General features: G+C 45.1%; 1 protein-coding gene, 1 long non-coding RNA gene and 2 pseudogenes across 3 annotated transcripts in view; 2 read left to right on the forward strand and 2 right to left on the reverse strand.

Moving 5' to 3' along the window:
• ST8SIA2 (ST8 alpha-N-acetyl-neuraminide alpha-2,8-sialyltransferase 2) overlaps nucleotides 1-194,420 on the forward strand; it is a 359,568-nt gene extending 165,148 nt beyond the window's left edge. For both annotated transcript variants that reach the window (XM_085644491.1, XM_085644492.1), the window contains exons 4-6: nucleotides 46,194-46,451; nucleotides 108,846-109,139; nucleotides 193,727-194,420. In XM_085644491.1, the coding sequence (XP_085500617.1) occupies nucleotides 46,194-46,451; nucleotides 108,846-109,139; nucleotides 193,727-194,012 (838 nt within the window). In that variant the 3' untranslated portion in view covers nucleotides 194,013-194,420. The remainder of the gene's footprint in view (nucleotides 1-46,193; nucleotides 46,452-108,845; nucleotides 109,140-193,726) is intronic.
• A 98,196-nt stretch (nucleotides 194,421-292,616) lies between these two features.
• LOC146860572 (F-actin-capping protein subunit alpha-1 pseudogene) lies at nucleotides 292,617-293,492 on the reverse strand (annotated as a pseudogene).
• A 5,477-nt stretch (nucleotides 293,493-298,969) lies between these two features.
• On the reverse strand, nucleotides 298,970-826,881 carry LOC146860573 (uncharacterized). Its single transcript, XR_014979176.1, has 4 exons — nucleotides 826,607-826,881; nucleotides 823,518-823,668; nucleotides 303,650-303,806; nucleotides 298,970-299,592 (listed from the first exon to the last, which is right to left on the reverse strand). It is a non-coding gene; the product is annotated as an uncharacterized LOC146860573 (long non-coding RNA).
• LOC146860574 (18S ribosomal RNA) lies at nucleotides 739,431-741,197 on the forward strand (annotated as a pseudogene).
• Nucleotides 826,882-1,153,433: the final 326,552 nt, after the last annotated feature.

The raw sequence follows: 1,153,433 nt of genomic DNA on the forward strand, positions 1-1,153,433 counted from the left end.
ACATTGTTAAAGCTATGAATGTCATCACCAACCCACTGGTAGTGCTTCCTGCTCCATCTCAGGAAGAATTCGATTCTCTGGTGGTGAGGGTCAAATCGGGTTCTCCTATGGACCCTCTGAGACCAGCACAATTCAGGGAATCTGCTGAGCTCTGTCTTCCGTTTCTCCACAATTTAATTAAGCTATCTCTGAGTACTGGGTCGGTGCCTATCCTATGGAAGCAAGCTATAGTTATGCCAATCCTGAAAAAGGCTACACTAGATCCAGCAAAGCCGGAACATTATCGGCCCATTTCCTTGCTTCCGTGGGCCTCTAAAATTACTGAGGCTCACGTTAACAATATTCTATCTGCCCACCTTCAACAAACAGGTACCCTCCATCCTTCCCAGAATGGCTTCAGAGCAGGCCATAGCACTGAGACAGCTCTGGTGGCTATGGTCGAGCAACTTCGAAGACTCTTAGACTCAGGTCAGACGGCGGCACTGATCCTTTTGGATCTCAGTGCCGCCTTTGACACTGTTTCACATCCTATTCTGCTTCAGAGACTCAGAGAAGCCGGAGTAGAGGGCACGGCGCTGGACTGGTTTCGCTCATTCTTGACTGAGCGTACTTTTAAAGTGCGTACTCCCCCATATGAGTCTTCTCCCCGCTCCATTTCTCAAGGAGTTCCACAGGGTTCAGCACTTAGCCCGACCCTGTTTAATCTGTACGTTAGACCATTGATGGAGGTGGCCAATAAATGGGGTTTAACCATAGTGTCATATGCTGATGACACGCAATTAGCGGTCACTCTAAACGGGAACACTACACTGGACGCCTCCAACTTTCAAAGCGCCCTTAGGGAGGTGGCAGGTTGGATGACCGAGAACCGTCTCCAACTCAATGCCACTAAAACTGAAGTCCTGGTGTTGGGCAAAGAAACTCATCTCTGGGGAGACGACTGGTGGCCATCGGAGCTAGGTCCTACTCCTACGCCAGCAACTCAGGTGAAAAATCTTGGGGTCTTGCTCGACGCCAATCTTTCATTCATACCCCACACAAAGAAAGTGGCGGGCACCTGCTATGGCGTTCTTCAAAGCTTTAGGCCTATTTTTAAATTCTTCGATGCCCCCACTAGGCAACTTATAATGCAGGCAATGATTCTTTCCAGATTGGATTATGCCAGTGGCCTTCTATTGGGCACTAACCAAGCAGAGCTCACACGCCTTCAGCATGTGCAGAACGCGGCCGCCCGTATGCTGATTGGTTTGCCTAAGTTTTGCTCGGCTAGGCGTTCTATTTCCGATCTACATTGGTTGCCCGTCAGGCAGAGAATAAAATTCAAAGTGCTGTGCCTGACTTTTAAGATTCTAAAGTTTGCCTCCCCTCCCATTCTAGCCCAGACCATCTCCCTCTACACCCCTGCTAGAGCACTTCGCTCAGCGGGTCAATTTCTAGCTAAGGTTCCTCGCTTTAAAAGAGCCAGAATGGGCGGCCGCTCGTTTGGTGTTCTGGCGGCTGGCCTCTGGAATACACTGCCTGTCAGTATTCGGTCTATGTCAAATCTCCTTCTCTTCAGGAAAGCCGTGAAAACATTTTTGTTTCCCGAGGCTTAGTGGTCATGACTGGTTCGTGTTATCAGTTGTTGTGTTGCTTGTCCTTTACAGCGCCGGGACGCCGCTTGGCTGGGGCATCTGTGCGCTTTACAAATACAAAATAACATAACATAACATAACATACTTATGGTCACTCAGTACAGGACTACCATATGCACTCATACACCTATATAGACACTCACACATCGCCACACATCCATAGAGGTACTCATACACCTAGTCAGTCATGCAAATAATTAATCACACTGCCATTTACTCACCTATACAGTTATACGCACACCAGCTCACTTACTCATACAAATACTAGCACATTCTTACGCTCTTATACATCACTGATACAAGCACACACTCATCCATACAGCCACTCTCACAATTACACACTCTCACTTATAGCATTTGTATACTCCAACACACATATATACTGCCTTTCACATATGTAGTTACTCACACATGTACCACTGAGATATACATTCACTCACTAACACACCCATACACACACTCACTTACCCATACAGTACATCACCAAGGACCCTCTCACCGCCAAATCCAACCTCCACCAGGGAATGAAGGCAATCGCCGACTGGATGAAGGAAAGCCGACTTAAGCTGAACTCAGACAAGACGGAGATCCTCATCCTCGGGTCCAACAACTCAGCATGGGACGACTCATGGTGGCCCGTGGCACTGTGGGGCCCCCACCGACCACGTGCGCAACATGGGAATCATCCAAGACTCAAAACTCACCATGACCAAACAAGTCAACGCAGTCTCCTCCACCTGCTTCAACGCCCTCCGCATGCTCCACAAGATCTACAGATGGTTCCCGACAAACACGAGGAAAACAGTCACCCAGGCCCTAGTCAGCAGCAGACTCGACTACGGAAACTCCCTCTACGTCGGAGCCTCGTCCAAGCTCATCAACAGACTGCAGAGAATCCAGAACGCCTCTGCACGCCTGATCCGCGATGTCCCGCGCCGCGACCACATCACCCCCCACCTGAGGAACCTGCACTGGCTCCCCGTCGACAGGAGAATCTCCTTCAAGCTCCTGATCCATGCACACAAGGCACTCCACAAGACCGGACCAGCCTATCTCAACAACCGACTCTCCTTCTACATACCCAACAGGAAACTCTGCTCTGCTGACCACGCCCTGGCCACGGTCCCGTGCATCTGTAGAACAACCTCCGGAGGCAGGTCCTTCTCCCACTGCGCCGGCAGGACCTGGAACACCCTCCCCCTCTACCTACGACAAACCGAAGACCTGCTGACCTTCAGGAGACAATTCAAGACCTGGCTCTTCGACCAGTAGCAGCAGCACCCCCCCCCCAGCGCCTTGAAACCCTTACGGGTATGTAGTGCGCTTTACAAATTACATGATTGATTGATTGATTGATCACAGATGCACTCTTGAAACCATGCACCCAGTGAATCACCCACTCACACATCTATGTACAGAGTCACACACACACCACCCACACAAACACTCAGGCACCCATACAGATACTCAGACAACTAATCAATAACCCATATAGACACTCATGTAGCTATTCACAAATCCATGCAGCCGCTTACACACCAACAGACAGATGGATACAGACATTCACACAGTTTAGTCACTAACCCATGCATTCAGAGAGATATGTTTAATCACTCACTTATAGAGTCAGTCACGCACCTACTAAATCATACATTCAGACACTTATACACCCATTCATTCTTCAATACGCCTTTCCCTATATATATTAAACATATTTAAACTTTACAGAAACACACAGTCACTGGATGATGTCATCAGTGATGTCATCAGTGATGTCATTTGAGATGTTATCAGTGATGTTATCAGTGATGTCACTGACCATGTCAAGAGTGATGTAATATGTGACATCATCAGCAGTGCATTGCGGGGGCGCAAGTTATAGTTAGCTGAACTAACTATAACAGGGGAATTTCTCTGGTTTTGTACGAGTGAAATGTCCAACTAACTATAACTTTCCCTAAAACCTATGGTTTTTTCAGTGAATTTCAAAGGTTTTTTAAAAGCAAATTTCTAACTATAACTTACCTGAAATCTATGTTTTTTCCAGTGAATTTCAAAGGTTTTGTAAATGCTAGTTTCTAACTATGCCTACAGAGGTTTTGAACGAGTGAAATGTCCAACTAATTATAACTTTCCCTAAAACCTATGGTTTTGTCAGTGAATATATATATATATATATTCACTGAAAAAACCATGGGTTTCACACACGTTATAGTTAGGACTTAGCATTTAAAAAACCTTAGAAATTCAGTGAAAAAACGATAGGTTTCACACACGTTATAGTTAGGAATTAGGATTTAAAAAACCTTAGAAATTCAGTGAAAAAAACCATAGGTTTCACACATGTTATAGTTAGCTGGACATTTTACTCGTAAAAAACCATTGAAATTGCCACGTTATAGTTAGTTCAGCTAACTATAACTCGCGCGCCCGCAATGCACTGCTGATGACGTCACATATTACATCACTCATGACATGGTCAGTGACATCACTCATGACATCACTGATGACATCTCAAATGACATCACTTATGACATCATCCTTGTGATAGAGTGGTAGACCTCCTCTCACCCTAATATAACCTTTGATACACACATACAAAAATAGAGACTAAAATTTACAAAAGAATGGACATACCAATAACAGTTACAACAACCTCTTCAGTAATTCTAAGATCCACATACACATCCATTCATTCACCAACAGTTCAATACAGTCACTCATACATGTACTCACTTATCATATGTACTCATACACCTATACATCCTGTTACACAATGCCACTTATCCATAGAGCTACTCACACACATAGTCACCCATGCTAATAAAGAATAAAACATACATTTACTTGCATATACAGTTATTCACACACCACCACACTTACTTCTACGGAAACTTACACATACTTAGTCTTTTAAACAATCACTTATAGAAACACATACTTATTCATACAGGAACTCTTCCAATGTCTCACTCTCACATATACTCACTTATTTACACCAATAGTCACATATACTAGTTTAAAACATATGTAGTTACTCATAAAGACACTATTGAGACAGTCATTCACTCACTAACACACTCATACACACACTCATCCACCCATACAGTCCTGCACACATGCTGTCTTCAACATATACAAAGAGTGAGCCACTCATTCATGCACCTATGCACTACGTAATACCCGCCACCGAACCATGAAGACACTCAGACTGATACTCAAAAAACCAACTAATAACCCATATAGACACCCATGTAGCTACTCACCAACCCATGCAGCCACATATACACAAAGTGAGAGACTGATACAGATATTTCCATATTTAAACATTACTCACTAAGCCATGTATTCACTATGATACACTTAATCAGTCAGCTACACAATCAATTTTTCAAAAACAAATCATCCATTTAGACACTTATATACCCATTTATTCTTCCATCGACCTTGACATATACATAAATAAAACATATTTAATTTTCAGAAAAACACACATTCACTGGATGATGTCATCAGTGATGTCATTTGAGATGTCATCAGTGATGTCATGAGTGATGTCACTGACCATGTCATGAGTGATGTAATATGTGACGTCATCAGCAGTGCATTGCGGGCGCGCGAGTTATAGTTAGCTGAACTAACTATAACGTGGCAATTTCAATGGTTTTTTACGAGTAAAATGTCCAGCTAACTATAACATGTGTGAAACCTATGGTTTTTTTCACTGAATTTCTAAGGTTTTTTAAATCCTAATTCCTAACTATAACGTGTGTGAAACCTATGGTTTTTTCACTGAATTTCTAAGGTTTTTTAAATGCTAAGTCCTAACTATAACGTGTGTGAAACCCATGGTTTTTTCAGTGAATTTGCAAGGTTTTTTAAATGCTAATTTTTTTTTTTTCTTCTATTTTTTCTAACATATTTTTATTTTAATTTTCTTACCTTTTATAAAGACTATGATTAAATTTTTAAAATTCTTTAATATGTTTTTTTTTATATATTTTTTAAAATAAACATGTAAAATTTATTTGCAGTACTTTTTTTCTATTTTTTTTATTATTTTTTTTTCCGTGCTTCCCCCTTTTTTTCAAATGTAATCACACATTTCTATTGGTTGAAAACCAACCCTTTGCAGTAAAGTACCCTGCCCCCAACTTGACTTCTGCCTAGTACCCTTCCCCCAACTTGACTTCTGCCTGCTACCATAGCAACAGCTCATGGAACACTGCTGTGTGGAGTTAGGTCAGAAGTTCGCCACACAATGTTTCAATTCCACAGAGCAAGAGTGCTTGACTTTTCAAACCTAACAGCAAATCCATAGTACTGTTCTTTGGTAACACATTTTTCTGTACCAATACAAAACATGCTTCTATTAATTTACACATACAGCCTAGTTTTTATTCTAGAATGGTATGAAACAACCAATCAGTTCTTTTTGTTTTGAAAAAAATATGTATGCCTCCATTTCCAAACTGTCTTTCTTTTCATATTGCCATTCTACTGAAAGACACCTCCTGAGTGCATCCAGTTCTCCTTTGAAGATGTTCACAGTGTGGATTGTAGGGCACAGCTATGTCTTCTGGAGTGAAAAGTTTGCAGAGAAAACAGATATGGTGAGAGACCTTGCTTTGCCAAATGTAGACATTAAATGGATTGGTCAGAGAGGGTTAAAGTGGCACCAGTTGATGCCATTGGTGAAATCCTTCATGCAAATCCAACACCCTGACCTCATAATAGTGCACTGTGGTGGCAATGACCTAGGCACTTTGACTGGGGTAGGTCTGGAAATGCTTATGAAGGATACCTTTGCACAACTGTTTTCACTTTTCCCTAAAACTGCCTTTGTGTTTTCCAACATATGCCAAAGGCAAAAATGGAACTGGTCCAATCATTTCTGTCCGCAGATTGACAAAGCAAGAAAGCACGTCAACAAATCTGTTTCTGCTTTCCTCCGTGACTATGGTATGGGTGCCATTTACCACAACAACTTGCGTTATGACATGCAAGACATTTATAGAGGAGATGGTGTGCACTTCAATGATGAAGGGAACAGAGTCTTCCTTTTGAACCTTAGACTCTGCATCGGTACTTACTTGTAAGTACCACTTAAAAAAATGACTTCATAAACACAACAGCTCTTTTTAGAGCTCCCTAATATCTAAACTCTTAATTCTGCATTTCATTTATTTTTTTTTTTTTTTTTTTACCGTACGCTTACCGTACGCGTACCCCGTGATTTTTTAAAAAATCAATAAATGTTTTTTTTGTACTTTACAGTCCTTCTTTGACCCCCTCACAAATGTAAGGAGATCTGTTACTCTCCTCTTTGCCCCCTTTTCTTGTTTTCACTCTTTTTTTCAGAGTGAAATACACAAAATGGCGGCCGCCGCTTCCTGGTTTCGGCCGATTCGAATGTTTACTAAGATCTAAGAGCCAATCAGAATCGCGCTCGCGCACCCCACCGTACGCTTACCGTAAGCGTACGGTAAGCGTACCGTAAGCGGGCTCAGATATATATATATTGATTTAAAGGCTATTTTCTCAGAATCTACTGAACAGATTTACACCAAACCTACAAAAGGCACTTCCTTGACCTAGGGACTACCTCTCTGCCAAATTTCGAGTAATTCTGTTCAGCCGTTCGGGCTGTAGCTCGTTCTAAAGGTCCTATGGAAAAATGCATGGGGAAAACGCGTTTTGGGACCCCCCTTTTATCTCAGCCCCCGCTTGACGAATCCCCCCGAGACTTTCAGGGTAGGAGCGGAGCGTAGCGCCCCACCTATTTTGAGAAATTCGCGAGGATTCGTCAACCGGCGCCAAAGTTATTCAAAATAGAATGTTGCGGATTTCCTATGGAAAAGGGGTCCTCACTATAACTACCTACTGGCGACCGCCAGTAGGTAATATATATATATATATATCTTTGTAGAGTTTGCGTTTAACGACGTGCATGCAAATCGTTGGGGTTGCTGAAAACGTCCGCTCCCGGGCGTGTAAACACTGCACAACTTCTGACCCATAATCCACAACAGGAAGGAACGGCACTCCATATAGCTTGCTTAATCAAATGCGGTTTATTCCATCAAATGATTCAAATCGGTAAAAGAGCATCTAGACATTTCGGCGGGATGCCTTTTTCACGCCGCTGACTTGCAGTTATAGGGCATTACTCTGCACATAGTAGCGTCCATATTGTAACATGTTTTGTTTTCTTAGTCAGAAAGAACGTCAAAATTGTTCCGGTTGGAATGAAAAACATAAAAATTCAAAATAATAAGAGTGTGTTGCACAACATTCAATTACAACTCATAACATAAAATGTAACATTAGCGAGCGAAAACAGAACGAGGCGATTTCTATAAATGCTGATGTCATCTATCACATCTCGTGCCCTATTGGGCATACCTTGACAATCCCATTTAGTCTTTGGCTATGCTTAATACAGGGATGTCTCATTGGAGTGTGGATTTCCAGTTCAATGAGAGTGACGCAAAAGAGCTGAGATATCTTTTCTCCTTTTTTTCTCATTTTTCATTATCTTTATATTGTTGCAAAAAGTTGCCTTTCCCTGTTGTAGCCAAGTTATTAAGAAATGCATAAGGTACATAGCAGGGATTATGTTCTTGAGTGTTTCTCATATAGCGTGTTTAACTTGGCAGAGGGGCAGAATTCCACTGCAACTCAACACTACTAGACCCAATGGGTTAGGATTGGTTATTACTATTGCGTGCTTGCAAGATTTCAGCTAGCCTCCCCATACTAAGCATAGCCAAAGACTAAATGGGATTGTCAAGGTGTGCGCTTTGTGTCGGACGTTGTGCTAGATATACACACACACACACACACACATACGCACACACACACACTCCGCATTCCTTTCAGAACTCGGACGCCAACACGGGGACTCGGACTCAAATCTTAAAAGCTTTCAAACTTTTTTTTGCTCGGTGACGCGTTTCGCCTGCTTCCGGCATGCAACTGCCCCCCAGGTTTAGTAACATAATTGCAAAGCATGCCAATGAGCATTGGCAAAGCCAAAACAATTCGTCTATGTAAGATCTATTGCCTTTGTCAATGTCCTAACCCCAAAAACTCCCACTGGTGAGACGTTTACTTACCTATGAAACCGAGAACAATTGTTCTCCCATAGGAATCTATGTTATGAGATTTTGGGCCTAAAATATTCTGTTGAACTGTTGTTTTGTATGAGGAAATCAGTAACTATAACTCAAGCCAAGAAAAGACTTACTTACCTTGTATTGTGAGATCCTTAGGTGTGGTACCTGGGCATACCACCCCCAGTACTCAATGTAATCTAAAAGTAACCAAAAAGTAGTCTAAAAGTAATTGCTGTGGAATATAAACTGCATTTGAAAACCATACCAACCTGTAACAATTGCAAATCTGTGTAAAGGTTTACAATTGAAAGTACATTTTTGCTACCTGTCCCAAGTCCTGCTTAGTTCTAGACTTAAAATGCAAGTATACCTTTTTTTATACTTATCCAATTGGTCTGGATTCTGACTCTGAGTGTGTGTAATCAGTCCTTGAGTGAGTGAATACAATAAATGCCTAACGCACCCTCTGGATTAGTCTAACTGTTCGCCCACACTACCACAAAGAGAGCTGGGAGTACTTACCTAATTTAGCCTCTGCTGTACCTCTGGGGACTCCTTTGACTCTGTGCACATTATACCTTACTTTGGTACAGCATACACAGATCCAGCTTCCTACACTTACCTAAGGGTCTTGAGTTTGCCTGCTTCCTTCTTAGTATTTGTGTCAGCATGGCAGCTTTCTCCTCTTCCACACGGCCCAGTGCAGTGCAATCTGGGTGAGCCTTGTTCTGGGTGAGCCTTGTTGCCTGCATTGTTTCTGTAACCCTGCAGGTCAATTAGTCTGTAAGATTGGAAAACTGAGCAAAACATACTGAATCTATTTAGGAACACTTGCCAGGAAATATCAGTTGGATAATATCATTCTTATATTTTTAACAACTAAGTTACCCAAAGGGACATGGTGATTTTCTTCCTTCCTGTTTCTCCACAGGTTCACTTCCTGATTTCGGACTATTTAAGTAGTTCAAACTAGTTCCAACCTGCTTCACAATTACGCTTTTTCCATGTGCTTACTCATTGGAGTCATGGGATTCCTCTGTTCCAGACGTTTTTTCTTGAATTGTTTTTCTTATCACTCTGTTATTTGACCTGGCTTGGCGGAAGTTTTTACTGTCTTCAGTATATTTATTCTTCCTCCCCAGTATTACTCCTGCTCCCAAAATTTGACTTTCTGTTGCAATCTGGAGTCTGAGGTAGCCTGGTCAGCCTTCTCTAAGTTCAAAGAAGAGATAGAAACTGTTGCCCAGAAGATGTGCCCTTGGCATTGAGTCCCCCCAGACTAGTGTCAACTACTAGTTCTGTGTTCGTCTTTGGGTTGGAATGCCTAATTGTTATGTCTTTCAGTAAGGTAGACTAATCATTCTGGAATACCTCTTTGTGTACTTCAGACTTTTGACCTGCTACATTTAGTTTGTTGAGGTTCCATAGAGGTTTAGTTAGTGTAGCTAAGTTGGACATGTATTGCATGGTTGTAATAGTTTTCAATACCCAGAAAGCTGTGCAGTTCTGTCACATGTTGAGACTAAGGTGTGAGACAAATATTATTCATGTTCTTTCTATCTACTCTGACATCCTGGTTGAAAACAACATACCGGAAGAAGATTTTATATTCTATACAGTCCTTCATGAATTTACATTTTTACTTGTGCAGCCCAAGCCCAGATATATGTTGTAGTAAAGCTCCTACTCTCCTGTTGTGGTCTGCATTGCTCAAAACATCGATAAGATTGTCATCATTTATATTCATGACTCCATCTAGTCCTAAAAGTGTCTCTTGGATAACATTTAAAAAAATACTACAGTTGTGTTTAGGAATTATTTAATATTATTGTCCCTTTAAAGCTGCCTTAGCTTTTGAATTCTCATATGAGAGTTCATGATGTAGAAGACTAGAATGAGGTGTTTTTGAATAGGAGAGTGGAGAAGTTACAGGATTGGTTGGATGTATGCTGCTGGGGTCGATTTCTGCAATAAACCTTTGCTGCATACTATTTCGTGTGGATGACATTACAACAACATATGGCGATGAGTGACCCCAGCCATGGACCCAAACCGCTTTTCATTACGGAAGGGGTGAGCTGCACCTTAGTATGTGTGGGGGAAAGTACATTGGTTTTAGTCTGCGCGTTTTATGGGTGAAGAACTGTGTTGGTGCACAATGATGATGCTGAGCGCAATTACGCGCCATTTTAGTGTTTTTTCATAGGCGGTGGTACACAGCGCAGCATGATACCTGAAGATTTCGAATTTTGGTTATTCATGTCATCTTTTAAAGTGGTGTCGGCATTCTCACTTGCCCAGTGACTCCCATAGTCCTTCACGAACAGTGCATCCCATAATCCAAATGCCCTCTAACGGCTGATGAAGACGAAGAAATCTACGTGCATCCTCACGTCTCCACCTCTTCATTCTGTCTTCTTGCAACAACAAAAAATATGCCCTAATTCCACTAGAAAATTGATGTCTTATTACGTACAGTGGTCATTTTAGGAAGTTGGCTTGCTGTGCCTACTTTATTATGTAGTCATGTACATTGAAGACCGGGTATTTTTTTTTCTTCAAATGCAGATCCTGCACACCTCAATAACTTTAAAATGTTATCTCTTCATTCAGCCTGTCACAGTTTAATGTGTTTTGGTAACTGAAGAGCTGTAAATTTATCATCAAACTCTATAAACAGTACGTTTTTTTATATTTCTACGCAGCACTCTCTGGGCGAGCCACCACTGAATAGCTGTGAACGGCAACACCAACACATAAACCCAAAACGTTCTAATTTAACTCGGCCATATTGCGGTCCTGGTTTTCTGTCCCGATACTTACATGGTGAAAAATGTGTTTTTTTATTTGAAAATAACATTGCTTTGTAAATATAGCTGTGAGACATTTTCATCCATTTTATTAATTGCAATAAAATGGTGACTATTGTAAATTGTTGTTGAGATCCTCCTTCGTAGGTGCCTGTGAGAATGAGATGACAAATGGATACATGATGATGGTGCAGAGCTCACTTCTGGAAGGAGTCTTTTGAATTGCATCAAAAGCCAAGGTTAATTGTTCTCACTTTGAGAACACCATTCCTGTCTAGAGTTGATGCTAGAGTTGTGAAACCATGCTTCAACCAACTAACTATAACTTTCCCTAAAACCTATGGTTTTTTCAGTGAATTTCAAAGGTTTTTTAAAAGCAAATTTCTAACTATAACTTACCTGAAATCTATGTTTTTTTCCAGTGAATTTCAAAGGTTTTGTAAATGCTAGTTTCTAACTATGCCTACAGAGGTTTTGAACGAGTGAAATGTCCAACTAATTATAACTTTCCCTAAAACCTATGGTTTTGTCAGTGAATATATATATATATATATTCACTGAAAAAACCATGGGTTTCACACACGTTATAGTTAGGACTTAGCATTTAAAAAACCTTAGAAATTCAGTGAAAAAACCATAGGTTTCACACACGTTATAGTTAGGAATTAGGATTTAAAAAACCTTAGAAATTCAGTGAAAAAAACCATAGGTTTCACACATGTTATAGTTAGCTGGACATTTTACTCGTAAAAAACCATTGAAATTGCCACGTTATAGTTAGTTCAGCTAACTATAACTCGCGCGCCCGCAATGCACTGCTGATGACGTCACATATTACATCACTCATGACATGGTCAGTGACATCACTCATGACATCACTGATGACATCTCAAATGACATCACTGATGACATCATCCTTGTGATAGAGTGGTAGACCTCCTCTCACCCTAATATAACCTTTGATACACACATACAAAAATAGAGACTAAAATTTACAAAAGAATGGACATACCAATAACAGTTACAACAACCTCTTCAGTAATTCTAAGATCCACATACACATCCATTCATTCACCAACAGTTCAATACAGTCACTCATACATGTACTCACTTATCATATGTACTCATACACCTATACATCCTGTTACACAATGCCACTTATCCATAGAGCTACTCACACACATAGTCACCCATGCTAATAAAGAATAAAACATACATTTACTTGCATATACAGTTATTCACACACCACCACACTTACTTCTACGGAAACTTACACATACTTAGTCTTTTAAACAATCACTTATAGAAACACATACTTATTCATACAGGAACTCTTCCAATGTCTCACTCTCACATATACTCACTTATTTACACCAATAGTCACATATACTAGTTTAAAACATATGTAGTTACTCATAAAGACACTATTGAGACAGTCATTCACTCACTAACACACCCATACACACACTCATCCACCCATACAGTCCTGCACACATGCTGTCTTCAACATATACAAAGAGTGAGCCACTCATTCATGCACCTATGCACTACGTAATACCCGCCACCGAACCATGAAGACACTCAGACTGATACTCAAAAAACCAACTAATAACCCATATAGACACCCATGTAGCTACTCACCAACCCATGCAGCCACATATACACAAAGTGAGAGACTGATACAGATATTTCCATATTTAAACATTACTCACTAAGCCATGTATTCACTATGATACACTTAATCAGTCAGCTACACAATCAATTTTTCAAAAACAAATCATCCATTTAGACACTTATATACCCATTTATTCTTCCATCGACCTTGACATATACATAAATAAAACATATTTAATTTTCAGAAAAACACACATTCACTGGATGATGTCATCAGTGATGTCATTTGAGATGTCATCAGTGATGTCATGAGTGATGTCACTGACCATGTCATGAGTGATGTAATATGTGACGTCATCAGCAGTGCATTGCGGGCGCGCGAGTTATAGTTAGCTGAACTAACTATAACGTGGCAATTTCAATGGTTTTTTACGAGTAAAATGTCCAGCTAACTATAACATGTGTGAAACCTATGGTTTTTTTCACTGAATTTCTAAGGTTTTTTAAATCCTAATTCCTAACTATAACGTGTGTGAAACCTATGGTTTTTTCACTGAATTTCTAAGGTTTTTTAAATGCTAAGTCCTAACTATAACGTGTGTGAAACCCATGGTTTTTTCAGTGAATTTGCAAGGTTTTTTAAATGCTAATTTTTTTTTTTTCTTCTATTTTTTCTAACATATTTTTATTTTAATTTTCTTACCTTTTATAAAGACTATGATTAAATTTAAATTTTTAAAATTCTTTAATATGTTTTTTTTAATATATTTTTTAAAATAAACATGTAAAATTTATTTGCAGTACTTTTTTTCTATTTTTTTTATTATTTTTTTTTTCAGTGCTTCCCCCTTTTTTTCAAATGTAATCACACATTTCTATTGGTTGAAAACCAACCCTTTTCCAAAAGTACCCTGCCCCCAACTTGACTTCTGCCTAGTACCCTTCCCCCAACTTGACTTCTGCCTGCTACCATAGCAACAGCTCATGGAACACTGCTGTGTGGAGTTAGGTCAGAAGTTCGCCACACAATGTTTCAATTCCACAGAGCAAGAGTGCTTGACTTTTCAAACCTAACAGCAAATCCATAGTACTGTTCTTTGGTAACACATTTTTCTGTACCAATACAAAACATGCTTCTATTAATTTACACATACAGCCTAGTTTTTATTCTAGAATGGTATGAAACAACCAATCAGTTCTTTTTGTTTTGAAAAAAATATGTATGCCTCCATTTCCAAACTGTCTTTCTTTTCATATTGCCATTCTACTGAAAGACACCTCCTGAGTGCATCCAGTTCTCCTTTGAAGATGTTCACAGTGTGGATTGTAGGGCACAGCTATGTCTTCTGGAGTGAAAAGTTTGCAGAGAAAACAGATATGGTGGGAGACCTTGCTTTGCCAAATGTAGACATTAAATGGATTGGTCAGAGAGGGTTAAAGTGGCACCAGTTGATGCCATTGGTGAAATCCTTCATGCAAATCCAACACCCTGACCTCATAATAGTGCACTGTGGTGGCAATGACCTAGGCACTTTGACTGGGGTAGGTCTGGAAATGCTTATGAAGGACACCTTTGCACAACTGTTTTCACTTTTCCCTAAAACTGCCTTTGTGTTTTCCAACATATGCCAAAGGCAAAAATGGAACTGGTCCAATCATTTCTGTCCGCAGATTGACAAAGCAAGAAAGCACGTCAACAAATCTGTTTCTGCTTTCCTCCGTGACTATGGTATGGGTGCCATTTACCACAACAACTTGCGTTATGACATGCAAGACATTTATAGAGGAGATGGTGTGCACTTCAATGATGAAGGGAACAGAGTCTTCCTTTTGAACCGTAGACTCTGCATCGGTACTTACTTGTAAGTACCACTTAAAAAAATGACTTCATAAACACAACAGCTCTTTTTAGAGCTCCCTAATATCTAAACTCTTAATTCTGCATTTCATTTATTTTTTTTTTTTTTTTTTTACCGTACGCTTACCGTACGCGTACCCCGTGATTTTTTAAAAAATCAATAAATGTTTTTTTTGTACTTTACAGTCCTTCTTTGACCCCCTCACAAATGTAAGGAGATCTGTTACTCTCCTCTTTGCCCCCTTTTCTTGTTTTCACTCTTTTTTTCAGAGTGAAATACACAAAATGGCTGCCGCCGCTTCCTGGTTTCGGCCGATTCGAATGTTTACTAAGATCTAAGAGCCAATCAGAATCGCGCTCGCGCACCCCACCGTACGCTTACCATAAGCGTACGGTAAGCGTACCGTAAGCGGGCTCAGATATATATATTGATTTAAAGGCTATTTTCTCAGAATCTACTGAACAGATTTACACCAAACCTACAAAAGGCACTTCCTTGACCTAGGGACTACCTCTCTGCCAAATTTCGAGTAATTCTGTTCAGCCGTTCGGGCTGTAGCTCGTTCTAAAGGTCCTATGGAAAAATGCATGGGGAAAACGCGTTTTGGGACCCCCCTTTTATCTCAGCCCCCGCTTGACGAATCCCCCCGAGACTTTCAGGGTAGGAGCGGAGCGTAGCGCCCCACCTATTTTGAGAAATTCGCGAGGATTCGTCAACCGGCGCCAAAGTTATTCAAAATAGAATGTTGCGGATTTCCTATGGAAAAGGGGTCCTCACTATAACTACCTACTGGCGACCGCCAGTAGGTAATATATATATATCTTTGTAGAGTTTGCGTTTAACGACGTGCATGCAAATCGTTGGGGTTGCTGAAAACGTCCGCTCCCGGGCGTGTAAACACTGCACAACTTCTGACCCATAATCCACAACAGGAAGGAACGGCACTCCATATAGCTTGCTTAATCAAATGCGGTTTATTCCATCAAATGATTCAAATCGGTAAAAGAGCATCTAGACATTTCGGCGGGATGCCTTTTTCACGCCGCTGACTTGCAGTTATAGGGCATTACTCTGCACATAGTAGCGTCCATATTGTAACATGTTTTGTTTTCTTAGTCAGAAAGAACGTCAAAATTGTTCCGGTTGGAATGAAAAACATAAAAATTCAAAATAATAAGAGTGTGTTGCACAACATTCAATTACAACTGATAACATAAAATGTAACATTAGCGAGCGAAAACAGAACGAGGCGATTTCTATAAATGCTGATGTCATCTATCACATCTCGTGCCCTATTGGGCATACCTTGACAATCCCATTTAGTCTTTGGCTATGCTTAATACAGGGATGTCTCATTGGAGTGTGGATTTCCAGTTCAATGAGAGTGACGCAAAAGAGCTGAGATATCTTTTCTCCTTTTTTTCTCATTTTTCATTATCTTTATATTGTTGCAAAAAGTTGCCTTTCCCTGTTGTAGCCAAGTTATTAAGAAATGCATAAGGTACATAGCAGGGATTATGTTCTTGAGTGTTTCTCATATAGCGTGTTTAACTTGGCAGAGGGGCAGACTTCCACTGCAACTCAACACTACTAGACCCAATGGGTTAGGATTGGTTATTACTATTGCGTGCTTGCAAGATTTCAGCTAGCCTCCCCATACTAAGCATAGCCAAAGACTAAATGGGATTGTCAAGGTGTGCGCTTTGGGTCGGACGTTGTGCTAGATATACACACACACACACACACACATACGCACACACACACACTCCGCATTCCTTTCAGAACTCGGACGCCAACACGGGGACTCGGACTCAAATCTTAAAAGCTTTCAAACTTTTTTTTGCTCGGTGACGCGTTTCGCCTGCTTCCGGCATGCAACTGCCCCCCAGGTTTAGTAACATAATTGCAAAGCATGCCAATGAGCATTGGCAAAGCCAAAACAATTCGTCTATGTAAGATCTATTGCCTTTGTCAATGTCCTAACCCCAAAAACTCCCACTGGTGAGACGTTTACTTACCTATGAAACCGAGAACAATTTTTCTCCCATAGGAATCTATGTTATGAGATTTTGGGCCTAAAATATTCTGTTGAACTGTTGTTTTGTATGAGGAAATCAGTAACTATAACTCAAGCCAAGAAAAGACTTACTTACCTTGTATTGTGAGATCCTTAGGTGTGGTACCTGGGCATACCACCCCCAGTACTCAATGTAATCTAAAAGTAACCAAAAAGTAGTCTAAAAGTAATTGCTGTGGAATATAAACTGCATTTGAAAACCATACCAACCTGTAACAATTGCAAATCTGTGTAAAGGTTTACAATTGAAAGTACATTTTTGCTACCTGTCCCAAGTCCTGCTTAGTTCTAGACTTAAAATGCAAGTATACCTTTTTTTATACTTATCCAATTGGTCTGGATTCTGACTCTGAGTGTGTGTAATCAGTCCTTGAGTGAGTGAATACAATAAATGCCTAACGCACCCTCTGGATTAGTCTAACTGTTCGCCCACACTACCACAAAGAGAGCTGGGAGTACTTACCTAATTTAGCCTCTGCTGTACCTCTGGGGACTCCTTTGACTCTGTGCACATTATACCTTACTTTGGTACAGCATACACAGATCCAGCTTCCTACACTTACCTAAGGGTCTTGAGTTTGCCTGCTTCCTTCTTAGTATTTGTGTCAGCATGGCAGCTTTCTCCTCTTCCACACGGCCCAGTGCAGTGCAATCTGGGTGAGCCTTGTTCTGGGTGAGCCTTGTTGCCTGCATTGTTTCTGTAACCCTGCAGGTCAATTAGTCTGTAAGATTGGAAAACTGAGCAAAACATACTGAATCTATTTAGGAACACTTGCCAGGAAATATCAGTTGGATAATATCATTCTTATATTTTTAACAACTAAGTTACCCAAAGGGACATGGTGATTTTCTTCCTTCCTGTTTCTCCACAGGTTCACTTCCTGATTTCGGACTATTTAAGTAGTTCAAACTAGTTCCAACCTGCTTCACAATTACGCTTTTTCCATGTGCTTACTCATTGGAGTCATGGGATTCCTCTGTTCCAGATGTTTTTTCTTGAATTGTTTTTCTTATCACTCTGTTATTTGACCTGGCTTGGCGGAAGTTTTTACTGTCTTCAGTATATTTATTCTTCCTCCCCAGTATTACTCCTGCTCCCAAAATTTGACTTTCTGTTGCAATCTGGAGTCTGAGGTAGCCTGGTCAGCCTTCTCTAAGTTCAAAGAAGAGATAGAAACTGTTGCCCAGAAGATGTGCCCTTGGCATTGAGTCCCCCCAGACTAGTGTCAACTACTAGTTCTGTGTTCGTCTTTGGGTTGGAATGCCTAATTGTTATGTCTTTCAGTAAGGTAGACTAATCATTCTGGAATACCTCTTTGTGTACTTCAGACTTTTGACCTGCTACATTTAGTTTGTTGAGGTTCCATAGAGGTTTAGTTAGTGTAGCTAAGTTGGACATGTATTGCATGGTTGTAATAGTTTTCAATACCCAGAAAGCTGTGCAGTTCTGTCACATGTTGAGACTAAGGTGTGAGACAAATATTATTCATGTTCTTTCTATCTACTCTGACATCCTGGTTGAAAACAACATACCGGAAGAAGATTTTATATTCTATACAGTCCTTCATGAATTTACATTTTTACTTGTGCAGCCCAAGCCCAGATATATGTTGTAGTAAAGCTCCTACTCTCCTGTTGTGGTCTGCTTTGCTCAAAACATCGATAAGATTGTCATCATTTATATTCATGACTCCATCTAGTCCTAAAAGTGTCTCTTGGATAACATTTAAAAAAATACTACAGTTGTGTTTAGGAATTATTTAATATTATTGTCCCTTTAAAGCTGCCTTAGCTTTTGAATTCTCATATGAGAGTTCATGATGTAGAAGACTAGAATGAGGTGTTTTTGAATAGGAGAGTGGAGAAGTTACAGGATTGGTTGGATGTATGCTGCTGGGGTCGATTTCTGCAATAAACCTTTGCTGCATACTATTTCGTGTGGATGACATTACAACAACATATGGCGATGAGTGACCCCAGCCATGGACCCAAACCGCTTTTCATTACGGAAGGGGTGAGCTGCACCTTAGTATGTGTGGGGGAAAGTACATTGGTTTTAGTCTGCGCGTTTTATGGGTGAAGAACTGTGTTGGTGCACAATGATGATGCTGAGCGCAATTACGCGCCATTTTAGTGTTTTTTCATAGGCGGTGGTACACAGCGCAGCATGATACCTGAAGATTTCGAATTTTGGTTATTCATGTCATCTTTTAAAGTGGTGTCGGCATTCTCACTTGCCCAGTGACTCCCATAGTCCTTCACGAACAGTGCATCCCATAATCCAAATGCCCTCTAACGGCTGATGAAGACGAAGAAATCTACGTGCATCCTCACGTCTCCACCTCTTCATTCTGTCTTCTTGCAACAACAAAAAATATGCCCTAATTCCACTAGAAAATTGATGTCTTATTACGTACAGTGGTCATTTTAGGAAGTTGGCTTGCTGTGCCTACTTTATTATGTAGTCATGTACATTGAAGACCGGGTATTTTTTTTTCTTCAAATGCAGATCCTGCACACCTCAATAACTTTAAAATGTTATCTCTTCATTCAGCCTGTCACAGTTTAATGTGTTTTGGTAACTGAAGAGCTGTAAATTTATCATCAAACTCTATAAACAGTACGTTTTTTTATATTTCTACGCAGCACTCTCTGGGCGAGCCACCACTGAATAGCTGTGAACGGCAACACCAACACATAAACCCAAAACGTTCTAATTTAACTCGGCCATATTGCGGTCCTGGTTTTCTGTCCCGATACTTACATGGTGAAAAATGTGTTTTTTTATTTGAAAATAACATTGCTTTGTAAATATAGCTGTGAGACATTTTCATCCATTTTATTAATTGCAATAAAATGGTGACTATTGTAAATTGTTGTTGAGATCCTCCTTCGTAGGTGCCTGTGAGAATGAGATGACAAATGGATACATGATGATGGTGCAGAGCTCACTTCTGGAAGGAGTCTTTTGAATTGCATCAAAAGCCAAGGTTAATTGTTCTCACTTTGAGAACACCATTCCTGTCTAGAGTTGATGCTAGAGTTGTGAAACCATGCTGCTGTGAATCGCACACCTCATAAACATTTCCAGTCCCCCTGTATCAGGTTAACAAATGCGTTCTTCAATCCGGAAGTAGTATCTACAAGATCTGAGGATTGGCTGCATCATGGCGACTGGGCTGCCGGACTACTGCACTGGCTCCAGTGACCCGTCCCTGCCTTTGATGTAACTTCAAAGAGACTCATTTTTCAGTTTTATTATAGCGCAAACTTGGAGCGCTTTACATGAGCACCAGTTACCAGGACATATAAAATGTCCTGGTAACTGGTGCTCATGTAAAGCAATCCAAGACAAGCATTGGCACAGCCAATAGGTCTCGCCTTTGGGACCTTATAAGTGTTTAGCCATGCAACATTTGCATAACTAAATACTTATAAGGTCCCAAAAGCGAGACCTATTGGCTATGCAAAGCGGCCGTGGGGCCGCGAAAGTGATCGCGATCACGAATTAAACATCAAAGCGGCCCTGCGGCCGCGAAACTGAAGGTAATCGCGGTAAAGCACGGCGCGCGCGCGGGCGCACATGCACTGTAGCTCTAGGCTTGCCTGGTAGCACTTTTTGGAGCCCTCTCAATAAGTCTCGCCAGACCAGCGCACGCGCTGGGTCAGGGGAGACCTAAAAAATGAGTCTCTTTGAAATTGCATCAAAGGTAGTGATGATGTGTTGTACAGTACAACCAGTCACTGCCTGTATGTCCTGGTAACTGGCGCTCCTATAAAGCGCTCCAAGAAAAACGAGTCTCTTTGAAGTTATAGTAAAGGAAGTGACGGTTTGTACTGTACACAACCCATCACTGCCTTTGATGTAACTTTAAAGAGATTGAGACTGGTACTATTGCAGAGTTAAGGTTGTGTTCTATTATACACTGAGAGTAAAAAATGGAGAGCTCGGTAGCGACCCACATGATGCGACATTTACTCACGTAATGCCACTAGTCTTAATCCTGATCCGAATCTTTAGGACACCGACCCACATTGCCCAGCCAACGCCAACTTAAGGAAGTTGTGTGCGAGGCCTGGCATCGGTTCAGGAAAAGGGCCACCACAATGGCGATTTTAGGCCGGGAGCTCTCCTCTCTCTCTCTCCACACTCCCTGTTGTCGTGTGTAATGGCACATACCTATGCACACAGAGGGGAGGGGGAGAGAGTGGCTGAGAGCTAGGGCAGATTGACCAATCACTGCATGGTTTCACAATAAAGCCGTGCAGTGATTGGTGAATATGCTCCGTGTCCTGTGGACATGCCCATTCCCTCTGGCTCTGGGTTCTTTGCCTGGAAACGCTAAAGCAGCACCTGGATTGGCCAGGGCAGGACAACTTGCCCCTCATCAGGAGAACGGGAGATGTGGCTTAGACACCCTTCCCCACAGCTCCTTCATTTTAGAGCCGAGAGTGCTGAAAACTGTGGGTGTCGGGCTGGCCAGGGAAAGGCCCCGACCAACCAACATGCACAGTTGTTTACACTGCACTCACTGACTGAATGCTCCTAGCCCCACCTCCCTAAGTCGGGAAGCCCAGGCAGATGTAATGTAATGCGTCACACACAAGTGATCGCCCGCTGCTGAGACTGTGTGCTGACTGCCGTGGGCGGGCTGAGTAATATGTGTAAGTAAACACTGCACTTATTAAAGTTATTCATAATATTTATCTCGCATATTTTTATTTTGTTACACAGCGCTGCTCACAGCTGTCTGGGGCAAAATAATGAGGGGGGTGAGGCCCAAACGCCCTCACGGAGGAACCACCACTGCCAAATTGTTATGCACACGGCTAATTCATCAATACAAGATAGTCTGTGGGCGAAAGGCGAAGCTCCTCCCCAAGAGGTGATAGAAATTGTTAAACGCGCAAAGTTAACTGGGAGATGCGCAAAAACAGTTTTAGCGATGACAATAAATCTCCTGGGAAACTAGTTGTTAAGGAGGCTGTGAATAAAGTTGAGCCTGGCAGGAAAATGTACCCATCTAGCTCCGAAAAAGCATATGCTAGTTCAAAAAGAGGAGAGTCTAACTAGAGCAACGATGTAAGATGTTACAGATGTGGCTTGGCAGTACATTTAGCCAATGAAAAAAGTGTCCACCAAGAAATCAACGCTGCTTAGTGTGTGGGATTATCGTTCATTTTCAGAAGGTTTCCCGGAAGGAAACTAAGAATAAGGCATCAAACTGCTAGATGAAGTCACTGAGTTAGACTCTCAAGGTACGGACGCAGAAGTTACTAATATGTGCTAGACGCCGTTGTCCCTGAGCAGTACTCTCTTCATTTGTTTCTTTCACTCCAGGTGATACTTGCCTATGCCCTTCTTGTCACAAGCTATACCGCACATAGAGTTTTAATATGGTTGATTTGCATATATTTTGACTGCACTGTATCCTTACTATTGTGGTACTTGACGTTCCCAGATTGCTCGGCTGGCGTGGTCTTATCTGTCCTATATGCACTTGGCGTAACGTTTATGCCTTGAAGAAGTCTTTGGTTGACACCATTATAAGACAAAACATGTGTTGGCTAGAAGTATGTTGAATTTTGTCAAGAGAAAATAAAGAAGATAAGAAGTTTGTCACAACTTTGATGTGGATATCTTTTTCATAAGAATTTGGTTAACCTTTGCTCAGGACATTAATCCATTGTGTCTATTGAGTGTAGAATTTCTGTTATACACAAGTTGTGAAGGTGGATGTCCTTCACTTATGTCCTTCTGAGCATTCTGTATTGAGAAGTTTCACTGGACGCAACTCAGCACGAAACCTTTCCCAACCATCCTCCTGCTTTAGTAGTATTAGGGGTGTTTTCTCACTATTACTGCTGATTCCGGTTCTAGATATACTATAATTAATAAATCGGTGTGGCATGAGAAATTTAAAACAGTTTTAAGTGAAAACCATGGAGTCTCCAGATATAGCTTCCAAACGTTTCATGGGGGAACCTATTTCCTTGGTAGGTTACAGAAAATTGCTGTTTAAGTTTAACAAACGCACAGCAGAATGTAAATTGTATATTTTCAAATCAGGTCTCTCTGTTTTAGGATGGCGAGACCATGGAGAATTAGGTATCATTTTGGATTCAAATAGTTTGGATCCAGTACTTGTGGTACAGGATTAACACAATGAGGCTAACCCTATTCTCAAGGAGTTTACAGAAGTCTTCTCTGATTGTGTTGGGGAACTCAAAGGTTTTCAAAATAGAATCATTCTCAAAGAGAATGCTGTTCTGTGCCTTCTTAAAGCTAAGAATATATGCATTTCCATCAGAGAAGAGGCTTCCAAGGAAATTGATAAGATATTGGAATCTGTTATCATAGAACAGGTTGAAACCTCTGATTGGATTGCACCCTTGGTGGTCGCGAGACGAGCCATTGGGAAACTTAGCCTATGCATATAATATAATAGTATAATAGACCAAAGAATTTGCAGAATTTCTTCTGTGACTAATTTCACATATTTTGTTTTTTTTACAGTTTCTTTTTGATGTATTGGCAAAACGTTTTTAAGAGGAAGAAAAAAATAAACGAGGTCTAGGTCTTCAACCACAGTGCAGAGTAGCAAGGAGTAGGCCTTCTGTACCAAGATATTTTAGCTCTTGTGTTGATTCATGTTAGATGCTTGTTTCAAATGTATTAGCTAGAGGTAGAGTAGTAGTTCTGCATTAAGAATATAGTTTTGTCTTAGTGGGTGACAACTTAGCTCTTGGCAAAGTTCCATGAACAGTCTGTTCAACAAGTTAACTGATGTCACTGAGTCTATGAGTTTGGGGACAGTGATACCTTGTGCTTGCACATCTTAGCAAATGTCTCTGGATGACCTATCCTTGAATGATATTAGAAAGATTTGTTTTGCTTTATCTGTATCTTCCTGAGTTATTGGGCCATCATGCAGTGGATATTTGTGACCATTCTCCAGTGTCTTGACTTGTAAGGCCTTCGCGGCTGTCATGGATGCACCTCCTCTGTGTGTGCAGCTTCTTCTGTCCCCTCAATACACTGTCACAAACTGATTGAGTTTTCCACACAAAAAGTCCCTTTTTCCTGCGTCGAACAGTCTGCTGCAAGCCCAGACTGCCTGCTTTCTACCGGGCATTACCTTGGTTTGCTGTGTCCATTGGAGGCCAGTTTGCGGGTCAGAGGGCCACTCTGGTGCCCCTGTCACTGTCTACAGCTTTCCCAGAAAATCAGGGCAGTACAGGTGTGTTTTAGGGAAGAGGGAAAGGAGTCAGAGAGAGAAGAAGAGAGATGAGAAAGCGAGGAGGGTGGTTTTAACATTATTGCCAGGGTTGCATTTGTCTCCCAGTCTGCCTCCCAGTCTGGCCCTGGTCGGCTGTTTGGATCGCCACCACAATACCCACAGCATTTTCAGTCTCCCAGGCCTCCTCACTTTCTATATTGATTTCCTCTTGTTAAAGACCTGCATAGTAGTGCCTCCATTAGCTCTTACTTGATGGGTTTGATGTCCGGTGGTTCTGTCTACACGCCGTTCCAGCAAGCGAAAAATCCATTGTTGCAACTGCATGTGATCTACCAAGGATAACAATAACATCAGTGCTATTTGCCTGGCACCGCCTTTCAGGTGTTCTTGTGGGAATGTTTGTGAGTTTGCAAAAAAAAGTGCATTCAGTCAGACATCTAAACCTCTGCCATACTTCAACACTTTTGTTTATCAATAGGTCTTGTTAGACCTGACATCCTTGGTGTGATATTCCCCCAAACGTGTTTGCCTTCACTCCCTGATTTTTGTTCAACTTGTTTTTGTTGGCATTAGGACTCTGTGCACTTTACCCCTGCTGATTAGCTAAGAGCATGCACTCGCTCCTTAAAACACGGTAACCTTGGCCTACATCTAATTATCCTTGGCCCCATGACTGTGAATGGCTCTGCTGTTAGGATTTGTGGATTGATTCCAGGCAATGAGATAAAGAAAGCCTAGGTTTGAGGGGAGAGGTTTCCCTGACAGGATGGCTGGGGAGGAGTTTCCCCATGTCCTCATTACATTTCAAAGGTCCTTGCCTGCAGCACACACAAAGGAACCTGACACCAGGCCCCCCTGCCTTTTTTCACCCTAGAAAGTTTGGAGACACTGCCAAGGGAAGGAGGAGAATTGACCAGAACCAGTTATGAGGGTAGGTTTTGGGAAGTGCCCTACACAAAGGCTCGCACCAGGTATACATTTGGCCCTTAAGAACTATTATGCAGAGCACTCCTGGACCTGTGGAAGAATCAGAAGAAGACCTACTTTGCTGCTAGAAGGACTGCCCTGCTGCTGAGAGGACTGTCTGAAGGAGGAAGATTGGACCTGCATGCCATGATCCCAAGAACTGTGATTGTTGCTTGAGTGGGGCATCCATCTTTCTTTCTCAACTAAGAACCCAGGACCTCATTTATGGTTGTTTTTTTGCCTTAGGGCAGCCCAGCAGGTCTTCCTGCTGTGCAGCTCTATGGCAAAGGAAAAGGGGAGGAATGCGCCGTATCTATTAGATACAGGGCATTCCTGACCTTTACCCCAGCGCCAACGCACACTGGGCTGCCGTGCACCAACACAGGCACCTTTGCACCATTGTGCAAAGGTGCCTGAGTTGAGGGGGTTAATATTTTTGGTCCGGAAGGGAAACCTTCCTGCAAAAAAACAATCACAAGAGGCTTTTTCCTCTTTCTGTGTGTGCTACAGAATGCAGCACACATATAAAGAAGAAAAGCGAAAGAAATAAAGATATTTCTCTTGTGTCTCCCTTACTCCTTCCCTGGGAGGCATATTTTTTTGGCGCAGCCTCAGACTTATGGTTTCTCGTAAATCTAGGGTAGTGCTAAAAAGCCAGGGATGTTGCTGGGAACGCCCCCAACAATACACATGAAGTGCCCCTTTCAGACAGTTTTCTGCGTGAAAGGGGCACACATTTATAAGGCCATAAAAAGCCATGTAACATGGCTTTACATAGCCTTATAAATATGCCAGTGGCACATTGCGCCATCGGGACGCCGAAAAAGTGATGTTCCAGCGGTGCCAAAGTGCCTATAGGGCCTCATAGATGAGGCCTCCAGTTTCTAACAGGTCCCATGTACTTTAATACTCATCGGTCGATGTGAGTAATGGTAGGCATGTAAAATTGTGGAATCAGAGTAAAAAGAACTTGCAAGGTCTGCCTATATGGTCACCTCCTGTGTAAGCAAAATATCAAAAACCTACAAAAGCAAAAAATGCAAAGAACAAGGAAAATAAGGCAAGTTCGGGGGTCTGAGGTAAGGAGAAAAAAAGAATCTATAAACATGCCCTCCAAGAAATTTGGAAAATCCAGATGTAAAAATAGATTTTTTGAACATCAATATTTTACTGATGAATTAACTTTGGATGAAATTCTACAGCATACAATCTTTAGAGTCAGTTACATGTGCTTGAAAGCATAATTTGTGAAGCACTTACCAAATAGTGATACAATTCCTCAAGGGAAACAAAAACCATTAAGGAGAGACTTGTCATGAATTTAAAAAACCTTGTTCTTATTCTTCTATTACAATGTTGTATTTATATAAATATTGTTGGAAGCTAGCTCTGTATATACTATACCAAAGTAGGTTATAGTGTGCACAGAGTCTAGTTGATCTCAGAGGCTTGACAGAAGCTAGAGTAGACCATATTAATGTTCTCTTTTATAGTAGTGTGGGCGAGCACTTAAGCTTACCAGAGGGCACTGCTAAACATTTGTTGTACGCACACAGGCAAGAAATGATTATACACACTCAATTACTAAACCGCGACCAATGGTTTGTAAAACTATACATTTTAGTATATTTATTTTATAGAAACAAAGATACTTTGTTGCAGTAAAATATATTTTCCTATATCACAGTTTTTCAATGTAAAACGTTACACTGCGCATTTCACAATCAGTTCGATGCTATCCTATGGGAGGAAACACAATCAGCAATATTCAGGTAAGTAAACAATTTACAATATTGAGTTTTTGGATGAAGAATCAGTACCAGGCAAGGTTCAAGTAAGTGACTTCACTGCACCACGAGCTGCACTGGGACGGCTGTTTGCAGAGGCCAAACTTAGGATCTGGTGGAAATGTTATCCAATGGAGAAAAAGGGCAATCAAAGTGGTACTACTTACAGGTCAGTAGAACGGTTTGATAACCCAGTCTTCAGGGGTTAAGGTAAGCACGGGGGATCACAAGGCAGCACAAAACTTACACCCTCAGCGGCACAGGGCCGGACGGCTGCAGAGTGCCAACACAGCGTCGACAGCCCATGCAAACAAATGGAGAATTTTGAAACTAGAAAAAGGATGCAGGCTTAGGCCAGGAGGATGAATGAAGGAACCCTACAGCTGCCCAGGTAAGCTGGGATGTGCTGGAGTGTCATGACACCATTGATAGATCTCCCCAAGGCCCAGGGGCTCCGGGTGCAGGGGTGTCCTTTGGTGTTGGATGTCAGCTCACCAGTTCAGGTCACGGTTGCGGGGGTCATTATGCAGAGGCTGCAGGTGTCAACGTGGAGTCCTGCAGAGGTGAAACCACGAGGGACTCTTGCTCAGATCACCTTTTCTGGACTGGTGGGCCACTTGGACTTGGGCAATGGATGTCGGGTGTAGAGGTGGTCGACTTCGGAGTTCCACAGGCAGAGCACTTTGTCTTCAAGGTTGGCTTACTTCTGGACAGGTCTGCTGTCCATAGGAGATTAGGAGTCTTTTTAGAAGCCAGACAGTCCTCCCAGAGTTCTAGAGGTCACAAGCCTGCAGGATAAGTTGGTCTTCTGTAGGGCTGCAGACAGGCCGGTAGGGCTGAGGTAAAGTCAGTTGCTCTCTTCAGTCTTCGCTGCTGCACTGCTCTTCTTTGTCCTCTTATTGGTAGATTGTTCATAATCCGAGGAGTAAGGTTCAGGGGTGCCCTTAAATACTCAATTTAGGGGTGTTACAGGGGATAGAAAGTAGTAGCCAATGGGCTACTTACCTTTAGGATGCCTACATCCTTTGTATGTCCCCTCCCTCTGGGGAGTGGGCATATCCCTAACCCTATTGGCTCCAAAACAATTCAATGTTGTTCCTGCTTGGGGGTAGATGTGAAGCTCCTCCACTCAGAGCAGGCTTTGTTTGTGACCCATAATAGCAAAAGGCTACCACCTTAGGGGGTCAGAAACATATCTAGAGGTGGCAGGCTGGTGCAAAACAGTCTGACGCACACTAGTGGGTTGGTAGGTTTTCAGGGGGCACCTCTTCAGTGCCCTCGGAGTGCATTTATTAATTAATCTTGCACTGTGGCCCATCAATCTGAGATGTTTGGTAACGGGGTCCCTCAGTAAAGTAACGGCGGTGAGAACGCTGAGATCAGCGTTCTCACCGCCGTTACTTTACTGAGGGACCCCGTTTCTTGGCTATTGGACGATATATGTGGTCTTGAATATTGTTGAAGGACCCGGGAAGCAATTGTATTGCCACACTCGATTTATATTGGAAACCAAACTTGACCTTTAAGGACACGGGAGGATTCATCTTATTATCCTGTGTTTTACATTATTGTGGATCCACCAACGGTGCATGCTTGCCTCTCATTTTAGGTCAAAAACCCATTATTCTCTTGGAACATAGAGCGTTTCGAGGAATTCTATACTATCCCGAATTTCATTTTTCTACTCATATGTCTTTACCATCTGACGTCGCACTTGGGGTGCTCTGCAGCTAAGAATTGATCTTCCGGCTACAACCTTCTGTTTTGAGGGATTTTTCAGACTTTTAAGCCACGCCCACATTTGAGATTTATATTCCTGGACGGGAAGACCCCTGTGTCTAAACCTTCAACATACTTTGTGCTTCATACCCGACATGTTAATTCTTATTCAGTTTTGAAAGAAATTATTTGGTTTTACTCTCTGAGACTGCTAAAGGTATTTGCGCCCTGAAGAAGGAGCTCACTTACAAAGCTTGGGATCTCCGAAACGCGCGTCGGCGCTTTACAGTCTTGGTTATGTTGTATATTTTCTCAATATGTCTTCATTCTTTGTTGTTTTGATATGTCTGAATATTGTTTGACTATCTAATTACAGTTGAGTTTGCACATATGATTGTTCTCTTTGCATAAAATTTTGTTAAAGTCTATTTTATAATGTATTTGATGTATACGTAATAATTGAAAACAGTAGCAACTTTGCTACTACAGTTACAGTAGTATGTACAGCATCATTTTAGGAAAATAAATGAAAATGTGAAAAAAATAATTTAATTTTTTTTTTTTTTGGTCTGTGGACACAAGTTAATTTATGGACTTATTGCCTACATATACTGTGTCAGTGGGGGGAATGTATTTCTGTTTTTTGTATTGATTTATACAGGGCTCAGGTAACAGATGGGGTACAATTAGGCATCAACTATTTTAAGGCCCTCATTATCAGTGGCACATTCTTTTTTTAACCCTGCACAGGTACATGTCCATGAGCTTAGCAATAATACCTGCTTTCCCCGCAATTTTCCCCAATGGAATGTCTGCAGGTCAAATAAGCCTAAATTGCACAGGGAAAATAGCTAATGGATATTGCAACTTAGTATTTGGCTAGAGGAAGCATCAAAACCCACAGGTTATTGTCCATTTTTCTGGGCAAAACTCCAGATAGCAGTTATTTATGAAACCCGGAAATGCAATTTCAATCAAGTGATAAATAACTCACAAATCAAGGGCCTCTAATAATGAGGGCCAAAGTATGTTGAGTGTTAACACTTACATGTTTTGAAAATGGAACAAAGCATTATCAACTTCATTTTCTGCACCATCTAGAGCCAGTGCTGTTCTTGAAGGATCAAAAAAAATGTCTCAAGTTAAATATGAGTTTTTTTGTTAAACTTTATTTTATCTATGTGAATATTTTAAAAAACAAGGAGAAGAAATCTCCTTTTTCCCATCTTCACCAAATACTTGAATCCCAAACAACTATAATTGGGTCTAATAATAATACAAAGCAGATCTCCAATAATCGATTGGAAGGATAGAGGTTATTAACCTACGGAGAACAATTTGCATTACCTCATTACATAAAAAATTTCGTGGGTCTCAATTAAAGTTCTGAGGATTTAGGTGCAGGGGCAAAGGAGGGCAGCAATCTCTGATTCTGGTTGGTATCACTACAACTAAATCAATATTAATCAATATTTGTAGAGTGGGAACATATCACCTTTAAGGTTTCAAGATGCTAGGGGCTATCAGGGAAATTAAGTGAGCAGTTGCTGAGAGTCTCATGATGCTGAGCTGAGCTGCCCCTAACAATCGAACCTTGAGCCCTGCGCGCCGGTGTCAGCCACTCTGGTCGCTGCGCCACACCTCAATGAACTGCAAATTATGGGGGCCAATACTTGAACATGGCAATACTGGGTACAAAAAGGTAAATGTTATCTTAACTTCCAGGGGAAATAATGGGTCCAAACCTGTATCCATTTATCACCTTGCTTTTCAGTAGTATCTTGCATTTTGATTTTGTGAATAGTCAAAATAGGTATACTTACTGAAAAATGTAAATTACTCAAAAGTGTAATATACCTTTGTGAGCCAGGCCCGCAAAGTTCTGAGAAGAGAGCTTCCTAATGTGGCTATTATTTGTGAGACCCGACATCCTTGGGGTGGTATTCCGTCAAACATTCTGCTATCACTTATGTTTTGCTAAATTTATTTCTGTTGGCATTAAGACTCTGTGCACTATACCCCTGATAACTATTGCTAAAGTGCCCGTGCTTACTTCTTCAAACATGGTAATATTGGACTTCACCTAATTGGCACACTTAATTTACTTTTAAGTCCCTAGTAAATGGTACTACATGTACCCAGGGCCTGTAAAACAAATCTTACTAGTAGACCTGCAGTACTTATTCTGCATCCTACTAAAGTAACTTTCTAAAGAAATAAAACTTTTGCCAGGTCTTAATCTTCATTTTTAATACATCCCTAAGGAAGGCCCTAAAGGCCCATAGTGCATGGTGCATTGTATTGAAAAGGTAGGACATCTAGTTACGTTTTGCATGTCCTGGCAGTGAAAAAATCCTAAAGTTGTTTTTCACTGCTGTAAGACCTATCTCTCCATCTGACAAATACTGGGCTACCTTCTTACAGTTATTAAGTGATATCTTTTGATTGCAAACAGGTAGAGATATGGTGTGTACACTTAAATTCATTATTATTTAAAATCCTCTTCAATGCTAAAGTACTTTTAGAATGTTAAATAGATAGAGGTGCCTACAAGGGATTTATGCAAAGGATATCATTTTAAGTAACTTTATCTTGAATTGAGTGACAGCTAATGACATCATATGGAATAACTCAAATCAAATGAGACCAAATCAGTCTGTAAATCAATTACAACAACCAGATGTATTTAAAAGTAATTACATTTATATTTGTTTAAAAAGACTTGAAAATATAGGGGGAACAGAAACTAAAACAGAAAACTCTTACAAACATTAACAATGGAAGATGAATAAATCTAATATAAGAATATCCTAGTTATCAATGTATAACTACCCATCTCCATGAAGTTAAACAATGAGTCTTCCCTTTACATAGGATTTGGAACTCAAAGTAAATGAATTAACAATAACTAAAAGGAAGAATCAGTTAGGCGTCAACATTTCGGTCACCGTTGCATCAAGTTAATTGTCACCATCGTCAGGTCAAAGGTATATTTTATGAGATTTCTTGTCCCCCTTCGTCAAGAGGTCCAGAGTGGGCTCAGTTTATCAAAATGTCTCTTCAATAGTAGAGATAGACAATAGTTACATATCAATTGACCTCACATGGAGAAAATGAATGTCTTGCTTAGTTCGCGACGACGTTTGTCAAACGATCACGTTGAATGTTCCCAAAAAATTGGAGGCATGTTTATTTCATATAGTGTTATTAGATGTCACTCCATTCAAGATAAAGTTACTTAAAATCACATCCTTTGAATGAATCCTTTGGTGGCACCTCTACCTATTGAATTTCATTACCCAAGCCAACAAGGGTTTAATGGATTGCCCATTCTTCTGTGAAACTTTAGAATGTTGCCAATTTCTTGTCCCAACCATTTGTGCCTTCTGCCAGTGTCCTGGGTCATATGACTGTCTATGTCTCTGCTGCTGGGGTTTGTGTATTGCTTCCAGATGGTGACAGAAAGGGGGCGTAGGTGTGGACAGGATGGGCCATCTTGGGAGGATGACTGGGAGGGGCTGTACCCAGCCCCATTTACACTTAAAAAGGGCTTTGCCTCCTGCACACACAAAGGGATTTGACACCAAACCTGCCTGTCCTTTGTGACCCCCAGAGAGATTGGAGCCCTCACAGGGGAAGGGAAAAAACGTTACAGAACCAGAAATGGGGATAGGACCCCCACACAAAGGTTCTCACCAGGTATATATATTGGACTCTGTGAGCCACTCTTCAGAATACTCCTGGACTGTGGAAGTTACAGAAGAAGGACTGCCCTGCTTCCAGAAGACTGCCCTGTTGCTTGAAAGGCTGCCTTGCTATCCGAGAAGGAAGACTAGACCTGCTTGCCTTCACCCCAGGCTAAACGGTGACTCCGAGGGTCAGTTGGCTGGATTCCTGTATGAGTTACAGGGACATAACAAGCTTCCAGAGACCTCCCTGTCCATCTGACCTGCTCCAAATGGACCTGCCTGGACCAGCAACTGGACCTGGATCATCCCGGATGGCCTGCTGGCCTCTTTTGGAGTGTGTTCCTGATCCCCAAGAGGAACCTTTTCAGGTCTTGCACCTTTGTCTGGCATCAAAAGATACTCCTCCTCAAGAAAAGGTGAAAATTTTTATGTTTGGGCTCCTCAAGACAATGAACGGGCCCATTTGCACCAAGAGTCTACCACCTGTGATGACCGTCAAGATAAATTTCCGGAAATACCTGCGGTTCTCCCTACAGCGACTGCAAGAGTCAACCTGCAACATGAGAACTGCATTTCGCTCCACATCAACGGTAGGTTGCAGTGAAGCTACAGCAAAGATCATCCATGATGGTTGACCAGCTCTTAGTGCTACAATGACAACAGCCCGTGACGCTCGGCCTGCTCTTTGCGCTACAGCGCTGACCACCTACGACACTTTACCTGCTCCTCGCAGCCTCCTCCACCATGTACAGAACTCTTTGTGCTAGACTCAGAAGATAACTTTTCAGGGGGACTAACTTGGTCCATGTATTTAACCCACGTTCCATCACTGTCTGCCTGAACTTGTGACTTTGCCCAGTCTAGCGCGACCAGATGACGGCAAGTGGCACTTCGTGCTTTTAGGTGTTATTTTCACATAATCTTTAAATGTGCATATCCCCAACTCTACTGGTTGGATTTTTGTTGTTCTTGTATCATTTATTATAATTTACTCTATTTTTCTAAATCGATTTGGGGTTTTTCATCTGTTGTGCTTTCACTGTATTGCTGTTTGTGTGCTGCATAAATACTTTACACATTGCCTCTAAATTAGGCCTAACTGCTTTGTGCCAAGCTAGCAGGGGGTTAAGCACAGATTAATTTAGTGACTTTTGTGAGTCATCCTAACAAGAAACAATTGTGGTTGCTGCCTGAGTGAGGCTTCCACCCCCCTCATCCAATAACCTAATTTCTTACAGTATTAATAATAACTGTACAGCAGTACAGTAAGTACAATCTTTTTTAATTAAAAAAAGCTATTTATAAACCATTGCACTTACCATGTCTTTTTTGTGAATCACATGCCTACCATTGGACATTACGGCCTAGTACTACATAGACTACAGAACACTTCAGATTTATCAACAGTTGCGTAATGGTAGCTACATCAATTTAACATAGCGTTTTTGTGTCTCCAATCAACTTGCTTCCAAAGTCCATATACTCAAGTGTTTTTCAGGTTCGATTTCACCTGAGCCTTTCACTTGCTTTTAAAGCATCAAGGATAATTAGGGCCGCGGGGAGTCGCTCTGTTTCTGGAAGATCAATTGCAGTAAGAAGCTCATAAGTAAAATCCAAAAAGCATTGCCAAGGGACAAAGCCTTCTGATCTTGTGAGTTGCGCTCGAGATGTACTTATTAAGGGGCATATTAGCAAAGGCCAGCGATAATTATCGCTGGCCGTGCTTAGTGATAACTTTTTTATCGCAGGCTATCTCTGGAATGTATCGCCCTGGTAGCGCGTTATTAACAACGAGTTTCTCCAGGGCGATAAAAATTCCAGAGATAGCGAGGTTATCTCCGTTTTGCAGGGAACATCGCTGGTTTTCCAGCGATGTTTCCTGCAAAACGGCGATAGCCTTGCTGATACGACCCTGTGGTCGTATCAGCATAATCCACCCCCTATGTACAGCATAGGTAAGTCTGGATTTTACTAGACGTTAGGTTTTGGCGAAAACGGCCGTTTTTGCCAAAATCTAACGTGTGCTAAAATCCTATGGGCTGCCTTGTAAATATCGCGATGTGAACATCAGCGATATTTGCAAGTTGGTGCATCCGGGGAACGCCCAGTGACGCCCACTTTGCATCTCATTAGAGATGCAAAGGGAGGCGTTGGGAAAAAGGGTGCTAACATGCGATTATGCATGTTAGCACCCTCTTGTAAATAGGGCGATATTTTTATCACCGCTTTTTTGGCTTTTAAAGCCAAAAAAGCGGAGATAAAGCCCTTGTAAATATGCCCCAAAGTCACTTAGCAAAAAACTTCCAAAGCTTTCCAGTCCACATTAAGTATTGGTTTAAGTTTAAATGCATCACATCTCAGCAGGATAGTTTTAAATGCATGCTATCACCACCTTTTCCATCACAATGGGCAGTGGGTATCCAACATGATGGGGCACCCCTGCAGAATATAGTGTGGGGCCCCTGAGAATCCCATAACTCACTGATATGTATTTATTTATTTATTGAGTTTTATATAGCGCTGGCTAGACCCGGTGGTATCAGAGCGCTTTACACAAGGAAGAAATATTGTTCCAGAACATGGTTACAAAGTTACATCAGTTACTGGAGCGTAGTTACAGGAATTACAGAAGTACAAAAGCATAGCAAAAAAAACATGGAGAAAAAATAGGCAAGGGGAGAGAATATTAAGGGAGAGAGTGAAGGAATAGGGGAGGTAGAAGGAGAATAATAATGGAGGGAAGAGGAGGGGGAGGGTGTAGGAGGCACAATGGGGAGACGAGGAAAACAGTGTCCGACATCCGGCTGGGTAGGTGACGACTGAGGGGTGTACCAGAGGCAAACTCCTCTATAGCTGCGTGGGACAGCTCCACCGGTCATCGGCCAAAGGTTGCTCGGGCACCGCAGCACATACAGAAAGGTTAGTTTCCGCCTAGGGGGGCATAGTCCAAAAGTTCCATCGAGCGCGCCGGTCACTTCAACACCGATACTCATGGCCTTTGGTGATGGAGGATGCCGCCTGGTCTGCAGAGGGCTTGTGTTACACCCCTGACAATGGGGTGCACATCCTGAGCACCAGAACGTCAAGGACAATTTTTACAGAATTTGGGCACCAGCCCACTTAACCTTTGTGGCTTCCCATTTTCCAATCCATTCATTGCTTACTTTTCATTCCTTTCCCTCTCTTCACTCTTTGTCTCTAACCTGGTGAAGCTAGTCTGGGAAGCTTTGAGTAGTCAGTATGTCTCTTGAGGATTCATAAATGTGTTTACTCTGAACTGAAATTATTGAAAAATGTGTACATTGCTCTGCTGTCACCTAGTATTTGTTTTTAAATTTAGTATTTTTATTGAAGAAAACGAGATTACAGATATATTCCGACATACCAAAATATATAGAAAGAATCTTTTTTTTTTTTCCCCGTTTTTTTTTTTTTGTCCTCATCTCACCTGATCAAGCGGCAGCAGATTTGATAGCCAACAAGTAAGGATGGAAAGGGAAAGGCCCAGTGGCTTACCGCGCTTGCTTGGGATCACCAGACCCATCCCTTCTGATGTTTCTCAGGGATACGGTGTAATCATAGGACTTATGGTAACAAGCTCAACGAGCGACCCCAACACATTAACGGATGCCAGATACTTAAAGCCTTGTCCACAGAGCGCTCATACTCCAACCTAGCCATAATAAATGCCGCATTCAGCCAATGCTCTCTTTTCGGGGGGAGTGGATCCTTCCATCTCTTGCAAATCTCTCTCCGTGCCAATAATATCAAGTACATTAGTAACCCTTTATCCTGCTCGATGGCAGAGCTAGTGAAGTGTCCGTCGGCTCCAAAAAACACCAGTGAGAGATTTACTTCCACCTTGGATTTAAAAATATCCCGAAGGGATAACCACACTTCATTCCAGAATGCCTCCAGATTGACACATTGGAAAAAAATATGCTCATCATTGGCTAACGGAGTATGACACCTTGGACATTTAGGAGGAGGGAGGGGGGCAAACTTAGCAATCTTATAGGGAGTGTAGTAGAGTCTATTTATAACAAAAAAATTATTTTTCTTTAAGCAGGCTGGCTTTATAAATTTGTAAAGGGTTTTTAAAGAAGGCTCGAAGAGGGCTTCGACTTGGGGGCCCAAGTTGGAGGAATTCCATACTTCAATCGCCTTGGGTATTTTGATGTCATCTGCTGCTAGAAGAAGATTGTACCAGACCGAAATCTCCTTCTTTAAGGGCCCTTGCTGACACAATCTCTCGATTTCCCCATTTCCTTTTATCTCATCCTTCTCCTTTTCCACCCCAAACCAAGAAGTAATCTGAAGGTATTTAAATCTAGACATACCTGGACCAATCTTGGTTCTTAGGTAATCCCAGGGTAAAACACCTTCACTATTCAACAGATCTGACCAAACAGAAATACCAGCACATTTTATTGGGATGGCTAGGGCATCCTTAAGCCAGAGAGGTGTGCCAGGGGAATCCCAAATGGGGGCCAGGTCAGAGAAATTACCACTCCCCCAACTGGATCTGACCTTATACCATAACTCTAGAGCAGCCCTCAATATCTTTAGTCTAACCCGCTTGAAAAATCTAGGGGAACCAAATTTGTAAAGAAAAGCCTCTCCTACATCCCCTCCCTCGGTTCTCACCATGTCAGCTAAAAGTTTGCCCCAGCTTGACTCATCCAACTTCCCCAACAACATTCGTATGCTCCTAAAATGAAAGGCTGCTGCGTAGAGGCTTAAGTCTGGGAGAGCCAATCCACCCTTAAGGAGTCTGCGCCTAAGCTTTTTCCAAGATAGCCTTACTCCCTTATCGCCCCATATAAAACTCCCAATCTTACTCTGTATTTTATTATTACCCTCCAATGAAAATGACAACAGGATGGTGGAGAATAGAAAAGAGAGTTTGGGAAGAATGACCATCTTTACAAGGTTAACCTTGCCAAAAATCGTCAATGGAAGATTGCCCCATTTGTTTAACAGACGGATTAATTCTTTGAGGACTCTATCTAAATTGATTTGCGGAATGCAATCGATATCCGCGACCACTGTAATTCCCAAGTATCTGAACTCAGTAGAGACCTTCCCACTCCAGTTGTCTATGTTCCAGCACATAACCTCCGTTTTGGAGCTATTTACTTCATATCCGGACACAGCACCAAATGAGGCGACTAGATTTTCTAAAACCCGGATCGTGATTTCCGGATTACCAGTATAAACTACTAGGTCGTACGCATAAAGAGCTAATTTCGAGCTGTAGGGGCCAGATTGAAAAGGAACTATTAGATTATTTAGCCTAATCGCTTGGGCCAAAGGTTCAATACAAATATTAAACAACATTGGGGATAGCGGATAGCCCTGCCTAGTCCCTCGTTGGATGTAAAAAACAGAGGTGAGCACACCATTCAGGAGTATCCGGGCCGAGGCCCCCTGATAACATCTCTGAAGGGTCTCAATAAAGATCGGGCCAAATCCCATCGCCTCAAGGACAGCCCACAAGTAGATCCAACAAACTCTATCAAAGGCCTTGGCCGCGTCCAGCGCGACCAAAGCCATGGGAACTTGTCTTTGTACCGCTAGATCTATATTTCCTAGCAGTATATGGGTCAGATCTTCTAAGTGTCTTCCGGCCATAAAACCCTTCTGGTCCTGATGGATCAACTTCGGAGCCAGTTTTGCCAATCTCCCCGCTAGAATGCCGACAAAGATCTTATAATCGGCATTCAGCAGGGAGATCGGTCGATATGAATCTGCCTTAGTGGGGTCTTAACCTGGCTTCAAAATCAGAACCAGAATGGCTTCCTTCCATGATGCAGGGACCCTGCCTCCTATCGAAAAAATAGAGTTAAAGATTATCTTTAAAGTCGGTGCTAGTTCGTCCGCTAAGAGTTTATAAATCTCACTTGGTATTGCAGCGGAACCAGCTGCTTTTTTGTTCTTCAATCTCCTAATTTGTTCCTGAATTTCTTCTTCGGAAATGGGAGCATCTAACCATAATTTATCCTCTGAAGATAACGCTGGGAGCTGTTTATCCCCTAGCCAAGCTCTTAATGCTTCAAGAGTTGGGGCAGACCCCTCCCTATATAACTCAGAAAACAGAGATAGGAGGCAGGTTTGCATATCCTCAACTCTATTTGAAATCTCTTCTTCGATGTTTACTACAAGTTCTTTAATATAATTTTTAGATCTATCAAGTCTAGCCTTCCAGGCCAGCAACGCCCCAGCTTTCTCCCCATATTCAAAATTTTCCATGCGAGATGCTTCCCACTGTGCTCTACATTTATTATCCAACTTCACCCTATAATTCTGTCTCGCATTATCAAGGTCTGATGAAATCAGTCGGGCTTGCTCAGGATCGTAAGAGACGGATAACCAGGCAGATTCTAGCTGGCCGATTCTCCCTTCTAGATCTTTTAAGGCTTTGGTCTCCTCTCTATTAATTCCTGAAATTAATCCGTGGAGGGTCCCTCTCAGACTGGCCTTATACGCATCCCACACAAAATCAAGCGAGGCACTACCAATGTTGCTGGGGAAAAAGTCGATGGAAAAGGTCTTAATAGCTAATATTACATCGGGGTTGTTGAGCATTGCCCTCTTTAGTGTCCACCTTGTCTGCCCTCGATCTTTACCGCTAGAGAGTTTTAAAACTAGAGGGGCGTGATCTGATATGTGGCTAGGTAAAATCGTGATCTGCTCGATGTCCCTTTGCGACAGACTATCTACAAATAGATAGTCTATCCTCGAGGAGTGACTGAGTTTCTTATTCTGAAACGTGTACCCCCTACGTAAACCCTCCCTAACACTCCACGAATCGACTAGTTGGAGGTCGTGGATTAAATTCAGAAGTGCCCGACGAACCTTAGGGGCCCCTACATAATTGCTTAAATTAGATCTATCTATTTTAGGGTTTAACAGCACATTAAAGTCCCCTCCTAGAACTAAAGGAGGTTCTTCCAGCATCAGGATTGATTGAAGTTTAAATAAATAAGAGGGATTGTCCACATTAGGACCGTAGAAAGAGACACAAATTGTCTCTACATTATTAAGAAATACTTTGGCAACAATCCACCTGCCCGAGGAATCGGATTGAATTCTCCCCATTGTACATAATGTACCTTGTTTTATTAGAATCGCAACTCCTCTTATGTGAGACGACTGATGGGAAGCGCAAAAGCACTTTATCCAACTAATCTTGGAAAATATAGAATTACTTTCCTCCAGGGACAGATGAGTCTCCTGTAATAGGAAAACCTGAACTCGTGATAATTCCAAATACTTAAAAATCAGTCTCTGTCTCCTGGGGCAACGCATACCATTTACGTTCCAAGATAGAAACACAGTCGCTCCTCTCTCTAACCCTGTGTCCCCCACCATCTCAACCGTCCTCTTATACCACTAAAACCTCTAACAGACACTAAGAAATTCTCAACTAAGACAGCACTTCTAACAAACATCGGTGAGATAAGGATTTTTTTATATTTTTGCCCATATGCTCCCCACCCCAGTGCCCCAATGATCCACCCACCTTTAAAACCCCGTGCCCAGAAAATACCTAACCCATGAGAAACCCTCCTTACCAATAAGCACAGCCCTTTTTGCTCCCCCTCCTGGTGTATGCCGGGCTTATTAAAAATCCCGTGAAAAAAACAAAAAACAAAATAAAAAAAACTTTTTATTATTATTATTATTTTTTTTAACCTTACTACTACCGTTTATCTCTCTGGTCTCCCTTTATCTTAACTATCAAGGCGTCTGCCTCTTCTAGTGACTTGAGCTGATACATGTGGTTATTCGACATTACCCGGAGCTGTGCAGGGAACTTGAATTTTGCAGTTGCCCCTAGAGCATTAAGCACCTCCAACCTCTTCCCCAGTTCCCATTGCCTAACTGCCGTAATATGGGAAACATCTGATCTAATTTGGAAAGAGAACGAGTTGATGGTTTTAGATATTATCGATTTCTCTTTCAGTGCTTGTGTCAAGATACTTTACTTAACAGTAAATGATAAAAAATTGATCAGGATTTTCCTCGGCTTTTGATGCGCAGGGTTTCTCCGGAAGGGGTCCCGATGAACCCTTTGTATCTCTATATTCAAGTCAATTTCATCTGCGCCTTGCAACACCGTATCCCTCAGGAGCCTGATCACAAAACCTTTTAGGTCTGAGCCCTCTTGTGCTTCCGGTACATTCAACAGTCTTAGATTATTCCGTCTTGAATGATTTTCAAGCCGTTCAGTGTCCTCCCTCAACTGCGTGTTCTCTTTGGACAATCTCGCTATATCACTTTCCACCATGGAAATTGAGTTCATCATCTTAGGTAATTCATTTTCCATAGCATCAGTTCTCAATGAGACTGCATCTACCCTCACTGAGAGTGCCTCGCATGAGGCCTGTATCGCTGCCTGATTGGCTTCTGAAATGGAAAACCTATTAGCCAACACCGCTTGATTACTCTCAGATATGGTAAATCTGGAATTGATGTCATCCTTCATTGTTAGGAGAATATCCGCTAGAGAGGAAAACGAAAAAGAGGAAGAGGAGGGAGTCGACTGATGGCCTTAAGATATATTAGCATAGGCAATACAAGCATTCGACGTATCCGGCTTATCTAAAGCTGAAATAGTAACCGGAACAGTGGCGCTGGTAGCTGCACAGATGGAGGTTGCGGTGATGGAGACAGAGTCAGAGTCGATACCCTCCCTGACGCTGGGTCCGTCCTTCTCTGGAGCTGATTCTCTAAGTCCCTCTCCGGCGAGGACAGCGAAGGAGTTTGATAATCTTATCTCAGGATGTATCCTCGCCACCTGCTCCTGAGGGGAATCAATAACTGCTGGAGAAACTAGCTCATTAGGAACTAGACATTGCTGCATTGTCAGACCCTTACGCTCCTCAAGATTCTTCACTGCAATTCCATCCTTTATGGAATCTATAAGTGTGGTAGTAGGTACAGCTGTGCTGGAGGCCATGACCTTATAGTATGTTTTAAGGGATGGGGTCACTCTGATTTTGGAGGGAGGAGAATTCTTAGATTTTCCTCTTCTTCGAACACTAGTTGCGCCAGGCGGGTTCTTCTTCTTCTTTAGAAAGAATCTTGAAATACATTTCAAAAACCAGAAATGAAAACTCAAACCACCATCCGAGAACCCAATACCTACATTATATTGATGACGGGATTACATATAGAATATTATAGGAAAGTGGGGAAAATTAACAAAAATAGAGAGAGATGGAAAAAGGAAAAGAAAGAGAAAGAAGCGATAAATGAAGTATTAATGCTATAAAATTTGTAGAGATAGTACCATAAAGTCATGTAAATAATACATTATATACTAAGCAAGAACAGTATTAGTTATATAAAGATAAATCATGAACAAGTAACAATCCGAAAGCTGAAAAGAAAAGCAATATGTAATTAAATTGGTGTAGGAACTTGCATAGGTGATTATCTAGTCAAAGGTTCCCAAAGTTCATCACGTTTTGCCAACAAAGATGAAGAGTGTATTTTATAGTGATCTAAACGGTGATTATGACAAACTAAATTCCACCACTGTTGTAATGTAATATCTACAGATTTCAATTAGTAGTTGTAGGAAAGTAGGATCTGCTTCTATGGTTAACCCCACTTTTTGCTTGATATAGTGCTGTTTATCAGCAGTCTGACTGGGATCCTGCTAATAAGGACCCCAGCCTCTCTGCTTTCTCCCCTAAATGGTAATGGTAAGTACTTAGGTACATCCCAGATTAGATACTGGGGTACCCTTATCAGTCCCAAGTATATGCTACCAAGGTGCCCAGGGCATGGGTACCCCAGAGGTCCCCCATAGGCTGAAGCATGTATTATGCCGCCCATAGGCTGAAGCATGTATTATGCTGCCTATGAGAGACCATCCAAACTATCTCTACAGGCCTGCCATAGCAGACTGTGTAAGCTGGTGCTAGCACCACTTACAAAATATATGGGTTTCCCTATATGTAAGGTTACTGCACTTAAAACCCATATGTCATCCCTACAGCAGGCCTTTGTAATCTTGAAGGTGGGGTGCTTGTTTCTAAGTGTGAGGGTGCCCCTGCATGAGAAGGGCACCCCTACAGCCTTCAGAGTCCATTCTCCCGTGTTGTAAGTGAGACAGCCATATAACATAAAGAGGGGCACCGTGTCATTACGCGATGACCAGCTTGAATCTGGCTGTAACGAACCCTGTTGTGTTTGGTATCAAACATGTTGGAATCATACCCCAACCCCATAAACAGTGTGGGAGGTATGATTCCAAGCACTGTAAAGGCCCTCCGTTAGGCCTTCAGTGCTCCTGGTACTGGTCTTCTGGACCCGGACAGCACAACTTGGCTGCTGCTGACCAGAGACATGATTCTGCCCTCCTACTGCTGAGGAAAGCTCAAGCAGGAAAAGGCAGAACAATAGGCATTCTGTCACAGGGAGGTGTGACCACCTCCCAGAGAGGGTTTAGTATATTGGGGCAGGGTGGGAGCGATTGCCAGCATTCCATAGTCTGCGTGCAGGGCACATTCGGTGCCCTCCATGCATAGTCCAGCTCAAACCAGTTCAGGGAGCCATTGGCTCACGCTCTGGCATGAAACTGGACAAAGGACAGGGGAGTATCCTCCCCCTTTGTTCAGTCGGTCCTTAGGGAGGGGGCCCTTGTATCGTTACAACCCTTTCTTTAGGGTGCTTAAGGGCTTACCTGTGGGTGGGTCTCTAGATTCATAGTGGGACACGATACAATTCAGAAACCACTTCAACTTCAACCATCTGAGAACTCTGGACTTCGCTCTGGGCATCAAGGCTGCAATCGGGAAGACTCCTGGTGCTCCTGATCTCTTCTCCCTGCTAGTCTGCTGCAACGTCCCTGCCTGTGCAGCATGCAGGTACCCATCCAGGGCCTTTGGGCATCCAAGAAACCTGAAGGAATCTCCCTTGAAGTGAAGGAGTCACTTCCCTATATCTGCTGGCAACGCAACTAAGCAGACATCTGCTGATCCTTGGCTCCTACGGGCTCTGAAAGGCTCAGCAGGTGGTAGTTCTTCACATCCTTCGAGGCCTGCCCTGTACTCTCACCAAGTTTGAGGCCAGTATCTCTCGTCGGAACCGCAGGAACCGAACCCCTGTGCACCGCATCAACTTGCAGTTGCAAAAAATTGTTTGCTTCCTTCCACCAAGAGCTTCGGACTCACATTAGCTACAACCTCAAGCATCTCCAGTGAGCAAGATCGTCATCCTCACCTCATCACTTTCACCGTGGGCCTGCATCTTTGGTGAGCTGCTCAAGGTCCTCTGCGACTACACTGCCCTCGGCCTGTGGGTCCTCTCGAGGGTCACTTTTGAATTCTTTTGGGCTCCCCTGATTTCTTGGGGCCTGCCCTGACTCCCCTGCTTGTGGTGGGTCTCCTGGACCTTGCTGATCCCGACATTACACATTCTTCTACTTCCACGTTGTTTGTAATTGCCAAGGCTTGTTGGTGCTCCCACTGGACACCTACCCCTTAGCTCTCGACATCTGATGTGGGACAGGTCGTGAATGGCTCTTGGTCTTCCAAAGCATCACCTGGTCCTCACAGGTGCAGTTCCAAGTGCACTGCCAACTCTCTTACAGCACCTGACATTGGTGGGCATTCGTCTTCCGTGTCTCCTGGTCATTTCCAAGTGGCAAAGACTCTGTCCCCTCTGCTTTCAGGTACTCTTTGGCTTGAATCCACCTTTGAGTTCCACCGGACACTTTCACCTTCTCCAGCAGCTGCATCTTCCTGCAGTCCTCCATTGGGTTCGACAGTGGTTTCCGGTGCTAATTCACATCAATGCACCCAGCTCTCCTGGGGCAGGTTACCTGGTTCCTAAGGTATCCCTGGGTGGGGTGGCTTTCCAACCTTCTGTTTTCCACAGGGTTTCTTCAGGCTCCACTGGGAAGAGTCCTTCTTCTTTAACATTGCAACCGCGACTTACAAATTGATTCATACGCAGAATGCGGTCATGTTCTCACACTGCACATGAACTCCTTGGGGCTCCTAGATATTCACCTTGGGTGGTTCCTTGGGTCCCCCGCACTTCTACGTCCTCTCACTATTATCTTGACTCGAGTATTGGTTTGTATACCACTATTTTAGTATATGGTTTGGTCCCCCCTGGTGACCACTGTGTATTCTGTGTAAGCCTGGGCAAAGCACTACGCTACCCTCATGTAGTTTGTGAAGTTTGCGCTACTTCCCACTACGCGAATTGCACGTTGCACAGTGCAAACACGCGTAGCGTAGCATAGTGCAGCAGTCATTTTTTGCTCGCTCACGGTCCTCAACGTCAAGTTGGTGACTCCGAGCAAGCAAAATGAAATCCCGGCGAGACTTTTTCCTCGTTCGCGATCAGCAACATCAAGTTGCCGATCGCGAGCGTGGAAAATAAACCTCCCGGCAAGTTTCTCAACGCGGGGAGGTCAGGTTTTTCACTGCGAGTGGTCGCGTATGCTTGCGACCGCTCGCGATGAGAAACTACCAGTCCGCGTTGAGAAAGCTGCGGCTCGAGTAGAAATCTACTTGAGCGGCAGAAAATGACCGCTTGCACTGTGCAAGATGCAGTTTGCACTGATTGCACAGTGCGGACAAGCATCCAGCACTGTACAATCAGTGCGAACAGCATCTTGCACAGTGCACTACGCAGTTTGCAAAGCTACACGTAGCTCGCGTATTGTTGGAAAGACTTTGAATGGAGATTAAAGGAAGAGGAGAGAGTTGAAAATGGAGTGATAGAATTATTGTGTTGAACCAATTGAGAAACAGTAAATATACCTTTCTTTACCAAGTCTGCCAAAATACTGGTTTACCTTTAATGAGTAGGCTTTTATTATACCAAATAGGACATTAGGAGAAATTTGTCAGCTAAAGAGGAGCAACCAAATAAGGCTTGAAGAAAATACAAGAATGAGATATAACTGCAGGTGCCCACTATTTAGAAAGATGTGACACCTGAATAATGTGGGTATAAGAAAATGAAGAAATAAGTGCTAACTCCAGTTGAAACCATAGTTTAGATGGGTAGTCTGAAACGCCAAGAAAGCAATTTTGCATTGTTTGATACCGAAAGCTTTATGATAACAAGAGCAATCGGTAAAATTAACCTCACCAACTAATTTTGGTGATTTGAGACGATGTAGAGAAATGAGAGAAGATTTACCGTTCCATAAAAATTTAGAAGAGTGTCTATCAATTGCTGTAAAATACTTTACCAGGATTTTGATAGCATTAAAAGATAAACGTTGATGATTGGATGTAGCATCCTTTCAATAGTGTTCAGGCGGCCCCACCAAGACATAAATAGAGGGGACCAACCCTGCATCACATAATCTTGGAACGGCAAATTAATAATAAAGTATAACAAAAAAATCCTAGTTGCCCTCTGGTGCGTAAACATGTATATTTGTAAGCACGGTGCCAAAGCAAACAACCGTTTGCAAAGCCAAAAGCTTTGCATGTGTATGCTGCAGGCGAAACTGACTGGGTTTGCAAATGCTTGTTAGCTTTTGGGGTGCTTTATCACATATAAACGTTTAACTAATTGCAACATAATTTAGTTTCATAAACATTCACAATGGCTTTTGTTGTCTTTTATATGATTTGACTTGTGTTATACTTTGAGCATGTCATAGCCTTAATACTATTTTTGTAAAATCTTTTCAGAAAACAGATATTGAAGTTCTTAGATGCGGAACGGGATATTTCCATGTTGAAGGGAAGGCTGAAGCCCGGTGACATCATACACTACATTTTTGATCGGGACAGCACCATGAACATATCAAAGAACCTATACGATTTGCTACCAAAGATTTCCCCATTGAAGAACAAGCATTTTAAGACATGTGCAATTGTAGGAAACTCAGGGATCCTACTTAACAGTGGCTGCGGCAGTGAGATTGACGCCCATGATTTCATTATCAGGTAATGCCATCGATAATTTCTCAAACAGACATTTTCAAATGATGTTTCAATCGTTATTGCATCATGCCCGCCCAGATGAATTAAATGCCACAATAGCAGCAAAAATCCTACATGTTATGTGTGCTCAATTTTTTTTATCTATGGATTTGTTTAAAACACAAGCTAATTCAGTTTTTGTAGCACTGCACAATAATGTGCGACCCACAATGCTTTCATCTACCATGGCCATGACTTCATGGAGTCGTCTTTTGGCATCAAGTATTCCCCTATCAAAAACTGTACACAATGCCGTGTAAAGTTGAAAGAATAAGATTGCAGAGGGATTACATTGCAATAAAATACCACCTTACAGCATTGACCCTGTGTCATATTTAACATTTTAACATTCCAATTCTGGTGAATCTTGTGAGCACTAGGCCAGCTCCCTATGGCATTGGAGTACTGTTGAGGATTGTTTCTTTTTTTGTTGCTTAAAGTCACCTTTCTAAACTTAGTCTAATTTGATAACTCATTCAAATGTATGTGTGTTGGTTGTTACGATAACCAGATATTCCATGCTGGGTATTAACAATTGAATGAGCAGCAGAGTCCCTGCCCCCACCACAGAAATACCACACACTTCCCCTCTGATAGGTTGATGAAGGAGGCTGCACGGTCTGGAAGGTAATTAATTCACACGTCTGCACCAGGAGAAGATATTTATCAGAAGTTGTCATTTTAAAATCAGGGCAGATTTATGGCTTACATCTACTTTACACACAGCGTGATGGGTTCGTCAGCTAAAATATTTTTTTTCCGTGGACCACTGCCCGACCTTAAAAACTTTTTTTCTTTTCTTTTGAACACATCCCATTTTCCTTTAAGGTGACGGGCTGCATTTGAAAAAAAAACATTGCTTTATTTAAAAAGCACACACAGACCTTGTGGTCTGCTGGCCCCAGCTGGCCACCATCCCTGCGATTGTAGCCCATTCCCAATGGGTCACAAATTGCGACCTGCTTCATAAATATTGATGAGGTAGGTCATTTGCGGCCCCATTGGGAATCCCTAAATGTGTCTGAGACACATGAGTACATTCCGTTTTGCAAATCGCAAATTGCAAGAAGCAAAAAATCACAATTTGTGACCCGCAAAATGGAAAGGTTGTTCATCTGACCCTAAGTGGCGTGTGGCTAGGTCCACTAAGATATACCATGTATATACATACAGTGCATTGTAATCTGTGAAGGTGGACTATGAATATGGGGTATCTGTATTTACCTGAAGATCTGTAATATAAAAAAGCCTTAGGGATTGAATTTGAGTTGGGTGGATGAGTTACTCCATCACTAACGTGACAATATCCTGTCCACCATATTATAAGTGCATGATATCTTGTGGCACTTGTAATAAGGCAGACTGAATATCTGTTATGCTTGTGACAGGGAAACTCGTCCTCCAAACTTTAAATCAGGCAGAAAAGATCTATAGTGGCTACCTCCATTTTCTTTTCTCTTAAGTAAGTAGAAAAGTTAACTGTTTCATAGTAGGCCTAGAAAAAAGTAGCCAGTCAAAAATAAATCCCAATTACTTTTTGAACAAACATAAGTTGCTTCATAGGTCATTAGTAATTTGCCATCTCTGGATTAAGTACTTGCTTATGTTCCTTGGCGGGGTTATTTAAGTGCTAAGATTCCAGCACTGGGGAAAGCAGGAGATACAATGATGTAAAGAGCTCAACCCTACTTGACTTCAATTATTTCATACTTATTAGGCAAGCTATTATCGGATGGTTTCATGGCACTGAAAGAAATCAAACAGATAACATAACAAAAGCCAAAAACGAACAGGAAATATTTAAATAAATCCAGAGAAATGGAATTATCTAGAGAACAGCCACATTTCAGCTGCTTTCTGAACAGTAAGAGGTTAGCAGTTGACTCAATAGGCAAAATCACACCACACAAAAGGTGTGCACTCTGCCCTTCAATGACCATCATCAGGTAATAGTTTGCTGAGGCTTGTTTGAAGATCCATGGGACCTGGTGAGGATGTAGCTCCCGAGCATATGATCAACAAGCAAAGGTCTCTCACCAACCATGACTCTATTGTATAAGCAATGGAATGTACAAACCACAACCAAAGAGCAAATGGAATCATGATGCAGATCAGAAATTTGAGAGGCCAAATATCAACCACCCTGCCATACTTTGGGTCATTAGAAGATGTTTCATCAAGTATTAAGCTCATTATCACCCTGAGAAAAGTCAGCAACAATTGAGCATCTCAAAATGCCCCACAAGGGGTTTATCCATCTCAGTCGGTGACTGGCAGTAATACTCTATTGAAAGTTAATTCTGGATATACCAGTCTAATCGATTTGGATAAAACTGGTATTTTAAATAAATCACTATAGACAGATAACTAATGTAGCTATGTACCAACAGACATTGAGTTAATGCCCCATATTTCAAATCCAAAAGTAACCATGATGTTTTAAATCTTCAGAATATCCTTAAGCTACTTAGTCACTTTCATGAACTTCAGTCTACAACTTTGACAAATTTAATAACTCTTCAATTTATTTATAATCAGAGCTATAAAAGCGATGTTACACAAACACAGTAGAACTTAAGGATAATTGTCTCAGAAAATCTGGGCCAGGAGATCTGATTTGACACATTGGAGTATTATAGTCAGCCAAGTTCCAAAACCAACATATTCTTATATTCTTAAACCCAACTATGTAAATAATGGATCAGTTTTACCAATTTTAAATAGAATGTGTAATATTGAAGGCTAAGAATTCAAGCATGATTATGTAATTGTTTCTATCTCACCCCATCAAGTTTCTCTACCAGGTCAGACTCTTCTCACTTTCCCTTTAAATATTCACAAATCACAAGCTAACCTCAACACCCTTCAGGATTCCTAACCCCTTCAGCATTTTCACAGTATCTGAATAGCAAGCATTTACAATTTTCTTATGGCACATTGCTGGCTTGGAACAACACTTCTGGACATCACGGGGCAGTCTACCTGAGTTTCTTCTACCTTATCAAATGATTTGCGACGAGGAATCTTGGAAAACCTCTGCCTTCAGTCTATCTCATTTGACTACATATGAAAGTCTAGCAACGAAAAACACTGTAGTTCGCTGGATTGGTGGCCTGGTTTATCTAATAGGTAGTTCCTTATCCATGAAATCAGCTAGTATTCAACTAAATTAAACCTACATATTGGCAGTTCTGCTGGAAGATCCCTATAAAACCTAACATAGTAATTGGAAATATATACTTTCCCCTGGCTTTTCTAAATATAAATCTCACTATTTATTTACACTGGATCAATTAGCTCATATTCTCAATCTATGCCAAGCACTTGATCATACTAACAGGTGACTTCAACCAATATCTGTTTCCAGTTAACAGTTACACTGCAGCAGAAGATCTGCTGGAGATGTTCTTTGGTATACAATCTCCTGTTCTAAATAATCATTTTGTTACTCAGACTCCATGTAAAATGTTGAGGAACTTTGCCTATGATCTGCTTCATGACTTAGGTTATAGAGCCTTAAATGGTAGAATAATGACACACCAGCCTGTCAAATGTACATTTCAGTGCACAAAAACGTCCAGCATACTGGAATCTACCATTCTTCACCACTCGAAATTTTATTGTAGCATGTCATTTGAAATCTGCCTCGAGATGAGAGTACAAACGTAAGCAGAATACCATTAAAGGTTCCTTGTTTTCCATAAATAACAATAAATTGGGATCCAAATCTACAATATCTCTTACATGAATTACATGACCGCCCGCACCACAAGCCACCCCAGACGGCACTCTAACCCGTTGCAATGACCAGGTAGAATTTTTCTACAAGAAAATTCATGATATATATCTCTCATTTCCTTGCACAACGGATCACGCTGACTCGTCTTAGGATGTGTATCCCTCAGGGACTCAAGCAACACTAGATCACATCCCTTTACTGGATCTTAACTCTCTAGAATCCATCATGGCCAGCATCAAATCAGGATCTCCTAGAGATCCAGCCCCCCACATGTTCTGAAACTAGCTCCAGGCACCATTCTCCAAGTAATCCAAGAACGTATCAACTCCTCCATCTCCTCCGGAGTGGTTCCTATTACATGGAAATGTGCCATGGTAAAGGGACTATTTAAAAAAAAAAACAATCTGGATCCAGGGACTCTGGGGAACCATCGGCCTATCTCCCTCCTCCCAATAATAAGCAAAGTTCTGGAGAGACATGTCAATTCAGTACTATCTGAATTCCTAGAATCTAATAATCTGCTTCACCCTACACAGATGGGTTTTCGGCCCCTACATGGGACAGAGACAGTGCTCCTAGCGTTAGCTGAAGAATCCAGGAGAATTCTGGATCAGGGTGGCATAGCAGCTATCATTCTCCTGGATCTCAGCGCCTCATTTGATACCGTTAACCATAACATCCTGCTCTCCAGACTCAGGAGATTAGGAGTACTAGGAGGTGCTATTTCCTGGCTACAATCCTTCTTAGAGGACAGATCTTTTCAGGTTTTCAAAGGAGAAGCTCTGTCTAAGGGTATGGTCCTCAGATGCGGTGTGCCTCAGGGATCTTCCCTGAGCCCCACGCTATTTAACATATATATGAGACCACTGGCTGGGATAGGCCAGCCATTTGGCATAAGAATTGTGATTTATGCCTATGATACATATTTGGTCCTGGCCTTAAACCACCCAGAAAATTAGTCGGCGAGTTTGGGCCCTTGTTTGAAAGAGGTTGCCAAATGGATGGAGCTGTCATGTTTAAAATTGAATGGAGACAAAACGGAGCTCATGCTCCTAGGTAACTCCCAAACAGCCAATTTAGTGTTACTGTGGCCGAACTGTTTTGGCCCTGTCCCACCACCTAAGAATCCAATTAAAAGTCTGGGTGTGTGGCTGGATCGCTTCCTGACCTTTAGACACCAAACAGCTAAACTGTCTGCAACATGCTATGGCATTATGGGGATGCTTCGGAAAGTTCTTCCTCTCCTCCCGTTCCTTGCAAGAAGGATAACGGTCCAGGCTCTGATTATTTCACGCATATGCTAGGGGAATGCCCTTTATCTAGGAGCTCCTTAGGCCGCGACAACCCGACTACAGATCATTCAGAACTGCGCACCCCATTTGCTCCTTGGCCTCCCATATCGGCAATCGGCTAAGCCTGCCTTGAGATCACTACACTGGCTACCAATAGTGGAGAGAATCGAATTCAAAGGACTGTGCATTGCCCATAAATCCTTCTGGGGAAAGGGACCAGTGATCAATCAATCTATGATCATCCCATACTATCCCAACAGAAGCCTCCGCTCTACAAACATGCTGCTTGCCACAGTGCCAAAGATAAAGAGAGCAAGAAGTGGCGGCCGCTCTTTCTCCTATAATGTAGCAAGGCTGTGGAACTCCCTTCCCCTTCACATACGCCAGGAATCTAACCATCTGGTATTTCGGAAATTAGTCAAAACTTGGCTTTTTAAAGTCACAGCACAGTAAGTGGGCCGCCTTGGCCTGCGTCTGTATACAGCGCTGGGATGCCTCAGGGTAGCTATGCGCTCTATAAATGTTTCTTTCATTTCATTATATGCACACACTTGGATAAGAGGTAAATTAATTTTAAAAAACACTCTATCGCCTGAATTGCATACTGCAACTGACCTCAAAGAAGGCTGCACTCTTGCGCCCTTATTTTTTCGCCGTATATATCAGATCTTCCAAAGTACTTCGATGACCCAGAGGGTCTTCCCCCAAAATGTATTAACTTTGGAATCACTCACTTGGCACAAGCTGATGCCATTGTCCTTCTCTCACAAGCTGCAAAAGGCTTGAAGATCCAGCCTTCAAAGCTTAATGCCTATAATTTAGAAAAGGACCTGTATGTCAATTTCGTAAAAACAAAAGTTGCAACACTTGGAAAAAAGGTAAAACCACTGGTTTGGGAGTTAAGAGGTGTAATTATAGACCAAAAAGACAGCTGGGGCTTATTTATGAACCCCTGTGTCACTTTATATGGCGCAACGGCAGCGTAAAATATGCGCCATGTTGTGCCCTATTTACAAAATGACGCATCTAGGCAGATGTATCACTTTGTAAACCTCTGCTCTACATTATACCTGTGTCAGGTAGAATATATGCACGGTGGGCGTTCCCCCGCATCAAAGCATCACAGAAGGGGCGCATTGAAATCTATAGGACGCCATTGCGTGAAAACCTTATGTATGCCTTTTGCAGGCGTAAGACTGACGCAGGCCCATTCACAGGGGCAGGGCCGGACTGGGAACTGAAATCAGCCCTGGCAAAATTTGTCAGACCAGCCCCCGTGAAATTTGTCAGACCAGCCCCCGTCGAGCACGTAGCGAGCGAGCGCAGCGAGCGAGCCCGACCGCTATTAGGGGGTTTGGGGGGGTTCTCCCCCCAAGAAAATTTTGGAAAACAACCGACCAAAATTGTGAATTTTACAGCACATTTTTCATTACATATTCAATTGTATCAACTTTCAAACCACAGTAAATAGTAGATGATGACCTTCAAGAGCACCAGGTTACCCACCCAGTCATATGTACCCATAGACATTCTTTCAGAGAGCACCAAAAATAGGCACAAGTAGTAAATCAGAGAGAAGTAAAAGTGAGACCAGCTCCCACATGGTGTGGATCGAGCAAGCGCAGTGAGCAACCACTACTAGGGGGTACTATGGTGTACATGGACCTGCTCCTAAAGGGCAAAATGGATCCTTTATCAAGCTTATGAGTGAACAGGACGTCTTTCTCGTTATCTCCTCCAAGTTTCTCCCCCCAAATTTCCATTATTTCCCCCTTTCCTTTCCCTCCTCTCCAGCATTTCCTGGCTTTAATTGCGTCACTGGGGAATTTCAACATATGACACTGGCCTTGTAACCATAACATACAATTATCTCCTTTATCAGTACAATTTAGTGATCTTGTGCCATGGGGGGGTGGGGGGGGGTCACAGTGGTGGACATTTAGTGTGGTATGGTAAATCTGGTCCCATTCTCAACAGATCAGTATTATAATTATTCAGAGATAGCAACGAGATTGTTGAGCAGGCAATGCAATGCAAACTGTAATGGGAATGTTTTGAAAAGTTAGGTAGAAACTACAATGCAGAAGGCCGGTGTTATTTCTACGAGACTGCGTGATTTCTGCTACTGTACGGTACCTGTGCCAATCAATGCCTCTTAAGTGATGAATGTGATCTGGCCTCAGGCTCTCCTCCTTACTGCAGCATGATGTTCTATTTATATCATTTTGTAGTGGCAGGCCACATGAAGTGAGTCAGTGTAAAATTGCTATAGATTTCGCATATTTGGGTGATTACATATTTGATTGCGGACCTCAGCGAGGTAGCAGTACTTGCGAGATAAAGAACACAGCGCGGAAATAGAAGCCATTGTTTTGGGGGAGGTCGCAGATTATCTTGTTGAATCAATGCGCTGCTTCAGAATGTACAACCGCATAAGAAGCTGCACCGTATAGAAGTGCGCGATCCCGGCTACTTGGAGAAGTGTCCAATAGCAATTGGTTTCATCATGACAAAGTAGTAATACCTTTCCTGGAAAGGTATTACTTCTTTCCTCCCCTTCAACACTGAAGCGACCAATTTCGGCTTTAACTTGCTGGTATAGTGACGCCCTGCCCCCCCCCCAAACCTCCCTCACTGCACCCACCAGCACGTCACCGCCTCCCTGAGTGTGTGTCTGTTTATGTGCGCCAGGGTCAGTAGGGAGAGTGTTGTTTGGCACATGGCTGCTGTAACGCCCTGAACGTCTCAGGATCGTTTAACAGACACGACAATGAGGACGCAACCACTAGTGAAGGGTTAGTTGTTTTAATGAAGGCAAATATAATACAAAGAATAAACAAGTTATAGTCACTGGAATCCTCCAGGCTAAGTACGTTACCAGCCCACAGCACGGATGGTCCTAACCGTCCTCTGCATATACGCCGGTCCCGGCGTATGCCAACAGAGGGCAGAAATGAAATGGCCGACAATGCCAATCGGTAGGCTGTGAGGGGCACGAAGAGTGTTGGGGAGAATCGAGGAGTCAGGGAAACACCCAGCCGGGGTCTCTACCTGAAGGGAGCAGCCGCTCAACCTCTTCCTCAGACTGCACCGGGACGCGGAGTCACCTCCTGGTGATGCGTCACCGATACCCCAATCACAAGCAAGAAGACTGAACCGAGAGCAGCCGCTCGATCGATCCTGTGGACTTCCGAGTCTGTAACGCGGCAAACACCTCCTGGTGTGCGTTACAGCTGGCAGTCCCTGTGTCTCTGGTCGGGCTGGGAGTTACGACTCCAACCAGCAAAAGCGCCACTGCGCTTGGACTCAGCCGAGTCAAAAAGCGAAGCTCAATGGTTGACCGGTAGAGCTTCCGGGTCCTTCACAGGTGACGATGGGGCAAGACACGGCCCAGGGAGTAACGACTCGACCTACCTCCGTTCTTGCCTTACTGGAGCACCACTCCGGAACACTGCTCTTCACGAAGCAGGTACGTCGGTGTGAACACAATATCCGACAGCGTTGTACCTCCCGGTTCCTCCCTTTATAGGGCGTGTTTTCCTTGAGTTATGTAACAGCTCTCCTGTTTACATAAGGGCGTGTTTCCTTGAGTTATGTAACAGCTCTCCTGTTTACATAAGGGCGTGTTTCCCTTGAGTTATGTAACAGCTCTCCTGTTTACATAAGGGCGTGTTTCCCTTGAGTTATGTAACAGCTCTCCTGTTTACATAAGGGCGTGTTTTCCTTGAGTTATGTAACAGCTCTCCTGTTTACATAAGGGCGTGTTTCCCTTGTATGACAGGAATTCTTGACAGTACATCCTCCCTCTCAGCGGCTCCCCACGGGTCCAGCGCTGGCAGGAAAACGCCGATGGAACAAGGAGACCAAGCGCGGAGCATGAACCCCTTCAGCCGGTTCCCATGAATGCTCCGACGGGCCATAGCCTTTCCACGCAACCAGGTACCACAGCTTCCCCCTGCGCCATTTGGACGCCCGTATGCCCGACACTTCATACTCCACCTCCGACTCCACGCATACCGGCCGAGGTGTCCCAGACGGCTTGGAGGGTGCTGGTTTGAGCAATGATACATGAAAGACAGGGTGTATCCGCAATGACTGGGGCAAGCACACCTTCACGTTCACGGGACCCATACACTTGGTAATTCGATAGGGGCCCATGTACTTGGGATGGAACACACTGTTCTTTCGAAACCTCATGTTTCTTGTGGATATCCAGACGTAGTCTCCAGTGCGGTACAGTGGCCCGGGCCTTCTCTTCCTGTCTGCCGCAGCCTTGTATCTTCTCTTGGCCTCTATTAGGACAGCCCTTGAGCGCATCAACGTGTCTTTTATGTGTGCCACCCTGTCCGCTGTGGCGGGAATCCTGTCCTCTCTGAACGGATGTAGAAATGGCAAGAACCTGGGATGTTGGCCATAGTTGCTATAGAACGGAGATGACTGTGTGGAGCTGTGAGTGGCGTTGTTATAGGCTATCTCTGCAACCCATAGCAAGTCGACCCATTCTTCCCTGCCCTGGTCCACAAAACATCGCAGATACTGTTTGAGCGTTTGGTTCAGGCGCTCGGTTTGGCCGTCCGTTTGAGGGTGGTAGCTGGTGGACAGGGCGGTCTTAACATGCAGCGCAGTGCACCAAGTCTTCCAGAATTGCGCAGTAAACTGCGACCCCCGGTCCGACACGATCACCCCAGGTAATCCATGCAGTCGTACCACATTCTTTAGGAGTATTGACGCCAATTCCCCGGCCGTAGGGACTCTCTTGCAGGGGATGAAGTGCCCCATTTTCGTCAAGTAATCCACCACCACCAGTATTGCCGTCATCCCCTGGTCTACCGGTAGGCCCACCACGAAGTCCAGTGATATGCTATCCCATGGTCTATCCGGGGTTGGAAGTGGATGTAAGAGCCCTTGGGTTCGGCCATGGTCGGCCTTCATGGTAGCACACGTAGGACACTCCTGTCCCCACCTCCTGACATCCACTCTCATGGTTGGCCACCAGAAATGCCGTCCCATGCCAGCCACCGTTTTTTCAAAGCCCAAATGACCTGCGCATGGAGAGTCATGGCACCAGATGAATGCTTGTTTCCTTAGCCTAGGCGTGGGTATCAATAGGCACCTGCCCTTCAGGGGTATCCCGTCCTTCAGCTGCCATTCTCTGTGACTGAGGAGCCACCTCCGCCATGCGAATGACCTGATCCCTCTCTTTATTCCCCTCAGGAAAGTATCCGGTTGGATAACCCCCAATACCATCCTCGGGGAAATGATGGAACGCTCGGTCGCAGGCAATGGTTCCTTAACTGCAGATTGACGGGACAGGGCGTCCGCCTTTCGGTTTTCCGTCCCCGGCCGATATGTGATGCGGAAGTTGAACCCCGCAAAGAAGATCATCCACCGCAGCTGCCTGGGAGAAAGGTGTCTAGTGGCAGTCATGAACTGTAGGTTCCGATGGTCCGTGTACACCGATACCACATGTCTTGCCCCCATCAACCAATGCCTCCATTCGGTGAAGGCGTCCTTGATTGCGAGAAGCTCCTTCTCCGCAATATGGTAGTTGCGTTCGGCGTCGTTGAGTTTGCGGGACATGTACGCAACGGGATGAAGCACCCCTGTGTCGTGGTTGCGTTGGGACAAGATAGCCCCCAGCGCCACATCCGACGCGTCCGCTTCCACCACGTAGGGGAGATCCGGATCGGGGTGAGCCAACACCGGCGCCTTACCAAAGGCGCTTTTCAGGGCCTCAAAGGCTTTGTTCGCTTCAGGGGACCAGACAAACTCCTTGGACTTCCTCAGTAGCTGTGTGATTGGGGCCACCACTCCTGAAAATCCATCTATGAACCGCCTGTAAAAGTTGGCGAAGCCAATGAAACTTTGGACGTCCTTCACGCTTTGGGGCACCGGCCATTCTTTCACCGCCTTGATCTTTCGTTCTGCCATCTCCTGTCCCTCTGGACTCAGCATCACTCCGAGGAATTCCACGGATGTGACGTGGAAGTCACACTTGCTGAGTTTACAAAACAGCATGTTTTCCCTCAGCTTTTGGAGCACAGCTTTGACGTGGTGTACGTGCTCCTCCACACTGGACGAATAGATGAGGATGTCGTCGATATATACGACCACGTAGATATCCAACTCCTCTCTGAATACCTCATTCAAAAAGTACTGAAAGGCTGCCGGGGCGTTGCACAGACCGAACGGCATGACGAGGTACTCAAAAAGGCCGAACCTGGTCTTAAAGGCGGTCTTCCACTCGTCTCCGTCCCTCATGCGCACCAGATGGTATGCCCCTTTCAAATCCAACTTGGTGTAGATACGAGCTTTCTTGACCTGTTCCAGAAGTACACTGATGAGAGGCAAGGGGTACCGATTTTTTATGGTTATCGCATTCAATGCCCTAAAGTCCACACAGGCTCTCAGCTCCCCATTAGCCTTCGGGATGAAGAAGAGTGGCGAGGCGGCCGGAGACTTGGACGGGCGGATGAATCCTAGCTTGAGGAGTTTATCCAGGTACCCCCGGAGATGCACGTTTTCAGGCTCCGTCAGGGCATACAGCCTGCCGCTGGGAACGCTGGCCCCTGGCACCAGGTCGATCTGGCAGTCAAACTGTCTATGTGGTGGTAGCACTTCCGCCTTCACCTCATCAAATACATCCCCAAAACTGTGATAAGCCTGGGGGAGAGCCACATCTTTTTCTGCCGCTGTAGCCACCGTCTGACTCCCGCTCTCATCTGCGTCAAGGGATTCCGTTCTTATTCCACAATGCAGGATGCAATACGGTGACGTCATTTCGATGCGATGTGTTGGCCAATCCACAAAGGGGTTGTGTTTCTGTAGCCACGGCAATCCCAATATGACGCCATATTGGGGCGCTCGGATGATGTTAAAATCGATTTGTTCCAAATGGTTCCACCCATATCTCATCGGAAGGACCCCCGTGTGCTGCCCGATGGGCCCCGTCACCAATCGCCTTCCGTCTACAGCATAGACGTCTTCGGGTACAGCTTTGGGAAGAAGCACTAGCCCTAGCCTGCATGCCTCGTTGTGGTCCATAAACATGCCAGTGGCCCCTGAATCCACCATGGCCACAACGGGTATCCACTGGTCATGCACTCCCACGTGCACCGTGATAAACAGGTGTCGTTGTCCCTTAGTGACCGAGTTGGAAAGTGAAGGGATGGATGAGTGACTCCGAGATGTCCCTTCTCTGGTCTTGGAGTCCTCTAGTTTTCCGCCGGTATGTCCACCACGGCTGTTACCGACCGGTTGGCCCGATAACGTGACGTCTTCGGTTTGGCAGGGCATTCACGTACGTAGTGGCCTTTTTTGCCACAATATAGGCACAATCCTTGTTTACGGCGTGACTCTTTCTCCGTGGCTGTGAGGCTCGCTCGTATTGCGCCGATGTCCATGGGTTCTCCCTTGGATGCGGTGGAAGTTTCAGGACTTCCCACCGTCACATAGGATGGAAGGGATTTTCCTTTTCTCCCATGATCCCCCTTTCTTTCACTTAGCCTATGTTCCAGCCGTAATACCAGGTTGATAAGGCCCTCACATGTCTTGGGTTGAGGGTCAATATGAGCCACGGCGTCCTTGAGCTCATCGCACAGCCCTTGATGGAAGAGCGCCGTCTGTTTAGCAACAGGCCACTTGGTTTCCGCAACCAGCCTTCGGAACGCGTTGAGATACTGCACCAGGTCGTTGGATCCCTGTCTCAACTCAAGCATTTCACGGTCCGCCGTGTACGAGTCAGCCCTTCTGTCGAATACCTTCAGGAATTCCTCGCGAAAAGCACCCCAATCACATAAGAGGGGGTCGTCCCTGCTCACCAGAGGTACGGCCCATTGTGCCGCGTTTCCAGCCAAATAGGATATAAGGAAAGCCACACGAGCCTGACTCGTGGGGAACGCCTTTGGTTTGCACGATAAATGTAGCGCCACTTGTGTGAGGAATACCTGCACTGTGTTAGGATCCCCACTGTACCTCTCTGGTGTCGCCAAGGGGATGGCTACCGGCATTTCCACTACTACCGCAGGGGTCTGATTCGTGAGGGAGGTGCTGGGCGTGAGCGGGTCCAATTGGATAGCATCCAGTCTGGCTTTTACATCGGCTGTTTCTTGCCTAGAGGCAGCCACTTCAACTTGCATGGCCGCTAAAGCAGCCAGCACATCATCAAGTGTTGCCATGTCTGTTATCGACCGGGAGACAGTTAGTGTTATTAAGGTCGGATATTTTGTAACGCCCTGAACGTCTCAGGATCGTTTAACAGACACGACAATGAGGACGCAACCACTAGTGAAGGGTTAGTTGTTTTAATGAAGGCAAATATAATACAAAGAATAAACAAGTTATAGTCACTGGAATCCTCCAGGCTAAGTACGTTACCAGCCCACAGCACGGATGGTCCTAACCGTCCTCTGCATATACGCCGGTCCCGGCGTATGCCAACAGAGGGCAGAAATGAAATGGCCGACAATGCCAATCGGTAGGCTGTGAGGGGCACGAAGAGTGTTGGGGAGAATCGAGGAGTCAGGGAAACACCCAGCCGGGGTCTCTACCTGAAGGGAGCAGCCGCTCAACCTCTTCCTCAGACTGCACCGGGACGCGGAGTCACCTCCTGGTGATGCGTCACCGATACCCCAATCACAAGCAAGAAGACTGAACCGAGAGCAGCCGCTCGATCGATCCTGTGGACTTCCGAGTCTGTAACGCGGCAAACACCTCCTGGTGTGCGTTACAGCTGGCAGTCCCTGTGTCTCTGGTCGGGCTGGGAGTTACGACTCCAACCAGCAAAAGCGCCACTGCGCTTGGACTCAGCCGAGTCAAAAAGCGAAGCTCAATGGTTGACCGGTAGAGCTTCCGGGTCCTTCACAGGTGACGATGGGGCAAGACACGGCCCAGGGAGTAACGACTCGACCTACCTCCGTTCTTGCCTTACTGGAGCACCACTCCGGAACACTGCTCTTCACGAAGCAGGTACGTCGGTGTGAACACAATATCCGACAGCGTTGTACCTCCCGGTTCCTCCCTTTATAGGGCGTGTTTTCCTTGAGTTATGTAACAGCTCTCCTGTTTACATAAGGGCGTGTTTCCTTGAGTTATGTAACAGCTCTCCTGTTTACATAAGGGCGTGTTTCCCTTGAGTTATGTAACAGCTCTCCTGTTTACATAAGGGCGTGTTTCCCTTGAGTTATGTAACAGCTCTCCTGTTTACATAAGGGCGTGTTTCCCTTGAGTTATGTAACAGCTCTCCTGTTTACATAAGGGCGTGTTTCCCTTGAGTTATGTAACAGCTCTCCTGTTTACATAAGGGCGTGTTTTCCTTGAGTTATGTAACAGCTCTCCTGTTTACATAAGGGCGTGTTTCCCTTGTATGACAGGAATTCTTGACAGCTGCCAAGTGCTAACTCGCTAGCCAAGCGGAACTGATTGGGGCCGTTTCGGTTTCCTCACACAGCAAAAGAGCAGGCCCTAGCAGCAGGAGGCGACTTTCAAAAGAGACACTAGCACTGAACACCCAAGTGCGCATTTTACCAGCGCAAACTCCTTTCTTGTGAAATCCGGAAAATTAAACAAAATATAGGTCATGATTCATGAAGCAACTGAGCCAGCGCATAGGGAACGCACCGAGGGAGACCTTCAACAGATGGAACTGATACAAGGGTACAAAGGCCCATTAGAGGTCAAAAGTTACATTGAAGAAGATGGTAGCAGCACTAAGCCTTTTACTCTATAACCTGCACCATAAGATGTTAAATTACAATCCTATATCAGAATCGCGAATGATCCTGGAGCCCATAAGACACTTCTTGTAGGCTAGCTTCAAATTCTGTTCGCATTAGTTGGTGAAAACTTTATTAATAAGAACGTGCACGAGGGGCACACTTTGGAGTGCTTTAATAAAATGCTGCTCTCCCGAGAGATGTGATTTGTCTAGTACTGTTTTTATTTAATGTATCCCCATAATGGTAGCGAGAGGAGAATGCAAGGGTGTGGCCCTAAAATAAACACCATCTTTAAAGAAAAGCAGCTGCCACCTTTGACTTGCCTAGGTTTCAATGCAATGCCCTCTTCTATGTGGAGGTCACTCGCCGATATTGTCGATGCGATGCTGAAATTACTGAGATAAGTAAAGGCATGTAAATATTGTGCGCAGCTCATCATCTTGTCGCTGTGTGCCTTGAATACGAAGCACACTTCCTACAGCGAATACAAAATCAGGCACCGTGTTAGCAGCCGATTAAGATGCGCTGTCTCTCAGCACACTACATCGGTTATTTAGTGTGAATACTGACTGCACAATCACAATGACATCTAGATACAAGAAAAATCCATGTGCACCACACAATAATTTGACACCGAATTGAAACATCTAACCTAATTCAGGAAACAATGCGGACTACACTAAAACAACCACCCTGATGTAAGGATTGAACGCGGCGCCGACCAGGCTGACTGCCACGTGTTGGCAGTATGTTCTGTTAAACTCGGTAATCCACATGGCTCGGACTCCTTCCCAAAAAACAGACTTATCTTTCATGTTCAGGACAAAGCCTTTGTCCTGAACATGAGCTAAAAAAGGCCCCCGACGTTAGCCTAAGCGGCGCAAGTGCCAGAGCCCAGTGGCAACACCAGGCAGTGGCCAGTGGAAAACAAAACAAAAGGACTCAGTCGTGTTAAAAAAAAATGTTAATAAATAAACTCTAGAAAGCCCTGTTGTCTGCTTCAAATATATTTTTCAGCACAAGCCCCAAGATGGGGCTTGTGCTGAAAGATATATTTTAAGCAGACTTGCTGACGCCAACCTTCGCCCCAGTTACAGCCCCCCAAGAGTCAAGCAGCACAACAGCGCCACCAATGGGAGCACAGTCACACATATCCACAGTGCTGCACTAGCATAGCCAGACTCTCGCAGGCACAGGCAGGCACAGGCAGGCACAGGCAGGCAGCCACCCACCCACCACCACCTCGCTCCGGCAGCAGTGGACTCCGCCTGCAAAAGGGGGGGTGTAGGTAGCAGGCCCGGCTCCAGGAATTTTTGTTTGGGTGGGCCAAACATACATTCGGGTGGGCCACTGCTGGCCAGATTTATCGCTTATATATCTAGCCAGGCCTGCTTCTGGGCCCTCCTTTTATCTCTCCTTAGTCTTACAAGGTACAGTAAAACACACTCTTTCTAAATGTTATCACTCTAAAAAAGTGCTTTTCTTCCATGTAATGTCCCTTTGATGGGAAGAGGAGGTTTCTAAGGTGGGAGCATCTAGCAAGTGACTCTACTCGGGCTCCCTCTGTGCGAGCCTTCAGGGAGAAACCCTCTTCATTACTACCTCCACCTGACCCAGGACTGTGCAGCGCACTTCCTTACAGGCTTGATTATCCACTTTTCTACCACCCCTCTCCATTACACCTTATCTCACAGCTGACCTTGGGACCCAGCCCCATATCAGCCACCATTCAGTTCCACTTTCATTATTCCCAGTAAAAAACAAAAGTAAAATCACCTTCAAACTTGAAACATTGAATATAGCAGTAAATGTAATCAGCATGCATATTAAAGTATGCTCTACAGTTGTCCTAATCACATGACTGTTAGTTAAATAAACAAAAACAGAAAGGCCCTGACAGGGCCGGCTTTAGTGCTGGTACAAAAGTCTTTTTGACCTCTTTCTCTGTAGATAACTTACCAACCACCCTCCAACAGTGCTCTTCATCTCTCCGTAGCCACTCCCCCTCATGGCCTCCTCCTCAGACTCCCTAACTACCACCCTCCACCAGTACCCCTCATCTCTCCGTAGCTCCCACACCCCATGACCTCCTCCTCAGATTTCCTCACTGCCACCCTCCACCAGCGCCCCTCATCGCTCCGTAGTTCCCCCACCCCATGACCCCCTCATTGGATTCCCTCACTGCCACCCTCCACTAGTGCCCCTCATTTCTCTGTAGCCCCCCCACCCCATGACCTCCTCCTCAGATTCCCTCACTGCCATCCTCCACTAGATCCCCTCATTTCTCTGTAGCCCCTCCACCCCGTGACCTCCTCCTCGGATTCCCTCACTGCTCCCTCCACCAGCGCCCCTCATCTGTCTGTAGTTTCCACTCCACCCCGTGACCTCCTCATCGGATTCCCTCACTGCCACCCTCCACTAGTGTCCCTCATTTCTCTGTAGCCCCCCACCCCATGACCTCCTCCTCAGATTCCTCACAGCCATCCTCCACTAGAGCCCCTCATTTCTCTGTAGCCCCTCCACCCCGTGACCTCCTCCTCGGATTCCCTCACTGCTCCCTCCACCAGCGCCCCTCATCTGTCTGTAGTTTCCACTCCACCCCGTGACCTCCTCATCGGATTCCCTCACTGCCACCCTCCACTAGTGCCCCTCATTTCTCTGTAGCCCCCCCACCCCATGACGTCCTCCTCAGATTCCCTCACTGCCATCCTCCACTAGAGCCCCTCATTTCTCTGTAGCCCCTCCACCCCGTGACCTCCTCCTCGGATTCCCTCACTGATCCCTCCACCAGCGCCCCTCATCTGCCTGTAGTTTCCACTTCACCCCGTGACCTCCTCCTCGGATTCCCTCACTGCTCCCTCCACTAGCGCCCCTCATCTCTTTGTAGTTCCCCCCCTACCCTGTGAACTCCTCCTCGGATTCCCTCACTGCTCCCCCCAACAGTGCCCTTCATCTCTCTGTAGTTCCCTTCCAGCCTGTGACCCACTTGCTCCTCAGATTCCCTCACTGCCACCCTCCACTAGTGCCCCTCATCTCTGTAGTTCCCCCTGCCCGACATCCTCCTTGGCTTCCCTCATTGCCACCCTCATTGGTGCCCCTCATCTCTCCTGTAGTTCCCCCACCTCATGACCTCCTCCTCGGCTTCCCTCACTGCCACTCTCCACTAGTGCCCCTCAGCTCTCTGTAGTTCCCCCCCACCCCGTGACCTCCTCCTCTGACTTCCTCACTGCCACCCACACCCTTCATCTCTCCGTAGCTCCCAGCACCCCATGACCTCTTCCTGGTATTCCCTCACTGCCACCCTCCACTAGTGCCCCTCATCTCTCCGTTGCCCCTCTCTCATACCAATTCCATTCGTTGTATAGCACTACTCATATCAGTGTAAGGTGTCACAGTACTTTACATAACAGCACACATTATACAGAGACAATAAATCAGTTTACACGAAATGTCATATAAGCTAATGAGGATTACAAGGAGTAGAAATCACTTCATCCATGGTGGGCAGTATATTTTACAGGGGTTTGGTCGGGAGAAGCACAAAGTCAGGGTTTAAAGAGTACTCCAGTGGGCAGGGTTGGCTTTACTGATAAAAATGTATAACTGCCCAAACAAACTCTTTTTAGTAACATTAGAATAATGAAAGAATGGAGAAGTTCTAACTACATCACAACACTTAAAAGCGAAGATTGTATGCAGTTTTTTGATGACAGTTCATTGGTCACGGTCTTATGTTAAGATAATAACTTCTGAACTGCAAGTAACACAAGGATATCTGTGACCGAGGTAGTAACCCACTGAGCTATTCCCATAAAATTCAGTTTATCTGCATACCGAACTACCAACAGACAAATGGTTGCTCTGCAGCAGGATCGTAAATCACAAGTTAACAGTTGTTATTGTTGTTGTACATCGGTGGCAGATTCACTGCGAGGGCCAACGAGGCTCATGTTTGGGAGGGCCTGGCCCACCCTCTAGAACCAGGCCTGGTAGGTAGTGGTGCTGCAGTGCTAGCATAGCCGGAGTCTTGCTCGCAGGCACAGGCAGGCCTGGCAGCCTGAGCCAGCCACCACCACCACCACCACGCTCCGGCACCAGTCGGCATCGCCGCTGTGTTGTCTGCCCCCCTGGCCCCTGCTCACGAACAGCAAGGAGGCCTGCTCAGTGATCTAAATGGCTGACTCTAAATCAGGGCCGGCTTTAGTGCTGGCGCCCTGTGCGACATTGTTAGTTGGCGCGCCCCCCCCCCCATGAGTCATGACCACCTCCACCACGGATTCTCTCACTAGCACCCTTTAACAGTGACCAAGTCTCCATAACCACACTCTCTCAGATGCATTGAATTAGTTATATAGCACCACTCATACCAGTGTAGGGTGTCCGAGCACTTTGCATCACACACATTACACAGAGACAATCAATCATACGTGTGTAAATCAGTGTATAGGAAATGTTACATAAGCCAAAGGACTAAAAGTGTAGGAGTCACATGTCATCCATACTGCTAGGCAGTATAGTGTAAGAGTGCTTGGTGTGGAGAAGCACAAACGCAGAGTCTAAAAAGAAACCGCATAGTTGGGGGTTCTCTTTAATAATAAGAATCAATTTCTAGCCAAATTAATCCTTTTTGCAACATTAATAAATGTTCTAATAATGTATACTTTGCAGTGTGTATGCAGTTCTAGGATGAAAGTTAATAGCCCACTATTCTATATTAGGACTTTAAGTTATAAATTGCAAGTAACAAAAGGATGCTTCTTTTGAAAGTAGTAACCGGCTGATCTTTTTACATCATACGCACTCTGTAATCTACTTGGTACACGTTCTTTGCAGCAGGCATATTAACCCTCTGCACTAACTTCACCTAAGTCAAAACCTCAACTATACAAAATGCTGATCTCTCTCCAGGAAGATAATTAATCACACCAGTTCTCTTGACATTTATGTGAGGCGGCGGCCTGGTAATTGCGGGGGAAAGAAACGCTGCAACAGGTGCTTCAAAAGCATAATAAACTTTCAAACCGGTGCCCCCAGGAAGCCAGCACCCGGTGCGGTGGCACCGGTCGCACCGCCCTAAAGCCGGCCCTGCTCTAAATCCACAATCCAGACTCAGGGGGGGCCCAGGGAGCTAGTGCGCTGCGCAGAACCGGCCGGGGATCAACAAAAAGGTATAAGCGATAGGCCAAGGCCCTGGGCCGGGGGAAAGGCCTATACCCTTTGTATAATCCCGGCCCCGCGGCCCAGCCCACAGTAGTGCCAAACAAATGCCATTGCCAACCAAAGCCATGCCATCATCCATGTTGAATTTATCATATTTCCTGATAATAAATTATTTGCTAAAGACACAGACTCACCTCTGCGGGCGGCGACGGACGGACAGTCGGTAGTACTAGTGAGGGAGGGACAGGCAGCAGGCAGAGGCTAGAATTAGAAATAAATTACGGGGTGCCCGTGCCTCGTTCCCTCAGTCTCTCTGTCTTCTTAGTGGCTGGCTGTGTTGTTGTTCTGGAATCGAATGCTCCTCGGTCGGGGTCACGCGCACTTTTAATTGTTGTAACCCCAATGCGCATGTCACCACACGGGACGGCCGCCCCACCCTAAGGTGGATGAACTGAGACCGCGGTCCGCGCACACGCCCGGGCCTGCCTGGCAGAGATTTCTGCGACTGCGCGCGAGCGCGACCCGAGTGACGACCCTCCCCCTATTTGCAGGTGATACTGATAATAATAAATTATTGCAGCAGGCAAAGGCGGCGGCGCAGCCCAGGCACAGGCAGTGTGTAGAATCATCAGTCCAGAGCCTGAGAGTGATGTCAGTGAACTGAATGAATCTGATTTTTACTTGATATTGTGCTTTTTCTGTCCCGCACCTACACGCAGTTAGGAGAGAGACACACACAGAGAGAGTAGTGGTGCTTGCACGATTTCTTACTAACGCCGTCGTCGCGCGACTCGCGTCGGACCAAAAAATCGGCCCCAGCAATGAAACCGGCCCCCTGCCAAAAAAACGGCCCCCACCCCTGGCAGCCTACCGGGGGATTGCCCGGTGCCCGGCATTGCCAGTCCGGGCCTGCACAGGGGGCTTGCCCCATGTAAAAGGAACATTGCTGGACTTGTGTCACGCTTCTAACACAACTCCAGCAATGGGTCAGTTTTGCGCCGACAGATAGGTCAGTAATACTGACGTATCTGTCATTTCTTGCGACATGATGCTTCATGTAGTAAAAATTATGCATCTATGGTGTCGCAAGGAGGGCGCACTGAGAAGTGTTGCATCGCTGCTTTGTCACAGCGATGCGACACGTCTCATAAATAAGGCAGAGCTATGTATATTTGGGTGTGACTATCAAATTCTCACTTACGTGTTTGGCCCATCTAACAACCAAGAAGCAAAAAGTGATCGAACTATAAAAGCTTTCATAAGATTCTGAAAGCTCTATGGAGGAAGACCAATAAGTCAGTCTGTGATAGCTCTGACAGCAAAACACCCTCCCCTCCTATTGTATGCATCCCTTGTATTAAAGCACCAACAAATGTATATGGAAAGTTTTCCACAACTTGCGAACTTCGACCCACTATTGCAAAATAAGGAGAAAGCCAAATATATAGCCCTTGCTCAGCCTTCATAACGCCTCAATAGTGAATTACATATGTGACTGTGCTAATGCAAACCAACTCACTTTAATGATTGATAGGGGAATTAAAACAAAACAAGTATAGAAATGTTCCACTCAATCTAATAAAATAATTAAACATGATAATCTTCCAGACTTGGAAACGTTGATATCCATGTCTAGAACAGAATCGAAGAATCTGGGTAAAAAAACCATGACATTGAATTCCCTTATGGAAGACCTGAAATGTCTATGAATCACAAACAAAGTGAATTACTCTGCAACTCCTATCTGAATGCCAATCAAACATATCTGGATTCCGACCCCAAAGCTCTAACCAAAAGGACCTTTTTGAGACCCAGGCTCATTTATATTGCTTTGGCTCAGTTTCAGAAATCATGGAATTCCAAACGACTACAAGCATTATGTCAAGTCATAAGTATTTGCCCAAATCTGTTAAGGCTGTGGAAAATATATGTATGGAAATACTTTGTTGAGGCAAATGTTAGAACAATAAAAGACGCTGCTAAGCTTAATTTTTTTAATCAAACCACTTCATTTATAAATGCATTATTAAGATTTTTGGGGGGGCGTGGCCTGAGGCGTCAAGATGGCGGTCGCACTCTAAGAGTGCTCTGGACCCCCTCCGTCATCCGCCTCTAATCAACCCATCTGCTGCTGTAATCTGTGGCTCTCTACCACCTGTCGGGGTTCCCGGCCCCCTTGGCAACTGTTTGGTGCTTCTGGTGGGGGCGGCGGGGTCTCCGCCGTCCCGTTAGGCGCCTTACCTTCTGTGGCCTGGAGCTCTCAAAATGGCGGCCTCCTGAAGCGGCGCTTGTATGCTGGGGCCTGTGCCTGGTTGGACCGCGGCCGGGCCTCCTTAGATGCTGCGGGGGCACTGCGGAGATGGACTGGACTGCTCCCCCCCTCTTCATCCTCCTAACTGGTGCCCCGCTGTTCGGCCTTGCGGTGTGTTGCGGCCATGCAGATTCACCCCCCGCGTGGTCGGACCCGCGGGGGCTGGCTCCTTTTCACCTTGTAGACTGGCCCGGGGCTTCGTAAGGCCCGAGTGGCGAGGATTCCTCCGGCATCGGCCCGGTGAGTGTGGGGCTGCGGTGTTCGGCTGCCAGGAGCAGGCAGCGGCGTGGGGGTGTGCGCGTCCCCCCTACAGTGGTGGCTTTCCCGCTCACTGGGGCTCAGACTTGCTCGGAGGGAGGGGGGCACTGATGCTCCGGGGCAGCAGCTGTCTGTCTCTGCTCCCGGACCTTCTGCTTTGGCTTGGGCCGCCCCAATGGTGCACTTGTGGAGGCTTTTGGAGGTGAGGTGAGGCTTGACTGCCGCAGTTGGGCAGCGGCGTAGAGGGGCAGTTTGGGCCAACCCTTCCCTCATCCTGCTTGGGGCCTCAGAGGTGGGGCCGGCGGGTGAACTTGTGTGAGGGGGCATGGGTGCTCTTGCGCTGCGTCCCTGATCAGCTGCTATTGTCGGGCAGCAGGGGAGGAGCGCTGCGGCTGGCCAGGCACTCCTTCCCTTTCCTTGCAGCACAGCATATTCCTCGGGGGAGTTTCATCATCTATCCTGCCTACCTGAGGACGCTTTGCCCATGGGGACTTGTAGGGGCATAACTGCAACGTCGCCCCCTCAGGGGTACCCTGGGGTCATCTAAGGGCCCCTGTCACCGCCTGTGGCGGCGTTGGCTCCTGCGCCCCCTGCCCGCCCCGCTCGGTGGTGACGCGGAAGCCGAGTCTTCCTCCCAGGGCTGCCGGGGTGGGGGTGATCTTGGTGTACTCACCCCTCTTTAGCTCTTGCTGGTCTTTCACCCGCCGCAAACTACGACGTTCAACGGGGGGTCGGCGTCCAGGGGTGTCGGCCTGGGGCTGGGCAGTGAAGGTTGGCCCTCCCTGATCCGACTGGCCGGGTTGGTTGCGCAGCCTCTCTGCGGGGTGCAGGTCCCTCTGGGCCTCTGCTGGTCCATAGGTACTTGCTTGGAGTCGGGGCTGGTCCCACTGGGCGTGGAGCTTGTTTTGCTGACCCATCAGGGCCGCTGCCACAAGACTTGATCTGGCCGCCTTCCCTTGGAGTGTTCCCCTCTCTGCAGTGCTGCCAGGGGGTGGAACGGAGCATCCGGATCTGAGTATCGATGATCTGGGTGCCCCCCTACCCCTTCCTTTTTGGGACTGCTGTTCGGCCTCCTACCCGGGCGGTGACTAGGCCCCGTCTTCAGTGGTGATGGAGAGGACTCGCGCCTCTGGACTGCCAACCCAGATGAAAATGGACCAGTTTACTATGTCGGGCCGTGATCCCGGGGGAGGGGCTCCTGATGCGCCATCCCTTGCGGGCGGCGAACTTTCTACGATCCTTCAGGCGAAAGGCGCGTCACAGGCCTCAGTCGAGAACAAGATCGTCGAGGTGAGGGTGGAGATGGCCCTCATTCGCCAGGACCTGCGCAACGCTACGGAACGCATTAAGGAAGCTGAATCCTGTATCTCCTCGGCTGAAGACGACATTGGCCAGCTTAAGTCCCAGGTGGCCCGCCTCCAGACTCAGACCTCGGAGCTCCACCGGCGAGCCGAAGATGCTGAAAATCGATCGAGAAGAAACAACTTATGCCTGATCGGCTTTCCTGAAGGGGCGGAGCAGGGCCACGCGGATACATTCTTGGAAATCTGGGTGCGTTCATGGATGCCTCACGAGTCCCTTTCCCCCTGGTTCGCTATAGAGCGCGCTCATCGCTCCTTGGCCCCCAGGCCTCCCCCGGTGTGCCCGCCCGCCCTATTATTCTGAGGATCCTCAACTTCCGGGACAGAGATGCCATTCTCAGGGCGGCCAGGGCACAGGGCCCACTGCTGTTCCAAAACCAAAGGATCATGGTCTTCCCGGATTACACCAGGGAGGTGCAGGCCCAGCGTCAGACATATGCGGATGTCAAACAGAAGCTTTGCACCTTGGGCCTGCGCTACGGTCTCCTATTCCCGGCACGGCTCAGGGTTGTCTTCCAAGACAAAACATCCTTCTTCGAAGATCTGCAGGCGGCACCTCTTGAGTCGACCGGGCCCCTCCCAGGCAGGGCAGGACCCTGCACAGTCCCGCCCGACCAAGCCGCTGCCCCAGAGACGCCAGACCAGGTCCCGCAGGAAGAGTGACCGTCGGGGGTGCTTCCCGCTCGCCGGGGGCGCTGGTCCATCGCCCTCCCCCTCGTTTATCCACTCAAAGGTCAGCTTCTCCCAGCCCTACCTCCCGGATTGATTTGAGCCTGCTCCCAGATCTCTCCATGGCTCTGCGCCCAGCCATATCTGACTCTGACCTGTCTAAGAGCCCCGTGCTCCGTGGCATCGGGGACGATGACGGGACTTGAACTCTGGCCTGCAGTGAGGGTTTCTATTCAGCCTCTTACAAGGCTCCTGCACCCCTGACTGTTATTCTGTTTCTGTATCGGGAGCGATTTATCCTTGATATAATCCTGTTATGCAATCTGCTTCCTACTTCAGAGTTGGGTTCCGCTGGAGTTGCCCTGTTGCTGGAATGTTCTCAGGATAATTGCAGCTGATGTCGTTTCTTCATCCGACTCTATGGAGGGGGGTCCATCTCCGCTTTGTCCATGTTCAGCTAACCGTTTTAGCTTAGCAGTTAGACTCTTTGGTGGGTTGTTGTTGCATGTTGTTTTCCTTCTAGGGTGACAGATGCTTCCTCTTCAGAATTGTAGGGTGGGGGGTGTTGGGGGGCAAGGGAGGGGGGGTAGACCATTGTCTCCCACTTGTTTGTTGTTTTCTGCCGGGCTGCATTTTTTAGTTTTTCGTGGCAGAGATCAATGTACGTTCACTTACGATGAAGACCTGGGCTTTACTGAATCGCACCACTCTCACCCACTGACACCGATTATGGTCCGCTGCTTCCTTTGGCATCCGGGTCAACCTGCACTTGCAGTCCCCTCATCACATACTATCCGCTCAGATGGTGTTCACCCTAAATAGACCCCTCCATGTTCTGTCATGGAATGTCAACGGCCTCCTGGATCGCATAAAGCGCACTGCCGTCCTTCGTAGAGCTCAGCGTCATGCACCTGATATCCTGTTCCTCCAAGAGACGCACCTTCTGGGTTCCCAATGCAATTTCCTTGCCCGTTATGGGTTTGATAGGGTCTGGCACTCTGGTTTCACACGGGGGTCCCGGGAGGTGGCCATCCTACTCCGGAGGGGTCTTGCTTTTACCCTGGCACAGGCGCAGATAGACGCCCACGGCCGATATGTGGCCCTGACGGGTAAGGTCGAGGGACAACCCTTTAACCTTCTTAGTGTGTATGTCCCTCCCGTCGCCATGGCCTCTGCCCTTCGCCGACTCACACTCGTCATTTCCTCGTTTCTCCAAGGTCTGATGGTCATTGGAGGCGACTTCAACGCTATTCTGCCACCCTCCCGCGACGCGTCAGGTGCTCCTTCAGTGCCATGCACTGCCTCTGCTAGGCGCTTGTCGGATTGGTCGTCTGCCCTGGGTCTCTGTGATGCTTGAAGGGGGTGGAACCCCCGTCGTGAACAATACACTCACACTTCGGCGGCCCATCACACCCACTCCCGAATTGATTTATTTTTGTTACCAACCCCTGACTGTCAATTGATGTCCGGGGCTACTATCCTTCCCCGAGGCATTTTAGATCACTCCCCGCCTCCCTCCGTCTCGGGAACTCTCCTGATAGCCCCCATACGGTGTGGCAGATGAATGCCTGGTTCTTGCAAGATCCTGACTTTGTCGAGGCCCTCAGGCAGGAACCGGGCACTACTTCTCGACTAACAAAGGCTCGGTCCCTTTGCCGGGTACGCTATGGGAGGCCGGTAAGGCTACTATACGGGGAGTGGCTAAAGGTCTGGTTCATGCTAAACGTGCAGAGCGGACCGCCCGGCTGGTGCAGCTCGAGGCTCACGCAGCACAGCGGGAAGGGGCCCAGGCTGGCTCCGACAGCGCATTGTCTGTTCGGCAACTTGCACTGATCCGAGATGAGATTCGTCAGATCTCACTGGACTCAGCTTAAATGCGATCTTCCGTGGCACGCGTGGGGCAATAAAATAACTTGGTGTCCTACTCCAAAGCCAGCCGCATTATTCCCAAGATCTGTGATGTGACCGGTCGTCATCACATCACCTCTCGGGCGATCGCCCAAACCTTCGCAGACTACTACGCTGCTCTTTATGTGGCCCGACTGGATTTATGCCGGCCCGGGGTACCAGACACTGCATACGCCGACTGCACCTCGCCCTGGCACATCGTCACCAGCTCACCCCATATCTAGCCCTGCTTCTCATTGACTTTGAAAAAGCCTTTGATACGGTTGATTGGCGCTATCTGGGGGACGTGTTGGAGGTGATGGGTTTTGGGCTCCCGTTTCGGCGCCTTGTCTGGGTGCTGTACTCCAGCCCCAGGGCGAGGGTCCTAATTAATGGCGTGCTTTCGGAGACATTTTCTATTCATTGGGGCACCCGGCAGTGCTGTCCGCTTTCACCGCTCTTATTTGCGCTAGCAATGGAGCCGCTGGCCTCCCTTATCCGTCAGGACCCCGGTATCTGTGGCTGGGCTTGGGACCCCTACCAGATTGATAAGATCACCTTATATGCAGACGATGTCCTCCTTTTTCTGGCGGACCCCATGAGCTCGGGCCCACGTTGCCTGGCCGCCATTTCGGCCTTCGAATGAGTCTCTGGACTCCGGCTCAACCCGGCATAATCTACATTGGTCCCTCTGCACCCATTCCGAGATTGTTTTGACTGGCAGACATCCATTCCCCTGCGCAGGCAGTCGTTAAAATATTTGGGGGTGTGGGTCACTCTCCTTCTGAAACTTGAATGGGCCCTGAATATTACACCTCTGGTATCCAAAGCCAAGGCGGACCTCCGGAAATGGCAATCCCTTCCCCTCAACCCCCTTGGCAGAAGTGCTCTATACAAAATGATGGTCTTACCCCGTTTTTTGTACATTTTGCAGAACATTGCCCTTAATATCCCAGGGAGTTGGTTCCGGGAGTTAGACAGTACCCTCTCCCGGTTTTAGTGGGGGGGCAGACGGCCGCGAATCTCTCTGGCACATTGTCACATACCTTCATATGACGGGGGTATGGGGTCACTAATCTCCACCTATACTACCTAGCCACGAGGCTCCTTGTGATCCATGACTGGTTTGCGGGCGGCTGGTCCGACCCAGTATACCGGGTGGAACTTCGGTCAATGGATTTTCCACAGCTCCAAGCCTACCTGTATGGGGTCTCCATATACACACCCTCACCTCCATCACTCGAACGGTGTTCATGGCCTGGCGTGCGAACTTACGCCACACACGCTGGGACGGGACACTCACTCAGCAGACGCCCTTGTGGACGGGCGCTTGGCTGAAGGAAACTTCATCCCTCCAAGGCTTCAGCCGATGGGACCGCATCGGGATTTCGCTCCTCGGAGATGTTTGGGTAGGGGACCACATTCGATCGTTTGCGAATCTTCAGCAAAGGTACTCACTCCACTCCTCTCAATTTTACAAATATCTACAATTAAGGCATGCCCTACAGCTGCACATTCCGTCCCCCACCTCCTTCCCGGAATTCAGCCCTCTCGAAGCCCAGGTGATGATGGAGAACCTGGGCAGAGGGGGGGTATCCCGGATTTACTGTTCCCTCGTCAACAATGGCTCCGCATCCCTAGCCTTGCTGCGCGCCCGTTGGGAGGGGTGGCTGTGTCCCCTAGAAGACGCTGATTGGAGGGATGCCCTTATGGCTCCCAAGACCTTGACAACCTCCTCCAAGCTGCGTCTGATCCAACTCTATTACCTCCATGCGGCATACCTCACCCCAGCGCGCCTCTACAGGGCTCGTTTGCGGCTCTCTCCAGCCTGCACACGTTGCAGTCAGGCCCCTGCGGATTTCTACCATATGATCTGGCAGTGCCCGGTCCTGGAGCCCTTTTGGGCGGGGTGGAACTGGAACTCACGCAGACCCTGGGATGGGAGGTTCCTCATGACCCGCTGCGCCTGATCCTGGGGGTGTTCGACGTTCTTGATGGCTCCCGGGCCGATAAGCGCTTCCTGGGCACTGCATTGGCAGTGGCGAAACAGGATATTGCGGTGCTCTGGTCCCAGGCCAAGCCATCGACTAGAGGCGGTAGTGGAGAAGGGGGGTGGATTGGTGCAGTACGCAAGAGGAATCCCTTTTTGAAGCTCGGGGTTGTTCTGAGCTTTTTGATAAGGTATGGGGCAAGTGGTTCAACCTGCGGCCTTAGGGGGTGCAGCCTTTTTTGTCAAGATTGTAAATGGGTGCATGTGTTGTTATTTGATATTTCGGCTACGAGAGATCGGTCTACAGGAGTTGGCGCTTACATGGCTTATTAGTTTTTTGGACCAGCGTTCACAAACTATTAATCTAGGCCCATTCCGCTCACGTACTGTGAAGCTTAGTAAGGGGGTGCCCCAGGGCTTGTGTTTAAGCCTGACTTTATTTAATATCTATGTGGCCCCCCCTTGCTAAAATTATTCGAAAATTTGGATTTGTTCCATTTTCTTATGCAGACGATACCCAATTACTCCTATCTTTTGAAAAGGATAGGGAGTTAGTTGATCAGCGTTTTGCGGAAGGCATGACTGCCATAGCAGAATGGATGACGGATCACTTTCTGCAGCTGAATGTGGCCAAAACTGAAATCTTGTTATTTGGTCCTGCAGTTACCTACTGGTCGCCTGGATGGTGGCCGGCGGTGTTGGACCCCGCCCCCTCTCCTACTTTGGTGGCAAAAAATGTAGGAGTTCAGTTGGATATACGGTTATCAATGAAAGATCAAGTTATGACCACTGTTGGGACCTGTTATCGCACTTTGAGCCTGCTGCGCAGAGTGTTCATGTGGTTGCCTCTGACAGTACGTAAAACCTTAGTTCAGCCTCTGATAATCTTTCGCCTTGATTATTGTAATGCCTTATGAGCATCTGCTAATGAGGCTCTTCTTAGCAGATTACAGGTTGTCCAAAATGTGGCTGCACGCTTAGTCCTTAGTAAATCACCTCGCACCACCTCCGGGCAACTTCTGAAGTCGCTTCATTGGCTTCTTATTCACCAGAGAATAAAGTTTAAGCTCTGTTGCTTTGCGCATAGAGCCGTCTTTGGCAAATGCCCTAGTTATATGGCAGATAAGTTTAAGTTGTATCACTCGAACCAGAATCTTAGGTCAGAAAATAGAGGATTGCTGGTGGTTCCACGTTTTAAGAAAAGTCGAACTGGAGGCAAAACAGTCGCCTTCCTGGCCTCTAAACACTGGAGCTACCTGCCAGAGGACCTTCGGAGATGCTCTAGCTTGATGCGCTTCAGAAAACTGCTGAAGACGGAATTATATAAGATCTGAGCTGTGTAAAGCTATGTCAGTCTGTTCTGTTCTCTATGCTAGCGCGGAGTTCCCCTATGGGGGTGATTCCTGCGCTTTATAAATTTCATACATACATACATACATACATACATACATATTCTCCTTGAGGACACTTTGCAGGGCTTTGCTCTTTTCTTGCCAATGGGTCTCTTCAATCATGTACATGATCTTACTGCCAGAAATGTTTTTTTGTGATCTGTTATTGAAACCAAAAAACTTGATTATCAAAAAAAAAAAGATTTTTAGATTTGGCTTACACTCTTGTAAGATCTATTTGTTAATTGGTATTTTAGAAAGAACCCACTTTGGTCAGCTGCCTCATATTAGGCATAGAAAAAGTAGCCAGCCAAAAATGAGTCCCAATAACGTTTTGAACATACACAAGTTGTATCATAGGTCATTGGTACTTGCTTATGTTCATTGTCGGCTTATTTTAGTGCTTAGATTTCAGCACATTGTATAGCAGGAGACACGATGACACGAGGACCTCCCTCATACTTGACTTTAATTATTTTTTATTTATTAAGCAGGCTATTTTTCTGATGGTATCCTGGCACTGAAAGACAATGAATAGATAACATAGCAAAAGTCACAAAAGAGCAGGAAAGATTCAAAAAACCAAAATCCACAGAGATGAAATTATCTAGAGGACATCCACCTTTTCAGCTCCTTTCTGAAAAGTGAGAGGTTAGCAGATGACTCAACAGACAGGGAATAGTTTGCTCAGGTTTGATTGAAGATCTCTGGGATTTGGTGAGGATATAGCTCCAGAATATATAATGCGTGAGCAGAATTATCTCACCAACCAGGACTATTGTATAAGCAATGAAATTGATACTCCACCTCACAAATCCACAAGCATAGAGTGAATGGAAGCATGACACAGATCAGGAATTTGAGAGGCCAGATATTTACCAGATTGCCGTACCTTGGGTCATAAGAAGGTGTATCATCAAGTACTCAGATGAGGCAATTGAGCGTATACTCCCATAGTCAATGGAAGTGGTGAGCACCACCTGAACCAACGTCCATCCCTATTTCACATAAAGAAGAGGAAAACATGTTCTCAATATTTTAAAGAAGAGGGAGCAAGTTGACTGGAACAAAGACAGCTCAATACCCAGCAATAATTGATTCAGTTCTATGTGGTGTATCAAAGAGTCCCCCTCACCCCACAAAACTACTCAAAACCATTTGTCTTTCTGAAATGAATACATTTCCCCTAGTAATGTGAATTGTAAATGTACCCTGTCATGCTGTACGTTTTAGTTTCCTGACTAGCATAGGTTAATGCCTAGATCAATGGAATATCTTCAGTAAAATTGACATCATTCCTGCTGTCAAAGTGCCTCTAGCTGCTGAACTGAATGAATTGCGAAAAAGTGAGCATATTTCTGACCCCTTTTGCATTATAAACCAGTAAAGTATCAGCAGCTTCAAACGTTAAAACCCATTTATGTGGAAGGTATAGTGGCTGTGGTGGTGATATGCATCATTGTAATGTCATGTACCACAATGAACCAATAATGTGCTGAACCTGATGCATATGGACATACTGCTATTAAAATGATTCTATATACAGAAGGATAAATCTCTGCATAGTAATTTGAAAGTTATACATTTTATGAGCTCAGTCAAATGTATAGATATTTGAACAAAGTGTCATGTTTCACTTCTTACTCATAGGAAATATTTCAGAGCACTTTCTAATTTCACCAATAAATTTGAAGTGCCTTATTCCTATCTCCTTTTGATAGATCTAAAAGACTTTCAGGTCTGACATAAAAGGTGATAGCAAGTTATCCCAACTGCTTTAACTCTTATATTTTGTCTACACTGTTTCCTACCTATCAGTGGTGTAGCAAGGGTGCCATGGGCTAAAGTGAAAACAGGAAAAAGGGGTCCCCAATAAATGCTGTTTGTGTAGCAAAATGCAGCAGTAATCAGGATTCAGTGGGACCCAGTGCCACTGCACCTGTTATACCATTGAAAGCTACGCCCCTGCTCTCTCTAGTCTTTTCCGTTTCTCCTCTCTTGTTTTTCAACAGAGAGCTGGATATAGAAAGGCATATTGACAAGGACAGAGGTACAGATAGATAGATAGATAGATGGATGGATGGACAGACGGACGGACGGACAGACGGACGGACGGACGGATAGATAGGGATGGCCAATGGACAGATGTAGCTTAGTAGACAGAGTGCAGACAGATAAGTGAAGAGAGGAACAGATAGATCGAAATATATAGGTGTAGATCAAGAGGTATAGCCTAGATAGATATAAAGGTACAGAGAGATTAAGATAGATTGAAAAGTGGAAAGTTTATATGTGAAATAAAAATCGTCACTGCATTCCTCCCCTTCAATGCTGCCAGGAGCCTTTCTTGCTCTCGGTGACTGTACCCTTTCCCTCTGCCCCGCCAAGTATATACACCAATCTGGCAGGCCCCAGGCAATCACTAATAAAAAGCATCAGTGCCAGTGGCCCATAAGTAATATATAGCTGGTGCAGGGAAAGCTGGGCCCCGGTGCACTGCACCAGCTGCACCACTGGCAGCTATGCCCCGCGACATATTGTATTTCTTCATGGTGCGTGTTATCAAATAAACTGTGGAGCAGACTAGTAAAGCCTCTCTGAAGAATAAATGACTGGGCCTTTGAAACCATATCTCTTTGTAGCTTTACATTGGTGGCACAGTGACAATTCCTTGCAGTGAACAGCGTGACTCCTGCTGAGTAAAATCATTACTGATCTTTGTATCTCTGCAGTTATTATTTCTTCACTGGTACTCCATGTGACCTCAGATTATAAACCACCAACTCCTAGATATTCCAAGACTGGAAGTGAACATTAAAATTACTGCCTGCCGAAGAAGTACAAGTTATCTTCAAAGTTTCTTCTGTACAAGAAACACAACAATAGGCAACAGTCAAAGGAATGTGTTGCATTTTTTCTTTCAACCTCCTAAACTCAAGGGGTTTCATGTTCCTTGGTCCTCACACAGATTAGATGTATATCCTTGGCCACTTAGAGCATTAAGTAAAACGCACAAAAGGTGATGAGAAAAAAGCTTGCGATAAGTTTAACCACTGCTAATCGCTATAAATAAGATTCCAATCCATTGTTGTTATGCCCACCATGCCAACTCAGTTTGGATACAGCCAGAGGCAAATTAATCTTGACCATGCCCCAATAGGTTTAGTCTAGCCCAACCTGCCGACACCAGATCCTCCCTGAACCCGACCATAAGCAACTCAAGATCAGTTTCTCCCTGATTGGGGCTTTTCAGTTGGGTGTACCTTAGTTTCAGTGGCAGAGTGAGCACGGGACACACATCTGGGATACCCTCGGCCACTTTGGACATTATTGCATCAAACACAAAAAAGGTGATGGGAAGAATGCTCGCAATAAGGCTAGCAATTGGTAATCACTTGGGGGTAGCATTCAGCTGATTTTTCTTTTGCTCATCATGCCATCTCTGTTTAGACCCAGCCATATGCAAATCAGTCTTGACCCTGCTCCAATCATAACAGTCCAGCCTGAACTGCCAGGATAGGTTCTCCCTGAACTGGGACACAAAAACCCAAGACTGGTTTTGCCCTGATTGGGGATCTTCAGTCGGGTGTAGCTTGGTTCCAGTGACACAGTGAGCATGGGACCCACGTCTAGGGATACCCTTGGCCACTTAGTGCATTACATCGAACACAGAAAATGTGATGGGAGGAATGCTTCCAATAAGTTTAACCACTAACAATCGCTTAGGGTAATATGCCATCCCATTTTTCTACAGAGCTCGCCATGCCAACTCAGTTTGGTACCAGCCATATGCAAATCAGTCTAGAACCTATTCCAATGGCAACAGTCCAATCAGAACTGCCAGGTCAGGTCCTCCCTGAACCAGAACACAAGCAACCCAAGACCAATTTCACCTTGATTGGACGAAAACAGAGAAAACAGAGTCACTGGACTCCATCACTCTGACTCATTACTTCTGCTAAACTATAAAGTCTGCTAGGCATAATGGGTTGTCTCAAGGCAGAAAAAAACATCTTTAATAACTCACATTAACAGTCCTGCAATAAACTGGAACAGTGACTAGATATGCCTTAGTGACAATTCTATTTAAGCAACTCTCTGTACTTTGATGTAGAAGTTATTATTCCTGAAAACTAAAGATACAAGAGATTATGACATGTTCAGCGACATTATTGATTATATTACTGATGACATCTCAAATGACATCACTGAAGATATCCTCTAATGAGTGTGAGAGTTTGCTATACACTTATCACACTGAAATGTGTTTAGTAAGCTTCACCCAGAGCAAGTTTTTTATGCTTTTTTTTCCAACATGCTTGGCCTTCTAAAGAGCCTGGGTTTTTGAGGGGTGTTGTTGTACACAGAGTGAAGGTCGTGCGTAGTAGGGGTTTAGTCACTGGGTCTTGGGTGTGTGGTGGCAATAAGCCTTATGTAAAGAGCTGTATACAGGTCAAAGGTCTTAAGCACCTGATGGGGCGTGTGTGGAGCTAGTGTCATCTTCCTAAAGAGTTGTGCACAGGGTGGAGGCCGTGCATACTAGGAGCTTAGCCACCTAATGGGTCTTGTGTGTCGACCGGGATTGGCATCTCCAAGAATAGTTGTGCCAGGGTAAAGGCTGTGTGTAGTAGGGACTTGGCCTTTTAATGACACGATGACACGGTGTGCAGAGAGATTGAAATCTTTATACAGAGCTATGCACAAGGTGAAGGTTGTGTTTAGTGGGGGATTTCTATGTAATTTGGCTTGTGGGTAGAGGGAGTTGCTACAGTATAATTATTTTATACAAGCATATTTCTTCATAAAATTTAGATTTTCATGATTCTGTGCCATGTAGCAGTTTTGTATATATTTGAAAGGCTGTACTGGATTGTACAGTAAACTGAACAACAGTAAGTTGGGGATGATGTCATCAGTGATGTCATCAATTTTGTCATCTGAGATGTCATCAGTGATGTCTTCAGTTATGTTACTGAGCATGTAATGAATTATGTAATATGTAAATTCATAAGCACTGCATGGTGGGAGAACAAGTTATAGTTTGTAATCTCTTTTGTGCTGGTGTCAGCAAATGGCTGACAGCCACACTACCTTCCCAGTGGGTCTGTAGGCCATTGGCCGACGCTGGGGGAGGGGGGGTTATAAAGGCGCCTCTGGTGCAAAGCACCAGACAGATTCCTTTATCTTATTTTTAACTTGGGCTACTCGGTAAGAGCCTCTGGAGCAGCCTGAGTTTGTTTTGATATTAACTGTAGTGACAATCAGTGCGCAGGGCACACTTAAGTCATTTAGCAAAATGAAAATAATACTAACCGATTGGCTAGTTTTACTTTCACTGAATTAGTTCTTGGGGCCTATCTCATCCCGAGCACTGTTTATCCTGGTAGAGGTATTGTTGTAAAGAGGAGAATCTCCCCCTTCCAGTGATATCTCTGCCCAATGGATCCATGCTTGGGGATCGCCACCGGAGAGCGATCCCAAAGTAGGGATCCACCATTAGACAGCAGGGATTTTAGGCGAGTGGCCTCTTGGGGAAGGGCGTGGGTTCCCTCATCCCCATCCAATTTCAGTATTCTGTCCCTTCAAGTGGCAGATGGGGGTAATTACCCAGATCTGTCCCACCAGGTGGGCAAAAAGTCCAGCAGACACAAGGGAAACATATTTTAATAAGTAAATGTAGGAGTGTGGACTGCCCATGATGGCTATGGCCATGCCCCACCCCACAAACAGCAGCAACTATCCTTTTGCACCCCCTGAGGGTGGATAGGGTTCTTACCCACAATCTCCCACTAGGCACCAGGGAAATTAAAAAACAATTACAGAGTTGGGGCTTCCCATGCCCCCACATGAAACAAATTGGCATCAGTCTTACTGCCCCCCTTGGAAGGTGGCTGGGGTGATTATCCCCAATCAGCCCCCTCCCTTTCCCCCCGGACAGCAGAAAGCCCACAAGACATCAGGGAAATTAAAAGAAAAAGAAAATGTAGGGGTGTGGCCTGCTCACCTTGGGTATGCCCATGTCCCAACCCCCTAAAAATGTGGCAGCAGTCTTTCTGCACCCCCAGGGGGTGGATGGGAGTGATTACTCCCAAACTGCACCCTGGGGGGCAGAAAGCCCACTAGACACCATGGAAAAAAACAAATCAGGGTGGTGGCTTCTCACCATGTGAAGGGCCATGCTCCCACCCCACTAACAAGGCATACAGTCTTAATGCCCCCTGGGTGGGAATGGGGGAGATTACTTCATCTGCCCCCCTGGTCCTAAACATGGAGATGACACTGGAGCCAATGCTGGACCGCCTATCCCTCCCAAGGACAATGCAATTCAACAAACCAAAACCTTAGATCTCTCGTTGTCCCCCTGGGGTAAAAGGTGGTTTGGATAAATTAAGAAAAGAGAGACTTGCGATATTTAATCTGCTCTGCAGATGTGTGATGCTGCATAACAGCATCTGTCACGTCTAAGACATCCTACGTTTGTGAGGTAGGTGTGCCTGGGACCAGAACCTCTGGTTTTGCAATGAAACAATGCACTGGAAATAACCAGAGGAGGACTCTAAATACAGTGACCATACATTGACGTCAGTAACATGCACTTACAGGTTTCATCAGCAGCACGAAATGAAAGCACAATAATCAAAATCACAGATTGGAGTTTGGGACACTCCCAAGGATTAAACTAGGAACAGAATTTTTTTGTACAAGTTTCATACATAGATCAATTTCTCTGATGTGCTTTCTCTATGCACTACTGATCATCAACAAACATGGAGCTCAAGTCTTTAGTCCGTGTGCGATACAGCTCTAGCACCAAAGATACAAGGGTCCGGAGGATGAGCACTCAAGAGGCGCTGGTGCAATACACAGAGAGGACATGGAGGAAAAGTCCACTGTCTTTGAAGAAAGGGATACTTGGTCCTATTTACTAGTATAGGAGGTTTAGTGCGCAGTAACCTGATATCAAGTACTTAGCCTAATTGTTCCACTTGACTGAATTTCGAAGAAGATTTTGGAGCGAGGAGGAAGACGTCAAGGGAGCTCGTGCCATAGGAACCACATGTTAGGATGGATTTGATGGACACTGGAGCGCTTCTCGGTTCCGGCAGGATTCTTCAGGTGAGTGAGAAAGGGAAATCTGTTCCGCAGGGAGCAAGGCCAAGTCACGTTGGGTGAGATTTATATACCCTCTCAAAGGCTCAATGGATGTAGCTAGATCACATGGGGCAAATGTCCACCTGAAAGGTTCTCAAACCTTGGAGGAAACTCGTGTGAGTACACTTTATTTGACCTTACAGAATGAGCAGGTGCAACTTGTTGATAGGAACCAAATACCAGGAAACAAATGTATCGTTTTCACTCGATCGTGCATAATGGAAAACAACACCAAAGCCCCGGTAACAGCAAGAGCGAAGCTTCCCATTGGATCACTGGATTCTGGGGGAAGCCTGCAGGGATTCAATGGGAAACCTTACTAACACCAAGAGCAGTTAATCTATTGGTTTATGGGATTTGGAGAACGCTTGCGGGGATTCAAGGGCAATGGAACTACAGGTACTGGGGAAACATCGATCATGAGGGTGCCAGGGAAACATCAGTTATGAGGGTGCTGGGGGAACATCAGTCATGATCTCATACCATGCCATAAGGGTAAAGCAACATGAGCCCTGCACAATAGACCCACTACACAGGTGGCACATTAGGGGGTCATGACACTAGACACTAGGGACTGCTTTTATATATTATTGTTTTTGAGTGGAGGAGCATCTCTCCCTCCGGGCATGGTCCCATGCTCTCTCCACCCCACAACCAAATACACCTCTACTCCCACGGTGTGGATTGGATTATACACCACTGTATATATGTACATCTGTGGGGGAGGGGGGCAAAATGCCAACTAGACAGCAGGGAATTAAACAAAATATATATATATATAGGGCTGGGGGCTGCCCACCATGGGAATGGCCATGCCCCCCACCCCAAAAGGTGCTAACAGTCTTTCTGCCCCCCCTAGGTGCCATATGGGAGATATTACACCCAACCTTCCTCTGTGGCAGGGGGGCAGACAGTCATCTGGACACCATGGAATTTGTATTTATAAAATAGGGGTGGGGTCTGCCCACTATGGGCATGGCAATGCCCCCACCACTGACAGTCCCTCTGCCCCCAGGAGTGGATGGCGGGGATTGGCCCCAATCTCCCTCCCAAGGGGGTAGAAAGTCCACAAGACACCAGGAACTGAATTTATGCAGTAATCCTTTTGGGGGGAGCACTTCCTCTGAGCATGGGCCTCTACTCCAACCCACCCCACCCAATGGCTAAATAGACTTTCTGCCCCCTAGGGGTGAAATGCGGGAGGCAAAATATCCACCAAACACCAGGGATTTCAAACGAAAGGAGGAGGTAGCCTACCCTGCCATTGAACTAAACGCCTGCCTCAGATACTGTTTGTCCCAAGAGGGGAGAATGCCCGGAATATGCATCTCTGAGGGGGGCAGTAGAAATTCCACATAATACCAGGGATTTTGCCTTTGGGGCTGAATAAAGTGGTGTTGCACTCTGGCACTGGACACATTTCCACGGCAAAGGGGACCCACCAGCCAAAATCCCATCCCAATGGCAAGCGAGAGGACAGTTGGTTCTTTTGGGTGTTATTTTTACATATAGGCCAGAAGAGTGTGGCTAACTCCCAGTCAGTATCATCCCACTTGCAATGGTGAATGGCTGCACTTTTTGGACTTGGGTAGGTGGCCACTTGGGAAATCATACAAGACCCAGGCAGTTCTGAAAACTAGAAACCAAGGGGAGTCCAGGGTGGTGTGCTTCACTTGTTCTTACCCAAAATGGCCTACAAACCTCACATTTTAACTTAAATTACTCATTATCCTCACATTTCTGTGAAGAAAATGTCTGGAATCTGCAGGGAGCCACAACTTTCTTAGCTCCCAGCACCCCCAAGTCTCTCGATAAAAAGATGGTACTTCACTGTAGGAAAGCGGGTTCTCAGAGGACAGCGATACCTCATAGAGAGACGCCACACGAAAAGGTACAAAAAGTAATCCTTCTTTATTCAGGTTGCATCAATATAGATTACAGCTCAGCATCCATATTAAGAATGCCATTAATCCCCATAGAGGGGTCTTATATTGCCATGCATGCACATTGAATATTGCAGTGTTCACTCACGGTACATAAACAGATAATGCCCTCATCTTTTGAGCCACCGCGCGAGCACACCCTTGAGCACACGTGCTCACAATCCTTTCAGAAGTAAATGCAGAAACATTATGTGTGAGCACGGGTGCAGCAGCAATAGGAAAGTCACCATGCTCGTGCATCACACCTAAAACATCTCCCCCTTTTTTATAATAAACCAAAGAATTACTTGTCACTATTAAAACTTCAGATTATAGTCCTGGCACTTCCTAGACTTAGTATGTACTCTGCCACTCCTTGCCTGGTTTGGCACCACCGTTATGTCTTTGAGTATTTACGCCTTAGGTAAGGACTTTGCAATATCACCCACTGCACTAGGTTCCCCATTCCCAACATTTAAAAAAACGTTGCCTCCATCATCCTTGTTAACCTGACATCGTACCGGTTCCTTGCACCCAGAAACTCTGTTGAAATTCTACACACTTTCCACTTCCACATGTACAGCATTCCTAAACACTTCAATTGCCCGGGTAGGATCTGACCAACATGATAGGCCCTTGCCCACATTCTTTCCTTCATTTAAACACATAAAATCTCCCATCTTGGCACCCTCTTTGCTTGGCATGCCTCTTCTACTTTCCAAGTGTTCTTTATTTTCTGTTTGAATGCTTCCGTCTTCCTGCTGATTTCCTTAAATTAGGGGTCATCCTATATGCTTGTAGTTATAGCTTGCATCGCTTTCCTCCAATCCAACCCTCCCTTGACAGATAATTGAATAGCGTCCTTGATCACATGGGTAAGCCTTTCCATCTCACCATTTGATTTGGGATGGAAAACAGAAATGTCTTATGCACAACCCCACACCTTTCCAGATATAACTGGATGTAATTACTTGTGAACTGGGGTCCATTGTCTGTCACAATTTCTTGGGCAATGCCTTCTCTACAGAACTCTTAATCCAGGAACTCCACCACACTTCCATATGTAACCTCCCTTACCATTTTAATTTCCTGCCACATTGAAAAATAGTCCACAAGAACTATTTCAAAAGCTTCCTGTCTTGGCAGTACTGCAAATGGCCCAATGATGTCCACACCGATTTTCTTCCAAGGATTATCCGAAAAATTAAACAGGGTGAGAGCCTACAATGAGAGCCCTGGCAGATTTTTTACTTGAAGTACATATGGGACATGCCCTTACTTAGTGTTCCACCATGGTGTCCACTCCAGGTCACCAGAAATCTTCCCTAATGCGCCACCTAGTACATGAACTAAGGAGTAATGAATTTGTCTCACCTAACTATGATACCATTTTCAATGACTAACTGTTATCGTACCTTAAAAAAACAAAACCAATTCCTTAGGACTCTTCGCTCATCAGGCCAATCATTATTAATGAACTCCATAACCCGATTTGATTCCTCATCAGCACGCATACTTTCACACCACGTGCCTCTCTGATCACAGGATGTTCCCTTCCAATGAGATTGATATCACTCAAAGTGAATGTTACCTCACATTCATCTGTATTGCAGTTAAGAAACTCCTCACATTGAACAGGAAGTCTGGACATACAGTCAGCGTGTACATTATTTTTCCCAGGTACATACTCTTTTTTTGTACAGAAAAGTCTGTAATCTGGAAGCTAATCTGGCCAATCTTGCTGTTATCGTGCACCCACCTCCTGAGGACATCATGTGCACTAATGGTTCATGATCCATCTTTATCACAAATTGAGTACCCCATAAAAATGTCCAAAAAAGTTCAGCTAGCCAAACACATGCCAATAACTCTCGGTCTATAACTGAATAATGCTTCTCCACCTCCCTCATAGCTCTTGAGGCATAAAATGCAATCCATTCTTTGCCATACTCCCTTTGCAGGAGTACACCACCCAATCCACATCCACTCATATCCACAGAAACCACACATTCCTTTCCAAACACACATGGATTAAGGCAAGGTGCATTAGCAATCGTATGTTTTAATTTAGTAAAAGCCAATGTAATTTCATTGCACAACTCAAATTTAGCATTTTTTTTTATATAAACATCTGGGCAAATCCACCAGAGAAGCATAATTTGGTAAAAAATGTACTTAAAATTCCGTTAAACCAAGAAATGCTACTAATTGCTTCTTGCATGTAGGAATTGGGGCCTTCAAAACCCTCTCAACATGCCCTTTTTTGTGTTTAATTCCTGCCACACTGATGAGGTGCCCCAGATATTCCACCTCAGACTTCCTGAATTTGCATTTGTTGAGTATCAATGTAAGACCTTTGGCCATGAGGGCTGATAGAACTATATCTAAGTTCTTATCATGTTCCACTGCATTCTGCCCAAAAACAAGATTATCTTCTTGAAAGGCAATCGCACAAGCTATACATTCCAATGTTTCTTTCATCAATCTCTCGAAAACTGATGTGGCACTCGCAAGACCAAAAGGCATGCAACAATATCTAAAAAGGCCTTCAAGAATTATGAATGCTGTCAAATTTTTTGACTCCTCCGTTAATTTAACCTGGAGATAAGTGCTTGCTAGATCTAGGGTTGAAAAAACTCATGCACCAGCCAATGTTGTGACCATTCAGGAAAATTAGGTAGAGGATGTGTATCTACCCAAATTGACCTATTGAGGCTGCGCAAGTCCACGCATAGCCTCAAATTGCCAGAAGGTTTGATCAAAATCACCACCAGAGAAACCCCAGGAGAGGATTCAACTGGTTAAATAATACCATAATTGCACAGATCCTTAAACATCTCCTTCAATTTCTCCCTGTAAGATAAAGGAACATTCCTAACCCTGTGCCTGGTGGTTACAGCTTCGTCATTCACCTTAATACAATGTTCAAATCGAAGAAATTCCCCCAATTTTCAACATTTTTTTTTAAAGAATTGTGTTTTGAGACCTTCTTCAAAATCACCTAATTGGTTGTCTGCTACTTTACAGACGTTTTCTAGATTATTAATCATGTAAACATGGGGGTTTGCTCTGGGATCAAGCCTAATTCCCATTTCTTGTTGGTGAGGCCAACCTAACAACTATTGACCATTTCTTTACACATACACTTTACCATGGGTGTGATGTCCATTGAATAGTAAATCAATAGCGTGACCCATATACCCACCAGGCGCCAAATCTGGGGCCCTAATCTGTATAAGGCACGCTTTCCCTGTTTGGCAAAGATGCACCTTAAAATAGGTGCTTCGGGCACAAACAGGAAAAGTGTGCCCTGTTACATAAAATGCGCTGCCCTGGGGGCAGCTGGGAACTCGTGCTGCCCTGGGGGCAACGCATTCAAGGGAAATATGGAGTGATTTTGAAGCAGCCACTCCGTATTTCACATTGCAGGCGGCAACCCGCCTGCACTTTTAAAGGGGATTAAAGATACCCTTGCAGGCAGGTGCAGTGAGTGACTGCGCCCACCTGCAAGGGGAAGTCTGAGGGGCCCATAGGACCCTTTTTTCCCCCACCAGAGGCCTGCTCTCAGGGGGCACAAAGGCACACTGTCAGTGCACTCCCCGACTTCTTCTTTGCCTTTGCGCCCACGCCTGTAATACTGCGCAGGCCCAGAGGCAAAGGGATTCTCTCATTTGCATGGGGCATGCCGTGCAAATGAGGGAACGCCCACTTGAGAAAGCACTGGTGCTGTATGTGTGCCATCACTTTCAGTATTGCAGAAGGGGACGCACAAGAGGCTGCAGCCCCTTCTGTAATATCAAAGTGCCCCAGGGGTGTGCAAAAGCGGTCGCAAATGACAGTTGCGCCCCTGTGGCACCTTCTGTAATACAGCCCCTGGTGGTAATAGAATTTGGTTGGTCCATTTCTCCTTCACTATGGATTGCCCTAGATTTGTGTACCAGGCACATTAGTCAGCTAACACTGTGGCAGATTGGTTATCAATAGAAACATTAATAGAAGGAAAATACTTCTTACTCTTCTCATAAACTACACACAGAATAGTATTAGAACATTGATCTAAATTGTCACCCTCCATGGTACTAGTATTACATTCTTATACCAAATTCTTTTTCCTAATAGAAGAACTGCAGACCCTGTTAAAGTGACCTTTCTTATTGCATTAAGAACACAATTTCCAAGATGCGATGAGCTGCCACATCTATAATGTACAGTATCACTTTTCCTAGTATCAATTTTAGGTAAAACATTTTTTTCATTTTGTCCCCACCATTCACAGCATGCACATCATTGCTCAGACCACCTCTGATCTCTTGTACAAATTTCTCAGTGTTCAATAGATTTTGCTATGTCAATGGCAGCATTAAGAGACATATCTGTACTAGTCCACAACCTTTCCTGAATCTTTTTGTTATTTGTCCTCATTAAAATTTAGTCTCTCAAGACTTGCTCATATGTTTTATGCTCAAAATCACAAGAAGAGGCAAATTATCTTAAGGTAGACACATATACGTCTATAGAATCATCAACAACTTGTTTATGTGAGCAGAATTTGAACCTTTCCGTGACAACATTGTTTTTTTTCCATACCTGGTGCACATTTGTTTGGAAGCATATTGGTACACATCAAACTAGCCAGGATTAATTACCAAAGGTAAATTCGTGTACACTTTGAGACCACACCATCCCAAACAGTGTTTTAATAATGCCAGTTTTCTTTTTAAACCACATTCATCGCCTTCTATTACCTCAAAATAGGCTAGGAACATGTCTTCCCAAGTCCCTCAATCCATGGGAGGATCTCAAGATATAGCAAAGAAAGAGGGCGAGGGAACAATACCTGCCATGATAATATAAAGAAACAAATAAGTCTGCAAAATACAATAAAACAAGAAACGTAGCCACAGTTGTCACAGTTATTTTGGAGGTGTGTGCATCACCTTGAATCGTCCTGCACATTCAAGGATACCACCAGCGTAGAAAATGCCAAGGGTCTTGCTGAAGATCACCGTAGATTGTGTCGCCAGAAAAGACTACAGCAAGCTTAGAAACCCAACGTCTTGCTGATCAAGTGAAAGAACAGCTTTCCAGGGTCCCGCTGTGAATAACGGCCACGCCCAGCTGTTGCGATCGCACCGCTAAGTTACCAATGTGAAGGCAGCTTGAAGGGAAACCCCACCCAGCAACTCCAATGACAACACAGAGCTTCCAATGAGGATACAGCATGAAAGTGAAATCCCTTCCACACACCTCCTAACCAATAGTACTGCGGAAATTCCTACATTGAGTCATGACTCCACCAATGAGCCAATAGGTGTTGAAAATAGGAACACGAACCAATGACAATGTGCCAGAACACTGAAACACCAATGCAAGCAAGTGTTGCAAATACGACGTGCTCCCTCCAAAAAATCTTTTTTTTTTCTGTAATCCACAATTAAGTGTGTTAACCCACTCATTGCCAGTGTAAGGAAGTGGGTTCCAGGAGCACACAATATCCCGTAGAGAGTCCGCACATGAAAAGGTACAAAAAGTAATCCTTCTTTATTCAGGTTGCATAAATACCGATTACAACTCAGCATCCAGGTTAAAAATGCCGTTAATTGCCATAGTGGGGTGTTATATCACCATGCTAGCCACCCACGTGAACACCACACATTGAATGTCGCACTGTTTACTTCCGGTACATAAACAGATAATGCCCGCATCTTTTGATTCACCACGTGAGCACACTTACGTGCAGAAGTGCTCACAATCCTTTCAGAAGTAAACACAGGAACATGATGTGTGAGGATAAACCAGGACAGCAATAGGAAAGTCACCACGCATGTGCATCACAACACTTAATACTCACTTGTATGGGTGGGCCAAGAGTCCTTGACACAAAAGGCCCTAAAGCACTATGTGGAGAGATCAGTTACAGGGATAGCTGGTGGATTTGGGGCAGTGCTCAGCCTCTACCATTTGAAACCTACACACCACAGACTTTTTTGAAAACTAGACAATCAAAGGATTCAGGGTGGTGTCCCTTGCATGGATCCCAAGAGGTTTTCTTATCCACGAAGCCCTGAAAACCTAATACTTTGCCTGAAATCACATATTCTCCCTACATTTCTGTGATGGAAACTTACAAAATCCAAAGGAATACATAAAAAATTGCTTGTATCCAACGTTACCCCACTTGTGCAGATAAAAATGCTGTGCCACTTGTGTGGCTGGGTAGACTTCAATTGACCTTGGTTTGAACCATTCCTGCTGCGGGCACTAGGATCTGTGATACAAGAGGTGCAGCATTTTTATCGGCACAAGTGTTTTATCGCTGGGTGCTTATCTCTGATTACGTCAAGATTGCATTCAGGCGTGCCACATTTTTGTCATAAAAACAGAATGTTAGCACTGTAGTTTCTCTGTGTAGTTACACGGTGGTAAAGCTGTAGATCACCAGGAGGTTAACTGACAGGCTGCTACTGGTTTTCAAAGTACAAACTTTAAGTCTGTCAGAAACTATACTGAAATGGATGAGGTAGCTATCTGAGAACTCAGTGAAACTACAGCACTTACCAACTTTCTTCAGCACTAACCACAATTTCGATGACAGAACAACGCCTCTCATGTTGTTTCTAATTTTATTTCTAAAGGAAATATTTTAAGATTTACAGCTTTGATTAAATCAAGATGGGTTCAGGTGTTCCACAAATTTGCCATAAAAAGAATGTTAGCGCTCTAGTTGCTCATTAGAACACCGTCGGAGGCTGCAGTAGCACACTAGGGAATCAACTGATGGGCTGCTGCTGCTTATGGAAGTACATGTTTTACTCAGTATGCCATACTTTATTCTCATATGGCTGAGGAAGACAGTGTGAATTTACAGAAAATATGCTTGCATTTCAGCTTATGAAGCACTTTCAATAACCTTTATGAGAAAATCATGAGAGAAAACAGATTTCTCTCAGACACGGTTCATAAAATTCCAGCAGAGGATCAGCATTTTATATAGGGTAAAATCACCATAGAATGCACCACAATTTCTTAATGTAGTAAGGTACCACGAAGAAATGATGTATATTGTGACAGAAATCTGATATCATCCTATAGATCTGCCTCTTTTTGCGTCCCTCAAAAACAGACCCCGTCAGTGGTCCTCATTGAGCAATGCATTTCAATAGGGAGTATGTCCCAGAGTCCTTAAATGACTGCCACAACATGTTGTACATGTTGTGGCTAGCCAATTGAAGGGGTGTCCCCTTGAGACCCCCTACCCACCACATGTCCTTTGGGATCAGCATGTAGTCATCAGGCCCCTTACATATGTTTTACTTACTTTTCAGGACCATTTCCCTGAGTCCTGTAATGGCTGCAACAACATATTGTTCAGATGACTAAGCAATTAAGATTGATTAGTCCCCTTTGAAGCATCCAATCACAGCATATCTGGAAATGTCCTACACAGATATCTCTATTTTTTAACCCTAATTTCTCAGACGTGGCTGAACACGCTTTCTTTGAAAAGATCTAGCTTTCTGCCAAATTTTGTTGAATTAGGTTCAGCCCTTTTCCCTGTACAATTGTCTAAATTTTTCTGGGGAAATTGAGTTTTAGGACTCCCTCCAATTTCTTGCAGCCTTCTCTTGATGGATCGCCTCAAAACTTTCTAGTAATGAGCTGAAGTGGAAAATGGAAAATCAATAATGTAATTTAACATCTCATGAATGATGTAATATTTGAGGTCATAAGCAATTGTATGGTGGGTGCAAGTTATAGTTAGGTTAGTGAATATGGCTAGTGAATTTCATTGTGTTTCTTTTAAACACTAACTTTAAAATTATTACAACACCTATTTATAACGTCAATTAAATCTTTTTTTTCTTCTGTGAATTTCTAGGAATTTTTTTAAAGGAAGCTAATATTATATTGCCATTCCTAACAATAACATCACTTTACCATTATTTGTGAATTTATGTATTTTGTTTCTTCTACTCACCCAGCTTCCTCACCGAGCATATATTGTGACCATGCACAGTAGGGGGTTTTATGCTGGGCCTGTCTTGCAGTTGGGCCTGGCACTCTTTTGTCCAAGCATCCAACCCACCCGCTGTGCACAGCCATCAGTTATGTGCTGTGTGGGGCTGGCTGCAGAGCCTGCCCCCAACACCATGCAGGGGGTCAAACCCAAGCAGAAACAGCCTTCCTCTGGGTACAGCATGGGTTTTTGCTGTACTGCATTACTACAAAGTACAGGGGGACTGTGCAAGCTTCACTTTTTAATCATCCATACAGGCAGTCACACCCCCTCACCCACCCACACAGACACTCAGACACCGATACAGGACAACCAATCACTCACCTATACAGCAACTGACGTAACCACTCACACACCCATACAGCCACTTAGACTTCGACTGACAAACTGATACAGACATTAACACAACCAGCCATTCACCCATAAATTCACCGAGACACCTAATCACTCATGCACCTACTAAATCGTCCATACCGGCACTTATAAACACTCACTGATTCACCAATACACCTTGGTATATATATTTAACACCTATAGACATTTTGAAAACACTCACAGTCACTGAATGATGTCATCAGTGATGCCAAAAGTGATGTCATCAGTTATTTTGCTGACCATGTCATGAGTGATGTAATATGTGAGGTCATAAGCAGTGCTTTGTTGAGGCGTGAGTTATGGTTAGCTCAGGTATCTGTAGCTGCTGAATTTCTCTGGTTTTGTATGAGGGAAACCTGAGCCTAACTATAAAGTCCCTATAACCTTTGTTTTTTCTCAGTGAATTTCTGCCACTTTTTAATATTATTTCCTAACTATCATGTCCCTGAAGCCTTTGTTTTGTTAGGTGAACAGCTAACGTTTATTACATTTTCTAACTGTAACCTGTAGCCTTTGAGAGTGAGTGTGTGAGTTACTGCATGTGTGTCTCAGTGGGTGTCTCAATGTGTTTATGAGTGTGTGTGTGAGTGTCTGAATCGTTCTGGCAGTGGCTACATAAGTGTCTCAATGGTTTTGTGAGGGGGTGCGTGAGTATCTGAGTGGGTGTGTGATTGGGTGTATGAGTCTCAGTGGGTCTGGGAGTTGGTACATGAATCTCTGGGTGGGTTTGTGAGTCTCTGAGTAGGTCTGGGGGTCGGTATGTGAGTTTCTGAATAGGTCTATGAGTGGGTGTGAGAGAGGATGAGGGCTTCTGCAAGTGAGTGCATGAGTGTCAAATTGGAACTGTGAGTAGGTGTACATGCCTGAGTGGTTCTGGTAGTGGATGTATGAGTGTCAGAATTGGTCTGTGAGTGGATGTGAGAGTATCTGAGTGGGTGCATGAGTGCCTGAGTAAGTTTGAGAGCGGGTGTGAGAGTGTCTGAGCACCGAAGGTGAATGGGTGCATGAGTGTCTGAGGGGGTCCATGAGTGCCTGTGAGAGTGTCTGAGTAGGTCTGTGAGTGGGTGTGTGAGTATTTGATTCTTTTTCTTCTAGCTTCTTACTTTTCTTGCCCGCTGTGAGCATACTTACTATTTGCTATCACTTTTCAGGAGCTGTCAAAGCTCGCAACATCAAACCACTATGTCCCTAGGGTGGGCACCTCAGGACACTGGCAGCCGACCCAGGGGTTAGCGATCCCCAGGGCCATTAATGGCTCCAGGAGTGGGGCCACGTGGTCTCCTTCCTTTGTTTATGTAGGGCCAGCCCTTAGAAGGTGGTGGTGCCTGTGGCGGAAAATGGCCTAGTAGGGGGCCACGCAGCCCACTTCTCAATTCAATTTTGCCCATGTCCCGGGGAGATGGTAGTCCCTGGGGACAAATATGGCACCTCCCACCCCATAATATATGTGTTATAATGCCCCAGGAACCTGTTCCACCCAGTGGCTCAAAAACAAACAAGCACGGGAGACGGTGCTTGTTCTTTTTTTTTTAAACGTGGTAATTTAAGGATCCCCACAATTTGGGCGCCAAATTTGTATGTTTTTCAATGCTTTTTGGCCCTGCTTGCTTTTTTCTCATGGAAAATTCCTTCAACAAAATGTGTTTTAGGACGCCCCCTTTTTATTTGGACTCTGCTTGATGGATCACTCCGAAACTTTCCAGGGAGGAGCTGAGGTAAATTATCCTTTTCTTGGGATAGTTTCATAAAGATTTGTCAAGCAGCACCAAAGTTATCAGCAAACAAAAAGATGCCCTTCTCTTGGTAATTAGGGACAAACGATAGCTACTTAGTGGTGACCTCTGCTGTGTAATATATGCATGTTTATATATATACATATATATATATATATATATATATATATATATATATATATATATATATATATATATATATATATATATATATATAGGCTGTTTCCTGCTGGCTGCGACTGTCAACAACCAGGATTACGATTGGTGTATGTGTATATATAGTGCTTAATTTGCACCGGGGCTTATGACTGTCTGCTACATGGTAGTGGTGTCTGCCAATTTAGGTACGAGTACAACAACTTCTGTTTATTATTTCAATTTCAATTTCCAATTATTAGTATTTACCTCCAAAGCCTTTCTAATAGCTTTGTGGGGCCTGTAATAGTTGGAATTGTCACACTTTTAAGAGTGTGATGATTAGTAGTGTGTTGGTGCAGTCATTGGCAGTGCTGTCAGGGGGAACAGATGGTGCAAGCTCTAGTGTCCTCCTGTCGAGAGCCCAGGCACTACGTTTTTCACAAATTAAGCACTGTGTTTAGTGAAGATTTAAGATTTGACAAAGTTATTAGCAAACGTAAAAAAATATATTTGCTATGGAAACACAGCCCTAACGTCATAACTACACGTACACATGGACGACAGCTACTGTGTTTTATGTGTGCGTCTGTTTGTGTATATGTGTGTGTAAAAAATAACGATATCAATAGTGCATCATTAATTGTGTAAATTCCCCACATATATCTAGTCAATTTGACAGTCATTACAGACCATAAATCATATCTCCAGTGTTTTCCAGTGCCCTAAAGCACAGAATCAGCATGTGTAGGTTATGGAGGATAGGACAAGAGTTAAAGAAAAAGAGCACGAGGGAGAAAAATGTGATGAAAAATCAACACAAATTGTTTCTGGAAGTCACGCATCTCTGAGCTCTGAATAATGCCACATCTGCCTCACAGACAAACAAGCTTAGCCAACATAAGGAAGGAACAGCTGCAGTCATGCTTAGCAGAGACATAAGCATTCAATCTACTCTAGCAGTTTGCTTTGCTGTTTTTGAACTGCAGTGCTAGTGTTTAAAACAAAGACAACGCTTTCCGAAGTGAAAGGGTTTTACTCCATAATCATGTGTTATATAAGCAGTAGAAGCCATTTTATAATGAATAAAAAAGAGGGAGAGACAGAAAGAGAGAGAGTGTGAAAATGCAGAAGTGTGTGCGTGGGTGCTAGTGTGTGTGGGTGGTAGTGTGTGTGGGTGTGTTCTCCAGGGGGTTTGTGCGTGTGTTTGTGTGTGTGTGTGTATATGTATTTATATTCCATAGTCAGTGTAGATCAAGTTGCGGAGTTCCAAAGTGGTGAGTCTTGTTAGCATAAATCTATTATGCACGATTTCCATCCTCTTCATCATGAATCGTTTTCCTTCTTAATGCAAAAAAATCTTTGTTTACTGTTTCCCCTTTTCTCCTTCTCCAAATTACATTCTATGCAAGTGCTCTGTTTATCTTTGGAGACATATGCATTATATAGAAACATAAATAACGAATTACCCTTGTATTGAGTAGAGGAACAGTTGGGAATTGGAAGCTAAAATCAGGTATTTTATAAAGTTGGAGTACCTCAGTGAAATATTTGTGAGCGTGTTCATGCAGTCTGCTTTCCTTATGTAGAGATCTCGCATATGCTCTGTCAATGCTGCCATTTCAGAACAGGAGTGATGTGGTAACAACTATATATACACCAAATCAGATGACCAGGTCTCAATGATGGCCCTTTGTGGTTTATTCATTGGTTGGGAACTCCACATCCATCTCCCTGCAGCAATCCAGACAGGCCGAAAGAGATCACCTAGGACAGTGATTTTTAACCTTTTGACTTCTGTGAACCCCCACGTATTCATTACTGAAACCCGGGGACTCCCACTGAATCAGTATTGAAATCCAGGGGCCTCCATTGAGTCATTATTGGAAGGCGGGGACCAAGTGTAAGCATTTTCGATGTTTTGAACCACATAACAACACACACAACATACAGAAACAAATATTCATCAAGCAAACACACAAATGCAGAAATATTTAATTTAATTCACAAACATAACAAAAAATCTAAATTTTAGATTTTAGGTGGAAGGTTGGAGCTTTTATAAATTCAAATGAGCAAACTCATCATCCACACTGTATTCTGGTTGATGCATTTGTACTGCTCCTGCAAATGAATCCTAGCATACTAATTTAATTTTTAGCTTCACACTCACAGAACACTTGAAAATGTTTAATTTAAAATTTTGGTTTTTATCTATTCACACTTTATTAATGTGTTAATAACATTTAATTTTCTAAACAGGACCAGCCCCCCCGCCCCCCGCAATCCCCCCTGAGAACGCTTTGCGGACCTCCAGGGGACCCCAGACTTCAGGTTAAGAAACACTGGCCTAGGTTAAACAGATAATCCAGTTTGATTGGGGTAGTAAGGGAAGCTTCCTCAACAGGAGGCATAGATCGTAGATGGTGTTTTAGTGATGGTATTGTCTTGAGAGCAAAAAGAAGGGTCTTATTTGAATAAGGCTCCTAAAATGAGGATGTATGGCTCTGTAGTTCTCAGGGTTGATTCCCAGTCAAAATGTAATCGTTAATGCAGACAGAACAGCAGGGCCAACAAGACATCCTACATCTTTTATAAATTGTGGCGCACTGGTTTGATTGCTTGCCAAACCGTGGGTCCTGTCATTTGACCGTCATTGGTCACAATGAAGTAACATTTAAACATGGATGCCATGCACTAGAAAGGATATATCTAGTTAAGTCATTCACATAGACATCCTGTTGCAAACCATCGCAAAGTGTGTATGGGAATCTGGAAATATGAATGGAATACAGTCATATGACCTCAAGCTGGCAGGCTTAAAAGCATGGTGCAGTATGAGTATGCTATAATTAAAAGTTCGACATAATAAGCGTGATCTCCACCGGGTGTAAACCTTAATGAACTATACGTCCTTATTAACACTTGAGGCTAAATACTTCATTTCTGTTGCCTGTTTTCTATCCACTCTCTTAAAAAAATCCATGCAAGGTGAAATAAGGGAGCTTAATTTTGCATTCCAATATAAATCCCCGCTTCTTTCCATCATAAAATTGCAGCATAATAATTCCCTCATAAACTTGAAAATTGATAGTTATACGCTCCGCTCGCTCTTTTTTGTCTCTGCCTTGGCATTGTGGCGGCACAGTGGAAAGTGAATACAAGGACTGAATACCTAAGAACAAAAGATCGTAAAAAAATTATATTTTGGTCACCGACTTTGCGACCCCATTTTGGCTAAGACTAACACAGAATTTGGTATGTAGTAACATTTTCTCTTTCAATAGACTTCGAGAAAATGACTTGCAGTTTTAAATTTAAACTATTTTACTAAGTAGATTCACGTTTGTTTAATTTAGGAAAGCTGTGATGTCCTACTTGAATAAATGAATATCGCCCTGATGAATACCTTCATTCAAACCTAACTCTGGTCCACTGCTGAAGGTTGAAACGCGTCGGCTATTATATTTCTGGAAGCCAAGAGTACATACACATGTGAATGACTGCACAGATCAGTGCTAAATCTGGACTTGAGTGAACAAGTCTAGTTCCTGAGGTTTCGATTAGTACTCTGTCTTCCTTTAGGACCTGAAAAACTTTACTGCAAGCGAGGAAAAAGTCAGATTTGGTTGGGCTGAATGGGGCCCCCCTGAAGGATTGGGGTACGCATGTGCCGCAGGGGCCTCTGTTACGCCCCTGCACATTCTAATCCAACATCGCTTGAAATGTTTAAACACACTACACATAGCCATGGAACTTGGAAATGAAGCATGGACCATTAGACCCACTCGGCATACTCCAAACAGTGCTGCAATGTCACGCTGTGCAGTCGGTGAGCCTAAAAAACACACACAACTACAACACAACATAATGTGTGCTTCAAATTAATTTCACATGAAACTAGAATGCTGCATCTTTGATAGAATAATTCAGGTAAAATTGCCTGTGCTGCTTCCAATTTTCAGATGTGGGTTAGCATGTTTCTCCAAGCTTCTCTCACTGACATGATGAAAAAGATCAATCTGGACTCCATCAACGAGTTTTCATCTTCCTCTGAACTGGTTGAAAGCTTTTTTAACTTCCTGTAAATGTACTGAATGGTGTAAGCCATCCCTGGTAAAGTTTAATACAACACCCTCCAGCCTGCTCAAACTGGGTCAAAGGTAGCCATCCATTTTGTTGCATCGGACTGGAATATAACTCACATCCGTCAGCAGCTTCATTTTCTAGCGTTCACAGACTTTGAGTTGTGATGGGATGCAGCGTGATGTGAGTGTGATCATGGTGCTTAGGAACCTTCAGCAATTATGTTCCCCGTGACTACACCAGGCCAGGGACATCAAAAGTGTCTTTTGTCCCTGAGAAAGACTTTCTTCAAGAAGCACCCACAACTACCATTGGTCTCTATAGAGGGAATGAACCTCAGGCGGTGTGTTTGCTTCTAAGCAGTGCAATGAGGACCACAATGGAGACTTTATTGTCATTGCACAACATAGAACAGTAAGCAATAGAATGCAAAAATAACGTGTTTCTGCTTTGATGGACTCCTGCAAGGCTCCACATGCCTCCAATCCATACTTTCAAGATTGAAGCCATTTATTTTCACAGACTTTTTGGACTCCTAACAGGTACCCTTCATGGAACAAACAAAACAGAGACCCACTATCATATATGTCAAAATGACTAAGGGTTTGCTTTGAGTCCAGTAGAAAGAACTTTTTAAAAGTGTAGAATTGCAGAGGAATGAGGAGTGATGGAAGTCATCTGTGGTGAGGTAGAGTGGATTTTCCTCGACCTATATAGAAATTTCTATGCATAGATTATCTGGGGCCTTATTATACAATGTTCCCTGCAGGTGAAATGGGCGAGCGCTCCCTTTTTTTGTACCCCTGGGGCCCAGTGATATTACAGAGGGGGCCACAGATGTTTGTGCGGCCCCTTCTGTAATACTGATAGCACTGGGACACATGTTGCGCCAGCGCTATCATAAGAGGGAGTTCCCTCATTTGCATGGCGCTGTCACACCATGCAAATGAGGGAATCACCTTGCCCGAGCTGTATTATGGATGCAGGCACAGAGGCAAACATGCCCTTAGAAAGCACACTAAAAATACACCACAAAAAGGTAGTACACTGAAAGTGCACCTCCTAAAGGCAGCCCTCTTGGGGGAGGAAAAAGGCTGCTTCCGATGCTCTGTGGCGGTGTCACAGCATGGAATGAACTTCTGCTGTGCAGAACCTTGAAACAATTATCTGGAAACCTGCTCTCTACGGGGGTTTCCAGTTAATTGTGTGCACACCGTGTGACATCGGCTCCTCACCAGGTGACTGCATGAAGGCAGCTGATATCATGTCAAACATAGTGGGACCATGTGACTTGAAAGGTCTGCAAAGACAAAAGAGGGATAGATTTGGCTTGTGTTCAGCGTTATGTTGTATTTATGGGTAGCCCAAATGCTGTACAGGGAGTGGCATGTGGTAGTTCTGGGCAAATTGCCTCTCGGATGTGCAGGGGAGTGATGAGTATGGAGAACGCTGGTGGAGGCATATTGTATCAGTTCTGGGCAGCATTGTATGATGCACAAGAGGAGTGTGGATGAAGTATCGCATGCTGTGTGATTTCGGATGTCACTTGAGACATTTGAGAAAGGTGACACATGACATCAGTTCCCGTTGGTTTCCTTTGATTGGAAGTTTTTGCCTGGCAGGCGTCTCTGCACTGGGAGTTTTTGTGGGAGGCTACAAACAGACCTGGACCTGAGAGTAAAAGTGCATTGAAAATTATGCAAAGACATTTCAGAGATAGGGGTCTTATTGTGAGCTCAGCCATGTGGTCAGAACTGCAGGCGGGTGGTGCACATGCAAATTTAGAATTTGGACACGTGTCTACCTTGCTGATAGAGGCAATCTCATTTGCCTCTGAGAAGAGGGTTGAGCTTTCTGGGCGCTTATGCTTGTCGAGCGCGTGCGGCATTTATGATTATGTCTCAAGGGGAGGGATTGGCCCTTTGTTTGCATTGAGCATTTCAAGCTTAAGTCAGAATCTATACCATCTCGGCAGCAGAGGAAGCATGGTACTGTTTGCGTCATTGAAATAAATCTTACTTATGCAGCTACTGCAGACTTCGTAGTTTCTTTACTTGTGTTCTGCAGTTAAGAAAGAGGAAGGAACGGTTTTGTGTGACTTAAAAATTCTATTCACTTCGATTTCATGAAATATAATGCTGCTGGGACTTTGAGTGGTGTGTGGTGTTTTCCTGCGCAGCACGTGAGCATGGGTTGCTCTTCTGTATCAGCATGTTAATGTGCCTTGTGCGTGCAAGTAATTAGCAGAGGCTTAGTGATCTTTAGAAATCTCAAGGACTGATTTAGAGTGTAGTGGAAGGGTTACTCTGTCACGAACATGAGGGATAGCCCGTGCTGCTTATAAGCCCGTTATATCCTATGGCACTTGTAATAAAGCGGACTGAATATCTGTCATGTTTGTGATGGTGTAACCTGTCCGCCCAACTCTAAATCAGGCCCCGAGATACTTACGTCTATCTCATCTGCATCAATGATTGAGTCCATGGACAAAGTAATGTTTCTTGTTACTCATTATATGACATTTACAACTCTGAAGCGCAAATGCAAATAAAAGTAAGAAACACCTGTGAAAAAAACGTGTTTTCATTTGTATTGTACATAGTGTGAGAGCGCTTGTGTGGATGCATGCATGTTGTGCATGTTGTGTTTCACAAGATACCATCGTTTACAATTAATTGTCTCTAGGACAGTGAATGGTGTATCTGCAGAGAATGAGAGTTTATTTTGTAATTTGCACAGTTTCTGGGTTTCCTGCAACATGTGAGTTCCTTCAAAAGTCTGGGGTTAGCCAGGACATTTTGATACTGCTAAAATTATATATACTTATTTATAAGGGCTTTCAGCCAGCCCTCTTCATCCACTGTGCCATTCACATTTTTCTTCCATTTAACATACTACAGTATACTGAATGGGTATTTTTTAGGTCTTGCCTGACCCAGCGCATGCGCTGGTCTGGCGAGACTTATTGAGAGGGCTCCAAAAAAATGCTATCAGGCCAGCCTAGAGCTACAGTGCATGTGCGCGGGCGCGCGCGCCACTTTTACCTCGATTACTTTCACTTTAGCGGCCGCACGGCCGCTTTGATGTGTGATCATGATCGAGATCACTTTCACTTTCGCGGCCGTACGGCCGCTTTGCATAGCCAATAGGTCTCGCTTTTGGGACCTTATAAGTATTTAGTTATGCAACTGTTGCATAGCTAAACACTTATAAGGTCCCAAAGGCGAGACCTATTGGCTATGCCAATGCTTGTTTTAGCCTACTTCAAGGATTGCCTAACTTCACTGTGAGTGCGTGCATTCTGGCCTTTTACGAGGAGCACATGCAGAAATGAAATAGTTCTCCTGAGTGTTAGTGACTACTGTGGAAGTGCGTGCTTTTTGAGACAAAACATATTTTTGCTTTTAGCCAGTGTTAAAACACTACAGTAAAGATTTGAATAAACCATGACATGACAAAATAATCATTGACAAAATCAAACGTTGCACAGCCTATGACAGATGTATTGGCTTTGTGGTTGGTATGGTTAGTGCCATATGGGCAAAATGTATATATTGCAAAATATTCTGGGAGTTCGGGCCTGATTACAACTTTGGTGGCCTAAAAGCGGGTCACCACGCCAGCGCACCGCTCTCAGACTTGCACTTTTTTACACATCTTCACTGCTTTGGATAAAGACTGGATTGCTTTGTTGGTTGTATTCAGATTACTTGAATAATAGAGGTTCATTGCATACTAGGAATTATCCCCAGAAAGTCCCGAAATGCATTGGGTTTTGTAAAGAACGATGTTGAAAAGTAACATAATAAAGAATATAAGTAATATAGTGTGATGGATTAACACCATACAATTGATGAATCAATATCAATAAACGAAGATTGGATCAATTATCCATGACTATATTGTTTTGATATGTACTTGCTTGCTGTGAACTAGCTTACTCAGTGATAACCGCTCTTACTGTGTGCAAGGTGGGGACCTTTCTCCCTTCCAGGAACGACGCATTCTGGTTTGATATACCCACTTTTGATCAGCAGGCGATACCCACTTGCACCCAAGAAATTGTTCACAAGGATACTAAGGGGCAGATTTACCATAACTGGTGCATATCTGCATATTAGCAGAGCTGCGCCAGTTATTTTGCGTAATGGAAAAATAGCCTTGCTCCACCATGGATGCACCCCATTTACAATGTGGCGCACCATGGCCCAAGGATGGAAAGATGCGTGACGCATCTTCTGACGTAAAGGCAGCGCATTGCTGGAGTCGTGTCGCAAGCAAGCGCAACTCCAGCAATGGTTAGGAATGCCTATTCCTAACATGCTGCGTAACTCCTCATCCCTGCTTCAAACAGGCGTAAGGTTTTGACGCAGTGGCGTCGTAAAAGTGACTCAGTAGAATCTTGTAGATTGCACTGCTTCACTTTTACGAGGCTTTCCTACGTCGGAACGCCCACCTTGCATACATTATACCTGACGCAGGTATAATGTAGCACAGGGCTTTACAACGTGACGCATCTCACTAGATGCATCACGTTGTAAATATGTCACATAGTGGCGCATTGTTTACGACGCCTCTGCGTCACAGAAGTGACGCAACTTTGTCATAAAGATGTCGCAAGGGGCTTTTAAATCTGCCCCTTATTGTTCAACTTCTGTACACCTTTAGGAGTGCGATTGTCTCTCTTGTCGTTCAGTGGATGCATTTTAGTGTCAGGTGAGGTTATAACCACAGTGGTGCTCTTGCCCTGTCTTAGGTCTCTCTACCTGAGCGTGTAATGCAGGAAAGGAAGTAAGAGATATAGCATGTAAGAGGGAGCTATTAGCATAGCCCTCTCCACCGCCTTCCCAAGCTGCAATTACCCTCTTCTGATGAAAGAGATCAGCTGGTACACCCGGCAGATTTACTTTTATATTCTGTTTGGTTTAACATCAATCTGCTCCTTTCCTTTATGTGAATGACTCACACCATTAACCTGCCTGCAATATTCATCTGGTCACTTTATAATAGACTTCTCCAAAGGTGTTTGCCGTTGGCAGAATGAAGGAGTGGGCGCTAGGGATTATGATGAATAATTAAGACTAATGGTGTAAGGAAGTGTTTGAAATATTTCTTTTTGAGGTGAACATCGGGAAGTCTGCTGCTCGGCTGCTTGATCCTTGCAAGCCTAGCCTTCGGTGGTCTCACCTGGAGAGCTGTAATTCCGATGCTCCGACAGCGCAGTAGTTCTGCTGCCTGTGGACAGAAATGAAAGCTCAGAAGAGGAGGGATAGTACCAGTTTCAGAAGACATTGTGCACGCTTCCAATCCGTATTTCTCCTGCAAAATCACATTTTCCAAAGGACACCCATTTAGGGGCGAAATCAAGCCAGCACCTGTCGCAGCTTCTGTTCCTTGCGCGTGACATTTAGCTGGGTTGGAATAGATCCCTGTGAACACGAGCAAAAGGTCCTCGCGCCAGCTGCTGTCGCACAAAACCCACCACATGCCACGCGGCGCCTGCCGTTTTAAAAGTGGCGGGAACCTAGGATTAAAGGAATGGGACTGGAATGCCAGCATGGTATTTGGACCACATGTTCTGCCAAAACCATTTCTGCAGGAAGCTTTTATCTACAGTCTCTTGTAAGAACCTAAGCATAATTCCACTTGGTTCCCCTAAATTGGCATTTTTTTACATACCTACCGTTTGGAGCACTTTACACAAAAATCTTGAGCCCCTCATTCGTTTACTGGCGATTGTAGGAGCAGGAGCAGAAGGCCTGATATGAGAAAGGGATTAACGTGTTATCCTCTCCCTCTGCTTGCAGTCAGAGGACTGGGTACCCAGCTGTGCTCGCTGGCAAGGGAGCGGGCGCGTGCCTGTCACCACCAGCTGCTGTTTCTTACTGATGGCGTTGGACATTAATAGGTGCAAGAAAATTTGTCAAGGCCACATTTTCTTTAATATATTGAAAGTTTGCCAATAACATTGTGCAGCAAAGTGAAAACACGATGCAGCAGCATTAATTCTTGTTAGGAATCCAGTGAATGAACAAATGAAATTCTTTATTTGTTTTTTTACAACCATAAAATATAACACTTAACATTTTTTTTTACAATGTATGTTAACAGACAATTTCACGATAAAAAGCATCATTATGTCTGGATATGTATAAAATGTTCCTACTCATCAATAACCATGTTCACAAATTCACGATAAAGTGCATCATTATGTCTGGATATGTACAAGATTTTCCAACTCATTAGTAACCATATTCACAGGTTCAATGTCCGCTTTTTTTAAGAGTGTGTCAATCAAGGTTAGAAACTTTACCCCTCAACAAATTAAAATATTTGATGATCCCCCCGCCCAGCGGGTAATAGTCTGCCTACAAGTACAAATATTGAGCTCTAAAAGTGTTCTTCGCGCTTCGCTGGCTGTAGGACAGACACACATCACGTGGCATAGGGACTCCTTATGATATTCACATAGTCTACAAGTTGCGTTATGATATTTCCCTTTCCAATTTGGTTGCAAATCCTTGGTTTCGTGTACTCCAAACCGATACAGCATATACTTCTTGTTTAGAAACAATCTGAAGTGAGCTAAATAATCTTGCGGTTTTAGTTTTACATAGGAATTTATCACTGACCAAAAATGTTGTCTTTTTGCCACTATATTTTTGTTGTCTAGGAAAGATAATTTTTTTGCGGAGCCATTGCACACTCTGTTAAACGCCACCCTCTCTATCTTACCATCCCATGCCCCTTGAATGCCCGGTTCCACCAGAGCTATTCTTAGGTGTTCACTCCATGAATACGTTTTTTTTTTTATCAAACTGGGCCCTTATTTCTGTCCAGCATAGATTTGGGACTGTTCCCATGAGGCACAGGGTCAGACTGATATGCATATGGCCATGTCTGAAGTGGGGTGGCGGAGTGAGCTAAAGAATGATGATGGATTAAACCCAGATCAGTTGACTGTGGGTGAGTGCTTGAAATGTTCAACACTCCGTCCATCATCCCCTTTGGTTTTGCTTTGTTTCCTTCCACAGCATTGGCATCTAGGTGTTAGGCTCCAGATGGCTCCCAGCCAAGATGATACTTGAACAAAAGAAGGGCTGGTGGCTTTTTAAATCAGGTCTTTGTTTTGGGCCCAACTGGAAGTGAAAATAACAAATCCCCCTTGAGCTGCATGCTGATACTTTTCACGAACAGAATACAGACAATGTGTGGAGTTGGTTATATGTCCTGTGTCGGAAAATGACAGAAGGACAAATTCAACATATTTCCCTGGTAGGACAAATCCCAGATCCAGACCAGAAAAAGCTGCTAGAAATGGGATCCAGCAGTATTCCCCTACTTTCCAGCACTGGGAGAGAGACAGATGAAAGTGCAAGAGACAATAAATCCAAGTTTTGCTGTATGAGCTGGTAATCAAATACAGTTATAGCATGCAAAGAGGCAGGGTGAGCAAAGCACATCTTGGGAAGTGGGCCCAGCATTTACAAGGATGCATTTTTTGTGTTAGTCTATCGCACACATACAGTTTAGGTTCAAAAGAGAAGTAATCATGGACAATATTTAGGTAAAGACATGCCTTTCTAGTTTCTTGCTGAGTCTCATGTCACTAGCAAGTTCTTTCACCAGAGTTGCTCACTATTTAGTCCTCCTGAGGATTCAGTTCCGTATATTGCAACCTCTGGAGCCTTCTCACCCACCCCTAGAAGCTGCTAATTCCTGGTTCAGTTTGTCCTGGAGCAAGACAAAATGTTATTCCTGAAAGCCTACCTGGGCTTTGGTGATAATGATCTTAAATCTTTTCCTTATATTTTATTTAATAATTTTGTTCTTCACTATGAGTGTTTTATTCTTGATTTTACTTTATCACCAGCTAAACTTTGAAAGGTCCCTCGGAACAAGGAAGCTAAAAAGCATTCTTCAACTGCACTGTTCAATTGGCACAGTAGTCGGTCTAAAGTTTATCTGAGTATGGTATATCCAGCAAATATTTGTCACAGAGACCCCTTTTCCAGTTTTACTTTTGATATTTGGGTTATCTAATTTATGGCCCAAGGATTAGGTATGTACGGATATTCTTCGCCCTCTTTTGAGGCACACCTTGGGTTAGAATATTCCGAGTCACTCAACGTATCAGTGGTGTCACTCCAAAGGATGGGAGTCTGACATCTCATGTCTTCGATACTTCTCTTTGATATCTGTCTGTATGATGATGCTGGTGAAACATTTGAAGATTTTCTTTTTTTATATTAGACTTTGTGTTTAACCTGGAGTTCTACTTAACTTAAAAGTATCATTTGCAATTTTAGTTTCTAGAGCTCCATATAGGCTATTAAAATTATATCAGGGAATGCTACTGTGAAAGCCTGCTAAAAAGAACTCTAGATCAATCACCAACTCCAACCTCTGCGATACAGCACAAAATTGCCATTCGACCTTTTTGACCACTTTGAGGACTACCCCTGCCCCCTACATGACTCCCTCACTCATTTGTGGTTGTTTTAAAATGTTCTCCTTGAGAGGCCATTCAGACCTCCATCTCCCTTCTACTTCTGTCAATCCTGAACTGAATTCTTTGCTCACTTTATTCTAACGTAGTTAGTGAGCTGTGATTTGTTTATAGTTCTTGTCTGGAGATAGCTGAATCATTCTGGGGAGATTCCTTTGGCATCCTTATACCACCTATCAGCTCAGGTATTCAGATCTGACTTCTTACTCTATGTCCAAGGCATGAGGTTATTATGTGTGCGTTGCAGTTGGATTGTAAACCTCAGTGGGTCAAATCTTCATGTGCTCAACTCCTGCAATAGCGTCATCATGGTCCCACCAACCACCCCAATAAATGGTTACAGTGTGACTTGTGGCCCTACTCACTATTGTAATATAAGGTTTGTGGCAGCTGCAGCATGCAAACCAAACCTCAGCCAGTATGTATGGCAGAAGGAACCTTTGGTGCTACATGATCTATCCACCATGTCCAGGATCTTGCATGTAGCACCAGACAAATGTCCTCCTCGTGTCTTCCCCTGTTCTCCAGTTTGTTCTAAAAGTTGTTTCCTGTTCATTCTAGCCTCACCTGCTGCTAGCCAAAAGGTACATGTGAGAGATATTTTAAAAGTAATGATGTGTGCAGTAGAAACTAAACATCAATATTTTCCCTCTAGGTGTAATCTGGCTCCTGTTGAGGAGTATGCTAGTGACGTCGGACTGAAGACAGATCTGGTGACGATGAATCCCTCTGTGGTGCAGCGGGCCTTTGAGGACCTTATCAACGAGACCTGGAGGGAGAAATTTTTGCACCGTCTTCAGGGTTTAAATGGCAGCATTCTGTGGATCCCTGCATTTATGGCCAAAGGTGGAGAAGAGCGGGTAGAGTGGGTGAATGACCTCATAGTCAAACACCACATCAACGTGCACACTGCATACCCATCACTAAGATTACTTCATGCTGTCCGTGGGTAAGAAAAACATCTTTAGATTTTAGATTTTATCCGTAATAGTCTAAAGCAATTAATGCACTTGATGATAAGCAATTAACTTTATTTGTATATGCATAGTATCTCAAGGTTAAAATGAACTAGCAGGGAATGAGTGAGAAGTGAGAGATGGCTGTGTGACTAGCATTGTTATTTGAGGTAAAAGTGTTTTGGTTATAAGTATTGATGAAATGACTTGAGAAAATAAGCTTTTAGCTCTTTCTGGCAAATGGGTGTCAAATTATTGTAGCTAGATGGGAAGTGGTTTGCTAAGAAAGAAATGGCAGCCTTTATATCATATGAACAACAGAACTAAATTGTGCAAAATAATTTATTGTTTAAAGTGTATTACTCTGGGTCTTTTTGCACATATTAGCCGTGTTCTCTAAGAAAAACATGTAAGTATTAATGAATAATATATGACACATACAAAATTTCACCATTTGTCAGTTGTAAAAAATTGGGCTATTGGTTGAAGGAGGTGGAAGCTCCACTCAGGCAACAACCACAATCCTTTTCAGAGTGAACCAAAAAGTCACTAAATTAGCATGTGAACAACCATCTTATTAGCATGGCGCAAACAGTGAGGCTTAGCTCAGAGGCTGTGGGCCCAATTCATAAAGATACGTACGTGTAGTAAAGTTACATGGCGGAGTTTCCACACTAGTGACAGAATCTCCGCTTGGCGCACCGCAGGGGCTGCGTCATGAGGAGATTCTGCCACGAGTTCAAAGTCTCTGCCACAAGAGTGATGACTCCATACTCTTACCTTTACTACACATAGCATCCCTTCGTGAATCTCAAAGGCCCAAAGTATAACGTATTTATGCAGCACACAAACAGTAATATAGTGAAAGCAAAATGCAAGAAAAATCCCAACCAATTTAGAAACATAGAGTACATTTCAATAACTAAATTGATACCAAAGTGGCAAACATCAAATCAGTAGAACTGGAGATATTCAATTTTGAAGTTCTAAGAAAATATATTTTCCTAAAAGCACAAAGCGGCACTTGTGGTCATCTGTTTGTGCAGGAACGGGATAAAGTAACAAGTTCAGGCTGACCGCAATGGAGCGCAGGTCAGATACAGGGTCCAGGTTAGTCCCGCTGAGAGAGTTACCTTGTCAGAGTTTAGCGTGAAGAGTGCCAGTTACGGTTAGAGGCTGCAAGGAGAGGGAGAACATCATGGATGGTTGTCACTTTAGTGCGAAGAGCATACCAGGTGGTGCAGTCTGTCATTACTGTAGGATGAAGAGCTGGGCAGGTATGGCAGACGGTTGCTCCTTGTGCTTCTCATTGGTAGTCACCATGGTCTATCATTGCTGTGGTGTAAAGTGTAGATCTTGCGTTGCCGGTCATAGCTGGCAGTTGCTGTAGCACAAAGAGCATGACTTCACCAGAACTTTGTGTTGGCAGTCTTTGTGGGTAGCAGAGTCTAAGCACAAAGGGGCCATTTGAGGTCATGAAGAGCCCAAACGCCAGGATGTCACAGTTTCTTCTTAGGAGGTGCTCAAACTGATGCTAGCCAAGAGTCCATGACCTAGGGGGGGGCACCTCTTGGGAATCAGTAACTCACTCAAGCAGAGGCCAACAGGGCTCAGGCTGCCTCAATTGCAGAGCCAGTTGCAGCAGGTCAGCTGGGCAGTTGCAGAGAGGCCTTTGGAATTATATCTCTGTAGGGCATAACAGTAGGTCAGCCAACTGACTACTAGAGTCACTCAGGTGTGCCTGAGATGAAGGTAAGCAGGTCTAGTCTTCCTTCTCAGACAGCAAGACAGTCCTCAACCAGTATGGCAATCCTCTCGCAGCAGGGCAGTCCTTCTTCTGTGATGTCCACAAGTGTTCTGATGATGGTCTGAGGGTCCATGATTTATATATGGGGCCAACCTTTGTGTGTGGGGGGAAACCCAGTCCCACCCCTACCTCTGGTTCTGTAAAGTTGCTCCCTTCCCCTATCAAGGCTCCAGGAAGTCTGGGTTGATGAGAAAAAGCTAGTGTTAGGTTTCTTTGTGTGTGCTGGAGGCAAGCCCTTTGAAGTGGATGTGGGGCAGGACATAGGGCACGATTGATCTACTGCTACTCCCCTGGGCCTGATTCATTCTGGCAGTGCCGACTGGTGATAAGGAGAGGGAACCACTCTGTGCTCCTCTTGGGCTGGGGCTCTATGTGTTACCGGCCTTGCGCAGCTCTGCTATGCCCTCCTGCTTGAGTTTGGAGCGTGGTGGGATGCGCCTTGGCCGTGCTGCCTTGTGCTGGTGTTGGATGCCCTCTGCCATTTCTGACCTCAGGATTGATGGGAGCGTCTTGCTTTGAGATGTGACTGCTTCCACCCCCGGATCTGTGTGGCTTCCCTACCCTGATTTTGCCTTCTGGTACACATGGCACCACATGTTTTCACCACTGCCACCGGGCATGACTTCTACAGTGCCAATAATGAAGATTTGGAGGCAAGGTCTTGCAGTAATAGCATCCGCATCGCTGGTATACCAGAATCCACCAATACTGGCCACATGGATGTCTTTGTGGAGCATCATTTGGAGGAACTTTTTGCTAGGCAATTCTTTACTGCTACCATTATAGTCGAGAGAGCCCATTGATCGCTTGTTTCGATTCTGGTTCCTGGAGCGCCACCGCAACACATCATCGTCAAGATTCTTAATTTCAGTAGCGCCCAAGTACTGCAGGGGACCCTTGTCACGAGCCAGACACAGAGCAGTGTTGCAATCTATGGGCCCAATTCACCGAACTAACTTAAGACAAAAATCCTAAACTTACTACCATTTTGGTATTCACAGAAGGCACTTACTCATTTTGGTATTCACAGAAGACACTTACTCACTTCGGTATTCACAGAAGTTAGGAGTCCTAACTTTAGGACTCCTAAATGCCTTCTGTGAATACCGAAAGTCTTAAAATTAGAATTTTTCTCAGTTTAGGAGTCCTAAAGTTAGAACGCCTAACTTTACTACTACTAAACTAAGAAAAATCCTAATTTTAAGGCTTTCGGTATTCACAGAAGGCATTTAGGAGTCCTAAAGTTAGGAGTCCTAACTATATTACTACTAAACTGAGAAAAAATCCTAATTTTAAGACTACAGTCTCCTTCTTCCCAGATTGTAAGCCAATGGAATACTTTACCGTGCAGGACTTTGTGTGGAACTAGAAGGTCAACACTACATTTTTACCACCCCAGCAGATGCTGCATAGTTCTGCAAGAAACACTCACTAAGTGGATATTCCCCTGCCCGTAGCTCAGCAGGGCTCCCACTTCTCTTAGTACACTAGTACCCTGGTGGACTCATCGCTCCTTCAACACACAAGAATGTCTTTTGCGTACATGTTGTTTACTTTAGTGCGTTCATTTTTCCTAAATGTGCCTTTTTTTAGACTCTACTTTATTGTTTATCTTTTCGCATTGATAATTTGCTCAATGACCTATATTGTTTTCATTCATGCTGCTTCTAGGACTTTGCTCCTCTGGGCGCTGTCACCCCTTCGAAGTGTATACCATTTCGTTAAATTCTTGATTTCTTTTAGGGTGTTTTGGGTTCTTCAGTGACTGTTTTTGCTGGAGTTGGTGGGTGGGAGGATTTTCTGTGTTTTCTTGATTGCTGAAGCCACTCCTCTTTTGTGGTACATGCAAAAGTAATTTTGGAACACTTTTTTTTATTGTGATATCCTCAGTTCCTAGATCCATCCATAACACTAGAAATTCGGTGTTACAACTCTCCTGTATGACATTAAATGAGGCTTGAACGATCCCAGGAAGGAAAACAGATTTGTGCTTATGTAGTTCAGCATGGGGTCCAATTGGCCTTCCTTCAGGAAACACACTTATCACCTAGATCAGAATGTACTTATGCCTCCTCCTGGTGCTCTCATCGCTTTTTCTCCCACTCCAGCTCTTTTTCACGGGGGCATGCATTTTGATACATAGTGGTGTTCCCATAAAGGCACTAGGCAGCACTTCTGACCCCGTGGTGTGCTACCACTTGTGCTACCAGTTGGTTTTGGGCAAGTTGATAGGCCACAATGTGCTCCCTGTAAATATACATGCACCTTTCACTGACTCCCCTGATTTTTTCCCTGTCTTCACAGATTAGCCAATTACAATATACTATGTGGTGACCTCAATATTACCTGCCAACCCGAACTTGATTTCACTGGATCCTCTGTGGTCACTAAACCCCTGCTCAAACATTAACAGATCTTATCAATACGTTTCAGGTATCCAATGTATGGCGCAATAAATATCCACGTAAACGTGATTATACTTATTATTTCCGTGCAGCATAATGTGCGGACCCGCATTGACCATTCGTATATGTCCCAGAGTGCACTCCTCTGGCTTAGCACTATTATGACCCGCTATTGGCGTTTCCCCTCCAATGCATTATATGATGCCGTTTTCGCTCGGAAGTCCGGGATGCTATCACAAAATATTTCTCTATTAAAACTGGCACTGGACAGCAATATTTTACCCTATGGGAAGCATTTAAGGTCTATATAAGAGAAATGTGTATTTCAAAACATGCAGGGGTACTCCGTAGCATCCGCAATGATCTTGCTAAGATAGAGGAAAAACTTCCAAATGTGGACTCTCATGGCAGAGCCTTGCCACACACACACCATCTGCACGACAGGTTGAAACTACTGCACGAGTTTCATGATCTTGCCGACCAAGAGGTCGCTTATTTGGGGAAATATGCTAGGGCACTCAGTTAGTGTGAGGGTGAAAACCCTGGATGAATGTTGACTCGCGTACTGCACCCACATACCATGCCATATATGTATCTCATTTACAACAGCTCAATGGCACTGATGGTGGACTTCACACACTATTACATGTCTCTTCACGTGTCGTGATCCTCTAACGACAACAAAGCCTGGGCCGGCTATTTGTCTGAAATTGCTATGGTTTGGCTCGAAGCTGATCATCAACAATTTCTTGATTCCTCCATTACATGTGAGGAAATCTCTCAGGCCATAGATGGGTTGTGTGGATCAAAAGCTTGTATTCTCGTGAGATTTTTATAAAGCACTCAAACCACTAATGGTCCTGCATTTGTTAGAAATGTACATGGAATCTCTTGAGCAGGGTTGCCTCCCTCCCACACTACGAGAAGCTGTCATCACCCTACTGCTTAAACCAAACAAACGATCATATCTTTGTACTTCTTATCGGCCATTGTCTCTTATTAATTAAAAACTCACGGTTTCTACTTCGTACGCTGTATAGCATTCACAAATTAGTGGAATGACATGGATCTCGGCGGGGGCGGTGGCTATAGTCACACTTCATCAAGGTCAACCGCCCATGTCGGTTACCTATTTCGGCCCAGACAGGAGATCCCAGATCTTCGGTTCCCTATTTATTAAGAAGTACACCTTAGCGTGTGTACTCGGACCACTGGTCCTGAAAAAAGCCTAGAAATTTAGCAAAAAGGGCTGCAGCATGTAGACCAACCAACGGATGTTTGAGATCAATTTAATTACATAAAGCATCCACCCTTATTACTTTTAACCTTGCCTAAGGACCCCATTATTAAAGAAGTCTTCTCTCCAGGCTTGGAGGGGGATCCTAGAGACAATTTTAGAAGAAAACACTTCTCACCATCCTGCACGACGAACACCCGCTTCGCTGTAAACAGGCGTCGAAACACACCTGGGATGCATTTGGCGTCCTAAGTGGGAACCTGATAATGAAGCATGCCACCAAGGTTGGTGGGTGAGGGTTCTTCTAAAAAACATAAGAGTTTCCAAATAATACAATTTAGTTTTCATTTTATGAGTACTTTCTGGATGTGGTAGATTCAGTTAGGAGCTGTCCTTTTTAAGTCTCGCCTGAACCAGCGCATGCGATGATCTGGCCGAGACATTTAGTAGCTGCTTTTAAAAGTGCTACCAAAGCGGCCACCAGCTTACTGTCATGCGCATCAGCGCAAGCACTGGTGCGCGCGCATCCCTAGCGTGCTTTAGCCCATCATCGTGATCACTTTCGCTTTCAGAATGATCGCGATCGCAATGACTTTCGCTTTCACAGCCGCGCGGCGTTACTTTTACTGCCGCCTGGCTAATGCTTGTCTAGTTATGTATTTTGTCTCTTATTTTCCACTCTGTGCTCTTTCATTCTCCACCTACCTATCTTACTGCCACCTTCTGTCTCTTTCATTCGATGTCAGTTTCAAGATGCATTTTCTCTCTCTCCTTTCGTGCTCTGTCCTTTGATATTCCTCTCTTTAAACCACTGTTTTGCTCTCTCTCCTTTTCTCCATCCACCCACATTCCTGTCTCTTCACTTACCCTCTACCTCGTTTTCTGTCCTCTGTGTCTCTGTTTTCGCTTCTCATTCGGTTTCCATTTTGTCGCCTTCTGTTTACCCCCCCATGTCTTCCGCATATGCCCCAGTGCTTTGCGACTTTCTTCATTTTGTATTATTAATTCACCTCTTGCGCTCCTACTCTAGGAAGAGATTTTCAATCCACCGTACTTCATTCACAAAGAGCGCACTATCTACTTTTGTAAAATGACCGGGTGTGTGAAGCGTCCTTAGCTCCTAGTGAGTGAATCAATATAATTGTCACTTGACCTCATGCCATGGCTCTTCTGTCCTCTTTTTCCTACTAGTTCCACACACAAAATACATTCATTCACAGGCAGAGTCGCAGACGCTTAAACGTGTGCACGCACTTGCACACACCTCTATGTACAGACATGCACTCGCTCACATGTACATGCACTTGTTTGTACCCTTACGCTTGCACACAATGGCGTTTCCCCAAAGATAACGCACATATATACATATATAAACACAAACACACTCTTTTTTCAATGTTGCACACGCACTCACTGCAATGTACGCTCACTCAAACACACACAGGCAAGAAATACACATTCTTTAACATACACACATGCTTACACCTCTGCCTACTCCTGTTTGCACACGCAGGCACCAACACACAAAATTGCACACATCCTCGCTCTTGTACAGATACACCCATTAATATCCCTTTGACCTTTCACAAACACACACACATTCATGTGTGTTAGTTGCACACCATTTAGCTCGTCATCTTTTTTTCCGCACAGTCGTATTTTAAACATTCCACAAGTTAATTAGTTGTTGTCAAAATCCTTCTCTGCTTCCTACCTCGTCTACTGGCATCTGTAACTAAGATACAATTTTCATTGTGCATCTATATGATCATAAAATAAAATGTATGCCCTAGAGATGCTAGTCGTAATGCACGCATCCGCTCTGGTTGCTCATTCCTTTCCATATACAAATGAGAAATGGCTCAGTCTTGCGCCTCGTAGGGTGAGCCTCGAAGCACCACTCAGGTGTATCGTTATGAATGAATGTGCTCGCGAGCTGGATGGTGATGTTTTTGTTCTCACAAAGCTAGACAAGGAATAACACTACCAATGCCCAGCATTACACACGCAGTGCCATACCTTTTACATCAGGGGTGCCCTCCACACTTCATTTCCAACGTGAGCAGACGCTTGGACATGCAGTTAGAAATAACCAGTCTATTTCTTAAAAGACAAACTCACACAAATGCCCCTCCCCAAACAGCCAGTGTGCCCTCCACTATTTCAGCCAAGAAGTGGGACGTTTGAGTGATTGAATTTGCCTAGTCGCTACAAGTTTGTTGTCTTGGCTCCGTAATTGGTCGGTTCGTCCATTCATTCATACATACATTAATATGTTTCTTCGTTCATTTATTGACTGTGGAGCATCAGCCTTAAAAAACCGACACAGTGATGCTTCCATGAGACCGCACGTGAGTCTCTCATATTTATTCCACCTTGCTAACGAAATCGCACATCTAACCATAGACTAGCAACTTTATTCCAAAACGGAAGCTTACACACAATTATCTCATCAAAGTCAGTTGGACATCCGGCTGCCAGCCCCCATTTCAAAATCACAATCAAAGCGCCAGTACTCCCGGTAGTTTTATCATTTTAGAATTCATGTCTATAACATATTTATCAAAATAAACAACAATGGTGCATATTTAAAACGTAAGCTAACAAAAATCTCACTACCAATAAAAATAAATGGAAACATATGCTCATCTGCAATCTTTGTCTTTATAATTGCATTAAGGGTGCAATAGTTATGTGGCTAATAGAGGTCCCTTTACAACTCCACAGGGACACTTAGTAACAGCCTGTGGTACTGCACCCTTTATTGCTTCTTAGATTTTCTTTAATTACTTATGGTACTGCTGGTATATTTTTGGACAAAGAAAAAAATCTAACAAACATTATATTTGCAATGCCAATAGCTCAAACGTTCCCTAATGTGAGACCTATTGCATTGCATATGATTTGGCATAGCCAATAGGTCTCATCTTTGGGACCTTATAAGTGTTTAGCCATGCAACAGTTGATGGCGTTGCGCCAAGGATATTGTGCTGCATAACTAAATACTTATAAGGTCCCAAAAGCGAGACCTATTGGCTATGCCAATGCTTGTTTGTTTATATACCTAATACCAAACAGACACTTGCTACCACGAACTGGTTATGGTTTAAAATCCTGTGCTACCTGGGTGGGGATATTCTCTATTCTGCATATGTTTCACTTTCAAATAACCCCATGACTCCCACCCACTTTAGAACGTCAGGTGCAGCATTCCCTCCACATGAATGAGTTCGGAGTCTCAGCGAACTTTGTGGGAATGGCGTGCTCAAACCCAAATCCACTCTGAATAAGGGAGGTCACTTGACATTCATGGACAGATTCACATTCCACCGTTTACATAGCACATTGCGTGAGGTGTTACCTGCTTATCTGGCTGAACCCAAAGACTTCCCACCCCTCACACTGGTGATCACCTCACCACCCATTTTTTCCAAATGATACCATACTTCCCTGTAACTGAAGTCTACTAGGGTGGAGAGGGCTAAGAGGGCATGGGAACGTGGCCTGGGTATCTCCATCTCAGATAAGATTTGGTATTATTGTCGCATGCAAACTACACTTATTTCTGGCAACCTCCGGCATAAATTTCTACATTATGAATATCTCCACAGGGCTTACAGTACCTCTCAGGCATTGGCAAAATGTGATCCCTCTTGATCCCACTGCTGTCACAAATGCCAGGCGGATCAGGCAGATTTAATTAATTTATCATGGACCTGCGGTGTGATTGCATCCTACTCCGGGGATATTTATTCCACTTTGACGCTCATGCTTGAACAATCTCTTATTCTCGACCCCCTGATGGCTCTGTTGGGGTATGTTTACCCATCAGCATTAGGATGACACCGTTTTACTGCCAGTGCCTTACTCCTAGCCAAACGGCAGATCTCACTGCACTGGGGTGCTTGCATTCCTCCAACGATGGCAGCCTGGCTGAAAGATCTTTCCTACTGCGATACTAACTCTGAATTGTATGCCTCTATTCAGCCAATTGCTTCCACTCGCAAAGATATCCGGCACCCTCTGCGGGATTACTTGCTGTTTTTGGATCATTCTATAGATGATGGAACGGCAGAATAAATGTGTTTTAATTATTCAGTGCAGTCCTGGGCGCTGCTTTGACTTCCTCTGTGATGCCCAGATATTCTGCGTTATTTTGTTTTCAATTTTTATTTCTCACCTTATCATTTGTTATGCCACAAATGGATTATTGTTTTTTTTTATATTCCGATCTGGCTTCAATGTGTGTACCCTTTGTATAAAATGATAACTAAACTTAAAAAAAGTTTACTTCTAAAATGTTGACTTCTTGTACTGAGAGATCAGTTTACAAGAAATGCAAATACAGGAGTCCTAAAGTACTTTTGGTTGTGCCACAAATGTTTGACGGTTGCCTGTCTGTATAGGATCATTAGAGCTGCTTTTTCATGGATGTTTTTCTTAGTATGCTAAACATGTTGTCTGGATTTTCAGGCATGATTATTAATGTCCCTACACATGAACTAAACTTTTTGCTCCTTTCTGTGGTTTCAGAGGAGCTCTTTTCAATACCATTGGCCCTTATTACCTTGAAGATCTTAAGTGAATCTTAAAACTCGCTTGTAAAATTTCAGTAAGCTTAATCTTTTTCTATATGGCATTAATCCAAAATGCTCATGTTAGCTGTTCTGTAAGGATTCTCAGGACTCTACATCTTGGCATTCAGAAGCAACATAACAACAGTTGTTTACTGACAATAGCAAGTCCAACCCTACACACCATTCACCTCTGTGAGCACTCGTCCCCATGTTTTACTTGGCTGGGTCTTTTCTGCTGCAATTCTGCCTACTGTTATAGCAGCCCATGTCTTCATTTTTTTCTAGTTGTGTTTCCTCTAACACTTGATTCCTCCTTGTTCATGAGCTTTCTGAGGGTGATGTCCTATGTGGCTAGATCCTTTACTGCCATCTTTTCTTCCCTTTCCTTACGAGGAACCTGTTTTCTGCATGACAGGGATTTGAAAAAACCCTGGCTCTCCTGCCTGGTCTGTTTGCTTACTCTGCAATCTCTTGTGCAAGGTGTTTTAGGAGCCTGGACTTTCTTTCACTCCCCTCTGGGTGCAGCTTTCATTCTATGGTAGGAACGAGGTATATGACCCAATGGAAAAATACACCATCCTTTGCAGTTATTTCCCCCATAGTGGCTTCTTCTCATCCTGTTCTCAGTCCTAACCAGGGCCCATACTAAATCATACAGGACCTGTTTGTTACCTTGCTGCCCTCCGTTTGCAATTGGGAGTGCCTCCTCCGTGCTTGAATCATGGCATACATTTGTCTTTCCTGGATTCCTTTAAGCCATTGCTCAATCAAACGAGGTTTTCATATGTTTCTGGGCATCATAAGCATTTTATCTCCAAATTTTGTATGAGTGGTTTCCCTATCTGTGAGGGTTATCTGTTCTCACACATTATTTCTCTCCCACATGCCTCACTACATGTTCCACTGTGCTTTAACATGCTTCTGCCAGTTTTCTGAGTCACTGGGCAAGAGTGGGACTGAGACACTGAAGAAGGTTCAGAAGGCCAGACAGAAGTATCCATCCTGATTCCCTCCTAGTTCTGCCCCAAACATGATATACTTTATGACGCATGGACTCAGTAACATGGCTTTAACATGGGTAGGATTTAAAAACATTGGGACAGGTTGTTAAAGGAGTTCTGAATGTACTGCAGCTGGATAGTCACATAATATTTGGAACTGGGGGGGCGTGGCTTGGAGCGTCAAGATGACTGTTGCACTCTAAGAGTGCTACGGATCCCTCAGTCATCCGCTTCCATCCTCACACCATCAGGAACTTCAACTCCCATTCCATGAACGTGCAGATGCCCACAGACTAGTTTGTTGTGCACTGGGGGAACAAACAACCCTGAGCACCCATGAAAATAATATTTTCCTGGGGTCAGTCTTCCTCATCGTGGTTGTGTCAGCAGAACCAGACCTCCAATGAATTTGGGGCTGAAGCCCACGAGGAAGCCTGGGGTGCCATGCGCAGAAGGCACTTACTCCTGTCACGCTTGTGTCCTGGAACAGAATGTTGTTGCCACTGGGAGCCCTAATTACCCTCCCTTGCACCAACCTCCCAGTTTGCTGGATGCTCTCCTCCCATCCAGCAACGCCCTACGCACCAGGTCCTTAGCCCCACCTGATGAGATCTGGCTATTTAGGACCTGGCATCCAGCCCTCCCTTTGGGCTCTGCTTCCTAAAGACACTGCGGCGCCCCACTGGTGAGTAGCGAAGATCCCATGCCAGTACATATGGCCCTGCAGGAGATACGGAGCCTTGCCCTGCAACTCTTGGCCTTGTCTGGGCCCTATCCTGAGGCCACCCATCCCGATGCCTGCTCCTGGTGCCCCTTTTCCTCCAGTGGTCAGAGCACTTCACTGCTGTGTCCCCCTCCCACTGCCTGGAACGTGGTGCTGACCACTTCCATGTTTTATTGACTTCCTTGGGGGGCACAGGCCCCCCCCATTTCTATTTGCTTCTCCTCATCTTCATCGTTGGCCTTGGGGACAATTTCTTCGGGGGCCTCTGCTGCCTTAGGGGCCTTTATGAATACTCACTGACTCCCCACTCTGATGGTGGTACTGCAATGTCACCTGGTCCCCCTTCTGCTGACCCAGGATGATGACTTAACTTTGAGGACAACAGTGCGTTTCCTGTGGCCCTCGACTCCAGTCATTAGACCTGGGCACTAGAGCTATATTCAGACCTTCATACCCGCCACACCACTGTGTGACTCTGCCTTTCCTATTTGCTTGGTCCCCCGCCGGTGGGGTAGAAGGGCAGAGTTTTGCCACCTATGGCAGGCCAGTGCCTCCCTTTGTGCTGACAGCTGTGATCGGCCTGGTGTGGTCGACTATGGGACATGCAGGATTCTTAGGGGGCACATGCCGGAGGGCGGGAACTAGTGGGGCTCTTTGATGTGAGACCTGATCCACCGGTGCACTCACTCGTCCTCTTTGTATGGACTGTGCCACTTCGGTACCCCTCCACGTTATCTTATCCAAGCACTTGGCCATTTCCCCACAAGGCGGGTGCCTCGTTCTCCCTAATGCTACTCGGTCCAGCCTGTGTTGTACCCTCCTGTTCTTTCCTCTTCTTGATGCAGGCCCTGTGGGATCCATTTCTTGTGCCCCTTGCAGATCCACCGGCTTCTGCTACACTGGTGACAGGTGACTCTGCACTCCAAGGTCAAGAGGAGGTGCATTGTTCCCTGGGTCCAAGCTGCGCATGCTGTCACAGTGTCGTAGCAAGGGGGCTGATCCCTTGTTTGGGAATATCGTGTGACCAGTCTCACCTCTAGACATAAACAAAGACAAGCTCACCCATCCAATGACCTCCCAGACTCACATGGACCAATTCACACCCGGACCTGGGGCTGGCCAGAGGAGAGGCGCTGGCCATGTTCTATCTTGGAATGTTAACGGATTTCTGGATCGAGTGAAGCGTACAGTGAGCTAAGGTGAAGCACAACTCTCAGTCTTCGCCATCTTGCAAAGTGGCATAATAGGGGGTGTACTCACCCCAAGCAAGGGACCGATTGGTCCCTACCTGTAAATACCCCTAAATGTAGTATTTAGGGGCAACCCTGAACCTTGCCTTCTCAGACCAGAGCCGAAAAGAAGAAGCAAGGAGAAGGACAGAACAGCCGTGCGGAGAGAAGAGGAGGACACCAACTGGCATGGCCCCAGTCCTACTTGCCTGTCCCGACCTCAGACTCCGCCAATAGAACCTCAGTGTGTCCTGCAGCCAGCAGTCCTCAAAAACCCAGAGAACCTACCCTGCCATTGTGACTAAAAAGGACTATGTCAACTGTGAGCATCGGTCTTCCTCAAAAGTAACCGAATCTGACTACGGCTGACTCTGTGAGTCTCCCCCCACTCAGCTCCCAGCACCCTGAGCCCGACCATGAGTGAACCAACACCCTAAGGAGGTCCTTCCAGTGATCCTAGCCTGGATCCCAGTGAACCCTGAACCTCAAGAAACTCCCAAACCAAACCTGCACCCAACAACTGACAAAAGCCGTGATACCACTCTGGGTCTCCAAGGCTGAAACATATAGACCTACTCTTTTCATCTGACATGTGCAGCTTTATATCCATACTGAAGGTGCACTGTTTTTATTTCTAGCAGCGAGAACGAACAAATAAAGGCAATTCCATCGCTCTTGTTAGTTTTAGCTTCACTACCTATACTTTAGAGTTGTTCTCCTTTTTGTTACACTGCGCCCTCATCACATTAGTTTTTGTCCTTTCTCATCTGAAGGATTTAGTAAATCCTAGCAAGCGTAGGAATAAAACATCCCTGATCTCCTTCCTTTCAGAGAAGAGGTTGTAGCCCTTGGCGGGACTAGGTCTTTCCACTGAAGAGGACAATCCCAGATGATAAAACATGCCACCTATGCTGGGTGAGGGATTTCTCCACAAGCCACTAGAGACTGCCTATAGTGTTTTCTTCTGCCTGTACAGGCATTCCAGAGCCAAGGATTTCTTTGTTGTTTGTGTACTGGTTTGGGAGGTAATCCTTGCAGGTATTTAAAATATCCCTGGGACCCTCCCTCTCTTGTTTTTGTTAAGCTTGCCTTACTTTAAAACAAAACTAGAAATTCACTGAAAAAAAACAAAGGTTAAAGGAACATTGTATTTAGATATGGTAATAATATCTTACTTTGTGTTTAAAAAAACCTTAGAAATTCATAAAAAGACAAAGGTTAAAGTTACGGGCACCCCACACCATCTTCTACGTTTGGGGATGGAAGGGGAGGCCCTTAGCCCCCGCAGCACTGCGTGGTCCCCTGCCAGCACTGATTCTGGATGGAGCAAGAGCCAGCATTGCTCCTACCTGATGGGAGCAGCTTTTCTTACTGCTCTTACCAGGCGGGAACAATTCTATGTTTCCGTGTCCACGAGTGCCAATTGTAATTGTGTATGTATTTGTAATTTTATATTTGACCGCATGATGGTTACTGGCATTGGCAAAAGTTATGCCAGAATAAATAGATTTCGTCTGTTTATTATGAAATGTCATGAGAAAGTTAATAGGCCGTACTTATGTCTTGTGAAAAGCATGTGTTAAAATACAATAAGCTTTTAATAGTGGATTTTTAATACACTGTGTTGGTCAAAACCTGCAGGCAGGTATTTGTTAAATGGAATCTTACAAATTACTATGGTAGCAAGGGTTTTGGTGTTGATGACCTGCGCAAACAAACCATGGGGTAGAAGATTTACAATATGATAATCCTGCTAAGGATATTAAATGGTTTTTAAAATTGTAATTTTCACATATGAATACTGTGAAAGTATTTTTGCCTTGTGGGAAAGCATATTAATACTGCTCGATACAGTATATCTAAGCTGGTTACAATGACAAGTCAATAATAATGGCTATTGGCCTGGTTGGTTCACTGAGAAAAGCTATATAAGATGCCAATTTTTTTAATGTGTTTATAAAAGTTACAACAGAGGCAATGTTCCTCATTTCTATATAATGGAACACATATGCTAAATCCAATAAGCCTTTAACCCCTTGTATGCCCATGATGAGCTGGACTCGTCATGGAGCACAGTCGCGCTGTGCCCATGACGAGTCCAGCTCGTCATGAGGCATTCCCTGGGGAATCCCTCTGGTGCGGGCACCAGAGGGATTCCCTTTCAGGCAAAATAGCCTCGGGAGCTGGGGAAGAGCTTCCCCAGCTCCCGTGGCCCCCCACCCCCTTTCACTGTAATGACGATCGGCGCGCACGTCGCGCCGACGTCATTACAGTGAAAGTGAAACTGAAATTAGCCAAGAGGTGCATTTCAGTTTCACTTTCTATGTGCTCAGGGGGCTATCTCAGCCCCCTGAGCACGTAGAAAGACGGGAGAGGTATCGTTGGAAAGGGGAGAATCTCCCCTTTCCAATGGTATCCCTCCCCAGTGGATCCCTGCTTGGGGATCGCCAGAGGAATGAATGAATGAATGAAGTGAGTCTTGTCATGCGCGGACTTAGCCCAATGGGCGTCAAGGCGCCTAAATCAAATAATACAGCTCGCAGATCAAATCAGTAATCTCTTAATGGTAAACCTTGGTAAAATACCACGTCTTAAGGGCTTTTTAAATAAGTCAATTGAGGGGAGGATTTTAACCTCAATTGGAAGAGAATTCCAGAGCTTAGGGGCAGCGACAGAAAAAGCTCTCGCTCCCCATCTGGCTAGTCTTGTGCGAGGCACTACCAATTGAGATAAACTAGCAGATCGAAGAGATCTAGTGGGGATGTAGCGAGTAAGCAAAGACCCGAGTGCATCATCAGGGCCAGCCACGAGGGCTCTGTATGTAAGACAAAGAATCTTAAAAAAGATTCTATACTGAACAGGGAGCCAATGAAGATCTCTCCTAGCAGTCGTGGCTGAAGATGCCAAAGGAAGGGCCAAAACAAAACGTGCTGCAGCATTCTGCACAATTTGTAGTCGATGGATAAGGCCTTTGTTGGACTCCACATATAAGGAGTTACAATAATCAAGCCTGGAGCCCACAAGGGCGACTGCAATCTGCTTACGAGCATGAGGTGAGAGATAATCCCGGATCCTATTTAGAATCCTGATAACACCCCAGCAGGTGGCCATTGTCCTATTTACTTGGGGCATCATAGAGAGTGAGGTGTCAAAAACCACGCCGAGATTTCTGGCTGATTGGGAGGGGGTGGGGCAAATGCCGAGGGATGACGGCCACCATTCACCCGACCAAACGTCTCGGTCTTTCCCAAAGACCAGGACCTCTGTTTTATCACCATTTAGCTTTAGGGAGTTGATGATCATCCAGTCTGCTACCAGCTGCATACAGGACCTAAAGCTAATGGCAGATGTATGGACAGAGGAATGAGCCAGTGACACCATAATCTGGGTGTCGTCGGCGTGAGACACCACCTCCATCCCCTGCGATTTTACTAGTCTAGCAAGGGGGGCCACATAGATGTTAAACAGGGTCGGACTCAGAGCCGACCCCTGTGGCACCCCACATTGCAATGACTTGGCCGGGGAAAGAAAGTTTCCGAGCTTCACTCTCTGTTCTCTACTCAGAAGGAAAGAGTTGAGAAGATCCAAGGCCGATCCAGTAACCCCTGCCTCCCTGAGCCGAGATGTTAAAATGGCGGGAGACAGGGTATCAAATGCGGCTGTAAGATCTAAAAGGACCAATATTGTGGTTTGGCCACGATCTACTTTGCGTCGAATGTTGTCTACTACAGCAGTGAGTGCGGATTCAGTACTATGGTACTTTCTGAATCCGTGCTGTTTCTTGTCAAGATACTCACTAGTCTCAAGAAAGGTAGAGAGATGGGAATTGAGATGGGCCTCCAGTATTTTTGCAGGGGCAGGAAGTAGGGAGATAGGCCTAAAATTTTTGAGGAGGCCAGGATCCAAAGAAGGCTTCTTAAGGAGAGGCTTCACAATAGCCCTCTTCCAGACAGACGGAAAAGAACCCTGAACTATAGCCCTATTCATAACTTCCAGCATAAGAGGAAGAAAGCTATTTCTGCAATCCTTCAATATTTTTAGCGGTAGCGGGTCCATAGGGGAGGAAGATTTAGTCCTATCAAGTAGGAGATTCAATCCTTCCAAAGACAAAGAAGGAAATTGCTTGAATGATTTGGAGGGCGAACCCCAAGCATGGATCCACCCACTAGACACCAGGGTGGGGGGAGCGGCCCCTTGGGCAAGGGCATTTGCTCCCCCCAAATTATTTGGGCATTATTTAGTCTTTTTGCCCCCCCTGGGGGGCAGATGGGGGCAGTAGCCCCCAATCTGCCCCCCCGGGGGGGCAAATGCCCACTAGACACCAAGGAATTTAATAAAAAATAACAATAGGGGTGGGTGGGGGGTGGGGGCATGGGCCTGCCCAAAACGGGCAGGCCCATGCCCCCACCCCATCCCCCAATAATCACAGTCTTTCTGCCCCCCCCCAGGGGGCAGATGGGGCATTGCCCCCTAATCTGCCCCTTCGGGGGGGCAGAAAGCCCACTATACACCAGTGATTTCTTTTCAGTTTTTTTTAGGGTGGAGGCTGCCTGAAACGGGCACGCCAATGCCCCCACCCACCCACCACCATTACAGCCTTTCTGCCCCCCCTGGGGGGGAGATGGGGCACTGGCCCCCAATCTGCCCCCCCGGGGGGGGCAAAAAGACCACTAGCCACCAGGGAATTGTAAAAAAAAAAAAAATATTAGTCTTTCTGCCCCCCCGGGGGCAAATGGGGCATTGGCCCCTAATCTGCCCCTTCTGGACGAGCACGCCAATGCTCCCACCCTCCCCCCCACAAAAATGTCAGTCTTTCTGCTTCCCAGGAGGCAGATGGGAGCTGTAGCCCCCAATCTGGCCCTCCCTGGGGGCGCAGAATGCCCACTAGAAAACATGGATTTTTTTGTTTTATTAGTGTAGGGATAGGGGTTCCCCAAAATGGGCATGACAATACCCCACCCCACCTCCTGAGAAATTCCAGTCTTTCTGCCCTCCCCCCCCGGGAGGGCAGATGGTGTCAGTGGACCCTGATCTGCCCCCTGGGGGGGCAGAAAGCTCACTAAGCGCCAGGGAGTACGCAGGTTTTTTTTATGCGTTGGGGTGGGGGCTGCGCAAAATGGTCATACCAATGCCCCCACCCCCACAAAAAATAGCCACAGTCTTTCTGCCCCTTTAGGGGCATATCAGGATGAAACCCCCTTCCCCGATTCCCCCTCAGGGCGGCAGAAAGCCCACTGGGCTCCGATTTTTTTTTAGCAATGTGCATACCTGTGGATTTTGGGCCCTAGCGCAGTTGGCACATAGGCAAACCTAGTAAACCTGTACATTCTTTAAAACTAGACACCGAGGGGAATCCTGGATGGGGTGACTTCACTGGCACTCACCAGGTTCTGTTACCCAGAGTCCATTGCAAACCTTAAAATGTGTCCAAAATAACACATTTTCCTCACATTTCTGTGGTGGAAAGTTCTGGAATCTGCGTGGGTCCACAAAATTCCACCCACCCTGCGTTCCCCAAAGTCTTCAGATAAAAATGGTACCTCACTTGCATGGGTAGGCCTAGTGCCCGCGTCAGGCAAGGGCCCAAAACCTATTGAGGAGACATCAAAATTACCTATCGTGTAACAACCTGGTTTTGCAAAGGGGGTACTCTGAGTTTTTGGCCCCGGGCTTGGCAGCCACCTAGGGAAACCTACCAAACCCACACATTTCTGAAAACTAGACACCCGGGGGATTCCAGGGAGGTATGGCTTGCATGGATCCCCCAACGTTTCCTTACCCAGAATGCCCTGCAAACCTCAAATTTAGCTGAAAAAATCACCTTTTTCACACATTTTTGTGTGGGAAAGTTGTGGCATCACCGGGCTGACACAAATTTCCTACCACCCACCATTCCCACGGGTCTCCCGATATAAACGGTGCCTCACTCGTGTGGGAGACCCAAGTACCCGCGACAGGCAAGGGCCCAAAACATATTGAGGCGACATCAAAATTGCCTACCTCAAAACGACCTCGTTTTGCAAGGGGGGTCACCTGGGTTTTTGGCCCGGTGCTCGGCGGCCACCTAGGGGAACCTACCAATCAGACACATTTCTGAAAACTAGACACCCGGGGGATTCCAGGGAGGTATGGCTTGCGTGGATCCCCCAACGATTCCTTACCCAGAATGCCCTGCAAACCTCAAATTTAGCTGTAAAAATCACCTTTTTCACACATTTTTGTGTGGGAAAGTTGTGGCATCACCGGGCTAACACAAATTTCCTACCACCCAGCGTTCCCCCGGGTCTCCCGATAAAAACAGTGCCTCACTCATGTGGAAGGCCCAAGTACCCGCGACAGGCAAGGGCCCAAAACGTATTGAGGCGACATGAAAATTGCCTACCTCAAAACGACCTGGTTTTGCAAGGGGGGTCACCTGGGTTTTTGGCCCGGTGCTCGGCGGCCACCTAGGAGAACCTACCAAACCCACACATTTCTGAAAACTAGACACCCGGGGGATTCTCGGGAGGTATGGCTTGCGTGGATCCCCTAACGTTTCCCTACCCAGAATGCCCTGCAAACCTCAAATTTAGCTGAAAAAATCACGTTTTTCACACATTTTTGTGTGGGAAAGTTGTGGCATCACCAGGCTGACACAAATTTCCTACCACCCAGCATTCCCCCGTGTCTCCCGATAAAACCAGTGCCTCACTCGTGTGGGAGACCCAAGTACCCGCGACAGGCAAGGGCCCAAAACGTATTTAGGCGACATGAAAATTGCCTACCTCAAAACGACCTGGTTTTGAAAGGGGGTCACCTGGGTTTTTGGCCCGGTGCTCGGCGGCCACCTAGGGGAACCTACCAAACCCACATATTTCTGAAAACTAGACACCGGGGGGATTCCAGGGAGGTATGGTTTGCGTGGATCCTCCAACGTTTCCTTACCCAGAATGCCCTGCAAACCTCAAATTTAGTTGTAAAAATCACCTTTTTCACACATTTTTGTGTGGGAAAATTGTGGCATTGCCGGGCTGACACAAATTTCCTACCACCCAGCGTTCCCCCGGGTCTCCCGATAAAAACGGTGCCTCACTCGTGTGGGAGCCCAAGTACCCGCGACAGGCAAGGGCCCAAAACGTATTGAGGCGACATGAAAATTGCCTACCTCAAAACGACCTGGTTTTGCAAGGGGGGTCACCTGGGTTTTTGGCCCGGTGCTCGGCGGCCACCTAGGAGAACCTACCAAACCCACACATCTCTGAAAACTAGATACCTGGGGGATTCCAGGGAGGTATGGCTTCCGTGGATCCCCTAATGTTTCCCTACCCAGAATGCCCTGCAAACCTCAAATTTAGCTGAAAAAATCACATTTTTCACACATTTTTGTGTGGGAAAGTTGTGGCATCACCAGGCTGACACAAATTTCCTACCACCCAGCATTCCCCCTTGTCTTCCAATAAAAACAGTGCCTCACTCGTGTGGGAGGCCCAAGTACCCGCGACAGGAAAGGGCCCAAAACGTAGTGAGGCGCACTACGTTTAGGACCCTTGCCTGTTGAGGCGCACTACGTTTTGGACCCTTGTCTGTCACGGGTACTTGGGCCTCCCACACGAGTGAGGCACCATTTTTATCGGGAGACCCGGGGGAACGCTGGGTAGTAGGAAATTTGTGTCAGCCCGGTGATGCCACAACTTTCCCATACAAAAATGTGTGAAAAAGGGGATTTTTTTCAGCTAAATTTGAGGTTTGCAGGGCATTCTGGGTAAGGAAACGTTGGGGGATCCACGCAAGCCATACCTCCCTGGAATCCCCCGGTGTCTAGTTTTCAGAAATGTGTGGCTTGGTAGGTTCCCCTAGGTGGCCGCTGAGCACCGGGCCAAAAACCCAGGTGACCCCCTTGCAAAACCAGGTCGTTTTGAGGTAGGCAATTTTCATGTCGCCTCACTACGTTGTGGGCCCTTGCCTGTCGCGGGTACTTGGGCCTCCCACACGAGTGAGGCACTGTTTTTATCGGGAGACCCGGGGGAACACTGGGTGATAGGAAATTTGTTTCAGCCCAGTGATGCCACATCTTTCCCACACAAAAATGTGTGAAAAAGGTGATTTTTTCAGCTAAATTTGAGGTTTGCAGGGCATTCTGGGTAAGGAAACGTTGGGGGATCCACACAAACCATACCTCCCTGGAACCCCCCGGGTGTCTAGTTTTCAGAAATGTGTGGGTATGGTAGGTTCCCCTAGGTGGCCGCCGAGCTCCGGGCCAAAAACCCAGGTGACCCCCCTTGCAAAACCAGGTCGTTTTGCGGTAGGCAATTTTCATGTCGCCTCAATACATTTTGGGCCCTTGCCTGTCGCGGGTACTTGTGCCTCCCACACGAGTGAGGCACCGTTTTTATCGGGAGACACGGGGGAACACTGGGTGGTAGGACATTTGTGTCAGCCCAGTGATGCCACAACTTTCCCACACAAAAATGTGTGAAAAACGTGATTTTTTCAGCTAAATTTGAGGTTTGCAGGGAATTCTGGGAAGGGAAACGTTGGGGGATCCATGCAAGCCATACCTCCCTGGAATCCCCCGGGTGTCGAGTTTTCAGAAATGTGTGGGTTTGGTAGGTTCCCCTAGGTGGTCGTCGAGCACCGGGCCAAAAACCCAGGTGACCCCCCGTGCAAAACCAGGTCGTTTTGCGGTAGGCAATTTTTATGTCGCCTCACTACGTTGTGGGCCCTTGCCTGTCACGGGTACTTGGGTCTCCCACACGAGTGAGGCACCGTTTTTATCTGGAGACCCGGGGGAACGCTGGGTGGTAGGAAATTTGTGTCAGCCTGGTGATGCCACAGCTTTACCACACAAAAATGTGTGAAAAAGGTGAATTTTTTGCCTAAATTTGAGGTTTGCCGGGCATTCTGGGTAAGGAAACGTTGGGGGATCCACGCAAGCCATACCTCCCTGGAATCCCCCGGGTGTCTAGTTTTCAGAAATGTGTGGGTTTGGTAGGTTCCCCGAGGTGGCCGCCGAGCACCGGGCCAAAAACCCAGGTGACTCCCCCTGGAAAACCAGGTAGTTTTGAGGTAGTCAATTTTTATGTCGCCTCACTACGTTGTGGGCCCTTGCCTGTCGCGGGTACTTGGGCCTCCCACACGAGTGAGGCGCCGTTTTTATTGGAAGACCCGGGGGAATGCTGGGTGGTAGTAAATTTGTGTCAGCCCGCTGATGCCACAACTTTCCCACACAAAAATATGTGAAAAAGGTGAATTTTTTGCCTAAATTTGAGGTTTGCAGGGCATTCCGGGTAAGGAAACGTTGGGGGATCCACGCAAGCCATACCTCCCTGGAATCCCCCGGGTGTCTAGTTTTCAGAAATGTGTGGGTTTGGTAGGTTCCCCTAGGTGGCCGCCGAGCACCGGGCCAAAAACCCAGGTGACCCCCCTTTCAAAACCAGGTCGTTTTGAGGTAGGCAATTTTCATGTTGCCTCAATATGTTTTGGGCCCTTGCCTGTCGCGGGTACTTGGGACTCCCAAACGAGTGAGCCACCGTTTTTATCGGGAGACCCGGGGGAACGCTGGGTGGTAGGAAATTTGTGTCAGCCCGCTGATGCCACAACTTTCCCACACAAAAATGTGTGAAGAAGGTGAATTTTTTGGCTACATTTGAGATTTGCAGGGCATTCTGGGTAAGGAAACGTTGGGGGATCCACGCAAGCCATACCTCCCTGGAATCCCCCGGGTGTCTAGTTTTCATAAATTTGTGGGTTTGGTAGGTTCCCCTAGGTGGCCGCCGAGCACCGGGCCAAAAACCCAGGTGACCCCCCTTTCAAAACCAGGTCGTTTTGAGGTAGGCAATTTTCATGTTGCCTCAATATGTTTTGGGCCCTTGCCTGTCGCGGGTACTTGGGACTCCCACACGAGTGAGGCACCGTTTTTATCGGGAGACCCGGGGGAACGCTGGGTGGTAGGAAATGTGTGTCAGCCCGTTGATGCCACAACTTTCCCACACAAAAATGTGTGAAAAAAGGTGATTTTTTTCAGCTAAATTTGAGGTTTGTAGGGCATTCTGGGTAAGGAAACGTTGGGGGATCCACGCAGCCATACCTCCATGGAATCCCCCGCGTGTCTAGTTTTCAGAAATGTGTGGGTTTGGTAGGTTTCCCTAGGTGCCGGCAGAGCTAGGGTTCAAAAACTACATCTAGGCACTTTGCCAAAAAGGGTTCATTTTTCACTGCGAAATTGAGGTGTGTCCAAAATGCGTTTTGCTCCGTTTGCTGTCGCGGGCACTAGGCCGACCCACACAAGTGAGGTACCATTTTTATCGGAAGACTTTGGGGAACACGGGTTGGGTGGAAATTTGTAGATCCACGCAGATTCCAGAACTTTCCACCACAGAAATGTGTGGAAAATGTTTTTTTTGTTGCAATTTTTTAGGTTTGCAAGGGATTCTGGGTAGTATAACCTGGTGGGAGGCAGTCAAGTCACCCCATCCTGGATACCCCTGGGTGTCTAGTTTTAAAAAATGTATAGGTTTGCTAGGTTTCCCTAGGTGCCGGCAGAGCTATGGTTCAAAAACTACAGCTAGGCACTTTGCCAAAAAAGGGTCACTTTTCACAGCGAAATTGAGGTGTTTCCACGTTGCGTTTTGCGCCGTTTCCTGTCGCGGGCACTAGGCCGACCCACACAAGTGAGGTACCCATTTTTCCCGGAAGACTTTGGGGAACGCAGGGTGGGTGGAAATTTGTGGATCCACGCAGATTCCAGAACTTTCCACCATAGAAATGTGGAGAAAATGTGTTTTTTTGGGCAATTTTTTAGGTTTGCAAGGGATTCTGGGTAACAGAACCTGGTGCAAGGCAGTCAAGTCACCCCATCCTGGATTCCCCTGTGTGTCTAGTTTTCAAAAATGTATAGGTTTGCTAGGTTTCCCTAGGTGCCGGCAGAGCTATGGTTAAAAAACTACAGCTAGGCACTATGCCAAAAAAGGGTCATTTTTCACAGCGAAATTGAGGTGTGTCCACGTTATGTTTTGCGCCATTTCCTGTCGCGGGCTCTAGGCTGACCCACACAAGTGAGGTACCATTTTTCTCGGAAGACTTTGGGGAACACGGGGTGGGTGGAAATTTGTGGATCCATGCAGATTCCAGAACTTTCCACCAGAGAAATGTGGGGAAAAAGTGTTTTTTTTGGCAATTTTTTAGGTTTGCAAGGGATTCTGGGTAACAGAACCTGGTGGGAGGCAGTCAAGTCACCCCATCTTGGATTCCCCTGGGTGTTTAGTTTTCAAAAATGTATAGGTTTTCTAGGTTTCCCTAGGTGCCGGCAGAGCTAGGGTTAAAAAACTACAGCTAGGCACTTTGCTAAAAAAGGGTAATTTTGCATTGTGAAAATGTGGTGTGTTCACGTTGGGTTTTGAGCCATTTCCTGTCGTGGGCACTATGCCTACCCCTACAAGTGAGGTACCATTTTTATCGGGAGACTTAGAGTAATTCAGATTTGTAAAGGAACTGTTATTACCTATTGACTTTCGATGCATTTCTGCCTTCCAAATGAAAGACATTGTGTAAAAAAGAAGTCATTCTAAAAATTGACTGATAATTCTCATGCTAGTATGAGTATTCCCAAATTCGGAAATGTGCAAATATCTACTGTTTCTAAACTCTATATTTTGTTCCCATTTCAGAAATACATAGGTGTCTTTCATACCGATTTCTCCATGTACACATTTTTACAGAATAATTACTATATACCCGGTACATAATAAAAAACCATTGCAAGTTGCTGCTCAGTTTTTGGCTCTGGGTTCGTCGGATTCTTGGTGAACCTACAAGTCCTATATATCCCACAACCAGTAATGTCCAGTGGATGTAATGGTACATTGCTTTCAAAGAGCTGTCATAATTACAAGCAGTTACAGGTGAAAACGTTGACACAAAAGGCGCTTTTTTTCAACAAATTTTCAATTTATCCTATATTTAACTGTTAGTTTCTATAAAGAAACCTTGATGGAGCTACACAAATGACCCCTTATTGAATTCAGAATTTTGTCTACTTCTCTAAAATGTATAGCTTTCCAGGATCCATTATTGCTTTTGTACCCATTTCTACCATTAACTGGAATGAGGTCGAAAGCACAAAAAATAGCAAAAATAGGCTATGTCCCAGAAAAATGCCAAAACTGTGTAAAAAATGTTGGGTTTCTAACAAAAATCTGGTATCCCCTAAAAGCTGGGAAAATGGTGATTTCAGACCCACAAACCCTTTTTGATAACACTTGCAGGGAAAAACCCAGAAGCTTTCATTTGCAGCCCGTTTTTCCCATAAAAAACTACATTTTGCTGTATTTTGGCTCATTTCTGTGACCCCTCCAGGGTAATCCACAAACCCTGAGTACCTTCAGAATCCCCATGATGTTGGAAGAAAAGGACGCAAATTTGGCGTGGATACCTTATGTGGTCAAAAAGTTACAGGGGCCTCAGCGCGCACTACCCCAAATAGCCAAAAAAGGGCGTGGCACAGGAGGGGGAAAGGACTAGCAGCGAAGGGGTTAAGGGTAGAATGTTATTGTACCGTGTTAAGCAGAAAAGTTGATGCAATGGTTTTGGTGTTGATACCGTATGAGGTAGAAGATTTGCACTGTAATATTTCTGTCTAGAATCACTTTGGAAGGCCTGACAGGCTTAATTGCCTACCAGTCCCATATAACAGAAATATTAAAAATATCTAATATATCGGAAATAAAAAGACGAGAAGGAACAAATCAGATCAGAAAAATACTGCCTCTCACAGAGCGATAGAGCCAATGCAAAAGCACCAATGGCTGAAGCACTCATGGATCCATGATAACATCCATCCTTTAGCAAAGGGTCAGTCACTTCAGACATTGGCTCTATTGCCCAATGAGTGACTGCATTTTTCAAATCATATGCTCACCCACCAAAAAATGAGTGCACTTCAGTGCCATGACTGGTGGGCCCTTTAGTTTTCCATTTTTTCCTCTAGTTTCTTTCCTTTTCGTTTTCTTTGTTAATTGATGTTAGGGCATACAACACTGTTGCAAGATGGCCACATACGACTGTGTACTTTTATTTGCTATTGGAAACCTTAGCCATGTTTAGCTTGCAACATGTTTTCCTTTTTCTAATTTAATTCTCTTAATTTTCTTGTATATGTTGTTGTGTTTGTGTGTGAGTTTATTGTGGTGTGTAAGAGGATACATTTATGAATGAGTCAGTGGGTGGATGAATGGACACATGAGAGGTAGGATAAGTGACAGAATGTTTGTATGATGGCTGATAGAATGCATACACCCGTCATTGACTGAGGCAGCGCATTTATTTAAAGCCAGACCTATAGGCACTGCCAAGGCTAGGTATAGTCTGCACCTGATTACCACTTGCTTCCGTCCAATCCCATGCGCATCAGCCTGAAAATGTGTGCACTTCATTGCTAGGATGGTGGGCCTCTCCTTCAGTTTCCCATTTTTCCCATTTTTCCCCTTATTTCTTTTCTTTTCATCTTTTTCTTTCCATTATTTCTACAGCATACTACAGCTTCTCAGACAGTGCTAACAGTGTGTCACTTTCTGAAAGACCACAGCCACTATACCAGGCAACCATCATGGAATGGTACTGCCCACAGTTTCACTGTCCTACCATTATCACGTGGCCAACACACATTGGTTGTAAACATGGCGGCCATGCTGGAGCTTCAAAAGAAAAAACACCATTTATAATATCATTGCACGATGACCACTGGTTGCTATGCATAATTTTATATGTTATAGCAAGCATATGCCTGCCGTATTTATGTGGAGGTATGTTTTCTTTTCCTATAATTTTGTAGTTCTGTAAGTGGATGAATGTAATAATGAGTCAGTGGATGGATGAATGGGCACCTGAGTGCTAAGATGAGTGACAGATTGGATGTATGATGGCCAATTGAATGTGTGAACAAATATATTGACTGAGGAGGCGCTTTAATTTTAAAGCCAAACCCGTGTTGCCAGTGTCTGCTTTATGTGGCTACAGAGCAGCATCCTTGTGCTCATTTCTCCAAACCACTAACAGTTTGAAAAACATCAAAAACCTCAAAACTGATAATAAACATGTATTATGTGTGGTTTTTATTATGCCTGTATCTCTCTATTGGGTAACAGCAGAGACAAAGGTCAACAGCTGCTTTTCTTTTAAAACAGGTGATATTTATGGCCTGCCCTATTTGTGACCCAGGGGGAGCAGATGCACATACTAATAAGCTTGTTGGCACTGTCAGAGCTCAAATGAGGTAGCTGCAGACCCCTCCGGTGGACCGTGAGCAAGAGATGAGTCAGTTCGTTATGGGCTGTAGTATCCTATTGTGAAGACAGCAAGGTGCACATGCCTGATATTCGAGAGATGTGATTCCATTACATCTTATGAGTCAGGATTCCTTGAAAGCGATGAGTTCACAGGAAGTCAATGGGCTCTGAGATTAGAGCTGCACCAATCTTGCAGCCGCAAAGCATAATGGCAATTAAATAATTAATAAGGGTAAATGATGAGTTATTCACATAAACATCAGATGCATTGCTCATCACTATGGCGAAACAAAACTTTACCCACTATGTAACATGCAAATTGCACTGACATTGATTTATCATGTGCCAAAATAATCTGCAATCCCCCAAAAATGTAATTTAACAAATCACAACGGATCATAACTTTTCCTGACATAACACAACACAAAAACATGCTATGGATTTTGGGAACAAACATAATTTGATAGTCTAGTCTAGATGATCTTTGCCCATTCTCAAACCTGGGATTTTGAATTTACAAACCAACTTTTTGGGAAATGGGAATACAATTTGTGATGCAACCTATATACTAATATGTTGCATCACAAATTGTACAACCCACCTTATGAATAGTAAGACAGGTCACAATTTGTCCCCCACCCTTCTTGACTGTGGATGTACCGGTGGTGGCTTGCAAGAAACACCAGAACTCAATGCTTGCATCTGATTTCTCATACAGGAAGCATTTTTTTCAAGCAGCCCATATCCATTGATGGAACAGGCGCCACTTTTGAAAGAAAGTTTCCTTTTGGGAAGACTTCAGGGACCACTGCCTGCTCTCTCTAACACCGCCAACATGATGCCCAAAGGGAATCATTTCCCACCCAAATTCATTGAATAATGAGAATGACAACTGTGGTCACAGACCATTCATCCATTCCATTTCAAATCCCAAATATGAGTGAGATGCATCTTTCATGATCCATTTTGTAATTCCCAATAAATCACAGAAGCCTTTTTCCAACTCACAAAATTTCTCTGATACATTTTATAAAGATTTTTTGCAGTCACAAAAAGTGCTGGCTTGGTAACCTAAAAACACCTTTATAGATGAGAGTAAGGAAGTGAATTATTCCTTGGGGTGGGTGGTCGCCCAAATCAAGGAATAATAACGCTAACTTGTCAGGGTGAAATTCATAGTCACTAAATTAACCTGAACTCAACTCTCTTGTAGCTATGGCACAGAACAGACAGGTTTAACTTAGGGTAATGTGTAAAGTATTTATGCAGTACTAAAACAGTAATAAAGTGAAAATGCCAAACAATAAAAATACAAGTTAAATTAAAAATGTTGAATAAAATGTAATAAACAAAATGACATCAAAATGACAAAAATCTAATAAGGGGAACCCATGATATATATTTTTCAAGTTTTAAGTAAAAATAGTATCAAAAGCACCCAGCGCCAATGATAGGTTATAGAGGTGGTAGACCAGGACTTAGGTGCGATCTCAGGCTGATTGCGATGGTTCGCGGGTAGGATATACAAAGTGGGTTTCTCCTAGTCAAAGATTTAATTTCTACCTTCAGTACTTTATGGAGCTCTCATTTTTCCAGAGGTGCAAGCCTGAAGTTGTATCTGAGGAAGATGCATAAAAATCAGTCACCTTTGCAGTGAGGTCCCACTGACCCTCTTAAGGTCTTCGAAGTTCAAAAATGTGTCTAAATCCAACTTATCAGGGTTCCTGGATCAGATCCTCTGGGTCACTTCTAAGGCTCCTGTGACCCAGGAACAGCACATAGGAGCCAGGATTCACTCCAGCAGAGGCCACCACCAAGGTCCTTTTCAGATACAGTTGGTATCGGTCAACTGCAGGAATGAGGCATTTTACATCTTGTTGTGTCCATGTAGCCACAAAGGAGGTAAGCTATTTGACTCTTGGAGTCCACTTCTTTGTCCTTGATACAAGAGGGAGTGGTTCTAGTCCTTCAGGGCTCCTCTTAGGTCACTGACAGCAGGCCCACCCCTCTTTTAATGTTCCTCAGGTTCAGAAGGTGGTCTGGGAAGGGTGCCTTGGGGGGCACATTTATGGTTGCTATTAGCTAGTGGGTAGGTGTGACTCCAGGCTCTCCCCCAACCAATGGGGTAAAACATTCCACAGTCAACCATACCCATCTTTTCAGCACCACATGTTTGCCATACTGCAAACAATCCCATAGTGCACCTTACTCCTAAAGTCTAGGATGGAGAAACTCTGTCACCCTCATGCAGGGCCTGTGTGCCTGTCAGAAGTGTGTCCATGGAAATTAGTTGCCCCCTCCTTTGTGGTCTCTTGAAATTTGTTCTGGGGTAGTTTCTCTCTCACTGGCTTCTAAGTCACCTGGCTGGGGAACACAGGTTTGCCTTCCCACAAATTTCACCTTACATGTACTTGTGAAAGTGAAGGTCCTTTACAAGTGAATGAAGTTTTAGGGTGTACCTTAATAGTTCTTCCTGCAAGGGGAGAGAAAACACCTCCAACACCCAGGCTATTGTCTATGCTTTAGGGGCAGTTTCCCCTCATCATTAACGCCAAGCACCGGAAAACCAACTATCAGTAAGTATTAAAAATAGTATTTGAATGACTTTGCAGCTGTTTCCCCGTCAAGGATTTAGCTGCACCCCTGCCAGTGAAAATATATTTTTGGGGCTAATCACTGGAGGAACATGCCAACTTTATTTTCACACAGATTTCACTTTTAAATACCTGTCACCCTACCTTGTGAGCAACAAGGTGTATTTAGTGGTGAGTTGTTAATATTTAAAAGCAGTGGGTGTTGCCTGTCAAAAAGGGTTATTTTGACAGGGTTGACAGCAGATAGGCTGCTGTAGTCAGGCTACACGCAGTAGGCCTAAAGCAATGTTTTGCAGGCCCACTTTGTGGATAGCACAATAGGTGTTGCAGTCCACAGGTACCATACAACTTTGAGGCCTTGGGTGCATTTTCTTTATCATAAACTAGTTTAACAATGGTTAAAGGGGAGCACAGGCACTTTACTCCTGTTTAAAAGGGGTAAATAGGACTGTAAAATTTATGCTAAGGTTTTGGCCTCTCGTATTAACAAGGTTATCCCTGATCTTATCAATATCTATCAATCTGGGTTTGTTAAAGGTAGATCCATCACTGACAACTCAAGAACATTCCTTAACATCATTCATCTGGCCTCAAAGACGGACTCCCCAATCGCTGCCATTACCTTAGATGCTGAGAAAGCGTTCGATAGAGTTTGTTGGGATTTTATGTTCGGGGCTTTGCGCTGGCATGGCTTTAGTCCTCCTGTGGTAAATATTTCGTTACCGGTACTATTTTTTATGCGGTAAAGTCTATTAAGAACAACTCAGTAAAATGAGAGGCAGAATCCGTGGTATTAGAGGTTTTAAAAAGGCTTTATTCCTATACAAAGGAACACAATTCGAATTGTTGGCGTTCTATTCCATCACCACGAAAGTTCAGGAAGGAAGGGCATATATTATTGACAGGTAATCATTTTTATAGAAAAGGCATTACAGTAAAACAGATGTAGTAGGCGTATCAACTGATAAGACAAAATATAATATGCATGCGTAACTAGAATAGGCGTAACTAGAAAACGTCATTTATACATGATGTCATAAGTGGGTGGATCCATAAGAGAATCCTGCAATGTCAGCAGAAATATTTGGCAGAGATGCGTGCGCAGCCGCATGACGTGTGATTGACGTGCAACTAGAGGGAGAAAGGGACTTGACATTTAGCTCTACATGTGGAGACAGAAGTCTGGGGTTATGTCAACCTAATCCCAAATCATATCTAATATCCTATGTTTAGAGAACTACGTTATCCAAAAAGAGAGGTCTCTTAGGATAGAATCTTATTCTATACTGACTATACTGACTGTTAGTGCGTGTACAAGCGTCTAAGTGTCTACACTAGATGCGAGGGGGTAGGAATATTCCATGGTAACAGGGCTATGAATTACTTGCATGAGGACAGCGAGGCCTGGCCCTTTGCACGGTAGCTGGAGGAATGTTTACCTAAACTACTAGACAGGAATGCATCGGATGAGGGGCGGAGGAGATAATCTTGAAGGTGAAATACAGTTTTTGGCAGGCGACGGGCTGGATCAGGCACCGTTAGCCGCGCAGGGAATAAGACAAAGTTCATGGTCACAGATGCAGGCTCAGACTGGAGCTTTCAGAGAGAGAAGGCAGGAAAAGGCTTGATGACAGAATTCGGGCCTACTCGCCTGAATCTGTAAAATGTGGAAAGTGAACCACATAAAGTCGGTGGCCTTTCATACTTAGGAAAGGAATATCTGACCCATTCATGGTGGATCTGAAAGAGGACATGTTGACGGTGGACGCACATATATTTGCGTCTTCAAAACTGGAGCAGGAGGGAACATACATGTACTTATAGCATGTACATGGAGCCGTTGGGGTCTACGATAGGGGACATAACTGATCACAAAATTCATATTTCCTCATTCCCTCCTTGTCCCCTTCGGACCCTTAGGAGATATCGATCTTCATCAATCCATCGATCTGTTCATATAGCATCATTTGTTCTTCTTTCTTCTTCCGGGATCTCGAACGAAAACTTGGATGTGGGATACACGAGGTGGCACACAGACCACAAATCGCTGGCCCACATTGTAGACATAAGCAGCAACTGAATAGTATGAGAAAGCCAATACCTAGGAAGGAGAGCATTCTCCATCCCCAGGCTGACAACACGCCCCAGAACCAACCGGACCAAGTCCAGGTGCCTGGACTCTGGTGTATCTGGCTTACAATCTTATGAAGGCGGGTTATGGCTTTATATACTGACGGCGAATTTTCTGGTATGAAAATGCAACAACTTGATCCGATGACCCTACAAGCTCCGCCCCTATCGGCCAGGATGACGTCAAGGACAAGACGATTTTGAAGCACAACAATCCGCATAGCAGACTGCTCTTCTGTTAAATTGCCTAAGGCGGAAATAGTTTCGTTCACTACTGCTTCAAGGGTTCTGGTTAATCTACGTATCAGCTTACTATTAGTGACTGTGCCTATATAGGGAAAGAAACCTTTATTGAAATCTGTGTATTTTTCCCATGCTGTTTCAGTGTAATCAACAATTGGGAGATCTCTCTGCTGTCTATTGTGTACTAAATGGGTATTTCTATAATAATCAGGAGGAGCTAGGAAAACAGGTGGTAGAAGGAATGCTATGTAACAGGTACCATCCCAATCTAAAGGTAGACGTATATATGCGGTCTGGCCACATATAAAGTAGGAATGACGGGAAGCTCTAAATGTAGACTTGCCTTGATCACTGAATTTTATTACAGTGGTGCATTTACTATGGCCCATGTGTATGGAGCCATTCTTTCTTATACATAGTTCCCCTTTTACTGGGAATACGGACATGGCGGGCAAGATTGGTGTAGCTTCAGATTCAACGTTCAAAATCATGAGGTTAAGTGTAAAATTACCTAATCCATATACTTCATTTTCTAGATCAGTTCCTGTTCTTTTGGGAAGTCCCTCCTTGTTAGGGTAGCAGACTTTAAGCAAAACTAAGTTCAGGTTTCCCCATACCCAGTTGTCTTGATAAACTGCGGAATTTGAATCTAGGGAATTAATCAAACTAAACCATGCTCCACAGGAGCCATTGTGTGTGAACGGATAGGGAAAGAGGGGCAAAACTCCCTTATAGTTCTGATAGGGAGGGAGTCGGCCACATATCCAACAATTTGTGGCATTGCTGGTTTGATGGGAATGATGTAGCATACTAATGAAAGTGTTATTGCGCAGCGCAAATCTATAAGACAATTCATGTGGAGGTAATTCACTAAAAGAATGTTCTGCAGTTATATTATAAGCATGCTTAGGAATAGGATAATACATGTGCAATAGGATGCTGACAATGATGATCAGAAGACTTAGAAAAAACAAAATTAATAATGTTACTGTACAATGACTACGAAATGATTTACAATACGCATGCTTCTTGAGCAGCATTTGATTATTTCTTTCTCTATTCCGGTCCAGAGGATTCATGTCAGAGACAAATTCAACCGATTCACCTTGGAGAGGGCTTAAACAATCAAATTGTCTGACTTACTGGACCTCAATTTTAGTTTATACAGTTCTGGTTTCGTTAATTCAGCCAAGGGAAGCTTTGAGTCTGTCTGTGAGGGAATGCAGGGTTGAGTCTCTACGCTGGATGGTAGTCCATAAAATTTCTTGATATGACTCGAGTGCAACCACCCTTTCCTTCCCTCGATTTTCACAGCTGTCCTTGTGGTAAGTAGAACCAACTTCGGTGACTTCCACCTCGGATCCAGTTGGGTCTTTCGATCGAAATTCCTGACCAAAACCAGGTCACCAGGAACCACGTCATGGGGCTTCACCTCAGTATTGTCGGGAAAAGCTGCGGATACCTGTGAACGACAAGATTGTAGTGCAGACATCAAGGAAGCCAGGTAATCTGTCAGCATATTACAGTCAACGTCAGTTATTTTACGAGGTATAGGCGTCCCCCACATATTTGGTGGTCTACCGAAGATCACCTCATACGGGGATAGCCCTGTTCGAGAATGTGCTACCATTCTCATGTAAAAGAGCGCAACTGGTAAGGCTACTATCCAATCGACTCCTTTCTCTCTACATATTTTGGACAATCTAATTTTCAGTGTTTGATTATGGCGTTCCACGAGACCTGCCGCCTCGGGATGTCGGACACAGTGAAATTTCTATTGGTATCCTAATAGAAGGGAAACGTGTTTCATTAGTTCGGATGAGAACGGCTGGCCGTTATCTGAGTAGACAACACGTGGTAAACCGTACCGTGGGAAGAATTCTCGAACTAACTGTTTGGCAGTAGTCGGGGCAGTGTAATCTGAAACCGGGTATGCTTCTGTCCAACGGGAAAGAGCACAGACAACTACGAGAACATATTTGAATCCTCGACATCGTTCCATCTGGATATAATCCATCTGGAGGACTTCAAAAGCATGATCGGGAGTTTGGAATCCACCCTGTTCTACGGGGATGCTTTTACCTGGATTAAACTGACAACATATCATACAGGTACGAACTTTTTGTTTCGCTGCGGCTCGCAAGTGTTTGTTGAACCAAATGTGTTGAATGCTGTCTAGCATAGCTTTTTCTCCTAGGTGCGCTGGACTATGTATTGTGTTAATGATGACTTGGACCATTGAGTCGGGAAGAAACCATATAGATTTTTCCTTCGTCATCCATCCTTGATCTGTTTGGATCCCTCCTAATTCAGTCCATTTCTTTATTTCTTCTGGTGTAGCATGTGTCTGTATGTCAATTACATCAAGGGCGGGATCCTTAACTGTCATGCAGTGTGTTGGTGTCGGAACTATTGTCTTTGTCGTGTCAGTTGTGTGAGTCTGATTCTGAGCAGTCTGTTTAGCTGTTCTGTCAGCTAGGTCATTACCCTGAGAAATGATATCGGTAACTTTTGTGTGGGCTTTGCATTTCATAATCGATATTGTAGTAGGTAGATGAATCGCGTCTAATAGGGCTTGAATGAGGGGTCCGTGTTGGATGTGGGCACCGTGAGAAGTTAAATAACCTCTCTCTCGCCACAGTACGCCGAAGTCATGGACGACTCCGAATGCATAACGTGAATCTGTGTATATGTTGACTTTTTTATTTGTGGCTTGAATACAGGCTTGTGTCAGAGCGATGAGCTCTGCTGCTTGAGCTGACAAAGTGTTAATACAATTTGTTTCAATGACTTCAGTGTCTGTTGTGACTGCGTAAGCGGCCACTAACTCTCCTGTACTTGTTCTCATACATGACCCATCTACATATAATGTCAAGTCTGGATCTGTCAAAGGGATATCTGTCAAGTCTTGTCTGGGTTTCGTCGTGATAGTAATGACTTCGACACAATCATGTGCCAATGGATCTGTTCCGCCTACTGGTAACAGTGTGGCAGGATTTAACGTATTACAACGTCTGATTTCTATGTGTGGCTGAAACAATGTCAATTCGTAACCGGTGAGTCTCGCTATAGTCAAGTGTTGTGTTTGTGTGCGGTTCAAGAGAACCTCTACTGCGTGTGGTACTTGTACTGTCAATTGGTGTCCTAACACTATGGCATCGCTTTGTCTGATTGCTAAAGCTGTTGCTGCCACTGATTTCAGGCACGCTGGAAGTGCCTGCGCTACTGGATCTAATGTACTAGAGAAATAAGCACATGGTTTATGTGATCCTGCTTGTTCCTGAGTGAGTACTGACAAAGCAGTACCTTTGCGTTCTGTAACAAAGAGTGTAAACTGTTTACTGTAACATGGTGTTGCTAGGACAGGTGCTTGGCATAAAGCTTTCTTTAAGCTTTCGAAGGCATGTGTATGTTCTGGAGTCCAAGGGAGGACAGTCGACGTGGCTGCCTCCTGTGTTGTCAACTGGATGAGTGGTTTTGCTAAAAATGCATATTGAGGGATCCACTGCCTACAGTATGAAGTGAGGCCTATAAAAGCCCGCACCTCCTTTTGTGTCTTGGGTGGTGGCATGTTAGCAATTAACTGGATGCGATCGGGTGTAAGCTGCCTTCCCTCCTTGGACAGCGAGTGCCCAAGGTAAACAACTCGCTGGACACAGAATTGCAGCTTGGAAGGGGACACTTTGTGCCCCTTGTCGGCCAGAAATTTTAAAACCGTCAATGACACTTTTTCACATTCATGTTCGCTTCGGGCGGTGATCAGCAGATCATCGACATATTGAAGCAAGGCAGTATTAACTGGCATGTGGATACTGTCAAGTTCTCGTTTCAGTGCTTGGCTATAGATGCTGGGGCTTTCTGTAAATCCTTGAGGTGCGCGTGTGAATTTAAAACTTCGTCCATTTAAACTAAAACCGAATAAATATTGACTTTCTGGATCAATTGGGACACTAAAGAAAGCATTCTTGAGATCAATTACAGTGAAAAACGTTGCTTCTGAGTCAATGGCTGTGAGTAATGAGGAGATATCTGGGACCACAGGGTATTGTGGTATAATGCATTTATTTAATTCGCGCAGATCAATAACTAATCGATATACTGGCGGAGCTTTTGGATCCGTTCTTTTAAGAATCGGAATTATCGGGGAATTACATACATTGGAGTCGGTTTCCACAACCACTCCTTGGGCAATAAGCTCATCAATGATTTGCAGTAAAGCCACTACAGCATCTGGAGGTAACTTGTATTGTCGCATTCGTGGTAGTACTATTCCTGATTTCAGTGTAACTCGATATGGTGTAATGTTCATGCAACCAACATCAGTGGGGCCTTGTGCCCATAAATGTGTAGGTAAATTCTGCAGTCGGTGATCCATGTCTCTGGATACGTAGTGACCTTTAAAGTCACGTAAAAATAGTCGTACTCCTTCCGGAGAGCAACATATTATGGCTCCTAGAGCTTTCAATGTTTTTATACCTAACAAGTTTTCTGGACATGATTTGGTAAGCAATAAATCTGTAGTACGTGTTAATGGACCGACTGTAAGTGGAAGAGGTTGTGTTACATCATTAATTATAGGTTTTCCTGAGAATCCAAGGGAAATATTTTGTGAGCCTGAGAGGGGTGCCCCTGGAACTTCACTGCGTCTTATAGTTGTTCTGCTTGCCCCTGTATCAAGTAAAAACTTTCTGTCTTCCCCTAATAGTTCACTATGTACATAAGGTCCCTCTTGGTCTATAGGAACCTCTATAAGGGGTAAGCCAACTTCCCTCTCTAGGCTATCTCATGAGTATCGCTGATAATCGGGATAATCTGTTTGTGCGTACTGATACATCTGTTGTGTTGTTGCTTGAGTTGCAGCGACAGGCTGCGCTTGTGGTGGTGCTACGATCTGTTGTGGAGCTGCCTGTTGCGGAGCTAACCTAGGTTGCGCATTCTGAGGGATTTGTTGCTGATTCTGATCCTGTCTAGGTGGACGTGGTCTCTCATGTGTTCTACCTGTGGCAATATTATGTTTCAGGACTGGACAATCGTGTATATAATGACCTGGTTGTTTACAGTAGTTGCATGTCCCTTTCGCAGGACTTGCGGAATCACCCTTTTGGTGACTATCGGCTGGAACTGATTGTGCAACAAGCATTTTCATTTTTGTATCTTTCATACGTCTTTGTTCATGTTCTTGTTCTTCTCTAATTCTATTGTGGTGATATTGTAACATCTGTAGCATCTGTGATGGGGTATTACCTTGCCAGGTACTTTCGAATTTCAATACTCTATTCTTGACTGGTAGCAGAGAATTTTCAACTAATTTTGTCACAAACAGATGTGGATATGACTCACTACTGGCTTTTATGCCACTATTTATACTAAAACATTTTTCAAATCGGGAATAGAAATCACTAGTGTCTTCATCTGGTTTTTGTTTACAGGCTGAGATTGCACCCCAGTCTTCCTTTTTCGTAGTTAATAAACGTGGCAGTACCTGTATTAGTAGTCCTGCTAGTGCTGTAGTCTTTTCCCCAAGCCCTGCTCCTGCAGCTCGGGCCTTTTCTTCGTTTTCTAATGCTGTCCAATCTATCTTTTGGTCTCCCACCTCCCATTCTTTTTCTTTGAGTTTCTCATAAACACCGGCGGGTAATAGGACCTTTAATATTTTCATAATGTCGGGGTAGGTATACTCTCCCATGAGTAACATGTCTTTTATCTCACGGTGGAAACCTGCTGGGTCCTTGTCATGGCTGGGTACTACTTTCTTCATTTCTAATAATTCCAGTTTAGTTATAGGCGTGTACACAAACACGCGTGTAAAATTATCACCGGCACCTCTAATTGGGTGTACTTCGCGTAACGGATTCTGTCTATCTATGTGATACATTTTTCTTCCCATGATGGGAACTGGAACGTGTTCTGGGCATACGAAATTTAAATATTGGTTTCGGGATTCTAGAATTTCCTTAATCAAATCAGTACCTGACCCTCTCCATATATTAGTGAGTAGTTCTGTCAATATGTCAGGTAAGGGTCCTGGATCGGAGTGTTGGTTTTTATATAATATAAGGAGGTGTTGAATCATGTATATACTAGCTAAACGTTGTTCATATGGGTCTAGATTCAGAAACGTGTGTGCAAGTACATCGTCATTGTATTCGCCGGGACTGTCAGCCCATTGTACTGCTGACCTGGCTAATTCTTGTTCGTCCATGGAATCGAGCACGTGGTACCCCCTTCGATCTCGGAGTAATTTATCAGCGGCTTGGAATAAGTGTTCGGGGGATTTTGTATTTAGCATAGGATTTGGAAGATGTCTATTACATTCTGGACGTATTGGACGTATTGGGTCGTTAAAACCTCTGATATTATTATGGGGTCTTCCTCTACCTACATAAGCTATTGTATCTACTTGGTCTGATTCTTGCTCCCCCTCCTCTCTGTTTAGGTCAGCGGCGTCTATCTCTAATCTTTCTTCGTGTATTCGTTCTATTTCTTTACGGATCTTTCGGTACATAGCTACTATACATAACTGTTTATCATGTCTCCCTTCTGATATATTCTGGCCCCAAGTAACAAGTTTTTGCATTTCTTCCGGATTTACCCCAGGTCTGTCTTGATTTCTGATTACACAGTTTATAAGGAAACGTAACAATTGTCCCTGTACCTCCGCTTTCTGGTACTCCATAGCTCTGCTAATACTTTCAGGACCTCGTCCTGACTGGACAAAGTGATATATATTTTCTAAATGTGTAGCCATTCCTGGTAGCTTCGTTAAATATATTGCAGCTCGTCGAATACGTAATGATGACAGCAGCATTTCGTCCCGTTTACCGGGTACAGGATCATATCTACAATCTACTAGAAGTTCCTTGAGCATGTCGGGGGTTGCTAGTTTGGGCGTACGTTGGTGTGCTAATTCTCTAAGGGAAAATTTATTCCCTCTGGGTGGCGTAGAAAAAATGTCTGTCGTACCTCCTGTAGCACCGTCTGGGGTGCTGGACGTGAAAGGATTTGTTGAAGGTGAGACAGCAACCGTCGTTGCGGGAAAAGCTGTAGAAACAGATGTGCTTGTCGGAATGTGTGTCGAAGCTTGTTGTTGTGGAGGTACAGACGGAGAGTCTTGGCGATGAGCATCATCGGCAAGCGGTCTATGTGGTTCGGTATTAGCATACTCGGGAGCTGCGTCATCTAAATAAGAGGAAAGGAAAACATCTTCTGCGGTTCTAGGATGCCCCTTGGGATGTGCTTTTATCGGAAATAATGGAGGTGGCAAGTCTTTTGGTATTTCCGGAGTAGCCTTAGGTAACCCTTCGGCCAGAAGTGGATACATACCATTCATAAGGGCGTTTCTTTGTCTGTCTATTTGTTCTGATTTTACTCGGGTACCTTCCTCAAGTAACAGATTTTCTCGGACTTTATTTGAATTTTCCTTACCCTTATCTTCCTGTCTGAGTGCTTTTTCTGTACGTCTATATGATTCTTTACGCCATAATTCAATGGCATCTTTCTGTGACTGTCTGGCTTTCTTTTTCCATAATTCTTCTTCTACTCTCATGATGCAATCTGCATCCCAGGTCCCCGCTGCGGGCCATCTCTGCTTTTCTGGTAAATCCTTGATGTAGTCCACCCATAAATCAAGAAATAATACGGCATCTAGGCCATGCTTATGATACATAAAGTACCCTGGAGTGTCCCTAGGTGGGATGGGAACAGCTTCTTCGAGTACACCTTTTCTAGTTTTGATCTGTCTTAGTTTCGAGAAGAGCGGCATTTTTAGACCTTATTACTGGGACACACTTTATACAAGAAAACACAATAATGAACAGTCATTCACACCACAGTATATAGAACGTATTTAAAAACATTTAACACTTAACAGTTTTACGAACAATGATAACTAATAGAAAACTAGTTACTGACATAATACTGACACTAGATAATACTTATTTATATTTATTTATATGCAAAACATACTATATATACTGCTAAACAGTACAGATACACTGCTAAAACAGTGCAGACCGGATTTGTGTACCCAAACCCGTCTTGACCGGCACAGACTATGTGCACGTTAAATGCCTCCCCGGTAATGGTACTCACCGGGTAGCTCGGAACGGAAGGCCTCGGAACGGAACTGAAACTGGACTGGACCGGACTGGACTCGGAACTTCGGAACCTGGCGGGTCTCTGTATACCTCGGATCTTGCTCTCTCAGCTAGGCTCTGGTCGGGATACTTCGCACTTCTCACCGCCTCGTCTGGGTGTTGATCGCAGCCTCAGTCGTCCCCGCTTGGCCAGAGGGAGATACAGGAAATCCTGCAGATACGCGTTTTTTGTCCGTTCAGCTGTGGCAGGAGACCGGGCCTGCAACGCACCGCCGGCGCGTGAGATGAGAAAGTGTCCCTGTTCGGGCGCCAATTTATGTGGTAAATATTTCGTTACCGGTACTATTTTTTATGCGGTAAAGTCTATTAAGAACAACTCAGTAAAATGAGAGGCAGAATCCGTGGTATTAGAGGTTTTAAAAAGGCTTTATTCCTATACAAAGGAACACAATTCGAATTGTTGGCGTTCTATTCCATCACCACGAAAGTTCAGGAAGGAAGGGCATATATTATTGACAGGTAATCATTTTTATAGAAAAGGCATTACAGTAAAACAGATGTAGTAGGCGTATCAACTGATAAGACAAAATATAATATGCATGCGTAACTAGAATAGGCGTAACTAGAAAACGTCATTTATACATGATGTCATAAGTGGGTGGATCCATAAGAGAATCCTGCAATGTCAGCAGAAATATTTGGCAGAGATGCGTGCGCAGCCGCATGACGTGTGATTGACGTGCAACTAGAGGGAGAAAGGGACTTGACATTTAGCTCTACATGTGGAGACAGAAGTCTGGGGTTATGTCAACCTAATCCCAAATCATATCTAATATCCTATGTTTAGAGAACTACGTTATCCAAAAAGAGAGGTCTCTTAGGATAGAATCTTATTCTATACTGACTATACTGACTGTTAGTGCGTGTACAAGCGTCTAAGTGTCTACACTAGATGCGAGGGGGTAGGAATATTCCATGGTAACAGGGCTATGAATTACTTGCATGAGGACAGCGAGGCCTGGCCCTTTGCACGGTAGCTGGAGGAATGTTTACCTAAACTACTAGACAGGAATGCATCGGATGAGGGGCGGAGGAGATAATCTTGAAGGTGAAATACAGTTTTTGGCAGGCGACGGGCTGGAGCAGGCACCGTTAGCCGCGCAGGGAATAAGACAAAGTTCATGGTCACAGATGCAGGCTCAGACTGGAGCTTTCAGAGAGAGAAGGCAGGAAAAGGCTTGATGACAGAATTCGGGCCTACTCGCCTGAATCTGTAAAATGTGGAAAGTGAACCACATAAAGTTGGTGGCCTTTCATACTTAGGAAAGGAATATCTGACCCATTCATGGTGGATCTGAAAGAGGACATGTTGACGGTGGACGCACATATATTTGCGTCTTCAAAACTGGAGCAGGAGGGAACATACATGTACTTATAGCATGTACATGGAGCCGTTGGGGTCTACGATAGGGGACATAACTGATCACAAAATTCATATTTCCTCACTCCCTTTATTCGTTATGTTAAGTTGCTATATTCTGCTCCCTCCACCTCTATTTGGGTTAACGGGTCGCAATCCTCTTATTTTTCTCTACATAGAGGTACTAGACAGGGTTGTCCTCTCTCTCCTCTTCTTTTCATCCTTGCGCTAGAGCCCTTTTTAGAAAAAATTCGCTGTTCACCATTGTATGCTGGCTTCAAATTTCAAAACATGGACATCAAGTTTACGGCCTATGCCGACGATATTTTGCTTTATATTTCCAACCCGTCCACCTCTTTGCCCGCACTCTTTTCTCTGTTACAAGAGTACTGTTTAGTTTCTGGGTACAAGCTTAATATAGATAAATCTGAGGTTTTTCCACTTAATAAATTTTGCCTTCCTCATATGTTTCAGGGTTCGGGTTTTGAATGGAACTCAGGTAATATTAAATGTCTAGGTATTCTGTATGCCAGCACCATTAGAGACACGATAAAGCTTAACCAGAAGGATATTGTTAAAAAACTCTCCTCCCTTATAGAACGTTGGTCCCCCCTTTTTTTATCCTGGTGGGGGAGGCTCGCCACTATTAAAATGATGCTCCTTCCTATAGTCAATTTTTACCTTTCAATGTTCCCAATCTCCCTTCCTCTCTATTTTTTTAAATCTATAAACCGTATTTTCACCTCCTTTTTATGGAATAAACGTAAGGCAAGGATTTCTCTCTCTCGTCTTCAACAACCTAAAGATCTGGGTGGAGTGAATTTCCCCAACATTGTTCGGTTTCACTCAGCTTTTACTCTGAAACAGATTTGGCCTTTTCTGTCTGATTTGTCTGAGCCCCCTCTAACAGCCTGGAGCGCTATAGAACTTGCCCAGCTCTCGCCTTTCTCATTCGTTACGGCTGCCTGGTTATCTCATCCTCCACAACGTTTTCTTACTCCTATCTTTAGACACTCTAAGGCACTCGCCCTCTCTGTCTTTCGCTCTTCCTTATCGCAGTTGGAATTCCATTCCTCAATCCCAATTTGGTACAACAAGTCCATTAAGATTAATCACAGAGCACTTTTTTGGAAAGAATGGATAGATAAAGGCATCATTACTTTCGATTCCTTACTTAGTAATAACTCCCTGCGCGACTTTTCCGATATTCGTGATTCTTTTCATCTTTCTAATGTTCATTCCTCTCAGTATCCCTTGCTCAAGAACTCTTTAGATCTCTTTATTTCTCAGGGCGCTTCACTTTCCACTGCTGACTCAACCATTTTCCCCCTCCCGGACTTCTCTATTCCCCTTAAAGCTGCTGCTATTTACAAGTTACTTTCTTGTTCTCACACAGCAAGAATTAAGTCCAAGCTTGAACTTTCCTGGGAACTGGACCTAGCCCTAGAGTTTCCTCTTCAAGTTTGGAACTCTCTATGGTTAAAGTTACACACTGCTTCACGTTCTGCCAGTACCACACAGACTCTGTATTTTTTTTATAATAAACTTTTTTTTACCCCTTCTGATTTACATAGCTTTAAATTGATTGACTCTAAAAAATGTTGGTCTTGCCCCTCTGAGAATAGTGACTTTTTGCATATGTTTTTTCACTGCCCGTTGGTTAAATCCCTCTGGTCCCGTGTTTGGTCTAAACTGAACGATATCTTAGCTACTGACCACACTTTTGAGATTGTTCATATCTTTTTAGGTGGTATGGCTCCTATATGGAATGTTTCTGCTAATGTTCGTAAATTTATTGACTTGTATATAGCCATTACTCTACAGATAATTACGACCAATTGGAAAGATGCCTCCAAGATCTCATATAATGCATGGTGGAATCTATTATGTCATCACCACCGTATGGATCGTGCTTTTGCCACCACTGTACCCCTTCTGATCAAAAAGGATTTGTTATGGTTGCCATTAACCAATTTTCTTTCCCAAACTGTTCCTTAAATAGCTGTTTTTATTTCTCTTTTTTTGGTTCATGTTATAGATACAGCTTCTCTTAATATGTTTATTCTCTTATTAACTTCTATACTTATATGATGTTTATTCTATATAATGGTTACATTTTTTCCCCCTCCCCCTCCTTTTTTCCTTCTCTCTTCTTTACCATCCCTACCCATTACTCAAAACCTTAAAATGCTTTTTACATATGTACATTCTTTATCTTTAATGGCACTTTTTTCAGATTGTACGAATTAGTTTTTTTTTCCTCTGTTCTATTACACTGCCATGGTCTTTCTTTTGTACTGATGTTTTACTTGGTCTATGTTATTTAATAAAGCTTTCTAAACTTAAAAAAAAGGGGTAAACAAGCACAGATTTCAAAGTCCAGCTAAAATAGGGTTCAGAAAAGGCAAAAGATCTGGGCTAACCATACAGAAAAGAAGGATTTGCTACAATGGGATCCCAAGATAGTCATATTTCAGATTCATCCCTGCAGTGAGGGAAAGGATGGGTCCCTCTCAACGAATGTGAGTGCCATTGTGAGGTTTATTTCTTTCACCCCTCTTTCTATTTGCACATATCAATCACACCTTACCCTCCCTAACTTATCTTATAAGTGCAATTGCAACACAACAAACATATGCTAACAAATACCATTATTGAAAAAGACAAAAGTATACAGCAATGTATTTTGTTTTAGCTTACACAATGGTGTGGAAGTTAGACTGCATTTCTTGAGGAAACAGTAAAATAGAGAGTCATATCCAAACCAACTATGGAGTTCTGACAAAAAGAAAACACCTACTGCTCATGTTGAAATGCTAAGTGATATAATTACAATGATAAATCGGTAAATGGTGGGCAGTAATAGTGCTCTCTGGTGTAGCAAACTATTAAATATCAAAAGAAGGGATGCGATCAAGCTCCTTGTTTCCAGGCATAGGTTTTTCTGTTTCATCATTGTTATCAAGTTTGAGTTCAATTGGTTCAATGAAAGCAATCCATGACCGTAACATCTGAGAAACTTTCTAGGTTGGCAAGTGAAAAGCTAGGACAGGAAATACAATGTTCAAATTACCAGGAGCTAGTTGCAACCACATCAAAAAAGATACCAGTCTCCTTGGTCCTTCTCAGAGAAAAAGACAAGGGTGTGCAGCCAGGGATTAAAAGGCAGCAACACCATGCAGCTCAAGTTGTCAGGTCTACTTTTACCATATCCTGTTGTAACTATCTTTATCACAACTGCTTTGACAAGGCATTTTTCAGCAGAGGATGCTGTGGGCAGTAGAACTGAGATTAGTGTTTTCTCCACCTGGTGCAAATGTTATAAATAATCAATGGTTCATTAAAATGGGTCTCTTATTTCTTTCCCAAACAGATCTGAGGAACCCAGTGCAGAAGCATCATTGAAACTGTAGACCTTGACATTTAGAGTGGCAGGGATATATTCAGCTGCATTCTGGAGCTATGTCAACATAAAGACTTTGATTATGACAGAGTTAAGACATGTCACTTTAATCCTAAGTATCACTGTAGACTTACCTCAAAAGGTATACAAGGATTAGAAAATCCTACAGCCCTTGGTCCTCTGCTATTTCACTTCACAATTTAAACTTACCCTCAGGCACTGCATGCTTCAATAATAAGTGGGGCTCTTGATTTGGCCAGTGGGCAAGCAATTGCAAGCACTGTAGTACACTACACCGTAAGTAAATAAAATGATGAGTTTCTTTTATGATACGGCTGTGAAAAGCAGAAAGGAGGCAGCATACCTAAAATGCAGAAAGTTAATCATATTTTCTTATTCTCTAATTGTAGTTCCTCTAACAAATTAAAATAACAAAAACCACAAAGATATAACTCACATAAATCATCTAAATATTTGGAAGTTTTCATTAAAACCTTTTACCCATTTCCATGTGGCAACAGCCATAGAAGAACATTCAACACACAATGTTCTACCTCGTTGAACGTTCACTTTCCAAGTCATCCACTGCAACCATATTAATACCACATATTAGCCTTTTCAAGTTCATCAATCAACTTGATAATTCCTGATACACAATTATCATTCTTTTATGCATTGTTTTCCCTTTGTCCAGTATGTAAGTCTGTTTTACTCAACGTTTTGTTCCAGCAACTTGATTCAATAAATAAATTACGTTCTTTGGCACTTTCACCATATATTGATTATCACAAAAACCTGACACATAATTATCATTCTTTTATGCATTGTTTTCCCTTTGTCCGTAATCTAAGTCTGTTCTACTCACCTTTTTGATCCAGCAACTCCATTCGATAAATAAATTACATTCTTTGGCACTTTCACAATATATTGATTATCACAAAAACCTGCCACATCTTTCTTGCTTCAACTTAATTTTTCAATTTGACAAGCTCCCTTTTCCTAACAACCACCTCTTCACATCCATACATTGAACATACTACTCCTTCTCATTAACACCTCAATAGCATTACTTTTGACAGCATTAAAATTGACACCTTTTGAATCCTCTCACAAAATTGTTTTTTTAATTAAGCATCTTTGACCTCAGAAACTTAAAAAGTCATAACCCCGTAACTGAGGACCTGATTATGATGGTCGTTGAACAAGTGTCCAACCGCCATCCTGTTGGGAACGGGACCGGCCTACAATGGAGTCGGCGGTCACACCATGCAAATTGCGATCCGACCGCACAAGCCTCACGCCAAGAGGCATGTTTGTAAACATCCTTGCGGTGCCTGCCACATGGTGCAGGGATGTTCAGGGGGGCCCATACCGGAGGGCTAGGGGGTAACGGTTACTTTCCACCTGCCTTTTCATGGTGGGCTAACCGCCATTAAACGGCCGGTGAAAAGGGACATTTTAATCCATACGACGGCCACTATTGTAGCACCGCCACTATTGTAGGGATTGTAGTCCCTCTGATGGGCCGAAGGGCTCCTTGAGCCTGTCAGATGCGTGGTGGATGGTCTCTCCAACCGCCTACCATCCACTCGCCATTGTAATGTGGCGGGGGGACCTGCAGGGGCAGATGGCAGTGGGACTGCCTTTGATGGCCTGACGGTGGCGATCCCACTGCCATTGTAATCAGGCCCGTAATAAGGAGTTATATTTTAAATCCAAAATGTTTCTGATTACAAGCCTATGCAGACCTGTGTTTAACATCACTGATGTTTGTACACCCATCTTAATTATAGGCTTCTTTCTCTGTAGAAGACTACTTGACTTTGGATTATCTTCTATGTTTGATACCAAGGAAAAACTCTAGAAACTATTACCTGCCACAATATGTAAAGGCAAACATGTGCGATACTGATGTAAAAACAAATCACACCAGACTTAGTAGTTAAACTATCAAAGCTGTATTGTATCTACATGGTTAACTAGTCTACTAAAACTATCATGTGATTCATGCCATCAGATAAGATATGCATTGTTCCTACAAAATCCATAGCACGCTTTTCCTATGGACCACCTACAAACTCAAAATTGCACAAATGTATGTTTTGAATGTTTCATTTTTGATAAATTATCACATATTCTCTGCCTTGTGCCGCAAGCACATCAACAGACTGGTACAAACTATGCCAAAGCTATCTTTCACAAAAATGTTTGTTAGTTGTTGTTCTACCTAGAAGACTATTGTGCACAATTTCCAAATAATTGATACTTTGCACTCTCATGAGAATGATTCACTTGAGATTAGCAAATTGCCTAACAAATGTATCTCAGATACAACTTTAAATAATAATTGAAGCTGGCCATACAAATGCCTCTCTTTGGTCCAACCTCAAACAACGTAATGAATGACTTCCTCAAGAACTTAATAAATGTGCCTAGCTTCCCTCCATTGATCCTTTGAAACCACTCCAGCACAGTTTTCAGTAGCATTAATAACACCAACAATTCATTGTATATCAAAATGTCTCCCTACTCTTTAAGAGCAATTGACACCTCAGAAAGGGATTAAACTGTGCTGTTCTAACAAACTGATAAATGCCTTAACTCAAAAATGCACTCTTGTAGTATTGATATCGACTACAGTAAATGGCCGACGAGGTGATCATTTATGCAACATCAGTGTCTACTCCAAAAGATATTTAGAATCAATCTGTTAGAACAAAACAAATAATTGCTTATGAAAACAGAAAACAAAACAAGCAAAGAAACAGGTGTATGAGTTTAATGACATTTCATTTGCTTAGTGCATTTTATAATAAAAAAAGATTGATGATTCATTAACAGGGTTTACAAAACCAGCAATAGGAACACATCCATCAATTCCAAGCATTGTACAAAACAGTTTTCAGAGCACAGTTTGACAGGTGTGTGACAAGTCTGCTCTCATTCAAGAACTGTCCATAGAATATATCACTGAAATTGTGAAGTTGTTCCCAAAATACTTTGTAGTATTCAGATGTAATGGTTTCTCTCCTATGTTATCCTGTTCCCTAGCTGCTCAGCCTGTGTGAGTGTTCTGAGTGGAATGTTGGTGTGTGGGCTATGTGTGGAATACCTGTGTGACTGATGACAGTTGGTGAGAGGGGCTGAGCAGCTAGCAGGCTGCTCCTGGTGGTGTTGTTGATATGATCATACAGGCTGCCTTACAGGACTTATATAGCGCTATATAGCGTCCGCTCTACATCATAATAGACCTCTAAGAGTCAGATTTACTAACATTTTGCGTCATGGTTGCACCACTTTTACGGCACATCTATGACTCAAAATGCTAATGGGTATTTAGAAAGCCACTCAAGGGCGTGGCTTTGTAAAAAAAATGATGTAATGCAATGTAGCAGTTTGCACTGCATTGCATTACGTTTCATTCTGTGAGGTGTTCCATGGGTGGAAAATGGGCGTTCCCATGCATTCACCGATAGATTTTATGCAGTATCAGATTTACAAAGGTTTGTAAACTTGGGATTGGGTGAAATTGTTACACCTCCCAGAGGATGGCCTAATGTGGAGAAAAATCTTTTTTTCTCCTCGTTATTTCCTCTATGTATGCTGAAATCTGCAGCACACATAGAAAGAGTAAAATGCCTCAAGAGATTGTTTTTGTGCAGGAAGGTATCCCTTCCTGCACAAAACAATCCTCCTTGTAACACAGGCAATATTGCATTGTGGTGCAAGGGTGCTTACGTTGGCGCTAGGCTGCCTGAAGTGAGACAGTACAAGGAAAATACAGGAATGCACCATATGATGTTAAATACAGGGCATTCCTGCTCTTTCCCTTTAATGCTGCACAGCAAGGTGGCTTGCTGTGTTGCACTGTGTGAAAGCATGTTAAATATGTCCCTTAGATTCCATCAGAGTTTATGATGCAGACACAACTGTACTTTCTATACTGCTCAGAAATTGAGTTAGCACAGCACCAATGCCAATTGAACTGCCATTATCAGCCACAGCACGTCACCTATCAGAAGTATATGGTATAAGGCCAGTTGCTTCCAAAGTGATTTCTTTCATAAAGCATTATCTTCCATTACACTAAATAAACAGGCAGACCCTTGGCGCATTAACTTTTTAATGGCTCTGTGATCTCAGAGAAACCACTGACAATTCCAAATTAGCATTCCCACAATCAGGGAAAAAAAACTTAACCCAACTGATCTTTTTCTTCGGGATGCTAATTGTCGGTAATCAAATCAAATTCCCCTTTGCCTTCATCTCTTAAAATGTTAATGGATGCGCTAAATATTCCATCAATGTAGACAAAACATTGCATTTTTCATTTTAGCTGTCATACCGCTTAATGATAAAGTATGCACAATAAAATGAATATACATTATATTCTTTAATATTGCAAATATTAAAATGGAATCCCGGAAAGAAGTGACTTCAGATTTCTTGTGCAAAAGCTAATGCATTTGTTTCGAAATATAAAAGTAGGGGATCGTAACCCAAAAGTATTTAGTGAATTAGACTTCAGGGTCATGGCTATTTGGTGGTATGCGGAATTTATGTCAATGATGGATAAATAAGTGTGTAAGCATTTCCTGTATCTTAGGTAATGGATAACAATATTTCTATTCAGATAGCGTAAATATGCACAGAGATATAAATCACCTAATGTTTTTTGTTGTGACCAGAGTGGCCACCCAGTATAATATACTAACATACTGTACTATGTACAGAGTGCTCAGTTGTCCCAAATATTGGATAAATCATGTCTTATGTGTAAAGGGACCCTATTGACATTATGGCACACTAGAGTAGCACTGCCTTCAAGACAGACTTTACATACAAATTCTTTAACATCCCAAATCAATGTAATCATCTTTATATGCATGAAATAAGGCTATTAAATTAGTCTTCACACAGTGTACACCTAATACAGGATCTAAAATTCCTGGTTTTGAAATTATTCCTAACTCACCTTGGTGAGTCCAACAAAACATGCTCTGCCCTTTTTGTGATACACAGTGGTGGCCCGTACAGGTAAGCGTGGTGGGGCGGGGGCAGGGCAGAGGTGGGAGTGGTGGAAGTGACAAACAAGAGAATAGAGAAATTAAAATGAATAAATAATTAAAACCATTTACCTTCAGCTCACCATGTTGCTGACTCAGCTAAATGTCAGGCTTTAAAGATACTGCATTACTGACATGACAAACTCTATGCTATATAAAAATGATATTAACACCTACATCCACAGCTTTTACTCAACATTTTACTGGCCTTGTATTTTATGAAGGTGTGCACCCCGAATATTGACTCCAGAATATCTATTGGATGCAATATTGAGGACAAAATATTAAAAAACCGAATATTGACAGGTAAGTAAGTCTAGATTTTCCATACCTAACTCTGCATATATCTACTTACACAGCACACATATCTTCAAGGTATGTAGATGTGAAGTTAGGAATATTAAATCTATACTATAGCCGTATAGCCCGCCGTAGCGGGCTATACCGACTATTAAAGGCCCGCTGCAGCGTTAAAGGCTCGAGCCGAAGGCGAGGGACTTTAACAAAAGCAGCGGGACTTTAATAGCGGTATAGCCCTGCTACGAAGGGCTATAAGGCTATTAGAACATTCTGCCACTAGAGGGCAGAATGTTCTAATAAATTAAACAAAGGCTTCTCGAAGCTCGAGGGGATTTAAATCCCCTCGAGCTTCGAGAGGCTTTTGTAAAACATTGAAATGTTGCTCTGCGGGCCTTTACCGGCCCGTAGAAGCATGGAGCACTCCATTGTCTGCAATGGAGTGCTCCACATTCCAATGTTCTAATTCCCCATATGCACTTGCCTTTCCATATTTTGTCCCTCGATATTCTGTCCTCGATATTCCTTTACCACAATATTCTGGGGGTTGAATATTCAGTATGAAGTACATCCATCATATTATCACACACCAAACACTGTCACTTTTGATTAACTCCTTGACAGATTTCAGAGACCTTTCTACCCTTGTAGAAATTACTTTTGTTTAATCTGATGAGGCTTTTCTATGACATAATCAGAATTTGTGAAGTTTGCTATTAATTGCTCACTGATGTACTTATCATTTTGTCTCTCATATTCATATGTTGCTTCTAAAATATGTAAAGCAAGCATGTATCCATGAAAACCTACACCACTCCACCATCTTGCTGGACTGTTCATTTAAATGTTTTTCTATGTATTTGATTTCTTCATCATCACTGTCCCAAGATCCAGATCTGGAGGAAAAACCTGCCTCAAATTCAACCTCTGAAAAATGGTCAGATATTTTCTGACATTCATGCCCCAATGAAGGAAACAACAACGCTTTTTTTAATGTCCTGAATCAATTTTTCTCATAACAGGGTATATACTATGTATGTGGTATTGGCATAGTGCAAGCCTAACTAAAATACACCATAGCACTGTCTAGGATAAAAGGTCTACATATAGTTAAGAGGTGATTGGAGGAGTAGCTGTTACCACATCCAGATGTGATGTTCTTTAAAAAAAAAGCCTTGGCGTCAACTCTTTTGGAAATTGGAGCAGGCTTTGGCAGTCCTTGTGCATGCAGGGAGGTTCTGTTTTTCTGTGAGTAGATAGAGAAGATTTATTGCCTTGTGTTTTCTTTTTTTTCTTGCACTTCTTCATCTCCAGTCTGATGATGTTGTGGCTGGGGGGGTACCAAGACAAGTCAGAGGTGGCCAGCTAGTCAGGCAAACATATGCTGTCATAATGAATGTGTTGATGATGCAATTGGTTTTGCAGATGGTGTATGGAAGATAGGGGATTTCTGGAGTTTCAAAGTGATTAAGATGATGTGGTCTTAGTTGTTCAGGCCATGTGATGCAATGTGTAGAATGTTCTTCAGGGAGGCGTGGGGCACGGTGCATGCTATCTTGCAGATGCAGGAGTACGAGGATCTGAACTGCATTTTTTAAGTTGCTTTCTAGGAGGAACAATTTATTGTTCTTACATAAAGAAAGCTGGTAACTGCCATCTTCCTTATCTTCATGATGTCCAATAGATATTAAATAAAAAATGTTTGGCATCATTGCTTCTGTAAAATATGATTTTTTGCTTTGGCAAGGAACTTGGAGGTTGCCTGGTGATTTGTATGTTGAATGTAAATGTTTTCTTAGGCTGAAATGTGCCCATTTTCAACACCTGTTAACACAATTGAATAGTGAAATTTAACAAAGGTACTAGTAGTTTTAAATATCAATAGTAATATAAATAAGTAAAACATGCTGCAAATATGGCTACATATATAAGGAGAAACATTGCCATCAATATGCAGAGAAATATCCAGAAACTCAAACTCCACTGGATTAAAAATAAGGTAATGCCCATGTTCCCATTTTACACAATACTACTTATGCTGACTTTAGCTTGAAAATACTGGAAAGCTATTGTTCAATGACTTTGTAGACACTTAAGGGGCATATTTACGAGTGCCTTGCGTCATGCCTGCCCCACGCAACATGGTGCATGCACGGCTCCAAGTCATATTTATGAAGTCACCCAAAGGCACTTTGCATAGCTTTGAATGTCTTCATAAATATGAAGTTATGCAACGCAGCGCAAATTGCTGTGTTATATTACTCTGCGCAAGAGAGGTGTTCCATGGACGTCATGGGTGTTCCAACACAAATCCCATGGTTTTTTAGTGCTTTCCAAGATCGACTAAACCTGGGTATGTGCCAAAAATATGTGCCTCCCCCGGTGAGGTATAACAAGAAGAAATATCTTTATTTCTCATAGTTTTTCCTTTTTTTATGTATGCTGCATGTAAAACAGGAGAGACACTTGACCAAAGTGTGTCATACAAGACAAATATTTGTTTCAGCCCCTCTTCTTCTTTAGGTCTCACTTGAAACAGTGAATTCACTCATTTCCTTGCCTCTCATTGATCAGCACTTGTGGATTTCACTTTCTCCTCATGTGTTTGTACATTACCTTGATCAATGCCCAAGTACTGATAAATTTCTTTTTGGTGTCCTTCAGTTGCTCATGCTCAGATTGAGCTTCTTTTGGATTCATTCATCGTCATTGCTTCCCCTTCCCCATCCTGTGTCATTCCAAGTATTGGGATTTTGTCTTTGTACAGTTTCAGCTTTAAATAAATACATATTTTTTAGTTGTATTGCCGGGTTATTAGCCACTGCTTCTTTATTGTGTTCACTGGTTGCTCATATATTTGTGCTGCCCACAGATTCAAACAGGCACTTTTCTCACAGCCTGCTCTCTAACATGGAAACTTTTAGGGCCATAGTTTCCCCCTTATGCCAGCTGCCCCCTCACTTTTGTGGAATCTGTGTCCTGTGTCCATAACTCGGCCTTTACTAGAGGAAGGGGAGCTCGGACTTCACACCCCGTGTTTATACGTGTTTGTTGGTTGCACGAGGGTTCTCTCCTCATTCCATGCTCAGGCACAATGCCCAGGCATGCTCTGTTAAAACCCATTGCTTTCAGATGGCTCAATGGTTGCTAAGCATGGCTACAACTCACAGAACACACCAGGTTGGCAATTGAAACTGAACATGTGATGTCCTCTTGCATAGAGCCAGGAGGCAACCCTTGCATGTGCGCCCTTTGTGAATGGCTGCACGTGGGCATTGTATGACAGAGGGTGCAAGCTTCACTTTTCACAGTTATGAAAAGTTGTGATGTAGATCATTGCCCCAGTGCTCCTGCTTCAGACGTGTTCATGTGACATGTATGTTGCATGCTGGAGCCCTAGCGGGTCTGCCTCGGTATTTCAACCTGCAGACGTTAAAGGAAAGGAGTACCAAGTAGCTCTTTGTAAAGTTTGTAAATACTAGTTAGCTTTTTGCGTGTGTTACATGAAAAAACCTTGTTTTTTGTGGGGACTGTTAGTTGGTGCTATCTGCTGCATCATAGGCTGATTTTGTCTGTTGCTACTTGACCAAAATGTGTGTTCTTTTCAGGATCATGCCTGGGCATGACTTTACCTTGCCACAGCTTCCCTGACCATGGCGACCTGCCTTCTCTGCATCTGTAGTTCTGTACAAGTGAAAACTGCAGTTATGGCTTCTTGAACCACACTCCGTATTAGAGGAAGAGTCTTGGGTCCAATTAATTTCTGATTCCCTATTTCTTATGTTAGAGTCATATATCACCCCCACCCCCAAAAACAAAATACACTATTTTAGGTTTAAATCATTTTTTTTTAATGTGAAACCAGAGTTATGTCACATCCATGTATTCTGTGTATAACAACTCATCTCTATTCACAGGGAAAGCTGACTGCCCTAAAATTATTAGGACAAATACATAAACATCTCAATCAAGTCACTCTATCAACAAATATAACACCCACATAACTAAAAGTAACCTAATGAGGGAAGCGATAGCATTTGTGAAGAGGCATAGTGACAAAATAAATCTTCTCACACTTACAATCCCGAAATTCATACTCCCCTTTCCCAGAAGCACTACCCTAAAAATTAAAGGTCGGTCGGTTCGCCCACCCCGTCTAAGAAATTCCATGCTAACAATTTACTCAGTTTCCTTGGTCACCACCCCTTCAGACCCTAGCCGGCTGCTCTACTTTTGGAAAATACACATTTACCCAGATGGGTTTCCCTCAGCTAGACTGGGAGCACAAAAGATGCATCAATGCAATTTGCCAGGAGACCCTACACTGCACTTCTTGACTTTGTTCCTGACACACTAGTCATATAGTTGGTGCATAGATTCCGTTGGTAACCTCTGGGCCTCCAGGTTCTGAAAGCAGCCTGTGATGTTGACATTGACTGCTCCACTTGGACCACACGGACAACTAAGCCATGCCACACTCTCTCTACAACGTGAATAGCACCGTCCCGCTCTCTTTGTTTGTGTTAGTTCACACCCACCCACCCTTTATCCTCCCATTTGTCTGGTGTTGGCTTGCCACCACCCTCTCAACCTCCCTTCGCAACATCAGCATTGCCTTGCTCTCACCCTCCCGCCCAGTGTCCATGTTACCTGGCCCCCTCCATTCCTCACAATCAAATGAAAAATTCAATGGGCCCATGTACACAATCAGATTTTGCGGCCATTTCTCTGGGGTTCAAGTTTATGTAATTCACTTTGATCTTGAATAGTTAACTCACTGGAGATTCAGGTTTACTCCTGAAAATGTTTAATCAATGTCTAACTAATCTTCCCAGATCAACAATCTTCCTTTGGTGGATGGACCATTAGTTGAGTAGTTGATGGTGATATGAACAATTAACTAACTAACTCACAGATCTTAGTGAAATAACCACACACTCTGGGTAAGATTCAATAAAGTTTATCTAAATCTCAGTCATAAATGAACGCTCAATAATACAAATTCACAGTGCAAACACAATCAATTTTCATGGGAGAGAAAAATTATTTTAGCAATATACATTCAATTCACAAACTCATTCAACAAATCGATGCATTAAGAGTGAATAGATGAAGTGCCAAAAGGCATGACAAATCATACATTTGCAGAAGTATGCAAATTTGAGACAGACTAATAATTACCCAATGGTGATAATGGAAAACCAACTCTCTGGCCAGAAGGGCTGGTGGAGGTCTCCTGATTAAGAATCAGAAGACAAAGACTATAGGACAGGCTCAGGACAGAATGATACTTACTAAATTTCTCTATAGACCCGAAGCACCGGGGCGCATCCCCTCCTCAATATTCTTCCGGAATCTTCAATCTAATCAAGTGACTTTCAGAGGGGAATCTTTCCAGTTTGTTCTTTCCTTCCTCAGCAGCAGTAGTTCTTGCCTCTCTCTCTCTGCAAAATCAATCTCTCTACCACGCCTGAATAACTCTTAAAGTTTAAGTCACTCCAGTTACAGTCTTCATTTCTGCATGTCCCACCCTCAAAAGTTACGAATCTTGATGAAATACGAACTCTGATTGGGCAGGGACAGGGGGGTTGTCATCGCCTCACGCTGACATGTGTAATTTCTTAATAAACTCATTAGTCTAGCAAACCCTTCACCTTTAGCTAATTTATTATTCTGTCTCATTTCCTTTCTCATATATTTAATGTTGCAAATCAGACACATCTTGTATGTTGTTTCACAGTCAAGAAGAGGTTTCACACAGCTGTCGTCCTTGACGCTTGGCAGTCTGTCAGCGACATGGTTAGTGGGTCACATGATGATTCCATTGCGCAGGCTCAGCTTGACTCCCTTTTCGTCGCCATCTTTTTCTCTTGCATGTAACCAAAGGCCCAAACATACACTATTAAAAAAGGAATCATAAACAGAAGTTAATTTCTCAAATATGTGATTTTCACTCACAAAATGGGTTAGTCACATTACTAACTACATAGTTCTAATTCGCACATGCGCAAAAGCGTTTTCCAGTTTAAAGCAGCTTTTAGTCACGTTTGCATTCTATTTCATTAATTAAGCATGCGTAAGTTCTTTTCCCACATGTAAATGTTGTATGTGTATATTAATTTCTTTTTCTCTACTATTTCTAACAATTAGTACTGTTAATGATGGATTTCTCTGAGCCAGTTTAGTTTTCTTGAATCCTTGCTCCATCACCTGGAGAGGACCCCGTCCTCCTGGGGCTCACATCCATGGTCCAAAGCCGAGAAGCCCAGGGGAGGCACCCTCTCCTGGCCCTCACAGCACTACACATTTACTATGAGGCCCATGGGAGGGTCCCGTCATCTGGCATTTGCAGCCCTAGTAAAGTGCCCCTCTCCTATCCCTCCGCACAGTCAGAGCACAGTGCTTGGAGGCTCAGGAGAGGGGGCCACTTCAGTGGCCCTTGCAGCCCTGAGGCAGTGCCCCTCCTCACAGCAATAGTACAGTGCTTGGTGGTTAAGGAGAACGGGCCCCTACTCTGGCCCTTGCAGCCCTGCTATAGTGCCTCTTGCGCTGTCCCGCCTCAGGGCTACTGTAATTATGCGGGAGGTGAGGGCCAAATAATGCAGTAGAGTTGAGGGAATTATGTGGCAAGAAAAGGCAAATTATGCAGCATAATCTGGGATAGTTTGTAATACTGCATTATTTTGTCATTTTAAAGATTGGTAACAGTGTCTGGGCATTGGTTGCACCTCATTAGCATGCATTTAATACCCAAATATAGCAATAAGCAACAGAAAGGTGACCAAGTCAGCTTTCAAAGGGTATTCCACTGCGCAGTAACACATATTGCTGCATTTTTAGTAACTTTTAAACAGTCTAAGCTAGAAACATTTTGTTTTGTTAAAATCTGCAGATTAAGTGGCAGATGAAAGATTATGTGGCATAGGCAGCAAATCTATAATTATGTGAAAATCACTGCACAATCACATAATTCCAGTGGTCCTAGTTCAGTGCTTGGAGGCCTAGGAGATGGGTGGGGAGGGCTTCTCTGGGATTTGCAGCTATGATGTAGTATTGCTAGGGTTGCCACCCGGCGATTTTGCACTATCTGTATTTTTAGCACTCATCTGTACATATTTCAAAGAGCAAAAATAAGTAGGAAACATTTTTAAATGTACTCCAGAGCAGCATTAATGACCTCTAGCTCGTAATTATAGTAAACAGGGACAGAAAATTAATGCTACAAATGAATACATTCATTTCATTTTGTTTCAAGTCCCCATTTAGTATTGTGTCTGGACCCTGTAGCCTCTTACAACACATATGGCCGTAATTTTTCCTTTTAGCAATATTGCTGACCTAAGTGCAACTAAACCTGAATAAGGGGGGCTCCCTCCCCTCCTCCTGGCTCCCTCCCCTCCTCCTGCATGGATCATGGCCTGAAGACACAGGGGAGGCGGGCAGCTCAGGTGGGCCTCAGCCACCTTGGATAAGAAAATAAAAATATGATGACCCCCCCAGGAGCTACGAAAGCATTCTGGTTGCCTGAAACGGCTCATAAGAAAGGTACACAACCCTTTCACATTGTTTTTTAACCACAGCAAGCCCTGCCTCTCACCTCCCGAGCTGTTGGTTGGACACCTCCCCCTTCCTGATAAGTCACCACACCCTTGAAAGTTTGATGTGCATTGCCCATAAACATCTTGCTTTCAGAAAGTGAATGGATGGAGGAGGGGGCATGAGAGGAGCAACCTGCATGATTAGAGAAACATCCAAGAAGCATGTGGGCATGGCCGCCTGTTGGTAAGGTGAGCACGGGGCCCTGGGCAGTTGCCCACACTGCCCATGCCTAGGAATGGTCCTGGTGGCCACTGTGAAACTGTCATTCCTCCTAGTCGGGTAAGCCTCAGCCCACTCTGAAAAGATACACACAATTACTAGGACATACCTCAATCCGTTACAGACGGGTATCTCTACAAAGTCCATTTGATTTCTCCTGATGGGACCTCCTGATCTCCTTATGTGACTCATGTTTACTGGGGTTTTCCAGCCTGCATTTTGCTTTTGAGACACCACACATCTGTGATACAAACTTTCAGCTATCAGTCTAAATCTTGGATTGAACTATGTTTGCCTAAAGAGGCGCAGCATTGCGTCTCTCCCTATATGTGCGGGACCATGGTAATGTCTTGCGATAGGTGGCAACAAATCATCTGGCAACACTGGTCTTCATCTGATGAAACCTACACTTCACCCTCATCCCTTTTGAAACAGCCTGCTCTGATCCAACCTTGCTGCTCTGCTTCTGGCACTCCCTCCTGCAATCTCTTAACTTCCTCCCAAGTATCACCAGCAGACAACAACAGATTCCACAAAACCCTGGATATTTTTACAAGTCTCTGAACCTGTCTGTACCATTCAACTGGATTCTCTTTCAATTTTTTGAAGTAATTTGTGAAGGATGTAAGATCAACCCTGCTCCATGCCACATGTACATACCCTCCACCAGGAACCTCTCGTATGGGAAGCATGCATACATTTTCATCGTCCACCTCTGTTCCAGATGGAGGCATTTGTATCTTGACTTTCTTTGTCTCTTTTTTCTTTGACCATCTATTTTCCCACTTGTTCAGGTCATTCCATTTCGGGACATATGGTACCAAAGGGTGAGGGTCTCTGGAGAAATCTTCTGGACCAGTAAATCACTGTCTGATTCTAAGCAGGGATAGCATTGGAAACACCAGAAGTGTTCCATTGCACTGAACCTGTTGAATTATCAGCTACTCAGGTTGTCCCAGCAGGAACAGCCAAAGTATGTGTTGCATTTTCTGTTGCTCCGGGCTTATAGAAAGGTACTACATGACCTGTAGTGATGGGAACTGTCAGTACATCTGGTGCATTTAAGGTATGTGATGTGGAAGGAACTGTCGTCACTGAATTTTCTCTGACTAAATGTGGATTTACACTGAATGGTGCAGAAGACGCATCAATGTTTCCACCAACAGGTGCACTACTCGGTCCAGCAACTAGTATCTCATTATAAGGAGGTGGATGATTTAACAATATATCGGTCACAAAATCCTCATCTAAATCACTATCAGTATCTTCAGGACAATTCCCATTCCCTTCTGTCTCTATATGCTTTTTCTTTTCTTTGCATTTACCCTTTTCTTCTCCTTCAGTTGTCAGTACAGTATATAATTAAGTTCCCCCAATGATGTCAGCTCTCCAGGTTTTCTGTTGTGCATCCCAACCAGCATCCGCACAAGTCTATGTGGCTTTCTTAACTCTCCCATAATACCTCTCTCTCTCTCCTTAAGATGTGCAGCACAATCCCAAGCATTAAGTTCTTAATATTGGGTAGGTCTTGGAGCTGGTTTCATTTCATACAATTTCTTCCTCAAATTCTAAATAATTTGTAAATTGAATGTTCCATCACAGGGAAATTGCAATGCACCATCTTTTTTGATGATCTTATGGCATACTGAGAGCCAAAAACATGTGTAAAAGCCCTCATCTATCACCATAATGTGACCTGGCGTGCCTTCAGGTGGTGTTTCTTCTCCTTCTCTAATGGGCACAGTCTCCCCTTATTATATGTTGTACAGCTGTCAAAAGTTTAATTTATGTTCAATTTAACATGCTGTGCAAAAATGTTTTTCGCAGAAACCAGGAAATACATTCCTCCCACAATTCTCTTGTTCCGTGAACCCAAACAATCCCAGTGTGACCTATACCAGCTCTGTGGCATCAATTCCACTCTTCGCAGTAGCTCACCCTCCTTTACAATTTTCTCTCAAGCGCATTCTCTAAGCAGTTAGCACAACAAATGCTAGTTTTCAACAACTTAGTCTGTCTGCTCCGCTATAGAAAATAAAGATTTCCATACATGCTAGGAAATTCGGAGCAATATCTTCTGACCTATTCTAGCACTAACCCCAAACGAAACCTCGACCATCGGGATCTCGCTCAGATTGATACAGTTATTCCCTGTGCACTGAGATTAACTATACCACCCACTTCTCACAACCACACAAAGATCAAGTCCCTATTTTAAAGAGGCTGTCAACGACATCTCTGAATAAGTACCAAAACAAAGCAGACAACTGAGACTTAACACATAGGTATATATCTATCTATCCTGGGATATTAGGCAAGGATGGATCCGATAACCACTTCATCTTCTCTGCATTGAATGTCACATTCACACCTCAACTTAAATCAACTGAACATGTCTTCCCACAGCCATTACAAAACACAGCAATCTAAGCATAAGCAGTTACAACGCGCAACCTTATTAATGCTCACACTCCTCTGCTGCTACAGGTCATCTCTACATCGATGATACTCCATCAATCCTTTGACGGAACCTTGGGCATTTGGGGATTGGATTGGGCTAGAGTATTTTCGAGATCTGATAACCTTACTCTCTCACATTAGTGGACAAAACCATTCAACATGCTACCATATTTGATCCAGCGTCTCTGGGTCCATGGTTGGAGTTTAGGTTTTATCTCCTTTGCTGGATCACTAAACCACTTAATTTCTATCTAGGTCCTCCAATGGATCTTTATAAGTTGCACAGAGGGGAAATAGAGTTAGCATTTCTTGTCCGATCCATGTTCAATTTCACTTAACAGTGCAACCAACTTGATTACACACTAAAGAACAGAAATCAGTGGCCAAGTTCAAGGGTGTTTATTACAAATTATTATTTAGATTCAAGCCCATACAATATCAGTACAATAATACAACAGGGAGACCAAGTCTCCTGAAGAAATTTGGGCGAACCAGAATAGACATACAAGTTTCTCGGTTGCTGCAATGCAGAACAATAAAATGAGAATCTGATGCTAAGATATTAATCTCAGTTGATCTTTTCTATGCATTAGCAATCTAATTCCTCTAAGCAATATTCAGAGTTCAGAAATCATATAGCTCTATATAAAACGATAGGGATGGGGCACGAGAGTATTAGCAACACCAGCAGTAGCACTGCAAAAGTTCGGTCAGGAGTCCTCAGTAAGTCAAAAATAAGTGTTAATCTAAACAACACTTAAGGAAAACAACAGGAAATAGGAGGAATGTCTTAAAAAGTCCATATAATGGCAATAGGGATGTGGATTCAGGAAATGTTTCAGAAAGGAGTCCAAGGAAGGTTTGGCATAAGGTGTACAGAATGGGCTCAGCAAAGAGTCCAAAGTCATCAGCAGGATTCAGGGGCAAGTCTGAAGAAGCTCTGGCCAATTTCAACGGGGTGGTCGAAAAGTTACAATCCACAAGGTCGTAGGGCAACACCCCTTCGGTTGCATCCTCAGTAGAAGTCTGTTCTATTTGTTTCAATCTCTTTCTGGATTCACATGTCGCACACTGCAACAGTATAGAAAACTCTCACACTAGGCACAGGAGTGCCGTCTTGGTCACACACTCAGGCTAGAGTATCATAGTCTTTTATTCAACACCAGGTTTCTCATGTGCTGATAGTCAAATTCCTTTGTCAGGTATCTATCTATTGCTGTTACAAGAAATGTATCTATTCTAAACTAGCAATGCACGAGAACACCTGCAAGTCAGCAGAACCTATGAGCAAAGTAAATTATGAAATGAAATACAGGACTTTTAAGTAAATGCTGACTTGAGAAATTAAATCAATAGTCCACATTTAATACACGTGTGCACATTTAGCTCTCAAGTGCTAACTCATCTCGAATGAGGGACCAATCATTCACTACCCAGGTCTCTGTGAACGTATGGAGATAGTTTGCCCAATGAGATCAGCATTACATAATGCAGCTTCTGTCATCATATCCCCATTAGGGGTGTGAGAAATTTGCATGATTTGCTTTTGTGAAATTACATGAAAATTCAGTAAAATTATGTGACAATATGGATAACTATATGAAATGCAAAACTGGCATTGGGTGCTGTTTTTAGCGCAAAATTGGTCCTTGTGTGCACTTTGGATGCAAGGATATATTTTGCGCTAATAATAGTGAAAAAAATAAAAGCACTTAAACAACAACCGCTCTCACTTTGTCATTGTCATTGTTCCTGTGTGTTCGCAATAACTTTTTACTATGAACGGCACATTCATAGTAACTTTTTACTGCAAACAGCACATAATTACAAGATATGGTGAAATAGAATAATTTCAGGACTCTAGCATAGCAAGAATAACATGAAATTACCACAATTACACTAATTACACTGGCATAAAGCAAATTTCGCCTGGGCATAATCCCCATATGATGAAGGCCACGAAGGTTTTGTTATTTTGCAGTGGAATCGTGTGAGATAATTTTTCCATTTTAAATCCAAAATAGAATATTCTAAGATTCTGTTGTGAGGGGTAAATAATTAAAACAGACACAGAAGTGCATGTTAAGTATCCAGTGCTTAATTTGTAAAAGAATGAGTGCCGGTGACCAAAGCTCTACTCAGAAGCTCACCACCGGCGGCGCAGTTAAACATTGGCGCACTCACACCAAGGCTCCATAGTCCTAAATCCACCTCATGCCTCTAACTCACAGACTGACACATCCTCCTCTTTCCACTTTGTGTGTTGTTCCTTCTCTTGCTCTCTTTAAATTTCTGATGCTAAATAATAAGTGCTGGTCCACAAAAGTGAGTGCCAGGGGCCCGAACCAGCAAACACCGACTCAAATTAAGCACTGTTTGTCCGATCAGGCACGACTATGGTTTTAGAGGCATGTGCCTGGTGTTGTTCAGGCACAGAAGGGTGCAGATGGACTTGCCCTAGGCTGTGCAGCCTTGTTGCAGCTGACTTTTACAAGGGGCCAGATGCCTGGCACAGAAAAACTTTCACTTCTGAATAAATTTAGTTTCAAATTAATAATAATACTGCTTTTATTTCTGCCTTTCAATTTAATATTATTGTTTAGTTATTCAGAAGCCACCTCTGTGTCTCTTTTTAAAGTTTTATGGTGGTAATGAGACCAAAGTGGTCTAGAGCAGTCCCTTCATTGACAGGCAGGAAGTAATGTATTCCCTCGGACAACGAGCAACCAAATAATTTAATAAAATGCATTCCGATCAAACAAAAAATGCTGGTATTACCACTAAAACGTTCCAAAACCACGCAGGGCATGCAAATGTCCTATTACACACCTCACACATCCTGTTTAACACCTGAGTGCCGTGAACAACTGGTGTTTACTTTCACCCAATGCAATAGTTCTCCCTTCAAACAAAGTTATTCTGCATAATGTCTGAGGCACATTTTCAACTCGGAAGTTGTTGGTCATTCAAACAGAAAGTAAAACAACGCTGCAGACTAGTGGGACACACACTGGAAAGGCCGTGGAAATTTGTATTAAAATTGCTTAGAAAATCATGTGCCGAGGCAGATACCTCAAATCCAAGTCATATAAAGAGGATGTCACCTCTAAGTCTAAAGTCTCTTTCCTGTCTACAACCCCCCTGGTGATTTTATTGTAGACCTGATTATGATAATCCCATTGTTCTAGAAATATTCAATGTGGCCAAGAGCCTTCAATATCCTACACCCTGGTTGTTAGGTCTTTGAGGAGGGCATGAAGAATCAGGTTGGGCTTGGAGATGGACCCTTTGCGTTGCAGAGTGTTTTCAGTCTCCATGGGCTGCCTTGCAATTTCAATGCTGCTACGATTTCAAAATGATTGTTAAAAAAAATATAGGGTCAAGTGATGTGACGTTTATGACGTCATGAGAGGTCAAGGGGCATGTAATGTCAGTTCCTCTATTCCTCTGGCTGTGATCAAATGACTGACTGGTGGAAAATCCAGCACACTCGGATGGACTTTAACCAGAATTGATGGTGAAACAACCTTATTAAATGGGGAACGCGGCCGTTCCTATAAATGTAGCCTTTTCTCACACGATGTAGCGTTTTGGGACACTGCGCTGCTCATAACAGTGACAGCCACAGTTTGAAATGCAAATGTCGGCTGTACCTGGATCACAAAATTTGCATCGCTTGCCAGCTGGATTTGTTCCTTCATATTTTTAATCAAGTAGGGATTAAAGATTTATGACTAAAAATAGAAATATGTTGCAAATATGATCTACTATCCACGGAGGACAGTGAACTACATGAATAAATCATCCACTCTTGAAGACGATAACAATGTTATCAATCACGCTGAATGTCATTTAAAACTGCATAATATTCAGTGAGCCAAGCAGGCGAAGATGATTTCCGGCTCCAAGTATATCATCATGGACAGGAAGAGCAGGACCGGCGCCTGCAGGAGCTAGCAGAAACCCCGCTGCTCCTGAGGGCCTTGCGCATCCTTTTTAGCTGAACATTTTTCAGAAACCACAAGATCCACCGTCTGTTAAACAAAATGTGACTCCCATAACATCTATACAAATAGACACGCTTGTCTTCTACTTGGATCCTTAAACACAATTCCTTAAAAGACAAGCAGATCTCACTATTAGACCAACACTTTTATAGCTTTCATTGACTTTGCAGGACCTTCCCACATATATTAAGAACAATATCTTGTTTTATTGTTAGTACTCTATACTGGGCATCTATCCTTTCTGAGCATTAAAAACAGCAAGACTTACTAATACCCATATAAATGGTATTAAAGGCTCATTCAGACCCATTCCAGAAGAAGCTGTGGCCTCCACTCCTCTAACAAAGGGCAAAGTGCCATATTTAGACATCCCAGTCAGGCAGGCAGGGGTCTCTGTGCCTTAGGTGGAGCCGCTGGTTCTCTGCCGAGTGGGTTACATGTTTTTTTTATTAAGCGGATACATAGGGTAGTTAATAATGCAACTAGTAAATACCCATTATTTCAACTAAAATAACAGAATTGATTGGAACATTGTGATCTAATGTCGTTTCATATGGACATTAATAAACAATATTGTTCTAGACACACAAAGTGCATCAGACAGGAACTACATTAAAAGATTTCAGTTCAGACGTGCCTAAAAATACGCATATTCTGATATTCGTGTAAACCATGTTATTCAATACTTTAAGTGAAGTGCAATACATTAATACATTTTTTTTAAAGTGCAAACGTGCCTAAGATATGCATATTTTAATATTGACGTAGACAATATTTTTTTTGTCAGTAGCTAAATAAAGTACATAATTTCAGATTCCAATTTCTAACCGTATATCGAAACCTACTGTAAAGTGTGTAACACGCCTGGGATATATAATATTAATAATAATCCACATTTGTAAAGCACGAACAATCACCCGTAAGGGTCTCAAGGCACCGTCGGGAAGATTAAGTAAGCTTATGCCCAGAGTCACATGGTGCTGGGCTAATCTGCCACCAGTGCCGTGGATCCAACCGTGATCCCCAGATTCCGGCGTCAGTCGCCCTGGCCGCGGTGCCACACCTCTTCCTTATATACTATTAATTCCAAGACTGACCTTATTAAAGGATGGTATAACTAGATCTACCAGTGCAACCATGTCTTAATAATTTACCTACAATTTCTTAATTCCATATACTGCCTACAAGGCACCCAATTCCCCCGTTATTATTTAGAGAATCTTACACTGTTGCGTTTTCTATTCCGTCAATGAACTGCCATGAACCAATGAATATTTTGATATCCCCAACCCTTTTTGCGAAGGCCTCCTCAAACTTTTTTTTTGGTTCATCTTATTATGCCACTCTTGATACGTTGCTACTCTAGTTGTCATCCAATTCCGAAAGATCAAGGATCCAGCAACTAAAGAGGCGATCACGATAAATGTGACAGCCCCTTCAGCCAATGGAAAATTCTGCCTATGCCTTAAAAAGCCCAAAAGCGCCACCCCAGCCTCTGGCTCAATCCTTCTCTGCAATCCTAGAGACAAATACTTTTCCCCAGAACTGTACAACCATTGGGCAGGTAAAAAAAGTATGTTCCCAGTTGCTCCCCCCCAGCTGCTGACAGTGAAAGCAGTGATCCTGCGATTCTAGATATATTCTATGGAGGGCCATAGGGGTGTAGTATGCCATCCAGCATGATAAAAAGACATTCTCTTAAAATTTGTGGCTCTTAAGGCCTTATTCCCTAATTGCAAGATCGCCTAACACTGGACCTCGGTAAAAAAGCATTGAGTTGCCATAGTGATCTTATTTAAACATCTTTTTACCAGGTGGCACTCTCCTTGGTTCCGTAGTGATCTGTACCAATTTCCTACCTACCATAGCTTTGTCCTAAATAGAGCTGCCATCGTTGGGGAGGAAACTGTACTGGACTGAAGACAACATTTTTTCAGTGGGTGCACAATCTGCTGGTATCTAAAGACAAAAAGCTTGCATTGATCACTGCATCATGCAGTGGTGGTGCCGAAGGTGATGCGGCTTTGCCGATGATGTGAGTCTTTTGCAACAAGTCCAATCCACGCAGCAGCGGAGATATGTCAGTTCTGCTTGGGGTTGTGCAGGCAGCAGAGAAGATACATTGGTTCAGCTGGTACCACAGAGGCTGGAAAAGCCCCGTATGGCCAATTCCAAGGTTCCTGGACTGGTGTGGCACTACTTGGCAGAGTAGATTCACAGAGTGTAGCTGCATACGCAAATTTGTTGGAACCCTGTTATAACCCTGGGGCTTCCGATCAGGAGGACAGCAAACTAGCCCTTGGAGTAACTCTGGGTTCTGGGTTCAAGTGATGAGGGTCCACAACTTCTCACCCAGGCAAGAGGGCATCAGGCAGCAGGTCAGTAGAGCAGGGCAGCAGCTTCTTCAGAGCAGCAGTTTGACAGAGTGGCAGTCCTTGTAGTAGCACAGCAGTCCTTCCTGGCAGAGTGTTCACTGGTCTAGAAGTGTACTGAAGTGGTGATGTCTGAGATCCTTCTCTTATACACAGTTGTGTCTTTGAAGTGGGGAGACACTTTTAGAGGCATGCCTTTGAAGTGCACATATGCCCTGCCTTCCCTGCCCTAGCTCCAGACTAACTACAGAAGGTATGCAAACTTTTATATGGAGACAGCGTACAGTCTATTCAGGTGAAATTGTGGCTGGGCCCAGCTCCTCCCTCCGATCCTGCAAGGGTTTCGCCCATCAAGTCACACCTAAGCTCCCATTGTATGTAGCTGTCTAGGAGGAAAACACAACTGCCAACTACATCCTGTCATGTGACCAGGGACAGACTGCAGGCACCAAATGGCTAAGTTAAGAGAATGGCAACTTTCTATAGTGGCATTTTCAGAATTGCAATTTAAAATCGGACTTTCTCATAAGTTATGAATTTAAATTAGCATTCCAGAGACACCAAACAGGAATTAGTCATCTCTTCCCACTCTTATAACACTTATCAAATGAAATAAGGCAACTCCAATCTTATCCTAAGGGAGGGATGGGTCTTGCAGTAGTGAAAAACAAATTTAAGAGTTTTTCACTACCAGCACATGTAAAACTTAAAAGTACATGTCCAACTTTTTAAATGCACTGCACCCTGCCCTTGGGGCTGTCCAATGCTTACCATAGGGGTGAATTATATGTATTAAAAAGGAAGGTTTGGGCCCAGCAAAATGTTTACTTTGCCAGGTTGAAATGGCAGGTTAAACTCCACTCACAGGCTCTGCAAAGGCAGGCCTGAGATATGTTTAAATGGCTAAGTAAGTGGGTGGCACAATCCGTTATGAATGCCCACTGATAGCATTTAATTTACCTGCCCTGGTGTATGTAGTGCATTTTACTAGGGACTTCTAAGTAAATTAAATATGCCAATTGGAGATAAGCCAATGTTACCATGTTTTAGGAAAAGAGCACAAGCACTTTAGCGCTGGTTAGCAGTGATGAAGTGGCATATTCCTAAGGCCAGCAAAAACGAAGTCAGCAAAAACAGGAGGTCTGAAGGCAAACAAAAGTTAGGGGGAAACCACGCCAAGGATGCCAGGTCTAGCAGGGTTCTTTTTAGATTTTCAAGTTCTCAACAATATTTTTGAGCGATCTTAATGTATAGTTGGATTTCTTTTTGTGCAGGTTGCTTCTCTAAGCACCCAGATTCTACCCCATTTCCACTGGTAGTTGGAAGAAATAGAGTAATGTTGATGAATTGTGAGCATATTGATAATTCACTATTATTGACTGATCTGTTCACATTTAAAAATGTTCTTTAGCTGCCTTAGTGACGAGGCAGATGCAGGAGATATTGTTCATTCATTAATATCAGCTTGTGCCTTAAAAACCACAGCATGATATGAAGAGAGTGAAAGAGGATGACAGCTTTGACTCATTATATTAAGAGAAGCTTTATGCAGAAAAAGTATCCAACATATGATTTTAGCTATGTATCTTGAGACTAGCTGGACTACTGCATCGACACCAACAAAATGTGTTTTACATCATGGTCACAGGCTCCAATTCTAGCAGGTCCTCTTAGACTTTAAACCTTCTGAGGTCATTAAAATAATTAAAATTGAGTAACACTATGCATCTGTTATTCAGTGCAAGATGCCTCAAGAGGTGAACGTGTGCATTACAAATACGTTATATGCTTTGGATAGGGCCACTAAATATTCTAAATTCCACCATGTGCTTCTTTTCTCCAACCACACTATACTAAATGTCTCATTATCTCACCCTTGCAGGTTTTTGTTTAATTCCTTTAGCAGTATTTTCCGATCTTTCTTATCCTCATTCTCGCTCCCTTTGCTTCCTGTCTGTCGCTCTGGATCACAATCTAAAGCTGAAAAATTAATCCTGGCCCAGAAACATTATCCCCTTTCTTACTTGCAGTCTGTGTTCAGAAAACAGAAGATCAGTGAAGTATGATGCGGCTCAGACAATGGAATTTCAAAGGTGCAGCAATGTTTGTAGCATTTAATCAACTTCACCAGGCAAAACACAAAAGCATGGACAATTACATGCATTGTGTAATGTACATAGTTACTGTTGGACTTGGCCCTTCTGGCAGGTTCACCCCTGAACTTTTTTTGCTTTTTACTGGTGACTTGGTGTGGTGAGTTTTTGGCTTCTGCGCACTTTCCCTGTGTCCCAGGGTAAAGTGCGTGCGTGCTCTGAGTGCATGTGGTGAGATAGGCCTGCCCTCCCATAGGAATGCATGGGGAATGTATGTGTCCCTAGTAGTTCCTGATGCGTGGGGTGTGCAGGCCCGAGTTTGGTATGTGCGGACTCGTGGGAGTGAATGCTGCGCGATGATGTGTGCGGCGTGCGTGTACCTAGTGTGGAAGTGCCACTTCTAGAGGTGGGCACTTCTGTGTGCAGTGTGTCTGTCGCGTGATTGGCTGGTCATGTCATGTGACGGGCTAGGGATTCCCCAGAGTCAGGATGAGTCACCCAGTGGTGAATGGAGAGATCAGCAGCTAGATGGGTGGGAGGAGTACACCTGGGTCCTGAATAGGACAGGGTTTTCCACACACAATGCTGGCCCCGCCCCCTGTGGTGCGACTGACGACCCTAGCCCTGCCAGTGAATAGAGTGAGGGGCTGAGCACATCAAGGGTGCTCCCCAACCAGCTGCGACTGGTTTTCCCCCTCACCCTGAACCCAGAACAAAGGGGTTTGCTGTATAAAAATGGGGCTGTGTCCCCACAGAAACTGTTCTGCTTTTTGGATCCTGACAGGAGGGGGCTGCTGCTGCTGGAGGCTAGGAGGAACCGCCACTTGGGACTGCCTCCCTGCCCTGGAGGGCCCAGTGAGCTGGCCCCTGGCCCAGCCCTGCCCCCTTCCTAAAACTTTGCTGGACCTTCTCTTTTTCTTTTATTCCCCCCAAAGCGCCTGGAAGCGCTTTCATTTTGACTTTCAGCGCTAGGAGCACTTGATTTGGGACTTTTGCTGAAGCCTCCAGCGCCTGGGAGCGCTGGACTCTCCTTTAGCGCAGAAAGTGCTTCCACCTCTGCCCTCAGCGCCAGGAGCGCTTTATTTCTGATAGCGGGTGCCTACCCCGCATACTGGTGCTGTCGCAGGTGCCCACCCTGCTTATTTGCCGTGATTTAATTGGCGGGTGCCCACCCCGCATTGTGGTGTGCTTGCGGGTGCCCACCCCGCTTATTTGTTTATTTTTACAGCGGGTGCCCACCCCGCCGTATATCGCACCTGCAGAGGGAGCCTACCCCTCTTATTGCCGAGTTTTGAAATCACCGCCGCGGCCGGGCTCACAGGAAGTCAGGCGGCCGAGGGCGGGCCTCCGGGACAACCGGAAGTGGAAGGGCGGGAGCCTACCCCGCCTTCGCCGGTGCCGGAGAACGCCGTGACTGAGGGAGGCCGCGGTACTGAAGGAAGGAGCTGACGGGAGCCTACCCCGCGCTCCAGTGCCAAGGCCGAGCCAGAAGCTCAAGAAGTGTCGCTGGTCCTAGCGGGGCTCCCCGGTGACAGTGGGATCCTCGCGTATGGCCCCGAAGCAAGGAGACGCGGAGCAGGAGGTTCAGCGGGAGCCTGCCAGCGAAGAAGTGAGCCCCGTGCATGCTGCTGCCTCCATGAGTGAGACGCCCCTGCAGGAGTCCCGGTGAGTGGGGCTCCAATCCAATTGTTGGGGGCATTGTGTGCCGGCGGACAGCGCTAGTGCACTCCAAACAACAGGGCACAGTTGGTGCAGAGCCCACGAGGCTCCCACGCTTTCGGGGGCATTAATTGTTGACGAGTCCCCTGTGCGGACTCCAACGAAGGGGCATATTATTATTTAGAGCCTGCGAGGCTCAAGGGGCACATTATTGTTTAGAGCCTGCGAGGCTCGAGGGGCACGTTATTGATTCAGAGCCCAGACAGGCTCCAACGACTCCCATAAGTGTTCTAAGGGCCCCGAGGTGCCCAGGCCCCAGTCCCTACAGCTGCCCAGCACTTAGTGGGCAGCTGCAACGTTTAGGTTGTGCAGGGTGCGCCTGGCTTGCGCAGCCTGCGCAAGTCGCGCCCTGATATTATTGGATTGGGCATTTCTGCACCCCTGAGAGGCCAGTTGGCCTGAGGGACAGTTTTTCTGTATTGTGCCCTCCCCTAGGGTACCTGGTGATTTTTATATATGTACTTTGGCGCCTGCGCAATGTCTTTATGATATTCTCCTTCCTAAACTGTGTTTATGCATTGGAGATTGTTTTACTAGTAGTAATTATACTAGTGTGTTCTTGTTTCCTTTCCTGCACCTCTGAATGTGTTTATGCGTCATGTGCTGTACACCTCTAAATGTATTTTATGCATCCTGTGTTTATGTGCTTAGACCCCTACAGGTAGAGTGATACTCAGGTGGTTGTTTTTCTCCTAGTACAGGTGGTGCTGGTGAGGTCCTGATTCCCTGCGCAGTATTTTCCTAAAGTGGTTAGGGTTGCGTAGGTGGTACTTTCTGGTTACCAGTAGTTACTGGTTGTGTGCTATATGTTCTATTTTTAGTGCTACAGTGATTGTATGTGCTACGTTCTAAAATATTATTCCTACGTTCTAAGTGCTATTTCTAAAGAGGGCTAATTCCTGACAGTGGTCCATGTGGCCCTGTCCCCTGTATATATAATCCCTTGTAAATTCTGCCCGTGCCTGTTGGCACATTGTAAAGTGTGTGTTTTTATCTAATGTGTTGTGTATAATACAAAGGTTATTTTTATATAATACCTTGTGTGGAGTTTCCTTTGTGGTGGGCCTTGGGTGTTGTTGCTGGGTGCGTGCGCAAACGCTTTACACATCGCCTCAGGGATAAGCCTGTCTGCTCGTGCCAAGCTACCAAGGGGGTGAGCAGGGGTTATCTTTGGCGTGTAACTTCCTTGCCCTGACTAGAGTGGTGGTTTCTGCCTGACTTTGGCGCAAGCCTTAGCCAACCAGAAATCCCATTTCTAACATTGGTGATCAGCGGTGGGATTTGGACTTGCGTTTGCGCTGTACCGCAGCGGCAACTGGCCACACTACAAAACTCTGCATTTAGATAAATCACATGGTATAGGGATTATTGTTCTAAGTTTTTTTTTAATTGTCATTTCTTTGGAAATGTGTTTTTGTGCACTGTGAGTTAGGTGTCCCTAGCTCGGAAGGGTAGATCATCCCCCTTAGTGCATTGTGTTTCTGGATTCACCAGAGGGTGGGATCCAGTGGTGGCAGCGTAATAGTGTCCTGTACATTTGTCCCCCGCCCTGCGCCCAGAGTTGGTACCTGTGTCACGTGGTGGTCAGGTTGAGGAATCAGGGGTGGTAGAAACTGCCTTACCAGTCCGAGGGGAGGGTTGTGTGTGGATGAGTGGTGAGTGGCACTAGGCAAGTGAGTGTGAGTTCTCTGGGTTAGAGAGCTTGCTGAATCTCTTTGTGAATTGTGTACTCCTGTTAAACTCAGACCCCTAGGTTCCCTGTGTGATCTTTTCTCTAGAACGTCTGCCAGAATGGAGCCTGCTTTTGATCTCAGTGATCTAGTTTATTACAGTATGCAGGAGTTGGAAAGGTTCTGTAGAGAAAGAAACATAGGGGTGAGAGAGTCAGACACTGTGTACGAATTGAGGAACTACATGATTGGATGGCAAGCAGATGAATGGAAACGTGAGCGCAGTGAGGAAGAAAGGGCCCGGGCCTCACACCTGGAGGGTGGTGGGTCTGTGGGGAGCCCTGAAGACTCAGAAGAAGATGACAGTACCTGGACGCCAGTAGAGAGTGAGGACCCCGTAGGTAGGGAGTCCCTTGCTGGGTCCAGCGTAGAAGATAGCGCCTCACCCCTTTCCCTGTCCCCTGAGCGCAGTGGTAGTTTTCTGGATTCCCCAGTGAGGGTGGAGTCCAGGGGGGGCAGCAATATAAAGTGCAGTATAGAGAGTCCCAGTCCCAGTTCCCCGAGTGTGGTACCTTGTTCCCGAGAGGAGGAATGTAGGTTGAAGTTCAGGGGCAGTAAGAAGCTGTCTCACCAGTCTTGGGAGGAGGCTGTGGAGGAATGTCATGATGCCCTGGTGGACTGGTTGGTGTTTAACCCGGAGCAGGATTTGGATGGAGTACTAAATATGATTATCAAGGAGCAGATGCTCAGTAGTTGTTCTCCAGGGTTGCGCCAACACCTGTTGAGGTATAACTCTTTTTGTCCATTTGAACTTGCAGAGGAAGCAGACCGCTGGGAAAGGGCCAGAGGTTCTCTAGTGTCATTAGTGAGTGATTCCAACAATAGTGGGTCAGAGATCCTCCAGCCCAGCGTGGTGGAGGAGGCTCAGTGTAGCCCAGCTAGGTCCCAGGATAGCGAGGAGGGTGTAGGGGCTCACTGCCTGGCTCAGTGGAGCAGGAGTGAGGGGGTGACCGAGGGTCCCCAGACGCCCGAAACCCTGCCTCAGGACTTGGATGGTTTCATGAGGGAACACCAAGTTGGGGACCTAGGCTGTCCTGTTAGTCCACTTGAGGAAGATCTCTTAGTGAGTGGAGGACCTGGAGCACCTGTAACCAGGGCTCCTGTGGTTCTGGAGTCTGGCAGTACCGCTCCGGTAGGGAGGGTACAGGAGTCCAGCGTGAGTGATTGGGGGATGAGTTCCCCAGTGGAAGAGCCGGTGGGTCAGGGACTTCCCAGTTGGGCTAGGATCCCGTGTAGTGACCAGGGTGACACCACTTCTGTTCTGGGGGATCTCCGCGCACTGTCAGGTGGACAGGGGACGGGAGATCAGCGCCAGACAGACAGTCGCTCGACATATGTGTCATTTGATAGCCTCAGGGGGATGGAGTGGAGATCCCCAGAAGTCCTGGAGTGCCAGGCAATTATTCCACCAAAGGTTCTAGGCCGGAGGTTGGAAGGCCAGGTTCGGGATCAGCCTGACCTGAAGGGTGGGACGTCTGTAATCAGCGTCCCGACCAGTTCTTCTTCCAGAGGTACCGCCCAGTTGGTAGGGAGCAGGGCTCTGGAAGGGGGTGCAGAGGGTGGGAGAGCCCACCTCTGCCCCCGGTACAACCTGAGGGGTTAAACCCTGGGTTGGAATGGCGTTCTAGGTGTACCCCTCGCCAGAGGAGGAGGAACCCTAGGAGAAGAGGTAGGGGGAGGAGAGCCTGCCCTGAGACTCCTGGTCCGCCTGAGGGTGTAGACCCTAGGCTGGAGAACCAGTGGCAGTCTAGTCCTGTCTTTCAGAGAGGAAGAGTGGAAAATGGCCGCTATGTGCCAGGGGTTACTACCCCCCACTCTGTGGTTAGGCAACGACCAGTGGCACCTGGGTGGCCTAGGGCCTGGTCTTGGCCGCGGACAGCTTGGGAGTACCAGTGGGGTAGCCCAGTTGGTCCAGACAGTGGTGTTAGAAAGAATTCCATGGGTTCACCGTGGCGTAGAACCGGAGGGTGTCCCTGCAGTTGCGGGCCCGCGTCCGTGTTCTATCGCCCCAAGCAGGGAAGTCCATCACGGTGGTGATTGGGCTGCCCTGCGTTTTGGCTGGAAGGGGGTTGTGTTGGACTTCTGGCAGGTTCACCCCTGAACTTTTTTTGCTTTTTACTGGTGACTTGGTGTGGTGAGTTTTTGGCTTCTGCGCACTTTCCCTGTGTCCCAGGGTAAAGTGCGTGCGTGCTCTGAGTGCATGTGGTGAGATAGGCCTGCCCTCCCATAGGAATGCATGGGGAATGTATGTGTCCCTAGTAGTTCCTGATGCGTGGGGTGTGCAGGCCCGAGTTTGGTATGTGCGGACTCGTGGGAGTGAATGCTGCGCGATGATGTGTGCGGCGTGCGTGTACCTAGTGTGGAAGTGCCACTTCTAGAGGTGGGCACTTCTGTGTGCAGTGTGTCTGTCGCGTGATTGGCTGGTCATGTCATGTGACGGGCTAGGGATTCCCCAGAGTCAGGATGAGTCACCCAGTGGTGAATGGGGAGATCAGCAGCTAGATGGGTGGGAGGAGTACACCTGGGTCCTGAATAGGACAGGGTTTTCCACACACAATGCTGGCCCCGCCCCCTGTGGTGCGACTGACGACCCTAGCCCTGCCAGTGAATAGAGTGAGGGGCTGAGCACATCAAGGGTGCTCCCCAACCAGCTGCGACTGGTTTTCCCCCTCACCCTGAACCCAGAACAAAGGGGTTTGCTGTATAAAAATGGGGCTGTGTCCCCACAGAAACTGTTCTGCTTTTTGGATCCTGACAGGAGGGGGCTGCTGCTACTGGAGGCTAGGAGGAACCGCCACTTGGGACTGCCTCCCTGCCCTGGAGGGCCCAGTGAGCTGGCCCCTGGCCCAGCCCTGCCCCCTTCCTAAAACTTTGCTGGACCTTCTCTTTTTCTTTTATTCCCCCCAAAGCACCTGGAAGCGCTTTCATTTTGACTTTCAGCGCTAGGAGCACTTGATTTGGGACTTTTGCTGAAGCCTCCAGCGCCTGGGAGCGCTGGACTCTCCTTTAGCGCAGAAAGTGCTTCCACCTCTGCCCTCAGCGCCAGGAGCGCTTTATTTCTGATAGCGGGTGCCTACCCCGCATACTGGTGCTGTCGCAGGTGCCCACCCTGCTTATTTGCCGTGATTTAATTGGCGGGTGCCCACACCGCATTGTGGTGTGCTTGCGGGTGCCCACCCCGCTTATTTGTTTATTTTTACGGCGGGTGCCCACCCCGCCGTATATCGCACCTGCAGAGGGAGCCTACCCCTCTTATTGCCGAGTTTTGAAATCACCGCCGCGGCCGGGCTCACAGGAAGTCAGGCGGCCGAGGGCGGGCCTCCGGGACAACCGGAAGTGGAAGGGCGGGAGCCTACCCCGCCTTCGCCGGTGCCGGAGAACGCCGTGACTGAGGGAGGCCGCGGTACTGAAGGAAGGAGCTGACCGGAGCCTACCCCGCGCTCCAGTGCCAAGGCCGAGCCAGAAGCTCAAGAAGTGTCGCTGGTCCTAGCGGGGCTCCCCGGTGACGGTGGGATCCTCGCGTATGGCCCCGAAGCAAGGAGACGCGGAGCAGGAGGTTCAGCGGGAGCCTGCCAGCGAAGAAGTGAGCCCCGTGCATGCTGCTGCCTCCATGAGTGAGACGCCCCTGCAGGAGTCCCGGTGAGTGGGGCTCCAATCCAATTGTTGGGGGCATTGTGTGCCGGCGGACAGCGCTAGTGCACTCCAAACAACAGGGCACAGTTGGTGCAGAGCCCACGAGGCTCCCACGCTTTCGGGGGCATTAATTGTTGACGAGTCCCCTGTGCGGACTCCAACGAAGGGGCATATTATTATTTAGAGCCTGCGAGGCTCAAGGGGCACATTATTGTTTAGAGCCTGCGAGGCTCGAGGGGCACGTTATTGATTCAGAGTCCAGACAGGCTCCAACGACTCCCATAAGTGTTCTAAGGGCCCCGAGGTGCCCAGGCCCCAGTCCCTACAGCTGCCCAGCACTTAGTGGGCAGCTGCAACGTTTAGGTTGTGCAGGGTGCGCCTGGCTTGCGCAGCCTGCGCAAGTCGCGCCCTGATATTATTGGATTGGGCATTTCTGCACCCCTGAGAGGCCAGTTGGCCTGAGGGACAGTTTTTCTGTATTGTGCCCTCCCCTAGGGTACCTGGTGATTTTTATATATGTACTTTGGCGCCTGCGCAATGTCTTTATGATATTCTCCTTCCTAAACTGTGTTTATGCATTGGAGATTGTTTTACTAGTAGTAATTATACTAGTGTGTTCTTGTTTCCTTTCCTGCACCTCTGAATGTGTTTATGCGTCATGTGCTGTACACCTCTAAATGCATTTTATGCATCCTGTGTTTATGTGCTTAGACCCCTACAGGTAGAGTGATACTCAGGTGGTTGTTTTTCTCCTAGTACAGGTGGTGCTGGTGAGGTCCTGATTCCCTGCGCAGTATTTTCCTAAAGTGGTTAGGGTTGCGTAGGTGGTACTTTCTGGTTACCAGTAGTTACTGGTTGTGTGCTATATGTTCTATTTTTAGTGCTACAGTGATTGTATGTGCTATGTTCTAAAATATTATTCCTACGTTCTAAGTGCTATTTCTAAAGAGGGCTAATTCCTGACAGTGGTCCATGTGGCCCTGTCCCCTGTATATATAATCCCTTGTAAATTCTGCCCGTGCCTGTTGGCACATTGTAAAGTGTGTGTTTTTATCTAATGTGTTGTGTATAATACAAAGGTTATTCTTATATAATACCTTGTGTGGAGTTTCCTTTGTGGTGGGCCTTGGGTGTTGTTGCTGGGTGCGTGCGCAAACGCTTTACACATCGCCTCAGGGATAAGCCTGTCTGCTCGTGCCAAGCTACCAAGGGGGTGAGCAGGGGTTATCTTTGGCGTGTAACTTCCTTGCCCTGACTAGAGTGGTGGTTTCTGCCTGACTTTGGCGCAAGCCTTAGCCAACCAGAAATCCCATTTCTAACAGTTACCCTTCAAAGGGGGTGGTCAATAGGTGGTATGGTACCCCATAGCACAATCCATTGAGGATAAAGCAGCTACATTGGATTTCTTTAAAAAGGCAAGGCATTTTACAGCAGCAAAAAGGAACTGTGTTATATTTATGAAACAGTATTGTATCGATTCAGATTCGAGACATGAAGTTGGGAATGGAGTACCTAAGAACGTACGAAAATATGAACTGTTCCGCAACTTCGAACCACATTCCCCACTCTGGTGCTGTTTACATTATCTCTTTCCTTAAATATTTTTACTTATCGAACAGGGATCCAAATATACATTGGTAATATTATAGCAATATTTTGGTAAATCTCTGCACTCTTGAAACAAGATGTCAATATAGGGTGTTCAAAATTGACAGAGGTATGCACTCTGTCCAAGTAGGGACCACAATCCTAGTCAGGGTAAGTAAGAAACGCACTAGAGGTTAACTTGTGCTCACCCTTAGCAGTCAGGATAAACTTAAGAGGCAATGTGTAAAGTATTTGTGCACCACAACACAAGTAACACAATGAAAACACCACAAAAAGATTCCACACCAGGTTAGAAAAATAGACAATCATTTTATAAATAAATCAAGATTTAAACGACAAAAATCCAATAAGTAAAAGTAGAGATATTCATTTTCAAAGAATAAAAGTTTTCTTAGCGCTTAAAAGCAATAAGTGCCTATTGGGGTTTTCTGGTCGTAGCAAAGTCAAACATTCAGGCCGACTGCAATGGAGTGCAGGCCAGATACAGGACCCACACAGGCACACTGAACAAAGTACCTTGATCTGAGTCACAACAGTGAGATGCGGGTGATATCCCTGAGTCTCAGACAACAGGAGGCAAGCCAACAAGCCTTTGGAGATCACTCTTGGTTCAAGACAGATTCCAACTCTCCCTCAGCAGGGTCAGAGAACAGCAGGCAGCAGGGCAGCACAACCGAAATCAATCCTTCCAGGGTAGCAGTCCAGCAGAGGAACAGTCCTTGTAGCAGCACAGCAGTCCTTTTGACAGAGGTTCTATACAGGTCCAAAAGTGTCTGATTTGGTTGTGTCCGAGACCCCGTACTTATACACAGTTGTGCATTTGAATTGGGGTTAACTTCAAAAAATTGCACGGAGGTCCTTACTTACCAGCCTGGGCTCCAGACCCCCATCAGGGGGTAATCAACTGCCTTTTCAGGTGTAAGTGTCAGCTCCTCCCTCCCATTCTGCCCAGGACCTGGCCTGGCAGTTTGGGCTGCACTGTTCCCATTGGACGCAGGGTCAAGGCTGATTTGCACATGGCTGGGTTCAAACTGGAATGGCATGGGGACCAAACAAAAGATGGATGTAGGCCCAGATCTCTGTATTGGGGTGAATGTAGGATATTGTTCTGCATTCTGTCCATCAATTGTTCTTTTTGCATTTGTCACCCCGTGTAGGACGGGTATGTCCAGATGTGGGTCCCGTGCTCTCAATTCCACTGGAATCAAGCTATCCTGGCTGATGAGGGGCGAAACCCCTAAACCAGTCCTAGGATGCTTGTTCCCAGTCCAGGGAGGACCTGGCCCGGCAGTTCGGCTGGACTGTTCCCATTGGGCGCAGGGTCAAGACTGATTTGCATATGGCTGGGTTCAAACTGGAATGGCATGGGGAGTGAAAAAAGATGAATTTAGGCCCAGATCTCTATACTGGGGTGAATGTATGACATTGTTCTGTATTCTGGCCATCAATTGTGCTTTTTGCAGGATGAGCCATAAGCATGCAGATGTACACTCAGACATGCCTAACCTTCCTTTGTGTGTGGATGGCTAGAGGGAATGGACAGTCAAGCTGTCACATACCCTTGACGTGTATTGGAGACGGGCTGCAGGCACACAGAGATTTAAGAGCAGAGAAATCCCCACTTTCTAAAAGAATATTCAAGAAAACAATGGTTCTCATGGACAATGTAAAAATACTTAATAGATTGTAAGCACAATGGCAAATAAAACTGAAGTAGACTGCAGAAGAAGAAACTTTATACAGAACACCATAAAGAGACCAAATACTGTTTTGCAGAAGAAATAGTTTGTATTGTAAACACGCAGACAGTGCTCGGTGTCCCATGTGAAAAAGAACAAACATAACAGGGGTGACAAATTGAAACATAGAGCAGGGTTTCTTAATGCATCTAATGAACAATGTCACAAAACGGACTTCTTTCGATTTTGAAAGGCCTGATACAGTTTGTTATAGTATGAATCGATGACATTTCGACCCCTTAAACAATCGGTGTGTCTCATCAGGACTTTGGAATGGGGAATACCTGTAATGAGACAATGGAAATCTAAGTCAGCAAGGGTACAGTGAGAAACAGAGAGGACATCATTTATAAGGCCATTGCACTGCTGGTGCATCACTTATTTTGACGCACCGCCGGCATAGTGTGCCTGCCCATATTTACAAAGCCACATAAAGTCACCCTGCATGACTTTTCATGGCCTTGTAAATATGGGCCCCTTTCACGCATTACTCTGTGTGAAAGGGACGATCCATGGGTGTTCCAACACAACATCCATGTAATCTGACACATTCCCAGTTTTACAAAGTTTAGTAAAGCTGGCAATGCATCAGAATCCTATGCTTCCCCAGGGGAGGTGTAGGAGTAGTGCAACAAGGAGAAATACTTCTATTTCTCCTTGTTTTTTCCTCTTTCTATGCGTACTGCAGAATGCAGCATGCATAGAAAGAAGAAAATACCATCAATAATTGTTTTTGTGCAGGAAGGGACACCTTTAGGGGTCCATGTTTTCAATGAGGTGCCAGTTTCTTGTAATCGGGTTGCGAATCTTACTGGTATGGGTGCGGAAAGTGGTTATGCAGAACATTTTGTCTACAGAAGTCTTGTTTTGTGTGGTTAATATTTCCTCTTTGAGCACGTTTGAGTGAATTGGGGAAGCCCCTCTACACAATAAGCCAAGAAAAAGAATCAGCATAAAGAGGAGATAAGCAGGCAAAAAGTCTGGGGGGAGACCACACTAAGATAGGTTTAACATAGGGTAGGAGGTTAGAGAACAATTTATATTTTCTGCCACCCAAAAAGAGTTGCTTAATTCAAGTGCATAATGCCACAGTGTATATTTGAGTCATCTGAGCCCACTGACTCGTTTTTATGCATATCAGTGGGTTGTCTTGTTGGGAAGTGAATCACTTATTCTCTGATACAGGGGTTGAAGCAGTTATCTCCTTCTCATCATCTATGTGACTGCTGTTACAACTCTTTTCTCAGAGTAGCATGGTCTGTGCCTACTGCTATGTGTCATTGCTTGACTGTTGTGGTGCAATTTGCTTTTCAATTGTGTTTTTGTTGAATGTAACTTAAAATATGTACAATATAGTACCAGTGAAATTGGCTCCCCCACTGCCAAACATTTTTTTTTCCTTGTTTGTGACATGCAGCTCCCACTTGGCATGGGTAGGGGACTTATCAAGCCTTGACGCCAACAGGGAGAGGTGGGACACACGACTTACAAGATCACAGTTTAACATATTGACGTAGAAAATGCTCACCATGGAACCAAGAATGGAAGAGTAGCAGTTGTCACCCCTGAAAAAGAGGTCTCTCAAAATGATGGGGCCGTATCATGAATAATTGAGCTGACAGTACAGAGCATAGCAACTGTTTTTGTGAGCGTACCTTTTACCCGATATTGCTTCAAGTTAGAGCATTATTCAGGGCACAGCTCTGAAGTAAATAACAGGTATTACTTCTTATCCGGGTAAATCAATGCACTTTAGACAGTGCAAGTGCATAAAACAGGTGCTCCTTTCTGCTCTGAGCCAAAACAACAGTTCCTGATTGGCATCATACTGATTTGTAAAATATTCTATGAATGTGCTTTTCTGTCCGTGCACCTCTGACCCTTACAGATCTTCCCTCACAGTGCACATTACCTCTGCAAACATCAATTCCAGAGTCCAGCAAAATGGTGGGTCGCCACACAAAATGGCCGGCTATATACCCCCCCCAGCCCAAAAGTAGCCCAAGGAGCCCAACCAGCCCAAAGGAGCCCAAGACCCGGAAGGGCTACCCCCGTGCTCCGGATGCCCCCCCCGGCCCAAAACCCCCCGGGAGGGCGAGCCTCCTGCTGGTCGGCCGCCCTCCCAAAGCCCTAGTGTGTGGTAAGAGGCTATACAGTACATTATAAAGTTGATTTTTGTGTAAATGTGTATAAATTGCACATATTTACAGTGTGAGATAAGAGAATATATAGTACATAAAAAAAGTTGTTTTTGTGTAAATGTGTATAATTTGCACATATTTACAGTGTGTGGTAAGAGGCTATACAGTACATTATAAAGTAGATTTTTGCGTAAATGTGTATAAATTGCACATATTTACAGTGTGAGGTAAGAGGATATACAGTACATTATAAAGTTGATTTTTGTGGAAATGTGTTTAAATTGCACATATTTACAGTGTGTGGTAAGAGGCTATACAGTGCATTATAAAGTTGATTTATGTGTATATATTGCACATGTTTACAGTGTGAGGTAAGAGGATATACAGTACACTATAAAGTTGGGCTTTGTCTAAATGTGTTTCGGTTTCACATACTTACAGTCTGAGGCAGGAGGATATAATCCAAATGGTTCCACTTTCTGATCAAATAAATAAACTTGTGTATGCACTCGGGTTTCCAGGCTCAAAATCAGCCCACGACAACACGTCAATCTGATGAAAGGCTTGGGATTTCCATCTCTAGTTCTAATAATGAAAGCCTACTGCCTCCAACAGGCCATCATCACCATGTCACAAGCCAAGAGATGGAAAACAACTGAGCCCGCCTCTTGCATGCTAATCAGAGGGTTGCCAGCTAAACTATGTGCACCACAGCTGGACCAAAAATGTGCATGTCTTGTAGGTTAGGGAATTCTGCATTTTTAAATATGTATGATTTATGCAGTGCAAATCACCCACTGCACCCACTTTCAATCCTCACGAGCAGGCAGCTTCAAACACAATAAATTATGCAAAACAGAACAATACCTAGACAGATCCAGGCCTCATTTTAAATGTACATAAATAAATACATCAACAGTAGAAGGATTGGGCTGAAGAGTCAAGCAATAGAATTCTGACACGCAGGGTGAACATGTCTATTCCCTGGTTCAGGTGTCTTCAAAGTGTGGTCTCGGATGAGATCCACCGGGAGGGAAGGTGATGGGGAGGTGGAAGGGATGTACAAAGTAGCCCAATGCTGAAGCATGAAGTATATTTGAAGCTACTTCAGCAACTTCACAGTTTCCTCTGAAAACAAATCGTATTTTCACCAAGTACTGGGTAAAGTCTCCTTTGCAAGAAACGATAACTGAGCATCGTTCAAATGTTAAATATGCAATTGTAAGCAAATAGAGGGGAAAACTGAATTTAAACATAATTTTATACTAGATTTAATGTTAGAACGTAATGCAACACAGAGTGGAGTTTTAGGATTTTAACTTTAAGATGGCCTCGTCGGATTGCTTTTGAAATCTATGGTTTCCCTATAATGTTTTAGTGTAATCAAGTGAAAATGACCATTAATTATCAGTTTTGTTAACATCTCTTGCGCCAAATACCTACACCCTTATAGCTTGGTCTCCATATTTAACATTTCATAGAATCATTTCGAGGTCCTATGTGGTCTTGTTCTATCTTTAAGAATACTCCACATGAGTGGCTCTCAGCATGAATAGGTTTGAAGACCTGTGTCGTGCTGAACTGAGATAGGCACCAATAGGACGCTTGCTGTGGCACATAGTGCCCGAAGTACTAAAGGCAGTTCACAAACTAGCATGCACAAATTACACACCTGTGTTAAATATCTTCATTTTGCAATCACCTGATGTGCTAATCATTTCAAGAGATACCAACAAGAGGTTTTAAAAGCTTCTGCCTCATCAATATTAGTGAAACTAGAGGCCATTTACACCCCCTGGTGAATGGCTGCCTCCGAGGGATGCCTTTCCATTTATGAGATATCACCTCCACTTCGGTGGCGGTAACTGATCAATGGTTTGCGAGTCCAAACGCAAACAGGCGGGAGACACCCCTTTCACCCGCTCTTATTTGCTGTTCGAAAGAGGTCTCTGGACAGGGAGGTGCGGCAGCATAGTGGATTAGTGCCTTGATGGCGCCTTGAACAGAGTCAACACTACACAGAAATCAGTGCAGAAATAGTCAAGCCATTGACTTCCGTAATGAGCCTGGACAGTTAGCAGTTCCGCTAAATGGATGAGTTGGTGAGTCAATGAGCATGAGATGGAATGGCGGGGAATCTTTCCTTCTATCGTAATTGCAGATCAGGAACAATAACTCCGCAGGAGTCTCGTCTCCGCAAATTGAGATATCACTTTCAATGCAGACTCGAGGGCTGGCGCCTTCCCTCTCGCTGATTATTCAGTTGTAATTTGCCGAAAGTGGACCCCTCGCCCCTTGGCTGCCAGCCGTCATCCTCAATTACCAGTGAGGGGCTCTGTGCACTCTGTCCTCGGGCTTCGCGCCAGGATGCTTTGGGGCCTGCTGTCCGAGGATTCCAACTTAATCTGTTCTCTGACTGCATGGGTTCAAAGACAAGCGTCTTGTGAACTCTTTCTACTTTGATTCCATCCTTTCCCGGACCATGACATTTATATGACATTATGTCATGAATTACTGTGAGTCAGAAATAATACCACGAAGCAGACAGAGCGTGGAGTTTAGCCTCACCCCCTGCTGTCAAGCACAATGCAGTGACTGGGCACTGGAAAGTAAGCTGCAGCCATTCAGTCTCCAAATAAAGGGATTGTGTTAATCTCTCGGAGTCTCATCATCACCATGGTTCAGTTAAGTAGGCAGGCATGTGAGATGCTTAGTGTGTGTGTGTCCGTGCTTGCCGAATGAATAACACTTCTTTTCATTCCCCCTGCAGGTATTGGCTGACTAACAAAGTTCACATCAAGAGACCAACCACCGGGCTGCTCATGTACACCTTGGCAACACGCTTCTGCAACGCAATCCACCTGTATGGGTTCTGGCCCTTTCCCAGAGACCAAAATCAAAAGTCTGTCAAGTACCACTACTACGACAGCCTGAAGTACGGCTATACGTCCCATGCCAGCCCGCATGCAATGCCTCTGGAGTTTAATGCCCTGAAAACCTTGCATCAGCAGGGGGCTCTGAAACTTACAGTTGCTCAATGTGAGGGAACGACTTAACATTCAGTAACAGAACATTTTTCTTTTGGTTCAGAGATGAGAAGAAGATGACAAAGAGGATTGTGCACTTCATTTTCCAGATCTGTAAGTGCTAATCCCCTAATGATGATGTACATCCCCGTGGTGTATCTTCAGCCTCAGGAGCTCTTTTGTGTTCCACCATAACTTTGGCACAATGAACTTCTTCCCAAGGTGGTGCCTCCCATCAGACTAACAGCGAGGGATTGCTGATAGTATATGTCCTTGGGCTAAGAACTTGAACATGATGGTCGCATTCCATGGGAAGCTATGTGGTTTGTAATTCGACTTGACAAAACGTCTGCCCAAGGTGAACTTAGTGCTGCTGGGCAGCGTGGATTGCTGTGCAATTTTTATGGAATAAAGGCACTGAAAGGTTTTTCAATAAAATGTGACATCCTTTTGTACACCAATCTCTGCCTCAACTCAGAGGTAACTCACAAGTATTTAATACACAATTCATTATAGAAAACGTGGAGTGCTGTCAACAATGCAACCAATAAATGCTCATCCTGGTACCTTATCCTAACATGAAGTTGGGAACAAGAAACAGGCTGTCCTGGGGTCCAGATGTTTTCTTAGGAGCCCGCAACCAGTGCTTCCAAATGCCATTGTTGCTGAATTCCAAGGCCGCCTGATTCTAATTCCAACTCATGAATCTTCCTTCCACCACTCTACACATCTCGCCTCTTCTCTCACACTTAAAGAGTCTATTTCATTCCTCTTTCTCAATTTGTCACTGTTTTCACATATATTTCAATTTGTCCTTCTTTCAGTCTTCCTTTTCTCCATTTCACTCTTTTACTTTGGGTCAAAGTTTGAGGATAAAATGTATGTCCCAGTGCCCAAAAATGAGTGTCAGTAGCCACAACCTGCAACCAACTGCGGGGCATATCTACAAGGCGGCGATAGAAAATTATCGCAGCTTTTGCAGCCGTTTTTGGCCGAAAAGCGGCGATAATTTTATCGCTATATCAGCAAGGTCACACTATCGCGTGAATCTTTGCCTTAGCCGCTGGTTTTCTGAACGCCCAGCTTTGCATCTCTAATGAGATGCAAAGTGGGCGTTCCTTCCTGAAATAACTGGAGAAATGTCGCTAACCGACATTTCTCCAATTATCAAGGGAATCGCTAACAAGCATAGCGATAAGAAAAGTAGCGCTAACCATGGTTATCGCTACTTTCCTTACGCCTGCTTTTCAACTGACTTAGCCATGATATCCTATGGAAGGGGGATATCATGGCTAAGTCTGCCTTGCCCTATCAGCAAGCTATCGCCAAACGTTGTACGATTATCGCTAGATTTCCAGCGATAATCGCACAGTTGGCAGCTTGCGCGTTGAATTTTATCGCTTTGGCGATAAGCGTTGCTGATAGCACGCCCTCTCCGCGATAAAATTCAGCGTTGGCCGGCGATAATTATCCTCGCGCTAAGAGCGCTGAGCGATAATTATCGCCTGGCCTTGATGATATGCCCCTGCATAGGTTAAACTCTGGATAGAAGTCAATGCTCATTGGCAGGAATAGGTTTCAGTTTAACAACATTTTCACACATATTTCCAAAAGCTCTAAGCAATTACAGTGCTTTGAGTGGGCAGATACTCGCAGTCTCTGAGTACCTAATCTTATGTAATTTGATGCAGAGTGCCAACACGTTTGAGCACAGATGCATTACCATTAATGGAGCAGACGCTGCACTTTTCAGTACAGGCACTTGAGGATAGTTCGTGCCTGTACTTCTTGCCATCCATTTCAAGCACTGATTTATGGCAGAGGAAGCTAAGCTAGCCATACTGAGTAAAGAAGGTAGGCTGAGGTTGTTCTGCTGTTTCTGCTGGAAAGACAGAAATGTATATTAGGATGACAGGATGTCGGAATGTAGGGAGTGAGTCTCTCTACGACGTCAGCACCTGTCAGCCCAATCCTGGCTAGCTCATAGTGCCTCGCCTGAACTCCTAAACCAGAGTAGCAGGTGATTTCAGAAGCCTCAAACATGACCCTCTAGTACCCAAGGGAACAGCAGAAACAGATTTGCCCCTTTCGTTACTCACTCACTCATGCATGCCTGTAATAAACATAAGGAAGGCACAAAGAAAATGTACAATACATTAATTAATTATTGTAGTCAATTTTGAAGCAAATGTGCTGTGTTCATAGGCAGATGAAACTAAACAAAGTAATCAGCCTTATTAACAGACTGTATAGGACAAACATCCCATCCATTGCAAATTATGCATCTGTCTAGGTCTACCATTACTATAGGGGAAGCACAGGGATATATTTACGATCTCTGTGATTGGCCTAGGATCTCATACCTGGTGTATGCACTTAGGTGTATGCATCATAGGTGTAAACTTAGTTTAGGCAGGGCTGCATGCCAGGCACTGCTGTCGTTCCAGAACAGTCTTCACTGCCAGAATTCTCCTCTCTGCCCCCAAGGAGATGGAACACAGTTAATTTGATAAAAGTATTGTGCTGCAGATGTAGCTGTGTAATTGTGTTATGTCTAAGCACTAGGAACAAGCAAAGAAAACAGTACTCTATGTTGTTATGTATTCGCAGCAACCTTGTACAAAATGTGTAGACGCAATTCCAAGAAGAGTCCCTTAATAACAAACAACATTTACAACGTAGTCTCAAAATACTGTCACAAAAACAAATGTATTTTATGTGGCTATGCAGAGCGAGCAGACGCAGCCTAAAACATCTGAAACTCAAAACTAAGGGAGAACCATAGTGGGCCCAAAAGGGAAACCACTACAGGGCCGAGAATTACTTTCAGGGCTGCTTGGGCTGAGAAATCATCAGCTCACTCCTCTATATCAACAGACCTGAAGGAATAGCGCACAATTTTCTCATAGGCACATAATGTGCTGCTGTATTGCAATAGTGCACCCAGATACAGTGCTCTGACAAGAGGTAATGGGATTATTCGTGGGTTTTCCTACAGAAGTGCTAGTATATGTTATTTAAGCCAATATGTTTCATAAAACATGCTGTGAGCTGATAGGGTTTTGTCAGATTCTTCATAAATGTTATTGGTGCAGACAACCCTTCTTTTACCCCCTCACCCACAGGCAGTCAGGCATGCCTATTATACGGACTAAAATAGATTACTTTTTGCCAGGGCCCTATCAACAATTATTTGTTGTAGCATTATAGCACTCTTGAAGAGAAAAAAGAATTTAAAGTAGGTTCTAAAAGGCTCCACAAAGAGAGCCCCGTGCAATCAATATAGAGATTGTTTCTATTGAGGCATACCCTCCAGGACAACTCTATTAGAATCAGATTGAAACATTCACATTTTCGAACCTTACATGCCACAGTGGAAGAGGTATTGAATACCTCATTATCAGTGCCTTGTAATTCTAATGATCCTGGTAGCAGGAATTTCCAGAATTCAGAGATCTTCAGATCTATCATGGATATGATATATTTCACCCGGGGATTTTTCCTGCTTCTAGCAGATGATATTTCCAGGTTCAATTTAAAGTGTAAAATGAGGAATTACTTTTACAATCAGGTGCAGAATTACTGACTCGCCCATTAATTTCTTGTTTCTGAGAGTATCAAGATGATGCACCTCCTGGACCTCCCGTATTTGTCAATATCCATGAAGTTGGACTTACCACTGGTATTGATAACTTTGGAGGCAGAGGGCCTAAGGGAAAATCCAGGTTACTCTTAGAAAGATGCCAACATTTTGAAACAAAAAAGAGAGAGATAAAAAAAAGAATCAGGTGATTTCGTTTTCCTCATTGATGTACATTGAAGCAAATGCAATGTATGGAGGGAGACCGCCTATATTACGCCATTTCCTATCTGAATTGGGTCTATTGGTATGTATGCCCTTAATGAGATCCTATAAATCTGCCTAGAATGAAACATGCATAACTACTAATACCACAAAATACTACATCATTTTTGAGGAAACTAATCAGAATCTGGGGCGTAACGTAGGCCGCCAAAGGCCCTGTGGCGCGGGAGGGGAGCCCAACCTTTTTAGGACCCCCAAACCCTTCAGGGGGCTTCCATTGAGCCAGAGACCAATGAATATCTGTGTTATATGGTATAATCAGGAGCCCCCTATCACATTGTGTAGGGGGCATCATCATTTTGTGTAACTGAAAGGAGATACTTATTAAAATCAAATGATGGATGAAGTCAAGAGGTGGCCAATGTAATAAATTACCATATTTAAGGTAAGTTTGTTTTAGGAAATACACTAGTACATGGATGTAGAATTTACATCTTTGTTTAATTTGTACTGAAATAATTTATAAAGTGAAATCCTCATTCAGACGCTGTGGAGCAGCGTTTAACAGTACACTACTGCAATCAAAAGTATTTTTCACAAAACTGCATCAGTATAACTATAGCAACATACAAAATATAATCACTAAAGTTACGAATTTCTTACAAAGAAACAGTAAGGGCACATGAATTTGATATCTGCAGAGCCACACCAATACTTTATAAATATATTCATGCTGTTGTGGAGTATGAGGCACAAAATACGTTTTAAGGGAATTTGTGATATATTGATGAACTCATGGTCTACGGTGTGTATAATTTTCCTTATAAAGTGCACATATACCATCGCTTCTTGGCACTATCCAGTCAACATTGCACCAACGACTCACAAAGAGATGTAATTGAGTAGGAAAGATTTCAAAGTTTTTCTGAACTGAAGTAGGACAGATTGAATAAAGATGCAGAAGTAATGAGTTCCAGGCTTTAGTGGCCACGACTGAGAAAGCTTTGTCCTAAAAAATGATTGTTAATAGTATGCGCATAACATAGCACTCACTCCTCCCCCACCTCAAACACCTTTCCACCTCTGCGGTGGATGCCCTTTTGCTGTTATCTGTCAGCGCTCCGCCTTACTCTTGTGCCGGGTGGGTGGGTGGTTAACGACACTCCTGTGGCTTCACTGGGGTCCAAGCAGACAAAGAGGACGAGACCCCTGGGACGTCGCCTTAAATCATATAGTTAGGTTTCGGTTTCCTTTACGTATAGGAACATCAGCAGAGCTCCATCCTCTTTCGGCATCTGACCCCTGGAGGAGGCTCGGCTCTGTGGCGCAACTAAGGGTGCCCCTCCCCTAGGCATGGGGGGCACCTACTCATAGTATGCACACAACGTAATACTCACTCCTCCCCCACCTCCAACACCTTTCCACCTCCGCGGTGGCCCAAGAACTCTCAGAAGCAGGTTGGTTATGTTGTCCAAGGGGTAGACTTTTTATTCTCGTGAAATCAGATAATCATCACAAACCATTACGAGAGTAAAAGCATTCCACTTGTATTATTATTATTATTCACAGCATCACCTTTTAGCGACATCCATATGTCAAAGAAGAAAGGAAAATTATGCCAGACATTACACTTGATCTTTAGCTTGGCCGTACACTTTAACCTGAATTTGGCCGACTCGGCCGACATGTCAATGTAGTAAGGAAATTACGCCATACATTAGTCTTGACTTCAGCTTGGCCGTACACTCATTACATTTGAACTTTAGCTTATCCGTACACTTTAACTTGAATTTGGCCGGCTCGGCCGTCTCACTCAGTACTGCGCACATTGTGCCGGCAGGCCCCAACGCGCTACAGTAAACAGTTGCATTACTTGAAGTCCAGGGCACAGCATAGCGCACCTTGAATTTGGCCGACTCGGCCGTCCAACCCAGCTGCGCACATTGTGCCGGCAGGTCCCAACGTGCTACAGCAAACAGCTGCATTACTTGAAAACCTGGGCACCGCATAGCGTACTGGCCCACCGGGGTACGGTACCTGTTCACAGGCAGTATCCCCAAGAATATACTCACCAGCAGGTCAGTCCCCTCCACGCCTACCCTCTGCACACTTCCACCCAACCCCCTCCTGGGGTCCATCTAGTGGCAGAACCTCCATCGCTGTGGATGCCCTTTTGCTGTTATCTGTCAGCGCTCCGCCACAGGGTGAGAAGCTCTCTGGAGCACTCGCCCTCCCATCCCCCCTGGCGCTGACTGTGCTGCCCAATATCCTAGTATAGTTTGGATAAATATTTCCTGCCCTTTAGCAGACCCGCTGCACCCAAACCTGATGGAACAATCTCTTTTTCCCGTCTGTAGGTTGTTGTGCTGATTTGTGCCCAACGTGGCACCGGCTACAAAAACCCATACTACCGGCGGTATCACTTCTGACCACTATATTAACATTGCCGGTAAGTATTGTGTAAACGTGGACATAGCCGCAAAGCTCAGGAAATGGTATGTCATCCTGGAGCCCAAGACCCATGCTCCCTACCCCATTAGAAACCATGATAACATAAATCTGAACCTGAGACCAGTCAGCCACCGGTACCCTTCGTTTTTGGAGGAAACAACACCACGGAGGACCTCCCCTAACTCATCATCCCAGCCAGAGTGCCTGGAGCCCAACGCACCAACCAAAGAACATCCACTAAGCATCCTGGGTGAGACCAGAAAGGCCTCAATCTGTTGCTCACCTGGAATCCAAGAAGGTAAATACCGGCCGATGCCTGTTAGGAGCCACCTAATGTGACCCTGCTGCCAAGAGCCCTTGCGCACGCTTTGTTATTTTGTGAATCCGCGTGCTTTGGAGATACTTCTGATGATTTACAGCTTCCCCCAGCTGACTGAGGTAGCTCCCTATGTGTTTGTGCTTGTCCATATACAGATAAGACCCAGAGCAAGCTGTTCCCCCCACGGGTATTATTTCTGGTGTACTTATGATATTATACTGCATGAGGTGTAATTATATAGTACCGGAGATGAAACCTGTGAATACGTTAACTTATTATCACCTATATTAAGAGGCCCAAGGCACAGGGACTTATACCGACGTAACAGTATTCAACTTGGATATATATAACATTATTCATAGTGTCAAATTTTATAGGGCCTTATACAAACATAACAGTATTCAACTTGGATATATACAACATTATTCATAGTGTCAAACTTTATCGACATGCACCTGTTATCAACATCCACCTGTGAACAGCAGTAGGACATTAGGCATGATATTACAACTGAACTGCAGCTTTGCCTTATATTTGTCAACTGCGCACATTATGCCAGCAGACCCTAATGCGCTACATCACCAGTTTATGACTTGTAATCTGGAGCTCGTAGCCTTATATTTGAATTTCCAATTGGCCAACTTGACCATTGTGCCAACGCGCCAACGCCAACAGTTGATTAATTGCAAACCAGGGCACGTGGCCTTACATTTGAATTTTGCCGGCTCAACCGACCCACCCAGCTGCGCATGTTGTGCGCACATTGTGCTAGCAGGCACCAAAAGCGCTCCTGCGAACATTTTATTACTTGCAAACCAGGGCACGTGGCCTATGAACCCCTAAACCAAGCGGCCTCCAAAGAGACTGGACCTGTTGTCTAAACCAACTGCTACACAACCTCTTGTAAGTGGGTCAGCTTATGTCTGCCAAATTCAAGCGGCGCTAGCTGTAGAATTGATTTATTTATATATTTTTTCCGTCCCGCTCGGCTGCGGACCTTGTGCCAGCAGGCCCCAACGCACTACAGCAACCAGTTCTTATGCGTACCGCTACTATCGCTAGAAGGGTGGCACTGAAAAATGTCCGAACCGCCCTTGACGAAGGGGATATATTCTGTTCAACATGGTCAAGGGCTGATTATCCTAACTTTGGGAGGAAGGCGGTCCTCTTGTGACAATTGCCTCGAGAAGGTTGCACACTGGCTCTGAAGACTCAGCTGCGCACCTTGAGTCAGCAGGCCCCAACGCGCTACAGCAACCAGTTTTTATGTGTACCGCTACCATCGCTAGGAGGGTAGCACTGAAAGATGTCCAAACCGCCCTTGAAGAAAGGAATATATTCTGTTCCACCTGGTCACGGGCTGATCATCCCAACTTTGGGAGGAAAGCGGTCCACTTGAGACAAATGCCTTGAGAAGGATTACACACTGGATCTGAAGCTGTATAGACTTATTATAAGGACCATGAGAAACCCATGAACGCGCCCCTTTGCTAACACCGAAGCAATGTGTTTAGCTGCGAGCATAGGTATGTACACTGTCACCGAACTGACCCAGACGGTTTTGGCCGGACCTACTTACTCTGGAGAAACGTTGCCACCATTGGCCCTGGTAGGAGTATTGGGACCGAACATAATGAAAACGCCAGTGACAAATAGGTGATGTTGTTACTGCCAGGGCACTCAGCCCTGCATGCTATATAAAAACGGTAAGCAAAACTTCGCTAGATCTACCTCCCCAGCATTGTCTGATTACACATTATTAAAGGGGCAGACCATACACCCTAGTCCTGTCCCCGGCCATGTGAACATGAACTTAAGTTAAATTAGCCAGAATGCCTGTGGTGTTTCCGCCTTATAATGATGCAAGAATAGGGACTGCATGACTCTGCACAGGCCAGGCTATATTTACCAGTGAGCCAATGGCCTCTAATATACAAACCAATCACCACAGGGGGCACCAAATCCTTCCCATGCCTTCCGGTACCGCTATGGTGGTTATCCTGAAGTTCCTGCTAGTCGCCGTCTAGAGCGTATGTTGCCGTGATGTCTGCGCAGTGTACCTCCCACGATCATGTAAGGGAAGAGAATAACAAGCCATTAATGCTTGGTGTACTTCGGCCTTTTTAAAACAAAATAAGATACATTTATTTCCTGCGACCGAGGAGGCTAGCCCTTATGATTACACACATACAATATATACACCAAACCTTAAAATTGTTGCTCGGAGCAATCGCTGCATCTGGAACCCTGTACTCCCAGAAGCTAACTCGGCAGGTCTGGCTGTAACGCCACCTATGTTAATTGTGTCCATTAAATTCTGAAAAATTACTTGTTTGCAAAATATTACTGGCATAGCCTAAGTGTATTATGCCTACCGAGCCGTTATGCATCCGTCTTGATGCATTAGGATTTTTACTGCGTCATTCTATATAATGCCATGCCTAATCTCACCGACGAACTCAAGAGCTCCAAGAAGAACTGCCGAGCCCTCGAGAAAGTCTGGAGAAGGGAACCTACACCGGACAACAGGACCACCCTCAAGCGGGCCACTCGGAAGCACCACCAGCTGATCCGCGCCGCCAAGAAAACTGCATTCAAGGACCGGCTGGACAACAACGCACACAACAGCAAGGAACTCTTCAACATCGTGAAAGAGCTATCCAACCCCAGCGCAGGAAACAACGACATCACCCCATCGCAAGACCTCTGCAACTCCCTCGCTTCATACTTCCACAACAAGATCGCGGACATACACAACAGCTTCAACAACCAACCAACGCACACCATGACCGAACAACCACCCCCCACCACCACCCTCCACGCCTGGACCCCGATCAGCACCGAAGACACCATCCGCACGATGAACTCCATCCACTCCGGATCACCAACCGACCCCTGCCCTCACCACGTCTTCAACAAGGCCGACGCTGTCATCGCACCCCACCTGCGAGACATCATCAACACATCCTTCGACACCGCCACCTTCCCTGAGAGCTGGAAGCACGCCGAACTCAGCGCTCTACTCAAAAAACCAACAGCAGACCCCACCGAACTCAAGAACTACCGCCCCATCTCGCTCCTCCCGTTTCCAGCCAAAGTCATCGAGAAGACCGTCAACAAGCAGATGGCCGCCTTCCTCGAGACGAATGGATCCCTCGACCCCTCACAGTCCGGCTTCCGAGCCAATCACAGCACCGAGACCGCCCTCATCGCCGCCACCGATGACATCCGAGCCCTGATGGACAACGGAGAAACAGCGGCCCTCATCCTCCTAGACCTCTCCGCGGCATTCGACACTGTCTGCCACCGCACCCTAGTACAGCACCTCAGCAACATCGGAATCCAGGACAAGGCGCTGGAATGGATCATCTCCTTCCTCGACGGAAGAACTCAGAGAGACCGCCTACCACCGTACAAGTCAGAGGCCTCCGAAGTCATCTGCGGCGTCCCTCAAGGATCCTCTCTGAGCCCCACCCTCTTCAACGTCTACATGAGCCCCCTCGCGGCCATCGCACGCCAACACAACCTCAGCATATTCTCCTACGCCGACGACACCCAGCTGATCCTCTCCCTGACCAACGACCCCGCCACCGCCAGAGCCAACCTACACGAAGGGATGAAAGAGGTAGCCGAGTGGATGACGACCAGCCGCCTGAAACTGAACTCTGACAAGACGGAGGTCCTCATCCTGGGCTCTTCACCCTCCGCCTGGGACGACTCCTGGTGGCCTCCCGCCCTGGGCACCGCACCCAAACCGACAGACCATGCACGCAACCTGGGCTTCATCCTGGACTCCTCCCTCTCCATGACCAGGCAAGTCAACAACGTCTCCTCGGCGTGCTTCAACATCCTACGCATGCTACGGAAGATCTTCTGGTGGATCCCCACCGAGACCAGGAAGACCGTCACCCAGGCCCTCGTCACCAGCCGACTGGACTACGGCAACGCCCTCTATGCCGGTACCACCGCCAAGCTCCAGAAGAGACTCCAGCGGATCCAGAACGCCTCAGCCAGACTCATCCTCGACATCCCACGAACCAGCCACATCTCCGGACATCTGAGAGACCTTCACTGGCTCCCCGTCAACAAAAGAATCACCTTCTGCCTCCTCACCCACGCACACAAAGCCCTACACGACCAAGGCCTGAGCTACCTCAACAGCCGGATCAACTTCTACGCTCCCAAACGCCACCTCCGATCAGCCAACCACGCTCTCGCCGCCGTCCCCCGCATCCGAAGAGCGACTACAGGAGGAAGGTCCTTCTCCTACCTGGCCGCCAAGACCTGGAACTCCCTCCCGGCCGACCTGCGCCTGACCCAAGACCACCTCTCCTTCAGGAAGAAGCTGAAGACCTGGCTGTTCGAGCAGTAGCGGCACCCCCCTCCCCCAGCGCCTTGAGACCCTACGGGTATGTAGTGCGCTCTATAAGTGTCACTGATTGATTGATTGATTCCAGCTTGTTAGCGAAAACAACATAATAAAATGCGGACTATAATTACAAGAAGATGCATTGACATTGACCAAAAGTTTTAAAGATGCAGAGGAGCTTCCAAATAGCTCCCCAGTAGACACTAGCAATCCAAACAGACAGAAAGGAGCTATATCAGGAGTATAATAGGTAGAGCACATAAGCCCCTTGCCATTATGCGCCTGCTGTCCTATTGACGGTGGCCTCGCTATCTTACTGGCCCCCTAACAACTTTATTACCACTGCTGTGCGTGCACTCTGCATATATTGGCAGCCTCTTTTGCAAAGCCAAGCCACCGTCCCACTGTCTCTCGCACATCTCGGCTGCCCACACCATTTGGACAAATACCATGAAAATAATGCATAGACCTTCAAAACCACTTAGCACCTTCACACTTAACCTGATACATTTCGCCGCAGTAGCTACAAGAGATAACTGTGTGCAAACAGCACAACCCCATTACACATTGAAATTCCAAGTAAAAGCATACTGGCATTACTACTGTGCAAGCAAGGATCTCTGCAGCAGGTGCCTTAACCCCAAAATATATTTTAAACATGCAGACTTCGCAACCAGATTAGCAGAATAGATTTACTGCTAAATTCTCAGTTGCTGCCAATTTGTTTGTGACAGGGTTTGACAATAAAATAAATGCATTAGTTGAGGCCAAGATTTTGCATCGGTATTGCTCCACTTTTGTAGCACAGCCAGACACAAAACCTAATTTGCTGCTGCAGAGGAGCTAAGTAGCATATGTGCCACTGTGTGAAACTGCTATAGGGCTCCGTTAATGAGATGACTTGGGAGGGCACACAGGAAAGAGGAAGCTGACACTGGCCCAAGGCACTAGTTATGCACTATCGACTGTTCCCCCTGCCCTACAGTACTGACAACACTGCCACGTGCAAACAACGCTCCAATATGAAGTTGCCCACTTTGGAATCACTCGCAAGGTGCCCACGCAATTAAGCAGCAGCTTTAATTACCGTGCTGCAGAGGAGCTAATCGGCATATGTGCTACCGCGTGAAGCAGGTATAGGGCTCAGTTAATGCGGTGACTCAGGAGGGCACATAGGAACTCTGTAAAACGCAAATACGCAGCAGCTTTAATTACCATGCTGCAGAGGAGCCAATTAGCATATGTGCTACTATGTGAAGCAGCTATAGGGCTCGGTTAATGAGATGACTCGGGAGGGCACATAGGAAAGAGGAAGCTGACGCTGGCCCAAGGCACTAGTTACGCACTATTGACTTTCTTCCTGTCCTATACCAACAATACCACGTGCTAAAAAAACGCTCCAATATGAAGTTGCCCGCTTTGGAATCACTCACAAAAAACAACCCCCACGTGAGTAATTCCCCGAGAAGGGACGGCAAACCCCTGCCACACATGACAATGGTCAGTGGCCTCCGGCTACACAGTACACCGGTGGCGCCATGCTGCATGGGACTCCGGCAGTCCACCCCTGCCCAAGACAGTGGCAGCCTCACTGCGGCCGGTGAAATTCAAAGGCTAATTTTACCACTTTTTCTTGCAGGGGACTGATGCCCACTTCTCTATTGAGGATGCTGTAAAAGTATCCAGTGCAGAATTTAAAATCAGCTCCAGCTCTATATTTAGTGGGTGTAAGACACACGGCTGGCTCGCTTTGCACACTGTAACACAGGGTTGGATTACAGATCACATATTCTAAATGGGAGGCATTTTCTTTTATGCTTCTGTCGAAGGATAATACCTTCTGACTCAGTCTACATCACAATGAACAGAACATGCAAATGAGTAGCAGGGCAGCCTCAGTAAGGTTTCATGCTGGCATGCATGTGATTTCACAGGATCTCTGAAGAAAGCAAATAAGCACAAAACTCGCGGGCGAAGACGACGCTCCAGCACCGGAGCCACGCCCAACCAACGCGGCCACCTCAACTACTCCGCTTCCCGCCGCAAAATCAAAGTAAAACTTAAACAGTAGCTATAAAAGAATCTACTTAATATTAAATGGAAAAGAACTAGGGGACGAATTACTTAACTGAACTCGATACCCAGAAACGCTACGCCTGGCATCCTTGAACCCACCGCGCCTCGCCTCGTTAAAGACACTCCTGCGGCTTCCTTGGGGACCAAGCAGACAAAGAGGACGAGACCCCTGGGACGCCGCCTTAAATCACATAGTTAGGTTTCGGTTTCCTTTACGTATAGGAACTTCAGCAGAGCCCCATCATCTTCCGGCATCTGACCCCTGTGGGAGGCTCGGCTCCATGGCGCAGCTAAGGGTGCCCCTCCCCTAGGCGTGGAGGGCCCCTACTCAGGATCTAGGGACTGTTAACTGAATTAGAGGAGAGAAACAAAGAGCACTATTTGGGGCATACCAAGAAAACTGATGTAAAGGAAGATACAGAGTCCATCTGTACATGTAGGTTACTTCTTTATTAGTAGCTTGGTTCCAGCATAGGTGGTCAGGATGGTAGGAGAAGATAGATGATACAAAGATAGCCCCACTAGGAGCAAGCTCCTAACAGCTCAACCTGAGTTGACTAATTGACTCTCTAACACAGAGAGGCACCCAGGCATTCTATGATGTCATGGAACATTCTGATAGAGCAGTACAGTGGAGAATAGTAGACAAGTAATTTACTACACATCCTCCTTCCTTCGGGAACAACAGCAGAAGTAAAGATAAAGACAAGTAAGATACCTCAATATAACATTAGCAAGAAGACACAACAATGAAATGCACATGTCCACAGGTGTAATGCATGAGGTATCAGAAATTCCACCGGCATGAACAGAAATGTGATGAGAGGACAAATAACATTACTACACACCCCATCCCCCTCCCTTAGGGAAAAACAAAGCATGGCTTAGATGGAAAAAAAAACAATGCAACAGAGAAGGGCGCTCACCCACACAACCTCCCCATACTCGGGTACACCACAGGGTAGACACCTTGTTAAACAAAGGTGGGTGTAAACACAAACCCTTGGGAGAAAACAACATCCCCAATACAAGGTACAACAGGGGTTAGATTCACTCTAAATAACCAGAAGAGTGCAACCACAACAAGAAAGATACACCAGAGAGATAACGCTCTGGAAAAAACAAAGCTTCCCCTGGTTAAGGTAGAAGGTATGCTGACACTTAAAATCCATAAAAACTTCCCATTCAAAGTCCTACAAACGTGAAACCCTTGGCCACGAGTTCCATGCAGGTGGACTTCGACGAGAGCATAGTTTCAACATGATTCGGAAAACCCATGGTAATGCTAGGAATTAAACAAACCACCTCCACCAAAAACACAGGGTACTAACCCTTGAAAATAAGAAAACCTCCCCTAGATAGGGTACACCATAGGGTAGACACCCTAGAAAATAAGATCACCTCCCCTAAATAGGGTACACCACAGAGTAATAACTCTGGAAAATAACACAACCTCCCCTAAGTAGGTTACACCACAGGGTACCAACCCTGGAAAACGGAAAGCTAAATTAGGGGCACTGACTACCCCCCCAACCTCCCCAAAGAGTGGGTACACTACAAGTTAATCACTTTAGGAAACAACACCACTACCCCTAGGTAGGGTACACCACAGGGTACTAACCGTGGAAAGCTACACAACCTCCCCTACGTAGGGTACACCACAGGGTACTAACCGTGGAAAGCTACACAACCTCCGCTACGTAGGGTACACCACAGGGTACTAACCCTGAAAAAATAGCACAACTTCCACTAGAAAAAACACATCACAGGATAATCACCCTGAGAACACACGTGAGACATTGATTACCCACAAGCAACACAACCTCCCCTACAAAGTGTAAAGTACACCACAGGCTCAAAACACTATGTTATTCACCAAGCGCCCCTTCCCCCAGATGAAAGCACAGACTTATAGCGAACATGCATAGCAAGTACAGACATGATAATTACAAAGCATATATTGGGCACCGGTGAGCGGTTTCTCACCCGGGATCTCTACACACAGTTCCACGCAGTCGCCAGCATCCAATGCGGTATAGTAAAGGCTTAGTAATAAGACTTGAATACATGCAGTGAGCATACGCTGAATTTCGCCAAAATGAAATGTCACGCAGTCTGTGGGATGTAACATCTGAAGGATAGTCAAGAAGTTCCATTCTCTCATGAACCAAAGTATCTCACCTTCCGCTTGTCGCTCGGGCTGTTTACCAGCGGAAGAAATCGTGGCACTGAAGATACAGACCAACCTGGGGCAGACCGAGAGGCAGACAATGACGCCTTCGCTGAAGCCTGCGGGCGCCAGAGTGCAAGAAGCGCAATGACGATGGCTGGCAATCTGAGGCGACAGCGTGAGTCGGAGCCAACCCCAAAATGGCGGCACGCTTCCAGACGGCATGCCTGGTGGCTCACGGCACGTTAGTGCAGTAGAACGTCGGCCAGCAGCTGGGAGAATGCGAAAACAACGGAGCGAAGAGTCTGTGATGGAGGTAAGGGCACGCGCTCTCACAGGCATGGAGATATTTGAAAAATATGACTTGCGCACAGGTCAAAAATCTAACCGCCATGGAGCAACGAAACTCTGTGTGGTCTGGGCAATGCACACCAAATAAACAAAAATTACCTCATTGACACTGTCCAGCCCCAGAATCCACTCAAATCCCTCAAATAAGGCCATAGAAGAGTCGAAAAACCGCCATCCGACTAGGCTGGTAAATGGCTTTTCCAAAGAGTCCCCCAAGCTCCAGGTCCTACTAGTAAGTTTACTCAAAATACTCCAACTGGCATAGACTATGGAGGAAATAAACAACACCCTTGGTTCCACTACAACACTGGAGATGACTGACGAGTAAGCGCCCGTTTCCTCACACAGGGCAAACACAAGCAGGGTACCATGAAGCGTCAGTTGATGAGTCATTTCACACACAAAGCTCCCAAGACTTGCTGTTGGACCACAACAATTCTCACACAGGTTGAAGAATGTTGCTGGGATTTTCCAGGTGACCGCAAAGTCTTGGGTGCAGGCTCCAGATAGTACAGGACACTGGTGGGGAAAGCAAGAGAACACTGCTGGCTTGTTGGCAGAGAGATTGATCACTATTGAAGTCTTACAGGTGACAGCAGGCTCCTCAGTAATTTGAAGACAAACGCCCAGGCTGCAGGCTGTCCAGATGGATCAGGACACTGGTGGGGCTGACCAGGGCGTTACCTTTAAGCTTCAATTGACATTTTGAAAGTCCTTAATGTCCATAGATCTTTGTCTTTTGGTTCCTTGATTCCTTAGTTGTCTTTACTCCTTAATGCACGCGTCAGTTCTTAAGATCGTTGCCAAAAATTGATGTAAAGGAAGATACAGAGTCCATCTGTACATGTAGGTTACTTCTTTATTAATAGCTTGTTTCCAGCATAGGTGGCCAGGATGGTAGGATAAGATAGATAAGATAGCGCCACCAGGAGCGAGCTCCTAACAGCTCAGCCTGAGTTGACTAACTGACTCTCTAACACAGAGAGGCACCCAGGCATTCTATGATGTCATGGAACATTCTGATAGAGCAGTACAGTGGAGAATAGTAGACAAGTAATTTACTACAAAAACCTTAACGGCAAAAAAATTCAAAGACTTTTTTTAGACAGCCCTATCGATGTTCCCATTGCTTTAAACATGACTCAAGTTTTGATTGGTAGCCAGAACAAATGCTGCAGCAGAAGGGAAATATGAGAAGGGGTATATTCGTGACATTAAAACTGTAATATTAAGAGTTATTCCAGTGATTTGTTGCCACTTTTCTGGTCTTTAGTGCTAAATTAGAGTCATGATTGATTGATTGATTGGTTTATTGATGCATCTTTTGAGTGATGGTAACTTATAATAATATGCAATATTCTGTCAAATTTCATAGAACCTTTGAATAAACTTACTGAAATAGGATAACTCCATTCCAAAGGAGACAAATAAAAATCCCCTTAAGAAACTCCCACACCCCAATTTAATATGAGGGTGCCATGAATAAAATAATATATATCGCAATGCAAGTCAGGTATCCTTGGATATTTCTTGTGGAAGTTGATTCAGACTGGGTTTGAGGCGGGGTGAAGTCAGAAAGTGAAGCAACACAACCGTCATAGACTGCCTAGTAACGCAAGCCCATCGAAAGCTAGTAGAAAAGCAATTCAGCAACATTTTAATGGTATAGGGTGAAGAAACAATCCGATTAACTATTGTATGTAAACTTACTATAGTGTTTACTTTTTAGAATACGGAGTTCTATCATCAATATGCCTTTGTTAGGAGGGCCACAGCAATATGAAGAACAAGCATTTGCAATGCAATAGGTCTCGCATTTACGTGTGTTTGAGGTATTAGCATTGCCAATGACAATGGCTTTTAGTTTTGTTTTCATATTTATGTTTTAATAACGAAAACAAAAATAAAAGGCATTGTTATTTGCAATGTTAATAGCTCAAACTCGTATAAATGCGAGACCTAATGCATTGCAAATGCTTGTTTATTTTGAGAGGGAGAGTATCTGCACCTCTTAAGAAAAACATAATACTGTTAATTAGAAAGTACTGCACTTCTCAGAAACGAGATGTAACAGTGAGAATAGAGGCTTTAGTCCTGTTTATATAACTAACCTGTCCCAGTACTTGCTTCTCAACATCTGGTCACCCTAATCAAGTGACACATAAAGCTCTGAACTGTCACACACAAAAGTGTTGTAAAAAAAGGAAAAATCACACATTAGCAGACTGAAATCTTGGCGGCTATGTGCTGATGACCGGCTGCGTTTGGCAACCAAGCGGCACTGGGGTGACGCTCAGGAAGCTTTGCTGCGGAGAGTGCTCCCTGACAGTGACACACTCAACTTCTGTGTGAACTAGACTACTTCTCTGACGAACTGCTGTAGTTACACACTGCCTCTGTAAAAGACGCACTAGAGTGGCCCGTGCTCTTCCAAAAGCAGTGGACTACTTACCCAAGGGCTCCACGGTAAAGGCTGACATGGGATACATCTGGGAGCAGGGGAGGAATTCTAGGTGGCGATTGCAAGCCGAGCCATTCTGACAATCATAAGTCCAAAAAAAAATCGTCATAGCATACTAATGGTATATTAAAATGTGAATGATCAGTTTGTCAGGGCATGCATTGTCACTCTTTTTTTTGCTGTCTTGTACTACTTAAGAAGTTTAAAGGCGGGGTTTGGGGGGGGGGGGCGCTCTTAGCTTCAGCCTCTGTCCAGTGTGATTTTCAAGGTATGGCTTATAAATCAAAGCACCAACTTAATATGCATCCTTCTTGTCTTGAGTAATAAATGTGGAGGGGCAAAGACGAATATCGAACCTAGCGTTGAACCAAAGTCACAAAAGCGAGTCTTAACTCAGAGTAATGTACTCGAATATTGAACAATAATGAAACAGATTGTACCATCAGTACTGAACATCAGTTTTAAAACATTTATTGACCAACATCGACAGGTAGGCACTGCCCAAATCCGTGGAAATGGTTTTATATGCAGAGAATTCTGATTACTTAATGAGTGCAGATTTTACAAATTCCTTGTACATTTTGGAAACTGCTCGCATATTCTGAATATTTTGGAAACTATTTTCAGATGTGTTTCTAGACCTGCACTTGCAGGCAAACAGAGCACCCAGAATCAGAAAGTCATGAGAAAATACTGAAACAGGGAGGGCGGTCTTCAGCTAGTATCATATGCTAGGAAAACTACTTGTAGCGATTGAGGCATTTGTTGTGCAGCAGCAAAGTTGAGTTGCAGGCTAACCTCAGGGGTCGTTACCTGAGGATTCAATCTTGAGGAGAAACAGCCCAGTTTGCGGCGCTCAGTCTCCCAGCGGAGGCTCTCCCCTTACTTTCAGAAAGGCAGAACACTCGGGGCTTTCTCCCATGCATTTCAATGGTGGCATCTTGAGCACCCAGGCTCTAGCGCTGATGTGCATGCAAAGGGATCCGGGGGGGATGTGGTAAGATGTGGGAGGGCCAAGAACCCTGGCAGCATGCTTTGCCAATGCAGAATTTTAGGCTCTGCCAATTATTTTTACTGATGATGCATCAACAAAAAGAGAAAAATGATTATTGCCAATGCTGAATAGCATTGGTGAAAAAAAAGTCCAACAGTATGTAAGCTCACATGTCATCACACATATACACATAGGTGGCATGACGCTACAGCGACCCACCATGAGTGTGTTTATGCTTTCATGCATCGACATGCAGGTGTGCACTTAAGTTATGTAGGGTTGTTGCTATCACTGTTAAAGCAGGTGAAGTGGCACTGGGCCCCAAGGGCCCACTGAACTGTGATTATTGCTGTATTTCACAGCTCAAGCAATGGCCGGGGGGGGCTTATTTTCTTCCTTGCAATAAGACCCATGGCACACTGGCTACACAACTTAAGGAATGACAAAGCCGCCATTTATGTTTTCTTTGCAGTTCCAAGATGCTTCTTTGCCAATCTTGAAAGGGGTGAATAAAAAAATAGGTTAAATATGCGCAAATAACCCTTTTCATAAATGAGTGACCTAGCAGCAAATTGCAGTTGCTGGACCCCGAAAATAGGGACAATATTTTAAAAGGATATGATGGGAAGGGATGGGGAGAAATGTTAGTTTGGGCTGGGTGGGTGAAAGTAAACATTGCTGAGTGACGAGAGTAACAGGTGGCAGGTGAGGTGATTTCAAGCGCTAGACCAGTTCAGGCTTTGAAGCGCTGTAGAAAAGTAATGTTGCCAGTTGTGGGTGTGCCGGCAGAGGAGGCTGGGTCTGCGCAGGACTCCTGCAGGTATTCTTGTGGACAGGTCATGAGGATATGTTACTAAGACATTTAAGGGTTGGTTGACGCGTGGGAGCTTTGCACCTACTCAGTCCACTTTTATGTGACTTATTTTCTGCTCGATTATTTGATTTTTCTTTTCCAGGGAGTATAACTGATTCGGATAACAACAAACTGATTTGTAGGTAGCATTTCAGTTGGGACCGCCTTGTCATGACTTGCCCCCCAAAAAGTACAAATTTCTCATTATCCACAATCCCAGATTTCCTTGCATATACCTTCTATCCAAAGTGCATAAAAAACAACCCTTCCCCCCTGGTCGCCCCATAATTTTGGGCATTGGCTCCATGACAGAAGCTCTAGCTAAATTCGTCGATACTTTCTTACAGCCTCTAGTTATTAACTTACCCTCATACATTAGGGATAGTACGGATATTTTGAACAAATTGGAGGATCTAGAATGGGAGGATGGCATGTGGTTTGCCACTTTGGATGTGACTTCACTGTACACGTGTATTAGAAAGGATCTGGGCATAAAGGCTGTTGACTTCTTCTTGGGTAAAAGATCAGCTACATTAATGGAACATAATGTCATGCTTCTGTCTATGATCAACTTGATTCTGGACAACAACTTCTTTCTCTTTAACCAAATTTGGTACAAACAAAACCAAGGTACCGCAATGGGTTCTAAATTTGCCCCCTCATATGCAAATCTATTCATGGGGTGGGTGGAACATATGCATGCCTGGTCAAGGATGGCATCCAACTGGACTGGACATATCCAGTTCTGGGGTCGCTACATTGACGATATTATCATCTTATGGACAGGCACTGAACTAGAACTTAAAGAGTACTTTAATTTCTTGAATCAAAATACATTCAATGTGGCCTTTACCATGGAGGCGTCTCAGACCTCTATCTACTTCCTGGACCTTGAACTTTATGTTCAAGGCAAAAGAATACACAGTACACTACACAGGAAAGACACAGCAGTCAACAGCACGCTACACTACACCAGTGCGCACCCGGCATCTACAAGAAATTCTATACCATATGGTGAATTGGTTCAAATCAGAAGGAACTGTAGTAAAGAAGAAAACTTTAAGAACCAAACCACACTGGCTATGAACAGATTGCAGAAGAGAGGATATCAGCAAATCACTTTACAAAGAGCCAAAAATAGGGCCATCAAACTTAAAAGAGAGGATCTACTCAAGAACACTAACAGATCTGCTCACAGACAAAAAGAGAGACTTGCCTTTATTACGACTCATTCTACTCTGAATCATGAAGTATTTAAGATCTTAAATAGACATTGGTCTATTCTCAAGGGAGCACCAGGTGTCAACAGCATCATCACACCAAAACCATCTCTGACATTTAGAAAAAGTAGAACAATCAGAGACGATCTCTGCCCCAGCTACACGTTGTCCCAACCACCTAAGTCTTGTTGGCTACAGAGACCGTTGGGATTTTTTACCTGTAGCTCCTGCAACGTTTGCTTTTTGGGATGTAACAAGACCACAACGTTTAGTTACAACTCTGACAAACAACACAAAATCTATCACTTCATCAAATGCCTCACCAGTTATGTGGTCTATGTCTTGGTCTGTGGGTGTGGTAAAATATATGTTGGCAGCACTGTTAGACCTTTAAAAATTTGCATACAAGAACATCGTAGAGCCCCTTACATGGTGATACCACATATGCATTGGTGACACACAACTGTGTAGTAGGTGTAGACAGATCCAAATTTCGCTTCCATGGCATTGATGTAGCCGTGCCCGCAAGAAGGGGTGGGGATAGAGAACTCAGATTGAGACAATTAGAGGCGAGGTGGATTTGCACTTTACGATCGGTCACACAGGGTTTCAACAGTGACAATGAGATGCATTATTTTCTCTAAAAATCTAAGTGTATCAGGCAGAACTCGATGTTTGCTCTCATTGTCGATTGGATGAATTTTGTTTACCATCATAATTACTTTGTTTCAATGTATTAACTGCTATTTTGCACTTTGAGTCTCAAATACTCGCATTCGAACTTTGTACCTGTTGCTCATATGTGTGTGTTATCAATACACGTAATATGAATGGAACATCTTATGTACATTGTCTGTGATTTGGCCCTCTTGCCCATGCCTATATTATGTCCATCAAGCACTGTACTAATCTATTCTAATGAACTGGCACACTAAGTGCACCACTTTTACATTCTTTTTGATCCTGCATGCCTCATATCCGTCCATTTTTCGAATTGAATACGGATTGTCGCTGTGGTCGTGAACGCTTACACATTATTTTGTCCTGTCTAATGATGTGTGGGAACGTCTCTTGGATGTGCTACACATGTAGTACTGAAGATTTAACTTTGAAATGATTGGTAGTCGCTTACCTCAAGGTTGACAAACTTAAATTTAGTACGTCTCCTTCACTTACACACTGTTTGGTTTTTTAGAACACTTATATGTTTTTTATTTACGGACATAGGACCTTTTGCTGCGTTGTTTGTTGATTCATTTTCTGACATTTAGTTATTTTTGTCTACGTCTTTTAACCATCTTCATATGGAATTTTGTTTGGTCTCTCTTTGAGTTCTGGTTATATCATATTTATGTACTTCCGGTTTTCATTTTTACCGTTTGCTTTTATTTTTAATCTTATTGCTCTTAGATGTTTTTTGTAATGTCTCTAAACATGTTGACAGTCTGTTGTGGATTTGAGTATTCATCGCCTTATGCGATAGAAGATAGTCGTATAACTGCCCAGTCACTCCGAACCATTCCAATATGGCTGATTCTTTTAGAGCGATTTTTCAGCCTACTCATATTATTCCACAATTACGTATGCTTCAATTTAGCGCCGAAGATATATTAATGGACAATTCTGGGCGCCCTGTGCTTGTGCGCACTTTTGGAGTTATTTGCAGTTTTAATTATGAATGTGCAATTCCGTACCTGTGTTCTTATTTCCTAAATTGTCACTTTTGAAACTTCGTCTCGTACTTTAGATGACACCATTTTGATAGAGAACTGGGACGAGGACGAGATCTTTTTAAGGACAGACGATATATGAGTAACTTTGCCATCTCATTATTTCTGTCGTATGTCATTTTTGGAAGAACTACATGAACCGGAACTAGTCCAAGATGGAGGACATTCAGGCAGGATACGCTTTTGCGCATTGACGTCATTCCGCGCTTCCGGGAATTTCACCTGGACGCCATAAACACACATATATATATGGGCGCCTTAGAATTCAATCGGTTACCGCTCCTACACGACGGTGCTCGTACCTGTGCAGACGACTTCATTATTCAGAATTGGACGTACGCTCTTTATAAAGTAAGGTGGATGGGTGGTGATATTGGGGCTCTCTGGACTCAGTAGTGGGCACTTTAATGCCGATGAAACGGCGCCAGATCCTCGAGGAATATATGTTTAGTTTGCACAAAAAGTTATTGGATTTGTGATTTTAGTGGCCTCTTGGGGCTTTGAACTTAACTATGCTAGAGGATTGCCCTAGTGTATAGTTTACGCATGGGCAAGTGCCTAACAATGGGTTGTACGTCTCTTTGGTCCGCTGTCCTTAGTGTTTTGGATATATTTTTTATACTTTTCTAAACTAGCAATATTTTTATGCTCTCGTTTGGGCTAACACCTGTTTCAAAATACCTCAGTCTACTTTTTAGATATGCAGGATTGGGTGGCGAAGTGCTCTTGACCGTTACGGTTTACTTGTGCGTGTTTGATTTCAATACTTAAATAAAACCTTTTCTTTTTGTTTCTCTTCGAATCTTACTTCAGTTTTTATCTTGTTCTTTCACCATTAGAACAATACAGATTGAACTGTCTGGAAACCATTGTCTTTGGATCACTCATCATTTTTTACGATTGTCTACCGGCCTCTCGTCACATTTCGGTAAGGACAGTTGGTACTGATTTTGAGTGTGCTTTTCTAAGCGACTCTGTTAATTTACGTGTATATTCTTTTTCATATACCTCTATTATTACCATTCTAATTACATTACAGATAACTTCGGTTAAGGAATTTTTAAAAACAGGAAGTTCTCATTGACGGTTATTACAGTATACTCTCGTACATAGATGACACGCTAGCTTTTAAAGGTCAGTGACTGTGGACTGACTAGAGATCAGTACCTTTTAACTGAAATTTCTGTATTCCTACCAATTTTGGGCATTACTTATGTTTCTCTTTACGATTCTTAGACTCTATTCGTCGTGAACATTCTGCGTTGTTGTGACCTATTCTCTATGCGCCACCCAGTTTGATTTTTTGGTAAGCGACATTTCTAAATCCATATAGTTCTGTTTCCCAGTTTCACTTTTAGTACTCTCTCTTACACTGGTGTATTCCTTTTTCTAATCTACACTATTTCCGGTGACAAGATATTCTGGGCTTCATTGCTAAAAACTTTGAAATTCATCTTGATCTTTCCTTTTCACGTTTTAATATTATTTTTTTTTTATTAGGTCCTTGGCTTGACAAACATCTAAATCATGGTGTGTTGTTCACTTCTCTATTTTTCTTTGGATTATGATTATTTTTGTTTGTCAACGACACATGTTTTCATTACAAATAAATCTGATATGACTTTTTGTATGATCTCCAACAGCCTTGAAGAAGCCCATGTTTGGGCGAAACGCGTTGGCTGTGAATGTGACAACATCAATGGAATAAAGAAAATTTGTAACCTTATAAGTCCTGTGTGGATTACACAATCTGTTCAGTATCACACTGTATTAGTTAATTCGCTCTTGTGTTGCCTCTCATACCTTTGTGTTCATCCTTATTGTCTATGGTCTTCTAAGCAGCTGGCCATTTGAGGTGGGCAATACTTTCACTACTTAAAAGTGTCATGTCCAGGCAGTGCATACGTGCTTAACCTAGCTGCTTATCTTTCAAATTTCTAAGCCCCCAAAAAAGTACTTGATGTGCAGATTACATACAGAGAAAAGCGACAAACAGTCAATGAGACAATAATGTAGTAAAAATAGGTTTATGGTTACAGAGGTAAACACAAAATTACAGGGAAGTTTTTCATTCACATTTTGCAAATTTCGGAGTCCTCCCTGGAGCGTACTCTTGTTTTAATTCAGAGAGAAGCGATAATATTTCATTCCCCAACACCCCAGCGAACAGACAACTGGCTATGCGACCTAACAGTGCCTAGGTCGCCACCCACAGTGCGTTTGCATACAGAAACTAGTTGGCGTGCAATGTGCACATCCCTAGATTGTGAGGAGGATTCGTAGGTTTGACCCCCCCCCCCCCCTTCTGGGAACATCTCCAGGCTTTTTACACAAGTGGCCCAACTTATTAAACAGGAACAATTGCTGGGGTGGCCACCCCTATACCTGGTGAAACTTGTGTGTGCCACTCATTATCACTCGGTTATTTCGTGCCACTCGTTTTATTGTGAAAATCTTGCTCTGGATTCAATGTTAATGAGGAGAAGAGACACATATGTGGACATACAGATTATATTCGATCACAGATGGAAACCACGAGCATTTCTGACGGATTCAGCTCACCTTGCCCCCAACGTCACGGCTCTTGGTCCTGAGTTTATTCACTTGGGATTCAGCAATGTCGGCCCTTTCTTCGGCTTCCTCCAGCTCGTGCTGCACCTTTCTGAATCGAGTCAGATGCGCGTTTACTTGCTCTTCCTAAAGTTAGTAGAAAAACATATGAGGTTATTTCGAATGAACTGAAATAGCTACATTTTATATTTTTCATTGTTTATATATATAGAACTTTAAAATGTGAACTGGATATTATTCCGTTTTTTTACTATTGTATCAGTGGGTCGTATTAAAACAAACTGAGACCTCTCCACCCACTGTCTAATAAAGGGATCAGGAAAGCATGCCGAAAACCCTCCAAACTATTTTTGACTTATTTTATTCAAGTTTGTCATTCAATGCAGCGTTCGCAATGCCAAAGAGAGTCACACAAGGCGAAGTACAAAGGTCAGACACTGGCCTGTGGTCACTTGGTAGTCAACATCTGCACCATTACTATCATCTGTCCTCTCCTCTCCAGTTGTGGGTGTGCCTGCAGAGGAGGCTGGGTCTGGGCAGCGAAAGTGAAAGTGATCGCGATCAAAGCGGCCGTGCGGCCGCGAAAGTGAAAGTAAGCGCGGCGCGCGCGCCCGCGCACATGCACTGTAGCTCTAGGCTGGCCTGGTAGCACTTTTTGGAGCCCACATACAAAATGTCTCTTCGAGCCAGCGCATGCGCTGGGCTCAGCGAGACCTAAAAACATACAGGCATCAGCACACTTTCGTCCATACATTCATAATAAGAACACCACCTGCGACAGCATTACCCACAATTTCTCCATACAAACAAACATCTGCATCATCAGGCTGAAGCAAATGTGAAGACGGGAAGGCTACCTTTATGTGGGCTGCGTATGCTACAGAGATTTCTCAGAGAAACGTTCTCGGTAGGTATAACTTGTATCTCTTCAACTCCACCAAGCACCCAGCACACAGATGTTTAACCTTGGGGCAAGGCAGTAGTGCTAAACCTAAGCAGGAGCTTAAATATGACAAATCATCAAAACAAAAATATTCTTTCAAACATAGGATCGAAGTTAAAGCCTTGCATATTCAAACACGAGCATTTATCATGAAAACACAGCAGAGCTTTTATCTCAGTCAAATGGTCCTTATGATACACTCAATTGCAGTGCTGTGGCAGAAATCAATAAGGAGGTTGTTCCACTCGGATATGTTACGTTAGAATGTGTTTGTGAATTTGTATTGTAAAGAACAAAACTGTACATGCAACTTCTCTTCACTTTAACAGATTCCAAGCAAATAGTCACTTACTGTAAATCATTTTCTGATGAAGAGAAAGGCCTTCGGGACTTTCAGAAAGCACAGGAAACAGTAGACACCTGAAAAGATGCTCAAAAGCTGAAGCTAAATTCCAAGGGCGTGCTGTATAAGCACTGTCACAGGACTGGACCTTTAAATATAAATTCATATGTTATTGTGAGGTTTCTGCCTGACTTTATGTGATCACAAAAAAGAGCTTTCAGAAGTACTACAGAGAGGGAAAGTGGCTCTGTCCAGATGTCGGTTCATCTGAGTACAGCTTTTTATCTGTCAAAACTGTCTGCATTCACAGAAAGTCTCCTTATCTTGAAGGTAGCTCTGATCATTTGTTTATCCACATGCTTCAGCCATGATCTCTATCAAGCAAAGCTAGTGTGTTTGATCTTTCTACACATGTCACTGTGCCAAATAGATCTTGCACTTTAAGGTCAAAATGAAATTAAACAACTTCTCAGATAATTAGATAATTATGGTGTTTGATGTTCTCCGGTTGCCATGTGTGTTAGCTTATGCTCAATAGGGCAGGACTTTGTTGGTTAAAGTGTCAAGCAAATGACCAAGGCTTTACGTTCGATCTGTTTATTATGAAAATATACAACAAAGTCAGTGGGTCTGGCATATTTATTGTGAAAAGTATATGTCAAAGTTAATAAGCATTTCAAAGTAGATTGTTAATATTCTATTAATATCTGTAGAGAGATGTTTTGTTACATGGAATCTCAGAGTTCAGCATAATAGGCAATGGTTTTAGTGTTGGTTACCCTCTAGCAAATGAAAGAGATAAAAGATTTTCACTGTGATAATCCTTGGAAGACCCGCTTAAGAGACTCAGGGGTATATTTACAAAGGGATAGTGGCGCCAGAACGTCACTTTTAGCGACGTTCTGGTGTCGCAATGCCCTTCTCCATACTTAAAAAGCGTTGCTAAGCCACTCTTTTTGACTTAACGCCACCTTGGAAATACAGACCCTTTACACACATCGCTTTGCGTGAAAAGGGCGTGCAAAAGGTGTTGCTGTCGGCATTGCACCGCAACACCAATTGCCTTTTGACGCTGCCCCAGATTTACAAGAATCTGTAAACCTGAGGGAGCGCCAAAAACTAACGCCATACAATAGCAGACATTATAATGGTGAAATGAGGAGAAATACTTTTATTTCTCCTCGTTTTGCTTTTTCTATGTGTGCTGCATTCTGCAGAAAACATAGAAAGAGCAGAATGCCATTAATGATAGTTTATGTGCAGTAAGGTGACCCCTCTTGCACATAAACAATCATTAAATAATGACGATATGCCAGTTCTACGTTTGCTGCATTCTTTTTCACACATAGAAGTAACAAATCACCATTATTGATCGTTTACGTGCAGGAAGGGACACCTTCCTGCTCATAAACCATCATTCCATACAACGCAGGCACCTTGCACTATCGTGCAAGGGTGCCTGCATTGGTGCTAGGCAGCTAATTTTAGCGCCAGCGCAAGGGAAAACATAGGGTAAGCTGTATTTTTGTAAATACCCATCCCTGCATTTTGGAAATGTCTGAGCGTAGGCACTGTCAAATTTGGCACAGCCCTGCGCTCTGACATTCCCTTGTAAATATGCCCCCCAGTATTTTGCTTTGCCAACTATAATGTTGTTTACATTTCTAATTTTTGTGACCGTATGCCCGATGGCTGCCTTGTTGGAAAGCTTACACTCAATACAGTAAGTATGGTATGGTAACATGCCAATGATGAAGCCGGATTGGTTTACTGGTATAAGTTTTCCACAAAGCCGTAGGCCTGATATCTTTAGCATAAACGTTTGTGACATTGGCAGCAGGCACTGGCGTAATTATTTACAAATGGCAATAGACCTTTAACATTGGATTGTTATTAATGTGTTTCAGGCTGTAGACAGGTATTTTGATGCGTGTAATTCATTGATTACAGTTATCGACGCCCTGTGACAAATACAGGGGGCATAAGATTTTTTTTTTTAAGAATCAAATACCAGGGGTGCGTGGCTTGGTGCCTGACGAGCATGGCGGCGTCTCGGTGAGTCTCTCCGGACTGGTGTGGCGGTTTCGCGCTCCTATATCAACTAACGCAAAGCTACCCGGAGGAGTGTATTTCTACAGATCTGCTGACCAAGATGTGACCCTGTTCACATAATTTGAGCGCACCACGGCCGCCATCTTGATTCGTGGAACGAGCTGCAAAAGCTCTCCTCATACGCGGCAATAATGGTTCTCTTTTATGCGAACCCCAGCCTTTACAATAAACAATGATTCCGGTTCTCCCTCCTCTCAAAAACTTAAAGCGGCTCAACAACCCCGTTTCTCCTCATTCAATTATATACTTTGAGGTGATGTGGTTACGGCCGCCATTTTACATAGCATATTTCAGTCAGATATGATGAGCATTTGTATTCCTTTGCAAAATATACCTGTATCTTATGTATTCTTTCAATGAACAACGCCTTAACCAGGACTTCATTCTTCATTTTCTCCTCTCATTTTTTTTCATATTATTATCTTTGTACTACACCAATATGAAGTAAGAGGCATAACAAGGATTGTATTTTATTAACGCTCAAGTGGCTACATTGGTCTTCAAGGGCAAAAGGTTTCAGTTAATTCACAGATAATACTCTGACGCAATACCTACCTAGGTTGCACAGTTTTCCCCGTGTTTTCTCTCACGAGATACATTTCTTTCTGGATAGAGTTTGCTCCTCAGTCTACTGCCTGCTTCCTCAAGACCTCTCGGGTCTTTTCCCAGGATTCCTTTTTACACCCAGTTTCAAGGTTGATGGGAAGATCGAGAAGATCTCTTTCTATCGCATTTAAGCCAAAACACTCTTTCATCAAAAATTCTAAACTTTTCACCGAACTTTCCAAACTGGAAGATTCAGGATCACTTACATCAGAGAGCTATAACATAATAATGGATTCCGCTCAAGCACCACCAGGGAAGTCCAATGTGAAACGCCTGAAAAAAGACCCCCCTTCGCCACCTAAACCAGTCTCACCTGTTTCAATGGAGTTATTATTACAGGAAATAAGAGCCCTTGGACCATTTGTTGAGGAAACTAATACCAAACTACAGGTCCTTTCGGATAGCTGGTCTCAACTTGATACAAGACTCACAGTAGTAGAACAAAATGTGTCCTCAATTAAAGACACAACTAAGAGCGTTACCCTTCTTCAATCTCAAGTGTCAGTCGCAATAGGAGAAACATCATACGTATTTATGGTTTGGTTGATGGGGCCGAAGGTACGGACTCTCTCACTTTTTTAAAATCCTTCCTTCCCAAAATTCTTCATATGCCAGAGGACACTGTGCTTAACATAAAGCACGCATAGAGGTTGGGTCGCCCCCCCTCAAATGCTTCACCTTCGCAGCGACCAAGAGGAGTCATCCTTTACTTTCTACATGATACGGATTTGTTAAAAGTGTTGGCAGCAGTTAAAGCTATTCAACGGAGTTTCTGGTCTGGTTCGACATTGTTTTTCGCACAAGATTATGCCAAAGCCACTGCAGCCAGACGCAAAGCCTTCCTCAGTATGAGACCGGATCTTCGCTCAATGAGAGCCCGATATGGTCTTTTCCACCCTTGCCTTTTTAAAGTTACGTACAACAATAGAACAACAACATATGAAGATCAAATACGACTACAAAGCTTCATTAACTCGCACAAGACGGATCATATGGAATCTTCAGGACCTTCCTTTTCGCATATTACTTGACTTTTCTACACCCTATATATGAGTTTTCATTATTCTCTTCATTGCAGGTTAAATGATGTTCTTTTCACACATATGATAGTAATTGAACTTCAATAGTTTCATAGTTTATTGTTGTTTTTGTATGTTCTCGTTTGTTTTATTCGGCTCCATTGTTCTCTTGCTCATTGTTTACTTCATAATTGAATGCTAAATATGTTACTTTTCGCCTCCACAGCTATTTTTACGTTGTGGCGTGATCCTCCCCCGGTGTCCGTCTAGTCGACCCTGGACGTGTCGTCTGTTCCATGTGGTTCCATCCCTCCCTACATCCATGTTCCTTTTTTGTAGATATGTTATTTGTTTTGTTTCTTTTTGTTTCTTCTTGCATTCCCTTGTTCTTTCCTCTTATGGTGTCTCTACTATTTCCATTTTTTCCATTCTATTCATCTTCACAAATACCCGTGTCATTACTTATCTGATCTTTCCTATCCCTCCTTTCACTCACATTTTGTCTAATATGTCAACTTTCCTAAGTTTCTTTCTGTTTCGTTTATATTGCTGGCTTCGACTCATCGCTTCTTTTCTCTTTCTTTATCTCATGGTTGAACTGATCAATTATCTGTTATTCCTCTCTCTTCATATGCTCTATTGTTTTTCAATGAATTGGATTTCTGCTTATTATTTTTACTCCTTCCTTTTTTGGGGGATATTTTATGCCATTAAAATTGGTCTCCTGGAAAGTTAGGGGATTAAATTCTCCTATCAAAAGACAGAGAGTTTTAACTCACCTAGCTAGGTTGGATGTAGATATAGTATTTCTTCAACAAATGCATCTCACAGATGTTGAATCATTAAAACTGAAAAAAGGTTGGGTGGGGGAAGTATTCTTTTCTCAGGGTGATGGGAAACGCAATGGAGTTATGATACTTTGTCGTAAATCGCTTCCAGTTAAATATATATCACAAGATTCTGATGCGGATGGTCGATAACTTAATGTTAAATTGGTACTGAAGGGTGCTCCGGTCTCTTTCCTTAATGTCTATGCTCCCACTGGTGGGGACTCCTCTTTTTGGCCCTCATTTGCTAAGCAAATTACTCATTGTATTGAAGATAAGTTTATACTAGCGGGAGACTGTAATCAGATTTTTTACCCGTTTATAGATCAAAATTCTAAAGTTTCTTTTGTCCCCAACAAGCCCCACAAATCTTTTGTTCATACTATCACTCAACATAAACTCCTACATTCATGGAGATTATGTAATCCTATTACCAGGGAATATACTTTTTATTCCCCAGTACACCACACTCAATCACAAATAGATTACTTTTTTGTATCCAATAATATCTTGCAAGCTCTCACAAATGCAGAAATTGGCCCTATTCTTTTATCGGATCACGCCCCTATTTCAATTGGCCTTGATATATTGCCACGGGTAAATGCTCCTAGAAGATGGCATTTTAATAATGCCCTTCTTTTAGATCCAGAATTTATCTCTTCCTTCACCATCTTTTTCAAAGATTATTTTGTGTTAAACCAAAATGAGTTCCTGCCATTTTCAACTATCTTGGATGCCTTTAAGGCCTCTGCAAGAGACTTCATTATTGGTTTTGTTGCCAAGAAACGTAAACTTGCGCGTAAACATATCAATAATCTCTTTCAAGATATAAAGAGACTGGAGCACTCATACTATACTTCTCACTCAAAAGATTGTCTAACAGCTCTCATTAACACTAAACTTCAATTTAACAGGAAGTCAACAGATAATGCCTCATTATACTTATTAAAATCTAGTGCGAAATTCTACGGAGGCAAAAATAATGCATGGAAAATTTTGGCTAACTATTTGATAATTCGGCACAACAAACTAACATTGAGTCTATCTACGATGAACATTCTGTTTTAAAATTTAAAGACGCTGAAATATTGAATGAAGTTTCTCTTTTTTTACAAGTCATTATACGCTTCCGAAACACAGTCCACAGATCATTCGTTGACACAATTTTTTTCCAATATCCAAAAGCCCCAATACACCCCTCCTGATTTGTCTTCCTTAGAATTGGACTTAACGCAGCAGGAACTCCTAGATGCTCTTCAACACCTTAAAAAGGATAAAGCACCAGGTCCCGACGGTTTTACCGTTGAATTCTTTCGTCATTTTTCCAAACTTTTATTGCCCAAATTACACTCACTGTTAAACTCCTTTCGCTCCATAATTAACCCCGTTGGCTCTTTTTCAGAAGCGCACATCTGCCTCATTCTTAAGGAGGGTAAGGATTCAAAATATTGTAAAAACTACAGACCCATTTCTCTTGTTAACATCGATTACAAAAGTTTTTCCAATGCGCTAGCCCTTCGCTTAGACTTTTATCTACCAAATTTATTAGGTAAAGAGCAATCTGGCTTTGTCAAAGACAACACACAACTTTTTTTTTAACGTTTTATCCAAATCTTCCCATCTAACACAACCCCTTGCAGCAATAGCAATATATGCGGGAAAAGCATGTAATAGAGTTGAATGGCCCTACCTATTTTACACCCTTAGATGGTTTGGTTTTGGCCCTATATTTATTGCCTTAATCTCTTTCCTTTACTCCAACCCCCGCGCTGCCGTTTGCGCTAATGGCTTAATTTCTCCATTCTTTGCTTTAAGGTTGCTCTTATCGCCCTTCCTTTTCAATCTGGCCCTAGAACCATTTCTCTCCAAAATACGTCAAAATCCAAATGTACATGGCTTCGAAACACCGACTTCTCACGTTAAACTTGCAGCTTATGCTGATGATATTTTGCTTTTTATGTCACAACCAAATGATTCGATTCCTGCTTTTTTAGCAGAGGTACAGTCATTTTCCTTCATTTCTGGCTACAAATTAAATAATGATAAATGTGAGATTTTGCCCCTGACCAAATACACTTTTAAATTGGACTTTGCTCCCTTTAACTTCCTGTGGAGCCCTAATCATATGAAATATTTAGGACTATACTTTACCCCTTCAATCTCGGACACAGTTGCATTATGCATGAATAAATGTATTCAAAAGATCTCAGAGTTAACCACTAACAGCCTCATGCATCAACCCAAAATCCAGTCGGTAAAATACCGATTCGGTAATAGCTCCCGGTATTAAGTAAAAAATACCCAATCCCAATGCATCAACCCAAAAGCAGAAATCGCTATTTAAGGAATCCTTAAATAGCGATTCTTTAAATAGGGATTCCTTAAATACCGATTCCTTAAATAGTGATTGCATTTAAGGAATCCCAAAGTGAGATTCCTTAAATGCAATGCATCAAAGTTAAAAAATTAGCGATTTCGCTAATAGGGGGAGCAAATTACCATGAAGATGAACTGCATGGTAATTTGCAAAAACTTTGGAAAAATGCACCTTTGTGCATTTTTCAAAGTTTCATGTTGCGCACACACATGCCCTTAGAGCATGTGTGTGTGCAACATATGTGCACATATCATTTTCAGGGGTGCAACAGGGTGTCCTTTTGACACCCTGGCACCCTTGAAAGTGCTCCCGCTATTAGCGATTCGGTAATACCGAATCGCTAATACAGACTGGCTTTACATTCATTCCTATGGGCCTCCAAGCCCATAGGAATGAATGGGTAGGTATTCCTTATTACCGATTCGGTATTACCGATTCGGTAATAAGGAATATTAAGGAATCGCTATTTGAATAGCGATTCCTACATGCATAGCCTTTTGCTATTCCTTATTAGCGATTCCTTATTTTTCGCTAATAAGGAATCGCAAATGGCATTGTTGATGCATAGGCCCCTAAATGACATCCTCTTTACTTGTCTTGGTGGGGTCATCTAGATACTATAAAGATGATGCTTTCCCCCATAGTATTATTTACCATTTCTAACATCCCAGTCCCTATTTCTGCTAAATAATTTAAAAAAGTAAACTCCATCCTCTCTTCATTTCTGTGGAGTAATAAGAGGTCCAAAATTTCTATATCAAAATTATCCCGTCCTAAAACAGAAGGGGGAGTCAACTTTCCCAATTTTCCAGCATATAAAAAAGCATTCGTTCTACTTCAAGCTTCAATTTGGCTGCTTGACTTTATAGAAGAATGCCCTTTATGGACCTCAATTGAACGCCTATTTTTATCTCCCTTCTCCTTTCAAGAATATCTTTCCTTCTCACGTAAACCACAGTCCCTCTCTACCCCCGTTATCAAACTGACCTCCAAACTCCTGGAGTCAACCTCTCCTTTAACACATGATTCTCTAGATTCCTTCCTCTACTCAACAATTTGGCATAACAAAAACCTGCTCATTCATAATAAACCTTTCTACTGGAAGACCTGGAGACAAAAGGGATTAATTTGGGTTAATCAATTATTCTCACAATCGGAATTTTTACCCTTTTCTACACATAGTCAATCATTTGGTTTGCCTGCCTCCCTTAACTCTAAATATAACCTCCTTAAAAAGGCTGTGTTAGATACATATGCCCAATTTACTACTGCACATGTTAATGTTAACATTCCTATTACGTACTATGTCCAACGCATCCACTATCTACAGCTACTTACAAGATACCGATACTATGAGACAGAAATCTAAAATAGAGGTTGCATGGGAACATGATTTTAAGACATCTTGGCCACTGTCACTCTGGAGTAACGTTTGGACTAAGATACAAAAATCTTCCCAAGCAGCCAATATAACGCAAACATTGTTTTTTGTATATAATAGACTTTTAATAACTCCAAACACTTAAAGTAAAAAGTATACTACTGTATTGGATACTTGTTGGACATGTTCGTCCTCAAATGCTGATTTCTGGAAACAAGTTTGGTCTCAAATTAATTAAAGTTTTGGCACAAAATTTTCTTTTTCCTTCACTCATGTATTTTTAGGAAGTCTTTAATCTATTTGAAATAATGTTGCACCCAATGTCAAAATTATTGATTTGTGATTAGCGGTAGCTTTCTAGCAAATTACTATAAATTGGAAGGACTTCACAAAAATCTCTTATAAGGCCTGGTGGTACGCTGTATGCCATAATCATAGGTTAGAGACGTCCTTTGTTTATCCTATACATATGGCTACTAAACGTTTAGAATTATGGTCACCTGTTACACTGTACATTGATGCAAGTGCCAAAACATTTTCGCTGTTACAACCATCTCAACAAGAAGTTCCACCTTGAATTCCCCAATGGTTTTATAATTTAATGATAATTATATTTCCCTTTCATCGCTTTGTTTTCTTTTTGTTTACCAATTAATCCAATTCATGTAACTTTGATGTAGTAGATTTATAATGTAATGACGTGAGTTTAATATTATATATTGTATATTGACACCTCTATTCTTCTCAATAAAACTTTTTATTTGAACTTAAAAGAATCAAATTCCACTCCAACGTGATTTTATGTGTAGTTTTATATGATAGCTTAGTCTGTACATCCAACCCCTGGGAGGCTCATATCAATGTGTAGTTCTGTTGGGACATGGAATTTTCAGCCCAGTCTAGAACTTCCACAATGAAGGCATATTGCAAGGTACCAAAGTTCATGTGAAAACATGTCTCCCTTTTCCAACAAAACAAAAGAACTTCTGAATACAAAACATACTCTACCAATGCTAAATATGACATGAAAACCATAAGGACACAAGAAAATATTTGGAAACATAAGGAAACAACATAAGGTAACAATGCAGTAGTCACTTCCTTCTTCTTTACATGCATATTATTTGTGTCAATCGAGTTTTCTCCTTATCAGACACTTTTTTATCCTTCACCACACAAGGTTTGTTCCCTGTAATCTCTGTTCCATCACCTTTCTCAAACCACATTCCATGCTCCAATACATTGCACAATGTTATCTTCCTCGTATTCCACTTTTTACAACCATCCAACAACACATTATTGCCCCCTCACCATCTTGATTACTTTGGAATTCTACCACTTTTTACATTGCACTCATATTTACTCTCACCCAGTCACCAATCACAGACATTCGTGCATTCTTCTTTAATTTGTCATTGTATCTCCACTCCTACTTTTTTGATAATCAGACACCTTCTTTTCAAGTCCCACCTTGTCAACTACTTTACTACACCTTCTGCTCATCCACGTAGGTGTTACTTTGGTCAGTGGCGGCTGGTGACATTTGAAAGTGGTAAGGCATAAAAGTTTGGGTTGACTGCCCTGTGGCGGGCAAGCGTACCGAGCGAGCCCAACCATCATAAATTGGGTTTAGTGGGGTTCACCTCTGTGAAAATTGTGAGAATACATGAGCAAATGGTGCATTTTCAAGCAAATTTGAGAAAGCAAGAAGGTTAATAAATCTGCTGTGAAAGTATAGTTATGACATTCTTTAGTAAAATATTTGTGACAGTGTACCCCCTAGCTACTACACTATTACCACTTTCATTCTGAATGGGTGAAGGCTGTTGCAAATTTGCAACTCTTGTTCTTTGAGCACTGCTACCCTTGTAGTTTTCACAAGCTCTATTACTTAAGTCAGTCTCGCAACATTGATGACAGTACCCCTCCTCAATTCAGAAATTGTTCCAGCACCACTGCAGCCTTCAATCATAGCAAACCAGATCAATAGTCCTTCACATTATGCCTGCCCACACACTTCCCAATTCTGGAACTGGGCCCAAGAGTGCTGATGGTAAGTGGCACTTTCAGCAAACTCACCTCAGGCCCAGAATGGAATCTGCTCATCTGCGCTACATTTAAATGGGGGATTTGCATATTCGCTTCACATTGGAGGCATCCAATGCCAGAGGGCAGCCTGAATAGGTGCTGCGTGCTTGCACAAACACCTTCATTGAAGGAAGGCCATTCTCCAACAGGGGACAGGAGAGTTTATGTATTTCATGAATTTGTTTGTTGGACTTCTAGAAACACTTTTATACTAAAGCACTTTGCAACATTTAATGAGATAGTACAATATAATGGCAAAAGACTACGAATAAGGAAAGCAACAACAACAGGAGATCTGAAAATAAAAGAGGTGATAGTGAAAAGAAAGGGTGGACGTCAGTTAAGCATGCAGGTAAATAATAAAGCCACAGCAGGCTGAATCATCATGGTAGAACGATGATAACTACTAAACAGTGTCACACCTCTAGTTATCTTCCTGTTAAATAATAGAGACAGGTGGGCTTTGGTAGCTGCTACCAACAGTGTAGATTCTAAGGACATGAGTAGACAGTGATCTAGATGGTAAGCAAATTACTACAGCCAGATATCTAGATAGTAAACACGGTCTAAATAGCAAAGACATTCATACTGCAATTAATCTAGATAGTAAATTCATCACTACTGCCAGTAACCTAGTTAGTAAACTCATGAGTACTGCCAATGATGTAGGAAGTTAACACGAGTACTACCGATGATTCAGATTGTAAATACAAAAGCACTGCTGCCAGTAATACAGATGGTGCAGGTTAAATTGGCTGGTATTAAAGGCACAGCAACGAGGCAGTAAACATACAACTTGAAAAAAGAAATAAGAACACAAACAACTTTTTAGTATGTGCAGAGATGCAGATTAATGCTGATGGATGTGAGTAGCCACTGAGACTTTCTTCAAAGCACATAGTAACAAATGAAACGGACCCTCGAGTGGCTGCAGAGCTAACGTCAGGCATTTGTAGCGATCAACCCCATCACAGCAGACACTGTGTTTGCTATACAATCTGCTGGTTGAAGATGCAGCAGATGACCCTCCGCATGAAGATACAGGCAGCACACAGTATACCTCCCACTTTATGTGTTGTTAGTGCAGTGAGTGTCCTAGCACCACCATTAAAGCTTGGTCTCAGTCAGATTTGTAGCACAGATTTTTCTGCAGACACACATGTAAAAATGATATCCTAGAAGTTTGGAAATGAACACTACTTAGGCTATAAATCCACCGTCTGGCCTCTAATGGCAGAAAGCGTTCAAGCCACTATGAGGCAGAGTGGTGCATGTAGGCAGCAATCACACTACGCGTTTGGCAATGCAGCCGCCTGATATCAATTTGAGGTTTCTCTCCCAGACACACCACAAAGTCTCAGTCTCAGCCTCTGAGCTGCTTACTAGCTCTTCCAATGAACAGGACGCAACCTTTTTTATTTGTTTTTTTTTAAAAAGCATTCCTTTGCTTCTCCTCTTGAACTAGGCCTGTGAATATGCAAACTGCTTTTCCCAAAGCCACAGGATTAAAACTGAAATCGGCCCATTAAGGAAAAGGTTAACAGAACTGAAACCGGGAGAAAGTAGAGTAGAGTTTGAGGCAACACATCAGATGACTGCACGCCAGCAGCGTAAAAACAACACCGAAGCATTGATTGTCTGTGGAGCATTACAATTCCCAAACACTGCTGGTATCCATCGGACTGAAAGCAAATGGAAAATTACCAAACACAACCACACTCACAAGGACCGAAACATGGCTGCCACCAGTAGCTCAACAAAGCTCCCCACATCACAGGCTGGGCATGCAGCAGTCATGCTGGCCTCCCCATCGCATGCACCCTGCCCTGGGAGCCCTCTGGAGCTGCTTCTAGCCAAAGAGCGGAAGTCAGGTCCCTGGCACCAGACATGCAACGCTGAAGATGATTACAGCCTATTAAAGTCCCTCCAAGGCCGGACTAACCAAAAGGGAGTTTTACAATCTATCTCCAACAGTGAACAGAGCCAGATTGAAGGATTGTATCACTTGATTATGGACAACTGGGCCCTTTTTGTCCACCACGGCACACTGTTAAATTGCTTTTCTCCAGGCCGCCCTCGAGCTGGATTCTGGAAGTCTGCTAATTAGGGGAAAAAAAGTGGTTGGAGCGTCCCTGTCAGCTCTCGTTAATGCCGGTAAAAGACTCAAGATTCGTCAGCGGTGGTGCCGGACTTCCTACTCCAGCACTCACACAGAGTCTGGGGCCTGAGGATACCCTAGCAAGGACCGTGGATGTGGAGGAAAAAGTGCACAATGAGAGGGTTGAGGCAGGCCATGGAAAGAGGAGTGCGCCTTCACAAGAGTGTGGTCAGAGCCTGCCAGTGAAACACCGCAGCTGCAAATGGATAATGGTAGCCGTCGACACAATTTTGCAAAAGCAGCGCGGGAAGCAGACACTTCGAGTTGGCACAGTGTGTCTTCAAAAGTCTTGATGACAAACTGCGCAGACTCGGCTTCCCACCTGCAGCCTCTACCACACCCTTTCCCAACTCGTCACAGGGCAGGACCCACCCCCTGTGACGAGTTGGGAAATGGCAAAGTGAACACCCTCTCCACTCTCTGACTGACGTGAAGCCCCTGGCGCTACAGGGCTTGAGCCTGAAGCGCCCCGGGCTAACTTTACCCCCACATCATCAGGGGGCGGAGACTGGTCCTCGAGGAAATGTCTTTGCCGAGCTGATGACCTCACAGGCCTCAGGGCTGGGAGTTCGTCAGCCCAGCGAAGTAGACCAAAATTGGATGCATCTTCGCTGCCAGGGTCACGTGACATGGCACTCTTGATCTCTTATGATCACAGCAACAGAAGCCCTGGGCCCTGCCCCAAACATGAACAGGTGTGTGTACATTTTAATTTTTTTTACTGATAATTAACCCCTTGCGTGCGCACGTCGTCTCCCGGCCGTCGTGCATTACGGTGGGCGTGTGCGCATGACGGCCGGGAGACGCCGTGTTCCCGAACGCCGTTTATTTCTCCCGCACAGCGGGAGAAATAAACCCGCACGCAAGGGGTTAAAAGAGTTGTTTTTGCTTTTGTAATGGCTGACAAGAGGGGGGTGAAAGTAACGGGGGTGGAGCCCCAATGCCGTCACGGAGAAACCACGACTGACTTTGGTCCCAACTCTTTTACAGGAAAAATTGTGTTTCTTCCATGTCTGTATGTGGTGTGTTCCTATAACTCCACAACATATCTTTAACAGCTCTCCTGCATTCAACTCTACTCTCCACTGATGATTGCACACACACTTCAAGACTCGATTGAATCTCTCCACAAGACCATTTTCCCGTGGTTGATATACAGTTGTTTCACCCCCTCTTCTTTTAGAAACCTCTACAACTCTTCCACAACAAATTGTGGACAATTATCGGATACGACTTACTCTGGATAGCCTTCCCTCCTATGACTTCTTTGCAAAAATGTACTTTACAGGAAGCTTTTAATTCCCTCAAAAAAGCTACCCCTGGCTTCTTGGAAAAATAGTTCAGTAGAAAAAATTGCATACGTGCATTCTATTCTGCTACAATTAAAAGGTCCACAAATGTTGATTGTCATTTTCTGCCAAGAAATCAAAGTTCCGCCAAACTCAAAGTGATAAATTAAAACCATGAAAGCAGTCACAGCTGTCTGTACACAATTTCTGTTCTCCCAGTGCTATTTTTATCTCAGTGGGGATCACAGTCCTACTTTCAGGGCTTCAAATTTCTCCAATAGTCCGTCTTCGCTATAGCAAGTTCTAATATATACATGCAGCACAGACGTGAACTGCCACATCTGGCTTCCAGTCCATCAATCAATCAATCAATCATAGCATTTGTAAAGCACATTACTTACCTGTGAGGGTCTCAAGGCGCTGGGGGGGGAAGCTGTTATTGTTCGATGAGCCAGGTCTTGAGAAGTCTTCTGAAGATCTTCGGTCTGCAGTAGGCGGATGATGAGGGTGTTTCATGTCTTGGCGGCGAGGTGGGAGAATGATCTGCTGCCGGTGGTGACTCTTCGGATGCGGGGGACGGTGGCGAGGGTGCGGTCTGCGGAGTGGAGCTGGCGGGTGGGGGTGTAGAGGCTGAGTTGGCTGTTGAGGTACGTTGGTCCGGTGTTGTGGAGTGCCTTGTGTGCATGGGTGAGGAGTTTCAAGGTTATCCTCTTGTTGACAGGGAGCCAGTGCAGGTCTTTCAGGTGGGGTGTGATGTGGCTGCGGCGAGGGATGTCGAGGATCAGGCATGTGCGGATGCGTTCTGGATGCGCTGAAGCCGCTTCAGGAGTTTGGCCGGGGCTCCTGCATAGAGTACGTTTCTGTAGTCCAGTCTACTGCTGATGAGGGCCTGGATGACCATCCTTCTCGTTTCGGTGGAGATCCACTTGAAGATCCTGCGAAGCATGCGGAGGGTGTTGAAGCAGAAGGAGGAGACAAAATGTGAATGAAGTTGCGATGCCCCAATTTGCGATAAAAAATTTAGCGACAACCAGCCACAGGCCTGCAATTCCCACGCATCATGCAGGAAAATGCACTATAAAAGCAAGAACAAAAAAACCAATACCAAATCCAACTGCGTAGCACAATGGATGCACCCGGACCGAGTGCAGAGGACAACCCGAACACCACAAGCCCCACGGAGGACCAGCCAGGAACCCCAGAGTCGGGGAAGGGCAATGAGAAAAGGAAGACAGGGTTCATGCCGCAGGAAGACCGGATCATCGTCACAAAGGTGATAGAAAACTACCAACAACTGTTCGTCACCTCCACTGCATCATTGGCAACACAAACGGAAATATGGCAGTCCATCGTCACCAACGTGAATGCATTCGGAGTATTGAAGAGGTCAATGGAGGGGGTCAAGAGACGCTGGCATGAAGTGCACAGCCAAACCAAGGAGAAACTTCCTGCCAGCAGGAAGGCAGCAAAGGCGACTGTAGGTGGAAGTCCTGGCCACAGGAGGAGCTGGATGAGATGGAGGAAATGGTGGCCACAGCCATCAGTGTGGAGACGGTGGCAGGAGTTGGGGGTCTTGACACAGCTTGATATGACCTGAAACAACAGCAACAGGGTGAGTAACGACCAGGGACTGGGGGATGGGGGAAGATGGCACAATGGCACACATGCACAATAATGAGAAGCACACTGCACACCCACAATGAGTGTGGAACATGTCCCTGATACCCTTGGCACACTGCAGCACACATAGTAGGCCCCCATCCACAATGTGCACAAATGGGCCCCCCTCCATATCACCAATGCCACAACCTACCCATGCACATGTGCTAAATCCCGAAAAGCAGCGGCTCTGTGAGCCACACAGACAATGCAAGTGACACTGCATGACAGATAGCATGGCTGCTGTCACAATACATGACATGGTGCACGGGGCGACTTTGAGTTGGCCCACTGTGGACCACATTGGTAAAGGAGCAGGTCACACTCTGACACATCCACATGCACCAACAACCCTTGACGTCAAAACACATCTGCAGACAAACAATGCACAAGAGTACCAAAACCGTACCAGAGCACAAATGACCCAAGACGCAAACATCCCAGCACCCGAAAAGCACACAAGTCAAAGGCATACCGACTCAAAGGGATAAGGTGCTGCAAAATCAGAGCTGCAGGGTAGACTCGCCAGCAATGCAGCATACACACAGCAAGCACAGTACACCAACATTGATGACAATGTCGTACAAAGTGCAACCCTTACACTACAGGACAGAGGACACAACTGGTGCCGCCCGTGCGTAGTAACTGGTCAATCACATCTGGCATTGAATGACACAACCTCACATCCGTCATGCATTCAAAATGTCCACTGTCTCCCATCAAATAGCCAGCTTCACCACAACAGCCAAAATGTACACTGTCATGCAGTCTGAATTTAAACATCTCCAATGCGTCAACATACATGGAACACACTGTTAACCTGCATCTCCCCGTTACATTGTAAAGGGACAATCCACAACTCCTGCAGAGCAGACCACACATCTCTATAGTGATTATGAAGAGGACACCCTGCACATTTGCCTAGTCACCCTCCAACGGCTCTTGGACAGCATCTGCACACCACCCCCAGGAGCAGGGCAGCCCAGCTGCATCGCGGTGACCCCATACCCTGCACAGACCTCACAGCAGGAAGCACACACCACAATGGCTGGCTCACAGGACCCCCACAACCAACACATGGAATTCCAACGCCGCGTGTTAGGGTGCCAGGAGAAGACGGCTGATCATCTGCTGGTGGGGTTCCACCTCATTGCAGCCAAACTTGATGCCATACGTGGGTGTCTGAGTCCCATCAGGGACCACTTTCAGTCCCTAACGGACACCCACCGTCCGCACCATGATCACCAACAATCCTTGGCTGACCTCGCTAGGGCCATTACTCGGATACAAGAACTGTCTAGTCAGACAGGCTCCAGCGATGACAGCACAGAGTTGGCACAGATGCGGAGAACAATGGAGACCATAGAGCAGATGCAGCCTGGAAGTAGGGCTGCCACGGCTGAACACCAGCGAGATGTAGCTGGGATCTTCCATGCCTCACAGATCCTCATCTTGCCATTGCTGCCACAGAGCCTGTCACAGATAACTGCTGCTGGAACTTCGACACACACATCTCCGCCCACTGATGTGTCATTGCCACACAGTGATGCAGCCCAATCACCTCCGCACCCTGATGTGTCAGTGGCACACAGTGATACAGCCATAACTCCACCAAACACACCTGACAGACCGGACACAGAAGACGTCTCAGAGGAGTAAGATGTGGTGGGTAATGGCTGTGTGAGGAAGGAGGCAGTAGCATCCATAGCCGCCACATGGCCTGTCCCTGCCTGGTGCAGCCCTATGCATCATGCCCTGGAACAACACCTCCCACTGTCCACCGGAACACTCTGCGACATTCACCTGGACCCCGACATGGACTGCCATATCTGCTTGTGTACCAATGACACAGCAATCCGGCTGAGGACTGAAATCTTCCGCTCCAAATTTACTTTGCATACCCCCAAGGACTCTGGTTGGCCCACCATTGGGCAACCACGTACCGTGTGCTTGAACTGGCCATGTACCCCTCCAGTTCTGACACTCCCCTTAATGTGAATAAAACATTTCAAATCACACAGATGTGTCCTGTCTATGTTCACTCACGTGTACACGAATGGATGAATGTAGGGACATTGATTGCACAAAATAAAGCACACCCTGGTAAATGACATCTATGCGCATGTCTGACCCTGACCCACATGGACCTTTAGATGAATGTGAAGGTGTGAACTAGCTGTGGCCTTATTGCACATGAACAACAATCCCGCATCCCACAACGTAGCCCCATGTCCATGTATTATATGGGGCTGTGTGTGTAAATGTCCGAATTGGTAGCCTGCCTGCAGTAGTGTCCCCATTACATGTGGCTACAGAACATCTCCTTGCATGACCTACTCACACAAATCAGTGAGGACACAGTCTGTGTTCATGGATCATATTGATCCACATGGCAAGAAGTTGGACACCATACTCACATTGCTGAAGACACCTAAGATCACAGGTCTACCAGCAACTAACCCAAACATAATGTCTGGCTCACAGAGTTGGATCTGCCAATAGGGATTCACCATCTATGTACCAAGGGCAGTCTGTCCCTCCCTGTGTACGAACAATGCTCATTGAGGCACAGGATTTGTCATACAAATAAATACTCATCACAGTTGTACACTGTTGCAGTTGCGTAGACTTTATTAGCATGTGCATGTCAGTACGGGTAAGTAATGGGCCACGACAGGCCGACAAATGCCTAAGACACTTACAGGCAGAATGGGAACGTGTCGAGGTGCAAGAACTGGGGAGGCAAAAATGAAGCAAAAACCAAAGGAAATGATGGACGGAGTGTTGAACATTGCAAGCACTCACCCCCAGTCAACTGATCTGGGTTTAATCCATCACCGTTCTTTAGCCCACTCTGCCACCCCAGTTCAGACATGGCCATATGCAAATCAGTCGTACCCCGTGCCTCATGGGAACAGTCCAGCCCGAACTGCCAAGCCATGTCTTCCCTGGACCGGAAACAAGCTTCCTAGGACCGGTTTCTGGCATTACAGCCGTCTTCAGCCAGGCTTGCTTGAATCCAGTGGCAAAGTGAGCAAGGGACTCACGTCTGAGCATACCCTGCCAACTTATGGCGAACAAAGCAAAAACCAAAGGAAATGATGGATGGAGTGTTGAACATTGCAAGCACTCACCCCCAGTCAACTGACCTGGGTTTAATCCATCACCGTTCTTTAGCCCACTCCCAGTTCAGACATGGCCATATGCAAAAATGAACACATATCCTTACGTTTGGCAACTGTCTCAGCCCATCTTGCCTTGCTGGTCGAGTCATGTGATGTAAGGCGTCTGCTCATAGCCCCGTGTCAGGGGAAACGACTCACAGCCCATGGGATCTGCATGGAGTTGTACCACCGGACTGCGCCGACTGTGTGCTATGCTGACAGTGAGCAGGTGACAGGGACCAACAAGGTCACATGTCATGCTACATAGCCATGTGTGTAGTCTCCCTCCAGCAGTATGTCAGATTTAGGAACGTTGCCAAACGACGCTGTGCAGCTCTGCCAATGGGACTGCCTCACCTTGCACAGGTGTGTGACAACACGCGTAGTTGCACTCACATGCATTCTGAGTCCGAGCGAATGCAGACATGTCCACTGTTGTGCTGGCTTATGGGACCATTCCTCCACGATGCAACACAGTGTTGTGACCTGTGCTTTGTGTGTCAATCAGTTGTGGCTGCAGGAAGTTAGTTACTCGTCCATGAATGTGAGCGCTGCTTCATAGGCAATAAGTTCCAGAAATACATTGTTCTCGAATTCAAGGAACACGAGGGAGAGCCAACCCATTAATTGGTCCAGACAGATGTGCTCCGACCACGCAGTTACACCGATCCGCAACACAGCCCAATAGGGGAGTGCCTCGATTTGGTCACTGCATACGATGACTTGTGCAATCTCCCATCCACTACTGCCAGCACATTCACCACAGATCAGGCCATCCCATGGATGGGTTTCCCGGTTGCACTCCTGTTCGTGGGCCAACAGGGGTCACACAAACAAGTCATAATCCAGTTCAGCTACCGTTGTGTTGGATAGGCAGACCTCCATGGGCCACTCGAATGTGCAAGATCGACAGTGGAACCAGGGCTGGACACGTGACGTATGCAAGCCGGAAACTCAGACGGTAGCTGATTTGAAAAACTACAATTGGTAGAGCTCCCAACAGATGCAGCATTCATGCATGGTACAGGGGTTATGCATGTGCCCGGGATTGCCTGCCATTGCGTTTGTTGGTCTCGTACCACCAGCACTCTTCAGACCGGCAGCAGTTCTGTGGACGATATGCCACAGCTCGGAGAAATGAGTCGTATCTGTGTTCACAGTTTGGACGTATGGGTTGTTTTTTGGCTATGTGTTGGGGGCATGCCATGCAGGCATACCTCAAGCAGGGGACAAGTGTGTGTGGGGTGTGGACACATTTCTCTTTCATTAGTGCAGTTTGTGGTGTGGGAGTCGTAGGAGTCTGGTATGGTATCTCACTCAGGGGGTGGTGAGCACAAGGAGACCAAGGTCGGAGGTTCGGATGTCCTTCCGCCTTGTGTATTGAGACAAAGGAGCTTTCATGCCTAATTTTAGTCTGACTACTGCTTGCATTTCTGAAATGTGATGTGGCCATCATGCTGAAATCATTGCCAGGCCTTAGATTTAGGGTGGACCAATTGCGAAACACACGCAACAGTTGGCATGTATGAGACAAGGGCCCGATTGTCCTTGCGCTCCTTATTCTGTTTCTCTCTCTCTCTTTCTTTCTCTCTCTGTCCTTTGATGAGTGATTCTTATCTTGGATATTGCCTTACAGACTGTCACTTACAGATTGTCCAGGGATGTCCCGCCATGACTCTTCCAAATAGTTTTTGGAGAGAAATTTGATTGTGATATTTTGTTTGGCCTTTCATTGGTGAATGATTCATTCTGCTTTTTCTGTACTCACATGACTGTTAGTTGTTGTGATTCTGCGGCATCAGGCAGATGATTTTGTTCCTGTTTCGTGCCATTGATGAGCAGTCTCTTGGTCCGCGGGAGGTGGAGGGTGCCCTGGGTGGGGCCCCCCGGGCGGGGAGGATGGTCTGGGGATGGGTGGGGGTGGGTGTTGTGGCCCTGTTGGGGCTCCGAGCTGCATGATGGTTGGCTCCATGGAAAATTACACACATTCTATCACCCCCCCGGGGACAACCTCCTCTTCATCAAACAATTAATGGAAATCATCTATGCCAATGTCGATTCCGTTCTCTCCCACATCTACCTCGGTGACTTCAACCTCCACTGGTCTAACCCTAATGACCAAGCTGTAACTTGCCTCAAATCTTTCTTGAGTGATCACGAGCTGATTCAACACTGTGACCGGCCAACCCATAATAAAGGTGAACCTCTGGACCTCATCATCACCAATGGACACATCATCACAATGGATACCACCACCCCGTGTGATTGGTCCGACCACCACAGCATCTTCTTCCATATTAAAATGGATGTGTCTCTAAGGTATGGTCAACCAACGAAATCGAAGATCGGGAAAAGGGACCTCAGAGATATCAACACAGCCAATATAGCATCCCACTGTACAGTTGCCCTCTCTCCTCAAATCAACATGTCTGAGGTTCATGTACTCACCGACTTCTACAACTCTACTATTTTGAGCATAATGGATTCCATTGCTCCTCTCCAACTAAAAAACACGTCAACAAAAACATCCAAACCATGGTTCAACTGTAACTTAAACTTGGAACGTCGCAACCTTAGGGCGATCGAACGATCCTGGAGATCCAAACCATCCACGGACCTGCTATAAATCCTCAGATCCATTAGGGGCTCCTATAACAAGCAAATCAAGGCAGACTATTTCAGATCCTAACTTAATCAAGCCACAAACCGCCCCAAGAAACTTTTTGAACTGGTTAAACAACAATCGGTGGAAGCACCAAACCGCCCTGATTCGGAAATCAGCCTACCCTCATGTGATGATCTGGTTGCTTTCTTTACTGAGAAATCTAGACTCATCAATATTGATCTGGATACCAAGCGGGCCCTACTGCTATCCAATGGGTCTACTACCGGCCCAGCTCTAACGGACACGATCGAACCGTTGATCCTGGGCATCAGGAACAATGCCTCCTGGGACACCTTTACCCCCCTCAGTGAAAGAGACATTAGAAAGGTTCTTCAGAGTATCAACCCTTCTAATCATTTCAGCGACCCGTTGCCACCTTCCATCTTCAAAGAAATCAAGGATGTAGTATCTCCCATCTGGACAGAGATTGTCAACATGTCTCTGTCACAAGGCACGATCCCGGAGTGCCTAAGCAGCTCAAGTAACACCCCTATTAAAAAAAACTACAGCAGACTGCACTGACCTCAACAACTTCCACCCTATCTCTAACATCCCCACCCTCGCCAAACTCCTAGAAAAATGCGTCACATTGAGAATTTCCATCTCCTGGACCAACATCAATCTGGCTATCGTAGTGGGCATAGCACCGAATTGTTTCTCACTCACGTTATGAACAACATTTTAAAAATGCTTGATCAAATGAATCGTGCCTCCTTATCCTCCTTGACCTCCCCTCTGCGTTTGACACTGTTAGTCACGACAACCTCCTATCCACCCTAGAGCACAGGATGGGCCTGTCTGGTCCGGTGTTGCAATGGTTCTCGTCTTTCCTCCATCACAGATCCCAAAGAGTGAAGGTGAATCACTCTCTCTCGCAGCCATCTCCAGTATCCATGGGTGTCCCCCAAGGGTCCGCCCTATCTCCCATACGCAGATGACACCCAACTTTATCTGAAAATCTCCTCCCTGGATAACATCACCTCACTCAACACTACACTACAGACTACTCAAAACTGGTTAACTATGAACCACCTCCTGCTCAACACCTCCAAAACAGAATTCCTTTTCATCTCTCCTCCAAATCACACTCCTAAGCTAGACCTCTGGTTGAATCACCTCCCCGCCTTTAACTGCTCCCCCCTCATTATCGAATGAGCTAAATCCCTCAGAATCACTCTGGACAAGCACTTGAACATGAAGACTCATATTGGCAAAGTATGCAAGGGAGCTAACCACCTGTTGAGGATACACAGGAAGCTCAAACCTTTCCTCCCACAAGCTGACTTTAAACTAGTGGTCCAAGCACTTGTTTTGCCAAGACTTGATTATGGCAGTGCTACGCTCTGTGGTCTCCCCATATATACCTTGGCTCCACTAAGGGCCTCATTGAATACAGCTGCCAGACTGGTCACGGGTACCAAAAGAAATGCGCACATCTCTCCAGTCTTAAAATCCCTAAATTTTCTGCCATATGAAGCGAGAATACAGCTAAAGATTGCTTGCCTATCTCACAAAGCCCTCCATTTCAAAACCCCCAGTGATCTAGCACAAAAACTGGAACTATCAGGAGGGGCTAGACCTTCTAGGAGTGCTAACTCTCTCCTCCTGAAACCTCTCGCAAAAAGTGAACATGTCACTGAGCTTTCTCCGGCTCAGCTCCGAAGATCTGGAACTCCCTCCCACCGGAAATACGGAGAATCTCTTCCAAGGATGCCTTCAAATTGGAAGTAAAAAGATTCCTTACGAACAAGTTCTTATCTTAATAGGTTGCTGGATCGTCTGATCGAATGCATTGGACTTAGACCTTTAAGCCCTTGCGCTGGTTGCTATTCCATCTCAATATGTACCAGTTATGTTCTTATTATTCTGCTGATCCTGTGTACTTGTAACCGTTCTTGCCCTGTGAGTTCTATTTTGATATGTGATTTTGTCTGGACTCCCATTTGACACATGTACTGCAACTGTTACCTTCCTTTCCCCACAACTGTAAAGTGCTCTGATATCCCCCGGGATCATGTTCGCGCTATATAAAACTTTATAAATAAATAAATAAATCTGTTGTTCTTCAGGTGTGGGTCTGAGCTGTGCTCCCTTGGCTGCTGCCGGTTGTCATCCAACTTTACACCAGGTCAGAGCAGGTGTTACTTTCCTGCTGCTAACTCCCCCTAAACTATGTTTAGTGTTCTTATCGCAGATCCGGCTGGTTGTTGGGAATGTTGTGGTGTGGTGTTGTTGTGGCTTTTTGCTCGTAAATGCCTACTCTGCATCACATTAGCGATAGTTGCTGGGGGCATCCGTGGCAATGTTTTTTGAGGATGCTATTGCCGGAAAACTAGTGATATGGGCTGTTTGCACCGGCTTGTGAATGGGACGATATTTTTATTACGACTTTGGCTGCGTTAAAGTGCTGATAACTCGGCGATAGATCCTTGAGAATATGCCTCGTTGGGCGACTCCCTGCGCAGCAGAAAGCTGTGTTCTCAAGCTGTCAATTCGGCATGAGGAGCGCAGCTTCTTGGCTCCTGCACCATGCTGCGTGCCACTGCCAATTATAATCATTGTAGCAGTACACCCAACTATGGTCATTTCGATTTAAAAAACTGTTGCGATGTCAATACAAAACAGGAGGCAATGTAGAAAAGAAGTTGCATCTTTATTACAGACAGCACATGACCGCTCCGATAGCCCGTCCTGCCAAGACATAACTGCTGAGATCCGAACGTCACCATCAGAACTGTCGCACAAAGAATTCTACCAAACAGGTTCCAAGAGGAACAGAACATAACACCATCTCCCCCTGCCCCCCAGCAAATAAGGAACGGGAGAACCAAAAGTAAAGATGTAACACGAGTGCAAATGTCTGCAGCAAAACATAACAAAGAAAGCATGTGAAATATCAAAACTGAACTTGAAAAATTGCAAAATAACATATCATACACACTTTAACATCAAATATGACATTAAGTGAAAGAAAACAGAACTTAATGATCAAAACTAAACACTCAGCATAACTGGAACAAAAAATAAGTTAGTTCAAAATGCAATCTCACAAATGTTTCAGAGGATTGGTCTTCCTTCTGCTGCTTTTCCAACTACAGAGAGTTGAGGATGAAGTGGCTCCCACAACATCTCCCTGAGAGATTTTAACGGATTCTCCCCCTGATCCAGCATGTAAACTTGATAAAAAGCTTCCCACCTGACCCATATTAGAATCTCCACACCATTGCTTGCTCCAGAATTCCTTTCTGGCAACTTGTGTCGTTCATTTCTTTGCTCTTCCCCTCGCCTACAATCACCTTGCTTCACACTTCCTCATTGCCAGGTATCCTCTTGTTGGCCTCTGTTCTTTCCAAAACCCCATGTAGGTGGCAAATCACAGGAAGAAATCCCAGTGGTGGAATGTGGGGTGTTCCTGTGGCTCATATATCCCAGAGGCTTAAGCCACTTAAGTATGCTCTTTCAACATGTTGATCCTTTCTACTAATCCTTTGCCCTGTTGACTGTAAACAGCAACCAACAGATGTTTACTGCCATGGTCACTAACAAATGCCTGCATCATGTTCAACTTAAATAGGACACCATTGTCAGTGATCAATATTTGGGGAAAACCTTCCCTTCTAAATAAGGAAGAGAGAAAATCAATGACCGCTTTCATGTTGAGTTCTTTTGGTAATTTACACTCCACCCATTTAGAATAGTAATTCACAACGGCTAAATCATATCTTCTATTAACTGGCAAATCATACATAAGCTGCGTGGCGCTGCATCCCTGTTGACTGCGGGAGTTGCCTGGGACACTTGGGAACTGCTTTGGCCGTTGGCCTACCCATTTTTTGGTCGAGCATATAGCAGCAGCGCACATGCGCTGCTCTCTTTGCGAGGCATGTAGTATTCAGTATGGAGTGGAAGCTCCGTAAAAGCTCCACCCACTCTTCGCCCATCTTTTTCATTAGTGTGTGTCTTTGTCAGTCCTAAATGCTGCCTTACAATTGGTTTTAAGAGGCTTGTTAGTCCCTCCTTATGATGGCCATGTTGTCATTTGTACCCTTCCGGCCCCTTTACTTCGAGTCCATGCCTTCTCCCTAGGAACATGATACATGCTCCTCTTAGCCAGAGCCTGGCAGTCCCCTAAATGCTGCTACACAATTGTTGCTTAAAGTGTACTGGGCAACTTTTAACCCTGTTTGACCCTTTGAAGAACTTTGATAAGTTCGTATTTTTACCCCGCAAGTCAGTGTTGTAAACAGACCATACGTAGTCAAACATACCTGATTTGAAGGGTGCGTGCCAGAGAACCCTCGTTTTATAGTAGTTTGGTCTCTGAACGGGGTCTCGGTAAGTAGAGTGGACACTGACCTCCTGTCTGCTCTGCCTAGCACACAGAAGCAGTTACAAGGGCGAGTCCTGGCATGTAATGTTCCACCGGTATTATGACAGGAGGCAAGGGTAGGTCTACTTCTCCAGAACAGAGGAAGCGCTTGTGGGAGAGATGGCTGGGAGGGGTGGGTTAGAAAAGACTGTTGTGTTGCAGCAGGACAGGGAGAAGAGCCTCTTTCTTGGAATAGAGAGTGTGGCTTTCTGTGACCACCCTCGCTGCTAGCAGTCAGCGCCGTGCCCATTTATTACAATTATTTGTGCTCCATGTCCTAGTGATAGTGTAGCAAATGTATAGCAATGCGAAACCCTCACAAAGCCTCGAATCACTTTTTGGGTAGTACTGCAATATGCTACTCCATTTGCTCTGCATGGTTGTAAGGTGTGAGGTTATATAGTGCTGTCGATTAGAAAGCACCTTGAGGCGTTTCGATTGATGGTGCCAAGCTCCACTAAGTGAATTGTCGCTGAGCGGTTTAATCATAGCTGTAATTACTAAAATCTTAGCTGTAATAACTCATACGGAGCCCCAGAATAGGCAGTCTCCATGCATTTTCCGTGTGTGCGTCTTGAGGGGCTACCCTGGTCTGTGAGCGTGGTTTAATGAAGGGGTAATGTCCGGAGACAGTTTTAGTGGTGGTTCTGGGTGGAGCATGTCTCTAAACTCGGTTTTCGTGGTGAGATCCCTTCCTGTGATGAAGCCAGAGGTAGCAGCGGCATCAGTGCCTAACTGTCCCCTCGGCCCGGCCCTCCCACCCCACCTCGTTCAGCCACGGGGACGGGCTAATCCAAGCTGGCCCGGACCTGCCAGCCAGTGTGTGTCAGAGCTGGCCCCACATCCGAACGGCGGAGCTTGGGTTCGGAGAGGTGCTTGCGACAGATCCGAGTTTGGACTGACACCCAGAGGGAGCGCGCACATCTGGGAACCTGCACCCCTGGGAGGGTCACAGAGGACTGAGACCACCCTAGTTCCACTCAGCATCTCCATTCACAGCATCCCAGATCACAGCACCGTTGCACCCTGGACCCCTGGGTTACAGCACTGAGCATCCCTGGACACAGCAAGGGGCATCCCAGGAGCAGCAGGTCACAGAACTGTGCACCACTGGACACAATAACACAGCAGTGGGCACCCCTGGACCCGCAGGTCACAGAACTGTGCACCCAAAATCACAGCACTGTAATAAATCATACAAAACTGTGCAGCAATTAACGTGAGGCCGACTGGCTTGGACGAGGATCTTCACAAGGTTAAAAGTAGGCTGAAAGCCTTTGACAATCAATGGTACATGTTAAACCAAAAGCCTATTGACTTTGCCACAATAATTACAGCATGGGCATGTCTCATTTAGATCTATTGATTTAGACAGTCTTTGGCTATACCACTAAATTGAACATTTAGATAACAATGAGTATTCCTTATTTTACAGACGTTTGCCAGGCAACCACTTAGTGGTAGTGTGGCCGCGAGTGGAGGGGGGGGGGAGAAATAAAATATTTGTTAATAAAAAAAGATTTACCAGCTGTTCCATTCTGCTCCTGCTGCTGCCTCGCTGCATCTTTTGTCGCCGTCGAGACGGAAGGGGATAAGCCCGCAGGACACAGGCTCCACACCCAATGCAGACGATGTTGTCACATGAGAGCAGCGCCAGGAGTGGTCTGAGCGGCCTAGTTTTCCACTCAGACAGTGCATTGGAGCCTGTGCTGTTTCTCCAACCCTGCTGTGCAACACAGCAGGGCTGGAGAAACATAAGTATGCATATTTGTTTGGCCAGCCTAGAACCAGGCCAAGCACACATGCGCACTTATGAGTGCACTCTTCCCTTCCTCGGCCCGCATGGCCCAGCTCCACCCTGAATGTATTGTATTGAGGGGCTTAGACAGCATAAATAAAACAATAATAACATTGTCTTATTATCATTTTATTTATTGTCCGCTGGCACTGGCTGTGGGGCGATGCTCCTCCGCTGTTACAAAGGAGCTGCCCCTGCTTAGCACCCATTAAACACAGGTCCACCACTCCCATAGCACCACAAAAGCTCACCACTGGACATAACACAAAGCCCCAGATTCTCTCAGGATCACTAATTATTTCTCTGTAGACGACTTAGGGTGGCACTTTTCTGTCTGAATAAGGTGGGTTGAGGTGCTCATCTCTGTTTCTGACAGCTCGTAATACACAATGTAAGCAATACAGGCACACTTAGTCCCTAAGGGAGAACACAATCATATATGACATTTGTTTCGAAGCCCAAGAACTTTAGTGGCTCTCTATCACCGTAAGTGCTTTCCTTTGATTCACCCATGGCTTCCCCAGTAAATCAATCGAGGATGTGAGTGCAGATGGCACACTGTGTGCCTCAATATCTCTCCTTCTCCAAGGCCACACAGCTCATGCACATGAGCTCTTTAACAGAGGTTGATCTTCCAGCACTCATCACATCTAATTGGGGGGCAATTCTGGCCATAGCTGTGGATGAACTCCAGATCATATTGGCTGTTCCTACTTGGGATCTCTCAACTATGGCAGGTGCTCCAAGCTCCAGAGAACTTACTGCACTGCAGTTCCATATAAGCTACATAGGAGCGGCTAGGACAATATCTCAGGCCTGTGGGCCAATTTCCATGGGCTTTGTTGCTTTGGTCTTTTGGTGAAACACCCCAGCTGCCAGAGACTAACTGCAGTGACCTCCTGACCTCCAAAACGAATTGTGGATCCTATCCATAGCCTCTAGCACTGCTGCTTCCTCCTTCTTAGCAATTATTTGGCTGCAGGAGCCTCGATCTCCTCCCCCCCATCTAGCTCCAGATGACTCCTGACAAGAACTCTTTCTGGCAGCAGCACTAGGCCCTGGTGACATTTTGTTTATAAAAGGCGGTGGTGATGGACGGAGCATCAGAACCAATCAAACACTCACACCCAGTCATCAGATCTGGGTTTGATCCATCACCGTTCTTTAGCCCACTCTGCCACCCCAGTTCAGACATGGCCATATGCAAATCAGTCTGACCCTGTGCCTCATGAGAACAGTCCAGCCCGAACTACCAAGCCATGCCTTCCCTGGACCGGAAACAAGCTACCTAGGACCGGTTTCTGGCATTTTAGTCGTCTTCAGCCAGGCTTGCTTGAATCCAGTGGCAAAGTGAGCAAAGGACTCACGTCTGAGCATACCCTGCCAACTTATGGCGAACAAAGCGGTACAAAAGGCGGGGAAGGCATGGCTTGGCAGTTCGGGCTGGACTGTTCCCATGAGGCACAGGGTCAGACTGATTTGCATATGGCCATGTCTGAACTGGGGTGGCAGAGTGGGCTAAAGAACGGTGATGGATCAAACCCAGATCTGTTGACTGGGTGTGAGTGTTTGATATGTTCTGATGCTCCGTCCATCACCACCCCCTTTTGTACTGCTTTGTTCACCATAAGTTGGCAGGGTATGCTCAGACGTGAGTCCTTTGCTCACTTTGCCACTGGATTCAAGCAAGCCTGGCTGAAGACGACTAAAATGCCAGAAACCGGTGCTAGGTAGCTTGTTTCCGGTCCAGGGAAGGCATGGCTTGGTAGTTCGGGCTGGACTGTTCTCATGAGGCACAGGGTCAGACTGATTTGCATATGGCCATGTCTGAACTGGGGTATTTTCGGGTAAAATGCCATGACAATTTGACTGGGAAAATCAATGTACATAAGACAGCTGTTTGTTTGATTTATTTACATGTAATTAATATTCCTCCTGAAAAAATGATCAGAACAGAAAGTTTACTTGCACTATTTAAATGGAAGTCAGATGTGCTGCCTCGAGTGGGAGTGTTAATAATCTTACAAAAACAGCGGCATCTATTCTTGTTGCATATTTATGGCCAAGTCACGTAGTGCAGCGCAGCAAGTCATCTTGCTGCGCTGCACTGCTTGACAGGGAAAGGGCAGGAATGCACCGTATTTAATATGGCACTTTCCTGCCTTTCCCCTGTGCTGGCTCCCTTTAGGCTGCCTAACACCAATGCAGGCACCCATGCACCATGGTGCAAGGGTGCCTACGTTGTAAGGAGGATTGTTTTTGTGCAGGAAGGGGCACATTCCTGCACAAAAACAACCCCCTGAGGCTTTTTCCTCTTTCTAGGTGTGCTACACATAGAAAGAAAAGAAACAAGAAGAAATAAACACATTTCTCCTAGCTACGCCTCACCAAAATCCATGGATGTTGCATGGGGACACCCACGCAACATGCTTGGAAACGCCTTCCAGGCTCAGAGTAATGCCATGCAGTGATTTGTGTTGCATGGCATTACTTAATATTTCTGAAGTCACTCAGGGCCACGCAGTTTGGCCTTGCGGGGCTTCATCAATCTCTTTTTTAATTTGCGTCACTCTTGCACCACGTTGCATGGTGCAAGTGCGACACAAAAGGATTCGTAAATATGACCCACAGTCTTTATCAACCGAGAAAAAGTTGAATATTTCATTCCGGAATGTCCTAAATATTATGCTGCTTTATGGAAACAAGTCTGATATGTGGTGAAATGGCATTTTATTTCAGTTTCAAATAGTTTTCATACTTTATAAAAAATAAATGGAGCACATTCATACCATCATAAAAAGTGTATTTGTCTTGCCTGGGCTAATGTACTGTCAAAAGCCCCCTTTGCAGACTATCTAAAGTAGCTGCATACACCAAACCCATCCAAATAAGTATGTATAAACCTTTTTCTCACTGTCCTACTCTGCCCCTATCTACCCAATTTCACTGTCATGGAATCCTACACAGGGACATCTTAAGGATTTGTGGGGCCCGGAACAATATATATATTGGAGTACCTTGTTTGGAACAACTTTCAACTTATCACCCCCTTTCGGCTCATTCAAGCCACCATGATGCTGAACAATGCTGAATTATATGTTAAACCTTCTGACATGGGTATACGTAAAAACAGCTGACCCCATGGGATCCTTCTTTACAATCATGCACAGTGTAGCAGGCACCATGGGCTGTGTGTCACAGGGTGCAAGGTTTTCCCCAACCACCCCTTTTTTCACTGGGGGCCTGTGTTCTCATTCAGAACACAGGCTCCCATTGAAGTCAATGCGAGTCCGACCGAACGAGGCATCGTAATCGGTCGGTCAGACTCACAGAACCCCAGTCGGTCGGAAACAATTTCAAAACCGATTTGATCGAAAGAGTTTCCGAACAACATCGTAATCGGCTCCTAAGTGTTTAGTAGAGAAAGATAGAGATAGGCAGAAGGAAAGTTAGAGAAAGGCAGAGAAGTACAGTACATCTAAAGGGTGAGGTAAATAGCGAGGTGATATATAAAAAAAGAGGTGAAGTAGAGAGAAGTGAAGGCAGCAAGCATTACAGATAGACAGAGAGGATCAAAGAAAACAAAGAGATGTGAGGTAGGATGAGAGAAAAGTTAGAAGATGTAGAGAAAAACGGGTTGAATAAAGAGAGGAGAGCGAAGGGAGAACAGCAGAAAGAGCGGGAAGGGTAGAAAGAGAAACAGTGCACAGCAATAGGAGAAAGTTGAGAGACATATATGAAATAGCGAGGAGAGTTGAGGTTTATAAAGAGGTAAAGATTTGTGAGAGGAAGAGATGATGAGCTAGAGACAGCTCTAAAGAAATAGGTTGAAAGAAATAGTTGAGGTGAAGAGGGCAAGTTGAAATAAGGAGAGGGCTGGCCAAACAGTTAATGCACACTTAGGGAGTGTACACCACTCCTCCCCTGTTTAGGTCAGCCCCGCCCTGCTCCACCACTGAATGCAATAAAGAAAATAATTTCTTTTCCTTTTGAGCAGTGGGGGGATGCTCCTACACCTTAGCAGAGGAGCCACCACTGCAGCATAGCTGTTGCAAGAGGTCTCACTTCAGTTCCTTTCCCATTAAAGCCAATAATAGGAAACCCACATGTCTCTCAAGCTAAAGGTTGAAATGACTATGTTGAATAGCAGACTGCAAATTGTAAGCTGATGAGAAGACTTTTACAATGCAGAGGAAAACCAGTCTTTCGAACAACTAAAGCAAGATTATGGCTTTCCTGAAAGAGAACACAAGCATTATCTACAGATTAGACACTGGATAACCCACCCATCCATTAAGCCGTCTGCGAACCACCCACTCACTGTTTGAAAAGGGGATTGTCTAAAAGTATGATGACAGGCATCTGATGTCAGACATTTACAAGTTCCGCCAGAAAGTCAGCAACACTGGAAAATGCCCATTGTAAAAGAGCTGTGAGATTGAATTATAGCACCTCCTTTCTGCAAAATATTATTTACAGAACCCAAACATCTGCCTCGAGTAGCTCAGGGAAGGAGTCTCTGATAAAAACCACACTATGCTGGTTTTACTAACTGGCCCACATGAACATATGGTATACCACAAAGACTTCTGGCATTAAAAGGAATTGCAGAGCAATAGGAACACTGATACATATGCTATGGTGTTGCCTCAAGTTACAATGGTATAGGGAGGAAGTATTTATTAGCATAGACACTATGGGCCAGATATACGACGCTTTTTAGCGTGCACAAACTGGTCTTAGACCCGCTTGTGCACGCTAAAAAGCATGGGCCCATGTACAAACAGTATTTTGCGAATCGTAAATAAATTGCGACTCACAAAATATTGGTTTGCAACTCACTGGGGCGTTTCCTTCCTAATAGCTACTGCAAAGCAATGTACCAATGTTTTGCGACAGCAGTTGCGGTCGCATAAAACACTCGCAAATTACCATCTACTTCAAGAAGGTGGTAATGCATTCGCAAATAGGAAGGGGTCCCAGACATGGTGGTCTGCTGAGCCCAGCAGGCCACCATCCCTTGGAAGGGCCAGTGATTCCCAATGGGCTCGCAAATTGCGAGAGGCTCATTAAGACACTGTTGTACATGCCAAATAGCACCTCGCGAATGTGACGCAATTTGCGAGGCGCTATTTGGCAGGTCGTACATCTGGCCCCAGGTTCTAGTCCGAGAATCCTCCTTATTCAGCATACATTTTCTCAGTTCTCCCCAACCGACAGACGTATTCACCTTCCTAATGTTCCTGTACTTTACTTAAATCCATGTTGTTTAGCGTCTGCACTGCATAAGGAAAAAATATTACCTACACTACATAGGCACTGTTACAGTTTACACATTCATGAACATTATGTTTTTTGGAACTTCCGCAACTGGTCATAGTTGTATCATTCAGACATTTAGCATTTGAAACTGGTTGTTATTTAATATTATTAAATTTCTTTTTTGTTTGTTTCACTCTTTCAGTTGATCTTCAGCTCGTGAAGAAATGAGAAGTCAGCGGTTTTCAGGCTTGAATTATTACAACAATCAAAGCAATATTTATTCTTACTCACATTATTGGATGCAAGCCTGGAGGAACTGAATTAGCACAAGAATAATAAATGTTGAAATGCCATCAGATAAATAGAAAGGGAAAATAAGTGATTCCATTTAGTTTATACTTTGAGTGACTGTTGATTTATATTTTTATTTATTTATTTATGTATTTATTTATTGATCAAGAAATTTGAATTTGAGAAAAATGTTCTGTGCAATAACAGAACCACAGTACATAATGTTAAAAACAGTTTGAATGATAGGCAAATAGAATATGATAGGTGAGATGCATGGTGAGAAATGGATCTTTTTGCAACAAACAGATTAGAACCACAGGCACATGTGAGCATATTTACGGAGATACCGGAGGGAATAGGTCAATGAAGGATTAGTTGAGACCAGTTTCCATCTTTAGCATATGAGGCAAGGCTTTACAGTGGTGTGTAGATATAAGAGAGCAGATGGAGAGTAGCTTGGCTGGATATCTTTTCAAAAGGAAAAGTCTGAGAACAATGGAAGAATGGAAAGAGCTACATCATGATGCCATACATGTGGGTTTCAGAGAGAGGAGGTTTTGGTTAGTCGGTTGAAGATTGCAAGGGAGCATATCTGATTTCTATTTGTGATAGTATCTGGGTGATGATTAGCTTATGGCTTTAAAGATCCCAAACTGCATTTTGCATGTAGCTCTATGTCTGGGAAGTAACCAACCAATTTGCTGATGAAAGTAGGATGCCCAAATGTGGCTGACATTTTTGTAGAGAATTAGGGCCATATGTAGGTAGCATACAAGTTACCACTTCTTAAATACCGAACTTTACCGATTCGGTATTTAAGAAGTGGTAACTCGTATGTAGGTAATCATTCGGTAAATATTACCGAATCGGAGAAATTCGGTAATTACCGAATAAGTATTTACCGATTCGGTAATGAGGCATACCTTCCCATTGATTGAATCAATGGGAAGGTATGCCTCATTACCGAATCGGTAAATACCGATTCGGTAATGGGGGGAGCACATTCAAGGGTGGCAGGGTGTCACATTGACACCCTGTTGCACCCCTGATTCCTGCATGTGTGCACATGTGGCGCACATACATGCCCTAAGGGCATGTATGTCTGCCACATGGCACTGTTAGTCCAGCAAAATATTGCTTTTTGCAATGAATTCGGTATTTAGCACCAACATATATTTGGTGCTAAATACCGAATTATTTTCCCTACACATCACTCATTTGAGTGTCACCTACATCTCATTTCAGGATTCGGTATTTACCGAATCGGTAAAATTACCGATTCTGTAATTTTACCGATTCGGTAAATTACCGAATCCTGAAATGTCCCCCCTACATAGCAAAAGCCTAAATACCGGTCGGTAACGGTATATTTACCAAAAATCGGCCGTTACCGACCGGTATTAGGCTACCTACATATGGCCCTTAGTGTTGTAATGTTTAGAACTTTGAATGAGGATGATCACAAACGGTTGTGCTTTAGCTGTGAGGAATGCGGGGATAGATTTTGTTCATTTGAGTGCATGTTCTCTGGCAGCCACACTGAGGATATGAAAAGGGATACAAGTTTCCAAAGGATAACGGATTCTAAACCCATAGTTGGGCTAAATACTTCATTAACATTTCTACTTAAAGGTAGAGGGGTGAGAGTGTGTGAGAGAAATAGAACAGTAATTGCTATATGCTTGGGATGAGATTTTGAAGTAAAGTAGATTATTTAGGTTTTAGAAGAGTTATGAATAACAGAATAGTGAGAATTCAGTGTTGCATATTTGTGAAACAAACTAAACCTTTCAATTGAAGGTTGGGATAAATGTTAGGAAGGAAGGAAGACAAATGATGAGGTAATGTCTTCAAGGATGTAGTATAGAAAGAGAAAAGTAGAGAGCCGAGAACCAAGAAAAATCAGATGGCACATTGGTAGGATCTGAGAGTGAAAAACATCAATAGATTGGGAAGGATGAGCAGAAAAATATGAACCATTTAAATGTAGAAAGGAGTGTAGCATGGTTTGACAAAATCAAATGCAGTAGACAGATTAAGAAGTGTTAGTATAGAAGATGGTTTGGTATGATGAGCAGATGTGGTAATTTTTGTTTTAAATATGTATAGTTTTTGAAGTAAAATTGAACAAGGTTAATCAAATTCAAGATGTTCAGGCACTAGGTGAGGAGACAAACTAACACATGTTTCAGGATTTTGGACAAGAGAGGCAGATGTGCGACTGCACTCTTTTTCTGGGCTAGAAGGGCTGGCTGTGGGTTTCTTGAGTAGGGGAAGAAAAGGGGGCATTTGAAGAAATGAGGGTATGTATTGAACCTCAGAGTTGTTGTAGGGCAAACCATTTGAGGACAACATGTTTGATGAGTTGCAGGTTGAATGGATCAGACGATGCATAAGAGGGATTAGCCTTCTTAGTAGATTCATACGTTCACCTTGGGATGTTGGAGAGAAAATGGATTGTTTGGGTACATTATAAAAATGAGTTTGGGGTTAGTAGGAGCACGTCCGAGGTAGTTATACCATTTGAGATCTTGGAGAAGTATGCTGAAATTTCAGAGGTGGAGGATGGGGATTGAGTGTGTGAAAGGTGTGACTGTTGATAGCATGGGCAAGATGTTATGGTTGGGAGATTAATAGTGTGTTCACATTAAAGGCTAGTGAAAAAACTTTTTCGATGCCTAGAGGGTAGAGAGGATTCAGAGTCAGAGTAACTCCTCCTTATTATAATCAGTTAACCACTATTAAATTACTCTAACAGACCAAACAGAAAGGGGTTTGAACGACTGTATTCCTTGGAATCAATTGACTAGATGAAATAATTCACCCATAGTCATGAGCTATATCTGTGCATTATGGTGTATCCCAATAATGTGATATTCACACTAAAAATCTCCAGTTTGGGAACATAAACATATGGTCATATAATCATAATGCCCTTTCTAAGCATCTTCGAATATACTGTGATCTTTATTACACCACTGATCCATTTTCAAACGTATGCATATGATCACGTTATATCTACGCGCATTATGATATTAAAATATTAGATACACTCCCTTAAACAAAAAATCTTTTTTTTAAAAACCCTAATATACGATTCATAAAGGGTTGTGCGTACCTTATAATAGAAAATTCTTCCAGAAACAGTTGTGAAGAGTATATCATAAATAATTTGATGTGGATATATACATTGATGAGGGCTATGATACATTAATCCACGTACCAGCGATCTTTCCTATGTAACTTTCACACTGGCATTGCAAACACACTACATTTCCCATGACTCCTTAACCTAAATACGGTGTCTGTCATGTGATCACGCATCATTCCACTAGCGCTTAGCAATGAATGGATGAACTATGCGTAAGAATGAATGATTATCCCCGTGGTCTATCGCCTATGGTTACTTAGAAATACGGACACATGGAGACAGTGATAATATAGCTTTCTATCGGCATTAATCGTAACCAGTTAATCATGCCGATTTCATTGGAAACTACAATTCCCATGATTCCCTGTTGACGCTATGTTCGTCATTACGTCACACTGTGCGCGCCAACAAGCGCCAACCAATCAGTATAACGAATAATACGGAAGTACAAAAACCCGCTACTATCACACCAACAACGCGAAAGCCGGGAACCGAAGCCAAATAGGTTTGCAGGCGGGGAAGGACTCTTGATGAAGTAAGTGACGGGCGTATGCACGGATGTCTCTGTAGGATCGTGTTTCCCCACACGGGGAACACATGGGAATATAGATGCGATTCAGAGTAATACCCCTTACGCTGCTCTCTTGCATTTCCCTTACCTATTCGGGGCCATTATATTAGGGTTTGACTATAGAGCGACCCCTAGATGCATTACAGTTCCTCGAGACACAGAAACCCTCCAGAACTTGGGTAAGGAAGTTTGTATTGATGTTTCCTGCACAACCCTTTGTAAGGAGAGATAATGATCAGTGACTATGTTTTATTCACAAGCACGGTGTGAGTGATGAGTGAGAGCGAGGTATAGAGTTATTTTACTGAGAATATATAGACCAACTGGCAAGAATTTATTGTCAGGATATGAGCAAATTCGCCACCACACTAAACATCTGTCACGTAGCAATATTATGTACAGATACGGATATGAGTGGTACACGTCTGGAAAGAATTGAACCCCACTATGTCATAGACACAATTTGGCACCTGTGGTTTTTGGTCTTTTTCCAAAGCACGCGTTATGGGACACAGCATTATAGAAATACTATTATGATATTGTACAAATGTATGTTGTTTGTTTCTTTGTCGTTTGTTCTTCTCTTTTCAGATGGAGGATTGATAAATAATCAATCATTAACACAAGGAGTAGCTACTCTGCCCTTGTACGACGCGCAGGATAGGGAACCCCCCTTTTTCCTGTCCCCTAGGGAGGCCTACTTTGCCCTGAAGAAAGTCCTGGACCTTTATGGCCACTAATGGACTGAAACATGTTGGCACTAGGGTCTTAGGACCATAAGACTTCCAATTAGACCCAAATTCTTTTTGTTTTACTAACCCAGACAGACCCAAAAATAAAGGGATACCGGGGATCTGTCTGAGGTATTTTAATCTTTTAGCTCCCCAGGTCATACACTTCTTTCAAGAGCTCCCAACACTGTGGTTGAGCCCAACCCAACTTTTAGGCGTCGGGGTGACCCGATGATGAAGCATGACACCACTAGGGTGTTTGAGGGTAACTAAACAAAAAGGAAGCTTTTTCCTTGCTCACCTTCAGGTGAAGAAAGAGAGATTACCCCACATAAGCTCATCACATCTTTCCCATCATAGTGCATCCATATTGACCACTGTTGGTCTGTTAGAGTAATTTAATAGTGGTTAAATGGGAGATTAATAGGTCATCTGATTTAGAAAGTAGTTAGACTTAGATATAGTCACTATGAATGTGAGATGATGCAGAGCTAGTTTGTAATCTGTGTGGTGTTATAGGGTTTCTGCTATGTACAAAGGAGTGCTTGAGTTTTCATCTTCATGGAATGAACAGGAGAGAGATCCAGAGTTTAGGTGAGGGAGTGACTGGGGTGATGATGCCTAGAGGAGAATTGTGGCTGAAGGAAAGATCTTTGCACAATTGGTCTAGGCATGATAGCACTCCTTTGGAAGTGTGCTTTCTTTGGGTAATACCTTTTTCTTTAGTGGGTGTTACAGCACAAGAGATGTCAGACCCACTCAATTCACTTTGTCACTCTATTTTATTTCTCCAAAAAGGTAAAAAGGTAATCAAACATAAGGCAGCAAAATAAACTACTCCACGTATGTTCTGGATCTGTAGTTCGTCTCCTTTAAGGTATACTCCCAATCCTCCTGTTTCCGTTCAGCACCCTTTGTAAAACAGAAGCATAAGGCCATTAGAGTTCCAGCTTTAGCTCTTTCCACCCTTCACCAATTAAACACCTCAATGTAGCGAAACAAAGTGACGTGACAGCGTTAAACAATCCCTTAGTTTGTATAGGGCTATAAGAATAGATTAGCCCCTCATTATCGTTCAGGATTAAAGGGATGCCAAGCCACAATACTCCTCAAGTAGGTGTCATGCCATACCCCATGAACACATGCCAAGCAACAGTGGCCTCAATTTAAGGTCAGAAATATCCCAATGAATATACCAAGTCCTGCAGATCCAGGTATACATATACTGCAAGCCAAAATCCCAAAATGTGTATGCTTACTTGCCCCCCTTGCCTGAATACTTGACTCCAAACCAGAGTCACGGCCACATTGTCCACCACAACCTCCCTTGTGTGCTCTTGGACATGACTGATGAAAGCAGCAATCTCTCCATCCTCCAGTCCTCCGTTCTCCCCTCCTCTGTTCTCCGCTCCTCCATTCTCCAACGCCACCAAACCTCCGGACCCGCTGTCACCACTTCCGCCTGTCCTCCAGCATCGTCCGACCCTTCTCAGCGTGCCACTTCCTCCAACAACTCCGTCAGTCCTCCTTCAATGCCACACATCAGCCACACCCTTTCCAGCCAATCCAAGGAAGGGGATACAGGAACAACCGCTGATGCACAACTAAAACACTAGTGTGTGCATTCCCAGTGCCCCCAGGGTTCTCGCCATCAGTCAACATGCCCGCATTGCTACAGTGGGTTTGGAGGAGTGGAGGTACTGATTGCTTTATGTAGGATGAAGTGGTCAGAGATAGATGATTTTACTACTGAATATTGAGGATATGAATATCGTGACAAAATATCAAAGACCAAAATAACAAAAGAATATTGCATATAGAGGAAGTATAGATTTACTATTCCTAACTTCACATCTATTGACATTTAAGTGATATATAACATCAAGGTACATACATGTGGTGTTAGGTATAGAAAATCTATACCCTTTCTACCTTTCGATATTTTGGATTCGATATTTTGCCCTCAAAATTCTTAGAGCACAGTATTCCATCTTCGATATTCAAGGGGCATACCAAAATAGATAATTAGATGTAAGGTAGTGTGTGACTGATCAATTAGGAGACTGGGATAAGATTTTGTGGCATTGCAAGTGAGTGAGTATATGTTCAGTAGCAAAAAGTCAGAAATCAAATGAGTAAAAAGTGTTGCATGTGTTAGATTATTGAAACTGAGGTTGAAGTCTCCAACAACGATAATGGCTGTCTTTAGAGATAGAAGGACCTGTTAGCAAACTGTGTTTAGTAGTACTACAATAGTATTACTAATGCCCTACACATTATATTGACACACCTACAGGTGTAAATCTCCACCTTTTTTATCTTTTCAATGGGAACATTCTCACAAATGTAAGTCTACTATTTAGTAGTAGATGTGGAAGGGACCAATGGGAGGTGCTGAAAAATTGGGTATACCTACTACAAAATAGGTGGAGTTTGGTGAAGTGTAAGAAGGGTTAAAGGAGGAAGAGGGAGGGGTTTAGTATGGGGTATTCTGCACTACAGCACACATTCTATCTGCTTTCCTTTTGACAGAGCAGTGCTTGTTCTCCAATCTTCATTCGCTGGATCAGTAGGTTGTGCCTGAGTGGGCGTGGCAAGTGGCGCAGAGACAGTACGGAGACGAGCGGTGAGGAAACCACACGAACCACAGCCGCTTGTCATCCATCGGTAGCCCTTATTTTTCAGCGAGGCAGCCAGTATCACTGAAGGAGACTGCGTAAGCCCGAGCCAGGGGCGGGGGAAGCCTGAATACTGTGATTTTGGCAGCCCTGAGGACGCAAGGGTGCGCAAGGCTGTGTGGCATCTCTCCATCTCCATATTGCCCAGCATCGCCATAGAGGTTCTTAGTGACACAGCAAGCGAGAGGCTGGGAGTTTCTGGGACTCAGATGTGAACCATCAGCCTTCAGCCTCAAATTTAGCCCACAACGAAAAACTAAAGAGTTTTTGTAAACACAATACAACGTAACACATACATCATACACAGCATTCAAAACTCTGGTTGTACATCGCTCTTAAAGCCGTATTGGATAACTACAAGGGAGCCATTCAAATCTCTTATAGCTTCAGCATCTCTAATACCCTGGCGTGTCACTATAATCCTTGTTGGTCCCAGGACAAATGGTCTAAAGCCCAATTAAATGCTCATTAAATCTTCAAACAATAAAAATTGGCCTAGGGAAAGCACATCGATGCTCCTGCTCCTGCCAACAGCAGCCACTAGTGCACCATAGTGCGTCATAGCTTGCACATCTAACTATCAGGAAAGGCTTAATTAACAAGGGGTAGGTAAGCAAGAAAGCAGTCAAAATCTCAGACATCCATGACCAAGGACTCTTCTAAGGACTTTCCAAGTTTTCACCTACAAAATAATAAAAAGGATAGTACAGCGAAGTATACCATGAGATTAGGTCGTGTACAAGGAGGCTCAACGCTCAAAAGCAACACAAATAAGCATAAGTGGAAACTTAAGACGTCAGAGGGCTCCATGGAGGAACCACAACCAAAGACCAGGCCAGCTTTACAGCACGACTGCTCTTTAATTGAAATAATCTCTGACATAAATAACTCAAGTGAGGATCCTTCAATAACAGAAAAAATTAAAACCCCCAAAAACTGTCAGTCCATTTTCCAGCCAAAGATGTATGCAAAATTTTCCTTTTTTTAAATTGCAGGTGACACTCTCCTTTCAAACTCCACAGAATTGCCGTGTCTTCAGTCACCTCTCCAGCCGCTATAACTCACTCGCTCACAGGGGAGAGATAACAAAAGGGAAAGCCCAAGCACGCTAGCCGGCATCTCCAGGTCATCTTATTTAATATCGACCCCACAATGACTAACGACATTTGGTCTACAGAGCCCCAAGATTCCGGTCAAGCTGGTTGTGGCCAACATAGAGCCAATCCGAGAACACGAGCCCAGCTAAGTGTGTGAAACCTCTGCAGAAGGATCGGTAGATGGACCACGAGACGTACAAGACTTGTTAACGGCTGGACATGTACTCCATAGCAAAAATAGAATAGGCAATTGTGCTACAATTGAGGCACTAACTATTTGCGAGCTGGGAAGCCTGTAGGAAAACACGCGGCCAGAGGACACAAAGCGCGAAAATACGAAGGAGAGGAAGGGGAGGAATGAAATGAAACCCTCATTGGCATTTCCTGCATCATCAATGAATGATTCAGTGATACAATCAATCAATCAAAGGTTTATAAAGCACGCTACTCACCCGAGAGGGTCTCAAGGCGCTGGGGTGAGGTGCAGCTCTGGATCAGTCGTAAAGCCAGGTTCCTGAAGGTGTGCAGAGAGGGGGAGCGTCTGATGTTGACTGGGAGCTTGTACCAGGTCTTTGCTGTGACGTAGGAGAAGGCTATTTCCCCTGCTCTGGTTCTGCAGATGCATGGCCAGGGCGAGGTCAGCGGAGCAGAGGTTCCTTTTGGGCATGTGGAAGGAGACTTTCATTGAGGTATTTGGGTCCGATGTTGTGGAGGGATTTGCAAGCGTGGGTGAGTAGCTTGAAGGTTACTTTCTTCTTGATGGGTAGCCAGTGGAGGTCTCATAGGTGCGGAGTCATGTGCTTGTGTCATGGGGTTCCGAGGACGAGTCTGGCTGCGGTGTTCTGGATGGTTTGGAGCTTATGTAGCAGGGTTTTGTTGATTCCGGCGTAGAGGGCATTACCGTAGTCCAGTCTGCTAGTTACAAGTGTGTGGGTGACAGTCTTTCTGCATTTGTGGGGGATCTACTTAAAGGTCTTGCAGAGGGAATTGAAGCAGGTCGAGGCAACGGCGTTGATCTGGTAGGTCATGGTGAGGAAGGAGTCTAGAATGCTGCTAAGGTTCCGGGCGTGGTCTGTCGGAGTGGGTGGGTTTCTGTCAGCAGGGGGCCACCAGGAACTGTCCCACGCTGTGGGGGAGGGACCAAGGACGAGGACCTCGGTCTTCTCCGAGTTCAGTTTTAGGCAGCTGTCGTTCATCCAGGCTGCGACGTCTTTCCTGGAAGCTGAGTCTGATGCCTTTGAGGTTCTTTGTGAGAGAGGGGATGAGCTGGGTGTCGTCAGCGTAAGATACTATGCTGAGCCCATGCTGTCTGACAATGGCGGCGAGGGGGACCATGTAGGTGTCTTCAGTGGTAGCAGGTTCCCAGGTGGTGATGGTCGGCCAGTTGTCGGTGGTGGAGAGGGGGGTGGTGTCAGCAGTCTGTTCAATTAAGTTGTGGTAGAGGGCCTTGATTTTCAGGTGGAAGTAGGAGTTGAATTTGTTGCTGAGGTCCTGGGATGGTGTGACGTCCGTGGCTCCACTGGGGTGGTTTGGTGAACTGCTGTATAACATTTAAGAGTTATTTTGCGTTACTTGCGTTGGATTTTGTTCTTGATAAAGGTCTTCTTGGTGGCTCTTATGCGCTGGTGGTATTCGTTCATGGCGTTCCTGTAGTTGTTCAGTTCTTCTGTGGTTTTCTTGTTCTGCCAGAGTTTCTCAAGGTGTCTGCAGGAGCGCCTGGCTTCTTGGTGGTCGGTGGTGAACCAGGCGGCCTTCAGGAGGTGTTGATTGACAGGGTGGCAGAGGGGTGCGAGCTTGTCAGCGCAGCTGGAAATCCAGTGGTGTAGTTCTTTGGCTGCGGAGTTGGTGTTGGTTGTGGTGGAGGGGGGGTCGTGGAGGAGGGTGGTGTTGAGGTGTTCCTCTGTGATCTTGCTCCAGTTCCTTTGGGGTGGACATGGGGCGGGTTTGGGTGCCATGGAGGTGTTGAAGGGGAAGTGTATGCAGAAGTGGTCTGTACAGAGGGGCTGCGTGGTGTGGCTGAAGTGGATGTCTGTCCCTCCTGCAAAGATGGGATCGAGGGTGTGTCTGGCTCTGTGGGTTGGGGTGGTGACATGCTGCTTCAGTACGAGGTTGGCGAGGGTGTCAAGGAGGGTAGTGGAGTCGGAGTCGTTGTGGTTTTCGAGGTGGAAGTTTAGGTCTCCGATGACGATGACATGGGGTGCGATGGGGTCAGAAATGGTGGTGGCAGAAGAGGCGCGAGGCCTGGGGGGTCTGTAGACGAGGGTCCCACACAGCGTGGTTCTGGGGCTGGTTTGGATCTGGAAGTGGAGGTGCTCTGTGTTGGAGAGGGGTTCGCTAGTGTTGGAGGTGGAGAGTCGGAGGGATCTCATGTGTGCGATGGCAAGTCCTCCTCCTGGGTGGTGGGGGCGGTCCTTTCTTTGGATCTTGTATCCGTCAGGGATGGCGGTGGCGATGTCGGGGGTGGAGGCGGCGTTTGTCCATGTTTCCGTGAAGAAGGCGACGTCTGGCTAGTGGGTGTCGAGCAGGCCCCAGATCTCCGTGGCATGTCTGTGGAGCGTACGTTGAGGAGTATGCACGTCAGGGCGTCGGTGATGCTGGCGTCTGTCGTGGGTTCAGTGGTCGTGGGGGGGCTGTTGATGGTAAAGGATTGTCGGCAGTGCTGGCAGGAGAATTGGCTGTGGGTGGTGTTCGGCGTCGATCTGTGGCAGTTGTTGTTTGTTCCGGGGTTGAGTGCGAGGAGGGCAGCTGAGTCGTAGCAGCGGATGGTCGGAGAGCAAGGGTCCCTGGTGCTGGCTGCGGTCAGGGGCAGACAGGCTTGCCTTTGGCGCGCGGCCGCCATTAAGGTGATAGAATACAAAACATTTTCAGCACCATCATCAATACAAACCAAACGGGATATGCCATTAAACTGCGACTCGGAGGACCCCGAACAGTACTCAAACTTGGGAAAGAAAGAGTGGGAGGACCTCCTGGCTACCTACTACCAGGACAAGCGTTAGAGCGAGCCTCGTGCAAATAATGCAAATATGATAATCAAGGAGAATCAGGAACACCAGGCTGTCGGGGAGACTAAAGGGGAGCAAAACGGAATTGAAAACTCAGAAGGCCTGTTGGGGGTTTAGCAACAAATAGACCATGAAAGTGCCTGGACAAGCTTGTTAAAACAGTGCAACTCCTGGTAGAGGCCCTCCAATTCCAATCCGGTAAAATGGATACACAACTAACACTATGGAATACTCTGGCTGTTTTTGTGGTTGCATTTGACGGAAAGTTGGACACATTAAACACGTTCTTACAAAATATACAAGATCAATAGCAAGGTATGAACCAAAATTGTGGATGTGGCCCGACCGTCAATCAATTAGCCTTCCTCCTACTAATGCTGAGTGACCTGTGTACACAATTTAAAAGGGCTTCACAATGTTCAGATAAACAGCCTTTAGATGGCACACATATAAAGGAAAATCACGAACCCATGGAAAGTTGGAAACACACTTAGCTACAACCTTTAATGAAGGGACTCCTTTGACTAAGACAAAATCAAAACAGTCACAAAAACGGGGGGCAATAAAATCACAACAACAGCCGGCAAAGTTTCTTGCCCTCTTCCAGAAGCCAATTTGGATGACAAAATGAATGCAAGGCAAAGACGCGCAAAAAGACGGAAAGGCCGTAACCAAAAAATATGTTCAAATCAAGATGAATTCCTGCGCCTCTTTGAGACATCATCAGCACAAAATGAGATAAACCATGAAAGCGACACCAAACTAGTAGGGATTTCCAAACAGAACACAGAAGCTGCAACAGGACCAAGTCAAATCTCCTCCAGGGGAATATGACCCAAGCACTGTGAAAGCTGAGATGAAGAGACAAAACTCTTCCATCTAAAAGGAAACAGGATCAACCCTCTAAGACATAAAGAGGAAGAGGCATAAGGGACTACAGCGAGAGTTGAATCACTTGAACTCAACCAGACATTTCTTCAAAATAGTAATCTCTCAACATTGCTTATCACTCATTGTGCAGACAACTGCAACCAGGCTTTTATGACAAGTCTGGAAAAACTGAGGGGGACACAAGAACTTATCTCCGATTTATCTCCACCTTAACGCATCAAAAGTGGAGATGGATTTAACATCCCATTCACAAGCTGGTGCAAACTGCAGACATTGCCAGTATTCCCGTGATAACTGCTCCAAAATGTATCTCCATGGTGGACACCAACAACTAACCCTAATGAGATACAGAGTAGGCGTTTCCGTGCAAAAACACACGAAAAAACCACAACACCACTTTCACAACGAACTGTCAGATCTGTGATGCGAACCAAACACAGGCGATAAGCCGCGGTAGCAGCAGGGAATTAACACCTGCCTTTTGCTGGTGTTAAGCAGGACGACTACCTGCAGCATAAAAGAGAGCCCAGCCAAGAGCCACACCGGAAGACCCACAGATGCCATGGAGACAATGAACATGCAACGCGGATACCCATGAGGGCCAATACACCCTCTGCAACCACCCGAGGCCCGCCACCACCCCCTGGACCCGGCCCGCCCACCCTCCCCCGGGAACACCACAGAGGCAGCGTACACAAAGACAGCGGACCCACCTGAAACGCACCTGCCGTTCAGAGCCAACGCCAGAGGAGGACATTGCCCACTACAGGCCCAAAAGGACAACCATCCCCTGCATCCAGCGGACAACCAACATCCCTCCGCAGACAAAGCTGCCGGCTGCACAGCACATTCCGGCCTCTGGTACCATCCAACCTACAACTGCCAGAGTCGAAGGAGTCACACAGCCAGCCCCATCCAAGGTCATCACACCTGTCGTGGATGCCAACATCAGCCTGGTACCCCAGCACGCCCACGTCACCCACACTGCGCAGCAGCAGCTGGAGACCAAGCAAAGCCCCTACGCCATAGCTGGATTCCCTCACATGTCAGGGACAATCAAATGCACCATGTACCCCTCGTGCCCCCTGCCCTCACTGCACACAACTACCACAACAGAAAGCACACGCATACCATAAATGTGCAGGTAACACTGGACTGCCTGGGACTCCTCAACAATGTCGTAGCCAACTCCCCAGGCAGAGTGCATCAAACTCACATCTCCTGACAGTCCATCATCACCCAGCGCTCCCAGGATGGCACACATGTAAATGCAGTGCCCGTTGGTAAGTCCAAAATAAACACACCACACACCTCCAGCCCACAGTCTTGCAACTCACGACACTGCAAATGGGCACGTAGCACAACTACATTCAACATGACACACAATATGCCAACCGACCAGACAGGACAACACAACTCTATTGGGAATCCGGCCTTGCCATGCCCACAACCCAGCCATGGCATGGCACCACAGACACACAATAGCAGGATGTGAGGAAAGGCATGGAGAAGGCATGTGTGAGAGCGGCAAGTGACTAAGGAATGTAAACCTACCCAATGCCAGGTGTGGCATGGAGGTGCCGGACAGACCACAGAGTGCAAACCACAGAAATGGCCATGTGGAGATCAACTGATGGTGCATGGAGTGTAGTGGCAAGTGGACACTACCATGTCCCCACAGGCTGTGGGGCAGAACGTGGAAATGTTGCATGTTACGTCCACCCCTGCATGCGCATGCATAGTGGGTTGGACCTGCGTACGCCAGACCTGCGTAGGGGTGTGAACAAAAAGCCCGTCGCACTAGTCGTGGTTCTCATTCGGAATGGACAACGCGTCTGCCAGGGTGGCGCCTCTCAGCCTGACACCAGACCTGAGCCGAGCGCGGTGGGGCCTGCATCCCTGTGTGCCTGCTGCACCCCGGGCCACTGGTCCCCAGACCCGTCATGCCTGCCCCAGTGCACCAACGAGGCTCCGCTCACCTGCCTACACCGGCGTCTGTCAAAGAGGGCCAACCATGTGCCGTGCAAGCTCCAAGCACCAGTCTCACGACCTCTGCAGCCTCCGCAGACCATCGCAGGCCTCCCCGATGCTGGCGCACATTACTCCTTTCTCATTGACATACTCCACCTGCGTCCTCTTCGGCCTAGTAGGTCCCACATGTGGAACTGTGTCCTGAGTCCTGAATGGCAATGACGTCAAGTCCGTGGCAGCGACCACAGCACCAGACTCCCTTCGATCAGTGAGACATAATTCCATATCGCAGGCCTGCGACACGTGGTGCCACTAACCCTGTTCAACAATAGCCGGTGACACGTGGTGCCACTAACCCTGCTCAACGCAATCCAGCGACACGTGGTGTCACTAACCCTGTTCAAGGCAAGCCGGCGACACATGTTGCCACTAACCCTGTTCAACGCAAGCTGGTGACACGTGGATGAGGGCTCAGGCCTACCCTGGGGACCAGTAGGTCCCACATCCAGCACATTGTCACAAATCATGAATGGCAGAGTCCACACCAGTGAACGCACGGATGGCACACATGTAAATGCAGTGCCCGTTGGTAAGTCCAAAATAAACACACCACACACCTCCAGCCCACAGTCATGCAACTCACGACACTGCCAATGGGCACGTAGCACAACTACATTCAACATGACACACAATATGCCAACCGACCAGACAGGACAACACAACTCTATTGGGAATCCGGCCTTGCCATGCCCACAACCCAGCCATGGCATGGCACCACAGACACACAATAGCAGGATGTGAGGAGAGGCATGGAGCAGGCATCTGCGAGAGCGGCAAGTGACTAAGGAATGTGAACCTACCCAATGCCAGGTGTGGCATGGAGGTGCCGGACAGACCACAGAGTGCAAACCACGGAAATGGCCATGTGGAGATCAACTGCTGGTGCATGGAGTGTAGTGGCAAGTGGACACTACCATGTCCCCACAGGCTGTGGGGCAGAACGTGGAAATGTTGCATGTTACGTCCACCCCTGCATGCGCATGCATAGTGGGTTGGACCTGCGTACGCCAGGCCTGCGTAGGGGTGTGAACAAAAAAGACCGTCGCACTGGTCGTGGTTCTCATTCGGAATGGACAACGCGTCTGCCAGGGTGGTGCCTCTCAGCCTGCCACCAGACCTGAGCCGAGCACGTGGGGCCTGCATCCCTGTGTGCCTGCTGCACCCCGGGCCACTGGTCCCCAGACCCATCATGCCTGCCCCAGTGCACCAACGAGGCTCCGCTCACCTGCCTACACCGGCGTGTGTCAAAGAGGGCCAACCACGTGCCGTGCAAGCTCTAAGCACCAGTCTCACGACCTCTGCAGCCTCCGCAGACCATCGCAGGCCTCCCCGATGCTGGCGCACATTACTCCTTTCTCATTGACATACTCCACCTGCGTCCTCTTTGGCCTAGTAGGTCCCACATGTGGAACTGTGTCCTGAGTCCTGAATGGCAATGACGTCAAGTCCGTGGCAGCGACCACAGCACCAGACTCCCTTCGATCAGTGAGACATAATTCCATATTGCAGGCCTGCGACATGTGGTTCCACTAACCCTGTTCAACAATAGCCGGTGACACATGGTGCCACTAACCCTGCTCAACGCAATCCAGCGACACGTGGTGTCACTAACCCTGTTCAAGGCAAGCCGGCGACACGTGGTCCCACTAACCCTGTTCAACGCAAGCTGGTGCCACGTGGATGAGGGCTCAGGCCTACCCTGGGGACCAGTAGGTCCCACATCCAGCACATAGTCACAAATCATGAATGGCAGAGTCCACACCAGTGAACGCACGGAGAGGAGTAAGAGGCTCAGTCCGGACGAAAGCCGGATCAGAGTCACAGAGGTAATCGAGCACTATGAACAACTGACCTGGTACCATCAACCCTGTTCACCGCAAGTCCACGTCCCGTGGTGCCACTGAACCTGAACTTCGCAGGCCGGTGGGGCCATCCAACCTAAGCCAGCGACACTCGGTGAATGGCACGTGCTGACCACTGCCTCAGACCTACACTGCGGTCCAGTAGGTCACACATGTGGAACTATGTCTTGGGTAAGATGTGGAGGAGTTCACACCATTGGACACGCCTCATCGCAGGCGGCATCCCCTAACAGCACTGGTGCCACTAACTGTGCGCAATGAGTCATGGGCACCATCTGGTTGGACCTTGGTGGCGTCTGAGTCCATGGCCTGGTGGTTTTCTGCATCTTCATCTGGTTGGACTGGACTTGGTGTCCAACATGTGTCTGTTCCATTCATCCCCCCATAGTGACTGTTTCAGCGTGGTCCTGCCCTCTGCACCATGCCCTAAGGGTACACCTTCCAATGTCCACGAGATACTCCGTGACAAGCCCCTTTGTCATCTACGGAAACCTGCTCTGTACTCGTGACCCTGCCCCAGTGCCCCGCAAGTCAGCGGCCCGTGGCGGTAGGCCTGTACAGGACGCTGTACATCCAGGGCCACTAACTCTGTGCAGCACAAGTCATGGGGCCTTTATGGTTGAATGGTTGTGTCCTTTACGATGTACACTGTTGTCGATTTCTGACTGCACCAGGCAGCCCTTTCCGACTGGTGTGCACACACCCCACACACATCCAACACAGGTGTCACTCAGTATGTGTGCCTGCTAATAAATGTGGCCATGCGCATGTGCCAGTAGCCATTCAAACCATCTGAGCAAGTGTGTCCGTGTGGTCATTGTGTCAGCATGATGGGCACGGGCCCTGCAACATCACAGTGTGCTGTCTTCAGCGGATATTACCATGCACCTCAGCGTTGGCAGTGACCCTGGACATGCAGCCCCGCACGCACCCCCCTGCATGCACAAGCGGCATGTGCTGGTCTGGCGTACGTCAGGGCAGTGCAGGGGTGTGCTGATTCGGCAGGGAGAGAAGGGCGTGGCTTGGGCCTGGCCTTGGGCAGGAAGTGCGGTAAGCGTGTCTCTGTGTTGTGGTGTTGTCACCACCAGGGCCACAGTAGTCGATGTTGCAATGTGACATGCACCAGGAGGGCGGGCCCGCACGTAAGGGGACATGTAGTAGCTCAAGACCGCTCGGGGTCTTGGCACATGCATGCCAAGTGTTATGTGTATCAGTCCTGCGGATGCATGAGTCAGTTGCCTGGCCTCATTCGCAGCGCGATCACAGCCAGCCATGGGCTGTACACCTTCAAAGGCCAGTGTCACAGTCTTGTTGGCATGCTGCTGGACATGCGCGGACAGGCATTACAATGGTGTGCCGCAGGAGTGCATGTGATGCAACCACGCAGCGCACACAAGTGTGGGGGCTCGTGGGAGGGATGAGCAGCTGTGTGGCAACGTAACACACAGTGAGGCCGCTCATGTGCCACGTGCTGGGTATATCATCCATGATTCCCAGGGTCGCAGACATCCCACCACACCCATGACAGACCTCTGTACATCTTCTGTATGCATGCAGATGGTGAAGTTACTGTAGGGATGAAAGGTCCTTTGTCTGAACTATCAGGCGGTAGCACATCTGCAGCTCCAAGCAGGAACTTGCATGTGGCCAGCACCCCCTGGCAGATACGATAGCATTTGCTTGCGACTTCCACACTAGGCACTGCCCGACATTTGACCAACGTGTACACATCCCACACGCAGAAGTCCTTGGTTGTAGTTAGCGTGCGTGAAATGGCCTTCTCATGTACTCCCACCCCACCCCAGGCCTGCACCCATTGCACACAGACACTGCTCATTGCATTGAGCTGTGCCATTTCATCCACCGGACTGGTGCAGGGCAAGCCAGTGCCGCCTCAAGCAGAGCCACTGACGCAATGGCAGACCATCCCGGACTCCAGTCACGTGGACTTGACTCCAGTCACGTGGACCTGTACCATGCACATCTGCTGCATGTACTGGGGGCACTGCCATTGGCAGTGCTGCGGATCAGGTCCCGGCTGAGCTTCCGCCTTGCAGACGTCACCTGCGTTCAACCTTTGTTGCATTGTCGCTCGTGCATATCCGAGTGGTCTATGGATGTCTGCCACTCCAAAGTAACGGTAGCTGACCTGGATTACGACGTGTGTGTGCACCCCCTGTTGACCCACGGCCAGGAGTGTCATCGTGATGCCCGTTTATGGCATGCATGGATGTTTACAAAAAATGAGTTCTGCGCGCTACAAATATGGGTGGTTAGAAGAAGCTAAATATTCTGTGAATTTTTTATGTGCTCCTGGGGTAACGTGCCGGTCAAGAACGTCAGTTAGCATGAAAAAGGCAGCACAACGCTACATGGATGTGTCCCCCTGGGCACTAAGTGAGTCTCCGGGTGGAGGTCTTTGTCCAGCTTTGAGTAGGTTTAACTGATTCTTCAAAAATAAAATAATAAAAAGCGTATTTCTTCGTGAAGAAAGTTTTATTCACTTTTCCTTGAAGATTTAATTCTTTAGTCGTCTTGTGTGTCTCATTTGTATTTTTATCCAATGCATTTCTGGATTGAACAACCCTTCATCAGGGACAAATCTGTAATGCAAAAATATTATGAGGAAACAATAGTGTCTTACATGAATCAATTATTAGTAATGTGGCATGCTCTCCAGCATGGTTGTTATTGCTTTTAATCTGTGAGCGAAATCATTGGTGAAGTCATTAAGCACTTGGTAGCAGTTAATGAGAGAAGAAACAAAATGATTAGTCTGTTAAAAAATTGTGGATTTTATAGGGGGAGTTGTGTGGTTCTCAACGTGACCGTGAAAGTGTGCTATTAGTAATTGGTGCAGTTTATTAATTCTTCACACATGGAAGGTGAACCCTTAAATGCTGCGTTTGAAAGGTTCAAGCAAGTTTATATATCGTGTGGGGAGAATACCTTGTTAAAGGTGGACGCTTGAGTAACACGGTTAGCGGTAGTGATGTTTAAATACTAACGGCTGGTACAAGCAGCAGGAACGCTGAAAGCTATTGTGGGGGACACATCCATGTAGCATTGTGCTGCCTTTTTCATGCATGGATGTTTGGCATGCAGGCTGGAAACTGGACCTGGGTGATTGCACGAGTCGTCATGTACAGTGAGCACATTGAGCCACTACTCGGTGTACATTGGGTCCAGTGGTTGGAGTCAGGACATCTGTCCGGGTCAGCTGATGGATTACGTCGATGACATGTCAGATATGGTGGACAGCGATTTCTCATTGGAGATGTTGGCCTACGCAGCTGCACTCATGTTCATGGACGAGTGACAAGGTACCTGCCGCCACAACTGGATGTGACCCATTGCACGTGTCCCGACGGCTGGTTGCATCTTGTGAATCTGGTCACATGTCCCAAGACGACAGTGGACACGGCTTCATTGGCCTGGACTCATGATCCAAGCACGGACAACTAACGCAGGTTAGTACTGACATGTGTTGGTGATGGACTTCCCTGAGGTGGACATGGGCGCTTCCCTACGTTCCTCATTCAGACATGCTGCTGCATTGGTCTGCATATCATGGCACTTCTCTGGGCCGTACTGACACGCACTTGTTGATAAAGTTTCCACACTTTCACTTCCAACTGTGTTGTGTCTTGATTTTTTTGCCAATGTGTGTGTCACAGACTCTCTGGCTCCCTGCCATATGTGCATTGCTACCCCATCAGGACTGTGGGTTTGTACTTGTGCATTACCATGTCCCTGTTTCGCGCTTAGCCAGATGCGTATGGACGTTTACCAGCCACAGGCGGATGCACTTGTGTCCTGTGTTCAGTTGTGCAAATGTTGGTGGTTGTACCACATTGTGTTCGATGTTGGGGTCCTCTGCTTCCTATGTGTGTGTGCTGCATTGTGTGTGAGATGTCCCTTCAGCTCTGATTTGGCTCACCCTTCTCCCTTTCGGGCAGTGTGGTTTTCACTTCTGTGCTTGTTCAGTGGTGTGATATTGCTGGGTTGTGTGACTTTTGCTCCTGGTTGGTGTTGTTACTCTTGGGCATGGTTTGTCTGCAGTTGTGCTGTGCTTAATTGTGCATGTTTGGCATTGTGCCCATCTCTCCCCGTCCCCCAGTCCCTGCTGGTTCCTCTCCCTGTTGCTGTTGTGTCTGTAGTTTTGGGCAGTTTCCGGTCCCCGAGTCCTGCCACCATCTCCAGACTGATGTACTGGACACCATTTCCTTCATGTCATCCAGCTCCTGGTGTGGCGCGGGACACCACATTGCTGCCTTCTTGTTGTTGGCGTGTTTCTGCTTGTTTGTGCCTTTTGCATCATTGTGGATGTTCTGGTTTTCTTCCATTATCCTTCTCCGCTCTCAGGCTGCATTCACCTTGTTCAAGATGGCCTGCCATGTACAATGTTTTGTTGCCAATGGGGCTTGTGGGGTTGTCTGCTGGCTTGGGTTGCCTCCATTGTGCTTGGCTGTTGTTTCCTGTTTGGTTTGCCTTTCTTTTTCAGGCTTTTGTTGTGCTTATTCCCGCCTGCCGTGTGTGTCGTGGGCCTGGCGGTGCTTATTCCTGCTTTCCTCATCGCGAATGGCCTCATCGCACGTTTTTTTGTGTTGTATTTTGTGTTTTTATCTCAGTCAAGGTGGTTGTATAGCGGACATTGGCCGCGTTTTCGGCGGACTATCGCATGTGACGTTGACACAGAGTTATTTTCCCGCCAATTCAGAGAGAATATGGAGGGGAACAAGTGTCATATGGTTTACACCAGAATACAGATCTAAAGGCAGACACAATATCTTGAATAGAGGTAAGATTCAACAGGTTGCTATCTCACATACCATCTCTGAAAGAGGTAATAACGTTGGAGTTGGTTTCAATTGAATTTATTCAATGCAAGGACACCGTGGAAGGAGAAAAAACAAAAACAACATGGATAACGTCATTGATTGCACAAAAAATACTTCAAGTGGACCACAGTTTTAAAAACTGGGGGATAACAATCACTCGATACAATAAGCCAGGATATCCTGAATTGTTAAACCCAGGAAACACAACAGCGACTCAAGCAACTTTAAAAAGATCTGGAACATCAGTGCTGAAGGGAGCAGTGGGTGACTGTCAAACGAGCAAGGAGCTTGTTCCCCTGAACCCCTCCCCCCAGGACTCTACCATGTCACCAAGCTGGTAAACAGACCTAATATGGATTTCAAGAACAAAAAATAACCAAACAAATTGACAGTACACTAGTCCATAACGAAGAACCAGAAATTATGGGATTCTATGAATATGTCCATGGAACGTAAACGGTCTAACAAACAAAATGACTGACCCAGATTCTGTCACCTACATAAGGTCATTTGACATCGCGGAATTACAAGAAACCTGGCAAACAGACCCTCCACACCTTCAGGGATTCTTGTGCTTCTTTACTAGTGCACTTATGATGGCAAAATACGGTCACCTCCAAGGTGGTCTAGTAACTTATGTTTCAAACACAAGAATAATTACAGCCAGGGAAACTGGACCAACATCCTCAGGATCAATTCCAGTAAACCTGCTCACTCCGCCCTCAACACCAGATAAAAGAGGTACCAATATTACGATAATTAAAGCTGACGTCCATCCAAACGGAAAATAAAGGCAGCAAAGGAATTATGCGATTTTTTGGAAGTATGCATAGGCGAAGGGCCTTCAACAGACCTTTTGCTCACCGGGGATCAAACCTCAATCTAATGGACACTTCATCAGATGAAGAAGTTCTATTGCACAATTCAATCTGGAACATCCCATTGCAAGGGAGACCACGATCAGATAAACAAACCAAAACCGGAAAGGGGGTACTGGAGGAATTTGAGCATCTTAACCTCAGAGCAATCAATGGAAGATCTGCTGGGGGTAACCACCGCAACAACACACTACTCCACAAAAGTTAACACAATAATAGAGTACACCTTCATCTCCTTATCCCTATTTCAACATATATCTTCATTTCAGAAGGGCCATAAAGCTGATAGTGACCACCGGCCCCAAGAAATCATGCTCAATACAAACATGCCTAAATTTGAGCGGTCTTTGGCTCCCCAGGGATCACTTTTTACCATCAATTTTAAAAGAATCAAGTTCGCTGTAGCAGCTGATAATATCATACTGGAAAATGCAAGACAGCATTTTGATTCAAGGGTAGGTTCAAGTGAAGTCAAGAAATGGTGGAACTTTACAACAACTATGGCAGCATATGTTACTAGGATTAAACCACCAACACAACAGAGTCACAGCAGTATGAAGTATGTCTCGCAAAATTACAAAACGAAAATTAAGCTTGCAAAAAATAAAATTTGCCAAACGTTGAGACATCTTCCAGCAGTTAAAATGCAACTAGAACTGCTCGGAAGCAAAAGGTACTGTTAAAAAAAAAACACAAATGGGTAGTTAATAGATCTGTGGAGGACGATCTCTGGGCAAAACTACACTCTGACACTAAACAAAGTAATAGTGCTAGGTTCCGGAAAACTATAAATCAATTTATACGCCCATCACATGATGGAGTTTCTTCTAACATCTCAAAAGAAGTATGGGCAAACTACCTCAGGAATAACTTTTATCAAGACACGGAACTCAGGACTCTGGAATCAAGAACCAAAAATGTTTCAAGAGGTGTTACTACTAATATCGCCTGGACAGTAAGCGACCACAAAACCCTGGTAAACCAGAGGATCAATTACTAACGAATGATGCTCTGATGAGTAAAATCAACACTATCAAGCAGCAAATAGGAAAAGGAAGGAGAGAGAGGGCTCCAGGTCTGAATGGAATTCCATCCGTCCTTTATAAACAAGATGCAAAGGAATGGGCGTTAGCGCTGGAACCACTGTTTACGGAAATAAGGTTATTAAACACACCGCCTTTTTCCTGGAAAAGATCAATTATCTCTCCAATATTTAAGTCAGTGGACAGGACATTACCACAGAACTATCGGCTAGTCAGTCTTATGGATAACAAGGCAAAGTTTTTTGCAGGAATACTTTTAGAGGAGTTGCAGGCATGGGCCAAACAGAATTCTGTAATTCCACCTAATAAGACTGGCTTTGCTAAAACAGTTGGAACAACTACTAATATTCTAACCATGGCAATGCTAATAGACAAAGCTGAATCAACAAAAATGCCCCTATATCTATGATTTATAGATTACAAGGCTGACTTTGACAACCTAAATCGTAACACCTTATGGTCCAAACTGAGTAGCCGGGGGATCCCAAAGCCTCTGCAAAACATGCTGATCAATCTGCACACTGACACATGGGTTAAGATAAAGCTGGGTGATGTGTCACTCCTGTCAAGATGCATTCCAACTAAAAAAAGGCTCAAACAGGGATGCGTTTTAGCACCCACACTGTTCAACTTGTTTTTAGCAGACCTCATCACGATATTAAACAGCTGTAACTCTCACACCCCTAGGCTAGGTGGGCTAACACTACCGTGCCTCCTTTATGTGGATGATATAGCCACACACAAGTAGGCTTACAACATCTTTTGAACGTCACGCAGGACTATTCCAAATTAAATGAACTAACTATAAACCTAAAAAAAAACAAGGATCATGACGGTCAACATAAAATAGGAAAAAACCTGCAGCTTGGTTTTAGGGCAGGACACCTCGGAATATAAATATCTAGGCGTGAAGATAGACAAAGGCGGATACTTTATCACACAGCAAACCAGCATCAGAGGTAAAGTCCTTCCCTTAGCAATCTCTTTAAAAGCACCAAACAGCAAACTAAATGGTCTGTCACTCCTGCCCTTGGCACAAGTGAAACGTGCCAAACTTCTGCCAACAATTGCCTACGGTAGTGAAGCACAGAGAGGAACAGATGTAAAAACTCTTGACAACATAGTTATAGCTGCACACAGGGTTATTCTTGGTCTGCCCAAACATACCTCAGCAGTGCAAATCAGGCTAGAGTTTGGTATTCAGAAACAGTCTTTGGCAAGACAGGGGGCATACATTATTACCTGTGACAAAGTACGGAAATCTGACCAAGGAACCCTAAATGAATATCTGTGGATGGAGCTTCAGCAACAAGTAGCTTCACCCGCTGCCAAATACCTTAAAAGTAACTGGCCTAAACCAGCTCTGGGACACTCCTACAAACAATATAATATTCAGAACATTGGTCTGGAAGACGTTCAGATATGTCTCGTGGATTGAGGACAAGGCATACCTCTTGAACAGGTCACATGGTTGGATGACCCTAAACATGTACTCGGTTCCAGCAGCTCAGTATTATCTTGATTTGGGTTATGCCAAAACTACTAAAATTAAGTTCTTGAAGTACAGATTTGGCCTGCTACCCTGCATTCAGCATCTCCCGCACTGGCTAAAGGAGAAGGCGGGCTCTTCCTGCCGCTTATGGAGCTCAGTGCCAGAAGATCTGCTGCACCTGTTATGTACTTATAAAGAACTGTTGGAAGAACGAAAACAGCTGCTAAAACGCCACTTCAATCCGTGAGGGATACGCTTTAGAAGACAAGCAGTGCTGGCCTGTTTTACACGTAATGACCCACAGTTGAACTGCTGCCTGGTGAAATTCCTGAGGCTGGTGGAAAAGAAAATGACAGCACTATAGCCATAACCCAACCACAGGACAGCATCCACGTAAAACTGCAATTCTATCATAGAGGCTCAAAGAGGGCAGTTTTTTACTTGTTTCCACCGGTCTTGGCACTTAGGCACCTTATTAAAAAAATCTCAAGAATTTTATGCACTTAGAAGCACTTTCATAGAACTCCGGCATAAGAAGTGATGAAAAGTAGTGGACTTTAACTAATTACCCCCGGCCACTAGCAGCATGAGCTGAATCAAAAACTGCTTGGCCAGGAGAATGTCTATTAAGTTGCAGTACTGGTTTAAAAGAAAAAAACTTACATTATGAAATATCTTTTTAATATTGTATGCAGAATTATTTTAAACTGATGTTCTTTGTATTGCAATGGTTTTTATTAACTATGCAAATAAACGTACTTACTTACTAGTGAGGGGTATGTACTCACTCACAAAAGAGTAAACCCATTTCTACCCACAAACTGCACAATTGAATTACTGCAGCCAAAAAGGACCCAAAACAGTAGTAAATCACTCCAGTTCAGAGCTGAAGTAAGTCCCCACCATATATATCCAACCACTGGTAATGCAACACCCTCGAGTAAAAAATAATGGTGATAGGGACTTAAAATAAAACCTCATAGGAAATAATATTCAATTAAATTATTTAAAATAGTTACAAATATTTTAAAATATAATTTAATGGTTGGAAAACTGAACATATTATTTATTTTTTAATTATATAATATTTTTACAACCTTTTTAAAATTAAAATAGGTGAACTATACCTATTTTGCACAGTACATTTCCAGGTTTAATTTAAAGCATTTTAAATTAAAGTATTTTTCAGAACTATTTTATGCAGCTGATTTTTAAAGAATATGATATACCTGATGTGTTAAAATCATCAGTCACCCAAAAAAGTCAGGTACAAGAGTTTGGAGTCGTTCCTGCGGAAGCACATGGATCTCTATAGGAGGCATGCCATTCCCCATATTAACACAGTTACACCTCTGTCAGAACTACGAATTCAAGCACTAATTTGGCACATGATATCATCCAAAAGTGGGCAAAAGTAGGGTTTAAAAAGCTAGCGGACATTTTATCTGGGGAGAGATGGCTAAATATGTCTGAAGTTCACAAGTTAGTTCAAGGAGATTTTCTGCTCCTTGACTCCTATAGAATGCTGAATATAGATTTTAGTAATATAAATTCCAGCCAAATAAGCAGTGGTCACCAAATGGTATCTGAGTTACTTGAAGCTTGTGAAAATAAATGCCCCGGGAATAGAAACGATTGTTTGACCCTATGAATGGCCCGATCTTAGTCAGAAAGTAATCAAAGAATATAGGACAAGCATTTGCAATGCAATCGGTCTCGCCTTTGGGACCTTATATGTATGTAGCTATGCAGCACATTAGCCTGGGTGCTGAAACATCTACTGTTCTTTGACATGGAGGGAAAGTAAGCACCAAATTGTGCAACACGCCAGGGAAGGGGAACACATGGAGAGAAATATTGCCTTTCAGCAGGAAATTGTATAGTGCAAAGCTCTGTTTTTAATATAAAAGCAGGGCCTTCGGTGGCCATATCACTGAAAATTCAAGATTTAAAAAAAATATTTTTGTCTACGGGTGCTTGTGGAAGACAATGTCTATGGACTGGAATCTAGAGAATGCTAAAGTGATTCTGGTATTTTACTAACCTCTGCTGGTCGTTTTCTATCAAGAAAGTTAAATAGAGGCAGTTGCCAGAAAAATAAAAAAAAGAAAGTCCCTCAGCAGGAGGCAATTCTGGCATATTACTGATCTCTGCTGGTCGTGGTCTATGAAGACAGTTAAATAAAGGCAGTTGAAAAGAAAACAAAGTCCCTAAGCGGAAGCAGTATATACTAAAATATATATACTAAAGTATATACTAAAGTATATACAAGAGGTCTCGCATGCTCAACCTAAAAAAAGAAAGTCCCTCAGCAGAAAGCAATTCTGGTATTTTACTGACCTCTGCTGGTTGTTTTCTATCAAGACAGTTAAATAGAGGCAGTTGAACAGAAAAAAAAGTCCCTAAGTGGAAGCAGACAAGTCCTAGGGCTGATCTGCAGAGCCCACAAAGTTCATACACATATAAGTATATACTAAAGTATATACCAAAGTATATATACTAAAGTATATACTGAAGTATATACAAGAGGTCTCGAGTGCTCGACCTAAAAAATATGTAGGATTGGACCTAGCAAAAAAAATGATGGGGCGAAGTTAATATACCAAATTTTTTAGCAAATGGCATTTATATAGAACCCAGCAATTTCTTGCATAAGTTAATCCTAACTTGTCCGGTCAATGCTTTAGATGTACATTGGGGGACTGCAGCAAACTGGGTGCATGTAATTGGCCTGTACCCTCTCATTCAGGAATTTTGGAATGAAGTATTTGGTGAACCAATGGCAGGTTAAGCTAGCTGCCACTACTTTGTGGAAGGTGTTGGGGAATGATCCAGCTCAGTGTCTAACTAATAAATTGGCAACATTATTATATGTAGCAATGGAAGTGGCCAGATCCATTTTCCTTTTCCTTGAAAAGGGTCGGACACATCTGATCCCCACAATGGGGGAATGGCTCTGAAAAATAAAGCATGTTAGAAATAATGAATGGCTAATCGCATTCGATAAACTCTGGGGTGGCTCATGGTCAAAGTCGGGGGGGGGGTCAGTCTAGTAACCTGGATCCTATATTATTGCTTCTTTGCACACATCACTTCATGCACTTTCAATGGTTTGATTAGGAACGAAGCTGTCTAGGCGTATTCTTTGTATTTTTCTTAAGTGGAGTTTTATGTAATTGCTGTTTTTCTTGATCCTGGATGAACTTTTATATGAATTGTATTCTATAGCTGTATTTATTGCGGTGTATGTATATTATGAATTGATGTATTTTTATCTCAATTTTTAAGATTGCAATGAAAAATATGTTAAAAAAACCTTTTTCAAATTAAAAATTAACTTAAATTTACATTTTAATACTGTATTATTAAATTACTTATTTCTAAATGTCACTTTCAATACTTATTAAAGCATAATAAAAAAAAAACATTACTTTGTGTGGGAATTTACAATTTCACCATAAAATCTTTAATTGAATTTAATAGATTATACATATAATTCTAAATTATGTTAATAGTCTGTGGCATATTTCTTCTTTTTGTTCTACATTTAAAATAAATATTTAAAATTAATTTCCAATAATACTTACATTAATATTTAACAAAAAATATTTTACAAACCTTTCCAAGTTTAATAAACTTTTAAATTGTCCCTTATGCTTTCCCATAGGGAGATCTCCACAGTCGGGGCAGATCTCCCTATGGTAAAATATAGGGAAAAGACTTTCTTTACTTAACGCCACATCTTATTATCTTTGCAATAGAGCGGTAGATGATATTGGGTTGTATGTCACAAAAGCAAGGTCACGGATATCTACCCACAAAAGTGTTGACTGGAGAATATTGACTGCCAATACATAAAAAATTTAAGAATATTTAGGGAAGTATAGATTTACAATACTTAAAGAAAAAGTAAATTTATACATATCTAAATATATTTAGTTCGATGATATATGGGCTAATCAAAAGTATCCCATTAAATTGCAGTCCCTATGCAATATGTTTGTGAAGGAATAGCAATTGTGAGTGGTGCAATGTTAATCACTCCTGATAATTACCAGATGTGATAAAGTTTGCTCCCTCAGTTAAATTTTGGCAGGTCAAAAATGTTGAAAGTTAAAAGGGAAAAAAGCATTATTTTTACCAGGTAATGGGGATTTTGGTGTGATAATAACTAAAATCTGGGTGCTATTGCCAGAAAAGTCAAAATAGGTGCTCCTCATTACACCTTTCAAATTTGAGTCAGATTTTATTGGATGCAATTATTACCAAACGTGACAAAATGTATTCTTAATTATGGTCATAGTTGTAGTTGATTTTCTGCAATCAATATATTTTTTTAGGTTGATGTGAAAATACCATATTCTGGTATTATATTTCGATATCGTAGGTGCAATATTTGTGTACGTCAGTATTCCTGACATGTTATTGTGATTCTCCCTTTCTGGTAAAAGCCATTTCCAAAAGCTAAAGAAGAGTAAGGCTACCAGTGCATTTAAAGGGGAGATTGAGTTTGTTGGATGTCAGTCACTGACAAACATGGAGCAAGTAGGGTTGGTCAGATTATCGTAAACACAAATATGATCTGTCATGAATATCATCTTCTATCCTTTTCAAAACTTTCGTCCCAATGAAAAAATATTTTTGCAGACAATAGTCATGACTCAATTTTTATGTCAGGTGCTAGTCTGACTATAATAACCTGGTACCAAGCTATGTAGGACTCTGCTCAGGCTGGACCCCTGTTGCTGTTTAGAAAGCCCTGATATGAAGAGCAATGCTTTATTGTGTGATCAGCAGATTCTGCAATTGAATATCAGAGAAGCAGGTCAATACTGCAACTGTATGGTCAGTCATTCAGCTTATCAACAAGGCGTGGATAGAAATCCTTATTAAAACACGTCCTACCTACCCCACAGTGCACCATATCGTCAAGCACTGCATGCACGGCCAACCTTCTTCAAGGAAACTTTGGAATGACCCTCCAAGTAAACTGCTCTCTCTTCCTGTGTTCTCTTGGTCTTTCCTCCCCACCTGGAGACGAATGCATATTTTAAAAGTATGGGTGCATTATTTGTGAAACTTTAAAGACCGAATGACATGGGACATCAGTTTTCATCTGTGTCGGCGATCGTGATCTGGTCATGGATATGTAACTGCTATGCAAACTCAAGAAATCAAAAGCATATTTGTAACATGCAGATATGTGGAAAAAAATATCATTACATATTTGAAATTATTTTTGGTAGCTTTTGGTGCCCTAGCTGAGCTCAAGACATAATAAATCATTTAGAGGCATAGGGTAGGACTGTTACTCATCTGTGTTTTGCCATTTTCTGAGGTACATCCCATTGGCACAGGGAGAGCAGCTTCTAAAAAAATGTGGAGGAACTTCCCTCACCTCAAATCCTTCCAATGTCTTGCTACAACTCTCTCCCAATACCTTTTCCATGCCCTCGTGACTCTCCACTTCCCCAATTGCTCAAGACAAGGCCCATACCTCACTGCTTGCTCCATGTCTCTGGCCCATGTGACTATTCTCCTTTTGTACTAGCCCCAAGACTGAACCATTTTACTTATCACCAGCACTAAGACTACCCAGACATTTCCCTTTTGGTGTATCTGACACTACGTCCCTGGACTGGATGTTTGGCATAGAACTGTAACTACAAATTAGACGGAAATGTCCAGAACCCACATTTCAAATGGCATATGCTGGAAGGTTTCTCCTTTCATGGTAGGGACATTTTGCAGGTTTTGGCTAAAAGACCACCGTCGTTTACTCAGTGGTCTTACACCAAAGTGATGGGGCCAATAATGGGGAAGATACATCATGCTAAATTAGGGGCAGTCTTGTCCAGTATGAAGATGGAGTCAATGGAGGCTCTGCCATCGATTCGACCATCTTCAGCATCATTAAGGGAAGCAATGCAGTGATGGGAAGGCAGAGATTTTGTTACCACTGGCCTCTAAATTAAGGTCACTGTAACTCTGCTGGGAAAGAGAAAGGTGATTACAAAATAGGGGCATGCAAAAGACTAAGGGGCATATTATCAAGGATGGTGTTAAAAATTATCTGGTGTGAACATGGGCTTCTATTGGAATTCTCCAGGGCATATTATCAAGCCCATTATCGCCGTTTTAGCGACAGTTTTCTGTCGCTAAACCGGCGATAATTCTAATGCCGTCCTTGATAATAAGCTCCTAAGAGCTCAATTGAATGTTTATCAGAGTGGGCGGCTACCATAACCAGGAAGTTCTCGTGCCCAGCCATATCTGTTGTTTCCCTGTCTTATTTAATGTTGGGATAGATGTCAGGTTTTTAACAGCAGAACCTCATCTGATTTCACTGTCAGGCACCTTTGGCCAGCAGACCATCTGGCTTGTGTACATTGGAAGGCCGACTCTATTTAGGATGGGTCTCCTAAATAGAGACATCAAAGATTGGCAGGAAAATTAAATCAGTGCTTTTACGACATTTTTAGCATTCCAGAAACAAACAACTTTTTATGGGGGGGGGGAATGTTTGAGAAATTCAGAAGCATATGGCAAAGTGGCCTGACTAGCATACATTTTCACCATAGTGACAGGAGCACTTTTAGAACATCAAAATACAGCAACCCTTAAGAGTCTATACGACTTTCATGAGGGATTATGACCTAGGCAAAGACATGTATGAACTTTGGTGGCCTATAGGAGTAGCTGAGATGAGTCAAAAAAATTATTTTGGGTCCAGAATCTGTCATAGCATAAAAATGATTTCAGTAGGACAAGGCTCCAAACAATGTCCAACAAACACCCGGATAATCTTGGTTAGTGAGTAGATAGCCCCATCAGATGATCAATAGGTGATAAAAATGGAATAACATGGGTCAACAAATTTGTATTCTTGTTGCTGCTCCTTCCACTGATAGGTATTTGTGGATATGGATTTTCTAAGCGAGGATAGAGGTACTTCTTTAGTCTGAGGAGTTTATTTCTTGCATGAATGCTGGCAGGGCATCCTGGCTCTTCTTGACATTAACTTTAGCTGTTATGGTCCTTGTGCTGAATTTGAAATACTGCCTAAATGAAGACTGGTTGGTTGCAGCTCCTAACCAGTTGCAGACTGTACTTTTAGCTGGGAGTGGGCGGTTGGGGCACAGACGCACACATAAAACAGTCACTCACAGTCATTCATTTACACATGCATGTACACACGTCAATTCACAACATTCACCCGTAAATATACATGCACGCACAAATGCACACACCAAACATTAAAAATAACATCATATTTACCTCTGCAGCTCTGCTTTGGAAACCTCAGGAGTGTTGGGACAGCTGCCTTACCTGACTCATCACAGAGTGGGATGAGGTCAGTGAGACTAATGACCCCAACCCACTATGTGATGAGGTGTCAGTGATTGACACTAGGCCCTGAGCAGATAAGGGATAAGAGCTGAAGTTCCCAGGTCCAAGGCAATAAGTGATGCTCCCAATAATCATGAAGGGCAGGGCCTTGAGGTGCTTTTATTTATTTATTTACTTGTGCCTTATAAAGCACCTGGTTACTCCAATTCAGAGTGTCCCCGCGCTAGAAACTGACTGAACCAGAGTGAGAGAGACTGGGCAACTGGGCAGAGCCCACTGTTGATTACATTGCTTCTGAAATAGCCAGGGTTGGAGGTGTCTACAGAAGGCCAGTTCAGATTGCCCTATTCAGAGATCTAAAGAGAGAGAGTTCTATAGTTTGGCTGCCAAGAAACTGAAGGCTGCGCCGCCAAAGAGTTTTCTGTTGTATAAGGGGACTTTAACCAATCCAGTGCTGGCTGACCTCAGGCAGCACCAGGGATGGTAAGGTTGGATCATCGGATGCAGGTATTGTGGACTTTTGCCCTGTAGTATTTAATGAACATAACATAAGGCTTTAAAGGATATCCTGTCCTCCACGAGAAGCCAATGGAGAGTTTCTAAGGCCCGTCCTGTGGGGGAAAATTTAGGGATATTCAGCAGCATTCGAGCGGCTGCTTTTTGAACCCGCTGTAACCTGTGTATACTCCTCCTTGACACCTGTAGGTACAGGACATTTCAATAATCTAGTCTAGAAGTCACAAGGGCCTGGACTGCTGTTTTTTGCGCAGTCAGGTATAAGACCGAGGATCTTTCTGATCCTTTTTAAGAGCCCGAAGCATGAGTCTGTGAGGGTGGATATTTGGTCCGTGAGGGATAGAGTACAGTCAAGCCAAACTCCAAGATTTTTTACTTAGTGGCTTGGAGTTGGGGGAGATCCCAGCTCACTGGGCAACCAGCTTGAGGCCGAAGATTTCACCCCATAGGAGTTGTGACTTCCACAGTATGGCAAGTTCAGCTCAGGCAGGCAGGAGTGTGCACATTTACTGCATGTCTAGCTCCTGGCTGCCTGACCTGAAAATTAAGAGTGTCAGGATGACCTTTGCTCAGCCTGACAGACACTATTTATGGAGGCCAAAATGCTAGGAGGTCTGGCTCCTCAGCCCATTAGGGTGGGTTGCTTCTGACCAAAACCTACAGACAGTAGATATAGGTCACGGCGCCCCCTCAACAACCATCAAGCTCAGGGCAATGGGCACACTGCTCTTTGCTCCAAAGGCTTTAACAAACCTAGCTGTTATATCTCCACAACTTCAAAGCTACCAGACATAAATTCAGTTAATTGGTTCCAAATACAAAGTAAACACAAAGCAGGCAGGACATTGCAAACCAGGCCTGGGAGTCAGTCATCATACAGTTTAGTTCAATACTAGTAACAAGAATTCAATCAAGTTATCGCTCTTTGATAACAGCTCTCCTCACTTTTTTCAAAAGGTAGCCAAAACATCTTTTTCCAAGGTTTTTTCCAAGGTTATGGCACTCAACATTGCAATACAAATGGACAGCTGTTAATGTCAAGTGCATATCATACACTGATATGCCCTTAAACTGATTCACTCCCTAGGACCGGTGCTCAGTTTGCAGCCCGTGTCACCTGCTGTTGCAAGCCGACTTGTCCTACTACCTGCATTGGGTCTGCGCCGCAGGTGACACCGTTACGAGGACTGTTTCCTCTAATCGATTCAACTGGGGTGCCGCTCGTAGCAGTTTTCTTTGCACAGCACCGGACTTTTCTACCTGGCTCATTCCGCGGGACTGCGAGGACCAGCAGCCACTGTTTCCCATTCAGCTGGTGCCTCTTCCCGGTGATTGTTTCCAGCTTCCCTGCTTACCTACATAACTGCTCGCGGCCCCCGCTTCGCGGGAGCCGCTCGTAGCAGTTTTCTTTGCACAGCACCGGACTTCTCTACCTGGCTCATTCCGCGTGACTGCTAGGACCAGCAGCCACTGTTTCCCATTCAGCTGGTGCCTCTTCCCAGTGATTGTTTCCAGCTTGCCTGTATTTAACCACGCCCTCTACGGGCATCGCGGAACGTGCACGGACGGGCGCCGGACGAAGCCCGGGCCAAGGGCGGGCCCGTCTGAGCCCGTCCGAGTACGACAGAGGACGGGACGGGGCTACTATTTTATTGCCACTGGTCGACAGTTTGCGAGTCAAGATATTACTATTTAAGAGGTATTGTATGCTAGTCCTAAGGGATACGGAAACCCTGGGTGGATCGACCAGGAAATGATCTGGAGGGTCGCATCCCTTACCCTCGAAATAGCAATCAAATTATCAACCAATACTGTCCGCCCCCGCTCGAAGTCTTCCATCATAATAATAGATTCAGTGTCCTGGACCTAGTTGATTGACGCCCAGAGCCTAACGAGTTATTTTCCATGGCCAGGGTCCATACAGCCCTACAGAACATTCACGAAGGTTTTAAGGAGTTGAAATATAATTTTCCTAAGCAGGGGCTCCTAGAAGTACTGCCAAACATGAATGATACAGTGTGCCCATTCTGGAAAAGCCCAAGGAGCAGGGCTATTGAGCCACTAATAATGCCAGTGTTGGGTGGGCCGGAGAAGGAGTGTGTGCGGGGAAGTACTGGTAGGGCACCTAATCCATCTGATGTAAATAGGTATGCTAGCAATTTGACTGTTACTATAGGGGAGCCAAATGTGAATACCAATATACTTTCCTGGAATGTGGCTGGATTAAAAAATAAACTGATTTGCGAAGAATGGGGCAAGTTTATAGACACATTTGATATCTGTCTAATGCAAGAGACTTGGGCCATGGATAATTTCCAGCGGACTGGCTTTGTGTCTTATAATACACTTGCAATAACCAGCGGCAGGGTAAGACCTTCAGGGTGCCTAAGTATCTAGGTGGCTCTGCATTTGGGAGTCACAGCTAGACAGCTCCCAGCTAGTTCAAATGACATCCAATGTGTCTTACTTGACTTGCCAGGGAACAAACGTTTAGCAAAATTGAACATCTACTCCAGACCTTCTCCGAGCGGGTTGGAGTCCAGGGTTATTACACAGCTGAATGCCTGTGTTCTGTCCCTGGACCCAGAGTACTCTGTGATAATAGGCGGTGATTTTAACTGCCAGTACGAACCACTTAGTATGCTGGATTTAGATGATCCGATTGTGGAAAATGCACACTGGAATATCCCTGAGCCCTTGATTCCAGTGGCTAAAGCTTGGACTCCATTGGCTTTGCAGATTACTGCTTTTACTCTTTCTTTGAGCTTGAGGTCATGTAATGGTAGATTCAACTCTGACAGACCAGGTCATGCTACGTTTAATAGAGTGGGGCAAACTTCCATTATAGATTATATTATGATTGAAACAAGATCCTGGGACAAGGTTTTGGATTTTAGGATCGTTGACCGAGATGACAGCGATCACAATGCCCTGGTCATGACCTTAAAACCAGGAAGTTGGGGTTTGACCAGTTATGAAATCAAGCCCAATGTGGAACCACAAGCTCTCATTCTGTGTAATAACAGACGGAGAGTAAAATGGCCACGTATCTTGTCCTGCCCGAACAAGATGGCTGAGATATATAGACTGGTCTTACCCCACTTTTGTGAAATGGCCGGAGAAGGGCTGAATTGCTCTATCACTGCGGGGGGTACTAGGCCAGTTGAAATTCACAGCCAGTTGGCCTCTAAACTATCGGAGGTGTTCTTTCCGGTTGGGAGCTCCAAGGACAAATTGGTCAAGACCAATGCTTGGTATAATGCTGAGTGTCGGAAGTTGAAAAGTGAACTGATCCTAGCAGTCAAGGCCAAGGATAAAGAAAGGATTAAAATACTCCGAGCACAGTATAGACAGAAGATAGAAAGGGCAAGAAAGACTTGGGAGGATGATAAGTGGGAGGAATTAAGATTAGCCCTGCAGCATAAAGATTTCAAATCCTTTTGGGCTATTGTTAGTAATGGCAGAAAAGAAAATGAGACGACAATATTCTCTAATATAGCCCCAACAGCTTGGGAAGATCATTTCGCGAGCTTATACTCTTGTATGGGCCCAAATCAAATAGCTTCTACTGCCTTACATTCTAATTTTGAATGTCAAGCAGAAGACGTTCCGGTCATCACGACAAGGGAGGTGGAAACTGGCATTTACAAACTTTTACCCTATAAAGCGCCAGGCCAAGATAAGGTTCCAGATGATCTTTTTCGCTAAGAACCTAAAGTAATGGGGTCCCTATCTCTGTGTTTTGTTTAACTCTATACTATTAGGTGCGGAACCGCCAGAGACCTGGCGTGGAGCAGAGATTGTGCCCATATATATAAAAGGATGCCCTCTACAACCTTCGAACTATAGGCCCATAAGTCTGATTGATATTACTCAAAAGTTGCTTGGACGTATAGTCCTGGATAGAATTCAGACTTGGGAGGTGGAAAATGATATTTTGAGTATCCTACAGGTGGGTTTTAGAAAGGGCATTTCTACAATTGATCAGGTATTTCGACTCCAGGTCCTTTACTGGAAAACTGTGAGTGTGGAGGGTGGCAGCCTCTACCTCATTTTTGTTGACAAGAGGTCAGCATTTGACCTGGTGCCTCGAGAAAAATTGTGGAGAGTTCTCCAGGAACTTGAAGTCCCTCCGTATCTTCTGGATGTCCTGAGAAGGCTACATTCAGAAAACTTTGCCCAGGTTAGATGTGGGAAATATGGAGAGCTGTCTGCTTGTTTTCCAGTGAACAGAGGAGTTCGTCAAGGATGCGTGTTGGCACCTACCCTTTTCTGCTTGTATGTCAATGGGCTTATTAATCATCTTGAAGGCATTAAGGATACTGATGTCCCAAGACTCGCCACGGGTAGGGTACCGGCATTGATCTTCGCTGACGACACTTTGTTGTTGTCCCGAACATCTACCGGCATCCAGCGTATTTTAGACGGCTTTGTGGATTTCTGTAGGGAAAGAGGTTTGGAGATTAATCTAGCAAAAACTAAGTTTATGATCCTCAATCCCCCTAAGCATACACGCCCGAATCCAGTTTTGAATGGTATTCCACTGGAGCGAGTTAAGACTTTTGGATATCTTGGGATCACTCTGCAAGAACATCTTGGGTGGGAGGTACAAGCTGCAAACTCAGTACTAAAGCTGACCCAAATTGTAGGAGGAATATCTAAGCTCTTTCGAGGTTCGGTCTTTAAGCCTGTTGCGCCAGTGGTAGAAATTTACTATCCGGACCCGGCAGCAAGAGGCTGTTTAGGCATATCGCGGGTGTAGAGCAGCAAGGGCGGTGTGCCATTTTGCTCCCACCCCCCTACCGGGATCCATGAGGCTTCTAACGGACTGGCCTCTCTAGTAAACTCGTTCCTCTCCCCATAATTAATTACTTCACTTGGCGGAGTTCACACTATTCAGTGTTTTTTTGTTTTTTCACACATCAGCCCACGGTTGGGTGGACCTTAGAGAGTTCACACCACCGGGGCTGTGCACATCCCCCTCTGGTCCTGACGAATGCCCGATTAACACTCCATGAGGCAGAAACATGTTGACCGCCACGGAGTGAACCAGGTCTTTTATTTTTTTGACCCTCACTCCTTTTTACCCCTTTCCATTTAAGCAAAATTAATAAAGTTTCTTTTTTGACTTGATTGGATATTTTAAATTCACTTTCCCCACACAACCAACCCAGCTCCGCAGTAACCTGGCGTCGCAGCACACTGGGATGACATTCGGTCGTCCCAGTGGAAGCCCAATGATGAAGCATGTCACCAACCAGGTTGGCGAGTGAGGGCTTTTTCATACCCACTGGGTACTGTTCCATAGTAGCCAAACTTACTTCCTATGAACATAACGGTTCACAGGGAATCTGAGGCTCGTTGCTCGTTTGATTGATGTATTGCATTGATTAGAGTGCCCCCTGTTCCATATTATTGTACACTGGCTTTGTTGTTTTTGGTAGAAATTTATAAGACACAAGCTAGAGCAGCGTCCACTTATGGAGCAGAATTATGGGGACATTGTAAGCCTCCAAGCCTAACTAGGACTGAACATCTTTTTATGAGAAATCTGTTGGGCTTGCTCCCGAACACTCCGTTGGTTCCTATTAGGTTCGACCTAGGGCTGCTACCTGTGGAGGAGGTGGTAGCGTTGCGGCCAGTGATATACTGGAAGAGACTTTGGTCTATTCCGGAGTTGGGTTCTTTTCGAGAAGAATTTAAGGGGGTTTGGCCGCTAATTAAAAATAAGGAAATTCCCTGGTTAAACCATATCAGGGATACCTGCGACAAGATTGGTCTCCCAGAATTATGGGGTTCCCCGGAGGTCTCATGCTTGGCACTCTCAAAGGCAAACTTGGTAGACCAGTACAGGCACTATAATCTTATGAGCCTCCATGTGAATTCTGGTGTTGGCAGACTGACTGCTCAGTTTCTCCAAATTAAAATTAATTACAGGAGGGAGGAATTTTTTGACCTGATTTTTCCTGCTGTTGCTAGGAAGTTGTACTTTCAGCTGAGAATAGGCAGTCTACCACTTAGGTCTTTTACCTCCAGATGGGAGATAAATAAAAATACTGATTGCCCTGCCTGTGGTTTCCGAATGGAAAATGAAAAACATGTTTTTTTCTTCTGTCCTGTGTATCACCAGTTATGTAATCGTTGGGTTAAACCTATTTGTAAAAATCTGGGATTTAGAGATTGTGAAAATGCTTTAAGAGTATTGAAATATGATACTCACCCTTCGATTGTCTTTGCAGTCTCCCGTTTTTTAAATGGTATGTGGATCAAACGTAGAAAACTCTGTAATTAAGTAACAAGCTTAAATGTATCTTATACCCAATCCTGATTTTATTATGCTGTGTTTTAATGTAATTTATTTATTGTGTAATTGTATGTTGTTATATTTTATCTGTACTTTTATGGCCTTTGCGGCCGAAATAAAGTTGTCTGATGATGATGATTTATGCCTACTTTTATTACCAGCAACACCTAAGAGTTTGTTTTGGCTAGAGAAAATGTCAAACATTCAAGGTAGTAGTGGATTGCATTGGATTGGACTGGTTTGGATTGAACTTGGTTGGACAGGGTTGTGTTGGGTTGAAGTGGAGTGTGGTGGGGTATTTTAGGATGTGGCAGAATTGTTTGAAAGGTATTAAATTGCGGAAGGCAGAAAATGTGTCAAAAAACAGATGGCCTTCAAATAGCAACGTTGTCACAGAATCAAAAAGGCATATTTCCTCTTTAGTGAATTTATTGAGTTATCATAAGCGGCTTAAAAAATTCTCAAAAAATCACTATGCTGTGTCCGTTTTCAGAATTTGGGGTGCCAGTATTTTGTTCCAGTCAAGATTGGCGCGAGTGACTGGTAGCTGCCTTCTGAGTTCTTTTAAGGTTTGGTCTGATAGGATATTGAATTCCTCCATCAGGGCTGTCTGGAACTCTCTGTCAGCACTCTCCACGAGCTCTGTAAAATCTTTCGATGCTTCGCTTTCGTTATTGAGAAATAGGGTTTCTTCTACACTCTTGGCGGCAGTGAGGTGGATATTGCCATTTTCGTAGTAGTGAACCTGCACCATGATGTTCCCCATTGCCTTGGTAACGGGTGGAGTCAGGTCAAACATCCACTCCGACTTCCACAGTCCATTCCAGAAGGATGAAGGCTTGAACTGGTGGCCTTCGATGCATGCCACAAAAATCTTCTTGCCACGCCCAGGTTTCCGGTAGACACTGCAGTTTCCAGCACTGAAATTCCTCTTCACATACTCACTCAGACTTTCATTGAAGGCCTCTCTCCACACCTCATCTTCATTCGTCTCTGTGGGATAAAGCTGGGGATCTTTAATTTCACCAGTCAGATGGCAGTAGTGGAAAGCCACCTTCTGATCGGGGTCGAAGAAGCGGCTGTTTCCCAGGTCATTGTGGCGAGTGAGGAGCACCTCCAGGCCATCTTTGACCATGGGAGTGAAGTAGTCCTTGTTGTGCAGTGCCCAGGCCTCAGCTGCCTGTTCGTGCATTATCTTGTCATCCTTAACCAGGAAGCGAATGTCATTGAAGACACTGATGAATTCTCCCGGCGGTGCCTGCCTCACAAGATTGTTTATCAGAGTTTCTTTAATATTTTGGGGGAAATTATGTTCTTCATTCATCATGAATATCCTCCTCTGGCTCAAAGGAAACTGGAGTTAAGTTCAACCTGAAAGGAGTACACAAATAGTAAATACATCATTTCAAATAAATGAACATCATATTATAGAGCCCAGTTCTTATGTTATCTTCCTAACATGCCAAAACAAACTTGTGATTTCAGATTTCAATATTCATACAGTTTACACATTGAAAAGACAAGTCACATTTTTAGGAAGCAGCATTAGAAAAGCCAAGGCAAGCATAGAGGTCAGTCCGTTTCTTTTTTGTGTGGATTGAGAGGAAACGCTTGATAAAAGCAGGAAAGAAGGAAATAATAGATTCTGTTTGTTCCATTTTTCCCGAGTGTTTAGAGAAACATGAAACATTCAGTTCTGTTTGTTCAACTCATTCCAATTCAATTTTCGGGTGCGTGAAGTGAAGCAGCAGTGCTGGTAAGAAGGGGAATCATCAGCAGTTCAACTGTCCTGGAAAGCACATTCATGCACAGAGTACCTCATGAAGGCTTCTTGTGACACCACTGCATAATAATAGGCAGAACACCCTTGCCTTGAAATAAGAGTTTCTCTATCTACAAGTAAATTTAGCAGCTTGAAGAATTGTTGTGTTGTGTTGTGTCATGAGTATGTTTGCTCGGTACAAACAGCTCCTGCTTCAGCGCCAGAATACCCTCTCGGGTGAATTGTGCGCTATACAAATACACGTAACATAACATAACACACAGTGAAGAGCACCAACATATATTGTCACTCTGATTTCGAATGTCCTCCAGTCTCACTATATTTTGAATGTCACATTAAGGATTGACAAATGTTGAGCAGCGCTGGTGTCTTTCTTGCGATTATTGTATAGCAGTGCATGTTCCCTATTTGTCTGGTCTCTGCTGTGTTTCAAATAAAAAACACCGGCTGGGCATTTTGTACATGTCTTAAAGTATACGGTATTGAGGGATGCCAAGGTGCATTTCCAAATATGACTGCTTTGGGCTTTTCTTGAAATTGTTTTCATAATCATTAGTTTGGAACTGTTTAGCTCTATGAATCCTTAGGGCCATATTTATCAAGGGATGTGTCACTTTTACACCGTCGGGATGCAAAAGTGACACAGCCCTTGAGATGCGATTCATCAAGCCAAGCAAGGCCACCTTGCATTACCCTGAGTGGCTTGATAAATCCAGAGGAACGCAACGCAGAGCAAATCGCTGCATTCCGTTACTCTGCCCCAGGGCAGGGCCGGACTGGCTGTAGCAGGCATCGGGCAATCCCCCGGTGCGCTGCACGGGTGGGGGCCGGTTTTGTTACAGGGCCGTTTTTGCAAAATCGGCCCTGTAACAAAATCGGCCGAAAACCGGCCCTGGCAAAGAGCTCGGCGGCACCCTCAACCCCCGGGGGGGGGGGGGGCAGAGGGGGCGGCCGAGCACTTTGCCAGGGCCGGTTGTGGTTCCCAGTCCGGCCCTGCCCCAGGGAGGGGTTCCATCGAAGCCCATGCATAACCCATGGCTCTTGACACATTCACAGATGTATCACATGTGGTAGAACTGGGAGTGCACCAAAACTGCTACACCTCCCCAGGTGAGATGTAACAAGGAGAAATATTTTTATTTCTCCTTGTTTTTGCTTCTGTGTGTGTGTGCTGCATTCTACAGCACACATAGAAAGAGGAAAGTGCCTCAGGGGATTGTTTTTGTGCATTGAAGGTTCCCCTTCCTGCACAAAACAATCCTGGTAACAACACAGACACCCTTGCACCATGGCGCAAGAGCGCCTGCGTTGGCGCTAGGCAGCACATTGGGCACCAGCGCTGAGAAGTACGGTTCACTCCTAACCGTTCCCTATCCTGCAGCGCAGCACAGCAAGGTGACTTGCTGCGCTGCGTGATTTAATGATAATTATGTCCCTAAGATAGTTCATCTTTCAGGGCAATACCATTGATGGAATACGCTTTCTTGAACAGGACATCCAGCTGGGAATGTTAATTAGGTAGATAATGGCAGGTCACCACCAGGTGCATGAAAACCACTGTACTCTTTTTCTTTGTATTCTGTTACCTAGCTGCGGGCTATTTAAACTGTTCTGTTAGCACTATTTGCAAATACATACCTTTGTTTGTTAGCCCTTATCTGCTCGATCCGTTTTAAGCGTGGATACTTTCACTCTGTAGTTACCTAGGTTAGTCTTTGTGTTAGCAGGGCATTAATGGCAAAAGTTGTCTGTTTTTTATGATGATAGGGGTGCCTAAAAATGTTATTTCTTTCGGAAAGCACGTGATATTTAAACTGATAGATGGAAATCCATTCGTTGTTTGAGACACTCCGTAAGGCCCTGTTTGTTAATAGTCTAAATTGGCCTAATGCTAGGCCACCTTGTTCCCACTTCATTTAAGAATCAGTCTAGTCATCTATAAATCAACGAGAAACTTGTGAAATGGCCCCTTGCCAATAGGAAAACTACATTGGTCATCAATGTTAAACACACATTACAGCTGCAAGCTTACTTGTGAACTAGGGCCCTCGATAATGTGAAGGGGTGTTAGGATAAAGAATTAAAACACTATGAAAAAGTTTGAAATTCAACCTTAAAACATTTGCACATATTACGATCATCAACTCAATGTAACTGTAGCCTCTAAATTAAGGTGATCACCTCACTCTAGGTCACTATGGACATTGTCTCCATTTCTGGACTTTCACCCATTAATCATTGTTTTCAGGTCTTAGTCTCATTAGTTAGATCGAAGAAAAGAAAACTGCAAGCCTCGAACGCATTAGGCTGTCACACAGGAGTCTTCCAGTGGAAACATTGTCATCCTATTCATTTGTTTAGGATTACTGCATGCGAAGCCACAGGGAAGTCGGGCACGAATCTAGCAACGATGGAGCATGGCTCTTTTCCTTTTGCTGCTAATTTGAATTCCAGAGTTTGTATTCGAGTGGCACCTTACACTTTGTTGTAGGCGTAGGCATACAAGATAGAATCTTGTGCATACTCAACTAAAACAAAGAATCATATGATAAGGAACTTGTAATAGCTGGTCTGTCCCTGATTGGGTAGTGGCAATGCTGCAATGGTGCAAAGGAGCCAATGGGCTTCAGCTTGTGATGAGTACCACCTGCATTCATGGATTGCTGTTTTGGACATGCGTTCATCCCCTGGCAGACCTTAAACATCAGCAACTTCCAATGAGGTGCTCCGGAGGCAGTATTAACTGAAATATCTGCAGAACCACAATTCCTAAAGTTGAGAATCCACAGAAACCTCAACTCAGGCAGGAAAATAATTACTACATAACTATTGCTCCGGTCAGCCATGCTAGCAGCATCTCTTGCAGTCTCTGCTTCTCTTCTGAATCATAAGAACGATCCTGCATCCTTAACATTGGCTCTTGAATGCCAAGGCTCTCTACTGCAGTTCCCACCTTCCTTCTGCATTCCTCGAACTACACTCCCACTGCAATTTCATATCCAAATATAAAACTTAATAGAGCACTTAAGTTTTGGGTGGTATTAAGGTGGTTAGTGTATTTAGTCTAATGAGAGCTTAGAGATGGGGAATCATTGTGTTTCCAGTCTCTTTGTGAGCAGTTTCATAGCGAAAATCCAGCTCAATAACAGGAGATGAACATTCCCCAGTTTTGGTCCTATGACTTTCAAAGGTTTCCTCTCCAGTGACCTCCTTTCAATGGACCATATGTATTCCAGATGTGACTTAGCAGACCTCGATGCCCCACTAGAGATGACCATAAAAACATGTTGATCCAGTGCCCTGTTCAACTTGGTATACTCGTTTCCAAATGTACACCTTGCCTCTAAACATGATCCTGTTTTCAAAATGAGGAGTTAGCAGAGTGTGAGCATGTGAGATTGTAGCTTTCACCTTTTCTTCAAAAAAGTTGTGAAAGTTTCGATGTAATAGTGTGAGTGTTTTGTCAGTGGCTCGTTATTTGAAAGTAAGATTAGAATTGAAAATAAACCGCAGTGCTTTGATCTTGAGACAAGGTAACTACACAGGCCTCTAAAATGTAACTCATTGAAGGTTGTTGCAAGCTTCTTGACAGATCAGGGCGTAAGCCCATTGTCATGTGTTTAAGTTTGTGTTGTGCTGAAGGCTAACCAATTGTACTCATCCAAACCTGCTTGATTTCAACCTTAACAATTTATTTTTGCTCCGATATGAATTTGGCCTAAATAAATGAAAAGACTTGAGGCGTTTGGTAAAACAGTAACAAGTTGGATTAATTAAACATAGGGGCCGGGAGAGTATGGACAGAGGCGTGTCTGAAGACAGTCTTGGAGTACAGAAGTTTTGGCCGCACATATATACATTTCGTAGGTAGCATAAAACACTTCCACATTCTTTGAAAAGCATCATAATCATAAACAACAAATACAACCATCGGAAAAGGGGGACAGAGATGGCTCTTGACCTCAGGGAGAGCTAGTGTGAGCCAGTGAGTCCATGTCGGGATGTCCGGTGTGGTGAGTGCATGATCATCCCATGCAGTGTAGATGCCGTGTCCTGATTGGCTGAGTGTTCCGAAGTTCATGTGGCATCTAACTTTGTGGTATTTTGGGAACGCACGCCTTTGGCCAAATGTATTTTTCATTGGCACTAATCTCCTCACTCCTGTTTGTGGTGTGACTACCTATCTGTGGGATCGATCATAGTTTTTTCCCTTGGGTGCGCATTTGTCTTTAGGCTAAGTGTAACCCCACCTGTGACCTGTGAATCGGTAGACTTGGGTTTGGGTCGTAGGGCCTGTCTGACCACGTATCTCTGACTCGGAGTTGATGGGGAGGTCACGTCGAATGAATCCGACAGCAAAGGTACGAGTTCACAAGTAAAATAGAACGTGTAACATGCCAGGTATTGCTATCATATTTACTGATATTCTCATTATTATACGTACAGCTGTTACATCATACATCAACATTGCATTGACTGAGACTGACATCATTATGCGTACATAAGTTAAGGTGTACATCGACATTGGATTTACTGGAATTGACATCAATGTGCATGCATAGGTTACAGTGTACATCAGTATTTACTGGCATTGGCATCATGGTGCTTGCAGATTATAGCGTACATCGATATTGCATTTATTGGTACTGCTGCTGCTATGTGTGCATACATCAGGGTGTACATTGCTATCGCCACATTGATCTCAACACACCCCCCCATGGTTAAATTTTCAACTACATCATTTTACACGTAAGTCAAGACAGTCACATTATTTGAGATGGTGTGTATTGCTGTGATGTCTGTTATCCCTTCCCTATTTGCATTCTACCTAGTTTGCGAACTATGTTTTTAAAGCAGGTAACCCCCACCTGTAGGAAACCACACAGTGATAGTACAACCATGACAACAGGAAGCAGCGAAGTGCACAGCCTGGTCACCCATAGGGGAGAGCCAGGCAAAGAGACCATGAAACCAGTCCTGCTCAGGGCACCCCCTCCTTCTTCATGTCCATTTGGAGACAATGCAGTGCTTGGATGGCAAGAGCCTGTGTCCCGTTGTCCATGTCATTTCCAGGGATAAAAGTAGAACAGAAAGCACCAATCTTGGCACACAATCCTCCTTTCATCGTGGTCATCAAGTCCAACACATACCAATGTTACATCACCAGAAGGTGTACGGCTCTCAGTAATTTCCTGATAGCATTAAGGCTGAGCTCGGTGTCATTGATTATTTTCAACATTTCCCACCTTGTAATTTGTAACCAGCGGGCATTTGTTTTTGTTTGAACTGTGAAGAAAGGTATGGACCCTCCTGCATTCATTTGAGTGTCCGTAAACAGTCTGAATTCTCCTGGAATGTCCCTGTGCTGAGCCCAACCAAAATAATCAGCAGTTTTTCTTCTTCAAGCCTGATTCAACATAGTTGTTGTCTTCTTTAGCCGATGTTGGAACAACTCAGACAAATCTTCTCCAGGGATGACCAGGGTCAGGGTGTTTAAGGTTACAAGGGCACAGAGGCCTCACCATCCGGGAATGATTTGGGCATAGGCAAAGTCACCACAATGCCAGTAAAAATCCATTAGTGTGTAGGTGCCTCATTGTGGGTTCAGTATGTGCAACAACGCCTCACAGTTGACATTGGTCCCAAGCAGTATCGTCCTTTGCCTCTGAAACACAAAGTATACTGTGTTAGTTTCAGTACAATTAGGGATTACTCCTTCTCTTCCAACCATGCATACCTATTACCTTAATATACCAGATTTTCTGGCATGGGGTGTCTGTGCTAGAGTTTTATCACCTTCCATTGGACTAATTTCCCCTAGTTTTATCGAGATGAATGGCCCTACACTAGAATGCCGCACCGGTAATCCATTTGTTATTTAAAAAGGTGGTCCCAAATATGTTAATGGCCATCCAGAGACCACAGACAGAAGTGGGGGCAGACTCGTTTGCACACTGAAGTGTTGGTTTTGCTACCTCGAAGAACCTCTTTTCTACAAGGTCCCCTACAGTGCCCCATCTGTGCATCGTGTCTAACTCTGTTTGAATGTCGCTAGATTCAGTAAAAAGATACAGTGCTGTGGGATTAACCTCTTATCAGGAGATGTTTACTACTGCTTTATGTGGTTTTACTCTACGGGTTTGTATCTTTGGCCTAATCCTACAGAGATACAGGTAGATGAGACATTTAACTTTCTTTGGGCTATCTCTAGGGGTAGGTAAAGTCTGTCTGCACCTACGGCATGGGGTATCAGTGAGCATATATAACATGACCTGTTCGTGGTTTGACTGCCCATTGTGGTCATGTGTTGATAACATATGATGTGTAGGAGCGCGCTGTGTAGTGTGTGTGGAATGCTAGCGTTGGGTTCAGTGTATGTGTACTTGAGGTGTAAGAGGTCTTTGCACTTGCGTTGCAAGAATACAAAATTGGGTTTTGTTGAACTAGGCACATTTTGTGAATTGACAGGGCACACGAGCACCCCCAGCTAAGCAGAGTGTGTACAAACATTCAGGGGTACAAATCTTAAAAAACATTAGTAGGCTGTAGGATGGTCTTCTGGGGAGATGCCTGTCATCTGGGTGCCCAGAGGTGTCTTGACTTCGTGAAGAGCAGGAAAAAGAGTTTTTTATAAAAAAAAATGGCTGTAAAGTCAATTTGAAGTCTGTGCTCTTGAGCTGTTGGCTTGTGGAGGTCCTTTTGGAAGCTGTAATCGAAATTTATTTTGGAGGCTTTGGCTGAAGAGGTGGCAGCTGTAGCAATGATGGTGCACGTGTCGTTAGATCACTGACCTTTGAGATAAGAGCTGTGGGCTGCTTGTTAGCTTGGAAAAAAACATTGTTAGACAGTTTTTAGAACAATTCCAGGTTTTCCTTCATTCAGGTAGATTCTATGGCTTTACTGGAGCTTGAAGCTACCTAGAAGGGTGCTTAAGAATCATGGGAGCACTTTTATGGAATGGTGAGTTTTAAGTTTGTTTTAGTATTTTCCTCTGGGGACTGCTCCATAAAAAGGTGTGCTATTTTAATCGGTCAGGGGTGTCCTTTTGACCTGTATGTGCTGCATGCAACTTTGAGAGAGTCTTGACTGTTTGGTGGTCTGTCTGTTGACACAAGAGCATTTCTCTGGTGTCTGCACGTAGCATGCAATGAGGTCCTCTCTAAACAGGGTTGGGCTATTGGGCTCTTTCTGGAAGGTTTGAGAATTTTGGGCTGTTTCTGTTTCTAGGCTGCTTCGTGTGGGTTCCGGTGGGCGTTTACCCACGTCTGGGTGTTGCTGGCTTTAACAAGGAATACCCGAGGTGGTTGGAGGGTCGTTCATGGACTCCAGTAGGGCCCTGTAGGGAAATGACTGGTATCAGGTTTGTTTGCTGTGTTTTCTGATGAGGGTCAGGTGTGCCGCTGATACTCATTGTGCTTGATTCCTTGTGGGTGGAGTTAATGGACTCAATGGATTTTCTATTACAGACTGGGGTATTGTAATTGCATTTCTTCGGAGTTTTGAGGACACATCGGCCCTATGCATGTGAGGAACCCAGCTCCCAACACCGAGGCATTCACCTAATTTTGGAACTAAAGGAGGGCCTCCATTTGGTGGGAAACCCTGAAGTTGGCGAGACTTACATAGCCCGCTCAAAGTTGGACTTGGGTGAGCCGTCCGGGGTGCCCACTTTTATGCCCAGGCAGAGGGGCTGCACGTCCTCCCTACGGGTCGTGGTCAGCTAGCCCCTCCCCAGGGGACCAACAGCAGAGGGAGGCCAAGACTCCTATGGGCACCTGGATGGCAAATTCTGGCCTGGCCTCCCAATCACCCTAGCATTTGGCAACCTACACAACTGTTACGGATGTCGGTAAGGAAAAGTATCTGAGAATGGTGTGAAGGGGATACATCCTGTAGGGGTGATCTTGTGCTACTGTGTGTTTGTATTTTGTGACTGTGTACAGGCGTTGCCTCCCCAAACAGTTACTCCCCCCTGCCACGGCTGTGGTCCTGGCCCCTACTGGGCTGGGCTCCCTGTCTGTGACTGCAGCCACACACTCGGCCAACCATCCACTCCCTGCTGTGGCTGGGAAACGGTTGCCTGTTTTCCCAGGGGCTGATTGGATGCTGCAATGGCATTGCTCTGGGCTTGATTTTGTGGATTGATATTCTGTGTGGCCTGTCCTGGTATTGTGCCTTTTTGTTCCGGCATGATTTTAGGCAGCAATAGTCAGTCCTATCTGTTTTATATTAGCAACAGAGACATTCTCTGCGACTTGAGGGCTGCCAGCCTTGTTATTCTTTGGTGCAGATTCTCTGTCGGATCCCTCTGGGATTCTGTGGCTGAATCCTCTTCCAGCTAAGTGCCATTTTCAAGCAAGCTTGTGGTCGCTGTGGACTTTTGGAGAGCGATCTCACCTAGTACTTGGTCACCCCAAGGGGGCCACTGCATGGGAAGTAGAATTTGTGGCCTGATTGTATTGGTCATTGGAGCTTTCCTCATGTAGCAGGTGAGGATACCTCCTTGGGTGTCGCTTTGCCAGTTGGGTGTGGCAGGATTCTTCTAGGGGTTGTTTGCCAGGATACTACATTAGATAGAAGGTAGGGGTCCTCCAATGTAGGGATGAGTCACTCAGCATGGGGCCACTATGTCTGTGCCACTTCCTCATTCAGGAAAGTGTTGGGGTTGAATCAGAGGTCAAACCAGGCAACCCCTGGAGTGTGCCAGCTGGTTGCTACCACCATTGTCCCTAGGTGCCTTTGGCAGGCTCCCCACCTAGCATCGGAAGACTCAGTGGGCATGTGTGCAGGGAAAACTGTGTACATGAGGTTGTACCAGAAACAATCTACCGGTTTTGAGCTCTAAACAGCTGATGCATCAACAGACGTTTAACAATTTGACAATGACAACTGCAATGAAATAATAACTACCAGTAGCAAAGTGTAATTGTTAGTTCAGAACAATACAAGTTGACTTTTAGCAGCGAAAAAGCAAATATGGAATTCTGATTTATGGAAAAAAGTTATTACTTCATGAAACGCATACACATACTAACATGACACAACATTTAACAGGTAGCTCAATTTGCAAAATTTAAAATGCGCCACTACATCAATAATGCATAAAATGGAGAAATCTAAAAGAGACGAGAGACTAGAAGAGAAAAGTTTTGACAGACAAAATGGTTACTTTGTCCAAAAACCTTAGTCCCCTTCCAGCGCCTACAGCCCGAGGAGAGGGATGCTCCATGTAACACACAGAGCTAAGGGAGCTCGATAGTCTGTAAATATCAGCTCGACAGACAAAAATAGCAATGATTTGTGCAGAGAAAAAGGGACAGCTGACGACTATCGACCCTCTGTGACTAAACACAAGCTACACCTTATTCACTAAGGTACAAATTTGTCCCCTAACCTCCGAATTACACCCTATCTCACACTCAGGGGTTGTGCGTACTGACTGCCTGACGCACAGCGGTAGACGCAAAAAAGTCCCCCTCTCAATTCTTTCAAGTGTCCTCAGTGTTAAGAAACAGTCAGTCCCTAAGATAATTCCCTTTAACCAAAAAATAAGATTCAGGTGGTGACCCAGTCATGCTCAACGTTTCAAGCAAAAAACAACTGTAGCTACCTTTGCCTACTCTAGCGTGCTGACTAAGGAAAACAACAAAAGTGATCTACTCGCTTGTCTTAGTTCTCAACATGCCACATACTGGGGCTAAGGATCAGATGTAGTCTCTTACCCTGTGACGGCTGTCTCCGGATGAACCTCCGCCCCGTGGATTCAGCAGAACTTCTAATGAATTATGGCATCTGCTCAACTATCTTGCTGCGCAGATCAGCCGGGGTCCTTCCTTCGACAGCAGACTGGTTCAAAATGTTGCTGCAATATGAGTTTACCTTAGATAAATGCAAAGGTTAGAGGTGTTTGGCAAAACAGGAACAAGTTGGTTTAATTAAACGCAGCTGCCTGAAGAGTATCAACAGAGGCACATCTGAAGACAGTCTTAGAGTACAGAAGTTTTGGCCGCACATATATACATTTTGTGGGTATTAGAAAACACTTCCACAGTCTTTGAAAAGCATCATAGTCTGAAATAACAAGTACAGCCATCTGATAAGGTGGACACCGATGGCTCTCGACCTGGGGGTGAGCTAGTGTGAGTGCGTGTCCAGATGTCCGGTGTGGTGAGCGTGCGATCACCACGTGAGGTGTGCATGTTGTGTTCTGAGTGTTCCTAACTACATGTGGCTTCTAACTTTGTGGTATTTTGGGAACATGTGCCTTTGGTCAAGCATGTTTTTTTGGGGCCAATCTCCTCGTTTCTGTTTGTGGTGTGACTACCTATCTGTAGGATTGATCAGGGTTTTACCTGGGTGCGCATTTGTCTTTAGGCTAAGTGTAACCCCACCTGTGAACGGTCAATCAGTAGGTTTGTGTTTGTGTCTCAGGACCTGTCTGATCATGTATTTCTAACCGAGACTTGATGGGTTGGTCATCTCGGAATCCAACAGCAATGATATGAGTTTGAGAGTGCACGTGTATCATTGTGGTCATTGATATAATATTTACAGATATTCTCATTATTATACATACAGTTCTCATATCATACATCAACATTGCAATCACTGAGACTGATGTCATTATGCATGCATACGTTATGGGTTTACTGGTACTATTGCTGCTAAGCATGCATACATCAGGATGTACATACCTATCGTATTTATCGATCACACCCCTATCTTCCTAAATTCTTCCTCAACACTGAATATGATGATGAGAAATATTTAGGTGTCATTCTTATAGATTGATCGATATAGATTATCCAAGGTTGTGAAGAGAGAATCTGGATTTCATTAAAGACACGGAGGCTAACATTATGCATATAACTTTTATTGCCAGCTCCTTGCAGCACTTCAAAGTATTATATCACCAACACAAAAATTCCAAAACTCAGAATGTCCCTTTAGCCTATTTAAACTCTGTCACAGCAGCCATCTTCCTCTTTTAAGCTGCTCCTGTCCCATAACTCATAACCTCAAACCTATTCAAACGATTAACATAATCCACGTGTCCTCCTTTATTGGTTATCTGAAACAAACAAAAACCAAAATTTAAACTGCTCCCCAATGAGTCTTCGAATATAAACAAGACATACCTTCTAAACTCAACTCCCCCTCCAGGGTGGGACCTATAATGCTAGCCTCTGTCTTTAATATAATCCAGATTCTCGCTACACAAACTTGGAGAATCTACATTTAATGGCAAGACCGGAGGCTAGCATTATGCATGTTCAAAGCTGTGATAAAACTACAGACAACACATGACCCATAGACTTCAAATAAAATTTTGCAAACACATCTGCATTTAACCAATCAGCCGCATGCAAAATCTCCTCCAACCATTCACCTGCCATGAAAACCTTACTTGCCATTGCTCCTCTCACCAAATGAGCACCATACTCCTGTAAACTTACACCTGGCTCAAGCATACAACACCTCACCCATTGAGCATTTGTCTCTGAAGTGACTGGTTTAAAATGCTTCACATATGAAATCAGCACCTGATTATCACCATGCCTTCTTAACTAGCAAAATCTGTTTTCATACTCTCTCAAATATCTTACCACGCACAACTTTGGATGGTCCTCAAACCTAGGATAAAATATCGATGAAGACATGCACTTTGTTCTCTTAGTTACTCTAAAAATCACCCCGTCTGGATTATAACATCTGTTACTAACATCTAACGCTTGACCATCAGAAACTCTCCAGAACAAAATCAGACGCAATAAAGTTGCTAACTTCCCTGACAACTGCTTCATACTTAAAAACATATTCATTGGCTACCCTTCAAACAAATGAAGAAGCCTATTCACATCCCACAAGCAATTGTATCTTGGTCTATGTAGTCATCCGCAACTTAACTCCTTTCATAACCCTACAAATTAGCAGTTCTCTACCTATGGAGCCACCTCCTACCAAACCATGACATGCAGCAATTGCAGACCTATAACAATTAATAGTTCTGTAACTCAGGGCCTCCTGAAACAAAGAAGATAAATAATTCAACAATTCTATGGCAGATGCCTCCACGGAATCCAAACCCCTTTCCATGCACCAACAAGCCCATTTCTTCCATGCTCCAACATATATCTTCCTAGTTCCTGTTGCCCAAGACTCCCTGAGTAACTTGTGAACCAGCTCCGAAAGTTCTTTGAATTGCACTCCTCTCCTGAAATCTTCCAAACAAGAAGGCTCAATTCTTCTTCCAAAACCAAAGGATGAAAAACTCCTTCTGCCCCTAGAAGAATGTCCTCTGACTCTGATACCAAGAATGGCTTCTCTATCGCCATTTTCAACATAGCTGGAAACCATGCTTGTCCTGCCCAAAAAAGTATCACAAGAACCAGTTGACATCTCTGTCTCCTCACCATTAACAACACCCTCTGTATCATTGCAAATGGGGGAAATGCATGCCCCTGAATCTTCCTTCAATCCTGCTGGAACGCATCCACCTCTTCTGCTAATGGATCCAGCCTCAAACTGTAATAAAGCTCCAACTAGAATGTCAGTCTTGACGCAAACAAATCCAAGTCCAGCAGACCCCACACTTGAAATACCCTCAGAAAGTATTGAACATTCAGCTTCCAATTGTTGAAATCTCTGCGATACCTCGAATTCCAGTCTGCAACAACATTCTCCTGACCTGGTAGATACTCTGCTTGCACGCCTATCTTCTGCTCTAAACAAAAACTCCAAATCCTCTTTGCTAACTGCATCAGATTCCTCGACCTGCTTTCACCTAAGCGATTCATAGAACGTACTGCCGAAACATTGTCCATTTTCAATACAACATTGAAATTACTTAACTTCTTTTCAAAACTCCGTAAAGCATAAAGACCTGCTCTCATCTCCAAACCAGTTATGTGTTCTGACTTCTCCTCCAAGGACCATATTCCACCTGTTTCCCTATCCTCCAAGCATGCCTCCCACTCAAATAGGCTTGCATCTGTCTCAATTACAAAATCTGGACAAATTCCAAATATTACACGGCCATACCAGGACTCCAGGTTCTCCAACCACCAAACCAGCTCCTCTCGTGCTTTTACTGAAAGTAAATCGTAAACTCCATAACATAAACCTTTCCTTAGTGCTCCTGCCTTCAATCTCTGCAAAGCCCTGTAATGAAGCGGCCCAGAAAAATCTGCATGAATAGAAGAGGAAAACAAGCCAATCACCTTTGCCAAACTTCTCAGAATGACTTGCTACTTCTACAACATTCCTTTCACCTCCGACCTTATCTTTACCACTTTCTTCTAGGGTTAACTTAGTGTCTTCTCTACTGTGTTCACTACAACACCCAAGAATTCTAAACATTGACTGGGTTTCAAAACCGACTTCTCCCTGTTGATCAAAAAACCCAATCCTTCCAAAAGATCCAAAGTCAAAACCAGTTGCTTCTCCAACTCCTCTTGACTCTGAGACATTAATAAAAAATCGTCCAAGTACACGATCATACATATTCCTCTCTCCCTGAGAAACTTGGTCACAGGTCTCAACACCTTTGTAAACCACCATGGTGCTGATGCCAGTCCAAACAGAAGGCAAGAAAACTGATACAGCTCTCCCAACCACCTTAACTGAAGAAACTTGTGACTCTCTTCTGCTATAGGAAAAGTGAAATAAGTGTCGTTCAGATCCAATTTCACTACTCAATCGTTCTCCTGCAGAATATCTCTAAAAAGATGGATACTCTCCATCTTGAAGTGTCTGTAAACCACATACTGATTCAACCCTCTCAAATTTATCACGGGTCTCTAACCCTTGTCCTTCTTCTTCACCAAAAATGCAGTAGAAATCCCCGATCTTTCTCAGTTACGTTCACTATTGCTCCCTTCTGCAACATCTCCATTACATATTTTCCTACTAAATCCTGCAGTTCTTGCTGGAAAACCATCTGACCTGGTTCCTTCAACTGCTTTGGCTCTTCCTTGTTGGATTGAAAATATGTCTAGCTGACTCCTTCTAGCATTGTGTGAGTTAAGATGGCATTTGCAGCACCATTTTGTTTTTAGCCGCTATTTTGTGCCATGATCGAAATGAAGCTTCTGTGTCATACTGTCTGCCTCAGCAGAAAGCAGCCTCAACTGTTTCTTTTTAATATTGAGCTTTGATGCACTACTAAATAGGTTGTTCTGTGTTTGCATGCCTTTCCTTGTATGTAGCCTTGGTCCCACTATCAAAGAGAAGGGCACGGGCTAAGTAAGCTTGAAGTTAAGATAGTGTGTACCCAGTCTCAGGATAGTAGCTCATCCTTCTGCACCTCCTTTGTTCACCCGTGCCCAGGCTGGAAAATTCCAGTCTGGGCGTGTCTTAGAGGTGTTGAAAATTTATTTCTAACTTTACCTTGTGGATGGGGGTCAGTCCCTTGGCAGCCATTTAGGAAGGCTGGTCAGACCGGACTCCGCTCGAGCACAATACTAATAAATAACTTTGATTTGTATTCTCTACTGTCTGACCGACTCTTCATTTGTATGGAAGGCTGAGAGGTGGTCGTGAGAGACCCTAATCGGGTCACTTTCTTCAGTTGGTGCCTGAACACGGATCCCATTGGGTGAGTGACCCATCTATGCCTGCGGATGGGTGAGGAGGATGGGGCCACGTCTGGCCAGACGGGCGGACCGGGGATCCCTGCATGAGAGAGGCTAGTACTTACAGCTGTCCCATCTGTCTGACCGGGCGGTGCCTCAGCCAGCAGTCATCCTGGCTGGGGTCCTGAACTGCGAAACCCTTGGATCTGACCATTTGGTCTGAAGAGTCGGCAGTGAAGAATAACTTTGTTTGACCTGAGTGCACCAGGTGAGTTTTCTTTGGGCCATGGCGCCGCTTTTGTTTGAGTTTGGTACAGTCTGAGGATTATTTTTGGACAAGCGCTTGAATTTGTTTGAGTTCTTTGTGATACATGGTATTGTTTTGTTTTGGGTTTGGTGAGGTCTGCAGACCAATTTTGGTAAAATATTATCAAATATCTACAAGGGATTGTTACTGAAAACCTTTTTGTTTCAAGATGCCTTGTTTCAGTAGGCCATGTTGTGTGAGTTGTCGTTGTTGTTCTAATGATGCTCGATCAGAGAAAAGGCAGCCTGCGCCTCCAGAGGGCACCCTGAATTTCGACATGTATATCAAACATGGCCTTGGCCCTATTATGTTTAGTACATTATGTCACAAATATACGAGGGACAATGCCGAGTTACAGTTAGGGGTGGGCGGAATTTGCGTAATCGCGTTACGCAAATCTCCGCGAAACGGTAAAAAATCTCCGCGAACATGCAGAAATTCCGCGAACACGCGGAATTGCTTGTTCGCGATACTTTTTTCCTGTTCGCGATCGCTGTTTGCGTGCTCGGGGTGAAATATCTCGCGAACACGCATATTGAGAACGCGAACAAGCAAAAAATTTCGCGAAGTTGCGGAACGCAGATTTTTGGGCAATTTCGCGTTCTCTGAGGAACGCGAAATTACCCAAATTCCGCAAATTCCGCGAGCGGAACGGAATTTACCGCCCAGGCCTAGTTACAGTGGCCGTTAACAGGTAGCTTTGATGAACAAAAACTGAATTTCCTGCAGGATAAATTGTTTGCAAAACAGAGTAGGCAGTCGATGTTTGATTACCTCCAGGTATGGCAGAAGGAAGCTAAGCAGAGTCGAATGAAGGCAGAAAACGATGCCCGAAAAGGGAGAATGCAGACAGTGATGCAGAAAGCAGTAGATAGATAGAGAGAAAGTAGAAAAGGGTATAGAGTGTTCTGATGGAAAAAAAATTATTGCAATGTGACAAATCTTATTTTGCCCGAGAGGAAAGCAATACATTTGTGGAGGAGTTGTTAGACAATCGACCTCCGCCTCCATATGCCGCGCAGAGAGTGTACCCTGCTGTGACACAGCAGCCCCAGGCATCTGTCTCTTCTGCCCCCGCTGTTTCTGTCTATTCTGTCATTGACTCAGTTGCTTCAGTCGCTGTACCTCCTGTCAATTCTGTGGCTTTGCCCTCCGCGCCTGCGATAATTGCTGGCCTCTCTGCTATGCCTATTGTGTCCATGTCTTCTCTTTCTCCAGCCCCAATGCCCACAACACAGCCATTAACGACAGTGGTGCTTACCCACTCAGTTACTAGCCCTTCTCTCTTCCCTCACTTCCCGGCAGTACTAGGTAGTGGAACGCCTGTACGTGGACTGGGGGACGGGAGCTGGGCAACATCTAGGGAGTGGTTGCGACAAATGTTAATATGATCTGATGTGGGGGAGGAAGAAAAAAAGGCGGTAGCAAATCAGGTGGCTCAGTGGGCCCGTCATCCCATCTATTGTACTGAATATGTGTGGAGTGTGATGAGAGATTATGAGCCGTTTGTGCAGCAGCATGCCCTTAAGCACATGTCAAAACCAACGAAACATATTGTCCATACTGAGAATTATTAAACACAATCCCTTTTATAACTCCTATCATGAGAGGTAAAACGTGAAAGGAGGGCTTTAAGAATTGCCTTTTACTCAGAAAAACATTTATTATTTATTTCTCATTTTTCTCATTTGTGCGCTCAACAATTATTCATTGCGCATTTACATTTTACAAAATACATCAAAATATAAATACAAATACACTGAACAGAACAAAACAATAGTATTGATCCCCTATATCAAGGTATTGAACTACATTCATTCATCAAACATTCTTGGCCTATCCATCCATACATACAATCGACATACACTAGACAAAGCGGTCCTAATGACACCTCTCCTTTTGAAAGGAATTATTTTCCAAACTCTATATATGTTCTGACATTTTCTCTTTTTTTTATATACAATGAAAGAACAAAAAGAACATTTTGAACAGAGCCTTTCAAATGGATGTAAAAAGGACCGAACTGGTCGACGCGTTTCGAACCTCTATCTTTATGAGGTTCTCCTCAGGACCAACCAATTTCTTAGAAAAGTATGTCAATGTGGAACCTTAACCTTCAATAACCTTCAATAACTCAAACAGCTTGCACTGGGGCCTTCGACGTGAATCTGTTGTCTTAATGGGACAGCCGAGTCCCAATTAGGAGACGGCTGTCTCCTTAGCTGGCTCCCTCGGTGAACAAACCTCTTTTCTTCCTATGTCGGTTAACTGGGTGCGTAGTCGTGTCTCGTTGGAGTCCCGTGCCGGCAACAAGATTTCTCCACTGATACAGCCTTCCTCGCTTCCGTTAGTCTGTAGGTAATGCTTCAACAACATTGTTGGTATGGCAAATGGTATGGCACCTGAGGAGGTTTTCGGAAATGTTGTGACATTGGTAGCTTTTCGAAGTAGGCTGTTTGAGAAGAGCCCGAAGACAGTGTTCCAGTTTCTGATGAGGGAAGTTCACCCTATATATCACCCTGAGTTGCCAGAGCTTCGAGATCAGCATGATGCTGTCATTAGACCAAAGGTAGAGGCACGCTTCCAAGAACGGTGGGTCTATACCCCATGGAAGAGGAGTGAGGTGTTATCCCTTAAAACTCAGTTCCCTAACCCTAGGAAAAATCCTACTGCATATTATAAGGAATTGACAGAAGCCGCTTCGTCAACAATAATGACACATGCGGATATTGAAATGTTCTTTGGTCTGCTGGTGCCCGTTGACATTTGTAAGCAGGTGCACAATCAGGACCACGGTGTGGAATTGAGTGGTATATGGGATCAGATTAAACCATGGGATAAGGAAAGGAAGCTAAAGCCAGAGATTTTAGCTTTACTGGCTGAATTATTACCTATATGCACTCCCTTATTTCTCCGAGAAGGGTAGATTGGGACAAGTTAGCAGCATGTCGTCAGAAGAAAGATGAGAGTGTGTACGATTTTTTCACACAGTTCTGGGGTGTGTTTTTGGATTTCAGTGGACAAGATTTGTCAGTAGAAGGGAGTGTCCGGTCGTTTATCAATAGATTTGTCACAAATCTGCTCCCAGAGATCACGACTCGGTGGCAGGCTTCTGAGAGCACTTCGACGACATTATCCCCTTCTGTAATTTTGAGTATGGGCAAGTATTAGGAACACAGGAAAAATGAGGAGAAGGAGAAGGAAGAGAAAAAGCATAAGGAGTTGAAGACAAAGGTAATGTTACAGCAGGCGTCTAGGGGAAATGGAAGGGGATGTGGTGCTGAACCTGGCCACAAGCTTCCCTGTACTAGCAGGAATGCTGCGCCTGTAGGGTCGAATCAGTGCTTGTACTGCAAAGAGGAGGGGCACTGGCATAGCGAGTGTCCAGTGTTATTGTAGAGAGTCGCGGCCCCTTGAGGATAGGGTTCTCGTGGACGAGGTCATGGAGTAAGTGATCGGGACAAGGCTCGGGAGGATGGGACATCGCAGGGTCATTCTGATCAGAACTATTTTGATGACACTTGAGGGAAACAGTATTATGACAATGATTATGATTTGGACAAGGTGACAGGGATGTCTCACAGCTAGGACAGCCAGAGACAGGGTGAGGGACCAGTTCAGATACCTGTAGATCAGTGCGGTCCATATGTCACTGCAGATTTGCAAGGCTCAGTTAAGAAATTCTTAATGGATACAGGTGCAATGAATAGCTCTGTTTCTCGTTCGCTGGTCCCTGGGGCAGCACTGTCTGGTCAAAATAATGTTTTGGTAGGCTTTTCAGGTGTACCGGTTGTGAGCCCCATTTCCAAGCCACTTGCCCTGACTATCGGACACTTTACTGTGGATTTGCCCATTCTATTGACATCCAATTGTGGAGAAAATGTAATGGGTTTAGATTTATTGAAGAAGTTTCATGCGACCATTTTCTGTTCTCCGGAAGTTGTCTATATGACAATGGGGCCAAATGTAACGAGTTCCTAGCAGTGTCTGTCCAAAGATGCGCCCCTTCCTGCTGAGTTTAAAGATGTGTCACCCACTGTGTAGGTGATGGGTGATACGGATGTGGGACTCTTACAAATTACCCCAGTTTCCATCAAAGTTAAGGACAACGCAGTTTTGCCCCGTATTCCTCAGTACAAAATACCACAAGTGGGGGAGCGAGCTTTATTACGCATTATACAGGATTTGATTGAGTCGGGGGTAGTTGTGGAGACAGCATTGAATATGTGTAACAGCCCTAGTCTTCCTATTTTAAAAAAGACATCCCCAGACTCCCCTGATGACAACACAGATGTTTATCGTTTTGTGATTGATTTGCGCATAGTTAACAAAATAGTGGTTCCTCATTTCCCGATGGTCCCTGACTTTACTGCCCTTCTCACAATGATTCCTTCCTTTGCCCAATTCTTCTCTGTCATTCATTTGAAAAACGCGTTTTTAAGTATCACAATTTATCCTGATAGCCGTCATGTGTTTGGTTTTACACTAGCTGGCAGAAGCTTTAGATTCTTTTACGCTCCTCAGGTCTATACTGAGAGCCCTAGTATATATAGCCAAGCCTTGAAAGCCCAATTGGACTTCCTCATGCTTCCCTCAGGTAATGGTTCAGTATGTGGATAACACCTTGATTGCTTCTGACCCTGAAAAGGGATGCAAAGACAGTACGGTTAAGTTGTTGCTACATTTGGCTCACCATGGACATAAAGTGTCCCTTTCTAAATTTCAATATTGTCGACAGGAGGTCACCTATCTAGTTTACCGACTGTCAAAGGAGGGTAGGAGATTGACACCTGAGGGCATTAGCGCCATTGTTAAAAAGCCCATCCATAAAACTCAGAGGGATGTACGCGCCTTCATTGGCATCACTTCCTACTGTCGACATTGGATCCCTAATTATTCATTACTAATAAAGTGTTTGCTTGCACTAACAACTAAAGAAATGCATGAGCCCCTGCCTTGGACGCATGAATGTCAGCAGTCTTTTGAGCAATTAAATGTTGCGCTTTGCTTTGCTTCTGTGCTTGGTATGCCTGACTATGGGAAGCCGTTCGTGCTGTAAGTACACAATACGGCCAGTTGTGCACTCTCTGTCTTAACAAAGGCCTTTGGATGTGAGCAACAGCCGTGTGCTTATTTTTCTGCTTTGCTTGACCCATTCGCCAGAGCCCTCCTGATCTGTCTTACAGTGTTTGCGGCTGTGGCCATCTTTATAAGGCAATTGGCTGGGCTCGTACTTGATAATGACCTCACAGTCATGGTAACGCATGCTGAAGACACTCTTTTGAACAAAACTAAGACGCAGCACCTTACCAGTGCATGTCCGACCGGTTATGAGTTAACTCAGTTCGCCCAGCATATTACGATAAAAAGATGTGCCACTCTGAACCCTGCCACATTACTACCCTTCCCTTCAGAAAGTGAAGAAATAGACATACATGATTGTCTGTTTCGGACGGAGGAGCTGATGAAAGGACGGGTAGACTTGACTGATGTTCCCTTATCTGACCGCAAAGGGGAACTATATGTCGATGGCTCTTATTTTAAATTACCAGATGGCACTACCACCTCAGCAAATGCACTCACTACACTGCACACGGTAGTTGAGACATCACAAGTGCCTTATCAGTGGGCCCAGGCAGCTGAGTTAGTCGCTCTTATTAGAGTTTGTGAGTTGAGTGAGGGACTGGCTGTCAATATCTACACTGACAGCCAGTACGCCTTCGGGGTCGCTCGTAATTTTGGGCGGCTCTGGGCAGAGAGAGAGTTTCTCACATCCCATGGGATGCACATTCAGAATGGACTCCTTATACATAGGCTTTTGTCTGCCCTAACACTCCCTAAGAAGTTGGCTATAGTGAAGTGCAGTGCCCACAAGGAAATCACTGACGATGTGGGGAGGGGAAATGCATTTGCAGATCAGATAGCTAAGGAGACAGCTTGAACGAAGATGAGAAAGATGTTTGTAGTGGGTCCTGCCAGGTGGGTACCCAAGGCCACCATGTTTGAGGACACTCTGGACAATGTCAAAGAGATCCAGAGTGAGGCCACGATTGAGGAGTTATCAGTATGGCAGGAAAGTATGGCACGTTTGGATGAGGATGGGTGCTGGACTGACCCAGTCAGAAAAGCAGAGATGGATGTTACTGGTTGCATATGTCCTCCCTATGGTTACTATGACACATGGGCCAGCCCACATGAGTGTGAAGGTAATATGTAAGCTGTTAGACCCTGTATGGCAGAATGACAGCATTCCCAAAGTTGCTGCTCACTTAGTGAAGTACTGTATGGTATGTATGATGTATAATCCTGGAAAAGGCACCCCTACACCTCCTGGTAATTTTGCACCTCCTTCCTTACATTTTGAGGTTCTCCAGATGGATTTCATCTAAATGGAACGTGTCAACAATCTGAAATACGTGTTGGTAGTTGTTTGTGCATTTAGTGAATGGATTGAGGCTTACCACACTTAAGAGAACACAGCCATGGCATCAGTGAAGGCACTCTTAAAAGAGTTCTTCTCGCGTTTTGGTTTGCCCAGTTTGATTTGGAGTGAAAACGGAAGTCACTTCAACTCAAAGGTTATCCAGCTGATGTGCGACGTTTTGCACATCAAGCAGAGATTTCATGCTGCAAACCAACCCCAGTCGACAGGTTTGGTTGAGAAGTACAATGGTACTCTCAAACTGAAGTTGGCAAAGAGAGTGCAGGATTACAATGGCCAGATGCTTTACCATTAGCTCTGTTGTCTACAAGAGCTACGGCTCACTCTAGGATAGGATTGTCACCATAAGAGGTCGTGTTTGGCCGCCTGGGGAATGTCTGAGGAGTCCCGCGACCTCACAGTTTTTCCGAGATAGAATACCCTTTACTTGTGAATTACTTAAACGAGTTGACTAAAAGCTTGCATTCTATTCAGCAACAGATTTACGAAGCTTTGCCGCCAGCTCCCAAGGGGTCAGGACACGATATCTGGCCCGGCAACTATGTCTTGGTGAGGAACTTTCAGAGCTAAGGCAGTTTGGAGTCTCACTGGAAGGGGCCTCTTCAAGTCCTCCTCACGACTTGGATGGCAGTGAAGGTGGATTGCCGAAAGAATTGGATTAATTCTACCCACTGCTGGAGAGTGCCACTCTCCGTTGCCCTACGACCGTTGGGTGCTCGATGGGATTTGTGACTCTGAAACAGAGCAGGTACCTCATTTCATTCCCTTCTCAGATGCACAACTGACATGGGCACCCACCGAGGAAGAGAGCAACACAGTGTTGAACGAGGCAGTGCCACCTGAGATTAAAGCCATCCAGGAGCCCCAGCCTGTTGGCCCATCTGTGCTTGAGCCCCAGTCCATTGAGCCTAATCCTGCTGGCTCACCTGTTTGTAGATGCCTCTGTCCCTGGAGTAGTTAGGTACAATCTGCGCCCCGTTGGAATAACAGTGCACCAAAGGAGAAGTCAGACTAGAAGGGATGGACTGCGAGGAAAAATAATAGGGTGTACCTTACCTGTGGTACCAACGGTAGTTAGGGGAAGGGAGATTGGTGCATTGCTCAGACAGTGGATGGGGTGAATTTGATGTGCTCCCATGGAAAGAAGGGGGGTACACTACTCGGAACAACGTGGGATTTCTTCAGAAAGGGCTGCGATCGCATAGCTCCACCAAAAGTGCTCAACAGCACCACTGTAGATGAACAATAGGAGTCTGCTAGCAAGACTCTGACGCCCGCTGGGAACTTTGCCTCTTTCTTGCTTTATCATCTTTGGCTCCATTGCATGTCCTTTCCTCTGATTTAAAAAATTTACCCATTTGGTTGCCCCATTATGGAGGAAGAACAACCCTTTGCAGCCCCGCGTTTCGGACAGAATGGGTTTGGTTAGTCCAGTTGGCCTGTTAAGAGTAAAATTGTTTTCGTAGTAATTATCTTGATCTTTCTGATAACAATGCTTGGAATAGCGTGGTTCCTTGAAGAGAAATATCCTGTGCACTTTTTGATTGGTACAACGCCCGTCCCCCCGAGCACGTTTGTTTCTATAGCCCCTCACAAGGGTGAGCACAGAAAAACATATGTAGATAATGTCTTCCTGCAGATGCTCCACCAGGCGCACCATACCTCGAATGCTACAAATTGCTGGATTTGTGGCCTGCTCCTTTCTGTGGCACATACAAATTATGTATTGCTGTCCCTGTTGTTTAAATATTTGGGAAGCTGCAGGGCCTGGTTTCAACTGTTTACCATGGTGTACACCCATTTCCATGCTGATGCCATACTTATGCTGATTATGATAATGTGTTAGAATATATAGGTGTTCACCAAGGGTTTACTTCAGGAGAATGAGGGGCCCCTGATACATTGTCTCCAACAGCCTGCATGAATGTATAGAAGAACGAAAAAAATGTAACATGGCTTCAAAATGAAATGTTGGATTCCCAGGGATCTGACGTCACTGAATATTTTAGGTCTTTCCAGATGCGCAATATATTACTCAGGATGAAGCAATGCCAGGGCCGGTAGTTAACACCACAGCTAGTTTTTGTATTCAAGGTTCTGGAAATGTTCAAGTGGGACAGAGTAATTGCAACAATACCTATGTGTTGAGCACAACAAGCAGCCCACCTTTACTTCCACGTCATAATGTTTATTTGGTTTATGGGTCTCAGGCTTATATGTGGCTTCTTAGGGGGTGGTCTGGTATATGTTATCTCTCTTTCCTCCTCCCCCCGGTATATACAGCTCAATCCAACAACCGTAGGGATCACCGATTGCAGCGTAGGGGTGTCCTCCTATCCCATATTAGAAGGGTCATCAATACAGAAGACATTGATCAGACAGATACTACCCTACAGCAGTTCACTGATGCTATGAAGGGTATCGTTCCTTTCTGGAGCCCTATGTCCAATAGCCTTAATATCTGTCGCCTCACTAGGGTGGTGGAAGGGGTCATTAATACCACAGCTGGGATTCTGACAAATATTACAGCTGAGCTCCAGGCTACGAGGCTTGTGGCTCTTTAGAACAGGATGGTGTTAGACTTCATCCTTGCTGATCGGGGTGGGGCCTGTCGTGTTATCGGTAGTAGCTGCTGTGTATACATACCAGACCACGCTCCGAATATATACGCTGCGATACAGAAGTTGCACAGGTTTGCATCCGACATTCACCAAGAGAATGGTACTTGGACCCTTTCTGGTTGGTTGTGTGGTTTAGTAGCATCCTGGGGTTGGAAGATCCTTATCTTTTTAGTAGTAATTGCTGGTGTTATTTCACTTGTTGCTTATGCATCTATTGCCTTCCTGCTTGTTGTGCTTACTGTATTGGGAAGCTAACACCTACACCACAGGCCCCCATGCACGATGTTAAGTCTTCAGCTATGATGATGCAAGCTGTCCATGGGTTAATGGCCATCGACGAAGGCTTTTTTGAGGACTGACTGTGTGAATACAAAGAGTACCAGTAGTGTTTTGACGAGATCACTTATTACTCTGCTATGAATTAGACACAATTGCTAGCAAATGCTAAGAGGAGGGTCCTGTTGGACTGAAAATATGTCTAGCTGACTCCTTCTAGCATTGTGCGAGTAAAGTTAGCATTTGCGGCACCATTTTGTATTCAGCCGCCATTTTGTGCCATGATCGAAATGAAGCTTCTGTCTCGTACTGCCTGCCTCAGCTGAAAGCAAGCTTGACTGTTTCTTTTTATTTTTCAAGGTTGAGCTTTGTTGCACTAATGAATAGCTCGTTCTGTGTTTGCATGCCTTTCCTTTGTAGCCTTGCTCCCACTCTCAGAGAGACGGGCATGGGCTGAGTAACCTTGAAGCTAAGATAGTGTGTACCCGGTCTCCCGATGGTAGCTCATCCTTCTGTACCTCCTTTGTTTGTCCGTGCCCAGGCTGGAAAATTCCAGTCTGGGTGTGTCTTAGAGGTGTTGAAAATGTATGTCTAACTTTATCTTGTGGGTGGGGGTCAGTCCCTAGGCAGCCATCTAGGGAGGCTGGTCAGACCGGACTCCGCTCGAGCGCAATACTAATAAATAACTTTGGTTTGTATTCTCTACTGTCTGACCAACTCTTCATTTGGATGGAAGGCTGAGAGGGCGTAGTGAGTGATCCGGGCAGCCCTAATCGGGTCACTTCCTTCATCCTCGAACTCCAAAACAAAACCTTTTACTGTGAGAATAACCCATCTGTCCTTGGTTAAATTTTCCCAATTTCTTGCAAACATTTTTAACCTTCACCCTACCTTGCTTGGGGTAGAACCAAAACCAGTCTCCGTACTCACCTTGTGATCCTTGTGCGAACTGAGCTCATCCCCTTGCCTGGTGCATCCTGCCAACTCTTCCTCGCTGGGGGTAAGAACCTGTCGTGCACTGAAATCCCCTACACGCAGTACGTCCCTGGGACTGATATTGAACCCTTGTGTATGACCGGCCAGGGAAACGGTCCCTTGTCCCTGCCCGGTCAAAAACACCCCTTCCAAAGACCCTTCTTAAAGATGATTGGGCCTTGTCAAAACTGGTGAAGGTTGAAACATACTTTCCAACCCCCTTCAACAGTCCATCACCAAACAAGTACCCCTTTGGGTCCTCTGAAGGCTCCTTCTTCTCAAAGTCCCCTAACCTTGGACTCATTAGAATAGCTTTGCGTCTTTTCACCGACAGAGCTGCATTTGCATTTCCGAGGAAACAAATTGCCCTCTCTGACCAAACTCTCAAAAGCTCATTATCTATTTGGACACTTTTCATTTTGGCCTCCTCCGCCATATCCAAACTTTTGCCCAAAGGCCCCAACACATCTAGTAAAGTAAACGATCTTGGCACTGTTTAAGTGCCCTCTCCAAACCCTTCCTGGGGTCACATCCCATCGTAAACAGAAAACTGATCAAATCGGGATCCAGATCTGGCGTCATACAGGATTTACCATCAACCACAGGTCGAGAGCACTCTGCTCTCATGACAGCTCTGGCCTCCTTTTCTAAAGGCCTCCTTATTCCTAGCTTCAAAAAGTCTGCCACATGAGGCAGTGGCCACCAGTCAGTGCTTCTAGGGTGCGTGATCATCTCAGGACTGAACATGTCCTCTCCCTGAGGATCCTTAAAGTTCCTTATTCCTTCCTTTCCTTCTCGATTTTGTCCGTATCCATATCCCATCCATCATCAAAATAATCGTCTAAAATCAACTCATCAACCTCATCTTCAAATTCCTGCTCCAAGACGCCCGCATGTGATCTCTCACCATCATTTGTGCCGCTGTGGGCACCGTCTTTTGTGCCGCGTTGGACACCTTCTTCATTTGTGGCACAAGGCACACCTTTATTTCTTGCCAGAAACCTGACTCCAACTTCAATATTCTTAGTGTTTTTAAGTCTCTTACCATAACCTATCACATCAATTCCCTCTTCTTCTTCCATAGACCAATATTCATCCTCTGAGCATTCCACTGCTCTTCTTTTCCTTCTTAAAATGCTTTGCAGAACCTCTTTTACAGAGCTCTCCACCTCCTCCTGCACTATTTTCCTCAGGTTAGCATCCCCCGAACCTGAGGACCGAGCTCCCTCATTTACTTCCATAACCTTAATGCACAAAAAACAAAACTTTAAAAAATCACCAATCAAAATTATTTTATATGATATAATTCTTCCTCTTATTTCTTAAATTTATTTATTTGCTTATTTATAGTTTTTTTTACTTCTTTCCTTTGTACTTCCTAATCTAAACTAACTCCTACTTCTTATTCCTAAACCTGCAGCCTCACGCACACACTCTCACCCTATCAAATTCTCTCTTCACATTTACTCGAGCGCAACTCCTCCCTCTCTGCCGGCTGACTGAATCAGCTGTTTGGTATTTGGGAGGCCAAGGTTCATCTCACACTTTACACTGATGGCCGCGCGCTTGCCTCAAAAGCCACCAGTTTCCTTGACGTATTCAATATGGGCCCCATTACGTCGTCACGCATGTTAGCGTGATAACGCCTTACAACTTACGGGTGCCCATAAGGAACAACAGGCCCTGAGACTGCTGCAGATCGGAGCTTATAAATTCTCCCTACTTCCACGGACAGAGTAATTCCACAGTCATACGCACATACACTCATCATACGCTAGGGCCCATCACACTAATATTCATTCTATTACTCTATCCACACTGAATATACGAGAGAACTCCTAAATCAATCCGCGTCTAAACTGAGGTCAATGTAACCTAATTGATTTGTCTTGAGTCATGATTTAATCAATAAAAACACATCCAAGATTTCAATAAATTGACAAAGAAATAACCACCCGACACTGGAATTCAAACAAATGTTATTTATCTAAATTAGTTCAAATGAAAGTCAATCAATAGCAAAATAATTTTTCTCATGATTACCTATTCTAGCTAAATGTCGTATTTTGGTCAGGACAGGTCCCTCAGTAATGTCTCCCGAGTCGCCGTCCTCTCAATCAGCATCGATCCTCTCGAGCATAGGTTCGGGAAGAAGTGGCCTTAGACCCTCTCTAGTCTAACAATATTTATAGCCAAACTTACACATTAAAAGTTACAAACAAGCTCTAAACATCCGTTGAGCAGAGCGAGCAGGAAAGGATGTTGACTCGCAACATTTAGAAAAAACCTCCGCTCTCGAAAATCTCAAAAATAAAACACGGAAAAAGGAAGCACAAACTAAAAAAATGCAACATCCATGAATGCTCTTCCTCGGAATCATAGTGAAGCCACCGCAAGTTTATCAAAGTTCATTGTGGCTTTTATTCTCTCCCAAGGATAACTGGTGTCAAGCCCGGAGCTGCTGTCCTCAAGTTTTAATACAGACAGAGGCCGAGGTCAGGATTTCAACCATATTCAGCGAGGCCTCTCTTCGTATTTCATCTACTCAAATGCAGGCCGTAATTGTCGGCCATCTTTCACTAGGCCAGAATGGACAATCTTAATTAAAAGAAACACAAAACAACGTTACTACATCGTAATGATTATACAGTGTTAATTCCCATTAAAACCCTTATGTGTATGTATTTATCTAGCCATTTGCGACATAAAGAACCATTAAAGCATATTATTTTAAAGCGCAAACACATAAGAAATAGCACTTTTAGCAACACTTATTTAATTAATTTGCTCACCAACTTAGTTCACGTATTAACTAAGCCATGCAATTGCAATCCCGCGTATAATTCTTTCATTAGTAAGGTTGATTAGTCAGAAACTTGACAAAATTAATATCTAGTAATTAATTATTAGTAATTTTAATTATGACATATATGAAAATATAAGCTGATGTTCGGGTTTAAACAGAAAACCCTGCTCCAGCAATCCCCCCTTCGGTGATATATTATCACCACAAAAACCAACCCAAAAAAAAAATGTAGTCCCCATTTCTTAGGAGAAACTCAAATGTCTTTTTGCATAACATTACACACCAGACTCTCTTTCATCATCTCTTTTCGATTCTAGATACACACTCTCCCTAAATTCTTCTAATTCTATTTCTTGTGGGTCTCTCTTTGACCTCTTTTGTTTCTTTTCAGTATTTTCTCTTATTATTTTCTTTTTCCCTCTCCTGTTTTTACAACACAAACACCCTAATCTAAGTATCAATAAAGCAACAATCACACATGTCAATGGAAACAATATCTTACCAAATATAGTACTACCTATCTTAGCAATAAAGTTTTTAACAGCAATCATCTTATTAGCCATTTTAGTCCAGATACTTTCAGCTTCCAGAGGTACTAATTCTTCATGCAAATCAGTAATATTTTTGATATAGATCTTTAGATCTTTGCTTTCATCCGGAATGTAAGTGCAACAATGTTGAACTTTCAGCATTCCACAAACTCCACCCTCTTTGGCCAATAGACTATCAAGGGCAAGTCGATTTTGCATAGACATGGCGCGTAAGGCAACCATCTCCGTATTTACCAACAGAAACCCTCCAGCGGTGCTTGTCGATAAGCGATCCACCACTGTTGACAGCTTCCGAATTCCATATGCATTTAATGAAATTCCCACTGCTGGAATCAAAGCTCCAAAAATATCCCCTACAATTTCGGACCAAGTTTCTCTCTTAAAGCGTGTTAGTAGATTAATTTGTTCTGCATCTTCTATCTTATCTATATGAAAAATCTTTGGAAAGACCAGGCCAACATAACATGTGCCATACCAATGGTCAGGCAACCTGTAATAAGCCTTATTCCCACAAATATAGTACACTCCCGGGAAAACTGGATCTTCTCCTCCCTTAAATCCCCATCCTGTTGCAATAAAGTATGTATCTTGACACTCACTAGTCCCAACGAAATAATTATCATATTGGGATTTTCTTCTGGTAATGCATAGTTTACCCTTCTGTGGTGCATCTAAAGCCAAAGTCGGACTGGCCCTATTCTTCAACTCCTTTCCCATCTCAATGTCCCACACTGTCTCACTCATTTTATAGTCTCCTGCCTTTTCATGCATGCTCACCCTCCTTTTCTCTACCATATCCAGGAAAGCTTTTTCTTCTTCTTTCAAACTACAAGTTAAATTGTTTCTAAAAATGTAATCTAACGTTAATTCTTGTGTCTCAATAAAAATCTCACCAAAAATGTTAGCTTCTTTTGCAGGATTTAGTTTCTTATTCATAGGCAATTGCCCAAAAATATTATCTTTATTAGACATCTCATAATCTATTTTCCCTAACAGATAAAAAATACTTCTCAACACCCCACATGAAATCCCATACGTAGCTGGGAGATGATGATAAGTAACTCCCTCTGAAACAGATGCAGGCAATTGCATACAGACGTAGCAATCCCTTACTTCCATCGTCTTTACGTATTCGTACAACAACTTTGAAAAAACATTGCTAGAAAAATCATTAATCGATCTATCTTTATGTATGTAAATGTTACTAATTCTAGTTGGCACTATTTTCTGTGAACTCTTCCCTATGTTAGTCATATTCTCAGTATGTATTCCAAAAGTGTCTATTGTAACCCTAAAAGTAACTAATAAAGCAAGTACACTCCATAGTAGCATTAATAATCCTGTACAGCAGCAGCACATTCTACACCATCTTTTCAAGAAGGTACATCTACTTTGATTATTCTCTGTGTTAGCCATCTTATTACTTTGGCAGTGTCTTTTGACTTAGCCTCTACTACTCCACTACTGAATCACTAGAACACTAGATTATTTCAATCTGCTAATTTTAAAACTCTTCTTCTTCACTTTTCTCCAAGTGACTCTTTTAGTTCACTCAATTCGGATTTTCATCACTTTTTACTTCTTCTTCAGCAACATCAAATTGTATCAGATCTTCAATATTCTGAGCATCTGACTCTTCTCCAATGTCAGTCAAGATAACTTTCAGGACTCCAACAGTTTTCTCCTCCTCAACCACTTCCCGTAAGGTCCCCTCTGGATTTCCTTGACTTTCTGCCTCTTCTTCTTCAGACAGTGCCACATACGTCCATTCCGGTGACCTATACTTCTGGTTAGGCTTTCTGATTCTCTTGATCTCCTCTGGTTCTTTTGATTCCTTTTGTTTTTCACCCTTTGCTTGATTCTGACTCAACACCTCGTTCACCTGTTCAGCTTTCGATGAATTCGCTCGTGTCAGTCGGTACCTCAGCCTCTTTATCTTGTTAGGCCAAAGATCTCCTTTTACACTCCTTTTCGGTCTCACTTCTTTATTATTTCTTTCCCCGATCCAAGTTCTCTTTCTCAGAACTCGACCCTCTGATTTCCCATTCTCACTCTCATCTGATTCTGTCTCATTTGCCTCTTGTTCATCAACAATTTTCTTTTGCTCCACAGACTTCTTCTCCACCGATTGAGATTTCCCTACTACTGTCCCTCCTCAGGTCTCCGACACGCAATCTTCTTGCTGTCTACTTGTCCCTTCACCTAGCTTATCAGGAATGTTCCCTACACCTCCTCGGGGGTCTTCCGCAATCTGTCCCTCTCTATCTTCTTCTGACCCTACTTCTTCAGAAGTAATCTCAGGTGGATCCTCAATCTCTTCATCTGATTCAGGTGTAGTCTCTGTGGAATTGCTCTTTCTTTCCTCTTTCCTCCTTTATTTTCTCCACTGCTTGTTGGAACTTCAGGCACTCTTACAGAATCCGAACTCTTCTCTGAAGTTCTCAATGTTTCTCTTGAAGCCTCTCTCGGTAAGAAAAAAGAATCACCTGACTCTTTCCAACTCTCCTTCCCCCCTTTCAGGATTCTTTTTTCTTCTCACTGTTTCAGCATCCGCATCATCACTGGAATCTGACTCTTCAAAATACTCTTTCCCAGTCCCATCCTTTGGATTTGGAACTCTCAGAGTATGACTTGCATAAACCCAGTTCTTCACACCAGCACACTTTACAGCAGTCGTCGTAGTCAGAATGACTTGTCTTGGCCTTCCCCACCTCAGAACCAAGCAATTTCTTCTTCTGTGCACTTTTATCCTCACCCAGTCCCCTGGACTCAGATCATGGGCTTGCTTCTTTTCAAGTGTGGTGGCGTCTCCTCCAACCTGGTGAAACACAGAATGAACTGCGTCAGCCAGGCCTTTACAGTAATCCAAAATCATGTCATCAGTTATTGTCATCAATTTGTTGACAGGCACGAATGCATGTCTCATTGCTCGTCCCATCAATATTTCATGTGGACTCAACCCTGTAGTTCTATCTGGAGTAGACCTAATAGTCATTAGCACTAGAGGCAAGACATCAGGCCATTTCATTCCAGTGGCTAAACACATCTTACCAATTCTGTTTTTGATTGTGCCGTTCATCTGTTCAACAACGCCAGAAGCCTCTGGCCTGTATGCACAATGTAGCTTCTGCTGTATGCTCAATGCTTCACAAATCAAACCCATGAGCTCATTGTAGAAGTGTCCCCCTCTATCTGACTCAATTGTCACTGGGAACCCGTACCTAGGAATCAACTCTCTTAGCAGCAACTTTGCCACTGTTATTCCATCATTTCTCCTAGTCGGATAAGCTTCTACCCACCTTGAGAACAAACAGACTACCACTAGAACATACCTCAATCTATTGACTTGTGGCATTTCAATGAAATCTATTTGCATTCTGGTAAAAGGACCTCCTTCTCTGCCTATTGTTCCTAGGCTCACCACTGTCTTCTTTCCAGTATTGAACTGCTGACAAATCAAACATCTCTGACAGATGCTCTCTGCAATCAGCCTGAACTTTGCATTGTACCAGGTTTGTTTAAAGGACCTAATCATAGCGTCCCTCCCCAGGTGTCCCTGGCTATGATACATTCTTGCCATTGTTGACAGCATGGAATTTGGCATAACTGGTCTTCCATCTCTATAGATCCAAACATGATCTTTCTCTCTTGGAGCACAACCTGCCTTGATCCAATCCCTCATTTCCTCATCTCCTGCTTCATCCTGCAACTGCTTCACCTCATCCCATGTTTCCAGGACATTAGTAAACATTACAGAACAAAAAGACATTTCCCTTTCTCTTCCCTTGTTAATCGAATGATCGTTCTTTGCACAATACTGTGCTATGTCATTTGCAAAGCAATTACCAAGAGTAACAAAATCATCTCCTTGTCCATGAGCAGCACATTTTACAACTGCTAGTTCTTTAGGCAGCTGTATCGCCTCAAGCAACTTCCCAATCACTTCAGCATTCTTTATAGGAGTTCCACTCGACGTCAAGAAACCTCTCTGTAGCCAAAGTTGGCCAAAATCATGAACCACTCCAAATCCGTACTGACTATCAGTCATCACAGTCACTCTCAAACTCTTCCCAATCTTGCAAGCTTTTGTCAATGCCACCAATTCAGCTACTTGAGCAGACCTTACTCCTTTCAAAGACGAAGCTTCCATAACTTCTGAAACCTTGCACACCGCATATGCTGCACTCAGCACACCATCATCAGTTCTCAGACATGATCCATCCACAAACAACACATGATCACTCTCAGGCAGTGGCAGATCTCTTATGTCTGGTCTCAGTTTTGTGCAGTAATCAAGCACATCCAAGCAATCATGATCAACATCATCTCTCACACTCACATGTTCAGCATCTGGCAAGAGTGTTGCTGGATTCACATTCACACATCTCTCAAGAGTCACATTTGATGCTCCCAGAATGATTTTCTCATATTTAGTTAGCCGACTATGTGACATATATTGAGTCCTGCTTCTTGTCAAAAGAATTGCCACATCATGAGGTACAAACACCCTTACAGGATATCCCATTATTATGCCCTCACTCTGTTCTAAACTTCTGCATGTAGCAGCTACTGCTTTCAGGCAACCTGGTAAACCCACAGCTACTGGGTCAAGTGTTGATGAGAAGTACGCAATTGGCCTTCTCAGTCGTCCATGTTTCTGGATTAACACTGAAAGTGCACATCCATTTCTCTCACTACAGTACAATTCAAACTCCTTCTCATAGTCTGGCATTCCCAAAGCAGGAGCTTCACACATTCTGCTCTTCAATTCTTCAAATGCTGCCATTTGTTCTGCATTCAGTTCCAATGGGTCTTTCACTTCACTTTTGGTCAATTTAATCAGTGGCTTTGCTATCAGGGAGAAATTACATATCCACTGACGACAATAACCCACCATTCCCAGAAACATTCTCACTTCTCTCTGGGTCATTGGGGCTCTCATTCCTCTGATAATTTTGATCCTGTCATTGGTCACTTTTCTCAGACCTTTTTCAATATTGTGTCCAAGATAATGTACTTCTTTCTTGCAAAACTGCAATTTAGCTGGAGATACCTTTAACCCTCCATCTGCCAGATGATTCAGTAAAGCTATGGTATCTACTTCACCAGCTTCACGTGTCTTCGATGCCACAAGTAGGTCATCGATATACTGTACTAGTACCGAACTCTCAGGCATGATCAAACTTTCCAAAGACTTCTTTAACAATTGATTGAATATTGATGGACTCTCTGTATACCCCTGTGGGATACGGCACCATGCCAAAATACGCTGTCCAAACCGAAATGCAAAAATCGGCTGGCTGTCATGATGCAATGGAATTGAAAAGAAAGCATGACACAAATCAATCACCGTGTACCATTCAGCATCATGAGGAATCTGATACAAAATCACTGACGTATTTGGCACAATGGGACAGCATGCTACCACAATTTTGTTAATCTTTCTCAAATCTTGTACAATCCTGAACTTCCCATTAGGTTTCTTCAGCCCCATTATCGGTGAATTACATGGGCTACTCAGTAACTCTCTCAAAACACCCTGTTGAATCATCTTGTCAATTATAGGGGTTATTCCCTCAATTATCTCTGGTGTCAATCTGTACTGTGGGATATTAGGATAAATGATTCCCTCTTTCACTGTAATCTTCACTGGATCTACATTATTCATCAATCCCACATCTTCTCCAGTAAAATCCCAAACCGCTGCTTTTACTGTGTTAGACCTGTCAGCCCTTTGGGTGGTCCCTCCTCATCATTATTTATTTTGTCCCACTTTTGCCTCAAACCCTGTTTGAATTTTTCCTTTTTGGGAACCACCAGACTTTTTAGTGTTGCTGCAGATTCAGGGAGCCATTTTATCTACCCCTGGAACTTCTGTCTGAGGGCCTGGAGCACAAAATGGTGGCCACCTGTGACATCACCAGCACCTACTGGAACCTACTAGCACCTTCCAGAACATTCCAGAACCCTGTGACAGTTGGAGGCGGTTTAGAATGTTGGGAAGCTAAGACAGAGAGTTGGCAGTTGGAGCTGGCAGTTGGCACCTGACTGGTGAAGAGTGAGCAGCAGAAACCTGAAGGAGGAAGGAGTGAAGCAGCAGGGGTGGAAACTTGTACCTGGAGTGGGGTCCATAAACCCACCCTTGATACTAGTCCCTACTGACTGAGCCCAGCCTGGAGCCCTGTGTGGGAAGAAGCAAGAAAAACCATCTTAAGGACCTGGACAGCAGGAACAGGCCTTAGAATCCAAGAACAGCAAGATCCTGACCTGGATACTGGTTTCCCTGGAGTCCGACGTCGAGAAGCCTGAGACCCGGAGCCCGAGGTGGAGAAGCGGCGCTGACTGGAAAAGCAGACGTCGTACCCGGAGCCGCCAGAGGTCGAGAGAGGGCGCCGACGGAGGTCGGAGAAGTACCAGAGGTCGAGGAGGAAGTCACCCGAGGTCGAGTGAGCGGCGTCGACGGGGGAGTGAAGTCCGCCCTCCAGAGTCGCCGGAGACCGAGGTGAAGTGTGCCGGAGGTCGGGAGTGGAGATCGCACTCCGGAGTCGCCGGAACCTGAGGAGAGGAGCACCGGAGGACGGGAGTGAGGATCGCACTCCGGAGTCGCCGGAAGTCGACATCGAGCCAAGGCCGGCCGACGTCATCGAAACTGAGGTCGCCATCGGACCGGAGCCGCCCGAAGTCGACATCGAGCCAAGACTGCCCGACGCCATCGAATCGGAGGTCGAGATCGAGCCGAGGCCGCCGACATCGATCCGGAACCGCCTGCCGGCGTCGTCAAGAACTGACATTGTGCCGAGGCCGCCGACATCGAACCGGAACCGCCTCACGGCGTCGACACGACTCCAGCGGCGTCGGAGATTCAGAAAAAGGGCAGTAAGTGGAATAGAGGGCGCCAAAGGCCCTGTGGAATCCTAAGAGACTACTCTAGGGGTTAGAGAGGTGCTGGAACCAGCTGGACTGTGCCAGGGGTGAGCTGAGACTAATTCAGAGGGGTTGTGTAGAGTGAGAGAGCCAGGTCTCTAGTATTTCCCCCTTGATCTACCTCAGTTTACGCCTCAACCTTGTCCAAGCCAGGGAGCAGACACCCTCAAGCCATCCACCTAACCACAAGCTGTGCCTGGGCCAAATCAGCCCATAGAAATTTAAATGTGATCTGATTCTATGAGTGTCACTGTCAGCTTTTAATTATTTATTGAGGGCACTGTATTTATTGTATTTAACCTATTTATTGCTTCACTGTATTTATTGTTCCACAGTATTTATTGTCGCACAATATTTATTGGTTTGCAGTATTTATTGCCTCAGAATATTTAATTGCCTGTATGTATTGCACTTATATTTATACCTTCCTTATTTATGATCACCCCTATTTATTGAATCATTAAGACAGTATTTATTTGATCTGCACTATTTAAAAAGCTTTGTATATTGTGATTGTGTATTATTTATCTAATCAGCAACTAAGAGAAAAAGAAGATAAAGCAAGTTATTTTCATAATTTTTACGGTGTAGAGTCGTTTTTGGAACGGATGCACGCAGGGTTATTGTATGGGTATGGCGTATGCTTAGCACGGTGCCTGATTCCTGACCACTCGAGCCAAGCTACCACTGTATGTCCTGGAAAGACTCCGTTACCACCAACCCTTTCCGGTGTGGGAGTGGAGTATTTCCAACATTAATTGGTGTTCAGTGGTGGGATAGAGCTGTGCCTACGTGTACTCAACAATAACTGTGGGTAGTCCATAGGCCTACACCGGGAGTTTTCTCAAAGCGGCCTTCCTAATTGTGAGTTTTTGTTTTTTTCCAAATTTACTCTGGTGGTGGGAGGAGGTATTATTAAAGGTACCCCCCTGCATTGTTACTGCAAATAACTGTCCTCTGACCTGAGTGGGCAAGATGGAGTTTGTACTGGAGAATTTAGAAACGTACACTGTGGCCCAACTCAGGGAGTTTTGCCAGCGGGAGGGGGTGTATTGTCCCCCAGGAGCAAAGAAGGGTGCACTCCAAACCAGCTTAAGGGCTTGGGGGGAGGCACGCCGAGAAAGCAAGGCTGAGGAGGAGGACAGGGATAGAGAGCCCGACAGTGAGGGAGCTGGTTTGTACCAACCTGAGGTGGGGAACCTGTCAGCGGGGCCCAGGACACTTTCCAGGAAGGGCAGCAGTGCCTCTAGCGGTGGCTTGTCTGAAGTGGAGTTAACAGACCGGAGGGAGAAAAGACAGCTCACATGGGACTTAGCAAGGCTGGAGAAAGAGAAGGAGGAACAGAGGATGGCTCACGAGATAAGGCTGAAAGAGATAGATCTTCAGATCCTGAGAATCGGGGCACACCCTGTACCTAACGGTGGCAGCGAAGAACGAGAGTACACCAGGGAACCCAAACCCTACCTGCCAAAGGACATAGTAGCTAGCTATGGGGTGGGTGACGATATCGCCAAGTGGCTAGCGGCCTATGAGGTCTCGTTAAGGGCCCATGGGGTTCCAGAGAAGTACTGGGGAGGGGGATTGTACAAGTACATGCCTCCAGCTGGTAGGGATGCATTATTGGCCCTCGAGGAGGATGAGCAGACCCACTACCCCACCATGAAGCTGGCGCTCATAAGAAAGTTTGGACTAACACCCGAAAAGTACAGACAGAAGTTCAGGGGTAGTCACAAACTGGGCACACAGAATTGGGTGGACTTCCTGGACTATGCAAAGAAGGCACTAGAGGGTTGGATTCAGGGCAGTGAAGTGAGGAACTACGAGGGGTTGTTTGACCTAGTACTGAAGGAACACCTGCTTGAGAAATGTTTCCCTGAACTGCGTCAACACCTGGTGGATAGCAAGCTGACCAGTCCCCGGAAGCTTGCTGAGGAGGCGGACATTTGGGCTAGTACCCGGGTGTCCACAAGGGGGACTGGAGGGGATACTCAAAAGGCCGGACAGGGCACCCCCCAGAAGAAAGAGGGAGGGGAAAAGAAAAAGGAGTTCTCCAAAGGCCCCCAAAATAATTTCCAAGGAAAGGGAACAGGATTCACCCCTAGGGCTAACCCACCCAGAAACCCTAATCCTGGCCAGAGTCAGCAGCCAAGGGTTGTCCATTGCTACGAGTGCGGTGGCGTTGGACACTATAAGGGAGATCCGAAGTGCCTGAAACGACCACCCCCTCCCATTGGAGGAAAGACCCCCGGAGTAGCTAGTGTAGTGCTCGGGGAGGAGATGCCCTTAACTAAGGGAAGGGAGTGGGCGGGTGTCACTTTAGTGTCCCTGGGAGAACGGGAGATGGTTCCTAAGATCCAGGTGCCCGCAAATACCGTAAAGTATGGGCAGTGGGTCACCATCAACGGCCAAAGAGGGGAGGCTCTGAGAGACACAGGAGCCAGTATGACTATGGTACGTAGTCAACTGGTGTCTCCAGAGCAGGTAATTCCCGATGTACTCCACCCAGCCGCGATGGCTGACGGCAGAGCAGGCCACTATCCAGTGGCCGAGGTTCCCTTTGAATGGGGGGGGGTTGCAGGTTCACTTCGAGTTGCCGTAAGCCCTGCCGTGCCAGTCGATTGTCTACTGGGGAATGACATGGAGCACAATGCTTGGAAGGAGTGTGGAGTGACCTACCGGTTCACAACTCCTTACCACCCCCAGACCAATGGTCTGGTGGAGAGGTTTAACAAAACCTTGAAAGGCATGATCAGAAGTCTGCCTGAAAGCCTGCGGAGGAAATGGGACGTCCTCCTACCCTGTCTACTCTTTTCCTACAGGGAAGTGCCACAGAAGGGAGTGGGCTTCAGCCCCTTCGAGCTTCTGTATGGGCACCCTGTACGTGGACCTCTCAACCTGGTGAGAGACGGATGGGAAAGAACTCCCAGAAAGCTTCCCCAGGACGTGGTGAGCTACATGCTGGCCTTCCGGAGCCAAATGGCTAAGTTGTGGAAGCAAGCTTCTGACAACTTGGAGGCCAGCCAAGCAGTGATGAAGGCGTGGTATGACCACAATGCTCACCCGGTGGAGTTGGAGCCTGGCCAGAAGGTGTGGGTGATCGAACCAGGAGAGCTTAGCGCCCTCCAGGATCGCTGGTCAGGACCCTTTGAGGTGTTGGAGAAGAAGGGTAAGGCTACCTACTTGGTGGACCTGAAGACCCCTCGTCAGCCCCTGCGGGTGCTGCATGCCAACCGCCTCAAACCCCACCACGAGAGGCCCGAAGTCATCTTGATGATGGTGACTGACGGAGCAGAGGACGCGGAAAGCGAGCCTCTCCCCGATTTGTTTGCGTCTCAAGAGAAGGATGGGTCGGTGGAGGGAGTGATTCTCTCCCCATCTCTAACTCCTGAACAGCAAGAGGACTGTCGCCAGGTCCTGGGGCAGTACTCTTCGTTGTTCTCCCTTGTCCCGGGTGGGACTCACCTGTGCGTCCATGACGTGGACACAGGAGACAGCCCACCTGTGAAGTCCAAGATCTACCGGATGTCAGACAAGGTGAAGGCCAGCATTAACAGTGAAGTCACTAAGATGCTGGAGCTAGGAGTGATCGAACCTTCTAGCAGCCCCTGGTCCAGTCCGGTGGTGTTAGTACCAAAAGCTGCACCACCGGGTGCCCAACCGGAACTGAGGTTCTGTGTGGACTACCGGGGACTGAATTCAGTGACCAAAACTGATGCTCATCCGATCCCTAGGGCGGATGAATTGATTGACCGGCTGGGAGCTGCCCAATATCTAAGTACCTTTGACCTTACTTCTGGGTACTGGCAGATCTGTTTGACTGATGGAGCAAGGGAAAGGTCAGCCTTCTCCACGCCCAACGGCCACTACCAGTTCTGTGTGATGCCCTTTGGGCTCAAGAACGCACCTGCCACGTTTCAGCGCCTGGTAAACCAGATCCTCACCGGAATGGAGAGTTTCTCTGCTGCTTATCTGGATGACATAGCCGTCTTCAGTAACAGCTGGGAGGATCACTTGCGTCACCTGCAAGCTGTTCTCCAGGCCCTGAGACAAGCTGGATTGACGATCAAGGCCAGCAAGTGCCAGATCGGGCAGGGGTCGGTAGTGTACCTTGGACACTTGTTGGGTAGGGGAGCGGTGCAACCCCTCCAGGCGAAGATCGTGGCCATCATGGCCTGGGAACCCCCCAAGACACAGACTGAGGTCCGAGCTTTTCTGGGCCTCACGGGATACTACCGCCGCTTCGTGAAGGGGTACGGTACCATCGTAGCCCCCCTCACGGAGCTCACGTCCAAGAAACAACCTCGACGGGTAGTCTGGACGGAGGCTTGTCAGCAGGCCTTTGTGAGATTGAAGAAAGCCATGTGCGAGGCCCCGGTCTTAAGGGCCCCAGACTTTTCCAAGGAGTTCATTGTCCAGGCAGATGCATCAGAACATGGCATTGGGGCAGTGTTATCGCAACTTAATGAAGAGGGTCTGGATCAACCCGTGGTCTTCCTATCCCGGAGACTACTTCCCAGGGAACAGAAGTGGAGTGCAATAGAGCGTGAAGCCTTTGCAGTGGTATGGGCTCTGAAGAAGTTGCGGCCATATCTGTTTGGCTCGCACTTCCTAGTTCAGACCGACCACCGACCCCTTCGTTGGCTGATGCAGATGAAGGGGGAGAATCCCAAGTTGTTGAGGTGGTCTATTTCCCTACAGGGAATGGACTTTCAGGTGGAACATCGGCCTGGAGTGGACCACGCCAATGCAGACGGTCTCTCAAGGTATTTCCGCCTTAGTGATGAGAACTCCCAAGGGGTTGGGTAGCTCTCCCCACTTTCAGCTGGGGGGGACGCGTGTTAGACCTGTCAGCCCTTTGGGTGGTCCCTCCTCATCATTATTTATTTTGTCCCACTTTTGCCTCAAACCCTGTTTGAATTTTTCCTTTTTGGGAACCACCAGACTTTTTAGTGTTGCTGCAGATTCAGGGAGCCATTTTATCTACCCCTGGAACTTCTGTCTGAGGGCCTGGAGCACAAAATGGTGGCCACCTGTGACATCACCAGCACCCACTGGAACCTACTAGCACCTTCCAGAACATTCCAGAACCCTGTGACAGTTGGAGGCGGTTTAGAATGTTGGGAAGATAAGACAGAGAGTTGGCAGTTGGAGCTGGCAGTTGGCACCTGACTGGTGAAGAGTGAGCAGCAGAAACCTGAAGGAGGAAGGAGTGAAGCAGCAGGGGTGGAAACTTGTGCCTGGAGTGGGGTCCATAAACCCACCCTTGATACTAGTCCCTACTGACTGAGCCCAGCCTGGAGCCCTGTGTGGGAAGAAGCAAGAAAAACCATCTTAAGGACCTGGACAGCAGGAACAGGCCTTAGAATCCAAGAACAGCAAGATCCTGACCTGGATACTGGTTTCCCTGGAGTCCGACGTCGAGAAGCCTGAGACCCGGAGCCCGAGGTGGAGAAGCGGCGCTGACTGGAAAAGCAGACGTCGTACCCGGAGCCGCCAGAGGTCGAGAGAGGGCGCCGACGGAGGTCGGAGAAGTACCAGAGGTCGAGGAGGAAGTCACCCGAGGTCGAGTGAGCGGCGTCGACGGGGGAGTGAAGTCCGCCCTCCGGAGTCGTCGGAGACCGAGGTGAAGTGTGCCGGAGGTCGGGAGTTGAGATCGCACTCCGGAGTCGCCGGAACCTGAGTGAATCATGCCGGAGGTCGGGAGTGGAGGTTGCACTCCGGAGTCGCCGGAAACTGAGGAGAGGAGCACCGGAGGACGGGAGTGAGGATCGCACTCCGGAGTCGCCGGAAGTCGACATCGAGCCAAGGCCGGCCGACGTCATCGAAACTGAGGTCGCCATCGGACCGGAGCCGCCCGAAGACGACATCGAGCCAAGACTGCCCGACGCCATCGAATCGGAGGTCGAGATCGAACCGAGGCCGCCGACATCGATCCGGAACCGCCTGCCGGCGTCGTCAAGAACTGACATTGTGCCGAGGCCGCCGACATCGAACCGGAACCGCCTCACGGCGTCGACACGACTCCAGCGGCGTCGGAGCTTCAGAAAAAGGGCAGTAAGTGGAATAGAGGGCGCCAAAGGCCCTGTGGAATCCTAAGAGACTACTCTAGGGGTTAGAGAGGTGCTGGAACCAGCTGGACTGTGCCAGGGGTGAGCTGAGACTAATTCAGAGGGGTTGTGTAGAGTGAGAGAGCCAGGTCTCTAGTATTTCCCCCTTGATCTACCTCAGTTTAGGCCTCAGCCTTGTCCAAGCCAGGGAGCAGACACCCTCAAGCCATCCACCTAACCACAAGCTGTGCCTGGGCCAAATCAGCCCATAGAAATTTAAATGTGATCTGATTCTATGAGTGTCACTGTCAGCTTTTAATTATTTATTGAGGGCACTGTATTTATTGTATTTAACCTATTTATTGCTTCACTGTAGTTATTGTTCCACAGTATTTATTGTCGCACAATATTTATTGGTTTGCAGTATTTATTGCCTCAGAATATTTAATTGCCTGTATGTATTGCACTTATATTTATACCTTCCTTATTTATGATCACCCCTATTTATTGAATCATTAAGACAGTATTTATTTGATCTGCACTATTTAAAAAGCTTTGTATATTGTGATTGTGTATTATTTATCTAATCAGCAACTAAGAGAAAAAGAAGATAAAGCAAGTTATTTTCATAATTTTTACGGTGTAGAGTCGTTTTTGGAACGGATGCACGCAGGGTTATTGTATGGGTATGGCGTATGCTTAGCACGGTGCCTGATTCCTGACCACTCGAGCCAAGCTACCACTGTATGTCCTGGAAAGACTCCGTTACCACCAACCCTTTCCGGTGTGGGAGTGGAGTATTTCCAACATACTGTATTCCTCAACTCTTGAGGCAAGTCATCTGGATTAAATACAGCATATGTCCCAACAATCTCACTTTCTCTATTATCTAGAGTCATCCTGTACAAGACATCCTCATCTGGTGTCTCAAAAGCTATTCCATCCGGAGTACAAAAAATTGTGCAATTCATTTTACACAATAAGTCCCTACCTAACAAGTTCACTGGACTAGTGTCGCAGACCACAAACCTATGCATATCTGAAAATTTCCCTATTCTTACCCTTACTGGTTCAGTAGGTCGAGTCTTAATCTGTGTATTAGCTACACCAACCACTTGGATTGCTTCGTCCGAGAGAGGAAGATTTCTTATATCTGCTGACCTGACAGTTGATCTTGTCGCTCCTGTGTCTACCAAAAAAGTAACACTTTCCCCATTTATTTTCCCATCTACAAATGGTCCTGCCTGGTCTATTTCTAGAGTTGCTCCAAGTATGCACTCTTCCTCCTCTCTTCGGCACTGTCAGTAGTCCCCTTCAGACTCACTCCCCTCATTCTTTAGCCAGTACTGCTGTACTGGGTTAGTACGCCTCGGTTTGTTTACCTGCTCATCATTGTAGAATCCTGAGTCCTGGTTATATTTCTGGGACCCTCTATTCTGTGGCAAGGGCGGTTTTTACTCTTGACTCTGCTGTCTGACAACCTTCTGCTGTTGCTGCTGATGATTACACCCCTCGTTCTGCATCTGTTGATTCAATGATTTATTTTCATTACTCACTAATGGTGGATTCATACACTCGGATCTCCAATGCCACAATTGTCCACAGTTGTGACATGGGAACTTCTTTTTGGCCTCCTCTAAATTCCCCTTTCCTTTTCCTGTACCATATCTGGGCCTATTTCCTGGATTATTTGCTTGTTCAACCAGCTGTGCTTCTTGTCTTTCTGCAACTTTCACCTGTGCCCACATTGCTTTCTCTTTCAGCTTTCTTTGTTTTGCCTCAATTTCATCACTGAAGTATTTCGCATGTCTCAAGATTTCATCAATCTTTTTACTCTGCCAATCAACTGTGTGTTCTCGAATCCTTTCACTGATTTCAGGTCTCAAGCCATATACAAATCTGTATACAAAATGACTCAAATCCTTATCACCCAGGTGTTCATCCCCACTAAACTGTTTTAAAGCCAGTATCAGCCTTTCATAAAAAGCATGAACTGATTATTTTGCTTCCTGATGTGTTCGATCTATCTTAACCCAGTCTGTTTCTTTAGGGGGTACCTTATTCTTCAGGAACACAATAACCTGCTCGTACTTTTTCATAACCTCCGGGTCTGGAGCTCCTGTTTTCTGATCTCTCGGGTACTCCTTAGCAGGCCAATCTCTAACTATTTTACACTCTGCCCACAAGTCTGCTGGAACAATTATATCAAACAGACTATTCAGTTCAATCCACAGCACTTTTGACAATTTCACAAACCTGTCTACCTGCCTATACCACTCGATGGGCTTTTCTCTCAGTCGAGGGAAATCATTCGTAAATGACAAAATATCCTGTCTAGTCCATGGGACATGTACATATCCTCCTCCAGGAATCTCTCTCATAGGATAGGCATCCACTGTTTTTTCCTTTTCTCTCATGGGAAATGCCGAGTAAGTCCTGTCCACTGAATCTTCCCTTTTCTTGTACCACCTATCCTTCCATTTTCCCACATCACCCCATTTTCGCAATAGGGAAATCATTTCCTTAATCTGCCCTGTTCTACCAACATCATTTAGATTCTCAATGTCCTTGTCAGAAAAATCCACCCTGTAAAGCTTCTGCAAAGCATTCACCTTATCCATATCAACTCCCATTTCACTCGCTATTCCTTTCAACCTGTCATGTGTATTCTTAGCCCTCCATGTAATACTCTTGCACATGAATAACAACTCTCCATCATGATGATTTTTCAACATCTCTGTAGGAATTGTTCCTGCTATGAGTTCCTCCAGTTCTATGCGCAACCTGGCTACATCCACTGCTTGTGAATCTTTATCCTTCTTTTGGAGAACTTTCAACCAATCATTCAAATCCTCAGCCGTTATTTCTGTAGATCTTTTCACTGTACTCACTTGTTCTGCCATCCTCTGTGGTTCTAAAATCGATCTTCCTAAACAACCAGTATTCAATCCTGAATTAGGCTGTACATCTGACCCTCCACCACATGTGTCATGTCTCAGCTGTCTCAAATGATTTTCTTCCATCCTCATTCCTGACTCTCCCGAAGAACCAACCAAACCATTTCCTACGTAGGGAACCGTCAAACCATTTTCACTCAATCTTTGTTTATCAAAAATAGGCATAACCGGACCTATGGTAACAGGCACTGTAACAGCTTCTAGATTCTTTGTTAATTCTCTGATCTTTTCTGTCAACTCAGATGTTGTTCTTGCTAACTCTCTTGTTTTCTCATCCCCGATTGCACTCTCTCTCTCTCGCTCTCTCTCTCTCTCTCTTTCCGCGAAAGAGCTACCACTTTTCAAATCAGGTGTCGCAACTTCTGTTTTAATGATCTGCAAAGTATCTCTTATTGGAGTAGCAACTGGTGTTCTCACTTCTGGTTCTGGTCTATATGGAGGTGGTCTCTTGTAAATCATGTCATCCAAGACTTCATCCTCATAATCATTAGCCCCATACCTCCTCAATTCTGCATCAGGTATCTTTTCTGCACCTTTCCTCCCTTCTGCTTCCTCAACAGTTCTCATGGCATATAGTCCCTCTGACATACTAGCATCTCGCCATCTCCTCATTCGATCATGATGCGTTTCACGATCATATTTCCTCCCAAAAATATACCTATAATTGCCTCCACTCCTCTGCTTTTCTCGCTCATGCACCTCATCTTCCCATTCCACCAATGCCTCAAACTGTGTCGGCCTTGGTCTAAGCTCTAGACACATCATCTTTTCCCGTAAATTTCTCAACACGGCCAGATTAAATGAACCATGTTCCGGGAACGCTAAAACACCATCTTCTTTAGTGTACTTAGCCCAATTGTCTAACCAAATACAGGTATGATACCCATATTTCGCAACCATGAAGGATGCAGGGGTTCTTGTCGGAGGTAGCAGTTCGCCTTCTCTAGTTATTATGTCCTTATCCTTGTCGAACCACTTTTTAATTTTACCGAACAAGGATTTCTTCTTCTTTTCCTCCGTTTGGTAATACATTTTCGCGTTTACCACAACCCTCTAGTCCTTTCCGCAACTGTACAATCTTTTGTCCAATAACAGCGCGACTCACACCAACGCACCAATCCTGAAGCGTCTACGTCACCCTGTACTCCTTCCAATCCCTGCGCAGCTCACACCAACGCACCAACCACAGCGCTAGCACTGTTCTAATCCTCTGCCCAATCACAGCGCGGTCTGTCTGACGTCAGTAGTCGCTGCAGTCGCTTCTACTCCTGTCTCCTGTCACTCGTCTACCCCTCCTTTACAAAGCCTCCTTGGTAGACTCTGTTTCAGATTCTACAAAATCTATTAGTTACAACATATAAACATCTCCATTGTCTGCTCCGCTAACCACAGAATAGTAAAGAAAGGTCTTTTTCACAAGAATCCCGCTTCTCTCTAGAACAGCGCTTACCTCTGCTCCACCACGGAATTATTACTCTCGCTGACACAGTAGCACATCCCTCTACTCTGCCCTTCTAACATGCATCCAATAACTGTTTCCTCTAGGAATGCTCCAAAGAGTCTCACAATCAACTAAATGCTCATACATTCACGCACTTTCACACTAGAAAATGTAGCACATCCACACAGAATCCTGCCTTTCCCGAGAACAGCAAACAGTCTGTCCTACTACAGAATTATAACACACGTTAACCAAGCAGCGCTTACCTCTGCCCAGTCCTTCAATCAAGCTCAGAGAATACCTATTACTTCTCCAGCGATAAGCTTTAACGGCAAACCTTACGGATCCCTGGGACTTAAGATAAGAGTTTCACAGATAACCTTCGCTACCATACACACTCCTCTTATACAGAAAATATGTCTCTAATAGTAACACACGGCGATGTCACTGATTCCGAACCCAGACAATGCGACGCGCAACTTCAATTGTCACACGCTTTTCCCTGCATACGTACAGGGCCAACAATCCCGTCTTTCCCGAGAGCAGCACTCTGCCCTACTACGGAACCGTCACCAGCTCCCCACGTTCCAGAAGCCGTACACACTACATAGAACTCAATACGACGACTTCAACATATAATGTTAGTACATGTATCAACATCAATCAATAAATCAATAAATCCAGAAGCCTATGTACAAGCAATCTATCAGATCAAGACAATAATCAAAACCATCATACTGCTACCAGGAAACTGCTGCAGATCGGAGCTTAGAAATTCTCCCTACTTCCACGGACAGAGTAATTCCACAGTCATACGCACATACACTCATCATACGCTAGGGCCCATCACACTAATATTCATTCTATTACTCTATCCACACTGAATATACGAGAGAACTCCTAAATCAATCCGCGTCTAAACTGAGGTCAATGTAACCTAATTGATTTGTCTTGAGTCATGATTTAATCAATAAAAACACATCCAAGATTTCAATAAATTGACAAAGCAATAACCACCCGATACTGGAATTCAAACAAATGTTATTTATCTAAATTAGTTCAAATGAAAGTCAATCAATAGCAAAATCATTTTTCTCATAATTACCTATTCTAGCTAAATGTCGTATTTTGGTCAGGACAGGTCCCTCAGTAATGTCTCCCGAGTCGCCGTCCTCTCAATCAGCGTCGATCCTCTCGAGCATAGGTTCGGGAAGAAGTGGCCTTAGACCCTCTCTAGTCTAACAATATTTATAGCAAAACTTACACATTAAAAGTTACAAACAAGCTCTAAACGTCCGTTGAGCAGAGCGAGCAGGAAGGGATGTTGACTCGCAACATTTAGAAAAACCTCCGCTCTCGAAAATCTCAAAAATAAAACACGGAAAAAGGAAGCACAAACTAAAAAAATGCAACATCCATGAATGCTCTTCCTCGGAATCATAGTGAAGCCACCGCAAGTTTATCAAAGTTCATTGTGGCTTTTATTCTCTCCCAAGGATAACTGGCGTCAAGCCCGGAGCTGCTGTCCTCACGGCAACTTTTAATACAGACAGAGGCCGAGGTCAGGATTTCAACCATATTCAGCGAGGCCTCTCTTCGTATTTCATCTACTCAAATGCAGGCCGTAATTGTCGGCCATCTTTCACTAGGCCAGAATGGACAATCTTAATTAAAAGAAACACAAAACAACGTTACTACATCGTAATGATTATACAGTGTTAATTCCCATTAAAACCCTTATGTGTATGTATTTATCTAGCCATTTGCGACATAAAGAAGCATTAAAGCATATTATTTTAAAGCGCAAACACATAACAAATAGCACTTTATCAACACTTATTTAATTAATTTGCTAACCAACTTAGTTCACGTATTAACTAAGCCATGCAATTGCAATCCCGCATATAATTCTTTCATTAGTAAGGTTGATTAGTCAGAAACTTGACAAAATTAATATCTAGTAATTAATTATTAGTAATTTTAATTATGACATATAAAAATATAAGCTGATGTTCGGGTTTAAACAGAAAACCCTGCTCCAGTAAGACGCCCATCGACAACAGTGCGCACCAAATGTTTGCGACTCATTCAGCATGCATGGGACCCTTCAACGTTCTATGCCGCGAGCTGATGTGTGACACGCTCGCTCACTTCACAACGGTAATCTTCACCAACTAGTTTTTTCATTTTTAATCTAAAAACCCCTCCTTACACACCAGCGACAGCCTAAGACCCAAACTCTGCCTATCTCACACAAAACCCATATATTGGGTAATCCACAGCAAATCTCTAATAACACCTATAATTAAAAAGTCAAACATTAGCCAAACAACAAATTATATGACCAAATATCGACTAAAACATTTCCTTATCTTAAACACTTTCATTTAACTTAATTTACAAGTTTAAAATATTCAATTGAAAAACAATACTTATCTGTCACGGAGCAGCAGATAAAAGAGGAAGATGGCTGCTGTGACGGGGTTTCTATAGGCTAAAGGGACATTCTAATTTTGAAATGTTTGTGTTGGTGATGTCGTGCTTTGAAGTGCTGCAAGGACCTGGCAATAAAAATGATATGCATAATGCTAGCCTCCGGTCTTGTCATGAAATCTATGCAGATATACTGAATTGTGGGCTAGAGCTCCTACAATCCATTTAGTGTGTTGCAGGAATTGTGAGTATCTTTAGAAACATGCATTTCTCCCCATTAGCTAATTCTACAAGCTGTTCACTGTGCTGCAGGGATCAGGCATAATACGCTGAGATTTCTCAGCTCTATATACTCCATCCCCCATCCAGCATTTTGTGAGGCAGACTCTGTGGGAGTTCAAAAAGGATCCTCTCAAGGCTTGTTACTTACCAGTCATAACCTCGACCATTGTGCAGGGCAGCTATAAAGGCAGATTTTGTGTAAAACATTATTTGGGGAGATACATCAAAGAATAGTAGCTCTTGCTGCAGTAACATGTGTGCAGCTGGCAGGATAGTTCCCTTTCTCAAACATGACTGACAGCCTTTCATCTCCCAAGGTAAATAACAAGAACCCTACATGAATTCAAAATAGCAATATCCATTCTCAGCTGCTGGGCAAATATGAAGGCCGAGACTGCTGAAAGGCGATGCTGCATTCCCCTGCTGAGTCAAGTTGTGACTCGGCAGGGGAATGCTTACTTGTTTTATTTCCTAACACAGGGACCATTATAATCCTGTTGAAACTTTGATAATACAAGTGCACATATAGAGCATTCTCAATTGAGAGAGAAAGTTGGAAAGAGGTGAACTGTAATTTGTTATATTTCCGTATTAGAGTCTTACATTTTAATCTTATCTTGTTTATATCATATCGTTGTGTAAGACAGCAAATTAATAAGGAGAGATGAGCCAGAGTCCTGCTTAGCTCTAAGAGCCTTACGATGTGCCAAGCCAACATATTTGACATGTCAATCATGCAACAAACACTGTGTAGAAATATGATAAAGAATCCTCAAAATTCAAAGAAATTGTATTTCTTTAACATACAGGAGCGTTTGAAATTTATACATCAGACTGTATCAATGCTTTGAGTGGAACTTATTAGAAGTTCAGTTCAAAAACTTTATTTGGTCATACTAAATATAGCAAACACAAGGAGATGATGGACGGAGCGCTGAAACTTTTCAGACACTCACCCCCAGTGACAGATCTGAGTTGAATCCATCGTCATTCTTTAGCTCACTTCGCTACCTCAGTTTAGACCCAGCTATATGCAAATCAGTCTTGACTCTGGGCCTCAAGGAAACAGTCCAGCCCAAACTGCCAAGCCAGGTCTTCCCTGAACCGGAAACAAGCATCCTGGGACCGGTTTCTGGGTAACACCCTTGATCAGCTAGGCTAGCATGAATCCAGTGGCAAAGTAAGAAAGGGACCCACGTCTGGGCATACCCTGCCAACTTAGGGCGAACAAAGCAAACACATGGAGATTATGGACGGAGCACTGAAACTTTTCAGACACTCACCCCCAGTCACAGATCTGGGTTGAATCCCTCATCATTCTTTAGTTCACTTCAACACCTCAGTTCAGACCCAGATATATGCGAATCAGTCTTGACCCTGTGCCTCAAGGGAACAGTCCAGCCCAAACTGCCAAGCCAAGTCTTCCCTGAACCGGAAACAAGCATCCTGGGACCGGTTTATGGGTAACACCCTTGATCAGCCAGGCAAGCTTGAATCCAGTGGCAAAGCGAGAAAGGGACCCACGTCTGGGCATTCCCTTTCAACTTAGGGCAAACAAAGCAAACACAAGGAGATGATGGACTGAGCGCTGAAACTTTTCAGACACTCACCCCCAGTAACAGATCTGGTTTGAATCCATCATCATTCTTTAGCTCACTTCGCCACCTCAGTTCAGACACAGCTATATGCAAATCAGTATTGACCCTGTGCCTCATGGGAACAGTCCAGTCCGAACTGCCAAGCCGGGTCTTCCCTGAACTGGAAAAAAGCATCCTGGGACCGGTTTCTAGGTATATTAAACATAGACCATAGCAGTGTAGAACATACTGCAAATGGCAAATTAATATTAAAAACATGGTAAAACTGCACAATTTCATATTGGTAGTCTTGAGAAATGATCATAGACATAGCAAACACCAAATAAGACACATAACAAAGGTAAAAACAATCAAAATGAAGATAAAAAAGAAAAGTTAGCCCCCCTCAACATATTTTCCATTTCATTAGGTCCACAAATCGCAGTGCACACATTCAAAGATAATATTAGACTTCAGAAGCCTAACGAAGCAATTTTTTAACCCTTATCACAAGTCTCAAAAAGGTATAAACAATCAATACAATATTAACTGAGGCCAAAGATTGCAAAAAGTTCAATGCGTCGGTGCAATGGCACAATGAGTGTTTGATCAGAAGGGGATTGATGGTGTGGGATCTAGGCTTGGAATAAAAAGCGAAGAAGAATATTATATGGAAAGAGTTCTATGCTGATTTCTGGTCACAGGGGCAGGGTGAAATATTGTATGTGCTGTCATTGCACTGAGGAAAAGTGGCTAACCTATGAAATAGGTTAAGCCGAAACCCGAGTAGAATAAAGTGCAGATAGTGCTATGCATCTAATAACAGTAATGGCTGGGTACCCCTACCTGGCTTAAGCTGCAGGTATGAGATGACAGATGGAGACTAAAAGACCTCACTCCACCTTATATCTTCCCAAAATGTGTAACGCTTATTCCTGAGTGCCTTTCTACACACCGATGTTAGAGATGAGGATAGGTCTTCAAACACATTCTGCCTACACAGAGCCACTGCCATGTCCCTAACTCCCTTCAGCCAGGGAATCTCTAATCCATTGGCCGCTTCAGCCTCTGCATCTAGACAAGCAAGGCATGATCATCTTTAACCAGCTGAGACAAAAATGTCTCAGAATTTACAAACTCCCATTTGATATGAGTGCCCTTTTTCCTTTGGTCAGAGATATTGGTGACTCTACTGACTGGGTAAAGCAGCACATGCCATTCAGGTATAAACTCATTGGCAGGTCCCGTACCCTTAGAAGTGCTAGTTGATAAATAGTGTACATAAACTTAGAAACATTCATGCCACTCAAGTCAGTTGTCATGTGCAGCCTCTCTGCAGACTGGGTTGTTGTTATAGATGGAGCTGTATTATAGTCAGAATAAATAAAAGCAAGATTTTGTAGAGCACAAATCAGTTGTGTTTCAAGGTGTTCTCAAATGTGATGATAAAGAGAAAGGAGGCACTGTGAAACAAAGTAATTGTACAAGAGCGCACAATTTGGTTGTGAAGCCAATATTGATCCTAGGTTGCCTGGTTCGAAGCTGTGCAAGTCAGACACTAAACTGGTACCTCTTTATCTTTCCCATTTTACATCACAAGTTAATGTTTAATTCTCTGTATTAAACACAGTTATTATATATTAAATGAAGTTCAAGCAAGAATTCTAGAAAAAAATTACTAAGTTAAGTTAAAGTCGGACAGGGTACTCTATTTTAATGTTGATATCATCATCTTACTCTGATTTCACAAAGAGGAGAGGCTCACCACATTCAGTAATGACAACTGAATGCACTAACAAACCATAGGTCTGGGAGAGCCCACTGAGTTGACATGACACATGTGAAGTGCAGAGCTCAGCTGCCAGAAGTCTTTCACACAGAGCCCACAACAGGGCTTTTTGTATTTTCCATTACTCCAAGGGGCGGAGTGCCATTTCAAATGGGGTGATCATGTAGGCCCTGGAGAGTGCTGTGAAAGTGCCTGGAGAAAAATAATTAGCAATCATTTCTCTCCAAGCACTTTCACAGCATTCTATAAGGTCTTCTTTATCAGCCCATCGACAAACAAACACTTTGCTGCTCATGGCAACACCTTCTCTGCTTCTGCAGTGGCATGAGAGTCGAACTTGGGGGCACATGCATCAAGCATTTTTGTTTTACGAATCGGCCCTTAGCGAACACAAAAAATGCTTTTCAGATGCAGCAATCCCTATTTTGTAATTCGGTAACCTGATATCGAATCGCAAAATGGGTTTCAGATTCACTATTAGGAAGGCAGGTGTTTAGGCGGGCCTATTCTAATACCGAATCACATCGGTATGTCGGAATGTTTCGTGACTGAAATGCGGCTGCAAAACATTTGTATTTTACCACCTACTTCAAGTAGGTGGTAGCCCATCCGCAAATGGGAAGGGGTCCGCAAGGGACCCTTCCCCTTTGTGAATGTTTGTAAGAGCTTTTTTCAAGAGCAGGCAGTGGTCCCTTTTCATGTTTATTTTTGTAAAGCATCCCGTTTTCCTTTACGGAAAAAGGGGCTGCTTTACAAAAAAATGATTGCTTTATTTAAAAGCAATCACGGACATCGTGGTCTGCTGACCCCAGCAGGCCACAGTCCCTGTGATTTTTGCAATTCCTAGGGAGTCCCAAATTATGACCTACCTCATTAATATTCACAAGGTAGGTAATTTGCAAACCCCTAGAAGTCACAGACAGTGTTTAACACACTTTCATGCATGCTGTTTTGCGATTTCCTAATTGCGAATAGCAATGATTCGCAATTAGGGAATCACAAAACGGTGTGTTGATGCATCTTGCCCTAAATGACTAAGATAAAAGTATGGGCAGCAGATGCCCCTTCAAGGCTTAGCTCATATTTGGCATGAGGGTCCAAGAACAGCCTTCATTGGCCAGGGGCCCACTTCTGTTACATTATTCCCAGGGAAGTGCCGCAGCTTTAGGAATACAGGAGTGGATTAGGGATGTGGGCTTGGAGTGTCTGTTGAGGTGCAGAACGAGAGTGTGGTATCATTGGGAAGGTATGTTAATATCTACATGTTGTGTAGCGGTGGGAATATTTAATACATGGATGAAGGTTCGTAGAAAGACTACTCCAGAGAGGGGAAATGTAAGAAATTGGGTTAATGGCATAGATGGGGGTGAAAACACTTCTCAACAACAACCACAATCCTTGTTGGAATGAAAAACAAAAGTCACTAAAGTAACCTGTGTTTGACCCTCTAGTAGTGTGGCAGAAAAGCTGTCAGGCTTAACTTAGACACACTCTGATAAGAATTTATGCAGTAAAAGAGTGGAAAAGCAACTCAAGGAAAATCCCACATCAATTTATAAAAATTGAAAGCATTTTAATAAACAAAATGACACCAAAAAGAATTAAATTCAATGAGAAGCACAAAAGTTATGATTTTTTTTTTTTGTGTGGAATCTAGTGCCTAAAAGATCACAACATCAACCCAGGGCATCTGGTACCGCAAGACTGGGGCAAAGTAAAAAGTTATTGCCGCGATGGAGCACAGTCTGGATACACAAAGTGGGTTGGGGCCGGTTTCAGCTTAACTTCAGATTGGATTTAGAGAAGATTTTGAAGAAAAGTCCAGGAGAAGGTAGAGTTCGGAGGGGCAAGGCAGCAGGCTGTTTTTGATGAGGAGCTGTTGTTGTCGGGGAGCACTAGATGAGGTCTCAGTGAAGCCATTAACCATATTGGAAAAAGATCTGAGGTGGAGAAGCTGGATTTCCAGGCCGATAAGGCCATTATCCTTGATGGGGAGCTTGTCACCATCAAGCCCAATGAATATTTTTACCTTTGGACTTAGCTTTATAGACATCAAAAACCTCCAGCGGGTCAAAGCTGCAAGCCATAGCCATAGGGGACTTCACTAGGCTGGATCCCATCGCTCATATGTACCGCTAAATAGGATTTGCTGCTGGTCACAAAGTCCAACAGCTAAGCTATTCACAGTCATGTGACCAAGTGCCCAGACAGCTTCCACCAAATGGTTAGGACAAGAAAATGCCAACTTTCTGAAAGTGCACAAACAAGTAGTCATTGGTCTCAGTGCTTTTCCCCGTTGCGGCTGACACAGCTCCACTAACCTGGGACTGTTCTACCAGTCACTGCTGCCTCCTCTTTGATCCCACTGTCCACCAAAGTTCTGCCTGGTTGGGTCTGATTCTTAATTTTGTTAATGTGGCATTTCGCTTGATTTTGGTTTAAATAATGATTTTTTTTTAATCTCACTTCGTTGGTTTATTTATTTTTATCTCACTTGGTTGTTTTATTTTGCTGGCTTAGTTTGGGTTCATCACCTCCATTGGTATTTTGCCTGCTGTGCTCGACATGTTCATACTGCTCCCAATGTAGTTCATTCCCCCTGATTCCCCCCTCCCTGACATACCCTCCAATCCTCTAAGGACTACATATGGAAGTTGGTGTGTGGGAACGCACAGCAGGCATGCCCCTGGTATGCCGAAGGCGTGCCAGAGGCAAGTTTGTCTGAGCCCGTCCATGCCTAGACTGCGCCCAGTGGCAGGACCCCATGCCCTCTCTCCATCTGCTGCAACACTGCAGAGGATCTCCTAGCTCTGGATCCCGGACAACACAAAAACAGCTGCTTCACATCCTCCCCGTGATCAACCAAAGAACCCTGCACCTGCCGCCACTGCCACTTCGCCTGCCACACAGGACTTCCTGCCCACACCAGACCCCACCAGCGTGCCCCATCAGACGACTACGAACAACCCACAACCACTCCACTGCATCCGACTCAATGCCCATTCCCTCTGCAAAAACGCCACAGAAATGCAGGATACCATTGCCACCCTCTCCCTGGACGTGACCTTCATCACTGAAACATGGCGCAAACCCCCGCGAACCCCAACATTGCCACCGCCACCCCCGAAGACTATAAAATCATTCACCGAGACCACACCAACAAACACGGTGAGGGCTTAGCCATCATCTTCAAGGAAACCATCTGATGCACCGTCACCAACGACAACCCAATGCCCCTCATGGAACACCTTGACTTTCACCTACAAGACCACAATAAGAAGCTCCCTCACAACTGGCTGCCAGGACCCTGACCACCTTTCTGTGACTTTCTCCAACCTCATCGCCCCCCTAGCCATCCACTCCCACCACTACATCCTACTTGGTGACCTCAATTTTCCCATCGAAAACCCCAACAATGCCAACTCAGTGACCCTCCTTGAGAGCCTGAACAACATCGGCCTCACCCAACTAGTCACTGAAACCATGCACAAAGCTGAACACACACTCAATGCTATCTTCACTTCCAGTGACAGAATTAAATTCACCCACATCATGAAACTCACCTGGACCGACTGCGCCATTGTTCATTTCACCATCTCTGACACACAGCACTCCATTACCAAGCACCACTGCACCCCCATCGCAGCTGGGGCTAGGTAACTGAGACTGAATGGACACAGGCCTTGCACCACAAAAACTTCAGCAGATCTTTAAACAGGCCGTCCAGATCTATGTCACCTGGATCAGCAAGTGCACCAACAGAGTCACCCCGTTGAGACCCGAAAAAGCCAACAAAACCTCAAAACAAGCCAGATGGTTCACACCAGAGCTCAGAACCACCAAACACAGCTGTCACTGACTCGAGAAGATATGGCGTGCCACTAAGAACCCCGCAGACAGAGCCGCTCACGAACCAGCCCTCAGCAACTACCACTGGCCCCTCGAGGAAGCCAAGAGAGCGGCCATCACTGCCCTCATCAACACCACGGCTAACCACATGAAGGAGCTCTTCAAAATAGTCAGGGAATTCTCCAACCAGACAGCCAAAGAGAACACAGTCCAGCCTTTCCATAAACTCTGCAATACTTTCGGACTACTTCCGCAGTAAAATCTCCACCAACTTTGACACTCCGACCCCACCTTGCTCAGCCTCGACATTCTCAACCCCCCAACGAACACCAGCCGAACAATCACCATCTGGTCTCCACTTACCACTCAGAACACCACAGCCATCATGTCATCTATTCACTCCAGAGCACCCACTGACCCCTGTCCCTACCATCTTTTTAACCTTGGAACCATCCCAATCTGCACAGAACTCACCAGCATCCTCAACTACTCCATCTCCGCAGCAACCTCTCTGAAAATATGGAAGCATGCAGAGGTCAGACCTCTCCTAAAGAAACCCACTGCCGGCCCCCAGCGACCTCAAAAACTACCAACCGATCTCCCTAATCCCTTACCCAGCAATGGTACTCGAGGAAGACATCAACCAACAGCTCAATAATGTCACCCAACACCCTCTCATCAACAGACTCTAAAACATCGGAAAACAGCAAAACGCCTTAAGTGGATCACCTCCTTCCTCACAGGATACACACAAAGCACCTTACCGCCCCCTACTCCTTTGCACCCAAGGGCACCAAATTCGACGTACCACAAGGATTATCCCTCAGCTTCACTCTGTTCAACATCTACATGACCTCCCTCGCAGACGTCATCAGATCCCATGGACTATAAATAATCTCCTATGCAGATGACACTCAACTGATGCTCTCTCTCACTGAGAACCTCTCCAACACCAAAAGCAACACCATGTACACAATGGATGAGATACAACTGCCTCAAACTCAACTCTGACAAAATAGAAGTTCTGATCTTCGGGAAGAACACCTCAGTTTGAGACCACAGTTGGTGTCCAGCAGAACTTGGGCCCACACTGACTAACCATGCATGCAACCTTGGCATCATCTTCAACAGCCAGTTGACCATGAGACGACAAGTCAACGCAGTTGCTTCCTCCAACTTCCAACACCTTTTGCACGCTCCACCGATCTTCAGATGGATTCCAATCAACACCAGAAAGACCATCACACAGGCCCTTGTCAGAGCGGCCTTGACTTCGGCAATGCTCTGCACGCTGGAATCTCGATCCAGCTCATCAAAAGGCTTCAGACCATACAGAACACCGCTGTCAAACTCATCCTAGACCTCCCCAAACAAACACTCATCACTCCACTCCTCAAAAACCTCCACTGGTTTCCCATCCAGAAGAGATGCCATTTCAAGATCCTCGTACATGCCTACAAAGCTCTCCATGATGAAGGACCATCCTACATCAACCACTGGCAGAACTGCCATCTGCGTTCAAGGCAACTGTGCTCCGCCTCACTCGCCCTTGCACACACCCCTTCAATCCAACACAGCCGCAATGTGGGCCACTCCTCCTACATTGCTGCCAAGACCTGAAACGACTTTCCCCTCCATCTCTGAACTGCACCTTCCCTGATGGACTAAAGAAAGAAGCTCACGACCTAGCTTTTTGATGGAGACAGAGCACCCTCAGTGCCCAGTTACCCTTAGGGGTTATAGTGTTGCGCTTTACAAATGCTGATTGATTTATTGTGAACGTGATGGATGGAATGCTTGAAATGATCTCAGCCATTGGCAATTGTTCGGGTCGCATCCCAATCCTTTGTTTTTCTCCCACCATCCCACCTCAGTTTGGACCCAGGCATCTGCAAATCAGTCTTTACCTTGCTCCTCAAGAGAACAGTCCAGCCTGAACTGCCAAGCCAACTAGAGTGGCATGGTGTGCAAAATAACGATGAATTGGTATGCGGTCCAAGTGATTACCTGTGATTACAAGTGGCTTAGGTTAATTCAAGAATTCTATCCATCACTGTGTTGTATAGTTATTGTGTTGCCCTAAGTAGGATGGATATGGCCAGACGTGAGGCACGTGCACACTGTGTCACTTACTTGGGTAGTACAATGAGTGCTGCATGACCATTAGTAGAATTTAATTTACAGGCCCTGGATAGATGTATCGCCATGTAGTTAGGACTTATCAGTAAACAAAATATGCCAAACAGGTGTAAATCATTTCTACCATGTTTTATAGAGAGAGCACATGCACTTTAGTCCTAACGCCAACAACATCTACATTTAGAAAACCGGAGCGTGAGGCAAAAAATGTTAGGGGGTGACCGTGCAGAGAGGGCCAAATCCAACAGTAGAAGATACCAACACTGTATGAAATTGGGGTATTAGTTGAGGGAAAAGAGTACCCACCTCATGTAATAACCCCATCCATTGTGAGGGTGAACCACTAAGGTCACTAAATAAACCTTTGGCACACAAATGATGGGCTCAACTTAGAGGTAATGTGTAAAATATTTATGCAGTACCAAAACAGTGAAAATCCCAATCCAGTTTACCAAATTAGAGTACATTTTAATTAATAAATTATCCCAAAACAAAAAAAATTCGATAGGGGTAATCAGAGGTATGAATTTTTCTAATGTAAATATAACAATTGTGCCAAAATGCATTAATTGCTAACCTCGGTCATATGGCTGTGCTTTGCTGGTACCTAGCTGCAAGTTAAGGCTGACCACGATGAAGCAAGAGTCAGATTCAGAAACCAGGTTACACATGGTTAGAAGAATTACCTTTGGACTTAGTCTCTGAAATGGAAGTCAAAAATCCTGAGTGGAGCAAGGAGCAAGGCAGCAGGTTCTGGTCAAAGAGGGCTCCACAATGTCAAATAGCTGTTGGTTGAGGTCCACGTGAGTGAAGCTGTTGACTATTGGTGGGAAAGCTTAAAACAGGGAGAAATTTGAATTTCAGACCCAGAGAAGGTCCCTCACAGGCCATATACTTTTGGCTGCTTGACCCAGTGAACATTTCTTCTTTCAGATTTAGTCATTTTTTTGGAGCGGGGGTTCTTCCAATGATGCACGGTTGCATACTATATCTGAAGGAGGTCGAAGAGGGCTCCACATGGCTGGATACCTTCTAATGGAAGTCCTTCTGAATCAGATTTGCTGCTGCAGAAAAGCTCCGAGCAAGAGCAACTTGAACCTTTCCCCGATCAGCAATGTACTTTTATTGGATCGGCTTGGCAGTTTGGTCCTGGTCCTCTGGAACTTTTTGGTGCCGAAAAGCTTCTAAGTTCCAGGTTTCTGGAGATGATATGAGCTGTACACTTTGACACCAGCCAACGGTCCAGTACCTTTGAGACATGTCTCACTCCAGCAAAGGCCAGAAACAGATCCAGGGCAGGTCTGGTTGGAGCATGTCATCTAGGCAATTGCAGAAAAAGGACTATTGTAGCTTATTGTGTCCCTGTAGCATGAACAGATCAACCTCATGATCCTAGCAGTCCACTTCTTTCTCCTAGGTAGAAAAGGGGCAGCAGGTCCTTTCTTCTAGGCTCTTCTCAGGTAACAGACAGCAGGTTAAATCCTCCTTTGTTTTTCGACAGGTTTAGAAAGTGTTCTGAAGAGGGTACTGTGAATGCCACATTTATGCCTCGCAGTAGCCCGTGGGTGGGGGTGATGCATGGCTCCTCCCTAACCAATTAAGCAAATGCTCCCAGGGGCAACGCTACACACTTTTTAGCTATTTTGTGTGCCATACTGCAAAGAATCCCACAGTGCCCCTCTCTAAATAAACCCAAGAAGGCAGATACCTGCTTCCCTGTGCAGAGCTCCTTTGCTCAAAGGTATGGCCACGAAAATGAGCAACTGCTGCTCTGTGTATGCTGTAAACCATTTCTGTGTACAGCTACACTGCCACATGCATTGGTGCCTGCCTGACTGGGACACAAAGGAGGGTCCTGCCCAAGTATCAGCTAACATTTGCCTGTGTCAGGGTTGGCCTCTTTGAAGTTAATCAAGTTCCTGGGCACAGCCCAGATGGTCATCCTGCCAGAGGAACACACACACCTTCCCAGACCCAACCCCAAGTCCAGCTCTGCAGGCAGCCTCCACACCTCTTCAGGTGGGTAATAAGCACCTAGGTGACAGCTAGAAGTCATTCAAATGGGCTTCCACAGGCTGCAGGCAGGGAAAAGGTCATTTTTTGAAAGTGCATTTAACCAAAATGTTCATTAAGAATCTGATTTTGTTATATCTCAAAATGTCCAAGCATAAAATGTGTATTTCCTTGCCAGAGATAGCATTATTAAATTTAATGTTGCACCTCAAAACTTACCTATGGAACAGCCAGCCTTGCTACAGTGAAAATAGCTTTTTCATTGTAAGGAAATGTGTAACATTAAACTTTTTTACATGTCCTACTTTGAAACACCATGAACCCTGCCTTATTGGCTATAGCGCCTACTTAGGGGTGTGGGCCAGCTGTACTCCTAAAATCTTACATCCCAATAGCCTGCCCACTGGTTTGGTGGACTGGAGACAGTGGTAACCTCAATTTCAAAAGGCTGTGTGTCCCAAGCTAAGATACAAATCAGCATATCAAGAAACAGGCAAGTACGGAAGGACTGATTAAATAAGTGAGCTCTAGAATGGAGTTAGGAAAACCATGAAGGATTATTACGAAAATTCAAAAGGAAGAATCCAGAAATTGTAGGATACAAATACAGCAAATGTCATTTAAATGCATGAAACGTGGTGAATGCTCTCAGTGATAGATACTATGCAGAAAAGAGGTAAAAGCTGAAATAAACTAAGTCCCAAATGTTCAGCAAAATTTGTAAGAAATCTAACAGCACCCCTAGTAGCATTGGAAAGGTTGCCTCACTGATGCTGTAGGGGGAGTCAAGCATCAGGAGGGAGTGGCAAATAGAGCCGCGTCACATTCTGACATGTTGCACTGCCAGCAAGTAGGCCACCGGATCCACTTCAAACTCATGCTCATGCATCAAGCTTCTCTGAACTGCAGACAAATTCAGTTGTCTCTATTTGACACTCTGTCCTGATGTTTGACTCCTCTACAGCAACAGAGACAAAGCCCTTCCAATAAGAATAGTACTTTAAAGAAATGCATTGATTGAGCACTCCACATGCACATACTCTTTAAAAACACAGTGTGTGCTAAGCATAGCTCTGTGCCAAAAATTACAGTCATCTATCAACCACTGGTCCTGATGAGGCCTTTGAAATCCTACAGGCTGAAACGTGTCAAAACTATTTTAAATTAAAGAAGTCAACCTAAGATGTATATTTACAATTGTTTATGTTGAGTAAAAAGAGTAGGTTGGCACAAAACAGAGTTAGGTGTCTTTACCCTAAGTTACCTTGTATGTGGATTTTACACCTTTGAAAGAATATGGATAACCACTACGGATACATTGGTCCTAAATTTTGATCTTGATAGGTCAATAATGTCTTATCCTTGCTTTGTGATTTAAAATGTAGTGTTGTAAGGTCTATATGTGATCTATGAATACCTTTTGTGCACAATGTTGATTATTCACGTGATTTTAAAAACATTTTCGATCATTGTATAATCCGCATTTGCACTATAAATAGATAAATATGACAAAAATTTACAATGTAAAATAAATGAATGGCTGAAAACAAAACCATATGGATGTCGAGAATTATTTTTAGTAATTCTTTACACAAATTAGTTTTGTGATTCAGTAAAGTTGTGTTTGTTATATTATTGCAAAACACATAAGAGAGGGGACCGGGAGCTTCAAAAGAAACAGGTCCAGTTACTGTGCTCCCAAGAGTGTTGTGATTATCACAAAGGGGTAACAGTTCCTAAAGAAATGACAAGCTGGCCTATTATGGTCGTTGTGAGAAACTGTGAGAAAATAACTCACAGGATGGGTTGGAAATAGAATGGTATGGAGATTGGGGAATTCCCATGTGATTAGATAAGATGAAATGTAACACATTTTCCCCCTTAGAAACATTATGAAGCTATCATAGTACATTTAGAAACACGTCTTACATTACACACTTGTCCGTCTTGAGTAACCACACTGTTGCGATTGACTTTGACAATTTTAACAGGCCTACTAAACTTAGCACCACCTTTGAGAAGAATACCAGGCTTGCCTATTCTTACAAAATCCCCAACCACAAATTTTGGTACTTTAACTTTCATACGAAGATCATAAAGATATTTACTTCTCTGTTGTTTTTCTTCCACTTTGCGGGCTATATCCTTTTGATCAATTTTGGGAGTTTGAATTTTAATGACCTTCTTAAACCACCAAGGGCATAACTTGGACACAGGCTCTCTTCCTTTAAGTAAACGGAAAGGTGAAACTTCAGTTGTTGAATGAGGAGTTATGCGGTACAGCCATAACGTCTCTCTCAATTTATCCCTCCAATCTGCCCCAAAGTTACATGCCCAAAGAATGTCTTGTTTAAGAACCCTATTGAACCTTTCTACTTGACCATTTCCCTGAGGTTCATAAAGAGCTGTGGTAATGTGACGAATATTATAAAATTAAAAAAATTCCGTCATTTCACGAGATTTTAATTGTACTCCATTATCTGATATAAGCACTTCAGGGCAACCTTCTCTGGCAAATACTTCTTTTAAGAATGAAACAACACTACAGGTAGTGACACGTGGAACCAACTTTACCTCAGGCCATTTAGAGCGGTAATCCACCATGACTAATGCAAATCTACAATCCTGAGGTAGACAATTTAAGGGTCCTGCAATGTCTAAACCAACCTTTTGCCATGGATAGTCAGGCCACTTGACAGGAATGAGAGGAGCAGGATTACACTTTAGTGTTTTCTCACTAGATACACATTCAGAACATTCCCTGACCATTCTATCAACATATCTGTCTAACCCTGGCCACCAAAATACCGATCTGATAAGTATTTTCATAGAAGACATTCCCAAATGGCTCTCATGACTCAAAGCCAGAATAGAATTGCGTAGAGTAACAGGTGGAATACATTCACCTTGTCTGAAGATCAACTCCCCTTCAACAAACAACTTATTAGAAATTTTCCAATAAGGAAATAACTCATCTGAAATTTCCCTCTTAGAAGGCCAACCTATACCAGTAAACTTAACAACTTGTTGCAAAAGATCATCATCATCCATGGCTTTTTTCCATACTTCTTCAGAAATAGAACTAAATCTTTCAGATAAAACCTCAGAAATGTTCGCAATAACTTCTTCATCATCTGTAGTATCATTCACATTTCAGGGAAGTCTCGATAAACAGTCAGCAGTAACATTCACCTTTCCTGGAACATATTCTACTGAAAATGTATATTCTTGTAAACGAGACATTAACCTAGCTATTCTGGCAGTGGCATTGAGACCACCACCGGGAGATAAAATAGGAACCAAAGGTTTGTGGTCAGTCTTTAAGATAAACCAAGCGCCCCAAATATAGTTTCTGAAATGTTCCACTCCCCACACACATGCTAGTAATTCTCTTTCAATCACTGCATAACGTCTTTCTGTTACATTTAAAGTGCGGGAGGCAAAAGCCACATTCCACTCATCCATGTGCACATTGGGACAACACACACCCTAGTTCATATAGACTAACATCAACTGTGAGTACACAAGTTTTCCCAACACAAAATGGCTTGAGAGCAGGAGCTGCAATCATTTCCGCCTTAATATTTTCAAAAGCTTCCTGTTGTTTCTCACCCCAGACAAAATCAGTATTTTTCCTTGTTAGTTGTCTCAAAGGTTTCATTTTTGTAGCAAAATGTCTTATAAACTTACTATACTATTCACAGAGACCTGAAAAAGAGAGCAGTTTATCTTCAGAGTCAGGAGCAGGTGCCTTGAGAATAGCATCAACAAGTGATTTTTTTGGAACAACACCTTCTCTAGACAGCATGTGTCCTACATATTTAACAGATTCTTGGAACAATTTACATTTGCTCCTCTTCATTGTAAGTCCATATTCCTTGAGAATACCACACACTTTGTTAAGATGTTCTAAATGGGTTGCCTCATTAGGTGAGTAAATTAAAATATCGTCTTGAAAACATTTTCACACAACTCCATTTGTTTAAACATGTGACACATAGGTCTCTGAAACACAGAGGCTAACCCAAAAGGCATCCTTTTGAATTGATACAGTCCATGTGGTGTGATGAAAGCAGTCATGTGACGAGAATCCTTGGCTAACTCAATCTGATGACATGCGGACCTAAGGTCCAAGGTGGACAACACTGTGGCACCCCCTAACATGCTCACAACCTCGTTAATATTGGGCAGGGGTTGGCAATCAATCAAAATATTAGCATTAAGAGCAGGAAGATCTATACACAGCCTCAAAGATTTGTCTGGTTTGCGTGCCAAAACAATCGGAGAAACCCACTCCGAAGACTCCACTTCTTCAATAACTCCCTCATCTAACATTCCCTTCAAAGTCTTGCCAAGTTCCTCCCTTACATTAACAGGAGACGCTCCCTTCTTAAGTTTAATTTCATGAGTGAAATCCTTGAGTTTCCATAAAGAATCTGAAAAGACTTCAGGAAATTCTTTTCCAATAATATCGAAACTATCATCTTTTCCAACTATATATATACTATCACTTTCTCCAATGACCATGACAGGTTCTTTATTACGGGGATTGAGAATAATTCCATTGATCTCGCAAACCTAAAACATTAACACCTTTCCTTGCAACATACACTTTTATAAAAGCTGACCACCCTTTGAACTCAACCTCTGAAGCAACATATCCCTCAAGATCAATAGCAGATCCATCAAAACCCTGAGCTATGATGTCAGGAGGACACAAATCTTTTAAAGGCATGACCTTGCCAAACTTTTTATTAAAATATTCTTCCGTGATAATGGTCCATGGCTATCCAGAATCAGCAATGAGTTCCAAAGTTTCATTTAAAAATTTAACTTCACACTTAGGTGAGCATAAATTCTCCTCAAGAGAACACACATCAACAATAGAGACAACAATACCTCCTTCACTAACTGGATCGTCGTCAGAATGATTTATACTCCTCACACACGAAACATCATTGGTTCTAGACCCAACATTGCTATTTATGTTGATAGTTCTTTTACGATCATCTCTACAGGCTTTAGCAAAATGCCCTATCCTTCCACATTTGACACACACTTTCCCTATGGCAGAACAACATTTGAATGATGCTACATGGTTAGTACTTCCACATCTTAAACATACAATAGATTTGATATCCCTACTACTCTGCTGAGGAGTCTTTGCGAACGTCGTCTTTTTTACAGCACAGACCTCCTCTATGGATTTATTACTAGTATCTCCTTTAGCATTTACATCTTCAATAGTCTTTATCCATTTATCAGATTGTTCAAAAGCTTTTGCAGTAGCTATTGTGTCATGTAGATTAGGATTATCTAACACCCATAACTGTTCTTTGGTTTTCTTACTTCTTACATTTACAATAATTTGTTCTCTAATCATTTCATCTGTCAAATTACCAAAATTGCAAGAAACTACAATGGCCCTAAGAGCTGTTAACAAATCCTCAAATGTTTCTGCTTCCCTTTGGGGGCGTAGTATAGAATTTATATCTATTTAGTGCTATGCTTGTCGTGGGTTTAAAACGAGTTTCCATGCGCATAAGTGCCTCTTCAAAAGTGCTGAGCTCACCAGGTACGGCAGGTAAAGTTCTAAAAACAGCTTGACCCTGAGATCCTAAGCAGTGTAATAAAATACTTTTTTTTCTCTCATTACTCATCCTGTCCCCGTCAATTGCTTTCATGTATGTTAAAAATTCCTCCTTCCACCTAGACCATGGAATGGGAGGATCCCCTTTAGATTGTAGAAATTTGGTAGGTGGATCAAATTGCATAGTGACACAATGTATTAAATATAAAATAATATAAATAAATATAAATATAAATAGTGTAACAATAAATTAGTAAAATTTGTGTGACATATATAGACAAAAGAGAATATTGAATGTAGCAATAAATAGATTAAAAGTAAAAAATGTGCACATATAAGCAGAAATGTATATAATTGTAGAAAATATATGATTAAACAAATAGCTATGAGTAATCTTTGAAAGCTGTGCACATCAGCGTGATGTGCAGCAAATGCAATGACTAATCTTCCAAAGCTGTGCACATCAGCGTGATGTGCATTGTGCAGTTAAAACATCAAAAGTATGACAAAGTAGTCATACAAGGATTAAGTCTCCGTAAATATTAAGTACCTTTTCCCGCTTGAAAAATGCGCAGCTGTGCACATCAGCGATGGTAATGACGTGATGTGGAGAATCCGCCGCAAACACGAATGACTGTGCAAGCAAGAACAAAGATGCAGTAGTGTCACTCCGAGAATTCAAAATGGCCGCAGTTGCGTAGTGATGATGGCGCGAATACGTCGCGTGATGACGCGAGAGCGTTCAGATGCACGTGCCGTCGCGTCACGTGATGACGTGAGACCATTTAGCTGCAGATGCAAAACCGGAAGATCTCAGCGTCAGTATCCAAGTTAACCCACGCCGATAACTCAAAACAAAGAGTAGCGCGTCTAACAATACCGATGATGACGCGTGGCATCCAGCAGGTAATGGTGATATTCGAATGACACAGAAGTCCAGGAAACTCACAATTTGCTAAAAATATGTTTGTAGATTGCAGGAATTGCGTAGAAAATCCGGATAAAAACGGTGGTGAACAATAAGCACTGAACGTTCACAAGAAGAAGTCAGATTTAAAATCCAAGTGCAGGAAGGCAATTTTCAAAAAATTAAAATAGATTCCAAAATTAATAGTCCCATCCTCGTCGCCTATGTAAAGTTCCAGGTAAAATTAAGGAAAAAATCCAAGTAGAATGTAAATCCAGTTTAATGAGAAGAGCACAGTACTGAAACACCAGAAGATCCAGTTAGGATAACCAGAACACCATTCCATATGATGTAATGACAAACTGTATAGAAGGTGCCATGGTTAAAGGTATGCACAATTAAAAGGGAAACAAGTAATTAAAAGGGAAACATGTGATTAGATAAGATGAAATGTAACGCGTGTCTTTCAGAAATACACTCAATTTGTCTTGTTTGACGTGCCGCAGTAATAATAAACAAAACACAAATATGATGGAAACATTCATTTTGGACAAGATGGTGTTGAGGACTAAATGAGGGTTAGTTAGCAGAAGACAAGAATATTCACTTCCACACATCATATCAAAATAGTTTCAGCTGGAATAAGATCATATTATCATATACATGTGAAATAAAATGTAATATTCTGCTCGCTGTTAATAATGCAGGTTTTTGATTAATGCACAAAAGCTCCAACAATTTCTCCCCTCTGATGATTCTATCATTACTAAAACCTCAAACTATTTATAATACAGTCTCATCACATTCTGTCTCTTGTGTTTCAATTCTTCTAACATCTTAAGTTAATTATATTCTTGATTTCTGGCATCTTCCATCTTCATCTCACACCTTTTCATTTTAGGTGACATCTTTTTCTCTTTATACCACATTTTAAAAACATTAATTCTGAAAATGAGAACTGCAGAAATAACACAATAATCACATGTATTAGTGTAGCCCTTAACATGCCCCTACCCAACCACTCAACAACCTAGCTAAATCCCTTTATAATCTCACCAACCCAGGAACCCACTGACTCCCATCAGACATATCCATTAAAAGCTTTGACTTCATGAGAAATATTAATATTATTAGAAACATTGGAATGTTTGGCCCTACTGTTATCTAGGATAAAGGTACCGCTCTCCTCACCTTCAAATCCCTGCAAGCTCCGCATTTCTTCGCAAGAAGGATATCTAGCGCTATGTTGCCTTGCATAATCATGGCATGCAAAGCAATTAATTTATTATTTATCTTAGTTATCGCACCAGCAGTGTCAGCATCAGCCGATCCATAAGCGTAGATAATCTTCTAATTTTCACATCATTTATTCCACTCCAAAAGATGCAATCATAGTTCCGAATACGTCTAGCACGACTTGCCCAAAACCTCATCTCACTCTCTTCAAAGCAACAATATCTCTCCTCTCACTCACATGGTAAACCCTTGGGAACACCAAAACAAGATAGCAGCAACCCACTCATTATGAGGTAGGTTCAAGTAAATTCCTCTAAGTAACTTTTCTTTACAAATCAGAAATTCACCACTAACAACATAACTTCTTTCACACATACTGTTTCCCACAAACTCTTTTGATCAACCTCATGTAGGTTCATGGCAGATCATGCATAATTCACCCTTCCTCTCATGCTCCAATCACAATCTTGGAAGCAAAGTTGAAGTCCTAAATTCCTCTTCAGTCTTAATCTGTTCCCTAATTTTCCTTTCAACCTTTCAAAATGTTCACTCGCTTCTCATTACGGGGCATATTTACAAGCAGGCGATAAAAAATTATCGCCGCTTTTTCGGCCAAAAAGGGGCGAAAATTGTATTGCCTAATTAGCAAGGCCACGCTAACGCGTGAAACCTTGCTTTAGCGTCAGGATTCCTAACGCCCAGCTTTGCATTTCTAATGAGATGCAAAGTGGGCGTTCCTGACCTAACATGATAGGAGAAATGTCGCTAAGCGACATTTCTCCTATCATCAAGCCCCACGCTATGAAGCATAGCGTCATGAAAAGTAGCGATAACCCCTGTTATCGCTACTTTCCTTACGCCTGCTTCAGGACTGACTTAGCCATGATATCCTATGTAAGGTGGATATCATGGCTAAGTTTGTGAGTCCCTATCAGCAAGCTAACGCCACATTGCGTGAGATTATCGCTGGGTTTCCAGCGATAATATCACGTTAGGCAGTTAGCGTGAGGATTTTTATCGCTGAGGAGATAAGCGTTGCTAATAGCATGCTATCTCAGCGATAAAAATCCACGTTACCCGGCGATAATTATCCTCACGCTAAAAGCGCTGAGCGATAATTATCGCCGGGTGTTGCTGATATGCCCCTACATTCTTTAAGAAATTTGTGCTCCTCTTTACTCAAACTGCACACATACTCCCTTTTACTTGTTTTAATACTCTAGTCAGTTTGTGCAACCGAATTGAAACATTTAATATAGGTTATTGAACACCCAGCATTTCCAGAAAATGAAGGGTCTTCCAGCCAAGCATTGAAATCTGACAAATATGGCAACAGAAACTCTTGCTTATTTAATATACTAACAAAAGCATGATATGACTGTGGGACATTGTCAATTAATAATATGTTGATTCTTCACCTTTCAGAAGAAGGTAAAAAAGTACACACAAAACAGTTCTCAACAGCCATGTTTTCTATATATTCTTTCAATAAGTTTGCATAAATGTTATTCTCAAAGTTACTCACTAATCGTTTCTCATGTGTCAGTGTATCATGTCCAATTACAGTGTGAACTGTAGTTAATTTAACTTGTGATGAAAAATATCCAACTGGAGAAATTTAGCACACTATGAAACCAATTAAAGCAATTAATATCACTGTTATTCAAATCAAACTAACAATTTTACAGCATCTGCTGCATGCCATTTCTCTTGAGATCTAAAAGGAAAATGAATACAAAAAATGGGAACAAAAATGATTCTTCAAGCTTCTTTTAAAAAAAAACCAAAATTGTCAAAAATCATTCAACTTCAAAGTTTTTTTTCAGTTTATAAAGACACCTTTTCTCCATTTAGATACATTGGCAATGATTTTCATGCAGAGTTCAAAAACATTGGGCCATATCAGCAACGGCCAGGGATAATTATCGCTGGCGCCGCTTAGCGATAATTTTCTTATCGCTGGCTATCTCTGCTTTTTATCGCCCTGGTAGCGCGTTATCATCAACGCGCTGCTCCAGGGCGATAAAAATTCCAGAGATAGCGATGTTATCGCCGTTTTGCAGGGAACATCGCTGGTGTTCGAGCGATGTTCCCTGCAAAAGGGCGATAACCTTGCTGATACGACCCTGTAGTCGTATCAGCATAATCCACCCCCAATGTTAGCAGTGGCTTAGTCAGGATTTTAGCAGACGTTAGTTTTTGGAGAAAACAGCAGTTTTCTCCAAAAACTAATGTCTGCTAAAATGCAAGGGGATCCTTGCTGATAGCGCAAAGACGCGTTATTGCTCTCCTGACATGTAGTGTATGTCAGGAACGCCCACTTTGTATCTCATTAGAGATACAATGGTAGGCGTAGTATAAAAGGGTGCTAACATGCGAATATGCATGTTAGAACCCTCATGCTGATAGGGCGTTGGTTTTATCTCTGCTTTTCTGGCTTTTGAAGCCAGTAAAGCAGAGATAAAGCCCTTGATGATATGCCCCTTAGTTTGAAAATTTCACAGCTATCAGATTTTGCAAAAATTAACAGTTGTTGTTCTTCTTTCAGTTCATATTAAAAATTAATCGACAACTGTTTGTGATATTTTAGACTTCCACATCTCGCACTTCTTTTTTGGACACAGATACTAGCTATGTCCACTAAGGTGATGTGTACAGTTTGGAATTCTCTTTTTTGTTGATCTCTTAGCAGCTGGTGATTCATTGTTACTTTTCTCAGAATTGATTTCAATTATTTCTGGGTCTTCTCTAATCGACTCTGCTCTTAATTCTCCCAATGTCTTCTTTTGCAAGTTGTCTTCACTGCCTTTGGCCAATTATCTCCTCAATGCACTCTCTCATTTTTTGTTTCTTCACTTGTGACTACTGCTGAATCTTCTTCACTCACAGCTGGATTTGTACTTTGATCAGAATCTGTCATTTGACTCACTGTGAATTGCTTCTTTCCCTTGGGGTTCTTGAGACTAGAATCTTCAGCTGGAGTTTTTCATGAACTGGATCAGAGATTATTTCTACCTGTTGCTTGTGATTTGTCAACAGTTCTTCACACAATTTTTTTAATTGAAACTAGCTGGTAACCACACCAGGATCTTCACTTTCATCAACTTCGGGATTCGCCTCTCCCCACTCTGGATCCACTCTGCAAACTTAAGCTTGACTCTGTGAATTAATAGTAGTTGTTACCACCTCTTCATTCACCATCTTCACTCTTCTTTTTTGAGCTGCGTGGATCAACTGTGGGATTCCAGAATACTTCACAGCACTGTTAGTCACAAGCACAAATTGATGTGGCCCCTTCCATCTCGGTTCCAGGCAACTTTTCCAACCATGCTTCTTGAGCAGGATCCACTCACTGGTTGTAGTGGATGACAGTGAGTTTCTCTTGTTGGCGCTTTTGACAAATTCACCTGATGGAAGACAGAGTTCAGATCAGCCTAGTAATCTAATACGATATCATCAGTTATTGATTTAAGTGTTGCTGAAGAAATGTACACAGCTCTCATAGCTCTGCCCATTAAAACTTCATGGGACTGGAGACCTTTTTATTTGGAGTCCTTCTAATACTCATGAGAATGAAAGGAAGAGTATCAGCCACTTATGATTTGTATAGGCACACACTTTAGCAAGTTTGTTTTTGATGGTGCCATTCATCTTTTCAACCACTCCTAACAATTGTGAGTGATGACTGCAGTGAAGCCTTTGTTCAATTTCAAATGCATTGCATAGTAACTTTTGGATCACATTCTTAAAACTATCTGTTTTAATCGAAGCTGGCAAGCCAAATTGTGGTATTAACTCTCTCAATAAGAGTTTGGCTAATGTCATATTGTTACTTCTTCTAGTAGGTTAGGCTTTGACATATTTAGAAAACAAGCAGAAAGTCACAAGAACATATTTAAGCCCATTACAAACAGGCTTTTCAAAGAAGTCTGTTTGAAGTCTAGTAAATGGGATTTCTGATTTGCCTATAGGACTCCTGACCTGTGTTCCCTCTAAGTTGCGTCCCTGGCCACCCAGACAGCCTCTCTCTTCTTGCCGCGCAGAAGGATGTTGATAGCCCGTACACGGATCCTTTTTCATTCTAAACAGTGGGCAGCTATCAACCTTAATGGGCTAATGTCTGCAGGCTTGCCTTTATTGGGGGCTTAGCTCATACCTTCTTGGTACATGGCGGTCCCCTGCTCTTTCAGGGTGCCACTGTAGAAAAATAGCTATCCTAAACTTAAGGCATGACACCTTCCTTAATGCAGGCCTTACCCAGCTCATCTAAAGGAATGCTGTGGTCTCGCTTGCATCTCCTTGCATCTCCTTACACCTCTTTATGACCATAGAGGGTGATACTGTGTTAAGAAATGTCAGCTGCACAGCATTGGCAATAATAACGTGGATGGTTCATACTTAACCTGATCAGCCTGCCTTAATTAATTTGTCATACACAGACAGTTTTGGAGGTTAAGACAACAGCTGCAGACATCCATGTGTAACCTGCAAATCTCATAGTATAATATTGTTAAGATAGCTCAGGTGGTTAATGCACTGCCTGGAGAAACCAGCATGTGTGATCTCTGTAACCGGTTCAGCTTTGATGGTTAATATATATTATAGAGCATTGAATGTAATTTCAAGGTCGCATATTTGCACCTAATGTAAGGGAGCTCAGTGGGTTAATGCACTGCTTGAGAAATCTCTATGTAGACTGTAGGTCACAAGTTACAATGATGGAAAAGTGCAGTTTGAGCCCGCTGCAAACAACTGCATGTAGTCTGCCAGCAACTGAAACTAATCAGTCTAAGGTCAGTAAAATGGTTTGTGTAAGTAGCATTAAGCATTAAACACTTAGTGCCAAAAACAATTCAGTTTGTAAGGTGGCACCACGGTTCACTGAGTTGAATGCTCGCTGATAATACATGTGGTGATCCGCTAAATCATCGTTTGAATTTTGGTATGGCTGACTCAGCTGCCCATCATTCTGAGGTAGATGAATTAAAAACCATTAAATCAGGTGATAGTAATACTAGTTATTTACAGCATTTAAAATTGTCAAATATGCAGTATGAAGAAAATATCATTTTGTGCTATATAATTGTTTATTATTAAGGTGATGATTACACCATGGAATAACAATCCTGACATTTCTACAGTAGTTACAGACCTACATATCTTATCCAAGTACTGAGCTTGAGATAATCATCTCTGGGTATCTCTTGATATCTTATTCAGTGGCAAGCAGTGGGTGTGGAGCAGAGGTGTAAGATTCCAGGTGTGCTGTATTTACCATTTTGATCTATGGCAGCTTTCAGCCCAGAAAAAACTATGACAAAATGATCCATCCATTATCCATGAAGTGATGCATTTGTATCCATATGATGCCTGGGAGGGAAAACAAAATTCACTAATACCACCGACCGGCTGCTGCAAAGCACATCAATCACTAAATGAATATGGATTGTGTTTCTATTAGATGCAGCTTGCTTCTCTTTTTTCTGGCAGTTTTGGCTAGGCAACCTATGAACCAATCTATGTCAAGAGCAACCCTCACATGTGACAGCTCTTTGCTACTCTTGATTCCCTTCACAATCAAGAAAAGTGTGCACACAAACATACTGTTGTTGCAAACATAGAAAAAAAATAGAGGGAGCATTTCTTATGTTTTCTTTCCCTGATATTTTCTCAGGTAGGTAAAACATCTCTGGCACAAATCTTCTACTACGTTTAATAATGTTGTATTATACTTTTTAAAAGTACTGGATGGTCACCGCATTCTTCCCTACATGTGCAAGGCCATGTACATAACATTCCATTGAATGTAACATGGAGTCTGGGAGAACAAATCGATGATCAGGAGTAACCAAAAATTATTGAAATTTCTCTTACAAGCAATCCATTTATATTCCTTTCTTTCATCCTATGGTACTTTTTTTCTTGGCGGTCCCTCAATCACTTAATGTGGTCTGTATTGTATTCAATAAAAAACACAAATGACATTATTTGCATTCTCTGTAGTTCTTCTATGGGTTTCACATTGTTCTGATTCTTGTACTGGAGGTTTTTCATTTAATCTCAGTTTCATTTTCATGGGTACAGTAATTAACCAAGTGATCTGCATAGTTATTTCCCACCGTGAATAAGCATCTTAATCATCACTAATCTTGTGAGCTGTATATTCAACAACTGCTACTTCTGTAGGTTGCTGTATTGCCACTAAAAGACCAGGAATGTGGGAACCATTCCTGATGGGAGTAACACAGGATGTCATTAAGCTCCTTTGTGACCATAGCTGCCCAAAATAATGACCCACTCTAAATAGATACTGGCTGTCTGTATAATTAGTCACACTCAATTTATCAGCCAGACAGCAAGTTCTTGCGAGAGCAACTAACTCTGCCACTTGTGCTGAAATTACATCAGACAAGTATGATGCTTTAATAATTTCAGTGTTAGAAAAGACTGCCTAAGCAGATTTTAGCGCTCCTTGATGGTATCTCAGACAAGAACTATCTACCAACAAACACAGATCAGCCGTTTCAAGGAACATTTTTGATACCCGGTCTTCACTTGGTTCACAATTTGGTCACATTAATACAATTATGGTCAGGATCCTCATCATAATCTTCATCATTGTCTGAAACTAGCATCGCAGCATTACACGATTTAAGACATTTCTCCTCTTTATTGAAATATGTTCTGCTTCCAATATCGTCTGCTCAGATCTTGTGAGGTAGCTGTTTGTCAAATGTTGAGTTCTGATGCTAGTCAACAAAATTTTAACTGAATGTTGTGCAATCCTGAAGCTGAATCATCCAACTATCCACACCCTCACCTCCCTGTGGCTGGTTGAAGGATTCATCTTTAGGATTGTACAAAGTGGTTATTTTCAGACTTTCATTACCCCCTTTTTAATGTGATGACCAAGATATATAACTTTTTTTACAGTACTACATCTTTGTGGGCAAGACCTTGTGACCACTGTCAGCAAGATGATTGAGGAGTGCAATTGTATCTAGTATACAATCTTCTTTTGTCTTTGATGCCACCAGTTGGGGCCGCTGCAGGTAATAGCGGTCAGGCGGTGGGGGCTTGCGGTGGGCATTTCGAGAGATGACCACGAGCGAAAATTCATTATTTATTCAATTTACCCTCCTGGTCGTCTCTCAAAATCACCCCCACATGGCCCCACCATTCTCACTTGCAGCGGCCACAGCTGGATGCCACTAATAGGTCATCAATGTACTGCACTAGCACTGAGCTACAGGGTAAGTGAAAACTTTCCAAACCTTTCTTTAGAATCTGACTAAGAGGTTGATGAATTTTCTATTTACCCTTGTGGGATTCAACACCAAACAAGGACTTTATTTTGGAACCAAAATGCGAAAAGATATTGACTACCCTCTTGCAGCGGAATAGAAAAGAACATTTTTGCACAAGTCAATGATTATGTACCATTTTGTAATCACAGGAAACTGAAACAATATTACAGTAACATATGGTACCACCAGTTAAAACAGGACTACAATTTGGTTACCCTTTCTAAATTCTTGCACTGTCCTCCACTAGGTTTTTTAATGCCCATCACTGGATAATTGCAAGGACTACCATGCAGGGACTACCACAACTTGTTATTTTATTGTTTTTTATGAAAGGCTTCATTCCTTCTGTTCATCTTGAAAATTTGTATTGCTGAATTGTGGGAAATACAGGATTTCATTTGACTTGTATCTTAACTGGTTATGCACTATAATCAGTACTATAGGAACAGTTGTAATCTTGATTCTTATGATTTATTCTAAAAACTGAACCATCAACTTGGGCTTCAATTGCAGCACCATCCACTGTGCAATAGATCACACAATTCATCCTGCAAATTAAATCCCAGCCAAGTAAATTAACAGGGCTCGAATCACACCATAAGAATTTGTGTCTATTTTCCATTGCTCCTATTTCAACTAGAGCAACACAAAAAGATGATGGACGGAATGCTTAATATTGTCAACCATTTACCCCAGTACAGAGATCTGGGTCTAAATCGATCTTTTTTTGCTCACCATGTCATTCTAGTTTGGACCTAGCCATTTGCTAATCAGTCTTGACCCTGCTGGCCATGGGAAGAGTCCAGTCTGAACTGCCAGGCCACGTCCTCCCTGGACCGAAAACAATCATCCTGGTTACTATAGTTACCTCAAGTTGGAAGGTATGCCCCATCATAGGTCCCGCACTAACTAAACCAATGGATTGAAGCTATCCTGGCTGATGAGGGGTGATAGAACCAAAACCGGTCCCCGGATGCTTGTTACTGGTTCTCAGTTAACTTCCTTCCCTGAGGTTTTTCAAATGCTGTTCCACCGCTCTGTATTTCTCCATAACCACCACAGCTGGAGCATTGTTAGGTGGAACTGTAGTTGGTACTTCAGTTGGCCACGTAGTAGACATTGCTTTAGGTTCTGAATCACTCACAACTACTTTCACTTTCTTCTCTGTCTCAGTATTTTACATCTTATTGCCAGTTTTCTTTTCCCACTTTTCCTTGTATTTTCTCACACCTCTCCAATCCTTATGCACTCAACAAAATCTTTAATGTGAGCTGACAAAGTCGCTACACTCATATTTGCTATTTCTGCTTCACCCTAATCAATTCTGTAAATCCTCTGTAGGATCTTTGACTTGCTTATATCTACCCCTTACTCTTCAGCTAAATCCTCAAGATTATTATGCACTTCAATTATTCACCTTGCTGCTTCTCCAAACAGGTATTTTGCCAAATTCAATCTTAAAGAGTGCAATTTTAATCTCTGCAATAGTGTCAACGCTAAGCATGGAGTACATGGCACAAGACAGGCAGACGCTGCCCACCACATTCAGAGCATATGCAGAGCTTCTGAGGAGTTAAGCTTCACCCAGGTCCCTGAGGTCACAGCCCCAAGGTGATCCCAGCAGGGGTGTACCCCATGGCACTCCCTGGTGATGTGGGGTCCAGGTATGCCACCCACATATGGCATGCCATGTCTGCTGCACCCCTGAACTTTGCCTGTCAACAATGTGGGTGCAGTCATATAACGGGAATCACTAGGTAAGACAGTTGGCATATGGCCGGGAAGTATTTATAGATATATAGCATTTACAACCAAACTGGTTTTTAACCTGTGTCCAAGCCCCCCAGTTTTGGTGGATGAAGCAACTTTTGCACAGAGCGTCAGGTGTAGCGGAAGTTACATCGCGCTTCATTTGACCTCTGACATCTTACAGTTGAGCCCATTCCCTCATCCTTACCCACTCAACAGCCTTGGTTATTGAGGTTTTACTGCGAGAACAAGCCAAGCAAAGTAAAGCAACACATGTCCTTCTTTTCTACACCACCACAATAACTGTGCAATTTGCGTCCAAGAGGCGTTTAGGTGAATCTTACCTTTTAATGTAGCGGTTGTGTCTTTCTTTATAATTACAGGCTGTATAGCACATTTAGGTCATCAAGGTTTTGAAAAGCGCTATATAAAATCATACAGTTACATTTACAGTGCTTATAATTCCATGCAAATTATGCACTTTTTTAATCTCTGGAGGTAACCGAAACGGAATGTGAAAAAAAACAATGTAAAAAGGTAATTTCTTCGCAATTTTCATTTGCAGCATGGCTGCAAGTGAAAATACAATCATAATTCGAGATTCTACAGTCCTCTGTAAGCAGACTGCATCGTCCTCTCCACAATCGCATTAGCAACCTTATTCGCAGCAAAACGATTTTCTAAATAACCCAGAGACGGACTTCGCAAGCAATAAAGAACACGCACATACGATCACGCCCCGATATCAAAGCCCCTTCTTTATGCGACAATAATGTTGACTTATCACATATAGGATGCATTCTAAATATTTAATCTAGTTTAGATCTGGAAGGAACAGCTGGAACATCTCAACATAGAACAGAATGGAGCACAGGGTCGGGCTGAGAGCTAATTACACACCAGACAGTCTGGCTTCATAGCCTGCATTTTTCGTAAAGCTTGGATTTTGCAGTTTATACATAATAAAAAGCGTCATTTTCTACTATGTGACTTTGTTTTGTCTAATCCGAATCCGGGAAAAGGTGTCCCAGGCCATGAGCAATTAGCACTTATTCTACTGTTAAAAGTGAACGAGTGGAGTATTGCGAATGGGCAAAAGGGCAGAGTACTCAGGCACAGCCACTGGCATATTGTGCACAGTGTCTGCTTTGTTGAAAGTTTTCCCGTATGGTCCATGTTGTTAATTACCTTCAAAAGACGGCAGTCGCACAGGCACTAATTCCCTCACTGACCTCATTTGTGTGGATTGTAAGTAGAAATTTTAAAAAAGCAATTAATAACATGGACCATACGGAACAACTTTTTTTTTCAAAGCACGCACCCTTAGAAGCACATTTGCTTTACATTTGCTTTAATGCATGTGAAACTTACATATGCTTAAATGCAGTTGATTCACCAACCCTAAAACACATCCTTCCAAAATCTCATGACAATCCAAACTAACAAAAGAACCTTTCAAAAACAACATAAATGAACACAGGAGAAAGAATATATGTGAAAGGGCCAGTCTCCATGGGCGAAACAAAAACATCAAAGGTGGGACAATTGGGACAGTTTGACCACCCAAAAGACACTGAGTTTAAAAGACACACAGAAACAACCATTAAGAGCGAGGGGTGTGGGAGGGGCATGCTGAAACCCACCACAGTAAATACAGCATGGCTTGGTTCAAGACAGCGCATGCACACCGTCTAGCGCCGAGACCTAAAAATATATGGAATAGCATTGATACTCTTTATGCAAATGGCATTTATCATCTGAAAAATTGTGGTGATAGCTCTGAGTTACACAGTAAGTATGGGAGTTGTAATGAGACATGATGCTGCAAGCAACGCCAAAGCATCATACAGATGGATGAAGCTTGATGCTTCTCTGTCTCCTCATCACAGCTTTTCTAAGATTCCCAGTGTTCTGAGTGTCTGTTTTCAAGAAGTAGAAGACTTCAATGACAAAACTTCCTATGATCATGCGTGCTCCTGGACATCCTCTATAGAAATGCATGCTCAAGCTTCTATGTTTTGTGTCTGTATTAGGAAGGGAGAGCACAAGAATGGTGATAACATCATCCCACTAGCAGCACAGCAGAGAATATCATCAGGGGTAACATTCCATCAGAGCTAGGGAGGTACCATAAGAGCTTTATTGTTGCGGGCACCGGGCATTGCTAGTCAAAGCTATTTTAAAAAAACAAATTTGGAACACTTTGCAAGACACTGACTGACCTTTAAGGTTTTATTTTTTATTTTTATCTACACATTTTTCTAGACTGCATGGAAAGTACCAAGGACAGGTCGAAGTAGAGCACCGCAAAATGATCCACTAAAATCTGCAGTAGGATGATGGGAAAACCATGTGGGAGGTGCAGTTGCTGCTTTTCATTACAAATTACCACCTTCCCCATATGTATGTTTACAGGGTTTAATGTGTAAACCAATAAGTGCTGGTGCCCAAATATTTCTCTGAAGCCCTGACCATCACGGCCTATGTCGGACTTGCTGAGAACCAAGGCAGAGCAGTCTGCCTCTTTCCTCCCCCACTGACACTCTCTATTCCTTTATCTTATTCTTACGGGTCCTTTTTCATCCCTGCTTTCTCCATTCGTCACTGTTTCTTCACTTTTCTCTTCCTCCTTCTCCCCCCTTTAGTATTTTCCTCTGTCTTGTTCTGTGTCAAAGATTAATGAGGAAAAATAAGTGCTAGCCCCCAAACATGAGTGCTGGTGAGCTCCACCTGCAACGGCAAACTTTAATTAAGCACTGTATTTACTAGTCATTAAAACTGACAGTGATTTTTGCCATGACTGACCAGCCAATTTCCAATTTTCCCCTTTGCCAATGTATATTGCTTCAATATAGAATTGCCAAATGTCCCGCATTTTGTAGGTTTGCCCTGCAATCACTGGTCCTGTTCCACTGCCCATGCTATTTAACTTAAAACTATTTCCTGGGGTTTTATTTTAAGTTCCTACCACCATTATTTTTGTAAAAGAGTATTGGAGTGCCAGTGGTTGGCCATGCATAGTGCTGTTGAAAACCTAACCCAGGAACGATGTGGGGACTTTCGGTGCTCCAGCTAAAATGCTATTTCACTTCGGGAGCGCTCCTCAAACACCAAAGAAGTCACATTTATAAGTCACTTGTAATATTTGGCACCACCACTAGGTGGCACTGTACAAATGTTTCCGTACCTACCTTCCTGGAAGCACTGACCCTTCCCAGGGCACAGACTTAAAAAGTCCCGTCCTCAAATGACTATTTGATTTAACACTATTTCCTGTAAGTTTTTCCCATGCATTTTTCCATAGGACCTTTAGACACAGCTACAGCCCGAACGGCTGAACAGAGTTACTTGAAATTTGGCAGAGAGGTTGTCCTCAGGTCAAGGAAGTGCCTTTTGTAGGTCTGGTGTAAATCTGTTCAGTAGATCCTGAGAAAATAGCATTTAAATCAATATATATATCTGTGGCAGCTTACGGTGCGCTTACGGTAAGCTTACGGTAAGCTTACCGTACGCGTACGGTGCCGTTCGCGAGCGCGATTCTGATTGGCTGTTAGATCTTAGTAAACATTCGAATCGGTCGAAACCAGGAAGCGGCGGCCGCCATTTTCTCTCTCGCAGTCTGAGGGGGTGTAAAACAAAGGTGGATAACGTGAAAAGGGGGCAGGCTGGACAGTTCCTGACCCCCTAGCCTTTGTCAGGGGGTCTCAGAAGGACCCCCAAGGGCAAAAAATTAATTAAAATTTTTTTTGAAAAAATCGCCGAATGTGCGTAGCGTACGCGCACGGCGTAAACGGAGAAATTTCGCGAAATTCGCGGAATTACGCGTACCGTGCGCGCACGGTTAAAAAAAAATTCCAAAAAGGAAAGCTTAAAAAAAAATAAATTGTGAGGTAAGGTTGGCTCTTAAAAGAGCCGTTGGGTTCATAGAGGGATGGAGGAAAGAAAGAATGGGAATATTATGAGCGTCTACAAACGTGCTGGTCTATCTTATTGTTAATAAGGGGAACACTGGTCTCCCCAAAAACAATAAGACCAGAACACGTTATACACCTCATTACAACCCTCCCAGATCGAGGGTTGACGTCCAGAGGAGCAGAAGAAGGTGATGCTCCCACCTCAGAGGAAGGGCTCAGCTGAGCTGCCGATGATGTACTCGGCTGAGCTTCTGAGGCTGGGCTCTGGTGACTTACTGAGGAGTTTTCTCCAGTATGTCGAGCAAATGTCCTGGGATGTCTATCCCTAAGGTGTCTCATCATAGAGTGATTTCCAAAGGAATACTTTTTCCTAGGATTTCCTCTTGATAAAACACGGTCACAAAGTGTGCAAGTGACCAGTGGAGCATTGACCTTTTTCTCCCCCTCTGGAAAAGTAAAATACTCCCATACAAAAGAATTCTTCTGTTTCCTCCTTCTCTGGATGATGGTGGTGCTGCTGGCCTCACTCTCAGAAGAGGTCTGCTGTTCTGCCATTGTATCCCAAAGACAATTCAGCTCCTGCTCCTAGAGAATCACAAGCAGTAATGAGGGGAATGGGTGTGGTTTGGGAAGTTTCAGGAAGTGAAAGTAGTTTGAACCAATGAAAAGTGTTCTTTCAAGCAGTAATGAGGGGAATGGGTGTGGTGTGGGAAGTTTCTGGAACTGAAAGTAATTTCAACCAATGAAAAGTGTTCTTTGTGGATCACATGACCTACCGTGCGCGCTCCGTAAGCTTACGCTACGCGCTCGTAAACAAGTACGCATGCGCAAACGTGACGCTTACGGAGCGCATACGTAAGATGCACTCACGCATGCGCATTACACGCCCCTGCGTAACCGCGACGTTGCTTCCGCGTGTACGCGTACGTCACGCACGTATCACGTAAGCGCGCTGTACTTATGACATGCAGAGCGCGTAGCGTCAGCTTACGGTACGCGTATCCTATTCCGTACGCGCACCGTACTTATGACGTACGGAGCGCGTACCGTCAGCTTACCGTACGCGCACGGGAAAAAATGCATAAAAAAAAAAAGCTTTCCATAATGCAGGGTATAGTACATATATTATTTTATACATAGGTTTACAAAAAATCTCAAAAAAAAATTTGCATTTAAAAAACCGTACAAATTCACTGAAAAAACCATGGGTTTCACACACGTTATAGTTAGGAATTAGCATTTAAAAAACCTTGCAAATTCAGTGAAAAAACCATAGGTTTCACACATGTTATAGCTAGCTGGACATTTTACTGATAAAAAACCAATGAAATTCCCCCGTTATAGTTAGTGCAGGCAACTATAACTCACGCGACCGCAATCCTCTGCTGATGCTAATACTGTATTTAGACAATTATTTGCCCATGTCTTCTTCCATTAAATTTTAGCTATACATATATTACAAATATTTTTTTTTCATAAAGACACATATGTCATCAGCAGAGGATTGCGGTCGCGTGAGTTATAGTTGCCTGCACTAACTATAACGGGGGAATTTCATTGGTTTTTTATCAGTAAAATGTCCAGCTAACTATAACATGTGTGAAACCTATGTTTTTTTCACTGAATTTGCAAGGTTTTTTAAATGCTAATTCCTAACTATAACGTGTGTGAAACCCATGGTTTTTTCAGTGAATATATATATATATATATATATATATATATATATATATATATATATATATAGCTCACTGGGGGACCAACGGTTTAAGTAGCACTCAAACTCGGCACGTTTTTTCCCCAATGAAAACATTTAATGGTATACACAGCTTTACTTCTCAGTCTTTCAAAGCATGCGACCGCAGCCTTACGCGTTTCGTGGCTTCACTTCATCAGAGGCTGCAGCGGTCGAAAGAAGCATGCCGGGCCACACCCCTCCTTTTAAACCACATCGTACACTGTGATTCAGCTGCTCTGTATGAGGCAATACGTCAAGGTTTCTGGGAGATGTAGTCCTTTCATTACAGTCCTTAGATGGATGCTCCTTTAAATGAATGCTGATTAAAAGCTCTCCATGAGCCCCAAGAACATAGCTGTGTTAAATCCATGTGCCGTGCTCCACTCAAATCCCCACAATGTTGGGACTCTGTGGCCCCCTCAACCTGGGGTGGTGCTAACTCAGCGACTGGACGGCCGCTACAAATATAAAGCTCACTGGGGGGCCAACAGTTTAAGTAGCACTCGAACTCAGCACGTTTTATTCCCAATAAAAACATATTTCAGATTTACTGCGAGATGGGCAGGATACAGGTTCATTTGCAATTTTGCCGGCAGCACGATTGGAGGCTCATTTGAGTTTTTTGTAATAAAGGTAATTGTGCGAAAGTGAACGGAATCCATCTGTGGGATAATGTGGTGCACTACAAGTCCCAGGAGGCCCATCTGGGGGCAGGATCTTAAAATCTCACGAGACTTGACTTGTGGTTGCAATCCGTCACTCAGCATGCCCGTGAACAAGGGGAAGCATCCCCGAAACGCATTGGGCTGTGTAAATATCCAGAAATGCTGCCTGCCTGCTGTATTCAATAAAGGGCCCTGTGGGAAACTGCCGGACCCGCCTGTATTCGAGTGCGGTTCTATGTGTTGGACACCAAGGAGCTTTGATAATTTACCGGCCCGTCCAAGGTCGGGGAACCGCACCGCTGCCATAAGGGGACGGACTGCCGCTTTCAGATTCACTGCGAGATGGGCAGGATACAGGTTCATTTGCAATTTTGCCGGCAGCACGATTGGAGGCTCATTTGAGTTTTTTGTAATGATGGTAATTGTGCGAAAGTGAGCGGAATCCATCTGTGGGATAATGTGGTGCACTACAAGTCCCAGGAGGCCCGTCTGGGGGCAGGATCTTAAAATCTCACGAGACTTGACTTGTGGTTGCAATCCGTCACTCAGCATGCCCGTGGACAAGGGGAAGCATCCCCGAAACGCGTTGGGCTGTGTAAATATCCAGAAATGCTGCCTGCCTGCTGTATTGAATAAAGGACCCTGTGGGAAACTGCCGGACCCGCATGTATTCGAGTGCGGTTCTATGTGTTGGACACCAAGGAGCTTTGATAATTTACCGGCCCGTCCAAGGTCGGGGAACCGCACCGCTGCCATAAGGGGGCGGACTGCCGCTTTCAGATTCACTGCGAGATGGGCAGGATACAGGTTCATTTGCAATTTTGCTGGCAGCACGAATGGAGGCTCATTTGAGTTTTTTGTAATGATGGTAATTGTGCGAAAGTGAACGGAATCCATCTGTGGGATAATGTGGTGCACTACAAGTTCCAGGAGGCCCATCTGGGGGCAGGATCTTAAAATCTCACGAGACTTGACTTGTGGTTGCAATCCGTCACTCAGCATGCCCGTGGACAAGGGGAAGCATCCCCGAAATGTGTTGGGCTGTGTAAATATCCAGAAATGCTGCCTGCCAGCTGTATTGAATAAAGGACCCTGTGGGAAACTGCCGGACCCGCCTGTATTCGAGTGCGGTTCTATGTGTTGGACACCAAGGAGCTTTGATAATTTACCAGCCCGTCTAAGGTCGGGGAACCGCACCGCTGCCATAAGGGGGCGGACTGCCGCTTTCAGATTCACTGCGAGATGGGCAGGATACAGGCTCATTTGCAATTTTGCCGGCAGCACGATTGGAGGCTCATTTGAGTTTTTTGTGATGATGGTAATTGTGTGAAAGTGAACGGAATCCATCTCTGGGATGATGTGGTGCACTACAAGTCCCAGGAGGCCCATCTGGGGGCAGGATCTTAAAATCTCATGAGACTTCACTTGTGGTTGCAATCCGTCACTCAGCATGCCCGTGAACAAGGGGAAGCATCCCGGAAACGCGTTGGGCTGTGTAAATATCCAGAAATGCTGCCTGCCTGCTGTATTGAATAAAGGACCCTGTGGGAAACTGCCGGACCCGCCTGTATTCGAGTGCGGTTCTATGTGTTGGACACCAAGGAGCTTTGATAATTTACCGGCCCGTCCAAGGTCGGGGAACCGCACCGCTGCCATAAGGGGGCGGACTGCCGCTTTCAGATTCACTGCGAGATGGGCAGGATACAGGTTCATTTGCAATTTTGCCGGCAGCACGATTGGAGGCTCATTTGAGTTTTTTGTAATGATGGTAATTGTGCGAAAGTGAACGGAATCCATCTGTGGGATAATGTGGTGCACTACAAGTCCCAGGAGGCCCATCTCTGGGCAGGATCCTAAAATCTCACGAGACTTGACTTGTGGTTGCAATCCGTCACTCAGCATGCCCGTGAACAAGGGGAAGCATCCCCGAAACGCGTTGGGCTGTGTAAATATCCAGAAATGCTGCCTGCCTGCTGTATTGAATAAAGGACGCTGTGGGAAACTGCCGGACCCCCCTGTATTCAAGTGCGGTTCTATGTGTTGGACACCAAGGAGCTTTGATAATTTACCGGCCCGTCCAAGGTCGGGGAACCGCACCGCTGCCATAAGGGGGCGGACTGCCGCTTTCAGATTCACTGCGAGATGGGCAGGATACAGGTTCATTTGCAATTTTGCCGGCAGCACGATTGGAGGCTCATTTGAGTTTTTTGTAATGATGGTAATTGTGCGAAAGCGAACGGAATCCATCTGTGGGATAATGTGGTGCTCTACAAGTCCCAGGAGGCCCATCTGGGGGCAGGATCTTAAAATCTCACGAGACTTGACTTGTGGTTGCAATCCGTCACTCAGCATGCCCGTGAACAAGGGGAAGCATCCCCGAAACGCGTTGGGCTGTGTAAATATCCAGAAATGCTGCCTGCCTGCTGTATTGAATAAAGGACCCTGTGGGAAACTGCCGGACCCGCCTGTATTCGAGTGCGGTTCTATGTGTTGGACACCAAGGAGCTTTGATAATTTACCGGCCCGTCCAAGGTCGGGGAACCGCACCGCTGCCATAAGGGGGCGGACTGCCGCTTTCAGATTCACTGCAAGATTGGCAGGATACAGGTTCATTTGCAATTTTCCGGCAGCACGATTGGAGGCTCATTTGAGTTTTTTGTAATGATGTTAATTGTGCGAAAGTGAACGGAATCCATCTGTGGGATAATGTGGTGCTCTACAAGTCCCAGGAGGCCCATCTGGGGGCAGGATCTTAAAATCTCACGAGACCTGACTTGTGGTTGCAATCCGTCACTCAGCATGCCCGTGAACAAGGGGAAGCATCCCCGAAACGCGTTGGGCTGTGTAAATATCCAGAAATGCTGCCTGCCTGCTGTATTGAATAAAGGACCCTGTGGGAAACTGCCGGACCCGCCTGTATTCGTGTGCGGTTCTATGTGTTGGACACCAAGGAGCTTTGATATATATATATATATATATATCCACCAAACCTCTGCCCGCAGCCAAAGGATGACGACGCCGTGTCTGGGCTCGATAAAGTTTTTATTCAATCAGCCGATTTGTACGCGTTTCACCTGACAAGCAGGCTTGATCACCGGATGACGAATCTTCGCGAAATTTTCAAAACAGGTAGGGCACTCCAGTCAGCTCCTGTCCTGAAAGTTTGGGGGTGATTCGTCAAGGAGGGGTCTAGAAAAAAGGGGGGTCCCAAAACGTGTTTTCTCCATGTTATTTCCCGAAGGAAACTTTGGAACAGGCTACAGCCCGAACTGCTGAACGGAATTACACCAAATTTTGCAAAAAGATAGCCCTTGGCTCGGAAAGAGAGTTTTTTTTTTAATGGTGTAAATCTGTTTATTAGTTCCTGAGAAAATCAAAAAATAGAGGCCAAAAAATCAATTTCTCATAGGAAAGTTTAGACACAGTTATTGCAAAAACTGCTGAATGGAATTACACCAAATTAGGCAATAAGGTACTGCTTGGCTCAGAAAGCGTCCTTATTAAAAATGGTGTTAATCCGTTCAGTAGTTTTTGAGAATTTAAGAAATAAAGATAGTGATATCTATGGCCGCGGTGGATCCGCGCACCCTCCCGATCACGAGCGTTATTCTAATTGGCTGTCAACGCTCCAAACCAGGAAGTGCTGGCAGCCATCTTGTGCCTCGGTAGAACCGAGGCACAAGAAAAGAGAAGAACAAAGGCGCAAAACAAGAAAAGGGGGCAGGGTAGAAACACCCTGACCCACTAGGCCTGCTCAGGGGTTGGCCAAAAAAAGCATTTTTTTTTTTAAATCGGCGAGATTCGCGCACTCAGCGCAAATTTCGGCTTAATTTCATTTAATTAAAGCCCCCGGGTGAGCCAGGTCCTGGGGGCATACGATAAAAATGTGTGGGGGGCTCAATCCCCCCACACTGCCCCAGGGACTGCCAACCCCTGGGGCAAAGCATGAATATTTGCGGGGGCACAAGGCCCCCCCACAGCCCCAGGGACCACCACCCCCCAGGGCTTGTTATGAAATCTGTCAGGGGGCCTTGGACGTCCCCCAAGCCCCGGGGACCGCCACCCCCGGGGCTTTTGTTTTTAAAATAAAAAGACCTGTGTGGGCGGTGAGCCCCCCCCACATGCCCGGGGAACGCCAACTCCCCTGGCACTAATCTTTAAATGCGGGGGTCCATAATGGACCCCCGAGCCCCGGGGATCACCACCCCCCAGGGCTTTCACAATGTTGGGAGGGGGGCCGCGCGGCCCCCCTCCAGGAGCCAATGATGGCCCTGGGGACTGCCACCCCCCAGGGCCGGCTCCTGCAGTGTCCCTGGGTGCCCACCCCAGGACACTGCAGTTTGCTATGACAGGGCAGGAGCCTCACGGCTCCCGCCCTGTCATAGCAAACTCTGGTTTGGTTTTTGGAAGAGAGAGCAGGGAACCTGCTCTCTCTTCCAAAACCCAAACTAGATTGCTTTTCCACACGGGGAGCTGCATCTTAGCAGCTCCCCGTGTGGAAAAGCAATGCCGGCTTTCGCAGGAGGTGGGGAGCCAGCGTGACCTTGGGGGAATTGGGGACCCCCCAATGGTTCCCAATGATGTGGCCAGGCCCCGAGGGATGGGGTCCCCGAGGCCATAAGTGGCTAGGGAGGGGGGACACGCGGCCCCCTCCTCCATAATTAAAAAAATAAAAACGCAAAGGCAGGCCCCGGGGGATGGGGTCCCCGGGGCCATAAATTGCCTCCGGAGGGGGGCCACGCAGCCCACCTCCCAAATAAAAAAAAAAAAAAAAAACCACTGGCCATGCCCCGGGGATGGGGTCCCCGGGGCCAAATATGTCCTCGGGAGGGGGGCCACGCGTCCCCCTTCCGTTTAAAAAAAATAAAAATACAACAAGGTATCAGGCCCTGGGGGATGGGGTCCCCAGGGCCCATAAAATAGAAAAGGAAGGGGGGGGGCACACTGCCCCCCTTCTTAAAAAATTAAAAAAAGAAAAACATGCGATCATGCCAGCAACACTGTGCAAACGCGCCCTGTGGCACGTTTTAAGTTGGGGAATTAATTTCCCTTCAATACTGGGGGTTCTTGGGGGCCAACTAGCCCACCAGGAACCTCCAGTAAGCCCCACAGGGCTGCGTTGCAGAGAGGTGGTCCAGGCCACACACCTTTTTACACCTCTCTGCAACGCAGCTCTGTGGTGCTTACTAGAGGTACCTGATGGGCTAGTTGGACCCCAGGGACCCTTAAGATTCAAGGGAACTTAATCTCCCAACTTAAAACGCGCCACAGGGTGCGTTTGCACAGTGGTGAAGGGAGGGAGCGGGGCCTGATGTGACATGTGGGCAAACAGGCCCTGTGGCACATTTTAAGGTGGGGAATTAATTCCCCTTCAATCCTGAGGGTCCCTGTGGGCCAACTAGCCCACTAGGTACCGCCAGTAAGCGCCAAAGGGCTGCGTTGCACAGAGGTGTAAAAAGGGGCGTGGCCTCAGACCACCTCTCTGCAACGCAGCCCTGTGCACTAACTGGAGGTACCTGGTGGGCTAGTTGGACCCCAGGGACCCTCAGGATTGAAGGGGACTTAATCCCCCAATTTAAAATGCGCCACGGGATGCGTTTGCACAGTGGTGAAGGGAGGGGGCAGGGCCTGAGGTGACGTGTGTGCAAACACACCCTGTGGTACGTTTTAAGTTGGGGAATTAATTCCTCTTTAATCCTGAGTGTCCCTGGGGGCAACTAGGCCACCAGGTACCTCCAGTAAGCGCCACAGGGCTGCGTTGCAGTGAGGTGGTCCAGGCCACGCCCCTTTTTATACCTCTGTGCAATGTAGCTCTGTGGCACTTACTGGAGGTACCTGGTGGGCTAGCTGGACCCCAGGGGCCCTCAGGATTCAAGGGGACTTAATCCCTCAACTTAAAACGCGCCAAGGGGTGCGTTTGCACAGTGGTGAAGGAAGGGGGCGGGGCCTGAAGTGACATGAGTGCAAACACACCTGTGGTACGTTTTAAGTTGGGGAATTAATTCCCTTTTATCCTGAGGGCCCCTGGGGGCCAACTAGCCCACCAGGTGCCTCCAGTAGGCTCCAGAGGCCTGCGTTGCAATGAGGTGGTCCAGGCCAGGCCCCTTTTTACACCTCTCTGCAACGCAGCTCTGTGGTGCTTACTGGAGGTATCTTGTTGGCTAGTTGGATCCCAGGGACCGTCAGGATTGAAGCCTTGAAATTCCCCCGTTATAGTTAGTGCAGGCAACTATAACTCACGCGACCGCAATCCTCTGCTGATGACATATGTGTCTTTATGAAAAAAAAATATTTGTAATATATGTATAGCTAAAATTTAATGGAAGAAGACATGGGCAAATAATTGTCTAAATACAGTATTAGCATCAGCAGAGGATTGCGGTCGCGTGAGTTATAGTTGCCTGCACTAACTATAACGGGGGAATTTCATTGGTTTTTTATCAGTAAAATGTCCAGCTAACTATAACATGTGTGAAACCTATGTTTTTTTCACTGAATTTGCAAGGTTTTTTAAATGCTAATTCCTAACTATAACGTGTGTGAAACCCATGGTTTTTTCAGTGAATATATATATATATATATATATATATATATATATATATATATATATATATATATATATATATATATATAGCTCACTGGGGGACCAACGGTTTAAGTAGCACTCAAACTCGGCACGTTTTTTCCCCAATGAAAACATTTAATGGTATACACAGCTTTACTTCTCAGTCTTTCAAAGCATGCGACCGCAGCCTTACGCGTTTCGTGGCTTCACTTCATCAGAGGCTGCAGCGGTCGAAAGAAGCATGCCGGGCCACACCCCTCCTTTTAAACCACATCGTACACTGTGATTCAGCTGCTCTGTATGAGGCAATACGTCAAGGTTTCTGGGAGATGTAGTCCTTTCATTACAGTCCTTAGATGGATGCTCCTTTAAATGAATGCTGATTAAAAGCTCTCCATGAGCCCCAAGAACATAGCTGTGTTAAATCCATGTGCCGTGCTCCACTCAAATCCCCACAATGTTGGGACTCTGTGGCCCCCTCAACCTTGGGTGGTGCTAACTCAGCGACTGGACGGCTGCTACAAATATAAAGCTCACTGGGGGACCAACGGTTTAAGTAGCACTCGAACTCGGCACGTTTTTTCCCCAATAAAAACACTTAATGGTATACACAGCTTTACTTCTCAGTCTTTCAAAGCATGCGACCGCAGCCTTACACGTTTCGTGGCTTCACTTCATCAGAGGCTGCAGCGGTCGAAAGAAGCATGCCGGGCCACACCCTCCTTTTAAACCACATCGTACACTGTGATTCAGCTGCTCTGTATGAGGCAATACGTCAAGGTTTCTGGGAGATGTAGTCCTTTCATTTCAGTCCTTAGATGGATGCTTCTTTAAATGAATGCTGATTAAAAGCTCTCCATGAGCCCCAAGAACATAGCTGTGTTAAATCCATGCGCCGTGCTCCACTCAAATCCCCACAATGTTGGGACTCTGTGGCCCCCTCAACCTGGGGTGGTGCTAACTCAGCGACTGGACGGCCGCTACAAATATAAAGCTCACTGGGGGACCAACAGTTTAAGTAGCACTCGAACTCAGCACGTTTTATTCCCAATAAAAACATATTTCAGATTTACTGCGAGATGGGCAGGATACAGGTTCATTTGCAATTTTGCCGGCAGCACGATTGGAGGCTCATTTGAGTTTTTTGTAATGAAGGTAATTGTGCGAAAGTGAACGGAATCCATCTGTGGGATAATGTGGTGCACTACAAGTCCCAGGAGGCCCATCTGGGGGCAGGATCTTAAAATCTCACGAGACTTGACTTGTGGTTGCAATCCGTCACTCAGCATGCCCGTGAACAAGGGGAAGCATCCCCGAAACGCATTGGGCTGTGTAAATATCCAGAAATGCTGCCTGCCTGCTGTATTCAATAAAGGACCCTGTGGGAAACTGCCGGACCCGCCTGTATTCGAGTGCGGTTCTATGTGTTGGACACCAAGGAGCTTTGATAATTTACCGGCCCGTCCAAGGTCGGGGAACCGCACCGCTGCCATAAGGGGACGGACTGCCGCTTTCAGATTCACTGCGAGATGGGCAGGATACAGGTTCATTTGCAATTTTGCCGGCAGCACGATTGGAGGCTCATTTGAGTTTTTTGTAATGATGGTAATTGTGCGAAAGTGAGCGGAATCCATCTGTGGGATAATGTGGTGCACTACAAGTCCCAGGAGGCCCGTCTGGGGGCAGGATCTTAAAATCTCACGAGACTTGACTTGTGGTTGCAATCCGTCACTCAGCATGCCCGTGGACAAGGGGAAGCATCCCCGAAACGCGTTGGGCTGTGTAAATATCCAGAAATGCTGCCTGCCTGCTGTATTGAATAAAGGACCCTGTGGGAAACTGCCGGACCCGCATGTATTCGAGTGCGGTTCTATGTGTTGGACACCAAGGAGCTTTGATAATTTACCGGCCCGTCCAAGGTCGGGGAACCGCACCGCTGCCATAAGGGGGCGGACTGCCGCTTTCAGATTCACTGCGAGATGGGCAGGATACAGGTTCATTTGCAATTTTGCTGGCAGCACGAATGGAGGCTCATTTGAGTTTTTTGTAATGATGGTAATTGTGCGAAAGTGAACGGAATCCATCTGTGGGATAATGTGGTGCACTACAAGTTCCAGGAGGCCCATCTGGGGGCAGGATCTTAAAATCTCACGAGACTTGACTTGTGGTTGCAATCCGTCACTCAGCATGCCCGTGGACAAGGGGAAGCATCCCCGAAATGTGTTGGGCTGTGTAAATATCCAGAAATGCTGCCTGCCAGCTGTATTGAATAAAGGACCCTGTGGGAAACTGCCGGACCCGCCTGTATTCGAGTGCGGTTCTATGTGTTGGACACCAAGGAGCTTTGATAATTTACCAGCCCGTCTAAGGTCGGGGAACCGCACCGCTGCCATAAGGGGGCGGACTGCCGCTTTCAGATTCACTGCGAGATGGGCAGGATACAGGCTCATTTGCAATTTTGCCGGCAGCACGATTGGAGGCTCATTTGAGTTTTTTGTGATGATGGTAATTGTGTGAAAGTGAACGGAATCCATCTCTGGGATGATGTGGTGCACTACAAGTCCCAGGAGGCCCATCTGGGGGCAGGATCTTAAAATCTCATGAGACTTCACTTGTGGTTGCAATCCGTCACTCAGCATGCCCGTGAACAAGGGGAAGCATCCCCGAAACGCGTTGGGCTGTGTAAATATCCAGAAATGCTGCCTGCCTGCTGTATTGAATAAAGGACCCTGTGGGAAACTGCCGGACCCGCCTGTATTCGAGTGCGGTTCTATGTGTTGGACACCAAGGAGCTTTGATAATTTACCGGCCCGTCCAAGGTCGGGGAACCGCACCGCTGCCATAAGGGGGCGGACTGCCGCTTTCAGATTCACTGCGAGATGGGCAGGATACAGGTTCATTTGCAATTTTGCCGGCAGCACGATTGGAGGCTCATTTGAGTTTTTTGTAATGATGGTAATTGTGCGAAAGTGAACGGAATCCATCTGTGGGATAATGTGGTGCACTACAAGTCCCAGGAGGCCCATCTCTGGGCAGGATCCTAAAATCTCACGAGACTTGACTTGTGGTTGCAATCCGTCACTCAGCATGCCCGTGAACAAGGGGAATCATCCCCGAAACGCGTTGGGCTATGTAAATATCCAGAAATGCTGCCTGCCTGCTGTATTGAATAAAGGACCCTGTGGGAAACTGCCGGACCCGCCTGTATTCGAGTGCAGTTCTATGTGTTGGACACCAAGGAGCTTTGATACTTTACCGGCCCGTCTAAGGTCGGGGAACCGCACCGCTGCCATAAGGGGGCGGACTGCCGCTTTCAGATTCACTGCGAGATGGGCAGGATACAGGTTCATTTGCAATTTTGCTGGCAGCACAATTGGAGGCTCATTTGAGTTTTTTGTAATGATGGTAATTGTGCGAAAGTGAACGGAATCCATCTGTGGGATAATGTGGTGCACTACAAGTCCCAGGAGGCCCATCTGGGGGCAGGATCTTAAAATCTCACGAGACTTGACTTGTGGTTGCAATCCGTCACTCAGCATGCCCGTGAACAAGGGGAAGCATCCCCGAAACGCGTTGGGCTGTGTAAATATCCAGAAATGCTGCCTGCCTGCTGTATTGAATAAAGGACGCTGTGGGAAACTGCCGGACCCCCCTGTATTCGAGTGCGGTTCTATGTGTTGGACACCAAGGAGCTTTGATAATTTACCGGCCCGTCCAAGGTCGGGGAACCGCACCGCTGCCATAAGGGGGCGGACTGCCGCTTTCAGATTCACTGCGAGATGGGCAGGATACAGGTTCATTTGCAATTTTGCCGGCAGCACGATTGGAGGCTCATTTGAGTTTTTTGTAATGATGGTAATTGTGCGAAAGCGAACGGAATCCATCTGTGGGATAATGTGGTGCTCTACAAGTCCCAGGAGGCCCATCTGGGGGCAGGATCTTAAAATCTCACGAGACTTGACTTGTGGTTGCAATCCATCACTCAGCATGCCCGTGAACAAGGGGAAGCATCCCCGAAACGCGTTGGGCTGTGTAAATATCCAGAAATGCTGCCTGCCTGCTGTATTGAATAAAGGACCCTGTGGGAAACTGCCGGACCCGCCTGTATTCGAGTGCGGTTCTATGTGTTGGACACCAAGGAGCTTTGATAATTTACCGGCCCGTCCAAGGTCGGGGAACCGCACCGCTGCCATAAGGGGGCGGACTGCCGCTTTCAGATTCACTGCAAGATTGGCAGGATACAGGTTCATTTGCAATTTTCCGGCAGCACGATTGGAGGCTCATTTGAGTTTTTTGTAATGATGTTAATTGTGCGAAAGTGAACGGAATCCATCTGTGGGATAATGTGGTGCTCTACAAGTCCCAGGAGGCCCATCTGGGGGCAGGATCTTAAAATCTCACGAGACCTGACTTGTGGTTGCAATCCGTCACTCAGCATGCCCGTGAACAAGGGGAAGCATCCCCGAAACGCGTTGGGCTGTGTAAATATCCAGAAATGCTGCCTGCCTGCTGTATTGAATAAAGGACCCTGTGGGAAACTGCCGGACCCGCCTGTATTCGTGTGCGGTTCTATGTGTTGGACACCAAGGAGCTTTGATATATATATATATATATATATATCCACCAAACCTCTGCCCGCAGCCAAAGGATGACGACGCCGTGTCTGGGCTCGATAAAGTTTTTATTCAATCAGCCGATTTGTACGCGTTTCACATGACAAGCAGGCTTGATCACCGGATGACGAATCTTCGCGAAATTTTCAAAACAGGTAGGGCACTCCAGTCAGCTCCTGTCCTGAAAGTTTGGGGGTGATTCGTCAAGGAGGGGTCTAGAAAAAAGGGGGGTCCCAAAACGTGTTTTCTCCATGTTATTTCCCGAAGGAAACTTTGGAACAGGCTACAGCCCGAACTGCTGAACGGAATTACACCAAATTTTGCAAAAAGATAGCCCTTGGCTCGGAAAGAGAGGTTTTTTTTTAATGGTGTAAATCTGTTTATTAGTTCCTGAGAAAATCAAAAAATAGAGGCCAAAAAATCAATTTCTCATAGGAAAGTTTAGACACAGTTATTGCAAAAACTGCTGAATGGAATTACACCAAATTAGGCAATAAGGTACTGCTTGGCTCAGAAAGCGTCCTTATTAAAAATGGTGTTAATCCGTTCAGTAGTTTTTGAGAATTTAAGAAATAAAGATAGTGATATCTATGGCCGCGGTGGATCCGCGCACCCTCCCGATCACGAGCGTTATTCTAATTGGCTGTCAACGCTCCAAACCAGGAAGTGCTGGCAGCCATCTTGTGCCTCGGTAGAACCGAGGCACAAGAAAAGAGAAGAACAAAGGCGCAAAACAAGAAAAGGGGGCAGGGTAGAAACACCCTGACCCACTAGGCCTGCTCAGGGGTTGGCCAAAAAAAGCATTTTTTTTTTTAAATCGGCGAGATTCGCGCACTCAGCGCAAATTTCGGCTTAATTTCATTTAATTAAAGCCCCCGGGTGAGCCAGGTCCTGGGGGCATACGATAAAAATGTGTGGGGGGCTCAATCCCCCCACACTGCCCCAGGGACTGCCAACCCCTGGGGCAAAGCATGAATATTTGCGGGGGCACAAGGCCCCCCCAGAGCCCCAGGGACCACCACCCCCCAGGGCTTGTTATGAAATCTGTCAGGGGGCCTTGGACGTCCCCCAAGCCCCGGGGACCGCCACCCCCGGGGCTTTTGTTTTTAAAATAAAAAGACCTGTGTGGGCGGTGAGCCCCCCCCACATGCCCGGGGAACGCCAACTCCCCTGGCACTAATCTTTAAATGCGGGGGTCCATAATGGACCCCCGAGCCCCGGGGATCACCACCCCCCAGGGCTTTCACAATGTTGGGAGGGGGGCCGCGCGGCCCCCCTCCAGGAGCCAATGATGGCCCTGGGGACTGCCACCCCCCAGGGCCGGCTCCTGCAGTGTCCCTGGGTGCCCACCCCAGGACACTGCAGTTTGCTATGACAGGGCAGGAGCCTCACGGCTCCCGCCCTGTCATAGCAAACTCTGGTTTGGTTTTTGGAAGAGAGAGCAGGGAACCTGCTCTCTCTTCCAAAACCCAAACTAGATTGCTTTTCCACACGGGGAGCTGCATCTTAGCAGCTCCCCGTGTGGAAAAGCAATGCCGGCTTTCGCAGGAGGTGGGGAGCCAGCGTGACCTTGGGGGAATTGGGGACCCCCCAATGGTTCCCAATGATGTGGCCAGGCCCCGAGGGATGGGGTCCCCGAGGCCATAAGTGGCTAGGGAGGGGGGACACGCGGCCCCCTCCTCCATAATTAAAAAAATAAAAACGCAAAGGCAGGCCCCGGGGGATGGGGTCCCCGGGGCCATAAATTGCCTCCGGAGGGGGGCCACGCAGCCCACCTCCCAAATAAAAAAAAAAAAAAAAAAACACTGGCCATGCCCCGGGGATGGGGTCCCCGGGGCCAAATATGTCCTCGGGAGGGGGGCCACGCGTCCCCCTTCCGTTTAAAAAAAATAAAAATACAACAAGGTATCAGGCCCTGGGGGATGGGGTCCCCAGGGCCCATAAAATAGAAAAGGAAGGGGGGGGGGGGCACACTGCCCCCCTTCTTAAAAAATTAAAAAAAGAAAAACATGCGATCATGCCAGCAACACTGTGCAAACGCGCCCTGTGGCACGTTTTAAGTTGGGGAATTAATTTCCCTTCAATACTGGGGGTTCTTGGGGGCCAACTAGCCCACCAGGAACCTCCAGTAAGCCCCACAGGGCTGCGTTGCAGAGAGGTGGTCCAGGCCACACACCTTTTTACACCTCTCTGCAACGCAGCTCTGTGGTGCTTACTAGAGGTACCTGATGGGCTAGTTGGACCCCAGGGACCCTTAAGATTCAAGGGAACTTAATCTCCCAACTTAAAACGCGCCACAGGGTGCGTTTGCACAGTGGTGAAGGGAGGGAGCGGGGCCTGATGTGACATGTGGGCAAACAGGCCCTGTGGCACATTTTAAGGTGGGGAATTAATTCCCCTTCAATCCTGAGGGTCCCTGTGGGCCAACTAGCCCACTAGGTACCGCCAGTAAGCGCCAAAGGGCTGCGTTGCACAGAGGTGTAAAAAGGGGCGTGGCCTCAGACCACCTCTCTGCAACGCAGCCCTGTGCACTAACTGGAGGTACCTGGTGGGCTAGTTGGACCCCAGGGACCCTCAGGATTGAAGGGGACTTAATCCCCCAATTTAAAATGCGCCACGGGATGCGTTTGCACAGTGGTGAAGGGAGGGGGCAGGGCCTGAGGTGACGTGTGTGCAAACACACCCTGTGGTACGTTTTAAGTTGGGGAATTAATTCCTCTTTAATCCTGAGTGTCCCTGGGGGCAACTAGGCCACCAGGTACCTCCAGTAAGCGCCACAGGGCTGCGTTGCAGTGAGGTGGTGCAGGCCACGCCCCTTTTTATACCTCTGTGCAATGTAGCTCTGTGGCACTTACTGGAGGTACCTGGTGGGCTAGCTGGACCCCAGGGGCCCTCAGGATTCAAGGGGACTTAATCCCTCAACTTAAAACGCGCCAAGGGGTGCGTTTGCACAGTGGTGAAGGAAGGGGGCGGGGCCTGAAGTGACATGAGTGCAAACACACCTGTGGTACGTTTTAAGTTGGGGAATTAATTCCCTTTTATCCTGAGGGCCCCTGGGGGCCAACTAGCCCACCAGGTGCCTCCAGTAGGCTCCAGAGGCCTGCGTTGCAATGAGGTGGTCCAGGCCAGGCCCCTTTTTACACCTCTCTGCAACGCAGCTCTGTGGTGCTTACTGGAGGTATCTTGTTGGCTAGTTGGATCCCAGGGACCGTCAGGATTGAAGGGGAGTTAATCTCCCAACTTAAAATGGCCCAAGGGAGTGTTTGAACACGTCACCCCAGGCCCCCCCCCTCCCTTCACCACTGTGCAAAGCGCCCCATAGCGCGTTTTAAGAGGGGTACCCCAACGCATAGTGTTCCCTAGTGTATGTAGGTGTTTTCACAGTATTCTAAGTGTCTTTCAGCATAGCACTGGCTCTAGGCCTCGTTAGTCAGAGTCAGTTACCACCAGTACCCGTCTGAAAAAGTTGTGGGCACAGGATGATATTGAAACAAGGCCTCTTACTGCTCCTCTGTTGGTTCTTTCTGCTCGTCTTGCTTCTTCCTGCACTTTTCTTCGTCTTTGCGCACTTCTGTTATTTCTTTCTGCATTCCTTTTGCTTCTTTCTATGCGTTTTTTCTTCTTTCTTCACCTGTCCTACCTTTGAAATTCACTGAAAAAAACATAGGTTTCTGGCATGTTATTGTTAGAAATTAGCATTTAAAAAACCTTAGAAATTCACTGAAAAAAACATAGGTTTTAGGGAAAGTTATAGTTAGTTGGACATTGCACTCGTACAAAACCCGCAAAATTCCCCCATTATAATTAGTTCAGCTAACTATAACTCGCGCCCCAGCAATGCACTGCTGATGACGTCACATATTACATCACTCATGACATGGTCAGTGACATCACTGATGACATCTCAAATGACATCCCTGATGACATCATCCAGTGACTGTGTGTTTCTGTAAAGTTTAAATATGTTTAATATATATAGGGAAAGGCACATTGAAGAATGAGTGGATGTATAAGTGTCTGAATGGATGTTTTACTAGGTGAGTGAATGACTCTATAATTGAGTGGTTAAACATATCTTACTGAATGCATGGGTTAGTGACTAAACTGTGTGAATCTCTGTATCCGTCTGTCTGTTGGTGTGTAATCGACTGCATGGGTTTGTGAATAACTACATAAGTGTCTATATGAGTTATTGATTGGTTGTCTGAGTATCTGTATGGGTGCCTGAGTGTTTGTGTGGGTGAAGTGTTTGTGACTCTGTGCATAGATGTGTGAGTAGATGATTCACTGGATGCATAGTTTGAAGTGTGCATCTGTGATGGACTGTATGGGTGGGTGAGTGTGTGTATGGGTGTATTATTGAGTGAATGTATATGTCATTGGTACATGTGTAAGTAACTACATATATGAAAGGCAGTATATATGTGTGTTAGAGTATATAAATGGCTATAAGTGAGAGTGTGTGATTGTGAGAGTGGCTGCATGGATGAGTGTTTGCTTGTATCAGTGATTGTATAAGAACGTAAGAATGTGCTAGTATTTGTATGAGTAAGTGAGCTGGTGTGTATATAACTGTATAGGTGAGTAAATGGGAGTGTGAATAATTATTTGCATGACTGACTAGGTGTATGAGTACCTCTATGGATAAGTGGCAGTGTGTGAGTGTCTATATAGGTGTATGAGTGCATATGATAGTCCTGTACTGAGTGACCGTAGGTATGAGTTCTTGTACAGGTGAGTGAGTAGATATAAGAATCAGTGAGTGGTTTTGTAGTTATTGGTGTTGGAGTGTCAAAGGTTTTGAGAAAGGCAGTCTGTAATTTGTAGTGGGTGTATCAAAAGTTATATTAGGGTGTGAGAAGATGCATGAAATTTTCACATGGATGATGTTATCAGTGATGTTATCAGTGATGTCATTTGAGATGTCATCAGTGATGTCACTGACCATGTCATGAGTGATCTAATATGTGACGTCATCAGCAGTGCATTGCGGGGGCGCGATTATAGTTAGCTGAACTAACTATAACGGGAGAATTTCACAGGTTTTGTACGAGTGCAATGTCCAACTAACTATAACTTTCCCTAAAACCTATGGTTTTTTCAGTGAATTGCTAAGGTTTTTTAAATGCTAATTTCTAACTATAACTTGCCTGAAACATATGGTTTTTTCAGTGAATATATATATATATATATATATATATATATATATATATATATATATATATATATATATATATATATATATATATATATATATATATATATATATATATATATATATCTCCATATGCCTGTATGCACCCATAAATACGTATGAATGTATGAAGACATACAAGCATTATTATAAAAGCATGAAAATAATCTCTGAAAGGATAATAGTTATTGGATATGTAATATATTAGAAAGCAACCAGTAGTGTTCAACATTATCACTGATTGATTTAAGTTATTAACTACAAAATTAATCATTATCATTTCCTGGGCCTAGGAAAGGTAACCATACTTGAAGAAATAAATCTGTCTGGTCCTGGAGATTATATATGACACGTTCATAAGAGGCTGTGTGAATCATAACTACCCTCCATGCTTCCTGCGATGGTGGATTAGGCGACTTCCACTGTCGCAGAATACACATTTTTGCTGTGGCTACAGCTGTATGTAGAAATCAATGCTGAGGTTTAGAAAGTGTTGGTGATTGACGTGTATCGTGTAAAAGAATAGTGGGAGAAGTAAGTGGAAGTTGCAATGGCATTGTAGTACGTAAAGTTTTACCCACATATTCCCAGAAAGATTGTAGCAACGGACATTCACAAATGATATGGGATATGTCACAAGCAGTGTTATCACATTCCCAACAGTTAGCATGGGAAAGTAAACCAGCTATATGGAGCTTTGTTGGTGACCAATGCCAATCATGTAGAATTTTAAATAAACAAAATTTTTGTCTTGCTTCACGTGTACCTTTATTTAAATCATCAAGGATCTCTGTCCATTCATCATAATTATATGAGATTGAAAGTTTGGTTTGCCATTTGGTACGTAATTCCTGTGACAGAGGTTGTGAAAAAAGATGAGATGTGAGAGACCGGACGTAACTCCTTTATGGTTTCCACAAGTATGGAGATATGTTACTACTGGTGAAGCCTGTAGCAACTAAGGATGCGATCCTAAGCTTCTCCGTAAGCATTGTTGAAGCTGTGTATATTTCCGAGATTGTAGGGTAGATAGACCAAATTCCTCTTGTAAGTGTGTAAACGTTTTAAGTTCACCACCAGAGAGAATTTGATCTAGGGTAGAAATACCTGCTGCCTTCCAGAGGGGCCAAGATATTGGTTGTTTATTAATAGGTATGCTCGCATTGTCCCATAAAGGAGCTTTTCTGTGGATACGAGGATGTAAACCTAAAAATCGGTGTGCTCGCTGCCAAGACCCACGCATAGGAGATAAGATACCATTCGCGGAATCATTATGATAAGTCTGTGCCCCATATAAAACGGAAAGGCCTGATTCTGTTGATGAAAGATTTCTTTCTATATGCATCAATTGCTGCACGTCAGAAACTTTTGATATCATGTAAGTCATTTGGGATAATTGTAATGCAAGGGCACAATGTTCCACTGATGGCAAGCTCAGTCCTCCATCGGATGATGAGCCTTTAGTTTCAGTGCTGCTAGACGAGGTCTAGCTGAGTTCCATACAAAGGATTTTATCTTAGAATCTATTGAACATAGTATGGTTAAAGGAATCTGAATGGGGAGCATACCAAGAACATAGATGAAACGTGGGAGAGTAAGCATTTTAATAGCTTGTACTCTACCCCACATTGAAAGACCTAGAGCTTTCCATTTTTCAAAGTAGCGCTGCATATGAGTAATGAGGGGGCTTAAGTTATCTATAATCATCCCTTCTAGGCCTTTGTTCACTAATATACCTAAATATTTGAGGCGCGAAGGTTGCCAATGAAAAGGAAATCCATGTATAGCCGCTTTTGTAGTCCCATCTGAAATGTGTAATGCTTCACTTTTGTCCCAATTAATTTTGTAACCAGAAAAGAGGAGAAATTCAAATTATCTATAATTTGAAGTATAGAGGATAAAAAATTGGGCAAATCTGTTAGTGTAAGTAGGATGTCATCCGCATACAAATAGATTTTCGGTTCTCCTGTCGGAAGGCATACGCCTGAAACATTTGTAGCTTGGCGTAATGTGGCTGCTAAAGGCTCCATAGCTAGAAGGAAGAGGAGCAGAGAGAGGGGACAGCCTTGACGAGTTCTTCTATGGATTGGAAATGGTTCTGACACAAAGCCCTTGCAGTTTACCTGTGCAGTAGGGCTATCATATAATAGACATATTTTGGCTATGAATTGATTGCCCAAACCGTATTTTTGCTATACTTTAAAAAGATATCCCCATTCAATTCGATCGAACACCTTTTTTGCATCAAATGACAAAGCTAATGCGTCATTTTGAAGATGTTTGGCAGACCATAGTGTGTGGGCTAAGGTGTGAAGATGGTTCCTAGAAGAGAGTCCTGGGACAAATCCAACTTGTATATGATGAATCAAAGAGGGTAAGATTTTACGTAAGCGAGATGCAAGGATGCTGGCTAAAATTTTAACATCACAATTTAACAGGGATATGGGGTGATAACTGCCACAAAGTTAAGGATCTCTACCAGGTTTGGGTAATACAGCAATGTGGAGTTTTATTTTAAGTCCCTACCTCCATTATTTTTTTTAGAAAGTGTGTTGTAGTGCCAGTGGTTGGCCATGCACAGTGCTGGACTGACTACTGTTTTGTTAGTTGTAACTTACACTTGGGTGCCGATCACGATCCTGCAAAAACCGGGTACGAACCGTCGGACGGAGCACAATCTCCGCCCGACGCGTACCCGGTCGTCAATTTTCACAAACAAGGAATTACGATTCGCACGGGTACACCATTACCGTACGAATCGTAAAAAAGCCCGACCGAACAAAAAAACACCTACCAATGCGATCCGGGAAAGCGCCGACCTGACGTCGGGACGCTCGCAGCCAGCCATTCACGACCCAGGAATCACGATTCGCACCGACGTCACCCCGCACGGTGAATATTTTGCGGCAGCCAAAAACTGCTGGGAAATCAGGACGACGCGAACAAGGACCACCAGTACGCGACGGACAGACGACGACGCGAACAAGGAGGACCAGTACGTGACGGACACACAGGACGACGCCACCAAGGAGGACCCGTACGCGACAGGACGACGCGATCAAGGAGGACCCGTACGCGACAGGACGACGCGAGCAAGGAGTACCAGTGCGCGACGGACAGACATGGACCCGATCCTACGAGTCATCCCTGCCCTCATAGCAGTACACCTCCTCTACAGGTTACGACGCAGACGCCGCAGAAGGTCAGAATAACTAAGGGAGGGGGGAAAGTGGGGTGGGGTGGGGGTGGCACGACCAGGGCAGGCCACAAAACAACCACATAAGTCACACACCACACATGGCCTGGACATACCTGACTCCCATGCCCTGGTCACCACGAGGGGGTGGGGGCGTGTCCTGATAAGCCAGCGACCGCCACAACGGAAGTCCGTCACCACGCGAACCGGCAACACAACCAGACAGGTACGTCCCGTACCCACGCCTGAAGAGCGTGGGTACGAGTCGGACCACGCCCACACACGTCACCCCAACAATGGCGGGACGGATCGCACCCACGTGGCAAAGGCCTGGGTACGGGCCGCACAAACATCACATAGCGTGGGGACGGATATGTACGGACCCTACCCCCACCCCGTATGCAAGGAGCGTACCCCCCAGCCCAACAGTGTAAGTACGACCCGTACCCCCACCCGCGTATGCATGGAGCGTACCCCCATGCCAACAGTGTAAGTACGACTCGAACCCTCACCCGCGTATGCAAGGAGCGTACCCCCCAGCCCAACAGTGTAAGTACGACCCGTACCCCCACCCGCGTATGCATGGAGCGTACCCCCCAGCCCAACAGTGTAAGTACGACCCGTACCCCCACCCGCGTATGCATGGAGCGTACCCCCCATGCCAACAGTGTAAGTACGACTCGAACCCTCACCCGCGTATGCAAGGAGCGTACCCCCCAGCCCAACAGTGTAAGTACGACCCGTACCCCCACCCGCGTATGCATGGAGCGTACCCCCCATGCCAACAGTGTAAGTACGACTCGAACCCTCACCCGCGTATGCAAGGAGCGTACCCCCCAGCCCAACAGTGTAAGTACGACTCGAACCCTCACCCGCGTATGCATGGAGCGTACCCCCCAGCCCAACAGTGTAAGTACGACCCGTACCCCCACCCGCGTATGCATGGAGCGTACCCCCACCACACCAGTGTAAGTAGACTCGTACCCTCACCTCGAATGCATTGAGCGTACCCCCACCGTGTATGTTCCAAGCGTACATATCCTGAAATCGGAGGTGTGTGTGCAGAGTCCACCCAGCAGTGCCCTGAGACAGGAGGGGTGTGTGCAGAGTCCTCCCAGCAGTGCCCTGAGACAGGAGGGGTGGGTGCCTATCACTCCCAGCAGTGCCCTGAGACAGGAGGGGTGGGTGCAGAGTCCTCCCAGCAGTGCCCTGAGACAGGAGGGGTGTGTGCAGAGTCCTCCCAGCAGTGCCCTGAGACAGGAGGGGTGTGTGCAGAGTCCTCCCAGCAGTGCCCTGAGACAGGAGGGGTGGGTGCCTATCACTCCCAGCAGTGCCCTGAGACAGGAGGGGTGGGTGCAGAGTCCTCCCAGCAGTGCCCTGAGACAGGAGGGGTGTGTGCAGAGTCCTCCCAGCAGTGCCCTGAGACAGGAGGGGTGGGTGCAGAGTCCTCTCAGCAGTGCCCTGAGACAGGAGGGGTGGGTGCCTATCACTCCCAGCAGTGCCCTGAGACAGGAGGGGTGTGTGCAGAGTCCTCCCAGCAGTGCCCTGAGACAGGAGGGGTGTGTGCAGAGTCCTCCCAGCAGTGCCCTGAGACAGGAGGGGTTGGTGTGGAGTCCTCCCAGCAGTGCCCTGAGACAGGAGGGGTGGGTGCCTATCACTCCCAGCAGTGCCCTGAGACAGGAGGGGTGTGTGCAGAGTCCTCCCAGCAGTGCCCTGAGACAGGAGGGGTGTAACACATGTGTGTGAGGCCAGAATTATCCACATGCATACTGGCTACAAGGGAACATGTCCCCATGAACTCATGTCAACAGACTCCACACACAAGTACAGTGATCACCAAGGATGCCACGATTGTTGCAGGTGGAGACATGGCCCTGCATGCATGGCCAAAGTAGAAGGGCTCCGTCACACACACAGCTCATGTAGACACAGCTCTGCGCTAAACATTGGGAACACCCTGCAGGGAAGAAAGCTGGGTACACAGAGGAAGGAATACACCCTGGGACAAGTGCACCATGCAGTAACTGCTTACATGAACAAAGAAAGTTAGCCAACACCTTGTGATGGCACACAGATCCCAGGGTCCCACCAATGAGCAGTACACTACTACACATCCCACACACCCAAACCCTTACACACCACCCAAAACCATGTAGCAGCCCCACCAACACCAATACCAGCATAGCAGTAGTGTGATAATGAAAAAAAAATTAAGCTTTATTCAGCATGAGCACAATGTCCGTGGATCGCAGGCAGTTCAATCTTCACAAAGCCCATAGGGCAGTCAATGATTCTCAGCTGGATGGGGGACACAGTGGGATGCGTGTCCCCTACCTTGCCTGCACAGTCAAATGGCATCGTCTTCCACACTGGTGAGGGCATCAGGGGGGGGGGAAGCAACAGGCACCGCAGGGACATCAGGGCAAAGGGGCGGGGATGGAGGACTCCACCACAGGGGGTGGGGCAGGGCCAAAGGCGGAGGCCAGGATGGCACTACACACCTTTGCAAGGTCCTCCAGGGAGTCCCCTGCACCCGAAGGGACCTCAGGCCCCAAGGAGGGGGGGGGGGTCAGAGGGATGGGTCGCAGCGCCACTGGGGGAGGGTGGAGACAGGGGGGGAGACTCAACCACCCTGACCGGGGACCTCCTTGACCGCTTGCGTGGTGGTGTAACCGTGGGGCTCAGGGACAGAGCGGCCATGAAGGAGTCCTTGGGGGAGATGTGGCCAGGAGAGCTGAGGGGAGGGGATTTGGAGGGAGTGGACTGGGTGGAATGCGGACTCCCACTATGGCTGCGTGTCACACGTTTGCCCCCCGACCCAGTGGGTGTGCCTACCTCACCCTGTGTGTGCGTGTCAGGAGGAGTGCGGTGGACCTTCCCTGCTGGTGTGGTGCCCGTGTCCGTTGATGTGGGTGCATGCCGACGTCTGGGTGTACGTGGGACAGGCATGGGAGTGGGAAGTGTGGATGGGGCAGGGGTAGGTGGGGGGAGGTCGCGCTGCAGGAGACCCACTGCTGCAGTCAGTGTGGAGTCTATGGACCTCAGCAAGTTGCGTTGGTCAGCCTGCGATGAATGAATGCCCTCCAAGAAAGCCTCGATGTTGGTGAGGGTTTTGCCGTGGGCATGGAGGACATTAAGGATCGCAGCCTGACCAACCTGCAGTTGCCGCTGGATGTCCACAGACTCTGCATTGGCGGCAGCAGTGGAGACAGGGGCAGGGGGTGCGGTGCCTGGCAGGAAGGAGACATGCTGTGACCGGGTACGCTGGGAAGGGACACGAGCAAGTGGGAGGCGGCTGATGGAAACAGAGGGGGTGGTGCGAGGTGTTGTTCCGCTGTCAGCTGCTGGTGCAGCCTCCGCCCACTCGGAGACATCCTCCTCGGACCTGTCAGCTTCGTAGTCTGATGTGCCAGTCGACAGGTCCTCGGCCACACTCTCCTCCGCCTCTGTCCCACTCGATGTGTCAGACCCGATGTCACGGCTGGCACTGGTGCTCGGTCCCTCCGCCTGGTCTGTGTCCATGTCTCCCTCTGTGTCCCCCGACGATGCTGTGGGCAGGGTGGAGAGACAGAAATTAATCAGACACCTGTACACATCTGTCACATGAGTCCAATCTACATAGGTAACATTGCATAGCCTGAAAAGGAAGATCCCTAACATCTACTGAACAGGGTACCGATGTAGGGCATGAAACACACAGTTGGTTGAGCCACCATGCCACTGAAATACCATGGAGAGCATGAGACAATAGCTAAAGACAGGAAACGGAGTCTGACATAGCACCCAGGCCCTGGGGACAATCCAGCACTGCATCTGCACCACACAGCGTTGGCGAAAATACCGATGACCAGGGACCATATCCATGAACTTGAGACACATGCTGCATAGGTAATGCTGAAAACATGCCCAACATGACTCGGTCACTGCACATTGCGTGTGTGTCCAGACACATCACACACTGCCCAGACCCAGCAAGTGGAAATCAGGATTTGACACATAGGCATTGCCCGCCCCAACAAGACCCTACACGAGGCAAATTGTTGAGACACAGGTGGCACCAACATCTCATAGTCTGGGTGATACACACAGGGGCAGGCAAAAAGCAAGATTGGACGCCAAACAGCCAAGGTGCGCCTGTACAAATAATGAGGTACCAGTGCCCATCCTCAGATGAGTATAACAAGACACACAGGCACTGGCAACTGTGAGTATGAAGAAGGACAATCAGGTCAGGCTGCACAGTGGACACCTGTACAAAATAGCACGTCAATATACATGGTGACAGGGGACAATGGCACAGAGCACAACCTACGCTGTAGACACTGAGATTGGCCACGTTTATGATGACACATACACCACTGAGGAAGAGCTGCCCCAGGGGACAGTAGTGGGCACACAACTACATGCTACTGAATGGGAATGACTGCAACACACGTCACCATCCCTGCAATATGTGTATCGCACACTCATGCACATCATGTCACAGGCCACTACATAGGACATGCGCGCTGTAAGGCATGACACATGAGAGACCAACTCCCATGTCTGGAGTCAGCATCAGTGCCAACTGACATGGAACCCACATGCAGTGAACTTGACAGTGCACAGGCAAGGTCCCACAACCTGTTACACACCACCCCCACACATGATGCTACAGTCATTGTTCTCGTGGACAAAGCGCCAGCCTACATTACCTTGTGAAGGAGTGACTACACACAGACCAGGGAACACATTGCAAGGAGGGGAAGGGTGGCAGGGGCACAGCGCTATACTGGGGCAAACAGGATCTGCACAGCACCTTTAAACCCTGCCAGTGAATTCATGCTACTGTGCCCTTACAAATGCCGGTGACACACAACAAACACACATGTACCTACCCCCTTCCGGCTGCTGCATCGCCTGTAAGCGCCTCTCCAGGTCTGGAAAGACCACCGGCAGCACACGCCTGTGGAGGTGGCTCAGACGGCGGCGGCCGCGGTTCTTGTGGCTCTCAGGTGAGTCCCCCAGCAGGAGCCGTGCAATCCTCCGCGTCCAGCACCGGATATCCTGCCAGCGTTTCCTCACCTGGGGCAGGCTCTGCCTCCGACCATCCACACCCCTCATGGCACTGACGGCGGTCAGCCAGATCTGCTCCTTGGCAGTGGCGCCTACCTGTGAGGAGGAACAAGTGACACCACATCAATACACCAGCCACATGTCACAGAGAGACATATGGGTACAAATTAGCTGGTTACAACAAGGCATGTCATGCAGCCAACGCATTGCACCTTTGTCATAGGGACATCATCCCCTGGTGAGGGAAAAAGCAGTACGTGCCACAGTGGGTACACAGGTGGAATGATGGCAATGTCACAATCAATGATCAAGGCTCACACTGTGCATCACACCCACCCCTCCTGTCTCAGGGCACTGCTGTGAGTGATAGGCCCCCACCCCTCCTGTCTCAGGGCACTGCTGTGAGTGATAGGCCCCCACCCCTCCTGTCTCAGGGCACTGCTGTGAGTGATAGGCCCCCACCCCTCCTGTCTCAGGGCACTGCTGTGAGTGATAGGCCCCCACCCCTCCTGTCTCAGGGCACTGCTGTGAGTGATAGGCCCCCACCCCTCCTGTCTCAGGGCACTGCTGGGAGTGATAGGCCCCCACCCCTCCTGTCTCAGGGCACTGCTGGGAGTGATAGGCCCCCACCCCTCCTGTCTCAGGGCACTGCTGGGAGACATCAGGCACCCCCCCCCCTGGGACCCCCCCGACAGTACATGGCATGTGTGTTACACCTGGACGCAATGGCAGAAGTCACAGTCACAACATAGGGACAGTCTGTGGCAGTGGCCTATGCACTCACCTGATACCCTGGTCGCCCATACAGCATGGAGTACTGTGGGAGGATCACATCCAGCAGAGCCATGTTCTCCTCCAGGGTGAATGGCTGTGTCCTCTCCACAGCCCTTGACATGGTTCCAGGGAATCAGTAGCAGCAGCTGGGTCGACGAATGCAAAGATGTGCAGGCAAGTGCTCCCTCATGGGACCTGGCTGCCTTATATGTGCCCTTCTGCCCAGTCTCATGCACAGGAGTACAGAGTGATTGGTCACTCACATTTGCATCCTATGTTTCCACCAATCCCTTCAAACCTAGCAGTCTGTGGGTTCTCTATCGGTTTCATTCTCCTGCATGATGTCAGCCCCACAAACACATTGCAACAAAGTAGAAGAATTCCAACTGACTTCTGCTGTGCACCTTCCAGAACAATTTCGAATTTTGAACTTGGTCTCCATGACAACCAGCATGCATGTAGGCCTTAATACTTGTCCCCTATGTAATTTGGAGCATCACACACAGGTACGATGCGTTTCGGGGCCCTAGGGCACCCCAAATGCATGGCAACGGCCCGTACATGCATGCCTACGCTCTCCATCACTATGGGTCTGCACGCGTATGCGTACCCGTAGTGTTACGGACCGTACACACGCATGTACGCTCTATATCACTATGGGTCTGCACGCGTATGCGTACTCCTAGTGATAGTGAGAGTACATGCGAGTGTACGGTCCGTACCACTACGGGTACGCATACGCGTGCAGACCCATAGTGATAGTGAGCGTACATGCGTGTGTACGGTCCGTACCACTACGGGTACGCATACGCGTGCAGACCCATAGTGATAGTGAGCGTACATGCGTGTGTACGGTCCGTACCACTACGGGTACGGATACGCGTGCAGACCCATAGTGATAGTGAGCGTACATGCGTGTGTACGGTCCGTACCACTACGGGTACGCATACGCGTGCAGACCCATAGTGATAGTGAGCGTACATGCGTGTGTACGGTCCGTACCACTACGGGTACGCATACGCGTGCAGACCCATAGTGATAGTGAGCGTACATGCGTGTGTACGGTCCGTACCACTACGGGTACGCATACGCGTGCAGACCCATAGTGATAGGGCCGTACACACGCATCTACGCTCACTATCACTATGGGTCTGCACGCGTATGCGTACCCGTAGTGGTACAGAACGTACACACGCATGTACGCTCACTATCACTATGGGTCTGCACGCGCATGCGTACCCGTAGTGGTACGGACCGTACACACGCATGTACGCTCACTATCACTATGGGTCTGCACGCGTATGCGTACCCGTAGTGGTACGGACCGTACACACGCATGTACGCTCACTATCACTATGGGTCTGCACGCGTATGCGTACCCGTAGTGGTACGGACCGTACACACGCATGTACGCTCACTATCACTATGGGTCTGCACGCGTATGCGTACCCGTAGTGGTACGGACCGTACAAATGCCTGTACGCTCGCCATCACGATGGGTACACATACGGCAGCACTCCCACAGTGATTTGGGAACATGCACAGGCCCTCTCAGCAGCAGTACGGCGGTTTTTACACATCACTGTGGTGATAGGCGACACACATGTAGGAATAGGGCGGACATACTTGTCCATGGATGGACATACTTGTCCAGGAATGGACATCAAGGCATCGTCTGTGCATTACTACATGTGTGGGGCACAGGTGTCACAGGCTGTGATGTGGAACATGCCTCCTGAGTGGAGAAGGCACCAGATGTATGATGAGATGTGTACATGTGTACTGTGTGAGGGTGCAATGTGTGCCAGGCATGCCCTTGACTCCTTTGACATGTGTGCATGTGGGACTGCGCACTTGGGGTGAGCGTCACTGGCATGGCACGGACACCAACACACGGAAGTGTCCCATGATGCCCGGTACAGGGGTCATGACACATGACTTGTCACTACCCACAGTGCACAATGTGACTATGTCATATATGTGTCCGGGATTTACATCAGGTTGATGTTGTAGCACCCTCAAAAGCTGCAGCCGTTGCAGCAACCAACATGTGGCTGTGTGTAGATTATCATTGCACACTGTTCCCAACACCATGCCACATGTGTTATCGGATGTGAGGTGCACATGTATGCATGGGACACGGAGTAGCGTGACAAGGCCATGTCAGCAAACTCACAAGGAATGTGTGGTGAGTCATGACATGTGCACCTTCATGGCAAGGTGTGTGGGCTGGACTAGTGTAATGTCATGTGACCTGTGGCTCCAGTGTTCCGCTACCAGTCTCTGCAATCGGCATCACACTTCTGCTGATGTGTGGGTGTATGTCACTCCTGTCTTGCGTCGGGCAGTGCACTTGCACTGGGACACAGCTATTTCCATGGCGTGGCATGGGGAGGTTCTCAATCACCGTGTGTAGCTGGGTCTTGGAAGGAGTGTCACCTTGCATCCATACGTGTCCTGGGCATGTAGCACATGCCTGACTCCCTATGTGGCATGTGTGTATTGCCAGATTTACATGTGCTCAGTAGACATGAGTTGTTCTCGTAGTGCACTCACTCTTCCTTGTCACTTCCAAATTACTGCAGAGCGCCTCCAGTTGCCCGAAGAATTCCAGACTTGGCTACCATGCAGGAGAATGACAGGATCCGGCTCTACCGCTTCACCCAACCGTTGATTCTGGAGCTGACGGCGAGACTGGCACCACACCTGCAACCGCAGCACAGGTATCCTACGGCACTGACACCCCAGCTGAAGGTAATGGCTGCCCTACATTTTCTGGCCATGGGTACCTTCCAAAATACCATAGCTCATGTTGGTGGCATGTCCCAGAGCATGTTCAGCGGTGTGCTGCATGATTTCTTGGAGGCCATGTTGATTCACCTGGATGACTTCATCAAGTTCCCAACCCCTGAACAGATGACTGAGGTCAAGCGTGGATTCTATGCCCTGGGAGGGATGCCCCATGTCATTGGGTCCATAGATGGGACACATGTAGGTTTGGTACCACCACACGCACGGGAGGTGGCGTACCGCAATCGGAAGCACTACCACTCCATCAATGCCCTTGTGGTGTGTCTGTCCAATATGGTGATTTCACATGTCTGTGCTCGTTTCCCAGGATCAGCACACGATGCCTACATCATGAGGCGTAGCGGGATGCCTGATATGATGATGCAGCTGCGCAACGAACGGGCATGTGTTGTTGGTGGGTACAGTCTGTCTGTCCTGTATTCTGTATAGCCGACCAGCACGACCGCTACACCAGTTCTGACGATGTCCATGTGCTTCCCATGTAGGGGACGCTGGCTATCCCAACATGCCTTGGCTGCTGACACCTCTCCGCAACCCCATCACGCCGGCCCAGCTCCGCTATAACACCGCCCATGGCCGGACAAGGCGAGTGATAGAGAGGACGTTTGGCATGCTGAAGAGCCGATTCCGGTGCCTCCACAAGACCGGCGGTGCACTCCCTTATGCCCCGGCGAAGGTCTGCAAGATCTTCATGGTCTGCTGCATGCTGCACAACATGGCAGTTGAAAGAGCTGTGCCACTCATCCTGAATCAACATGACGAGGACCATCCACCCGTGGAGGACGAAGGGCTTGGCAATGGGGCTAGTGATGTGGAGGATGTGGAGCCGCAAGAGGACATCCGGACTCGGCTCATACGCGACTTCTTTGCTTAGTGGTGAGTACCAGGGTCTGAGTGTGCACGCATTGGTCCCCGTGTGGCATGCGTTGTGATGTGTGTCTCCACCTGCATGTATGGCACGTGGGTCAGAGGTGTGTGTGGGTGTGTCACTGGAGTGATGGTGGCAGTGATGGTAGTATTTCCCCAGTCATAATTGTGACCTAGCATGTTGTCATCCATACATGTGTCGAGTAACTGCACATGCAAGTGGCTGTGCTTTTTGTGGCTGACTTCTTGTGTGTCTCTCTTCCCCAGGTACCTGCGCATGCCGTTTGCTGGTTGCATTCTTGTGGCACTGCTATTCCTCATGGACATGACATCGTGGGCTGACTCAGCGTTACAGGCACGGACACGTTTGGAAGTCTCCATGGGGTAAGGGATGCATCTGGGGTGTATTGGGTGTGGCAGTTGTTCACGATGTGTGCACACTGCCCCGGTCGGGGTTTGGTTCCTCTGCAGACATGTGGCATCCCCATGGGACACGACATGCAGCTGGGTACACCTGAATAGATGGGCTGCCTGGTTGTCAGTCATCAGTGATGGGATAGTGGATTGTGATGATGGCATCAATGTGTGTGACACTGCCCTCGGACACATACGGTTAACATTGTCTTGACATGGCGTGGGACTTCCACATCAGCGGATGTATGGTGTATGGCAGGCTCTCCGTGAGCAGCTGTGGGTGTTTAGCTGTTAGCCGACGCTTGTGTGCCAGTTCCATGGCTATCACGCATTTGTGCTGCAGAAGGGGGGTGCCAGTGTTGGAGCCACATGTTACTCCACATGATGTGTTCATGTGTACTTCAAGTTGCCTCTGCAATCCCAAAAACATGACTAATAAAGGTGTCCCTATGCCTCCAAGGTGCCTCTTCTCATTCAATGCTGGTGTGTTGGCACGGTGCATCCTGCATGTCTGGCATGGTATTCCCTGATTGTGGCTATGTGTCAATGTGTCGAGTGGCAAGATGCAAGCTGTGTGTGTGTGCTGAGGCTGTGTATTGGGCATGATGTCCATGACTGTGTGGGTATTGTGACATGTGCCATCCCCATGCATCCAACGTTGTCCATGACCCCATTCTCTGCATCCACCGGACTCAAGCTTGCAGGACATGGTTCTGCCACCTGTCTACACATACCTGGGTGCCCCCCAGGACACGGGCCAGGATCCCTGACCTCTGCGCATGACTGTTGCTGTACTCAATGTGTCTGTCAGCACGGTTGTTCGGCCACCCCCTCAGCTGGTTCTGACCATCACGGGTGTGTATGGTGCTCCATGTCTGTCTTGCCTAATAAACTGTGACCCATGTGTCCTGTGCCAGACTCAGGCCCCAGGGTGTGGATGGTTGAAGTGAACAGATGACTCAGGCATGTTTAGACTGTACAAGACACATGATAGGTAATAATGCTACCAGCAGGCATCTACTCTTAATAGTGTGATTTATTATTGGGGGGGGGGGACAAAGTGAGGGGCTTTCCGGGATTAGGGAATCCAAAGTTCAGTAGGGGAGTTGGTGTCCTTGCCATTGGAAATCCTCAGAGTCCATGCCACAGTCTTTGTCAACATTGGTCAGCCAGTGACCAGCAGGGCCATGTGGCAGAGAATGTCTCTTGATGCTGTGATGCTGTTGCTCCAGTGGGCCAGGTGCCAGGCCAGGTGTCCTGGGAGATGGTGATGTAGCAGCCACCCTCACGGTCCTTTCCGTGGACGACCCGGCTTCCTGCGGGGAACCTCAGCAGCAGGCCGTGACGACGTCTGGGATGCTCCGTCGGATGTTTCCTCCTCCTCCTCATGATCCCTCCCTGTGGGTGGTGATGTTCTCCGCCTTCTGGCACAGGGAGGGTCGGCCATGGTGTCGGCCATCCGACGGAGTTCAGCGTGAATCCCCTGGGACGCCGTCACTTGCTCAGCCTGTCTGTCCTCCATCCTCCGTTGGTGTACCTGTAGACAGGCTATTAGCTCCGCATGTTGCTGGGCCTGCTGGACCTTGATCCCCTCGAGGACGGACACAACCTGGGCCATGCCCGTGGTGTCCTGCCGGTATGAGTCCAGGATGTTACGGGCATGGGAAAATTCCGGATCCCCAGCCAACTGGTCAGGCTCGCGCCTCCGCCGTCCTCTACTCCCACCACCCCTGCCCACTTGCGTCTGGCCTGCACTTGTGGGAACATCGGGTCTCCGGGACCCCTGAGGGGTGGCATTGGCGTTGTCGCCTGCCTCCTCCTGGGTGCCCGGGACACCGTGTCCCTCCTGGCGAGCCTGGCTGCATTGTGGTGTTGGGGCAGGGATCCTGGGTGTCTCCTGGGATGTGGCAGGAGTGGGGGTGGTGGTTGGCACGGTTGTACCTGACGCAGGTGCTGCAGGTGGTTGGACACCAGAGGGGCCAGGTCGGTCGTGGTCGTCCGCAGAGTGGTGAGAGTGGTCGCTGCCGGTGGGATCGGTCTCCTGCAGATCCGGGTCCTGTGAGTGTTCCCCCCCAGTGTTGGGGGGTGCAGCACGACGTTGACCTGTGTGTGAGAGAGAAAATGTTAATTTTGATCCATGCAACATCCATGTTTCATCCGTTACAAAGTTGGCACATTTCCTCTTGGAATTAGGATCTGTCTTGCATTCCACTCACAGTGCACTTGTGCATGGGTGTGTCCCTTGGCCACCAATTTGGCCCCTTTAACTATGTGTGGCACAGTCTTACTTGCTGCGTCAAGTGTGACTGCAGTCAGCAGTGGAGTGTGCATGTGTGGCGAGCCATGCATTTGCGCCTTCCTTGTAGCACTGTACATGTGCACATGGAGTGGATCCACACACTTATATGATGCAGGTGGCTGTCCTTGTGCTCGTGTACAGGTTGTGACATGGCCCTGCGTTTTGCCATGATGAAGAGGGGGGGTTCTGGCACTGGCCACCCTTGTCTACATGCACGCAGTCCACCTGCTGACGAGCAGACATTCCCACACACCAAAGGACTGATTTGCTCTCCCTGTGTCTCCCTCCTTCTCTGTCCCCCTCTCCCTCCCTCTCTGTCCCCCTATCCCTCCCTCTGTGTGTCAGCCTCCTCCCTCTGTCCATCTTCCTGTGTCTCCCTCCCTCTCTGTCCCCCTCTCCCTCCCTCTCTGTCCCCCTCTCCCTCCCTCTGTGTGTCAGCCTCCTCCCTCTGTCCGTCTCCCTCCCTCTCAGTCCCCCTCTCCCTCCCTCTGTGTCCCCCTCTCCCTCCCTCCGTGTGTCACCCTCTGTCACCTTGGCCCAGCTTCCTGGGCACACACTGTTAGCAGATCTTTGAGTGGCCCTTGGCCTGTTGATGTGAGTTTGTTTCTGATCTCCAGGCACCCATTTTGTCTGCTGTGTGTCTGTGCGCTGCTGCTGTGGTGGTGTGTGCTGCCACTCTTTCACAATGTTGGCTGTTCATTAGCTGCTGTCATGTGCAAAACAGTGCCTTCACCCCCATGTGTTGATGCAAGGCGTCCGCCATTTGCTGGCAAGTCATTCCTGTGTTGGGACACAGTGTTTGTCTGGCTGTGACCTAGGCCATATGGGCAGAGGGCATTGTTGTCTGCTTTGGAGTCGCACTATGTGATTCTTGGTGCCCAGCCTCCCGCCATCCGGGTTACCGTGTCATGTGTTGTTGTCTTCTGTGGCCTGTGACTTGACATTGTCCAGCTGGGTGCATGGGGCATGGTGGCAGCAGTGGCATGTGCCTGCTCATGGAGTGTGGTTGAGTCATGCGATGGCTTGTGGTGGTTGCGTGCCTGTTATTAATTTTGGTTGTGGTTGCAGTTCCCCCCATGTGAGGTGCGTTGTTTGTGTACTCACCCGGGTCTCGGAGTCCTTCTACTCCTTCAACTGCCTCCACCGGCAGTATGGCCATCACCCTCTCCTCCCAGGGATGGTACTGTACGGCTCTGCGGGAGGGCCCTCCTCCGGTGGCGTTGGCCTGGTCGTGTTCCTCCTGCCTCTTGGCTCTGACCCTCCTCCGCAGATCGTACCACCTGTTCTGGCAATCCTGCTTGGTCCTCCTGGTGTCCGCAACAGCATTCACAGCATCGACGATGGTCTGCCACATGGCTGTTTTGGCTGCCTGGCTGGTGCTTCTGACCAATGTTCCAAAGATCTGTGGCTCGACTCTGAGGATTTGATCAACAAGGACCTCCAACTCTCGGTGACTGAACTTTGGATTCTTGGTAGTGGGCATGGTGAGGGGTGTGGGTGGGGATGGTGTGGGGGGTGTGTGGATGTTGGGGGGGGGGTGTGGATGGTTGTGTGTGTGTGTGAATGTGATGAGAGGGTGTTTGTGAGGGTGGTCGTGTGAAGGTGTGCAAGTGTAAGATGTGGTGTAGCTTGTAGTCTGGTTCTGTGGTGTCTGGCAGCAGTGAGTCTGTTGCAAAGGCTCATGGTTTGTGTGTGTGGGCCCTTTTCATTGGTCCATGGGTGGGTGTGGCAGTGTTTGAATTTTGGGTGGGTGTGTTATAAGGAGTGGTGGTGTATTGGGCCTCTGTTTGTTTTTGACAGTTGCAGGTCAGTGATTGTGTTATTTTAGTGGTTGTTGGCCATGTTTAGTGGCTGTGTGCCTTTCGAATGGTGTATTCTTGTGTTGTTTTGTTTTGTCCTTGTTGTGTACGTGCGTTTTGAGCGTGTGTACGGTGTGTACATGGGCCATTTGGTTGTACGATTATGTCCTTGTGTGTGGCTTTGTACGACTCGTACATGCGGTTGTGATGTTGGGGCATGGGGTGCGCTCCGTACTTAGGAGGTTGTGTTGGGGGTACGACTGGAACGTACTGGGGTGTAGGTACACGGGGGGTATGACACGTACTGGGGTGGGGGTGGGGCTCGAACGTACTGGGGTGTAGGTTCACGGTGGTACGACACGTACTGGGGTGGGGGTACGACTGGAACGTACTGGGGTGTACATAGACGGTGGTACGACACGTACAGGGGTCCGGGGGTGTACATTGACGGTGGTACGACACGTACTGGGGTGGGGGTACAACTGGAACGTACTGGGGTGTGGGTAGACGGGGCTATGACACGTACTGGGGTGGGGGTGGGGCTCGAACGTACTGGGGTGTAGGTTCACGGTGGTACGACACGTACTGGGGTGGGGGTACGACTGGAACGTACTGGGGTGTACATGGACGGTGGTACGACACGTACTGGGGTGGGGGGGTGTACATTGACGGTGGTACGACACGTACTGGGGTGGGGGTACGACTGGAACGTACTGGGGTGTACATGGACGGTGGTACGACACGTACAGGGGTGGGGGGTGTACATTGACGGTGGTACGACACGTACTGGGGTGGGGGGGTGTACATTGACGGTGGTACGACACGTACTGGGGTGGGGGTACGACTCGAACGTACTGGGGTGTAGGTTCACGGTGGTACGACACGTCCAGGGGTGGGGGTATGACTGGAACGTACTGGGGTGTAGGTACACGGTGGTACGACACGTACTGGGGTGGGGGTACGACTGGAACGTACTGGGGTGTACATAGACGGTGGTACGACACGTACAGGGGTGGGGGGGTGTACATTGACGGTGGTACGACACGTACTGGGGTGGGGGTACGACTGGAACGTACTGGGGTGTACATGGACGGTGGTACGACACGTACAGGGGTGGGGGGGTGTACATTGACGGTGGTACGACACGTACTGGGGTGGGGGGGTGTACATTGACGGTGGTACGACACGTACTGGGGTGGGGGTCCGACTGGAACGTACTGGGGTGTACATGGTCGGTGGTACGACACGTACAGGGGTGGGGGGTGTACATTGACGGTGGTACGACACGTACTGGGGTGGGGGGGTGTACATTGACGGTGGTACGACACGTACTGGGGTGGGGGTACGACTGGAACGTACTGGGGTGTAGGTACACGGGGGTATGACACGTACTGGGGTGGGGGTGGGGCTCGAACGTACTGGGGTGTAGGTTCACGGTGGTACGACACGTACTGGGGTGGGGGTACGACTGGAACGTACTGGGGTGTACATAGACGGTGGTACGACACGTACAGGGGTGGGGGGGTGTACATTGACGGTGGTACGACACGTACTGGGGTGGGGGTACGACTGGAACGTACTGGGGTGTGGGTAGACGGGGCTATGACACGTACTGGGGTGGGGGTGGGGCTCGAACGTACTGGGGTGTAGGTACACGGGGGGTGCGACACGTACTGGGGTGGGGGTACGACTGGAACGTACTGGGGTGTGGGTAGACGGGGCTATGACACGTACTGGGGTGGGGGTGGGGCTCGAACGTACTGGGGTGTAGGTACACGGGGGTACGACACGTACTGGGGTGGGGGTACGACTGGAACGTACTGGGGTGTAGGTAGACGGGGCTATGACACGTACTGGGGTGGGGGTTCGACTGGAACGTACTGGGGTGTACCTAGACGGGTGGGGGTATACATATACGGGGGGTACGTGTCGGACGTACGGGGGCTGGGGGGAGTGTTGGGCGCGTATGCGGGCACATGTCTCCATGGTTGCTGTAGGAGTTCGGTGCGGACGGTGTTTTTTCCATACGGTTGTAACCTCGGACGCACGGGATGGATCGTGATTCCTCGGTCGGACTTGGATTTTCACGTTTGTAAGGTAAATCGTCCGAGGACGTGTCGGACACATTTTCCGACCCGAGGACGTGTGGGGAATGATTCCCAGTGCGGTTCGTATGGACTTTTTACCATGCGAATCGTGATTGCCAGTTCGTACGGCACTTGTACGATTCGTACGGTAAAAAGACCCGATACGAGTCGCACGGGGGAATTTTTTACCGGATCGTGATCGGCACCTTGGTGTTTGTTAGTACTGAAAAGTAGTAAACTTTCTCAAAAGTGTAACTTACCTTTGTGAATCAGGCTCATTGTCTCCTGGTTTTCAATTGGTCCAAGAGACCGAAAGTGGGATAGCAGTGAGTCTAATGGCAAGGCTAAGGGGCTACCATTCCAATGGAAATGTCAGTGTTGTGGTTCAAGCTCAGGTTCAGAATACAGAGTTTATTTACAGCATATTTATGTGAAGTCATAACGATGGAATTAGATGTCAAGTATCATAGTTCCACGGCTAGAACGTACCTCCTGCACCAGGTACTGTGGTGACTGGGCAGTAGATACTGATACTAACCGTACTTGTTTAAAAGCTTAATATTATTTCATTCCATTTGCATACCACAGTTGTTCATTTTCTGAATTTGTTTCTCATAAGTTGCTATAGCGAGCAGTCAATACTTACTCCAGGGCAGGGCTTAATTTGTAAAATAATAAATGCTAGAGCCCTGACCAGGAGGCCACTGCACCTTGCACTACCCATCGCACCTGTCATCACTGAGAGAACAACTACTAACCATCTCTCTCTCCTGCAGATGTGACAGTTCAGAATATTCCAGGTCCCCAAAACTAAAGGAATGGCTGGGGAGGCAGGTATTAGTAATTTTTATTCTATATTGTATTCATAAACAATCGTTGTTCTGCTCACCTCTAAATTAGATGGGTAGGGCCACCATGCAGCAGACTCTCAAGTACGGTTTTAACAATTAAGTGCTGTGCCGAGCACTAGAAACCACTTGAGTGCGGGTGCCAACACTGGAAATGGAGTGCCGAGCACCAGAAACCACAGGCTCAAATTAAGCATGGCACCAGGGGTTCATAAAGGGATTACAACTCAAATAGAGTATGGACAGCAATGACACTCGATAAACTCAATTGCTTGCTGAAATATTTCTTTTAAGATGGCTTTGTTTAGAAGAAGGTAATTTTTAATGAAACCTAAACATTTTGCTACGCGACTCATAGTGTCCATGCTCTGCAATAAATTTCTTCTGATGTCTACACACATGCAAAGTGTCTCCAAGCACACAGAGTGTGATTCCATGCATGCACAGCATTGCTTATTAGCAAAAAGGAGGATAGCATGCTGCAAAGTGATAATGGAAAGTTGGTCACACTATTTTCGTCTCTATAAAGCCGCAATGAGAAATGTCTATGTTGTCAACACACTTGTCACTCAGAGGTACATGGGCTATTTGTTCACTGCTTATATATAATGCACATCACTACTTCTATACATGAATTTTCCAACATAATGACACACACAAAGAACATTGAAGTTGATATGAAATTACTTACCATTTCAAAGTATAGCACTTCAAGTTCTGTCTGCACTATGATTAACCACAACAGTATACTAATGGTCTTTTTAGAAAGAGTGCACAAATGATATGACAAGGAGCACTAATAAGAAGATGGCAAGTTAACTTTTGTACATTTCATCAGCACAAATTCATGGAGTGGTCCTAATGCTAAGGATACAGGCAAAGGATGCTTAAAGAATGTCTTGGTTGCGGGCGGTTAACCAAAATGTCTTTGTAGGTGTCTCTTGGTCCACAGGTATTGTGGTACGAATATGGTCACAGAGATTGGGGTCCTTCTAAGTCTTCTATGTTGCAGTAGCAGTACAGCCAATGCTATGCTACTGGTCTCCTTGCACCACGGCTGGGGCGAAATGCTTAGGCAGGGGCTAGTGTCCCAAGAGTACAAGGAATTTGGACTTTGATAGCACTCCTAAGTCTGGCAGACACAGGTGCAGCTCTTGGCTACCTCAGATTTGTCCTCTTGTGTACCTGTCGACTGCTAGTGGCAAAACTTTTGCAGGGGCTACCAACTTGTTGGTTTGGGCTTCTTAAGCGCTTGTGTTCCTGCAGTTCGTTCTAGGGAATCAGCCGACTGCTCCTTGGAGTCAGTGCTGTAGGTTGGGTCTGGGAATCTGTGTTTTCCTGAGCCAGAGGCGTAGGCACAGTCCAAACTTTGATCACAGTGCAGCAGGTGCAGTACTTCCAAAGGTACAGCATCTCTTTGTGCGGTTTCAAGGGCATCAGGGCACTCGTTCTTTGGTCCTCTCTCCGATTCCAGTGTGACCTGATGGTCAGGGTGCCATATTTATCCCAGGGAAGAGCCCAGAGGGGACTACGCAGTCACTAGCCAATGGGCCTCTGGGTTTCCTCCTTTCTAGTGATGTGTTTCCTGCAGTTTGGTGCATCTGGCTATCCTAGAGTGTCCCATTCTTGCCCCTTTCAGAATGGCATGACCCTTCCCTGGTTGGCATGAGTACAGCAGCTCACCCTAAAGATATGGCTACCAGTAGGCTACAGGAAAACCAGTTTGGGGATGGGTTTTCCCCCTCTGACTTTAGCTCCTAATTGTCTGCAGGAGCAAAAAGCATCCTGGTCAGGGCTGTTTTTTCAGTCATTCCTTCAAAGGCGCCTTCCCCGTTGAAGCTCAACTTTTGGGCTAACACCCCGAGTGGTCATCCTGGGAGAGAAGGTCACACCTCAATCTGTGGCAACTGCCTTTATTCTTGAGCCGGGGTGTCATTCACATCTCTCTCCAGGCAGCCGGAAATCTGCTTGTGTGCCAGGGTCTTGGGAAGCCACTGGACTAGCTTTCTAAAATGTTGCTTACTTTAATAGTGACTGTAAATTGGACCGTAACATCAGGTGAGATTTAATGGCATGATTAATTTGATACCTTACTCAACCCTGTTAGATAGTCCCATTCAGAGATTAACCAGCATGGGATGCTAACAAGTAACCCTGTATTAGCCAGTGGGGCTACTAACCTTTCCACAGCAAAATGACAATTTTGGAAGTGTTGCTGTTAAGACATATAAAAAATGTCCTATTTAATAATGAATAGCTCCCTGCCATAAGGCTCCATAGGCCTTTCTTATGAGAGACTTCCATATATCATTAAGGTTGTCATGGCAAAGCCGAACTACCAGTGTAAACACTGATCTTTCAATCTGCATTGGCAAGCTGGGGTCCATTTTGTCCGTGTCACGTTCAGGGTGGCACAAACAGTGCTGCAGCCCTGGGTGAACACTCGGCCTCACATGCCCTGGATAACATATACTAAGGACTTATAAGTAAGTCAGTACTACTAATTGGGTGTATCCAATTCAATATATCTTTTGTATTGAGAAGAACACTGGCACTGAGGTCTGGTTAGCAGGGCTCAGTGAATTCTGAAAGTTGAAAAACCAGCAGCATCAGTCCAAAAATGTGGGGAGTTAACATACAAAAAGAGGCATTTTCTTACACTTGTGCCCTACAACCTTCTTTGTGACTCATGGCTACCTCACACAAATCTCAGCCTGCTGCCTTTATCAATGTAGATAGTCCTCGATTCCCACCGATGGTTATATTTTTCACTGTGATAGTTTTATCTTGTTGGTAATACAAGATAGCTGTTTAATTATTTAGTTTTATGCTACACATTTGATTCATTCATAGTCGTTTATGGTGAACTGTTGATACAATCGCTTGCCATGCTGTTTGACAAATATCCATCTTAAGAATTGGCCCTTTTTCAACTACTCACATTTGAGACCTTTCACATGAATGATTCCTGAACCTCATTTGTTTCCTCCCTGGATTTAACAATGGCATGCATTCTATTGATATGTAGGTGACATCTGCTCCTTTTTGTCTTCATTTGCAGCTCAATTATATTACATTTGTAAATTATTTTCAGCATTCCATCTGATATATTTTGGTCTACTGCACAATTATTTCACTTAAAATGTTCTTCTTTTATAATCAGATCATGAAACAGTTTTAATTTTCTTTTTTCATTTGATTTTATTTGGGCTCTCCAAGAACATTCAGGTTATTAATCACATTCTTAGCCATGACTTGCGTTGTTTTGTGTCATCCTTACATTGCATTTAGATAGTGACCATGTATAATGGGTGTAAGGAAAGTCTCTTTTTATGTCTTTGGTAGCATCTTTACTCTGAATCAAGCACGCATGATAAATGAGTATTGTTACCCTAATATCACCTGCTTACAAATCAATATTTGAATTTCATCAATGTGATACACATATATATATATATATATATATCCAAAGTACAATCCAAAATTATTGCGCTCTCAGGATAAAGTAATCGGGTCTTCCAAGTATCGGTTTGCAAGCGTGTTTAATGCATGACGCGTTTCGACTACCGCCGTAGTCTTGGTCACATAAAAATAAATGTGCGTACAGGGTTGGTAGTTTTTTTTTTTTTCTTTCTCTCTTTTTTCTCTCTCCTCTCTTTCTCCACCTTAAGTTTCCTCATACCTGGTTGTACTAGGACAGAGTTTATTGTACATACACAAAGATCTGTAGTTTTGAGATCTTTGGTTTTAACTTTCATATTTGTGTGTTTCTGTCTTGCAGGAGGAAAGGAAGGAACCCTTATTTTTCGTCGTCACTTAGCAACTTGAGCACGGGTCACCTACCCGTTTCTTCATTGTGCACTACGGTGGTTGGTAACGTTATTTCATTGTTGCAAAATGTATATGGCAAAGAGGACCGACTGATCTCTTTTGATTGCATGCCATTCCATCATATGGGTTTACTACTTGCACTCCACAATTTTGAACCAGGATAGATCTTGTCTAACCAGGAGGTGTAGTTCCAGAGATTTTTCTGTCCTATTTTATTTTATTTCAGTAGGTTTCTCACTTGAGATTCATTACATGTTTGGGCAGTATGTACATTGCGAGCTTGTTGATACACAGCTCTTGTTGCAGACTTTTTTACACATGTATTGGGATGGACTGTTGACAATTGGTTGTTTGTATTTATATGTGCGTGATGTACACTATGTATCACAATGCAAATGGTCGAATCTACCACATGTCCCTTTCAGGTCAAAGAGCATTACAATTCAACACTGTTTCCCGGTTTTGCTCCTCTAAACACGATGCGATATTCATGCGTCATTAATGCGTGCATTACTTTTCTACGCATTTTTTGCAACAGTGCAGGGGATGTGGACTATGAAGGAGCTTACGACTCTATTAGGCACTAAGCCAGTGATACCACCACGATATATATATGTATTATTTCTCTGTCTTCCGCATTGGAGATTACATATTACACATTCCTGTGCTTGCATGCATTTGTCAACGTTGTCATATCACTTGATAGTAGCAGACACATTGTGACATTTATGCTTAGTTACTACTCATTCTTTTGGAGTACTACAGACGTGTGGCATCCTTTTAACTTCAATGTTAGACATTCAAACATGGCCGCCACTTGGTCTAAAGTTTTGCACTTCCTGTTTTTCTGTCATCTGACGTTATTTAACCAACCCTGTACGCACATTTAATTACATGTGACCAAGACTACGGCGGTAGTCGAAACGCGTCATGTAATAAACACGCTTGCAAACCGATACTTGGAAGACCTGATCACTTTGTCCTGAGAGCGCAATAATTTTGGATTGTACTTTGGATGTGACTTGCCGTTTTGCTCTATCGGCATTTGCGCCACCTCTCACGGGTCCCGGTGGTACCGGAAGGAGCTGTCAGTACCGTGGATATATATATATATAAAAACACCTTCTCCTCCGAAAAAGACAAGGGGACACGGCAGGGCTTCAGGAAAACATTTATTCGATTTTTCGGCATGACGCGTTTCGGCGGTAGCCTCTTCAGATGCCTCCGATGTTAGAATTCCAAGGGTTCCTCCTATTAATTTAGCCCCTCCTTCATGGGGCACACCTGTACAATATCTCAGCTGAGAACACTCGACCAGTTCAAGATTACGGACTGCAAGTCCCATCATGCAGTTGGTTCACACCGGAGACGAGTGTCGCATACAGCCAGATTTTTCCTCCTCAAGGTGAGTGGCTGACAGATGGTAGGCTTGAGATCGCAGCACTGTGCTGGGCAAATTGTAATTCCTGGACCCTGCGCTTCCAACCTCATAGTCCCGAAGTCGGCAAACACTTAGGAGATGACGATAAAGTAACTCCGTCTCTCCGTGTAGTTCACGGACTGTCAACTGGCAGCAAGAGCCTCTGTCTCCATCAGGCATGGGGTGGTCCGGGTATAGCCACTGGTCCCTGGGCACTTCTGGAAGGGCCCCCCTTGCGTGTTGCTGGCCCACGCTAATTTGCAAAAACACCTTCTCCTCCGAAAAAGACAAGGGGACACGGCAGGGTTTCAGGAAAACATTTATTCAATTTTTCGGCATGACGCGTTTCGGCGGTAGCCTCTTCAGATGCCTCCGATGTTACAATTCCAAGGTTTCCTCCTATTAATTTAGCCCCTCCTTCATGGGGCACACCTGTACCATATCTCAGCTGAGAACACTCGACCAGTTCAAGATTACGGACTGCAAGTCCCATCATGCAGTTGGTTCACACCGGAGACGAGTGTCGCATACAGCCAGATTTTTCCTCCTCAAGGTGAGTGGCTGACGGATGGTAGGCTTGAGATCGCAGCACTGTGCTGGGCAAATTGTAATTCCTGGACCCTGCGCTTCCAACCTCATAGTCCCGATGTCGGCAAATGCTTAGGAGACGACGATAAAGTAACTCCGTCTCTCCGTGTAGTTCACGGACTGTCAACTGGCAGCAAGAGCCTCTGTCTCCATCAGGCATGGGGTGCTCCGGGTATAGCCACTGGTCCCTGGGCACTTCTGGAAGGGCCCCCCTCGCGTGTTGCTGGCCCACGCTAATATGCAAAAACACCTTCTCCTCCAAAAAAGACAAGGGGACACGGCAGGGCTTCAGGAAAACATTTATTCAATTTTTCGGCATGACGCGTTTCGGCGGTAGCCTCTTCAGATGCCTCTGATGTTACAATTCAAAGGTTTCCTCCTATTAATTTAGCCCCTCCTTTATGGGGCACACCTGTACCATATCTCAGCTGAGAACACTCGACCAGTTCAAGATTACGGACTGCAAGTCCCATCATGCAGTTGGTTCACACCGGAGACGAGTGTCGCATACAGACAGATTTTTCCTCCTCAAGGTGAGTGGCTGACGGATGGTAGGCTTGAGATCGCAGCACTGTGCTGGGCAAATTGTAATTCCTGGACCCTGCGCTTCCAACCTCATAGTCCCGATGTCGGCAAATGCTTAGGAGACGACGATAAAGTAACTCCATCTCTCTGTGTAGTTCACAGACTGTCAACTGGCAGCAAGAGCCTCTGTCTCCATCAGGCATGGGGTGGTCCGGGTATAGCCACTGGTCCCTGGGCACTTATGGAAGGGCCCCCCTTGCGTGTTGCTGGCCCACGCTAATATGCAAAAACACCTTCTCCTCCGAAAAAGACAAGGGGACACGGCAGGGCTTCAGGAAAACATTTACTCAATTTTTCAGCATGACGCGTTTCGGCGGTAGCCTCTTCAGATGCCTCCGATGTTACAATTCCAAGGTTTCCTCCTATTAATTTAGCCCCTCCTTCATGGGGCACACCTGTACCATATCTCAGCTGAGAACACTCGACCAGTTCAAGATTACGGACTGCAAGTCCAGTCATGCAGTTGGTTCACACCGGAGACGAGTGTCGCATACAGCCAGATTTTTCCTCCTCAAGGTGAGTGGCTGACGGATGGTAGGCTTGAGATCGCAGCACTGTGCTGGGCAAATTGTAATTCCTGGACCCTGCGCTTCCAACCTCATAGTCCCGATGTCGGCAAACGCTTAGGAGACGACGATAAAGTAACTCCGTCTCTCCGTGTAGTTCACGGACTGTCAACTGGCAGCAAAAGCCTCTGTCTCCATCAGGCATGGGGTGGTCCGGGTATAGCCACTGGTCCCTGGGCACTTCTGGAAGGGCCCCCCTTGCGTGTTGCTGGTCCACGCTAATATGCAAAAACACCTTCTCCTCCAAAAAAGACAAGGGGACACGGCAGGGCTTCAGGAAAACATTTATTCAATTTTTCGGCATGACGCGTTTCGGCGGTAGCCTCTTCAGATGCCTCCGATGTTACAATTCCAAGGTTTCCTCCTATTTATTTAGCCCCTCCTTCATGGGGCACACCTGTACCAAATCTCAGCTGAGAACACTCGACCAGTTCAAGATTACGGACTGCAAGTCCCATCATGCAGTTGGTTCACACCGGAGACGAGTGTCGCATACAGACAGATTTTTCCTCCTCAAGGTGAGTGGCTGACGGATGGTAGGCTTGAGATCGCAGCACTGTGCTGGGCAAATTGTAATTCCTGGACCCTGTGCTTCCAACCTCATAGTCCCGATGTCGGCAAACGCTTAGGAGACGACGATAAAGTAACTCCGTCTCTCCGTGTAGTTCACGGACTGTCAACTGGCAGCAAGAGCCTCTGTCTCCATCAGGCATGGGGTGGTCCGGGTATAGCCACTGGTCCCTGGGCACTTCTGGAAGGGCCCCCCTTGCGTGTTGCTGGCCCACGCTAATATGCAAAAACACCTTCTCCTCCAAAAAAGACAAGGGGACACGGCAGGGCTTCAGGAAAACATTTATTCAATTTTTCGGCATGACGCGTTTCGGCGGTAGCCTCTTCAGATGCCTCCGATGTTACAATTCCAAGGTTTCCTCCTATTAATTTAGCCCCTCCTTTATGGGGCACACCTGTACCATATCTCAGCTGAGAACACTCGACCAGTTCAAGATTACGGACTGCAAGTCCCATCATGCAGTTGGTTCACACCGGAGACGAGTGTCGCATACTGACAGATTTTTCCTCCTCAAGGTGAGTGGCTGACGGATGGTAGGCTTGAGATCGCAGCACTGTGCTGGGCAAATTGTAATTCCTGGACCCTGCGCTTCCAACCTCATAGTCCCGATGTCGGCAAATGCTTAGGAGACGACGATAAAGTAACTCCATCTCTCCGTGTAGTTCACAGACTGTCAACTGGCAGCAAGAGCCTCTGTCTCCATCAGGCATGGGGTGGTCCGGGTATAGCCACTGGTCCCTGGGCACTTCTGGAAGGGCCCCCCTTGCGTGTTGCTGGCCCACGCTAATATGCAAAAACACCTTCTCCTCCGAAAAAGACAAGGGGACACGGCAGGGCTTCAGGAAAACATTTACTCAATTTTTCAGCATGACGCGTTTCGGCGGTAGCCTCTTCAGATGCCTCCGATGTTACAATTCCAAGGTTTCCTCCTATTAATTTAGCCCCTCCTTTATGGGGCACACCTGTACCATATCTCAGCTGAGAACACTCGACCAGTTCAAGATTACGGACTGCAAGTCCCATCATGCAGTTGGTTCACACCGGAGACGAGTGTCGCATACAGACAGATTTTTCCTCCTCAAGGTGAGTGGCTGACGGATGGTAGGCTTGAGATCGCAGCACTGTGCTGGGCAAATTGTAATTCCTGGACCCTGCGCTTCCAACCTCATAGTCCCGATGTCGGCAAACGCTTAGGAGACGACGATAAAGTAACTCCGTCTCTCCGTGTAGTTCACAGACTGTCAACTGGCAGCAAAAGCCTCTCTCTCCATCAGGCATGGGGTGGTCCGGGTATAGCCACTGGTCCCTGGGCACTTCTGGAAGGGCCCCCCTTGCGTGTTGCTGGCCCACGCTAATATGCAAAAACACCTTCTCCTCCAAAAAAGACAAGGGGACACGGCAGGGCTTCAGGAAAACATTTATTCAATTTTTCGGCATGACGCGTTTCGGCGGTAGCCTCTTCAGATGCCTCCGATGTTACAATTCCAAGGTTTCCTCCTATTTATTTAGCCCCTCCTTCATGGGGCACACCTGTACCAAATCTCAGCTGAGAACACTCGACCAGTTCAAGATTACGGACTGCAAGTCCCATCATGCAGTTGGTTCACACCGGAGACGAGTGTCGCATACAGCCAGATTTTTCCTCCTCAAGGTGAGTGGCTGACGGATGGTAGGCTTGAGATCGCAGCACTGTGCTGGGCAAATTGTAATTCCTGGACCCTGTGCTTCCAACCTCATAGTCCCGATGTCGGCAAACGCTTAGGAGACGACGATAAAGTAACTCCGTCTCTCCGTGTAGTTCACGGACTGTCAACTGGCAGCAAGAGCCTCTGTCTCCATCAGGCATGGGGTGGTCCGGGTATAGCCACTGGTCCCTGGGCACTTCTGGAAGGGCCCCCCTTGCGTGTTGCTGGCCCACGCTAATATGCAAAAACACCTTCTCCTCCGAAAAAGACAAGGGGGCACGGCAGGGCTTCAGGAAAACATTTATTCAATTTTTCGGCATGACGCGTTTCGGCGGTAGCCTCTTCAGATGCCTCCGATGTTACAATTCCAAGGTTTCCTCCTATTAATTTAGCCCCACTTCATGGGGCACACCTGTACCATATCTCAGCTGAGAACACTCGACCAGTTCAAGATTACGGACTGCAAGTCCCATCATGCAGTTGGTTCACACCGAAGACGAGTGTCGCATACAGCCAGATTTTTCCGCCTCAAGGTGAGTGGCTGACGGATGGTAGGCTTGAGATCGCAGCACTGTGCTGGGCAAATTGTAATTCCTGGACCCTGCGCTTCCAACCTCATAGTCCCGATGTCGGCAAACGCTTAGGAGACGACGATAAAGTAACTCCGTCTCTCCGTGTAGTTCATGGACTGTCAACTGGCAGCAAGAGCCTCTGTCTCCATCAGGCATGGGGTGGTCCGGGTATAGCCACTGGTCCCTGGGCACTTCTGGAAGGGCCCCCCTTGCGTGTTGCTGGCCCACGCTAATATGCAAAAACACCTTCTTCTCCGAAAAAGACAAGGGGACACGGCAGGGATTCAGAAAAACATTTATTCAATTTTTCGGCATGACGCGTTTCGGCGGTAGCCTCTTCAGATGCCTCCGATGTTACAATTCCAAGGTTTCCTCCTATTAATTTAGCCCCTCCTTCATGGGGCACACCTGTACCATATCTCAGCTGAGAACACTCGACCAGTTCAAGATTATGGACTGCAAGTCCCATCATGCAGTTGGTTCACACCGGAGACGAGTGTCGCATACAGCCAGATTTTTCCTCCTCAAGGTGAGTGGCTGACAGATGGTAGGCTTGAGATCGCAGCACTGTGCTGGGCAAATTGTAATTCCTGGACCCTGTGCTTCCAACCTCATAGTCCCGATGTCGGCAAAAGCTTAGGAGACGACGATAAAGTAACTCCGTCTCTCTGTGTAGTTCACGGACTGTCAACTGGCAGCAAGAGCCTCTGTCTCCATCAGGCATGGGGTGGTCCGGGTATAGCCACTGGTCCCTGGGCACTTCTGGAAGGGCCCCCCTCGCGTTTTGCTGGCCCACACTAATATGCAAAAACACCTTCTCCTCCGAAAAAGACAAGGGGACACGGCAGGGCTTCAGGAAAACATTTATTCAATTTTTCGGCATGATGCGTTTCGGAGGTAGCCTCTTCAGATGCCTCCGATGTTACAATTCCAAGGTTTCCTCCTATTAATTTAGCCCCTCCTTCATGGGGCACACCTGTACCATATCTCAGCTGAGAACACTCGACCAGTTCAAGATTACGGACTGCAAGTCCCATCATGCAGTTGGTTCACACCGGAGACGAGTGTCGCATACAGCCAGATTTTTCCTCCTCAAGGTGAGTGGCTGACGGATGGTAGGCTTGAGATCGCAGCACTGTGCTGGGCAAATTGTAATTCCTGGACCCTGCGCTTCCAACCTCATAGTCCCGATGTCGGCAAACGCTTAGGAGACGACGATAAAGTAACTCCGTCTCTCCGTGTAGTTCACGGACTGTCATCTGGCAGCAAGAGCCTCTGTCTCCATCAGGCATGGGTTGGTCCGGGTATAGCCACTGGTCCCTGGGCACTTCTGGAAGGGCCCCCCTTGCGTGTTGCTGGCCCACGCTAATATGCAAAAACACCTTCTCCTCCGAAAAAGACAAGGGGACACGGCAGGGCTTCAGGAAAACATTTATTCAATTTTTCGGCATGACGTGTTTCGGCGGTAGCCTCTTCAGATGCCTCCGATGTTACAATTCCAAGGTTTTCCCCTATTAATTTAGCCCCTCCTTCATGGGGCACACCTGTACCATATCTCAGCTGAGAACACTCAACCATTTCAAGATTACGGACTGCAAGTCCCATCATGCAGTTGGTTCACACCGGAGACGAGTGTCGCACACAGCCAGATTTTTCCTCCTCAAGGTGAGTGGCTGACGGATGGTAGGCTTGAGATCGCAGCACTGTGCTGGGCAAATTGTAATTCCTGGGCCCTGCGCTTCCAACCTCATAGTCCCGATGTCGGCAAACGCTTAGGAGACGACGATAAAGTAACTCCGTCTCTCCGTGGAGTTCACGGACTGTCAACTGGCAGCAAGAGCCTCTGTCTCCATCAGATACATAAATATATAACTACACATCTGGTTGTGATGCTTTTTCGGTAGTCAATTTACAGTTTTGCATAATATGCCACTACAATGTCTTAGATATTATGCTTCACTGTTTGTATGATCTTAATATGTTAATGTGTATACATTTTGTGTTCTGTAAGTCAATAAATATGTTAAATCATTTAGTGATATCTTAAATTTGGGGTCTGCATTTTGAGTTCAGATTATATCTATACCTTCATATAGCTACTATTGATTTGCTCTGAATACTCTTTATTTTGCCTTTGTTTAATGAGTAGGATGGGTACTGTAAATAACTATGGATAAACCATTATGATTATCAGATTTTATCTGTTGGGCTTAAGTCCCTTTGTTGACTTAATCAGAGTATTTAATAATCAATGTCGCTTGATAACAACCTAGAATAAAAGTTTACTTGCTTTATGTTTTTTGCTTATGTTGTGTTCTGTTTTGCTTATTCATGATATATTTTTTATACACTTATGCTCTTCACTTATCCAGGCCTGACGAAGTAGGATTAGAAGCATTCTGCAAACCATGTGTGGATGGTTCATTAAAATGATTGGTTTTTTACTCTTAAAAGAATTCTCTGTGGTAACATAACACATTACCACCTTCATTTGGAAGTTATTGACTCGTCTACTTTGGATCTGTTGAGAAGTGGAATGATCATACTTGCCTTCAACTTGGAAATATACAAAGGGAATTACTGAAAATGAAAAGAATATTATGAGCTTTGTATCTTGTGAATCCTTGTGCTGGACTTTTCAATTTTTCAATTTATAAATTAGAGTGTTGATGTCTACCTATGAAGGTTAGGATTTATTTTCACTGTTTTCTATTTTTCTAATAAAATTAATATTTTGAAAATAACCAGGAATTCTGATATCTCAACACATATAGCTTACCTATAAAGAATGCAACAATCCTTGATCATTTTTGGCATCATTTTATATTATGCTAATTTGAAGTAACATGTAAAGGGTACAGTGAGAGAGGCATTAAGCTTAATGTGCAGGGCCAATGTTGGGCTCTCTTTCATACAGGTTCATACTTTTTTCCCTATAGAATAAGTGGTGCTTAAAAAAAGAAAAGACTCGTTTTGTAGTTGATGATTCAGTGTCTAATGTTTGGGGAAAAGTCTTTGAAATTAGTGAAATAATGTTTAGGCACAATATATGCAAATTAGCTGTGATTGTCATTTTTAATAATATAATATCTTATTGTCACTTTTTAGCAAAGCCGTTTGCATAGATATGTTGAAGCCTGATAAGAAAAAATCTCTAAAAGCATGGAAACTTAGGATGAAGCCAAAAATAGAAAAATAGAAGAATGATTTTAATATTTCTCTCTTTTTGCTATTACTGAAGTGAAAGTCAGAAATGTAATGGTGTGTCAGTCTTTTAGCAAACTGTATGCTTAACAATTGTTTTGATGCATGTTGTAGTGTCACTCTATCTTCTTTTTCTTTCTCTAGTTCAACGTATTCTATGTTCTTTATTTAAGTACTTAAAATTGTAAAGCTATTTTGTAGGAACAATGTAATTATTTTTTAATAGGGCTCTCATTTCCCTCTTTCACACTTGAGAGGAAGAATGTGTTTAAGTGTAATTTGCATCAGATTCAGTTCAACCTGTCTGGAAGTGTGATGCTTTGCCTTGTCTTATCTATTTGTTCTTTCCAATCTCTTTCAGAAAATGTCAAAGTTAACCTTTTCTACGAGACTCACTGTTTGTTCTTCCGTATCAATCAATCAGAGATTTGTAGCGCACGCTAATCATCCTGAGGGGTGTCAAGGCACTTGCATGAGAAGGAGCTACTCGAAAAGCCAGGTCTTGATTATACTCCTGAAGTTGACATGGGAGGTAGACATTCAGAGGTGGATGGGGAGGTCGTTCCAGGCTTTGGCTGTAAGATGGGAGAAGTAGTGTCCTCCAGTTTGGGTTCAAAGGATGAGGGGGACGTTTGCGAGAGCCAGGGTGTCAAACCACAAATGTCTGGTGGGCTAGTGGAAGGTCAGGCGGTTGTTCAGGTATTCTGATCCCTTGTTGTGGAAGGCTTTTTAGGCCTGCGTGACCAGCTTGAAGTGGTATCTCTTCTTTACAGGGAGCCAGTGAGGCTATGGAGGTGTGGGGTGATGAGGCCTCGTATGGGCAGTTCCAAGATGATTCTTGCTCCTGGGTTCTTTATTGTTTGGCGGTGCTTGAGGAAGAGGGTGGTGGTTCTGGCATAAAAGGTGGTTCTGTAATCAAGTAGACTGGTGATGAGGGCTTGGGTGATGGTTCGTCTGGTGTTGGTTGGGATACATCTGAAGAATTTCTGTAGTATTCTGAGGGTGTTGGAGCAGGTGGGTGTAACTGAGTTGATCTGACGTTTCATGAAGAGTTCGCTATCGAGGATGATTCTGAGGTTGCAAGCGTTGGTGGTGGGGCTGGGAGCAGGGAGGAGGGCCACCAGGCGTCGTCCCATGGTGAAGGAGGTCTTTAGAAAGAGGAGAACTTAGGTTTTATCAGTGCTGAGTTTGAGGCAAAAGGCTGTCATCCAGTTAGTGATGTCAGTTATGGCGTTCTGGAAGTTCACTCTGGTGGTGTCCATGTCTTCGGTGAGGGAGAGTATGGGTGTGGTCGGCGTAGGAAATGATGTTGAGACTGTGTCTGTGAGCAATGTGTGCCAGCAGAGTCATGTATACGTTGAACAGTGTGGGGCTGAGTGAGGAGCCCTGGGATACACTGCAGAAGATGCTCTTGTGGTCAGAGGTGTATGGTGGGAGGTGGATTCTCTGAGGTCATCCTTTGAGAAAAGAGGATAGCAGCTTAAGGGCACTGCCATAGATGCCAAGGTGGTGAGACGGTGTCAAAGGCGGCTGACAAGTCAAGTAGGGTCAGGGCTGCTAACTCACCACTGTCAAGGATGGTTCTTATGTCATCCTTGGCAGCTATAAGGGGAGTTTCCGTGTAGTGGTTCAGGTGGAAGCTGGATTGGGAGGGGTCGACCAGTTGGTTGGATTCCAGGTAGTCTGTGAGTTGGCAGTTGATAGCTTTTGTCCAGTACCATGGCTGGGAAGGGGATGGAGCAAGATGGAGCGGTAGTTCTTGAGATTTGATGGGCCCACTGTGGGCTTCTTCAGAAAGGGTTTGACTTCCGCGTGCTTCCAGGTTTACGGGAAGGTGGTGGAGCTAAATGCTGCATTGATGATGCATGTGAGTGCGGATTCGATTTGTTTATGTCTGAGGTTGAAGGCACGGTGGGAGCAGGGGTCAGTGGGAGCACCGGAGTGGATGGAGGACATGATGGAAGTCGTGGTTTTGGAGCAGAGAGGTGTCCAGTTGGTCAGGAAGTAGGGTGGGAGGTTGGTGGGAGGTCCATCTTAGGTGGTTGGGGTTCAAAGTTTTTGTAGATGTTGGCAATATTGGTGTGGAAGAAGTCGGCGAGTGAGTTGCAGAGGGACTAGGAAGGCTGAATGGTGTTTTCGACTGCGTCTGAGGAGGAGAATTCTCTGACGATGTTGAATAGTTCCTTGGTGCGGTTGATGGACTGTAAGCGGGTGGTGAGTGCTGCTTTCTTAGCTTCTCTGAGGGCGTGGTGGTAGGATTTGAGGGCCATTAGAAGGCTGTGTGGTCACCTAGTTCTCAGCTTGTGTTCAGGCGTCTCTCCAGAGATTTTCATTTGCGTTTTTCTGCTTTGACATTTGGGGGTGAACCAGCTGGCGTTCTTGAAGAACAATGGAGTGGTGCACTTCCAAGCCTATAATGCGTCAATAAGGACGCATGATCAGTGTCTTTGTTTCATCAATCTTTATTCTTAACACTCCATACGGTTAATAAAACACATCAGCCAACGCGTTTCGTTCAAGAATTGAACTTCGTCAGGGCAAAATGGTTGAAAGTTAAGACATGACTATTGTGTAAAGGACGTGGTTTCCAATGGCCCAACTTAATCCGGATCTTGTTGTATGAATGTGATCCACGTCAATCTGTAATATTGATTGGTAGTTGGTTGGCGGCCTCCTTGTTAAGGGCCAAAGACGAGCTCCGGTAGTGTCAGTGACCACGTCTCAGCTACTGGGCAGCTGGCGTTCTTGTTGGTTCTTCTGTTGCTGAGAGTTTTGATGGGTGTGATAGAGTCGGCGCTAGTGGAGATCCATACAGATAGGTGGGAGGCTGCTTTATTGTCATTGTTGGGTATGTGAGGGGTGGTGGTGTTGAGGGCAGCCATCCATTAGGAATTGATGATGGTGTTCCTGCTGCGGCAGGGGGTGAGAAGTGGGGTGAAGGTGGCTTGTCGAGTGACAGATATTGTGAAATGGATGATGTAGTGGTCCCGCCAGGTGAGCTCGATTGTGTGGCTGAACTGGATCTTGTCGCTGGATGTAAAGATGGGGTTAAGGGTGTGTCCAGCGATGTGCGTGTGGTTTGTGGCAACCTGTTTGAGGCCCAGGTTGTCCATGGAATTTAGCAGGGTGGCCGAGTTGGTGTCTGAGGGGGTCTTCGATGTGGAAATTGAGGTAATCGCGGAAGAGGTAGTGTCTGGATTCCAAGGCGAGGGGGGCAATGATTCCAGAAATGGTGTTGCGGAAAGGGGGGTTGGAGTCCTGGTGGTCTGTAGGTTGGGGTACCTCTGACGGTTGACTTGGGGACGACTTGGAGTTGAAAGTTGAGGTGTTCCATGTTTAGGCGGGGGGGGGTTGGAGGTAGTGAGCCTGATGGTGTCCTTGTGGATGACAGCAATTCCTCCTCTGGGCCTGCCTAGCTGGTCTGGCAAAAACAGTTCTCTTTCTCCTTTTACCTAGATTGGCTGATTATACAATGCTCCAAGACGAGCTGATTACCATATTAAGCGGTCCGTAAGAAACCATAACTATGCCTCTGGACAGAAGATTTGCAAAAGAAATTAAAGTCCTTCACCTCAAAATCCCACCATTTTTGTATGATTACAAGCTAGTGACTTTACAAATGTATATGTTTTTTATATAGTTTTACTAATTTGATTACATTTTCTGTGAGCATTTCTTTTTAGAAAATGTGAAACACATTCACTTACCTTTTTATATTTTTATCAGAAATGCATTACCACTATAATTCCTTAGGTCCTTACTTGCCTTGAGACTAGTAATGTAGATTTTCATCAGCTTTGATGGACAGAAAATCTGGATTTTAATAAAGACACGGAGGCTAATATTATGCAATCCACTTTATTGCCGCCACCCACAGCAGCATTGTTAGAACATAGAATACAACAACATTCTTTCCAACATATCAAAGATCTGGAACCTCCATTACTCTTCCTTCTTTTATGCTGCAATTAAACGAAAACATAAGTCCTTAATAACTCCAATAACATCCAGGATTCCAAAACAAATTCAGATGTAAATAAGATCCATCTTCTTCTTCATTGTTGTCCACGAGCTGAAAAAACAGCAAAACATTACCAACAATGGAAGGGAGAGGAGGGATAATATTAGCCTCCGTGTCTTTAATAAAATCCAGATTTTCTGTCCATCAAAGCTGATGAAAATCTACATTTTATGGCAAGACCGGAGGCTAAGATTATGCAAGTTCAAAGCCTGTCAACTAACAAAGAACTTGCATGCGTCACAGGTTTAAAATAAAATTTCCGAAAAACAGAATCATTAGACCAATCTGCACTTCTAAGAATATCTTGTAACGCACCTCCTAACATAAATACTTTAGACGCAGATGCACTCCTTACTGAATGTGCACCAAATCTACTCACATCCACACCTGCATTCTTCATTATCTCTTTCACCCATCTAGCCAAAGTTGAACTAGAAACACCCTTGTGAGGCTTTCTATATGAAATCAACAGCTGTTTTTCATTCCCAGGACGAACAAAAGATGTTCTCCTCTCATATTCTTTCAAAAAACGAACAACACACAATTGTTCATGTGCATCAAAATATGGATAGAAAATGCTGTCGGAATTAGTCTTTGTTCTTCTGCACAAATAAAAACAAACACCTTCCGGATTAAAAATTCTTGTCCCTACATCTAAAGCCCTGACATCTGAGACTCTTCTAAAAGAGATAAGACACAATAGCATTGTCAATTTCCCACTTAAAACTCTTAAATCTAGGCCACTATTACATCCTAAACTCTCCAAATACTCCAAAACCTTTGAAACATCCCAAGTAGAAGAATACCTATCCATTGGTGGTTTGCAAACTCTTATACTCCTCATTAATCTTCTCACTAAAATGTTCTGTCCTACTGTTACCCCATCAATCAATTCGTGTCCAGCTGCGATACCTGATCTGTGTACATTAATGGTTCTATATGCTAAATCTGAAGTAAATAAAGATGCTAGATAGTTTACTACAAACACTACATCCACTGAAACGGGATCGTAATCCCTCTCCAAACACCAGCGTAACCATTTCTGCCAAGCCAATCTATACATCTTCCTTGTTCCCGGAGCCCAGGATTCTTTAATAATTTGACTAGCTTCCTACGAAAGTCCTGGCACTTCCCATATTCTCCTGAAATTTTCCAAGCCATTAGTTTCAATTGTCCTGAAAGCACCAACTCGTGACACTCTCCCTGAGCTCCTTTCAAAATTTCCGGGAAATTCGGAAGAAGAATTGGACAATCTATTGACATCTCTAAAAGAATGGGATACCAAACCTGAGATTTCCAAAGAGGTGTTATCTACACTATCGTCTCCATCCATCTTCGCATCAACACAGTCACTCTGGTTATCAACACAAAAGGGGTGAAAGCATAAGGACGAAGGCCCCTCCAATCCTGTCTGAAAGCATCTATCCCAGCAGACTCCGGATCCGGACGCCAACTGAAAAACTTCTTCATCTGACTGTTCCACCTGTTCGCAAACAGGTCCACGTAACAAGGGCCCCACAACTCCATGATCCTCGAGAATACTGTCCTGTGTAGAATCCAATCGCTGGAATCCGTCTGATTCCTTGCTTACCAATCCGCCTGTACATTCTTCTGACCTGGTATATATTCCGCTTGTACTAATACATTCTGATCCAGACAATAATCCCAAAAAACTTTTGCAAGATCCGCTAGATCCCTTGATTTCGGACCCCCTAACTAGTTCACGTATCTTACCGCCGAGACATTGTCCATTCTCAGCAATACTGAACACTTCGCTTTCCCTTTCGTGAAACTCTTCACTGCAAAAGACCCCGCTAACAATTCCAAACAATTTATGTGTAACCTGCTTTCCTCTACAGTCCACATACCTCCTGTCGAACTTGCACCACAGCGAGCTCCCCAACCAGACAAACTCGCATCTGACTCTAGAATTAACTCCGGACTCGATCCGAAAATTGCTTTCCCATTCCATGCCTCCATATTCTTCAGCCACCAGACAAGTTCTGATCTTGCCTCCCAAGAAAGGGTAATCTCCTGCGAATATTTCATTCCACATCTTAAATGACTGCCCTTCAATCTCTGAAGTGCACGATAATTCAAAGGACCTGGAAAAATAGATTGAATTGTTGATGACAACAGACCTATAATCCTTGCCAACATTCTCAAAGAAATAACATCCAGAGACAAGACCCTTCGAATTTCTTTCCTTATCTTTTTATATCTTTTCCATTGGTAATCTCAACTGACCCTGAACAGTGTCTATCAGGAATCCTAGAAACTGTGTTTCTTGACTCGGAGAAAAGCAAGACTTGTCCCTGTTTACAATAAAACCCAAATTCTCCAAAAGATCTATTGCTAATTTCGTATGACTCTCTACTCTTCTCTTTTCTTGATCCATAATCAGAATGTCGTCTAAATAAATAATTACCCTTATTCCTCTCTCTCTGAGGTAAGTTACAACTGGATGCAACATTTTCGTAAAACACTGTGGGGCTGATGATAGACCAAATGGAAGACAAACAAACTTCCCCAACCTTCCTCCCCATCTGAACCTTAGAAATCTCTGGTGCTCCTCCCAGATTGGAATCGTCAGATATGCATCTTTTAAATCTAAACGTGTCATCCAATCCCCTGTTTGAAGAACATCTCTCAACATATGCATACCTTCCATCTTGAAATGATGATACTCCACCCAATCGTTCAGATTCTTTAAGTTTATTACTGGTCTCATACCTTTCCCTTTCTTTTCCACAAGGAAAATATTGCTTACGAAACCTGCACACTCTTCCACTTCTTCCACAGTAGTTCCCTTCATTAACAACTCTTTCACTTCTTCCTCTACCAAATCTGACATTTTTGTATCAAATTTTTTCATTCCTGGGCAATGATCTTGTCTCGGTTCTTCTATAAAATCTATTTGATACCCCAAAACCGTTTGTAGAACCCAAGGGTCCTTCTTTAACATACTCCAATTCTCGTAAAATTGGGCAAGTCTGCCGCCCAACCTTACATGGGTAACAAAACGGTCTCTCCTTAACTGATCTTCTCGCTCTTCTGTTCGCTCTTGAACTTCCCCTTTCTCTTTGAGGGTAAAAATTCCCTGGCTGGTATCCAGACTGCAACTGGTAATTATAGTTGTGTGGCCTGAATCCCCTTGAATACGAGGCCCTTGTGATGCCTTGGCCTCGGCCGGGAAAACGACCTCGACTTCTCCCGGCCCCGCCAAAAACTCTTCGATCAAATACTTTTTAAATTTCTCTTTGCGATCTCTGTAGTGAACTAAATGCACCCACATATTTACTCATTTCTTTAATAAATTCCTCTCCAAAAAGCATCCCATTTGCTTCCATTCCGCCTTCATTGTTTGCTAATTCAGCCAATTTTGGATCTATTTTTAAGAGGATACTTTTCCTCCTTTCCACTGAAATAGCAGTATTTGCATTTCCCAATAAACACAAAGCTCTTTGGATCCACTCTCTTAATTCTTCTACATCCAAGTTCTTTTTCCCAATGTAAGCATCTTCCGCCATGTCAAATATCTTTGTAATTGGACCTGTCAGATCCAAAAACCTGTCTTGGCACATTCTTAATCCTTTATCCAGACCTTTTTTAGGGTCTCTTCCACCTTTGCCTATAAAGGCAATTATCTTTGCGTCTAATTCCGGCGTCATAACTATTTTGTTTTGCAAACTTGGCCTTGGACACTCTGAACGGAGCCTTAACCTCACGTCCTTCGGTATTTGTTTCCTCATCCATAATTGAACATATTTTGCAACATGTGGAGCCGGGCTCCATTCAGGTGACAATGGGTGCTTCAATAACATTGGGTCGAACATCGACTCCCCCCAAGGATCTTTAACCTCAATATTTGCTCCATTTTTATCTTTTGTCTTATCCTCTGCATCTTTCCTCTTTTCTACTATCTCAACTTCTGAATCAAAATCTGATGAACAACTTATTTCTATCTCCGCACTACCCGAAGACTCCTCACAAATAATGGTAGTATGCCTTCTACCATTCTGACCTCTACCCAGGTCACCTTGCGTGTCCTCGACACAACCATGTTTCGCACCTTTGCGGTTTCCAGAGTCTGGGTATGCGCCCTTTGCTCTTTTTGTTTTATACACTTCCATTTCTATATTCTTCCTCTTCCTACTTACTTTCCCTGATTTCTTTTCTACTATTGGCCCTTCTCCTGCTGACCAAAAATGTTCTTCCTGAGAGGAATGTGTACCTCCTCTTCTAAATTCATCTAATTTCTTTTCTATCTTCGCATCCAAATCATTCGCAATTTTTTTTTGCATTAATGTAATCCTTTCCTCCATATTCTGACTCCCTGTTGTACAATCACTCCCCTCAGACATATTATTATTTTTATTTCTCTAATTGAGATATTTTTATTCTCCTCCTTCAAAATCTAATATTTCTCCCAAAAGTTTATTTTTTATTTTTTTATTTCCCAACTGTTCCTATAATTCCCTGATTAACTCTTTTCCTATACCTTACACCTCGGACTCTACCGTTTTCCTTCTCTTCCTCTCTATTTCTCCCTCACGTCGCACTACGAGCTCTACACATGCGCGATAAGCACTCGCTACCTTCTCGTGCTCCGTGCATGCATATTTGACAAACTCTTTCCCCTCGCGCTTCGCGCATTCGTTCTAATTTACAATTGCGCATTACTCCCTGCCCGACCTAACATGGCCGCACACTCCTATGACGCTACCCTCGCGCCTCCTCACACCAACGGTAAGCTTATTTTAAAATACAAATTTATCCTTTTCTACTTCTTCGCATATAATTTTTTCCGCTCTAGATTATTCGAAAACAAAAAACTCAACACCTCGATCGTTTTAAACTCAACACCTCGTTCGTTTTAAAATGTAAAACATCGTTCGTTTAAAAGCTGGTTCCATACTTAAAGTCATTTCTGTCCCTTTTAAAAGACAATACATCGTTCGTTTTAAAAGCTTGTCTCTTACTTAACATCATTTAATCCTTTCTCGCATGTTAAATTAAATCAAACTTAAATGATAGAATCGTCCATCATTATCTCTCAACTCTTAATTTAAACGTTTTTCCACACCATATTCTTCCTTACTTATCCTAATTACTCATTAATTATTTATCAAGCATTTTAAAAACGTTTCTTAAAACAATAAATTATCCTCTCACATACAACTTAAGTCTTACATGAGAGACAAAGCATTCATTACTTAACTCACGGGTAGCAGCAAAAAAGAAGGAAGAGTAATGGAGGTTCCAGATCTTTGATATGTTGGAAAGAATGTTGTTGTATTCTATGTTCTAACAATGCTGCTGTGGGTGGCGGCAATAAAGAGGATTGCATAATCTTAGCCTCCGGTTTTGCCATAAAATCCAAACTATTCAGACAGGGGACAACTTAAGCAAGAATTCTTTCAAAAATCTATATTTTCATGTTGTGTTTTAATAGAGTAGTGTAACGATGTTTGCAAGGTTGATGAAAATAAAGGGGTCGATTCATAAAAACATTTATGAGTACAGGAAGTAGTACTCTTATTCATAATCCTACAAACCTTTGTGAATTGGCTCAAGGAATGCAAACAGAGCACAGTCCTTTCTATTCGAACTAAGGGGCAGATTTATGAGCCCCTTGCGCCACTTTTGCGTCACTTTTAACATGGGAAAAGTGACGCAAAAGTGGCGCAAGGGGCTCATAAATCTGCCTCTAAGTATGTATAAATATTACCTAAACATTTATTTCAAATTTAGATGTTTGGATCCGAACTCACCAGATCATTAAATAATAAAATAAAAGAGGACCCTTGAAGTATTATTTTCAAGACTCCTAAATGCTTTTTTTAATTGTCCCCCATGTATCTAAATTGTGAATACAATTATGAAACTGTCTTGATTCTCTAATGAGGAGGACAGTTCAGAAGAAACAACACGTTAGTGTAATGATATCCTGTTTTTTACAGCTCATATCCCTGCTGGAGTTTGAGGTCATATTTCTGCTGATAACAAGCGACTGTGAATTGCTCCTGACCTAAACAAAAGTTAGATTACTGACTATTTATTTATACTACCAACTACACTGGAAAACTGAATTACCCCCAATAGTCTATATTAAAAGTACCACATTTGCAATTTTTAATGGGGGCAAATTAGTGCATACTCATGCAGACAGTTTGAAATGACAGTGGGGTTATTGAGTCCCCATATTGACAGTTCCTTATTTCAGTAATAATATAAAAACACACCACATTTTCCATCCAGTAAAAGATGTATCGTCTGATATCAGTGTACTGCAAAACCTCAGAAAACAAACATTCCCTTCTAAAGTTTCAATTGCAGCCCTGGGTTGGTTTTATCCCAATGTAAGTATATGGGCTGATTGTAACACAAGTTGCAGCTGCTGTAATTTTAGGCCCAATCTACAACTATAGTGTGAAGGGCTCTAAAGTGGCATGCCTATGCCATAGGGTTCTAATTAAGTTCTCAAATTATAAGTGAATGAACTAAAAATTAATCAAACAGTAATGTTAAATCCCGTGAATGAAATCCACTTTTCTCCTATCAGCATGTTCATCACTGGGTATCCCACGCCGTGCTGCCTTTTGCCGAATTAGATGAATGAGTTAGCAACTATTTATAGCAAGAATACACAAAGGTTGTGGGGGGGGGGGGCAACTATATAGGGTTTGGAAGCTTAGTGCCCATAACTACATCCAAGGATAGATAATACTGAAGTCCCTGGCATGATCTGCTGCTGAGGTTCGTAAACTGTGATGAACACAATGCAGTGGCATCAGACCTAGCCCCTATGAGTCCTATTGTTAGAACAGGCTACACATTATATGGGACAATAAGCAGAACATAAGGTTGTAACTTTTTATGCACCAGTAGCTGCCTCTATCGAAATGCAATAAAGGGGCTGTTTCTAGGGCAAAGCATCTATGACATAATCAGAAGAGGGGCACTATATTGCCCCTAGCAGAGGCTAGCAGCAAAAAAGAATCTGCAAATGGACCTCTCATTATTTATGCAGACGTTTGGAAAAATGTCGCTCTGTACAGAGTGGTGAAAATCCTTTCAATGGTCTTGCTGCAAAGCACCCTTTCAACTACTCATGTAGGTTTAATAATTTATGCATTGTTCTTTCTTAGAACGCCCTTGCTTTTGAAGGAACTACTGAGATATATTTAATGTAATGAGCAGAATCACTGCATCAGATATCGGCCATCCATGATCATGGCTATTCTCGAAGACTTTTATTTCACAAAGGAAACAACAACAAAAAGAAGTTTAAATAGCTACATCGTGAAAAAACAGGGGTATTTTCTTTCCAAAATGTAATTAACTTGTTATAAGTATTCTTTACAATAAAACCCTGATTTTGACAATGTATGTTTTAAAGTCTGAATTTTCAATAAATCACAGTTTTGTTAAAGTTGCCCTTGTGTTTAAGCATATTAACTTGAGACGGGTAACTTCCACCCCTCTTTCTTGAAAACACAATGTACTGGCCAATATCTGAAAACTAATATTTTTTGCTGGGTGGTTGAAGAAGTATCTTCTACCAGTTCAGGCAGATGGACTTCATAGCTCTCTGACTGATTTGTACGAGAACACACTTTAATCCTGAGCCTGTATTCTGGTGCTCTGCTTGTATATGGACCACAAACAGAGCTGCCCTTTGCCTAGATAGAACCCTGGGCGGAAAGAAACCTGACGCCTTTGCTGATGCTAGTGAATGAAATGTGGCAGCAGGCGCCCATTTCCAGTTCCCTAGGTGATTGATTACATGAGAGCAGAGACTGGCCTCTTAACACAAACTTCTCTCCGTCTCTCCCACCTCACTTAAATTACCCTGAGTCATTTCTCTGCCAGCTCACCTGAATCACCTGCAGCTTAGCTCCGTCACGCTGGTGGCAGCAGAGGTTGAGAGGCGAAGTAGTGTTGGAAACAGCACCGTGTGTGTGTGTGTGTGTGTTTAGTCCTATAGTGCCTCATTCTCACTGATTAAAGCGAACTAAAAACATGAACAACAAGGCCAGTTTGGCAACAAAATACACTCTGCCACCCATTCCACTGTTTGCTATTAAATGTCTGCTGCTCAAATACATACTAAATGCTATATTGTTACGTTTTTTTATCATTACCCGTATAAGGTCAGGTATAGATAAAATACAAATACGTATGTTCATGAAAATGTACATAGCTGAGAAAAAAACGAAATGTATTATCTACCTGTTGGAGTACTTCCTCTTCTAACAAAGCTTGACAACACATTAAAGGTTCTATGTACAATGCTTGTTCTATATTCCCATGGCAACCGGGCCATACCACTATGAGGAGAGAGGGGATTGGCCACATTCAGAATTGTTCTCTGGCATGACTCTGAAGGTTAATTCAATGTTTTGAAAGTAGAGTGCTGCAGTGAATTCTAGCACACAATACCTATCACCACTGAAATTCAAACCATTCAAACCAAACATGTCCCCCAGAGGAATCTCAATAGTGGAACGCGTCAGCACTCTCCATTATAATAACTGACTGGAAAACAATATTGACGAGGAATAAAACCACCAACTCCGCAGCACATTCATCTTGACCACTTGCACTTGCCCCACATCACCAAAGTGAGGGCAGACCCTCTAACCAGCTCAGATATTCATTCTTGTGATCCGGTGACATATGTTATTATCTACCATGTGATCTGAGCTGGTATACAAATTGTCCCAAAGTATTTTAAAGCAGACGTTTTCCGCCTGAATGCATATTCTTTCAGTCAGTCAGTCAAAACGTCTTTATTGCGATCATTATGATCATAAAAGACACATATACAAAAACAGTTAGCAATAAGATACATTATAGAAACAATGAAAGTTAAAAAAACATATCATTAAAATAGGATTTCATTCCATTCTAAAACTGTAATAAAAAACCGTACATAAAATGAGAAACATTTATTGCTTTCCCCCTAGACCTATGGATAGTTTGACTTAATCCTAAAAAGCCAGCACATGCTCAGATTGTCTTCAACTTAATTGCCCTTATTTTCCACACCCAACTCAAGAATTTGGACACGGCTATTACAATATGCTCCTTGGTATTTGATGTTAATATACAGAGAGGAGTGGCACAAGATCGAGTGCCCATATTAGAGCATAAGACTTTAATCCATTTAGCTCTGGGAGATTTATATGCCGGACAGGTGAAAAATATATGGGGAACTGTCTCTAGCTGCTCAGGACAGAAGATACATGTGTTACCCGGTACACTCTTCAATTTATAGGTGAAAGCTTTAACCGGAAGGGTACCTACTCTAACCTGGAAATAGAGTTTTTTGTCACCTGGTTTTGTTATAAAATCCCAGTAGTCCTCATATTTGGGCACACTTTTGTGGTCTAAAAAATAAATTGGTCAAAGGGGTATTCGTGGAGAGACGTGCTGACTTAGTTCTAACCGTATTCCTAATAAATTTCTTTAAAGGTCCTCTTAGAGGGGAAGGAATTACCAACGGGATCCTCCCATAAATGGCTTAGACCCATATCCTGTAGTCCACTTTTGACCTTTTGTAACGAAAGAATCTTGTGGGATGTGTCGGCTCCAATAACATCTTTCAATGTGTTGGCATAGACTATCAACTCCGGAGTAGACCATAGTCTTCTCCAGAAGGCAACTGGTTTAAATCGTGCTGCTTCTTCGAGCATGTGACACCCAAGGTCTAAGTAAAGGGGTTTCAGGGGAGTAGATTGAGGGAGACCGGTTAGACCTCTAAGTAGTTTATTCTGTACCATGGTTAAAGGGGTTATGTTGTCAAAACCCCATAACTCTGCACCATATAGAACTGACCCTTTTACCTTGGTATTATAGATCTGAAGTGCTGGTCCTACCGGCTTGGTCTGTGATAATTTATGTTCTTTCCCCAGCACACCAGCTAATTGGGCGTGCTTGAGGGCCATCAAATCGATCTGGGGTTGCCAGTTTAATTTTCTGCCCAGGGTTACCCCCAGGTAGGTGAAGACATCAGTTTCTTCTAATTTGGTGTTATTCAAATATACGTCTCCTCTAATCTGTTTATGTTTGTGTAAGACCATGAATTTAATTTTGTCCACATTTATCAACAACTTATGGTCTGCACAAAATTCCTCAAATCGAATGAATGCCCTTTGCAACCCTTTTTGTGTTTTTGAAATAATCAGGGTGTCATCTGCAAACATAAGCAAGGGGACCTTCACACCTGCAAGAGTTGGAGCGTCGGTTGGAAACGAGGTGAAGTAGTTAACAACCCTATTAATAAAAAGACTTAAAAGGGTTGGAGCCATGACACATCCTTGGCGGACCCCCTTCAAACCAAAAATCTTTCCATAGTCTTGCCCTGGGATCCCCACCTTACTTGGGCGTAATTCAACTCATGTAACTTGACCACCAGAGATAACAATTCTGGTGGCATGCCCATGGCCTCCAGAACCCCCCACAACTTGGGGCGTGGAACTAGATCAAATGCTGATTTAAGATCAATGAAGGCCGCGTAAAGCGTACCGCCTGCGATGATTGCCACGCGCCAGTAAATTAATATAAACCTGAACACTTGGTCTATAGTACTGACGTGTGGACGAAAACCAGCCTGTAACGGGGACATTATACCTTTATCATCGATCCAGGACTGGATACGACTTAACACTAACCTTGCCATCATTTTTTGCATTGAATCAATCAGGCTAATAGGCCTATAGTTGCAATGGTTGGCACGGTCTCCTTTTTTATAAATTGGGAGAATTTCTGCTCCGCAGCAAGACTCTGGGACTGGGGCACCACTGGCAATTGCATTTGTGAGTATTAAAATATATTCAACCCAGTTAACCTTATCAAATAAAAACATGTCCGCTGGAATGCAGTCCGGTCCGGGAGCTCTTCCCTTAGGAACAGATTTAAAAGCTTTTTCCACCTCAGCCCTATTAAAGATTACAACTAAGTCGGACTTTTGAATTTGGGGTTGAGCTATAATAGCACTAGGAGAATTAAATTGCGCCAGGAAATGGCGCACCCACTGTTCGGGGGCTACAAAGTTGTGGGGTATTTTACTTATCTCACCATTACCCCATTTAACAAGTTCCCAAAACTTCTGCATATCCCTTTCCTTACTAGCTAAGAGGAGATCACGCCAGCGTTGGTCATCAGCCTCTTTTTTAGCTTTAAGCTGAGTAGCTTTATATAGGGACCTTGCAGACCTTATGTCTGGTTATATTCTCGATTTAATAGCTTTAGACAAATTTTTATAGGCTACTCTACATGCCTTGTTGTACCATTTAGCAGATTTAAGGGCAACGTGTCTCTTAGACTTTCCTTGTTTAATAAAATAGGTTTTTAAGTTGGTAAACAGAGAATCATGCACCTGTGGTATATTTTGGTTAATTGCTTCCTGAGTTTCCAAGTTTGCAAGAACAGCTAATGTGTTCTCGACCTCTGCTGTCAACTGCTCTAGTATGGTGCTATTGTCAGAAAGCATTGACCATTTTAATCTTCTCATAGCTTGCGTAAGGGCAACATCCGCTGTGACATACTCCAACGGATGAGACATGGTATGTAGGTCTAGCAACCGTAGGGATAATAGCAGGGGGTTATGATCACTTTCTGTTCTGTCTCGAACCTCCATATCAATGAGAAGAGGTCACAACTCCAAACTAATAAGAAAGTAATCTATTTGGCTCCTTTTGGGTCCACTAGAAAATGTGTGAGCTCCCCTACTGTCAGAGTTGGACCTCCCATTCACTGCTCTTAAACCCTTCTCCAAACACAGACTTTTCAATTGGAGTGCAGCTGCAGTCCATTTCTTTATTGGATCAAGGGTCAGAATAGGTATACTCCACTGGGAGTCTTCTTCTTCACCAAGATGACAGTCTTCTAAGTCCAGGGGTTCAAAGCAACAGTTAAAATCACCAGCAATTATTATACTGTATTTGCCTCTGATCTCATCTACAAAGGTATCAAGTTGGGATACAGTATCTGACATTTTTCCTCCCACTGTACCTCTAGCATATACATTTAGCAGAATCACTTTCGGTTGGTGAAGTGAACATAACTGGATAGCTTGTATGTCAGGACTATTGATCAATACTTCCTCCACCCTATACCCCATATTTTGTCTCACCCAAATTGTTAGTCCTCCAGAGGGTCTACCTTTATTGCCGCCAACTGCCGGCTTTGAGAAGTTTAAGTACCCTGGACGAAATAAACTATCGAGGGACCATGTCTCTTGGAAGATACATATGTCAAAATTTTCAATAAAATCTGACCAGTCAGATGAAGCTACCTTTGAGCGAAGCCCCGCTATATTCCAGGAGACGACGTTTAGCCCTGGATTTGCATGATCCTGTGTAATAGTATGAGAAGCCTCCAATACATGGTTACCCCGATCCTCTGTTAATGTGACCAAATCACATGGGGCCTGAGGCGGGATAGGAACTATATAGCCATGTTTAACAGGACTAGGATCTCTCTCAATGGGTACAGCACCCCTCTTACTGTTCATACAAGTGTAATGAGGGCGACAATTATCAACACCAACTAAGTTAGTATTGTTAGTAGTTAGCTGGTTTAAAGGTGGGAGTGGGTTTAACCCCTTCGCTGCGGTGGGAATTCCGCCGCAGCGCTGGGGGGTGCGGGGGGGCAGCGCGGTGGCGCTGTGCTCATGACGGAGCCACTCCATCATGAGCCACGGTTGAGCTGTGCTCATGACGGAGCGGTTCCGTCATGACTCCGCCCAGTTGCGTTGTCCCCCCGCACAGGCGGCGAAACAGCGCCGCGTGGGCGGCACGGCCGCCAACGGTCGTGGCATGACGGAACCGCTCCGTCATGAGCACACGGCAACCGTGGCTCATGACGGAGCGGTTCCGTCATGAGCGGGGAAGGGGTTAAACATCAATCTACTTTTTCTAGTTGTGAGTCCTCGGTGTGGGGTTTCTGGGGTGGTGCTCCCTTCTGGTTCAGGGACTTTACAGGAGCATTGTATTTTAACCTAATGTTAGATAGGGTCAAATGGGACGTTCTTAATTCGAATGCCACTAGATTTTCCACTAGATCAGCTGAACTAAGGGTTAAGCATACATAGTCTGTACAATGGTCTGACCTCTCAAATCTTTGGGTGGCGAAAATATCTTCCCTTATTATGGACCTGCAGTTTCTCCTATGCCGAAGCCACTGAATGCTTTTATTAATCAGGGATTCTTCATCTTCCCTGGATGAGCTGGGCTTTGTTTTAGGCACATTAGTTAGGTATATTTGATTTTTTGTGCTATAGAATAAGGAACTTTGTTGAGATTTATTTGGCCAATGCTGGTGGAGGCCAGAGTAGCCTTGTGGATGTAATAATCTATGGTTAACTTGATCGCCGTGAATCTCATAACCATTGCGAGTGGTAAAGTTGCTCTCATGGTATGGCTGGGAATAGGAGTACAAAGTCTCATTGGTGGGCAATTGGGTTGCATTTGAAGTGGGATGGAGAACAGTCGTGGCTGCTTCAATTTCTTCCTGAGGCTTGCCCTGGATGACCATATCGGAGACAATATCCTGAGACCCCCCAGATGTATGGAATCTAACATTTTTTAAGCAATTCGAACACTTGTCATCATAGATCGTTTTAGTTGGGTCTTTTAATTTCTCAGTTAGCTGTACAATCAGGGCCTTTAGGACAGTAATAAGTTCTATGATTACTCCTGGTTGTAGTGTTAAACTAGTTTGTTCAGATGGTATCTCCCTCGAGCATGCACATTTACAAGAGTGTAATGGAGTTGTTTGAAGTGCTACGCCCTCAGATACAATGCATTCATTCGGTTGAGCTAACACAGTACTCTCAGATAGGGACTGTAGTGGAGAAAATTCATTGCTACATTCTACTAGACAGTCCAAATCACTAGATTTTCCTATTTCCTCAACAGAAGGTTGAGCAGTCTTACTTAATGAATCTCCCTCTATTACAGGATCCAGTAAGCCCTTATCCACAGATTTTTTTAAACATGGCCGGTATAGATATAGAACCTGTAGGTAAGGGTAGGCTTTTGGTGGGGGTGAGATGGATGCTGCTAACCCTTTTAGCGGCAACTGATGGTATTGTCAACATCCCTTCGCAGTCTTTGATTAAGTTATCAATGCGATCCATTACCCCATTGTTACTTTTACTGGCGATACTTTTAGAGCCCTTTTTTGACTTCTTCCCCTTCCCCACAATACCTCCCCCCAGAGCTTCAGCTGCTTTCCTTTTCCCCTTACTTGACCACCACACAAATGGATCCAAGAGGAAGGAGGAAAAAAGAAAATAATAATAACAGCGCCATGTCTTAAGTAGGCACACTTAGCCAACCACAAGGTCGGGCACCCTAGTACCACCTATATTGAAGTGTAAAGACCGTAAGGTCGGCAGGCTAGATTAACAGGATAACAATCAGCTTAGGGTATCTACCTCTTCCGCCCCTATCATACACTTCGCCACAGTCAAATAAGTCTGCACGTTACTGATAGCGCCAGGATCCAAATCGCCAAACCAACAGTACCTTGTTTATGCAGACGGTGAGCCGGCGTTAGGGGGGTGGCCCAGCCCTGCCTCTTCCTGTCGATGACGGGCGAGAGACGGGCCCGCCCTTGGCCCGGGCTTCGCACAGCGCACGCCCACGCGCGTCCCGCGATGCGAGGGCCGCGCTGGATTTTATGCGCGTCCGGCAGGGAGTGGCGGGAGCACCTCCTGACGCGAAGGTCAGCATTGGCAGGGATGTCTGGGGGCTGTAGTCCCCCTCCTCACGGTCACAACAGCAGACAAGGTGGGTCCCCATATTCTTTCATTGCTGCATCTGTTGTGTATCTGGTGAATGGGAATGCCTCGCATTTCTCCCAATTGATTCTGTGTCTCGAAAACGTTAAAAATTGGCGAGATTATATCTATGAGGCCTTTTGTGGATTTTGCTGGTGTAGATAAGGTAAGCATAATCTCATCAACATAGAATAGGGCCTATTGTTCCCCGCAAATGTTATGACCCTATCTATGTCTCTGTTATGGGGCAAAGCAATTGCCAGAGGTTCCAGCCGTACAATGTATAATAGTATGGACCAATGGTTACCGCTGTTTGCCTCCTCTCTCAATCTCGCACTCTAGTAAGACATGACCATTGCAGATCACCACTGCTGTCAGTGTGCTACATAGCATTTCACTTTCATCAGATATCTTTTCCCAAGTCCTATTCGCTCCATCATCGGGAACAGATAGTCCCACTGTCCCACTGTACTCTATTAAAATCTTTCTCCAATGAGACTGCCACTTTTTCGTTTTGGTCTTCCCTTACTTGTCAAAGGACATGAGCAAGCGAGCTCATGTGGGACGCGGAGGAGCGGCACGGGATGGATTCTACCTGATCCCGATAGACAAGGGACAGTAAAACAAGTTCAAATCTGTTGTGCTAGTACATTAGTTAATTTCCTGGTGTGAAAATTGAGTATAAAGTTTGGTCTATGACTGGCACCAATCATCAGATCTTTGTCCTGTTTGAGGAGGAGGTAATCCAGGCTTTATTAGACTCCCATAGTTGGGTAACACCAGGCGTTATTGGACTCCCACAGTTGGGTAACACCATACCGGAGGTCTCTGCACATTTTGTACCACAGGGTGCTAGAAATGGGATTCCCAGGCCAGACACAAATTACCACTTTAGTCAGTGTAAGTTAGATACACACTAAAAGATAAGCTGTGCTCACCCTCTGGTATCTTGGCACAGAGCAGTCAGACTTATCTAAAGAGGCAATGTGTAGAGTATTTTTGCAACACACAAACACACAGCAGCACAAGGAACACAGCACCAAAAAGACTCCACACGTGTTTAGAAAAACAGATTCTTATATTCTGATCAAAATAGGACCAAACAGTGGCGGCTCCTCCGCTATGGTGGAGCATCTCCCCGACTGCCAGCCGCAAAACATGTAAAGTAAAACGATAATAAAACATGTTTATTATTGTTTTATTTTGCAGGGTCTAAGAGCCAGCAGTCTTGGGGTTGGGGCCTTCATGAGGGCAGTGTAGTGACGAGAGTAGTGGTGGGCACTGCACTCAGTGCTCATGTCGGTTTGGACAGCCGCCTCAGGGCGGCCAAACTGACATTGCACACTGAGCTGTCTCTAACCCAGCTGAGTTGCTGGGTTGAAAACAGCAAAGCACAGGCTCCCAGTCACTCTGAGAGTGCAAATTCATGGGGCTCAGGCCAGTCCTGATGTTGCTTTCAAGCATGAGAGCAGCTTCAGGATTGGCAGCAGCTGACAGCCTGTGTGCTGCAGCAAGGACACGGAGCAGAGGAGCATCTCCTATTTTTTCTTAATGTTTTATCGTTGTATGTTCCCAATCCCTCCATGTTGTCCATCATCAACCCTCACCCCACCCTCCCACTCTGCCCACAGACTAGCTGCTGCTAAGACCAAAACAGGAATAAATGCAGTAAAGCGCTAAGAAGCAAGAAGCACTACAAATGTTACTTTAAGTCACGCTGGACCAGGGCAAAGTCAAAGTTTGAGCCGGCTGAGATGGAGCGCCGACTAGCTGCATGACACACGCAGGCCCCAGTGAACACAGTCAAAGGGATACATGGATCTCACCAAACTGCGGCGATGCACTGTCTGATACATCGATCCCTGGAGGAAAAGCGTTGGTTGCGATGCAGCGATTTTAGTTCCGCAACCAGGACGATACGCCAGTTCTGCTACACACAGACAGGAGATGCAGCGACATCCATATTGCAAGTATTTGGGCCACTTTCAGTGAGCTAAGAGCAGGAGCACGGGTAGAGACTTTGATATGCCTGAGTCTCAAGCAAGAGGTGGGAAGCCAACAAGCACTTGGAGATCACTTGGAATGAAGGCAGAGTCCAGCTCTCTTTCACCAGATTCAGACAGCAGCAGGGAAACAAACGGAAAAGTAGGCCATCCAGATCAGCAGTCCAGTTGAGTCCTTTAAGCAGCACAGTAGTTCTTCTGGCAGAGCTTCAGTTACAAGTCCAGTAGTGTCTGATTTTAGGGGGTCAGAGGCCCTGTACTTAAACCCCAAAGGTGATTTTGATGTGGGGTGTGACTCAAAGCAGCTCTCTAAAGTACACAAGTATCCCTTTGAACCCTGTCCTGTCTGCCAGGCTGTCTGTGGTTGGTAACCAGTCCTTTGTGTGGGTACAGGGCACTGCCTATTCACGTGAAATGTTAGCCCCTCCCTTCCATCCTGCCCAGGCAAAGGCATCAGAATGCAGATATATGTACATGGGTACTCATACACCACTATCTGTCCTGTGTTGTGGCTGTCTAGAGGGAATGCAGGCTGTCAGGCACACAGAGCAGTAAGTGAAAAGAAATGTCCACTTTCTAAACAGTGGCATTTCTAAAACAGTAATGTTAAATCCAACTTTGCCAGCAAGGAGGATTTGTCATTACAATTCCAAACACATGAAACATGAAAAAGTAACTCCTCTCTGATCAGTAATTCCGGCTTAAAAGTGTATTGAGAAATTCCCAATGCTAGCCTGTGAGAGGAGTAGGTATCTCAGTGGTGAAAAATGAAATAGGCTGTTTGTTAACACTAGGACACCTAAAACATTAGGGTACATGTCCTACCTTTAACTTACCTAGCGCCCTGCTCTCAGGGTTACTTAGGGCCTACCTTAAGGGTGACTTATATGTAATAAAAGGGGTTTGTGAGGCTTCGCAAGTAGTTTTAAATGCCAAGTCAACATGGCAGTAGACTGCACGAACAGGCACTGGAGTGAAAGGTCCTAGACAGGCTTGAAAGGCTACTTATGTGGGTGGCACAATTAGTGCTGCAGGCCCAATAGTAGCATTGGAAGTACAGGCCCTGGGTATAAGGTATATCACTTTACAAGGGACTTACCAGTGCATCAGATATGCCAAACAGGTATACACCAATGTTGTCATGTTTAGGGTAGAAGCACATGCACTTTAGCACTAGTTAGCAGTGGGAAAGTGCTCAGAGTCCTAAGGCCAACAAGAAGAATCAGCAAAAACAGGAGGCCAAAGAAAAAACGTCTAGGGAAAGACCACCCTCAGGATGACAGGTCCAACATAGGGGCACTTTTGTTTATTGGATTTATAATATTCTGAGGGATAGTAGTCTAGCCTAAGGGCTTTATTGTTGGAAACGTCGTCAATTACTTTACTAAATTCATCTTCTGTAAAGTTGCTTTTTAAGCTTCATGCTTTCCCGTGTGTCAGTTTCGGTATTTAGATAGTGGACAGAAACTTTTCTGCATCTGGCAGGATATTTTGACACTCAGAGGAGTATAATGCTTTATAGAATTCACTGAATGTAGCAAGTACTTCTGTCCAATTATAAAGCTGAGGTTGTCACTAAGTGCTGGGATTGAATGGGAGGGCCTCTAGCTGCCGCAGAATTATGGCCAGCAACTGGCCTGTTTTCTCTCCCTTTTTATGATGTCTTTGTTTAATACAAAATAGAACTTTTTCTGCCTTGCAAATGTGAAGAGTATTGAGGTAATTGGTGAGGCACGTCTTTTGAGTGTGTAGATGTATACTAGAAGTCAGCTCATTCAGCTTTTGCTCCAAGTCTATTTGTATAGACATGGCTTCCCTTTTACAGTGAGTGGAGACAAACATTACATCTCTTGTATGTATGCCTTTCCTGCTGCCCAGACAGTTTGGACAGAGTATACTGTGTGTTAGTTCTGCTCTAGGTATGATTGGAGATTTGATTTCAGACAATGTTGCAGCATAAGAGGTTCTACTAAGTCTAGGTATAGCCAGATCTGGAATTTATCATGGTCTGAAATGCTACAAGGCCATATGATAGTTCTGGTCACTCAGATCCAAAGTAAGGCTGTTTTTAAGAAGTAATCTTTGTGTGTGTCATGTGTGCAGTAGGTGAATATGCAATCCCGGCACGTCCGATGATTAAGTCTCCAAAGAATCAGACAGAGTTATTTGTTTGCCTGAAAGGCTCAGATCAGGTGGTGTTGTATTAGTGCATGGATCAGTGAAGGGATCATGGACTACGTTCCAATTGCCCTTATAAACACTTTGGGCCTCATTTATGAAAAGTGACGCATCGCTGCATGAAAACAGCAATGCGTCACTTTTCATTTTGTCCTCCTTGCGACATGGTGGATGCGTCATATTTACAGTATGACGCATCATGTGCTAAGGACTTACAGATACGCCAGTATTTCTGACGTATCTGTAGGCGTAAAATTAACGTATTGCTGGAGTGTGTCCCGAAAGTGACGCAACTCCATCAATGGGTCATTTCACATGGGCAAGTCCCATTTCAAATGTACCTGCGTCAGTCTTACGCCTGCTGTGAGGCAGGCATAGGACATTGACGAATTTGGGTCCTAGAAGTGACTTAGCGAAATCTCATAGATTTCACTGCGTAAATTCTACGAGGCTTACTTGCATCAGAAAGCCCACCCTGCATACATTATACCTGGTGCAGGTATGATGTGGCACAGGGGTTTACAAAGTGACGCAGCTACTTAGATGCGTCACTTTGTAAATATGACGGAACATGGCACATTTTTTACCCTGCGGGTGTGTTACAAAAAGTGATGCATTGGCTGTGCAAAAGTGACGCAAGGGCTCATAAATAAGCCCCTTTGGTTCTTGCGTGAGGGATTAGTGGTCTAGTTATTTAGTGCTGCATATGTTGATCCTATGATTAGTGTTTGGTTCTTTATTGAGGATTTAATAAAGCCAAAGTGGTTATTTGGGTCATACCAGGATTTTTGTAGTTAAACTGTCAGTCTGTGCCTAATAAGAATGGCTACTCCCCCTTTATATTATGGTCTGGAAGGAGAACTGCCTCCAGCTCCTGGGGAATTAATTTTACTGACATGATACTGCCTTCTCCCCTTAATTTCCTCTGAGTTTCTGATTTTCCAAATCAGATAGGTGGGTTTCTTGGATGAGAGCAATATTGGGTCAGAATGAGAGGCGGTAGGACAGAAATCTCTTTCTATTTATGAAGTGGGTTATGCCGTTGACTGAGATTACAAATAGATTGTGTGAGATGTGCATTTATGGGCTTCTGATCTTTGACAATGTCATTAGCCCTTATTTATTAATGAGAAATGAGTTGGCATGGGGATGCTCAGGAATGGGCAATCAAAAAGGAAACATTTTATTATAGAGGTGCAAGGGCACAATCTAGTTGTATTGTGTAACTTAGGGTATTAAATGAGTCTTAATTCAATTGTAGGTCTAGGGTGATTGGTTGATTTTGTTCAGTTCAACCAAATTATGCAGACACTGTTCCAATGTTGTGTTACCGTCAACTAACATGTCACAAGTGCTATTGCCAGCATGGGAAGGATCCATGTCATTTGACAGGTGAGTTATCGGTTGTCTGTAGGTCTGTTTTTGTGGGTTATTAATTTGGTTGTAGGGACTGATAAACCATAGAGGGATCCAGGGCCATATGTACAAGGACTGGCGATTTTCTCACCGCCGTGTGCCGCTGAAAACTATCGCCTTGTTAGCGACATATTTATAAGACATCGCTACATGGCGATAGTTTCAGGGATCAGCGGTGAAAACTGCTGGTAACATTAGCGTGATCGCAATAGGATTACTAGGACTAACGAAAGGCCCATTAGGGGTGAAAAAATGCACGTTAGTCAGCCCAACGTGAGGTTTTTTTTGCCTCAAAAGGCAAAAATAGCCTATCAGTCGACCTCCAGTGAAAAATAGGCAAAACAACCCCCTCAAGCCCTACAACATCCAGGATGACCAGCCAGAGTCCCAGGGAAAGAGGAAATGCAGGGCTACATCCATGAGAAGAGGCGAATCGCGGTGCAACACCAGTGACGCATCACTTCTCATTGCGCACTCTCCGCAACACCATGGCATCCAAAACCTTGAAGGTGCGGACAGTCCCCGGGGCCCGGAGGTGTCGTTGGACCTGCGTCTGGAGCCTGGATGCCTCGCTGGTCCTGAGTCTGGAGCCTGGATGCCTCGCTGGTCCTGCGTCTGGAGCCTGGAGTGGGATGCGGAGGTGCTGTGGAGTCGATGAGCCATGGCGGTAGACATTGAGGCGCGGCGATCGCCCTTACCTGGTGGTGAAGTTTGGCAGGTCGCATGGAGACACATTGCTGACCTGTGTCAGAAGACCGCCTTGAGCCCCTTGGAACTGTGAATGGTAGAGACCTTCCTGCGCACCAATGTAGGGTGGTCTTCATGGCATACTACGATCCACTACTACACCGGGGTGCACGGCGGGGATTTCCAATGATGGACGGTGCCTCTCTGCATCACGGACGCTGTGGTGGGTGATGCCCCTGAGCTGCACCGAACTTGTGTGGTGGGAGCACTGCAACTTCACACCTTAGGGGGCACTACAGCATCACCTGCATCGGGAGGTTCCCCAGCAGACTTTGTGATGACTGCTGTACCCAGGCTTGTGAAATCTCACCTGGCTGAGGCCCCTCCTTGCTGAGGCACAGATTTGGAGAGAGTGCATCTGATTGCGCCACAGTGTCAATGTCCAGGTAAGGAGAAGCTGGGACGTGTAGAAGAGGAGGCCTGGGGGTCGAGTTGCCCAGTCCTAGCACCTGGTGTGACACACCCCCAGTAGCGGCTCATCCGCAATGGCGGAAGAGCATCACCCCACTGCTTTCAAATAGTGTAACAAGAGGAAAAATCATCACATGATCATAACTTTCTGATGTAATCGTGCTTTGTTTCCTTTGCGGGTGGGAGGGTGGTTAGGGCTGCTCCACTCATGGAGCAGGCCAGGGGCAAAGTGGTATGCCCACTCAAGTGCGCAATGACTGTTTGGTCGGCTTTCTCAGGCCGCCCAAAGCCGTCATACGCACTTCCCTGTTCGCAATGCAGGCTGCATTACAGCCTGCATGAAGAACATGCCCACCCCTCCGGCCCCTGGCTGAACGCCTTGTCACGGTGCTCAAGAACAATCCCAACGCCGCATTGCAGTGTTGTGATTGGCTTAGGGGAGGGAGCCTGGCTGCCTACTTCCTGTTCCTGGAAGCAGACTCAGGAGAGCAGGAGCAACGAAGACATGGGACCCGGCCTTGAGGTAAGATTTCATTCATTAAAATATTTACTGCACCCGCTCACACACACACCCCGAGTCCCTGCCCCATCCAGTGTCCTTTCCCGCGTTTCCCACCTCCCATCTGTCCAGTCCCCCCCACAGCAATTCTCAATGCTTTTTGAAACACAAATTTATGTTGAAAACATATTGGAGGATACAGAAAATTGTTACATATATGAGCATACATCAACACATAGTGACTGAGATTCAAAAATGATTTGTTATTGTAGGCATCTCATTGTCACTGATGTTATCAATTACACCTATTTTCTCTGTGAATTTTTCAGTAAAGGATTTGTTTTCTGCAAAATTAGTCCCTATTTCCTTATGTACATATTGTTTGGAATAGGTGTCCACATCAGTGACAATGAGATACCTACAATAACAAATAATTTTTGAATCTCAGTCACTATATGTTGATGTATGTTCATATATGTAACAATGTTCTGTACCCTCCAATATGTTTTCAGCATAAATTTGTGTTTCAAAAAGCATACACCCAATTGAAATGATTTTGGCAGATTAGTTCATTATGAAATAGGTAAATTAAGCTTCTGAAATAACTTGATGTAAGCTACTATATAGAGCTTACAACCGATGTTTGCTTAACAACATTAGATTAAGTAAAGAAAAGAATCTCTTGTAGGCACGTTTACCCTTTGATATACTAATTACCCAAGCTTCCAAGGGTCTATTGGGTCTCCCACTCCTCCTTTCACTATCATCACTTTTAGAAAGTTGGCATTTTCTTACTTTAGCCATTTGGTGCCTTTTGCCTGTCTTTGGGCACATGTCTGGGTTGACTGACAGCCGGCTTTGTGTATTTCCCCTAGACAGCCACACACAATGGAGCTTAGAGGTGACTTGATGGGACATCCTGGCAGGATGAGACGGAGGAGCTAGAATAAGCCTCACTCACACCTGAATAGTCTATGTCCTGTACCCACACAAAGGGCTGCATCTCCCCCTGTAGTGAGTCTGGAGCCAGGGCAGGAATGGCAGATCCTCTGTCCACTTCAAAGGCCTGTCATTGAAGTCTCCCCCACTTCAAAGGCCAACTGGGTATAAGTCATTTATCATATCACAGATATTCAGCCAAATTATCTATTGGGCAAATTAACATGCAAGAGAGATGAAATCTTCAACAGTTACCGACAAATATTAGCGTCTGAGTTAGGCATTTCATAATTCATATTGTCTTGATATGCAAGAGATTTACTTCTTTTCATAGCTTGAAATATATCTGCAGAAACAGTTTGGCAGACAACATAGCTCTCAAATTTCCAAAGGTAATTCAATGCATCTTTCTAAAACATAGTTTTTTCAGTTAAAAAGAAGGGACGTAATAAAAACCTTCTAATATCATTAAATTTACAAAACAGGATAAAAAGTGTTGTGGATTGAGTGGCTTTCCCATTGCACAGACATTTAGGAATATTTTTTGGCCATGCTTCCTTTTTAGGAAAAGCAATTAAATGATGCAAAATCCCCATCCTCAATCTCGTCTGATAACAAATGCTCAAGAGAGGTTTTATCATTGTATACCTTCTTGCACTGGTCCTGCCACATACCTAGAAACACCCAATTTTTTCCTTTCTCTTTGTTCTCTATCGATCTCTCTCTTTCCTAGAAATATTTGTCTCATCTCTTTTTTGCCAAACTGTAGGACACTGACAGGATTCATAACTGTTAAAATGTCATTGATTTATTTTAATAATGTATCTCTATGGCCATGGGATCTTCTGATAATGCTCTAAAGTAAGGCAGTTTTTAATAATTTCTGTAGTAAACTTTGGGTCATATTTTCTAGGAAACTGTCGGAGCATGGTGGTAAGTCTAGATAGCTAAGGCCAGGCTCCGACAGTTTCCAAATGCTGGGATGATTCGTATTCACAAGAATATGGTTCACCCCTGCCTCTCCCTTAGCACTGGCACTAAATGTAGCTGCCTAGCGCCAATGCAGACACTCTTGCACCAGTGTGCAAAGGTGACTGAGTTGCAGGGACACCTTCCTGAACATAAACAACCAGTAATAGCATTTTGGATCTTCTATGTGTGCTGCAGAATGCAGCACACATAAGTTGCAACTCGTCATTTTTCTTAATGATTGTTCATGTGCAGGAAGAGACACTTTCCTGCACATAAACCATCAATGGCGTTTTGCTGTTTCTATGTGTGCTCTACAATGCAGCACATGCATAGAAACCACAAAAGCAAGGAGTAATAAAGCATTTCTCCTCATTTCCCCACATTAAGACCAGATTTTCCCAGGTCTTAATTTTGGCACTGTCCCATATTTACGCCACCCTTGTAAATATGGAGCAGCATCAAAATCAATGGTTGTTGCGTAGAACGCCCACTGCATCACCCATTGCCCACCCTTTCATGCTAAGTGTAGCATGAAAGGGGGCCTTAGTCACAATGGGGCGTTAAGCCACGTTAGGTGGCGTAATGCCGCATTGTGAATAAGGGAAAGCTCCTATCGCCAGAAGAATGTCGGAAAAAGTGATGTTTCTGACATGATAGAGGCTTGTAAATATGCCCCTGTATTCCTTCCTTGCTCCAGATGTTATACCAGCTGATTATTGCAGTAACACAAATAATGTCTTCCAAATATGATACACCTATTTCCTTGTGCATGATACATGTAGGAACAGAACGTGGTATAGCCATGAGTCTGCAGAGAAAATAATTTGTATATGATTGTAGTGTAGAATACTCGGCCATACCCCAAACAGTAGCCCCAAAGGAAGCAGTTGCAAAACATTTGCTCTTATAGAGTTGTACCATTTCTCATATGGGTTTATTACCTATATTCCCTGCAAATCTAAACTGTGCCTCAATTGATCTGAGAAACGTAAGCTTTGCCATACCTAGATGAGGCCCCAGGAGCCATTGTAAGAAAAGAGAAAACCCAAATAACTAAAGCTCTTAATTTATTCTAATTTATGATCATTCACATAACGGGTCTTTGTCTTGGCTTTCCTCCAGCCACTGGTCATCACAAAAGTTTTAGTCGGGTTAAGCTTTAGTTCTTTCTGCTCCACATGTGAGATGAATACATTGATCAACTGTTGAAGACTATTGGCAGTTCTAGATATCAACACAGCATCGTCTGCATATAGGAGCAAGGGGGTCGGGCAGGAGCCGACTTTCGGGCGTCAGCATCCACCTGTTCTAATGCTCTATCTACCCTGTTAATATATGAGAACAGGAAAGGAGCAAGACGCAGCGTTGACCTTACATTTCTCTGTACATTCCCCTTCTAATCCTTATCGCACCCGAGCTGTCAATGAAGAATACATTTGCGATAAATGTGATATAATATCTTCTGGTGCCCCCATATCTTTCATAGACCTTCCATAATTTTGGATGATTAACGTGCCCATAAACGCTGCTTAAATTAGCGAAGCACAGATGAAGATGTCCATTCTTTGCTAACAAATATTTGCCTGTGAGAAGATTAAGGTTAATGTACTGTTCAACTGTTCCGATAGCTATCCTGAACCCATCTTGGGAGTCTGGTAACACATGATTATCAGTTACCCAGGTATCCAACCTATCAAGCACAATTCTCTCCATTATCTTTGCCAATGAATACAGAAGTGATATGGGACGGTAACATTTAGCCCATTTTTAGGTCGAGCCTAGGCAGCACGCATGCGCTGTCTGCAAGACCTGTAGTATTGAGTAAAATGGCTTAGCTCCCGCCTGCTACTTACAATTGGTGCAGTCCAATGTCTTTCTTGTTTGCTGGCTCCTTACTGGTACATGCAGCGAAATGTCACTTCCGTATTTCTGCAAAGCAGTACCGACCTAGTACAGTGTAGTTACACTTGCAGGGCTTTTCTGTTGTTTTGAAAGAACTATTTTGTTTAAATGTAGATTTCAGCCTGTCGCTTTTCCGCCCGTTACTGCTTCTTTCATTTGTTATTATTTCTTTTGGTGTTTTTTTTTATCTGAGCAGTTTTTACGAGCGCTGCTCATGCCGTGCTACGTTATGCCGTCTCACAGACCGCAAGGCTACCGCCCCCCATTTTCTAATTGCTGCAGCACACAGAGCTCTTTTTCTTTAAGTTTGGTAGTTGCACCTTTCTTTAGTTGTGCACGACACAGCTGCCAACCTCCATATTTTCATTAGTAAGCTCCCGTCTCTTACTCTGCCGCCTCTGCCATTGGCAGAGCTTATCTAAAGCCCCCAGTACAACGGATCTCTTTCAGACACACCAGATGCAAATGTGGTGAAAGGGATTTGTTGAGTAAAGCACCTTCAAGTGAGATGGAATTTACGCAGTCAGAAGGGCAGTAAGTCCGGGCAGGGGCTCCCATGGAAATGGTCCGGATGAGTCTGGGCTCCCCGGCTCCGTCGTGCACATGGTGGTCACTTCTATAGCTGCTCTTTGTAGCCCTTGGGCACCCCGGGAACGTGGCAACCACAGGACAAGTAAAGAACACACTCTATCTGGGGTTGGGGAATTTTGAGCCAGAGGCTGGGATCGTCTCCTTTAGGGACCACATACCCCCGGACACCCACAGGGTGCGGTCTTGTTGAAATAAATATGTGATTCATTTCACATGCAGTTACATTCCTTTTTGGATAGCGCTGCTTACCTCCCACTCTAAACTGAACCAGGCGCTACCGGTGATTAAAAGAGAAGGGAAGTGGGATTCTGGATGATATTGTCCAAGTCACGCCTGTACTTAACAATTACAGCTTCAAGGTTGACCCTTTCCAAAATTTGTCAATAAGAAACATGTTACCAGTCCCAAGTTTACGAAGTATTTTTTCAGGCTTTTCACAGTATTTTGCATTCCCTTTTCCTGGGGCTCACTTTTCTTCTGCTTTTTTGTTTCCTTACTTTGGCCTCGGCTTTTCTTGTGGTGTTTTTAATTCATTTCCGTTCCTCTTTTTTATCTTTCATTCATGTTGTTTCCTCTGTCACTTTTCCCTCCTTTTTACAGTCAGACAGGCTTCCGTTCCTATATTCTCCATTTTACTTTGCCTCTCCTTGTTTCACAGAGCTGCCAATCAGTTTTCCTATTCCCGTCAGCGCATCTATATAATAACACTAAAGCTACATTGGCAGAGGCTCAATCTTACTTTTAATGTTTGATAATTGAAATGATCAAGGGGCATATTATCAAGACAGGCGATAATATTATCCACGCTTTAGCGGCAGAAAAGTGCCGCTAAAACGGCGATAATGGGCTTGATAATATGCTCTATGGAATTCCAATTGACACTCAGGTTAGATGTCCTTCACATCTAACATGGGCTTCACTTGGAATTCCATAGAGCATATTATCAAGCCCATTATCGCAGTTTTAGCGGCAGTTTTCTGCCGCTAAAGTGGCGTTAATTTTATCGCCTGTCTTGATAATATGCCCCCACATTTGGTACATAACTTCCTTCGGTGATCCTGCCTGTTGTGGCTGTCTCATGAAGAGTCCCAGCTCCTCTCAGCCAAACACATATTTCTAGCTGCCATATTGTCAAATATGGATAAAAATACCAGGTGTAAAAGACTTCCTTCTATAATTCCTACTTTCAGAACATATTCGTGCAGTGAAGAATGTTGGCAGGTCTATAAATACCATGTAGGTACATGTAGGGAGCGCACAACATACAATGGTGGTCTCCCTTTATTTCTGATGCTCTGTCTTCTTTGGATTTCCATTTCTATGTCTGGTGTTACACAAGACCCTTTTATTTTACTGAAATTATAGATATATTATACTTTTAGGCAGGACAACTGGAATAATGTGATTGTGCAGCCGTAGCAGTTTTAGCATAATTATAGATTGGTCGTATTTGCCACATAATCCATCCTCTTCTGCATAATCTGCATATTTTAGCAAAAAAAGATTTTGTTTCTTGGTCAACGGTTCAAAGGTTTTTGTTTATACTGATAGGTTTCAGGACCCATAAGTCCGCACCTGGCAGCTCTTTGCTCTTCTTTCATAGACCCTCAGCACAAGGTCATATTCCCCTCCATTCCCAATAGATTCTTTACCCTTGTGAAGAGTTCAACAGAATTAAACACTGCCGTCAATAGCTACACAACAGTGACCGTTCTTCAACAGTCAACTGTTCACAACAAAATATGTGACCCTATCAGCACAGCATTTAGTAGATTTCACTGGGGGGGACTAAGACAAACTTGTGACCATTGTGCAATTCCACCCCAAAATACTACTGCATAAAATGGTGTTACTATTAAAGAGCTCAGTGATTCTAATGGAAGCAACCTGTTTTAATTTTATAAATTTGTGCACAATAAAAGACCTCCTTTCTTTTTCATTATTATTCATAATCTTTAAACTTGGTAACACAATCCACACAAATACACTCCACACCTTGCCACATAATTCCAATCAGCATAATTTTACTCAGTGCCACACACTTCCATGCCACACAATTCAACTCTTCAGATTTCTGTTCCACACCACATAATTTTACAACATACCACATAAATCAACACACCACATACATCCAGTCCATGCCACAGAATTCCACAACATGCCACAAAATTCAACAGCACATCATATAATTAAACTCCACTACATAACACTCCACAACATACGATTCCACATAATTACACTCCAAGATGCACAATCCCCCACCACACAATTACACAACCAATTCAATCCAACACACATAATTCTACTACAGCTCACATACATACACTCCATAACACATAGGTAAAAGACATTGCCTTTTACAATGCAAATAGTTCTTACTCAAACAAATGTGAGACCTATTGAATTTCCAATGCTTGTTAAATATTGGAACGATAATGCCATCTGTCCAAGTATGTGGAATAAATCCTTGGGCTGCTGCATTGCTGACAAGTGCCAGTATTGGGGCCTATAGAGTTATATTGGATTTCAAAGAATACACTGGGACCCCATTGGGGCCAGGGGATTTTCCACATTGGCAGATTTTTCTATGGCACATATAACCTCTTCAATACTGACTGGTTGCAAAGGGAGTGAGCTAGAAATGTTGTTACCATCAGTGATAGTTACATTTTCTTTTCTTGGATTAAATATATTGCCAAAATGGATTATCCAGTCTGTCGGGGCAACAACTGTTTCCAACTTTAGATCTGAATCATCTTTCAAGAAAGGAGAATTGGTTATCTTCCAAAATATTGTGGAATTGTTTGTTCCTGCAGCCCTGTCCAAATTTATCCAGGCCTGTTCTTGTAAGTTCTTTCTTTCTCAATCCTAATGTCTGTTAATATATATATTTTTAACCTCATCCTTGATACTCATACCTGGCTGTAGGGCCTTTCTTAGGTTGTGATTAGCCTGTGTGCATTGGTGATCAAACCAGCCTTTAATCTGTTTCTTATTCCCACTACTTGTCACTTTTAGATTAGCAGATATAGCTGATGTAATCTTGCCAAAAGCCACCATTATAGTCTCTGGGAAGGTGAGGGGGGCGGAGGTTTTCCGGATCAGTACATATCAGAAAATGTTCTTTGTTGGCTTTAACCACCTTTCCCAGCACTGACAGTTCATCTATTTTCGTTCATTTGAGGCTAATACCATTGTTCCTGGCTACAGCAATATTCGGTACTGGAGGGGTATCTTTGCATTTCTTGGTTTTAGTTTTCAAAGTTAAAGTAAGGGTAAGATGATCGCTAAAACTGGTATGTTCTACAACAAGAGAATTAATTGCCTTAATACAGTTCATTGATATTAGAATATGGTCGAATTCCCATTCCACTAAAAAGTGGGCACCGGCAGACCATTTTTTGCAACATCTTGGTCCAGAAATTCTAAATCATATTTACACAATAGCTCATTTATCCTTTCCCCATACCTATTGTGTGGGAAATCAGCCAAGTTGTTCCCCTGGACATCAATATATCCGCAAGTACTCAGCATTGAATATCAACACTTGCTGATGTTAAAATCACCCATCCAAATATAAGTACAATCCATCTCTTGTCCCTTGACACATTTTTTTATTTCTGTTTCACGATCCTCCACAACCCTATGCCTATCATTAGAGAAATTATTATTATACAAATGTATCAGTGAACAAGTATGCATTTTGTCCAACTGCAGGAGGACCAGTTGAAAATATGGGAATTTGGTGTATGCTTTTTTTTTTTTAAAGTACTGGAGCCGTAGTAGCTATGAAGGTCACCAAGCCTCCCTTAGCCCACCCCTAAAATGATGGTATTGCTGTGGTGATTATTGCAATAAATCCATCAATGGTAAATTGTTCTGTCTGCCAGGGTTCCTGCAAACACATAGGTTGTGCAGAATGTATACATTTTGCCAATCCTTGTTATTAATTTTATTTTCAATCCCCGCAACATTCCATGTTCTGATTTTGAACATATAATCCAACTGGTCTTTTATTATCTTCTACCTGCATTCCCTAGTCACAGTATTAGCATTTGTCAGGTGTCTGGGTTCATCCTTTTCCCCTCAGCCACCCCTATGTCAATCCTGTTCAGCAAGACTTGAAAGGAGGACAATCCTATTTGTACATGGAACCGATATGCCCATATGATGTTCATGTTGTAACTTCCACGGGGGACCCTGCAATTTTGGGGTCATGACTGGGGGTTTGTAAAAATAGCCAAGGGGAACATCCATCATGCTCTCCTCAGATTTTGTACAATATTTTTGTCTAGCTTAAAAGTTGGATAAGATTGTTTTCAGCACAACAGGGTGTTGAAAATTGACAATGATGCAATAACTATGGCCTATTTTCCGCGAGGGCCCAACCCAGTTTAATCTTCTAACCATGATTATTTCTTGTTGAAGTACACTGGTGTTGGGAAAAATGTTGAAAATCAATGACTAGCCTTATTTTCTAAAGCAATCCAATTCTCCCTATCGTGTGAATCTAATTTTGGTACACTGTTCAAAACACCTACATACAGAGTAGCTTCAGGGGGTAGATGCAATGTATCAGTAATAGACACCCCTGATCCTTCCCCCTCTTTCTTTTGTCTAATATAACAGTTCTGTTCCTTTCCTGAAATGGATACCCGGAGGGGACCCTCTGTATCAGCCATTTCACTGTTGGAAGGTCTCTGCAATATCTATGGGTGTGGCAATTGGATGTGTTTGACCCTCTCTTTAATTTCATTACGTTCCATGAGCACCGTCTGTTCCATATTGTCCATTTTTGTATAAAGTCTTTTATTTAACGCCTCCAAATCTTTTGTTGCCACCAGGTCTTGTATCTTCACTCTAACCTTTGGGTTATCATTCTTTTTAGATGAGCTAGCGTGATGGGTCTAGATCAGGTTTGTTTTTGATTTGGTTCAGTGGTTCCCCCTATATATTTATTTCTTTTAGCTTGAGGTGAATTCAATTCCTGGGTTGGGGAAAGTTCAATTAATTCCAGGGCCTGATTCGAGGCACAGGAGGCATTTTTAACATTTAATGTACGTTTGGTGAAAGTGTCGCTGTCATCGTACTCTGCTGATATTAGGGTGGTATCTCCTACGGTTTCCACCTTGACATTACTAAGAACCTCATTTGCAGCATGCTTCGTAGCAGCATGCCTTTCATTCACATTCATTATTTCACTTTCAATTAACCCCACAGCGTCTTATAAAAAAATAGTGATAGTTTTAGTAGCTTTCTTCCCCACAGGGCCATCAGCTAGTTTCCTTTTTGCCATGATGAAATTTTCCCAGGATTTCAGGAAAATTGAGATTGTCTCAACTATTCACAATTATCCACTGGTATTGGTACATATTTCTCAGTGAAAACAGATGCTTACAAAGGGGCCACTCCTCTATCAGAGTCATCTACCATCTAGGTTATCCTAAATGCTCTGTACAAGGGGAACAGAAACTCTCTGGTCCTCCAGAGTGCAAACCGGCAGTATTCTAACTTGTCTTCATGCAGGATTCCAACAGGTACTGGCAGTCTCATCAGTGAGGGAGAGAATGAGTTGCATGTTATCAGATGATGTTGGCTAGAGGGAATATGTATGCCTTGAAGAGGGTCAAGGCTCAGAGAGGATCCTTGTAGAACTCTGTAGATGAGGTTGCGGGTGTCCAAGATGTACGGTGCAAGGCTGACTGACTGGGTCTTTGCAGTCAGAAAGGAGCAGATCCAGATATTGTGTAGTCATTGCAGGAGGATGGGGGAGCCTGTGTCAGATGGTCAAGGAGGATCAGGGCTGCCGTGTCTCCTCTGTCCAGAGTCATGCGAATGTCATCCATGGCAGCTATGACAGCAGTTTCTGTGCTATGGTTGAGTCTGAAACCAGAATGAGTAGTGTCAAGGAGTTGGTGGTCATTAAGGTATTTGGTGAAGTGTCTGTTGATGATTTTCTCTAAGAACTTTGTTCTGAATGGTAGCAGGGAAATCGGTTTGTAGTTGGCAAGCATTGAAGGGTCTGCAGAGTGGATCTTCAGCAATGGGAGGACAGTTGTGTGTTTCCAAGCATCCGGGAGGGTCGCGGAAGTGGTGGAGGCATTCAGAATGGGTGTGAGCATGGCACAGATGGGTGCAGTGCTCTGGAGCAGGCACGGTAGAAGCAGGGGTCAGATGAGGTTCCTGAGTGGGTGGAATTCATGGTGGCGGTACTTGGACAGGCCATGTGGTTGTCATTGGTACTATGCATTAGATCTGTACACTTTTAGCGAGGTCTGTTGAGTCTGGTTGCGGACTGGAGTTGCTGCAAAGGGTGGTGATTTAGTTGCTGAAGAATTGAGTGAGGTTGTTGGAAACAGCTGATGGTGAGTTGAAATCTTTCGCAATGGCGAACATTTATTTGCTTGAATTGATGTGGTCTGCCAAAACAACACGTCTGGTGGCCAGATCATTTGGTGATAGCATCTCAGGGCAGATTTGAATGTGCTCTTGTGTGCATTGTCCTGGCTCATCTACCCTTTGACTCCAATTGTTTGCCGTGGCTTTTCATTAGGCTGAGTTCCTCCATGTACCAACTGGCCTGGGGTCTGGATCTTGTTGTTTTGTTGTGTTTGAGAGGGGGCCCAGGGAGTCGGGCATGAGGGGATGCACTTGTTCAAATTATTGATAGCTTTGTTTCTATGTACAGGTTGGTGGGTTTTGACAATGGTGTTCCAGTCCTTCTCAGTGACACTTTTTACAGTTTCATAGGGCTTATCAGGTGATGGTGCATGAGCGCAGGACCGGGACAGGGATGCTAAACTTGACAAGTGTGTGGTCCGCCAAGGGAACTGGTGTGGACTTGCTGATGAAGTTGGGGAAAATAGGGTCCAGGAGATGTCCAGCAACGTGGGTAGGTCCCTTTACTTGTTGGGTGAGTCCTTAAGACAGCTGGGTTAGAGAAAGCAAAGGCCTCCAGTGCTCTTGTGAGCACTAATAGAGGCCACTCCCACCAATGCAGCATGAGAGCAGTGCCACCAGCCACGGTCCGTGCAGGTAACAGCAGTGGGAGTCGGGAGCCTGCCTGCCTCGAGGAGAGAAGGATAGAGGAGGACGATGCAATTGTAGAAAAGATAAGTGCCTTTTATTTATTTTTTTCATGTAACCCCCGACTCACCACACTCAAGCAGTGGCGGCTCGCTGGGGGAGTAATGCCGGGCGTTGAGGTGGGGTGGGGCCAACCCGGCAATGCAACGCACACACGGTAAATTGTTTGATTTATTTAATTATTTATCTTACTCCTGTCCGTCGTATGTCGGACTCTACTAGCCCCCACCCTGCCCCTTCCCCGCCTCACCACCCGGCAGCACTCGCTCGGCAAGCCGCCACTGCCCTCGAGACATGCCAGCCGCCACTGTCTCTGTAGTGTGTTCGGTGATTGAGCAGGTTTTGGGGAGCATGCATGCGAGTGTGTATTGTTGTGTGTAGTTGCATGACTGTTTAAGTGTCAGAGAGTGGGGTGTTGGGTGCTGTAGGTGCAGTGAGTGTTGGCTATGGGTATGTGCATGAAACTTTACAGGAAGTGCAGGAGAAAGCTCTCTCAGTGTTGCATCAAGACAGCAGCTTGTGGAGGAGGGGCCAGTTTGAAGGCGTAGAGAGTCACAGCAAGGTAGCGATGGGAGCGGGGAGGACCATGGTCCCTGGAGCTGGGCATGGTTCTGGTGCAGACGGGCATAGCCAGGCTTGCCTTTGGTGCACTTTTAGCTCCCCAGTGGCATGACTGCTGCGTGCATCCGCTGGGCGTCCATGCTGTGGCAGCCATTATGTAGGTCCAGGGAGGGGAGAGGATTGATGTCATTTCCTGTGCAAATCGATGATGGAAAATCCAGTGACGTTATTTCCTGTGCAGATGGGTGATTGAAATAACTCCTCTTGCTTGGCTTCTTCTAAAGACAGTTTTTTTGGCAAACAGTGATGTCAATTCCTGTGCAGATAGATGATGGGAAACTAATGATATAATTTGTTGTGCAGATGAATGATAGGAAATTCAGTAACGCCACTTCCTATGCAGATGGATAATGGGAAATCCAGCAATGTCATTTCCTTGCCAGATGGATGATGGAAATGCCAATGACTGCTTGTGGGGCAAGTGGCAGAGATGGAAGTACATATCACCTCTACTCAACCTACTCTGAGTCATGCAATACCTTCATCACCTCCTGCTTCCACCTTTTCAAGAAGCCTTCAGCAACCGCCACCACCCCTTTTATGGTCACAGCCAGCCCTAGAGAAAGGCAAAAATAGTCACCTAGTTCAACATATTTTTCAGGCATTGACTTGATAAGAAAGCTCTCCTACCCAGCTATGGACTTCTTAACACTTCGTCCTTATGAGGAGCACATCTCAGAATGCTCACTTTGACATAAACCAGTTCTTCATTGTAAACTAGGTGGACATCCCAGTCCCGGAGCCAACCTTCCCATTTGAAAAATCAACAGGGAATGACGTGGGAAGAGCACCTTAAAAAGATAGCGGCTGGTGAGAAGGAGAAAAGTTGAACTGATAGAACAATGTGGTGGTGAGGAAGAAGATGTTATGCAGAGCAGCCCTGTGACTGTTGTTTATAGTGTCAGCAACCTCTGCATGGCACAAAGCAAAAAGAAAGGGATACAGTAAACACAAAGTGTCCAAACAACTTACTACTCATTGCCACCAATAGGTATCCTCACAAAGAAACCTGCCACTATCAAATCTTTGGTCAGCAATGAGTCTCCATACCACCACATCCATAAGCTACTTGTCACAAACTACATCTGCATCACTTCACTCTGGATATTCTTTCAGGCTCTTAAACAAAGGCTACCTGCTAGCCTTACCGTTGAGTATGTTTTTTAGGGGTTTCAGGACATGCAACAGTAGCGATATTCTCCATTGAGCAATCATATACAGGTGCCAAAATCTTGGAAAAACTTAACACCAAAGTATTTGGATTATTTCAATACAAGGATCTCACCAATATATATACTGCCACTTTCAATTCCATGGGTCACGGAGGATAATACAGAGACCTACGTTTAGCACATTGCATCAACTTAATCATGCAGAATTTTCTAAAAGAAGAAGAGGCAGTCGTCAACAACATACTGGTCATCTGCTGATGGATTTGCGCTCATTTCAGTCATTCTTTTAAAACCTGAAAGCAGTTGAGGATTATTCAGCACGTTAATAGTATCCCTGTAAAAGCTCTTATACAGTAGGTGCTAATGCATTAGAACTCCACTTGCTACATCTTGCGAGGCCTGCTTGGGCAGTTCACAGTTGTCAATGATTACGAATTACAAAGGAGAGGAGATGCAACTGCCAAAGCCATGATGAGAGCGGTTGCAAATTGTAACTAGCGTCTGTGGTCAACAGGTTAAACCTTCAAATTAAATGCTGCAAAAACAGATTATGTCCTTTGAAGAGTGCATATACGCCATGATGCTGAATCCATGGTACAAAAAACGCTAGCCACCTTTTTCAACAGTGGATGTCTCAATTTACAAGAACTGAATTGACAGGAAAGTGGTTCATCTATAAGATGAACCATAATAGATTCAAAGCCACAGAACTGAAGAGAGTAAGGTTGATTCAAAATCAAGGAGCATGTCGCAACTGCAGCAGCAGCACCCACCAGTGGTAACACCATCATCTACGATTAAGCCTGCAGCACCAACAGCTTCACTTCCAATATTTGCAATGGGTTGATTTATGTATAAAGCAGGAATTAAATCAATTACACAGGCAGAGACAATGCAGAAACAGCAAGTAACAGTAACAATGACACTTGAGATGTTATATGACTTTTTCAATAAACCACTAGAGGCCTACCTGTACAAAGACCCATCGCTCTAAGGAGCAGTACCCAAGACTCAGCAAGCTGGCAATGAAGTATCTGGCATATCCTGTAACCAATGTATGTTTGGAGCATGGGTTTGGTACAGCTATGGCTATTGTCACAGTCAGAAAGACCAGTCTCTCTAATCAAAATGTGAAGAGACTGAAGATAATTAAAAGGAAAAAAAACATTTCATGCCTTAAATCTATAATGCTCCAAAAAACACAAATAAAGATGAGGGATGCATCCCAGATATCAGACGTGAGGTGAGTGATAATCCTCCAGATGACCTATTTGAATTTAAGGATGAACTCTACTTTCCAGATTAAAAATAAATATTAACAATATATAATAACACAGCACAAATGTCTGCTGTGTAAAGCAAAACAAAAACAACCAGGAAAAATGTTGGTGTGCAGAAAATGTGAATAAATGTAAATCGACCAGTGTGCCTGGCACAGTAAACAATCATAGAGGATGCAGCCATTTGGCCTAGTGACTGAGTGGTGACAAAGAAAGAAAACAAATTCAACCTTAGGGTCATCTGTAGACTATGTCAGCAATTAACACCTCCAGACCATTTCCTGAAAAAACAAGAAATCTGCCTTTCTAACCATAAACCTGCTTTCCGATCCTCAGCTGTAAGTTACGATGCAGAAGATTGCATTGCACAGCATATGTATGTTGCTTTCGTAACAAAAACGTAATGCATAGATAGGTACATGGACACCACTTGGAACAGGTAACTCATATCAATGAAGACACACTCGATCCCCTCAAGAAAGCCACTGGGCAACACATCAAGAAAGCAAACTGGTTCACCCCAGCACTCCAAGTATCCAAGCGATCCTGCTGATGACTCAAAAATACATGGAGGAACAGCAAAACCCCAGAAACGCACACCGCCTGCAGAACAGCCACCACAGCACACCACCAACTCATCAAATCCACAAAGAGGAACTTCCTCCAAGACAGACACCTCACCAATGCCCACAACTCCAAATAACTTTTCTCCATCATACAGGAATTTACCAAACCCAGCAGCGCAATTACAGACCTCCCCCCTCCCAAGACCTCTGCAACAGACTCATCACCTTTTTCCACCTCAAGATTAGGATGCTCTACAACATCTTCGACAACCAAGACCTCTGCATCACCTCAGCCCCCACCTCCAGCGTTGACACCCAACAGACCCTACCCACGTGTACCCCCCTCACAACAGAAGACACCTCCAAGATCATGAAGAGCATTCACATTGGAGCACCCTTGAGACCCCTCACCCCACACATCTTCCAAAGATCAGCTACATCCATCGTACCCAAACTCCGCAAGACCATCAACTGCTCCCAAGAATATCAGGCCCATCTCACTAACTTCCATTTGCAGCCAAAGTCATCAAAAAGGCCGTCAACATCCAAGTAGCAAACTTCATTGAAGCCAACAAACGTCCTGAACACCTCCCAATCCGGATTCCGCAGCAACCACAGAACCTAGACCACTCAACTCGCAGACACTGATGTTATCCGAGCCCTCCTCGACCAGGGTCAAACGGCATCCCTCATCCTCCTGGACCTCTCAGCTGCCTTCAACACCGTCTCCCACTGCACACTAGCCACCCGACTCCATGACGCCAGCATCAGAGGAAAGGCCCTAGACTGTATACACTCATTTCGCACAGGCAGAACTCAGCGAGTCAGACTCCCGCCCTACCTCTCAGAACCAACAAAGACCTGATGTGGAGTACCCCAGGGATCCTACTTCAGCCCCACCCTCTTCAACATCTACATGACCCCTCGCAGCCATTGTCAGAAACCACGGACTCAACATAATCTCCTATGCCGACAACACCCAGCTCATCCTCTCCCTCACCAAGGAACCCAATATCACTAGGCACAACTTCCAAGAAGGGATGAAAGCCGTCGCCACCTGGATGAAGGACTGCTGCCTGAAACTCAACTCCAAAAAAACAGAAGTCCTCATCCTGGGCTCCACCCCTTCAGCATGGGATGACACCTGGTGGCCCCCCGCCCTCGGAAACCCCCCATTCCCGACAGACCACGCACTAAACCTCAGCATCATACTAGACTCTTCACTCACTATGAATCACCAGATCAAAGCCGTATGCTCGGCCTGCTTCAACACCCTCCTCATACTCTGGAAAACATTCAGATGGATCCCCTGCAAAATCAGAAAAACGGCCACACACACCCTCATCACTAGCAGACTGGACTACAGCAACGCCCTCTATGCCGGAATCAACAAAACAGCTCCTCAGAAAGCTCCAGACAGTCCAGAACACAGCAGCCAGACTGCTCATAGACATCCCCCTCCTCAACCACATCACCCAACACCTCTGCGACCTCCACTGGCTCCCCATCGAAAGAAGAATAACGTCCAAGCTCCTCACGCACGCATACACGGCCCTCCACAACATCGGACCAACATACATAAACAACTGCCTCTCTTCCACATACCCAAGAGAAACCTCCGATCAGCTGACCTCTCAAGATCAGAATGGTCCTTCACCAACCTTGAAGCCAAGACCTAGAACGGCCTCCCCCTCCATCTCTGGCTAAGCCCTACACTGATCCAGTTCAGGAGACACCTCAAGACCTGGCTCTTCAGCACCCTACGGAACCCCCCACCCCAGCGCCTTCGGACCCTTGCGGGTGACTAGTTGTGCTATACAAACCCCTGATTGATTGATTGATTGATTGATTGATTGATTGATATCAATAAAAGCCAAATGATGTTTCATGGATTGCATATGACAGGCTTAGCTTAGGTAAATTTGGTATTTCAATCTTGCGTGACAAGTGCTTGATTTAGGATGAATGCTGGGATTGTTACTTTATTTAATTTGCACACCAGCACCTCTTGGTTCTTCTAAAGCCTCTCAGTTTACCTAGACTAGATTAAGACTAAAATTCTGTTTATTTTCTTGTTCAATAGATCTGTCTCTTTTTGGAACAAGAGATACAATTGACAAGTTTCAACAACATGAGTAGGAAGGATCAAAGCCTATATACTTCTGTGGAAAAAAGAGGACACGAAGAGGCCTACCTCTGTGGACTGGAAATAGAAACGGGTGAGTAATTTATAATAATGCAGACTAGCGCTTGAGTGGCAAATCCTAAGTGGTTGTCAACTTGTGGTGGACATGTTGATGATGATGGGCACAGCTAGACATTTTTGTATTGTTTGGATGATAAATCATTGAGGGTACTTGCAGCTAGCTGTCTGGAATCAGTGGTACTAGGTGGCTGCTAGTTAATTGTATGCTAGCTTATGCTCCACTCTCTGACTCCTCCTTGAGCACCATGTTTACCTTTACCCTCAAATATTGTTGTTTTCTTTTCTCATTCAAGAGACCTTCTCTTCTGCAAAGAGGAATATCCATGCTCAGGTTCTGCGGTTCACTCTTGCTCCCAAGACAGACAATGCCAGAAGAATGCAGTTGCACCATTTGGATACAGTATCATGTTTCTTAAGTTTTATTATAAATATGTTCTCAACTGTGTGTATCACTGCCATTTTGAACTTCAGCCTTGATAAATACTATAACTAACTTGGAGGTCTATTGACTGCTGAAGAATGACTAGGTTATCTTAAATGTCATCTTCCTTCCATGCTGAATTCTGTGTTTGTCTCTCTAAAATATTGCCTAAATCTAAATAGTAGAAGTACAACACAACAAAATCACATTGCACTAATGCAGCACAATAATGCAGCAGAACCAAAAAAGCAAAACCAGAACACATCACCACCTCCCCAAAAAATGCTAAACAACAAACGTGCACAATTGTTCTTGTCACACATTACCACCCCTAGAAACCTGTCACAAAACGAATTGCATTGCGCGCGCTGCAACGCAAATGGCATTGCAGCGCGCGCAACGTAATTCGTTTTATTTATTTATTTATTCACTTAACTCCAGTCGGCCATATGCCGGAGTTTACTATGCCCCGCCGCACCGCCCCGCAGTACTCCCTCGAGGAGCCGCCACTGGAAACCTGCTTTAATAATACAGTGGTAAAAGCTTTGTGGAGCAAGCACTTTTAACGTACCACTAAGAAAGTGAAATAACGCCAGTCAAAAATGTTTTGTGCTTTGGCTAGGTCTTAAAGCACTTTCAGAGCTCCCACTGTCTGATACCAACATAATATTCCAAGCTCTGCTGGTATCCATAAATGGGTTGAGATTATCCATGAACAAGTAATTTAACCACTCTGTTCTTCGACAATGCCTTCCTGTTCCATATGGGGTCGCAGTTAGAGAGCATATGGGGCACCATCTGTAAAGGGATCGAGAGAATCCGATGGATAGATTTTAATGGAAGAAAATTCATCCATATTCGGCATTTCTCCAAATATAAATGACTGGCCCTCTTTTCAATTAGCATGTAAAAAATAGGGAGTCTAAAGAGGCCAAATAATATAATTCATATATAATGTCTGTTGTTTATCTGAAAGGTAAATTCTGGCTGCTTTGCAATGTCTGTGTTTCTCTGTTTTTGTCTATGTTTGTGCATCATGTTTTAACAGTGCCTTGAGAAAGCAGCCATTCTTTGTGAATGCCTCGACGACATTAATGTGTTTTTTTGCTCTTCAATCCCCTAGAAAGCGTTGATCTGACCTATTATGCTAATCACCCCCAGCTGTGGCGCGCTCCTGCGGTGACACCATGGGGGACTAAGCCAAGGTGCAGCTGTAAATCATGAATCTAATGATAGAGTCAGAGAAGCAGGCCATTAGAAATGTATCTCATTGCACTCACAGAGTCTATTCCTCCTGCTCCTATACTCCTTTTATCTTTTTCACGTTCTGTGTTTGTGGCCATTTTACCGAACAACCTTAGATTTTTTTGTTTAACATTTTATCGAGTAAAGATCAAAACATGTTTGTTGTAAGCATTGCTACAAGAATAATAAATCGCAACATTAAGCTCATCAAACGTTTCATTGTGACAAACAATCCGTGAGAGAAAAATTCAAAAGAAAAACATGACAACCAACACATAAAACAAGCTTAATGTTTCTCCTAAAATGAAAGAGTAAAGGAAAACAAATAAAGTGGAAAGCAAAATAATACAAATAGTTAAATTAAGACAATAAATAGCGGTATGCTAATATTATGATGACTAAAACAGGAGCATTGAAATTAAGAAGTACCCACCAATATGTCTGACACGGAGCAACGATTAACCATTTTGTGCATGTCCCACGGAAAATTGTTTGGCGAAGGTTTGTGTGGGTATAGCTATACTATACTCTACTCTTGACCACTTGTAAAATGGGGCTTGAATGGGCCCGACACAGCCGGTGCTATTACCTTTATGGACGCGAGTTGGCTTTCGTGCCATCCACTACCATTTAAACATATGCCTAGCATGGACGTCATTTAGGGGTCGTCAGCTGCCATCCCCGGCTTGTCCCCGTCCACCCCTTGCACTGCCTTTGTGGCCCCTGACCTCTGAGGGGTGATGGAGCAAGGTCTCAAATAAAAGAGACTTGCTTGGATGCAATCCTCTCAAATAACATATAACACTGTAAACAATCTGTTTGTGATTACTAATATTGCATTATATACATTATACTGAATTTAGGGGAAGCTTGCCTATGTGCATTACTAACCAGTAACCCGAGTGTCATTAAAATGGCCGCTAAAATGCGGGATTCTTACTGCACATGCGTCTACTGCATCTACGTAGTATGACATTTTCTATGCTTGGAGGAAAAACTTTGCAGCTGTGCATTTGCTTCTAAAATGGCTGTTTGAAACTCACATGTTAATGTGCATGCTTTGCGTAAACTAAACCTTATAAATTCTACTAAATTGCTAATGATAAAGATATATATAAGTAAATGGGATTAGAGTAGTGATAAGTGGTATACAGTGAATTCATTTATATTCGTATTCTAATATGTCTTTTTCTGACTTTATTATTAGTTCATATTTGGGCCTCGTGGAACCTTTCAGGACCGTGTTACGCCAAAGTGTAAGCGCACTCAAACCTACCCGGAACTATGATGACACCGTTGATACTCAGCCAAGGTCGCACTGGCAAGAATCTCTTGGGAACTTAACCCTTCGACCCGGACAGAGGAAGAAAAGGATATACAAAATCTATAAATGCGGGTGGGAATAAAGCTTGGGAAACTAAATTAAGGGGTGGGAACATTGAACAATGAACTTAAAGTAAATTATTACATTTAGCATGGTGTGATCACCTCTTCCCCTTGCCTTGCCCAATCAGAAGTAGGGGTTTTCACGATATTGAAACATTTGGGGGTGGTACATGATCATAGAATAGTATAACTGAGGTAGTTTAGATAGATAGATGTCACAGACCCTACGTAGACTGCAGATGCCAGAGACCCTGCTTGAGAGACCGAAATACTGATCGAAGAATCCAATCATCTAGAAGGGATTCGCAGAAGAAATTCGAGGAGGCACACACCAGAAGGGATTGGCGGAAGAAAATCGAGGAGAGTAGTGCCAGAGAGGGGTGCGACGCAGGCGTTGCACTTAGAAGAGGTCACCTTCCCGGTCCTGAATCTGTCCTGATCCTTTATCTCCCGACCTGTTCTGGAGAACTTCAGCTGACTTCTTGGCCAGGGGTTTTGGTCTTCACACCTTAGGTAAATATAATTCTGTGCAGTATGGCCTTGTGCTGCTCTCTATTTTCTCCCTCTTCAGGTACTGTCATCATAATAATTTAAATTGAGACTTATATTGAACCTCACTTGATTTCTTCCTGAAGGAAAACGGTGTATAACAATGTACTTGATCATTGACTCACAAAATTATTTGATTAGAAAAACTTTTAAAACTCTTTGAGTCTGTGGTTATTTGGAAATTAGAACTTTAATGTCATTTCTACTTAATATGATTTAGCAACTAGATTAATTGACCAGAGGAAATTTATTATCAAGGAGATCGAGTTGGTAAGAATTTTTTATTCTTTTAATTTTTTTTAGTCCTCATTAGCCTATTTAATGGAAAGAAAAAACAATGACGTTCTTCCACTTGCACATGTTTGGATGGGCAAGAGGAGACCTGAAATCATGTGCATTTTAAACAGGTTGGAACAAGAGACGGAGATCATAGCTCTATTCGACCCCGGATTTTACCTCCGTCTTCCCTGTTTTCTTTTTATCTGTCTCAACCCTCTCACTTTCGAACCAGGAGACTAGACAAAGATAACCTAACCAAAACCTGATGAGGCTCAGAAGGCTTAATCATAGGACCTCTGAATTTCTCCGGATTAGGGGGATTCGCTCTTGCCTTGGGGCGACCAATCCTGGTTGCCCCCTTTTGCGGGGGCTCTTTAACTTTGTGGGGGAGGCGCTTCCCGCCTCCTGCCGGCGTTTGGCCCGGCCCCTAATGGGTCTGGCTTCACCTTCCCCGGCCAGGGTTTCTATTAAGGCACTTCGAAGAGTGGATAAATCACAATAAATTGATTCCTATTTATCAATTTGGGTCTGAAAAGGGGAGTAACATTGAGGATAATCTAATGGCTGTTATTAATAATCCATCAAACCAAGAAAAACAGCAAACTATGGTACGCCTTCATTGATTTCAAAACAGCATTTGATTTGGTTAGTCAAGGCAAATTACGGGGGGATCTGCAAGCTTGGGCATCCCCAGTAGTCTTCTGAATACTAACATCAGTTCATATGCAAACACCTGGGTAAAAATCAGGAGCAATCCCCAAAGAAAGCAGGGAGACATGGCCATGCCAACAATGGATAGCGCTCGCTCAATCTCTCCAACATTTTCTGAATACTGCCCTACAGTTAAAAACAAGCATTTGCAATGCAATAGGTCTCGCATTTACGAGAGTTTCAGCTATTGGCATTGTAAATGACAATGCCTTCTATTTATGTGTTTTAAAACATAAATAAAAGGCATTGTCATTTACAATGCCAATAATCTTAAACTCTCTCAAATGCGAGACTCATTGTACTGTAAATGCTTGTTCTGTTTGGTTATTGATCCGAGTTTTAATCAGTAATTGAAATGAAAATATCTAAGTGAAAGCGTTTTTTTTTTTTAAATGGGTGAGGAGAAGCAATGGGACAGAGCAATGTGAAGCGGGCAGTAGAGACGTCGCAGGGGTGTGGAGAAGCAATGGGCAAGAGAGGAGAATGCGGGTGAGAAGGAGAAACATTGGGTGAAAAATTAACCTCAAGCAGGCAGGGAGAAGTGCACAGGTGTGAACGCATGGGTGGGAAGTACACAAGGAGAAGTGCTACATCGAGAGGGTGGGGAAAAGCACATGATGACAGAGTCAACACGGAGCACCTCGGAATAGAAGTACACGAGGGGTACAGTTGGAAAAAGCATGCGCCCTCATGGAGTGCTTAACCAAAAAGAACAAGAGGCATGTTAACATCATGTCAGATATTTATTAAAATGTTGTTATTGTTTTTTTTCACAAAAGGAGTTCATAACGTAGAATACTGAAAACACACATCAGTACCTATACATATTAGATTTAAACACATGTAGAATTTGTGCTTAACATAGGTTGCAGCAGTGAGACCCTCTTAGACATTCAGCGGGAGTGACGCACTGGTAATGTACTGAGTCACGGTGGTGCTTGGGTGTGATGCTCAGCAGAGTTTGCAGCACTGAGACTCTCTTGGAGGTGTAATGGGCCGTAGGTCCAGTGAGAGACTTTTTGAAATCCCTGCTCACGATACTGGAACGGTATTGCACTGGTGTTTCTAGACCAGCGGTGCCCCCTGTGTGCTCTGTGCTTCAAGGTGCACAGCACAGGCTCGTCTGACATGCCATCGAGCACATGCAATGAGATGGGGGCCTCTTTGTGCAGATGTGACCCTTTCTGCCCAGGTTTAGCACCATTCAGCAGCACTGCGTGTGCCACCGCCATGCACTGGTGACTTCTCGTGCAAGAAGTCCCTGGCACCATCGTAGGGTTGGCTTTATTGTGAGCCCTGGCATCTGTCTGTCTGCAGCACGTGACCCGGGCACTCACCTGTGCCCTGCAGCTGCTGGCACCAGAGGTGTCTGTGTACTTACTGGGCGCGGGGCACGTACCTGGCGCTGGCACTGCGAGCTGTGCCCCATGAACATCTGTTTCTACGTCAGGCATCCCATAATTTCACACTGGCTGCTGAGAGATGAAATGCTGCTTCCTGGTTCAGAGACAGGGATGTGTGCGGGCACACGCATGAACGCACACACACACACAAATGCAGGCACCCATGCACACATGCATGCACACACTAACGGACCCACGAGCACACAAAGGCACACAAACACCCAGAAGACGAAGGACCACTCACTAGCAGACACGTGCACACACGCAATTAGGGCACACAAAACATATTTATACATTGGTGCACACAAAACACACCTGGAAACATGCACACACACACCCAGACAGAAACATGCAGAGAAATACACACACCCGAGCGCGTATACAGAGGGAGAGGCAGGCAAGTGTGCACACCACTGCTGCACACACACACGCGCACACCTTCACAGCACAGCTCCAGTGCACGAAGGTGCTTTTACATGCACTCGAGAGATTTATTTTATGTTTTCTACAGAGTGAAGTTCCACCGCTGACAACAGAGGATTCCTCCGAAAGTGAAATGGTTAAAGCAACACTTGCCAGTTAAATGAACTTTCCAGATAGTTCCAGTGGTATGCAACACTCTTACCGATTGTGGTCGTGGAGGAACTCGTCTACACATGAACTTCAGATACATCATGGCGTGTTCATGAAAGCGGCCTGTTTGGGAATCTTCTGAAAGATTCACCGTGCGTGGCGCTAGCTGTTTCTCTCCTTCCCCGAGCCACACATTCGACACCAACAGGAGGGTGGTAACCAGTGCTGGAAAGTAGGGGAAACTCGCCGGAAACTGGTTCTAGTACCAATATCTGGGCCGGATCCCCATGGACGTATGTTAATGCTGAATTTGCCCTGCTGTGGCTATGTTTATGTGCAATGGGGGCTCAGGACCACTCGGTTGGCGCAGCAATCTGAGGGCGGCGCGGAAAAAGATGCTGCAGCCTGTAATTTATCCATCAAGCGGGGTGAAGTCAGACTCCCCGGGCCGCGGAGCGTCGCCGTGATCCAAAGGGTAGCATCGCCGCATGAGTCACGCCGTCCGACCGCCTCTCTGCGGGGTCTTACATGGCTCACTGCCCCCAGTCCAAGTGAAGAGGTCATAGGAGCGCCGATGAGAGGTAATGCATTGAGGCCGTGGCATCAGCAACTACCACCGTCCATCCGTATGGTACTACACAACCTTCCGTCATCATGATGTCAGCCTTACACAGCCCTGGGTCAGCGTGATGTCACAGAACTCAGCAACATTTTATATAATAGCAGAAATACAATTCCCAATAACATGTCACTACAGAAATAGGACATCACAGAACATTGTGCCACAATACAGCAGGCATGCATCACACTGTATCATATCACCACGGAAAAACAATTCAGAACTGTGGGTCATATTACAGTGTAAATACGACATCAAAGCACAGTGAGTTACTATCTCAAAGGAAAAACGACACCAGGCGGAAGTCAGCAGGACTGCTTCATGCACTGCGAAGGCACGAGCCAAAGCAAACAAGGAAGTGTGGAGAAATAGATACAAGATGAAGAAAGGAGAGAAGTGAGTTAGACAGAACAAGAAATGAGTGAGGAAGAGTAACGGGCAGAGACAGAAGGTGAAAGAATACAAATATATAGAAAACAGAATGAGGAGCGAAAGGGAAACGAAGAGAGAACAAGAAGGGCTGGGCGAGAAGGGAGGGGGGAATGCCAGCAACAGAGGAGCCCGCGAAAGTGAAAGTGATCGTGATTACGATCGCTATGGAGGAAAGACACATGGCGCTGCGCGCGTGCACGTTCACGTGCACTGTAGCTTTAGGCCACGGCAGCACTTTGAAAAGCCCAGATATAAAATGTCTCTTCGAGCCTTTGGCTCGCGAGACCTAACGAGGGTAAGCATAAAGAGAAACGATGCGAAACTCCCGCTCACAAGTGAGCACTAAAATGAAGAGAGTGCCACCTGCTGGCCAACGACAGTTTAGCTTCAGAGAGCAGTCCGGCCGCATAGCAAGTGATGTTCGCCCTCCAAACGTTTATGTTTCCAAGCGTTTAAACACTGGTCAGGTGGGCCTACAGCAGGGTTTTTCTACACTACTGGGCAAACTTTTGAGGTCTTAGAGATGTTTTTAGATTGCTAGTCAAGCAGCAGGTATGAGCGAGAGGTAGAGGTCCGTGTCTATGTGTGTACGCACATGGTTAGAGGGGGCAAAGATTCGACTTATCACAATGTACTCCTGCTTCTTTTGAGCTCTTGGACAGGAGTTTGGCAGCACATACAAGGTGAATCAGGAATGGAGTCAGACCGGAAATACTTGAGTAGGTCAAATCGTTGATTGTGCTTCCTGTTGGCTGAATTGCCGCCTCGGGCAAATAACCGGGCACAATTAAATCAAGAGGGCAGTTCATGCGCCTTCCCATGTCTCTGTGAATTATTTAATACTAAACATTTACATAATATTGGCAAAGGTGCTGCAGAGTAACGGATTGGCGGGGCCAGGGTGACACGATCTGAGAAAAATTAGCGCTGGGATTAAAACTCAAGCGACCCGGTTCGACAATGACAATGTTACACCGGGAGCAGAATTTGCTTATGATGTTCTGATGTCTTGTCGTTAAAGCGCCTCGACCGCTCATCAGTACGTGCTACTCTTCTCACTGTCTAACCTGCCCAAAATCAAGACACGCACTTAGGGCTTTCAGTTTACAATCCAAGTTTAAGTTGGGTCTCTGCATCAGATGCATTCGCCCACCGAGCAATCTCCCCATAATTAGAACAGGCCACATACAAGTTCTACAAAGATTTCTGCAGCTGGTGCATGAACTGACTGAGCTTTCGGTCAGAGTTTACTTGCATCTGTCTTGCTCCTGCTTTACACGCATGCTAATGAGAAGGATGAAACAATAATGTTTCAACAGCATGATTTACTTTATTTACACAGCAAACGTTAGGTGATAGGGCACTGCGTTCTGAAAAACAGAATTGTTCTGGGTGAAGGGGAACAGGTCATACAGTGTATTTACCCACGTGGATTACTCACGTGCACTCTGTACCCAGAAACACACAGAACATATCTCTCTGCATCACAAACAATAGAAAACAAAATAGGTCACAAAATACGTGGATTCATTCAGCGTGCACACAACAGAGTACAGCAATCATGTGTTAAGCATACTGGTACACCTTCCTATACCGAATGCTTACCACAACATAGCCAGGGAGAGACTAGTAGGATCATTTTCATCAGTCCTCTGGGTGTTTTATTGCGCCGCGCTGAATGTGTGACACAGCACCAGGTGCGGACCAAAGGAAAATCAGTTTCAGAATTCTGTGATGGCTTCTTAATGTCCCCACACTAACTGCCCTAACTGTTAGCCGAATTGTGAGACAAATGTAAAATATTATGAGGCTTGATTTGATGCTTAGGGGCCTCTACAGCAGCACACTGCCCTGGGGGATGGTCAGAATGTCCAACACAACAAAACCCCCAAGGAATGCATCATGGCGGCTGATGTAGCATGTTTACCAGTGAAGCTTAGCAAGTTTTGGTCAGACCAGGAAACCCTGAGTCAACAAAGCTGAAAGCCGTGGCTGGCAGTGGGTTTCAATCTGTGCTGCATACTCTAAGGTCGCTTCATGCAAGTTTCAGCACACTTGCAAGCAATGCGGAGGCAACCACCCTGCCATCCATTGAAGCGGGCCCCAGGGCAGGAGCCCATGAAGTAAATCCGGCGCACTGTGTATGGGTTTGGACACTGTCTCGGCCGTGGCCACGGGACGCGGCTCCGTCCCCCAAGGGAGCTGGAGATGGGCAGCCGTGCTTCTTCAGAGATCCCGGGCGGCTGCAAAGAGGATTGGGAGTAACTGGGGGAGAGGCCTAATAGACCACTGTGGGCTTTTGACAAAACATGTGGAGAACAGTAGAAGTCCAGTTTCAGTTTTAGCCTATGGGGTGTTGGTAGCGGGCGGCGCGGGTGCATCACATCATTTCCCAGAAGGGTCTGAGCAACGGGTACTGAGATACAGTGCGAAGGCCAAAACAAAGCGGGATGGATGGAAAGTGATCCGCCCCTCGGGACATACCCTCCGGTGCGAGTGACCTGTGTTTGATGAATAAGGAGTCGGTGAGTTGTGCTGGTGGTGGTTTTGTAATTCAAGCATATACAGGGGGGGAGAAGGCCCCTAGGGTCACTGCAGATACGTGTAGGGAGGTGCAACTTCCACCTGTGAGGAGACTTATCAATGCTAGGTCCTTGGGCAAGCACAAGTACGAAATTGCTCACATGATAGAGTACTTGGCCCTAGACATACTATTCATAACAGAGACCTGGGCCGATGCGGCATCTGACCCCGACTTTATCACGGCCACTCCCACGGTATACAAAGTGATTAGAGAAGATAGGCCTGCCAAGCGTGGGGGTGGAGTCGCCATTATTCTCAGGGATCAGTTCCCGTCAGCTCATCATTCCATCTCCTCCTCCCTCTATGAAGGCCTCCACTTCTCGCTTACACTTCATCCCAAATTAACGCTTAAGGGAATTCTTCTCTACCGCCCACCTGGCCCTCGCACTACGTTTTTAACCAATCTAGGCAGTCTATTTGAATCAGCTATCTTAAACTCCGATTTTATCATTTTTGGGGATTTTAATTTTTATTTAGAGGATGCAGGTAACAAAGATACGGCAGAGCTATTGGATAGTTTTAGTTCCTTTGGACTCTCTCAATTGGTGCAATCCCCCACACACACTGCTGGGCACACACTAGATGGTGTGTTCTCCTCAGTTCAGGCTCTTATGGTTGAGGAAACGCTTCCTTTAATTTGGTCAGACCACTCCCTAATTAAATTTACGCTTCCCATGCCCAGTGAAGCCAAGGAGGTTGCCAGTAAACGCTCTGCCTCTATTGGACTAGCATGGAACAAAGCAGACTTACTGTCCTTTAATGCTCTGTTAGAATCCTCCTATCCCTCCCTACAGGACCAGGTAGACCCGGCCGTGGATAGATATACTAATTGGATACAGGATGCAGCGAATGCTTTAGTTCCTCAAAGAACTCTCTCAGCTAATAGGTCTACACCTTCCGCCCCCTGGTTCTCCGACAGTCTTCGTCTGGAAAAACAGCACTGTCGTCGTTTAGAAAGACGGTGGCGGATAAACTATGATGAGCCACAGAAATTAGCATACAAAACAGCATTATCCAAATATAAAAAACTCCTCATATCTGAAACAAAAAGATATTTCACCTCTCAGATCGAGTCTGCTGCCAACTCCTCCAAAGAACTGTTTGCAGTGATCAATAAGCTCTTGACACCCATTAACTCAGGCAGGAGGGTCAACCAGGAATTCTGCAATTAGGTGGCCGAGGTTTTTAAATCTAAGGTTTTAGATATTTTTAATGCTTTTAGGGAAGTTTCTGATCCCAGCCCAGTATCATGCCCAAACAGCCCAAGCACCATTTGTGTTTTCTGCAATCTCGATAGACATAGTGAGAAACTTTGTCCTTCAAGCTAAATCGGGTTCACCTTTAGACCCCTGCCCCCCAAGGGTCTATCAAGAACTGGTACATTCGGTGAGTCCTCCACTCACCGATATTTATAACCTGATGTTCTCCTCTGGTGTTTTCCCGACTAGCTGGAAGCAGACATCTATTCTACCTTTACTAAAAAAAACTACTCTTGATGCGACTAACCCCACCAACTATCGGCCCATTGCCAGACTGCCGCTGCCAGCAAAGATAGTGGACAAAATAATGAACAACCAATTGTCCCTATTTATCAATGCCAATGGCCTATTGGATCACACCCAATTTGGCTTTCGCAAGGATCATAGCACGGAGTTGGCATTGATTAAAGCCTTGGAGGAGATCAGGGCAGTTATGGATGGTAGAGGTGCAGCAGCTCTGGTGCTCCTCGACCTATCTGCTGCATTTGATACGGTGGATCGCCGCCTCCTGCAGAGATGTTTGGAGAAGCTAGGATTAGGAGATTCAGCACGAGCACTTATAACCTCCTTTCTCGCTGATTGAAAATCCACCGTATCCATGGATGGTTTTAACTCAAATCCCTACACCCTTCCATGTGGTGTCCCGCAAGGTAGCTCTTTGAGCCCCACACTGTTCAACATATACGTCTCTGAACTGGCACCCCTTATTCGGGATTTTGGTTTCAGTCTGACCACCTATGCCGATGACACTCAGATTGTGGTGGCAGCCTCCAAATCTCAACAGTCTCCGGCTCCGCAGTTCAGGAATTGCATGAGCGCAATTAATAAGTGGATGACAGCACACTGCCTGAGGCTCAACTCCAGTAAAACGGAAGTTCTTATCTTCGGCAGTATACAGCCCCCTTGGAATGATCTGTGGTGGCCTGTCGAGTTGGGCTCCCCGCCCAATCCGGTGGTTAAGGCAAAGAACCTGGGTGTGCTTATGGATGCTAAACTCACCTTCCATCACCACACAAATGCGGTAGTGTCGGCATCGCATTTTCTTATTAAAAAAATTAGGAAAATCTTTCCTTACATCCCCGATCACACCAAGAGAACAGTAGTTGTCGTACTTTAATATTCGGGACCGCGTAGGGGACAGGGCCCTACCCCTGTCTATCTTGGTATTAGCGAACCGCAAATGATAAATGCGGCATGTACGAGTGCTTTATATATCGTTCTAGCTATGAATGCACTGTGTACACGTTATTCTGCTTCACTACGCGGGTTCCATTTTGGAAGCAGTGGCCATCTTGTCATTGCCCTCACATAGGCTATAATGGAGTAAATACGGGCCTCACAGTACATGGGCTTTCCCTCTGACTTCTCTGTGACCTGGGCAGCTGGCTCTGCTGCCCCGGGTCAAACCGGTCTCACGAGCTCCCCTTCCTCCGTCCACCTGTGATTAGCATCAGGGCTTGACCCGTCATAAAACCCTTTCATTCTACACAATCCCCCGGCTAATCTCTTCCACACCTGCTTGTTCCTGCTTTATGACTTGTTTCCCAAAACAGGAGATGCTCATGTTTATTGGGGGGTCTCTTTACATCAAACATGGGATCTGAACCTTACTGTGTAAATCATTGTGGGCTGGCCGAACTGGAATGTGGGATGGTCATCATGACTCTGCTTTTTCGTTTGTAATGTATACCTTTATATGGCCATATCGTAAACCAAGGAATGTGTGCCTGGAGCATGATATTTTGTACTTAAGGAGAAGTCCGTTCCTATGATTTCCGGCAGTCTCCTGAGAACATACACGCTGTTGTACTTCTAGGATACCTGTCATTGGTCTGCAGCCAATAAACAAATCTTTGACTTCACCCAGAAGACTCTGTGTTTCTGTAGGTCCGGAACAGGGTGAACCCAGAAGTCATAGGGTGTGTGCCCCTGCACCGCTGGGACTAAAATACCCAGTACTTCAGTTTGGCGCCCAACGTTGGGCGATTTCAGCGGTACCAGTCCAAGCCAGAGGTTCGTGAGGAGCTTCGTGTGGAAATTCCGGAGGAAGGCCGCCACTTCATCGACCCCTGCATGTCGACGTGGTCCGAAAGTCTTTTCTGCGAGGTTCTCCGTGTCCCGACGGCTACGAAGGACTGCTGCCCTGATTAATCGACCTGTTTTGGACCCTTGACGAGTTTTGAGAGAGCGAAACAATCGAGAGAGTCTTCTGGTGACGCCATCGATCAGCAATATTCAGTTAAGTATAAGTGGAGCGTCTCCTATTTGTTTTTGGTATCCTTCGGGATCGTTTGATTTGGTAATTTGATACTTTGGAGTTTGCAAACGCCAAAACCAGAGGACTCGTGTATTCACGAGGCTATCGTAATCGATAATCCTTTGACGTTTGGATCTAGACTAGTGAGCAAAGATGCCTGGTTCTGGACTATTTGGTAGATTATTCTGTTTGGGTTGTGGAAAAGATTTCCAGCTAGAGGAATCATGTCCGGTTCCTCCGGTTGGAACTCCAACTTATGAGCTCTATGTAAAACATGGCGTAGGCCCCATTGCATATAACGAAGTATGGATCCACTACACTAGGAAAGACGGTGTTTTAAAATGGCCCCAAAATGGTAGTTTCGATACTGATATTTTAGATAATTTGGAAATTAAATTATTTAAGAAGAAAGCCCGGCCGGCGATGTTTGACTCTTTCCGCTTATGGCGAAAGGAAGCCAAACAAAAGGAAATTAAGTTAGCGAAAAAGAATAAGAGAGAGAGAGGTATGTCAGTAATGCAAGCAGCTGTACAATTTAAAGACAATGAAGAGGAGCAAATAAATGAGCAATTGCACAGGCAGCGTAAGTTAGGGATTGACAAATGTTACCCAGCTTTGCCACATTCTAAGCAGAATGAGTCAGAAGAAAAGGAGAAAGATCCCCTGATGTCACATTTGTTGAGTTCGCCACCCCCGTATGCTCAAACTGCCACGGCGCCTCCCCAGCTTGTAAATATGCCGCCTCCAGTGCATGTACTGCAAGCCTTGCCGCAACCGCCAGTTGCTTTGCGGCCAGTTCCTATTCCTGTAGCACAGCCCTCTCAAGCGCCTCCAGTTGTGCTTCCAACTGCCCCCGCACTTCCTGCGACTTTGCCTAATCCAGTAACTGCCTCCCCTAACACTCTTCCTTCCACCACTCCAGTACCTGTCTCTACATCCTCTTTTCTTCCCTCTGTTTTTCCCCCTGTTCTCGCCTCAGCTTCTCCTTCAGCGCGACAGCGCTTAGCTAATGTGGTTACTACATTAATGTCTCCTCTCTTTGGGTCATCTGGTGCGACTCCTGGTTTACAGCGTAAGCAGTTGCGCAGCCAATTGCCTAACCCCGATGAGAAAAAGGTAATAGATCACATGGCGCGTAGATGGATCGTTTTCCCTTCACTGTATGATGTGGAATCAGTTGTCAACACTTTCCATCAATGGGATGCCCCGAAACAGAGATATGTGTTTGAGAAAATGTGCGAAATTCTCTGTGAAGAATTGGAGGATAGTGGTAGAAATCCGAACCCGCAGGAGTTGTGTAGAGTGAGGTTTGATTTTGGAACTGGTATAATTGTGGACCGCGAAGTAGATAAAGCAGTTGCGGTTGTATTGTCCTTAAGGAATGACGATTGCCAACAGTCATTGTTTGAACAAGAGGTCCTTGTGGGGAAAAAAGGCAAAAGCGCGACAATACCCTATGAGAGAAGTTCCCCCGGTATGGAAGGAAGCGGTTGCAGCTGTCGGTGGTAACCCCGCTGTGGCAGCGCATTTCCAGCGTGTTTGGGTGCATGTTCCATGGAAGCGCTCTGAGGTGTTAGCGCTTAAGCAGTCCTTGCCTGATCCCCGTAAAAACCCAGCAGGTTATTATAAAGAGTTGTCACAGACGGCAGGGTCATGCATTATGAATCTGGCCGACATAGACATGTTGTTTGGTAATGTTGTTCCACAGCCTCTATGGGGATCAATTCGTAATGTAGATCACAATGCAGAACTAGGGGATACATGGGCTAACATTGTTGCTGCTGATGCTAGACAAACTGGTGGTGCGAAACCAGAACCTTTAGTAGCTGAACTGCCTGGTAGAATCATTACGTATATGAAGACAATAATGCCTGCGATGCGCGTAAATTGGGACAAGTTATCCGCATGCAAGCAGAAGAAAGATGAGACAGTGTCAGACTTCTTTACTAGGTTTGAAGAAACATTTATTGATCACAGTGGGCAAGATATGAGTACTGAGGGTGGCCAACAGCTGTTTGTGGATAAGTTTGTGCAGAATTTACTTCCTGACCTGTGTAAAAAGTTAAAAGATTCAGAAAGTTCTTGGGCTGTTTCTTCTTCAGCACAGACACTGGCTACTGCACAGTATTATGAAAATAGAGATAAAGACGAGAAAGATAGAACAGAAAAGAAAACGAAGGAATTAAAGACAAAGGTCCTTTTACAGCAGGCCTATCCGCCACGTGGAGGTCAGATTAATTATAGGCAACCCCAAGGTGTCTATCACCAACCCCAACAGTTTCAGAACAACCAGCAAATGAATGGGTATTATCAACGAAGTATCCCTGTAGGTCCCAACCAATGTTCATACTGTAAAGAGGAAGGTCATTTTAAATATAGTTGCCCTAAATTAATGCAGCGGAACGGTAATGCGTATGGCACAAGAGGTAGGGGTGGTCAGCAAGCTCCTAGAGGCCGAGGGCGTGGAAGTGTTGCCCAGAACGCGCGTCCTCTGCCGCCTCAAAGTACCATCAATAGCTTTGATCAGCAAGCTAACGCGACTAGTAATACGGCACAGTATTATAATAATGATTATTATGCAGAAGACGGTGATGCAGAAAGTAATGATTACTAGGACAGCCGTAGACAGAGAGAGGGAGTTGTTTCAGTGCCAGTGGATCAGAGTGGACCGTATGTTGAGGTGACTACAGCAAATGTAACGGAGCCTTTTCTGCTAGACACTGGTGCTGCAAAGAGTTCGATCATGCATTCAAAACTCCCTGGCGCACCTTTGTCTGGCGATATAAATGTTTCAGTAGGTTTTTCTGGCGCCCCAGTTAGGAACCCGATTTCCAGTCCCATGTCACTTTCTGTTGGACCTTGGGAGCTGAAAGCACCCCTGATTCTGACAACAGGTTGTGGTGAGAATTTGCTGGGATTAGATTTGTTGAAAAGATTGCACGCTACACTGTATTGTTCTCCTTCAGGAGTACAACTTACATTAGGCAAGAAAGTGGTTTCCCCAATGTATTTGTCTAAAAACACGATGCCACCTGAATTGTCATCCCTTCCGGATGCCCTTTGGGCTACTGGTCCCAATGATGTGGGCCTCTTGGAGATACCGCCGTATGTGGTGACTCTAAAGGCTAATGTCAGACTGCCACGTATTCCCCAGTACAAGATCTCTAATGAAGGGCAGAAAGCATTGTTAGACATTGTCAGCGACTTGATTCATAAGGGTGTGATTGAAGAGACAAGAGGCAACGTTTGCAATAGTCCGATTTTACCTGTCTTAAAACGAACGGATCCTTCACAGCCACCTGTTTACAGGTTTGTGATTGATCTTAGAGAGGTTAATAAGATTGTTGTGCCACAGTTTCCGGTTGTCCCCGATATAACTGCCTTGTTAACGATGATTCCAGCCTCTGCTGCATGGTTTTCGGTGATCGATTTAAAGAATGCTTTCTTTAGTATCCCCATTGCAGAAGAGAGCAGAGATATTTTTGGTTTTAGTCTGGGAGGCCGAAGCTTCCGCTTCAAACGCGCTCCACAGGGCTACTGTGAGAGTCCATCCATATATAGTCAGGCTTTGAAAGCACAGCTTGATGCACTTGTTTTACCTAGTGGCGCTGTCCTGATTCAGTACGTGGACGATTTACTGATCGCTGCGGATACTGAAAAGATTTGTAAAGAAGCCACATTGTCACTGTTGCGCCATTTATCCGCATTCCATCACAAAGTGTCTCTCTCTAAGCTGCAATATTGTCGACAAGAAGTGACCTACTTAGGTCATCTCTTATCGAAGGAGGGAAGGAAACTGACCCCAGAAAGAATTCAAGCCATTGCACAGTTGAGTGTGCCAAAAACACAGAGAGAAGTACGTGCTTTCTTGGGCATCACTTCATACTGTAGGCATTGGATCCCTAGTTTTTCTTTATTGGCAAAACCTTTGTTAGCCTTAACATGCAAAGACACACCGAATCCTATCCCATGGTCTGAAGAGTGCCAGAAAAGTTTTGTGGAATTGCGTAATGCATTGTGTTCGGCTCCTGTGTTGGGTACCCCTGACTACAGTAAGCCTTTTACATTGTATGTTCACGAGAAAGATGGATGTGCGTTGTCAGTGTTAACACAGCCTTTTGGCGACAGACCGCGCCCATGCGCATATTTTTCATCAACCTTGGACCCTGTAGCGAGGGCATTGCCAAGCTGTCTGAGAGCGACAGCTGCCGCAGCGATGTCTATCCGACAATCTGCTGGTTTGGTAATGGACAACACATTGATAGTTATGGTTCCACACGCTGTAGACACATTATTAAATAGAACTAAGACACAACACTTGACTAGTGCGCGGCTATCAGGTTATGAACTTACACTGTTAGCTAATCACATACACATAAAAAGATGCAATACGCTGAATCCAGCTACATTGTTGCCAATTCCAGCAGACTCAGATGAGATTGAGCAACATGACTGTCTGTTCAGGACAGAAGAAGAGACGAAAGGGAGAGTAGATCTAAAAGATACTCCCCTGACTGAGTGTGATGGCACTTTATGGGTAGATGGGTCATGTTTTAAGCTCCCTAATGGTGACACGACTGCTGCCTATGCTATCACGACTTTGCACACGGTCGTGGAAACTGCACGAGTGCCACATAATTCGGCCCAAGCAGCAGAATTAATCGCCCTCACGAGAGCATGTGTGTTGTCTGAAGGAATGAGAGTGAATATATACACAGATAGCCAGTACGCCTTTGGCGTGGCTCATAATTTTGGGCGTTTGTGGAAAGAGCGTGGGTTCCTGACGTCACATGGAGCTAAAATTCAGAATGGCAAGTTGGTGAATGATCTCCTTGAGTCACTGACCCTACCGTTGCAAGTTGCGATCATGAAATGCAGTGCGCACAGGAAAGTTACAGATGATGTTGGACGTGGGAATGCGTTTGCTGATGAGACCGCGAAAGAAACGGCACAGAATGTGAAGACTAGAATGTATGTTGCAGGTCCCGCAAGATGGGTTAATGATGTGGGAATGTGTGAAAACACAATAGAGAGTGTGAGGTTGCTTCAAGCTGAAGCCACAGAGGAAGAGTTAAGCAAGTGGAGAGAAAGTATGGGTAAGTTGGATGAGAATGGTTGTTGGATTGATCTGACAGAACATAGGCGATGGTTGTTGCCTGATGCATATGTGCTTCCAGTGGTTACTATGGCACATGGAATGGCACATATCAGTACGAAAGGTATATGCAAGTTGTTGGCTCCAGTATGGCAGAATGCTGGGATTCCCAAGTGTGCAGAGAATGTGGTCAAGAATTGCATAGTATGTTTGAAGTACAACCCTGGTAGGGGAACCCCAACTCCGGCTGGTCACTTTGCACCCCCATCATGTCCATTTGAAGTTTTGCAGCTGGACTTTATTCACATGGAAAGATGCAACAACCTGAAATATGTATTGGTGGTTGTTTGTGCTTTCTCAAAATGGATTGAGGCTTATCCTCTGAAAGATAACACCGCCCTATCCACAGCCAAAGCCCTTGTGAAGGAGTTTTTCCCTAGGTTTGGGATGCCAAGAATGGTGTGGTGTGATAACGGAAGTGAGTTTGTGGGTAAAGTGATGAAGAATGTATGTGAAGGGCTAGGGATAAAGCAGAAGTTCCATGCTGCAAATCACCCCCAATCAGCTGGATTAGTAGAACGCTACAATGGAGCCTTAAAGCTCAAGCTGGCTAAAATCCAGGCGAGCACCGGTCTTAAATGGCCTGACGCTCTGCCCCTAGCACTCCTGTCCACCAGAATGACCATACACTCACGAGTGGGGCTTAGCCCTTATGAGGTCGTCTTTGGCCGCCCGGCTAATGTATGGGGCGTGCCAAGACCGGCGAAATTTAGTGAAATAGAACATCCAGTACTGCTCGATTACCTGTATGATTTGACTGTTAAACTGCGTGTTTTGCACCAACAGGTACATGATACTCTTCCCCAAGCCTCTGAACCTCCTGGACACCCTATCAACCCTGGTACGTGGGTGCTAGTCCGAAATTTCCAGCGCAAGAGCAACGACGAGCCTCGCTGGATCGGCCCTCATCTTGTTCTTCTTTCGACAAGATCAGCAGTGCGAGTAAAAGGGAAGAAACACTGGATTCATGGTACCCACTGCAAAGTAGTCCCCTTGCCTCTGCCATATGACCAGTGGGTCAAGGAGGGTACCGCCGACTCAGAGACAGACATTGTACCTCGTTTTGTACCATTCAGCGACGCACGCTTAAAAGGCACAGTTTCAGACCAAGAGAGTGACGATATTCTGCAGGAAGCTGTGCCACCATCAAGTCGACTGGACACCACTGAGCCAGAACTTTTGTTTCAAGACCAAACAGCACCTGGCCGTCTCCGCTATAATTTGAGACCTAGGCCCATGGACAAATAAAGATTTCCTCACTATTTTCCTTTTTGACATTTTTTGCTCTCCTATCTGAAGGACTTTCTTGATTTTTGTTTTTCGAACCACCATCCGGGTTCTGCCGCAGGGTCGCGGTGCCAAGACTTTGGGGTACAGGCCGAAGACGCTAGGTCAACGGTTCTGGTTGGTCTAGGGCGTTTCCCTGGACTGACAGGCGTGCCCCTCAGCAGAAGAAACTCATCCACCGCGAGCGGCCCGAGTAGAGGATGGAGTTTTTTAAGATGGAGAGACCAATTGAGGAAATGAACTTTAACGCAAGGATGTGTAAAATTATGAAAAGTAAATGTTTTGTCTTTTTGTGCCTTTTTACACTGTGTAGTATCATAATGTTTATTGTAGGATTTGTGTTTTTCTCCGCTCAAAAGCCCATTGCACCCACTGAACAGCCTATATCTCCTTCTACTGCCTCCTCTCAATCTTTTCACCCTTTGCCTGAGCACGAACAGACCAGACGATCGGAGTTCGTAAATAACTTGTTTATCCAGCTCTTGCACCAGCACCAACTGGTAATGAATACGACCAATTGCTGGGTGTGTGGTTTAATGCCACATACCATTAACAAGGGTATTCCCTACCTGGTGCTGCCGTACAGTTACAATGGATCGTCATGGGCATTCCAAACCATGTTTCTCTATGCTCTAGATACATACTCCCCTCGCCAACCGCGTTCCATCAGACCTATCACCAATAATAAGGCTTTGATGAAAGGAGTTGCCGATATGAGTAGGGATATCGATGCATACTCATCCATTCCTAAAGAAGAGTTGAGACCTTATGTAGGATGGAACGCGACGGGGTATAGTATTAGTCTGGGTGAAAGACAGCGAAAAATCTCATCTCCAATCTGGGTCGTACCCCACATGGGTCGGTTCTGCTTACAGGGTAATGGTCAGAATCCTAGAGCTCAACTGGGAAGAAGTGACTGTACTGAAACGTACACCTTCCCGTCACAGTTTTCCCCTGCGTTTTTGGCTGCCAAGGGCACATATTTCATCTGTCATGACCGAGCATATACATGGCTGCCCCCTGATTTCTCGGGCACATGTTATATTGCGAACTTGCTACCGCCGACATTTACTGCTGCCTCTGACTATCACAAGACCAGAGTTGTGAGAGGTGTGATTAGTAAGGAGGATACTGCCGGTCAGGAAGCAGGAGACTTCTTCCTGGGTTTCCTGCCGTTTTGGGGACCTATGGTCAATAGTAGGAACCTGAGACAGCTGACACGTGTGGTTGAATCCACTGTCAATGTAACGGCTGGTGCCCTTAGTAATCTGACAGCTGAGCTCCAAGCGGATCGCCTTATGACTTTGCAGAACCGCATGGTTCTAGACGTTATTCTTGCAGACCGCGGTGGGGTATGCAAGGTCATCCAATCCAGTTGCTGCATTTTCATACCAGATAATGCTCCAACAGTGTATCAAGCCATCTCCAAGCTCCATAAAATATCTGAAGCCATACACGTGGATAAGGGAGATTGGTCACTGGTGGGGTGGTTCTGGGAATTGATATATGCCTGGGGTTGGAAAGTTCTGATGGTCATTGGAATGATCTTAGCCATTCTTTTCCTGTTCTGCCTGTGTATACAGTGTGTTCCCGCGATATGTGGTCTCTGTACTACCTTATGTGTAAGGAAACCTGTATCGAGGGACGAACTAAGTAATAGGATGATGCTACAGCAACATCTCCATGACTTCGTGAACATTGACCTAGACTCGGATTAAGATGAGTATAGTGATTGCCTATGTAAGGGCAAAAGGAGGGTCTGTCGTACTTTAATATTCGGGACCGCGTAGGGGACAGGGCCCTACCCCTGTCTATCTTGGTATTAGCGAACCGCAAATGATAAATGCGGCATGTACGAGTGCTTTATATATCGTTCTAGCTATGAATGCACTGTGTACACGTTATTCTGCTTCAATACGCGGGTTCCATTTTGGAAGCAGTGGCCATCTTGTCATTGCCCTCACATAGGCTATAATGAAGTAAATACGGGCCTCACAGTACATGGGCTTTCCCTCTGACTTCTCTGTGACCTGGGCAGCTGGCTCTGCTGCCCCGGGTCAAACCGGTCTCACGAGCTCCCCTTCCTCCGTCCACCTGTGATTAGCATCAGGGCTTGACCCGTCATAAAACCCTTTCATTCTACACAATCCCCCGGCTAATCTCTTCCACACCTGCTTGTTCCTGCTTTATGACTTGTTTCCCAAAACAGGAGATGCTCATGTTTATTGGGGGGTCTCTTTACATCAAACATGGGATCTGAACCTTACTGTGTAAATCATTGTGGGCTGGCCGAACTGGAATGTGGGATGGTCATCATGACTCTGCTTTTTCGTTTGTAATGTATACCTTTATATGGCCATATCGTAAATCAAGGAATGTGTGCCTGGAGCATGATATTTTGTACTTAAGGAGAAGTCCGTTCCTATGATTTCCGGCAGTCTCCTGAGAACATACACGCTGTTGTACTTCTAGGATACCTGTCATTGGTCTGCAGCCAATAAACGAATCTTTGACTTCACCCAGAAGACTCTGTGTTTCTGTAGGTCCGGAACAGGGTGAACCCAGAAGTCATAGGGTGTGTGCCCCTGCACCGCTGGGACTAAAATACCCAGTACTTCATAGTCTCTTGCCTTATCTCATCCAGGCTGGACTATTGCAATGGTCTTTTCCTTAACGCCCAGAAGCAACATCTGCATAAACTACAGATGATCCAGAACTCAGCAGCTCGTCTCATACTGGATATCCCTAAACATCATTCTGTCTCCAATGAAATCCGCAATCTTCACTGGCTTCCTGTACCCCAGCGTATCGATTTCAAAGCCCTGTGTATTGTCTTTAAGGCCTTGCATGGTATTGGCCCGTCTTTCTTGCAGGATCATTTTTCTTGGTATTGTCCCACCAGACAGCTGCGGTCCACTGGAGCCCGATTACTTGCTGTTCCAAGAATCTTCAAAGCCCACTGGGGTGGACGCAGTTTCTTTTATGGAGCGTCTAAATTGTGGGACACTCTTCCTTTTTCCCTCAGAAATGCTAGCTCCTTGACGATTTTTAGGAAACAACTGAAAACTTGGCTCTTTCAGCATTAGGGGCAAGGTAGTCTCGTGTCACTGTTATATCTAGCGCCAAGACACCCCCGGGTATATGTGCGCTCTATAAATTCCTGTAACATAACATAACATAACATGTAACATAAGAAATCTATAAAGAGAACAGGAAGGAGAGAGTGGAGGTCGTTCATGGAGGTTTAACATTTTCTGAGTAAATATGTGTAGATTTCTTCATAGCCAATTGATCTAGGTACGTAGTGAAGGGTAACCAGAAAAGATCGACATTACGTATTGGTTTGCAAGAGGAGGCAAAGGCAGTATCAAGTCTGTGAAAATGACATAAATTGTTCCACCAGCCGTGTATGGAGATATTTGTGAGGGACTTCCAGTTGTATGAGATGTGTTGGAAAGCAAGAGCAAGCATAAGGTCAAAAATACCATGTGAGTGAACAGGTAGATCTAAAGAGTCAGAGAGACTACCCAGAAAAAGAAAAACGGTTGAAAAATGAGCGGAAAGTGAAAAAATACGAGAAAGATAGAACCAAACTTTTCTCCAGAAGACAGAAACAATAGGGCAGGAAAAGAATATATGGTAAAGATCAGCATTAGGAGTATCACAAGTCCAACATTTGGAATCAGAAGAGGATGAGAAACGGGTCAAGGAGAGAGGAGAGAGATAAAGCCTATGGTATAGAAAAAATAAGGATTGAGTGAGAGAAGCAGAACGAGAAATTTTTAAGGATCTGGCCCAAAGTCTATCCCAGAGTGCAATAGACCAAGTGCAACCAAAATCCGTTTCCCAGGAAAGTTCCACTTTAGTTTTGGTGCGATCTGGATTAGGGGAGGTGAAGAATTTATAGATAATAGAAGCTTTAGGAAGGGTAGTGAGAATTTTAAGAAGAGGAGATGGAGGTGGTGAAGATGAAAAGGGGAGAGAAAAATAACGGTCAAGAATTATTGCCATAAGAGTAGAAAATTTCTGCAAAAAGGACCGGCGACAGTGAAATAAGAGTTGAAACTGGGGAAAAGAGCAAGGTGGTGAACCATCAAAAAGTTGGTTAACCCATATGATAACAATAAAAAGAATCTCAAAAAGAGTAGGGGGTCTACGGGATATAAGTTTAAAGACTCAAACAGAAAAGATCCCAATCCACAATATAAGTACAAAACTAACTGTGAGTCTATAGGGCAAGGTGAACTTCATACAACAGCACTATCAAAATACGTTCCTACCAAGATATCACTATAGATATGTGCATGCATTATGAGATCGTATGAATGCATCAAAGGTTCCCATCACCCACATAGAGTGGCTTGCCTCATCATTTGGGAAACCAGGGACTTTTATCTAAGAACCGGATGCCACCAGGTTGTCATGAGGCAAGGTTCAGGATACGTCCCGGATGCTCGTATGGCAATGTTGTAAAAAATGGGAGGATCACTCTAGGACATTGTGTGGGGTGATGTGTGCAGTGCAATAAAGTGAATGTGTATAATAAAATTGGGAGCAAGGCACAAAGATAAGTTTAATAAAGTGCTGCCTTGATACCAAATTAAAACAGTGCTAATGACAGTTTTAACAAATAACTGTGATGGAAGTGGTCGACATGTTTCAGCCTTGGGTAAATATGCCCTGGCTTTCGTCAGGACCAAGTAAGCTACTGCAACTATATTTGTGAAAAAAAGGTAAAACATACAACCTGCACCTGAAATAGGTGTGGAAGAAATTACCTGTGAAATGAAGACAAACATAATGAATAATGCTGTTTTAAAAGTGAACCCTTATGGATGATAGGTCACACAATGCATCAAATTAATGCTCAATTATGCCCAATACATATTAGTAGAGACACCTTTTCAACAGGATAAAGGTACAAAAAGTTTTATTCACTTACCCGAATAAATCTGGGTATTAGCCTCACCTCACCTGGCAACTGCTCAGGAAATAGGAGGCCCCGCTCTGAAATAATAAATGAGAGGCATGGTCCATCATATAGTGTGGCACACTACCTTCAAAAAGTGGGAGACGCTTATCCTTAAAAACCCAGGGCAGAAACACATAGGCGTAGTCCTGTGGCCGAGGTAGAGCCCTACCTGGGCCAAATGTTACTAACGGTTATCTTGAAGTAAGTACAGAAAAATCGTGGCGTTGTTACCTAGTGTACTAACATTCAGCAATGATGTTCAACTGCGCTCATCTCTACTGATAAATACAATTTTATCTTTCGAGAAAAATGTATGTACACAAAATGCCAAAAGGAAACAAAATAAGAATCGAAATCTCGTTTGAGAAGGAGCTAGCTGAAAGACCTTCTCATGTGACCGCAGCGGCATGACCAAATAGAAAAAGTATCATATGCATGACATCGCTAGCGTGCAACTCAATTCAAGCAGGCAGCCCCTCTCGTTATATTTCGACAGTATTGCAAAATAGTACACCGATCTTACCTCTCCGTCGGTACCTCGGGCAACTGCTGAGCCGGAGGGGAGGTAAGCGGTCTTCATGCCTTCAGTCATTTAAACTCTCCGGATGCCAAAAATGCCGGAACAGCGTCCACAGTGGGCACCTACCGATGACGCGATAGCACGTGATCCAGGCATCATGGGGGTTGTAGTTCAGATATAAAACTGTGCAATAACCTGATCAGTAATAGTCTGTCTCTAGAACTAAAATTAGTATTACGGAATACTAATATGTCTTGTTCGAGCACCAGATCCCTAATTATAATTGTACAAGACATTAAAACTGATCAAAGTGTGCTCAGTAAAACGCGCGTATGGTGTTTTAAATACGCGTGTAAATGTACCGAAGAGGTAACATGGTCTGCTTAAAAAATCACCCGACTGTAATGACCCGGTGACCAACAGCAGGAGGTATACACATAATTTTCTAGAACTCAGGGGAAATCGCCCAAGGTCAGAATTACACAAGGGCACACGTGATCTGGGCATCCTGGGAAATGTAGTTAGAGTGCCAAGCGATCCAGTAACCTAGTCAGTGAAGGTTCGACCCCAGAGTGTAAAAACGTGTAGGGACGCTTACAGCTTGATTATGGGAGTATACCAAGTGGTGCGCGCTTATACTGTTGTGGCACATGAGTGCATAAAGAAAACTAGTACTTTCTGCCAGCAGTTCTGAGGCCGTTATATAAACAAATAATGTAACAGTGTTGGTATAAGTCTCACAGGGAATCGCGCTGACACTCCAGACTACTGAATAGTAGCAAGAATATCTACACATGTTATATGGGGAAACTCCCGACCAACCACACTGGTACTTAGATTACTGGTCATCACAAAGATGTCCAAGGTATCTGGTCATTCAAACCTTGGACATCGCTCTTCAATTTAAACACCCATTTCTGCTCTTTGAGGAAAAGAAATTGCGTGATGTCACTAATATGCGATGGAATAAAAGGTTGTTCCAAAATGGTCCATCTCAAGTCCTCGGGTTTGTGATTAAGAGCAAGGAAGTGACTAGTCAATCTGGTGGCTTGTTTGTTGCGCCTTATAGTGCTCTTATGCTCACTGATACGAGTCTTGATCTTACGTGTGGTCATACCAATGTATCGAAGTGAGCAAGGGCATGTTATCTGATAAATCACCCTGTCAGAATTGCAGTTTGTATGTTTTCGTAAGATCCAAGGTTTTGCCAGCCCTAGATCAATTGATTTCGCTTGTTGTGTCTGGGGACATACAGAACAGGAACCACAAGGATAGTGGCCCTGTACTGGTGGAAGGTCCCACAGTGTTGACACTACTGAGGGTGGCTTACTTTTGGGTCTTGTGTGCACGAGGTTATCGCGCAAACTCATCCCTCGCTTAAAAGAGAACAAAGGAGGTGGAATCTTCTCGTTTGCAACATTCAAAATATGCCAGTGTCTACGTACCGACTTTTGGACACTGTTGGAAAATGTGCTAAAAGTGGTAACTATTGTCATTCTAGACAATGGTTCCTTAGGAACTGGAGGTTCAAGTAAGGCGTCTCTGTTGTTGTTGGACGCTCGTTTATAAGCTCTTTTCACCAGATGGGATGGATAATGTCTGGCTTTCAATTGTTTTGAGAGTTGGTCAGCATGGGACAAGAAACTGTCTTTCGTAGAACAATTCCTGCGAATTCTAAGGAACTGTCCTACTGGTAAATTCTGGCGGAGTGATTTAGGATGGTAGCTTTGAAAACTCAGAAGGGAATTTTTTGTCTGAGGTTTCTTATACAATTCGCTGCCTAGAGTGCCTAGTGCAGGGTAAATCGTGATGTCCAGAAAAGGAAGTTTGTTCTTGTCATAAGTAACAGTGAAATTCAAGAATTCATTCTGGGAGTTCAGCCATGAGTGGAAATCCAAGAGGGTGGCCACAGTTCCGTGCCAAACTACCAAAATATCATCTATGTACCTTTTCCAACAGGCAATTTGCCCGCGGAAAGGGTTTAGATCAGTGAGCACCGTTTCCTGTTCGAAACAATGGACGTAGAGATTGGCCAGACTGGGAGCAAAAATGCTCCCCATTGATGTGCCAGAGACTTGGAGAAAGATGGTTTCTTCAAACTTGAAAAAATTCTCCATCATCGCCAGTCTGGCACATTCCATGATGAAGTGTGTTGGTGTTATGGTGTCACAATCTCTACCGTCCAGGAGGCCCCTGATGACTTCAAGGGTCTTCTCTTGAGGAATACAAGTGTAAAGAGATTCAACGTCGAAACTGACCAATAGGTCAGTCTCTAAATTGAAAGAAATTTGTGGCAGAAGTCTTAAGACATCCTTAGTGTCTTGTAAGAAAGTCGGCATTTCCCTGACAATAGGTCTGAGAAAAAAGTCGACGAAAGTGGATAATGGTTCCAAAAGTGATCCTATCCCGGAAATGATGGGACGTCCCGGTGGTGGTCTAGTAGTTTTATGTATTTTCGGCAATACATAGAAATAGGGCATGACTGGAAATTTTGTAATGAGGAATTCGGATTCTTGTGCAGTAATCCAGCCTGATTCCCTTGCTTCACTCACCAAATCGTGGATCTCAATAGAAAGTCTAGTAGTAGGATCTTCTGTGAGAACCCGATATGATTTACTGTCATTGAGTTGTCTGAGACACTCATTGCGGTAAATATCAGTATCAAGAATGACTATAGCCCCACCTTTATCGGCGGGCTTAATGGTGATACTCTCGTCATTCTGGAGTGTCATTAAAGCCTGTCTCTCAGTATAGGATAAGTTTTGGTAAACACGGTCCTTCCTAGAATTAAGTGCAGTGATATCATGTATCACTGCTTGTTCAAACACTTTCACCTGGTCCGGTGTAAGGTGGGCAGGGGGGTTAAAATTGGATGGAGATTTTAACCCAGTGTTTGGATGATCCTCAAGTGCCGGTATGTTTCCATTCGATGTATCTTTGTTCTTAAAGAAAAAGTGTAAACGTATTTTCCTAAAGAACTTCTCAATCTCTTGTCTTAGTTGGAAAGGATCACCCACGTTGGTAGGGTATAGTCCCCTCCAGATGGAAAGCTGCAGCGGTCAAAGGCCTACGCGATAAGTGACCAATCCTTTAAAAAAGTCTTTAAAGGATTGGTCACTTATCGCGTGGCGATGCACCCGCGATTGGCTAATCCTAATTATTAGCACCGCTAAGAAAGCAGCCGACACTATATTGATCGAAATACAGACACTAGAAGGTCAAATTAAGGCATCTATCACGAGTGCCTTATATAAAAGAAATCTAGAGGAAACAAATAAATCGAATAAAGATCACAAAGATACAATTTTGTTAAACAAAATTGATAAATTCAAAAAAGATTTAGCCCGCTTTTCTTTTGAGAAAGTCTATCCGTACACCAATGATAATTATGTTCCACCAGAATTTAATAAGAAGGGGAGAAAGTACGGGTCGAACTATTCCTCATCAGGGTCAGACACTTACTCAACAGATTCTGATGGGTCTAATACATCAATACCACCCAATGTGACGCCCTTTCCGCGGTCTCGCCAGAATCGGAGGCGAGGTACACAAAACCAGTATGAGCAGCCAAATCCATGGTGGCCGCCTTCTCCTTGGGGTTATCAGCCAATGCCTTTTGCCCATCCAATGCCTCCCTTCCAATGTCAACCACCATTCTTCGGTCAGCCTTTTTTAGGACAGGGCCGAGGACGAAACAGAGGCAGAAGGAGAGGCGAGATACAACAACATGTACACTGGCAACAAGACCAGCCCCAACAGAATGTCCGCAACAGGAGGAATACACCACAAGCAGGACAGAGCTCGGACACGACGATTTAGTGGTTAACCTCAGTCAAAGGACACTCACTACAACCGAACTCCAGGTCCTCAACAGGGGCCTGGGTTTTGTACCTACCAACGTGGGTGATCCTTTCCAACTAAGACAAGAGATTGAGAAGTTCTTTAGGAAAATACGTTTACACTTTTTCTTTAAGAACAAAGATACATCGAATGGAAACATACCGGCACTTGAGGATCATCCAAACACTGGGTTAAAATCTCCATCCAATTTTAACCCCCCTGCCCACCTTACACCGGACCAGGTGAAAGTGTTTGAACAAGCAGTGATACATGATATCACTGCACTTAATTCTAGGAAGGACCGTGTTTACCAAAACTTATCCTATACTGAGAGACAGGCTTTAATGACACTCCAGAATGACGAGAGTATCACCATTAAGCCCGCCGATAAAGGTGGGGCTATAGTCATTCTTGATACTGATATTTACCGCAATGAGTGTCTCAGACAACTCAATGACAGTAAATCATATCGGGTTCTCACAGAAGATCCTACTACTAGACTTTCTATTGAGATCCACGATTTGGTGAGTGAAGCAAGGGAATCAGGCTGGATTACTGCACAAGAATCCGAATTCCTCATTACAAAATTTCCAGTCATGCCCTATTTCTATGTATTGCCGAAAATACATAAAACTACTAGACCACCACCGGGACGTCCCATCATTTCCGGGATAGGATCACTTTTGGAACCATTATCCACTTTCGTCGACTTTTTTCTCAGACCTATTGTCAGGGAAATGCCGACTTTCTTACAAGACACTAAGGATGTCTTAAGACTTCTGCCACAAATTTCTTTCAATTTAGAGACTGACCTATTGGTCAGTTTCGACGTTGAATCTCTTTACACTTGTATTCCTCAAGAGAAGACCCTTGAAGTCATCAGGGGCCTCCTGGACGGTAGAGATTGTGACACCATAACACCAACACACTTCATCATGGAATGTGCCAGACTGGCGATGATGGAGAATTTTTTCAAGTTTGAAGAAACCATCTTTCTCCAAGTCTCTGGCACATCAATGGGGAGCATTTTTGCTCCCAGTCTGGCCAATCTCTACGTCCATTGTTTCGAACAGGAAACGGTGCTCACTGATCTAAACCCTTTCCGCGGGCAAATTGCCTGTTGGAAAAGGTACATAGATGATATTTTGGTAGTTTGGCACGGAACTGTGGCCACCCTCTTGGATTTCCACTCATGGCTGAACTCCCAGAATGAATTCTTGAATTTCACTGTTACTTATGACAAGAACAAACTTCCTTTTCTGGACATCACGATTTACCCTGCACTAGGCACTCTAGGCAGCGAATTGTATAAGAAACCTCAGACAAAAAATTCCCTTCTGAGTTTTCAAAGCTACCATCCTAAATCACTCCGCCAGAATTTACCAGTAGGACAGTTCCTTAGAATTCGCAGGAATTGTTCTACGAAAGACAGTTTCTTGTCCCATGCTGACCAACTCTCAAAACAATTGAAAGCCAGACATTATCCATCCCATCTGGTGAAAAGAGCTTATAAACGAGCGTCCAACAACAACAGAGACGCCTTACTTGAACCTCCAGTTCCTAAGGAACCATTGTCTAGAATGACAATAGTTACCACTTTTAGCACATTTTCCAACAGTGTCCAAAAGTCGGTACGTAGACACTGGCATATTTTGAATGTTGCAAACGAGAAGATTCCACCTCCTTTGTTCTCTTTTAAGCGAGGGATGAGTTTGCGCGATAACCTCGTGCACACAAGACCCAAAAGTAAGCCACCCTCAGTAGTGTCAACACTGTGGGACCTTCCACCAGTACAGGGCCACTATCCTTGTGGTTCCTGTTCTGTATGTCCCCAGACACAACAAGCGAAATCAATTGATCTAGGGCTGGCAAAACCTTGGATCTTACGAAAACATACAAACTGCAATTCTGACAGGGTGATTTATCAGATAACATGCCCTTGCTCACTTCGATACATTGGTATGACCACACGTAAGATCAAGACTCGTATCAGTGAGCATAAGAGCACTATAAGGCGCAACAAACAAGCCACCAGATTGACTAGTCACTTCCTTGCTCTTAATCACAAACCCGAGGACTTGAGATGGACCATTTTGGAACAACCTTTTATTCCATCGCATATTAGTGACATCACGCAATTTCTTTTCCTCAAAGAGCAGAAATGGGTGTTTAAATTGAAGAGCGATGTCCAAGGTTTGAATGACCAGATACCTTGGACATCTTTGTGATGACCAGTAATCTAAGTACCAGTGTGGTTGGTCGGGAGTTTCCCCATATAACATGTGTAGATATTCTTGCTACTATTCAGTAGTCTGGAGTGTCAGCGCGATTCCCTGTGAGACTTATACCAACACTGTTACATTATTTGTTTATATAACGGCCTCAGAACTGCTGGCAGAAAGTACTAGTTTTCTTTATGCACTCATGTGCCACAACAGTATAAGCGCGCACCACTTGGTATACTCCCATAATCAAGCTGTAAGCGTCCCTACACGTTTTTACACTCTGGGGTCGAACCTTCACTGACTAGGTTACTGGATCGCTTGGCACTCTAACTACATTTCCCAGGATGCCCAGATCACGTGTGCCCTTGTGTAATTCTGACCTTGGGCGATTTCCCCTGAGTTCTAGAAAATTATGTGTATACCTCCTGCTGTTGGTCACCGGGTCATTACAGTCGGGTGATTTTTTAAGCAGACCATGTTACCTCTTCGGTACATTTACACGCGTATTTAAAACACCATACGCGCGTTTTACTGAGCACACTTTGATCAGTTTTAATGTCTTGTACAATTATAATTAGGGATCTGGTGCTCGAACAAGACATATTAGTATTCCGTAATACTAATTTTAGTTCTAGAGACAGACTATTACTGATCAGGTTATTGCACAGTTTTATATCTGAACTACAACCCCCATGATGCCTGGATCACGTGCTATCGCGTCATCGGTAGGTGCCCACTGTGGACGCTGTTCCGGCATTTTTGGCATCCGGAGAGTTTAAATGACTGAAGGCATGAAGACCGCTTACCTCCCCTCCGGCTCAGCAGTTGCCCGAGGTACCGACGGAGAGGTAAGATCGGTGTACTATTTTGCAATACTGTCGAAATATAACGAGAGGGGCTGCCTGCTTGAATTGAGTTGCACGCTAGCGATGTCATGCATATGATACTTTTTCTATTTGGTCATGCCGCTGCGGTCACATGAGAAGGTCTTTCAGCTAGCTCCTTCTCAAACGAGATTTCGATTCTTATTTTGTTTCCTTTTGGCATTTTGTGTACATACATTTTTCTCGAAAGATAAAATTGTATTTATCAGTAGAGATGAGCGCAGTTGAACATCATTGCTGAATGTTAGTACACTAGGTAACAACGCCACGATTTTTCTGTACTTACTTCAAGATAACCGTTAGTAACATTTGGCCCAGGTAGGGCTCTACCTCGGCCACAGGACTACGCCTATGTGTTTCTGCCCTGGGTTTTTAAGGATAAGCGTCTCCCACTTTTTGAAGGTAGTGTGCCACACTATATGATGGACCATGCCTCTCATTTATTATTTCAGAGCGGGGCCTCCTATTTCCTGAGCAGTTGCCAGGTGAGGTGAGGCTAATACCCAGATTTATTCGGGTAAGTGAATAAAACTTTTTGTACCTTTATCCTGTTGAAAAGGTGTCTCTACTAATATGTATTGGGCATAATTGAGCATTAATTTGATGCATTGTGTGACCTATCATCCATAAGGGTTCACTTTTAAAACAGCATTATTCATTATGTTTGTCTTCATTTCACAGGTAATTTCTTCCACACCTATTTCAGGTGCAGGTTGTATGTTTTACCTTTTTTTCACAAATATAGTTGCAGTAGCTTACTTGGTCCTGACGAAAGCCAGGGCATATTTACCCAAGGCTGAAACATGTCGACCACTTCCATCACAGTTATTTGTTAAAACTGTCATTAGCACTGTTTTAATTTGGTATCAAGGCAGCACTTTATTAAACTTATCTTTGTGCCTTGCTCCCAATTTTATTATACACATTCACTTTATTGCACTGCACACATCACCCCACACAATGTCCTAGAGTGATCCTCCCATTTTTTACAACATTGCCATACGAGCATCCGGGACGTATCCTGAACCTTGCCTCATGACAACCTGGTGGCATCCGGTTCTTAGATAAAAGTCCCTGGTTTCCCAAATGATGAGGCAAGCCACTCTATGTGGGTGATGGGAACCTTTGATGCATTCATACGATCTCATAATGCATGCACATATCTATAGTGATATCTTGGTAGGAACGTATTTTGATAGTGCTGTTGTATGAAGTTCACCTTGCCCTATAGACTCACAGTTAGTTTTGTACTTAACCCATATGATACCCTTTAATCTCCAGGAGCTCCAAAATATGGGTCTATTGTTTAAAAGGATAAGTTGAAGTACCGGGTATTTTAAACCCAGCGGTGCAGGGGAACACACCCTATGACTTCGGGGTTCTTCCTGTTTCAGACCTACAGAAACACAGAGTCTTCTGGGTGAAGTCAAAGATCAGTTTATTGGCTGCAGACCAATTACAGGTATCCTAGAAGTACAACAGCATGTATGTTCTCAGGAGACTGCTAAAAATCACAGAAACGTTAAATACAGAATTTCCTGCCTCAGGCATACATTCTTAAGTTTATGGTATGGTCATTCAAAGTATACATTACAAAACGAAAAGGCAGAGTCATGATGACCATCCCACATTCCAGTTAAGCAAGCCCGTAATTATTTACCCAGCCAGGCTCAGATCCCACATCAGATATCGATAGGCCCCAATAAACATGAGCATCTCCTGTTTTGGGAAACAAGCCATAAAGTAGGAACAGTCAGGTGTGAAAGAGATTAGCTGGAGGCTCGTGTAGGATGAAAAGACTTTATGGTGTCTCAAGCCCTGATGCTAATCACAGGTGGCCAGAGGACGGGGAACTCGTGAGACCAGTTTGACCTGGGGCAGCGGAGCCAAGCTGCCCAGGTCACAGAAGAGTCAAAGGAAGGCACATGTGCTCTAAAAGGCCCGTATTCGCTTCATGTTATATAGCCTATGTGAGGGCAACCATAAGATGGCCACCGATACAAAATGGAAGCCATGTAGTGAGGTAAAATAGTGTATACACAGTGCATTCATAGCTAAAACGTTACACAAAGCACTTGTACATACCGCATTAACCATTCGCGGTTCACTATTACCGGGATAGACAGGGGTAGGGCTCTGCCTCCTACGCGGTCCCAAATTCTAAAGTACGACAGACCCTCCTTTTGCCCTTACATAGGCAATAACTATACTCATTTCAATCCGAGTCTAGGTCAATATTCACGAAGTCATGGAGATGTTGCTGTAGCATCATTCTATTACTTAGCTCGTCCCTCGATACAGGTTTCCTTACACATAATGTAGCACAGAGGCCACATACCGCAGGAGCACACTGTACGCACAGACAGAACAGAAAAAGGATGGCTAAGATCATTCCAATGACCATCAGAACTTTCCAACCCCAGGCAGATATCAGTTCCCAGAACCACCCCACCAGTGACCAATCTCCTTTATCCACGTGTATGGACTCAGATATTTTATGCAGTTTGGAGATGGCTTGATAAACTGTTGGAGCGTTGTCTGGTATGAAAATGCAACAACTGGATTGGATAACCTTACATACCCCACCACGGTCTGCAAGTATGACGTCTAGAACCATGCGGTTCTGCAAAGTCATGAGGCGATCCGCTTGGAGCTCAGCTGTCAAATTACCAAGGGCACCAGCCGTAACATTAACAGTGGATTCAACCACACGAGTCAGTTGTCTCAGGTTCCTACTATTAACCATAGGTCCCCAAAACGGCAGGAAACCCAAAAAGAAATCTCCCGCTTCCTGACCGGCAGTATCCTCCTTACTGATCACGCCTCTCACAACTCTGGTCTTGTGATAGTCAGAGGCGGCAGTAAATGTTGGCGGTAGCAGATTTGCAATATAACATGTGCCCGAGAAATCAGGGGGCAACCATGTATATGCTCGGTCATTGCAGATAAAATATGTACCCTTGGCAGCCAAAAACGCAGGGGAAAACTGTGACGGAAAAGTGTACGTTTCAGTACAGTCACTTCTTCCCAGTTGCGCTCTAGGATTCTGACCATTACCTTGCAAACAGAACCGACCTATGTGGGGTACGACCCAGATTGGGGATGAGATTTTCCGCTGTCTTTCACCTAGACTAATACTATACCCCGTCGCGTTCCACCCTACATAAGCTCTCAATTCTTCTTTGGGAATGGATGAGTATGCATCGATATCTCTGCTCATATCGGCAACTCCTTTCATTAAAGCTTTATTATTGGTGCTAGGTCTGATGGAACGCAGTTGTCGCGGGGAGTACGCATCTAGTGCATAGAGAAACATGGTCTGGAATGCCCATGACGATCCATTGTAACTATACGGCAGCATCAGATAGGGAATACCCTTATTAATGGTATGTGGCATTAAACCGCACACCCAACAATTTGTTGTATTCATGACTAGTTGGTGCTGGTGCAGGAGCTGAATAAACGAGTTATTCACAAACTCTGATCGTCTAACTTGTTCATGTTCAGGCAGAGGGTGAAAAGAGGAGATAGTAGGAGGAGGTATAGGCTGTACAGTGGGGGCAATGGGCTCTTGAGAGGAGAAGAATACAAATCCTACAGTAAACACTACCATACTACATAACACAAACAGGCATAAAAATACAAAACGTTTACTTTTCATTATTTTACATATTCGTGCTTTAAAGTTCATTTCCTCAGTGAGTCTCTCCATCTTACAAAACTCCATCCTCTAATCGTGCCGCTCGCGGTGGGTGAGTTTCTTCTGCTAAGGAGTACGCCTGTCAGTCCAGGGAACGCCCTAGACCAACCAGAACCGTCGACTTAACGTCTTCGGCCTGTACCCCAAAGTCTTGGCACCGCGACCCTGCGGCTGAACCCGGATGGTGGTTCGAAAAACAAAAATCAAGAAAGTCCTTCAGATGGGAGAGCTTTGGTATCAACAAACAAAAAGGTGAGGAAAAGAATATTTGTTTGTCCATAGGCCTTGGTCTCAGATTGTAATGGAGAGGGCCAGGTACTGTTTGATCTTGAAACAAAAGTTCAGGCTCTGTAGTGTCCAATCGAATTGACGGTGGCACAGCTTCTTGCAAAATATCGTCACTTTCCTGTGCTGAGGTTGTGCCTTTTATGCGTGCATCACTGAACGGCACAAAATGAGGTACAGTGTCTGTTTCAGAGTCAGCGATACCCTCCTGGACCCACTGGTCATATGGCAGAGGCAAAGGGATCCTCTTCACGTGGGCGCCGTGGATCCAGTTCCTCTTCCCCTTTACTCGAACAGCTGATCTTGTAGACAGTAGCACGAGGTGAGGGCCAATCCAGCGGGGCTCATCGTTGGTTTTCCGCTGAAAATTCTTGATGAGCACCCACGTGCCGGGATCAATGGGGTGTCCTGGAGCCTCAGAGGCTGGAGGGAGAGTATCGTGCACCTGTTGGTGTAAAACACGCAGTTTAACCGTCAAATCATACAAGTAATCAAGCAGTACTGGGTGTTCGATTTCACTGAATTTCGTCGGTCTTGGCACACCCCATACATTGGCCGGGCGGCCAAAAACAACCTCATAAGGACTAAGTCCCACTCGTGAGTGCACGGTCATTCTAGTGGACAGGAGTGCTAGAGGCAGAGCATCAGGCCATTTAAGACCCGAGCTCGCTTGGATTTTGGCCAGTTTGAGTTTGAGAGCGCCGTTGTAGCGCTCTACTAATCCAGCTGATTGGGGGTGATTTGCAGCGTGGAACTTTTGCTTTACACCTAACCCCTCACACACATTCTTCATCACTTTACCCACAAACTCACTTCCATTATCACTCCACACCATTCTTGGCATTCCAAACCTAGGGAAAAATTCCTGCACAAGGGCTTTGGCTGTGGACAGGGCAGTGTTATCCTTTAGGGGATAGGCCTCAATCCATTTTGAAAAAGCGCAAACAACCACCAATACATATTTCAGGTTGTTGCACCTTTCCATGTGAATAAAATCTAGCTGCAAAACTTCAAATGGATATGATGGAGGCGCAAAATGACCAGCTGGAGTTGGGGTTCCCCTACCAGGGTTGTACTTCAAGCATACCATACAATTCTTGACCACATTCTCTGCACACTTAGGGATTCCAGCATTCTGCCATACTGGAGCCAACAACTTACAGATTCCTTTCGTACTGATGTGTGCCATTCCATGTGCCATAGTAACCACTGGAAGCACATATGAATCAGGTAACAACCATCGCCTATGTTCTGACAAATCAATCCAACAACCATTCTCATCCAACTTACCCATACTTTCTCTCCACTTGCTCAACTCTTTCTCTGTGGCTTCAGCTTGAAGGGACTTTACACTCTCTATTGTGTTTTCACACATTCCAACCCATCTGGCAGGGCCTGCAACATACATTCGGGTCTTCACATCTTTTGCTGTTTCTTTCGCAACTTCATCAGCAAACGCATTACCACGACCAACATCATCAGTGATTTTCCTGTGCGCACTGCATTTCATAATCGCAACTTGCAACGGTAGGGTCAGCGACTCAAGGAGATCATTCACCAGTTTGCCATTCTGAATCTTAGCTCCATGCGAAGTCAGGAACCCACGTTCTTTCCACAATCGTCCAAAACTATGAGCCACGCTAAAGGCGTACTGGCTATCTGTGTATATGTTAACTTTCATTCCTTCAGACAACACGCATGCTCTTGTAAGGGCAATCAATTCTGCTGCTTGAGCCGAATTCTGTGGCACACGCGCAGTTTCAACAATCGTGTGCAAAGTCGTGATAGCATATGCAGCAGTCGTATCACCATTCGGAAGCTTGAAACATGAACCATCCACCCATAATGTACCATCACACTCAGTCAGGGGAGTATCTTTGAGATCTACTCTTCCTTTCGTCTCTTCTTCTGTTCTGTACAGACAATCATGTTGCTCAATCTCATCTAGGTCTGCTGGGATTGGTAATAGTGTAGCTGGATTCAACGTGTTGCATCTCTTTATGTGTATATGGTTTGCTAACAGTGTCAGCTCATAACCAGATAATCGCGCACTAGTTAAGTGTTGTGTCTTGGTCCTGTTTAGCAATGTGTCCACAGCATGTGGAACCATAACAATCAATGTGTTATCCATTACTAGTCCAGCAGACTGTCGAATAGACATAGCTGCAGCGGCTGTGGCTCTCAGACAACTTGGCAATGCCCTCGCTACAGGGTCCAAGGTTGACGAAAAATACGCGCATGGACGCGGTCTGTCGCTAAAAGGCTGTGTTAACACTGATAATGCGCAACCATCTTTCTCATGAACATACAATGTAAAAGGCTTGCTGTAGTCAGGGGTACCCAACACAGGAGCTGAACACAATGCATTACGCAATTCCAAAAAACTTTTCTGACACTCTTCAGACCATGGAATAGGATTCGGTGTGTCTTTGCATGTCAATGCTAACAAAGGTTTTGCCAACAAGGAAAAATTAGGAATCCAATGCCTACAGTATGAAGTAATGCCCAAGAAAGCACGCACTTCTCTCTGTGTTCTTGGCACACTCAACTGTGCAATGGCTTGAATTCTTTCTGGGGTCAGTTTCCTTCCCTCCTTCGATAAGAGATGACCTAAGTAGGTCACCTCTTGTCGACAATATTGCAGCTTTGAGAGAGACACTTTGTGATGGAAGGCAGACAAATGACACAACAATGACAAGGTAGCGTTTTTGCAAATCTTTTCAGTATCCGCGGCGATTAGTAAATCGTCGACGTACTGAATGAGGATAGCACCACTGGGTAAAACCAGTGCATCAAGCTGCGCTTTTAAAGCCTGACTGTATATTGATGGACTCTCACAGTAGCCCTGGGGAGCGCGTTTAAAGCGGAAACTGCGACCTCCCAAACTGAAGCCAAAAATGTCTCTGCTCTCCTCTGCAATTGGGATGCTAAAGAAAGCATTCTTTAGATCGATTACTGAGAACCATGCAGCGGAGGCTGGAATCATAGTTAACAAGGCAGTTATATCAGGGACAACTGGAAACTGTGGCACAACAATCTTATTAACCTCTCTAAGATCAATCACAAATCTGTAAACAGGTGGCTGTGAAGGGTCCGTTCTTTTTAAGACAGGTAAAACCGGACTATTGCAAACGTTGCCTCTTGTCTCTTCAATCACACCCTTCCTAATCAAATCGCTGACAATTTCTAACAACGCTTTCTGACCTTCATAGGAGATCTTATACTGGGGAATGCGTGGCAATCTGACATTGGCTTTTAAAGTTACCACATATGGCGGTATTTCCAAGAGACCCACATCATTGGGACCAGTGGCCCAAAGGACATCCGGAAGGGATGACAATTCAGGTGGCATTGCATTTTTAGACAAATACATCGGGGAAATCACTTTCTTACCTAATGTAAGTTGTACTCCTGAGGGAGAACAATACAACGTGGCATGCAATCTTTTTAGCAAATATAAGCCTAGCAAATTTTCACCACAACCTGTTGTTAGAATGAGGGGTGCTTTTAGCTCACAAGGGCCAACAGAAAGAGACATAGGACTAGAAATCGGGTTCCTAACTGGGGCGCCAGAAAAACCTACTGAGACATTCATTTCGCCAGACAAAGGCGCGCCAGGGAGTTTTGAATGCATGATTGAACTCTTTGCAGCACCAGTATCCAGCAGAAAGGGCTCCGTTACATTTGCTGTAGTTACTCTAACATAAGGTCCGCTCTGATCCACTGGCACTGAAACAACTCCCTCTCTCTGTCTACGGATGTCCTAGTAATCATCATCCTCTACATTGTCGTTTTCCACATAATAATCATTATTGTAGTACTGAGCTGTATTACCAGTCGCGTTGGCTTGCTGATCAAAGCTATTTATGGTATTTTGAGGCGGAAGAGGACGCGCGTTCTGGGGAAGATTTCCACGCCCTCTGCCTCTAGGAGCTTGCTGACCACCTCTACCTCTTGCGCCATATGCATTACTGTTACGCTGCATTAATTTAGGGCAACTATATTTAAAATGACCTTCCTCTTTGCAATATGAACATTGGTTGGGACCTACAGGGATTCGTGGTTGATAATACCCATTCATTTGCTGACTATTCTGAAACTGTTGGGGTTGCTGATAGATACCTTGTGTTTGCCTATAATTACTCTGTCCTCCATGTGGCGGATAGGCCTGCTGCAAAAGGACCTTTGTCTTAAGTTCTTTCGTTTTCTTATCTGTTCTATCCTTTTCATCTTTGTCTCTATTCTCATAATACTGTGCAGTAGCCAGTATTTGCGCTGAAGAGGAAACAGCCCAAGAACTTTCTGAGTCTTTTAATTTCTTACACAACTCAGGAAGTAGATTCTGCACAAATTTATCAACAAATAACCGTTGGCCACCTTCAGTGCTCATGTCTTGACCACTGTGGTCGATAAATGTTTCTTCAAACCTGGTGAAGAAATCAGACACTGTCTCATCTTTCTTTTGCTTACATGCAGATAGTTTATCCCAATTTACGCGCATCGCAGGCATTATAGTTTTCATGTAGGTAATAATTCTACCAGGGAGCGCTGCTATGAGGGGCTCAGGTTTTGCACCACCAACTTGTCTAGCGTCTGCAGCAACAATATTATCCCACGTATCACCCAATTCTGCAGCGTGATCTACATTACGAATGGATCCCCATAAAGGCTGTGGAACCACATTCCCAAACAGCATATCTATGTCAGCCAAATTCATTACACATGATTCTGCAGTCTGCGACAACTCCTTATAATATCCTGCAGGGTTTTTACGGGGATCAGGCAATGTCTGTTTAAGTGCTAACACCTCAGATCGCTTCCATGGGACATGCACCCAAACACGTTGAAAATGTGCTGGAGCAGCAATAATACCTCGAGCGGCATCAGCCGCAACAGCTTCCTTCCATACCGGAGGGACTTCTCTCATGGGGTATTGTCGCGCTTTTCCCTTTCTCCCCACAGGGAAATCTGGTTCAAACAACGACTGTTGACACTCATCATTCCTCAAGGCTAATAAGATCGCAACTGCTCTATTTATATCGGGGCCCACAATCATACCTTTTTCAAAATCGAATCTTACTCGACATAACTCCTGCGGGTTTGGATCTCTACCATGATCATCCAATTCCTCACACAGAATTTCACACATTTTCTCGAACATATACCTCTGTTTCGGGGCATCCCATTGGTGAAAAACATCAACAACTGACTCCACATCATAGAGTGAAGAAAAAATAATCCACCTACGCGCCATATGATCTAATGTCTTTTTCTCTTCAGGATCAGGCAGCTGACTGCGCAATTGCTTACGCTGTAAGGCAGGAGTCGCACTAGATGACCCAGAGAAAGGCGACATTAGACTAGTAACTACATTAGCTAGTCGTTGTCGTGCTGAAGGAGAAGTTGAAGCAACAACAGGGGGATAAATAGAGGGAAGAAAAACAGATTCAGAGACAGGTACCGGGGTAATGCAAGAAGGAGCACCAGAGGAAACCGCTGGTGTGCTAGGCAAAGTCGCAGAAAGCGCAGGGGCAACAGGTAGCAAAACTGGCGGCCCTTGAGAGGGCTGTACTGCAGGGATAGGAGCCAGCTGAGGAGGAGCTGGCGGCTGCGGGAAGACTTGCGGCATATTTACTAGAGGTTGGGCATTTACAAGCTGTGGTGGTGCGGTGGCATTTTGCGCATACGGGGCGGCGAACTTAGCAAATGGGACATTAGGGAATCTTTCTCTTCTGTCTCATCTTGCACTAGGGGTGGCAAAACAGGGTAACATTTATCAATCCCTAGTTTGCGCTGTCTGTGCACTTGCTCATTCCTTTGTTCTTCCTCATTATCTGTAAATTGCACAGCTGCTTGCATCACTGACATACCTCTCTCTCTCTTATCTCTTTTCGCTAGCTTAATTTCCTTCTGTTTGGCTTCCTTTCGCCATAGGCGGAAAGAATCAAACATCCGGGCTTTCTTTTTAAACAATTTAACTTCCAAATTATCTAAGATATCTGTATCGAAACTACCATTTTGGGGCCACTTTAAAACACCGTCCTTTCTGGTGTACCGGATCCATACTTCATTATATGCAATGGGGCCCACGCCATGCTTTATGCAATTTGGCCCACGCCATGTTTTATATGAAGCTCATAAGTTGGAGTTCCAATTGGAGGAACCGGACATGAATCCTCCAACTGGAAATCCCTTCTACAACTCAAACAAAACCAATTACCAAATACACTAGCACCAGGCATCTTTGCTCACTAGTCTAGTTTCAAACGTCAAAGGATTATCGAATACGATAGTCTCGTGAATACACGAGTCCTCTGGCTTTGGGACTTGCAAGCACCAAATCGAAATGATCCCGAAGGATACCAAATTCAAACTAGGAGACGCTCCACTTATACTTAACTGAATATTGATGATCGATGGCGTCACCAGAAGACTCTCTCGATTGTTTCGCTCTACCAAAAAATCGTCAAGGGTCCAAAACAGGGCGATTAATCAGGGCAGCAGTCCTTCGTAGCCGTCGGGACGCGGAGAACCTCGCAGAAAAGACTTTCGGACCACGTCGACATGCAGGGGTCGATGAAGTGGCGGCCTTCCTCCTGAATTTCCACACGAAGCTCCTCACGAACCTCTGGCTTGGACCGGTACCGCTAAAATCGCGCCGAGTTGGGCGCCAACTGAAGTACCGGGTATTTTAAACCCAGCGGTGCAGGGGAACACACCCTATGACTTCGGGGTTCTTCCTGTTTCAGACCTACAGAAACACAGAGTCTTCTGGGTAAAGTCAATGATCAGTTTATTGGCTGCAGACCAATTACAGGTATCCTAGAAGTACAACAGCGTGTATGTTCTCAGGAGACTGCTAAAAAACACAGAAACGGGCTTCTCCTTAAATACAGAATTTCCTGCCTCAGGCATACATTCTTAAGTTTATGGTATGGTCATTCAAAGTATACATTACAAAACGAAAAGGCAGAGTCATGATGACCATCCCACATTCCAGTTAAGCAAGCCCGTAATTATTTACCCAGCCAGGCTCAGATCCCACATCAGATATCGATAGGCCCCAATAAACATGAGCATCTCCTGTTTTGGGAAACAAGCCATAAAGTAGGAACAGTCAGGTGTGAAAGAGATTAGCTGGAGGCTCGTGTAGGATGAAAAGACTTTATGGTGTGTCAAGCCCTGATGCTAATCACAGGTGGCCAGAGGACGGGGAACTCGTGAGACCAGTTTGACCTAGGGCAGCGGAGCCAAGCTGCCCAGGTCACAGAAGAGTCAAAGGAAGGCACAAGTGCTCTAAAAGGCCCGTATTCGCTTCATGTTATATAGCCTATGTGAGGGCAACCATAAGATGGCCACCGATACAAAATGGAACCCACGTAGTGAGGTAAAATAGCGTATACACAGTGCATTCATAGCTAAAACGTTACACAAAGCACTTGTACATACCGCATTAACCATTTGCGGTTCACTATTACCGGCATAGACAGGGGTAGGGCCCTGCCTCCTACGCGGTCCCAAATTCTAAAGTACGACAAAGTGAGTTATACCAAATAGGAGTATTTAAAAAGGCCTCACGCGTGATGATAGTAGAGTGAATCAAGGGGCGTAAAAGAGAAGAAGTATTTTTGAATAAGGGAAATGGAGTGGAGGGATTTTTGGCAGAGAAGCGTATTATTTCATCAAAGGAGAAGGGTAATATAATGGTTTGTTCAATGAGAAGCCAAAGTGGTGAAAAAGGGGAAGGAACGGACGAGAGCCATCTTGAAGCCTGACGTAAAGAGAAGGACTTATGATAGAGCCGAAAATCTGGAAAATTAATACCACCGTTAAGTTTGAATTTACGCAGGGATGTAAGAGAAATTCTAGATTTTTTAGATTTCCAGAGAAATTTCGAAAGAGATGAATCAATACGTTTAAAATATAAAGCAGGAATTTGAATAGGTAACATGGAAAAGATATAAAGTAAAATAGGAGCTATCATCATCTTAATTGAGTCTAAGCGACCCCACCAGGAAAGAAAAAGAGGATTCCAAGCGGAGAACAGTTGCTCAATTCTGGATAAAACCGCGGACATATTTAATCTAACTGAAGAGGAAATAGAATTAGAGAACCAAGTACCTAGATATTTAATCTTTGAGCTGTTCCAAGCAAAGCCAGTAGAAGAGAAAAAATGGGGAAGGCAGGTTTTAGTAAGAGGAAGGATTTCAGTCTTATCTGAGTTAATCTTATATCCTGAGACTAGAGAGAATGAATCGAATTCAGATAATAAGGGGGAAACAGATACTTCTGGATCGGAAATAAATACAAGTATGTCATCTGCACAAGCAGAAAGTTTCAATTGATTGTTACCATAAGGAAAGCCAGATACGAATGGAAGACAAAAATGGTTCAAGAGCCAAGACAAAAAGAAGTGGGGATAACGGACAGCCCTGTGGAACGCCTCGCCGAAGAGTAAAGGACGAAGAGAGCTGACCATCTACAAGTACCGAGGCCTTGGGTGCAGAATATAACAGAGATATAAGGGAAATGAATTTGGAACCAAAGCCATGCCAACGTAATGAAGCAAACAAAAAGGACAATCAACTCTGTCAAAAGCTTTCTCCGCATCAACAGAGATAGCGGCTAAGGGGATTGAAAGAGACGAGGCTTTATTCAAAACATTAAGAAAAAGGCGAGAGTTATCAGAAGTGAGTCTACCCTTGACAAAACCACATTGTTCCTTGCTGATGAGATGAGGCATAAAAGGATCTAAACGCAATGCAAGCAACTTAGCGAATAACTTATAGTCTACGTTAACTAAAGAAATCGGACGATAATTTTTACATAATTGGGGGTCACGGCCTTCTTTCGGGATAAGGCAAATGGTAGCATCCTGAATAGTACCTTCCGCCATACCTGATGTAGAAAATGATTGAAAAAGGGTTAACAGTTTGGGCAATAGAAGATCAGAAAAGTGTAAGTAAAATTCAACAGGGAAACCATCAGGACCAGGAGTTTTACCTTTCGTAAGGGAGGCTAAAGCGTGGAAAGTTTGTGTAATGATAGGTCAAGTTCAAGGTCTGGGAATTTGAGATGAGAATTAAGAGGTTTAGGGAGATTCTCAAAATAAGCCTGAATAAGAGAAGAAGTATGGGGAGATTCTGGGGTATAAAGTTGTTGATAAAACAATTGAAACTGGTCAAGTATTTTCTTGTCCTTAAGAACAAGAGTATTGTCAGAAGAGTAAATAGATTCTATAAGAGTACGTTCTTTACGAGATTTGAGATAACTAGCTAAGAGCTTCCCTGATTTATTGCGACCCCCATGATAAGACGCATTATCAGTAGCAAATTTGTTAAATTCCAATTTTGCTCGTAAAATGTCTGGAGACATAGTTTTGTCTGAAGAGGTATAAAATTTATGCTCCAAAGATTTTATATGTGCTAGAGAAGACTTCCGTTTCTGAAGAAATTGCTTCTTTTTCCTAGAGACAAAATCTATAATAAATCCTCTTGCGGTCGCTTAAAGGAATCCCAGAGGATATAAGGAGGGGTACTAGGATCGCAGTTAAATAGGAAAAAATCTTTAGTAAAGGAACGAAAAGAGGAAGAGAAGTTAGGATCAGTGAGGAGTGTACTGTTGAAGCGCCAATGGGAGGGCTTGGGAGGTGGTGGTAGTAAGTCAAGAACTGTCACAATAGGGGCATGATCCGAAATAACTATGGGTTCTATGGAAGAGGACAATACATTTTTAGAGAGAGTTTGAGAAAGAAAAACATAATCAAGACGAGAAAAATATGAGTGAGAGGGAGAGAAGAAAGAGTAGTCCAAGGTATCAGGATGTGACAATCGCCAAGAGTCAACGAAGCGTGATTGTAAGATAGTGTCAAGAAATTGTTTATGAGATTTGTGAGGTATGAAGCGAACTGTGGATTTGCGATCAAGGAAGGGATCAACAATCTGGTTACAATCACCACCTAAAATAAATAAATCATCTCTGTGTTGAATACACTTTTCCGTGATTAAAGGCCAAAAGGAACAATCAGGTTGCGTAGGACCATAGACATTAAAAACAGTTAAAGGAATAGAGTTAATTAACAATTTAGTGAGTATCCATCGGCCCTCAGCGTCATTTTCTTGTGATAAAACATTACATTTTAATTTTTTATGACATAAAATGGCAACACCATTCTTTTTGTTGTTGGAAGGCGAAAATAATACAGTGCCTACCCAGCCTCTCTTTAATTTAAGGGATTCAATTTCAGTAAGATGGGTTTCTTGTAAAAAAACTATATCTGGGTTATAGGAGGCTAAATGGGAAAGGACTCTCTGCCGTTTATTGGGATTAATGAAACCTTTTACATTCCATGAAACAACTTTGAATTTGCAAATAATATAGCATTGTTAAAGACAAAAAGCACAAAAATGTTCATAAATAATATAAAGCAAAAAAAATGAGACGAAGTGACGAAAAATGTGGATATAACGAAGAACAGCAAAAAGATGGTCAGGATGAAATAGAGAAATATTAATAGAAAAGAGAAAAAAAAGGAGTTATAAATAGAAAAAGAAGCAAGTGAGATATGGAGGAGAATAAGGAGAGCTTGTGGGAAGAGTACATATAAGTAAAGACTCCAATGATAATAAGAGAAAGGAAAGTACCAAGAAGAAAAAGAAACAAAAAACAAGAAAGGAGAGTTAGAAAAGAAATCAGAGAAGTCAAAGGAAGAAAGAAAAATGAAAAGAGCCCATGTAGAGAAAACAAGAAGAAGGACAATCCAAAGAAAGGTGAATCTGATTATTGAGTAGAAAGAAGAGGGAGAGGAGAGGAAATGAGGGGCAGGAGAAGATAAAAGAAATACCAGAGAAGACAGTACATATCCAAAAAGGATGACTGAAAAAAACATACCTGAAAGGGACATGAAGAGGGATAAAGGGACAATGGCGACACTCAACAAGACGAGCCTCCCAAGAATGGGGAGTCCGACCGCATCAGGACGGAGACACAGAATGGGAACCACATGAGTAGAGGGTAAGTATACCAACCAAGCTATATAAATAAATACAAAAAACAATTAACAATAGTGAAATATGTAAGAATATATAAGTAAACAAAAATGAAGAAATACATAATAAAAGGGACTATAATAACTCTATGCAAAAGAACAACAGAAGACAAGAACAACAATATAACAGATAAAAATAAATGTAAGATAAATGCAAAATAGTCCCAATAGGAAATCCTGCAAAGAAGAGAAAAGTTAAGCTATCAGCCACAAGGAGAAGTAGAAGTATCCATGCCACCGCAAGTTTCAAGATGAATACAATTTTTAAGTTCTGCTGGATCTAAAAATGTCCATGTTTGGTTCTGATGAGTGACTTTGAAGATACATGGATGGAATAAACCATATCTGGCATCAATAGAATGCAAAGGAGCGTGCAGGTTCAGAAACTCTTTCCTTCTAGAAGCAGTAGCATTGGAAACATCTTGAGACAGAAACACTCTTTGACCCATCCAGGCGATTTGACGTTTAGACCTAGCTGCTGAGAGAACTGAGAGAAGATCCGTGAATCTCAAAAAGAGAATGATGACACCATGTGGTTTAGTTGAAGTAGATGTACGGGGACCAAGTCGATGCACCCTTTGGATGTTGAGAGAACTGGTAGCTGGCATGTCTAAAAGTTTCGGAAGAAAGGTGGAAAAGAATGTCACAGGGTCGTCACCCTCCAGAGACTCCTGTAGACCATAAATTCATAAATTATTTCTCCTATTCCTGTTTTCTAAGTCCTCAGTATGCTGCTGAAGCGCAAGGACCGACTTTTCCAAAGAGGAGATACGTTGAGAGTTAACTTGTAGATCTGAAACTTGCTGTTATCCATTGATGTCCATTTCTCCTCAAGAAACTGCATTTTGTTGTTAGTCTCCTCTACGAACGGACGAAGAGCGCGAATTTCCTCTAAAAGTAGTTCCATAGAGATGTGAGGTGGAGTTTTATCTGGAGAAGGTGGGTCCTGTTTCAAGCGCTTAGTTGATGCAACAGGTGGAGAAAGTTTGCTTGAAGAGGGCTGAGTGCAAGAAGAGCGATTAGGAGCCGCACCCGCCATGTGGCTTGTACTAGGAGGAGAACCTGAGGTAGCGGAGAGAGGAGATGTTGAAGTAGGAGTGTTCTTTGAAGGTGCAAAAACAAACTTTGGATGACGTAACTTGCCCATAGGGAATAAGATATTCAGTTAATAAAAAGCAGTGGACCTTTATAAATGAACAAGAGCAATGGCACCAAAGATGGACGTCTCAAGAGCAGTGATAAATGGTAGAAGTAGAAAAACACAAAGCACGCACAGCAGTAGCGACTTGAAGAGCCTCGGAAACGCTGCCAGCGAAGGGGCAAGTGGTAGTTATGTTAGCATGCCAATACAGACAATGTGTCTATATAGAAGAATTTAAGGGTCCAGCAACTATGTTGGCAGATATTATGAGGAAATAAACAAGCCATGTACAGACATTAGGCAAAAAGCAGTTGAACAATTTCCTCCTCAATGGCCACATCAAAAAGAACAAAGCAGGAAGTCCAAACAGGAACAGAGAATTCAGCGTGTGCAAGGCATTGCCAAAAAACCTCAAGTTGCAGATTTCCAGTCAGTAAACTGCATCGCGGCATTCAAAATGGCGGCCGCTGAGAGGAAACAGTGAAGGTGCCAAAAAGTCATCAAGAGCAGCACGTAGGGAAACGAGAAGGAGCTCACCGGCGGCAGACTCCGTTCCGATGCATGATGCGGGCACTTGAAAGCACTGAAATTATCGGGAAGCACTGAAAATGTTTGACACGCGTCCTGTTGCGGCGGAGAACACCTGTTAGGCGGCCATCTTGAAAGGCGCCTCGGCCACGCCCCCCGATAATATGCTTCTTAATTTATCCCTTTCCTCCAGCAAGGTTCCTGTGGCCTGGAAGCAGGCCAAGATCATTCCTCTACTCAAGAAACAGTATTTGGACCCCTCACTACCCTACAACTATCATCCTATCTCACTTCTTTCGACAGTGTCCAACATTTTTGAAAAACAGGTCAGAATACAACTATCTGGCTTTGTGGGCAGATTTAAACTTTTCCACCCAGCTCAATCTGGCTTCCGAGCCCAGCAAAGCATGGAGTCAACGCTGGCCGAAATATCAGAAGCCATTCGGGAGTCCCTTGACGCAGGTGCCAGGGCCGCCCTGGTGTTGTTGGACCACTCTGTGGCATTCGATACAGTCCCCCATGCTCTGATACTGTCCCGTCTTCGGACTCTCTGAGTGGATGGTTTAGCCTGGAGGTGGTGTGAATCATATCTGGTGGATAGATCCCAGCAAGTCTAGATCCCTCCTTTTACAGCCTCTCCTCAAGCCTTGAGTACGGGGATTCCTCAGGGCTCCATATTGAGCACTCTCTCTCATTCAACATCTATATGTCTCCTCTTATTCAGTTAGCTGAGGATCCTGCGGCTAACATGATTGCGTACGCTGACGATACCCAGCTGCAGTCCTCCTGGGACAAGCGCAGCGGGACCAATTACTCTCAGACTAAAACCTATCTCGCTGCTGTGTTTCATTGGCTGGCTAAAGCACAACTAAAATGCAACGTGGACAAAACAGAGATTCTCCTCTTTGGGAACTGCTCCCCGCAACTCTGGCACTCCTTCTGGCCAGATAAGTTCCCTCTACCATCCCCCCATGACAGGCAAGTTAAAACCTTGGAATTTGATTTGATGATAAACTCTCATTTGGTCCGCAGATTAAAAGGTTATTGAGCTCTTGTTTCAGTATTCCGAAATCTCTCAGACAGTTTATCCTAATGCTCTCCATCTATGCTACGAAAATGGTTATCCAAGCCTGCCCACCTACTTATGAAACTGCAGGTGATCCAGAATGCCGCAGCCAGACTTCTGCTCAACCTTGACAAGTGAGCAAGTGTCAGATCCCATCTTCACGCTCTGCACTGGCTCCCACTGGGTATGAGAGTGAAGTTCAAGGCCCTTGTGACGGTGCACTCTGCTGTATATGGCCATGCCCAGCCTACCTTCAATCCAGATTTGGTTTCTATACCCCTGCCAGGCAGCTACGCTCTTCGAACTAACTTCTGGTGATTATCCCTAGGGCCCGGAACAGAAATCTGGTGTCATCTCTTTCAGCGCCGGGACACCTCCTTGAGAGGTAACTGTTCGCGCTTTATAAAATTCTGTATTATTATTATTATTATTATCTCTCTGGGCCATCTAGGGGCTAGGGCCTGAAATCAGCTTCCAGTGGAGCTACATGCTGTCCACTCCCTGAGTATTTTCAGGAAGAAACTGAAGACATTCCTCTTCAGATAATTCTCAGCAGAAGCTGTCAGTCTACCTCTTAGGCACATGCCCGGACACTCCTCGGAGTATCTGCGCGCTATATAAACGTCAATAACCTAACATTATATACGTTGAAATATTATTTTGTCTGAACGCACAACCAATGCATGTTGACAAAAGCTCCTGTCACTAATTTTAACAATGAATGAAATCCCGCTATGCAGGCGATGGTGACTGATTAAATATAAGGGGAAAGGAAAAAATGTATACTTTATATCTACATCCTACTCACAATAAAGGGATCTCAGAAATGAGACACAGACACAGCTAGCGCCAGGTCAATCTGATCGCACAGTATGGTGTGTGCCTGCGCTGCTTCTGTTGTACCAGTTTTTTGCCTGGGTCACCTTGCACTCCTGATGCACATGAGTTACAAACTCCAAAACAACTGGGGGCAGATTTACAAGCCACTTGCAACACTTTTGCGCCGCCGTTGCGTCACTTTTTGTGAAGCAGCAGTGGTGTAAACAATGTGCCAAGTTGCGGCCAATTTACAACATGACACATCTAGGGAAATGTGTCACCTTGTAAAGCACTGCTCCACATTATACCTGCGGCAGGTATAATGTATGCAGAGTGGGCGTCCCACGCAAAAAGCCAAGTAGAACTGATGCACTTAAATTTACAACATTTCACTGTGTCACTCAACGCCATCACTGCATCAAAATCCCTATGCCTGCTAAGACCAGGCATACGGAATGATGCAAGGCTTTTTAAATGGGACTCACCTATCTGTTGTGGAGCATTGCTGGAGTTGTGTCACTTTAATGAGCAGCTCAAGCAATGCGTCACTTTTGCGGCAACAGATGAGTCCGAATTTCTGACGCATTCATCAATCTTTGCTCCATGGTGCACTATATTGTAAATAGGGCATATCCATGGTGGTGCAGGGGTTTCAATGGAGGCGCAGTGACATGGACGCATCTGTACAGATGCGTCAGCTTCTTGTAAATTTGCCCCTACATTTGCTTGCTACATCTATAAAACTGTCACGTGGCCATGTTCCATGCTTGAGTAGCTCACCCCGCCCAGGCTTTTTTGTATTCTAGGATATGTGGAACAAATTACCCCATTCCAAAATCAGGAACAGTCCCAAAATGTAAAGAAAACAATGTGCTGGAGCTGCTCATGTATGTTACTGGAAAATCAGGCATTTCTGCCCCAAAATGTTTTGCTAGCAGCATTATAGCAAGGAAGCATCTAGCAGCAATCCAATTTAGTTTGTGAAGTATTTATCCGTTTACTCACTGAGCTTCATCACTCCCAGTGGTAGGTGCTTCTTGTAATGGGTCAGCAGTTCTGTGCTCCGGCTAGAATGCTGGATATGAGGTGCACGTCATCCGCAGGCCAGGCATGGCCTGCGGGGTAGAATAAATGGGGAGGACCTGCACGTGGGGTCATCTCCCGACATTAACTGTCTCCAGTTTGTTAATCCCCACCCCATACAACTATTGCCAATACGTCAGGCCTAACTGCGTAGCCCGACAGCAACGTTGAGGGGTGCGACACTGGCAACGAGGGTGGGCCGAGATCCTCGTGTCGCACCACTGCCTCCGCCTCCATCCCCAGACCGGCGTGTTCTGCAGCCACTGCATTGCTCGCTGCTCGCCAGAAGGCCCGCTGCAGCTTTGGTGGTATTGGAAGAGCGGCAATCGTGACAGCCATCACGGGTGAGTGCTGCCCCAACAAAGCCCACATGCCCCTGGTTGCCACGCTGAGACACCCAGCAACGCCCCTGCTCTCTTTCCCGGCTCCAAGAGTCTGGCCGCCACCAGTTGGCTGATTCCTGCCACTCCAGAGGTGGAACTATCCAGTGCATCAACAGGCTGATCTAGGAGGAAAAGAACATGCGTTGAGGCCCACCGGGAGCGCATGGACAGAGAGGGGTGAAAGTAAACAACCACCCACTGAGCACGTGGGCTTTTAGAGAGGGATGGTGGTGCCTGCAGTGCACTGGCTGTAGGAGGAACAAAGTAGGCATCTTAAAAGGAAGACACCTGCACAGGAGGAAGGAGCAGAAGGGGACACACAGTGAATGGTGAAAGGACAGAATAGTGGACACTCCATCAGACGGAGAAAGGAGCATCCAGAGACGAAAGTAAAAAAACGAATATTGAACACAAAGTCAAGAGGGAAGGAGGAGGACACAGACAGGGAGAAAGACAAAGGGAGCAAGGAAAAGGAAAAAAAAGGAAGGACACCATCCTTCAGAAACATGGCTGATGAGGACCAGGCACAGGCCCAGCGAAGAGCCCCAGTACAACATGCGCTCACTGGAGTGCTGCTATCTTTCAGTGAGCTGGAAGACCCGGCGACAGTGTCTCCAAGGTGGACGATCTGGATAGAACGACTAAACAACTACTTTGTAGCCACATGGGAGACTGACTGGGCAGTGGAAAGGTCGCTACTGCTCCACTACGCCGGAGATGAGATATTCAAGTTGTTCAAACACCTGTCAAACACAGGCATCACCATGGATTACGAGGCTGCAGTCGCAGCTTTAAAAGCACTTCGACCCTCAGCTTCACCCCGATTTTGAACGATTCAAGCTGCGTCAGGCACGCCAATGGGAAGGGGAGTCGATGGACAGGTTCTATGCTCGCCTGCGCAAGCTGGCTAGCACGTGCATGGCAGATGATCAGCCAAAGGAAATAAGGGCCCAGATCATCCAAGAATGCTCAGACAAGACGCTGAGAGGCCTCATTTTGCACCAGCCCTAGAGGATGTCCTCATATTGGCGAGGACCCACGACCTGTCAGCGGCAAGAGCAAGCAAGATGGACCAGGCCCTTATAAAGACTCAGGAAAGACCAGGGACCATCAAATCAGAGCGTGCTGATGCTCTCCAATCGAAGTGACACACCCAAGAAAAGAAGGCCCGAGACGTCCAAGACATGGTGTGGATACTGTGGGCATGAGTCACATGTGGCAAAGGACTGCCCCACACAGGGCAAGACCTGCGCTAACTGCGGGAATCCCCAACCACTTCGCAGCTGTGTTCAGGAGTGAAATCATGGCCGAAACACCTGAGGACAAAGGCCGTCGTCACGAACACTGCCACAGCTGTCCATCACAGACTCTGCACAGCGGGAAGAACCTCACACGAGAGCTCAAGTGCCACAGAAAGCCACAACCCACATGCCTAGTCAGGATTGCATGTTCGGAAGTGAAAGCAATCATCGATACAGGGGTGTCAGTGAACGTGATGGGCCTCCAGCAGTACCGGCGCCTTCAACCTCGACCACCGATCACCCCGTTCCGTACCAAGATATTTGCCTACGAAGGCCAAACCCCACTGCCGCTAAGGGGAAAGATATCCGTCCCAGCCAGGTCAGAAGACCAGGAAGTCATGACTGTCATCCATGTCATAGACCGTGAAGGGGACACCCTGATCAACAGTTACACTGCCGAAGACCTTGGTCTAGTATCATTTGCCAGGAGTGTCCAAGTGCATCAAGTCGACGAAATACTAGACCAGTTCCCGGAACTCTTCCAAGGACTCGGACACATTAAGTGTGACCCTATCAAACTGCACATTGATAAGACCATCACCCCTGTGGCACTTCGACATCGGCAAGTCCCTTTACACCTGAGGCCCACGGTGGAAAAAGAACTTGAAAAGCTTGAGAGGCAAGGGGTTATCAAGAAGGTCTCGGGGCCGACGCCGTGGTTATCCCCGATGGTCATCGCAGAGAAACCAAAACAGCCAGGAGCCATATGCCTCTGCATTGATATGAGGCTACCCAACCCGGCAATCAAAAGAGAACACCACATAACACCAACCATGAATAATATAATTGCAGACGTCAATGGATCGAGGTGGTTTTCTAAAATAGACCTTAACGCCGGGTACCACCAACTAACCTTGGCGGAAGAAAGCTGTTACATTACAACTTTCAGTACTCACCTGGGGTTTGCGCCGTTACAAGCGGCTAAACTTTGGAATATCCTCAGCCGCAGAGGTGTTCCAGAACACTATCCGCGAGCTGTTATCTGTTATGCAGGACATGAGGTGCACGTCATCTGCAGGCCAGGCGTGGCCTGCGGGGTAGAATAAAAGGGGAGGACCCGCACGTGGCGTTCATCTCCTGACATTAAGAATCTGTGTGTGTCTCCAGTTTGTTAATCCCCATCCAATACAATTATTGCCAATACGTTGTTAGGCCTACCTGCGTAGCCCGAAAGGCAACGTTGAGGTACGCGACACTTCTCCCCCCACCCTCCTTTGCATTCTGATTGGTTCCAGTGGGATGAATGCCTTTACTGTCTAGCCCATCTTCGTGCTCCAATCAAGGGGCTCCTCCCGTCGAGGCACTAAAGCTTCTTGTCGAGTTAAGACCGACCACCTGTAGTTCTCTGCTTGTTCCTCTTTCCGCCCACTGCATTTCAATGGGAGGATATGGCTGGGTCTCCGCGACTGTTCCTTTACTTTTCTCATCAAATCCAATGCCCTGTCGTGGGAAATGGAGGCCGGGTCCTCTGCTGTTCCTCTCCCACTCCGTTGCCTCTGAATGGGAAGTGGATATCTCTGTCGCTTTTATCCCTCCCGTCCTTCTGTTTCCATTTCAGTGAAAGATAAAGGCCTTTCCGCGAACCCGTGTAACCTCCCGCTCCGCCGCTGCGGTGTGAGGTGAACCCGGGGTCATTCGTTCCTGTGCGGCTCCTCCAGTCGAGTGGTTCCCAATGGGGACTTTAGACCGGTCTTTGAAGGGATGAAAGGGCGGCTCCCATGAGCGCGCGTGTTCACCGACATGACGGGACGGGCTCATGCACATTGCAAAGTCTATTCACTATTATTACTTTAAATTAGTTTAGGTCGTTCATTTGGTAGTGACCGAAAGACCATGAACACCACTACCAGCAACGCAAATCACACGACGGTAAACATCATCCGGAAACAGAAGAAAAAGAGTATTGGTTATTTTAACCGGGAGTATAGTGCTCTTTACTAATTTTTATGTATGTGACATTTCCACCAGAAATGCAGTGCAGACGGGCGGAAGCATGACATGCAGTTACCGTGGAGAACACAATCAATGAAGAGCATTTGTTGAATAGCGCTCGCTGCTTCGGCGGAAGCGTCCAGGCGCTCCAAGCAGCGAATGCAGGTCAGGCCTAACCTTGGTCCAAGAGCCAAGTGTAAATCTCTTTTTAAAGCAGTCTACTGACTGGACCATGCGAAGTTTGAGGGTAGGGAGATAGTTACTTACAGTTACTAAATTGTAATCCTTCTACTATAGCACAGTGAGCTATGAAGGACGTGTGACTCCTATATCTTGTAACCCTCACTGTTTTTTGCAACCAATGTCTTGTACATTGATTTACGCACTTACATGGTTTGTTGTCAATGTATAATATGTATCTTTTGTAAAGTGCTCTGACACCCTGCACTGAAATGAGTAGCACTATCAAAGAAATAAAATAGTGGTATTTACATTGCTTTTTGTGCAATACTGAAACAGAGCAGCACATCTGACATTCTTACAGTACATGCATTTCTCTTATATACAGGGAATGAGCAAAGTAAAAATCATGCCTCTCTTAAGCACCTGTAAGGTGATAAGAAGGATCACTGACATAATATCGACTACAAAAATATAGACTTACAAAAATATCGATGCCATAATATAGAATGCCAAAATATCGAAGTCCTATCTCCAAACAGGAAATTACAAAAATATCGAATCCTAAATATCGTTGTAAATAATATAGTTAGTCAAAATATCGAATTTTTAAAATGTTTTAAAAGTAATGTTAAATTAATGAAATAATACATATAATTAACTGACACATACTTAAAAATACTTAAATAACAGTAAACTTAATGAAAAATTAAAGTAAGTAAAAAAAAAATTAATACATATATCTTAACGTGATATTAATAAAAAATATTCAATATTTTCTGTGTAGGATAGCGGGCGCGTAAAATTTACTATTACCACTCCAGTAAGTGCAATAGTAGGGAAAGCGTTGGATAGCGGGAGGGTAAAAATTACTATTCCCACTCCAGAGAATGCAACAGTAGGGAAAGCGTTGGATAGCGGGAGGGTAAAAATTACTATTCCCACTCCAGAGAGTGCAATAATAGGGAAAACATTGGATAGCGTAGGGGTAAAAATTACTATTCCCACTCCAGAGAGTGCAACAGTAGGGAAAGCATTGGATAGCGGGAGGGTAACATTTACTATTCCCACTCCAGTGAGTGCAACAGTAGGGAAAGCGTTGGATAGCGGGAGGGTAACATTTACTATTCCCACTCCAGTGAGTGCAACAGTAGGGAAAGCGTTGGATAGCGTAGGGGTAAAAATTACTATTCCCACTCCAGAGAGTGCAACAGTAGGGAAAGCGTTGGATAGCGGGAGGGTAACATTTACTATTCCCACTCCAGTGAGTGCAACAGTAGGGAAAGTGTTGGATAGCGTAGGGGTAAAAATTACTATTCCCACTCCAGAGAGTGCAACAGTAGGGAAAGCGTTGGATAGGGGGAGGGTCAAATTTACTATTCCCACTCCAGTGACTGCAACAGTAGGGAAAGCGTTGGATAGCGGTAGGGTAAAAATTACTATTCCCACTCCAGAGAGTGCAACAGTAGGGAAAGCGTTGGATAGCGTAGGGGTAAAAAATACTATTCCCACTCCAGAGAGTGCAACAGTAGGGAAAGGGTTGGATAGCGGGAGGGTCAAATTTACTATTCCCACTCCAGTGAGTGCAACACTAGAGAAAGCGTTGGATAGCGGTAGGGTAAAAATTACTATTCCCACTCCAGAGAATGCAACAGTAGGGAAAGTGTTGGATAGCGGGAGGGTAAAAATTACTATTCACACTCCAGAGAGTGCAATAATAGGGAAAGCATTGGATAGCGTAGGGGTAAAAATTACTATTCCCACTCAAGTAAGTGCAATAGTAGAGAAAATATTAAATGTATTTTTATTTTTAAATTAATTAATTATTAATACAAAAACAAGTATTACAATTAATTACCAATCACACAAGAATTGATTATTTATAAATACCAATACATTTTTGTTTAATTAATTAACAATTAATAATTAATTTACAAACAATTGTTTTTCAATAACAAACATTAATAAATGCAAATAATACCAATTAATAATTAATTTATAATATATTAATTAAGGATATACACAAATTATTTAAATAATTATTTTTTTCCAATTATATTACTTCCCACCATATTCCCCTATAAACACAATACCCGCTACAAATATTAATTGAATACAATTAACATAATTATCAATTTACCTATTAATACTAATTAATTACCAATTAATACTAATTATTTACCAATTAATAATTAATCAAAAACCAATTAATTTGCAATACCAATTAATAATTAACTAATAACAATTAAATTACTTCCCACCCTATTCCCCTATAAACCCACAACCCGCTACAGAAGTAAAATGCAAAATTAAATTAAAGATATATTAATTAACAATATACACAAATAAATTAAATAATTATTTATTTACAATTATATTACGTGCCACCATATTCCCCTATAAACACACTGCCCGCTACAAATATTAAATGAATACAATTAACATAATTATCAATTAAACAATTAATAAAAATTAATTACCAATTAATACTAATTATTTACCAATTAATAATTCATCAACAACCAATTAATTTTCAATACCAATTAATAATTAACTAATAACAATTAAATTACTTCCCACCCTATTCCCCTATAAACCCACAACCCGCTACAGAAGTAAAACGCAAAATTAAAATAAAAATATTTAATAATTCCTATAAATTATTATTTAATAATCGATAATTAAATTACTTCCCACCCTATTCCCCTATAAACCCACAACCCGCTACAGAAGTAAAACGCAAAATTAAATTAAAAATAATTAATAATTCCTATAAATTATTATTTAATGTACTATAATTAAATTACTTCCCACCCTACTCCCCTATAAACCCACAACCCGCTACGGAATTAAATTACAAAAAAATAAAAAAACATAAAATTCAATAATTTAAAAATATTCTAACATACATTCCAATATTGATACATACTTTTAACACATATACTAACACTTAAAACACTATAAAAAATTCGATATTTTTAACAACTATATTATGACTGTCGATATTACTTACTTCTATATTATTGCAATCGATATTTCTTACCTGTTTTTCGATATTCTTCACCACTATATTTTTGCAAGTCGATATTCTGTCCATTCGATATTAAAAACTCGATATTCTGGCTACTCGATATTTTTTTTTCGATATTATGTCTAGTTACCGATAAGAAGCGGTGAGCCCTTCTTTCCCCTCCTTTACATATACAGCTAAGTGTGAGCCTCCAGACCGCACCGAGCCAGGATCAGATTTGGAACAAAAAAATATGCCTGATGTCCCCTTAACTTCGGTTTTTATCTTTAGCTCAGCTAAAGGTGAGAATAAATAAAAAACGCCCCTCCCCGCCTACAAGTTGCTGCTTATAATGAAAGCAGACAACAGTGCAGGCACACCAAAATGTGTCCCGGTGTCTGAAAATGATACCGGGACAAGTTCAGCGTAGCCAAATAGGCAAAGCCGTTCTTCACAAACAACACAACATCACTGCTCTTCTAAGCACTTCAAACCACCTCTTTTGTCCCTATCCTTTAAACGTCCAGGAGCACACTTTGGTGCCAATTCCGATCCGGTAAAAACCGGGTACGAACCGTCGGACGGAGCCTTTTCTCCGTCCGACTCGTACCCGGTGCGAAATCCATCCGAAAATGCAAGTACGATTCATACGGAAACACCATTTCCGTACGATTCGAACAAAACACCGACCGAACAGAAACTAAACACAATTCCGATCCTGAAAGGAGCCGACGTGACGTCGGTACGCATCCAGCCTACGTTTCACGAACCAGGAAGTACGATTCGAACCGACGTCATCCCGCACGGAAAATATTTACCGGCTGCCAAAAACTGCCGGGAAATCAGGACGACACACGCAAGGAGCAGCTGGACGCGACGAACAGACATGGACCCGAACCTACGTGCCATCCCTGCCCTCCTAGCAGTCCACCTGGCGTACAGGAACCGACGCAGACGCCGCAGAAGGTCAGCACAACAACCAGGGGCAAAGGGGGGGGCAGGGGCAGGACACACAACACCAACACATGGTACCAAATCACACATGGCCTGGACATACCTGACCATCAGGGCCTGGTCACTTCCAGGGGGTGGGGGCGAGGCCAGCAACGCAAGCGTCCGCCACAACGGAAGTGGATGGTCACGCGAACCGGTACGTACCCTACCCAGGCCGCAAGAGCGTGGGTACGGAACGTACCACGCGTCCCCCTACGTCACTCCAACAATAGCGGTACGGCCCGTACCCACGTCAGAAAGGCCTTGGTACAGCTCGTACCAGCATTGCTGGGGTCATGTAGGGGTACGCGTGGTACGACCCGTAGCCACGCCCCCAAGGCCTGTGTACGGTGCGGACCCCACGGCCCCGCAACAATGGTGGGACGCACCGTACCCACCCACCAAAGGCATGGGTACGGCCCGTACCCAGGCACGCAGAGCGTGGGCAGGGGTATGTACGGACCGTACCCCCACCCGTGGAAGTACGGCCCGTACCCCCACCCGTGCATGTACGCCCCGAACCCCCACTCGTGTATGTACGCCCCGAACCCCCACCCGTGTATGTACGCCCCGAACCGCCACCCGTGTATGTACGCACCCAAGCGCCACCCGTGTATGTACGCCCCGAACCCCCACCCCACCCTGGTATGTACGCCCCGAACCCCCAGCCGTGTATGTACGCACCAAACCCCCACCCGTGTATGTACGCACCAAACCACCACACCAGCCGTGTATGTACGCACCAAACCCCCACCCCAGCCGTGTATGTACGCACCAAACCCCCACCCGTGTATGTACGCACCAAACCACCACACCAGCCGTGTATGTACGCACCAAACCCCCACCCCAGCCGTGTATGTACGCACCGAACCACCACCCGTGTATGTACGCACCGAACCCCCACCCCAGCAGAGTATGTACGCCCGAACCCCCACCCGTGTATGTACGGACCGAACCCCCACCCCAGCCGTGTATGTACGCACCAAACCACCACCCGTGTATGTACGCCCCCGAACCCCCCCCAGCCGTGTATGTACGCACCGAACCACCAGCCGTGTATGTACGCACCAAACCCCCACCCGTGTATGTACGCACCTAACACCCACCCCAGCAGAGTATGTACGCACCGAACCACCAGCCGTGTATGTACGCACCAAACTCCCACCCGTGTATGTACGCACCTAACACCCACCCCAGCCGTGTATGTACGCACCGAACCACCACCCGTGTATGTACGGACCGAACCCCCACCCCAGCAGAGTATGTACGCCCCGAACCCCCACCCGTGTATGTACGGACCGAACCCCCACCCCAGCCGTGTATGTACGCACCAAACCACCACCCGTGTATGTACGCCCCCGAACCCCCCCCACCCGTGTATGTACGCCCCCGAACCCCCCCCAGCCGTGTATGTACTCACCGAACCACCACCCGTGTATGTACGGACCGAACCCCCACCCCAGCAGAGTATGTACGCCCCGAACCCCCACCCGTGTATGTACGGACCGAACCCCCACCCCAGCCGTGTATGTACGCACCAAACCACCACCCGTGTATGTACGCCCCCGAACCCCCCCCAGCCGTGTATGTACGCACCGAACCACCAGCCGTGTATGTACGCACCAAACCCCCACCCGTGTATGTACGCACCTAACACCCACCCCAGCAGAGTATGTACGCACCGAACCACCAGCCGTGTATGTACGCACCAAACCCCCACCCGTGTATGTACGCACCTAACACCCACCCCAGCAGAGTATGTACGCACCGAACCACCAGCCGTGTATGTACGCACCAAACTCCCACCCGTGTATGTACGCACCTAACACCCACCCCAGCCGTGTATGTACGCACCGAACCACCACCCGTGTATGTACGGACCGAACCCCCACCCCAGCAGAGTATGTACGCCCCGAACCCCCACCCGTGTATGTACGGACCGAACCCCCACCCCAGCCGTGTATGTACGCACCAAACCACCACCCGTGTATGTACGCCCCCGAACCCCCCCCACCCGTGTATGTACGCCCCCGAACCCCCCCCAGCCGTGTATGTACGCACCGAACCACCACCCGTGTATGTACGGACCGAACCCCCACCCCAGCAGAGTATGTACGCCCCGAACCCCCACCCGTGTATGTACGGACCGAACCCCCACCCCAGCCGTGTATGTACGCACCAAACCACCACCCGTGTATGTACGCCCCCGAACCCCCCCCAGCCGTGTATGTACGCACCGAACCACCAGCCGTGTATGTACGCACCAAACCCCCACCCGTGTATGTACGCACCTAACACCCACCCCAGCAGAGTATGTACGCACCGAACCACCAGCCGTGTATGTACGCACCAAACTCCCACCCGTGTATGTACGCACCTAACACCCACCCCAGCCGTGTATGTACGCACCGAACCACCACCCGTGTATGTACGGACCGAACCCCCACCCCAGCAGAGTATGTACGCCCCGAACCCCCACCCGTGTATGTACGGACCGAACCCCCACCCCAGCCGTGTATGTACGCACCAAACCACCACCCGTGTATGTACGCCCCCGAACCCCCCCCACCCGTGTATGTACGCCCCCGAACCCCCCCCAGCCGTGTATGTACGCACCGAACCACCAGCCGTGTATGTACGCACCAAACCCCCACCCGTGTATGTACGCACCTAACACCCACCCCAGCAGAGTATGTACGCACCGAACCACCAGCCGTGTATGTACGCACCAAACTCCCACCCGTGTATGTACGCACCTAACACCCACCCCAGCCGTGTATGTACGCACCGAACCACCACCCGTGTATGTACGGACCGAACCCCCACCCCAGCAGAGTATGTACGCCCCGAACCCCCACCCGTGTATGTACGGACCGAACCCCCACCCCAGCCGTGTATGTACGCACCAAACCACCACCCGTGTATGTACGCCCCCGAACCCCCCCCACCCGTGTATGTACGCCCCCGAACCCCCCCCAGCCGTGTATGTACGCACCGAACCACCAGCCGTGTATGTACGCACCAAACCCCCACCCGTGTATGTACGCACCTAACACCCACCCCAGCAGAGTATGTACGCACCGAACCACCAGCCGTGTATGTACGCACCAAACTCCCACCCGTGTATGTACGCACCTAACACCCACCCCAGCCGTGTATGTACGCACCGAACCACCAGCCGTGTATGTACGGACCGAACCCCCACCCCAGCAGAGTATGTACGCCCCGAACCCCCACCCGTGTATGTACGGACCGAACCCCCACCCGTGTATGTACGCACCCAACCCCCACCCGTGCATGTACGCACCGAACCTGCTATAAGAATGGGGTGTGCAAAACACCCCCAGCAGTGCCCAGACACAGGAGGGGTGGGTGCAGGGTCCTCCCAGCAGTGCCCAGACACAGGAGGGGTGTGTGCCTATCACTCCCAGCAGTGCCCAGACACAGGAGGGGTGTGTACCTATCACTCCCAGCAGTGCCCAGACATCGGACAATATACCCCATCAACAAGTTCAGTGACCTACAAGGGTGATACCCCAGATGCAGGCGGAGCCATCGCTGAGCCAGCATGGCTATATTGAAAGGCAACCCTCACACATCCAGGAAATGTAGACACAGCACAGCACAGCATTTGGGAGACACCCTGCAGGAAAAATGGCCTGGGCCACAGAGGATGGAACACACCTTGGGACAATGTCACCATACAGTGAGAGCAAACATGACCAAATACCATTTGCAGAGACCTTTGTGATGGCACGCAGATGGCAGGGTACACCCCATGAGCAGCACACTCCAACATTTCACAGACCCCTAACACATTATCACCACCCCAACGCAGGGAGCACCAGCACCAACAGCAAGTCCAGGAAAGCATCAGTGTGCAAAACAAAAAGAAAAGGCTTTATTCAGCAGGAAAATATATCAGAGAAAATGTCCACTATGTACAAGGGCCATGGGCCAGCCCAGCAGCAATGTCCGGGGGGGGGGGGTACACATCGGGACGTGTGTCCCCTAGCTTGCCTGCACAGTTCACAAGTCCATTTCATCCACAGAAGAGGGGGCATCAGGGGGGAGGGTGGAAACAGGCACCGCAGGGACAGGAGGGGAAAGGGTAGGTGTTGTGGGTGCAGGGAGGGATGAATCTGCCACAGGGGGGGTGCCAGCGCCAAAGGTGGAGGACAGAATGGCGCTGCACACGTCGGCAAGTTCCCCCAGCGACTCCCCCGTACCCAAACCAACCACAGGCCCCAAGGAGGGGGGGGGGGCAAAGGGATGGGTCGCAGCGCCACTGGGGGAGGGTGTGGACAGGGTGGGGGACTCAACTCCCCTGGCCGGGTCCCGCCTCCACCGCTTGCGGGGTGGTGTCATCCTGGGGCTGGGGGGCACACTCGCAGTGGATGATGCTGTCACTGACTGTTGGCCAGGAGAGCTAAGGGGAGTGGATTTGGAGGGAGTGGGTTGTGTGGAATGCGGACTCCCACTGTGGCTGCGTGTTCTACGTTTCTCCCCCGACCCAGTGGGTGTGCCTTCCTCACCCTGTGTGTGCGTGACAGGAGGTGTGCGCTTCGCCTTCCCTGGTGGTGTGGTGCCTGTGTCTGTTGGGGTGCGTGCACGCTGACGTCTGGATGTGCGTGGGACAGGCACGGGAGTGGGAATTGTGGATGGGGCAGGGGTAGGGGGTGTTACGCAGCGCTGCAGGAGATCCAGTGCTGCAGTCAGTGTGGAGTCTATGGACCTCAGCAACTGCCGTTGGTCAGACTGCGCAGCCGACATGCCCTCCATGTATGCCTCCATCTGGGTCAGCACCTGGGTGTGGGCATGGAGGACATTTAGCATCGCAGTCTGACCAACCTGCAACTGCCTCAGGATGTCCACAGACTCCGCACTCACCGCAGCAGTGGTGACAGGGGCAGGGGGTGCGGTGCCTGGCAGGAAGGAGACATGTGGGGACCGAGCACGGAGGGAAGGGCCACGAGCATGTGGGAGGCCGGTGATGGAACCTGAGGTGGCGGGGGGATGTGGAGGGCTGCCATCAGCTGGGGGGGCAGACTCCGCCACCTCTGGGAGCTCAGCCTCGGACCCGTCTGCGTCATAGTCTGTGTTGGCAGTCAACAGGTCCTCCGCCTCACTCCCTTCGGCCTCCGTGCCACTCCATGTGCCAGACAGGACAGCACTGCTGGTACTGGTGCTCAATCTCTCCTCCCGGTCCGTGCTAGTGTCTCCTTCCGTGTCCCCCGGCGATGCTGTGGGCAAGGTGAAGAGACAGGAGAAAATCAGACACCTGTACACTTATGTCACATGAGTCAAATATACATAGGTCACATTGCATAGCCTGAAAAGCAACAGGAGTAACACCTACAAAACAATGTACACATGTAGGCCATGGAACACACAGTTTTTCTACCCACCATGCCACTGAGACACAATGGAGATCATGACACAACAGCAAATCACTGCACCTGAAATTTTAGAGAGGAGTCAGCCTCTGGGGACAAATGTGCACAGCACCTGCACCACACTGCGTCGTCAAAAAGGGATGAGCATGAATCATATCCATTTACTCTTGCCGCATGCTGCAAAGGCAATACATGAAACCAGGCCACACATGACAGGGTCACTGCACCTTGAGCGTATGTCCAGTCAAACATCACACACAGGCTAAACCCAGCAAGGAGGATGAAGCTTCTGACATGTAGGCCTTGTACGCACAAACCACCCACACCTGAGACAATCTCATTGAGACGGAGGAAGTATGTACACCTCTTACTCTGGGATGGAAACACATGGCCTCCACTAATTCATGACTGTACACACACAGCCCCTGGTGGCCATGTCCACACATCATTGACAGGCAAACATCATCAGATTGTCTCAACAACACACACAGGTAATGCCCACTATGAGTATGCACAAGCAAAATGGGTCCCCCTGTACAGTGGACACATGTAGCAACCTGTAGGTCCTAACAGTTGAGCCCAGGGTACAATGCCACCCTACGCAACCCATGGCAAAGACACAGTGAATGGCCATATTGTTGGATGACGCACATGATACCTAGGAAGAGGTGCCCCAGGGCACAGTAGTGCCCACACTCCTCCATGGTCCAGGATGGACATGACTGCAAATTAAGCAACCGTCCCTGCACTTAGCAGGCCTCCCACTCAGGCACATCATGTCAGAGGGCACACAATTGGACATGCATGCTGGAAGGCTGTACATTTTGGAGACACACCCCTATGTCGTGATTCACAATCAGTGCCAAGTGACATGGACACCACAATGACTGAAATTGGCCATGGCACACGCAAGGTCCCCATACCTGTGGCACATCACCCCCACACATGATGCTGATAGCATAGGGCACCTGCATGAACTGCCTGCCTAAATAACCGTGTGCAAGAGTGGCGACAGACCAGGGAACACATTGCAAGGAGGGGAAGGGAGGGAGTGAGAACAGCACTGTGCTACTTTGTGGAGAAGTTGACGCACTGCACAATCAAACCCTGGCAGTGTATCCATGCAACTGCACACTTACATTGGCTGGGGACACACACCTGACACACATGTACCTACCCCCTTCCTGCTGCTGCCTCTCCTGTAGGCGCCTGTCCATATCGGGGAAGACCACCGCCAGCACACGCTTCTGGATGTGGGTCAGACGACGGCGGCCACGGTTCTTACGGCTCTCAGGTGAGTCCCCCAGCAGGAGCCGTGCAATCCTCCTCGTCCAGCACCGGATGTCCTGCCAGCGTTTCCTCACCTGAGACAGGCTCCGCCTCCGACCCTCTGTACCCCTCACGGCACTGACGGCTTCCCTCCAGATCTCCCCCTTGGCAATGGCGCCTACCTGTGAGGATGCAAAAGAGAGAATACATTAATCCACATGAGCAAAGACACAGAGACACACATATAGAACAATCCTCATTATGAACAGGCCATGGTATGCATGCAACTAATTGCACCTTTGTCATAGGGACATTATCCACTGTGGAAGGCCAAATGCACTACGTGCCAGTGGAAGCACACGGGTGGCATGAGGGGTACCACACACTCACTGACCAGGGATCACACTGTGCCTCACAGGCTACACCAGGATTATGTACAGCACCTCACAGCAGTCACCTGCCCCAGCACACTGATGCTACCTCAGCAGAGTACACAGACACACACAGGTACAGGACAATCACATGGCATTGCCAACTGCGGGTACACACCTCACTCTGCCCATGTGCCAGTAGACGGGGGTGTCACAGGTGTGGGGCTGGCTCAGCACGGCATGCACACAGCACTGCTCCCTGCTCACATCCGATGGCCAGGCCATATCCATCCCTCATGCTGCTTGTGTGCAACACTCCCCATATGCACTCACCCACATGACAGGGGACTAACACACACACCAATGTGCAGGGGACGAACACGGCCTTTGGACACTCACAGCACAGGTACACTGAACAAACACACATCCATGGGTACTGACACCTGTCACACTGGGGGGAACACAGGATCACATCAGGACTGTGGAAACAACATCCCCAGGAGGAGTATGCAGGCAGAATGTGGCATGCACCTTGCATTCATTGTCACAGTAGGCACTATGCAAGTGAGGAGTGCACACAGGAAACACAGCATGCTCTGCATGGGTGACATGAGGCCTTCCACACCCTGGGACCCACTCCAAACAACAGTGCATGTCTGTCACACATGGACACAATGCCAGAAGTCACTGTCACACAAAAGGGGCACAGTCTAAGCTAGTGGAGTCTGCACTCACCTGAACCCCTGGTCGACCATACAGGCTCTGGAACTGTGGGAGGATCACATCTATCAGGGCAAGGTTCTCCTCCTGGGTGAATGGCTGTGACCTCTCCACAGTCCTGGACATGGTGCCAGAGGAATCACTATCAGCAGCAGTGGTCATGGATGAATGGATGTGCAGGCAAGTGCTCTCTCATGGGACCTGGCTGCCTTATATATGCCTGGCTGGCCTGTTCATGTATAGGAGTACAGATTGATTGGTCAGTCACATTAGCATCCTACGTTTCATCCAATCCCTTCAAACCTACCCCAGTGTGTGGCTTTGCATGGTTTCAGTTTTGATAATGATGTCAAGTCAACATCCACATTGCAACAATGTAGATGCTTTCAAACTGACTTCTGCTGTGCACCTGGTGCTCAAATTCAAAAATTTAACTCAGTCTCCATGGCAACCATCAGGCATTTAGGCCCTTATACTTGTCCCTCATGTGTCCCCTATGTGTTTTCATACATTTACACACAGGTACGGTGCGTTCCACGCCCTAGGCACCCCACAAGCAGTGATACCGACCGTACATGCGCTTGTACGGTCCGGATCACAATATGGGCGCTGGCGTATGCGTACGCCACAGTAGTACGGACTGTACACGCGCTTGTGCGGTCCGGATCACAATATGGGCGCTGGCGTATGCGTACGCCACAGTAGTACGGACTGTACACGCGCTTGTGCGGTCCGGATCACAATAAGGGCGCTGGCGTATGCGTACGCCACAGTAGTACGGACTGTACACGCGCTTGTACGGTCCGTACTACTGTGGCGTACGCATACGCCAGCGCCCATATTGTGATCCGGACCGCACAAGCGCGTGTACAGTCCGTACTACTGTGGCGTACGCATACGCCAGCGCCCTTATTGTGATCCGGACCGTACAAGCGCGTGTACAGTCCGTACTACTGTGGCGTACGCATACGCCAGCGCCCATATTGTGATCCGGACCGCACAAGCGCGTGTACAGTCCGTACTACTGTGGCGTACGCATACGCCAGCGCCCATATTGTGATCCGGACCGCACAAGCGCGTGTACAGTCCGTACTACTGTGGCGTACGCATACGCCAGCGCCCTTATTGTGATCCGGACCGTACAAGCGCGTGTACAGTCCGTACTACTGTGGCGTACGCATACGCCAGCGCCCATATTGTGATCCGGACCGCACAAGCGCGTGTACAGTCCGTACTACTGTGGCGTACGCATACGCCAGCGCCCATATTGTGATCCGGACCGCACAAGCGCGTGTACAGTCCGTACTACTGTGGCGTACGCATACGCCAGCGCCCATATTGTGATCCGGACCGCACAAGCGCGTGTACAGTCCGTACTACTGTGGCGTACGCATACGCCAGCGCCCATATTGTGATCCGGACCGCACAAGCGCGTGTACAGTCCGTACTACTGTGGCGTACGCATACGCCAGCGGCAATATTGGCCCAGGGACCCTATACACGCGCTCCGAGCGTATGTACGGTGCGTATAACAACTGTCAGTGGTGACAGGCGGCACACAGACAGGAATGGAGCGGACAGGTATTGCCAAGGGTGGACACAAATGCATTGTCTGTGCAATACCACCTGTGTGTGACACAGGTGTGTCAGGATGTGATGTGGCACTTTACCCCTGAGGTGTGGGCAAAGCACATGTACGATGAGCTGTGTACACATGTCGTGTGTGATGGTGCGCATTGTACCACACATCCCCTGCACTCCTTTGACATGTGTGCATGTCGTACACACTAGTGGAGCCATGAGTCACTTGCATGTCCCAGTCACGGACACCCGCACCTGTCCCCTGATGCCAGGTACACGGAATATTACATATGACACGTGTATGGCTGCGTTGCATGCTGCAACCATGTCATGTGTGTGGCATGTCTTTCCATGATTTTGCTGTAGGTGTGTGGTTCAATGCGTCAGCAGTTGCTGCTGCCAACATGTGTCTGTGTGTCGATGGGCATGGCACACTGTTCCGCACACCAGCCCACATATGTGATTTGCCATGAGGTGTGTATGTATCCAACTACACGGAGTATCAACACAAGTACATATCCACATGCTCCCTATGTATGTTCTGTCTCGACATGTACTCCTCAAAGGCAATGTGTGTGGCCTGTCCTATTCCTATGACATGTGACCAGTGCATATCGCATCCAACTACCTGTCTGTACCATACGCATACTACTTCTGCACATGTGTGGATGTCTGTGAATCCTGTGATGCGTGTGCATGTTCACTTACACTGGCCCACAGCTAGTCTCATGCCATGTCATCGTGATCTTGCCCCCCTCCGTTAGTGGCTGTCCCTTGGTAGGAGTGTAACCTGACTGGCGTACGTGTCCAGGAACTGGGGCACAGACCTGACTCACAACGTGGCATATGTGTATTGGCTGTGTAACATGTGCTCAGTGCATTGACGATGTTGTTGTACAGTGCTCACTCTTAGGTGTTCCTTCCATTTCACTGCAGGGCTCCGCCTCTCCCTCGACGTATGCCAGACATTGCTGCCCTGCATGAACGGGACTGTATACGCCGCTACAGATTCAGCCAACGGTTGATTGATGAGTTGACTGGCCGGCTGGAAGCACAACTCCTCCCGCGCCACAGGTATCCAAGTGCACTGACACCCAAGTTGAAGGTGATGGCAGCCCTACATTTCCTTGCCACGGGTACGTTCCAACATACCATTGCTGATGTCGGGGGCATGTCCCAGACGATGTTCAGCCGTGTTCTGCATGATTTCTTAGAGGCCATGTTGGTTCACCTGGATGAGTACATTAAATTCCCAAATCGTGAGCAGTTGACAGATGTCAAGCGTGAGTTCTATGCCCTGGGAGGGATGCCCCATGTCATTGGGTCCATAGATGGGACACATGTTGCGTTGGTACCACCACAGGCACAGGAGGTGGTGTATAGGAATCGCAAACATTATCACTCCATTAATGCCCTTGTGGTGTGTCTGTCCAACATGGTGATTTCACATGTCTGTGTTCGCTTTCCAGGATCAGCACACGATGCCTTCATCATGAGGCGTAGCAGGGTGCCAGAAATGATGCTGCAGCTGCGGAACGAGCGAGCATGTATTGTTGGTGGGTAGACTCTGGCAGTTCAGTGTTTGGCGTCATCTTCCAATCTCACTGCCTGTGCTGACACACTTCTGTCCATGATGTTTCCTTGTAGGGGACGCTGGCTATCCCAACATGCCATGGCTGATGACGCCTGTCCGCAACCCCAGCACGGCTGCCGAGCACCGCTACAACAACGCACATGGGCGGACCAGGAGAGTCATTGAGAGGACGTTTGGACTTCTGAAGAGCCGATTCCGGTGCCTCCACAAGACCGGCGGAGCACTCCCATATGCCCCGGTGAAGGTGTGCAAGATCATCATCGTCTGCTGCATGCTGCACAACATGGCAGTGGAGGAAGCTGTTCCACTCATACTGGATCAAGATGACCAGGACCATCCACCCGTGGAGGATGAAGGGCTTGGTGACGGGGCAAGTGATGTGGAGGAGGAGGAGGCTGTGGAGGACATGCGGAGTCGGCTCATACGCAACTTCTTTGCTTAGTGGTGAGTTCCAGTGTCTGAGTGTGCACGCATTGGGCCGTGTGTGGCATGTGTTGCAATGTGTGTGTCCATCTGCATGTCTGCCAAGTGAGTCAGTGGTGTGTATTGAAGTGTCACTCAAGTGATGGCGCAATGGAAGGATGTTGTCTGAGGGTCATCATTGTCACCTGTCATGTTAACAACATGATACGTGTTAAGTACATGCTTGCGGATGTGCTCCTTTGTGCTGAATCCTTGTGTGTCTCTCTTCCACAGGTCCATGTGCATGCTGTCTGCTGGTGGCATTGTTGTGCTCCTGCTACTCCTCATGAACACAGCGACATGTGCTGATTCAGCGTCACATGCACGGGCAAGTGTTGAAATCTCCTCAGGGTAAGGGATGCCTCACGTCGTTTTGGGTGTGTGAATTGTTTGTAGTCTGTGTGCACTTCTCCGGTTCATGTGTGTTCCATTTGCATACATGGTGATCCTACATGGGGAACATGACATGGGGCAGGCTTCACCTGGAGCCATGCTCAGACTTGGTGACTGTCATGTGGCAGGGGATTGGGGATTGTGATGAGGCCATCATTGTGTGTAACACTGGCCTCGGAAACATACAGGTTGCACCGGGTTGACATGGTGTGTGATTGCCCCATCAGGGCCTCAATGGTGTATAGCGGCCTCTCCGTGGCAGCAGGGGGTGTTTAGCTGTTATCCGTCACTTGTGTGCCAGGTCAATGGGATGCCAGCATCTGTGTTGCAATGGGGGGTGCCAGTGTTGCTCCCACATGTACATCCACATGACCTGTGTATGTGTTGACAGAGTATCATTGTCATTCCAACACACATGACTAATAAATTTGTCCCTCTGTCTCCAAGGTGCCTCTTCCCTGTCAATGGTGCCCTGTTGCCACTGTGCGTGCCGCAGGTCTGGCATAGTTTTCATAGGTGGTGCATATGTGTCTATGTGTAGAGTGACAAGATGCTAGGGGTTTGTCAGGGAGTGGGAACTGTATTATGCACAAGATGCACAGTTCCATCCACCTCAAGGCAAGAGAGACCATCCCCCAGGGCAACTACAACATCCGTGTCGAATCCTACCCTGCAGTCTACGGACATGTGCCTCACGACTCCCATGGTACTTGTCCATATCCGGAGTGCATCTGCACAGCTCTGCTACTGCGTCGGGCAACCAGGCCACATCAACGTCCTAACGGGATGGGGGGAATGTTTCACAGCCAGCTGCAGGATGACCTTCTAGATCCACGCCCACACTCATGATGCAGCCCACAACCCCAACACAACCATGTGGCACAGTGATCCTAAACTGCATTCTGGCATCTCCATGCATCCAACCTTGGCCTAGCCACCATTCTCAACATCCGCCTGACGCAAGCATGCTGCACATTGTAGGGACACATGTCTAGACATACCTGGGAGCGGCAAGCCAGGTCACTCAACATGATCCCTGACCTCTGCGCATGACTGTTGCTCCCCTGAATGTGTCTGTAGCCACAGTTGTGCGGGAACCACTCAGCTGGTTGGGCCCAGCACAGGTGAGTTTGGTACTCCATGTCTGTATCAGATGAGACATTGGGACCCATGTGTGTCCTGGGCAAGACTGCGACCCCACGGTTTGGATGGTTGGAGTTAATTCTGAGATCAGGCATGCTTTGACTGTACGACACACACATGTATTGTAATAATGTAGAATCACGGCATCATCTTGTAAGTGTGATTAATTTATTTGTGGTGGGGTACGGGTTTGTGGGGATGACAAGAGGTGCACAGCGGGAGTGTAGAATCCAAAGTTCACTGGGGGAGTTGGTATCCTTGTCGTAGCAAAATGTCAGAGTCCATGCCACAGTCTTCGTCAACATAGGTCAGACAGTGACCAGCAAGTCCATGTGGCAGAGAATGTCATGTGCTGCTATTGGGCCAGAGGGCCAGGTGCCAGGCCAGGTGACCTGGGAGATGGTGATGTTCTGCTGACTCTCACAGTCTTTTTCGTGGACGACCCACCTTCCTGCGGGGACCCTCGGAAGCAGTCCGTGACGATGTCTGTGACGCTCCGTCGGATGAATCCTCCTCCTCCTGATCCCTCCCTGTGTCTGGTAATGGCCTTCGCCTGGTGCCACAGGGAGGGTTGCCCATGTTGTCGGCAATCCGACGGAGTACACCGGTCATTTGGGTTTGCACCGCCACGAGCTCAGCCTGTCTATCCTCCATCCTTCCTTGGTGTTGCAGTTGACAGGCATGTTGCTGGGACTGCAGGGTCTTCATCTCCTGGAGGGTCCCCTTGATGTCATTGAGGGTGGACGCAATCTGGTCCATGCCCCTGGTGTCACGCCGGTATGTATCCAGGATGTTGCTGACCTGGGACACTACCGGGTCCTGAGCTGCCTGGTCAGGTTCGCGCCTCCGCCGTCCTCCACTCCCGCCACCCCTGCCCACGTGCACCTGGCCTGCCGTTGTGGGTGCATCGGGTCTCCGGGACCCCTGAGGGATGGCATCTGCGTTGCCGCCTGCCTCCTCCTGGGTGCCCGGAGGACCGTGTCCCTCCTGGGCAGACTGGCTGGGTGGTCGTGTGCGGGCAGGGCTCCTGGACGTCTCCTGGGATGTGGCAGGAATGGGGGTGGTGGTTGGCACAGTTGTACCTGACGCAGGTGCTGCAGGTGGTTGGACACCAGAGGGGCCAGGTTGGTCTGGGTCATCCACGGAGTGGTGAGAGTCATCGCTGGCGGTGGGGTCATCATCCCGCGGAGCCTGGTCCTGTGTGACTTCCCCCCCAGTGTTGGGGGGTGTTCGTCGACGTTGACCTGTGTGTGAGAGAGACAATGTTAACAGTGTCACATGTGGCATCCATGTTGCATGCATTTCTGATTTGGCACTCTTCCTCTGGGTAGTTGGATCTGTCCTGCATTCCTCTCACAGTGCACTTGTGCATGGCTATGTCCCTTGGCCACAGCTGTCAGGGCTTTACGCATGTGTGAGACACTATCTTAGTTGATGCATCTATTTGGGTACACAGTCAGCAGTGTGGTGTGCGGGCGTAGCGAGCCATGCAGAGGCGCCTTACGTGTTGCACTGTACGTGGCCAAATGGTGTTTTGGCAAGGCAATTTGATGTTGCAGGTAGGGGACTGAAGCATTTGTGACAGGGTTCTTACCGACACGGTGGGTGGGTATACTGGGTGTGTGGTTAGGTCTGTGCCTGCAGCACGGATGGACTCGTGCACAGATTGACACATGGACCGGTCTTCATCTACGGAAGGGGGGGTTGAGGCACTGCCAGACCTGGTCTGCATGCACACAGTCCACCGGCTGACGAGTGGACATGGCCACACCACCCAAGGGTGATTTAGTCTCCCTGTGTCTCCCTTCCTCCCTCCCTCTGTCACCCTCCTCCCTCCCTCTGTCGGTCTCCCTCTGTCACCCTACTCCCTCCCTCTGTCTGTCTCCCTGTGTCCCCCCTCTGTCTCCTTCCCTCTCATTCCCCCTCTCCCTCCCTCTCTTTGTCACTCTCTGTCACCTCAGGCCAGCTTCCTGGGCACACACAGTTAGCCGGTCTTTGAATGGCCATTGGCTTGTTCATGTGAGTTAGTCCCTGTTCTCCGGGCACCCATTGGGCAGTGTGTCTGAGTGTCGGCTGCTGCTGTGGCGGTGTGTGCTGAGACTCTATCAGAGCGATGCATCTTCATTGTCTGCTGTTATGTGCAAATTGTGCCTTCAGACCCATGGCATCCTGCATGGCAGCCATCATTTGCAGGCAAGACAGTACTGTGTGGGTACACACAGTTTGTATGGCTGTGCCCTGGGCCATATGGGCTGAGGGCATTGTTGTGTGCTTGTGAGTTGCTCAATGTTAGTTTTGCTGCCCCCACTCCCAGCATCGACCACATCCTGTGTTGTGTTGGTGTTTTGTGTGGCCTGTGACTTGGCATGGCCCTGATTGATGCATGGGGCATGGAGGCGCCAGTGGCATGTGTGTGTTTGTGGAGTGTTGTTGTGTCCGGTGGTGGCTTGGGGGGGGGTGGCATGCATGATTGATTGTGTATGGCATCCCCCCCATGTGAGGTGAGTTGTTTGTGTACTCACCAGGGTCTGGGAGTCCTGGCAGTCCGTGTAGTCCCTCCACCGCCAGCGTGGACATCACCTTCTCCTCCCAGGGATGGTATTGTACCGGTCTGGGGGGCGGCCCTCCTCCAGTGATGTTCCCCTGGTTGTGATTGTCAGTCATCTTCCTCTTGACCGTCCTCCGCAGATCGTACCACCTGGATTGGCACTCGTGCCTGGTCCTTCTGGTTGTCCCAACAGCATTCACAGAATCGACGATCCTCTGCCACATGGCGGTTTTTTCGGATATGCTGGTCTGTCTGACCAATGTCCCAAAGAGCTGTGGCTCGACTCTGAGGATTTCGTCGACAAGGATCTCCAGCTCCTCCTTTGTGAACTTTGGATTCTTGGTGGTGGACATGGCGTGGGGTGTGGTTGTGGGGGTGTGGGTGTGGATGGCTGTGGGTGTGTGGGTGTGGTAGTGGAGGTGTGTGTGTGAATGTGATGAGGGGGTGTTTGTGTAGGTGGTTGTGTGAAGGTATGCAAGTGTGAGGTTCAAGTATGGTGGTGTGGGTCGTCTGTGGGCTCTGGCAGCAGTGGGTCTGTTGCAAAGGCTCATGGTTTGTGTGTGTGGTCCATTTTTATTGGTCCATTTGTGGGTGTGGCTGTGTTTGAAATTTGTGTGGGTGTGTTATGAGGAGTGATTGAGTTTTGGGCCTCTGTTTGGCAGTTTGGCAGTTGCAGGTGAGTGTATGTGATGTTTGTGGGGTTGTTGGGCCTGTTTGGTGGTGTGGGGAAACTCTACTTGACTCTCCTTGTGTAAATATGGTTTGTCCGGGTTCAGTACGTGTTTTTTTGGCGTCAGTACGGTCCGTACATGCACTGGTGGGGGTGCGGTCCGTACATTCCCTGGTGGGGTGGTGGTTCGGTGCGTACATACACGGCTGGGGTGGGTGTTTGGTGCGTACATACAGGGTGGTGGTTCGGTGCGTACATACACGGCTGGGGGGGGTTCGGGGGCGTACATACACGGCTGGTGGTTAGGTGCGTACATACACGGCTGGGGTGGGGGTTTGGTGCGTACATACACGGCTGGGGTGGGGGTTTGGTGCGTACATACACGGCTGGGGTGGGTGTTTGGTGCGTACATACACGGGTGGTGGTTCGGTGCGTACATACACGGCTGGGGGGGGTTCGGGGGCGTACATACACGGGTGGTGGTTCGGTGCGTACATACACGGCTGGGGGGGGTTCGGGGGCGTACATACACGGCTGGTGGTTAGGTGCGTACATACACGGCTGGGGTGGGGGTTTGGTGCGTACATACACGGCTGGGGTGGGGGTTTGGTGCGTACATACACGGCTGGGGTGGGTGTTTGGTGCGTACATACACGGGTGGTGGTTCGGTGCGTACATACACGGCTGGGGGGGGTTCGGGGGCGTACATACACGGGTGGTGGTTCGGTGCGTACATACACGGCTGGGGTGGGGGTTTGGTGCGTACATACACGGCTGGTGGTTCGGTGCGTACATACACGGCTGGGGGGGGTTCGGGGGCGTACATACACGGGTGGTGGTTCGGTGCGTACATACACGGCTGGGGGGGGGTTCGGGGGCGTACATACACGGGTGGGTGTTTGGTGCGTACATACACGGCTGGTGGTTCGGGGCGTACATACACGGCTGGGGGGGGGTTCGGGGGCGTACATACACGGCTGGTGGTTCGGTGCGTACATACACGGCTGGGGGGGGGGTTCGGGGGCGTACATACACGGCTGGTGGTTCGGTGCGTACATACACGGCTGGGGGGGGGGTTCGGGGGCGTACATACACGGGTGGGTGTTTGGTGCGTACATACACGGCTGGTGGTTCGGTGCGTACATACACGGCTGGGGTGGGGGTTTGGTGCGTACATACACGGCTGTTGGTTCGGTGCGTACATACACGGCTGGGGGGGGTTCGGGGGCGTACATACACGGCTGTTGGTTCGGTGCGTACATACACGGCTGGGGGGGGTTCGGGGGCGTACATACACGGCTGGTGGTTAGGTGCGTACATACACGGCTGGGGGGGGGGTTCGGGGGCGTACATACACGGCTGGTGGTTAGGTGCGTACATACACGGCTGGGGTGGGGGTTTGGTGCGTACATACACGGCTGGGGTGGGGGTTTGGTGCGTACATACACGGCTGGGGTGGGTGTTTGGTGCGTACATACACGGGTGGTGGTTCGGTGCGTACATACACGGCTGGGGGGGGTTCGGGGGCGTACATACACGGGTGGGTGTTTGGTGCGTACATACACGGCTGGTGGTTCGGTGCGTACATACACGGCTGGGGGGGGTTCGGGGGCGTACATACACGGGTGGTGGTTCGGTGCGTACATACACGGCTGGGGGGGGTTCAGGGGCGTACATACACGGCTGGTGGTTCGGTGCGTACATACACGGCTGGGGGGGGTTCGGGGGCGTACATACACGGGTGGGTGTTTGGTGCGTACATACACGGCTGGTGGTTCGGTGCGTACATACACGGCTGGGGGGGGGTTCGGGGGCGTACATACACGGCTGGTGGTTCGGTGCGTACATACACGGCTGGGGGGGGTTTGGTGCGTACATACACGGCTGGTGGTTCGGTGCGTACATACACGGCTGGGGGGGGTTCGGGGGCGTACATACACGGCTGGTGGTTCGGTGCGTACATACACGGCTGGGGGGGGGTTCGGGGGCGTACATACACGGGTGGGTGTTTGGTGCGTACATACACGGGTGGGGGTTCGGGGCGTACATACTCTGCTGGGGTGGGGGTTCGGTCCGTACATACACGGGTGGGGGTTCGGGGCGTACATACGCGGGCGGGGGGTGGTGGGGTGTTCGGCGCGTATGCGGGCACATGTCTCCATGGTTGCTATGGGAGTTCGGTTCGGACGGTGTTTTTTGCGTACGGTTGTGAAATGGGGAGGACGGGAGGGATCGTACTTGCGCAGTCGGACTTTATTTTTCCGCACGGTGGGTTTCTCGCCCGGGGACGTGTCGGTGACTTTTCCCGACCCGAGGACGTGTGGGGAAATCTTCCCAATGCGATTCGTATGGACTTTTTTCCGTTCGAATCGTACTTGGCAGTTTGTACGCTACTTTGACGATTCGGACGGAAAAAAATCCGGATACGAGTCGGACGGGGAATTTTTTTACCGGATCGGAATTGGCACCTTTATATTCAAACAGCAGGTGCAGTGACACCATGACAATAAGAACTAATGGAAACATTAAACCTATGCTAATGCTTCAGTTTACTTTTTGAACAGGGGAACAGAACATATTTACTTTACTTGCACTAGGGGATACCACACACTACCTACATCAGAATATACATTCAGTTAGTCAGAAATACTTTATTCCATTTAAAACAACCATAAAAGCATGTAAATAAAACAGTAAAAACATCCATTTGATTAATTACACAAATATAGCTGTGGAAAATCCATCCTAAAATATGTATCCCGTTAAGATGCTACAATACATAGTTACGATAATCACTCTATAAAGGGTTCCATACAAAACGGAAAGCAGTTTAAGACAGTTGGCACTGGTACAGCTCATCATTATTTCCCCACTAATTTTCTATATTTAATGACAGGAGTAAGAAATCTAACAACCGTAATACACACTCGATCTGTCTGGAGCAATTGTAAATGCTCTACAGCCTCCTTACATTTCTGAATATTTAAAATTATTAAAAAGTGGCTTTAGGAATCGATTTCTTTGTTCCTTATAAGGATCACAGAAAAAACCCAGATGCAATTCAGATTGGGCGTAATTGCGTTGCATGGGCATAATTCCAAATCCTCCTCAGAAAAAACGTTGGAAGGCTAGGACAACCAATAAATGGTCCAGGCCAAGTCTAAACCTAAGCAACATAAATCTTTGGTGGCTTGCAACTCTCAGAAGTTATAGTTCAATATCAGGGGTAGTACATGATGGTAAATACATCACCACCCTAATCTCCTTCCTCTCACCCTCCCATCTGAGCTCCATCATTTGCTTCACTGCTTCATTTTTCACCAAAAGCCTGGTCTGGCCATCAATAGGTATTGGATTAATGAACAACTGTGTTCTACCAATTAACTGGAGTTGGTTTTTGACGTAAGTTATCCACTTAATCTTATGGGCCTAGGAAAGTTGTAAACAGTAATTTATAATAGAATGCAATAATACGATCTCAGATCTTGACCAGATTGAGAGCCAAAGTAAAACAGGAGCAAGTTTGATGGAATCTTCAACATACTGCACACCTAATTCCATACACCAAATCGAAGCATGGGTGCTACAGGGAATTGATACAAATCTGTATAAGAATGTATTTTCACTATTTTTTAAGTCAGCATGATCCAAATACTCCTATATGCCAGCACCATAGGTAGCTATAGGAATAGGTCTCGCTTTGTAAATATTAAGAGCAGCATCCAATGCAAGAGACCCTAATTTGGAACCAAATTTAAAAATGTCCACAATAGCCTGCTCCAGCTGGGTATCCCTTACAGTTTTCAAATGTACCCATGTACTACGATGATCAAATGGGATCCCTAAATATGTGAAAGTGGGAACAGTTATAAGGGCAGTGTCACCAATGTGAAATGTAGGGGTTCTGCTGCGTGGGCGACCGCAGATCATAGAGTACGATTAAGTTCTATTAATCGCCAAGAAGGTCTATATATTTGCAGATAACATATCATTTTCCAACTCATTTATATAAAAACTAAAAAGAAAAGGGGCCAGCACACAGCCTTGTCTGACCCCTTTTTTGATCTTGATAAAAGGGATATATTCCCCATGTGGCCAAAACCTAATCCTAGCTTCCACGTCAGAATGAAGTTGAGAGACAAGATTAACAAATTGTGGAGTAGCCCCCTTAGACAATAGCATTGACCACAACTTTCATCTCAGAACATTATTAAATGCTGTGCTTAAGTTCATGAACGCCAGGAAGAGACAACCGTCCTTGGCGGTCACTTACTAACCTACAACTAAATGAAGATTTAGGCACTGATCTACAGTGCCTAATGTCTGTCTGAATCCATATTGAACAGATGACAAAATCTGATGTTTAATTGCTCAAGTCTCTAGATGGTACAACAGGATCCTCCCCAATAACTTTGCGGTCAAATCTAACAAAGATAAATGGCGATAACAATCAGGGTCACTTCTATCCCCTTTTTGAAAATGGAGACAATTGTTACCTGTGACCACGATTTAGGGAGGGGATTCTCAATCGCACTCCTAAGCACATTCAGAAGGATTGGAGTTCACAGCGCCAAATTATCCTTGAGAAGATCAGCGGGGATTCTGTCAGGGCCCGGCGCTTTTTGACTTTGGGACCTATTCAGTGCAGAGATAACATCCCTCAAGAAAATGATAAAGTCTTCTGGAATAAATTGGGTCCCTTCTTCTATCAGAATGCTTCCTTCACCAGGTACTTGCTCATTAGAATCATGCAACCAATTGATATCAGCAATCCAGTAATGTTCATGGATATTTACCTCAGTGCCAACTCTAGGAATAGATGAAAAGTGAGGAGTGTTAACTATCTTCCAAAATTGTGCAGCATCTTTCCTGCAAAAGGCATTAACCAGCTGCTGCCAAGCTTTCTCTCTATTCTCCTTTTTCCTGCATACGAGGGCTGCTTTATAAGTCACCCTATAATTCCTGATAAGTGATGGATTTCTGGGGGTAGCTTTCAGAGCTTTTAGTAGATCTCCATGTACACTTGTACATGGCTTATCAAATCACCTAGTTTGATTCTGAGAGATGGAGCGGTTTGGTGTCACTAGTTGGACCTGGGCCTGGGCACAAATCTCCGACAAAGCCTCAGGACTTGAAGTCCTATTTAGACATGTTTCAAACTGGGTCATGCAGCTACCCACCAGATGTACCAAAAAAACTATTAGTTTCTATGTCCTTCAATTTTAGCGGAACCCCTCTATTCCTAGAATACTTAATAGGCAGATCATCTTCATAGAAGGAGCTTGATTCAATCCCAGCTTTAAGCTAAGAATTAGCAGGCTGTGATGACTTAAGGCAAAGCTTTGGTTGTGAAAATTACACACTATAAGTGACCATATTTTAGATAATATAATGAAATCAATTATTGAGCCCTAGCCTCTACCCGTATGTGGCATCTGTTGGACAACTTCAGGTGGGGCCAAAGCATGATTAAAATGAGATCTAGCAAACCCAGCAGCCTGTTCAGCTTTCTTCCGCATAAATTATGATTAAAATGTAAAAGAAATTGAATGGCCATCCCTAGACGTACCACAAACATTAACATAATTAATAGGACAAAGTCTAAGATTAAAATCTAACCTCCAAATAACTACATAATCCTCCATTATTGTTGAGGTAACCAACTCCAAATCATGGGCCAGAGAGTCTATAATTCGACAGTCGCTAGAGTTAACATTGATATGGTAAAAATGAATAAGTATTACCAATGATGCCTCAGATAAAGAGAGACAAATAATATGCAAGAAAGGTCAATTTGTCCAAGACTTTACCACCTTCGCGGCCAGAGTGGTGCTTATGAGAGTTGATAATCCTCCACTATGGTGCCCTGAGAGGGCTAAATTCACAGGTGAGAACACTGAAAAAACATTTACACTCCTGGAGGTATACGATATGAAAATAATTTTTTTGAATACCAAGGCGACTTGTTTTTGCAAACCACAGGTACATCTATGGGCAGCGTTTTTGCCCCGAGTGTAGCGGGTTTATACGTTTTTGACTTTGAAAGCAAATTCATTCTTAACGTTAATAACCCCTATGGACAACATCTGTCCCTGTGGCGCAGATACATCGATGATGTGTTTATCATTTGGCAGGGTCCTGAAAGTCTGTTATTAGATTTTTTCACCTGGATTAATACCTGTGATAGACATCTCAAGTTTACACACACTTATCATCATACAGAGATGATTTTTCTTGATTTGGTCATCACCAAAACCAATGGGACGTTAACAACATGCACCCACTATAAACCCACAGCAAAGAACAATCTACTGTCCTTCTCGAGTTTTCACCCTCGAACTTTACGTGAAAATTTACCATATGGACAGTATTTACGCCTGAGACGTAATTGTAGTGAGGTTGCAGACTTTCGCAAACAATCAGAGGATCTGACTGAGAAACTAAGGAATCGAGGTTATCCCAAAAGAATCCTTGCAAAGAGTTGTAAGAGAGCTCGTAACCAACCAAGGGAAGCTCTTTTAGAAGATACAGAAAAAACTGATACGAGTATTCCCCTTACATGTGTAACCACCTACAGTACGGCCTCTAATGCAGTCACCAACTCCATAGGCAAGAATTGGCGCATCTTAGAGAGCAATAATAGGAAATGGGAAAAACCGTTGCTCTCCTTCAAAAAAGCTAGAAGTATAAAAGATGCCCTAGTACATACACACCCAATGAAGACCAATATGCAAGGCGAACAAACACTTTGTAATGCTTGGGACCTCCCCAAAATAACGGGACATTACCCATGCGGTTCATGTAGTGTTTGCCATTTAACAAAAGCGAGTAAAACATTGATTTTAGAGACAGAAAAAGTCTGGACACAAAGGCAACACGCGAATTGTAACACCAACAACGTGGTCTACCTTATTACCTGTCCATGTGGATTACGGTATATAGGAATGACCACTAGGAAAATCAAACGAGTGTGTGAACACCGGAGTAATATAAGATGTAAGCGTAATACCACCAAGGTTACCGAACACTTTCTCCGGTTCAATCACTCGATTGAAGATTTGACGTGGACAATCATTGAACATCTACAAGGAGGTAACAACATAGCCACTTATACATCTGGTCTAAACGATAACATACCATGGAATAGTGTAATGCAGCACTGAAACAGTATCTTTCTGCAGGCTATATAATTATGTATATGAGCCCTCAGTTGGGGCCTCTTTTGAGAGTGAAAAAGGCATTACTTTTTTTTTTGTTCTACTGACAGCCTTAGTTCGACTTGTATGTCCACAAGCATCACTAAATAAAGTTTTTCACAAGAAAGAAGATAGTGTTCCAGTATTTCTTCTCTGACTACTACTTCCTTCTTCCTCTCAATAATAACAACTCTATTGCTAAACTGGTGTTACATTAAGATTTTTCTCGATCAGAAATCTGGTCCGTTTTTATAATTTTCCGATACTACCCTGTTTCTGTTTCTGTGTATAAAACTCGTAGTGGTGGTTTTATTGCAAGTGGGGTTAGCGCTCTAGTGCTTCCAAGCCAGCCCTTCACTTCCTCACTTACGATTGGCTATTACGAGGTCACGCGCCATAATACAACACTCGGTGCTTCCGCATCTCACAACAAACAATACTTGACCGGGCACTCATTGGTTGTTTCCAGTATTTAAATCAGTATTTCGACCAATACCGGCACCTACGGGATCCAAACTGGAGGGAACTCTAGGTGTTCCGGCGGGTGCAGTGCTTTGACGAAGTAAGTGGCCTCGGGTGTTCTCACAGCCTGTGTTTTACCTATTGTTTCGGTTACCGGCAGGTAACGATCAAACTTGCTTTACTTTCCGAGTGTAACGATCAAACTTTCTCTATTTTTCAGAGTGTGACTATAAGTACGCATCCCCCTCCTGGGTCTATGATGTGAGACTGATTGTAGTTCTAAGTAAGTTCTTTGAACACTTCCCCCACCATTATCTATCACTAACTATCATTTTAGAACTTCTGCTTTCTCCTAATAACACCTTTGGGGATTTTAAAGTTACGTGATTTTTTAAGTTGAGTTCCTGTTCCTTCACCTTTGGCAGTTTTGCCATTTATTGCAACCTGAAAATAAGGTTGAGAGACAGTTGCGTCTTTTCTGAATTTGATTAAATAAAACGCATGCTGTCTAGGACTTAGGATTGTCTACGTTCCAAGCACTTTGGGTATAAACCAAGCTTTGGCAGCCACTACTTGATGCTCAATACCTGACCCATGGGTCTTTCAAGTATTATGGTTTTGCTAGTTTCGAAAAATTCCAAAGTTGTTAATTTGAATAGCTTTCATCAAATACCAATTCTTGGTATTGTTGGGTGAAGGGAGATATCTGCCAATTATATCTACATAAAACTGTGTGTTATTTCTTTAAACAAATATTATACTCTCATTTGTTTCTGGTGTTTCTGTTTACTTTTACAGACACATTACCTTCAGAAATCCTGAAGTTGTCCGGTAACAAGAACCGTGAGTTTTTTAAGTATTGCTGCCAACGGTTGGGTGCACCTTAGCGTGTGCATACCACCGGGGCAGTAGGCTCCTGACGAATGCCTGGTGAACACACGAAAAAGGCAGAAACATGTTGACCAATCTTTATTATTTTTTTCACTACAAGGGTTAACTAACCAGATCTGGTATTTAGTTATTACAACCCCCTTTTTTCATTAATACCGGGTTTACCACAATAAAGACTTTTGGTTTGAAACCTCGACATTTTTTACTTCACTTTGCACATCACTTTGCACTTACACATCACGTTCAATCGCCCGCTCCGCTGTAAACAGGCGTTGTAGCACACCGGGGAGGTATTAGACCTCCCTGGTGGGAGTCCAATGATGAAGCATGTCACCAACTAGGTTGGTGAGTGAGTGAGGGCTCTTTTTACAAATCTGATTGATTTTTTGTATTGGCTTTTCCCCTTTTTTGTAGTAGTATTTTCCGAATACTCTTTTGTTGTTTATTAGTATTATCCTAGGGGGACTAAGAGTGTGTCTTGACCCTCTCTCTCTTGTTGTTTGATTCTTGAATTTTATATAGGACACAAAGATACCATTTCCTGCGTTCCAAAAGGGGCCTTGATACACTACCTAACGCACAGTTCAAGCCGATATAATTTGTATCAGGATCCGTTGTTAACTACCAGATATCCTCTAACATTATACAAATATATATACATATATATTATCTACTGGCGGTCGCCAGTAGATAGTTATAGTTAGGACCGTGTTCCCATAGGAAATCCGCAACATTCTATTTGGAATAACTTTTGCGTCGATTGACGAATCCTCGCGAAATTTTCAAAATAGGTGGGGCGCTCCGCTCCGCTCCTTCCCTGAAAGTCTCGGGGGGATTCGTCAAGTGGGGGCTGGGAAAAAGGGGGGGTCCCAAAACGTGTTTTCCCCATGCATTTTCCCATAGGACCTTTAGTCCGCGCTACAGCCCGAACGGCTGAACAGAAAACCTTGAAATTTGGCAGAGAGGTAGTCCTCAGGTCAGAGATGTGCCTTTTGCAGGTCTGGTGTAAATCTGTTCAGTATTTTCTGAGACAATAGCATTTAAAAGCATATATATATCTATAGGCGCGCACCGTGCGCGTACGGTAAGCGCACCCTGCCGTGCACGAGCGCAATTCTGATTGGTTGTTAGATCTTAGTAAACATTCGAATCGGTCGAAACCAGGAAGTGTCGGCCGCCATTTTGTCTCTCGCAGTCCGAGGGAGGTGAAAAATAAAGGTGGAGAACATGAAAAGAGGGCAGGGTGGACTGTTCCTGACCCCCTAGCCATTGTCAGGGGGTCCCCAAAGGACCCCCAAGGGCCATAAATGTTTTTAATATTTTTACGAAAAATCGCGGAGTGCGCTTACCGTGCGCGCACGGTAGAAACGTGAAAATTACGCGAACGGCGTAACGTGGGCTTAACAGAGCGTAAAGGAGCACGCAGGGTGCGCGAAGGTGAAAACCTTAAAAAAATAAAATAAATGTAAATAATAAATACATAACTTAGCATTTAAAAAAACGTACAAATTCACTGAAAAAACCATAGGTTTCACACACGTTATAGTTAGGAATTAGCATTTAAAAAACCTTGCAAATTCACTTAAAAACCCATAGGTTTCACACGTTATAGTTAGCTGGACATTTCCCTCGTAAAAAACCGATGAAATTCCCCCGTTATAGTTAGTAAAGGGAACTATAACTCATGCGACCGCAATCCACTGCTGATGACGTCAGATATTACATCACTGATGACATATGTGTCTTTCTGTAAAATAAATATTTATTAAATATGTATAGCTAAAGGTTAAAGGAAAGAAAAATGGGTAAATAAGTGAATAAATACAGTGATGTAATATCTGACGTCATCAGCAGTGGATTGCGGTCGCATGAGTTATAGTTCCCTTTACTAACTATAACGGGGGAATTTCATTGGTTTTTTACGAGGGAAATGTCCAGCTAACTATAACATGTGTGAAACCTATGGTTTTTTAATATATATATATATATATATATATATATATGTGTATATATATATATGCCACAAAATCCCAAAAAAGTCGACGCCGTGTCGTTCAGTTAATCCGCTTTAATGTCAGCTGTTGATGTTAGACGCGTTTCGCCTGTCCAGCAGGCTTGTTCACTAGCATTTCAATAAAGTTTTTCCTTCATTTTAACTGAAACTTTTGCGTGTCATGTGAGAACTACAAAAACATAAAGGGTGAAAACAGACTTGTAGTTTTGACTCAAACTTCGTCATTTTACCAAACAGTATCGAGCCTTCAACAAATTATTGAAAAAAATCAATCAAACAATACGAATGCAAGTGCCATCGATGTCTTAACTTCACTACAACCCACATAATAAATGCTGGATTATTGGCATTACTTAATTAAAAATGTTCTGATCATTTGCGACTTAATTAATTGCGCCGTGCGCGAGCAACATGATTTCTTCATCTATATTTTAGAACTGTTACTAATAATAAAACTACTCCATTCACTGCCCCAGTGGGCGATATGTCAGTTATTCATTGTCAACATGCAACGGTCACATGACCGAATCACCGTTGTTGCTTAATTTATCCACAAATAATTTCATTTTGTTGCCCAACACCTGGCCATATTGAAACCAAATATTGCATTAGTATAACCCCAGTGGGCTGATATTAAATTCCAAAATTGGGTGTACTTTAAATTGTATGCAAGAAACTGATCTTTACAATACCTATATGCTGTCTGTTTCTACCCTCTTGTGCATAATGTGAATAAAATAAAACAGTTAAAAAGAATAATAGAATCGAAAGGATGGTTACAGATATGTATGGAGATCTTCTTCCATGTTCAGCCCCATTGGGGTCTTCGTATTGAGTTTTATAATGTAGCTAGATTCTAGCCTGCGAAGTGCTTTTTGGCGATCGCCTCCCCTGATGTTCACTGGTACAGCATCGATCACGAAGTATGACAACCCTTTTGTGTCACTGTTATGGCATCTCTCAAAGTGACGAGCAACTGGATAAGCTTTATCCACATTTTTAATTGCTCGTATGTGTTGCAACACTCTCTTGTGCACTTGAAGAATTGTGCTTCCTACGTACTTCAGGCCACAAGTGCACTGAAGCACATAGACAGCGAACTCAGTTTTACAAGAAAATTGACCTTTAATTTTCTGTTCTTTCTTCATAAAACTTGGAGTATAACTATAGGTGTTCTTTCCAAAGGTACATGCCTTGCATTTTGTGCACTTAAGGAACCCGTTTTTTCTGACTAGCCATGATTTGCTCGTTGTCGTCTGAGTTTTAGTAGTTAGTGTATTGCTGACTAGAGCCTGTTTGAGGGAACGAGCCCTTCTAAAGGTAATAAGGGGCCTTCTTTGCACAAATTTTTTCAAGATTGGATCATTGCGAATGATGTGCCAATGCTTTTGCAGGATGCGTCTCAAGTCATTTTGTTGGTTATTGAATGTAGTAATCATCCTGCATTGAGAATTCTCATTCTTTTTGTTCTTATTTTTGCAAGGGTTAAAGAGTATTTCTTCCCTAGATTTTTGAGTTGCCTTCCTCATTGCTTCTTGAATACACTCTTGGGAATATCCTCTTGTAGAGAATCTTATTTTAAGGCACTCCAATTCTGCGTCCAAATCTTTTTTCGTGCTACAATTTCTCATTGCTCCTAGACATTCCCCATAGGGGATACTCCTGACTAGATTGGCCGGATGGAAACTCGATGCATGAAGGTGATGATCAAGAGTTTTGACATATATAATACACAATTACTAGAGTGGCGTAGACAGGGCCTTATTGGCCAAGATGAACTGTCTTATTTAACAATTTTGAATCCCACCACCCCAGTGTTCTATCTAATCCCCAAAGTCCACAAGGACATCATAAACCCTCCAGGTCGTCCTATTATTTCAGCAATCAACAGTGCATTTGAATATACATCCAAATTTGTTGACTCTTTTTTGTGTCCTCTGGTTAGTAAGCTTCCTTCTTTCATTCAGGATACAGGGGATTTTTTACGAAGAGTATATGATGTGCCATGGGAAAATGATTTCCTTTTAATGACTGTCGACGTTACAACTTTGTATACCAGCATTCGGCACAAGGATGGGCTGAATGCTGTTAAACATTTCCTAGGTAGTAGACCAGCTAAGTTTTGGCACCATACACAGATGCTACTCACTATGATCACCATGTGCTTAGAAAACAACTTTTTCTTTTTTAATGGTGATCTTTATCATCAACTCTGTGGGACAGCTATGGGCACCTGCTTCGCCCCCAGCTATGCTAATTTGCATATGGGCTGGTGGGAGGAGCAGGTGGTCCAATCCCATTTCCAATATGAAGAGCAGGAAAATATAATCATGTGGAGTCGATTCATCGACGACCTTTTCATTATATGGAAGGGTGATGAAAATAGTGCCCAAAACTTTGTCAACAAGCTTCAGATCAATCAGTTGAATTTGAAGTTCACCAGTGTCATTAGCAGCTCAGAGTTGAACTTCTTAGATCTAACAGTCTACACCCACCAAGGAAAATTGCATACAAAACTGTTCCGCAAACCGACAGATGGGAACACGCTGCTTCATGCATCGAGTTTCCATCCGGCCAATCTAGTCAGGCGTATCCCCTATGGGGAATGTCTTAGAGCAATGAGAAATTGTAGCACGAAAAAAGATTTGGACGCAGAATTGGAGTGCCTTAAAATAAGATTCTCTACAAGAGGATATTCCCAAGAGTGTATTCAAGAAGCAATGAGGAAGGCAACTCAAAAATCTAGGGAAGAAATACTCTTTAACCCTAGCAAAAATAAGAACAAAAAGAATGAGAATTCTCAATGCAGGATGATTACTACATTCAATAACCAACAAAATGACTTGAGACGCATCCTGCAAAAGCATTAGCACATCATTCGCAATGATCCAATCTTGAAAAAATTTGTGCAAAGAAGGCCCCTTATTACCTTTAGAAGGGCTCGTTCCCTCAAACAGGCTCTAGTCAGCAATACACTAACTACTAAAACTCAGACGACAACGAGCAAATCATGGCTAGTCAGAAAAAACGGGTTCCTTAAGTGCACAAAGTGCAAGGCATGTACCTTTGGAAAGAACACCTATAGTTATACTCCAAGTTTTATGAAGAAAGAACAGAAAATTAAAGGTCAATTTTCTTGTAAAACTGAGTTCGCTGTCTATGTGCTTCAGTGCCCTTGTGGCCTGAAGTACGTAGGAAGCACCATTCTTCAAGTGCACAAGAGAGTGTTGCAACACATACAAGCAATTAAAAATGTGGATAAAGCTTATCCAGTTGCTCGTCACTTTGAGAGATGCCATAACAGTGACACAAAAGGGTTGTCATACTTCGTGATCGATGCTGTACCAGTGAACATCAGGGGAGGCGATCGCCAAAAAGCACTTCGCAGGCTAGAATCTAGCCACATTATAAAACTCAATACGAAGACCCCAATGGGGCTGAACATGGAAGAAGATCTCCATACATATCTGTAACCATCCTTTCAATTCTATTATTCTTTTTAACTGTTTTATTTTATTCACATTATGCACAAGAGGGTAGAAACAGACAGCAAATAGGTATTGTAAAGATCAGTTTCTTGCATACAATTTAAAGTACACCCAATTTTGGAATTTAATATCAGCCCACTGAGGTTATACTAATACAATATTTGGTTTCAATATGGCCAGGTGTTGGGCAACAAAATGAAATTATTTGTGGATAAATTAAGCAACAACGGTGATTCGGTCACGTGACCGTTGCATGTTGACAATGAATAACTGACATATCGCCCACTGGGGCAGTGAATAGAGTTGTTTTATTATTAGTAACAGTTCTAAAATATAGATGAACAAATCATGTTGTTTGCGCACGGCGCAATTAATTAAGTCGCAAATGATCAGAAAATTTTTAATTAAGTAATGCCAATAATCCAGTATTTATTATGTGGGTTGTAGTGAAGTTAAGACATCGATGGCACTTGCATTCGTAATGTTTGATTGATTTTTTTCAATAATTTGTTGAAGGCTCGATACTGTTTGGTAAAATGATGAAGTTTGAGTCAAAACTACAAGTCTGTTTTCACACTTTATGTTTTTGTAGTTCTCACATGACACGCAAAAGTTTCAGTTAAAATGAAGGAAAAACTTTATTGAAATGCTAGTGAACAAGCCTGCTGGACAGGCGAAACGCGTGGAGTTTATATATATATATATATATATATATATATATATATATATATATATATATGCAGCTCAGAATACACGGACACCAGGGAGATTTGCAGTTTCAAAATCGGTTTTAATGAACTGCACTCGCTACGCGTTTCAGCTTTCGCCTTGTTCACGCTGAAGCAACATTTTTTTGTGTAAAGTTATATACAGTTCATAAACGCAAAAATAGACAACAGACTCTTCACATCAACAAAATGTAATGCAGAGACTTGGTAATTTTGGCGGCCCTCTTAGCCTAGTACAAGATTCATTATACAGGTATATATCTTTCTATATATCTCATAGCACATATACAAAATGACTGTATGTCCAAATAATTGTTGGAAATAAGTACATATTAAATCATATTATCGTGTTTAAGAAATAATATAAACACAATACACACACTATACAATATGTATAAACTATATACAATATTCACTGAAAAAACCATAGGTTTCACACATGTTATAGTTAGCGAAAATTTTACTGATAAAAAACCTGTGAAATTCCCCCATTATAGTTAGTGCAGGCAACTATAACTCACGCGACCGCAATCCTCTGCTGATGCTAATACTGTATTTAGACACTTATTTGCCCATGTCTTCTTCCATACATTTTTAGCTATACATATATTACAAATATTTTTTTTTCCTAAAGACACATATGTCATTAGCAGAAGATTGCGGTCGCGTGAGTTATAGTTGCCTGCACTAACTATAACGGGGGAATTTCACTGGTTTTTTATCAGTAAAATTTCCGCTAACTATAACATGTGTGAAACCTATGGTTTTTTCAGTGAATTTGCAAGGTTTTTTAAATGCTAATTCCTAACTATAACGTGTGTGAAACCTATGGTTTTTTCAGTGAATTTGTACGGTTTTTTAAATGCTAAGTTACTTTACGCCATTCGTGGCGTGCGCGCCCACTTAACGCAGTTCGTTCCGTGCGCGCACGGTGCGCTTCGCGCACCGTGCACGCACAGTAAGCACGCGGTGCTTACTGTGCCTACGGTGCTTATAAGCCATGCACAAATGGTGCCCTTCAGGCACCATTTGCACACGGGGTGGAGAGAGTGTGGATAATTTTTTCTTTGATTATTTTTGTTAAAAATATTGTGGTTTTTCACACTACTGATAAGCCCTGCACATTTGGTGGCCTGCGGCCACCAAAAGCACAGGGGGTGGGGAGAGTGTGAATAGTGTTTTTTTTTAACATTTTTTACCGTACGCGTACGGTAAGCATAATCGGCGAAATTAGCGAAAAAATAAAAATGGCTTTTTTGGCCTTTGGGGGTCTTGGGGGACTCCCTCATCATGGCTATGTGTGTGTGAGCTGTCAAAACAGCTCCTTTACATGCGTATTGGTTTTATTTAACAACCTAACTCTCAGTGCGAGAGAGAAAATGGCGGCCGCCGCTTCCTGGTTTCGGCCGATTCGAATGTTTACTAAGATCTAAGAGCCAATCAGAATCGCGCTCGCGCACGCCACCGTACGCGTACGGTAAGCTTACGGTAAGCGTACCGTAAGCTGGCTCAGATATATATATTGATTTAAAGGCTATTTTCTCAGAATCTACTGAACAGATTTACACCAAACCTACAAAAGGCACTTCCTTGACCTGAGGACTACCTCTCTGCCAAATTTCAAGTAATTCTGTTCAGCCGTTCGGGCTGTAGCCCTGTCTAAAGGTCCTATGGAAAAATGCATGGGAAAAACGCGTTTTGGGACCCCCCTTTTATCTCAGCCCCCGCTTGACGAATCCTCCCGAGACTTTCAGGGTAGGAGCGGAGCGTAGCGCCCCACCTATTTTGAGAAATTCGCGAGGATTCGTCGACCGGTGCCAAAGTTATTCAAAATAGAATGTTGCGGATTTCCTATGGAAAAGGGGTCCTAACTATAACTACCTACTGGCGACCGCCAGTAGGTAATATACAATATATACACATGTTTAGCCCCAGTGGGCAGATTTACAAAGATATTCCAACACATATTGGCAATATGCATCTCGACCAGATGGTAATCTATTCATATATATGCCATCGTATCGCCCCAGTGGGCATACTGAAAAAATACATAATACTGCAAATGCAACTCGAAGTTCCTGAAGGGCCACAGCATGATTCCATACCAATCTCTAAAAAACGAAAATAAGATAAATTTTAGTATATCATAGACCAAGCCATAATATAATGATAAATCTTACTTATGCAAATGTACAGATAGCTCTTCACTAGAATTTAACCCTTTTGGGACCATTGTGTCAAAATCCACGATATATCTAGATTCTAATTGTCTCAGGAGAAGTAGTTTGTTACCTCCACGTGCAGTATCCATGACAGCATCAATCACCACCATTTTCAACAATTTTTCATTTTGAGCATGTTCTTCAAAGAAATGTCGTGCAACAGGATATTGTTTGTTGTTATGGCGTAAAGCCCTAACATGTTCTAATACTCTCTTTTTTGCACGATGGATAGTGCTGCCGATGTATGCCTTGTTGCATGGACAGGTTAACGCATAGACACAGTACATAGTATTGCAAGTTAAGGATTTCTTGATGGTAAACTTGCCATTCATGCTGGAAAATTGTACCTCCATGCAATCACTGCTATTTCTACAGGCCTTACAGTTTCTGCAGCAGCGGAATCCTGGCCTGCCAACACTCTTAGGAGGTGTAATGCTAGTTATTACACTGGGGCTTAGTTCATCCCTCAAAGAGTTACTTCTCTGGAATGTGACTTGCGGATGATTAGTCAAATGTTCTTCGAGATGGCTATCAGTTAACAAGACATGCCAGTGTTTGTCTAGAACACGGCGCAAGTTGTGCGCTTGTCCAGAATATGTGGTGATGAAACGTAAACTCTCAGTTTCTGGTACTCGTGGCACAGGGTGTAGTAACCCATTGCGAGTAACATTATCCACTTTGCTACAGGCTTCTTTAATCGTACGTGGATGGTAGCCTCTCTCTCTAAAGCGTTGCATCATCTTGTTCTTTTCAATTGCATAACTACTCTCCGTACTGCAATTGCGTTTGGCACGCAATAGTTCCCCGTATGGGATGCTGTACACTAGCTTGCGAGGATGTGAGCTAGAAGCACTCAAAATACTATTACCGGCAGTCAATTTTCGGTAAAGATGTGTGTGCATAACTTGTTCTTTGATCTCCACAGTTACATCGAGGAACTCCACGGAGGTCCTGCTGACGTGTTCTGTGAAGACCAAATTGTAAGGATTGTCATTCAGTAGTTTGACAAATGCAGTAGCAGAATTCAAATCACCCTTCCAAATTAAAAAGATGTCGTCAATGTATCGGAGCCACAGGACACAGTTAGAAAATTGTTCCAGCTGTGAGGCCACCTGCTCCTCCCACCAGCCCATGACAAGATTGGCATAGCTGGGGGCGAAGCAGGTCCCCATCGCTGTGCCCTGTGACTGCCGATAGACGACATCATCAAACAGAAAAAAATTGTTTGTTAAACAGTATTCGATCATAACCATGATCATCTCTGAATGATGGAGTAAAGAGATGGAACGAGTTTTAAGGAAATGTTGCACAGCCTTCAAACCTAGCTGATGATGAATGCTGGTATAAAGGCTGCCAACATCCAGGGTAACCAAGATATAGTCAGGTTCCCAGTGAATTCCATCGATGATGGTCAAAAAATGGGTAGTGTCGCGTAGATAAGCTGGTAAGGCAACAACATAAGGTCGTAAGTAGTGATCGATGTACCGAGAGGTGTTCTCCAATAGAGACCCAATAGATGACACTATGGGTCTACCAGGGGGATTAGCCGGATTCTTGTGCAGCTTAGGAAGTGAATATAGCACAGGTATCCGAGGGTGAGGACATCTCAGGTAATTATACTCATCCCACTCTAATAGCCCCTTCTCTCTCCATTCTACTAGAAGTTCCCAATATTTCTTGTTAGAAGCAACAATAGTCTTCCTATCCGATACTGCATAACATGTCTGGTCACTCAGTTGTCTGACACCTTCACGCAAATAGTCTGATTTGTCCAATACCACAACATTACCACCTTTATCCGATTGTCGGATAACAATGGTATCATCGGCCTTTAAGTTTGACAAAGCTTGAATTTGATGCCAGTTCAAATTTTTGTCACAAGCTGGAATCTTAACCTGTCTCATTTTCTTTAAGTCATTTAAAACACCTCTCTCGAATACTTCAATGGCATCGCATTCAATGTTCGGTAAAAACACAGATTTGGGTTTAAAATGACTACCAGGGTTAACATTCAAATCAACTGCAAAATCATCCAGATTTATACAATGATCAACATCATAATTATCCATAGAGGATATTGCATGTAAAACCTCCATATCATCCACATTAAGATTACTGAAAGGCACAACCATAGAAGCACTAGCTGTTTTGTTGTGTTTGGTTTCAAACCATTTTTTCAGTTTCAATTTGCGTGAGAAATAAAACAAATCAATTCGTGTTTTGACATAATTAAAATTGGAAGTAGGACAAAAGGACAAACCTAAGCCAAGGAGGTCTCTCTCATCTTCCGATAGAGAACGTTTGGAGAGGTTGATGACCGTCATTGTGGAGCTTTTTTGCCCCTCGTCACCATTCCCATTGGGCTTCCTATTTCTTTTCTTCCTCCTCTGTTTGGCCTGTTTGTTCCTCTGGTTTTTCCTCTGCCGCCTCGTCCTCTGCCTCTCTGACCAGTTTGGTCTTGATATTGCTCTGTCCGTCCCTGATTTAGCATTTGGAACTGGGCTAAAAAATTATTCGATTTCTTTTGAGGATCTTGGCTGACCACACTGGCAGCCACTGACATAGGAATATCCGATAAGCTGCCATCTGATACATCGCTCTCACTAATATCCACAGTTGCGGATGCTGTTGGCGGTGGCATGGATATTGTACCATTAGTATCAAATAGGTGATCATATTTCTTATGAAAAGTAAGAGTGCGGCCTGATTGATAGTCCTTGAAGTCTCTTAAAAACTTCCGCTGCTTCTTGGCCGTAATCTCCTCTTCTAGCTTATCCATTCTTAACAGTAGAGATTTAATAAAAGTCTCTAATATATCTTTCGCCACCAATTTTTCAAGTTGGGCAGTCAGCTGATCAATTTCTGCCAATAATTTGCTACGGTCTTTAAGTGCAAATTTCACTAAAATCCGCATCATGGTTGTGGAGCAGGCAGCAAGCCAAGAAGCAGCGGAAGTTTTTAAGAGACTTCAAGGACTATCAATCAGGCCGCACTCTTACTTTTCATAAGAAATATGATCACCTATTTGATACTAATGGTACAATATCCATGCCACCGCCAACAGCATCCGCAACTGTGGATATTAGTGAGAGCGATGTATCAGATGGCAGCTTATCGGATATTCCTATGTCAGTGGCTGCCAGTGTGGTCAGCCAAGATCCTCAAAACAAATCGAATAATTTTTTAGCCCAGTTCCAAATGCTAAATCAGGGACGGACAGAGCAATATCAAGACCAAACTGGTCAGAGAGGCAGAGGATGAGGCGGCAGAGGAAAAACCAGAGGAACAAACAGGCCAAACAGAGGAGGAAGAAAAGAAATAGGAAGCCCAATGGGAATGGTGACGAGGGGCAAAAAAGCTCCACAATGACGGTCATCAACCTCTCCAAACGTTCTCTATCGGAAGATGAGAGAGACCTCCTTGGCTTAGGTTTGTCCTTTTGTCCTACTTCCAATTTTAATTATGTCAAAACACGAATTGATTTGTTTTATTTCTCACGCAAATTGAAACTGAAAAAATGGTTTGAAACCAAACACAACAAAACAGCTAGTGCTTCTATGGTTGTGCCTTTGAGTAATCTTAATGTGGATGATATGGTGGTTTTACATGCAATATCCTCTATGGATAATTATGATGTTGATCATTGTATAAATCTGGATGATAGTCATTTTAAACCCAAATCTGTGTTTTTACCGAACATTGAATGCGATGCCATTGAAGTATTCGAGAGAGGTGTTTTAAATGACTTAAAGAAAATGAGACAGGTTAAGATTCCAGCTTGTGACAAAAATTTGAACTGGCATCAAATTCAAGCTTTGTCAAACTTAAAGGCCGATGATACCATTGTTATCCGACAATCGGATAAAGGTGGTAATGTTGTGGTATTGGACAAATCAGACTATTTGCGTGAAGATGTCAGACAACTGAGTGACCAGACATGTTATGCAGTATCAGATAGGAAGACTATTGTTGCTTCTAACAAGAAATATTGGGAACTTCTAGTAGAATGGAGAGAGAAGGGGCTATTAGAGTGGGATGAGTATAATTACCTGAGATGTCCTCACCCTCGGATACCTGTGCTATATTTACTTCCCAAGCTGCACAAGAATCCGGCTAATCCCCCTGGTAGACCCATAGTGTCATCTATTGGGTCTCTATTAGAGAACACCTCTCGGTACATCGATCACTACTTACGACCTTATGTTGTTGCCTTACCAGCTTATCTACGCAACACTACCCATTTTTTGACCATCATCGATGGAATTCACTGGGAACCTGACTATATCTTGGTTACCCTGGATGTTGGCAGCCTTTATACCAGCATTCAACATCAGCTAGGTTTGAAGGCTGTGCAACATTTCCTTAAAACTCGTTCCATCTCTTTACTCCATCATTCAGAGATGATCATGGTTATGATCGAATACTGTTTAACAAACAATTTTTTTCTGTTTGATGATGTCGTCTATCGGCAGTCACAGGGCACAGCGATGGGGACCTGCTTCGTCCCCAGCTATGCCAATCTTGTCTTGGGCTGGTGGGAGGAGCAGGTGGCCTCACAGCTGGAACAATTTTCTAACTGTGTCCTGTGGCTCCGATACATTGACGACATCTTTTTAATTTGGAAGGGTGATTTGAATTCTGCTACTGCATTTTTCAAACTACTGAATGACAATCCTTACAATTTGGTCTTCACAGAACACGTCAGCAGGACCTCCGTGGAGTTCCTCGATGTAACTGTGGAGATCAAAGAACAAGTTATGCACACACATCTTTACCGAAAATTGACTGCCGGTAATAGTATTTTGAGTGCTTCTAGCTCACATCCTCGCAAGCTAGTGTACAGCATCCCATACGGGGAACTATTGCGTGCCAAACGCAATTGCAGTACGGAGAGTAGTTATGCAATTGAAAAGAACAAGATGATGCAACGCTTTAGAGAGAGAGGCTACCATCCACGTACGATTAAAGAAGCCTGTAGCAAAGTGGATAATGTTACTCGCAATGGGTTACTACACCCTGTGCCACGAGTACCAGAAACTGAGAGTTTACGTTTCATCACCACATATTCTGGACAAGCGCACGACTTGCGCCGTGTTCTAGACAAACACTGGCATGTCTTGTTAACTGATAGCCATCTCAAAGAACATTTGACTAATCATCCGCAGGTCACATTCCAGAGAAGTAACTCTTTGAGGGATGAACTAAGCCCCAGTGTAATAACTAGCATTACACCTCCTAAGAGTGTTGGCAGGCCAGGATTCCGCTGCTGCAGAAACTGTAAGGCCTGTAGAAATAGCAGTGATTGCATGGAGGTACAATTTTCCAGCATGAATGGCAAGTTTACCATCAAGAAATCCTTAACTTGCAATACTATGTACTGTGTCTATGCGTTAACCTGTCCATGCAACAAGGCATACATCGGCAGCACTATCCATCGTGCAAAAAAGAGAGTATTAGAACATGTTAGGGCTTTACGCCATAACAACAAACAATATCCTGTTGCACGACATTTCTTTGAAGAACATGCTCAAAATGAAAAATTGTTGAAAATGGTGGTGATTGATGCTGTCATGGATACTGCACATGGAGGTAACAAACTACTTCTCCTGAGACAATTAGAATCTAGATATATCGTGGATTTTGACACAATGGTCCCAAAAGTGTTAAATTCTAGTGAAGAGCTATCTGTACATTTGCATAAGTAAGATTTGTCATTATATTATGGCTTGGTCTATGATATACTAAAATTTATCTTATTTTCGTTTTTTAGAGATTGGTATTGAATCATGCTGTGGCCCTTCAGGAACTTCGAGTTGCATTTGCAGTATTATGTATTTTTTCAGTATGCCCACTGGGGCGATACGATGGCATATATATGAATAGATTACCATCTGGTCGAGATGCATATTGCCAATATGTGTTGGAATATCTTTGTAAATCTGCCCACTGGGGCTAAACATGTGTATATATTGTATATATTGTATATAGTTTATACATATTGTATAGTGTGTGTGTTGTGTTTATATTATTTCTTAAACACGATAATATGATTTAATATGTACTTATTTCCAACAATTATTTGGACATACAGTCATTTTGTATATGTGCTATGAGATATATAGAAAGATATATACCTGTATAATGAATCTTGTACTAGGCTAAGATGGCCACCAAAATTACCAAGTCTCTGCATTACATTTTGTTGATGTGAAGAGTCTGTTGTCTATTTTTGCGTTTATGAACTGTATATAACTTTACACAAAAAAATGTTGCTTCAGCGTGAACAAGGCGAAAGCTGAAACGCGTAGCGAGTGCAGTTCATTAAAACCGATTTTGAAACTGCAAATCTCCCTGGTGTCCGTGTATACTTTCTGGAGAAGGAGTGTATTGAGCTGCATAATTGGGGCTTCCGATTACCCCGACACGGACCGCCCCACAGACAGCCTTCGTCTTTTATCGGGACCGGCGTTGTGATATATATATATATATATATATTCACTGAAAAAACCATGGGTTTCACACACGTTATAGTTAGGAATTAGCATTTAAAAAACCTTAGAAATTCAGTGAAAAAACCATAGGTTTCACACACGTTATAGTTAGGAATTAGCATTTAAAAAACCTTAGAAATTCAGTGAAAACATATTTTTAATTTAATTATCTTACCTTTTATAAAGACTATGATTAAATTTTTAAAATTCTTTAATATGTTTTTTTAAATATATTTTTTAAAATAAACATGTAAAATTTATTTGCAGTACTTTTTTTAAAAAAAAAATATTTTTTTAGTACGCGTACCGTAAGCTCACGGTAAGCGTACGGTTTACGCAACGTCCGTAATCTATCTACGCTGCTTGCGTATAGTTACGCACTTTGCGTCGCCGCGCGTACTGCGCGTGGGACGCGTGCGCGCTTACGCCACACGCGCACGTTACGCGGAAGTGTCGGGTAGTGACTGTTATGCGCATGCGCGCAAGCGCGTGTCTTTTTTACGCGCATGCGTACTTTTTGCCGTAAGCGTACCGTAAGCGTACCGTAAGCGTACGGTAGGTCATGTGATCATGAAACACAACTTTTGATTGGTTGAAACTACTTTCAGTTCTAGAACTCTCCTACACCACACCCATTCCCCTCATTTCTGCTTGTGATCCCTTGGGAGAAGGAGCTGGTTTGTCTTTGGGATACGATGGCAGAACAGTAGAGCTCTTCTGAGAGTGAGGCTAGCACTAGCAGCACTGTCTTGAGGCAGAGAGCGAGGAAACAAAAGCCCTCTTATGTATGGGATTATTTTACTTTTCCTGAAGGCCAGCAAAAGGTGAATGCACCCTTAGTTACTTGCAGGCTGTGTAAGCGTGTACTTTCTAGAGGTAATCCTGACAGGAAGTATTCCTTTGGGAATCACACCATGAAGAGACACCTCCAGGATGTACACAGAAGGACACATGGTCATCTTTTTGGAGGTAACTCTTCAGAAAGACGAGCCAGTACATCCACAGCAGCTCAGCCTGGACCATCATCTGCAGGGCTGACTCCTTCTTCTGCAGGTCAGGTGAGCCCTTCATCTGTGGGGGGAGAATCTCCTTTTGCTGGCCCTCTGGAAATGAACCCTCGATTTCGGAAGGTTGATATTCATTGCACATTTTGTAAAGATCTAATTTGCCATAGGGAGACCAGTGTTTCCCTAGTGAACAACAAAATAGATCAGCACATTTGTCGCTTTGAATAATTTTCCCATGCTTCCTTTCCTCTGTCCCTGCATGAACACAACGGTTCTTTTAAGAGCCAACCTTATCTTTCATCTTTTTTTTACATATGTTTTTAAAAACTTTTTTTTATTTTTTTTTTACCGTACGCGTACGGTGCGCGTACTTTTTTTTTTTTTTTTTAAAAAACACTAAAAATCATTTATCACATTACATTGTCCTTGAGAGACTACAATTATTATTATTGACTTACCATACTCACTGAAAAAATATTTATTCATTTGTTTTTTAAAAAAATAGTTTTAAAAATGTTTGTAGTTTTCGAAAATTTTCTATATCTATCTGGAAAAAAAGAAAAAAGTATTAATATTTTTAAAACATTTTATAATACAGTACACATATTTACATTTTTTTCCCAAAAAAATTTTTGCCTTATTTTTGCTGTTTTCAGAATATATTGCATTTCACTATAAATTGTGAAAGCAATTGCATTCATCATTTTACAGCGGGCAAAAAAAAATAACAATCTCAAAGATTGTATTAAAAAAGCCCAGAATCTCTTTTTACTTAAACTTAACATTACAGAAATGCCAATTTCTTTGCCAATTTGAAAGTACACTTACTGCTCTTTTTTTTTTCGGGGCAAGTGAAAATCACTTTTTACAAGTGAAAATCACTTTTACAGACTGACACATTATGAAACCACTTTTTTTGATTTATTTAAATGCACATGTCCAAACTGTTTTTTCAGACCACCACCATGTGTATTCTCGGTGACTGCCTACACTCCAGCAAGGGCAACCAGCCTTAGTGATGCTGAATGTATTTGCATTACAGACTGAAACCTGAAAACCCCACTCGCTTGTAAATACTGTGCATGACTATACATGGCAAGCACATGGGTGTGTGCTAAGACTCTGCTTCTTCCCCCAAAAATTCGCTCCCCCTTTCCATCTAATGTAACTGTGAAATCACCAGAGCAATACGCAATAAATCTCTGCCTATAATTCCTCTCTGCACACAGAGTCATGTTTTCACATTAGTCCCAAAACGAAATTTCTTTGCCAATTTGAAAGCACACTTACTGCTCTTTTTTTTTTCGGCGCAAGTGAAAATCACTTTTACAGACTGACACATTATGAAACCACTTTTTTTGATTTATTTAAATGCACATGTCCAAACTGTTTTTTCAGACCACCACCATGTGTATTCTCGGTGACTGCCTACACTCCAGCAAGGGCAACCAGCCTTAGTGATGCTGAATGTATTTGCATTACAGACTGAAACCTGAAAACCCCACTCGCTTGTAAATACTGTGCATGACTATACATGGCAAGCACATGGGTGTGTGCTAAGACTCTGCTTCTTCCCCCAAAAATTCGCTCCCCCTTTCCATCTAATGCAACTGTGAAATCACCAGAGCAAGACGCAATAAATCTCTGCCTATAATTCCTCTCTGCACACAGAGTCATGTTTTCACATTAGTCCCAAAACGAAATTTCTTTGCCAATTTGAAAGCACACTTACTGCTCTTTTTTTTTTCGGCGCAAGTGAAAATCACTTTTACAGACTGACACATTATGAAACCACTTTTTTTGATTTATTTAAATGCACATGTCCAAACTGTTTTTTCAGACCACCACCATGTGTATTCTCGGTGACTGCCTACACTCCAGCAAGGGCAACCAGCCTTAGTGATGCTGAATGTATTTGCATTACAGACTGAAACCTGAAAACCCCACTCGCTTGTAAATACTGTGCATGACTATACATGGCAAGCACATGGGTGTGTGCTAAGACTCTACTTCTTCCCCCAAAAATTCGCTCCCCCTTTCCATCTAATGCAACTGTGAAATCACCAGAGCAATACGCAATAAATCTCTGCCTATAGTTCCTCTCTGCACACAGAGTCATGTTTTCACATTAGTCCCAAAACTAAATTTCTTTGCCAATTTGAAAGCACACTTACTGCTCTTTTTTTTTTCGGGGCAAGTGAAAATCACTTTTTACAAGTGAAAATCACTTTTACAGACTGACACATTATGAAACCACTTTTTTTGATTTATTTAAATGCACATGTCCAAACTGTTTTTTCAGACCACCACCATGTGTATTCTCGGTGACTGCCTACACTCCAGCAAGGGCAACCAGCCTTAGTGATGCTGAATGTATTTGCATTACAGACTGAAACCTGAAAACCCCACTCGCTTGTAAATACTGTGCATGACTATACATGGCAAGCACATGGGTGTGTGCTAAGACTCTGCTTCTTCCCCCAAAAATTCGCTCCCCCTTTCCATCTAATGTAACTGTGAAATCCCCAGAGCAATACGCAATAAATCTCTGCCTATAATTCCTCTCTGCACACAGAGTCATGATTTCACATTAGTCCCAAAACGAAATTTCTTTGCCAATTTGAAAGTACACTTACTGCTCTTTTTTTTTTCGGGGCAAGTGAAAATCACTTTTTACAAGTGAAAATCACTTTTACAGACTGACACATTATGAAACCACTTTTTTTGATTTATTTAAATGCACATGTCCAAACTGTTTTTTCAGACCACCACCATGTGTATTCTCGGTGACTGCCTACACTCCAGCAAGGGCAACCAGCCTTAGTGATGCTGAATGTATTTGCATTACAGACTGAAACCTGAAAACCCCACTCGCTTGTAAATACTGTGCATGACTATACATGGCAAGCACATGGGTGTGTGCTAAGACTCTGCTTCTTCCCCCAAAAATTCGCTCCCCCTTTCCATCTAATGCAACTGTGAAATCACCAGAGCAATACGCAATAAATCTCTGCCTATAATTCCTCTCTGCACACAGAGTCATGTTTTCACATTAGTCCCAAAACGAAATTTCTTTGCCAATTTGAAAGCACACTTACTGCTCTTTTTTTTTTCGGGCAAGTGAAAATCACTTTTACAGACTGACACATTATGAAACCACCATGTGTAACTACAACAAAAACAATTTCCATTTCTATTATTCATTTCTTAAGTTACCACATACATCCCCTCTCAAACTGTAAACTCACCTTTAAAATTAGTTAGTTGTGAAAGAAATGTGACACTCAAACAGCAGATTATCAGAGCCAGGATCTCTGTTGTGTTCACCTCTCTCCTCTCAGCAGAACCAGATAATGGCAAACTTTCCCTCTATTTTTCCACACATATACTTGTAAGTTTCAAATCTCAGTGCTTCCCCCTTTTTTTCAAATGTAATCACACATTTCTATTGGTTGAAAACCAACCCTTTTCCAAAAGTACCCTTCCCCCAACTTGACTTCTGCCTAGTACCCTTCCCCCAACTTGACTTCTGCCTGCTACCATAGCAACAGCTCATGGAACACTGCTGTGTTGAGTTAGGTCAGAAGTTCGCCAAACAATGTTTCAATTCCACAGAGCAAGAGTGCTTGACTTTTCAAACCTAACAGCAAATCCATAGTACTGTTCTTTGGTTACACATTTTTTTTTACCAATACAAAACATGCTTCTATTAATTTACACATACAGCCTAGTTTTTATTCTAGAATGGTATGAAACAGCCAATCAGTTCTTTTTGTTTTGAAAAAAATATGTATGCCTCCATTTCCAAACTGTCTTTCTTTTCATATTGCCATTCTACTGAAAGACACCTCCTGAGTGCATCCAGTTCTCCTTTGAAGATGTTCACAGTGTGGATTGTAGGGCACAGCTATGTCTTCTGGAGTGAAAAGTTTGCAGAGAAAACAGGTATGGTGAGAGACCTTGCTTTGCCAAATGTAGACATTAAATGGATTGGTCAGAGAGGGTTAAAGTGGCACCAATTGATGCCATTGGTGAAATCCTTCATTCAAATCCAACACCCTGACCTCATAATAGTGCACTGTGGTGGCAATGACCTAGGCACTTTGACTGGGGTAGGTCTGGAAATGCTTATGAAGGACACCTTTGCACAACTGTTTACACTTTTCCCTAAAACTGCCTTTGTGTTTTCCAACATATGCCAAAGGCAAAAATGGAACTGGTCCAATCATTTCTGTCCACAGATTGACAAAGCAAGAAAGCACGTCAACAAATCTGTTTCTGCTTTCCTCCGTGACTATGGTATGGGTGCCATTTACCACAACAACTTGCGTTATGACATGCAAGACATTTATAGAGGAGATGGTGTGCACTTCAATGATGAAGGGAACAGAGTCTTCCTCTTGAACCTTAGACTCTGCATCGGTACTTACTTGTAGGTACCACTAAAAAAATGACTTCATAAACACAACAGCTCTTTTTAGAGCTCCCTAATTTCTAAACTCTTAAATCTGCTTTTCATTTATTTATTTTTATTTTTTTTACCGTACGCTTACCGTAAGCTTACCGTACGCGTACCCCGTGATTTTTTTTAAAATCAATAAATGTTTTTTTTGTACTTTTCTGTCCTTCTTTGACCCCCTTACAAATGTTAGGGGGTCTGTAACTCTCCTCATTGCCCCCTTTCCTTGTTTTCACTCTTTTTTTTCAGAGTGAAATACACAAAATGGCGGCCGCCGCTTCCTGGTTTCGGCCGATTCGAATGTTTACTAAGATCTAAGAGCCAATCAGAATCGCGCTCGCGCACGCCACCGTACGCTTACCGTAAGCGTACGGTAAGCGTACCGTAAGCGGGCTCAGATATATATATTGATTTAAAGGCTATTTTCTCAGAATCTACTGAACAGATTTACACCAAACCTACAAAAGGCACTTCCTTGACCTAGGGACTACCTCTCTGCCAAATTTTGAGTAATTCTGTTCAGCCGTTCGGGCTGTAGCTCGTTCTAAAGGTCCTATGGAAAAATGCATGGGAAAAACGCGTTTTGGGACCCCCCTTTTATCTCAGCCCCCGCTTGACGGATCCCCCCGAGACTTTCAGGGTAGGAGCGGAGCGTAGCGCCCCACCTATTTTGAGAAATTCGCGAGGATTCGTCGACCGGCGCCAAAGTTATTCAAAATAGAATGTTGAGGTTTTCCTATGGAAACGTGGTCCTAACTATAACTACCTACTGGCGACCGCCAGTAGGTAATATATATATATACATATATATATATATATAAGAATAATATAATATAATAACACACACTTTTTCCTGAAGGTAAAAACATTTTTTATTACAGCAATTATCAATCAATGGATGTCACGATTCCCCTTTTCATGGACTGGCTGAACATTACTGCTACTCTGGAAAATGTTGTGGATGCTTTCATGGAACATGCGCCAATCACATGACAAGTTCCATTTTGTAATGGATACATTACAGAGATTTAAAAAAAATGTAAGTAAATATAAATACTGCTGTAACATGTAACTTTAAAATGTTTGCATTATTAAATAAACGAAAACCATATCAAAATGCAATATAGTCCTACGTTGTATGTAGCAAAATAAGATTTTTTAAAAAAATCCCTTTGTAAATGCATACTATTTTACAATTTAACAGCGTGACTGCATGGTAAAAAGCAAATATATATCTATATATATAAAGCTAACAGTATTAATCGCGTCAGAGCACTATAAAAACAAATCACCATGCTGTACAGCATCTCCACTACTGTGCAACATGGCTGAAAAAAACACTAACAAACCAAATAGATCTCGTCCAGGCAAGAGCTTTTGACTTTGCAAATGCTTGTTTGAAACTGTTTTTTCTTTGTTCGTGTTTTTCTTCCACCTTCCTTTCCCCCTTTGTGCTTTTCTCTCTCTTGCTCTCCATCAAAGTCGGATGAGGAAATATAAGTGCCAGTCCCAAGAATGACTATGGGTGGGTACTGAGTTTCAGGCAGGACTGTACCATTAAGGCTCTGAGAGTGGGTGGTGTTTTCAGTTGTTGGATACTGCATCCAAACTCTAAACTGGCCTATCTTTTTCTTGAGGTTGATGCTTTCTATTTGGCTACTGAAAACGGTTCACATATTAAGGGTAAATAGAAATCCACCTGTCTTTAATATCCAGTCAATTGATCCCTCCCAGTGGTACCTTCTAGGTAGCTGCTCGAGCTTGGACAAACATCTGCATGGTAGGCCTGATTTTTCCGCACTATGACTGTAGGGAGCATGGAAGTCTGGCATCTTTAGTGACATTGAGACCATTTCTTTGTAGTGAGATTAGAGTGCAAGTCTGTCTATATTTGACACTGCCTCGTTGCATTGTTGCAACGTATCACATTTAAAATAAAAGTAGCACTGCTCAACATGCCAGCACTTCTAAGCAGAGAATTATACCTTTAACCAGTAATATACGAGGATTACTAAAAGATTTTTCTAACGGGCAATATGGGGTCAGTAGTATTGGATAGAACATATTAGGACTTTAAAGACCTTATTACAGGTTTTTTTGTCCAAAGTACAGTTTTGGAAATTGGTTCATGTGATAAAGTGATTTATTAACTGGGGTGGATTGAAGTCCACCACAAGTAATAAAGGCACTAGACATTTGGTCCAGTGAAAGGCTTCAATTTAAACCCGAGCCCAACCAATGGTAGCTATGGCACAGACCAGGCTGCCTTAATGTAGAGAAAATGTAGTAATATTAAAACTGTTAAAAAATCTAAAATACAAGGCAATAAAAATCCCACTCCAATTTATAAAAATAGAGAATAATTTAGTGAGGAAAATTAAACTAAAATGACTGAAATCCAATGAGGAGAAGAGGAGATATGTATTTTAGCACATTTAAGTAAAAATAGCACCAAAAACTACTAAGCACCTATATGGGTCAACTGGTCGTAGTAGACTGGGATCTAAGAGCGATTTCAGACCGACCACAATGGCATGTTGGTTGAATGCACCATCCAGATTTGATGCGGTCAGAGGTTTAACCTAGAGACTTTGGCCAGATTTAAAGTTCGGCTGATGGGTTACTCCATCACAAACGTGGTGTCTATCCTGCCCCCGTATTACAAGTGCCATTGGATATAATGCACTTGTAATACAGCAGGATATCAGTCATGTTTGTGATGGAATAACATTTTTTCTGGAAGTCTAAATACTTCAGCTGGGCAAGGCAGCAGGCTGTATCCTCCAGTCGGATACTTTTGGTGCCTTTGATCGGTCAAGATTTTAGCTCGAATTCCTCCAGTGGGGTAAGGCTACAGACTGCATCTGAGGAAGACTCCACAAGGCTGGATACCTTCTCGGCAACGGCCCGATGAATCAGATTTGTTGCTGTGGAGACGCTCTGAAAGGGGAAAACCTGTTTCTTCTGCCCAATCAGGTTGTGCCTTGGGGAGAAGGATCGGCCTGCAGGCTTGTCTGAGTTCTCCGGAAGTCTTGATTTAGAGGTGATAGTAGAAGTCTAGTTAGGCACAGCCAAATGACCCAGCACCTCAGGAACAGTACTTGGGGTTCAAGACTCACTTCAGCATAGTCCACCAGCAGGGTACAGGTCAGGATCAGTTGCAAATGATCAGCTGAGAACGTCAGGAAAAATCTTCTTGCGCTTGTTGTGGCCCTGTAGCTTACTACAGAGATCAGGCAACTGATCTTTGGAGTCTGCTTCTTTGTCTTGGGTACAAGTGGAAGCAGGTCTAGTCCTTTAGGTCTTCTCACAGGTCTAAAACTGTCATGACCCTTTCCAGTAGCTGCCTTTATATGTAGCTGTCCTGTGTGTAGGGCTGCTCCTGCTGATGTTTTGCACTGTTGTGAAATGCTCTGTCTTTTGCTTGCATTGTCTGTGTGCACAGGTTGTTCCAGTGTTTTATGATCGTGTGACACTGTTGCCTGCTGCTATGTATATACTTTGTTTCTCTTTTCTGTTGTTTTTTCCATTTGTTTTCACTTTGCCTCGTTGCCAGCTTCCACTTGGGTAAATGAAGGCTTGGACACTCTGCACCGTGTCACTTGCACGCTTGCCTTTGCCAAGGATTGTTTTCCCCGCGTGTGGCGCTTCCTTTTGGACTATGGACGCCACCGTACGTCACGTCAGTCTCTTAAATAGCAGCCGCGCACTTCCGCCCTCGCGGACTATTCCTTGGCTTACAGAGTTCGGATCTTTGCTCTTCCGGCTTCCGAGAAGTTCCTGTTTCCCGTTTCTTTTGGATCGGCTGCGACTGAAGAATTGTCTTTCCAGTCCTAGGTTGGTTAGTACTTCAAACCCTTGGCAACACCAGGTAGGAGACTATGAGAAAATTGTTGCACTCTTACAACGCTCAGTGTGCTCGCATTTTCTTTAAGCGCACGTGACAATAACGTGTAACTTTTCTTATTGCCTACGACTAGAGACTCCTTTTATACATATTCTGAACAGATACACGGTGTTTGATATATGTGAAGGTGCTCAATGAGAATAAGGCATATTTAGCACTTAGTTTGGAACTACAGTGGTGCTGGCAAGCTAGTTTTGTTTATAATTTCAGGGAAAAGGTTGATTGCCAATGTTCATCATAACAGAACTTTATGGGTAACTTTATTACTTGAACCAATGTGAAATTAATGTGCTTATGGATAAAGGCAACATGTGCACTATGTGTTTTCTTTCTTGAACCAAAGACAATTTAAGAACTGATGAGACAAAGACAATATTAGAACTTATGAACCAAAGACAATATTATGTTGTTTCCGTGAATGAACCAAAGACCATATTTGAAAGTACAACCAAGGACGAAGCAGAGTTATTGTTTGGATACTATGGTGTCTTTATTTTCAGGTAAAGATTATTTTGACTTGAGTGCATACAATTACCATATTTAATCATGAAGAGAACCAGAACTCATCTATTGTGCCATCTTCGTTCCAGATCTCCCTCCCCACAGTACCCTCCCTAATTCCCTTCCCCTCGTCTGGCCACTTTGATCCTCTGGTGTTTCTGCGCAGAGTCAAAGCTGCCGAAAAGTGGGCTACTTGAGGGTGGACTGTGCCTGAGGAACTTGGAACCTAACAGAATAATCCACCCACGGATTTTTGTTCCTCCCGAGCAGTATCGCCAAGATGGCCACGTTAGAGGATATTTGCAAAATGTTAGGCAATTATGCAGAAGGACTTAACTGCTACACGCTTAGAGATGGCTACCTTGACTGGTAAGGTGGCTCACATGCAAGTGCAACTGCAGGCCAACCCAGTCCCTTCAGTTTCCAGCGAAAGAGTCTCAACTGAGGCCGCATCACCTAAATTTCGGTAACAGTTCCTTCCACCATACCTTTGGCATCCCCGGAACATTTTTCTGGTGACCCAACAAAGTTTCAGACCTTTTTAACCCAGATCCAACTGCATTTTATTGTAAACCTGCATCCTTTCCTAATGCACAGTCCCGCATTGCCTTTTTAATTTCTTATTTAAGTGGTGACGCAGCAATGTGGGTGGTACCCTTAGTCAATGCTGATGATCCGATATTGTACATTTGGCAAACTTTCAAAACTGAGTTTGAAAAAGTATTCGACAGGCGCACAGTTACAGGTTCGGCTGACCGAGAACTCTTAGAACGTAAACAAGGTAACAAGGATTTGAAACACTATTTAACACAATTTAACAGGTTGATCTCAGAAACTAATTGGCCTGAAGAAAAAAGAACAGCCCTCTTTTATCAAGGTATCAAAGATGATTTAAAGGACATATTAGCTTCTATCGACCCACAACCTAGAGATTGTGCAGATTTAATAGCTCTTACGTTACGACTAGATTACCGATTGTCTGAAAGGAAAGCTGACAAAAAAGAATTGAATTTAGACCCACAGTACGAATAAGAGAAAGAATCAATCCAGCAAATACAGAACATAGTGAACCTATGGAAATTGGAGGGGTTTGTAAGCCCCTTACACAGGAAGAAAAAGATACCCGTCAAAACTTGGGTTTGTGCCTCTATTGAGGCAAAAAAGGACATTTTGTTCGAGAATGCCCGATTCGACCTAAAGGACAGAAAGGCATGGAAAGGTCCCCTCCGATGCAGGAAAACTAAAAGGCTCGAGGAACAAACAGGGGAATTCCTCGAGTATCCTATCTGATTCCTCTGACCACAGTCTAGCTAATACTCTCCAAACCTCAGTGCCGCATCTTAGCTTAAATATGCTCTTTGTCAAAACAGGGATTATTAGGAAGTAGTGGTGATGGTCGATTCAGGTGCCACCGGGAACTTCATTGACTCTACCTGCTGTTCCAAACTTCAAATTCCAACCATCAAGAAAAACAAAATAGAGTCGGTCTATGCTGTTGATGGTTCACTTCTCACCTCAGGCCCTATCACACATATTACTATTACTATCACTATGATCTGCGATGCTGCGGAAGGTAAACATTCTGAAGAAATACACGTTGATATCATTGATGCACCCCAATTTGGAGACATTCTGGGAATGCCATGACTCACTGCCCCTAATTCCACCAGAGATTGGGCCAAAAGATGTATTACCTTCAATTCCGCCTGGTGTCATCAGGAATGTTTGTCTCTGCCTAAACCCCAGAATAACACAATAGAAAAAGATCAAAAAACTGAATCGCAATCCGTATCTGGAGCTCACCTAATAGCTACAGCTACCGAGCAAGACACCGAACTACCCCCACAATATGCTACCTTTCACGATGTACTCAGTGAAACTAGTGCAGAAACTTTGCCACCACATTGTGACTACGACTGTGATATCGAGCTACAATCTGGAGCTAAGATACCTTGTAGCAGAATCTATGCTCCCACAGAGGCAGAAAGTCAACATCGTCTTTCCTATCTGGATAAATATCTCAAAAATGGGTTTATTAGACCCTCCAAATCACCCGCTGCCTCCCCTCTCTTCTTCGTGCCTAGGAGCAATGGTGAACTTAGTTCGTGTGTAGATTATAGGGCATTAAATACCATCAATAATCAAAAAATCAAAGGAGGGAGTGAAAAGGAAAAAGGGAGAATCGTCCTCCCCTTGATACTGTTATCCAACATAGGGATTCTAACATGTATTATGTGAATATATATGCCCCCATGTGTGTGCTGCTATTTTTATTTTTATTTGAAGTGTTTAGTCATACGTGAGACATGGTGCAAAAGGATCAGAGCTCCTTCTCTCAATTTGTGGGAAGGGCAATGTTTCCAAAAATTGTAAAATACCCCTCACACACTGAAACCTGATTCAGTGTCCTGCTTCATCATTGGGTTTTTCCCGCCCCTCTATGGGATGGGGAGTGCTACGACTTACATAGACGCAGGAGCACTTTATTCAGTGTTTGGTGAGTATGTGTAGTGCGTGGGATCGTGAAAAGAAAATGTGAGATGGTTAAAAATTCTCTGGCTAGTGGAATGAAAATACTTTATTGTCTTCCCTGGCTCAGAATAGTAAAAGTGGGGAGGTGTAGATGGTGTACTATAATGAGTCACCTCCTACAAGGTCAACATGGTTCAGAAGCCATCCCCTTGGCTTTCTTCCTCAGGACCAAAAAATCGATCCCTGTTACAGCTCAATGGGTGAAAGAATAAATGTACATATGCCTGATAGTTACAAACAATGTCCTTTGTTCCCTGTTATGGGAGTAGAAAAATATACCACTTGTATATCTTAAGAACCTGAAAAGAAAAATATTTTGGATAAATCATGGCTTTCATCATTTATCTTTATCTATTCACATCACCATCACTTGGAAGGTTGTTAAGCTATTTTGTGATATTTTTCTCTTGTGCAACTCTGTTGTAGGTAATGGTACCATTTGGTAAATATCCTCTACTCATAAATCATCTGAAAGAACAGTCCTTGTGATTTCTAGTGCCCAGTATCACATTTATTCAACATTCTTTCATACATATGTATCTCCCAGCAAGCTACATCTTATGTTACAATACATTCATACATAAAGGAAGTATTTGTACACTCCTATTGTGCCCCAAAAGGTTACAGATTAATGTTCACAGCAAGCAAGCACTCGCATTCATACACCCATGGCGAGCCTTGGAAAAAATGGGAGATGTTTGGCAAAGGTCTGTGCACTCATCCGTTTAAACTGTGCTCTCATGGTGTGTCTTTCTAAAAAAAAAGATGGTATTCATGCTCTCAAAAGGACGTGCCATAATAATACATACTTTAGAATTTAATCGTTATCGCTCCATGAGCTCACACGAGCGGTGTAGGGCGCCTTCAAATAGACACTGTGGGTATTTTAAAAGAACAGGAGGAAAAACAAGGTTTTAACGCCAAGGTGGTTTTTAAACAAACACGCGTGGTCTCTTTGGCTTTTTTAAGGACATACCATTGTCCTACTTACATGCTGGAGGGAGCGCGATCACCAAAGGAAGTACCTTCTCGTGGCTCGTCGGAACCGAACTGAGGTTTGCCAGAGCCCGGTCTTTTAAAGTGCAAGGAGGCATGCTTGATAGGAAACAGGTGTGGCTGGAAACACTAGACCTTGAAATTTTAAAGATGGCCTCCGGTAAATGGACCCAAAATAGGGTTCATTTTGATCCACTTCGTGTTGGAACGATTAACACTGAATCGGTTGAAAAAGCAAGCATATATTTGTTTGTTTTGAGGCTTATTTTGGAGGAGTTTCAAAAGGCAGCCAAATGGAGGTTGAATTCAAAGGAATTATTAAACAAAAAAGAAAAACTAATTTTTGCGCTAGAGATGCATGGATGGAGTCATCGCAGAAGTGCATTCATGTATCTGGGTTTTTTGAAAAGACACGGGGGGCAAATTTATGAAAAATGGAAAACCTAATGGAAAAAAAGGTAAAGAATAAATACCAGCAGTAGAACGCTAGAGGCTGGAAAAATATTAACTGGAAACATTTCCCTGTCAGAGGATAAGAATTGAAAAGCAAACACCATGTATATTTAAAAATAGAGTGTGTGTACACTCAGGTTTCAAAATTCATAGTTTCTCTAAAAAAGAAAGAAAAAGGAAGAAACCCAGTTTACAAGGGCATAAACCTCCTATTTGTTCAGTATTAGTTATGGGGGTGATTGTAGTACTGTATGCTCCTTATGAGTCTGGCACATTTTTTGGTTGATCACTAGTTGCCAGGGGATTCCTGTGTTAGATTTTGTATACATCAGAGCTGGTTCCAAGGAAACTCATTGTTCAGGCCTTTCTCATGAGTCCTCAAACGGAACACCCACTGTTGTTCTTTTTCGAACAAATACCTTTCATTTTGGATTTGTTCGATTACTGTCCAAGAGAGATCTTCCCACTTATGGCCTTTTTCTCAAAAATGGGCTGCCATTTTGGTGGTACTCTTTTTGCATTTAATGTTACTTCTGTGTTCCCCTATCCTTACCTTGACAGGGCATGTGGTGATTCCAACGTATTCCAAAAGACACGGGCACGTGATCAGATAAACCACATTTTTTGAATTGCATGTTGTGAATCTTCTTTGGTCCCATTTGGTTCCATTATGGAACAAGATTTCTTTGCTTTTCTTAGTTAGTTTGCACACATTGCACATTCCACAGGGATGATGCCCAGAGATTGGGGGCATTAAAGTGGTTTGCATTGTCTGTTCTTCTCCTCTTTCTTTTGGTTTGGTGTGTACCACCAAATCACGGATACTCTTACCTCGTCTATGAGAGAAGAAATGTTTTAGTAGATTGATGCTGCCACTGTTGAGGATTCGCCAGTGTTTGTTTACTATTTTTGTGATACCATTGGAGTTTGTTTTAAAAGTTGTTATACATACTGGGCAGTTCTCTTCCTCCTTATGGATTTTGGGTTCCAAAAGGATGTCTCTGCAATTGTTGCGTGCCCTTTTGTATGCATTATCAATCACCTTTTTAGGATATTGGCGTTTTTCCAGTTTCTTTTTCAGATCGTTTGATTGTTTTTTTAAATCTTTGATTTCCGTGCAGTTCCTTCGTAGGCTTAGGAATTGCCCATAAGGGAGGTTATCACAGAGATGTCGAGGGTGGAAGCTATTGTACAACAGTAGGCAGTTTTTGGAGGTTTCTTTGAAATGAGTAGTAGTTGTTAGTTTTTCCTCTTTTGCATATATGTTTAGATCAAGGAAGACAAGTTTTTCATTTGAGATAGTGCTTGTGAATCTCAAAAATTGGTCTTGGCAGTTCAACCATGTTAGGAAACGTCTGGCGGTGGTTTCATCTCCTTCCCAGATGATCAATATGTCATCTATATATCGTTTCCATATATGTATATGGTTACGAAATGGATTGTTGGGATTGAGGATCTTCTGTTTTTCAAATTGATGTACATAGAGACCAGCTATGCTAGGAGCAAAAGTGCTCCCCATGCTGGTCCCGTGTTTTTGCAAATAGAGAGTGTTCCGGTATTCAAAGAAATTTTCTTTGAGTGCCAACTGGCAGCACTCCATAATCATGTTTCTCATTGTCTGGTAGTCCCAATCGATGTTGAACAGGACATCTTCTATGATGTTGAGGGTCTCGTTGTGGGGAAGGCTCGTATATAAGCTCTCCACATGACAACTTATCAATAATTCTCTTTCTGGTTCAAATGTTTGCCCTTCTAACAATTGCAGGACGTCTTTGGTATTTTTCAGTGGAAGTTTGTTGTACAAGTGGTCTTAAGAGAGCGTCCTCAAATTTGGAGACTTGTTCCAAAATGGATCCAATTCCAGACACTATTGGACGTCCCAGTGGGGAGACCAGATTTTTGTGGATTTTTGGTATAGTGTACATGTAAGGTGTCCTTGGCGAAGTCGTGGTTAGAAAATCCCCTTCCTTTTTAGATATCCACCCATGTGATCGTGCCTCTTCCACCATACTTGCTATATTCACTCGTATTTGCTCCGTGGGGTCTTGGTTGAGGACCTCGTAGTTCCTTTCATCGTGGAGGAGGCGTAGCTTTTCAATCCTTATCCTTATCCTCTGACAAGTACATTTTTCCAGTTAATATTTTTCCATCCTCTAGCGTTCTACTGCTGGGATGTATTCTTTACCTTTTTTTCCATTAGGTTTTCTATTTTTCATAAATTTGCCCCCCGTGTTTTTTCAAAAAACCCACATACATGAATGCACATCTGCGATGACTCCATTCGTGCATCTCTAGCGCAAAAATTTGTTTTTCTTTTTTGTTTAATAATTCCTTTAAATTCAACCTCCATTTGGCTGCCTTTTGAAACTCCTCCAAAATAAGCCTCAAAGCAAACAAATATATGCTTGCTTTTTCAACCGATTCAGTGTTAATCGTTCCAACAGGAAGTCAATCAAAATGAACCCTATTTTGGGTCCATTTACCGGCGGCCATCTTTAAAAATTCCAAGGTTTAGTGTTTTTTCAACCGATTCAGTGTTAATCGTTCCAACAGGAAGTGGATCAAGATGAACCCTGTTTTGGGTCCATTTACCGGCGGCCATCTTTAAAATTTCAAGGTTTAGTGTTTCCAGCCACACCTGTTTCCTATCAAGCATGCCTCCTTGCACTTTAAAAGACTGGGCTCTGGCAAACCTCACTTAGGTTCCGACGAGCCACGAGAAGGTACTTCCTTTGGTGATCGCGCTCCTTCCAGCATGTAAGTAGGACAATGGCATGTCCTTAAAAGAGCCAAAGAGACCACGCTTGTTTGTTTAAAAACCACCTTGGTGTTAAAACCTTGTTTTTCCTTCTGTTCTTTGAAATTACCCACAGTGTCTATTTGAAGGCGCCCTACACCGCTGGAGCGATAACGATTAAATTCTAAAGTATGTATTATTATGGCACGTCCTTTTGACAGCATGAATACCATCTTTTTTAAAAAAAAGACACACCATGAGATCACAATTTAAAAGGACGAGTGCACAGACTTTTGCCAAACATCTCCCATTTTTTCCAAGGCTCGTCATGGGAGTATGAATGCGAGTGCTCGTTTGCTGTGAACATTAATCTGTAACCTTTTGGGGCACAATAGGAGTGTAAAAATACTTCCTTTATGTATGAATGTATTGTAACATAAGATGTATCTTGCTAGGAGAGACATATGTATGAAAGAATGTTGAATAAATGTGATACTGGGCACTGGAAATCACAAGGACTGTTATTTCAGATGATTTATGAGTAGAGGATATTTACCAAATGGTACCATTACCTAAAACAGAGTTGCACAAGAGACATATATCACAAAAAACCTGAAAACTTTCCACGTGATGTGAATAGATAAAGATAAATGATGAAAGCCATGATTCATCCAAAATATTTTTCTTTTCAGGTTCTTAAGATATACAAGTGGTATATTTTTCTACTCCCATAACAGGGAACAAAGGACATTGTTTGTGACTACCAGGCATATGTACATTTAGTCTATCACCCATTGAGGTGCAACAGGAATCATGTTTTTGGTCCTGAGGAAGAAAGCCAAGGGGATGGCTTCTGAAACATGTCGACCTTGTAGGAGGTGACTCATTATAGTACACCATCTACACCTCCCTACTTTTACTATTCTCAGCCAGGGAAGACAATAAAGTATTTTCATTCCACTAGCCAGAGAATTTTTAACCATCTCACATTTTCTTTTCACGATCCCACGCACTACACATACTCACCAATCACTGAATAAAGTGCTCCTGCGTATACGTAGGTCGCAGCACGCCCGTCCCGTAGAGGGGCGGGAAGACCCCAATGATGAAACATTACACTGAATCAGGTTTCAGTGTGTGAGCGGTATTTTACAATTTTTTGAAACATTGCCCTTCCCACAAATTGAGGGAAGGAGCTCTGATCCTTTTGCACCATTTTTCACGTATGACTAAACACTTCAAATAAAAATAAAAATAGCAGCACACACATGGGTGCATTTATATTCCCATAATGCATGGTAGAATCATTAAATACCATCACCATAAAAAAACGGTATCCTCTGCCGCTAATTCCAGTGTTTCTCGACCAAGTCCGAACCACCAAAATATACACAAAACCAGACCTACGAGGAGCGTATCATCTGGTTCGTGTTCGATCTGGCGATGAATGGAAAACCACATTTCGGACTCGATATGGTCTATTTGAATACTGTGTGATGCCGTTTGGGCTCTGCAACGCCCCTGCAGCGTTTCAATTTTTTCTAAATTATGTTTTAAGAGAATATCTGGATCAATTTGTCATTGTCTATATAGACGATATATTGATTGATTCCAATTCCCTGAGAGACCACGAACAGCATGTAAAAACCATTTTGACCACTCTAAGGAAACATGGCCTGTACTGCAAATTACCCAAGTGTCAATTTCATGTGACTCGTGTTGAATTTTTGGGGTTCATCCTTTCGCCTGAGGGAATAACTATAGCGGACGGCAACATTCAAACTATACAAAATTGGCCACAACCACAATCAGTAAAGGATATTCAACAGTTCTTAGGCTTCACCAATTTTTACCTGCGTTTTATTGAAGATGAGCCTCACCTTTAACTCAACTGCTACAAAAGGGGAGAAAATGTCAATGGTCCTCTGACTCTGAAAGCGCCTTCCAAGATTTAAAGAAAGCCTTTGTTACTGCCCCTATTATTCGACATCCAGATCTTTCTAAGCCATTCATAGTAGAAGCAGACGCTTCAAACACCGCAATAGGTGCTATACTGTCACAACGTGATGAAAAAACAAACCGCCTCTTTCCTGTAGCCTTCCTTTCAAAGAAATATCTACCAGCGGAGAAAAATTACACCATAGCAGAGAAGGAACTCCTGGCCATACGCCTAGCTTTCAAGGAATGGCGTAATTATGTGCTAAGGGGCAGATTTATGAGCCCCTTGCGCCACTTTTGCGTCACTTTTAACATGGGAAAAGTGACGCAAAAGTGGCGCAAGGGGCTCATAAATCTGCCCCTAAGTTCTTATCACCCTATCACTGTGTAAACAGATCATCGTAATTTACAACTCTGAAGCTGTGCAAAAGCCCTAACCCCCCGACAATTGCGATGGACCCTCTTTTTTGCGGAATTCAATTTTCACATCACCTTTAGGCCAGGTAGCGCAAATAAGAAGGCAGATAAAACTTTTTCATTATGAGGAAATAGATAACTCTTGTGTTCAACAAGAAGTGAGACCCATGATTTCCCAAGAGCATAGTATTGGGGTAAACATGTCCGGACAATTTCTAACAGAAATCCGGAAAATCATGCCTGTACATATAATAATTCGATGGACTTCCTTTCCAAGGACGTCTTCTATACGTTCCTCAGAAGAAATTACAGCAGAAGGTGCTCTTATGGTGCCATTCTCATCCTTTAACAGGTCATCCAGGTTGCACAAAAACTATTGACTTGGTAAGTCGGAACTTCTGGTGGCTTAGCTGGAAGAAAGATGTTATCACATATGTAAAGGCATGTGACACCGGTGCAAGAGCTAAATCAGACCACTCACAAAAGAGAGGACAGTTGTTTCCGTTACCCACGCCTTCACATGTATGGGAAGACAGTTCTTTGGGGGCATATTAACAAGGGCTTTATCTCCGAGATAAAAATATCGCCCTATAAACAACAGGGTGCTAACATGCAAAATCGCATTTTAGCACCCTTTTTCACTACGCTTCCCTTTGCATCTCTAATGAGATGCAAAGTGGGCGTTCCAGAGCAAAATAGCGACATTTCTCCTATTATCAAGCTTCACGCTAATCCTGATAGAGACAAAAAAAGCAGCGCTAACTACGGTTAACGCTGCTTTTTTACGTCTGCTAATTTTCAGACTTAGCCATGTAATCCAATGGGAGGTGGATTACATGGCTAAGTCCACCATGGGCTATCAACAAGGATATCCCTATCCTTGTAGTTTTATCACTGTATTACCAGTGATAACCTCCCAAAATGCTGCTATCGCTGGATTTTTTATCGCCTAGGTGGTTAGCGTTGTTAATAACGCAATAACCAGGCGATATTATCCAGCGATAGCGGCCGTTAAAAGAATTAATGCTAAGCGCCCTTAGCGTTAATTTTCCCTGTTCCTTGTTAATATGCCCCTTGGATGTTATTGCGAACTTACCAAAAGATAAGGGGAAAACTGTCATATTAGTCATTGTAGATCGTCTATCGAAAATGGCTAATTTTGTGGCTTGTGACGGATTACCAGCTACAGCTGCTTTGGTGGATATACTCTTATTTCATGTGGTACGTCTGCACGGTTTACCGCGATCCATCACTACTGATAGAGGCTCACAATTCACCTATAAACTGTGGAAAACTTGGTGTTCTGCCTTACAGATTAAAAGCAATTTATCCACCAGTTTCCACCCGGAATCAGACGGACAAACTAAACGTGTCAACCAAGCGCTCAAACAATATCTGCGCTGTTACCAGACTCAAACACACTCCTCTTGGGTGGATTTGTTGTGGGAAGCAGAATTTGCATACAACAATCTGTTGCATGCTTCCACTAAAATGTCACCATTTTTTGCTACACATGGCTGGAACCCTCGGGCTCCGCCTTTGATGGATTCAATTGACACTCAAATCCCGCATGTTACTGCTATGCTACAAAAGATGAAACAAATACTGCAAACACTACGACAATATGTGACTAACACCAAAACGACATATAAAAAATTTGCAGACAAAAAGAGACAACCTTGTCCCAAATACCAGCCTGGTGACAACGTATGGTTGTCCACAAAAAATGTACACTTCAAACACAGAAGACCTTTCCATGCGCGTTTTATTGGACCTTTTCCTATACTGAAATGCATAAATCCAGTATCTTTCAAACTGTAGCTTCCACTGTCCATGAAAATACACCCAGTATTTCATACCTCTTTGCTTAAACAGGCAGGTGTGCATTCAAGGTCTCATCCTCCTCCACTTTTGGTGGGGGACCAACTGGAGTATGAAATGCAACAAATCAAAGACAGCAAATATAAGAATTATCAGGTTTGGTACCTAGTCTCCTGGAAAGGGTTCTGGACCCGAGGAGGACTCCTGGGAACTGCGGGAGGCCATTCATGCCCCGCGCTTGCTTCACCGATTTCACAATCAGCATCCCCATTCCCCGGCCTAAGTGGGTAGCTCTGCTTTGGTGGGGAGGACTGTCATGACCCTTGCCAGTAGCTGCCTTTATATGTAGCTGTCCTGTGTGTAGGGCTGCTCCTGCTGATGTTTTGAACTGTTGTGAAATGCTCTGTCTTTTGCTTGCATTGTCTGTGTGCACAGGTTGTTCCAGTGTTTTACGATCGTGTGGCACTGTTGCCTGCTGCTATGTATATACTTTGTTTCTCTTTTCTGTTGCTTTTTCCATTCCTTTTCACTTTGCCTCGTTGCCAGCTTCCTCGTGGGTAAATGCAGGCTTGGACACTCTGCATCGTGTCACTTGCACACTTGCCTTTGCCAAGGGTTATTTTCCCCGCATGTGGCGCTTCCTTTTGGACTACGGACGCCACCGTATGTCACGTCAGTCTCTTAAATAGCGGCCGCGCCCTTCCGCCCTCGCGGATTATTCCTCGGCTTACAGCGTTCGGATCTTCGCTCTTCCGGCTTCCGAGAAGTTCCTGTTTCCCATTTCTTTTGGATCGGCTGCAACGGAAGAATTTTCTTTCCAGTCCTAGGTTGGTTAGTACTTCAAACCCTTGGCAACACCAGGTAGGAGACTACAAGAAAGTTGTTGCACTCTTACAACGCTCAGAGTGCTCGCATTTTCTTTAAGTGCACGTGACAATAACGTGTATCTTTTCTTATTGTCTACGACTAGAGACTCCTTTATACACATTCTGAACAGAGACACGGTGTCTGATATATGTGAAGGTGCTCAATGAGATTAAGGCATATTTAGCGCTTAGTTTGGAACTACTGTGGCGCTGGCAAGCTAGTTTTGTTTATACTTTCAGGAAAAAGGTTGACTGTCAATGTTCATCATAACAGAACTTGATGGGTAACTTTATTACTTGAACCAATGTGAAATTAATGTGCTTATGGATAAAGGCAACATGTGCACTATGTGTTTTCTTTCTTGAACCAAAGACAATTTAAGAACTGATGAGCCAAAGACAATATTAGAACTTATGAACCAAAGACAATATTATGTTGTTTCCGTGAATGAACCAAAGACCATATTTGAAAGTACAACCAAAGACGAAGCAGAGTAATTGTTTGTATACTATGGTGTCTTTGTTTGCAGGTAAAGATTATTTTGACTTCAGTGCATACAATTACCATCTTTAATCACGAAGAGAACCAGAACTCACCTATTGTGTCATCTTTGTTCCAGATCTCCCTCCCCGCAGTACCCTCCCTAATTCCCTTCCCCTCGTCTGGCCACTTTGATCCTCTGGTGTTTTTGAGTCAAAAGCTGCCGGAAGGTGGGCTACTTGAGGGTACTTCTCCTGAGGAACTTGGAACCTGACACAAACAGAAGGTACAGTCCTTCTTCTCTCCCTCCATAGATTTATTGTTCCAAAGAAGGTGTATTGGGGTGCCACATTTATACCTCGCACTACAATGTGGGTGGGGCTGAGTCCTGGACTTTCCCTAACCATTAGGGTAAAACTTCTTAGAGGTAACCCTACCCACATTTACAGTAGTGCCTGTGTGCTCTACTCCAAACAATTCTGTAATGTCTCTCATTCACTAAACCTAAGATTGAGAAACCCTTCTTCCCTTCTGTAAAGCTTGTGTGCCCACCCAGAGGTGTGATCATATTAATGAGCAGCTCCTCTTCTGTGGTCACTCCAAACCAGTTCTTGGGGTAGCTTTCCACCCATTGGGTTTGGGTCTTGCCTAGCAGGGAGGACAAATGAAGGGCCTATTCCGGTGTCTTCTGACATCTGCTTGTGACAGGGACGCCCCTTTGAAGTACATAAAGTTACTGGGCACAGCCCTACTCTTCCTGCCAGTGGAACAAAAACATATTCCCAAACCCAGTTCTTTGTTTCTGCTCTGAGAGCACTTTGTACACCTCATAAGCATTATTCGCTAGCTGGTGACAGTTGGAGGCTAATACAAATTAGCCTACAGAAGCTTCAGGTAAGGAAAAGGTAACTTTGTGAAAATTGATTTGCTTAATATTTAGTAAAAGTCCTAATTCACCTTTAAGTTGTGCATTGAATCGATATTAAAAATAATCTTTTAATCAGTTTCCTGAACTGAGATAGCAGAATTAATATTTTATATTGCTTCACAGTTTTTATCTATGTGCCAGCCAGTCTTACCTCACTGAAAGTAGCTTTTAGATGCTGGGCACTATAAGGCCATGTTAACTTCAGATTTCTACATGTGGAAGAGGTTTTTGTGACTTTGGGAGGGGGGGGGGGTCAGGCTTCAGAGAGGTTAAGGGCAAATAAGAGAGATTCAGAGGGAAAATGGGTAGGGTGTTCGAGGTGGAGTTGTGATTGGAAGGAAGAGGGAGCAGAAGTGTGTGGTGGGTCTGCTGTTTGCTCTGTATGCTGTGATGGTGGCTGTTGTGTGGGTGACTGTGAGCGTATGTGTTTTTTGGTGAGAGTGTTGTGGATGTGCTGGCTATTGCAGAGGGGGTCTGTGTGTGTTGCTGTGATGTCTGTGGGTATGGCTGTGTCTGTGGAAGGGTCAGTGTGTGCTGCCGTGATGTCTGCGGGCATAGTTGTGTCTGTGGAGGTGTTTGAGGCAGTTGCTGTGATATCTGTGGGAATGGTTGTATCTGTGGAGTGGTCTGTTGCTGTCATGTCCGCGGGTATGGTTGTGTCTGTGGAGGGTTTTGTAGCTGTCGCTGTCATGTCCGCGGGTATGGTTGTGTCTGTGGAGGGTTTTGTAGCTGTCGCTGTCATGTCCGCGGGTATGGTTGTGTCTGTGGAGGGTTTTGTAGCTGTTGCTGTGATGTCTGTGGGTATGGTTGTGTCTGTGGAGGGGTCGGTGTGTGTTGGTGTGGTGCAAAAATGAACCAGTGGTGGACTATATAGTCTGCATCAAAATCTCCAATCCAAAAAAGTGTAGTGTCCTGTGCACGAATCTCCCAGTGCCTGCCACGGTTTAGTACTACTGTCCAGCAGACTTTTGCAATGTAATAGGTCTACATGTATTAATCTATATGACATGTGTATAGTGTATGTTCTTTAAGGCTCCTACTTAGGTTTATCACTGTTGTCTTTGTTGTTGTGTTGTGGAAATTCTGTTTAATTTTTGATGTATGATTGAAGGTTTGGATTCGATTAGATTTTATGTGCCAGCCTATGCAATAAGGGATATTTCTGAAACAATGATTTTTCAGAAGAAATCCAGCTATTAAGGTCAACTTGTGTATATGTCGTTGGTCATATGTCATGTATTATATGTAATGTTCCAGTCTGTTGTTGATGTTTTGTAATATTTGGTTGAATATTGTCTTTATGTTTTGTTTTAGGCATGTGTTGGAGTGGTGTCTGCAGGTATGGGTGTGTCTGTGGAGGGGTAAGTATGTGTTGGTGTGGCACATGGGGGTGTGCTGGAAGTGGTGGGGTGGTGAGGAGGGTGAGTGTCTGCTGTGTGCATGCATGTATGAGTTTCTTGGATGTCTTGGGTTTGTGTGTGCAGTTTGGGTCTGTTAAAGTGTGGGCATGCTTAGGTGTGTGTGTGCTTGGGATAGGATCAGTTGGGATGGGAGGAGGGCTGCTGTGAGGGTGGAGGCCAGAGTCTGAAAAGATCTCTGTAGGCCAGACATGTCAGTGTGAATGCCTTCCAGGAAGGCAACCATCTGGGCCATCCATGTGCTTAGCCCCTGAATGGTATTTGGCACTGCAGTCAGATCCACAGAGATGCTCCTCAGGAGGTTACTAGCCTCCTCAATCAAGGCAGTGGGGCTAACAGGGGCTGCGGCTGATGTGCCTGCAGCAAAGGAGAGCCTTCCCTCCTTAGTGGGGTGGGAACGGACAACTTGTGGGGAGACAAGAGGGAGGGTGTCGATGGAACTGGGGGTGGCGGACAAGGATTAAGGTGGAACTGACCCTGTTGGGTCTGCCACCACTTTGAAGTGTCGGCCAGAGGATGGCTCAAATGATGATAAGATATGGATGTTGTCCTCCGGGCCACTCCTATCATCCTCCTGGTCATTGGGCCCCTCTGTGTCTGACGCCTTCCAGTTTGGAAACACCGTGACAAACTGTGTCCCCACTGACGTTGGCCCCTTCTCCTCCACTTGCCCTGGATGTATCTGAAATGACATGTCGCATTGGGTTTATTGCATCTGCATTTCCACCCCTGACCATCACAAACCACTAGAAAATATTGTAGAAGTTCAAATATCATACCAACTGCATAGTTCACTCCATGAGCTTCCAAGTTAGCATGAGCACAGTTGGGTCCACTCATGTCAGTACCCCAGACTGGCCCAAATGCATTGATGGAATTCTCTACACTCCATCCTTATGTCCATACTCGGTTATTTGATCAACTTGCACACTTTAGCACTTGTTGTATACCATTGTATAGTGTTGCAACCAAATAGGATGGATGCAATTTTGAGATTTACACAATGCTCATACAAAGCCTAGAGTCCAACAGCTCTACCAATCTCTCATAACATACCATGATGTCATGAAAGTCAAGTTGAATACCAATGTACCATCAATTATTGTTGTTGCAGACGTCATGTTGTAGTGATGATTGCTATCTATATACGTACAATGCTAAGTTAGCACAACCGCTTTAGATGTTAGAAAGCCATCTTGCCGCTTCTGCTGCTTTTGCACACGACACTGTAGTTACATGTTATTAATTGAGAAATGCTTGCTCGACTTTGCTTCAAATGAGAACTGTCTGTTGTTCACATCCCGAACAGTGAGCAGCGTCCTTGGTCTGTACATCGTGTAAAGAAACAGTCTGTGTCGCTAGACGGTGCATGTTGTTGGGTTCAGGTTGATCGGCCCACTATTTAGCCATAACACGCACACAGCTGCAAATACCTGAAAGTCGGGTGCTTTTAATATTGCAGCGTTACATGTTTTTCATTATATTCGGAAGAAGAGCTTTCCCAGGAGCAGAGCCTAGCTGATCCTGTGATGTGATCTCACTGAGCTGATCTTTACGGTATGGGGTTCCCCATTCAAACCTAGAGACCTTTTACTAGTCTAATAATAATAATATTAGTTTGCTAGCGAAAGGAAGGTGGCTGAGATCCACTGTCATTTTAGTATGATTACTCCTTTAATTCTCTATGGTATTGTAACTATGCTGATGGTTTTGATTTAATCATTTGTCTGCTTATGTTAGCCAAAGTACTGCATCTTAGGACATGAGGTTTATAAAATAAACTCTTTAAACTTTACCGTGTCTCTATTTATTCTGTTGTGGACTGATAAGAGAATAATTACGAACAGGTATTTCTGATTCCCACCATTCCTGAGAAATACACTAATTCGCTTGTTCTGGGTTGTCTATACATTGGGACCGCCGAGCTAAACCTCGGATAACGAATGGGACACTGATGCTGGTCGGATAAGGGGTTCTGGGTTCTGAGGTGAGTTTTTGGTACACCACAATTCACTGAGGTCCTGGTTTCCTGTGGAAAGTTCTGTGCATAAGCAGAATCCCTGCAACATGGAACCCAACGTTTGGTCTATTGATTTGAAACGCCTTAGTAGTGCTTATATTAGTCCACAACTCCCTCACTCTGGTTTCTGGTTAACGGGAGTGACGGTTTAACCTACCTGTGTTTCGACTAATAGGTTCCTTCAAGCTTGATCATTAAAAAGGTTTTTTTTACTGAAGCCCAGTGCTACTGTTGATATCGTTGATACTCTTTAGTGTGTCCTAATGGCGGTTGAGATAGCCGCGCATAGTCGTGCAGCTCTATGCCGTCATTTGACAACGTATGGGGTGCCGGATGATGGGATGTTATTTTTGTGGTGAGTGCTGATGCGTCTTACCCGTATGAGTTGTTTTACTCTTGGGTGACTTTTCCGGGGGTGGATGACGATGATACGTTTCATTCCTTTACTCCCACGCAGCTACCTGCGGTCTATACCCCATATAGGACACAAGAAATTCCAATCTCTGCCTGGCAGCATACCATTTGGTTTAATGGTGCCCTTCCCCATTCGGTTGCATCGGCAAGAATGGGCCCGTTGTCTATTGCAGGGGCCACATGGCCGGTGCTGGCCGGTTTTACGCCTCATCCCCGTTATCTCACGGTGGCGGTGGCTGAGTTGCGGGTGTTGCACACAGCCCTGATTACAGTTCATAGGGCTTTGGTGCAGTACGTGTCACGCGACGTGCAGGTGGGGGCACCTGCTGTTGCGGGACAACCAACGGACCACCACACGGTGGTTATTTGTCCTGTTATGGTTAATTCGGTAGTCGGCAAGCGCCCCCAGAGTAAGGATGAATTTCCTTACTGGCTTGCTGAGAAATTTGACCAACGGAGGCGGTTTTTCCACATACCACTCCAGTGGAGAAACACAGGATTCTCACCATTAGTTTGCCGAAAGAACTGGTCCCGGATATGGCCGATTGCACTAACTGGGGCAAGGTCTTTGCCGCGACCTATTCGAAGTGCTATGGCACTCCGTCTATGTCTGTACTACCGTCCGTCATTAAAAAGGTTCAAGAGAATCACGGTGCGGAGGCTGCTATTGAATTGGGAATGAGGCTTGTCGACAGCTTCGATGTGGTATGTTCCATGGTAATGGGCAACCTCAAAGGAGATGCCATGCAGTTCCAAGTTGCTAATATGATGGACCGCGTGGATGAACTCGACAAGCCCAAGGAGTTCGCTAAAATAATTGCAAAAGCATACAGGACCGTGGGCCGTAGTGCTTTGGGTGTAAAACCAACTGTAATCATTCCTGACATAGTACAACAAACTAAGGTGAGCTCGTCCACTAAAGACGAACGCCCCAACTTTGCTAAACAAAGTTGGAGAGCGAAAAAACAGGGGAAGCAGCAACAGAAACAGGGGTCTCGTCCTGCCTCACCCGTCCACTCGTCCAGTGAACGCACAAATGATCTGCGCGATCGATCTTGTATTAAATCACCTGATAGATTTCAGTTTTCTGAACAACGCTCTCCTCGTTCTTCACAGGAAACATTAGCTTCACAATCCGGTGGTTGAGACCGTGGGAAAGGAAGGGGTGTCCAAAGTCGTGAGCAACCCCGCCAGACTGACGGCAAAGGCAAGCAAGACGAGTCTGCGCGTCAACGACCCCCGTTTCAGAAGAAGAAAGTTGCTGCGCTAACAGCGAGGTATGCCACAGATAGTACGGACGCAGCTTCAGAACCAGACATGGGCACTAACGCTGCTAGACAGCGCGGCGGAAGTTACAGTAGTGCGACGAGCACTGCGTCCATATCTGGTGGCGACAGCAACTGATACATTTGTGAATATTGAAACTGCTGACACTCGGGTGGCTCCCCCTGATAGCCTGTATAATATAGTCCTTTTAATTGAGGGTGACATACAACGTACAATTCAAGGTTTTTTTTGGGATAATCTAACCACTTCCTATGATATTCTATTGGCGGCGGCAGATTGGCCCCCAGCTTTCGTTTTAGATGCTCCTAGAGGGGAGGAGATGATCCTCCTGTCCTTTGCACACACAGTGCCGAAGGACCAAGCTAAAAAGTACGCCGTGGAGTGGGCTCAGGTGCTCGCACCTGCGTTATATCGTAATCAGGTTGGCTGTGATAAATTGTCTCCCAGCCATGAGATTCCGTTGCGAACCACGCCCCGGCCTCAACCCCAATACCCCATGCGTCGCCAAGCAAGACCTCACGTCGCGTCTATCCTTGAACAATTGGAATATCAAGGAGTAATTGAAACATGTGTGTCACCAATGACAAATCCTTTATTCACTGTGACGAAGCCTGACGGATCGTACCGCCTAGTTTTGGATTACCGGCATTTAAACTCTCATTGCCGGACATGCGCAGTACAAAATACTCACAGTTCAGCTCTCGTCGATAGTCTCATGAGAAAACGGTTTAAAACCACACTTGACATTTCCAATGGCTTTTACATCCATAACCTGTCCTCTTTTAGCAGTGAGTGGACGGCATTTACTTCGGGTGGCAAACAAAAACATTTCAAAAGATTACCGATCAGCTATAAAAACAGCCCTGGTGTCTTCACCGCTCGCGTGGTCTCTCTGTTAGAGAGCATAGACCCTGATGCGTACTCGTATGTGGATGATATTTATCTCACAGATGACGAGTTGGAACCGCATCTCCGTCGCGTTGATCACATTATTGTTTTGTTTGCAGACTTCGGTTACAAATTCAACTTTGCGAAGTCTCACATTGTGGAATATACAGTGTTGTTCTTGGGATACGAACTCAACAATGAAGGTCGAGGATTGGCTCCGCACTTCCTAGAGAAATGCGCATGCCTACGTGCTCCCACAACACTGAAGAAATTACAATCTTTGCTGGGTTTTCTGAATTTCGGTCGAACTTACATTCCAGATTATGCCCAGCGTATCAAGCCGCTCTATGCCTTGATACAACCTACTTTTTCCAAATCATGTTGGCTGCCAGAGCATTCAGCTATATTGCAATCATTGCAAGCTGATCTTCTTGCTTCAAAATACTTACTGACGCGTGATAACCACACTAACCTGGTAATACGAATTGTGCCAAGCGCAGTGGGTTTCACATACTTAACGTTCAATGAGGGCGACACCGTCCCCATTGCCTACAAATCACACTTGTACACTTCGGCTGAACTGCGATTTTCCGCTGTCGAGAAAGAAAGTTCTGACGGCAGTGCAGATGGGGATTCTGAAAGAATGAGCGCTCTCGCAAGGTAAACGCATGTTGGTGGTAACACCATATCCTGCCCTTGAGGCGGTGACAAAAGCAAGTGTACCAAATTCTAAAGCTTTGCATCCAAGGTGGATACAATGGGCCACTTCCTTGACATCGCCTGACGTCACATATATCTTTGACGCGGCTCTACAGACTCAGGAGTTTTTACAGTATGAATTCGTTCATCCAGCTCCTCTGTCTTTGCGCCCGCTCGAGGATTACCATTGTGTCATTTACACTGACGGTTCTGCGCAACCGGCTACTGGATCGAAGCACGCCTATTCAGCGGCCTGCGCAATTGTGGTCGGTACTTTCGTGAATGGTGATTTCCAATCCGATGTCGTGCATACGCAGTCAATGGGTGATTGTACCGCACAGTTGGCGGAGCTTCGTGCTCTAGTGCTGGCGCTTGAGTTTGCTGATCCCCGAGTCACTACCCTTATAGTGAGTGACTCATTTTATTGTGTCCAATCTTACAACGACAATCTACATTTTTGGTCTCAGAATGACTACCATGATTCCAAAGGTAGCACGATTAAGCATAAAACGCTTTGGCTTCGAGTGGCAGAACTTAAAGAACATCTGCCTCTCGTGAATGTTATTCACACTCTTGGTCACCAACGAGTTGGTGTCCATGCTGTCGGCAACAGCCTGGCTGACGAGGCAGCAAAAACAGCAGTGGCAACATACTTAGTAGCAGCAGTTACAAGATACAAAAGTAAGATCGATGATGACATCTTGGCAGCTATTGCTGCTACAGAGAAGGGAACGAAATTTCCAAGAGGTTTCCCTTCTCGTTACCATTATCGCTTAAGTCCTGATAACATCCCATTAGTGAGGATTAATGACGTTGGTGACAGATTGATTCCCAACGCGGACTGCAGACCATCTTTGATATTAGCAGCTCACGAGGGCATGGCGTCCGCTCATGCCGGCGTTGCAGCTACTGTATCTCTGTTGCAACAACGTTACTGGTGGTGCGGTTTGTATAAACAAGCCCAAGCTTATGTTCTTAATTGTGACATTTGCCAGCAGATAAAACCTTCAACTGCGGCGCGCCCACCACAAACTCAGTTGTACATATCTAATAAACCACTGGGTTGTGTTCATTTAGATCATTGCGGTCCCTTTACCTCTGATACTGCGTAGAAATACATCTTGGTTGCAGTGGATTCGTGCACACGTTTTCTGTGGGTGTGGCCACAAAGGAGTGCTGATGCCCGTACTGTCATAAAGGATTTACGTGTCTTTGTTGGAAGTTTTGCATGTGGTTCCTTTCATTCTGATCAGGGCCCTGCGTTCGCCTCTAAGGCGTACAAAGATGCCATGAGAAATTTGGGGTTCCAAGTCAAATTTTCGTCTCCATACCGACCTGAGGGTAATAGTGTAGTGGAGCGAATGAACCGTGACTTAAAGCAATCTTTGACAGCCAGGGTTTTAGGTACTGGCCGGAACTGGCTAGCCCACTTATATGACGTGCAACGTGCACTTAATAATCTCCCTAGAAGGTCTCTGGGTGGGCGGTCCCCATACATGATGCTCTTTGGCATACAAATGTTTGTCCCGGACCTTGATGGTCTAGACATGGCGGCGGCGACCGCACCCTTTGACGTAGATGATCACTGTGCTGTATTGCAGAATTTTCAAGAAGCCAGAGACAGTCTAGCGAAGGAACACGTACCCTCCTCATCTGATGCTGCGCTTCAGATTCCAGTAATCGGCTGGCTACCTCGAGTTGGTGATCTGGTCCGTGAGAAGGTGGAGAACAAGAAGGAATTCGGCCCCTCTTATCGTGCACCAGTTCCAGTGCTTGGAGTACAGGGTACACGAACAGTCATTTTACCTCCACTTCCTGGTCGAAAGGATAACAGGTACATCTCTATTGACAATGTCAAGCTATACTGAGTGGCCGATTCTTCTTAGTATGACTCCGGCAGTTTCTTGCCCGTCGATGCTGAGAAATTCTGTTGTGGCCCAAGCTTCTAACACCGTTCCTGATGTTGCCGTCGAGATGCATACAGTTACTCTTTTGACTCTAATTCAATGACTTCCATTGCCCCGTCCAAAGTTTCGATTTTTGTGGCCTGGTTCAAAAGACATTTTTTAATTCCCCCTTGGACTTACATTTGGCTGGTACTCATATGTATTTTTTTGTTCATGTCCATTGGCTTTGTGGTAGTGTTTTTTAGACTTATCAATGGACACTACCTGAAAGAAAGATCTACAATTCGACTAATTGATGGAACTTTGGCCCCCCACTCCTCATCACATATCATGAAAAGGGACCAGACTTTTGTGAACATTACTGCCTGGCCTGTACGTGATGGCTACTAGTGGGACAGATCACTCTTTCTGGGAACATCCATGGATCAACAGGTCTACAGGGACATTACTCCGTGCATCAATTATCCTGCCACCATAACTCTGGCCAGTTTGGCCATGGCCTAGACTGCCCACATATCAATGTCAGACCTTGCTCTTTGCAGGCTGAGGCTACTTATCCCACATATACTTCAAATTTCTATCCAATTCAATTCAGAAAAGTCAAAATTGTGTACATATGGTTTTTTGGCACTCTGAAGTGACCTACAGCTACCTCCCAGACAACTGTCTTACAAAGTTTGTTATGGGATGAGTGATAAGTGGGATGGTACGCTTGGCTAACATCATCCTCAAATGCTTCTAACAGTATACAGACATGGCTCATGGTGGGAACCTGTACATAACAATTCACATAAACCATGATGTTACTTGAGAACTCATTGTAGCTACTTTACACAGAGCCCCATTGCAGCCTAGGGGAACAGAAAGGAAGACGTTGAACAGAGTGACGGAAATGTTTTTGAAATAGTTACTTGTTTTTCTGGTGAGCCATAGAACTGAGAATACAGGGGAAGGACCTCAGCTACCAGGGTCTCCGACTTCTCTGGAATGAAGAGGCCTGTCCCCTGTACAACATGCCATGATTGCTCCCAGAGGTGAAAAACAGCAGCTAAATGGAGGAGGTGTTGATTTTCATTTTTTGGCCACAGCCTCATTTCAATTTACGGTTGCTATTTCTGGTGGAATATCACAACTGATGTTCAGTTGGGTCCTCACAGAGGTGCTTACAGAAATGTTGGGACACGTGGCCAGCTACATCCAGTTCCCCAGACATGAGGATTTGGCCACTGTGAAGGTGGATTGCTGATGATTTGGACTCATCCCACATGTGATTAGATCTATTGATGGCAACCATATTGGTTTAGTACCAGCACAAGATATGGAGCAAGGCTGCCGGAACAGGGAGTACTACCATTCTATCAACATGCAAGTTGTTTGATTAGTGTATCTGTACATCTCAAACATCTGTGCCTGGTGCCCATGATGCCTACATACTGTGGAACAGCACCATACCCGAGCACAACTACTACCGGAGAGGGACTGGCTTGTGGGTAAGTGTAATCTGTCCTAACTTTGTGTGGAAAATGTCAGGTAGTATGATCTGAAAGTGTGCAACTAAATGTTGCCCTTATCTCTAGCTTCCATCTAGGAGACTAACCGTATCCCAACTAAGCCCGGGCGGAGTTGGCGGAGTGCCACTAAATGGAGTTCCACAGAGTTGGAAAAAGACTCTGTGGAACTCCTCTCCGCTCCCCTTCACCATCCCTTATTTAATTATTTTTAAAAAGGCACTTTCCTGCTGTGGCATCTCCGGGCTGCCTCCTCCTTGCTGTGGTCTCTCTCTCCTCCTCATCCACGCAAGCCCCTACGTTGTACGCCTTGCCCGCACAAGTGCCTTTTTAAAAATAAATAAATTAGGGAGGGTGGAGTGGCCAGCTAACTTCGCTCTGCCATGGAGTTGGAGTTTTGCCTGCACTCCGCCTTCTCAATGGAGCGAGGAGTAGGCAAAAATCCATAACCTCCGCTGGCCGGCGGAGTTCTCTACCCGGGGTTCATCCCAACCAGCCATGGTTGTTGTCATCACTGAGGAATCTTATAACGCCAGGGGTAGTCTGCTTCAATGATGCCGTTGGAAGAACACTGCGGCCAGTGAAGCAGGCTTTTGGACTCCTAAAAACCAGATTCAGATGTCTGGACTGGACTGGGGAAGCCCTCCTCTACTCATCCCAGGGGCGTAACACAGGCCTCCGCATCCCCCGCAGTGCGGGAGGGCCCCAAAGTTCCAGGGGGCCCCCTCAGCACTGCACTTGGGCCGGGGAGCTCCTGACAGAGTCCGGAGGGGACCCCTCCATGTACACCAGGGCTCGATAGGGAGAGTAATCTTTATTTGTCTTTCCTATAAACACTCACTTAGGAGTCAGCAAAAGCAAAGAAAATACCAAGCATCCTCCAAAGACACAAGCTTGACATTTGACCTCTGTCTTTGAATACTCATCAAATGTGACAGGATAAGAACAAGATTCAAAGGCCTATTACAGAAAGTGAGTGTGCAGAAGAATACAGTAAATAACGTTTGGGCCACGTGAGGGACAAACTCAAGCTGGACAGCCTAAAGCATATAAAGGCAGCAAATGGAAAGTCAGAACATGTGAGTTGCAAACCACAAAGCCAATGGTAAGCAATGGGTGAAATGCATCCCTAGGTCAGCTTTCTGAATTCCACCAAAATGTCTTTAGAAAACCAGATAGGCTGCAACCTAAAATGTACACAAAGAGTGAGATTAAGGGGTAGAGAGTGTATGGCGGTGGATTAAAGAAGCACAAGGTGCAACCAAGATTATTCGGCCTTGGTATTCACCGTGCTGGCATTTGATAGTACTGCACACAGGTTTCTAAGCAAAACTTAGAGCCCGGTACTTATTATTTTACAAATGAAGCACTGCTGCCACTGCTCTTGTGAATGGACATAGAGAGCGAACTAGTGCCACCAGCCAGGATACATGCCTCGAAAAGGCTCATCTCAGACTCCCACTTCAATATACCACTTACAATGGGTGCTATTGGCTGCTAGCATTTCCTATAAATCTTCAAAGTACCCAATAATTCTATCATGCTGCCAGTTATGGGTCAAGCGTGCTTCAAAATGTACCACATATCACAAATGTCGCAAACTATTCCTTGGAATGGAATAACAGTAACGAAAATGCATGTGTTTTAAAATTATAAAGATTGTACGATTTTTTCTAAATGATTCAGGGACATTCTTTCAACGTGTAGTCATTAACCTGTCTGTGAAAAAGTCCCTCATGTATTATCCCACATGCAAGATTTTCAGGATGTAGCTGGGCAAACATGATTTCTCCTTTACATCGGTTCAGTCCAATTTGTAAGTGAAAGAGAAGCCCCGTGGTGGAATTTGGTGCTTGTATCCGCAATGATAACACCAAAATCCTACCTGCTGCGTGGCAAAAGCCATTAATAGGAGCTTGCTGTTCGGGACCGTGTTAGAAGGCACCTTAGCTTGTATCAGATGCCTCTACTGTAGCACCGCAGTTCTGCATCTTTGCTGGTCTGTATTTTTACCGCTCTTTTTTACTGACTGCTAAAAAGCTTTTCGACCTCAGTGGTGAATGGTTCTTCAAGTGCTTCACAATTCTGCGCCATAAATGACCTTTATGACGAATCTGTTTTTCTTTGAACATGTCCTCTCAATTTTAGATACACTTTTAGTTCTGCAACATTCATCAACATCTGATTCACATGTATGCTCTCTATCCTGCTAATACCCCATGCCAGCTGGAGGGGATTAATTAAACTGACCTGACAAGGAACTTATCTATTCCTTGATCTCCAGTTGCCTTGGCAATGGGGGCTTTAGCTGAATTTAAATTATCAGACGTCGATGTCACAAAAAATAGCAAAGACCAGAAATGTCAGCTATGATTTTGTTGCATGTTAGTAATCTTCTCACTACATAGGAACTGTCAAATTCCGCTGCCAGGTGTGCTTCCGATAAGGCTATGATAAAATATAGATAGGTATATGTATCTATCTATTTGTTGTTAGTATAAGGGCATTGTGTGTTTATTCCTGACAGTGTTCGATAATATAATTTGGTGATTTGTACTTTATGCTCAGTGTTTGCTATAAAGTGCATTTAACCCTATAACCCGTCCAGCAGAGTACTTCGCAGAGAACATTGTTGTATATGTGTTATTGGTCCAGTCAAAACCAGATACAAAAAAAAATGGATGAGGAGCTCTGAAAGATCAGCATTTGATTGGGACATCACTCAGGCTGGTCAGTTAGTATATTGTTTTATATTCCCTACATTTACAACGTGATCGACAGGAAGATAAAGCAGTTTGTACACAATTATGCACCAAAACCAGGTCGCCGGCTAACAAGGTCAAAACGGTCGGAGACATTTAAATACGGAACTAATGAACACTGGTTTTCTAAAGGGGCCGCAGGATGCCAGAGGCAGCCTGTACCTAACGGGCTACCTGTTCCACTGCCCCACTCTTCAGTAATAGAAAAAGATACCGTCCGATACTGGCAGTCTCTTACAATATTTCATACTTCCGCAAAAACATTAAATGACGAGAAGAGACGCTGGATACGTTTGCTCTGTTTTCTCACTCTGCCTTCTCCCAAAAAACAGAAGAGGTGAGGAACAACGGGCTTTTGGTATTTGCACTGATCTCCGCAACCTTTACTGCCAAGTTACTTTTCCTCCAAGAGGCCAAACGCAATCTCTCAGTGAATGCCTATCTGTTGTCGGTTATAACCGGCTCGTTAGGGGTCAATCCGTGTAATATACCGACTTTGTTTTACACTGACTTCTGGTGTGTAGGAGAGGTTAGGCTAAGGAATTCTTCACATGCTTCATGGAAACACTAATGTCTGATCCAAGGTGAGACCCATGAAAGACACTGTCACACTTGAGTGCCACAAAACGTGACTACTAACCCAAGAATGCTATTGGAAGTGGGATGTGGCACACCACTAAAGATATGCTCCTGTGTGCAAAGATGCCCTGTTCACGTTACTCATAAAAGGTGTGATAACGCCAGATTCTTATCTTATCTTACCATCTATTACCACTCATAAGAATCTTCAGGTCAACTGGATCTTTTTATCTGCTGTGGAGTGTAAAGGGGAAAACCAATTTTTGCTTAAACAAACCCAATAGCCAATCAATCCCAACTCTGAAGAATCACTGACTCCGAATTAAGTTTTAGCGGATGTATAACAAAGCCAAAGACAATTGAATATACAAGCACCTCATGAGGAGGTTCAAGAAATACATGGGCACTAATACAAAATTTAGTCTACGCAACAACCTAATTCGATGAAGCATAAAAAGAATAATACATTCCAAAAATATTAAGCGTGCAATGATTGCTCCAAAATCTAAGTCAGTCTTTATTAGGCTGCAAAAGAAACAATTAGTCTGTCCCTATACTAACACTAAAGTGACATCCCTACTTAGCATTTCCCAGGCAAAATCAAGAAAAGGTGTCCGCTCGTGAAGACTTCCTAAGAAGTGAATTCACGTTAAAAGTCGGTAACCAAAGCTTCCAAACTAATTCTAAGTCTCCTTCTCTGTTCTTTACCTTCTCTCATCTCTCTACCTCTTGCTCTCTGCTCTGCTCCCTTCTAACTTGCATTCTGCCTCTCTTCCCTCGGGGCACTATCCCTAATACAAAATGCACAGCATGAAAGACACGCCTTCAGAAAACCTCCTCTGGGTGGACCCTTCATGTGGTAGTTTTCCTCCGAAACCTGCATCTTGTCCAGCAACGGTCTATGTGTCCTTGGATCCCAGGCTCTTCCAGCAGAAAGTATCGGCCCAACCTTATCTGCATTCGTGTAGAATATTGTAACTATCATCCTTCATAAATAGCTCCTAAAACAAAAGGTTAGTCTTCACTAACAAGGACGATGTCCTTGCACCTGCAACAGAAGCTTGAGAAACCAAAATCATTGCACACACACCATCCTAACTGAACTTCTAAATGAGAGCTCTCCCAGGGAAAATACATCTCGGCCTGCACGATTAAGCTAAAATAAGAAATGCAAATAGGCCTTCTCATAGCAATATATGAACGTTACATTAGGCCTTTGTAAATTTAAACTACACGCATTAATAAACATTACATCTATAAGCACTATTTTCCATTACACTTGATACATAAGTAATCATTCCTACTCGTGCAAACTTAATATGGTGCACGTTTAAATCTAATGCATTACATTGCACATGGATGAATTTGTTAGGCACTTGCAATAAACAATTACATTTAAAAGGCATTTTACTCTTTCAGCTAACACGAAATATATTTCAAACATTACATGCACGATATTTATTATTGCATGTTACTCTTCTAATGATCACCTGTTAATGAAACACAAAATATGCATATATATATATAAGTGGGTGCGGCTAGGCATGATTATGATGCACCCCTACAATTTTCAATACCCCACGGCGCTCTATCAGTTCCCCCCTTTGATGACCTGTGTCATCACCAAAATCACAACTCCCTGGAGAAAGAACCGACCTAAACAGAGCTCGTAGCCATTCTTCCCTGTCGGAACCTCTCCAAATTATTTATATTCTGGTAGTGACTGTCCTGCAGACTAGCCATCCTTATCTCTTGTTCCCTAAGGGACCTCTCAACTTGGTTTGCCCTGTACCACTGATATGCTCTGGCAAATCCCCACAAGCAAACCACACAAACCACTGTGATAATGATAGGCTTCAGAATATAACCAAGAATACCTTTCCCTAGATTTGCAAACCAATTTCCCATTGCGCCGAATCCTTTACCAAATTTCTCCCAAACACCCTCTTCAGTCAGATCCTGGATCTCATGGTGGATCTCAGTGATGTGACTTATATACTTCTTCAGATCTTTGCTGTTATCAGGTATATAAGTACAGCACTCTTGAACCTTCAACATTTTACAGACTCCGCCCTCTTTTGTCAATAAGACATCTAAAGCAATACGGTTCCATTACCATCGTCCTTATCGATAACATCTCCCCATCTACAAGTATTAATGACTTAGCTGGATTCATTGACAACTCGTCAACCACAGTCGCCAATTTTCTAATCTTCACATCATTCAGGATCACTCCCAAACTTGGCATTACTGCTCCAAAGATATCCCCAAACACTGCTCCTACATCCGCACCCCTCCTCACTCTAGAGTGCTTCCCATCTTACAAAAGCTCAAGTTCTTCTGCATGGTAAATCTTAGGAAAAATGATTCCTAAATAGCATGTTTCATACTAATTCGCAGGCAATCTCACATAAGCATTCTTTCCACACACATAATATACCGTTGGTATCACTTGCACCGAACCCTGCAGAAAATCCTTCACAGACGCTTCCATGGTGAAAACATGATCACACGCACTTTGTCTCACATAGATCTTATCATAGTAAGTCTGAACACGTTTCACACACAGCTTCCCCTTGTGCACCAGGTCCACTGCAATACGGCCATAACTTCCCTTCGCTCTGTGGGATCTCTCCTCCTCAGTCCAATCTACTGGACTCTCTCCAGTATCTCGTGTTTGTGTTAGTTCCCTATATCTATCCTCTACTTGATTTACAAACTACTTTTCTACCTTAGTTAGTGAGCAAGTTAGATTGTGTCTGTGAGCATATGCTGTATCTAACATTGAAGTCGGTATGAAATACTTCCCAATCCTGTCTTCCTGCTTGTAATAATCATACTAATTCACGTGCTTGCAAGCTGGTACCTCTGGAAGCACTGCATCGTAATTCGAAAAGAAGTACTCATAATGACCTCTCTCATTGAACATACTAAGCAACAAACTACATGAAATTCCATATGTCAACGGAAAGATGGTGATACCTAATCCCCTCATCCACTGAGGCAGGCAACTGCATATACACATAACAATCTTTCGCATCCATCGCCTCCACGTATTCATATATCAACTTGGCATATGCATTAAGCTTAAATTTACCTTTAGACAAATCTACATGAAATCTACGACAATCTTGGTCTAGCAAAGCCTTTTCAGCTCATTTGATACCCTCTTTCTTGGTCGAAGTACTAGGTGTAGGTGTTCCCTTCACCTCTATGACTCCTACCTCATGTGGAATAGCAACTGACACTATAATAACTATAACTATTGAGACTATCACTCCTCCTATGAGTGTACCTATCATATATTTGGACATGCGATCTGGATATCCAGCCTCCATTTTCGTTGTCGGGTTTAGTTCAGCAACAACCACTTAGAGTCTCTTCCTTCTCCTCCAGCTTCTCAAATCAGTTCAAAACACCACTCTGTAGATGCTGGAAATCCCCTTTACAGTACTTTCTGTTCCTTATTTACACAGTTCAAAAATACTTCCTTAACTCTCTTTCTCCTGCTACAGAAAGTCCCTAAATGTATTCTTCTTCCTTTCGGACCTAGTTTATCTTCTTGTTAAGCACTTATTTACAAAACCCAGTCTGTTCACAATGAACAAAAAGTTCAGATCCAATTGCAGTTAAAATGTAAGGCAAGATTTCAAGACGAACATCAACCATTTGATGAAGTGACAGTTCAAATCCAAACGATGGAAAAGCGAATCTAAGCAAGATCAGAATTCGTACCTCACTCAAAAGGGAAGAATCCGGAACCGTGATGGTCAGCACACCTTCGATTTCAGGTTCAGAAACTAGCAGTTCCACATCAATTTTCATTAAAGGGTTCCTGCTGATCACTTTCACGGACCTCACCCTCCCGGAACTCACTGCTCCCGGCATCAGTTACTGCGTAAGTCCACTCTGGGGCGGCGTATCTCTGGCAAGGTACTCTTGTCCTCTTTGATCTCCTCAGACTTTGAGCTTGTTCGTCGTCACTCTCTTCCGATTCAGAGACCTCAGACACAGGGGCAAGATCTTTCTCAGAAGCCAGTCTCAGATTTACCCTTCTCTGTCTCCCAGGCCAGGTTTCTTCTGTGCCTCCAGCTCTTCTGCTCTCTTCTCGGTTGCTCTGCACGGCACTTCCTTCTGCTGAATCTGACTCTATGCCACTCCCCACATCACTTTCTTGCTCAGAGTCAATATTTGGGTTATGGGCAACATGACTCTCCTCAGCTTGATCTGATGAGCTCGACGGCAGGCAGTGTGTACAGTAGGTTTACACGCGGTGGCGGATCCTTGACGAATGTGTGTCTACAGGACGCTACCGTGACACACAAGACCTGCACGATGCTAATTAGCAACTACCAGTAGAAAATCTATTGGAGATCGGGTGCAAGAATTTAGGTGAGTGCATTAAGCCTCATGATTGGTATGCATGAAGTAAATGCGTAAACACAAGGCAGGGACCTTAAAGTAAGGAACAGAACAACAAAGCCCTGACGAAGGCCCCAGACCCGATAGGGCTAGCAACGTCGGCCGAAACATGTTGGCATTTTAACGAGGGTACATTTGAAAAATTACGTTCAAAAGAACCCCAGTACATGATTTTAATGATACCACAAGTACCCCAAGAATAAAATATTGGAGCGGGGTATACCTGTAGGTATTTTTAACATATCACAACATCTGGTTCCCTGCTTAACCAGCTATTATCTTATCTAAGAACTCCCAAAACATCTTTGGTTGAGTCCGCCCAGATAGTACCACCTTATCTGGGTGTGGAGAAAACGCCTATGATGAAGCATGTCACTATTAGTGAGTGAGGCGTTTTCTTCAATATCTTGAATATTCCACCCGACTGAACACTTCAATATATAAGATATCTAGACATCTGGTAAAAAAAACAACGGATTTCTCGGTAAAACTGTATGTCCTCGTGGGATTACAGTTCAACAACAGTTGCCTTTAGTGATAAAAAGTTTCCTTGGAAGAACGCAACTGGATTGCCTTTTCTCTCCCTCTCCTCTTGTGAAAATAAATGATCTGATGAGCAACCAGCCTCTCCAGCAACCCTTACAGCTTGGCTTGCCCTCTCTTGTGGCTCTGCTGCCACAGCTGGATTTTCATTCATGAGAGGAGCTGTTTCTTCCAAGGGTGCTGAAACTCAGTGGGCGTGGGAAGCATGTACCCAATTTGGTAACCCTCCGCACTTCACTGCTGTATTCGTTACCACTATCACTTGATAAGGGCCTCGCCACCAAGCATCCAGGCAGCTCTTCCTAACGTGTTCACGGACAAGTAGTCAATCTCCCGGGCACAAATCGTGGCATAGATCAGCTGAAGCTGGAACAGCAGCAGCCTGCGCTTGCTGGGACACAGAGCGGACCACATCAGCTAGTCCTTTGCAGTAATCAAGGATTAAGTGATCAGTGATATTTATCAAAGCTGTCAACGGTACTGCTGGTAATCGCATCGCCCTCCCAATCAGGATTTCATGTGGGGAAAGACCAGTTCTTCTATCAGGGACACTGCGAATACTCATTAACACCAGGGGAAACACATCAGGCCACTTCTGAGACGTGGACGAACACACTTTTGCCATCCGTGCCTTTAAACCTCCATTTGTTTGCTTCACTATCCCAGAAGCCTCTGGTCGATAACTGCAATGGAATCTCTGATCAACATTTAGGACAGCACAAAGCAACTTCATGATCTCGCTGTGGAAGTGCGTCCCTCTAGCCGACTCCAACGAGGTTGGAAAACCGAACCTAGGAATCAGTTCACACCTCCTTGTTGGGTACGCTTCCACCCACCTTGAGAAAACACACCCCACCACTAAAATGCACCTCAACCCGTTACACTTAAGCATCTCAATAAAGTCCAATTGCATCCTATTGAAAGGAACTCCCGACCTCCCAATGTGACTCAGTGTAACCAGTCTTTTTCCCAGCATTCATCTGTTAACAAGTAACACATCTCTGATACACTGCTTCAGCAACCGTTCGAAATTGTGGATTGTACCACGTCTGTCTGAACACTTGCACCATCGCATCCCTTCCAAGATGCACAGCACCATGAATCTGTTTTGCCATAGGGCTCAATAGGTCATCTGGTAATACTGCTCGATCATCACTAGAAACCCAAATGTCAATGTCTCTCTTCTCACAACCTGATTTGACCCATCCTTCCTTTTCCTGTTCTGAAACCTCTTCCTGCAGGTGCTTGAGCTCATCCCAAGTGTCTGCCATGGCTAACATCATGTTGAGCTTGGTTCTCTCTTGGCTCTCTCCTGTGTAGTCTCCAGTAAATATACACCCTTGCTCAGCGCAAAAACGTGCAACTTCGTCCGCGTACCTATCGCCCAAAGAGACCAAGTCAGTTCCTTTCCCATGAGCTGTGCATTTCACTACAGCGATTTCTTTTGGACATTGCAAAGCCTCCAACAATTGTCTAACATATTCTCCATTCCTGATGGGTGAACCACATGATGTCATGTAGCCCCTCCGAGACCATAACTGTCCAAAATCGTGAACCACACTGAACACATACTGGCTATCGGTGTAGATGGTGATTCTGATCGGATCTGTGACCAGACAGGCATGAGTCAAAGCAATAATCTCAGCCACTTGTGCGGAGTATACTCCTTCTAAGCAAGCAGCTTCAACCACTCCTGTAATGGTGCATACAGCAAATGCTGCTCTCAACTGACCGACATTGTCACTTAAGCATGAACCATCAACAAATAAAATTTCATCCAGGTCAGACAGAGGTTCATCAACAATGTCAGGTCTCGGTTTGGTGCAAAGTTCAGTCACATCGAGACAGTCATGATCCTCACAATCTTCATCATCTGTGTTTGGCAAAGGCATAAGTGTAGCTGAATTTAAAACAGAGCACCTTCTCAGAGTCACATTCTTCGTGGCAAGTATAACTTGCTCGTAGCGTGTGAGTGTGTTGTTTTTCAAGTGCTGAGTTTTAGTTCTCGTCATCAACAGTTCAACAGAATGCGGAACATATACAATCAAAGGATGACCTATGACAATGCTCTCACACCTTTCAATGCTGACACCCGTTGCAGCAACGGATTTAAGACATCCGGGCAACGCAGAAGCTACTGAATCTAAAGTAGTTGAAAAGTAGGCGACTGGTCAACGGACACCTCCATGACTCTGAGTCAGGACTGACAATGCGCAACCTTCCCTCTCGCAACAGAACAATGAAAAAGGTTTGTTGTAGTCAGGCATTCCCAGAGCCGGAGCACAACACATGCCCTCTCTCAACTCCAAGAATGAAACCAGACACTCATGGTCCCATGGTACCGGATCACTTACATCCTTGTGGGTCAACCTCTGTAAAGGCTTCGCCTTCAGAGAGAAATTTTGAATCCATTGGCGACAATAGCCCACCATCCCTAAGAACATTCTGACCTCCCTCTGAGTGGTAGGTACAGCCATGTTCATGATTGCCTCAATCCGATATGGTGACACCTTCCTCTTGCCTTGCTCAAATCTGTGGCCCAAATACTGTACTTCACTCAGACAGTACTGCAACTTGTTCGGGGACACCTCTCTGCCAAATGAGTGAATAAGGCAATCGTGTCAATCCGGCAAGCATCCTCAGTATCTGACGCAATAAGGAGATCATGAATGTATTGCACGAGAACTGAGTTCTGCGGCAACACAAAATTCTCCAGATTCTTTTTCAGGATCTGATTAAAGATCAATGGGCTCTCTGCATACCGCTGAGGAATTCTACACCACTCTAACACACGATTTTCCAGCCGGAAAGCAAACAAAAATTGGCTTTCCTCATGGAGAGGTATCGAGAAGAATGCTTGATACAAGTCAATCACAGTAAACCACTCATGGAATCTGAAATAGGATCACTGATGGATTCGGTACCACTGGACAACAAGGAACAACAATAGTGTTAACCTTTCGCAGGTCTTGCACGATTCTGAATTTTCCGCTTGGTTTCTGTAATCCCATAATGGGTAAGCTACATGGATTGCCCATTATCTCTCTCAGAATTCCCTGCTTGATCATGGAGTCAATTACAGGTTTGATCCCTGCAATCGTTTTTGGGGACTGATTGTACTGTGGGATCCTCGGGAACTCAACATTCTGCTTAGTCTAAATCTTAACTGGCTCAACACCTTTGAATAACCCAATCTCTTCTCCCGTGAAATCCCACACATCCAATGAAACAGAATCTCTCAAGTCAAGTGGAAGTTCCTTCACCGTCAGCACTGGATACATCTCAATGCACAAGTGTTGATTTGCAACCTTAAAGGTTGCATCATCCTCTTTTGTCTGAACTTCCACTCCCTTGGGTGTGCAATAAATGGTGCAATTCAATTTGCACAAAAGATCTTGTCCAAGCAAGCGAATAGGACTTGAGTCAAACACAACGAACTGGTGTCGATCTTGAAAGGTTCCTATTCTCACAGGAATCGGCTCAGTCATTGGACTTGTTATTTACTTGTTTGCTACGCCTACAACTTGGATTGATTGTCCCGAGAGAGGTAGGTTGGAAACTACAGCAGACCTCACAGTAGAATGGGTAGCACCAGTATCAACCAAAAAAGTGGTAGGATGACCGTCAACATCTGCCTCTACAAATGGTCCTGTCTGGTCTACCTCTAAGACTGCCCCAAGAGTGCAGTCTTCCTCCCCCCTCAGGCACCGTCATTTCAACAGGTCTGAGCTGTAGTCATCGAAGTTCTTGAAAAGGGGTATCTGCTGGTACGTCCGATTTCCCTGTGGGATTCTCGGAGGTTGCGGGACTTGGACCTGTGGGTCCATCATCCCCCCTTGCATGGATCTGGGTCTTGTTACTGTATTGACAGGTTCAGGTGCTTGCACCATTTCTATCTCCTGTTGCACCTGATTTGCTGGGTTGAACCTACACTCACGCTTCCAATGCCTGATTTTGTGACAAAGGTGACATGCCGTAGTCTTTTTCAACATTGCTATGTCTATCCCTGTCTTGGGGTCTACAAGTTTCCCTTTACCTTGACCGTGCGCATTTTGATTCCCTCCTTGGTTATTTCCTTGTCTTCTCCCTAACGTTCCTCCATTTGGCTGTGTCTGGAGTTCCCGGTTAGCTGTCAGCTGTTTGCATTTGGACCAGCATCAGCTTATCCTTAAGCTTCTTATGTTTCGAGTCCACTTCATCACTACAATACCTGGCGTACCGCAGTATTTCATCTATTGGCTTGTTCTGCCAGCAAATCAAATGCTGCTGAATCATGAGACTAACTTCAGGTCTCAATCCCAAAACAAACTTCGAGACAAACGGTCCCATATCATTGGGAGCTAAAGTGTCTAGTCCTCTGTACTGTTTGAAGGCTTGTAAGAGTCTCTCATAATATTCATTCACAGTCTCTTTTGGTTCCTGAATAGTTCAATCTATCTTAACCCAGTCAATATCTTGAGGCAAGATCTTTAATTTCAGCCATGTAATTACTTGTTCAAATTTTTTCATGACTATAGGGGAAGGACCATTGGTCACAGAATCCCTATCTGGTTCAGAAGTTGGCCACTCAACTGCAACTTTACAAGCTGCCCATAAATCACTCGGTACAACAATGTCAAACAATGTATTCAGATCGATCCACAATACCTTTGAGATATTGACAAAACGGTCAACCTGCTTATACCATTCAACGGGCTTCTCCCTCAACCGAGGGAAATCATTGGTGAATGCTGCCAAATCACCTCTACTCCAAGGCACATGCACATACCCTCCATTCTGTACCTCTCTTAAAGGGTAATTCTCTACTCATCATTCCCCCTCCCGGAAGCGGCATTTCTCCTATGCTTCTCTTAGTGCTTTTCTTCTTGGACCATCTTTCTTCCCACTTATCAAGCATGCTCCAAGCGTGTATCCCAATAATCAGTTCTCGAATATGAGTCTTCGACCCTATGACTCTTCTCTTCCAATTCCTGATCACTGTACTGCAACCTATGACTTCCCTGCAACATATTCGTTTTGGACAAATCCACCTTATACCTTTTCGCCAGTTCCGATAACTTATCATGTGCTGATCTTGCTTTGCGAGTTACATCCTTCGCTACAAACAGTAACTCATCTGGCTCATAGAGTTCTATTCTTTCTAAAGGCTGATTCCCACTGCTTATCTCGTCTACTTCAGCTTTCAGCCTCACCACATCCAACATCTTTGCTCTTATAGCAACCTTCAAGATCCCTCAACCCTTCATTCTCACTGTTCTGATCTCCGCATCGGTTGTTTTCAGCTACACTCCTAGGGACTGGTAAACCTCTTGAATCCTCATGATCCCAATCTCCTGGCATCCTGTCACACTGGTTTCTTACTGGTGACTCCCACATTCTTTGATCTTATCTTGACTCAGCCAAGGGTTTGGTCTTTCCTGCCTCACATCCACCTGTCCTCTTGAGTAGTCGGCACTGGCTGGCAATGGAGTACTCGATTCTAAGGGTCGGGGAAGATGAGCTATTCCACTCACCATGCCATTCCCTCCAGAACTAAACCTTTCTCCTACTGCTGATTGCACTGAGCTCCCATTCCTTGTCTGATCCGGGTTGTAAACTGACACTATTGGTCCAATGGTAACCAGCACTGTTAGAGCATCCGGTAACCTTCCAGTTCCATTAGCCTCAACACTTGCTGGGGTCTGTGTCCTCATCCCTTCTGTTCCTGCTAAGATTTTCCCCACTACTATCGCATTAGGCTGAATCTGTGGATCCCCAATCCCTCCTGTAGGTACAGATTTTCCTTTTTCTGATTCTGGGTTATATGGGGTTGGTCTCTCTGTCAATAGCCTCTCTAATAAGCCATCTTCCGTGTTGCTATCGTTCTCTTCTGTGCTCTTCTTCTTTGTGTCACCCACCTTCACCATCAACGGGTATAACTTATACCCCTCAATAGTTTCCACCTTCCATCTTTTCTCCAACGCATCCCATTTCGCATCCTGAAATGCCCTGATCGACTTTTTCACGCTTTCCTGACTTCGGTCTCGTTTCCTGTCATGTGCTGCTCTAATCCACGCATGTAATGCCTCAAACTGTGTTTGTCTGGGTAGGGGTCGCAATGAAGACATCAGTGATTTCAACTGGTACAAAACTTCCAATCTAAAAGTGCCATATCTCGGGAAAGTCAATTCTCCCTCTTTTTCAGTCATTTTGTGCCAATCTTAAAGCCAAATTATAGTATGCAATCCCACATTCGTTGCCATGTAATGAGCCGGGGTATCTTCAGGCAGAGCCTCTTCTCCTCCACGAGTAACCACCGCTCTATCTCCTCTGCACATGTCTCTTAAAACTTGAAAGTATTTCATGGTAAAATCAACTTAAATCAACTCTTTTACGCATGGCGTTAAGTTCTACATCCCGATGTCAATCCACCAATACCAGTGCGGCTTCACACTAACAGACCTATCACAGCGCTGTACCTTCTGACATCACTCTTCCTCCGCATGCAGCAGTCCCCCTTCTCTGCAGCTCATCTCTCATGCACTCACGTGTCTCTTTCATACAAATTAAATAGCTGTTTGTCCGCGAAATGACCAAACAGTCACTTCTCTGACTGTCTGTCCACCAAACGACCGGACAGTCTTTCACAACTGTCGACCTCAACTCTGGCAACCGCCTCAGACTTAATCGATAGGATCCACTCGCTCGATGTTCCACATACAGCAACCCACGACCTGCATCAATTACTCACACACTCACTCATACATTTCCCTATCACCATTGGGTCAGTCTACGACGTCTCAAGACTCCCACAATCACTGGTCAGAGAATTTCAACTATGGGTGTCTTCTACACCACAATCTCTTATCCCGGGATATCAAAATCAAATCTCATGGCAGCGCGCGCTCGCAGTCCGAAACCACAATCACTCGACTCTCACACCAGCTCCGCAAGACATCACGCAATCAACACAACACCGCAATCTAACAGATACACAACCCTATTCATACTCACTCTCCCACAAACTGCTGCTTCCGCCACACCGTTACTCTCCGCCGGTTTCCATCAACGCCTTCGTCCTCCGTCCACGATCCACTGGATCACCATTTCTCGGGCTCTATAGGGACTCGATAGTGACTTACCCTAATCTAGATGTCCCCTTACTACAGAGATAACCATCCTACTCTACTACCAACTGATAACGCCGGATTCTCATCTTATCTTACCATCTATTACCATTCATAAGAATCCTCAGGTCGACTGGATCTTTTTATCTGCTGTGGAGTGTAAAGGGAAAAAACTATTTATGTTTAAACAAACCCAATAGCCAATCAATACCAACTCTGAAGAATCACTGACTCAGAATTAAGTTTTAGGGGATTTATTACAAAGCCAAAAACAAATGAATATATAACCACCTCATGACAAGGTTCAAGAAATACATGGGCACTAATGCAAAATTTAGTCTTCACATCAACCTAATTCGATGAAGCATAAAAAGAATAATACATTCCAAAAAGATTAAGCTTGCAATGATTGCTCCAATATCTAAGTCAGTCTTCATTAGGCTGCAAAAGAAACAATTAGGTGCCGATCACGATCCTGTAAAAACCGGGTACGAACCGTCGGACGGAGCATATTCTCCGTCCGACGCGTACCCGGTCGTCAAAACTTACAAACATGGAATTACGATTCGCACGGAAACTCCATTTCCGTATGAGTCGTACAAAACCCCGACCGACGAAAATAAACATACAAATGCGATCCGGGAAAGCGCCGACGTGACGTCGGGACGCACGCAGCCTGCCATTCACGAACCAGGAATTACGATTCGCACCGACGTCATCCCGCACGGTGAATATTTTCCGGCTGCCAAAAACTGCCGGGAAATCAGGACGACGCGAACAAGGAGTACCTGTACGCGACGGACAGACATGGACCCGAACCTACGTGTCATCCCGGCCCTCATAGCAGACGACCTCCTCTACAGGTTCGGACGCAGACGCCGCAGAAGGTCAGAACAACAAAGGGAGTGGGAGAGGGGGGGGCAGGACCAGGGGCAGGCCACAAAACCCCCACCAAAGTCACACAGCACACATGCCCTGGAAATACCTGACCCCCAGGCCCCTGGTCACTACGAGGGGGTGGGGGCGTGTCCAGCAAAGCCAGCGTCCGCCACAACGGAAGTGCTTGACGACGCGAACTGCCAACACAACAATACAGGTACGTCCCATACCCACGCCTTAAGAGCGTGGGTACGAGTCGTACCCCGCCCACACCTACGTCATCCCAACAATGGCGGGAAGGCCGTACCCATGTGGCAAAGGCCTGGGTACGGCCCACACAAGCATCACATAGCGTGGGGACGGATATGTACGGACCGTACCCCCTATGCATGGAGCGTACCCCCCACCCCAACAGTGTAAGTACGACCCGTAGCCTCACCCGCGTACGTATGGAGCGTACCCCCACCCCAACGGTGTAAGTACGACCCATACCCTCACCCGCGTACGTATGGAGCGCACCCCCATACCAACAGTGTAAGTACGACCCGTACCCTCACCCGCGTACGTATGGAGCGTACCCCCACCCCAACAGTGTAAGTACGACCCATACCCTCACCTGCGTACGTATGGAGCGCACCCCCACCCCAACAGTGTAAGTACGACCCGTACCCTCACCCACGTACATATGGAGCGTACCCCCACCCCAACAGTGTAAGTATGACCCGTACCCTCACCCGCGTACGTATGGAGCGCACCCCCACCCCAACAGTGTAAGTACGACCCGTACCCTCACCCGCGTACGTATGGAGCGTACCCCCACCCCAAGAGTGTAAGTATGACCCGTACCCTCACCCGCGTACGTATGGAGCGTACCCCCACCCCAACAGTGTAAGTACGACCCGTACCCTCACCCGCGTACGTATGGAGCGTACCCCCACCCCAACAGTGTAAGTACGACCCGTACCCTCACCCGCGTACGTATGGAGCGCACCCCCACCCCAACAGTGTAAGTACGACCCGTACCCTCACCCGCGTACGTATGGAGCGTACCCCCACCCCAACAGTGTAAGTACGACCCGTACCCTCACCCGCTGTACGTATGGAGCGCACCCCCACCCCAACAGTGTAAGTACGACCCGTACCCTCACCCGCGTACGTATGGAGCGTACCCCCACCCCAACAGTGTAAGTACGACCCGTACCCTCACCCGCGTACGTATGGAGCGTACCCCCACCCCAACAGTGTATGTACGGACCGTACCCCCACCACGTATGCATGGAGCTAACCCACACCCGTGTATGTTCTAAGCGTACATATCGTGAAATAGGAGGGGTGGGTGCATAGTCCTCCCAGCAGTGCCCAGAGACAGGAGGTGTGTGTGCAGAGTCCTCCCAGCAGTGCCCAGAGACAGGAGGGGTGTGTGCAGAGTCCTCCCAGCAGTGCCCAGAGACAGGAGGGGTGTGTGCCTATCACTCCCAGCAGTGCCCAGAGACAGGAGGGGTGGGTGCAGAGTCCTCCCAGCAGTGCCCAGAGACAGGAGGGGTGTGTGCCTATCACTCCCAGCAGTGCCCAGAGACAGGAGGGGTGTGTGCCTATCACTCCCAGCAGTGCCCAGAGACAGGAGGGGTGTGTGCCTATCACTCCCAGCAGTGCCCAGAGACAGGAGGGGTGGGTGCAGAGTCCTCCCAGCAGTGCCCAGAGACAGGAGGGGTGGGTCCAGAGTCCTCCCAGCAGTGCCCAGAGACAGGAGGGGTGTGTGCAGAGTCCTCCCAGCAGTGCCCAGAGACAGGAGGGGTGGGTGCAGAGTCCTCCCAGCAGTGCCCAGAGACAGGAGGGGTGTGTGCCTATCACTCCCAGCAGTGCCCAGAGACAGGAGGGGTGTGTGCAGAGTCCTCCCAGCAGTGCCCAGACACAGGAGGGGTGTGTGCAGAGTCCTCCCAGCAGTGCCCAGAGACAGGAGGGGTGTGTGCCTATCACTCCCAGCAGTGCCCAGAGACAGGAGGGGTGTGTGCCTATCACTCCCAGCAGTGCCCAGAGACAGGAGGGGTGGGTGCAGAGTCCTCCCAGCCGTGCCCAGACACAGGAGGGGTGGGTGCAGAGTCCTCCCATCAGTGCCCAGAGACAGGAGGGGTGTGTGCAGAGTCCTCCCAGCAGTGCCCAGAGACAGGAGGGGTGTGTGCCTATCACTCTCAGCAGTGCCCAGAGACAGGAGGGGTGTGTGCCTATCACTCCCAGCAGTGCCCAGAGACAGGAGGGGTGTGTGCCTATCACTCCCAGCAGTGCCCAGAGACAGGAGGGGTGGGTGCAGAGTCCTCCCAGCAGTGCCCAGAGACAGGAGGGGTGTGTGCCTATCACTCCCAGCAGTGCCCAGAGACAGGAGGGGTGGGTGCCTATCACTCCCAGCAGTGCCCAGAGACAGGAGGGGTGGGTGCAGAGTCCTCCCAGCAGTGCCCAGACACAGGAGGGGTGTGTGCCTATCACTCCCAGCAGTGCCCAGAGACAGGAGGGGTGGGTGCAGAGTCCTCCCAGCAGTGCCCATGGAACGCAAAGGGTGGAGTAGCCACAGATACCATGCCCACAAATGTCAGTCAGGTGCACAAAGACCCTGCAGTACATGTACCACATGTGTGCGAGGCTGGGCGTATACGCATGCATAGCGCCGAAAAGAAAACATGTCCACGTGAAGTCATGTCAATAGTCCACATACACAAGTACAATGACTATCAAGGATGCCACGAATGATGCAGGTGGAAACATCGCTCAGCATGCATGTGCAAAGTTGAAGGAGTCCGTCACACACCCAGCTAATATACACACAGCTCAGCGCTAAATATTGGGAACACCCTGCAGGGAAGATGTCAGGGTAAACAGAGGAAGGAATACACCTTGGGACAATTTCACCATGCAGTAACTGCTTACATGAACAGAGAAACCTAGCTAACACCGTGTGATGGCACACAGATACCAGGGTCCCCCCTATGACCAGCACACTACTACATTTCCCACACACCCAACACATGATTATCCCCCAAAATCATGTAGCAGCCCCACCAACAGCAACATCAGAAAAGCAGTAGTGTTCAAAGGAAACAAAAATGGCTTTAATCAGCATTATCTTAAATAGTGTGTTCGTAGAAAGTTCAATATTTACAAAGCCCATAGGGCAGTCCATGAGTCACAGCTGGACGGGGGACACAGTGGGACGCGTGTCCCCTAGCTTGCCTGCACAGTCAGACTCCTTCGTCTTCCACAGCGGGGAGGGCATCATTTTGGGGGGAAGGACCAGGCACCGCAGGGACAGGAGGGCGAAGGGTAGGCGTCGTGGGTGCAGGGATGGAGGACTCCACCACAGGGGGTGGGGCAGGGCCAAAGGCGGAGGCCAGGATCTCGCTGCACACCTTAGCAAGGTCCTCCAGTGTCTCCCCTGCACCTGAAGGAAACACAGGCCCCAAGGAGGGGGGGGGCAGAGGGATGGGTTGCAGCGCCACTGGGGGAGGGTGTGGACGGGGGGGGACTCAACCACCCTGACCGGGGACTCCCTTGACCGCTTGCGGGGTGGTGTCACAGTGGGGCTCAGGGACAGAGCGGCCATGAAGGAGTCCTTGCCGGATATGTGGCCAGGAGAGCTGAGGGGAGGGGATTTGGAGGGAGTGGATTGGGTGGAATGTGAACTCCCACTCTGGCTGCGTGTCTTACGTTTGCCCCCTGAACCAGTGGGTGTGCCTACCTCACCCTGTGTGTGCGTGCCAGGAGGTGTGCGTATGACCTTCCCTGCTGGTGTGGTGCCTGTGTCTGTTGTGGTGGGTGCATGCAGATGTCTGGGTGTACGTGGGACAGGCATGGGAGTGGGAAGTGTGGATGGGGCAGGGGTAGGGGGTGGGAAGTAGCGCTGCAGGAGACCCACTGCTGCAGTCAGTGTCGAGTCTATGGACCTCAGCAACTGGCGTTGGTCAGCCTGCGACGAAAAAATGCCCTCCAAGTATGCCTCCATGTTGTGCAGCACTTGGCTGTGGCCATGGAGGACATTAAGGATCGCAGCCTGACCAACCTGCAACTGCCGCTGGGTTTCCACAGACTCGGCATTGGCGGCAGCAGTGGAGACAGGGGCAGGGGGTGCGGTGCCTGGCAGGAAGGAGACATGTGGTGACCGTGGACGTTGGGAAGGGACACGAGCAAGTGGGAGGCGGCTGATGGCAATGGAGGGAGCGGGGTGCGATGTTGTGCCGCTGTCAGCTGCTGGTGCAGCCTCCGCCCACTCGGAGAGATCATCCTCGGACCCGTCGGCTTCATATTCGGTGGTGCCAGTGGACAGGTCCTCGGCCTCACTCTCCTCCGCCTCTGTACCACTCAATGTGCCAGCCACGATGTCAACGCTGGCACTGGTGCTCGGTCCCTCCGCTCCTTCTGTGCTCATGTCTCCCTCCGTGTCCCCCGACGATGCTGTGGGCAAGGTGAAGAGACAGCAATTAATCACACACCTGTATACATATGTCACATGAGTCCAATCTACATAGGTTACAGTGCATAGCCTGCAAAGAAAGTTAAGTAACATCTACAAAACAAGGTACAGATGTAGGGCATGCAACACACAGTTGGTTGACCCACCATGCCCCAGAAAATCCATGGAGAGCATGACACAATAGCAAATGACATGAAATGGAGTTCGACATAGGAGCCAGGCCCTGGGGACAATCCAGCACTGCATCAGCACCACACAGCGTTGCCGACAATAGGGATGAGGAGGGACCAAATCCATGTGCTTGAGGCACATGCTGCATAGGTAATACTGAAAACATGCCCAACATGACTGGCTCACTGCACCTTGAGTGTATGTCCAGACAAACATCACACACTGGCCAGACCTAGCAAGGAGAATCCTGGTTTTGACATGTGGGCTTGGCCCGCACCGACCACCCCCTACATGAGACAATTTGTTGAGACACAGGTGGCACTTACATCTCTTAGTCTAGGTGAAATACACAGGGGATACATAAATGCAAGATTGGGCGCCAAATACCCGAGGTGCGCCTGTCGAAATAATCATGTACAAATGGGCATCATCAGATGATTGTAACAAGACACACAAGCACTGGCCACCGTGAGTATGAACAAGGAAAATCAGGTCAGGCTGTACAGTGGACACTTGTACTACATTTCACGTCAATATACATGTTGCCAGGGGACAATGGCACAGAGCACAACCTATGCTGTAGACACTGAGAGTGTCCACGTTTTGTGATGACACACATGACACCTATGAAAATATGCCCCAGGGGACAGTAGTGGCAACACAACTCCATGGTCCTGAATGGGAATGACTGCAACACACGCCACCATCCCTGCACTATGCGTATCGCACACTCATGCACACCATGTCACAGGCCACAACATAGGACATGCACGCTGTAAGGCATGACACTTGTGAGACTAACTCCTATGTCTGGACTCTGCATCAGTGCCAACTGACATGGAACCCACATGTACTGAACTGGACAGGGCACAGGCAAGGTCCCCAAACCTGTTACACACCACCCCCACACATGATGCTACAGGCATAGTTCACGTGGAGAAAGCGCCAGCCTACATTACCTTGGGAAGGAGTGACTACACACAGACCAGGGAACACATTGCAAGGAGGGGAAGGGAGGCAGGAGAGCACAGCTATACTGTGGGTAACTGGATCTGCACAGCACCTTTAAACCCTGGCAGTGTATCCATGCAACTGTGCACTTACAAATGCTGGTGAAACACAACAAGCACACATGTACCTACCCCCTTCCTGCTGCTGCTTCTCCTGTAAGCGCCTCTCCAAGTCTGGAAATACCACCGGCAGCACACGCTTGTGGATGTGGGTCAGTCGGCGGCGCCCGCGGTTCTTATGGCTCTCAGGTGAGTCCCCCAGCAGGACCCGTGCGATCCTCCGCGTCCAGCACCGGATATCCTGCCAGCGTTTCCTCACCTGGGACAGGGGCCGCTTCCGACCATCCGCACTCCTCACGGCGCTGACGGCGGTCAGCCATATCTGCTCCTTGGCAGAGGCGCCTACCTGTGAGGATGAACAAGTGACACTACATCAATACACCTGGCACATGTCACAGAGACACATATTAGAACACATTTGCTGTTTACAACAAGGCATAGTATGCATCCAACGCATTGCACCTTTGTCATAGGGACATGATCCTCTGGGGAGGGTCAAAAGCAGTACGTGCCATTGAAAGGACGCAGGTGGAATGAGGGCAACTACACAATCAATGATCCAGGTTCACACTGTGCATCACAAGCTACACCAGGATAATGTGCAGCACCTCTAAGCAGTCACATGCCACAGGCCACTGACGCTACCGCAGCAGAGTACACAGACACACACAGGCACAGGACATTCACCTGCCATTGCCAAATGCTGCAACATACCTCACTCTGCACATGTGCCACTAGACTGGGGGGGGGCTCACAGGTGTGGGGCTGGCTCTGCACAGCAGACACACAGCACTGCTCCCTGCTCACATCACATGGCCAGGGTATATCCATCCCTCATGCATCTGGGGTGCTACACTCCACATATGCACCCACCCACATGACAGGGGACTTACACACACACCGATGTCCAGGGTACGAACACATCATGTGGACACTCTCAGCACAGGTACACAGAACTAACACACATCTGTCGGTACAGTCACCTGTCACACTGGTGTGAGCACAGAATCACATGAGGACTATAGAGGCTACATTCCCAGGAGGACAAGACAGGCAGAATGTGGCATGCACCATGCAGTGATTGTCACAGTAAACACAATGCAAGTGAGGACGGCAGACATGCACCACAGCATGCTCTGGCTGGGAGACATCAGGTATTCCCCCCCCGGGACCCACCCTACAGTACATAGCATGTGTGCCACACCTGGACACAATGCCAGAAGTCACACTCACAAAAAAGGGACACAGTCTGTGCTGGTGGACTCTGCACTCACCTGATACCCTGCTCGCCCATACAGCATGGGGTACTGTGGGAGGATCACATCCAGCAAAGCCAGGTTCTCCTCCAGGGTGAAGGGCTGTGACCTCTCCACAGACCTTGACATGGTCCCAGGGAATCAGTAGCAGCAGCTGGGTCGTGCAATACAAAGATGTGCAGGCAAGTGCTCCCTCATGGGACTTGGCTGCCTTATATCTGCCTTGCTGGCCTGTTTCATGCACAAGAGTACAGAGTGATTGGTCACTCACATTTGCATCCTATGTTTCCTCCAATCCCTTCAAACCTAGCACAGTCAGTGGGTTCTCATTGTGTTTTTTTCTTCAGCATGATGTCAACCCCACAAACACATTGCAACAAAGTAGATTCATTCCAACTGACTTCTGCTGTGCACCTTCCAGAACAAATTCAAACTTTAAACTTGGTCTCCATGACAACCAGCATGCATGGAGGCCTTTATACTTGTACCTCATGTGTCCCCTATGTAATTTGGAGCTTCACACACAGGTACGGTGCGTTCCGGGGCCCTAGGGCACCCCAAATGCATATCAACGGCCCGTACAGGCGTGTGTACGCTCCGTACCGCTATGGGTGTTCTCGCGTATGCGTACTCATGGTGGTACGGACCGTACACACGCCTGTACGCTCACTATCACTATGAGTACGCATACGCGAGAACACCCATAGTGATAGTGAACGTACGCACGCGTGTACGGTCCGTACCACTATGGGTGTTCTCGCGTATGCGTACCCATAGTGATAGTGAGCGTACAGGCGTGTGTACGGTCCGTACCACCATGAGTACGCATACGCGAGAACACCCATAGTGGTACGGACCGTACATGCGTGCGTACGTTCACTATCACTATGGGTGTTCTCGCGTAGGCTACTCATAGTGATAGTGAGCGTACAGGCATGTGTACGGTCCGTACCACCATGAGTACGCATACACCCACTATGGGTGTTCTCGCGTAAGCGTACTCATGGTGGTACGGACCGTACACACGCCTGTACGCTCACTATCACTATGAGTACGCATACGCGAGAACACCCATAGTGATAGTGAACGTACGCACGCGTGTACGGTCCGTACCACTAGGGGTGTTCTTGCGTATGCGTACTCATGGTGGTACGGACCGTACACACGCCTGTACGCTCAACATCACTATGGGTACACATACGGCAGCACTCCCATAGTGATACGGGAACGTACACAGGCCCTCTTTGCGAAATTACGGTGGTTTTCACACATCACAGTGGTGACAGGCAGCACACAGGAAGGAATAGGGCTGACATACTTGTCCATGGATGGACATCAAGGCATTGTCTGGGCAGTACTACATGTGTGGGGCACAGGTGTGAAAGGCTGTGATGTGGCACATCACTCCTGAGTCGAGAAGGCACCAGATGTATGATGAGATGTGTACACATGTAATGTGTGACGGTGCAATGTGTGCCAGGCATGCCCTTGACTCCTTTGACATGTGTGCATGTCGTACTGCACACTTGGGATGAGCGTCACTGGCATGGCACAGACAACAACACACGCAAGTGTCCCCTGAGGCCCGGTACAGGGGTTACCAGTTACCACACCTGACATGTCACTACCCACGGTGCACGATGTGACTATGTCGTGTATGTGTGGGGGATTCCCATTAGCTTGATGTTGGAGCTCCCTCAAAAGCTGCAGCTGTTGCAGCAACCAACATGTGTCTGTGTGTAGCTTGACATGGCACACTGTTCCGCACACCATGCCACATGTGGTGTCGGATGTGAGGTGCGTATGTATGCATGGGACACGGAGTAGCGTAACAAGGACATGTCTGCATCCTCTCTATGAATGTGTGGTGAGTCATCACATGTACACCTTCATGGCAAGGTGTGTGGGCTGTCCTAGTGTAATGTCATGTGACCTGTGGCTCTAGTGTTCCGCTACCACTCTCTGCAATCGACATCCTACTTCTGCTGATGTGTGGATGTATGTCACTCCTGTCTTGCGTCTGGCTGTTCACTTACACTGGGAGACAGCTAATCCCATGCCATGGCATGTGGAGGTTCACAATCTCCGTGTGTAGCTGGGTCTTGGTAGGAGTGTCACCTGGCAGCCATACGTATCCAGGGCATGTGGCACATACCTGACTCCGTATGTAGCATATGTGTATAGACAGATTGACATGTGCTCAGTACAAATAAATTGGTGTTGTAGTGCACTCACTCTTCCTTGTCACTTCCAAATTACTGCAGAGCGCCGCCTCTTCCCCGACCAATTCCGGACTTGGCTGCCATGCGGGAGAATGACTGTATCCGGTGCTACCGCTTCCCCCAACGATTGATTCTGGAGTTGACAGCGAGACTGGCACCACACCTGCAACCGCTGCACAGGTATCCTACGGCACTGACACCCAAGCTGAAGGTAATGGCAGCCCTACATTTTCTTGCCACGGGTACCTTTCAAAATACCATAGCTCATGTTGGTGGCATGTCCCAGAGCATGTTCTGCCGTGTGCTGCATGATTTCTTAGAGGCCATGTTGCTTCACCTGGATGACTTCATCCATTTCCCAACCCCTGAAATGTTGACTGGGGTCAAGCGTGGATTCTATGCCCTGGGAGGGATGCCCCATGTCATTGGGTCCATAGATGGGACACATGTGGCTTTGGTACCACCACAGGCACAGGAGGTAGCGTACAGGAATCGCAAGCACTACCACTCCATCAATGCCCTTGTGGTGTGTCTATCCAACATGGTGATTTCACATGTCTGTGCTCGTTTTCCAGGATCAGCACACGATGCCTACATCATGAGGCGTAGCAGGGTGCCTGAAATGATGACGCAGCTGCGCAACGAACGAGCATGTGTTGTTGGTGGGTACACTCTATCTGTCCTGTATTTAGTGTAGACTTCCAGCACGACCGCTTCTCCTGTCCTACTTATGTCCATGTGGTTTCCATGTAGGGGACGCTGGCTATCCAAACATGCCATGGCTGATCACACCTCTCCGCAACCCCATCACGCCAGCCCAGCTCCGCTACCACACCGCCCATGGCCGGACAAGGCGAGTGATAGAGAGGACATTTGGCCTCCTGAAGAGCCGATTCCGATGCCTCCACAAGACCGGCGGCGCCCTCCCATATGCCCCGGCGAAGGTCTGCAAAATCTTCATGGTCTGCTGCATGCTGCACAACATGGCAGTTGAGAAAGCTGTGCCACTCATCCTGGATCAAGATGATCAGGACCATCCACCCGTGGAGGACGAAGGGCTTGGCAATGGGGCTAGTGATGTGGAGGATGTGGAGCCGCAAGAGGACATCCGGACTCGGCTCATACGCGACTTCTTTGCTTAGTGGTGAGTACCAGTGTCTGAGTGTGCACGCATTGGTCCCCGTGTGGCATGTGTTGCGATGTGTGTGTCCATCTGCATGTATGCCACGTGAGTCAGAGGTGTGTGTGGATGTGTCACTGGAGTGATGGTGCCAGTGATGAGTGTATTTCCCCAGTCATAATTGTGACCTAGCATGTTGTCATCCATACATGTGTCGAGTACATGCACATGCAAGTGGCTGTGCTTTTTGTGGCTGACTTCTTGTGTGTCTCTCTTCCCCAGGTACTTGCGCATGCCGTCTGCTGCTTGCATTGTTGTGGCACTGCTATTCCTCATGGACATGTCATCGTGTGCTGACTCAGCGTTACACGCACGGACAAGTTTGGAAGTCTCCTTAGGGTAAGGGATGCATCAGGGGTGTATTGGGTGTGGCAGTTGTTCACGATGTATGCACACTGCCCCTGTCGATGTTTGGTTCCTCTGCAGACATGTCGCATCACCATGGTACACATTACATGCAGCTGGGTACACCTGAATAGATGGTCAGACTTGTTGACAGTCATCAGTGATGGGATTGTGGAATGTGATGATGGCATCAATGTGTGTTACACTGCCCTCGGACACATACGGTTTGCATTGGCTTGACATGGTGTGGGACTTCCACATCAGCGGTTCTATGGTGTATGGCAGGCTCTCCGTGAGCAGCAGGGTGTGTTTAGCTGTTAGCCGACACTTGTGTGCCAGTTCCATGCCTCTCACACATTTGTGGTGCAGAAGGGGGGTGCCAGTGTTGGACCCATATGTTACTCCACATGACATGTTCATGTGTACTTCGAGTTGTCTCTGCAATCCCGAATACATGACTAATAAAGGTGTCCCTATGCCTCCAAGGTGCCTCTTCTCAGTCAATGCTGGTGTGTTGCCATGGGGCATACGGCATGTCTGGCATGGTTTACCGTGATAGTGGCTATGTGTCTAGGTGTAGAGTAGCTAGATGCAAGCTGTTTGTGTGTGATTAGACTCTGTATTGTGCATGATGTCCATGACTGTGTGGGTATTGTGACATGTGCCATCCCCATGCATCCAACGTTGGGCAGGCCACCATTCTCTGCATCCACCTGACTCAAGCTTGCAGGACATGGTTCTGCCACCTGTCCACACATACCTGGGTGCCCCCCAGGACACTCCACGTGATCCCTGACCTCTGCGCATGGCTGTCGCTGTACTCAATATGTCTGTCGGCACGGTTGTGCGGCCACCCCCTCAGCTGGTTGGGACCATCACGGGTGTGTATGGTGCTCCATGTCTGTCTTGCCTAATACACTGTGACCCGTGTGTCCTGTGCCAGACTCAGGCCCCAGGGTGTGGATGGTTGAGGTCAAATGAGAACTCAGGCATGGTTAGACTTTACAAGACACATGTAAGGTAATAATGCAACCAGCAGGCATCTTCTCTTCATGGTGTGACTTTTTATTTTAGTGGGGGGGAGGGGGGTTGACATGAGGGGCTTTCCGGGTGTGTGGAATCCAAAGTTCACTAGGGGAGTTGGTGTCCTTGCCATTTGAAATCCTCAGAGTCCATGCCACAGTCTTTGTCAACATTGGTCAGATAGTGACCAGCAAGGCCATGTGGCAGAGAATGTCTTTTGATGCTGTGATGCTGTTGCTCCAGTGGGCCAGGTGCCAGGCCAGGTGTCCTGGGAGATGGTGCTGTAGCGCCGACCCTCACGGTCTTTTACGTGGACGACCCGCCCTCCTGCGGGGACCCTCAGAAGCAGGCCGTGACGATGTTTGGGATGCTCCATCGGATGTTTCCTCCTCCTCCTCCTGATCCCTCCCTGTGGGTGGTGATGTTCTACACCTGCTGGCACAGGGAGGGTTGCCCATGTTGTCGGCCATCCGACGGAGTGTACTGTGAATTCCCGTGAACACCGTCACGAGCTCAGCCTGTCTGTCCTCCATCCGCCGTTGGTGTTGCTGTAGACAGGCATGTTGCTCCGCATGTTGCTGGGCCTGCTGGGTCTTGATCTCCTCGAGGATGGACACAACCTGGGCCATGCCCGTGGTGTCCTGGCGGTATGTGTCCAGGATGTTTCGGACATGGGAAAATACCGCTTCCCCAGCCAACTGGTCAGGCTGGCGCCTCCGCCGTCCTCCACTCCCACCACCCCTGCCCACTTGCACCTGGCATGCCCTTGTGGGCACATCGGGTCTCCGGGACCCCTGAGGGGTGGCATTGGCGTTGTCGCCTGCCTCCTCCTGGGTGCCCGGGACACCGTGTCCCTCCTGGCCAGCCTGGCTGCTTTGTTGTGGTGGGGCAGGCATCCTGGGTGTCTCCTGGGATGTGGCAGAAGTGGGGGTGGTGGTTGGCCCGGTTGTACCTGACGCAGGTGCTGCAGGTCATTGGACACCAGAGGGGCCAGGTTGGTCGGGGTCGGGTTCGTCCACAGAGTGGTGAGAGTCGTCACTGCCGGTGGCTCCTTCATCCTGCCGAGCCGGGTCCTGTGAGTCTTCCCCCCCAGTGTTGGGGGGTGATCCACGACGTTGACCTGTGTGTGAGAGAGACAATGTTAATTTTGTTCCATGCAACATCCATGTTTCATTCGTTTCAAAGTTGGTACATTTCCTCTGGGATTTTGCTTATGTCTTGCATTCCACTCACAGTGCACTTGTGCATGGGTATGTCCCTTGGGCACAGCTTTGGCGACTTTACCTATGTGTGGCACAGTCTTACTTGCTGCGTCAAGTGTGACTGCAGTCAGCAGTGGAGTGGGCAGGTGTGACGAGCCGTGCATTGGCGCCTTCCATGTAGCACTGTATGTGGGCACATGGAGTTGTTCCACACACTTATATGATGCAGGTAGCTGTCGTTGTGCTCGTGCACAGGTTGTGACATGGCCCTGTGTTTTGCCATGGAGGAGAGGGGGGGTTCTGGCACTGGCCACCCTTGTCTACATGCTCGCAGTCCACCTGCTGACGAGCAGACATTCCCACACACCACAAGGCTGATTTGCTCTCCCTGTGTCTCCCTCCCTCTCTGTCCCCTTCTCCCTCCCTCTGTGTGTCAGCCTCCTCCCTCTGTCCGTGTCCCTGTGTCTCCCTCCCTCTCTGTCCCCCTCTCCCTCCCTCTGTGTGTCAGCCTCCTCCCTCTGTCCGTGTCCCTGTGTCTCCCTCCCTCTCTGTCCCCCTCTCCCTCCCTCTGTGTGTCAGCCTCCTCCCTCTGTCCGTGTCCCTGTGTCTCCCTCCCTCTCTGTCCCCCTCTCCCTCCCTCTGTGTGTCAGCCTCCTCCCTCTGTCCGTGTCCCTGTGTCTCCCTCCCTCTCTGTCCCCCTCTCCCTCCCTCTGTGTGTCACCCTCTGTCACCTCAGCCCAGCTTACTGTGCACACACTGTTAGCAGATCTTTGAATGGCCCTTGGCTTGTTGATGTGAGTTTGTTTCTGATCTCCAGGCACCCATTGGGTGTAGTGTCTGTGTCTGCGCTGCTGCTGTGGTGGTGTGTGCTGCCACTCTTTCACAGTGTTGGCTGTTCATTAGCTGCTGTCATGTGCAAGAACGTGCCGTCACCCCCATGTGTTGATGCAAGGCGTCCGCCATTTGCTGGCAAGTCATTCCTGTGTTGGGACACACTGTTTGTCTGGCTGTGACCTCGGCCATATGGGCTGGGGGCATTGTTGTCTGCTTCTGAGTTGCACTATGTGATTTTTTGGGCCCACCCTCCCGCCATCCGGCTTACCGTGTCATGTGTTGGTGTCTTCTGTGGCCTGTGACTTGACATTGTCCAGCTGGGTGCATGGGGCATGGTTGCGCCAGTGGCATGTGTGTGTTCATGGAGTGTGGTTGAGTCATGCGATAGCTTGGGGTGGTTGCGTGCCTGTTTGTGAGTTTGGTTGTGGATGACGTTCCCCCCATGTGAGGTGAGTTGTTTGTGTACTCACCCGGGTCTCGGAGTCCTTCTAATCCGTCCACTGCCACCACCGGCAGTATGGCCATCACCCTCTCCTCCCAGGGATGGTAGTGTACGGGTCTGCGGGCCGGCCCACCTCCAGTGACGTTGGCCTGGTTGTGTTCATCGGTCATCTTGGCTCGGACCCTCCTCCGCAGATCGTACCACCTGGCTTGGCATTCCTGCTTGTTCCTTCTGGTGTCCGCAGCAGCATTCACAGCATCGACGATGGTCTGCCACATGGCTGTTTTTGCTGAAGGGCTGGTCTGTCTGACCAATGTTCCAAAGAGGTGTGGCTCGACTCTGAGGATTTCATCGACAAGGACCTCCAACTCTCTGCTAGTGAACTTTGGATTCTTGTTAGTGGGCATGGTGAGGGGTGTGGGTGTGGATGGTGGGGGGGGTGTGGATGGTTGTGGGTGTGTGGGTGTGGTTGTTTGGGTGTGTGTGTGAATGTGATGAGGGGGTGTTTGTGAAGGTGTGTGTGTGAAGGTGTGCAAGTGTAAGGTGTGGTAAAGCTTCTAGTATGGTGCTGTAGGTTGTCTGTGGGGTCTGGCAGCAGTGGGTCTGTTGCAAAGGCTCATGGTTTGTGTGTGTGGGCCCTTTTTATTGGTCCATTGGTGGGTGTGGCTGTGTTTGAACTTTGGGTGGGTGTGTTATAAGGAGTGGTTGTGTTTTGGGCCTCTGTTTGTTTTTGGCAGTTGCAGGTCAGTGAATGTGTTGTTTTAGTGGTTGTTGGACATGTTTTGTGGCTTAGTGGCATTCGAATGGTGTATTCTTGTGTCGTTTTGGTTTGTCCTGGTTGTGTACGTGCGTTTTTAGCGTGTGTACGGTGTGTACATGGGCCATTTTGTTGGACAGTGCTGTCCTGGTGTGTGGCTTGGTACGACTCGTACATGCGCGATGTTGTGTGAAGGTGGTGATGTTGGGGCCTGGGGTGTGCTCCGTACTTAGAATGTTGGGGTGGGGGTACGCTCCATGCATACGCGGGTGGGGGTACGACTCTAACGTACACGGGTGTACATACACGGGGGTACGACACGAACGTACAGGGGGGTGGTACGACACGTACACGGGTGTACATACACGGGGGGTACGACACGTACACGGGTGTACATACAGGGGGGGGTACGACACGTACACGGGTGTACATACAGGGGGGTACGACACGAACGTACACGGGGGTACGACACGTACACGGGTGTACATACACGGGGGTACGACACGTACACGGGTGTACATACAGGGGGGTACGACACGTACACGGGTGCACATACAGGGGGGTACGACACGAACGTACACGGGGGGTACGACACGTACACGGGTGTACATACAGGGGGGGGTACGACATGTACACGGGTGTACATACAGGGGGGGTACGACACGTACACGGGTGCACATACAGGGGGGTACGACACGAACGTACACGGGGGGTACGACACGTACACGGGTGTACATACAGGGGGGGTACGACACGTACACGGGTGTACATACACGGGGGTACGACACGAACGTCCACGGGGAGGTACGACACGTACACGGGTGTACATTCACGGGTGGGGGTGTACATACACGGGGGGGGTACGACTCTAACGTACACGGGTGTACATACCGGGGGGTACTACTCTAACGTACACAGGTGTACATGCACGGGGGTACGACACGTACACGGCTGTACATACCCGGGGGTACGACACGAACGTACACGGGTGTAAATACAGGGGGGTACGACACGAACGTACAGGGGGGGTTCGACACGTACACGGGTGTACATACACGGGTGGGGGTGTACATACACGGGGGGTATGACTCGAACGTACGGGGGCTGGGGGGAGTGTTGGGCGCGTATGCGGGCACATGTCTTCATGGTTGCTATGGGAGTTCGGTGCGGACGGTGTTTTTTCCATACGGTTGTAACATCGGACCCACGGGATGGATCGTGATTCCGCGGTCGGACTTCACTTTTCACATTTGTACGGTGATTCGTCCGAGGACGTGTCGGACACATTTTCCGACCCGAGGATGTGTGGGGAATAATTCCCAATGCGATTCGTATGGTCTTTTTCCCATGCGAATCGTGATTGCCAGTTTGTACGGCACTTGTACGATTCGTACGGTAAAAAGACCGGATACGAGTCGTACGGGGAAAATTTTTACCGGATCGTGATCGGCACCCAAGTCTGTTCCTACACTAACACTAAAGTGACATCCCTACTTAGCATTTCCCAGGCAAAATCAAAAAAAGGTGTCAGCTCGTGAAGACTTCCTAAGAAGTGCATTCAAGTTAAAAGTCGGTTGCCAAAGCTTCCAAACTAATTCTGAGTCTCCTTCTCTGTTCTTTTACCTTCTCTCACCTCTCTACCTCTTGCTCTCTTCTCTGCTCCCTTCTAACCTGCGTTCTGCCTCTCTTCCCTCGGGGCACTATCCCTAATACAAAATGCCCATCATGAAAGACACGCTTTCAGAACACCTCCTCTGGGTGGACCCCTTCACGTGTTAGTTTTCCACCGAAACCTGCATCTTGCCCAGCAACGGTCCATGTGTCCTTGGATCCCGGGCTCTTCCAGCGCAGAAAGTATCGGCCCAACCTTATCTGTATTCCTTTAGAATATTGTAACTATACTCCTTCATACCTAGCTCCTAAAACAAAAGGTTAGTCTTCGCTGACAAGGACGATGTCCTTGCACCTGTAACAGAAGCTTGAGAAGCCAAAACCCTTGCACACACACCATCCTAACTGAATTTCTAAATGAGAGCTCTCCCAGGAAAAATACATCTCGTCCTGCACGATTCAGCTAACATAAGAATTGCGAATAGGCCTTCTCATAGCAATATATGAACGTTCAATTAGGCCTTTATACATTAAAACTACACGCATTAATAAACATTGCATCTGTAAGCACTATTTTCCATTACACTTGATACATAAGTAATCATTACTACGCGTGCAAACTTTATGTGGTGCATGTTTAAATCTAATGCATTACATTACACATGAACAAATTCGTTAGGCACTTGCAATAAACAATTACATTTAAAAGGCATTTTACTCTTTCAGCTAACACGAAATACGTTTCAAACGTTCCATTCACGATATTTATTATTGCATGTTACTCTTCTAATGATCATCTGTTAATGAAACACAAAATATGCGTGTATATATAAGTGGGTGCGACTAGGCATGATTATGATGCACCCCTACAATTGTCAAAACCCCACGGCGCTCTATCAGGTGTATGTTAAAAAGTGAGTGGCCGAAGAAAAGACAGTAGCGGGCAGGCCAGTTAGGGATGGTGAAATAGAAATATGTTTTCGCACAGCAGAAATGTAATGCTCGCGCGGATCATATTTAATGTGTCACATTGTCTGCAGTAATCTACATTATTTCTTCATAATTTATTTTATTTGTTTATTAAATCACTGAAAAAATATTCGGTATTTAATGGAAAATATTTTTCGATTCTTACATGTATGCTTATGCAAAGCAGGTGGTTGTAAAAAAGGAGAGGGAGAATATTTGTTCTTGTAGAAACTTTAAATATTGTGATGCTTCTCTCTGTCTTTATATTCAGGATTAGTACTAATACTAGTGCTTGCCCGACTTCCATGTTGAATGCATCTTATGGGCCTCATATTCCAGTTACCACAGAGTTTAGTAACACATATGTCTTGGGTGTCATAGTCACTAATCACTTTATGCGCTACCTTTGAAATGTTTAACAATACTAGTCATGAGTTGCATAAATCCAAGTGTTTAACTAGCGTCGCCAAGGAGTTGCCACATTTCAAATACCACTGTTTACATGACATGACTTAGATGTTTTCCTTTGAGTTTTGTATCCTGACTCTTGTTTCGTCGTTTCTTCTCCTGTGTCTTGTTCATGTAGCAGAGGCCTAATGGAGCTTGTGTTAGGCTTTTTGACCCGGAAGTACAAGCTGCTGATGGCCTTTCTATTTCTTCAGGATTGCACTTGCTACAAAATGATGATGATGTAACACATTATGGACTTTTAGATTTCAGTCTCCAACAATGTAGAATGCAAGATATCAAATTGCAGAATATCAACAAGATAAACAGGTGTGGAGTTGGAATAGTAAATATACCCTCCCCTTTGTATGCATCCATTGACAATATTTTGCAGTTTGTCAAAAATGGGGTCTCTGGCTAGCTGAGGCATACACACAGGCCAGCCAGGAACCACCACACCAGTAACTAGTACACACTAACAGTTTACCCTCTGGTAGCTTGGCAAAGAACAGTCAAACTAAACTAAACTAAAGAGGCAATATGTAAGGTATTTGTGCAACACAACACACAGTAATACAGTGAAAACTGCCAAAAGGCTCCACAGAGAGTTAAAAAAATAGTCTTTCCTTTCCTCTTTAAAACAAGGACAAAACACCAACAATCCCATTTAGGAATCTCAGATATGCACTTCACAAAGTATAACGATAACTGCAGTGTTTAAATCAAATATAATTAATACGTTTCACTGGCACAGATCCCAGGAGGGGATCGATAGATATGTCTCCTCAAAGTTCCTGCGTACCACGAAATTCAACAGGCACCAGAACTGAGGAACTCGGTATGTCTCTCAGGGCCGGTTCAATTAAGGGATTTCAGCCATCCACAATAGCTGGCGGGTCAGCTAAAGGAACCTCATGGGTCTGGGATGCACACAGTACCTTTCACTGGTGAGATCGTCGGCCTTGGGTTATGGGACCTCTGTTGGTTTCCGAACGGCGTTGTTGTTGCTCTGGCAATGTGTGGGGAAAGGAAGGTGAGGCTTGGGTGTGACGAGCTGCTATTAATCCGGACTCCGCTGGCATAGGCATTGCCCCAGCAACGCTTAGGGAAACAAATGTGGTAATTGTGAGCAACGCACTGCTTCTTCGGCTGGGCTCCACCACCACTCGGAATGAAGCACGGTTTCTAGGACCCACTTAAACCCAAGCATGGAGCTCAACTGCAGATTGGGGCAAACACTGGTCTTGGTGCATAAAGCGCCAAGCTCCTCTGGCAGTCTGGGTAGGAGTCCCTGAATTTGGAAGCATCAAGCACCAATCTTTTCAGAGCTCAGCTGCTGGACTCACGGATTTGTGAGTACAGTAGCAGTGTAGATGAAAATTAAGTCTTTGATGGCCCTGAGACTTCGTGAACTAGGGAAATGCCAAGAAGCCCTTGGAGTTACTTAAGCTTCTTCTAAAGGTTGTAGAGATAAGGTTCAGTCCTTTCCACTACCCAGGCAAGAGACAGCAGGCAGCAGGCCAACACAGCAAAGCAAGTAGCAAAGTGGCAGTCAGTAGGCAGCAGGACAACACACAAAAGCAGATAGCTGAGTGGTAGTTCCTCATGCAGCACAGTCCCTATTCCTGGCAGAGTGTCCTCAGAAACTTAAAAGCTAACTCACTACATGACCCAATTTTAGTCTTTGAAGTAGGGAAACTTTGTAGTGCATAAGATCCTGCACTTCCCTTCCCTGGCTCCAGACTCACAACAGGGGGGTATGCAACCCTTCGTGTGGGGGCAGGACCTAGCATTTTTAGGTAGAAGTGTCAGCCACTCCCACACATCCTGTTCAGGCAGATGCATCAACATGCAGATGACCACTCAGGTGCACCTATCCTGCCTTTGTGTGTGTCTGTCTAAAAGGAATGCAGGAAGCCAGCTGTCATCCATTCCAGACTGGTATTCTAGAGACAGGCAGAAACACTAAAGGCTTTAAGTAAGAAAATGCCATCCTTCTAAAAGTCCAAAAATACCAAATGATGGACAGAATGTTGAACACTGTCAAACATTCACCCCAGTACAACAATCTAGGCCTAAATACATTGTTTTTTTGCTCCCCAGGTCATTACAGTTTAAACCCAGCCATATGCAAATCAGTCTTGACCCTGTTCCCAATAGGAACAGTCCAGCCCGAACTGCCAGTCCAGTTCCTTCCTGGACTGGAAATAAGCATCCTGGGACAGGCTTCGGGTTTTCACCCCTCATCAGCCAGGCTAGCTTGACTCCATTGGCATGGAGAGCACGGGACCCACATCTGGGAATACCCCTCCCACTCAAGGTGACAAATGCAAAAAGAACAATTGATGGACAGAATGTTGAACACAGTCAAACATTCACCCCAGTACAAAGATCTGGGCCTAAATCATTCATTTTTTTGCTCCCCATGCCATTCTAGTTTAAACCCAGCCATATGGAAATGAGTCTTTCTAAAAGTGGCATTTTCAGACCTGCAATTTGAAAACCAACTTCACGAAAAGGTGTGCTTTTAAATTGTGGATCCAGAGACACCAAACTTACTTTATCTATTGTTTCCCAATTGAAAATGTTACAGTTATAAAAGGTTATAATGCAGCTCCAATATTACCCTATGGAAGAGATAGACCTTACAGTAGTTAAATAATAATATTATGAGCATTTCACTACCAGGACATATAAAACTCAAAAGTACATGTTTTTAAAAATCTTTTATGTACACTGACCCTGCCCTTGGGCTATCTAGGGACTACTCTAGGGGTGACCTATATGTAGGTGAACTTGTCAGAAAGAAATAGCAGTTGAAGCTGTACACACAGGCTATGCAGTGGCAGGCTTGAGACATGAATAAAGGGCTACTTAGGTGAGTGGCACAACCAGTGCTGCAGGCTACTTGAGGCAATGGATTTATTGGCTCTCAGCACGGGTAGTGCTCTTTAGGGACTTATAATTAAACCAAATATGCCAATCCTGGATAAACCAATTGCCATCACATTTTAAACGAGCATATGCACGTTAGCACCAGTCAGCTGTACTAAAGTGCTCTGAGTCCTAAAGCCAGCAAAAATGAACAACAAGAGGTCAGAAAATAAAATGTCTGGGGAAACCATGCCAAAAGATGCCAGGTCTAACACAGGTCAATCTTTTTGTTACGATATTTTGAGTTACCACTGTTTAAGCAGTAGCATTCGGTGCTGGAAGGAAAATTTTGTCATGAATGCACACATCTACCAATTATTCATTGGCTTGTAGAAACTGTAACAATCTGAACATATCTCGTCATTGACATACTTATTGAGATAATGCTCTACAGCACGGGTACTCATAGTACGGCCCGCGGGCCGCCAGCGGCCCGGCAAGCCTTCCTTGGCGGCCCGCGGACCATGCAGACATCGTACCGGTGGTGTTTTAGTGTCAGCAAACACCGCCGGTTGCAGCAGCGTGAACTCAGATCCAGGCTGAGCTGTTAATTAAATCCCTCTTTTGACCCTCGCCCCCTTTCCATTTGGACTCTTCCAGAAGCTGCCCCTGATCGCCCACCTCCTGTGGTGTGTGCAGAAGGGGGCAGGACAGAGGGGGGCCGTCCTGTGGTGCCTTACACCTGCCAGCAAATGGGCTGTGAAAGGTGATAACGCGCCACTCACAGCATCATGGAATTACACTTTTGCTCTTTTAAATTCTGAAAATAACATCAACCCTTCACAGCACCCAGTGACTGCACCAGTGCTGGCGCCAGTGAGATGGTCTATTGTTTGCTTATTTTGTTGTGTGTATTGCGATTAACCCGCAGCCCCAGGCACTTCCTGTGTGTCATTTTCGGAGGCATTTGAAATAGATTTGGTAAGTAACATGTTCAGAAAAGCAACGGCTCGCAATTAGGAGGGACATCCGCACTTCTTTTCCCTTAACAGATTTTGATGCAAACAAGAGAGAAATGTACAAAAGGAGAGAGTGAGGAGGAAGAAAAAGACGGAAAATAGTAGCAGAGAGAGGAAGCATCATTGGAAATAAAACCTACAAGAGTGAGATAAAGCGGCAGGGACTGTCTGGGGTAGATTAAAGAGGCTTGAGGTGGAATTTTGTAGCCTTGGCATTATGCACCCCGACCTCTGATAGTGCGGGCAGTGGGCTTCTTAAATAACCTTTGGGCCCCGGCACTTATTCCTTTGCAAATTAAGCTCAGGATATAGTACCAGAATATTAAAAAGCAATATTATTGTGCAAAAATATTGCACCCTAAATATACACTCCCAGAATATTGTGGGTGTTGGACCCGGCCTCGTAGAATGGCCCTCCGTGCCCCCGCACCACCGAAACCTGGGCCTGCAGCCCAAGCACACGGCCCAGCCGACCCTTTCCACCAGGACACCCGCACCAACCCCGGACATCCCCGTCCATGGCCTCTCTCCTTTCGGCCACCCCGGGCCCGCGTGCCCACTCCATGCAACAAGATGGCCGCCCGGCCCCAGCGAGACCCGGGCCTCGAGGCGCCACTCCGGCTGGAGGACATCACGCTTCCAGGGGATGAGAGAGGGAGGAGCAGTTTCTATCGCACCTCTAACTCCCCTGGGACGATGGGTTTCGATCGGCCCTCCGGCCTCCCTGCGGGCTGGCTCCGTGCCTGCTGGGTGTCTGGGACTCCTCCCGACCCGGCCCTGAAAGGATCAAAAGACAATAGCAGTAAACCCCGACAAGCGGCCCCCAGGTGACAAGACCCCTGCCTGCACAGACTCCGGACATCAAAGAGGGGTCGACCTATAACAAGGGGTGCTCTGAGGCTGTCCGGGAGATTTCGACGCTGGAACAACGAGAGCCTGCCGACGCGGTCGCGGCTCCTGGAACTTGAACCTACCTAAGCCCTGCTGAGTGACTCGCGGCTCCCTGAAGATCGTAAGACCTCCGAACTCGTACTTGAGCCCTGCTGAGTGACTCGCGGCTCCCTGAAGATCGTAAAACCTCCGAACTTGTACCTGAGCCCTGCTGAGTGACTCGCGGCTCCCTGAAGATCGTAAGACCTCCGAACTTGTACCTGAGCCCGCTGAGTGACTCGCGGCTCCCCCAGACTCTCACGGTCCCGCCGGACCCCGACTCCGACCACGTATCCCCCAGCTCGAGGATTGTGAGCTGCGCGCCGGATACGTCCCTGCTTGGAACCGTTACCAGAGACAGTCCCGCTACCCCCTACCTTTCCGAGACTCTTGAGCCCGTGCTCACCTTGTACATATTTGCAGTGATACCTATTTGATAAAGCTTGTTTTCTGAGAATACCCAGTGTGGTCTCTCTGTGTCGTGTGGTGCCAGAAGTACGATCCTAGTTGCGAGATACCTCCCCCTGGGGAATCTCTCGCCAGTGCCCGGCTACAATACTACACGGGTGGGACTCAGGGTAGTCAGGACCCCCTTCCGGGCTCCTCTGAGGTCGCCGTCTAACATTGGTGGCAAGCGACGGGATTCGGGCCCATCACCTAGAGATCGTACAGTGGACAACGGACGCACGACCAACAAAGATGGCAGAAGGAAGCGCCATGAGCTCCGCAGAAACCAACGCCAACAGAGTGTTCCAGGTGGAGCATCTGGAAGAATACACACACAAAGAGCTAAAGCAATTTTGCAAGGAACTTAAAATCGCTACCACTGGCCTCAACACTAAGGAAGACTTGCAGAAAGCACTGAAAACTTGGGTGGAGACCGGGGCCTCCCGCCCGGAAGGCACGGGGGAGCGCCCCGACGAAGCCGAACCCCCTCCAAGTGAAAGCAGCGACAATCAGGTGCGAGGCATTGTACCAGACGGGGGCCTATCCCCGGAAGAACTCGCGGACATAGAGAGAAGCCGCAGTCATGAACTCGAGTTAGCCAAACTCAAAATCGAGGGCGAATTGAAGTTAGCGGAGAAAAAGCTAGCGGTAGAGCAAATGCGCGTACAAGGCGAACTGGAAGAAAAGAAGCTCCAACGGGAGCACGAAGGAAGGAAGCTCCAACTGGAGCACGAACGCAGCTTAAAAGAACTCGAGCTCAAGGCCCGAAATGAGGACGGGAGGCCCTCGGGAAACCGAGAGACGGCCCCCCCAGCGGAACAGAAGGTCCACATCCCCAAGGATGTGGTCAAGGAATATTATAAAAACGATGACATCCAGCAATGGTTTCGGGCCTACGAGGTCGCCATGACCTCCCATCGGATTCCACAGAAGGACTGGGGGGCGGGGTTGTGGGGGCGGTTTCTGAGCGAAGGAAGGGACACCCTGCTCGACCTACCCCTCTCCCTGCAGACCTCCTACAGCCACATGAAAGAGGCTCTCCTCACAAGATACGGCCTCACCCCAGAAATGTACCGCCAACGGTTCCGGGACTGCAGGAAGATCCCGGGCACCACCTGGGTGGAGTATGTAAACTTTTTTAGTCGGGCCTTCGATGGGTGGGTCAAGGGCAGCAAGGTCACCACCCTTGCCGAACTCACTGATCTCATGTTATGGGAACATCTGGCTGCGAACTGCTTCATAGAGCTACGTCAACATCTGCTGGATAGCAAGCTCACAGATCCCCGGAAGCTGGCTGTGGAGGCCGACCGCTGGACCAACACCCGGGTCTCCCGGGGCATGGTAGGAGAATACCCCCGAACCAGTCAGGGACCACCCCGCCAGAGAGGGGGAGGGAACCAGGGAGGGCCGAGAGAGTCCCAGCCTAGCCCCCCGAAGACACCACCTCCACCTTTCCCGGCGCCCCCCCACCTGTAACAGGGCCCCCTGGGAGACGAGGACACCGGGTGACCGTCACATGTTTCCGTTGCCAGAAACCCGGGCACTACGCCAATGACCCAGAGTGCCCCATGGCCACACAAGTCACCCCTGCGAGACAGATAGCCAACGTAGCCCTGGGGGAGGAGGTTGAGGAAGCCGAGGAGTGGGAACCCGCCGCTATGGCCCTAGTATCCCTGGGAGATAGGGAAATGATCCCTGGTAGCCTCCTACCGTCCAACACACAGAAATATGGGCAGCTCGTCAAGATCAATGGCCACCAGGTAGAGGCTCTGCGGGACACCGGGGCCAGTATCACCGGTGTCCTCAGGCACCTAGTTCCCGAGGAGCAGATCATCCCCAATGTCTTTTGCCCCGTAGTATCGGCAGACAATAGGGAAAGTATGTGTCAGGTAGCCCTGGTGCCATTTGAGTGGGGAGGGGTGATAGGTAAACTCAAGGTGGCCGTAAGACCCTCCCAGCAGGTCGACTGCCTCCTAGGGAACGACCTGGAGAGTTCTCCCTGGAAGCACGTAGAGCGCAAGGCCCACCTAGGAATGATGGGACTCCCCGAGTGGGTGTGTGCCACCACCCGATCTATGACAGCCCGACTCACTCCCCGGAGAGAAGTCGAGGGCCCCCCGGTCGAAGAAACCCGTACCGTCCCCGCCGAGGGTCCTCCCGTTCCCCCATCGGAAGGGTCCGTCGCCAGCGACGAACCCGCCCCATCCGACCCCGCCCCGGTCCCCGAGTTGGGGGATCTACCCGAGTTGGCCCATTGGCGCCACGAGGGCGGGCCCACCCGGGAAGAATTTTGCCGGGAGCAAGCCACCTGTCCTTCCCTGATCGGGCTGCGGCGCCAGGCCGAGGGCCAAGCAGCAGGTGACCAGACCGGAACGCACCGAATCTATTGGGAGAATAATATCCTGTATAGTGAGCAGAAAGCGGTGGAGCTGGGATCCGGACGGGTACTGGTAGTACCCCTCCGCTTCCGAGATTTCCTCCTGGGCTTAGCCCACGATGTCCCCCTCGCCGGTCACCTGGGTCAGGACAAGACCTACAGCCGTCTCGTGACCCATTTTTATTGGCCTAAGATGAAAGCAGCGGTAGAGGCACACTGCAAGTCCTGCCCCACGTGCCAAGCCAGTGGGAAGAGTGGGGGGAAGCGCAAGGCTCCCCTCCAACCCTTCCCGGTCGTCAGTACCCCCTTCGAACGAGTCGGAATCGACATCGTGGGGCCACTGGACCCCCCCACCTCCCAAGGTCACCGTTTCATCTTGGTCCTAGTAGACCACGCCACCCGCTATCCGGAGGCTATTCCCCTACGCACCATTACGGCCCCCGTGGTGGGCCGGGCCCTGATGGGGATCTTTTCCAGGGTGGGTTTCCCCCGCGAGGTCGTGAGCGATCGCGGCACTAATTTTATATCAAGGTATATGACGTCCCTGTGGCAACAATGTGGGGTGTCCTATAAGTTCACCACCCCGTACCATCCCCAAGGGAACGGCCTAGTAGAGAGGTTTAATAGGACTTTGAAAGGGATGATCGCTGGCCTAGAAGAGTCCCTCCGGCGTAAGTGGGACGTCCTGCTCCCCTGCCTCTTGTTCGCTTACCGGGAGGTCCCCCAGAAGTCCTTAGGGTTCAGCCCGTTTGAATTACTCTATGGGCACCCCGTCCGAGGTCCCCTCAGTTTGGTTAAGGAAGGGTGGGAGGCAGCACCCCAGACCACCCCCCGAGATGTGTTCCAATATGTCCTGGCCCTCCGGAACCAGACCAGGAGGTTCAGAGAACTGGCCGAGGCCAACCTGGAGGCGAGTCAAGAAGAAATGAAGCACTGGTACGACCAGAATGCTACTCTGGTCGAGTTCCAGCCGGGCCAGCAGGTGTGGGTCATGGCCCCCGTGAAGCCTGGCGCCCTCCAGGACCGATGGACTGGGCCCTACAAAGTGGTTGAGAGGAAGAGCCAAGTCACCTACTTGGTGGACGTCCAGTCGCCTCGGGATCCCCTCCGGGTCCTGCACGTGAACCGCCTCAAGCCTCACTTCGGGCGGACAGAACTGAGCCTCCTGCTGGCCACCGATGACGGGGCCGAAGATGAGTCGGATCCCCTCCCGGACCTCCTGTGTGTCAAGGAACAGGATGGCTCCGTGGAGGGAGTGAACCTCTCCCCAGCCCTCACTGCCCAGCAACAAGCGGACTGCCGCCAGCTCCTCAGACAATTTTCCGACCTCTTCTCCCTGACCCCCCGGGTCACCAACTGGTGTGTTCACGATGTGGACACCGGGGACAGCTCGCCGGTGAGACACCGAGCCTACCGGGTTCCTGACCGGGTCGGTCCTGCATTCAAGCTGAAGTCTCGAAGATGTTGACCCTGGGGGTGATCGAGCCCTCTGACAGTCCCTGGGCCAGCCCCGTGGTCCTGGTTCCGAAGGCAGCAGCCCCCGGTGTCGCCCCCGAGCTCCGGTTCTGCGTGGATTACCGGGGGCTCAATGACATTACCCGAGCCGATGCCCACCCCATTCCACGAGCCGACGAGCTCATTGACCGACTAGGGGCCGCCCGGTTCCTCAGCACTTTCGACCTCACCTGCGGCTACTGGCAGATTGCGCTCACCGAAGGGGCCAAGGAGCGGTCTGCTTTCTCCACCCCCGATGGGCACTACCGCTTCCGCGTGATGCCCTTCGGGATGAAAAATGCCCCGGCCACTTTCCAGAGACTGGTAAATAGGGTCCTGGCCGGGCTAGAACAGTTCAGCGTGGCCTATCTGGACGACATCGCTGTCTTCAGTTCAGAGTGGAGTGAGCACCTCCAGCACCTCCGGAGAGTGCTAACCGCCCTGCGCCAGGCAGGCCTCACCGTAAAAGCCAGCAAGTGCCAGATCGGGCAAGGATCCGTAGTCTACCTGGGGCACCAAGTCGGGAGTGGCCAGGTCGCCCCTCTACAGCCAAAGATCGATGCCATCCTGGCCTGGGAACCACCCATCACCCAAACGGAAGTCCGAGCCTTTCTGGGACTCACGGGCTACTACCGCCGATTCATTCGGGGATATGGCAGCCTGGTCGGCCCTCTCACTGAACTCACGTCTAAACAACAGCCAAAGAAGGTGCAGTGGACGGCTGCCTGCCAGGAAGCTTTCGATGCTCTAAAAAAGGCCATGTGCACTGCCCCCGTCCTCCAGGCTCCCGACTACACCAAGGAGTTCATAGTCCAGACCGATGCCTCCGAGCATGGCATTGGGGCCGTCCTGTCCCAAGTGAATGATCAAGGCCTAGACCAGCCCGTCGCCTTCCTCAGTCGGCGGCTGCTGCCCCGAGAACAGAGGTGGAGCACCATAGAGCGCGAAGCCTTTGCCGTGGTCTGGGCACTCAAAAAACTACGACCCTACCTGTTCGGCACTCATTTCAGAGTCCAAACTGACCATCGGCCCTTGCGATGGCTCATGCAGATGCGAGGAGAAAACCCCAAGCTACTGCGGTGGTCAATCTCCCTCCAGGGAATGGATTTCACCGTAGAACACCGCCCTGGTACGGACCACGCCAACGCTGACGGCCTCTCCCGGTTCTTCCGCCTCAGCGAAGAGAACCCCCCAAGGTGATGGGCAGTTCTCTCCGGCTTTCAGCTGGGGGGGACGCATGTTGGACCCGGCCTCGTAGAATGGCCCTCCGTGCCCCCGCACCACCGAAACCTGGGCCTGCAGCCCAAGCACACGGCCCAGCCGACCCTTTCCACCAGGACACCCGCACCAACCCCGGACATCCCCGTCCATGGCCTCTCTCCTTTCGGCCACCCCGGGCCCGCGTGCCCACTCCATGCAACAAGATGGCCGCCCGGCCCCAGCGAGACCCGGGCCTCGAGGCGCCATTCCGGCTGGAGGACATCACGCTTCCAGGGGATGAGAGAGGGAGGAGCAGTTCTATCGCACCTCTAACTCCCCTGGGACGATGGGTTTCGATCGGCCCTCCGGCCTCCCTGCGGGCTGGCTCCGTGCCTGCTGGGTGTCTGGGACTCCTCCCGACCCGGCCCTGAAAGGATCAAAAGACAATAGCAGGAAACCCCGACAAGCGGCCCCCAGGTGACAAGACCCCTGCCTGCACAGACTCCGGACATCAAAGAGGGGTCGACCTATAACAAGGGGTGCTCTGAGGCTGTCCGGGAGATTTCGACGCTGGAACAACGAGAGCCTGCCGACGCGGTCGCGGCTCCTGGAACTTGAACCTACCTGAGCCCTGCTGAGTGACTCGCGGCTCCCTGAAGATCGTAAGACCTCCGAACTCGTACTTGAGCCCTGCTGAGTGACTCGCGGCTCCCTGAAGATCGTAAGACCTCCGAACTTGTACCTGAGCCCTGCTGAGTGACTCGCGGCTCCCTGAAGATCGTAAGACCTCCGAACTTGTACCTGAGCCCGCTGAGTGACTCGCGGCTCCCCCAGACTCTCACGGTCCCGCCGGACCCCGACTCCGACAACGTATCCCCCAGCTCTAGGATTGTGAGCTGCGCGCCGGATACGTCCCTGCTTGGAACCGTTACCAGAGACAGTCCCGCTACCCCCTACCTTTCCGAGACTCTTGAGCCCGTGCTCACCTTGTACATATTTGCAGTGATACCTATTTGATAAAGCTTGTTTTCTGAGAATACCCAGTGTGGTCTCTCTGTGTCGTGTGGTGCCAGAAGTACGATCCTAGTTGCGAGATTCCTCCCCCTGGGGAATCTCTCGCCAGTGCCCGGCTACAATACTACACGGGTGGGACTCAGGGTAGTCAGGACCCCCTTCCGGGCTCCTCTGAGGTCGCCGTCTAACAGTGGGGTTAATTATATATTGGTAAGTACCTTGACAATATACATATACTGAACTCCACATATACATATTGTCAAGGCAGATGGATGTGGAGTTCAGTGTAGTACTGTGGTACTCATAGTACAGCCCGCGGGCTGCCAGCGACCCGGCAGGCCTTCCTTGGCAGCCCGTGGACCTTTCAAGTAATGTACCCAGGGTCCCCCAGAGCAATGCCTATTAAGATTGCTATTGTTTGCTGATACAAATGTATTATCAAAATGTGCTCTTTGTAGTTACATCTCCTCTAAAATACAGCATTGTCGCATTGGCTGTTTACAAACGGGTTTGATTTTTTTTTTTACTTTAGCCCCACCCCTCCCACTGACTCCGCCCCCACTGACCCCCACTCCTACCGGTACGGCACTCGGCCACAAACCACACTGTAATTTTGGCCCCCGACAGAAAGTTTGTGAGTACCCATGCTCTACAGTCATAGCACCAGTGCAAGGCTCTTGAGGAGTCCACCCCTTATATCTTAGAATGTTGATTGCAGAGTCAGATGTAACATTACAAAAATTTCATGCTTGCACAGTGCAATTTTCAAGTGACATTTGTAGTGAACAGTCAGTGCATAAACATATTTTCACAAACCAAGCTGTGCAAAAATGGAATTTGCACCCACTAAAAAAAATGATTTTTTCCCTCCAATTGGTTGGTGAATCATAATTGTTGTATTAGTTGGTTGGTGCAAAATCCTTTGCTTAATTTCACTGAAGTTGTCTCAATGTTGTATATTCTGGCCTTAGATATGCAGAGTAACTATGTTGGAAATGACTATTTTTTGCATGGTGTAATCCCTAGATATTGTTTTTTTGCAGTCTGTAGCACTATGTGCATTTTACCCCTGATAACCAGAGGTAAAGTGCCTGTGCCCCCCCTTTCAACATGATGGAATAGGCATAGCCCTAATTGGCATCTTTAACTCAACCATAAGTCCCTACAATGTGATACCTGAAGTGTACCCATGGACTGTTAGTTAAATGTCACAGGTAGCCTGCAGCACACATTGTGCCACCCAATGCAGTGACAGGACAAACAGGCCTGCCTTGTGTTGCACAGTGGTGCAAGTTTTAAATGAAAATGTGCCCTGTCAAAATAACCCATTTTGACAGGCCTAAACCCTCCTTCTAAGGTCCACTCTCTCGCCGCAGCTCCGCTGTGCCATCTCTTGCCTCCAGACCCCGACCTCCTCCTTGGGAGATTCGAGGCTGCTGCCTGCTCCAACTGGACCAGACTGCCTGCAAGCACTGTAACCTTTCTCAGACGCTTTATATTTTCTTAATTTTTCCCTCTTGTGCCACTGTTATTGCGCCCATCTGTGTCTTGCTCTAATTTCACCAGTTTTTACTTTCTCGTGCCTGCCTGTTCCTTTTGCTGCCCCTGCGGCCCCTCCACCCAGAATTCCGCACGGGAATTCCCCCCTGGAATTCCCCCCCCCGGAATTCCCCTGCTCCCGCCTCCCAGCCTTTCCTCCCTCCCACCTCCCCTACTTAATGGCAGCTGCTGCACGGTCGCGCAGCAGATGCGTGCAGCAGGCGTGCGCCAGCGTGCCAAAGGCAAGCCTGTCTGCGCCTGTCCGCAATCTGACCGCTGCCACCGCCAGGAACCCTGGACCTCCCACTACCCATCGGTATGACACCACCACCCTCCTCGCACTTAACCCTGGAAGACTTAGAGAATGCCAACAGGCCTCACCGAACATGACCCACGGCCAGTTCTCCTACCTCCACTGCCACCAGACCCTCACCGCCACCCTGGCCTCCAACACCGCCTACGCCAGCCCCGGCGACACCCTAAAATGCATCCTCCTCAATGTACGCTCCATACACAAACACGCCATGGAAATCTGGAACCTACTCGACTCAATCTTTCCTGACATCGCCTTCTTCACAGAGACCTGGACCAACCCATCCTCCGCCCCCAACATCAGCACCGCCATCCCAGACGGATACAAGATCCAGAGGAAAGACCGCCCCAACCACCCAGGAGGGAGCCTCACCATCGCCCACAAGAGCACCCTCCGCCTCACCACCACCAGGGGAACCTTTCTCTCTGCCAAACACCTGCACTTTCAGATCCAGACAACCCCCAAAACCACACTCCGAGGAACCCTCGTCTACAGACCCCTTGGCCCCCGAACACCTTTCGCCACCACCATCACCGACTTCATCGCACCCCACGCCATCGCCTCAACAAACTACATACTCATTGGAGACCTGAACTTCCACCTAGACAACCCCAGCGAGCCCAACTCTCCTATCCTTCATGACAACCTCGCCAGCATCGGACTTAAACAACTCGTCAACAAACCGACCCACAGAGCAGGACACACCCTGGAACCCATCTTCGCGGCAGGATACAGCATCCAATTCAGCCACACAACACAGCCGCCATGGACCGACCACCACTGCATACACTTCGCCATCAACAAACCCAAGGCACCCAAACCAACCCCACGCCCACCATGAAGGAACTGGAGCAAGGTTACAGACAAGCAAGTTAACACCTTCACCCAAGATAACCACACCTGGGCAACCAACGCAAACAACGCAGCCAGAGAACTCCACACCTGGATCTCCAACTGCGCAGGCAAGCTTGCCCCGCTATGCAACCCCGACAGACAACGCCCCAGGAAAGCCACCTGGTTCACCACTGCTCTCCAAGAAGCCAGACGAACTTGCAGACGCCTGGAGAAGAACTGAAAAAACACCAAGACAACCAAAAACCACACCACCTACAAGGATGCCATGACAGACTACCACAACCAGATCAGAGCCACCAAGAGGAACTTCATCCACAACAAAATCCTGCCCAACTCCACCAACTTCAAGGAACTTTTCAGTGTCATTCAAGTATTCACCAACCCATGCAGTGAAGCCACAGACATCACCGCATCCCAAGACCTCTGCGACAAGCTTGGAACCTGTTTCCACCTCAAGATCAAAAACCTCTACGACAACTTCATCGACCATCCACCAGGCACCACAGATGGTCCCCCGCCCTCCAGAAACACCAGCCAGCCCACCATCTCCAACTGGACACTGATCACGGCTGAAGACACTGCCTCGACCATGAAGAGCATCCACTTGGGGGCTCCCACCGATCCCTGCCCCCCTCACATCTACCACAGAACGGTGGCCGCCATTGCACCCAAACTACAACGCACCATCAACACCACCTTTAAAACAGGCACCTTCCCAGATGCCTGGAAGCACGCAGAAGTCAGACCCCTGCGCAAGAAACCCACAGCTGACCCCACCAACCTCAAGAACTATCGGCCCATCTCGCTCCTCCCCTTCACAGCCAAAGTTGCAGAGAAAACAGTCAACAGGACACTGACACGATTCATTGAAAAGAACGCTGTCCTCGACCCGTCCAAATCCGGATTCCAATGCAACCACAGCACAAAGACCGCCCTACTCGCCGCCACAGACGACATTCGCACCCTCCTGGACCAAGGTCACTCCACAGCCCTCATCCTACTTGACCTATCAGCTGCCTTCAACACCGTCTCCCACCACGCACTAGTCGCCAGACTACACAATACAGGCATAAAAGGAACAGCCCTGGACTGAATCCGATCATTCCTCACCGGAAGAAGCCAAAGGATCAGACTCCCACCCTTCCTCTCCGGCCCCACGAAAATCACCTGCGGAGTCCCACAGGGTTCATCCCTGATCCCCACTCTCTTCAACATCTACATGGCCCCCCTCGCAGCCATTGTCCGACAACATGGCCTCAACATCGTATCCTACACCGACGACACCCAGCTCATCCTCTCCCTCACCAAAGACCTCACCACTGCCAAACTCAACTTCCAGAAAGGAATGCAAGACGTCGCAGTCTGGATGACCAACAGCTGCCTGAAGCTCAACACCGAGAAGACAGAAGTCCTCGTCCTCAGTACCACCCCTTCTGCATGGGACAGCATCTGGTGGCTGACCGCCCTCGGAAGCCCACCTTCCCCCCTCAGACCACGCCAAGAACCTCGGCATCATACTCGACTCATCACTCACCATGAACCGACAGGTCAACGCCGTTGCCTTCAGCTGCTTCAACACTCTCTGCATCCTCAGCAAGACCTTCAAGTGGATCCTCTCTGAGTCAAGGAAGACAGTCACCCACGCACTCATCACCAGCAGACTGGACAATGGATACGCACTCTACGCCGACATCAACAAGTCCCTACTCTGCAAACTCCAGACAATACAGAACACTGCCGCCAGACTCATCCTCGGCATCCCCCGACATGAACACATCAGCCAACACCTACGAAGTCTCCACTGGCTCCCCGTGGAGAAAAGAGTCACTTTCAAAATCCTCACTCACACCTACAAATGCCTACACAACAACGGACCGAAATAGCTCAACGACAGAATCAACTTCCACATACCCAAAATAAATGTCCGATCTTCCAACCTCACACTGGCCGAAATCCCGCGCATCCACAGAGCCAGAGCAGGAGGAAGATCCTTCTCTCACATTGCAGCCAAGACCTGGAACAAGCTACCGGCAGACATCAGATGCACCCCCCTCCCTGAATACCTTCAGGAAGACCCTCAAGACTTGGCTCTTCGGCTAAACAGATCTGCGGACCCCCCCTCAGCACCTTGAGACCCTCACGGGTGAGTAGCGCACTTACAATTCCCTGATTAATTGATTGATTAAATAAGTCAACCATAAGCAGGTCTTACTTCCCATTAAGGCAAGATGGATGTATTAAAGAGTAGGACATGTAAAGGTTTACTGTTAAACATGTTCTTACAATGAAAAGGCCCAAAATATTATTTTCACTGTAACAGAGCCAGCTGTTTCATGGAAAAGCATTGCGATACAACATGAACCTTAAAATTGTGATTTCCGCTTAGGAAACAGCTCCAGAGTTGAATGCTGGGCTCATTGCTGGGTTCCAAACCCAATTCATTGATGAGTTGGTTTTGTGATAAATATTTTAAGACTGGTACTTTAAAAGGGTTGCCTGTGACTTGCCTGAAACCTCTAGAAGCCCATGCACATGTTCTTCCACCTGTTACTCTGGAGCTGAATAGCCCCCATTATGAGGTGTGAACTTGCTCCCACATCTGACACAAAGGCCCTGGGTACAGGAAGGTGTTCTGTTTCTCTGGTAGTCTGATGATCTGGACTGTGCCCTGGAATATAATTAACTTCATAAAGGCCTACCTCCTCACACGTAGGATGCTCACTTTCTTTTGTGCCCCTAGCCAGTCAGGTACAAGGCCCAGTGACAGAGGAGCTGCCCCCAGAACTGGTTTTGAGTGACTGTCGAGAAATGTTGGATTTTTTCCCTGGCTACACCTCTAGGTTAAGTACAGGAGCTCTGCACAGTAGAAAAAAGGTTCTGCCATGTGGGGTTTGGGCAGAGAGTGGCAAAGTAGGATTGTCTGCAGTAAGGCACAGGAAGTCTAGCAAAAGTAGGTACAGTCATCCCTGGGAACATACACCCCATTGGTTAGGGGGTGGCCAGAAGTTTCCCTACCCACAGGCTGGCACTGGACATACATGCCGTCTGTGACCTGAGAAGAGCCGTAAAGGCTGGACCTGCTCTACCTCTTGTACCCCGAACAAAGAAGTGCACTACAGGAGTCATAAGGCTGACCTCCTGTTTGGCTACATTGACACAACAAGCTTCAAGAGGCCTTTTCCAGCATTTGTAGCCGACCAATGCCAACTGAACCTGCCCGGAACCTGTTGTTGCCCTCTGTTGGAATGAGTTGTGCTCCCCAGGTGCTGTCCCGAAGATCCTGGATCCTTGACTAATGTCAAAGTGTACTCTTCCTAAAGCTTCCTGAAACCTGGAACTTAGACACTTTTTCCCAACTTGTGGCTCTAAGAATCGCTGGGAGACCAGGCCCAACCTGCCAAGCCAATTGACAAAGGTGCATTGCCGCTGGGCCAAAGATTTAGTTTTCTCCTGCTACATTATTTTCTGCAAAAGCAAATCCGATTCAGATGGAGTGAGTGTTGGCTCTTAAGTGCTGTCCCCAAGGTTCTAGCTGCTTAGCTGGTGTCAATGTGAACTCCTCCTAAAAATTCCTGAAACGTAGAAACTTTTTGACTACAAAGACCTCCAAAGAACTGGGACCAACATGTAAGGTTGAAGCAATGAAGGGGGTTTGCCGCTGGACCAAAGAATCAGTGGGCTCTCACTCAGAGATTTTCCACAGCAGTAAATCCAACTCAGCAGGATCTCATGGAAAACTTATCTGGCTTAATGGAGGCCTATCTGGATATAATCTGCAGCCTTATCCCTCCTGGAAGAATCCAAGCTCCAAAAAGTGACAAAGTCTGTAGATAGAAAGCTTAACTGGGAGAAGGTTCGAAAAGTATCCTGCCCACAGGGGACCTTCTCCAGGCATGAAATTCAAATTTCTCACACTCTGAGCTTTCTTTCCAAAAATCAACACATTCATTGATTGCTCATCTAGCGGCTATCCTACAATGTTGACTTCCATTCCAGAGACTAAGGGGCCTATTACGATGTTGTGCGGACTTCCGTAACGTGAACGGGATCGTCCGCCAGAGGTGCGGCGGTCCCGCTGTGGCCATTAGGATGCCACTGTGGCATCCCCCATTCACAACATTGTGGCGGGCGGTGCTCCCGGCACCGCCAGCCACAATGCTGTGAATGCACGTTGTGCATTGGCATGCACAAGGTGACAGGCACCGCGCGGTGCCTGCCACCTAGTCGATGCCAATGTAGGGGGGTACCTATGGTACCCCCCATGTGCACCCCCACCCCCACAACACCCTGGGGGCCCGCTAAGGGCCCTCAACAGCAAAGACCGCGAGTTTTCCCATGACATCAACGCCGCCATGGAAAGGCGAGTCACCGCCTGCATTTCTTATATTGTGTTAAGACTTTATTAATGTTTGAGTACTACAGAAATACTTTATGCCTCTAAGTATAGCCTATCTGCTCTGTGACATAGTTGTCAGGGGGTTAAGCTCAGGTTAATTTAGTGGCGTTAAGCGTTCGCCCTGTCAATGATTTTCCTTATTGTTTGAGGTGTGTATTCACCCACTTCAAAATATAGATGTTTTGAATCTTTAAAATTAACTAATGTGGGCAGATATTTTTGGTGCTCCTCTCTTTTTCATGTTTTGAATAGAATAATTTATTCAAAAGAATCAACAGTTCTCAAATTCTTATAGCTATATTGAAATAAAATCTTTGAACATAAATGCTATTAAAAGTGGATAGCAAACGTGAACAAAAAATGCAATTTGGTATTGTATAATGTTCGTTTGATACATGTTCTCATTCATTGGACTGTTCAAAATGCTTTATTAAGGATAAATAGAATGATACAGTAATCTTTATAGATACGAAGAATAAAGTCAGAGATGTATACTGTAAAAACTAAAATAAATTTTAAAGGCTCTTATAGAGCAAAAATTAAAATTGAAGACAGCTAACAATTAGGCTTTGAACAGAAAGGAGAGAAGAGGAGGAAGGAAGACGAAAGAAAGAAAGAAAATATTGTCTCAAAAGTATAATGTATGCACCCACAGAAACAGTTTTAACTGAAGAAAGAGCCTAGAAATAACATCAGACAAATCAATATAGTACCTGGTTTCTATAAAAAAGATTAATTATTACCAACAATCGAACAATAAAAACCTGAACCACCAAATCCCAAGCTCTAGAAATCATGTCTGCAGATTTTGACAAATAGTAAATCAAGAGTAACCATATCTGGTCTCTTCTGATTGCTAATTGCACAGTTGAGGAGAAAGCTCTGTGTAAACTATGATCTTGGGTAACTAGTCATAATATCGAATAAAAAATATCGAATGGACAAAATAGCGAGTATTTATTATCGAGTGGACAGGATATCGACTTGCAAAAATATAGTGGTTAAGAATATCGAAATGCAGGTAAGAAATATCGATCTTAATAATATCGAAGTTAGTAATATCGATTGCCAAAATATCTTTGTTAATAATATCACATTTTTTTGTGTGTTTTGTATGTTAGTATTTGGGGCCGATTCCGATGTCGGACGGACTCAGGTCTGTCCGACATCGGTCAGGAGCTGTAACCGACCGACCTGCTGGAAGTACGATGCGACCGAACAGGGTTCGGTCGCACTCGTATAATTCACAATGGGAGCATGCATTCCAAGCGGAATGCATGCTTGCATTGTGACAAGCAAGGGTGTAGTTCATCCCTGCACCCTGTGGCCGGCACCCCACAGTGCCTGCCACTGGGTGCAGGGATCCACAGAGGGGCACCATAGGTGCCCCCAGGCCGCCATTCGGCAGCCTCGCACCCCTGGGGGCCCTGCTGGGGGCCCCCAAAGACAGTTTCTGACTGAAAAACTGCCATTGTACTCCCTCGGTCATAAAGAGGCAGCTGGGGGAGTACTGAGGGTTTTCCGGACGGCAGACAGGCTCTCCTAGCCTGTCAGCCATCCGGAAATCCGAGTCGGATTCCTTTCCGACCGAGCCCATCGGAATGGCTCGGTCGGAAAGGAATCCGGCAGACACATTTCAATTCGGTCTGAAGGCCTCCCACCATCGTTCGGAGCCCTTCTGGCCAAAATCGGAATCGGCCCCTGAGTGTTAACCCCTTCGCTGCTAGGTCTTTCCCCCCCCCCCCGTGCGAAGCCTTTTTTGGGCTATTTGGGGTGGCGCGCGCTTAGGCCCCTGTAACTTTTTGACCACATAAGGTATCCACGTCAAATTTGCGTTCTTTTCTTCCAACATCATGGGGATTCTAAAGGTACCCAGGGTTTGTGGATTCCCCTGGAGGGGTCCCAGAAATTAGCCAAAATACTGCAACATTTTTTTTGGGGGGGGGAAAATGGGCTGCAAATGAAAGCGTCTGGGTTTTTCTCTGAAAATGGTATCAAAAACGGGTTTGTGGGGCTGAAATCACCATTTCCCCAGCTTTTAGGGAATGACAGACTTTTGTCAGAAAACCAACATTTTTTCACACAGTTTTGGCATTTTTCTGGGACATAGCCTATTTTTGCTCTTTTTTGGCTTTCAACCTCCTTCCAGTTAATGGTAGAAATTGGTGTGAAAGTAATAATGGATCCTGGAAACCTATACATTTTAGAAAAGTAGACAACATTCTGAATTCAGCAAGGGGTCATTTGTGTAGATCCATCAAGGTTTCTTTATAGAAACTAATAGGTAAATATAGGAAAATTGAAAATTAGTTGAAAAAAACAGCCTTTTGAGTCAACGTTTTCACCTGTAACTTCTTCTAAGCATGACAGCTCTTTAAAAGCAATATACCGCTACATTTGCTAGACCTTCCTGGTTGTGGGGATATATAGGACTTGTAGGTTCACCAAGAACCCAACGAACCCAGAGTAAAAAACTGAGCAGCAATTTGCAATGGCTTTTTATTATGTACCGGGTATATAACAATTATTGTGGGAAAATGAATACATGGAAAAATCGGTATGAAAGACACCTATGTATTTCTGAAATGGGAACACATTATAGAGTTTAGAAACAGTAGATATTTGCACATTTTCGAAATTGGGAATACTCATACTAGCATGAGAATTACCGGTCATTTTTCAAAATGACTTCTTTTTTGCACAATGTCTTTCATTTGGAAGGCAGAAATGCATCACAAATCAATAGGTAATAACAGTTGCTTTACAAATCTGAATTACCCTAAGTCTGCCGATAAAAATGGTACCTCACTTGTGTGGGTCGGCATAGTGCCCACGACAGGAAATGGCTCAAAACCCAACGTGAACACAGCACATTTTCACAATGAAAATGTACCCTTTTTTTGCGGTGTCTATCTGTAGTTTCTTTAACCCTAGCTCTGCCGGCACCTAGAGAAACCTAGCAAACCTATACATTTTTGAAAGCTAGACACCCAGGGGAATCCAGGATGGGGTTACTTGACTGCCTCCCACCAGGTTCTGTTACCCAGAATCCCTTGCAAACCTAAAAAATTGTCCCAAAAAACACATTTTCCCCAATTTCTGTGGTGGAAAGTTCTGGAATCTGCGTGGATCCACAAATTTCCACCCATCCCGCGTTCCCCAAAGTCTTAGAAGAAAAATGGCACCTCACTTGTGTGGGTCGGCATACTGCCCACGACAGGAAACGGCGCAAAACACAACGTGGTCACACCTCAATTTTGCTGTGAAAAATGACCCTTTTTTGGCAAAGTGCCTAGCTGTAGTTTTTTAACCCTAGCTCTGCCGGCACCTAGGGAAACCTAGCAAACCTATACATTTTTGAAAACTAGACACCCAGGGGAATCCAGGATGGGTTGACTTGACTGCCTCCCACCAGAAAACCCACACATTTCTGAAAACTAGACATCCGGTGGCTTCCAAGGAGGTATGGCTTGCGTGGATCCCCCTACGTTTCCTTACCCAGAACTCCCTGCAAACCTCAATTTTAGCTGAAAAAATCACTTTTTTAACACATTTTTGTGCGGGAAAGTGTGTCATCACCGGGCTCACACAAATTTCCTACCACCCAGCGTTCCCCCAGGTCTACCGATAAGAATGGTTTCTCACTTGTGTGGGAGACCCAAGTACCCGTGACAGGCAAGGGCCCAAAACGTAGTGAGGCGACATCAAAATTGCATATCTCAAAACCACCTGGTTTTGCAAGGGGGGTCACATGTGTTTTTGGCCCCGTGCTCGGTGGCCATCTAGGGAAACCTACCAAACCCACACATTTCTGAAAACAAGACATCCGGGGGCTTCCAGGGAGGTATGGCTTGTGTGGATCCCCCAAAATATCCTTACCAAGAATCCCCTGCAAACCTCAAATTTAGCTGAAAAAATCACTTTTTTCACACATTTTTGTGTGGGAAAGTGTGTCATCACCGGGCTCACACAAATTTCCTACCACCCAGCGTTCACCCAGGTCTACCGATAAAAATGGTGCCTCACTTATGTCGGAGGCCCAAGTAACCGCGACAGGCAAGGACACAAAACATTTTGAGGCAACATCAACATTGCCTATCAAAAAATGTTTAGGCAACATGTTTTGGTCACTCCTATTTCTGCCCCCAAGGGGGGCAGAAAGGCCCAATAAAAATGCCGATTTGCCCACACATTAAAAAAAGAATTGCCCCCTGGAAGAGACCTTTGCCCAAGGGGTCGCTTCCATTTTTATTTAAAATAATTCCCTGGTGTCTAGTGGGGATTTAGACCAACAAACGGGCCGATTTGCCCCCGGGAGGGCAGAATTCAGAATTCCCATTACAAAATAAAATGGTCCCCTGGAAGTGACCATTGCCCAAGGGGTCACTTCCATCACATTTTAAATAAATGCCCTGGTGTCTACTGGGGGTTTATGGCCCAAAAAATGGGGCGATCTGCCCTCAGGGGAGGCAGAATATCCAAACAAAGAAAATTGCCCCCCTGAAAGCGACCTTTCCCCATGGGGTCGCTTCCATTTAAATTACAAAGCTAATCCCTGGGTCTAGTGGTTTTTTTCTGCTCCCCTGGATCCAGAAACGGCCGAAAAAATGTCCGATCTGTCCCCATGGGGGGCAGAAAAGTCTTAATTTAAAATGGCCCCCATAGGAAGCAACCCTTGCCCAAGGGGTCGCTTCCTTTTCCAAAAAAAGAACATCCCCTGTTGTCTAGTGAGGCATTCCTGCTCCACGATCGCGACGCTGTGCGCGATCGTGAAGCAGGAATGCCCTGCATTGAGACATCAGGGGAGAGGAAATACTCTTTCCTCTCCCCCGATGCCTCAAGGCATCCTGATTTGACCCCCCTGCACCACCGGAGACAAAACACCTACCTCCTCCTCTGGACGCGCTGGAAAGAAATGATTTCCCGCCGCCGCTTTTCCGCCAGTCGAATTGTCGACCGAGCGGAAAAGGGAGACAATACCCATACATATGATGCAGGCATGAATTGACCTTTCCATGGCGTCGATGCCACCATGGAAAGGCATGCGGACCTGGACATTGGGGGCCCATTGAGGGCCCCAGGGTGTTGGGGGGTGGGAGGTGCACATGGGGGGTACCTATGGTACCCCCCTCATTGCAATGCACTACGTGGCAGGCACCACGTGGCGCCTGTCATGTAGTGCATGGCAATTCTGTCAATAGTCCTTTTACATTGCGAGCGGGTCTGCAGCCAGCAGATCCACCCGCAATGTAAAAGGCCCATGATGCGCCCGCCAGTGTGGCGGGCGTATCCTAATTTGCATCGGGGACCGCCGCAACATTGGCGGTCGGTCCCGTGCTCCTTTGCGGTGTCCCCCCCACCATCGTAATAGACCCCATAGTGTTTCACTATATTGGCTGCTACAAGACCAGCAGTTACCATTAAATACAACTTTCATTTTATGAAGAGTAATGGAACTGAGAAAAGGGGGGGGGGTTCTCAAAAAGTGTTTTTCCAATGTTAATTCCCAGAAAGATTTCAGTCGCGACTACAGCACAAACCACTGGATTAAATTACACTAAATTTGGCAGAAAGGTGGCTGTTGGTCCAGAAAGAACTCTTTTTGTCATTTGGTGTAAATCTGTTTAGGAGTCTTTGAGCTATTAAAGGAAAAACACATTTAGATATATAGGGATGCAAAGGCTTGGCAAACTCTCTCGATCTCATGCTGAGATATGATTGGCTACCAACACTTCAACCAGGAAGTGTTTGCAGTCATCTTGGGACTCAGCTTCAGCCTAGTCCCAGAAAAAACATTTAAAAAAAGAAAAGGACGCAGAGTAGAAATCCCCTGACCACTTAGCTATAGTTGTGGGGTCCCAGTGACCACACCGGGGCAAAAAAGCATTTTTTTGTAAATGTTTGTCAAAATTAGCAGAGGATACACAAATCCAGTGAAAATTGGAAGAAAAAAAAAACAAGATTGGGCTCTTGCGCTCGTTTTGGAAAAAGTCCCAGTGTGGGCCAGGTCTAAGCGGCAATGTTGAAATAAAAGAGCAGGGCACACCAGGCCCTGCTGCTGAGGCTTTTGGAGCCCCGGGGACATCTTCCTCCCTGGGAATCTGTTTATACAAAAGGAGGGGGTGCACAGGGCCCACCTCCAAAGGCTTTACAAGCCCCAGGGACCACCACCTCCCCAGAGCTAAATACAAAGAAACGTGGGGGTTTCATGGACTCCCCCTGGCACCAGGGACCACCACCTCCCCGGGAATAAATAACACTTAATGGGGGGTACTGAGGGGGTCACCACCTCCCCAGGACAATCCTCCAAAAAATATATGGGGGGCCCTCGTGAACCCACCAGAACGCCTAGGGATCGCCACCTCCTGAGGGCTAAATGCACAGAAATGGGTGGGCCTCACTGACCCACCCAGGCCTCGAGGACGGCCAGCTCCCTGGGGCTAAATCTAAATAAATTGAAGGGCCCTCATGGACCCCCCCATGCCCCAGGGACCACCAATTCCCCATGCACAACAAAGGAGGGGGGCATGTGGCCCCATCTCCTGGAGCCATTAATGGCCCTGGGAACCATACCCCCTAGGGCTGGCTCCTGCACCCTGGGACAAAGCTGTTTCCTTTTGCTTGGAGGCAGCTTTGACAGCTCCCACCAAGCAAAAGCAAACACTCTGGTCCAGGGGGTGGGAGCTGTCAAAGTGCTCCCTCTAGCTGAAAGTGGAGGCTTCTTCCCTTTCCCAGCCCGCCGACAAGCGGGCAGGGAAAAAGATGAAACCATTGCTCATGCATGGAGAGAGCTGCTCATCCGGCAGCTACCTCCATGCAGCAGCAATGCTGGCTCCTGCAGAAGGGAGGGAGCCGGCTGGGAATGCAGGTCCTTGAGGCACCCCCGCAATCACAATCCTGCACACTGGGTGCCAAAGGGCTGATGGGGTCCCTGGGGCTGAAATATGCCTGGGAAGGAGGGCAATGCAGTCCCCTCTCTCCATTTGTTTTTGACCAGGCCCTGGGGTATGGGGGCCCTGGGGCCAAAATTGGCATGAGAAGGGGGGTCATTTGTTTGTGGCATGTACTTTATGAAACCTCTATTAGTTAATGCACTGCAGATGTCTATGTCTGTGGCCAGAGAGCTGTGGTAAATAATTTAATTACCGGGACTTAATTTGATGCGGAAAATCTATAATAATAGCTCAGTAAAATAAGAGGCAGAAACCGTGGTATTAGAGGTTCGGAACGGGCTTTATTCCAAAATTGATTCGAATCGATGGACTCCATATTCCATCACCACGAAGGTTCAGGAAGTGAAGAACCAACTTTATTGACAAGTAATCATTTTTATACAATAGGCATTACAGTGAAACAGATGCAGGAGGCGTAACAGTTGATAATAAAGATAAGAACATACATGCGTAACTAAAATAGGTGTAACTGGGCGTAACTTAAAGAACGTCATTGGATATGATGTCATAAATGGGTGGTTCCACGGAAGAATTTCGTAATGTCAGCAGAAATACTTGGCAGAGATGCGCGCGCAGCAGCATGACGTGTGATTGACGTGCAACTAGGGGGTGAAGGGGACTTGACATTTAGCTCTACATGTGGAGACAGAAGTCTGGGGTTATGTCAACCTAATCCCAAATCATATCTAACATCCTATGTTTAAAGAACTGTGTTATCCAAAAAGAAAGGTCTCTTAGGATAGAATCTTATTCTATACTGACTATACTGACTGTTAGTGCGTGTACAAGCGTCTAAGTGTCTACACTAGATGCGAGGGCAGAAATCTTCCATAGTAACAGGGCTATGAATTACTTGCATAAAGACAGAGAAGCCGGGCCTTTTGCTCGGTAGCTGAAAGAATGTTTACTTAAACTACTAGACAGGAATGCATTGGGTGAAGAGCGGAGCAGAGCAGATAATCTTGAAGGTGAAACGCAGTTTTTGGCAAGCAGACAGGTCGAGTCAGGCACCGTTAGCCGCACAGGGAGTAGGACAAAGTTCATGGATACAGATGCGAGCTCAGACTGGAGCTTTCAGAGGCAGAAGGCAGAAAAGGCTTGATGGCAGAATCAGGGCCTACTCGCCTGGACTGTAAGAAATGTGGGAAGTGAACCATATAAAGCCGGTGGCCTTTCATACTTAGGAATAGAGTATCCGGCCCATTCATGGCGGGTCTGAAAGAGGACATGTTGACGGTGGACGCACATGTGTTTGCGTCTTCATAACTGGAACTGGAGGAAACATACATGTACTTATGGTCTATACATGAAACCGTTGGGGTCCAAGATAGGGGACATAACTGATCATAAAAATCCATATTTCCACATTCCCTCCTTGTCCCCTACTTGCCCTTAAGAGATATCAATCTTCATCAATCCGTTGATTTGTTCATATAACATCATGTGTTCTTCTTTCTTCTTCCGGAATCTTGAATGAAAACTTGGATGTGGGATACACGAGGTGGCACATAGACCACAAATCGCTGGTCCACATTGTAGGCATAAGCAGCAACTGAATAGTATGAGAAGGCCAATACCTAGGAAGGATAGGACCCTCCATCCAAAGGTAGATAATACACTCCAAAACCAACCGGACCAAGTCCAGGTGCCTGGATTCTGGTGTATCTGGCTTACAATCTTATGAAGGCGAGTTATGGCTTTATATACAGATGGCGAATTTTCTGGTATGAAAATGCAACAATTTGATCCGATGACCCTACAAGCTCCGCCCCTATCGGCCAGAATGACGTCAAGGACAAGACGATTTTGAAGCACAACAATCCGCATAGCAGACTGTTCTTCTGTTAAATTGCCTAAGGCGGAAATAGTTTCGTTTACTACTGCTTCAAGGGTTCTGGTTAATCTACGTATCAGCTTACTATTAGTGACTGTACCTATATAAGGAAAGAAACCTTTATTGAAATCTGTGTATTTCTCCCATGCTGTTTCAGTATAATCGACTATTGGGAGATCTCTCTGTTCTCTATTGTGTACTAAATGAGTATTTCTATGATAATCAGGAGGAGCTAGGAAAACAGGTGGCAAAAGAAATCCGATGTAACAGGTACCATCCCAATCTAGAGGCAGACGTATATATGCAGTCTGACCACATACAAAGTAGGAATGGCGAGAAGCTCTAAATGTAGACTTGCCTTGATCACTGAATTCTATTACAGTGATGCATTTACTATGGCCCATGTGTATGGAGCCATTCTTTCTTATACACAGTTCACCTTTAACTGGAAATACTGACATAGCGGGCAAAATTGGTGCAGCTTCGGATTCGACATTCAGGATCATGAGATTAAGCGTGAAATTACCTAATCCATATACTTCATTTTCTAGATCAGTTCCTGTTCCTTTGGGAAGTCCCTCCTTGTTAGGGTAACAGGCTTTAAGCAAGACTAAGTTCAGGTTTCCCCAAACCCAGTTGTCTTGATAAACTGCGGAATTCGAATCTAGGGAATTAATTAAACTAAACCATGCTCCACAGGAGCCATTGTGTGTGAACGGATATGGAAAGAGAGGCAAAATTCCATTATAGTTCTGATAGGGAGGGAGTCGGCCACATATCCAACAATTTGTAGCATTGCTAGCCTGATGGGAATGATGTAACATACTAATAAAAGTGTTATTGCGCAGCGCAAATCTATATGACAACTCATGCGGGGGAAATTCACTAAAAGAATGTTCAGCAGTAACATTATAAACATGTTTAGAAATAGGATAATATATGTGCAACAATATACTTGCAGCTATTATTAAAAGACATAAGAAAAACAAAATTAATAACGTCAATGTACAATGACTACGCAGTGATTTACAGTACGCATGTTTTTTCAACTGGATTTGATTATCTCCTTCTCTATTCCGGTCCAGAGGATACATGTCAGAGACAAATTCAACCGATTCACCTTGGAGAGGACTTAAACAATCAAATTGTCTGACTTATTGGACCGTAGTTTTAGTCTATATTGTTCTGAGTTTGTTTGTTCAACCAAAGGAAGCTTTGAGTCTGTCTTTGAGGAAATACAGGGTTTAGTCTCTATATCGGATGGTAGTCCATGAAATTTCTTGATATGACTTGAATGTATCCAGCCTTTTCGACCTTCGATCTTCACGGCTGTCCTCGTGGTTAACAGTACGAGTTGAGGCGATTTCCACCTAGGATCCAGCTGAGACTTCCGATCAAAATTCCGCACTAACACCAGGTCACCAGGAACCACGTCATGGGGTTTCACCTCGGTGTTGTCGGGAAAGGCTGCAGCTACCTGTGAACGACAAGATTGTAGTGCAGACATCAAGGAAGCCAGGTAATCTGTCAGCATATTACAGTCAACGTCAGTTATTTTACGAGGTACAGGCGTCCCCCACATATTTGGTGGTCTACCGAAGATCACCTCATAAGGGGATAGCCCTGTTCGAGAGTGCGCTACCATTCTCATGTAAAAGAGTGCAACTGGTAAGGCTACTACCCAGTCGACACCTTTCTCTCTACATATTTTGGACAATCTAATTTTCAGAGTTTGATTATGTCGTTCCACGAGACCTGCTGCCTCGGGGTGTCGGACACAGTGAAATCTCCATTGATAACCTAACAAAAGTGAAATGTATTTCATTAGTTCGGATGAGAACGGCTGGCCGTTATCTGAGTAGACAGCACGTGGTAAACCGTACCGTGGGAAGAATTCTCGAACTAACTGTTTGGCAGTAGTCGGGGCAGTGTAATCTGAAACCGGGTATGCCTCTGTCCAACGGGAAAGAGCACAAACAACTACAAGAACGTATTTGAATCCTCGACATCGTTCCATCTGGATATAATCCATCTGGAGGACTTCAAAAGGGTGATCAGGAGGCTGAAATCCACCCTGTTCTACGGGAATGCTTTTACCTGGGTTAAACTGACAACAGATCATACAGGTACGGACTTTTTGTTTAGCTGCTGCTCGTAAATGTTTGTTGAACCAAATGTGTTGAATGCTGTCTAGCATAGCTTTTTCTCCTAAGTGGGCAGGACTATGTATTGTATTTATGATAACTTGGACCATTGAGTCGGGAAGAAACCATATAGATTTTTCCTTCGTCATCCATCCCTGATCAGTTTGGATCCCTCCTAATTCAGTCCATTTCTTTATTTCTTCTGGTGTAGCATGTGTCTGTATGTCAATTACGTCAAGAGCGGGATCCTTAACCATCATGCAATGTGTTGGTGTCGGAACTATTGTCTTTGTCATGTCAGATGTGTGAGTTTGAGCAGTCTGTTTAGCTGTTTTGTCAGCTAGATCATTGCCTTGGGAAATGATATCAGTAACTTTCGTATGAGCTTTACATTTCATAATTGATATTGCAGCGGGTAGATGTATTGCATCTAATAGGGCATGAATGAGGGGTCCGTGCTGAATGTGGGCACCGTGAGAAGTTAAATAACCTCTCTCTCGCCACAGCACGCCGAAGTCATGGACGACTCCGAATGCATAACGTGAATCTGTGTATATGTTGACTTTCTTATTTGTGGCTTGAATACAGGCTTGTGTCAGAGCGATGAGCTCTGCTGCTTGAGCTGACAAGGTATTAATACGATTTGTTTCAATGACTTCAGTGTCTGTTGTGACTGCATACGCGGCCACTAGCTCTCCTGTACTTGTTCTCATACATGAACCATCTACATACAACGTCAGGTCTGAATCTGTCAATGGGATGTCTGTCAAGTCTTGTCTGGGTTTCGTCGTGATAGTAATAACTTCAATACAATCATGTGCTAATAGGTCTGTTCCGTTTACTGGCAAAAGAGTGGCAGGATTCAATGTACTACAACATCTGATTTCTATGTGTGGCTGAAACAATGTTAATTCGTAACCGGTGAGTCTCGCTATAGTCAAGTGTTGTGTTTGTGTGCGGTTCAAGAGAACCTCTACTGCGTGTGGTACTTGTACTGTCAATGGATGTCCTAACACTATGGCATCGCTTTGTCTGATTGCTAAAGCTGTCGCTGCCACTGACTTCAGGCACGCAGGCAGAGCCTGAGCTACGGGATCTAATGTACTAGAAAAATAAGCACATGGTTTGTGTGATCCTGCTTGTTCCTGTGTGAGTACTGACAAAGCAGTACCTTCGCGTTCTGTAACAAAGAGCGTAAACTGTTTGCTGTAACATGGTGTTGCTAGGACAGGTGCTTGACATAAAGCTTTCTTTAAACTTTCAAAGGCGTGTGTATGTTCCTGAGTCCAAGGGAGGACAGTCGATGTGGCTGCCTCCTGTGTTGTCAACTGAATGAGTGGTTTTGCTAGAAATGCATACTGAGGGATCCACTGCCTACAATATGAAGTGAGGCCTATAAAAGCCCGCACCTCCTTTTGTGTCTTGGGTACTGACATGTTATCAATTAACTGTATGCGGTCGGGTGTAAGCTGCCTTCCCTCCTTGGACAGCGAGTGACCAAGGTAAACAACTCGCTGGACACAGAATTGCAGCTTAGAAGGGGACACCTTGTGCCCCTTTTCGGCCAAAAAATGTAAAACCGTCAGTGAGGCTTTTTCACATTCAGGTTCGCTTCGGGCGGTGATCAGCAGATCATCGACATATTGAAGCAGGGCAGTGTTGACTGGCATGTGGATACTGTCAAGTTCTCATTTCAGTGCTTGGCTATAGATGCTGGGGCTTTCTGTGAATCCTTGAGGTGCGCGTGTGAATTTAAAGCTTCGTCCATTTAAACTAAATCCGAACAAGTATTGGCTTTCCGGATCTATTGGGACGCTGAAAAAGGCATTCTTGAGATCAATTACAGTAAAGAATGTTGCTTCGGAATCAATGGCTGTCAGTAATGAAGAAATGTCTGGAACTACGGGGTATTGTGGTACAATACATTTATTTAATTCGCGCAGATCAATAACCAATCGATATACTGACGGGGATTTTGGATCAGTTCGTTTAAGAATCGGGATTATCGGGGAATTACATACATTGGAGTCGGTTTCCACAACCACTCCTTGGCCAATAAGCTCGTCAATGATTTGCAGTAAAGCCACTACAGCATCTGGGGGTAACTTGTATTGTCGCATTCGTGGTAGTACCACTCCTGCCTTTAATGTGACTCGATATGGTGTAATGTTCATGCAACCAACATCTGTAGGGCCTTGTGCCCATAAATGTGTGGGTAAAGTCTGCAGTCGGGGATCCATGTCTCGGGACACATAGTGCCCTTTGAAATCACGTAAAAACAATCTTACTCCTTCCGGAGAACAACATATTATAGCTCCTAGAGCTTTCAATGTTTTGATACCTAACAGGTTTTCTGGACATGATTTAGTAAGCAACAAATCTGTAGTTCGTGTCAAAGGACCAATCGTAAGGGGAAGAGGCTGTGATACTTCGTTAATGATAGGTTTTCCTGAAAACCCAAGGGAAATATTCTGTGAGCCTGAGAGGGGTGCCCCTGGAACTTCACTACGTTTTATTGTTGTTCGGCTTGCCCCTGTATCAAGTAAAAATTTTCTATCTTGGCCTAATAGTTCACTGTGTACATAAGGTCCTTCTTGATCTACAGGGACCTCGATAAGGGGTAAGCCAACTTCCCTCTCTAGGCTGTTTCATGAGTATCGTTGATAATCAGGATAATCATACTGTGCAGTCTGGTACATCTGTCGTGTCGTTGTTGGTGTAGCAGCAATAGGCTGCGGTGGTGGAGCTGGCATAGACTGTTGCGGAGCTGGCATGGCCTGTGCATGCTGCGGAGCTCCTTGTTGGTTCTGATCCTGTCTAAGTGGCCGTGGTCTTTCTTTAGTATTACCTATGGCGATATTATGTTTTAAAACTGGACAATCGTGTACATAATGGCCTGGCTGTTTACAATAGTTGCATGGGGTGGATTTCAACTAATTTTGTCACAAACAGATGTGGATAAGATTCGCTTTTATTCCACTATTTATACCAAAACATTTTTCGAATCGGGCATAGAAATCACTAGTGTCTTCATCTTGCTTTTGTTTACAGGCTGAAATTGCACCCCAGTCTTCCTTTTTCGTAGTTAATAAACGTGGCAGTACCTGTACTAGTAAACCTGGTAGTATTTTGGTCTTTTCCCCAAGCCCTGAACCTGGACCTCGAGCTTTTTCTTCGTTTTCTAATGCTGTCCAATCTATCTTCTGGTCTCCCACCTCCCAGTCCTTTTCCTTGAGTTTTTCGTAAATGCCCGCAGGCATTAATACCTTCAATATCGTCATAATGTCTGGATAGGTATATTCTCCCATGAGCAACATGTCTTTAATTTCACGGTGGAAACCCGCTGGGTCTTTGTCATGACTGGGTACCACTTTCTTCATTTCTAATAGTTCTATTTTAGATATGGGTGTGTATACAAACACACGTTTAAACTGATTGTCATCACCTTTTATCGGGTGCACTTCGCGTAAGGGATTCTGTCTATCCATATAGTACGTCGTTCTTTCCTTGATGGGCAGTGAGACATGTTCGGGGCATACAAAAAGAATATACTGCTTTCTGGATTCTAGTATTTCTCTAATTAACTCAGTACCTGAACTTCTCCATTTATTTGTGAGTAATTCAGTCAATATATTAGGTAATGGACCAGGATCGGAGTGTTGGCTTTTATATAATATAAGGAGTTGTTGAACCATATAGATACCAGCTAAACGTTGTTCATCTGGGGTGAGGTTCAAAAACGTGTGTGCTAGTGTATCATCACTATATTTTCCGGGACTGTCAACCCAATGAACGGCTGACCTGGCTAATTCTTGTTTGTCCATAGAATCAAGTATATGATAACCCCTTCGTTCTCGGAGCAATTTGTCAGCGGCTTGGAACGAATGTTCGGGGGACCTTATATTTATTATTGGGTTTTGGAAGTTTCTGTTATTATCTGGACGTATCGGACGTATCGGATCAGTAAAGTATCTAGTATTATTACAATATTTCCCTCTACCTACATAGGCCATAGTTTCTAACTGTCCTGTGGGCAGTTCTAATTCTTCCTCCTCCTCGGTTTGTTCAGGCTCGTCTACTGCTAATCTTTCTTCGTGTATTCGTTCTACTTCTTTGCGGATCTTGCGGCACATAGCTACTATACATGATCGTTTATCATGTCTCCCCTCTGATATATTCCGACTCCAGGTGGTAAGAATTTGCATTTCTTCCGGATTTACCCCTGGTCGGTCTTGATTTCTGATCACACAATTTATGAGGAAACGTAACAGTTCCCCCTGTATCTCCACTTTCTGATACTCCAAGGCTCTATTAATACTTTCGGAATCTCGTCCTGACTGGACAAAGTGATATATATTTTCTAAATGTGTAGTCATTCCTGGTAGCCTCCCTAAATATATTGCAGCTCGTCGGATACGTAATGATGCCAGCAGCATTTCGTCCCCTTTTCCGGGCACCGGGTCATATCTACAATCTATTAGAAGTTCCTTAAGCGCGTCGGGAGTTACTAGTTTGGGCGTACGTTGGTGGGCTAATTCTTGAAAGGAAAGTTTATTTACTCTGGGTGGCGTGGAAAAAATGTTTGTTGTACCTCCTGTAGCACCACCTGGGGTGCTGGATGTGAAAGGATTCGTTGAACGTGATATGGCAACCATAGATGTGGGTACAGCTGTAGAAACAGATGTGCTTGCCGGAACTTGTGTCGGAGTTTGTTGTCGCGGAGGTACAGACGGAGGAGGGTCTTGGCGTTGAACCCCCTCGGCAGGCGGTCTATGTGGCGCAGCACTAGCATACTCGGGAGCTGCGTCGTCTAAATAAGAGGAAAGAAAAACATCTTCTGCGGTTCTAGGATGCCCTTTGGGATGTACTTTTATCGGGAACAATGGGGGTGGCAAGTCTTTTGGTATCTCCGGAGTAGCCTTAGGTAACCCTTCGGCCAAAAGAGGATACATACCATTCATAAGGGCATTTCGTTGTCTGTCTACTTGTTCTGATTTTACTCGAGTACCTTCTTCAATTAATAGATTTTCTCGAACTTTATTTGAATTCTCCTTACTCTTCTCTTCCTGTCTACGTGCTTTTTCTGTACGTCTATACGATTCTTTACGCCATAATTCAATGGCATCTTTCTGTGATTGTCTAGCTTTCTTTTTCCATAATTCTTCCTCTACTTTCACGATGCAATCTGCATCCCAGGTCCCAGCTGCGGGCCACCTCTGACTTTCTGGTAATTCCTTGGTGTAGTCTACCCATAAATCAAGAAATAATATGGCGTCTAGGCCATGTTTATGATACATGAAGTACCCTGGAGTGTCCCTAGGAGGAATGGGAACAGCTTCTTCGAGTACCCCTTTTCTAGTTTTTATCTGTCTTAATTTCGAAAAGAGCGGCATTTTTGAGAACTGATCTGATCTGATACCTAATTCTGAACACGTTTAATACAACAAAACACAATAATGAACAGTCATTCACACCACAATATGCAGAACGTATTTAAAACATTTTAACATTTAACATTTAATGAACAGCAATGATGGTCATTTGAGGAACTAGTCACTAAACATGATACTCGGCACTAACTAGGTAATTCTGGATTATATACTAGACATACTTGATATACTGCTAAACAGTACAGATACACTGCTGAAACAGTGCAGACCGGATTTGTGTACCCAAACCCATCTTGACCGGCACAACCTATGTGCACGTCAGAACGCCTCCCCGACAATGGTACTCACCGGGTAGCTCGGAACGGAAGGCCTCGGAACTGAACTGAACTGGACTCGGACCGGACTGGACTCGACTCGAAACTTCGGAACTTCGGAACTTCGGAACCTGGTGGGCCTCTGTATACCTCGGATCTTGCTCTCTCAGCTAGGCTCTGGTCGGGATACTTCGCACTTCTCACCGCCTCGTCTGGGTGTTGATCGCAGCCTCAGTTACCCCCGCTCGGCAGGAGGGAGATACAGGAAATCCTGTGGGTACGCGTTGTTGTCCGTCCAGCTGTGACAGGAGACCGGACCTGCAACGCACCTCCGGCGCGTGAGATGAGAAAGTGTCCCTGTTCGGGCGCCATTTATGTGGTAAATAATTTAATTACCGGGACTTAATTTGATGCGGAAAATCTATAATAATAGCTCAGTAAAATAAGAGGCAGAATCCGTGGTATTAGAGGTTCGGAACGGGCTTTATTCCAAAATCGATTTGAATCGATGGACTCCATATTCCATCACCACGAAGGTTCAGGAAGTGAAGAACCAACTTTATTGACAAGTAATCATTTTTATACAATAGGCATTACAGTGAAACAGATGCAGGAGGCGTAACAGTTGATAATAAAGATAAGAACATACATGCGTAACTAAAATAGGTGTAACTGGGCGTAACTTAAAGAACGTCATTGGATATGATGTCATAAATGGGTGGTTCCACGGAAGAATTTCGTACTGTCAGCAGAAATACTTGGCAGAGATGCGCGCGCAGCAGCATGACGTGTGATTGACGTGCAACTAGGGGGTGAAGGGGACTTGACATTTAGCTCTACATGTGGAGACAGAAGTCTGGGGTTATGTCAACCTAATCCCAAATCATATCTAACATCCTATGTTTAAAGAACTGTGTTATCCAAAAAGAAAGGTCTCTTAGGATAGAATCTTATTCTATACTGACTATACTGACTGTTAGTGCGTGTACAAGCGTCTAAGTGTCTACACTAGATGCGAGGGCAGAAATCTTCCATAGTAACAGGGCTATGAATTACTTGCATAAAGACAGAGAAGCCGGGCCTTTTGCTCGGTAGCTGAAAGAATGTTTACTTAAACTACTAGACAGGAATGCATTGGGTGAAGAGCGGAGCAGAGCAGATAATCTTGAAGGTGAAACGCAGTTTTTGGCAAGCAGACAGGTCGAGTCAGGCACCGTTAGCCGCACAGGGAGTAGGACAAAGTTCATGGATACAGATGCGAGCTCAGACTGGAGCTTTCAGAGGCATAAGGCAGAAAAGGCTTGATGGCAGAATCAGGGCCTACTCGCCTGGACTGTAAGAAATGTGGGAAGTGAACCATATAAAGCCGGTGGCCTTTCATACTTAGGAATAGAGTATCCGGCCCATTCATGGCGGGTCTGAAAGAGGACATGTTGACGGTGGACGCACATGTGTTTGCGTCTTCATAACTGGAACTGGAGGAAACATACATGTACTTATGATCTATACATGAAACCGTTGGGGTCCAAGATAGGGGACATAACTGATCATAAAAATCCATATTTCCACAGGCACTCATGCACCCACTCACATACCCACTCAGAGACTCACGCACCTATTCACAGCCCACTCACAGACTCGCTGTAGCAACCAGGGCTTTTTTCAGATGCCCTCCACTTTTTGCCCCATTTAAACTGCTAGACGCTCCTTTTTGACTCTGATAGTGCACTGGGACCTGCCAACCAGGCCCTAGTGCCAGTGCTCTTTCCCCTAACATAATGTGAATTGGTACACCCAATTGGCAAGGTACTTTGCCACCCCTATAAGTCCCTAATAAATGATACCTGTGGTTCTCAGGGCAATGGTGATAAAGGGTTCACCAGGGCTGCAGCACTGTATTGTGCCACCCTGTGTGACCTAAGTAAAAGTGTGTCTGCAGGTCTGCCATTGCAGCCTGCCCAAGCAACTTGTCTGCTTAAGAGAGACCCTGCACAAATCACGTGCTACAGGGTCACTATAACTGCCTTAATGTAAGTAAGTCACCTCTAAGGAAGGCCTAGATAATAATTCATAATCCTTATTTGTAAAGCGCAAACATATCACCCCTTAAAGTTTCCATGCGCTGTGCGCCATCAGGGAGATTAAGTGAGCTATTGCCCAGAGTCGCATGATGCTCAGCTGAGCTGCCGCCGGGGATCGAATCGTGTGCCCCATGCTCCAGAGTCAGCCGCTATGGCTGCTGCACCACACCTCTGCCTCTGATAGCCCAGGAGGCAGGGTGCATTATATTAAAGGTGTGGACATATATGTTAAGACATATATATATATATTCAGTGAAAAAACCATAGGTTTCACACACGTTATAGTTAGGAATTAGCATTTAAAAAACCTTGCAAATTCAGTGAAAAAACCATAGGTTTCACACACGTTATAGTTAGCTGGACATTTCACTCGTAAAAAACCAATGAAATTTCCCCGTTATAGTTAGTTAAGCTAACTATAACTCGCGCGCCCGCAATGCACTGCTGATGACGTCACATATTACATCACTCATGACATGGTCAGTGACATCACTCATGACATCACTGATGACATCTCAAATGACATCACTGATGACATCACTGATGACATCATCCAGTGAATGTGTGTTTTTCTGAAAATTAAATATGTTTTATATATCTCAAGGTCGATGGAAGAATAAATGAGTATATAAGTGTCTAAATGGATGATTTGTTTTTGAAAAATTGATTGTATTACTGACTGATTAAGTGTATCTTATTGAATACATGGCTAAGTGAGTAATGTTTAAATGTGTAAATACCTGTATCAGTCTCTCACTTTGTGTATAAGTGGCTGCATGGGTTGGTGAGCAGCAACATGAGTGTCTATATAGGTTATTAGTTGGTTTTTTGAGTATCAGTATGAGTGTCTGAGTGTCTGTATGGTTCAGTGGGGGGTATTACGTAGTGCATAAGTGCATGAATGAGTGACTCACTGTTTGTATGTGTTGAAGACAGCATATGTGCAGGACTGTATGGGTGGAAGAGTGTGTGTATGGGTGTGTTAGTGAGTGAATGGCTGTCTCAATAGTGTCTCTATGAGTAACTACATATGTTTTAAACTAGTATATGTGACTATTGGTGTATATAAGTGAGTGTATGTGAGAGTGAGAGATTGAAAGAGTTCCTGTATGAATAAGTATGTGTTTCTATAAGTGATTGTTTAAAAGACTAAGTATGTGTAAGTTTCCGTAGAAGTAAGTGTGGTGGTGTGTGTATAACTGTATATGCAAATAAATGTATGTTTGATTCTTTATTAGCATGAGTAACTATGTGTGTGAGTAACTCTATGGATGAGAGGCATTGTGTTACAGGATGTATAGGTGTATGAGTACATATGATGTGTGAGTACACGAATGAGTGACTGTACAGGACTGTTGGTGAATAAGTGGATGTTTATGTGGATCTTAGAATTATTGAAGAGGTTGTTGTAATTGGTATTGGTATGTCCATTTTTTTGAAAATTTCAGTCTCTATTTTTGAATGTGTGTATCAAAGGTTATATTAGGGTGAGAGGAGGTCTGCCACTCTATCACATGGATGATGTCATCAGTGATGTCATCAGTGATGTCATTTGAGATGTCATCAGTGATGTCATGAGTGATGTCACTGACCATGTCATGAGTGATGTAATATGTGACGTCATCAGCAGTGCATTGCGGGCGCGCGAGTTATAGTTAGCTTAACTAACTATAACGGGGAAATTTCATTGGTTTTTTACGAGTGAAATGTCCAGCTAACTATAACGTGTGTGAAACCTATGGTTTTTTCACTGAATTTGCAAGGTTTTTTAAATGCTAATTCCTAACTATAACGTGTGTGAAACCTATGGTTTTTTCACTGAATTTGCAAGGTTTTTTAAATGCTAATTATTACTATAACATGTGTGAAACCTATGGTTTTTTCAGTGAATTTGCAAGGTTTTTTAAATGCTAATTTCTAACTATAACGTGTGTGAAACCCATGGTTTTTTCAGTGAATTTGTATGGTTTTTTAAATGCTAATTCTTAGCTATAACATATGTGATTCCCATATTTTTTTTTATTGATTTTTTATGATTTTTTTATTATAAATTCTTATATTAAATGTGTCTTTTTTTTTTAAAAAACAAGTTTTTTAAAAACTTTTTATTCTCTTAAAACACTATGTTTTTTTTTCTAAAAAATCTGCAATATTTCAAGTTTTCTCTTTTTTTATTTTACCAAACAGGTAAGATATATTAGTATAACTTTGAAAATATTTTTTTTTTTTTTTTTTTAGTGCGCGTATGGTAAGCGTACGGTAAGCGTACGGTTTACGCAATGTCCGTAATTTATCTATTCTGTTTGCGTATAGTTACGCAATTTGCGTAGCCGCGCGTACTGCGCGTGGGGCACGTAGGCGTGTACGCTACACGCGCACGTTACGCGGAAGTGTTGGGGAGTGACTGTTATGTGCATGCGCGCGAGTGCGTGTCTTTTTTACGCGCATGCGTACTTTTGCCGTAAGCGCACCGTAAGCGCACCGTAAGCGTAACGTACGCGCACGGTGGGTCATGTGATCATGAAACACAACTTTTGATTGGTTGAAACTACTTTCAGTTCTATAACTCTCCTACACCACACCCATTCCCCTCATTTCTGCTTGTGATCCCTTAGGAGAAGGAGCTGGGTTGTCTTTGTGATACGATGGCAGAACAGCAGAGCTCTTCTGAGAGTGAGGCTAGCAGCACTACCTTGAGGCAGAGAAGGAGGAAAGAAAAGACCTCTTTCATATGGGAGTATTTTACTTTTCCAGAGGGCAAGAAAAATGTAAATGCACCCTTAGTGACTTGTAAGCTGTGTGGCCGTGTACTTTCAAGAGGGAATCCCAACAAGAAGTATTCCTTCGGGAATCACACCATGTTGAGACACCTTAAAGATGTACACAAAGGACACATGCTCGACATACTGAAGGTAACCCTTCAGTAAGTCAACCAAGCACATCCACAGCAGCTCAGCCTGGTCCATCATCTGCAGGGCCGAGTCCATCTTCGGCAGGTCAGGTGAGCCCTTCATCTGTGGTGGGAGCATCTCCTTTTTCTACTCCTCTGGAAACAAACCATCGGTTTGTGAGGGTTGAAATACGGTGCGCCACTTGTCATGATCTAATTTGTCATAGGGAGACCAGTGTTTCCTTAGTGAACAATAAAATAGATCAGCACATTTGTCGTACCGACTAATATTCCCATTCTTTCTTTCCTCTGTCCCTGCATGAACACAACGGCTCTTGTAAGAGCCAACCTTACCTTTCAACTATTTTTTATATATGTTTTTAAAACTTTTTTTTGATTTTTTTTCTACCGTACGCGTACGGTACGCGTAATTTTTTTATTTTTTAAAAAAAAAACACTAAAAATCAATTATCACATTACAAGGTCCTTGAGAGACTACAATGAAAAACTGAAAATGTGATTGTGGAGAAGTGGAAAAAAGGGACCATGAAATTTTTGACTTACCATACCCACTCAAAAAAATATTTATTAATTTAAATTTAATTTTAATTGCTTTAAAAATGGTTCTAGTTTTCGAAAATTTTCTATCTCAATCTGAAAAAAAAGAAAAAAGTATTAATATTTAATAAAACATTTTATAATACAGTACACATATTTACATATTTTTCAAAAAAAAAAATTGCCTTTTTTTGCTGTTTTCAGAATATATTGCATTTCACTATAAATTGTGAAAGCAATTGCATTCATCATTTAACAGCGGGCACAAAAAAAATTAACAATCTCAAAGATTGTTTTAAAAAAGCCCACAATCTCTTTTTGCATAAACATAACTTTATAGAAATGCATAATATTCTTAAAAAATATCATCTAATATCAATACTTATTTCTTTAAAATACCGTCTGACATTTTTGTTTCAGAAGTATAATCACAAAAATATATCTCAAATAACTCCACAATACATCTGGTTCCATTTCTGAGACCAGCAACATGTGTAACCTGGGTGACTGACTACACTCCAGCAAGGGCAACCAGCCTTAGTGATGCTGAATGTATTTGCATTACTGACTGCAACCTCAAACCCCACTCTGTTGTGAATACTATGCATGATTCCACATGATATGCAGCTGGCTGTGTGCTAAGAGTCTGCTTCTGCATAAAAAAATAGCTCCCCCTTTACATCTAATGCAACTGTGAAATCACCAGAGCAATACGCAATAAATCTCTGCCTGTAATTCCTCTTTGCACACAGAGTCATGTTTTCATATTAGTCAGAAAACGAAATTTCTTTGCCAATTTGAAAGCACACTTACTACTCTTTTTTTTGGCAAGTGATAAACACTTTTACAGACTGACACATTATGAATCCACTTTTCAGATTCTGATAAAAGCACATGTCCAAACTGCTTTTTTCAGACCAGCACCATGTGTAACCTGGGTGACTGAGTACACTCCAGCAAGGGCAACCAGCCTTAGTGATGCTGAATGTATTTGCATTACTGACTGAAACCTCAAACCCCACTTGGTTGTGAATACTGTGCATGATTCCACAGGATAAGCAGCTGGGTGTGTGCTAAGAGTCTGCTTCTACACAAAAAAAATGGCTCACCCTTTCCATCTAATGCAAATGTGAAATCTCCAGAGCAATACGCAATAAATCTCTGCCTGTAATTCCTATTTGCACACAGAGTCATGTTTTCACATTAGTCACAAAACGAAATTTCTTTGCCATTTTGAAAGCACACTTACTTTTCTTTTTTTTGGCAAGTGATAAACACTTTTACAGACTGACACATTTTGAATCCACTTTTCAGATTCTTAAAAAAGCACATGTCCAAACTGCTTTTTCAGACCAGCACCATGTGTAACCTGGGTGACTGACTACACTCCAGCAAGGGCAACCAGCCTTAGTGATGCTGAATGTATTTGCATTACTGACTGAAACCTCAAACCCCACTCGGTTGTGAATACTGTGCATGATTCCACAGGATAAGCAGCTGGGTGTGTGCTAAGAGTCTGCTTCTGCACAAAAAAATGGCTCCCCCTTTCCATCTAATGCAACTGTGAAATCACCAGAGCAATACGCAATAAATCTCTGCCTGTAATTCCTCTTTGCACACAGAGTCATGTTTTCACATTAGTCACAAAACGAAATTTCTTTGCCAATTTGAAAGCACACTTACTAGTCTTTTTTTTGGCAAGTGATAAGTACTTTTACAGACTGACACATTTTGAATCCACTTTTCAGATTCTTAAAAAAGCACATGTCCAAACTGCTTTTTCAGACCAGCACCATGTGTAACCTGGGTGACTGAGTACACTCCAGCAAGGGCAACCAGCCTTAGTGATGCTGAATGTATTTGCATTACTGACTGAAACCTCAAACCCCACTCGGTTGTGAATACTGTGCATGATTCCACAGGATAAGCAGCTGGGTGTGTGCTAAGAGTCTGCTTCCGCACAAAAAAATGGCTCCCCCTTTCCATCTAATGTAACTGTGAAATTACCAGAGCAATACGCAATAAATCTCTGCCTGTAATTCCTCTTTGCACACAGAGTCATGTTTTCATATTAGTCACAAAACGAAATTTCTTTGCCAATTTGAAAGCACACTTACTACTCTTTTTTTTGGCAAGTGATAAACACTTTTACAGACTGACACATTTTGAATCCACTTGTTAGATTCTTAAAAAAGCACATGTCCAAACTGCTTTTTCAGACCAGCACCATGTGTAACCTGGGTGACTGACTACACTCCAGCAAGGGCAACCAGCCTTAGTGATGCTAAATGTATTTGCATTACTGACTGAAACCTCAAACCCCACTCGGTTGTGAATACTGTGCATGATACCAGAGGATAAGCAGCTGGGTGTGTGCTAAGAGTCTGCTTCTACACAAAAAAAATGGCTCACCCTTTCCATCTAATGCAACTGTGAAATCACCAGAGCAATTCGCAATAAATCTCTGCCTGTAATTCCTCTTTGCACACAGAGTCATGTTTTCATATTAGTCACAAAACGAAATTTCTTTGCCAATTTGAAAGCACACTTACTACTCTTTTTTTTGGCAAGTGATAAACACTTTTACAGACTGACACATTTTGAATCCACTTTTCACATTCATAAAAAAGCACATGTCCAAACTGCTTTTTCAGACCAGCACCATGTGTAACCTGGGTGACTGACTACACTCCAGCAAGGGCAACCAGCCTTACTGATGCTGTATGTATTTGCATTACTGACTGAAACCTCAAACCCCACTCGGTTGTGAATACTGTGCATGATTCCAGAGGATAAGCAGCTGGGTGTGTGCTAAGAGTCTGCTTCTACACAAAAAAAATGGCTCCCCCTTTCCATCTCATGCAACTGTGAAATCACCAGAGCAATACGCAATAAATCTCTGCCTGTAATTCCTCTTTGCACACAGAGTCATGTTTTCACATTAGTCACAAAACGAAATTTCTTTGCCAATTTGAAAGCACACTTACTTTTCTTTTTTTTGGCAAGTGATAAACACTTTTACAGACTGACACATCTTGAATCCACTTTTCAGATTCTGAAAACAGCACATGTCCAAACTGCTTTTTCAAACCAGCACCATTTGTAACCTGGGTGACTGCCTACACTCCAGCAAGGGCAACCAGCCTTACTGATGCTGTATGTATTTGCATTACTGAGTGCAACCTGAAACCCTTAAAGTATTCCTTATTTTTACCAGTACACCTTAATTTATCATGAAAACATAGTCCATATTATTTTACACGTTCCTCACATTTAAATTTCTCCCAAAACAGAAAATGATAAACACAACTTCAACAAAAGAAATTCCATTTCTATTATTCATTTCTTAATTTACCATATACATCCCCTCTCAAACTCTAAACTCACCTTTAAAATTAGTTAGTTGTGAAAGAAATGTGGCACTCAAACAGCAGATTATCAGAGCCAGGATCTCTGTTCTTTACACCTCTCTCCTCTCAGCAGAACCAGATAATGGCAAACTTTCCCTTTCTTTTTCCACACATATACATGTTATTTTCAAATCTCAGTGCTTCCCCCTTTTTTTCAAATGTAATCACACATTTCTATTGGTTGAAAACCCAACCCTTTTCCAAAAGTACCCTTCCCCCAACTTGACTTCTGCCTAGTACCCTTCCCCCAACTTGACTTCTGCCTGCTACCATAGCAACAGCTCATGGAACACTGCTGTGTGGAGTTAGGTCAGAAGTTCACCAAACAATGTTTCAATTCCACAGAGCAAGAGTGCTTGACTTTTCAAACCTAACAGCAAATCCATAGTACTGTTCTTTGGTAACACATTTTTCTGTACCAATACAAAACATGCTTCTATTAATATACACATACAGCCTAGTTTTTATTCTAGAATGGTATGAAACAGCCAATCAGTTCTTTTTTTTATAAAAAAAATATGTATGCCTCCATTTCCAAACTGTCTTTCATTTCTTTTTACCATTCTACTGAATTTCACCTCCTGAGTGCATCCATTTCTCCTTTGAAGATGTTCACAGTGTGGATTGTAGGGCACAGCTATGTCTTCTGGAGTGAAAAGTATGCAGAGAAAACAGATATGTGAGAGACCTTGCTTTGCCAAATGTAGACATTAAATGGATTGGTCAGAGAGGGTTAAAGTGGCACCAATTGATGCCATTGGTGAAATCCTTCATGCAAATCCAACACCCTGACCTCATAATAGTGCACTGTGGTGGCAATGACCTAGGCACTTTGACTGGGGTAGGTCTGGAAATGCTTATGAAGGACACCTTTGCACAACTGTTTTCACTTTTCCCTAAAACTGCCTTTGTCTTTTCTAACATATGCCAAAGGCAAAAATGGAACTGGTCCAATCATTTTTGTCCGCAGATTGACAAAGCAAGAAAGCACGTCAACAAATCTGTTTCTGCTTTCCTCAGAGACTATGGTATGGGTTCCATTTACCACAACAACTTGCGTTACGACATGCAAGACATTTATAGAGGAGATGGTGTGCACTTCAATGATGAAGGGAACAGAGGCTTCCTCTTGAACCTTAGACTCTGCATCGGTACTTACTTGTAGGTACCACTAAAAAATCAAATCACTTCATAAACACAACGGCTCTTTTTAGAGCCCCCTAATATCTAAACTCTTAAATCTGAATTTCATTTCTTTTTTTTTCTTTTTTTTTCTACCGTACGCGTACGTTGAGCTTACCGTACGCGTACCCCGCGATTTTTTTTAAAATCAATAAATGTTTTCTTTGTACTTTTCTGTCCTTCTTTGACCCCTTTACAAATGTTAGGGGGTCTGTAACTCTCTCCCTTGCCCCCTTTTCAAGATATCACCCTTTTTTTTCTGAGTGAAACACACGAAATGGCGGCCGCCGCTTCCTGGTTTCGACCGATTCGAATGTTTACTAAGATCTAACAGCCAATCAGAATCGCGCTCGCGCACGCCACCGTACGCGTACGGTAAGCGCACCGTAAGCGCACCGTAAGCTGGCTCAGATAAATATATTGATTTAAAGGCTATTTTCTCTGAATCTACTGAACAGATTTACACCAAACCTACAAAAGGCACTTCCTTGACCTGAGGACTACCTCTCTGCCAAATTTCAAGTAATTCTGTTCAGCCGTTCGGGCTGTAGCTGTGTCTAAAGGTCCTATGGAAAAATGCATGGGAAAAACGCGTTTTGGGACCCCCCTTTTATCTCAGCCCCCGCTTGACGAATCCCCCCGAGACTTTCAGGGTAGGAGCGGAGCGTAGCGCCCCACCTATTTTGAAAAATTCACGAGGATTCGTCGACCGGCGCAAAAGTTATTCCAAATAGAATGTTGCGGATTTCCTATGGAAACGTGGTCCTAACTATAACTACCTACTGGCGACCGCCAGTAGGTAATATATACATATATATATATCAAAAAAGGCATTTCTCGCGCGTTTCCAGGTTTTTCTTAGAAGGAGATTGTATTTAGAGACTTAGACGTGTTTCGACAGCATGGTCTTTGTCAATGAGTCATACATATATATATATTCCCCCGTTATAGTTACTGCAGGCAACTATAACTCACGCGACCGTAATCCTCTGCTGATGCTAATACTGTATTTAGACACTTATTTACCCATGTCTTCTTCCATTAATCTTTAGCTATACATATATTACAAATATTTATTTTTCAGAAAGACACATATGTCATCAGTGATGTAATATCTGACGTCATCAGCAGAGGATTGCGGTCGCGTGAGTTATAGTTGCCTGCAGTAACTATAACGGGGGAATTTCATTGGTTTTTTATGAGTGAAATGTCCAGCTAACTATAACATGTGTGAAACCTATGGTTTTTTAAGTGAATTTGCAAGGTTTTTTAAATGCTAATTCCTAACTATAACGTGTGTGAAACCTATGGTTTTTTCAGTGAATTTGTACGGTTTTTTAAATGGTAATTTATTTATGTATTATTTTTTTTATATATTTATTTTACAATAAACTACGTATTAAAAATTTTTTTTTTTTTTTTTGGGTTTTCACCCTGCGAATTATTTATTTTTTTTGTAAAAAAATTTTTTTTTTTTGTGTTTTTCAGGGTGCGCGCACTGTGCGCGCCCCCCCGCGATTTTTAAAAAAAAAAAAATTTTTTTTTTTGCCTTCGGGGTCCTTCAGGGACCCCCTGACAAAGGCTAGGGGGTCAGGAACTCTCTACCCTGCCCCCTTTTCACGTTCGCCACCTTCCTTTTTCACTCTCGCACTGAAAACACACAAAATGGTGGCCGACACTTCCTGATTTCGACCGATTCGAACGTTGACTAACATGTAACCACCAATCAGAATTACGCTCGCGCACGTTAGGGTGCTCGCACGGTGCTCGCACGGTGCGCGCACCCTGCGCGCATATAGATATATATATGCTTTTAAATGCTATTTTCTCCGGAAATACTGAACAGATTTACACCAGACCTGCAAAAGGCACTTCCTTGACCTTATGGCTACCTCTCTGCCAAATTTCAAGTAATTCTGTTCAGCCGTTCGGGCTGTAGCTGTGTCTAAAGGTCCTATGGAAAAATGCATGGGAAAAACGCGTTTTGGGACCCCCCTTTTATCTCAGCCCCCGCTTGACGAATCCCCCCGAGACTTTCAGGGTAGGAGCGGAGCGTAGCGCCCCACCTATTTTGAAAAATTCACGAGGATTCGCCGACCGGCGCCAAAGTTATTCAAAATAGAATGTTGCGGATTTCCTATGGAAACGTGGTCCTAACTATAACTACCTACTGGCGACCGCCAGTAGGTAATATATATATATATATATATATATATATATATATATATATATATATATATATATATATATATCTCCCTACAGTAGCCCTGTAAAGCAAGATTTACTGTAAGATCCATAGTATAACATGGGCTGGCAGTTGAGCACACTCGATATAGCCAGCCCAATTATGGTACCACCGAATTATGTCATGTTTGGCCTCAAACACCATGCTTTTTCACATCTAACAAAATTCTCATGCTAAGGGTGAGCTGGTATACACAGGGGTGCTACTTTGAGTGTGTGCCCCCCTAGATACAGAGAATCAGACCCTTGGCGAGCTTCCCCGAGCCATTTGCCACCAAGACAAGAGTCAGCCCTCCTGCTGGTTGTTCTAGTCCTAGTCAAAGTGTTTCATTAAGTGCACAAATCACCCGAAGGGTTCTCAAAGCGCTGTGGCCAATGCTGGTGAAGGCGAAGATAGAACGGCTGAAGGGAGGAGGGTGGGCGGTCAGAATAGAAAGGTTTTAAGCCTTTTTTGGAACTGTTTATGGTCTGAAATTGTGCGAAGCTGCAATGGGAGTTTGTTCCAAAAGCGAGGGGCTAGATGGGAAAATGATCGGCAACCGTGCCTAGCGGTACATAACCTGAATGGAGTGTGAAGATGTTTAGTTCCAGACCAACATTTCCTGTGTGGTAGATACCAGTTTAGTTTTTGGGCAAGGTAACTTGGACCTTTTTCCATACATGGTCTTGTGTACCAGACAGCTGATCCTACATCTAATCTGTTTCCTAATTGGCAGCCAGTGGAGGGTTTTCAGATTGGGCGCCGAAGGGGACCGAGGTGGAAGGTATCGGCCTGGCAGCTCTGTTCTGCAAAACTTGGAGTTTGGTGACTCTTTCTTTGTTAATTGAGGCCACCAGAGCATTTCCATAGTCAAGACGACTGATGGCTAAGCCTTGGACAAGCAGTTTTCTTGACTCAAATGGAAACCATTGGAAGATCTCACGTAGGCTCCTCATCAAACTGTAACAGGTGATCATTATATGGTTTACATGGTCTCTCATTGTTAGCTTATCATTGATTTTTACTCCAAGGTTGCATACCGTGGGTTCAGGAGATGGACAGGGGCCAAGACTTTGGTGCCACCAGTCATTGGACCAGATTTCATGAACCTTGCGAAATAGGATGATCTCGGTCTTACTGGCATTGAGCTGCAGATGGTTAGCTTGCATCCAGAAGTTAATATGGGCCATACAGTTTTTTAATCTAATTCTGGGTTGGGGCCAAGAGTGATTAATAGCTGGGTATCGTCAGCGTATGACAATACCTCAAACCCATAGTATCTGATCACCTTGGACAGGGGAGCAACATAAAGGTTGAAGAGCATGGGACTAAGTATTGATCCCTGGGGGAATCCCTTGTCTACCAACCTGCTGCAGGAAACTAGTGTGCCTTGATGTAAGATGGTAGTCCGGTCTTTTAGGTATCTTCCTTGAAAACTTAGGGCTGTTCCTCTGATAGCCATCTATCACAGTCTTTCTAATATACTGTGGGAGATGGTGTCGAAAGCGGCAGACAGGTCTAACAGGACAAGTATGGCTTACCATCCGTGGTCCTGGGCAAGTCTTATATTGTCGACTACCTCAACCAGAGAAGTTTCAGTACTGTAGCCAGCCCTAAAACTTGACTGAAAAGGGTCCAACAGCTAGTGCCTTTCCAAATAGGTTGTTAGCTGTTTGTTGACAAGAGAGTCAAGTACCTTTCCAAAAATAGGGAAGTAGGGAGATGGGCTGAAAATTGCTGGGCTCTTTGGAATCGATTTGGGAAAAAGGGGGTGGTGATGGACAGAGTTTCTGAATGATGCAGAATACTCTTACCAAGTCAAGAGATCATGGTTTTAATCCATCACCGTTTTTTAGCTCACTGCACCATCCCAGCTCAGAACTTGGCTACATGCAAATTAGTCTGTACCTGTCCCAGTGCATGATGGGAACAGGGCAAACCAAACTACCAAGCCAATTCTTATACTGGGAAGGAAACAAGCTTCCGGGGACCGGTTTCTGGCATCACAGCCTTCGTCGGCCCGGCTTGCCTGAATCCTGATGGTGCAATGAGCAAGGGACTCACGTCTGAGCATACCCTCCCACACTGAGTGTGGATAAAATCGATTTGGGAAAAAGGGGGTGGTGATGGACAGAGTTTCTAAATGATGCAGAATACTCTTACCAAGTCAAGAGATCATGGTTTTAATCCATCACCGTTTTTGGAATCAGCTGACGTTTTTTTGAGTATTGGTTTGACCCTGGCTTCTTTCCATTTAATAGGGACCATTGCTTGAGTTAAGGACATGTTAAAAATGACAGTAAGACTTTAGAGAAGCACTGGGGCTAGCAATGACAGAATATGGGTCCAAACATGGTCGACGGGAGAGCCTGATTTAATTTTGAGGAGGGAAGTGCTAACTTCTTCTTCAGTAAGTTCAACAAACTCTCTCTAGCATGTCCACAGGATGGGAGACAAAGGACCTGGGCAGGACGCAGGTCACACCTCCACCCTACCAGGATCGCTAGTGAACGAGAAATCAAGGCACTGAGCCTCAAAGGCTTCACCGCCCTTAATTTGTAATTAACTAGTCCCCCAGTGGAGGACAAAGCCCTATTTGTGCCTCGGGCAGATTAGCATGCAGGCAGGAAAAGTAGCCAGTCACTGGTCGTACACCCCCAAAAGGCTAGCCACACCTTTAGGGTGGATTAGGAGGTCTGAACACCCAAGGAAGGGTTTTGCCATTTTGAAAAAAGCTTAAAGTAGTGAGTTCTGGGTAGAAAGGTGATGTACACCCACAGGATGTTGTCACCTCAGGGACTAGTAGCCCATTGGCCACTGTCCCCCATACCCCTAAAACCCCCTAAACTAGGATTTTAGGGGCTCCCTGGCACCAGAACCTCAGTTCTACACAAGCTTACAAAGAAGGATGCCAAGAAGAGAGTGAACATGGACCACAGGATTTGAACTTTGTTGCAAAGCTCAAGAAGGGTAAATGAAGTCCCTGTAGCATCATATACTGGAACTGCATGAAAGACTTGGGTCCATGGCTGAAACTCAACTCTCTCAGCAAGAAAGAACTCCTGTGGATGCTAGAAATCAAGTAAGACCCACTGGACTGGTGGGACCAGTCCCCTTTAAACTGCAAGCAAATTAACATGCTGATCCAGAAGAATTGCTATCCACTGGGCCTGCTGAGAGGTAGCCCAAAGAAAAGTTATGAAGTGCATGCTGGGAGTTGTAGTTGGCCTCACATCAAGGTTTGAGCTGCTACCACATTCTCTTGGACCTCCAGATGCCGAAGTAACTTTGGATTACCTTTGCTGCAACCAATGGTTATTGGTCACAAGTCCAGTAACCAACCCCTTAATTTACATCTACAGCAAGAGGGCCCTTTACAGCGCATGCAACAGACATTGGCAATGACCCTGTTCCTGTGTTTCTGCATTTTCAAACTGGTGAGGTCAACACTGTGTTTAATGCATCTTTGGTGCGACTCGCCCCGGGCACCTACCTCTGCACCCAGAGTCACCGAGCAAGGTAGAAGAAATCCAGCTATTGAGCCTGGGTCCTGGAACCCCAAAGACCTCTGGTCTGCAAGGGTAGTCCGCAAATCAGTCCCAAGTGACCAACTGTAAAGTACTGCATTTTTTACAGCTCTTGTTACACCCATTCAAATAGATTGGCTGCTTGAAGCTACCTCTGCACCCAGACTCATTGGGCAAGGTAAAAGTGAACTGGCTGTTGAACCCTGGTCCTCTACCCTGTGACGGTGAGAAGTAATTCAACCAAGAAGTGACCATTTGTCACAAGAGTGCTTTTTCCTATTGACAGCAATGTTAAAAGTCCCGATTTAAAGCCCACTGACAGTTCAGAAGTTGCCTCGGTGCCCAGGATCCCCAAACAGATTACAAGTAATATGACTGTGGAAACCTGGTCCCGGGCCCCCGAGGACCTCTACTGTGAGAGGGTATAAAATAACTCAACCCCTAAGTGACCATTTGTCACTAGCAGCATTTCCCATTGACCACAATGTTAAATGTCTGAAGTATTTAATGCCTTTATTTTCTAATGTTTGAAAATTCATTGCTCTGGTTATATGTATGATATAAAGTTCATTTTGGTATCTAAATTTATATAAAAATAAACTCTATTTATATAAAGTGGTGTTGGATTTCTTTCGAGTCAGGTCAATTACTTATGCACCATAATGGTACTATACAATACTTTACAGATGCTCCACCAGTAATGCCTGATTGCTCTTTGCCCTACTACCAAGACTGAGCTAACAATTATAGTTGTTGATTCCAGGGATCATCTCTGTGTATTGAGAAAATATTGCCACATAATATTCTACCCTGCAACACTCACACACCCAGTCACACACCCACTCAGAGACTCACACACCCATTCACAGACCCACTCAGATATTCACATACCTACTCAAGATCCAGTCAGACACTCCTGCATCCAGTCACAGACCCACTCAGACACTGACACACCTATGCACAGACCCATCCAGAGACTCACACACCTAATCACAGACCAACGGAGAGCATAACAGATCTACTCAGAGACTCACACACCCACTCATATACCCACTCAGACTCACCCACCCACTCACAGACCCACTCAGAAACTCACACAGTCACTCACAGACCCACTCAGAAACTCATGTGCCCATTCTCAGACATACTCAGTCACTCACACATCCACTCATCGACCTATTTAGACACTTACACACCCACTAACAGACCCACTCAGAGACTCATGCACCCACTCAGACTCACTCAGAGACACACACCCACTCACAGACTCACACATCCACTTACAGACCCACTCAGAGACAAACATACCCACTGACAGACCCACTCAGACACTCTCACACCCACTCACAGACCAACTGAGAAACTCATGCACTCACTCACACACTCACTGTCAAAGGTTACTAATTACAGTTAGGAAATATAATTTAAAGAAACCTTAGAACTTCACTTAAAAAACAAAGTTTACAGTGACATTTTAGTTTGGAAAAAACATAGAAATTCACAAACAAACAAAGGTTGCAAGGACCTTATAGTTAGGCTCAGATATTTGAGTTAACTTACTCCCCTGCAATGTACTTCTTATGACCTCACATATTACATCACCCATGAGATGATAAGTGACATCACTGATGACATCTCAAATGACATCACTGATAACATCATCCATTGGACCACTCATAGACCCACTCCCACCCCATAGAATCCCTCTTATACCCACTCACATACCTATTCACAGACCCATACGACAAATAACACATACTCACTCAGTCATAGACACTAACTCACCCACTCACTCACCCATACAGCTAATAACAGAGCCACTAACTCACCCTTACAGCCACAAAGACACTCATTTACTCACCTACACAACCACTTATATACATATATCCATGCAAGCACTCTCATGCCCACTCAGTCACCTATACAGCCACTCAGACACTTACTGTATAATACAGGTACATACATACCCACCCACCCACTTACACATATATCCACTCAAACAGCCCCTCACTCACCCATATACCCACTTAACACCCAGTTACTTACCCATAAAGCCATTCACAGAGCTACTCAGACACCCATACAGGCACTCACACACCCACTCATCCACTCTTAGAGCCACCAACATACCTACTCACCCACCCATAGAGCCACCAACACACCCACCCACTCACCCATACAGTTACTCCCACAATCACTCACCCACCCATGTAACCACCAACACACCCACACACTCACCCATACAGTTACTCACACAATCACCCGTTCAGCCATACAACCATTCACACAGCCAGCCACCCACCCATACAACCACCAAAATACCCACTTACTCACCCATGCAGTTACTCACACAATCACTCACCCACTCTTACAAACACCAACATACCTACTCACTCACCCATACAGTTACTTACACAATCACTCACTCACCCATACAGCCACCAACACACCCACTCACTCTCCCATATAGTTACTCACTCAATCACCCACTCAGCCACACAACCATTCACACAGTCACCCACCCACCCATACAACCACCAAAATACTCACTTACTCACCCATACAGTTACTCACACAATCACTCACCCACTCTTACAACCACCAACATACCTACTCACTCACCCATACAGTTACTCACACAATCACTCACTCACCCATACAGCCACAAACACACCCACTCACTTCCCCATACAGTTACTCACACAATCACTCACTCATCCATATAGCCATTCATATACCGATCTACCCACTCACACAACCACCAGCACACCTACTCACACACCCATATAGTTACTCACACAATCACACACTCGCCAATAAAGCCACTCATACAGCCACCCTTCCACCCATACAACCACTAGCACACCCACTCACTCACCCCTATAGTTACTCACACAACCACTCCCTCACCCATACAGCCACTCACAAATACTTACTCACCCATACACCACTTATACACTCTCTCACTCACCCATACAGCCACTCACTCACACAGCCACTCACATACCCATACAGCCACTCGCATATGCACTCACGTACCAATACAGCCACTCACACAGCCACTCACTCACCAATACAGCCACTCACACACAGATTCAGACAGTCAGACAGATAACAAATGATAGCTATAGTATCACTCAGTAGTAAAGAAGCAATGGTAATTTAACTAATACAGTAGCTTAGTATATATCTTTAATTCTCAAAAAAACATTTAGAAACACTATAGTTAGGCTCAGATTTTACTCATACAAAACCAGTGAAACCCAGCAGTCATATTTACCTGAGCTTACTATAACATACGCCCCCGCAATGCACTTCATATGGCCTCACATATAACATCACTCATGACATGGTCAGTGACATCACTGATGACATCTCAAATGACATCACTGATGGCATCATCTAGAGAACCATTCACAGACCAACTCACACCCCATAGAGCCTCTCATACTCCCACTCATACATCCACACTAACACTCACACACCCACTCACAGACCCCTACAACAACTAACACACATTCGCTCAGCCATAGAGGCACTGCCATACCCACACACTCAGTGACCGCTGTGCCTCTCACAAGGCCGGGTCACCCCCTTGCTCCCACCGCCTCCTGCTCCTGCCTACGCCAGCCAGCCTCCTTGCCAGCCTCCTTGCCGCCGCCACCGTCGCCCCCCCAGCCCCCCGAGCGGCCGAGCCACAGCTGAGCCGCCCGCTCACCACTTTTTCCTGCCGCGGGCCCCCTGCGGCCCCGCCCACCACCGGCCCATTGGCCGCCCCGCTCGCCCAGCCCAGCTGACCCGCCCTCCCGTCCCCCTTCTTATGACGCCCCCAGAGCGACCGCGCAGCGGACGTGCGCAGCGGGAGCACCAATTGAGCGCCGAAGGTGCGCCAAAGGTAAGCCCGTCTGCACCCGTCCGCGCCTGGCCCGCGCCCAGTGCCCGGACCCCTGGCCCCCGCAGACCCCAGCCCACCCGCCGGATGTACGACGCCGCCACCCTCAACGCACTCAACGCCGGCCGAAGCCCAGGATGCTACCGAGCCACCCCGAGACGCACCCACGGACCCTTCTGCTGCAACTCCTGCAAGTTCACCTGCATCCGGACCTGCACTACTCCAGCACCAACCAAGACCAAGACGAGCAACAGCAGCAGCCACCTGAAATGCATCCTGCTCAACACCCGCTCCGTCCACAGACACGCCGTCGAGCTCTGGAACCTGCTCGACACCACAGCCCCAGACGTCGCCTTCCTCACGGAAACCTGGATGAACGCCTCCTCAACGCCCGACATTGCCATCGCCATCTCAGACGGCTACAAGATCATCCGAAGGGACCGCATCAACCACACCGGAGGAGGCATCGCCATCATCCACAGGAACACCATCCGCATCACGACCAACACCGACGACACCCTTGCACCCGCCGAGCACCTGCACTTCCAGGTCCACATCAACCCCAAGACCACCCTCAGAGGCACCCTCATCTACAGACCCCCGGGACCCCGCACACAATTCAGCAAAGACATCGCCGACTTCATCAGCCCGCACGCCCTCCCCTCCGCTGACTACATCCTCCTCAGGTACCTCAACTTCCACCTGGAGAACAACAACGACCGCAACACCACCACCCTGCTGGACAACCTCGCCAACCTCGGACTCAAGCAGCTGGTCACCACCCCCACCCACTACGCCGGACACACACTCGACCCCATCTTCTCATCCAGCAAGGACATCGCCTTCAGCCACGCCACCGGACTCCACTGGACGGACCACAGCTGCGTCCACTTCAGCTTCAGAAGGACCACGATCCACCACCACCAGCAACAGGTTGCACGCAGAAGCTGGAACAAGATCACAGCCGACCAGCTCGCGACCACCCTGAGCAAGAACCCACCCACCAGCGCAACGAACCCCAGCCAAGCGGCCATCAACCTCATGAAGTGGATCAGCGACTGCGCAGACGACCTCGCCCCTCTGAAGACCCCGACTAGCAGACCCGGTAGCAAGAAAGCCCCATGGTTCACCGACGAACTCAAGAGCTCCAAGAAGAACTGCCGAGCCCTCGAGAGAACCTGGCGCAGAGACCCAACACCGGACAACATGACTGCCCTCAAGCTCGCCACCCGGAAACACCACCAACTCATCCACGCCACCAAGAAAACCGCATTCAAGGAACGACTGGACAACAACGCACACAACAGCAAGGAACTCTTCAACATCGCCAAAGAGCTCTCCAACCCCAACGCCGGGAACAACGACATCACCCCTTCACAAGATCTCTGCAACTCCCTCGCCTCCTACTTCCACAACAAGATCACGGACATACACAACAACTTCAGCACTCAACCGACGCACGCCACGACCGAACCACCGACCCCCCACCACCACCCTCCGCGCCTGGACCCCGATCAGCACCGAAGACACCGTCCGCACGATGAACTCCATCCACTCCGGATCTCCTACCGACCCCTGCCCTCACCACGTCTTCAACAAGGCCGACGCTGTCATCGCACCCCACCTGCGTGACATCATCAACACCTCCTTCGACACCGCTACCTTCCCGGAGAGCTGGAAGCACGCCGAACTCAGCGCTCTACTAAAGAAGCCATCAGCCAACCCCACCGACCTCAAGAATTACCGCCCCATCTCGCTGCTCCCGTTTCCTGCAAAAGTCATCGAGAAGACCGTCAACAAGCAGCTGGCCGCCTTCCTCGAGACGAACGGATCCCTCGACCTCTCGCAGTCTGGCTTCCGGGCCAACCACAGCACCGAGACCGCCCTGATCGCAGCCACCGATGACATCCGAGCTCTGCTTGACAACGGAGAAACAGCGGCCCTCATCCTCCTAGACCTCTCCGCGGCCTTCGACACTGTCTGCCACCGTACACTAGTGCAGCGACTCAGCAACGTCGGAATCCAGGAGAAGGCACTGGAGTGGATCATCTCCTTCCTCGCCGGAAGGACACAGAGAGTCCGCCTCCCCCCGTTCAGATCTGAAGCCACCGAAGTCATCTGCGGCGTTCCTCAAGGCTCCTCGCTCAGTCCAACCCTCTTCAACGTGTACATGAGCCCCCTCGCAGACATCGCATGCCAGCACAACCTCAACATCATCTCCTACGCCGACGACACCCAGCTGATTCTCTCCCTCACCAACGACCCCGCCACCGCCAGAGCCAACCTCCATGAAGGGATGAAAGAGGTAGCCGAATGGATGAAGAACAGCCGCCTGAAACTGAACTCGGACAAGACGGAAGTCCTCATCCTGGGATCCTCACCCTCCACCTGGGACGACTCCTGGTGGCCCCCCGCCCTAGGCAGCGCACCCAAACCAACAGACCACGCACGCAACCTGGGCTTCATCCTGGACTCCCCCCTCTCCATGACCAGACAAGTCAACGTCGTCTCCTCGTCGTGCTTCAACATCCTGCGCATGCTACGAAAGATCTTCCGGTGGATCCCCACCGAGACCAGGAAGACGGTCACCCAGGCCCTCGTCACCAGCCGTCTGGACTACGGCAACTCCCTCTACGCCGGAACCACCGCCAAACTCCAGAAAAGACTTCAGCGGATCCAGAACACCTCAGCACGACTCATCCTGGACATCCCCCGTCGCAGCCACATCTCCGGACACCTGAGAGACCTGCACTGACTCCCGGTCACCAAGAGAATCACCTTCCGTCTCCTCACCCACGCACACAAAGCCCTACACAACCAAGGCCCAGGATACCTCAACAGCCGCATCAACTTCTACGCTCCCAAACGCCAGCTTCGATCGACCGGCCACACCCTCGCCACCGTCCCCCGCATCCGAAGAGCCACCACAGGGGGACGGTCCTTCTCCTTCCTCGCCGCCAGGACGTGGAACTCTCTCCCGACCCACCTCCGGCTGACCCAGGACCACCTCGCCTTCAGGAAGCAACTCAAGACCTGGCTGTTCGAGCAGTAGCGGACCCCCCTCCCCTAGCGCCTTGAGACCCTCTGGGTGAGTAGTGCGCTATATAAATGCTTTGATTGATTGATTGATTGATTGATCCATTTCCATACAGACCTACTTTGAGACTTACGGACCCACTCAGAGACTCATGTACCAACTCATGGACCCTCTCAGACACTCAAACACCCACTCACAGATCAACTCAGAGATGTATGCACCCACTCACAGACCCACTCAGGCATTCATGCACCCACTCATAGACCCAATCAGACACTCATGCACCTACTCACAGACCGAATCAGAGACTAATGCACCTACTCAAAGACCCTCTCAGAGAATCAATCACCCACTCACAGACCCACTCAGACTCCTGTACCCACTCACTGACCCACTCAGACATTCATGCACACACTCACAGACCTACTCAGACACTTATGCACCCACTCACAGACTCATGCACCCACTCACATACCAACTCAGAGACTCATCTACCCACTCACAGACCCTCTCAGACATTCATGTACCCACGCAGAGATCCAGTCAGACATTCATGTACCCACTAACAGACCCACTCAGAGACTTATGCACCCACTCACAGACCCACAAAGAGACTCATGCAACCAGTCACAGACCTACTCAGAGACTTATGTACCCATTCACAGACCCACTCAGACACTCATGTCCCCACTCACAGATCAACTCAGAGACTCATGTACCCAGTCATAGACCCACTCAGACACTCACACACCTACTCACAGACCAACTGAGAGACTCATGCACCCCCTCACAGACACACTTAGAGACAAATGCAATCACTGACAGACATACTCATAGACACATGCAATCACTCACAGACCCACTCAGAGACTCTAGCACCCACTTGCAGACTCACACAGAAACTTGCACACCCACCCACTCACAGAAAAACTCTCAAACCCACTCACAGACCCACTCTGATACTCATGCACCTACTCAGAGACCCATACAGAAACCTATGTATCTACTCACAGACTCAGTCATAGACTCACATACAAACTCAGAAACTCATGCACATACTCACAGACCCACTCAGACACTCATGCACCCACTCACAGACCTACCAAGCCACTCAGGCACCCACTCACAAACCCACTCAGACACTCATAGACCCATTCAGATATTAAAGCACCCTATCAGATTTACAGAGTCACTTATATAGTTGTGAATTTTAAATGTGCTGGTGTCTATTGAATATTTGCTTTTGTTTTGATTATTCGCAACATATTCGTGAACTTAAAAAAATGGTATTAAAAAACAGAATGAATCAGTGTTTGGGAAATAGGGTGGCTCTGAAAAGAGGCTGTGTGTTTATTGTGTGGAGATGATAACTACACATAAAACAAGATGCAGTGTTTCAAGTTGTTGACGAACATCCTTTTGCCTTTCTCTGGGAAGTGTACTCCATCACTTATATACATGTCAAAGTGCAAATTGTTGTTGTAGATAGACACCATGTTATGGTCTCTGAGGAATGCAGAGACTGTTTTACTAACATGTTTCCTGGCTTTGTCTATCTGTGGAGAGAACTCGCTTGACCACTTAAATTTCTGCCTTTGGCATATGTTGGAGAATACCAAGGCTGTCTGAGGGAAAAGTACCATTAATTGAACAAAGGTATCCTTCATTAGGATTTCCAGTACTACCCCAGTAAGTGTGCCTAGGTCTTTGCCACTACAGTGCACAATCATGAGGTCAGGGAGGTGACAATTCACAATGCTTTTAACCACAGGCAGCATTTGATGCCACTTGAAACTTCTCTGACCAATTCAAGTAATTTTCACATTAGATAAAACCAACTCCCTGTCAATGCCACTCTTTCTAGTACCATCTCTAGCCCCAAACCAAAGCTGTGACCCACAATGCACACTCTAACCAATTTGAAGGCAAGGAGTAGTAGTGCACAGGAGAAGGCTGGAGCAGAATGAGACAGTTTACAATATGAAATGTAGTTAAACTGGAGGTCAAGTCGTGGTTTTAAAAAAGTACATATTTGATTGGATGGCATAAATATCAAGGTAACTAAAATTTGATTGTGATTTTTAAGGAAAAGTAAGTAGGCTTGTGATTGGCTCAGGTAGAAATAAAAAAATGGAATGCAATTTTGGATATGCTTTTAATTGCAAACAGTCAACCACACCAGCTAAGGTTGAGTTGGACAGTAATGTGCTGCTTCTGGAATGTGTTGTGAACTTGTGACCTACTGGTTCATGAGGGTATTTTAATGGGGCTTGCTATGGAAAGAGGATGTAGAGGGAGGGCATTAAACAGACTATAGTTTGTTTGTTAAAATTACAGTGATTAACACTCATTATTTATTATCGAGGCTTAGTCACACGTAAGTCATAAGCATTGGAGGAGTTGCAAAGTATGAAGAGTACATGTTGTCGGACTCCCGTACATATTTGCAAATTTGTCACAAAGTTACACTAGGGGCTGTGCTGAGGGTCGCTACGGATTCGTGAATACGGCCAGAATGGGCTTCTTCACTGAAGTGCAAGAAAGTGATATGAAATACTGACCGTTGAGAAGTGAGTCAGGGAAAGTAAAATATGAAAAGGAAATTTTGATTTGCTACCTTCAACAGTAACTCTTGAAAAGGTTGCCATTAATGGTAGTTTTGCATGGTTAACAGACACAATATCGAGTTTTTATTTTCGAACTACAGTAATATCGAGTTTTAAATATCGAGGTACAAAAAGTATTCACATGAAGAATATCATGGACCAGAAAATCGACAGTAAGGTAAGAAATATCGAATTGTTTAATATCGAAGACAGTAATATGGTATGTAAAAATACTGTTGTTAATAATATTGATGTTTATATTAGTGTTATTTAATTTTGACTGGATTTTAAATGTATGTATTCTATATTTTTGTTTAAGTATTGTATTTATTTTTTAATACATGCATTACATTTTTAGAAGTTATTAATTTTTTTTAAGTACATTTTGCGTTTTAGTTCTGTAACGGGTTGTGGGTTGATAGCTGAATAGGGTGGGAAGTAATTTAAATATAATAAATGAATAATAATTTTTAAAAGTTATTAATTATTTTTAAATTAATGTTGTGTTTTTATTCCGTAGCGGGTTGTGGGTTTATATGGGAATAGGGTGGGAAGTAATGTAATTATAATTAATTAATATGTTTTATTGGTTAATATTTATATATTTAATATATTAAATTGTCAATTGTTAATTAATGTATAAATAATTATTTATTAATTGGTTAATAATTATTAATAATTGGTAAATATATTAATTGGTTTTTATTGGGAGCAGGTTGTGGGTTTATAGGGGAATGGAGTGGGAAGTAATTGAAGTCTAATTAATTAATTAATATTTTTATTATTTAATAATTAAGTATTTAATATATTATATTGTTAATTGTAGAAAATAAAATATTATTAATTAGTTATTAATTGGTTGTTAAATTAATATTAATTATTTGTTAAATATATTAATTGTGTCATTTTTTGGAGCGAGTTGTGGGTTTATAGGGTAATAGGGTGGGAAGTAATTTAATTATAATTAATTAATTAATAATTCTTAATAATTTATAATGAAGTATTTATGATTTTATATTGTTAATTATAGAAAATAAAATATTAATTAGTTATTAATTGTTAATTATTAATAATTAAATGGTAAATATTTTAATTATGTTATTTTTTTTAAGTGTGTTGTGTGTTTTTAAGGGAGTAGGGTGGAAAGTAATTTAATTTCAATAGATTTTTTTTAATTTCTGATTATAGACTTTATTATAAGTTGTTTTATACTGTTAATTGTGTGCAATATTGTATTATTAATTGTTTTTAAAATGTTTATTAATTTTATTAATTGAATAGTTACTTGTTAATAAATTATTTTAATAGTGTTATGTTTTAGAACATTGGTGGTGTCATTTATAGGGAAATATGGTGGGAGGGAAAAATTATTTTAATTAATTAATTGGTATTTAAATATTTTAAAATATTTTGCTTCAGTGGGAATAGTAAATTGTTCCCCTATGCAATCCAAGACTTTCCCTATTGTAACACTCGCTGTAGGGGGAATACTAACTTGTTCCTCTCTGCTATCCAACACTTTCCCTACTGTTGCACTCACTGGAGTGGGAATAGTAATTTTTACTCCTACACTATCCAACACTTTCTCTACTGTTGCACTCGCTGGAGTGGGAATAGTAATTTTAACCTCTACGCTGTCCAACATTCAACCTACTGTTGCACTCACTGGAGTGGGAATAGTAAATTATTCCCCTCCTCTATCCAACACTTTCCCTACTCTTGCACTCGCTGTAATGGGAATAGTAAATTATTCCCCTATGCTATCCAACACCTTTCTTAGTGTTGCACTCACTGGAGTGGGAATAGTAATTAATACCCCTCCCCTATCCAACACTTACACTACTCTTGCACTCACTGGAGTGGGAATAGTAAATTATTCCCCTCCACTATCCAACACTTTTTCTACTGTTGCACTTGCTGGAGTGGGAATAGTAATTGTTACCCCTCCGCTATCCTACACTTTCCCTACTGTTGCACTGACTGTAGTGGGAATAGTCATTTTTTCACCTCCGCTATCCAAAACTTTCCCTTAGCACTCACTGGAGTGGGAATAGTAATTTTTACACCTACGCTATCCAACACTTTCCCTACTGTTTCACTCTCTGGAGTGGGAATAGTAAGTTTTACATGTATGGTATCAAACTCTTTCCCTATTTTTGCACTCTTTGGAGTGGGAATAGTAATTTGTACATCTCCACTATCCAAAACTTTCCCTACTGTTGCACTCACTGAAGTGGGAATAGTAATGTTTACCCCAACGCTGTCCAAAACTTTCCCTACTGTTCCCTACTGTTGCACTCACTGGAGATGAAATAGTTATTTTTACCCCTACGTTATCCAACACTTTCCCTACTGATGTACTCTCTGGAGTGGGAATAGTAATTTTTACCCCTACGCTAGCCAACACTTTCCCTACTGTTGCACTCTCTGGAGTGGGAATAGTAATTTTTACCCCTACGCTATTATGATTCGTACGGGAAAAAGTACATACGGATCGGCCCGATCCGAACGAATCGTAGCAGGAAAAGTTGTACGAGACGGACCCGGACACTTTTCCGTACGAATCGTAAAAACACAGTCCGAGCATACAAGTACGATCCGGACCGGCTTACCGATTTACGATTTGTACAGAAAACGTCCGTCCCGTACACGGGGAATGACTTGTACAAATGCAATGTCTGTGTACGCACCGTACAGTAGCAATGTCGGTGTATGCACCGTACATAAGCGATGGTGGTGTACGCACCGTACATAGCGATGGCGGTGTACGCACCATACATAGCGATGGCGGTGTACGCACCGTTCATAGCAATGTCGGTGTACGCACCGTACATAAGCGATGTCGGTGTACGCACCGTACATAGTGATGGCGGTGTACGCACCGTACATAGCGATGGCGGTGTACGCACCGTACATAGCGATGGCGGTGTACGCACCGTTCATAGCAATGTCGGTGCACGCACCATACATAAGCGATGTCGATGTACGCACCGTACATAAGCGATGTCGGTGTACGCACCGTACATAGCAATGTCGGTGTACGCACCGTACATAGCGATGTCGGTGTACGCACCGTACATCAGCAATGGCGGTGTACACACCGTACATCAGCGATGGCGGTGTACACACCGTACATAGCAATGGCGGTGTACGCCCCGTACATACACAACGCATGGGGCCGTGTGTCTGCACGACTCGTACCCCTGTACCGTACTGAACCATGGACACTGGAAAACAGCACAAGGAGGGTCTATTCGACTCGCACAACACCACAAAACACGTTTACACTGCACAAGAAATGGAAAGGACTCACCTGGACACATCCAAACAGGCAAACAGAGGGGCAAACTCACAACCACCTCTTATGACACACCCACCAAAAATTCAAACTGAGCCACACCCACAAATGGACCAATAAAAAGGGCCCACACACACAAACCATGAGCCTTTGCAACAGACTCACTGCAGCTACAGAGCACACACCAACAACTGCAACCATCCACCTTACCATATACACCGTCACACAACCTCCTTCACACATACCCCTCTACACATTCACACCCACACCGTCACATTCAGACCCACACACCCACAACCATCCACACCCTCACCCCACAACATGCCCACAGACAAGAATCCAAAGTTCACAAGGGAGGAGCTGGAGATCCTTGTCAATGAAGTCATCAGAGTCGAGCCACAGCTGTTTGGAGCATTGGTCAGACAGACCAGCATAGCTGAAAAATCACGCCTGTGGCAGAGGATCGTCGATAGGGTGAATGGTGTTGCACCCATCAGACGGACCAGGAATGAATGCCAAGCCAGGTGGTACGATCTGCGGAGGGCGGTCAAGCGCAAAATGAATGAGGACTACGCCCATCACTGGAGGTGGTACGCCCCGCAGACCAGTACATTACCATCCCTGGGAGGAGAAGGTGATGGCCATGCTTCCGCCGGTGGGAGTACATGGACTCCAAGGAGTTGCAGAGCCTGGTGAGTACACAAACAACTTACGTAACATGGGGGTAATGCCATCCACACCCCAACTACACCAAATGCACGCAACTACCCCCATGCCATCACCGGCCAGAACCACAGTTAAAAACGATGCTAATGCCAATAACATGTGTATGCCCCATTGAGAAAGCCAGGCCATGCTACGTCCCATGCTACATGAAGCACCAACCCAAGAATGGATGTCTGGTATGCTGGGAGGGTGGGTGGCACAAAACGCATGTTTGAATCATAAATCAGACACAATTGCCCTCATCCCATATGGCCCAGCTACATACCCATGCATCATGCGCAATGCACAGGGATTGGGAAAGTACTGACACGATAGCTCACATTCGGCCTGGGTGTAAGCAGCACAAGACCCTCCTGTGACCAGTGCAAACACAAACACCAAGACAACAAGGTCAGATATCTAGGACAGGAACTCACACTCACTGTCATGGCAGCATGCTCCATGGGGGAACAGCTACATCACCTGGGAGCCCCAGTGCAAAATCACACTACACCCACCAGCAGGCCCTGTCACACACACCCCTTACACCAGCAGACACCACCAGGGCAGGCAATGGATTTACCCACTGTCACAATGGACATGCAACACAACAAGACCAATACATAGCAGAAGAAGCATCCAAGCCACAAATCGACATGTCAAAGACTCAGGAGAACATATCAATCTGTCCCCCGCAACATACCCATCCACAAGTGAACATTGAGGAGAATGCTAGGTACATACAACTACCTGGAGGAACAGTGCCAACTTGAATGTGTATGAAACATGCATGTTGCATGAAACAGCATTAACATTGTCTGTCTCTTACAGACAGGGCAACGTGATGAATATCCCCCCAACTATGGGGGGGAAGAATCACAGTCACAGGCTCAGGAGGAACCTGATCCCACCGGCAGCGACGCCTCTCAACACTCCGTGGATGACCCCGACCGACCTGGATCTTCTGGTGTCCAAGCCCCTGCAGAACCTGGTTCAGGACCATCTGTACCCACCACCACCCCCATTCCTGCCACATCCCAGGAGACACCGAGGAGCCCTGCCCGCAGTGAACAACTGAGCCAGTCTGACCAGGAGGGACAAGGTGCGGCGGGCACCCAGGAGGAGGCAGACAACACCGACACTGCCATCCCTCAGGGGTCCCGTAGACCCGATGTGCCCACAACGGCAGGCCAGGCCCGTGTGGGCAGGGGTGGTGGGAGTGAAGGACGGCGGAGGCGAGAACCTGACTAGCCATATGTCACACATCCACAACATCATGGAGGCATACCGGCGTGACACCAGGGAGTTCAGCCAGGTAGTGCTGACACTCACAGAGATCAAAAACCAGCAGACCGAGTAACACGCCAGTCAACAAGAACACCAAGGATGGATGGAGGCAAGACTGGCTGAGCTCCTGGTGGTGCAAAGGGACATAAGCCATTCACTCCGTCGGATCGCCGACAACATGGGCAACCCTCCCTGTGCCATGAGCGAAGACCACCACCAGCCACAGAGAGGGAGGAGGAGGAGGATTCGTCCGACGGAGCATCCCAAGCATCGTCAAGGCCTGCATCTGAGGGTCCCGCGAGGAAGGTGGGTCGTCCACTAAAAGACCATGAGAGGCAGCGGCCCATCCACATCTCCAAGGTCACCAGGCCTGGCTCCTGGCCTTCATGTGCGACAGCATCACCTCATTGACTGACATCATCCATCTGCCACATGGACTTGCTGGTCACAGTCTGACCAATTATGCCAAACCCTGTGGTCTGGACTCTGATGACTTCAAATGCCAAGGATCCCATCTCCCCCTGTGAACTTAGGATTCTATGGTCCCTGCATAGCACCTTTTTCTGTGCACAAATCACGTCCCAGAGCTATAAATAAAAAATTAAGACATGAGATTTTATGTTGCAGTCATTTAGCATGATTACACAACATACGTGTGGGGATATGTCGAAGTATGCCTGAGTGTGGAACAAACTCCAGCCATCCCTAGACTTGGATCTGAGTCCGGTCGAGGACACACATGGGTCACAATGTATCACAAAAAACAGACATGGAGCACAATATTCACACGTGATGACCTCAAGATGCTGAGGGGGGCTTGCAATACTGCTCAGACAGACCAATTTGGAAGAGTATCATGAAGGTGTAGAGGTCATGGGTCATGTTGATGTGCCCGGGGAGGGAGTCACAGGTCTGTTTTGCAAGGTGGGAGAACTATCTCCTGCATGCAGTTATTATGTGGATGTGATGAATGGTGGCCAGGGCAAGGTGGGCTGCATGGAGTTGGGCCAACGGGGTGTTGGATGACAGACATCCAAGGTCGGTGTTGGGTCTGGTGTTGTGGACTGCCTCCTGAGTGTGGTTGAGGAGCCTGAAGGTGATCCTGCAGCACACAGTGAGCCATTGTACCTATCTCAGGTGGACGGTGATGGGGCTGGGGTGGGGGATGTTGCAGATGAGGTGTGCGGATGCACCCAGGATGTGGACAACTACTCCGTAGAGGCCGGTGCTGTAGTTGAGCCGGCTGGTGTTGTGGACCAGGGGGACGGTCTGTCTTGCCTTGGAGTGGATCCATCTGTGGGTCATTTGCAGCATGTGGGGGGTGTTGCAGATTGAGGTACAGATGGTGGTGAGTTGCATGGTAATTGTCAGCGATGGGTCCATGATGAACACCAGCTTGCGTGCGTGGCCACTGGGTGCTGGTGCGGTGCACAGACCAGTGGGACACAAGGAGTTGAGCCAGCTGTAAGGGGGCAATCCTCAGATGATGACTACTGTCCTGTCCAAGTCCAGCCTCAGGTGGCTGATGTTCAGCCATTCCTCAACGGATCTCATGCCTTCATGAAGTTTTGATCTGGCAATGGCTGGGTCTTTGGTGAGTTGGAGGAGCATCTGGGTGTCAATGGCATACGAGATGATGATGAGGTCGTGGGCGCATGTGATGGTGGAGAGGGGGGTCATGGAGACATGGAAGATCGTCACGCTGAGAGAAGAGCCCTGTGGCATGGGCCAGATGACCCCAGTGTACTACATGTTGCAGGGTGGAGGCAGATTCCCTGGGCCCTGCTGGTGAGCGACTTTCTGATTTAACTCTGGGCCCTCCTCTGGCTACCAGTGTTGGAGATGTGTGAGCTGTACAGTGTGGCAGCACATGGTGTAGAATGCCATTGAGAGGTCAAGGGTGGTGGCCTCACCATTGTTGAGCATGGCAAAGTTGTCGTTGGTGGTGGCAATGCTGACGGTTGCAGTGGTGTGATTACTGTGGAAGATGGTCTGGTGCCGGTTTCCTGGAGAAGGTTGCATGGAGGAGAATTGTCATTTGCTTGTTGAGTGTCTTCCTGATGACATTTCCTGGGTAGGGAAGCAGGGTGATGTACCAGGAGATCCTGCTGTACTGCCGTCCGTTGTCTAAGAACGGCCTGGGTCTCTGCATGCCTCCTGCACCCATGGAATGTGGCAAACTCAAAGGAGACATTCAGGACGCGCTGGACGTTGGCTTCAAGGATGTGGAATGATGTGGTTTAGATGTTGTGTGGGAAGGGGCCTGATGGAGAGCCAGAGTATATGTTGCAATGAGCCAGGTTGTGTCGTTGCTGCTGATGGGAGTCCATAACCTGATGGGGGTTTGTCCTGCGGATAATAGTGCTGTCTGCGTCTGTGTGCCAAGGATGTCATGTATGCCCATGAGCTTGCAGTGGTACAAAGTTGCAAGGGATGTGATCTGCCTTGCAAGGCTGGGGTGTCTTGGATGGAGATCTGCTGTCAGTTCACTCACAATGCTGGTGAGCTCCTTGATGTTGTGTGTTTGGGTGTGTCGGCACTATCTGAAGGATCTCCACTTGTCCTTGCTGATGATATGGTGATGGCTGTGTGTGGTGTTTTCCAGGGCTGTAAGGCAAATGATGGCTCTTTGTGTTGCAAGGTTTGCACAAGAGTCCGGCTAAGTCTGTAGGAGTCCTGTAGGTCTGCCTTGTCCCAGGTGCCTGAACTGTTGTTGTGCTTCACAGGAAAGTCCGTCAATGTGGCAAGATTGTTGGATCAGTTGCTGATCCAGTGCGTGAGGTTGCAGGGTGTGGCGGTGGTGTTGTTTTGAGTCTCCCACACAGCTTGTCTGTGGTGACTTACATCAAGCATCATTGGGGGATCGGTAGCGGGGTGTGGGCCAGTGTGTTGCTTGTCGGAGACGTGGAGTCAAATGTTGATGGACCAATGATGGATGGTGGTGTTGTTCCCCTCCAGCAAGAAGTTACTGGCACACAGCCACATGTAGCCCGTGGAGGTTAGAGCGTGCGTGCAGATGTACGTGTTGATGGCTTAGTGGAATAGTGGATGTAGTCCTGCAGATCTGTAGAGGAGTGTTACACTGAGGGTTGCCATGGAGTTGCTGCAAACCCGGATTTGTGACTCTGAGGGTGTACTTGTGAATAAATAGCAATTCATCCCCCGGGACTGGTTTTGCCGTCCCTGCGGGTGGTCTTGTATCCGTGTGAGATGGCAATGAAGACGTCATGTGCTGAGGATGCTTTTGTCCAGGTTACTGTCATGAAGGAGATGTGTGGGGCTGTCGTGTTGAGGAGGTAACAGAGTCCAATGGTGTGCTGGTGGACGGAGCGAGTGTGGAGTAGGAGGCACATTACCTGGTTGTTCTGACAGGGTCTTGTAGGCTGGGCAGCGCTGTGTAGGCAGTTGGAGTAGCACACTCAGCATGCGAAGGTATCGTGTGTGCGCTTAGGGGTTGCCTGATAGCAGGAGGATGATTGTCACGATGACATTGCTTGGAGAGTGGCTGCAGCATGATCCTGTTGTGTGACGTGGGTAATGCAAAGACTAGAGGGTCGTGCACTGTGCATGTTGCAGGCGCATACGTACCGGCCTTTGGCACAGCGCTGGGGCTACAGTGGGACAGAAAAGCTGCTGCCTGCATTTCGAATGGGTGGAGGGGGAAGGGCAGAGCATTTCGGAGGCGTGGGGGTTGCAGAATCAGGGCACTCGGTGGGGCGGTGCCGCAGGTGAGGCAGCAGCAGGCGGAAGGGGTTAGAAATTAGGCAAAAAGTAGCACACACAGACAAGGTCTGAAAGGCACAGTGCAACAGGTGTATGTAAAGGAAGGAGTGTCAGGTCACTCATGGGTCACTACGAGAAAATGTATGAACAATCTCCATAAATTACAGCCACTGGATCAGGCAACAAAATGCAGAGATGCGCAAAGGAGACACACCATCAGCAGGCGTTCTCGTCTGGTTGTGGGGAGCAAGCTGCACAAATACATACCTAACAAGGTACTTCATGCACAATAGAGATCATTAGCCATAAAGCACTGCATGCATGTTGCCAAAGTACACATACACACAGATGCTCAATCTTTGACAAGTATGCCATAGATGATGCATGCAAACTGGCAAGAGAGCTGCAGTGACAGAGATGAGGCACTTTGGATTGTGCTGAACACCTTTATTCCACATACACACACAAAGGGATTTGCATCCATAGTAACCGACTCACAGGTCAGTTGACAGAACATGTGGGACATACGCTGGACACCCCCTTCACAACACGGATGATGTCAATCCCAATGAACTGGCACACAAGTTAAGGGGATGAGCCAAACACATCCTGCTGCACACGGAGAGGCTGCAATTCCCCATGGAGCCTGTTGTTGTGATGTCCCCCACTATGTCCACCCGTAGCATCTGCAATGTTTCAGAGGCAAGGTTTACACACATTGATGCCTTCATCAGACGTCACACTCCACTACAGATGACTGTCAAGAAGGGTGACTATCATGTCATGGGAGTGATGCTACATGTTATATGCTCCATGGTGAGAAGACATGTATGCATGGTACCACAACATGCACAGAAGCAGTCCCCACACATTCCAAACCCGTACCACCACAAAAAATCCTTGCTGCTAACCTTACCAAGACTGACCTTTCCACATGTCCGTGCATGGAACGCTGATTCAGCACACGTTGCAATCCTCATGAGGAATAGCAGGAGGACAACGATGACACTAGCAGACAACAGGCGCTAAATACCTGGGAATGCCAGACACACAAGAAGTCACCTAAAACAATTCTCACCGCACACATGGACATTTACAAAACATGAACAATGTTTGACACATGCAAATTTCAAAGAATGTCTCTCCGCAAAACTGTGTGGCATGACATCATCACTCTAGTGACACATCAGAACACACATCCAAGTCACTTTGCATTCAGTCAGCTGGACACACACATTGCAACACATGCCACTCAATGCTACAAGCTTGCACACTCATACCCAGTGACTTACCATTATGAGAAGAAGTTGCGTATGAGCTGACTCCGGATATCCTCCTCCTCCTCCTCCTCTTCCTCACTAGCCTCGTGATCAAGCCCTTGATCCTCCACGGGTGGATGTTCCTGCTCATCCGGATCCAGGATGAGTGGCACTGCCTCTCAACTGCCATGTTGTGCAGCATGCAGCACACGAGGAAGATTCGGCAGACCTTCTCTGGGGCATAAGGGAGGGACCCGCCTGTCTTGTCCAGGCACCGATATCGGCTCTTCAGGAGGCCAAACGTCCTCTCAATCACTCGCTTGGTCTGCCCGTGTGCATCATTGTACCTGTGATCTGAAGCTGTTCTTGGGTTGCGAAGAGGAGTCCTTAGCCATGGCATGTTGGGATATCCAGAGTCCCCTACATGGAAACATCATGTAAAAAACAGGGTCAGGTGATGCCGTAATAGCCAAAGATACCGCAACACACAGGACAAACAGAGTATACCCACCAACAAGCTCGTTCGTTGTACAGCCGCAGCATCATTTGTGGCACCCTGCTACGCCTCATGATGTAGGCATCGTGTGCTGATCCTGGAAAACGTGCACAGACATGGGAAATCAGCATGTTAGCAAGCCACACCACAAGGGCATTTATCGAGTGGCAATGTTTTCTATTGCGATAGGCTTGTTCCAGTGCCTGTGGTGGTACCAAAGCCACATGTGTACCATCAATGGACCCAATGACATGAGGCATCCCTCCCAGGGCATATTAATCACCCTTGACATCTGTCAACTCCTCAGGAGTAGGAAATGTGATGAATTCATCAAGGTGCTCCAACATGGTTGCTAAAACATCACGCAGGACACGGCTGAACATTGTCTGTGACATGCCACCAACATCAGCTATGGTGAATTGAAACGTACCTGTGGCAAAAAAATGTAGGGCTACCATCACCTTCATCTTTGGGGTCAGTGTAGTAGGATACCTGTGTCGCGGTTGGAGGTGTGGTGCCAGCCTGTCGGTCAAGTCCTCAATCAACTGTTGAGTGAATCTGTAACGTCGGATGCAGGCACGTTCCCTCATGGCACCCAAGTCTGGCATTAGTCTTGGGACAGGTGGTGCCCTGAAAGACATTGTTTGGATGAATGAAAATTGAGAGTCGGCCAACATCAATGTCAATGAACATAGCACATGCTACACTGCTAATACACATCAGGTAACTATGGAGTCGGGTGTGTGCAATACATCCAGGACACATATGCAAGCTTGCTGGCACTCCTACAAAAAGCCAGATACACCTGTTGATTGTCAAGTCTACATGACATGCCCTGAAATGAGCTGGGGGCCAGTCTGAGTGAACAGCCAGAGATATCACCAGAGTGACACACATCCACATAGCAGCATTGGAAGGATGTCATCTCATCCAGACAGCTGACTGCAAGGCACACGCACAGGTCACCTGGAATGTCAAATGTACATATCAAACACATTGCGATGAAGGGGTACACGTGACACCTAAAAAACACAGCCATTGAGACAACGCACACATGTCTGACTGGGAAAATATGATGCACGATGCACACAGACCCTACAGCCGTGGGAATCCACATGTGGCATGGTGTGCGTAGATGTGTTCCATGCCCATCTCCACACAGACCCCTGTTGGATGCACCAACAGCAGATGCAGTTGATGGGACACTGAAATCAAGCTCATGGGAACACATGACACACACCTGACATAGTCCCAAAGGGGCACGGTGATCGAGACATGTCAGTTGATTGAGTGTCCCTGTCCCTGACATCAGAAGACAGGTGCGGGTGTTGATTACTGTGCCATCCCACTGCTGCAGTGCATGACACAGTTGGACTACAGACACACATGTGGCAAGTGGCAAGGTGATGTGTGCCACATAGTGCCCCACCACACATGACATGTGTCCACAGGTCATCACACATCAATTGTGCAACTAGATGAGATGACCTGTGCAATATCACTGGCTAACACACCTAGGGCCTGCACATGTAAGTATGCAATGACAAGTACTTGATGGACATCCATGTGCGACTCGTAGCCCTCCATTCCTGTCATGTGTACACCTGTATTACCATTGTAAGCGTGTGAAATGAGTACACGTATGAGTACGCACTGTACTACTAGTGCATGCACCGTACGTGTACTACTAGTGCGTACCTGTACGTGTACTAAGGTAGTACACGTACGGGTACGCACTGTACTACTAGTGCATGCACCGTACGTGTACTACTAGTGCGTACCCGTACGTGTACTAAGGTAGTACACGTACGGGTACGCACTGTACTACTAGTGCATGCACCGTAAGTGTACTACTGGTGAGTACCCGTACGTGTACTAAGGTAGTACACGTACGGGTACGCATCGTACTACTAGTGCATGCACCGTACGTGTACTACTAGTGCGTACCCGTACGTGTACTACCTTAGTACACGTACGGGTACGCACCAGTAGTACACGTACGGTGCATGCACTAGTAGTACACGTACCTGTACGTGTACTACCTTAGTACACGTATGTGTACGCACTAGTAGTACATGTATGTGTACTACTAGTGCGTACACATACCTGTACGCACTAGTAGTACACGTACGGGTACGTGTACTACTAGTGCATACCCTTACGTGCACTAAGGTAGTACACGTACGTGTACACACTAGTAGTACACGTACGGGTACGTGTACTAGTGCATACCTGTACGTGTACTAAGGTAGTACACGTACGGGTACGTGTACTACTAGTGCGTACACGTACGTGTACGCACTAGTAGTACACGTACCTGTCAAACGCACTGTACAACTGGTGCCGTAGGGGTACGTGTGAAACGCACCGTACACTCGCTATCATCACGTGTGTACGCTTCATTTCACCATTGTACTTGTGCCGTAGGGGTACGTGTGAAACGCACCGTACACCCGCTATCATCGCGTGTGTACGCTTCGTTTCACCATTATACTTGTGCCGTAGGGGTACGTGTGAAATGCACCGTACACCCGCTATCATCGCGTGTGTACGCTTCGTTTCACCATTGTACTTGTGCCATAGGGGTATGTGTGAAACGCATCGTACACCCGCTATCATCTCGTGTGTACGCTTCGTGTAAGTATGCAATGACAAGTACTTGATGGACATCCATGTGCGACTCGTAGCCCTCCATTCCTGTCATGTGTACACCTGTATTACCATTGTAAGCGTGTGAAATGAGTACACGTATGGGTATGCACTGTACTACTAGTGCATGCACCGTACGTGTACTACTAGTGCGTACCTGTACGTGTACTAAGGTAGTACACGTACGGGTACGCACTGTACTACTAGTGCATGCACCGTACGTGTACTACTAGTGCGTACCCGTACGTGTAATAAGGTAGTACACGTACGGGTACGCACTGTACTACTAGTGCATGCACCGTACGTGTACTACTAGTGCGTACCCGTACGTGTACTACCTTAGTACACGTACGGGTACGCACCAGTAGTACACGTACGGTGCATGCACTAGTAGTACACGTACCTGTACGTGTACTACCTTAGTACACGTATGTGTACGCACTAGTAGTACATGTATGTGTACTACTAGTGCGTACACGTACCTGTACGCACTAGTAGTACACGTACGGGTACGTGTACTACTAGTGCATACCCTTACGTGCACTAAGGTAGTACACGTACGTGTACACACTAGTAGTACATGTACGGGTACGTGTACTAGTGCATACCTGTACGTATACTAAGGTAGTACACGTACGGGTACGTGTACTACTAGTGCGTACATGTACGTGTACGCACTAGTAGTACACGTACCTGTCAAACGCACTGTACAACTGGTGCCGTAGGGGTACGTGTGAAACGCACCGTACACTCGCTATCATCGCGTGTGTACGCTTCATTTCACCATTGTACTTGTGCCGTAGGGGTACGTGTGAAACGCACCGTACACCCGCTATCATCGCGTGTGTACGCTTCGTTTCACCATTATACTTGTGCCGTAGGGGTACGTGTGAAATGCACCGTACACCCGCTATCATCGCGTGTGTACGCTTCGTTTCACCATTGTACTTGTGCCGTAGGGGTACATGTGAAACGCATCGTACACCCGCTATCATCGCGTGTGTACGCTTCGTGTAAGTATGCAATGACAAGTACTTGATGGACATCCATGTGCGACTCGTAGCCCTCTATTCCTGTCATGTGTACACCTGTATTACCATTGTAAGCGTGTGAAATGAGTACACGTATGGGTACGCACTGTACTACTAGTGCATGCACCGTACGTGTACTACTAGTGCGTACCTGTACGTGTACTAAGGTAGTACACGTACGGGTACGCACTGTACTACTAGTGCATGCACCGTACGTGTACTACTAGTGCGTACCCGTACGTGTACTAAGGTAGTACACGTACGGGTACGCACTGTACTACTAGTGCATGCACCGTACGTGTACTACTGGTGAGTACCCGTGCGTGTACTAAGGTAGTACACGTACGGGTACGCATCGTACTACTAGTGCATGCACCGTACGTGTACTACTAGTGCGTACCCGTACGTGTACTACCTTAGTACACGTACGGGTACGCACCAGTAGTACACGTACGGTGCATGCACTAGTAGTACACGTACCTGTACGTGTACTACATTAGTACACGTATGTGTACGCACTAGTAGTACATGTATGTGTACTACTAGTGCGTACACGTACCTGTACGCACTAGTAGTACACGTACGGGTACGTGTACTACTAGTGCATACCCTTACGTGGACTAAGGTAGTACACGTACGTGTACACACTAGTAGTACACGTACGTGTACACACTAGTAGTACACGTACGGGTACGTGTACTAGTGCATACCTGTACGTGTACTAAGGTAGTACACGTACGGGTACGTGTACTACTAGTGCATACACGTACGTGTACGCACTAGTAGTACACGTACCTGTCAAAAGCACTGTACAACTGGTGCCGTAGGGGTACGTGTGAAACGCACCGTACACTCGCTATCATCGCGTGTGTACGCTTCGTTTCACCATTGTACTTGTGCCGTAGGGGTACATGTGAAACGCACCGTACACCCGCTATCATCGCGTGTGTACGCTTCGTTTCACCATTATACTTGTGCCGTAGGGGTACGTGTGAAATGCACCGTACACCCGCTATCATCGCGTGTGTACGCTTCGTTTCACCATTGTACTTGTGCCGTAGGGGTACGTGTGAAACGCACCGTACACCCGCTATCATCGCGTGTGTACGCTTCGTTTCACCATTGTACTTGTGCCGTAGGGGTGCGTGTGAAACGCACCGTACCTGTGTGTGGATGTAAAAATTACATAGGGGACACATAAGGGACAAGTATTAGGCCCTAAATGCATGCTGGTTGTCATGGAGACAGAGTTTTCAGTTGGAATGTGTCGATCATGTGTCCTGGAACACTCAGTTGGCCACAAAATACAATGTTGCAAAGTGGTTGTTGACTTGACATGATGCTCAAAATTTGAACGATGCGAATGCTGTCATTGGTGTATGTTTAAAGTCATTGGTGTATGTTTAAAGGGATTGGAGTAAACGTAGGATGCTAATGAGTCTGACCAATCACTATGTACTCCTCTAAATGACTGCCCCTCAGCAAGACAGATATAAGGCAGCCAGAACCCATGAGAGGGCACTTGCCTGCACAACTTTCCAGTCGACAACATTGCTGCTGTCTCTGCTTCCTCTGGACCATGTCGCGTACTGTGGAGATGGCCCAGCCATTCACCCAGGAGGAGAATCAGGCCTTGCTGGACGCCCAACTCTCACAGTACACCAGCCTGTATGGGAGACCAGGGGAGCAGGTGAGTGCTGAGTCCACTACCTTTGCCTAGGCACCTGTTGTGTGACTATAATATTGTGTCCAGGTGGGACAGACATGCTATGTTGTTTAGAGTGGGTCCCAGGGTGGGGGACATACTGATGTCTCTCATGCAGAGCCTGATGTAGTTCCTGTGTGCACTCCTCACTTGCATTGTGCTTACTGTGACTTTCACTGCATAGTGCATGACACATTCAGCCTGTGAAATCCTTGGTGGGTTTTTTCCTATTGTCCTGTGTGATTCAGTGCTCCCCCCGGTGTGACAGGTGACTGTACCCACAGATGTGTATGAGTTGAGTGGACCTGTGGTGAGAGTGTCCAAATGATGTGTACGACCTCATGGACATTGATGTGTGTGAATTTTCCTTTACATGTGGGTGAGTGTCTATGTGAAGTGTTGCGCCACAGCTGCATGGAGGTGGCAACATATCTACCCATCTGATGTGACAAGTAAGCCGTGCTATGTGTCTGACTTGCATAGCTAGCATGACACCTGTGACATCCCACTGGCAAGTGGCACATGTGCAGAGTGAGGGTTGTATCTGCTGTTGTCAATGACAGGCGAGTGATCTGTGCTTGGGTGTGTATGTCTAGTATGCTGAGGGTGCGTCAGTGGAGTGGGACATGTGACTGCTTGGCACGTGCTGGCCATCAGCCTGCTGTAGCATGTGCTGCACAGTGTGTGGCATGATCAGTGAGTGTGTCGCAACCCTCATGCCAACCGGTTGACTTTCAATGCCATGTAGTGCATTGGGGCTTGCACACAGGCCCATTTCTTATTGTGTATGATGTAATTCCTGTCTGCATCCTATGCACTGTTCAACATTTCTAAGAGGTTCAAATGTGTGTCTCGGGGACATGGAGCAGGTATATTGATGGTGTGTCACTTTGTCATCCTGACAGGTAACTGCCTACGAGAGGGGGTGATTCGGAACCACATCGACAGAGGCGTGAGATCTGAGGGGGATCGTCGTCGCCAGCTGCCACAGGTGCGCAAGAGGTGGCAGGACATCCGGTGCTGGACCCGGCGGATCGCCCGGGTCCAGCTGGGACTCGACAGTCCTCGCCCCCATGGCGAACGCTGACCCCCGAAATGAGACGTGTCCTGGCGGTGGTCTTCCCAGACCTCGATAGGCAGTTACAGGAGAGACTGCAGCAAGGTGGGGGTAGGTACATGGCTGTTTGTCGTGTTATGTGTCGCAAGCTTTTGTAAGTGCTCGGTAGCCTGGATACACTCCCAGAGTTGATATGTGCATTGATTTTTCTGTTCCCCAATGTCACCTGTTGCTCTTTTTCATCCCTTCCCCTGCTTGACATATGTCCCCTGGTCTGTGTGTAATCACATTTGCACATGGTCATCTAGGGTGCCAGTAAATCTAAGTGAACATTGCTTTCTGCATCATGTGGGAGGGTGGTCTGTGACTTGTGTTGGTATCTTGCCTGTGCCATGACCTGTTCACTATGTTGGGGGTCCATAGTTGTTGTCACTGATGCTGAATCTCCACATAGGAGTGTGAGCTTTCAACTGGACACCTTTGAAGCATTCATGACCAATGTTGTGGCCTCAGACATGATGTGCATGAGTGTGAGATATGCATAGTGAAATGACGGTTGAACATGGTACAGTCAGCTCATTCCAGGACCACGGAGCAGTGTGCCTACTACAGTCCCCTGAGACACCCTGGCCTCCTAATCATGTGTGTCATCCAACACTGTGCACTTTCTCTGTGTGTTCTGCATAGGTCTGCCTCTGCGGCACTGTTCCCTGGTCTAGTTTGTATTTTGCTAATGTGTGCTACCTGTGTCCACTGGACAGGGATACACCATTTTGCTTGTGCATACTCACACTGGGCAGTGCCTGTGTGGCTATTCACAACAATCTGTTGATGGTTGTTTGTCACAAATATGTGTTTGCAGCCCCACAAGGTGATGTTGTGTAAATTAAGCTATTTTTGAAGCACAGTTGTTGTAACCCAGAATAAGAGGTGTCAGTTCTTGATCTGTATCGATCACATTGACTCAGGTATTGGGAGGGGGGTGCGGGAGAGGGATACATGTGCAACCCTGATTTTTCATTGCCAGGTCTGACTTGTGTGTGAGAATTGCCTGTACAAAAATACACTGTGCAGTGTCCCTGTGATGGTGGCCAGTGCTCAATGTTCATGCTTTGCAGCCTGTATCATTATTTTACCAACATGAATCCTGATCATACATTTTTTGCACCTGTGTGTGGTTCTGATGCTACGCATTTTGGACTTTGTGTGATGACATCTGTGTGTACATTCTGGCTTGCCATGAGGGTGTCCCAACTGTACAGCTAGGCTTTTTTTCTACCCAATTGCAGGCCCATTAGCTAATGCATTGTCCTGGGTGTGGACATGTGTGCCACTCCAGATGACAGGCAGTAGGTCATATGTGTAGCCAACTGTGTAATCAGGTGACGGATGGCCTGGTGACAACTGACATAATTAAAGTTGTTACTCTTTCAAAATTGTACCTTGGCACTCACAGCACTTGTCAACATTTGCTCATGTTTTAACCCCTTCAATGCTCATGACGGAGCGGCTCCGTCATGAGCATCGGTTGGGCTGTGCTCATGACGGAACCGCTCCGTCATGAGCACAGCCCCCGGGGGAAGCGCTGGCGCTCCCCCCCTGGGGCATCGATCGTGCCCCCACAGAGGGGGATGGCAGCGGAAGAGTTTCCGCTGCCACCCCCGAGCCCCCTCACGCTTCCCCATGACGTCAGCGCGCACAGCGCGCGCCGATGTCATCAGGAAGCGCTGGGACGCCTGGAAGCCATTTGCTTCCAGGCGTCCAGGCAAGGAGCAGGTAAGTTTTGTGCTCCGGTGGGGCCACGGGGGGGATTTTCTAAGTATTGAGGCATCGGGGGAGAGGAAAGAGTATTTCCTCTCCCCTGATGTCTCAATACAGGGCATTCCTGCAGCACGATCGCGCACAGCGTCGCGATCGTGCTGCAGGAATGCCACCACTAGGCACCAGGGATGCTTTGATGATGAAAAGGAAGCGACCCCTTGGGTAAGGGTCGCTTCCTGGGGCCCCATAATTCTTGCAAGACTTTTCTGCCCCCTCTGGGGGCAGATCGGTTTATTTTTTCGCCGTTTCTGCTCCCAGGGGGGGGCAGAAAAGCCCACTAGACACCAGGGATATTATTATTATTGTAGGAAGCGACCCCTTGGGGAAGGGTCGCTTCCTTGGGCCCCTAAATTTATTTGAAGACTTTTCTGCCCCCTCTGGGGGCAGATCGGTTTTATTTTTTTGCCGTTTCTGCTCTCAGGGGGGGCAGAAAAGCCCACTAGACACCAGGGATCTAATTATTATTGTAGGAAGTGACCCCTTGGGCAAGGGTCGCTTCCTAGGCCCCCTAATTATTTTGAAGACTTTTCTGCCCCCTCTGGGGGCAGATCGGTTTTTTTTTTTCGCTGTTTCTGCTCCCAGGGGGGACAGAAAAGCCCACTAGACACCAGGGATCTGATTATCATTGTAGGAAGCGACCCCTTGGGCAAGGGTCGCTTCCTGGGCCCCCTAATTTATTTGAAGACTTTTCTGCCCCCTCTGGGCAGAAAAGTCTTATTTTTTCGCCGTTTCTGCTCCCAGGGGGGGGAAGAAAAGCCCACTAGACACCAGGGATCTGATTATTATTATAGGAAGTGACCTCTTGGGCAAGGGTCGCTTCCTGGGCCCCCAATTTTTTTTGAAGACTTTTCTGCCCCCTCTGGGGGCAGATCAGTTTTATTTTTTCGCCGTTTCTGCTCCCAGGGGGGGCAGAAAAGCCCACTAGACACCAGGGATCTGTTTGTTATTGTAGGAAGCGACCCCTTGGGCAAGGGTCGCTTCCTGTGCCCCCAATTTATTTTGAAGACTTTTCTGCCCCCTCTGGGGGCAGATCGGTTTAATTTTTTTGCCGTTTCTGCTCCCACCAGGGAATTAGTTTAAATAAAAATAGAAGTGACCCCTCGCTTCCAGGGTGCAATTTTTTATAATATGTATTTGGCTCACCCGTCCCGGGACTGAGTAGCCTTTCTTATCCTGCTGTTTTCTGCCCCACCTGGCACACAACCCGATTGACCATTTGGGTAGTGACATAGCATGTTAAATGTTTATTGTTATATTTTTTGTGAATTGCAATTGTAATGTTTTTTATTTTTTACTTTTTTGTTCTAGGTGAAGGCTTTTGCTCTTTTCAGTTTGCCGTTTTGTTCTGCTGTTTGATTTGTTTGGTAAGAGACTTTTTTTTGTACAATGTAAATGTGTTTGATTTCTCTGCCTGTTTTGTTTTTTTGCAAATGGTGTAATAATAGCAGTATGTTTGGTTTTTGAGTGTCAAAAACTTTTTGCATTGGTGCTCGATGTGTATTTTGTTGTCTTGTGAGTAATTTGTTTTTTTTTTCTTCTTTCTAGTTGGATATCGTTGGTTTTTGCTGTGTCACTGCAGAGTTGGTTTCTGGTGAGTGCAGCTGTCTCTTGTAATTGAATTGTATAGTTTTTGAGTACATTGATCTTTGTGATAAAGGTACACATTTCTTTACTTACTTGGTTTGCACATTGTTGGTTGTTGTTGACTTGTTTGTGCAGTCTTCAATCTTAGTAAGTATAATGGCTAGCTGCAGGATTACTGCTCAGCAGGTTGTTGGTTTGCTGTTTGAGTCTTCCTCTGACCATGGTTCGGAGACTGACTCTGCATCTGAGGGAGAGGAGGCAGGGGACGATTCTGGCAGTGAGTTGTCTCTCCGTATGGAGTCATCGGATGATGAAGATACTCTTAGTGCGGATGAAGTGCCTGTGTTAGAGGAGGAGACTGATGTGCCGATAGTGCGGCAAGAGGCATCTGGGCTGCAGGCTGGGGCTGCAAGGCTTCCCTTTGAAAGTGATGACCTCTGGGTTGCCCCTGGCATGGTGCAGCCGGCATTGCCAGAGTTTACTGGTGTTCCAGGGTCTAGAGTGAATACTGAAAACTTTTTACCGGTCAATTTTTTCAGTTGTTTATGGACGATGTGTTTTTTGCAGAGATTGTTGAGCAGACTAATTTGTATGCCGAACAGTTTTTGAGGGACAACAGTGCCAGTTTTAAGCCACACTCTAGAGCTACCCGGTGGACTCCCAAAAATGTTGAAGAGATGAAGAAGTTCTTGGGTTTAACTTTTTTGATGGGCTTGTTAAGGAAGCCATCAATGTCTTCATATTGGTCTAGCAGTCCCTTGATGGCAACGTCTATTTTTCCGGCAGTCATGAGTCGTGACAGGTATTTGCTTCTGCTTCGAATGATGCATTTTGTTGATAATGGTTTAGCGTTGCCACGAGATCACCCTGTCTGTGACCGTCTTTTTAAGATTAGGCCTGTCCTTGATCACTTTGTTGATCGTTTTTCTGAGATTTATGCCCCTGGGAAAGAAATTGCAGTGGATGAGTCTTTGGTGTTGTTCAAGGGCCGCTTGGTTTTTAGGCAATACATTACTAGTAAGAGGGCACGCTATGGAATAAAGCTGTATATGCTGTGTGACAGTAGGACTGGATATGTCTCTAATTTCAGGGTGTACACCGGTAAGGAATCTAGGATTAACCTCCCTGGTTGTCCGTCCACTTTTGGAGTGACTGAGAAAATTGTTTGGGAACTTGGTAGAGGATTTTTTAACAAAGGCCACCATTTATATGTAGATAACTTCTACACTGGTGTGCAGTTGTTCAGGGAATTGGCCAAAGTGGACACTGTTGCTTGTGGCACAATCCGCTCTAACCGTAAAGGTTTCCCGAAAGAACTTGTTTGTCAAAAGCTTGTGCGGGGACAGTGCAGTGCGTTGCCAGGAGCTTCTTGCTGTGAAGTTTTCAGACAGGAGAGATGTCTACATGCTGACTACCATCCATGATGAAAGCACTGCACCTGTGACTGTTTGGGGTCAGGTCGCTGAAGCGCGCAAACCTGTGTGCATTTTAGACTATAATAGGCACATGGGTGGTGTTGACAGAGTAGATCAGGGGTTGGAACCTTACACTGCTCTTCGTAAGGCTTACAATTGGTACAAGAAGTTGGCTATCCATCTTTTCCACTTGGCAATGTTTAATGCTTTTGTTGTGTTCCAGGATTCTTGCTCTGAGTCAAAGATGACTTTTGCTAAGTTTCAGGAGTCTGTAATAGGCAGCCTTGTTGTAGTGGAACAGGCAAGTGTTCCTAGAGTTGGAGTGGTGGAGGATGTTGCTAGATTGAAAGATCGCCACTTTCCAGATCACATTCCTCCCACACCCGCAAAAGATTTTCCCAGTAGGAGATGTAGAGTCTGTTGGCGAAGAGGTTCGCGGAAGGAGAGTCGTATGTACTGCCCCGACTGTCCTTCTCATCCTGCACTGTGTGTCCCTGCTTGTTTTAGAGCGTACCACATGCGAAAGAATTTTTGGGAGTATTCATGAGTGGTAAAGTGAACTCCCTGGTCTGTATTCTTTGGATAATTTGATTCTGTTTCAAGGTTGGTGTTAATGCAATGTATTTAGTTGCTGATTTTCTGTTAGAAGATTTGTATCTATTTGCGATTTGTTTGTGTTGTTATTTTTTTAAAAACAAATCCTAAATGTGATGGCGGTGTGTGTAGACTTGCGCTTGGCTGGTGGTGTGCGTGGAATGGTGCTTGGCTGGCGGTGTGCGGGGACTGGCGGTGTGCATGGACTGGCGGTGTGCGTGGACTGGTGTGTGGCTGGTGGTGTGTGTGGACTGGAGCTTGGCTGGCGGTGTGCATGGAATGGTGCTTGGCTGGCGGTGTGCGTGGACTGGTACTTGGCTGGCGGTGTGCGTGGTCTGGTGGTGTGTGTGGACTGGTGCTTGGCTGGTGGTGTCCGTGGACTGGAGCTTTGCTGGTGGTGTGCGTGGAATGGTGCTTGGCTGGTGGTGTGCATGGAATGGTGCTTGGCTGGCGGTGTGCGTGGACTGATACTTGGCTGGCGGTGTGCGTGGACTGGTGGTGTGTGCGGACTGGTGCTTGGCTGGTGGTGTCCGTGGACTGGAGCTTGGCTGGCGGTATGCGTGGATTGGTGATTGGCTGCCGGTGTGCCTGGACTGGCGATTGGCTGGCGGTGTGCCTGGACTGGCGCTTGGCTAGCGGTGTGCATGGACTGGTGTTTGGCTAGCGGTGTGCCTGGACTGGCGCTCTGCTAGCGGTGTGTGTGGACTGGTGCTTGGCTGGCTGTGTGTGAGTAGTGACTTTCTGCTGGTCACTACACACACTGCTAGCTGAGTGCCACTCCACGCAATCCATCAGCCTGTGTAGTTGCTGTGTCTGGATTGTGGGCGGGTGAAAGTGATGGGCCCTTGAATGGCGCTGTGTGCTGGTGTGAGTTTTGTTATGTGATGGGTCCGCAGCTGGCGGTGTGAATGGTTTTGTATGTCTCACACGTATGAAAGGTGTATGAATGGCCTGTAAAGAGGTTGGTGCCTTGTCGTGGCTTTACAGCTCACGAGCTGTGAGTCAATGGTTCAGTTTCTCGCCCTTTCAATTATTACCAGTGCATTTCATTTCTGTGAAATCATTTGCTAATACAATTGTATCTACTGAACCATCACTCACCCTCGTGCCAAATCCAACCAGTATGTGCGTGTGCTTGCAGATTAGATGGCTGTGCAGTAATATTTGTCTTTCTGAAGCAGGGTGTACCTTGTCCCTTTTTGGTGAATTTTTTAATGTGTTGCTTTTGTGCCTGGTGGTGCGAATGGTCTTGTTTGTATCACATATGAAAGGTGTGTGAATGGCCTGTAAAGTGGTTGGTGCCTTGACGTGGCTTTACAGCTCACGAGCTGCGAGTCATTGGTTTGGTTTTTTGTGAATTTAATTATTGACAGTGCATTTCATTTTTGTGAAATCTCTTGTTAATAAAATTTAATACACTGAACCATGACTCGCCCTCGTGCCAAATCCAACCAGTATGTGTGTGTGTTTGAGGAATAGATGGTTGTGGAGGAATCTTTGTCTTTAGTTTCTCTGCCAAGGTACACTTTCCATGCAAGAATAACCCACCAACTGTAGATATTGTCGAAAACCCATGGGAGTTCATAGTGATGTCTCTCTTGTGAATTCAAAAAGATTTTTTATCCCCAATGTCCTGCCAACCTCAAAATGTCTGCCACATTTTCTTTGCAATATTATTACAAAATTCTCACGCTGTAGGAACATTAGTTAATCTGGTTTTGCAAGGGGGGTTACTTTGATTTTTTGGCCCGGTGCTCAGCGGCCATCTAGGGAAACCTACCAAACCCATGCATTTCTGAAAACTAGGCACCCGGCGGCTTCCAGGGAGGTATGGCTTGTGTGGATCCCCCAACGTTTCCTTACCCAGAATCCCCTGCAAACCTCAATTTTTGCTGAAAAAATCACTTTTTTCACACATTTTGGGGTGGGAAAGTTGTGGCATCACCGGGCTCACACAAATTTACCACCACCCAGCGTTCCCCCAGGTCTCCCGGTAAAAATGGTGCCTCACTTGTGTGGGAGGCCCAAGTACCCGCGGCAGGCAAGGGCCCAAAACGTAGTGAGGCGACATCAAAATGGCCTATCGCAAAACCACCTGGTTTTGCAAGGGGGGTCTCTTTGGTTTTTGACCCGGTGCTCGGCGGCCATCTAGGGAAACCTACCAAACCCACGCATTTCTGAAAACTAGACACCCGGCGGCTTCCAGGGAGGTATGGCTTGCGTGGATCCCCCAACGTTTCCTTACCCAGAATGCCCTGCAAACCTCAATTTTTGCTGAAAAAAATCACTTTTTTCACACATTTTGGGGTGGGAAAGTTGTGGCATCACCGGGCTCACACAAATTTACCACCACCCAGCGTTCCCCCAGGTCTCCCAGTAAAAATGGTGCCTCACTTGTGTGGGAGGCCCAAGTACCCGCGGCAGGCAAGGGCCCAAAACGTAGTGAGGCGACATCAAAATGGCCTATCGCAAAACCACCTGGTTTTGCAAGGGGGGTCTCTTTGGTTTTTGACCCGGTGCTCGGCGGCCATCTAGGGAAACCTACCAAACCCATGCATTTCTGAAAACTAGACACCCGGCGGCTTCCAGGGAGGTATGGCTTGCGTGGATCCCCCAACGTTTCCTTACCCAGAATCCCCTGCAAACCTCAATTTTTGCTGAAAAAATCACTTTTTTTCACACATTTTGGGGTGGGAAAGTTGTGGCATCACCGGGCTCACACAAATTTACCACCACCCAGCGTTCCTCCAGGTCTGCCGGTAAAAATGGTGCCTCACGTGTGTGGGAGGCCCAAGAACCCGCGGCAGGCAAGGGCCCAAAACGTAGTGAGGCGACATCAAAATGGCCTATCGCAAAACCACCTGGTTTTGCAAGGGGGGTCTCTTTGGTTTTTGACCCGGTGCTCGGCGGCCATCTAGGGAAACCTACCAAACCCACGCACTTCTGAAAACTAGACACCCGGCGGCTTCCAGGGAGGTATGGCTTGCGTGGATCCCCCAACATTTCCTTACCCAGAATCCCCTGCAAAGGAAACGTTGGGGGATCCACGCAAGCCATACCTCCCTGGAAGCCGCCGGGTGTCTAGTTTTCAGAAATGCGTGGGTTTGGTAGGTTTCCCTAGATGGCCGCCGAGCACCGAGTCAAAAACCAAAGAGACCCCCCTTGCAAAACCAGGTGGTTTTGCGATAGGCCATTTTGATGTCGCCTCACTACGTTTTGGGCCCTTGCCTGCCGCGGGTACTTGGGCCTCCCACACACGTGAGGCACCATTTTTACCGGGAGACCTGGGGGAACGCTGGGTGGTGGTAAATTTGTGTGAGCCCGGTGATGCCACAACTTTCCTACCCCAAAATGTGTGAAAAAAAGTGATTTTTTCAGCAAAAATTGAGGTTTGCAGGGGATTCTGCGTAAGGAAACGTTGGGGGATCCACGCAAGCCATACCTCCCTGGAAGCCACCGGGTGTCTAGTTTTCAGAAATGCATGGGTTTAGTAGGTTTCCCTAGATGGCCGCCGAGCACCGGGTCAAAAACCAAAGTGACCCCCCTTGCAAAACCGGGTGGTTTTGCGATAGGCCATTTTGATGTCGCCTCACTACGTTTTGGGCCCTTGCCTGCCGCGGGTACTTGGGCCTCCCACACAAGTGAGGCACCATTTTTACCGGGAGACCTGGGGGAATGCTGGGTGGTGGTAAATTTGGACGAGCCCGGTGATGCCAGAACTTTCCCACCCCAAAATGTGTGAAAAAAGTGATTTTTTCAGCAAAAATTGAGGTTTGCAGTGGATTCTGGGTAAGGAAACGTTGGGGGATCCACGCAAGCCATACCTCCCTGGAAGCCGCCGGGTGTCTAGTTTTCAGAAATGCATGGGTTTTGTAGGTTTCCCTAGATGGCCGCCGAGCACCGGGTCAAAAACCAAAGAGACCCCCCTTGCAAAACCAGGTGGTTTTGCGATAGGCCATTTTGATGTCGCCTCACTACGTTTTGGGCCCTTGCCTGCCGCGGGTACTTGGGCCTCCCACACACGTGAGGCACCATTTTTACCGGGAGACCTGGGGGAACGCTGGGTGGTGGTAAATTTGTGTGAGCCCAGTGATGCCACAACTTTCCCACCCCAAAATGTGTGAAAAAAGTGATTTTTTCAGCAAAAATTGAGGTTTGCAGGGGATTCTGGGTAAGGAAACGTTGGGGGATCCACGCAAGCCATACCTCCCTGGAAGCCGCCGGGTGTCTAGTTTTCAGAAATGCGTGGGTTTGGTAGGTTTCCCTAGATGGCCGCCGAGCACCGGGTCAAAAACCAAAGAGACCCCCCTTGCAAAACCAGGTGGTTTTGCGATAGGCCATTTTGATGTCGCCTCACTACGTTTTGGGCCCTTGCCTGCCGCGGGTACTTGGGCCTCCCACACAAGTGAGGCACCATTGTTACCGGGAGACCTGGGGGAACGCTGGGTGGTGGTAAATTTGGACGAGCCCGGTGATGCCACAACTTTCCCACCCCAAAATGTGTGAAAAAAGTGATTTTTTCAGCAAAAATTGAGGTTTGCAGGGGATTCTGGGTAACGAAACAATGGGGGATCCACGCAAGCCATACCTCCCTGGAAGCCGCCGGGTGTCTAATTTTCAGAAATGCGTGGGTTTGGTAGGTTTCCCTAGATGGCCGCCGAGCACCGGGTCAAAAACCAAAGAGACCCCCCTTGCAAAACCAGGTGGTTTTGCGATAGGCCATTTTGATGTCGCCTCACTACGTTTTGGGCCCTTGCCTGCCGCGGGTACTTGGGCCTCCCACACAATTGAGGCACCATTTTTACCGGGAGACCTGGGGGAACGCTGGGTGGTGGTAAATTTGTGTGAGCCCGGTGATGCCACAACTTTCCCACCCCAAAATGTGTGAAAAAAGTGATTTTTTCAGCAAAAGTTGAGGTTTGCAGGGGATTCTGGGTAAGGAAACGTTGGGGGATCCACGCAAGCCATACCTCCCTGGAAGCCGCCGAGTATCTAGTTTTCAGAAATGCATGGGTTTGGTAGGTTTCCCTAGATGGCCGCCGAGCACCGGGTCAAAAACCAAAGAGACCCCCCTTGCAAAACCAGGTGGTTTTGCGATAGGCCATTTTGATGTCGCCTCACTACGTTTTGGGCCCTTGCCTGCCGCGGGTACTTGGGCCTCCAACACAAGTGAGGCACCATTTTTACCGGGAGACCTGGGGGAACGCTGGGTGGTGGTAAATTTGTGTGAGCCCGGTGATGCCACAACTTTCCTACCCCAAAATGTGTGAAAAAAGTGATTTTTTTCAGCTAAAATTGAGGTTTGCAGGGGATTCTGGGTAAGGAAACGTTGGGGGATCCACGCAAGCCATACCTCCCTGGAAGCCGCCGGGTGTCTAGTTTTCAGAAATGCGTGGGTTTGGTAGGTTTCCCTAGATGGCCGCCGAGCACCGGGTCAAAAACCAAAGTGACCCCCCTTGCAAAACCAGGTGGTTTTGCGATAGGCCATTTTGATGTCGCCTCACTACGTTTTGGGCCCTTGCCTGCCGCGGGTACTTGGGCCTCCCACACAAGTGAGGCACCATTTTTACCGGGAGACCTGGGGGAACGCTGGGTGGTGGTAAATTTGTGTGAGCCCGGTGATGCCACAACTTTCCCACCCCAAAATGCGTGAAAAAAGTGATTTTTTCAGCAAAAATTGAGGTTTGCAGGGGATTCTGGGTAAGGAAACGTTGGGGGATCCACGCAAGCCATACCTCCCTGGAATCCACCGGGTGTCTAGTTTTCAGAAATGCGTGGGTTTGGTAGGTTTCCCTAGGTGCCGGCAGAGCTAGGGTTCAAAAACTACAGCTAGTCACTTTGCCAAAAAAGGGTCCTTTTTCACTGCAAAATTGAGGTGTGACCACGTTGCGTTTTGCGCCGTTTCCTGTCGCGGGCACTAGGCTGACCCGCACAAGTGAGGTACCATTTTTCTCGTAGGACTTTGGGGAATGCGGGGTGGGTGGAAATTTGTGGATCCACGCAGATTCCAGATCTTTCCATCCCAGAAATGTGGGGAAAATGTGTTTTTTTTGTCATTTTTTTATGTTTGCAAGGGATTCTGGGTAACAGACCATGGTGGGAGGCAGTCAAGTCACCCCATCCTGGATTCCCCTGGGTGTCTAGTTTTCAAAAATGTATAGGTTTGCTAGGTTTCCCTAGGTGCCGGCAGAGCTAGGGTTAAAAAACTACAGCTAGTCACTTTGCCAAAAAAGGGTCATTTTTCACTGCAAAATTGAGGTGTGACCACGTTGCGTTTTGCGCCATTTCCTGTCGCGGGCACTAGGCCGACCCGCACAAGTGAGGTACCATTTTTCTTGTAGGACTTTGGGGAACGCGGGGTGGGTGGAAATTTGTGGATCCACGCAGATTCCAGAACTTTCCATCCCAGAAATGTGGGGAAAATGTGTTTTTTTGGTCATTTTTTTACGTTTGCAAGGGATTCTGGGTAACAGACCATGGTGGGAGGCAGTCAAGTCACCTCATCCTGGATTCCCCTGGGTGTCTAGCTTTCAAAAATGTATAGGTTTGCTAGGTTTCCCTAGGTGCCGGCAGGGCTAGGGTTAAAAAACTATAGCTAGTCACTTTGCCAAAAAGGGGTCATTTTTCACTGCAAAATTGAGGTGTGACCACGTTGCGTTTTGCACTGTTTCCTGTCGCGGGCACTAGGCCGACCCACACAAGTGAGGTACCATTTTTCTCGTAGGACTTTGGGGAACGCGGGGTGGGTGGAAATTTGTGGATCCACGCAGATTCCAGAACTTTCCATCACAGAAATGTGGGGAAAATGTGTTTTTTTTGTCATTTTTTTACGTTTGCAAGGGATTCTGGGTAACAGACCATGGTGGGAGGCAGTCAAGTCACCCCATCCTGGATTCCCCTGGGTGTCTAGTTTTCAAACATGTATAGGTTTGCTAGGTTTACCTAGGTGCCGGCAGGGCTAGGGTTAAAAAACTACAGCTAGACTCTTCGCAAAAAAAGTGTAAATTTTCAGTGTGAAAATGTGGTGCGTTCACCTTAGGTTTTGAGCCACTTCCTGTCGTGGGCACTATGCCTACCCACACAAGTGAGGTACCATTTTTATCGGGAAACTTAGGGTAGTTCAGATTTGTAAAGCAACTGTTATTACCTATTGATTTTTGATGCATTTCTCCCTTCCAAATGAAAGACATTGTGTAAAAAAAAAGTCATTTTGAAAAATGACCAATAATTGTCATGCAAGTATGAGTATTCCCAATTTCGAAAATGTGCAAATATGCACTGTTTCTAAACTCTGTAATTTGTTCCCATTTCAGAAATACATAGGTGTCTTTCATACCGATTTTTCCATGTATACATTTTCCCACAATAATTGCTATGTACCCGGAACAAAAAAAAAAACATTACAAAATGCTGCTCAGTTTTTTACTCTGGGTTCGTTGGGCTCTTGGTGAACCTACAAGTCCTATATATCCCCACAACCAGGAAGGTCCACCGGATGTAACGGTACATTGCTTTCAAAGAGATGTCATAATTAGAAGAAGTTACAGGTGAAAACGTTGACTCAAAAGGCTGCTTTTTTCAACAAATTTTTAATTTTTCCTATATTTAACTGTTAGTTTCTATAAAGAAACCTTGATGGATCTACACAAATGACCCCTTGTTGAATTCAGAATTGTGTCTACTTTTCAAAAATGTATAGCTTTCCAGGATCCATTATTGCCTTTCTACCCATTTCTAACATTATCTGGAAGGAGGTTGAAAGCACAAAAAATAGCAAAAATAGGGTATGTCCCAGAAAAATGTGAAAACTGTGTAAAAAATGTTGGATTTCTGACAAAAATCTGTCATTCCCTAAAAGCTGGAGGAATGGTGATTTTAGCCCCACAAATCCTTTTTTGATATCATTTGCAGAGAAAAACCCAGACGCTTTCATTTGCAGCCACTTTTCCCCATTTTTCACAAAAAAAACAAAATTTTGCTGTATTTTGACTAATTTCTGGGAACCCTATAGGAGAATCCACAAACCCTGGGTACCTTTAGAATCCCCATGATGTTGGAAGAAAAGGACGCAAATTTGGCGTGGATACCTAATGTGGTCAAAAAGTTACAGGGGCCTAAGCGCGCACTACCCCAAACAGCCCAAAAAAGGCTTAGCACAGGAGGGGAAAAGGCCTAGCAGCGAAGGGGTTAAATGTGGAAATTGGATGATTTGTGTTAAGTACACTGATGTGCCTGCATGAAAAAAGTCTACCAAGGAAGCGCACACCAAACGACATTTCAACTTTCATGGAACACACTGGCACCTATTCAAAGAAGCCAATGTTCAAATTAAATGGTGTTGCAGATTCTCCATATACATGTTCCCACAGTGGTCTTGATTTTGTGAGACTCCTTTGTTGTTGGTGATACAAACTAACGAGTCTCAAGACATCAAGACCTCCGTGGGCCCATGTATATGTACTTTCTGCAACACCATTTATTTCTAACAGTGGCTTCTCCGAAAAGGTGCCAGCTTCTTCAATGACAGTGTACATGTACTTTTGTGTGCACTGCCTTGTGCGACATATTGCATGCAGCCACATGAGTGTTCTTTTCACGAAATGGCCAATTGGCACATTCCAAACATGTAGATTGTGTAAAGTATTGTGAGTTCCAAGGTACCAACATTTGTTAGTTTTGTGTTCCAAAGGACTTACAGGTCTCTGAGAGTGGTGACACCTTGAGTATTGAGGTGTGTTAGTTTACCTTGAGTGCATCCCTACAGTTTCTTTCAGGCTAAACAAGAGGTGTCATGACTTCATTGTATTGCTGTGCTCACCAGTTCACAGACACTAGATTCTCAGTGTATTTCTCATTCCAGTTGTGGCCTTTTGTGTATGTATTTTCCTGGTGTCAAAGTGGCATGGTGGGTCTAACAACTGGGCAGTACAGGGCTTACATACGTGCGGAGTAGGCTAGCTGTTACTCATGATGCATTGCCTGATATGCACTGTGACCAATTGTTCTTGTGCTCATGTGTCAGATGTATACAGGTGACTGATGCATTTTGGTTTCTTCTCCTTGCCCACAGCATCATCATCCGCAAGCGAGGGAGACACCTGAGGAGGGACCCAGCGACAGTGCCACCAGTGCTGTGGAGTCAGCAGGAGCACCGTACCCACGCATCCATGCGTGGGTACGGTCCGTACCCGAGTTGTCATGGTGCCGTAGGGGTATGTGTGGTACGCACCGTACCCACGCATTCATGCGTGGGTATGGTCTGTACCCGAGTTGTAATGGTGCCGTAGGGGTACGCGTGGTACGCACCGTACCCACGCATTCATGTGTGAGTACGGTCCGTACCTGAGTTGTAATGGTGCCGTAGGGGTACGCGTGGTACGCACCGTACCCACGCATTCATGCGTGGGTACGGTCCGTACCTGAGTTGTAATGGTGCTGTAGGGGTATGTGTGGTACGCACCGTACCCAGGGTACGGTCCGTACCTGAGTTGTCATGGTACCGTAGGGGTACATGTGGTATGCACCGTACCCACGCATTCATGCGTGGGTACGGTCCGTACCTGAGTTGTCATGGTGCCGTAGGGGTACGTGTGGTACGCACCGTACCCCCACATTCATGCATGGGTACGGTCCGTACCTGAGTTGTCATGGTGCCGTAGGGGTACGTGTGGTACGCACCGTACCCACGCATTCATGCTTGGGTACGGTCCGTACCTGAGTTGGCATGGTGCCGTTGGGGTACGTGTGGTACGCACCGTACCCACGCATTCATGCGTGTGTACGGTCCGTACCTGAGTTGTCATGGTGCTGTAGGGATACGTGTGGTACGCACCGTACCCATGCATTCATGCGTGGGTGCGGTCCATGCCACTGTTGTAATGGTGCCGTAGGGGTACGTGTGGTACGCACCGTACACGTCCACTTCCGTTGTTGCGGTACGCAGGGGTTGCTGGACACGCCCCCCAAAGTGACCAGACCCTGGTGGTAATGTATGGCCTCCATATTATAGGTTTGGGTTTGGGTTTGGTTATGGGGTATGTTTCATGCCCCTCACCCCCCCCCCGGCCCCTGGGTGTTGTTCTCACCTTCTGCGGCGTGTGCGTCGGGTGCAGTGCACCAGGTCATAGGCCAAGAGGACCGGGATGACACGTACGAAGGGGTTCATGGCGTGTACGTTGCGTACCTGGGCTCCGTTGCGTGGCGGTTTGCGTCGAACTCTGCTTTTCCGGCTGTGTTTGACTCCTGTAGAAAAAAAGCCGTACGGAGTAACGTAGGGACGAATCGTACTTGCTGGGCCGGAAACCACTGCCTGAATACGTCCGGACGTCGCGTACAAGCTGTTCCGGATCAAAATCGTAGGTATTTTTTCCACGTATGGTCTTTTGTACGATTCGTACGGAAATAGGCTTTCTGTACGAATCGTACTTCCTAGGTTGTAGGGACAGTTTACCGGGTGCGAGTCGTACGGAGAAAACGCTCTGTACGACGAATCGTAGGGCCTTTTTACAGGATCGGAATCTGCCCCTATATGTCTTATTTTTTGTGTGTATTTGTTGTAACATTAAAAAAAACGATATTTTTAACAACAATATTTTTAACAAGGATATCTTTAACAGGGATATTTTTTTTCTCGATATTTTTGTACTTACCTTTATGTAGATAGGACTTCGATATTCTGGACATCGATATTTTGGTGTCGATATTTTTGTACCTCGATATTCTGACTGTCGATATTCTGTCAGTGATCCATTTTGTATGAGAGTGGTATACCATTCTTATGCTTAGGTTTTAAATTTTTTCCGAGACTACAGTCTAACCGACAACAACAACAAAATACCAGATCAACCAACTCAATTAACAGGTATGCGAATTGGAATAAGAGAGGATGTTTGAGTGTTTTTGTGGGTTTATGAAGGGGTATGTGTGTGTCTCTGTGGGTGTGTGAGTGTTTGTCTGGGTCTGAGAGTAGGTGTGTGAGTAGTCCTTTCATCATGTGTTGTCCTGGAATTGTAGAGTGTGAGTTTGTTGCTTTGCTGCATGGTTGAGTTGCCTTTAAAAACTCCATTCTGAGCTTTACACTTCTGTTTTACTATGTACTAGTTACCCTTTAGGTAGGGTGTGGGTAAGTCATAGGGCAGGGTACTATGTGTTTACAGGGTAAGACATGCACTTTAAAGTCTCAGTGAGATACATGTGTACTTTGAGACCCCTAGGCATAGTTAATTATGTAGTATTTCATCCATACTGCAAGTTATATGCTTATTTAGAAAAGCAGAGATACTCACCTAACCTATGAGCGAGAGACAGAGGCATGTAGATATTCAGTGATGTGCTCATATAGCACTTATGTATGTAGCAGTAACAGAGGCATCTGCAAACACATCCAGTGTACCACCCATACTGTAACTCTCATACATATTTAAAAAAGCAGAGTCACAAACTGCTGGTCAGTCAGACAGAGACACGTAGCCATTCAGTCACATGCCCATACAGCACTTATGTATCCAGCAGTAACATAGTCAGTTGCACACACAATTATAAACCCCAACACTCAGTAATAGAGCTAGTAAGTAATATATACAGTCAGTTACATACACACATAAAAACCCATAGAGAAACTAAGACAGCTAGTCATATAGCTGCATTGTTACTTACAAATGTAGTAACACACCCAGGTAGGGACCGATACGCTTATTTAGATTTGTACATAAGTACTGGCACTCCTGGTCAGCCATCTAGACAAGTAGCCATTTAAACATGCATTGAGCCTGCTACTGCAGGGGTTATGTATGCAGTATTAATGCCAGGTTGACTTGGCATTGATAACTAATTACCAAGCCTTAAACTTTCTTTCTAGTAGACATGTCACCCCTAAGGTAAAGTGTAGGTAGGCCAGAGGCCAGGGTGCTATGTCTTTAGGAGGTAAGACATGGATTTTGAGGTTTCAGTGAGTCATATGCACACTTTCAGACTCAAATACTTTGTTAAACATCTAGGGGCATATGTACAAGCCCCTATTGCCACCAAAACATCACTATTACCGATATTGTGGTGGCGATAGGGGCTGCGCCGTATGTACAAGGCAGCGTTCATAAACAAACCTTTTTAAAAAAAAAAACATTTTGTCACTTTCATATGTACTGCATGATGCAGCACACATGAAAGTGACAGAATGGCATTTTAGGATAGTTTATCTGCAGTAAAGGCCACCGTCCTACACATAAACAATCCTTCCCTGCACGCCGACACCCTTGCACTATGTATGGTGCAAGGGTGCATGCATTGGCGCTAAGTTGCTAAACTTAGCACCATCGCAGGGGGAAATGCAAGGCTGCACCACATTCTTGTAAATATGGTGCAGCCTTGTGTTTCAGAAGTGGCGGAGAGAGGTGTTAAGCCAGGAAGGCTAACACCTCTCTACGCCACTTCATTGTACACATGGCCCCTAGTGTCCCATCCTTACTGCAACTTACATACATATTTACAAAAGTATAGAGACACTCACCCAGAAGTCAGACAGAGGCACTTAAACATTCAGTCATATTCCCATAGAGCAGTAATGTATCCAGCAGTGATAGAGCCATTTAAACACACAATTATAAATCCCAATACTCACTAATAAAACCAGCATGTAATCCATACAGCCAGTTACATACACATATAGAGAGCCATAGAGGTACTAACACTGCTAGTCATATAGCACCATAGTCACTTACACATCCAGTTACACATTCAGAGAAAGACCAATACAGTTATTTAGATATGCATTGGAGTTCTGATACTCCTATTCACCTATGCAGACAAGTAGCCCTTTAAAGATGTTTTGGCCTGCTACTGCATAGTCTATGTATGCAATTTTACTGCAAGGTTGAATAGGCATTCAAAATCCCTTGTTAAGCCATAAGGTCCCCTTTTGTACATATAAGACACCCCTTAAGTAGTCCATAGGTAGACATACACTGATGCATACACTGGCACACCCAGAAATACTCTAATGCATACAGTAGCACTCCTAGGCTCACACTGATGCATACACTAATACACTGAAGCACACACTCGTGGGTACACTAAGACATTCAGTACAAACTAATGTATACAGTAAGACATGCAGGAAGACACTTATGAATACCCTAACACACTCAGGCAGACACTGATGCATACACTAAGACACACAGGCACACACTCATACATACACTAATACACTCAGGTACATACCCTGGAACACACTTATGCATACACTAACACACCCAGGTACACTTTGATGCCTATAGTGACACAACCACACAAACACTAATACATACACTGACACACCCAGGCACACACTTACGCACACATAACACACTAAGCCACACACTAACACATACAATAAGATGCCCTGGCATGCACTAATACATACACTGACATGCCCAAACAAACACTCATGTATAAACTAACACACCCTGGCACACACTTATGCACATACTAAAACAGCCAGACACTCACTGACGTATACACTGATAAACCCAGTCACACACCTAAGCATACAATGAGACACCCAGGTAAACTCTGATCCATATAGTGACACAGCTACACATACACTAATGCATACACTGAAATATCTAGGCAAACACTGATGCACACACTAACACACCTACTCACACACTGACTCATACAATAAGGCACTCAGGCAAACACTGATCCATACACTAGCACACCCAGGCAGACAGTGATACATATGCTGACACACCCATGTACATTCTGATGAATAGAGTAGCACACCCATGCAGACACTGATATACACACATGCACACCCAAGCAGACAGTGACTGATACACTAACATATGCAGGTACATATTCATGCACACATTAGCACACCAAAATACACACTTATTGCTAAACTGTCATGGTCATAGGCTGGAGGCTCTATGGATGTTACCACTATTATGCCACCATGTTGTGATGACCATCAGTGGTGTGCCAAGAGATTGTGCAGCAGGACATTACGCGGTAAAATACACATTGACACTACACCACAACTAAGTACTGGTGGCGTTGCCCTCTGATACTCTCTTGGTACTGAATATTGTATTTCTGTGTAGTTTTATACATGCTTCTTTGTTGCTACGTTTTTTCTTTTATGTTTCCTTTTTGTGCTTTCTTGCTGTGCCTTTTCTTTTATCATTAGGAATGTTGCAGAGCTTGGTTTGCAACTCTAACACTCTTACAGGCCTGTTAAATATGGTCTTGAACTCCGAAACTACATCTCTCAACCGCATGTGCTTGACGGTCATGTTGAGAGGGACTCGGGTAAAAGACGAGCCCCGCCCGTTACCATGCTCTCGCTATTCATTTGCCGGCTTGAGGAGAAGACGTGCTCTGGACTTAGTCTTCTGCATCTGTGAAGGGCACAGCCCCCGAAGTTTCCAGGCATCCAACAGACAGCGTAAAGCAGATAATCCTGACAGTTGAATTGAAAGCCATGCTCTGCATTCCCCTTCAGCTCAGTGTCACATTTATGAGATCGGACTGATCTTAGGGGTAAGAGCGCATCGCGCAAGCCATAGAACGAATGCTCAAGAGCATAATTTTTGGACCCTTAAAAAACTTTGCACAAAGTTGCATGGCAGGTCCCACAGTTGGGGAACACCTAGGACCCGAGAATCTGCATAAATAACCAGTTTATGCGTTGTTTTGCAGATTTCTCCAACAAGACCCATCCAAAAATTCTAAAATGGTGGAGTCTGATAGGTGTCAAAGTATAATGTACCCTTCCATCACCCATTAGTAAGTCTGCATAACAGCGTTCAGGTGAATACATCTTGTCATACAAATTGGGCGGGTTGGTTATGTGGAGGACTCAGGAAGGAGTAGTCTTCTCTTACAGGTCTCCCTTCCCGCTGTTCCTTCCCCAACACCCCTTGCCCCACCTGCCCAGTTCAACAGTCTGCACCATGGCAGCATTTAGACTTGGCGGTGCCTTGTGAAGGGTTCTTCTATAATGGGTAGGGGCATAAGGTGGAGTTTGCTGGGACAGCATCTGCTGTTTTGCTGGCATATGGGGCACTCACTATAGTATTTTTTTACCTGTTGGGGAATCCAAAAGTCACCATCAGCCTTAGTCATGCAGATTGTGACTCTCATCCCCTTTCTATCAGACGTAATATTATAAACCAGGTTTAACATCACCTGGAATTAAGGTCCGTATGCTGGCGGTTGCAACGTCCAGATCACCTGTCTTTAATGTGAGCAAGATGAGTTGGATAGTGATCTCGGGACCTTTATTAACAGCCTCCTGGTCGGTACATAAATCAACAGTGCTCCCCATTATGCACACTCCCACACTGCGACCCAGCCTACTTCCCTTCCAACCCCTCCCCAACCATACTACCCCTCACGCTGGCCCTCGCCCACTATGCCACAACTCTCCTGAGTTGCGGCAGCTCACCAGCATCCTCCAGCAGCATCCACCACTCCTCACTCTAGGAGTCATGGGTCTTGTCTAAGCCGGTGGCATCTTTCAACACGTCGGCTGCACTGGATACCTCCTTGCTTTGTTGCTCCTTGGTTTCTTGATCTTCTCTGATGCTTCCCATCTTGCTCTCTGCCTTTCCTGTGAAGTTGTGCTTTTCTCTGCCTCCTCCTTCTTGGGGTTGGTCCTGGCTAGTGGTAACTCTGCCTCTCTGCCCAAAGACATGGTGGTCCTTTGTTAGTGTTGTTTGCTTTTTCCCCATACTAATCCTTTTTCCATTTCCACTATAGGTGTTCCGGTGGTTTCTGGCGTCAGTAGTGTGGACTCGGGGCCAAGCCCAAGGTAAGTAGGGGGTTCGGGTCTATTTCTTTACACGGACTCACTCACCCATATAGACACTCATGCCCCGACTAACTCACCCCGTAGTCACTCATACATCAACTCTGTCACCCACAAAATCACTAATAGACCTAGTCTATCTCCCTTGTAACCAAGGGCACACCCAATCACTTACCCACCCAAAACATAATTTATACACCCACTCAGTCACCTATACAGCTCTTAACACAGCCAGTCAGTCACCCAAACAGAACATAACACACATATTCAGTCTCTCATATAGGCATTTACACAATCACTCCTTCACCCATATATGGACTTACACACCCACTGACTCACCCATACAGACACTCACACACCCACTTACTTCCCATGCAGTCACTCATACTTCCACTCAGTCACCCATACAATCACCAACACACAAAGTCACTCTCCCATGTAACCACTGACACAGATAATCCCTCATTCATATAGTTACAAACACATCTATTCACTCACCCAACTAGTAACACTTATACCGTTAGTCACATATACAGTGACTAACACAGACAGTCACTCACACACACCCAGTCTCTCATACAGTCACTGACACAGTCACTCACTCACCCATACAGGCACTCACACACACACTGACTCACCCATACAGAAACTCACACACCCATTCACTCTCCCATGTAATCACTGACACACACAGTCACTCACCCATATAGCTATTAACACACCCACTCACTCATTCATACAGCCACTCATATACCCACTCACTCACCCATATAGTTACTGGCACAGCCAGTCACTCACCTATACAGTTACTAACATATCCAGTTAGTCACCCATACATCTACTGACAGACAGTCACTGATACACTCACCAATATATCCACTCACACACCCTTACAGTCACCCATACACCCACTCACTCACCCATACACCACTCATATACCCTCTCATTCACCGTTTACAGACACTCACACACCCACATACTCACCGATAAAGCCAATCACACACCCTTTCATGCATCCATACACCCACTCACAGCATCAGTTACTCACCCATAGAGGCACTCATGCACTCACTCGCTTACCCATGAAGGCACTAACACACCCCCTCAATCACCAATACTACCACTCATAGAGATAGTCACTCATCCATACAGCACTCACACATCCACTCATTCACCCATATAGCCACTCATACACCCCCTCACTCACCAATACAGTTACTGACAGCCAGTCACTCACCAATACAGCTACTAACAGAGCCAGTCTGTCACCCATACAGCTACTGACATACACATTCAGTCTCTCATATAGTCACCGATACACTAACTCACCTATACAGCCACTCACACACCCAGTTACTCACCCATACAGCCACTCATGTACCCACTCACTTACCCATACAGGCCCAGGTAGGCCTCTCCTATGTGGCTGGGTTCGGGGGCTCTGTCCGGGCTCTGGGCCCCGTGATGGGCGCACCCACTCTGGGCTCTATCCTCCAGCATGCTGCATGGAAATGGGCCTGGGACATGGAACCATCGGGCCCAGAGATGCTTGAGAGGCGTCCCCTGTTTAGCCTGGTCCATAAGCTCTGACCAGGGCCCCGGTCGGCCCTGGTGTGTGGGGCCTCTTCCTGGGCTCCTTCATTAGGCCTGCCGCATGGCAAAGCATCCAGGATGGGGTCCCGTGGGTCCAGGGAGTCCTCCACTCTGTGGCCGGGTGCAGGAGCTCTGACTGGCCCCGAGGGAGGCGTTCCCACCATAGGCTACGTCCTCCGGCCTGCTGCACCGCAAGTGACCAGGACTTCGGTCCATTGGGTCCAGCAGGATTCCCCTGCTTGGCTGGGTTCAGTAGCTCTGACCATGGCCCCGGCAGCCTTCAGGCCCACTGTGTGACATAGCACCCGGGGTGGCGTCTAGCAGGCCCAGATAGAACTCCACTGTGCAGCCAGGTCCATGAGCTCTGACTGAGCCCCAGGGCAGGCGCTCCTGCTGTTCCCCAGGATGGGTGCTACCACCCTAGGCTACGTCCTCCAGTCTGTCGCATCACCAAGGGACCCGGCAGGGGGTCCATCATTCCCAGAGAGGTTTCCCTTGTTTGGACTGATTCAGAAGCTCAGATCTGGCCCCGGCTCCAGGAGTTCCAACTGGGCTCCTGGGCCGGTGCTCCCATCCTGGGCTCTGTCTTCCAGCTTGCCGCACGGCCAAAGGCCCAAGATAGGGGTCCATCGGGCCTGGGGAGGCCTCCCCCACTTTGCCTCTATGTTAAGGTGTCTGTGGGCCCCAGGGTGGAGCTCCATCAGGGCCCTCCTTGCAGACCCATGCCTGAGGCCCAGCTGGGGCTCTGAGTACCCAGGCCGCAGTGTTCTTGTCCCCTCTAAAGACAAGAGAAAGACCTTTCGTTAAGGCACAGCATGACCAGATGGCCTCCCTTTAATCCAGGCCATCTGGTCACACGCCATGCTTTACAATGGGGCGACCAGGTGGCCAGGCTGCAATGGAAGTCCCGATCAGGGCTCATTTACTTCCTCGAGCCTAGGCAGGGCTCCAAGGGGTCAAGTGTGTTTGCACCAGAGGTCCCCTCTGTCACTCAGTGAACATGGATTACAAGAAAGGGGTAGCTTTTCTCCAGATTATTAGTGACAGTGTGCTCTGGACCCCCTTGAGGTCCAGCGGTTCTCAGCCTGGTGCTAACAGTGCCTGGGCTGGCCCCATTGGGGGCCCAGTGGCCCAGGTCCACATCTGCCTTCCGGTCCTGCCCGATGAGCCTTTTCTTCATATCTGCCTTCCCCAAGAGCAGCTCGGTACACAAAGCTGACATCCCTAGGTAGGGGGGCCTGCCCAGGGAGGGTCCAGCCAGCGCAGTATTTTCCGATCGATTGGGCATGCTTGGTCCGATTAGAAATGGACTGCTTGGCCAACATCAGCTGTTATTTCAAGCAAAGAGCTTGCACCCCACCAGGGACCACCTGACTCTATTGTTTGCAGAGGACCTTTTCCTACCCAGCAGAGCAAAGTCCGAGCAGTCTTGGCAGCATGCGCCTGCCCAGATGTCTGATCAGAGTAGAAGAGGTCAGGTGGCACTAAGTCCCAGGTGTTGTCTGGCAGTCTGGGCCCCCATGCCCCACATAGTTGCCCTTCTCCACCCAGAGCATTTCCGTAGCAGCTCGGAATGACCATTACGTGGGGTGTCCCAGCCGCCCAGGCTGTGCCTCGGCCCACCTCTCCCTTCTGTGGAGACGGCTGGGCCCACCAGTGCCCGTATGACTGCACCTGTCCACCCAGGTGGGTGGGCAGCCCCAGCAGGCTCCTGAGGAGTGCGAAGATCAAACTGGGATGGGCACATGGTTCCCAACCCCGTCAACCAAGTGCAGCTACCTGGTTGATCCTGCCAGTAGCATATGCTTGTCTCAAAGATTAAGCCAGGCACGTGTAAGAACACATGCCCGGTACAGTGAAACTGCAAATGACTCATTAAATCAGTTATGGTTCCTTTGATAGCTTCATCTGTTACCTTGATAACTGTGGTAATTCTAGAGCTAATACATGCTGACAAGCGCTGACCTCTGGGTATGCATGCATTTATCAGACCAAGATCAATCCAGGCTCGACTGGCCACTTTGGTAACTCTAGATAACTTGGGCTGATCACACATCTCCATGTCAGAGATGATACATTCAGATGTCTGCACTATCAACTTTCGATGGTACTTTCTTTGCCTACCATGGTGACCACGGGAAACAGGGAATCAGGGTTTGATTCCAGAGAGAGAGCCTGAGAAATGGCTACCAAATCCAAGGAAGGCAGCAGGCACTCGGGGAAGTAGTGACGAAAAATAACAATACAGGACTCTTTCGAGGCTCTGTAATTGGAATGAGTACACTTAAAATCCTTTCATAAGAATCCACCGGTGGGCAAGTCTGGTGTCAGCAGGTGTGGTAATTTTAGCTCCAATTGCATATATTAAAGTTGATGCAGTTAAAAACCTTGTGGTTGGATCTCAGGATCGAGCTGGTGGTCCCAGTAGCTGCCTCTCTGCATCCCCTTGATGCTCTTGATTCAGTGTCCTGGGGTCCAAAGCATTTGCATTGAAAAAATTAGAGTGTTCAAAGTAGGCCAATCACCTGAATACTTCAGCTAGGAATAATGTAATATGACTCCGATTTTATTTTGTTGATTTTTGTAATTGTGGCCATGCTTGAGTGGGACATCTGAGGGCATTCATATTGTGCCACTAGAGGTGAAAATCGTGGGCCAGCACAAGACGAATCGAAGCAAAAGCACTTGCCAAGAATGTTTTCATTAATCAAGAACTAAAGTTCAAGTTTTGAAGGGGTTCAAATACCGCCCTGGTTCCGACCATAAACATTGCTACTAGCGATTCAGCAGCATTATTCCTATGACCTGCCTAACAGCTTCTGGGAAACCAATGCCTTTGGGTTCAGATGGGAATACGGTTGCAAAGCAGAAACATATAAAAATGTAAACAAAGGACACCACCAGGACTGGAGCCTGTGGCTTAATTCGAATCAACACAGGACGCCTCACTCTGCCCTGACACGGAAAGGATTGACAGATTGATAGCTCTTTCTCGATTTTGTGAGTGGTGGTGCATGGCCATTCTTAATTGGAGGAGCAATTTGTCTGGTTGATTTCTAAAAAGAGCGAGGCTCCTCCATGCTAAGTAGTTATGTGAACCCCAGAAGTCGGCATTCAACTTCTTAGAGGGACAAGTGGTGTTCAGCCACACGTGATCAAGCAAAACAGGTCTGTGATGCCTTTAGATGTCCAGGGCTGCACATATGCTACACTGAATGGATCAGTGTGTGTCTACTCTTTGCAAAAAGGTGCGGGTAACTTGCTGAAGCCAGTTCATGATAGGGATTGGGGATTGGATTATTTCTCATGGACGAGAAATTCCCAGTAAGTGCAGGTCATAAGCTTGCGTTGATTAAGTCCCTGCCCTTTGTACACACCACCTATCTCTACAACCGATTAGATGGTTTAGTGAGGTCCTCAGATTGGCCCAGCCAGGGTCGACAGCCGCACTTGTGGAGTGCTGAAAAGACAATAAGACTTGAATCTAGAAGAAGTAAAAATCATAGCAAGGTTTCCATGGGCAAACCTGCCGAACGATCATTAACAGCAGACCAGCCCAAGAAAATGAGGGTGCCAGCCCGAAACACTCTGCCACCTCCCAGACCGAAACAAACACTGTAGGCATAGGGCCTGGCCCTCAGCTCACGCCCCCGGTAGAGCGGTCTGCGGCCTCTGAGGGGTTTGGGCAAGGGTTGGCGCGAGGCAGGCTTCTCCACCCAGGAGGACCCGGCCAAAGTATGTGTGAGGGATGGGGATGGCACTGGCCCTTCAGGGAGTGACAAGATTGCAAAGCCCTCCCAAGACAGAACCCATGCTCACCCAGCATGACCTCATGGGGGGACCCAGATGGCAGTGCCTCCCTGGGCTGGGACCACCCCCAAAGCCCTGCTGACCCGTTTTCCCGGCCCGAATTGGTTTCAGGCGACCAAGGCTCTTCTCATGCACCAGGGCAAGATAGATGAGAAGGAGCCAGGGCCGCGAGGGGACGCCTTGCTCCTCTTTGCGGGGGCGTGCAGGATGGGGAGCTCTTCCCTTCTGGTGCCTTTGACCTGGTCAGGGGTGGGGATCCCCTCAGCCCACCGGCAAGTCAGGGGTTCTCGATACTGCAGCGGTTGGGCCTGTTAGTGGATTTGGTGTATGTGCTTGGCTAAGGAGCCAATGTGACGAAGCTACCATCTGTGGGATTATGACTGAATGCCTCTAAATCAGAATCCCCCCTAAAACGAAACTCTACAGCAGTGCTGTGGAGCCTCAGATGGCTTTGGATTGCGGGCCTCTTGGGAAGGTGTAGAGAGCCGCTCACTTGGGGACCGGAGAGTGGACTGAAGGGGCTGCCTCTATTGCCCTTAGTGCACCCCATGTTCGTGGGGCACCTGGTGCTAAATCATTCTTAGATTACCTGATTCTGGGTTAGGGTTTTGTAAGTAGCAGAGCAGTTACCTTGCAGCGATCTGTTGAAAGTCATCCCCTGAGCCAAGCTTTGTCTGTGGGTGCCTGCCACCCCCAGGGGATCCCTCTGCTGCCAGGCTGGCGGAAGGGACGTGGAGTGGTTGATGGCCTATGGGAGGTCATCTCTACCACATGCCACCCAGAACGGGGGCCTCCCACTCCCGCTCCTGCCCTGCGCCACCAGGTGCAGGGTCAGAGGCACAATCTCTTGCAGGTCAGCAGGGTAACCAGATGACCAGATCCGGTCTTAGAGTGCACAGCCATTCTTGTCGTCGGCGGACCGCCATGTGTCTGGGGCCTGGAGACAGCGTTGTTCTGGAAGTCCTAGGCCATCTAGTTGCTGGGTCATCCCGGGTCATCTGGTTGCTGGGCTGGTCAACCAGATGTCCCTTTAGGCTGTCTGACCAGATGGTCAGCAGGCCGGCCTGTGGGGCTAACTCTGACTTTTACCACCCTGCAGTTTTTGTAAGCCTTCACTCTGGGAGGGGGCCTAATAGTCAAGGAAAATGGCCTTCCTGGGCACGTCCATGGGTAAAGGGCCTGAGGTAGGCTGGGTTTTACCCTCTTGGCTCCCCAGGTCTGGTCTGCAGGAAGGCAAACACCCAAGACAGCACCCTGAGCCCATGGTATGGTGGTGACAGTCACTACCCAGGGCAGTGTGGCTGCAAACCTGGGAGGATTCTCTTGCTCTCCTATTGGGTTTGAGATAAAGAGCATAGATCAGCCCTGCATGAAGGCCCAGTCCCCAGGTCACCGAGCTGGAACATGAGCCTGGGAGAGCTCAGAGAAGTCCTCAGTAGATGCTTGGGTCTGGTCTTGAATGGCAGCGACAGTCGATGATGTCCTGCACCACCCAGGAGGTTTCATTTTCCTAAAAACGAGCGGGACCTGGCTAACGGGAAGCGGGAGGTCCAGGAAGCCCTCTCACCCTTCTCCGGTAGGGAGGGAGGCCGTGGTCATGCCCTCAGACAGAGTTCTGACAGGGCCGAAGTTCCATGCCCCACCCTTTGTGCCACCAAGCGCGTGGCAGAGGAAAGTGGGCTCCGCGGTCACGGATACGGCGGCCTGGCCGAGGACAGTCTAGATCGGACTCTGGTCGATTGGGCATAGTTGGGCCTATTTAGCAACTGTGGGCTGCTTGGATGGAAACACCTCACCGTGACCCCAGTCAGGGCTTCCGAGCCACAAAGCAGACAGGGCTCCACAGGGTCAGGGAGCCTGCAGGCCTGGGTCTGCAAATCTACCAGGGCCTTGGGCTACCTTCCCCACCCTACGTTGTCATTAAGAGGATGCTGCCCTTGCTTGGCTGGGTTCATAAGATCTGTACACGACCCCAGGCCCTCCGCCGGGCCATGGGGCGGGTGCTCCAGTTGGGGCTATGCCCTCTAGCCTGCCATGTTCCAAGGGGTCCAGGATGGGGGTCCCCATGGACCCAGGGCGACTTCCCTGCTTGGCTGAGTTCAGGAACATGGACCGGGCCCCGGCCAGGGCTCTGGCAGGCCCTGGGGTGGGAGCTCTGGTCTGGGGCTCCCCCCTCTAGCCTGCCGTGTTGCAAGGGGTCCAGGATGAGGGTCCCTCGGGCGCAGGGAGGCTTGCCTGCTTGGCTGGGTTCAGAAGCATGGACCAGGCCCTGGGCCAGGGCTCCGGTGGGTCATGGGGTGGGAGCCCCCATCCTGCGGTCTAATGTGTGCCCAAGTGCCTGAGGTGGGGAACCCCGGGCCCGCAGAACCCACCTTAGGCTCCGTCCTACACAGGCGTTGAGAAATCATAAAAATGTTACGAGACCTGCAGGTCGAGTAACTTAAATAAACTTCATATCTTGCGTCCATTTCGGAAATACATAGGTTTCCTTGATACCTATTTTTCACTTTTTATATTTTACCAAAGGAATTGCTGCATACTCGGTAAACAATGAAAAACCTTTGCAAGGTGCAGGTCAGTTCACAGCTTTGGGTTCCTCTGGTTCCTCACAACCGGAAGGGCCCAGCAGACATAACGGTACATTGCTTATGAAAATATGCCTTAGTTAGAAGAAGTTATAGATGAAGATGTAGAAACAAATGGAATTTTTTGTTTAGCTCAATTTCAATATTTTTTTTATTTCAACTGTTACTTTTTATAGGAAAACCTCGAGGGATCTACACATATGACCCTTTGCTGAATTCAGAATGTTTTCTACTTTTCAGAAATGTATAGCTTTTTAAGATCCATCATGATTTTGCACCCACTTCTACCACTAACACAAAAATGTGGAAAAGTGAGCTATGTCCTAGTAAAAGCCAAGGACAAAACTGTGCTAAAAAATATGTGTTTCTGATTCTGTTCCTGAAAGCTGGGAAGATGGTGATTTTAGCACCACAAACCCTTTGCTGATGCCATTTGCAGGAAAAAAACACAGATGCTTTCTCCTGCAAAACTTTTTTCCCGAAACATCACAAATGTAGCTGTGTTTTGGCTAATTTATTGTCCCTCAACCCACAAACCCTGGTACCTTAGGAATCCCCAGGACAAAATGTTGGAAAAAAGGGTGAAAAGGGTGAAAATGTATCATGGATACCTTATGTGGACAAAATGTTATGGGGACCTGAGCGCGTCCTACCCCAAATAGCCTAAAAAGGCTTTGCACAGGGGGCAGCCTAGTAGTGAAGGAGTTAAAAGAAAAGGGTTGTAATACGAGCTTTCAAGCTTTTACAATATTTTCCAATATTTCACATAATCATCTAAGAAAGTATATCAACTCTGCTTTAGTCTAAAGGCATAATACCATTTAAGAAGACTAGGAAAGTTAGCACCTCTAATTATTTTAGATCGTTAAGTTTATGTAGTGAAATGTGTGCCCCCCTAGTATTCCATTCATTTATTGGTCGGGACTGTGCAATGCAATTCGAAAACCACCACATAAAAATATCTTTGCCTGTCCCTTCCAGTATGTTGCTAAGTACAAGTTATGTACATTTTCAAGATTTTAGAAATCTGTTGCAAACTGTAATTTAAGGACTTCTGAGGATGTTTGTCATCCTAACTCCAAACTTTAGATGCTTATAACAATCATGTAACTTATATTAGGCTTGTTTTCTGTGCCAATATTTTACCACTTTAGAGTTCTGTTATTCAAGTTCCTACTTAATAATGAACTATAGTTACTCTTTCTAATTTAATACATCTAGAACAGCAATTCTATATTCTCCCTGAATGTTGTTGATACATTTTCCTTTACTAGAAGATTTTTAATAAATTCTCCTGGTGTGTGTTTTCCTTTGTATTTTGTCTTAGGAACATGCAGTAGGATAATACATATGTTTTCTATCTCTACAGAGATTAGTGCTATACTGGCAATTTAGATGGTATCGTGTTTAAAAAAAACTGAAAAACCAACAACCTTAAAATTATTGCACTGACGAAGACTTTCTAATTCAGACACCTTATCCGGAGCATTAATTAAAAGAACCTTCTTTATCAAAGGAACTCTGCTTTATGTTAATTTCAAATCATTATATCTTCAAAATTATTTTTGCAAATGATTTATTTCTATACAATAAATCTTCTAATGCAGCATACTATGACATCAGACATTTCATTTTCTCTAACATTATTAACGGTGTGTCTTGCATTTTGTTAGATGCATTATTTGTACATATTTATATATTGTGGTCACTTTCATAGCGTTCAACAACCAACATGTCGATAACAAGACTCCAACAAGGGAGTTTAACTAAAATATAGTCTATTATGTTTTTATGAAAATCATTGTGGGAAGTATAGTGCCTGGAGAATCAGATCTGGTTATGCTGTTACATGGCCGCAAAGTGTGTGTTAAAGTTAACTGGGCTAATGGATGCCTTTTTGGTGTGCAGTGTTTGATCTCACTCCCAGGAGCTCCCCAGAGCTGTTTTTTTACTGTGCTAGGGCTGCAGGTGCTTCTCAAGGAGGTGTTAAAATTCCCCTGTGAAGACCCCAGCAATTTTCCTTTTATTGGTTAAGGGACAATCAAGTGAGTTAAGACAAGCATAAAGACATTGCAACATTGCGAAGTCTACTATGCAACTTGTGCCCCTGTTGTAAAAATGTCAACCGTCAATTGGTTTCCAGTTTCAAATGATAATAGCAGTTGTTTAATATCCTGGTTGTTGGTTGTTATTTATAAGATAATGCAATTAAAGCTGATATGTACCCATGCTGTCAACCCTCTGATGGCCTGCTTCTGGCACCCTCATTGAAAATAGTCTGCTGTATAAAACAGTTTTGAGAGTGAGAATAACAAAGAACAGGCAGGATCTTTAGACCTTTTTGTGTCCTATGACAACGTCCTGTTTTTTAGTGGAAGCCCGCCCCACTACCAATACCATGGACCAGAGTCACATCAGTCTCCAGGATTCAAAATAATGAGAAGTATCCATTTTCAACATTTACCACTACTCAGCTATGTTCTAAATGTGGAAGTCTTCCAAAGTTGTGGATGTTTCTCACCTATCTTCCCTAAACTTTGCTTAGTGAATAATTGCTTCTAAAGCTGGGTTGATGATGTACATGCTATTTTACCCTCTTGTTGCAGCTGCCCTATTACTCTATGTTAGAGTACTATTAATGATTTGCTATTGTCCATGCATCACATTTCCATTGACTCCGTGAACCTACTTTGTTCAAAGCCTTCTTTTTTCTGCTAGCTAAATGGACGTTCATTGTGGACTACCTGGTTGAATTATGGATGTGGAGGATATAGTCTGCAGTAAATGGAAGATGTTTACACTCATGGAGCTGCCTTCATATGAAAGAAACAATTTGTTAGGATAACTTCACGGCTAAAATACCCAGCTGTCCTACACTACAGTTTCTCAATACCATGGGCAGAAAGCAATAAAATGGACTAGGCATTTTAGTGTTCCGGCCTTGCTCTCCCTGCTGTCCTCCTGAACTTTCCTCAAGCATGGTAAGACCTATTATTGATCTTATCTCTGCTTTAACCCTGACCATTGATATGTTAGAACTATATTTTAAATTTGCATGGAGTAAAACTCTTGACCTCTCCCAAACTCCTCCCAAACAGCTTCAAAAATCCATTGGTCAGATGAGCATTACCATAAAAATGCTCAGTTTTAATCTTCCCTTCCTGGACAGCAACTTTGTTATAAAGGGAAACTTTTGCTCAGCCATTGTTGTATCTCACATTATTGCAAATGTGATAGGTCGTACTGCATCTCACAAAGTATGCAACGCCACATTACACAAGGGGTCGTGTATTAAAGCATGGTAGGCTAGTGGAAGTCAAACCTTTTCTACTGTAATGTCGAATATCTGCTCAGACAGAGAAGAAATAACCAGAAACTGGGTATGGGAAGAACAGTGACTCCAGGAAAAATAGTACTGTGTTTCCCTATGTAAAAGGCAGTGTAAGTAAATCCCTGCAATTTGCCAGACACAGACAAATAAATGAAAGATTACTGCATAGCAAGATCAATGTAAGCAATACAATCACTATACTAACATATATCTAACAATAGATTCAAAAAGAAATGTGATTAAATAACATTAAATCATCTTCATTGTGTCGACATAACTCCCAAAAAATCGAAAATACTTTGCATTTTTAATATAAATTATAAGCTGGAGAAAAAGTCAGTAGGAACATTATGACATAAAAATATCATGTAATTCATGATCTTGCAGCAGATTTCTAATTATATATTTGCTCTTTTGTTCCTTGTGAGGGACTAAGAATAATGCATTCAGTCAGATTTGAAAACTTGTTACTTAACGTTAAAACAAAACTAATGGCGAATTATCCCTTCAGCACAACGGGTTCTCCTGAATAATTGCTACATAGTTAATACTTCAAGTATAAATTGTGGTATTTTCTCAAAGATGTTTTAGAATCGATTGCAAAATACATCAATTTGACAACATTTGAAATGAGTTACTGCAATCAAAGGTTTGACTTTTTGTTCAGTGCATGATCAAAGTGATGTAGAAGTACATGCTGTGCCAGCTTTCCTTCTGCTAGCAATGAAATGCCACATAGCAAAATTACCATGAGCTATTTTACTGCAGCGGCTAATGCATTTGATTTAAATATATATTCGTATTTATTCTTTTCAAACTGCATTTTTACACGTTTTAAGACCACAGTACTTTGGGGAGATACATTTCCCACACTGCTACTTCACACTATTGCCTCTGAAGGTAGCACCAGCTTGTAGAGGTAAGTATGTCCATATGTGCCAATACTATGATTTCACACTTCACAGGTTTTGAACTTCAACACCTGGCCCTTTATTGTGTTGAAACGCTCAGTCACCACACCCGTGCTTGTGTCCCACGTGGGAATGGGGATGTTTGTGCTTCCGGGACTTCTGGACGGGGCACACCCAACCTCCTGGCTGTATGTTCATTCATCCACTTGTGGTGCCACATTCTGTGATTTTGTGTCGTAGAGGGCTCTGGATAAGAGTTGCCATTTCTTCACATGACTCCCTTATTGCTTCTACTTCAAGTGAACAAGCATGCCACAGAATACACTTTGCTCAACTCATAACATTTCTTCTTTGTACAACTGGCTTGGTGTTTTGAAAATTTGAATTGTATTGTCTTCATACACAACAATGGATGCACATATTGTGCAGGATTTGAAACAAGTTCTTTTTGCGATGGAGCACGGGGGAGCTTTTAAGCATCCATTTCCTCCCATTAGGGATACTGGTGTATATGTGTCAGTAAAGAAGGAACTTCATTCCCTTACTGGAAAATCAGGAATGACAGTTATTATATGTCTCGCGCAAGAGATGCTGCAAAACAAAATGTAAATGAGAAAAAATATTAACTCTTAAAATGCATGATAATAAAGGTAAATCAGCTAGAATTGTTTCTGCGTGTCATCTCTGTGACCAGCAGAGGGTTTAGGCAGAGGCATCAATTCTGATACTCTGCTCAAAATGCAAGATATGAATATTGACATGAAAGGGCAGATAGGAATTGTTAGGTCCTAAACAGAAGAAAGCCAAAAGACCTTCAAAGAATACAAATAACGCCCAGAGTAATCAAAATAATTTTTTGTTATGATGAGAAAGAGGGTTTGACCTATCAACAGAGTTCAGAAGAGCAGTACGGAGTTTTTTTCCAAAGGTATAGCCAACATTTTCTAAATTTTCAAATAAGGTCACCAGTTAATGTTATTCTATCTTTCGAGGCAAACACCCTTTAACTGTATTGGTGACTCTCTTATTTTCTCACAGCTCTCTAATTTTCTTATTACCCATTAATTCTTCTGCAACAGTCTGGTAGGTGTAAGAGGGAGTTTTGTTGTCTTGTTCCCTTGACTATGCTCTATCCACCTAGCTGCATCCTTTCCATTCCTCAAACTCTCTCTTGTATTCTTTCTCCTGCTACCATCTTGGGAGCGTTTTGAGGCAGAAATCAGGTACCGTCCACCCGACCACTACAGTTGTCGCTCACCACATAGTTCGGAAGAGAGGTTCGGCATCCTTTTGAAACTTTTATGCTACCATTATTTTTATTTTTGACTAAGGTTACTCTCTCAATGTTTCATTACTGGCTGTCTTTATCTAAAACTATTGCCCAATTTAACTGTATTTTTTTTGTTTCCAATTATGTGGGGGTAGGAAAAGGGGTCTTGTTCCCTTTTATGTGTTTACAAATGTTTTATTTTATTAAATACTGAAAATGGAGCGATCATAATCATTTAAGTGGCCAAATGAAAACACTAAATATTAAAATTCTACATTCACTAGAAACAATGTAGTATTATAGCATGAGTAAAAAATGAATCACAGCATTCAACATTCATTCAAACTTACATAAAAGTAATTGCAAAAAAGTTTAGAGAAGCATTTTGTAAGATTTTCGTTTCGAAAAGAGGAACAAACATTAGAAAAAGAAAAGAGGAACAAATAGCACAAAAGGAAAAAGAAGAGAGATAATCCTCCGAAAATATTCATAAGGATATTTTATAAAAAGAATAATTTGAAAAATTGTAGAAATAAACATAAATGTAATATTAACTATGCAATAAAAATTTAAATTATTAGTTAAACATAAGGAGGTTTTAAAACATCAGATGGAACATTCTTATTAACTGTAATCTCAGATAGAAAATAAGTTAAAGGTCTCCATAGTCTGCCTGTCCTAGAAGCAATCTGCATAGATTTGGTATTAACAGTATCTCATCTATCATGATTAATAAAAGAAAAATTATTTCCCATTAGATGCAATTATCTGAAGGACAATTATAATTTGAAGATCAACACATTTTTCAGTTGAAGAACCAATTGCCTAAACATTGGAAGATCCTCCAAGAAAAATATGCAATTCACGAAAAAGTATTTTAACTGATCATATCTTCAAGATTTTATCCGAAATTTGCTTCCAAAAGAATAAAATTTATGAACATATAAAGAACATGTACATAATATGATCCGTTTGGCATGACCAATATATACTATCTTTAACTAGTTTCATTTTGAAAAAAAGTACTAGGAGTTAAAAATAATATACATTATAAAATAAATACAGAGTTTGTGTGAAACTTTAGGAACAGGATGTAGAATGAACTTTTGACCATATTTGTTCCCATGATGAAATTGGGAGCGTGCAATTTAATTATTTTTCCCATACTAATTCTGTCGAAGATTTTTGATTGTCAGAAAAAAAACGCAATTAGAGTTTTATAAATTGAAGACGATGTAGATTCTGTGTTAAAGTCAAAATATTTGCGTAGAAGAATATTGTTTATGGCTACCCCAGAGTCTTCCACCCCTGCTTTTTTGAAACATTTACTTTGTATCCTGCTGTTTCTGGTACCAAATGAAACATTAATAAATCAGAAGTTATAGGTTGGTATAAACAGAGTAAATATCATCAGAGACATTTAGTTTTGGGACTTTTGCTACAGTGAGATTGAAGAAGGTGTTAATGGAGGGTGTGAGGGATATGCCATGCGTTGGCCATGACCCAGTCCCCATGCTCCTTTATGATGCGGTTCTGATGGCCGGCACACCAAATGTGCTTCAATTTTTGTTGGAAAAATTTGCAGCCTATATGTTAAATCTCAATTTAAAGGATAATATTAAGAAATTGTTTGTAATGATGTGGGGGGGGGCAAATATGTCATTATAGACATGTTTTAGCATTCATGGTGTAACCTTAAACAAAAATACAAATGTTTTCTTATCTAGATGTCACTTTTAATTACGTAGGAACTTGGAAGCAACAGGTGGATAACAAGATTTGATCAATTTGCAAAGGCAACAAATGTATTTTTTATTTCTCAGCGAAGCTGGGTCTAAAGCCTCCGTAGGAATTTTGCATGATATATAGTGCAAAGTGCATCCCCACAGTAACGTATGGGTCAGGTCTGTGGGGACACACAAATGTGCAAAATTTAATTACGCAAGAGAATGCATGTCTCAAGTGATTGCTCTCAGTACCTACAAGTTGTATGTCTGCACTATGCCATTCATACATTGCAGTTAGGCTTGCCATACATAGAAGCTTTTGGAAGAGTAAAACCTTTCCTTCTGTAGAATGGAATATGGACCAAACAAGAAGCTGTTTTAAAGAGAAGAGTAGTGGTGGACTGCTTATCACTTGATCACTGGATAACCCCTGATTAAGGAATATAAAGTCCATATGCCATGGAGCAGATAGGTTTCATTTCTTTGATAATCATTAATCTATACTGAATGTTAGTACGGTCAAGCTCAAACATATGTGTTTGCATATTTTCAGAGTACAAGAGGTTGTCCAGAAATGGCTATAAAAGAGGTTTTAAAGCATATAGTTATTTATTACTAGAGTGGGGATTCCAACCTTATTTATCATTGATTTTGGACAGCCTATCTAGATACTTTTTAATGTATTTTAAGCTCAACACCTTACCTTTCCGCTCATGGATAACTGGTCAAAAATCCTGGTTATATTTACCTGTGATAACCATTCAACACAAGGCATGCTACATTTTACACTGCTGTGTGGTTTTTATAACACCTTTAGGTTTCTACATCTCAGACCCATTCTCAAGCAATATAATGTGAGATCCTGTAAATTAGGTCTTACTTTCTTACAACAACTGCAATCCCCCACAGTATGTGCTTGATTATCCTCCTATATGAGGCACACTTTACAAATTAGGAAATCTATTGGGGGAGTGGCTAAGGACAGGTTACTGTTTGTTAAGGTCTAAACGGTACAAATTCATTATTTTTTTGTATTTATGTAAATTGCATCTTTGTATCAACCCTTTTTATGTTATGTTTTTAAAGACTTGAGGATACTTTGGGGATCAACTGATCAATTAAGTATATGAAATAAGATAACAACGATTATGGTCTTTCTGATTGTAATGAATTGTTTTTAAGACGGTCTTATATGTGTGTGTATTTATGTCTTTGTATATTATGCAGAATGAGGAAAGTATTCAAATTAGAAGTTATGCAGCATAATAAATATTGTTCTAAGGACATGTTTGGGGATTCTGTTTTCATTTGGAATATTGCCAAAACTAAATGTGTGAGTGTTCTTTATTCTAGAACATTAAAAGACAAAGTCCAACTTAATATATATGAACTCAAAAAAAAGGATCTCTGTGCTTTCTGCCCTATGGTCAACTCTTTTCATGAACTGGTGGAGTCGTCTAGATTCAATCAAAATGATGATGATTTCGGTATTATCCGTGCTTCCTCTGAAACGTCCCCTTTATTTTGAGACTGCTGGCATTTTCCTACCTAAACGTAAACAATCTAAGATTAGTAGAGGGGTTAATTTTCTAAATTTAAAAAAATATCACTCTGCATTGATCATGAAACAGATTTGGTGATCTGTGTCTGTTGATCACCCTCATTATACCAATATCTGAGGAAAAATCGAATTATCAACATTACATAACTTTTCTTGGGATTTTACATTCTTTTCGCAGAAGCCTAAAACTCTTGCATGGTTATTCTGAAGCTCAAAGTTTGGGTCTTCTCCTATTTGATATAATTTACATTTTTTAAACTTGCCAATAGAGTCCTGTACTGGAAAGATTGTCTACATAAAGGTATGTTTAGGCAGTTAGTTTAAATTACTACTTTATGTGGTTTTATGAATTCCAGCATAATCTTAATGTTCCTACTTCATCTGAACCTAATTTTATTCTCTTTTTACAGTTCTTACATTTTTTTACCTGACCAATCTGTGGTGTCATAAATAGGGTCCTTTTTCCCTCAGCTATCCTCTCTTCACCTGGCTGCAACCTTCCCAGCCCTTGTGTTCTCATCCCTGGTTCTGTTTCCATTTTGGGACATTGCATGGACTTTGTTTCTGTTTTAGCATATGTTCAAGCACTTGAGTTGCGTGGGCCTGCCACTTGACCACTATATTAATAGAGCTGATGCACAGCTGTACCAGTGGCATGCCAAAGGCAAGCCCATACATGCCTGTCCATGCTTGGACAGGACCAAGGGCCAGGGACCTTGGATCTCTCACTTCAGTCCCTCTTTTTATTTTAGAATAGAAATATCATCCCATTCTCTTTCTATATTCCAGGCAGAATATCAGATTATTTCCAACACAGGAGAAGGAAATCTCAAAGATTAATTGGTAGATTTAATAAAAAACAATAAAACTCCCATAATATTAGGTGACATTTTTTTTTTTTTCTCAAAGGCAAAACATATTTATTTTTCCAATGCTTGTCTCTACCGTGATTAAGCTTTGCTCAAAGCAGATTTGGGTTTATAACTCTCTCAGAGGAGCATTGTTTCTTAATTGTAATATTAGGTGAAATTAATGTCATTCGTCAACTACCAATAGCAAAACCTTTACTGGGTTAGTTAATTACCTAAGGAAACTTATTATCAATCATCTTATCCATGCTCCTACACATGACCTTCTTTTTGCTCGTTCTAATTTTATTTATAGCATAAGAATAACGCCAGTAATCTGGTAAAACCATTTTCTAATCATGCTTGAAATACACCTTAATAGGCCAGCTATACCTTAATAGGCTACATAAGTATAAAGTTCAAATGATGATTGGAAATCGGAGGGTCATCTCGATACATACCTTCAAAGAGGCAGGCTACACTAACATGGCTCCTAACATGCCTACCCAAGAATATTCTTCTTTGGCCATGTAGATTACCTATATATTAGGTACAAATGTTCCTGCTTAATGAACGTTTTTCAGGAACATCTAAAAAGTCTCCAGATTTGTGAATTTATAATTTGCCCAGTAAACTAAAACACCATGCAAGAGTGGTTGAATGAGCATGGCATAAAGACTACAATCTTGACACACATAGCAAATATAAGCTTCAGTTAAATATCTGCAAGGCTACACTCTGAACTTCATTCAAAAGACTACCACGGGCAGAAAACAAACATAGATAAATATTCAAAAACAGATTTTTTAAGGCTAATTCTTCTCAAGACTTTTATGATCATATTGCTTCCTTTGTTTTGCAAAAATATGTGGAAATTAGAAATACTGTGTCGCTTGAGTGACGCTCTGATTAATCCTATCATCTCTTATCATCACTAACACTGGGATCAATTCACTCTCATATAGGAAAGTCACATGCTATTGATAATGAAGAAGTGTAAATCACATGGATTGTTAATAAAGTTTAAATCCCCCAAATCCTCTTCCTTTAAAATTTCTCTACCCACTCTCCCCTTTACTTCCCGGCCCACTATCCTCCCTAATCAATGAATCTCTGACAAGTGGTTTATTTTCATGTGACCCTAAGGAAAGAATAGTGAGGTCCCTCCTAAAGACCCCAAACCTCAATCTGACGACTCCAGCCTGCTGTGGCCAAAGGAACAAAACTTTATGCATCAGGATAACTTAGTAGTCATTTAGAGAGTAATAACATAATCTATGAAGCATAGATGGATGTTCAACCTGACCACTGCACTGAGCTGGTACTTTTGGCAGCCACCGATAATCTGCCCATGGCTGCAGTTATTCACAGTCTTAATGTCCTGATTTTGTTAGACCTATCAGCAGCCTTTCACACTGTAGATAATAAAATTCTTCTACTGAGGATTATTAATGTTGGGCTATCAGGTTGGGTGCTAAAATGGACTGGCTTTTTTGGAGCGATCATACAAGTTAGGTGCCGATTCTGATCCGGTAAAAAAATTTCCCGTACGAATCGTATCTGTATTTTTTTACGTACGAATCGTACAAGTCCCGCACAAACGGGCAAGTACGATTTGTACGTGGAAAATACATACGAATGACATCGGGAAAAGTCTACGACACGTCCCCGGACAGTTTTACGTACGATTCGTAAAACTTAAGTCTAAGCGCACAAGTACGATCCGTACCGTCCGTCCGAATATACAAATGCAGGTAATACGCTCCGTCCGAATATACAACCGCATGGTAAACGTCCCGTATGGAGCGAACTGTGTACCACCCCTACCCCGGGCACACCTGGGCGAGGGGTACGAGTCGTACGGCCCCCCCCAGCCTCCCACCCCTCCCGCGTACATCCGCGCCATACCCCAGCACCCTCATATACGCGCTGTACCCCCACCCCCTGTATGTACAGTGCGTACCCCCACCCCCGTATGTACGGTGCGTAATCCCACCCCCGTATGTACGGTGCGTACCCCCAGCGCATAGTGCTGGGGGTACGCACAGTGCATACGGGAGTAGGGGCGCGCACCGTACATACGGGGGGTAGGGGTACGCACCGTACATACGGGGGGTAGGGGTACGCACCGTACATATGGGGGGTAGGGGTACGCACCGTACATACGGGGGTAGGGGTATGCACCGTACATACGGGGTAGGGGTATGCACCGTACATACGGGGGGTAGGGGTACGCACCGTACATACGGGGGTAGGGGTACGCACCATACATACGGGGGTACGGGTACGCACCGTACATATGGGGGTAGGGGTAGCAACATACATACAGGGGGTAGGGGTACGCACCGTACATACGGGGGGTAGGGGTATGGCGCAGACATGGGGGGGTTGTGGGGTACGGTGCGGACATGGGGGAGCTGGGGGTATGGTGCGGGCGTGTAGGGATGGGGGTACGGTGCGTACCGGGCCCCCTTTTCACCGTGCATCGTGGCGTACTTAGCTTTTCCGGCACTTTTTGGGTCCTGTAAAAATATTGCCGTGCTAAGTGCTGTGGGTGCGATTCGTACTTGCTGGTCTGTAAAACGCTGCCTGACTCCGTCCGGACGTCGCGTACGCGCCGTCCAGAATCAGATTTGTATGTATTTTTTTGCCGGTCGGTCTTTTGTACGACTCATACGGAAATGGTATTTCTGTGCGAATCGTACTTGCGAGTTTGTAAGGTGTTTTTCCCGGGTACGAGTCGGACGGAAAAAACGCTCCGTACGACCATTTGTACCCGGGTTTTATCGGATCGCAATCGGCACCTTAATGTTAGGAAATGTTTCATCTGAGTCATTGCAATTCAGTATCACCGTATATATTTAATATCTATGTTCAAACTCTAGCTAACTTGATATGCTTGATGTTCTGCAATTTTGCACTTAAGGAGATGGTAATCAACCACTATTACAATAATGCAGCCTGGAGGGAACAGACAAAAGTGTTACACAATGTCTATCTCACAGTAAAATCTTTCTGAGTACAAATTGTCTCAAATTCATTGCTGTCACATGACATGATATAGGCTTTTTATAAAAGAGAAACAACCATCACTTTGGACCAACATGTTTCAGCAGCATAAATAACTCTTTAATCCATACATTTCAGTGTATCCAAAACCAGGCCGTAAAACGAATTCTAATAGCCCCTGGTTTCACTAGATTCAATGTTACAACATCACCTTCAGTTGCAACCATGAATCAGATTTAGCCTCCAGGTTAAGATCCTTTGCCTATTAATAGATACTACAACTCTCAAATCAATTGTTTAACTCAATTAATTCATTAATAGGATGTTCCGTAGAACATCTTGTACAAAGATATCTCCAAATAAAAATAATAAAAAACCATGGCAGGCCATTCCTACACTAAAGTGTGGCACATACTTCCTCTGTCGTTAAAATGTATTATATCCCACACAGAGTTCTTTAAACTGCCTGTTTAAAAATGGGCACTTGCTGCTCCTCACATCTATCTGTGCCCTGAGACCTCATGGTGATGCACACTCCACAAAAATCCCAAAATAAATATGAATATAAACATCTATAATACATGGTCCATTGTCATCATAGTGGTCTCCTCTAAAGCATGACCGAAAATTCCATATTAGGTAGTCACAACCTCTCTCCTCTGAGCCAAATTAGATACTATTTTTTCTAAATTTGGTAAACATCCCAAAATAGGAATAGGCACATCTTGGTCTTCATGCCAAGACACTGTGGACACCATTGGTTCCTAAAAGAACTTCTTGATCTAGATGAAAATGAAAAGTTTTTAACACTATTGATCCAGTAGGTCTCAAATTGGATCCACATAGATTGGTTTTAACGGGAATTTTAATGCCACTATTTTCCTATGAGTGTTGAAAGGGTCTGTTAATAAAACAATTGAAAGATTTGGTCTCTCTGATGCACATTTAATTTCGACACCTAGCCCACATAGTAGGGTAAAAGGACATCCTCAATTTAAGCTGTGTCCTAAAGGCCTCTTCAACAAACCCTTTTCAAAGTTTCAAAAGAATAATTCACAAAAATATATTCATTGTTTTATGTGACATGGGGCCTGATTACAATCTTGGCAGATGGGATACTTTGTCACAAATGTGATGGATATCCTGTTTGCTGTATTACAAGTTACATCATATTCTATGGACCTTGTAATACAGCAGACAGGATATCCGTCACTTTTGTGATGGAGTATCCCATCTGCCAAAATCCTAATCAGGCCCATAATCTCTTTACACAGACTAAAAAAGAAGTAGGTTGATGACACAACAGTGGTAGATTGAATTTATACACCTAACTACTATTAGAGTTTGATGCAAATGTATCAGGCTGGTGGGTTCATTGCACACAATTTATCAGGCTGGTGGGCCCATTGCACCCAATTTATCAGGCTGGTGGGCCCATTGCACCCAATTTTCGAATGGCCTCTGATGGAGTCTGCTATGCATATGCACTGTTTAGAGCTTCTTGCATGTGGATTTGCCATCCACTTGTTCACAATACATGAAACCCAATACTCAACTCTTTTCAGGGTCATGTACAAAAATCAGCCAATACAAAATCTAAACTATTGAAAAAAATTGCCAGGCAGTTTAGGAAGAACTGCTCTCAGTGGAGGTGAGGTATATTCCGGGAATATGCAATGTAGTGGATTGGCATCCTTGCCACTTGATGGATTAGCGCAACGGCACGTGCCATACCCTTCAATGCAAGTGGGACCATTTCACCTAGATAGACCTTTTGGATCAATCTCTAATTTCCAAATTTTTTACAGAGGGAAACGGGATTCATAAACTGTGGTTACAGATGTGTTTCTACAGATCTGGTCTCACAGTCCGCATTACACATTTCGTCCTTCTGTCATGATAGCCATGTGTCGATCATGAAATCACCAAGAGTCCTCTCTAGCAATAATACTTTTCATTTGGCATCCCCCTTTTATCCATAGAGTGCAGAATTCCCCCACCCAATCTATAAAACCTTCTTAGGAATTCAAGGGGTCACAAGCTGACAGAGTGACAACCTCTTTTACTGAAATCATGAAAGATTACAAAGGCATCCTGGTTTGCTGGAATACATTCATAAGAAGCTATCTATCTATTTCATTAAAGATGCAGGAACCTCATGTACCACTAAAGCCACCTAGTCTCACTGGTGTTTAGTTGCAGATACCAATCGTTGTTTGGCAGATGTTGCAACAATTATTAATTATCTATCACGTTTTGCTTCTTGCAATCAAACATTAACCCCTCATTGTCCGTTATCTTCCGCAATCACAACTATTCCTATGGGAAAACAATTGGTATACGTATTTTAGTATGCTCTTTGAACATTGCCATCAAGATGTCAAAATCCCCATTTACCAGGAATTCTGCTGCCTTAGGTGCACGACTTCAAAACACATACTGGCAACAATGCACTCACACACTTCCTATCCATCCAAACTTTAGATCTTAAAGAAGCCGTCCTGTTTAGCGAACATGTATATTTACCCAGTGCTGCCTTACTAGTATTCACCCACAATAGCGTTAGAGAATAATATCTGCTCAGATTTTAAGACCTTTTGTGGCAGGATTTATTTAATAGATGGGTTATTAATATTTAAGGGTCCTATCACACTTCTGAATTATGCATAGGCGCAGCGCCAAAAACACGATAATAGCACAATTCTGGTCCTCACACACAATAGAGTACATTACCCATATAGCCCACATGACAGACAGATTCTTCCATGTATAGCACTCATATAGTCTAGCGTGCCATCCGTCTGCAAAGGTGCTTCGGCCTCGCGCATCAGCATGGGTACTACTGCTATACAGGTGCAATGCAAATACAAGGAAAGCATTGTAATGCTGAGAATGTGCCCGGAAATGCAAATATTATGCTTTGTTCAGATGCCGCTGATTTTGTGTGTGGGTTATAAATATATAATTATAGTACAATATTTTGATGAAATAAAAGATTGGATGAGACCATTCTAGAATTGTGTGCCTCACCAAGGAGGCTGCATGTGGCTATGTTAGGCGTCCCTCTTAGAGCACTCTTAAAATGTTTAACAGTGACCAGACCCAGCTTTGGTATTTGAGAGCTCAATATGGGATAAGACTAGTCTTGATTATAGTCTGGACCTAGTGTTTGAACACTAGGATCACCTTTTGTTCTCTCTTAAGTATATTTTACTGAGATAAGCAAGAACGGCACATTTATCTCATTTCCAAGTGGAATTCAGAGATATACCGAGGCAAAGGCATTTGATGCTCACAATACAGTGACTGCTAACTTGGCCAGTTAATAATGTTTAAAATGGGCATTACGTTTTGAGAAAAAGCATTAATTCGTTACGATGTCGAGAAAATAATGTTTCAAGCCGAGAAAATACTTTGCAAGTGCAACTGAGTAAACCTTACAGTAGACTCAGTAAAAGATAATTGTTTCAAAAGGTTGCGTAAAGAAAGTATGGCGATAAGGGAGAGTGAGGTAAAAAGAGAAGTTGTGATGCAAAAAGACCAGCCAATCCATAACAGCTGAGATGTGATGCGCCGTGTCCCTATGGAAGCCACTGCCTTTCACAAGCTTAGGAAGTGCGGGTCAGCCTTTATCCACTGAGACGTGTATCCAACAACCCCTGTGCAGCTTGAATTACATTGTATTGGCATTTACATTGCAATTATTACCCCTTGAGTGACTAAATGTATGGGCACTGGCTCCGTTTTCTGCCGCAAATTATCTTTGATTTCACTGCTACATTATACTACTCTTTTATCGCCGCATTCATTGCTTTTCAGTTGTTAGAGGACCTTGAGCGCACATCTGTTATTTCAAGGCCTTCTCTGGGTGTTCAGCAGGTTACCTTATGACAATGATAAGCATTGGCATAGCCAATAGGTCTCGCCTTTGGGACCTTATAAGTGTTTAGCCATGCAACAGTTGAATAACTAAATTCTTATAAGGTACCAAAAGCGAGACCTTTTGGCTATGCCAAGCGGCCGTGTGGCCGCGAAAGTGATCGTGATCAAACATCAAAGCGGCCGTGGTGCCGCGAAAGTGAAAGTAATCGCGGTAAAAGCGGCGCGCGCGCCCGCACACGTGCACTGTAGCTCTAGGCTGGCCTGGTAGCACTTTTTGGAGCCCTCTCAAAAAGTCTCGCCAAACCAGCGCTTGCTCTGGGTCAGGCGAGACCTAAAAATCGAGCCCCCTGAAATAAATCATGCGATCTTCACATTGCCGGATTAAGGGGCTCTGATGAACTTTAAAGCAGAGGCATACAGTCGACGTCTCCTGAGGCTTGAGCCGGGAGATCGAGACTGCCATGCTCTGCGAGGTGTACTGTGTGTTATTGTTGTGACTCCTGAGGGCTTTTTAATCATTTTTATGCTGCATTTTTATATGTTTGCACCTATCTCTTATGTTTTTATTTCTTGCTGAATATTTTTAAATATCATATCATCTGAAGCACTTTGCACTTTGGGGTGACTCCTACCGTCCATTTCGCCGTGTATACGATCTCCTGCATTGCGAGCTACATCTCCCGCCCGCCATCTTGGTAGTACACGAGGAGCAGTCTAGCGTCTGCTCCTCGCACACTATTTAGTGGGCCATGGCGCAAGCGCGCAGCGTCGACGTCTCCTGAGGCTTGAGCCGGGAGATCGAGACTGCCACGCTCTGCGAGGTGTACTGTGTGTTATTGTTGTGACTCCTGAGGGCTTTTTAATCATGTTTATGCTGCATTTTGATATGTTTGCACCTATCTCTTATGTTTTTATTTCTTGCTGAATATTTTTAAATATCATATAATCTGAAGCACTTTGCACTTTGGGGTGACTCCTACCGTCCATTTCGCCGTGTATACGATCTCCTGCATTGCGAGCTACATCTCCCGCCCGCCATCTTGGTAGTACACGAGGAGCAGTCTAGCGTCTGCTCCTCGCACACTATTTAGTGGGCCATGGCGCAAGCGCGCAGCGGGCGCGCACAGTGGGCGCGCCTGTGGCACGCTGAAGGCGCGCCAAAGGCAAGCCCGTCTGCGCCCGTCCGCGCCAGGACGTCGCCAGGCGCCAGGAACCTTATCTCTGCCAGAGATAACCCCAGTAAGTGCATATTATTATATAGTGGCGCCGCTCTTAGATCTATCTGTGCTAGGTCACTGTTATCCAGCTTGCTCTGCCACAACACGGTATCGCATCTTATTGAATGACCCTTTTCCTGCATACATTGCAGATTTCAGAGCAACTGGAAAGCGGAGTCTCCTCTGGGACAGGCCCGTGGGCAGTATTACACCAGGCCCTCTGTGTCCCCTGCCACAAGCACGATTAGCAATAATTACACTTCACCCCCTAACAACCCACGCCTCAACCACTGGAAGGGTTTTCTAATCAACGTGAGATCGCTCCCCAAACATTCATCTGAGATGTGGGATTGAATCACGACTAACATGCCTGATGTGGGTTTCCTGACTGAAACCTGGCTAAAACCCACCAGTGGCCCAGATATTAAAATTGCTATCCCTGATGGTTACAGAATTTTGCGCCTTGATAGGCCGCTGAAAACCGGGGGGGGCGCAATACTATATAATAATCAGGCTAAACTCTCCATCTTAGATCAACGTACCAACGCTCAAATTGAAATCTTGATCTTTAAGTTGGATATGGCCACTCACGACTCCTGGAGGGGGGCATTGGTATATCGCCCTCCTGGTCCTACAAAGGACTTCTCCGCCCAATTGATGGAATTAATCGCCCCTCATATGATTGCGACGGAGAATTTTCTATTACTAGGCGATTTTAATATACATTGTGAGAATCTTTCGCAGCCCGAAGTAGCAGCCTTTACTTCTGACATGGCTACCCTGCACCTCATTAAAAAGAACGAGGGTCCCACACACACGGCCGGCCATACCTTAGACATTATTTTTTCTAACTCAGACCGGCTTATTTGTAAATCCCCCCGCTCTTTGTGCTGGTCCGACCATGCCCTTATCAATTTCCAAGTGGAGTACTCCCCTACGCCTCCTATTACGGCAGCACATATTCAATTCCCTTATAGACAATGGTCTAAAATTAACCCGGAGTCTTTTGTATCAGCTTTCACACCCCCTAGGTTCTCCCCGACCAACAATATAGAAGAAAATCTTATTCTTTTTAACACCACTGTTTTATCGGCCATCAACTCAATTGCCCCTGAAAAGACTTGCTCTAAAGCCCCCAGGAATAATTTGGTGGTGTGGTTCACCCCTGAATTGCGTTTAACGAAAAGCAAATGCAAAACCCATGAAAGAAAGTGGCAACGCTCCAACCTAGACATTGATAAAACAAATTTTAAAGTAGCTTTATCGCTTTATCATAAAGAAATTAAACATGCACGCAGATTATATATAGCCACGCAATTGAGACTAGCAGGCAATGCGCCGAAAATTCTTCACCAAATCTTGAAAGATTTTACCTGCCCTAAAGCCTGTGATCTGGACAACCTGCACTCCCAAGCTCTCTGCAATAAAATCAGTTCCTTTCTCATCCAAAAAATCGATACCATCTATGATAAATTTGCTTGTACCGGCCACTCATCAATGTCTGATGACACTATTAAACCTTCCTCCGTCAACCCCTCACCTCTGATGTCTTTCCCCCCCTATCCTACGAGAGGTGACGACTACTTTATTACATAATGTCACATCGGGCTCCCCTGTAGATGTTATGCCTGCAAGATTAGGAGCTTCCCTTGCGTCCGCACTTGCGGATCCGGTTACTACGCTGTTTAATTCCTCGCTAAGTTCGGGCTTAGTTCCCCTTTCTTGGAAAGCTGCACAGATTATACCCCTACGGAACAATAACAAGCTTCCTATGGACGATCTCGCCAACCTTCGTCCTATCTCTCTCCTCCCTCATTTGAGCAATGTTCTTGAGAAATATGTGAATAAACACATCTCTAACCATATCGAAACAACAGGCTACCTGGATCCGTCACAATCAGGATTCCGTGCAAATTATAGCACTGAGACGGCCTTGGTTGCTGTAACCGACTGTATCAGACGCACGTTAGATCAGGGACAGTCTGCCATCTTGGTCCTTTTAGATCTCTCTGCTGCGTTTGATACGGTCGACCATCAGACCCTGCTCGAAAGATTAAGAGGGGCAGGATTAGGAGGTACGGCGCTTAGCTGGGTTACCAGCTTTCTTACTGACCGTACACAAACCCTGAACCTCGGTCCTTTTCGCTCCGTCGCTAAGTGTCTGACCAAGGGTGTGCCACAGGGCTCTTGTTTGAGCCCTACACTGTTTAATATCTACGTGGCCCCCCTTGCCTCTCTTTTAAGATCTCTTGGGTTCATCCCCATTTCCTATGCGGATGACACTCAACTTATCTTCCCATTTGATAAAACCTCTCCTTCTGCTCAAATCTGCTTTTCCCAAGGTATGCTGGCCATCTCAGAATGGATGTGCAGTAACTTTTTACAGCTGAATGCCAAAAAAACTGAAATCGTCCTTTTTGGAGACGCCACCATCTTATGGTCTCCTACCTGGTGGCCTACTGAGCTGGGGCCCGTTCCATTGCCTAAGCTCACAGTAAAAAATCTGGGCGTCCGCCTTGACCAGGCCCTGGCCATGAAGGATCATGTCTCTTACACCGTCAGCACATGTTTCTTCACTTTGCGTCTTCTGAAGAAAGCCTTGCAGTACCTTCCAGATCTTTTTCGCAGGACACTGATCCAGGCCCTGGTATTAAACAAACTTGATTATTGTAACTCATTAATGACCGCTACTAACGAATCTGCACTTAGCCGTCTGCAAGTGGTGCAAAATACCGCAGCACGACTGGTCACTAAAGCTCCCAGCAGATCGACCTCTACTCCGCTACTACGGCTACTGCATTGGCTACCAGTGAAGAAAAGAGTTAAGTTCAAACTTTGCTGCCTGACCCACAAAGCACTGTGGGGCTCCGGCCCTTCCTACCTGACTGAAAGGCTTCATTGGTATATCCCCAATCGAGATCTGAGGTCTGGTTCTAAATCGCTGTTAATCGTCCCGAGGATTAAGAAAACGCGTTTGGGCGGTAGATCTTTCTCCTACCAAGCTCCTTCGGTATGGAACCAACAACCCCTTTCACTCAGACAATGTTCCGATTATCTTGAGTTTAGAAAGTCTCTTAAGACCACTCTCTTCTCGGAATAATAATACCTCTGCACACCAGCCCAGGGTGGCTAGCGCTGAGAGACCCCTTCGGGGGTGATTCACGCGCTTTATAAACTATGTAACATACTAGGACGATGTTGGGCATGATTTTATTGCCATAACAGATACACGCACAACGTAATTTGCTTTTTTCCTTGCTAAACTGTTAACAAGTGGGAGATTATCTCATTTAGCCATTACGTCTTTATTTTCCTTTCTCTCTCCATCCTTTTGGGGTCATAGCTTAAAATATTTTGACTCTCACAACTTTTGCCATTCCATTCATTGGTTTTGTGAGATTTGTAAGTGATATGTTTAACTCAACTGATGGATTTTCTCTCCACATTGTGTATTCTATTTATTCACGATAAGAAACCCTTTTAATGGGGATTTTAGATTCCATGTACTGGTCTTTATAAATGTTTTTTACTTGTACAGCCTTGAGGAAGTCGTGGGACCACAATCCCTACACGACGAAACACGTGTTGGCTGTGGAGTTTCTTATGAAGGCTTCTTGAATAAAAGAAAAGAAGAAGACTTGACTCATGACTCTTCAACTTGTTTGGCTTGCTATGATTGTCATTAACAGACAAAGACTTTGATGTTTTTATATTCACGTGTGCTGGGGAATTAGAATAACATTAGACATTAGTATGGAATATTAAAACTGAGGCACACTAGCATAAAAATATGCTAATAAAGCTTTGAACATCATATTTGTCATTATGCAAAGCAGAGGTTGTACGTCAAAGGTTGGGGGTTATAGGCCACATGTCACAGGGCACACCGCCCTAGCCAAATAGACCATAACAGTGTACACACAATACTCACATGAAGGGAAAGCTCTTGAGGAGTTTTAGGCTGCCTCCAAAGATGATTCAGGTACACCAAATATAAGTATTAGCAGTCATGGGAGGATTTTGTAGCTCCTTCATTTCAGTCACTTGAGGTATGTGCAAAGGACAGCAAAAAAACATCAATGTTGGGCTCTTGGATTTGGCCCTTTCTGCAGGGTCATCCCCAAACCTTTTTGCCTCACTCCTCCTATTTTTTATTAATTTTTTTTTGTTGGCCTTCACACTTTACCATGGATAACCACTGCTGGTGCTCGTTTTTCACAAAAGCAAGGCCCACCTCTCCCATAAGACAGAATTAGAGTTACCTTATCACATTTTATAAGTGTAATTTCCAAATGGGAAAAGAAAACCAGTTCATCTTTGGTGTCTCTGAAATTGCTATAAAAAATCCTAACTAATGGTGAAGTCAGGTTTTAAATTACAATTCTGAGAATGCCACTTTTAGAAAGTTTCTTGGCTGTGTCATTTGATGCCTTCAACCAGTCTCTGTGTCACATGACTGGGTGTAGTTGACAGTTGGGCGTTGTGTATTCATCCTTGACAGCCACAAACAATGGGGAGCTTAGATGTGACTGGATGGGCTATCACTGGCAGGTTGGGAGGGAGGAGCTGACCAGAGCCCTACTTGCACTTAAATAGGCTGTGTCCTTTTTCCACAAAAAAGGGCTGCATACCCACTGTAGTTAGACTGGAGCCAGGGCCAGGAAGGCAGGGCAAATGTGCACTTCAAAGGCATGCATCCAACAGCTTCATTCCACTTCAAAGTTACAACTGAATATAAATACTGGACCTCAGACGATACCACTTCAGTACACTTCTGGACCTGAGGGCACTCTGCCAAGAAAAAGGACTGTTGTGCTGCTCAAAGGACGGCCACTCTGCTGGGCTTCTGCTCTGAAGGACGGCTGTGCTGCTGAAGGGATTGTCACTCTACTGGGATTCTGCTCTGAAGGACTGCTGCCCTGCTGTGATGACTGTTGCCCACATGCCTAGATTACAAGGACTGGACCTGCATCTCTTAAACCCAGAGTGACTCCAAGGACTAGTTAATTGGCCTCCTCATCTGAAGCCTCAGGGTCATAACAGGCTTCCAAAACCTTGCACCTGGATTCTGCCATTTGTGAATCGATCCTGCCAAGCAGAACCAGCCCAGTCCTGGACCCTTGGAAAGCGGCCTAAGGTGCTTACCATCCACCGTGGATCCAATGGAACTGTCGCACCTCCTCTGCTGCACGTCACAACCCTGAGCAGAATGACGCATCTCCACTGCTGCGGGGAATGAACCCGTCATGAAAACCTGCATCAACTCCGCAGACCATAACCCCTTCAGAACTGCAGCTGCAAGTTGCATCTTCGGCACAGGTTCTCACATCCCTCATCGAAGGCAGTCCTGACGACGACACCAGACTCCGCATTACAGCCTCAAAGCTCTTCAGAAATGATGCATTGCCCTGACTGCATATCGCATCTTTGGTGCTGGACTTCGCATCTTAAGCCCTGTCAATGGGATCCTCGACGACTTGGCAGGCCCAGCAGCGCAGCTTTACCGCAACTTGGAGCCGATGTATCACCTCAGCAGCATGATGCATCTTCGAAGCAGATCCCAGCAGCGGTCCGCAAACCAGGATTTAAGGTACTCTGTTCAGAAGGTCTAACTGGGTCTCTGTAGCCAGCCTGCACTCTATCGCGGTCAGCTTGAATTTGTGACTTTGTTCTGGTCCATTGCGACCAGATATTCACAGTTAACACTTTGGGAAAGATTTACAAGCCCCTTGTGCCACTTTTGCATCACTTTTCCCAAGTTAAAAGTGACGCAAAAGTGGCGCAAGGGGCTTGTAAATCAGCCCCTTTGTGCTTTTTGGCACCATTTTACCTACAATCTTTTAAATTGCACATCTGCCGTTCCACTAATTGGATTTTTGTTGTTTTGGTCTTGTTTTATTCATTAAAGACAGTTCTATTTTACTAACTTGGTGTGGGATCCCTTTGTGTGATGTTTTCGCTTTATTACTGTTTGAAATGTTGTACAAATACTTTACACGTTGCCCCTAAGTTAAGCCTGACTGTTCTGTGACAAGCTACCAGAGGGATGGGGACAGGTTAATTTAGGGTTAGCTTGTGCCTCACCCTGACAAGGATTGTGATTACCGCTTGACCAGGGCTCACTCCCCAGTCAACCAGCTACCTAATTTCTTAAATGGGTTTTTATAATTTGATGAAGGAGCACAGTATGAAACGCAATTTGCAGAGATGAGGTAGTATCTAGTTAATACCAAATTTATCAACCCCAGAGTTTCGGATAGAGGGTAACCTTTAGGTCTGCAGTGGTGTGTCAAGGAAAGCAGAAGAGGGAAGCCACAAGAAGGAAGGGTCAGGCCATCAACAGAAAAATGAAACACACAAGAAGGATGGGTTAGGCCATCAACAGAAAAATTAAACACCTGGCCCTGTAGGGTACCAAACTATAGCTGGTGGGGAAGAGACCTGTAACACATCAGGGATGAAAGAGGGAGGGCATCCACAGGGCAGTAGCCCTTATGAGAAGGATCCAGTGATTTGACAACTGCCAGCCAGGACACAAGAGCGAAGGGGTCTTGTGCCCCAAAAGGCTCACACTGGGGCACAGTCTGCAGGGATAGACGGGGTTTTCAGGGGATACAATGTTCAGTAGAAAAGGATGTAGTATACCCTAAACTGGAAGGTGGGCTGTGAGGGTAAGCTACTGGTTCCTGGGAGTTCAGAAGCCTTCAGTGAATCAGGTCCCTTTGACCCATTTGTGGGAAGTATGTATCAGCTGGACATTGGTGATAAAATGGCTGGTTTCCTTGCAACAGTAGCATGAAGGGAAAGAATGACCACCCAATGTACATGATCAGCTTAGGGCCAGAGCACCAAAAGCATCCCAGCAGCTCTCTTGGAGTTCTTCCCTGAGTTTAAGATTCAGGGAGGAAGAGTAAGGAGTAGGAGATGGGTGCAACCAACAGAGATGAGAGCAGTGGCTCAGGATTTGAATTTTTTTCCAAGAGAGGTCTCTAAGACTAGGCATAGAAAGGCCACCTCTATTCAGGAAATGCAACCTCTGCTGTCAGAGAGAAAAACAGTGTTAGACCTGAACCAGGCGGATTCCCACATAGCATACACAAAGTGCTTCCCCATTGAGGAGGCACGGATTAGGCAGCATATATGAATGAGCTAAGGTTGGAAGTGGGGCTCCCATGGATTGAGTTATCAGTCTGGGCAGAGTCTGAGAGAGGGTTGCTAGCAGATCCAGCAGGGTAGACAGCAGACAAATACAAGTTTAAGTCAGCGAACTGTTAATGTTCTATCTTCTGCACAGGGAAACACAAAAGGATGAATGAATCTTCCCAGGCTTAAGGCTGGGAGGAACTTATGTAGGAAAGTTCAAATTTTTTCACTTTCTCCCCAGAATATTTTATTTTGGGGGATGTACTAACATGCTTACTCTCAGGTTGCAGAAAGAGTTCTAAACAAGTTCCAATGCGTGTGCTCTTTCCCAAAGATGGTGACAAAGTAGCTAAATCTAATTGGATATTTAACGTAAGACTACAGTATTATGATCCTTGAAGTTACACCAGTGGCAAAAACCTAAACTGTCACATGTCAGCTGCAATGAAAATTTAAATCACCTACATCCGTGTTTTGAAAAGCAAGACTTTTTGGCTGCCAATGCAGGTCTCAATAATTGAAGTTACAACTGCTGGTAGCACATGTCAAAATAAAACAGTTGTACGTAATTTCTTTAACTCTACTTTTAACATTTGCTAAATCAGCTATAAGTAGTGCCTTGAAGCTCACAGGGTCTGTTTGTGCAACAAGACATGGCTAGTATTTAGACTAATATGCCCCTGCAGTGACAGGATACAAACGCTGTTTTTGAATATAAAGGCAAAAGCCCAATTGTGAATAAAAGTTAACACTTTGCATAAGTCAACTTAGGATATAGAAATTTCCCACACATCATAGTAATAATTCTTAAAAATCCAATTCAGGTTTTGAATATAGATTAAATATCTATCTATCTATCTATCTATCTATCTATCTATCTATCTATCTATCTATCTATCTATCTATCTATCTATCTATCTATCTATATATATATTGGCAGTACTAAACTGCAAGTTCATCTTCACATCCTCCAACACCTCAGGGCTATTGTGAACAGTGATCCAACTTATCCAGTAGCCAGACATTTAAGGAGGTGCACAACAACAACCTCGAACACTTACAATGCTCTGTGATAAACTGTATACTCCCACTAAGATGGGGAAGTATCTGGGAGAAAGAACTCCGGCAGCTGGAAACCCGGTACATTCTTGAGTTCAACACTAAAGCAGCGTCAGGCTTTAATACTAGTGAGGACCTACACAATTTCTTATAGAACTCCCTGACTAGTTACCACCTAGCCTTTGATACTGGACTTGGTATTGTCTTTTGGCTATCTGTATAGATGTTTGTCATTGTTATAATGCTGGCAATGTGAACTTCAATTTACATACTTATTGTGGTGATGTGTCTCATCTTGTCACTCTTGATTCCTGCCCTGGTACAACATTTCACATATCATCCCTTCCTGTCAGTTACTCATTGTCTGTAATAGTAGGTCGCATCACATTCACCTTGTAACTGTGATTTTCAAAATGCATTTGTGCATTTTCATCTCTAGAACAGAATGCTTTTTGCTGTCACCATCGACCTTACTCTGTAGTGCCAGGTTGTGTGAATTATTTTTAGAATTCCCACTCCACTGTCCTTCCCCTTCCGACTGGAAGGCGGACAGAGTCATGCTCTTGTTTGATTCTGTCCCGTTTGGCCGTAGCTTGTCTAGCATTCCTAGGATTTACGGTTCGTTTTTAATCACTCTCTCACACCAGCACAATTGAGCACCCTAGTAGAGTTGTAACTCTAATTGTAAATAGAACTCTTCACACTCGCATTGTCATCCAACACTGCTTCAGCACTTTATCATTTTCCCTATTTTCACTACCCCAGATGTCCACATATAATATTGACATAATAGTGTTGTTATCTTTTAAAGTTCACCACGGCATTTGTTCAGCAGTGTACACGCTAGCTCAGGCCACTTAATATCTATATATTTATTCTGTCTGCTTGCTTGCTGAGTCACACTCCACGCATTTGTCCACTGCAGTCCACATACTCACTGTTGTCAACACTATCAGACTCCATGACTCCTGCAGTTCTCTGTGAGCCAAGATTTGCCTCACTCTGACCCAGTACGTTTGTGCTCGTTTCACGAGCCCGAGTTGCATTAGCCACATGTGACACCCGCCGTTCCTCCTCACGATTACCATGACCGGAGTCTTTTCTCTCTTGTGGCCAGTTGTGTTCACATCTAGATTCTTGTGATTTGTTTTTTGCATTAGTTACCACTTTAGTATTCAACAGGTCTACTGAGATGGAACCAGTCATTCATATACTTATTCTTTAATATTTATATTTACTCATTATATCTGGACCTGAACCACACAAAATTGCATTCGGAGGCACTTATGTCACTCCTCACTTGTATATATTCCCATTCACTGTTGAGTTAAAGGATTTGGAGTCTTTCATTCATGTTGTTTCGTATACTTTGAGTGTGTTGTCAGAAGAGTCATTTGCATATGACTCACCACCAGCAGGCATTTAGCGTTATTTACTCCTGTCGAAAATATGCTGTAAAATAGTACTGAATGCTTACTCATAGCTCACCATGTATGAACATAGTGAAAGCACCATTGTGCCTATTCAAGTTACCCATTGCCTCACAGCGCACCATGTCATTAAGGCCGCAGTCCGGCAGCCGAAACGCGTCATTTGGACTTTTGATGCTGCAAAAAACATCATTTGAATTTCATCATCATTGGAGTCTGTGCCCTTGTGTTGTGCTGCTGTGGCCGATTGCTTTGGGATTTTTGCTTGGATATTTCAGCAGAGTACGGCTGTCTCTGCATCACAGACCCCCTCTTCGTTGCATTTGGGCTACGGTGATTGTCTACTGTCGAAAAGCACAATACCTCCGGTAGGAGGATGAACTAATCACTGCCCCCTGCCAGCCTGACAGTTTCCGCTCCAATTGCCATCGCGTTCGAGGTCTAGGTCGAGTCGGCGGACCTGGCCGGAATCTGGTGAGTTGTAAGGTTTGAAAAAAAACCCATTCTTATTATATACTTATTCCGTGCCATAGTGGGTTAGCAGTGTGCGGCTGAATGACTGTTAGAATCCGGGTTCTCTGGTTGGCACAGGTAGGTACTTGTGACAAGCAGGGAACCTTTCCTCTAGTCAGGGTAAGGGGTTACACTCCTAAAATAACCCCTGCTCACCCTCTACGTAGCTTGGCGCGAGCAGACAAGGCTTATCTCAGAGCGTTATAGGTTAAGCATTTGTGAACACATACAGTAACCAAGTGACAACACTTCAAATGGACACCACACAGGTATTTATATTAAAAATAAGGATTCTTTATATAGAGTTACCACAAGACCATTAAACGACGTTCTCTTAAGTTCTTAAATGCGACACTTTAAGTCAATGTACCTTAGATGCGACACGCAGTGCAACAAAAGTGTTGCAACGATGCTGATGCAATGAAGTTCTTGGTGCAAAAGAAATAAAGACGGGATCTTCCAGATACGTTACGCTTCTCCGATGTTGCGAGAAGACTCGACTCGATGCGTCAGCTACAGTGGCGTCACCCTTGACGAGATGCGACGACAGCGGCCTTGGCAGCGGCACTCTTCTCCGACGTTTGCGAGACGCTTCCGCTCGATGTGATGCTGCAGTGGCGACACCCCTTTACGTGATGCGACGACAGCGGCTCCGTGGATGCGAGGCACTTTTCTTGATGCGGTGCAATGCGTCAGCTACGATGGCTGCGATGGTGACACGCTTCTTCGGCATTGCGAGACACTTCCGGACTGATGCGAGACGCTTCCGCTCGATGCGATGCAGCAGCGGCGACACTCTCTGCGAGATGCGACGGCAACAGCTCCTATGGCGGCACGCTTCTCCTCCTTGCGTCGCGCTCCCAGCTCCTTGCGACACGCAGTCCCTCAGAAGGCCCAACAACAGCAGCAGGCACTTCCAAAGAACTCTGGGGAGCTGGGGGGTGAAGTCCACTGGTCCTGGGACTTTGTTCAGGGGGCAAGCTCAGCACAAGCCCTTGGAGATCTTTTAAGCACAAGTTGAAATAAAGTCTTTGTAGTCTTTCTCCTCTCCTTTCAGCAGCAAGGCAACCACTGCAGGCCAATCCCCCAGGTCAGGGACAGTACTCCTCCTTACAGCTTTCCCAGTTCCTTCTCCTCAGGCAGAGGTTCTTCTTGTCAAGCAGGATCTAATTTATTGGGAGCAGGGTCCCAATACTTATACCCCTAATTCCTTTGTTGGGGTAGAGGGGCCTTTGCCCAGTCCAAACCAGTTCTTGAGCACTCTGTTAACATGACTCTGTCTTTCTATTCAGGGTGCAGGGCAGAGACATCAGCCGCTCCACAGGAGGTGAGGCCAGCATTGTGGTGGCAGAGCACAGCTCTATTCAGAGTCCAGGTGTACTGCTCCCACCCATCTGGCTGTCAATCTCTCTATTCACCACCAGGCTACCTAGCCCTGCCCCTCTGGGTTTCCCCAGCCCTGTCACTCATACAAACCAGACAGGCAGATACACATCATAGCAGAGGCGGGTTGAAATGGTTAGGCAAGCAAATACCAACTTTCTAAAAGTAGTATTTGCAAACACAGAATATTAAAATAAACTTTACTAAAAGATGTGTTTTATTATTCTGAGTTCAGGCATACTAAACTCGAATTTCTACCATGTTCCCTGGCTCTGTTAGGATCATAGAATGTAACAATTCTGACAGCCCATTCTGGCCTATGGAGAACAGGTAGCCTTACAATAGTGAAAAACGAAAATGGCTGTAATTCACTATTAGGACATGCCACACACATCAGGGCTTGTCCTGCCTTATGTTTACAATGCACCCTGCCCTTGGGCCTACCATAGGGGTGACTAATATGAAGTTAAGGGAAGGTTTAGGGACTGGGAAGTGGGTGCACTTGCCCAGTCAGCATGACAGTACCACACTGCATGCATGTTCTGCAATGGCAGACCTTAGATACATTTTACCAGGCCGCTTCTGTGGGTGGCACAACCAGTGCTGCAAGCCCACCAGCAGCATTTGTATTTACAAGCCCTGGGCACTCCTGGTGCACTTTACTGGGGTCTGACAGTAAACCAAATAAGTCAATCATGGAATCCAACCAACATATACATTTTAAATAGAGAGCACTTGCACTGTGGCACTGGTTGGCAGTGGCACAGTGCTCTGAGCGGCCAACACCATAAAAACACATGAGGCACAGCGACAAAAAGTGGAAGGGAGACTCACGCCAAGGTGCCAGGTCTAGCAATGACGTTCCATTTGCCTTCACGTTATGTAACCCACTGAGTTAACCTTGTAAGGAGCAAGCTTCAGTTAGCAAATGTGACTCCATTTTGTATTTCGCAATCATCATTAGGCTGTGTCTGAACTAGGCCTCATTATTCGTATTGCTTGACTCAGCAGAACACTGTATTCAGCTATTATTTTCTTCCCTGCTCAAGGTTGGATTCTGAATTACTAATGAATAGCCCAGTCTGCCCATGCATTCCTATCCTTTTGTGCAACTTTGCTCCCACGTTAGGAGACGCCGAGCCTCAGTACGGCAACCTTTAATCTTTGATAGTGTGTACCAATCTAGCAGGTGGTAGCTCATCCTTCTGTGCCTCCATTGTCCACGTTCAGCTTGAGCCAGTAACTTTCCATTGTGGGCATGGTTGGAGGTTCTGGGAGGAATGATTATGTGTTGCAAGCTGCTGGGGGGTCAGTCCCTCGGCAGACATCTTAGGAGGAAGGTCAGATTGGACTCCTCTACAGAGTATTGCGAATAAACGATGTTTGTATTCTCTACTGTTTGAACGACTCTTCATTCTTGGAAAGCATAGCAGGTGGTTGTAAGCAACCTGGGTGGCCCCTAAGGGCCACTTCCTTCAGTTGGCGCCCAAACAGGGACCTTGCAAGGTGACCCGACACCCGTAATCGGATTGCAGGTTCGGGGGCTGCTTCTAGTCAGTTGGGCGGATCGGGGTACCCCACACGATCAAGCTTGGTTCTCGCAGCTGCCCCGCCCGTCTGATCGGGTGACTCCTCGTCTAGTGGTCACTGGCTGGGGTCCTGAGAAGGGGAAACCTTGGAATTGACCGTTTGGTCCGAAGAGTCGGCAGTGGAGAATAACTTGACTCGACCTATGTGCACCAGGTGAGTTATTTGATTCTTGGAAAAATGGCGCCATTTTTGAACGGCACGAGCCTACGGGCTGTGTCTTGGTACAGTCTTCGGACTGTCTTGGTGCAGTTTTCAGACTGCCTTGCTTGAACGGCACGAGCCGACGGGCTGTGTTTTGGTACGGTCTTCGGGGCTGTCTTGGTTTGAACTTGGTGGGTTTGCGGACCCTTTAAAAGACACAGAGTGTTTGTGAACAGTCTACCAGGCCAACTGGAAATTTGGCCTATTTTTTAAAAGGCCTGGGACTGTTTGCGAACAATCTGCCAGGCCAACTGGAAATTAGGTCTGTTCTTGAAAATGTCTGGGGCTAGAGCCTGTCTTCTTGAACTTGGTACAGTCTCCGGACTGTCTTCTTGAACTTGGTACAGTCTCCGGACTGTCTTCTTGTCTTGGTGCAGTCTTTGGACTGTTTTGCTCTGATGCAGTCTCCGGGCTGACTTGTGGTTTGATTGTTGTGTTTGGGTGCTATGAGGTTTGTGGACCGACGTCGGTGGTGGTGCTTGTGAAATGCTTGTTTAAGTGAGTAGCGACTGTGCTCTTTGTGTGGGGGTAAGTATGCCTTGCCTCTGTAAGCTGTGTTGTGTGTTTTTGTTTTGTTTGACACAGTCTGAGGACCGTCTTTGGGAAAAGTACCTGCAATTCCTTTGCCAGGCAAAATTATGAGTGTGGCCCCTTCTTGAAAATGTCTGGAATGAGCTTAATTTGGTCTCTTGTTGTCGTTGTGCTCTGCAGATGCCCATTGGAAGGAGGTTAGCTAGCGCCACCTGACGACACTTCAAATTTTGAAGAATGGAAAAAATAATAAATAGAAATATGGTTTGATCAGAAATACTAGCAAGAATGTACATTTATTTTGACATAGGAAAAGTACAACATGAGAAAAATATAAGGGATGCACATTTAAATTGAAAACAGTGTTGTAATTCCCAAGGAGGGGGCTCACACTGGGGAGGGAGTTCTGTAAAGGCAGAAAGGAAGGTGGGGGCATGCCCAGCTCCTGACACAGACAGGCAGAGATGCACAGCGAGGAGCCAGAATGTTCTGTGATCAGATTAGTGTGCACGTACAGTAAATATTGTTTTGTTTTCGAAGAAAGTTGATAGATGGTATTCTAAAGGATGAAGGGTACTACAGTGCTGGACAAGGAATGAAGTAGAAAGAGTAAAAAAAAATGTGATGGTACAGAGAAGATTTGCTCAGAAAAGTTGTTTGCAGGGAATGAAAAGTGAGTTAAAATGAGTTGTTTCATGAGCAGAAATAAAGGTGCAATATTAAAGTTGTTGTAGTATTAAAGGAGAAATTACAATAAGTTTTAGAGGAAGTTGCGGCAGCAATAGGTTCATTTAGAGAAAGGTAAAGAACAGATTACTGTGGTACACCAGATGATGTTAAATATCAGATTTCTGATGAGTATGTACAGTGTAGAGGGGCCCAGCAGGAGACAGCCGTAGCATTGTTTTTAGAAATGTCAATTTGCAAATATCCCTCTGATTTTATTGTTTTAAAAATTCAGCTGTTCTTTTATTTCTGCTGTTTCTATTCCTGCTGTGACGTTCAGGTTGTTCCGATTGTTGCTGTCAGAGGAAAGATGAGAGAGTGAAGGTGTTATTTAGATTTTAGTGGGCAGGATTTGTGTCTTAAAAGAGAAATTTGGGGTCATATTATCAAGAAACAGCGTTAAAATTATCGCTTAGAAGCCCATGTTCTGGTGTCAACATGGGCTTCTATGGGAATTCTCTGTGGCATATTATCAAGCCCATTATCGCCGCTTTAGCAGCAGTTTTCTACCACTAAAGCGGCGATAATTTTAAAGCCGTGTTTGATAATAAGCCCCTTAATTGTTTATTTGCAGATTCGTTTTTATTGTGCTTTTTGCAATAGCGACTTGGTTGTAGATATTGGGAAGTGATTGGTCTGTATTGTTTCCTTCTGTTAAGTAGTTAACATAGTACAGTGCTATGCGTGTAGAGGTGGGTGTTTCTGACGCATTAGTTTAGCACATGTTTTGCGCTCTCTTGCTCTGATCATTGGCCTTTTTTATGGTGCATTTTTCATTTCAGTTGATGTCTAGTTGTGGTGAGCATGTGATGGGTTTGACATCCTATTATTACTACTCTCAAGCAGGTGAATGTCTGATGATGGGCCTTAATGTAAGTAGAGAACAGTGTTTGTTTTTCCCCCTGAGTTTTGCGGAAGTGCCACCGATTTTGTGGGCAACAGGTGATGTAGAGCTGGGATTCCTACAGATTTCATAAGCCTTGTTGTGTATGATCCTGGATTTGGTTGAGAAAGGTGTTGGTGAGGAGAAGGCTGGTACGTTGTAATAATCACACTATTTCGATTGTGTTTACAATTTATGACTGACCTGTGTGCAGTGCAATGGAAAAATAAAAATGTGGCCCTCCAGTTGTCTGCTCTGGCTATAATTATGCTTCTTCTACTGCCAAATATGTTTCTGTCGCTGATCTAAAGCGCATTCTTTGGCAATCTTGCTTATAGAATATATATGATAGGTCTTTGTATGGAATAACATTGGCTGGTAAGAGATATAGGCTCTGCTGTGCCTTTTAGGCCCATGCAGAAAGACAGGGCATCTATAAAGAAGTTTAAAAATACAAGGTAGTTACTTGCTCATCGTTTTAGACACAGCAAGGTTGCAGGGCAGTACAGTTGCATGGTGTTATACATGGCATCCTTGGCGTGGTTTCCCCAGACTTTTTGCCTCTACCTCCTATGTTTTGATGCTGTGCTGGCTTTCCTTTTTGCTAGCTTAGATGCTTTGGGTATTTTGCCACTGCTGTTCAGTGTCACAGTGCAATTGCGTTCTGTGTAAATTGATATTGTGCTTGGTTCTCCCTGATTGGCATATTTGTTTAACTAGTAGATCCCTAGTGAAGTGCGCTGATTGTGCCAGGGCAGGTAAATAAATAGCTACTAGTAGGCTTGCAGTGCTGATTGTGCCACCCACATGAGTGGCCCGGGAAAGACGTCTTGGGTCTGCCACCTCAGTGCCTGCGCACAGTTTGTCCATAGGGCACCCCTATAATGGGCCCACGGCTCCCCTGGGTGGGGCGGTGTGTGTGTGTGTGCGTAGTGGGATATGTGCTGATGTTATCTGGTATGTGTGGCATGTCCTGGTGGTGAAAAGATACCATTTTAATTTTTCACTATTGAAGGGCTGTCCTGCTGATAGGACGGAATGGGGAATTTTTGTAACATTTAACGAGTATATCCTTCATAGAGATAAGATAGACAATAGGAATGAGCTCAGAATTTAATTATACATCTTTAACCAAGTATGGTTTTTAGAGTCTGTGTTTGAACACAGCACTTTTAGGAAGCAGATAGCTTCTTGTCCTACTTTTCTGTGCATTTCTGTCTTCTTGTAGATTAATTCTCTTGTTTCAGCGTGACAGAGGAAGAGAATGTGCATTTTGGTGTAGTGTCCTTTTGTGGTGTCTTCACTGTGTTACTGTGAGTGTTGGTACAAATGCTTTGTACATTGCCTTTCGGGTGAACTTGTCTGCTCGTGTCAAGCTACTGAGGGGGGTGAGTAGGAGTTATCTAAAGTGTGGATTCCCCTTACCCTGACTGGAGGGAAGGGTCCCTGTTTGGACAGAGGTACCTACCGCTGCTAACTAGAGACCCCCATTTCCACCACATTGTTCTGAATGGCTAGGGAGTCTGCTTTTTATTGTTGACCGGAGGTCACCTGCTTAGGTCACCTACTGTCAAAGGTGGGTAGGAGATTAGCTCCTTGAAGAACTAACACAATAAATGAGGTGCATGAGGTTCATGAAAAAGTATTTTGGGCAACTAACAAACTGCGTTTTTCTTTGGCTTCTGTACTTGGTACATATATTGTTGTGTACTGTTTTGTGTTGTAAGTACATAAGACAGCTGTGCGTTTTTCCTTGGCTTCTGTGCTTAGTACATATATTGTAGTGTGCTGTTTTGTGTTGTAAGTACACAAGATGGTTTGTCATGCGAGCTTTTTGTCTTTGACGCAATTACAAGAGCCCTCCTGAGCGGTCTAGGAACGGTCATGATGGTGGTCGTCTCCATAAGACAATCAGTTAGACTCGCTTTAGCTACTAATTTCACAGATATGGTACTCCATGCTGTGAACAGGCCATTGAATAAATAGAGACACAGCACCACACCAGTGCACGTCTAACTGGCTATAAAAAAAAGTACTGTTCGGAAAAATTGTCATGTTTAGGAGTGTGCCACCTTGAAGTCAGCCATGTTACTGCCCCTCCTTTCTGTAAATTGATGGAATTGAATTGAAAAAGAAGATGAAAGGACGGGTAGACTAGACTAATGTTCCCTTATCTGATCCTTAAGGGGAACTATGGGTCGATGGCTCCTGTTTAAATTCCTAGGTGGCAACACCACTATTGCTCATGTTACCGCAACACTACATACAGTCGCACAGACATCACAAGTTCCTTATCAGTAGGCCTGTGTAATTGAGCTGACAGCCCTTACTAAAGCTGGTGAATTGGTAGGCCAGAAGAAAAAAGAAAAGAAAAGAAAATGAATGTTGCTAGATGCCTATATCTTGCCCCTGGTTATGATGACACATAGCCCAGTTTGTGTACTGTATGGTGCACATGAGGCACAATACTAGGAAGGGGACCTGCATGACCCCCGGTAATTGCGCACCACACATTTTAGTGGTTAACAATTTGAAGAGCACATAGCTCTACAAGAGCTTGTTTCGAACAACAAGTTTTGCTGGAGAATTCATGTACTTGCTACCTTATGCTTAGTTTGTCAGTTATTTATAAAATCAGGCTCTCTGTTAAATTAACAATTTTAAATTTTCCTGCCACAACTATAACTTAAGAGTATAGTCACAAATGCAATATTTATGCTGGCTTCCTTGGAAAAGTAATTCTAGAGGTGTCTGCAGACCTGCACAGCAGCGAAGGTTCACAAAGTAGAAATTGTGTTGTGATCTCTATGACTTATTGAACATAAGCTTGCTAGGACAAGAAACACAAACAAGCCATTGCTTTGAAATTCCTTTTTTTGTGGATCTTCAGATGAATAATATAGGAATGGACAGATGCAATGATTCAAAGTATGTCTGTATTGTTCTTTCAGAGCTTTGTAAATGAATTAAGGCTTACTACGCAATTGGTATTGGGAGAGAAAACAATTAATTGTATAACGTTTTATCCTTGCCAGTTTATTAAAACTCTGCATTCTATCCACTATTAGGTCTGGGACACCCTACAATCATAGAAAGGGGGGCCCCGGACATACCTGGCTGCTTGTTATGGAACATCTATGAATATGATTGGGGCGGGGCTACAGAGCAAAGAAGTGCTGGACAAGGCAGTACCACCGGAAAACAAAACAAAGAGAGAGGCTATCCAGGAGCCCCAGCCTGTTGGTCTACCTGTGCTTGAGTCCTAGCCCATTGAGCCCAGCCTGTGGGCTCCCCTGTGTTTGAGTCTCTGCTCCTCTTGTGTCTGACACCATTATTCCATGACCCCCCTCCGTGTCCGGAGTATTGAAGCACCATTTGCGCCCGATGGAAGGACAGTGCACCAAAGGGAAAGCTGAATGAGTAGGGATGGACTTCATGGATGAAGAATAGGGTGCAGGTACCCAGTCTAAGGTGCCAGCAATAGAGTAGAGAAAAGAGATTGGTGCACTGGCTTGGACACTGGACAGGATTAGTTGAGGGTGTCCTCCAAGGAGGGGGGGTGCCCTAACCTGAGTGAAGAGGATTTTTCCAGAAAGAGCTAGACGAGTAGCTCCACCTCCGGTGCTCAACAGCGCCTACGCCAGATGAACAATAGGAGCCTGCCAGTGATATCTCTCTGAAAGACACTGGAAAGAAGAGTTTTGTCCATTCCCCTGTTCCCTGGTCATCAATTCTATTGCATTGCATTTCTCTCCCAATTACCATGTATCTGATCGTTCGATTATTGAAGAAGAACACCTTTTTGCAGCCCAGGTGACTTATAGCTTGCTTGATAACAAGTTTGCCTTGGATCTTACTTTATAATGTTTATTTTCACAATTATGTTTTGCATACGAGGGAAATGGTCTGACAGATATTGCCTCTCTTTCCTTTCTCCCCAATGTTTGTTGCCTCGTCTATGCATCATACATTCTATCAGCTAGAATGTGATAGTAGGTTTCTGCCCCTAGTCAAAAGGGGTTGCTAACGCAAAGAATATACCCATGTATGCACAGTCTCCCACCTTGTTGTGCCTGCTGTGTAAGTACACCAACTCCCAAGAAAAAGGATATCCATGCAATACAAATGCTAAGATCATGCTTCAGAAAGAGATCGATGGGTTGATGAACATTGATGCAGACACTTTTTAGGTCAACATGTCTCTTATAGTTTCCCTGCTTAATAGCGAGCATTTGAACACTATTGAGTATTAAGATATTGTGATTAGAGATTTCACCTCCTGATTAGAATTGTAAAGACCCTACCAGATAGCGCCAATAAGCATTTTGCCACCCATGCTAAAAGGAGGGTCTGTTAAGTATGAAAAAAAAACATTCGTATTATATACTTATTCCGTGACATAGTAGGCTAGCAGTGTGCGGCTAAATGACATTCCATTTGCATTCAAGTTATGTAACCCACTGAGTTATCCTTGTAATGCGCAAGCTTCAGTCAGCAATTGTGACTCCATTTTGTATTTCGCAATCCCATTAGGCTGTGTCTGAACTAGGCCTCATTATTCGTATTGCTTGCCTCTGCAAAACACTTTATTCAGCTATTATTTTCTCCCCTGCTCAAGGTTGGATTCTGACTTACTAATGAATAGGCCATTCTGCCCTTGCATTCCTATCCTTGGGGCAGATTTACAAGCCCCTTGCGACACTTTTACCCCGCCGTTGCGTCACTTTTGTGACAAAGCAGCGGCGTAAACAATGCGCCACTATGCGACATATTTACAACGTAACGCATCTAGTGAGATGTGTCACGTAAAGCCCTGCGCTACATTATACCTGCGTCAGGTATAATGTATGCAGGGTGGGCGTTCTGTCGCAAGGAAGCCCTGTAAAAGTGACGCAGTGAAATCTACAAGATTTCACTGAGTCACTTTTACTTCCCAGCTGCGTTAAATCCTCACGCCTGCTTGAAGCAGGCATAAGGAGTGACGCAGCATATAAGGTACCCATGAGCAGTGCTGGAGTTGTGTCGCGCTTACGACACAACTCCAGAACTGCGTCACCCTTACGGCGACAGATGCATCACGCATCTGTCTATCCTTGCGCCACGGTGCGCCGCATTGTAAATGCGCCGCATCCATGGTGGCGCAAGGGGCTTTTTGAGTCACATTTTTGGTGCATCCCTGCTAATATGCAGGGATGCGCCAGTTACTGTAAATCTGGCCCCTTGTGTGTTAGTTTGCTCCCACGTTAGGAGACGCCGAGCCTCAGCACGGCAACCTTGAATCTTTGATAGTGTGTACCCATCTAGCAGGTAGTAGCTCATCCTTCTGTGCCTCCATTGTCCACGTTGACCTTGAGCCGGTAACTTTCTACTGTGGGTGGGGTTGGAGGTTCTGGGTGGAATGATTATGTGTTGCAGGCTGCTGGGGGGTCAGTCCCTCGGCAGACAACTTAGGGTGCGGGTCAGATTGAACTCCTCTACAGAGTATTGCTAATAAATGATGTTTGTATTCTCTACTGTCTGACCGACTCTTCATTCTTGGAAGGCAGAGCAGGTGGTTGTAAGTAACCCAGGTGGCCCCTAAGGCCCAATTCCTTCAGAGTAAGCTACTTGAAAGGCATTTGACAGGATTGAAGAGGTGAACACGTTGAGTGCATTGATATTTCAGCACTCACACCACAAACATCGGCAGTCACATAAGCATTTGCATACATTCATCATGTCCAACATAGCACTGTGTGAAAGGGAAGCAGCTGCTGAAGCACTTTTCGACAATCTACCTAATATATAAAATCAAACAAGAGCTGCTAGATCTAATATGTGCGCCTGCAATGAGGGTTATAAAATCAAACTTAGACAACTAGAAAAGTTTATGCGCACAGAACTCACCAAGTGGTGGGAAGGGAAATCTCTGCAAAAATATCGGTATGCAGGACGTGTACCACGTGGATTAAGAATCATGTTGGCACCAAGTTTCGAAAACCCCACCCCTGAAATGCTCAAGGAATAGGCAGAGAGCAATCTCAACGCGTCAATGCGACTCATTATTATTATAATTAAATATGCAGAAATTGACTGCAGGACCACACTGAAAGAAATTTACATCAACCAAGAACTTGATCTAAAGGACGAAAAAGACTTATTAGCCAAAGGTCGTGAGGAAATCAATATTCGGCTTAAAAAACATAAAGAGACAATTAAAACACGGAAAGCATTCAAATTTGCCCGCGACAAAGCAGACTACGAATGTGGTAAAATCTTTACCTTTGCCAGGAGATATGACTCAGTCAGAAAACAGAGAATGAGCAAACCGGCTCTTCAAAAACAAGGAACATCAGTGGTCACCGAGGGAGCAGACTCTGCCTCAATGTCTGACCTCAGCTCAGCAATCAAAAGCGGATGACGGAAGCACAAGACAAAGAAATGAAGCCACCACTGATAATTTAAGCCTAGCAGAGGCATTGGATTTTTTAAGATTAACCCTCCCGCTGCCAAAGAAACCAGGCACTGATGCAACCACAGAAGACGCGAAAGAAGGAAACGCAGAAGAGTCCAAAACAAACAACAGGAGAAGAGGCAAGTGGGGACGCAAATAAATACGGACACCAAAACCATCATTAACCTCTCTGACATCAACCTCACTGAAGCTGAGAAACAACTTCTCTCCCTTGGTCTGACCTTTTGCCCCGAAAGTAGCTTCAACTACAGCAACACTAGAATTGATGTATTTAAGTCCATTAGGAAACTCAAGCCAATCATATTTTTCAAGCTCAAACACTCATATGCAGGAAACCATCCTGCACCATCTACCTCACTGCCTGCTGGCAGTAACCTGTTGGTCTCTGATATAATCAATCAATCAATCAGGGAATTGTAAGCGTGCTACTCACCTGTGAGGGTCTCAAGGCGCTGAGGGGGGGTCCGCAGATCTGTTTAGCCGAAGAGCCATGTCTTGAAGGTCTTCCTGAAGGTGTTCAGGGAGGGGGCGCGTCTGATGTCTGCCGGTAGCTCATTCCACGTCTTGGCTGCAATGTGAGAGAAGGATCTTCCACCTGCTCGGCTCTGTGGATGTGTGGGGTTTTGGCCAGTGCAAAGTTGGAAGATCTGAGGTTTCCTTTAGGTACGTGGAAATTGATTCTGTTGTTGAGGTATTTGGGTCCGTTGTTGTGTAGGCATTTTAGGCGTGAGTGAGGACTTTGAAAGTGACTCTTTTCTCCACGGGGAGCCAGTGGAGACTTCGTAGGTGTTGACTGATTTATTCGTGTCAGGGGATACTGAGGACGAGTCTGGCGGAGGTGTTCTGTATTGTCTGGAGTTTGTGGAGTAGGGACTTCTTGATGCCGGCGTAGAGTGCGTTTCCATAGTCCAGTCTGCTGGCGATGAGTGCGTGGGTGTCTGCCTTCCTTGACTCAGGAGGGATCCACTTGAAGGTCTTGCGGAGAATGCGGAGGGTGTTAAAGCAGCTGGAGGTGACGGCGTTGACTTGTCAGTTAATGGTGAGTGATGAGTCGAGTACGATGCCGAGGTTCTTGGCGTGGTCTGAGGGGGTAGGTGGGCTTCCGAGGGTGGTCGACTACCATGTGCTGTCTCATGCAGAAGGGGTGGTACCGAGGACGAGGACCTTTGTCTTCTCGGCGTTGAGCTTCAGCCGGCTGTTGGTCATCCAGACTGCGAAGTCTTGCATTCCTTTCTGGAAGTTGAGTTTGGCAGTAGTGGGGTCTTTGGTGAGGGAGAGGATGAGCTGGGTGTCGTCGGCATAAGATACGATGTTGAGGCCGTGTTGTTGGACGATGGCTGCGAGGGGGGCCATGTAGATGTTGAAGAGGGTGGGGCTCAGGGATGAACCCTGTGGGACTCCAAAGGTGATTTTCGTGGGGTCGGAGAGGAAGGGTGGGAGTCTGACCATTTGGCTCCTTCCGGTGAGGAATGATTGGATCCAGTCCTGGGCTGTTCCTTGAATGCCTGCGTCGTGTAGTCTAGCGACTAGTGTGCGGTGGGAGACGGTGTTGAAGGCTGCTGATAGGTCGAGTAGGATGAGGGCTGCGGAGTGGCCTTGGTCCAGGAGGGTGCGGATGTCATCTGTGATGGCGAGTAGGGCTGTCTCTGTGCTGTGGTTGCTTCGGAATCCGGAATGGGATGGGTCGAGGACTGCGTTCTCTTTAATGAATCGTGTCAGTTTCCTGTTGACTGTTTTCTCTGCAACTTTGGCTGCAAAGGGGAGGAGCGAGATGGGCCGATAGTTCTTGAGGTCGGTGGGGTCAGCTGTGGGCTTCTTGAGCAGAGGTCTGACTTCTCCGCGCTTCCAGTCATCTGGGAAGGTGCCTGTTTTGAATGTGGTGTTGATGGTGCGTTGTAATTCGGGTGCGATGGCTACCGTGGCTCTGTGGTAGATGTGAGGGGGGCAGGGGGCAGTTGGGGCTCCTGAGTGGATGTTTTTCATGGTCAAGGCGGTGTCTTCGGCCGTGATTGGTGTCCAGTTGGAGATGGTGGGCTTACTGCTATTTCTGGGGGGCGTGGGGCCATCTGTGGCGCCTGGTGGATGGTCGATGAAATTGTTGTAGAGATTTTTGATCTTGAGGTGGAGATAGGTTCCAAGCTTGTCGCAGAGTGCTTGGGATGGGGTGATGTCTGTGGCTTCTCTGCATGGGTTGGTGAATTCTTAAATGACACTGAAAAGTTCCTTGGAGTTGGTGGAGTTGGCCAGGATTTTGCTGTGGATGAAGTTCCTCTTGTTGGCTCTGGTCTGGTTGTGGTAGTTCGTCATGGCGTCCTTGTAGGTGGTGTGGTTTTTGGTTGTCTTGGTGTTTCTCCAGTTCTTCTCTAGGCATCTGCAGGTGCAGCTGGCTTCTTGGAGAGCGGTTGTGAACCAGGCAGCTTTCCTGGGGCGTTGTCTGTCGGGGTTACATAGCAGGGCGAGCTCATCTGCGCAGTCGGAGATCCAGGTGTGGATTTCTCTGGCTGCATCATTTGCGTCGGGTGCCAGGTGTGGTTGTCACGGGTGAGAGTGGATTTAAGTTGCTCATCGATAATCTTGCTCCAGTTCCTTCATGGTGGGCGTGGGGCTGGTTTGGGTGCCTTGGGTTTGTTGATGGTGAAGTGTACCCAGTGGTGGTCGATCCATGGCGGCTGTGTTGTGTGGCTGCATTGGACGCTGTTTCCTGCTGCGAAGATGGGGTCGAGAGTGAGTCCTGTTCTGTGGGTCGGTGTGTTGACGAGTTGTTTAAGTCTGATGCTGGTGAGGTTGTCATGAAGGATAGTGGAGTTGGGGACGCTGGCATTGCCGAGGTGGAAGTTCAGGTCTCCAATGAGTATGTGGTGGCGAAGGCAGTTCGGGGGCCGGGGGGGTCTGTAGCCGAGGATTCATCGAAGTGTGGCTGTGGGGGTGGTCTGGATCTGGAAGTGCAGGAGTTCGGCAGAGGGGAAGGTTTTGCTGGAGGTTGTGAGGCGGAGTGTGCTCTTGTGGGCAATGGCGAGGCCCCCTCCTGGGTGATTGGGGCGGTCTTTCTTCTGGATCTTGTATCCGTCTGGGATGGCGGTGCTGATGTCGGGGTGAAGGATGCGTTGGTCCAGGTCTCTGTGAAGAAGGCAATGTCGGGTGAGAGAGCCGAGTAGGTTCCAGATTTCCATGGCATGTTTGTGTACAGGGAGCGTACATTGAGGAGGATGCATTTAAGGGTGTCGCCGGTGCTGGCGTCGCCGGTGTTGGAGGTCGGGGTGGCGGTGAGGGTCTGGTGGTTTTGGAGGCAGGAGAACTGGCTGTGGGTTGTGTTCAGCGGGACCTGTTGGCATTCTGTATGTCTTCCAGAGTCGAGTGCGAGGAGGGTGGCGGTGTTGTAGCAATGGGCAGTGGGAGATTAAGGGTTCCTGGTTCTGGCCGCAGTCGGGTCGCGGATGGGCGCAGACGGTCTTGCCTTTGGCGAGCCTTCAGCGCGCCCGCTGCCCGCTGGGAGACAGGTGCGGTGGAATTCCGGGGGAGGGGTCACAGGGGCAGCAGCAGCGAAAGGATCAGGCAGGCATGAGAAAATAAAAACAGTGGTGGAATTAGAGCAAGACACAGATGGGCACAATAACAGTGGCACAACAGGGAAAAATTAAGAAATAAAACGGCTGAGAAAGGTTACGGTGCTTGCAGGCAGTCTGGTACCAGTTGGAGTGGGCAGCAGACGCAGTAGTGGACAGCAGCCTCGAACCTCCCAAGGAGGAGGTCAGGGTATGAAGCCAAAAAACCAGCACAGCAGAGCTGCGGGAAGAGAGTAGAACTAGACCGAGGGTCTAGGTCCACTATTCTCACCTTGGTGGAACTAGAATTCGTGTCCAATAACATCTCAACACAGCAGGTCCTCCAGAATGAAGGCATTGACAGCTTGACCAACATTGGTAGTCCATTTAAGCCACACTCGACATTTACCCCCATGATGCCTAGGGATGCAATAGATATCTTCAATTACTTCATTGTTGATGGATCAATGATACTCCGGTGCTCCCTGTTCTATATTTCCTTCCCAAGGTACACAAGAACGTATCACCTATCCCGGGCCATCCTATTATCTTGGCTCGCAAAAGTATGTGGGAAAACATATCCAAATATGTAGACTTTTTCCTTCAGGAACTAGTTACGAGTCTGCCCACATACCTTAAGGATAACAGCGACTTTCTTTCAAGGTTAAGGACATCCCATGGGCTAATGATTATATTCTGATGTCCCTAGACATCACTTCGCTCTACACCAGCATTCGCCATTGTGATGGTCTATCAGTCTGCAAATAATTCCTCAGTGAAATACCAATTCACTGTTACAAGCACAATGCATTTATCCTGTTTCTAATTGAATGGTGTTTATGTCACAATTTTTAATTGTTTGATAAAACTGTTTACCAACAGCTCAGGGGTGTTGCCATGGAGGCCTGCTTCTCGCACAGCTGTGTATATCTCCTTGTGGGTTGGTGGGAGGAGTGGGCTCTCAGGGTAAGACACTCTGGTGTATGGAAAAATCACATTGTCACTTGGCTCAAATACATTGATGACTTTTTTGTCATCTGGAGAGGTGATACTGACAGTGCCAGGTCTTTTATAACTGAGATCAATGACAACAATCTGAACCTTGAGCTCAGCGCCAACATAAGTACCACCTGTGTAGAGTTCCTTGATGTTATGCTACATGTCTCTAATGGGTCACTACACTCCAAGCTGCAAAGAAAATCCACCGCAGGCAACTCTACCTTACATGCCTCGAGCTTCCACCCTCGATATTTGATTGCCAGCATTCCCTATGGCGAAATGCTGCGCTTGCATAGAATCTGCAACTCCACTGAAGACCTAGATATATGTCAGAGAGACAGAGAGAGGCACAACAGAGATTCAGGGCCCGTGGCTATTCCAAACACAACCAACAGGGCTAACTCCATACCCAGAGAGGAACTCCTAATAGGGAGACCCACGCTGAACACCAATTTGACATACAGGATGAGACAGACAATCCAGGCACTGTTAACACCCGTCTCATCATCACATATAACACAGAGGAACGTGACATTAGAGGCATCATAAACAAGCACTGGAAGATTATAAAATCTGATCCTACCCTGGGCCCCTAGTTGCTAGACAGGCCAGATATCACTCACAGGCGAGCATTATCTATGCATGATACCTTGGTAGCCCGGAAGTCCTCACCAAATGCAACTGGCTGCCTGATATCAAAGGTTTCTACAAATGCAGTAGCTGCAGAGCTTGCAAATATGGAAGTAACATCACACAAATGTATTCCAATTTCAGGAGGGAGATGCTCGCCATGAAACATAGACTCACCTGCCGAACAGAGTATGCGATCTACGTACCAGAATGCAAGTGTGGGTTAAGCTACATTGGCAATACTAAACTGCAAGTTCATCTCCGCATTCTCCAACACCTCAGGGCTATTGTGAACAGTGATCCAACTTACCCAGTAGCCAGACATTTTAAGGAGGTGCACAACAACAACCTCGAACACTTAAAGTACTCCGTGATAGACTTCATACCCCCACTAAGACGGGGAGGTAACCGGGAGAAACAACTCCAGCAACTGGAAACCTGGTACATTCTTCAGTTCAACACTGAGGCACCGTCAGGCCTTAAAATTAGTGAGGACCTATACAATTTCTTATAGAACTCCCTGACTAGTTACCACCTAGCCTTTGATACTGGACTTGGTATTGTCTTATGGCTATCTGTATAGGTTTTTGTCATTGTTATAATGCTGGCAATGTGAACTTCAATTTACATACTTATTGTGGTGATGTGTCTCATCTTTTCACTCTTGATTCCTGCCCTGGTACAACATTTCACATATCATCCCTTCCTGTCAGTTACTCATTGTCTTTAATAGTAGGTCGCATCACATTCACCTTGTAACTGTGATTTTCAACATGCATTTGTGCATTTCGATCTCTAGAACAAAATGCTTTTCTGTCACCACCGGCCTTACTCTGTAGCGCAATTCATGTCCAGGTTGTGTGAATTATTTTTAGAATTCCCACTCCACTGTCCTTCCCCTTCCGACTGGAAGGCGGACAGAGTCATGCTCTTGTTTGATTCTGTCCCGTTTGGCCGTAGCTTGTCTAGCATTCCTAGGATTTACGGTTAGTTTTGAATCACTCTCTCACACCAGCACAATTGAGCACCCTAGTAGAGTTGTAACTCTAATTGTAAATAGAACTCTTCACACTTGCATTGTCATCTGACACTGCTTCAGCACTTTATCATTTTCCCTATTTTCACTACCCCAGATGTCCACATATAATATTGACATAATAGTGTTGTTATCTTTTAAAGTTCACCACAGCATTTGTTCAGGCTACTTAATATCTATATATTTCTTCTTTCTTCTTGCTTACTGAGTCACACTCCACGCATTTGTCCACTGCAGTCCTCATACTCACTGTTGTCAACGTTATCAGGATCCATGACTTCTGCAGTTCTCTGTGAGCCAAGATTTGCCTCACTCTGACCCAGTACGTTTGTGCTTGTTTCACGAGCCCGAGTTGCATTAGCCACATGTGATACCCGCCGTTCCTCCTCACGATTACTGTGACCGGAGTTTTTTCTCTCTTGTGGTCAGTTGTGTTCACATCTAGATTCTTGTGATTTGGTATTTGCATTAGTTACCACTTTGGTATTCAATAGGTCTTCTTAGAAGGAACCAGTCATTCATATACTTAGTCTTTAATATTTATATTAATGTCATCAGCGATGTCATTTGAGATGTCATCAGTGATGTCATCAGTGATGTCACTGGCCATGTCATGAGTGATGTAATATGTGACGTCATCACCAGTGCATTTGCGGCGCGCGAGTTTTAGTTAGCTCAACTAACTATAACCGGCGAATTGCTCTGGTTTCATGTGAGTCAAATGCCCAACTAACTATAACGTCCCTAAAACCTATGGCTTTTTCAGTGAATTTCTAAGGTTTTTTAAATGCTAATTCCTAACTATAACGTCTTTAAATCCTATGGTTTTTTCAGTGAATCTCAAAGGTTTTTTAAATGTTAAATTCATATTTTAATATTTATAAAACCTATATTTTTCTATTTTTTAAAAAATATTTTGGAACTCTATTATCCTTTTTTTTTCTTCAAAATTATGTAATGTTTTACATCTTCAAACAGAAGTATGTATATCGTTTTTTGCTGAGAAAACTGAAGTCCCGTACCGGTAGTGTACCAAGCTCCATCAGCACGCGAATCCTATCCGCCATATTGCTAAAGTCGTAAAGGATGCGCATTTCGTATCCGACGGGTTCGTGGCACCGCGTCCCGTGTAACATCATATATGTATGTGATCGCTACAGCTGCTACTTTGGTATGCGACGGGTACGCAGTAACAAGCCTCGCCTTATGTCATGTATGTATGGGGTCACGCCCGCTGTGCGTTGCATATGCGACGAGTTCCCACTGCCAGGCCCTGTTTTACGTCATAGACATATGGTGTCGCGCTGGGAACGCCATTCCCTAATTTTGTTTTTCATCTTAAAACTATATCTAAATAAGAATAAAGTGTATATGAGAACAAGCGATCATCTAAAATATTGTAAACATTTATATATTTCTAATTGTAATAAACTTATATTATGGTAATATTTTCTCAAAATCGCGTGGGGTGCAGCCTCCTTACGCGCTTGGTGCGCGATTGCCATGTGACCTTAAAGAAAAGCATTTGATTGGTTCATAACATTTCCCATTGTAACAGTTGGATGACCCCACCCAATTTAGCCATTCTCTCTACAGTGTTTGATGAGAGACTCCTCTGCTGCTTACAGAGCTTTTGTGAAAACTCTTTGCTATGTACACATACCTGACACTTCACACAACATGCAACCATCATCTTCATCAATATTCATGCTCTGTAAAGTAGACTTCCACATGTGATAGCCATGCAGCTAAAAGCTACATAACAGAACTTTTCCCCTCTGCCAGAGGTAACATGGTTGCATACGCTGTCCACAGCACAATGTAATGTGATATGGCCCAGGGGCAGTATCATGCATAGATAATGAACACAGGGACACTGATAGATAGTGGAAGTGGGTACGGGCACGTGCACTCAACTCCTTTTTATTACCAGGGTCACATATCCAGTGACGTCTGTGCTGGATGCGTGTGGGGTGAGTGTAAACCAGCCCTCAGGGAATGGTTGCTGCTAGCATCAACTACAACAGTAACCATTGGATCACACACAGAGATTCAATAATAAAAGGGTCAATAGTTTTTGCTGCAGTAAGGTAGGGACATTAGATGTGAACTAATTCAGAAAAGATTCTATCGTAAAAGAACCATAACTTATGGTATACTAAGATACAGGCAGTAGATCTGAAATAATACACAACAAGATTGTATCATAAAGGTTCCATCAGGTCTAGTGCACTTAGATAGCCACATCAAAAGCATTCAGCATGTGCACAGCCAGCGATGATGCGTGCTGTGGGCGGACCGTACTAGGAGCAATGTCTGTTGCTTACAACACTACATCATCTGCAATAGCGACTCGATCTGAATTGTAAACATTGCTGTCTGCAGTGTAGGCCAGAGAGAGGTCAGCAAGGGCCCACAGCCATGTGGCGTTGACTTGAGCTGTCCTGTTTGCCATTACCGAAGCAACAAAAACCGTGTGCGGACCTTGTGATGATGTGTATGCGTATGCGTGGCTTGGACAGAGTGCACTGTAGCAATGTCTTTTACCTACAGGACTGCGTCATCTACAATAGCGACTCGATCTGAATTGTGAACACTGCTGTCTGCAGTGTAAATTGAAGGCAGTAGTGAGCACAGTCTTCCATGAATACTTTTTCTCACTTCCTCTCCACAAAATACAACAACATAAATTACACAAAACTCTGCAATAAATACATCAAAACAATTCGAATTGCGATCTCTGCTGTCCACTGTGTACACTGTTATTCAGTGTTCTTTACCACTACCAAGAAGAATTCGTTCATTATACTAGACCTATAAGTCATCTTAAAAAACTTCTTCAAGCCATTATACTAAAAGGCTATTGTGTATATTTCAATAGACGTTGTAGTTAGTTGCCTACGGGATTCTGTAATTAAACAATCACCATTCGATCTGAATTGTGAGCCCTGCTGACCGCAGTGTAGGCCAGAGGCAGTGGTCATTAACGCTCACAGCCACGTGCCTTTGGATTTGGAAGCACACAGTTGGTTGCACCTGATCGGAGGGGGCACACACAAATCATCACAAACTTTTACTTCTGACATCCTCAATCACAGAATCAAGACCCCGTTTCACTGTTCCGACCTGCTGTACCACGGTGTACTCCACCGACTGCAGTCAGCAAAGCCCAATAATCATGTGCAGCAGTTAGCTATGGAAGCACAGAGTCTGATGCACCTCAACGGAGGGCGTTCTGTCAAAACCAAGCAGCAAGTAATATCGGACATCGTCCATTCTGGGATCAAGACACCGTTCCACTGTTGGGACCTAGAGTTGCTTGCACCTGGTCGCAGGGAGTACCTTCATCTCCACTCTCAGATACATCATCCATTGTGGGATCAAGACCCCGTTCCACTGTTCGGACCTGCTGTACCATGGTGTACTCCACCGACAGCAGTCAACCAACCCCAATAATCATGTGCAGCACTTAGCTACGGAAGCACAGAGTCTGATGCACCTCAACGGAGGGAATTCTGTGAAACCAGGCAGCATGTAATAAAGTACATCGTCCATTTTGGGATCAAGACACCTCTCCACTGTTGGGACCTAGAGTTGCTTGCACCTGGTTGAAGGGAGTACCTTCATCTCCACTCTCATATGTAGTTCTAACATCGTCCATTGTGGTATCAAGACACCGTTCCACTGTTGGGACCTAGAGTTGCTTGCACCTGGTCGAAGGGAGTACCTTCATCTGCACTCTCAGATGCAGTTCTAACATCATCGATTGTGGGATCAAGACACAGTTCCACTGTTGGTACCTGTTGGACTACTGTGTTAGTAGTATACAGAGCACTCCACGGTGCTGGGCCTCAGGCTGGGCGCTGTCTGCCTGTGTCGCGGTAGCCAGCGTTGATCTCAGGAGCCTTCCCAGCTCGCAGACCTCGGCCCAGGAGCTTCTGCCGGCACGTGATGAGCCCTCTTTTACATACGACAGTGTCGAAAGGTGAACTGTGAGGCATATGTGCGTCGCAGCGACCATGACAGTTTCTGGGTAGCAGCAGGCTGAGAGCATTATTCCCGCAGCCACCTTCGCTCACAGCGTCAGCCTCGTGGCGGTGTAAGCTGCGCAGACCTGACAGACATGTTCGCCATTCCGGAAGAGAACCACACCCAGAGAAACGTGCCTTTTATTCATACCCCTACGCTAGCCTTGCGTACACCGAGCCAGCTCACTATGCTAAAGATTTTGGGGGGGAGGGGGCACGTATGCGCTATGTTTTCGAAATCTTCCCTACTGACTGTACTATCATGGTTGCGTCCACTGTCGACTTCACTCAATAGACCATCAGTGTGTTGACATGTACATGTCTGTGCTCTGCATACGCACATCCCCTCAACACTTTGCATTGTATACTTTTATAATCGAGAATCACTTGCCACCTTCACACATACTTTGCTCCCATCTCTCCCCGCATTCTGCATTGTGTAGCAGAGGTGCTATGCCATGGTTGGTTTGTGTACATGGCTAGCCACGGTTCCCACAGTACGCAGTGTTGTTGTGTCTGCTAGGTGTACATGTTGTTTGTCATGTTGTATGTGATTATATAAGGTATCGCGTTTATTCATGAGCAGTGGTTTCTCCCATTTACATATCGCTGTCTTAAAGAGGATACCGAAGTTTTTCTCACAGGTGAAAAGTGGGACCACAATGGCAATCATTCATTACTATGCAAGAATATCCAACTGCACGACGCTTCTAAGCTTACAGCCCCCAATCTTGCATGCTTTCTTAAAAGCACGCCAACTCCCACAATCAGACCAACATTCACACAGCTTTCTAACTGCATTTTTCTGGTTCTTAATAACATGGACTGCTACGCGCTGTGAGCTGGCATACCATATGTCCTTACTGTTTCAACCGGATAACTTCCTCTGGCAATCTCTATTACCTCCCACACAAAGTAACTCCCAAAGTTAAACTTGGCCTTCAATACCTACTTTGAAAACAGGATTTATTAAACGGAGCAAACTGAAAGCGCTTTTGTTTCAAACAGAAGTGTCCCTCACTTCTCCAAAAGTAATTTATCGACTGCAGATAGCACGAACTTCAAGTAAAATACACTCCCTTTTAAATACGAACCTCCCATTACACTTTGTGAATTGTTACACAATTTTCAACACATCTGACATTTAAGGTCTGGCACACTTTTTTAACATTGTCTCCTCCGGCCTTCTCACAGGCTTTCAAACTGTTTTTAGTCTAATACCAGACTTCATTCATTCGATCATCTCTGGAATAACAGCAACAGTGCCCATAATTCTCGATCTGTTTGCGGCCATCCTACTACTATTTTAGCTTGTTAAAAATGGCACCGCTCCCTGTGGTAACAAGCATGTCCGACAGAATACGCCTCTACGCGAAGCTACATCAATACCGTGAAAAAATGGAACAACTTTTTGGCTGCCTGCCTCTATCTATTATCGGAGCCAGCTACAACATGACATTTATTTACACATATACAATCTGCGTGCAACCATCTTTTTATTGCAAAACTTGCCCAATCGACTGGCAAATGGATCTATGCCTTGCCAACATCCCAGCAAACGCTCCCGATATCCAGCAGGTAATGGAGTATCTTGAAAACCATTAACTTGATTGTTCGGGCAGTGGAGCAATGGCGGATGCAACGCAAAAAGGTATCCTGGCGGAATGGGATTCCTGCACAGCCGCGAAAGATCTCCTGCAATGTGCGACCTTTAACAACATTGCAGATTGCCTGCAAATTCAAATTGCCGCTCCAACATTCGAGGAACATTACTGTCCCTTCGAGGATATGAATTGGATCGCTTCACTTTTCTCACACGATGGCAACGATCACCTCTTGGAACATTACGCATCTCAAGCCACTGAATAACTTCCGGACTGCAATCTCCAAGACTTGTATGAAATTCACTTTATTGTTGGATTGAGTTTTTACAACTTTTTTGAATTTTTCCTATTAAAGTTTTTTAATACACTTCAATTGAACTATTTTCATATAATAACTTTCTAAGTATGCTTAGGCATTTGAACACTGTTTTCATTATTGGCCCTTACGTCTCCACACTAACCAGGAATGGATGATGTCTGGCCTAAGTAAATACGCTATTTGCTTGCTAAATTAGCCTAAACCCGACATCCATTTTGAAACCATATCTATTCTTTGTACACACGTCTCTCTGCCTGCCTCTTATCCACGAACCCCTTTCACACAAATTAGCTCATCCTCAGCCTCTGCTCACGAACTGGCAATCAAGATAAAAAAAACACGGCATTGTTCAGGAACTGGTTAGCACAGTGTCGTAATCGTATCCTACCTTTATTTTACTTCTACAATTTACAGTAATTCATGTCTATTACGTATTGTTTATGTCACATTGAGCTGTAACATGTAATGTGGAATTGACTGATGCAGAAGCTTAGCTTTGAATACAGCAGAAGCAGTTGGAGTTTGCCTCAGCTGGATGCCTTAGCTCTTGCACCAGTGGGTCCATTTATGGCACTTAAATAAAGACACTTTTTATATAACTTGCAGACACCATCCCTTTATCCCACACAGTCACTTTCTTAAACACACCTGATTTCACCATTTGCCTTCTGTGGCATTGCAACATTCTGCATTATATTCTTCACGATTATTTCATTATTCCTGCTTGCTAAAACACTCCATTTGAGTCTTCAGACCGGTAGGGGTGAGTAGTTTGCTTCCCACTCTGCTATAGTCTAAACCCATACTAACACCACTTGCACAGCTATGCTACAGCGGCCAGTATGCTACTGCGCCCAGAGCACATCAGTTTACAGCAATCAGCTCACGGTTTCATCCCGAGTGTACTGGCACCTCACCTCAGCACCATCTCACTCTGGTAAAAACAGCACTTTCACACCGCTAGGGGTGAATACTTCACTTCACACTCCCTGTATAGCACACCCTAACCACCCCACAGAGCTCACACCGCTATACTCTAAACCCATACAGCTATGCTACAGCGGCCAGTATCCTACAGCGCCCAGAGCACATCAGTTTACAGCAATCAGCTCATGGTTTCATCCCAGAGTGTACCGGCACCTCACCTCAGCACCATCTCACTCTGGGAAAAACAGTACCTTCACACGGTAGGGGTGAATAGATCACTTCACACTCCCTGTGTAGCACACCCTAACCACCCCACAGGCCTCAGAGCGCTCCTACCCTCCTCTTTCCTATTCTTTTTGCCATTTTTTCCCCTTACTCACTTCAACAGAATCACAAAATGGCTGCCAACTTCCTAGTTGCAACCGCTTGCACCGTTCGCAGCCTATAAGCAGCATGCTTGTGCTAGTAACGCCTCAGCCAATCAGAAGGCAGAACTCCCAAATATCGATATCTGTAAATTTCGATGCTTCTCCAAAACTACTGAACGGATTTACACCAAATAAACAAAAGCGTACTTTCTAGACCAAGACCCTTCTCCCTGCCAAATTTGGTGTAATTCCGTTCACCCGTTCGACCTGTAGCCTTGTCTAAAGTTTCCTATGGAAATTAACATGGAGAAAACAGGTTTTGGGACCCCCCTTTTGTATCAGCCCCCCCCTTGACAAATCACCCCCAAACTTTCAACATAGGAGCTGATATGAACAAAGAATTTGTTTGGAAAATTTCATGAAGAGTCATCAAACGATGCCAAAGTTATAAGCAAAACAAAAAACAATATATATATATATATATATATATATATATATATATATATATATATATATATATATATATATATATATATATATATATATATATATATATATTCACTGAAAAAACCATAGGTTTCAGGGGTGTTATAGTTAGCTGGACTTTTCGCTTGTACAAAACCATTGAAATTCCCCCGTTATAGTTAGTTCAGCTAACTATAACTCGCGCGCCCGCAATGCACTGCTGATGACGTCACATATTACATCACTCATGACATGGTCAGTGACATCACTCATGACATCACTGATGACATCTCAAATGACATCACTGATGACATCACTGATGACATCATCCAGTGAATGTGTGTTTTTCTGAAAATTAAATATGTTTTATATATGTATATCTCAAGGTCGATGGAAGAATAAATGGGTATATAAGTGTCTAAATGGATGATTTGTTTTTGAAAAATTGATTGTGTAACTGACTGATTAAGTGTATCATAGTGAATACATGGCTTAGTGAGTAATGTTTAAATATGTAAATATCTGTATCAGTCTCTCACTTTGTGTATAAGTGGCTGCATGGGTTGGTGAGTAGCTACATGGGTGTCTATATAGGTTATTAGTTGGTTTTTTGAGTATCAGTCTGAGTGTCTGCATGGTTCGGTGGGGGGTATTACGTAGTGCATAGGTGCATGAATGAGTGACTCACTGTTTGTATGTGTTGAACACAGCATGTGTGCAGGACTGTATGGGTGGATGAGTGTGTGTATGGGTGTGTTAGTGAGTGAATGACTGTCTCAATAGTGTCTTTATGAGTAACTACATATGTTTTAAACTAGTATATGTGACTATTGGTGTATATATGTGAGTATATGTGAGAGTGAGAGATTGAAAGAGTTCCTGTATGAATAAGTATGTGTTTCTATAAGTGATTGTTTAAAAGACTAAGTATGTGTAAGTTTCCGTAGAAGTAAGTATGGTGGTGTGTGTATAACTGTATATGCAAGTAAATGTATGTTTGATTCTTTATTAGCATGAGTGACTATGTGTGTGAGTAACTCTATGGATGAGTGGCATTGTGTAACAGGATGTATAGGTGTATGAGTACATATGATGAGTGAGTACATGTATGAGTGACTGTATAGGACTGTTGGTGAATGAGTGGATGTGTATGTGGATCTTAGAATTACTGAAGAGGTTGTTGTAACTGGTATTGGTATGTCCATTGTTTTGAAAATTTTAGTCTCTATTTTTGAATGTGTGTATCAAAGGTTATATTAGGGTGAGAGGAGGTCTGCCACTCTATCACAAGGATGATGTCATCAGTGATGTCATCAGTGATGTCATTTGAGATGTCATCAGTGATGTCATGAGTGATGTCACTGACCATGTCATGAGTGATGTAATATGTGACGTCATCAGCAGTGCATTGCGGGCGCGCGAGTTATAGTTAGCTGAACTAACTATAACGGGGGAATTTCAATGGTTTTGTACAAGCGAAAAGTCCAGCTAACTATAACACCCCTGAAACCTATGGTTTTTTCAGTGAATTTCTGAGGTTTTTTAAATGCTAATTCCTAACTATAACGTGCCTGAAACCTATGGTTTTTTCTGTGAATTTCAAAGGTTTTTTAAATGCTAATTTCTAACTATGCCTACAGAGATAGGACATGTGAAGAAAGAAGAAAAAATGCACAGAAAGAAACAAAAGAAGTGCAGAAAGAAGCAACAGAAGTCCTCAAATACGAAGATAAGTGCAGGAAGAAGGATAACGTGCAGAAAGAACAAAAAGAAGAGCAGAAAGAAGCCTTGTTGCAAAATCATCCTGTACCCTCAACTTTTTCAGACGGATACTGGTGGTAACTGAGTCTGACTAACCAGTCCTAGAGCCAGTGCTATGTTAAAAGACACTTAGAATACAGTGAAAACACCTACATACACTAGGGAACATTATGCGTTGGGGTCCCCCTGTGATTAGCATGACCTCCTCTGTAAGCCCCTAGTGTATAATAGGGCATGGGGATTAAAACTACCTCTTAAAACAGGCCACAGGGCGTTTTTGCACACGTTAACTCAGGCCCCGTCCCCTCCCTTCACCACTGTGTAAACACGCCCTGTGTCCATTTTTAGTTGGGAGATTAAGTTCATTTGAATCCTGAGGGTCCCTAGGGTCCAACTAGCCCACTAGGTACCTCCAGTAAGTGCCACAGAGCTGCGTTGCAGAGAGGTGTAAAAAGTGGCACGGCCTGGACCACCTCTCTGCAATGCAGCTCAGTGGCGCTTACTGGAAGCACTTGGTGGGCTAGTTAGCCCCCAGGGGCCCTCAGTATTGAAGGGAAATTATATCCCCAATTTAAAACGTGCCATAGTGCGTGTTTGCACACGTCACCTCAGGCCCCGTCCCCTCCCTTCACCACTGTGTAAACACGCCCTGTGGCTGTTCTAAGTCCCCCTGAATCCTAAGGGTCCCTAGGGTCAAACTAGACCACTAGGTACCTCCAGTAAGCGCCACAGAGCTGCGTTGCAGAGAGGTGTAAAAAGGGGCTTGGCCTCAGAACACCTGGCTGCAGCGCAGCTCCCTGGCGCATACTGGAGATGCCTGTTGGGGGCGCGTTTGCAGAGTGCTGCACGGAGGGGGCATGGCCTCCGGCACGATGCCAGTCTTTTATTTATTTTAGTTTTTTAAGAAGGGGGGCTGTTTGGTTCCCCTTCTTATTCTAATTTATTGGCCCTGATGACCCCATCCCCCAGGGCCAGTCTCCTAATTATATTTTTTTGACCCCAATCCCCAGGGCCGGCCACAGTTTTTTATTATTTTTAAAAAATATATATTTATAGACACACCTAGGACATGCTGGACAAACCGTACGTACCTATCACCATGACGATTTGCGTGATATTCATTAAAAGGCGACTATGCATGCAATGAATCCACGTGGAATGTATTTACACCACTAGTGAAGCTCTGACATGTCTGATGCCCTACCGTGCCTAATCCTGGTAGACACCCTTGTCGTTTATTTATACAAACATGGGTAGCTATTGACGGGCACATTTAATACACATGCACACCAAGCCATTCAAAGGGGATTCGACAAAAATTCGACCAAAACTATGCAAGAAACCCCCCTCACGGTTAATAAAACACACATCCACTGCCGGATGTGTAATACTTTTTATTTTACTCTCTGGAAAGGGGACGAACATCACTTGAGAGTCACAGCGTGCTCCTGACAGAGCCCAATGCTGTGTTACACCCACCATTGCCTGCCGAGTGCCACACACCTCTGTGTTGTATTCCACTAGCTAGTGCATATGCTATGACACTCTCTAGCCCATGTGCACTGTAACACCACCCCGTGAATATGTCATGCCACACTTGTCTTCGCACGGGTTATATTGCCCCATCTAACGTGCCTTTCTCGATGCCTATGTTATAACGCACAGTGCTATGCCATACATATTACAATCTGGGATCCATATCTTTGTCACAGTGCATATGCAACGTTACACTCCCCAGCACATATTTTATATTACAACTTTAGAGACTAGTTAGGTTACACAACACTGCCCTGTGCATATTACACTCCAAGGCGCATATCGCATAGCACGCGCTAGTGCCTGTGCTATCTCGCGCTCTCCAATGAATCTGTCATTGCGCACAATGTATTGCATATTATATTTCACGCCCGGTTCATCTTATATCACACTTTTTGGTGCATAGTTTATACCATACACTATATCTAGTTTTCATTTTCAATCGTGCTCTCAGGACTATATTCTATATAACACTGTGTTCACCTACCCTTTTCACGGGCATTACATTTTGCGATAGGGGGTGGAGGGTCAGGGGGTGTTTCTGCCAAGTGAGCCCGGAGTCACAGTCACAAACGTCCTCTTCTTCCTGAATAAAAGTGAGATTATGCTGCATACTTGTTCATATTTTAAGTAGTTCGCACAGACACAATGTTTTAAAAACAATAAAGTTCCTAATACCCGCCTTCTCTGAACAGTTAGCTTGCTGCCCCATCCCCTTCCTCCCTATCCTCTGTTGTGTGAATCCATGGACTAGCCTCCTCCCTCCTGCCATGCATGGTCTGATGTGCTGCCACTGCCCTCAATTTAGTATGGTGTACCAGTCCACTCCTCCTGCCCTCCATTGCCCAATTCTATGCCCCATCATTGACCTCCTGCTTAAACTCTGTGCTTAGCTTGCTGCCCCTATTCTCCTTCCCCCTGCCCTCCGATGTCTTTGTGCATGCCCCTGCTCCATCCTTTTTGCCCACCATGTCCCATGGACCTGCCACTCCTATCTACTCTGAGTGTTCTGTTGAGCTGCCACTCCCCTCCCACCTGCCTAGCATTGTCAGATGACTGTAACCTGTCCCTGCCACCTCCACCCTGCCTGTCCACATGCCATGCCCCTATCCTCTTCCTCCTGTCCTACATGGTCCATTGTACTGCCACACCCTTCTGCCCTCCCTGGTCTGTTGTGCTGCAACTGCTCCTCCTGCCTGCCCTGTGTGGTCTGTTGTGAGGTCCCTTCCCCTGAACTTTCTTGTCTGTGCACAGGTCCTGACCCTTCCTTCTATCCTCCATCGTCCTTTGTGCATGCCCCTCCACCCTCCTTCTTGCCCATCATAGCCATTGTGCTGCCACTAACCCTCCCACTTGCCATGCATGGTCTTCTGTGCTGCCATGGCCCCTCCCACCTTCCCTGTGTGGTCAGTTAGCTGCCCCTGACCCCCTCCCACCTTCCCTCCATGGTCTGTGTGTATGCCATCACAGTCTCACTGTTGCTCTTCATGGTGTGTCTTGCTTCTAGTGCCCATCCTGCCTGACCTCCATGGCTATCTTGCTGCTCCTGCCCTGCCCCCTTGCCCCCAGCCCTACTCCCTCCCTCCTGGCTTGTCTGTTCCATTGTAATGCCCCTGATCCGTCCCTCCTGCCCTTTATGGTCTGTTATACTGCAGCTTCCTCTCCTGTCTGTCCATTATGGTCAGCTAGCTACCATTGCCTCTTGCCCCTCTGTTCTCTGTTGTCCATGTGCATGGTCCTGTCCCCTCCCTCTTGCTTTCTATGGATTGTTGTGCTGCACTCCCGTCCTGCATGCCCTGTGTGGTGTATTGTGCTGCTGCAAAACCTGATGCCTGCCCTGCAGGGTCAGTTTGGTGCACCTCTCCATGTCCCTCCTGTCCTCTGTTATCCAAGTCCATGTCCCTATCCCATTTCCTTCCATGATCCAATGTACCATACTTGCGAACATTTTGAACTTGGTAAGAGGGAGATTTTGAAAAAAAACTGGGGTATTGATTTTCCCCTTTGAGTTACATTGAAAAAGAGGATATTGTAGACAGGAGACAGATCAAATAAAGCCCATTTGAGCTTAAAAACATTGGACGTTTCCTGGCTGAATCGGGTCTGTTGGCATGTATGGTTGTACTACCATTGCCTCTTCCTTCTGCCCACAATGGTCTATTACATTGCCACAGCCTTGAAGGAGGGTAGATTTTGTATCACAGGGGGCCCCTGGCCCGTTCTGTCCACACCTGAAGTATGAGACCCTTGTCCTTGCCCTGCCAGCTGCATTTGTAGGCCGTATTAAATTGACCAGCGGATCCTGTGTTGCTATATAATTATCCTGAGACATCCTTACCACTCAGCCAGCATAAAACCCCTGTGTAGGCCCTTCTGTTCAATATGTAGGCCTCTTTGTTAAATTGACCATAGCTCTGCAATTTTAGTGTATAGCAGTCTGAAGGCAGGTCTGCGAGGCCTTCTGATCCAAACTAGTAGCCCCCACCCTACCCGAGTGCTCCGTGCTCGGTATCAAAGTTCAACATCCCCCTGAAGCTGTCGACATACAGTAGGCTGCATCCTGGACTGGTACTTGCTTCCTGGGCAGGTTTCCCGCTTTTAAGGAAGTGGCAACCGCAGAGCGTCAAGTTAGGAGAACTGAGGAGATTTTATACATGAATATATTGAATTCCCGTACAATACCCATTATTTTCTGCTTGCTCTATGGAACTTACGATAAGCGATTGGCCTGAGAGACTGACCTTTTCACCCAGTCCATTGTCAGCATTAAGTGGGTAAATGACGAAATGTCTGGTAAAATCTGCAGACGAAGCTTTTGGGTAGCATACGTAGGTAGATGTAGCGTGCAAAGGAGCCCACAAAATGATATAAAAAGGGAGCACCCACAGATATCGACGGACTACCTCGCCGTCTGTATGTAGGTTAACAGGCAGTGCAGGTTTTCCCCAAGAGCTGGGAGCTCTTGTCTTCCTTTGCTTAAAATGTCTTGCTCTGCTTTGCTTGAAGTATCTTATTCTATTTTACCTATTTGAAATGTCATGTTATGTTTAACCATTGTTCTCTTTACTTTTGCATTTAAAAGATTTTGTATTGTAATTGCAGGAATGCTTGCTCTAAGAGTAAACGTGAGTGTTCCTAGGTAACATTTTCCTTGGTGTAACTTGTTTCTCATGATGCATTTATAGATGTGTTTTCTCTCTCTCTCTGTCAGTACATTAATTGAGATACAGAGAATATTATGACAGCTGTATGATTATCTGGATTCTGTATTTTGTACTTTATGTCTCTATTCTGCGGTTTCTTTGAAGATGCATCTTCTCATTAAACTGCCATTGTATTCTGCCTCCAATTCCATGTCTCATATGTCTGTTTTCTTCATTTTTGGAGCAAGCGTTCCTAGGCACACCGGCTCAAATTAAGGTGCCCCTTTTGTCCCTGACTCACTCTCCTGCTCAGTTCTGTGGTGGCTCCCGGGGATCTGGGGACCGCCCCTAGCTTCCTTGACCCGTAATAGATCTTCCCTCCAACAGCCTCTCTTGCAAGTCCTGTATTGTTGGTTTGTTGCCCCTGCCCCCCTTTCCACTGCCCTCCATAGTCTGTTGTGCTTCCACGGCCCTTCCTGCCTGCTCAGTGTGGTTAAATTGTTGCCTTTGCACCCTCCTACCTGCCTTCAATTTTCAGAGTCCCTGCCCCTGGCCTCTGCCTCTCAACAGTATCCTAATGAACAACTAGATTGCTAACATTCTATATTTATTACAAAAGTGTGGAACGCCTGACATCATCTTGATGTAATCAAAACTGTAATACCTAGAGCATTTCCTTTAGAAATTACATATATGAGAGGGTCTTATTGCCTTCAAAATTATGGTTAGCGCTCTAAAAGACTAAAATAAGGACATATTTTCTGAATTTTCAAATAGCGACAAAGCACTTTTAAATTATTTGTTATCTTTATGTTTTTTTATCCAGTTGACCACTTGATTAAATGTTGCACTTAGGGGAGAGGATGTGGTGTTACTTCCAGAACTGCAGACTTTGCAACTGGGGAACCAGGTTGAAGTTTCTGCTTCAGCTCGACATTCTGTGATTCTGGTCAAATCACTTAGTCTCCCCATGTCTACAACCAAAATGAATTTGTTCTTGTGTGATGTAACCAATGCTCATGTAAAGCACTCCAATACCTGACAAGTCTGCACTATATAACACTGCAAAAACACAAAATAATAAGTGTTTTGCACACTTCTGTCATTGGGCTATATTTGGGCTACATCTGGGTGATTTTGGGCTACATTTGGGCTCTTTTGTCTCCGGTGGCCATCTTGGGAGATTTATTTGTTATGAAGTTTCCTAATTTCCTCATGTACTGCAGTCTCCTCAGTAGGAAATGCTTTCAGTTTTTTACTTTGATTCCATCATGAAGGTATTCAGATATGTCACACATTTGCCATAAATTCTGAATGTTAGCACTCTAGTTGCTCATTAGATCACTGTAGTAAAACTACTGCACCATGGAAGTCTGCTCCTGGTATTAAAAGTGCATGTTTCAGTCTGCATGTCAGAATTTTTTAATGAAATAGAAGAGGATTTGAGAAGTCACTCAAAATGTGCCCTCATTTTCTTTCTTCAGCATTAATCATAATTTCTATGGCAAAATGAACCTCCTCATTGTGTTCCTTTTTAAATTAAATGTTTTAAGTGTTACCAGTTTATTCCAATCAAGATGGCTTCAGGTGTGCCTTACTTTTGTCATAATGAAGACAGTAAGCGCTCTAGTTGTTTTTAAGAACGTTCTGGGACATTCTGTCATTGGGCTATACTTGGGCTACATCTGGGTGATATTTGGGCTACATTTGGGCTCTTTTGTCTCTGGTGGCCATCTTGGGAGACTTATTTGTTATGAAGTTTCCTAATTTCCTCATTTACTGCAGTCTCCTCAGTAGGAAATACTTTCAGTTTTTTACTTTGATTCCATCAAGAAGGCATTCAGATGTGTCACACATTTGCCATAAATTCAGAATGTTAGCACTCTTTTTGCTCATTAGATCACTGTAGTAAAGCTACTGCTCACCAGGGAAAACTGCTGCTGGTATTGAAAGTGCATGTTTCAGTCTGCATGTCAGAATTTTTTAATGAAATAGAAGAGGATTTGAGAAGTCACTCAAAATGTGCCCTAATTTTTCTTTCTGCAGCACTAATCATACTTTTTATGGAAAAATGAACCCCCTCATTTTGTTCCTTTTTAAATTAAATGTTTTAAGAGTTACCACTTTAATCCAAGCAAGATGGCTTCAGGTGTGCCATACGTTTATCATAAGTAGGACTGTTAGCGCTCTAGTAGTTCTTTGGAACACTCTGGGAAGCTGCAGTAGAACACAAAGGAATCAACTGACAGTCTCTGCCCTTGTTGGATGTACATGTTTTACTGAGAATGTCAGACTTCATTCTCACATGACTGAGAAAGATAATGTGAATTTACAGAAAATAAGCTCTCAGTTTAGCCTATAGATCACCTTCCAAACCTCTGTGGTAAAAGCATGAAAAAATATTTTTCCCTCAATCATGATATCCCAGCAGAAGGCTTTTTCACATGGTGAAATCACCTTAGAACATACCACAATTCCTAAAATGAGTATGGTACCATCAACAAATGATTTATAATGTAACTAAAGTCTTAAAACCTTCTATTAACTGCAATGCTTTTTAATGAGGTGCTATCATGTATATTGGTCCCAAGATGGCTGCCAACACTTCTTGGATGAAGTGCTGACAGCCAATCAGATCTCAGGATGAGATGTGTGGTTAGGCTCCGCCCACATATATATATGCTTTTAAATGCTATTTTCTCAGGAAATACTGAACAGATTTACACCAGACCTGCAAAAGGCACTTCCTTGACCTTATGGCTACCTCTCTGCCAAATTTCAAGTAATTCTGTTCAGCCGTTCGGGCTGTAGCTGTGTCTAAAGGTCCTATGGAAAAATGCACGGGGAAAACGCGTTTTGGGACCCCCCTTTTTTCTCGGCCCCTGCTTGACGAATCCCCCCGAGACTTTCAGGGTAGGAGCGGAGCGTAGCGCCCCACCTATTTTGAAAATTTCGCGAGGATTCGTCGACCGGCGCCAAAGTTATTCCAAATAGAATGTTGCGGATTTCCTATGGAAACAGGGTCCTAACTATAACTACCTACTGGCGACCGCCAGTAGGTAATATATATATATATATATATATATATATATATATATATATATCCAAACCAACGAGTTGCCTACTGAGAGAGGACCACACACAGGTAAGTTTTCTTTGGTCAGCATTTATTGAGCAAAGGCAATCACAGCCACAAACATCATTCCACATCACATAGTCCTCCTGACGCGTTTCATGCTAAGAAAGCTCTTCTTCATGAGGTTTTGGACTACCAAGGAATGAAACCGGCATTATTTCAAGTACAACATTTAAATGATAACTTCCCCACCCTTGTGGGCGGGCCACCCCTGCGGCCTGATGGTCCATGTAGTGCTCGTCTTACTACAGTGAGTTGCAAGGTTCCACTCTTGTTAATTAAAATGAAATCCCAAGTGGGGTATGCAAAACTGCATGCAGGTTTCAGGATTGCCGCTTCACTTTGCTCAATCACCCTTCCTGTTCCGATGCTGAAATGCCGATTGACACCGCCATGGCAGGAAGACGCAGAACTTCTAGCGTATTGGTTTGGTGACTCAAGAACGCTGACAATAGTACACACGGAGTTAGCCATAAAGATCATTGAGGTGAGAGGAGAGTGAGGCATTTGATTCGAGTAACTTCTGGATAGTGCTAGCACTTACGGGGATATTTTGTGTTTTTTAACAGCTGCGGTGCGGGTCGGACAGGATTAGTTCTGGACTTGGCAACTCTGAGGGGAGCCACAGAGCGGAAATGAGGTATTCGTTTAATAGGTTTCAAGAGTACGGTTGAGTTTACCTTCAGTAATATTTCCGAACGTACTAGTGTTGATGTTTACTTTTCAGAAACTTTCCTTGATCGAGTGCCATACCGGGCACTATACAGACATATACAAGTCTTCAGTTGTAAGTGTTTTGCAGTTTTCCAGTGGCGGTTTGTTGGAGTTTGAGCACAAAGTTGGGTGAAGTGGTCAGTAGATCTATTAAACACTAGGGGCCTCATGTAGGTCGCCAAATACCGGTCGGTAACGGCCGATTTTCGGTAATTATACCGTTACCGACCGGTATTTTGGCGTTTGGTATGTAGGGGGCTCATTTCTGTATTCGGTAATTTACCGAATCGGTAAAATTACCGAATCGGTAATTTTACCGATTCGGTAAATTCCGATTACAGAAATGAGATGTAGGGGGAGTGTGTGGGTGTTTTTAGGAGTCGGTATTTACCACCAACTAATAGTTGGTGGTAAATAATTAATGGATGTGTGTAAGCATTTTTAAGCGCTTAGCAGTGTGCAATGTGGCAGACATACATGCCCTTAGGGCATGTATGTGTGCCACATGTGCACACATGGCCGAATCAGGGGTGCAACAGGGTGTCAATGTGACACCCTGCCACCCTTGCATGTGTTCCCCCCATTACCGAATCGGTATTTACCGATTCGGTAATGAGGCATACCTTCCCATCAATGGGAAGGTATGCCTCATTACCGAATCGGTAAATACCGATTCGGTAAATACCGAATTTTAACGAATCGGTAAAAATTACCGACACTTTACCTACATACGAGTTACCACTTCTTAAATACCGATTCGGTAACGTTCGGTATTTAAGAAGTGGTAACTGGTATGCTACCTACATGAGGCCCTAGGTGACTATTGGTGTATGTTTTTTCACATGACAATTACACGGAAAGCATTTTTGACGGGTCTGTCCACACTACACAAAGTTATTCAAACACTGATGTGGGACACTGGTTTAAATGTGAATATTGTGATATCGTATTGTATGAAAGAACAGTTTCTCCCTGAGTGTTTAACAATGGATTTTATGTTTTATTACAGTTCCCCTGACGAAGGGATCAGTTGATACCGAAATGCATAGGGAAACAACCACAGAAAGCATTGTCATTCGTAATAAATTTGTTAATGTGATGGTTACAATGAGCAGTGTAATGCATTAAGAAACAAAGAAAAGTATTGTTTAAGTTTTGCAAATCAAGCAAAGTGTGTTTTCCACACAGCAGTGCGGGCAGGGGCAAGTGCATCTATACACCTGCAAGACACGCATAGCCTTTTGATCATACCAGAGCTTCTGGAGCTCTTGGCTGACATCAAAGTTTTTTGTTTGCTTCTTTCATGTATTTAGCCATCCTTGAATGAAGGGCAAGTAAATAGTCCACAATGTCCTGTTTGGGTTCTTTAAGGGGTCTCTCCCATCCTTCCGTGACATGCCAGAGGTGTTCTCTCACAGGGTGTCCGATTAAAAGTTCAAAGGAGGAAAACCCTACACACTTTTGTGACATCTCTCTATAAGCATAAAGCAGGCAAGGTAGTAAAACATCCCATTTCCTCCTGAATTTTTCAGGGTGCCCACAAATCATGCCTTTTAGGGTCTTGCTAAATCTTTCAACAAGCGGATGATATGGCGTAGTGAACCTATAGGTTACCCCACACTCAGCCTACATATCTTTAAGTATGCAGGCATCAAGTTTTTACCTCTTTCTGAGACTACCTCCTCATGAAAGTCATCCCTATTAAAAAATACCAAGGAAGGGCTTGGCCACTGCAGGGGCAGTGGTGGTCCATAGGAGAATTGCTTCAGAGTATCTGGTGGCAAGATCCACTACAATCTAAATAAACTTATTCCATGATGGTGTTGGAGGGTCAAGGGGACCAACAATGTTAATCGCTACCCTTTCAATGGGCAGCCCAACCACTGGGAGTGAAATTAAGGGGGCTTTCAGGTGGCTACCCATCTTGCCACTGGCCTCACAGGTGGCACAGGAGTTGCAAACCTCCTTCACCTGCTGAGACATTCCTGGCCGGTAGAAGTGGTTGACTAACCAACTCCAGGCTTTTGTCCGGTCAAGATGCCGAGCCAGGGGAATGTCATGGACCACTGCTAGGAGAAAATCTCTAAACTGCTGTGGCACTACCACTCTCCTAGTGGCACCAGGTATGGGGTATCTTGCCTTAGCATATAGAAGTCCCTCCTCCCAGTAGGTCCTGTGGGAACCACTGCCACTTCCCTTTTCCTGATCATGCTTTCCAGAGGGGGAAGGGTTCTCTGCCCCTGGTAAATATCTTCCCTAGAGGACATCTGGTCCTAGGAGCTCTGTTGTGTAAGACCCAAGCTACTGAGGCTCAGTTCCCTCTGGGCTGACAAGTCTTCTCCGTGAGGAAAGGGGGCGTGGTTTGGTGTCTTTTTGAAGCTGGCTCCCCAGTCTTACTGCCTTTCCTCTTGGAAGGTTTGTCCTTCATTTCAGGCTCCAACACTTCTTTTTCAAATTGGGTTTTGCTTTGTGCCCTTGTTTTACACACACCCATTCAGGTATTCCCAACATTGCTGCATGGGTTTTCTTTTCTACCTTACCCCATGCTGAGTACTCCAATTCCTTTCCAAGCAGACATTGTACAGGGATAGCAGAAGACATCACTACCCTTTTGAGGCCACTAACCCCTCCCCAATCTAAGGTCACAAAGGCCATTGTATGCTCCTTAGCCTCATTGTCAGTGTTGATCACTGTATAGGTCTGTCCTGGCAGATATAGATCAGGGGAAAACAGTGGCTCAGCCACCATGGTGATGCTGGAACCAGTGCCCCTGCGGGCTTCCACCCTAATCCCATTAATATTTGGCTCTTGTCTGAATCCCTCCAGTTTACTGAGCCTGACAGCCAGGGTAGCTACACTCATTCACTCCTAAGACTAGAGTTGCCTCAGTGAGCATCTTGACATGGTTAGGGCTCACCTGTGATCCTACTTGGAGACTCACAAGTGCAGTCACTGCAGGTGTGCTAGAGGCATTCTTTTTTGTTTTTACAGTTAATATCTCCAGTTCGGTGTCCAGTTGTCTTTCAATCAAAACACCAATCCTTCTTGGAATCCCAACTTTTACCCAGGTACCCAAATCTGGACTGTGATGAGTTTCTGGGTCCACCCTCCTGGGCAGGTTTCTGGGGGCTTTGTGGGGATCGATTTGGTCTCTTTCTGTTGGTCACCCCCATCAGTAGTAGTTTTCGTCACCCTTGTTTTGACCTAGTGGTCTGCCTTCTTCCCCAGCGATAGAGGAGAAAGTGGATCTTGGTCTACCAGATGCTGATGTAACTTCTCATTGTTACAATTACTCAAAAGATGATCCTTCATAATTACATTGTAAAGCCCTTCAAAGTCATTCACATGTTTACCTGTTAACCAACCACCTAGTGCTTTCACTGAATTGTCAACAAATTATACCAAGGACTGACTCTGGGAGTTTCAAGTCTCCCTGAAACTTATTATATACTCCTCAGTAGTGAGTCCAAAGCCCTCAACCAGGGTACCCTTCATGAGGTCATGAGACTCTGCATCTTTTTTCAGGAAATGTTAGGAGACTCTGAGTATTAAGGGACAATCACTTTGGGGAGTTTAGAGTCATAAAAACAAAACCTTCACCGTTTCCATTTATTTGTATGCTGCCATCAGAGATAGGTCCTGGGCCCATCTCTCGCCTTTGTCTTTCTATTTCCAGGATCTAAGTTTCCAAGTTCAGTCTCCTGCCCAATCTCTCCAGACTGAGGTCCTCCTCCGAGGGGGCCTCATCTTCTTCTAAGGGAGGGACTCACCCATCTCCTCAGTTGTGTCTGTAGCCTTTTCATCCACATGGAATGCAGTCACTATTTCTGGGTTATGTATCTCTAAAATAGCAAAAAGCCTTAATGCTTTTCGCTGGTAGTATGAGTGCTAGTTTTAATGTCATATGATTTATAGAGAGCCCTTAAGTGGGCATAGGACATGTCCTTAGAAGGGGTCAGATCAACCTCCTGAGCCTGGTTCTCTTTATCTGACATTTTTTTTTATTAAAGTTGGGACCTTTTTATGAAGTGAATACTATGTGCTAACTAAAGGGTTTAACCAAGGCTCTATCAATTAATTTGAGAAATTTTGAAAAAATAGATGGATCAAAAATTTGACTAGCTTAATACAATTTTTGGATTTACTCATGTGGTCAAATTTTGACAAAGTAGTTTCAGCAAATGCAAAGTCTTCTATCCCACCACTGAAGACCGAATGTAGGAAACTGTCTCTCTATATAGCATACTAAAATGAAGTACACTATGAAGAGAGTCCAGTGATTCCCCAATAGGTATGCAGAGGAAAAGTAGATCATTTTAATGCTCTTTTTGTGGTAGTGTGGGCGAGCAGTTGGGTTTATCAGATGGTAGTGCAAAGCATTTGTTGTTAGAAACAGGGGCAATACATGAGGCACACACTCAAGAATAAATCTGAGATCAATTTGTTAAAATAAAGACTAGTTATATGTATGTTTTAAACTAAGAGCACAGTTCTAAGGTAAGTACTTTTCGAGTTACAATTTTTGAAGATTTATGAAAATATACCACATTTGTGCACAATTACGCACCATATGAATTAATTGGGAAGAAATAGAAAATTGCATATAAAATGAGGCCATGCTTTCACGAAGTTCACCTTCTCGTTTTAGGTCAATGTCGGGACCAACTCCAAAGTTCAAGCAGGAGAAGCTCAGGAGCATCCCGGATCAGGTGGAGGCAGAGTGCTAAGGTACTTGGTACCTGGTTTGCAAAGATGAAGGGGGGCACTTGAAAATGCACTGCACAGACGGACTTGCAGGTAAGTGCGGTGGGTCTCCTTGGAGAGATGAGGTCGCAAGGGCCTGGGTACTATGGGAGCAGGGCTGGTTGGTCTATGCTGGGGCTGATGGGGCCTGGTGCAGCACAAACAGGTCAGCCAGGCATTGTGGATCTTTAGGGGCCTCGAGGTCAGGAGCAGGCAACTTGGAGAGGCAATCTCGGGGAAACTGGCCCACTCAGAAAGTGGGTCTGAGGGTCTCAATGTCCCTTGACAAATGCTAGCTTTTGGTTCTTTGGGAATTATTGTGGACTCTTTTTCTTGGTTTTTACCGTAGGGGGTCCGTATCCCAGGTATTGGTCCACAGCGGCTCCGGTAGATCCTGGTGCCTCCATACCTGGTGGAGAGGCAGATCTGACTCTCCCGAGCTGTTGTGACACTTTTGGCTTTGGTGCTGCATCGAGGTTATCGGGGAGTAGCAAATCAACAAACTGGACTTCATGGGATCTGTGACTGCAGTGTGCAGGGGAGTGATACCTTCACTCCAAGGGAGCCCCTCACTGATTTCTCTAAAGCTGTAGGTGCTCTTGGGTCTTTGAGTCCTTGCAGATTTCAGGATGACACAGCAGCAGTGATTGTTGAGTACTTCTTGCAGCCGGCAGGGTTTGGCGACATTTTCTTCTGCAGCACGGCTTCCATTCTCATGCAGAGGGTCATCTTTGTCCTGGTCTTCTTTGGTCTGATGTATATGAGGTTCAGGTCTCAGGTTGCCACCTAAATACTGAATTTAGGGGCATTGCAAGGGGAGACAGGTACTAGCCAATTGGCTAGCTACCTTTAGAGTGTCTACACCCTTTAGTGACCTCTTCGTGTGGGAAGAGACACTACCCTTGCCCCAATTAGAGGTTTTCACACCATCTCAAGATGGTGAGATTTCAGGAGAGAGGTACAACTTACCTGACCCACCATAAGGGTGGTGCAGGCCGAGGGGGACCTTCCCCCTCATCTTACTAATTTTTACTCCCTTCCTCCCACCAAAATTAAAGCAGGAAAGGGGGCTTGGCCTCCCCACTATCTGGAGGTTCCTGGGTTGGATTTCAAAGGCGACATTGTCTTTGAAGCTTCCCTTCTTGGAAGGACATCCTGTCCTGGAGGAGGTGTGAAACATCCCCACCCACAGCAGGTATTGTTTCTGTCTCTGAGAGCACTGGCTCTCATCCCATGAGGTCAGAACATTTCTGGTGGTGGCAGACTGGTGAAAACCGGACAGAGACTCCACTAGTGTTTGGTTAAGTTTCAGGGGACCCTCAAAAAGGGTCTCCTGTGTGAATTTTTTAATAAATCCAACAGTGGAATCAGTGAGGGTTTATTAGGACAAGACGTTTGATACCAAACATCTTAGAAATCAGTGAAGCCATCATGGAGTGAGGAAACTTGTGTTGACAAGAATCCAGCCCACGTACTCTTTATGGCTTCCCTGTTCACTTACAACATCACAGAATGGACTGGACATTGCAGGGGCATGCCTGCTCATGCTATTATGCCCACACATAGGATATAGTACACCCTGCCTTAGGGCTAATGGTCTGCAGTACGGTTGAGTTACCTATATCTTATGCATGTATGGTTAACATGGCACACAGGGCTGTGTGCCATGTTGACTCTTCGGATTTTCCTGTACCAAGACACACAGCCTGCAATGGCAGAGTGTGTAGCCTTAGTGAGGGGGCCATGGGGTGGCACAACCAGTGCTACAGCCCCAGAGGACCCTCTTCAGTACCCATGCCCTTGGCAACAGGGGTACCACTTATTATGGATTTACAGGGGTAGATAAAGTTGAGCCAATCGTGGTTCTGCGTTTTGAGAAAGGGATGTGGCACTGGGAGCCTGGTTAGCAGGTACCTAGTGGACTTACAGCTCAAAATTACATCATGCATCAGGCAAAAAGTGGGGGGCTAACCATGCAAATATAGGCACTTTTCTACACATGGTATTTAAAAGTAGTGTACACCAGATTTTAATGTTAAGCATCCTGACAGTGAAAAGACTCAAAAGCTTGTTTCAGTGTAGAAAGGCTGGCTGTTCCATAGGAAAACACAGGGTTACATTACTACATTTAATAATGCAAATTTTCCCAAACACCTAGAAAAATAATTAAACAATTTAATGGTGAAGTCGGATTTTTTGGGACAAATATTAATGAAAAGGTGCATTTAGAAAACTACCTTTTCCCTGCCTGCAGCCTCTAGAGGCCCATTTGCATTTCTCTCACTTCTGCTAGCCATCAATTAGCATTTGAATAGACATGAATGAGTTTGTAATGCCTACCAGGAGAAAATTGGGTTTTAGTGTTAGATGTGGAAGGACATGATGATGGTCATAGTAGACACCCAACACTCACCCCAGCCCTCAGAGCCCAGGTTTAGCTTGGCGAACAACTAATGCCATCGTGAAAATACCCAAAGGGAGTAGGGTGGGCGCCGGGAACTTTTACCCCATTGGTTAGGGCATGCCCAGGAGTCATTCAAACCCATCAGCTCCTGTTGATGTTCAGCATGCAGAGGTGCATAAGTTACTGTTCAAGGAAACTGTTTTTTAATTAACCATTTACTTCACATAACTAGAGGTGCGCAAATTTGCTACGTTTTTCTCTCATGAAATGGCCGAATGCTATTATTACTGCTCTACTGTGCAACGTTTTCAGTATGTGGGTGTGCAAGTCAAAATCAGTCTTTTTGCACAACTTTTAAATTGTTTTATAAAAAAAGGATAACCAACATCTATTTAGTTTCAAAGTCGAAAGAAAATAATATTTAAGTTTACTCTAGAGAAAACAGTACATTTCAGCATCAGCTACAAGTTTAAAGGAACTGCAGCCATTATGTTTGCCGGTGTGTAGACATAGGAAATCTACAAGGGCTACTGATAGGTATGTAACTGGGACTTTTCCAACCCTTTACGCAGCCCTTAACATAAATAGATTGTGGGTAGACCTCTTGTGCAAATAGGCTTGGAAATATTTAATTTGAACAGGATGGTGCAGATCGTTCACAACTGCATTGTTTGTAGCTTAACAATGTTTGTATGTGAGACTGAATTATTTTGGAGGAATCCCTAACCAAGTGAGTACAACAATTTGTTCATAGGTTGAAACACAGTTCACTGTGAAAATCCTATCCACACTCCAGTCCAGGCTTTTCCTGAGAAAAATGTACCATAGGTCTAAGCAGTACCAAACAACATTAAAATCAAAACCGCAATAAAATTATCAGAACAATTCAAAATCAGGAAAATGTAATGAGCAAAAAGACTCATGAAGGACAATAATGAGGTTAAGGAACCAAATATATGAAATTTGAAACCATTTAGACTCAGTGTTTGTAATTCAACGGGATACAGGCACAATTCTAAACCAACTATTATGGAGCTGGGATCCGGTAAATCTTACGTGTGATACGGGTGAAACTTAATCTTGGGATATAGGGCTTCGTTTAAAATTGGCAGAGTACTCCATCAATATGTGGAACTCCCCAGTCTCCTTCCTCGTCAACAGTGCTGAATGGACTGTGCTTGCTACTGATAGCGCACAGGGATTACAAGGATAGGAATATGAGAGAAGGCACACCTGAGACGTTGGGTTGTATTCACACAGCTTGTCTCATCAAAAGAAGGCTCTCTCTGGTGTAGACCCTCACAAGTGATGGCTCTTTTTCTCTTAACAGAACGCAAGACTGCTGTTAGTCTATGCTCTTAGATCAATATATATATTTTGCAGTTTTTTCTTTTACCATGATCATTCATTGACATTGATTTCGTTTTTCAGATGAATAGTAACATTCTGCAGAAACTGAAACAATACCCATGAATCACTCTAGCAACAGGTGTCCAATGGAAAATACTCCTAAAAAAGGGAACCCCCTCTGAATTTTACATTTAAGGTCTGGGAGACAAGGGGGGGAAAGAAACCAAACAGTATATCAAAAACCTCCCACTTGACCTCTATTTCATTGCTCTTTAGGGCTAGAACTGCTCCTCTGAGTTCCTAATATATTTTCTGAGAAATGCAACAACGTTATTTTATCAAAAATTGTTATTGTTTCCCTTTGAGTTATTTCATCATTGGTATACAAAAACATTGAAACCATATATATTATGAATACTTTTTTTCATTTTTCTTTGTTTTGGCATAGATATTTGTGCTATTTATATAAATGTGAATATCCTGACTATGTTCACACACAGAGAACAATTTCGGTGAAACCCCTCACAGTTCATCACATACTCATACTTCCTTTCCCATCAACGTTTGCTCTCTTACATATCATCCATACTAACAACACCCCCAAAAACACATACACATAATGGTCAAGTAAGAGACAAAGACGATGGAGTTTCCGTGGCAGTGTTGTGGGTTAGATGCGAACACAGGCAGGTCGACGTACGTTTCGGTGATCTTAGCCACGTTTTAACCACCTTCTTCAGGACCGTCAAATTTTACCACCTAAGGTCAGCCACGGCCCGTATAGGGCGTGCCAGCGGGCGGTGACGTAGGGCAGGGAGGGGCAGGGTGGAGGGTTGTAAAAAGGGGCACACCCACGGACCCTTCACCTACCAAAACTGCAGCTTCACCAGCCAGCACCCAACACCACCCTCAGAGGAACACTTGTTTACAGACTCCCCAGACCCCGGCCACAGTTCAATGACTTCATCAGCGACATCATCAGCTCACATGCCTTGGCCTCCACAGACTACATCCTCCTCGGAGACCTGACCTTCCACCTCGAGAACACCACTGCAACTCCACCACACTGCTGGACAACCTCGCCAACCTCGGCCTCAAACAGCTTGTCATGACACCCACCCACTCCGCCAGACACACGTTTGACCCCATTTTCTCTGCCAGCAGCCACGTCACTTTCAGCCACACCACCGAACTCCTTTGGACCGACCACCGCTGCATCTACTTCTCCTTCGAGAAAACCACTGCACACAACCACCAGCAAAAAATCCCCCACCGAAGCTGGAACAAGGTCACCAAAGACCAGCTAATCATCACCCTCACCCGAGACCCACCAACCAACCACACCGACACCGACACAGCCGCCTGCAATCTCAGGCAATGGATTGAAGACTGCTCCAACACTCTCGCCCCGATCAAGAAACCCTCGAACAGACGCACAGACAGAAGGGCCATCTGGTTCACTGCCAACCTCCAGGCATCCAAGCAGGCCTGCCGAAGACTAGAGAAGAAATGGCGCCACGAGCAAACACTGGACAACCATGCAGCCCTCAAGAACGCCAACCGCAGACACCACCAACTCATTCGAACCACCAATAGGACCTCCTTCAAGGAACGCATCGACAACAACGCACACAACAGCAAAGAGCTCTTCAACATCGTGAAGGAACTCGCCAACCCCAGCTCCAGCTGCAACGACATCCCGCCGTCACAAGACCTCTGCGACTCTCTAGTCACCTTTTTCAACCGCAAGATCGCGGACATCCACGACAACTTCAACATCCAGCCCCCCACGTCAGCCACCGACACCATGGACTCACCGCCCCCCAGTCTCACCGTCCACCTGATCTCCTGGAACCACGTCAACGATGAAGACACCATCAAGACCATGAACACCATCCACTCCGGCTCACCATCATACCCCTGCCCCCACCACATCTTCAACAAAGCAAGCTCCATCATCGCACCCCAACTCTGGAAGATCTTCAACAGCTCATTCGAGACCACCACCTTCTCAGAAAGCTGGAAACACGCAGAGATCAACGCCCTACTCAAGAAACCCAAGACAGACCCAAAGGACCTCAAGAACTTCCGTCCCATCTCCCTTCTCCCGTTCCCTGCGAAAGTCATCGAGAAGATCGTCAACAGACAACTGACCCAATTTCTCGAAGAAAACAATACCCTGGACTCATCCCAATCCAGATTCCGCAGCAACCACAGCACCAAAACCACCCTCATCGCCGCCACTGACGACATCAGGGCCCTGCTGGACAATGGTGAAACCACGGCCCTCATCCTCCTGGACCTCTCGGCCACCTTCGACACCGTCTGCCACCACACCCTATGCATACGCCTCTACATCGCAGGGATCTGCGACAAAGCCCTGGACTGGATCACCTCCTTCCTCACCGACAGAACCCAGAAAGTCCGCCTGCCTCTATTCCGATACGAAGCCACCAAGATCACCTGCGACATACTCCAAGGATCATCCCTCAGCCCGACCCTCTTCAACGTCTACATGACACCACTCGCCAACATCGTTTGATCCCACAACCTCAACATCATCTTATACGCCGACGACACCCAGCTGATCCTCTCCCTCACCAAAGACCGCGCCACCGCCAAAACCAACTTCCACGAAGGAATGAATGCCGTTGCAGAATAGATGTAGAGCAGTCGCCTGAAACGGAACTCAGACAAGACGGAGGTCCTCTTCCTCGGCTCCACCCCCTCTGCCTGGGATGACTCCTGGTGGCCAGCCTCACTGGGAAACCCACCGACCACGCACGCAACCTGGGGTTTATCCTAGACTCATCTCTATCAATGACCCAGCAAGTCAATGCCGTCACCTCCTCCTGCTTCAACACCCTCTGTATGCTTTGCAAGATCTACAGATGGATCCCCACCGAACGAGAAGGACAGTCACCCAGGCCCTTGTCACCAGCAGGGTGGACTACGGCAACGCCCTCTACGCGGGAACCATGGCCAAACTCCAGAAGAGACTCCAATGCATACAGAACACCTCCGCATGCCTCACCCTCAACATCCCCTGCCACAGCCATATCACTGCCCACCTGAGGGACCTGCACCGGCTCCACATCAACAAGAGGATCACCTTCAAGCTCCTCACCCACACTCACAAGGCACTCCACGACGCCGGACCAGCATACCTCAACAAGCGACTCACCTTCTACTCCCCCAACCACCAGCTCTGCTCCGCTGACCTCGCCCTCTCCACCGTGCCACGCATCAACCGAACGACCCCCGGCGGCAGATCCTTCTCCCACCTCGCCGCAAAGACATGGAACATCCTCCCCATCCACCTGCGACAGACCCAGGACCTGCTGACCTTAAGGAGACTTCTCAAGACAAAGAGCCAAGAGCCAAGTTTAAGATATGTTGCATTATCCATAAATGCTTAAACGGAAATGGCCCTACATACCTGGAGCAGAAATGTATCCCCTACACTCCCTCCAGATCGTTGAGATCTAGTGAGAATTTTCTGTTGGCAGTACCTCGTGCAAAAAAAACCAGACATGGAGGGAAAGCGTTATCTGTTGCAGGGCCCACACTGTGGAACAAACTGCCTCTGGCCCTCAGGCTCTGCACAGACCATTTAAAATTCAGGAAGCAACTGAAAACTCTGCTGTTTACTGATAAAATCTAGACCCTGCCCCTCATCTGCATATTTATTTAGACTCTATTTGGTATCACAGCGCAGAGATACTCCGGTTGGAGTCGATTCCAGCGCTATAGAAACCCATAAATAAATAAATAAATAAATGGTTGTTCGAACAGTAGCAGCCCCCCCCCCCCTCAGCGCCTTGAGACCCTCACGGGTGAGTAGCGCACTCTACAAATGATTGATTGATTGATTGATTGATTGATTGATTGATTGATTGATTGATTGGGTGGTGTAGGAATGAGATCGCATAATGCAAGTAATATTGACAACAACTGTGATTTGTACGTTTTCTGTCATCAGATGTTGGTGGTCCAACATCCCCGGTGAGGAAGAGAACATGGTCATTCGTCAGTGAGGGTAAGGAGGGTGCCTTGAATATCAGGGTGGGGTGAGCGAGGGGGTAGGAAGAGAGGGTGAAAGCAAAGAGCGAGAGGTGTCCCATGCCACCAGCCTGGAGCGCCCCATGGTGCACTGGGGGGTGACACCTATGTCAATATGCATGAAATGATGCGTGTCTGAGGGGGAGTGCAGGGATGTGAGAGGGAGGAGAACAGAGGCAGGAGAGAGGGGTGACCAGGTAGAGGATGGCACAGGTGTTGAAAGGGGAGACAGAAATTTGAATGAGAATGATGGGGGCGGACTAGGAGACAAGAAGGGGAGTTGGGAGAAGGGAGAAAGGAGGAAAGAGGTGCGGAAAGGGGATAGGGGTGACAGAATGAGAGTGTGTGGTTAAGAAATTCTGGAAGGCATCAGATAGGGATCGTCATGGTCTACAGACATACTTGAATCATTCTGCATTATTGACTGTATTTTGAAATGCTGTTTTGAATCTTCTCTACAGGGAGATAATGGCATATCTATTCTCGAGGACAACTCTGTCCCTCACTCCGAGTCTGGGCGCTATGAGTGTTTTGTAGATTATCTAGGAGATAGCGCTCACACAAGTGTTGCAATAACTGATGTTTCATGCCCAACCATTGCTCATCTCATTGACTTAACAGGGTGACAGGGTTTATGTGTCATGGTGTATATAAGGTAGAATATGAGAAGAGGAACAGGGGCCAGTTCACAATCTGGTTCCTGGCTGCTGGTTCTGTGTTGGTTTTCTGGCCCCTACTAACAAACAAACAAGATATGTACCCTACCTATACCGTGAAGCCTTTATTTGTTCAGCTTAAACATAAGACAGTCCAAGTGGAATCCGGTCCTTCGCCCACCAGATTTTTGCAGCGGGCACTTGAATTTAAATGGTGCTTCCTTGAACACTTTCCTAAAAATATCTAGGCATGTGTGAAAACTAATACTCGATAAACATAGGAGAAGCAGTTAATGTATGACTCCAGTGACCTCATTACAAGTGACCTGTTGCATTCTGTTACCACGCATACCAGAATTCCAGGTTTGGCAGTAAACACCACACCCTCAGTTTTTCACCAGTTAAATTCCGTCGGGTCAAACCTGCTGAAATTTACCAGGGTAAGAATTACGGGTCATGGCATCAAATTCTGCATGTTCTATCCCCATTTTGGAGGCAAAACATGCAATAGGTGATAAATATCGCACTCAATATATGCCGAACACCTCGAAATCTGATTATTTGTATCTGACGCGATCATTATTGCATTCAGCACCGACGGTTAGTAATGAGGGCGCTGCTGACAAATGTATGAGTGCAGATTATAGTTCGATTAGCTAGTTAAAAAATAATGATCAGTGCAGTGGAGCGCCAAGTTCTAACTATGACACATCGATGTATTCAATTAGTCTTTTCTTGGAAGGCCTCATTATTTATCAAGCTCTACTGCCGCTGAATTTTCAAGCTATGCTTGAAAAAACCTCCTTTGAAAAGACAGTTTGACATTCTGCGGTGTTTGTCTGAACATTTACTCTGCAATGAAAGGTTAGTGAAGGGGAACCAAGGAGAGCCCAGGGGAAGACCTTGAAAAGAATCCGAGCTTAACTGCTCTCAGCACGGCCTGGCGTTGCTGGATGGCGATGACCCTCACCTTGAAACCTGCGGTGTTTTCTGCCCTTCATCGACATCGTTTAATAAGATACAGAAGCTGGGCTTGGTTGGGCTTCGTGCAGCAGTCGCCATGGCAACCTTTCTTGTGAGCTGTTTTGAGTCACAATGCAACAGCAAAGAGAAGGTAAAGGTCAGTGCTTGCAGAGAGCGCACGGCCATTGATGAAGTATTTTAACAAGTCCCAGTGGAGCTGGTATTTGAAAGCTACCTGGAGGGGCTGAACCACATTTTTTTTATCATCAGGGTATATAGTCAAAGTAATGAGTCAGTTTTCTATTTTAAGGGATCCCATTCAAATTCTTCTCATCTATACTCTTCTTTGTTTTAATTGGACATATTTCAGCTTTTTCATGACACTGGCTTTTTCCCATATAATGACAGTGACGTCACGCTAGCAAATAAAATGTTATGTAAAATCCATGGCACAGGCCTCCCAACAATCGCATGGTATTATGTCTAAGACTCGACACATAAATAAAGTAGCGTTAATATTTGTCTGATTGCGAATAGTTTGTCCTAAATTGTTCTGCTCGAAGCTAAGCTGACTAGAAGAAACAGATCTCGAAGGACATTATCATTTTTGATTTGCATAGCTGCTCTCAAAATAATCTAAAACACCACCAAACTACCATGTCAAAGAGAACTAGGGGGCATATCAGGGGCCGGCGATAATTATCGCTCAGCGCTCTTAGCGTACGGATAATTATCGCCGGCCAACTCTGAATTTTATCGCGGAGATAGTGTGCTATCAGCAACGCTTATCTCCAAAGCGATAAAATTCAGAGCGCAAGCTGGCAATTGTGAGATTATCGCTGTAAATACAGCGATAATCCCACAAGGTTTGGCGATAGCTTGCTGATAGGGATAGACATACTTAGCCATGATATCCACCTTACATAGGATATCATGGCTAAATCTGAAAAATACCAGACGTAAAAAAGCAGCGTTATCTGCGGTTAACGCTGCTTTTTTTTTATCTCTAACAGGGTTAGCGATATCCTTGATGATAGGAGAAATGTCGCTTAGCGACATTTCTCCTATTATTTTACTCTGGAAGGCCCCCTTTGCATCTCATTAGAGATGCAAGGGGAAGCGTAGAGTAAAAGGGTGCTAACATGCGAATTTGCATGTTAGCACCCTGTTGCTGATAGGGCGCTAGTTTTATCTCTGCTTTTTTGGCTTTTAAAGCCAAAAAAGCAGAGATAAAGCCATTGTTGATATGCCCCTACTTTACCAAGATCCTTCTTGCAAATCACATATATTACTTTCCTGAACAGGATTATTATTATTTTTTTAAATACTAGTAGCGGCTGTCAGGGAATGAGGGTGAAGTTGCAGAGGGGAGTGGCGATTGTGGGGGTGACAAAATGAAAAAGTACCACTCACCTCTTCCTCCGGCTGAGTCTCTCCTCCGCTTCTCCAGCGAGTCCAGGACTCAGGAAGCACCCAGGCTCCCTGTGAGTGGGGGTGAGTGGTTGAAAAGTTTCAGCACTCCGTCCATCATCTTGCTGTGTTTGGTTTGTCACGCAATGGCATTCTAAAGGAAAGTGCCAAGCATGTTATATGACTGTGATGTGGATCCACTCACACAATCCAAGAGACACATTATTCTGGCAGTCATAGAAATTAAACAAACTGATAGCTGAAAAAATTACTTCATTGAACGACCTCATTAAATTTGGATTTTCGTTAGTCAAAAAACATATACTTTATGTGTTCAAATAAGAGAAGGCTATTGGATGCCTCTTTTTAATATGTTATTATCTTTCTTGCTGTGAGATTTTAATGAAGATAGCCATTTCATTGACTAAAGACCAATGCACCTTATGTGATTTTAGCAATTGTAATGCCCAAATTAATTGTATCAGTAAACACATTTGATCTTGTCCATGTTGCGCACAGCTTAGATCTTCTTAGAAAAGTTTTAATGCAGAAGAAGAAATAAAAGACATATGATAAATAATGTAGAAATAAACTTTTCACATGATGAGATCCTATTAGAAAATGACTTAAATCCGTATGTCCACCTATTTTTAACATATATGTTTTCATAGCATTTAGACTAGATCATGTTAACTACCTCTGACAGAGATTGTCTACACCATAGGTAGTCACTGCCATTGTAGAATGTGTATTATACCTAGGATAAGGTCTATCAGATAGTGGTCCTGTAGCTTTAAACAGAAATCTGCACATATTGTTATCACTTGGCCATGAGGCTATACCATCTGAACAAAACAATGCTAAATTGCAGATGCCATTCTGAATCAAGCTATTCAAATGAATATAAGTAACATTTTATTTTTACTTTCATTCTTCAAATTGTATATAATTAATTTTCACCATTGATGGTGTCTTCAAATCTGTAAGCAAAACGGGCCCCCCACCAAGGATCCCGAGGGGTTGCTCGGCATCGATAGTGACAGACGGCTTCAAATATTTGGGGGGTGTATGTCACGAGGGATAGGGCAGAGTTCTTTATCAAAAATCTTGAACCCCATTTGGCGAGGCTGGCATCTGATGTGTCCCATTGGAGGTCCTTGCCTCTCTCCCTAGTTGGGCGTGCTGCGCTGTTCAAAATGTTGGCACTACCGCGGCTGCTGTACGTCTTGCAGAATACACCGTACCCGGTCCCGAGCGAGGTGTTTAGGCGCATATCTCAGTCTGTACGAACGTTGCTTTTGGAGGGTGGAAGCCCGAGGATAGCGATGCGAAAACTCACAAGAGGGGTGTACGACGGGGGGCTGCCCTCCCGGACGTCCAGTTGTATTACTGGCAACTGCAAGTGATCAATGACTGGGTCTATGCACCGGGTTCGGAACCTGCCTATCGGGTGGATAGGTATGCTATGCCGGGAGGTACTTGCGAGCCACTCCTCTACTCACGACGGTTGCGAGGAGACCTGCCCTCGCACACGGGGGTGGTCCTTCAATGTTGGCGGAAAGCTAATACATTTCTGGGGTGGGCTGGTACCCTGACAAGTAGGACCCCCCTATGGGTGGGGGATCACCTGATTGAAGTTAAGAGGCTCGTGGGCTTCAGGGGCTGGAAATTAATTGGAATAGAATATCTGGGTGATGTGTGGAAAAGAGACGCCCCTAGATCCTTTGAATAACTCCAACGGGAATACCAATTGCATGATTCCTAGCATTTTCATTGCCTTTGCCTTATGCCTGCGTTCCCATGTGCGCCCCGACACTTCCATTCCAGAATATTCTCCCATGGAGGACAGGCTTCTTCTAGACCCCATCCTCGGTAGGCTAACATCCACTATTTACCATAAGCTCATAAACAATATGCCTGACCCGTTGGTGTCCCTGCGGGATTGATGGGAGGGGGATATCGGTCACCTTGAGGACGACGATTGGCAGGACGCCTTGCAAAGCCCTCGCGAAGTTGCCATTCGGATTAGGTTCCGCCTCCTACAGCTAAAAATGTTGCACCGGGTGGTTACCCACGAACCCATCTTTTCGCATGGGGCAGGAGCCTGTCTCCATTATGTGCGCGGGGATGTCAGGGGGAGGGGACATTCTATCTGGGAATGCCCAAACATAGTACCCTTTTGGACGAAAGTAGCACGCACAATGGCGAAGGTGGTGGGTTCCCCGGTTCCGGTGGAGCCCAAATGGCTTCCCCTCATGATCAAAGGACCCACAGATTGGTCCAGGTACCACGAGATCTGGTTGACACTGGCAGCTGGAGTGGCGAAGCGTAATATTTCCAGTTGCTGGGGGGCGCAGGCACCCCCGCAGTGGGACCAATGGCTCAGGGATCTGGATTGGTGCCAGAGGGCAGAGGAAGTCATTTATAAGTCCAGGGCTGTGTGAAAAAATGGGAAAAGGTGTGGGGACCGTGGCGGAGATATCGTGCATCACGGGGTGGAGGGGGGGGGACGAAGTGTGAGCATAACATTGTCCTGTTATGATAGCTTGTGTATGTCCCATGCAGGGATGTCACCCCTTATGCCATGTGAATTTGGTTGTATTCTGTATGAGACCATGAGCAAAGTTAATAAAAAGATTTATAATTTTTTTTTTACAAAAATCTGTAATCAAAACGAAGCTCGTGTAAGTAGTTTTGTTGGATCTTGCTTTGTTAAAATGTGCACATGCCACCGTGACAACTTTTTCCAGGGTGGAACTGTGGCATGTGAAATGTTGGGGCGATCTGTGGAAGTTGGGTTCTGCTGCGTACCTTGACCGGTCCATTTCCTACCATCTTAAATGGAAGACAACCTTTACTTGCTGTGTGCACTTCAGATCCGATCTTAAATAAACGCAGCAAAACCTTTACTTGCTGTGTGCACTTCGTCATCCTTTCAAGTGGAGACAATTGGATCTGAACCCCAGACAGACTGGCAAAGCCGGACCTCACGCTCAAGTTGCTCAATTCGTACGGTTTGTGAACCACGCAGCGGTTTCTACAGAAGCTGAGCCCCTCAAGCTCCCCTGCTCATTTTTGCATGCACCACTCACCTTTGCTGTGACCCCAACCCTCCGACATTCAAATTGGGCGCCGGAGTTCCTTGCAGGGACATCACCTGCCATTGTGGTTGCTTTGCTCGGCTGTTTTGCCTACAACCTAGCAACCATGGTGCTAACATCTGTGTCCTGCTCCATGACCAAACTTGCTGTCATTCTTTGCTGCATCCTTTCTCTTGTGCTGATGTCTATGTCTGGCCATGCCCCTGCTTCCTATATCCCAGCAACAAGAAGCGAAATACGGTAAGCAGCAACCTGCTACGTGCTGACGTTCATCGCTGCATCCTTTCTTTCTTGTGCTGACTCTACGGCTGGCCATGCCCCCGCTTCCTGTTTCCCAGCAACAAGAAGCAGAATGCGCTAAGCGGTGCTGACTCCTGCGGCTGCTGCATTTCAATCAAGTGGCAGCATCTATACACGGGGATCACGCACCATGCCTGCATCGGATCCAGTTTCTCTTGGATTCTCCTCAGCTTCTAGCGTATCGATGAAACGCACACCCCTTTGTCTGCATTCTCCTAAACTTGCACTATTTCTTCCAAGTGTGTGTCAGTGACACGCACACCTTACGTGCGTTTCATCAAGCAACTTTCAGGTCGGTTGCACACCAAGTGCTATTTTCTATTACACACGCTCAGCTTACTTGCCTTATCTTCATACTACGTGCAGGTCAGTGATTTGCACACCAGGTACTATTTTTATTTACACAGTTTTGCCTGCCTATGCGACGCTTCCTGCATTGATTGACTGCACACTCCTAGCTTTACCTTTTGTATCACTCTTCATTTAAACTTGACCTTCTTTGTCCTGGGGCACGCTTCCTGCATCATTATCTTATTGTTTTGCACATTCACTCGCCAACATGCAACAATCAGTTTTACCTCCCTTCCCATTTCTATCAACCCAGGTAATCCTCCCGTGGAGTGGGAATTAGGGTTAGAGGGGTTTGAAGCCTACTTAGAAGCTATTAAGGCAGAAGTCTTTACTAAGAAGAAACAATTTGCCTTCCTACGCCATTCTTTGGGCACAGAAGGGAGTAACGTTTTAAAGCATTTACCTCCAGCTGTAGTTATGGGTAAGGGTGATGCAGTGGATGAATATGCCTCAGCCATAAAAATGATGGATGCTAGATTTAAAAAGAAGCGCAACATCATCATGGAAAGGTATAGGTTCTATATGAGGAACCAGTTACCTGGTGAACCAGTGGATGCCTTCATGAGCGATTTAAGGGTCTTAGCAGCAAAATGTGACTACAGCACCGTTGAGGATGACATGTTGAGGGACCAATTGGTTGAGAAGACCATAGCAAGAAAATTCAAGAGAAACATTTGACAACCGAGAATTTGACTTTAGATAAAGCTTTAGAAATAGCAAAGAATGTAGAAACTACTGCCATGATCAAATGGCTTTGGAACCTAAAGTGCATGTTGTTTCTGTGGAGAATGTGGTGAACAAGAAAGAAAGAAAAACTAATAAGCAAAGAACATTAAAATGTTACAGATGTGGCTGCAAAAGTCACTTAGGGAATGCTTCTTTCTGTCCTGCTGCTGATAAGCATTGTGCGAAGTGCAGAAAGAAGGGTAATTTCACCTAAGTGTGCAAATCCAAGCCAGCACGAGTCAAACCTTCATCCAAGAAGGTCCTGTCAGTTGACAGTATATCAGAGGTTGAGTCCGATCTTGAAAGTGATGAGGGAAACCAGATCATGATTATCATCTCAGAAGCTTGTGAGTCGAGTGTTGTTGGGAAGTTGTATGATGCGAATGTGTCTGGCAAATGCACTGATTCCGTACTGCATGCGGGTGAATTGGAAGTGTTGAGGTTAGCCTACACTAGTGTCACCAGACCATTTTGTCAAGTGCGAGTTGATGGTGAACATATTTCCTTGATGGTTGATTCTGGTTCCTTCTTTACCCTCATTGGTCCTGAGGAGTGGGATACATTAGCCAACATTCCCTTGAAGAAATCTCTGGTCAAGCCCGTGGCTTATGAGGGTAAACCTGTTCAGGTTCTGGGCGAATTTGATTGTCTACTAGCTTTCAAAGGACATGCCACCCCAGCCACCGCATATGTGGATTCAGGAGGGATCTTCTCTTCTGGGATGGTTAGAAGAGAACATTTTGGGCATCACCTTAGACCCAAACAGTACCAAGCCAGGTTCTGATCAAAGAGGATTTTAAACCTGTCTGGGCTGTGGGAGTGCAGAGTTGGAGAGTGGCCTTTCCTGAGGTCTGGGGAAAATAAAGAGATTTGCACATCGCATAGTCTTGAAGCAGGGAGCCCAACCTGTAACTCATAAAGCCAGACATGTGCCCTTTGCCATGAGAAAAGAGTTGCCTTTGGAATTGGAAATTCTTTGTCAGCAAGGTATCATCGAGTCCATTGAGAGCTCTGAATGGTTATCTCTTGGGGTTTTGTCTAGGAAAGGGAATGTTGCCCTCAGGATTTGCATTGATTTGAGGGACTTGAATGAGAGGATATGGGTTGACAGACACCCCCTACTCAACATTACGGAGATGCTGGGTTTGTTAAAAGGAGCCAAGATTTTCACCACTTTGGATATGTCCTCTGCGTATCAGCAGATCTCTCTTAAGAAGGAAAGCCGCCTTCTGAAATATTTTATACCCACTCTGGCGCTTATAGGTTTAGAAGGATGCCCTTTGGTCCTGCATCGGCCTCTGTGGTATTACTATGTTTGCAGGAGTGCCCAATGTCAAATGTTTCCAGGATGACATTTTGGTGTACCGAATAATGTGGAATGCCATTACAAGACCTTGGCCACTGTGTTATCCATCTTAACTGAAAGGGATGCCACTTTAAAAGTAGAGAAGTGTAGGTTTGCTGTGGACGAGGTGGACTACTTAGGTTATAGGCTGTCTGCTTGGGGAGTGGAACCGAAAGAGGATTTGGTAAAGGCCATAAAAGATTTCCCCACACCACAGAATAAGGATTAGCTTCGATCATTTTTTGGTTTGTTGGAATTCTATGCCAGGTACATTCCCAAGTGCAGTAACAAAACACACAAGATGAGACTACTCATGAAGAAAAAACAACATTTTGTGTGGTCGTCTGAGCAAGAACGAGAATTCCAACAAATAAAACTAGAATTAAGTTGTGCCATTCCCCTTCAACCTTTTGACACACGTGGTCCTTCTATTGTGTTCACGGATGCTAGTCAGCATGGTTTAGGTGCTGTTTTTCTCCAAAAAAGAGAGGGCAAGGTAGTGGTCGCGTTTGCATCTCCCACCTTAAGAGGTGCGGAAAGCACCTACTCTGTAGTAGAGCATGAGGTCCTAGCTTGTTGGTGGGGTGTGAATTATTTCAAGGAGTAATTGTGGTGTTCTCACTTCATCATTTGGATGGATCACAAACCGTTATTAAACCTTTTTATCACAAAGGGTGCCAGCAAATGCCACTCCCCGAATTGCCAAGTGGCACTACATGTTGATGAAGTTCCAATTTCAATTGGAGTACATTACTGGCATTAAGAACGTGCAGATTGTTTGTCCAGGTTGCCACTTTTCAATGTGAAGGTAGGGGAGCAGGAAGATAATGGTTTGTGCGTGGTGGCGTCTTTGGGTCAATCTCTGTTTGGCTTCATATCTGAGGAAGAGTGGAAAACTGCTGTGGAAGAGGATGAAATTATTCAGGTGGTGGTTGGGATACTAGGTAAAGGTTGGGTGCCTATGGAGGGAGAACCCAGCTCTTTCAAAAACATTTTTCCTGAGTAAAGTATGCAGATGGGAGTTTTTAGAAGAATGGATCTGCTGGTAGCCACACGGGGGTTGCAGAACAAGATTTTGGCTCTGGCCCATTAAGGCCACGTAGGCATGAGGGCCATGAAGAGGAGGATCAGATAAATCTTTTGGTGGCCAGGGATGGATTGGGCAGTCGAACATTTTGTGAGAGATTGTGTGGCGTGTGCAGTTAGCGACAAAACCCAGGTCACCTTCCCTGGTCCTATTGAAGTGGTACCTAATCCGTACAAACCATGGTTCAAGTTAGGTTTAGACATGATTGGAGCCATGTATGTCTTGGATGAGCGGAACATGTACTGCTTGGTAGCTGTGGATTATGGTTCTAGGTGGCCTGAGGTGAAATTTCAGAAGTCTGCCAACATTGAGGAGGTGTTAGAATTTCGTCAGTCCTTGTTTTTGAGAGAAGGAGCCCCTCTTGATCTGGTCACCGACAATGGAGTGCAATTTATGTCCAACGAACTCCAAGGGTTCATGATCCACTGGGGCTTTAAGCACATCACCACTTTGTTGTATCATCCCCGTAGCAATGGTTTTGTGAAATGATGTAACAGGGTCATAAAAGACAGCATCCAGTTGTCAGTGGCTAATGGATTGAATTGGAAGAAGGAGCTTGTAGACTTGTTGTGGGCTCTGCGAGCGAAACCTAGCGCCACTACCAAGTAGTCATCTTATGCCTTGCTAAAGGGTAGAATGGTGTCCACCAAACTGGTAAGACATTGGATGTGGAATTTAAGTGTCCCTAACGTTAAACGTGAATTGGTGAAGGAGAATTGTGAGAATTTGCAAAGCAAGTATGTTACCAGAGACCTGATCAAAGGAAGACGACAAGCTCTTTTTAAAGCAGGAGATTGGGTTAAGGTGAGATTGCCTGGTATAGTGGTGAAGGGGCATTCAAAATTTTCCAAACCAATGCTAATTATTTCTCTCAAGGGCAGATCTGTCGAGCTGAGTGATGGGAAATGGTGGAATATGGAGAGACTGTACATAGAGAGGTGTGGTGGTCAGCAAAGCACGAACACTAACCTGCAAAGTGATCAGAGTGTTAGTTGCTCTGGAAGGGAAGTGGTTTAAGGATTACGTGAAACATTAATGCCTGCCTCGTTTGGGTTTCGCCATTGTCATTTCCTCATCATAAGATCATAAGGGGGTATTCTTTTTAGTGTTGTGCATGTTTATTTTGGTTTTATTTTTTTCATGTTCCATTATTGTGTGGAAAAGATGTGTTGGGAGACACTCGGAGCGAGAGTACGAGTGAGTGCGTTTTAAGCTATTTAATTCATTTAATTCATTTTTAAACTTGTGGATATTGTTTTAATTCGTTATATTTTCCACTTCCTCATACCTGTTTACCGCGCTGCTGCTCCGCCCGCCCCGGTCCATCACGGCTGTGTGCCGATTGTGTGGAGGGCGTGGCCGAGCAAGTAGAGGCATTTCCGGGAGGGAGGAGGGGGAGGAGTTGACCTGACTTCTCTTCATAAACAGATGGGCAAGCGACCGCGCTGAGACACTCGGAGCGAGAGAACGAGTGAGCGCGTTTTAAGCTATTTAATTCATTTAATTAATTTTTAAACTTGTGGATATTGTTTTAATTTGTTATATTTTCCACTTCCTCATACCTTTTTACCGCGCTGCTGCACCGCCCGCCCCGGTCCATCATGGCTGTGTGCCGATTGTGTGGAGGGCGTGGCCGAGCAAGTAGAGGCATTTCAGGGAGGGAGGAGGGGGAGGAGTTGACCTGACTTCTCTACATAAACAGATGGGCAAGCGACCACACTGAGACACTCGGAGCAAGAGTACGAGTGAGCGCGTTTTGAGCTATTTATTTCATTTTTAAACTTGTGGATATTGTTTTAATTCGTTATATTTTCCACTTCCTCATACCTTTTTACCGCGCTGCTGCTCCGCCCGCCCCGGTCCATCACGGCTGTGTGCCGATTGTGTGGAGGGCGTGGCCGAGCAAGTGGAGGCATTTCCGGGAGGGAGGAGGGGGAGGAGTTGACCTGATTTCTCTACATAAACAGATGGGCAAGCGACCGCGCTGAGACACTCAGAGCGAGAGTACGAGTGAGCGCGTTTTAAGCTATTTAATTCATTTAATTCATTTAATTCATTTTTAAACTTGTGGATATTGTTTTAATTCGTTACATTTTCCACTTCCTCATACCTGTTTACCGCGCTGCTGCTCCGCCCGCCCCGGTCCATCACGCCAGTGTGCCGATTGTGTGAAGGGCCTGGCCGAGCAAGTAGAGGCATTTCCGGGAGGGAGGAGGGGGAGGAGTTGACCTGACTTCTCTACATAAACAGATGGGCAAGCGACCGCACAGCAGACACGCGCAGCGAACGCGCCACCGGCGCGCCGAAGGCGTGCCAAAGGCAAGCCCGTCTGCGCCCGTCCGCACCAGACCGGGCACAAGGGCCAGGACCCCTGACCCCATAATACTTCGGAGCAGGATTACGTACATTAAAAAGGAGCTACTTACATTATCAAAACCATTGAACTCAGCATGTAAGCATAAGCTAAGTGTAGATAGTAAAACACTGAAATGCGGGCATTGTCAAACCAACCTAAGGTCAGAGACACAGATCACCAAAGATTCAACTTTGCTTCTAGCACTGCTCAACTGCAGATCACTAGCTAAACACAAGTATGAAATCAAGGATCTGTTAGATGAGAGCACATTGGATGCCCTATTTCTGACAGAAACATGGCTTAATGAGAGCTCCACTCCAGATGTTCTGGATACCATTAGCGATGAGTACAGGCTGGTGAGGCAGGACCGAATGGGTCAAGCTGGAGGCGGTATCACCATAATCCACAAAGCCACTATGAAATGTGATATTAAACAAGCTGACATAGATAATTGTGAAGCTTTTTTATTCATTTTATCAACAACAGAAGGTACCACATTAGCTGGGTTTCTAATTTATAGACCACCTGGCCGAGCAACAAAATTTATAACAAGCCTGGAAGAAAAAATAGTGCTACCAGCACTCAGACATAACAATTTTATGGTGCTTGGTGACCTAAACATTCATTTTGACAATAAGCAGAACCATGAAATATGTACACTATGTAATGACCTGCTGACATTAAATCTGGCTCAAAAAGTAGGAGCACAAACTCATCAAAAGGGTCATATACTAGATCCAATTTTCACTAACTGTGAAGAGTTAGTTGTTGGAGCACCATGGCCAATCCCTTGGTCAGACCACTACCTAGTCCCTTTTTCAATACCCTCACACATAAAGAAAACTCAAACAGCCTAGGAAAGAAATTACTACAAGGAAATGGAACTACTTTAATTCCACTTCCTTTTCTCAGGCATTAATAGGGAGGGAACCCAGATTGGACAAAGACATTAACCGAGCAAATGACCAACTGGATTCATGGATCTCCGAGCCGCTAAACGAGATAACACCATAGAGTACGAGGATTCCGAAAAGGCATAGTGCTACTGCACTATGGTTTAACAAGGAACTGGCTGAGGCCAAAAAAAAGTGTAAAAAGCTTGAACGAACATGGAGGAAGGACTATTGCAATAGGGCCAGAGAAGAGTATAAGCACAAGCTCAAACGATATCACTCACAAATTAAGAAAGTTAGAGGCACATTCTATACAGAAAGAATTTAAGGAGCCAGAAATGCCCCTAAGGAATTATTTACCATATTGAAGTCGCTAAGAACGCAGAAAGAGTTTAATGAACAACCTACCTCTAGGGAGAGCTGCGATAAGATAGCTGAGTTCTTCGCCGTGAAGGTAAACAATATCTACGACACCTTCCCTATAGAGGCTAGACTAGGTACCAGCACCAATAACTCTGACAAAGAACCCTACGTAGGAGGGACGCTAGGCAAATTTACTATCCACAATCTAGCTGTACTTACTGATATAGCTAGAGGAAGAAAATCTGTCTCCCCTGTAGATGCTGCAATACCAGATATAATAATGGAGGGAGCTAACCCTATTATGCCATATATTTTAGATATTATTTCTCGCTCCTTCCAAGAAGGTCTGGTCCCCGCTAAATGGAAACAGGCCATTGTTAAACCTCTGAAAAAGAAGCCACAAATCAAGGATACGGTATTAGAAAACCTACGCCCGATCTCTCTACTGCCTTATGTAGCAAAATTTGCGGAGAAAATAACCAACAAACAATTAGTCAAGCACATAAATAAAAATGATCTACTACACCCTTCACAGTCAGGTTTTAGAAGCGCTCACTCAACGGAATCGGCACTACTCCTTGCCACGGAAGCTCTGAGGAAACATGCCGATGAAGGTGATACTGCCGCGTTGATCCTTCTTGATCTTAGTGCGGCTTTCGATACCGTATCACATGAGCTACTCCTACATAGACATGCAACATGTGGCATTAGGAATAAGGCCTTGAGTTGGTTGGTGTCCTTCCTCTCTGACCGAAGTTTTAGAATGGCTCAAAAACCCTACTTATCCAAGAGTATGCCTCTTACTCAGGGGGTCCCACAGGGCTCAATACTGAGTCCTTCTCCTTTTAATCTGTATGTAGGTCCCCTAGCAGAGCCTGTGGAACAACATAATTTATCGATTGTTTCATACGCTGATGATACGCAGCTAATTGTTCTGCTATCACAAAATGAGGAGCAAGCAGCCACCCGTTTCTCGAAATGCTTATCATAGGTCGCGAACTGGATGTCAAACCACTGCCTCAAATTGAATGGAAATAAAACAGATGTAATGATTGTGGGCAGATCACCAACCATATGGTCATCTGCATGGTGGCCTGAATCCTTAGGCCAACTGCCCAACCCGAAAACTGAAGTTAAAAATTTTTGGAATATACTTCGACTCTGAGCTGAACTTCGACAACCAGATTCAAAAGGTTGCGGGCAAATGCTATGGAGCTATAAAAATCCTGCAAAAGATCCTTGATCTTCTGCCTTCTAGTGCCAGGAAAACAATTGTCCATGCGACAATAACCTCGCAACTGGGCTATGGCAATGTCCTATATCTCGGAGCCACTAAAAGAGGACTAGCCAAACTACAGCGGGTACAAAACACCGCTGCTCGACTGGTACTGGGCTTACCCAGAAGAGCAAACACAGAGAAGGCCCTGAAAGAATTGCACTGGTTGCCAGTGGAAAAGAGGGTCACTTTTAAGGCATTGTGCTATGGCCATCGCATCCTCAAGAAGTGCGGCCCCAAATATCTTCATTTTCTCCTAGTGGAATACACGCCTGGTCGAAATCTGCGGTCCTCAGGGAAAGCCTTGGTGAAGGTACCAAGGATACACAAAGCCAGACTAGGAGCCCGCTCCTTCAGGTACCTGGTGGCAAAAACTTGGAACACTCTGCCGATAGCCCTAAGAACAGAGACATCCCAAAAAAATTCCGTAAACAACTAAAAACCTGGCTGTATAGCAGGACGGGAATCTCATAGATGTCTAGCCAGTGCCTCTCCAACTTGTAACAGCTCTCCCTCTCCTATGTCTCAGCGCGGGGACACACCGTTGGGCTCTATAAATGGTATAAACTAAACTAAACTTGCTTTGTTATTGTGTGCACATGCCACCGTGACAACTATTTCCAGGTTGGAACGGTGGCATGTTGGGGCGACCAGAGGCAGTTGGTTTCTGCTGCCTGCCCTGACCGGTCCGTTTCCTACTGTCTTAAATAAACGGAAGACCTTTACCTGCTGTGTGCACTTTGCCATCCTTTGAAGTTTGTTGCACAGTTTGATTTTAAAAAATCATTTCTCTAGGGTATATTGTTGTATGCTAACTATGTTGTAGCACGCAACTGTTAAAGCGTGCATGTTTCGTGTTATTTTCCTTTGTAATTCTGCATCCTACAAACACCATTCTGCATTCTGCAGGTCTCGTTGCTGAATCGGTCGTTTGTAATGCAACGGAGCTGCGGGCACGGAGGTTGTTGAAGGATGAGCTCGATGTGGAAGCTGCACTTTAATGATTAAAAGATTTTGCTTAAAAACGCACCTGTTCTCTTGAATTTCTTCCTTCCATATAACACATTTTTGGCGAGGAGATTGTGAAACGGTCCCAATTCGCCTATTCTTCAAGCTGAATCAAGCCATCACTGCTGCGGAGCCCACCTTACCTGACGCACTGTCGCCGCAACTGCTTCGTATCCGTGGCAACCTAGCTTCCTCTTTGGGCAGAGCACACGCTTTTCTGCCACTGATTGGTCCCACTTCACTGACAATTCATCAGGGTTGTTCCTGTAAGGAGACACTTCTTTGACTGCTATTCTCATCATAGGCAAAGTGGATCTGCTGTTCATTCTGTTTGCCTCATTGTTCGACCGCTGCTCATTTTCCAATCTGTGCGCGGAATAGCTTTTCAACCGCTTCCGTCTCTGTTGGTGTACAGTACCGGGGTATTTACACGCTTGTCCTTGTCTTGTGGTACATGTGCAGTGAGCTGTTGTTTTTCTCTCTCCACATACTGAACCTATGGATGCCGCTTTGGGTGAAGTTTAACAAACAACTAATGTATGACTGTATTAGCCAGTATTTTGCATCAACTCTTCATACTTTGACTGCTTTAGCCCTTCATACCATGTCTGGAGAAAGTAATTCACATAAACAGCCTCCTAAATTTATAAATAACCTGTGGAATCCTAATCTAGAGTGGAAGCAAGGAATTCTGAATGGTTGTTTAGGCACGGAAGGACAAAAAGTTTTTGACAATCTACCTGTGATCCCTGCTCCTGGGAAAGAAGCTGCTGGTGATTCCTGGAATGTTTTTGTAGAAACTGAGAAAAGACTAGAAAAACAATTTACTGCTGAACCAAATGTTGTGATAGAGCGTTTTAAATTCTATTCCAGGAAACAATCTCCTGAAGAGAGTATTGGACAATATGTAGCCAGCTTGTGCATTTTAGAAAGTACTTGTTGTTTCGAAAATGCTAGTGATCAATACTTAAGGGATCAGATTGTACTTAGTTTTTATTCAAGGAAAGTACAGGAACATCTTTTATGCTGTACTAATCCTACCCTAGAACAAACCGTAAAAATTGCTCAAGGTATTGAACATTTGGTTTCCTCTGTTAAAGACTTAACACAAGCATACACTGCATCCACCATGATTAGCAATGCAAGCAGTACAGAGGTGAATGCTGTAAAGAATATTAGGAGTAATGAGGTCATCAAAACCAATGCCTGTTACAGGTGTGGTTCTTTTAACCACTTAGGTAACAATTCAAGTTGTCCCGCCATGGGGAAGAGGTGTAATAAATGCAGGAAATTAGGTAATTTCTTGAAAGTATGCGGGAGTTCTGCTTCCAATGCGGTTAGAGTGAATTATGTACTGATGTCTGCCAGAATGTTACTTATGACAGTGATGAAAGTGTTAACAATGTCAAGATTTTAACTTTAGAGACCAAACCTACTGATGATACCACTATTCTAGTTAAACAGGATGTTGCAAATATTGCTAAAGAAAATGGTCCTTTTTGCAAAGTTTCCATTGGTACAGTGTGCTTACAAATTATGGTGGACTCGGGTTCACCTTTAACTATGCTTTCTGAAGACACTTTTAAATTGCTTTGGTGTAATAAGCCACTTGAAACCCCTGACATTAAAGTGATACTTTATGGCGAGTCAGAGATCCTTACCAATGGGTATTTTGTGGATATCCTAGAATTCTCTGGCAGATCCATTTACACAAAGATCTATGTAGCTGTGAATGGACGTGATATCATGGACGGGCTAGACTAGGGAAGACTCGGCATCATTCTAAGACCAGGTACCACTGCCAGTCATGATTGTTGCAAACACTTCCTTAGGTATTGATGAAATTCTGCAAAAATATCCTCAGGTGTTTTCTGACAAAATTGGTACAGTTTTGGATTTCGAGCACAAGATTGTATTGAAACCTGGTGCCATTCCTGTCAAACATAAAGTCAGAGATGTTCCTCTTTCTATCAGGCAAGATCTGAGACTGCCATATTTTTGCAGGCCGAGTGGTGGTTTCTGCTGTGGCCGCCACTGCTCTTCGATCCCTGGAACCCTACTCTGGCTCTCGACGGCGTGTGGATTCTGGCGGCAGCGTCTGTCGAAGGAATGGCACCGCAGCACATTGCAGCCGGGAAGGGACGCAGCCATGCGGAGGTGCTTCCCAAATTAGGATGCAGGATTTCTGCACCAGGGAGGGGGTGTACTGAGATGGATGTCAGTAGGGTTGCGGATCTAGCGGCCTCTTTGGACGCGGCGCCTAAGTCCAGCTCCCAGCTTGGAAAACCGATTCTCCAGCTGCTGCGTTCTGGTAAAGCAGACGGTCTGCTCTGGTCCTGTGGTTCAGAGACTTCCATTCCGGGCTCTGAGATGGCCGTGGTACTCATTGCAGCTGTTCAGGAGGGCTGGGTAGAGACGGAAGACTCTCTAGTGTGTCCTGCCATGGTATTGTCATCTCTGGCCCCAGATCAGCAAGAGAGTAGCAAGGCAAATGTCTCTGTTGGAAGGGCTATGGTTAATATGGCTAATAATGTGGAAAAAATCATTACTTTGGGAAAAGAGGCCTGCTGTGATTTTGAAGCCGCCCCACTTGATACTTTAGATTCATCTGTATCATGTACCAATGCACCTGGGGCACTCACACAAATATTGTCGCAGTTGCAACCTTGTACGAACAATATGGGTTCGGGGGATGGTAATTTCCAAAGTGATGCTACATTGAAAACAGGGTCCCAGCAACAATTTAACCTAGGCACTGCTGACTCCCGGTTTGACATTGCCTCAGGCACTGACCACTCTGATTACATCCATTATATTGAAGACACACCGACTTGTCTCCAAGTAGAGTCCATCGCTCAGCGATCTAAACTAACTGATCTCACTGCTAAGGCAACGGAGCCCAGCGATTTGAAAATCTGTACTCCATCGGGGGAGGTGCCAAGGCGAAAGGTCCTAAAACAACCAGAGTAGCCAAGAGAGGTAGGGGCCGTGGTGGAGTCAAACCTTAAGTTACTGCCGCACTGGGACGACTTAAGGATTCTGCCTCAAGTGGTACAAAGGCCGGTCCTGGCCTCAATCCCCTGCGTAAATGGGTAGCTTCAAAGGGGGAGGTTAAGGCGATCATTTCACGACTATCCAACTCTGGCAATATGGAGATTGTAGCCGCTGAATTTGGAGTTGAAGATCCTTCACTACTATCCCATTCCTGCTCTAATCCGCCTGCTCCATTAACTCAACTGGACAATTCCGATGGGTATTTAGGCAGAGCTAATAGAGGATCCTATAGCCATTTATCTTTATCTGTATCTCTGGCATCAGCGTCTGGATCTATATCCCCATATTTGGTTCCAGCCTCTAGCTCTTTATCTCCACCCTTGGTCCAGTAAAACTGGTCAACTCTACGAAGGGACTGCATCCGGCTGATTGTGAGGAACCTTCCCTGTCCACAATCTTGCAGGCACTAGTCACTCAGAGAGCAGAAACCCAAGAATACTACTCACAAGCCAAAACAGACAGCAGGGAGAGAAAGCAATCACTGACGGACGTCACTACCAAGGTTGCCCTGCTATCCTCTGAAGTCATCAACTTACAAGAACGCGTTACAGCAGTGGAAAAGGCTACCGCTTTCATTGTGAGAACGAATAAAACTCAGGAGTCCCAGCTGGCACTTATGCAGGCCAAAGCTGATCTTGAAAATTGTCAACGTTGCCAGAATCTGAGGATTTTCGGCATACCAGAAGGGAGGGAAGGCTCAGATCCATGGTCCTACATTGTTAGCCTCTTCCATCAAGCATTTCCAGACTTAGCGGACTGGGATATGGACACACAGGTACAGCAGGCGCATCGACTGCCTGTGGCGATTTCTCAGGGGAATCAAGCCAGGTCAACATTTTCACGGCCTATACTGGTGTACTTGGGCAATTTCTTGTTACATCAGGCAATCTATTTGAAAGCTTGCCCATCTACTCCAGTCAAGTTGGATACAATTTCTATATTTGCATGCTTTGACCTGTGTAAATCCACAATAGACAAACGCTGGAAGTTACGTCAATTAATGGATCCCTTCAAGGCAGTATGTTCACAAGTCTTTCTGCAGGAGCCAGCCCGCCTCAAGGTTACTAAAGATAGACATTCACATTTCTTCTATACTGAAAAAGATGCCAAGCAAGCACTAGCAAAGTGGCAGTCTGGTACTGATGGAGCGGGTAAAACAAAATTTTGTATACCCCCCATTCTGCATGTTCATACTAACTAGAATATTCTATTAATTATAATAAGTATTAATGTGTTTATTTGCTATCTAATCAACCCTACTAATGTATGAATTAGACGCGGGATTTGCATTTGCATGGCTAAAATAATTTGTAAACTAATATACGTATGCATACTAACACTAGAAAAATAGAATATTACGTGGTATGTGTTGCTTTTGTGATGTAATTGTAAGTTGCACCAGATGACATCATTGGGTGAGTATAAACGCTTTAAATGTCGCCAATATGCTAGATAATTACACACACTTATGGGAATTAGTGAGGGTTAAACACTTTATTCGTTATTTCCATGTTTTAATTATCTTTTGTGTTTGTTTTCCAAAGTTGACCAATTTGGCCTATGTTAAAATGGCCGACCTACGGACTCGACGAAACAGCTATCGTTCCACAAGGTTTCCGACTAAGTGCGCATGCTCCAGGCTCCTGAACAAGTGACCTCAAGATGACCCACACAGCCTGTACCACTGACAAGGTTGTGACTGGACTACTGCCAAGAGCTTTAACAATGGACAATCTTTGTAAAACCGGTTGGATCATGTCTGACAGTGCAACATCATGGACTATGGGAAACCGGAACGGACGATCTTAACCATCCAATCAGAAGTGCCTAAAACTGACTTTTGCTACAATTTGTCATTAATTTCATTATAAAAAGACGATAGAATAGTGAGTTGTGTCACTCTTTTCCTGTTTCCTGACGTTATGCTGACGGAGAGGACAGTGACACTGCAGGACAGCTGTTTCCCGAATCTTTGACAGATTAGATTGCTGCCCATTTTTCTGATGAACTGAAGACACTTATACTGATGGACATTGATCAATGCGGACACGTTTATGGTCCATACCAATCTTTGGGACTGTAGCGTGTTGCATGACGAATCGATTGACTTAAGAGGACGACTAATAGCCAGATTAGGTAACTATGATGTTCTGTGGATTGATTAAAATTCTTACTAAAGAAATTTGCATTTATTAGATAAAAAATGTCATTGATTAAAAAGCAAATGTGTTGGGTTATTTATTATAGTTTGAATATAAATGAAAAGATTAGAATCACTTTTCCAAATTCAACTAAATTGATTCATGGGTAAAGTGGAAGGGATATCTAGAGATTCAGGATTAAGATGTGCTGGATTGAGGATATTCAGTGTATGTTTATGTAAACAGAATTTTAATAGACTAAATAGATATTCTTTTCATGCCAGCGTTTGGAACATCTATCTCTCCAGTAAGAGCAGACCAAATGAGAGTGTGTGTGTGTTGGTGTTATGGGCCCCACCAATAAATGTATTTAGTGAAAACGTTAGTATGATATATGGTCTGTGACGAAGGGAGGATAGGAAACTCCACGCTGGAGCAGTTTTTCTTGGTAGCAGGATGATGGTTTTTATTGTTTTGGTTTGGTGATTATTGCTTGTAAATAGCTTATTGATTATTGATTGTGGATAGGTATTGGTTTATGCATTAACACTCTATGTTGTGTCGCGTCGAGTTCTATGTTGTTTGCACGACTTCTGGGATATAGGAAGTCGGAAGTTTGTAACGGTTCCGTAGTAGAGCAGAGGTAAGCGCTGCTCTCGGGAAAGACGGAATTGTTGTTGCCCTATAGGTACACGGGGAAAACGTGTGACGATTGAAGTTGCATGACGCATTGTCTGGGTTCGATTCGGTAACATCCTCGTGTGTTGCCATTAGAGATTTCTCCTGTATGAAAGAAGTGTATGGTAGTGAAGGTCACCTGTGAAATTTTGGTCTTAGGTACCAGGAGTCCAGATTGCACTCCGATAACGCTTATCACTAGAAAGGTAATAGGTGCTCCCTAAGCTTGAAAGAAGGATAAAGTAGAAGGAAGTGCTACTTTATTAACATATGTCATAATTCTGTAGTAGGACAGACTGTTCGCTGTTCTCGAGAAAGACAGAATTCTGTGTGAATGTACTACATTTTCCGTATGAAAGTGCGTGAATGAAAAAGCATTCGGGTTAATCGTGAAACTCTGGTTTTATTTCTCAGGAGCACTGGGTCTCCAACTAGGTTGCCGATCACGATCCGGTAAAAAATGTCCCCGTACGACTCGTATCGGGTCTTTTTACCGTACGAATCGTACAAGTGCCGTACGAACTGGCAATCACGATTCGCATGGTAAAAAGTCCATACGAACCGCACTGGGAATCATTCCCCACACGTCCTCGGGTCGGAAAATGTGTCCGACACGTCCTCGGACGATTTACCTTACAAACGTGAAAATCCAAGTCCGACCGAGGAATCACGATCCATCCCGTGCGTCCGAGGTTACAACCGTATGGAAAAAACACCGTCCGCACCGAACTCCTACAGCAACCATGGAGACATGTGCCCGCATACGCGCCCAACACTCCCCCCAGCCCCCGTACGTCCGACACGTACCCCCCGTATATGTATACCCCCACCCGTCTAGGTACACCCCAGTACGTTCCAGTCGAACCCCCACCCCAGTACGTGTCATAGCCCCGTCTACCTACACCCCAGTACGTTCCAGTCGTACCCCCACCCCAGTACGTGTCGTACCCCCGTGTACCTACACCCCAGTACGTTCGAGCCACACCCCCACCCCAGTACGTGTCATAGCCCCGTCTACCCACACCCCAGTACGTTCCAGTCGTACCCCCACCCCAGTACGTGTCGTACCACCGTCAATGTACACCCCCCCACCCCTGTACGTGTCGTACCACCGTCAATGTACACCCCCCCACCCCTGTACGTGTCGTACCACCGTCTATGTACACCCCAGTACGTTCGAGCCCCACCCCCACCCCAGTACGTGTCATACCCCCGTGTACCTACACCCCAGTACGTTCCAGTCGTACCCCCACCCCTGGACGTGTCGTACCACTGTCAATGTACACCCCCCACCCCTGTACGTGTCGTACCACCGTCCATGTACACCCCAGTACGTTCCAGTCGTACCCCCACCCCAGTATGTGTCGTACCACCGTCAATGTACACCCCCCCACCCCTGTACGTGTCGTACCACCGTCTATGTACACCCCAGTACGTTCCAGTCGTACCCCCACCCCAGTACGTGTCGTACCACCGTGAACCTACACCCCAGTACGTTCGAGCCCCACCCCCACCCCAGTACGTGTCATACCCCCCGTGTACCTACACCCCAGTATGTTCCAGTCGTACCCCCACCCCTGGACGTGTCGTACCACCGTCAATGTACACCCCCCACCCCTGTACGTGTCGTACCACCGTCCATGTACACCCCAGTACGTTCCAGTCGTACCCCCACCCCTGGACATGTTGTACCACCGTCAATGTACACCCCCCACCCCTGTACGTGTCGTACCACCGTCCATGTACACCCCAGTACGTTCCAGTCGTACCCCCACCCCTGGACGTGTCGTACCACCGTCAATGTACACCCCCCACCCCTGTACGTGTCGTACCACCGTCCATGTACACCCCAGTACGTTCCAGTCGTACCCCCACCCCAGTACCTGTCGTACCACCGTCAATGTACACCCCCCCACCCCTGTACGTGTCGTACCACCGTCTATGTACACCCCAGTACGTTCCAGTCGTACCCCCACCCCAGTACGTGTCGTACCACCGTGAACCTACACCCCAGTACGTTCGAGCCCCACCCCCACCCCAGTACGTGTCATACCCCCCGTGTACCTACACCCCAGTACGTTCCAGTCGTACCCCCACCCCTGGACGTGTCGTACCACCGTGAACCTACACCCCAGTACGTTCGAGTCCTACCCCCACCCCAGTACGTGTCATACCCCCCGTGTACCTACACCCCAGTACGTTCGAGCCACACCCCCACCCCAGTACGTGTCATACCCCCCGTGTACCTACACCCCAGTACGTTCCAGTCGTACCCCCACCCCAGTACGTGTCGTACCACCGTCAATGTACACCCCCCCACCCCTGTACGTGTCGTACCACCGTCAATGTACACCCCCCACCCCTGTACGTGTCGTACCACCGTCTATGTACACCCCAGTACGTTCGAGCCCCACCCCCACCCCAGTACGTTTCATACCCCCGTGTACCTACACCCCAGTATGTTCCTGGCGCACCCCCAACACAACCTCCTAAGTACGGAGCGCACCCCATGCCCCAACATCACAACCGCATGTACGTGTCGTACAAAGCCACACACAAGGACATAATCGTACAACCAAATGGCCCATGTACACACCGTACACACGCTCAAAACGCACGTACACAACAAGGACAAAACAAAACAACACAAGAATACACCATTCGAAAGGCACACAGCCACTAAACATGGCCAACAACCACTAAAAAAACACAATCACTGACCTTCAACTGTCAAAAACAAACAGAGGCCCAATACACCACCACTCCTTATAACACACCCACCCAAAATTCAAACACTGCCACACCCACCCATGGACCAATGAAAAGGGCCCACACACACAAACCATGAGCCTTTGCAACAGACTCACTGCTGCCAGACACCACAGAACCAGACTACAAGCTACACCACATCTTACACTTGCACACCTTCACACGACCACCCTCACAAACACCCTCTCATCACATTCACACACACACACAACCATCCACACCCCCCCCAACATCCACACACCCCCCACACCCACACCATCCCCACCCACACCCCTCACCATGCCCACTACCAAGAATCCAAAGTTCAGTCTCCGAGAGTTGGAGGTCCTTGTTGATCAAATCCTCAGAGTCGAGCCACAGATCTTTGGAACATTGGTCAGAAGCACCAGCCAGGCAGCCAAAACAGCCATGTGGCAGACCATCGTCGATGCTGTGAATGCTGTTGCGGACACCAGGAGGACCAAGCAGGATTGCCAGAACAGGTGGTACGATCTGCGGAGGAGGGTCAGAGCCAAGAGGCAGGAGGAACACGACCAGGCCAACGCCACCGGAGGAGGGCCCTCCCGCAGAGCCGTACAGTACCATCCCTGGGAGGAGAGGGTGATGGCCATACTGCCGGTGGAGGCAGTTGAAGGAGTAGAAGGACTCCGAGACCCGGGTGAGTACACAAACAACGCACCTCACATGGGGGGAACTGCAACCACAACCAAAATTAATAACAGGCACGCAACCACCACAAGCCATCGCATGACTCAACCACACTCCGTGAGCAGGCACATGCCACTGCTGCCACCATGCCCCATGCACCCAGCTGGACAATGTCAAGTCACAGGCCACAGAAGACAACAACACATGACACGGTAACCCGGATGGCGGGAGGCTGGGCACCAAGAATCACATAGTGCGACTCCAAAGCAGACAACAATGCCCTCTGCCCATATGGCCTAGGTCACAGCCAGACAAACACTGTTACCCAACACAGGAATGACTTGCCAGCAAATGGCGGACGCCTTGCATCAACACATGGGGGTGAAGGCACTGTTTTGCACATGACAGCAGCTAATGAACAGCCAACATTGTGAAAGAGTGGCAGCACACACCACCACAGCAGCAGCGCACAGACACACAGCAGACAAAATGGGTGCCTGGAGATCAGAAACAAACTCACATCAACAGGACAAGGGCCACTCAAAGATCTGCTAACAGTGTGTGCCCAGGAAACTGGGCCAAGGTGACAGAGGGTGACACACGGAGGGAGGGAGAGGGGGACACAGAGGGAGGGAGAGGGGGACTGAGAGGGAGGGAGATGGACAGAGGGAGGAGGCTGACACACAGAGGGAGGGAGAGGGGGACAGAGAGGGAGGGAGAGGGGGACAGAGAGGGAGGGAGACACAGGAAGATGGACAGAGGGAGGAGGCTGACACACAGAGGGAGGGAGAGGGGGACAGAGAGGGAGGGAGAGGGGGACAGAGAAGGAGGGAGACACAGGGAGAGCAAATCAGTCCTTTGGTGTGTGGGAATGTCTGCTCGTCAGCAGGTGGACTGCGTGCATGTAGACAAGGGTGGCCAGTGCCAGAACCCCCCCTCTTCATCATGGCAAAACGCAGGGCCATGTCACAACCTGTACACGAGCACAAGGACAGCCACCTGCATCATATAAGTGTGTGGATCCACTCCATGTGCACATGTACAGTGCTACAAGGAAGGCGCAAATGCATGGCTCGCCACACATGCACACTCCACTGCTGACTGCAGTCACACTTGACGCAGCAAGTAAGACTGTGCCACAATAGTTAAAGGGGCCAAATTGGTGCCCAAGGGACACACCCATGCACAAGTGCACTGTGAGTGGAATGCAAGACAGATCCTAATTCCAAGAGGAAATGTGCCAACTTTGTAACGGATGAAACATGGATGTTGCATGGATCAAAATTAACATTTTCTCTCTCACACACAGGTCAACGTCGTGCTGCACCCCCCAACACTGGGGGGGAACACTCACAGGACCCGGATCTGCAGGAGACCGATCCCACCGGCAGCGACCACTCTCACCACTCTGCGGACGACCCCGACCGACCTGGCCCCTCTGGTGTCCAACCACCTGCAGCACCTGCGTCAGGTACAACCGTGCCAACCACCACCCCCACTCCTGCCACATCCCAGGAGACACCCAGAATCCCTGCCCCAACACCACAATGCAGCCAGGCTCGCCAGGAGGGACACGGTGTCCCGGGCACCCAGGAGGAGGCAGGCGACAACGCCAATGCCACCCCTCAGGGGTCCCGGAGACCCGATGTTCCCACAAGTGCAGGCCAGACGCAAGTGGGCAGGGGTGGTGGGAGTGGAGGACGGCGGAGGCGCGAGCCTGACCAGTTGGCTGGGGATCCGGTATTTTCCCATGTCCGTAACATCCTGGACTCATACCGGCAGGACACCACGGGCATGGCCCAGGTTGTGTCCGTCCTCGAGGGGATCAAGGTCCAGCAGGCCCAGCAACATGCGGAGCTAATAGCCTGTCTACAGGTACACCAACGGAGGATGGAGGACAGACAGGCTGAGCAAGTGACGGCGTCCCAGGGGATTCACGCTGAACTCCGTCGGATGGCCGACACCATGGCCGACCCTCCCTGTGCCAGAAGGCGGAGAACATCACCACCCACAGGGAGGGATCATGAGGAGGAGGAGGAAACATCCGACGGAGCATCCCAGACGTCGTCACGTCCTGCTGCTGAGGTTCCCCGCAGGAAGCCGGGTCGTCCACGGAAAGGACCGTGAGGGTGGCTGCTACATCACCATCTCCCAGGACACCTGGCCTGGCACCTGGCCCACTGGAGCAACAGCATCACAGCATCAAGAGACATTCTCTGCCACATGGCCCTGCTGGTCACTGGCTGACCAATGTTGACAAAGACTGTGGCATGGACTCTGAGGATTTCCAATGGCAAGGACACCAACTCCCCTACTGAACTTTGGATTCCCTAATCCCGGAAAGCCCCACACTTTGTCCCCCCCCCCCCCCCAATAATAAATCACACTATTAAGAGTAGATGCCTGCTGGTAGCATTATTACCTAACATGTGTCTTGTACAGTCTAAACATGCCTGAGTCATCTGTTCACTTCAACCATCCACACCCTGGGGCCTGAGTCTGGCACAGGACACATGGGTCACAGTTTATTAGGCAAGACAGACATGGAGCACCATACACACCCGTGATGGTCAGAACCAGCTGAGGGGGTGGCCGAACAACCGTGCTGACAGACACATTGAGTACAGCAACAGTCATGCGCAGAGGTCAGGGATCCTGGCCCGTGTCCTGGGGGGCACCCAGGTATGTGTAGACAGGTGGCAGAACCATGTCCTGCAAGCTTGAGTCCGGTGGATGCAGAGAATGGGGTCATGGACAACGTTGGATGCATGGGGATGGCACATGTCACAACACCCACACAGTCATGGACATCATGCCCAATACACAGTCTCAGCACACACACACAGCTTGCATCTTGCCACTCGACACATTGACACATAGCCACAATCAGGGAATACCATGCCAGACATGCAGGATGCACCGTGCCAACACACCAGCATTGACTGAGAAGAGGCACCTTGGAGGCATAGGGACACCTTTATTAGTCATGTTTTTGGGATTGCAGAGGCAACTTGAAGTACACATGAACACATCATGTGGAGTAACATGTGGCTCCAACACTGGCACCCCCCTTCTGCAGCACAAATGCGTGATAACCATGGAACTGGCACACAAGCGTCGGCTAACAGCTAAACACCCACAGCTGCTCACGGAGAGCCTGCCATACACCATACATCCGCTGATGTGGAAGTCCCACGCCATGTCAAGACAATGTTAACCGTATGTGTCCGAGGGCAGTGTCACACACATTGATGCCATCATCACAATCCACTATCCCATCACTGATGACTGACAACCAGGCAGCCCATCTATTCAGGTGTACCCAGCTGCATGTCGTGTCCCATGGGGATGCCACATGTCTGCAGAGGAACCAAACCCCGACCGGGGCAGTGTGCACACATCGTGAACAACTGCCACACCCAATACACCCCAGATGCATCCCTTACCCCATGGAGACTTCCAAACGTGTCCGTGCCTGTAACGCTGAGTCAGCCCACGATGTCATGTCCATGAGGAATAGCAGTGCCACAACAATGCAACCAGCAAACGGCATGCGCAGGTACCTGGGGAAGAGAGACACACAAGAAGGCAGCCACAAAAAGCACAGCCACTTGCATGTGCAGTTACTCGACACATGTATGGATGACAACATGCTAGGTCACAATTATGACTGGGGAAATACTACCATCACTGCCACCATCACTCCAGTGACACACCCACACACACCTCTGACCCACGTGCCATACATGCAGGTGGAGACACACATCACAACGCATGCCACACGGGGACCAATGCGTGCACACTCAGACCCTGGTACTCACCACTAAGCAAAGAAGTCGCGTATGAGCCGAGTCCGGATGTCCTCTTGCGGCTCCACATCCTCCACATCACTAGCCCCATTGCCAAGCCCTTCGTCCTCCACGGGTGGATGGTCCTCGTCATGTTGATTCAGGATGAGTGGCACAGCTCTTTCAACTGCCATGTTGTGCAGCATGCAGCAGACCATGAAGATCTTGCAGACCTTCGCCGGGGCATAAGGGAGTGCACCGCCTGTCTTGTGGAGGCACCGGAATCGGCTCTTCAGCATGCCAAACGTCCTCTCTATCACTCGCCTTGTCCGGCCATGGGCGGTGTTATAGCGGAGCTGGGCCGGCGTGATGGGGTTGCGGAGAGGTGTCAGCAGCCAAGGCATGTTGGGATAGCCAGCGTCCCCTACATGGGAAGCACATGGACATCGTTAGAACTGGTGTAGCGGTCGTGCTGGTCGGCTATACAGAATACAGGACAGACAGACTGTACCCACCAACAACACATGCCCGTTCGTTGCGCAGCTGCATCATCATATCAGGCATCCCGCTACGCCTCATGATGTAGGCATCGTGTGCTGATCCTGGGAAACGAGCACAGACATGTGAAATCACCATATTGGACAGACACACCACAAGGGCATTGATGGAGTGGTAGTGCTTCCGATTGCGGTACGCCACCTCCCGTGCGTGTGGTGGTACCAAACCTACATGTGTCCCATCTATGGACCCAATGACATGGGGCATCCCTCCCAGGGCATAGAATCCACGCTTGACCTCAGTCATCTGTTCAGGGGTTGGGAACTTGATGAAGTCATCCAGGTGAATCAACATGGCCTCCAAGAAATCATGCAGCACACCGCTGAACATGCTCTGGGACATGCCACCAACATGAGCTATGGTATTTTGGAAGGTACCCGTGGCAAGAAAATGTAGGGCAGCCATTACCTTCAGCTGGGGTGTCAGTGCCGTAGGATACCTGTGCTGCGGTTGCAGGTGTGGTGCCAGTCTCGCCGTCAGCTCCAGAATCAACGGTTGGGTGAAGCGGTAGAGCCGGATCCTGTCATTCTCCTGCATGGTAGCCAAGTCTGGAATTCTTCGGGCAACAGGAGGCGCTCTGCAGTAATTTGGAAGTGACAAGGAAGAGTGAGTGCACTACGAGAACAACTCATGTCTACTGAGCACATGTAAATCTGGCAATACACACATGCCACATAGGGAGTCAGGCATGTGCTACATGCCCAGGACACGTATGGATGCAAGGTGACACTCCTTCCAAGACCCAGCTACACACGGTGATTGAGAACCTCCCCATGCCACGCCATGGAAATAGCTGTGTCCCAGTGCAAGTGCACTGCCCGACGCAAGACAGGAGTGACATACACCCACACATCAGCAGAAGTGTGATGCCGATTGCAGAGACTGGTAGCGGAACACTGGAGCCACAGGTCACATGACATTACACTAGTCCAGCCCACACACCTTGCCATGAAGGTGCACATGTCATGACTCACCACACATTCCTTGTGAGTTTGCTGACATGGCCTTGTCACGCTACTCCGTGTCCCATGCATACATGTGCACCTCACATCCGATAACACATGTGGCATGGTGTTGGGAACAGTGTGCAATGACAATCTACACACAGCCACATGTTGGTTGCTGCAACGGCTGCAGCTTTTGAGGGTGCTACAACATCAACCTGATGTAAATCCCGGACACATATATGACATAGTCACATTGTGCACTGTGGGTAGTGACAAGTCATGTGTCATGACCCCTGTACCGGGCATCATGGGACACTTCCGTGTGTTGGTGTCCGTGCCATGCCAGTGACGCTCACCCCAAGTGCGCAGTCCCACATGCACACATGTCAAAGGAGTCAAGGGCATGCCTGGCACACATTGCACCCTCACACAGTACACATGTACACATCTCATCATACATCTGGTGCCTTCTCCACTCAGGAGGCATGTTCCACATCACAGCCTGTGACACCTGTGCCCCACACATGTAGTAATGCACAGACGATGCCTTGATGTCCATTCCTGGACAAGTATGTCCATCCATGGACAAGTATGTCCGCCCTATTCCTACATGTGTGTCGCCTATCACCACAGTGATGTGTAAAAACCGCCGTACTGCTGCTGAGAGGGCCTGTGCATGTTCCCAAATCACTGTGGGAGTGCTGCCGTATGTGTACCCATCGTGATGGCGAGCGTACAGGCATTTGTACGGTCCGTAGCACTACGGGTACGCATACGCGTGCAGACCCATAGTGATAGTGAGCGTAGATGCGTGTGTACGGCCCTATCACTATGGGTCTGCACGCGTATGCGTACCCGTAGTGGTACGGACCGTACACTCGCATCTACGCTCACTATCACTATGGGTCTGCACGCGTATGCGTACCCGTAGTGGTACGGACCGTACACTCGCATCTACGCTCACTATCACTATGGGTCTGCACGCGTATGCGTACCCGTAGTGTTACGGACCGTACACACGCATGTACGCTCACTATCACTATGGGTCTGCACGCGTATGCGTACCCGTAGTGTTACGGACCGTACACACGCATGTACGCTCACTATCACTATGGGTCTGCACGCGTATGTGTACCCGTAGTGGTACGGACCGTACACACGCATGTACGCTCACTATCACTATGGGTCTGCACGCGTATGCGTACCCGTAGTGTTACGGACCGTACACTTGCATGTACGCTCACTATCACTAGGAGTACGCATACGCGTGCAGACCCATAGTGATATAGAGCGTACATGCGTGTGTACGGTCCGTAACACTACGGGTACGCATACGCGTGCAGACCCATAGTGATAGAGAGCGTACATGCGTGTGTACGGTCCGTAACACTACGGGTACGCATACGCGTGCAGACCAATAGTGATGGAGAGCGTAGGCATGCATGTACGGGCCGTTGCCATGCATTTGGGGTGCCCTAGGGCCCCGAAACGCACCGTACCTGTGTGTGATGCTCCAAATTACATAGGGGACAAGTATTAAGGCCTACATGCATGCTGGTTGTCATGGAGACCAAGTTCAAAATTCAAAATTGTTCTGGAAGGTGCACAGCAGAAGTCAGTTGGAATTCTTCTACTTTGTTGCAATGTGTTTGTGGGGCTGACATCATGCAGGAGAATGAAACCGATAGAGAACCCACAGACTGCTAGGTTTGAAGGGATTGGTGGAAACATAGGATGCAAATGTGAGTGACCAATCACTCTGTACTCCTGTGCATGAGACTGGGCAGAAGGGCACATATAAGGCAGCCAGGTCCCATGAGGGAGCACTTGCCTGCACATCTTTGCATTCGTCGACCCAGCTGCTGCTACTGATTCCCTGGAACCATGTCAAGGGCTGTGGAGAGGACACAGCCATTCACCCTGGAGGAGAACATGGCTCTGTTGGATGTGATCCTCCCACAGTACTCCATGCTGTATGGGCGACCAGGGTATCAGGTGAGTGCATAGGCCACTGCCACAGACTGTCCCTATGTTGTGACTGTGACTTCTGCCATTGCGTCCAGGTGTAACACACATGCCATGTACTGTCGGGGGGGTCCCAGGCGGGGGTGCCTGATGTCTCCCAGCAGTGCCCTGAGACAGGAGGGGTGGGGGCCTATCACTCCCAGCAGTGCCCTGAGACAGGAGGGGTGGGGGCCTATCACTCACAGCAGTGCCCTGAGACAGGAGGGGTGGGGGCCTATCACTCACAGCAGTGCCCTGAGACAGGAGGGGTGGGACCTATCACTCACAGCAGTGCCCTGAGACAGGAGGGGTGGGGGCCTATCACTCCCAGCAGTGCCCTGAGACAGGAGGGGTGGGGGCCTATCACTCACAGCAGTGCCCTGAGACAGGAGGGGTGGGGGCCTATCACTCACAGCAGTGCCCTGAGACAGGAGGGGTGGGGGCCTATCACTCACAGCAGTGCCCTGAGACAGGAGGGGTGGGGGCCTATCACTCACAGCAGTGCCCTGAGACAGGAGGGGTGGGGGCCTATCACTCACAGCAGTGCCCTGAGACAGGAGGGGTGGGGGCCTATCACTCACAGCAGTGCCCTGAGACAGGAGGGGTGGGGGCCTATCACTCCCAGCAGTGCCCTGAGACAGGAGGGGTGGGGGCCTATCACTCCCAGCAATGCCCTGAGACAGGAGGGGTGGGGGCCTATCACTCCCAGCAGTGCCCTGAGACAGGAGGGGTGGGGGCCTATCACTCACAGCAGTGCCCTGAGACAGGAGGGGTGGGGGCCTATCACTCCCAGCAGTGCCCTGAGACAGGAGGGGTGGGGGCCTATCACTCCCAGCAGTGCCCTGAGACAGGAGGGGTGGGGGCCTATCACTCCCAGCAGTGCCCTGAGACAGGAGGGGTGGGGGCCTATCACTCACAGCAGTGCCCTGAGACAGGAGGGGTGGGTGTGATGCACAGTGTGAGCCTTGATCATTGATTGTGACATTGCCATCATTCCACCTGTGTACCCACTGTGGCACGTACTGCTTTTTCCCTCACCAGGGGATGATGTCCCTATGACAAAGGTGCAATGCGTTGGCTGCATGACATGCCTTGTTGTAACCAGCTAATTTGTACCCATATGTCTCTCTGTGACATGTGGCTGGTGTATTGATGTGGTGTCACTTGTTCCTCCTCACAGGTAGGCGCCACTGCCAAGGAGCAGATCTGGCTGACCGCCGTCAGTGCCGTGAGGGGTGTGGATGGTCGGAGGCGGAGCCTGCCCCAGGTGAGAAAACGCTGGCAGGATATCCGGTGCTGGACGCGGAGGATTGCACGGCTCCTGCTGGGGGACTCACCTGAGAGCCACAAGAACCGCGGCCGCCGCCGTCTGAGCCACCTCCACAGGCGTGTGCTGCCGGTGGTCTTTCCAGACCTGGAGAGGTGCTTACAGGCGATGCAGCAGCCGGAAGGGGGTAGGTACATGTGTGTTCGTTGTGTGTCACCGGCATTTGTAAGGGCACAGTAGCATGAATTAACTGGCAGGGTTTAAAGGTGCTGTGCAGATCCTGTTTGCCCCAGTATAGCGCTGTGCCCCTGCCACCCTTCCCCTCCTTGCAATGTGTTCCCTGGTCTGTGTGTAGTCACTCCTTCACAAGGTGATGTAGGCTGGCGCTTTGTCCACGAGAACAATGACTGTAGCATCATGTGTGGGGGTGGTGTGTAACAGGTTGTGGGACCTTGCCTGTGCACTGTCAAGTTCACTGCATGTGGGTTCCATGTCAGTTGGCACTGATGCTGACTCCAGACATGGGAGTTGGTCTCTCATGTGTCATGCCTTACAGCGCGCATGTCCTATGTAGTGGCCTGTGACATGATGTGCATGAGTGTGCGATACACATACTGCAGGGATGGTGACGTGTGTTGCAGTCATTACCATTCAGTAGCATGTAGTTGCGTGCCCACTACTGTCCCCTGGGGCACCTTTTCCTCAGTGGTGTATGTGTCATCATAAACGTGGCCAATCTCAGTGTCTACAGCGTAGGTTGTGCTCTGTGCCATTGTCCCCTGTCACCATGTATATAGACGTGCTATTTTGTACAGGTGTCCACTGTGCAGCCTGACCTGATTGTCCTTCTTCATACTCACAGTTGCCAGTGCCTGTGTGTCTTGTTATACTCATCTGAGGATGGGCACTGGTACCTCATTATTTGTACAGGCGCACCTTGGCTGTTTGGCGTCCAATCTTGCTTTTTGCCTGCCCCTGTGTGTATCACCCAGACTATGAGATGTTGGTGCCACCTGTGTCTCAACAATTTGCCTCGTGTAGGGTCTTGTTGGGGCGGGCAATGCCTATGTGTCAAATCCTGATTTCCACTTGCTGGGTCTGGGCAGTGTGTGATGTGTCTGGACACACACGCAATGTGCAGTGACCGAGTCATGTTGGGCATGTTTTCAGCATTACCTATGCAGCATGTGTCTCAAGTTCATGGATATGGTCCCTGGTCATCGGTATTTTCGCCAACGCTGTGTGGTGCAGATGCAGTGCTGGATTGTCCCCAGGGCCTGGGTGCTATGTCAGACTCCGTTTCCTGTGTTTAGCTATTGTCTCATGCTCTCCATGGTATTTCAGTGGCATGGTGGCTCAACCAACTGTGTGTTTCATGCCCTACATCGGTACCCTGTTCAGTAGATGTTAGGGATCTTCCTTTTCAGGCTATGCAATGTTACCTATGTAGATTGGACTCATGTGACTGATGTGTACAGCTGTCTGATTAATTTCTGTCTCTCCACCCTGCCCACAGCATCGTCGGGGGACACAGAGGGAGACATGGACACAGACCAGGCGGAGGGACCGAGCACCAGTGCCAGCCGTGACATCGGGTCTGGCACATCGAGTGGGACAGAGGCGGAGGAGAGTGTGGCCGAGGACCTGTCGACTGGCACATCAGACTACGAAGCTGACAGGTCCGAGGAGGATGTCTCCGAGTGGGCGGAGGCTGCACCAGCAGCTGACAGCGGAACAACACCTCGCACCGCCCCCTCAGTTTCCACCAGCCGCCTCCCACTTGCTCGTGTCCCTTCCCAGCGTGCCCGGTCACAGCATGTCTCCTTCCTGCCAGGCACCGCGCCCCCTGCCCCTGTCTCCACTGCTGCCGCCAATGCAGAGTCTGTGGACATCCAGCGGCAACTGCAGGTTGGTCAGGCTGCGATCCTTAATGTCCTCCATGCCCACGGCAAAACCCTCACCAACATCGAGGCTTTCTTGGAGGGCATTCATTCATCGCAGGCTGACCAACGCAACTTGCTGAGGTCCATAGACTCCACACTGACTGCAGCAGTGGGTCTCCTGCAGCGCGACCTCCCCCCACCTACCCCTGCCCCATCCACACTTCCCACTCCCATGCCTGTCCCACGTACACCCAGACGTCGGCATGCACCCACATCAACGGACACGGGCACCACACCAGCAGGGAAGGTCCACCGCACTCCTCCTGACACGCACACACAGGGTGAGGTAGGCACACCCACTGGGTCGGGGGGCAAACGTGTGACACGCAGCCATAGTGGGAGTCCGCATTCCACCCAGTCCACTCCCTCCAAATCCCCTCCCCTCAGCTCTCCTGGCCACATCTCCCCCAAGGACTCCTTCATGGCCGCTCTGTCCCTGAGCCCCACAGTTACACCACCACGCAAGCGGTCAAGGAGGTCCCCGGTCAGGGTGGTTGAGTCTCCCCCCCTGTCTCCACCCTCCCCCGGTGGCGCTGCGACCCATCCCTCTGACCCCCCCCCCCTCCTTGGGGCCTGAGGTCCCTTCGGGTGCAGGGGACTCCCTGGAGGACCTTGCAAAGGTGTGTAGTGCCATCCTGGCCTCCGCCTTTGGCACTGACCCACCCCCTGTGGTGGAGTCCTCCATCCCTGCACCCACAACGCCGCCCCTTTGCCCTGATGTCCCTGCGGTGCCTGTTGCTTCCCCCCCCCCTGATGCCCTCACCAGTGTGGAAGACGATGCCATTTGACTGTGCAGGCAAGGTAGGGGACACGCATCCCACTGTGTCCCCCATCCAGCTGAGAATCATTGACTGCCCTATGGGCTTTGTGAAGATTGAACTGCCTGCGATCCACGGACATTGTGCTCATGCTGAATAAAGCTTAATTTTGTTTTTATTATCACACTACTGCTATGCTGGTATTGGTGTTGGTGGGGCTGGTTTTTGGTGGTGTGTAAGGGTTTGGGTGTGTGGGATATGTAGTAGTGTACTGCTCATTGGTGGGACCCTGGGATCTGTGTGCCATCACAAGGTGTTGGCTAACTTTCTTTGTTCATGTAAGCAGTTACTGCATGGTGCACTTGTCCCAGGGTGTATTCCTTCCTCTGTGTACCCAGCTTTCTTCCCTGCAGGGTGTTCCCAATGTTTAGCGCAGAGCTGTGTCTACATGAGCTGTGTGTGTGACGGAGCCCTTCTACTTTGGCCATGCATGCAGGGCCATGTCTCCACCTGCAACAATCGTGGCATCCTTGATGATCACTGTACTTGTGTGTGGAGTCTGTTGACATGAGTTCATGGGGACATGTTCCCTTGTAGCCAGTATGCATGTGGATAATTCTGGCCTCACACACATGTGTTACACCCCTCCTGTCTCAGGGCACTGGTGGGAGGACTCCACACCCACCCCTCCTGTCTCAGGGCACTGCTGGGAGTGATAGGCACCCACCCCTCCTGTCTCAGGGCACTGCTGGGAGGACTCTGCACACACCCCTCCTGTCTCAGGGCACTGCTGGGAGTGATAGGCACCCACCCCTCCTGTCTCAGGGCACTGCTGGGAGGACTCTGCACACACCCCTCCTGTCTCAGGGCACTGCTGGGAGTGATAGGCACCCACCCCTCCTGTCTCAGGGCACTGCTGGGAGGACTCTGCACACACCCCTCCTGTCTCAGGGCACTGCTGGGAGTGATAGGCACCCACCCCTCCTGTCTCAGGGCACTGCTGGGAGGACTCTGCACACACCCCTCCTGTCTCAGGGCACTGCTGGGAGGACTCCACACCCACCCCTCCTGTCTCTGGGCACAGCTGGGAGGACTCCACACCCACCCCTCCTGTCTCAGGGCACTGCTGGGAGTGATAGGCACCCACCCCTCCTGTCTCAGGGCACTGCTGGGAGTGATAGGCAACCACCCCTCCTGTCTCAGGGCACTGCTGGGTGGACTCTGCACACACACCTCCGATTTCAGGATATGTACGCTTGGCACATACACGGTGGGGGTACGCTCAATGCATTCGAGGTGAGGGTACGAGTCTACTTACACTGGTGTGGTGGGGGTACGCTCCATGCATACGCGGGTGAGGGTACGGGTCGAACTTACACTGTTGGGGTGGGGGTACGCTCCGTACGTCCGCGGGTGGGGGTACGGGTCGTACTTACACTGTTGGCAGGGGGGGTACGCTCCTTGCATACGCGGGTGGGGGTACGGGTCGTACTTACACTGTTGGGCTGGGGGGTACGCTCCTTGCATTCGCGGGTGGGGGTACGGGTCGTACTTACACTGTTGGGCTGGGGGGTACGCTCCTTGCATTCGCGGGTGGGGGTACGGGTCGTACTTACGCTGTTGGGCTGGGGGGTACGCTCCTTGCATTCGCGGGTGGGGGTACGGGTCGTACTTACGCTGTTGGGCTGGGGGGTACGCTCCTTGCATACGCGGGTGGGGGTACGGGTCGTACTTACACTGTTGGGCTGGGGGGTACGCTCCTTGCATTCGCGGGTGGGGGTACAGGTCGTACTTACACTGTTGGGCTGGGGGGTACGCTCCTTGCATTCGCGGGTGGGGGTACGGGTCGTACTTACGCTGTTGGGCTGGGGGGTACGCTCCTTGCATTCGCGGGTGGGGGTACGGGTCGTACTTACGCTGTTGGGCTGGGGGGTACGCTCCTTGCATTCGCGGGTGGGGGTACGGGTCGTACTTACACTGTTGGGCTGGGGGGTACGCTCCTTGCATTCGCGGGTGAGGGTACGGGTTGAACTTACGCTGTTGGGCTGGGGGGTACGCTCCTTGCATTCGCGGGTGGGGGTACGGGTCGTACTTACACTGTTGGGGTGGGGGTACGGTCCGTGAGTCCGCGGGTGGGGGTTCGAGTCGTACTTACACTGTTGGCATGGGGGGTACGCTCCATGCATACGCGGGTGGGGGTACGGGTCGTACTTGCACTGTTGGGCTGGGGGGTACGCTCCTTGCATACGGGGTGGGGGTAGGGTCCGTACATGTCCGTCCCCACGCTATGTGATGTTTGTGCGGCCCGTACCCAGGCCTTTGCCACGTGGGTGCGATCCGTCCCGCCATTGTTGGGGTGACGTGTGTGGGCGTGGTCCGACTCGTACCCACGCTCTTCAGGCGTGGGTACGGGACGTACCTGTCTGGTTGTGTTGCCGGTTCGCGTGGTGACGGACTTCCGTTGTGGCGGTCGCTGGCTTATCAGGACACGCCCCCACCCCCTCGTGGTGACCAGGGCATGGGAGTCAGGTATGTCCAGGCCATGTGTGGTGTGTGACTTATGTGGTTGTTTTGTGGCCTGCCCTGGTGGTGCCACCCCCACCCCACCCCACTTTCCCCCCTCCCTTAGTTATTCTGACCTTCTGCGGCGTCTGCGTCGTAACCTGTAGAGGAGGTGTACTGCTATGAGGGCAGGGATGACTCGTAGGTTCGGGTCCATGTCTGTCCGTCGCGTACTGGTACTCCTTGCTCGCGTCGTCCTGTCGCGTACGGGTCCTCCTTGATCGCGTCGTCCTGTCGCGTACGGGTCCTCCTTGGTGGCGTCGTCCTGTGTGTCCGTCACGTACTGGTCCTCCTTGTTCGCGTCGTCGTCTGTCCGTCGCGTACTGGTGGTCCTTGTTCGCGTCGTCCTGATTTCCCGGCAGTTTTTGGCTGCCGCAAAATATTCACCGTGCGGGGTGACGTCGGTGCGAATCGTGATTCCTGGGTCGTGAATGGCTGGCTGCGAGCGTCCCGACGTCAGGTCGGCGCTTTCCCGGATCGCATTGGTAGGTGTTTTTTTGTTCGGTCGGGCTTTTTTACGATTCGTACGGTAATGGTGTACCCGTGCGAATCGTAATTCCTTGTTTGTGAAAATTGACGACCGGGTACGCGTCGGGCGGAGATTGTGCTCCGTCCGACGGTTCGTACCCGGTTTTTGCAGGATCGTGATCGGCACCCTAGGTGTCTTAATTCTGGAGAAACGGTTAGCTAATGCTTGTTAGAAGGGTAAGGTAGAGGGATGTGCTACTTTATCAACGGAAGTAACGATTCCGTAGTAGGGCAGAGGTAAGCGCTGCTCTCGGGAAAGAAGAAATACGAACAGGTCATTGTCTTTTTGAAAAACAAAGTACCTCCTAAAGAAACAGATTGGGTAAAGATTGACAGAACTCATCAGGAAAGTAAGGAGTCGGTACATGCCTACTATGAGAGGCTGATCTTGGCCTTTAAACAGTTTAGTGGAGATGAAAATCTGAGTGAAAAGGATCTAAGTCATTTTGTATACAGGTTTGTATATGGTCTACGTCCAGAAATCAGTGAGATGATCAAACAACATACCGTAGATTGGCAAAATAAGAAAATAGACGAAGTATTAAGACATGCTAAATATTTCAGTGATGAGATTGAGGCCAAACAACGAAAGTTAAAAGAAAAAGCCATGTGGGCACAAGTAAAAGTGGCAGAGAGACAGGAAGCCCAGTTAATAGAACAAGCGAATAATATAGGTCCCAAAAAGTTAATTCCTGGGAAAGGTAAGGGAAATGTTAACATAGAAGAAGCCAAAAAGAAATTCCCATGTCATAATTGCGGTAGGATAGGGCATTAGAAATCCGAGTGTAAATTTCCCCCTTGTACTAACAATGAAAATGCATCTTTGAATCCACAGGTGCAGAATGAGGTGAGTGGTCAACCGCAGCGACAGCAGCAGGTTGTTACCCAAGAGAATCAGGTGCCAAAACCACCTTTTCCACAAAAACTCCCTGAAGTATAGTAGTGAAACAGGATTCTACAACGAAGAACAGGTAAATAAGCTGCCGCGCGCTAACGCTGTTTCGCAGTATTGGCTACAACGCGATGCAAGCGATTCACAAGAAGGTTATTGACGGTGCCGAAGGGAGGAAGAAGAGTGCGTACTTGGCGCAACTCTAGAAGTAGACCAGACAGGCCCATTTGTGGATGGAAAGATAAATAATGAGAATGTTACTTTCCTGGTAGATACTGGTGCTTCTAGATCAACTGTTAGGTCAGCTGATGTTAAAAATCTTCCTCTCTCGGATGAAACGATCCAAGTAGTTGGTGTATCCAACAGACAGATTAAAACTTATCTGACTGAACCTGTAAAGGTTAGCATAGGGAAATTTTCAGAAATGCACCGCTTTGTTGTGTGTGATACCAGTCCTGTGAACTTGTTAGGAAGGGATTTGTTGTGCAAAATGAATTGCACTATGTTCTGTACTCCTGATGGTATAGCATTTGAGACCCCTGATGAAGATGTTTTGTATAAGATGACTATGGAAAACAGAGAAACTGAGGTTACTGAAGCCTATGCTGTATTTAACCCTGATGACCTACCAAAAGAATTGAAACAAACTGTAAAGGCAGAAGTTTGGGACTTCACAGGAGAAGATGTGGGACTAATGAGAAATGTAGACCCAGTAAAAATAACAGTAAAAGAGGGAATAAATTATCCGAATATTCCACAATATAAATTGACACCTGAGATAATTGAAGGAGTTACCCCTATAATTGAGAAAATGATAAAACAAGGTATTTTGAGGGAAATAATGAGTAGTCCATGTAATTCCCCAATTATGGGACTGAAAAAACCAAATGGAAAGTTCAGGATAGTACAGGATTTGAGAAAAATAAACAAAATCGTTGTGCCATGTTGTCCCATTGTACCGAATCCATCTGTGATTCTGTATCAGATTCCCCATGAAGCAGAATGGTATACAGTAATTGATTTATGCCATGCTTTCTTTCCATTCCATTGCACCATGACAGCCAGCAGATTTTTATGTTTCGTTTTGGCGAGCGTATTTTGGCATGGTGCCGAATTCCACAGGGGTATACAGAAAGACCCTCAATCTTTAATCAGATACTGAAGCAATCTTTAGAAAGCCTAGAGATGCCCGAGAATTCAGTGCTAGTACAAAATATCGACGACCTACTTGTGGCGTCGAAGACTCGCGAGGCCTGTGTAACGGACACTATAACATTGTTGAACCATCTTGCTGATGAAGGACTTAAGGTGTCACCAACAAAATTGCAATTTTATAGGAAAGAAGTACATTACTTAGGCCATAACCTTGAAAAAGGTCTGAGGAAAATAACAATATACAGAATCAGGATAATAAAAGGAATGAGAGCCCCTACGACACAAAGAGAGTTAAGGATGTTTCTTGGAATGGTTGGATATTGTCATCAATGGATAAGTAATTTTTCCCTAATTGCAAAGCCATTGGTACGTTTGACAAAAAGTGATGTGAGAGATCCCATTGATTTGAGCAAAGAAGAATTGGCAGCTTTTAAACAATTGAGAGATAGTCTGTGTGAAGCGCCAGCATTGGGAATGCCGGACTATGAAAAGGAGTTTGAGTTGTATTGCAGTGAGAGGAATGGATGTGCACTTTTCGTATTAATTCAGAAACATGGAAAACTAAGAAGGCCAATTGCATATTTTTCATCAATGCTAGACCCAGTAGCTCTAGCTTTACCTGGGTGCTTGAAAGCAGTAGCTGCTACCTGTCGAAGCCTGGAACAAAGTGAAGGGATTGTGATGGGATATCCTGTGAAAGTGTTTGTACCTCATGATGTGGCAATCCTTTTAACAAGGAGTCGCACTCAATACATGACACATAGTCGGCGGACTAATTATGAGAAAGTCATATTGGGAGCAACGAATGTGAGCCTTGTGAGGTGTTTGAATGTAAATCCTTCAACATTATTGCCTGATGCTGAGAAAGTGGAAGTCAGAGATGAAGCAGATCATGATTGTCTGTATGTACTAGATGTTTGTACCAAACCACGTCCAGATATAAAGGATGTACCATTGTCAGAAAGTGATTTTGTGATATTTGTAGATGGTTCTTGCTTGAGAACAGATGATGGAATGTTGAGTGCAGCATATGCAGTATGTACGGTTGCAGCAGTAATGGAAGCATCCTATCTGAAAGGAGTAAACTCAGCCCAAGTAGCTGAACTTGTTGCTTTAACAAGAGCATGTAAGATTGGGAAAGGTGTGAGAGTGACTGTGATAACTGACAGCCAGTACGGATTCGGAGTCGTACATGACTTTGGTCAAATATGGCTGCAGAGAGGAATTTTGACATCAAGTGAAACTCCCATTAAGAATGCTGAAGTGGTTGGAAAATTGCTTCAGGTGATACAGCTGCCTAAGCAGTTGGCTGTTGTGAAGGGTGCTGCACATAATCAGTCTAGCGATTACATCGCTGTAGGCAATAAATATGCCAATGATATGTCTCAATACTGTGTATGAAATCAGAATTCAATCAATAGGGGAAAGGGAAAGGAAGTGACTTCTTGCTCCTTTACTGTTTACTAATATTGTGGGTACCTGGGAGGAAGTGAGACAAGTACAGGAAGAAGCAGGAGATGAGGAAATGAAACAGTGGGTAAAAGCAGGATGTGCACCAAGAGAGAAGGATCATGTATGGGTCTATCGGGATAGAAGACCAGTTATGCCTGATAGCATGATGTCTGCCATGGCACGGATGTATCATGGACAGGGACACATAGGGAGAGATGCTATGATAAGGTCGTTTAAACAGACCTGGTACAATGCAAAATTTAGACTTGTAGCAGAAAGTCTATGTCAGAGATGTATCATATGTCAGCAATATAACCCAGGAAGAAAGACAGTGGTGAGTCTAGGAACAATGGGTTGAGAAGGAGGACCTTTTACCAGAATGCAAGTAGACTTTATTGAAATGCCTCCTTGTAACAGTGTCAGAGCTTGATTTGCAGCAACCTTAAACTACACAGGAGCAGAATGACGCAAGATCCCAATGCCCTTCTCAGAACACTTCCTGTTAGGTCTCTTCGTTCTGTCACAGGTAAGTTCTAAGGGGGAAAGGGGTTGGGACAGAGAAGAGACTGCTCCAAATATCTGCCTGTTCTGCTTCATTAGGTTTCTTCTTCTTCGTCTTACAGGTCTGCCAACAGTTACATTATAATTAGAACTTACTGTAGACTTGAACCTTATTGCACTCTTTTCGTTATTAAATATAGATGTCTATCTTACCAGAACGTCTTTAGAGACTTGCTTCTCTTCTTTGCTTCTCAACACGGTATTAGTGAGAAGTCTTCACTCTACTCTCTTCATTATTTTAGGTTCGCTCTGTACTGGACCTTTTCCTGAACCCTTTACACAAAGAAAATAAGATGAGTATGTGCGTGTCGTACTTTTATTCAACTGGGGAATCTACCTTCCTTACTCTCTAAAACTTACTGAGAAGAGTGTAGAGTGAGATGTTGTACTGGGGATTCTGCTCTGTCTTGACTGAAGCTCCTGTCTTCTTTCTTTAGTCAGACGAGCGTGGAGTATTATGAGGGATTCTTATTAAGAACCTGAAGGCCTTTTAATTAGATGCACGAAGGTCTAATTATTGTCAATCGTTTTAACCTCCGTCTATTTGTTTACTTAAGCGCGAAGAGAGAGGTAAGCTTTGCTCGCGACTAAGCCTTCAAATAAATCAAACTAAAAGCTTTTAACTAGACACGTCATGTTAAAAGGTCACGAGCGCGTCTAATGGATTTCGGAGCTTCCAACTTGAATCATTGTATTTTTAGAACGGAGGAATTTCGCCCGGTTTACCTCAGTGCTAAAGCCGAAGAAAATCTCTGGCAAAACTAAAGTCTCAAACTAACACAGCGCTTGAGTTCATGCGCCCGCATTTATTTCTGTTCTCTAGCTGAAGAGCCTTCTGGTATTATTCATGTCTTAGAACAGACACGGCGCTTGAGTAAACGGAAATCAAAGTCAGCAGAAGATTAAACACCCAAACGTCAACTCGTATTTATTTTTTTAGACCATTTGACTACCGTTAAATTTCTGCTACCCTAATACGTCATAGAGGACTTTTATTCAAGAAACAGTAACTGCATAATTTTATACTGACTAGAATTATTTTATTTTATCCTCATATTCCACTAACCTGAATCTGAAGGGGATATCTGGATACCGACGAAGCTAACCCCGCAGTTTCCGCAACTACCCTAGCTGACTAACTCGATGCACTGATAAACAGGTGCTCTCCTCCTAGTTTCTTCAGTGAAGTGCGTAGTAGAATGTTGGAGGACACTTCACCAGGGATCACTGACATAATATCGATTACCAAAATATCGACTACTTAAAATATCGTTGCTAAATTATCGACTACAATATTATCGACTCACCATACTTATTAAAGAAAATACAAAAATATCGAGTACACAATATCGTCTTAACAAAATATCGTATCATTATATCGAATTTAAAAATATCGTTAACAAAATTATCGTCTACTCTTAAATGACTATGTAAATGACAAAATTATCGAAACCAGAAATATAGACAACCAAAATATAGAATATTTCACAATATCGACTATCTAAAAAACTATGAAGAAAATATACTTTAAGCACAACACATACATTAACATTGTAATACATAATAAAACACGTAAATAACATTAAAATTTTCGTTCAAACACATACATTTAAAAATAAACATTCCATAAACAATATGAATACATTTCACTTCATAAATAATTTTATAATTATTATACATGCATTAAACCACATTTAAAAATATCTTTAAAGCATTTAATACTACAAATAAACAATGACTTACTACTAATAAGTTGCTAATTAGCGTTTCCCTTACAAGGAAACAAACAGCCAGAAAAGAAAAAAATAATTAAGGTGGACCAATGACATGCTCACATTTCAAATTAAACCAATGAAATGAAGCAACTAATTAATTGCACACTATAAAAACACTACCTTTCAACATCTCTTTCACACTACAAACTGAAAAGAAGAAATAAGACGAAACTCTACTCAACTGTTTCCTGAAAGAAGAATTACAGTCCAAAAGAAAATTTAACAACTACAGAAAGTAAGTTAAACTCTATTTATAAAGCAACTAATCTAGAATGCTACAGCTGAAACTATTTCTATAAATGAATGTACTACACTTCATTTAATTACATTCATTTCGCCTCTATAGATACCTTCTAAAAAGACAGAAATATTTTGGACATCCCCACAACTCTAATATTAATCAATGTAAGTATTGTTTTACTTTTTCCTACCCACCTACAACTATTAATTAAAAAAATAATTCTAAAAAATATTTATTCCTTATTTGTCTCCTCTACAGAAAACCACTGAACCATCCAAAACTACCTTCTATGCAATCACCTACTGGACCAAAGAAATAAGTAAGTATATAAACCTCAATCATTAAACAGCCTAAAATACGCAGCCAGAATGTTACTTTCCCCTTAAAACAGTAGCACATTCAAAAAAATGTATCCAACTATTAACAATTTTTTTTCTCTTATCAACAGAAAATCTATCTCCAAGATTAAACTGAAAGCTTGAAGTCAGCTAATTAACATCTTTCAACACATCAAATTATACATTGTAAGTATATTCACTAAAATGTAAATATATTTAAAATATCTATAACATTGTTTATATTTACAAAATATTTTTTCATCTCCCCTAGCATAATACAGAACAACATGACTGAAGGTGCTGAATTTATAACGTCTCAAAAAAATAAAATGTTGTTATGTTATATGGGTTATGTATATACACAAGAAAAGCAAAGTGGTCTGAAAATGTTTTGGAAATGTAGCAAATACTACTCAAACAAATGCTATGGTAGAGCTATTACAAAAGAAACCACTGTTCTTTCTGTAAAATAACATAATCACCCCCCCAATATTACAGAGATAGAAGTTAGAAATGCTCTTGAAAACATTAAAGAAGCAAGTACTAGCACTGATAAACCCACCACCCAAATACTCAAAGAACAATTAATAAAAATACCACACCATGCATCAGCACAATTACCCCCAATTGATTGTTTAAAAAGAACTATAGCTAGACAAAAAAAACTAACTACCAAAACTTTACCTACCCCTAAAACATTTGAGACAGTAATCATTCCCCCAGAATTAAGCATAACTCACACTAATGAACCATTTATTTTTTTTGACAACAAATCTCCTGAGAAAAGAATAATTATGTTTGCTACTGCAAACAATTTAGTGAAATTACAACAATGTGACACTTGGATGATGGATAGAACTTTTAAAGTTTGTCCAAAACCATTTTACCAGCTGTACACAGTGCATGCATTGTACCAACATTCTAACATTCCATTCATCTATGCCCTCTTACCAAATAAACAGCAAACAACATACATAGAAATATTAACCAAAATTAAAGAAGAAACCAATAATTATTTCCCACAAAAAATAATTATTGATTTCGAATTAGCCATGATCAATTCAATACTAAAAAATTATCCACACACAGCAATCCAAGGTTGCTATTATCATTTTAACCAGAGTCTATGGAGACATCTGCAAAAGTCCACCCTAAGTGTACAATATGCTACAGATAGTACTTTTGCCTACCAGGTTAAAAAACTAATAGCACTAGCATACGTACCTGTAACAGATGTAGCAGAACACTATAATATTCTAATAGAAAGTCCCTATTACAAAAAGAACGAAGACAAATTAAGCCAACTCCTAGACTACTTTGAGGACACCTGGGTGGGAAGATTACATCGATCAGGACATAGAAGACAACCAAAGTTCCACATTCCTTGGTGGAATGTATACCTGAGTACCTTAAATAAACAATCCAAAACAAACAATAGTGTTGAAGGATGGCATAATGTCTTCCAAGCAACTACAAGCAGAGGGAAACCTACCCTACAAAAACTCCTGGAATCTCTACAAAAAGAACAAAGCTACCAAGAATTACGGATGCAACAATCTGTTACTCAAATAGGTCCTAAATTAACTAAACAAACCAAACAAATGTTTGATCTACTACAAAGTCAAGTAAACCTATACCCATCAACAAGTGGCCTAGACTACCTATCACTAATAGCCAAAAGCATTTTATAATTAACATACACACAGCTAATAAATGAAATAGGTCAATACAATAAACAATTGCAATCATATATTAATACTATATTTTCCTAAATAATATATAATTGTCAGATACATTTCATTTTCATATAGGAAATATATATGTACAATTAAATATTATTTCTGTAAATATAATATATATAACAATAAACTATAATAACATTTCCCACCCAAATTATAACAAAATATAACTTACCATTGATGTAGCCATACAAGATGAATTCCACCAAGTAAGACTCCTTCCATTTCTATGTCAATCCATAGTAATAATAAAAAATTTGCCCCACCAAAAATGAAAAAATCAACACATCCAATGTAAATCCATCCTCGACAAATCCAAAAACGTGAAACCCTCAAAAACCCGAAAAATAGGTCAAAATAGTAACAAACGCTCCTGGAAATCCCGGTGAAAAAAACAGTGTGATAACTTTATTAGTTTCATTAACTAAAACACACTTTAAAAAAAAAAAAAAATAACGTCTCTCTTTCCATCATAATATCCAAACCCTCAAAAACCCGAAAAGAAGTGAAATATCAAAATAAACGCTCCATGAAATCCCGTAAAAAGTTAAAAAGTGTGTTAACAATATTACTTAAATCAAGTAACACACACTTTAAAAAAAAATAAACGCGTCTTGGTCTTCGAAAAAACATCGATCAACATTTACCTGAAAAACAGAACAAAACATACCCACCCACACAATCACACCCAAATACATTTAATAAATACAATTACATCATTTCAAAACAACACATATTTAATCACAATATTTACTTCGAAAACTACGTCACAACCAGTAAACAACCAGACGTAACTAAATCATTACTAACACGTCAAAAACACCCAAAACATTTTAAATTATCTATCAATACACTATAAACATCCTAACTACCCTAAACATAAGTATTTAATAACACTTAATACTTAAAACACCCCTTACCTTGCTCAACGCGACGCAGCTTCCAACCGCGAGCTTCCTCAGTCCAAAATGACCCAAAATAACATGAAGCGGTTACAAAATAATCCCATTCAAATGAAAATCCCTACTTAAATCAGTGTAAATACACTAAAACATTATAATCATAAATAAATATAACATAAATGTATCTACATTTTTTGAAAATTATTTTCTAATAAACAATACCTTAAAAAATTATATTCATAATAATTATAAATACATTATTATTATGATTATAATACAGTAATTTTTTTTCACAACTGTACAAACTATAATAAAATATTTTTATTATTTAAAATTTATTTACAAAATGTACATGTTGCAAAACAATTTTTTTCATATAATTATAAAATATAAAAATTAATAATATTAACATTTCCTACAATAATATTATTAATCATCATTAAAAATACATAGCATAAAAATATACTTTTTGTCATGTACTAATTATGTACAACAACAAAATAAAAATGAAACAATATTCTTCAGAAATTAAATATGCAATGATTTTTTTTATGTATATAGCCAACAAAAACATTATTATATGAATACTGTAAGAATATGTTTATTTGCAAACAATGTTAAAAAGTAATAAATGTTATGTATGTTTTTTTGTAATTATCAATACTTCTGTTATAAAATGTGATAATATCAATACATTTTATTTTCCTTAAAACATTGCAAAAAGACACAAATGAATGCATATGTGCTGTATCTCTACTAATGTATACTCCATTCTGTAAATAAAAAAAAAAAAATCTGTCTACTTTCTTCAACAAAAATAAAGCTTATATAAAAATATAAAATGTGTCATTGGATTTCATAATTTATAACTCTCACATATATAATGTAGCTAATTTAATTGTTTAAAAATGTAAATAATCACATTTTTTTCCAACATTAAATCCAAAAACATACTTCATTAACACAATACATATACATTCAGCACACTAACCCTATACAAATTACTATTCCCATTTCACCTACATTAAAGTTAGGAAAACTGCTGGACACTAACCCTATATAATTTACTATTCCCACTCCAGTTAACATAAAGTCAGAAAAGGTGCTGGACAGTAACCCTATATCATTTACTATTCCCACTCCAGTTAACATAAAGTCAAGGAAGGTGCTGGACAGTAACCCTATATAATTTACTATTCCCACTCCAGTTAACATAAAGTCAAGGAAGGTGCTGGACAGTAACCCTATATAATTTACTATTCCCACTCCAGTTAACATAAATTCAGGGAAAATGCTGGACAGTAACCCTATATAATTTAGTATTCCCACTCCAGTTAACATAAATTCTGAGAAGGTGGTGGACAGTAACCCTATATAATTTACTATTCCCACTCCAGTTAACATAAAGTCAGAGAAGATGCTGGACACTAACCCTATATAATTTACTATTCCCACTCCAGTTAACATAAACTCAGGAAAGGTGCTGGCCAGTAACCCTATATAATTTACTATTCCCACTCCAGTTAACATAAAGTCAAGGAAGGTGCTGGACAGTAAACCTATATAATTTACTATTCCCACTCCAGTTAACATAAACTCAGGAAAGGTGCTGGCCAGTAACCCTATATAATTTACTATTCCCACTCCAGTTAACATAAAGTCAAGGAAGGTGCTATATAGTAACCCTATATAATTTAATATTCCCACTCCAGTTAACATTAAGTCAGGAAAGGTGCTGGACAGTAACCCTATATAATTTACTATTCCCACTCCAGTTAACATAAACTCAAGAAAGGTGCTGGACAGTAACCCTATATAATTTACTATTCCCACTCCAGTTAACATAAAGTCAGGAAAGGTGCTGGACACTAACCCTAAATAATTTACTATTCCCACTCCAGTTATCATAAACTCAGGGAAGATGCTGGACACTAAGGTGCCGATCACAATCCGGTAAAAACCGGGTACGAACCGTCGGACGGAGCATATTCTCCGTCCGACGCGTACCCGGTCGTCAAAATATACAAACATGGAATTACGATTCGCACGGGTACACCATAACCGTACGAATCGTAAAAAAGACCGACCGAACAAAAAACACCTACCAATGCGATCCGGGAAAGCGCCGACCTGACGTCGGGACGCACGCAGCCAGCCATTCACGACCCAGGAATCACGATTCGCACCGACGTCACCCCGCACGGTGAATATTTTGCGGCAGCCAAAAACTGCCGGGAAATCAGGACGACGCGAACAAGGACCACCAGTACGCGACGGACAGACGACGACGCGAACAAGGAGGACCAGTACGTGACGGACAGACATGGACCCGAACCTACGAGTCATCCCTGCCCTCATAGCAGTCCACCTCCTCTACAGGTTACGACGCAGACGCCGCAGAAGGTCAGAATAACTAAGGGAGGGGGGAAAGTGGGGTGGGGTGGGGGTGGCACTACCAGGGCAGGCCACAAAACAACCACATGAGTGACACACTACACATGGCCTGGACATACCTGACTCCCATGCCCTGGTCACCACGAGGGGGTGGGGGCGTGTCCTGATAATCCAGCGACCGCCACAACGGAAGTCCGTCACCACGCGAACCGGCAACACAACCAGACAGGTACGTCCCGTACCCACGCCTGAAGAGCGTGGGTACGAGTCGGACCACGCCCACACACGTCACCCCAACAATGGCGGGACGGATCGCACCCACGTGGCAAAGGCCTGGGTACGGGCCGCACAAACATCACATAGCGTGGGGACGGATATGTACGGACCCTACCCCCACCCCGTATGCAAGGAGCGTACCCCCCACCCCAACAGTGAAAGTACGACCCATACCCCCACCCGCGTATGCAAGGAGCGTACCCCCCTGCCCAACAGTGTAAGTACGACCCGTACCCCCACCCACGAATGCATGGAGCGTACCCCCCATGCCAACAGTGTAAGTACGACTCGAACCCCCACCCACGAATGCAAGGAGCGTACCCCCCAGCCCAACAGTGTAAGTACGACCCGTACCCCCACCCACGAATGCAAGGAGCGTACCCCCCTGCCCAACAGTGTAAGTACGACCCGTACCCCCACCCACGAATGCATGGAGCGTACCCCCCATGCCAACAGTGTAAGTACGACTCGAACCCCCACCCACGAATGCAAGGAGCGTACCCCCCAGCCCAACAGTGTAAGTACGACCCGTACCCCCACCCACGAATGCAAGGAGCGTACCCCCCACCCCAACAGTGTAAGTACGACCCGTACCCCCACCCGCGAATGCAAGGAGCGTACCCCCCTGCCCAACAGTGTAAGTACGACCCGTACCCACACCCGCGGACGTACGGAGCGTACCCCCAGCCCAACAGTGTAAGTACGACCCGTACCCACACCCGCGGACGTACGGAGCGTACCCCCAGCCCAACAGTGTAAGTACGACCCGTACCCCCACCCGCGGACGTACGGAGCGTACCCCCAGCCCAACAGTGTAAGTACGACCCGTACCCCCACCCGCGGACGTACGGAGCGTACCCCCAGCCCAACAGTGTAAGTACGACCCGTACCCCCACCCGCGAATGCAAGGAGCGTACCCCCCTGCCCAACAGTGTAAGTACGACCCGTACCCCCACCCGCGAATGCAAGGAGCGTACCCCCCTGCCCAACAGTGTAAGTACGACCCGTACCCCCACCCGCGAATGCAAGGAGCGTACCCCCCTGCCCAACAGTGTAAGTACGACCCGTACCCCCACCCGCGTATGCATGGAGCGTACCCCCCATGCCAACAGTGTAAGTACGACTCGAACCCCCACCCACGAATGCAAGGAGCGTACCCCCCTGCCCAACAGTGTAAGTACGACCCGTACCCACACCCGCGGACGTACGGAGCGTACCCCCACCACACCAGTGTCAGTAGACTCGTACCCTCACCTCTAATGCAGTGTGCGTAACCCCACCGTGTATGTGCCAAGCGCACATATCCAGAAATCGGAGGTGTGTGTGCAGAGTCCACCCAGCAGTGCCCTGAGACAGGAGTGGTGGGTGTGGAGTCCTCCCAGCAGTGCCCTGAGACAGGAGGGGTGGGTGCCCATCACTCCCAGCAGTGCCCAGAGACAGGAGGGGTGTGTGCAGAGTCCTCCCAGCAGTGCCCTGAGACAGGAGGGGTGGGTGCAGAGTCCTCCCAGCAGTGCCCTGACACAGGAGGGGTGGGTGCAGAGTCCTCCCAGCAGTGCCCTGACACAGGAGGGGTGGGTGCAGAGTCCTCCCAGCAGTGCCCTGACACAGGAGGGGTGGGTGCAGAGTCCTCCCAGCAGTGCCCAGACACAGGAGGGGTGGGTGTGGAGTCCTCCCAGCAGTGCCCTGAGACAGGAGGGGTGGGTGCAGAGTCCTCCCAGCAGTGCCCAGAGACAGGAGGGGTGTGTGCAGAGTCCTCCCAGCAGTGCCCTGACACAGGAGGGGTGGGTGTGGAGTCCTCCCAGCAGTGCCCTGAGACAGGAGGGGTGGGTGTGGAGTCCTCCCAGCAGTGCCCTGACACAGGAGGGGTGGGTGCAGAGTCCTCCCAGCAGTGCCCTGACACAGGAGGGGTGTGTGCAGAGTCCTCCCAGCAGTGCCCTGACACAGGAGGGGTGGGTGTGGAGTCCTCCCAGCAGTGCCCAGACACAGGAGGGGTGGGTGTGGAGTCCTCCCAGCAGTGCCCTGAGACAGGAGGGGTGTGTGCAGAGTCCTCCCAGCAGTGCCCTGACACAGGAGGGGTGGGTGTGGAGTCCTCCCAGCAGTGCCCTGAGACAGGAGGGGTGGGTGTGGAGTCCTCCCAGCAGTGCCCTGAGACAGGAGGGGTGGGTGTGGAGTCCTCCCAGCAGTGCCCTGACACAGGAGGGGTGTGTGCAGAGTCCTCCCAGCAGTGCCCTGACAAAGGAGGGGTGGGTGTGGAGTCCTCCCAGCAGTGCCCTGAGACAGGAGGGGTGGGTGTGGAGTCCTCCCAGCAGTGCCCAGACACAGAAGGGGTGGGTGTGGAGTCCTCCCAGCAGTGCCCTGAGACAGGAGGGGTGTGTGCAGAGTCCTCCCAGCAGTGCCCTGACACAGGAGTGGTGGGTGTGGAGTCCTCCCAGCAGTGCCCTGAGACAGGAGGGGTGGGTGCCCATCACTCCCAGCAGTGCCCAGAGACAGGAGGGGTGTGTGCAGAGTCCTCCCAGCAGTGCCCTGAGACAGGAGGGGTGGGTGCAGAGTCCTCCCAGCAGTGCCCTGACACAGGAGGGGTGGGTGCAGAGTCCTCCCAGCAGTGCCCTGACACAGGAGGGGTGGGTGCAGAGTCCTCCCAGCAGTGCCCAGACACAGGAGGGGTGGGTGTGGAGTCCTCCCAGCAGTGCCCTGAGACAGGAGGGGTGGGTGCAGAGCCCTCCCAGCAGTGCCCAGAGACAGGAGGGGTGTGTGCAGAGTCCTCCCAGCAGTGCCCTGACACAGGAGGGGTGGGTGTGGAGTCCTCCCAGCAGTGCCCTGAGACAGGAGGGGTGGGTGTGGAGTCCTCCCAGCAGTGCCCTGACACAGGAGGGGTGGGTGCAGAGTCCTCCCAGCAGTGCCCTGAGACAGGAGGGGTGGGTGCAGAGTCCTCCCAGCAGTGCCCTGAGACTGGAGGGGTGTAACACATGTGTGTGAGGCCAGAATTATCCACATGCATACTGGCTACAAGGGAACATGTCCCCATGAACTCATGTCAACAGACTCCACACACAAGTACAGTGATCACCAAGGATGCCACGATTGTCGCAGGTGGAGACATGGCCCTGCATGCATGGCCAAAGTAGAAGGGCTCCGTCACACACACAGCTCATGTAGACACAGCTCTGCGCTAAACATTGGGAACACCCTGCAGGGAAGAAAGCTGGGTACACAGAGGAAGGAATACACCCTTGGACAAGTGCACCATGCAGTAACTGCCTACATGAACAAAGAAAGTTAGCCAACACCTTGTGATGGCACACAGATCACAGGGTCCCACCAATGAGCAGTACACTACTACATATCCCACACACCCAAACCCTTACACACCACCCAAAACCATGTTGCAGCCCCACCAACACCAATACCAGCATAGCAGTAGTGTGATAATGAAAACAAAATTAAGCTTTATTCTGCAGGAGCACAATGTCCGTGGATCGCAGGCAGTTCAATCTTCACAAAGCCCATAGGGCAGTCAATGATTCTCAGCTGGATGGGGGACACAGTGGGATGCGTGTCCCCTACCTTGCCTGCACAGTCAAATGGCATCGTCTTCCACACTGGTGAGGGCATCAGGGGGGGGGGGAGCAACAGGCACCGCAGGGACATCAGGGCAAAGGGGCGGCGTTGTGGGTGCAGGGATGGAGGACTCCACCACAGGGGGTGGGTCAGTGCCAAAGGCGGAGGCCAGGATGGCACTACACACCTTTGCAAGGTCATCCAGGGAGTCCCCTGCACCCGAAGGGACCTCAGGCCCCAAGGAGGGGGGGGGGTCAGAGGGATGGGTCGCAGCGCCACCGGGGGAGGGTGGAGACAGGGGGGGAGACTCAACCACCCTGACCGGGGACCTCCGTGACCGCTTGCGTGGTGGTGTAACTGTGGGGCTCAGGGACAGAGCGGCCATGAAGGAGTCCTTGGGGGAGATGTGGCCAGGAGAGCTGAGGGGAGGGGATTTGGAGGGAGTGGACTGGGTGGAATGCGGACTCCCACTATGGCTGCGTGTCACACGTTTGCCCCCCGACCCAGTGGGTGTGCCTACCTCACCCTGTGTGTGCGTGTCAGGAGGAGTGCGGTGGACCTTCCCTGCTGGTGTGGTGCCCGTGTCCGTTGATGTGGGTGCATGCCGACGTCTGGGTGTACGTGTGACAGGCATGGGAGTGGGAAGTGTGGATGGGGCAGGGGTAGGTGGGGGGAGGTCGCGCTGCAGGAGACCCACTGCTGCAGTCAGTGTGGAGTCGATGGACCTCAGCAAGTTGCGTTGGTCAGCCTGCGATGAATGAATGCCCTCCAAGAAAGCCTCGATGTTGGTGAGGGTTTTGCCGTGGGCATGGAGGACATTAAGGATCGCAGCCTGACCAACCTGCAGTTGCCGCTGGATGTCCACAGACTCTGCATTGGCGGCAGCAGTGGAGACAGGGGCAGGGGGCGCGGTGCCTGGCAGGAAGGAGACATGCTGTGACCGGGCACGCTGGGAAGGGACACGAGCAAGTGGGAGGCGGCTGGTGGAAACTGAGGGGGCGGTGCGAGGTGTTGTTCCGCTGTCAGCTGCTGGTGCAGCCTCCGCCCACTCGGAGACATCGTCCCCGGACCTGTCAGCTTCGTAGTCTGATGTGCCAGTCGACAGGTCCTCGGCCACACTCTCCTCCGCCTCTGTCCCACTCGATGTGCCAGCCCCGATGTCACGGCTGGCACTGGTGCTCGGTCCCTCCGCCTGGTCTGTGTCCATGTCTCCCTCTGTGTCCCCCGACGATGCTGTGGGCAGGGTGGAGAGACAGAAATTATTCAGACACCTGTACACATCTGTCACATGAGTCCAATCTACATAGGTAACATTGCATGGCCTGAAAAGGAAGATCCCTAACATCTACTGAACAGGGTACCGATGTAGGGCATGCAACACACAGTTGGTTGAGCCACCATGCCACTGAAATACCATGGAGAGCATGAGACAATAGCTAAACACAGGAAAAGGAGTCTGACATAGCACCCAGGTCCTGGGGACAATCCAGCACTGCATCTGCACCACACAGCGTTTGCGAAAATACCGATGACCAGGGACCATATCCATGAACTTGAGACACATGCTGCATAGGTAATGCTGAATACATGCACAACATGACTCGGTCACTGCACATTGCGTGTGTGTCCAGGCACATCACACACTGCCCAGACCCAGCAAGTGGTAATCAGGATTTAACACATAGGCATTGCCCGCCCCAACAAGACCCTACACGAGGCAAATTGTGGAGACACAGGTGGCACCAACATCTCATGGTCTGGGTGATACACACAGGGGCAGGCAAAAAGCAAGATTGGACGCCAAACAGCCAAGGTGCGCCTGTACAAATAATGAGGTACCAGTGCCCATCCTCAGATGAGTATAACAAGACACACAGGCACTGGCAACTGTGAGTATGAAGAAGGACAATCAGGTCAGGCTGCACAGTGGACACCTGTACAAATTAGCACGTCTATATACATGGTGACAGGGGACAATGGCACAGAGCACAACTTACGCTGTAGACACTGACAGTGGCCACGTTCATGATGACACATACACCACTGAGGAAAAGGTGCCCCAGGGGACAGTAGTGGGCACGCAACTACATGCTACTGAATGGTAATGACAGCAACACACGTCACCATCCCTGCACTATGTGTATCGCACAGTCATGCACATCATGTCACAGGCCACTACATAGGACATGCGCGCTGTAAGGCATGACACATGAGAGACCAACTCCCATGTCTGGAGTCAGCATCAGTGCCAACTGACATGGAACCCACATGTAGTGAACTTGACAGTGCACAGGCAAGGTCCCACAACCTGTTACACACCACCCCCACACATGATGCTACAGACATTGTTCCCGTGGACAAAGCGCCAGCCTACATTACCCTGGGAAGGAGTGACTACACACAGACCAGGGAACACATTGCAAGGAGGGGAAGGGTGGCAGGGGCACAGCGCTATACTGGGCCAAACAGGATCTGCACAGCACCTTTAAACCCTGCCAGTGGATTCATGCTACTGTGCCCTTACAAATGCCGGTGACACACAACAAACACACATGTACCTACCCCCTTCCGGCTGCTGCATCGCCTGTAAGCGCCTCTCCAGGTCTGGAAAGACCACCGGCAGCACACGCCTGTGGAGGTGGCTCAGACGGCGGCGGCCGCGGTTCTTGTGGCTCTCAGGTGAGTCCCCCAGCAGGAGCCGTGCAATCCTCCGCGTCCAGCACCGGATATCCTGCCAGCGTTTCCTCACCTGGGCCAGGCGCCGCCTCCGACCATCCACACCCCTCACGGCACTGACGGCGGTCAGCCAGATCTGCTCCTTGGCAGTGGCGCCTACCTGTGAGGAGGAACAAGTGACACCACATCAATACACCAGCCACATGTCACAGAGAGACATATGGGTACAAATTAGCTGGTAACAACAAGGCATGTCATGCAGCCAACGCATTGCACCTTTGTCATAGGGACATCATCCCCTGGTGAGGGAAAAAGCAGTACGTGCCACAGTGGGTACACAGGTGGAATGATGGCAATGTCACAATCAATGATCTAGGCTCACACTGTGCATCACACCCACCCCTCCTGGCTCAGGGCACTGCTGTGAGGACTCCACACCCACCCCTCCTGTCTCAGGGCACTGCTGGGAGGACTCTGCACCCACCCCTCCTGTCTCAGGGCACTGCTGGGAGGACTCTGCACACACCCCTCCTGTCTCAGGGCACTGCTGTGAGTGATAGGCCCCCACCCCTCCTGTCTCAGGGCACTGCTGTGAGGACTCCACACCCACCCCTCCTGTCTCAGGGCACTGCTGTGAGGACTCCACACCCACCCCTCCTGTCTCAGGGCACTGCTGGGAGGACTCTGCACCCACCCCTCCTGTCTCAGGGCACTGCTGGGAGGACTCTGCACACACCCCTCCTGTCTCAGGGCACTGCTGTGAGTGATAGGCCCCCACCCCTCCTGTCTCAGGGCACTGCTGGGAGACATCAGGCACCCCCCCCCTGGGACCCCCCCGACAGTACATGGCATGTGTGTTACACCTGGACGCAATGGCAGAAGTCACAGTCACCACATAGGGACAGTCTGTGGCAGTGGCCTATGCACTCACCTGATAACCTGGTCGCCCATACAGCATGGAGTACTGTGGGAGGATCACATCCAGCAGAGCCATGTTCTCCTCCAGGGTGAATGGCTGTGTCCTCTCCACAGCCCTTGACATGGTTCCAGGGAATCAGTAGCAGCAGCTGGGTCGACGAATGCAAAGATGTGCAGGCAAGTGCTCCCTCATGGGACCTGGCTGCCTTATATGTGCCCTTCTGCCCAGTCTCATGCACAGGAGTACAGAGAGATTGGTCACTCACATTTGCATCCTATGTTTCCACCAATCCCTTCAAACCTAGCAGTCTGTGGGTTCTCTATCGGTTTCATTCTCCTGCATGATGTCAGCCCCACAAACACATTGCAACAAAGTAGACAAATCCCAACTGACTTCTGCTGTGCACCTTCCAGAACAATTTCCAATTTTGAACTTGGTCTCCATGACAACCAGCATGCATGTAGGCCTTAATACTTGTCCCCCATGTAATTTGGAGCATCACACACAGGTACGGTGCGTGTGGGGGCCCTAGGGCACCCCAAATGCATGGCAACGGCCCGTACATGCATGCCTACGCTCTCCATCACTTTTGGTCTGCACGCGTATGCGTACTCGTAGTGGTACGGACCGAACACTCGCATCTACGCTCACTATCACTACGGGTACGCATACGCGTGCAGACCCATAGTGATAGTGAGCGTAGATGCGAGTGTACGGTCCGTACCACTACGGGTACGCATACGCGTGCAGACCCATAGTGATAGTGAGCGTAGATGCGAGTGTACGGTCCGTACCACTACGGGTACGCATACGCGTGCAGACCCATAGTGATAGTGAGCGTAGATTAGGCCTGGGCGAAGCACTACGCTACGCTCGCGTAGTTTGCGAAGTTCGCGCTACTTCGCGCTACGCGAACTGCACGTAGCACAGTGCGAACACGCGTAGCGTAGTGTTGCGTAGTGCTGCGGTCATTTTTTGCTTGCTCGCGGTCCTCAACGTCAAGTTGGCGACCGCAAGCAAGCAAAATGACATCCTGGCGAGACTTTTTCCTTGTTCGCGATCGCGAGCATGGAAAATAAACCTCCCGGCGAGATTCCCAACGCGAGAAGGTCAGGTTTCTCATTGCGAGGGGTCGCGTATGCTCGCGACCGCTCGCGATGAGAAACTACCAGTTCGCGTTGAGAAAGCTGCAGCTCGAGTAAAAATCTACTCGAGCAGCAGAAAACTACAGCTCGCACTGTGCAAGATGCCATTTTCAATGATTGCACAGTGCCGGTTGCTTGTCCGCACTGTGCAATCATTGAAAACAACATCTTGCACAGTGCGAACATGTTACTTCGCAGTTCGCGAAGTGCTACGCGTAGCTCGCGTAGTGCGAACTTCACTTTGCGTAGCTTCGCGAAGTGCTACTTCGCGAACTATGCCCACCCTTAGCGTAGATGCGAGTGTACGGTCCGTACCACTACGGGTACGCATACGCGTGCAGACCCATAGTGGTACGGACCGTACACTCGCATCTACGCTCACTATCACTATGGGTCTGCACGCGTATGCGTACCCGTAGTGGTACGGACCGTACACTCGCATCTACGCTCACTATCACTATGGGTCTGCACGCGTATGCGTACCCGTAGTGGTACGGACCGTACACTCGCATCTACGCTCACTATCACTATGGGTCTGCACGCGTATGCGTACCCGTAGTGGTACGGACCGTACACTCGCATCTACGCTCGCCATCACGATGGGTACACATACGGCAGCACTCCCACAGTGATTTGGGAACATGCACAGGCCCTCTCAGCAGCAGTACGGCGGATTTTACACATCACTGTGGTGATAGGCGACACACATGTCGGAATAGGGCGGACATACTTGTCCATGGATGGACATACTTGTCCAGGAATGGACACCAAGGCATCGTCTGTGCATTACCACATGTGTTGGGCACAGGTGTCACAGGCTGTGATGTGGAACATGCCTCCTGAGTGGAGAAGGCACCAGATGTATGATGAGATGTGTACATGTGTACTGTGTGAGGGTGCAATGTGTGCCAGGCATGCCCTTGACTCCTTTGACATGTGTGCATGTGGGACGGCGCACTTGGGGTGAGCGTCACTGGCATGGCACGGACACCAACACACGGAAGTGTCCCATGATGCCCGGTACAGGGGTCATGACACATGACTCATCACTACCCACAGTGCACAATGTGACTATGCCATATATGTGTCCGGGATTTACATCGGGTTGATGTTGTTGCACCCTAAAAAGCTGCAGCCGTTGCAGCAACCAACATGTGGCTGTGTGTAGATTGTCATTGCACACTGTTCCCAACACCATGCCACATGTGTTACCGGATGTGAGGTGCACATGTATGCAAGGGACACGGAGTAGCGTGACAAGGCCATGTCAGCAAACTCACAAGGAATGTGTGGGGAGTCATGACATGTGCACCTTCATGGCAAGGTGTGTGGGCTGGACTAGTGTAATGTCATGTGACCTGTGGCTCAAGTGTTCCGCTGCCAGTCTCTGCAATCAGCATCACACTTCTGCTGATGTGTGGGTGTATGTCACTCCTGTCTTGCGTCGGGCAGTGCACTTGCACTGGGACACAGCTATTCCCATGGCGTGGCATGGGGAGGTTCTCAATCACCGTGTGTAGCTGGGTCTTGGAAGGAGTGTCACCTTGCATCCATACGTGTCCTGGGCATGTAGCACATGCCTGACTCCCTATGTGGCATGTGTGTATTGGCAGATTTACATGTGCTCAGTAGACATGAGTTGTTCTCGTAGTGCACTCACTCTTCCTTGTCACTTCCAAATTACTGCAGAGCGCCTCCTGTTGCCCGAAGAATTCCAGACTTGGCCACCATGCAGGAGAATGACAGGATCCGGCTCTACCGCTTCACCCAACCGTTGATTCTGGAGCTGACGGCGAGACTGGCACCACACCTGCAACCGCAGCACAGGTATCCTACGGCACTGACACCCCAGCTGAAGGTAATGGCTGCCCTACATTTCCTTGCCACGGGTACCTTCCAATATACCATAGCTCATGTTGGTGGCATGTCCCAGAGCATGTTCAGCGGTGTGCTGCATGATTTCTTGGAGGCCATGTTGATTCACCTGGATGACTTCATCAAGTTCCCAACCCCTGAACAGATGACTGAGGTCAAGCGTGGTTTCTATGCCCTGGGAGGGATGCCCCATGTCATTGGGTCCATAGATGGGACACATGTAGGTTTGGTACCACCACACGCACGGGAGGTGGCGTACCGCAATCGGAAGCACTACCACTCCATCAATGCCCTTGTGGTGTGTCTGTCCAACATGGTGATTTCACATGTCTGTGCTCGTTTTCCAGGATCAGCACACGATGCCTACATCATGAGGCGTAGCGGGATGCCTGATATGATGATGCAGCTGCGCAACGAACGTGCATGTGTTGTTGGTGGGTACAGTCTGTCTGTCCTGTATTCTGTTTGGCCGAGCAGCACTACCGCTTCGCCAGTTCTAACGATATCCATGTGCTTTCCATTTAGGGGACGCTGGCTATCCCAACATGCCTTGGCTGCTGACACCTCTCCGCAACCCCATCACGCCGGCCCAGCTCCGCTACAACACCGCCCATGGCCGGACAAGGCGAGTGATAGAGAGGACGTTTGGCATGCTGAAGAGCCGATTCCGGTGCCTCCACAAGACCGGCGGCGCACTCCCATATGCCCCGGCGAAGGTCTGCAAGATCTTCATGGTCTGCTGCATGCTGCACAACATGGCAGTTGAAAGAGCTGTGCCCCTCATCCTGGATCAAGATGACGAGGACCATCCACCCGTGGAGGACGAAGGGCTTGGCAATGGGGCTAGTGATGTGGAGGATGTGGAGCCGCAAGAGGACATCCGGACTCGGCTCATACGCGACTTCTTTGCTTAGTGGTGAGTACCAGGGTCTGAGTGTGCACGCATTGGTCCCCGTGTGGCATGCGTTGTGATGTGTGTCTCCACCTGCATGTATGGCACGTGGGTCAGAGGTGTGTGTGGGTGTGTCACTGGAGTGATGGTGGCAGTGATGGTAGTATTTCCCCAGGCATAATTGTGACCTAGCATGTTGTCATACATACATGTGTCGAGTAAATGCACATGCAAGTGGCTGTGCTTCTTGTGGCTGACTTCTTGTGTGTCTCTCTTCCCCAGGTACCTGCGCATGCCGTTTGCTGGTTGCATTGTTGTGGCACTGCTATTCCTCATGGACATGGCATCGTGGGCTGACTCAGCGTTACAGGCACGGACACGTTTGGAAGTCTCCATGGGGTAAGGGATGCATCTGGGGTGTATTGGGTGTGGCAGTTGTTCACGATGTGTGCACACTGCCCCGGTCGGGGTTTGGGTCCTCTGCAGACATGTGGCATCCCCATGGGACCTGACATGCAGCTGGGTACACCTGAATAGATGGGCTGCCTGGTTGTCAGTCATCAGTGATGGGATGGTGGATTGTGATGAAGGCATCAATGTGTGTGACACTGCCCTCGGACACATACGGTTAACATTGTCTTGACATGGCGTGGGACTTCCACATCAGCGGATGTATGGTGTATGGCAGGCTCTCCGTGAGCAGCTGTGGGTATTTAGCTATTATCCGACACTTGTGTGCCAGTTCCATGGCTATCACGCATTTGTGCTGCAGAAGGGGGGTGCCAGTGTTGGAGCCACATGTTACTCCACATGATGTGTTCATGTGTACTTCAAGTTGCCTCTGCAATCCCAAACACATGACTATTAAAGGTGTCCCTATGCCTCCAAGGTGCCTCTTCTCAGTCAATGCTGGTGTGTTGGCACGGTGCATCCTGCATGTCTGGCATGGTATTCCCTGATTGTGGCTATGTGTCAATGTGTCGAGTGGCAAGATGCAAGCTGTGTGTGTGTGCTGAGACTGTGTAATGGGCATGATGTCCATGACTGTGTGGGTATTGTGACATGTGCCATCCCCATGCATCCAACGTTGTCCATGACCCCATTCTCTGCATCCACCGGACTCAAGCTTGCAGGACATGGTTCTGCCACCTGTCTACACGTACCTGGGTGCCCCCCAGGACACGGGCCAGGATCCCTGACCTCTGCGCATGAGTGTTGCTGTACTCAATGTGTCTGTCAGCACGGTTGTTCGGCCACCCCCTCAGCTGGTTCTGACCATCACGGGTGTGTATGGTGCTCCATGTCTGTCTTGCCTAGAAAACTGTGACCCATGTGTCCTGTGCCAGACTCAGGCCCCAGGGTGTGGATGGTTGAAGTGAACAGATGACTCAGGCATGTTTAGACTGTACAAGACACATGTTAGGTAATAATGCTACCAGCAGGCATCTACTCCTAATAGTGTGATTTATTATTGGGGGGGGGGGGGGGCCAAGTGAGGGCCTTTCCGGGATTAGGGAATCCAAAGTTCAGTAGGGGAGTTGGTGTCCTTGCCATTGGAAATCCTCAGAGTCCATGCCACAGTCTTTGTCAACATTGGTCAGCCAGTGACCAGCAGGGCCATGTGGCAGAGAATGTCTCTTGATGCTGTGATGCTGTTGCTCCAGTGGGCCAGGTGCCAGGCCAGGTGTCCTGGGAGATGGTGATGTAGCAGCCACCCTCACGGTCCTTTCCGTGGACGACCCGGCTTCCTGCGGGGAACCTCAGCAGCAGGCCGTGACGACGTCTGGGATGCTCCGTCGGATGTTTCCTCCTCCTCCTCATGATCCCTCCCTGTGGGTGGTGATGTTCTCCGCCTTCTGGCACAGGGAGGGTCGGCCATGGTGTCGGCCATCCGACGGAGTTCAGCGTGAATCCCCTGGGACGCCGTCACTTGCTGAGCCTGTCTGTCCTCCATCCTCCGTTGGTGTAGCTGTAGACAGGCTATTAGCTCCGCATGTTGCTGGGCCTGCTGGACCTTGATCCCCTCGAGGACGGACACAACCTGGGCCATGCCCGTGGTGTCCTGCCGGTATGAGTCCAGGATGTTACGGACATGGGAAAATACCGGATCCCCAGCCAACTGGTCAGGCTCGCGCCTCCGCCGCTCTCCACTCCCACCACCCCTGCCCACTTGCGTCTGGCCTGCACTTGTGGGCACATGGGGTCTCCGGGACCCCTGAGGGGTGGCATTGGCGTTGTCGCCTGCCTCCTCCTGGGTGCCCGGGACACCGTGTCCCTCCTGCCGAGCCTGGCTGCATTGTGGTGTTGGGGCAGGGATCCTGGGTGTCTCCTGGGATGTGGCAGGAGTGGGGGTGGTGGTTGGCACGGTTGTACCTGACGCAGGTGCTGCAGGTGGTTGGACACCAGAGGGGCCAGGTCGGTCGGGGTCGTCCGCAGAGTGGTGAGAGTGGTCGCTGCCGGTGGGATCGGTCTCCTGCAGATCCGGGTCCTGTGAGTGTTCCCCCCCAGTGTTGGGGGGTGCAGCACGACGTTGACCTGTGTGTGAGAGAGACAATGTTAATTTTGATCCATGCAACATCCATGTTTCATCCGTTACAAAGTTGGCACATTTCCTCTTGGAATTAGGATCTGTCTTGCATTCCACTCACAGTGCACTTGTGCATGTGTGTGTCCCTTGGGCACCAATTTGGCCCCTTTAACTATGTGTGGCACAGTCTTACTTGCTGCGTCAAGTGTGACTGCAGTCAGCAGTGGAGTGTGCATGTGTGCCGAGCTATGCGTTTGCGCCTTCCTTGTAGCACTGTACATGTGCACATGGAGTGGATCCACACACTCATATGATGCAGGTGGCTGTCCTTGTGCTCGTGTACAGGTTGTAACATGGCCCTGCGTTTTGCCATGATGAAGAGGGGGGGTTCTGGCACTGGGCACCCTTGTCTACATGCACGCAGTCCACCTGCTGACGAGCAGACATTCCCACACACCACAGGACTGATTTGCTCTCCCTGTGTCTCCCTCCTTCTCTGTCCCCCTCTCCCTCCCTCTCTGTCCCCCTCTCCCTCCCTCTCTGTCCCCCTCTCCCTCCCTCTCTGTCCCCCTCTCCCTCCCTCCGTGTGTCAGCCTCCTCCCTCTGTCCGTCTCCCTCCCTCTGTGTCCCCCTCTCCCTCCCTCCGTGTGTCAGCCTCCTCCCTCTGTCCCCCTCTCCCTCCCTCTCAGTCCCCCTCTCCCTCCCTCTCTGTCCCCCTCTCCCACCCTCTGTGTCCCCCTCTCCCTCCCTCCGTGTGTCAGCCTCCTCCCTCTGTCCGTCTCCCTCCCTCTGTGTCCCCCTCTCCCTCCCTCCGTGTGTCACCCTCTGTCACCTTGGCCCAGCTTCCTGGGCACACACTGTTAGCAGATCTTTGAGTGGCCCTTGGCCTGTTGATGTGAGTTTGTTTCTGATCTCCAGGCACCCATTTTGTCTGCTGTGTGTCTGTGCGCTGCTGCTGTGGTGGTGTGTGCTGCCACTCTTTCACACTGTTGGCTGTTCATTAGCTGCTGGCATGTGCAAAACAGTGCCTTCACCCCCATGTGTTGATGCAAGGCGTCCGCCATTTGCTGGCAAGTCATTCCTGTGTTGGGACACAGTGTTTGTCTGGCTGTGACCTAGGCCATATGGGCAGAGGGCATTGTTGTCTGCTTTGGAGTCGCACTATGTGATTCTTGGTGCCCAGCCTCCCGCCATCCGGGTTACCGTGTCATGTGTTGTTGTCTTCTGTGGCCTGTGACTTGACATTGTCCAGCTGGGTGCATGGGGCATGGTGGCAGCAGTGGCATGTGCCTGCTCATGGAGTGTGGTTGAGTAATGCGATGGCTTGTGGTGGTTGCGTGCCTGTTATTGATTTTGGTTGTGGTTGCAGTTCCCCCCATGTGAGGTGCGTTGTTTGTGTACTCACCCGGGTCTCGGAGTCCTTCTACTCCTTCAACTGCCTCCACCGGCAGTATGGCCATCACCCTCTCCTCCCAGGGATGGTACTGTACGGCTCTGCGGGAGGGCCCTCCTCCGGTGGCATTGGCCTGGTCGTGTTCCTCCTGCCTCTTGGCTCTGACCCTCCTCCGCAGATCGTACCACCTATTCTGGCAATCCTGCTTGGTCCTCCTGGTGTCCGCAACAGCATTCACAGCATCGACGATGGTCTGCCACATGGCTGTTTTGGCTGCCTGGCTGGTGCTTCTGACCAATGTTCCAAAGATCTGTGGCTCGACTCTGAGGATTTGATCAACAAGGACCTCCAACTCTCGGTGACTGAACTTTGGATTCTTGGTAGTGGGCATGGTGAGGGGTGTGGGTGGGGATGGTGTGGGTGTGGGGGGGGGGTGTGGATGTTGGGGGGGGGTGTGGATGGTTGTGTGTGTGTGTGAATGTGATGAGAGGGTGTTTGTGAGGGTGGTCGTTTGAAGGTGTGCAAGTGTAAGGTGTGGTGTAGCTTGTAGTCTGGTTCTGTGGTGTCTGGCAGCAGTGAGTCTGTTGGAAAGGCTCATGGTTTGTGTGTGTGGGCCCTTTTTATTGGTCCATGGGTGGGTGTGGCAGTTTTTGAATTTTGGGTGGGTGTGTTATAAGGAGTGGTGGTGTATTGGGCCTCTGTTTGTTTTTGGCAGTTGCAGGTCAGTGATTGTGTTATTTAAGTGGTTGTTGGCCATGTTTAGTGGCTGTGTGCCTTTCGACTGGTGTATTCTTGTGTTGTTTTATTTTGTCCTGGTTGTGTACGTGCGTTTTGAGCGTGTGTACGGTGTGTACATGGGCCATTTGGTTGTACGATTTTGTCCTTGTGTGTGGCTTTGTAAGACTCGTACATGCGGTTGTGATGTTGGGGCATGGGGTGCGCTCCGTACTTAGGAGGTTGTGTTGGGGGTGCGCCAGGAACGTACTGGGGTGGGGGTACGACTGGAACGTACTTGGGTGTAGGTACACGGGGGGTACGACACGTACAGGGGTGGGGGGTGTACATTGACGGTGGTACGACACGTACTGGGGTGGGGGTACGACTGGAACGTACTGGGGTGTAGGTACACGGGGGGTACGACACGTGCAGGGGTGGGGGGTGTACATTGACGGTGGTACGACACGTACTGGGGTGGGGGTACGACTGGAACGTACTGGGGTGTAGGTACACGGGGGGTACGACACGTACTGGGGTGGGGGTACGACTGGAACGTACTGGGGTGTAGGTACACGGGGGGTATGACACGTACTGGGGTGGGGGTATGACTGGAACGTACTGGGGTGTAGGTACACGGGGGGTACGACACGTACTGGGGTGGGGGTACGACTGGAACGTACTGGGGTGTAGGTACACGGGGGGTACGACACGTCCTGGGGTGGGGGTACGACTCGAACGTACTTGGGTGTAGGTACACGGGGGGTACGACACGTCCAGGGGTGGGGGTACGACTGGAACGTACTTGGGTGTAGGTACACGGGGGGGTACGACACGTCCTGGGGTGGGGGTACGACTCGAACGTACTTGGGTGTAGGTACACGGGGGGTACGACACGTACTGGGGTGGGGGGTGTACATTGACGGTGGTACGACACGTCCTGGGGTGGGGGTACGACTGGAACGTACTTGGGTGTAGGTACACGGGGGGTCCGACACGTCCAGGGGTGGGGGTACGACTGGAACGTACTGGGGTGGGGGTACACGGGGGTACGACACGTACAGGGGTGGGGGGGTGTACATTGACGGTGGTACGACACGTACTGGGGTGGGGGTACGACTGGAACGTACTGGGGTGTAGGTACACGGGGGGTACGACACGTACAGGGGTGGGGGGTGTACATTGACGGTGGTACGACACGTACTGGGGTGGGGGTACGACTGGAACATACTGGGGTGTAGGTACACGGGGGGTATGACACGTACTGGGGTGGGGGTACGACTGGAATGTACTGGGGTGTACATAGACGGTGGTACGACACGTACAGGGGTGGGGGGGTGTACATTGACGGTGGTACGACACGTCCTGGGGTGGGGGTACGACTGGAACGTACTTGGGTGTAGGTACACGGGGGGTACGACACGTCCAGGGGTGGGGGTACGACTGGAACGTACTGGGGTGGGGGTACACGGGGGTACGACACGTACAGGGGTGGGGGGGTGTACATTGACGGGGGTATGACACGTACTGGGGTGGGGGTTCGACTGGAACGTACTGGGGTGTACCTAGACGGGTGGGGGTATACATACACGGGGGGTACGTGTCGGACGTACGGGGGCTGGGGGGAGTGTTGGGCGCGTATGCGGGCACATGTCTCCATGGTTGCTATGGGTGTTCGGTGCGGACGGTGTTTTTTCCATACGGTTGTACGCTCGGACGCACGGGATGGATCGTGATTCCTCGGTCGGACTTGGCTTTTCACGTTTGTAAGGTAAATCGTCCGAGGACGTGTCGGACACATTTTCCGACCCGAGGACGTGTGGGGAATGATTCCCAGTGCGGTTCGTATGGACTTTTTACCATGCGAATCGTGATTGCCAGTTCGTACGGCACTTGTACGGTTCGTACGGTAAAAAGACCCGATACGAGTCGCACGGGGGAATTTTTTACCGGATTGTGATCGGCACCTAACTGTATATAATTTACTATTCCCACTCCAGTTCAGATAAAGTCATGGAAGGTGGTGGACAGTAACCCTATATAATTTACTATTCCCACTCCAGTTAACATAAATTCAGAGAAGGTGCTGGACAGTAACCCTATATAATTTACTATTCCCACTCCTGTTAAAATAAAGTCAATGAAGGTGCTGGACAGTAACCCTATATAATTTACTATTCACACTCCAGTTAACATAAACTCAGGGAAGGTGCTGGACACTAACCCAATTAAATTTAATATTCCCGCTCCAGAAAGATCAAACTGAGACAAGGTGCTGGTTATAACATCACTTAAAATATTAATAATCTACATTTATTAACTATGAGATATCATTTAAAAACTATTAAATTTAACAATACTATAGTTACAATACCCACCCCTATCCCATATTAACCCTAATTCCCAAAAAAATATGTACAATATGTTTTCCATATAAATTGCAAATATACAATTATTTAATTATAATTTTTATTTTAAATTTTAGATTTCACAATATTTACTAATAAATTGAATTGTTTTATGATCTATGTTTACACTATTATTTTTAAAAATTACTCCCCACCCTTCTCCCCTAATATACCCACATCCCACCCATAAATACAACATAAATATTGAAATTATAATTTCCAATAAAAATTATATAATTAGATTTTGACATAAAATGTTCACAATTTTGAATTATTCCCAATTAAATATTTATTTATTAATCTATAATTTTGTAATAATTATTAAAATACAATCCACACCCTTACACCCTAATAACCCAAATTCCCAACCATGAAACCAAAAAATAATTTCGAAATTAATTTGAATTTTTTTTTAAAACATTGTCAAAATTATATTAACATTTTAACATTTCTAATTCTTTAGTATTAATATTTATAACTTATTATCCAATTTTACAGTAATCTTTTTAATACACTCCCCACCCTTATACACTAATAACCCTACATCCCACTCATAAAACAAAATTAAAATTTCATTATAATTTCAAATTATATAATTTCGAATTTTTATTGAAATTTTGAAATTTCGAAATCTTAAATATTAAATATTTTTACATTATTATCTGATTTTACAATAACATTTTTAAAACACTCCCCACCCTTCTCCCCTAATAACCCAACATCCCGCTCCTAAAAAATATATATAATTTCTTTTTTATTTTCTAAATTATAAATATTTAATTTAGAAATTTCATTACAATTTACTATTCATAATTATTTATTATTTAATATTTTTAAATTATTATCTGATTTTACACTAATATTTTTAAAACACTCCCCACCCTTATCCCCTAATAACCCAACATCCCGCTCCTAAAAAATATATATAATTTCTTTATTATTTTCTAAATTATAAATATTTAATTTGGATATTTCATTACAATTTACTATTCATAATTATTTATTATTTAATATTTTTAAATTATTATCTGATTTTACACTAATATTTTTAAAACACTCCCCACCCTTATCCCCTAATAACCCAACATCCCGCTCCTAAAACATATCATACAATAAATTACTTAACACTATTAATTATATTTTAAACATTAATAAAGTATTTATACATATAATTAAACAATTTACTTATTCAATATACACTAAATACACATTTTAAACAATATATATATTATATTTCGATATTTCTAACAAAACTATTCAATCGATATTATCTTCAAACGATATTACTACATCGATATTTCATACTTCGATATTTTACTAAACACAAAAAAAACGATATTACTTACCTCGATATTCTACACTTCGATATTAATGTTATCTCGATATTTTAACTTCGATATTCTTGTTGTTCGATATTATTTTTTCGATATTATGTCTATTTACCTTCACCAGGTGTCCTGAAGCCTAAAAGACTAGCTTGCTAACAGCAGAGTGCAGTAGCAGTATGTGCATACTGGCAGCCATCTTGGAATTCCAACGATGCCAGCATACACCCCAGCTTAAGGGATTAACTGGCCTTTGATAATTTTGTAGAGGGGAGGTGGCAGCCAGCATTGCGGTACCAGGAGGAAACCTCCCGTGAGTCCTGACAGTACCCCCTCCCAACGGGGTTTCCTCCAAACGTGGTTTAGCAGGGAATTTAGCATGAAAAGCTTTAATTAATCAGGTGCATTGACATTAGTGCTCTTTTCCCAAGATCGTTCATCAGGTCCATAACCCTTCCAGTCAATGAGGTAGAAAAGTTCATTACGTATGAGTTTTCTAAATTCGTTTAACTTCATATTCTTCATATTCTTCCTCACCAATAACAATCAGAGGGTCAGGAGGGGAGGTCCCGCGTAACCCTGGTTAGATAGGTTTAAGGAGAGAAACGTGAACGACCGGATGCATCTTGGTGGTATTAGGAAGGGAAAGTTGATAAGTGACTGGGTTTATGACTTTTTCAATTGGATAAAGACCCATAAAACGAGGCTGAAATTTACGGGGACCCTTAAGTCGAAGATTTTTTGTACTCAACCAGACTAAATCTCCTACATGAAGCTCGGGTTCTCTTTTACGTTTGTGGTCAGCGAAGTGTTTGTAACGAGCCTTCGCAATCAACAAATTCTGGGTTACTGAGTGATGAATTAGCATGAGAATTAGGGTGTCTACCTGAGTTTATAAAGAAAGGGGAGTGGCCAGTGGATACATTGACAGCATTATTGTGGGCATATTCCGCAGTCCATAAATGGTCAGGCCAATCACCCTCCTCATCTAACAAATAAAGTCTGAGGTGTTGTTCTAAGTCTTGGTTGATGTGTTCAGTTTGACCATCAGTTTCTGGGTGGAAACTGGTGGAATACCGATGGTCAATGTTAAGGACCTTGATATAAGCCTTCCAACATCGTGATAGAAACTGGGAGCCCCTGTCTGAAATGAGGATTTTAGGGATCCAATGAAGACAGATAACGTGTTGATTGAAAAGTTGGGACAATTGTTTAGCAGTGGGTGTACCTTTGAAGGGTATATAATGAGCCATTTTGCTAAAGGTCTCGACAACCACTAGAATTGTATCATACCCATGGGAAGAAGTTAGATCAACGATCAAATCTAAAGAGACCGTATGCCATGGATATGGAGGAGTTGGCAAGGGCTGTAAGAGGCCTTTAGGAGCCTGCCTGTCCGATTTTCCCCGTGCACAAGTTTCACAACTTAAAACATATTGGCGGGTATCACGACACATGTATGGCCACCAGAAACGTCGTTTGAGTAATTCTTCAGTTTTTAAAATACCTTTGTGTCCAGCCAGAGGGTTGTCATGACACTCCTGCATAGCCTTCATTTGAAGTTCTTTGGTGGGTAAATACAAGGTGGTGCCTATATAAGGGAGGCCATTGTGAATGGAACGCTGTGGATCTTCTGCCGCCCAAGTTTTCATTTCAAGGTCGGTCAGTGATTGTAGAATGAGTTGTTCAAAGGGTTCGAGAGAAATAGTACCAATGAATTTTCCATCCGGGATGATTTGGTGATTTTCCACAACTGAAGGTTGATTTTCTGTGTCGAGTTGGGAGAGGACATCAGCCTTTCATTCTTGGATCCAGGACGAAAGGTGATAACAAAATCAAAATCCGTGAAGTAAAGAGACCAACGGAGTTGACGTGGTTCGCCCCCATCAAATAATGCCTCCAATCCTTAAATGCGTCTTTGATCGCCAGGAGTTCTTTTTCTGTAATGGTATAGGTGCATTCCGCAGGGTTAAGTTTGTGGGAGCGATATGCCACCGGGTGTAGTTGTCCTGTGTCCTTATGCCGCTGAGAGAGTATTCCTCCTATGGCTAGGTCAGATGCGTCTGTCTCCAGGTAGAAAGGCTCGGCATGCAGTAACACTGGTGCTGTGGTGAAACTGTTTTTCAACAATTGAAAAGCCTCTTCAGCTTCTTCAGACCATTGGAATGGAACTCCTTTCCTCAGAAGACGCGTCAGTGGAAGTATCTTGTGGGAGAATCCATGAATGAAGCATCTGTGAAAGTTAGAGAAACCAATAAAACTTTGAACTTCTTTGATACTGGTAGGAGATTTCCAGTCTGTTATTGCCTTTACTTTTTGCTCATCCATGCGAACTCCAGCAGGTGATAATAATACGAAGCCTAGGAATTCCACTGTATCTGTGTTGAAGAGGCATTTCTCCAATTTAACGTATAGGGAGTTCTCTCGTAGTCGTTGTAAAACGGCTCTGACCTGGTCTTGATGTTCTTCAACCGTGTTGGAATAAAACAGGATGTCATCTATATAAACTATAGCGCATCGGTCAATAAAGTCACTTAAGACGTCAATGATAAAGTACTGGCAGGCCGCTGGAGCGTTGCAGAGACCATATGGCATTACCAGATACTCAAAAAGGCCAAATTTTGTCCTGAATGCGGTTTTCCACTCATCACCTTCCCGAAGTGATATGCTCCTCGTAGGTCAAGGCAAGTGTATATCTTTGCTTCCTTCACTTGATCAATTAATACTGAAATGAGGGTCCAAGGATAACGATTCTTAACAGTTATTCTGTTGATTGCCCGAAAGTCGATACAAGGCCTAAGATCTCCCCCTTTTTTTGGTACGGAAAAAAGTGGGGAAGAAACAGGGGACTGTGACGGTCGGATAAAGCCGTTCTCCAAATTTTTGCGAGGTATTCCTTCAAATGGACATTTTCCTTCTCGGTCAAAGCGTAAACTCTGCTACAAGGTAAATTAGCCCCTGGTTCTAAATCAATTTTGCAGTCATAGGGCCTGTGGGGGGGGGTAAGGTCTCTGCCTTCACTTCGTCAAAGACATCTGCAAAATCATGATATTTTTCAGGTATCGTGGTAGTTTGAATTACACAGACCGAAACTCCACTATCACACAGCTGGGTGACCGCACCAGTCAGAGAAGAGTGTGTGGAACCATCAAAACAATTTTTGGTGCAATATTCTGAATTCAATTGAATAGTTCGAGCTCCCCAATCGATTAAAGGATTGTGTTCCGTGAGCCATGGTAAACCTAGAATCAGTTGGAACTGAGGGGCATCTATTAAATTAAATTGCAACGTTTCTTGGTGTCCTTCGACAGTGGTCATGTGTACCAATTCAGTATGACTAGTTATAAGCCCTGAAGTTTAATCTGTACCATCCACTGCTCTGACCTTCTCGCTTTTCTCCTTTTTGATGGCTTGTAGACCGATCAGGTTAGCAAATTTGTGGTCACAGAAATTCCCAGTTGCCCCTGAATCCACCATGACGGTTATTCCCATCGAAACTGTGCCTCTAAATCTTAAGGTCACTGTCATAACCAGTCATTTTTGCATTCGCATCCACAGGTCCAACTCCACTAACCTGTGGTGCCTCTAGTTTTCCTTCTCTTTAGCAGGTAACTTTGGTTTCTTTAAGCAGTTCTTGACAAAGTGTCCACTTCCTCCACAGTATAAGTACAGTTTGCTCAGCCTTCTCTTCTCTTTTTCTTCTTTAGAAAGTGGACCTCTAACCACCCCAATCTGCATAGGTTCAGCTCCCGAAGAGTTCTCTACTGACCTTGTAGATTCTGTCTTGACACGATCAAAATGAGGGACACTGGGTCTGAACTCTTTTCTCCGTTCTCCCTTCCGCTCACTTTGTCGATAATCTATCTCTAAGGTTAAATCCACTAAGGCAGAGATGTCAGTGGGGCGATTAGGAATCTGAGAGAGCGTGTCCTTTAGTTCCTCTCGCAACCCTCTGTAAAATACTGCTGCTCGTTTGTCTTCAGGCCAGTTGGTCTCGACCACTAACTTATTAAATTGGGCTAAATAGGCTACAAGTTCTCTGTTACCTTGTTTTAATTCCAACAATTCGTTGTCGGAGGCTTGAGATGCGGTTCTCCTGTCAAAAATTCGGAGGAATTCCTTCTTGAAGTCATCTAGACTGTATAACATTGGGTCATCTTTGGTTACCAATGGCATGGACCAAGAGGCGGCGGCGCCACTAAGGTATGACAGGATGAATGCCACCCTGGATTGTGCATCGGGGAAGATTGTTGGGCGGCACATAAAGTGCAGAGAGCATTGTGTTAAAAAAAGTGTGCCTTCTGCTGGTCTCCGTTAAATCGCTCAGGAGGTGCTAAGGGTATTACTGGGGATAATGAGTGGATTACTTGTGTTGGAGTGAAGGATGAGGAGCTAGGGTTTTGGCTCTGAGTATCGAACGATACAGTACGCTGACTGGGCCCCAAATTAGATGTTCCAGTTTTAAAGGTAATTATCTCTTGCCTTAAAAATGTATTCTCCTCCCTGACTGCCTCCAAATCTCTTTGTAAATTATTCAAGATTTCGCCTAAAAATTTTTAATCATATCATTCCGCCATTCTGCTCGGGTGCTAGTACCAACGTGGGCTCTTCACTCTGTCAGAGCTTGATTTGCAGCAACCTTAATCTACACAGGAGCAGAATGACGCAAGATACCAATACCCTTCTCAGAACACTTCCTGTTAGGTCTCTTCGTTCCGTCACAGGTAAGTTCTAAGGGGGGAAAGGGGTTGGGACAGAAAAGAGACTGCTCCAAATATCTGCCTGTTCTGCTTCATTAGGTTTCTTCTTCTTCTTCTTACAGGTCTGCCAACAGTTGCATTATAATTAGAACTTACTGTAGACTTGAACCTTATTGCCCTCTTTTCGTTATTAAATATAGATGTCTATCTTACCAGAACGTCTTTGGAGACTTGCTTCTCTTCTTTGCTTCTCAACACGGTATTAGTGAGAAGTCTTCACTCTACTCTCTTCATTATTTTAGGTTCGCTCTGTACTGGACCTTTTCCTGAACCCTTTACACAAAGAAAATAAGGTGAGTATGTGCGTGTCGTACTTTTATTCAACTGGGGAATCTACCTTCCTTACTCTCTTAAACTTACTGAGAAGAGTGTAGAGTGAGATGTTGTACTGGGGATTCTGCTCTGTCTTGACTGAAGCTCCTGTCTTCTTTCTTTAGTCAGATGAGCGTGGAGTATTATGAGGGATTCTTATTAAGAACCTGAAGCCCTTTTAATTAGATGCGCGAAGGTCTAATTATTGTCAATCGTTTTAACCTCCGTCTATTTGTTTACTTAAGCGCGAGGAGAGAGGAAAGCTTTACTCGCGACTAAGCCTTCAAATAAATCAAACTAAAAGCTTTTAACTAGACACGTCATGTTAAAAGGTCACGAGCGCGTCTAATGCTTTTCGGAGCTTCCAACTTGAATAATTGTATTTTTAGAACGGAGGAATTTCGCCCGAAGAAAATCTCTGGCGAAACTATAGTCTCAAACTAACACAGCGCTTGAGTTTATGCGCCCACATTTATTTCTGTTCTCTAGCTGAAGAGCCTTCCGGTATTATTCATGTCTTAGAACAGACGCGGCGCTTGAGTAAACGGAAATCAAAGTCAGCAGAGGATTTAACACCCAAACGTCAAGTCGTATTTCTTTTTTTTAGACCGTTTGACTACCGTTACATTTCTGCTACCCTAATACGTCATAGAGGACTTTTATTCAAGAAACAGTAACTGCAAAATGTTATACTGACTAGAATTATTTTATTTTATCCTCATATTCCACTAACCTGAATCTGAAGGGGATATCTGGATACCGACTAAGCTAACCCCGCAGTTTCCGCAACTACCCTAGCTGACTAACTCGACGCAGGGATAAACAGGTGCTCTCCTCCTAGTTTCTTCAGTGAAGTGCGCAGTAGAATGTAGGAGAACACTTCACCAGGTGTCCTGAAGCCTAAAAGACTAGACTGCTAACAGCAGAGTGCTGTAGCAGTATGTGCATACTGGCAGCCATCTTGGAATTCCAACGATGCCAGCATGCACCCCAGCTTAAGGGATTAACTGGCTTTGGATAATTTTGTAGAGGGGAGGTGGCAGCCAGCATTGCGTTACCAGGAGGAAACCTCCCATGAGTCCTGACAAACAGGTTGAGGTATGTTCTAGTTAAGGTCTGTTTGTTTTCAAGATGGGTAGAAGCTTACCCAAAGAGAAGAAATGATGGAATCACAGTGGCAAAATTGCTTTTGAGGGAATTTATTCCCTGATTCGGGTTCCCAGTAACAATTGAATCAGATCGAGGAGGACATTTTCAGAATGAGATCATAAAACTGATTTGTGAAGCATTAGGTGTACAGCAAAAACTACATTGTGCCTATCGCCCAGAAGCTTCTGGTGTGGTGGAACAAATGAATGGTACTATCAAGAACAGAATAGGGAAAATGTGTTTAGCCACGGGTATGAAATGGCCAGATGTCTTGCCTCTGGTACTCATGACAATTAGATCAATTCCAGACAGAACCACAGGGCTGAGCCCCCATGAAATTATCATGGGAAGAGCCATGCACCACGTGTTCATACCAGTCAACAAGCTGTTGCCTATAACTGATGACATCTTGTTGGATTACTGTAAAAGCCTGGCTGACGCAGTTCTGTGTTTCATCAGGTTGGAGCGGATGCCACCACCCTTGAAAGGAAGCAAGCTCATGACCTGAGCCCAGTGGACTGTGTAAGAATCAAAGTACACAGAAGAAGAAACTGTTTGGTTCCAATGTTGGGAAAACCACGACAAGTGATTTTGACTACAACTAAGCTATAAAGTGTGCTGGAATCAAAAACTGGATTCATGCAAGTCACACGTTGAGAATCCCAAATCCAGTGGATAGCACAGAAAAGGAATATTTTGATGAGACAGAATCAAGTACTGAATCAGACGAAGAAGAGACAAGAACAAAAGAAAACCCTGAAAGGGGGGAATTGAAGATAGACCAAACAGTTGTCCAGAAAAGCGCTTACTTGAAAAGAAGATTGCAAATTTCTGATACCGGCTCAGACTCAGAGACTGAACAAATAACTTTACATTCGAGAAAAGAAAAAGGCAGCGAAAAGACAATTAAAGAAACTGTGGATAGAGAAATTCCAGATGAAAAATTGAGAGAAATTTCACCTGAAGTTACAAAATTAGATGGACAGGCACCAGATACAGAAAGAGAGGGAAAGATTCTTGCGGGAGACCCCTGAGGAGGTGTAGGGAACTCCAACATCCAGTTAGAGAAAGGGACAAATAGCCAGCAGGAAGATTGTGCGCAAGAAACCCGAGGAGGGACAGAAGTAGGGAAAACAAAAGAAGCAAAAGAGAGAAAAAAGGTTGGAAGGAAAAAGCAAGTTGAAACAGAGTCTGAAGAAAGTGAAGACGAAATACCAGAAGGTAGAGTCTTAAGAAAGAGAGCTTGGAGAACTGAAAGGAATGATAAAGGAAATACACTGAAAAGATCAGCAAAAGATGAAGTTTGACCGAATAAGATAAAGAAGTTGAGATACCGACTGACAAGAGTAAAATCACCAAGAGCTGAACAGGTGAATGAAATAACGAGTCAAGAAAAATCAAAAGACGAAGAAACAGTTTTAATTGAGGAAAGTAAAAGAACAAGGAAGCCTAACCAGAAGTATAAGTAGCCAGAATACACATATGTAGCCCTGCCTGAAATTCAAGAAGAGGCAGATAGCCAAGAAAAGACAGAGGTGACTATACCAGAAGTGGTTGGGGAAGACGAAGAATCGGAAATCCTGAGAGTTATCTTATCCGATATTGGAAAAGAGATGGATGTTCAGGAAATCCTATATCTAGACAACGAAGGAAAGGTGAAGAATGATGAAATGCCAAACTGAATGAGACAAGGAAGCTGCTGATGGAAAGACAATAAATAAAGAAAAAGATAAAAACTGGTAGAACCAAGTAGGTGCTTAGAGCCTTGGGTTAGATAAACTAGTTGTGAAGTAGAAGAGGCTAAGTCAAAAGTCACTGTTCATTTCATGAAAATGGCTGACACTGATGGTAGAAAAAATAGATGTAAATTTTTTAAACGATGGTGTAAAATGTGTTGTTGTTGTACAGGATTACTAATGCTTCTATGGAGTATATTAGCTTTAATGATTACATTTAAGATTAGCTTTGACACAATAGGAGAACATAGTGAAAACAAGACTAATATAGAGCAGATTCAAAAGATAGATCACACTAGAACAGATAAACTTTATATGCATAAAGACAGGTCAATAACTGATTTTTCTAACAATGTATTTTTGAAATTACTGTATGAATATGCAAAGATGATGGACGTGAGGGACAGCTACGTCTGTATGCAGTTACCTGCATCTGTTTCGGAGGGAGTGACTTATCACCACCTTCCTGTTACTTATGGAATAACAGGTAGTGTAATAGCTAGTTTATTTTATCGAACAGGGAAGTTAGAATATTATTTTTCAGATATAGATAACATATTTTCACAAGTACTATCAATTAACAAACTAAATAAGGTAAGACCTGCAAAGGTATTAGGTGAATGTTTCTTAGAAACTAAAGAAATAACATTAGAATATATATATAGAAATAATTTGACTTGCAGTTTAAAGAAAGAAGAAAATACTTTTTTAGATATGGTTGAAGAAAGAAGACTGAAAATGTAAAAGAAGGTCTATGAGGGAAAAACAGACAAGACAGTTTGCGACGTAGATATGGAAAAACACTTAGAGGGAAAGGCTAGTCCAACTTTGGCTTTATATTGGCCTCAGAATGGAAATTTGTGTATCAGGAGGAATAAGACTGCATATGACAATTACTTTGTAGATGACAGTGAGTGCCATGATACATACCGAATCATGGGTGGATGGGGATTTAAAGGAGGAGATGATCCAGTTTTTCCAGGATTATATTTTATCTGTGGGAACAGGGCATATTATCGTTTGCCAGACCATTGGTATGGCACATGTTATGTAGGCCTGGTTTTCCCAAAGATCTTTCACATGGAAAGAGGAGACAATGGTGTACATAATTTAGGTAGTTATTTAGCACATAGAAAGAGAGACTCTTGGTCAGAAATTGTAGGTGATATCTTTGGAGCATTGATACCAGCAGTGCAATATCTCTGAATGCAAATAAAATTAGAAAACTGTCAACAGTAGTGGATCGCTTGTCAACAAGCACCGCTGGAGGATTTTTATTGGTAAATACTGAAATGGTTGCCATGCGTGCCATGGTAATGCAAAATAGACTTGCCCTTGATATTTTATTGGCAAAAGAGGGTGGAGTCTGTGGAATATTGAAAGTCCAACATTGTTGTACTTACATACCCGATGAAAGTAAAGATTTGAAAATTTATATTAAAAACATAACTGAATTGCATGACGAAATTGCACCACTGGAGGTTGAAGGTGTTTGGGAAAAGATTGTTAATAAAATAACTTCTATTAAAAATTTCTTAGTAAATTTAGGTAGTACTTTGATAGGTAAAATTTTATTTCCATTAACATGTGTGATTTTCTTAGTATTAATCTTAAAATTAGCATGTCTTTGTTATAAAAGGAAGAAAAAGTTAAAAAGAGAAAATTTAAGGAGACAGAATAAGAGACAGAAGAGGGAATTTGAAGAAATTGAATTGGAAGAGATAAAAGAAGATATGTATAAGACAGCCAAAATTGAAGAAATTGGGGAGCCTGAAATTTAACAATAAAAGCAAGAATTCACTTTTACTCCTTGAAAAAGGGAATACAAAATTTTAATGATTTGTTGATAAAATCACCAAAGGGGGGATTGATGGAGCGGGTAAAACAAAATGTTGTATACCCCACCATTCTGCATGTTCACACTAATTAGAACAATCTATTAATTATAATAAGTATTAATGTGTTTATTTGCTATCTAATCAACCCTACTAATGTATGAATTACACGCGGGATTTGCATTTGCATGGCTAAAATAATTTGTAAACTAATATACATATGCATACTAACACTAGAAAAATAGAATATTACGTGGTATGTGTTGCTTTAGTGATGTAATTGTAAGTTGCACAAGATGACATCATTGGGTGAGTATAAACGCTTTAAATGTTGCCAATATGCTAGATAATTACACACACATACGGGAATTAGTGAGGGTTAAACATTTTATTCGTTATTTCCATGTTTTCATTTTTTTTTGTGTTTGTTTTGCTTAAGTTGACCAATTTGGCCTATGTTAAAATGGCCGACCTACGGACTCGACGAAACAGCTATCATTCCACGAGGTTTCCGACTAAGTGCGCATGCTCCAGGCTCCTGAACAAGTGGCCTCAAGATGACCCACACAGCCTGTACCACTGACAAGGTCGTGACTGGACTACTGCCAAGAGCTTTAACAATGGACAATCTTTGTAAAACCGGATGGATCATGTCTGACAGTGTGACATCATGGACTATGGGAAACCGGAACGGATGATCTTAACCATCAAATCAGAAGTGCCTAAAACTGACTTTTGCTACATTTTGTCATTAATTTCATAATAAAAAGACGATAGAATAGTGAGTTGTGTCGCTGTTTTCCTGTTTCCTGACGTTATGCTGACGGAGAGATAGGTGACACTGCAGGACAGCTGTTTCCCAAATCTTTGACAGATTAGATTGCTGCCCATTTTTTTGATGAACTGAAGACACTTATACTGATGGGCATTGATCAATGCGGACACGTTTATGGTCCATATCAATCTTTGGGACTTTAGCGTGTTGCATGATGAATCGATTGACTTAAGAGGACGACTAATAGCCAGATTAGGTAACTATGATGTTCCGTGGATTGATTAAAATTCTTACTAAAGAAATTTGCATTTATTAGATAAAAAATTTCATTGATTAACAAGCAAATGTGTTGGGTTATTTATTATAGTTTGAATATAAATGAAAAGATTAGAATCACTTTTCCAAATTCAACTAAATTGCTCCATTGGTAAAGTGGAAGGGATATCTAGAGATTCAGGATTAAGATGTGCGGGATTGAGGATATTCAGCCTCGGTTTTAGGTATATTTCTGTGGTTCAGAAATTGTATAGCAACCCGGTGGCAGCAGTCAAGCTGAATGGCCTTTCCTCAGTTCACTTTGCAGTTCAAAGGGGTACGCGGCAGGGCTGCCCGCTATCCCCACTACTGTTTGCCCTTTATATTGAGCATTTCATAAGACATTTGATGCAAAACGTAAGGATTTCACCAGTATGTCTCAGTGGATTAGAATTCAAATGAACTGCATATGCAGAAGACAACGCTATTTTTTATTCTAACCGTGTCAATGCTATAGTCGAAATTAGACAAGAGGCACAGCGCTTCGGCTCCTTCTCGGGCTATAAATTAAACTTGACTAAGACTCATACAATTTTACATTTTCAATCTGAAATGGTACAGATAACACTAGGGGTTACAAGAACAGTTACTTATTTTGGAGTTTGTCTTAGCAGCCAAGTGGACGATGTGGTTTCCTTGAATTATGAGCCACTGCTTAAAACAGTCATGACGAAACTTCGCAGTTGGCATCGGCTCCCTCTCAGTATATACGGAAGATGCAACATAGTGAAAATGAATATTCTCCCTAAATGTATATATCTATATCGGACAATTTCTCTAAGGGTTCATTGGTCTTTCTTCAAATGGTTAGATAGTGCTAGAGGCAGTTTTATATGGGGATACAGACGCGCAAGGAGCGCTCTTCGATATATCAAATTATCTTACAAACAAGGGGGCTTTAAGCTCCCAGACTTCAAACTTTATTTCTGGGCTGCATTTGCCGGTCAGATTCAAAGCTTGCTCAGTGGGCTTAACACCGGCACTGCTTGGCTATCATACCAGCTAGCCTGTGGACTAACTTCCGGGTTCATGCTGTATAAACTGGCTGACCCCAATTAGCGGGTCAGGTTTGAGATAATAAGAGACATTGCCAGGATCTGGCAAGACATTTACAAGGAATACTCTCTGCCAGTGCTGCACCAGTACACAGTGTTGTGGGGCAATCCTATGTTGTCCAATATATTCCACGATCACATTGGAAGATGTTAGCAGCACATGGGCATTAATCAACTTGGACAGCTATACAATGGACAAGGGTTTCGATCTTTTTTAGCCCTGAAAGATGAGTTTGGGCTTTCACAGAGTACATTTTTCAAATTTTTGCAAGTAAGGAACTATTTCCTATGGGGCCAGAGGCAATCAGAAATGGCAAGTCTCACTGAAGTATTATCGGCATTATTTTCGGTCTCCGGCCGAGGAACTATCGTTATAGTCTACCAAACATTTCTTCAAGCTGTTACCGATGACAGTCTGCAGATAGCAGCAAAACTAAGCCGGATTTTCCAAACCGACATAACAGGCGAGGAAATACAGGCCACATTGGATACTTTAGATGCAGCTGTAACTTCTGTTAATTTGAAACTTCAGCAACATCGGACAGTTTTCATGCTGTACTACACCCCTGAGCTCATCTCCAAATGGGCTACGTCCCAACCCTCGGCCAAATCATTCTGTCCAAAATGCCAAGTTTTTTATGCAGATTTAAGACATATGTTTGTTACCTGGGCAAGGTTGAACACATTCTGGATAGATGTATGCTTCACACTTACACTACTCCATGGCTATAATGTTCAGCTGTAATCACAAGGGAACTCCACAACGTGTGGAGGAGGGAACAGGAGCGTGGGGTTCTAGGAGCTAGCGGACTCCAAAATTAAATGTTTACCACAGAAAGCTGCTCCTAGTGAAAAATGACCCTACTACAGTTACAAAATCATTGTGAGTGAGGGCATCTCACTAAAAGTGATGGACTGGTCTCACACACCACCTGGTGTCCTGCTTCATCATCGGCCAGTCCTCGCCCTCTAAAACCTTCGTTTGATAGAGGGCGGGCATACACCTGACGACAGGGATGCACTTCTAAGCTAAAGAGTGGGGGCCCGTGAAAAGATATGTGAAGTTAAAAATCATTATTGTGTAACAAATTAGTGTATCAATGGAAATTTCTTCTCAGTCTCCATATAGGAATTTCGTACATAAGAACACGGATAGATTGGAAAGAACTCACCTACAGGCTTTCGGGACATATCCTGGCCTAACATTGGAATATTCCTTGGGACTCAAATGTATCGACACAATTTTTGCGCTTATCCTTGACACAATAGAAGCCTTGAAAAAGTTACATCGGTAACGAAACACGTGTCGGCTGTTTTTGGATCATCATTCTACTGAACTTCGAATACGTCTTTACTTGCTTTTGCTGCAAGAGGAACTGGTGCATTGCACAGGAACCATTTATGCATTTTTGTTTTCAGAAAATTGGGAATTGGAATTACGTATGTTAAAGAACTATCCACTCATGTTGTGAACATTGGAATCCAGAATCACATGCAAATTAAATTAACTATGTGTTATGACCGAATTTTGTTGGTACAGTATTGTTTATTCTGGAACATTGGGGAAAATCAGAACTGTGAGCACTAATACTGCTGTGTTAAATTTTATCTCTCACTACACTGTGTGATACACTAATTTGTTACACAAGAGTGCCGGGATAGTACCCAGTTAGAAAATACGTTACAGCCACTAGTGCCCTTCCTTTTGGGCCTTGTGGACAGTCGCATCCTGGGTAGTGGGATGTTTTTCTATCCGGATGGGCACCAAAAACTGTTCTAGCTACTAGGGAATAGATGTGCGACTCATTTCCATCACTACCTTGTCTTAGATTGTTAAAAATCATTATAGTTACCAGAAAATCATTTTTAATGTAGCTAATAACTATATGATACTAAAAGCATAGGACGGTGAGTGGGGTGTTTAGTGTCCCCTAACCGTCTTGTGGATGGCAACATGTTTCTGCCGCGTCGCCCCAAGTGGGTCCAAGGCATTCATCAGGACCTAAGTAAAACAGGAGGGCTCTGTTCTTACCAACTGCCAGCCAAGCCCTCCTTGCCGGCGTCACCCTTATTCGGGCATTTGCCTCTCTACGAGCAACACCATTGGCCTCGCGCCTCAACCATTTTGAAACCAGGCATCTCGCGGTACTCTTTCTACCCATGTCCGCTCTCGACACCAGAAACCACACACCGGGAGCCACCCTACTGGCTCAATCACTCAGCGCTGCTTCCAATTAATCTACGACCACACTATATAAGCACCGGCCCAACTTACTCACTTTAACATCCGGGAGGACCGGGAGCAGCAGCCTAGGACGAACGAGGGATTCTTTCCTGAGACAGTAAGGGTGCGAATGAAGTGAATGCTTTAACAGGATCCACCGATCCGTTTTTGTGCGAATGTGTGTGGGTTGCATACGTGTTTGGAGGTCTCACTCTTACACGTTGATTCATGCAAATGGTGGTTTACATTCTCTCCTTCCAGAACGAACAGGAGTTTCCCCTCCCCGCCCCCCATGGGGCAAGTAGTTTTTGCAACTAGGGTAAGACTCATGGGAGCCATCCCGCTCTCATTATTCTCTATCTGTATGTGTACACACATAGAGTGTCACAAGTCACGTGAATAGTTACTCACTTAAAGGAACCTACGCATGCGCTGTTTCTTTTTGTTCTTCAATTTATTGTTTTCCTGACCCAGTTCTACAGTTTCAAATATATGTTTGATTATTTATCTCTCTCTCTAGGCTTGACGTTTGGAAGCCATTTAGGAAGTGGAGTGTGGCCTTTGCCACACCCGCACAGTGGTACTTTTTTGCCACCAGTTGGTAAGAACGGAGCCCCCCTGTTTTACTTAGGTCCTGATGAATGCCTTGGACCCAATTGGGCTGACACGACAGAAACATGTTGACCATTTACAAGACGGTTAGGGGACACTAAACACCCCACTCACCGTCCTATGCTTTTAGTATCATATAGTTATTAGCTACATTAAAACTGATTTTCTGGTAACTATAATGATTTTTAACTTCACATATCTTTTCACGGGCCCCCACTCTTTAGCTTAGAAGTGCATCCTTGTCGCCAGGTGTATGCCTGCCCTCTATCAAACAAAGGTTTTAGAGGGCGAGGACTGGCCGATGATGAAGCATGACACCAGGTGGTGTGTGAGACCAGTCCGTCACTTTTTGTGAGATGCCCTCACTCACAATGGTTTTATAATGTTCAGCTCACAGAGAGGGAAGTAGTATTGGGGCAATACATGACATGGCTAGTTACGAGAGATTATTGGTTTCAATTGTCATAGCATGTGCCCGCCTATGTATAGACCGAGCATGGATTAATAGCACGAGTCCAAGCAGTAACGAATTTTGGGCTTTACTCAGACAAGTATACGAAATGGAACTTGTATTAGCTAAGGCCAGAGGCCCACGTTCTTGGTTAAAATTTGAAAGGGTCTGGTCTAGCCTCCAATGGGATTAATGTATTAATGTCTTTCTGTATTTTTGCATTATCCTCCCTATATTCCTATTCTAACTCTACAACTATTTCTTCTTCTTTTATTTTTCTCTTGTCCTTCTCTTTCATGCTCATGGATATTTTACTTGACTTGGACTTTGTTGGTATTTTTTTATCTTCACATGTTACGTATGCTCTAATTTTGTTCCTCATGGTTTCTTCATTTTTTATTGTACTTTACTTATGGCTAAGAAAAGACAATAAACAGATTTTTTTTTAAAAAAGAAGATCTTGTTAAGGCCTTGAAAGAAATACCTTCACCTACTAACAAAGAGTTAAGGTTCTTTTTAGGGTTGAGTGATTATCCTTCTAGATTTGTCAATGGGTATGCCACTCTGATGGAACCACTAAAGAAAATGCTAAGACAAAAGGAGAGTTTTTCTTGGGGTACTGCGGAACAAAATGTTTTTCAAGAGATAAAAAAAATGTTATCCAATGATCCTGCTCTTAAATCTAATGTGAATGATCATAACTGTATATGCAAGTGCTGTAGGCCTTGGCGCTGTGGTGTGTCAAAAAGTTGGTTCATCTGAAACCACAGTTGCTTTTGCCTCCAGAGTTTTGACTTCAACAGAGAGAAAGTATGGTACTATTGGGAGAGAAGTTATCGCTTGTGCATGGTCTATTGTTAAATTCAAAACCTATGCATGGGCGACTGCTTTTACTCTATGTACCGATCACAAACTGCTTATGTATTTGCTGGGGGACAAATGAACATCTTGTGCTTCTTCAAGACTACTCAGAATTCTATCTAAGTAACAAGAGTAAATTTTTTGATGCCATGTACATTCCTGGGGCTACCAATTCCAGGGCTGACTACCTATCCCGCTTACCTCTTCCTTTAGATGAATCTCATAATTTTGACTTATTCAAGAATGAAAGTATTGTTGCAAATGTAGATATGATGCAGCTGTGCAATGGCACTATTTCCGAAAGGGAGTGGGTTACTGCCTGTTGCAATGCTACTGTTTTAAGCAAGGTGAAGGAATTTGTTCATCTAGGTTGGCCCCATGTCAAGAATTTTAAGAGAGACCTCTTTGTATTTTGTAAACTGTCTGATCAACTTACTGTTAAAAATGACATCCTTATGCTGGGGGACAAAACTGTAGATCCCAGTCAGCTTCGACCCACAATTCTTGCATTAGGCCACAAAGGTCATTTGGGAGCCACCGCTGCGAAAAAAACCTTGAGGTGCTACTGTCAGAGTCCCCCCAAGACTTACCTTCCGCTTGGTGGGGTGATCCTGCAGAGGCGACAAGAACCACCACCCCGTTTCCCGCCTCACCCTAGTCGGGTTGAGCACCGCCTAGGACAAGGGGGTACCCGGGGTAGAAGCCAGATAGGCGTGAGTCTGGATGGTGCTGGGACACCAAGCTGTGTGGGAAAGAAAGGAACACGATTACCTTTCTGCCCGTTCCTTCTTTTCCTTCCTCTGAGTCACGCCCTCCCACTGACCACGGGATTACCTTGAGCGATGTCACGTGACCACCCTTAAGAGACCGATTCCCAGCTCCTGGTTCCAGGACAGCAGTGGCCGCAGGATTGACGTGCAGCTCAGCAGATGGTGCAACCAAAATTAATGAAACAAAACCAGCGCTCCTGCGCAAATAATAAAGGTTCCCCTGTGCACCTGTCCAACACTCTCCTGTGTGTTATGAAGGGAAATGGCATTTCCCCATAGTACCACCAGTTTGCTAATGCCTGCACGGGTTCTTAATCTTGCTAGTTAGGGATGTAACCAAAATTAAAGAAACAAAAACCAGCGCTCCTGCGCAAATAATAACTGTAGGGCTTGTAACCAAATCCACCGTACACACGCCGGTGTGCAGTGGTAGGAGAAGTACACTGTGTCGAGACTGCAGAGACAGACGTCCACCTAGCCTCGGTGCGCCCTCTGCTAAAGACAGTACCTGTGCCTTTCGAAGTCCGAAGCAGCGTCCCTTCTTCTGCGGTGTTCGAGAGATCCGGAGTGGCGTCTCTCCTTCCGCGGCGTTGGCGAGAATTCAAAGCGTTAGTCCGCCGGAGTTCCCGGCTGTTAAGCGCGAGAACCCGGAAGTGAGTATTTCGGCCTTCCGTTCTCTTCCGTGAGAACTAGACCGCTACCCCTTCTTCCTCGGGTGGCGGTGCGGCTCGCGGAACCATGACAGCTACTTCTGCTGGCCCTACATGGACTCTGATGTTGACAAGTTTGTAGACAACTGTCAGGAGTGCATTTTGTCTAAGAAGCACTGGAAGTCCTATGATACTTCCTTGGTCACTACACCTTTGCCCCAAGGTACCGTGCGCAAACTTGCACTTGACTTGGCTGGGCCAGTGGTATCTCTACCTTTTGATAACAAGTACATAATCATTGTTATAGATTATTTTTCTAAGTAGATCTACTATGATTTCTTTGCAAGAGACATCCACTTATCAAGTTTTGAATAAGATCTTTCCTTTGGAAGGATACCCTGATGAACTCATTACTAACAATGGTCTTCAACTGATTTCAGATGCTATGGAAACCTTCTGAAAGGATAGGGTATTAGACACTACAATATCCCCCTGTATTCGCCTCGTTCCAATGGGGCTGTTGCGAGAGCAAATAGATTTATTAAGGGGGATTTCCAAACTGCTCTCACTTGCAACAAGGATGTTGCCAAATTTCTTTAAGACAAAATGTTGGCATCTCATAATACCCCACATAGTGTCACTGGTGTTTCTCCTTTTGTATTGTTGAGGGGTAGACAGGCTCACACTGGTTTGTGTACCATGTGGCTTGAAGATAAGGTACCTAACAGATTTGATGAAGTTGTGAATTTCATGGATGTAGAATCTAGAGTTTTAAAATCACAAATGAAAACTAAACATTTTCATGATAAGAAAAGGAATGGGTCGTGGGCCATCTTGTGGAATATGAAACCAAGAAGATGCAAAGTGGACTTCAACTTCAATGGCCCTTTCAAAGTCATCAACGTTGCTCCCTCATTGGTACTTTTGAAGGATGGACAATGGTAGGCCATAAAGAACTTGGTGCTTTTTAATGATTTGCAAAGTAAGATTGTTAGAAATCATTTGCAACAACCCATAAAAATGCCTTGTTTTGACCTTCCCTGGATTCTTGTTTCAATGATTGGAACGTTGTTCAGCCTGGTGTTCGCCAACCTCAAGCCCTTGTTGCAGGTAATCAACATACTTCTGACCAGGGTGTTAGTCCTCATGTGAAACCAAGAGTCAGGATAGTTTCTTCCAAAGCGTATCTTGCTGATGATTGTATTACTACTAGGAGTGGTAGAATATCCAAGAAACCATTGCATATTCAGGACTTTACCATGAAATATTTTATTTTATCTTTTCGCGGGAAAGGGGAGATGGGTTGTATGCTAACCATGTTGTAGTACGCGATTGTTAGAGTGTGCATGTATGCTAACTATGTTGTAGCATGCAACTGTTATAGTGTGCACGTCTCGTGTTATTTTTCTTTGTAATTCTGCATCCTACAGACGTCGTTCCACGTTCTGCAGGTATCGTTGCTGAATATGTCGATTGTAACGCCATTCAGCAACAGAGCTGCTGGCACGGAGGTCTTTGAAGGATGGGCTCGATGTAGAAGCTGCACTCTAATTTTAATGATTAAAAGATTTTGCTTGAAAACGCAACCTGTTTTCCTAGATTTCTTCCTTCCATACAACATACACACATGCTGGAAACAAGGTATCACTTACATGAACTTGCCAAACTTTGTTCCCCAAACACTTTTTCCAAACGCATTATAAGTGACCTGTTGTATTCTATTACCACGCATACCAGAATTACATGTTTGGCAGTAAACAACACACCCTCAAAGTTTTCCTCAGGTAAATTCCACCTGGTCAAACCTGCTGAAATTTACTAGGGAAGAAATACCGGGTCATGGCACAAAACTCTGCATGTTCTATCCCGATTTTGGAGACAAAACATGAAATAGGTGCTAATTATCACACTCAATATATTCCGAACACCTTGCTATCTGATTATTTTGATCTCACATAGTAATCATTGCATTGAACACCGAAGGTTAGTAATGAGGGCACTAGTGATAAATGTACGAGTGCAGATTATTATTCGATTAATTAGTCAAAAAAATGAATGAACATTGCAGTAGTGCTCCAAGTTCAAACTATGACACCCCAAACATTTATATTCTTGTTTCAATAAGTGTAACCTTATTCTAGAAATAAATCTATCAATTATGGTTAGTATATACTCTTATGATGAGTAATCAAAATATTTAAACTTTTCAGGTCCATGTAAATATCAATATGAAGATGGGTTTGATCTGTCATCCGTAGAACAATAGGAAAAGTTAATTGAAAACATTTAGGAGTATTAACTGCAGTGTTATACACTTCCCTTTGACTGTTAGTTCTATGAATGTAGTGATGGCACAATGATGTAAACAGCTCCTGATCATTATCTGCTTTGAGGCACAAATCTTCATTTTCCAAAGAAACACACATACTTAAATCAAATCCTTCTTTGTTTGTTTAACAGTATTGAAGTCCAATGAACCTGCAAAAGGACCTTGTGTGACAATGTCATCTAATAAAATTCTAAAACGGTGGAAATTTGAAATATTTCGATAGGGCCCAAAATCAGATATGTGACACTCCCCTGAATAACTTCATCAGATAATGGATAGACAGTGATACTGAGAGCAGGAACATTTATTTTAGCTCTGAGTGATGAATAATGCGGTCAAAGCTCAAATATCACAGGAGATGGTGGTAAACCTTCAGTAAGATAATGCCACTGCATCATCAAAAAATAATAATCAACATATGAGCCATCAAAGAAATGATGATATTTCATCAACGATGCAAATGTAGGACCATGGTGGGCTGAAACACCTGTCACGGCCACAGCAACAGAGAAGAATCCATCAGTAATATTTACTAATTGGTGAATTTGATATGTCATGTGCTTCTTGGAGAGGCGGATGGAAAACACTTCCTGTTTGAGGATCCGGAGTAGGTGTATTTTCTGGCAATGCAATTTCTTGCATCAATATTGATGTAGACTCCTTCAGTGGTACACATAAGGGAGCAGTTGTATCAATCGTAATCTATGTTGTAGCAAGTTCATTTATTGAAGTTACATGCTCCACATCTGGATCGAAGGAGATAATAGGTGTACAGCTAGAGCCAAAGAAGACTAATTAGTCGGCAGGTTAGGACCAATTATATCAACTCAGCTGTATTTTTCTTGGGATAACTCAAGAATAGGGAGAAGAAATACCTAACTAATCTGGAGGTGGTGGACCGAACATAATCTTCCAGTTTTGGAAGTCACCTGTCAACTGCAACTTTTGCTTCAGTAGCAGAGTTGAGGTCTTTCATATTTGAGTACTTTCCTCTCACTTCTTGAATTCTCTACAGCATGATTAGACATTAGAGCGTGTCAGATAAATCAACTTTTTTACTTCAGAATTGGGACAGTGCGCTTTCTGAGAGCATCCCTCTGGAGGCGTCTCCTTGCAGGTGGGTGCAGTCATTGACTGAACTGGCCTGCAAGGGGATCTCTAATTATGTTTAAAAGTGGAGGTGGGTGCTCCCTGCGCTGTAAAGCGGGGTTAGAACTAGGGGTCTCTAGTTGGCAGATGTAGGTACCTTTGACCAAATAGGGACCCTTGCTTATAGTCAGGGTAAGGGGGTACACTCCTAAAACAACCCCTGCTCACCCCTTTGGTAGCTTGGCACGAGCAGACAGGCTTATCTCAGAGGCAGTGTGTAAAGCATTTGTGAACACATAGAGTAATACAGTGAAAACACTACAAATGGACACCACACCAGTTTAGAAAAATAAGTAATCTTTACTAGACTTAACACAAGACCAAACGACAAAAATCCACAACACTGTACTAAAAAATAGACTTTAAAATGGTAGAAAATAACTTAGTTCAATGTAGATGCTAAAAGCTACACCTTACTCTCAAAGTACCTTGGATGCGTCACGCAATACAAACAAAAGGGTCGCAGGGAAGGTAATGCGTCGGTTCCTTGCTTTCGGGGAGGTGATGCGTCGGTTCCTTCCTGAAGAGGAGGTGATGCGTCGGTTTCTTACTGTGATCCGGTGCGATTCGACCAGATGGAGCCTCGATGCGATGATCCGGGGCAATGCGAGAAAATGGCATCTTGATGCGATGCAACAACGTTGGAGGTGATGCGTGCACACCTGACAGCCGTGCGGCAAACTTGGTAACTTCTGAGCTGCGACAGGCCCTGCGAAACACTTCTCCGGTGATGCGATGATGACCTCTGCGGCGGCGAAACGCTTCTCCGGTGAAGCGACGTGCTTTGTCGATGATGCGAAGGAGAACAGCTGCAGCGGCGGCATGCTTCATCTGCGATGCGACAGCAAATGCTGCGGCACCGACACGCTTCTCCTTGTTGCATCACGCTTCCAGCTCTCAGCGACTCGCAGTCTCTTCAGAGGGCCCTAACAACAGTAGGCACCTCTCTGCAGGCAGAATTCCACAGCAAGGGAATTCAGGGGAGCTGGTGGTGAGGTCTTGTATCCCTGAGAATTCAGGCAGGAGGCAAGCACAGTTCAAGCCCTTGGAGATTCTTCTTCAAGATTGCAAAAGTACACACAAAGTTCGTTTTTCTCCTTTCCTTGGCAATACAGTAACCACTGCAGGCCAACCCCAACAGCACAGCACAGGGGCAGTCACCTCCTTCAGCTTCCTTGGTTCTTTTCCTTGGCAAAGGGGTCGTCTTGATCCCCAGAAGTGATCTAAAGTTCTTGGGTCTGGGTCCCCCCTTTTATACACCAAAATCCTTTGTCTCTGAAGGCAGAGAGTGTTTGTACCTAGTCCAAACCAGTTCTGTGTAGTCCTGGAGCACTTTGTTTACAGGACTCCTTCTTTCCTTTGACAGTGTGGGCCAGGGACATCAAACACACCATAGGAGGTGGAACCAGCATTGTGGAAGGCAGTCACAGCCCTATTCAGACCCAGGTGCAGCTCCTTCCACCACTCTACATGCAGATAGGTCTATTCAGCCCTGTGCTGACTCAACCTGTCCCCTTGAATCCCCCAGCCCCTGTCACTCACAAACCAGACATGGAATACACAACCTAGCAAAGGCAGGCTTGGATAGTTAGGCAAGAAAATACCTACTTTCTAAAAGTGGTATTTTCAAACACAGAATGTTAAAACCAACTTCACTACAAGATGTATTTTATCATTCTGTGTTCAGGCATACTAAACTCGAATTTCTACCTAGTTCCCTGAGTCAGTTAGGACTAGAGGATGTTGTAATCAAACTGCCCATTCTAGCCTATGGGAACAGGTAGCCTTGCAATAGTGAAAAACTAAATTGGCTGTAATTCAATATCAGGACATTGAGGAAAAGAGGGAAAGAGTTGAGGAGTGTTATCGGAAGAGACGACAGACGCCAGAAGCTACTGCTGCTGTTGTTTGCGGATCGCAGCAGATCGCTCGTGTGCGGCAGAGTGCTCTCTCCAGTGAGCTGAAGGAGCCGTGAGTGCCTCCCAACGTGGCAGGAGCCGTAAGGCATTGCTGAGCGTGGTGGAGAGTCACGAGTTGCCTTACAGTGCGGCAGGAGCTGCAAATTGCTCTCTTGTGTGGCAGGAGCCACAAATTGCTTTCCTGTGCGGCGGGAGCCACGAGTTGCCTTCCTGTGAGCCGCAGATCACTTGCCTGGTGCGGCAGAGGCCGCGTGGGCCATGTGGGCTTCTCATTGGGACAGAGGCCGCAAAAACATTGCCGAGTGCGGTAGAAAGCCAAGTGTTGCCTTCTTACGCGGCAGGAGCCGCAATTCATTTTGACAGTAGCAGAGAAGCAGCAGCAGCAGAGCGAGGACGCCGTGAAGATGCCGTGAGGGCTGTGAGGAGAGGCCGTGAGTACAGGAGACGGTGGTCCATGTGAACAAGGGGGTTGCGGTGGATGAAGCTTCCCACTGGCATCTGCCTCTAATCACATCTAAGTGGCCATCTGTATTTACTATAGCGCCTATCAAGGCCCTGGTTGTCGCTTAAACCTAAGCTGGAGACAGGCTTTAATCACCAGGACGCTTGAGCAGCAGGAATAACCAGCAGTAATAGCAGTTCAGTAATCAACTAACTAATGACTAATGATTAATGACTAGTGTCTGTAAAAACTGTAAAACCGCATAAGAAGCTGTGAGTTATGGAGTGGAAACTTGGAGTAGGTCCGGTGTTGCATGAGCGGCGCACCGGTGCATTGGCGCTTTGGAGCTAAACCTACCTGGCTGTGTTGGCTGGTATTGGCCAAGGGTATTTCTCTAACGTTGGATCTTGTCGGCTTAGCAAGGAGTGCACTACTGTCTACTGCTACAACCCCGTCAGATCAAAAAAAAAAGTAGGGGGATAGCAGGGAACAGTACGATTAAGTGCACGACTGGTCACGATCCACCAGGTAGTTCCCCCTCAGCATAACCAGCACGATTGAAATCACACTAAGTTATCTTCTGCACTCTAATGGCCTATAAAAATTGAGATCAAGAACTATCTTTATGAAGAGGATGGGAACAGAAGAGGTAACTAGAAAGAGCGCTGGGAAGATGATAAGAGCAGGAAAGTCTGTATCGATCCCCGGAATTAAAAAATACTTGGCAAAACTAAGCTCAGATGAACAGGGACAGTTACCTAAAGATCATCAGATAGACCATCATAAAAAAGGGAATAACGAGCCTGGAAAGAATGGAATACAGTCCAACGATCAAACCCAAATCCAAAATCAAAGAACACCAGAGGTTCCCAAAAAAAGTGCCCCGATAGACCTGGATGAGTCAATTACTAACCTTACTGTATCAGAATCAATAATACCGGAATCATTCCAAATACAGCAATCTCAAGAGTACAAAATCACTTGCCCAGATATTAATATCAAAGATCTGATATTTCACACTGGAACCATAAAGGAGCCACTGAATGTTCAGAATAGTACTCCATAAAAACCATCTGATCTAGAGGGATCCCTCGATAAATCACCAGATGTTTCTCTTTTTAAAACTACAGGACTCTCTAATAATTACACCCAAGTATCCAAATCTCTGTTCACCTTGCAAAGTATTCTGGAATCAGTTCTTACTCATTTAGGGAATATATTGGAAAATTCCAATCAAATGCTCGATACCCAATTAGGAATGCTAAAATATCTAGTGGAGAAAAAAAGGAAGAAAGAGCAAATAAAATCAACACTAATAGCAGGAGTTTGAGGAAAATGTAAAGAGGAAAATCCTCCTAAACCAAAAGGTGAAATTATAAAAGTTCTTTCCCCACTGAAAAAAGAAATCGCAACTCAAACTGGAAGGAAATTACCTAAGGAATCTAAGGACAAACAGGATCATTACCAGATATATTCACTCTTCAAGGAGGATTATAAATCAGAGACTCATCAACTGCCAATAGCATATTATCCAATTTTTACAAAAATAAAAACTAAACCAAAATTGAATTTGAGTAGTCCAGTAACTCCACATTCTAAAGCAACAGCTGCTACTGGGCTATCTACCAACGCTTCACAGGGCCCAGAAATTCCAAATAGCAAAGGAAAACAAAAGAAGATCAAATTGAAAAGGAGAAAGGCGCTAAGAAGGATCGAGAAAAAGAAAGCCCATAAAACAAGGTTCCAGAACATTTCCCCTACCCCAACCTGATCACTAGATAAAGAGCAAAGGTTAGAAATGGCTCAGAACTCAAAGGTAAGAGAGCAGAATTTGCCAGTTAAAATACAAAGAGTCAATACTAACCAAATAAACAAACTTAATCCAAAGGCGACAAGTTTCTCATTAGTAGATCACGGACCTATGACCCCGGCATGAAGGGATATCCCAAAAATAACTTTCACCATTGGGAAAAAGAACCCACAAGTAGAGGAGATTGGACCAAGCCATCTGGAAATCACAGATCTTTTCCCTTCAGGTGATGCTCCACTTAACCGCGACCAAATTATCAGTCTGCTTCAAAAGATACAGCCGTTACACTCCCTAGCGAGAAATGAAATAAAACTAGATATGTTCCCGGAAAAAACTAAAACAACAACAGCGATTGTAGAATTCTGGTCTCCAGTAATACCAGGATTTATATTAAAGGAGAGTGAGACTCTCCACAAATACGGCTATGATTTGACTCCAATATTAAATCGCGAAGTCCAAAAGATAGAAATAACAGAAGAATCTTTTAAAATGCAGCGACTGAATCAAAGCCTTAACGCCACGAACATTCCCCCAGACCCTATGCAGAAAATATGTTTGTCTCCATAAAGAATGGTGAAAGAGGAATTTGGAGTAAAAATACTCCTAAAAGGGATATAACAATGAGGGATTACTCATGGGCCTGGATCTCGGAGAACCTAAACAGTAACAAACAACTCAAGGATAATAAATCTTCCGTTTAACACAGGCCTGACTATCTCTTCTTGGAATATTGCCATAAAAACTCAAGATAAAATGGCTGAAATAGCAAAAAACTGTTCAGTTATAGTCGCCCTACAAGAAACCTGGTCTACCTCAAATTTTGATCAAGAAAAATACTACGTATATGACATCCCCGCAGAGCAGGTTGATCGGGGACATGCGAAAGGTGAGATAGCAATTTTACTTAATGAAGATTACAAGTGGGCCCAAGAAATAATCCCAACTAACTCAAAGAATTTTCAATGTATCAAGATTAGGTTTCGGATAGAACCACTAGAAACTCTAAAAGATATATTAATTTGTAATGTTTGTATCCCCCATGGAGCAAAAATGGATGTACTTGCTATAGAAATCCTCGAGGATAACGAAAAGACGGGTGACTTCAATGGGAAAATATCAAATGAGCCACTTCAAAAATGGGCAAACTGGCACAAAGAAGAGGCCCTGGCATTCTCCTTTCCACTATTTCCCAAAGAAAACAAAGCAGAAAAAGAGGGAAAATTCTATTAGCCTCACTTCCATTGATAAGTGGAATAATACTAAATGGTAATGTACAAGGAGACATTCCTGCATCAAATACAAGACAAGGGAATTGTAGCTCCTCACTCCTGGACTACATGATTTGTAGCTCGGATCTGTTCAGAACAGTTTCACACCTCAAAATCAATTTTGTACATGGCAGTGACCATGCTATCCTGCAAGCAGATACAGAGTGGAAGACACAACTTTCTTTTTAAAGCCATATTATGTACATTCATAGCACAGTTTTGGTAAATCAGGCCCAAAGACGGATTCAATGGAATTCAGTAACATTCAATAAAATTATTACCATAATCGATACAATGCAACTATTACATATAATTCACTCTATAAACCCGATAATAAACTTCGAAATGGTCATTAAAAAGTTATTACAAAAACTACAGGAAAAGCTAAAACAGGGTCCAACAAAGAATCAATACGAAAAACCAAAATTAGTTACAAATACAAAACAATTAAATACATTTATAAGATTGCAGTTTCTTGAATACCGGGAATAACCCAGGAAAAAAACTGGGTAGACATTCAGATAGCAGCAAAACAAAATAACCAACGCGCCTATTGGAATATAATTGCTAAAGAAACAGGCACGAAAAAAACATTACAAGCCATCCCGGTGTCTCTGGCAGAATGGGAATCATACCTTTCGAATCTATATAAACTAAATACTAATTCAGAAATTTCTAATAATCTGGCTAGAAATCCAGAAGTAAAATCTTTAAATATCGGAGCACCAAGTCCCTTTTCAATTGAGCTATAAATAAAAAAGGCGAGAAAGACGGGAGCAACGGGTCCTGACCAAATCCCGATCAAGGTCCTCCAATGCAATCCTAAAGCATGGAGCAAGATGTTATCTCCCCTTTTTAACCACATCTTTGCCACCGGGGAAAATCCCCAAATCTTGGAAGGGGAGCACAGTAATACCTATACACAAAAAGGGTTCAAGGCTGCATCCTGGCAACTATAGGCAGATAGCCCTTCTAGATGTAACAGGAACTTTCTCACAGCAGCAGTATTAGACCACCTTAAGGACTGGGCTTTTTCATCAGGACTAATCCCCTTATATCAAGCTGGATTCAGACCAAAGCACTCGGTCACTGACAATATTGCAGTGTTGCAAACCATTTTAGACAAATATGTGGCTATAAAATCCCAGGTTGTATATGCTGTAAAAACGTTGGAAGTGACAAATGAGTATACCTATTTAGGTTGAATCTTCACAAAGTCTCTACAAAATGTGCTCCATACTCATAACCTGACTCGTAAATCCGACGTTCATGTGGGTACACTTTCACGCTTATATACTTCCACTGGACAAAGATACTTTTCTTCACTGGTTCAGGTATACAGCGCCAAGATTCCACCAGTGAAGTACCGGGGATTTTAGGACCCCAGCGGTGCCAGGGATAGCACCCTATGACTTCAGGTTATCCTGTTGCTGTAGTATTATAAAAGACGCTCTCATTGTAATGTAACAAAGAAACTGGCAGAAGAAGCTGAAATATGAAAAAGACATCTTTATTAAACATTAAATGAGTGAGACTACGTCGCACAGAAGCCTTAGCAACTGCAGAACAGAAACCAGTCTCCTTTTTTATGCAGAATGTTACGCTCTGGGCAACACCGCCCTTCTCTTGCAGTTGGTCATTCACATGTTTTACTTCAAAGAACAAGCAGAGTCATGATTGCAATCTCACATTTCAGTTCAGCCAGCCCGCAATTATTTACCCAGCAAGGCTCAGATCCCACATCAGATATCAACTGACCCCAATAAACATGAGCATCTCCTGTTTTGGGAAACAAGCCATAAAGCAGGAACAGTCAGGTGTGAAAGAGATTAGCCGGAGGCTTGTGTAGGATGAAAAGACTTTATGGTGTGTCAAGCCCTGATGCTAATCACAGGTGGCCAGAGGACGGGGAACTCGTGATACCAGTTTGACCTGGGGTGGCGGAGCCAAGCTGCCCAGGTCATAGAGAAGTCAAAGGAAGGCACATGTGCTCTAAAGGCTCGTATTTGCTCTTAAAGGTGTAGCCTATGTGAGGGCAACTATAAGATGGCCACCGCTCCAAGATGGAACCCACGGAGTCAATGTATAATAACGTATACATAGTGCATTCATAGCTAAAACGTTACACGAGGCACTTGTACATACCGCATTAACCATTCGCGGTTCGCTAATACCGGGATAGACAGGGGTAGGGCCCTGCCTCCTACGCGGTCCCATATTATAAAGTACGACAGACCCTCCTTTTGCCCTTACATAGGCAATAACTATACTCTCATCATTCCGAGTCCAGGTCTACAGACATGAAGTCATGGAGATGTTGCTGTAGCATCATCCTATTACTTAGCGACTCTCACGGGACACGTCTCCTTACACATGTAGTAGCACAAAGGCCACATATGGCAGGACAAAATAAGGAATACCTCTATCTAGGTGGCATAAGATCACACCCCCAACAATTAGTGATGTTTACTACTAACTAGTGTCGATGCAGAAGCTGTACAAAAGAATTGCTTACGTATTCTGATCTTTTAACCTGCTCATGTTCAGGAAAAGGGTGAAAAGAATGCAAAGAAGCAGTAGTAGGAAAGGACATAGGTTGGGGAGCGGGTGCAGAAGTCAATTGGGTAGAGAAAAACAATCCCATCCATAAATGACAACGTCATGTTTAAAAAAGACACTGGAAAACTCGTTATTAAAAACATATAGACAACGGGAGAAAGTAGTGACCACTATTACAAATGAAATAATAATTTTTATGTTCAGGTGAAACAGTGGTGACCCTCATCAATGCTCTGAGGTGAAAAGGGGGTACTCTTTCCACAGAAAATGGACTTTATTCTGCTTATACTGAACAGAATAGTACTTTAAGACAATGCCAGCAAAACAATCAGTTTCTAACACCTAGTCTATACCATCACACGGAAACCTTTGTGAAACCAACTATGCCCAGAGTCCATTCAAAAAGCCTCTCTGGTAGGCTTCTATTGTCCATTAAATCTTCTTCTGTTGTTTTCTTTTGCATGGGCCTCTTCATTCAAGCCTTTCATGAGAGAAGTACTATTTAGTTGGAGTGCCCTCCTGGCAAACACCCACAGCTCACACGAAAGTCTCAATGTCCCAAGGCAGTGCGCCAGTATCTTTCCTTTGCGGCAGGCACTACAGGTAGTGTGCTCTCCATTGATCAAGGGCACAGGTCATCTCGTGCAGATTCGGGACCATTCTCAGACTCCAACACTCGTCACTCAGTGTCAGAGGACGCTCAGGCTGCTCTTCCATGGGCACTGGAATGTAGTGCCTTCTGTCAATCTTGGATCCGCCGGTGCACTGCACTTCCATTGGAGCAAAGGGAAAAGAGGGGGGTGTGTGGCCAAAAACTCAGGCCAAGGGGCTCAAGGGACTGCACACTGTCAGAGGTTACCAGCACATGACAGGCGCTCTTGTGCACTGAAATTCTGATTCTGTGGCAAAACCAGCTCCTCCATCTTTTCTGATGTTGAACGCCTTCTGATGAAGCAAGTGTGATGCTTTAAACAGTTCGTTGTATAACAAGGGGACTGTAAACAGGTGGTCTGCGAGTTTCAAAGGAGTGGCCACACACCATGGGACAATTTTCATCTCGAATACACTGTCTTTCTCAGGAAGCAATACAAATAAAAAGGCAGTAGGCAAAACAGTGCCTCTAAGCTTTTCAATTGGGTTTCCGTGTGAGAGCCTCCATCACCTAAGGGTAGATAACTACACGAGAATTCTATCTAAAATGGATGTCTTCACATATGGTGGCATTGTCTAATAGGGCAAACACATTTTTTTTCAATGATTACATAGAAGTGTTTTTAAATTCCTTATCCAGGACATCTCAATAGAGAAATCACGTGGTACAGATTATTATAGGCATGTAGAAACCTTTCACATCAGGTGCACTAGGCAATACACAGGCTAATAGTCAGATATGAAAACAAAAGACAAGAACTAGAGGGTCCTGATATTTGCATGATTAGAAACTTCTGATCCCACCGAAAATTAAAGCAGCAGGAACAAAAAGGGTAAAAACCACATTAAAAATAGACATTGAAAATTTGTCATGTTCAAAAAGTAAACGTAAGATATCTCCTTTTGAGATGGAAAACTTGTCTTACTATAATATTGAGTCAGTTAGCCAGTCTATCGCTATCCTGACAGTCAGGCTGGAAAACATTGAAGCAGGCCTAAGGAAAATTCTTGGAAACCAGTCTGGTCATGCAAAAGGGAATTGTACATAATATGGGGGTTCCTGGTGCATCACTGCAGTCTGGAAGTATGTACCTGAACAATACACCTACAATAATAAATGGGCTGACTGGTGAAAGGAATACGGAAAAGGGAATTGGAACTAGGACACAACTAAAATCCCCAATCACTAAGCATAATGCGACATTGGGCAGGGAAGAAACAAAAGCAATAAAAAATAAAAATCTATAGGAAGGACAAGAATTTACTTGGGTGGTAGTCAGGCATGTGACAACACCAAGAGTACGGGTGATACACAAAAGGCCAAAGTCACATACGTTTTAACTCTACCGCTGGCGACTACACCATATACGGTAATCTTAGGTAATGTTCCTGTTCCTTCTTCAGGGAAAAATGTAAACCTAGTTTTCTTTTAAGGAACAAAAGCCATAGGCTACTTAGGAAGCAAAACATCATTAACTAATGTAATATAGAGATTAGGCCACCTTGAGTTACAGATCTATAATTTCATCCTTAGGTCCAATCAAGGATACATAAATGTAGGACTGCCTGTTCCTTTAAGGGAAGGGCAGTAACGTGACTAACTACAGGTGACACACTTCGATCCTGTAGATCTCTTTTAGTTTTCTGTAATACCATTATAGCCAATTTAGACATGCAGTGGTGAAGTGTTGTCTCTCATGCTCACAGCATGAAATATCATTAGCTGTGAAATTTAGTAACCAGGACAAGTTCAACCAACTGTTGCGTAGCGATGGGCATCGTCATGACCATCCCCTCACAACATAGGTAAACTTGTAATAGTATCAAAAGCAGCAACAAAAACAACGAAAACATGCAAAAAATAATAAAAACGCACAAAACGTCAAGCCATCAGATATACTTGCTGTATATCCAGCACAAAAAGCATAGACAAAACAATAGCATATGTAAATAAGCGGTGACACACAACACCATGTCATGTACTTTTATGCACTGTAAAACTGCAGCCCAAAACCCAATATTTGGGCCTGTTTAATTTGTCAGGTTTAAAATACTTACCCTCCTTTTTGACAGTAGATCACCAGGCAATGGAAATCTGCTGTCAAATATAACTTTACTGTTTCTCTTCTAACATACAGGACCAGCAAGAACAATTCATGATAGCAATTTGTTCACATTTAGGCATGTAGCCTTAAAAAAAAAATTAGAATCTTTTTGTCTGTCTAAGACTTAATGCAACACTTCGTTTTCTGTTAAAGAAGAGCAACTATAGCAGGCATCATTCTATTTTTTTTTTTAGAGCACCAATGTATCAGCAAAGCATTTAACATGATGTTTGGACTTTCAAAGAAAACCCCTTTGCTATATTTTCCCTTTGGAATTAAGTTCTTTAGTTTTAGTGATGCTATGGAGAAACCAGAAACCCCACCTTTAGAGGCCCGTGTAGCAAGGTCATTCTGCATTCCACAGAGGCAAGGCCCTAATTTAAAAGGTCATAAATGTCAACTCCATTGTTTACGGGAAAGATAGCATTTTAGCAGCGTTGACCGAGCCAGCCTCTGCAGCTCTCCCAACCCCCAGCTTCTGACACTCTGAATTCGTCAAAGCCAGAAGGCCTTCCTAATTCCTCCTAACTCGTAATAATTCGTTCTATTTTGAAAAATAATTTCTCCTTTTTAGGCGCTAAAAAATGATCCCTATTCCCAGATTGTTAAACTACATGTACTGTGAATAATTCACAAAACTTAATAACACACATACCAGTTTTTAGAATAAATGCTTGTTGCAATCCTATGCAATGGTACACATTTCATCAACCTTAAATGAATGAACGTCTCAGTAGGCCCAGCTCAAGTTAGACTGAACTCCAGCAATTGAGACCGCTTTCTGCCCCAGTCCACTGGCACTGTGAATTGTATTCGCAATGAGTTTTTATATTTTCTTCATCATTTAGTCACTTGCCTTTATTCAAGCTCTGTTTGTCGCTTTCATATTAGCATATGAAACTCAGTGCCTCCCGCCAAGTAATTACAATATTTTCACCCCTACTGCTAGAACCTGCAATCTCATCTTTCCCCTCCTACTTACTCAAACCGATACCACATTCCTTTTTATTCCCTTCGTCAATACAACCTTCCTCACGCTACTCTTCATGTCTTTATTACTCCCCTTCATCATCTCTCTTCCCTCCACGGCATTCTATTTTCCCAATTGTTCTTCTCCTTCCTACATATTACCTAGTTCCTATAACCGTAATTCTACATTTCTCCACCCCTCTATCATTGCTGACTTCATCACGTACCTGCTCACAAACATCCTCTTTTTCCCTCATCAAAAAAAGAATTCTCCATTTCTCTTTCTCTATGTGGGTGCTAACTCCATTAAGGCCGTTTTTTATTAACATCAAATAGTTGCGGGTTGCGACACCATATTTTATTTAATTTCTCCAAGTTTTAAAAAGGTCCTGTTTTTCATAGCGTGTTCAGTAGTATCGTGACAGACACAGCTAAAGTTAGAACCTTCAACCCTGATATTAAAACAAGCCTTTGTACTGGCACATTGACTCATTGAATCATAAGAAGGCACAACCTGTAAATATATATCAAACCTAAACGTATGCATTTACTGAAGCCTGAGACACTTTAAAAAGTACTCTAAATGAAAGAAAATGCAGTTTTTACCCAAATTCGACTTTCATTCTTTTGGCATTAAAAAATGAATATCCTACAATTTTTTTGCATAATATGCATTACCAGAATGTTTATTACATAACCCATGAGTCAGGCATTGGAAATAATAACTTATACTTTATAGAAATGAGCTTGTTTGCGCCTGCGCCAAGGAAAAATTGTACACGCGAATGCTTGTCCTTTTAGTGATGCAACACAACTTAAATCAAATTTTAATGCTAGGAGGTCATAGTATGAGTATTAAGCTTTATAAATATCAAAAAACGATTTTGAAAAGCACTTATTTTTTTTAAAATAATTTTTCCCATGATTAATAATTTTCTTTTAAAAAAATCCCAATTATTCGTTTTTGTGATAATTCCATGTATAAAAAACAAGCTGCATCCCTTGCCTATCATTTTGGACACATTTAACTCACAAGCCTAAGTGCATAAGCCCAATTTGAAACGCGTCACATTTTTGCGCCACTTTCATTTAAAAGGACGGTTCTGCAAAATTCCACCCGTGTTCAACTGGGAAGGTGCTGGCTGAATGAACATTTCTATCAAATATACTGCAGCTGAAAAGTTTGCCTGTGAACATCTAATACAATGCATTTAAGGAAAATGCTGTAAATTTATTTACTTTTGCAAAAATAGATAATTTCGTTTTTGGGGCCTGATTTATATCTATCGAATGTGTTTCTAATTTTATCCTTTAAGCATTTAACGGCAATTTTGTATATGTGCACAATTGCTCATTCTATAAATTAAAGAGCACCATATAGCTATTTTAGCACGTCACATGGTTCGTTTCTGGATTTCTTTTTTTAAGTTTCTACTTGATATTAATTAACCAACAATCTACTTAACAGACTGGAAACATCAGATGACCCACAAACACATATTGAGCTCATTTCAGACATAAACAGAAAGGGGTTAAACAGACAATACAGCGCGCTTTAGCCATTTTTCATAAATAGCGCCGTCGCAATTTACTTACAGAAGTTGCACTAATGGAAAAAAAAACACAGACATTTAAACACACAGTTGACTTACAAATCAATACGCATGACAGAAAGAAAGAACAGCTCACAGACTATACTTGAAACAAACCATTTGCAAATAATAGTTGTAGGTCATATTTACAAGCAACGCTTTTCAATAGTGTTCCAAAAGGCTGCATAAACAGCCCCACAGACAGATGCATGTCCAAGAAGTAGTGAATGCGCTCAATTCACTAGCTTTGCCTAGCAGAGCACCACACAAAATCGTTCTGCATATCTTCATTCATGAAACTGCGCAGAACGAAGGATCCTTGTTTTGTATTATGTCATATTTTAATTACCTGGGGATACAAAATCACCAAGGAAGAAATATGTTTTTAAATTTAACCTATTTAGATATTTCCTACACTATGGTACCTTTCAAAACAAAAAGCAACACATTTTTCCATGTGAGCTTACAAACAGGCATGCCAAAAATACTGCGGAAAACGCAAGTATTATAATCAAAACCAAATGGAGAAATATCTCCTCATTACCTGCCTACGCAAATTGCAATTCGCATATCCAAACCTATACAAACCAAAAGCTAGTCAACACAAATTTCTACATTTCAAACTTGCTAAGATCAGGCATCTTATAGCTCACTAATCTAACTTCAAACTTCAATGGGTTATCTCTATTAATACACTCGCAAATATACGAGACCCTTGGCTATGGTAATTGCAATGACCAAATTAAAAACCAAGAAACCAACCCCTCGGCTTTGGTAATTGCGATAACCAAATCAAAGACCCAAAGAACCAAAGGAGTGGGAGCGACCCATTTATACTTAACTCTTACTTTTATTAATCAAAAGGTTATCCAAATTCTAACTGTCAAGTTCTTCATAACAAAACGTCTTCTATAATACTCACGCCAAAAAGGGTTCTAATCGGGAGTGACATCTTTTGGAGAGTCAAAGTCAGAAAGATCAGAGATATACTGGGCTGCAGAGACAAAGAATCCCCCAGAACCTCGGTACCTGCTTAGTGGATTTCTGTCCTGTTCTCCCCAGTAGATTTCTGTCCTCTGACAAGATCGCTCCTCCAGATAGTCACTTGTATTGATGCCACGCTGTCGGGCGCCAACTGAAGTACCGGGGATTTTAGGACCCCAGCGGTGCCAGGGATAGCACCCTATGACTTCGGGTTATCCTGTTGCTGTAGTATTATAAAAGACGCTCTCATTGTAATGTAACAAAGAAACTGGCAGAAGAAGCTGAAATATGAAAAAGACATCTTTATTAAACATTAAATGAGTGAGACTACGTCGCACAGAAGCCTTAGCAACTGAATGAGGCAGTCTGCAGAACAGAAACCAGTCTCCTTTTTTATGGAGAATGTTACGCTCTGGGCAACACCGCCCTTCTCTTGCAGTTGGTCATTCACATGTTTTACTTCAAAGAACAAGCAGAGTCATGATTGCAATCTCACATTTCAGTTCAGCCAGCCCGCAATTATTTACCCAGCAAGGCTCAGATCCCACATCAGATATCAACTGACCCCAATAAACATGAGCATCTCCTGTTTTGGGAAACAAGCCATAAAGCAGGAACAGTCAGGTGTGAAAGAGATTAGCCGGAGGCTTGTGTAGGATGAAAAGACTTTATGGTGTGTCAAGCCCTGATGCTAATCACAGGTAGCCAGAGGACGGGGAACTCGTGAGACCAGTTTGACCTGGGGTGGCGGAGCCAAGCTGCCCAGGTCATAGAGAAGTCAAAGGAAGGCACATGTGCTCTAAAGGCTCGTATTTGCTCTTAAAGGTGTAGCCTATGTGAGGGCAACTATAAGATGGCCACCGCTCCAAGATGGAACCCACGGAGTCAATGTATAATAACGTATACATAGTGCATTCATAGCTAAAACGTTACACGAGGCACTTGTACATACCGCATTAACCATTCGCGGTTCGCTAATACCGGGATAGACAGGGGTAGGGCCCTGCCTCCTACGCGGTCCCATATTATAAAGTACGACACCAGTGCTGTCATATGCTCTTGAATACATCCCAATAAGCCAATGGAACTATCTAGCCCTAAAAGAAGGGAAGATCTTACGGAAACTAACACAGCTGTCTCAAGCTGTACAGGTACAAACTCTCTGCCTCGAGTTCTCATTAATCAGCTCCCATGCCAGAGGAATTACCAATATCATCAGATGGGCATATAACCTCCTCCATGCTGAAGAAGGAACGCTTCGATCTCTACTTAAAACAGAGTCATTTGAAAAAGAATCTGCAAAACATGTATTTTCAAGGAATCTTTTAACTGCTTATAAGTTATCTAATGTTAATATTAATTTGTTACAGTCATGGACTCCTGCTGACCTGAAGCTCTTTTTAAACACTTTACTCCAAGACTCAGCTTTGATCTTGACTCTCAACACTGTGCTAAATTGTCGTTATATAAAAAATTTGCAGAAACTTTGTTTTTTATGAAAAAACAACAGTATATTAATTTTAATTTAAAGAGTGGGGTCAGGAGATCGATTGTACTGCTTCGATTTGGGATACTTCCTTTAAAATCTTTTACATATAAGTGGCTACCAAAAGAAAAATCAAGTATTCTTTGTAATTTGTTCAATGGTGGGGAGCAGGACTTGAAACATTTTTTGTTCACTTGCCCAAATGCGACAGTGGTAAAGGCAAGAAAAAGGTTTTTACAACCAATTTATATAAAATGTAGAAACAACTCTGTACAGGAATTGATCACACTATCTAAGGCTCTGCCAAATGAGTTTGTCTGCTACAATTTATATAAATTTTCAAAACCTATTTTAACTTTGTATTAGAATGAAAACCTTTGTTTTTAACTAAACTTTTTAAAATTTTATATCATGTATTGAATATTTGTGGTTCTCAGCTGAGAACTAAATCAAATAAACTTGAACTTGAAAAAAAGAAAGAAACTTGACTATCAGGACATGTCACACACATCAGGGCATGTCCTACCTTTTACTTACAATGCACCCTGCCCTTGGGCCTACCTTAGGGGTGACTAATATGTAGAAAAGGGAAGGTTTAGGGACTGGCAAGTGGGTGCACTTGGCAAGTCGACATGGCAGTAACAGACTGCACACAGGCTCTGCAATGGCAGGCCTGAGACACACTTTACAAGCTGCTTCTATGGGTGGCACAACCAGTGCTTCAAGCCCACCAGCAGCATTTGATTTACACGACCTGGGCACACATGATGCACTGTACTAGGGTCTGACAAGTAAATCAAATAAACCAATCATGGAGTCACTAATCCAATACAACACTTTACAATAGGGAGCACTTGCACTGTGGCACTGAATAGTAATGGCACAGTGCCCAAAGCATCTAGACCAGCAAAACATATAGCAAAGACACAGGAGGCAACAACAAAAAATGGAAGGGAGACTCACGCCAATGGTGCCAGGTCAAACAAGCGTCTTCATAGCATGCCGCTCCGTTTTTCAGATGAATGTGCTGCCACCCTACATTCCTAGGTCCCTTAGGTACCTGAAAGACATTAATAACATATGTGTGTTACTCTTTAAATACAGCATGGTCGATAATCCTTTTCTCTCCCTTATAATGTGTGATTACAGGGGTTTCTGAGCCCTTCCTTCATGGGGCCCAGATGACCCCTAATTAGGTTATGAGTCTGTGAGCTGGTCTCACAGTATGGCACTTAGATATGTGTGTAATACACGAGTGCAGTGTCAGACCTACACCGCATGCAATTAATGCCTACATTTAATTGAAGGACACCTGGCCCTGAATCATCAGCCTATAAATTTCTGTTAGTAACATACATTTGTCTTTCAGGTACCTAAGTGACCTAGGAACATAGGGTTTTTGAAGAGCGTGGGGATGTCCTATGATGAAACATGACACCTGGTGGTGTGTGAGGACATCTCGTTACCATTTTTTGTGTCTCCTGGAGTAGGCTGGAAAACATGAAAAATTACAAAATGTGGTAGATTAGAAAAAGTTTAAAAAAATAATTTGGTGGCTTTTATGGGTATAACATATTTAGGGGCATATTCACAAGGAACTATCGCCGAGTCAACTGCACTTTATCGCAGCCAAAGTTGTGATAAATCTATCGCCCCATTCACAAGCTGGTGTTAACAGCCCACAGCACCAGTTTGCCCGCGATAGGAGCTGCAAAAAACATTGCCACAGAGGCCCCCCGCAACTACCGCTTATGAGATGCAGAGTGGGCGTTCCCGTGCCAGAAGCCGCGACAACATCGCACTTCAACATTCTCAATGACCAGACAGAACTACAATAAAAACACAAAACAGGCGATAAGGCATGTTAGCACCAGGAAATCTACACCTGCTCTGACCTGGTGTAAAGTTGGATGGCAGCCTGCACAACAAAAGGGAGCACTGCCCAGGGCCACATCGGAAGGGCAAACCATCATGCAGCCCAGACACCCAAGAGGGCCACAACATCCACCGACACCCCCCCCAGGGCCACCCCTCCCTGGCACTACCCGACCAAATACATGCCACATCAGCTACACCTAAACATGCACAAAATAATCTGCGTAGCGTTGCACAATCACAACTTGTGACATGCATGTGTCGACACAGAAATAAGCTACACACATTCACTTACGAAGCAACAAATGAAGCTTTATTAAAATGAACACTGAAATGAAATGAAGACACATGGCCGCTCCCCTCGGGACAATCCGTAGGTCCCAGCCTGCAAGACAAAAAACATGATGAGAAGGTGTGTCCTGCGCACATCAAAGGACAGAGAGAGTGAAGGAGAGAGAGAAGAAGAGAGGGAGAGAGAGAGTAGTGAGAGAGAAGAAGAGAGGGAGAGAGAAGAAGAGAAGGGGAGAGAGAGAGAAGAAGAGAGAGGGAGAGAGAGAGAGAGAGAGAAGAAGAGAGGGGGGGAGAGAGAGAGAAGAAGAGAGGGGGAGAGAGAGAAGAAGAGAGGGGGAGAGAGAGAAGAAGAGAGGGGGGAGAGAGAGAAGAAGAGAGAGAGAAAGAGAGAGAAAAGAAGAGAGAGGAGAGAGAGAAGAAGAGAGGGGAGAGAGAGAGAGAAGAAGAGAGGGGAAGAGAGAGAAGAAGAGAGGGGAGACAGGGAGAGAGAGAGAGAAGAAGAGAGGGGAGAGAAGAAGAGAAGGGGGATAGAGAGAGAGAGAAGAAGAGAGGGGGAGAGAAGAAGAGAAGGGGAGAGAGAGAAGAAGAGAGGGGGAGAGAGAGAGAGAGAGAGAAGAAGAGAGGGGGAGAGAGAGAGAGAAGAAGAGAGGGGAAGAGAGAGAAGAAAGGGGTAGAGAGGGAGAGAGAGAGAAGAAGAGAGGGGAGAGAGAAGAAGAGAGAGAGAGAAAAGAAGAGAGAGGAGAGAGAGAAGAAGAGAGGGGGAGAGAGAGATGAAGGGAGGGGAGAGAGAGAAGAAGAGAGGGGAAGAGAGAGAATAAGAGGGGGGAGAGAGGGAAGAAGAGTGGGGGAGAGAGGGCGAGAGAGAGAAGAAGAGGGGGAGAGAGAGAAGAAGAGAGGGTGAGAGAGAGAGAAGAAGAGAGAATGAGAAGCATGGAGCAGCCTTCATCCAATCACCACCGGAAGAGGGGAATATGACATCATCGGCCCCTTATGTTGGCGGAGTCACCTGGCCAGTGATGCCTGTGCCGGATGGGTGTGGTGTGTGTGCAAAACTGCCCTCAGGGAGTGGCTGTGACATGCTGACGACTAGACCAGTGACCTGCACACCACCAGCGAGTAAGCCTGCGACGGGTAGCAATGATGGCCCCCCCCTCGGGGCATCATCGGAGTGGTCTGGCCTGCCGTATGCCAGACCAGCGCAGGGCTTGCCACAATGACTTGTGGGCTCGGGCGTGGTCCAGTCCATATCCGGACAAGGAAGTGACTGATGCATGTGTCCCTGTTGTAGTGTTCACAGGACCAGATACACAAAATGCAATGTCGCACCCTCTGACTCACCTCCCACAGGATGAAGATCATTGACGCAAGGGAAGGCACTGTCCCCACATTCATCCACACATCCATCCAGAATGATGTAAGACATGACACAGCAGTGCGTCACTGGATGCTTATTTGCACACCCAGTGCAGTTATGCAGCTGGAGCGGTACAGTGCAATGCCGAGCACACTACATAATATGGACCCGTGGAGGGCCAGCCAGAGTCCATCCGGGGATGACATGTACTGCGGAAGAGGAAGGGTACAGTCCGCAGTCTGTCCGCTGTGTCATTGGTCGTCGAACAGGATGTGGCAATCCATGTCGCTGTCCAAGGTGAGTGCATCGGAGTGCATCGGGGGTCCGTGGAAGGTCATGAGGCCATGTGCGGCACCAAGCAGAAACAGGCCAGGTGGCGAAAATGAATGCTAGTGCCTCCTGATCACAAACCCATCCACGTACTCGCCCCCGGATGTGTGCCCTGCCCCCCCAGGGGCCTGAGTGGATACGTCTGCTGCACTGTGAGGCACTGACACACCAGAGGGCGGGGATGTGGATGGTGTGGGGGCAGCAGCATTCATCAGCGCCACGCCTTGTGGCGGCAATGCAATGATGGAGGTCTGCAGGGCATGTTAGATCCCAGCTAAATTTGATGTGCAGCGGTGGCTGCCATGCTTTCCGCCTCCATACGCACCATGTCCTGCATGAGCCTGCGCATGTGTGCCAGCTCACGGCTGGTATCACTGGAGCCACTCTGAGCGAACAGCTGTTCTACTCTCTGCGTCATGACTCCAGCGATCTCAGTCAGGGCTCGTTGGAGAACATGGGGCGGACATAGTCACCCAAGGATGGAGTCCAGTTTGGCAGCCATGAGTTCGAACCCCACCCGCACCTGTTCAGCCGTCTCCCTCTGGCCCTCCAGCACACGGCGTTGGAAGGCCATTTAATGTTCCTGGGGGACTTGGGAGGGTGCCGGGCTCTGGGTGCCTCCTGCTGGGTGGTTTGGGTGGTGGATGGGGTCTCCTGGACCTGATCCTGGGGGTGAGTCGCAGATGAGGTCAATGATGTCTAGGAGGGCTTGTGCATCGATGCTGGTGTTGTCCTCCTCGTCATCAGTGAAGAGTGGCTAGGACTGCTCTGCAGGAGGTGTTGACGATGCCCCTGCAATGTGAAGGGGAAATGGTGTAATACAATGTGTCCACATGATGTCATTTCATCGCCTCTTGATCTCGTCCTTCGTCCGCTTGTGCTCTTCGACGGCATTCACCTTGTCGACGATGTCCCGCCATATTCCAGTTTTGGTGCCGAATGACACGTTGGAGGTGACGAAGAGTTGTTGATGGTGTTTCATCATCTCGGTGACTATGATCCTGTTCACCTGCGGACTGAACTTCGTCTTCCTCATCTTCTTGTCCTTGCCCTTCCCTGTCCCCGATGTCCCTGGCTGGTCATCTGGGGTGCTTGTGGGGTTGGGCTCGTCCTCTGCGCCTGCTCCGGCTGCCTCCATGGTGCTTGGGTGTAGGTCAGTTTGGGTGTGGGTGTTTTTTCTACTTTTATGGTGATTTTTTCGACCTGCCAGGTGTGTGTTGCAGGCCTGGTGCTGCTTATCGCTGATTTCCTCATCGCGCTTTGGCCCATCGCGTGTTTTTTGGTGTTGTGGTTTGTGGTTTTATCTCCGTCGTGGTGGTTGTATCGCGGACATTGTCCGCGGTGTTGGCGGACTATCACATGCTACCGCCGTGTTGTGAATCCCACATTTACACGGGGTTATTTTCCCACAATGGGCTGCGATGGAAGTTGCGTTACGCTACTCTTGCGGTAGTTATCACATTTTCTTGTGAATATCCCCCTTAGTGTTTCTACCTGAATGTATTTTTCAGTTAGAATCAGATACTCCTTGAGAGTCTGTTGAACTGTACCTTCTTCTGCTATATGGTCCAGAAGCACTGTCCATGTACCATTCCACAGAAGCATTGACAGTTTCTGAGACATGCTTCTTTGCCAATACAGCCACTTTCATTTTATTGAAATTAACTTTTGATTCCGAATCTTTCTCTTCTTTCTTTATGCTAACCTCAATGTCAATTTGTTCTCACTCTTTGTTCTGACATACTCATCTTTCCTGCAATATTCAATTTGTCTGCTGCTCTCTGTCCATTTACTCTCCCTAGAGTCCTACAAAGAACGCTTATCAGCATAATGATTCCAATCAGGCTTTTTAACTTTTACAAGGTCTTTCAAATTGTATACACCTCTTCCAGAATCCTGCTGTGAAGGAGACCTTGTCCTGGTGTTCTGTTTAGCTTTTTGCTTTTTCTTAGCTTCTGGAACTTTTTTCTACTGAACCTTCAGATTCATTTTTCAATTTGAGTTGCAATTCGGACGCACAAATACCTAAAGTACAAATACTTACACAGATATATACTTTTGAAACAATCTGGTTTGGAAGAGCAACCAAAAGCTGCTGTATGGTCAACACTGCTGAATACTCTTGAACTATTGAAGAGACGGTTTCAAAGTTACCAAATAAAGTCATGCCCAAATCCACCCCCAGAGTGGATCCATGCTCATTCTGTATTTGTTTCAATACCTCTGGAAACAATACCAATGATGGTGTTCCATGCATAGTAATATATACACACTTGCAAAATGATTTGCCCATGTAGTACAATCCTCTTCGGGTAGTACCGTACCAATAGGAAAAGGCATAGTTAACATGCTATGCTTATCCTGGAGTGTATTGTAAGGATACACCACCTCCACTGATTAATTCTACAAAGATTGCAAAATGGGATTTCTTCTAATTTTGTGGGTGCTTTGCCCATAACCACATTAATAGTCTGTGGACTAATTGTCTTCATTGGAATAGGTGCCTGGGGGGGGGGCAGCAGAAACTAACATACCCCTCCTGATCATCTCTAACAAAGTTTTCTATATAGAGTAAATTATCCATTTAATAAATGTCTTTGTGTCTGAGCATTCTAATTTCTTACACCTGAGTGAGGACTATAATCATCTAATATGGACCAGGCAGCTCCTGGAAGTCCTAAAGAATCCACTCTAATACCATACACTAAAGCTGGAAGAACCCCTCAAACCACGTTTGGTGTTTTTGAAATTCTATAGGGATTAATTGTCCATGATAGCATTCATAATTTGCTGGAACAAGGGCAGCCTTATAGGTATGAAATTGCCTACTGTTTGGATCTACAGGATAACACTACAACCATGAATACAATATTTCAAAAAGTTATCCTGTGTATGCTATGATGACTATAATTGGTCCTCATTACAAGCTGGAGATCTCTTTCATATCTCAAATACTCCGTCCCAGGTCCTCTCTTCTTCCCAACTCTCACTGACTTTCTGGCCCCAACATAAGACACCCATTTGGACCACTGGACAAATCCTTTGTTCCATTTGTGGGACACGCTCTTCTGAACATTCCATTGAGATCCATTCTAACACTTGTGATCATTTGCCCACCACTTACCCTTCTTTGAGAAACTGACTCAGACTTACAGAGTAATGTATTCAGAATTTGAACACATGCCTGTGTCATGATGTGCTGTGTAGAACAAACCTTTAGTATTTAGAACCCTCATTCTGGAGACTGACCTTGTTTGTTACCAGCGACTTCCTGGCTTGCCAGGTGTTTGCTACCGTTTTACCACCTCTGTGGGCCAACTCCAATTACCCTAATTTATGTGACATGTGACATGAATTCCCACACTATAGCCCTAAATTTGGGCAGTTATGACCTTTGTTTCTATGTTGTCCACATCTCTGGTGTCAAGGTTCTCCCCCCTACTTTAAGGTGCATATTCCACTTTACCTTTCTGGGAATCATCAAGTTTTAGGAGCCAGCTGTCAACGACCATTCTGAGCAAGGCAACATGCTTGCCTAAAGATTATTTCTATATATAATCTAGGTGTTTACTTAGCTAATAGTTCCCTCACTTGTCATACTTCTTTCACAAAATGTATTGTTTTCTGTGGTGACAGTATTTGCCTCCCCTAAACCTGTGTCTGAAGACTGATGGGTCTGAGGATGAGTCAGACCTTCCATCTTTGACCTGCTACACAGCTGGTTTGCCCATCTCAGACTAATAAATATTTTGTTCTAACGTGGCCCCATCATCCTCTTCTAAGTGTTTTCCTTTTGCTCCATTACTATTCTCTCTGTAGCCTTTTCTCTCTCTCGAAGACCTCTAGACTTTTTCCTGACTCTTCTTCTGCTGAGAGCACAGAGCTCTAATCACCTCACCTTTCCAACTCTCTCACCCCTTAAAGATTTAATCATTCTTGCTTCTTTCAGGACTCTCCTGTGCTACATAACAATGTTGCCTCCTCATGTTCTCTTCAATTCACACTATTTGTTTCAATTCAATGTCTTTTCAGCAGAGCAATAAGGCTATCTCCAGTGGTCCATCTGATGTATTCTTCTCAGCACATGCAACCTGTCAACAGTTTGGTTGTCACTTCAGCAATCTAAAAGTGTTTTCTGATCTGTCATGCTCTCTGTGAATGTGACAATTGGAAAAGCCTGGTGCCTCCTTGCAGAATGTCTCCCAAGCATTCCAGATTCAAGAATGGATGGGACTCACCAAGCTTCAGTTTTTATGGGGCATGCACCCCAGTACCACATGTCTGAGAGACTGCTTGGTGGGCTGTGAACTTTCTTATCAATCCACCTCCTTAACCTGACTTAAAAAGGGAATTTGTGCATATTCATACATACAATGTTACTAAAAACAAGGAAGGGAGTATCACGTATAGTATTGAGTCATCTGTGTTATCATGCTCATGGTATGGCTGTCAAGATTTCTCTCCTCTTTTCTCCCAATCCATCTTTCACTGCTTCTGTATGGACTTCTGCCTCCCATTAGTTATTTCTGGCTGGACATTTCTAATCATGACACATGTATGGGAGAGTGGATGATACGCTAGGCCACTTCCTACTCTCCAAGCCCTTTGTGTGAGCTTTGTTCTCGGTAATAATGTTATTATTCTTGGCTGACCAGTGTACACTGCAACTAAGATGCAAGTCATGTAGGTAATATAGCCTTTATTCAAAATACTTCAGGCAGCAGGATGAAAGTACAGCTTCACCTTCAACGCTCTCTTCCCGACTGCCCAGTTGAAGACTCAACACATCCATCCCCTTATAACATAACAAAAATTAGAACACTGAAATGTTGGAAGCTCCATTGAAAACAATGGAGTGCTCTGGGCTCTTAATGGCTGGTATAAGCCCGGAGCTCCAACAGTCCAATGTTTCTTTGTTCACAGCTCTGGCTGTAAACAAAGGCTTCATAGAGCCTGAGGGGATTTGAATCCTCTGCGCTCCCTGAAGGCATTGTTTTATTTGTTAGAACATTCTGCCCTCTAGTGGCAGAATGTTCTAATAGCCTTATAGCCCTTCGTAGCAGGGCTATACCGGCTTTTAAAGTCCCTCTGCTTTGTTAAAGTCCCTCGCCTTCGGCTCGGGCCTTTAACGATGCAGGGGGCCTTTAAGAGCCGGTATAGCCCGCTACGGCGGGCTATAAGGCTATAGTAAATGTGGTTAAATATAAGAACTGAACAAAAGTAAAACAGGTGACAATAGATTCTACAACAATACATTTAAGAACTATAAACAAATAAAACAGGTGACAATAGATTCTGCACCATTACACTGTACATAATGGTGACACTGACCGAAACGTATTTAATAATAAAATCCTGTAGTTTGTTTGGCAGATTCCTTTTCCTGCTGGGCACTCTCCTCTCAATGCTTCCCTTCTAATTTCCTTCACACTTCTCAGCCTTACTACGTGCAGACTTCTTTCTCCCACCATCAAATCTTTCCATTCCAACTTCATGAGCTATAGCAACCTAATTCTTGTTCCACCACTTGCCATCTTCCAGTTTAACTACACTCTTCCTCACCTCCACCACCTTCTTAGGTGCTGAGAACTGGGACTCACGCTTGGTTATAATCCTGGGAATCCTAATTCTCACATACATAATCCCTTAATTACTTTAGACTTCTTTCCCTGTTCCCCCACATATCTTTCCGGAGCTTGTTCTCTTTTCCTACCCACATCATCCAACTTGTGTTGGAAATAGTAAATTCCTCCGTCCACTCGAATTCTACCTCTCAATAACACAAAAGGTGACACAGCTGTGTCTGCGTTCAGAGTTGTGCGTACTGCCCACAATAACGTTCTTAATTCCTCCCTACAGTTCAACCTATTGACTCTCGCTAACTGTATATTGCCCGTGAGGACTCTGTTGAACCTCTCAACAAGACCATAATTCCTGGGATGATATAATAAAGTCTTAGTGTACTTGATTCCCACAAGACTTAAAAACTCAAAAAATTGTGGAAATGTAAACTGACAGTCTATGTCTGAGAGACTCTCCTCAAGAATTTCTTCCTTATCAAAAATGGATTCCAAGAACTCAATACTTTAGAACTGTTTGGAGATTTCACAAATTTGACTTCTAGCCAACAGCTATAAAAATCCACAACAACAATTCTGTACTCCAACACACCATCAGAAGGAACCTGGGGACCGATGATGTTGATGGCCACTTTTCTCCATGCTTTTTTGGGTACTTCTATTGCCTCCACAGGACTAGTTACAGTGACTTGTCACTTACAGCACAATTAATACAATCCCTCACATAGTGCTCTACACTCCTGTCCAACCCTGGCCACCAATTATTCTCATGTATCCTTCTCTTCATAGCCTGCATTGCTATGTGCCCCTCGTGAGCTAAAACTATAATTCTGTTCCTCATTCCTTCAGGCACTACTAAAACACATGACTGAAAGAAAAGTGTATTAACAATAGACAACTCTTCAAAGACCTGCTTGTACACATCACTTTTCACCCTATCTGACTTCCCTTTGGAGAATATCGTCTTTTGGTTCCTTCATTTGCTCGTCCAAATCACTTGCAGTAATCCATTTACTCTCCAATATGGCACGGTCAGAATGAGGTTCTACTGCACACACTAAACCTGCCTCCAGCTCAACATCGTCCAGGATTTCACTATTCTTATTCTGATCACACCCAGGGAAATGAGACATGCAATCCGCAAACACATTTTTAGCTCCGGGGACATAGTCCACTCGATAACTGTATTCCTTAAGCCTATACTTCCATTTGGCAATTCTAGGTGTAGCATGCTACATACCTGTGGTGGTAAAAGGTTAAACCAAAGGCTTGTGCTCAACTCGTACAGTGAAGCATGTGCCCCATAAGCACATTTTAAAATGACCAATGCCCCACCAACATGCTAAAGCCTCTCTCTCAATTACAGAATAAGATGACTCAGCCCACTACAAACTCCTAAAGGCGAAAGCTACTACTTCATCTCTGCCATCTCTACATTCCATAAGAACAGCACCTAGTCCCATCTGGCTAGCATCTGTCGTGATTATGCTTTTGTGTCGAGTGTCAAAAGGTTTCAAGGGTATCGCATACATAACCTCCTTTTTAATGAGCTCAAATTCTTGATTGCACATTTCACACGATACAAATCTCACCTTTGTGTAAAGTAGATTCCTCATATTGTATGTTTTTTCTAAACATTTGGGAATTAATCTTGCGTAAAATTCAATCAGACCCAAGGAAGAACGTAATTGATCCTTATTTCCTTGCGGTCTAAAATCATCAATTGCCTTAACCAGATCTGACTTGTATTCTACACCATTTACTGATAACTTATATCCTAAATAATCAATGCAAAGAGAATTAAATTTGCACTTCTCCACACCAAGCGACACCTTCCTTTCTCTCAAAATGGACAAAACTTGACTCACTCTCCTGTCAAGTTGATCTTGATCCTGCAAACACTAGAACATCGTCCTGGAATGTATTAACTCCATCTAGGCCCTTAAACAAACTTTCTTCTGAAAGATGTTAGGTGTCTGGAACTAGGATGCAAATTAAGTTGATGATATGCCAAAGTCATATCAAACAGACAAAAAATGTTCCCCCCACTTGAAGATGGATACCATTACCATGATGTTGGGAAGGGGGTGCTGATCAATCCAAATTTGATCATTGAGATTGCTAAGTCCACGCACATGCAAACTGATCCATTAGCCTTGCGTGGCAAGACAATGGGAGCAACCCAGTCTGAACACTCTATGGGTTCAATGACTCATTGGTCACATATTTTATGCAATTCCTTCTTTAGTTTAGCGCAAGGCTAAGGGCACTGTTCAAACTTTATGAGCCACAGGGCGTGCATTATCCATCACTTTTATTTTGTGTGTGAAACCTTTCAGTATGCCCAACTTTCTTTGAAATATTTCAGGACACTCCTCTTCCCATGCATTTATTTTACTTACCAGCAGAATAGGTAAATATTCATTCCTTATTACAACTTGAGCATGGTTGTTAGGCTCAAATGACTTGTTTTACTCTGCAGAGATTGCCGATCATACTGTCATACTTCAATGGCAAATGTTTAGACCTGACCCTCAACTCTCCAATGGAGGGCCATCTTTAACTCTGGTTATGGTCTTCTAGCTCTTCAATGACTGGTCATCCTATTTACCAACACACAGTCATCTTATTTTATATTATCACGTCATCTCCATCCCTTTATCACAAAGACTATCTTACCTCAATGTCTATCCATTCCGTTTCTCCAATCTGTACTGGCTCTTTGCTCTAGTGCCTGACTACTTTTCTGCAGAATAGTTGACATTTGTATTTTACAATATTCTATAACCCTTCACTCCTCTCCCACCATTGGCTGGACTTCCTACTCATCCTAGTCACATTGCTTGACCTCCAACGTTTACGTTTGTTCATGTCTTATCCATATGTCTTTCTACACTTCAGTGATTGGTCTTTCTACATTTCAATGTTGGTGTTTTTATGGATGTTTTTTGACTCAAGTAATTTCTTCTCTTACCCTTCCCCTCTGACTGACAGTATATTTGTTTACCTTATACTATTTGCCATGAATGTTCGATCATTTAGATTTTGCTTTTCTGCTGTGTCACACTCATTAATACATGTTATTTCCTTGTCAATCCATGGCCTCCTTCTGCGTCCTCCTTGAAGCAACTTCCTGCACTTTGAGGTTCTGGCAAATCATTTCAATTGGCAAATGCAGTTGTCTTGTACATATGGATCACCAAATGTTTTCTGCTATGAGCCTGCCAGCAGATGAGTCGCATTGGCTTTTCTCCTGTTTCCTTCTCATGCCAGTTCATGATGGTTTGATTGAATCTTTTAGCATTATTGCAAGTAGTGTTCCAGATAGTTTGCCTTATGCCAGATGATCGCTAGGGTTTCCTTTTACAAGATGTCCCCTGGATTGGCTTTACAGAAGAAAAATACTGTCTGTAGGATGCTACTGTCCTATGTTCCATGCCTCAGTGATGTTACAATGATCTTGCTTTCTTCTTTATTAGTTATCGTTTGGCAGTGATAAAGCAATTTACATATTATTCTTGTGTTAAAACTATAGGAATCCACATTAAAATACTGTTTCCAAACAGTTATGGCTTTTCAGACCTGATTTCCTAGTTTTACAGTTTACAATGGGGATTAATCTGTTATTTTGATCTAACCAGCTAGTAAAAACCCATGTGATTATACTTTCTTGACTGTTTCCCCCAAGCAAGTGTCCTCAAGGAAAATCTGGAGGTATTTGCATAAGGTAAATCCCTGGGTCTATACTTGATACACAATCCGAAATCAGAAATAAACACTGCTTGCACCCGAATTCTGAGTTACCATAGAATTCAGATTGAGCATGCAAGAGTTTCACAGTTGAGATGCCTCATCTTTAGTGGAGCACAGTTTACAATTTCTGGGACATATTCACAACGTGCATTTTGTAGTACATTAGTATTACTACAGAAGTACTAGTAATTTACTACAAAATGCTATTAATATACCTGGGTGCGGAAGTCTATGCCTCAGCCTATCCTATATTTTCTTTCTGAAGATAATCGCACAATTAAGTATACAGTGCCAGGAAAATGGGGAATACTTACAACTAAAGGGAAGAAGTTAAGGTTGGAATAAGGAGGGGTTTAGGGAAGATTAGGTAGGGGTTTAGGGAGTGACAACTCCTATTCACAAACTGCATTTCCATAATTACTACAGCACAAAAAGACCCAACACTGTTGTAAATGTACTCCCACTCAGACCTGGAGTAAGCTCAGCACCACACATGGCCAACCACTGGTACTGAAACTCTTGCCCATAGAAAGTAATGGTAGTAGAGACTTAAAGTTCCACATGTACTAATGTTAAATTAAATTATTTATACTTTTTGAAAATACAAATACATTTTATTTAATGGTACAACAAATTATCTATGAATAAAACAATTATCTTATTTTAAAATATTTTCTGACCACTTTTCCATTTTAAAATTAATGTAACAAATTGTATGAAAAAATATTGAATTACTTTTAATTCATTATATTCATCACTTTTAATAATTCGAGCTAATACTAAAACAATAAAATTATGTGGTTTTTTATTTGAAATGATAAAGATAATAAAGATAATTCTATTTTAATTTAATGCATTCAAAATCATTTCATTTTTTTATTTATAATTAAGCTACTAATGCTGTAACTTTAGAGGTTGTTCTACATTTAAAATAATAATTATTTAACCATAAAAATAATGTTTTATTATTTTTTTAAATATTTCGAAGAAAGTATATTTCAGGACAAAGCCTATAAAACCATATACATAAAATACAAAGCCTCATGCTAGACATTCATAATATCAAACTTAAAGATTCACCTTAAAATTGATAACCTAGTTCTCCAGGCATCCTGCAGAAATCAACTTAACACAGACACTACCAACTTTGAGGTGTCGAATTTGAGTAGTACAAGGGGATATCCTGCTGTCCACACACTCTTATTTCCTAAAAGGGATTTTGGCCAGTGTGATCTAAGGGTGGTGAAATGGGGAGAAAAGAGTGAATCTTGTCCTCCTTGGCTATGCCACAAGCAGGACAGTATTGTGAAGTAACTCAACCTCGTCTGTAGCTCAGAATGTTCAGAAGAACAATTCCGTATGTTGGTTTGATATTGAGGGATCTAGCAGAAGCTGAAGGGATTAAACCTGGGCCTTGTTCTTAAGTGGGTACTGATTTCCTTGAACTGAAGCTTCTGACTAAAGAACCACTTATGGGATTCTTGACCAATGACTCCCAGAAATTAAGCTTATAACTGTGTTTAACCGTAATTGAAGCACCAGCAGTGATACATTGAGAGGAGCTCCAAAGTTCAAACACACACAGCAAGGAAAGTTCCATCCAAATGTGCCAGAATCAGCACAGAGATCCACTCCCGACCAGCAAAGAACATCATGCAATACCTCCCTAAGTATCTTCCGCTCAGGGGTGTACCATTGTCTCGCCCAGTGTAATAGAGGTCTCAGCCTAGTGGTGGACCCAATAGCCATTAAGCCAAACTCAAGGAGCACTAGTATTGTTAGTGACTTAAAGACAATTTCAGCAGTTCTTTAAGGAATCGTAACTCACAGTGTGCTTGGTCATAGAACACTGGTGAAGTTCCACAGTTCAGCGCCATACTGGGCTGCGCTTTGATCTTGTGCTTTTTACACCTTCAAGACCAGTTGGATCAAGTAATCACCTTTGTTGCGAGAAAGTATAGAGAAATCCCAGTTCACTGGAACATCAGATGTCTAGAGCTATCCGCTCATGACCCCTTCCTGATGGACTGTATTAAACATGCCGTTGCCATTTAACAGGCTTTATCGTTCCATCGCTCAGGGTGAAAGTCTTCCTGCCCAGAGTTGGCCTAATACTAATGGTGCTATGAATGCTACAAGACTGTTGTATTGGTTCATGATGTTTGTGGGAAAGAAGGGAAACTTCCTAGTTGAGCGAGAACATCCTTTAAAGCAGAGGATAATAGTAGCAAGACATTAGTAGATTGTACTTTGTGCCACTTCAACCTTCGACGGTGGTGAGCAGCCCGGGTGACATTGCAGTCAATGATGCTATAGTGGAAATGCGATTGATTTTCAAGGATAATAGAAAGCACCAGTACATCATGGTCGCTTTCTAGCCATGTTTCAATGTACATGTCCTGAATTCTGTTCCAGTGATAATTGTTCAAAAAGACGTATTCTATTATAGCTTTAGAATACCTGCTGTTGAAGGTTGGTCCCCTGTTGCTGCAATATGGCTCAGGTTGCTTTCTTTTAAGCATGGAATTGCCCATGTCTCATCTTCATCTTCACCATATGGTTCAAAGGAGATGTTGACTTATCAGGTTATGACATGATCCCAGGTGCAGGTTCAAAGTAATTAGAACCAGTTTGAGGGTCCGGAGCACTTTTCGCTTTCTCTCAGTATACAGTATACAGTAAAAAGTGAAATTTGTAAAACAGGATGAAAGGTTAGGAGCAGGCGCTGGATGTCAGGGTGGTCAGAATTATTAACCCTGATGTTGCAGTTCAATGAGCTATGGATCAATATGGACAGTCCACCGAGGGCCACCCTTTAGGATTTTATACAGCATGCCACAGTGCTTAATTTGAGCCGGTGGTTACAGGTGCTCAACACCAGCACTTCATTGTCAACACCGGCGCTTGTAGAAAGTCTGCCACACGGTGGCATTGTTTGTCTGATTTAGAAATGAGCACAATAGGAGTTGTTTGCGATTCCAGTATACATAAAAAATGACTATTACATGCCACCCTAGTCATTCTAATAGATTTGGGGGCCTGGTATAGTCTGAATTGTCACACTTATAGGAGTGTAATGGTTAGTATTTGTGCTGGTACTATCATTGGCAGTGCTGGCAGGGACAATGTTTTGTGAAAGCTGCAGTGGCCTTCTGACGAGGGTTCTGTCAATTTTTTTACAAATTAAGCACTGCAGCATGGACATTGCAGCAATGATAGCCTGTTCTTTGTGAAGTGGATAGAGCCCCAACTTCCTGGAAAATGCATATCTGGTGTTCGCTGATGAATTCAGATCAGTCGACAGTGTCCATGTTGCGTGCCAGGTCTGCCACATTCCAGCTTAGTAGATTGAAGCCATATAAATAATATGTTTTAAGTAAGAACAGTGTTTTGATATCATATGAAGAGGCTATCAGCGATAGATTGCTGAACATTGTGTTGGGGATCGTGCAGTGGCTTGAGTAGTATAGACTGCAGTATCCAGTCGTCCTTGAGGAGCTTATTGCTGGTTATCATTATTATACTACTGTTGTTACTGATATTGAATCTTACTCTCGTTAACAGAAAATTCTATGCTGATAGGGACTCCGGGCCTCTGGTGGAGATCAGAGTTTTGGGCAGTTGAACTGTTCTACGGCCAAATGCACTGTTGTGTTTACAAGGAAAGTGTTTGGCAGATCTGAGGAAGAATGGGCACTTTTCGATTTAAATTTTTGTTATCAACATTCCTAAGTTGCTCAGAAATGACTTGTGAACCTTAAGAGCAGCACATGGGAGATTGTAAATAGATTTTAAGAAACTTTTAAACATTTCTCTACACTTTATCATAGTGAGGTCTCTGCCAAGAAGTGTGCAAATCTTAAAATATAGGTGTAAAGTGACAACTAGTATTTGTTATGATAATGTTATGTTAATAAGGCTTTATTGAGTGCACAGCTACTCCAAGGAGCGTCCCTGCACTGGGCAATACAGTGAGGGCAAAAGATAAAGTGGAGCAAAGAGCTACTGAACAAAGGCCAGGTTTTGAGCATTTTCCTAAAACGTACTCCATCCTCAATAAGCCCAATAAGCCTGAGTTCTAAAGGAAAGCTATTCCAAACCACTGGCCCCAGGAGCAAGAAAGATCATCCTCCAGCTTTAGCAAGGCAAAACTCTTGGAGTCGTGGCCAAGTGGCTATTAAAGGATCGCACCTTTCTCGAAGGATTGTAGTAGGAAATCCTTGAGGACAGATAGTCAGGTCCAGCATGGTGAAGTGCTCTGTGAACGAGAAGAGATGTATGAAATAGGTTCCTCTTTTGAACTGGAAGCCAATGCACACTGCGCAAATGAGGAGAATTAAGCTCCCTTCTAGGTAGACTAAGAGAAAGCCTGGCAGCAGCATTCTGTACTAATAGATGTTTTCTGACAAGATAGTGTGGCAAGCCAGCAGATAAGGCATTTGCATAATCCAGCCTGGATACGAACAAAGCCAAAACCACTGAAATCCTAATTGGAACTGACAGCAGGCGCAGGAATTTATTGGTCATGCACAAAATGGCAAAGCATTTGCCTAATACCGAATTCATTTGAATATGGAAAGACATTTTTTTGTCAAATTTCACGCCTAGATTATTTACTATTTCCACTTGACTGTTAGGTAGAGAAACCCCTTCTGGCCACTGGACTTCGAGCAAGACGTCAAAGTTATGGCCCACACATTCCATCTTCTCTGGTTTACAATTCGTTTGACAGAAACTCAGCCAACAGCAAATCACAGAGAGGCATGGTTTAATAGCATCTTGTTCACTTGGCACTCCCTTTCCAAAGGAGAAAACAATCTGGGTGTCATCAGCATAGGAAACTATTTTAGCCCCAAACGACTCAACCAACTCGTCAAGGGGAGTCATGTAGATATTAAATATAGGGGAGCTAAGTGCCGACACCTGAGGGACCCCAAACGAGACATTTTGTCTGCCAGATGAATAAGGAAGTAAACAAACCACTTGTCACCTGTCTTCTGGAAGGATTTCATCCACTTTCAAGTGTTGTCTCTGATGCCAATCTCCTGAAGAAGGTTGGGCAGCCTGGCGTGTGGGACCATGTCAAAAGCTGCTAACAGCTCTAACAATGCTAAGACTGTCCTATCTCCCGCATCAATGGTACCTTTAATCAGTTCAGAGACCTCGAGAAGGGCAGTCTCTGTGCTAGACCTGGGCCTGAAACCTGATTGGCTGGAATGTAATAGCTTGTTAGTCTCAATGTATTTGAGAGCTAGTAATTCATAAACTCTTCCAACAACTTAGAAGGTGTAGGCAAAAGTAAGATGAGACTATAGTTTCCTGAAATATCTGGATCTGCCCTTGGCTTTTATAATGTAGGTAAAATATTAGCCTGCTGGGTGGAGCTGTGGCCATAGATAAGGGAATTATTTAAAAGTGCATTCAAATAAGGATTAATAACATCAACTCCCAAAGCCAAGAAGGAAGGAGGGCAGGGATCAGAAGAAGAGGCAGACTTAAGATTTAGGATGGCCCTTCTGAAGTCATCAAGAGAAATCACTTTAAACTCAGACATCCAACAGGACACAGAATTTAGGAATTGAGCTGGTCTTAACACCTCGCCTTCCAATGACAAAGTTGTAGTAAGACTATTCTGAATCTCCTGTATTTTATTGTGGAAAAAACAAAGCCAAATCTTCACACCACTTGGCTGAAGGAGCCTTGCTTCTAAGACATACCACTGGGTCAGAGAAATCCTTTGCAATCTTAAAAACATTTCTAGATTTGTTAGTTTATCCTACCTTCATAATACTTTGTCTTCGTGTGATTAATCAGTATCATGCAGCTTTTAAGAGCCATTGTATGCAATGCCTTGGACTGAGCACTGTAATCTTATTGCCATTTACGGTCAGCCTTCTTACAGTTTTTTTTATTCTTGTCTAGGTTCATGCAAAACCAGGGGTTCGAACTCCGTCAGCGCCGGCCTGATGAGGAGCAAGCCCTATGATTAAGCATGACACCCAACCGGGTGTGTGAGGGACCCACTTCCCATATTGGGAGACACCCTGGCTCTACTTCAGAGGGGGGTTGTTGACCTACCCAGCCTCCTCCATTCCCTTACCTCCCCCATAGGAACGGCATACTCCTTTGTTGCTACGTCAGAAACAATAGTGCCCTAAAGAGTCGGTATATTATTTTCCAGGGCAAGCAGTCAACTGCTTTGAGAGATCTTAGAGAAAGGTCTAGTGAGGCATGAGGTAGTATGAGTCCCTAAATTGCCCTGAAAAGAGAAAAGCCAAATAAATTGAATTTAATTGAATGAAGTAGTAATCTGTCCAGGGAAAAGGAGTGGGGTCTGAAGTAGTTTTCAGAAACTGGAAAAACTAAATCAATTGTATACCCCTTCCCCAAATGAATGGCATTACTGACCCATTGAGAGAACCCAAGCGGGAGCATAGTGTCCATTAGGGTACGTGTATCCTTGTCAGATGAGAAGTCCCAATGAATATTGAAATCCCCAAGTATGATACAATGAGAAATTGGCAAAATAACCTGAGAGATTACTTCATTAAGAGAGTCATCTAGCCGGCCCAGGAGGTCTATAAATCAGCACATCGCCTACTGACTATTGGGCATGCTGCGAGGGGCTGAATCCCAAGACCTCTTCTTCCGCAAGTTCTAAAACAGGGAATGAGGAGCATGCATAGAAATCCCTATACATAATAATAATGCCACCCTCCCTATCTGAGTCTCAGTCCAGATTCTGCATCTTGTATCCAGAGGGAATGGCCATTTCAACCATCAGTTTAGAGGAAACTAACAACCAAGTCTCTGTTATAAATAGTATATCAGGGCTTTCGTCCCAAAGATCATGGACCAATGCTGCGTGCTCTTGGAGGGAGCGAACATCAATAGGAAAAGCTTTAAAAGGGCCCTTGACTTTAGTGCCAGCAGTAGAGCAACATAAATTATAATTTTCAAAGCGAGGTTTAGGCTCTGACATATACCACACTGGTCATACGAGGAACCCTTAGCCAAGAGTTCAACCTCCAGTTTTATGGGGCATTTCATAAGAGTGTTTATACCTAGTAAGTCCACCCTCGAATAGGATTTTCTTGCCTCTCAGCTTATTTAGCAAAATTAGCATTATGGATGGTGATTGGCACTTCCTGGATGCTGACAGGTGCAGACGGGCTTGCCTTAGGCAAGCACACCTTCGGAGCACCCGCAACGCGTCCGTGCTTCCACCATCTAAAATAGGGAAGCTAAGTAGTGCAAGCAGGACAAAAATGATCCCCCCACTTAGCAACTAGAAGAGAGCTCAACGTAAAGGTGCCCTGGACCCAGAAATGGAAAGTACACAAACTCTGCACAACAGGAACCCAAAGCACTCTATACAACTTAACCCACATAAATGATTTAAAACAAAATCGATTTTCAAAGATACTAAATCACTCAGTTAAAAAAAGGTCTTAAAACATGAACAGTGCAGAAAAGTGAAAAATAGCAGCAGTAATTGCCACTTCCACCATCTAAAATAGGGAAGCTACGGCAGCGCATGGAGAACAAAAGTTATACGCCCACTCAGCAACTATAGCAGGAGATCAACGTAAAGGCACCTCATCCCAAAAATAAAAAGTGCACTAACTCTCCACAACAAAAACCCAAAGCATTTTACACAACATCCCCCATATAAAATGATTTAAAGCAAAATGAAATTTTTACTGACTCCAACCCCTATTTCAGGGTTTGTGGACAGGTAGCTCTAAACCTTTTAGTATATTTACTCTGGTAAATAGTAAATAAACAAATTAGTACAGTTGCTCAAAAGTGTAAGACTAAATTTACTTCTCGTAAAGCTACACGTGTAGATTTGTCTTCAGGAATGATGCCCAAAATGTGTGCAAAGCAGGGAACCAGGAGGTCTGAAAGAATATTTAAATGCTGAACCAGCTAGGCCTCAAACTATGCAGTAATCTGCAAGCCATGACATCAAGCCTGAACAAAGTACATATCGCTACAAATCACATGCTAGTCGAATGAGCTCCAATCCTTAAAATGCAGAAAATATAAAGCAGCCACGTTCTGCTCTATTTGCAGTCCTTAATACATCCTGTAGATCTGCATAGAAAGTATCTGCAGTCACTCAACTTCTTTATCAAGGGTGTGGATATGCAGCACTGGAGGAAGAAAGATGGACACAACCCCACATTACAGTCGATGAACTGAATAGGTCTCTGTTGGTAATGACGTACCTGCGTATGAAACGTGAGGTTGCAGTCAAACATCATTCTTATATCTCACAAACTATACAAGTGCAAGGGGGTCTATTACTATTCAATATGTAATTGGAATATGGAAACTGACAATATCCTCACCGACTGTTGCTTTTCAACCAATTCGACTCTTTTGCGCTTTTCTGCTTTAAACTGGACGCCTGCCCCTTTAAGACGCTGTCATGGAGGTTGTGCGTGTACATTCTGAACTGAGCGTGACAAGTGCTGTCCTCTGTTTCCAAAGCGGGGAAATGTAGGTCACCGGTCTTGGGAATGGCCTACTTTCCCAGTTCTAAATATATTTTCTGTATCAGGTCGATTCTTCCTAGGCCCACACGGTTTATCTGTCGAATGCATGGCACAGCTGCGCTTCAGCAGATTACACCCATCTGAGCAGCAACGGATCATAAAAGACACACAGAGGGGCAGATTTTCGAAAATAATATTTCTCATAAGAGTATGACTTTCAACATTATAATTTATAGTCTCACAGACTCTGCCAAGGCCGGATCAAATAATGGGTGTCGCAGCATTATTGACTAGCCCAGAAAGTCCACTCCACCACACAAACGCATCGCCTTGCGTTTCGTTTATATTTAACTGCCTCTCATGAAGAGTTTGAAGTTCTAATCTTCCAATGTCAGGCGGCAAAAGATCAGCTTGAGCACTTCAGGTTCCGGCTGGAAATTGCGCTGCGAGCTGGTCAGGAATGCGTGTACAATAATATTTAAAAACGAATACATGGAGAGTGGACTTACACTTTTTGCAGACTTTTTAGTCCTCTTTGCATTCACCTACCTCGTGGAGCATGTTTTATCACTGTCATAGCCAGTAAGTCTATGTGTGCAGAAGTGACACTTCTTGCTTTTGGGATGTCTGGGATTATGGGTCCTCACCTGGAGTCTTGAGTTTTAATCTCTTGTTTACTTATACAAATTCCACTTTACAGTTCATCTAATTCAGGGACACGCAAAGCACAGGCCAAAGGTCGCTTGTTGACCCTCCTGAGCCTTGATGGAGCAAGGTTTCGTACTTAAAGAAACTTGCTTGTATGCAATCCTCTCAAATAACATGTAACCACTTAACCAACGCGTTTTGTAAATACTAACATTGCATTAAACACGACATACAGTATCCAGGGGAAGCTTTCCTAAGTGTATTACTAACAAGCAATCCGAGTGTCTTAATATGGCCGCCAAAAAACGCGGGAACTTCATTGCGCATGCGTCTACTGCATCTACGTAGTATGACTTATTTATAGTATCCTATAAATCACCTCTGACTCTCGCTAATGGTTATTCTTCTTTATTTGAAGTAATCATCAGCGGACCCGCAGGGAAACAGCTGTTGCTTAGAAGAGAGGCAAGCCAGAATACAAACAGGGGAAGTATTCTAGAATACAGAGAGGAGGAAAGAGAGAGTAAAGAAAGACTAAAAGAGAATGTTACACATCTTCCCCTTTATAGGAGAAACAAAACTTACAAAGATATATATTTTTTTAAATATTTCCAATTGACATTTCAAACAAATAATTATTTATGTATAACCAACTAATCAATTCAAATTTAGTACAATATATTTTATAATTTTTATGACATAACAAAATGCTTAAAATGAGCAGGTAGTCTACAAATCCTTCTAGAAGCCAAGTTGGAATAGCAACAAGAAGGACTTGTTGAAGAACTGAGATTGACAGTATTGTCCTGAGGTACAGAAATGGACGTATTATTTTGAGGAACTAAAGTGGAAGTGTTAGAGGAAGACACAGGAGTTTCAAATAACATGTAATCCTCTAAATCACAAGTAACTGCAGTTAGAAATGAATCTTGGCTTGTTCTTCTGAGATAGAAACAAGTCTATTCTTGTTCCACCATCTTCCATCTTGAAGAAGACAAGAACTAAGACCAACTTTTAAAATGTTGTAAGGAGAGGTAAAAGAAGATTCACCTTTCTTGACACTAAAAGGTTTTTTAATTAAAACCCATGAATTCGGAATAAAATCTTTAAATTGAGAATGTTTCCGAACATCAAAATGAAACTTTTGCTTATTTTGTGCCAAAGTGACAGTTTTACGTATATTTTCATTTTTACTTGAATCACTGATATTGTTAGGAAAGAAATAATACTTCTCTAACCAAGAAGGTAAGAGTAAAGTACGACATTTCCTGCCCCTCAGCAACTCAAAGGGTGTGAAACCGGTTGTAGAGTGACACGAAATGTGGTAAGAATTAACCTTTTCATCTAAACCAGACGAAAGAGCAGTTTGAATTCCTTCCTTAAGAAAACGATTGGCCCTTTCAACAAGACCATTAGCTGCAGGACGGTATAAAGCTACTTGAATATGTTTGACATCCATAGATTTCAAAAAATCTTTCATGGCATGTGAAACAAAATGGGTCCCATTATCAGTCACCAACTCTTTTGGAGGACCTTCAAGTGAAAAAACAAACTTGAGAAATTGCAACACACAATGAGTTGAAGCTGACTCCACAAAGGAAAAATAGATCCATTTTGAAAAATAATCAATTAGTACTAGTAGAAATTTTGAAGAGTTTGGCAAAAGAAGGAAGGGACCTGCAAAATCTAAAGCAATTTTTGACCAGGGGCTGTCCGGAAGAGGAACTGGACGAAGAGGATTCTGAGTAGTTTTCCAATGCTTGTCCGAGATAACACATTGAGGACAAGCATCTATAAAAGAGGAAACATGAGCATTCAATGAAGGCCACCAATAATTTTCTCTGATTTTTTTACAAGTGGCTGTAACTCCAAGATGGCCTCCATGTGTAATAGAAATGATTCTATTCCTAATAGAACAAGGAGGAATGAAACAACCTTTCCTAGTGCAAATGTCATTTTCCAATGACAATTCTGTTGCAACTTGAGCATAAGATCGTAATTCATGAGGGATATTACGAATGGGAGGCCAACCTTTAATGATGAAAGAAGCAACATTTTTAAGAGTCTGATCATTGGAAGAGGCTTCAATCCAATCCTTTTCTGAAATAGTACCATTAGGAATAGAAGAAGCATCAATGGATGCAACAACACAGTCAAATTCGTCAATAGTGTCATCAACTAATGGTAAAGGAAGTCGAGAAAGGCAGTCAGCTCTGAAATTTTTCCCGCCTTGAATGTATTTAATGGTAAAATTGTACTCCTGTAATTTAGAAAGAATACGTACAAGGCGAGCAGAGGCTTTACCAAGACCATTACCTTGTAAAAGGTAGACAAGAGGTTTATGGTCGGTAAAGATTGTAAATGGACAGCCCCAGAGATAGGTTTTAAATTTGGAAACAGCCCAAACACAGGCTAACGCCTCCCTCTCTATTGTACTGTATTTGGATTCAGCAGATGATAAAGATCTAGATGCAAAGGCAACTGTATGATCTTTTCCTGAACTTTGTTGACCAAAAACAGCTCCAAGACCATTTAGACTAGCATCTACAGTGACAGTACAATGAAGACCATGAACAAATGGAGTAAGAGCAGGAGCATTCACAACTAATTTTTTGATATTGCTGAAAACTGTGTTAACATCATTGGACCAGGCAAATGTAGTTCATTTTTTGAGAAGAGATCTTAAAGGTTGAACACAATAAGAATAGTCTGGCACAAAACGAGCATAGTACTCGCAGAGACCTAGAAAAGATCTTAGAACATCTTTATCAGGTGGAGGCGGAGCTTTAACGATAGCCTCTACATTGCAAAATTATGGTTTAATGCCTTCCGGCGTGATAGTATGGCCTAAATAATCAATCTGCTCAGCTAAGATTTTGCATTTATCAGGTTAAACAGTAATACCTCTTGCACGTAAAATAGAAAACACTTTATGTAAAGTAACTAGATGTGATTCTCTACTTTCAGTAAAAACAAGGATATCATCCTGGAAGGCCTGAACATTTTCAACATCTTTAAATAAGACATCCATAACTTTTTGAAATACTGAGGCGGCTGAGGCTAAGCCGAAGGGAAGTCTCAAGTATTTATATGCCCCAAAAGGGGTGACAAAAGTAGTAAGTTCTTGAGAATCAGCATGTAAGGGAATTTGATGATATGCTGAGTGTAGGTCAATTGTCGAAAAATACTTAGCATGACCAATATTAGAAAGCATCTGTTAATTATGAGGAAGAGGATGGCAATCAACTATAATGTTACGATTTAAGGACCTGAGGTCCACACAAAGACGAAGATTCCCATTTTTCTTTTTAGCGAGAACAATGGGAGAAACCCACTCAGAGGAATCAGTAGATGTGATGATACCATCTGCAGAGAGCTTTTCTAATTGTATCTTAAGGTCATTTCTGACACTAATGGGAACGGGTATAACTTTGTTGGTTACAGGTGTAGCATTTTTCTTAAGTCTGATGACATGTTCAAACCCTTTGATGTTACCAATTTTATCACTGAAAACAGAAGGAAATTCTTTCTTTAAAGTATCAATTGAACACATTTTCTCAACACAATCGTCAATGGACAGTAAAGGAAGGTCTCCCAAGACGATAGGATTTTTGTGTCCAGGTTTAAGGATAATACCTAGCCTGGCTAAATCCTTCCAACCTACAAGATCTCTGCCTCTGACTGCAACATATACTTTAGTATCAGTAGATCTTCCAAGTATTTGTAGGGAAGTAATAAAGAAACCAAGCAAATCAATATCTTTTTCACCAAAAGCTTTGGGAGAAATGTCAGGAGCTTTAAGTGCGATGAAATGGCACAGGTGCTAAAGAAAGTGGTATCAGCCAATACCGTGATAGGAGCTCCAGAATCAGCCATAACTTGTAAAGGTTTGTTATTTATGAAAGCTTGGCAGAGGGGACGTTCAAAATCTGTAGAATCAAATAGTTAATCGATAGATAACATGAGATTGGAAAAGGTATTGGTACAGTCAGAGACAGAAGATGCAGATGATGAAGAAGAATTATTTAGTAATTCAACATTGTGAATTGCAAAATTCTTGGAAGAGACCAGTTTTTTTGCATTTACAACATTTTTTACCTAATGCAGGACAAGATGGAGAATTTGCAATATGGTTTTTGTTACCACAGCGAAAGCAAAAGGACCTTTTAAACTCTTTGTTAACTTTGATGGCAGAGACAGTAGAAAATTCTGTATTGTCAGAAAGATAGGAAATAGGAGAATGACCCTCATTACCTGACAACGCTTGTGAAGAAACTATAGAACGCTCAATACTTTTTCCAATATCAATGACTTCGGATAATGATGGATTAACGAAGTTAAAAGACGTTCTTGCATTTTTTTTTGAAAAACAATTAAAAACAAATCGGTCTCTAATAGAGATGTCGGTATAATTGTCAAATTCACAAGTAGAGGCGAGGACTCGAAGAGCAGCTACATATTCTTCGACGGATTCATCAATGGCTTGTTTTCTCTTAAAGAAGCTGTGTCTTTCCAAGAGAACATATGGTTCATCTGAAAACTGTTTCTTAAGCTTTCCAATTGCCTCAATGTAAATGTTCCAGGTTCCATCACCGGAGGGTCTTGGAAAAGGAGGTAAATTGTCGAAAATCTTTTGTGCAGCAACACACAAATGATTATAAAGGAGAGCATGTTTCCTTTCTGGAGAGTATTCCTTACCGTCAATTGCAACCAAATAATTTTCGAAAATATGGATCCATTATTTCCATTCGATTTCTGGTTTGCCTGGCTTTTGTAGAAATGGAGGATGTAATGCACTCTCCGAAGACAGGGCTTAGATGAAGAATTAAATACTTGCAGAATGTGATCAAATTAGAGAGTTTTGAAGGATTTGTATACATTTTTATTATTATTATTTTTTTTTTAAATAAAGTTCTTAATTATTCTGTTCTTCTAAGAGTCTTTTATTGCTTTTATTAAAATTCTTCTTGAAGAATGATGTAGAATAGTCAGCTTTTCAAAGCAGAACAATCAACTTTCTTAATTGGAAGATTAAAATGCTGGAAAGAGTTATTCCAATGAAGAATGTTCTTTATTGGGAAAATCTGAAAGCAACAAACACCTCTGTTGCTATGTAGCCTTTGTTAACACGGTATTCCAGGTAGTAGAATGTCTTAATGATGAATGTGCACCAGAAACAAAGGAAAGTTCCAAGACGCGAGGCTTGAATAGCGCTCGCACTGACCGGAATGCAGGAAACGTTCAGTTGCCAAGATACGCGTATACACAATGCGTCATCAAATGAATGAGAGCTCGTGCTGAATCATAAGAGCTCGCGCTGGCCCAGAGACCGAAAATCCTTCGTTGTTAGGAGCGCACATGCACAGCGCATGATAGGATGAAGAAGAGCTTGCTTTGAAACGCGGTCGGTTGCTAAGACACGCATTTTTAAATGTAGCGCGTAAAGATTGAAGAATGTTTCCTTCCTGTCTCACGCTACAGTTGAAGTTAAAATTAGATACAAGCTAGCGCGAAACAAATAAATGATCCAACCTGAAAGAGAGTGTCCTGCGGGTCCGTAGTGGCAACAAAGTTCCAATTAAGCGATCATTCTCTTGAAGAAGTCCTTTACGATAAATGAGATCCGTAGAATCAGGGCAGTGGGTAGCGGGAAGACAAGACGCTTCTTCACCCCACTCCTGGTACCAAAATATGTAGTATCGTATAAATCACCTCTGACTCTCGCTAATGGTTATTCTTCTTTATTTGAAGTAATCATCAAGCGGACCCGCAGGGAAACAGCTGTTGCTTAGAAGAGAGGCAAGCCAGAATACAAACAGAGGAAGTATTCTAGAATACAGAGGAGGAAAGAGAGAGTAAAGAAAGACTAAAAGAGAATGTTACAGTATTCTGTCGCTTGGTGGGAAAACTTTGCAGCTCCGCAATAACACTAAATATGTCAGCTTAAAACTCACATATTAACGCAGAAGCTACTGCTTGAACTAAAACTTGTAAGTTCTACTAAACACTAATGCAAAATATTTAAATAAGTAAATGGGGATAGAGTAGAGATAAGTGGTATACAGTGAAATCATTTATTGTCACATTATAACGTGTCTTTTTCTGACTTTGTTATTAGTTCACATTTGGGCCTCGGAGGGTGACTGAAAATCCCTACCCACTTGATGTTCACGCAGGCGCAGAAGAACCTACTGAAAACCCTGTGACAGCACCACTTGAAACCCAGCCAAGGCCACATTGAACTGAGACGACTGGGAAAGATGTTGACCTGAACATAGGAAGAAAAGAAAATATTGTTGCAAATATGTATTGATCATAAATGTGAAATGCAGGTGGGAATAACGCTATGGGAAAGTAAATTAAGGGGCGGAAACATAGAACAATGGTCCACAGTAAAATAATTACTTTTAATATAGTGTGAAGAACTCACCTCCTGACCAATCAGAATAGGGGAAAACACAAAAATTGCACTTCTGGTGGGAGGTACATGAATATAGAATAGTATAGCTAGAGACCTTGTCAGACCTGTCAGATCAGCCATTCCGACTCGTCACCGACCCAACGCGTATGCGTTGGGTTCATCTATCACCTTAGGTAAATATAAATCTGCGAAGACTGTCATTGTACCTGCTCTCTCTCTTTTTCCTTTTTCAGGTACCGTCTTCATTGATCATTATTATGACTATGTTTTCTTTGACTTAATTTTGCCTTTTGTAATAATGTGTTTAAGCTGTGATAGATTTTGACTCACAAAATTATTCATTTAAATAAAGGTTTTTCAAGCTTTCTGAGGTTGTGGTTGTTTCAATTATAAGATAAATGTCATTTTCTACCTTAAACTATCTCAGAAACCTGATTCATCAAGAAAGGAATTATTAAGGAGAGAAAATTAGTAAGCCTTGGTAAACGTAAAATTAAAATTGCAGGTAAAACTCAAAAATTGATATCAGCAGGGTTTGCTAGCTCATTTGTGTGAATGGTTTGGGCCCAGGTGAGTATTTAGGTATGTGTGTGTTTAACCCGATCTGGTGACCCGCGCTCTATCACTCTTACAAGCAGCACTAACATTCAAAAACCTCTAAAATGGACAAACATTTCTGCACACCTTACTTAGCTTCAACTAAAGTGAAATAAATACCTTCATTTTTAAACACATCATTCAATAAAGTAACACCGAAGCGATTCACCTAGTACATCCGATTAGTCATTTATTAAAAGTGACAGTTTTCAAACATGAACTTGGAAACATGTAAGCTTCCCATCACCCCAACAGCAATTGCCTTATGGAACAAAAGACACGTCAGTTGTCATTTGTACGCTCTGGATGGCATAAGTTAGTATACATGGAATAACATTATAGTTTATTAAATCAAATCCAAAATAAGGTTTTGTACAGCCCACATCCTGAACTCATGTATTTCAAGTGGCTCTTATATGGCTGAAGAAAAAAGAGGTGAAGTGAAATAAAACAATTGTCTAGGATCACACACTTTGGTCGAGCTGGGTAACCAGGATTGAAGCCAGGTTTTCTGATTTCACATTGTGCAGTTCAGTCACTAGATGGGCAACTCTTTTCACTCTCTTATTTTACATCAAAGGTTATTGCTTTGTCTTTAATTCTTGATGAATAAAGTTAGAGTATGGGTGAAACACAGACATTAATTACATGGACCCTTGGCTAGGAGTGGGCTCTAGGACCAAAGGTGGCATTAAGCTGAGCCAGAACCAGGTATTTACTTTTGGAAAATAAACAGTGTTAGACCTGGCATCATTGGCATGAGTCTCTCCTCCATTTTTTTCTGTTTGCCTCCTCTGTTTATGATGTTTTTGCTGATTTATTGCTTTGGGCACTGTGCCACTGCTGATCATTGCCACAGTGCAAGTGCTCCCTATGTTAAATTGTTACATTGATTGGTGTTACCATGATTGGCTTGGTTGACTTACTGTTCAGACCCTAGTCTAGTGCACTGCGTGTGCCAAGGGCGTGTAAGTTAACTGATGCTGGTGGGCTTGCAGCACTGGTTGTGCCACCCACAGAAGCAGCGTGTAAAATGTGTCTCAGGCCTGCCACCGCAGCGCCTGCGTGCAGTCCCTGACTGCCATGTCGACTTGGCAAGGAAACCTACTTGCCAGTCTCTAAACCTTCACTTTGCCACATTTCAGACACCTCTATGGTAGGCCCTAGGGCAGGGTGCATTGTTGGTAAAAGGTAGGTCATGCCCTGATGTGTGTGGCATGACCTAATAGTGAATTACAGCCATTTTCGTTTTTCACTATTGAAGGGCTACCTGCCTCCCATAGGCCAGAATGGGAAGACGGATTATTAACTCCATTATAATCTATCTGACTCAGGGAGCATGGTAGCAGGTCGAGTTTAGTATCCCTGAACTCAGAATTTAATAACACACCCTTTAGGATGGATGGTTTTTAAATTCTATGTTTGAAAATAGCCCTTTTAGAAAGTGGCTATTTTCTTGTCCAACTATCCACCGGTCTCTGCTGGTTTGGTGTGTGTGTCAGGGGCTGGGTGGCTCCAGAGGTCTGAATGAGTCAGTGTGGGGTGAATGAGGCATTTACACATAGAGTGAGAGAAGAGTAGCCTGCCCTGCCTGACACAATGCTGGCTCCACCTCCTGCTGGGCGACTGATAGCCCTGCTCCTGCCAGTGACAATACTGGCTCCGCCTCCTGCTGGGCGGCTGAGGACCCTGCCCTGCTCAGTGAATAGGCCAGGTGCCTCTGCCTGGCAACACCCACAACAAACCTGAGATGGTGGGAATTTCCCTGCTTGGACAAAGGGAACAAAGGAGAAATGGGGTATAAGAGAAGGACCCCTGAACCAAGAACTCAGATCACTTCTGACAAGGAAACCTGTACCAAGGACAAGAAGCCTGCTGATCTAAGGACTTGCTTCCCCTTTCTGCCAGAGTGCTGTTTTGCTGTGGAGGAACCTGAAAGCTGCTTCTTTATTTTTGCTAAGGAACAAGGAGAGAGGAACTTGGTGTGTACTCTCTAAAAGCTTGCTAGAAAATCTCCAAGGGCTGGAAGAGTGCCAGTCTCCTGTTGAAGTCACAGGGCCAAAGGACTTCACCATCTACTGAATTGCTGAATTGCTGGAAAGTGTTGTTTCCAGTACACAAGGGAAAATCTGCAGTCTCGACGCCGCCGAATCCTGCTCGACATCGTGAGTAACGGCTCCAGTGTCCCGAGCCTTCGACGCCGGCCGCCGGGCCCGATCGACGCCAGCAGCAACGCCAGTGAGCAGTGGGTATCGGCCCCGGCTCCAAGTGACCCCGTCTCGACGCCGGTATCGACGCCAGTGAGGAGTGAGTATCGGCTCCATCTCCAAGCGACCCCGTCCCGACGCCGCTGCTGATCGCATCGACTCGACGCCCTTCTCGACGCCGTGAGCGCTGCTCCGGCCCGACATCCCTCGACGCCGCTGCGGATCGACCCGAATGCAAGGCACGATCGACGCCGACCTCGACGCCGACATCTCGACGCCGTGGATCATCGTTTTCTTCATTCCCAAAGGTACTGTGTTTGTGGGGTCTGTTGCAACTCCAGGCTCGACGTAGCGCTCCTCGCAGTCGACGCCGAACCTTGGGAATATCGTAGACTCGACGTCGTGTGACTCCTGTGGGGGTTGCCAAAGAACTGTGCTCAGAAGAATACTTAATTTTGTTGCTAAAGAACTATTTGCCAAGAAGAAACCTTACGTGAACTATTATTTTTCCTTCCAAAGAGTATTTATTAAGACTGTGGTATATTTTTGTCGTTATTTGGTCTTGTGCTAAGCCTTATATAAAAATCCTATTTTTATAATAACTTCTGTGTCATGTCCATCTGTAGTGTATTCACTTTATTACTGTATGTGGTCATAAATGCTTAACACACTGCCTCTGGGATAAGCCTGTCTGCTCTGCCAAGCTACCAAGGGGGTAGCAGGGGTTATCTGAGTGTGTAATCCCCTTGCCCTGACTAGAGTTGGTGTGTCCCTATTTGTTAGAAGTGTATACCTCTGCCAACTAGAGACCGCCGGTTCTAACAAACAGGACGGCGAAAAATGCTGAAAGTAGTTTATTGATAAGGGAACAATCCCCGAGGCACACCGGTCCTCTGCCGTCGGCAACTGCTCGGACTCTCCACTGGATTCCACACTCCAGAATCCTTTGGAGATGACAATTAGAAGCCATGGAAACAAGGAATACAAAGGCAGGTGCCCACATAATACAATACAACACATCTTCCCCCTTAAATTAAAAAAAAACACATACCGCAAGAAGAACCAGAAATACCATGAAACAAAACATAAACAAAAAGAAAAGTCTAAGGGCCAGATGTAGGTCAAATCAAATTTGCGATTCCTTAATAGCGAATTTTACAGATTCGCTATAAAGGACTCGCAAAATTGAATGTAGGTAGGAATCGCTAAAATATTTGCCATTTCTTAATATTCCTTAATAAAGAATCACAAATTGAGATTAGCTAATAAGGAATACCTACCCATTCATTCCTATGGGCTAGGAGGCCCATAGGAATGAATGGGAAGATATTCACTATTTGCGATTCGCTATTAAATATTGGCAAATAGCGGGCTCGATTTCAAGGGTGCCAGGGTGTCAAAAGGACACCCTGTTGCACCCCTGAAATGTGCATGTGTGCACATGTGGCGCACATAAATGCCCTAAGGGCATGAATGTGTGCCACATGGCATTTTAAAAAAAGTAGAAAAGTGCTTTTTTAAAGGAAATCGCTAATTACCACCAACATGAAGTTGGTGGTAATTATCTGTTCCTTAAAAGGCTAAAGTGTACTCTCTTATGTGCTACTTACATAGCATTTAATGAATCGCAATTTCCGATTCCTTAAATGCAAGAGCAAAATAAGGAATCACAATTTAGTGATTCCTTATTTTGCTAGTAGGTTTAAACTCACCTACATTGCTCGCAGCCAAATAGCGATCGCAAACGCTGAAATTCTGCTAATTTCAGCATTACCGATCACTATTTGGCCACCTACATCTGGCCCTAAGTGTCTAAATATCCTATGCACATAAATAATCTTTGTGCCAGCCTGGTTTGGACCTGATGCAATGCGACATCCTTCTGTCCTCAAGATCATTGGGAACAGAAGTACAGGAATCATTTTTGTTTTTCAACCAGACATCACCTTCCAAGTTGTTGCGCTTAGTAATCTTTCACATATTGCACCTCCTCCCATCATTCAACCAGACACAATTATCAACAACCTTCATAGCTTCTTTGGGCTTGGACCACTTAGATAAACCCGCTCTTTGATTTCTCACAAGAAATGTTCTAACCCAGTCACCAACCCTGAAATCACAAACACAACTCCTTATTTTCTCATTGTGTCTATTAGTGTACTTTTGTTGACAATCGAGTGCACTGCCTGCCAACACATCCCTATGCACAAGCTTGAAACCCACTTTGCACATCCATGCAGGTGTCACGTTGATACATGCCAAACGTCCCTTAAGAAGACTGAAAGGGTTTCTTGGGTGGCAGTGTGAGGTGTGTTGCGATAACTCCAAATCATTTCTTTTACAGCTCTTTTTCCATCTACTCCATCAACATCCGCCAACTGCGCACATTCCTTTAACATGCGGTTAAATCTCTCAACCATGCTGTTTTCCCTAGAATTGTAAACGTCACTGGTACAATGCATCACACCACTCCTCTTCAAATACTCACCAAATTCATTAGCCAGAAATTGTGGTCCGTTGTCAGTAGTAACCTTCTCTATGAAAAACTTCTTCACAAAATTCTATCACATTGGATGATTTGGTCTCCCTTACGAACGGTACCTCAGGCCACTTGGTAAAATAGTCCATCATGACTATAGCATACTTGTTCTTAATACCTTTGGCAATAAACGGCCCACAAATGTCCATGGCAAGCTTTTGCCAAGGCTTTTCAGGCAAAGTAGTAGGCGTAATGGTGGATTCTTGAGATCTGCGAGATTTATCATTACACATGCATGAAACGCAATTTCGCACACATCTCTCAATGTCATTATCCATGCCGGGCCACCAGAAATCGCACCTGGCTCTCCTCTTCATGCCCGACATGCAGAATTTCCAATAACCTGGTACGTAGCACAACAGGTACGACCAGTTTGTCCACCCTCCTGACCACACCACACTTAACCGATAGTTCCCACCATACCATCTTGTACTCCGACAGTTCTTTCTTAATCAGCAAACCATGTGCAGTATTGTTCTGCAAAACAGCCTGTTTCCACTCCTCTTCACTTACAGCACTCCTGCACAACTCACTCACTGTAGCCACCAACCATTCTTCTTCTTTGTCATCAAGATTCTCATTCTCATCCACATTTCCTGGTAAAGGTAAACGGGACAAACAGTATTGATGTTTTTGAGGCCAGGCATATATTTCAACTGAAAATCGTATTCCTGCAATCTGTACAACCATTTTGCTATTCTGGGAGTAGCTTTCCCAGCACCCTTAGTAGTGAAAATGTCAATCAATGGTCTGTGATCGGTCCTTAACTCAAAATTCACTCCCCATATGTATGTCTTGGAATAATTGACACCCCATCAACAAGCCAGGGCCTCTCTCTCAATGACAGAGTATGTAGGTTCAGCCCCTCTGAGAGTTCGAGAAGCGAAAACTAAAACCCATTCTCTGTCATCCTTCCTTTGCTTGAGGACTGCCCCCAAACCATATGCACTGGCATCCACAACTACAATAGACTTGTTGTGGGGATTGTAAGATTTAAGAGCCACTGCCTCGGCTATGTCGGCTTTTACACTGTCAAAGGTTGATTTACATTCCTGACTCCATACAAACAAAAAGCCTTTCTTCATCAAAAGCCTCAAACTGTGTACCTTGGTTGCAAAACGTTGCACACATTTTGAATAGTACTCTGCCAACCCAAGGAAAGAACATAACTGTATCTTGTCAAGGTGCTGGAGTGTTTTCAATGGCCTCAAGTAATTTTTGTTTTAGTTTTGACACCGTCTCTAGAAAGTGTGTGTCCCAAATAGTCAATTTGTTTTACACCAAATTTGCATTTTTCAGCAGATACCGTTAATCCTGCAAGTTGTAATTTCATCAAAACATTGTCTAAAACAACATCATGATTATGTCTGTTTTTCCAACCAAACTAAAATATCATCCTGAAAAACCATCATGTTGTTAACACCCTTCAATTACTGCTCATATGTCTCTGGAAAACTGCTGAAGCAGAAACTAACCTGAAGGGCATTCATAGAAATTGAAACGCCCCCTCAGGTGTTATTAATGATGTAAGATGACGAAAATCAGTGTGAATTTCACCTGATGATACGCATTGGAGAGGTCAATGAACGAAAAATACTTAGCATTTTTTACACTAGCTATCATTTAGTTAATACGTGGTAAAGGGTGTGCTGCAGGGATTCTGCTCCTGCACAGAACTATGCGCAGGAAACCAGGACCTCAGTGAATTGTGGTGTACCAAAAAACTCACCTCAGTACCCAGAACCCCTATCCGACCAGCATCAGTGTCCCATTCGTTATCCATACTATCTCGGAGGTCCCAATGTATAGACAACCCAGACTAGAGACTTAGGGCCATATGTAGGAAGCCCAATACCGGTCGGTAACGGCCGATTTTCGGTAAAAATCCCGTTACCGACCGGTATTCAGGCTTCTGGTATGTAGGGGGCACATTTTAGGATTCGGTAATTTACCGAATCGGTAAAATTACCGAATCGGTAATTTTACCGATTCGGTAAATACCGAATCCTGAAATGAGATGTAGGGGGAGTGTGTGGGTGTTGTGTGGATTCGTTATTTACCACCAACTAAAAGTTGGTGGTAAATGACGAATGGCTTTGAAAATGCATTTTTTTGCACTTAGAAGTGTGCAATGTGGCAGACATACATGCCCTTAGGGCATGTATGTGTGCCACATGTGCACACATGCAGGAATCAGGGGTGCAACAGGGTGTCACTGTGACACCCTGCCACCCTTGATTGTGCTCCCCCCATTACCAAATCGGTAAATACCGGTTCGGTAATGGTAACTGGCTTCCCATTGATTCCTATGGGCCTCCTGGCCCATAGGAATCAATGGGAAGCCAGTTACCATTACCGAATCGGTAAATACCGATTCTACAATACCGACCCATTCCGAATCGGTTAATATTACCGATGGATTACCTACATAGCATTTACCACTTCATAAATACCGAATCGGTAAAATTCGGTATTTATGAAGTGGTAAATGTTAGGCCACCTACATATGGCCCTTAGAGTATTCTCAGAAATGGTGGGAATCAGAAATACCTGTTCACTTTTAATCATATATCAATCCACAACAAAGTAATCAGAGACACAGTAAAGTTTAAAAGGTTTATTTTATAAACTACGTGTCCTAAGATGCAGTACTTTGGCTAACATAAGCAGACAAATGATTATAATTAAAACCATCAGCATTGTTACAATACCATAGAAAATGAAAGGAGAAATCATAATATAAATGACAGTGGAATACAGCCACCTTCCTTTCGCTAGTAAACTAATATTATTAGACTAGTAGAAGGTCTCTAGGCTTGAATGGGGAACCCCATACCGTAAAGATCAGCTTAGGTGGATCACATCACAGGATCAGCTTTGCTCTGCGCCTGGAAAATGTTCTTCTCCAGAATGTGTTTCAAACGCATGCAAACTGTAATATTAAAGGCTCTCGACATTCAGGTATTTGCAGCTGTGTGCATATTATGACTAGAGAGTTGCACGATCAACCTGGACTCAAAAACATACATTGTCTGGCGGCTCAGAGTGTTTTGCACATAATGTTCAGACCAAGGTTGCAGCGCACGTCTAGGGAGGTGAACAACAGACAGTTCTCATGTGAAGAAAGGGCAAGCAAGCAGTTCTCAAGTAATAACATGTCTCTGCAGTGTCGTGTGCAAAAGCAGCAAAAGTGGCAAGATGGCTTTCTAAAAGCTAACGCGCTTATGCTAACATAGCAATGTATGCATCTAAATCACTACCTTTACTACAGGTGACAATCAACCCAGATGTTCTTGTTCAAATCTCTCAAGTCCACACACATGCATAACTTGCCATCCGATTTGCGTGCCAAATCAATTGGACTTAACTATTCTGACGCCTCAATGGGCTCAATAACTTTAGCATCACAAACCTGCCAATTCTTGTTTAAGTTGTTGCCGCAAGGTGAATGGTACATTACGAACTTTATGAACAACAGGAATAGAGCTTGCTTGTAACACAATCCGGTGCTCAAACGTGTTCAAACATCCAAGTTTTGTACTAAACAGATCCGGATATTTTATATGCCACTTGTACTTCTCACTGTCTTGTGTTAGAAGAACCTGGTGGTAGGTGGGATCAAGCATAATGCCCAAATGTGTCAGCATACACTTTAGCTTTTGTGCTCCTATCTTTGTACAAGATGTGGCCCATAAAGTACCCCATCAAAGGAAGTTTAATACCTCAATATCCCACTTGCTCAATGTCCGGTGGCAAAAAATTGCATGTGCCTGTAAATTCCCAATTTCTTGTGTCAATTATGGTGTCCGGGGAACATGAATCAGCCTATAATGACACCTTGACCTTGTTCAAGGATAGAACACACTTGAGAGGATGATACCTTACAGATACCTCATTAACCTAATTTTCCCATATGACCAGCACTTCAACATCGCTGTTACTCTCGTTCTGTGATGCACCATCATTGTCCTTAACCTTATTCACAGATCATTTCCAAACTTCACTATTCCCAGATCTACACATTTTGGAAAAATTACTCAACTTTTTGCACCTGAAACAAGTAGCTTTAGCAGCTGGACACCTTGCGGCTTCGACAGTGTGTCTAAAAATTCCACACCTGAAACTATTTGTTGTTGCCAGGAGGCACTGTGTCATTAGAAAATGTTGAACAAACAGGAACGTTCGCCCTTTCACTGTAAGGATTAGTCCTAACCTGAATGTTTGCACCTTCATTCACATTCCTAGATTTACGATTGGCATTACTGATGACACCAACATCACCTTTCTCCTTCCCATGTTCACTATTAAGTTTCTTGACATACCGTGACGTGTTTTCTACTCTCCTGGCTATGTCAATGGTTTTCTGTAGTGAAGGATCATTCAATTCTAAAGATCTATCTTGGATCTTACAATTGTTGGTTCTATTTATCAACTGATTATTTCCTCATGAAGATCCCTAAATCTGCATGAAGCAGCTAGAGTTCTTAATACAGCCACGTATTGCTCTACCTTTTCTCCAGGTAGCAGTGCTCTAGAAAAAAAACTATGTCCTCCATCTACAATGCTAGTTTTTTTCCCGTGATTGTCTTCTAAAGCTTTTAATGCCTCCAAATATTCATTAAATACAGCATCGCCAGAAATCCAACCCTCTTCTTCACCCTTACCATCACGGCTATTGGAATTAGCACGTAATGGTTTAGATAAAGTTTTCGATAATTTCCTGCCTTCAACCCCTAGGTTGTGTTTTATTCAGCCCAATTTCTGAGAAACTACAAAGGTTTCCCCACCTAATGCCTCGAACGATTCTTGCCAATCATCCAATACCATGGAAGGAACACAGGATTCTGTAAAAATTTGGGTGGGGCTAACACTAATGTGGTATCCATAACTGCTTGCAAAATGTAAATATGACAATGCGTTCTCCACAACGTTATAGCGCACAAAACGCTACGTAAAAAGTCTTGCTTAGGCCAACACCATAAAGTAAAATAAATAAAGTAGTCACCGTAGACTCTGAAGAACAGGTGAAATATCACAAAAGACAAAAATCCAAATAATGAATTGCATGCAGCCCACAATAGTCTCAATCACTGAAATTCTTCAACTTGGCAACACAAAAAATTAATATAACAAAAGCAGACACCTTTGTCCAGCTTCTTTAGAAAGCCCTTCTCTTTTTTTCCATGTTGCCGATGATAATGTAGGTACTTTGTTGCGAGACTCACCTTCTCAGTACAAATACCTGTTAGCAAGTTTTGACAGCATACATCCTCTTTTGCTGGCTGTTCGTTTATGTGGAAAATAAATGTCACTGCTGCATTTCCAGGTGTGCTGCCGGACTTTGAAGAAATTTGCACTGGCTGGCAAGCGAGCGTAGCGTGGATACAGAGATAAACGTTGCCTAGATACGAACGTTGAGGAAATATGAATTTTGTGATCAGTTATGTCCCCTATCGTAGACCCCAACGGCTCCATGTGCATGCTATAAGTACATGTATGTTCCCTCCAGTTCCAGTTATGAAGACGCAAATACATGTGCGTCCACCGTCAACATGTCCTCTTTCAGATCCGCCATGAATGGGTCAGATATTCCATTCCTAAGTATGAAAGGCCACCGACTTTATGTGGTTCACTTTCCACATTTTACAGATTCAGGCGAGTAGGCCCTGAATTCTGCCATCAAGCCTTTTCCTGCCTTCTGCCTCTGAAAGCTCCAGTCCGAGCCTGCATCTGTATCCATGAACTTTGTCCTACTCCCTGCGCGGCTAACGGTGCCTGATCCAGCCTGCTGCCTGCCAAAAACTGTATTTCACCTTCAAGATTATCTGCTCCGCTCCTCATCCGATGCATTCCTGTCTAGTAGTTTAGGTAAACATTCCTCCAGCTACCGTGCAAAGGGCCAGGCCTCACTGTCCTCATGCAAGTAATTCATAGCCCCTGTTACCATGGAAGATTCCTGCCCCCTCGCATCTCATGTAGACACTTAGACGCTTGTACACGCACTAACAGTCAGTATAGAATAGATTCCGTCCGAGAGACCTTTCCTTTTGGATAATACAGTTCTTTAAACATAAGATATTAGATATGATTTGGGATTAGGTTGACATGACCCCCCAGACTTCTGTCTCCACATGTAGAGCTAAATGTCAAGTCCCCTTCACCCTCTAGTTGCACGTCAATCACACGTCATGCGGCTGCGCGCGCATCTCTGCCAAATATTTCTGCTGACATTGCAGGATTCTCTTATGGATCCACCCACTTGTGACATCATGTATAATGACGTTTTCTAAGTTACGCCTATATGTCCGCCTTTTTTAGTTACGTATGCATATTTTATCTATCTTATCAACTGTTACGCCTCCTGCATCTGTTTCACTGTAATGCATTTCTTATAAAAATGATTACTTGTCAATAATGTATTGCCTTCCCTTCCTGAACTTTCGTGGTGATGGAATTTGAAGCCTGCAGTTCGAACTGTAATTCCTTTGTAGAGGAATAAAGCCTTTTAGAACCTCTAATACCACGGATTCTGCCTCTTATATTTACTGAGTTATTCTTACTAGACTTTACCGCATAAAAAATAGTACCGGTAATGAAATATTTACCACATAAATTGGCGCCCGAATAGGGACACTTTCTCATCTCACGCGCCGGAGGTGCGTTGCAGGCCCGGTCCCCTGCCACAGCTGAACGGACAAAAACGCGTACCTGCAGGATTTCCTGTATCTCCTTCCGGCCAAGCGGGGGTGACTGAGGCTGCGATCAACACCCAGACGAGGCGGTGAGAAGTGCGAAGTATCCCGACCAGAGCCTAGCTGAGAGAGCAAGATCCGAGGTATACAGAGGCCCACCAGGTTCCGAAGTTTCGAGTCGAGTCGAGTCGAGTCCAGTCCGGTCCAGTTTCAGTTCAGTTCCGAGGCCTTCCGTTCCGAGCTACCCGGTGAGTACCATTGCCGGGGAGGCATTTAAACGTGCACATAGTCTGTGCCGGTCAAGACGGGTTTGGGTACACAAATCCGGTCTGCACTGTTTCAGCAGTGTATCTGTACTGTTTAGCAGTATATCTAGTATGTCTTGCATATAAATAAGTATTATCTAGTGTCAGTATTATGTCAGTAACTAGTTTTCTATTAGTTATCATCGTTCGTTAAACTGTTAAATGTTAAATGTTTTAATACGTTTTATATATTGTGGTGTGAATGATTGGTCATTATTGTGTTTATTGTATTAAGTGTGTTCAAGATTAAGTAACCAGATCTAAAAATGCCGCTCTTTTCGAAATTAAGACAGATCAAAACCAGAAAAGGGGTACTCGAAGAAGCTGTTCCCATTCCACCTAGGGACACTCCAGGATACTTTATGTATCATAAGAATGGCCTAGATGCCGTATTATTTCTTGATTTATGGGTGGACTACACCAAGGATTTGCAAGAAAATCAGAGATGGCCCGCAGCGGGGACCTGGGATGCAGATTGCATCATGAGAGTAGAAGAAGAATTATGGAAAAAGAAAGCCAGACAGTCACAGAAAGATGCCTTTGAATTATGGCGTAAAGAATCATATAGACGTACAGAAAAAGCGCTCAGACAGGAAGAGAAAGGTAGAGAGAATTCAAATAAAGCCCGAGAAAATCTATTAATTGAGGAAGGTACCCGAGTAAAATCAGAACAAGTAGATAGACAAAGAAACACTCTTATGAATGGTATGTATCCTCTTCTGGCCGAAGGGTTACCTAAGGCTACCCCGGAAATACCAAAAGACTTGACTCCTCCATTGCTCCCTATAAAAGCACATCCCAAAGCACATCCTAAAACAGCAAAAGACGTTTTCCTTTCCTCCTATTTAGATGACGTAGCTCCCGAGTATGCAAATTCCATCACCAACATGAACAAAGACGTATGAAAGATACGAAAATGAAAATGCTTGTTGCCCAGTCAGTTCCAGCTGATGGTCATAAAAAGGGTGATTCAACAAGTCCAGTTAAAGGGACATGTAACTATTGTAAACAACAAGGTCATTATATACACGATTGTCCAGTCCTGAAACATAATATTGCCACAGGTAGAACCCAGGAAAGACCACGTCCACCTAGACAGGATCAGAATCAACAACAAATCCCTCAGCATGCACAACCTAGGTCAGCTCCGCAACAACTAGCTCCGCAACAGGCAGCTCCACAACAGACCGTAGCACCACCACAAGCACAGCCTATTGCTGCCACACAAGCAACAACGCAACAGATGTATCAGTATGCACAAGCAGATTATCCCGATTATCAGCGATACACATGAAATAGCCTAGAGAGGGAAGTTGGCTTACCCCTTATTGAGGTTCCTGTAGATCAAGAGGGACCTTATGTACATAGTGAACTTTTAGGGGAAGACAGAAAGTTTTTACTTAATACAGGGGCAAGCAGAACAACTATACGACGCAGTGAAGTTCCAGGGGCACCCCTCTCAGGCTCACAGAATATTTCCCTTGGATTCTCAGGAAAGCCTATCATTAATGAAGTTACGCAACCCCTTCCACTTACAGTTGGTCCATTGACACGTACTACAGATTTATTGCTTACTAAATCATGTCCAGAAAACTTGTTAGGTATAAAAACATTGAAAGCTCTAGGAGCTATAATATGTTGTTCTCCGGAAGGAGTACGATTATTTTTACGTGACTTCAAAGGTCACTACGTGTCCAGAGACATGGATCCCCGGCTGCAGAATTTACCTACACATTTATGGGCACAAGGCCCAACTGATGTTGGTTGCATGAACATTACACCATATCGAGTCACACTAAAAACAGGAGTAATACTACTACGAATGCGACAATACAAGTTACCACCAGATGCTGTTGTGGCTTTGCTGCAAATCATTGACGAGCTCATTGCACAAGGAGTGGTTGTCGAAACCGACTCCAATGTATGCAATTCCCCGATAATTCCGATTCTTAAAAGAACGGATCCAAAAGCATCACCAGTATATCGATTAGTTATTGATCTGCGCGAATTAAATAAATGTATTGTACCACAATACCCTGTGGTCCCAGATATCTCTTCATTATTAACAGCTATTGATTCAGAAGCAACGTTCTTCACTGTAATTGATCTCAAGAATGCTTTCTTTAGCGTCCCAATAGATCCGGAAAGTCAATATCTGTTCGGATTCAGTTTAAATGGACGAAGTTTTAAATTCACACGCGCACCTCAGGGATTTACAGAAAGCCCCAGCATCTATAGCCAAGCACTGAAATGAGAACTTGACAGTATCCACATGCCAGTTAACACTGCCTTGCTTCAATATGTCGATGATCTGCTGATCACCGCCCGAAGCGAACCTGAATGTGAAACAGCGTCACTGACGGTTTTAAAATTTCTGGCTGACAAGGGGCACAAGGTGTCCCCTTCTAAGCTGCAATTCTGTGTCCAGCGAGTTGTTTACCTTGGGCACTCGCTGTCCAAGGAGGGAAGACAGCTTACACCCGACCGCATCCAGTTAATTGCTAACATGCCACCACCCAAGACACAAAAGGAGGTGCGGGCTTTTATAGGTCTCACTTCATGCTGTAGGCAGTGGATACCTCAATATGCATTTCTAGCCTTCTGCCTCTGAAAGCTCCAGTCTGAGCCCGCATCTGTATCCACAGGAGGCAGCCGCATCGACTGTCCTCCCTTGGACTCAAGAACATACACATGCCTTTGAAAGCTTAAAGAAAGCTTTATGCCAAGCACCTGTTTTAGCAACACCATGTTACAGTAAACAGTTTACACTCTTTGTTACAGAATGCGAAGGTACTGCCTTGTCAGTACTCACTCAGGAACAAGCAGGATCACACAAACCATGTGCTTATTTCTCTAGTACATTAGATCCAGTAGCTCAGGCTCTTCCTGCGTGCCTGAAATCGGTGGCAGCAACAGCTTTAGCAATCAGACAAAGCGATGCCATAGTGTTAGGACATCAATTGACAGTACAAGTACCACACGCAGTAGAGGTTCTCTTGAACCGCACACAAACACAACACTTGACTATAGCGAGACTCACCGGTTACGAATTAACATTGTTTCAACCACACATAGAAATCAGACGTTGTAATACGTTAAATCCTGCCACACTTTTGCCAGTAAATGGAACAGATCCATTAGCACATGATTGTATTGAAGTCATTACTATCACGACGAAACCCAGACAAGACTTGACAGACATCCCTTTATCAGATCCAGACCTGACATTGTATGTAGATGGTTCATGTATGAGAACAAGTACAGGAGAGTTAGTGGCCGCTTACGCAGTCACAACAGACACTGAAGTCATTGAAACAAATTGTATTAACACTTTGTCAGCTCAAGCAGCAGAGCTCATCGCTCTGACACAAGCCTGTATTCAAGCCAAAAATAAGAAAGTCAACATATACACAGATTCACGTTATGCATTCGGAGTCGTCCATGACTTCGGCGTACTGTGGCGAGAGAGAGGTTATTTAACTTCTCACGGTGCCCACATCCAACACGGACCCCTCATTCAAGCCCTATTAAACGCGATTCATCTACCTACTGCAATATCGATTATGAAATGCAAAGCCCATACAAAAGTTACCGATATCATTTCTCAGGGTAATGACCTAGCTGACAGAACAGCTAAACAGACTGCTCAGAACCAGACTCATACAACTGACACGACAAAGACAATAGTTCTGACACCAACACATTGCATGACAGTTAAGGATCCCGCCCTTGATGTACTTGACATACAGACACATGCTACACCAGAAGAAATAAAGAAATGGACTGAATTAGGAGGGATCCAAACGGATCAAGGATGGATGACGAAGGAAAAATCTATATGGTTTCTTCCCGACTCCATGGTTCAAGTCATCATTAACACAATACATAGTCCAGCGCACCTAGGAGAAAAAGCTATGCTAGACAGTATTCAACACATTTGGTTCAACAAACACTTGCGAGCATCAGCCAAACAGAAAGTACGTACCTGTATGATATGTTGTCAGTTCAATCCAGGTAAAAGCATCCCCGTAGAGCAGGGTGGATTTCAACCTCCCGATCATGCTTTTGAAGTCCTCCAGATGGATTATATCCAGATGGAACGATGTCGAGGATTCAAATATGTTCTCGTAGTTGTCTGTGCTCTGTCCCGTTGGACAGAAGCCTACCCGGTTTCAGATTACACTGCCCCGACTACTGCCAAACAGCTAGTTCGAGAATTCTTCCCACGATTCGGTTTGCCACGTGTTGTCTACTCAGATAACGGCCAGCCATTCTCATCCGAACTAATGAAACACGTTTCCCTTTTGTTAGGTTACCAATGGAAATTGCACTGTGTCCGACATCCCGAGGCAGCAGGTCTCGTGGAACGCCATAATCAAACTCTGAAAATTAGATTGTCCAAAATATGTAGAGAAAAAGGTGTTGATTGGATAGTAGCCTTACCCGTTGCGCTCTTTTACATGAGAATGGTAGCACATTCTCGAACAGGGCTATCCCCGTACGAGGTGATCTTCGGTAGACCACCAAATATGTGGGGGACGCCTATACCTCGCAAAATCACTGATGTTGACTGTAATATGCAGACAGATTACCTGGCTTCCTTGATGTCTGCACTACAATCTTGTCGTTCACAGGTAGCTGCAGCTTTTCCCGATAACACTGAGGTGAAACCTCATGACGTGTTTCCAGGTGACCTGGTTCTGGTGCGGAATTTCGACCGGAAGACCCAACTGGAGCCTAGGTGGAAATCGCCTAAACTCGTTCTGCTGACAACAAGGACAGCCGTGAAGATCGAGGGACGTAAAGGGTGGTTGCACTCGAGTCATATCAAGAAATTTTATGGACTACCGTCCAGTGTGAACACTCAGCCCTGCATTCCCTCACAGACAGACTCAAAGCTCCCCTTGGTTGAACAGACAAAAACGGAACTTTATAAACTGAAATTAAGGTCTAGCAAGTCAGACAATTTGATTGTTTAAGTCCTCTCCAAGGTGAATCGGTTGAATTTGTCTCTGACATGTATCCTCTAGACCGGAATAGAGAAAGAAATCGACAGATGCAGCTTAAAAAGCATGCGTATTGCAAATCACTTCGTAGTCATTGCACAGTAACATTATTAATTTTGTTTTTTCTAAGTCTTCTGATCATCATTTCTAGTATATTGTTGCATATGTATTATCCTATTTCTAAGCGTGCTTACAATGTTACTGCTGAACATTCTTTTAGTGAATTACCTCCGCATGAGTTGTCTTATAGATTTGCGCTGCGCAACAACACATTCATTAGTATGTTACATCATTCCCATCAGACCAGCAATGCTACAAATTGTTGGATATGTGGCCGACTCCCTCCCTATCAGAACTATAAGGGAGTTTTGCCCCTCTTTCCATATCCGTTCACACACAATGGCTCCTGTGGAGCATGGTTTAGTTTAATTAATTCACTAGATTCAAATTCAGTAGTTTATCAAGACAACTGGGTATGGGGAAACCTGAACCTAGTTTTGCTTAAAGTCTGCTACCCTAACAAGGAGGGACTTCCCAAAAGAACAGGAACTGATCTAGAAAATGAAGTATATGGATTAGGTAATTTTACACTTAACCTCATGATCCTGAACGTTGAATCTGAAGCTACACCAATCTTGCCCGCCATGTCAGTATTCCCAGTTAAAGGGGAATTATGTGTAAGAAAGAATGGTTCCATACACATGGGCCATAGTAAATGCACCACTGTAATAAAATTCAGTGATCAAGGCAAGTCTACGTTTAGAGCTTCCCGTCATTCCTACTTCATATGTGGCCAGACCGCATACATACATCTACCTCTAGATTGGGATGGTACCTGTTACATAGCATTCCTTCTACCACCTGTTTTCCTAGCCCCTCCTGATTATCACAGAAATACCCATTTAGTACACAATAGACAGCAGAGAGATCTCCCGATTGTCGATTACACTGAAACGGCATGGGAGCAATACACAGATTTCAATAAAGGTTTCTTTCCCTATATAGGTACAGTCACTAATAGTAAGCTGATACGTAGATTAACTAGAACCCTTGAAGCAGTAGTAAACGAGACTACTTCCGCCTTAGGCAATTTAACAGAAGAGCAGTCTGCTATGCGGATTGTTGTGCTTCAAAATCGTCTTGTCCTTGACGTCATCCTGGCCGATAGGGGCGGAGCTTGTAGGGTCATCGGATCAAGTTGCTGTGTTTTCATACCAGAAAACTCGCCGTCAGTATATAAAGCCATAGCTCGCCTTCATAAGATTGTGAGCCAGATACACCAGAGTTCAGGCACCTGGACTTGGTCCGGTTGGTTCTGGAGCGTATTGTCAGCCTGGGGATGGAGGATCCTATCCTTCCTAGGTATTGGCTTTCTCATACTATTCAGTTGCTGCTTATGTCTACAATGTGGGCCAGCGATTTGTGGTCTGTGTGCCACATCGTGTATCCCGCATCCAAGCTTTCGTTCAAGATCCCGGAAGAAGAAAGAAGAACAAATTATGCTATATGAACAGATCGATGGATTGATGAAGATCGATATCTCCTGAGGGTCCGTAGGGGACAAGGAGGGAATGAGGAAATATGAATTTTGTGATCAGTTATGTCCCCTATCGTAGACCCCAACGGCTCCATGTGCATGCTATAAGTACATGTATGTTCCCTCCAGTTCCAGTTATGAAGACGCAAATACATGTGCGTCCACCGTCAACATGTCCTCTTTCAGATCCGCCATGAATGGGTCAGATATTCCATTCCTAAGTATGAAAGGCCACCGACTTTATGTGGTTCACTTTCCACATTTTACAGATTCAGGCGAGTAGGCCCTGAATTCTGCCATCAAGCCTTTTCATGCCTTCTGCCTCTGAAAGCTCCAGTCCGAGCCTGCATCTGTATCCATGAACTTTGTCCTACTCCCTGCGCGGCTAACGGTGCCTGATCCAGCCTGCTGCCTGCCAAAAACTGTATTTCACCTTCAAGATTATCTGCTCCGCTCCTCATCCGATGCATTCCTGTCTAGTAGTTTAGGTAAACATTCCTCCAGCTACCGTGCAAAGGGCCAGGCCTCACTGTCCTCATGCAAGTAATTCATAGCCCCTGTTACCATGGAAGATTCCTGCCCCCTCGCATCTCATGTAGACACTTAGACGCTTGTACACGCACTAACAGTCAGTATAGAATAGATTCCGTCCGAGAGACCTTTCCTTTTGGATAATACAGTTCTTTAAACATAAGATATTAGATATGATTTGGGATTAGGTTGACATGACCCCCCAGACTTCTGTCTCCACATGTAGAGCTAAATGTCAAGTCCCCTTCACCCTCTAGTTGCACGTCAATCACACGTCATGCGGCTGCGCGCGCATCTCTGCCAAATATTTCTGCTGACATTGCAGGATTCTCTTATGGATCCACCCACTTGTGACATCATGTATAATGACGTTTTCTAAGTTACGCCTATATGTCCGCCTTTTTTAGTTACGTATGCATATTTTATCTATCTTATCAACTGTTACGCCTCCTGCATCTGTTTCACTGTAATGCATTTCTTATAAAAATGATTACCTGTCAATAATGTATTGCCTTCCCTTCCTGAACTTTCGTGGTGATGGAATTTGAAGCCTGCAGTTCGAACTGTAATTCCTTTGTAGAGGAATAAAGCCTTTTAGAACCTCTAATACCACGGATTCTGCCTCTTATATTTACTGAGTTATTCTTACTAGACTTTACCGCATAAAAAATAGTACCGGTAATGAAATATTTACCACAACGTGATAGCACAAAATTACACGTAGAGAAGCAACTACCACACTAGAAGACAGGCAACGTAAAAGTCAGGCAACGTGACAACATAGCAATGCTCTGTAGGAGGTTTCCATGCAACGGCAGTCACTCATCGTCATGGAGGCCTCCTTTGCACCATTCAAAGACAAACAGGTACGCACGAGCTCCCGCACTGTTTAACTGATTTCAGAGGGCTCTGAATAAGTACTTGAAAAGGTCCTACCTCTTGAAAAGATGAAAATGGTTTAAAGGAGATCATCTGAGTTTAAAGTAGCTCTGTCACGCAGGACAGCACTGTAGCATCATCATCCTACGCAGCACAGCAATGTAAGATCTTCCACACAAAGAAAATCGTATCACTTGTCCCAAGGGTTGTCACCTGTGAAAATAGTTCCTTGTAGTTTCTCTTGCACGGCGGGTAACTCCTCGCCACTCGTCTCCACTTTTGGAAAGTAAACAGGATGCCATAAAATGCTGAAAGTAGTTTATTGATAAGGGAGCAACCCCAAGGTACACGGGTCCTCCGCCTTGGGCAACTGCTCTGACTCTCTACTGGAATCCAAACTCCAGAATCCAGTAGCCATGGAAACAGGGAATACAAAGGCAGGTGCCCACATAATACAATAGAACATTTACCTTGAGCCTGGCTCAAGCAGTGGCTCGCCTACCTTTATAACATAATTCACAAAATGGCAATTAAGGGGATAAAAGCGGAGGAAGGATATCATTTAACTATCATCAAGCAAATAGGTGTAGCAGGAGTACCAACACCAAAGTGCAAGACTCCTTGTTTCAAGATTCCTAACTTTTTCAATATGCCACATTTTAGTGAGTGGGGTGGGCGTTCTCTCCTCCACTGATAAAATCAAATGATTGTTGGGTTACAGTCCTGTTTTCTTTTCACGTATTTCCGAACAGCCTTTGGTTTAATTTAAGTTCTTCCTATCTCTGAAAAAAAAATGAAGCACAATTATTTCTCTTCAGAAAATAGTTAGAAATTGAGTCTCTAGTTGGTAGAGGTATGTACCTTGTCCAAGTAGGGACCACAATCCTACTCAGGGTAAGTTAGATACACACTAAAAGATAACCTGATTTCACCTTCTGGTAGCTGGGCATATATCAGTCAGGCTCATCTAAAGAGGAAATATTGAAAGTATTTGTGCAACACACATACACAACAACACAATGAAAACACCACATAAATACCTCACGCAGATTTAGAAAAATAGAGAATAATAATATGAGTAAATCAAGACCAAAATGACAAACATCCAATAAACAGAACCGGTGTTATAAATTTTGAAATAATAAACCAAAATAGTGCATAGAAGTCAATAGCGCTAAGGGGTCACTTGAAGTCGTACAAGACCAGGGAAAATCTGAAGTTCTGGCCAACTGCAATGGAGGGCAGGACTCAGAAAGGTACCGCTGACAGATGGAGCAAGTGTCCATGTCTAAGACTCGAAGTGAGGAGACGAGCATGCGCTGCGTCGATCCCGTGGATGAAGGCCAAGCATCGGCGCCAATCCATGTAGTCGAAGAAAGCGTTGGCGTCAAGCCTCTTTACCATGCAGATGCTGCATCGTCGTCGAGCTGCGCTGTCCCTCAACATCGAGCTGCTCAGTCGGTCGTAGATGGGTTCCTGCGTCGGTGTTGAAGGGCACTGCTTCGGTTCCAGATGGCACAAAGTCATTACTGTATCAACTTTCATGGTTCTAAACAGCAGACATCACATTTCAAAGGCACAGGACTGGATTAACACCACTTGGAAGGGCAGGACTTACAGATGGCAGAGTCCCAGTGCCGTTGAAGATTTGAAGGAAGTCTTTGATGGCCCTGAGAATTCAGAACAGGGGGCAAGTCAGCAAATCCTTGGAGTCACTTTGGGTTCAGATGAGATGGGTCCAGTCCTCCTTGTCCTCAGCAGGGCAGAGATCAGCAGACAGCAGGGCTGCTCAGCAAAGCAATACATAGTTCCTTCAGAGCAGCAGTGGCAATCCTTGTGGTTCAGAAGTCTTTATGCCTGGCAGAGTTCTTATCAGTTCTAGTAGTGTACTGTCTTGGTAGGGTCAGAGACCCAGTACTTATGCCATGTTGTGCCTTTGAACTGAGGGTGACTTCAAAGCAGGCCCTTGAAGTGCACAGATCCCATGTCATCCAAGTTCTGTCTGCTGTGTTATCTGTGGAGGGTAATTAGCCCTTTGGGTAGGACACCATACGCTGCCAATTCAGGTGTAAGTGTCAGACCCCCCCACCCCCACTTCCTGCACTGGAAGAGCTATCAGACTGTAGATGAATGCAGAAGAATTCTCTGTTACACCCACCCTTCCTGTATTTGTGGCTGTCTAAGGGGAATGCACAAAGTGTAGCTGTCACCCACACCAGATGTGTATTGGAGACAGGCTGCAAGACACACAGAGCAGTAAGAGGAGAGAGACGTCTACTTTCTAAAAGTGGCATTTCTAAAACAGTAAAGTTAAATCAAACTTTACAAGTAAAGAGGATTTATCATTACAATTCCAAAAATATCAAGCATGATGTAGATACTTCTTTATAATCAGGAATTACAGCTTAAAAGTGTTTTAAGTAATACCGAATGCTAGCCTATGAGAGGAGTAGTTTGCCACTACCAGGAAATGTAAAACTTATGGAGCAGCGTAATTTTATTTCCAACTTTATACGTCACAAATACTTAACATAAACATGAACTTAGCACATGTTTCCTGTGTATCCTAGAAATTCTACCGAAGTGGCAGCTCGTACTTGTGAACTTACAGTTCGCAAAAGCAATCGGGGAAAAAACTCTGCTGCACTACGCGGAGTGGATTTCATTATAAAATGTAGTTCTTATCAATATTTACACATGCTTATTAAACATTTTACTGTATGCCACATGCAATAATGATCTAATGTACTGACATTTATATTCATTTGTGTTTGAAAGTGCACACACATATTAAATTTACACCATTGATTTAATACCCTAAAATTGCCCTTGCTAGGCCTGTTTTCCATTCTGCATAAATTACTATTTTCCATTTCTGCTTGCATGACTTTTCCCTTGCAGGTGCAAATTTCCGTCACGCAAGAACACTCTTGACTGAGCTTCTAAGATGCTGACTCACTCCCTTACTTGTCGAATTTGCGCAGTTATTCCTTTTTTCCATTTCCCTGAATTGTGAGAGCCCTTGGATTATTGAGCCATCTTCTTAGTTTGGACTTTAACTTAGATGATTCTAGAGTTCACTCATGTATAGAAGAGAGGACCAGAAACTGTTCTCTGAGCACCAAATTTTGTTTTGATATTTTGTGTGCTGGTATGTCTAAGCTTCTTTAGGAGCATGGGTGTCCCAGTTATTTTCCTGTACCTTTATAGCATTGTGCTAAGATTCGTGTACCTTAACCTTATTGCTAACTTGTAATAAACCTTCTTAACTATAGTTACTTATTCCCGGTCCTTATTGTGTAGCCAAAGGAGTTACACTGTTAATTGACACTAACTGATGTAACATTAACTCCCATCACCTCTCCCAGCGGGAAAGAAAAGATCTATCGGAGGATGAATGGTAAGAGGGTTGGCCCAGAGCAATAGATCACTTACAAATACATGCCATACCTTTTATTTACACAGCACTCTGTGCATAGGGATATTTAGGGCCTACCTTAGGGAAGGCTTATGTGTATTAAAAGGAGAGTTTAAGGCTTGGCAAGTGTTTTTAAATGCCAAGTCAAAGTGGCAGTAAGCTGCGCACTCAGGACCTGCAATGACAGGCCTGAGACAGATTTGAAAGGCTACTTGTGTGAGTGGTACAACTAGTGCTGCAGGCCCACTAGCACCATTTAAGATTACAAAACCTGGGATTATGTTATAACACTTTACAAGGGACGTATAAGTAAACTAAATATGCCAATCAGGTATTCACCAATGTCACCAAGTTTAGGGGAGAAGCACATGCACTTTAGCACTGGTTAGCAGTGGTAAAGTGCTCAAAGTTCTAAGGACAACAAAAAGATACAGCAAAAAGTGGATGAAAGCAGGCAAAAGGTTTGGAGGAAGACCACCGTAAGAATGACAGGTCTAACAAAAGTGTTTACACCAGGCCGCACAATTTGTCTCAAGGAGAGGCTGAGATTAATATCAATCAATCAATCAATCAAATGCACTTTATTCGGTTTCTACAAAAAACCATAAAAGTACTCTAAAAACCATACATAGTGTAAAAAGAGGACTGGTACAGTGTGTTTATACAAGCATCACAAGAAAAACAGATCTTACCTACAAATCTCATACAATGCATAACATATTTTATAAAGTGCATATACCATAAATCATTGGAAGTAAAAAGCAGCAAGGAAAATAAGCCCAAGGTCCTTATCTAGACTATATAAGTCGTCGAGGTACCTAATATACGACTATCCCTTCATTTAAAAGCCACTATCAATTAATCGAGTCACCATACAGCAGTTGTTAATAAATAAGAGCTGGTCACACCTGTTTAAACTCCAACCTCTTTAAAATAGGAATAATTAAAGTTTTCCAGGGCATCGCATAATGCTTACAAAATATTAAAAAATGAAGCATGTCCTGTGGAGTCTCACCATCGCAGCCACAGGGCTCTAAAAACTGGCCTCTTGTACACCCCTATGGCTGTGCCAACAGGAGGTGGAAAAGATCAAAACGGAACCTGGACAATGAAAAGCGTTCATAGGTGCTAAAAGGCCCTAGAAGATATGGCTCTATCGATGGGTTGTTTTCAGAATTAAAAAATTATGAACACTAGGTTTCCTCAGCTCAAGCTCTTCCCTCTCTAGTCTCCTCTGGCTACAAAAAGACTCCCTAGCCCACCCCAAATGCTTCTTGGTCACTAATTCTGGATTTGTAAATAATTCCGCTCTTCCCAATCTTTCAAAGTTACTCTTTATATATCTAAGCCTAGGGATGGAAGGGAAACAAGCGGTATTCATGGATACATTCCAGGACTGTATGCGTCGGACTGCTTGATGGCTCAGGAAAAATTCATTACAATTTAATGGGGGGAAAACAGAGGTGGTATACTGTTCCACTGCTAGAATGTTTCATTATCTGCTATTGGAGTTCAAGCTCACTCCTGAGGAGGAACCCCTGGCTCCAGTCAATACGGTGTGCAATTTGGGGGTCTTGGTAGATAATAATCTCCAAATGGAGTCACAGGCTAATAAAACCATTGGTGTGTGCTTTTCTTTGATGCACATGCTACGGCAGATCCTCCCGCTACTTCCAAAAGATTCGAGCTCCCTCGTAGTAAGGAATATAGTGCTGAGTAGGCTGGACTACCGCAACTCCCTGTACTTGGGAGCACCACAATATATCTTTCAGGGCTTGCAGAGAGTCCAGTCCATGGCAGCAAAGTTGGCGCTAAATAGGCAGCGTAGGTCTTCTACAACTCTGGCCTTGAGAGATCTTCATTGGCTGCCTATTAAGGAAAGAGTTTGTTTCAAATCGCTCTGTATTGTATACAGAGCAATACATGACTTGGGCCCAGTCCCATTGCAGGAGAAGTTTACTTGGTATAACCCCAAGAGGCAGGTTCGCTCTTCTAGTGCAAATCTGATGATGACTACCATATTTAAACGTTCTAGGATTGGGGCAGAGCTTTTAGTGTGGCTGCCGCACACTTATGGAACAAGCTGCCCCAGAGACAAGCCAATTCCCTGACCGAGTTCAGAAAGAGTCTGAAAACCTGGCTCTTCCCAAGGACAGAACTCTAGTTTTCTCCATCGTTATTTCGGTCTGCTCCTACGGCGGTCTCACTCAAGTCTAAGTGCCAGGATACCAGCAGGGTTGCAGTTTGCACTATGTAAGAACCTAATACAATACAATACAAGGGATGTGATGAGCATAATTAAGAGCAATACACTCCTTCAAAATCATTCTACTCAAGGATGATCCTTCTTTCAGTCAAGTCGTCAGCCAAAACGTTAAAGGAAGAAAGGCCAACAGGTCAGAGAGATAGGACCCCCAGTTCTTCATGTACAGAATATTAGACATTCCCTGGGGCACACCTAAAAGACGTTTCAAGAAGGTATTCTCAACCACTTGTAACTCATCCACAGTGACATGACCCCATCTTTCGCTACCATAGGAGGCTTTAGTGACACATTTACCCTGATAAACTTGCAAGAGTGCCGCAATCAGTCTCCTACCCAATCTGGAGGCAAAATTAAAAATGCACGCACTAAGTCTCCCCTCATTCTCGGTTTTAATGGTCCCCATTTCATCTTCTCATCTATTAGGACCCATAGGTACAAAAAGGCGTCAGTGCGGGGAACCTGAGCAGATCCAACCATGACTTGATAATGCTTTTTAAGGCGAGGTCCCATCTGCATCACATAGGATTTGGAATCTTTTATTGACAAGTCCAAATCGACCATAAAAGAGGAAAAGGAATTGTGCAATGTTTGCAACCCTCTAGCGGTCCTTGACATGAGGACTGCATCATCCGCATATAATAAAACTGGCAGGCCACGCCGACCTACCTGGGGGTAATCTACCTTAGTCTTCAATAAAACTTTTTCCAAATTATTGCTATAAAAGGAGCTAAAATGCACCCTTGACGTATTCCTCTTTTTATAGAAAAATGGCAGGAAACCCTGAGATCTTGAGAAAATGTGACCTGCGCCTTTATTGCTTGGGGGAGGTCTTCCAGAAATTAATCAATATTGCCATCCACCCCGATGGCCAACATGATCTGCCAAAGTTTAGCTCTATTCACGCGATCAAACGCGGATGACAGATCCATGTTATGTTATGTTAAACTTTATTTGTTTAGCGCACGTACACCAGGTTGGTTTCTTGGCGCTGCTCTGAAGGTGTTAGACTAGAAGTTGCTAGTATGCCTGTTTAAATAGCCAAGTTTTTAGCAATTTGCGGAAGCTCATGAGATTTGTCTCAAGTGGCAGAGAGTTCCAGAGTTTAGGTCCTAGGGTGGCAAACCTTGTTCCCCCAGCGCGTTTTAGCCTTAAGGATGGGGTGCTCAGGAGGTGCATGTGGGCAGATCGTAGGTTGCGGGTAGGAGTATATCTGTTGATCAGACTGTTGATGAATTTTGGGCTTTTGCAGTTCAGGGATTTGAAGATGATGCATCCTACCTTAAAGGCGCATCTCTGGGGTATTGGAAGCCAATGTAGTCTTTTGAGAAGTGGAGTGATATGTTGACGCCTGTTTTCTTGGAAGATCAGTCTAGCCGCCTGGTTTTGAACCATTTGGAGGCGGTGGGTGAGGTAGGTCGAAATGCCAAGGTAGAGAGAGTTGGCATAGTCGATGTGGGATATCACCATGGCTAGAACTGCCTGTGTTTTTGCTTCCTGAGTGAGGAACCTACTGATTTTTCTTATTTTCCTTAGTTGAAAGCAGCATGTTGAGATCACAGACCCAATTTGGTTTTTCATGGTGAGGTCTTTATTGATTATGGCACCAAAGGTTTTGGCGGATGTAGAGGGGATGGCGGGCTGTCCCAGTTCTTTAGGTCAGAAGTGGGAGCTCCAGGGTTTCCAAGAGCCTCCTGTGAGGATCACTTCTGTTTTGTCTGGATTTAATTTGAGGTGATTGCTGTTCATCTAGTCACGGATGAACAGCATTGTTCTCTGGAATTCGAGGACAGTGGTGGGGGAGTCATTGATCGGCAGTATCAGTTGAAAATCATCTGCATAATTGAAGGTCTGGACCTTCCTTTCTTTTAGTGCGTGGGTCAAGGGGAGAAGGTATAGATTAAATAGATGCGGAGAGAGGGAGTAGCCCTGGGGGACACCACAAGTGTTCTTAATCTTGGGTGTTGTGAAGTTTCCCAGGCGTACCGCTTGATAGCGGTTTGTAAGAAAGGATTTTATCCATTCAAGGGCCGATCCTTAGATTCCCGCGTCCCTGACACGCTCGACCAAGATGTTGTGGTCGACCGTGTCAAAGGCGGCGGATAGGTCCAGCAGCACCAGGGCTTGGGGGAAGCCTCCGTCCGCTTTCTCTTGCAGAGAATCTCAGACTGACAATACCACTGACTCTGTGGAGTGAGCTGGGCGGAACCCTGCTTGATGAGGGTCTAGGTTGTCGGACTGCTCCAGAAAGGTGGACAGGCTTTTGGCTACGTGGGCTTCAAGTAATTTGGCCATGTAGAGAAGCAGTGAGATAGGTCGGTAGTTTGAGAGGGTTCCGGGATCTGCTCCCGGCTTCTTGAGGAGGGGTATGACAAACGCCTCTTTGAAGGCATCAGGTACTTGTCCCTGGGATAGTGATTTGTTTAATAGAGCCATGACTGGCTCTGGGCAGGCCGTGAAGGCTTCTTTCAAGATCCAAGGGGGACAGCAGTCCCTAGGAGAGCCAGATCTAACTTTGGTCAGTAGATCTGAAAAGGCTTCTTGGCTTATCGTTGGGATTTGTTCTAGCCTTTGTGTGTTTATTGATTTATTTGGACAATTAGGCTTAGTGCAGGTGGGGATGCTTGCTTTAATAATTTTGATTTTGTCTATGAAGAAGTTATTCAGGGAGTCGCATAAGAGTTGCGAAGGTGTGGTTTTTAATGTCACTAGGTCAGGATTAGATAAGTTGTTTATTATTGAAAAAATGTCCTTTGATTGATTTTTGGAGGTGATGATTTTGAGTGAGAAGTATTCTGCCTTTGTGGTCAGAATCAATTTTTTATAAGTTCTTAGGGCAGTTAGAAAGACGTTTTTGTCGTCAGGTGAGTATTTGCTTCTCCATTTCCTTTCCGCTTGGCGCAGAGCAAGTTGTAACTTTTTTAGGTCGTCAGAAAACCATTTCTGTGCTTCGTGACGGCGTGCTCGCTGTAACTTCCTAAGTGGGGCATGTTTATTGCTGGTTGTCAAGAGCGATTCCGACAGGTTTTCCACACTCTTATCTATAGAGGAGTGGTTAATGGGAATAGTATTGGCCAGGGTTTCGAGGAATTGGGCTTTGTCGATGGTGTTCCAGCTCCTAAAGTATCCAGGTTCCGGTTGGGGTATTTTAGGTTTAGTAAATTTGTTTATGGAATATTTTATGAGATAGTGATCTGACCAGATACAAGGAGTGACATCTGGGTTTGTTATGGTCAGGTTGGTGGACCATAACTGGTCTAATGTATGTCCTTTAATATGAGTGGCGGAAGTGATATACTGACAGCGGTTTAGTCCCTTGAGTAGATCGGTTAGTTCCGCTGAGTGAGTTCCACCTGCTGGGTTGTTCGCCCAGTAGTTAAGATCACCAATCATTAGTATTTTCGCGTGGTTTGTTGTGATGTGTGTCATCTGTTCACCCAGAAGCTGTGAGAACTGTGGCATGCTCTGTGGTGGTCTGTAGAGTATGACACATACTAGTGGGGCGGAAACGGATTCTAGTTTAATCACTAGATTGTCTACTTGTGGTAGGTCGAGAGGGGTAAGTGTAGAGAATTGTAGATCTTGATGTATTATGGCTGCCACTCCCCCTCCTGTTTTATCCTGATGACGGTTAGCTTGCAGGATGTAGTAGTTGACGGGTAGGGCTGCCAGGATATCAGGGGAGGAGTCCTGTGTTAACCAGGTTTCTGTTAACAGTAGGATATCTGGTTTTTCGGTCGCCAGTAGATTATGTATTTCAAGTTGGTGTTTGACCATGGAGCGGGTATTTAGATAGATAACTGTTAGGGGTTGTTCCCTGTTTGTGGCCTTGATGTTCGGTGTCTTATTCTGGTATGTGAGACCACTGAGTTTGGGAAATGAGGATCTTTTTGCCATTATCCCGTTTGTGGCTATGTTAGCCAGGCAGCTCTCGTCGATTGCAAGTGCGTTGGAGTGGAGCGATTTATGTTTGGCCGCGGAGTAGGTAGTGTTTTGAGCATATTGGCTTGACGCTTGCCCCGGTCGGCCGCGGACGGGCGCAGACGGGCTTGCCTTTGGCGTGCCTTCGGCGCGCCCTCTGCATGTGTCCACTGCGCTCCCTCGCTGCTGGCGGCATTTGTATCTGTAGTCAGCCTTAGCTCCTCCCACTCTTCACTGATTGGCGCTTGTAGCATTTCCACCAGGAAGCGAGTGAGCCGGTGTGACAGCAGGTATCGGCGCGGTGAGTGCGATTCAATTTTTAAAAGATCTAAGTGCAGCAAGTATTTGGTGACATTCAGATTCAATTAGCAACACAATTTTAAAAGAACAAGGCGGTAGAAGCACTCGCGCTAGACGCAGGCAGTGGCACCTTCAAAGTGGTTACTCCCACGCTGCTGGCGGCATTTGCATCTGTATTCAGCCTTGAAGGCCATGAAGGCCAGATAGATAGTACCAGGGCGGGCAACTGTGTATTTATTGAGAATTATAAATAGGTTAAAGCACTGGGCTACGGTAGACCGCCCAAGGCGGAACCCGAACTGGACGTCCAATAAAATGTCATGATCCTCTGCCCCGCTAGTCAACCTGTCTAGAAGAACTCGACCCACCACCTTGACCACAGAATCCAGTAAAGATTTTGCCCTTTTTTTTTTTTTAAAACAGACAATATGGTGGAGGTGGCCCATGATTCAGGAAAACTGATTTCTGCCACCGCATTCATAACTGCTGTGTGGACAGGTGCCTATAAGTTTGGGTCAGATTTACAAAGATCGGACGGCATACCATCAGGACCCAGGGTTTTATTACTTGACAACCCAGCAATACCTTTCTTAACCTCTTCTGCATTAAAAAACAGTCCAGAAATGCCAGCTTTGCCACCAGATGAACTGTTTAAGACAGGGGGACACTGGAACATAGCTTCAGAGTGAAGCACCCATTCCTCCTCTGTAATATGGTCACCCACCGCGTTTCCTTCCTCTTGGTTCAGGAAAGGGCTATTTATTATACTCCAAAACCTAGAGCTGTTCCTCAAAGTGCTAACCTCAATTAACTGCCTCCAGACTTCCTCCTTTAGCATTGCCCTACGTGTGGCCAGTTCTGTATTATATTTCCTACAACGTGTTCAAACTAATGTGGGGTCTCTTGGGCTCTTATTTAATGCATCCTTCAATTTCCTGGCCGCCCGGGAACAATGGGAATCAAACAATCTTTTGGAGGGAGCAAGATGGCGGCAGGCTAGGCTGTCGCTTGCAGCACGGCCGGCATGATCCAGTGAGCCCCTCTGAGGAATAAGCTGCCCTGGCAATCTAATGAGAATGAGCCTGTCCTTGCTGAAATTCCTGCTTGAGGTATTGGAAGAAAGGATAAATAACTGCGTCTTGACACCTGAAATAGCAGATATATTGCAAGAGCTGGCCCTTACCTGCTGGCGGATCTATCGATCTCTGTACTTTGGCTGCTGTCAGTCAGGATTACCGAGACAGCAGTACTGTGCGATTTGGAAGACAATGAAGCCGAAGGAACCTCCGACGACGCGAGCTAAGACCAGGAAGAATGCAACCTCGGAGAATCTGCAGCTGGGGGCCGCACCAGGAGCACCGGTGATGTCTGGCACGCTGGAGCCAAGCACGGCTGGGGCAGGAGTGAGAGCAGGAGCGACTCGACTGCCTGGGCTACGTGGGCAGAATCTGACCCGGAATGATTCTCCAGGAGAGGCGGTGGCCCAGCAACGTTCGTCCAGCCCGTCAATTGCGGAGCTGTTCGCCGGATCTAAGAGGCTGGAGAAACATGCAGGGAAAGCACTGTCTAACACCAGATATGAAGAGCCGGCATTGGTGTTGGAGAAGGAGAAGGGGTTGGACGCGATAGACTCAGATTTAGGCAAACAGAACTCTGGAGCCCCAACAACCGAAGCAATCCTGCAGGTAAATGAGCAGGGGGAGATGCCCCGATAGCGCCTGCTACAACCGATGCACCTATTGTATCGGAGGCAACTGATATAGCCAATCTAGCCCTGACGGATCTCTCGGAGACTTTGGATGAGCGGGTGGGAAAAAACATGGCTGGGGACACGAACTCAGCTGCCACGGGTGCTTGCGGAGAGGCGCAGGTTGATGGGGATCAGGTACAGCAGGATGGGGGTATGAATGCTCAGTGCTCAGATAATATAGATCTTACAACTATGGTGGAGACTAAAGGGATCAGCCAATCAGAACCACCACTAGATCAAGTCACCTGCACAGGAAAAGCCCATGAAAGTTTTATACAGGGGAAAAAAACCATTGGTGACGGCCATAAAGTTTGGAGGCCCAACCCACGCACGATTTAAACATTTTGCACAAAAGATCCAACGTGGCAAAAAAAGGACATAGAATCTACTGATTATTTGTTTCATTGTTGGATGACACAGAATTGGTGGATGACTTAGTATCTCCGACAAGCGCTAGCAAAGTAGAGAGTGAAAGCTTACAAGACACCAGTGAAAGGGACTCCGCTGTGACGCTGCAGTTATCTAAAAGGGCAGCTGCTCTTTCAGCTCGAGCAAGAGCAGGAGGGCAGTATTTAAATTGGGAATACTCACTGTCAAATCACCTAATGGGGGACAAAAGCAATCCACCCCATGACACGGAAACTGTCCCCAATACAACTTTGGATGCAATTTTACAATCAGTCATGGCTCATCGGGAAGAGTCCAGGCGATCTCAAGTGGCTATTTGGAAAGTCCAGGGCTAGAGACAAGAACCGAAAATATTGAGTCTGATATGGAGTCATCTCAGCTACAAACAGCATCACACGAGGCTAGGCTCATAGATGTGCAGTGGAAGTTGGAAGACCAGGAGAATCGCCAACGGAGAAATAATCAGCGATTCCTGGGCATTCCGGAGGACAAAGGTGGTACGGATATTTGTTTCTACATGGTAGATCTATAAGATAAGCCATTTCCTGAAGTAGAAGGCTGGAATTGGGCCCAAGAAGTCCAACAAGCACACCGGGTTCCCCTGACTATAAAACATCAGACGGGTGCAGATGCTAGACCCCGAGCTGTGCTTGATTACTTTGGGAACTTTCTTCTTCGGCAAACCATCTTTCAAAAGGCCAGACCAGACCATAAACGCAAGCTAGATGATATAGAGTTTTTTACACAACCAGAGTTTTGTCATGTAAATGTCGAAAGGCGCTGGAGACTACGACAGATGATAAATCTTTTTCAAGCAAAATGAGCACAGGCATATCTCTTGAATTCTGCAAAATTGAAAGTTGTAATTGGGGACAATGTTCGCTACTTTTCATCGGAAATTAAAGCTAAAGAATGTTTGGACAAGCTAAATAGAAAGAGTTAGGGAGGCTTAGTCTTTGGAGGTTGAAAAGAATTGATGGATATTTAGATACTGGCAAAGGTTAGAAAAAGAGTGCCGAGGGGGAGGGAGGGGTAATAGAGCTGGTCATAGAGGTTTTTTTTTTCTTATTGTTGGTCTGTGCATTTCCTCTGTGTCTCTTTAACTCCACAATGTATGTTTAGGCTCTCAGTATTTTCCTTTCTGTTTGAGTGGTAGTGGGTGTTGGTAGGGGAATATGGGGTGGTTTTTATTTGGCATTGGGTGGGGGTTGAACTATAATTGGCTTAAGGGGGTTTAAGGTGGCTTGAGGTGCTAGCATGTATTGATGTATCGATATATTGATGTAAAAGGAGGGGGGCTAATGGATCATGGCGCAGTGCTGCTTCATCTCCTACTGACCTTCGGTCTAGCAGCTTCCATGGGAAGGGTGAGGGGTGGGGGAGGGAGGAATTTGGGGGCAGAAGGGGGGAAGGATGGAGGATGGGAAGTAACAGGAGAAAAAGCCAGGCAAGGTACATTAAAAGGATAAGAACAGAGAAAATAGAAGAAAGAGCTAGGAAATGGAGCGGTAGCCAAGTTAGACGTGTATCTCAAGGAGTAGGGTATGGATAAACTACGGATTTGCTCAGTCAATGTGGCAGGGCTGAACGATAAAGCAAAAAGAGTTAAGATAAATGAGATCTTGCGCTATATCAATCCCGAAGCTTTTTGTATACAGGAGACTCATATCTCGTGGAGCAATAGGGGCGTCCTCCAAATAAAGGCTTATGAGATGGTAGCTTGTTTTTCACAGACCTCTATGATAAGGGGAGTAGCGATATTTATTAAGCATCAAGTTGGTATCAGGAAGCGTACCTTGGTGGACAAATGGGGTTGATGGGCAATTGTTAAATTAAGTACGGGGGTGACATTGGAACGATTTATGCCTCAAATCAGGATGACCTGGAAATCTGGGAAGAACTTGAGGTGGAACTCGCCTCATGGCCAACCCCACTAATATTATGTGGAGATTTTAATATCCATGATGGTATCTCACGCAAGGCTGGGCTGAAATACAATGGGAGGAAACCACAGGTCAATCGGGCACTGAATACCCTTAAGGCTAGCCATGGATTGGTAGACGTTTAGGCAGCTAAAAACAACAGAGATCCAAGCTATACATATTTTTCATGCACTCACCAAAAATATGTTTGTCTGGACTATTTTCTGGTCTCAGCTAGGATCCTTGGGGAGGTGGAGATAACCAAATTGCATCAAATATTCTCAGATCATAACCCACTATTGCTGGAAATAACTAGCCATGGTATGGAAGGAAAATCTCGCTCTTGGTCTTTTGATAGGAAATTGCTAGCTGATGAGGACTTTATAAAATATATCAAAAGATGGTCTAGAGAATTTTTTTACATAAATCAGTATAGTGCGTCTTTTACAACTGTGTGGGATACATTTAAAGCTAGTCTAAGGGGGGAAGTAATAAGCTATGTTGGCCAGCAGCGGAAGGTGCATAGGAATCAGATTGCTTCCCTTATGACTCGGTTGGCACAATTGGTGACAGAACATACTAACTTGTTATGTCAGGAGAGATTAAGGGAGGTAATGAACAAAATAGCAATTGTTAAAACAGAACTGAATAGTTTTTTTCTCAGGTACAAGTTGCCCAGGCATATCAGACACATCAAAGAGAGATGTATGAGTATGGGGAAACGGCTAGTAGACTTTTGGCCCTTAGGATTAGACAAAGGACTTCTCGGAATAACATAACTGAAATAAAGAACCCCGAATAGCAGCTCGAAACCACCTCTGCTAAGATTATGGGTGTCTTTGAACAGTTTTATAAAAAAACGGATCACATTGATCTTACACAACCAGCTATTGCAAGGAATTACCCACAGCTGAGTAAACTCGATGCAGAGGTATGTTCAGAGCTGGAAGGAGAGGTCACACTGGAAGAAACAGTGATAGCTCTAAACTCCTTATCTTCCGGGAAAGCATCTGGCCCAGATAAAATTCCAGTCGAGCTGTATAAATTACTCCAATCGGATTTGGCTCCAATACTGTGTGATCTTTTCCTAGATGTGCAATATCGTGGGATCCCTCCCGGATCCTGGCAGGAAACAGTTATAGTAATATTCCACAAGAAGGGAAAACCACCAGAGCTGCCTGGCTCGTACCGTCCCATCTCACTGATAAATTCTGACGCGAAAATGTATTCAAAAATCTTTGCCAATCGGCTTCAGAGGGTCATAGCCAAACTAGTCTCGCCATGGCAACATGGATTTGTACCCAGCAGAGGAACCACAGACCATATCTGGCGGGTGATCTCTCTAATGGATATAGCTGGAATTAAAAGCGATGGTTTGGCTGTGATCCTCTTAGATGCCGAGAAGGCTTTCGATCGGGTGTCATGGCAGTATCTGTGGGAATCTTAAGCAGAGAGAGGGTTTGGCCATTGATTGATTACAGCTATCCAGGCGATGTACCATAATCCATATGCAAGGTTGCAGGTGATGGGGAACACTTCAGATCCAATTGTGGTGGCAAGGGGTACCAGTCAGGGATGTCCGTGCTCCCCAATTCTCTTCGCCATATATTTAGATCCTTTTATAATCAGTTAATTCTGAACTCTGTGATAGATCCTTTTAGGACAAATGGCTATGAGACCAAGGTGCTAGCTTACACAGATGATGTTGCCATTGTTACATCTAAGCCAGAAACGGCAATTATAGAGATAGAGATTGAGAATATGGCGGATGAATTTGGGAGGAGGTCAGGCTATCGACTTAATAAGGGAAAGACGCAGATAATCTGTTCAAGACAATGCACTCTACAAGATCAGCGACAGGTTGAAACCGCTATGTATTTGGGGGTAAGGATAGGATTCGATCTGGAGGTATTATGGGAAAACAACCTCGATCCAGTGTTGGAGAATATTAAGAGCGAACTTCGGCAGTTGGATAAACTGCATCTAACTATAGTAGGTAGGATCAATGTCCTGAAAATAAAAAACTTTCCTAGAATAATATATCTATTTCGCTCCATCCCACTAGAAGTATCCCCTAACGCATTTCATGCAATCTTCTCGAACTTCATATGGAGTTATGAAAAAACAAGACGGGCTTTGAGAACTTAACCCTCCCGCGATAGAGAGGTGATGGGCTGCCCCGAACCTACTTTTTTATCATTGGGCAGCTTGTCTGCAACAGATGGGTGTCCTACTGGTAGGGGATAGATCTGCTAGGCAGGATGGCTTTCCTTCTATATACCATTTCGCCATCGGGGAGAAAGCAACAGGACACTTTCTCAGTCATCTGGAGCCCAGCTACTACAAAAAATCAGCTTTAAGTGTTTAAAAGCAGCTATAACGGTATGGATAAAAGCTAGTAAAGTACTAAAAATTCCTAAAGTTAACAGATATACCCATTTATGGGGATCTTCAATTATTCCAGCTAAGGTAACCAATGGCATGGCTAGAGAGTGGGAACAGGCCGGTATTCAACGGGTCTCATGCTTACTCAGTGATAAATTAGAGCTAATACCCTTCTCGGAACTAGGCCAGAAATTTGGGATTGAAAGCTGGTCATATTTTAAATATATCAAAATAAAGGGGTGTCTTAAAATTGTTCTGGTGGATCTGGTAATTTTGGACCAATACCCCTATTAGATAAAATATATCGGGGGGATGGCTGGATCGGGGACTTTTATAAGATACTGATGGAAACTATACCAGATGACTTAGGAAAACCAGAAACAAGAGGGGTGGATAAAATAGGAGATGATGAGATTGATCTAGATATGTCATTGGAATTGGGGAAAAACATCTTTCTGGCGGTGAACCTGAAAGCACAAAACTATAAGACTCTGTTTAATTTGTATTATGCCCCAGCAAAACTATTCGGCTGGGGGAAACGAGAGACTGACGAATGTCCAAGATGTCATCATAGCCCCGCCGACAGTATACATATGTTTTGTGAATGCAAACCCTCGATCCCGCTAAAAAAGGAATGGCGAAATGTTGGCAAGAATCGATCAAGTGTGTGATTACTATCAGCCCACCGATGATGTTATTTGGATATGATAACCGAGTAGAACTATCAACAACACATAGGGATTTTGCATTCATTACAATAGCAGTAGCTCGATTACTGATAGCCACAGCCTGGAAGGATTCTGAACCCCCTATGTATACTGCTTGGCTTCAACGTTTATTGAACATACATGTCCTGGAAATGGCTCTGTATAAGAACAAGGGTTGGCGGGCAAGAGAGAAGGAGGGTAGGATTTGGGCACCTATGACCAACTGGCTCAAAAATAGACACGGGGAGCCATCAAACATGGTAGGAATCGGCTAGTTTGGTTTTTGTTCTATGTTTATTCTGGTATGGATATATCTAATTTTTTACTCTCTGCCTCCCTTTTCTTTGGTTTTTGTCTATCTTGCCGTTTTTGTCTTTTGATATATTCAGACATCACTGGAAATGGAAGCCTATAAGTCGATTGTTTTTTTTTTTGTTCAATGTATTATGTTCTATTTGCTGCTTTTCAACTTTAATGGAATATAATTATGGAACTCAAATGTGTAATATCCTTTGTGTTTGATGATGTTTGCGATGTACCTTGTGGCTAATTAAAAAAAAAAAAGTGAATCAAACAATCTAGGAACCAGTATTGCGGGTTGCTGTGCCGGGGTACTGAGGAAATAACTTATTTTAGCAGAAATAGTCTTAAAAGCTTTGATGACCTCTCCCGGAGCCTAAAGTGGCATAGTGCACAATGCTAACTCGTTAGCACACGCTATGGTTAGTGATTCGGAAAAAACCTCTGGGGATATCTGGGCCCATTTTAATCTTCTTCCGCCATCCATTGGTCTCACCACCCCACTCTGCCAATAGGGGCCCACTTAGATAAACACACAAAGGGTTATGGTAACTATGTATACTAGCCAGAATAGAGAATCCCATGGTTAGTTAAAGAAGAGGCGTTGATACCAGTATAAAGTCAATAAATGAATCACCTCCCCGCCCATCAAAGGACAGTGTAAGGGCCTTGCTACGGGGACCTATTGTACATATAGGTGATGATAAATCAAATTCATCTAAGAGACCATTCAGTATATCTCCTTGTGGAGTGTGTCTGGAATGAATCCCCCTCACCCTTGGGCAACCCAAATCGATCAGACTTGTGGTCCTAGGATCTCCACATAAGTGAATAATAAAATCCCAGCAACCACAGATTTTTTTAAACCTACATTAAGATATTTCCTTTAAAAAGAGCCCAACATAGAAATGTTACACAGGCCCTTAGCACAAGACATCGAGTTATAGAAATTAATGAGACCCAATTTGCAGGACCCCTTCAACAATAGCAAGGACTTTATACACTGGCTCTCAGTCGGCAACATGGATATCTTACACTTGGTTGCCAATGAAACATAAATTACAAGACCACCTCTCGATTTTCCGGAGGGTGAGGGGGTAGCTGGAACAAAGAAGGACTTATAGTCCTCCAGTGGAAAACTATTCCCAGTCAACCACGTGTCTTACAAGCAAATCACACTAAACTGTTTTATAAATAAAATCCGCTAGGGATCAAGAAACTTATTAGCTAAACCAGCTATATTTGACGATATAAAGTTGCAATCAATTTTGCCCATGGGCCCATTGCTTTGCCGAGATTTGTCCTGCTGAGTATTTGGTGGCCCCAGTTCCACGGAATCGGCCCCACTGAGTCAATCACAAGTGTTCAGAGCGCCCAAAGGTGCAAAACGATTGGATAAATCCATAAAGGATGGAACAAGCTGCATCCTGCCTTCTGGTGTCCAATGAGTATGGTTCGGATTTAAATTAGTGGGCCTAGAGGGAGGGTAGGGGGACTTCTGCTTGTCAAACAGAGCCCTTTGGTTGTAGGATGTATTAATCCACCCAAATGCCTCAGATTTATGAAAAATCCGAGAGGGAGGGCCCTAATTGATGTCTGGGGGCCAAAAGGGATGTTAATCGCGACTGTAGTGAAAATTCTTTCTGCAATGTGAAGCCGGTTAAAATTGATAATGACACAGTCTCCCTTGCAGGACTTACAGGAGCTACTTACCCAATTTACACTTTGCACCATTTTTCTCCACCCTTGTGCCTGAGGCAGTATTACAAGACAGCCAATACAGGAATGTATTCTTCAATTGAGACTAGTCCTCCTTAACATCCTCAGAGAGAGGAGGCACGTTCCCCAGAATCACAACATACAGCGTTGATTCTGGTGGAAGGTGTATATCAACAAGATTCAGATCGAAGCTCCCCCTCTCCCCTGAGATGACTCTCCAGCTCGGTTACTCTCAGGGATGGTTTGTTCCCGTGTGGGTATCCTTTCCATGGGCCCCATATTTAACCCAGAACTTAAGACCATGTGGGTCTTGTGAGGTAGACGGGTACTGCGGGTTTTGTGGGCAATTAATGTCAAGACACATATGTCACTTTGAAGGGGCAGATAGATGCTTCCTGGTGTTTACATGTGAGGCTGCCAGATTGTATCCTTCGGTTGCTGGGTAACCCGTTGGGATCCTTGGTTCCATGTTGAGGGCCTCCCCCCTCGAGGGGATACCACATTTAGGGTCAGAAAGTCCCTTTTCAATTGAGGACAGGTGTTGAAATAATGAAACCAGTTTTGAGTGAAATATGACCTTTAGAGAGTCCTGAAAGGATTGTAATATACGCCATGTCTGCCTTTGTGATTGCTTGATCAGTTTGTAACTTCTGTGATATCACCTCGGCTCACGGCCTTTTGGCCTTTCCCCCAGATATTTGGCCCTTTCTTTTTGTACCTAATCCTTGGCTAGACATCTCTACTCCTCCTGTTCTCCCTTGCGTGGCAGGTCCAGATGTTATTAATTGCTTAACAGGGCTGCCCTCCACACACCCCTGGTTTGTGGGTACTTCATCCCCCCAGGATTGTTGACCACAATAGTGGGTGTGAGAGGTAAGTACTGGCCCATCGTACAGCTGTCCGGACCCTCTAAATCTTGCACCTCTGAACTATTTAATAGACCGTCAATGCTATCCGTGATCGTGTGTGTCCTGGCTGGGTTAAAAGAAGGACGATTGACAGGTGACCGAGAGAGACGCCGAGCCGTTGCAGCTCTCCCAGGACACATAGTCACCTTGCATTTCCCCATGGCAGACCCAAACCAGTATGCACTCGACGCACCCCAACCATGGGCAGAAATTTAACAAGGCTTGTACTCCTGCTTAGTGATGCAACAAGAAAGCCCTCAGGGGACTGCAAGCACGATCACGGGGGATGGGGGCCACATGACCTTGGAGCCAAAACACAAATGTCCATGGATCACCTGGGCACTGTGACCCCATAAACAACTGAGAGTAGAGGTTTAAAGATGCCAATAATGTGGTCAGAGAGAACGCTGCCCTCCCTACTTGCTCCTCTGCTCCTCTGATGCTAGGAATGATGTAATGGCCCAGTCCTGGCACCCACTGAAGACCTCCACCATGCAATGCGCTGCGCCAAAAAGGCTGTTGTGGTGAAATCTTGAGAATAAATTAAAAGATGACCAACAGGATAGGCCCAGCCCAGCCTCCTCTGGTCTCTGACGGACTCGCCCTTAGCCCGGGCTTCATCCGGGCGTGGCCCACGCACGTCCCGCGCCGTGGGAGACCAACTGTGCTTTTCAGCGCACGGCACATTAGGGTCCACCTCCTCACTCTGCCTTGCCTTCTGGGACAGCGAGGACCTCCACACAATGGCCCCACAAAGATCAGGCAACAGCAGCTCACTCCACTCTACTTCACTTCCCGCACCGCGGGAAACCAATTGCGGCGCCGGAGGTTCTGCCTCCTTGCTCTGCCTTGTCTTGCCTTCCGGGACAGCGAGTCCCTCCAAACAAAGGCCCCACAAAGATCCAGGCAACAGCGGGTCCCTCCACTATACTTCACTTCCCTGAGATTAATAAATACCAATCCTGATGCCATAGTTTCCATCTTCCTCAATACACTACAACTGGAGTGTGAGTGGATCCCATGTAGAGACTCATGAACCATGTACACCAAAGAAATGTCACAGTGCTGTGGCACCAGCCCACACTTTAACCCCTTACCTGCCAGTGTTGGGGGCTTTTTCGGCTATTTGGGGTAGTTTGCGGTTGGGGCTTTCTAACTTTTTTTCGACATATGGTATCCATGCCAAATATGCATCCTTTTTAGGTAGAGGTTCGATCAACCAGTTATATTTCTTCTGTGGGGTTTGGCAAACCCGCCAATTGCCATTGGTTACTATCTGTGGCATTCAGAAATGCTCACTTCTTATTGGTGCATTTCTGTCAAAGTCCCTCCTTTGTGTGTTTAGTTTTCTTTCCGGGCATTTCACTCTGAGAACATTTTAGTTGGCCCTCGCACAGTACAGCGTGTGATGGCCTCTCTTCCCTCCTATCATCTGTTTTTTAGGTCTCACCTTCGCATCGCACATGCGCTGATAGGCAAAAAGACCTAATGCAATCGCTTCGGCTTTTCAGCCGAAAACGTGCACGCGTTCCATTGCCTTCAATGGCAACGAGTGCACGTGTGGCAATTGCCTTGCAAGAGCGAGCTTGACACCATATGTTTGTAATTAACTTACAAACACATGGTGCCCCTGGCTCGCTCCCGCAAGGGAAACGCTTTGTGTTCTGTTGCACTCCCCCCACCCCTCCCACTTTTAGCGCGAGGCGCACGCACGCTTGTTCTTTGAGTGACGGTTGAGTTTTTCATAACCCGTACGATTATTGTAATGTAACGTTGATAGCAGCACCGTCTACTCAGAAAAATGTTCCAGCAGCACTGCAACAAAGCAGTTAACCCTGCTTTAGTTTGGTTAACGGGCATTAAATTGGGGCACATTAATACCGGTCACAACTCTGAAAATCACGAAGGAAACTGTGCTCCAAGTACAGAAGATAAATTAAACAAAAATACAAAGCATTGGGATTCGACGAGGTAACACAACGGGTATTATTTAAAGTTACTTTCCGCTTCTTCCTGTATCACTGCGCTACCCACGCAGGACGAAGGCAGCAAGGCAACTTCCGCTGAACCACAAGCAGATATACCCATGGTGCAAAACGTAGGCTCGCGACGTGGTCGCGCGATGAGACTGGGACTCGTTGTTAGAGCAGTTGCGAGAGTGCAGCTGTGAAATCCTATTGCTCAATGTCTACGTCTTATCTCTAACGTGCAAAGGCACCGGGTCGCCGCTGGTGACCACAGCCTGCGCCCAGTCTGAGATCCTTTCCAAAGCCTTGAAGCTCACCACAACCGCTGGCCCCAGGAAAGTCAACGGTAAGTTTCTGGTGCAGCCATTCAAGTTGGATGTTGTAGGAGACGTCTCACTAAACAAGCACGGCTTCCACTCTTGGTTTGGGAGTGGAGAGATAAGTGGCACTTTACACGGCGAATTTATTGACGCTTTGCTCAAGATTATGGTAAATAGACGTATGCACAGAGTCTTCTACGAAGGTGCTGGTAAACAATCCGCTATACAATCCATGTATAGTAAATTTTCAAAGCAGTTGCCCTTGGTACAGAAAAGCTGTCTCTTAATCCAGTCAAAGGAGACCGTTTTGTGAATGGGGTCTCAAATCAAACTTCCTTACAGCTATAATGTGGACAGTAACACTGTATGTAGTGCAAAATCATGCTCCTATGCAAACGTTTTTTTGTTTTTAAATCTATTGAAGTAAGCTAGTTGTAGTGCAATAGCATGAAACCTACCATAATTATTCTTTTTTTTGAGCAACCAAGTACATAACATATAGCACCAACGAAGGTGAAGGTTCCCTCAGCCAGGCTCAAGGATAGTATATTTATATTAGTGACCCATTCAGCTCTTGCCCTCTCTGCAGACTCCGCTCAATAGAAGGTGCTTGCCTTTGGTTTTGGTAGTTGTTTAGGTCTGGCTTGAGAGTACAACTGTCTGTAAGCCTTATGAACTATACATACTGTGTGCTTGGCTCCCCACAGTAAAATAATTCTCTCTCTCCTCACTTAAATGAAAGTATGGTGCATCAATCCACCCTCTAGGAAAGCGCAAGCGACTACTTAGCAACTGAAAAGTATACTCATTCATCATATTGTGACATTTAATTATTTATCGCCTATGTACATGATATATAGAAAGTCATTCGTTGCTACTTTTTTCCACAGCACTGACAAAGCCAACACACTCTGTACACGCCTATGTTAGCATCATTTACCTCATTAAATCCAGACCTACCAGCTTGGTCAAGGCTGGTTTTGTATGAGGTGAAAAACATTTCTCACTAACACCTCAGAATACAAGCTTGTTTATCAGCGCAAAATTTGAGTCAGCTGTAATGACTTTCGATAGCTCCCTGAGGTTGGATTAGCCCGGTTGCTGCGAGTATATAAAGTATTCCTCTTGAGCTGGTTCTACTGTCATCAACAGAGATCCTAAGACCCAAAAAGCTGACTTAGTTGGAAAGTCGGAGAGATGTAGTATTGCCAGTACTGAGTGTCATCACAAAAGATGAAGGACAGCAATAAAAATTGGGCATCTCACAAACTAAAGAACGACTGGGAAACTGCAGGACGCCAAAAAACACACCCAGGGGAACATAACACCAAGGGGAACAGGAGGACCCATGTAGAACAATGGAGGAACTAGATTAAACATGGGTCAGAACACAGACGAATGGTCCAAAAATAGAATGCAGCTTTGAAGGGTAAAAGATACTTGAGAGGCATGGAAAATTATACTTTATAGCGCCCACTCTGTGGACTGTCTAGGAAGTATGAAGCTATCCCAAGGGTAGAAGAGGGTATTAGTTCATGTGAATCATTTTCTTACACCCATTTTTCAACCAGCTCTAAAACATTTTACATAAAAAAAAATATTAATAATTCATCTCGTGAAAATCATACAGAACAAGCATTTGCAATGCAATAGGTCTCGCATTTGTGAGAGTTTGAGCTAGTGGCAAGGCTTTTTATTTATGTGTTTTGAAAAAGTGCAAGCGGTGTTTATAGTCCTTGCTTATGAGAAGCAAGGCTGGCAGTTACTGCGCCTCTTTTACTGCCAGCCTTGCTTCTATAAGTACAAAGTGCGTATTTACACACCGTTTGCAAGTTTTCAAAACACATAAATAAAAGGCGTTGTCATTTACAATGCCAATAGCTGAAACTCTCGCAAATGCGAGACCTATTGCATTGCAAATGCTTGTTTATACTTGCTAATGGAAGTTTGATATTTTTTTGCACACCCGCACCCCCATCAAGCTCCTCTGTTCGCTACTTGCTTTTGGAGGTTTGATATGTTTTCCCCCTCCCCACTCTCGTAAACTTTTCCATTCTTCAATATTTTAGGGAATGCGTGGGTTAAAGTGACAGTGTTTTCTTTGAACCTGGGGCATACTTTGCACATGTGCTTTAAGTAAGGTGCTTCTGACTCAATTGCAAGCATTTTCCACGAATTAACAGCTGAGGGATGTTTGGGAATTAGGTAAACTTTCTATAGCACTTCCGCACAGAACCATATGCCATCATGCAAAAATGAGGAGCAAAATATGGCTTTTGTGCATTCTTCACCTTTGCGATCTTGTTTTGTTATTAGATGTGGTTAGAAGCCAGGACTGTGGGTGGTGTGGAAGGCGGAAGTAAGGCATCCGGATCACCGTAAAATGTGGGTACATGTTTTCTTGCTACTGAGTTCTACATAGACATGCGTGGGTATGCCTACACTATTTTTAGAAAAGAATTCTGTTGAATACACTTTATTAATATGCTAATTATTAGCTCATTAATCTAAATGCAAATTATTGTCCCTCCTGCCTAGCCATATTCTACTACGTGACTATTTTCTTTTACAAATCCAATCACCTTTAAACTCCAGGCTCATCCCCTCGGCAAACACAAAGACGCTTGTGAACCAACTGAGACTGTTCCCAAACTAGGTGACAAAACTGAAATGATTAGTCGCTCTCTATCAGCTGGATATCTCAGCTGGCCACACATTAAGCTGTGCCAAGAGCTAACGATAATACTTATGTTCTACTCCTAATTGCTTTTTGTGTCCTTACATAAGCAGGTGTTCAAAAACGATAGTTTCCCAGCTTAACTAGTCTCAAATAGATGCATGCTCCCCTCTGCTCCCGGTTTATTTTACCTTGCTCTGCTAGAAAACAGTTTGTTAGAAAGATAAACCTCATCCCTGCTTGGTTACGGTACTGTGCATAATCCACACACCCGTCGTGCATTTCAGAAATTACAATTTTCAATATTTTATACAACAAAGCCAAAATTGTTGCTTATTTGTCTTATGTAACTAAAACCAATTGTCAAAGCCAATAGTCCTGGCTTGTTGTATGTGTAATGTTACTTGATGTATCATGTATCTGAATGCAATGACAGAAGTAGAGAAATACCACTTGGGCAGCACACTACCCCGCGCTTTAGATTTAAACATTTAAAACCAATAACTCTGGCTAAATACTTCTGAGGTTCATAAAGCAAGGCCTATTGGCTATGCCAATGCTTATTTTCAATATCCAGTGGATTCTAAAAGTACCCCGGGTTTGTGGATTTTCCGGGAGAGGACCAAGAAAAGAGAGAAGATATAGCAAAATGTTGAGTTTCAGAGAAAAACAGGGAAAAAGTGCTCCAGATAAAAGTGTCTATTTTGTTTCTTAAAAATGGCATCAACAAACGTTTTGATGTACTAAAAGTCACCATTTTCCCAGCTTTTAGGAACATGCAGAGCTGAAAAAACTAATTCTGTACCACAGGTTTTGCATTTTTCGACGAAGTAGCCCATTAAAAAATGTTTGTGCTCTAGAATCCCTACTTCCAGTTTGTGGCGGAAACCAGTGTGAAACCCATGGGTGATCCAGGAAAACTACAGATTTCTGAAGAGTATACAATATTCTAAATTCAGCAAGGGGTCATATGTGTAGATCCCTCAAGGTTTTCCCAAGGAAAGTAACTGTTGAACTAAAGAAATTTTGAAAATGAGTAGGAAAAAACAGCCTTTACTGCTAAAGTTTTCATCTGTAACTTTTTGTCACAATCGTGGATTTAAATAACAATATACCATTATGTCTAACCGACTCTTATAGTGGTTGAGATATATAGGGTTTGTAGGTTTTCCAAGCAACCAAGGTACCTAGAGCCAATAACTGAGCTGCGCCATACAGTGGTTTTTCATTGAGTACTGAGTATTGGCCAATTCATATAGTGAAAGAGGTAAAGTGAAAAGTAAGTATCAAGTAAACCTATGTATTTCTCAAATGAAGACAAGATATGGAGTTTAGGAGCTGTGATTATCTGTACATCTCTAAATTTGTGGGTAATCATACTAGCGTGTGATTTAGAGGGAATGTTTCAAAATGTCTTCTTTCTTATGCACTGATTAACATTTGAAAGGAACAAATGCAGTGAAATCCATTTGGTAATTACAAATGTTTTACTATCCTATGCTTCTACAAGTTTACCAATAAAAATGGTACATCACTTGGTTGGATAGGCTTGACGCCTGCGAGAGGAAATGATCCAATACATGACATGGATGCATCACATTTTTTCACTGAAAACTGAACCTTTCTTTCCAATGTGTGTAGCTCTAGATGTTGGACCATAGCTCATTCGGCACCTAGGGAAACCTGGTAAACCTTTACATTTTTGCAAACTAGACACCTAGGGTTAACTAGGGTGTGGTGACTCGTATAGATTTTACCAGTTTTTTTTTACCCAGATCCCCTAGCAAACCTCAAAGTTAGTTAAAATTAGAAAAACACATTTCCTTCACGTTTCTGTGATGGAAAGTTCTGTAATCTGCAGGGAGCCTCAAACTACCTTTCAATTGGCATTACTCCTAGTCTCCCATTAAAAATGGTACCTCACTTGTGCGCCTAGGCCTAGTACTTTTGACAGGAAAAGGCCCAAAACGCAACGTGAATACATCACATTTTCCACTTAAGACTGACCATTATTTTACAAAATGGGTAGCTGTAGGTTTTAAAACCTATCTTAGCCAGCACCTTGGGAAACCTTGGGGTATCTAGGGTGGGCTGATTTGCTTGGCTTTCACCCGGATGTTTACCCAGAATCCCTTGCAAACCTCAAACTTTGATTAAAAAAACACATTTTCCTTACATTTCTGTGATGGAAAGCTCTGGAATCTGTGGACAGCCACAAACCTCGATCTACCCAGCATTCCCACAAGTCTCCTGTTAAAATTGTACCTCACTTGTGTGGACAGACCTAGTGCCCACAGCAGGAAACAGGCCAAAACACTACATGGACGCAACACATTTTTCCAATGAAAACTGACCCTTTTTTCCCCCAATGTGTAGCTGTAGATTTTGACCCTAGCTCAGCCGGCACCTAGGGAAAGCTAGCATAACTGTGCATTTATGAACACTAGACATCTAGGGGTATCCTAGTGAGGTTTACATTGCTCTCACTAGGTTTTTCTTTACACAGAATCCCTTGAAAGTTTGAATTAGAAAAACTAATTTTCCTCACAGTTCTGTGATGGAAAGTTCTGGAATCTGTGGAGAAATATGAACTCTCATCTACCCAGCATTCCCCAAGTCTAACGATAAAAATGGCACCTCACTTGTGTGACGAGACTTAGTGCCTGTGACTGAATAGGATCAAACCAAGGTCCATGGGAGTGCTCTGTCGAGGGCTTCCATTAATGTTGGTCTGAGTTGTTCCTGTAGCGCACTAGGCCCAGCCTCACAAGAGGGGCAGCATTTTTATTGGCACAAGTGGAGTAATGCAGAGTGGTAGGAATTGTTTGGATTCCTGTGGATTCTGAACGTTTCCATTGCAGAAGTTGAAGGAAAAGGTCTGATTTCAGGCAGAGTTAGAGGTTGCAGAACATTGTGAGTAAAACAAACCTCATGCAATTGATTCAAGGCACACCACCCTGAACTCCACTGGTTGTCTAGTTTAAAAAATTGTCTGTGGTTTGTAGGTGTTCATGGGTGGCGCACAGCACGGCCCTAAATTGAGCACCCACCCCTATTGCTTATCGATCAACATAGCCATTCAGGGCCTTTTGTGTCATCTTATCCTGGCCCTCCCACACAAGTTGGGTAATGTTCTTATCGGGAGACATGTGGGAACTCCGGGCGGTACAAAATCTGTGGCTCTCTGCAGATTCCATCTCTTTCCATCACAGAAATGTGATGAAAATGTGTGTTTATTATCAAAGTTTGATGTTTGCAAGGGCTTCTGAGTAAAATTACCTAGTTAGAGCCTTGCAAGTCAAACACCCTTGGGCTCGCCTAGTTGTCTAGTGTTAAAAAATGTGTAGGTTTACTTAGGTGCCGGCAGGGCCAGGGCCCAAAACCCACAGCTACACACATTGGACAAAAAAAAGAGTTCTTAGTAATGTCCATATTTACATTTTGGCTGACAAAGAAGACTCCATTGTCCTGGCAGAGGACCTAGCACCTGCGATGCTGAGAATACTCCACCCGTCAAATTTAGAAATAACCGCCAAGCTGGCGGTCAGTTCCAAAACATTAACAGGAGCCCAGGAAACGGCGGTTCCTGTTAATGTCTTTTTACATTTCACGCACTACTCCATCAACATGACGGAGCTGTCGTCCTATTTATTTTGTACTTTTTAAAAACAATATCCTATAGCCGGAATTTTTGTTTGAAAGAAAAATGCCTCTCTCATAATAGGAGTTATCTCCCATGGCAAGGGTGGCATTAGCCCGCTATCACTGCCCCTTACCACCATGGTTGTCCAGGTGGTGAAAGTCTGCACATCTAAATTATGTGGGTGGACACAGAGGTTAGCCACAGATGCCCTTACTTAGATGGGACATGGGAGCGGTGCAACCATGCAACAGATAGAGGTGTGGCTCCACGGTTACACCGATGCTCCGTCCACATGTATATCGGGCGACCATCTCATTATCTTCCTGATAAGGATAGTCTGTTGCCATTGCGATGGAGTATCCCTACCACCACAGATAAAAATCTAGTTCAAATATTTTTATGGGAATCCACCACTTATTCTGGTTGGTTTTAGCAACTCCAGAAATACAAGCTTCAAAACACAAATACATTGAAATCAAGACTGTTGAAGGGGAGCCATAAAGCCAAGTCAAGGCCTCAACTACGTTATGGTCCATTCACACACCACACACAAAACTTTCATACTGCTGGCCATAGGCTAAATCCAACACATCAGTGCACTCATATTAACATAACGCCGCCATGCAAGGGCCCATCACATTCATACGCCACAGGACGAAATCCCCATTTATGTCTAGACATGCTGACAGTTGATGCATCCACAACCTTCACAAATGAAAAAAACAGTTTGACTACATGTATACCACCTGTCAAGTAACTGCCTCAATTCTGAACATTACTGAACTCATTCCTAGTGAACCTTTACTATTAGCTCTCATAACGACCAAATGAGGCTCAGGAAGACATGTCATACAGGCGTCTTTAGCGCACTCAGTTTGGTAAATCCAACTCCTTCCAGTTTGTGGATGGAAGTTACAAGTGTCAAAGAATGCCTCAGAGGCTTCATTCCTAGAACTGAGTGAGTATATTTACCTTTGAAATGAAGGAAAACATGCTGGGGAATATTGCCGAAGTTCCCTTAAGAAAATCCAATAAACTATTAAGAATTGTAGTTTTTGACACACAGGCTAGTCAGTGAGAACGTAGCATATGTCACGTCCACTGTTAATTGCAGTGATGTGACTGTAATGCATGTTGTACAGTAAACTAAACCTATACTAAGTTCTGACAGAGGATGAACATGCCAAGCAGGACAAACATTTTGCCCATACATGTAGCATTGGGTGCAGAGTTCTTTGTAATGTTATGAATTTTTTGTAAAACGCACTATCACTGAGAGGGTATCCTGTCGCCAATGCGGGAGCATTCAGGGCTGATTCATGGAGTAACTTAGTCGAAGAGCCAAGTGTCCAGATTTGTGCAGAATGTACTAATTTTAGAGATGGTGCATATGTGTAGAGGGGTCAAAAAGTCTTTTTGGAGCCAAAAAAGAGTAGTCTATTCTCCTTGTTGTGGTGCTGCACATGCTGGGCAAACGTGTCTGGAAGGTTTCTGAAAGCTGAGGCAGTATTCAGGTATGCTGGACCAGTGCTGTGTTAGGCTTTGAATGTCTGTTTCAGGAGTTTAAAAAGATCTGTGGATGGGGAGTCAGAGAAGCTGTTTCAGGTACAAGGTGTGTGAGTGTTGGGATGGTGAGGGAGTAATTCAGTATCGGGAAAGTGTGGCGCCATTGGGTTTGAATCGTAGGTGAAGATGAAGTGATGACATGTGTATCTTTATGACTTCTACCTATACAATATCCCTGTGAAAGCACGCCTACCCCAAGCTTTTCTTACCCGCTCATGTCTCTGCCCTCCTCAGCATCCAGACTAATCCTGTATTCTTGCCGAGAGAACCTATACTAACACCTTCCATCAAAAGCTCATGTCTTTCATGCACCTTCCGCACACTCAATGTGCTAAATCCAATTCCTTCCAGTTTGTGGATGAGAGTTGGGGGTGTCTGAGTATGCCTCCAAGGCCTCATTACTCAAACTGTCTAAATTGAGGCAAACATGCAAGGGAATACTGCCTAAGTTCCCTAAAGAAATAAGCCAAACAAATGTCCTGTGGGACTCATTCACTGAAACCTCTACTTTTACTTTAAAAGTTTGAAAACTCAATTAGTAACTTGTGTCCTGTCCAATGTTATTGAAAAAGGTACAGGGCATACTATCTTGTATGATGATTGTTTTCACATCTTAAGTATAAGGGCAATATATGTTTCATTATATATCCAAATGTTTGCAGACATCGCATTGCTCAGATACTGCACAAGTATTTATACAAAAACAAAGAACAAAAGACACTCAACAGATCCCAAGGTTGTATCGGATTTTATATCAAACATATCTGTTCATGTAAGGCAACTTAGGGAGGGGAGATCGACAATTTGCCCTGTAGTTAGTCTTCGGGTCTCATCAGAACAAAAGTTGTCCTACTAACCTTCCCTAGAAACCGTGGAATCTTGGGACCATCAATAAGTCATCCTGTAAGCAATACGTGCAAGAATACTTCAAGACAGAGTCTACAATGTAAACTGGGCTGCTTGGTTAGTCGGACAGTTCCGAGGGGGGGGGGGGGGGGGGGGGTAAACAAATTATTCAGAAAAGTTGCACCTTTGTATCTTTGTACACATACAAGAGTATTCCTACAGAAAGTCAACAATGCGAAACGGGCCGCTTGGTTCCTTAGACGGTCCCGTAGAGGTAAAGGGATTACTCTGGAAAATGACACCTTTGCATTGTGTTCTCCAAAGCATATGAAGTGAAGGCTGCTGTTTCTGTAGCAGTAAGACTTTTAATAATGGACATCTGAAAGTCAAGGAAAGACATAAGTCTTCCTGTGGTTGTCCGATGATAAACAACATACGCATTGTATGTCGCCATCTGGATCAGGTGGGTAAACACTTTCTTATACCAAGTGCGAGTTTTACGACTCGCATTGTATGGCTGAAGTACCTGGTGATTTTTATCCATTTTGCCCATGTACTTGTTGTAATCAAGTATAAAGGAGGGCTTGTGAAATTCGGCCATCTAACCCCAAACTGTGATTGGGAAGAGCTCTCATCATGAATTGTAGTGAGCATGTACACATCACACCTATCTGAGAACTTGACTGCTAGCAGTTCGTTGGAACGTAACACAATGCTCAGGCATTTCTGGAGCTTCTTACAAACAAGGTTCTGTAGAAATCCTTTGCAGCAAGGACGGAATGTATCGCATGCCACAGTGCCAGCTTTGTACAGCTCGCTGAACAGCTCTACTCCTGTATAGATATTGTCCACATAAAGGTTACAACCTTTATGAAGCAGTAGCTAGACAAGCTCCCATACTATCTTTCCTGTGACTCCTAGCATGGGAGGGCACCTTACAGGGTTTAGAGTGGAGTCCTTCCCTGTATACACTTTTAAGCTGTACACATAGCCAGTAGAGCTCTCACACAGCATGTACAGCTCTTTTTATCTCAATACACTGCCTGAACAGGCAGCAGCTGCCTTTTATAGAGGATCAGGGACTCATCAATGGCTATTTTCTTTCCAGGAGCATACATCTTTGGAAACCTGGTAGCCAAATGTTTTGCGATGGGCCAAATTTTGAACAACCTGTCATGGTCTGGATGGACGTGGGGCAATGTAGCAGAATTGTCATTAAAATGCAACATACGCTGCAATAGCAAGAAACAATCTCTGTTCATGTACAGTGGGAAGACCAATATGACTGCAAGGTTGGTTTCTGCACTAACCCCCCCCCCCCCCCATTTTGAGCGTCAGGCCCAAACATATCTTCAACACCTCAGACGAAGTTTGAGTCTGCTTGTGTGCCCTGAAATGAGACCCATTGACTGCCTCCATGTTTCCTCAGAAATTGTATGGTACGCAAATTTGTTTGCTGCACAATTTGCTCAAGGAAGTCAACATCCAATAAGAGATGGACTGAGACAATTGGCAAAAGATTGGCTGTATCGACTTTACACCAGCATCACCATTGAAAGGCAGAATTTGGGGCTGAACTGAATTAGGGGGGCTACCAAGAGAGCACTCCATCTGTGATTGCCGCCGCACATGCCTGTTCTCTAGGTTGGTCGATGCACAGACTGTGCATATGAAGCGACAGCACAACTGCCATCATCATATCCCTCAGAATTGCTGGAAGATGAGTCATCAGATGGAACTCCGCTGACTGATTCTGCTAATTTTCCTCTGCCTCAGATGATGTCTTAGTATCTGCTGTCTCAGTCTTTGACCCTACCTCAGAGCTTCCCTCCATAACCAGAGTTAGGGCCTGGGCAGCAGTCATCCACGGAGACGCCATCTCTGCTACTGGCTATAACTGTCCTTCTAACACACTATCCAAGTAGAAGGCATACGTATTTTTATAAATCAGTCACTGGGTGTGTGCGTGAGATGTGTGTAACAGTAAATAAACAGAAAGTCAACTTACCTTATCTTCTTACCTAAATCTGCAGATTCTCAGAAGACAAAAAAGACACAGTATTATTGCACCTTGCCATATATCCAATATCACAGATTACTTTTGTTATGGCTTACGAAAAAATGTATTGTTGGTGGAGCTGCTGGCCATATCCCAGTATAAAAGTGCAATTTTTACTTGACAGACAAACAAAAATAAAAATAGGAGATAGCTATAGTGACTTCAGACATGGCTGACTTTCCAGTTTAACTGTTAATTATTTGCACAATTGTTTGCGCATAGTTAACATTTGTACCATACCGTGATGATTTTGTCTCTACATATTGTCCTTTGAAATATATATATTTATGCCAATGGTTTGATAATATTGTTATGAATATGTTGAGTATCACCATGACCTGAAAAATTATTTGACTGTCATTGGAAGATTGGCCTGTACACTGTACTTTTTTTTCTCTTGAGTGAGGCAGAACAGTTGGAATCCACTCAACACATGCTCAGTTCTAGCAATTTATTTTCTATCGCTCTGTTTAGACAAAACATGTTCTGGAGTTCAAGCATCTAAAATAGAGGTATTTAGCCGGAAAATGCATTGGACTATGGCGGTCTCTCAGCAATTACCAAGATGCAACTTCACAATAAGTGGAACAATAAGCCTTAGTGCCGAGAACAACTGGACATTAAGCTTGAAATCCCTCCTCAGGGATCCATTTTACACAGGAGTTATTCCTTTTAGTGGGGGTGGAAGAGGGACACTTAAGTCTCTTAGTACTCTGTGTGCCATTTTTGTAATAGCTTTCAGAAACCCGCATTTATAGGTTAAGCATCTGTCCTGCACGTACAACGGCTAATCTAAGTAATTGTAGTTGTTTGCCCTTCGTATTCTATTAGTAGGCACAGCCATAATACAGTACTGCCAGACTTATGTATTGGCGCTGTGCTAAGGGGCTGCACCTTTTCACATGCTGGGACTTTGTGCAACTTAAACTCTAGAACAGCTTCTTTGAAAAAGCTTTAATGTGAATGTTGCAACCAGATCCCAAATTGTAGAATATCAATTATTTATCAAAGGTAGAAATACTACTCAGATATTTCTAAAAGCGATACACTTCCTTGTTTGTACCTAAAATAAATCAAATGACATCAAAATATGTCTTTGCTCATAATATCTTTACACCTAATACAGTTCGGAATAGGTGGTGCCCATAGTTTCACTGAGGAAGCCCAAGGCTCCAAAAGCATGGTAAAATATATCCCAGTGAAGAGAGTATTATCAATTATTTCGTCAATCAATTCACAATTGTGCCGTTCAGTTTACTGTGATTAATGTGCTGCTCATGGTGTTATTCAGTGTGCATCCAAGATTAATTTGTCAAATGCTCAATTGCTCATCAGGTTGCTTTGCCAGGGGTAAGTTATGCAAACTCTGAAAACTTTCTGCCCACCACAATCACATTCCCTGCTGCCCAGAACCAAAAGACAAAGGTTCAACATCTCTATTCACGCAAAGAACGTCTGCTGTCTCCTACCAAAAAAAAGTCATGTATCCACCCCCAACACACAAAGACCCTCAGTGCTCCATTCCCACACAAGGCCTCTATTCCCAGGGGCTTTCTATGGTGCACTACACACACTGTCTTGTATTTGCAAACAGCAAAAATACCAACTGTTCACCCCGCCACACTCAGTGAAGACCCTCAGCTCTCCCTCTCCACAGGTAGCCTACTACAAATGCACAACATACCTGCTACTCAGACCCTCCTAACTCAAAGCTCCTTTACCACTCCTGCCTCACCTTGTCTACAAATGCTTGTTCACCAACTGCTATGCCCAAAGGAGATGGTGAAGTAGAGGGCACCGCAGAGGCTGTTTAGCTCTCTCTCCCAAGTGAGTTAAGTGACCTAAGTTTTAGTGTGATAGCAGGACAGGACTGGAAGCCAAAAACAGCAAACCAGCCCCACCCTGACTGAGGCAGTGACTTCAGTAGGGAAATGAGGGCATGGTTTGGCCATGGTGTACCGTCCTGGTCTGAGAGCAGCCCATAGTGGCAAATGCAAGAGTTGTAGAGTGGATGTTCTGATCACAAGGGAAAGCTACGTCTTGCTTCATGTAATGAATAATCTCAGTTCATGCTCTTGAGAACACTAACATGTTCAAGCCTTTATCTCTGAGATGGACAAAGGTAACCCAGAGAAGCACTACATCACAGGAAACAGCGAGATAAACCACTATGATTTTGGGTGCCCAATATTCTATTATTTACTAGGCACTTTAAAACCAATTAAATATTACAGTTCATCTTTTGTATGTAGCTAACTGATGAATCATGTCAACGTTTCACTTTGCTTAAGGAAAATTGCAGGTACATGATAAACAGAATTGAAGTCAACATTTCCGTTATTTTCCAGAAGATCATTCATAAATCCACCATTTGGTCACCTTTGCCTTATAAAGCTGCAAATAAAAGCACTTTATATAATGGTGCCTCGGCAGCAAGTAAGCCTCCATCATCTTTTATGATACTCAATTATAGTGGTTACAGTTAAGTGAGACAGAATTTGATTACTGCAAACCCAGTCTTCCCTCGTGAATCACAAGGAGTAAATGCGTTTCATCAAAACTCCTAAAACTCATCCAGCATAAAGAGTTGTGCCCTTAAAAGAGAATTTAAATTTGATTTTAAATCTTATTAACAGGTGTTTTGGGCTACAAAAAACGTTCACATAATAATACCAGCAAACCTAAAAGAGAAAACAATACGAGTGAAGAGTCGAATTAAAGTTCATTTATGGAATGTTTTCCATAAATTATTTAAGCATCGCTCATAGCTCCAGTTTTTTTGTATGTCACTTTTGAAACTTCTAGTCCCACTTGTATGCGTTTCAGGTCTGCATGTTCTATAACAAATGTTATTTTATAGTCCAGATATCTGCCCATAAGTCTGGTAGTGCTCTCAGAGATGTCACTGAGGAGGTAGAAAATGTTTTTTCCTCTAAGTCTCTACATGTCCTTTGACAAAGCAGCGTTTGATTGTTCTTCCTTTTAGTGTTTCGTAGTGTCACAGTTTGCAAGATTTCCTTTCATAAGCAATGTCATCAGTGGGAGGGCTCCACTTCTGGCCAACCCGTATAATTTCCTCTCCATGGGGTTTGTCAGGATAAACAAGACAGCCTGCACATGCAAAGAAACATCAGAATATATAGACTGACCTGGCAGTGTGGACTTTCCCCAGTGATTTGTGCTTAGATTTCAGGTGAGGCAAAAGTTTTGAAAATCTTTGGATAATCCTGTTTTTGGGCACCAGACTCAGATTTGGTATAGTAGTTGTTAGTGGAAGTCCATGGTGTTGAACTTCTTTATCCCAGGCCGATTACCTGTACCGGGGGAAATGTCCCTTCCAAGCTTTGTCCGCCAGGTTTTTTCTGTCTGGCGTTAATATATTTTCAACCCGTATTTGATTGGAGCCATTTGGTATCTATTTGAAATTGAGTTGTATCCAATGTCTCATTATAGGGCTACAGTGGGGAAACATGCTGGTAGCATGAGTACAGTTTTACAGAATCTTCTTTCGTGCAGTCCAATTTTTGTTACATTCGTCTCGCAAAATTCAGCTCCTTGAAATGGCTTTCTGCCTTGGTGTAATCACTTTTTCGGCCTGTCTTGAGAACTGGTTGCAGTATGAGTGGATAAGCCTAGCATTCAGTGAGTCCTCGGATTTCTCAATTGTCTTTTAGTCACGGAAGTCCATTTTGCATTGTTTGTTATTATTAGACCAAGGTAAGCAATGTTGTTCACTTCGTCAAAACATGTGTCTCGATGGTGAAAATCTTACTGTGCCTCTGCTATTTCCTGAAGACCATCACTTTGGTTTTCTGTTTGTGGGTATTTAGCCCATTTTCCAGTCAATGTTCATCCATTTCTGTGAGTTCTATCTGCAATCCTTTTGGTGTACGTGCAATAAGGAGCAGTTAATCAGCGTACAAAATGGCAGATATCTCGAATCCTTGGTTGGCAGACACACTTGGAGATGGTTTTATGATTTCCTGGAAGACATAATTGGTGTAGAGCAAGAACAGAAGAGGGCCAATGAGGCAAACTTGGTTAATTAACCACACTTGTGATTGTGAACTGTCTGCTAAAAAGACAATTGGGGTTTGGACTAATTTCATTTGAAGGATAAATGTATAATATTTTTATTGGTGAAAGTAAGCATAACATAATGTGTATTTGTAAAGTACACGTTCACCCCAAAGGTTATCTTTGCGCTAAATATAACAGATGTTTATTGTTACTCGACCGTACTCCTTTTTTTGACATCAGAAGGATGAAAGTCTGAGTGGACTAGATGCGATTTAAACTTGTGAGCATGAGGTCAAGCACAGCCCCTACAGTGGACGCATTAGTACACTAAGCCACCAGACCGGCCCATGCTTACAGGTTTTACCTGCAGTTTGTTTCTTGATACGAGGTTGAAGCCAGATGTAAAAACTAGAGCCAGAATAAAGTGGGCCCTACATTAGGGATCTATATTAGTAGATGAAGTGAAAGAAGACAAATACTTGGTCGTCATGGTAGGACCTCCCTGGAACTTCATTGGATAGGGTTTAGGATGCTTTTCTTCGCTATCCATTTCTCTGTGGACCTTAGCAACAATTTTGAGTATATTTTGCAATCGATACTGATGAGCCTGATAGGCCTGTACAATTTTGTGTCAAGGCTGGGGCTTTTTTAGTAGGGTGGAACTATTATGCTGTTCTGCCAGGAGGGTAGACATGCTTCAGTGATGGAAATTTCTCTACATGCTGCAATCAGAATTTCAGCCCACCATGCAGCGAACAGTTTGAATACCTCTGATGGAATCCTATTATGGCCTGGTTCTTCCCCCTTTCCTACTACCTCATGGCACACTTTGTTTTTTCCTTTCCGAAGATGAGATCATATTTACCTTTCCTGCTCCCTCTTTCCTCTACTGATGTATTTTTTGCGGATGAATTGTATTGACAGCTTAAATTCGGGAGGAGCGTGATCTGCAAAGCTATAACTATTTTAAAGTGGTTAATCCAATCCACTTGGGTAAAGTTTGCATCAAGAATGTTCTTTCTGGTTCTTAAGACTTCAGTGTTTACCTCAAGAGAGAGCAAAGTTCAGTTTCCAAGGCTGCTTTCTCCATGAGTGTTCATACTATTTAGAATTGCTTCATCCCTTTTCACCTTAATTAGAGTTTGTACTCATTTCCTTGCTTTTTTTACTTCATCTCTTGCAGCTTCCGAGTGGAACTTGTGTTTGCAATTTCTCGTCAAACCAGGTTTTTTTCGACTTCTTTCTTTTTTCTCCCTTATTTTCATGCATCGTTGTATCATTACTAAGGGTGTTTATTGTTGCTAGAAGACTTTTATAACATTTAAACCAGTTGTTGTACAGTTAACATCTGTTCTCCAAGTTCTAAATAATTTCTTAAATTCAGGATCCTCTTCCCATTCCTTCAATTCAGATTTTAGCATCTCGCTCCATTTCAGCCTGAGCTTGGATCTTAGATCCCACGAGCTGTTCATCATCTGTGTTTCAGTGAGCTCTCTGGATATGTTACTCTTGATTTCCAGAATGAGGGCATTATGGTGGCTCTCCATTCTTCAATTTAACCTGCAGTTTTCGAATCTTCCACAGTCTTTGGCCCTAAAAAGAATATATCCAATGTCTGTCTTGGCTCCTCGTGCATTGTGGGCTGGTATGAGAATGTCATAATTTTCAATCGAATTGTGAGCAGATAACAGGCCTTCGTTTGCTCCCCTTTTTGGAAGCTTGTGGCATATCAAAGGGATGTCGAGAGCCTTTTTCTGTTCAATAGTTTGGTTGTCATCATTTCTCTACTTTCCCCTCTTACCTCTCTTGCTCATGGCCTCTCTAATTGCATTGAGTTTGAGATATTCATCTTTCCATCTCTGGAGAATGTACACATTTACCACCCTCAAGATGGTGTCATCTTAAAGGAAGATGTCACGCATTCGAAAGTTTTCATGTAGGTTTTCCCAGTTTCTTGTTTTGGAGTGGTTTTGGATGTGACATCTCTTGTGCCAATCAGCTGTGTAACTTATTTGGTGCAATTGCTGTATCCTAGCATTGTCCACTGCGATGCATTTCTGGTGACCTAAAGTTCTAGGATTGCATGGATGGCCAAGAAATCTATGAAGTCGGTCTCATACCTTTTGCAGGATGCCTGCAATGTTCCATGACGACTGTTTTTTTTCTCTAGTCAATTTCAGCTGTATTTTTCTCAACATGTCAGTCAGTCCTGGATTGTGTTTGTAAGTGCCCTTTTTAGAGCCACCATGATAATGTTTTTCTGAAATTACTTGGCTGTTTGAAGTTAGTTCAGTTGTGTGCTCTGGATGAGATGGACCTCAGGGACTCGGGGACTCAGTCCCACTATGTTCTCACACATACCTGTCATTCACTCAGCACTTTCTCACACCCTTTTGGCCTGTTGTTTGTTGAGAAATAAGTAACACGAACATCAATATCAGAGGGACTACTCATTGTTCATTTAATATTCTGTAATCTCAGAGTCTGTATCTTGTCCAATCTCTCTGAATGGAAAATGGCAGTCTCAACCACCTCAACTTTAAATATCAGAACCTGGGATATTCCTCATGAGCTGCATGAGATGGGCCTGGAATACAACTTTAAAAAAGTGCAACCCAAGGAACTTGGTCAGGTCCGAGTCTCCTTGGAATACCTGTAAGGTTTTAAGGAGTTGATATCACATGTTTATTTCTCTCTCACACTTTTTCTCCAAATCAGTGTCCAGCATTCCAGTCATACATGTAAATTCCCACTGCTTGTTCAGGCTGATTTCACGGCATATAGCCACTTCGACCGTAGATACGATTTAATTACCAAACACATCAAAAAGTGCAAATACATAAACATATGATATAGAACTGGGGTTTCTTATTGGCAGAGGTATGCACCCTGTCCAAAAAGGAACCACCACTCCAGTCAGGTTAAGCTAGATACACACTAAAAGATAACGTGGGCTCACCCTCTTGTAGCTTGCCACACAGCAGTCAGGTTTATCTAAAGAAGCAATGTGTGAACTATTTTTGCAACACACACACACAGAAACACAATAAAACACCACAAAATAACTACACACAAGGAGAACAATAGAATATGTTTTTATGAGTAAAACAAGATGTAAATGACAAAAATCCAATACGTAGAACGTAGTTATGAAATTTTAGATTTCAATCCCAATGTGGTTCTTAGAAGCAAATAGAGCTCATGGGTTACTTGAGGTCCCGCAGGACCGGGGTAAATCCAAAGCTCAGGCTGACCGCGAAGGAGAGCAGGATGGCTACAGGACTTAAGCAGCTTCCATTGAAAAAGTACCTTGGATGGAGGAAGCGTTGATGTTGAAGACTGATGCTTCGGTTCCGACCCATGCAGACGATGAAGGCTTCGTCAATGAACCCCTTTACCATGAAGGCACTGCGACATCAAAGAGCCGCGCAGTCCAACAAAGCAATGTTGTTGATCAGCTCCTGCTTCAACGTCAAAGGGCAATGCATCAGTTTCGATCAGCGCAAAGTCGTCACTGTGTCGATTTTGATGGTTCTGTACAGCAGAAGGTCACTTTCAAGGGTCCAGGACTAGATTGGAACCACTTGTAGAGCATGACTCACAGATGGCAGAATCCAGGTGATGTTGCAGAGTTGTAGGAAGTCTTTGATGGCGTGAGATGTCAGAACAGGAGGTAAGCCAGCAAGCCCTTGGAGTCACTCTGGGTTCTAGTGAGATAGGTCCAGTCCTTGTCCTCGGCTGGGCAGAGATCAGCAGGGCAGCACAGCAAAGGAGAAAAATAGTTCTTCCAAAGCAGCAGTCAAGCAGAGTGGCAATTCCTATACCACAGCAGTCTTTACTCCTGGCAAAGTTCTTCACAGGTCCAGTAGTGTACTGTCTTGGTAGGGTCAGAAGCCCAGTCCTTATACCCAGTTGTGCCTTCAAAGTGTAGGTGACTTCAAAGCAGGCCCTTGAAGTGCACGGGTCCCCCTTTCTTCCCAGCCCTGACTCTGGACTATCAGTAAGGGGTAATCAGCCCTTTGTGTGGGAAACAGGACACTGTCTATTCAGGAGTGTCGGCTCACCAAGTGCATACACACAAACATTGCCATGTTTAGGGGAGAAGCACATGCACTTTATAACTAGTCAGCAGTGGTAAAGTGCTCAGAGTCGTAAGGCCAACAAAAAGATACAGTAAAAAGAGGAGGTAAGCAGGCAAAACGTGTGGGGGCAGACCACCCTAAGTATGACAGGTCTAAAAATATATACATAGATATATATGAATAAAGGGGCCTGACTAAATTATTGATGCAAAAATATCATGGGTCACAAATATCATGTCCAGTATATAGTGCTCTCTAAAATATCATGGGACTTAATATCGAAGGTAAGAATATTGTTTTTTAGATATTTAGGGCCCCATTAGTATACCCTCGGGAAACGGGACTGCCCGCTGAGGGTGCGGCGGTCCCACACTCCTGATTAGTATGCGCCCGCCACACTGGCGGGTGCATGGCGCATCTTCAACATTGCAGAGAGCACCACCCACCGCAATGCCACAAAGGCAGGTTGTGCATTACAATGCACAACGTGACAGGCACTGAAATGTAATGTAATGAAATGTAGGGGGTACCATAGGTACCCCCACTGTGCACCCCCCAGAATCCCTGGGGGCCCGCTACGGGCTCCCAATGTCAAAAACTGGGTGCCTTTCCAGGGCGACGTTGCCGCCACCGAAAAGCAAGTCCCCGCATGCATTGAAAATATGGATGGCGGTGTCTACCAGACACCGCCACCATATGAAATGCTTTTCCGCCAGGTAGGCAATTGGGCGGATTGCCTACCGGCGGAAAACCGGCAGACGGTCTTCCCGTCCGCCGGGGTGCCCCTGCCATGGTAATGTGGCGGGGGGAATTTGTGAGAGGGCGGATCGCCACCGCCATACGGGCGATGGCGATCCGCCCGCTATACTAATGACCCCCCTTAGTGTATTTTTCATAGATGTGTATAATATAGTTCATGTATTTAATTCATGTAGTATAGTTGTATAAAATATAAGTTTGAATTAGTTTTATTTGTGATATATTTTGTGAACTTTCAAGTAAATGTATTTTTAATGTTATTACACATTTAAAATTTAGTAGCAGGTGGTTGGATTTGTAGGTAAATAGCATGGGAAGTTTTGAAAAATGTAAATTATTGATTTTAATTGATAATTATTTGTTAAATGGTTGATCAGTGTATTTATTCATTTTGTGTTAATTTATGTTATCGTTATTATGTGTGTTAATATGAGTTCTTTTATATCATATTTAATGCAATAATATAATTTTTTTTTGTAAATTATAATATGTATTTATTGGGTTTTTTGTTTCTTGGCTTTTTTATATTTTAGGTAATAGTTGTGTAATTTTTTTTATGAGTTTGAAAAACAGTATATATTTAATGCTAATAAAATTTTGTAATTTTATTTTTGCTTTGTATTAGTATAGTTTGTGAGTTTTGAAATCAAATACAGTTTTTACATTTATTTAGAAATTGTTTATTATTAGTGGGTTGTTGCGTTTGTAGGGGCTTAGAGTGGGAAGTATTTTTAAAATGTAAATTATTGATTTTAATTCATATCACATTTTTAATGTATTTTAATTTTTAATTAGCAATTATGTTAAATATTGATTGATTATTATTTAAATTATATGTTGATTTTCAATTAGTTGATCAATTTATTTAACTAATAAATTGCATTATTTAATTATATGATTGCTCATTATGACGAGTAGGAATTGTGAATCTAACCCCTCCAAAGTCCTACACTCTGCCTGCTGTTGCTTAGATTGGAGTGGGAATTGTAAATCTGATCAAACTAAAGTCAAACCGTTTACCTACTGTTGCTTAGACAGGAGTAGGAACAGTAGATCTGCCTCCTTCAAAGTCCCTACCACTGCTCAGCTAGAATTGTTATTGTTTTTTTTTTATTGTATTAAATCAAATTAAATAATTTATGTTATGCTATATGTTTTTGCTACATGTATGTTTACTGTTTTTCCCTATTGTTATTAATAATAATAGTTTTTTTTATAAATTATGTTTAATCATGTTTAATTTTTATGTTTTTTGAGGATATATTTCAATTTATTTTATACAAATGTTTTACATTTTTAAATTATTTTTCACGTAAATGTGTAAATTAAATATAACGCTGTATATAGTACAGTCGATAAACGTACCCATTTCTTAACAATATTTTGGACCACAATAGTTTTGTCTCAATATTATTTAGTTTACATACAGCAAGGCATATTTACTAATCCTTCATGCATTTGTTGCTCTGCATGAAAGAGAGAGCGCAGAAATGCTCCATATTTACAAAAATAAGGACCATTTCTGCACTCTCCTTGCGTCCAAGCACTGTGTGCTGCGTAGCACCAACACAGGCACCTTTGCACCAACCTTTCTGCATAGTAGAGGCACCTTCCTGCACAAAAACAATCTTTAGAGGCATTTTCCTCTTTCTATGTGTGCTGCAGAAGCTCTCATGGAAAGAGGAAATAATGAGGAGAAATAAAGGTATTTGCCTTTGTTACGCCACTAGAAGGCTTAGCATTTTGACACATTTCCAGTTTTACTAGCTTTAGTAAATCTGAGAATGCACCATAATCCATCGATGGATGACTAGGAACACCCATGTCCACCCATGGACTGTCTCCCAAGTTGAAATGTAACATAACGTAGCACAAACAGCTGAGTTCCATTACATTTCTTTATAAAGTCACACATGGTGGCACAAATCATCCCTTGCTTGGTTTTGTAAATATTACTGAAGCCTTTGTGTTGTCTGTATGTTGATAAATCTGGGCCACAATATTTAAACACAATATTTTGATTCTCGATGTTTTTTGGTGATATTTGTGCATTTGATATTTTTGCTCTTGATATTATATTACACAAACGAAAACACAGCCAAGACCATGCTGACAGTGAACACTTCTATGGTCATTACAGCACTTAGTCCATTAAATATGCCTTTGTACTCTGCATGACAATATCCACATGGTAACAAGTGCCCTCACACAACTCTTTGTCCTGGTACAATATACAGATGCTCTTTCAAGAAGCCCTCACAGCCAGACCATCCAGTCCATCCTCATACACACCCTCTACTATCCATTGCCATATCCCTACAGCCTTGCCTCTTAGAGAAAAATTATACAGAACACCCCCATAATCTGTCATTCTACCCTTTATGCTCTCTGCTCTATTTGCTTTCAGACAGACTGTCTTCATGTATGCCAACACACAAACCCTCTACAAAGATCACCCCCTACACACACACCCTCCACCCAGGTCACCAAACTCTCACACTCTACAGCTTTTCTGCCTGGACCAGGCTAGTGCCCAACCCAACTCAACCCAATGCACACACATTTCCTATTGTATCATAGCATTTATATAGCACTTATTGTCCCTTCGTGGGGCGCTAAAGGACTCACCTACATAGGAAACATCCTATATCGAGTAAGATGTGTACTTAAAAGGGTGATGTCTTTGTTTTGATCCTATGTGGAAAGTGTTTCCATGTTGTGCACGATATCCTCTGAGATGCAGTTATTGTGTTGTGGGACACACCTCTCAGCAGAGTGATGTATGAAAAAGTGTGAGAGAGACGTGCACAGTTTATGGTTGGGATCTGCAGTGTACCCTCTCTAATATCCATTAAACACTACCTCCTTACACAGAGCTTCTACCTAGAAACTTTCCTCCTGAAAGCACCCTTCATGCAACACACCTATGCCTACTTCCCCTGACTTCCACACACAAGCACACACAGTCACCTATGCTCAGCAACTTCTTTATTTCTGTAGGCCATTGCTATAGATGTCATGCCTCCCTTTTAGTAGCAACCAGATGAGTCAGACCATAATTCATTTAAATATGTGATTTTGGAGTGGATTTGATGGTCTAATCACCTAAACCTCAGGACTGTCTTCATAGATGACATAAAATAACAACACTGTGTTTTTAAATATTCTTTAAAAAGCTCACCTTTCTGAATTACAGCAGAAAATAGGTAGATGATACTGACTCTATTATGTGGGCATATCTGTTAATTAAAATGCAACGCCTAGGGGTCGATTCGGATCCGGGTCGGACGGCTCTCCGAGAGCTGTCCGTAGCCTTACCGTGCGACCGACACGTACCCATAGCCGGTCCGTCCTGTAGATGAAGTATGATGCGCATAACTGCCAAAAACACGACCGACTCGTAGGCTGTGATTCAAGCTCCATTCTCCGTCCGAGCCGTAACTCCAAACGCCGAACCGAGTCGGCTGGAAGCAGTATCCACAGCAGTGTCTGCCCTGACAAGTACGATGCGTACTTCCTACGCGCCGGACGAGTCGCCACGTACGGCACGTCACAGCATCCGGAAAACAAGCATATCAGCTGCGATTCGCGCAACAACTCAATCCACGGCTACGAGACAGACCAGCTTGCAGCGGGTACGAGACGGAGCAACAAGCAGCGTGTACAACGCGAACACATCATGAATCCCATCGCGCAGGTCATACCAGTACTCTACATCTATGACCGGATTAGGAACCTACCACACAAACAAACGACACGTACCCGCAAAATGGTACACACACACAGGGGATCCACATCCTGGCCACTAACAACAGGCCACCATAGGGGTTGCATGTCCAGCACCCCTGCCACCCCCAGCCATAGGGGACATGTTGCCCATCACCCCTGCCACCCCCAACATAGGGCATATGTTGCCCATCACCCCTGCCACCCCCAGCCATTGGGAACCTGTTGCCCATCCCCCTGCAACACCCAGCCATAGGGGACCTGTTGCCCTTCACCCCTGCCACCCCCACTCAAAGGGCATATGTTGCCCATCACCCCTGCCACCCCCAGCCATAGGAGACCTGTTGCCCATCGCCCCTGTCACCCCCACTCATAGGGCATATGTTGCCCATCACCCCTGCCACCCTGCCATAGGGGACCTGTTGCCTATCACCCCTGCCACCCCCACACATAGGGCATATGTTGCCCATCACCCCTGCCACCCCCAGCCATGGGGAACCTGTTGCCCATCCCCCCTGCCACCCCCACTCATAGGGCATATGTTGGCCATCACCCCTGCCACCCCAGCCATAGGGGACCTGTTGCCCATCCACCCTGCCACCCCCACCCATAGGGGACCTTTTGCCCATCACCCCTGCCACCCCCACTCATAGGGCATATGTTGCCCATCACCCCTGCCACCCCCAGCCATAGGGGACCTGTTGCCCATCCCCCCTGCCACTACCACCCATAGGGGACCTGTTGCCCATCACCCCTGCTACCCCCACCCGTAGGGCTCATGTTGCCCATCACCTCTGCCACCCCCAGCCATAGGGGACCTGTTGCCCATCCCCCCTGCCACCCCCACCCATAGGGAACCTGTTGCCCATCACCCCTGCCACCCCCACTCATAGGACAGGTGATGCGCCACACATCCATCATACTCCAACATTAGGTATGTCAGCCAAATTCATCCCCTCTAACATCATGACAACAGTGTGTAGTCTGTGACAAATGTCCACAACAGTGATTATGACTTCGAACATACAATGTAACTAACAGCACATGTGTGACCAACAAATGAGTGTGCCCTACACAAGGCAAGCATCACTATAGAAGTGTGTCAATGTAAAAAGAACACCCCCTCACTGGGTAGAACAAAAGTTAAGTGTGGGGTTCCAAACTGCAGCAGACGTTGAGCATTGTGGTGATGGGGTCTAAACCCCCCCTCATCACAGTGACCAAAAGGTAAGTGTCATCATGGTCAAAGCTGCAAATAACAAACAGCATGTATGATCCCTGCTCCCAACACATTAAACACTTCTGGAGCAAACTAGTGGTTGTGTCCCATACCCACAGAGATGTGGTGAGGCTAACAGTGATGTGAAAACCTAACACACTCTCGGCCATGTGCAGACAAGCACAACCCATGGGGCCTGACAATGCATACAGTGTACAATGACACAAGAGCAGAAGTGACCATCACAAAGCATACGCACATGTCGAAAATAGACACACTAATCAAAACAACCTGTGTAAACTGTAGGTGTCAGCTCACAAACTCCCATTCCATGCCAGCAATGGCACCTAACAACTAGAGGTGGGCGGAATTTGCAAAGTTGTGCTACGCAAAACTCAGCGAAAACGGTAAAAAATCTCCGCGAGCATGCAGAAATTCCGCGAACACGCGGAATTGCTTGTTCGCGATGCTTTTTTCCTGTTCGCGAACGCCATTTGCGTGCTCGGGGGGAAAAATCTCGCGAACACGCATTTTGAGAACGCAAACAAGCAAAAAATTCCGCAAAGCTGCGGAACGCAGATTTTGAGCAATTCCGCGTTCTCCGTGGGCTGCAAAATTACCCAAATTTCGCAAATTCCGCGAACGGAACTGAATTTACCGCCCAGGCATATTAACAACCAGGATGAATGTGCACAATGATGCGATATGACTCACAGGGACAGCAGGGAAAATCACAGAAACAGCATCCAGACAAAGGCCCACAACAGCAATAACAATGCACTGATGCAGATGCACAAACACAAACAGGCAACCTCACACTGCACATCTGACACAACATGTGTGTGTGTCTCAGTATCCCCAGATAACTACACAACACATGAGGGGGGCTAAACCACAGTGACACAGATGTGGACACAGTGCCATACAAAAGTAAACCATCTTGGGCAATCAGGCATTGTGAGATGAGAGGGAGCACAACAGACACATGTGACACAGGCTGAAATGAACACAAACTAACACAGCAAGAGACTGACACACAACAGCACTACCCCCAGGGACCAGACATTGGGGTGACACAAGCATGCATAACACCTCCACTGTGATGACAAAGGTAGATGTCGTACAAACTGTGAAACTGGAGCTAGGGGCCCATCCATGTAAACATTTACATCAGTCCACCCTCAACACCACACACCCTGAACTGCAACAATGTGCATCTGTGAAGCCCACATGGAAAGGTGAGATTGCACATGCACCCATGACTAACACAGGAATGTTGGGAGGAACTAAGGTGCACAGACTCATCACACAAGGACAGCCTACAACCCTGGTGAATGACAGACATACTGCAGAGCATGCGGTACATGGCCATGACATAAAAGCTCACGTAACCTTCAGAATACCTGCCACAGTCACAAGACAATGCAGAAGCCAAGGAGAACCACAAGGCACACATGCTGACACCTGCCAACATTGCAGCCCTGAACCCGACAAGTGGGAGCAGTCACATACACACATACACATGTCTCAATCACTGAAAGGTACAACCTAGGGACAACTACATGATATTACGAATAAACAAGTGCCTTTGGGAACCCTGACTGTGTCCCATCTGTGTCTGACAACATCATCACCACTCAGAACTGACAAATCCCAATGATGAAACACCAATTAACAGTAGTGTGTCATGCACCCACACATCTGATAGCCCATGGCAAAGTAGTGGGATGAACACAGTACCACTCAGCAAGCATCAACAACAGGAGCATATCAAGGGGACACTGCCTGTGTATGAAAAGGGATGTGGACACATGCTCATACAACACACACCATGAGCCCAGGCTATGTCACGGGACAACACACTTACTTGAGGGGACCCAACTCCTGTGGAAGCCCAGCTGTGCCAAACATATTCACAGCACATCTCACTCATGTCAGCAGAACACTTGGGGCCCGATTCACAGAACTAACTTAAGACAAAATCCTAAACTTACTACCATTTTGGTATTCACAGAAGGCACTTACTCATTTTGGTATTCACAGAAGGCACTTACTCATTTCGGTATTCACAGAAGTTAGGAGTCCTAACTTTAGGACTCCTAAATGCCTTCTGTGAATACCGAAAGTCTTAAAATTAGGATTTTTCTCAATTTAGTAGTCCTAAGTTTAGATTTAGGACTACTAAATTGAGAAAAATGGGGGCAGGCCAGGCACCGCAGGGACAGGATCAGGGCGCAGCAGAAGGAGGCAGTGAAGAGGTGGTGGATGCAGGCGAGACACTTGCAACTTCAGTGGAGCTGACTGAAGTGGGGTGCAGTCACAACTGTGGGGCACAAGTCAGATGGGGTGGTCGTGGACTCCACTGCAGTGCCTAAATCCATGTGAGCGGAATGGGGTGCAGGTGAGGTCGGCAGGACAGAGGGGGGGGACACGGTCTCCACATCAGTGGCACTAACCGTTTGACCAGGTGTGGAAGAGCAAGTGGTAGGGGGGAGGGCCTCAGCATTTTGGGGGTGGTGTATCTGTGGGTGGGGGAACCCGGGGCAGGGAGTTGCGGGGGAACCTCTGGAGTGGTGGCCTGCGGGATGGAGGATGCAGACTTTGCCTTGAAGCTGCATGGTGGCGGTGGGGTCTTGCTCTTCCGGCTCTGGGGGGACTTGCGGGTGGGGGTCTCAGTCTGACTGCGCCTAGGGGAGGGTGTCCGGGTGTGAGGGGCACTCCCCTCTGTGTGTGGGGACTTCCTCTTCCCCTTGTAATCAGGATCTGCTGGGTCGGTGGGGAAGAGGCCAAGGTCACAGAGGAAGAGCTTCTGTGGAGATGGGGTTGCAGTTGAGGCAAGGGAAGGGGGCTGGGAGGGAGAGGTTTCGGAGGACTGCGGAGTGGTTGTGGATGACTGTGTGTGTGTCTGCAAACCATCCCCTGTGAGTGCGGTATCAGTCCCCTGCGCTTGCTTGTGTGCATGTCTAGCCCTTGGTTTGGGTGTTTGTGTGCTGCCCGTGTCTGTGGCTTTGTGAGAATGTGCAGGTGTGTGTGTGCTTGGGACAGGTAGACTGCTAGGAATCGTGGGTGGTGTAGGGGTAAGAGGGGTGCAGGACTGTTGGAGGAGGGACACTGCTGCTGTCAGGGAGGAGGCCATGGACTGATTGGTCCTCTGTAGGGCAGACATGCCCGAGGAAATGCCCTCCATGAACGACACCAGTTGCGTCAACAGTCTTGTGTGTGCATGGAGGACCTTCAGCATCGATGTCTGCCCTACATGGATCTGTCTAAGTAAGTCCACAGACTCCTCACTCAGGGCAGCAGGGGACACAGGGGCAGGGGTTACGGTGCCTGGCACAAAGGAGACATGCTCCCAAACACGGGAGCCTAAAGGGGCCGATGGGAGGGTGGTGATGGTGGTGGTGGGGGCGGTGGCAGGGACAGCCTCACTAGCAGGTGGCTGCTGACACCTGCCTCCACAAGGGAGTCTTCCTCAGAGCTGTTGTGGCCCTCAGCCTGGGGGATGGTGCTGACGACTCCTCTGTGTGGTTCCACTCGCCCTCCGTGTCACTGGGTCCCCACGACTCCTCTCCTTCTGTCCCTGTCAGGCTCTGTGGCTCCTCCTGGTCCGTGGAGCTGTCCCCTCCTGTGGCCGTGGATGTATCTGGATAGGAATAGCAAGTAAGAGAACAACATCAGTCACCTGCACTGACTGCACACACCACAGTGAGTACATCACATCACAGGGCAAGCACTGGCATCATCAGCTGAACACAGCTCAAAGTGCCAACACTGTTCAGAATAAGCCAATTGTCATTCTCAACATCAACCTTGGCACATATATCCCTCCTTGACTTGCACACATATGCCTGTTGCATGTTGGATGCTAATACCCCAATGGCCCGACGTGCACCACCCACATATTAGTTGTACATGCAAGTGAACATGTAGGAGTATGTCACTATACACACAGCACATCTCTTGCTACTGACTCAGTACAGGTGTCCAGATGAAGGGATGGACAGAGACTCATTTCACATGCTTGTGATGCATGCCAGCGACACACACTATGATGTTCTCATGTCCTGATGGGCAATGCCACAATGGGGTACATGGTGCACACTTGAACACAATGCAGGATCACTCATAGCAAATTAAATGCCATGGCACTGGGATGCCCAGAAAGTCAGTCAACACTGTCTCCTGTCACAGGGGCAGGGCATCCAGACAACAACAATATGCACTGACTCACAATCCTAGCTCAGCGGTGAAGCTAACTCTGCAGATGACCGGCGCACTTGCCCATCCCCTGCAAACAACATATACAGGACCCAGAATACCCCACATCATGCAAATCAGACATATGAGTCTCTGCAAACACAACTCCCTGTACATTAACACATCACAGTCTGCCATGCATGTAACCCAGCTGCATGAAGGACACAGTTGCATACACCATTGTGCGCTGTCAGATGATCACACACCTATATGTCACACAGGTCTTGTCTCTCACAGTCACATCTCAGATGTCCTACTGACCCTCTTAATCATGGACACCCCAGTTGTACGTAACAACAAGCCACACCATAATGACACAGAGGCAGATACCTGAAGGCACATGTCACTAAGCACAACCTGTAATTTTATACACAGCAGTGGGATTACAGAGTGTTTCTAAATGCCCTTGAGGAGGCATGACTGCCCAGATCTACATGAAACAGTGCTTTGCCCTGGACAGTAGTCAGGTGGCTAAGCAAGTGTGACATACTTGATATACATACTCCTGAGGCCCCAAAATTGGAGTCCCCTGCTGCATGGGTTTGTTTGGAATACCCCAGCCACATGTGGCGAGTCAGACCAGCAATTGGAACACATCTCAAGGGCACACACAGATCACATGTCAGATCTCAGGCATTGGGCAAACAATTGAACCACCCATGAAACACACAACAGAGTCATGGGAACAGATGCTGTCCGGTAGCTGAAGCATAGCTGACTGCAGGGACACAGTGCCCTTGTGACACAAGCAACAGACTGTAGGGGCCACACCTGTGGAACAGATGAGGAGGGTGCATCACACAATTGAGGGACCTGAGTATTGGTCTACAAGGCCTACGTAATGTGGAAGTGTGACCAGGCCAAAAGACTGCAATTAGCATGTGAGACATAGTACACAGATTAGGTATGGACTTACCCCCTTCCTGCTGCTGTCTGGCCTTCAGCTTCATATCCAGGTCCGGGAAGACCACCGCCAGGATCCGGAGCATGTGAGGGGTCAGGGTCCGGTGTCCGCCCCTCCTGCTTGGAGGTGACAGCTTCAGCTGGACTGTAGCTATCCTCCGGGTCCAGCCCCGAAGGTCCTGCCACCTCTTCTGACAGTTGCGGATCCGGCGCTTGTAGACCCCCACCGAACGAACTGCCCGGGCGATGGTCAGCCATATCTCCTGCTTCTGGTGGGCATCAACCTGTGAGGATGACAAAGTTAAAAGTATATTAACACACATGCCCCATATTTGTGCTGCACACATTTGGAGATACATGTCATCATCACAAAGGGAAATGAGTTACACAGGTAGTGCAACCATGGGAAGGACAAATCACCTGCATGTCTGACATGTTAACAATGCCTGGGTAGTTTAAGCTTGCACTAATGCACTTTAGCAGTAGGACACCCGTTCATTACATGTACCTACACACTTTGGGTGATGAAAGTAGTCATTGAGAATGCTTGCCACTGGTGTACACACTGCTAGTACTGCTAGTCGGACAACATGCATAATTAGGAAGGCAGTGGACTGCACACTCACCTGCTCCCCTGGTTTCCCATAGAGCTTGCTGTACTGTGGAAGGAGCCCGTCCAGCAGGGCCTCGTTCTCCTCCTCAGTGAAGGCTGGGGCCCTCTCCAGAGTATGTGCCATAGCAGGAGCCAGAGGATGCAGAGACAGCAGCAATAGTAGCAGGGATGTGGTCCAGTAGCATGTAGTGCAGGCAAGTGCGCTCCCTGGGGGCCAGCCAGCCTTATATCTGTGCTGCAGAGGCAGAATCTGTGCCATGTGTCCCAAGTGATAGGTCCAACACGGTTGCATTCTATGAATCTGGCCAATCCATGGAAATGTACGACTCGTACATGCCTTCCGCATCGTTCAAATCTTCACCTTCATGAAACACTTGAAATTGCAACATTGTTGTAGGCATCCAACTGAATTTCCAGCGCACAACTCGTACAAGTTTTGAATCCGCATCCATCTCCATGACAGTCCTGAGCCAATGGGTGCGCCCGGATCCGTCAACTGACTGTACAACGCGTATTTTGAAAATACACACACACCAATGGCCAAGGCGTACGCCTGTCTCGGACCATGCCTTTCCCACGTGTATGCAATGTAGTCACCTGCGTCAGACCTCATTGCAGTCAATGGCAAAGCGTATGCACGGCTCGGTCATGAACCGTGCAATACGTACGCATTGTCACCCGCGTCGGACGTCATTGCAGTCAATGGCACAGCGTACGCAAGGCTCGGTTATGAACCGTGCAATGCGTACGCATTGTCACCCGCATCGGACCTCATTGAAGTCAATGGCACAGCGTACGCACGGCACGGTCATGAACCGTGCAATGCGTACGCATTGTCACCCGCGTCGGACCTCATTGCAGACAATGGCAAAGCGTACGCACGGCTCGGTCATGAACCGTGCAATGCGTACGGATTGTCACTCGCGTCGAACCTCATTGGTGTGACTATTCGACGGATTCAACACACAATTACTTGCCAGGGACACCTGTGCACACCTACCACACTACAGCATTGGCCACACAGTGTCCCATGGCATGTAAGGCTGCCTTCCCTGGGTGTTTTGGGGACCACATTTGGTTTGTTGGGTGCCACTTTTGTGCAGCCACTCCCAGGCTGTGCACGTGTACATGGGGGCAGAATCCTTTGTGTGTCGTGCACATTACCACTGTGATGTGCAAATGTACAGTAATGGGCATGAGTCACGGACACAGTTTCATGTTGGATATGTTTGGGCCATGTCACATACACCCTGAATCCTGGGGGTGATGGCATGTACGTCACAGTGAGACCTGTAGCCACTGATGTGCACCCACAGTCTGTGTGCATGTTGTGTCTCAGATGTGTCTGATCAAATGTGCCCAATGGGTGACAGTCTCCACATCCATGTGGTATATGCATCAACCTTGATGGTGTGTGTGTGTGTCTAAGAGACGTACATATAGGGCCTGCAGGGACAACAGTGGCCACTACCTGTGGGACTCACGCTTGACTTGTGGTGTGTACGTGATACGCTATGTCCATGCCAGTGTCGATGTGTCAATACAGGGACCCTGGGTTTCTGCATGGCAAAGATCTGGCATGCCTGGGAGACATCAGGCCTCACTTGTCACTGTGGTGTGTGTTTGTAACGTCACAGCAGTACATAGGTCGGGTGACACATAGAGATGATTGGCCATTGCACTACATGGGACTCATGTGGACATGTGGAATTGAGATGCAAGGTGATGGTCATGTAGGTGACATATGTGTCCATGCCCAACAGCACCCACCTCAGTACATTGTGTAATGTCATGATCTATCATGTGATATTGAGCCTGGTCATGGCCACATGGGTGGATGAACCGACAATCTTACTTTTTTCATCTCTGTTCTGCAGGGCACCAGCTGTCCATCGACCGTTCCCAGACCTTGCAACCATGCAGGAACGTGACTGCATCCGACGGTACCACTTCACCAGGCCACTGATTGAGGAGTTGGCGGAGCAGTTGGCACCACATCTGCTACGTGGCCGGACATACCCTTCAGCACTGACCCCAGAGGTGAAGGTGATGGCAGCCCTGCACTTCTTTGCTACTGGTACCTTCCAGTACACTGTGGCTAATACTGGTGGGATGTCGCAAACTATGTTTAGTCGGGTGCTACGTGATGTCTTGGAGGGGATGTTGCATTTCCTAGACCTGTATATCAAGTTCCCGAGCCCAGCTGAACTCCCGGAAATAAAGGATGGCTTTTATACACTGGGGAGGATGCCGAACGTCATCTGATCTATTGATGGGACACATGTGGCCCTGATACCACCACAGGCACATGAGAAGGCATACCGGAACAGGAAACATTTCCGCTCAATCAGTGCTCTGGTGGTATGTCTTTCAAACATGTCTATCACACATGTGTGTGCACGGTTCCCTGGTTCGGCGCACGATGCCTACATAATGAGGAGTAGTCGCATTGCAACACTGATGTCACAGATGCCAGCTCAGCATACCTGGCTTGTCGGTGTGTACTGACTGTTTATCATTGTGTGTGTTTGTCAATGTTGTATTCCGCACTCCTACAAAACTCAGCTACTTGTTCATTTTTGTGTGTGTAGGTGACTCCGGATACCCCAACATGCCGTGGTTGCTGACACCCCTCATGAACCCTGTGACACCAGCCCGAGATGCGCTACAATGAGGCACATGGTCGGAGCAGGAGGGTGATTGAGAGGACATTCGGCCTCCTGAAAAGCCGCTTTCGCTGCCTGGACAAGACCGGAGGGGCCCTCTCATATGAACCTGCAAAGGTCTGCAAAATAATACTTGTATGCTGCATGCTCCACAACATGGCAGTGCGGAAGAAGGTGCTTCTCATCCAGGATGACGATGATGATGACCAACCTCCGGCACCTGTGGAGGATCCCGTGCTGGGCCAAGATGCCAGTGATGATGAGGATGAGGATGAGGGTGACGTCCGCTCACAGCTCATCAACAACTTCTTCACCTGAATGTGAGTTTCCAAGGTTGTTATGTCAATGTATGGAGTTAGCCTGGAATGTGTTGTGGCTGCTCTGTTGCTGTCTGAGTGTGTCTGTGTGCCACTTGACTGGATGCGTGCAGTGATGTGTCCATTTAGGTGGTGTGTACTCCACAATAGGGTAGTACTGCTAACTTGTTTTTGTGTAGGTTTATTGTGACATGTTTGGTGCATGTGTATTGCATTTCTCTCCTTTTTTGCTGTGCGTTTGACTGTGTCTTGTGTCTGTTCTTCACAGGGTAATTTGCCTGTTGGGTGCTGGACATTGTTTTTGGAATCCAAAGTTCACATTAGAGTTGGAAGTGCTGGTAGATGAATGTCCAGAGTGAAGTCCACAGTCATCTGCTACATTGGCCCAACATGAACCCTCCATGTCATGTGGGCGACTTGTGTGCGATTGGACAAGGTGAACGGGTTGTGCACAAAGAACATTGTCCAGAACAGGTTTAGAGGCCCTGGGGGATGTGCTGGGACATCTGCCTCTCACATGTCCTTCATACGACCCCTCTTCTTCCTGGGGGGGGGTACCTCAGGTGCAGGCCTCTGCGGTGCAGGGAACTCTCCGCCAGAGTCCTCCTCCCTCCCTGTGACGCTGGCAGATGGTGTTGCAACAGATGTTGTGGCCACACAGGGAGGTGTGGACAGGTTTGTGTTGATCTGGCGGATGCATTGGAGTATGTCACGATGCACCGCAGTAAGGGCATCCCACTTGGCCTCCATGCGGGCATAGTGGGCAGCCTGCTCCTGTTGCATGTCCTTGAGGATCCCCACTACCTGGCCAAATCCTCCGGTGCTATCCTGGTACGCATCTATGATGCGTGCCAGTTGGGGGTCATCATGCATTCCAGACCCCTCTGCAAGGCGCGCCCTCTGCCTCACACCCCTCCCAGCACCCCTATCCACACGGGCAGGACCAGCGGCGGGACGCACAGGTGACACTGGGACCCCTTGGGTGGTGTTGCTGGTGGTGTTTGCTGTAGCTTCCGGGGGGTCCTGTGTCCCTGTGCTCTCGGTGTTCAGTGGCCTTGGCTTGTCCAGGTTGGTGGGGGTGCCCTGTCGTTGTCCAGATGCTGGAGGCGTGGGTACAGGGGGTGCAGATGTTGATGCTGCTGGTGCTGCATGATGACTCACACCGGGCCAGGTTGGTCATCGTCATCCGAAGAGGACAGAGACAGAGTCAAACCAGAGAGCTCAGTGTCCACCAGAGTCTGGGCCTGGGAATCCTCTTTATTTGATCCCCAGCACCACCTGTGTTTGGAAGATAAACACAATGTGAGTTATGTTTCTACAGGCATCAATGGTTCACAAACATGACATTTTCTACTGTACGAACAGATGCCTGCCTGTACACTGTTTTTTTCCAGGTTGTCACGGACAGAGTTTGAAATTGTCGTTGCCCATTTCCCAGCAGGGTCTTGTGCTCCCCACAACAGAGCCCAGTGTCAGACATCTTGTCAGTCCCTTCCTACTACCTGTGAGGCGAGCATGGTTCAGTGTATGCTTGCTGGGCCATGTGGGTGGGTGTAGATTGTCTGTGACTGCGACTCCCATTATGCTCTTGGCTAAACCCCCCTTCCCAGCATGCCCATACTTCCTCCCTCTTGACTCTGCTTTTCTGTGAGGGGGTGTGACACCATTGGCAAGATGGCTGACTGTGAAGTCCTGGTGTTTGTTGTTGCCCAGTTCCCAGCAGGGCCTTGTGCTCCCCACAACAGAGCCCTGTGTCAGACATCTTGTCAGTCAGAGGGGGTGTGACAGCAATGGCAAGATGGTTGACTGTGAAATCCAGGTGTTGGTTTGGCTACAAGACCAAAGAGAGCCCCTGTGCTTCACACAGCTGCACCCAGTATGTGGTGTCTTTTGATGATGTTTCACAGAGGTGTGAGTCAATGCATTCTACCCGGTGAGTTGTGTGAAGTTTGTGTTGAGGGGGGTGTGTGTCTCCAAATGCTGGTAAGTATGGTGAGAGCTGTCAGTCCTCCTTCCCACCCGGCCAAACATCCCACGATGAAACGTGCTTCCATTGTAGGGCGTGCAAGTTGTCTTTCAGGATGTCAGTCAGTGGTGTCCTGCTTCTGATTTGCGCACATGCCCTAGCAAGGCCTTGTGCTCCCCACAAAAGGACCCAATGTCAGCCATCTTGTCAGTCATTTTCCACTACCTGTGATGTGGGCATGTTTCAGGGAGGTCTTGATGGGCCAATTTTGAGGGGGGCATTATCTGTGACTACAAACCCATCATGCCTTTGGATACACTCACTTCACCTGCATCCCCACAATTCCTTCCTGTCAGTCAGCTGCACTGTGAGGTATAGTGTATGTGGTGGCAAACTGTCTGGCAGTGTCTATTTAGCATTGTGCCACTGCCTTGCTCTATTTGTTTGTAGGTTGGTGCATGTCATGACACAGTTCCAAGTCACTATGAGATGGCAGGTATTGTGTTTGTCTGACTGGCATACACATCTTGGGTTGATTATCTACTGGTTAGTGTAGCTTTGCTTGTGGTGCATGATTTCACTGTTCCCTTCCCACACAATATTGGGTATGTTGTTTGTGTACTCACCAGGCTCTGGTATGTCTGTTAGCCCATGGACGCTCTCTGGTGGTAGGATGTACCGCACCTTCTCCTCCCAGGTCCTGAAGTAGACTGGTTCGGCAGGAGGGCCACCGCCGGTGCACTGACTCAGGGTGTGATCTTTTTCGATGAGTTTCTTGACCCTCCAGCGCACGTCATACCACCTGTTCTGGAAATCGTCCTTTGTGCGCCTTGCTGGTGCTTGTGCGTTCACCTTGTCCACAATCCTCGCCCACATCTTTGTTTTCTGTGACATGGGGGTCCTTTGGACCAATGTACCAAACAAATGTAGCTCTACTCTGATGATCTCGTCTACCAGTACTTCTAACTCACTATCTGTGAACTTTGGATTCTTCTTTGGGGGCATGGTGATGGGTGGTGGTGGTGAGGGATGTGTGTGTGAGGGTGCAAATGAGGGTTGGTTGGTGTTGGTTTTGCTGTCTATATGTGTGTGATGTTGGATGAAGTGCTGATGGTGTGTGAGTTGTGTGATGGGTGAGTTGTGAGTGTGTCTGTGGTTGCTGTGTAATGGTGTTTGCTGCTGGCTGTGTCTCCTGTTTGCAAGGGATGATGGTAGTGAGTGTAGTCCTTTATATATTTGGAGTTGTGGGTGCGTCTTTGTCCCAGGTTTTTTTTATTTGGTATTTATTGTCTTTGTCATTGCTTGTTTGGTCCTTTTTTTGTCTTTTTTCCTTTGGGTTTTGTAGGCATGAAGGAGACGTTCATCTGAATTGATACGGTCACTGATGTTGTCTCGTGCGGGCTTCTCCGCCTCGTTCACGCTGCCTATCTTCTGTGTTTCATACGTGTTGGTCACGAAGGTCTCTATTGCTTGTGGGCCCGGTTTTCTGTGCGTGTCGGTCGGGCGGCTTGGTCTCCGTGAGAGTCGGTCTGAGTTTCCACGCATTGCATCCTACTGCGCGGATCGGACATTGCGGGTACGGGTTGGTCGGGTTCATTCCGGGTTCGTGTAGGTCAGTGAAATTCGTGTCGGTTTTCCGGCCGGATCACTATTTTCCCTACGGCTCAGTCGTACGGCTTGTATTCCGTACGTGTCGGTTGTAATTCACACGTGTTGCATCGTACTGCACGGGTCGTACGATGCTGGTCCGTGTCGGTCGGTATTCGGTCCGGGTCCGTGTCGGTTGGTAGGTTTTGCGGCCGGAATCGGCCCCCTAGGTTTTCTTTTCCAAGACCTTCCTCCAGGTGGAGCACACAATCCTGCAAATTCAATCCAAGTTTTTACCTAAACCCATACAGGGAACAAGGATCTGAACAATCATCTGAACAATTCAAATATATGTCGATGATTTTTCTTGTTCCCCTTCAATTAAAGGGGATGCTGTGCATGTGCGGGTTTGGATCTCATCTTCATCACCAGTGAAAGAATAACAGGTGGATTACAGGTAAAACAGCTTTCATGTTTCAATCAAGATAAGGCAATAAAAACAGGGGGCTGCGAGCCAGCATGCCAACTTTCCACCTTCTCCTCCAGTATTCCATTGTATCCCTAACCACCCCATCCCACATGAAATGCAGAGAGCATTCTGCACAATACAATGCAACACAATCCCCTTCATTAAATTAGGACTCATCAATCACGTTCAGCTAATAAATATGCCATGGACGCACAGAAACCTTTAATTGAGTCTGACTGCCATCCCAGTCACCACTTTCAATGACCTGTTACCTCCAGGATATTACCTCACGTAAGCAAACAGAGAATCCAAAAGATGGGAGAGAGGTGTCCTTGATTTATTCCTTATCCTTGACCTGTTTATATGTCCTAGATCGGAGAATCCCCTCCTTCAATTGACCAGTTACACAGGCAGTGTCCATCAAAACAGTTTAACTTCCCAATCATCTACTGAACCCCAGGGCTAAAACCATCATTTTTGTGGTGAATTGCTTGACAGAGAAACATAATAATTGAAGATTTTGACTATTAGATGAACATACCTGGGCGGCACTATTAAAATTTATTTTTAGTGAGGTACAGCAAAAACCATTCCAAGATGGCTACCAGTGATTCTGCGCACATGCAGATGTACTGCTGGCCATCTTTGAAATGTTTTTCTTATAAAACCATCAAAGGTAACAAACAGTCGCAAAAACCAAAAGATAAGCAGTCAAAGCCAGATCTTTCAATTTTCTAAATGCTATTTAAATAATTTCCCTTTTCCTATACTTCACTGTGTTCTTACTATTCGTGAGCAATGCCAAGCAACAATTCTTTTTGGGAATTTAGGCAATCCAGGGGACTAGAGTAAAAAAATCAGACATTGGAGGCCGGCTACCACACTGGTAGACAGTGTCTTGGCGCCCAGGTTGTCACATTACCTATGATTGTCTCCCAATGCAGCTGCTGAATAAATGGAACGAGGGGAGGAAGTAAAGTCATATGTGACTGATGGCGAAGCACAGTCATTGACACAAGGATGGTGGCACCTTCTCCAAACATTTACCTCTACTTTCGCCTCCCTTGGTCATACTGGCCTCTGCCTGTTGCTGCTGGTACATAATTGAGCGTCTGAATGGAACCAGATTTACTCTGTTATTCCGCAAACGGTTGAAGCAGCATAATTTTGGCTCCACCCTTACAGGTCACAAATACACAAAATATACATGCACTTAGCACATGTATTATGTGTATCCTAACAATAATAATGTAAAGTGGCACTTTACATCACTATTGAAGTGCATTCACTGTAGTGTTAGAGACTCATACATACACTGTGTGCCTAACTGTACTAAAATGGTATATACTCCTTAGAGACTTGATAAATCCATCCTCACACTATTAAAGTGTATTTACTTTAGAAGTGAAAATGGATTTATGTAATGTGTGCACTAATGTTTCATATTTCCATTTATAATGTAGTTCTTAGTCACATTTATACAACTAAAGATATTTTATGTGTATGCAATGTGTAAGATGAATCTAATGTACTGACATTTTCCATTTGTTTGTGGTTGAATGTGCACATGCATATTAAATGTGCATCATTGATTTAATACTTTAAATTACCGGTGAGAAAACAATAGGGGGAGAACATGGCAACCGCTAGCTAAGCTGCCGCTTGCCGCCGGAGTCGCCTACGCCCCGTTCCTTCACTGACATGATGCGAGGCTGAGACCTGCGATCCTGCCCCCTCACGACCCTGCGGGTTGTTTCTAGAGGCCCCTCTTACCGTCATTGCTTCTGTTTCCTCTTTTTCTTTCACCGGTGTCTCCGAGTGGAGGATTGTGCCGCGGACGCCACTTCTCTTCTCGGATGTGTGTGGGAGTGTCCATCGATTTGTTGCATTGGACTGCTGTTGCGCTGGAGCTAAGGAGGGGCCGCAGAGCAGTGGCTTGCGGGCTCCTCCGCGCTGATACAGGCAGAGGCAGAGGCAGCACAGGACAACTCCTTCCACAACTCCCTTCACGCAAGCAGGCCAGCGTATTCCAGTCTCCCGAAGACGAAGATACTGAATCCCTGCCACAGTTGTGCAGCATTCACTGCCACAAGAAGAGGTGCAGGGGGTGCAGGGTGAAGGGCTTTGCCTAACCGTTGCTTCAGCTACTGTCATACTGACCATAGAGGGAGGTGAGCTAGTGTTCACTCCCTCACAGCTGTTGCAGACAAGACCATTTACCCAGACACTGGAGGCCAAGGGGGAGAGGGCGACTTCAACTACTGTACCCATAAAAATCGGCAGTAGGGAGGGTAGGAGGCGCGGTGATGGGGTACAGGGGACTTCAAAGGTCAAGATCGATTCCAAGAGCAATAAATACCCCCAGGTCGGAAAGACTGGTGTGAGTGGGGATTCAAGTAGTAGTGGTAGCGGTAGGGCTAGTGCACCTCAGGTGAACGAGGGAAAGGCGAATATATCTCCTGACTTAAAGAGGGTTGATAACCTTTCTACTTTCCAATATTGCGAGGCAAAGGACAGGGGTATTAAAGGAGGGAGAGCCAAAAGCTACTTTACAGACTCAAGACTTAAGATCACACCCTCCCTGCGGTCTTACTTCAAGATGCAATCACTAGTGCTAGACGTAGTTGAACAAGGAGAGGCTCAAAGGAGGCTTTCAAAGGGGCAGTTGGAGTCCCCGCCAGCTTTGGAAAAGATGGACGCGGCAAGTAGCCCCTTGTTGGGGGGGGCAGACCCCCTCTGAAATGGCAGAAGCAACAGCCCCAATAGTACCGACAGCCTCAAATAAGGACACAAATAAGATCCTTCCACAAAAGGCCAACCCAGGCTGTTCGACTTCGTCAGATAATGATAGTACAGAATGCCAAAGAATTGTTGAGAAGCAGGGAATTAGTGGGTCTTCAGTGGCTTCTCTGGAAATGCTCTTCTCCTCCTAGTCGGTGGATATAAAGAGGGTGTTTTCCTTTTCGGAGGCAAACCAAGGGGAGATCAGTCTCTTTTGCGAGACATTAGATAAGAAAATTGATCTCCTAAATTCCAGGACAGAGGTCTTGGAAAATGCTGTTGGAGAAATCAGGGACGAGCTGGGGGTGGCCAGAACAGACATTGTACTGCTCAAGAAAGAAGAGGTAATACTCCGGGACAGTCTTGATATGCTAGAAAACAACTCATGGAGGAATAACCTGCATCTCTTGAACGACCTGGAAGGGAGTGAAGAGGAAGACATCAAGTCCTACATTGTCACCCTTATAAAGGAATCAGTCCAGATTGTAGAATCGGCGGAGGACCTGAAGAGAGATATTCAGAGGATCCACAGGCACCCCTTTCGGAAGCATCCCAATCAGTCAAAGCCGAAGAAAATCCTTATAAACTTTCTGACATTTTCCCTGAAGGAAAAAATCCTCGATTGTGCCTTAAAGGAAAAGTCCTTGAAATCCAGAGACTTTGACTACGAAATCCGTTCAGACCTGGCCCAAACAACCTTGAACAGACAATGGGAGCTGGGCAGGAAAATGGACGATTTTAAGAAACTCGGTGCGGTTGCTCACTTAAAATTTCCTGCGCTTTTGAAAGTTATGCACAATAATAAGATGTATAATCTTAAAACAGTGCAGGAGGCAGATGAGCTCCACGAAAGCCTTGTTAAAGTCACAGCTTCTAAGTAGCTTAGTCACGGAACCCCATATAGGACTCTCTGTATTAGGCTTCCTCTTTTGTCTTTCCCGTCGCTTGACTTTCTTTTTGGCTTTTAGGGCAGGGTCTATTTTGCTATAGGTTTTTGAATCTTCACAATATTAGATTTTAGAGAAATATGCATAACACAATGTTTAGCCTAGCTAGCCTAGCTAAACTCAAGACTATAGAGGTACTCTTTTTGAGCATTTTCTTAGAGCCTCAGCCTCTAGTCTTCTTGCAATATATAAAGTAAGAAAGGGATATGGTAGGTTGCCCCGGCAGGCAGAAGCTGGACTATTAGTCCAGGTAAATGGGGGTAGGATCCTCCAGGGGTGGGGTATGGAGGGGGTGGTTTGAGGAGGAGCACAGGGTGGGGAGCATCGGGGTAAAAAAGAAAAAAGTTTTCCTCATTCGCCTTTTAGCTTTGTTTACTTATCTTGGTTTCAGACCGACACTATGGTACACTTAAGTCTCTGTCATTTAAACCGTCATGACCATTATCCAGTTTTTATCTTGGAATGTCAACAGCCTGCGAGTGAAGACCTGGAGGACAAAAAATGTGCAGTATCTTAAAGACTCCCCTGCACAGATTATCATCTTGCAGGAAACCCACCTCCTAAAAGAGGAATTGGCTGGAATCTTCAGTAAATTAAAATGGGTGGAACATTTTATTAGTACCAATCAGAGTGCCAACATTAGGAGTGTAGCTATTTTAGTTAAAAAGCAAGCCAATGCGCGTGTCTTAAAATCAATGACCGACCCAGGTGGCAGGTGGGTTATTGCTAAACTGTCTATTCAAGGTCTTCTTTTAACAGTAATGGGCTACTATGGTCCCAACCAAGATGACCCCTCCTTTCTGAAAACTATTTTTGCAAATCTGCTGGAATTCCCAGAACCAATTATCATGCCTGGCGATTTCAATATAGTTTTAGATCCCTTACTGTATAAGTTCCCTAGTAGTAGAGCCTAAGTCTCGGACATACCTTCAAACAATAATGGCACAGAATGGTTTGTGCGACGTCTGGAGGGAAAGGTTGGGCTCCCAGTTAGGTTTCTCCTTTTATCAAAAGAAAAGCCCGCTAGTTACGCACACCCATATTCAGAGTACAAAATGTCCTAGACACAACTTTTAATATAAGGACCAGTATTACTAATAAGTAGATGAACAATTCACAAAAGTCCTTAAAGAATGCAAAGTATTCCAAAGTTCCACAGGACAGGATGAATAGTTGTCAAAGCTTCACTAACAAATTTTCTTTTTATTGGTTTTCAGACCCATATCCAATATCCAAAACAGCCAACATATAGGGAAGAGGTGGCGCCAACTGAGTCTGCGATGAATAAAAATAATAATAATAATAAAACATTTTTAGAGCGCATGGCTGCACAGATGTGTATCCCCGCGCTGATTGCTGAAATATCTCATCCGCGACTACCGAGCGGAAAAGGGCCAGAGTTATTGAGGGAAGAGGTGAGTTTTCAAGTTCGCTCTGAAAAGGGTTTCAGAGGGTTCCATTCTTAAATGAGTCGGCAGGGCGTTCCAGAGTTTCACTCCTAAAAAACTGAAGGAGCGGCCCCCGATTTTGGCTTTATGAACGCGGGGTAGTTTCAGAAGGGACATTCCTGAAGACCTCAGATGACGAGTGGGGCGGTGAATAGTCATGAGGCTTCTAAGGTATGAGGGGCCCTTATTGTGGGCTATCCTGTGAATATAGCAGAGACTCTTAAATTTAATTCTTTCCTTAACGGGGAGCCAGTGCAATTTGGACAGTGCGGTCTTGGCCGAGGTTCTTTTGGGAAGGCCTAGTACCACGCGGGCGGCTGCATTTTGAACACATTGCAGCTGGTGAAGGAGTTTTTGGTTAATGCCCAGAAGAAGGGCATTCCCATAATCCAGGTGCGGTGTGACAAGGGCGTGTACAATGGATTTCCTGGCTGTGATGGGTATAAGGTCAATGATTTTTCTGAGAATTCTTAGTTGTCCGATGCATTTGCCGATGGTCTTGTGGACTTGGGATTTACCTGAAAGATCCGAGTCGATCATAATCCCGAGGTTCTTGACTTTCTCAACCGGTTGAGGACAGTCGCCAAGCGATGTGGGCCACCATGCTTGAGACCAAGGGGAGGTGTTGTTCCCAATCACAAGCACCTCAGTTTTGTCACCATTTAGCCGGAGACAATTACTGTCCATCCACCTAGCAACCGCCGTCATACACTCCGAGAAGTTAGCGGCATACTTGTCAGTGTCCGGGGTGAGCTTGAACATGAGCTGCGTATCGTCGGCGTAGCTGACAGTGCCCAAGCCGAAGTTCTCTATAATTTGAGCCAGGGGTTCCATATAGATGTTAAACAAGGTAGGGCTCAAGCTGGAGCCCTGTGGAACCCCATAACTCACGGACCGCGGGGAAGATTTAAAAGGCGGGCAGTGAAGCTGGAAAGTTCTGTTGGAGAGAAAGGATTTAATCCACTCCAGTGCACCGTCTTTCACTCCAATGTCAGAGAGTCGGGACAGGAGCGTGGCATGAAGCACCGTATCAAAAGCGGCGCTTAAGTCCAACATGACCAGCGCTGCAGTTTCACCCTCGTCCACCATCTTGCGGATAAATTCCGTGGAATACAAGACAGCGGTTTCCGTGGAGTATTTGGGTCTAAAACCGGATTGGGTGGGATGGAGGATGTTTTCTTGCTCTAAATATGCCATAAGTTGAGAGTTCACTATTTTCTCTATTATTTTGGCGCAGAAAGGCAATAGAGATATTGGTCTAAGGTTTTGAAAGTGAGTGATGGGAATGTTCGGTTTTTTTTTCAGGGGGATGACTTGGGCGTTTTTCCAAGCCTGCGGAACGAGACATTCTTTGAAGGAAAGGGTGACGAGATGACAGATTTGATCCCTGAGGGTACTGTCCATGATGTCTTTGCATTTATCTAAAGGACACACATCGTTTGGGGAGCCTGAATGAATACTGTTGATTATGCTAGACAGTTTAGTTTTGTCCGGAGTGAAGAAATGAGTAAGGGTGGATTTATGAGGGCAGGGAGAAATCGTACCCAGAGTAGGGGGTGCGGAAAAAGTAGCGTGGATTTTATCTACTTTGTTGACAAAGAAATCAGCAATTTCTTCACATAACTCATCGGAGTATGTGTCTTGCGTATCCAGGCTCGCTGTGTCTGTTAGTTGTTTATAAATCTGGAACAGTTCTTTGGAGGGATTGGTGGACTGTTCAATTCTGTTTTGGTAAAAGAGACTTTTTTCCATTCTAATCAGTCTCTGATAGGCTTTTAATTCACGTTTATAATTTTCCTTCAGTTCCGAGGAGTAGTTCTTTCTCCAATTTCTTTCAATTCCTTTGCACCGGGCTTTAGCTGCCTTTAATTTTTCTGAAAACCACGGTTCAGATATTGTTCGCCTAGCTGGGGGTTTGCAAGTCCAGGGGGCAATTTTATCTAGTGCCTTAACCAACCAGAGTTCGTAAGAATTCCAGGTGTCTTGAAGGGATAGGCCTTGGGGGGGGGGGGTGAGTTTTTAATTCATCAGAGAGGCGTTCTGGGGTGTAGTTTTTCCAATTTCGACGTTTGGCACTTATATGTTTGTGGGCATTGTCCTTGATCCTGGTCTTGGGTATATTGAACGTAATCAAGTGGTGGTCTGACCATATTATAGGGACCGGAGGTTGTATATTAATGCCTTCCCAAGTCGCGAAAATGGGATCGAGGAGATGGCCCTGTTTATGTGTAGGTGAGGTGGAAAGCAAAGTGATCCCCAGAGCGTGCAACGCTGTCTTAAGGAGTTGAGCTTCCTTGGCAAGTAGATCTTCAAAATGAAGATTTAGATCGCCTAGTATCATGAAGTTGTTGTATTTGATAGCTAGTTGCGTTGCGGTGTCAATAAGTTGGTTACAGAATGGAGTAGCATTGCCAGGGGGCCGGTAAATAAGAAGCCCAGTAATGGTCATGTAGGGGGACACTTTAATGGTGAAAAAGCCGCATTCGCTATTCGTGATGACTTTATGAGTGAGGGTGCACTCCAGTTCTTTTTTGAAGATCATTGCTAGGCCACCACCGCGCTGTATCGGCCTGTCAATTCTCAGTAGGCTGTAGTTGAAAGGAACAGCCTCGAGTATGTCTGGAGATGAAGATTCTTCTAGCCAGGTTTCAGTAAGAAACAATATGTCGGAGTCATTGTGAAGAAGAAGCTCACGTAGTTCCAGTTTGTGTTTAACCATTGACCTGCAATTCAGTAGCATCAGGTTGAGACAGGTTACAGGGTTATTAAAGATGGGGGTTTTATCCAAGCGAAAGTAGCATGAGGTGCATTGAGCTGATAATGCGTTAGGGTCTATGGAGTGATGACATGCTACAGTGGGGGTCTTACCAATTTCGAGTATCTCCTCGCGAGTGTATCGGAGTGCCTTAGGAAGGAGCGCTCTCTCGGATGTCTGCGTGTTGCCCCTATGGACAGAGTCTCCTGTCCCGCGTCCCGTCTGGTCGCGGACGGGCGCAGACGGGCAGGACTCTGGCTTGACTCCGGCGCGCGCTCGGCGTGCCCGCAATGCGCGTCCGCTGCGCGGAGCCATGGACGTAAGGTTTTGAGCGCTCGAAGCGCGGCGTGCAGCGCGAGCCCTCACTAAGATGGCCGCTGCCTGACTTCCTACCTCGCTGTGGTCGCTTGCGAGTGGGACAGGATATCGATGTGAAACGGTATGAGGGGGGAGCGGACACAAGGGAGGGGAGTAAAAACAGCACACAATTTAAAATAATCAACCTCCCGGCTCAAGCCTCAGGAGGAGAATACCAGCAGTAGAGTGGAGGTTGAATAGGGAGATCGTCCTGAAAAACGTCAAGAGCATATGGTGGAATTAAAAACTTTGAAAGATCATTTAGACACCACCATCCAGTTAAGGATTACAAAAGATGGGAGGCCAGCAAGATGGCCCATTTTGAATATGGAGAGGGAGCCAGTAAATTCCTGGCATGGAAAGCCAAGTCAGATAGGGTACGAAAAAGAATTGACAGCAAGGATAATTCCTCTTCAGTATCTACCGACGAAGAGATTGGAGAAGCCTTTTTTGCCTTTTTTCAGGAGCTATACAAAGAAGATAACGAAGTAGATAGAAGTTGTGCGAGGGAGTGGTTAAGTTGAACCATGCTAGCCTCGCTAAACCCCTCTCAGCGGGAAAATCTGGAGCAGGATAAATCCCAGCAGGAGGTTAGGAAGGACATTGCCACTTGCAAGAGGGGTAAGGCCGCTGGGCCGGGTCGGCTCCCAGCCGAATTGTATAGATCCCTGGGAGAGGCAATAATCCCGACCATGAATGTACTTTTTAACAGTATACTATCTGAAGGTGCTAGACCTCCTGCTTCATGGGGAGAAGCCACCATCTCATTAATTCTTAATGCAGGCAAGAAGCTGGGTCCTATTGACCCATCTCTGTCTTAAATATGGACTATAAAGTCTTTACAAGGATCCTCGCATATAGGTTGGGAGCATTAGCAGGTAGACATTTACATCCGGATCAGAAGGGATTTTTAAGAGGCAGAAACCTATTTGATCTTACCCATGATTTTATCAGAGCTATTGACCTGGCCTCCACCTTTTCCCTATCTCTGGCAGCAATGACATTAGATGCCACCAAGGCCTTTGACAGGGTTAACTGGATATATCTCTCCGCAGTAATGGAAAGGTTCAACTTGGGAGACAAATTGTCCCGAGTCCCACAGCTTATATATCAGGATCCCACGGCAAGACTGCTAGTTAATGGCAAATTGACTAACCCTTTTAAGATCATTAGGGGTCCCAGACAGGGCTGCCCACTCTCCCCGCTCCTCTTTGACTTGTACATCGAGCCTTTTGCTCAGCGTTTGAGAGACAAACCGACTATTACATCACTTAAGTTTAGAGCGTGGGAGAGAAAGGTGACCCTGTATGCGGATGACGTTTTGGTCCTGTCATCTGAGCTGAAGGTGTCCTTTCCTCAGGCCATCAGGCTGGCACAAGATTTTGGTCGGGTCTCTGGATATGAGGTGAATGCAGAGACAACAGAGATCATGGTGTGGAATCTACCGGGGTGCCGGCACCAAACCACATGAGATATCTGAGGGTTAGGATTGTACAGAATGTAGATAAGATTGCTGGGATTATTATTGCAAACATCTCCAGGGAATGTCAGAAGCTCATGAAGTCCTGGGCCCATCTTCCACTGACTGTTTTGGGTAGGATTAATTTGATTAAAATGTTTATACCAGTGAAAATTTCATTCATCTTTAATACTATTCCCCTACATTTTGAAAAACAGGCAATCGATAAATTACAGCAAGCTATTATTTCATTTGCATGGGCATACAGGGCTATGAGGATAGCGTGGAAGAAGCTAAGGTGCACTACGGAGAAAGGGCGCTTTATGCTCCCTGATCTTCAGTACTATGCCTGGGCCTTTCAATAATCACACTCAAGGATGCTGTTAAAATCCCCAGACAACTCAGAGAGGGGGGTCATGTTCTCTGCTATGTTGAAGGGTGTGGGGCTGCTGCTCGAGGGGTTTCTTTTGAAATATGGTGATCAAAACTACTTTAAGAAGATCAGGCTGAAAGTTCTTTTGGCAGCTGCCCGAATATGGGCTAGAATTAAACAACGTACTGGCCTAAACTACTACTCTAGCCTAGCTCCCTTGTGGGACTCTCCAGGGGGTCCAGACTGTTTGAAAGACAAGTTAGCCACACCACTTAGAACAGCAGGGTTTATGGTATGGAGGGATCTGGCTCCTGATGGGTCACTTTTATCATGGGCGTTTTGCCAAGATAGGCTAGAGGAGGGTATGTCTAGGTTTAAGTCCTTACAGCTGCAGAGTTGGTCACAGAATCTCCAAAAAACAATAGGCATAGGTAACACTCTAGAGGAGCAACTGGTATTAAGGCCTGTGGGGAGCAAAGTGGTCTCTTTCTTCTATTGGTCTATAGAGGAAACTGCTGATGGAGACTTCAAATTGGTGGAAGAATTGTGGGGAACTTCTATGCCAGATGAGCATTGGGAAGATCTGTGGCAGGCTTCTTTTCATACATTGTTTGCTACTGTAAAACAAGCCTGGCTTAGGAGGAACCATTATTTTACCACCAATAGGGCCTATTTATCCCCAGCAAGAATTTCTGAAATAGCGAAGGACCCCTCAGTCAGGTGTGAGAAATGCAACTTACTAAATGCCTCAGACATACACATGTTTAAAGAATGTCCAGCGTTAACAAAATTTTGGGAGAAAGTAGTGGCAACTCTAGCTGATATCATGGGTACCCCAGTCCAAGTTTCTCTAGCCTTGATCGTTTTTGGCAAAACCAGTGAAGTTACAGGACCGGTAAGGGGGTTCTTATTTTATGCAATCCTGCTGGCTAGGAGAGAAATTTGCACCCTCCACGTATTCGGAATGGCTGTCCGCCTTATATGAGATTTCCAAGATAGATTTGGGTAGGCTGCAGAACAGCAAGAAGAAAGTATTATGGGACTGTTTGCTTAATTGGTCTCAGCATTAGTTTTTTTGTGGCTAGTCTTCTTGGGTACGGCTGAAGTTTAGGGGTTTAAGTTGTTTAAGCTTAAATTTCTGTTTGATCCTATGATTATGCCTCCTTGAAATCTCTCAGACTGGGTCGGGCCCTGCTTCTACACCCAGATTCCATCTTATACAGGCCCATACCAACAGTCGTCGGTCACTTTCCATCAGAAGAGAGTGAGACCACCCCTTTTCTTGGAAAGGGGTTAGAGACATTTGGTGGGATTGCCATATACCGGTAGGCGGGCGTCGCCCTTGGGTCCCAATCCGATTGCCTACGTCTTCCGAAATTGAGAAACAGTGTTGACATTCTACTTTCTGTCAATTGTGGTGTGAGGCGGATGAGGATTAAAGGAAAAAAAATACGCTAAATTGCTGCCACTAGGCCCATATTGCTTTCTGCATAAAATACTGTTTTTCCATTTTATGCTTCCATGCCTTTTTCTTACAGGTACATTCACATGGTTTATAAGTTTGAGAATAGATACAACACTGTACTAGTGATAGAGAGAGAGAGCCTGAGAAAAGGACATTGACAAGGAACATGGAGAGCCAGCGCGTCAACTGAAAGTTTCCATTTATTAATATGGCGAGGAGTCGCAGTTACCCAAGGACACTATTGTTCCCAGGTTTGGCCTGGGATAGTTGGTAAATGTTTCAGCTCACAACGTGAAAATGGAAAGAACAATGGAGAACCTGATGATGCAAACAGAGGGGTGTTACTTTGGAGACTCTTGCGGTAAAACTGGTGTTCACACTGTGAGAGGTGTAGACCTCTATACTCATCAGCTTTGATTCTTTGCTGAGTGTGGGTTAGCTTAACACGTGTACACCTTTCCCAAGAAGACTCATGACTGAGCTTCTAAAATGCTGCATTTTTTCTGCATTTCCCTGATTTTGTATATCCCTTTAGGTTCTAAACCATCCTCCTTAGTTTGGACTTTAATTTTGATGATTTTAGACAATACTCATATACAAAAGAGAGAAACGGGAACTCTTCTCCGAGCATCAAATGTTATTATTGATCATTTGTATTGCTATGACTGAACCTCTTGTCTGCCTTACACTGGTATGCCTGAACTTCTTTAGGAGGATGGGTAATCCAGTTGTTATTATGTATCTTTATGGAATGGTATTGAGATTTGTTTAACTTAACCTGACTGCTAACTTGTAATAAACCTTCTTAAGTATAGTCACTAATTCTTGGTCTGTTAGAAATTGGGTCTCGGGTTGGCAGGGGTATGCACCTTGTCCAAATAGAGAACACACGGGCATATGTATCAAGCTAATTTTTACTCGCAAACGCTGCGAATCGCAAAATACAGCGTTTGCGAGTAAAAATTCGCAAAACGGGATGTATTAGGCAAAATCCCATTGCAAAATTAAGGAATTGCTAATTTAGCGATTTCTTAATTTTGCCTAACCATTTAAGAAATCGCACATTGCGATTTCTTAAATGATATGTAAAAAGCACCCAAGTTGTGCGAATTATCCTTAAGAAATCGCAAATTACCACCAACTTCCAGTTGGTGGTAATTTGCGATTTCCTTTCAAAATGCACTATTTTTAATTTTGCAAAGTGCCACGTGACGTTCATACATGCCCTTAGGGCATGTATGTGCGCCATATGCACACACATGCTCATTTCAGGGGTGCATCAGGGTGTCATCATGACACCCTTGCACCTTTGAAATTATTCTCAAATAGCGATTAGCAAATTGCGAATTCGCTATTTGAGAATTACTTCCCATTCATTCCTATGGGTCTTCTGGCCCATAGAAATGAATGGGCAGGTATTCCTCAATTGCGATTTCGCAATTTGCTAATCGCAATTAAGGAATTTTAAGAAATCGCAAAGAGTTTGCGAATTTTTAAATACATCCCGTTTTGCAATTCTCAAATAGCGATTCCTTAACAATCGCTATTTGAGAATCGCAAATGGTGATGTTGATACATATGCCCCACAATCCTAGTTAGGGTAAGCTAGAAACACACTAAAAGATAACCTGTGCTCACCCTCAGCTAGTTTGGCACAGAGCAGTCACGCTTTTCCAAAGAGGCAATATGTAAAGTATTTGTGCAACACACACAATAACACAAAGAAAACACCACAAAAATACTCCACACAAGTTTAGAAAAGTCGATTATTTTTTATGAGTAAAACAAGGCCAAAACAACAAAAATCAAATAAGTAGAATCCGAGTTATGAATTTTTACTGGAGCAAATAGCACTTAGGGGTTACGTGACCTCAAGTAAGCCCTATGCTCTATTTGCTTAAAAAGTACAACTTTTTGATTTGATTTTTAAAAATCCATAACTCCAGTTCTACTTATTGGATTTTTGTTTGTTTGGTCTTGTTGTACTCATAAAAATATAATCGAAGTTTTAAAACATCTGTGGAGTATTTTTGTGGTGTTTTCATTGTGTGTGTGTGGTGTGTGTGGTTTGGTGTCTGTATGTGTGTGTTGCACAAATACTTTACATATTGCCTCTTTAGACAAGCCTGATTACTCTGTGCCAAGCTACCAGAGGGTGAGCACAGGTTACCTTTTAATGTGAATGTGCTTACCCAGAATAGGATTGTGGTCCTCACTTGGAAAGGGTGCATACCTCTGCCAACTAGAGACCCAATTTCTAACATTGGTGGCAGCAGTGGGATCGTAATTGTGGTTGTGCAATACCATATAGTAACTCATTGTTCACTACAACTCTATACTAAGACCAATTCAAACCTTTTTCAATTCTCCCTAAATTGACATCTTTGATTTTGCCAAAAGTCTTTTTGCCTCATACACATTTTTATCTACAATTTGCAAATACTATGGTAACCAGGTCAAAAAACAGTCATAATGCGGCTGCATAGCAATACATATAGGGAATGAAAAGTAAATAAATGTAATATATAAGTAGTGTTCTGAGGTAAAGAGGGTCGGTTACCAAAAACAACCCTAGTACGCCCCCCAAGGACAAAGGGCAAATTATGTAAACAAGCAAATCCGAGCACTCAAAAAGTTTTTAAAAAATCAGTCACAAGTTCAGTAGTCATGAACTTATTGTCTACTTTAATCCAATTTCTCAGTTCGATCCCAGGAGGTGTAATTCAAAATCTTCACACAAGGCTAGTAGGGATTCTCACTGCCAGTCTATATTCCAAAACAGAAATAGTCCAATATAGAACTTGTCAACCTCCAAACAGAAAGACAGGTAACATAGTCAGCATAGAGTCTTTCAGCCAACACGTGTTTCGTCAATAGGTCTGTAACAACTCGACTTCTTAAGGGCTGTGGACATTTAAATACAAAGTATCAAACACCTATTCTAAGTACATAGAGCTAACATTGTCCTTCACCCACCATCGGAGAGGATGTAGCCTTATAGCTAGACCGGTCGACCTCGAAGTAGGGGAACCGGGTTCGAGTCTCTGCAACGACCCTCAACATCCAATGATTTGGGGCAAATCACCTAATCTCCCCGTGCATAACAAAATGAATGCGTCCTCATGTAGCGAAACTGGTGCTCATGTAAAACGCTCTGATACCAGATATCTTCGGGTCTAGTTTGCGCTATATAAAACTCTTCAAAAAAATGTTTTATTAAATTGGTGTCCAGTAGACAAAATGCAAGGAACAAATGACCGGAAAAAAGAACATTTGAGGAAAATTTGAAGAAAAAAGAGAAAAAGGAAAAAATAGGAAGTGATAGTGCTTTCTTTTTTTTTTTAGTTTAGAAAGCTTTATTGAATAAGATCAACATAGTAAAACATCAGTACAATAACATATGGCATTATAAGAAGGTAAAAGAAAGGATAAAAGTAACAATATAAAATGCAATCCCAAATAGGGATATAAAACCTATACATAGTAAAAAGCTTATAAAGGTATTTTGTTTTGTGGGAGGGAAAGAGAGAAAAAGAAAGAAAGCGAAAGGGGGAGAGGGAGGAGAGAAAAGAGAGGCAACCTATAATGCAAAATGAATATTATAAAATATCAAAAACAAATAAAAGTGAAATATAATTAGCAACCAAAAAGAAAATGTAAGGGAAAAAAGATAAAGTTCAAGAAACATGTCTAGAAAGAAAGTCAGTTAAAGGAGACCATAACAAATCTTTTTTGATCAATAAAGGAACTGAGGTAGCAAAGGCACGATCAAGCCTATGATGATGACACAACAGGTTCCACCAGGCACTATACGAAATCTTTGAGGTATCTTTCCAGTTGATAGTAATTATCTGAAAAGAAAGGGCTATAAAAAGATCTATAAATTTACGTACATTACATTGAACATTCCATATTGGTGAGCAACCACCTAAAAAAATGTGAACAATCTCAAAATGATAGTCTGTGACGAGAATGTCATTTAGTTTTGACCAGATGCGAGACCAAAGGGCTTTAACTAACGGGCAATGGAAAAACATATGAAGAAAATCACTGTCAACATACGAACAGGACCAACATTTTTTGGATTCGAGTAGCTTAAATTTATGCAAATCAGAAGGGGTAAAAAAAAGTCTATTATAAAAGAAATATAAAGTCTGTGTGGTACTGGCAGAGCGGGAAACGGTGTGTATTTTAGACCATAAAGAGTCCCAGACCTGGGTGGAGAGTTCCTGAGCTAGATCACTTTCCCATAGGAGTTCAATTTTAGACTTGAGCCTATCCATAGTGGGATCGGAAAGTAATTTATATATGGCAGCAGCTTTGAGGGGAGTGGAGAAATCTGGTGAAGGGGAAAAGATCGAGGTGGAATTAGAAAGGGAACTATGTTGAGAAATAATAGAGGTTAGGGCATTTTTAAGCATGGGGTATTAGGAAGAGTGTGTGTTGGAGAGGCCAAATGAGTCACAAATGTCTGAGAAGTCCATTAGGGAGTTATCTTTAAGTAAATGAGCAGAAATAATGATGCCTTTGTCAATCTATTCCTTCCAGAAAAGCGCTTTGTTATTAATATTTAAGAATTTATTATACCAAATCGGAGTTAAGAAGTGGGAATCAGCCTGCGAGAGAAAGGAACGGGACAATGAAATAGCAAGTGCTTTGGAATGCTTAAATATGGGGGTGAGAAATCGTTTCGGAGGCTGAGATAAGCGAGTAGCAGTAAGAAAAAAAAAGGGGGAAAGTTGCGCGAGCTCAATTGAACTCCAAGCTGTTAGGGAAGAAGACAACTATTCTGATAAAAAGGGCTAGATTTGTTTTAGAGTGAAAGCAGAGTGAAATCGGGTAAGGTTAGGAAAGTTGGCACCACCTAAATGTTTGGGTTGTTGGAGACGAGAGAGAGAAATCCTAGCTTTGCGATTATTCCAAAGGAATTTTGTTAGGAAGCGATTAGTGGTTTCGAAGAAAAAGAGTGGAAGAGAAATAGGAAGCATAGAAAGATAAAAGTTGATGATAGGAAGAAGCATCATTTTGATAGTGGCTAGCCTCCCCACCAGGATAAAAAAAGAGGAGACCAGCCGTCAATAAGTGCAGAGATCTTTTTAAGTATGTCGGTATGATTGAGCTTAATAGTTTCTCTGATTGTGTTAGCATAAAGGACGCCTAAGCCCGTAATATACCTAGGATTCCATTCAAAGCCAGAACCATGAAACATATGGAGAAGGCAAAATTTGTTTAGAGGTAGGACTTCAGATTTATCTATGTTCAATTTATATCCACAGACAAAGGAGTATTCTCGTAATAAGGAAAAAAGTGAGGGTAAAGAGGTGGACGGATTAGAAATATAAAGTAGGATATCATCTGCATAGGCAGTAAATTTGATATCAATATTCTGAAATGTGAAGCCAGTATAGGATGGTGAACAACAAATTTTTTCTAAGAAAGGTTCTAAAGCGAGAATAAAAAGAAGAGGGGAAAGGGGACAACCTTGTCTGGTTCCTCTACGGAGAGAAAAATAGTTAGATTGAGAACCATTAGCCCAAATAGAAGTAGAGGGAGCAGGGTACAACAATTGAATATATTGAATAATCGGGGGGCTAAAACCATGCCATCTCAGCGCTCCAAACATAAAGTCCCAGCTAACCCTATCAAACGCTTTTTCAGCATCTAATGTGATTGCTCCGACTGGAGAGTCCATTTTAGAAGCAAGGTGAATGATGTTAAGAAGAGTTCTAGAATTATCAGTAATGGATCTGCCTTTGACAAAACCAGATTGATAAATATTAACAAGATCAGGAATGACTTTGTTGATACGAATGGCTAAGATTTTGGCGTAGATTTTACAATCTGTATTGATTAAGGAAATGGGCCTGTAATTTTTGCAAAGGGAGGGGTCCGTATCTTTTTTCAGGATTAAACAGAGCATTGCCTGTGTAAAGGATCCCCTAGATTCTCCTTCGGCAAGAAAATGGTTAATCTATGAAAGTAGGTGTGGTATTAAAATGTTCTTAAAGTGGAGATAAAAACGAACAGTAAAGCCATCCGGACCAGGTGTTTTGTCTTTGGGAAGGAGGGTAATGGCATTGAATATTTCCTTTTTTGAGATAGGAATGTCCAGGGATGAGAGATCTGTGAGATTATCAGGGGATTTGGGAATGGATTGAAAGAAAGAGTCAATTTGTGCTGAAGAAGGACTAGATTCTGGAGTGTAAAGGGAGGAATAATTTTGGACGAAACAATCAAGGATTTTAGCATTAGTGAACTGACGAGCTCCATGGGCATCAGTAATAGCTGTGATTTTGGATTTTTGCTTTTTGATTTTGTGATAATTTGCAAGGGATTTGCCTGCTTTGTTCCTACCACTATACATTTTAGCATTGAATTTGAGGAGATTATTACATGCGGAATCCCAGGAGTGCTTGTTATATTGCATTTTCGCTTTAATAAGAAAAGATAATGTATCGGAGGAGTTCGTAGTGAAGTAAAGATGTTCAAGTTCTTTAATGTGTTGAAGAATGTGAGATGACTGTGAAAGGGCTTTTTTCCTCTTTCGGGATACAAAGTCAATAATAAATCCTCTGGATGCAGCCTTAAAGGCGTCCCAAATAAAGTGAAATTGAGAAGTAGAGTGAAGATTATTGAGAAAGAAGTCCTCCATGAAAGGTGTGAACTGTTCAATAAACTGGGAGTCTAAGAGGAGGGAATTGGTAAATCGCCAGCGCCGAGAGAGGGGAGTAGGAGAGGGGTAATCCATGTCCAAAATAACGGGGGCGTGATCTGAAATAAGAATAGAGCCTATTTCAGTATTAGTCATGAATTGGAAGGCATGCTGAGTGAGAAAAATATAGTCAATACGGGAATAGGATGTATGAACTGGAGAAAAAAAGGAGAATTCTAGTGCATCAGGATGGGATATTCTCCAGGAATCTATGAGACCTCTGGAAGAAATAGTCTTACAAAAGAATTTCTGCATCTTATTGGGAACATATCTGGTTTGTGATTTACTGTCTAAGAAGGGATCCATGAGTTGATTACAGTCACCACCCACAATTAAATCATCAGTCGCATGCAAAGAAAGAAGTGTGGAAAAGTCAGTCCAAAAGGTGAAACCATTACCATTGGGACCATAAACATTACAAAAGGAAAGTTGTGTGTTATTAACAGTAGTATGCAAAAACAACCATCTACCATTAGTATCATGAAACTCATTTTGCAACTGCACAGATAACGACTTATGAAACAAAATAATAACACCATTTTTGTTGTTCACTGCCGGGGAGCAGAAAACTTCTCCCACCCATTGTTTACGCAGTGAAGAGAGATCTTGCAAAGCAAGGTGTGTTTCTTGCAACAATGCAACTTGACATTTCAATCTCGCTAAATGAGATAAAACACGTTGTTTTTTAACAGGATTGCGAATACCCTTAACATTCCAAGAGATAACACGAAGACCACTCATCCCTGGAATTTGAGTAAGGATATGCAAAAGAGTGAATAGAAGTTAGAAAAGGGTAGGAGAAGGGAGAGTAAAGATAAAAAGAGGAGGAAAGGATGAAAATAGTAACAAAGAGGAAAAATGGAACCACATGACCACTACACAAACAGGGACCGAAGTAGGCTGGGAAACAATAGAAGAACCATAGGCTTAAATTGAAAAGAAGAGATGTAGAAGGAGGTAGATAGGGAAATTGTTGCCAGAGAGGGGAAGCAACAAGAGGTAAGAAAGGAGAGAGCAATGAAAAGAAGAAAAGAAAAGAAAGAGAAAAAGATAAGGACAGTAAAAAGAGAGAAGGAGAGGAGGGAGGGGGGCAAAGACCCCCAAAAGAAGCCATCAAAGAGAGGATGACAAAAAACCAAAAGGCTTTAGTCATAAAGAGCAATAGACCAAAAAACATTAGTGTGGGAGGGGGGCAGCGAGAAACAAGACAATCGCACAAAGAGAGACTCCAAATAAAGACAGGCCACCAGCCAATAATAAATAATAGTTAAAAAAAAAAGAAAAGAAGTCCGAAGACTAAAGGTGACCAAATGAAACAAGATGAAGGGAGCTTACCAAAACATTTAGGGAAGCTGGCAGCGGAATGAGTCGCAAATTACAGACATCAGGGCAACACGGATGGAAAAGGAATACGACGAAACTGCAGAGGGAAAGCCTAAATAACAAGGGGAAGGACAAACAAAAAAGCAGTTAAAGTTTAAAAATTACACATTAAAGTAAAAGTTTAACAAAACCAAACAGGGAGTCAATAACAAAACAATTAGGGTTTGCTCAGTTCCATAAGTTCTCCCTTGTGAGTATGAATGAACTTGCGAAGGTCAGCAGGATCTTCAAAGCTGAAAGTTCTGTCCTTATAAGTTACTTTGAAAAAGCAAGGATGTATTAAACCGTAGCGTGCGTTCATGGATCTCAACGCAGGTCTAAGGTCTAGGAATTCCTTTCGCCGGGTAGCAGTTGGCTTGGAGACATCTTGGGTGAAGAAAACTCTGTGGCCAGACCAAAGCAACTGCTTATGTTGCTTGGCAGCATTGAGAATCGTCATGAGGTCAGAGTATAAGAGAAAATAAGCAATTATACCTCTAGGTTTGGATGCAGAAGATGTACTCTTTGGCCCCAGACGATGAGCTCTTTGGATGTTGAAGTCCATGGATTTTGAGAGGCCGACGAGCTGAAGGACTTGGGTTTTCAAAAATCGAATCACATCGGACCCTTCCTAACCTTCCGGAATACCATAAATATGAAGGTTGTTACGCCTGTTGCGATTTTCCAAATCCTCTGTGGTTTTTTTAAGCTGGCTGACTTCTTTAGTAAGGCTATCAACTCTGGCGACAACATCCTGAGCATCTCTGAGTTTTTGTTCTACATCCGTAAGTCTCATATCAAGGCCAGACCATTTGTCGTCCAGCCGTTGAAGAGTAGCGGCGGTGTCAGACATGAAAGGACGAATAAGGCGCAGTTCTTCCATGATGTCTTCCAACGTGAGAGGAAGCGGCGACTTCGAAGGAGAAGGTGGATCCTTCTTGGAACGTTTATGAGTAGAAGCAGCTGGCTCCTTACGACCACCAGAAGAAATCCCATGAGATTTGCTTGAATGTGAGGGATCCATAGTGAAGATATTACCACAGGAAAGTTACAGCCAAGAGCCAAGTTGAAGGCGGGAGGAGAGCCAAAACTGGTATTAACGTGGAGAAGGTGCAAAAATATTGAGGAACACCAGTAGTCTGTGTATCGAGGAGATAGCAAGTGGTCTGCAAAATGCAGCGATAAAAAGACATGCAAATGTGGGTCACCGAGGAAGCAGACGTAGAAGTACAACTAGATATCAGTGAGGAAAAAAAAAATTACAGCAATAGCTAGTCCATACCTCCTGCGCAAACTGAGAATGTTGTGTGAAGAAAAGTATAATTCCACCTCTCTCCTTCTTGATTATTTGCTATTGCCAATGCTTAGTAAGCATACATACTGATGGAAAATAGAAATGCAAAAAAAAACAATACTGATAGCAGGGCCAAAAAGCTGCCTCAGAAACGAAAGAAACAACAGTCAATCTGCCATTGCAGCAATAAAAAAACGCTTCATACGAGAAAAAAAACCAAAATGGTGGCCGCAATGAGGCAGAAGCAGAATGAGCCGCATAAAATGTCAAAAGGACCGTATTTAGGTCCAAAAACTTGCCAGGTCATGCCCTTCCATTTCCGACGAACGAGCCTGCCGATGCTGTGCAGCAACGCCGCCGGATAGAGGTCCCTTCTTCCGCCCGCGTAGCTCGACTGAACGGAGCTTCTCAAGAAGCGGCCATCTTGCGCCGCTGCGCCGTGCGCTCCATCGTGATAGTGCTCTCTGAAATGAAAAATAGATCACGTATCCCTATACCGAAAGTAAAGGGATAAATACGTACCCTGCATCATCAGTAATTCAAAAGATATATCAATTAGAGCAAAAAGTAATGGTAAAATATCACAGTATAGAGACTACTCCCCATAAACATAACAACATGGGCTGCTAGTGTCATTAGGATAGTAGAGTATATATCCCAGAAGTTCCTAAGTATGAATAGCATGAGTAAAGAAACGCGGTGGCCATTTTGTAGTGTGAAAAACACTGATACAATATTACAAAAATGAGTGTTAATACACCAAGTTCTTACCCAAATACGGAAGCTAAAGCCACTCTTTACTCCATAACCCAAGCAGTATTCAAGGGCTCTGTTGAGAATGACGAAAAAGTATGATAAACATATGCGAGAAATTGGTCAGTATGTTGATAATATCGTGTATGTTGATCCCAAGTATAAATGAGGCGGCCATAGTGAAAGAGCGTCATAAATGTAGAGGCCAGCACAACCGCTACCCATCTAATCCAGGATCAGGACTAAAGAAGAAAAATCTGAAATAATGCTAAAATAAAAGATTTCAGGAAGGGGCATTTAACTACAATGTTTGTGGCAATATGGAATTCGAGCTGACCAATCTAGAAACCTGAACAGTGGCCCAGCTCAAGAGATTCTACCAAGAAAGGAGGGTGTGCACTAAGGGAAGTGGCAAGAAGGCAGAGCTACAAAAAGGCTTAAGAGCATAGGCAGCAGCCCACCAGACCAACACAAAGGACGAGGAGGAGGGGTCAGAGTCTGAGGAGGCATTGAAGCAGCACCTGTCTGGAGGTTTTGTCATGCAGCCTACTGATGTGAGGGGTAACATTCTCCCAGGACTGGAAGTCGGCAGCAAACCAGGCAGCAGCCTGTCTTCAAGGAACCTGTCCCCAGAGGAGCTAGAGGACAGGAGGGAGGACAGAAAGATGAAGCTAGAGCTTGCAAAAAGAAATTGGAGAAGGTGCAGGCCCTTGCCAAGCTAGGGAAGGAGAATGAGTGATCTCAAGAAAAGAAAAAGCTGGCCATGGAGGAGAGAAAAATGGCCCATGAGCTGAGCATGCGAGAGCTGGACATAAAAGCCTTCAAGTGGGGTCCAGCAACAGCAATGGTGGCAACATAACTGATGTGTCTACTGGTGAGTACAGAGTCAGGATACACAAGGATTTGGTGCCCAGTTATGTGGTGAGGATGACAAACAGTTTGTAGCCTATGAAGTGGCACAAGGTCCCATATGAGTTCCTGGGTGGTAGTTTGTGGAGGTATATGCCCACAGTTGAAATAGACACATTTATTGCACTAGCTGTAGAGGACCAAACATGCCATACTGCTATGAAGGTCATTCTAGTCAGTAAGTTCGGACTGAGCCCTGAGAGGTATAGGCTCAAAATCAGGGACACCCACAAGACATCATCACAAACATGGGTCAATTTTTGGGATTATGCCAGCAAGGCACTGAAGGGCTGAGTGAGGGGCAGTAAGGGTGATGACTATTCAGGGCAGTACAAGTGAATTTCAAAAGAGCACATGCTTGTTATTTGTTTTCCCGAGCTGTGCGAGCACCTATTTGATAGAAAGCTTAATGACCCCAGGAAGCTTTCTGAGGAGTCAGCTATGGGTCAGCACCAGAGTGTCCAGAAAGGTACCTGGGGGTGAGCCCAAGAAGGGTGGTTCTGGTTCCTCCCAACAGACTGAGGGAGGTCCAGACAGGCCAAGACAGGTCTCAGGGTTAGGGGGAAGGAAAAGGTTACCAGGTCCCTTCTGAGAAGAGGGAGGGCGGCTCTGGTGTGCGGTAGCCAGGGCACCCCATTTCCAAACCTGCTGCTATGATTGTTCTCAACTAGGACACAAGCAGGGGTACTCTGTTTAAAGAAAACACTCACTGGTGGGAAATAGGCCCCAGGGCAGGTCATAGAATATGACATGATCTCCCTCAGCTGGTAGATAGATTAAGAGGGTTAGTTGGTGATTCCTGAGGGTAGGGTTCATCACCTTCACAAGGTGTGAGTGAATAGGGTCCCTATCAGTGCTCTGAGGGATACTGGTGGTAGTGATAGAGATCAGGGTGTGTACAATATTCCCACTACCACGGATAAAGTAATCTCACAGTTACACGCACATGCATACATCATACGCTAGGGCCCATTTCACTAACATTCGCTCAAATACTCTACCAGGATATTCCTCAGTAGGCCAACTCACAACTATTTTACACTCAGTCCACAAGTCTGCTGGAACAATTATATCAAACAGACTATTCAGGTCAACCCACAGCACTTTTGACAATTTCACAAACCTATCTACCTGCCTATACCACTCGACGGGCTTTTCTCTCAATCGAGGGAAATCATTCGTAAATGATAAAATATCCTGTCTGGTCCATGGAACATGTACATATCCTCCTCCAGGTATTTCTCTCATAGGATAATTATCCACTGGTTTCTCCTTTTCTCTCACTGGAAATGCTGAATAAGTTGTTCTATCTTCAGTCTCATCTCTTTTCTTGTACCACCTATCCTTCCACTTTTCAACATCACCCCATCTTCGCAATAATGCTACCATTTCCTTAATCTGTCCTGTTCTACCAGTAGCATTCAAATTTTCAATGTCCTTCTCTGTAAAATCCATCCTGTAAGTTCTTTGTAAAGCTTTCACTTTATCAATGTCAACTCCCTGTTCATTTGCTATTGCTCTTAGCCTGTCATGTGTATTCCTTGCTCTCCAGGTAACACTCTTACACATAAACATTAGTTCACCATCATGATGACTCTTCAGAATCTCTGTTGGAACTGTCCCTGTGACAAGCTCTTCTAGTTCTACACGTAACTTAGCTACATCAATTACTTGTGAATCTTTATCCTTTTTCTGTAGAACCTTCATCCAATCATTCAAATCATCAACTGTTATTTCAGCAGTTTTTCTCACTGGAACCACTCTCTTTTGCGGTTCTAAAATTGGCATCCCTGAACAACTAGCTTCACTAGCATCCAATATTTCACTACATGTGTCATGTCTTGATTGTCTCAGGTCATTTCTTTCTGCTCTTTTGCCTGAATCTCCTGAAGGACCAACTGAATTTGTCAGAATATTCCCAACATATGGAATCACCAGTCCATTCTCACCTGTCCTCTGTTTGTCAAACACAGGCATAACTGGACCTATTGTTACAGGCACCGTAACAGCTTCTAGATTTTTCGTTAATTCCCTAATCTTCTCAGTCAACTCTGTTGTAGTTCTGGCTAATTGTCTGGCATTCTTATCAAGGTAATGATCACTTCTCACCTCAGGTGTTTCATTTTCCGTCTCACTAACACAAACTGTATCTCTTATCGGAGAAACAACTGGTGTACTTTTGTCCGGTTCTGGTCTATATGGAGGTGGTCTTTTGTAAATCATGTCATTCAAGACCTCATCCTCATACTCATTAACTCCATATTTTCTTATTTCTGACTCAGGAACCCTTTCTGCTCCTCCTTCAATTGTTCTCATCGGATATAATCCCTCTGACATACTAACATCTCGCCACCTTTTCATTCGATCATGATGAGTCTCACGATCATGTCTCCTCCCAAACATGTACCTATAATACCCTCCAGATCTTTGTTTCTCTCTCTCATGTACTTCCTCTTCCCATTCCACTAAAGCCTCGAACTGTGTAGGTCTCGGTTTCGGGTCAAGACATAGCATCTTTTCCCGTAAATTTCTCAACACGGCCAGATTAAATGAACCATGTTCTGGAAAAGCTAGAACACCATCTTCTTTAGTATACCTAACCCAATTCTCCAACCATATACAGGTATGAAACCCATGTCTTGCAGCCATGAAGGATGCAGGTGTTTTCGGTGGAGGTAACAACTCGCCCTCTCTTGTTTTAACATCTTTATCCTTGCTAAACCACTTTTTAACTTTACCAAAAAATGTTTTCTTCTTTTTTTTCTTCTTGGTAATACATTTTAGCGTTTACAAAGAACTCTCTACTCTTTCCGTATTATAAATATACAATACGAATTTTCAACCAATTGCAGCGCGACTCACACTAACGCACCAATCCTGGAACGTCTACGTCACTAATTAGCTCTTCCAATCCTTGCGCGGCTCACACTAACGCACCAATTCTAGCGCGAGCACTATTCTGATCTATCATCCAATCCGAGCGCGGTCTTTCTGACGTCAACTGTCGCTGCAGTTTGTCTCTTGTCTTCTGTCACTCGTCTACCCCTCCTTTACAAAATCTTTTCAGTAGACTTTGTGTCAAAATTTCTACAAAATCTATTAGTTACAACATAAAAACATCTCCATTGTCTGCTTCGCTAACCACAGAATAGTAAAGAGAGTCTATTCATAAGAAACCTTTCATTGACACAGTAGCACTTTTTCTACTCTGCCCTACTAACATACATTCATTAACTGTTTCCTCTAGGACTTGTCCAAAGAGTCTTACAATCAACTAAATGTACAAACATTCACGCACATTCATACAAAGGAAATATAGTACATACGCACAGAATCCTGCTTCCCGAGAACAGACAATCTGCTCCACTACAGAATTATAACATACATTAACTAAGCAAGCTTTCTTTGCCCAGTTCTTCAAATAAGCTCAGAGAATACCTATTACTCTCCCGCGATAAGCTTTAACGGAAATCCTTACGGATCCCTGGGACTTAAGACCAGAGTTTCACAGATAACCTTCACTATCATACACACTCCTTATATACCAGAAATATCTAATAGTAACATACGACGATGTCACTGATTCCGAACCTAGACAATGTGACGCGCAACTTCAATTGTCACACGTTATTCCTTACAATTCCGTCTTTCCCGAGAGCAGCATTTACTTCCCTCTGCCCTACTACGGAACTGCTACAGCTTCCAAGTTCCAGAAGCACTACATATAACTCAACATTACAACTCCAACATATAGTATTAGTACATATACCAACATGAACCAATAATCAATAAATAATAAAAACAATCTTATCTAATCAAGACAATCATCAAAAACCATCAATCTCTGCTACCAGGAAATTGATAGAGATCAGGGTGTGTACAATATTCCCACTACCACGGATAAAGTAATCTCACAGTTACACGCACATGCATACATCATACGCTAGGGCCCATTTCACTAACATACGCTCAAATACTCTACCAGCAATAAACCTGTGGAAGGAAAACACTCCTAAACACCCTGCATCTATACCGAGGTTGATAAGACCTGGTTTTTGTGACTGTCCCTAAGCATAATCTATACAATATATACAACAATAATCAATAATGCAAACCCAATAATTGACAAGAAAGAATATCCAACACCATGTTTAAAATTATATTGCTTTATCTAAAATTAGTCAAAGAAAATCAATCAGTGTAAATCATTTCTCATAGTTACCTATTCTAGCTAAATGTCAGAACGGGTCAGGACAAGTCTCTCGGTAAATGTCTCTCAAGACGAAGTCCCTTCAGCATCAATCCTCAGCAACGCAGATTCGGTACGCGGCAAAGGCAAAATGGCAAGTGGCAGAAGACCCTCTCTAGACTAACATCTTATAGTTTCTAAACAATAGAAAGATACATTGGGAACATAGAAAAAACTATAATGTCCGCTGGACTTGCTGAGCAGAGCGAGAAGGAAAGGATGTAACATTGCTACATTTGAGAATCTCCGCTCAGGAAAAGTACACATAACGAAAACTACGGAACAGGAACCAAGAAAATAAAACATGTATCACAATTATCCTGCTTCTCCTCGGCCTTCGAGCCACAGTTCAGAGCTTCCCTCTAAGGCTCCTTTGTTTCCCAAGGCTGCCAAGGACACTTTCACTTCTCTTGGAGACTTCCCAAAAACTGCTGCTGTCCTCATGGAAAGTTTTTCAACAAGGACCATGGTCAGTTAGCTTCAGAACCATTTCCAGCAGGGGTCTCCCTCGTCACAGTTTTCATATTATAATCACAGCCAGGCTCACTATTCGGCCATCTTTTCTTAGGCCAACATAGGCCTTAATAGACCATCTTAATTAAAAGAGACAAAAACACCGTTACTACAGCATAGTGATTAAACAGTGTTAACCCCACTAATACCCTTATGTGTATGCATTTATCTAGCACTTGCAACATGGAAAAGCATTAATTCGGAAAGCGTTTTGTGCTCAAAAATAAACAGCACATAACTACGTTTAAACATGAAAACACATTTAACGCGCGTGTTATTATCAGTCAGCACATTTAAGCACACTCACGTGTAACCCTCTCTTGTTAGGACAAACGGATTGATTAATATAAACGCACTTGCACAAGACAAATAATTAATTATTAATTATTAATAAATTAATACAACGAATAGACATGCCAGAGCTTCAAAAGCCCCAGAATTTTCAAACTGAAAACTCTGCTCCAGCAGTAGCAGAACCATGGTTGTGGAAGATTTAGTCTCCACAGAGCAGTACACCAGCCAGGTGTGTAGGGTGACTTCAGCCCATGGGCACAACTTTTTCTAATCTATGTCTCTGATGTTCCTAGAGTTGTGTGGGGAGATGACCCGAAGAAAGGGAACATTTAGTCCCCATATGCCCAATGACTGAATTCTGGGGAATGTATTGCCCTCAGTGTCGGAGAATCGGGAGGGGCAGCCGCCACAGGCACCCTAACAGTTCAGTTTTCTGGGAGGGCACTGCTCCCATACGCAGGGTACAGAACCCCAGATGGAGGGGTAGGGGGAGGAAGGACTTACCCCTGGCTCCTGGCGATCCCAAGGGAGCAGGCCCTGGTTTGAAGGACCAGTTTCAAGATACCACCACTGGTGGGAGGTAGAGTGTATAATGGATGCAAGGCACCTGGGGCTCTTGCCCCCCACTCTGAGAAACCATGGAGGACAGAAACTCTTGGATGGCCTGGGGCCTGGCTTTTGACACTGACAGTTGTCAGTTGTCTCTGTTGATTGCTTTCCCTGTGGACAGAGTTTTCCTTGGTTTGGGGAAAGAAGTACGAACCAAGGGGTGGAATGGGCCATTTCACTTTGCTGGCCATGGTGGTACTGTCTACCTACTGGGATGCGCCTATGAGCAAATTAAGGTTAGGTTCTGGACAGATGGGGTTCACAAGTAAGGACAAGGATTCCCCATGGGTAACTTCAGTGATCCCAGAGAATATAGACAGAGGGATCCAACTGGGTTCAGAGAGGCATAGAACTGGCAAGTTCACCTGCAGTAGTGGATCATTGTCCATCTTCTATCACCCTAAGCAGGGAAGTCCATCAAGGTATTGATTAATTTCCCTGGCTTTAGCCTGAAGGGGTCATGCTGGAAAATGGCCCTCTCTGGAGGGTAACCCCAAACTTTTTGCCTACTTCCTCCTCTTTTTGATGAATTATTTTTGTTGGCTTTAGGACTATGAGCACTACACCACTGCTGACCCATGCTAAAGTGCATGTGCTTTCACCTCTAAACTTCGTAACATTGACGCATTAACAATTGCCATATTTAGTTTACTTGAAAGTCCCTTGGAAAGTCGTATTCCATATATGCAGGGCCTGTAACCTAAATGCTACTAGTGGGCCTGCAGCACTGATTGTGCCACCCACACAAGTAACCTTTCAAACCTGTCTCAGGCCTGCCATCGCAGGGCCTGGACGTGCAGCTTACTGCAACTTCGACTTGGCATTTAAAACTACTTGTCAAGCCTTAAAGTTGCCTTTTATTATACCTCACCCTGGTAGCTCGTCGGATGGTTCGTCACTAAAGTGAGGGAGTTAGGGTGTCCCATTCAGAAACTGCCTAAGCCCGGTCCAAAACCCCTAAAGCCCATGGTTCATTTGAAGGATTGATGGAATTCTAGTAGTTCAGAAATTAGTTGTAGCAGCGGAGATGTGAGTATTAATTGGGCTGTACGTTACAATTGCTTATACTTAGCTTGCTGTGTTTTGCAGTGATTGAGTTATGTTTGCGTAGATGTTTTAAGTTGTTGTGCGAATGTTGCACTTAATGCAGAGAAGTTGAAGTGTTTAACAGTTCCGATGTAGCCTAAGATCCTGGGATAAAGAGATAAATTATCAGTGTAGAAGACACGGTGGTGTAGTTGTCAGCTGTACGGAGGTGTTAGTCGTGAGATGTCGCTGAAAGCAATATTGAGCCAGGGACTTTATCTTTGCGTGATTGTGAGATTTGGTTGGTATAGTGAATATCACAGCACATGGAGGAACTGTATCAATCTGAGTGAGACCCCATTGGTCGAGGTTTCATTTGAAGTGAATGTCAGGGTAGATGGGAAAATACTCTTCTGGACTGTTTCTTGTATGATTTAATACTTTAATTTCATTAGAGGAGCAGACAAAGTTAGTTGTTGAAATTGCTTGCATTTGTTCTGCACATAAGTTGTTGACTGTGAGTCTGTGAAGAATTGTAAAGGAGGGTGAGTCCCTCCAAGGAGTGAGATTGACGCTGATATTGGTAGCTTGGTGTAGAGCCATGCTGGTATTGGTTGGCTACGTCATTGAGAGATGTCCTGGTGTTGGTTACCAACACAGAACATAGATTTGTGGGTGAAGAATCGTTTCCTGGTTTAAACAAGTCATTTGTGAATTTGGCATATTTTTGACCGAAAATTAACTCCTTTAAAACACTACAACGTCTAATGAGAGGAGATGTGACTGTACCTGTTAGAAAGGGGGAAGAGGCACCACCTGAAGATATGCCGGGTCATTATATGGCAGTAAATGTGAGTCTTCATATGTGTATTTGGCTTGAACAATACCATAAAACCACTGAGAAGGATGGTGCTTTGATGTTTCTCTGTTATGGTGCAGTTAATTTGAGAATCATTGAACATTTATGGAGATTGTTGTATAACTTGAAACTGCACCCTAGACCTACACAATATGAAGCACCTAGTTTCTGGGGAACATACAGTTCACCTTGGGCAGAGAGATTTCAAGGTAAGGCCAAGAAAACCATACGCACTTCTGTGGATGCTAGGTGGGGTGCAGAACAAAAAACATGGAGAACTGACATGATCGAGGGAGCTAGACTGTACTTTGAATTAATGAATGAGGAAGAAGGGAAAGATAATTGAAAGGATAGGAAGAAGGAGAAAGAGCAGATGAGTCAGAGAATGCAACTGAGGACAGTAATAGTGATTCAAGTGAAGAATTTAAAAACAGATTATTTTTAAACCGTCTACCCCATGCAAAGTGACCCAAGCTGGAGGAGCGAGTAATGCACGTTCCGGTGGGAATTTTGATGTGCCTATGGCACCAGAAGATGTACGTTCTAATTTAATTGTGCATATGGCTGGGTCCAAACTGGAATAGCACGGTGAGCAAAAATACGATAGATTTAGGCCCAGGTCTCTGTACTGGGGTGAATGTATGACATTGTTCTGCATTATGTCCATCAATTGTTCTTTTTGCATTTGTCATCCCGAGTGGGACAGGTATGCCCAGACGTGGGTTCCGTGCTCCCCATGCCACTGGAGTCAAGCTATCCTGGCTGAAGAGGGCTGAAAGCCCAAAACCTGTCCCAGGTTGCTTGTTTCCAGTCCAGGGAGGACCTGGCCTGGCAGTTCGGGCTGGACTGTTCCCATTGGGAGCAGGATCAAGACTGATTTGCATATGGCTGGGTCCAAACTGGAATGGAATGGTGAGCAAAAATCGATGGATTTAGGCCCAGATCTCTGTACTAGGGTGATTGTATGACATTGTTCTGCATTCTGTCCATCACTTGTTCTCTTTATAATTTGTCCTGAAGCCAGATTGGGAAATATGCAACAGATTACAGCCTTCAATGTACTCTGAGATTACTCTGTTAACGTGTTTCTCTAAAACCGTAGAGAAGGCTGGAAGGAGGGAAATAGGCCTATAGTTTGCTGGATCATTCTGATCCGCGGAAGGTTTTTTGAGAAGTAGTAGGATTTTTGTCAGCTTTTAGATAAGCAGCATTTAGCCGGTGGGGAGGGATATTTTAAGCACCTTGTTAACTATGGGGTTAATATAGGTAGCTAGAGGTGCTAGCAATTTGGCAGGGCAGGCATCTATTGCGGAACCTCAGAGGTAATTGAGGACTCATCTAATTGTAATTCAGGGAACACTGACAGTGCAGGAGGTAGCATGGGGCAAAACTTTTCATTCAGAAGTTGATAAGAGATCTGATCCTCCACTGAAACCTTATCAAAAGACTGTTGGATTACAGCAATCTTGTTGTAGAGGGATAGCGCCACCTGCTTGGTCCAGTCGGCTGAAAGCAGGGCTTCTTTCTTAGCTGGCTTAGGGGAAGTAAAGGATTTTACAATATTAAAGATTTCCTTTCCCTTATTGTGGGCCGTTTTAATCTTATCTTGCAGGAAATTCTTCTTGGTCTCTTTCACCAGTGTGTAATGGGTTTTCAGGGCGGCCTTATAAGTCTTCCCATCTTCAGGAGAATAGTGTTTTCCCCATTTCCTTTCAAGACCTCTATAGGTACTTTTACTAGTTCTTAGAGATTCATTGAACCATGGCGCGGAGAGGTTGATCCTTCTTGAAGGACAAGAGGTCATAGGGGCGGCAGAGTCAACATTGGACCTAAGCCAGGTTTCATGCGAAGGGGTACCAACATCAGGATTGCTGGATATCGCCGGGATGCAATGTTCAAGAGCCTCCGCCAGCACTGGGACTGATATTTTGTGTCAGGCTCTGAAACTATGTTCAATCCTTGTCACTTTTGGTAAAGAGTCCTTGCTTATGCTAGGAATCCTAAAGTTGATAAGAAAGCGTCCCGACCAGGTGATGGGAGATGGCAGATTTACCTACCCCCAGTCTGTGTTAGAGAAAATCTGTTCAAGAGTGTGGCCCTTGTTATGTGTGGGGGCAAAAATAAGTGGGGTCAGATTACAGCCAAGCAACATATCAGACAGAGAAATTACGGAAGGATTCTCTGGCTTGTCCATGTGTACGTTAAAATCAACCAAAAGAAGGAACTGGTTATATCTAAGGGCAAGAGTGGTAGTAACTTCGTTTAGTGAAGTAATAAAGTTGCCAAGTGCCCCCGGAAGTCTATATAACAGGATTCTGGCTAAGCATTGACAAGGAGATAATGTGCAACGAAAGCCCAGGCATACTGCACCCTCAATATTGTCTAATATAATAGAGATGCAGTCTAGCTCTTGTTTAAAAATGATGGCAACGCCCCCTCCCTTCCCCGTTGACCGATATTTCCTGAGAAGTTTGTAGCCCTTCGGGATGGCCAAGGCAATAATGGGATTTGAAGCCTAGGATAGGCAAGTTTCAGTAAGGAATAAGAGTTCAGGGCGGTCATCTAACAAGAGGTCATGGATATGTGCCTCATGTTTTTGCAGCGAGCATGTGTTTAGTAATATAGCTTGAAATTTTCCATCTATATTAGAGCTGTTAGCCCTGCCGCTAAGGGGGTGGGGGGATCGTGGAAGACACCACTGTGATCCGGGGAATGGTCCAGTAACAATCATGGCAAAGAAAATTGTCCCAGTTATCTACAATTTTCTTCTTCCTTGCCTCCCAGGCACTGACGGGCGCAGACGGCAATGAAGCCGCAACAGAACGGAGCAGGTAGACAATGGGGAAGTAAGTTACAAAAATTAAAGGATTCAAAGATTATTTTAAAAACAACTAGCAACTATCTATTTAAAACTTTAAAATGTTTAAAACACTTCAAGAGACGATACACACCCCCTTCAACAGAGTAGAGAAGAGACAGGATGGCAACCGTGGACCCTGCCACTGTCCGCCTTGGATGCTTGGAAATCTTGACTTGTCCCATTTCAACGTCTATCAGGATGATGAGTCAGCGTTCATTTGCAAACATATTGCTAGACATGCAGGAAAGGCTCATGACAGGTTGTCTGAACTGGCTCACAGATATGAAATTGACTTACAGAAATCTAAAGCCTAACAGAGAAATTATCAGTTGCATTTAAATGATTGAGATCTATCTAACATGAGATCTTCTGGACTGAAATTGCAGATCAGAGTTAAAGTTAATTGCCTACGTTCGAAAGTGGAGTGAACTGGATACGTAGGAAAGCAGATGGGCAAAGAAAAAAGAACCCAGGAAAGTAAGACTACAACCACCTACAGAGGGAAATGAGGGGAAGGAGGAGGAAATACACATGATTCCAATGAAAGAAGTCCCTGGTGGAGGTTATGTCCATATAGCTTGGAGCAGGAGTGATTTTGCATCATTCACAAATCATTTTCTGAAATTGAGAGAAAACCTGATGGAATGGTACAGACAGGATGACCGATTTGTAAATGTATCAAAAGTTCTATGGATACATTTGAATACCTTATTTGAAATTATGGTTCAGGTGACTTGTAGGTCAAATGCAAAATTGCTGTGGAGTGGCCTGAGAAGGAGCCCATGAGACATCCCATATCAAGGGCTCCGTCACTAGTGGTGATTAAGTTTCATCAGGTGATTACATTTTTTAAATAAAAAGTTCTCTTACAGATATTGATTGGGTCAAGATTGACAGAACATCACAAGAGTCCAAGGACTCAACACATGCCTATTAAGAGAGATTGTTGCAGACATTTAAGCAGTATAATGGGACAGAGACTATGAAGCCAAAAGATACGGGGCATTTTGTGTACAGGTTTGTGCATGGATTGAAAACTGACATTAGTTTGATGATTCAACAACATTTAATTTGTTGGCAGAGTAAGTCAATTAATGACATACTGAGATGCGTAAAATACAGTAGGGATGAATTGGAAATTAGATATATGAAATTGAAAGAGAAGTTGGTGGTGGCACAAATGAAAGCAGCACAAAGAGGTCTTAATCAGCAATTTTTTGGGAATTCTGGTTCCATGCAGGGAGTATATCAACTGGGAGTTCCTGTGATGCAAGGTGGAAATGGATTTCAACCACAAGGTAGAGGTTGTGGTGTTCTGATTGATCTGAGTACAGGGAATGATGTGCCTATGCTGAAGAAAACTTTCCCTTGCCATGTTTGCGGCAAGTTGAGGCATTGGAAGCAGGAATGTTGTCTCAATGTTGGTAACATGGCAAATGGGAATCAGATTCAGAATAGTGGATTTGTGCAATCTCAAGGTAATAATATGGTCCAGGCACAGCAAGTACAGAGGCAGAGAGTACAAAATGTAAACATGCTCCACGCTCAGGTAATGCAGGTTCCACAAACCCCAAAGCCACAGCTAAAGGCAAATGCTTGCAGATTTAACTCAAATCAGGTTCTCAATGTAAACAGCTATCCTTTTGTGAATCAGGGTACATCTCAACGGTACTCTTTGATAAAAACAGAAGAGGATTTTGGCTCAGACCTGTTGCAATGATGGTGCATGAGAGGGGAGGAGGATTGCTAGCTTGGCGCAAGCTTGGAGATAGACCAAAGTGATCAATTTGTGGCTGGTGAGGCAAATGGTAATTTAATTCTTGAATTATACTGATACTACTTGCTCTACGGTGAGAACGGCTGAGGTTCACAACCTACCCCTCTCGGGAAAACTAATCCAAGTTGTAGGAGTTGCAAATAAACAATTGGCTAGCCCCGTCTCAAAAGCAGTACCTGTTAAAATAGGGTCCTTTGAAAAGAATCACTGAATTGTGGTGTGTGATTCGACTCCTATAAATCCATCTTGGACGACGCCTTTGCTGCAAGCTGAATTGTTACTTATACTGTAACCCAAATGGCATTGAAGTTCAAACCCATTATAAAGACGTTGCCTTCAAACTTGCCAGTCAGAAATGGGAGATCGGATTGTACCCCATGTTGACAGAGAATGGTTTTCCCCCAGAGCTGAGAGACACAGTGTTAGCTGAAGTATGGGACTTTTCAGAGAAAGACATAGGTCTCATTAAAGGTGTTGAACCAGACGCATGACAGTGAAACCTAATGTTGAGTATCAGAGAATCCTGCCATATAATCTGACCCCGGAAACCATTGCTGGGATCACTCCTGTGATTGACTCAATGATTCAGCAAGGCATTTTTAAGGAGATTTTGGGGAGTGCATGTAAATCACCCACTATGGGTTTGCAAAAGCCCAATGGCAAATATCACATGGTGCAGGACCTGAGAACAATCATTACCATTGAAGTTCCTTGTTGTCCTGTGGTACCAAATCCAGCTGTGATTTGGTTCAGATTCCATGTGAGGCTGAGTGCTTTTCTGTCATCGATTTTTGCCAAGCCCTCTTCTCCCTACCTTTGCATGAGGAAAGCCAGTTCCTATTTGCATTTCAGTTCAACAGCTTTGTTTTGGCATGGTGCCGAGTCCCACAAGGGTATATGGAGAGTCTCTCCATCTTCAACCAGATGTTTAAAAATGATCTGTAGTCTCCAGAGATGTCCTGTCACTCAGGCATGACACCCCACTGTAAGAGAGAGGTCATGTACCTAGGACATCACATCAAGAAGGGACTGAGGAAGGTGTCACAAGAGAGGATCGCTGCGATTCTGAAAAGGAATTCACCAACTACACAGAAAGAAGTCAGGATGTTCTTGGGAATGGTGGGCTACTGTCAACAGTAGATTCCCAATGTTTCCCTAGTGGTCAAACCTTTACAGAAGCTGACACATCTACACACGTGGCTTCTCAGAGCTGAGAGACAGTCTCTGTTGTGCCCTAGCACTGGGAATTCCTGATTACAATAAATGGTTTGCTTTGCAGTGGGAGGGAGGGCTGCACTCTCAGTGCTAACCCAGATGCATGGTAATGTTTGCAGACCAGTTGCTTACTTTTCAGCTACATTTGCCCCAGTACCTGCTACTATGCCTGGCTGTCTCAAAGCCATGGCTTCCACAGGCGTCAGCATTGAGCAGTGTGAGAGCATTGTTTTGGGTCATCCTCTGACAGTTTTTGTTCCCCATTCTGTAGACGTACTGTTAACCCACACCAGAATGCAGTATCTCACCAGCAGCCGCCTGACGAAGTATGAATAAGTCGTTCTTGCAACCAACGATATCACACTGAAGCGATGTACTTCCCTCAATCCTGCTACTCTTTTACCTGTACCTGGCAATGACGTGGTTGAAGGTGAAGTTGAACATGACTGTCTTGATGTTACTGAACTATGCACCAAGCCGAGACCAGACGTTCAAGATGTGCCACTGCCTGAATCAGATTATGTTATGTTTGTTAATGGCTCCTATTTACAAGACCATGAAGGAAGCCTGAGAGCTGCCTACAAAGTTTGTACTGTCTCAGGTGTGGTCGAAACCTCCTCCTTCAAGGAGTATTTTCTGCACAAGTGGCTTAATTGATTGCTCTTACTAGAGCATGATGTGTTTCAGACCAGCTGAGAGTGACCATAGCTTTAGTGTTGTTCATGACTTTGGACAGTTGTGGTCAGAACATGGCTTCATGACCTCTTTGGGGTCACCAATCTTCAAAGGGGAGAGAGTGTATAATTTGTTGAAGGCCTTACAGCTACCTGCCTAGATTGTGGTTGTGAAGTGTTCTGCACACCTCAATGAAACTGATGATGTAACTGTGGGCAACAGGTATGTGGATGAAACTGTTATATATTGTGCATTAAACATGTGTACCTTGAATGGGAAGTACCAGAATGAAAGAACAGATGAGAAAAATTGCAACCTGTTCTTAACCACAGTTAATATATGGAAAGGAAGTTAAGAGGCTACAGGAATAAGTGTCAAAAGCAGAATAGCAATGCCAGGCTAGAGCTGGTTGTGTCAAAAGCAATGAGGGTGACAGTTGGGTTTCAGGAGATTGAAAAGTTGTGCTGCCAGATAGCTTGTTGCCTCCAATTTGGAGACATTATCACGGACCTGCACAAGCAGGTAGAGATGCCATGGTGCATTTGTTTAGGCAGATCTAATTTAACCTTAGGTTTAGAATGATGGCTGAAGGATTGTGTCACAGGTTTGATGTGTGTCAGCAGCAGAATGTAGGCAGGAGAAATGCAGTAATACTCAGTCACATGGAGATTGCAGGGGTCCCTTCAACAGGATACAAGTGGACTTTATTGAGATGACTGTGTGTAATAGGCTGAGATACATCTTAGTGATTGTTTGTGTCTTCTCATGTTGGATTAAAGCTTACCCGACCAGGAGGTTATTGTTGTTGAGGGAGTTAATACTACGTTTTGGGCTCTCGACTTCTCTGGATTCAGACTTAAGATCTTATTTTAATAATGAGGTCTTGAAGATGTTGTGTGTAGCATTGCAAATAGATTGAAATCCAGGTTGGCTAAAGTGTGTACCTCAACATCTTTGACGTGGCCTGATGCTTTACTTTTTGCATTGATGAGCCTACGCAGTACTCCAGAGAGGAGGACAGGATTGTCTCTACATGATATAATCATAGGCAGAGCCATGAGATTGCCAACTGTGCCTGCGAATGAGCTTGTGAACATTACAGATTACATGAATCTTGATTACTGCACAGCACTGGCTGATGTGGTACATTCTGTGTCTCATCAGGTTGAAGAGGCTACAGCCCTGCCTCAACAAGAGCAGTGCCATGACCTCAGTCAGGGCGACTGGGTTGAAGTGAAGAAACACGTGCACAAGACGTGCTTGGAACCTCTGTGGTGAGGCCTCTAATAAGTCATCTTGATCACTACAACAGTTAAGAAATGCAGAGGTCTCCCCATCTGGGTCCACACTGTCCATACTCACAGAGTTCCCTTGTTGAGACAACAGCACCTCTCCCTGAAGTGCAGTGGTTACAGTGACACAAAGGGAGCAGGTTAGTCAACCTGTTGGGGACCGGCGAGGAGCTGGGAGAGCACTTGTTCAGCCTAAGAGGGCTCTGAGACAGTCACCAGTTGAAGGGGGTCCCAGATGATCCCATCCTGTAGTGTTGACTGTGCTAGATTCAGACCCTGGTGAAGGGCTTAGTGCAGCAGTAACGTGAGTTGTACCTGGAGACCGGTGACCAACAAGATAGGAGAGAGGGAGACACAGTTTGCCTGACGTACATGTGCCATACACTATCCCAGAAGATACTGAAGCATCTGGCCTAAGTGACAATGAGAAGGAAGGACCAACAGTAAGATCGAAGAGAGCTAGAGTACCCTTTCAGATGTACTCCTCACCTGGATGGACATAACTGCCTAACAATGACTGGGAGAGAGAATTTTGGAGATTTTGCTATAACAATTAGCATTCAGCAAAGTCTCCTAGAATAGAACTTTGTGGCTGAACTGAGCTTTGAAATTGAATTGCCACTAAACAGCCCAAGTCAATTTATCCTGGATGTGATCTTTAGTGAATTTGAACAGCACATTTATTAGAAAGAACTTAATGAATGTTGCCCAAACTACCAAGAAGAGTAATGAGGCCAGAGTCTGCTGAAAGAGCATAAGGTTGTGATTTAGAAGAACATGGAGTAGGGCTAAGGAAGTATCACAAATATTCTTTGTACATATTTTGCTGAAAAGACACATGAACTTTGTTTTGCTGTTTCCACAGGTGGAAACATACAGAGAAACCTCTACTGCTATCTTCCACCCGAACGGTCTTACCTCAGAGAAATCATGGAACCTAGCATTAATACTGGTAAACGTAGATGCTTATGTGCAGGAGTATTTGTTGTTATGACATTGGTATTAATTGCTTTGCTTGTAATGCTGAACTTACCCACCCCTTCCCAAGTACGAGGAGCTTGGGTCTACATGTGCCCCTCAAATACCACTTCCTACTGACAGTAGTTTATTTTCAATAGATGAGAAAGATGTTCACGTAAATACATCTAAATTGCTTTATAAATATGTTGTCACTAGGGATGCTAGGGACTGTTATATGTGAATGCAATTGCCTGCCGCTACAGCAGAGGGTATTGCATATCATCATATTGCCCTAACTTATGGTGTGTCTTGTAGTTTGTTGAGGAGTCTTTTCTATGTAAAGGGGCATCTCCAATATTATCCTTCTAAGTATTACTCAGTCTTTCAGAAATTCCCTTTCTGATATATTTGAATTGCCAACCTGATGCTAGAACACTGGATGAAATGGAATGAATTGAAATGAAATGAAATACAGTATTTGATAGAGCTCACAGCTACTCAAACTAGAGTGTCCTGGGGCATAGACAGCGGGGGGAGAGTGAGTGAAAGAAACCAGTTATTGATTAAAGAGCCACCTTTTTAGATTCTTTCTAAAGGAAAGTAAGTCTGTGTCTAGCCTCAAAGTCTCTGGAAGGCTATTCCACAGTTTTGCGTCCACAAAGCCAAAGGATCTACCACCAGTATGGGCCAGGTGTATTTTGTGCACGATGGCCAGGTTGGCGTTGGAAGAACGTGAGGGTCTGGATGTAGAGTAATGGTTAACTCGTTTGATTAAGTACCCGGCTCCACCCTTGTGGAACGCTTTGAAAAAGATGGTTATAGCTTAAAAGCCTATCCCCTCTTTAATGCGAAGTCAATGTAAGGATTTAAGAACCGGAGTCATTCTAGATCTAGGTCTAGATCTTAGGATGGCTCTGGCCGCCGTGTTGTGAACCCCTTGCAAATGCTGGGTCGAGGATTTGGAAAGACCAAACAGGCAGTTTACATAGTCAAGCTTTGATGTCACTAGATATAGTTCGACATTTCTTTAAACCTACCATAACATTAAATACATCGTATGCCCATCAACATAATTTGACTTCTATATTGACAGATGTTGAGAAGAAATGTATAGACTCAGTAGAAGATAGGGGAAGAATAATTACAGCTAGAGCAACAAATCATACCAATGCACCAATATGGGCTAAAGAAGACCTGGAGCATTAGGCACCTGAGAATGTAATCGCATAAGCATTAGATTGGCAACATCATGGGAGACTGTGTGTAAATACTAGAAAATCTAATTGTGATACTTATTTGGTAGGTAGGAGTGAATGTAATCACACTTTTGAAATACGTGGAAATTTGGGATTATATTTAGATAGAGCAGATCCTGTTATTCCAGTAGCTTACTATATTTGTGGGAAGAATGCTTATTACAGGTTAGGTAGGAGATGGTATGGAACATTTTACATGGGAATAGGTTTTCCAAAAATCTATCATGTGGGACATCTTGGTGACCCTACAGGGGAAGATCATGTGAGAACTAAGAGATGTGCCAGTGCTAATGAAATTGAGGGGGGGCAACTTTGGAGCCATAATACCATCTGTAGGAGTGGTATTGAATTTGCATAAGATTAGAAAGCTTTCCACTGTAGTTGATAAGTTGTCTACTAGTACGGCTGGAGGATTTTTAGTTGTAGATACTGAGATAGTTGTATCAGATTAATGGTTTTTCAGAATAGACTTGCGTTGGACGTTCGCCTTGCAAAGGAGTGCGGAGACTGTCTGATCTTAAAAGTTCAACAATGTTGTACTGATATTCGTGACAAGAGTAAGGATATGAAGAGATATATTAAGAACATTACTAACTTAAAGAGGGATGTAAAGGGGTTGGAAGCAACTGGTACATGGGAAGCACTAGAGAATTGATTTTCTGCTGTAGACAGATGTCTTTGGAAACTTAGGGAATGTAGTTGTTGGAATCATTTTGAGGCCCTCAGTGATATTTGCTGTCTGTGAATTAACCCTGTTTGTGATTTATAAAGGTTATCAATGTGCAGAGGTGAAAAGAGGATTGAGGAGAAAGTGAGAAGACATAGAATTAGAAAATGGACAAAGCAAATGCTATAATGACAATGTTTTTGGAGGAATCCAGAAGAAAGAAGATGAAAACAATTAAATTGTGATTTGCCTATCTGATAGGAGATTCTTATCTTGATGTGATGGCTTGAATCCTCATCAGAAGAAGGATTGGAGCAGCATGATTTTGGCTCCATCCTTACACGTCACCAATGCACAATATATTCTTGCACTCAGCACATGTATTTTGTGTGTCCTAACAATATTAATGTCAAGTGTTGCACTTGACATCACTATTGTAGTGCATTCACTGTATGATTAGTGAGTCATACATACATTGTGTGCCTTAAGTTTACTAAAATGGTATATACTTCTTAGAGACTTGATCAATCCATCCTCGCACATTTAAAGTGTATTTACTTTAGAAGCAAAAATGGATTTATGAAATGTGTGCACTAGTGTTTCACATTTGCATTTATAATTCAGTTCTTAGTCACATTTATGCACATGTACTCAAGATATTTTATCTGTATGTAATGTGTAACATGAATCTAAAGTACTGACATTTTCCGTGGTTTGTTAGATTGAGAATAGATACAACACTGTAGTGATGATAGAGAGAAAGAGCCTGAGAAAAGGAACCTTGACAAGGAACGTGGAGAGCCGGTGCATCAACTGAAAGTTTCCATTTATTAATGTTGCAATGAGTCGCAGACACCCAAGGACAATATCGTTCACAGGTTTGGCCAGGGATACTTGGTAAATGTTTCAGGTCACCATGTGAGAATGTAAAGGACAATGGAGCATCTGATGATGCGAACAGAGGGGTGTTACTTTTGAGACTCTTGGGGTAATAACTGGTGTTCACACTGTCTGAGTTTATAGCACTTTTCATATGGACTTTGAGAGTTGTTGATCGCTATGCTTATCACCTTTGACTCTTAGTTGAGTGTGTCTTAGGCTAACACTTATACCCCCATCCCAACAAGAGTCTTGATCGAGCTTCTGAAATGCTGACACCTTCCCGCACTTCCTGTATTTACCTATTTTTCTGCATTTCCCTGATTTTTTAGATCCTTTTAGGTTCTAAACCATCCTTCTTAGCTTGGACTTTAATTTTGATGATTTTAGACTATGCTCAAATATAGAAGAGAGAATCAGAAGCATCAAATTCAGTTATTGATCTTTTGTATAGCTGTGACTGAACTTATTGTTCATATGGTATGCCTGAACTTCTTTAGGAGGTTGGGTTGTCCAGTAGTTATTCTGTATCTTTACAGCATGGCATTGGGATTGGCTTACCTTGACCTGACAGCTAATTTGTAATAAATAAACTGGTGTAACTGATTCCTGGTCCTTAATGTGTAGCCAAATGGGTTGCACAGTTAATTAAAGTTGTTTGATTAAATGTTAACTCCCTTTACCTCTCAGTTAGTGAAAAAGGTGCATCGGACAACAAATGGCAAGAGGGGTGACCCAGCGCTGGCTCAACGTAGACAAGCATCTGCTGCTCGCCTAGCTATTGCTCCATTTCTCACACGCGACTGGAAGTGCTTTGCACTCATCTTTGATAAACTGCCCCGTCATTTTGTTCTATTGTAACTGTGCCTAGTTTGGTCCCCTTTGCTTTCGAACACAAATTGATAAATACACTTAGTGTGTTACAGCCTGTGTCCTAATATCATCTACAGGTTAGTTAGTTAGTCGGTGGCGCATTCTAAGGCTGGCAAGCCTCACCCTCTGCCCAAGCTGGTTTTATTCTAAGAACAGGAAATCTAAGACTCGAGACCTGCTTGTCTCAGTGAGCACAGAGGGAAAGAACACATAATTACAGGTACGTTGAATTATGTGCAACACGAAAAGGGATCACTTCCTTCATAGCCTGCCATCTCATCTGCACAGTAGGTTACATGTTACTTTATATGTGTTGCTTACCTTAGACACCAGATGGCGCTCTGGCACCCTACTTCACATCTGGGACTGTTGTAAAGCTTAAAAGCAAAGAGGAAGTGGTGGCTGGAAAATATCTCACGGACAAATGTTTGCATAAAGCTTCATTTGCTCAGATTTGCCCATGTAGTTTTAAAACGAAACTGATCCCTGGATTGTGATTTCTGCTTCCAAGTGGAAATTGGATTGTTTCTGTAATGCAAACATTTGAGAATCCTGCGCACGGTGTGATGGAAGGAAAAGCAGAGTGTGCATTAGAAAAAAGACTGCAACCGAGGCCCGTGATGGAATGAAAGGAGACCTGCCAGGATATCCTGTTAAATGGTATTTCCTACTTGACATAATCACTGGAAACAAGAGTATGCAAGTGGAAACAGGCTTTGAACGCCCAGTTCCAAACCTCCCGCCGTGTCCCACGTGAAGTTGAGAGAAAATAACTTTCCAGAGCACAAATGAGAATGAGAGATGTCACCCAGGGACAGTTTCCATTGTAAGAAATCTTAAACAAAAAACTACATTCTGCTACTGAAAGTTTAACTCATGACTTCCCCGAATTTCAAAACTAGTCCATTGGAACCAGTGTTTTCAGTGGGTCAGAAAAGTAGGAGGCCTTTAATAGAGCCCGAACGAAGCATAACTAGAAATCTTTTCCAAGAGGCATGGTCTAAGCAATTAAGGGCGTGGCTTAAAGCATGTAAACTTAAATCCTGTGCTTCACTCAGAGTGCGCCACCTGAACAGTATTTGGGGGCCCTTTCTGTTAATTTTCTGCTAGCCAGACATATAACATAACAATGAACATATACATAAAACATGCTAGACCTCTTTGCTTTAACAATGCCTGTTACCAGTATCAAATAAATAATAGCAGTAGTTTTGTTGTGAATAATTGTAATAGAAAATGGTTACATTCTGGGAATATGAGACTGAATAAACAATTACTAAGGTCTGTTGAGGTGGTAGTGGTCTTTGAAGTGCTCTATTGTTCTTAACGCCCCCCCCCCCATCTCACTCCACTTTCCTCTGAAGTCTCTCACTCGTTAGACACAAACTATTTGTCTCCCTACATATAATCCGGAACCCTCTCTGTCTGCATCTCTCCTGCCGTTTCTTTCCTCTTCAGTACAACTTTTATTTGTTTCCTGCCGCAAATATGCCTTTCATCTCCTCCATTTCACCACCCCCACACACAAACCACCCATTTACCTGTCAGCCCTGCATTGTTTTCGCGTTGGTACACATTGTGGCAGCTGTGGCACTCCCTCATACACTTTCCCACAATTACAATTGACACATATGTGACCATCACACTCTGCAGAGAGGCAAAGGATTGGATTTGCAAATAGTCTGACAGCCTTCTTGGCCCACTGACGGGTCATGTGAGAAACACACACTCAATAATGCCCCTTCATAAACACCCACCTGCAACTCGAATTCACCCAAATACCTCAGGTGACTCAGTCAGTTCACAGTGTGCATTACACAGGAGTCACTTGTTGCTGGAAAAACTAGCGAAAAAACAAGTGTAAATAATCTTAGGGAATTCAAGATGGAGTAAACACTGACACTGATTACCTTATGGCTATTCCAGTCCTTGCTGAGGAATTGATCCGTATTTCTCCTAGTAAAATTAAAGTCATGAATTGAGGGCGCGATAGGCACCCTTTTTAAATACTCACTTTTTGAATTGACATCGGGTCTGACACTTGGGCAGGACTAGGCCCACTTAAAGCCCTGTTTAGGACGACTGTGGAGATTATGGTGTGTGCAGAATGCCCTGTTACACCCAAAAAGAAACAAATTGAGAATGAACAGAGAGATTAGACACCTCTACAAGCACTCACCGCGTGCGTGCACTCTTGATGGGATACAATTTGGGCTCCCCCTCTTAAGAGAATAGGTGTAGCATCATGTTTCTTGGAAGCACAGAAGCCTAACCCCACTGCAGTCATGTGTACAGTCATGTGTGGCTTCCAATACCACTGTCCATGTCCCTTTTGTCATAGGACACCAGCTCATTACACTGGCATTCCTAATGTGCTAGTTTCACCATTTGGGTGCAACCAGAGGGTTTTAGAGGGTTTTAGGGGCCCCCAAATCCGCTTACATCAGCTCAACTCAGATACACTTTAGCTGCTAGGTACTTCCTGTCCAGTCCTCAACAACACCCTGGAGGGTTCTCAGACGAGCTCCAGTGTAAAGTGGAGTAAGAATCATTGACCCTTGACCTTTTATAGAGGAGTCTGCAATATGTGTACTTGATTTCTACACTCTTCTTCCATTATCGTGCTGATATATATGGAGACATTTTTTGGATACCTGGGCCATAAATATGTAATGTGCTGCATTGGTACAATGGACGTGAACTGGTTGTTTCCCCTCTCAGGGCATTATAGTATTGCAGAAGGGGCCACAGATGCCTGCAAGGCCCCTTCTGTAATAGGACTCATGCCAGCATAAGATGGGCACCAGCCTCATCCCAGCCTCTGCCTGTAAGTCAGAGCTAAGTCTTCTTACAGCACTTTTTTTGAATAAGGCACTGACGCAGACTGTCCCAGTCTGAAACCTTCTGCACCAAATCAATGGTGCGCTCTGGCACAAACTGACGCAAACAAAAAAAGTGATTGGTGTGTTGCTTGAATTAAGCTCAGCCACTGGTAAATACTCTTGGTGGCAATCCAGTCCATCGTGTTTTTTGTCCAACATGCCACCTCAGACAAGAACCAGCTACATGCAAATCAATCTTGGGCCTGCTCCGATGGGAACAGTCCAGCCTGAATTGATAGGCCTGGTCCTCTATGAACGGAAAAACAAAACAACCTCACGCCAGTTCTGGCCCATTGTGAGTGCTTGAGTCTTATGGCACAGTGAGCATGGGACTGACGTCTGGGCATACTGTTGCTCTTTGGGCATCACATTGAGGAAAACAAAATACTGATGAGTGTATTGCTTGAATGAATCTCAGCCACTGGTATTTACTATGGCTACAATCCAGTCCATCATTTTTTGCCTACCATGAGACCTCAGACAGGAACAAGCCATAAGTAAATAAGTCTTGGTTCTGCTACTACAGCAACAGTTCAGCCTAAACTGACAGGCCAGGTCACCTTCTGGAGAGGGCCTCGCCAAGCAGCCCAGGATGGACTTATCCAAGTGGAGCAGGGTTAGTGCTGATTTGCAAAAGACGGGCTTCTGTCTAGAGTGGGACAGTGGGAGAAAAAACAATAGGTTGCACTGATGCCCAGAGCAACTGCAAGAGATTTGGACTATTTGCAAGCATTTCTTCCATCACCTTTGCATTTGTGATATAATGCCATAAGAGGACAAGGGTGTGCCCAGACATGGATCCCTTGCCACAGGATCCCATTTACACCAACTACTGAGGTGTAAGAAGGCCAAAACACACTGAGGGTTTGCTTGTGTTTCTTTCTGAAGGGTCCTTGTCCTGCAGTTAGAGACAAACTGTTCCCATGAGGAGCAGGATCAGTACTGATTTGCCAAAGGTGGCCCTCTGTCTAGAACAGCACCTTGGGTGAACAACGATGGGTTGGAATGCTACTCAGAATAATTGCCAGCAGATATCTGTTTGCAAGCCCTTTGTTGGTTTTTTGTATGCTTGATGTGGTGCAAACTAAGAGAGTGAATGAATGAATGAATGAATGACCTGGATTTAATATAGCGCACAGCTACTCGGTAAGAGTGTCCTGACACTGAAGGAGCATATGGGAGGACTCTGAAGCTCAACTGATTCTTGAAAAGCCAAGTTTTAAAATGTTTCTTGAAAGTTACCAGGTCAGTAGTGGCTCTCAGTGTAGCAGGAAGTCTGTTTCATGCCTGAGCGCCCAGAAACCTGAAAGACCTGCCCCCCATGCAGGACAGGCATACTTTAGAGGTGCGGACATGATCATAGGACGAAGATCCTAAGGTTCATGCTGGAATGTAGCACTTTATGCTCTTATTGAGGTAGCTGGCTCCTGTGCCATGAAGGGCATTGAAAAAAATCACCAGGGCTTTAAACTTGATCCTTTCCTTCATTCGCAGCCAGTGCAGTTTCTTGAGGATGGGTGCCATATAAGGATCGCCCTTGCCTTGGCGTTTTGCACCACTTGCAGATGCTGGATAAGGTAACTGGGTTGGGCCAGGTACAAGCTATTTGCGTAATCCAGTCTTGACGTTACCAAGGCTTGGACCACTATCTTCCTGGTATCGAATGACAAAAGTGGGAGATTTTTTCTTAGCATACCTAGCATCCCAAAACAAGAGCCGATCAATGCTTGGACCTGGAACCTCATGGAGAGGGCACTATCAATAAAAATGCCCAGATTTTTAACCATCGTTTGGGCTAAAAGGGGAGAGACAACTCCTCTGGCCACCATAAACTCAAATTGCTCACTCCAGGCTTGCCAAAAAAAGATAATGTCAGATTTATCTGGATTGCATTTCAACTGGTTTACCTTGAGCCAGTTGAACACCTTATTAAGGCAGGATCTAATATTGTCTCCATGAAAGTCATTTTTCACAAGTGAAAATCAGCTGTGTATCATCTGCGTAGGCGATAATCTTGGCACCGTAAAACTCTAATAAGGGTGCAAGAGGGGACATCTATAGATGGAAGAGGGTAGGGCTGAGAATCGAGCCCTGGGGCACTCCTACATTCATGCTAGGCATGGGAGATGAAAAAGGAGGTATGCATATTTCCTGAGATCTGTCTTCCAAGAAAGAAGTCATCCAGGCCAGAACCGTCCAACCCATCCCCAAGTTCCTCAATCTATCACAAAGTCTCTCATGAGGGACCGTGTCGAAGGCCACCGACAGGTCAAGTGATATCAGAATGGCCCAACCTCCCTGATCCAATTTTTCTTTTATATGCTCTGTCACTTTCAGCAGGACAGACTCAGTGTTATACTTTGCCCTGAAGCCAGATTGGGACATCAGATTATGGCTTTCTGCATGCTCATAAATAATTCTGTTAACGTGTTTCTCTAACACTTTAGAAAGGGCCGGGAGGAGGGAGATAGAACTATAGTTCGCTAGATCATTCTGATCGGCGGACATTTTGGTATGATTTTAGCCTGCTTTCAGATATGCAGCACTTTGCCGGTGGAGAGAGACAGATTCAGCACCTTATTTACTGTGGGATTGATGGTAGGTGCTAGAGATGAAAATAGTTGCGCTGGGCAGGCATCTATTGGTGAGCCGGACTTGAGGTCCTTGAGATAAGTAAATGACTCTCCCAGTTGTATTTCAGGGAATTCTAATAATGCAGGAGGCTGCAAGGGACCAGACTTTTCATTCAGAGGTTGATATAAGGCCTGGACCTCCTCAGTAACTTTATAAAAAAGACTGCTGGACTGTAGTAATCTTGTTATGGGGGGGGCAGAGCCACCTGCTTGGTCCAATCTGTTGAATGCAGGGATTCTTTCTTAACTGCCTTAGGGGAAGTGAAGGCTTTTACAATATTTAAAATTTCCTTTCCCTTGTGGGACGTTTCAATCTTAGCCTACAAATATCTCTTCTTGGCCTCTTTCACCTGAGAATAATAGGATTTTAAGGCGGCCTTATAAATCTTCCTGTCTTCAGGTGTGTAGGATTTTCACCATTTCCTATCAAGACCTCTACACGTACTTTTACTAGTTCTTAGGGTATCATTGAACCATGGAGCGGAGAGGCTAGTCATCTTAGAAGTATGAGAGGTCATAGGGGCCGCAGTGTCAATGTTAGACATGAGCCAGGATTCAAGAGTGGGGGCATCGCCTTCAAGGATCCCTGATAGCGTCAGTACAGAAAGTTCTAGAGCCTCTGCCAGCACAGAAAGAGATATTTTGTGGAAGGCTCTGAAATTGTATTCCATTCTAATCTCTTTTGACAGTGAATCTATACCTAAGGTAGGTATCTTAAAATTGATAAGAAGGTGATCAGACCAGGTAACCGGGGATAAAGGGTCCACCACCAGTTCCGTGTTGCATACTATCTGGTCGAGAGTGTGACCCATGTTCTGTGTGGGAGCAAACATAAATGGGGTCAAATTACAGGCCAACATAGTTTCAGACAGAGAGATTACTGAAGGATTCCAGTGGCTTGTCCACATGTAGATTAAAATCTCCCAAAAGGAGGAACTGGTTATATCTGAGGGCAAGAGGTGTAGTAACTTCATTAAGTGAGGTAATAAAATTGCCAAGCGACCCCGGTGACCTATACAGCAAGATCATGGTTATACATTGTCAAGGGGATAAGGTGCAAAGGAAGCCCAAGCATTCTGCACCCTCAATAGTGACTAACAGGAGAGGGATGCAGTCTAGCTGCTGTTTAAAAACAATGGCAATGCCACCTCCTTTCCCGTTCAACTGGTCTTTCCTCAGAATTTTATATCCCATGGATATAGCCAAAGCGATAATAGGATTTGAGGACTCGGATAACCATGTTTCTGTGAGGAATAAGAGATCAGGGCGATCGTCTAATAGAAGGTCATGGATTTAGGCCTCATGTTTTTGTAGCGATCAGGTGTTAAGTAGTATTGATCTAAAGTGCTTCCTATATTTATTTGAGCTGTTGCCCCAGTGACTTAAGGAGGAAGTCTTAAGAGGCTCATCTATGATTCGAGGTAGGGACCAGTTGCAAGCAGGGCAGTGAAAGTTAGCTTAATTATCTACTTCAGCAACTAACCACTGGCAAGATTGGGGAGTGTTTAAATTAAACATTTCCTTGCACTCATAGTGAAAAGTGTGACTTACACCTGGAAAGGATTGGGCAGCATGGCCAGCGCCGGCCGCCACCAATCTTGCATGGATTAAATGCATCTGATGAATAGGTCTGGTCCAGATTTTATCATAGATTACCATTCCTACATATTTTCCATGGCAGAACTATCTGTCTACATTTAACAGTGATAAAAGTCAGTCCTTGATATCTCTGTTTCTATGGAAATGCAACATTTTTATTTTGTGGTTGCAGCTACATTAAATCAGTGCTTAATTTGAGCCAGTGGTTGCCGGTGGACCGGCACTTCGTTTTTTGGGGGGAAGGGGGAGCGGCACTTATTTTTCCGCATCATATATTTACCTGTGCAAGTGATGGAAATCCATCACAAAGGGATAAAGTAGGAACCTGCAAGAGTGAGAAAATGGACAGGGAGAGTCTGGTAGTGGATTAAAGACTACCAGCTTTGGAATTCGGCACGCAGTTGTTTAATTGCACTAGCTGCTTGCTACTGAGCAGAGCTTCAGGCATCAGGAATCTTTCTTTCACTATTTAAGCACTACATTAAACCATAGATACAGTAGGTTACCATGAATCGGTTTGTAAACTTTTTTAAGGCTTATACCTGCAAAAACTTCTCCTTTGCCTTAGAATTACGCAATTTTGTTTTAATATGTCTATTATCGTTCAGGATATTTTGTATTATTCTGAATCGTTTTTGCTGTGTTTAACCGAGTGCCCCCTTATATTGCTTTCTGGGGATTCATTAAAGCTCTCACAGCCTCCAGAGAGTTCACGATTTGGCTGCCCAAGCCCACTACTTTCTGAGTTTAGTGGTAAAAACAGACCTTATTCTCATACTTTGTGCAGCAGCAGAAGGATGGTTAAAGGGTGAACTCCGAGACACTCTAAATGTAAATTAAGAAAGGACAATGTACATTTGGGCTAAGATTATTTTGAGGCAGTGAACTAGATGGAACAGAATATGTTCATCCTTATTAGGCATCATGCTGTGAGGTAGGCTCATGAATTCACTCAAGGCCCCGCCTCACCCTCACGACTGTTGGCACAATGACCCAAATTTGCTATCAGATAATGTTTTTGCTCCTGGAACGGTAAGAGGTGCTAAGTGGTGCAGCGCAAACGGCAGAGTTTCTCCATTGATCAATTTTTGCGTAGAAAGTTAATCCTTTTAAGAGCTAACCACTGGAAATGTAGGCAAGTCTGAAGCTGATGGAGCAAACAGCCCATGGGTTTGAAGCACTGCCTAATCAACGACTGAACCTAAAACCAGGTGAAACCAGGTACAAATGTGGTGGCAAATGTTGTCCTTGTGTTTTTTTACACGAAAGCACACATATGACGCGCTTGAAATTCCATTGCTATTTTCGTGTAGGAAATTGTACCGAAGGATGTCCCTCAGGTAAAATCATGAGGGCATCACACTGGCTTTCCTTTGAGCCATGGAGCAAGGTTCTGTGTTGTGCTAAACACCTTTTTTTGCATGAAAACCTCTAATAACATGATTGACATGTATCTCTCTGTAAATCGAACTTGCTATTGGTGGCCCTAAGAATGGGCTGCTTTTATTCAGGCAGTGCTCAATTGGAGGAAGGCTAGTAAATATGTGCTGGCATGATTGGGTCCTAGGAAACTGTCAACATGATTGATGTTACCCCTGTAATGCTGAAGAAATGGGTTCAATGTTTAATGTTACACCAGGAATGGGTCACTTACTGAAAGGTTACGTGGTTCATAGCAGTTGATCCGTTAGAGAGGGATATGTTTCCAGTTCACACATAAGAAGGGGTCGGCACTAAGCAATTGATGGCATGACACACAGTGAACAACTTGTTTCCAGATCCTGAATGTGTAGGGTCAGCCTAGCAGAATTAAAGACTAGATGAAACTACACCAGTGTCATTTAACCCTAGCCCTCCCTGAAAACCGGAACATGAAAGTACTGGAATATTTTATTAGTCCCCTTTCAAAAACCTTTCCCAGGAGGACATCACTCGCTTTGCTTTCTGCAAATTAAGTGAGGTATTGCACATGGATTTAGGGAGAATCAATGCAGACAATGTGGGTGGCACCGCTGAGCAGTCCTGGTGGTGAAAGTGGGTGTTGACAGTGGTGTAGTGTGCCGAGGACTCCTAGGAAATATTTTGGGCAACTGCACGTATTTCATTTTAGCAAATTGAACTTTGGTTCAGAGATGGGAGGAGACAATGAGGATTTCTTTCAATGTCCAAGTAGTTTGGTGTCCCGGCATATGCCGTTTATGAGACCGTACACCAGTGAAAGAAATTGAAAGAGACCTCAGATTGAGAAGTGAGCGTCTATACGTTTCTCCGGCTTTAAACTGAGACACCAAACTACTTGGACCCTCTCTATAACTAAACGGAGTCTATCAAATAATTCTATATTCGCTGATTAGCTTGAAAGTCAAGATCAACTGCTGAAGAGTTTAGAAACAACCGCTAAATAACGACGGCAGTTGTCTCCATAATTTGTTTGGAAATCAAAAAAGAAATATATTCAGGGGTCAATCTTTTAAATTCACTAGTCCTGAAGATGGTCTTAACAACAAAAATCTAAAGACCGAAACATCGACTTTCACACTGTTTTCCTGTAAAATAATTGACTGCAATTGTGAAAAAGTGTTTGATAACCACTACAGTAAAGGCACGAATAACTGAAATGTTCCCTTCCAATATAACTGTAACTGCTCTTACCTCAAGTACCCTTTTTGAAATTTGATGATAAACTTTATTTTTATATTCACCCTTATTTTCTCCTTTATTTTCTCCTTTCTTTGTCTATATGGCGTTGGATTAATTTGTTCCAATCTTTTGATGGATATATACTCATATGATTGGCGCATAATTGGACACAATTATATTGTCTAAAGTATAAATTGTGAAAATAATTAAGTTTGTAAGCATATTATAAAACCTTACATACAACTGAGATTTAGAACTGCACAACTAAGTATTTGAATAAATCCCTTGAAGGCACCCTTTACCTGTTTATTTAAGAGGAAAAGGGGCAGAAGGAACTTAAGGCTCAAGCCCACGAGAACAACTAGAGCAACAAGAGCGTCAGCACCTACAGAAGATGTAAAATGTATGGACCAACCAGCATTAGATAAACTTTCTTATTTGATGAGAGACGAGGATGTATGGTTAAGATTGGAAAATATGGTCACCCTTTTGCTCCAGCCACTATTACCCATACTAACGAAGATAGAGGAAAGACTAGTCCTCTTTGGTGAAAGCAGGGAAAGCGGTTTGAATATTCAGCTAACTCTTCACCCAGGGGGTGCTCTGCAAGCACAAGGGAGAGCCTCAGAAGGGGAATCAGATCTAAATTTATTACATCTTCCTAACCTTGCGGACCTGCCACTAGATGTTGTTTCCTGTGGTCAGCCACTGCAGTCCCTCAACTCCCTGTACAGCAGGAAAAATATGCGGATGGGAAAAAATGGACTTAAGTAGAATAAATGCCTGTCAGAGAGCCAATGGCCTTAGGGGGGAACACAGAAGGGTGTGGCTTTGAGGTCAGTCGAAGGAGAGGCAGGCCACAAAATTCAGCTACATCAGATTCTAGATGTTCCCCCTGCAGCTTCACCGTTTGCCCTGGTCCTGGCAAATGTTTCGGTGTTAAGAGAGGGCCAATGGAAATCATGGACAAATCCCTCCTTTGGTTAACCACCCATGTTAGAAACTCTAGGGCATATTCTCAAGGAGCTATCGCCGAGTTATCAGCACTTTATCGCAGCCAAATTGGCGATAAATTTATCGCTCATTCACAAGCTGGTGCAAACAGCCGATATCACCAGTTTTCCGGCTATAGCATCCTCAAAAAACATCGCCACAGATGACCCCGACAACTATCGCTAATGAGACGCAGAGTAGGCGTTCTCGAGTAAAAATCAGCAACAACACCACACCTCAACATTGTTAACAACCAGCCTGATCTGCGATAAGATCACACAACAGGCACGTTAGCAGCAGGAAATTAACACCTGCTCTGACCTGGTGCAAAGTCGGACTACAACCGGCATCAGAAAAGGGAGCCCAGAGCACATCCACACCTGAAGAACAACAGATCCCATGGATCTATTGATCATGCAGCTCAGAGCCCCAACAGGGTCACAACACCCTCCGCCACCACCCCCAGTACATCCCGGACCCCACCCGCCCCCCTCCCGGACCAACACTGAGGCACCACAGACAAAGACAGCGACCTCCTGAAAAGGCACCGACCTCACAGACCCAACACCAGGGAATGTCATTGCCCACCACAGACTCAAAAGGACAACCATCCTACGCATCCTGACCACCATTGCCCACAGGCTGACGGTACCAACACTGCGGACAACCAACATCCCTCCGCAGAAAAAGCTGCTAGCTGTGCTGCACCTGTTGGCATCTGGGACCTTCCAACCAACAAATGCCAGAGTCAGATGAGTCTCACAGCCAGCACAATCCAAGTCCATGACAACTGTCTTGGATGCCATCATCAGCTTGGTACCCCAGTACCCATACTTCCCCCACACTGCGCATGAACAGCTGGAGACCAAGCAAGGCGTCTACGCCATAGCTGCCTTCCCGCACGTGTCAGGGGGCAATTGACTACACACATGTCCTACTTGTGCTCCCTAGTGACACTGCACACAATTACCTCAACAGAAAGCACATGCATTCTATCAATGTGCAGGCAACTGTGGACCACCTGGGAATCGCCACCAACTTCGTTGCCAACTACCCAGGAGGTGTGCATGATTCCTACCCCTACCCACAGTCCATCATCAACCAGCGCTCACAGGATGGCACCCATGGGCATGCAGTGCTCGTTGGTAAGTACTAAATAAACACACCACACCCCCCAACTCCACAATCATGCTAATCACAACTCTGGGAATGCACACCTCACAGACTCACATCCAACATGCCAAACAACATGCCCACCCACCAGACATGACAGCACAACTTACTGTGGCAACCTGGGCTAGCCATGTACATGAGCCATCAACTGCATGGCACCTCAGCCACACACTAGCGGAATGTGGGGAAAGGTGGGAACCAGGCATGTGTGACAGAGGCAAGTGACCCATGGATGAGAAGGTACACAATGCCAAGTGCAGCGGAAATGTGCTGGACAGACTTCAGTATGCAGACCAGAGACATATCCATGTCTACATGCACTGCTGGTGTATGGAGTGTAGTGGACACAACCATGTCACCCCAGCCAGTGGGTAAGATCACGGAAATGTAGCTTGTGATGTCCCCCCCTGTAGGTGTGTGCAGAGTGGGCTGTGATTAAAAAGCATGTAGCTATGGGCGTGGTTCTGTTAGGGTTTGTTGTAAAAATCACGCTCAACGCATGCAGAGTCTTAATGAATAAATACCGATTATGTAGATTCAATACGACTGTACCTTTCATGTGTATGCCAGAAATCTTTGCTAAAATAATTGTTTAGAAAATCACACCATTGATTGAATAAAGAGGAAAGGTGTTTATGTTTCTTTGTATTTGTGTATTTTATTTGTATTTTGCCAATGCTTATTTGCAAGATTAAGGTTTTTTCTAGCATTCAGCATGTACAAGTCACGTTAAAGTTCCAGGCTTCGTCTTCTCAGCAAGCACGTTTTTGAAGCACACTTTGTATGCAGCAGGTACGACTCACGTTAGTCCATGTGCTGCACGTGTTATTCCTTCCCTACGCTCGTTATTGCTTCACCTACCTGAAGTCAGCAGCCCTTCGTCGGAGTTCCCTTTTCCGCCATCCTGACATCTACGCGCTGAGCAGCCTTTTCCGGTCCATCCCGATTGATCTTCCCCTCTTCAGCAAAGGAAACCTGCTCTCGTCGTTCCGGTCCCGTTTTTGTTTTGAATGGCGCCTAGACCTGATAAAAGAACAAGCATTTACAATGCAACGGTCTCGGCATTTTTAAAGTTAGAGCTATTGGCATTGCTCATGACAATGCCGTTTCTTTAAATGTTTTAAAAAACAAAAACATAAACAAAAATAATGTCATGAGCAATGCCACTAGCTCTAACTTTACCAATGCCGAGACCATTGCATTGTAAATGCTTGTTAAATCTCGGAGCTAGACTGCGCAAGCGCAGCCTTCGCAGCCGAGACATAAAAAGTACTCTGGAATCGTATACATTGAGGTTCAAGGTGTGTCAGCATAAAGGGGGGGGGGGAGTCACGAGGGGCGCAGTCTGATAGTCTAGTCAATATACATTTATCTAATAAAAAAACTGCAACACAAAAATTTGTAAGGAAGACAACAAATGTGACAGTAAATCTGTTCTGGTTTACTTAATTGCTTACAAACAGGCTGCATTTTAAAATAGCGTATCGGGTTAAGGAACCTGCTGAAGAAAGGTTAGTGTACCCTGCTATTTCCAGGGTATAGAAACAGTATGATATCTTTGGTGGATAACTCACTAGCTGGAGAGATCTGTGTGGTTGTAGTGCAGGTTTGACTCACCCCAAAACAGTATAAGGACAATGTGCAACATGCAGGACAGTGATTTGTATTTTATGTAGATAGCTACGGGGTTACACCTTTTGTCACAGAGTCCCTTGTGTTAACTAGATTTTTAAATGTGCTATCCTTGTATTATATTTAGCACACAGAGCTATGAACAGACATCAGTGAGCTAAAAGGAAACTGCAAGCAAGAACTGTACTTTTTTCGAAATCTTTCATTACTCCGAATTGCAAAAAAGGGCGGCTCTGAGTATTAATATAGATTTTAGTATAGGCACTCGCAATCTCTATAGTCTGTAGAACCCACAGACGTTCTAAATCCTAACTTTGTGTTTCTCCTATGCATTGCCTCCTAACATGCATGAGACGAGACTCCTACACCGTGACCCTCGTTGTCTTACAGTGCAGGTATACCTCTTACATGTACACGGAGGGTTGGAAAAGTTAAAACCCGGACTCTCACTCAATCATAGTTTGTCTCTTAAGCCCTTGTGAAGAGACAGCAGGTTGAGTGTCTGTGCTTTCCTCCTAGACACTGGCATCAAGACACAAGGCACCAGCTAGCTCCTAGCCTAAAGGACCAAGAGGAGTACAGGTGGCCATGTAAGTGAGACATTTGCGTTGCAACCAGTTCAAAATGAAATAAGAAACCTCTCTCATCCACTGTGGGTTGCTGGTGTGCCCATACTTTGTGCGGTCGCTGCTGAATCTGTTCCAGTGTCTTCCAGTTACACCGGGACAACGTTTGCACATTTCCCTGTGACCGGACTGAATCCCGGATCCGGATGAATAATAGCAGCTGAGCAGGCAGGATTCTCTTATTGCATGCACTCACGGCCGCAGCGGAGAAACCAAACAAGTTTAAAGGAGTGGGGTGAAAGTGAGGGAAGATAGGTGCGTGCGCAAATCCAACGCCGGGAACGTGCCATGGTGGGCGCCTCATGCTCTAACTTATGAGAAAATAAGAAAATGCATGCCCGGCAGGCAGTGCGCGCTGTGCGGACACCAGACATCCTGTGGCAAAACACCGGTGTCGTCAGGTGCAGACTTCTGCCATGCACAGCCGCGGAAAATAAAACACCGCGAGGCTGAGAAAATAACAGTCATTGTAAAGCGAGACAGAGATGGTCCTGCGGGCAGAGGACCCGCTGCCACTTGTGTGCCGGCGCTCGTGCAGGCAGGCGTCCCGGAGAGGGTGCAGTTTACTGGCAGCGCGGTGACAAGTGCACGGAGCTCCGGCTGTGTGTACAGACTGTCTAGCGCGCTCATCATCACACAGACCATCATCCTCCACCCGGAATGTGTCTGCGAGGGGGCGCTTCACCTGCGAATGTCATCATAGCTTCAAGCCAGCTTTTCTTTCTCGCAGCCGGTGTGCCAATATCCACCCACAAGTGTGTCTCGCGCCGGAGCTCGCCTCTCACTGGCAAAGGGGCAGATTTTGTAAACAACGAAGCTACTTTGGGAATGCGATCAGGTGTCTTTAAAGAGATTAGCCGTATAAATGCATGCTTCTTCCCACGCCCTGGCTCCTGTCCCACCATGCACTGGATCCCGTCCACCACCACCCCCCGGCTCCCGCTCCCTCCATACCCATACCTCTTCCTCCTCCGGCGTGTCCAAGTCCTCTCGGCCCCCGTGTCTGCCGTTCAGCTCCATGGCTTCGGTGTGAGAGCCCATTCTCCCGGCGGGATCCCTTCTGCCGCTGGCTGGAGCAGGGAGGGCGTGAGGCCTGGGCAGGCGTGGGAAGCAGCGGGCTGCAGTAGGAGGGGACGCCGCTCTGTGGGAGGGGACGGGGGTACAGAGCGGCTGATGCCCGCGCGGCGCTGGCTGTAGTAAAAAACAGAACATCCCTAAACCACGTCTATTCCTTAAAACGGGGTTTAAAATGCATAGGGACGGAGTGCCGTACTTGCTTGATCGGAAAGCACGTCCTCAACTTGAAGCCATGTGTGCTGTGCAGTTTTTTTTACGAACATTTCTCTCCAAGATTAAGTGGCGTAATGTACAATGAGTTAGGAGCTGCAAGTCCCGTCAATCAATTTAAGGTGAGGGAGCAACGCCGGGACACCACCGCCTTTCTCCGAGGCAGAGAAGAACTGCCTCGGAGAAACGCAGCCTCGGTTTCGGATTCGGGGGCGTGTTTCTTTTTCTCTCCTCTTGCCATTGGCTGGAGGAGAGAAAAACACGCCCTGCGAAAAGCAACGAAAAAACACGCCCCCCGATCCGAAAAGGACGGGGCTTCAACAGAGTGACTGGACCTCTTCTCCAGTGGCTGGCCAGCATTTAAGAGGCCAGCCAATGGAGAACAGGAGAGAGGAGGGGCGGGTGCAAGCCCCTCTTCTCAAAGACATTAAATCTCCGGACTTCCGGTCTGCCGACCGGATGGTCCCGAGACCTAAAAAGGACAGTAAGTTAGCAGACATGAAAAGAAGATGCAGAAGCTTACAGTAAGTCTTTTACTTTATTATTGTGGAAACGAAAGAGAAAACGACTTTGAACAAATGAACAAGGGTCATTATTTAGGATTTGACTTATTAAGAATTTTGAAAGTCAAGCAAGGCACGCAAGGGATATAAACAGTACTTATCTTTAGACAATTCGTCTTCTTGGCAAAATTCAATTCAATGGACCTGTAAAAAGAACAGAAGGACATTCTTAGGTGAAATTAAGGCGTTTTAATGAAACAAAATTGTATTCCTTTTCAGTAAGTGTACAACAGGCGCCAAATCTCACACTTTTTTGCTTGAAATAGTAATAACAGAACATTTGTGCTCAGGAGTGTTTATTTCTTTTACAGAAAAAGTAACTTGCTCTAAATTTTGCAAATATACGAATGATATTCTGGTGGCGACAAGACCAGAATAAAGAGGTATCGCAATTCATTATAAAGCCTAGAAATAATTGGAGTTATTAGCTTATAATATCATACGCTAATGTTATTTTTTTGTTGTTGTTTTTACCTGACTTTAGAGATACAGTTCAAAAGACGTCTGGACATCCATAGCAGATAAAAGCTGGAAACTGGAGTGTTTCTCTCTGTTTCTTATTTTGTCCCAATTCCCCCTTCCCTTAGGATTTTGCCCCTGGTAAGCTGTGTTTACGAATTCAGTTTTCCAGACGCAAGTTCTTGGGGGTTGCTGAGACCAATCCTCCCATCTCTCAAGCTGAACGTCCTGGATTTCAGGTGAGTGAAGGTCTAACAGAAGCGTAAGCCTTCACAACAAAAAAGGTTCTCCTTGAGAGATATGGATTTGGAAGACGTAGGTGTTGATGGCCAAGCAATGGCGCAAGCACTTGACGAAGATGTGGAAAGGGACAAATCTGTGACAGATATGTTACAAAAAATGCAATTAGAGATAAATAAATTAAAACAAGAAAATTCAGCTTTCCGACAAGAAGTAGTTCGTTATAAACCAAGAGAGACTTTATGGGGTGCTCCTTTTTCTTCAGTTTTTACAGATTCTTCAGAGTTTGAAAACAAACTAAAATGTTCTAATGTGTTTATGGGTTCAGACACTAATCCGTCTCCAGTACAAGTTACAGTAGCTGTGCCTAATGTCGTTCCCTTGTCAGCTCCGGAATGTTTTTTCGGTGATAGTAATAAGTTTAACGTGTTTATTAGTCAATGTCAATTGCATTTTATTTGTAAACTACATTTATTCCCTACTTATGCAACTAAGGTAGCTTTCGTGCTTTCTTATTTGGGAGGCACTGCAGCAAATTGGTCTATACCATATATTGACAGAGATGATCCTATTTTGCATAATTGGTCCCAGAACTATGACTAAATTATTTGCAAAACATACTTACATTCAAGCTAGTGACAATGAGTTGCTTAATTTAAAACAAGGAAAACAAGATTTGTTAACTTATGTCACCGTATTTAATAGACTTTTGACCGAAACTCAGTGGCCTGAGGAAAAGCGCACATCTTTGTTTTATAGAGGTTTGCGCGACGATTTAAAAGATGCCTTAGCGCACATCGTAGATCTTCCGGATGAGTATTCAGAATTTGTGGATTTAGTTGTAAAACTAGATCATCGCTTGGCAGAAAGAATAAAAAACGCGACTTGAGGCGAGATTTTCAGTATTAAAAAATGACAAAAAGGAATCTGATAAGAAAGTGCCAGAATCTGAACCTATGCAGATAGGGACCATCAAAGGACCTTTGTCACTAGAAGAAAAAGAAAGAAGGAGAATATTAAATCTATGTTTATACTGTGCTCGGTCAGGGCATTTTGCAAAACATTGTCCTATAAAACCTAAGGTATCAAAAAAGGTAAGCTCAGTCATCATAAATCCTCTAGAGCAGGAAAACTAAGGAACTCGTCAAGAAGGGAGGTCTCTTGCGCGAGCGGAAAAAATTTACAGATCTCCAAAATGTTAACAAATACTGTGCCAAGAATACCTCGACACTTTGTGATACAAGTAGTGTTGATAATTAGTACTCATGTACGACGCTCAGTCCCAGTCTTATTAGACTGTGGAGCCACTGGGAATTTTATGGACATTAAGATGACTCAGAAATTACAGATAGCCACTGAATGGAAAACTCATCCTGAGTCTGTTTGTGCAGTAGATGGTTCTGAACTATCCTCAGGAATGATAACAAAAAGGACCAGTCCTCTTATCATGGTATGTCAAAACGGTCATACAGAAAAAATAGGTTTTGATTTAATTGATACATCTACTTTTGGTCTTATTTTAGGGGTACCGTGGCTAACACTGCACAACTCTAAAATCAACTGGATTTCACGAACAGTAACCTTGGATTCTTCACATTGTCAAGAATCTTGTTATCAAGAAGCACCTAACGACTCCAGGACAGTTCTACACTGTGCAAGTACAGTAGCACATGTTCCTAGTATTCCATCTGAATATCAGGACTTTAAGGATGTATTTGATCCTGTGAAAGCTGGTTCTTTACCACCACATAGGTCATACGATTGTCGTATAGATCTAATACCTGGAGCTACCTTGCCAAATAGTAGAGTATATGCCCTTACAGAGGAAGAAACTAAATATCTGAGAACTTATCTAGATGATTTATTGGTGTCAGGTTTCATAAGGCACTCCACATCTCCTGTATCCTCGCCACTATTTTTCATTCCCAAACCTGATGGAAGTTTCCGCGCCTGTATAGATTATCGCGGTTTAAACAAAGCTACTATCAAAAATAAGTACCCATTGCCTTTGATACCAGTTCTATTAGACCAATTACGTCATTCAACTATTTACACAAAATTAGATTTAAGGGGGGAATATCACCTTGTCAGAGTAAAAGAAAACGATGAGTGGAAAACTGCTTTCAAAACTAAATTTGGTTTGTTTGAATACACAGTAATGCCCTTTGGTTTATGTAATGCTCCTGCAGCATTTCAATATTTTATAAATGAGGTGTTACATGAATTTCTTGATGTTTGTGTAATAGTTTATATTGATGATATACTTATCTATTCTAAAACAAAGGAAGAACATATCCATCAAGTCAGAGCAGTATTAAACAGATTGTTAGAAAATCATTTGTTTGCAAAATTGGAGAAATTTATTTTTAATACTGATACAGTTGATTTTCTTGGATATTGTTTATCTCCAGCAGGAATAATGATGGACTATAAGAAGGTGAGCGCCATCAAAAATTGGCCAGAACCCACAACTGTGAAAGAAGTACAGAAAGTCTTAGGTTTTGCCAATTTTTATAGGCGCTTTATTCCTCACTTTGCAGAGACAGTGGTACCCCTTACCAAATTATTACACAAGGGGCAGACATTTTCTTGGTCAGAACAAGCAGCTCAAGCATTTGAGTTACTTAAACAAAAATTCACCTCAGCACCTCTATTAAAACATCCAGATACAGATCTTCCGTTTTTTGTTGAGGCGGATGCTTCACAGATGGCGGTAGGAGGGGTACTCTCTCAAAGAGATACCCAGGATGGTCAACTACACCCCGTAGCTTTCTATTCTAAGAAATTGCTGCCTGCTGAACAGAACTATACTGTAGCTGAGAGGGAGCTCTTAGCTATTAAATGGGCATTCACAGAATGGAGACATCATTTAATGGGGACAAAATTTCCGGTCACCATCTTTAGTGATCATAAAAATTTACAGTTTTGTAGTTCTGTAAAGGCGCAGACACCACGGCAAATGCGTTGGTTAAATTTCTTTAGTGCCTTTGACTTTGTTATTACTTATAGACCAGGAGCACAGCAGTTACAGTCAGATGTTTTATCCAGATATGGGTACACAAATGAATCTAAAAAAGAAGTGACAGGTCCCCCTATAATACCACCACAGAAGATATTGGCACCCATCACTCAACAAGAGTTTTTAAAAACTGTAAGGGCGGAACATTTTAAGTTAAAGGCCCAGACCTGGTTAAAAAGTCCCCATAACTCTAGACAGGATGGTTTGTTTTATCATAAGACATTACTGTTTGTGCCAACCAAAGAGTTACAAGAAAAGGTGATAACATGGCATCATGACTCAATTTTAGCTGGACATCCAGGTTATCAAAAGACTCTGGATAATTGTAAAACACATTTTTGGTGGTCTTCCATGATCACTGATATTAAAGAATATGTAAACTCTTGTCCTATCTGTGCAAGAAATAAATCTCTACACAAAGCACCTATGGGTTTATTGCAACCCTTATCTACTCTCCATGTCCCTGGCATACAGTCAGTTTGGATTTTATAACCAATTTACCAGAAACAAATGATTACACAACTATATTAGTGGTAGTAGATTATTTATCAAAAATGGCACACTTTATACCATTGATTAAACTTCCTACCGCTGCAGAATTGACAAATATTTTTATTAAAGAAATAGTGAGGTTACATGGCTTACCAACCAAGGTGGTTTCGGACAGAGGAAGTCAATTCACCTCCAAATTCTGGACAAATCTGTGTAAAAGTCTTAGGATGGAAATATCTCTTTCCACAGCCTTCCACCCTGAGACTGATGGTCAAACGGAAAGAGTGAACCAAACATTATTACAAACCTTACGATGTTTAATGGCCAAATTTACTACTGAATGGGATAAGGTCTTACCAATTGCTGAATTCATTTATAACAACAATGTACATTCAGCAACACAATGTACTCCATTTTACTTTTCACATGGGTATCATCCAAGAGCATTGCCTATAACAGTAATCCCTTCTTCAACTCCAGGAGTCACAGAACGACTCTCTATTCTATTGAATATTCAAGAAAAAGCTATAAAACATCTAAATAAATATAAAGAGGAGATGAAGAAACAAGCAGATAAACATAGAGTAGACGCTCAGGAATATCAAATAGGAGACAAAGTATGGCTCTCGACTAAGAATTTGAACCTAATAGGACCTAGAAAGTTGTTACCAAAATATATAGGACCATTTTCTGTAAACAAGATAATAAATCCGGTAACCGTTCAGTTAGAACTGCCTCCTGAATATTCAATACACCCTACTTTTCATGTTTCTTTGTTAAAACCCTATAATCCTGAAACTAGGTTGGAACCCCCACCACCACCCATTCCCATAAACGGTCATTTAGAGTATGAAGTACAAAAAATATTAGATGCAAAAAGAATGCAAGGCAAGCTTTATTATCTAATAGCGTGGAAAGGATTTGATGCTACAGAAAACTCTTGGGAGCCAGCATCATTTGTTCACGCCCCACGATTGCTGAGACAGTTTTATTTGCGATTCCCACAAAAACCTCGCCCGGCGGGGCGGCCTTTGAGGGGAGCGACTGTTAGGGTTTGTTGTAAAAATCACTCTCAACCGCATGCAGAGTCTTAATGAATAAAAACCGATTATGTAGATTCAATACGACAGTACCTTTCATGTGTATGCCAGAAATCTTTGCTAAAATAATTGTTTAGAAAATCACATCATTGATTGTATAAAGAGGAAAGGTGTTTATGTTTCTTTGTATTTGTGTATTTTATTTGTATTTTGCCAATGCTTATTTGCAAGATTAAGGTTTTTTCTAGCATCCTGCATGTACAAGTCACGTTAAAGTTTCAGGCTTCGTTTTCTCAGCAAGCACGTTTTTGAAGCACACTTTGTATGCAGCAGGTACGACTCACGTTGACATTTCATACCGTTAGTCCATGTGCTGCACGTGTTATTCCTTCCGCTTCTAAAAAGACCCCACCCTCTTGAAAACCTATTTAAACCCCCAGCGAACTAAAGCACACGCTTACGCTCGTTATTGCTTCACCTACCTGAAATCAGCAGCCCTTCGTCGGAGTTCCCTCTTCCGTCATCCTGACATCTCCTACGCGCTGAGCAGCCTTTTCCGGTCCAGCCCGATTGATCTTCCCCTCTTCAGCAAAGGAAACCTGCTCTCGTCGTTCCGGTCCCGTTTTGTTTTGAAAGGCGCCTAAACCTGATAAAAGAAAAAGGACAGTAAGTTTGCAGACATGAAAAGAAGATGCAGAAGCTTACAGTAAGTCTTTTACTTTATTATTGTGGAAACGAAAGAGAAAACGACTTTGAACAAATGAACAAGGGTCATTATTGAGGATTTGACTTATTAAGGATTTTAAAAGTCAAGCAAGGCACGCAAGGGATATAAACAGTACTTATCTTTAGACAATTCGTCTTCTTGGCAAAATTCAATTCAATGGACCTGTAAAAAGAACAGAAGGACATTCTTAGGTGAAAATAAGGCGTTTTAATGAAACAAAATTTAATTCCTTTACAGTAAGTGTACAACAGGCGCCAAATCTCACACTTTTTTGCTTGAAATAGTAATAACAGAACATTTGTGCTCAGGAGTGTTTATTTATTTTACAGAAAAAGTAACTTGCTCTAAATTTTGCAAATATACGAATGATATTCTGGTGGCGACAAGACCAGAATAAAGAGGTATCGCAATTCATTATAAAGCCTAGAAATAATTGGAGTTATTAGCTTATAATATCATACGCTAATGTTATTTTTTTTGTTGTTGTTGTTTTTACCTGACATTAGAGATACAGTTCGAAAGACGTCTGGACATCCATAGCAGATAAAAGCTGGAAAGTGGAGTGTTTCTCTCTGTTTCTAATTTTGTCCCAATTCCCCCTTCCCTTAGGATTTTGCTCCTGGTAAGCTGTGTTGACGAATTCTGTTTTCCAGACGCAAGTTCTTGGGGGTAGCTGAGACCAATCCTCCCACCTCTCAAGCTGAACGTCCTGGATTTCAGGTGAGTGAAGGTCTAACAGGTTCTCTTCCGGAATGCCCAACGTCTCTGCCAGGGCTGGGCCTCCCAGCCCACCACGAGGCCGACGCCGTCACTGTGAGCGGTGTTGCCTGCAATCCTGTGTGCCTGCTGCACTCCAGCCCGACCCGTCATGCCCACCTCTGCACAGCCAGACCTCACTGCACACCCGCCGACACTGGCATGTGTCAAGGAGGGCCCACCACCTGCCGGCGCAAGCCCCAAGCCCGAGGCCTGCGAGCTCAGCAGCCTCTTCAGACCATCACGACCTCCGCAACACAGGCCCGCTGTGCTCCTTTCTCGTTTACATACTCCACCGGCCTACACAGCTGCCAGGTCGGTCACACATTTGGAACTGAGTCTTGATTGCGCAATGGCAGAGTACACACTTTATGGCTGTGTTTATGTAACTATACTCCCTTCGATGTGGTGCCACCAACTCTGTGCATCGCGTCCTGCACGACACCTGTCTGTGGTCCCTTTCTGACTACTGCCTTCGGCCTACACTGCGGTCGAGTAGGTCACACAGTTGGAACTGAGTCTTGATTTGTGAATGGCCGAGTTCACAACATTGAATACATGGAGAGGAGTAAGAGGAAGACGTGGTGCAGTCCGGAGGAGCAAATGATCATCGATACGGAGGTGATCGAACACTGACCACCAATGCTCTGGTGTCACTAACTCTGTGCATCGCGAGCCAATGACACGTGGCTGTGGGCCCCTGCTGACTGCTGCCTCGGGCCTAGACTGTGGTCGAGTAGAACACACATTGGGAACTCAGTCTTGATTTATTTATGGCAGCTTTTATATCATTGTACTGGCCTCATCGCAGACTGCACACCCCTACAGCTCCGGGTCCACTAAGTCTGTTCCCCAACAGCCATGGACACTTACTGGTTGAACTTTGTTGGCGACTGAGTCTATGGACTGAGGGTTGTCTTCATCATTATGTCGGTGATACTGATTTTTTGGTGAAAATGAGGCTGTAGCATTCCACTCCTCAATTTGCCGCTTCCGGCTGGCTTCTACCCTCTGCATCATGCCCTGGAGGACACCTTCCACAGTCCCCCGCAAGCCCCTGCCACATTCACCTCGGACATCGATAAGGACACGCTCAGCTCATGTGGCCCATCTCACTGCACTGCAAGTCACCGTCCCGTGGTGGTGTGCCTGTGCCGGCCTCAGTGCATCCGGGGCCACTAAATCTGTGCGCCTCAAATCAGGGACCCTCTCCAGTGAGGTATTGGATGACTTCTGAGACAATGACCTTGGGGTCCTCAGCGCCATGTGTCTGTGGCCCTGCGCTGTCCACTGCCTCGGGACTCAAATGCGTTCCACCAGGGCTCACACATCAACTCGAGTTCTGACCTGCCCAGACATCTCATCACCGCAGGAGGCACACGCCACCACCGCCAGGACCACCTCCAAACACTAAATGCCAAGTCGAAACTGCTGTACTGGCAGACCAACGGAGTTGCTAACATGTGTCGTGGATGCCATCATCTGCCTGATACCCTGCTCAGCACTCCAGGTGCCACTGACTAAGTGCACCACGACTCATGGACCATTTCTAAATGAGTTGTGTGCTGTGGTGAGCTCAGAAAGCAGTCACCTCAGGCAGTGTGGAAGACCTGGGACGATGATGAAAAAGATGATGCATGTGTAACACACACCATAGCAGCTGAATCAGGAATAACCCAAAGGGACACAATCCTCGACATTTTTTTCACATGATTACGCGTATCTCTATTGCCCCAACCTCAGTGCACTGCAACTCACGGATACTCCTGTTGGCATGTTGGGCGGCCTCTGTACTTGCTCCTGCTACCACCATGATGCTTCGCAGGTGTCTCTGTAATGCTGGTGTTTTCTGTTTCCGTTTAAATGGTGTTCACTGTACAAGTTGTTGCCAGCACCAACCACTCCGTGCGGGCTGGCCTACACTCACCCCACACCCATCCAGCACAGGCGTCACTGTACATGTGGCCCTGCCAATAAAGGGGCCGGGCGCACGTGCCCGTAGCCAGTTTCACAAACTGTCTGCGTATGTCCGTGTGGTCATGATGTATGCATGAGGGTTCCGGGGCCTCCAACATCACATTGTGCTGTGTACATCAGACACAACCATGTCCCCGCTGGCAGCGGGTGAAACCTTGGACATGTAGCTTTGTCGTCAGCCACTCAATGCTTAAGGGGAGTGGCCTGGGCTGTCGTACGGAGGTCCGGCGTGGGGGTGTGGATGATGATTTTGTGGCTCTGGGCGTGGTTCATTGCAGGTAATGTGCACAGGCATGTGTATCTGTCGTGGTGTGAGTCTCCTTTGTGGGGTGTAGGTGGTCCCTGATGGGACTTGAACACCCACGTATGTGATCTAGTTTGGCTTCCATGAGCTCTGACCCCACCCGCGCCTGTTTGGCCACCTCCTCTTGACATTCTGACACCTGGCATTGGGATGCGATGTTGCCTAGGTGACGTGTTGGGAGCCAGCCGTGGTGGTGGGTGCTTCCTGCTGTGTGGTCTGTGCAGGAACTGGGGTCTCCTCTGTGTGGCTTGGCTGCCCTGCTCCTGGGGGTGGGTTGCCTAAGACATCCATGGGCTGTTGTAGGGCGTCAGTGTCGATGGAGTGGTGGTCCCCTCCAGCATCACTGATGAGTGGTCTGGTTGGCTCTGCAGGAGGTGTTGGTTGTCCATCTGCAATGTGAAGTGGAGATGCATGTTGACATTGTGTTAAAATGTATGTTGGCACATTGTTATAGTTTACATGCAGACTATATGTGCACATTGTGACTGTTTGGGAGGTGCTGGATATTTGATGTGGGACAGTGGACATTTGGACTACATGACGGATGTGTGGTTGTACACGTGAATTTCTGTCTCACAGTTTCCTGCTATGTTAGATGTGATTGGCCTGTTTCTGCACATGAGCGGACCCAGTTGTGTCCTCTGTTCTGCAGTGTCGGTGTTGCACTTTGTGCCACATTCTCGCCGGATGTGCTGTTATTGCTATGTGTGCGTGCTGCTGTGTGCCACGGGGTTCAGGGACATGATCCAGGGTCATTGTGGGTGTGCAGTGTGCTACACATCGTTATGAATGTGTGCCATTGTGCCCATCTCCCCCCGTACCCCCAGTCCCTGGTCGGTGCTCACCCTGTTGATGTTGTGTCAGTTCCTCTCGAGCTGTGTCCTAACTCCTGCCTCCTTGCAGCGTCTCCACACTGATGACTGTGGCCCCCATTTCCTCCTACTCCTCCTGTGGTGCAGGACTCCCACCTCCTGCCTTCCTGTTGGCAAAGGGTTTGTGCTTGGTTTGACTTTTCACATCATGCCAGCGACTCGTGGCCTCCTCCATTTCCCTCCTCGACACTCCGACTGCATTCTCGTTGGTCTAATTGTGTGTCAGTTGATGGTAGTGTTCTGTCACCTCCGTGACGCTGATCTGATTTTCCTGAGGACTGCACCCCGTCTTCCTCTCACTCTTTCCTTGGCCTTCCCTGACCCCGTTGTCCCTTCCTGGTGGTCTGTGGGGCTTGTGGGGTGTGCGTTGGCCTCTGCACTTGGTCCGGGTGCATCCATGGTGCTACGCAGTTACTTTTTTCCCTTTGCTTTCATAGTGCATTTTCCCACATGACGTGTGGGATTTACAGGCCTGTGACTGGTTTTTGCTGGTTTTTGTATCACGATTGGCCTCATCACAACTTTTTTGGCATTCGTGTTTTGCATTTTTGCGGCGTCACATTGACTTTATCGCAGACATTTGACGCGTTATCATGGGCCTATCGCATGGTACCACAGGCTTGGGAATACCACGTTACCACAGTGTTATTTTCCCGCAATAGACTGCGATGTGAAGAGTTGCGGTAAGCTACTTTTGTGGTACTTTTCACACGTTGTTGAGAATATCACCCCTCTGAAGGAAGGGATGAGGATTTGTCTAGACACATCATTATGGCAAGAAGAGTTGGGCAGGTGGGTCCCTGAAGGAAAGAGTTGATGGGGGTAGGGTGGGTCCCTCAAGTAAAGAGTTGATGGGAGATTGCGTAGTAATTAATTTTAATGATCTACATGTAGTTAGGTTTCTCGTAGGTCAGCTTTATATAGCTGTCTTACCCAGGACCCAGATTTTTGTGCTACCATTGGAGCACTTTTATAGCCACATTTTATCTTTTAGTAACGTGGCTAAAATAAATTTTAATGTAAGGATGTGTGGTAATGTAAAATTTGGTAGCACGGGGGTTGTGGACTAAGAGTAGAAAACAAACTGATTTGACCCTCTGACAGATTTAGAGGCCTGTGATTGACTACACACGGCTATCTCAAATCAAAATATGAAGGAGCGTTCTAAGGCCATTAATCAAAGAGGTGCAAAATCCACTGACTGGTCGATAGAGGAGCATAAAGGTAGTATAAAGTTAGCTTCCTAGAACGTGGCTGGAATTGGGTTGAAGTTGGGCAAATCTCATTGTTAGCCTAGTGGCAGAACCAGGATATCTTATGCATACAGGAGACTTAGGCCGCTAACCACACATTCGTTGATGGGTATCGCTCATTTAAAATGGAAGCAGTTCCATCTCTCTCAGGAAAAGCGAGAGGGGGCTTACTAACCCTAATATCGAACACCTTGCCAATAAAAATAAAGAACTTTGAGAGCCTGTGTCCCTATTTTCACCTCCTCTTGTGTAAGGGGTTTAGTGATCATGATTTGCTCCTAATAAAATTCTATAATAATAATTTTGGTGGGAACGTGCAGTCAGTGGTGGGTTCACTAGAGAAAGAGATTATGAAAATTAGTAGATACATTGCAAAAAAAGGTTTTAATATGGTGTGGGTAGATGATTTTAATGTCCAGCCATGCAAATTCAAACTGAATATGGTCTGTGGGCCTAGAAAATACCCATGGAGACCAAATTTTACATTTTACACATCATGAATATGGCAATAGTTTAAACAGGTCTTAATTTGCCAGAAATTTGGAAATAATTTACAGGGCAGATGCACTCACTGGAGATTTCCAAAAGACCTTTACTCTCCATGAGTATGAATCCATAATTGATTTTGCATTAGTATCCAAATCCCTCCGTGGAAAGATTGCACAAGTGGACGCCACATTTTTTCGTTTTAGTGATCACGCAATCCTTTTTATTCTGATGACAGTGAAGGCTTTTAATACCAAGTCAACATTAAAAACTCAGAAGCCAATCTTGGCCAGGAAAAATGGCTATCAATTAAAATGAGGTTAAATTGATAAGGTTAAAATAGTCTCTCAAATTATATTTAAAAAAATGGAGAATGTTTTAAATTGCCTGGAATTTGAGAGTTCCTCCGATTTACTCCCTTTGCAGTTTGCGGATTTGCTTGTGGAAGTGAAATCTGCCTTGACTCGTTGTAAATCTACAAACGAAGCCCCAGTAAACTGCTGGTTTGATCATACCTGCTCAAAATCCCCAAAATATTTGCATAGAGCCCACAAAGCACAACCTAGAGTCAGTGCCTTGATAAAGACCATACGAAAGGAATATACATCAGCAAGGAAATGGTTCTGAGGGAGGAGACCTGTGAAAATCGCAAACAAGCAGTGAGCACTAAAATTGGTAGAGATTTTTAGAATGTGATCAAAGCCCCCTTTTTTAAAACTCCACAGACCCCACATTGCATTCTCATGTTAGTAAAGATGCTTAGGTGGACCATTTTGAGCTGATTTTTGGCTCAAATGATATTTTTATGAATGATCCTCCTAGTTTAGATATAGTGCTACAGCGTGGAATGTCAAATTCCCCCTTCATCACAGACCAAATATCGCAATGACACATTCACTCAAATACATTAATAGGTGGGGCCCATAACACCAACACTCACACTTCATTGATCTGTTTCCCTAGAGGGATAAGTTTCCAAACGCTGACATGAAAGGAATATCTTTTCACCTAAACCCTAATATGCATTGAATACTTTTCTTAACTTCAAACCTTGTGATATTCCCCTCATTTGGCGATGAATCAGTTAGTTGTTTTATAGTCTGATTATTCAATTCATTTATTTATACTCTTCTCTTAATCTGATTTCTTCAAATAATCGACACAACACGTTTGTCTATTAATCAAAGAATCGTTTATCTAATTAAATTGCAAATTTTTAAAAAAATCATCGCCCAAACCGCAGAACATCATGTTTACCTAATATGGCTATTAGTCGTCCTCTAAGTCAGTCAAGTCGTGGAAAATCTTTAAATTCATCAAAGTCAGGCCGCAATTCAGTCTCTCAAAGATTCAGGATAACAGCTGTCCAGCAGTGTCACTGTCCTCTCCGTCAGCATAACGTCAGGAAATTCGCAGCAAGACAAATCGAATGACAGGACTTTTTAACTCACTATTCTACCATCTTTTGTAATGATTTTAATGTCAAAATGTATCAAGAATGAGTTTTAGACAGTCCTGATTGGTGGATTTGGGGTCACTCGGTAAAGTTCTCACATAGTCCGTTAGATTAAGTCATCGCACTTGCTTGTTCCGGTTTTAAAGACAGTTCATTGTTTTGTAGTCCTGGCAACTCTCCCAGTATGACCTTGTTGGGTACATCTTTCCTGGGGTCAGGACGAGGCCATTGTTGCTGGCGGTGGCGCAGGCACACTTCACCCAAAACCTCGTGGGACAGTAGCAGTCACGTTGTGCGTCTCAGTCGGCCATCTTTACAAAGGCCCAAATGGTCAACTTAAGCAAAACAAACACAAAAACGTAATTAAACATTGAAATGGCTAATAAAATGTTAAACCCTCACTAATTCCCCTATGTGTAAGTTATTATCTAGCATAATAGCAACATTCAAAGCGTTTATATTCACTCAGTGATGTAATCTGGTGCAACTTACAATTATATCACAAAAGCAACATATATCATGCAATATTCTAATCTTCTACCAATAGTATGCGTACATATATTAGTATACAATTAATTTAGCCATGCAAAATGCAAATCCCACGTGTAATTCTTTTGTTAATATAATTGGTGAGTTATCACTTCAAACGGATTAATAATATTACCATTAATTGATTATTCGGATTAATATAAACATGCAGAATGGGGGGGGTATACAAAATGTTGTACTACCCGCTCCAGCAATCCCCCCTTTGATGATTATATCACCACACCAACAAAATTTTGAATGCTTTTTACGGAATATCAAAGTGATTTTTTGTTTTTATACAAATTTCAGTTTCCCCTGTTTCTTCTCTTTTTGCTGATTTATACATACTCTCCTTGATTTCCTCCAATTCTATTTCTTCAAATTCTCTTTCTTGTTTCTTATCTCTTCTCCTTAAATTTTCTCTTCTTAACTTTTTCAGATTTTTATCCTTTTTATGACAAATAAACCCTAATCTAAGTATTAATACTATGAAAATCACACATGTTAATGGAAATAATATCTTACCTAAAAACGTACTACCTAGTTTTACTACAAAATCTTTAATAGCTGATAATTTCTTTCCAATCTTTTCCCAAACACCTTCAACCTCCAGTGGTGCAATTTCGTCATGCAATTCTGTAATATTTTTAATACAAATTTTCAAATCTTTACTTTCGTCAGGAATGTAAGTACAACAGTGTTGAACTTTAAGCATTCCACAGACTCTACCCTCTTTTGCCAATAATATATCAAGGGCAAGTCAATTTTGCATTACCATAGCGCACGTGGCAACCGTTTCAGTATTTACCAATAAAATCCTCCAGCGGTGCTTGTTGACAAGCAATCCACTACTGTTGAAAGTCTTCTAATTTTGTTTGCATTCAGAGATATTCCCACTGCTGGTATCAATGCTCCAAAAATGTCACCCACAATTTCTGTCCAAGATTCTCTCTTGCTACGTGCTAAATAACTACCTAAGCTAGGTACACCATCTTCTCCTCTATCCATATGAAAAATCTTTGGGAAAACCAGGCCTACATAACATGTGCCATACCAATGGTCTGGCAAACGATAATATGCCCTATTCCCACAAATGAAATATAGTCCAGGAAAAACTGGATCTTTTCCACCTTTAAATCCCCATCCACCCATGATTCGGTATGTATCATGGCACTCACTATTTCCTACAAAATAATTATCATATGCAGTTTGATGCCTCCTAATACATAATTTCCCTTTCTGAGGCCAATCTAAAGCCATAGTGGGACTCGTTTCCCCTTTCAAGTGTTTTTCCATCTCTACGTCCCATACTGTTTTCTCCACCTTTCCTTCTGAAGCCTTTCTTTGCATTTTCAGTCTCCTTTCTTCAACCATATCTAAAAATGTATTTTCCTCTTTTTTCAAACTGCAAGTCAAATTATTTCTAAATATGTATTCTAATGTTAGTTCTTTAGTCTCTAAGAAAAATTCACCTAATACCTTTGCAGGTTTTACCTTGTTTAGTTTGTTAATTGACGGTACTTGTGAAAATATAGTATCTACATCTGAAAAATAATACTCTAATTTACCTGTTTGATAAAATAAACTAGCTATTACACTACATGTTATTCCATAAGTCACTGGAAGGTGGTGATAAGTCACTCCCTCCGATACAGAGGCAGGTAACTGCATACACACGTAGCAGTCCCTTACGTCCATTGTCTTTACATATTCATACAACAATTTTGAGAACACATTATTAGAAAAATCAGTTATAGACCTGTCTTTATGTAAATGATTTTTATCTATTCTAGTCGGAACTACCTTTTGAATCTTCCCTATATTAGTCATATTTTCACTATGTCCTTCTAATGTATTTATAGTAACTTTAAATGAGATCAATAGAGCAAGTATACTCCATAGAAGCATTAATAATCCTGTACAACAACAACACATTTTACACCATCTCCTCAAAAATGTACATCTACCTTTACTACTATCTATGTTTGCCATCTTAGCTAAAAGGAACCGTGTCTTTTGACTTATCCTCTCCTACTTCACAACTAGTTTTCTAACCCAAGGCTCTAAGCACCTTCTTTTGTCTTTTTCAATATTTTAATTGTCTTTCTCTCAGTTGGGTTCTTGTCTCATTCAGTTTGGCATTTCATAATTTTTCCCTTTTCCTTTGTTTTCGGTATACAGAATATCCTGAACATCCGTTTCCTCTCCAATATCAGACAAGATAACTCTCAGGATTTCCGATTCTTCGTCTTCCTCAACCACTTCCGGTACAACCACCTCTGGATTTCCGTGGCTATCCACCTCTTCTTTTACTTCAGGCAGGGCCACATACGTCCATTCTGGTGATTTATACTTCTGGTTAGGTTTCCTTGTTCTTTTGCTTTCTTTAACTACAATTGTTTCATCTTCTTTTGATTTCTCCTGACTCGTAACTTCATTCACCTGTTCAGCCCTTGTTGAATTTACTCGTGTCAGTCGATATCTCAATCTTTTTATTTTATTCGGCCAAACGTCGCCTTTTGCAGTTCTTTTCAATTTACTCCCTTTATCGTTCTTTTCAGTTCTCCAAGATCTCTTTCTTAGAACTCGACCTTCAGGTATTTCATCTTCGCTTTCCTCTGACTCTGTTTCAACTTGCTTTTTACTCTCAACAGTTTCTTTTTCCACCACTTCTTTTGTTTTCCCTACTTCTGTCCCTCCTCGAATCTCCGACACGCAATGTTCCTGCTGACTACTTGTCCCTGCTTCTAACTGAATGTTGGAGTTCCCTACACCTCCTCGGGGGTCTTCCGCAATAATCTTTCCCTCTCTCTCTGTATCTGGCACCTGTCCATCTAAATGTGTTGTTTCAGGTGGAATTTCTCTTAATCTTTCATCTGGCACTTCCTTCTCATGAATCTCTTTTATTGTCTCTTCACTGTCCTTTTGTTTGTTCTTTCCTGGAAGATTGTGCTCTTTGTTCTGTCTCTGAGTCTGAACTGGTATCAAAACTCTGTAACCTTCTCCTCAGGGAACTACTTCTGGGGACAAAAGTTAAACTCGGTTCTGTTCCCCCCCCCCTCAGGGTTTTCTTTGTCTTTTGGGAGACCTCAACTTCCATCTGGAGAACAACAACGACCGCAACACCAGCACCCTGCTCGACAACCTCGCCAACCTTGGACTCAAGCAACTGGTGTCCACCCCCACCCACCTCGCCGGACACACACTCGACGCAGTCTTCTCTTCCAGCACAGACATCGACTTCAGCCACGCCACAGAGCTTCAATGGACGGACCACAGCTGCGTCCACTTCACCTTCAAGAGAACGACGACCCACCAACACCAGCAACAGGCCGCCCGCAGAAGCTGGAACAAGATCACAGCAGACCAGCTCGCCACCTCCCTGAGCCAGCACCCTCCTGCCAGCTCAGCTAACCCCAGCCAGGCCGCCGACAACCTCACGAAGTGGATCAGCAACTGCGCAGACGAACTCGCCCCACTGAGGACCCCGCCTAGCAGACCCGGCAGCAAGAAGGCCCCATGGTTCACCGACGAACTCAAGAGCTCCAAGAAGAACTGCCGAGCCCTCGAGAAAGTCTGGAGAAGGGAACCGACACCGGACAACAGGACCTCCTTCAAACTTGCCACCCGGAAACACCACCAGCTGATCCGCGCCGCCAAGAAAACAGCATTCAAGGACCGGCTGGACAACAACGCACACAACTGCAAGGAACTCTTCAACATCGTGAAAGAGCTTTCCAACCCCAGCGCAGGAAACAACGACATCACCCCATTGCAAGACCTCTGCAACTCCCTCGCTTCATACTTCCACAACAAGATCGCGGACATACACAACAGCTTCAACAACCAACCAACGCACACCATGACCGAACAACCACCCCCCACCACCACCCTCCACGCCTGGACCCCGATCAGCACCGAAGACACCATCTGCACGATGAACTCCATCCACTCCGGATCACCGACCGACCCCTGCCCTCACCACGTCTTCAACAAGGCCGACGCTGTCATCGCACCCCACTTGCGAGACATCATCAACACATCCTTCGACACCACCATCTTCCCTGAGAGCTGGAAACACGCCGAACTCAACGCTCTACTCAAGAAACCAACAGCGGACCCCACCGACCTCAAGAACTACCGCCCCATCTTGCTCCTCCCGTTTCCAGCCAAAGTCATCGAGAAGACCGTCAACAAGCAGATGGCCGCCTTCCTCGAGACGAACGGATCCCTCGACCCCTCACAGTCCGGCTTCCGAGCCAATCACAGCACCGAGACAGCCCTCATCGCCGCCACCGATGACATCCGAGCCCTGATGGACAACGGAGAAACAGCGGCCCTCATCCTCCTAGACCTCTCCGCGGCATTCGACACGGTCTGCCACCGCACCCTAGTACGGCGCCTCAGCAACATCGGAATCCAGGACAAGGCGCTGGAATGGATCATCTCCTTCCTCGACGGAAGAACACAGAGAGTCCGCCTACCACCGTACAAGTCAGAGGCCTCCGAAGTCATCTGCGGCGTCCCTCAAGGATCATCTCTGAGCCCCACCCTCTTCAACGTCTACATGAGCCCCCTCGCGGCCATCGTACGCAAACACAACCTCAGCATAATCTCCTACGCCGACGACACCCAGCTGATCCTCTCCCTGACCAAAGACCCCGCCGCCGCCAGAGCCAACCTGCACGAAGGGATGAAAGAGGTAGCCGAGTGGATGACGACCAGCCGCTTGAAACTGAACTCGGACAAGACGGAGGTCCTCATCCTGGGCTCCTCACCCTCCGCCTGGGACGACTCCTGGTGGCCTCCCGCCCTGGGCACCGCACCCAAACCGACAGACCATGCACGCAACCTGGGCTTCATCCTGGACTCCTCCCTCTCCATGACCAGGCAAGTCAACAACGTCTCCTCGGCGTGCTTCAACATCCTACGCATGCTACGGAAGATCTTCTGGTGGATCCCCACCGAGACCAGGAAGACCGTCACCCAGGCCCTCGTCACCAGCCGACTGGACTACGGCAACGCCCTCTACGCCGGTACCACCGCCAAGCTCCAGAAGAGACTCCAGCGGATCCAGAACGCCTCAGCCAGACTCATCCTCGACATCCCACGAACCAGCCACATCTCCGGACATCTGAGAGACCTTCACTGGCTTCCCGTCAACAAAAGAATCACCTTCCGCCTCCTCACCCACGCACACAAAGCCCTACACGACCAAGGCCCGAGCTACCTCAACAGCCGAGTCAACTTCTACGCTCCCAAACGCCACCTCCGATCAGCCAACCACGCCCTCGCCGCCGTCCCCCGCATCCGAAGAGCGACTACAGGAGGAAGGTCCTTCTCCTACCTGGCCGCCAAGACCTGGAACTCCCTCCCGACCAACCTGCGCCTGACCCAAGACCACCTCTCCTTCAGGAAGAAGCTGAAGACCTGGCTGTTCGAGCAGTAGCGGCACCCCCCCCCCCCAGCGCCTTGAGACCCTACGGGTAGGTAGCGCGCTTTATAAGTGTCCTTGATTGATTGATTGATTGATTGTCTTTTGGCTCTCCGTCATCTGACTCAGTACTGGATTCTGATTCATTAAAATACTCCTTTTCTGTGCTGTCTACTGGATTTGGAGTTCTCAAAGTATGGCTTGCATGGATCCAGTTCTTCCATCCAGCACACTTCACAGCTGTTGATGTGGTCAAGATGACTTGTCTTGGTTTTCCCCACCTGGGAACCAAACAGTTTCTTCTTCTATGGACTTTTATCCTTACCCAATCCCCTGGGCTTAGATCATGGGCTGGCTTCCTTCCAAGGGTGGTGGCATCCGCTCCAACCTGATGAAACACAGAATGAACTGCGTCAGCCAGGCTTTTACGATATTCCAACACCATGTCATCAGTTATAGTCATCAGCTTGTTGACTGGTATAAAAACGTGGCGCATGGCTCGTCCCATGATGATTTCATGGGGGCTTAACCCTGTAGTTCTGTCTGGAATTGATCTAATTATTCATGAGTACTAGAGGCAAGACATCAGGCCATTTCATACCTGTGGCTAAACACTTATTCCCTATCCTGTTTTTGATGGTACCATTCATCTGTTCCACCAGACCAGAAGCCTCTGGTCGGTAGGCACAATGTAGTTTTTGTCGTACCTTCAATGCTTCACAAATCAGTTTTATGATCTCATTATGAAAATGTCCTCCTCGGTCTGATTCAATTGTCACTGGGAACCCAAATCTAGGGATAAATTCCCTCAAAAGTAATTTTGCCACTGTCATCCCATCATTTCTTCTTGTTCGAAATGCCTCTACCCATCTGGAAAATAGACAGACCATAACCAAGACGTACCTCAACCTGTTTCAGGGAGGCATTTCAATGAAATCCACTTGCATTCTGGTAAAAGGCCCTCCTTGTCGACCTATTGTTCCTAGACTCACTACTGTCTTTCTTCCTGGATTGTATTGATGACATATTCGGCATCTCTGACAAAGACTTTCTGCTACAAGTCTGAACTTTGCATTATACCAGGTTTGTTTAAAGGACCTGATCATAGCGTCTCTCCCTATGTGTCCCTGTCCATGATACATCTGTGCCATGGCAGACATCATGCTATCTCTCTTGGTGCACATCCTGCCTTTACCCACTGCTTCATTTCCTCCTCTCCTGCCTCTTCCTGCAATTGTCTCACTTCTTCCCATGTTCCCACAGTGTTAGTAAACATCAAAGAGCAAGAAATCACCTCTTTTTCCTTAGCCCGGTTAATGAAATTCTGATTTCGTGCACAGTATTGTGCCATGTCATCCGCAAATTTATTTCCAGTGGCGATATAATCACCTCTGCGACTATGGCCAGCAAACTTTCCAACAGCCAATTGCCTAGGCAGCTGTATCGCCTCAAGCAACTTTCCAACCATTTCAGCATTCTTAATGGGAGTTCCACTTGAGGTTAAGAATGCTCTCTGCAGCCATATCTGGCTGAAGTCGTGGACAACTACATAGCCATACTGGCTATCAGTTATCACAGTCACTCTCACACTTTTCCCAATCTAGCATGCTCTCGTCAAAGCAACAAGTTCAGTTACTTGGGCCGATTTTACTCCTTTCAAATAGGATGCTTCCGATTACTGCTGCAACTGTGCATACCGCATATGCTGCACTTAACACTCCATCATCTGTCCTCAAACAGGATCCATCAACAAACATAACAAAATCACTTTCTGGTAAAGGTTCATCTTTTATGTCAGGTCGTGGTTTTGTACAGAAATCAAGTACATCCAGACAGTCATGATCTGCTTCATCTCTTACTTCCACATTCTCTGCATCAGGCAACAATGTTGAAGGATTCACATTCAAGCATCTCACAAGACTTACATTTGTTGCACCTAATATGACCTTTTCATACTTAGTCAGCCGACTATGTGTCATATACTGAGTACGACTCCTTGTTAAAAGGATTGACACATCATGAGGTACAAACACTTTCACAGGATATCCCATCACAATTCCCTCACTCTGTTCCAAACTCCGACATGTAGCAGCTACTGCTTTCAAACACCCAGGTAGGGCTACAGCTACTAGGTCTAACATTGATGAAAAATATGCAATTGGTCTCCTCAGTTTTCCATGCTTCTGTACTAGAACAGTGAGTGCACATCCATTTCTCTCACTGCAATACAACTCAAATTCTTTCTCATAATCAGGCATACCCAATGCAGGTGCTTAACACAACCCACCTCTCAATCTTTTGAATGCTGCCAATTCCTCTTTGTTCAAATCAATGGGGTCTTTCACATCACTTCTTGTCAGTCGTACCAAAGATTTTGCGATAAACTAAAAATTGCTGATCCATTGACGACAATATCCAACCATTCCCAGAAACATTCTCACTTCTCTTTGGGTCATAGGTGGACTCATTCTTTTTATGATCCTGATTCTGTCTATTGTTATTCTCTCAGTCCTTTTTTTAATGTTATGTCCTAAATATTGTACTTCCTGGTTACAAAATTGCAATTTCGATGGTGACACTTTTAGTCCTCCATCTGCCAAATGATTCAGCAAGGCTATTGTGTCTACCTCACAAGCTTCACGGGTTTTCGATGCCACAAGTAGATCATCGATGTATTGAACTAACACTGAAGTTTCTGGCATTTCTAGATTTTCCAAGGACTTCTTCAATAGCTGATTAAATATTGAGGAGCTTTCTGTATACCCCTTTGGAATTCGGCACCAAGCCAAAATATGCTCACCGAAACGAAATGCAAAAATGTGCTGACTGTAATGGTGTAATGGAATGGAAAAGAAAGCATGGCATAGATCAATCACTGTATACCATTCTGCATCATGGGGAATCTGATATAAAATCACAGATGGATTCGGTACAATGGAACAGCATGACACAACAATTTTGTTTATCTTTCTCAGATCTTGTACTATCCTGAACTTCCTACTAGGCTTTTTCAGTCCCATTATTGGTGAATTACATGGACAACTCATTATTTCTCTCAAAATACCTTGTTTTGTAATTTTTTCAATCACAGAGTAACTCCTTCGATTATTTCAGGTGTCAATTTATATTGAGGGACATTTGGATAACTTACTCCTTCTTTTACTGTTATTTTTACTGGATCTACATCTCTCATTAATCCTACGTCTTCTCCGGGGAAATCCCAAACTTCTACCTTAACAGATTGTTTTAATTCTTTAGGTAATTCGTCAGGGTTAAATACAGCATAGGTTTCAGTAACCTCCTTCTCCCTGTTTGCCATTGTTATTTTATATAGCACATCATCATCTGGTGTTTCAAATGCTATTCCATCTGGGGTACAAAATATAGTGCTCTTGCACAACAAATCTCTACCTAACAAATTCACAGGACTGGTGTCGCACACGACAAAGCTGTGCATTTCAGAAAATTTCCCCATGATAACTTTCACTGGATCTGTAAGGTAAGTTTTAATCTGCCTGTTGGATACACCAACTACTTGGATCGTTTCATCCGAGAGAAGAAGATTCTTGACATCAGCTGATCTAACAGTTGATCGAGTAGCACCAGTATCAACTAGGAAAGTAATATTTTCATTATTAACTTTTCCATCTACAAATGGGCCTGTCTGGTCTACTTCTAGAGTTGCGTCAAGAACGCACTCTTCTTCCTCCCTTGGGCACCGTCAATAACCCTCTTCATCGTGTTGCAGCCAATACTGCGAAGCAGCGCTAGCGCGCGGCGGTTTATTTACCTGTTCTCCGTTGTAGAATCCCGTTTCATTACTATACTTCTGGGAATTTTTGCTCTGTGGAAAAGGTGGTTTTAGCACCTGCTTCTGTTGTGTTACAACCTGCTGCTGTCGCTGCGGTTGACCATTCTACAACTGTGGATTCAATGATGTATTTTCCTCATTAGTACTCGGGGAAATTTTCATTCGGATTTCCAATGCCCTATCCTACCGCAATTATGACACGGAAATTTCTTCTTAGCTTCCTCTATACTTCCATTACCTTTCCCAGGATTACATTTTTGTCTTGATCCTGTATTATTCGCTTGTTCTGCTAATTGAGCTTCATGTCTCTCCGCTACCTTTACTTGTGCCCACATAGCCTTTTCTTTCAATTTTCGCAGCTTTGCTTCGATCTCATCACTGAAATATTTAGCATGTCTCAGTACTTTGTCTATTTTCTTATTTTGCCAGTCTACGGTATGCTGTTTTATCATCTCACTAATTTCTGGACGAAGACCATATACAAACCTGTATACAAAATGACTTAGATCCTTTTCACTCATATTTTCGTCCCCACTAAATTGTTTAAAGGCCCAAATTAACCTCTCATAATATGCATGTACTGACTCTTTGCTTTCCTGATGTGTTCTGTCAATTTTTACCCAATCTGTCTCTTTAGGAGGTACTTTGTTTTTCAGAAACGCAATAACCTGTTCGTGTTTCTTCATTACCTCGGGGTCTGGAGCCCCTGTTTTGGGATTTTGCACTCTGTCCATAGATCTGCTGTTACTATTATGTCAAACAAGCTGTTTAGATCAATCCACAATACTTTGGACAATTTTACAAATCTGTCCACCTGGCTATACCACTCGATGGGTTTTTCACGTACTCGAGGGAAGTCATTTGTGAATGACAAAATATCTTGCCTAGTCCATGGGACATGTACATATCCTCCTCCTGGAATTTCTCTCATAGGGCATTCTGTTACCACCTTCTCTTTTTCTCTAACAGGGAAAGCTGAAAAGGTTTTATCTGAAACCTCATCTCGTTTCCGATACCATCTACTTTTCCATTTGTCCACATCTCCTCATTTTCTCAACAAAATAATTATTTCCTTAATCTGACTCATTCGTCCTGTGGTAGTCATATTTTCAATGTCCTTTTCAGTGAAATCTACCCGATATGGTTTCTGTAGGGCTTTTACCTTTTCAATATCTATACCCATTTCATTTGCCACTTCTTCTAATCTTTCATGGAGACTTTTTGCTCTCCACATTATGCTTTTACACAGAAATACCAACTCCTCATCTTGGTAGGTTTTTAACTTCTCCGTAGGGATAGTTCCTACTATTAACTCTTCCAGTACCATTCGTAGTTTAGCCACATCAATTGACTGAGATTCTTTGTTTTTCTTCTGCAAGCTTCTCAACTATTCACTTAATTCCTCTGTAGATGGCCCTACTGACTTCTCTACATTTCCTTGTCCAAAATCCTTTTGTGTTTCTAATATTGACCCCACTGTTGTTATACGCCTTTCTGCACAATTCTGGACTACAAACGGATTATTTGAAACATTTGGTTCAATCATACTTATTGTCTGTCTCCATGGATTATCATTTTGACTCATTTTTTGTTTATTACTTTTATACGGGACCGTCAAACAATGTTCGCTATCTTTCTGTTTATCAAAAATAGGCATTACTGGACCTATTGTTAGTGGAACCGTTACGGCTTCCAGATTTTTGATCAATTCTCTTATTTTCTCTGTTAATTCTAGGGTTGTCTTTGCTAGTTCTGCTGAATTTTCATCGTTTATTTTACCTCCGGACTTCTTTTCTACCTCTCTAATGGAATAAGTTTTCCCCAAATCTTGGAATTCTGGTTGCGATTTATGATTCGTACTCTTTCTTTCATTGGGGCACTTGGGGTTAATATCTCTGGTTCTGGCCGATAAGGGGGTGGATTTTTATAGAACATGTCATCAAGAACTTCATTCTCTAATTCATTCACTCCATACCCTCTCGATTCCGCATTATGTCTCTGTTCTAGGTATTTTCTTCCTTCATTCTCTCCTGCAGCTCTTACGGGAAACAAACCCTCAGTCATACTCGCATTCCGCCACCTTCTCATTCGATCATCATGATTCTCATGTCCGTATGACCTACCAAACATGTACCTATACCTTCCGCCACTTCTCTGTCTTTCTCGGTCATGCATCTCATCTTCCCATTCTGTCAATGCTTCAAATTGTGTCGGTCTAGGTCTTGGTTCTAAATTAATCATTTTCTCTCTTAAATTTCTCAAAACTGCCAAATTAAATGAACCATGTTCTGGAAAAGCCAACACTCCGTCCTTTTCAGTACCTTGACCCAATTGTCTAACCAAATACAGGTGTGATATCCATATTTCACAACCATAAAGGATGCAGGGGTTTTCAGTGGAGGAAGTAACTGTCCTTCCCTAGTTACAATCTGTTTGTCCTTTTTAAATCACTTTTTAATTCTACCAAACCAGGACTTTTTCTCCTTTACTGGTGGGTCGTAATACATTTTCCTGTCTTCCGTGTATCGCTAGTCTCTCCTTACAACTGTACCACTATTCTGTCCAATCGTAGCGCGACTCACACTAACACACCAATCCGGAGCGTTTATGTCACTTTTGCAATTCTCCAATCCCAGCGCGACTCACACTAACGCACCAATATGGAGCGTCTACGTCACCCTGTGCTTCTCCACCCCTAGCGCGGCGTACACTAACGTACCCACCCGGAGCGTTCTACGTTTCCGACTGACTGGCCAATCCCAGCGCGGTCGTTCTGACGTCAACAGCCGCTGCCGCAGCTCCTGCTCCTGTCTACCCCTCCTTTACAAAATCCACTCGGTAAGTTTTGTTTCAGATTTACAATTCTGTTAGTAACAACACAAAAACACCACCATTGTCTGCTTTGCTAACCAAGGAATAGCAATAGACCTTTCTCATGAGAATTCCGTCTTTCCCGAGAGCAGCGCTTACCTCTGCCCTACTACGGAATCATTACTTCTGTTGATAAAGTAGCACATCCCTCTACCTTACCCTTCTAATAAGCATTATCTAACCGTTTCCCATGATTTAAGACACTTGGTTGGAGACCCAATGCTCCTGAGAAATAAAACTAGAGTTTCACAATTAACCCAAATGCCTTCACATTCATGCACTTTCACACAAGAAAATGTAGTACATTCACACAGAATCCTGTCTTTCCCGAGAACAGCGAACAGTCTGTCCTACTACAGGATTATGACATACGTTGATAAAGTAGCACTTCCCTCTACTTTACCCTTCTAACAAGCTTAGGGAGCACCTATTACCTTTCTAGTGATAAGCTTTATCGGAATGCCATTTGGACTCCTGGTACCTAAGACCAAAACTTCACAGGTGACCTTCGCTACCATACACTTCTTTCATACAGGAGATATTTCTAATGGTAACACGCGACGATGTCACCGGATCGAACCAAGACAATGCGTCGTGCAACTTCAATCGTTACACGTTTTTCCCTGTGTACCTACAGGGCAACAACAATTCCGTCTTTCCCAAGAGCAGCGCTTACCTCTGCTCTACTACGGAACCGTTACAAACTTCCGACTTCCTACATCCCTGGGGTCAGGACGAGACCATTGTTGCTGACGGTGACGCAGGCGCACTTCACCCAAAACCTCGTCGGACAGTAGCAGTCACGTCGTGCGTCTCAGTCGGCCATCTTTACAAAGGCCCAAATGGTCAACTTAAGCAAAACAAACACAAAAACGTAATTAAACATTGAAATTGCTAATAAAATGTTAAACCCTCACTAATTCCCCTATGTGTAAGTAATTATCTAGCATAATAGCAACATTCAAAGCATTTATATTCACCCAGTGATGTCATCTTGTGCAACTTACAATTATATCACAAATGCAACATATATCATGCAATATTCTAAACTTCTACCATTAGTATGCATACATATATTAGTATACAATTAATTTAGCCATGCAAAATGCAAATCCCACGTGTAATTCTTTTGTTAATGTAATTGGTGAGTTATCACTACAAACGGATTAATAATATTACCATTAATTGATTATTCGGATTAATATAAACATGCAGAATGGGGGGGGTATACAACATTTTGTACTACCCGCTCCAGCAATAGCGCCTATGGAGCATTTAATATTTTCTTTAGTAGAAGTAATAAATGGACTGGGTAAGTGCAGTAGCGCCAGGGCTCCGGGTCCTGATAGGGTCCCCTTTCACTTCTTCTTAGGGCAATGAAACTTGTGGGCTCCATTACTAACAAATGAAATTAATGCGATAGCCAAATCCGGGCCCTTAGCTTTGTGGCAAACCAGCATAATTATACCAATATACAACAAGCATTTGCAATTTAATAGCTCTCACATTTACTAGAGTTTGAGCTATTGGTATTGTAGATTACAATACCTTTTATTAAAGTGTTGGTTTTTGAAACAAATAAATAAAAGGCATTGTCATTTGCAATGCCGATAGCTTAAACTCTTGCAAATGCGAGACCTATTGCATTCCAAATGCTTGTTCTAGTTTCTCTAAATTAAAGTCGCATGATCTGCCCAAGTATGTCTTGAACGAAAAACTTTCCGATTTTGGCCTTGAATCTGTAAAAATAATAAACTGAATTAAGTGCGGTAAATCTCACTGGGTGCCCCTGTAATTCTGACAGCTAGTTTCAGCGCTACTTCGGCAAGATTCTGTCTCGGAAAACATTTAGAGAGACCAGCCAACGTTATAACTGAAGCCTTTCAAGCGTGAAATATAGTTTACAATAACAGAACAGCGAGGTGGTTTTTGAAATAGTGAGACACTTATATCACATTTGCTGGTCAAATGTGAGGAATGTATGTCATTACATCGCATAGTAATACCACGCATGCCATTACAACGCGGGTATTACTACGCGAAGTCAATGACATCGGATGCCATTACATCGCAAACTATTACCACGAATATGCCTTTACCATGCATGCCATTACAACGCAAAGGCATGTGTGGTAAAGCTATATTCGTGGTTAGTTTGCAAGGTAAGTGACTACCCCACACCTACACAACCCTTCCCCGCCCCTGTCCTCTCCCTACAATTACATTACACTACACGACCCCCCAACACTACCCTAAAACACAACACAACACATGCACACTACAGCACTACCCTAATCCCTAACGCACTTCACTACTCAAATCTACTACACTACCCTAAACCACTACACTATACAAACTCTACAACATTACCCTAAACCCTAAAACACTACTACACTACCCTAAACCCTAAAACACTACACTATGCAAACACTACTACACTACCCTAAACCCTAAAACACTACACACACACTACTACTCTACCCTAAACCCTAAAAAACTACACTATCCTTTCCCCTTAAAATACTACACAAACACTACTACACTACCCTAAACCCTAAAACACTACACTACCCTAAACCCTACAACACCACACTACACAAACACTACACTACCCTTAACCCTAAAACACTACACTACGCAAACACTACTACTCTTCCCTAAACCCTAAAAAACTACACTAGCCTAAACCCAAAAAAACACTACACTACACAAACACTACTACACTACCCTAAACCCTAAAACACTAAATCACTACACTACACAAACTCTACAACACTACCCTAAATCACTACAACACTACCCTAAACCCTAATACACTGCATTACACTACAAAAATCACACTAAAACGTTTAAAAAAAAACACACAGAACACTACTTTTACAAACCCAAACAATTAACTCCCACCCCAAGCGCAAACCCCCTTACCTCTCTCCTCTCCAGCGTCGCCGTGGGATCATTCTTCCTCCTTCCTGCTTGCTTCTCGTCGTTGTGAGGAAACAGCCTGAGTATCCTCACAACGACTTGGATAGCCACCACATTACATCGCATGCGTTGTAAAAGCGCATGCGACGTAATGGTATGCGTGGTTTTACCATGCATTGTAACATCGCATGCGTTGTAACGCATGCGATGTAATAGCAACGCGTGGTAAAACCCGCGTTGTAATGGCTGTTCCCCAATGTGAGCATGCTCTACGCCTTGAGTGCAAGAACCTACGTTTCAGTCTACAATTCCACCAATGCACAGAATTAACAATACGGACATTTAGATACCAGAAGTCTAACAAGCAAGTGTTTAATGTTTCTATAAATTGTATTCACTATCGCATTAGCTAACATTATGCAATGGGGACGCCACTGATGAACAATGCAGTGCTCCTTGAAAGATAAATGAATCTCTGTAAAGACAAAGATCTGTGATTGTTAATAAATATGTTAAAACATTGGCGTTAGTTCGTACATTAGGCGACGGGGTGGGGGGGCTTTACGGATGATTGTATTTCAATTAGTTTATATTCCTGCCCAGAAAGTCCCTTTTGTGCGAGTTCTTCATTCCAATACACGGTTCCTAATAAAATTTAATTTGATGCATGTAACAAAAATACTAATGGAATCCCATAAAGTTACACTTCCACAGATGCATTCTTGGACAAAAGGGAATACCTGGGGATCTACTACATCTACTAACCAAAAAACAGATTATACTGAGTAAATGGACAGGTCACGACCTATAATTTTCTTTGCTACAAAAAATGGCTTTTATTCCCCACAATCATATATATGTCATTTCTATATCATATAGCTTGGTATAATCTTTGAAAAAATGTACCCTGATGGAACTGGCTGCTTTATCAAATTTCCTCTTACAAGTTAACAACCAGGCCAACCCATTGCCTTAAACATTAAGAGTATAAAATGGAAATATTTAGGAAATTCAGGAGTGGTGAGGAACATGTTGGATGGCAAGGTGTCGGCTGTGGGTGCTGCTCTCCCACCTTCCATATGGTAAATACAAAAGTGTAGCAATTACCCCACACACACACATCCGCGTACTTACTGTGTCAGACACTCCCTGGGTGAAATTGGTGAGAAGCAGACTGCCTTGCGGTTGGCAGAAGTCAAAGATGACCCCCTCCCCCCTAGCATGATAGCAGCAGTCTGGAGCCAAGCGGCGGAAGAAGCAGCAGCTGTGGGGAAGGACAGGGAGGCAGCCTGGAGGATTTCCTTCCAAGGAACACAGCCCTAGCAGAGCTGAGAGGGCAAGAAATTTGGTGGTGAGGTCCATTCCCCTCCCCAGAGCTGGAGTCACAAAGGAGAAAGTGAATTGGGATCCAGGTATTAGCTATTCCCTAAATTTGAATATAGCTACAGGTAAGGTGAAGAGGTGGCGGGTCACCGTGCTGCTGGTCGCTCAGCACACCGGCAGAGAGGAGAAGATGCGGCCTGGAGGAGAGGCCCCACCGTGCACTGTAAAGCTGGAAGGAGGAACGCATGTCGGTGCTGGGGAACTGCTGCCAGAACTGTCTGTGAGCAGCTGGAGTCGCGTGACCAATGCAAACCCTGCACTGTGTCCGTAGCAGGGAGAGCGAGTTGTAGAGCGCTATTCGGCACGGTGGTGTAGTTTCCTGCACACCCTACAAGTACTGCAGCTGCACCGGAGTACTCCTTCAGGATTTCTGCGAACACGGTGATGGTGTATTCTTTCTGTTCTGCTGTCCTTGTTTGAAGCAGCTTCCATGACTACCGCAGTGGAATGGACTTGCTCACACCAGGAGGTTGAATACAGAAGCCTGGGTGCAGGCTTCTAGGTCTATGGATGGTTAAGAAAGTTCCCGTCGGACACACATTAACCAGAAGAGCAGACAGAAACTGTAGTTAGGCGGTGCTGCTTCCGGAATAAATGGAAGTGACACAATGGATCTACAGCCAATTATAAGCCCTCTAAGAAAAGCAATGCCAGTGTTTACAAATGGCAAGCGGCAGGAGAAATTCCCCGGCAAAAGGCGATGTTTCACCTTTTTAACAGATTACTTGATGGCTTGGAGAGACTGCGCATGCGCGCTGCCTAGGCGAGACTTTAAAAGGGAGACAAAGTGAAACCACAGAATTATAGACCCATCTCCCTGATGGACACTACTGCGAAACTTATGGGCCGTTTATTGTTATACAGGGTGGAAGAGTGGGCAAGGTAGAAGTACATTCTGATCCAGGTGAAGTATGGCTTCCAAAGAGGTAGGGGTACGATAGACCAGTGTCTGACCTTGAGCCTGACCATAGACAAATATAATAGAGCTAAGGGTCAGACTTTTATAGCTTTCATGGACTTAACAGCAGCATTTTACTGCATGAGTCATCCCAAATTATGGAATATAGTAGAGACAATGGGGATTGAGGCAGCAATAATTAATTTTAACCTCATTTGTATTCCCAATCCACTGCTCGTGTACGCTATAGAAAAAATGTGGAGTGCACTCCACAATTTAAGATTACTATGAGAGTCAGACAAGGGTGTGCCCACGCCCCATTTCTATTTTTGATCTATACAAACAAGGTTGAGGCAGCTCTTACAGGTTCAACACCAGATGTCCCTGTTTTTAAAACCCCTACTCTGCCGATATTGGCTTACGCTGATGCCGCGGTTTTAATTGCTAGAACTGGGGTGACCCTTCAATGCTTCATAACAGCGTATACGACCTTTATGAGTTTGTTGAATTTCGGGGTCAATGAATCCAAATCTTTTGTCCAATAACAGGAGCACCCCCCAAAAGAACACTATACGTTTACATAGGAAAACGCAGACTAGAAGTGATATGTACCTTTCCTTACTTAGGGGTCCTATTCAATAAAAAACAGTCCTGGTCAAATATGGTAGCCAAAGGGCCCTAGTGATGGAGAGGAGTATGGCAGCTATCTCGTGCTTTGCCAAGAAATTGGGTGCAAAACCACTTGAACCAATAAAAAAGATATACCGGGCAAATACATTATCTGCTGCAACTTATGGGGCAGGAGTGTGGGGTGCGGCACCCATAGATTCTCTTCTATAACTTGAGGATACATTTTTCAAGAGACTTGTTTCCCTTCCCAGCTCTTGCTCCAATTACATCTGCCATTTAGAACTGGGATTGACATATGTGTCAGACAGCATAAGGATAGTGTCAATTTTGCTATGGCACTCAATATGGCGCTGGGACACAATAAATGTAACACAGACCATCATAAAAAACAGCTTGAAACTGGATCACCCACACAAAATCCCATGTTTAGCCGCACCGATTTGGCACCTTGCCCATGTGATAATAGCTCAGAGCAGTCTGTTCTTCACAAATTTTAATTTTGTGTTTTCTATAAGGAAGAAAGAGCAAAATGTATTCTTCCAATTTAAGACAATACAAATTTAGGCAATGACGACCTGCATTATATTTTTAAGGAAACGTATTGATCCTTTGATATGTTTTTTGATAGCTACTTTTCCAAGGGCTTGCACAAGGAGGAGGACATTTTGTAGCCCCATTCATTTATACGGCAAATAAGAATTAATTGTGTTACATAATATGGATCTTTCTGGGAGAAATTCTTTTGGGACCCCGCAACTCTATTTTTCACCTTTTTAAGTGAACGTTTTTAATGAGACAACTATTATTGCTTTAAAGGTCTTTGGATTTGTTGTCTGTGCTGTCTTTATCCCACTTTTTATCCCGTTATGGTTATGAAGTATCCTATAACTGTATTGTTAACATTTGCTGATTGTGAGGCTTATCTATGTGGGCCTCCATGGGATAAAATGAGTGTGGGTTAAAATAGTTGTTTTAATGTGTTTGTGTACTTTAATGATATATGTTTTAAATGGATTGCATAAAGAGATGTTATTGATTGATTGAGTGTGTTCTAAACGTTACTGAGTGTTAAACAGATATACTAAAGTAACTTGCTGTGGAAGGGCTTGTATGGGTAAGTGAGTGGATATGTAAGTGGTGTATAGAAGAGTGACTGGGTATATAAGAGACAGTATACATGAGATAGTGTATGTGTGAGCTTTTTTATGGGTAAGCAAGTGAGTGCCTGTGCATGTATGAGTAAGTGAGCGCTTGTATGAGTATCTGTATAGTTGACTGAGTTAGTGTATAAGTGGTTTCAAATGGCGAATCAGAGGGTGCATGAGTGGCTGAATTGGTGTTTGAGCAGATATATAAGTGTCTGTACGGGTAAGTGATAGTCTCAGTGCATCAATGGGTGTGTAACTGGGTTATGGGTGAGTGAGTGGGTATATGAGTGGGTTTATGTGTGAGCTAATGGGTATTTGAGTGGTTGTATGGGTGAGTAAATGAGTATGAGAGAGGTTGTATGGGAAAGTGAGTGGTTGTCTCAGTCACTATATAGGTGAGTGAGTATATGTATTAGTGTATATATATAAGTAAGTGGCTGTGTGAGTAATTGTATGGGTGAGTTAGTGGCTGTGTGAGTGACTGTATGGGTGAGTGAGTAAGTGTATGGTTAACTGATGTATTGTGTCACAAGCTATATGGGTATATGAGTGGGTGTGCAAGTGTGTCTATGTCTCTATAATTGAATCTGTGACTGGCTGTATAGGTAATTGAGTTGGTGCATGCATGAGTGGCTGTATATGTGAGATGTGTGAGTGTTTGGATGGGTTCTGTGAATGAGTGTGTTAGTGATTGTGTGGAAGTGGGTGTCTGACATGTTTTATGGTGGTGTAAGTGGGTGTGTCAGTGTTTCTCTTGATAATGTCGTCAGTAATGTAATTTCAGAGGTTATCACTGATGTCATATGAGATGTCATCAGTGAAGTCACCAGTGATGTCACTGACCAGGTCATAAGCAGTGCATTGCGGGGGCATGAGTTATAGTTAGCTCAGGTAACTATATATATATATATATATATATATATATATATATATAGTTAGGTACACTGGTCCTTCACTACGGACTTCAGGATTTAAAGGTACATTCTTGAAATGTGAACGAGTGACATTTCAACAAATATTGAGCAATAGAGGTCACTTCGAATGGACTCTTGACGTTTTTGTGGCACTGTGAAAATACCCAGTGATATGATAAAGATGGGAAAATGAATAACAGTGTGTTTTAACGAAACAACCAGAGACTTACATTCCAAGTGCATTGTGGGAACTGTATGATGTGAGGACTACGTAGACAATGTTGTAGTCTGAGGGCGTATAAAACACGTTGAGACGCCGCAAATTCACCCACGCAGCTCACCTGTGATCAAGGCTACCGATGTAGCTGAAACGCGTAAGGATTAAGAAAGGCTGTTACTCTGTGAAATAAAGTGCTGGATTTTCCTGAAGCCTGGTCAGGCGTGCTTCTTTTCTCCGAATTGAAGGTGCGTGGATGTGTATGGAGGTTGTCTGCCCCCAGCGCCATGACCGCCCTGGTGAGGTCCGCGCTCCCTGCAGACGAAGCTTTGTTGGGATTGATTTAAAAGGAGCGGGACCCGCCTGTGACGTTCCGAACAGTAAGGCACGGAAATACCAGCCGAAAATTAATTTGGGAAACGTCGTGGGCAAGGGAAATAGTGAGGTACACTGGTCCTTCACTACGGACTTCAGGATTTAAAGGTACATTCTTGAATTGTGAACGAGTGACATTTCAACAAATATTGAGCAATAGAGGTCACATCGAATGGACTCTTGACGTTTTTGTGGCACTGTGAAAATACCCAGTGATATGATAAAGATGGGAAAATGAATAACAGTGTGTTTTAACGAAACAACCAGAGACTTACATTCCAAGTGCATTGTGGGAACTGTATGATGTGAGGACTACGTAGACAATGTTGTAGTCTGAGGGCGTATAAAACACGTTGAGACACCGCAAATTCACCCACGCAGCTCACCTGTGATCAAGGCTACCGATGTAGCTGAAACGCGTAAGGATTAAGAAAGGCTGTTACTCTGTGAAATAAAGTGCTGGATTTTCCTGAAGCCTGGTCAGGCATGCTTCTTTTCTCCGAATTGAAGGTGCGTGGATGTGTATGGAGGTTGTCTGCCCCCAGCGCCATGACCGCCCTGGTGAGGTGCGCGCTCCCTGCAGACGAAGCTTTGTTGGGATTGATTTAAAAGGAGCGGGACCCGCCTGTGACGTTCCGAACAGTAAGGCACGGAAATACCAGCCGAAAATTAATTTGGGAAACGTCGTGGGCAAGGGAAATAGTGAGGTACACTGGTCCTTCACTACGGACTTCAGGATTTAAAGGTACATTCTTGAATTGTGAACGAGTGACATTTCAACAAATATTGAGCAATAGAGGTCACTTCGAATGGACTCTTGACGTTTTTGTGGCACTGTGAAAATACCCAGTGATATGATAAAGATGGGAAAATGAATAACAGTGTGTTTTAACGAAACAACCAGAGACTTACATTCCAAGTGCATTGTGGGAACTGTATGATGTGAGGACTACGTAGACAATGTTGTAGTCTGAGGGCGTATAAAACACGTTGAATCGCCGCAAATTCACCCACGCAGCTCACCTGTGATCAAGACTACCGATGTAGCTGAAACACGTAAGGATTAAGAAAGGCTGTGACTCTGTGAAATAAAGTGCTGGATTTTCCTGAAGCCTGGTCAGGCGTGCTTCTTTTCTCCGAATTGAAGGTGCGTGGATATGTATGGAGGTTGTCTGCCCCCAGCGCCATGACCGCCCTGGTGAGGTCCGCGCTCCCTGCAGACGAAGCTTTGTTGGGATTGATTTAAAAGGAGCGGGACCCGCCGGTGACGTTCCGAACAGTAAGGCACGGAAATACCAGCCGAAAATTAATTTGGGAAACGTCGTGGGCAAGGGAAATAGTGAGGTACACTGGTCCTTCACTACGGACTTCAGGATTTAAAGGTACATTCTTGAATTGTGAACGAGTGACATTTCAACAAATATTGAGCAATAGAGGTCACTTCGAATGGACTCTTGACGTTTTTGTGGCACTGTGAAAATACCCAGTGATATGATAAAGATGGGAAAATGAATAACAGTGTGTTTTAACGAAACAACCAGAGACTTACATTCCAAGTGCATTGTGGGAACTGTATGATGTGAGGACTACGTAGACAATGTTGTAGTCTGAGGGCGTATAAAACACGTTGAGACGCCGCAAATTCACCCACGCAGCTCACCTGTGATCAAGGCTACCGATGTAGCTGAAACGCGTAAGGATTAAGAAAGGCTGTTACTCTGTGAAATAAAGTGCTGGATTTTCCTGAAGCCTGGTCAGGCGTGCTTCTTTTCTCCGAATTGAAGGTGCGTGGATGTGTATGGAGGTTGTCTGCCCCCAGCGCCATGACCGCCCTGGTGAGGTCCGCGCTCCCTGCAGACGAAGCTTTGTTGGGATTGATTTAAAAGGAGCGGGACCCGCCTGTGACGTTCCGAACAGTAAGGCACGGAAATACCAGCCGAAAATTAATTTGGGAAACGTCGTGGGCAAGGGAAATAGTGAGGTACACTGGTCCTTCACTACGGACTTCAGGATTTAAAGGTACATTCTTGAATTGTGAACGAGTGACATTGCAACAAATATTGAGCAATAGAGGTCACTTCGAATGGACTCTTGACGTTTTTGTGGCACTGTGAAAATACCCAGTGATATGATAAAGATGGGAAAATGAATAACAGTGTGTTTTAACGAAACAACCAGAGACTTACATTCCAAGTGCATTGTGGGAACTGTATGATGTGAGGACTACGTAGACAATGTTGTAGTCTGAGGGCGTATAAAACACGTTGAGACGCCGCAAATTCACCCACGCAGCTCACCTGTGATCAAGGCTACCGATGTAGCTGAAACGCGTAAGGATTAAGAAAGGCTGTTACTCTGTGAAATAAAGTGCTGGATTTTCCTGAAGCCTGGTCAGGCGTGCTTCTTTTCTCCAAATTGAAGGTGCGTGGATGTGTATCGAGGTTGTCTGCCCCCAGCGCCATGACCGCCCTGGTGAGGTCCGCGCTCCCTGCAGACGAAGCTTTGTTGGGATATATATATATATATATATATATATATTCACTGAAAAAAACATAGGTTTCAGGTACGTCATGGTTAGAAATTAGCATTTAAAAAACCTTTGAAATTCACTGAAAAAAACATAGGTTTCAGGGATGATATAGTTAGTTGGACATTTCACTCATAGAAAACCATAAAAATTCCCCTGTTATAGTTAGTTGAGCTAACTATAACTCGTGCCCCCGCAATGCACTGCTGATGACGTCGCATATTACATCATTCATGACATGGTCAGTGACATCACTGATGACATCACTGATGACATCATCCAGTGAATGTGTGCTTCTATAATGTAAATATGTTTAATATATATATATGCCAAGGTGTATTAAAGAATGAATGGGTGTATAAGAGTCAGGATGGATGATTAAGTAGGTGTGTGACTGACTGTATAAGTGAGTGATTAATTGTGTTAGTGGCTGATACACACATTCACACAGTTTAGTTGGTGTGTAAGCAGTTCCATGGTTTATTAGCAAACAAATGAGGATCTATATGAGCTATTGATTGTTTGTCTGAGTACCTGGATGGATGCCTGAGTGTCTGTGTGGGTGGGTGGGGGTGTGACTCTATGCATAGATGTGCGAGTGGATAATTCACTGCGTATATGTGTTCAAGTCTGTATCTGTGAAGGTCTCTATGGCTGGGTGAGTGTGTGTATGATTGTCTTGGTGAGTGAATGGATGTCTCAGTGGTACATGTGTAAGTAACTCCATATGTCAGTATATATGAGTGTTGGCTTGTATAAATGACTATATGTGAGAGTGAGTGATTGTGAGAGTGCCTGTGTGGATCAGTGTGTGCTTGTATTAGTTATTGTATTAGAGTGTAAGTATGTGTTAGTATATGTTTAAATAAGTGATGTGGTATGTGTATAACTGTACAGGTGAGTAAATGAAAGTGTGAATGATTATTTCTATTACTGACTAGGTGTGTGAATAACTCTATGAATGAGAGGCGGTGTGTGAGTGTCTGTATAGATATGTGATTAGATATGATAATGCTGTATTGATGGCTGACTGTGTGTATGAGTGAGTGTATGGGTGAATGAATGGATGTGTGTGTAGACCTACAAATTAGTGAGTGGATATGTACTAACTGCTATTGGTGTGTTCATGGTTTCGAAAATTATAGTCTGTATTTTAGAGTGGGTGTATCAAGTGTTATATTAGGGTCTAATGAGGTGCATCAGATTTTGAAGTGGATGATGTCATCAGTGATGTCATCAGTGATGTCATTTGAGATGTCATCAGTGATATCATCAGTGATGTCACTGACCATGTCATGAATGATGTAATATGTGTGAATGATGTAATATGTGACGCCATCAGCAGTGCATTGCGGGGGCGTGAGTTATAGTTAGCTCAACTAACTATAACAGGGGAATTTCTATGGTTTTCTATGAGTGAAATGTCCAACTAACTATAACATCCCTGAAACCTATGGTTTCTTCAGTGAATTTCAAAGGTTTTTTAAATGCTAAATTCTAACTATAACGTGCCTGAAACCTATGTTTTTTTCAGTGAATTTCAAAGGTTTTTTAAATGCTAATTTCTAACTATAACGTGCCTGAAACCTATGGATATTTCAGTGAATTTCTAAGGTTTTTTAAATGCTAATTTCTAACTATAACGTGCCTGAAACCTATGGTTTTTTCAGTGAATTTCAAAGATTTTTTAAATGCTAATTTCTGATTATAATGTTCTTTAAACCTATCTTTTTTCTGTGTTTTTTAATTATCATCCCATTCTCAACTTGGTGAAAACTGCAAATCTCACCACTCTTCCATCGATACCTTACGCCAACAAAATCGGCACAAACGAGAGCCACAACTAACGGTAATGAAATGCAAAGTAGGCGTTCCAGTGCAAAAAAAACACGAAAACAACACTTCCCCATATTTTCAACAACCAGCCAAATCTGTAATGCGATCCAAAAAGCAGGCGATAAGCCGAGTTAGCAGTAACAAATTAACATCAACCTTTAACTGGTGTAAGGAGGTCGACTATCTACTCCATGAATTGGACCCAACTCACAGCCACATCTAAAGACCAACACGTGACCTACTGATCATGCAGCTCTGACACCCAACAAGGCCACAACACCCAGCGCCACCACCACTAGAACCTCCCCCTGCACCACCCCCATACTACCACCGAGGCAGCGCAAAACAGGACAACGGACCTTCCCAAAATGTCATGCCCCTCAGCCACACAATAGCTGAATGTTGGGAGATGTTGCAACCAACTATATATGAAGGAGTCAAGTTACCCATCAACAATAAAGCACACAATGCCATGTGTAACACAGATGTGCTGCACAGACATCAGTATGCAAAGCACAAACCTCTGCATGTGGAGATATACTATTGATACTTGTAGTGTAGTGCACAGTGGACGCAACCATGTTACCTCAGGCAGTGGGGAAGATCTCGGTCATGTAGCTGTGTTGTCCCCCCCTGGAAGCAGAAGCGGAGTGGGCTGCTCCAACCTATGCCATTCCAGCGTAGGAGTATGAATAAATAGGCCAGGCCCTAGGCGTGGTTCACTTGTGGGAAGACCAACGAGTCTGTCACAGCGGCAGCCCTCACCCTGGCACGTGGCTGCTGCCATAACCGCGGGCCTCCTCGACACAGGCCCCCTGCGAACCCAGCGGCACAGCACCGCAGACTTATGTCTTTACCGACTACTGCCTTCGATCTACACTGCGGACAGCAGCGCTCACAATTCAGATGCAGTGGCGATTGCAGATGTCGCAGTCCAGTTTGCAAGACATGTTGCTCCCGGTGTGGCCCGCACGGACCACGCATGATCGCAGGCTGTGCACATGCTGTGTGCTTCAGGTGCTACTAACTCACTGCACCATAAGTCATCGCCATGTGGCCTCATCAATCCAGAATTCATTAGACAAAACACATTGCTCCCAGTGCGGCCCGCCGGAACCAGGTATCATCGCAGGGTGCGCCCATGCTGAGTACTCCAGGTGCCACTAACTGTGCAGCTCAACTCAACGCCACGTGGCTGTGTGCCCATCCTGACCGCTGCCTCCGCCCTACACTGGGGTTACACGGTTCATAATTCAAGATTAGGAGCGACGCAAATTGTGTAAGACACTATAATGGGTTAAGAAGACCAAATGCTCCCAATCTGTGCAGCTCTACTCAACGTCACCTGCCTGTGGGCCTTTGCTGACCGCTGCCTACGGCCTACACTGTGGGAGACCAGCGACATGTGGTGCCAACTAACCCTGTTCAACACAAGCCAATCCCACATGTGTAACTGTGTCCTGAGTCCTGAATGGCAGCGACCACAGCACCAGACTCCCTTCCATCAGTGAGGGGTATTTCCATATGGAAGGCCGGTGACACGTGGTGCCACTGAACCTGCACTATGCAGGCTGGTGGGACCACCAACGTATGCACGTGGCTGTAAGGCCTTGCTCACCGCTACCTCTGGTCTACACTGTGGATGACCGGCGACAAATGGTGCCACTAACCGTCTTCAACACAAGCCGATCCCACATGTGGAACTGTGTCCTGAGTACTGAATGGCAGTGACCCCAACTCCGTGAGACAACCACAGTACCAGACTCCCTTCGATCAGTGAGGCATATTTCCATATGCAATGGTGGCGACACGTGGTGCCAATAACTCTGTTCAACACAAGCCGAACAATTCCACATGTGGAACTGTGTCCTGAGTCCTGAATGGCAGTGACCCCAAGTCCATGGCAGCGAGCACAGCAGCATACTCCCTCTGGTTAGTTAGGCATATTTCCATATGCAAGGCCAGCAACACGTGGTGCCACTAACCCTGTTCAACACAAGCCGATCCCACATGTGTAACTGTGTCCTGAGTCCTGAATGGCATTGACCCCAAGTCCGTGGCACCAACCACAGCACCACACTCCCTTCAATCAGTAAGGCATATTTCAATATGCAAGGCCGGTGACACGTAGTCCCAGTAACCTTCTTTAACACAACCCGATCCCACATGCGTAACTGTGTCCTTGAGTCCTGAATAGCAGTCACCCCAAGGCCGTGGCAGCGGCCACAGCACCACACCCCCTTTGATCAGTGAGGGGTATTTCCATATGCAACTACAGACTCCAGTAGGCAAGTAACTATCACAGTCCGACACCCTACATACTATCCTTTTAGTATCCTCGCTTCAAGAACTTTTTTTTATATCAGTTATAGCTTTACTACAATGACCAAATTAATCTTCTAATGCAAACTAACATGGAATAGCAGTCTACACTGCAGGCAGTACAGCTCGCAATTCCAATTTTAAATGCTAATTTCTAACAACAAGATTGTACTCAGAAAATCCAACACTTCATCAGTGTATTCTATACTTATTTCATCTTTTCATCATACGCCTACACTGCACTCAGTAGAGCTCACAATGAAAACTATTTCTTCATTCATTAACTACAGAGTCCGCTAGGCAAGTAACTATTACAGGCCTCAAATCTACATAATATCCTTTTAGTATCCTTTCTTCTTGAATTTTTTTTATATCAGTTACAGCTCTAGTACAATCACCAAATTCATTTTCAAATACAAACATACACTCAGCAGTCTACACTGCGGGCAGCAGACTTCGCAATTTGAATTTTGGACACGTGGTGCCAACTAACACTGTCCAACACAAGCCGATTCCACATGTGTAACTGTATCATCTGTCCTGAATGGCAGTGACCCCAAGTCCATGGCACCGACCACAGCACCAGACTCCCTTCGATCAGTGAGGCATATTTCGATATGCAAGGCCAGCGACACGTAGTCCCACTAACCCTCTTTAACACAAGCCGATCCCACATGTGTAACTGTGTCCTGAGTCCTGAATGGCAGTGACCCTAAGTCCATGGCAGGTAACACAGCAGCATACTCTCTTTGATCATTTAGACATATTTCCATATGCAAAGCCGGCGACACGTAATACCACTAACCCTCTTTAACACAAGCCGATCCCACATGTGTAACTGTGTCCTGAGTCCTGAATAGCAGTCACCCCAAGTCCATGGCAGCGACCACAGCACCAGACTCCCTCTGATCAGTGAGGCATATTTCCATATGCAAGGCCAAGCACGTGGTGCCACTAACCCTGTTCAACACAAGCCGATCCCATATGTGTAACTGTGTCCTGAGTCCTGAATGGCAGTGACCCCAAGTCCGCGGCAGCGACCACAGCAACATACTCCCTTTGATCAGTTAGGCATATTTCCATATGCAAGGCCGGCAACACGTGCTGGCACTAACCCTCTTTAATGCAAGCCAATCCCACATGTGTAACTGTGTCCTGAGTCCTGAATAGCAGTCACCCCAAGTCCATGGCAGTGACTACAGCACCAGACACCCTCTGATCAGTGAGGCATATTTCCATATGCAAGGCCGGCGACACGTGGTGCCACTAACCCTCTTTAACACAAGCCGATCCCACATGTGTAACTGTGTCCTGAGTCCTGAATGGTAGACACCCCAAGTCTGTGGCAGCAACCACAGCACCACACTCCCTTTGATCAGTGAGGGGTATTTCTATATGCAAGGCCAACAGCACGTGGTGCCACTAACCCTCTTTAACACAAGCCGATCCCACATGTGTAACTGTGTCCTGAGTCCTGAATGGCAGTCACCCCAACTTCGTGGCAGTGACCACAGCACCAGACTCCCTTCAGTATTATTTGTTGTTCTTTTCTTTACATAATTTTTTAATATGTAAATCTATACATGACTAAGATTCTTCTTTATCCAACCGCACAGGAACACTTCCAGACCCAAGAAGGTTGTTGGGTGTATGATGGTAATGTGGAAGAGGGTGCGTTACCTGCTGATGTGGGGAGAGGCAGCGTCAAAGGGGTATCTATCACAGAAAGAAGTCCGATATGTTCTCACAAATGCCTCTGACAAATGCCAGCTGATGGACTGAATCACAAAATGGTTTTTCAATGCTTATGTAGTGTGAGTTAGGAACAGTTCGCACCCAGGCTCGCAGAGGGACAGCTGTGGCCCGTCCCCTCGACTCACAGATGCAGTACTACGAGCCGTCCACGTCATTGTAGCTATCCCTGCCCTGTTCCGTCGTACGCCATGCCACGCCACTCCGGTTACGTTCCAACATTGGCCCCACATAGCTACCTGACGCAGGCGTACTCGCTGTTGGTGTGCAGGTCAGTGGTCTAGTTCTCAAAATTTCACGGCCACTCCCTGAGGGCAGGTTTACACACACATCACACCCATCCGGCACATGCGTCATACACCATGGGACCATGCAAATATAATAGATCGACAACGTCACATCCTTTATTGCCGGTGCTGACTAGATGGCGGATGCTCCACGTGTCTCAACCATAAAGAGTCTTTGAAAAGTTGCGCAGAAGGTTAGTCGCACCCTGATCTGTATAGCCGTCAGGGGCCTTCCACCCCCTTGGCGCAGACTTCAAATGCACAGGGTTAGTGCTACCCGAAGCTCATACGGCCATCAAGGGCCTACCACCACGTGGCACAGACTTGAGTTCCACACGCTTAGTGTCCCCAAAAGCTAATGTGGTCTCCGCCATTGATGACTCAGGACTCAGCGACACGTGTGAGATCTGCAGGGCCATGGAGAAGCTGATGTAGTCTCCACCATTGATGACTCAGGACTCAGCGACATCTGTGAGATCCGCAGAGAAGCTGATGTGGTCTCCGCCATTCATGACTCAGGACTCAGCGACATATCTGGGCTGCGCGGAGTTTTGACGGTTATGTGGAGTGCCCACTGCTGCACACTCCGGTGGCACCAGGTAATTATTTGCTCTTGGATGCGCTGGTGCGGCAGTGTCTGTCTGTCTCTCTCTCCCTCTCTCTCTATCTCGCTCTCTCTTCCTTTCCTTCTATCTCTCTAACTCTCTCTCTTCCTTCTATCTCTCTAACTCTCTCTTTTCCTTCTCCCTTACTCACTCCCTTTCTTTCCTTCCCTCTCTTTTTCTCTCTGGCTTTTTTTCCTTCTCTGTTTCTCTGTGTCTCTCTCCTTTGATAAGCCCATTACACACGTCCTTATTTTGTGCTTTATTTTCCAGGCTCTGTCGTCGACATCCATGGTCCCCACAGGAGTGTTCCGCCTTGTTGTTTTCTATTATTTTTGTTAAATTTTGTCTATTACTTTATCATTCATATATATATATATTAATAAAAAAATGAAGTTTGAAAATAGTTTTTCGTTTATCGTTTACATATATATTTATAAAAAAATAAAGTCTGAAAAAAATAATAACGTTTTTGGATGTTCTCTTCACTGCTGTGTGACTCTTTCTTGTTCTTATTACTGTTATTTGATGGAGTCCACCATAGTGTTACATTTTGGGGCACTTATCGCGGGAATACTGGTGATGTCTGCAGTTTGCACCAACTTCTGAATAGTGTGTTAGATTTATCTCAACTTTACTTCCATTAAAGTGCTGATAATGAAATGCAGACATACTAAAATCCTGTATTGAATTGCACTGAGGTAGTGGCTGCACTTACAGTGTACACACAAAATCAATTAAGAAATCTCATTGTATTTTTATTGATTGAGAATAATGCGCCAGGTGCTGGATATTGACGAGATACACTGCTTAGTTCGTATATTGTTCTGCACACGAAAAAAATCACATCACAACTTTCACACCAACTGCAATGCGAAACAAATTCCGGTGATAAGCCACGTTAGCACCAGAGATTTTACACCTTCTTACTGCTGGTGTTAAGCAGGACGACTACCTGCACCATGAAACGGAACACAGCCAAGAGCCACACCAGAACTCCCACAGGTGCCATAGAGTCAATGAGCATGATACAGGGATATGAGGGCCACAAGGCTCATCGCAACAACTCCAGGACTGCCAACGCCCCCCAAACCCACATCTGAGCAAGTGTGTCCCTGTGGTCATTGTCTTAGCATGATAGGCACAACTCCTGCAACCTCACAGTGTGCTGTCACCTCAGCGTTGGCAGTGAGCCTGGTCATGTAGCTACGCACGCATCCTCCTGCATGCACAACTGGCGTGTGCTGGTCTGGAGTACACAGGTCAGCGCAGGGGTGTGCCTATCCTTTAAGGGGAACAGGGTGTCTCGGACATGTCCGTGTACAGGAAGTACGGTAAGTGTGTCTCTGTGTTCTGGTGTGGCCTGCCACAAAGGCCGCAGCACTTGATGTTGTAAAGTGGCATGCACCACCTCCAAACGGCACTGTGATGGTGTAGTTTCAATGTAGCAGGACATGCGCGAATAGGCATTACAATGGTGTGCCATACGAGTGCACGAGATACAACAGCGCACCATAGAAAAGTGTGAGGGCTTGTGGGAGGGAGGAGCAGCTGTGTGGCAACGTAACATACAGTGAACTCGCCCATGTGCCACATGCTGGGCATCTCATTCATGATGACCACCGTCGCTGACATCCCATAACACCAATGACCGGCCTTTGTACACATCCTGTATGAATGCAGCGTGGTTTTCAATTCTATGCTCATTCAGTGGTGTGATGTTGGTGGGTTGTGTGACTTGTGCTCCTTGTTGGTGTGTTTCATTTTGGCCATTGTTTCTCTATACTTGTGCTGTACTTAATTGTGCATGTGTGCCATTCTGCCCATCTCCCTCTGTCCCCCTACTCCCTGCTTCTTCCTCTTCCTGGTGTTGTTGTGTCTATAATTTTGTTGCTCCACACATAAACACATGTAAAGAACAAATTAGAATAGTTCCTTGATTCTTTTAGGTTTCAAAACTTCTCTCTATTGGTTTCTTTTTAATTTTCCTTATAAACCTTTTTTTTAATATTCAACAACACATAGAAGTCAGAAGTGTAACGTATTCTATCAACACACTTTCTAGAACATTCTACAACACGTGCAGGTTAAAATTTAATCAAGTTTTTTAAAACTTAACGATATTTTTTTTGCAACATTTTCTCAAACATTTAACGGCACGTGCAGGTTAAAAGTTCACAATTGTTTTAAGTTCGAACAGTGCCTTCCAAATGCAAGTAGCAGCTGTGGTTCAGTTGAGCAAATTTTATCCTATGATATGTACTTGCTGAAACTTCTTTTCCTTAACCAATCACAAAGATGCTTTTCCACAAAACGAATGTGCACCCTACTTTTAAAAAAGAATGATTTCATCTCCCAATCACGTATCGTTTTGTATGGCAAACAAAAGTACTTCCCCATCTTTAAACATATCTCTTATTCTACCAATGAACTGCATAAGCTACAGACATCTTTCCATATCTTTCAGCCATACCTTAAAAATGCTAGTGTGGATCGTAGGACATAGCTATATTTTCAGGTGCAAGAGGTATGCAGAACACAGACGTATTGACTTAGACCTAGGTTTACAAAATGTGGACATTAAATGGTTTACACAAAGAAGATTGAAGTGGCACCAATTGCTACCTTTGGTTAAAACCTCTTTGCATCTTCCACACCCTGACCTCATGATTGTGCATTGTGGTGGAAATGACCTAGGCACATTGACTGGGGTAGGTTTGAAAATGCTTATGAAGGACACCTTTGGACACCTCAGCTCAGCACCATGTGACTCTGGGCAATAGCTCACTTAATAGCTCACATAATTTCCACGCCGGCCTCGAGGGCCTTCAGACCCATAGGGGTGAGTAGTTTGCGCTTTACAAATATCGTATTGATTTTGATAAGCGCAAATTTACCTTCGCACTCCCTGGATAACACCCCCTAAGCACCATACACAAGTTACAATGTTCAAAACAAAAGTTCCCCCGAGTAGGTATAACTACATGCTGACACTACTTGACAGATTTGGTATAGTGGCCAGAGCACGACTTCACAGCATATGACACACAGTTTGGACTCATGCTTTCATCCCAACTCTGGCAGCACCTCTGCATAACACCTTGAGACTCTAGACAATACCTCACATATTTTCCGTACCCCAGGACTTTCAAACCAGTAGGAGTCAGTTCGTCCTGGTAGGTATAAACACATACTGACACTACTTCCACAGGTGTGCATCAGTGGCCAGGGCACATGACTTCACACCATTAGACACACAGTTTAGAATGTTCGAAACAAAAGTTCCTCTGAGTAGGTATAACTACATGCTGACACTACTTGACAATTGTGGTACAGCGGCCAGAGCACATGACTTCATAGCATTGGACACACAGTTTAGGCTCACGCTTTCATCCCCGACTCCCGCAGCAGCTCACCTTAGCAGCATCAGACTTCGCAATACCTCACTTAATTTCCGTACCCAGCACTTTCAGACCAGTAGGTATGAGTAGTTTGCTTTGCACCCCCTCTATAGCGCACCCTAAACACCCCACAGAGGTTACAGTGCTCCTGCCCTCATCGTTCCTACTTTTTTCACCCTTTTTTACACTTACTCGCTTCGAGAGAATCACAAAATGGCAGCCAACACTTCCTAGTTACAACCGCTCACACCGCTCGCAGCCAATAAGCAGCAAGCTTGTGCTCGTAACGCTTCAGTCAATCAGATGGCAGAATTCCCAAATATCGATATCTGTAAATTCTGATATTTCTCAAAAACTACTGAACGAATTTACGCCAAATAAACAAAAGCGTGCTTTCTAGACCAAGACCCTATATATATATATAATTTTATTTTTATTTTTTAATATATTTTGAAAGTTTGTCAAAAGACTGAAGACGCACTCTCCATATCAGTGAAATCTTTAATCAGGCAAGTACAATTCCAGTGCTCAATAAGTTTCATTCCTTGCTTCCTTATGCGTTTCGACATCAGAGTGCATCTTTAGTCTTTGGACAAACTCTATATATATATATATATATATATATTCACTGAAAAAACCATAGGTTTCACGGACGTTATAGTTAGTTGGAAATTTTACTCATACAAAACAAGAGAAATTCGGCTGTTATAGTTAGTTGAGCTAACTATAACTCGCACCCCCGCAATGCACTGCTGATAATATCACATATTACATCAGTCATGACATGGTCAGTGACATCACTGATGACATCAGGCATCAGCCCAGGGCCGGCTCCCGCAATGTCCTGGGGTGCCCACCCCCTGGACATTGCTGTTTGCTATGGCAGGGGCCATAGCAAACTCTGATGGGAAACCTGCTCTCACTTCAATGATGCAAAGCAGGATTGCTTTTGAGTAAGGGGAGCTGCATGTCAGCAGCTCTGAGCCAGCAGGACTATAGGTGCATTGGGGCTCCCCTCACGGTCCTCAATGGAGAGGCCAGGTCCCGGGGGATGGGGTGCCTGGGGCCAGAAGTGGCCCGGGAGGGGCACCACGCTGCCCCCCTCCCCTATAATTAAATAATAATAAAACACGGAAAGGCCAGCCAGGCCAGGGATGGGGTCCCTGGGGACATAATTGGCCTCTGGAGGGGGGCCACGTGGTTCCCTTCCCCAAAATTTTTGGGGAAAAACAATGATGCCAGGCCCAGGGGTTGGGATACCCGTGGGTAAAAGTAGTCCAGGGAAGGGGGGGGCACACAGCCCCCCTCCCATAACATACAAAACAAAAAAAGGAACCGGCAACTCGCCGGGGGATCTACCCCCTCCCTGCACCACTCTGCAAACGTGCCCAGCTGCACGTTGTAAGTTGGGGAATTAATTACCCTTCAATCACCAGGTATCTCCAGTAAGCGCCACAGAGCTGCATTGCAGAGAGGTAGTCTGAGGCCACGACCCTTTTTACACCACTCTGCAAACGCGGCTTCTGGTGTACTGGGGGAGGGGCGAGGACCTCAGAACACAAGTGGACTTAATCCTCCAAATTTCACTGGTTTTGTACGAGTAAAATGTCCAACTAACTATAACGTCCCTGAAACCTGTGGATTTTTCAGTGAAAATATATATATATATATATATATATATATGAGTGCATGGGTATTGCCTAAGTGAATGGATAAGTGGAAGGGTAGTGCCTGGCTCATTGGGTGACTGCGTGGGTAATGTCTGTGTGATTGGATGAATGCATGGGTAGTTGCTGGATGAATGGATGAGTGCAATAGCAGTGCCTGGGTGATTGCATGAGTGCATGGATAGTACCTGGGTGAATGAATGAGTGTATGGGTAGTGCCTGGGGGATTGGATGAGTGCATGCATAGTGCCTGGGAGATTGGATGAGTGCAAGAGCAGTGCCTGGGTGATTCCATGAGTGCATGTAGAGTGCCTGGATGAATGAATGAGAGTATGGGTAGTGCCTGGGCAATTGGATGAGTGCATGGCTGGTGCCTGGGTGATAGGATGAGTGTATGAGTGAATGCATGAGTGCATGGGTACTGCATGAATGAATGGTTGATTAGAAGGATAGTGTCTGAGTATTTAGATAAGTGCATGATAGTGCCTGGATAATTGGATGCGTTAATGGGTAGTGCCTGAGTGCATGGATACATGGATGGGTAGTGCCTGAGTACATGAGCAGTACGTGAGTAAATGTATGAGTGCATGGGTGGTGCCTGAATGAATGGGTGAGTGCAAGAGCAGTATCTGGGTAATTCCATGAATGCATGGATAGTAGCTGGGTTAATTAATGGATGTATGGGTAATGCCTGGGTGATTAGATGAGTGAATACATAGTCCCTGTTTGGTTGCATGGGTAGTCACTGGGTAATTCCATGAGTGCATAGGTCATTCCTGGGTGAATAGAGGAGTACATGGGTAGTGCCTGGGTGAATGGCTGAGTGTATGGGTACTGCCTGGGTGATTGGAACAGTGCAAGTGTAGTGTTTGGGTGATTGAATGAGTGCATGAGTAGTATCTGGATGATTGGATGGATGTATGCATAGTGCCTGAGTGAATGAATAAGTGCAAGGATAGTGTTTGAATGATTGAATGAGGGCATGGGTTGTGCCATATACAGTAGATTCTATCCTTTAAAACATAGTCTTATCAGCTCTATAATATATCTTAAAATACTTCTTCAAATGAGAAGATACATCATACTTCAAAACTGTCAAATTTTTAAATATAATAAAAAGCACTTTCAATACCCGGCTGTCCTGTAAAATGAGGAGAAAGTGATAAATACATCTTCTTGTTAACAAATTTCAAAAACATGTGGTGTGAAACAGATGAATACTGGTATGTGCAGGCTTGTACATGTATTCTGACACGTGTTGTACATCTGATGACTAACTTCAAAACTATGTAGTTCATCATACAGGTGCACACATCTTATCAGTTCTACTAGACTATTGAGTCACAAAGGCAGACATCTGTTATCTATATATGCATCTGAGAAGTCCTTGGACAGAGATTTCAATACACACATGCCCTGTATAATGAGGTGTAAATAACTTGCAATAAAAGCACTTTTATTTGTTTATGCAGTTTGTAAAAAGTAAGTGTGATACTGCGCCTCAGAAATATGATATTTTCAAATAGTTTAAAGGATGAACATTATTTATATTAGAAACAAATAACATATAATTAAATCTTAAACATTTTTCCAGGTTATCATGCATATTGTATTATGTATTCTTACCTTTCAAGTAATTTAGATACATCATTCAGTAAATATATTTAAGAGTAGTAATATCCTAAACAGTATTAAAACAGTTTTCAAACTTCAACAGTAGCTACTATAAAGAAGAAATAATATTGAAAGATAATATATTAGAAACAATTATATTATTATATTTTTGAGAACACAAAATTAATTTAGAATTTCATAACATTCTCTGTTTCCCTTTTTTTGCTGTTCTCAAATTGCACATACACAGTGATTTCAATGTACCATCATCATTGAACAGTGGGGAAAAAACAATCAAATTGATTGTAAAAACAAACCAAATCAGCATTGAGCATCATTATCAATATGTGTAGCTATGCGTTCTCCTTTCTATACTTTCTTAATTAGTTATTTCATCTACATTAACTCTAATATTTATCACAAATACATTTCACAAAACGTATAATCTCATTTACATCTGGTACAACATAGACAACAACAATATAAAGTATTTGCTTTTAAACACAATTTTCCAAATGTCACATCAATTAGGGCAAATAGTAATTTAAACACTAATTATAAACACTAATAGTTTGCAGTGCTGTCTACTTTCTGTTGACGTCTTCCTAAATAGGCTGAATGATTTACTCAAAACTTTGGCTGCAAAAATATCATATAAGTATTTCGTAATTCATAAGGCAATCTAGGTTTAAATTCCAAGTGGGCATCATTGCCATGCATCCATCCTTTGTTAGACTTTATATAAACAGAATTGTGTGCAGATATTGTAGTAGGGTCATCATGGAAAGTAAAAGTTCTTCCTGAAACAGATATTTGACTTCCTTTAAAATTAGTCATTTTTGTTTCTAATGTTCTTCCATATGGTCTACAACGTTGTAACATTAATAGAAGATATTTTCTAAATCGTTCTATATGTAATGTAGACAACATCTCTGATCTACAATGTGAACATGTCATATCCTGATTTGCTGTTTTTATCAATTTGTTAAAAGGTACTGATTTGCAGTCTGGTATTGTCAAGTATAGGAATTGTTCTGTTTGGATTTAATTGGTAGAAGTAAATGAACACTCTTCACACTTGCGGTCCCATCTATAACTTAGTCCAAATAAGTTATCAATGTGTATTCCTTCGTCTTCTAATACTCCAAGTGTGAACATTATAATTTATTGTGCATCTTGTTATATGTTTAGAATAAATGTCAATGAACCAGTACATATATTTAAAAGATGTCAAATGCTAGAAGCAGTATGTATTTAAGTTCTTTCACTTACCAGGAAGGAATCCTAACTTTACTACTACTAAATGCCTTCTGTGAATACCAAAAGTAGTAAAGTTAGGATTTTGTCTCAGTTTAGTAGTAGTAAAGTTAGGAGTCCTACCTTTACTACTAGTAAATGCCTTATGTAAATACCAAAAGTAGTAAGTTTAGGATTTTATCTCAGATTAGTTCTGTGAATCGGCCCCTAAGTTGTTATGTACTGCTCTTGCTGGCATTTTGTTTTCTTCTAATTTGTTGTAACAGTATTTACAAATACCTTGATCAGTAGCCAACTCAAACTGACCTTCTACAAATAAACACCAAATTGCTGCCACTAATCATTTTTTTCCTTTTCACTTTTTAAATATAAATCAACATTCCCAGTTTTACTTCTATAGTGAGTACGTCGACAAAAAATACAAACATAGTTGGGATTTTGAGACAAAACTGTCTTAAACTTTGTAATTTCTTCTACAAACTCATCAATACTAATCTCATTTACATCTGGTACAATATAGACAACACAATATAAACTATTTGCTTTTAAACACAATTTTCCAAATGTCATATCAATTAGGGCAAGTAGTAATTTAAACAAATAATAGTTTGCAGTGCTGTCTACTTTCTGATGACGTCTTCCCCAATTGGCCGAATGATGTTTTCAAAACTTCTGATATAAAACGCACGATTACGGTGGTGTTTTGCAACAACCTTACTTCATCCTTTGATATTTTACTGGAGGAGGTTGATTGGCCTCCCCCATTTGTTCTGGCTTCTTCTAAGCGCGAGGATGCAATTCTCCCGAGTTTTTCTGCATTATGTCTCGGAGGAGGCTATACAAGCTTATGCATCGGAGTGGGCGCTAGCACTTGCCCTGGCTGTGTATCATAATCAAGTGGGTTGGGATAAGGATTCGCCGGCACATGAAATTCCTTTGCGATCAATGCCACAACCCCAACCATAATATCCAATTAAGCGTGACCCCAAAACGTCCGTAAGTGAAATCTTGACCCAATTGGAATATCAGGGTGTAATTGAACCCTGTGTTTTATCAATGAACAAAACCTCTTTTCCGATATTGAAACCAGATGGGTCATATCATATTGTTTTGAATTATCGTCATTTGAATAGTCATGCATGTACCTTTGCGGTACAGAACACCCACAGCTCTGCGTTAGTCGATACCATTGTTCATAAAAAATATAAAACACCTCTTGATATCTCCAATGGTTTTTATAGTCACAATTTGGCTTCGGATAGCCATGACTTGACAGCCTTCAGTGCCCTCGGCAATCAAAAAAGGTATATGCGCTTGCCTTTGCGATAAAAAAATTGCCCTGGTGCTTTTGAAGCACACATATTGTCTATTTTACATGAAATTGACCCTGATGCTTTCGCTTACGTCAATGACATTTATTTGACGGATGATGAATTGATACCACATCTTGTGCATGTGGACCGCATCATAATGTCTTTTGCTGACTTGGGTTACAAATGTAACTTTGCTAAGTCACACATTGCCTTTTTGTCAGTTTTTTTCTCTAAGATATGAACTTAACAATGAAGGTAGGGGCTTAGTCCCCCACCTTCTGGAGAAATGTGCTCAATTGCAACCTCCATCTACTCTTAAAAAATTGCAATCTTTGCTGGGTTTTTTGAATTTATGGAGGACATATATTCCTGATTATGCCCAGTGTATCAAACCAATTTTTTCTCTTTGATACAACCTTCCTTCTCGGCTTCCTGTTGGCTTCCGGAACATACCGCAATTCTTAGGTCTCTGCAGTCTGATCTGCTTGCAACCCACTTCTTCTTGACAAGTGACAATTCTACACATTTCGTCATAAGGATTGTACCAGGCAAAGTATATCAATACCTGCGCAGTCATGGGATCACGTTTCCTTTGCTGCAAGAGATGCATCTTACTGCACTGACATTAGCGTCACTCCGTAAGCGCTGGCGGGGCACGGTCCTGGGTACGACATACTCTGGTTATGCCAGAGGAGCACTCATATGGATTGCTCCGGGAACTCCGCTACTAATTACACATTCCAAGGTAGACGCCCAGGGCTGTTTTGTTATCATGGAGGGTCTACTGAATGGATCCCCCTGGCGTTAGTTTCCCTTTATGCTCTGAATTTGGGACAATCCAACTTCCCACAAGCACTCACACCATCCCTGATCACAGACCCCACAGTCCCCACGTACTGGGGAGGCGATTTTAACGGGGTACGGAATCTCGACTTAGATCATTCCTGCCTCCTCTTGCTGGGGCACAATCCATTCGCCTAGCACACCACGTGTCGGAATGGTCGACTAACACACAGGTCCACGATGTATGGCACAGGTTGCATCCCCGGACATGCACTTATTCCTATTATTTGGCATTACACGATTTATACACAAGGATAGACATAGTGCTTTGTTCGGATAATGCTCTTCAAAGTGTTGTGCATGCTATATATTAGGCGTGTGCACTTTCTGACTATGCCCCGCTACAACTAAACTTGACTTGCGGTGTGAAGCGTCCCGAGATCTCGACTTGGCGCCTGCCCGGCGCAGCGCTTGCCAACTCATCCTACAGGGCCACCCTCTTAGAGTACATCACATCTTACTTTAGGGAGAACGTAGGGACTGCCTCTTCAACAGGAGTAGAATAGGATGCCTTCAAGGCTATGCTCAAAGGGCATGCCATTAAGACCACATACATTGTTCACAAAACACTGTTTTATGTGCTAAACACACACGAATTAACGATCCAGAGTTGCGAGCAGCGTATCCCAACTGATCCCCAGATTGGTCCTTCACTCGCTTAGGCTCGCTTAGCATATAGGAGCGCGATGGATAACCTCTGTGCGTTAGATTATAGAACGTATTTAGCACGTAGACATAGAGAAGGCGATAAGGCGGGTATGCTCCTAGTGTGGCTACTACGATCTGACACAGCTCAGGCCACTATTACTGCCATATATATGACTGCTGGGGTCCTGGTGAACACACAGGCAGCCATTAATCAATCATTTTATTAATACTACACAACGCTGTACACAGCTCTGGCCACACAGGACCTTACCTCCATTCATGACTTTCTTGCGGGAATTCAGCTACCACAGGTTACCCCGGCTCACTATGATCTCCTAGAGCATCCCATTGCACTTGGCGAGATCACAGACGTGATTAGGCAGTTAGCAACTGGCAAGACACCGGGACAGATGGGTTGCCAGCGGAATTCTATTACATCTTCTCTGCGCAGTTAGCGCCTGGGTTGGCCGAGTTGTACACTGAGGCCTTCGAGACAGGCGTGTTACCTCCCACTATGAGGGAGGCGGCACTGGTTATTCTACCTAAGCCTGGTCGAGACACCCTCCAAATGGCCTCATATCGACCCCCATCGATGCTTAATGTGGACTACAAAGTCCTGTGGAAACTACTAGCGAATAGGTTAATCAACACTGTTCCCTTGCTGGTCCATGAAGACCAAACTGGCACATGCATCAACAATGCCATTTGCGATTCCTTATTAGCGAAAAATAAGGATTCGCTAATAAGGAATAGCAAAAGGCTATGCATGTAGAAATCACTTAAAAAATAGCGATTTCTAAACATTCCTTAATTGCGACTCGCAATTAAGGAATACTTCCCCATTCATTCCTATGGGCCTAGAGGCCCATAGGAATGAATGGGAAGACCTTCTCAATTTGCGATTCTCAATTAGAGATTTGCAAATTGCTCATGCAATTTCAAGGGTGTCAGGGTGTCAAAAGGACAACCTTTTGCACCCCTTAAATCTGCATATGAGTACATCTTGCACACACACATGCCCCAAGGGCATGTGTGTGTGTAAAATTGAACTTTGAAAAATTCACTTTAGTGCAATTTTCAACGTTTTTGCAAATTACCATGAAGTTCAACTTCATGGTAATTTTCTCCCCCTATTAGCGAAATCGCTAATTTTTTCCTTTGGTGCATTGCATTTAAGGAATCTCAATTTGAGATTCCTTAAATGCAATCGCATTTTAAGTAATTGCAATTTAGAGATTACTTAAATTGCAATTTTTGCATTTGGGATGATGCATCCCAAATGCAAAAATACCGGTCGCAAAGGGGAAGATTCTGAGAATCTGCCCATTTGCGACCGGTTTTTGCTTTGATGCATGTGGGCCAAAATGCCTTAATTCCAGGCCGCAGCACAGGTCTGAATCTACGACGACTGTTTACACTATTGGATTGGGCACGAAGTGAGGAGGAGCGACCTTGGGTCGCTTTCCTAGACATAGAAAAAGCATTTGATATCTTAAGTCGGACATACCTGGAGATGACATTGGCAGGGTTTGGCGTTGGCCCTAATTTCTTGCGATGGATTAGGCTGCTGTACTCTAGGCCGCAGGCTAGGGTTAAGACAGGTCGCACCTTCTCACCACTTCTATTGATAGCAAAGGGAACGCGCCAGGGCTACCCCTTGTCACCGATCCTTCATGCCCTGGCCATGGAGCCATTGGCACGCAAACTGCGGCAACAGGTTAGAGACTGAGGCCTACAGGTGGATCAACGATGGCACATTGTATCATTTTACGTGGATGACGCGTTAATATACTTCCATGGCAAAGTCGAGATACTACAATCGATTATGGCCCTTTTAGATGTACATGCGAGTGTCTCCGAGCTCCAGGTCAATTGGACTAAATCGGTGTTTTTTCCAGTGTCACCAATGACACCGATAAAAAGACAAATGGCACTAGCTACTCTGTTGAAATGGGCATTTGACACTTTTAAATACCTGGGGGTTCAGATTTACCACCTAGAATCAGAATCAATAGATGGGAACCTCAGCCGGGCCATAATGCGTGCCCGATTGACCCTCCCATTTTGGATGGGTCTCCCTCTGTCGCCAATGGGCTGGGTATCAATATCGCAGATGTTAGTCCTCCCCCGTCTTTTGTATTTTTTCTGCATACTCCCTAACCGCCTACCTTGGAGAATCTTTCAAGACCTTGAGTCACTATTAGTATCTCTGATTTGGGGAAACTTGCGGGCTAGAGTGGCGCTTCATAAATTATATTTACCATTTTCGGAGGGCAGCCAGGGTGCTCCAAACTACGAACGATACTACGCTGCAGCTCAACTGCAATGGCCGATGAGGTGGTTTGCAAAAAGCCACCTCACTGAGATGACCATGGGGGTGGTGTCTTGGGACTCCCCGACACTACTGGAGTGGTTGTCAGGAACGACTACCCCGACCCAGAAGTGGCACTGTAACTTTTTAATGACAGCGGCCAGATGGCATTGGACTAAGTATGTGATTCCCAGGAATCGTCCAACGCCTTACGCTCCCTGATTGCCTTTCAAACTTCTCCCCGGCACGTACTCCTGTCATGGATGTCTGGATCTGGGGGCGTAGAAGGAGAGCGGATTGGACACATGGGGGGACATGAATGCGGACTCGCAATTACAAACATTTGAGGAATTAGTAGATGCATATGGAGTGCCAGAGGGTTCCTCTTTATTACATGCGTTGCTGGCACGCTAATCCTTACAAGTATGGAACGCTGATCAGAAAGGGCCTAACACTTCACACCTATTACACACATTGCTCACTCATGGCTGTGGCCGACAAGCCATAACAGCTATATACACCTCCATCAGATTGTACGATCCTCCTGCATTGGCGACACTTTGTGCGTACTGGGATAGTTAACTGTCTACTTCCCTGACTGACAAGCAGTGGTTACAATGTCTTAACCAACCAAAAATCATCTCGGCCAACGCCAAGGTACAATATACTCAATTTAATTATCTCCATCATACTTACTTCACTCCCCACAGATTGGCATGCATGTACACTACCGCCATGGATATATGCCCTAGATGCCGAGACCAGGGAGCCACATTTACACATATGGTATGGAAGTGCACTACCATCCAAATATTTTGGTCTGAAGTGGCCACTGTGCTTACAGAAGCGGCAGACGCGCGAGTAGAGATGGAACCCCTCCACTTCCTGCTGGGAGTCATAAGACGCAATTCGTCCCGTAAGAACCTGAAAAAATTTCTGGATCTCGCTCTAGGCCTGGCCAAACGAAAAATCGCCATGACTTGGAAGGTACAAGCAGGTCCCAAGATCAATGCATAGCTACTTGACCTTGAAGGGCGTTGGTTTCGAAATGCACAAATCAACAAGAGACAGCGGCATGGGCATCAGTCCCCCCCAGGCAAGCACCTATACAATGGCAGGGATATTTATCCGTGATTGAGACTAAACTCTTTGCTGACCCCCCCTTCCTAACTTTACCTGCTCTTGCTGTAGCCCATGGCGTTTCCTCCTTTCCGCCTTCTGCACCTCCCTCTCATCCACGACATACATACCAATACACGGCCCATTACACCCCTACGATTAAGTATACATGAGTTATTATTGCACCAGACCAACAAACGCACTTACGATGATGATTTCTTATGTAGAGATCGCTTCTCATTCTCTTTTTCTTTTTCGTTTGTTAATTCTTTTATTTGTAGCCATTGTTGTGTTCCTCTTGTTCAAGCTTGTAATTTACTCTGCAATTGTATGCAATTCATCGTAGAACTGGATTTGAGGAACAATGGCTGATTCTCTTTTTGGTACTCCTGTTACAATATGATTGTGTTTGGCTGTGCGGCGCTGCGGAGTGAAGCAGTAAGCCAGCCAGCAAAATGGACACTAAATGTCACT

This window comes from Triturus cristatus, chromosome 3_1, assembly GCF_964204655.1.
Source record: "Triturus cristatus chromosome 3_1, aTriCri1.1, whole genome shotgun sequence".
Classification (NCBI taxonomy): Eukaryota; Metazoa; Chordata; class Amphibia; order Caudata; family Salamandridae; genus Triturus; species Triturus cristatus.